At 47.5% G+C, this 1,044,873-nt stretch overlaps 1 protein-coding gene across 7 annotated transcripts; it reads right to left on the bottom strand.

The window, feature by feature from the left end:
• Positions 1-141,732: 141,732 nt before the first annotated feature.
• Positions 141,733-977,617, bottom strand: AGRN (agrin). Of its 7 annotated transcripts, none has more exons than XM_069610068.1 (38): positions 976,881-977,617; positions 929,993-930,254; positions 664,255-664,275; positions 530,495-530,542; positions 383,374-383,589; positions 368,680-368,904; positions 364,810-365,034; positions 353,876-354,082; positions 335,274-335,495; positions 314,143-314,337; positions 312,841-313,041; positions 262,904-263,049; positions 260,743-260,848; positions 260,089-260,202; positions 253,749-253,913; positions 253,467-253,610; positions 252,724-252,848; positions 251,586-251,691; positions 227,477-227,848; positions 225,460-225,609; positions 222,681-222,808; positions 210,370-210,484; positions 202,733-202,864; positions 199,640-200,179; positions 198,718-198,910; positions 197,311-197,526; positions 195,249-195,478; positions 194,716-194,850; positions 194,240-194,336; positions 193,809-193,973; positions 190,071-190,182; positions 179,795-179,911; positions 165,168-165,357; positions 164,264-164,351; positions 152,452-152,484; positions 150,403-150,627; positions 146,851-146,954; positions 141,733-146,207 (listed from the first exon to the last, which is right to left on the bottom strand). In XM_069610068.1, exons 1-38 carry the CDS (start codon positions 977,064-977,066, stop codon positions 146,050-146,052), a joined length of 6,414 nt encoding a protein of 2,137 aa, XP_069466169.1. In that variant the 5' UTR covers positions 977,067-977,617; the 3' UTR covers positions 141,733-146,049. The 7 variants fall into 7 exon arrangements, with proteins under 7 accessions (XP_069466169.1, XP_069466170.1, XP_069466172.1 ...); XM_069610069.1 differs by having other exon boundaries at positions 202,745-202,864; XM_069610071.1 differs by lacking the exon at positions 152,452-152,484.
• Positions 977,618-1,044,873: the final 67,256 nt, after the last annotated feature.

The following is a 1,044,873-nucleotide window of genomic DNA, read 5'->3' as shown; positions in this document are numbered from 1 at the left end:
TCTTGTCAAAAGTACGCAGACATTCCTAAAGAGGCTGGCTACAAGCCACAGAACTTCATGGCTCTGGTGCTCAAAAAAGGAGCCCAAAGTAGTGTAGAATTCCAGGATGAATGTGGTGTAGCCGACAATGACTCAAAGCTTACACGCCCACCCTCCTTATCTAGGAGGGAAGACTCGTGGCTTTTTTTATATACAGACATTTGTCATACCTGCCAACATTCCCGAGGGCCTCCAAGGAGAGAAAGGAATTTCCCCGATAAGATGGAATTGGGGATTTATTATTTTAGGCAGGAGTAACTAAAAAATAGCATGTGTGATATGCCAATTTTTCAATGATTTTTACCTTAGGCTAAACTGCACAAAAAGGCCCAGACTCCCTGTAAATGGAAAAGGTTGCTGTAATGTGACATGCCTCACCTTACAAACATCAATACGCTGGCTCCTCATCCTTATAGACTAACCAAACCATGAGAACATATATGTTTGTTCAGATGACCTCTTCTAGTTCGCTAATGCTACCCGTCACCTGTCAAGCCCGCAGGATTCCATCCTCTCCCCAGTGATCTTCAAACTATACATCGAGCAGCTGGGGGCCCTCCTAGCCATACACAACATCCACCAATATGCCGATGACACACAGCTATACCTCAAGATCAACTCCATGAAGGACATCCATGCTCAAAACCTGCCTCTCGCTCATCCAATCTTGGATGTCCAGTGCATACTTGAAGCTCAACCCCTCCAAGACCGAATTCCTACTCCTCACCAACAACACTGAACACCCAGACATACAGACCTGGCAACCAACCATGAACTCTGAAGGTTTCACACCTAGCTCACCTTCGCCAAGTTCCTCAGGATCCACATCGACAAACACCTCTCCTTCAAGACACACATAGCCCAACAAAATGAAGACAGCTTGGCATCAGCTCTCCCTCCTGCAGAAAGTCAGGCCCTTCCTCCCTCCAGACAGCTTTAGAACCACTGTTCAAGCACTGGTCCTATCCCACTTGGATGGGGGTATTGCACTCCTCAAAGACCTCCCGTCGTTCTCCCTTGTGCCCCAGAGAAGTGTCCTACAGGCACCCGCGTGCCTAATCATCATCAAGGGTCTAAGCAGATATGGCCACATCACCCCAGCCCTCATCGACCATCACTGGGTCACACTGCACACACAAACCACCTTTAAGTCTTGCTGCATCATTTATAAGGCAGTCGCTCAAGTCACCCAGCTACCTCACAGAGAAACTCAGCATCTCCGGTGGACAACGCACCACCAGAAGCCAGGACACGTGCAGACTTGAAATTCGCTGCTGCAAAAAGTCAAGGACCAGAAAACAAGCCATCTGTGTCCATGCCCCAAAACTATGGAACCTCCTCCCCATCAGCATCAGACTCGCCCCAACCTCCTACAATTCAGAGGCCATTACGTGACCCCTCGCACCACCTGACTCGCTAGACGCCGCCAGCCCCTCTCCACCCCGCTACCCAGTACAGCTGTACCTGTCCTCTGTGCCCCTCTGTGTCCTACCCCTGCTGTTTATCTGTTCTGTTGTTACCTCTGAAAAGCGATCCACTATATATCTGTAAAGTGCTCCATTGCTTCTCGAAGCTGGGTCTGTGCTCAACAAATACCATTATAATAACCCCCCTTCTGCCTTCCATTCCCTCCCTTTAATATTAGTTTCCCCTGCAACTTGCCACCATCTTTCCCAACTTTATCCATGTCCTCTCTCTGAGCCAACACCCGTCCTTCTTCACACCTCTTCCCCTTTCTTGAAACCCCGGGCTAGCCTGTCTGTCCGAACAGCACTAGCCACCCTCTTTACCTCGATAACAACCCTTTGGTATTCCACCAACCATCCTTTAGTTGGCCATGTCGCTGGCACACAGAAAATCTCTCCCTTGATTTGTTCTTTCGGCCCTACCCCATCCCTTACCTCAGAACATACCCCACTTTCCCACAAACATTCTGTTGTCCTATCAGCTCATACCCCCAAATATGCATATCCCCGTCTTCCTTTGCAAGTTCCCTTCTTCACAACTTCTGTTGGAAGATGGCATCTCCTCTGTACCCCCAAACCCTTCAGACCTTAACATTTGTTCCTTGAAACTCTGTCATACCTCTACACCACTCTCCCTTTGACCGTACAACCCCTTTCAGTCTTCGCAGCAGCCCCTCTCTACAATGTACCTGCATGCTCGGCCCAATCCCCTTTTCGATGACCAAGTCCTTCATTTACTTCTTTGAAGAGAGCCGACCCAGAATATTTACCTGGGTCATTTTCCCCTATCTGCATTACCATTGCTACCGGCGTGCATGTCCCTCCTTTGCCGCATCAGTAACAGTTGAACCTGCCCCTTCGGATCCAACCCCATACCACACCTCACCAAAATATCTTCCTGTCTTCTTTCCCCTGTGTACTAAAAATCCTTCTGTACTAATAAAGTAGGCCAAATCCCAACATATTTTGTTAACGTGGGAGCAATTCTCAAAATTGGGGTAAATAACGAGAAAAAATATAGGCGTATCAGGGAACTGGCACTGGAGAATTGCTTACCCCTCACTACTCTAACCTCAGAGATGGGTTGGAAAACCTATGGTCACACATATATACATTTACATAACAGCATTAATCTGTGCAAACAGCAACTGTAGGCAGCCACACACAAAAGCATACATGAGTGTAATTTTAATTGGGGATGTCAAACATATTAAAAAACAACGGACTAATACATCAACAGATAAAAACGCACACAAAATAAAGTTGCAGTATTTTGTGTCAGGGAAAATAAGGCAAGGCTACAGGTAACAAAAAGCCAAAAAGAGAACAAAGACAAAAGGTGAGGCAACTTAACATACCTTCTAATCTTAATACACAAATTATACAAAATGGCTAAAAGTAGACATTTGATGAGATATAAAATGTCGACATGTTTCGGCCAGTAATCAGATGGGACAGTTTCTCAAGTGTCCATACAGAAGACAAATGTAGTGGCCATCTTCAGGACAGGACATTTCTTCAAGATGAGCCTTATGAACAATTTACTATTGGCGTCAGAGATCTAAAAAGATGTACATATATATACAATTAATCACGGGACATCAAAACATTAACTTACATGATAGGGCTACAATGTCATTAGTTACATAACCTCAGATGTATAAACAAAACTCATGTCGGCTGTCTATTTTTCTCATATTGCAAAGCACATGCAAATATACCATCAAGATTTGTCCTATAGACAAGCTAGTTTCAAATATATGCTTGCCACAGAACACAGTTAACATAACATCGTGTGACACATAAGATAGATCCAACCCTTAGATTCCGCGGGCTATTTTCTTTAGCACTGCCTTTGGTAGTAATAACATGACAATGGAAAGACCAATATGAAAAAATACCAATTTGTAATTACTGGCCACCTCTTATCTATCTATGTAGATTGTGCCATGAGTCATCTGGATGACTATTAACCAGTCAGTAGGTGTGACAATTCTGTCCCTGAAGGAGTCATTGACAGCTTTGTCCTTCTCTTTGGTTTGATCACACTCGATCCAGGAGTTACTGGTAAGGGTTGGATCTATCTTATGTGTCACACGATGTTATGTTAACTGTGTTCTGTGGCAAGCATATATTTGAAACTAGCTTGTCTATAGGACAAATCTTGATGGTATATTTGCATGTGCTTTGCAATATGAGAAAAATAGACAGCCGACATGAGTTTTGTTTATACATCTGAGGTTATGTATCTAATGACATTGTAGCCCTATCATGTAAGTTAATGTTTTGATGTCCCGTGATTAATTGTATATATATGTACATCTTTTTAGATCTCTGACGCCAATAGTAAATTGTTCATAAGGCTCATCTTGAAGAAATGTCCTGTCCTGAAGATGGCCACTACATTTGTCTTCTGTATGGACACTTGAGAAACTGTCCCATCTGATTACTGGCCGAAACATGTCGACATTTTATATCTCATCAAATGTCTAATTTTAGCCATTTTGTATAATTTGTGTATTAAGATTAGAAGGTATATTAAGTTGCTCACCTTTTGTGTTTGTTCTCTTTTTGGCTTTTTGTTACCTGTAGCCTTGCCTTATTTTCCCTGACACAAAATACTGCAACTTTATTTTGTGTGCGTTTTTATCTGTTGATGTATTAGTCCGTTGTTTTTTAATATGTTTGACATCCCCAATTAAAATTACTCTCATGTATGCTTTTGTGTGTGGCTGCCCACAGTTGCTGTTTGCACAGATTAATGCTGTTATGCAAATGTATATATGTGTGACCATAAGTTTTCCAACCCATCTCTGAGGTTAGAGTAGTGAGGGGTAAGCAATTCTCCAGTGCCAGTCCCCTGACACGCCTATATTTTTTCTCTAAAAATCCTTCTTACACACTTGTCTGCCTGGTCACTTTACAGCAAATAATTGCATATCTGCCATTTTTCAACTGTACCGCATCTGCAGAATGAAACAAACTGTGAGAAACATATTACATCCCGTACCCTCTCTTCAAATCCCACCTCTTCAACTTCTCTCGGCCCCTGTCTCGCTTATATTATTACACCTACCCTAGTTCCCTGACCATAATCTTTCTTGCTGTTGCGCCTTTAAACCAAAACCACTTCCCTCTAGTACCGCTCCTATCTCAATGGCAGTGTAACCAAAATTGTCCTTCCTTCACCATAACCCCCTTTGAAAACATTCCCGAATCTATTCCGCTGTTAACATCCCCCCTGATCTCATACCTAAAATCCGGTCCCACCATATGGCTGACACGCTCTTGACCAACCCTTTCTTCCTTGACCAGAACTAATTCTGCCCCACTCAGATGACCCTTCTAACCAAGATCTTCAAACCCTCCTTCGTCAAACTTAATCTTCCATCAGTAGCTCCTTCCCCATTTGACAACCCCCATTTCCGATAACCTGAAAGCCCCAACACCTATGTAAAGTGTACCCTTAACCTTACTCTCTCTTGCCATCCATAATAACTTAACCCGCCCCCCCAGTGGATTCTGTAAACAAACCTGTCATTGCAGTCCTCTAGAACCCCTTTGTCCCCCTATCCTGGTCCCCAGCCATCCAGCAACCTTGTGTACCTCTCTCCAGACCCATCTACCCTAGACTCAATTGCTGCCACTTGCTCTGTTACCTGGGACATATCCTGCCAGATCCATCTAAGCATACAATCGCTAACATCAGCCCCGCCGGCCCGGCTTTATCCCCTCATATTTCTTTTCTAACATTACCGTTAATTTCATCCACCTTGCCACTAGACATAGCTACCACCACTCTGCAGCACCTTCCCTGCAAAATCTTGTACCCAGTGCTTTTCCTATTCACCCCCCATTCATCTGGCACACCCTTTTTATGATAGATTGTTATGAGGTGACATGGGTGAGGATACACAAACTACATTTGTTCAGATACCCCCAAAGTCCTCGTCTCCCACAACCACAGCCGCCCACTTCCTAAACTTGGCACCCCCCACCGTAACTTGTAGCCTCCATGCCTCCACCCCTGGGAGGCAAGAATCCAGTGCACCCTCCCAGAACCCCAAACTAAAGAAACTCCCCCACCTTATGTACCAAACACCCTTGCTCACCACCCAGAGCAGTCGATCCACTCCACCCGTTCTACCGCTGCAGAGCTCCTGACCTCTTCTCACAACCATGATCCTGTACGCCACTGTGCAGTGCTCCTAGGCCGTTCCCAAAACAGATTGTGCCATTAGCACTCCCATATTCAGGGTGCCGTCCCACGCACCCTCTGCTCCTTCCAACGATTGCATCCCTAGTCACCACTTTTCCTTGTTCCATAGCTTATTTCCAGTTTTCCAGCCGCATCCATTCTCCACAGCATAACCTCCATTGGCCATTCCCTGTAATATGCTTGCCAGATCCAATTGTTATCCATAACATAGCACCCCTCTTTGCCACGTCTTTTCTCCCTTCTCCATCACTACCCTTTGTGCCATCACTTCTTGCTACATGCCCATTCCTCAGCCTAACCTGACCTTCTATTGGAGGCTCCATGTTTGTTGTTTTCACCCCTCCACTTAAAGTCAAATGCCCTAACTCCCCTTGATAACATGTTCTTTCAACTGCACCCGCACCATTACACTTTAGTTCCTCTCCTTGCAGCTCTTGCTATGCTAATTCCTTTTGTGTTCATGTACCCTATCTGAACAATCGCGGCACCTAATAGCTTCATGTGAAAATTGTTTTAATGACCCACCACTTTAACTTGCTGCCCTGGTGCCATCCTGTGCACCTTCTAGATCCACACCCATCCACCACACAATGGCAACATTTCTCCTGCTAATTATCCCAGAGCCCATGGCTGAAGCCCCCCATATGGTGTGCCGTCCCGCACACCCACCATAAATTGTCATCCTCACCAGTACTCTTCCTCATGCTATATTTTATTGTCCCTTTGCCCTTCTGTTCCTGTTCCATTACCTAACCCCCCCTTAGATGTTCCTTTAATTGCTTGTCCAATTCAATTGCTACAAATCCTGGGGCTCCCTACCTCTGAATAAATATTTTGAAATGTTCCACTACTATGACCCCCTCTACTATTTTCCATCTACCTCGTTTCACTTCTCTGTCCCTTCTATCCCAGCTAACCATGTTATACTCCTGCTACTACTAATACTGGAGGCACTACCTCCCAAACCTTGCGGCTATTCAACCACACACTCACAATACATACTTTGGGTGCTACCCACTCCCAACTTCCTTGACTCACACACAAAACTTACATTACTGCATATGCACCTATTACACTTTTCATATATCTGTCAACTAAAACCTTTTTGCATTATAGCATACTACAACTCTATACCTCAGAACTTTTAGAACCACATTCCACTAATGCAAATTTAAATATAGTCCCTTAAATTCCTAGTAGTTCATGTTGTATTTGAGAAACCTAATACTGTAACATACAGTAACTCCTAACATACATCCTACTATACATTTTATCACTATGGGCAAACAGATTAAACTCCTAAATGTCCATAGCCAGTCCTTGGCTCTAACCTGCAAATTCCTCAAATTTGGTTATGTGTAGCCTCATTTATAACCCAGCCCAAGCACATACTATTAGCCATTCCACTCCAAACTGTTATTACACCGTAAAACAATAACTGCATTAGCTAAATTCCTAAAGTCCATAGCCATGAAGGCTAAACTAAAACTTCTTGTTCTCACACAGAAAACACTTGTGCACTCCATGTCTCCAAATGCACATATACGTTAATATTCCCAACCGGTGCACAGTAAAATAAGTCGCACAGGCCCCAACCATATAACTCATCTTCCTCGCACTTTGCTCCCCGCATACCATCGATCTGTCCCGCGTCGGTCTCTATGTGATTCACTACAACACATAATGTTCACGGCTCTTCTCATCGAATACTGTTCATCATGTAGATCCTGACCTCTCACCGATAGCACTCTTCCTTCAGACCCCTTAACTTCCTCTCCAATGCCACGTATCGTCTCCTTTTCCGTTACACAGACGTCATATGCAGCACGTCGTGACGATGTAGGGTCCCTTCCTCATATGCTTACACAGTAGCTCACTGTGTAACTCCGGCGGTTAATCTTCATGCAAATAGAAGATGCTGCAGTCTTCAAACAGTAGCGCAGGCGAACCTTGGAACTCAGCGTTCCACTCCTTCACCATCTCCCCTTTAACGGAATCCGGCGTCACCATTTCCACCCAGACCGCAAAGCTGTGAAGGGCTCTGCCTTCAACCGTCGGTCCGGACCTAGCCAGTACATTTACTCGCTTCACAGCTGTCAGCTCTGTAATGTCACACACATATCACTGCAGCTAAATCCCGCTTTAAACTGAACACAGCTCTGAACACCATTAATAACGTCCCTTTAACATTGTGCTATTTCCTTCAGGCAGACTTTCTTCTTCCTCTCCAATCCAATTCATGAACACTGCTTGCCCTCTTGCTTATGGGCACTGCACCCTTCTCCACCCTGTCGGACAGCTTTCCCTTCACCATTTTATGGGACAGCTTCCCTTCTCCAATTTATGGGACAGCCCCTTTTCCTCAGTTTATGGGCGCAGTGTCCCTTTTTCCAGTTTATGGGACAGCTTCCCTTCTCTAGCTTATGGGACAGCCCCTCTCCAGCCCCTGGGCACAGCTTCCCTTCCTCAGTTTATGGGCAGCTTATCCCTCCAGTCATGGTGCTCTCATCCTCCCCCTTTGGTGCCCTGGGTGATGCACCTTACTTGTTTTGGGGGCAGTGTTGTCCTTCTCCTGCTTCCTGCACCCCACCCCCGAAGCAGGTTCACCAGCTTCCCTTCAGTTTCACGCTCGTAGGTTCTTTTTCTAAAGACCAGCTCGTCGCCAATGTAGAATAGTGACCTCCAGGCTTCTTTATGAGTTACTCCAACTTTAATGACATCTTCTTAGGTTACATTTACATTAAGATATATGGACATGAAAACACTGTCAACCCATCACCCAGGCAGGAGGGCTCTAACTGCATGAGTGTGGAATCTTCATCTCAACATTCCCACATTCACATCACAACACTCCACATGACATCACCAGCTTGCAACATACACAGGCAGCCACTATACAACAGTCCCAATACAAGGGTGAGGCAATTGACCATAATTGTCAGGTGACAGCCCTTTGCCTTCCCCACAAGGATGAAAGGTGGAGCATGACAACACAGTACAAGCATGGCAGACCGCACAACGTGAGAGCTGACTCAGCCCAGCAGTTGAAGAGGAGGCGAATGACAGCGTGAGTCGAGAGGAGACCAGGGGGAGAGGTGACCTTGGCCTTATCGACAGAAGCCTGTGAAGCTTCAAAAGGCAAAGTAGGGCCAGGAACAATAGCCTGTGGGTGTAGAACAAGATGTCCACGGTACCCAGGTGCCTCCTCCGCTGACAGTCAAGCTGGGGGGAGATGCATGGCTCAATGGTACCGACTTGACTCTAGAGACAAGGAAGAGAAGCTGTTCATCACAATCGGTGAGTCAAGGGGTGAGCCAATTAAAGAAACCGAACTGTGTTGAACGAAAGTAGCAAGTGGCTAATTGAACTTTGAAACAAAGAACTATTATATGGACTGTGGGGGGAAACCAGCAGAGCAGAGTCCGGCACCACATGGATGCCTGCTCGTGGTGATTACTCTATTGATGAAACTACAGATACCGGAAGTCTGTAGGAGAGCCGCAAAGATAGGTCAAAGTGGTCATTAAGGAGGTCCAGCAAAGCCCCATACAGTCAAAAGCATTTGACCTATGAACTGTAGAAAAAGTAAGGGGAGTGAATCCTGCATCGAGAGAAAGCAAAGGAAGCGAATCCCGCAAACATTGAAAGCAAATTTAATGAGAAGTTGGCAAGAGTGTACCCGAACAGGGGTGTTCTGATCTTGATGGTCGTGCCGATTATTGAATACCTCCGTCCCCAAGTACCACACAGACAGAATGACCAAATACTGTATGTGCAATCTTTGAGGCCACAGGTGTAGTGAGCCGTCAACTGGAACCAGGAAACGCCGGAAGAACCCCTTTGACCGCTCTAAGGCAATAGACGGTTATCACACTAATGCAATATGGACACTCCGTGAAGAGGTGCAGGGTCGAATACCTTAAGAACCAAGCAAGAAAAGTTCCAGGACAAAGGTAACAGATGAAGCCAGGAAGAGTAGAGTATCCAAAAAACAGTCCGTGGTTGTAGAGCCAATGAATCCTTGATGAAAACAATAACGCCAAACAGTCCTTACGAGAAGCAGCTGAGAAGCGCTGCCAACATGGTTTCCGGCGCTTTTGAATGTTAGTTGTAGTCACATGATGCAAAAACGCGGCAGCGTGGAAAATCACGTGATGACAAAGGATAAATGTGATTGACAACAGTTCATCTCACTTGACGCGTGAATCGCCGTGTTCCTCGGCGGTGCTGTAAGGTATACGAGATTTTCCACGGGAGTTGCCAGGACAATGAAGGTCGGAAAACACCTGGAAAACCAGTCATCCTTCTCTAGTGTTGAACTGAAGGTCGTTTCCTTGTGCCCCGATGTGCAGTGAGAAATGTGCCAGGTAAATGTGGGCTGATCGTGGGTTGCCTAGTGGGTTGCCTAGTAATGGGCACACTGGGAGACGTGACAGAGCCCCCCCAAGGGCCCACGACCCCGTGGGCAGGAAGGATGATCCCGATGGAAACGAGCTACCAGTCTAGGGGCGTTAACATCCCGGGAAAAAACCCAAGAGCGCTCCTCAGGACCGTAACCCAACCAATCCACAAGGTATTGCAGTCGACCCTGTCTAAGACGAGAGCCCAAAATGGCACTGACCTCAAAGACATCTGGAGAGGAGACCGAAACAGGGGCAGGAGGAGAGATGATACGTGTGGGAGAAATGCAAGGCTTGAGCAGGGAGACATGGAATACTGGCTGTATACGCCATGTTGATGGAATCAAAAGACGCAGGGCCACAGGGTTTAGGACCTTGAGAATCTTGTACGGGCCAACAAATCGAGGCAGCAACTTCCGGCAACCAGGGATGTGCAGGTGGCGGGTCGACAACCAGACACGGTCACCCACACGGTAATCAGGGGCTGCCACCCGTTTCCGGTCTGCCTTTGCCTTCATAGACACTTGGGCCTCACGTAAATGGAGAAGGGTCTGGTTATGAACCGAAACCAGATCGCGGGCGCAGGCCGTAGCTGCAGGGGCACTAAAGGAGTCGAAATCAGGGAAAGGAAGGGTTCGGGGATGCTGGCCGTATAAAGCATAGAAAGGAGAAAAGCCTGTGGAGGAATGCTGAGAGTTATTGTATGAGAACTCAGCGAGGTGGAGAAGATTCAACCAGGTATCTTGGAACTGAAGAGTCAGGTAGCGTAAGTATTGTTCTAAGGTCTAGTTCACTCTCTCCGTCTGCCCATCGCTCTCCGGGTGGTAAGCGGAGGAGTAGCGGGCGTCAATACCAAGGAGCTTAGTGAGTGCTTGCCAGAAACGTGAGGTGAACTGTGAGCCACGATCCGAAACCAGGACCTGTGACAAACCAAAAAGACAAAACACTGATTTGAAGAATAATTGGGCCAATGTAGGGGCAGAGGGTATCCCTGTACAAGGAATAAAACGGGCCATTTTGGTGCATGAGTCAACGACTACCCAGATTGTGTCATAGCCCTGTCTGCGAGGTAGATCTGTGACTAGATCCATAGAAACAGTGTGCCAGGGTCTGGGGGGTAGAGGCAAAGGTTGGAGCAGACCTAGTGGTCGACCACGGCGTGTTTTGCACTGAGCACATATGGAGCAGGAGTTCACATAGGCCTCCACATCGCGCCGCATCGATGGCCACCAGCACCAGCGCTTTAGTAGTTCCAGGGTACGTAACTGTCCAGGGTGACCATTGATGGCGGCATCGTGGGACCAAGCAAGCGCCTGATTGCGTACATCACTTGTGGGGAGAAAGAGTTTCCCGTGAATGAATGGTAACCCTTCCTGAAGTACCAAGTCCCAATCTGTCAACTCATTTGGGTGTTGTAAAACCCATTGCCTAATGGTGGATAGCATGGGTAGTGATGGTGTGCATAAACAGACTACATGACCCTTCCCTAATAGTGTTTCAGTATACAAAGACAGGGATTCCCCCCAAGGAGAACGAGAAAGAGCATCCGCCTTGCCGTGGGTAGTCCCCGGCCTATGTTTCACTACAAAATCATATGCAGCGAAGAAGAGATTAAGGGAAGCCAGGTCTTGGAGGTTTTTGTTATCAGTGTACACTATGGTCTGATGTTTTGCCCCTATAAGGTGATGTCGCCATGTTTGCAAAGCGTCCTTAATGGCCAACAATTCTTTTTCAGTAACCGTGTAGTGATATTCAGAGGACGTAAACTTCCTCGAGTGATAGGCTATGGGATGCAGCTGCCCCGTGGCTGAACAAGGCTGAGAGAGCACTGCACCTAATGCAAAGGAGGAAGCGTCGGCCTCCAGGACAAATGGAATATCCGGATCCGGGTGTTGAAGCACCGGGGCGGAAGTGAACCTGGACTTCAGGGCCTCAAAGGCCTTTTGATACGCCGGTGTCCAACAGAACAGAGCAAGGGGGCTGGTTAAGGCGGTTAGCGGTGATACAATGGAGGAAAACCCAGCGATAAAGCGCCGATAAAAATTGGCAAAACCAAGAAAAGATTGTAACTGTTTCAGGTTGGTCGGGCAGGCCAGTCTATGATAGCGCGGACTTTCGAGTTGTTCATGGATAGGCCACCAGGAGTTATGTGAAAACCCAAAAAATCCACCTCCTTAGTGTGGAATTCACATTTCTCGGGTTTAGCGAATAAGGCATGATTTTTGAGGCGTGTTAATACTTCTTTAACATGGACGATATGTTCCTCTAAGGATGAGGAAAACACCAGAATGTCGTCCAAGTAAGCCACTATTATATGTCAAGAATATCACTCAACACCTCGTTGACAAATCGTTGAAACGTAGCTGGGGCGTTACATAAACCGAAAGGCATCACAGTGTATTCAAACAAGCCCTGTTTGGAGCAGAATGCTGTTTTCCACTCGTCTCCCTGACGCATACGGACAAGGTTGTAAGCACCTCGGAGATCCAGTTTAGTAAAGATGGTTGCGCGTGTCAGTTTATCTAGTAGTGGGGAGATCAACGGAATGGGGTACCTGTTCTTTATGGTAATAGCGTTCAGTTTTCTGTAGTCCACACAAGGACGTAAGTCCCCTACTTTTTTCAGTACGAAAAAGATGGGACTAGCAGCCGGAGAGCAGGAGGGTCGTATGTGGCCTAATCGTAAGGCTTGTTGGATGTACTCCTTTAGGGCCTGTTCCTCTGACTGAGATAGAGAATATATCCTGCCCCTTGGAATCACTGCATCAGGGACTAAATCAATGGGACAATCATAGGGTCTGTGTGGCGGTAACCCTTCTGCCGTGGCCTTGTCAAACACAGTCAAGAATTCATGATAAACCGTGGGGATACCAGCCAATACAGCCCCTACAGTATGTGTTGAGGGTACACTTTGCATTGTCTCCTCTAGACGGGAAGAGGCCATTGCCCCAAGAATACTGGCAGGGGAGGAGAGCATCTGAGATTCTATCAGGCAGACGTTTTGACAAATATCAGATTCAAAGGTGACTTGACCCGTACCCCATTTGATTAGTGGGTTGTGTTGTCTCAACCAGGGAATGCCCAGAATGACACCGAATTGCGGGGTGGTGATAAGATCGAATGAGTAGTTTCCTTATGGGTGCCTTGGATTATCAGTTCCATAGGAGCCGTTTGATGCATGATAGGACCGGAAGCAAGGGAGGTACCATCAACTGCTTGCACTGGTTCTGGGTGTTCCTTCTTAATCAAGGGTAAATTGAGTTTGTGGGCCAATGCTATATCGATGAAACAGCCAGTGGCCCCAGAATCGATCACTATATGTACCTGATGTGTAAGCTCCCTAGTAGGTTTCAATGAAGCTTGTACCACGATAGGTCTGATGGGACCGAAAACGGGTTCAGTGGGGGACATGGAGGTGCTCGCCCGTACCCCTGCTCTTAGGGGCGAGCCTTCTGAAAAACCCGATTCTTATTTCTTGGGCGTCGTGGACATTCTTTTACATAATGTTCGTTGATGCCACAGTAAAAACAAGAATTATCCGTTCTTCTGCGTTCCCGTTCAGCCTGAGTAATGGGACTCCTAATCCCACCGACTTGCATGGGTTCAGGGGCCGACAAAGTCGAGGATGTTTGACTTGAAAAACCAACCTCTGCCTTACGCTCAGACCGACGTGCATCAACTTGGAGGGTTAGGTCTACCAACTCGGAAAAAACAGAGGGAAGGGCCGGGATCACTGAGAGGGCGTCTTTCATAGTATTACATAGCCCTTTGTAGTACACAATAGCTTTCTTTTCCTCCGGCCATGAGGTCTCTGCAGCAAGTTGGTTAAAACGTGTTATATATTCAATAAGTGTTTGTCTGCCTTGTGAGAGCTCTAGTAGTTCCAAGTCTCGGGATTGTGCTTTATACCTGGTATCGAATACCTTAGCCATTTCAGTTACTAGAAGATCGAAATCATAAAATGCTGGATGGTTATTTTCCAGTAACGGGTTCGCCCAGGTAGCTGCCACGCCAGATAAATGAGAAAGAAGGAAGGCTGCCTTGGTGACGGAATCTGGAAAAGCTTGGGGTCAACATAAAAAATGTAGTTTACACTGGTTCAAGAATGTGCGGTATTTCCTTGGACCACCTTGGAATCGTTCTGGGGCAGCAAGGGGAAAGGAAGTAGGAAGTAGTACAGGAGTGGGAGTTGTGGGCGGAGCGGGTGAAGACTGGGCTTGAGGAGCGTCTTCAATCTCGGCATCAGCCGGTAGAGGATGGCGTGTGCTTTGCAAGGTATCGAGACGGTGGTGGATTGCCGTTGTTGCGGTGACCATATCGGTCCTAAGGGCCGCAACTGCCTGCATTAAAGCGGTCACGGGGTCCCCAGCGGAGGGATCCATAATCAGGACGACCAAAAATGGCTTCTCAGTCTGTTCTGATCTTGATGGTCGTGCCGATTATTGAATACCTCCGTCCCCAAGTACCACACAGACAGAATGACCAAATACTGTATGTGCAATCTTTGAGGCCACAGGTGTAGTGAGCCGTCAACTGGAACCAGGAAACGCCGGAAGAACCCCTTTGACCGCTGTAAGGCAATAGACGGTTATCACACTAATGCAACATGGACACAGTAATAAGGAATTGATTGAAGCAAGGCTTACCTAGGTGAACTGTGGGCCAGGTTGTAATGCAATAGGGGCAATCAGCGGAGACAGTGGGTCCGGTTTCAGTGAGGCTAGGCTGGCAATTCCACACCTGGGCAGGTTGACAACAAGAATCCAAAAGAGGAATTCAAAAACACGTAATGGGGTCGAAACCAGTTCAAAGCACAAGATCCAAGCAAGGGATAGTTCGTTTGAGCAATCTGTGAAGAAGGTGCAGGGTCGAATACCTTTAGAACCAAGCAAGAAAAGTTCCAGGGCAAAGGTAACAGATGAAGCCAGGAAGAAGTAGAGTATCCAAAAAACAGTCCGTGGTCGTAGAGCCAATGAATCCTTGATGAAAACAATAACGCCAAACAGTCCTTACGAGAAGCAGCTGAGAAGCGCTGCCAACATGGTTTCCGGCGCTTTTGAATGTTAGTTGTAGTCACATGATGCAAAAACGCGGCAGCGTGGAAAATCACGTGATGACAAAGGATAAATGTGATTGACAGCAGTTCATCTCACTTGACGCGTGAATCGCCGTGTTCCTCGGCGGTGCTGTAAGGTATATGAGATTTTCCACGGGAGTTGCCAGGACAATGAAGGTCGGAAAACACCTGGAAAACCAGTCATCCTTCTCCAGTGTTGAACAGAAGGTCGTTCCCTTGTGCCCCGATGTGCAGTGAGAAATGTGCCAGGTAAATGTGGGCTGATCGTGGGTTGCCTAGTGGGTTGCCTAGTGGGTTGCCTAGTAATGGGCACACTGGGAGACGTGACAAGGGGAAGCCGATAAAGAAGAAGCAAAGCCTGAAGTACTGAAATACAGTGTGTTGTCAAGAGTGAACCCGAACGGGGAATGTCCACAAGTGCACTGTGTCATAAATACATTGTAAGACAAGGAGAAAGTGTCCTGTCCTTCTTGTTCATTGGGGTTCTGAGCCCAACTGAGGGAAGTAACCTGCCCTGCTTGTCATTTGGGGGTCCGAACCTGGCCTCGGGAGATCCAGGGGTGAAAAGCAACCACCCGTAGTTTAATTAAAAAGAAACTATTTGAATAAGCAAGTAAGACATTATGAGGTCTGCACCCGGAAGAGGTGGACCCATGGTTGAAGCCTTCACCCAAAGTGTCCGAGGGGTCACCCCTCAGAAGAGGGGGACCCAAAGGTGAAGCCATCACCCACAATGTCAGAAGGGTCAGCGCCCAGAAGAGCGGGAATCAAGGGGGTGAAGCCATCGCCCAACGTGATACATGAAACAGAACTTTTGTGTTTGTTTTGTTGAGACTACCAGGCCCTCAAGGGTAAAATACTTTATTGGAAAGAGAATTTAAGCCATCAGAGAACCTGGTAGCTGGAGCAGAACTGTCAGCTTGTGCTGGGTAAAGCTCGAGTGTGTGCTGTGTTCAGGAGACCCTCCTTGTCCCGTGTTGAAAATGTGGGGAAGGGCGACCCATGGCAATCACATCCTGACTTATTATTTCAGAACACTTCTTTCTTTATTGGTAACCCTACCTGACACTTCTTTTGTATTTAGCATAAGAAGTGGCAATAGTTTTTTTTTAGTATAGGCCCTTTTAATTTGACATGACGCCACTAGGACTGCCTTATTTTCATTTGATGGTCGACACAACCATCTTAGATTTAGGTTTAGCTTAGGCGTTTTTCCACCCTGTGTGATTAGTCCAATAAACACCCTTGAACTGTGATCACTTGTGTCTGTCATTACTGTTGTCATTAATGATACCCCAGGGGTCAGGCGTGCTATATAAATAAAATAAACAAACAAACTGTTGCCACCCTGAGTTCTTCACACTATTCAGCCGTCTGACTTCTACAAACCAACAGTGTTCCCCACTATAAAGGTAAAATAGACACAGCCAAGAATATGCCTCCTTCGTCTTTTGAGGTAAACTGGGCGAGGGAAAGCTATACTCTAAGAAGAGGTGTGAATGTGACACAGTAGCAGCCAAAACAGCAATAGTACACACGTTCCAAAATAAAAGAATATCCAATCAAGGTTCTATAAAAAATATATTTTTAATTAGACAAATCAATGGTACAATTAACCAATAAAAACACCATAAACCCCACCCCTGTAAAAGAATATGGAAAATGTAGAACAAGTAAATGCAGGCACTGTGGTTAATTTAGCAGGGAGGAAAAGGGCAATAATTGCAACGATGTTCACTTCAAGGCTATGTTCTTCTTCAGGAAAAAGATGAAATAAGGGCTTTAGCCAATCAATTGCTAAGGCCCCAGAAATGGTGGACAGGGTCTCTCAACAGTATCAGTTTTTAGGAATTTTGGCAGGGCCAAATCAGGCTTCGAGATACGATGCTTGAGGGTCAAACTAGGTCTGAAGGCAGTGAGTCATATTGATCGCACGTGGCAAGTGAGCATGGAGTCAGGTTCAAGCAGTGCTCTATGCGGTTCAAAAGCGGCAAGCAATTCAGTTCGATTGATGACCTGGACCATTTCAATTATAGTGTGGTTTCAAATGAGGAATACCACTGGTTCCAGCAGTTCAAGTCGCGTGCGGTACAAAGTCTTGTTGGTCTGATGCTTCGTTTGAAGACGCAGCCATTCAAAGTCATCAGCACAGTGCACTGGTGCTGGAGCCTGACCAGTAACAGGCTTGTGCAGGGGCGATGCAGCGTCAAATCGGTTTGAAGGCACCACTGGCGCTGGTGGTTCCGAAGCGTCAAACAGTCTGAATTCAGTTCGAAGTGGGCTGAGTGATGACAACAGACTCTGTGATACCCACTGCAGGGGGTTCAGGAAAAGGGGAGTCATTTACAGTCTGCTCTGAGAGGCTAGGACGTTTTTCTGGCAGAGTGATAGGCCTTAGTCCTCAGCAAAATCACCCCAGATTTACCCCAGGGCTGGGTAGGGAGCCCTGCTGCCTTCACCTCTGGCAGAGGGCTTTGGAAACAAATGCCTACCCAAAAGGGTTTAGATGAATTCTTCCTGCTGTCTTTGAAGGTCAAAAAGTGAATCAAAGAAGGAGTGGGAGACCCCCCTCTTTTAAAGACAAATTTTCCAAGGCAAGTGGATGAATGCAATCCTCCTTTGAAGGTTCCAATCCCTGTCCCTGAGGCCTGTGACCTTTGTCTTCCAATGCCATACCCAGAGTGCCTTGTTCTGCAAGAACTGAAATCAGTATGGCTTATGCTTCTAGTTTATCCTACCACCAGACTGAAAGAGCCATGATTATGTTATTTTAAATCAGAGGTGCTGACATTAATGCAGCCACTACCTCCAGGTGCGTTCTGCACCAGCAGCTGCCCAAATCCCACATGTGACCTTTGAACCTGCTCTGTGCCTCTGGAGAGCAGGAGCTGCATTCCTGTCAGGAAACTGGTGCAGCATGTAGGCTCTATGGTTTTGGCACAGCAGGAGGAGTGAATAGGGAGCTACCTGAGGGGGCATGGCCTTGAGCTGATCCCCGGGGATTAGAGAGCTTTTTTTGCTAGGTTATGTAGCAGAGCGATCCAATGTCTATACAGTAGGACTGGGCTGCATGCCCGGAGCAGCCCGTGTACCCATGGGAATGTGGTAGCTGTCAGCCTACCCAGGGACCAGCCCAGACAGGCCCCATCCATGAAATCCCCCCGGCCGCCAACACACAGCCCATGAAGGCTTCCAAGCCACATGGGCTGGGTGGCCTGAGAAGAACGACAGAGCTGACCAGCCTTGTGGGCAGCAAAGCGGGACCTGCAGGAAAGTCCCTTCTGGCCACGTGTGCCAGGAATCACTGTAGGTAGAGGAGCGGGGAAGCTTGCCACGGAGGGCAGAGCAGGGAAGGATAGTACTGGGCTTCCCCAGTGAGGAGAGAGACCTGTGAAGTCATGGCCCACCCTTCGGTCAACCTGCTATAAAGAGTTCTGGGCTGCCACGGCAATGCAGCCCTTGTGAAGGTCAGTAGCCTGCAGGCGCTACAGTGAATGATGGGCGTGGCCCTATGGTAATGGAGAAACCGCCTGAAGCTAAAACGCAGCACCCGTATCCGTGGACTACTCCCCATGACACGCGCCCACTCAAGGACAGCAAGGCCGCAGACTTTGGTGATGACATTGGGCAGCCCTGCAGGGCACAGCGCTACCCAAGAAGAGCATCACGGCCACGGGTTGTGGCATTAACATTGGGCGGCCCCCTCACAACAAGGAGACCACAAAGAGCAGGGGTGTGCCACAGGTTACAGTGGAGATTGTGGCGGGCCCCAACCCAGGCATGGGGGCCGCAAACAAACTATGGGAGACAGGCCCAATTCCATCAGGGGCTGACTACTAGTCCACAAAAGGTCCACATGGTCCCATGCAGCAGGCCCCCTATGTCATATAATGTGTACTAAATGTTTTATATGTTATTGTGGTTTGTATATTTATGTATTTATTTAAGTTCCTGTTTATAGTTATAAGAATGTATAGAACATAGAAGTAGTTAAGTGGGGGGACTGTTAATAGTTTAGTAGGGGGTAATTGGAGAAATGTTTATATAATTAAGTAGATGGGGTGGATGGTAAAGCAGGCATTTGTACCCTGGTTTGAGGTAGCTTAGACAATTGGCGGTCTTCCTGAGGCCACCTAGGGAATGGGACTACCCACAGAGGCCACCCTCTGCCCTTGCACTGCAGTGGGTGGTGCTAGGTGTAGGACAGGGGTGTCATGACCACTGCTTCCAAGGAGTCAGGAGAAGCCCAACGCCCTTGGAAGCAGGCTCATAACATTCATTGCAGACGCCAGCAAGTCCCTTTAGGGACCTTTTGGGCCTTGTCCTGGCACCGGTGGTGCCAGGCTCATTGTGGAGACTGGTCCCGGCACAAGAAGCGCCGGGCTCATTGCAAATTCAGAAGTGCTTGGGTGGACCTACCTGCAGCAGACCATGCTGCTTCCTTACCAACAGGATGAAGTCTTCATCCTCCTCTGGCAGGAACTACTTTTCTTCTGGGTGGGGCTGGAACCACTCCCTAGGACTGAAACTCTTCTGGAAACTGGAACTCTTTTTCTTACCTGGGCGAGGCTGTGGAAGAAGAAGCCTAAGCACTCCTGTGCACTATTTAAACCACACCCGATTGGTGCTACGTGCTTCGCGTTATTCTGCATCAGCAGCAGGACGCTCACCATGTCAGCTCCAGGGAATCTTCCATTCCAGCTCCTGTGAACGCGAAATCTCCGGATTTACCTGATGAGGATCCATTCTTCAGTCTTCAGCAGCATCTGCACAACAACAAAAACACAGATTAGAAGAGTCAAGGTCAGCGCTTCAACTTACCCGATCCACCGGAGCGTTTAAGGTATTCGCCGCACCCTTTCTCCGCCATCGAGCCCTGCAAAGACAAAAGAACATTGGTTAGTAACATTTTGTTTCTGAACGGCTTACCTTTGCGACGTACGCTCCAAAGTCAGCTTGCACCGCACTCCGCTACCTGCAAGGCAAAGAGAGACATTAAGGTGCGTTTAAAGGCCTTGAACAGACTTTCTACTTACGTGCCTTCATATTCTCCATCATCTTGTTCGCGCCTCGGTACAAACCTGGGCATCATCACCGGCGCCTTCATCATTCTCCATCTGAAAGCAAGAGAGAGACATTAAGGTGCGTTGAAAGGCCCTGCACAGACTTTCTACTTACGTGCCTCCACGAACTTTGGCATTCTTTCGCCATCATTTCTTCTCAGCCAACCCTGCAAGAAAGGGACGTTAAAAGAGGACATTAAGGACTTGATATATGCAAAATCCGCTCGTGCAATTAACGGCGGCATCGCTCTCTACTTACCCTCTGCGATCAAGAGGCTGATCCCAAAACCAGTGAAGTAACTGGACCCAGAGCCCCTGCACAAGACGCAGGATGGAGAGCCCGGCATTCACCTATTTAAGGTGAGCACAGTTAGCAACCGAGTACCACGGGAGGAGAGAGTGTGGGGGTAGAGACTTCATCTAACCTTCCAGCTACTAACACCCCCTGATCTTTTCCACTTGTAGACATCTCACCCTCCAAGTCAAGCTTTCAGTGAGAAGGGGACCAAACCAGGGAGCCAAACGGACCCTACGCCTAACTTTGAAGACGGTTTCACCGCCCAGCCAAGACCCGCGCCTCCGAGGGAACCAGGTGAGCGTTACAGAACGCGAAGCCTTACCGCATATTTCCCGCCCAGGCGCAATGGAAACCTCAGCCACAGACCAATTGGCCCAATTGCTTGGGGAGTTGAGAGCAGAAGTACACGCAGCACGCCAGGAAACGAATGCCTTAAGGAGAGAGTTAGTTGTTTCTAAGGAGCGAACTGATGATCTTGCCAGACAGTTGTTACAAGCCCAAGCGGGACAAACTCCTCTGCCCGCCTCGGGAGGAAGCCATGCTCCAACGACTTCCACTAATCCGGTGCAGATTAATCTACCAGGAAATGTACCTTTGGCCCCGCCCGAGCGTTTTTCTGGTGATCCAAGGAGATTTGCTGTCTTCTTCAATCAATGTCGCTTGCACTTTTTGTGTAGACCTGCCGCATTTCCAACGGACCAGGCCAAGGTGGCCTTCGTGCTCTCATATCTTAGTGGCAGTGCCGCAGATTGGTCTATACCTTTAGTGACTCAGAATGACCCTGTTCTTCATAACTTCCAAGACTTTCAAGCTAGTATGGAGAGATTGTTTGCACGATACTCCGAGGGTCAGGCCTTGGATAATGAACTTCTTTCACTACGACAGGGTAATCAAGACCTCTTGACTTACATTGCGTCATTTAACAGACTAGTGGTGGAAACCGGATGGCCGGAAGACAAGAGAATCACGCTTTTCTACAGAGGCCTGCGAGGGGAACTTAAAGACGTTCTGGCCCAGGTGGTAAATCCGCCACAAGACTGTTCTGAATATATCGATCTGGTGGTTCAATTAGATCACAGGCTGCAGAATCGGAAGGCCGATCGTTCCAGATTTGAATCCTGTGTTTTTTCAAGACCACAGAGCTCCGCTAAAGGAAATGATTCCGTGGAACCCATGCGAATTGGGGTCGTGAAAGGACCCCTAACCCAAAAGGAACGAGAAAGGAGAAGACAATTGCAATTATGCCTCTATTGCGGAAATTCTGGACACTTTCTTCGAGATTGCCCTGTGAAACCAAAGAAAAAGATGGTAGGAGCATCCGATAAAGGTGCCGAAGGTTCTGAGTCGGAAAACGACCTCGCCCGACAAGTGTAGAGGTCTGCTTGCCGAGCGTTAAAACCAGTTCTTTGACCTCGCATTTCGTCATGCCTATGGTCCTCGTGAGTCCAGAGCAGCCCAATCGTATGCATGCCATAAAAGCATACATTGATAGTGGCGCGATCGGCAATTACGTGGACTGTGAAATGGCCGCCAGGATGAATCTATCTCTTTGTCCTAAGGCGGTGAGAGAAGTCATTACCACAGTGGACGGTACGGAAATAGCTTCCGGACCAGTAACTCACACCACCTTGGAAGTGTCGTTGGTAGGCCAAGATGGACATCAAGAGAAGATCGTGTTTGACGTGATCAAGGCTCCGCGATTTCAAGTTATTCTGGGAATCCCTTGGTTGGAGAAGCACAATCCTCAAATCGACTGGCGAGCAAAGACAATTCGGTTTCCAGAATGCGCTCCCACCTGTTATCCTCAGCCTCCCACCAAGCTGGCAGCAATCTCCTCTGAGACTCCACAACTGCCTTCTGAATACCGGGATTATCATGATGTCTTTCGGAAAGATCAAGCTAACACCCTGCCTCCTCACAGGTCATACGACTGTCAGATAGACCTGATTCCGGGATCCATTCCTCGGTGCAGTCGAATTTATGCCCTTACCGAACCAGAAAATCTTCACCTAAGACAATATTTGGACCAATATCTGGCTAATGGATTTATCCGTCCTTCAAAGTCCCCAGCCTCCTCAGCTCTGTTCTTCGTTCCAAAAAAAGAGGGAGACCTGAGAACATGTATAGATTACCGTGCCCTGAATCAGATAACAATCAAGAACAGATATCCGTTACCATTGATCCCAGAACTACTTGACCAAGTTAAAAGTGCCTGTATTTATACTAAGTTGGACCTCAGGGGAGCTTACCATTTGGTACGAATAAAAGAGGGCGATGAATGGAAAACGGCCTTTCGTACTAAGTATGGATTATTCGAGTATCAAGTAATGCCCTTTGGATTATGCAATGCACCGGCCGCTTTTCAGTACTTTATGAATGACGTCCTCAGAGAACTCATTGATGTGTGTGTAGTTGTCTATATTGACGATATTCTGGTTTACTCGGCCTCAGAGGCTGATCATCGAAAACACGTCACAGCGGTACTGGAGAGGCTCCGTCAACACCGACTTTTTGCTAAGCTGGAGAAATGCGTTTTTCACGTTACTGAGGTCGAATTTTTGGGATTCATTTTGTCACCCAATGGAGTTCACATGGACTCAAGAAAAGTGGACGCTATTCTTAAGTGGCCCTCACCAACCTCAGTAAAAGGAGTCCAAAGCATGTTGGGCTTCGCCAACTTTTATCGTAGGTTTATTCCAGACTTCTCTCGAATAGTTCAACCTATTACAGCCCTTCTCAGAAAAAACAAACGTTTCGAATGGTCTACAGAAGCCGAACAAGCCTTTCAAGAACTGAAAACTAAATTCATCTCAGCTCCGGTTTTAAAACATCCCCGCCCGGAACTTCCCTATATTGTTGAGACCGATGCCTCCAGTCTCGCGATGGGAGCAGTGCTTTCGCAGAGGGACCCAGAAACAAACCAGTTGCACCCTGTGGCCTTTTGGTCCCGCAAATCTTCGGCTCCCGAAATCAACTATACCATTACCGATAAAGAACTTTTAGCTATTAAGTCTGCCTTTAAGGCCTGGCGGCACTATCTCCTGGGAGCCTGACACACAGTCACCGTCATTACGGATCATCGCAATTTACAATACTTAAAATCAGCCAAAGCTCAATCCTCTAGACAACTCCGTTGGGCACTATTTTTCGCCGAGTTCGACTTTGTAATTACTTACCGACCAGGCAACAAGAATGGAAAAGCGGATGCCCTCTCCCGAGTGGGAGTAGATGAACTCACGACTAGTCCTGAACCCGTACCAATAATTCCGGAACAAAGAATCCTGGGTTTAATTAACACACAATCCCTTGAAGATATTGAAGCGAAAGTTAAAAAACTTATGACTCCAGCAGAAATAAAAGACTGGAAACTCAAGGGGAAAGACTTTACAATGGAAAAAGACTTGCCATACTTTCAAGACTTGCCATACTATATCTGCCATGTACGGATTTACAATCACAGGTCATTTCATGTTACCATGACTCCTTAATGGAAGGGCATCCCGGCATTGCTAAAACGTCTGAAAAAGTAAAAAGACATTTCTGGTGGCCCTCTTGGAGGAAGGACATTAAAGATTTTGTAATCTCCTGTGGGGTGTGCGCTCAGAACAAAAGCCAGAAGGAGAAACCATCAGGCCTCTTACATCCAATAGACATTCCTCCTCACCCGTGGCATACTCTCTCCATGGATTTCATCACAGATTTACCACCATGCTCCGGATATAATACGATCTTAGTAGTTGTGGACCTATTTTCTAAAATGGCTCATTTTATTCCATTAAAGGGGTTACCCACAGCTTCAATTCTAGCCCGGGAATTCCTCGAGAACATCGTTCGGTTGCACGGCTTTCCTTCAGTTCTAATCTCGGATAGAGGAAGTCAGTTTATTTCCCACTTCTGGCGGAGTTGCTGTCGTTTAGCCCAAATTGACGTAAGGCTTTCAACCAGCCATCATCCCCAGACTGACGGGCAGAACGAGAGGACCAACCAAACTCTGGAACAATATCTACGCTGCATGTTGCAGCAAGCAGAAGGCACTTGGAAAGAAATCCTCTGGATTGCGGAGTACGCTTATAATAATTCAGTCCATTCTGGAACTGGAAAAACCCCTTTTTTCCTCTTGTATGGAATCCATCCCCGCACCTCAAATCTTGATCCACCTCAGACTCTTGGAACACCTGCTGTAGATCACCTGCACTCTACAATCACTCAAGACTTTAAGGAAGCCACTTCTCACCTTCAGCAAGCCAAGGAACATTACAAGAAGGGTGCAGACCAACATCGAAAGGAAGCTCCCCAATATCAAGTGGGAGATCAAGTCTGGCTGTCCACCAAACATTTACCCTTAAAAGGACCACGTACTTTCAATCCACGATACCTAGGACCCTACCCGATCACCGCCATAATAAATCCAGTGGCAGTAAAATTGGGCTTACCTACTCATATGAAAGTTCATCCCATCTTCCACGTCTCCTTGCTAAAACCCATGCAACCTGGAACCCGTTTGACAAAATCTCCAGACCCTATCCTAGTGGATGGAGAACTGGAGTTCGAAATTCAGAACATCCTAGACTCCAAGATTTCCAAATCAAAACTATATTATCTGATTGACTGGAAAGGTTATGGACCCCAGGAACGATCTTGGGAACCATCGGAACATGTGCATGCACCCCGTCTGGTCAAGAAGTTTCACCGAACTTTTCCCGACAAACCAAGACCCCCGGAGAAGACGAACTTGGGAGGGGCCTTGAGGGGGGGTGCTGTCATGACCACTGCTTCCAAGGAGTCAGGAGAAGCCCAACGCCCTTGGAAGCAGGCTCATAACATTCTTTGCAGACGCCAGCAAGTCCCTTTAGGGACCTTTTGGGCCTTGTCCTGGCACCGGTGGTGCCAGGCTCATTGTGGAGACTGGTCCCGGCACAAGAAGCGCCGGGCTCATAGCAAATTCAGAAGTGCTTGGGTGGACCTACCTGCAGCAGACCATGCTGCTTCCTTACCAACAGGATGAAGTCTTCATCCTCCTCTGGCAGGAACTACTTTTCTTCTGGGTGGGGCTGGAACCACTCCCTAGGACTGAAACTCTTCTGGAAACTGGAACTCTTTTTCTTACCTGGGCGAGGCTGTGGAAGAAGAAGCCTAAGCACTCCTGTGCACTATTTAAACCACACCCGATTGGTGCCACGTGCTTCGCGTTATTCTGCATCAGCAGCAGGACGCTGACCGTGTCAGCTCCAGGGAATCTTCCATTCCAGCTCCTGTGAACGCAAAATCTCCGGATTTACCTGATGAGGATCCATTCTTCAGTCTTCAGCAGCATCTGCACAACAACAAAAACACAGATTAGAAGAGTCAAGGTCAGCGCTTCAACTTACCCGATCCACCGGAGCGTTTAAGGTATTCGCCGCACCCTTTCTCCGCCATCGAGCCCTGCAAAGACAAAAGAACATTGGTTAGTAACGTTTTGTTTCTGAACGGCTTACCTTTGCGACGTACGCTCCAAAGTCAGCTCGCACCGCACTCCGCTACCTGCAAGGCAAAGAGAGACATTAAGGTGCGTTTAAAGGCCTTGAACAGACTTTCTACTTACGTGCCTTCATATTCTCCATCATCTTGTTCGCGCCTCGGTACGAACCTGGGCATCATCACCGGCGCCTTCATCATTCTCCATCTGAAAGCAAGAGAGAGACATTAAGGTGCGTTGAAAGGCCCTGCACAGACTTTCTACTTACGTGCCTCCACGAACTTTGGCATTCTTTCGCCATCATTTCTTCTCAGCCAACCCTGCAAGAAAGGGACGTTAAAAGAGGACATTAAGGACTTGATATATGCAAAATCCGCTCGTGCAATTAACGGCGGCATCGCTCTCTACTTACCCTCTGCGATCAAGAGGCTGATCCCAAAACCAGTGAAGTAACTGGACCCAGAGCCCCTGCACAAGACGCAGGATGGAGAGCCCGGCATTCACCTATTTAAGGTGAGCACAGTTAGCAACCGAGTACCACGGGAGGAGAGAGTGTGGGGGTAGAGACTTCATCTAACCTTCCAGCTACTAACACCCCCTGATCTTTTCCACTTGTAGACATCTCACCCTCCAAGTCAAGCTTTCGGTGAGAAGGGGACCAAACCAGGGAGCCAAACGGACCCTACGCCTAACTTTGAAGACGGTTTCACCGCCCAGCCAAGACCCGCGCCTCCGAGGGAACCAGGTGAGCGTTACAAGGGGTCTGTTCCATCAGTTTCACCCAATGTGTCTTCCTGTGACCCTTCTAAGTAAGGGTGGGGCTGACAGGGCAGATCCCTTTTCGAAAGTACTCACACTACAGGGAACCTTAAAGGGGATTAGTAAGTAGAAGGGTAGGCCTGTTTAACAAGAAAAGTTTGTGTTTTTATATATAAGGAAGGGTCACCACTGGGATCCCTAAAAAGTTCGCCTTTCTGTCTGTGTCCCAGTGTTGTAAAGTAACGACTCATGGCTTAGGACATCTGCTGTCAACAGAGATTTCTATTTTGCAGATGCAGTGCCCCACCTTATCCAGATGACCTAGGGCATGGGGGTGGTTGGTTCCAATTGGGACTACCCTTGGCCTGGAGAAGGGATGTGACCCCCCTTGTCCAAACTGGGGATGGACATCAGGGGCTACATGTATGTGTGGTCTCTACATACCAGCAGGCCTTGGGGGCTGTGGATGTGGGTAAACCATTGCTAGGTGTGCCCTCACTTCTCCTTTCTGTGGGAGCAGATGCAACATGTGTTTGAAATTTCCCTTCACATCTTAGGGACCTTTCTAAGTAGGAAGATGCAGACCTTTTGTCATCACCCTCCTTTCATTTACTTTTATCAAGTGCTTTATCATCTGGTTTAGATGTAATCGCATGAGCCTTTTCCTGGACTTCAGTGCTCACATACATGTAGGCAGCCTTTGCAAGCTCCATAGGGTCTGTGATACTCTTGTCCACTAAATAATGGTGTAACTTAATTTCACAATTTTTAAGGATATTAGCACATGCAACCAAATTATACAATTATACATGCCCTCTAAAGTCTCAACTTTGACCCATACACTTAGATACTTTAAGGACTGATTGGCAAATGCCTCAAAGGTTCTGGGGTTTCACATAACCTCCTGGGAACGTCGACTTTATATAGGACTTTACTTGGGTTGGAGCCAACTGAAAGATTACATTGTGTGAGGCATCAGAAATGCGAGACAGACACAAAGGTAACATTTTCTCAAGGTTTGCCATTTAGTCAAATAAAAAGGGTTTTATGAACACCTATCTTTCTCTATCCTAATAGAGAGGTCACTACCTAGCAAACTAAAGCGGGGAAAAAAATGACATAGGGCCTCATTACAAGTATGGTGGAGCGCAAACAAATTGGCGGGAGGGAATTACTGCCAATGTTCCCGCTCCGCCATCCGACGAGTATGGCCCTGGAGAGCAGTAGTTACCCTCCAGCATTGTGCTGGAGGTCAAACCTCCAACTCTCTGCCGAAAAAACCAGTGGAATTACCATGGAGGAATTACCACTGCAGTAATTCTGCCAAAAAGCCCAATAGGGTCCTATGAACTCTGCCGGACCAGGTGGCGGTAACGGTAATTCAGTTGGGCGAAATGAGACCCATAGTGTCCAGAACATCTCCAACCCTCCCACTAATACATGCAACAACATTTTACAAGGAAAGTGTGGCTAACTTTAGTTCAACAAAACTATTTCTTAATTCAAACTTAAAAGTATTTGAAAACACTCCTTGTGACCAGGGTTGGACTCTCTTTCCTTGGATCAATTAAGGAATACTTTAATTACAGCTCTGATTCAACAAAGTTATATTCAAAGTAACGGAAAGGTCTTTTTCAACCACTGTGTCTTTCTCTGGGATACAACAAATATATCTTCCCCAAGGTTGGTTGATAATTATAAACAACTTGAGGTTTTCCACAATGTCCCTCTTGAAAAGATAATAGTTTTTCTTTCACAAACACAAGTTCAAACCAATGCAATTGTTCTGTTAGCATGTAGCACCTTCTTAAAAGGAACTACTTTTTGTCAAGATTGCTCTCCAACCTTTAATACATTTTCTTGAAATAAAATACTTTTGTCAGGATAGCAAACCAACTTGTCTTAGTGACGCCACTGCTTGTCAAACAAATGATAAAGTAAATGGATGCTCTTAATTCAACAAAGGCTCTTTGAACACACCTTTTGTCACAATAGGTATTTTATCAAACCATCTTCTTTTGTGGCCGACTCACCTGCAAGGACTAACCACTATAAACTCTTTCCTGGTATACCCGCCTGCCAGGAAGAAAACCATAACTACTTTCAAAATTGATGGCAATATTGATTCCAGGATTCTCCACACCAATCTCTCCTGGAAGGAGGGTTGCACAATAACTGCCTTCTCTAACAGTCTCTTGACAACTTGTGTTCCAGTTTCCCCCAAACTGAGAATGTAATATAGGAGAATTATTCTCAAAGTGTCTCTCGATAGCTTCTAGACAGCCTCTTGACTGATAGCAGTTTTGGATTATACGCGTCCTCCAGTTGAGATCCCAAAAAGGAAGAGTTGCGCCCTTGTCGCCTCTGTATGGATTCACATGGCTGTTGGCAATGTGAGATATAGGCTTTCCCAAAAGTATATCTCTTATAAGAGGATTCATGCCTTGGTTGCTTTGAGATTTTCTCACAACTTCTTGACTGTGGGTAATACTGGTTAGAGGCTTTCCCCACTAGTAGTTCTACTAAAGTATTTTGACAGCCTCTTGGCTGTTTACAATGTTGGTCATACATTTTCCCTACTGTTAGTCCCTTTTAAGGGAACGTTCGTCTTTGACACTTATGTTCTGTTTCTTTATTTATTCGGTATTCAGAGAATGGTTTCTGCTTTGATTCATGAATTGTTCTGTCTTCAAAGTTGTTATATTGTAACAATTTTCTTGTATGGAGCACCCCGGTGGTAGCAATCACATTCAGCCAAATCACTGGTTCTCTGTGGTGGCTTCTTCTTGCTGTCAGGTTGCGCGGCAGTCCTCCAGTGTTCAGCCTGCTCCCTCTGCCGCTTCTGCGAACCTCCGGTAAGCTGGAGTGCTGACAGCTCTGATGATCTTCTGCGACTTCACTAACCTGCCATATGCTGCTCTAGGAGCACATCTCCTCATCAGCTGGGCTTCTTCTTAGTGCGTCGCTTCCCGCTGGGTGTACTCTGCAATTCAGTTTGTTTTCACCCTTTGTGGTGACCTCTACTGGCATGATTCTCGTTGTGGCTGCTCCTGCACCTCGGATAGCGCTGGCTTCCTCAGCTTTGCCTCCTGCACGGCCTTTAGTTACTTCTTGGCCTTCTTCCTCTTCTTCACCTTCATTCCACAACTGTGCCTCATCTTGGGATTTAAGTATCCTGCTCATGTGCTTTTGTCTGCAGCAACTAGACTGCACCTTTGAATATACAGCATTCGGAGTCCTCATTACCTCTGAGCCCTTCTTCCTCATCCCAGTACTTCTAACATTATGGGGACTGAAGCCCTTAGAGGATTGTGTGACATTGGTTTGTTTGTATATTACTTTCTGTTAATTCAAACTGCTTTATGAACTGAGAGCTTTTAGAGTAATGGGAAATCCTGAAAAGAGTTTGTAATTCCACAATAGATTGAGGACTTCTAATTAAGGCAGAATTATGACAGTTAAAGGTTCTCACTTTTAATTCCTTGTAAAAACAAAAGGGGGGTGAGGTGCGCACTCCAAATCCTGGACAATATACTACCTGAAGAAAGAAAAAGAATAACTGGGTTAAATCCCAAAGTGTCCAATTCACTGGGTCAGATCCCAATTGTTGCCAAAATGTTCATAGGGTTGGATCCCTTCTGCTGCATTTGTACTGCTGTTCTTTTCCTCCTAGCGCTTTCGTGTCCCAACACTCTTTAAGGAGGCTGTGTTGCCTTTCTTTTCAGGTGAATCCAATTTAATTGATAATGTAGTCTCTAAGGGTTATAGGAGCTGTAGTGAAATCATGTGTTCAATTCAGGTGACCAAGGAAAGACTCCCCTCCAGGAGCATACATCTTATTAGCCGGGGGAGGGTGGAAAACCATAACTATGATTCTCCACTGTAGGGAAAAATATTGGCCAGGACTTGGAGTGCGCGCCTCACCCCTCTTTTGTTTTTACATGTAATTTGTGACGATTCGGACTCCATAGGCTGTAGCACCGGGGACATTTTGCCCTGTAGTGGAGAACCATAGTTATGGTTTACCCCCGTGCCCCTGCTAAGGGTAAGATGTGTCAACATGCCCCCTCTTGCTGACTAGTGCGGCTTAGATGTGGGGGTCAGTTGGAATCACTTTGTAGAAGTGCTTATTTGTGCGGCCTGGTGGGGAGAGACACCTACGCACGTCCGAGAGACACCTACGCACGTCCTCCTCTGCCGGCCACCATCTTGGAATTTCCAGTGCATCTGCTAAGTCTTAAGTGGTTTTACTTATGGTTCTCACATCAAGGTACATTAGAAACAGATGGCATGTATGTGACTCTTAGGAATTTTGCATAAGGGTATACCTGAAACAAAGGGTGCCATATGTGGGTTGTGGGTGTTTGGATCAAAGGAGGAGTTTTGATCAAAGAAGTTTAGAGAAGAGTTTTCTGCACTGCCTCTACAGTGGGGATACTGTTAGCTGACAATAGGCCATTAAACTCTTGGAGGCGAGCTGGTCTTCATGGGGAAGGGGGAATACTGTGTCTTCTCCAGCCAAGTCACCATATATCCATATATCCATGGCAGTTGTCTCCTCCCATATGATACTCCCTCATAGAACCACCCTCAGGGTCAGGATCAGGTAGTGACAGCCTTCCCCTGGCCGCATGGGAGGAGGTCATCACCAAGGAAACAGTGATGACTCCACTGGATTCATCACATTAAGCTGTAGGAAAGGACTGCATCAAATCCGAACCGGTGCCATCAGTGTGACAAAATGACTACTACTCTGATGGAGTACAAGGATGAGTAGTGGCTAAACTGCCTATTTAGCACTCACACTTCTACAAACCAACAGTGATCCCAACAATAAAGGTAAAACAGGCACAACCACAGAAACACGGCTTTGCATGGTTCCTGATGCCGACCATCCACATTTTAACCTGTACTACTATATAAAATGAGTATTGAGCCCCCAAACGTGGAATGGGGAGATCAGGGACCTGGCATAGGTCGGTCCCATCCCTCCTGGGTGTTTGCAGTGAGTCAGGTTAGAAAGATGTGGCAGGCGGAGTGGGAGCAAGATGGCGCCCTGCACTCCAGAGACTCTGTGCCACTGAAGAAGAAACAGAAGAGGGGAGGCACATTGTTGACATAAACTGGCGTGGAGATAGAATGGAGGACCCAGAGGTGCAGTGGTGATTTATAAAAAGTGACAACACTGACAGCGAAAGTGACCGTACAAGCAGTGCAGAAGGGAGACGAAGAAGCGGAACGCCTGCCATCTTCTTCATGCATTGCAGACCAATCCAGTGCCGCAGAGAGGTGAGAAAAGCAGGGGGTCTGCAGTGTTACACCTGGCATGGGAAACAAGGCAACTTGTGTGGGACAACACCGCTCCAAAGCTCCATTGCAGAATAAAGTGAACTTTGATGCATTGAATGTAGGTTTGATTGGTGTAAGAACCATGAACGTGATTTTAGGAGAATGAATAAAATATCAATTGGGCAACCTAACTAGATTATGAATGACAGAGTTATTCCAGGAGGTCCCCTCTACATGCCTGGAAAGAAAACAAAGAAGCAGGCACCAGGGGTCAGAGATATTGAAACCTTAAAAGAATAGTTTGCTCAAAAATTGTATTGTCCCTATCGGTCAGGCATTTATCTTTAAGCATACTGTAATCGATCTTAAAAATATTTCCTATGCATCTTATTTTAGTTTTCCTCACTTTTACACATGCGAAAACAACAGGCTGGGTGCAGCCATTTTATGCTAATCTTATCTGTTGATACCTCGCCCTAAGTTCAAGTGCCTTTGCAGCAAGAATACAGATCGCCCGCCCCTCAAACTGACATCAGTAGTCCACACGATGTGCTCCACCTATTTTCATGACGTTCATGGCCAGCGTAGCCAAACGTGCCATGTCATCACCCACGCCATAATGTTACTTAATGCAGAACCAGGATGAGAAACACACACATCCTTTCACAGCGTATAACTTTTCTTTCTTTAAGAAAACATCAATAGTCTGCAATGTAACAAGTGCTTTTATTGTTCAAAGAACGCTCACAAGACAATATTAAGTCCACAAAATGAACAATATGTTTTTGCCATACAAGTAATAGCTAGCGAACATCGCATGCTTTGAATGTTGTTTATAACGTCTTAATGATATGCCGATTGCAATCAGTGATCGATCAATCCCTGTACTCCAATTCTTGTGTGTCCATATGTTACACCAGCAAAACGTTTGAATGACGCACATGGTGTTCTTTTCGTGAGAAGATATGGATTGTTTGCACTTTCAAGTGCAACGCTTTCGCTTCAGCACATTTTCACAACAGAAACAATGACAGGTTGCTCCTTATTGCTGGTACTGCCAAAGGGCAGATTGGTCCCTGTTGGTTGTCCCACATAACGGGGATCAAATAAGCACAGCTAATGATTATCCACCAATGTTGGTTGAAGAATCCATCCGATGGTAGCTGAAAACTATGGCATACGCAGAACGGTACAATATAGCTGTGCAGAAAACAGAATAAAATAATATATTTTAGTAGCCGTTCTGTAATTGAATATAACAAGTTACTGTATAATTTAGAACCGGATGAAACCTAATCATAAGCACAAACCACACAGAATGAACACACACGTGACAACATGTGGGAGTATTTGAGACCATGACATGAATGAAAGTTTAGCGATGTGAAGTAGATATAGCTCCCAATTTGATCGAGAACCAGATGCACCCCCTTCACATAGTGGACCCTACCAGAAAATAAGGACAGCAATAGTAACTTTTTATGTTGAACCACAGACAGATGGTATTGTAATGGAACTGGTAAGATTAGTGATCGAAAAGAGAACCAAGTGCACACGGAAAAGGTTCAGCCCCCGCCCTTCCACCCAACCTCCCCTTTATGGTGCACAAAAATGCAATGGTGGCAGCACACCAGGATATTCCACGGGACAAAGCGGTTTAGATATCATTAGCCTGCATACAGGTTGTGGTTGTGGGTCTTCGAGGAATAATCATCACAATATGGTCCATCTAACAACCCATAACTCAGCACCGAATATATTGGTGTGCAAGACAAGTAAGCAATGCGTCCCAAAAAATCATACCTCAATTCACTCCTCTTTAATCTATACACAAGTAACAATCATTACTAGACAGATAAACAAACCTTGAGTTACGCACTTGGTTTTTTATAATGTGCAGTATAATTATCATTCAACATAACATAACGTACTGTGTCAATTCTTTTGGTCAAATCACACTTTGCACGTCGCTGAATTAGTCAATATGCATACAGCTCACATTCCGTTTTTAATCGCACAAATATTATGTATAGTTGAGCGCACATAATTTCAGGAAGTTCCATTCTCTCTATGTCATGTTGACTAACTGCTCTGAAGAACAGATCGCAGAAAGGGAAACTAAACTTTTGTATGTCCACTTTCAATATAGTAAATGTTATCATTTTTGTGGGTATTTGATACATTGGGCCTCATTACATGATAGGCGGTAAGGGATTACCAGCACCGGTAAGGGCACTGGTGCCGGTAATCCCTTACTGCCCTACTACGAGGTCCCTTAGCGGGTCCCTTCCCTAACGCCTGGCTTTACCAGGCGTTATGGAAGGGACTTCAGAGCTAATAACGGTACCGCAAATTGCGGTACCGTCATTAGCTCCATCCCCATTCCCATTGAGCCCTATGGGGGCTCGAATGGGAATGGGGAATGGTTCCCGGAATGAGGACTTACTGGGTCCTCCAAGGTCAGAATGACCCGGTAAGTCCCTATTCCGGGAACACGGACCCGGAATGCGGTAAGGGGGTAGCCATGGCGCTAAAGAGCCATGGCTACCGCCTACCGTGTAATGAGGCCCATTGTGTCCTTCGAAGATTTGCTGACTTTCGCTAAAGGCCAAATAACAATAGCATTCCGTTTTCAGTGACTGCAGCCAGAGATGGGTAGGTTTGGATTTTGTGAAAGAATGCCACACAAAAAAATAAATACTGGGCAAGTGGTTCAGAAAACCAAGGGCAGTTACAAACAGCTATGTAAAATATGTTTCGCCACAGGAACGTAAGAACAATCCAGAAAGGTATGTGTTGCTGCTACCTCCAGGGATATATCATCTCAGTTAGAAAATTCCATCGAAACCCCATCTCTCCCTCGTCCAGTACTGTTTCATGGCACAAAGCCCATAATGTGTGGGTCAGTGTGATTGTATCACTTCCTCCCTTCCGCCTGGCACCAGCCTCGAGCCTCCCAGGTGCATACCATAGTGATGTAGTAGTAGGCTTAGCATATTATCGTTGTTTTCAAAATGTAATTTATGAGAGACCTGACTTTCACTCCATGGAGAGATGTGCCCAGCTGACCCACGTAGGAATCGACAGATGGCTGAGAAACTGTCAGATTCAACAACCAAAGACCCAGGGCTAACCTGAGGAGACTTGGAGGAGGACTTCTTCAGGGATGGTGACTTGGTCTTCTTTTTAGCAGTGCGGGTTTCATGTAGATAGGGGCGAGCCTCCTCCAACGCCACCCTGCTAGTTCTGACAGACCAAGCAGGCTCTCACTGGGAGAATGCCCTGAAACAGGAAATAATGCCGCAATGGGGAAAAACCTGCATATGAAGTAGATGTGAGCTGCCAACAACGTGGATCCAGTGGTCAATGTACAAACAACACTCCGCATGAACGGCAGAATGCAGATGGAACGTAGCAGGCGAAGTGGAAGCAACACAATGCAGAGTCGGATGGCAATTTGGAGCTGAAGGTGAGCAGAGTCTCGCTAAAAGGTAGGAAGGAGGAGGAGATGGAGCGGAGAGTTCCAGAAAGAAACGAGAAAGGATAACAAAAGGAATGGGGTAGAAATGAGAAACGGAGCGCTGAGCACAGAAGCAACCAGAGGCTAAGCAACCAAGCGTTGAGACGCAAGGCTGCAAAGCCAGCCAGTGCTTTTACTACGACAACAGGAGGGAGCGGAAACAACTAGACCACGCCCCGGCGCAGAGCAAGAGCTGGCACCGGCCATCTTGGAAGGAGAAATGGCCATCGCAGTGATGCAACGGCCCTTCCAAGCAACCCAGAACGGCCGTGCAAGGCGCAGCATGACAGAAACAAACCAATTGTAGCCTGGCAACCCCTATGGAGCAGGATCATGTACACTGTTTTACCAAATCAACTGTGCAGGTTCAGCATATGGGATGTCATTACTGATGCTGTGGCCTCCCAAAAGGCAACAACATTATTTCTGGAGTCAGAAGGCTCTCGAGCAGCAGAGTCCTTTGCTGATATTTTTTGTATTTTGTACAATTAAACCTTGTTATTTGCAAGCTATATCTTGGCTTCTTTCCTAGAGTGTTGTATTCATTTTGGCGTGAGCGGAACAGTGGGCTGCCTTTCAATTGCACAGCGCTTACTATAATTCATGCATGTCCGTTCATACTCCATTGTGCACCTGAGGCAGCCCTCTCTACCATCATGCGAGACAGGTGACATTGCGTGCTCATACTAGATAAGTTACATTCATGCTCCGACTAGGCCTTGTGCCAATCGGCCGTGCTAGTGCATAAGCAATGGAAGGAGGAACCTATGGGTGTACAAGTGCTGGGGGAGGGTGTTAAGATGGATTTCTAAACTCTTACCTGATGGGCCAAAGTTTAGGAGGCCACCCTCAGTTTAGTGAAACTGGGGAACTTTCTGGACAAGCCAGACCAATCTAGGTAGCTTGGCAGGCAGTCAAGACTAAGCCTCAGGAGGGGTGATAGTGATTGGAAGCCCACAATGAGCACACACAGCAATGACCACAAATTACCCATAGACAAGTGTATATGAAAGATATCTATACATTTATTGTCGACAGGACCAATAGATACAAGTAAACTTTAGTTATGCAAAAACAGTTACCACACACAGTACTCTACTATACAGCATGTATACAATACGTTTCCTAATGTGACAAATGAGGAAAATACAGCCACAACCTGTAAAGAGAGGGGTTGGTTAACGTACTAGGAGCTTTAGACAATTTTTTGGGCTTGTTCCCTAACTTTCTAGTCCAGCCCTAAGAAGTGGGCAGCCTTGGGCTCAACAATGCAGTAGTGCGTCAAGGGGCAAGATGGTGCAGTGAACCAAAAAGCGGGTCTTCTTGGGAAGGCTGTAGAAAGTCAGGAAGGGGCCTGAGGCGATGAAGAATTGGTTCCCACTATTCGAGTAGGATGTGCCCTTGGCGGCAGAACAGTTTTCAAAAGTTGAGAATAGCTGGGGAACGCAGACTAACCCAGCCAGCATTGAATACTTTTATGGGATATTCGTGCATAGAAGGTATCAGTTGTGCCAGTGGGAAACCGCCAAGTGATGCAAGGGCTTGATCTACGTAGCTAACTGGAGCCATAGGATAGATAGTATGTCTGCGATGACATCCTACGGGCTGTGTGAGCGCTTTATAAATGTAAAAAAATAAAAATCCTTTTTACCCCTTTCCTTTTTACCCCTTTCCATTGCCCTTTCATCAAACTTATTGTCGACGGGACGCACCTACACTTCGCCCATATAAAAAACATATCTTATTGGAACAACTTATTGCGTCTGCTAAGGGGGGGCTCTTAACACAGTTTTTCTAAAGTCCAACTAAGGGCTTAGTAAAACCATTCAATTCGGGCAGTCCAAGACTCCACTCTTAGTATAAGGCTATACCACCTGAGTTCAAGGTAGCGTAGACAGAGCAGCCAGGCTTATCTTAGGCAGGAGAGAGGGCTGTAGAATCAATACAAATAGCATTTTAATACACACTGTCCAAGGAACCACTGAAACACTATGTATTGTAAAAATAAATGGTTTATTTAAATATGAGTAGGCCTGGATAAATATTGGGGGAAATAAGTACCATCACATTATATATGACCACATTTATAAAAACACAACACTATGCTTGAAGGTACACAGACCAACACATGAACCCTTATTTGGAACGCCTAACAGGAGTTCTTTGGAAGTCAAAACCAATTGTTAATTTTAGATTGCTTTCAGTAATACCAGTGTAGGGGATCCTATCAGTTGTACCATGATGCTTAGCAAGAAATCACAAAGTCATTTTAACTGGACAATATCCTTTTCTGATCTAGTGAAAAACAGATACTAGGCACAGTATAAACCTATATCCTCTGATTCAGGATAGCACATTTATTCTACGGGAGTTATATCTTTTATATACCTTGCAGAACGGTTAGAACATAATTTCTTATAATGTGAAGACATTTGGAATCCTCTAATGAAATCAAGATAAGCCATAATAAAAGTGTTCAACAAAGTACTACCACCAGCCATTAATGGTAAGTTTGTCTTTGTAACATAAATGTTTCATTTATCTAAAATGACAAAGGGGATGCTCAGTAACTCCCCAGCACTCAACATAAGGTGGGAGGTGCTGGTCTCACGTAATACAATGTAAAAGGGATCCAAAGATTCTTTCTACCCATGGGAACTGTAGTTCTCTCAATGTTAACAAGAGAACGTTAAAAATGGAGCGCCCAGGGCAACCCAGCAATAACAAGAACTTATTGCCAAAAAGTTGTCAAAGAGGATACATTTTAAAAGACGCTATGGAGAGCCCAAAAAATCACACCCATAAAAAGAGTAAAATCTCTGAGTGTGGAAAAAGGTTCCCACTCACAGAGGTATAAGAAAAAATAATCCACCAGTACAGCTAAAAGTTCTGGGGTTGACAAAGGTCAGGAAGATTTATTTTTACTATGGAAATCTTACCTAAAGGGCCATCAGCGCAAGTGCCATGGATCAGTCTTTGTCCCACACAAATTTGCAGTCCAGCACCGAAGTGCTAGGGCAGCAGCTCTCTTCTGAATAATAGTACCAATTGCAACCCCAGACACATGTCTTCTAGACAGAGGATAAGCAATATAAAAGAAGGAAAGGTAAACAAATATACATTAATGCATCATAAACCTGATAATATCGGCATAAATAAATACTTTATAATTCATTATCTAGCATTGAAATTGCAAGTGTAATAGCATTAGATTGTTTCTGTACAATGTCCAAACATTGAGGAACATATCCAAAATGTTATTGTGAGCAGATTTTGAAGACAGCTACAAATCATTTAAATCTGGTAGTCAACCTTTCAACAAGTTCCGATTTTGGAGGACAAGGCTCGTTTGCAATGTTTTGTGGCATTGTATGTGTCCTAGGAACAAAATCAGATCCATTCCATGAGTGTGCATGGCCAACACAGTCAATGTCATATCTTTCACAAATTCAAAATCTATTTCCTTGTATATTGGCTTGGCCACCCATTGTATGCTTCGTTTTATAAATGCCATGAGGTAACAAAGCATCCTGAATGTTCCTGCAGTTTTCGCTAGTTCCCTCCCAACGATCTAGTTGTGCGCAAGTACAGCTAGTCTTGTTCTGGCCTCCATACCGTCTATGCCGATATGCAACCTTTTGGGCCTGGAATTTAGGCACAAATTATCGAACACCTCCACATCTCCGGTATGACAGAATTCGGTGAGTCCCTTCAGGTTTCTTGAAAGCATTTTATCGTACACAATCTTCTCAAGTGCTTTGTGTGGAGGGAACATGGCACCAACGACTTCTTGCATTCCTGCACCTTCGATAAAGGTCCATGTGCACATTCGTAGAAATGTTGATTTTTGGTCTATAAGTGTACGTTGGAACAATGGTGCATCGATGAGCCCCATTTTTCAAGTAGAATTTCTAAAGATCCTTCACAAGGTTTGGAGCTCCACAAAAGATGGTTGCTGATAGAGTGAGACCGCTTTAAAAGGTTTTCCAAACCCTTTTTTTTACCAGCAGCTGTACTTTTTTTATTTATTGATTTGGCAATGTGCCATACATCAAATTGAAGCTGAATGTGTGGAAACTGCTGTCGCATGGCCTTAGCTATTGAAACATGCCTGCCTGTAATGCTCACCTGGTATCCACAGGCATGTCACTCAGCCTGTTCTGATCCCTTACGATCTCAAACCCTTGCCTGGAGTCTACTCGACTGGAGACTGGGCCTTGTTTTCTTGGAAAGTGTGCTCTCCATCCTGCTTTCAGCGCAGGGGCGCGTTGATTGATGCGGGCTCGTTGCTACCTAGTTACTTCACTGGCAAGAGTCCGACAGGTAAGTATAATGAGTCTTTTGAACAGTTCTCTAACTTCGTTCCTTTCCTTCCTTAGATGATGGCCGGCGTCCGGGATGGCGACGTGCTGCTGAGATGAGTAGCGCTGAAGGTGAGTGAGAGCGCGATGCGCGATGCGACCCTTTCGTATTTGTATTGAACTGAGTTCTTTTTCTGTGTCTTTTAGGTGCCGCGACGTTTTCAGCGTGGATGCCGGTTATGAAGAAGAAATGCGGTGAGTAAGCACGGTATGCGGCGCCTCTAGATGTTTCCACGCTAACCTGGAGTGTCTTTTCCCTCTTGCAGATGGATGAGAATTTCCAGAGACAGAGTTCCCCCAGAGCGGCTGGGATTCAGGTAAGCGTTTGAAGCTCGTACAGTCTTTAAAAATACGTGAAGATTTGCTGAATGCTTACTAATGCCTTTTTTCTGTTATTTTCCCTTTTCCTTAGGAAGCAGCGTGCCGGGATGGGAATGACACCGCCGAAGATGCCCGCAGAACAGAAGGAGCGATGAATGATGGCCAGAAGCGCCGCAAGGTAAAGCTGTTCCTAACGGTGTTCTTGTTCTTGCAGGAGCTGAGCGCAGGAGAAAGATGCAGGCCTACTGGAGACCGATCCGAACACGGTGAGTGTCATACTGCAGGTGCAGAAAACACAAAGCATGTTTCTCAGCCTGGGCGTGGCTTAAATAGTCTCTGGGTATCCCAGGTGTCTCTGGGCTGAACCACACCCAAAAAATTAGACTGCACATGCAGTTCTGGGAACCGAAATATGTGGCGGCATCCATCTTGTCCCCATCAATGCACTACAAGTCCAATCCCCAATGTTATCCTATGGGAGTGAGTGAGTCTGGTGCCACAAGCGCCAAGTCTGACTCCAAGTGGGTCTTTGGAGAGATGGAGAGGCACTTGAGGGCCATGTAGGTGATCGTGGCCTGGCTCCAGCCTGACATCTTGGAGGGCTGGGGACATGTGGGGCAGGAATCATGACAGCACTCCCCCCCAAAGGCCCCGCTCAAGGTGGCTCTTCTGCCTGGTCCTGGTTTGTTTGGATGGTTTTGATGAAATCGTCTAAGCAAGCGAGGTGCATGGATGTACTCACAAGGCTCCCATGTCCTGTCTTGTGGAACATACCCCTTCCAGTCTACTAAGTATTATAATTTGGATCTGACGTACTTTGAATCCAGGATGTCCTTGACTTCAAATTCTGGCTCCCCGGCGACTACTACTGGTTGCGGTGGCATTGCTACCCGGGTCCCAGGTTGAACGGGTTTAAGGAGAGACACGTGGAACACAGGATGAATCTGCATGTTTGACGGCAAAGCTAGTCTGACCGCCACAGGATTTATCACGGAGGTGACAGTGAATGGACCCAGATATCTTGGACGGAAAGTTTGGGTTCCTTTAATGGACACGTGTTTAGACGCCTGACAGACTTTGTCTCCCACTTGGTAGTTGGGGGCCTTTGCTCGGTGTTGATCAGCAAACTTCTTTTGGCGATTCTTAGCTTGAAGTAGGTATTCAGCTGCCCTTTTAAAGGTTTGAGAAATGGTTGTGTGCAAGGTTTTGACTGCTGGAATTTCCAGGGTTGTAGGAACTTCCAACTCAGAAGTACATGGGTGCCTGCCATACATGGTATAAAAGGGTGTCTGCCCAGTGCTGGTGTGTAGGGAATTATTATAAGCATATTCAGCTATCCATTATAGGTCGAACCAGCTTCCTTCAGCTTGGTGTAACATGCAACGCAGATACTGCTCGAGCGTCTGATTTGTCCTCTCAGTTTGACCATCCGTTTGGGGATGGTGACTGGTGGATAGCCGGATGTCGATCTGGGCCATGGAGCAGCATTTTCTCCAGACGTTAGATACAAATTGAGTACCTCGGTCTGAGACCAAAACTGAAGGAAACCCATGGAGCCGTACGATGCCTTCAAGAAATACCTTTGCCAGAGTTGAAGTATTTGGGAGCCCCTTAACAGGAATGAAATGTGCCATTTTTGAAAATAGGTCCACGACCACAAGAATAGTGTTAAACCCTTGACTGGGTGGTAAGTCAGTAATAAAATCGAGGGACAACATGTGCCAGGGTGCTGGTGGGATTTCCAGTGGTTGTAATAGCCCAGCCGGTTTCTGCTTGGATGACTTGTTTTGAGCACACACTCCACAAGGTAGGATGAATTAGATAATGTCTTTACGCCACATGGGCCACCAATAATTCCGTTTTACCTTCGCTAGGGTTTTAGCCATTCCGGGGTGGCCCTCGATCAAGGAATCATGATAACCGGACATGATTTGTTCTCGTAGTTCTTGGTTTGGTAAGAATAAACGATTCCTGAAGTAGGGCAACTGATCTTTTATCATGTAATGTTCTCCTTGTGCACTCCACGCTTGTAATTGCTCCGGACTCATCAGGTTTTGGATTTCTTCATGTAATTCTTTCTGAGTTATGGTTGCTGTGATTTCTAGGAGCTTGTCACTCGGGATGATTGCTATTGGGTCAGGGGTCTGATACCCTTGCTTTTCCACCCCCAAATGGGAAAGGGCATCAGCCTTCCCATTTTTCACCCCTGGTCGAAATGAAATCACGTAGTCATATTCAGCAAAAAAAAGAGCCTAACGTAGTTGTCGTGAGGATTGGGCCTTTGCCGTTTTTAGGTACTGGAGGTTCCGGTGGTCAGTTATTACGGTGATTGTGTGTCTGGCGCCCAAGAGGTAGTGCCGCCATGCCTTAAAGGCTGACTTAATGGCCAGGAGCTCTTTGTCTGTGATAGCGTAATTGAGTTCAGGGGGTGTAAATTTACGCAACCAGAAGACAACAGGGTGTAACTGGCCCATTTCGGGGTCCTTTTGTGAGAGGACGGCTCCCATAGCCATGCTTGAGGTGTCCGTTTCCACCAGGTATGGGAGATCAGGGCGAGGGTGGCGTAAGATTGGGGCAGATGTGAATCTTGCTTTGAGTTCCTGTAAAGCTTCCTCGGCTTCTGTTGTCCACTGGGACTTTTTGTTGCTTTCCCTTAGCAATGACGTGATGGGATGCACGATTTGCGAAAATCCTGGGATGAACCGGCGGTAAAAGTTTGCAAAACCCAGCATACTTTGAACCCCCTTGAATGAATTTGGGGATGGCCAGTTCAGGATAGCATCTACCTTGTGTACATCTATTCGGATTCCATTCGGGCTGAGAATAAAGCCCAGCGAGTCCACCTCGGAGACGTGGAATGAGCACTTTTCGAGCTTGGCGTAGAGCTGGTATTGACAGTGTTTCTCCAATACGGATCGGACATGTTTAACGTGGTCCTGCTTTGATGCAGAATATACTAGTATATCGTCGATGTATACTAGAGCACAGACATCAATCAATTCCCGTAGGACATCGTTCATGAAGTATTGAAATGCTGCAGGCACGTTGCAAAGGCCAAAGGGCATTAATTGATATTCGTACAAGCCGTATTTGGTGCGAAAAGCAGTTTTCCATTCGCCCCCCTGTTTTACGCGAACAAGGTGATATGCCCCCCTCAGGTCTAGTTTTGTGTAGATTTGGGCATCTTTGACTTGATCAAGCAATTCAGGGATCAGTGGCATGGGGTAGCGTTTTTTTACGGTAATCTGGTTCAGTGCGTGATAGTCGATACACGTTCTCAAGTCCCCCTCCTTTTTTGGTACGAAGAATAGAGGACTGGCTGCTGGAGACTTTGAGGGACGGATGAACCGGTTGGCCGGGTATTGGTCAAGATAGGCCTTCAGGTACTGGTTTTCTGGTTCCGTGAGTGCGTAAATTCGCCCACAAGGGATTTGTGCGCCGGGTATCAGGTTGATTTGGCAATCGTATGGTCTATGCGGTGGCAGGGTATTAGCCTGTTCTTTCTGAAAGACATCTTGAAAGTCCTGGTATTCACTTGGTAGGGTGCCGATTACCACAGTCGCAAGCGTGGAGGTTCTGGTGTCTATTGGTTGTTTCTCTTGGCGATAACATGTGTGCGTGCAAGTCTCGGGAAAGGCCAATTCATTTGCTCGCCAATCAATTTGAGGATTGTGAGCTACCAACCATGGCATTCCCAAAATCAACCGGAACTGTGGTGCCTTAAAGAGGTCGAAAACGATAGATTCTTGGTGTCCATTCTGGCACAGAAGGGTTAAAGCTGCAGTGCATTGGGAAACTGGACCAGAAGCTATTTCCGTGCCGTCGACAGTGGTAACAGTTTTGGTGGTTGATTTGGGGCGTAACAGAAGCCCCATCTTTGCCGCAAGATCCTGGTCGATGTAATTCCCAACGGCTCCACTGTCAATGTACGCTCTAACTGCGTGCATCCGAGATGGTTGTTGGTGATTGATCAAGACCAAAGATAGTGCAAAATGGGAGGTCTGTAGTTCACTTTCTTCAGCTCGATAAGTGGCCCCTACCGTCCTCTTTGGTGGCTTCACAGGGCACTCTTTAAGGAAATGACCTGACCTTCCACAGTACAGACATAACTGCTGCTGTCTCCTTTTATCCCTTTCCGCTTTAGTCAAGGGGGATCTGACCACCCCGATTTGCATTGGTTCTCCTGAACCTTCCGTTGTGCGGGCAATATTGTCTTTTGAACGTACATACATAGGGCGAGGGTCCGGTCTGGTTCGATCTGCTCTTCGGTCCTGCAACCTATGATCCAGTTGAACAACAAGGTCAATGAATTCTGAGCAGTCTTTCGGGGGTTCACTACTTGTGCGAGAACATCTTTGAGCTCCCCCCGCAAGCCCCATTGAAATAACATGGTTCTCTTCTCCACTGGCCATTCTGCTTCAACTACGAGTCTATTGAACGTGACTATGTATGTTAATAGGTCTTGATTCCCTTGGCGTAGGGACAGAAGTTCGTTGTCTAATGCCTGCCCATGAGTACGACGGGCGAACAGCTTTTCCATCTCCTGCTGAAATCCCCTGAAGTAATGCAGCAAAGAATTGTCTTTGACCACAAAGGGTACAGATCAGTCCGCGGTGCTGCCACCCAGGTAGGATAGCACAAAAGCGATATGTGATTGGTCATTCGGAAAGGTCCCTGGTCTACAAAGGAAGTGCAGGCGGCACTGGTTCATGAACGTTGCAAACCTCTTGGGATCCCCCGTAAATCGTTCGGGCGGGGCCAAGGGAACTGCCCCAGGAAAGGTTATCTGAACGGGATTGGCTGATGGTGCTGGCACGGAGGGCATGCTTCCCGGCAATGGTGCATGCCCTGCTTTTGACTGGAGAGGTTGCCGGCTTAAATCATCAGTGCGTTCTTTGGCTACTATCAGCTCTCTCCTCAGGGTGTTGGTCTCCTGCCTGGCTGCATGTACTTCGGAACGTAGCTGCCCCAACATGTGGGCTAACTGGTCGGTTTCTGACATTTCCATGACGCCCAGGTGGATTTTGATGTGAGGCTTTGTGTTCTGTAACGCTCACCTGGTATCCACGGGGACGTCACTCAGCCTGTTCTGATCTCTTACGACCTCGAACCCTTCCCTGGAGTCTACTCGACTGGAGACTGGGCCTTGTTTTCTTGGAAAGTGTGCTCTCAGTCCTGCTTTCAGCGTAGGGGCGCGTTGATTGATGCAGGCTTGTTGCTGCCTAGTTACTTCACTGGCAAGAGTCCGACAGGTAAGTATAATGAGTCTTTTGAACAGTTCTCTAACTTCGTTCCTTTCCTTCCTTAGATGATGGCCGGCGTCTGGGGATGGCGACGTGCTGCTGAGATGAGTAGCGCTGAAGGTGAGTGAGAGCGCGATGTGCGATGCAACCCTTTCGTATTTGTATTGAACTGAGTTCTTTTTCTGTGTCTTTTAGGTGCCGCGACGTTTTCAGCGTGGATGCCGGTTATGAAGAAGAAATGCGGTGAGTAAGCACGGTATGTGGCACCTCTAGATGTTTCCACGCTAACCTGGAGTGTCTTTTCCCTCTTGCAGATGGATGAGAAGTTCCGGAGACAGAGTTCCCCCAGAGCGGCTGGGATTCAGGAAAGCGTTTGAAGCTCATACCGTCTTTAAAAATACGCGAAGATTTGCTGAATGCTTACTAATGCCTTTTTTCTGTTCTTTTCCCTTTTCCTTAGGAAGCAGCGTGCCGGGATGGGAATGACACCGCCGAAGATGCCAGCAGAACCGAAGGAGCGATGAATGATGGGCAAAAGTGCCGCAAAGTAAGGCTGTTCCTAACAGTGTTCTTGTTCTTGCAGGAGCTGAGCGCAGAAGATAGATGCAGGCCTACTGGAGACCCATCCGAACACGGTGAGTGTCACGCTGCAAGTGCAGAAAACACAAAGCATGTTTCTCAGCCTGGGCGTGGCTTAAATAGTCTCTGGATATCCCAGGTGTCTCTGGGCTGAACCACACCCAAAACACTAGACTGCACATGCAGTTCTGGGAACCCAAATATGTGGGGGCATCCATCTTGTTCCCATCAATGCACTACAAGTCCAATCCCCAATGTTATCCTATGGGAGTGAGTGAGTCTGGTGCCACAAGCGCCAAGTCTGACTTCAAGTGGGTCTTTGGAGGGATGGAGAGGCCCTTGAGGGCCATGTAGATGATCGTGGCCTGGCTCCAGCCTGACATCTTGGAGGGCTGGGGACATGAGGGGCAGGAATCATGACACTGCCAGTGGCTATCAGGTCCATTTGCATTCCCCTGGATTCCAGATCTCCAAAGGATTTAATGAAACCATGTTTCTTCATGGCCACAGACGAGGTACATTCAGACCCCTGCACGATGACCAAACTCACAATTCTTTTACTTTCCATGCCTTCAAAGTGGTATGTGCAGTACTTAGCAGAAAATCCTGGACTATCACACTTTCCGTCGCCAGCTAGCCAGAAAGTTTGTCAGAAAATGTACATCTGTTCGAGTTTCCAGGCATGACTAATAGGAGGGAATAAGAATTCCCTCTGATATTTGTAGTACTGGGTTTTAGCAAGGAACTCAAGTCCCACAAATTGACAGAAACTGGTCATTTTACCGAAAGTCGATCCGCTGAGCAATAAAGCTGCTGAACCAGTACATTTCCAGCAGGCACTTTGCCGAGCATCGGCTGAGCAGACCATGAAAATGTATTATGGAGGTGAACACAGCTGGCCTGGATTTTCAGGTTGGTGCCTTGAAATACACGAGCCACATTCACCAATGGCTCCCCGCATATGTTTCCTCTTAATTTATAATCACATTTCAGCATTTGTACAATCTTTAGCAGGCAGCTGTCCAATATAATGTATTTTTGCTCCTTTAATAACCAATCGTCCTACAGCACTGCGTTTTGAATGTTTGTTGGTTGGAACATTTTTAGAGCGTGTAGATTGAGACAGAGGGTCTGCAAGCAATTGCAATGCATCTTCATTGTCTTCAATTTCATCTGGGCGAGTTTGCACAAAGTAGCAATGGTCCATGGTAACTTTGTATGGTTCGCTGGTGAGATTCCATTCATTTTCCGACCACTGCACATATGCATCACGATTCTGAATATTGACGGGACCACGCTGTGCCTCAAATAGTAGTTGCTCCATTGTGAAATCTGTTTGGCAAGCGACATCTCTGGTTTCAGTTGTTGTCCGAGGCTTTATACTCGTCTTCCTTCTAATCCTCCAGCATATTTATAGAAAAACATGCTCAATGTATAGCACCCATAGAGAAGATTATATTTTCCAACTAAAAACATAATATCACTAAAACATCCACTTAAAAACTTCTACAAAACAAACTGGTTTGTTTTTTACCCTTGTTTTCTTAATTTGCTTCGAAACTGTGGCCTTCTCTTTGACGACCGCAACATGAAGCTGAAAAAATAGCGTTTTTATATGGTTTACATCAAGCAAATTTAATTTCCACTCAAACACATGTACATATATAGAAGCAGAACCAACTTGATGGACTTCAAAACATTACAACATTATAAAAATGTATTCCCAATCCAATGTGATGCCCAATTGCATTTTATATTAGGTCATGTATACCTCTGGTCCATGTGCCTCTTCTAATTCCACATCATGAGTACATTCCTGGGGAGAATAATCACTAAAAAAATGAAATGTCAATCGTACTGAAATGTAAAACGTTTAATCACACGGAGCACTTCCGCACAAAGTAGTGTAAAATGATTACGAACCATATACTATAAGGTTTGTTGTTGCAACACAAATAGAACATTTGTATGGACAAACCCTCGAAAACAGTGTACTTGATTTGGTCATAATATACATTTCAGATTTCACCTGATAACCTTTCCGAGATGACACATGGACTTGAGCAGAGATCACCCTCCAAAACATAGTGATTATAATGTTGCCTTCAAAAGTAGTTTGCTTTGTAATGTTTCCTTTGTAATCTATTCTGCATTAGGGAGGAAGTGTAACATTAGAACTAAAATGAGAAAAGTTGAGAATATCCTTTGTAGGATTTACTTTCATTCTAGCCAGGAAACTGTAATTACTCATACCTCATACTCTGGATCTGTTGCAAAGGAGGAAGTGATTGTAGTAGAAGTTCCAGCATCCCCCTATAACATAGTACTTGTTTTAATACGTATGAGAAAGTGAAATTAAACTAAAAAACTAAAAATTGAGATGCAGGCGATGATATATACAGAGAGACACCCATACATGCCACTTTGTGTAAATAACCAATACCATACATAATAATATTCAATATGTTGAAATTCGAAGCATAACACATGCACATATTGTTCATTCGCATTTAAAGGACTAGTACAATATAATTACTTGTTAGGCGAATGAGGTTGATGTTGACTCTGGAAAAACAATTGATGCAGAATCTTGCTCCTTCAATTTCAGTACATTGTCAGAACATAGTACAATGGAAAAAGTAAATTAGTATTAGAAATGTGGCCACATCCAACGCTCTAAAATATCACTTTGTGCAAGTCGGTAGGCCTCACCATTGGGATACTAGACGTGTCAGTGGTTTCGTCACTGGTGAGGGTCTGTGCTTCCATCAGTGTCCACTACGTAAAGAAGGACATGTCAACCAACACATTTCGAAAACATTACGCGACTTTTAAAGGGCGCTATGGAGGTTTTTACTGAGGGTCACATTTCCCTGATTTATTAGAGGCTCCAGAAAGCCGGGATAGATAAAGTATACTAAAGTGAAATGTTTTAAGATTCTGGTGATTCTGGCAACTGTGGAAACCTGAGTAATACAACTTTGATGGAAATAAACACAGAAAACTCTGAACCATCCATGAAGTTACTTTTTCAATACACTACTTTAAATAAATCGATACATCATAGAGAATACATATTTATACAGACCATCGTCCTACATACCAAAAAACATAACAAATTCATTGTCCACTACTCACTTGAGCCAGCGTGTGCTGAAATTGAGTCGGAATTGCATTTGGAAGCAATTTACGAAGAATTATGTGTACTTTGATTGTTCAGACATATCGTTGGTAAAGTGCAGGCTGCAGACGAGTAATCGCTTGGCCCTCACGTCTCCCAAGAAAGCCTGGGCTCTGCTTTTAATCTCGTCCACTGGAAAACTGCAATTTGTAATCCATCTTCTTATTAAATCAATATCTTTAGGGAATATATGCAGGACTGTGCCCTGAGTTTTGGCATGGCTCACAGAAGGGCAACCGGTAATGATACATGAAGGCATTCTTGAAAAGTCTGTAAGATCTGTATTAAAAAATAGAACTAATTATTACAAATAATACTGTATGAAAGTCAATAATGCAATTATTACACAGCTTTGTCTGTAAAGTTTGTTTTAAATAAAGAAAGAAAACCTGTGTTACCTAGTCGAATGAACACACCAATAACATTCTTACAGAATTGATTGTTATACTGCAAAACGTTATGTATTACTTGTCCATTGAATGAACTTTCAAGCATCAAAAAAAAACATGCTTGCAAACATGGACCACAAAACATTCCATACTATTACAATGCAAAGTGAGGCAATGTGCTATTTACCGAGATCAAAATACATCAAACATTCGATAATGGTGAAGTCTTTGAGATAAATAAACATTAGAATACTGGGTACATTAGGTGGAAATCGATAGAAACTTTCAGAGCAGCAATCGATGAGCATAGAGAAGCAAATAGGTGACCTACCCTTACTTGGAGGAACAAATGAGCTGATTCAGCAAGCAGGGGAACAAGTAGCCGTGGAACAGGTATCCGGTGAACAGGTAGCTCAATGACTATATACCTTGTAGATGTCAGAGATGTTCTGCTGGTAAATGTCAAGGTGTTTTTAAGGGCTTAGAAAAGTGAGTGTGTATGTGAATGTGTGACATGTGCGTTGACACCCACTCAGCCTCAATGCCAAGGTTTCACATCTGCCATACCCACCCACCCATCCCCTTTGTGAGCACACAAGCCTAGGCCTGCTCATACTGCCTATAGGGCAATAGGTCCAGGGTTGAACCACAAACGTAAAATACTTGTGTGGGTCATTTTTTTTTTATGAAAGTGGCCACGTTTTTTGGGGCCATGTGGGCCTGTTTGATGAGTTACTTCAATATGCGGCTAGTAGTAGTGAACACTGTTGCTGAAAATATATTTTTTTAAATGCACAATTTGCATCACCTTTTCATCAAAATACTCACCTTTGGGTAATATTCAAATGCTGTCCAAAAAGACATGAATAGCGACTTCGAACTGTGTGCCATGTTTTCATTGGTCACCGAGACAAACGTATGGCCCAATACGACCCTGTTCATAGGTACCAACTGCCATTGATACTAGCGAGGAGGTCAGATGGAGATGAGGTAAGCGCAAAAGTCCCGGAATACTGCTCGACAGACAAAAATATGTTGATTGCAGGGACGGGGTTTTGAAGAGGCAAAGTCTGGAGACACTGGATCTGGGGAGGCCATGTGAACAATGGCCACCGTGCAGAAGATCCCTTTGAGGTGTACATGGGTCTGGCTACTTGAGTGCTCCCACCCACCCAGACCCCTTGGGAGTGCACGGTCATAGGTGTGAACTGCCATTGATACTGGATTGATGGGCATGAGGTGAGCACAAAAGGCCCCGAACACTGCTGAAGGGACACACACTTATGTTGATTGCTGTGGCAGGGTCTTGATTGGGGAGTCTGGAGGATCCCTTTGAGTTTTACATGTTGTTTGGCACCATGAGCGTTCCCAGCCACCCACTACTGGAGGGGGGATGGCTCGGGACGAGGCGAGCGCAACCATTCTTTCATGATCCTCATAGGCAATTTAGCCTGTTCTTAACTCACTGAAACAACTATTCATATATACTCTTTTGTATTTCATTTAGTTTGGTGATGTTGATGGCACAAACAAACTACAAATTGTATACTTCTGGTTGCAACATAGTGTATGAAAATCCCCTGTACTGTGCGCTGTCACTGGGGAATTTGGTGCAAATGGATCGAACGTCACAGCTGTGTCTTCTTTGGCTATGTAGGTCGTGCATCCAGAGTTTTCTTGGCAGCAGCAGTTCTCCACCAATGATTGCAGGTACATCAGGTGGAAACATCTTCCATGCGACTAGGCTCAGGCTCATGCTCCGGTGATTCATCTTCCCAATTATCGTCCGATTCCCCATCATTTCCGATTCTTTCTCTTTCTCTTTCCATTAGTTCCTCTACGGAATACTGAGGCATGTACTGGTAGGGCTGTATTGTTGCCATTATACGACAAATATTTGAAAAAGGTTTTTTTGCTAGTGTAAGTACCTGTTTGCGGGGCTTTGTATTAGGAAGAAAGCTGAACAGAGCAGAAATTAGTCACAGGCGATTGAAACTAAATACAGTGAAACGATTGAAAAAGCAATGTTGTCTACTCAGAAAAGTGTCTATTTATACTTGTTGAGGAAAGAAGCGTCCTGGCATTTCTATGGAGACACGTCAATCGCTTGCGCAAAGAGAATGTTGACACTAGACGTGCAGTGGCATTGTGAAAAGGGGCAGAAGCATCTAGTGATCTCAGTTTGAGGGGTGGGCAATCTGTATTCTTGCCGTGAGGGCACTTGAATTAAGGGCGATGCATCAACGGATAAGATTAGCACAAGATGGCGGTGCCCAAACCGTTGTTTTCGCATGTGTAAAAGTGAGGAAAACTAAGGTAAGATGCATAGGAAAATGTTTTAAGATCGATTACATTATGCTTGAAAATACATGCCCGAACGAACATTTTTTAGCGAACTGTTCCTTTAATAAAAGCCCAACCACCGACTGAGAAGAGTAAAGGCGCAGGAGACCCAAGGTTGCTCAAGCACGTGAGATGGCATATCCAGCATTAACTAGGGGAATGCTGGAATCATTCCTACAGTACTTCAAACTCGAGATTGGGCCAGCCCATAAATGCAGCAGTAATACCATTACCGCTGCATTAAAGGGCTAAGGCCCAACTTATGATAGAGCCCAAAGTATTGCTCCCAGAAACACAGTTGCGAAAGGGGGACTCCAGTATGTTGAGGGTAAAAAATGATCCTTCTCATTTAGATTACGAGGTTGGGTATTTCATTACTACTCCACAAGAATCTACCATGTCATGTTGCTTCTATTAAATCCGACTCAGGAGGAAGAGGTTTCTTGTTATCAGGAGACATGTATATTGGGATATTGCATTGTTGTCAATATGCTCTGAATCAGAGTCTAGAGACATATTTAGTTATTTTGGAAAAAGAAGAGAAGGGTTGTTTGATCATAGCCAGGAATTTTAATTTAGTATTTGACCCAGGCAAGGGCAGGTCTTCTAACAATATACAACACACAGTAGGTGCTGAGGCAGGCCAGAAGAAAGACGCACACACTGTAAGGATATTTGATCAAGTGTTTAATTAAAGAATAGAATACAGCATATATTTCATCATCACTATGGGGAGTTTCCTGCCTACTTTACTAACTAAGGTGCTTGTCAGTCATGTGTACTAGTCCAAATAAGTCAGTTCGCTGTCCAAATCTAACCTACCTCACCCTACCACTATAATAACAGACTAAGGTCTGGAGAATGACTGCCTTCTCCTGAATGCCGTGTTTTGGTCCAGATTATTTCTGGATTTCGATGTTCTATTTGGTCGATCATAAATAAATAGTCTCCTGTAAATTGTTGAATTCATTTCTGTAACTCCCTCAGAGTATTGTCTGTTTCTCTTCGCTTCTCTTCGGTGGTTTCTTGGTCCTAGTAAGATTCTTTCCCTCAGTCTTATAGAACTCAATGTTCTCTTTTATATTTTCCGTCTCTCTTGATTGGTGATTGATTCTCAAATACTCATCATTCATATATTTCCAATTCAAATTCATCCTTGTGACCAACTGGATCATGGCTCCCAAATGTGTCTCTCTGGTATCTCCTTCTGCTTATTTCTTAGATATTGGGTAATCTTTCCCTTTTCCCACTGCAATAGAGTTCCAGTTCTATTTCTCTCACTCTCTATGATTTTTATATTTCTCTGTATCCCGTTGACACCGTTTTGACTTATCAACTTGTTTCCCACTCTTCTCTCATGGGTACTGGTACAAGTTCCTCTCCATTTATAATATATCCCTCTCTCCGTGTTCCGGGAGACCCGTTCTCCTTATTACCTTCTGCACTGTCGGGTAACATCTCTGCTACCTGTAGGGGTTTCTTCTTCTGCTTCTTGGCTGCTACACAGTTCACTATCTTTTTCATACGCAGTCAGCTCTGGCGGCACGTCACATCCGTTCAGGAGTTGGTTTCTCCCAAGGTGGTGTCGACGTTGTTGTCAGCGTCACTTGGCCTGTCATCCAGAGCCATTACGAATTACGCGGTATACAGGGTCTGAAATATGAGCCAGACCACGTTGTTAAGATTTCTCAACATATGCCATTTTATTAGAATATTGGGTTGGATGAACGTCTCACTACCCCTGATGAGGATTTTCCTGCCTAAAATAAACTAAAGGAAACACTCCAACAAAGGATATCTGTCCCTCACACTTAAACATACAACAAATAAACAAGGAAATATGACAGTTCAAAACAATAATGAATGAGTTCATAAGTAACCAAAGCCTCTTTTCAGAACCTGCGCGAACTCCCCCGCCCTAGGTTTTACAAGTAATTCTACTTCACAGTTCAAAAAGAAAAAGCAGGGAAATCCCGATTCGCAACAAAGTTCCAAAATAGTCTGATGTAAGTTCAACTTGTCAACAGAAAGTTGCAACACATACATTATAAGATTCTTCTTCTTCTCTGAATTGGTTTTCAGATTCTCAATAGCAACAATGTTATTATATTGGTCAGGATGATTTGCCACTTCAACAACTCCAGAAAATATCACTTCTCCACAACAGCCATGATTGGTTTTTCCTCCAGCACTACCAAAACATACAATGGGCCTCATTATGAATATGGCGGTAAGTGGTAAAATTGGAGGTAATTCCATTACCGCCAACTTTACCACTACCCCAAATTCAGAGTCACAGAAAGTTGGTGTTAATTCAACCAGTGGAATTGACTCTGGCAGAACTAACTCCAGCAATAAATCATCCAACAAATAGCGGAATCAGCACCGGGGCCAATCCTGTCATCAAAATTACCTCCCAAAATAACCTCTCAAAACAACCAATTTCAGCCGAATACAAGTTGGGAATCAGTGGAATTACATCCAGAAATTGGAGGAAATGCAGCCAAAAACACAGTGCATATACCTTCACCAAAAAGCCAGAGGAAAATACAGACAGGTGATTGAAATCAAGGCAAAGGTGCACGAGATCACCTCAAGAGGAGTATATAAGGGCCACGCCTTCCCCCAACACATATCCAGGCAACATGCAGCCACAAGCAGACGTAGATTATGGGCTCCACAACCCCCTACTCTACATCCAGCTACAGCAGCATGCAAGACCCAGACAGGGAAGGAGACAGGCACCACAAAGGTACAGGAGACGCATGTCACAGTGGGCACCCATACCATGTGTCCGCCCAACCCCATGGATACAGACGATCAGCCAATTAGTGACCCTCTAACGTTTGGTCCTCCTGACCATCACAGACCTGATCCAGGCCAATCTCCAGAGTGCCATTGGAATCAAAATTGCCACCCCTTCGCCTGGTGAAGTTGGCACTGTTCCTTCATTTTTGTGCCACTGGTGAATTCCAGCACACAGTTGGTACACTGCATGGGATGTTACAGCTCTCTTTCACTAAGGTACTGTGCCAAGTCCTGGATGCGCCCATGAGGCATGCCCATCTACACATGTCCATGCCCGTGCCCATCACCCAGGCACAGGTGCATGCAGCAAAGACACGTTTCAACAACATTGCCCATTTCCCCAACACCATAGCGGCATTGGACTGCACACATGTGGTATTGGTATACCCCTAAGCCAATTGAGTGGCCAATTGTGGGGCATCTCATGCAGCCCTCCCCGGGGTCAGATGCTCATTCTTAGGAGCAGATATCTGCCCCCGTTTCCCCTTTGAGTGAGGGGGAGAGCGCCACCCCCCTTTTCCGTAAAATAAATCCCTGGTGGCTATTGGTCTCCCCACCCCCACCCAAATCTCCCCTTTGTTTTTTTTCTTTTGTTCTTTTGTCCCCACCTCCCCCGCATTCAAAAGAGATCCCTGGTGTGCAGTGGCATTGCTAGCCACGGATTGAGCGCTCTGCGCCCGATCCGTGACCAGCAATGCTGTCACACAAGGTGTCGTTGGAAAGCGGAGAATCTCCCCTTTCCAACGGCACCTCCCTCGATCTCCGGCTTCAAATACAGCCGGAGATCCAGGGAGAGGGAGAAGGGAGCTTACCTTCTCTTTTCACTGCGGCAGCCCTAAATGGCTGCGCAGTAAAATTACTTTCACTTTCACGTCGGCGTGCTTTACGCAAGCCAATGTGAAATTGAAGCTAATCCAGCCCCCCGGCAGTGAGGGGGGAGCCCAGGGGTTGGATTACAGTTTTGAGGGATCCCTGCTATGTAGGGATCCCTCAAAACAAGGTGCCGAAAAGGACAAGCTATCTCGTCCTTGGCAGCCTGGAGGTAATCCCAAGGACGAGATATCTCGTCCTTGGCACTTAAGGGGTTAAGGGGTAGTTGGCACAAAACATTTATTATCCTAATCGATCGGGCATGTGTTTTCAATCGTATATTGATCCATCTTTAAAAAAATCCTATGCTCCTTACCTTAGTTTTTCTCACTAGTGTACCGGCAAAAACACCTGCCTGAGCACCGCCATCTTGTGGAAATCTTATCCGTTGATCCATCGCCCTCAGTTCAAGTGCCCTTGCGGCACTAAATCCTATCACCCGCCCCTCAAGTTGACATTACTATACGCTTACGCCCCTGTTCACAATGCCAATGCACGTCTCATGTTAACGTCCACTGTGCGCCATCTATTGACGTGTCTCCATGGAAATGCCAAGATGCCTCTATCCTCACAAATGTAAACAAAGCCTTTCTGATCACACAGCGTTAGAGTTTCTTTCGTGTCCATGCATTTCTTTTCGAGTCTCCTAATTTGTTTGAGCTCTGTTCAGCTATCTGCCAAGTACTCCACACATTTGCAGCAGGTACTCATGCTGACATAAAATAATTAACTCAGTCATATTTTATTTAGTCACCATATATTATTTACAAATGTGTTCACCAAACCATATTTTAATTATACCTTAACATGGCAGGTTCTTTACATGAGTCCTTGCACATTTTTAAATGTTTTCCTGATTAATCTTGTCTTTGCACAATTGGTTTTTCCAACATGGCTGTTTTTTTGCTTGGTTTTCTTTAACATTTAATTTTCATGTGAAATCTCAGTACGTTAATGTATACAAATCAAAACATTTCTATTTACCTCACTGTTGATTATGTACTTTTTGCAATATTCAGCAACTATGGGCAATATTCAGCCCTACAGTTCATGGGGAATCAGATGCTTGTTGTGATGATCAATCACCACAGCCGGAACCCAGTCGCATGGAGGACGTTTCTACCTGGTGTCCCTGCTATTGTAATGTTATGCCAAGTGTGTTGGAGAACTGCTGTTGCCAAAAAAAACTCTGGCTGCTTGGCCTGCATTGCCGAAGAAGACACACCACCACTATTTGTTTCCGAGTTGCATGATTTCAGGGCAGCCTGCCTTACAAGATCCGTGTTGCAAATACTGATGGTTCTTATGCATGAACTTCTCTCTACAGTTGGCCTGCGAAATCCAAGTAACGAGTACGTTATCTCAATATATTGTGTGTGTTTGATAACCAAGACAGCTAACATTTCATGTTGTTCCCCTATATCATTGTAACTTCTATGTGTCAGTGATGAAAGCATTTTACTTTACAATGAATACTTTTTTTTCTAATCTCAACCCCTAATATTCAGCTTTAGCATCTACATCAAAACAATTACCTTTCTTTCACTTGGAATTAAAAAAGAAATTTGCCACCATCTCCCCAACTGTTTTTTATTGAATGGGTGTTCACAATTTCAATTGATCCCCACCTGATATCTCAAGCGCCGTTACTGCTTTGAACGCAAATGTACTTTATAATGGCTCACAGTGCCTTACATTTAAAAGGGTATTTACAACATAATACATGCAATCATTGGGTTCATTCAAGTAAACTTTTTCTGTATCTTTTTCACAGGTAGTACAGGCTTGTGGCCTACCGTGCATTTACATGGTGGATTCATGGAGGACTGGGATTCCAAGTTTGACGAGTCATATCTGCCTGTGTGGTTCGCCCCATTCCTGACAATATCGCAGATATATAAATATTGTCCATCATGAATTTTTTAAGTTGAATTTTTGTTTTATATTTTCCTTTTACATCGTTATTATTGGTTTTACTTTGATAAAGGTGGAGGCTGGAACTTCAACAACGTACTATTCTTGTGCAGAAACTGTTCTGGAGGATGAGGTATGATCAGTGATAATTTTTTATTATCTTATTATTACATTTTTTAATTTGCAATACCATCTTCAAATTAAAAAGCATTAGCTCAACAACCTCAATGTATTTGTGTATTTGTCAAAGAAACAAAGGCCACAGTGAAATTTTGAACAATTATAACAGTAGACTACTTTATCTATACTGAGGTCATATATACACTGATAGTTCGGTTCAATGTGAGGCTTCTACAAAAACATAGATTGCATCTTTTACAAAAAGTTCATATTGTTCAATGTTTTCATTAGCATGTCTCTCTTTACGTAGGCAACACTGATGGAGGTACAGACCGTTAACATGGAGGAAACCACAGACACTTCAAACATCCACATGGTGAGGACGAGTGACTTGCACATAAACATACATTCTCTCTTTGAATGCGGTACAGTGTATAATCCAAATATACATTGTCCATTTAACAATGGTGTTAATATATGCATCAATTAACTGATATAGATTGTACATGTATAGTCAACATCAAGTCATTTTTTGCTAATAATCCTTCGGATGCAACTATTCAAAATATTTAACTGTTTCAGTGTATAGCAACCCTGAATTCTGTCTAAGTAGAATGCAGGCTTCAATTTAAACATTGCCCATCCTTATTTTAAGTTTTTATTTTTTTAGATTTTACTTTTTTATTGATATTACTTTGATATTGGGTGAGGCTGGAACTTGTACTATTCTTATACTGCAACCGTTCTGGAGGATGAGGTATGACAAGGGAAAACATATTAAACTAAATTAAAGTTTTATTGTTGGAATTTGCAATACTGTCTGCTAATTGCAAAGCATTATCTCAACTACATCGACATAACCCTCAGTATGTAATGCCACTAGAAAAGGAAAAATTCCTAAAAACATAATTTGTTACTGAATTATGGACACTTTCACTTATTATATGAATGCAGTATGTTTTTGTTCATAAACAATTTCAACTTATATATAAATCTAATGGCTATACAATAAATATTTAAAGCACGATTTAATGAAAATCTTTTGCTGGATTATCACACATTAACTCCCCATGACATCTCTGAAGGTTATCAGGTACACCTTTGAATCAGTCTTTTTAACATGTTACACACACACGAACCAATTCATAGAATTGAGCGCAGAAGTAGCACATGCACCCAGCGCAGAGAGGGAGTGTGCACCACGCGTGCACCAGGCGCAGCGCTATACAGCATATTGGTGCACCGTGTATTCATGGATTTCCCTAGCCATTCGCAGCCGTTCCGCAGCAAACATCCTGCAGTGCCAGTTATGCCCCGAAGAATGCCCCTTGTGCCAGAAAAAGCCCTAGAAATCCGGAATACGGCACAAAGGGTCATGCTAACCGTGGACCAGAATACAGCCCCCTACACCGTAATCGTGTGGATAGGGCCTTCCAAAACCGATCAACACGCTAACCGCGCTCTAGCCAGCCAAAACGCATGAAAATCCCCTCGCACGCCTCTGCGAATACGCGTACCCCACTCGCGCCAGGCCAAATAGCGTGAAAACCTATTCGCTCACCCCCATCAACACACGTACCCTGCTCGCGCCAGCCAAATCGATGAAAACCTGCTGGCGCACCCCCATCAACACGCGTACTCCGCTCATGCAAACGAAATCGCATGAAAAGCACCTCACGTACACCGTAAACTTGCATTCCCCGCTTGCGCCTGCCGAATCGTGTCAAAAATGCAGCGCATGCCGGCAGCACCCATGAACACACCCTGCAGGCAGCCCACACCACAAGGGACCCCCCATCACCCGTCACCGTGGCCGCAGGCAGCCCACACCACAAGGGACCCACCATCACCCGTCACCATGGCTGCAGGCAGCCCACACCAAAAGAGAACCCCGCATCAGCCGTCACCATGGCCGCATGCAGCCCACACCTCAAGGGACCCCCATCACCCGTCACCATGCCCGCACGCAGCCCACACCACAAGGGACCCCCCCCATCACCTGTCACCATGGCAGCAGGCAGCCCACACCACAAGGGATCCCCCCTGTCACCATGGCCGCAGGCAGCCCACACCACAAGGGACCCTCCCATCAGCCGTGACCATGGCCGCAGGCAGCCCACACCACAAGGGACCCCCATCACCCGTCACCATGGCCGCAAGCAGCCCACACCACAGGGGACCCCCATCACCCATCACAATGACCGCAGGCAGCCCACACCACATGGGACCCCCCCATCAGCCATCACCGTGTCCGCAGTCAGCCCACACCACAAGGGACCCCCCATCAGCCATCACCGTGGCCGCAGACAGCCCACACCACAAGGGACCCCCCATCAGCCATCACCGTGGCCGCAGACAGCCCACACCACAAGGGACCCCCCATCACCCATCACCATGGCCACAGGCAGCCCACACCATAAGGGACCCCCCATCACCCATCACCATGGCCGCAGGCAGCCCACACCACAAGAGACCCCCATCACCCGTCACCATGGCCGCAGGCAGCCCACACCACAAGGGACCCCCATCAGCCGTCACCATGGCCGCAGGCAGCCCACACCACAAGGGACCCCTCCATAACCCATTACCATGGCCGCAGGCAGCCCACACCACAAAGGACCCCCCCATCAGCCATCACCATGGCCGCAGGCAGCCCACAAGGCACCACACACCGCATTGCAGGCCCCGACTCCTGCCCCCCACCAGTGACGGGCACCTGAAAGCAGGCCCGACTCATGCCCCCCCAGTGACGGGCACCTGCAAGCAAGCCCCGACTCATGCCCCCCACCAGTGACGGGCACCTGCAAGCAGGACCTGGCTCATGCCCCCACCAGTGACGGACAGATCTATGTGATCCGACCGCGGCTGATTTTACCACAGCCGGAAAGTTTGCATGAGAAATCTGCGAACCACTAAACGTTTGAACATTTCCCATGCGAACACACGTTGAAACCCCTACATATCCTCACCCCACCCACACCCACAACACACCCCCCAACCACACCCTCAACACACCTCCACCCACGCCCCCAACATACACAAACCCTACTTAGCTTTTTCTTCACGCTGAGTCCCTGCAGCGCCATTTTTTTGTTTTTTTGTTACAGGGCCTGCAGGGGTTTCCGCCACAACCCCCGCTCACTATACTCTAAAGTATACTCTTTGGAAGTAAGGTGAGGAAAGAAGGCATCGGCTCTGACTGAGCTGACCGAGCGCAACCGGCGTTAGGCGACGTCCCCATGCCCATTTTGCTACAGCTTACTATGATCTCCAGTGTCCCTTCCTGCCTACCTAACCAGCGGTGCCTGGCAACCTTCCTGCGCAAGGTAACCCCCTCTACCCTGCTTCAGCCCATTGCACATTATTAACTTTGTGATCTCGCGCTTTGCTTGTCACTTATATTTCGGTATTCCGGTGCATTACCGAGGCTGTTTCTGCTGCACTCCAGCCCACCACCTGCATCCCTCAAAGACTTAAGGACTAACCTCATCTGTCTAGCACAGCACAGAATTACCCATACCGCTTATGTGTACCATGCTTTGTTTAGCTTGTTGTGCCTTGCATTGCTTAGCCTGATGTGCCCCACAATTGAACTTAGCCTCTGAGTACTTTGCATTGCTTAGCCTGATGTGCCCTACAATTGAACTTAGCCTCTGTGTACTTTGCATTGCTTAGCCTGATGTGCCCCACAATTGAACTTAGCCTCGGAGTACTTTGAATTGCTTAGCCTGATGTGCCCTACAATTGAACTTAGCCTCTGTGTACTTTGCATTGCTTAGCCTGATGTTCCCTACATTTGAACTTAGCCTCTGTGTACTTTGCATTGCTTAGCTTGATGTGCCCTACACTGCCTAGCCTGTTGTGCCCTACAACTGAACTCAGACTCAGCCTGATGTGCCCTGCACCTACAATTGAATTTAGCCTGTGAGCCTTGCGCTGCTTAGCCTAGTTGCACCTGCAATCTTAGCCAGTGACCTTTACACCGGCCTGGTGCCCCACCTTTTAGCTTAACTCTGGTATCATGTTACCACGCCCGTCCGCCCAAAGGCTTTTGCTCTCTTTATTAAGAGTACCCCTCTTACTGTGGGCATCTACTTGTGCGTTCCATTTATCGTCAGCCAGTGCAGCCGCACCTAGCACTCTGTGCACCGGAACCATGGCCCCTACCTACATACCTGCTGACACCTACCCAAGCACTGTGCCTCAGCATCCTAAAATCTACCTTAATGCTCCTGCCTTATGGCTTGACCACTTTGCAAAAAAACCTACACCTAACCAACCTTGCGCTACCTTCCTAAGAAACAAAAGACTAGGTTCGAGACTCATGGGTAAGAAGGGTCACCCCATGTACCCTAGCGCACACTTGAAAACCCCGACGCCTAGCCTGTCCCCCCAAACCTCCATCTCACCTATTCCTCAGTGCCACCAGACAAACCTTGCTTCACCAAGCAACGCCGGTTTGATCAAGGCAGCTTTGGTCAACGCAAGGTCCTTAGCAGCTCACGCACTGGACATTGCTGATCTCATCAAGACTCAGGAGCTTGACCTTATTGCCATCTCTGACACCTGGTTGCACCCTGCCTCTGGCCCGGCACGCTCTCGGGCTATCCCCCCGGATTACTCCATTACCAGGTGCGACTGCACCTCCAGAGGCGGCGGAATTGCATTCATCCATAAAAACTCACTAGGACTCAGAACCCTACCAAGCACCAATCTGGAATCTGCAGAGCTACTCTCTGTCAAACTCCCACTATCGGCCAACCAAACGGCCACCATCCACTTAATATACAGACCCCCTGGTCCCCCCACATCCTTTGTGGATGACATCACTGCATTAGTACTTGAAAAAGCGAAAACAAACTCTCAAACCATCATCCTTGGAGACCTCAATCTAGGTTACCAAGACCCCAATGACCCCACGGCCCTCGACTTTGCCAACACCCTAACAGATCTAGTATTCCCACACCATACACAAGAACCTACCGACATTAAAGGGCGGTGCTTAGATTGGCTCAGCGACACTAATTGCAACATCTGCTTGCTCTTGAACGCCCCTTGCGTCTGGTCTGATCACCATATCATCACCTTCAGCATTGAAACAGCCCTTCTACCTATGCCTCCCGTCGCTCCAGCCACCCTTACTAGAAATAAAAAGAACATAACCTCTGAAAAGTTACTCCCCCCCCATCCTTCCTACCCTAATAACGCCCCTGACCGTTGCTCGGACCCTACTATCTTAGCCGACATCTATAACCAGTCAGTGCTTGCAGCCATAAACTCCATCGCCCCGCTCAAGCTTAGGAGACCTAAACAACACGCGCACCTCAACTCGTGGTTCACACCACAGCTCAGAGTGTTATGCAAAGAGAAAGGCAGTGCAGAGTCACATTGGAAAAGTCACCCTTCTGACACCCACAAGGACAGTCTCCTCTTAGCCACTCTTAACTATAAAGAAGCTATACTCCAGGCTAAAAAAGATTCCTACAATAACTGCATCGTGTCAGCACAATAAAATACCAAGGAATTATTCAAAATTCTCAAGGAACTCAAGACACCCACAGCCCCCCCTGACTCCTGCACTAAAGATAGCAATTGGTGTATGAATGTACAGACAGCACTCCTGGGCAAAATTGCCACCCTCCAAACCAAAATTAGAGACAGAAAAAAGTCCCTACAGTCAGACCAACCCCTGACACCTCCCATATCTAGTACCCGCCGAGCCAACCCAACTTATAAACCGTTCGCCTTCTCCCCTCTCACTACCCTTGAAGTAGAAGGAATCATAAACAACCTCAAGCCGTCTAACTGCCAAGGTGACCCTTGCCCGGCACCTATCATCAAGGAAGCCTCTCATGACCTAAACCCTTTCATCAAAGCCTTCATAAATGCCTCCTTCAAAACGGGTATAGTCCCTGACAACCTCAAGGATGCCTGGGTGATCCCTCTACTTAAAAAACCATCCCTTGACCCTAGCATACCGACCAACTTTAGACCGATTACTACGGTCCTGTTCCTGCTCAAGATCCTAGATCGTGCAGCATACCTGCAGATCCAAGACTACCTTTAATCCAACAATCTCCTGGGACTAAGACAATCAGGCTTACGCCCCAAACATGGCACCGAAACAGCTCTGATTGATCTGAAAACTCAGATGGAGACACTAAAAGACAACGGGAAGTTAGCGCTACTCCTTCTCCTTGACCTCTCTGCGGCATTCGATTTGGTTAAGCACCAAATACTCTACCAACATCTTAAATCAATGGCCCACTTCTCTGACTCTGCCAATGCCTGGATCCACTCCTTCCTTAGCAACAGATCCATGCGGGTCATCTCACCTACAGCATCGGCAGACCCCTCTCCCATTCACTTTGGTGTATCACCCACACTTTACAACGTATTCACCAAACCCCTCTTCGATGTGCACGATTATCTGGGTGTCTCCTACACCAACTACGGAGATGACACCCAGATACTCATTCCAATCACTGGTGATTACACAGCCGATACCAAATCCTTTAATGATGTCTACCTGGTCATTCAGGCCTGAATGGTGCAACACGAACTTTGCCTTAACGACGAAAAGACTGAGCTCTTACTACTAGGATAGCCTCAACATCTCAACAAACTAGACCAAGCCTACAAGTCCTTCACCATTGACAGTAATGTCATCAAGGTCTCTAAAGACACTAAAACTTTAAGCGTCTAACTGGACTCTACCCTCTCCCTGAACAGACAAACAAATGCAGTAAGGTCGGCATCGGCCTATACATGCAAACTTATCACCGCCTGCAGACCCTTTCTGAACCCTCATAACTGCATTACCCTTGCAAGAGCACTCAATATGTCCAAAATCGACTACTGTAGTGCCCTCTACTTAGGGACCAGTCAGTCTAACGTCAATAAACTGCAAACTATCCAAAATAATGCCATAAGGGCAGCTCTCAATTTCCCCAGACGGTCTCGTATCTGCAATGTCAGATCTGACTTGCGTTGGCTCCCGGTAAAACAAAGAATTGCCTTGAAAACACTAGCCTTAACTCATAAATGCCGAGACAACAATGCCCCATCTTACCGCTGCTCTCGTCTTACACTCCACACCACCTTCCGACCCACCAGATCAGCCCAAACTCACAGCCTAACCCTGCCCAGATTTAAACTTCCCTGTCCTAGCTTCCAAACTCTGGAACACACTGCCGACCTCCATCAGAACTGAACCTTTGTTCCTAACTTTCAAGAATAATGCCAAATCTTGGCTGTTCACTCAGAACTTATGAAGTTCCTTCATTTAAGATTTGCTTCCGACTTTTAATATATCTCATTTGTGTATATACGCTATACCGTACTTGTATTATAACCTGTAAATTTGTATTCTGTTTATAACTTGTAAATTTGGATTCTGTGTATACTTTTTATAGTAACCTGTATCTAAGATTATGCACCCGGTTGCCCATGGGCCTGGCTGCGCTTTACAAATAAACTAAACTAAGTATAGTGAGCAGGGTATTGCGGGGTACACCCCTGCAGTCTTTTTTGTTGTTGTTAATACTTACCTACAATGCTAACACCAAAGGTTTGAACTTTTGGTGGTAGCATTTTTAGGGCTTTTTGTACATGCAACCGTTTGGATATGGTCAAATCATACAATACAGTGACGGGCACCTGCAAGCAGGCCCTGATTCATGACCCCCCAACCAACACATTGTCACAACATACATTCATGTAGCAAATGTCCACCCAAATGCCACCCCACGCTGCACACCCACAGTGCAACTCCCCACCCATCCATTGTCCCCACTACCCAGTACAGGCCCCATGGCATGTCATTCACAGAAGCACACATGCATGCACCCAAAGGCATGGCCAACATGGCAAGTCAGCAGTGACACATGACTGAGACAATGACGACTGACACATGCACCAAACAAATGAGAGCAGACCTCACAAATATATGACTGCATGAAAATGTATTAAAAAAACTGAAATTGACCAAACGAAAAACAAACATGACAATGAAAAATAAATGAATGTAAACTGAAATGAAATGCAAAATCCAAAAAAACATGAAATCTAAAAAAAGAGCAAATCCCCAAACTGGTCCATCCCTCCACAGCGCCGTCTCCGTCCTCTACCTCAATCGCTGATGTAGGTAGGGAGAGATTGAACACAAGCATCAGGGTACTGGACAATAGTCTGCCAGACACAAAGCAATAGCACATGAGTGGCACTGTCAAACGTCACTACCATCATCACCCTCCACAACACACGGGTCAGTGCAGCCAACACAAATGCACAAACAAGCCTGGCACGTGCAACAGACATTTGCATCTATGTCCAAGGCACTGTTGGAACATCAGGAGGGGGGCTAAACATCACATACATCATGAGACATGCCGATCACATGCACACACACCACCGGACAGTCATGCATCTAGCCATGTCTACCTCCCGTCACAGAGCACACATTGGCAACTGTGCCGCATCAGTCAATCAGGCATGTAGATGGGCATGTGTCATGCATCCATGGCATTTCCCAGTCACACACTCACCACTCAGACACCCGCACATGTACACCATGAACGTCCATGAAGGTGACATAAGCATCCATGTCTCAAACCCCAAACTTGGCCAAGTACAGACACAGGCATGCAAACATGTGTGCGTCGCCACATGTTGGTGCACCTCATGCCTTGCAACGCAAGACACCATTGATGTGGAACACGCTTGACTGGACTCACATGCCGCACCATCACGTCCCTGCACACAGACATCCATACATGGGGCATGCCAGACATATGGCTAAGGTGCCCACTCCTGCCACACCTCAAGATGCAGTACGCTGGACAAGAACACATGGACACTTGCCACTCGACTCCAGGAGGGTCTGCAACTCGAGGACCTGGTGTTTAAGTGCTGAGCGTATGTGCTCCAGGACCCGCATCTGGATGTTGGCCAACTTGTCCCGGCGCCCCACTTCTCCACGAGCTGCAACGAGGCGCCGGGCCTTGCTGTGGGTCCTGGACCTGAAGTCCTCCCAGCGCTTCAGGACATGCTTGTAATCGCGGGATGCCACCCCCTCCATGTTGATGCCATCCACAATGTCCGACCAGATCCTCCTCCGTCCTTTCTTGTCGAGGTGCGTTGTCGAGAAGAGGGCATCATAATGCCCCAGGACTTGCTCCACCAGGATGCCAACTTCATTGGCAGTGAAGCTTGCAGCCCTCTGCCTCTCTGGCTGGGAGTTGCCACTAGCCCCAGATGTTGCTCGTTCTGACATGGCAATCCCTGAGGCAGGTGTGGGTGGGCAACTGGATCCTGGGGCTGGGCTGGGCTGGGCTTGGCTGTGGAGCGATGGAACAGCAGTCGGGAGTCTTCTGTTCCAGCACAGGTGGTCACAGCAACAGGACCTCTGGCAATGTCTTCTGTGCAGGCATCACATTGCAGGGCATGTTGGCAACAGGCAGGCTGGCAGCAGCAGATGGCTCATAGGAGGCTGCTCAGGGCTTTGGGGGGCAGGTAAATGGCCTTCTGGGCAGGAGCTTGGTCTTCCGTGTGTTGTCGCATGGCCAGCTTGATGCAGAGTGACTCTGCACGTGAAAAAACAGCGCATTAGCATGACGATCAAGAAAAGGGCCTTTGCACGTAAGCGCCCATGTGACGTGACGCGCGCGGGCGTTGCCTGCTTATTGAAAGGCTTCTTCCTTGACGTGCCACAGGCCGGGGCCAAGTCTGGGGTCCCAGCCTCTTGCGCAGAAGCACTCTTCCTCCTCTTGGCCAGTTGTGCGGACCCTGAGTGGCTAATGCCGCTCTTGCCAGTAGGGGCAGTGGCGATGGTGGACTGGCCAATGGGAGTAGTTCTTGGCATGAGGACGGAAGGCCTGGATTGAGTAATTGGCTGCTGGGTGCTGTTGCCAGGACCCAGCGGCACAACTGCCTCCGTGCCAAGGGCTGTGACCGACACAGTCCTGGCTGGCAGACTCACAGCCGGGGTGGTGTTGGCTGCATCTGCCCCTGCAGCTCCCACCACCTGGCTGCTTGGGGCAGCAAATGTCAACACTGTCCCAGATACATGTGCCTTGGTCACAGCAACCTTGGACACATGTGGCTTGGCCTTTCTGACATGAAAATCTGCCTGGGAGTTCTGTGCCAAGGCAGCCTGCGCTGGCTGACCCCAAGCATGAGTGGTGGTTGCCACAGATGCACCTGCAGCTTCCACCACCTGGTGGCCCGTGCCAGCAGATGACACTGGCTGTGGGGTCAGATGTGCGCATCTCCCTGAGCCGCTTGTGTAAGGGGTGTGTCATGGCTGTCCCAGCATGTGGCTGGACATCTTGCCCCTGCGGAACACCCTGGCCACGTCACCCTCCGCGTCCACCTTGGCCTCCCTGGCCACGTGCCCCACCATACCCAGCCATCTGGCTGCCACCAGAGGAGGATGAACCCACTCCGCACGAGGAAATCACTGCAGAGTTCATCGATCAGGGACTTATCCTGGGAGTGGGAGAGATGCTGGATTATGACGCAATGTCCGGTGAGTCTTGATGTGTGTGTCCAGCCCATGTGTGTTTTGCTTGTGTGATGTGTTGTGATTGACTGCCAGTTCAGGCTATGTATTAATGAGTGCCATGTGTGACACATGCAATGCTTGACTGGTGCGTGCTTGTCATCATTCAGTCTGCTTGCAGGCCATGTGCTGCACACGTGGGCAGTCCTCATCACCACACATGCACCCTACTTACATGCTAGTCACGCTGCAGCCTCTCCTGTTCATGTACAAGCTCACTGACATGTTTGCATATAGCCTGTAGTGTAGTTCCACCCAACACTCGGCCTATGTCGTCACATGATTGATGGCTATGTGAGGTCACCCGGCAAGCTGCTCCTCCTCACGGGCATGCTTCCTTGCCTCTCCACCACCCTGCAGCTCACTGTCTCCATGGTACTGGCGGTTTCGTGTTGGACTATTGCAATGGCCTGTTCCCCTTTCCTGTGTACATGTACACTGCCCTGTGCAACCCTGCCATACCTGTACTGTGGGCTACATCCTTTGTCCTTGATGCAGGGTGTCTCACTTGGACCGTGCAGATGGCACAGGCTCAAAGTGGACATGAGTGTTCATTCATGGACCAGTGCATTCCCTGCAAGCCCCTAAAATATTAATACAAATATCGATGGTGGTGCAAATACAGAGTCTACTTTCGCTGGCAAATAGGAAACTTGCTAAAATGCTGTTGATTGAAACAGAACAAAGGTTTATGTGTAAACTGACGCCCTCCGTCTGTGCTCATTTCCAGTGCTCTGCTGATGACACACAGCTTTCCTGCAAGCTTCTCTCTAATACCTCTTCTTCCACCTCTCTCTTTCCAGATTGTATTACCGCTATGTATGCTTAATGTGCAGCCAATGATCTGTGTCTCGATGTCAGTAAAACAGAGATCCTTCTGATTGGGCACCCTGCACCATGTTTTCCTCCTGTACTCTGTCCGCCCTTCTTGGGCACTCTACCATCACAATCTAGTGAGGCCAAAAGTCTTTCAGTGATCTAAGACTCCTCTCTCTCTCATTCACCCTGACATCTTGGACATTTCCAAGAAGACATCATTTTAACTTTGCCTCCTTCAATGCATTTTCCCTTTCCTTATCTTCCCCCCGAAGGTCAATGTCTTCGGTGCTCTGGCCCTTTCCAGGGTGGACTAGTGCAAGAGCCTCTTCCACACTCTTGCTCTTTCCTCCCTTTGCCCCCGTCAACTATTGCAGAATAGGACTGCAAGACGTATCCTTGTCCTGAAGCCCACGGACTGCATCTTTACCGCTATAAAATCCCTCCACTGGCTCTTGGTCGCCCACAGGAGCTGTGACTAGCGGCCTGGTCCTTCATGAATCTTACAGGTTACCAAGCCCTCTGCCCAGTCAACACCAGCATCCACTACCATCAATAAACACTTGCCTCTGGTCCCCCTGCATTACTTCAGGGAGGCTGGGCATCCACTCCTTGAGACACCTCCGCACAAGCACTTAGCCAGTAGCCTCCTCCCATGGCACACCATGGCACTTACCATACTGGTCTCCTACCAGCACTTGCCCATACATTAGTCCACCACTCTCCACCCACCCCCTTCCCTCTCTCCTTCATTGCTAACGTTACTTGCACAATACGAATGTGACAGGGCCTAGTAGTACAGTTGGTTTTTATGTATTGCTATTGTTTAGTTATTCCACTTGTTTACCTACCCATTTTGTTTTTGGCACCACCATTTGGTGTATAGGTGCATTCCAAATACTCATTAAATGAAAGTCAAATCTATGCAGAAATTAAGTTGATTGCTGTAATGGATGCACACATAAGCCAAGTAAGCAATTTAAAACTGAACTCACACTAGACCTGCTTTAATTATAGTGATGTAATATACTATTTTTCAACTTGCTCATTGCACGTGTGGCCCTGGGTGCAACATTGCATGCATCCTGGCGTGAAATAGCACATCTGCCCAAACTTTCACACCCTGTGTGCCCACTTCCAGGTCCACTGTCTCCTGTCTGCACCTGGACTCGGCGCATCTGTGAAACAATCTGTAAATGTTGTGTCACCAGGCATGTTTTTACAGTTAAAAGTATAGTAAATATTTGTGTATGTGGAATACTGGAAAGATTTCAAAGGGTTTCAGCACACAGCTTCCCAAGAATTTTTTTCATTTTTGTGGTATGCATACCCGCATAAACGAAACTCGCTTTAAATACTGCATGAAGGGTCTCATTGTTATTTTGGCCTTGAATCCACCTTACTAGCAACTTCAAGGACACAATGTTGCAAATATCCACAAAGAATTGATAAGATTCACTATATTAAAAGCAGACACAGCAAAGTTTAGTATATTTCTGAAAACTATTTTGAAGCATGTGTCTCCTGTTACAGAGAATGGATGCTCAAAGCACAATGTAAGTCATTATGCAATTGAGGATGGGAAGGATGCTGTATGCTATATGATAAACCATGTCACGGATGAATGTTCAATTTGATGCAAATAATCGGCATTGTATGTGTTAACTGAACTTGCTGCTTGCCCCTTCACCACCCAAGACCTGTGTTTCCTACCACGTCTTGAAAGCACAGCTCCCAGAGTTTATTCGTGCCCAGAGCAATATTTCCTACGGTCATTATTAGCCTTCACCGGCTCTGCCGATGTAGCCCCAGTCATACAGGATGAGGCTTTCCAGCTTATGCTTGTTGACTCATTGCACCACTGTTCCCATTTATGTCCCAAACCCCCTGCATGCCGGCCCGCCACATTTGTCTAAGGGCTGTGTGCCTCCATCTGGGAGCTCTCTCTGATCCATGAAGCCAGAAAAAACTTTCCAACGGCTTCAGAGCAAGACTGTATCTAGCGCGCAAGTAAGTGTCACCTCCTCCACTGTCTCTTGGTATTTTACCACCTTCTGTTCTGACCAGGTTAGCCCCTTCCTCTCCACAGATGGCTACTAGCACTGTGCATGTAATCTATTTACAATACTCGTAATACGGAAGGAATCCCGGAAGTCACTATTCCACCACTAGGTGGACCAAGTGTCTACTCTGTCTTTGCCCGGGAAGGGGAAAATATCAAAATATAAATGAGACAGAGTTCAAAAACCAGGTTGCACAACAGGGTAGGTTCCTAAAAAACCTGTATCTAAACTTTTATTTAATACACATAAAAATATCACTAAATCACACAGTTAATAACAATCAACACAAGTTCCTAAAATGAATTACAAAAGGATTTTACAAAATCATCTCATAAAAAACATAGGATTTCGTCAATAACAATCGAATGGTCGGTAAACATAAAGTGCCAAATACATTCAACAAACAGCTGATGATGTATCAGTTTCTAATCACCATTAGATAACACAAGTTGTTATTTCCCTGTATCAATCCAGGGAATTGTCTCGACATGTTTCTGTTCTTAGGGAGCAACTCAGAGAACATTCATCAGGAGAATTGTCATAATCACGAAAATCCCAATTAAAAAGTCAACTGCTTCATAGGAAGAAAACTGTGGTGTACGCCTGTAGGTTTAAAAGAAAAAGGAGGGACAAATCAGGTGCTCGATCTGTAGCTAAATAACTTTGTCATATTCCCAAAGGGTGAGTAAGAGGACCACACATCGGGTTTCCTTTACCTTTCGTGGTGCTCGTGGGGGCTCACAATGTCAGTTACTCAAGGTGTGGTGGGCTACCAAGTAGCTCTTGACCTGTAATTAATACACGAAAAACCTCAATTAGTGTTTTTCTGATGAGCTAAAAAACAGTGCTCGAGAAAATCAGTGCTCGAGAAAATCAACAGATACAGAAAGACAGAACTGGTCAGTAAATGGATATACATTAGTGGTGGCAAACCATTGGCTCACCTGCCTGGCATTAATCTGAAAGTAGACTCAAAAGAGAGGGGCAAATCCCTTGGTGCGACTCCACTTCAGAAATACGGGCCACTGTTAATAGCTGTCATCAGCCTCCACCTCTATCTAGGCAGGATAGTGTAGTCACTATAATGGAGAAAAGGGGGGGATGGGACCATTTACGTGAGGTTCAAACAGCATTGGTACACAACTATCTCAGACTGAAAAGATAGATAGGTGTCTATACTGGCACAAGAAAAGAAATCGATGTCCAGCCTTAGCAAGCAGAGGTCTCTCGTGAAGCCACCTAGTCTCAAAAAACCCCAAGGTAACCATAGTGACCGATCTCAGAGATTTTGGTGCTGCGTACCACATGTGGAGTCCATCCTACTACGTATCACCACCAGCGTGCGAAAACCCAAGTGTCTAATCTTAAACAGCAAAGCTACAGCTTACTGCCTTATAAAATAAATTGCTTTGGCTGGTAGTCTGCCTATATGCAGAAACTGTCAGCACGGAACATCCACTGGGACCCGCTTCTCGAGTCTGAATCTAAATGCAAATGCAGCAAAAAACTCACATTAACGCTGCTCGTTCAATACGGCGGTGCATAGCTACAATACCATTATGGACTCTTTTATATTTTGATCTATTTACAATACACCTGTTTTTTTGACTCTACATATTTGTACTGGTTGTAAGTGACTTGTTCGAAATACAAAGGATCGAATGCCTTTTTTTTTCGACACCAAAAGTGCCGGAAAAAAAAGTTTCAAATGCTTTTTTTTTTTATGGGGGTTCACCTCCAACCCCCCCCCCCATTTTCTTTTTAAATAAACCTTTTTTATGCATACTAAACGAAAAAATATCTAAATAAATAAATAAACATGCATTTGAATTTTTTTTCCGGTCCTTTAGGTTTCGAAAAAAAGGGCATTCAATCCTTTTTTTTCAAAACTATGACTGGACACCCCTTGTACTGCTTAACCCGTGCACCTGCATTACCTACAACTGCATACTTAATATTGTATTTCACCTACCCACACCTATTTCGACTCATATGCCTGTAGGCATGTCTGATGAAGCCCCCGTACCATATGTGGCTTTGCCAGTCTTGTACTCGCACCTATTTTGACTCAAATGCCTGTCTGCATGCGTGATGTAGCTCTACGTACCATGAGGTGCGGCTTTCCCAGTGTGTGTAACCATACATGTACTCATGCACTTCACTAATTTACTATGCAATTTCTGTAACTAGCGCCTAGATGACTTTGGACTTTGTGCGCTGAAAGAAAAACGAAAAGAAAATGATAATAAATAAAAATAAATAATTATAATTTGAAATCATAGTTAACATTTATTTACTGTGTAAAATAAAAATGTGTACTGACTTTTTTACTCTCGATTTTACAGTTACATCATCTATATGTGCGCATGTCATGGAGTGACGATTCCTGTCGACGGCTTCTTCAATCGAAATTGGACAATGCTAGTGAACAGCGCATAGTTAATTCAAATTATCTGGGATGATCGCCCGACAACAATCTGTCCTTTTCCATTTCAGTTACAAAGAGCAATATGGCAGCCTATAGGTTATTGAAACATGTTGATGTGAAAGTGTTACATTTGGAACCGAAACCACTCCTGCCTTCTCAATAAGGTATCGCGATGGAAGTCGATCGAAAAACACTTTCTGCAAACTATACAAAGATTGTGATTAATCGATCGATTAAGGGAATTGGCATTGTAAGTTGTTTTTGTGGACATAATCTCCTCTTTTCAGTGTTTTAACCAAAAAAAGTACTTAATACCATTCGGATTATCAGAGTTTTATTCTAAATATATATATTTTTCAACCTATTAGTGACAATAACGAAATGTCTCGCCATCTAGGGCAATGTGTCTTTTTATGTTCGGGTTCTGCATTCGATAACGTTAGGACGTTGGTAATGACAGGGTGCATTTGGTGACGCTGACCACCAACATAATTAAAATAGGTGATATGATTTAGTGCCCCAAGAGCACTTGAACTTAGGGCAATGGATCAACGGAAAAGATTTCCACAAGATGGCGGTGCCCAGGCAGGCATTTTCGCTGGTTAAAAGTGAGGAAAACTAAGGTAAAGTGCATAGGAATATTTCTTTAAAGATGGATCGATATACGAATGAAAACACATTCCTGATCATTTAGGACAGTAACATTTCTGAGCGAACTACCCCTTTAAGGACAACCAACACTGGACAAGTTCTTGCTTGAGTAGTATAATTTTTCATTTGCAGGGACTGTGTCAATGCCAACAAAAGGAGGCTTTAGCTCAAAACTCAGAATCTACACAAAGCTGTAAGAATTAGAAATGAGTGCGAAGACAATGATTATAAACATCTTGCTGAATACTTCAAAACTACAACTGCAGAAGAATGAAATCAATGTGATAATGCAAGGTGGCATCTGTCCTTTAACAAGAAGTGCACACACAAACGCAATCTTGATAGATTACGGGCCAGGTACAAAAGAAACCACTGACAGAACATGAAGATGCTGGTGAGAGCTGAGCAGGAAGGAGCTACCCTGTACAAGATCCCAAAGTATCAGCATGCAGGTACAGAGCCTGCTTCTTTTATGATAGACTAGAAGCGAGGAGGCAGCCATTGCATATGCACAGAGGATTAGTGAGCTTATCAATTCAAAAGCTGCTCATTCATGACATAGTATAACATCATGCATGCTATGCAAAAATGTACACAACGTCTGCTGAAGTATAAAAAGCGAATGTGTCAGAATGTGCAAGTTGTGTAGAATTGACTGTTTGGCCCTTCTGAAAGGTAAGGTTCTGACAATGGCAGATGCTGAGAGACACTATAGGGAAATCTGTAACCCAAAGGTGCTGAAGAGAACAATATGATTGAGAAACTAACTAAAATCAAGTATTGAAAATGATTTGTTTGACATGATATTCAGTAATCATGTCTCCATGAACCCATCATGGCATATTTCTTTGAAATCACTTAACAATACTGTGATTATACACACAGAAGCAAGTTCCAACATAAATTCAAATATAAAGGCTCTATATTGGACTGCTGGATTACTTTGGACAACCATCCTGGCAGGAGAAAAGTGGAAATTCACCAGTTCCATAACGCAGGACAAAGTTACAAAAGCAAAATCACAAGAGGGTTTATCCTTTTTCAAAGGGTGTATCGGCGAAGAATGTGTAAGCTTGCAGGTGGAACCAACTCATATGCACACGTGCCTTTTCTTCTGGAACATTAACATCAGTCACGTGAACATCCACATTCTGGTTGGTGTTGGCCTAACAAAATATTCCAAAACTTGCAGCAAATTCTTGGTGCAGCTCATGCATTGTTTTGGCTCCTTGATAGATCTAAAAGCTCTCTGTCTTGAGACAGCTTCATCTAATGAAGTTCTATGCTGCGTGAAATATGACTGATTATTTGTACCACAGAACCTTGAGAATAGAAGATGTATGCACTGTGTTGCAGATTTTGACTTCCTTGAGGACACATCCTGATGGAAATGGAATCCCTCTGAGTATCACTGAGGGTAAAGTGACTGTGAAACTGTATGCACTGTGTTGCAGATTTTGACTACCTTGAGGACACATCCTGATGGAAATGGAATCCCTCTGAGTATCACTGAGGGTAAAGTGACTGTGAAACCAAGATACCAGAAGAAGGGAGTCATTCTCCTGGTAGTGCTACATCCACAGGGAAAAGCCAAGAAGCCTGGAGAGAAGGAAGTCATTCTCCTGGTAGTGCTACATCCACAGGGAAAATCCAAGAAGCCTGGAGAGAAGGAAGTAATTCCCCAAGGTTGATGAAAAGCTACCATCAAGAGGAGGGAGTCATTCTCTTGACAACTGAGAGGACTGAATACGGAGCCTTGAGGCCAGGGAGTCATTCCTCCTTGCAGGACAAGTACTGTGCTGGGAACAAGTGATCCAGTGGAAGGGAGCCATTCCCCATGTGGTGGAGAAACAGTGAACCTTCTGATACAGAGTGTTAAAGGATTGGCAATTGTTTGTGTAGTATTGGGACCAGGGGAAGGGAGTCATTCACCCTGGTTAAAAACTTACAACCAGATCTGCGCCCATCAGTCCAGGAGAAGGGAGGCATTCCCCTGGACCAAGAACATTGACACAATCTTATAGTTTAGTTATAAATGTAAGGGACAGAATGAGAGATTTTGACACAGGATGGTGGACTTTTGTTTACAAGGACATTTTAACAGGCTCTTTAGTGTTTTAGTTGATGCAGGGAAACTCCTCAAAAGTAGGAAAAGTTAGGTTTCTCTTTTTTTTACTGGGCTAACAAAAGTCTTTAACAATCACAATGCCACCCATGTGTCATTCTCCTTCTGCACCCTTACAATGGGGTTTATTTCATGTGCAACATACAATTAAAAGTACCATTAAGGTTTCATAATATAAATAGTACATTTTTGAAACACCATTCACTTCAGAGCATTTGTTGCTGTGGCCACTTCTTAGTCCTGAAATTAGTTTTCAAACGAGGACATAGAAATTAAACTCCATCCAAGAATAATGGAGATATTGAAGGTTTTAAAAAACGTAATTGGTGGCTTTCTTGATGCCATCAGTCTTACATGCCACACACCATAGAGTGGCATTACAGAAATTATTATTCTATTGGTGCATTTGAATAACAAGACCAGTCCACACTTTTTCCTCTCCCAAAACTGCCACAAACGTACAAATGCTCCCCTGCTACAATGGCTCAGCTCCTGCAAAGATGGTGGCTAGAGCCTGGTCAGTCTCTTGGACTGTGTGTTTCCACGGGTGAGCCTTATGGAACATACACAAGAAAGCGACAGTGCTGCTCAGCTGTTTTGAGAGCTCTGGATTCTGGAGTAAGAATAGTGTAGAACATAGATGCCAGCACACCAGGGGGATATATGGATCAAGCTTCACTCATGCTCAACAGAGATGTGGGAGGAATGTATGCCTGCCAAGAGCGCAGACATTGGCGAGCTGTGAAAAAGCTGATGCGGATGGCGCTGTATGGCTCCCAAACCAATGTGACAAAGTTGTGCAGGGGTCGGAACTGTACCCTCCCTTTCTTGAACTACTCTGCTATGTCCACCTCTAACACTTGGGCCTGGCACAGTGGGATATCCTCTCTTGACGCTCTGCCCTAGAGGGGCATAGTGTTGCTTTTACCAGTCTCCAAGTAGCCACCAGCAAGCATCTACCAAAATGATAACGATAGTAATTTCCTGTTCCAGTGGGTCCAAGTGGCATTTTTGCACATTCTGGCTAATAACCATTTCTTTCACCTACACCCAATGATCAGAGACCTTCCTCGCTGCCCAAATTTCTTTGCCAGGGACTCTTATTGGGGGCCGTTGGGCAGTATGCTCCGACTGGCCACATTACCGCATTTCTTTAGTGAAGTCAGACTTGTGTAATGTTGCTGGCTTTTGCGCTGCCCCCTCTTCGATTGCCAAGGCAGAACAGAGGTGCTTCAGGCTGGCTGGCTGTCTTTGCACAGAACATCGACCGTCATGTGGTTTTCCCTACAACTCTTGCAGTTTTCTGGATCTTTCATAATATATCACTCCTTCATGTGTACCGTTTGATATATCCTTTGTCACCACTCTCATCTCTTTGCATTCTCTTTGAAAATAATTTGGAATTGAATTGGATCTCTCAAATAGGACACTAGTGTATGCTCAAACAACACTGATGACATTGATGTCCGAGTCCCCATACCCCAGTTTCTTTTCTATGATTCTTTACTTCTCGGAGCAAGGGGAGGGAGACTTGGTGCTTGTGGAGGTTACTTGTTTTAATAGATCCCTGGTGTATTTTGGTTTGTTGCGAGTGACTATTTGCTTGCGGTGGAGTGGAATACGGGTGGGAGCCGGATAATTCTACCACCCCCCTTCCTGAAGAATCTGGGATCAGGAAGGGGTAATAGCCCCACTCCCAACCGCCGCCACCACCACCACCAGCAAGGACGACTGCAAGCAATAGATTACAGGTACCAATGTCGGAGAGGTCAAGGAGGGTCACCTTTATTATGAGGGATTCATGTTGCGCACACCATATTGATGACGGGGGATGACAGCAAACTGGGATAGTGTTGCAAATCCATATGAATTCAATGGAGTTCATTATATGTTACATCTAGTATTATAAGTATTTAGAATGTATGCATATTAGATTTCCATGCACGTAGAAAGATACAATAGCAAAACTGCAAATACAACGAACACAAATCCATACAATGGGATGCTTTTCTCCATGGTAAGTTGTTACACATGCATTCTAAATAGCAGGTGTAAAAATAGGTTGTACCTTGTAATTTTATATTTCCGAGGGGCCTGTGGTGTATAAGGTACTTGTCTGTGAACAAAATATGAACCACAAGCTTCCTCCTGCTCCTGTTTCTCTTATGACTAATAATAGTCAGATCCAAGCAAAACACATACCTCAGGAGTTGCTAACTGCTGCCACTGTGAAAGATAGTGAGCTAAAAGACTCTGGGTAAGTCTCTCGTAACCAGGACTAATGTCTGGCAGAGGGACTCCCAGGACCCCCCTTGTTAATTTGCATATTTAAGTAACTTTGGGTCTCACCCTAAATTACTAGGGGAATCCAGATGTGACGTCCACATCTGGATTCCCCTAGTTCACTATTGCTCACTATTCTTAGAGAGGCACAGATCCACCTTACTGATGAGGTCCAACCAGACCGAAACACGTGTCTGGGGTTTCTGTTGGTACTCTTGTTCAGAGGAGAATTGCTTAGCATTTCGGTGCTGGACTGCCCCGGGGCAGGACAAAGACTGATATGTTTGGGATATTTCTTCTCTGTGAAAGATAGTGAGCTAAAGACTCTGGGTAAGTCTCTTGTAACCAGGACTAATGTCTGGCAGAGGGACTCCCAGGACCCCCTTGTTAATTTGCATATTTAAGTAACTTTGGGTCTCACCCTAAGTTACTAGGGGAATCCAGACGTGGACCCCTTGCTCACTATTCTTAGAGAGGCACAGATCCACCCTACTGATGAGGTCCAACCAGACCGAAAGACGCGTCTGGGGTTTCTGTTGGTACTCTTGTTCAGAGGAGAATTGCCTAGCATTTCGGTGCTGGACTGCCCTGGGGCAGGACAAAGACTGATATGTTTGGGATATTTCTTCTCTGTGAAAGATAGTGAGCTAAAGACTCTGGGTAAGTCTCTCATAACCAGGACTAATGTTTGGCAGAGGGACTCCCAGGACCCCCCTTGTTAATTTGCATATTTAAGTAACTTTGGGTCTCACCCTAAGTTACTAGGGGAATCCAGACGTGGACCCCTTGCTCACTATTCTTAGAGAGGCAAAGATCCACCCTACTGATGAGGTCCAACCAGACCGAAAGACGTGTCTGGGGTTTCTGTTGGTACTCTTGTTCAGAGGAGAATTGCCTAGCATTTCGGTGCTGGACTGCCCCGGGGCAGGACAAAGACTGATATGTTTGGGATATTTCTTCTCTGTGAAAGATAGTGAGCTAAAGACTCTGGGTAAGTCTCTCGTAACCAGGACTAATGTCTGGCAGAGGGACTCCCAGGACCCCCCTTTTTATTTTGCAGATTGTGTATCCAGACACGCCTGATATAAATTTGATTTTACATAAGAAAATGAAATTGGATGATGATCCTGCCGCACACATCCAGTTAATTCAGGAGATGTGGAGCGCAGAAACTGGAAAAGCATTGCACAAAAACATGGCGATTTTGTACTACATGCTGAAGAGACTTCCGAAAGAAATCCAGCACGATTTAGATAAAGCAGTAGGGATGGAGGCCAAGAGTTGGGCAGAAATTTAGGCAAACATTGAGTATTTTTGCAAGAGAAGACAGTAAAAAGAGAGGATGAATGTAGAGTAGGCACAAACAGCAGAGGCTAAGCTTGTTCAAATGAAATTGGCAAAGATTTGTTTAGAAGGGGCAGTAATTACAAATTCTATGGAGAGACAGCAGGGGCAACCAGGACAACAGGGACACAGTGAAGCAGGTATGAGACACAGGGTTGGGTGGATGGGTATGTTCCCGGTCCAAGGCCAATTAGAGGGTTTCTGAGGGGGAGAGGAGGATTTCCATGGGAAAGTGGGTCATTTGGCGGGTTTGGAGGAATGGGTTTAATGGGCCAACAGGAAATTATGGAGGATTTTATGAGATTTAGTGTTGGTCATGTGGAAGGTTGGGGCACGTCTCACAGAATTGTTGTGAACGGCCACAGTACTTTAACATGGGAGCTCAAAAGATGCAGGCACCAAACCTGCCATATGCCCCAGGTTCTGTGCAATTGCAGCAGACAAGGGTTTAACAGAACACAGCAACTGTGGCTGCACAGACCTTTGGGATCCCACTGACCATGCCAGCACAAGCATCAGTTCAGACATGGGACAAGAATCCTTTACCCCAAGGAACAGTTGCCCACTACACTGGAGTGAGTGTTTTCGGGGGGAAATCCTATCCCTCTCCTGGGTGCTAATTTGTACCAGGAGTAGGTCAGCCCACATGGATTTCTGATGTGTCCAGTCCTGTCCATTATCACTGATCCAGAAGAGGTGTGCAGGTAGGTGACCAAACGTTTTCATTCATGGTTGACACAGGAGCTACCATGTCTTGTATTAAGGAAGTTGAGTTCCTTTTGTCAGGCAAATCGATGGACACAGAGGGATTCTCTGGGGCTGTCCTGTCGGTTCCTTATACTGAAGATCTTCATATCAAGGTGGGTAATCAACATGTAGCAGCCCATTTTGTAAAAGTACATCCATTCTGTATTATGTTGTGTTGGCCTAAGCACACACATTGAATCGCGCAATCGTGCCATATGAACTCCATCTTGGTGTAATGCTCACCTGACTCCCACGGAGGCGCTGGCCTGGTTCGCCCTGCTGTGACCTCTTCTAAGGTGATGTGCAGGGTTCGGAAGATGGACTGGACCGGGCACCCAAATCTGGCTTGTCTGGCTCGCAGAAGTATCCTTCTGTAGGCGAAAATAGGGGATTAACTGTCTGCGGGGTAATGCAATCAGCCTCCCACTTTCCCCTCTCACCCTCCTCGAAACCCTTCTGTGATTCCTCGTAGCGTCTCACCTTAGGGTCTGGAAGGACGAGCTCTCCATCCTGCTTCTGATGAAGGGGCGCGTTGGTATCCAGTTACTTCACTGGATTTTCGGATTGGTGAGAACCAAACTTGCTTGGCTTCCAGGTAAGTTTTTTGATAAGAGGTTCCCCTTGTGTCCATGCATTAATGTACTTATGCTAGTGTCTTTTTCCCCATAGGGGCCGGGGTACGGAATGGCGGGGAACAGGCACCGACCCGAGATGAGAGGTGAAATCCTTGTAGAAATCAGGTAAGTCTTTAATGAGCGTTTTTTGGTAATGTCTTTTCATTCGCTCATTAACGCTGATGTCTCTTTTTCCCCTTATGGGCCGGGGTCCGGAAATGCCAGGATGCGGCGCGGACCCGAAATGAAGAGGGAATGAATCAACAGGTAAGTCTTAACATGGAGATTTAGCTTTCCTTATTCCCTTCTCTCTCTCACCTTTTGTTCTGGTCATTTTCTCCCTAGGCACTGGGGCGTGACTGCGAATCCGGATGATCGCTGCTGAACATGGAGGTGCCCTGTAAAGGTGAATGGAATGCGGCGCTGCAGCGATCGACGCGATGAGCTTTTAAATAAAAGTCTTCCTTTTCAGGATTGTCGGCGAGATGTCTCCGGGATGCGGTTTTAGCAGGTAAGGACTTTTCCTTCTTCTGTTCTCTTCTTCTCTTCCTTTGCAGGTGATCCAGGATGCTGGCAGGCGTGATAGAAGTCAGGATGCAGGAGCAGACACAGTGACCGTCCAGCTGCTAGATGCAGAACAACGCGAAGCACGTGTGGCTGTTCGGGTGGGGTTTAAATAGCCTTGGAAGAAGTTCCAGGTATGTATCCTTCCTCCAATCAGGTATGTATCCTTCCCCGACCTTGCCCGGATGGTAAATTAGTCCCACAGGTAAAGCAGTTCCTTTCAGGCCTCAAGGAGGCCGGGATCCTGCAGCATGGTCTGCATCAGGTAAGTGCACCCAAGCACTTCCATAATGAGCCTGGCGCCTATGGCGCCAGGACTGATGTCTTTTATGAGCCTGGCGCCATAGGCGCCAGGACACTGTCCAAAGGGCCCCTATATGGGGTTGCTGGGTCCTTCCTTGGGGACTGGATGTCCGCTTTCGGGGACGCAGGGCTTGAACCGGCTCCCCGGGAGCGGGCATCATGACACTTGATCATTTTGCTCACTTTTCGGGTTTTCACTCTACATACGATGAAGGTTCACAACTTGGAAAGCTCCTAACGTGTCTTTGCACAGAAATGCGAGAAATGCTGAGCACATCGTTTGTCTTTAGCTTAGGGCCCTGAAGAGCTGGCACAAATGTAGATAATCAGTAGTTTACTGTGCCTTCCTGTCTTCCCAACTCCTGAGGCTAATTGTGCAACTAGATGACTAAAAGGAGCCCAATTCATGCCATGTGTATTTCTGAAAGCCTGAGCTACCGAATCCAAATGCAGACTCACCTTTTAGTAAAGAAATAACAGACAATGGAGCGCGAGGAATGTTACCTTGTGTTAGGAACAAGATATACTCCTACACCCCACTCTGCTCTGTTCCCAGACAGTACATTGTCTGAGGGATGATGCAGAGCACTGCAGTATGTGTTACCATAGCAAAATACCCATGTTTCACGGGTCATGAACTGCGAGAACACGATGGACTGCAACAAATTTGAAGTGTTTTGCAAATGTATAAAATGTGTGTGCTCCCCCGTGCCTTGGTTCATCTTCTCTGTGGCTGTACACAGAGAGGGATGAATCTGGGTCCATTAAATTGATGTTGGTATATATTTGTTTTGTGACTGGTGTGTCTTAATTTATTCGCAGTAGTTCATTATTTGGGACTAACAGGTGGTGTGCCAGGACACTGTCCAAAGGGCCCCTATATGGGGTTGCTGGGTCCTTCCTTGGGGACTGGATGTCCGCTTTCGGGGATGCAGGGCTTGAACCGGCTCCCCGGGAGCGGGCATCATGACAGCACTCCCCCCCAAGGCCCCTCCCAAGGTTGTTCCCTCCGGGGGTTTTGGTTTGTCTGGGAAGAGTCGGTGGAATTTCCTGACTAATCGAGGTGCATGCACATGGTCGCTGGGTTCCCACGACCTCTCCTGAGGTCTGTACCCCTTCCAATCAATTAGGTAGAACAGTTTTGACCGAAAACATTTTTGAGTCTAAAATGTTCTTCACTTCGAATTCGGGCTCCCCATCTATTAGAATAGGTTCTGGAGGTTTGAGTAGTCGGGTTCCGGGTACCACTGGTTTCAGAAGTGACACATGAAAAACAGGGTGAATTTGCATACTAGCTGGTAAATCAAGTTTAACAGCCACTGGGTTAATTATTGCCATAATAGAATAAGGTCCCAGATATTTTGGGTTAAAAGTTTGAGGCCCTTTGAGTGGTAGATGTCTGGTAGCTAACCACACTTGATCCCCAATCTGATAAGGAGGTGCTTCACTCCGATGTAGATCAGCATTCGCCTTGTATTTTCTCTTTGCTTGTTGTAAATGCGTAGTTGCCTCTTTGAAGGCTTGGGTAATTGTAGAATGCAGATGTTCTACTGCAGGCATTCCGAGGTGAGTCAAGGTTTGAGGTTCGAGGGTGATGCCCAAACAAAGTATAAAAAGGACTGTGGCCAGTTCCAGAGTGTACCGAATTATTATATGCGTATTCGGCTATCCAAATAATGTCTTTCCAGTTGCTTTCAGATTGTTGTAACATACACCGTAAGTATTGCTCAAGGGTCTGATTTGTCCTCTCGGTCTGACCATCGGTCTGAGGGTGGTGACTGGTCGATAATCTTACGTCAATCTGCGCCATTTGACAACATTTGGGCCAGAAGTGGGAAATGAATTGGCTTCCCCAGTCAGAGATTAGTATAGATGGGAATCCATGTAGCCGAACAATATTTTCGAGGAATTCTTTGGCTAGGACAGAAGCTGAAGGTAAACCTTTCAAAGGAATAAAGTGGGCCATTTTGGAAAACAAATACACAATTACCAGAATAGTATTGTACCCCAAACAAGGAGGCAGGTCCGTAATAAAATCCATTGATAGGGTGTGCCAGGGTGCTGGCGGTATGTCGAGAGGTTGAAGGAGACCGGCTGGTCTTTTCTTTTGACTTTTATTTTGGGCGCAAACACCACAGGACATCACAAACGATTTAACATCTTTTCGCAAAGAGGGCCACCAAAATTGTCATTTCACCTTTTCCCCTGTCTTGGCAATACCGGGGTGTCCCTCTATTAATGCATCATGATAACCGGAAATAACTAGTTCGTGTAATTCCTTATGTGGCAGGAATAAGCGTCCTTGGAAATAAGTAAACCATTATCTATGGTAAAGTCTGATCCCTTTTGTATCCAATCCTGTAAGGTTGTAGGGTCCAGGAGTTGTTTCACTCTGGCTTGAATGTCTTCAAGCGTCTGTAACGAAGTCATGCCTAGAATCCTCTGTTCGGGAATTATTGGTGCTGGTTCTGAGTTTGTATCAGATTCTCCCATTCCAATTCGGGATAAGGCGTCTGCTTTGCCATTCTTGCATCCAGGTCGATAGGTAATCACCAAATCAAATTCAGCGAAAAACAAAGCCCATCGGAGCTGCCGTGATGACTGGGCCTTGGCGGTTTTCAAATACTGTAAATTCCGGTGATCAGTGATCACTGTGATGGTATGTCGAGCGCCAAGCAGATAATGCCGCCAGACTTTAAAAGCGGACTTAATGGCTAACAGTTCTTTGTCCGTGATTGCATAATTAACCTCGGGTGCCGAGAATTTTCTGGACCAAAATGCTACAGGATGCAGTTGGTTGGTTTCGGGATCTCTTTGGGACAGGACAGCTCCCATGGCTAGGCTGGATGCGTCAGTCTCGACGACATAAGGGAGATCTGGACGCGGGTGTTTCAATATAGGTGCGGAGGTAAACTTAGCTTTTAAATCCTGAAAGGCCTGCTCGGCTTCTTCAGACCATTCAAAACGTTTATTTTTCCTCAAGAGTGCAGTAATGGGTTGTACCACGCGTGAAAATTCCGGGATAAACCTGCGATAGAAATTGGCAAAGCCGAGCATGCTTTGAACCCCTTTTACAGAGCTAGGTGATGGCCATTTGAGGATGGCATCCACTTTTCTTGAGTCGATTCGGACTCCTTTGGGTGTCAGGATGAAACCTAGAAACTCGACTTCTGTGGTATGGAAAACACATTTCTCCAATTTAGCAAATAGTTTGTGTTGGCGCAGTTTTTCAAGTACTGCCCTGACGTGTTTTCTGTGATCAGATTCCGAAGAGGAGTACACCAGAATGTCATCGATATATACGACAAGACAAACATCGATGAGTTCCCGAAGGACATCATTCATGAAGTATTGGAAGGCAGCCAGCGCGTTACACAATCCGAAAGGCATCACCTGGTACTCGAATAATCCGTATTTAGTACTGAAGGCAGTTTTCCATTCGTCGCCTTCTTTAACTCGTACCAGATGATAAACCCCCCGAAGATCTAACTTGGTGTATATGCAAGCGTCCTTCACCTGGTCAAGGAGTTCAGGGATCAGAGGCAGAGGATAACAGTTTTTAACCGTTATCTGGTTCAATGCGCGGTAATCGATACAAGTTCTAAGGTCGCCTTCTTTTTTGGGCATGAAGAACAAAGCCGAGGATGCCGGGGACTTTGACGGGCGAATAAAACCATTAGCTAGGTATTGATCCAAATATTGTCTCAAATGCAGATTCTCAGGTTCGGTAAGGGCATAAATCCTGCTACAAGGGGGTTGTGCACCAGGCACCAGATCGATTTGGCAATCGTACTATCTGTGAGGAGGTAACGTGTTGGCCTGTTCCTTTTGGAAGACGTCCTGAAAGTCTTGGTATTCCGGAGGTAGTTGCATGGAGGCAGAGGTTACAGATGCTAGATTAATCTTCTGGTTTTCTGGGTAGCAGGTTTGTGTACAATCCGGGAAGGTTATTCTCTTAGCTCGCCAATCAATTCGAGGATTATGTGTCTCTAACCAAGGGATTCCAAGAATAACCTGAAACTGTGGAGCCTTGATTACATCAAACACAACACCCTCCCGATGGCCGTCGGGACCAATAAGAGTCACCTCAGTAGTGGAATGTGTTACCGGTCCAGAGGCAATTTCAGTTCCATCGACTGTGGTGATGACATCTTTGCTGGTTTTTGGACAGAGAGGGAGGTTAATCCTAGAGACCAATTCACGATCCACATAGTTTCCAATAGCCCCACTATCGATGTATGCCTTTATTGCATGCAACCGCTTAGGCTGTTCTGGATCTACGAGAACCATTGGCACAATGAAATGCGAAGTCTGAGAGTTAGTTTTCAAGCTCGGCAAGCGGACCCCTACACTTGTCGGGCGGAGTCGTTTCCCGAAACAGAGTCTTCATGGTTTTTATCAGCGGCTCCTACCGCCTTTCGGGGCGGTTTTGCCGGGCAATCTCGTAGAAAGTGTCCAGAATTCCCACAATAAAGACATAATTTTAACTGCCGCCTCCTTTCACGTTCCTTTTGAGTTAAGGGTCCTTTAATCCCTCCAATTTGCATAGGCTCAGAGACATCAACTCCCTTGGGATTAGCATGGGTCTTGACCAACACCCGGGTCTCAAACCTGGACCGATCTGCTTTTCTGTTTTGAAGTCTGTGATCCAATTGGACCACTAAGTCTATATACTCTGTGCATTCTTGGGGCGGATTTACAACTTGGGCCAAGACATCTTTAAGTTCTCCGCATAGGCCTTGATAAAACAACGTGACTCTTTTATCCTCTGGTCATCCCGTTTCCACAATTAGTCTATTAAAGGTTGCAATATAGGATACGAGGTCCTGATTGCCCTGTCGCAGGGATGGAAGTTCGTCATCCAGAGCCTGCCCCTGAGAGTGTCGAGCAAATAACCTTTCCATGCTTGCTTGAAACCTTTGAAAATCACGGAGAATCGGGTCATCTTGAGTAACCAGTGGAACTGACCAATCGGCAGCGCAGCCGCTGAGATATGACAATACAAAGGCTACCTTGGTCTGATCATTAGGGAAGGCCCCAGGTCTGCATAGGAAGTGCAAACGACACTGATTCATGAATACGGCGAATCGTTTGGGGTCCCCAGCAAAGCGTTCGGGTGGGGCCAGCGGCATGTTTCCAGGTAGATTAATCTGCACAGGGTTACTCGAAACCACAGGACCAGGGTTCCCTCCGGAACCGGGTAGAGGAGTTTGCCCAGCTTGACCTTGCAAAAGCTGTCTGGCCAGATCATCAGTTCTTTCCTTTGATATTATTAATTCCCTCCTGAGGGCATTAGTCTCTTGACGAGCGGCATGTACTTCGGCCCGTAATTCCCCCAGTAATTGGGCCAACTGATCAGTCTCAGAACTTTCCATAGCGCCTGGGTGGGAATTTGTAGGAAGGCTTCGCGTTCTGTAATGCTCACCTGACTCCCACGGAGGCTCTGGCCTGGTTCGCGCTGCTGTGACCTCTTCTAAGGTGATGCGCAGGGTTCGGAAGACGGACTGGACCGGGCCCCCAAATCTGGCTTGTCTGGCTCGCAGAAGTATCCTTCTGTAGGCGAAAATAGGGGATTAACTGTCTGCGGGGTAATGCAATCAGCCTCCCACTTTCCCCTCTCACCTTCCTCAAAACCCTTCTGTGATTCCTCGTAGCGTCTCACCTTAGGGTCTGGAAGGACGAGCTCTCCATCCTGCTTCTGATGCAGGGGCGCGTTGGTATCCAGTTACTTCACTGGATTTTCGGATTGGTGAGAACCAAACTTGCTTGGCTTCCAGGTAAGTTTTTTGATAAGAGGTTCCCCTTTTGTCCATGCATTAATGTACTAATGCTAGTGTCTTTTTCCCCATAGGGGCCGGGGTATGGAATGCCGGGGAACAGGCACCGACCCGAGATGAGAGGTGAAATCCTTGTAGAAATCAGGTAAGTCTTTAATGAGCGTTTTTTGGTAATGTCTTTTCATTTGCTCATTAACGCTGATGTCTCTTTTTCCCCTTAGGGGCTGGGGTCCGGAAATGCCAGGATGCGGCGCGGACCCGAAATGAAGAGGGAATGAATCAACAGGTAAGTCTTAACATGGAGATTTAGCTTTGCTTATTCCCTTCTCTCTCTCACCTTTTGTTCTGGTCTTTTTCTCCCTAGGCGCTGGGGCGTGACTGCGAATCCGGATGATCGCTGCTGAACATGGAGGCGCCCTGTAAAGGTGAGTGGAATGCGGCGATGCAGCGATCGACGCGATGAGCTTTTAAATAAAAGTCTTCCTTTTCAGGATTGTCGGCGAGATGTCTCCGGGATGCGGATTTAGCAGGTAAGGACTTTTCATTTTTCTGTTCTCTTCTTCTCTTCCTTTGCAGGTGATCCAGGATGCTGGCAGTCGTGACAGAAGTCAGGATGCAGGAGCAGACACGGTGAGCGTCCAGCTGCTAGATGCAGAACAACGCGAAGCACGTGTGGCTGTTTGGGTGGGGTTTAAATAGCCTTGGAAGAAGTTCCAGGTATGTATCCTTCCTCCAATCAGGTATGTATCCTTCCCCGACCACGCCCGGATGGTAAATTAGTCCCACAGGTAAAGTAGTTTCTTTCAGGCCTCAAGGAGGCCGGGATCCTGCAGCATGGTCTGCATCAGGTAAGTGCACCCAAGCACTTCCATAATGAGCCTGGCGCCTATGGCGCCAGGACTGATGTCTTTTATGAGCCTGGCGCCATAGGCGCCAGGACACTGTCCAAAGGGCCCTGGGCTTGCTGGGTCCTTCCTTGGGGACTGGATGTCCGCTTTCGGGGACGCAGGGCTTGAACCGGCTCCCCGGGAGCGGGCATCATGACACTTGATCATTTTGCTCACTTTTCGGGTTTTCACTCTACATACGATGAAGGTTCACAACTTGGAAAGCTCCTAAAGTGTCTTTGCACAGAAATGCGAGAAATGCTGAGCACATCGTTTGTCTTTAGCTTAGGGCCCTGAAGAGCTGGCACAAATGTAGATAATCAGTAGTTTACTGTGCCTTCCTGTCTTCCCAACTCCTGAGGCTAATTGTGCAACTAGATGACTAAAAGGAGCCCAATTCATGCCATGTGTATTTCTGAAAGCCTGAGCTACCGAATCCAAATGCAGACTGACCTTTTAGATAACAGACAATGGAGCGCGAGGAATGTTACCTTGTGTTAGGAACAAGATATACTCCTACACCCCACTCTGCTCTGTTCCCAGACAGTACATTGTCTGAGGGATGATGCAGAGCACTGCAGTATGTGTTACCATAGCAAAATACCCATGTTTCACGGGTCATGAACTGCGAGAACACGATGGACTGCAACAAATTTTAAGTGTTTTGCAAATGTATAAAATGTGTGTGCTCCCCCGTGCCTTGGTTCATCTTCTCTGTGGCTGTACACAGAGAGGGATGAATCTGGGTCCATTAAAGTGATGTTGGTATATATTTGTTTTGGGACTGGTGTGTCTTCATTTATTCGCAGTAGTTCATTATTTGGGACTAACAGGTGGCGCCCGGAACGTGGGCATCTCCCAATGACAACCCATCGCGATTTGCGAGGACGGAGTTAACAAACTGAGACCAGTGAGTATCGGGGGGCCCCTGCACCTAGAGACATGCTTCCTCGCAGACTGCTACTTACGATCTCCGTTCGCCACGCTTCGTCCAGAGGTCACCAGAGCAAGAGCTCTGAACCATATGCAACGACTGAGTTTTGTTTTTCGGAAGACCGCCAGCCATGATGGGGGTTCATTCCATTTGATGGGCCGTATTTGAAATTGAATCTGGGGAGTCCGTTTCAAATTGACAGTATTTGATATTTGTTTTAGACACCAAAATATCCTGCGTGCAGAATATTGGCCAGGTAATAAATGTTTTTTCAGCATGACTGGTTGCATTAAGTTGTCATCTTGTTGAGCAACGCTTTGTTGCAAGAGAAGACAACCTAATGGTTTGGAACATAGTCAACCGGCGCCACCCGAAGGGTCGCCGGCATATGACATGTATTTGAAGTTCAGTTTAGGAGCTTTATTGTTTAATAGTATTTGGCATCGTCAATCCAGACATGAAGCAGTACTTCAATGGCCAGAATTGGAAAGTTTTGAAATGGCTAGGATACAGAACCTAAAGTCCATATTGCTGAGCAGAAAAGCAAGGCCTGCTGCCTTTGACGCCGTTAGGGATTGACGGAAGGAAGCAACCCAACGTCTCAAAAGCAGGGACAAATACGCACATAGACACATTACTCAAGCTGGGAAAGCATTAGCGCATGACCAGCAGAAACAAGAAGAAGCTATCAGGAGTATGGATAGGGTGTTCCAATTAGATGTACAGAAAATATACCCTTCAAAATAATTGCATGCATTTGATGAATTGATAAATAAGTTACTGAATGAAAGACGAACATCCCCTACTGCACCGCCTCCATATGTGCCGCCACAAACACGAGCACATCCACCATTACCTATACCAGCCTCACACTCTAATGATTTTCCTTTGCCACCTAGTGCACATGACTTACTCCTATTTTCGCTACCAACTAATTCTACTACTCCACTTTTCACACTTGTAAATATCCAGAGCAATCATAGAATTGTAACACATAGCACGATACCACCTGCACGTAAGAACGAGTTTCAGAAATGGGCAGAAACATATATAGAAGAGGGCGATGAAGCAGCCACTTCGGGCTCTCTAGCAGACCATGGGGGTATCCCTGAAAAAAAGGTACTACTAGAACAAATGGGATTATACCTAGTTTAGATCTTGGGAGATCTAACTGACTCCGCTGCTCCACAGGAATTGCAGGATTTGAATTTCTTGTCTTGAGCTAGGGATACCACATCAAAAGTACGAGAACACGTGTTGAAATTATTTTTCCTTAAACAAGAACTAGATCGCCTGCATCAAATAAGATTGGACAAAGGTACACAACAAACATCGTATGAGCAGAAAAGATGTTTTCCTGCACCAAAAACTGTTAGTGAAGAAGTGCGTGTATGCAAGAGAGACGCTCTTAGATGCATCTCAGATGCCTCCATTTCGCCCATCGATATTCATGACAAGTTTCGTCAATATTCTCCACCTATCCAAAGACAGGTATTACAAGTTATGGTAGAATATCTACAGGATGAATGCTTAAAAAAAGAAATTGTGTTGTCCTGCCGATATTATGGTAATTTAGAAGCACACGTTGTCTGGTGACACTGCGCCAACCTCATTGTCCCTCAATTTGGCTTTCCTCCTTAATAAGCTATCAGAGTTTCTCACTGTACAGTTACCCATGAGAGAGGTTCAGCAGACTCTTGTGCCGAATGTAGAGATACCTGGTGCTGACGGAGCAGTTGCACGACTATTCCTGCACATAATATTTCGCAATTTCTTCAAATTCCATTCTCGCGGCAAGAAGTAAATACTCTTAAGCAGTCTATCCTAGACATTAAGAAGAATCGTACAGGATTCTACAAAGAAATTTAATCTGTTTTAAATTCAGCGGTTTTCACTTTAGGTGACATCAATTTATTATTCCCTGCGATTTTGCAGGCAGATTTATGGAAGCAGATTAGGACTGTAGATCATCAACCTGCTAAAGGCGATACATGGCCTACACTGGAACTAGCTGATAGGTCTAGAAAAGCTGGGGAAAAGCCTCCTCAGAACATGTTAATATTACCAAACAACATTGTGACTAAACTTAAGACTCTAGTGCCTGAAAAGAGAATTATTTGGGATAAATTAACCGCATGCATGCAAGGGAAGACAGAGGGAGCAACCGAGTATTGTAACAGGTTTGAGCAGGTATTTTCAAATTTCAGTGGACAAGATCTGAGTACAGAGCCAGGAAAGAGACTGTTGACAAGTTTTTGCGAGAGTTATTGCCTGACATTCAGTCGCAGATTACTGCCTCTGAGAGTTCTTGGCAGGCTAAGTCACAATCTGAAGTCCTCCATATCGCTCAGAATTATGAGAACAGTTAAGAATGAGAAGGGAAAGATTGAGAAGAAAAAGGTGAACTTAAAAACTAGGGTGCTTTTGCAGCAGATTGCACGAGGACCACAGGTTTGGAATACGCAACCGAGAGGACAGTTTATCCCACAAATGCGGCCTGTTAATATGAAGCAATGTGCCTATTGTAAGCAAGAGGGCCACTGGAGGGAACTGGGTCCTATCCTCCAGCAGAGAGCGAATGGTACGCTCAGTAAAAGACTGAGAGCACGCAATGGTGTGCAAGGACCGAATAGGAATCAGTTTGCTCAAAACCAACCACATGATAATAATATGGGTAATCAGGGGCGGGGCAACAACAAAACACTGGGAATGCGAACAGTTTTGACAATGCTACACATACCTATTTTACAGAAGATTTCACATCGGACGATGTTTTATTTCGCTAGGACAGCCGAAGCAGGGTCTGGAAACTACTTCTATCCCTGTAGATCAGAAAGGACCCTGTGTAGAAATGAAAGTCAGGAATAGAGCGCACACATTTCTGGTGGACACAGGAGCTCAGAAGTGCTCCATGGACCATCTTCAGGTTCCAGATATTCCCCTTTCAGGGCAAAACAATGTGTAAGTAGGGTTTTCTGGTACTCCAGTAGTGAGTCCGGTTTCTCGACCGGTGCCAATAGGTTTGGGTCCATTCACTGACTCATGTCCATTTTTATTGACTACGAATTGTGGTGAGAATTTTCTGGGATTAAATTTGTTGAAGAAATTGCACGCAGTACTTTACTGCTAGCCAGAAGGAGTATACCTGACTATTTCACCCCAGCTGAATTCCACCTCACAATTTATGGCTTTGCTTTTACCGTGTGAATTACATCAGGTGCCTATGCATTTATGGGCAGTAAAAGACAACGACGTAGGGAAACTAGATGTCCAACCAGTTTGCATAGTGTTAAAATCCGGTATTACGTTACCACGCCTTCCACAGTATAAAGTTTCTGTTGAGAGTCAACAAGCTCTTAAAAGTATTGTTACTGATTTAATGCATCAAGGAGTTAATGAAGAGATTTCTGGTAGTACATGCAATAGTCCTGTTTTGCCTGTTTATAAGAAAGGTACAATGCATCAACCTATTGTTTTGTTATTGATCTTCGCGCGATTAACAAAGTAGTAGCACCACATTTTCACATTGTCCCTGTCATCACCACCATTTTGACTGTGATTACGGCTACACATTTTTCTGTTGTCGGCTGTAAGAATACATTTTTTAGCATACCCATTCACCCAGACAGATATTTGTTTGCATTCTCCCTTGGTGGACGCTCTTTCACTTTCACATGAATACTGCAAGGGTACACAGAGTCCTAGCATTTACAGCACGGCCCTCAAAGAACAACTTGATATGCTTGATTTGCCTTCCACTTGCACACTAATACAGTACATTGATGACCTGCTTATTGCTGCAGATTCAGAGAGCGCTTGCAAGGAGGGCACTGTTCTATTAGTGAAGCGTTTAGCTGAACATGGCCATAAGGCATCTTTAAAAAAGTTCCAATATTGTCGAAGGAGGGTAGGTGCCTTGTGCCTAAACACATACAAAGCATCTCTGGCATGACTGTACCAAATCAGCAGAAAGAGGTTAGGGCTTTTATCGGAATGGCTTCATATTGTATTCAATGGATTCCAAATGTTTCACTTTTGATTAAGCCAATGTTGGCATTGACAAGGAAGGATGTAACTTTACTGTTACCTTGGGATACGGATTGTCAGGATGCTTTTGATCTGCTCAAAATGGCATTATGTTCCGCGCCAGTATTGGACACACTAAATATAATTAGGAATTCATCCTATTTGTGCAGGAAAGAAATGGATGTGCTTTGGCTGTTTTGACACAGGGACATGAAGGAACAAACAGACCATGCAGCTATTTTTCCTCCATGTTAGACCCTGTTACATGCACTTTACAAAATGTCCAAGGGCAGCAGCTGCTGCTGCTGCAACCTCAGTGAAAAAAAGTGAAGGTATGGTTTTAGGTCACTCCTTAACCATGATGGTACCTCACTCAGTAGACGTTCTGTTAAATAGAACACAAATTCAGCATCTCACATTTGCCCGACTCACGAGGTAGGATTTGATTCTATTTGCACCTCACAATTAAGAGATGCTGTTCTTTGAATCCGGCTTTGAATTCGGCTAAACGAGGATGGCATGAATGATACATCCCATGATTGCCTAGATGTCAAATCCACTGATGGAGAGCTATTTTGTGATAGTTCTTGTTTTAAGCTGCCTGATGGCACTTCTACTGCTGCCTATGCAATCACCACCTTAGACACCATTATCGAAAGCAGGACAATTCCTCACAACTCTGCCCAGGTTGCACAGATAGTAGCCTTGACTAGGGCTCGTGAGATATCCCAAGGACTTAGTGTAAATGTTTATACTGATAGTCAGTACACCTTTGGAGTAGCTCACAACTTTGGGAGATTATGGGCTGAACGGGGATTTTTAACGTCTCATGGTACGAAGATTCAGCATGGTCCCTTAATTGTGCAACTGTTATCCGCACTGGCTCTTCCTAAACGACTAGCAATAATGAAATGCACAGCACACCAGAGGGTGACTGACGACATTGGGAAAGGAAATGCATTTGCAAACAAAATAGCAAAACAAACTGCCACTGACCCACAATCTAAAATGTATGTGTTGGATTCTGCTAGATGGGTTGCTGAAACTGGGATGATGGAGGAGGGCATTGGCAGTGTAAAGGAAATTCAGGGTTAAGCTACAAAAGAGGATATAGAACTTTGGGGTTTGGGACCTGCAGGGTTGGATAATGAGGGCTGTTGGGTTGACCCGAGAAACAGAGGTGGATGCTGCCCAATGCATATTTAACAGCTGTAGTTACTATGGGACATGGGCCAGCCCACATCCGTGCAAACAGTATTTCTAAAATTTAGACCCAGTATGGAATAATGACAACATTCCCAAAGTTGCAGAATGACTACTACAGAACTGTATGATATATTTATGACACAACATTGGTAAGGGAACTCCAGCACCTAAGGGTAGTTTCGGACCGCCCTGCATGCTGTTTGAAGTGATTCACTTTGACTTCATTGAGATGGAGCAATGCCAGAACTACAAATATGTGTTAGTGGTAATATGTGCATTCAGTAAATAGGTTGTGGCTTTCCCTTTGAAGGATAACACTGCCATATCCACTGCAAAAGTCATGCTGAAAGAATACTTCCTAGATTTGGATGACCCAGAGTAATTTGGTCCAACAACGGACCTCATTTTATAGTGGCCATTATACTACAGGTATGCGAGTCGCTACAGATTGATAAACAATTTAATTCAGCGAGACATCCTCAGAGTGCCTGTTTGGTGAAACGCCATAACGGTATCCTTAAGAACGAACTAGCAAAGGTGTGTGCACATAGCAAATTGAAATGGCCTGACGCCTTACCATTAGCATTACTCTCTATGAGAACTGCAGCCCAGACAAGAACGGGGCGTTCTCCCTATTAAATAGTAATGGGGAGACATGGTAATATATGGAACACACCTAGACCAAAAGAATTGTCTGACACAGAGTACCAAATATTAACTGATTATTGTGACCAATTGACTCAAAACCTGTATTTGATTCACCAACAGGTTTAAGCAGCTTTGCCCGAAAAATACGAGGGACCTGGTCACCGCATTCGACCTGGTGACTTTGTGCTGATCAAGGACTTTGACAGGAAATCAGGTCTTGCAGCTTGCTGGAAGGGTCCCTATCAGGTGCTGCTGGCTACTCAGACAGCTGTTCGAGATGAAAGCAAGAAACATTGGATACATGCGGCGCACCTGAAACGAGTGCCCTTGCCTTTGCCCTACGACAAGTGGGTTAAGGAGGGTGTTGATGATCCTGAAACCAACCGTGTGCCTTTCAGTGAGGGCACCCATTCTGATCTTGAGCATAATTTCGAGCCCAAACAACTTGAGAATTCATCACTTTCTTCAGATATTGATCCTTTGTTCACGGACCACTCTGTGCCTGGAGCAACAAGGTATAACCTTCGAGCACGGAAATAGCTAGGGAATTACATTTTGTAGGGTAGGAAAGTGTGGTATGATTACTGCACCCACAAGAAACCACAGACCTTCCCTCCAATCTCCCTAAAGACGCATCAAGGAGTTGCAGAGGGGGGCAGGGTATGAAGAAGACTACAAGCAAGATCGCCCACGAGTTCAAGTGCCACCCAGGTATGAACTTATAAAGCCTGTTTCATTGAGGCTTAACGGACACTGAAAACTATGCCTATATTCGGGGCACGTAGAAATGAGGACATCAAAAGCATTACCACTGGAGAGCCCATATCTAAAGGGCTATGGTCCACGAGGGACAAGTTTATAATAATAGCAATTGTAGCATCTGTTGTAATCACATTAATACCTGTGTTATGGTATTTGGAGAGTTCACATCCACTTAGTATATTACTGCCAACCGTCAGTACAACCACTTTGTCTCCTTTCTATGTGCACATGCATACTCTTCGTCCACTTGATCTCAAACATAGAGAAGGATATCATAACAACACACTCATACAGATCAAGAAATGCCACTCATTCGGATTCTGAACAAAACTAACTGCTGGGTATGTTCTCATCTACCACAACATGGTGAGAAAGGTTTAGGATGTTACATATATCCACTTCCACTATCAACTTCTTGCTATGCATCATTTAGAGCTCTATTTTTCGGAAAATGGAATGATAGTGCCACTGGTAACTTGGATGGGACAAACATTAATTAATTTGACCGTCTAGTTCTGTTACCTCTAGGATATTCTGTCTTTGCGAATAAAAGTACGACCAATCCTGCCTCCACTAAAAATACAATTAAGAATTCTAGACCCTATCAATCTATGATCTCACTTCGAATGTCACCAGTAGGAAATCGGGAAGCGATTCCACCTTCCTACACTATTAATCATGATCCAGACACAGTATAATTCTGTTTACGTAAAGAAGGTTCCCGGTATATGGGCCCATCTGATAAATGTGTGAACACTGCGGTTTTGATAAACGAGAATAGGCCTTTATACATTGGGGATCCATTTACTTGGTCTGTGGCAAAGAAGCTTATTCATGGTTACCTAAAGGTTGGAAAGGAACTTATTATCTGGGGATACTATTGCCAGGGATTTATGTCACTTCAACTGCAGACATACTGAAACATCGCCCTAGGAAGGGAATAGATGATGACACCCCTCTCCAGGTATTAGGAGACGTAGCAAAAGCCATGGTTCCTTTTTGTAGTGACTCCTGACTTTCCTAGGCTAATTGTGCGAGTAGTTGATTAAAAGGAACCCAATTTATGCCATGTGTATTTCTGAAAGCCGGCGCGACCGAGTCCAAATGCAGACTGACCTTTTAGTCAAGAAAAAACAGATAATGGAGCACTATGAATGTAACCTTGTGTTAAGAACAAGACATACACCGACACCCCACTCTGCTCTGTTCTGAGACAGTAAACTGTCTCAGGGATGACGTAGAGCACTGGAGCATGTGTTACCATAGCAAAATACCCACATTTCACGGGTCATGAACTGTGAGCACACGATGGACTGGGATGAATTTGAAGTGTTTTGCAAATGTATAAAACATGTGTTCCCCCCATACCTTGGTTCATCTTCTCTATGGCTGTACACAGACATGGATGAATCTGGGTCCACTTAAGCATAATAAACTGTTATATATATTTGTTTCCTGACTGGTGTGTCTTCATTTATTCGCAGTAGTTCATTATTTGGGACTAACACTTTGTTGTATTGTACGGATACCCCAGCAAATCATTTGGGAAGAGACATCCTGAGCAAGTGGTGGATGTTGATTGCCTTCACAGAGGAAGGTATTGTATGCTTGACACCAGGGTTGTAGCTGGTAAGGGAAGCAGCACGTTTTCAGACCTATTGTAGTGACAGTGCAATTAAGGGGGTTCCCATGCATACAGCATTGCTTCTCTATAGGGTGATTGTTTTGTTGTGTTGGGCCCCGGGGATCAGACATCAGGCCTGCTGACTACCATTTTAGTTTTTATTTCGGCCTGATGTGCCACAGGAAGTAACACCAGGTGCCACTATTAAAATTCTCTTAGAGGCTGTAGTAAATAAGAAGAACAGGGTAGTTCTCTCAGGCACAGATAAAGAAGGCAGAGAGTGGCCACAGTTCTGTGCATCAGTCCGAACATATTGCTAAGGGATGTGTCTGACAAGCAATTGTTCAAAGGCACTGAAGACACAGGAGAAATGGTCTTTGAAATTGGGGTGCCTTGCCAGGTAGTGATAGAGCAAAGGGACGTATCACAGACCATGCTCATCATTAAGGATACATCGTCATTTTGGAAGGAGGATTTGGGAAAAGTGCCAGACCATTTGTGGACCAGCAATCCTCATGATGTGGGGCTGATAAAAATTGTAGGAGCAGTGAGGATAAAATTAAAACCCGGTGTGATATTACCACAGGTTAAGCAGTACCCCATGAGACCATTATGGCGTTGTTAAAGCAAGGTATAATACAACCGTGTGTATCCCAATGCAATACGGCCATCTATCCTGTGAAGAAGGCTAGGGGTCCAGTTGAGGATGGTACAGGATTTGTGCCCCCCTCAATAATATTGTTGAGGCAGAATTTCCAGTGGTACCGAATCCTGACACCATTCTCTGTAACATCCCTACTGGGATGACCCACTTCACGGTAATTGATTTAAAAAAATGCATTTTTCTCTGTTCCCTTACACCCCGATTCTCAGTACCTTACGGCATTTATTCTTCGTGGTCAGATTCAAATACACAAGGGTACCCCAGGGGTACTGCGAATCTTGAATATTTTTAACAGGGTGGCCCAGATGGATTAGGGGAATTTACATGTGTCCAGTACCATAATTCAGTATGTAGATGATTTATTAGTCTGCAGCACTTACGAGGAGCAGTGTCGAGGAGACTCAACAACGCTCATCACTCTGTTCGCAGAGAAGGGGTGCACAAAGTGGACAAAAGGAAATTGCAATACTGCCAGACAGAGGTAATTTACTTGGAATAAGTAATATCGCCTGCAGGAAGGAACGGAATGCCACTACAGTTGAAAATACGCCTCAGCCAGTCACAGTGAAACAAATGCAGCGGTTTGTGGGGTGCTGTAACTAATGTAAATCATGGATTTTTGATTACTCTAGTTATGTGAGTCCCTTACTGCATGGTCTAAAGCAAGCAGAGAAGGTGCAAAGTTCGATAGAGTGGTCTGAGAAAATGGGGACTTGCTTTCAGGAACTCAAGGCTGTGATCAGCAATGCACCTCGGTGTCCTGGCAACCCCAAATTGCAAGACCTTCTTTCTGTTTTCCCATTCAAACGGGCAGGTGATGCCAGCAGTCCTGACCCAGCAAACATCGCTAAGCCACTAACCTTTTGTGTATTACAGTGGACTCCTAGACCCAGTGATGCAGGGCCAGTTCCCTTGTTAACAAGCCCCGGCCAGAAGCGGCTTTTGCAATTCAAAAGTCTTCAACTATTACTATCGGTTGCTATTTGACATTATACGTAGAGCATGCAGTCTTTGCAAGTCTAGAAAAATCTAAATCCACACAGATGACGTGTGTGTCAGGGTGTGAGGTCATTTTAGAAAATTCATCAATTCATCCTGTGTGATGTCACCTAGTAAATCCTGTGACATTTGTAGTAGAGCCGGTGCAGCCTAAGGATGTTGTTCATGATTGCACCATGTATGAGGGAGAAGAGGAAGAGAACGTGAATTTGAAAGAGGATAAACTGGAGGGGGGTGAGGTGATTTTTGTTGCTGGGTCTTCGACCATCACTCAACAGACACGCGTGAGGCATACAGGTGCAGCTGTCATGGGTCTTGTGGATGGGGAGTTCGCGGTCAGACTGAAAAAACTGTTGCCTTCTCATTACTCTGCACAAGCGCCAGAACTGATGGCACTACTGGAGGTGCTAGAAATTTAAAGGGGAAGGCAGTCACTGTTTATTCTGACTCCACGTATGTCACCTCTACTATCCATTCTGGGTTATCAAGATGGGAGAGAAGAGGACTTAGGAGGTCTGATGGGTCCCCTGTCCAGCATGATGCACTATCCCAGCTGATTGAAGCATTAACCTTGCCAGAGAGATTGGTCTAGCAAAGTGTGCTGCTCATACTAACCACACTAATTCAATAGCTCTTGGAAATTATGATGCTGACAAGGTGGCAAAGGAAGCAGTGTAATAATAATTTAGCATTTATATAGCGCTGCGAACCCTGAGGTATCTGAGCGCTGCTTATTATTACCCACAGTGTGTGGTGTTCATTTATCAACCTCGGAAGGATGGAAGGATGAAAGGCTGAGTTTGGCCCTGCCGGGATTCGAACCTGCATCAGCAGGCTCTGCACAGATGTCAAAGTGAGCGCTCTACTCGCTGTGCTAATGGGCCGGCTATTTTAGTGTATTTTCCTTTGACAGATTCCCAGAAAAAGGGATGCCATGTCCCAACAAGTACAGTTACCAGCCCCGTACAGCGCAGTCCTGGTGCTTCAGAAAATAGAAATACAAGGGTAAGCCCATAGGAACAGTGGCTCTGGAAAAGGAGGATGTGTATTTTCACCCACAGATTTGCTTTGGAGACGGGAAGTGGCAGGGAAAGTAGTAATGCCTGTAGAGCTGTTTATTTTGGCCCTAGAACAACTACGTTATCGGTCACATACTTTGATGACAAATCATAGCAGAGCTCCAGGAGGATTGGTTTATCCCTAACTTACAAGAACATGTAACTAGATTCGTAGGGAATTGTGTAGTGTGCAAGGAGATCAATCCTGGAAATACCATGAGGTTGTTGGGGGGAAATGGGTGTGCAGTCTTCCTAGGCCCTCTGGTCCATTCAAGTAGCTCCATATTTTGTGGACATAACGAGGTGCAGTCATTTCAGATCTCATTGTGGTGGCTTGTCCATTCTCCCGGTGGCTTGAGGTTGGTCCCTCTCTACACCTTGATGCTTAATCAGCAGCGATATTTCTGGTGAGAGGTATTTCTGAGGTAGGGAATTTGCAGAGGTCTAAAATCCATCAACGGAGCCCACTTCTTTAATGCCTTGTTTGCAGAAATCACTTCACTACTAGGAATAAAGCATTGGTTGTGCTTGGGATACCACCCACAGGTCAACAGATTCATGGAAAGGCTCAATGGAGTCCTTAAGCCCTGGTTATACAAATTGTGTTCAGCGAACTTGGAAACCCTTCTGCAGTATCCTCCTCCCCTATTCCTTCTCAGGCCCTCTGCAACACACTTGCCACTCACTTCAACACCAAAACTCAGGACATCCTGAACGGTCTTGTCACACACTCTCCCAACCCATCCCTGAGTCCCTTGCCTTCCTTGGCCACTCACCCTCCTCCTTCGCCCTTTTCTCATCGGAAGAAGTCACTATAGTTGTCCGCTCCATGAAGGTCTCCTCCAAACAGGTTTCCCCTTGCTCATCCAGAACCATCAAGGACAACATTAGCTCTCTCACCCCTGCACTCATTGAGCTCTGTAACCACAGCTTTGCTACGGGTTCTTTCCCCTCCTCCCTCGAGCACTCCCTTGTGCGCCTCCTCCTTTAGAAACCGTCAGCACACCCTTCCTGTCCAGCCAACTAACGTCCTATCTCCATCAATCCCTTCCTTCCTGGGGAAACTGCTGGAGAAGTTGGCACTGTCCCAAGTGAAATCTCACATTGAACCTGTTGGCGGTCTACACGACCATCAGTGTAGATCCTGGGCATCCAGAGGCATGGAAACTGCTCTTATGAACACCCATGAAGAACTGCTTGCATCCCTGGATTCCAACTCTGCTGCGGTCCTCATCCTTCTTGATCTGTCCTCTGCATTTGACACAGTCAGCCACTCCATCCTCATACACAGGCTCCATGACACCCTTTTTATCTCGGAGCGGGCACTGGACTGGCTGACCTGCTTCCTAACTGACCGCTCCTCCCAAGTCATCCTGAGCACCTTCCCCTCTCCTGCTTCCTTCACCACCTGTGGTGTCCCCCAGGGCTCTATTCCGTCACCTTGGCTCTTTAACATCTACCTTACTCAGCTGGCACTCATCTCCTCCTTCTCCCCAAACTTCCAGTGATATTCTGATGACACACAACACTTTTCAAACTTCCTGCTGACCCTCTTGCACCTTCCATCATCCCTGACAGCATTTCTGCCATCTAGACCTGGTGCACTTCCAATGATCTCTGCCTCAATGCCAGCAAAACGGAGATCCTTCCGATTGGGACTCCTGCACTTGACTTCTTCCCTTCACTCTGGCCTTCTTCCATGGGCTCTCCCCCTGCTCTCTCAAGCCAGAAACCTCAGTCATATTCGATTCATCTCCCTCCTTCCTCACTCACACTCAGGATATTGCCAGGAAGTCCCACTTTCAGCTCTAGCGTTTCAAAGGAATTCTATCTTTTCTCACCTTCCCCCAGAAGCTCAATATTACCCGAGCCCTGGTTCTCTCTTGGCTTGACTATTGCAAAAGCCTCCTCCTGAATCTACCTTCTTCCACTCTGCAACCCCTTCACCTAATCCAGAATAGGGCAGCAAGACTTATCCTTGGCCTCAAGCCCAGGGACCGCATCTCTCCTGCCCTATAAAGTCTTCACTGGCTCCCGGGTGTTTCACCGATTTAATTAAAATCCCTCTGTATCATCCACAAGGCTTCCTGTGGCCGGGAATCACACTTTCTGCAATGCTCTCTTACTAAATATTCCCCCTCTAGACCTCCGAGCTCCTCTGGCACCAACTCCTTGTGTGTTAAGCGTTTCTCTAAACCGAGGGCAGGAAGTTGATCACTTTCTTCAGCTGGCTCCCGTCTTTAGAACAGCCTCCCTCTGCATCTTTGATGCCAGTCCCAGTTCTACCCGCCCAGACTGCCTGCAGGTATGTCCGCCCTCACCGACACACGGTGAGTTTGCCAGTCGCCACATTCTCCCCTTTAGAGCACAGCTCCTTGCTGACTCGACTGGACCATGTTTGGATCCTCATTTTGAACATTATTTGATCATTACATATTTGTTTCTCTCTTTCACCACATAGGGCGCCCCAGACGCTCTTTACTCACAGAGCTCTCCAGCCCCGAGGATTCCGCTCCAGGACCTCTCGTGAGACGGTCCCCCACACCACCCTGGTGGGACCCCACCTCTCTGCTCCAGGTATTATTTGCCTCCCTTTCTTTACACCATTACGCGGTGACCCGCACCTTTCTGCTTATTTGTTCTGCACATGCACCCGCATCCAATGATTTATATATCTCACCCTCCCCCTCTTCCCCTTCCCTCTCCATATCCCCTCTTCTCCCCCTCTCCCTCCTTGTTTCTTTCATGTTTCTTAGGTTCTACCCTTGCAGACCTACCAAGGACCCCGTTCTCCATGCCGTGGGTCCTACGTTGTTCATCCATAGGCCGCTTAACCACTTCCCGGTCTTCCACTGCACTGACGCCCACTTAGGCTACACCCGCCTCCCCTACTGACCCACGATGAAACCTCCTGTGCTCATCCACTCCAACTGGACGCACGACCAGTGGTGAGCGGAGTGTGTTTCTGGTACTCCCTCTAGGATTTGTTTTTAGCATTCAATGCTCTACACTGACCCTTATCAGCAACCTTCAGCTGTTTTAACCGTACTCTCTCATACATTTCCTCTCCCTTTTCTGTTTTCCTTACACAGAGTCTCCTGACTTTCTTTGGCCCCAGAAGAAGGCTTACATCCATTTCTGCCGAAACGTCAGCAGCACACTTCCCCCAAATATTATCGGGCTTTCATCTTGTGCTGCATTTTCCATTTTCTAACATCAGACCCAGACGTAGACCAAATATGAGGTCAGACAGTAGCCGGGCATAGGAGACTGATTCCCAACGTCTCCTCCTCCTTTTTGCATTTTCATTCTGTGTTTTCTATATACATTGGCATGGAACAGCTTTTCTTACAAACAAATTGCCAGTTCAAAATGTACGCATGAATACTTGTCTTACCATGCCATGCACTTTTATATCGATGTCACAGTGATTGTTTAATCATGTTTTTGTATTTCACAATGGACATTACAGACTGCCATATATATAACAAAAAAAGTCTCCTAAAATGCTGTGTACAAAGAAAATAAGCATCAGCTAATTAATAAAAAGCTGCAACTTTGTGTATAAAAGAATTGGAATTTTGTACATTAACAGTGTATCGGAGACATCGGTTTGACAGCAGCAAGAATGCTGGTTCTCTCTACGGTTGCCCAAATTACCAGGGTACCCGTAAGGGTCTAAAACCAGTGTGCACTGAACTTACCCTGCGCACCCCCGTGATCGATAGAGGGCAGGACAACCCCCCTTGTTATAGCTTCTTTGTCTTGAGCAGGCTTTCTTAAATTCCGGAAGATCCTCAAGACCTTCCTCTTTACCTTCGCCTTCCCTCTGTCTCTCCTCTCACAGTTGCTTGTTTGGTGTTCAGGGCCCTTATGCATCATTGGGGCCTTGACCTCCCACACAGAATCGCCTAAGCTTCCGTCGATCCTCAGCACTTGTCTCGACTCACCCTCCACCCTTGGAGGATCGCACTTTCCTTACATTGCACTTCACCTGTTGCTCACCCATGAGCAGGCCAGTACCTAACCCATTCCCTCTCCCTTCTGCACTTGCACGTTCTGAACACTCAGACGGCAAAGTAGGTTGCCCCCCTAGTGTATTTAATATTTATTTTATGTATTGTTCCTTCCCTGTTGCCCTGTGGGTGCTTTGAAATAGTATTAGTACCTGTATAAGCACCTAAAAAGCGAACAATAAATAAATCATTGTTCATTTGCCTCCCACTAGCCTTATTTTACATATTGAGTCAGGGGAGGACCACCATTTGAGCCCTCACAAAATTGGGACCGGTCGTAGGCTACATACACCTCTCTTCCCTCCCATATGTCATCAGATGCCGGGTTTAGGAGAGGAGTTCAAAGAGTATTTTACAGCATTAACAAAAAGTGTTAAGATTATATGGTCAGAGGTTGCGTCTCTTCACCAACAGACAACAGGAGAAATCAGCAAGACTACAGACCATCAGCACACAATACAGCTTCTTCCCGGGGACAGAGTGTTTATTCACACCTTTGTGTGTTGCTGGAACTGCTGGAAAGAGTGGCGATTCCATGGCTCATATACAGAGGTCTATTCGACTCTGACTGCCATGAAGGTGGAAGGCAAAACGAGTTGGATCCACCTGAAAGACACTCTAATGGATACCGGCAGCCCGCCACCTGCAAAGGAGCAGGCATAGAAGTTGAGTATGCCCTAAGGATTCACCATTCATTTCAGTGTAAAGGGTGGTGTGAATGGAGATCTGGAGTTTAAATAATTTATGTATAAGAAAAGGAATTTTTTGATAAGAAAAGGAATTTTTAAGATTGTAAATTGTGTAAAAATGAATGCTTTTGTTGTGTTCTTGGTCCCTGGGCCATCATGTCTGAAGATGACAAACAACAGAACTGGAAATAAATCAAAATTGTCTGATCTTATGAAGTATGAGAAGAAAATGTTAAGGGGAAAAAGAAATGTTGACTTTTTTTCGATAATGATAAATTGAATCCCATAGTGAATGCAGATGGTTTCACTGCTGACAACGTACGGTACGGCCATATGAGGAAGGTGGGGAGAGAAAGATCTGCAGGATATTGCTACATTGGTTCTCTCATCCCCCATGTTTCTGGCATTCCTAGGGTGTTTATCCAAAGTGAGATAGAGGTAGCAGATGCACTATGTCTAGTCCACTTAGCCCTGTGCAGAGTCCAAGGGCAGTCAATTATACCAACTGAGGATAGTTGCTTAATGGTTGAGCCGGCGGAGCACAAACATAGTCCAATTGATCTTGGAAGGAGCTATTTTTTCTAAACATTGATGGGAACATGGGGTGAAGAGTTGCAAAGCTGGAGGAATGAGGGGATTCTCAGAACAAGGGGTGGCACAAATAAACAGAGTGTGGGACAGTATGGAGAAATTATTTGCAGTATCTGACGTGACTCAAAGAACCAGAAAAACATGTAAGATACACATACCCATTTTTCTCTATGTTTTATGTGCTACGGCACGGTGCCCGTTGCCACAAATGGGAACTGCAGTAACACTATGCATTGCAGAGTTGGCAGGAGGTAAGGCTGCCCTTCTCGACAACCTTTGGATCTGTGGATAGAGTCCAGCCTGGCAAGGTGTGTGCAATCTCTCCACCCATCATGTGCCCGTCATGGTGATCCCTGAAGAGCACTTACATTTTGGCCCTTCCAGTGCTCAAAATTACATCTGTGCCTCCCTCGTCCCCTGTGCTCCTTGCGTCCCCTTCAGCACCATATATAGACAAATTGGAGACTATATTTTATGGAAAAAAACCCAGACAATTACAACGAAGGAAAAGGTTCAACTACCTCTCCCCAGCATCATTACAGGCCTTAGCAGACACCAAAACGTTATTTTCCTCCCTCCTGGCACCTGGCGTCCAAGCAGCGCCAAATGGCTCCAGGTGACCAGGTATGAACTTGTGCTCTTTGTGAACATTTACTAGTTAGCATTTAGTGCCATGGCAATGGAGGGCGGAGTATGCTGGAAAATTGGGAGTACCTGCTGTACATGTACTCAAACTCAAGTTGTTTTGTTTACTCCACCAGATTGGCATGCTTGGTTGGAGTGGCGGGTAGATTGCGGAAATGGTGGGCGGACTACTTGGATTGATTCAGCGGAGGAGTATTCCCATATTGAGACCGGGGTGAGAGATGGTTGTAGAGATGTTCCCCAAGAGGATGATTATGATATGATTTGTTAAAGTAACTAAATGGAGAAATGTGGGGATGGTCAAGGAGGGTCCTTTTTATTATGAGGGATTCATGATGCGCCCACCATATTGATGATGGAGGATGGCAGCAAACCGGGATAGTGTTGCAAATCCATATGAATCGAATAAGGTTAATTATATGTTACTTCTAGTATTATAAGTATTTAGAATGTATACATATTAGATTTTCACACATGTAAAATAGATACAATTTTAAAATTACAAATGCAAACACAAATCCATACAATGGGGTGCTTTTCTCCACGGTTAGTTGTTACGTATGCATTCTAAATAGCAGGAATATTCAAGACGGAAAAGAGAATTAGTTACCTAGTAATAAGGTTGTACGAACAGGGCAAGGTTCACAGTCCTTGCAAGGGAACAGATGTTATCTTATTGTCAGGATCCCTGGGTTTCCCCCAAAGAGGTTGTCTCACTTATCCAGATGCAACAAGGTGAATTCATGAGTTAATAGTAAATATTACCTTTTGGCTATCTGGGTGTCCACATTATTGTATTTCAACATGGCCGCCCGATGTATTCCCTGTAACGAATGTGCAGTCTAGTGGCTGTACTCTCTCCCGTACTTAAGCCACTGCCCCTTTTCGTTCTGCACTTCACGTCGAGAATTTTAGCGACGCTTACCGCGGTTCGGAGCTTCTGCCACAGACATTCCACAGATTCCTTTGCCTAAAATAGTTCGTACTTACTAGTCCTGTTCATTTGTAGTTATTCCCTCTTGCTTAATTTCGCCCAAGCCCATTTCCCTCATTTCCCTCTTGTCAGCAATTGTTTTCCTCAGAACCTTGAACTGACGTTATTCAGCACTCCTTCAGTCACCGCAAGTATATTCTTTGCTCTCGGTTTGTTAAGGAGCTCAGTTTTCTTCAGCTATAGAAAAAAATATGAAACCTCATTAGGTGCTGATGTTTCTGTACCGTGTGTTGTGCGAGCAAATTGGTTCAGGTGCTTGTTTCCTTCTCCACCATCACTCAGCAAGTTTTCTGTGAAGTGAAACCTGAGGGAAATATTTTGTAACTCATTTTGGTTCCTAAGGAGCGTGTGTTGGAGCAAGCACGCACTGTATTTCTCCTCAGTCATATGTGGTTCGGTGAAGTGTTATCGAAGTATAGTTAGTTTTGTGACCCTTAAGCACGCATTTTAGTGAGTAAGTTGCTGTCTTCATTCGCATCGCTCACTACTTCTTGCGCACATGTTTTAAAGAAAAAATAAAAGTACATGATATACATGTGTCTAGCTCCAGTTGGCATGCATGACTAGAAACACTCTCCATTCCATTGTGTTTAAATTACGTTGCGAGTTACACATCGAGGGTTGCATACACTCTATAGTGCCGCCTTATTTGGGAAAACAAGGATCCATTTAACCCTTTAATTGTATGCCAATTGTTCCCTGAATTTGGACCATTGTTTTCTTCAAACCTTTGCAAGAATATTAGATTCAGTTATCCCTTTTTGCGCTACAGAAAAAACATTAACTCCTTCCTGAGTTCCTTTAGCTCTATCTGTTCAGTGAGGTTTTGTCCACTCCATCACCAGTCTTCAGAACTAGCGCCCCTGCACAGACGCAGGATGGAGAGCTAACCAAATACCATATTAAGGTACAGTAGCCAGGTTAAAAGAGGGAAACTTAAGAGAAAGATTAGAATCCTCCCATGTTAAAAATAGGAAGATTATCCTAACTAGTGTACATGTGTTTTCTTCTTAGATTCCTAGTGCAGGAAGGAGCTTAGTCACGCATTAGGAAGTAGAGTCCACGCACCCTAAGAAGAAGGTCACATCCTAGAAGTGGTGTCCCCGCAGAGTCATAAGGTAAGCGTTACAGAACGCAAAGCCGTGCAGAAAAATACTCTGCCTGGACATCATGGGATCCCCTGAGGTAGATCAGCTCACCCAATTATTGGGAGAATTAAAGGCTGAGGTCCTCGCAGCTCGGTCTGAAACCAGTGCCCTAAGAAGAGAGCTAGGAATAAATAGGGACCGAACTGAAGAACTGGCTCGTCAATTGATACAGAATCGAGCGGGACAGGTGCCATTACCTCAAGACAGTGCCCCGGCATCCTCCTCTGCAATGCTCCCAGTTCCTGTACAGGTGGTTCTTCCTGGAAATATTCCTTTAGCACCTCCGGAACGTTTTACAGGTGACCCAAAAAAGTTTGCAGTGTTCCTCAACCAGTGCAGATTACATTTTTTGTGTCGACCCGGAGTCTTTCCCAATGACCAATCTAAAGTAGCTTTTGTGTTATCTTACCTGGGTGGGTGTGCTGCGGATTGGTCTATTCCCCTGGTAAATAGGGACGATCCTGTGTTAGAAAACTTTGCAGCGTTTCAACAAGAACTAGAAAAATTGTTTGCTCATCACACGCAAGCACAGGCTTTGGATAATGAATTGCTTTCCCTAAAGCAGGGTAATCAAGAGCTACTTGCTTATGTCGCTACCTTTAATAGGTTGGTGGCTGAAACCAATTGGCCCACAGAGAAGAGAACAACATTGTTTTATCGTGGTCTCCGCAGTGAGTTGAAAGATGTTCTGGCCCAAGTTGTGAACCCGCCTGAAGGGATTGCAGACTTCATATACTTAACTATCCAACTAGATCATCGTCTTCAGGACAGAAAATTAGATCGTACACGTCAAGACCATCGGCCTTTTGTGGTTCGTGCCAGAGAACCTGTGGGGAAGCCAGGAGGGGATGCTTGTCCAGAACCTATGCAACTTGGTGGAATTCGAGGCCCTATATCCCAGGCCAAACGAGACAAGAGGCGACAGATGCAGCTGTGTTTGTATTGTGGCAAGGCTGGTCACTTCTTGAAGGAATGCCCAGTAAAACCGGCTCTGAAACCATTGGGAGGAGTTAATCAGGACAAAAAAGAACAGACGGCGGAAAACTCCAGTGCCCGACAAGTTTAGAGGTCCGCTTGTCGAGCATGGAAAAGGTTGCAGCGACCTCACACTTCGTGTTTCCTATAATCCTTTTTCATCCAGAAACTCCCACAGACCGGCATGCCTTAACGGCATACATTGACTGTGGGGCAATTGGGAATTATATGGATCAGCAACTGGCAAGCACGTTGGGACTCTCTCTAAGGGACAAGTTGGAAGCCGAGAATGTTTCAGGGGTCGATGGCACTCCTTTGTTGTCAGGTCCAGTTACACAGTGCACCAACCCGCTCACTATGCTTTGTCAGGAAGGACACAAGGAGAGGATTTCTTTCGACCTTATTCGAGTCCCACAATTTCAAATTATTTTAGGGATGCCCTGGTTGGAAAGGCATAACCCTGTGATTGATTGGTGTTCCAGAACCTTAACCTTCTCTTCTAATTGTTTAAAGGAGGGTTTTTCAGTAGAAGTTTCTGAGAAAATTAGGCAGCCAAGTGCTACTACCCCATCCACTCTCGGTTTGATTATTTCATTGCCAAGAGAATATCAAGGATTCAAAGATATATTTCAAGAAGAAAAACAAGCAGAAATCTTACCTCCGCACCGACCGTATGACTGCCAAATTGATCTCATTCCAGGAGCACAGCTTCCTTGTAGTAGAATCTATGCTCTCACTGAAAAGGAAAATCTACACCTCAAATGATACCTGGATCAGTACTTGGCCAATGGATTCATCAGACCATCCAAGTCTCCGGTTGCTTCACCTCTCTTTTTCGTACCCAAGAAAAAAGGTGACTTGAGAACATGCATTGATTATAGAGCCTTGAACCAAATTACGGTCAAGAACCGGTACCCTCTCCCCCTCATTTCAACCTTGTTGGAACAGGTGAAACAGGCAAGAGTATTCACCAAACTAGATCTGAGAGGGGCCCATCATTTTATCCGGATTAAAGAAGGTGAGGAGTGGAAGACCGCCTTTCGCACGCGGTTCGGACTCTTCGAATATCAAGTCATGCCCTTTGGGCTTTGCAACGCTCCAGCTGCCTTTCAGTCCTTTATGAATGACATCTTCAGAGAACTGTTGGACATCTGCGTGGTTGTTTACGTCGATGACATTCTCATTTTCTCGGCAAACATTTCAGATCACGTGAAACATGTAACATCTGTGCTGCAAACGCTGAAGGATCATTCTCTGTGTGTTAAATTAGAGAAATGTTACTTCCATGTTCCGGAAGTGGAATTTTTGGGTTTCATTCTGTCCGCACGAGGAATCAAAATGGACAACAGGAAAGTGGATGCCATTATCTCGTGGCCCGCTTCCACTTCAGTCAAAGGAATTCAGAGTTTTCTTGGATTTGCCAATTTTTATCAGCGATTTGTTTCTGATTTTTCACGCTTGGTTCATCCTATCACCTCATTACTTAGGAAAAACAGAAAATTTGACTGGACTAAGGAAGCAAATGAAGCATTTGAAAAACTAAAGGAGTGATTCACTGCTGCACCAGTTCTCCAACATCCTAGACCTGACCTTCCGTTTGTAGTGGAGACAGATGCATCAAGTGTAGCCATGGGAGCTGTTCTGTCCCAGCGAGATCCTGATACCCAAGAGCTGCATCCAGTAGCCTTTTGGTCTAAGAAATTCTCTGCTGCCGAATTGAATTATACCATTACAGATAAAGAATTGTTGGCAATAAAATGCGCACTAAAAGAATGGAGACATCACTTGCTTGGAGCAAGACACACCGTGACCATTTTCACCGACCATCGCAACTTGCAATATCTACGCTCTGCAAAAGCGCAATCCTCTAGACAGTTGCGATGGGCACTCTTTTTTGCTGAATATGACTTTATCATAACTTTCATGACCGGGAGTGCGAAACGGGAAGGCTGATGCCTTATCTCGCATTGGAAAAGGTGAAGGAGCTTATGTGCCTGTGAATCCAGTGGAGATCATATCGGGAGAAAAGGTACTTGGAGTGATGAACATCGCCGATTCAAATTTGGAAGAACTACACAATGAGATCAGAGCTGTCATAGATGAAGATAAATTGATGAGATGGGAGTCTAAGGGAGAACATTTTACAGTGCTGGATGGTTTACCTTATTATCAAGAATGTCTATTTTTGCCCACACCAAAATCGCAAGAGCAAGTGATTGCTAGTTATCATGGAGCCCTGCTGGGAGGTCATCCGGGAATCACCAAGACCTTGGAGAAGGTAAAAAGGTCTTATTGGTGGCCTACCTGGAGAAAAGATGTTATTCTATATTTGAAAACATGCGGTAACTGTGCTCAAAATAAAACTCAAAAAAGAAAACCTGCTGGTCTCCTCCTACCATTGAGTGTTCCACCTGCCCCCTGGCACACCATTTCAATGGACTTCATTACTGATCTACCAAATTGCAAAGGTTACAATACCATTCTAGTTGTGGTGGACCTCTTCTCAAAGATGGCACATTTCATCGCATTGAAAGGATTACCATTGGCTTCAGAGTTGGCAAGGGCATTTTTAGAAAATATTGTAAAATTACATGGCTTTCCTACAATTGTGGTTTCTGATCGGGGAAGCCAATTCGTTTCTAAATTTTGGAAAAGATGTTGCGAATTGGCAAAAATTGATGTACGCTTGTCAACCAGTCATCATCCCCAAACCGATGGCCAAACTGAGCGAACCAATCAAACTCTGGAGCAGTACCTCAGATGCATGCTTCACCAGTTAGAAGATACCTGGTTAAATGTTCTTTGGATTGCAGAATATGCATACAATAACGCGGTGCATGCCTCCACTGGACTAAGTCCCTTCTACACTCTCCATGGCAGGCATCCACGCACATCAGTCTATGACCCACCAGAACCTCTGGAGATGCCTGCAGTCAAGACCCTGCATGAAAAGATCGCCACAGCTATAGCCAAAGCAAAGGAACATTTGTCCTTGGCCAAAGAAGCCCAGAAGAAATTCGCTGATGCCAAGAGATGTGACGCTCCTGAGTATAAAGTGGGGGATTCAGTGTGGTTATCCACTCGAAATTTGGTGTTGAAAGGATCACGAAAGTTCCTTCCATGATACCTGGGGCCATTTGCCATCGAAAAAATAATCAATCCTGCGGCCATGAAACTAATCCTTCCAAAAACCATGAAAATTCACCCTGTGTTTCATGTTTCTCTTTTGAAACCAGTTTTTCCTAACACACGAATCCCTGATGCTCCAGCCCCTGTGGAAGTGGAGAATGATCAGCTAGAGTACGAAGTCAAGGCCATCCGGGACTCTAAAATTATGCACCATAAATTATACTATCTAGTGGATTGGAAAGGTTACGGCCCTCAGGATAGAATGTGGGAACCTCTCGAAAATGTGCATGACCCTAGGTTGCTAAAGACCTTTCACCGCAATAACCCATGTAAACCTAGGAAGGGGAGTTCCAGTTTAGGAGGGGTCTTGGGGGGGAATACTGTCAGGATCCCTGGGTTTCCCCCAAAGAGGTTTTCTTACTTATCCAGATGCAACAAGGTGAATTCATGAGTTAATAGTAAATATTACCTTTTGGCTATCTGGGTGTCCACATTATTGCATTTCAACATGGCCGCCCGATGTATTCCCTGTAACGAATGTGCAGTCTAGTGGCTGTACTCTCTCCCGTACTTAAGCCCCTCCCCCTTTTCGTTCCGCACTTCGCGTCGAGAATTTTAGCAACGCTTACTGCGGTTCGGAGCTTCTGCCACAGACATTCCACAGATTCCTTTGCCTAAAATAGTTTGTAGTTACTAGTCCTGTTCATTTGTAGTTATTCCCTCTTGCTTAATTTCCGCCCAAGCCCATTTCCCCTCATTTCCCTCTTGTCAGCAATTTTTTTCCTCAGAACCTTGAACTGACGTTATTCAGCACTCCTTCAGTCACCGCAAGTATATTCTTTGCTCTCGGTTTGTTAAGCAGCTCAGTTTTCCTCAGCTATAGAAAAAAATATGAAACCTCATTAGGTGCTGATGTTTCTGTTCCGTGTGTTGTGCGAGCGAATTGGTTCAGGTGCTCGTTTCCTTCTCCACCATCACTTAGCGAGTTCTCTGTGAAGTGAAACCTGAGGGAAATATTTTGTAACTCATTTTGGTTCCTAAGGAGCGTGTGTTGGAGCAGGCACGCACTGTATTTCTCCTCAGTCATATGTGGTTCGGTGAAGTGTTATAGAAGTATAGTTGGTTTTGTGACCCTTAAGCACGCATTTTAGTGAGTAAGTTGCTGTGTTCATTCGCATCGCTCACTACTTCTTGCGCACATGTTTTAAAGAAAAAATAAAAGTACATGATATACATGTGTCTAGCTCCAGTTGGCATGCATGACTAGAAACACTCTCTCTCCATTCCATTGTGTTTAAATTACGTTGCGAGTTACACATCGAGGGTTGCATACACTCTATAGTGCCGCCTTATTTGGGAAAACAAGGATCCATTTAACCCTTTAATTGTATGGCAATTGTTCCCTGAATTTGGACCTTTGTTTTCTTCAAACCTTTGCAAGAATATTAGATTCAGTTATCCCTTTTTGCGCTACAGAAAAAACATTAACTCCTTCCTGAGTTCCTTTAGCTCTATCTGCTCAGTGAGGTTTTGTCCACTCCATCACCAGTCTTCAGAACTAGCGCCCCTGCACAGACGCAGGATGGAGAGCTAACCAAATACCATATTAAGGTACAGTAGCCAGGTTAAAAGAGGGAAACTTAAGAGAAAGATTAGAATCCTCCCATGTTAAAAATAGGAAGATTATCCTAACTAGTGTACATGTGTTTTCTTCTTAGATTCCTAGTGCAGGAAGGAGCTTAGCCACGCATTAGGAAGTAGAGTCCACGCACCCTAAGAAGAAGGTCACATCCTAGAAGTGGTGTCCCCGCAGAGTCATAAGGTAAGCATTACACTTATCATCCACTTTCTATTAGAATCTTTAGAGGGGGTATTCATTTGTTTGGTGGTAATAAACATAAGGCCCGAGGCCAGAGTGACCAGCCAAGAGCAAAGAGGTACCAACTTCTGATGTCACCCAGAACCTGAGGATGCCATAACTTTTCCTGATAAGAAGCTACAGTTTCGAAGCCAACCTCAGCCAACTAATTGACACATAGCCCTAAAGTACTGATTGATGGAAGGGAGGCAGGATGAATCCTGGGGCACACCGCATCTGGGTGTCCATTCTGCATGCTGCTAATTTAAGTGGAGATTTATGTCTAGGGGTGTAACCTACCCAATCACAATGGACCAAATATTCTAGGGTCCTATAGCTAGTAGAACCAATGAGATGTCGTACTTGTAGTGACGTCAATCACGAGTGATGTAGAGGGATGGGCGTAGACGCCCACCTGATAATCCAATCCTCACACTCTGTTACCATATACAGATATAGCACCTATACTTAAGTTACCTTTCGCGACCAATAGAATTGCATGACAAACAGTTTTACACGTCAATGATGACGAATTTTGCCTATAAGAATTGCTGTCTGAATGAAGATTTTGTGAGTTGAAGCGAGATGGGTGATCGCATCACTGTTGATTTCCATTGTTTACCCGTTTTTTGAACTTGTCATTAAATGGACTTCCCTTTGCCAAACCATTGACTTGTCCTTATTGATTGGTGTTGGAGTAAGAGAATCCTGCACCCCATCCTCCTCAAGGTGCAGCTATCTCGTTTTAAGGTGCTTCAGGGTGAGCTCTGATCCCATGGGCCCGTCAGAGGTCGTCCGCCCTACTGTACACTTGGTAGCAGAGGATGGTTTTGACCATAAACTATTAAATATTGATTATTGATAAGACACCTATTGACCGTCGACACAAAGTAACTCTAGGTCTTCGGCAATATCACAAGTCCTTTGCCATTTTGGCCGAGTAGACTGTGAAGCTTCCCGTGGACAATGATAGTATAAACGTGTCCAAAAAACTGCAGTGGGTTTGAAGGCACCCGTTTTACAAACATAAACCCTTCCATTCCTCCGGTCTGAAGATCAGACGAAAGACCAAAAAGGCAGTAACAGAGGCAGTGATCCCGAGGGTCCAGAGAGGAACGATGCGAGTGGTGAGTGAAACAAAAATTCATGCTTTGGCAAATGTCTTTAGGCAATAGAACAAGTAAGGGAAAAGGTAACGGAGGGAGGTGGAGAAAAACAAAATAGAAGTAGAGAATACTGTATATATATAAGGGGATAATGACTCTAGAATAACTGAATAAAATAGTGTATACTGGGCTGGACATCCGAGAAGAGAGGATACCGGTGTGAACACCTGAGATAAAGAGAGAGGATACCGGGGTAGACACCCGAGAAGAGAGAGAGGATACGCATTGTTCCTGCGCTTTAATACAGCGGTCAGAAGAAACGTGAACTCATAGTCCCACATAATAGGAAAGACTAGGCTACTACGGCGATTAAAGATGTCGTAAAAGGAGTTTGTTTAAATTCCATGTCGGGGTAATGATTAGAAGACAGAGATATCTGTGTGCAGCTGGTGTCTGTCTAGTCTGTTTGATGTTTGTCATACATGTTATATTGATGTGTCACACGTAAGGAAATTTGTCTCCTTGTTGTTTGAAATTGATCAAAGGATTTAACGCGATTCTATAGTTGAGAGGGATTCGCACATGAATTGATGTTCTTGAGTAAATTGGTTATATAAAATTTTGGTGGGAAAAGATTGGATTGGAGCTTGCAGTATTGGTGCTCGCTCATATTATAAGGAGTGGTGAAGTTACATGGAAGTATTGTTAGAGACGGGCTTAAGCATGGAAGATATTACTCCACTAGCAACCTTATGTAAGCAACTGCCTAAACATGCACCCAAGCTTAAGAAATACAGTACCGAGTGGGTTAAGGGTACCGCCCACAAGATGTTTATGCCGTGGCCACAGAATGGGTCCTTATCTAAAGCCGTCTTACAACACATGACGACTTATTTGCATGCACATATACAGGCAAGAAACTAGAGCAACACCTCGCTGTTCTAGAAGTTTGGAAAATGTTTGAACAGTCGAAGGATGAAGAGCCACCTGCTGACTGGATATTAAACTTATGCACGGAGGGGGGTGAGACGCCTACCGCGCCACCTGCCCTGCCCGAACTAGAAACCGAGGGAAGTAAGCCTGAGGGACTCTACCCATTAAGGGAGCTCAAAGCAGCAACAGGGCATAGCAAGGAGAGACGCGATGATGAGAGTAGGGACCAGGCACAGATTAGTGCCTGGTCATCAGATTAGTGCATCACACGATAAAGAGAGAGAGGGAAAGAAGTGGAAAGGGAGTGAAGACAGAACGGATGAGATAGCATTTGCAAAAGACGAATGGCTGGGAGTAGAGATATTGTTGAAACTCTATGGTAAAGGAAGTGATGATGTGAGACTGAGAGAGAAGTCTGATGAGGCACAGAGAAGGGAAAAGGAGAAGGAAAGGGAGATAAGGGACGAGAGAATAAGAAGGAAGGATAGGCTGAGGCAAGAACAGCTATATCGCGCCGAGCAAGAAAAGCAGCTCGACCGCAAACAGAAAGCACCCTATGACCAGTACAGACAGAATCAGAAAAGGTTGGAAGAAGAGCAAAGATTACGTGAAAAAAGAATAAAGAGACGAGAAGATGAGGAAGTTCGAAGAGCAAATGAACGTAGAAATGAAAGGAGAAGAGAAGAAGATAAGGTCAGAGAAGAAGCAAGGAAGCGCAAAGAATTCGATGATGATATTGAACGTAAGCGTAGACAGATGGTACGCGATCTCGAATATCTGGAGTGCGAAGTTAAAAAACCCAATCCTGTTCTAGAACGGGAAGACATTGAAGAATTTTTCCCTGCGTACGATTCAGTACCAGGCACTAGTGGGGCTAACATTGAGGATGACTTCGACACCAGAAGCATCGGGGAAACGATCGACAAAGTATATGATGAAATGGGGTTAGAACCAATATCCCAAGGGGAAGACGAGCGCTTGGGAAGCACTCAGCTGTATGACACTGAAGACGTCACCCGAAGTAGTGGGAGCAGGAGACTGTCCCTGAATAGGCTAGAAATCAGTAAGAACGACGATGACGCAAGGAGTTGCGTGAATTGGGAACAATCAGTGTCCGACTCATGAGAGGAGATGGAATGCGACACAAATGAAGAAGGGAGACGGCACAAAAAGCTGCTCCCAAGGGACAAAGGGGTACGATGGTCAGATGCTAGCAAGTCTGCACCGAGGGCATCAGAGTCTGCCACACAGCCTGACTGGCATGAAGGAACACCCCAGGGTTAGAAAGGGGTGTCGGCACCCGCCTATGTAGACAGGTTGAGGACATTGCCATGCAGACAGCGATGCAGGAATGTTACCCCAGCGATAGACAGAAGAACTATGGGGAAGGAGAAAGAAGGCTGCGCATTCCAATTTCTGCTGTTAGAAAAGGGGGAAGCAAGACCGCAATATATTCCATGGCCACATATGGATCGAGAGAACTTGAAAAACAAGCTTCCAATGCTGACATCGGGAGCTGGGAAGTGGATACACGAGTTAGAAAAGATGACAGGGGGGTGTCACGTTAGCTATAGGGGACATTAAAGGTCTCCTGATTGCCATACTCGGTGAGAGAGCAGATGATGTATGGGCTGGGTACCCTGGTATTACCATAATTAACACTGCCCACAACAGAGCGCCATTCAACAATTGCAGAGCAGTAGTATGGAAAGCGCTATGAGTGCTTTACCCAGACACCTCCGATATGGGAGCTATAATGACTCGAAAAATGACGGAGTCAGAAGATCCCTTGATTTATATCCAGAATTTCCAAGACGCTTGGGTGCTCGAAACGCATGAATCTTGAACAAAATCTATACCTGTATTTTATCACATATTGTGCCAGGGATTGCCACAGCCAGTACAAAAACAGCTTAAGAAATTGGTAGGAGTTGAGGCTTAACCTTGGGCCGAAATACAGTTGACTATTGCACATTACTGTAGATTGTTGCAAGAAAAGAATCGGAAAAAGGAGGCAACTCGAAAAGGTGAGGAAGCGAAGCTGGTGCAGAAGAAGTTTATCAAAGTATGCTCTTGAAGGAGCCATGCTGACCAGCCCAGCCGAACAGAACATACAACAAGTGGCTAACCCACAGCAGAACAACCAGGGTTTCGTAGGACAATACCCAAGGGCAAGGGAATTTACAGTAAGAGGATGGCAGAGTAATCAGGGAGGTTTCCAGAGTAATCAAGGAGGCTTTCAAAACGTGCAGATGGGCAGTCCAGATATGTCAAATGGACAAATAGCCCAACTACCGCCAGTGTGTTGGCTGTGTGCTCTGACAGGGCATTTGGCATGCTCGTGCAGAAGCCAAGGCGCGTGGCAAAATGGCCAAGGAATGGGAGTAGGCATGGTGAATGCACCTGCAATCTCCCAACAGGGCGGTGCACAGAATCACACAGTGCAGCAGCAAGTACCAGGCATGCAACAGGGTGCGCAGCAGGGGGTTCAAGCCCCGAGCATGGGGAATTTGCCACAAGGGCAATTTCAACAGGCACCACCGCAAATGTCTCAGGGCACAAACTCAGAAAGAGGAGGCAACGCTGGAAATGGAGAGAATCCACAAGTGTACAGTGGGCCGAACTTATATATGAACTAGGACAGCTCACTGGGATCCCTGATGTGCTCTATCCTATCAGTGACACCAGACCCTAACAGGGAACCAAGGTTGAATGTCATCATAGGGGGTAAAGAATATTCCTTCCTAGTTGACACGGGTGCAACACGCTCGTGCCTACGGGAAGGCAAGTTTTCCTTGTCCGGCGAGGCCATAGATACTCAGAGTTTTACAGGAACTCACAGTCGAGTTCCCTTTACAGACGCGCTCCCGCATCAAACCCCAGTAAACATTTTGGGTCGAGACTTAATGACAAAATTGAATATGACCATCTCATTCACGGAGGAGGGTATAGTATGCTCCACTCCAGGAATGCATTGTTCAAACGTGTGTGAAATAATCAGGGCATACTCAGGACACATTGCCATGAGAGCTATACCATTAGAGCCAGAGGTCTTCGTATATGGCATGTGTGTGCTTATGGCAGGATTGCCAGGCCTCACAGATAGAACTATGAGAACCCCTGATGAGTTTCTATTCAGACCAAGAATACCTAGGCATGAAGAGGAGGGACAAGTATTTCCCTTGATGATACATACTGCAGCAGTACGAGGGAAAGTAGCATTGGTCGAAGGATACGATGATGAAGGCAGACAATGGTGTGCGATTATCGCCATTGAAGAAGGGTATCGAGTGACTGACGTCACCGATGACGATCTGTTTGAAGAACAACCAGACTCAGAAGAGACAAGGGTGGAAGTGAGTCTCATATTTTGGGTAAAAATGATTAAAAGAGAAGTGCCTCAGAGAATGATGTTGGCACTGGTACGTCCGGAATACTTTGATGACGACATGGCCCAAGTGCCTGTCTCAGTATGAACTACAGGACCATGTACAGGCCTCCTGAAGGGGGTGGGAGAAGTGAAAATTAAATTAAAAACCAGGAGCAATTTTACCAAGAGCGCGACAATATCCCATGTCCAGAGAGGCGGATAAAGTGATCGCGAAGACAATTTCCACCATGGTGGATCAGGGCATCCTAGTGACGGAGTCATCCTGTAACACGGTGATCTATCCTGTCAAGAAATCAAAGGGAGGATCTTAGTGTTTAATCCAAGATTTAAGAGCACTAAACTATATTATTGAAGCCGAGTTCCCTCTAGTCCCTAATCCATCTACAATCCTATGTAACATACCCATTGAGGCAAAGTATTTCACAGTGAGTGACTTGAAAAATGCCTTTTTCTCAATCCCATTGCACCGTGACTCCCAAGATCTGACGTCATTTACATTCAGAAAAATGCGTCTGAAAAGCACAAGGTTGCCACAGAGGTCCTACAGATGGACCTAAGCAATATTGCAGTGGATAGTGTTGTCTTGCAGTATGTGGATGACATCCTAATCTGCAGCACCACTGAAGAGCAATGCAGGCGCGATTCTGTTAAACTACTGACGATGCTGGCTGAGAAAGGATATAAGGTTGACAAGGAAAAGCTACAGTATTGTCAACAGGAAGTGCTGTACATAGGCCAACTCATCTCGCATGAAGGAAAAAAGGTGACCCCAGAAAGGGCTGAAGCTATCATGAACACGATAAAGCAAATGCTGAGCTTTTTAGGCCTGTGCAATTATGTCAGAGCGTGGGTCTTCGACTATAGCTCGTATACCAAGCCCTTGCTCCAGGCATTAAAAAAGGTCCAGGTGACGAAGGAAGAGATTGAATGGACCGAGGTAATGGAAAAGGGGTTTACAGAACTCAAGAGAGCGATTTGTACGGCTCCAGCTCTCGGGATTCCTTATTATGCAGAGGACTTCTACCTATTCTCACACACAGATGGCAGCGTTATGACGGCAGTGCTCGCTCAAAGAACCTTGTTGGGGTACAAGCCCCTACCGTATTACAGTGGGAACCTGGACCCAGTCATGAGAGGCCATTTCCCATGCGAACAAAGCCTAGTTGCCGCAGTGTTCGCCATAGAGAAGGCGACTACCATTGTAATGGGATGTTCCATGACATTATACGTTGAGCACTCATTGTTTGCCATCTTAGAGAAACCAAAGGGTACACTGACATCTCAAAGAGCTTCCGCCTATGAGGTGATCATATCTAATCCATCCATCAAAATAGTTCGATGTAAAACAGTAAACCCAGCTACGTTCATAGCTGAGCCAGTCACTGAAGGAGAGCCGATACATGACTGTGCAAACTATGAAGAATTCTATGATGAATTCCCTAGGGTGAAAGAAAATGCCCTGGCGGCAGGCGAGATCGTTTTTGATGGTTCTTCAAGAATCTACCAAAAAGATGGACAAAGATATACAGGCGTTGCTGTAATGAAACACATAACAAGCAGGGAATTTCAAGTACTCGTCAGTGCACAAATACCATCTCATTATTCAGCACAGGCTGCAGGATTATTGGCGTCGATACTCGCCATTGAGAATCACGCAGACCAGAAAGTCACTGTGTACAGTGACTCCGCCTATGTGACGTCTACAGTGCACGCAGGCCTAGCATGCTGGAAAAGGAGGGGCTACCTCCGAGCAAACGGCACGCCAGTGCAGCACGCAGCCTTATTGGACAGGCTAATAAAGGCACTACAGCTCTGAGTGGGCATAGCGGTCATGAAATGCGCTGCCCACACCAAAGGGACAAATTTCGTGTCACGCAGAAATCATGCAGCAGACACGGAAGTCAAGCGTATGGCATCTAAAAGTGAGACGATCATGGAAGTAGAAGTGGCATGCACCCATGAACGAATGATAGCAAGAGCCACACCAGAAGCCTATAGCAATATGGGGAAGACAACTAATGGAGCTTCAAGGGGAGGCACCTCAGGATGAAAAGAACCTGTGGAAATGTCGAGGGTGTTCTTTAAACCCCTCCGACGGATTGTGGCGGAAAGACAGCACTGGTAAACCAGTAATGCCTGTAGCCCTACTAAAGAGAGCATTGGAGCAATTGCATTACCCATTTCACATGTCAAAAGAGAATCTTACAGCAACACTCGCAGAAGACTGGTTTATACCAAATTTAGCTGAGCGTGTTGCATTCTTTATGGTGAACTGCATAATCTGCCAGCAATTCACCACTGGGCACACATTAAAAGTAGTGAGAGGAATCATCCCCCAGCCAAATGGGCCTTTTCAGCACCTACATATCGACTATGTCGACATGATTCAAGTGTGTAACGAGTACAGGCACTTAATTGTAGTGGTGTGTCCATTCTCTAGATGGATAGAAGCAGGTCCCTGTACACACCCAGACTCAACCTGTGCTGCCAAATTCCTGGTGAGGGAAGTGTTCCCTAGATGGGGGGTGTGTAAGGTGATGAGATCAGACAACGGGGCTCATTTTGTTAATGCAGTCTTTGAACAGATCAGCTTGCTGCTTGGTATAAAGCACAAGTTCACGTCGGCGTATCATCCAGAAGGTAATGGTATTTGTGAGAGGCTCAACGGCTTGTTAAAAGAAAGGATAGCCAAGTTGAAGCTTACTCTAAAGAGGGTATGGTAACCCGAGAGGTCCTGGGAACCGAGTTGGAAGAATATTTGAACTGCATGACATCCAGCCTTACTGTAATTTCAGACCAACTACAGCGATGACAAAAAGGGGGCAGCGCAGCACAAAACACAGCAGGAGACGCTGAGACAGACGCAGTTCAAAGTCTACGTGCTCCACCCATCTTCCCTGGAGACGCCGTGTTGGTGAAAAACCACACGAGAAAAAGGTGGGACGAGCCAAGATTTAATGGCCCCTTCATCGAAGAGGACTGCACTCCTTCAGCTGTCAAACTGCAAGGCAGAAGAGCATGGATGACATTAAGCCCTATATCAGAGAAAGCCCCCAAGCTGCACCCCCCACAAAGAAATTACAGACAACGGGGAAGAACCTCAGCACGTGCAGACAAGATCCATGACGAGGAAGGAGGATGCATGAGCAGCAAAGCAAGACAAAAGAACCCTTTTGCAAGTTGTGGCTTAAACTGGACATTTCCTCTAAGCAAAAAAGGGGATAAGGACATAACGGACACTCTGTGCATCCTAGTTGCAGGGTGAAGAAGAAAATTGCACATCTAATCCACAGCACATATGTTGACACAAACTTGTAGATCAAATCACACTAAAGTGTTGTTGAGAGAAAAAAAAAAAGACTAAATAGATGGAGATCGAAGACTTTTGCCCTAAGGAGCTAACACAGTATCCTGACGCAACCAACACTAAGACCTTGTTTTGCAGAATGTATGGTATCCCCAAGCAGAAAGCTCACAAGGGATGTGCTCACCTATTTCCAGTTAGTAGTAATATCATATCCGTCACTTGTAGGGAGAGTAACCTGTGTCACAGACTTTATTCAAGATCCTGCCAACAAGAAAGTAATCCGGCAACTGCTTACTGTCATCGCGGAAGCCTTCACTGTGTTACCAGAATACAGTGATAAGGACACAAATACTTCCACCACAGGCGATAGTAGATGAACTCACAAATACGCTTTTCTTTTGCATCATAGAGGAGTGCCCAGCAATCGTCGGGAGAACCACTGACACTCTTACGTTCATTAGAGATCCAAGAAACACTGAACATTTGAACCAGCTGTGGGCTAAACTCAGTTACCTGGTCGCAATCCACGCAGCAGGAAGGTGCAATGACTGTTCACGTCAAGGGAAGGGCTTGTAATCCTGAACCCAGTAAAGGACAAATGTCCCCGTCACCTGAAGACAGCCGATTGGCACACAACGCCCTGTTTCGCCTAGTCACTGACTTTCCAGAAATGGTGGGGAGACCGATCGAGGTTGACGTCATCACTTTCATCAGAGATCCAGCTAATGTTGCTCATATGGGAACGCTCCTCCATGGAATTATGCTGCAAGTGGAGCTGTCCAACTTTCAGAGAGAGTATATGAGGAGATTCCAATGAAACTTTCCGCCGAGGGATAGATCGGAGAAGCAGAGGCAAAATACTCCATCTTTCCACCGTGGGACAGATCGAGGGAGCAGAGACGAGAACTTCACCTTTTATTTTTGATGTTGATAAATTGCCATTTTTTCAATTTTTACATTGAACAGGTTCCAGCATGTCCTCAGGACTGAAACAGATTCGGGGGGTGGACTGGGAACTCACTTATGCACAATGAATGTGACTCACCAAAGGTGTTAGTCTAATCTTTTTCCATAGTCTAGCAAGGGAACTGTATCCCATATCCAGAGACAATTGTCACCCGCAAAAGGGGGGGGGGAGGGAGGACACTTGCGAAGCACCAGACACTTTATGATACAAACTTTCTGAGAAACAATAATGGAGTAAGTGAAAAGAATAAAACATTGACACTTGTTATAATTAAAATGGGCGCCCAGAACAGTAACCTGGCCCTCCCACAAACAGAGGAAGGAAATGCTGCCAATTTTCATACTGCACGATTATGTGTATATGTATAGTGATTATCATTGTCTTTCTGTCATTAACAATCAGAACTGCATTCTTTATTGATGCACGAAGCGTTCCAATTTCAGTGCACCCACCGGATAATGTATACATAGGTCCCATAAAAGCACCCAGACCCTATATAGTTATTCCAGTCCCGAGAAAATCTGATGGTAAGGTAAACGATCTAAAATTGAATGTAATTAACAGTGATACATACACACTTGAGGTAACAAATGAAGAGAAAAGCTGGAGACAGGGTCAGCGCGGAATGAATGAAAACGTAGCACTGACCACTACACGCAAACACACACTGAATGCGCACGAACCAGGGCAAGTGTCAATGGCCACAGAACCTCAGGCGAAGACGACAGATAGCACAAGACTGCCTACCGAACAACCAGTCCCTGTAAATAATGAAAGACCAGGAAGAACCAGTGAAAGACCGACTAAAGCAGACATAGCAAAAGCTCTCAAGAAGACAGAAACGGCTAGGGGAGAATTCACTGCAAGGACACAAATGTTGATGGATCATTTATTCCTGTTCATAGCTAGAGCGAAGAAACTACATGAGGAACTGATAAATAAACCTGCAGAGACTGTACTGACAAGCACACCAGTTCCAACACAGGGAACAAGTACCAAGCCCACGATGCAGCCTTACGTTGGGCTGATGACAGACAGGTGGTGGTTAAAGGCACTTATAGAGGGCAGGAAAACCTGCACCTATCATATCGATGCAAATAAAGAAACCTGCTCCACCGACCAGCATGCCCGAGAGACCCCCAGCAAAGAAAAGTCACACAGACGTGTTTAGAGATGTATTTTATGCAAACGAAAAATTGAATAAAATATTGCAGCAGCCGCAATATACACTTAAGGGTGCAGCATCCAGGTAAATGAATAGTTAATTTTTGCACTCAGAAATCACCGAAATAGGAAGCAAAAGCCGGCAAGGACTGCAACAAGTTAAACAAAGCGTTTAGAGATGTAGTTATAGCTAACTACAGAAAGACGCTAAGAATCAAGAGAAGCCCACATGAAGATAACAATGAACTAAACGATTACCTGCACAGCACAGCACATCTAGGAAACAACATTTGGTACCAACACATGAAAGAAGTTGGGAGAAGGAAATCAGAAGGAGACTGCTTTGTTTGTGCACTCCTACTGTACAGCATGGGAAAATCCAAAATCTTTGTGGCAGTAGAAATTGATGTCCAGACAGCACACTGTATGTCACACGTAGCAATGTGCAAGACCAGAGGCCTCTCTGAAATGGGCAACTGAAGCAACTGATCCTGATGAAGATGATTATGTTCAAGACATAAAGACAAGAAACAGAGCTCATACTAAGAATCATGTAATCAGGTACGAGAAACCTGGAGTAAAAGGGGCTGAAATTAGATGGGAAGTGAATCAGAAGCTAAATGTCCAAGGAAAAACTCCAGAGGAGGCTCGAAGTTGGAAGAACAGAGGACAGATGCAGATTTGGGGAACAGTGCTTTCACCAGACGGATGGGAGAAAGGAGTAGTGATCTGCAGAGCCTGGATGGTCATTGGTCAATACAAACTTACCATCAACATAGTGCGTAACGGATGCAAGCCATTATGGCCAAAACTTGCAAAACTACTCACATGGGTCGAAGACAGAGGAGGACCCTTGCAGATAGTGCCACTCGAAAACCCAAAGTTCTGTTTCAGAAATAACGGCACAAGGAAGATGGGAGAGAATCAGAACTGTGGACGAGTCTTCGATGCTCCAGGAATGGTACACGGAACTGCAGTGATTATGGATCATTATTGGACGTGTGGATCCAAAGCATACATCAGACTGCCAAGAGACTGGGGAGGCATATGCACAATAGTGAATGTCCACGTTCCTGCGCTGGTGATCCCAAAAAGTGACCTGAAAATTGACAGTTTCCAGAAAGCAGATGCTCACCTGAGGAAAAGGAGATCAGTGGAGCTGGTATCCCGAATGAAGAGAGAAAATTACTTTTCTGTAAATCAGAAGAAGCATTCCATGCGATCCCATATGAACACAGGCTGTTCAGCCTCACCTCATCAGTGTTCACAATAATCATCATGCCAAGATTCCAGGTTGGAGCAAACACTAAGTCGTTGCAAATAACCAGATGGGAATTATTACAGACCATCAACACCACCATAAAAGGATTCAATGCGGTTAAAGAAGAATTGAGAGCAATCCGATTGATGAATCTCCAGAACAGATATGTACTTGACATGATCACAGCGATGGATGGAGGTGTTTGCGCAAAAGAAATTGGAGAATCACATTGCACGTTTATACCTTTGCTTGATGAAGAAAATGGAACCTTAACAGAAGCCATAAGTATGCTGACAAACCTACAGAACCAGATGATCGATGAAACTGGCTAAGTTGATGACAGCTGGTTTGGAACTCTATTCTCATGGGTCCCACAATGGATGGAAGACATATTCAAGTTTCTGGGAGCCCTGCTATTGATACTACTAGGATTTTGTGTAATCAAGATAATCATCACACAATGCCAGAAAACTGTGAAGAAAGCCATTGGGATGAAGATCATGATCGATGTCAAACTAGGATGGAAGCCCAGAGACCTGACTGATGAAGAAATAAGAGTCTTTGTGAAGGCCAGCGAATTTGCACCAGAAGGAACAAAGTTTGTGTATCCCAGAAAACGAAGAAAGTATGAGGGAAAATTGATCTATTGCAGCCCAAATGGACAGTGCCAGTTTATGACCTGGAACAAGGACGAACATGTAAAAACAGCAGGAAGTCTGAAAGGAGTGATAAAAATATGGACTCCAAAGAAACACACGTTCACACCATCATGTACAAACCCAGAAAACGATGAAGGTACAGAAGAACCAAGTCAGACGAATCCAAAGGAGGAAGCAGAAGTGGTCGATGAACCGACCAGAGGGGGGAGCGTAGAGGAGGTCCCGGATATGACCTGCACTCCAACCACCCATTTTGAGATACCAGGAACACACTCGCCAAGATATGTGACGTATGAGGAGCAAATAAACCAACAGAGCAGCGCTCGGGCTCTGCTCAGTGCCCATCAGAAGAGCAATACATGTCGACGGGCCTATAACCAGACAACCGTGGGCAGCACGGTACCCGTTGAGACAACCGTACCAGCAGTTGACACGAAATGAAGACTACTTACAAACTGTCCCCGAAGAGACCCAAAGGGCCTTAATGGAAGGTGAATGGTGACGACACAAGGGCCTTGACAGGCATACTAAGAACAAAACGACAAGCAAAGAACGACACGTAAAGACGAAAAATAAGGAATAATGGGGTAATGGACTTAAAAGAAGAAACTATGTTGCAAAACAAAGAACGTAACCATGAAAGAATGATGAAAATATGCAACTGGCTAAATGCCTGTAAATAGGCTTGGAACGCAAGAAGCTAAGGAAACGGAACTGCTTGCAATGCTTAGTAGAAGGATAGAGCGGCAAGCGCCAACTATACACCTACCTCAAGAAGGACATTATACAAGTGCGACTCCATTTTATAAAAGCAGAATTAAGCCCTGGATGGTGGAGGACAAACGGGCCAGGATTCAGATACTAGCTCAAAGCCAGACGGAAGAGCAGAATCGAAACTCAGTAAGAAGCAGCTCCTGTGTAGGAATTTGAGGTCAACTCCAGGAAGGGAGGAGAGCAGCAACTTCGAAGAAACGAAACTTAAGAGCATAGCAGCCAGTGAAGGTTGAGATAAGGAGGCCCAGGCAGGTGGCAAGGCTAAAGGAAGAAACAAATACACAAATAGGGGGAAAATGAAGCAGATTCACGGTTAACCAACACGTGACCAGCCAAGCGCAAAGAGGTACCAACATCTGATGTCACCCAGAACCTGAGGATGCCATAACTTTTCCTGATAAGAAGCTACAGTTTCAAGGCCAACCTCAGCCAACTAATTGACACATAGCCCTAAAGTACTGATTGATGGAAGGGAGGCAGGGTGAATCTTGGGGCACACTGCATCTGGGTGTCCATTCTGCATGCTCAGGTTTTCAATTCCCTAAAGGTTCATCTAGCTGCTCTCTAAGCCTACTCTACGTCACAACAGAAAGTGTTGTGGTGGAAAATACCGGTTATTAAGGCTTTTAGAAAGGGGTTAAGAGAATCCATCCCCCCCATTTCTCACCCAGCTCCTGGATGGGATCTACGTGTGGTTTTAACCAGACTCATGGGGTCTCCCTTTGAGCCAATGCATAAAGCAAGTCTAAAAGACCTTACTTACAAGACAGCCTTCCTAGTAGCAAGCCCTTCTATTTGAAGTGTTAGCCAACTACAGGCCCTTTCAGTTCTAGACCCTTTTGTTACAGTCCACAGGGATAAAGTGTTTCTGCGTACTCATCCTAGATTTGCACCTAAATACATTTCAAAGTTCCATGTGAAGCAATCAATTGAACTACCCACTTTCTTCCAGAATCCCACTAGCATGGCCGAAAGAAGCCTACACACACTAGACGTGCGTAGGGCAGTCATGTTTTACCTGGAGAGAACAAAACCACTGAAGAAGACAAACCAGTTTTTCGTTTCAGTGGCAGCTGGTAGAGAAGGGGATCCTGTCAAGGTGGATTGTAAAATGCATCACAATATGTTTCTCTCTTGCTAAGAGAGAACTGCCCTTCATGCCTAGAGCACACTGTACTCTGGGCACTGGGGCTTCCATAGCATTCATTGCAAATGTTCCCCTTGAGTCCATTTGCAAAGCAGCAACCTGGAGTTCTGTACACACCTTTACAAAACACTATTGCCTAGACACTCATTCTAGTTCTGATTCTCATGTGGGACAAGCAGTATTAAGACATCTTTTCATTACTGTTCCTTCTCACAACCCATCTCCAACTCCAGGTACTGATCGCTAGTCTTTGCACAGCATGTGATTCTAAGCAGATTAACAAGCATCAGAAGACCTGCATTACTCACCGTAATAGCATTTCTGATGATTGTATCTGCTTAGATTCACGTGCGCGCTCCCTTCCTCCTCGCTCAGGGTGGAAGGAACAGACATCTTACTACTTTCTCTCTTTATGTACTCACAATAGCCTGGTGCTCCCTCATGGCAGAGAAAATTAATTCGGAGGGACCTCGGCACGTGAGGGATTTTGGGTGCATTGCACGTCCTGATGGGGATGGTGTTGCAGAAGCGCCTATGTCCCTTTTCAGTTCCCGAGAGACGGGATGCGGTGCTCGCGGTTGCCGCTGGATGACGGACCGTGTGCACAGCATGTGAATCTAGGCAGATACAATCATCACAAATGCTATTACGGTGAGTAATACATGTCATAGAACTTTAAGCGTGTGATACTTGGCTACTTGTACTTACTGATTTCAATTATACAGATCTACAGCTCACATTACCCCTCTTAAGATGAGTCTGGCTGCTTATTCTCACTGCCAACTTGTGTAGTACATACCTATATATGTTCCCTCCTGCAGCCCCATTTGCTTCCCGGCTTCCCTGTTCCCTTAGTCCCACCCATCCGCCCCCTGATTGGCCCAGCGTTCATGTGTGTGTGGGTGTATCCCTAACCACCTGCACCTCGAGTGAATTGCCCATTACAACTGCGCCCCACTGGTGCGTAGCTTTATTCTTCCCATCCGACCTCCATTTACTGCTCTCCCTGCCCCAGACCCCTCATCTTCCCTCCTGCAGCCCCGTTTGCTTCCCGGCTTCCCTGTGCCCTTAGTCCTGCCCATCCGCCCCCTGATTGGCCCAGCGTGCGTGTGTGTGTGTATCCCTAACCACCTGCACCTCGAGTGAATCGCCCATTACAACTGCGCCCCACTTGTGAGTGTATCTTTATTCTTCCCATCCGACCTCCATTTACTGCTCTGCCGGCCCGAGACCCCTCATCTTCCCTCCTGCAGCCCCGTTTGCTTCCCGGCTTCCCTTAGTCCCGCCCATCCGCCCCCGATTGGCCCAGCGTTCATGTGTATGTGTATCCCTAACCACCTGCACCTCGAGTGAATCGCCCATTACAACTGCGCCCCACTGGTGAGTGTATCTTTATTCTTCCCATCCAACCTCCATTTACTGCTCTCCCTGCCCTAGACCTCATCTTCCCTCCTACAGGTTGCATTTAGAAAGTGTGGCTAATAGCATACCTGTGGTGTAGTCTACCTTTAGAAAGTGCCCCTCTTAGCTTATCTGTGGTATAAATGCATCTAGAAAGTGCGGCCAATAGCATATCTGTGGTATAATTGCATTTAGAAAGTCCACCTAATAGCATATCTGTGGTTAAATTGCATTTAGAAAGTCCGCCTAATAGCATATCTGTGGTATAATTGCATTTAGAAAGTCCACCTAATAGCATATCTGTGGTATAATTGCATTTAGAAGGTCCACCTAACAGCATATCTGTGGTATAAATGCATTTAGAAGGGCTGTCTATAGCAAATCTGTAGTCTAGTTGCATTCAGAAAGTCTACTAATAACATAGCGGTGGTTTAGTTACACTCAGAAGATCTGCTTATTACCATATCCGTGGTTTAGTTCCACCTAGAAAGTCCGCCTAATAGCATATCCGCGGTGTAATTGCATTTAGTAAGTCGGCCTGTTAGCATATCTGTGGTCAGTTTGCATTCTGAGAATCTAATTAGAAACTGTGATATAGTTATACATAGAAGCAGCGAATGATCCCACCCTACGGTATAGTTGTACTTAGAAACTGTGAATAAGATCACCCTATGGCATAGTTGAATTAACCCTATGATAACGGATGGAACGGGTATAGTATAGGGATGGAACGGGTGTAGTAGTGGGATGGAACGGGTGTAGTAGTGGGATGGAACGGGTGTAGTATGGGGATGGAAGGGAGTAGTTTCTTACCTGTAACTCCATTTCTCCAGCGTTGGTATCTTTCATGGATTCACATGCTTAGAATATTCCCCGTCGTCAGACTGGGAACCCTCGGTACACATATATAGTCGTTTCCAATAGGAAAAAACTTCCGACACTTGTGTGTCCTATCCCCGTCTACGTCCTCTCCGGGGCCGCCCACGCACGCCCCGTTGGACGCAATGGTATACAACCCACGCCCCCGCGGGTCCCGTCAGATTTCGGCCCCTCCAAAGAGAAAAAAGGGGGGGGGGCGGCTTACATACATATCTTGCACATTGCATTCCGGGGTGGCCGGTGGGCGCATGTGAATCCATGAAAGATACCAACGCTGGAGAAATGGAGTTACAGGTAAGAAACTACTCCCTTCTCCAGCATTGGATCTTTCATGGATTCACATGCTTAGAATAGATTGTATAGCAGTATCATCGAAGAAGGAGGTGAGAGTGCAATGTAATTTACATTCACAAGACAAAAAAACACCCCCAGTTCAAATATGTATGTAAGCCGCAACTTATTTTCTGATATAAGCATTTCCATAATACATAGTTATGCATCTATACACAATTATCCACCCACCTATATATATATATATATATATATATATATATATATATATATAATAGGCAAAGTAAGCGACAACAGTTTCACCGTACTTGGCTTACCTCATTGAAACAGATGGCTTAGCACTGCCCGTCCCATCTGTACCTCATCCGCGTGCTGCCTTTCCAGGCAGTAATGGCGTGTAAACGTGTGTGGGACAGACCATGCCGCCGCCTGGCAGATGTCTGTCAGAGGAATTCCTGCCCATAGAGCCGCGGAGGAGGCTGTCGATCTCGTGGAATGGGCTCTAGGGCGTCCTTGTAGGGGTCTCCCAGCCTTGGAGTGACTAAAAGTAATTGCAGAAGAGACCCAACGAGCCAGGCCTTGCTTGGAGATTGCCCTTCCTCTCGTCGACGGACCGTAGGCAATGAACAACTGTCTGGTAGTTCTGATATCTTGCGTCCTTTGCAGGTAAAATTTTAACGCCCTTTTGACATCCAGAGTATGAAGGGCTCTTTCCGCTGTCGACGACGGGGACGCAAAGAAAGTAGGAAGGACCAGGGTCGAGAGCTTGTGATAGACTGTCGGTACTTTCGGGATGAAAGTAGAGTTAGTTGATAAAATTACTTTGTCCTTAAAGAATCTCATATATGGAGGATCTATGACCAATGCCTGTAATTCCGACATTCTTCTAGCCGATGTAATGGCAATTAAGAAAGCCAGTTTCCAAGATAGGAACTGCATGGATGAAGAGGACATTGGCTCAAATGGAGGCTTCATTAAGGCAGCCAACACCACATTTAAACTCCACGACGGTGGGAACCGTTTCGAGGGGGGAAAGTTCTAAAGAGACCCCTCATGAAATGTTTCACCAGTCTGTCACTGAATAATGGTGAAGACTGTCTCCTCCTCGTAAACCTTGAAATGGCCGCCAAGTGCACTTTGATGGACGATGATGACAGCCCACTCTCAGCTAGGTGAAGAAGATACGGAAGAATTTGTTCAGGGGTTACTTCTAAAGGCTGAATTTCGTGCTGTGTTTGACACCACGTACAGAACCTTCCCCATTTGCATATGTATGATTTGTTAGTCGAAGGGGCCCTAGCCGCCTGCAGAATTCTCCGGCAATCCGACGAGACTTTCAAGCTGCCAAACTCTGAAAAGTCAGGAGCCATGCTGTTAAGTTGAGGCTGTCCGGATTGTGGTGCCACACCGTTCCCTTGTCCCTGGACAGTAGGTTCGGCACTTTCTGGAGAGTTATAGGCTGTTCCAACGACAGATGTAGGAGGTCGGAAAACCATGGTTGTCTCGGCCAATACGGTGCCACTAGAATGACCCGGCATTTGTACCTGCGAATCCCCTGGATTGTCCTCCGTATAAGGGGGAACGGAGGGAAAGCGTACAGGAATTTGTCCGTCCAAGGAAACGAGAACGCTTCCCCCAGGGATCCTTTTTGAGGCCATCTGCTCGCGAACTGTTCGCATTTCCTGTTTTCTTTCGTTGCGAAGAGGTCGATTGAGGGGGTCCCCCACCTTTCGAAGATTATTTGTAGCTGACAGGTGTCCAGCTCCCACTCGTGTATTTGAGCCATTGTCCTGCTCAGGGAATCCGCTTGCACATTCTTCACACCCGGGAGATGGTAAGCCACTAAGGATATGTTGTGTTTCAACGCCCAGTGCCAGATCTTTTGAGCTTCCGCCGAAAGGGTCCTGGATCTTGTGCCGCCTTGCTTTATCAAGTAGAACATGGCTGTCGTGTTGTCTGTCAGCACTCTTACTTTTGATCCTTTGATATGTGGAAGGAATGATTTCAAGGCCCATCTCACTGCCCTCAGTTCCAGCACGTTGATGTGTAGGTGCGATTCGGTCGAAGACCATCTGCCCTGGGTTTGATGATCGTTCATGTGTGCTCCCCAGCCCATCAGGGAGGCGTCCGTGATGATGGTGTTCTGAACTTCCGGCTCTTGTAGAGGAACCCCTCTGTCCAGGTTGTGAAAGATTTTCCACCATTGGAGGGATCTGATGACACCCTCGTCGTCGACGGCTATCCTGTCTGACCACCGGCCCGTGGCCTGCTTCCATCTGTCCGACAGGAACTCCTGTAGAGGCCTCATGAACAATCGGCAGTTTGCTACTAGGTGGATGCATGAAGCCATGGAACCCAGGATTGCCACATATTTTCTCACGGAAAATGTGCTCTGTAGGCGAAGTTGACTCGTCAGTTGTTCGATCTTCAATATTCTGTCTAGGGACGGTTTCACTATTCCCGATTGGGTTTCGAATTGAGCTCCCAAGAACTTCAAGCTCCTTGAGGGCTTTAGAGAAGACTTTTCGAAGTTCACTGCGAACCCCAGTCGTTGCAGAAGTTGTAAGGTGGCTTGTACGCTGTCGTTGGTCGACGCTGGGGAGGATCCCCTCACAAGCCAGTCGTCGAGGTACGGGTATACATGATGCCCTCCCTTTCGCAGCCAGGCTGCCACCAGTGCCAAACATTTTGTAAACGTTCTTGGGGAGGACTTTAGACCAAATGGGAGCACTGCAAATTGGTAGTGTGTCTGACCTACCATGAACCTCAGAAACCTCCTGTGCTTTTGACACACCGGAATGTGGAAGTACGCGTCCTGTAGATCTAGTGACGCCAAAAAATCGTCCCTTTGGACGGATCTGATCACCTCCTGCAGTGTAAGCATTTTGAATTTTTGACTCTGTAGGGTCTTGTTGAGGTCTCGCAGGTCGAGAATAGGGCGCCATTTTCCGTTTGGCTTCTTTACCACAAAACACCGTGAGTATACCCCTAGGCCTTTCTGCGATGCAGGGACTAATTAGATGGCGCCTTTCTGTAACATGAGTGTTACTTCCTGCCGTAAGATGTTTAGATGTGGCTGGGATAGGTGTATTGGTGGACATTTTGGAGGTTTGCATTTGAATAGTAGGGAATGTCCGTACCTCACAGTGTCCAAAACCCACTGATCTGTTGTGATGGTCTCCCATTCCTCGATGCAGCTTGACACACTTCCTCCCAGAACGGTACGCTTCCCGTCATTGCTGGTCTTTCTGTTTGCTCGTCGACGACGAATAAGTTGGTCGTCTCTTGGAAGACTGGAAGTTTCTGCGCCGGCTTGAGGTCTGAGAGGCGCGTCTATATCCTTGGGAAGGATACGCTGATCTACCAAAAGATCTATCCCTGGTTGCTGAGAATCTTGAGTTTCCAGATGCTCCTCTAAAGGGACGAAAAGAACGAAAGGGCTTACCACTCTGGAGAGAACCCAACGAGCGTGCTGTATCTGAGTCCTCCTTCATGCCCTTCAAGGCCTCGTCCACCTTTTCTCCGAAAAGAAGATCACCTTCGAAGGGCATGTCCAAAACTTTATACTGTACTTCGGGTCTGAAGTTGGTGCACTTAAGCCAAGCCTGGCGTCTTAGAACAACTCCGTTATTTATTTGTTTAAAACCTGAATCTGCCAGGTCCACCGCTATGTTAATAGCATGATTCGATGCTTCTTCGCCTTCTCGAACCAGGGACATCGCCGTTCTTCTATGTTCTTCCGGGAGGTGGTCCAGGATAGGTGCCAGTCTGTGCCACATCTCCCTGTCATATCTGGCCACAATAGCCAGGGAGTTAGCTGCTTTCACCGTTGAGGCCCCCACAGAAAGAACCTTCTTACCAAACACGTCTTGGCGCCTCGCCTCATTATCTGGAGGGGTAGAGCATTTATGTTGGGCCTTTGCTTTTCTCGTCGCCGCCGACACCACCGAGTCCGGTGTAGGTTGAGCCGAAAGACACTTCGGTGTAGAGTCTGGTACTTTAAATTTCTTTTCAATGCGGCCTTTGACAGCCGGCTCAGAAAATGGGTGACGCATGGTTTGAACACCTTCTTTCCAGACATGGTCTAAAATGGGTATTGAGAATATTGAGCGTCTACTCTTGCCCATATGGTCAAAAAGAAAACAGTCCTTTTTCTCCTCCTGTTGGACCAGGCCAAACTCCTTGCAAGCTTTTTCCATCATAGAATGAAAGGCACCTATATCGTCCGGTGGTGACGGGTGAGTGGGACTCTTTGGTGTTTCCATTTCCACATCCGACACCCAGGATGGATCCCTAGATGGTGAGAGGGATATATCTGACGCTGACCCGTGGTCAGATAGGGAGTCCGAAAGCTCACCTTCCTCCTGGACTGCTGGAGTAGTTGGAACCCCGATCGATCTGGTCGGGCGGTGTGAAGGGCCGGGCTCGTCGTAGGGGGGTGTCGACAGTACAGGTGGAAGCTTTTCGTCCAGCGATTTCAGCAGCGAGTGTAAGGAGGACAGTACCTCCATGGACAGGGTCGCCTGAGAGCTTGGAGGTTGGGTAAACACCTGAGAGCAGGTTGCTCCTGATGGAAACCTGGCTCGTAGACCGAGGTCCTCCGGGCTCACAATTCTGAAGCCGTCGTCTTCTTTTGAGGCAATGACGCTGCCTGTTCCTGTAGCAATGTGTCAGGCAACCCCATATCAAATACTTCTGGTCTCCAGGCCAAAACTTCCGTCGACGAGGACATCGTCGCCGAGGTCGTCGCTGGGTTGATGACGGGTGAAATCGACTGGGTCAGCGGCAGTGAGGACACCGACTGGTTCGTCGTCGTCGACGTTGGGCCTGCAGGTGGTTTAGGCGGTCCCGCCTTCACAGCGCTCTCCCTGCGTTTATCCGAATCTCTACTCGTGGCTGATCTGTGTTGATCGCCCGAGGAGATTTAGGCCTCTCCTTTCCTTTCTTCGACGAAGTTGACGAAGATGTCTTTCTTGCAGAGTCTTTAGAAGAGTCCTTAGAAGAGTGACTTCGTGGAACGTCTTTTTCCGCAGGTCGTGACTTCTTAGCCGGAGGTTCCGACGAAGTTGGGCGTCGAGGGGCTCCTGATGTTTTCGCAGAGGCCATGCTGCGCACAGAGCCCACCTCTGACTGAGGGTACGCTCCCGCACCGTCATTTAACCAGGATACCAGCTGTCGATTTCGATCCTTCAGGGTTTTCTGGGAAAAACCTTTACATATTTCACACTGGTCTGCCGAGTGGTGAGGGTGGAGGCAATAAATACAGTCTAAATGGCCGTCCCCCTCGTAAACCTTCTTCAATCCGCACGTGGCACACGGGCGAAATAGAGGTTTTCCCGACATTCCGATAAAATTAACAAACTCACAGGAGTTCGACAATTCGACAAAATCTAGCAGTAGTGACTACGCGAGGAGATCCCACTATCTTTGGAGACGGTTGAAATCTGACGGGACCCGCGGGGGCGTGGCTTGTATACCATTGCGTCCAACGGGGCGTGCATGGGCGACCCCGGAGAGGACGTAGACGGGGATAGGACACACAAGTGTCGGAAGTTTTTTCCTATTGGAAACGACTATATATGTGTACCGAGGGTTCCCAGTCTGACGACGGGGAATATTCTAAGCATGTGAATCCATGAAAGATCCAATGCTGGAGAACGGATGAACTGATGTAAAATGGGTGAAATGGGTGAAATGATAGAACGGATGAAGTAGGTGAATGAACGAATGATGTGTTTGGAACGGGTGAAGTGGATGGAACGTGTGAAATGGGTGGAACCAGTTTAAGTGGATGGAACGTGTGAAGATGACGTATGTGGATGGATGATGCATGGAGAAAGGATAACGTGGGTAGGACGAACTATTGGAGCAGTGCATAAAATGGTTGCAGTGCATAAAATGGTTGCAGTGCATGGAACGGATTGGAGTGCATGGAACGCATTGGAGTGCACAGAATGGCCTGACGTACATGGAATGGTTTGGAGGGCATGGAACGTCTGAAAGAGCACTGAAAGGAACAGTCTGAGTGCTTGAAACAGTCGTAATGCATGGAACAGTCGGAGTACATGGAACGGATGGAGTACGTGGAACTATTGGAGTGGGCTCGATCTGAAGCACCTACAGTAAACCACCATATTCACATCTCCACGCTTACCCTCTTCTTTAACACCACCACTCAAATAGAACACAGCAACACTATGACACCATTCGGTATAGCTGTTCTCATACCATCATCTGCCTAATGCTCCCCATCACCCTATCTAAACACTGCTGGTTACACACCCTCCAGCCTAGGCGTTCTCCTCAGGCCTAACGCAGCCAGAATCGGTCTGGATTAGAACCTGCCAGAACGAACACATACTCCTGATCTCCCAACCACCACACCTACCACCAAAAAGCAGCTATCACACAAATGCCACACCAGCTGCACACATATCCGGTGCTCACACGCACCTTTTGACTCTCTCTGCTCTCTCTACTGACTTGAACGTCGGTTCCTGAGGGCGTTCAACCTACCAGCGCCTTGAGACTATACCAATGGTACATAAGGCGCTATATAAATGCAAAGTAACATAACATGCTGCTAATTAAAGTGGAGATTTATGTCTAGGGGTGTAACCTACCCAATCACAATGGACCAAATAATCTAGGGTCCTATAGCTAGTAGAACCAATGAGACGTACTTGTAGTGATGTCTATCACGAGTGATGTAGAGGGATGGGCGTAGACACCCACCCGGTAAGAATTATCCAATCCTCACACTCTGTTACCATATATAGATATAGCACTTATACTTAAGTTACCTTTCCCGACCAATAGAATTGCATGACAAACAGTTTTACACGTCAATGATGACGAATTTTGCCTATAAGAATTGCTGTCTGAATGAAGATTTTGGGAGTTGAAGCAAGACGGGCGATTGCATCACTGTTGATTTCCATTGTTTCCCCATTTTTTGTACTTGTCATTAAACGGACTTCCCTTTGCCAAACCATTGACTTGTCCTTATTGATTGGTGTTGGAGTAGAGAATCCTGCACCCCATCCTCCTCAAGGTGCAGCTATCTCGTTTTAAGGTGCTTGAGGGTGAGCTCTGATCCCATGAGCCCATCAGAGGTCGCTCCGCCATCCTGTACAGACAAATCCCAAGAAGAGGTGTGTTTTGAATATGATCTGAAGAAAATAATGAAGATAACCATGACCAATAAGTATCTGCGAGAGTTTTAAAATGCTGCAAATGATATATATAGACTGCCAACTGATGTTGTATTGTTGAGACTTGGGTTAGTTTGGTCCTGCAACACCATCTAACCGCTCCACAGAGCTTTTGTACAATAAACTTGATTTATGTACAACCGTGTACTCGCTTCTTGGGTGGTGGGCCTGGTTTTGGTTAAGGTGATTGAAAGCCCATCCCCCCACAAAACCATGGGTGAGGGGCCAGGAATACCACTTCTCCTTTCATCATTCGCTCTGGCCACTGCCTGGAAGGCATACAGCAGACAAAGAAGGGAAGTCGGCGGTGTGATAGAGGACAATTAACACATCAGAGCCAAGTTTCTACCTGCCGTACCACACTTGGCTCAAGCATCGAAGGTATCTCGACAGAACCTGAATTTGCACTCTTCTCTGTGATAATGTGGTACTTCAACTTCTGATTTACAAAGTAAAACCATTTTCTAAAAATGAAAACCACCAGTTGATGTAACTTACCGTAGATTTATTTTGTGTGTGAATGAAACTTGTATTTACAGCATGAATTGCAATTAGATGCGTGGTGGTTTCAAACAACGACCAAGAGTAGGCCATGCAAACATACAATCCTAATCAAGACTTCATAAGGTGGCTCGTGTGAGAGGACAGCAAATGCTGGCTTTAAGGAACAGATTGCATTGGCAGCCTTGTGTGCGCTGCATGGTGAATAACACAAAGGAGTTGTGTTAGAGATGTCATTCGGGAGGGCAAACCAAAGTACAATGAAAAAGTCAGGTGATGGGACTGTTTTGTAGAGTGGCACTTCTGCCATTTCTGCAACCTTGTGCTAATAAACATCTGATGGATGGAATGCTTTCCATTAGCTATAGCAACCATCATTGCTCTGGACAATCTTCCATGGCATCATTTTTAGCCTACCTGCCACTTTACAGAAAGAGACGAGCCAATTGCAAACCAGTCTTTGTCCTACCACTAATGTGTGCTAGGAAAGTTTGCACACAGCAACGTTAGTGGTTAGAGTACTTTTAAAAGCTTCAAGTCACCACTTTTTAGTTTCATTAAAAAAAACAAGGCCTAGCCAGTGATGTCACCCCCTGTGATTCCACTCCTGGCCACAGCACCTGGGTAAATCTAAAGTTGGCACCCCGAACTGATGTGTAGGTTTTCCCATTTGCTCTGTAAAGCCTCTTTCCTTGCCCAAGATTGCCATGTTTTCAATCCCCATCCTTTCTTATTACTGCATTCGTGATTATGAGGGGTCACTGTTTTCTGTGGGCACAGTTGCCATGCTAGGTGCTTGAGAGTTCGGTGTTCAGATACCTTTTAAAACACTGCCTAAGCCGTCACCTCACTAGAGCCTATCACGTGGTCCTACAAGTGGTCTAAGCACACACAATATCTATAGCATCACATTTCGGTGATGTGCTTGGTCAGCTTATTGTTGCCATTAAACTAATTGAGAGCGTTAAAATTTACAGCCATTTAGTAATCTTTGTGATAGTCTTTGTTACACAACCTGTTTTTTGTCTGCATGCAGGATTTCAACCCGTGTGTGGACTATGTGCCACCTGTGTCAGAACTCCTTTGACAACAGTGTGTGTCTGGTGTCACCCCCTTCATATAGTGGTTTGGTAAAGTTGCACCTTCCCAGCCTGGAAACAATTACTAGTAGAAATACATGGAAACCTGTGCCTAAGGTGTATGAGTAAGGGCGGATAGGCAAAGTAGGTTTGTAAATCGAACAGTTGGCTGCCTAAACAGTGGCCACCCCCTGGATCCTCCCTGGTGCCTTCCCCAGTCACCCTCTGTTGCCCTATTATCCGCACCCTTTGCCCCCAGAACCAAAAGTGGACTCCGCTACTGCACATGAAAAGTGGGGTCAGGACAGATACATCAGAGAAGTTTTCTTCCTCACATGAAAACTCTTGAGGAGCTCGTTCAGAGCTCACTAATTGACTGCGGTACATAGCCAACAACTTGGCACATCCATCTCAGACCATCCGAGCCACAACCATGGTGCTGGAACAACAGACAAATGTAACACATTTTCAGACACTTCCCCTTCTAATGTCTGCTCTACCCTCCTGCCCAAACTAAGAAATTTGAGATAACATACATTCAAGCTGAAATGAGTACCACCCCTCACACCTCTCTGCTCGTCCCCGCTCCATTATTGTTAACCATTCCCTCGTTTCATAGTCTCTCCCCAAACACCCTCATCTTCCCATGATAGACCAAGGTACAGAAACCCAGTTGTGGGCACAATACATACTGTTCATTGGCCTAGCCTTGTTACCAGGGCACACCTACAGTGGTATCTGGCTCTGTGTGAAAGTACAAAACAAAACATTCCATTAAAATGATTCTTCAAAAAAAGTCAGACGACCAGGCTCTTCAGTTTTTTAAGGTTTTCCAACTTTATTTCATGATGATTGGGATTGGACAAGGACACAAGTAATAAAGTTAGTCATGGTTATAACATGCCAATGGGATGCTGTACATTCATAGATGCCTTAGTCCAAGGGCCCCAAACATGTGACATTTCCGGGTTCAAGTTGAAAAGGTGAACAACAATAGAACCTTTGAATTCCCAGCCCTGGCCCTCCATTGAATTCTAAGATTGTGGAGGCAGGTGAGGCTCCGTTGAAGTCATCATGGACTTCAACACAGATGAAAAAGTAAGGTCCAGCCCGTGCAGGATAGTTTGGGTCAGTTCTGTTTTTGGAAGGATCTCCTCCATAGTGGCCAGGAAGTGAATTTAAGACTGGTGGAGGAGGCTAAAAGTACAACTGCCCCAAAGTCTCCCAAAATTCCCAGGTTAAGGGGCAGCATCACCAATAAGCGATGAGGACTAACTGGCTCAGATGGTGTGGGTGGATCTGCCCTACCAGAGACTCATATCTTGGGGCACAGTGGCAGAACCTGCAAAGACTAAAAGCTTCATTTAAAAAAGTAAAAGTGGCATATTATTGTACGCACTAGTTATAAACATTAGTAAAATACCCTTCAAAATACTCAGGCTTTCAACAAATCTTAGTGGTCTCAGTTCACTAGTCTAGAAAATTAGTAGGTGCTGCCAGGAGAATTTAGAAAGAGAAAAGGTTTCAGCTTAAGGCATTTCTGATACAAACCAACACTGATTTTACGGTTTTCACCATAGAACACCGGCAATAAAACTTGCTTCAATGGAAATTGGGTTTGATGGAAACAGAATGGCCAGTCCAAGTCTTAATTAATCTATATATATTTATATATGTACATCCCTAACAAACGGTTTAGCACATTCTGTCTGATGAAAACCGAGCCTCCATGATGCCACAGCCCTGTTGCTAGTCCAGAATAGTGTGCAGGTTCTCTGCTTCTCCGTAAGTGTTCAAATGTGTTTTGTTTCAGTATCAAGCCATTGAGGCCTTCAGTAGCATCATTTGAATAAAGGACTTTGTGAGAGAATTCTGGATAGCTAGCTAAGGAAGGACTGTTGGATCACACAAACGCAAGTTATTGCGATACGTCACTATTGTTGCAACAACCAGGCTGTCCCAACTCCCTACCAAGGAATTAGCTTTGGTTGTATGTCCCGCCCAGACAGCTGCTTGCCATCATGGTAATTGCAAAAGGTCTACGACAATATTGAACGCCAACCATATCTACAGCCGACTCTGCACACAAATTATTGCTAATCAACCCATACCATGGGTTTGTTACGGTCTGATCTATATGAGAATGTGAAGCAAAAACGAATAAGTACACGAAAACAATGGCATCACATTACTCAGAATTTAAATATTGGGACAAGTTGCTTGCCTAGACCATGTAATCATGATGAACACATCTCCTGCACGGTTGCCAACTGTGGCTCGTCATGCCATATTGAGGATTCAAATCAGTTAAAGAGCCAGTCTCGGAGCACAGCATATGTGTCTTCCTTGAAGCAGGACCAAAGCCCCATACCACCATAATCTAGATATCTAAAGTGATGGAGAGCCAAATGGGAGTGATAGAAATTATCTCCCTGAAACCAATCAATAGGAAGAGCCTTTCTGTAAAGGAGGGCAATCAGCTGTCATTGTGCTTGGTCAAGTCGCGAACTGCAGTGGCTCAACAGCTGTAGACTTGCAGTGCTGCTGTGCGCGAACTCTTTAAAAGTTTTGAGAGCCATAGATTTCACAGCCCATTAAATGCTGCTACAGTGAGATAGAGTGAGAAGGAACTTTCACCCATGGGATCCTGACGCCAACATGTAGTGCTTCAAGCACACGGGCATCGATTCGGACTGCCATCTTAACTTGTTTCCCCCTCGAACTATGGGCAAAATCCAAAAACGCCTAGGAGATTGACCTTCAAAGCACCCTCCCAGAGTGTGAAAACAGAAGATACACACGTTCACAACGGTCCAATCAGGTTACACGACTAGAAGTCGTCCGCTTTGAAGAAGGGATACAGAAGCATCTATCAACACTTTGTTTTTGCAATAGAGGTTGTTTTAAAGTACAAATGCTGTGCAAGCATTAACTGGACACTTAAATGAACTGTCGGACATGAGTGTTTTGGTCCAGGTCGAATACTGGACATTCATTATGGCCGAAGGATGGAGAGTTCCAATACTCTAAATGGGGGTTTATTGACAACTCTGGATGTATCTTCATCCACAGCAGCCTCAGGGAAGTCAAACATGAGCCTAGAATACATACTCGATGTACCACACTCACTGGTTGTGGTAGGGCGTAGCCAAACAACTATATTTAATTTGCCAAATCAAGATGGTGGGAATGGGCCCCAAACCTATGAGACAAAGTGTACACTCATTTTAAATTTGGGAAACATTACAAAGACATGTATGGAAATCTACAAAATGTCACCACAATCCTTATTAGTTATATATTCACAAAGGGGGTAACACTTTCTCTGGAATTCTAAGCTGTTGCAGAAAAAAGGGCCACAACATTTTTTTCAACTTTACAGAGCACGGTTGCACATGATGCTATGCAACATCACAGCTGGGAGCCCAGTCGATTGTCGAGGACAGGCGGTGGAAAAGAAGAGCAAGTTGTGTCGCGGAACAGTACAATTCTCCTAGAGCGTGGCAGAGGCCGTCATTCACGCGGGACGTTCGATTCACGATTCTGAAACCCCGGCACGACATCGGGCAACCGAGATCAGCACAAATTCGAATCGCTCCAGCCCACGCAAAGAGAGACAAGTAGGTTGAAGGTTTTTCCGACACCATTGGAAAAATAAAAATAAAAGGGTTCATTAATGTCTTAAAAGGGTTCATTAATGTCTTACAGCTGGGGCTTTGTCATTTCTGGCTAAAAACAATCTCTAAAACAAAAGTACAAAAATAATACTCCATGCTAGCCTCAGCTCAAGATAATGGGGGATTTCATATGCCAGGATCCGCCCTAGTAGGAGACAGGGTCTCCACAAACCAAGTACGAAATGCAAAGAAGATCTTGATGCGTGTGAAGAGTGTGTGTACGCACGCGTGTGTCAATGTATGGATATATACTGCATTATATATACCTATAAATATAGAAAATATGTACACATATCCAAACCTCCTATCCAGTGTTACAGTACTGTCTTCAGCGCAGTTTAAAAGGAATGCATCAATTATACAAAGACTGCAAAGAAATACTTTTTTGGAAGTGGGAAGGGAGTGGGGGAGCCACAGAGAAAGTCGCTGAAGGGATGAGAGAACGACTGATCAACACAAGGGATTCTGAAAAGTTTACCTTTCTGTAAAGAGAAATATTTAAAAACAACCGGTCTAAAATAACGAAAAGTTACACCGCCAGCTGGGGTTTCAGTAAACAGATGCTGACGCCAAGCACGCGAGGGCGTGCAGCAGTCCCAGGGTGAGGGCACGCTATGCAGCGGTCTTCGTGTATGTATGGATCAGCTCAGTGTAAACAGTAGCTGGAGGAGGGGGAGGTCAGCAAAACATCTATCCAAGGTGGTGCCCGGCCACAAGGGGTACAAGCGCCACCCCAGCTCATGCACGCACTGGAGGTACGCTAAGCGGACAGTCAAGCGCGGGGCTAGAGCATGTCCCGCTGAGCGGTGAGCTTTGCGGAACCCCATTTTCCCCACACTTTTTGTTGGAGGCCTCTGTTAAGTCAGCCAACTGCATGATTAAGAACAGAGGAAATAAGGGGGGGGGTGGATAAATTGGGCGCAGACAACAGTTTGTGTGAGGAAATAGAAATGGAGTTACCGGTTAAAACATGGGGTGCTCACAGAAGGAGTTGAATTGGGTTCCACGAAGGGAAATAGAAGACAAAAAAGGGAGAGTAGAGAACAGGTTAAGGATGCCCTTCGTAGTGGTAATACCTAGCACCCAGAAACACCATCCTGCACCTGTGCCCCCACGCCAACCCCCTACAAAAAGGCAACTTCTAGTGCAAGAGTCCAGATCGCGAGGGGCCAACTCCAAATCAGTGCATGTACTTCATGCACCCCCCGCCACCCCCAGTTGTGTTTTTTCTTTTTGAAAGATGAGAATTGGTCCAACTTGAAATATAAACAACCAAACAAACAAACAAAAGAAAACACAAAAGAGAGGAATGCCGCCCCATCGTTCTCCCCCTCACAAAATATAAAAAGCCATACACATTTACAAAAATAGAAAAAAAAAACAGCAACGGGAGGAAGGGTGAGGTGGGGCGGACACAGCACCGGCAGAGGAATGGCCACGGTATGTCCGGGGATTATTTGTCCGAGCAGTGTAATATTGTAGGTTTGTTTAAGGCATCCTCCACCAGGTGCAGCTCCTGCTGGTCCACCAGCACATCCCGCATGCAGCCGATGAAGCCTGTGCTGTAGGCCTTGGGTAGCTTATACGACACGCTCAGCTTCTCCATGCCACCTGCAAGGAAGGAGATGCAATCATGGGTCACCAGGCAGAAGGGAAAGCAAGGCAAACCCTTGACATGTACTTCAATAGTGGTATGTGCTGCTGCCACATGTTTGATATGCAGCCTCTGAGAGGGTGCATAATCCTAAAAGGATTTTAGGCTGCACAGGAAGACGGTAAGATAAGCAAAGCACAAAAGGGGTGGGCATTTTTAAGGTTAGACTACCTTTTTAATTTTCAAGAATCGGGATTGCAGATATAATAAAAAGATATGCACTATGAGGAAAATAGCTCTAGAAACCCCCCCACCCCCAAATTATCAGGGTGTCAAACGACTCCAGTGAGGTCTTTAAGGACTTCTGTACAAACTTGCCTTTCCCAGGGACATTGCATTATAAGGAAAGGTTAAGTCTATATAAACCCCATCGATCTCAAGGACTTTGCTTAAACGTCTGTGGTTACAAAGAGTAAATTCATGTGTCGTAAATGGCCTACAAGGAGCAGCAGGAAGGGTCATCGGGGAAAAGGGCCCTTGCACATGAGCCCAGGGATAAGTGGTACGCCCCACCCCACTTCGCTCCCTTACATGAAACTTGTCTGATGGGGGAATCTCCGGCAGGTTAGTCGTACTGCAAGTCAGAGTAGGTTCTCTTACCAAGCCAAAGAGCTCCATCTGTGTCCAACTGCTTGGCTCCCAGAGGGGACGATGCAAAAACGGGTGCCTCGTTGCCCACCTGTAGCGTACCATCTCGGTTTTCCCTGCAGCAGAAAAAAAGCAACATTAAATGACCAAATGTACAGAACATACTTTCAGGCGCATATTTGGCTGGTGTTCATCTGTTTTTATATCCCAAATATTTTCAGGGTGCGATTCGAGTGCAGCAACTGACCAGCCTCATCAGAGATGCTGTACTGCAATGCACTCATGCTACAAAGCTTCTTGCTGGATGAATGGACTGCACATAATGAGTGGTCTTGTCTAATTTGCTACAAAAGCACATATGCAGCCCTACAGATAAGGGGGGTATTAGCCACTTTTACTCCCTAAAAATAGGCAAATGCTCCCAGAAAATCGGGAGTAAAAATACACCCAATAAAAAATTGGAAATGGATACATAGGAGCTTGTGCCCCTGCTTCCACCCAAACAGATTCATGGATACGTTTGGACCTGTAGTTTATGTAGTACCACAGGAAGAAACTATAATTATAGAAGAGGTCAAATTCTTCTTTTAATGTGCATGAATAACTTGGTGAAAGAAGTATTTCTCACCAATACATTCTGTTTTACAGTTGTATTTATTTTTACTCGTTTATAAAATACTCCCATTGGGGATGGGACTTCTGTTTTAACCCTCTAAAAAGCATTTTACTCCCAACTTAAAAAAAAAAAGTGAGTACAATACTCCCACTTCAAAATCTTATCTGGAGCACTGCACCTATGGTTCCTTTATACCACCTCTGGGGGTTTAAGCAGTTCTTGATATGCTGTGCTCATACACCATGCACTGGAGCAGCACTAAGGCAGGCAATATGGACCAAAGGTCATAGCTCGACATTTTTGGGGTGAATGGCGATATATGCCATATATCTCAATATTGTTTATGTGGGTTAAATGCTCAGTTGTAAGCCGCCAACTACATGTGAGAGGTCACAAACACCTTTATTTATAAGACATTGATCAACATAAAGTGAAAACACAGCGTTCCTCTTCTTGTTTGAGTAGACACACAGCTGTATAAATATCAAAATGTAAACAAAAAATGGTATATGTAATAATGTATATGCATGTATATATCTTGATGTTAACGATGTTGTCTCATCCTATGTCGATTTTGAAAATATATCGATATACATCTCCATAACTCTATAATCACCCAGCCTGAAATCAACACTCATTAAACCAATTAGATCAAGCACTGCCAGCCACACAAAAGATTCCCCAGGTTTGTCTTACACCAGATCCCAGAGTCATATCTACACATGGGAAGCAGAACATAGCATGGACTAGAATTCCCGGGGAGAGGTGGCACAGGCATTTCCACTTTGTTTTCCGAGAAGGAAAACTGATCAATAGAGAAGCTGCTCACTGCTGCATAAGGGACATTCAAAACAGATGTTCTGTCACAAGTGTGCACATTCCATAGTGGATGGAATCCTTTGAACACAGTGACAAGCTTTCCTTTGCGAAAAGGAAGCATTCGTGCATGTGTTGGCACAAAGGCGATATTATTTATTTTATTTTTATTTATTTTATATATTTGTTACACGCCCAGACCCTCGGGTGTCACGGCGTGGTTATAAGACAGCTTAGCAATTAGTAAAATTCAAAACATTACATTACATGATATACAGAATATACACAACAATATAAGACAACTTAGGAGTTAGCAAAATTCAAAACATTACATTCTGTGAGTTAGAGTATTCGCAATTGCAGAGTAATCACAGTAGTATACAATAGATGTTGGTGTGGGGTACCAGGTTGGGCTGGGGAGTGTAAGAGTTGGAAGGGCGTAAGGTGAAGGATGAGGGCAGTACTAGGGGGGGTACACACATGGGGCAGTAAGCATTGAACTGCAAATGGCGAGTAGCAGCAAGAAATGCGCAGTAGAGCAGTGACTGGAGCAGCAAAGAGCACAGGTCGGAAGCATGGCCGTATGGCACAATGGTCGCCGGTAAGCAGGAGTTGGCCAATGGGCATGAGCCAGGGGCCCTGATGCGTGAGGAGCAGCATCGAGGGCTGGTGCCTTGGTAGAGATGGAAGGAGTGAGACAGGACACTGGAGCAGGCTGGAGGAAACGCTACAGCGCAGAAGTGGGGAACGACAGAAAGGGTGTTGCTAAGCCAGCGTCTGTCCAGGAAGAAGCAGAACGGGCCATTTCTGACGTGTAACCAACCATGCAGCTCCAACTGGAATACGTAATGTATGTATGGACCACCCAGAGCAGGGGTGACTGTGTGTGTAGAGTTGTTGAGTGTCCAATTTCATTTGCAAATGTACATCTAGTTCTTATTTCTTAAGTCCAGCCTGTCCCCACCAACTTTCAGCAACCCCCATTTTACCAGGGCGTCTTTCCTAAAAACAGAGGCTCTATGAGTGAACAGGCCACGCAACTTGGCCCAGAATGTCACCAGCGGAATACACTGTGCAGTGCCGTCACCAACAGGAGACATTACCGGCCTCTGACCCTTGGAAATTCCCTCCCTTCCCACCACACCCTCTAGATATAAATACCCCAGCCACAGCGCAACCAATTCACGTCTCAACAGAGCTGGAATGAAAACGATCGAGTCTTTTGGCTATAAATAAACACGAGAACTCAGCCATGGGCAGCAGAGTCTTCGACGCGACCTTGCAAACTCCTGGGGAATCTGGCTAGAGCGTGTCCCAGCCTGCCCTTAGACCCACCGCAGCGTGACATGCTGGGAATACCACTCCCCAGACTAACACCTTCCTTTCATTCTGTCCCCTTAGTGACCCGGACTCCCCCCCCCCACTCCCCATAAGGAACGCTGTGTCGTACGATAGTGAAAAATGGACCTTGAACAGAGATTGTGTGGACTTGCTTTCCACAAAAACTAGACAATTGTAGGCACATTTGTCATCGGATGCAAAATCTACTCTTGGCCTGCTGCCTAAAAATTCACTGTTCTGATGTCCGACTCCCTGGAACGGGATTGCGTGCTTGCAATCCTACCGCGTGTGGCATTCAGACAAGACCGCATTGCATAGTTTGCATCTCCCCAACCAATCTACTCCATCACTCTATTAAGGGCAGAGCTGCATAAACATTTTTTTCCTTAGGTTGACTTCATGTACATTATACTAGATGAAGTGCACTTAAGCTATGTGTGGTGAGAATTGATCACTGAAGCATTCAGGAATTTACTAATAGTCCACCATGCAGAAAAGGGAGAGATTTTCTATTGATGGCCCAAAGTTCTAAACCCCAGCTCTTGCTTTTAGGTCGTCAATGGAATCCACGTTGGGGATTTCTCAGCATCGCCCTCAACACTGACTATTGCTCATATGAACAGAGTATCTTTACTTGTTACTTCTGCATTTGAAGAAGCAAATTATTCTTAGATTTTTTTGAGTACCCCATTTTGCTGTGGTGTACACAGTTACATTACTCCGGCTAATACATGTATCAAATAGCACAAGCTTACGTAGACAGTTGTTACAGGCTATCAAGCACCTCTTACCTCTGCGCTTTGATTCGGACCCACTGGTTGGTGTTGACCGGGACTGTCGAACGAAGGACCACCGGCTTGGACCCAAGATCGTAGGTCATTTCCACAAAGCCATTGACCACGGCTAGAGCAATGTAGTCCGAGTGCTCCATGCCTTTCCCACTCCAGAGAATCAGGCCCTGTGTGGCTTCCGTCTTGACGCTCAGCTCAAACTGGTTCATCTTCAGCGCCTTCTCACTGCAAGGGGGAATTAGGGGTAAAGGGAGGAGAGAACACAGGGACCCAGAATCAGAGCACGACCAATGGTTACCGTTGCATTGTGCCCACTGCAGTCCCAAAGAGCAGTGAGGGACAAGAGCCTGGGACCCTGTAGTATAGCCCTTTGAGGGTGAGCGGCAACAGGACTTGCTAATTCTTAACTCTTTAAAATCCTCTGCAAATTGGTGTATATCGGGAGTGGATTTGAGAGTCACAAGGGATCTGGGCACTTCCACTTGGAAGTATGTGCTAAGCAATTAGCCTCCTAGTGAGCATTAAAGGCCTCTTCCTGGAAGAAGATCCATGAACTTCCAGCCTCCCATACACCACACCCATGCTTCCACCCGCTCTTCCCCCTCCCACGATCACTAGGCATGAAGCCCACTGAACAATGGATTGCATACTTCAACTCTCTCTTTCTCTCTCTCTCTCTCTCTCTCTGAGGGGTGACAAGATCACAAGATCTGGATGATAGTCTGCCGTGGCCCATCGTAGACCAGCAGTCCTTTCTCATAGGCTTTGAGAAGCACGCAGCTACAGATGATTAAAAGGAAATTGCTCCTTAGGCCTCCCGCGAACCAATGCCAGAATAGAATTCCATACAAGTGAAACAGAAAGGCAGGATATTGGTCATATGACCAAGAGGTTTCAACCAATGTGATGGAAAAGAGGATTCACATGCCTTGTGCAATGCAGATTTGGATGAAGGCCATTGTATTAGATGGGAACCCACCACAAGGCAGAAGGCAAATATATTTTAGGTAAAGACCAAAGTGATTAATTGCAGTTTTGCTATTAAAGTCTTGCCTCTGCTACAGACAGACTTCCTTCTGGGACACATGGGTAGTGTAACAATTGTGTGGGTATGAAACCACTGTAATAGTGCCCCGATAACCTTTGTGATGCAAAAGTAGCTGTCATCTCAATGGTGACCATGACGGTCACCGTACACTGAAAATGCTCCTGCCTTTACACAAGAGAAGCGGTCGCCAGGGCAGCAGAGAGGGCACATTAATCCTGACTCCAGATCTTGCTAGTAGTCTTTATCTGTCATCATGACAAGTACAAGGCTGTAGAATGCTTTCATTTGAACCCAGGTGCAGAGGAATTTAAAGAGCATCATATTTTTTCTCTTGGATATACACACAGTCTATTCACAGAGCGACACACTCAAATGGGACACACCAATAAGCACAAAGGGCACACCACAGACACACAGCCAGGCCTTTTGATTTTTGAGGGCATGCATCTCTAAACTGAGAAATGTGAGTTTCGTTTTTACTGGTAATGAACAGGAGTGAGGATAGTGTATGCACAATATAGCTGAAACTGTGTCTATATATCTGACTTTCCTGAGGCTAGGGATTCAGCATAGGCTAGCGATTCAGCTCTGTGCGGTGACAGTAGTTTGCAAATTGTCATCATAGACTAGCTTGGACCTCTGGCTCTTTATTGTTGCACTGCTCAGCAGCACCCTGCTAGCCATTAATTAGCAACTTTCATTTAAAACCACACCTCCTGCTGGAAACTCACTGAACATACAGACATAGTGATGTACACATGGTCTAAGATCCTTTCTTGCAGAGCAAATAGATTCCACTGAAGCATAGGTAAAGGCTCAAATGATTGCTCTGGGGCACCCAAATAGAGATGCAGAACCATATATGCATTTTTAGAAACGTTTAGTCCTTTCTTTGAAATTGGTACCTCAGAAAAAAAGAGCACTGGCAGGCAACAACAACAAGAGCACAGCACAACACAACAGCAGCACAAGATGGTGGACCAGCACTACTAGAGACTCACCTTGGATCCCCAGAGTCATCCACAGAGTCAGGACTTAGAAGCAGAAAGAAAGGGGGGCATGCGGTGAGGGCAGGTGTGACGTAAAAAGGGTCTGCCCACACACCTTGTGGGACAATGCCGGCAAAACAGCCACGCAAATTCAAAATGTGGCTCATTCTCACCAGACCCAAATTCTGAAGCCAGCCCAAGTCAAACATGAATCCCACAAACCCCATCACTGGATATACACCCCTAAGTGCTGTGTATGAAATCTAATCAAACCAAAAATGTGAAAATATGAATCCAAATTGTGCCTCGGAACGCCCAAATTTTGGTGTGCAACAAAATAACTACTTACCTTCTGTAACATTATTTCTAAGGGACGATCTTCCTCCCACATCATCTGAAATCACTCCATGCACACACTACATATGGACATATTTAAACCTCCGGCTCATTGGTGGCCGCATAACAGCATCATGAGAACTACCTAGAACATAGTTGGTACACATATGGAACTACACATGCACCTATATATCTGTTCCAATGGATATTCCTTGCTCCACAGAGGCCAAAGGGAACTATAGAACTGGAGGGAAAAGAGCACAACAGAATTTGGGGTTACCACAGTATCCCTAAAAGTGGGGGCGTTAAGGGGGAGTGCGCTCAGGAAGATAGGAGGAAAAATTATCACCAACAGAAATGTGTGCTTTTGACAGATACGCCCACAAATTTCTCAAAGTAGTTCCATTGTACATATGGCGGAGAATAGGTTACCAGGAACTGATATCCTAGATGAGAAACTGGTGCAACGCAGAGTGTCCAAAATGGGCATCTTCTCCCATCAAACAGTGCAGGCAGTAATAGTTGGGAATTGTACGCAGAGACCACCAAATGGCAGAGTGATGTGAAAGGCAGAGTTAGCTGTCTGGCTTCTGGTCCAATTGGCCTGGATGCTTTAGTCCAGGTCCCAGGCAGAGCCAGGCAATGCTTAGGACTTTCCAGCAATATATATTTTGCTTGCTAACAGCTTTATCCTTCAGAAGTCCAGCAAATCCAGCTAACATCCGATTTTCAGTTTGGTAGAACATGCAACGAGACACAAACAAAACGTGTTCTGGATCAAGATGATGAAACCTTTCAACCATCTTTGGAGGGCGTGGAAGACCGAAGAACACTTGAAGATGCATCCTCGGAGAGAGAGGAAACTCAGATATCACCAAGCAGCTTCACTCTCATACTACCTTCTCCTTTGAAATTATCAAACAAAAGGGGCCCAGACATAGTGCCAGCAGCTGTTGGCAGCCTCAGGACACAGTAACTCATAGGCTCAAAAGGAGCAGCTGTTAAAAATCGAGCAACTCCAAGTTCCAGTTCCAAGATGGAACAAAAGGTTTCGGAGGGAAGACGTTAACCAACCCATTCAGAAACTATGCAACAGGCGTGCAGTCAAAAACAAACAAAAAGCCGGAATCCCAGAATAGCAACACAATATGGGCGAATGCAAATTCCATACCTACTATAGATAGATCATAGTGTGGCGGTCACTGCACTATAGTTTAGTATCATGTTCTATAGGAAACCCAAAAATGTAATTGCTATTAACTTTTGACTCGCATTGTCACAGGACCCCCGAGACTGGACATTTTGTGAAAGATTTGTTACAAAATGAAAGTGATTAAGAAAGCAAACAAACTGTTTTCGCCCTACTCTCATTCATTTCCCCATAAAGTCAAAATGTCTGAAGCGCACAGCAAAAACCGCTGGATGGAATTCGACCAAGTATGAAACAACTTGGGCATGAAACGATGACTATTTGCAGGAGGGGTCTGGGGTATTCCGTCCAGTAGTAGTTAAAATATTTTACGGAGAATGGGGTGCCCCATTCTCCCAAAATGATAGCTATATCTCCTATGGTGTTTTGCAGCAGAGAGGCTTTTTGCAGAAATAAAAAAGCCACCTTTTGTTTGGTTCGATGCAAGAGATAACAGGGGCTATTTCCAAAATAACAGGGGTTCGCGGAAAACAAAAAGTGCAAAAAATACCATTTGCAGGCAGAAAAAGGATGAAATGGCATCAGGCTAGAGGTGGGGAGGGGGAAGAAGACACCATGTGAAATTGGGGGATTGCTGGAGCTGTGGACCAGGTTCAGATCTCAGATGCTTTCTCATAACCAGGGTTATTTTCACATAATCAGGGCTTTAGAAGAAAACAGAATCGGGAATGAAAATGCGTCCCATGAATAGCCTGGCTTATTTTATGAATAACCAGGGTTCTTTCTAGTACATTACTATCATCAGAATTATACAAACCACGGTTATGGGGGGGGGGGGGAGGGGGGGGGGAGGGGGGGGGGAGTTCAAAAAACGAATTCAAAAATGCTTTAAAAATGTGATTAATACAAAAGAAATTGGAATGTTACAGCTACAGTGAGGTGTGGGGTACTGGGTGTGGCCGAAGACTATGGCTACTGGGTTACTTTAGGAACAGAATGGTGCAAATATGGAAAGTGGACTTGTTCGAAGGCCGTAGCTAGTGTGCCCCAACAAAACCTATTGGGGCAACATGTCAAGGGTCCACATCGTAAGGCCGTGGCCACTGTCCATAGCTACAAGCCATGGCTGGTGTGTCCAAAAGAAACCTAGTTGTGTAGCCATGACCAATGGCCACTGGCCATGGCCATGTCTTGTGGGCCCATTTAGGAAACCTATGGAGCCACATGTAGAGTGCCCACGACAGTGGGCCAGGTAGAAAGCTATCGGGGCAACACGTAGGCCGCACCCGAAGGCCGGGGCCAATGGTCATGGGGGAAGGCCACGGCTAGTGTGCAGGAAAGAAAGGACGTGTTAAGATACAGTGGGCACGACTGAAGACCCTGGCTAGTGGCCTCTAAAAAAACAATGGTATAACAAAACCCTTGAAATTCAGCATATGTAGGAAGTCATGACAGCTTAACCTGGCGTGTTCCCGTTGCAAAGCCCATGAGCACATACAAAATGGCTTTATGGGGACATCAACAGGAGTGTGCCGAGGTAAGCTGGTCATGACTTCCCACATCTGCTGAATTTCAAGGGTTTTGTTGCATTAAATCTGCACAACTTAACTGCACCTTAACCAAGAAGATATATATGGAAGGTAAAGAGTGCAAAACCGGGAGAGAATAGACTGGAAAGGATAGGGAGGGGAGAAGGTGGGACAAAATAGCAGTAAGTCGGGGTGGAACCACCATGTAAAGAAAAAACAAAAAAACCCTGAAAACAAATCACCAGAAAAGAATGTCTATTTTGCTTTTTTTCGGGGCACAAATCGGACATACAACCATAGAAACTTAAGAACCCTGCACAGGGGTCATTTTGGATGCAGTTTAAGGGGCTAAATAGCACTAACTGTGCCTAGATTAGGGCCACTATTGCATACATATAACAGCTGTACAATACCCATAACACAGCATCAGCTAGAAAATGTGCTTCACCTTCTAAGCATAACCTGCTTCAATGGAGGTCATATGGCCTGACAACATCACACCAAGACTCTCTCCTGTGAAGTCCCATTGCCGGTATCTCAGTCTCCCAACGGCTGGGCATGGAAGTGCCAGGCTTGCTTGCCCCAACCGCTCCCACATATGCTTTCATACATGTACCAGATACACCACACACTGCTCCAGTGGCATCCATGACGCCTGCCATGGATCTGCACCCATGACCCTTGGTGGCTGTTTAAAAATGTTCACATCCAGACTCTGCATGGAACCATTGCAAAAGAAGAGCAAATGCATTGAGGGGGTGGGAGAAGGATTATCCATTGGAAACTAACCATCACTCTTAGCCCAAACAAAGAAATCCTAAATTCCCATAACCATACACACGGATACCAAAAGAAAGGTCAGACCCTAAGTGTTAATTCCTAACTCTGAAAATAAACCCCTAAACACTGAGCCCACCCAATTGATAACACGTTTAAACCCAAACGTTAAACGCGCCTTGAAACACTTGTGTATAGGCGCGTTACAAATGCCATATCATATATCATAAACCAGGCCCTTTAATCAAAACCTCTGATACTTAGCCCATCACGCCCCCCCCCGACCATGTGCCTCCACAACCACAACTTGCAACTCTAATCCATAACAAGTCCCAACCGAGTCGAACAGTTCCCCAAAACACTACCACTGAGCTTCCCAGAACTGCCTTAAGTGTGGATCCTCACAAACCCACACCCTTGCCAACACCAAAATGCCCACACTGTGCCACCACAAACCCTAAATGTGAGACCTCAATCGCAAAATGCTAATGGGAGCATCCTCAAATCTGAAGGACTACAAATGCACTCATCCCTAACCCCGCCCCACTGCAAACCCTGCATCTGTTCCCTCAAACACAAACTCTGAGCCCTGCAAACCCCCGGACACCAACTCAGAGCTCTGCACCTAGACTGCCCCAGATTACCTCCAGTGTATGAGCCCTTTGGACCCAAACCCTTGCTCCGACCTCCATGTCACTCCCATCAACTACAGCCTGAAAGGCAACTATGTGCTTAAACAACAAGCCGTGAGCCGCGGGGGCATTACCAAGTCAGGTAATGCCCCGGGGCCCATAGGGCCTTAGTGAAGGCCCTGGGGCATTACCTGACTCTGTAATGCCCCCGTAGCGAAGCGAGGGGCTTATTGCTATTAGTAGCACGGCCTGCAAGACCGAGGTACTAACAGCATTGTTTTTCTGTTCCGAAACACTGTTCTATAGTCGACAGCGACATTTGCGTCATCCTCCACTGACCAGGTTAGTAGCCCTCAGCTTTCCCAGACTCAATCCAACATTACGATGCCGCTCTGCTCCAGCTTCGCCTCAAGGATTCTGTCTGCCCTGTGGGGTAACTGAACAATGAGGTTTGCACATCCCCACTGTTTGCCGACGTGGTTGCTGACCTCTTCTCCTGCACGGTCTGCCTTTCTTTCCTTACTGTGGCCATTTTTGAACAACACTTTCCCTAAATATTCTATGAAGGGGATCCTTTTACATTATAAACTCCAAACCTAGAATCTTTAAGGTAAGTGTTTGATTTTACTGAGTGTGCATTTTTGGGGAAATGTCGTCCCCCCAGCAGTCATTTCGCAGGCGAGTATCACTGGACACGGACTGATGGGCACAGCGAGGCAACGCCTCATACTTCTTGCTTTGAGACTTTTAATCACAATCCTTTGTGGAAATCTTTCACTTTCCCTGCAGGCCCACACCAATCGCTTCACTCGCCCATCCTCCGCCCCCACCATCCCTCTTCACAAGCCTCTACATCTCCAAGAAACATCGCACCCAGATGTTAGCTGAAATCTAGTAACTAGCCATGCCAATGGGACAAACGAAAGGCCATTTGGGCGAGAAGAAACGTTACCTCTTTAATACTCACTCTCTGTGTAAAAATGTCAGAGGCACACACGAAGCCTCACTACTGACTGTTGTACATGCAGTAAAGGGCAATCGTTTAACATGTGCAAACTTGCAGGCATCATGCAGGAGTTGTTGGAAGCCCAGCTCTTGTTGACAGGGGGTCGGGGGGGGGGGGGACTGGATTTCAACATGCACACAATCTAAATCGGTCCGGAATATTCTGTTCTGGTTGTGCAGAGGACTCTTCTGGCCCAAGTACAGTAGAGCAGACCATTCTGGGTCACATGCACCAGAGCAGACCATTACGGCTCACATATAACAGAGCGGACCATTCTGGGTCACATGCACCAGAGCAGACCATTACGGCTCACATATAACAAAGCGGACCATTCTGGGTCACATGCACCAGAGCAGACCATTACGGCTCACATATAACAGAGCGGACCATTCTGGGTCACATGCACCAGAGCAGACCATTACGGCTCACATATAACAGAGCGGACCATTCTGGGTCACATGCACCAGAGCAGACCATTACGGCTCACATATAACAGAGCGGACCATTCTGGGTCACATGCACCAGAGCAGACCATTACGGCTCACATATAACAGAGCGGACCATTCTGACCGATGTACATCAGATGATCCTTCTGGCCCATGCATACAGTCGAGCGGACAATTCGTACCCACATGCCACATACAGAAGAGATTACTCTTCTGCCCTGCATTCATCAGAGCTGACCCACATAGTTGAGTTGACCTTTCTGGGTCACAGACACTCAAGTATGTTTACTCCTATTGACGGGATCAGGGCAACATAAGCAAAAAGTTGGAAAACAAAACAGAGGGTGGAGGGAAAGGCAGAGGATAGGAAAATTAGCAAAAAGGGAGAAAGCAAGGAGGATAGTAGAGGCCTGGGGGGGACCCCCCCCCAATTAGGATAAGAATTTAAGAATTGAGCATAAGCAATTGTACAAAATAAGACGGATCATCTAAAAAGGTCAATTAAGTTCGTCCGAAAGTCCAATTTGATATTCTGACAGCCCGACAGCAGAGTGAACCCTTTTGAGCCATTTAGGGCAATGTGGGCCCTCTGGCTCGCATATAGTGCGACTGCTAGCCATTGATCACACAGTGTTGCCAAGCATGATATAGCTTTACATTCTGAATTTGGAAAACATTGAGCCTGGTTAACACAATTGCTTTGAACTTATTAAAGGTTGGCAGAAAGGAGTAGGTCATTTGTCTCCTTACAGAACGTATCCACAACACACAGGTGGAACAACCTCCCCTTATCCCATGCTTAACTGGGAGAGCAGGCGATGCAAGATGACCTAAGTTGGATGAAGAGCCTGTGAGCACGGCCCTCTTTTCGATAGTGAGCAGAATCCGAAGCGCCTCTTCGTTACATGACTGCTACTAGAAAGCCAGGTGAATTACAGCCATGATCGGCAAGCAGTCTTTTGGAGATGAAGTGGAATGATCCAAAAGCCCTTTTATGTCCGTTTACACAGTCGCTTAAAGAGCACACTTCTTGCATGTGGAGTGAGTGATCCATGACACTGCTGAATATGGATCGACTTAAGTCAGAGCCATGATCAAGGCAACCAAACGGCTTTTGGATATGACACAGGGATAAGGGATAACGGGAGTACAGCTGGGGAAACTGAGCCTTGACTGAGGACAATGAGGCCATTTCTGAAAATAAAGTAGGTCAACCGAGATACTAGAGTTTGTGGCTATGAGTAAGGAATCTGTAGGTTACATGGCAGTGGATAGTGGGAGCATGTGGCGTCATAGGTATAGGTCTGTGTTGGATATAGCTACTGGAGAGATCCAATCACGATAGCTGGCAATAAGGGTTCTGCTCGATACAGAGCTTGGCAATTTGCAACCATGACAGATGGGGCATTGGGAGCACTGGTGGGTATGGGGCAGGTAATCCATGCCACTTTGGGATACAGAGCTGCAGTTCAGGCCTCTGTTGCTTAAATAGTTGATTAAATGAGGCAATCTCTTGTATATGGAATCAGTGATACACTTCTCTGCTGAAGATCTAGCACTGGGGCGTTTGACCCATGAAGGAGGTGATAACTGGGTCTTGTTGAAGGCGATGGAGTGGATGATGCTTTGGAGGTGAATTAAAGTCTTTGTAAATTTGGACTCCCCCCCCCGGGTATGAGCTGGAGTGATTTGGGACCATGAAGGAAGGGATACTGTTCATTAAAGAGGAGATGAGTTGAGTTAGTTTGGGTCTGTTGGATGTTTGTTAATATCATGGGGCAGCTCGAGAAAAGAACAGCAAAAGCTGCTCCCTGCTGGCAAGGAGATGGTTCACAATGGTGATGGGTGATCTACTTACTCTGGAATTTCATTGGTCAGTTGGCTTGAAAACAAGAAAACAACAAACATGTAAGAGACAAAGACCGTGAAAAGACAAATATGAGCACCAGAAACACACAAGAGAAGCACTACAAATAAAGTATGGGAGAAACAACACAGAGACAATGAAAGCTCAACAGCAACATACGCACACATTCAAAAACTCCTGTGTGCCATGTACAGGAGGACCTGAAAGTTAAACAACATACTGCAGTATATGAAAACGGGCACTACATGCACACAAGACAGGCAGGGACAGGTCAACATGGGCACCACAAAGACACCCAAAAGTCCTACTACAGCAGAAAAACATGGAGGAAGGGGAGATACACAAAACATAGTTTGATTGATAAACACCATGGAACGCCTGGCATCCACACAAGGGAGAGACACTGAAACACACAGACATGGGCGCCAGAAGCATAGGAAAGAAACAGATTAAGGTATGCCAGGGGAGTTGCTAAGTCTGGAAAAGACCCGGGGCTACGCTGATGTCATAACTGTTGGGACTGGGGGCTAGCTAGTATTTTGGCTGTAGATCCTGAGATTCTATCCGGGGCTACAACCAAAAGATCAGGGGCTATAGCCCCCTTGCCCCCCCCCTAGCAACGCCCTTGAGGTATGCAAACATGGTATCACATTCCGACACGCAGTAGTGAGACCATGAGCATTTGCACATACAGAAGCAGAGACCTGGATGCCTGGTGTTTAGGGGATACAAGGCTTCAAGATGGAGCAAATTACTTCAAGAGAAGATCCTCAAGAACCTTCAGAACATGACTTGCTCTTAAAAGCAAATGTGTGTGTAACAAAACGATGTAAATTGACAGATCCTCTCTGTTTCCCCAAGCTGGATTTGTTTTTGTTGATTAATCGTTCTTTCGTGTTAGAAAAACACTTTTTATTGTATTGGCCTCTTGCACTTTACGGGTTTCCCTGACAAAGGCAACACCATCAGCACCCAGTTTGGATCTACGTGATCCGACCACGGCTGATTTTCCCACGGCAGGAAAGTTTGCATGTGAAATGTGCAAACCACAAAAGGTTGGTACATTTCCCATGCAAACACACATTCAATACCCCTGCATACCCCCACCATCCCCACCCACACCCCCAACTTAAACAAACCCTACTTACCTTCTCTTCACGCTGTGTCCCTGCAGCGCCAGTTCCCTTTCACTTCCGTGATCGGGAACCGGCGCCGCAGGGTCCCTTTTCTTATTTTTTCCAGAGCTGCAGGGGTTTCCTCCGCAACACCCGCTCACTATACTCTAAAGTATAGTGAACGTGGTGTTGGGGGGGACACCCCCGCAGCCCTCGCAATCCTTTTTTTTTATACTTACCTACAATGCTACCACCAAAATTTCGAACTTTTGGTGGTAGCATTTTTCGGACTTTTTGTATGGTCTGACTTTTTTTCGGTCCGATCGTACAATTCCCTCAGTTTAGCCTGAAACAGACCTGGGGAATGGGAACCACAGAGCTCCCACTTGCCCGATGCTTTTTAACCCGCACTGTGTCTATGGTGCTCTACGATGGGTATAGAAGGGGGGGGGGGCAGAGGGTATTAGGGCAGCAGGTGGGGAGGGCAAACGAAGCAGGTAATCGACACGAGTGAAGGTGTCCGCTTTCACAAACGATGGTGTGTAGGGCACCCTCTTGTGAGTCAAATGGAGGCAATGGGAAAATCCCTCCCACCCCCTCTCAGGCCAAATGTTAAATGGATCCGGAAGATCTCAATTTCTGCAATTTTAAGGGAAATCCATCATCAAAGAAAATGAGACTAAAATACCAGACTATGGCTTCATTCGTAAAATAAACAAGAATTTTAAATATGCTTTAGTGATTAACGTAACCTGTAAATGCAGGGGCCAAGGGCAGTCTGATACACGAGCGAAGTGTTGGTCTCCGACATCAAGGATCAAGTAACGCTCAAAATGGGCTAGTAATAGTGGTTATAACAGTGCTTAGAAACTGGAGCAGTCTGGCATGAAGCGCTATAGAAGAACAGAATATCATTTTGTTTAAATATAAATTATCGGTGAAGACTGGCTAGTGTCCAGTGCTTGGGGTATACACGGCAGCTGGTAGGGCCTCATGCCAGCCGATAGAGCTACCAAATGGGGAAAGCTTTGTGGGCTAGCATGGGTTCATATTGCCTGGAATGCCATGCCCGGGCTACAGAAAGCAACCCTGATCAGGGTCGAGCCATTTACTGGGGCAAAGCAGCTAACCCTGCCCCTTCTGATGATGGAAACATGCACGCTTATGATGGTAGCTTCCTCGCCCAGAGAGGGGTAGAGGCGGAGCATGTCAGGAATTGGGAATTATGCCTTCTCGGAACCCCACCCATGCCACAGGCCGCAGTTACACCAGCCTCACTGTACAATCCTTGGGGGGCACATGGTGTCTGATGACTCTACCAGTCCATACTTTGGTGATTTTGTAGAACATTCAGATCCCTTGCAACACTTACAAACACCCTCCAACTTCAGGGCAGCTCACAGTTGCCTCCCTATCAGAGGACATCCTGGCAGGACCCCGGCATGCTCTAAAACACAAGTGTGGCAGGACAGCCGTGCCCAGGGAGAGGAGCGCCGTGTGGATATAGGGCAGGGTGAACGCCTTCCATAGTTACAGCCGGACAGGACAGGGTGTGGGCTTGCAGGAAACAGCCACCGGCGGAATGTGGTGGGCAGGAAACCAAGAGGAAGTGGCCCCAGACACAAACAACCACCACTCCCTGCAGTGCCATTCCTCGTGCAGAGAATCGGGTACCGGCGAGCGGTTGGCGTCCGGGTGCGGGGCATTGCCTTCTCTCGACCGAGGGTGGTGCAACTCAACAAGCAAGGGTTGCTCTTTAGTGCCCGCTCCAATTCGGGAAGCAATTCGTGAAAAAACAAGCAATGGCTTCTCCACTTTCTGATTTCTGCCATCGGAAATGTAGCAGCTGTGCACCGTTCCTCCCACCAACCCCCCTAATGCATAGACGGTCTACTGTTGTGATACACACTGACCTATGCTCGTGGGGCCATTGCGAGCCGGGGAAAGGAAGCAGACGCTTGTGCTCTTTTAACACATCATTCTGGACTACTTGCAAAACGGGAATTAGTCAAGAACAGAGAATGACCTTTAGCAGGTGCTCTTGGTGCAACTCCAGGTCAGGGGCTTCCTCTAACAGAGGTGAAATGAAGGTGGGGGGCGAGGAGGGTGGTGGGTGGGAGTCTTTGCCCCCAAATGGCAGGTTCATGCCAAGAGTTCTCTGGGAGGAGCGGCCAGCAACAGGGGCATGCCATCTAAAATAAACAAGGGTTGCTTGGGGGTGGAGCTCATGGGGTAGACAGAACCCCGAAAGCACCCCTTCTTTAAGCAACGATTACTTTGCTCTTTGCCCAAGGCTCGTGGAGTGGATCTGTCAAGGTAGGGACCCACCCCAGTACTTTTCTTTCGGGCACGGAACAGGGCATCCCATTTCCCAACAGTGGGCATTACAGACACAGTTTAATCAGACGTGTTTGTGAATGGCTCCAGTATATCATTTTAAGTACATAATGTAAAGTAAAAGGCATTGCAGGTGAGAAATAAAGAAAGCACTATCTTTGACAAAAAACACCCACACTTCAACACTCTCTCGCTGGGGTTCGGTACAAAGTAAACTGTTTCCATAGAAACAGAACTGAGGACTTGTCTAAATTAATTTGAGCAAGTTCTCCCCTTACTTGGAACCCTCCCGTTGAAATCTTTCTATCGGTTACCACTTGATGTGGAAAAGGAACCAGAAGGAAGTGAGGTCACACTGCATGACATCACTTCCTCCAACACAAGGGTCTGCAATGTGACATTTTGGAGTAAAGTTCCCATTAGCCTGGCCATCACAGTCAACGCAGAGGGCTCATGGGAGTCGTAGTCTGAAATAGTTGGAGAGCTGCAGGTTGCAGACCCTTGCTCTAGCAGCCAATAAAGCACCCAGGAGGGTTTGGATGATGGTCCTGCATTTAACACTATATTTGCTCGATAATTCTGCTTCTGAAAAGCATAGGTTGAGGGCAAAGAAGTGGGTCACGACTTACCTCTTTGTTACCGCATTGTGATATTCCATGTAGGTGCGGCCCTCAAACGCTATGGCTTCAGAATCTCCAGCGGACTTCTCGATGATCACTGGAGGGCGAAAACCATTGGACGCATGTTATCAACGCAGCCGAGAAGGCCTGAAGCTTCACTATACCATTTTGGAAAGCAGCACAGAGTTTACCTAAAACCAACACAGTGCGGGTTCCTCTCGGGGATCTAGCTTCCGACGAAAGGCGCCTTTGAAGTAGAAGGGATGATCACTGATACGGGGTCTATGCTCCCACAACCGGTACAATTCGAAGAGCTCTCAAGCTCCGGTGGTCTAATCGAGCCATCGGCAGATAAGGCCGCACACACATATACACCCAAGATCACAAAGTCATAAACGTGGGGCATGGGAATTGAACCTTGATCCCAAATCTTGAGCATTATCTGCAAGACCACAACACCGTTCCCCAGGCGAGATATCAGGCCTCTGGAGATATCTATGTCGTGTGGAGGTGAGCCACCTTTTCAAGCAGCAGAGTCCGATCGCTTTCTCCTACTACCACCCCCGGACTCCAACCTACTAACCACTGTAAAACATTTGAAGATTCCACCACTTATTAAGAACCACACATTTAAAGTGGGGGTGGAGTGGGCAGGAAGATGAGGCTGAAGGCCAACGTGCCTTCCTTCCAGGATTGCATTAAAGGATGGTCTTGCCCAGGAGTGTTCCTATTTTAGTTCAACTTCCGTTCCGCGTGAGCGCGGATAAGCAGCAACCACCACAAGTGCAGATATGGCACATGATTCAAGCTACACATACCCAACACTGACAAACCAGTCACAGGGCAGCAGACCACCTCACGCCAATATCAACCTAACCATGAACTGGCACTCTGCAGAACACTGCTTCCTTACCTTTCTCACAGTTTGCCCCAGAAAATCCTCTCTGGCAAATGCACTCGAAGCTCTCCATCTTGGGGTTGCAGCTGCCACTGTTTTGGCATGGATGTGGGTTTTGGGTGCACGGGTGGGAGTGGTAAGAGGAGATCTCAATCGCATCCCGGATGTTCTCCTCCTTCAAGATGGGGATGCCTTTGATGTTGATCTGAAGGGGGCAAGATAGGATTAGAAAGCGTGACGCCAATCACATTGCAGAGAGCAGACAACCCTCACCCCCGGAGGATTTCCGTACTGGGACATGACCTTCTCAAGCCAGTGAGACAGAACCTTCCCACAGAATGGAATCCCAGTACAAAGCTTTCCTTACACCCAAAGAACATGGTACGGCCCAGAGTCCTCCGTGATTTGGTGACTGTGCAGCGCAAGAAAACTACAGAATCTAAGAGACCACGCGTGGGAGAGATTTCCATCAGAGGCATGCTCCACCAGACCATGAAATAATGCTGAGCTAGTGGTCCTAAGATGTCCTAAGCCTGCTCCCTGAGCATCCCTCATGCTGGCAACAATGGCTGTCATTTCACATACAGTCTATATATGTTGAACAGTGCTTTTCTAATGCACGGCTGCACCAGACAATTCAATCAGGGATGAAGGAAGTGTGGGAGGGACCCTATTAGCTGACAAATGGTAGCTTTTATTTGGTGTTAGTGTGAGGATTTGCACTGAAATGACACACATGATTTTCAAAGTAAATCTCCGTTTAAACATTTTGTAAAGCCTACCAGTGCATCATGCGTGCATGTTAAAAACGTTTTTTGTGGAACTGGACATTTCATTCACATCATGCCTAGCCCAAACTGCAGGTTAGAGTGTCAAAAAATGACTAAAAGCAGGCGACTATCTTACAGGTTCTTCTGGTCTGTCTCTTAATGTTTTTAAAGGGGTACAGCCAATAGGACATTTCACAGCTATTTCAAGTTGTCCTCTATGGGGTGTGAAATAATTAGTGAGCCCTTTCTCTCAGGCTCACATCATATCCCAGCCTGCTCGTTAAAGTCCTGCATTTATAGCATGAAAAACGACAAGTACTGAACATGACATGAGGTGAACCCGCTAGGGCTTCTGAAGAAAACGTGCAAGCTTGTTCTACAAGCTGCTGCATCGCTACTGCTGAAATAGGCAATGGCTTGTCTGCATCAGAAAGGGAGCTTTTGGTAGCGTGCCAATGTTTAGGTTCAGGCGTTATTTCGTTCCACTTTACACGCAGAATACGTCCATACTAAACGTATGACATTTACGACTGGCAATGACGTGGTTGCTTTCCGTAGAACCAGCTTCACATTACAGAAGCTCCCCAGAGATCGCTGGATACATATCGACGTGGACAGAGCTTCAAGGTCTTTGCTGACCACGGGCCCGCAACGGCCTGCTCCGCTGTCACTCCGGCTTCCACGGGCAGTCCCAGGAATGTAAAAGGAAACGTGCTATGGTAGAGGGCACCACAGTGTCAATGATTCCCTTGTTTAAATGTAAACACAATTAATAGTTTCAATGTTTCAATACTATTTCTGGTGCATGGGGGTGTAATCTCCTGGCCTGAGGAGACTCAAGACAACACCAATTCCAGTTGTCGCCAACAGGTAACCCCCATGCACTCTTTGAGGGCAATCTTCCTCTTACGTGATTTTCCTTCTTTAATGTATTATTACATAACTTTACAATGGGTATTCCATATACGTATGTGTTGATAAGGGAAAGAAAACTTTGACAATGAAGAAAAATGAAGTCCCAGGAATGTGGCGGAGAGGCAACAACAGCAAAGCTCTACCCACTTCAAAAAAACTATTGATTATAAAGGCCACGTGGCTTGGGTTTAGGAAGGAATGTTGGCGTTTGGGTCTCGGGCCTCTTATCTGTAGAGGGCTTGGACGGGTGAATGGGTAACCTTTGCTGGGTTGGTGGCAGTAGAGCTGGCCCAGCAGCGGGCGCCTTGGAGGGCGAGCAGCAAGGTGGAAAGGGACAGGAATCTTCGATTGAAAGAGCTGGGCCTGAGAGTGGGCATTCTGCAGCGGCTGAGGAGGGAAAACGCCCGCTGCTGGTATGGGTGTGACACGAATGCTTGCGCTGCTGCCTCCGTTCTGGGGGATGGAAGCTTGCAGTCATGTGGTCTGTGCTAGACATGTCTGAGGGAAGCTTGCACTGCCACTGTCCTTTGGACATGGACTCTGCACAGCAGATGGCCACTGGAAGCCAGAACGACGTCAATCTGTGCTGCAGACATGGAGTCCGATTCCCCTGCTAAGAGATTTCGCGATTGCTAAAAATATAACAAAATCAGCCGTTTAAAAAATTAAAAAAGGGCGAAATAGTCATTTTTTGAATAAATAAAAAACGGCCGTTTAAAAAACCATATCTGCATTTTAAAAAATAAATAAAGCCACAATATAAGTGGGAAGAAGGGTAGTGGGAGAGCGGTGGGCAAGAAAGAAGAGATAGAACAGTTTGCCAGAGGGTGAGTGGGGCAAAAAAGAAGGAGGGTGGGCAAGAGGGGGGGGAGTGGAAAGAAAGCAGAGGAGGGGAGCGGTAGGCCAGAGAGGGAGCAGTGGGCCAGAGGGATGGGTGCGGGAGAGGGCAGTGGCAAGAAAGTAGAGGGGGAGCAGTGGCCACAGGGGGGCGGACTGGGGGCAAGAGAGCAAGCGGCATATTAGAAAAGGGGGGGGGGGGAGTCCAATACACTGGGAAAAATAATGTGATATTCCGAAGGAGCGAGCAATTGGGGCACCAAGGGAGGGGGGGGGTCTGTGCCACAGAAATCCTGAGAAAGAATGAAGGCCTCGCGACTGGAGGAAGGACTGCAGAGTCTAAGGGGTGAGTTGAGGGCCCAGGTGGGGGGGTGGCAGGGACTGGGGAGTGCAAGTTGTGAGATGGCAGTGTGGCAAAGAAAGCGAGTATGCACATAACTGGCAGAGCGAGGGGGAGGGTGTGGGGGTGTTTTGAAGAACATAGAAGGTGAATATTTGCCCAATTACAAGCGATAACGATGAATAAAGGTAATAATATCAAGTAGGCACACGCACACCTCCAATACAACAAGTAAAGCAAAACAAAGCCGGTTCCGACAAGCCTGGGACTTTCGGGACTGTCTATTAAATCGATAGAGAAACCATGCAAAAAGTGTGAAAAATGACAACCTGGCTCTATTGCAGCCTGGCACAAGGCTACCTCTTTCTGGCAACCTGGCTCTATTGCAGCCTGGCACATACTACCTCTTTCTGGCAACCTGGCTCTATTGCAGCCTGGCACATGCTGCCTCTTTCTGGCAACCTGGCTCTATTGCAGCCTGGCACATGCTGCCTCTTTCTGGCAACCTGGCTCTATTGCAGCCTGGCACATACTACCTCTTTCTGGCAACCTGGCTCTATTGCAGCCTGGCACAGGCTAGTTCTTTCTGGCAACCTGGCTCTATTGCAGCCTGGCACAGGCTGCCTCTTTCTGGCAACCTGGCTCTATTGCAGCCTGGCACATGCTACCTCTTTCTGGCAACCTGGCTCTATTGCAGCCTGGCACATACTACCTCTTTCTGGCAACCTGGCTCTATTGCAGCCTGGCACATGCTACCTCTTTCTGGCAACCTGGCTCTATTGCAGCCTGGCACATACTACCTCTTTCTGGCAACCTGGCTCTATTGCAGCCTGGCACATGCTAGCTCTTTCTGGCAACATGGCTCTATTGCAGCCTGGCACAGGCTGCCTCTTTCTGGCAACCTGGCTCTATTGCAGCCTGGCACATGCTACCTCTTTCTGGCAACCTGGCTCTATTGCAGCCTGGCACATACTACCTCTTTCTGGCAACCTGGCTCTATTGCAGCCTGGCACATGCTACCTCTTTCTGGCAACCTGGCTCTATTGCAGCCTGGCACATGCTACCTCTTTCTGGCAACCTGGCTCTATTGCAGCCTGGCACATACTACCTCTTTCTGGCAACCTGGCTCTATTGCAGCCTGGCACATGCTACCTCTTTCTGGCAACCTGGCTCTATTGCAGCCTGGCACATACTACCTCTTTCTGGCAACCTGGCTCTATTGCAGCCTGGCACATACTACCTCTTTCTGGCAACATGGCTCTATTGCAGCCTGGCACAGGCTGCCTCTTTCTGGCAACCTGGCTCTATTGCAGCCTGGCACATGCTACCTCTTTCTGGCAACCTGGCTCTATTGCAGCCTGGCACATACTACCTCTTTCTGGCAACCTGGCTCTATTGCAGCCTGGCACATGCTACCTCTTTCTGGCAACCTGGCTCTATTGCAGCCTGGCACATACTACATCTTTCTGGCAACCTGGCTCTATTGCAGCCTGGCACATGCTAGCTCTTTCTGGCAACATGGCTCTATTGCAGCCTGGCACATGCTACCTCTTTCTGGCAACATGGCTCTATTGCAGCCTGGCACAGGCTAGCTCTTTCTCAGAACCTGGCTCTATTGCAGCCTGGCACAGGCTACTTCTTTCTCCCACCATGGCTCTTACACCCTGGCATCTCGCACCCTCCAATCAATAAAAAAAAACCCTGCTGCAAATAAATATGAATGTGCACACAAGCTTTGCTTTTTTATGCTGCAAAATGTTCAGTTTCATGCTGAAACATCCTTGAGAGTGTTGGGTGGGTGGCACGCGTGCCCGTTACTGGCATATGAGAGGGACGCATTCAATGCAAAGTCTATGCTATAGGTGTGGTATGGGAGGTAGGCGTGGACTGTTTTGTGGGAGTGAAATGTGCATCGCTGCCACTTGTGCTGGATGGGCCTCTTGAGTGGGGAGATCTTGCCCTGCTGCTAAAGGTTGCAATCCTGTTCTGTGAATTAGCGGCATGTGTACTACTCGACCACCATTGGCAAGCATGGGTGACGCAGGTATTGCGGCTGCCAGCGGTGTACCTAGCACTGCAAATGTCTGGCGTCAATGTAGAAGGTGTGCCTATCTTCTGTAAGGGCTCCAGACAGGGCTGCTGTGACAAATGTCAGTTGCCCTGTGATTTTATACTCCGAGTGATTTGTCTACAGGAAGTGGGGAGGGAGCAGGAATTTTGAGAATCCCCAGTAAGAACCAAGATGGTGGGCCTCTCGGTGAACTGTACCGCTCTCCTAAGCTACTCCAACACCACCCCTTCCCTCTGCCGGCCTACTTCAGAAGGACTCCAGTAATCGGCATCTTCGTGAGCAGTCCTTATTGCATCCAGGAGGGTGTGTCTTTAAAGGCCTGCTCCCAGCCCAACCCCCAGGGGGATTTTCCATTTTCCGTACTGTGGAGGGGATACACATTTTCAGGAGCATCAGGTGGTGCCTGGGTGGGACCCATGCCAGACAAACTGAATCCACAAAGTCCTCCTAAGGACGAGTCAATGGTGAGTTCTAGAATGGCCTCTGTGAGAGCAGCAGCTTAAGGAAGCAGCTCCTGCCCTCCACCCTGGAAACCATTTGAGGCCTACTTGGAAGATGTCAAGCAAGAAGAAAACCGAGGCTTTGGACAATCCTCTCTCTAAAAAACCAAAGCAGTTCACAGATGATCCAGAGGAAGATATTCCCAGTAATGCTGAAATTTTTAAACTATTGAAGCAGGTGGCCAGTGACATGAGTGAAGTGAAGGCAACGCTGAATGATTTATCAAGTAAAGTCAGTGGTTTGGAAAACAGGATGGTGGATGTTGAGAGCAGAACGTCTGGACTTGAAAGGGAAGCCTCTGGAAGTTACAGGGCTTATCGGGATATGCAGAAAGAGATGTCAAAGCTGCAGTTAACAAATATGAATTTGGAGATACAGGCTAGGAGCAGCAATGTCCGCCTGGTAGGCATTCCTGAGAAGCCGGATCAACCCCTGACTGCTTTGGTGATTGATGTGCTGCAGGGCAGTTTACCCGGGTGTAACATTCAGCCAATTGATCTGGATTTAACTTTTAGAGCTGGCAGAAATGAGCAAGGGAAACCCAGGCAAATTATTGTGAAATTTGCACGGACATCCACCAAAGAAAGAGTGTTCTACATGGCAAGGCAGCAGGATGCACTAATGTGGCAGGGGAAACGTTTTCATGTTTTCCCCGATTTTCCAAAAGAGGTGGCGCTTAAAAGGAAAGCATTTTCTGAAGCCAAGCGCCTGGCTAAGGAGCGTGGATTTACAACAATTCTGATGAGGCCAGCAACTTTGAAACTATTCCTTCAGGATGGTGTAAAGGTTACTGACAACCCTGAACAAGCATGCGCTTGGCTTCAACATTTGCCACCTAAAATGTCTTCACTCCCATAGGTTTCGTTTGTCTGTCACCGTTTGGTTATCTCTGTTCTTTGCTTTTACATTTATTGTTCTGAGTTTCAGTTATATTCGTGCTATTTTACTGTTTAAAATACTTATAAAATACTTATAAATATAGATACTGTTTAAAGGCTTTATTTCATTTATACCGTTTAACTGTCAGGATGCAGGCGCGCGCATTTGAATGTGTTCCTTTTTCTCTCCGTATGATTCGTATTATCATTATTGTCATTAGAGGAGAGCACCGTTAGACGTGCCCTTGCGTGACGCTTTCGTAGGCTGAGCGTATGGGAACGTTTTACGATGGATGGCCGTCTGATGTTTTTTCGGCCTGGAGTCTTGGTATGGCAGAGGTGCACTTTCAGCTTGCACGAGGTATTTGGATGGCACAATGGCACGTCGTGGATGTGAGCATAAGGTTGGTTAATATCTTATTGTCTCACTGTGTTACTGAGGAGGGTCTCTTTGTTTTCTTTGTTTTCGCGGGTCACCGCATCCCATGCTATGGGATTCGCGTGATGTTGCAGCACCATCAGGTCACTAGAGGTCCCCTTTTTTTTTTTTTTTTTTTTTTTGTGTGTGTTTAAGAGAGGGCACGCGCTGCGGGGGTGACGTGCAAGGGGACCTTAATTGGGGTTTCATGAAACAAGATACGAGGCCGGATGGTATTCCAATCTCAGAGACAGATGGGGACATAATCTTACTCCTAAAACGCCAATGCACCTCCACAGGCTACTGCTGATTTTGGGTTTTGAGGCTGTGGTTTGGTCGTTGATTTCCCCGCAATGCCCTCAGCTATTACAAGTTTTCCCCAGTAAAGCTTGTGTACAGGCAGTTGGCATGCATAGCACTGGGGCGTGGGAAACGGCAGAAATAAGTAGGGGCAAAGAAAATACAGGGTGGATTTCCCACTGTGGCACTCCCGCTACGCACAGTGTCTAAACTCAAGTGTTGGCCGTTCAGCAAAAGCCACGAGAAGATTGAACCCTCCCGGAGCCTCGCTGATATGTTGCCGTACCCACGTAATACATCACGGTCTGATTGTGCACTATATCTCGTGTACAGTGCTGTCGGATCTAGCATGACCTGTATTTTTGCGCCTAGTGGTGAGTGCTGTGGCGGACTTGACATGGTTTTGAACTTTTAGTGTGCATCTGTGCCAGACGTTTTCAGATATAATTCATTCTCCTGCATGCTCAATTCAAAACGTTATCAACAGTGCATTCACGTGACATCCTGCCTATAGAGAGCTATGCCCAGATTTCGTAAAGAGCAAGTTAAAGATCTTTGATGGTAGTGGTCAGTTTGAATCCCTTGATATTGCCAATGTCTGTAGTTTGTATATGTTCATTGTTGAGGCCATTACCTCAAGAAATTTCAAAAGCCGTACTGAATGCACTGTTTGAATTATTTGTTTTGCCTACATCTTGGCAGGACCTGCTAAGGGTAAGAGGTGTTTGTTTATGTGATTTAGACGTGGCCATTGTGTTGGTTCTGCCAAGGTGTGGTGCTTATTACTGGGTGCATGAAGGTATGCGTAATGATTGATGGAAACCCAGTTGCTGAATAAGCCATCCAATGATAAAAAGTTAGGTTAATTTTATGTTTGCCTCAGTTCTGTGGATAGAATTCAAGTGGGCTTATGTCTGGTTCCTGCATTCTGTGTCTTTGCTGATCTGGTAGGCTTTCTGTACGATTGCAGGATATTGGAAGGGATAGGACATTATGGTCCATTTGGTTAATGTACCTGATATGTACATGGCGTCTATGAAAGAACTATTGCAGTACGCCGGGATGTATGAGTATTACACGTGTTCTCAATTACCAATTACCTCTGCCTTGGTGTATTGGGGCCCTCCATCTTCCTTTTTGGGTCATACATTCTTGTCTCACTGGGGTATTTGGACTTTTTTCCACAATTGTGTCGGGCAGTCGGGTGTGTCTGGTCAACTACGAAAGAGATTACAATGTGAACGGGAGCATAGTACATGACTAGCTAAACGCCATTTTAGGTTGACTTCGGCGGGGGAGAGAACTTGTGGTTCAGGACAGGAAGGTGTGCCTGCTCGACTCGAATGCGGATGAATATGTCTTTTGTGCATAGTAGCTTTCCTGCCATATAGTTCTGTTGGGGTTGACTTGGACTCTTTATTCTGTTGCTGACTGTAGTGGCCATGCTGTAATAATTTGTGGGAGGGGTTAGTCAGAGGATTGGTAATGGTTTATGCTCTGCTTCTTTACTATGGTTGGGTTGTCCATGTTGTACACGGACATTGTGTTGTTATGGTTTTTTATACATTGTGTAGGAATTTTGGGTGGGGGGTGGGGACTTGGGTTTGGAATTTACTGAAAGTTTGGTGTTTTGCGACATTATACCTTTAGTTACCTTGCTGCTGTACCTGTACAGTGTGCCATCTACTTGTTACCGTTGTTAGTATATTCTAGTGGTTTACTGCCCCTTCTGGGCATGTGCTTAACCTTTTATCTTTCCTTTCTTTTCTTTTTTCTGTTCTATCTTCCTATTCTGTTCTTTGACTGTAATTGCATATGCTATAATATGTCTCGTAACTTGAATTGTGCCATGGGTACTAAAATTGTGGATCATCTAAATATTGTCTCGTGGAATGTTAATGGACTCAACAATGTGGTGAAAAGGACAAAAATTCTATCTCACCTGCGTTCAAGCTCTTGTGACATTGCATTCCTCCAGGAGACGCATTTGGAAGACCCTGAAGCTGAAAAATTGAAAAGAGGATGGGTAGGGGATACTTACTTCTCGAATTACTCATCTAGCAGAAGAGGGGTTTCTATTCTTATCCGAAAGAATCTGCCTATATCAGTCATCACAAGCAAAGGAGACAAAGAAGGACGGATTATTTGTGTTCTGGTGAGGGTTCAAGGTGTGGACATTCTGCTATGCAATCTATATGCACCAAATTTGGATGATCCAATCTTTTTTCATGAAGTGGCTCAAATGCTTCAAGGTTTTAATATGGACTCGATCGTAGTTGGAGGTGATTTTAATCAGGTCTTGGACTCTGCTTTAGATCGATCAAATGGGGATTGTACTAGAACCCCGCACAGGTGTAGACGTTCCTTGGAGAATTTAATGAGGGAATTCAACTTGGCTGACATCTGGAGGCTGGAACACCCGTCGGACAGAGATTATAGCTTTCATTCACAGTGTCATGACACATATTCTAGAATTGACTTCTTTCTGACCTCTGGTCGGGTGACTTCAAGTTGCTATAATTCATCTATTGGACTTATTGCCCTGTCGGATCACGCACCTGTTTTGTTGCAATTGTCCTTACAGTACTCTCTGATTAAATCACCGAGGTGGAGAATGAACTCTTATATACTGAAAAATGACCAGATTAGGCAAGAGGTGGCAGAGGAAATTGACAACTTCATCCAAATTAATAGAACTGCCGATGTTCGAATATCAACAGTCTGGGAAGCACTGAAATGTTTTGTTAGGGGGGTGCTGATTTCTAAAACTGGCAAGGACAGAAAATTGAGAACTAAAGAAATTCAGAGACTCTCTTCTGAAGCGAAGTGCCTAGATGTTCTGTTTGCAGCAAGCAAAGATGAAAATACAAAAAATGAACTGCGAAAAACTAAATATGAACTAAATAAGCTCATTTCAAGCCAGGTTGAATATGCACTGTTTAGACAAAAGATTAACTATTTTGAGAATGGTGAGAAAGCGGGGAAGTTACTGGCACATCGGCTGAAGGTGGCTGACAGCGATCGCTTCATTGCCGCAATCAGAGGTCTTGATAACTCATCGGAGACACAGCAAAAGTCTATTAACAATTCATTCCGTGGCTTCTATGAAAAACTTTACACCTCTGAACTATCCTGTGCAGATGGAGATATTGACAGCTTCCTTGATTCTCATGTTCTCTCTCGTCTGACGGCGGATGAGGCGGCAGGTTTGGAAGGGAAAGTGGAAATGGATGATGTTCAACATGCAATTTCAAGAATGTCAGTGGGTAAATCACCTGGCACTGATGGTCTCCCTAATGAATTCTATAAAGCCCTCCCTGATTCCGCACTACAGCTTCTGTGTGATGTTCTTAATGATGCCTTTGAGTCTGGTTCCCTACCAGATACAATGAGACATGCATTGATTACGGTGCTGAGAAAGAAAGACAGATCTGCTACAAGGTGCGAGAATTATCGGCCGATCAGTCTGATCAACTGTGACTGCAAAATATTGGCCAAAATCCTGGCTGTTCGCCTGAATAAGGTCATTTCGACTCTGGTGCATGAGAACCAGGTAGGTTTTGTCTCTGGTAGGGCAGTGGCGGATAACATGAGACGCCTGCTATTGACAATTGAGAAGGGCCATAGTCAACCAGTTGCCAGTGCGGTCATCTCCCTAGATGCTGAAAAGGCATTTGATCGTGTTGAATGGAACTTTTTGTTCGCATGCTTGGGGAAAATTAACTTTGGACACGATTTCCAGCGTTGGGTTAAACTGTTATACAATAATACCTCTGCAAGTGTGCTGACGAATGGACTTATCTCTGATCCATTTGAGCTTCATCGTGGTACAAGGCAGGGTTGCCCTCTTTCACCTCTCTTATTTATTTTATCTATGGAACCACTTGCAGTGAGCTTGCGGGCAGACGTACGTCTTCTACCTGTTATTGGAAATGGTCGGGATAATTTGGTTTGGTTGTATGCTGACGATTTGCTGATTGCCCTGCAAGACCCAGCTGTTGGCATTTCGTATTTAATGCAAGATATTCAATCCTTTTCCTTGGTGTCAGGATATAAGATTAATTGGAGCAAATCAGAGATCCTGACTGTCAATGGGTTGTGTCAAAGACATACATGTGTTCAGTTTCAATTCAGGTGGTGTGCTGAAAAGTTGAAGTATCTTGGAATATGGATTGGAGCGGATATAGTGAAGTTGCCAGCCATTAATTTTTCTTGGATCCTTCCGATTCTTAGATCGGATTTGGTAAGGTGGCGTCTTTTGAAATTGTCGACCTGGGGCAGAATCAACTGTTTGAAAATGAACCTGGCACCTCGGATAAATTATTTGTTAAGCATGCTCCCCATTAAGATACCTGGAAACATCTTTAAAGAGATCAATAGGATTATGCAGAACTTTATTTGGAATGGGAAACCTCCGAGGCTCGCAATTTGGAAGCTTCAACTCCCATTGAAATTGGGTGGAATGAACTTGCCTAATTTCTCAGACTACCATTTGTCGTTTTCCACTCGTCATTTGTGCAGAGTTATTGACTCTGGAGATGTACAGTCTGAACATTCTGACCTCTTATCCTGGGAATGCAGTGCTGTTTCCCAATTGGACCCGAAAGCGTTGCTGACTACTCAGAAGAACAAATCAAAAAAAGTCAGCTCTCTTACTTCATTCTTGCGAGACTGCTGGTGTGAGCTCTCGAATCGTGTGAGTGCTGACCCATATTTACACCCAGATGCCTCCATATGGAATAATCCAGCCTTGAAATATCAGGGTAAACCTCTGTTTTGGGTGGAATGGTTTGTGGCTGGCATCAAATATATTGGAGATTTGTTTGAGGGGGACAACTGGTTGACGTACGCTCAGCTTGGCCATATGTATGACATGTCAGAATGCTCGTTTGCTGAATATAGGAAACTGAAGATTATTATTTCAGCTTGTGTTGAGATGCCACAATTGACTGGTCAAAGTCCTGCTTGGACAGCTCTATCTGTATGCTTGAGTGCCTCACACCCTGCTTCTACCATGTATGGAATTATAAAAGCTAATCGGAAGGGTGATCCGAGATTGCCTGCAATTTGGGCGGAGGAATTGGGGGAAGATGTTAACTTCAGATGTTGGCGGAGGTGCTGTGAAAACACTTGTTTGGTAAGTTTGGATTGGTCCCTCAGAGCTTCTCAAACTAAGTTGTTGTTCAGGGCCTATTGGACGCCGGAGAAACTATTCAGGAGACGACTTTTAGACAACAATCTTTGCTGGAAGTGTAAATGTTCGAGAGGATCTCTGAGTCATTTGATTTGGTCCTGTCCCAAGACGATGCAATTCTGGGATATGGTTCGGGAGAGGTTGAGTCTGGTCTTAGATGTCACAATCCCCATGAATGCTTCATTACTGATTTTGGGTGATGACTCTTCTCTGGAGGAAATTGACTTTGGTAAGAGAGTTTGGTTGCTTCGTGCATGCATGGTTGCTAAAAAATTCATATTGAGGTCATGGAAATCAAGTACTTCATTTAACATTGATGACTGGGTGGAGGAGCTACTTACTGTTTCAACATATGAAAAAGCCATTTACAAACTCACTGGTGACATTGAAAAATGTTGGGACATTTGGAGCTGCTTTCTTGATGCATATGGATAAACCTGATCTTTGATCTGGGGTATTATGTACTTACCCTTGAACACTCATAATCTGTATAATACCTATAGTTTGTGTGATGGTTTTTGTAATGCCCTTTTGTCTGAGGTATAGTATTTTGCATTGAAATTTTTGGTTTATGTCTTCTACTCCTACGCTCTTATTCTCTTTCTTCCTTTTCTTTTTCTTTTTCTTCTTTTCCTTTCTTCCTTCTTGTTCTATTTTTGATGTTTATATGTTTGGATTGTTTATGGCGAATTGATTACTTTGCTTTCACTTGGTTGATATGTGTGAATTTCATGGACTGCTGTTCATTTATTTATGTTTGCTTACTGTGAAAATAAAAATTTAAATTACAGGACGAGTCAATGGTCACCAGGTTCACAATTATATTACATCAAATTGCTTGTGGCTGAATAACTGTGCCATCTTATGAGCCACCCTGCCAAGCTAACCAGGACTTCTGTTTAAAGTTTTAACGCGTCACCATGCCCTTAATCCACACAATGACTACATCACCAAAGGGGGGCCTTTAGCTAGAAAGACAATCCCCCCCCAACTTGAATGCATATCCCAGCGAGCTTTGCAAAGCATTTGCAGGGGTTGTCAGGAGGCAGCCACAGCAAAGTCACATTAGTACCCTATGCTTTTACTGGAATGGGGCATTAAAGGGGGGGGGGGTGATGGGCGACGCCGATTAAAATGCCTTACCCCCAGAAACACAACGACTCGCATCAGTTTATGAAATACAAATAAACCAAATCTTAGGCTAGAACGCCCTCACAGGTGGCTAATCTGGCACCCGGCTGGTCAGACAATGATGGCGATGCGAGGCAAGGCTGCAGTATATGATGGCGACATCCAGCCTTACGGTGCAAAGCATTGGGCATAGGAGGCCGACGCTGGGCCTTGGATGCCGTTTCTGACCCTTACTTAGTGCGTGTGGATTGGGCATGTTACGTCGAAACTGGGTGCATTTAGTTGCCCCTGCCTGCATATGCTGGTTTGCGAGACCTAATCAAATAAGTTAATAAAAGGTCCACTGGGGCACTTGGTGATCCTTCAGAACCTGCTTTTCAAGTTGGCCTCTGGCTGCACCCACCAACCCCACTGGGGTGGCCTGGCTCCATCCTGATTTAAAGACAGGGTGTCAAGCTTTCGCAGTGACGTGCCTTTGATGTGATGCTATTGTCACGATGTGTACATGGGTGCTCCGGGCCCGGGCCCTCCCCAGGAAAGGCCATCTGCGTAGCAGTCCCTATAACTTAAATGGGACTTTTTTTGGGCGCCGGCAGCACCTGGGAAAACCAGAAGTCGGTTCCGCAGGTACTCGCATCAAGGCATGTTATGTTCATCATTACATTTGCATCGGTTGGGCTTTTGTTACATATAAGCCAAAGAGATTTAAAAAAGTAAAAGGAGTAGTGTTAAGGAGTGGGTGCGGGGGTGTGGGACTGGCGACCAGTTTTTAAACAGAAAAAAAAGGGCACACTTGCATCTTTGTTCATTTTTCGAGGATCAAGCAAAACAGATGGAAAACATGGGAGGCTTCTAGACCAAAAAATGATGAGCAAAGAGGGTGAAGGGGTAAAAAAGTGAGAGGCGTGTGTGGGTTTGCCCCCGATAGGAAAAAAATGGATGCATTTGCAACAATGCTAATGTGCTCAACATTGCAAAAGTATTGAAACACGGAACCACCTTCCCCTCTGCGAGGCGCAATTTCTTAATGTATCAAGGACTTGTAAGAATGTCACTGTATTCTCCTTTGTTCCCTCGCTGCCTTGAAGCGCTTTGAAACACATTGTGTATAGGCACTATATAAATAAAGTATCAATCAGTCAATCTTGCGCATCTTTGTGGGATACTCAGTGTGCAAAAGAGCAGGAGTATAAACAGAGGATAAAGGGAATTGGTGGCCAGTCCATGCTTACAGGCTACACTGACCGGGATGGCAAGAGGGGCATGTCTGCCCATGCGGTTCCTTACCTTCTGGATGGCTCCTTCAAAGCTGGTGGAGATGGCAGCAGCTCGGGCCAGCTTACTGAAGTCCGGGGCTCCGCCCACGTAGAGTGGCTCCTTCAGGTTCAAGGCTGTGTGTGGGAGCTGGGGCAGAAGAGAGCAAGTGTGAAAGCAAGGAAACATCAAGAGGTACCCCACAATATACGAGCCCCACCACCAAGTCCCACCAGCGGCAGACCCTCTAAGGTCCAAGAGTAAAAAGCAGGTCGAATCAGCACCCGGGGAGGGGAGGCAGTGGGGGTAGGCAGATCTGTTGTTTTGCAGATGTATTGGCCTACAACTCCCATCAGCCCAAGACACCATAGTCAGTGGCGAGGGAACGTGGAAGTTGTAGGCCAAGGCCTACCCTGGACTACAGGGCATAGGCTGCGTATTAAGTGTATGTTGTTGCTTTCCAACTGTGCTTTTCATGATCTCCTCGAGGCTCGTTGGGAGCAGGTGGGCCTCAACTTTCTCGGTTGGAATGTGCGTCACTGCAAGGAAACTCAGTTGGGGCGTAACCCTCTGCTGGGGGGAAATGGGGGTTACCAATGCACTTTGTGCAATATACCCATAAGAGGTGGCTCTCGACGTAGTGCCAAGAGACTCTGAAAGTTAAACACCTGGCCATTTTAATGAAGGCTAGTGTTGCTGTGACATAACGCTCAAATACTATCTGCGCCGAGGTTTAATTATTAAGGATGGCTCGGGCTGGCCCAAAACCCTACACTTTTTTTAATCCACTGTTTATTTAAGATGAAGCATGGCCGTTGAAATCAACAACTCAGTTCGCCGAGAGAATGGTTTCAGGTTTCTTTCGAGCAGCTGAAGAAAAATGCCACATTTGTATTCCTAAAAAGATGTGCATTACATAGTCTACTCGAAAGGCTCTCTAAAAAGGCTGGGTTCCACTAACGGCGCCAGAAAGCCCCGCGAAGTGTCTGCAATTAAACTTGAACCGATGCAAATAAACCACTAAGGCTACAGTCTTACCAAGTAAAGCAACACTGCCCTCTTTTGGCCCAGAGAGAAAACCGCAGCCTGCTAGTAAGCGCGTTCTAGCCCGATGAACTCGTGCTTAAGAAGGGTGTTCCAACTTCCTTCCAACTGCATTTTTTTTTAAATGATTATTATTACCGTTAATATTGTCAAACATAGGCGCTTAGTTCAGTGCGGACGAACACCAGGAGCAGCAAACATCCTGTCTGGCCTTTCAATGCCACCACCTAGCGCCAGTAGGTCTGACACATACTCTGCCTGCCTGGTTAGGCGCTCGCTTCTCACACTCGTGCTTGATCTGCAGGTCGGTCCCAACCCTGAATCGCGGCACGGCGAACCGAGCCCTTCCTTCTTCCGGGGCTGGTAAACCGAACACTGTTGAATTGAGTTAAGCAATAGCAACACCTAGTAATCTTAGTACCACAAAACGCCAATAATGATATAAACAACATTATATTAAAGTGGTTTATTCAAGGGGGTGAATAGCTCCAGTTGTAATGCATTTCCCAATCCCTCGCCATTTCTTCCCCGACGCAAGAAGCCATCTCTTCCCGATCACCGAAAGCACCCAGAACCTCAGTCTAACTGGGCACGATGGAACCAGACACCCCCTCCTCGCATCGGAGGACATCGCATTTTAGGAAGGAGAAATCGAGCCATTTTTGTACAATATAAACATTTTGGGGTAAAAGTCAGGAGTCTCCTGCACCATGTAGGTTAGTTGGAGGCATGGGACTATTATAGCTTTCAAACTAATGAGTCTCCATGTTTTGGAGCGTGCGCTAGGAAAACCCAGAACGCAGCTGCGAGTCTCTTCATCTTATTTAGCCGCTGAGAAACATACTAGGACCGTTGGCGCCCTCTGCTGGCTTATGTCGCCAAAAAGTCCAATTTAAGACCCATCGATGCCAAAGACTCCATCGATGCCAAGGACCTCCAAGGAAGTTTGATAGCCGTCTTGGCCCACGTAGATCCCTGGTTAGGACCACCCGGCGGCTCTCTAGACGTGGACTAAATCTTCATGTTCGCTCACTGCTGGCTAGGGCTGATGTGCGTTGTAGTCCAAACCTTCCAGACAGCTAAAAGTTGCAGATCCTGCCCCAGGAACTTGTGGTCCGATGGTGTAACACCCTTCAGATTCCTGGTGCCCAGGAAGTCAGTGTATTGTAGGAATGAGACGACATCTCGAAACGGTGTCAATATGAACTGTGTTCTAACCAATTCTTTAAGACAGTGGCGGCAGTCCAAAAGTGAGTCTTAATTTATATAGTGAGTTTTTGTTGTATAGATTATTTCTTTAATAGTGATTCCTCCTTTGATATTAGAAAGTGTAGTGTGTGGCCAATACTCCTTGACCCCTTCACTTCTCCATATATCCTGAGTAGCAGAACGTGGCCGGATGTAGGGTTGCCAGATCACTAAATGTCACCAGGGACATCTTACTCCACTTCTTAGCTCTGCCTTTCCTTAGTTTTACTTCCGTCTATTTTACTCAATTCAAGGTTCCCAGCACTACAAACCCTAGCAGACAAGTGATGTAGAGCTGAAAGCCCAGAACCGGGACGGAGCAGGACAATTTGGCGTGGCCGGTTCGGCGCGGGACGATTTGGCGCGGCCAGTTCGGCGGAGGAGCCGGATCGGCGCGGCCAGTTCGGTGCAGGAGCCGGTTCGGCGCGCCAGCCTGCGCCGAACTGGCCGCACATAAATGTCCTGCGAGTTCTTCACCACAGCCACGCAGACTACACAGCCGGGCCTGCGAAAGTGGGGGCTGTGCTGCTCGGAGCAGTATGCTCCGAGCAGCACAGCCCCCACCCTCGTGAGTCCGGCAGATTTAATCTGCCCTGTGCGCGGCACACCAGTCCACATCGCCTGCTATTTAGGGAAACGTTCAGTGCAGTGCACTGAAAGTGCGAGTTTCAACCTCATCCCACACTATTTTAAAATGAAACCGCTCTAGAACAGTTTCATTTTAAAATAGTGTGGGATGAGGTTGAAACTCGCACTTTCAGTGCGCTGCACTGAACGTTTCCCTAAATAGCAGGCGATGTGCACTGGTGTGCGGCGCCAAAACATCCCAGCGCCGAAACATCCCGTCACCGAACTGGCGGCGCCGAAACGGGGTGTACCGAACTGGGACACGCGGTCTCTCCTAACGTTGTCTTTTGGCGCCCCCTGCTGGATGTGTTGCTTTTTTGGGTACATTCGTTTTGTGAATTGTCTCCGGTACTATGCTTTGCATCAACCACCCATTCGTCTTATGTTATGCCCATCCATTGCTGTAGAAAAACCCGCACCGTTCCCCCACCCACCCTCCAACTGGAGTGTTGTGTTGCAGAGTATTCCACTGAAAAGCATTGATTTGGTTGGCCCTCTCCCATTGACGGCCTCCAGTGTAGGCTGCACTAAACACCACACTTTTCGCAGTTTCTGTTGCCCTCGGATGCCAGACCTATCCCTGTAGGGAAGATGACCGAGTTGCAAAAATGTTGAGGAGGGACGAGGATAATGGATAAGAGACGTTATTAACGGGGGCAGGGGTTGGGGGCGAAGGGCCTTGTGTAAAGTGTAGATGCCTTTAGCCTTTACACAAGGTTTTTTTTCAGTGGAAGCAGGAGTGGACTGCAAACCTAAAGAGGCCCTGTAAATCATTTTGAAAGTGGCCCCATATTACACATTTTCAGCAAGCACTTCCCTTTTCCTAGGGGAAAATGTAGGAATACCACAACAGAGGCCAAGGGTGCAGAGGCCTACCGGGAAATCTCCAGAGTTCCCTATAGGCCAGTCAGCCCTGAGTGGAAGCCAATAAATGGCGGCCGAACTGGTGGGTGGGAGGTTTTTTTAAACAAATCCCAGACAAAGGCCGGGCAGCCACATTTTGCACATACTACAATTAGCTGATCAGGGGATGTGACGTACCTCGCCACGGGGCATTGCCACAGTGCAAACGAGCTAAGATGCGATAAAAGCATCACTCTCAGGGGGTCTACAACCTGTGACTCCTTCGGATATTTTGGAATACAGCTCCCATTATCCATCACCCTTGACAATGCTGGCTACGATGGACGGGAGTTGTAGTCCAAAACATCTGGAGAGGCAAAGGTTGCAGACCCTTGACTCTATTCAAAGAAAGATCATATGAATCAAGATCCAGTGGTGGAAGAAACCGGTGAAAGGTACTGAAATTACACCAGGAATTCAGCTGGTCTAGTCAACAAGGAGAAAACTCTGGTCTCCGACCACAGAAATGTGGTGTTTGAAAGCCTGCATGCCGTCTTGCTCCTTGCCATACCGTCAGAGCTCCTTATCTTGTGTGAAGAGGACACTCCACATTAGTCCCGAGCCCCTTGTCCAGATATTGACCTCCACCCCCGAGCCCCTTGTCCAGATATTGACCTCCACCCGAAACTAGCAGAGAGCAGCTTTCATCGAGTCAAGATTCCCAGGCAAACCTTGCATGCTTGTCTGCACAGCTGCAAGAGCGATTAAAGAGGGGATGGAGTGGTCAGGAGATGGAAGTAGCTATGAAAGAAATGTGAAGGTACGTTTGTTCTGGGGATCCGACTGTCCATGGTCCCCAAGTCTGGAGAAGAATGCCAATCCATTGTAAGGCTTTGACCGCAAAACCAGTTTCTCGAAAGAGGTGCAGCAGAGTGACGGAAGAGCGCATAAAATGGCACAGAGTTCTAAAAGGTTCTCAGGCTCCGAGACCACTGTGGTCAGACACACTCCTCAGGTTACTGACCGGTGGCTCAATGCAAAAAGCTGGTTAGAAGTTCGCCTTCATGGGATAATAAAGGTGGCTTCCTGCAAGGAAGGCATGGTATCAAACAGTAAGTCAGCCACAAGTGACCACAGTTCAAGGGTGTTTATTGAACTTCAATTGGGTTTGAAAAACGCCCATCTAATCCTAAATCTGAAGATGGGAGCAAGCTAAGACCATCAAATAATAACACAGTCCTAGTGGTGTCTTGTCAAAATAAAATGGGCCTATACTAATAAACCTATTGCCAATCCTTACTTCTAAATACAAATAGTGTGGGAAACAATGTTAGGCAAAAAGAAAAGTGTTCAAGAAATGATATGTCAGGATATTCAAGCCGTTGGCCTCCCTTCCCCACGTTATCAGCACAGGACAAGGCAGCACACTTGAGCTTAGCACATTCTTTGGCTTCTCTAGCACAAGGATGCAGTTCAAGTCTCAGTATCAGGGCCTTCTATGTCAAAGTCTCTTTGCCATTCAAAGTCTCTTATTTCAGAGGGCCGGATGCGACAAATAAACATTCAAAAGTTCCTTTCTCCTTAAGGTTCTGATGTACAACTTCTTAGGTGATTTTCAAGTCACCTCAGGACCCCCCCTCTGGGCTCAGACCCACTTTAAACACAAATCTTTCAATTGATCTCCCTCGATCGGGCTCGGACCAAATCCATATACTTTTCCAAACTTTCTTTACTTTATCGCAATCAAAGATTTTCGACTGTGTGCAGGATTTTACTTGACCATCCACAGGACCACTTCGATTCACACTTATTTAATTGATCTTTCACTGTCGGGCTTGGATCAACTTTATCTACTTTTCTCACTTTTGAGCAGGGTGCCCTACAGAGACCTTCAATTGAGCACCCGTGTGGTGCTGGACTACTTTGTCAAAGGTTTTGCGAATTGCTTTAAAGTTCACTCATCAGCAGTTTAACTTAATTTGCGTCTTTTATCACACGCGTTTTTAACAATGTTCGTTCCAGCGCTCGCCCAAACAATGTTGTTGCTTGGAACCTTGGCTTCAACACAGAACGGTCTCATATCGGTCTCCTCAACTCTGGCTGTGTTGCTTTCACTGAAGCAGCTTTATTCTTTGAGCCAAGTACAGTACCACAGTGACTGAGTACCTTCGACACACAATGCAGGATTCCTTAGCTTGGTTTCATGGTCTTATGCTTATTCTCAAGGTTTCAAGGAAGCAATGGTTCCTTGTTGAAAAGGTCAAGGGAACTTCCCTCCCTGCAGTCCCCTTCTGTTTCACCATCCTTCTCTTGTTAAACTGACATCTTGCAACTGCTGTTTCCATGTGTGCTTTGCCTTGTTCAGTGTGTTCTCGTTCTCTGCCTTTCATCAGTGTGGGGAAGTGTAATGGAAGTCAGGTGAGTGAGTGTCAACAATTGCCCGACCTCGCCTGACCATAGTATTGGGACAGGTCAGGTACACAGCACAGGTGCTAGTCTGTTTTCCCTAAGCATGGGCTGTCATTGAGAAAGTTGTGTTGTAAAAGGGGAAGGCGGGTAGAGTTCCTAAATATCCTACTGGGTAGGATGGGGTAAAGGTGTTACAGGGAAGTGGATACCGCGTCTCACCATCCGGTGTCCCACTCCCACAAGACCCCTCATCCAGGTGAACCTCCCGCACTGGTCCAGCCCCAGGAACTGGAAACAAAAGCGATGGCCATGTCCTGGTCACCTGGGGGACAGGTACCCCGGGCACTAGTGGGTGATTCACCTTCTGGTTTCTCACACTCCCATCCACAAAACACTGCACATCGCAGGCCACTGTTCATCACAAGAAGCTTGCTGGAAAAAGGCCAGTGAAGGATTGGACAGTCACTCACTGGCCTAAAGGGACTAAGGGGTGGCTTCTTCAGCATGTGAAAATGTCCAGCAAGTGAAAAGATATTTTGGAACAAAGACTGGCTCAAGAGAGTGGTTCATGAGGGCGGTGGAGGGGCAGCAGTTTGGGTGTGTTGGGGGCAATTTGTGACTATTATTGTGGGGCTTATGTGGCCAGGGTTGGGTGGGCAGTACACTGATCTGTGCTTTGGGCTTACAATTGGAAACGCTTCATAGAATTTAATTCCCCCACCCTGCTCCTGAGAGGGAAGCTTTTAAGGGTTGAGATGTTACGGTGGACACAGACTTGCCATTTTACAGGTGCACAAACGTTCAGTGTTGCTAAAGCTTGCTGAAGGGGGAAGAATGTGGGGGCAGGGCATTCTAACTGTTTGAACACCACCCCACCCGTGCCCCCTTGTGACTGTCTTTTTTTAATATAATGGTTTTGTAGCACCCAGTTTTGAGGATTTCGCGCTAATGGCACTAATGAGGTCATGTTTCTAAGTCGCATGACTTCAACAAGGCTTTTCGCTCTTATAGCCAAAAATAAGGTGGCTAATTGGGTTCCTCTGTTCCTCTTGCTTGGGGGATAGCTCACTTAGCTTTAGTAAAGCGTTTCGGGCTGAAACTACGGGGGAGACGAGTGCACCTTTGTGGATTTCCAGGAGATGACCAGGACGGCCTTGAAGAAACCCGCAGGTGGTAGACCTCCACACAGTCTTATTTTTCAAGAGAGTAACCTGCTAGATCCAGGGCGATGCACAGTATGTAGACATGCAACATATCCACGCTGCAAAATTAACCCCTTCTGCCCTTTCCTCTGTGCTCTCTCTGCAAAGCTCCATCTCACAGTTTCCATGTTGCTGAAGTGTTCTGAAACCATGACCCAGTCAGCTCAAGTCCTGTCATGTGCTACCACCAGTGTCAGGCTCGTAAAACACGACCACGGAGCGGGGAAGAAAAACGAAGCACCCGCGGCAGGGATCTGGGAGCAACCTGCAGGTCACAGTGGCATCTGGGCAAGACAGACTCTGCCTTCCATACAGGGGTGGACTGGCCTATAGGGAACTTTGGACATTTCCTGGTAGGCCTCTGCACCCTGGCACTCTATTGTGTGGTATTTCCAAATTTTCCCATAGGAAAATGGTTGGACTTGCTGAAAATGTGTAATATGGGGCCATTTTGAAAATTATTTCCAGGGCCTCTTTTGGTCCCCAGTCCACCCCTGCCGTTCCATTCTGAGAATTAACACATGGTTATCATGGAGTTTGATAATAACAGTAATTTCACCGCGTGGAGGCAATTCGGCATCTTGTGGAGAGTACTGTGTGAATGGTAACGATTACCCAGCTTCCAGTGATGCTAATGGACACTGTACACCAGCATTAAAAGCAAACATCCCATCACAATCATTAAATGAATATATTAAGGAAAGTGTACAAACTAGCAGAATTCTACCACCTCTTAAATTAACCCATCACTAGTGACACCATCTATATAAAAAAAAAAGCACAAAGCTACGCACACACACTAAAAGCACTGAGACACGCAAACACCAGCAGTACAATCAGTACTGGGGCTGCACTAATTATAGCAACAACAACAAAAAAAACGAAAGAAAATGTTAAATTTCTAGCTAAATGCTAATCAACGTTATGATAAGATGACCACATTACTGAAAATGCAAAGGAAATAAAGGTCTTGGTAGCTGAAGTAATGAGCAATGAAGGAAAGGCGGGAAGAGATGCAGAGGAAGAGGAAGCGCGTGGTCCCCCGTGGCGCGCTAGTGAGATGGAGCAGCGCGATGGATGCTTTGGCTTAATGAGAGACTGAAAATGCTGGATGCAGGGTGGAGGCGGCAGGCGGACATACTTATCTGTACCTTACGGGATTTCTGAAAATCCAGACAGTGCAAGAGACCAAGGAGGTAGAGAGAGGAGAGAGAAAGAAAGAAGACAAAACAGGATATCAGAAGGGGGGGATCTGAGAATTTGTACGTCGTGGGGTTGGGGCCCACATCCCGTGCCAACCTGTTTGGCAATTAGATGCGATCTCCGTACCGCTCCTTTCTGCTTTATAGATAAACCAACTTGCCACCAAAGCTCCTATAGGACACAAACTCCCTAGAGGGTCAGCTAGGACTTCAGTGGGCTTGTGCACTATAATGAACTCACAGGGAAAGATGGATCCGGCCGTCCCAGGGAGGAGGACTGACCAAAAGCGGGCCTTAACTTAGATGAGATCACTATGCTCACTGCTACCCACTCCACCCCATCCCTATTTGGTCTACCTTGGCCTAGCCTTGGTAGGATCCTGATACCATTGTACGGTCTTAAACTAGAGGAAATCCATGTGCTCCCTGCTACCCACTGTGCCCTATCCGTATTGGGTCTACCATGGCCTAGCCTTGGTAGGATCCTGATACCATTGCACTGTCTTAAACTAGAGGAAATCCCTGTGCTCGTTGGACATTAATGCTAGCCACTCTGCCCTGTTCGCTTATTGAGAATACCATGGCCTAGCTTTTGCAGGGTCCTAACACTATTCTACTCAAATTATCAGCTGGCCGTTTCAGAAATGTTGCAATCTACAATCTCTGCCCTTCCCCCTCTGAAGGCGACCAACATCCTCAACTGTGCAGAGTCCCTCCAATTGTCAGGAGCAGTTTTGGGATGTGCCAGTAGAGGGCAGTAGAATAAGCAATCTGCTAGACGTCTGCATCCTGCTGCCTTGGTCCTATGGAAAGGCAAACCATCTAGACAGCTGCTTAAGAAGCTGCCAGGAGAAGGACGGCAAACTACACAGCCAGGAAACCTGGCCGCATTGCCAGGAGGGCAGGGGCTCGGGCGAGGGGAGAAGAGACAGATGTGATGAATGGCACTTTGAATATATTGCAAACATCCTTGCAGAAACCCATACTTAAGTGCTGGCACCTCATTGGAAAGCTCCTGCTCTGCAAGGAAGGTCACACAACACTATTTTCTATAGTTTGACATAAACTCCTTCGTGATGACACAGCCTGGGCTCTTACTCTTGGTTTGGAGAACTTTTAAGACTGTTATATTCTCAAGATCACCAAGCAAGAAGCTTTAAAACTGGGACATACATGAAACATTTCTTAATTCCAGGCTTGAGAGCTCAAAGTGAAGATCACTGCCAGTCACAACAGAGCCTTCTGATGCAGAGAAGCGGGGAGACACTGTGGAGCCTCAGACCTGCCAATCCGATGGAGATCCCCCCCCCACCCCTATACTATGAAAACCATGGGCAAGCTCCTGTGCAGAATAATGCTGACCATCCAAAGGGTCAGCATAGCTCTGGAGCAGTACAACATACAAGCTAATATCAGTGGCCATAATGCAAATATAATGCCCACCAAGGCAGCCTGGGAGAATGGAAGAAAATGGGCTACTGTCAATGAAAGGACAAGGAGCCTGCCTATCAGCACAAGGAATAGGAGCCTGTTGGATCCACGAGGTCTGCCTGCATAGCTAAGCATCTGATAACATCCTGCCAGGATAAGAAGCTGGTCTGCTAGTGAAAACCTCAGCGGCAGCTCCTGAGAACAAGCTGATGGGTTACCCCCACAATGCCTACACGGCTGAAGAACATTAGCAGCACAGAGAACATCCACCCACCCCCCCCCCTACCTCCAACGAGAACTTACAGGAGACTCGCCCGTGACCTGCTGGCCGCTGTTGATCTTCATCAGGCCCTTCCGACCACTGCGTTCCAGGGATACGCTGATCCAGACGTTCAAAGGGATGCGCTCCTTGCTCCTGGGGAAACAAAACAGACAGCAGAAATGGAGGCGCCACTGCCCTTCTCAACCACATCATGTCTGCACCCTGAAAAATTAACCATTATAGATTCATGGGGCTCGTACACACATTTCCCTGGAATTATCTCCCTTGCTCTTGTAATCCAACACAATTTTGTAGTAGCAAAGAACAGAGCTAGTGCAGAGTGGGCAACACACATTTTCAACCTCTAATAATGCCGAAGTCCCTTAAGATTGGATACAACCCAGAACGGTAGCAGATCCAAACATCCTCCAATGGCACGACAAGATTATCTGATAGTGCAGAAGAAAAGTGGGTGGGGGATTGTATCGGTACAGATACAGACCCCAGTGCAAGTGGTGGCCCGGAGGCAGCGCAGGAGGGTGGCAGGGTGAGCGGGTACCTGGGCCCAAAGGACAGCGGGTGGCCAGGTGCACAGTGCCAAGAGAGAACAGATCAGCAGGGGAGAAGAGGGGAAAAGGCAGAGCAGAAGAAGAAGGTCTTGAGGTGCTTCTGGAACTGGAGATGGTTCTCCTCAACTTTCAAGGTGGCAGGGAGGCTGTTCCAAAGGGAGGCCAGCAAAGCACTCAGAACCTCAGATGTGTGCTGAGAACTCCCCCCATACGCCCCACCCCCTAGATCTTGAATGAAAGAAGCTCTGCGATCTCAGAAAAGCTCCTAGAGCCTGAGGGGCAGTGGGAACCCACAAAAGCATCTGAAGCCTGAGAAGAGTGCAGAGAGCCCAGGGGAGCACCAAGAACTTGAGATGGTTGCTAGGAATCCTGAAAAGTACCTGAACCTCTGAGATGGGTGTAGAGCATCCAGAAATACAACAGGACCCTGTAGGGGAAACTGCCTGGAAGGTGCAGGGAACCAGAAAAGCACCTCAAACCCGAGAGGTTAAGAGTACCAAGAACAGTGCATGAAACCTGAGGGGTGCTGGTAACACTGCAAAATAAACACTGAGCAATCTCTAGAACCAGCATCACTTTCCTACGCCATCTCGGGGTGATAGCCCAGGGGCAATGTGCTTGCCTTGGAAGCAAGACTACACAGAGCACCACAGGTTCAATCCCCAGGTCCGCGATTAGAAACCTCTGGTTATTAAGCGAGTTATAAATAACCTATCAGATCATATCTTTCTCATCTCATTTTCCTGTGCTGCAAACAAGGTGGGTCCAGAAAAAAGCAGGTCCATTACTCTTTCCTGAGCTTCAGGCACGGGGTGGGGCAATCTTCTTAAAGCAGCACCATGGAGGACATTTCTAGCTGTGCCACATCCACAGAAGTCCAGCGAATTTTGCTTGCTGACGACACTGGTCAGGAGAGATTTGGGCCAAGATTGCCATATCTGTCCAGTATTGGTGAGGAATGTGCTGCTCTCTTAGAGGGCACCCATAGGTACTAACATTTCCAGATAGCACTGAGACTCCTACTCTCCTTGCCTGGCTCCCAAATCAGTTGCCACGGCTTCCCAGGAGCACAGAAATCATTTCGAGTTGAATAAAACTTGGTCTCTAATTAAACACGTGCCTGAATTCAATGCTTTTGATTTCCTTTCCATGCAGCCGAGAAAGGTTTAGCTGAAGATGGAGACAGTGCCGCGGCTTTTGAAGTGGCATGTCTTAGCAAGACTAAGGTCTGAAAAAGGAATGAATGCCAGGGTGGGTCTTCACAGATTACAAATAGCTCCAGTTCATAATGTGGAGCGTGAAGTCCAATATTGGGTGACCTTTTTGGGAGTTATAAGAGTCCCCTCCCCGCCCAAATACGATTAAGTTCGTCCGGTGCACGGTATAAATTATTCACAATTCAAAGGTTATGACAGCAGGGGATCTGTTGGGAGGCTAGCTCAGGGGCAACGTGCTCGCCTTGGAAGCAAGACGATCCCCGGGTCCGCGCTTGGAAACCTCTGGGTATTAAGCGGGTTAAAAATAACCAATTACAAGCCTCTTACTGGGCCCTATGATGCAATGCAGGTCCCCGCATTTAGCACCTGGGTTCCACATCAAGTGGATGAGGGTTCTGCACTTGACAGCGAGAGCCTAAATATGCCACACCTCAACATTGGGACCCTTGATGTCCAACACCCCACAGATCTCGGCATTGCAGACCTAGATCCAGAGAGCAGAGGTCAACATTAACTATACGGGGAGTTTCTTCTTCATTAAACGCACCAATTTAGGGAGATGCTTGACGAAGAGGAGAATCAGCAAGGGTGGGGCCACGGAGTGGGACTTGTCTCCAGAAGTGCTAGAGGGTCCAGATATGTGGGGGCATTGATGACGGAAAAATCTCTAAATGCACACGTGCTTCTGGGAGACGCAGGCTGTCCACTGGATGAGGGCCCTTGTATCCAGCAATGGAAGAAGCAGGAGAGCTGCACTCTGTGTGTAGGTGGTTGGGGGGGGGTCGACTGTTGGGGCAAGAAGAGAATATAGAGGATACCGTCCTGATCTTAATGGCGCCTGTGAAGCACACACGTTTGGAAGGGGGAAAAAAAGGAAACTTTTAGACTCCCTCGCTGACTTGATTGCTGCAACGGTATGTATGTGGGGCTTCCAGCTAAATCCTTTCTCAAGTTGCAAAGAGTTTAGAACCATGCACTCTGCCCTATATTTGACAACAAACTATACGATTGCACCGCTCCTTCCATGGTGTTTTCCGCACTGGCCCCCAGCACATCAACTTCCAGGCATGCTGCATTGGGGGTAAAGAGTTTCATGGGCTCACTTAGGGCATGTGACCAGAGTCCTACTCACTTCTTGTTAGCATGGTACTGAAGGTTCCCAAAATTGCTCACTTCTCGCTTGCTCCAATGCAACCATTTTTTCTCTCTTTGGAACTCCCCGTCAGTGCACCTCCATCCCATCTGTTGCAACCTTAATCCATATATGCAAACTAAGGTAAGTACCCCAGAATGCTTTCTAACAACTCCTAGCAGAGAACTAGCGATCTATTCCATCACATCATTGCAGTGGAATTCAAACCTTTTCCCATCAAGCTCCCCTCGAGTAGAAATATGGTTTCTGCTCCCTCCTCTCACCTAGGGGTTGACCCCCAACCCCTGCTCACCCCAGGGGTCCAAAGGATGTCCGAGGGGACGGAGCCTCTGTAAAAAAGGATTTAGGTGACTGCTTTTAAAAGAAAATATAAGCAATACAAAAAACAGTCATCTTAATCCCTTTATGAAGAGTCTGGGGCCCCCCTGGACAGTCTTCGGGCCCCCGTTTGAGGATCATGGCCTTACTTAGTGACAGCCATGCAAATACCAGACTTGTGGTGGTATCCAGACTCATGGCCACCTCTGCCCCCTCATACGTGCTCATCAGCAGAAGGTTAATTGATTATATAAGCCCCTTTTCCCAGGTTCAAGCAGAAACTTTAGCTTCCTACCTACCCAAGCCATGCTCCCATTGGGATTGGCCAGCCCCAGGCCATGCTCCCATTGGGATTGGCCAGCCCCAGACCATGCTCCCATTGGGATTGGCCAGGCCATGCTCCCATTGGGATTGGCCAGCTCTTTACTGAATAACAGCCACTCATTTCCCCAAGTTTAAGTGGTACCCCAGGATCTTGCTCCGCTAAGCATTCAAAACACTTTAAGCCCAGCAGGTTCTTACTTTATGACGGCGGCCCCTTTGCCCAAGTCATAGCGGTACTCTAGGTGGCCGTCGTGCAGGGACAGTGACACAAAGTCCCCTTTGCCGTCCGTCTTCTGGCCATTATAAAAGATGGCACCGCTGGGGTTTTTGGCTAGGAACACGATCTCCATAGACAACTTCTCCCTAAAAGAAAAAAACAGCATTGAATCACATTCTAAAAAGATAAGTCTTAGGGGGCATATAACTGAACCCCAAAGAATTTAACAGAGCGGTACAAGTCTGTCGCCTGTCCCCCTGGGGTCAGTGTCAGCCTACCCATCCGGCCTTTTGCCTCTGATGCACTGCCAACCCACCTCTACACCCTAGGGTCACAGAAAAGTGCATTCTCACAGGCATTTAACTGGCGTTTGTGTAGGACGGATCAAGTCCAGTCAGCCACATATACTTACTGCAGGTCCGTCACAAAGGTCTGCAGTCCCTTTAGTTCCAGGTAGGAAAAGCCATTGAATTCGGGGAGGAAAGGAATGCTCTGATCCTCTTCAGTGACTGAAAGAAAGAAAGAGAAGTGTAGTCCAGGGAGGTGGAGCTCACTGACAGATGTCAAGGCTGCAATCAGGCTACTCACTCACTGAGCTCCCAGTCCTGCACCAATGATGCTCACTGGCACACCAAGCTCATGCGCCTGAACTACTGCTACCCGTGGACACATTGAGCCCTCTGGCCTGCAGCCTTTATGGTCACAGAGAAGCTCTCCAGTCAAGTGCTATGATTCTTGCTTATACGTGGTCGTCTCTGGCCTGTCGCCAAACCGGACTAAGGTCTACAGCAATAATGGTCACCGACTCAGTGAACCGAGGTGTGCAGCCAAGAAGCTGAAGGCGAAGCTGCAGATATCCAGGACGGTGTGAGGCAGACACGCACTTACCTTTTTCGCAGAACTCTCCTTCACGTCCCATTGGGCATTCACACTTGGCTCCACCCTCAGGCAGCACTAGGCAGGTGGCCGAGACATGACATGGGTTCGGGTCACATGGGTTTTTTTCATCTGCACAGGTGGGACCTAGAAGGACAGGAAGTGATCAATGCGCGGCTCAGCTATTTAAATGCACCCACCCCCAAGATAGAAGCTCCCCTGGCAGGTTACAAGCTCCCTCTTCACTTCAAGAGATCCAATGGCAAATTACGAGCCCCCGCCCACCAAAGTATACAATTATCTATGGATTAAAAGTGTTGTCTCCAGATTTCAAGCTCATTGACCAAACACAAAGTCCATCAACAAAACACATGCTCACTCAGAAAAAGGTGTGCTCCCACTCATGGAAATGCAAGCTCTGCTTTACCAGGACCACAGTTGCATCTTTCACACACTGGATCAGTTGTATACATGCACAGAAACATGCTGAGATACCAGGACGAGGATATACCAGCTTATAAACCCAAACCGCGATACTTGCTTACCAGTGTATCCGTTCTGGCATTCGCAGTGAAACATCTCTGCCTCCTTGATACGGCAGTGGGCACCATGGTGGCAGGGGTTAGGATGGCATGGGTTGTTGCCGCACTCCCCGACCCCACTGCCGTACAACACGTCAACGCCCTTCTCCTGCAGATCGTACACTTGATTGTTGACATCCAGTAGCCGGATGCAGCCCTTCAGACCGGTGCTAACCGAGGTCCGCTCTGCCACACTAGAGAGGAGGTGGAGAGGAGTAAAGTGAGAGCACTAGTGATCATCAACGGTGGGAACACAAATCGCAATCAGTGGTGATAGAAGCAACACTATCAGTGCAGAACTAGTGATCGGAAAAAGTGCTAGAAGCTCTACGTACATAGATTTGGTGGAACTAGCGATCAGTAATGGCGCCTGAGCATCACTTGGAACAAGAGCCAGCATTGATGAGACCAATGCTAACCTAGCGTCGATAAACACCAGCTCTGGTAATGGCACTAAGTGAAGGGCTCTGGTGCGCTGCCCAAACTGAGCGGGAGGCACCACAGAGGTGTTGCTTATGATGCCTCGACAGAATACCTGCTGGTCCCAGTGAAGGAGGTGAAGGTGGGTGCACAGGCTCGATTGGTCCATTTGCTATATAGCATCACCCCACTAATTTGAGGAACTCTTTGACCGCCTATTTGGGAATGGCCATACCGGGGTAGAGAAACGGGTGCGCTGATGCAATTGGCACATGCTGGACACCTACAGTAGGAGCAGTTATGGCACTGCTTTAGGCCCTGCTGATCCTGTTCGGCCAGTCTGAATTAGGATAAAAGACTGAATGGCAAGCGCCTGCCTCCCCACTTCTATACACCTTGGCCAGAGAGACTTCTGGCAGACCTAGAACTCTCATCTCTCAAGCCCAGAGCAGACCTCTGGCTCACCTCCCACTCCAGCCCCTTGCAATAGCCACACACATGTAAGAAGTTGCTGGGACAGAAGAGACCTGATGAGGGAGGAAGATCATGGCAATTGCTGGGTGACTTCTACATGGGTTAACAGGAAATGCCCAGCTGATGGTTGGGAGATTAGCACAGCCAAAGGTATGTCATTTAATGCTCATTTGACAAACCTAGCGTGGGGCCATGAAGTGATACTTTGGCGGACATGTCCATGCAGATTACAGGTGCAATGTCCTGCTCATTATATAAGAAATTCCATGCAGACTATCAATGGAAGGGATTCGGGGACGTTGTGGAAGGAAATTCATGCAGATTTTGGAAACAACTTCATGTGTATTATGGAACAGTCTTATGCCGTTTGTAAGGCAATTTCACGATTATGGAAGAACATTATTAGGGGGGGGTCAAATGGTCTATGTAATAAATACTGATTATGGAGGCAGTTTCTCACTATGGAGAACTGTCGTGCAGATTATAAGGATATGCCAGGAACTCAAGGGGGGCGGAGGGGTATGCTGTGCTCATTAGAGTGGCATTTTATGAACCACATGGAGGCAGCTAATGTGTTACTTTTAGGGAATTTAGGACCATGTTTACTAATAAAAAGGAAAGCAGTGTAAGCATGATCTCCACGATATCCACATAACAAGTCATTGCATTTTCTGAAATCGCAGGTGACCAGTGTCAAGTTGCAAAGGTCCTGCATTTCCTTAACGTCGAGTACCAGAATGGAAAGCAGTGTACCTGAAAAGGCTAGGAATGGCTAAACATTTCACCCTTAGGTGATACATTTTCAGAGTTCTTTGCAGAGTATTTTCTGCTTGTATTCCTTCCACTGTGGACCCTGTGGCATTTCAGATCAGCAGGTCAATTCTTGGGAGGGATAGCTCAGGAGCAACGTGCTCGCCTTGGAAGCAAGACGACACAGAGCACCACAGGTTTGATCCCGGGTCTGCGCTTGCTTAGAAACCTCTGGGCATTAAGCGCGTTATAAATAACCTATCATATCATATCATGTGAAAGCCTGCATTGGACTAGTCTACTGGCTCCAAAGAACACAACAGAGTTGGTCTGGGGCCGACGTGCGTTTCATTGAAGGAGGGCTAGACACAGCAACACTTACACCAACATCTGGTCTTCTGGCGCGCCTCCCAAGAACAGGTCTGTGTCCAGATTCAAGCCGTCTGTGCCCGACGGGCTCTCGCCATTCACATGGGCCTCCCCGTCCACTGACAGCATTCCATTTCGCCGATTGCGAGTCACCACCAGCTGGTGCCACTTGCCCAGCTCAATGGGAACCTTGCTGCTGATGATGCCCGTGCCAGATCCAGTATTGAACCTTGAAAACAGATGAGACATGCACGTGACACACACTGCGTCTGTCTAGTAGCGTCGCGAGGATCTAGCTAGGCGCCTTACTTCCGAGTAACATAAATGTTGTTGAAAAATGCATGTATACAGGATGGCAGGGAACGTCTGCTCATTAATCAATTTCAGCACAAATACACTTCCCCTAGAGAGCAGGTGGGCAGGGAAGCTACGCCTGCAAATAACCAGGTGATAAAGAATCTGTGTGAGGCGCAAGACAGACTATACCTGGGCCCCAGCTGCATCTCTATGGTCTTCCCTACAGCAGAACCCCGTCTATATAACAGGCTGTTTGAGAAATTGTGTCCACGTGAGCCGCCAATTTGCCTACTGGATGGTGGCTGCATGCAGCCAATGCAATTCCCTTTCAGGGAACACATTTCCTCACATTATACTGCAGAAAAGGATCTTGGGAGAACAGACCGTTCAGAGAGGATAGCCACAGTAATTCATGCATGCCAGGCAGCATTGATTTTTAATTGCTAAAGTTGTATGTGCGCATAGTAAGCAGCGTTCACATTTACGATAAACCCTGCCTGATGGTTAAATTGTGAACACTGCTTACCCTGCACCCATGGTAAGCAGTGTTCACAATTATAATTAAACCATGCTCGACATGCCGCTTGTCATGCGGGCATGGCAGGCAGCATTTACAATGGACCCCTATGGGGCCCGCCTGTTTCATGCTAATGCCTAAAGCAGGTGGAACCCACAGGGATCGCCAGCATTTGCGATGGCATGAAAAGCCATGCCGGTACAAATGCAGGAGCATATGTAAGGCGGAGAGGCAGGAGGTGTCGGAAACGCAAGTTGCATTCCGCTCCTACTCTCCGCCATACAAATGTGTGAAAATGCGGCGTGGTGTGAATGGAAGGCGTTAAGACCTACTCAAGGCTTTTACGCCTTCCATTCACGTTACGCTACTATAGGACGTGAGCCTGTATACGTTCATCAATTACAGCAGGAAGAGTCTTGCATAAAACCAGCTGACTGGTGAAGGGCAGGGAATGCCCTACTGGAGATCTGCAAGAAGTGTATACCACACCACCTCTTATTCAATGTGGGACCCAGCGCAGGAAGAACTTTGCTCTATTAGGTATATGATTAGCATCCTTCCCTCTTCCTGCATCTCCCTGGAGTGGGTAAGATCGTGGCCACTTACCGGAGCTCCACAAAGCCCCCAACCAGCGCCAGCGAGATGAAATCCTTGCCCCGGTTCTGCCCATTGTACAACAGCAGCCCACTCTGCTCGGCAGCCCGGAACTCCATGGCCACCCGGACGGTGTGGTAAGCCTTCATCATCTTGAACGCCAAGTAGGACTTGCCACCGAAGCCGGGGATGAAGTACTTCACATCTGGAGGGAGGGAGGGAGGGAAGGAGGCAATGGACGAGAGTGGAAAAAAGGGAAGATGAGCCAGGACACACGCCAAGATGCAGGGGCTTTAAACCCCCTCAACTGCCAGGCTATTATGCAAGTCTGTGGAAAAAGGACGAGCATACTCGCCCTTGGCACTTAAGGGTACATCAATTATGTTGTACAGAAATGCAGTGATGCCCCATTGGCGAGCAGTCCCAATGCAAGGATTTCTGCAGTTTGAGGCAAAGAGACATTCGCCCCCATCACTGTGCCCAAGATCTTAGGTTTTCAGGGTCTACATGTTGTACTCCTGCTGCTGGCCCACTGGTGGGTCACCTAGAGTTGCATTATTGTCAAATAAGCCCTTTAAGCAAGAACTACTGCTTTTCTGACAGTTCACTGCATACTAAAGGAATATTTTAAGATTTCAAAAGGCCACCTCAAAGAAACAAAATTCTTAGAGGGAGCACATATCATGTTGGCAATAATGTGAATTCCACCACAGAACCCCTGCTGTTGAGCCAGGCTGCATTATACCCAGTGGGTACGCTCATTAAAAAGACTATTCAAATAAGCGCTATTAGGATTTAAATCTAAACATCTCTTCTGCCATCATTCCTCGCCATGGATCTGCATGACCGCCACCTTCTCCCAGGCACACCCCCGTGACCCACAGCATTAGGATAAATGTAGTGTGTTTTGGCAAATATGAATAACGTAACTTACTTTTTTCGCACACTGCACCGCCTTTACCCGCTGGGCAGCTGCATGTAAACTCTCGTCCGTCATCCTCGCATGTTCCACCATGCAGGCAGGGATGTGAGTCGCAGGGGCGGGTGGGCTTCTTGGTTGGTGGTGGTCTTCGGGTGGGACGGTACCGTGTGGTTGCTGGTATGGCAGTGGTTACTGGCCTCTTGGTGGTGACTGTCACTGTGGTTGATGGTTTCCTGGTGGCGATTCTCACTGTGGGGATTGGTCGCTTAGTAGTGGGTGCCAAAGTGGCCTCAGTTATCTTAGTGGTGGCTCCCAGGGTCAGTGTGCCTCCGCCAGTGGGTAATAGGGGAATGCGAGTAGTGGGCATCAATGTGGTGACTGGGAACAAGAAGTGGGCGGAAGTTGTGGTGGTTGAAGTGGTAGCAGTGAGCTTTCTTGGCCGTGGCGTTGTAGCCATGATGGTGGCTGCCTTGGTGCTGGTTGTAGCTGCTAATTTGCTGGTGGTGGCAGCTGTGGTGGTGGTTGTGGTGGTAAACAGCACTGGAACCCAGTCTGAAATGCAAGGGAGATAGCAATTGGCTCATAGCACAACTAAATGCAGACAGTGGGATGGAAATAAATTTACTCACCGTAGTGACTACCTTACTCCTATAGTCCATAGTCCCCTTTCCTCCATACTTTTGGGACATTCCGTCTCAAAAGTATGGAGGAAAGGGGACGGGACGTAGGAATATAAGGCAGTGAGGTGGCCGCACAGCCAGATGTCTAGACATTACAAAGAATGGAAACAGAAAAAGGGCTCACTATGCCGCTTCCCTAAAAGGCATGGCCACAAAACGAAGGCCAGACGTTCAAGGTGGAGCGGCGGAACCCCTAGTTTGAAACATCACACCCAGCGCAACCCGCCAATCTTGAATAAGACACAACCACTTGTCATAAGTTGATTCTGAGCGGTTGCCAGACTTTGCAGACTCCACATCGCATTAATCACATCAGTTCCATGGGAGATTATGCTCTGGAGGCAAGAGCCCCATTTATCTCTTGCGAAAACCCTTATTAGCCACTCCATCAAGCTGTTAACGAGGCGGCTCGGCTCCCAGCCACGAAGAGGCTAAGGGGGAGGCCGAGGGAGGGGAACAGTGAATCCCTGCATATTACTAAAAGCATGCAATAGCCCTGCAAGAGACATGTCACTGCCAGTGCACTGCACCGTCTGTGACTCCCCGCACGCCCCCACCTAGATATCCAGATAAGCTCACAGAGCCAGGGATTACTGTTAGGCCGAATCTTGGCAAGCATGGTTCTTCCTTGACAGGCAAGCTCTTTTTGGGCTTGCAGGATCAACCAATGGGGAGAACCTTGAACAGATCAAGTCAAAGGTTGGTGTTAGGAGAGGCATTAATGGATGTGTGGTTCATTGAGTAGTTTCTGCCATAAAGTAGGCATTCTCTACCATCTACACCCACTCCTGCTGTTTGCGGACTCCCCAATTCCCATACGAGAGGTTCTCTGCTGTACACCTTGATTCCCATTTTTCTTGCACCCTCCAGCACCAGGAGCCCCAGGACCAAAGGTGGCCTACTCAAATGGCTCACTTCTTATTAGAAGTACTTTACTTGCCTTCGTTAACCCTCACATGGCTTATTGTGCTCTTCTCGCAGAACCCTGCCCTGTGCGGACCTTGTTTTTACAGACCTTCACAGGGTATTACTGCATCACTAACAAATTCACAAACACAAGGAGTAAAACAGGCCATGGTTTATCCCAAGAGTCAACCTATAGGAGATCTCGGCAATGCCTGGTTCCCAGTGTACCGGGCTCCTAATACTTATTTCGGGGGCATTTGCTATTCCCGGGTATTTACAACCAGGTGACACACGGCACTTCCGGTCTTAATTACTGCAGAACGACAATGCACATCACTTCCGGGGCAAAGTCTTCTGGGATGACACGTGCCTCTGGTAGACGTTACTACTGTGAAATGACAGCTCACCCACGTGCCCTGTATGTCGTGTAAACCAGGCCATTGTGCGTTTGTTGAGGAATCCAACCGTCCTTAGGTTTGAGAGTGCGCATGGCAGCAGCCCCAGTATGATCATTGCAGCTGCCAAATCATCCCTCCTCCGCTAGGATCACAATATAACTCTCATGCATTAGGGAGGCACTTCTGCGACACCCTTGGAGACCTTCGGTCAGGGTAGCCTGGTTATAAAACCTGGTAAGATCTAGTGTGGGGATGCTATGTTTGGGGCAGTCACCTGTCTCCAACCCGGATATTGCACCCAAGCCTTGACGTCAATGGAATGACAGCCACAACCAAGAGTAAACGCTACAGTAAATTGCAAAGAGATTCGTTGAGACACACATTGGCTGGGGTTAAGAGAATAGGGCTGGTGTTTAAGAGACTACAAGAATGCACGTGACTAATGGAGTACCTATGATCCAAGGATTGGATTATAAACCGTTGTGTATACTGTATAGTCGTATGCATTTCCAGATAAACGAATGAGTTACACAAGTCTAAGACAACCAGAATAATATATTAAATGCAGCTGTCCACGGTTCATACATAATTGGGTTAGTGTGCGACAGTGCACGCTGGATTGATCTCACTCAGGTAACTTTGCAGGTGGCATAGGGCATAGGCACTCCTCAATTGCAACCCCAACCCAAAATTCTAAAAAACCTTGGCGGAAGTAACCGTGTCCTGCCCACACGACTTACCCTTCTTTAAGAAACAAGCGCAAATGTAAGACATTTCAGGGACAGTCTGAAAATGAGATACCAGGCAGAGAGGAGTAAGGTTTAGCTTCTCCCATTTAAGTCCTTTTGAGATCATTGTAAAAAGGTAAGGATTTAACAATGCCTATTGCGTCAGACATTGCGGGTTAAATCTCCTTTTAGGGAGAGGATAAAAGTATCCTTCGTGTGTCAGTGTTGCAAAGGATAAACTACGGGAAATTGAATGGATCGGCGATGAAAGGGGTCCTGGTGAGACAGAGCCCGCTCGGCCTCCTTCTCGCTCTCCTTGCTCTTCAGGCTGACGCCTTTGATGACAAAAATAGCGGGCAAGCAGAAAAAAGGAGGAAGGAAAGAGAGATGTACCAGGATTCTCACCAAAGTCCATGAACTTGACGTGCTCCTGGGGCGGTTTCTTCACCAGGATGGGCTTCCGGCGGGAGGCTTTCATCTGCTTCAGAAGGGCCCGCTGGACATCGGATGCCGTGTACGAGGTCTCTGCGTGAAGAAGGGAAGGTTAGAAAAGGCAGCCAGAGTGAGGAGCAGTGAGAGCACGACGTTTCTTTATTCTCATGCGAGCGGTCAGCTTCAACACAGGTTCATAAACAATATGTTGCGCTTCATTAAAATCACATCTCAATAGGGCCTGTCTAGGCCAACTGGCTGATCAGAACCTGCTCTTGCCTGGTTTTCGTTCTTTGTTGTGTTTGCGTGATTGTGAGACGGGGTGATTTTTTGGTGTACATCAAACACTGCAAAATAATTTGATTTCGAGGCTAATTCTCTGAATGTAGTTGTACACCTCATACGTTACAATTATGTATAGTCTAACTCAAAGGTTGCCCTATTCTTATGCATGACATCAGCCATAGGTGTTTGCAAGCTGTGTACCCACAGCTTTAAAATGAAAAAACTAAAAAGTACCACAATGCAAATCGTGATTCAGTTAAAAGCCAGGACTGAATGAAGAGAATGGACGCTGTACACCCAATTGGACCAGTGTTCAGAGTAAGCTTCTTTCCAAGAGGCTTATTTTCAGTCTGGGCCTGTTGTGTTATGTTATTTGGCAATTATATAGTGCTCTATATATCATTGGTATGAATTTAAAGCACTGGTAGGTTGAACGCCCTCGGGGACCATTGAGAGAGTAGGGTGTCATAGGGTGCACCGATTATGTGCCCAGCTGATCGGATTGCCCGAGTAATTTAAAGGAATGCATTGGCGGACCAGCCAAACCGCGGAGGACACTTTTGAATGAGGTGGGATTGACCCCATGATTTACCGCTCTCCCTTGCATTATGCTGTTATTTAAGAAACTGAATCAGGCCTGGATTTGAAAAAGGCAATGTAAATCCTGCCGAAACACGTGTCATCCATAAAGGCTACAACTTTAAAACATCCAATTAAAAAGAACTCAAAACAGCTACTTCAAGATGTTTTCATCTCTTTATTTTACGGCGCATTGACATCCGTAAGCTCACCTAACCCATACAACTTTGCACAAGTTGAGGGTCTCTGTGTCTCCGTAGTAGCTTACTTCGATGCAACGTCAGATCTAAATATTCATCCGCCCAAATTTAAAAAAAATCCTAAATATTCTAACATAACCTGTATTAGGTTGCGAGGTACCAGCTTCTAAGGTGTCAACAAAAAAGTCCCTCAATAGCCACGTATGCATTGGATGCAAGGCCCCACGATTGAGGAGGTCGGTCTCCTCCTATTGGAAGACAGGAATCTGCTCCACCGCTGGGCGCCCTAAAACAATCCTGTGTCTTTTACACTTCAGAGAGGCAGTGAAAGAAGCCTGGAGTTGGGCGGATTAGTTTCGAGTTATAGGTGGTGCTTCGACATGACCTATTGAGGCCAAATAGTCTTGGATCATATGTGGCAGTCTAGCGCCAGTTAGTGAAGTACGTTTTGGCTCATAGGCGCTGCTTTAGTACCACCCTTAGTTTTGGCTCCTATGCAGCACTTCAGCACCAAACTTAGTTTGTTTGGTCTCCTAGGTTGGTATGGTGTTGGCTACCAGGTAGTACTTTTGCATCACCTAGCAAAGCTACTTGGTTTCGGCCCATGGCGATGTTTTAGAGCAATCACTGCTCTGGGCTCCTAGATGGTACTATAGCACCAGAGGGAGTTGAGGATATTGCTATCAACATATAGGACGTTACAATTAAAAGAAAAGGAGCCCTTGAACCGGGAGAATGGTTGCGCATAGAGTGCGCACGGAGCACAGCACTACCTCCCATAGTGGGGCTCCTTCACCTATGAAAACCGCCTCCCAAGTCTCTCGGTTTGTGACCTGGCAAAAAGGCCACCATGACCAAAGGGGTTCCCTTTGTAAAGTTGCAACTCTTGACTTTGCCAATGCTTGTTTAGAAATTGCAGGAATCCAGGCGCACGATCAGGACTGCAAAATTCACAGCATGATTGGCAAGATTGCAGAGCCTGCTGACGCAGGTTCGAATCCCAGCAGGGCCAAACTCAAACTTTCATCCTTCCGAGGTCAATAAATGAGTACCACACACTATGGGTAATAATAAACAGCGCTCAGATGCCTGAGGGTTCGTAGCGCTATATAAATGCTAAATTATTATTATTAAGTGTTGCTGAGGCAACTTAGCCAATGGTGACTTTTCTTTTCAGTTCATGGAAGCTTTGGGCATGCGCACTACCACCTTTCGTCGAGTTGTGTGATGAGGTCTCGGGAGTTATTCAGAGTTCTCAAGCTGTCCCATGCCAGGTTTGAAGCAGTTCTGCTATTTGTAGTTATTTCTTTTCCACCATAACTCCAGGCCCACACACATCAGATAGCAAAGGGAAAAGGCAGGACAAGGGACACCTTGAGTTCTCAGTTGATGTCACAGTCTTGGACCAGTCTCTGAGCAAAGAGTACAAACTAACATCCCTCTAGGCAGCTGACGCCAGTCCCCAAGAGAATCTAGAGTTCTCTTTATATGAATTATGTTGTCATCAGTTATTTGTAGGGCACACATTTGCTATTTAAACGTGCCACCTGACGCTGTTGTGCTTTGAGGCATTGATGAATTGCTGGGTTGTGATGGCAATTCCTGGTGTATATCTGAGGATAGGTGAGAAGATGGTCCCGGAAACACAAAAAGCCCTCCCCCTTCCCCTTCGAATATGGGTTTGAGGAGATATGTGCCGGTGTGATTTGTGTCTGGTTGGGCCTGTAGGACCCGCTCGATCCCCATCTCCATGTGGGCAATAGGGGTGTATGTCAGTGGGCTTGCAGCAAATTCTTGTTGTGGGTGAGGGGCAGTGTGACAGGTTACCTGCGCTTGTATGTCATGGGGTATTTAAGACTGTTACAACACAATCAACATTCTTTACCTAGACTGCATGCAGGAGGTGAGCTCGTGGATGAACCAGAGTAGGCTAAAATGCAATCCCCTAAAGACGGAGGTTCTTCAGTGTAGTAACAGATCAACTTCGCTCCTTAATGGATGCGGATATGTCTATTTTGTCTAAATACGGCCGCCTCATTTAGGTGCATCTCCAATGTCAGGTAACCCGGTTTGAAATCTAGGAGTCTTGGTAGACTCCGCTCTATCCTTAGCCCATCAGATCCGCCATGTGACTGAAACCAACTTCTTTCAATTGGCATCCTTCTGTCGCATTTTGGATCCCCACCGCTCCTGCCCCCCCACATCCCACCCCACATAGGGTCCAGCTGGCAAAAGCGTGCTTCTCATGCTGTTTGGACTTCTGCAACTTGAGGAGAACCATCTTCAGTTCCGGAAGCACCTCAAGACCTTCCTCGTTGCTTCTGCCTTCGCTCTTCCTCTCCCCTGCTAATCTGTCTGCTTCGGCACCCAGATCCCAGATCCCTGCCCGCCCAGCCACACAACCGCAGTGCCTCCTGGCAACCCTTGCACTTGGTTCTGTATCTGCTACCCTACATTCCCCTTCTAGCACTTATCAGACACCCATTGTCTACACCATGTTCTTGCACTTACCACCTGCTGGCCACGCTACCTGTTCCATAACGTGCTCAGAACTTTCCACTCCTCCCCTGCCCCTCACACGTTCTCCCTTCCCTCTCCCATGCACTTGCACGTTCTGAATGTCACTGGGCCTAGTAAGGTCATTGTTTTGTTCCCCCTTGTTTCGCCTCCCTTGCCTCGTCGCGCTCTGAAACAATTGTCTATGGGTGCGATACAAACCAAATATATCGTATCAATTCTACGTACTTACGTCTACCAAATTCATCAACCTACAAGCTACAGATGATGCAAGATGCAGCTGCCCCTATGGTGATGGGATTAAATCACAGAGCTCAGGTTACCCCCGCCTTACGTTCTGTCCAATGGCTAACAGTGAAGGTAAGGGTCACATATTAAAGCCCTCTCGCTCTTGGGACTTTTTCTCAGGGAACACATGTATTCCTTATGGACCTATTAGGATTTTGCAATCTTTTGTTTGCTCGCTTTCAATGCCGAAATTCCGATATAAGCCATCGGGCGGCCTTTCCTTTTTAGGCCTCTTGGGAACTGTGCCCAGTCTGATTCGACCACTGCTCATCTCTTGGTCTTCAAGCGCTAACTTAAAACCTTACTCTAGCCATGTTAATGATAGGTTGTTCCCAGGAAGATCTCTTCAGCTTCAGCTTCAGAAATGCTTTTAGCACACCATAGCACTGCAGGCTGGATATGGAAGTACAGGACTACCCCAAGGTTTACACGCCAGCAATCTTCCCACTCAACAACAGCACGATAACGAAAAACCTGACACAGTTGTCTCAGCTGCGCAAATAAATGGAATTCCTGTGCAAGCAACAGGAGACGTGTATCCACGTTCCGGGAGACACATTTCAAAATGTGCTCTTACATTTCAAACAGGTGCTCATGACGAGGCGAATGAAAGGAGCCAACTGTTCAGTTCAAGCAATTTACATTTTTAAAATGAAATCTCAAGCAAATCGAGAAGGCACCTTTTAAAAACAATATTTCAAAGAACTGGAAATTGTTAAGAGATATATTGAAATGCAGCCCAAGAAAGAAAGAGAAAAGGACAAAAGTCATCGTCTAATTGGGATGGAAAAGTATAATGGCTTTTGGTTTTTTGAAACAAGGTGCTTTAATGGCGCTTTCTATAGACAAACAGGGATTTTGTATTCAAACTTGATGCTTAGCCTGGCAAAAGGACACCTGCTGTTTCTGCCCCCTTTTCCGGGATATTCACCCAGACGTTTATGGCATTCAAACGAGAAAGACTGATGTTTAACGCTAGACTGACAAGCCACACACAGACAGTGGCTGCACCTGTGCGATTGTCGCTTTGGTACCCAATAAAGGGCAGAGAGGAGTCTAATCACAGTCACTGCGTTACCTGGGGCAACCTGCTAAACATGAATGAGACCCAAAGAAGACATGTGGGTGAGCTTTGTACATCGATGAAATCTCAAGGAATAAAAACCTTCAAACTGGAAATCCTTCCGATAATTTTCCCGGTCGACCCCCTCCCTCCTCAACCCCTCCTACAGCTCACATTCCTAGAGACATCTCCTTCTGCATCCCTCCTGCACAGCAGCAGGAGAACCCCAGCCTCACAAAGTCACACAATCCAAACCTGCATCTCTGCTGCAGAGCAGCAGGTGCCCCCCCCCAGCTTTAACAGTCATATACTGCCAACTGGCCCCTCTGTTGTAGAGCAAACACGGCCGTCGGCCCCGCCAGATTCCCAACCTGCACATCTTATGCAAAGAAGCACTGGAGGGGTATTTACTCAAATGCCCCAAGAGCAGGCCCTCAGATAACCACCTTCTCCAAAGTTGCACTTCCCCTGCACAGCACCGAGGGCAACCCCATCACCAGAGAAGCACTGTGACACGGTCCTGTGCCTTGCTGTGCAGAGCCCCAAGAGCAGGCCCTCACTTCCCCTGCACAGCACCGAGGGAAACCCTACACCAGAGAACCGCTGTGACAAGGTTCTGTGTCTGGCGTGGGCCGACTCAGGGGGCCGCTACCTGATATGGTGCCCTGAGAGTGGAATTTGTCTCAGCCTACAAATAAGGGGTGGCAACAGCCACTTTTACTCTCTACATATAGGCAAATAATCCCAAAATTGAAGAATAGGGAGTAAAAAAATACTCCCAGGAATAAATAGGAAGCAGAGACCATAGGAGCCTACACCCCCTTGCTTTCCCCCACACATCTTCATGGGTATGTTTGGACCAGTAGTGCCACAGGAATAAACACCTACACTTACTGCCCAACGTGAAGAGGTAAACGCCTAGCTTTAAATGTGCTTGAATAATTCGATGCAAAACAAATGTTATACAAATATGCCTGTTTTACACTTAAGATATTTTTATTTGTTCATAAAAGGGAATGGGAATTACTTTTTTACTCCCCCCCCCCAAAAAAATCATTTATTTCCAACAAAATCTGATCTGGAGCACTGACTCCACTTACTGGCACTTTAACACTCTCTTCAAACATAGCCGTGACAGCTTGCAAGGCTCCCCCTTTTGCAGAGCATCAAATATTTCCCCAACAGGTACGACAGAGCTCAAGGCACCCAAATAGAGGTGAAGCAGGAACCTCTCTGCATCCGGCACATCCCCGGGCTGAACTATGGTACTTGTGTCCACCCCCCACCAATGGTCCCTGTTGGGTATTGCAGATGAGTGTTCTGCACACGTCTAAACAGAAAGGATTACAGAAGGTGGACCGGCCTGTTCACTCAGGCCACGGGGCGGGCTGGGGCAAGCCAAAGGGAAACCTATGATGCTTCACCGGCTCACGAGTTCCATGGACACAATATTGACCTGCTACAACTGCACCCCATAGCATGCAGCCTGGCCAAAAGGAAGGCTTTGGGGCACTACAAAAGCAGGCAGAGGGTGAAGGGGTGGGCAGCAAGGGAGAGCGAGTGGAAGATGCATGGGGAGTTCTGGAGAGATTCTGATGTGTAGTAGGTGGAGGAGGGAGAAGAGAGACCTGAAGGTACAGAGGGATGAGTGGAAAGATATGGAGGAGGAGAGACCTGAAGGTACAGCAGGAGGAGAAGGGAAGCTGCAGGAGGTGAGGAGCAACGAGAAGATGCAGGGGACGGTGGAGGTGCAAGAAGAACCAAGAATGCTGAAGGCACGGGGAGTGGAGGCCACGGGAAGGGAGAGGTGTAAGAAGAAACAAGAGGGAAGGAGGGGGGGGGGGAACAGCCAGGATTGGGAGAAAAGTTGGCAAAAGCAAGGAAGAGTTAGGACAGAAAGGGGGTGATGACCCCTCAGTGGTACAGGGCCATCTGAGCAAGACAGTGAGGAAACATCCAGCTGCTAGTTGTGTAAGAAGGAACTACTCTGGGCAGAGCATAAGGTAGCTTAGCCCAGAGACTGCTCCAAGGTCAGCGGTAGAGCAAGGCACGCAGGAATGAATGGGAAGTAATTCAGTGAGGTGAAAGGTGAGGCGGGCCTGGATGAGCATCTCGGACCTTGAAGACAGGGAAGCACCTAGTCTATCACTTGATGAACCCGTCTCACATCTGGGGGATATTGCGGGGACACAGACACAGACACAGACACACTCTTCTGCTCTCTTCTGCAAGAGTGCTGGAGACTAAGTGAAGCCGGAGAGAGATCTGAAGGGACTTCCTTGTAGGACACATTCGGAGTTAAAGAAACTTTTTTTATGGTTTGCCATCCGCATTACCCACTGAAGTTGCCCATCCTTTCTGTAAAGCCCCTAATAGACTTAGTTGAACTGAACTCATGTTTTTTTTGGATTCCCCTTCGCTTCTTGAAACCACGTAATCCCAGCCCGTTACCCACAAGGACCTCTCCTACAAACCGCCAGGAACACTCCCGAGGCAAGTCTGAGGCGACCTACATGCAACCCTCATCCCCCCACGCCTCCGCAGAGCAGCAGGAGCATTCCACCAAAGAGCCACACACCTCCCAACTGCAGCTCCAGTGTAGAGCAGCATGAGCACCCCTTCACAGAGCAACAGACTCGAACTACTCCCTGAGCTGGTCCACTCACCTGGGTCAAAGTGAGCCTCGACAATAGCACGCACAGAGTTGCTCTGCCCGAGATCCCGGACTCGCAGGCTCTTGTAATCCTTTTTGACATCAGAGCTTCGGAAGAGGAAATCCAGCTGAAAAACAGCATCACAAAATAATCATGTAATGGCCAGAAAAACACGAAGAACATGTCTATACAGACATGCTATTTATTACACGCAAGGTGCAGAGCTTCAGAACACATTGAAAGTGATGCCATGCAGAGAAAATGATCCACCCTCCCCTCCTCACCAATTGGGGACATCTACCAACTGGAAGCAGGGCCGAAGAGTGAAGCGCTTTCCATATAGACAGATTATGCAGCCGCCTCTATTCCCCCCTGAAAGCACTTATACAGCAGAGCCTTTCGCGTGATTAAATACCCAAAACATCACTTTATCCAAGGCCACCGGTTAAGCTTCGGGGCTCTCTTAACAGGGGGCCGATGGGACAGATTGGGTTACCCGATACATGATGCTGCTACTAACATAGTCATGGGTTGCAGATGGCGTCTTGGAGTGAGAATGGGAGAAATAGTTTCACCAAAAGGAAAAGCGTAATGACATCTCTAAAAAGGAAAGCAACGATGTAGTGGTGACCCAAAAGCCACACCTCTAATGATAAAGCAGTCAAAGTGTGTAGAGGTTGGGTGGGCCAAGCAGTGCACAGCTGCCACACCAAAAAATCAAGGAGAGCTAGTATTCACATCCGGGACAGACTATGTTTATGTTAATGTTAAAGGATATCTGTAGCGCACACTATCACCACTATCACGGAGTGGTCCCCGGGCGGATCTGAAAAGGAAAAGGGGATAGGGGGGGGGGAGTTAGTGGGAACGAGCGGGATAAGTGCAAGAGAGCAGTGATGTACTGTTGGCAGCTTCAGTTCGGGTAACACCGTTTGCTGAGCTTGGGGGTGGTGCACTGGTACTGCACAGAGCACACGACGAACCGTGCTGGGACATGGCTCAATTTGAGGTGGCAGATATGGCCTTAGCTCTGGTTAATGTAGATCTTCCCTTTACGGGCCATCCATCACTGTCCTAGGAGATGCAGACAAGGCTCTCAATACTCGTGGATCTAAAATTCGAAGAGTGGTTGGAGATTTGGATATCCGTCTAGATCGTACATTTGATTGAAGTGGCTCAACAGCTGACAGGGAGCGAAAGGACAAAGACATTTTACTAAAGTTAATCGATTCTCTGGGGCTCATAGATTATGGAAATTTGCTAATCCCACATCAAGAGTCTATATTTTATTTAGTAGCACACATGGATTACTCGTACATAGATCTGACCCTGACAAACAGAGTACTCAATGTATAATAGAGGCAAATGTTGACCAAATATTTCTCAACTCAGTCCCCAGTGGATTACCCATTCAACAATTCACTCAGTCTTGGAATCCCAATCAATTTCTCCTTAAAAATAAAGAATTCGTGGTAAAAACCAGCTCTGTGATAACAGATTATCTACATAATTCTGGACACGCGCAGAAGGTATGTGCGTCGTCCTTCTGGCAAAATCGACTAACTTCAAAAAGCAAGACCAGGAAAAGCAAAAACAATTGAATAGCATTTTCAGTCCTTTGGAGTCAGAAGCACAAGGGGGTTCTTATCATTCAAGAAAAAAAGACTGAAAACAGACAATATGAGATTATTAAACCATATACAGAGAAAACGGAGTGGTCACTACCAAGAACAAACAAATACTGGGGCGGAAGAGACAAAGAGGACATTCTCAAGTTGATGTAGTTTGACCGCTAAGAATGGTAGAGTAAAACATTCCATGAAGTGAAACACAGAAGGAAATCTGCAGCCCGTTAATCAGTAAATACTTTATGGTTCATTTATGAGGATTTTACACCCCCTCAGTAGTAACAGGAGGAGGCACTTGAATCATTCCTAGCCTTACTACCTTCGCAAAATCTAAAAGATGGTAGAGACATTCCTCACAGTCCATTTGCAAAGAGGAAGTCCCACTTGCCATCTTAAATCTTGCTTTAGGGAATTCACCAGGTCTGGGTAGGTTAACATTTCATTTCTATGCATCATCTTCTCCAAACGTGGCACCATTAACTGCTAACATGTATAATGAGGCAATGGCTGCCAACCTATTTCCACAATGCTCCACACTGTCCCAAGTCACTCTGCTTCGCACATGTAACAAGGACCACTCGGAAGACATCCAAACATCAAACCATTTCTCACACAAATACGGAGGTAAACATCTGGGCAGACAGATTGATTGCATTAAATAAATTGTTGGCACACGAGGAACAGTCTAGTTTTATTAGACTGAGGCTCCAATAAATAGAAAAGTCTTGCACTTAAATGAGACAAGTAGAGGCAAGCAGGAGAGAGAATATTGGACACAGGGGAAGCCCCCTGACGTGATTGCACCCAGAGACTAGCTGCGGAGCCGGTGACTATCGAACAGGCGAGGATCGCCAAAGTGCGACACCAGGAGACTGACGCGTAAAACCCTGGAGAAACCACTGCCCAAGAGAGAAGAGGTGTCCAGGACCTGGTGGCGGCGTGATCACGAGCGAATTGTGGTGGGCAAAGTGCCCACACAACTACGTCAAGACCATCACTGCTGGGAGCGAGTGGAGCTCCATGTCGCCCACATCCGAAGAAGGCAGCAACCCAAGGGCAAGCCAAGATTGGGACACAGATGAAAGCTGAGCAGAAGGAAACAGAGTACCGAGAAGAATACCCAAGTGAGTGCCCAGCTCTGCACGTTTCCTATACTTGCCTGAAGGTACAGAGGAACATGGGAAAAGCACGAGGCAGCCAGTGAAGGAACACATGGAGAGTACAATTTGTCCCAGTCCAGTCAAAGATAAGTCAAGAGGAAAGCAATTGTTGAATTACCAATGCGAAAGGTGTCTAGAGTCAATAACCAGCAACCCTGCGAGGGGAATAACGTGCATGAAGAGTGTAACTCGTCCTAGTACCAAATAAGAGACACAAGGACTAACAGGGTTTAACTCGCAGTGTGGAGACCTGGTACAGCGAATACCAAATAAACCCAAAAGGGTAATAGAGAAAGACTGGAGACAAATACCCTCGGAGGAAGGGATACCGTCTCATAAGCCAAGAGAGGAGGACTGGAGAAAACATGACCCAAAGCCGTGTCTTAAGAAATATGTTATTATAGTACCAAGAGAGAATGTGAATAGAAGAGAACACACTAAAGAAAGATCCCAGGAGAAAGCCATTACACAAGGGCATCAAGTCCCACGTAATCTAATCAGGGTGAATTGAGAGACTATAAAAGAAGAGGCAAGAGTGTGCAAAAGTATGTAAAGTCTCATTGGCCATAACATATCCTTAACGAAAGCAGACAACCTAGGGGGGTGTCAAAGAATTAAAAGAGCTCCTGGAGGAGATATCCAGGCTTTATTGAAGAGGATTATAAAGAGGAAACAGGTGAAACAGACATTTCATCTAGAGACTATTGAAGAAATCCCCAGCCCAAGAGAAAAAGGATCTTCTCTTAGATGGGTCTAAGATTTTATCTCAGTGGTAGGATCAGGTAAAGTTCTGTTTTGACCGAGGACATTATTATTTTAGGACTTCCCGACGAGCACCTTTCGTTCTTTTAGATAGGTAGGGTGAACCCTTTAGCAACAGGAAAAGTTAGTCCTTATCAATATAATTTCATTAAAAACCACAAAAATGTCCTTACAGTGTCCGACCCCTCATTCCGACCCGCCACAATGTATATAGGGTTTACCGATGATGTGATGCTCACGATTACTAATTCAGGGGTCGAAATTAAGATTCCATAAGCGGGAATTAAAACTCTTCTGTATGACGGACATCACCTAGCAGGCAGGAGCTACCACTGGGGAACCAGGAGCAAGTATACAGCACACTACAACTCTAACTTCCACATGAGACACTAACTCTTTGCCCTTGTGTATGACCCATTATGTTGAAATATGTATTAGCTGTGTCCTAATTATTATTTTTTTACCTTCTCAAACACTCAAAGTTAATGTCACATAAGCATGTTTGTAAGGCACCAGTTGGCCTGTGGAGCCAAATGTAGCTGCTGGTAGCTGCTTGTTTCAACCTAACCGGTCTCCCCTATGGTAGAAATAGGAGGTACATGGCTCCCAGCCATTTCGAACCCTGCAAATCCTCGGGAGACCTTTCACCATTTGGACAATCTAACATCTTTTGGAGCTTTTCTGGATACAAAACCTATTAGACAGAATTGAGCCAGATGCGGATGTATTTACATATAAACAAAAAGCAATACAAGTGTTTGCCACTGCATTGGAAATTGAGATAAATCACCCATCTAAGAATACTAATCAACCAAGATGCCTGTGATATTATACATTACAATTGAATAAAGAGATAAAAAAAACACGGAAAGAGACTTTACCAGCTGGCTCATATTACACTTAAGTCCATGGACCAGAATCAAGACAACAAAGGATCCCACTATAAATGTCTCTGTATTTTCTTTCTGTATCCCTAGTGGTCTGCAAACTATAGCAAATGAAGTTCGTTTACCACACTCACATTAAACCACTTCCTTTGGTTGATAAAGTAAAAAACTAAAACATCTCGTCTACTTTGGATTTTCTCAACCGAGTATGGGACGCCAAACCCTGCCAGGCTGCCAGGGTAAAGGAAGGAGTGACCAATGAGTGACCACGAAGCCACGTACCCCCTCCCCCCCCAACCCAGAACAGATGTGCGAACCAGAGCAGTTTTGGATGGATCCCCTGGTCTACACTGCACTTCCCATGATGCATTTCAAGGACTGGTCAATGGGCTGCATAAACAAGATGTGCCCCTTTTAGGGACTCGGATATTCAGGCCAAATTTTGAGCAGCTGGGGTTCCTCTGATCCACCAATGCACAGGAGGGAACCCGCAAGGAGAAGTAATCCCACCTGAAGCTGAGCCGATTGCTGTTGCCTAGCTCCACATGCAGAAAAACATACTTGCAAACACAGGGACTAGCACAGCATGCATCCATGAACATTAAAACCAAGATGGCACTGGCCCCGGATATTGGCTCGGCGTGTGGACCCATGATAGAAAGGGGCAGAGCACATAACGCGCTCAGGAGACCACCTAGACAATAGGAGGCGACCTGCAGAGAAGAGGCGGTGAGAAATATGTAAGATAAAGATGGGAGAAGTGGGGCGACAGCAGGAGGAAGAGGGGGCGACAGCAGGAGGAAGAGGGGGCGACAGCAGGAGGAAGAGGGGGCGACAGCAGGAGGAAGAGGTGGGGCGACAGCAGGAGGAAGAGGGGGGCACAGCAGGAGGAAGAGGGGGCACAGTATGGAGTGATTCTGAGGAGAGAGAGCTGCTTGGAGGCGAGATCACGGAAGTAGGGGAGGTCAATGAAGCAGGTTGGAGAAGACTGCATATCAGGTGGTGCTAAGAAGACTGACATAGTACAATTGTAGTACCCTAAGCCTGGAAAGGGAGAAGGACCCCGAGCATCCAGGAAGTGCAGGGTAAGTATCAAACTGGCGAGGAAAGGAGCCAGGTGAGGAAAATAAGGAACTCAAGGAAAAAGCGGGCGGCAGTGGAATGTGGCTCTAGTTTTTTCAGCCCGGCGCCGGCAGCTACTCGTTTATCCCCAGGCCCGGGAGGGAGATTCGCAACACCCATCCTCCCCGGATCCACTGCGAAGGGAGGGAGTATGCCAAGCAATCATGATGAAACATGCCAATTAACAGTAAATGGCTTACAACCGGAGTTCATTCACACAGTAGCCATGCGATGTTTTGGCCCCACAATCGAACGCCACCTCACACACCACTGGACTGGTTGAACCTCTCCGAAGGGCCCTCACTGGACTGTCTGGTCCATCCCCAGGCCTGCGCTCTTAACTGTGCACAGAGCAAGCACGCTGGGCAGAACAGTGGGAGGCCTGGCACCCTTACACCGTTCACGTCCAGCAACAAAGTGATGCCATGGCATGATGTGCACTGCACTGTCAGCCATGTAGTGATGCCATGATGTGCACTGCACTCTCAGCCCTGTAGCGATGAAATGATGTGCACTGCACTCTCAGCCCTGTAGTGATGAAATGATGTGCACTGCACTCTCAGCCCTGTAGTGACGACATGATGTGCACTGTACTCTCAGCCCTGTAGTGATGACATGATGTGCACTGTACTCTCAGCCCTGTAGTGATGACATTACGTGCACTGCACTCAGCCCTGTAGCAATGACATGATGTGCACTGTACTCTCAGCCCTGTAGCGATGACATGATGTGCACTGCACTCTCAGCCCTGTAGTATCTCAGCCCTGTAGTGATGACATGATGTGCACTGCACTCTCATCCCTGTAGCGATGACATGATGTGCACTGCACTCTCAGCCCTGTAGTATCTCAGCCCTGTAGTGATGACATGATGTGCACTGCACTCTCAGCCCTGTAGCGATGACATGATGTGCACTGCACTCTCAGCCCTGTAGCGATGACATGATGTGCACTGCACTCTCAGCCCTGTAGTGATGAAATGATGTGCACTGCACTCAGCCCTGTAGTGATGAAATGATGTGCACTGCACTCTCAGCCCTGTAGTGATGAAATGATGTGCACTGCACTCAGCCCTGTAGTGATGAAATGATGTGCACTGCACTCTCAGCCCTGTAGTATCTCAGCCCTGTAGCGATGACAGGATGTGCGCACTGTACTCTCAGCCTTGTAGCGATGACAGGATGTGCACTGCACTCTCAGCCCTGTAGTATCTCAGCCCTGTAGCGATGACATGATGTGCACTGCACTCTCAGCCCTGTAGTATCTCAGCCCTGTAGTGATGACATGATGTGCACTGTACTCTCAGCCCTGTAGCGATGACATGATGTGCACTGCACTCTCAGCCCTGTAGCGATGACATGATGTGCACTGTACTCTCAGCCCTGTAGCGATGACATGATGTGCACTGCACTCTCAGCCCTGTAGTATCTCAGCCCTGTAGCGATGACATGATGTGCACTGCACTCTCAGCCCTGTAGCGATGACATGATGTGCACTGCACTCTCAGCCCTGTAGCGATGACATGATGTGCACTGTACACTCAGCCCGGTAGCGATGACATGATGTGCACTGTACTCTCAGCCCTGTAGCAATGACATGATGTGCACTGCACTCTCAGCCCTGTAGCGATGACATGATGTGCACTGCACTCTCAGCCCTTTAGTGAGCTTGAGTGAATGCCTGGCTCTGAGGGAATGAGAATCGTGCAGCACCCTGCCAAGATTAACAAGGGGTGCTCTATGAGCTCTAACCATTTCATGACATTGCAACACACTGTTCAACATAGAAGGCTGCAGCACCCAGCAAGGATTGTGCTCGGTCTCTTGTGGACCCAATGCCTCATTTGTTCATGTCCCAGTTGCTGTCCTTCTCGCTCCCAAACAGGTGTTGTTGGCTCGTGCTCCTCACCCTCACTGCTGCTCCAGCACGTCTCCAGGGGCAGGCATTTCACTGTGGTACAGGCTCAGAGCTGGCCTATAGGGCAATAGACCGATGGCCGAACCAAAAAACACACAATGATGGTGTGGGCCCGTTTCGTGGCCAAGTTGGGCCAGTTTGATTCACTATGCGGCTAGCTGTTTTGACCTGTGTTGCTGAATAAATATTCTTCAAAATGCACACATTTCATTAAAAAAAGTCCCTCCTTGGTTACTATTCAAACAGTGTCACAAAAGGAATGAATAGCCATTAGCAACTGTGGGCCACTTTTTCATTGGTGCCTGAGACAATTTTATGGCCCAGTCGGACCCTGTTGTGGTAGATCAGTAATCACTAGAGACCTTTTGCGTAGTTGACTCGATACCACTGCACCGCTGCTTCTGCCTAGGCAGGGCTTTAGGACGGCCGGGGCCAAGCCACGGCCGTCTCTGAGATGGGCTCCCGAGCGGGGGCCCTGCTGGGGCTCACCCAGCCACACCTACCTCTCAGGCAGCCGTTTAGCCGAGCGCTGCACGGTTACACGGCTGCATGTAGGTGTCAGCATTTCGGATTAGAAAAAAAACAAAAAAAACCCAACAAAAAATATCTGAAAATGCCAAACCTGCTGTGCAATGTCTCTTTACTCCGAAACAGGAGGGCTGGGATGGCTAGCCTATGCTTTTATTTCGGAGTAAAGAGCTAACATGCCCATTAACCATGCATTCACTACGTGCTAGCTCTTTACTCAAACAAAAGGAGAGGCAATTCTTTAACCACGGCTCCTTGAATTTAAGGATTGGGAGGGGAGCTCTTGTTGGGGGCGTGGCTTAGGCCCTAGGCCATGCCCCATAACAAGAGCCCCCCCCCTTAAATTTACCACCCCACTTAAAGCACGGCACCTAGGTCCTGCCTTACCTGGGTGGAGCGGCGCTCCTGGGATCCACGCCTGCCCAGATTGGCCCAGGACAGGATGGCTTCTTCTGCAGTACACCCCCCCTCACGCAGCCTGGGACTTGGGACCCCTTAGTCCATCAAGCAGCACCACTTCACGCAGGCCGCTCTTCCTAGCAATGCACGGGGCTCAGACCGCTGCCTAGGGACCCCTCAGGATGGCTACTCCCAGAGTTTTAAGTTGGGTGAGAAATCGGGGGTGGGAGGGTGGCTGCAACAAGGGTGTGTAGCCTAAATGAAGGGTGTTGCCTGAAGTGTCCCCTGCACGGGACAATAAAAAAGAAAAGAAGTTGGGTTACTTTTTAAAACCCTTTTTTTATGGCCCCACGCTGGGGATTCCCCCCAAGACCTGCAGTGACAAGCCAGTGTTGCATTGTACTGTGCTGTTTCATTGGTGTTCAATTCATTTTATTTCATTCAATAGAATGTGTCAAGCAGTCTATTGAATGAAACCACTGCATTCCAGCACCGACGAAATAGCACAGTGTGACTTGTCATCGGCAGGACTCGGGTTCGAATCCCTAGCATGGGACAATAACAAAAATGTTTTTTTTTTTAAATTATTTTATTATCCCGTGCTGGGGATTCCAACCAGAGCTGTTGACAAACCAGTTTTGCAGCGTACTGTGCTATAGGTGCACAATTTCTAGACTGCTTGACACAAAGCCCGTTACAGGCATTAGGAGTCAAGGAGTATATGAATGAAACTAACTAAATCCGCCACCTACGTAATAGCACGCTGCAAAAGTGGTTGTGGGGTTTGTCAGGGGTAGCTTGCGCCCTGGCAGACCCCCGGCTCGGTTGAGGTTTTGGGAGACTGCAGGGGCTCAGCCCAGGCTAAACCTCTGTGCACCGGAGCACCTGCTCGAGATAAGAATGTGTCCTGCCTAGCTCTCCAACCTTTGAGCATTGGCCTTCCTGGACATTTGATGGCTAGAGCGTGAGTAGGGGGTTGCCTGCTCCGTGCACTCATGTAAACAGTCCTTTTGTCACACGTGAGCGGGTGTGAGGCTCATGAGAACGCATGGTGGTGTTCCACATTCCATCTTCCTGCAGGTATGGAAACTGGATCTCGGCTTTTCCCCTATAGCAGAAAGTACATGGCCTACCCCCACCCTTGGACCAGGGACTGAGCCCTACCAATCGAAGAACCCAACGCTATCGGATTGCCTTCAACTTCAAATGAAACAACCCATTTGACCAATCGAACAATAATGGCCTCTTTTCACACAAGCCCAAATCTCCAAGTTGACCAAATGCACAAGGACACATACTTTGAAGTGGTCGCCCGGCCTCATGAAGCATTATACAAGACACCTAAATAATAGAAATGTAACCATAGTTTGGTGTTGGTGGCACCCTCTGCTGGACCATGCCTGATAAGGGCTTGTGGGCAAAGATCAAGTGTTCCCTGTACTGATACTGCACAATGTCACCTAGACCATGGTCTGAGGAAGATTGCTCCCTCCACAAAATCTGCCTGCTGGTCCCTGAGACTTTTGGTTTGGCATAATAGCTCTCTGTACACAATGCTGCTTCCGGTGCCATAGGCCGACGGTCGAGGTTACATTTCTCTGTATAGGATGCTGCTATTGCTGTCAGTGGCTTAGTCTGGGAATTGAGGCACTGCTGGAAATTGACAATATTCCTGGGGCAAGCCCTCCACTTCATGCGAGCGCACATGAGGGGGAGGGGGGTGCATAGTGTGGGGGAGGCAGATTGCCAGTGGTGTTGGCGGGACTGAAGGACGCAGCTAGGTGTCGAATAATGTGGGTGCCCTGAATGTAGGCTGCTTGCTTCTTTGCATAAAAACTCATTTTGGGAACATAAGAATGACCACCAATGTATCAAACATGTCTAACAGAAATTAAAACGTGCGTTCCTATTGAGCATGCAATGAATGCACACTTTGTATGAGGCTCGTTTCATCTGACAGATTAGTCACCATGACAATAACATGTGTGCAAAGCATGAGACACACATACAGCTCTGGACTGTTTCATTATTTGAGTTTTGGCTGTCCTGGTGAGAAAAGGACGACTTTCCACTGCAGTTTAATAAGTCCTTGCATATCACCGCTCGCATTGAGACTCCAAACGCAAAGCATTCAGGAGACTCGCGGCAGTCAGGGGCAGAGAGATTCCTCAACTTTGGAGGTAGCGGGGCGCTCTGGTCTACACGGAACAGCGCTCCAGCAAAAAGAATTTGCCAGAGCGCAGCTCTGTCTTGTTCAGGCCCAATTCCTTCCCTGGATTGATGGGAAATCTCTCATAACACAATGCTGCGATGTCCGGATTTGATTTAAACTCCTTCGGCAAGAGATTGCTGGTGGCCATCTTAAATTGTGGTTCAATGTTAATGTAAATGATATCACTGCTGCGAGTGTTATGGGGTGAATTTAAATCTGCTTCTTAATAGTTCTGCTGCTTTGTCCCATGGTTGAGGTTTATTCTCACTTAAAGGATTCTGATGCCAGTGTCCTGGCTGGACTGAGGTTAGATCTCCACGCACACAAGATTCTGTCTTAGTCGTGGCTGGGTGGCGGTTATACCGCCCTGTACACGAGATGCTGCCTTTGTCCTGGCTGGGTTCAGACTGATCTTCCAGTGCCCGGTCTAGGTTGCGGTTAGACCTCCCATTACAGGAAATGCAGCCTGTGTCCTGTCTGGGTGTAGGTTAGACCTCCCCATACAGGAAATTATGCCCGTGTCCTTGTACATGAGATGCTGCCTGTGCCCTGGCTGGGTTGACGTTAGACTTCCCAGTGCATGAGATGTTGACGGTGTCCTCGCTGAGTTCAGACTGCATCTCTCTGCACATTAGGCGATTGCTGCCTGTGTCTTGGTTGGGTTGAGGTTAGATCTCAGTGTACACGAGATGCTGGCTGAGTTCAGACTAGAGCTTCCTGTCCCGGAGATGCTGCCTATGTCCTGGCTGGGTTGAGGTTAGATCTCAGTGTACACGAGATGCTGGCTGAGTTCAGACTAGAGCTTCCTGTCCCGGAGATGCTGCCTGTGTCCTCGCTGAGTTCAGACTGCATCTCTCTGCACGTTAGGCGATTGCTGCCCGTGTCTTGGTTGGGTTGAGGTTAGACATCCCAGTGCACGAGATGCTGGCTGAGTTCAGACTAGAGCTTCCTGTACCGGAGATGCTGCTTGTGTCTTGGGTTGGGGTTAAATATCCTGATTCTTGTTGCTGCTGCCCCCTGTGTCCTGGGGTGAGTTTATATGTCCCTGGGTCCTTCACCGTGGTTATCCATTCTGTGTAATGGGCCCTACTGCCTGTGTACTATACTACAGGTGCCCCAGGTGGTGATAAGTACACTTGTGTTAAGTGCTCTCCCATTGTAAAGCTGTTAAACTGTTATTAGCTTATTCACTACCCCATATTTCATAGGGGTTTACCTAGAAAGTGGCGCATTGCATAGCCAGACCATGCTGCAATGCTGCTAAAACGGTGTACGTTTTTGTTTTTTTTACCTTTCCGACACACATTTCAATTTCCACAAAGGATCAATCGATGTTGCTTTCTGGTAGCCATTTATCACAGCACCGCTGTTGCCAATTCCCAGACAAGAGCCTGTTTTCCGCCACAAGGCTCAGCAAGGAGTTTACCAATGGATGTATGCAAGTGTGATGCCTATCCATTTTAATCAAGATCACAAGCCACACAATGATTTTGCAGAGCAAGAGTTGCATTTTCTTCCAACATTTGCCAACAATGCAACAATGCCACTAGTTCCTGGGGGCTCTTGGCGACAGATATTGGGAAGCAGCGTGCCGACCAGACCAGCAGCTATGATACCAAAATAATGCATGCATTGACTAGAACAGCCATGAAAACACTGAAAAAGGAAAGATTCTCAATGCAACTTCAGACTGTGGCACCTGGACTCACCGCACTCTCAATGCTTCTAGCAGTCTCGCCAAAGAGCTCAGACTTTGGGTCAGCCATTTCGGGAGTGTAGAACACCTCCTGACCTTCGACCTCTTCCAGGAACAGGACACCCTGGAACGACTTGGTTGCTGGATAAGAAAAGAGGGAGTGGAAACACAATGTCCATGATTCACACAACACACTAGAAAAGGCAAGCACACATTTAAAACTGAAAACCCACTGACAAAAGCAAACCCTTTCTAGCGGTCTGGGGGCTGGTTTGGGGGTAGTGCCAGAAGTGGAAGTTAGTTTGATGGCTGTGAGTGATGGAGAGTTAGTAGCACAGAGTAGGAATAATGCCATCAGATGTCATTGTCTTGACTGGAGAGGTTTTACCAGGAACAGATTTTTTAAAATTATTTTCCCATGACTTCTGGGCTGGAAGTACTTGCGGCTGGCTGTGTAACAAGAGAACAAACATTAACAACAAGAGGAGACATTACGAATGCTGGATCAAACAGGTACAAAATAAGAGAACAGTGCTATGGAAACCACATGCTAAATACTGAAGCAGACAACAAAATACCACATAGGGAAATAAGCAACAAACATACAGTAAGGGCAGAGACAAGGGAACTGCACTCCCAACATCAAGGCAGGCAAACAACACACGAGGGGCACAGCCATGAAAGTAAGTGGGGGTGGGTGGATCACAATACACACTCCAGCAGAGGCACAGAGTCTCACATTGAGATCACACCCAGGAGGCAGACATACAGAACAAAACAAAACAACTAAACCAATGGAACAGAAACATAATAACAGGTAAAAGGGAAAAAAGACACTGTGAAACACAATAAGGTAAGGTATTTGAAAAATGTTCGCAGGTAAGAAAGAAGCAATGAAAGAAAAAACCAAACAACCTCAGAGGAAGACACTGTTAAACACATACCAGCGAAGAAGCCATAAATAAAACAAGCCAACGAAAAGAAGTTACCCTATAAAAGATGGGTATCAAACAACAAGTAGCAGAAGTACCTGGTAGGCAAAACTACAGATAGCACACTAACTATGGACATATCACCATGGGGGAGGGGCAGAGAAGGAGGGAGTGGGCGGAAGAGAACATTCCTGCATGCAAAAGCTTCCGGCAGGTGACACATGCTAAAAATCACATAATAGCTAGAATGCCAAAAAAAAACACAAAGAAGGAAAGAAATCATGAAAAGAAAATGCTACTTAAAAAGCTCTTTAAGTAGGTCTTCATAGCTGGCAGGTTGGAATGCACAATCTCACAAAGAAGAAATGCTGGATTTTACTATTTAAGATAGTGTTAGTTTGTGATAAAATAATTATAATGTGTTTCTTTGAACAGTCACACTTAAACCCCCTTCTCCTCCAAACGCTACTTAAGTGAAGGTGCCTTGACAGTCACTTTCAAGAGTTAGTTAGCCCTTCTTTTGTGTTAGTCGCTGTGTCCCGGTTTTTTACTTTTTAAATCTGGTCACCCTTAAGACACCTTCCATGCCTAAGCGTTATCAATGCCTTTTTGAGTATGTGAATGATCTAGCGTGTTTATAAGCTAATCGCTAGCCTTCAGCCAGCTGCGTTACCCTGTATTCAGAGGAGCCGGGCCCTCGCACCTTCACTTTGCAGGACAGAAGTGACACACGGTTGTTAAAACACACACCTCCTCATGTGCTCAATCTCTTGGGCAACATGGTTTCCCCAAATCGCAGGTACAGCGGGGCACTTCTGTTCATGATTTTCTGCTAATATGCTCATATTGTAATGCGTATTTTCTGTTAGTCTTAAAGGAATCTTTCGAAAAACAATTGTCTTCAGTCTTGGGTTTTCAGAGCCCGCCCTCAAGGACAACAGTTTGTCCGAAATGCACCGGCAAGAGCCCCTACACGACCGCAATGACAAATGTAGAATAAAAAATGTCTCACAAAAATGTGGTAATCACATAATGTTGAATATGTAATAACTGGGAAACTGTGTAATTATGCAGCAGTCTTTACTACACCCTTGGCGACCTCAGGTCTGGGGACTGGTTCAGGAGACATCTTTTTAGCTTTGGATTTCTTGTCTCTGAAGGTCGCCTCTAGGTTTTCATGGACCAGCGCATGAGAGAATAGCAACTGTATTATATACACGTGGTGCCCACCCCATATCTTCTCATTTTAGGATAGCAACAGACACACAGGGGGTGCTGATGGCAGATGCTAGATGGGTGCATTAACGAGAAACCAACAGCAAAGGCTCCCCCGACCTCACAGGCAGCAACACACACACAAGCGCGATGCACGCATTAAAAAAGGGAGTTTGAGGCAATGTAGGCACACATGACAAACTATCAGAATTCGTTAAACTAACAAAGACGATGCGCAACTCAAAAAGAGCACACTTTACTGATGCAGGAATGTAGAGGGTCCACCAAGTTTTGCGACGGGGAAGTGCTGAGGCGGGTCAACGACTCAACAAACCATTGTTGGGGGGGGCGGTAGGGGATTCAAGCACCTTCTCACTCTGAAGAAACGAGTGGATCACAGCCCCTCCAACCAATGGCACTTGCAAGCCTTCCGCTCTGTGAAAGCAGTGAGGGTTAATATGTGTACAAACACCACGAAGCAGGTACCACAGCTCTACTGAAAGAACAGGAGCACATGATTCAAAGTCTCTCATCAGTCTGAATTCAACTTTAGGAAAAAACAGAGTTGTATGTTCTGAAAATCTCCATGCTATCTGGTCCCACAGTGGACCACAGCTGGCATGAGCAGGAAGGAAATTGACTCACTTGGGCAGTTGTTTCCATCAGCATCGACCATCGCCGTCTTCCCATCGGAGCAGCAGCCCAAAGGAGTGTTGTAACACGTGGCCCTCTCAATGGCTGCTGCTGACGTCACTGGCTCCTCCTCCGGCTCCTCTTCAATCTGGTCATCCTCCACTAGAGAGCAGAGAAAAGACAGTCAAGTTTCACATCATGGTCCCATGGTCTAGGTAGCCCCAAATCTTATCAATTAGACTTTTAGTGCCCATCTATAAAGGACACTAAACTCATTTTCAGAATACATAATCCCCCCCCAAAGAATCCCTTGCTGAACGACAGTCTGACACCCATGTGTTAAACAGTTAAAAATTCAGCTAGACTAAAGGGAGGACTGTGCAATGCTTCATACTCCAGACTAGAGAGAGGACTGTGCAATGCTTCATACTCCAGAATAGAGAGAGGACTGTGCGATGCTTCATACTCCAGACTAGAGAGAGGACTATGCAATGCTTCGTACCCCAGAATAGAGAGAGGACTGTGCAATGCTTTATGCTCCATACTAGAGAGAGGACTGTGCAATGCTTCGTACCCCAGAATAGAGAGAGGACTGTGCAATGCTTCATACTCCAGACTAGAGAGAGGACTGTGCAATGCTTCATACTCCAGAATAGAGAGAGGACTGTGCGATGCTTCATACTCCAGACTAGAGAGAGGACTATGCAATGCTTCGTACCCCAGAATAGAGAGAGGACTGTGCAATGCTTTATGCTCCATACTAGAGAGAGGACTGTGCAATGCTTCGTACCCCAGAATAGAGAGAGGACTGTGCAATGCTTCATACTCCAGACTAGAGAGAGGACTGTGCAATACTTCATACTCCAGACTAGAGAGAGGACTGTGCAATGCTTCATACTCCAGACTAGAGAGAGGACTGTGCAATGCTCCGTACTCCAGACTAGAGAGAGGACTGTGCAATGCTTCATACTCCAGACTAGAGAGAGGACTGTGCAATGCTCCGTACTCCAGACTAGAGAGAGGACTGTGCAACGCTTCATACTCCAGACTAGAGAGAGGACTGTGCAATGCTTCATACTCCAGATTCTGTCATGGAGGCCAGAGGTTAAAGAAAAGGTGGGACAACATAATTCTTTAAATTCAGCCCAGTCTGTAAGCAGATGGAACATTAGGCTTTCCGTGATCAAACCACTGTATGGGGACAGTGTGCTCCAGTGCAAAAACATGCATTTTCACAGACCTCACATGTGCGAGGAGGCTCGTCACCCTGGTTTTCATAAGAATTCCAGCCACAACATTCAAAGGTAAAACACAGGACCGGCTGCCCTTCTCACGCATGGCCATGGGAAACTTGACTGCTCTGGTCCTATTACTCTTGTGTGGTGTGCCACTGGGGGAGGGGTGGGTGGCCAATTTACAGCCCCTCCCTCCACGTGCACTCTCCCCTGCTTCCCCCCCAACAGTTTTAGGCCAAAACATCTGGATGGTGACCGGCTGGCACCTCCTGCTGTAACACTAAATATGGCCAAGCACTAAAGGCATTTACATTGTCATCGTGACTGCGAAGCCTGTAGGTAGAGATTTGGGTGCCGCCAGTAAGGTGATTGGCATTGGCAAGAGACTACCTGGGAGATATTGGAACTAAGTGGTGAATCACTGGGGATGGTGCCAGATTAGGGGCAAGGCCAATCTTTCCTTGAGAGGACATAGCACGAGAGGAACAAGCACCATGGTAGAAGACTACACCAAGACCATAGATTACAATGGCAGGTGAGTGGCTGATTTCCAGAGTTCTTTTTTTCTAATGCATACTCTGATCTGTTTTTATAGAGATTTCCGAAAATAGCCCCTCTCTTCCACCAATATGCTCTTAAGTGCAATAGTCCACCATATGAGGCCATTGGTCAGGAGTTGGGAGGGAAACGTAGCAGGTAATTTTTTTTTCTTTTTACCATGGAGGTCCTCCCAATGTGTGGTGGAGACGCATACACAGAGCAGTGGTGACGACCAACACTGTCACATAATTTACCCATTGAATCTGATCCACTTGCTTCCTCGTCTCCGCTGGCATCTACCTCCTCATCCCCGCTTCCCCCAGAGCTACCAGATCCAGACAACGGTAGCTGCGAGGTGGGCACAACAATGGGGGCTGTCAGGAGCGGGGTGACCTTAGTTTGCTGGATGCCTGGCACCCAAGAGTGTGTGGCTGGGTGGGCAGTGCTCTTCCGTCTCGTGCTCCTCGGGGTGGGAGTAGTCTCTAATTGAAGTTCATTTGCCACCCTTGAGTCCTCCTCTGGGTCTTCTGTGGTAGGGTTGATTGTGGTGGGGATGAGCTGGCCGATGGGAGGTGTGGTCGTGGCTGCCACTGTTGTTGCGACCTGGCTGCTGTGTGTGATTGTTTCTGCAAGAGAAGAAAAAGTTCAAGAACGAGTTAAGCTATGTTAAAAAATAAATTAAAAAAAAGGATTACAGTCCAATGCACACCACATCTTTTGACAGGAGCGTTTGTCAAACCACATGACGGGTTGAGCAGGGTAGGCCGTTTATATAGGCAGCAAACAGCAGTAAGACTGATCGGGCTAGAATCACTCAAAGCAAGGGGCGGCTCCTCCATAATAGTTGATGCGCACTGATCCAATCATCATTATGGACCAGTCAAGCCAGCACAGTGAAAACATGCAAGCGCTCCCCTAGCTGCAACACGCGCATGTTGTTATTACCTGGCGGGACTGGCCTACATTGGTGCAGCCAACCTGGACATGTTTTCTTACTGTGGCATGGAAATGTGTACTGTTAAAGCCAACAGGGGTATGTTATTATATGGGAATACTGGCATATGTGTTGAGCCTCCATGGACATGTATGAGGACAGCCAGCATGAACATGTTTTAATGCTTTTATATATTATGGGCAAAGGCATCATGAAAATGAGTTGGAAAAAATGTGCATGCGCAATTTTGGTGATTTTCATCTATTGGATATTTTCACAAAACCAACTGCAAATTGTTTTTCCTACACAATTGTTCACAGTGCACAAGCATGCTGAACATGCATGATTTTCACTCCATTATTTCAAAAATCTTAGAGGGGGAGAGAACCGCCCTGAACCCTGCTTGATTGTTTCAAAATCCCTCACTATGCTCGATCGCTCCTGCATATTTGGCGGGGAAACATTTACTCCCTACCCCCAATAAAAAATAAAAAAAAAAGCACCAGCTGCCTCTGCTCATAACACAAGTCACACCAAGTGAGCAGCAGTACCCCGGGCCAGGATGAAGCCACCACACCGCATTCCCCACTTTCAATGTGCATGCAAGTCGACCATATTGAAACTTGAGGGCCAGGGAGACAAAGCAAACCCCCCCCCCCCCCCCAAGCACATTCCTGAGACAGGAAGTACATCCCCCACATGCAATTTGCACATCTCGAGACCCCATCCCTCTCCTTGGCCCCAGTCATGATACAGGAAAGTGTAGCCCAGCCGGGCACGAAGGGATGCAAAAGCTTGAAAGGAATGAGCGGGCAGAGAGAGGACCATATCACAGAGCAAAGTCCACTATGAAGAGTCACAGTACTCGTTAGGGTCAGCACAAAATATTTCTGTGGCAAACGTCAAAGGGGCCACCCTCTGGATTCTGCCCGAAAAGGAAGTGCCTGGTGGGAAGAGGATAGGGGTGGGGCTAGGAGAATGGGGGCATCCCAAAAAATAACAGCTAGCCAGGTGCTTGGGTGACCGAGAGGATGCAGGTGGTTACTCTAGGGTTCCACCCGGATACACTGCCACCTTCCCCCTGTGTGCTCATAAGAGATCTTGCCAAGTGAGGTCACAAAGCCGAAGTAACCTCCAGACACTCATGTGAGCTGACATACAATTCTACCAAGCATTACCCTACAGATCAGGAAGTACAGGTTTCCTAGCGCAAAAGGGGTCCGAACGTGAAGTGGCAGAGAGCTCCAAAGGCAGGCTGCAGAGAAGGGACGGCCTCCAACACCCATTAAGAGAGACAGCACCCACGCTGATCTTATAGGACGCAGGGGCACATATCACCTGTATTTATCCTGTACAAAGGGGCCGAGTGCCAGAGATTGCTTTTTGTGCCATACAGAGGCCCTGATTCACAAAGCGTTTTCCAATGGGGTTTTGCCATTATAAAATGCTTCTGTGAATTAGACCCAGAGTCTCTACAGTCCACAGGCAGTCGCAGGGCTGCATGTTTGAACTGAAGGAAGCCGGAAGCCACATTGAGCACCCTCTGGAGAGGACCAAGGTGGTGGCTAGCAATCCCTGGGAAGGCCTTATCAACATAGCCTAGATGAGGCAAGATAAGAACCATCACTACATGGGAAAGTCAAATATGGAAATAAACATTTCTGCATTTTTAAGGTTATTAATTTAAATGAAAAAAAAAAACAAAGCCTCCTCGATGGGGTGGGTCTGCGAATTCTTCAAAAACCAGTACCCCGTGAATGCTAACCACTGGTGATGCTGGAGGACAAGCCCCTAGCCCAGAGAGCCAGAGGCTCCAATGGCCTGGGCGTCACAGGTTTAGCCATCACCACAATCTACACTTTGTTACGGGTCATTTTCAGGCTGTTTTCGCAAATGAAATGGTTGACATCCAGAAGGTGACCTTGTAGGGCTGCCTGCCTGATTGGCACTATCTAAGCTAAGTTTGAAGATCAATTGTGTGTGACTGGAAAAATGTTCCACTGATGGACCAAAGGTAGTGATCAACTGGGCATGGATGCCGGGTACACAATAACTCATTCATTAGAAAAGCTGACTAAGCCGAGCCTTGTGGCATCCTACACTCTAGGTGCTAGAGTGAAACGGGGAGAAGGAGACCACCTAGCATCGATCCGAGAGGAAGGAATCCACTCCTGTTGCTTTCATTTTGCTTAGCTGTAGATCTGATCATCTTTCTCCTCGCCACCCACCTCCTTCCCCAGCAAGAGAGAGGAGCCACCCGTCTGACGGAGTGCCAGAGAGAGCCATTGTAAAATCTTTACATATGAAACCAGGAAAGTCACATTCACGGGGATAACAATACTCAGAGTTCTTAAAGTCTCTCGCATATATACAAAATGTAGCATGGTAAGACCATCGCTAGCTGCAAAACTGGAAACTGGTTACACTGAGAACCAGTATTCTGCCGGTGCTTCAAATCTGTGTACTCCCCCACCCAGGAGGTGACCGTGGCCTCTTCCAAACAATGTATACATGCGTTTATCATTCATCAAGCCATCCACACTATAAAGAACCAGCGCACCAGGCCAATAAATAAATAAATCAAACAAACAATGCGCTGGTGTGAAAAAATGACTATCGCTCTTGAAGGGTACAAGGAGGATTAGTGGCTAAAGCGCTTACTCAGCCCCACACTAAAAGTAAACAAGCAGTGCCCACAATCTTAAAAGGTGAAACAGGCAGTCCCTGACAGGCATACCAGCTTTGCCTCTTTTGGCAGCACAGGCTGAGGGCCAGGCTACACTCTTCATGAGGTGTGTGAGCTAACACAGTAGCATCCCAAACAACAACAGTACAGTGATGCCAAAACAAAATGAATGCCCAGTCAAAGTTCTATAACGATAGTTGACGTTAGACTAAAAATACACACAACTAATAAAAACACTAATTTGCACCTTTGTGAAGGACAACTCGGAGCATGCAGGCTTGGAATAAAGGGGCTCTCTCGGTTTGAAGACAGGGGGCAGGCAGACAGCCAAGGATTTCAGCAGCCAATGGTTAAGTTCAATGAAGCGTCTTCTAAAAGGTAGAGAGTGGACTCTTACAAGTCACTAGGGGCCTGTAAGGCAGGCCAGGGAGACAAGACCACTTTACATATCATGAACTCTTGTTTGTAGGGCTCAACAGCACTAGGCTAGGTTTTTAGGAGATTTCCGAGGTGGTGATGTGGAGTCGGGCTGGTCAGCTGGTCGACTGGGTCCACCATGCAGTGTGGTGCAAGCAGTAACAGCACGTGGCACAAAGAAGCTTGAGACAGGCAGGATATATCCGGGTTGGTGTAGCCGACAAGCAGACTGAGAAATGAACCAGCACCCATGGCTGTCCCTGGACTTGTGGGTTGTTCGGAGATTCAGTGCAGAGCAAGGCCAAGTCCTTTCGTCTATCCTTCCCAATAAGGAAGGTTTGTAGAGGGCACTTTTTAAGGATGTCACCTCCAGTGGCAGTTTCCTGGGTACGAAGGCCTCAGTTGCAGTGGGCAGTGTCCATGCAACGGTTTCACCCCAAATGTGTCCTTGGGATGATTGTTGAGAAGAGCTGTCCTCTTGGAGCCTTCTGTCTTCATCTCTATGGCAGAGGACTTTGGAATACACTATACTGTCAACAGATGTCTAGATGAATCCTTTTGACTTGGAAGTCAAAATATGAATCAACTAAAGGGAGGGTCCACCTCCCCTTTATGTAGGAAAACTGTTACAGTGGATTGGTCAAGAGCAAGCCCGTTATCAAGGGTCAAATCTTGGCTGATGTAACAAGTGTCCTTTGCTAGGAAGTGGGGAGGGTAAGAGGAGGTTTGGGGAGCCCTACCAAATCCAAGATTGTCAGACACTGATGTGGTCTGAATCTCTTCTCTGGGCTATTACTCTGCCCTGTTGTTCGGTCTGCCTGCCTCAAAAGGACTCCACTTATCAGCACCTTGGTGCCTAAGAGCCATATTCATGGTAGGACGGTCTTTGAAGCACCTGTTCCCATGGGACAGCCCAGGGAGGGTTCCAGTTCCCTGGACAAAGGTGTTGCCTCTCCTAGGTTGTGCGGCAGGGATAAAAGAAGAAAGGTCCTGAGCTAGGCCCTACTTGGTTGTTGTGGGTACACCTGGGCCCTGCCATGAATGAATCTTTGCTCACCAAGATCACAATAATCACATCCAATGTTTGTGGTTATATAATTGTGTAATCCCAGTAGTCACCATGCCATAATGGCACATGACTCATTTAGATTTTAACGAGCCATCAGGCTGCAGGGGTAATAATTATAAGGATTTTACCCAGAGGTGCAGATGGTTCAAATGCCAACTCTGGCTGTTGGAACTTTTTGTTCCAGTAGCTGTGTACAGGAATGCCTATGTGACCTTTCAACCTGCCATGCTGCCACTGCAGGGTCATCGCTGGGGGATGTCGGGAAACTGCCCCTGCAAAGATACATGGGTGCACTATGTTTTTGGTATGGAGCATTGTGAAAGGCGGGTCTGATTAGCAGGCACTCTGTTGAGAAACACAATTACCTGCATCATTTTAGCCTTACAAATCTAAATAGTTTATGCTTCCAGCCCTCACAGATGAAATTCTGTCACAGCTACTAACTGACCAACTAGATCAACCAACATGCCCAGTGGTGGCCCATAATGGTTATTTTCCAACCACACATTATGGAGAATGCCAGGGGTGAAAAGAAAAGCACTGAAGTCGCCTGGAGAGCTATTGAACTGCTCAGCTCTCAAACTGGCACAGTGGAGCAGTCTTCAGACTAGCGCCAGTGTGTGTATGCCCATAATCTCACAATTGTGGTGGGGCATGAATCCAGCCCATCCACTGCCTGCACGGCCACTGCACTCGCAGGCACAGTGTTGTGATCTAGCACCTTAAAGAGTCTCATGTGCTACATGGAATTACCAATAACGATCTCGGACCCAAATAACCGACTGAGTCATATGGCAAAGTACTACTTTATTATTAGCAAGAAATAAAGTAGGGCAATCTGGCGAAAAAAAAGCCATTCACGCATTCGCAACAAGTTTTGATTATACAAAATTGTTATACCTCGATATGCATCATCTATGACATCATCCTATGTGGAAAACTGTAAAACCTATTGAAGGGAGGGATTGGTTAAGGGAACATATATACATATATATTGTGTAAGTACTAACAATATTACTGGATGCCCCTAATCTGGTGGGCACGCCTTGAACTACCTCTAAATACGTATAATATTGATTATAGCGGAACAATGGCAGTGGGTTGCTTATACAACATAGACCCTCCGATTTATTGGCATGCTTTCCCAACCTTGGACTTTCGGCTCATTAGCAGCACGCAAGTAAAAACTGAAACTGCCGAGAGAAATGTCAGACTACTCCCCACTTTCCCAATTAGTCCATCATCTCTCAACGGTCCGGCCCCAAGCCAAGGCTTCTCCTTTGCAGTCGACCTTGAAGCCTGCTCTAAGACATCCAAGGGAGTGTAGGCACATCATTATCTTTGTTTGGACTTAATGAATAGCCCTTGTGTTTGACATCTGAATCATGTGTGAGGAGACCAGAAATGTGTCCATTTCAACCTTTTTAGTGCTATTTGATTCAATTGATCTGGGTGTCATTACCCTTCTTGGCCTCTGGAAACTTGCTCACTTCATCTTGCATAGGTTTTCTGCATCTTTAATTGTTTAATACTTGGCTCTTGCAGACGTTTTCTTCTTTCCTTAATCCAAGAGAAATAGGTCTTACGTATATGGCTTGTCCTGTTGACTGCCCTTGTGCGTTGCAATTATACCTTGAAGTAGCATCCTTGATCCCCAGCCAATACACTCCTCTTTATTCCTCACACACAGCTATTTTTTCCAGCATCTCCTGACTGCAGCCCTGGTCTGTCTGAGGTAGCTTGAATGGTTTCAAAACGAGTCAGGCATCCATCTTTCCATCATGGCCTCTCTAGCCATGTTATGGTTTCCTCTGCAACAAGCTTCTATTTGTCTCGTCTACCTTGCGTTTCTGCATATATACACTTCTTGTCAACAGGTTACTTTATCTTCTTTACATAAATGATTTCTTCCTATCTTGATTACATGTTTCTCTTGTTACTTCAGTTGCATCTTCATTCTTTAAGTATTTGCATATCGCACATAGCGTCTCAGTAGCTTTCCTCCATGACGTCATTCTGCCCTTGTTATATTTCATGTAAAGCTCTATGATGTCTAATGGTGTGTGCAGACATCCTCTCACCCTCTCAGTGTGAGGGTACATCCAATATGGTTGTCTGAGTGCATATTATCTCTCATACACTCAATGAGGTATTGGGATGATACCTGGTGTCCCACATAGGGCTCTTCTCCTGCTGTTCTAATATGATGGAGCGGGAGCTAGGGATGACTTGTCCACCTGCTTCTCTACACTGTGATACTGAATAGCATGGCCAACAGTACAGAACACATGCCCAGGGTTGTGGGCCCAGCTCCCCTGAATCATCTGTAGTGCACAGCTTTGGAGAGACTCAGTAAGAGAGGCAACGACTGACACCTCTAGCAGAGGTTCCTGTTTTGTGACACCACACGAACAGAGGCTGGAGCTGCTGTGCAGATGAGAGTATGAGCTGCTGACATATTTAAGTTTAAAATATAAAAACATATCTATGGCTATGTGTATGGGGAATGGCATAACGAAAGGGGTCGGGGCAACAAAGCATTGGCCAGTTCAGGGGGCAGTAAGTCTGACAAGGGGCAGTTGTAGGGACAATGGAGGATATGGGTAAAATCATGGAGCAAAGGGGCAGGACTGGCATGGAACAATGTCCACGCTCTAGGTGGCAAGGGGTGTGACATGGGACTAATAAGGAGGTGGGGGGCATGACATGGCAGCTCCAGGGGAAATAAGTCACATGGGTCAAATGGAGGACAATAAGCCAACCCTGGTCAATTGGAGTGATCAGCAGTGGTTGAGCAAGGGAGGGAGAGCAGTATTCCCCCCAACCCCCACACTTCCAGGTTCATCCCCCAGCAAGGTTGGAGCTTGCCACTCGCATTGTGATCTTTATTTTTTTAACAAAAGTGTGTGTGGCAGAGTGTGTGGTGCGGCGTGCACACTTTGCCCCCAGATTGCCAAGCAATAACCGCCTTGATCAGCGGTGCTGGCAAGCGTCATGTGTTGTAGGCCTTCTGGGGTGCACTGACACTTCCTGTATTCATGTGTGTCTGGTGCCAGCTACCTCCTCTACCTGAAGAGAAGATTTGCTGCAGGGCAAGAAACCTAAATAAGTGTTTTGCGTGCAATCTATGCATGCATTTTTGTGTGTGTGTGCGTGCAAGAGTTGAGTGAGTCTGTAGATTTGTATTGTGTGCATGTTAGTTCCAGTGTATGTGTCTGTAAGCATATAGGCAACACATGCATGTTTTTGTATGATTTGGGGCAATATCAATGTTTGTTTCGATTGTGGGCTCAGGCCGAGTCCCATGCAAATGATTTACAGTGAACATTACTTGCATAGACAGATTGTGGCCACATCCTCATGCAAGAGATTTACATTGACCATTATTACTAGAACAGATAGATTGTGGACGCAGCCCCATGCACGTGGTTTACAGTGAACATTACTAGCAGCATGGATGGTGTCCATAGCCTCTTGCAAGTGTTTTATACTGTTAATTATTATTAGCATGGACCAATTGTCGCGGCTGCCTCATGCAGGTGATTTACATCGATCATTATTACTGGCACAGACAGACTGATCGCATACTCGGGCAAGAGATTTACATTCATCAATATTACTGGCATAGACAGATTGTGGCCACAGCCTCATGCAAGAGATTTACAGTGACCATTATTACTGGCACAGATAGATTGTGGACGCAGCCCCATGCAGGTGGTTTACAGTAAACATTAGCACATATTGTGATCATAGCCTCCTGCAGGAGATTTATAGTGATTAGTATGGACCAATTGTGGTAGCTATCGCATGCAGGTGATTTACACTGATCAATACTGGCATAGACAGGCTGATTGCAGACTCCGGTAAGAGATTTACATTCATCAGTATTACTGGCATGGACAGATTGTGAGCACTGACTCATTACAAATTTGTAAAATCCTCTGGTGTACTGTTGGTGACATGGCATTTACTGGATTTTTGTAGGCGTTACCCCAGAGAACTAATTGTAAATTGCATAACATTTTACACCACATTCCTCAACAATGGTGCTGTAAAATATCAGCACATTATTTTCAACATTTTCTAGAGGAAGAATCCCTGCGTCCTCGAATATTTTCTTGAGATACCTCAATATGCTCGGTCGCGCATACTAATTTAGGGACATATTTAGGTCCTACTTTGAAAATATTCACCAGCCTTAGCTGACTGTATTTATAATCATGGTGCCTCATCAGGAGCTGCCTCCCACCCCCGTCACCCCATGAGACCAAAAACTGCCAATGCCACTGGTGACTAGATGCAAATTGCAGGGCAGCAGGAACATGACATGAAATTAGTTTTATAGCCAACATGTGGAAAATCAGTGTCAAACGGGAAATTATATTGTGCCTCCTATTGCTATGAATATATGTATATTGGCCTACGCCAAGCTGCTAACAAGCTGCTTATAAACTACATGTGAATAAACTTGCATTGCAAGGTCCTGACCTTAGAAACCATGTAAACTGTCATTTTGGGTCAAGCCGCCATTTTAGGTTTTCTTGCTCTATAAAGTCACCATATGAGCTAAAATGGTAGCCTATGTTATTCAGAACAGAACTTGATTGTCATGACCTCTGTACAGCTAATGTATAACTTGCCTGCAGGCCACTTGTTAGGGTCATGAGCTGAGACCTTGTCCTTCTGTTGACCTGTGTGCAATGGATTACCTGTATCACCAAAACTGATCTATAATTGAATGAGAACACCTGCTTAACTATATTGTATAAATTAAGTCCTGCATTGTAATGTTAGGCCTAGAGCATACATTATTACCATTTCTTCTTGTTAATGTATAAACCTAAGATGAACTAGATTTGACCTGGCAAGGGACCCTAGAGCAGTAACTTATTTATGGAATGGTTAACCTGAAGAAAGGCTGGACAACAGGCTGGAGAAATGTATAAAAGCCTGACTGTTTCAATGAATAATTGCACTCACTGAGCACACTGAACCACGCCGGAGTTCGCTGTGTTGTACTGATGGTCGATAGCTATCTGAATTTTGTTCTGTTCTTTTGTAACTGGATTCAGTATAAAATAAAGTACTTTGTATGTTCCTTTGTAACCTGTGTTTGGTGTGTTTCCTTTTTGGTTACCCTACCTCATATTATTTCCTTGTTTTCACAGTTGGCGCCCGGAATAGGGACCCTCAAGATTGATGCCGGATTATTGAAGGTTGACGCACGCTATCGGACCGGGATCGGACGGTGTGACATAACGGGCCCGACTGAACGAGACGCGACACCTCAACAGCGCTGCACGATCCGTTCCCTGGAAGATAGCCGTGTAGTCTGAGACAGCATCTTGACGAGGGTCAATTTTTTGAGGTGGGCAGATTTGCCGAAATCACCATACACAAGGTAAAATTCTTTAGGTAAGTCCTTTGTAAACCGATCGGTCCTGCTTAGGTTTGGTCAGGTGAGTCGTTACCCGACTCTTAATTCAACCCTGACAATTTGAATTTGGCGCATTGTATCTGCAGACACAATTATTGACCAGGTAACACCGAGTATTTGAGAAATGCCTGGGAAATTGTCTAGCTGCTTTAGGGCATTATTCCGCAGCCATAGACAATCTTTGGAATTTAGCCGTCCGGCACCACAGGAGGGGTCACCGGCATGTACTATGTACTGTAAGCATGGCATTGGAAGTGTAGTATTTAATAAAATTTGGCACAGACAAACCAGACATGCCTCCGAACTTCAGTGGCCAGTCAATGGTAGTTTTGAGATCCCTCGTATTGAATATTTAGAGTCAGTCTTGTTAGAAAACAAGGCCAGACCTGCAGCATTTGATGTTTTGCAAAATTGGAAAAGAGAAGCGTTGCAGCAGCTTAAAAGTAGGGAAAAACATGTGTGCCGTCATAAAACAAATGCTGTAAAGGCGTTGTTATATGATCAGGACAAACAGTCTGAGTCGGTTAGGAATATGGACAGGGCTTTCTCACTCGGTATTCAGAAAATCTATCCTTCTAAAGATCTTCATGTTTCTGATGAGTTTATCGACAAATTGTTAAATGAACGAAGGCCTGGTGCCTCTGCACCACCTCCGTATGTTCCTCTTCCTCCTGCTGTACCTCTTCCTGCTGTTATTCCTGCTCTTCCTGCTCAACCTGTTGTTCCTATTCCTCCGGTTGTTGTTCCTCCACCTGCTCCTCTGCCTCTTCCCATTGCACCAGTAACAGTACCTCCATTGAATTTGCCTGCACTCTCACTCCCAAGTAGTCCTGTACCGCTTGTAGTTGATCAGGGTGCGGGGTCGAAGATTGTTACTCGTAATACTGTTCCTACAGAAAAGAAACAGGATTTGTTTGCATGGGCTAAGCATTGTATGGAGAGAGATGATCGAGCTAATGTTCTTGCCACACTTTCTAATATGGAAAACTTTCCTGAGAAAAATGTTTTCATTGAAGGTTTAGGGATTCATTTATGTATAATGTGGGGTAAATTAAATAATGCAGACCTCCCACAAGGGTTGAGGGACCTGAATACTTTAGCGTTTTCGAGAGACACTGTGGAGAAGGTACATGAGCATGTTGAGAGGATATTTGAGTATAGAAAGGAGTTGGAAAGGTTACGGAATGAGGATGATGAAGAAGAAAGTATGTATGTACAGAAACGATTTCTTCTGTGTCGTAAATCGACATCTGAGGAGGCGCGAATTTGTACAAAAGATGCGAATAGATGGATTTCAGACATATCGATAACTCCAGTTGAGGAATATGACACATACAGTCAATATACGCTAGAAATGCAGAGGAAAGTGATACAGGTAATGGTAGAGTACCTGCAGGATGAATGTTTAAAGAGAAAGGTTAGTTGTCCCACAGAGTTATTGAGCATTTATAAGAGAGCTTTTTCACTTGACACTTCAACTGCTTTAGCGCTCGACTTAGCTCTGTTGCTTAGTAAGCGTTCGGAGTTGCCTACATCTCAGTTGCCTATGAGAGAGGTTCCTCCGACATTTGTCCCAAAGGTTGAGATTCCTGCTAATGCTGCAGCAGGTACACCTGCTGTGGACATTCCTGCACATTATGTATCGCAGTTTGTTCACGTCCCGTTTTCACGACAGGAAGTGAATACTATTAGACAAACTATTCCTGACATTAGGAAAAATCCGACAGGGTTCTATAAAGAGATAGAGTCCGTTTTGCAGTCCTCAGTGTTTACCCTAGGCGACATTGATTTGCTATTCCCTGTACTCCTGCCTGTAGATTTGTGGAAACAAGTTAGAACTATAGACGATGTACCAGGGTTGGGAGATACATGGGCTAACATAGTTAGGCTTGATGGGGAAAGGCCAGCTGGTGAGAGACCACCTCAGGCGATACTAACTTTGCCTGATGGAATCATTGCAAAACTGAAAACTATAATCCCCGAAAAGAGAATTATTTGGGACAAGCTTACGGCCTGTGTCCAAGGAAAATCTGAGGGTGCTACCGAGTTCTTTAATCGGTTTGAACAGGTATTCTCGGATTTCAGTGGACAAGACTTAGGCACAGAGTCTGGGAAAAGATTATTTGTGGACAAATTTGTACGTGGATTGCTGCCTGGCATCCAGTCATGAATTATGTCTTCTGAGAGCGCTTGGCAGGCGAAATCCCAATCAGAAGTACTGCACATGGCTCAGTACTACGAGAACCGTGTCAATAATGAAAAAGATAGAGTAGAGAAGAGAAAAGGAGATTTGAATACTAAAGTATTGTTACAGCAAATTGTTAGAGGCCCCAGAGGGGGTAGTTCGCAGATTAGAGGTCAGTATGTTCGACAAGGGAATGTGCCCTTGGGTCCTGTGAATATTAACCAGTGTGCCTATTGTCGCCAGGAGGGTCATTAGCGTGCACAATGCCCCGTCCTTCGACAGAGGTCGAATAACACATTTGGAAATATGGGTAGACGATCCAGAGGTCGCCCGGGTGTAGGGGGCCCTGGTAGAGGCCAGTTTTCGCAGGATCCCCAACAACCTTTTTCACAGGATAATCAGACTTTGAGTGTGGATACTAGAAACATATTTGATCATCCTTCTGCTGCATATCTATCTGAAGAGCTTCCTTTTGATGATATTTTGTTTCGTTAGGATTGCCCGAAGCAGGGTTTGGAACCTACGCCTATTCCGATTAATCAGAAAGGTCCCTACGTTGAAATGGTAGTGGGAAATAGGAAACATCAATTTTTGATAGACACTGGAGCACAGAAGTGCTCCATTGATCATTCTCGGGTTCCAAACATTCCACTGTCAGGGCAAACCAATGTTTCTGTAGGGTTTTCTGGCACACCAGTTGTTTGTCCGGTTTCTTCACCGGTACCTATTTCTTTGGGTCCCTTTACGGACCACTGTCCATTTCTCTTGACTTCGAATTGTGTAGAGAATTTGCTGGGGTTGAATCTGTTGAAGGAATTAAATGCGGTAATTTATTGTTCTTCTGATGGAGTGCGTTTGACGATTTCACCACAGCAATGTTCTGTTTCGCAATTCTTGACTAGACCTTTGCCGCCAGAATTCAGTAATGTACCAGAGTGTTTGTGGGCAGTTGATGACAATGATGTTGGTGTTTTGCAGATTGAGCCTGTTAAAATAGTTTTGAAACATGGAATTAAGCTGCCCCGTATTCCACAGTATAAGATCTCAGTTGAAGGCGAGCGAGCTTTGAAGAGCATTGTTTCTGATTTTGTGCATCGTGGGGTGATTGAGGAGATTGCAGGAAGTTTGTGCAATAGTCCGATTTTACCCGTGTACATAAAAGGTGATAATGCAATTCCATTTAGTTTTATAATTGATTTACGTGCCATTAATAAAGTCGTTGCTCCGCAATTTCCAATTGTGCCTGATGTGACGACAATATTAACCATGATTCCAGCTACAGCTACTCACTTCAGTGTTGTGGACCTAAAGAATGCTTTCTTCAGTATTCCTATACATGAGGATAGAAGATACTTGTCCGCGTTCACCTTAGGGGGACGCTCATTCACATTTACTCGTGCACCTCAAGGTTATACTGAGAGTCCTAGTATTTATAGTAGGGCTTTGAAAGAGCAGCTTGATACCCTTGGATTGCCCCCTACTTGTACGTTGCTTCAATATGTTGATGATTTGCTTTTAGCCGCTGACTCTGAGAGCTCTTGTAAAGAGGGCACTGTGTTGTTGCTCATCCATCTAGCTAAGCATGGTCACAAAGCTTCGCTTAAAAAGTTTCAATATTGTTGCCAGGAGGTCGCCTATTTAGGCTATCTCCTGTCAAAGGAGGGAAGAAGATTGACACCTGAAAGAGTAAAACACATTTCTAGCATGTCTGTCCCAAATACACAAAAGGAAGTTAGAGCCTTGATAGGTATAGCTTCTTACTGTAGGTTATGGATCCCAAACTTCTCACTAGTGATAAAACCGATGTTGGCCTTGACGAAGAAGGGTATTTCTTCACCATTGCCATGGAATACGGAGCATCAACATTCATTCGAGTTGCTCAAGACTGCATTATGTTCGGCGCCAGTTTTGGCCACACCGAACTATGAGAAGGCCTTTGTGTTGTTTGTGCATGAATGTGATGGATGTGCTTTGGCTGTATTAACACAGGAACATGGAGGGAAGAATAGGCCATGCGGTTACTACTCTTCCGCCCTTGATCCTGTTGCATGCGCTTTGCCAAGATGTTTGCACGCTGTCGCTGCTGCTGCTGCGTCTGTAAAACAGAGTGAGGGAATGGTCCTAGGCCATGATTTAACCCTGATGGTGCTTCACTCTGTAGATATTCTATTGAACAAAACCCAAACGCAACACCTCACTTCTGCACGACTAACAAGATATGAATTAATCCTGTTTGCTCCCCACATTCAAATTAGGAGGTGCTGCGTTCTTAAACCGGCTGAATTTCTACCTTTCCCGCAAAATACTGTTTGCAGTGACGAAGAGTCACATGACTGCCTGTATACTACTGAACAAGATACAAAAGGCAGAGTTGATTTGAGGGATACTCCTTTGGATAACCCACAAGGGGAGCTGTTTTGTGATGGCTCCTGCTTCAACCTACTGGATGGTAAATCCTTAGCTGCTTATGCAGTCACTACATTGAGTACGGTTGTGGAGACCAAGAGAATTACGCATAACTCTGCGCAGGCCGCAGAGATTATAGCATTGACTCGAGCTTTGAGCTTTCCGAAGGGCTAACAGTAAACATATATACTGATAGCCAGTATGCCTTTGGGGTGGCTCACAACTTTGGGAGACTTTGGTCAGAGAGAGGGTTTTTAACTTCGCATGGCACCAAGATCCAGCATGGCTCCCTGATAGTACAATTGCTTCCAGCGCTTGCGCTCCCTAGTCAGTTAGCAATCATTAAGTGTGCAGCACATCGCAAGATTATAGATGATGTAGGGAAAGGGAATGCTTTCGCTGATCAAATAGCTAGACAAACTGCCTCTCATCTCTTCACTGAGATGTATGTTTCAAGGGAGACTGTAGATGCCTATGCAATGGATGAGGGTGTTGGGTCTGTATGGGATATCCAAGCCGATGCCACATTAGAAGAATCCAAGAGGTGGGCTGAGGGCTTGGGGAAACTCGATGATGATGGGTGTTGGGTGGACATGGTTGAAGGGAAATGGTTGCTTCCTAATGCCTATATAGTAATGATGGTTACCATGGCACACGGTCCCACACATGTGTGCGCTCAACAGATCACGAGAATGTTAGAGAAAGTCTGGGTAAATGATAAGATTTCAAAAATTGCCCAGCATTATGTCCAAAATTGCATGATTTGCCTACAACACAATGTGGGAAAGGGGACAGCAACTCCAAGAGGTAGCTTTGGGCCTCCTTCTGTCCCCTTTGAAGTGATTCACGTTGACTTTATTGAAATGGAGCGATGTAACAATCTAAAATATGTCCTTGTGGTCATTTGCGCCTTTAGTAAGTGGGTCGAGGCTTTCCCTGTTAAAGACGCTACAGCCATGACCACTGCAAAGACCATGTTAAAGGAATTCTTCCCACGGTTCGGTTTGCCGAGAGTTATCTGGTCGGATAATGGTCTGCATTTTATCGCTGCTGTAATTCTACAGATATGTACGGCAATGCAAATTGACAAACGATTCTATTCAGCCAGACATGCTCAGAGCGCCGGATTAGTGGAAAGACACAATGGTATCTTAAAAAACAAGCTCGCTAAGACGTGTGCCGGCACCAAACTAAAATGGCCGGACGCCTTACCGATCATGTTACTAGCCATGCGTACAACCCCTCAAACTAAGACTGGGCTCTCTCCATTTGAGGTGGTATTGGGGAGACCTGCCAATATCTGGGGTCTTCCGAAGCCTAGGGCATTGAGGAATGTAGAAAATGTATTGCTTTCAGACTATTGTAGCCAGTTGACTAAAAACCTGTATTTCATTTATCACCAGGTACGAGACGCTTTACCCGCGCAATACGAGGGCCCAGGCCACAGTATACAACCTGGAAGTTGGGTTTTGGTCAAATCCTTTGACCGATCTTCCTGCCTTGCACCTCGGTGGCGGGGCCCGTTCCAGGTCCTGCTGGTCACCCAAACAGCGGTACGTGTCGCAGGCCGGAAGCATTGGATCCACGCGACGCATGTCAAGAAACTTCCTCACCCAGTGCCACACGTTACAGAAGAAACATAACCCCTTGCTAACGATGCAACCAATGATCCCAAAGCAGTGAGTAGCACTGAGTGCGCGTCGGAGAATCTTTCTGAGCCCGTGAGGCTTGGGGAAGCTGCCATTTTGTCTCCGCACTCTCCGAAAATTTTGCTCCCGGAAATTGCTGTTCCAACTTCACTTTCCTCTGATACGTTGCTTCCAACGGGAAGTGACGACATCTTGTTCTCGGATCAAACAATACCAGGCACAACAAGATACAACTTCCGGCCATGAAGATAGACATACGGCACGGTTTTGCTGTGCATCTGATAGACATACGGCACGGTTCGGCTGTGCATTCAAGGAAGGAAAGGATCATTAAGGGCTTGCTTTTGCCCAAAAAGTTGAGGAAGGGTATTCTGTTGGCTAGGGGTTGTGGAAGGACTAAGAAGCCGCGCGACCGTAGTGTCGCCAGCAACGAACATTGGGGTCGTCAATTGAAAATCTACAATGCCTGCTACCGCCACCGCTGCTGCTCGTATTGGACTTATAAATAAGGGGGTGACCAACTCGGACAATGAACAATGTGCCTGGGCCCCGAAAACGTATTGCTGGGTTTTTATGATAATATTTGGTTTTATAATAGTCACTGTCTTAGGCCTTTGGTATTTCGAAGAAACTCATCCTTTAGAGTCTTTGCTGCCGACTGAAATTGTACCCACTGTTCCTACAGCTTTTGTACATTTGCATACTCTGTCACCTAGGGACTCACAGCATAGACAGAAGCATCACAATAATACCTTGTTGCTTATAATGAATGCAACACATGCCATTTTTAATAAGACTAATTGTTGGGTCTGCTCACATAAGGGGCTAGGTTGGTATATTCACCCTTTACCTTTGACAACTGCTTGTTAGGCTTCACTTAGAGCACTGTTCTTTGGCCGATGGAACGATAGCATCTCTGAGAACTTTGATGGAACTAATTTGAATAGTTTCGAGAAACGTGTTCTGACTCCCCTGGGATGCTCGCTTTTCGCAAATAGGAGTAAGCTCAATATTGCTTCTATTAGGCCTTCTGATAGACTGTCTCGTCCTTTCCAATCTTTGATTTCCTTTAAAATGGCTCCGATAGGCAATAAGGATGCTGTGCCTCCTTCTTACACTGTTAACCATACCCCCGATTCAGTTTCTTTCTGCATACAGAGGAATGGCACTCGGTCAATGGGAGATTTTAAAGGTTGTGCCAACGTTGCAAATTTGACTGGGGAAGACAGACCTTTGTATGTAGGCGAACCGGTCTATTTTGTTTGCGGTAATGTAGCATTTCCATGGTTGCCCAGGGATTGGCAGGGAACTTGTTATCTAGGAATCCTGTTACCTGGGGTGTTTATAGCAAGTACTGTAGAGGTTTCGAAGGCTCCTCCACGGCGGGACGAGAATGGCGACACTCCAGCACAGGTTTGGAGATGTAGCGAAATCATTCCTTCCATTCTTTGGGCAGATAGCGAATTCCGAGGATATCAGGAAACTAGCGAGAGTACTGGAGAGAACCATCAACCGGACCACAGATATACTCTATATGACTTTAGAGCAGAAAGCGATCAGATTGGTAGCGCTTCAGAACCGGATGGCATTAGATGTCATTCTGGCTGAACGTGGTGGAGTATGTGAACTAGTGGGGTCCGCTTGCTGTGTTTTCGTACCGGATTCCTCCCAAACTATTTTTAAGGCAATACAGAATCTGCACATTCTTAGTTCAGAAGTGCATGTTCCCGAGGGAAATTGGGATCTTAGCGCTTGGTTCTGGGACTTCTTGCGGTCTTGGGGTTGGAAAGTGCTTTCAGTCTTGCTGATTATTTTAGGAATTCTGCTATTTCTTTGTTGTTGTATCCAATGTTTACCAAGTGTATGTTCAATGCTAGGGGGATGTTGAGCTCAGGCGATAGGTACAATAGGACATAAAGTGTATGCCCCAGATAAAACCTCTAAGGAGTATGTACTGAAAGAGATCTTAGTAAAAGATCTAATGGCGATAGATATTTCTGACAGCTATTCAGGGTGTATGGACGATGACACATGGAGTTATTTGCAGGGAGAGCAGAAGTAGTTTAGCACTTGGCATAGGCCAAAAGGCGGGTTTGTCAAACTAGAAATTAGATCGTGCCTCCTATTGCTATGAATATATGTATATTGGCCTACGCCAAGCTGCTAACAAGATGCTTATAAACTACATGTGAATAAACTCGCATTGCAAGGTCCTGACCTTAGAAACCATGTAAACTGTCATTTTGGGTCAAGCCGCCATTTTAGGTTTTCTTGCTCTATAAAGTCACCATGTGAGCTAAAATGGTAGCCTATGTTATTCAGAAAAGAACTTGATTGTCATGACCTCTGTACAGCTAATGTATAACTTGCCTGCAGGCCACTTGCTAGGGTCATGAGCTGAGACCTTGTCCTTCTGCTGACCTGTGTGCAATGGATTACCTGTATCACTGAAACTGATCTATAATTGAATGAGAACACCTGCTTAACTATATTGTATAAATTAAGTCCTGCATTGTAATGTTAGGCCTAGAGCATACATTATTACCATTTCTTCTTGTTAATGTATAAACCTAAAATGAACTAGATTTGACCTGGCAAGGGACCCTAGAGCAGTAACTTATTTATGGAATGGTTATCCTGAAGAAAGGCTGGACAACAGGCTGGAGAAATGTATAAAAGCCTGACTGTTTCAATGAATATTTGCACTCACTGAGGACACCGAACCACGCCGGCGTTCGCTGTGTTGTACTGAGGGGTCGATAGCTATCTGAATTTTGATCTGTTCTTTTGTTACTGGATTCAGTATAAAATAAAGTACTTTGTATGTTCCTTTGTAACCTGTGTTTGGTGTGTTTCCTTTTTGGTTACCCTGCCTCATATTATTTCCTTATTTTCACACATCAGGAGGCAATTTGCCAGTTTGGTGGGCCATTAAAGTTTCACGGGACGGTGGGACATGCCATGGGACAAGTCCACAAGCAAGGAGTTAGGTGGCACATAAGGGGCAATAGGGCATTCTGCAGGCATTGAGTGACATGGGGAAAATCAGGGGGCAGTTCTGTGGCAATAAGTGATATGGGGCAGTGCGATGCATGTGACATGTGGCAATTCCAGGGGCAATGACAGGGATAATGGGACCTGAAATGGGCCACTTATAGGGGCAATGACAGCGACAAGGGAAACAGCATGGGGAAACGGAGCCCGTCCTAGTACTCAGAGTGACAAAGACTAGAATCAGAGGAATTGGGCCAGTTTGTGTGCCACGGAGTTTAAACCTCTCATGTTTAAACTTTAATGACTAACATGTATGATGTACTATGATGTATGATGTACCCTGTTGTATGATTCTCCTTATCACTTGACACAGGATCCTGCCTCACTGTAACCCAAGGCACAACCTATACCTGTAACTAAGTTCCCTTACAAGTAACAGTGCCACCAGGGGAGTTGCTAGGGGGTGGGGGGGCTAAGGGGGCTATAGCCCCTGATCTTTTGGTTGTAGCCCCGGATAGAATCTCAGGAGCTACAGCCAAAAGACTAGCTACTCCCCAGTCCCAACAGTTCCGACATCAGCTTAGCCCCGGGTCTTTTCCAGACCTAGCAACTCCCCTGAGCGCCACAATGCCCTTGGATTGCCTGCGCGCTATATAAATGTGATAAATAAATAAATAAATAAATTGGGCAATGCAAGGAAGGCAGTTATCAGGGCAGTGAGTGTGACAGGAGGCAAATTATAGGACACAGGGTGATGCATGGAAAATCAGGATGCAATGCGCCAGTACACGGCACGATGGGATAGACATGGGTAAAACAGGGACCAATATGCCATTTCTAGGGCAAAGAGAGGCAAGGGGGAAAATCGGGTCATGGAATGTGACACGGGACAGTTCTCGAGGCAGTGCGACTACTGTGGTTTATTTCAGAATGCAAAGGAGTGGCACAGTGGAGCTCCTTCCACAATATAGACGACACATTGACAATGTACTTTACTGGCGCAAAAGGGCACTAGACATGTTGCCTCCCTATTTCTGGGTCAGTAGAAAATGGAGTTGGCCATTTCAAAATGGCATTCCAAATAAAACACATTATCAGGCCTGCATGGTATTGTGTTTAGGCAATAGCATGGGAATGTGCTTGCTTTACAGAAGGAGCAGCACTGGAATGGCTTTGTTGAGATTTGCATCACAGTTTTCGAGGGGAATGTTAGTTAATGTCATTATGATAATACAGTTTTTATATAGCCCAGCATGCCCGATTTCCACACTTTTATGCATAGTGATAATAGCGGTAATTAACCAAATTAACTGTGCTTAATTTAACAACATCAGAAGGGTGAAGGGCTGAGTGAGCCATGGTGGGGATGCAAAGCATGGATTGGCCACATGTTGAAAGCAAGCACTTACCTCGCTGAGCTAATCATCATCCAACATAAGGGACCATTGATACTGGAATATGTGATTAACTGGGGAATTTAGAAATTGCATTGAAAATGCCTAAACCAACAGGCTGGCACACGGAGCTACCCTTTGGCATATTCACTAACTTCGCCTGCGGTGGAAAAACCTTTGAGGGCAATTCTCATTGCTTTTTCTGTTCCGCATCTTCAATTGTATTGTAATAACTATCAAGGAAAAAGGTGTACTTTAAATGATTATTTCCAATAACATTTAAAACTGGTACGTTACTGGCATATGTTTTACGATATGAATTTTTGCCCAGAGTGACAGTGCCACCGTAACATGCAGTGATTCAGTGACATGGCACAAATCAATATCAGTCTACTATGCCACCAGTGTGTCTGACCCTCAGCATTCTGATTGGCAGATATATGATTTGCTGCAACACAAGAGGCAGAAGCAAGGCTTGAAGATAACATGGGCTCTGTGATCAATCAGAGTTTTTCCATGCTGGGTCTGGGTTCCGTTGGAACTGTCCTGGAACTGGGTGCTCCGTCGCCCACATCCCGAGGGATTTTTTTCATTAAGAAACCCGGTCCCGGTTTTGGGGAGAGCGTTTTGATTGGCTGAAATTCCAGCAGGAAGTAACACGATCTTACACAGAACGAATGGGTTGTGTAATGAATCAGGAGTAAGACTCGGACACAGAGTCATTGTGATGATTGCTATAGACTTTTATTGAAGTAAAACAGAAGTTAGAGAAAGATCCATCTCACTATTACTATGAGGGGTGTCCCTGCCTCAATGAAACTAAAGGATGTCAGTGTCCGAATGTTCACTCGAGAAAACGGGCAAAGGGATAAAGTCTTTCAACTCACCATGGGTAGCTTTTCCAATGTTCCAACACAAAGTTCCAAAAAAGGTGTACAAACAAATTATCAAGTTGCACAATGCTCAGAGTTTCCCCAGAGGGTCTCAGCTTCTTCCCAGCTTTAAGTCGTAGTTCTTTTCCCAGCAATTTTTTTTACTGTGTGCTTTCAACATTTTTGTTTTCACCTTTTCAACCCAAGGAGGTATGGTTCCCTTCCCTTGGGTTTCCAACTTCCCATGGGCCTGCCTGGTACACTCTCCTTCCAGGACTTTTCAATGTTCTCTGTATTTGGGTACGGGTCTCAGACTCACAAACACACTGCCTGGTTTACTCTCCTGCCAGGTCTTTACAACATTCAGTTCCAAGGGGCATGATTCTTCCCTTGAACCTTCACTGTGCCTGGGATACTCTCTTGCCTGGACTTTACAATGTTCTCTGTATTTGAGTGATGAGTCTCAGGCTTGCAATCACACTGCCTGGTTTTTCACAATCTTCATAACCATTAAGGACGCAAGGAGGTATGCCTCTTCCCCAAGTACCTCTTTCTTAAAGTCCTTCACTATTATTTACTTCTTTGTACTTGCCCTTAAACTTCCCCAATCACTGGGATGATTCAGAACACTTAGCATGCAAACGGTGGAATTCTTTTCCCCATGTTCGGTGAGTAATATGTTCCCCGAGCACATCTCAGTGTCCTAACCCTCCACCGTGGGCTCACTGTGTTGTGAATGCCCTGCCTTACAGCATAATGGTCACAGGGTTGTGTCTCCTGGCTGGCCTCTGCATTCCCTTCTCTCCGTGGCATGGTTCTGCCTCGCTGTCTTCTCATTGCAGCGCGAGCAGCTCTGCCCTGCAGCAGAAGGGTGTTTGCCTAATGCTCTGGCTTCCCTTGCCGGCGCAAAGCTTCACTGCCTCGCGTCCCACTTCGGCATCTTTGGTGCCCTTGTGGATGCGTCTTCTGGCTGCCCTCTGCCTTCCCTTCTCTCTGTGTCGTGGCTCCACCTCGCTCTCCACTCTCCGGATTCCCAGCCTGAGCTAGGGAGATTTCTCTGCTCTCGTCTGGTGTCTCTGTGCTAGACTGCCCGGCTGACATCTTGGCTTCTCTATGCTTCCCGATCCGCGCTGGGTGAAGTGAATCTCTTTCTATCTTGACGGTTCCTGCTTTTAAACATTGCGTCACCTCCTGGACTCCACAAACTAGAGCGCGTCTCCAGTTCCGTGCTCTGTATTGCTCCCATGCTCTTTCTTGCCTCAGTGTCTTTACAGAAGATGTTAGAAAGAGTTTTACTATTGTGTAAGGTGGTTGAACTGGGTCTACACCACAATAAGCCATAGAGATATGGGAGTTTGGGAGGGGGGCGGGAGTGGTGTCATGTTCTGAGTGTAAATGGGGATATCTCAGAGTTTTGATATTAGTCATCATGGGGCATTCTAATGCAAAATTACAGTATACCAAAAAGGTCTGGGGTATTGAGGCGGGGTCATCAGGTTCTAGGGGAAAGGGGGAATACCACCTCTCCTCTGGCGACGCCTCAGCAGACCCATGAGGTCAGTCTCCCCGTGTGGTCCTCCTTCATATAGCCACCCCCAGGGTCAGGATCAGGCAGCTTCTGACTGTCACTGCCCAAATGGAGAGAGACTTTCCCCAGGAAACGAGTGACGACACTGCCACATTCATCACAGTTGCAATGCGCATTTTACAAAACGATTTGCTACACACTAAATACATGTTATAATTGCTGATTTTACTGCAACACAAAGTCAGCCAAAGCACTACCGATTCTACCACAGAAACTGGGAACAGTTTCACAGACAAGCCTGCAATATAAACTGGAGAAAAGGCTCCTTAGGGTGTAGTAATCTTAGAGTTACAGGTAAATCCACAGTTTATGTAAAGGAGTTGCCTGGAACCCCACCCACCCTTTTCCCACTTCTAAAGTGTAGTTCCGGCAGCAGATGTCAAAGGCTAGCCCTACTTTTAGGTTGATGGCCTGTCCTGTGTTTTCATTTTGAAAATCTGGTCACCCAATGGCATGCAGAGAATCATAATAGGCCAAAAGAGTCAATACTTCAGAAGCAAAGGAAAAGCCGTAAATCAGGATTGAGGCGCTGGACCCAGGCTCAAAAAGCAGTGATACAACAAAGTTGGTTGCAGGCCACCGAAACAGCTTCCAAGAAACGATTCCAGCTCTACCACAATGTGGTTTCATTTTCAGCACATTGACATTAAAAGTTACAGTGACACGTGAATAGGAAAAAATCCAATCCATCCGCTGCCTCTGTCTAGAGGAAGGACGAAAAGGATGTCTCACCTTGACACTGCCCAGGATGCTGGACTGTGATCTCCCGCCCTTGCCGGCAAGCGATGGTTCTGAGCTGGCATTGGTCACCATAGGTCACTCCGTCAGAGCCGCAAACCTGGTGGACACAAAGCCAAACAGCGCATGATTCATCAGGAAGTGGTAGTTTGGCCTATGGAGGGTGTTTCTGACTGCTGTCGAGTGACTATAGATGTGTCCTAACACACTGGGCAATAGCTAAATCGGGGCAGAGGGAGGAGAAAGAGCGATATTTGTGCACCCCCAGGGGAACCCAGTGTTATTGTTTTACCCTCAGCATTGAGTGCTCACATTGGGGGAGGAGGGGACAAAGGGTAGACTCAAGTAACATTGACAGGGGCACTCAAACCAACAGTAGTACAACAAGCATGGAAAGTGTACATCATAGTGGGAGAGGTTGTAGATGAGCTAACCCTACTCGAATGGAAGATGATTAGGCATGCACAACCCAACCAATACGGCTGGAACCGATAACATCAGCCACGTGACAGAAGGGTTTGAATTATCTGGAACACCACGTCTCACATCATCCCAAATCTTGAGACGCAAGCCCTGAAACAATCTCAACAGAACCGAACGAAGAGGGAATGTCAAATGACCCAAGTGCACAAAAGTGCTACAGGGAGAAGTGGCTCGGATCATCACTCAAGGGGAATGCTGGCAATCCACCCGACAGCGGGTGGGTAGATATGGATTCAGTCATGTAATGATGTCATGGGATACATTCCTACAGATGAAGCACATGGTGAAACATCAATGATACAGAGGCCTAGTTCAGGTACCTTGAGATCTGTATTTGTATTTGTATTTATTTTATTTATAACGCGCAAACCCGCAGGCCCGGAGGCATCAGGGCGCAATTTATACCAGGTTACAGAAATGCATATACACAGGAATAGCAATACATAAATTTACACAAAGGAATTTACACAAAAAGAGTAACAATACATGATATAAACAATCATGTTTCTTACGGAAATACTGCACCAGGCTCAATGGGACTATGTAACACCACCAGCACTGCAAGGTGGCCAAAAACCTGGACACAAATGAGGGACACAGAAGAAGCAAAAAACGCATGGGAGCGGGTTCTTTGTGTGAACCCACTTACCTTGGTTGAGTTGTCCTCATCGCACACTGGGGATGGACATTCGCAGTGCGCAAACCCACTGTCCGCCACACAAGAAGCACCAAACTCACACTTCATGTTGTCACAGGATTTAGGCGCCGATGGATCTGAGGGTACAAAAATGGCAAGTACGAGCAGATAAGTGATTTACCAAAGGTCTGTGAACTCCTACACAAACCAGACTTCACTCAAAATAACTAGTAGACCCTATGGAATGTCTGCGCTGCGAGGCTAATAAAGCCGAACAAGTCTAACGCAGATATCCAGGGGTACCCAGTCATTATATTGCAGAATAGTCATCGTCAGAAAATTCACCTACAATATATAATTTAGAAAAAAGATACACATAGAAGTTTGGGAAAGGAGATTTTTCTTTAAGGGTGAAGAGGGGTTATAGGAGATTTACTCCTTTGAGAGCATTTTACTGATGCTCTAAATTAAAAAAATAGTGAAGATTTGAAAATGTAATATTTGGAGAGGCAGGTATTATGGGCACATGGAACGACCCAGACGACTGCATTTAGGTTTCAATTTAATCCTACATTAATATTGACACACAAGACTCAACACACCTCCGGTTGGTTGAGCCGCTCAGCTCCTACAGGCAGGATTCTCCAGTGTGCCCCTTTGCATCCCACTATGTCTCTTCCTGGCAAGGGATCTTTGTATCCTACAGGGAACTACCATGGGGGCAAAGTCTGCTCCTTCACATGTGCATGGCTCACCTTTCTCACAGCCGGTCATTCCTGGTTGGCTGCCATCTGGGCACTGGTTGCACTTCATGCCGGTGATGCCAGTCTTGCACGAACACAGGCCAGTCATCTGTTCGCAGTCATCGCGCACAGAGCCCACAGGGTCACAGTTGCAGGCTGCGGAACAAAGAGAAAGGGGAAACTCAAGCCTGTGACTGTCAGGGTCTTCCTCAGCCGAGGATGATAAATTCCACGAGAAAGCAGTCTAAGGGGCCTCTAGAGAGTAAGTGAGGGAGAATCTGCTGCTGTACTCACGGGTGCAGCCGCTCTTCTTGTCCGTCACGATGCCACGGAAGTTCCAGAAGCCGGGTTCACAGCGATCGCACTTCAAGCCCCCAACACCTGGCTTGCAGGAGCACTGTCCAGTGGCGGGGTCACATGCCCCACCATAGGAGCCATAATTATTACACTGGCAGCTGCCTGGAAAAGAAAGCGTGAAATCAGGGGCATATTGTGGTTCTCTTCCCAGCCAAAGGGTTTTGCATGCTCCTGAGTGGTGTGTATCTCAGGAGCCCCACACCACATTTTCAGGGAGGGGATCATATTGTGTTACTGCACCGAGTAAAGTGCATATTCTCCACCACAGCCATTCTATAAAAAGAACCACACAAGTATTTCCATTTTTCCTATCTCACTGCTTAAGGACAAGCAATCTCCCTGGGCACAGATCGCCCTTCTATCGCGGTGCATCGCTGCAAACATTAAAGCGTACCTCAAGCAAGTCTATCACTTTATACTTATCCCATTGCACTGCATGGGATAAAGAACACAGCAGGCAATCATTTTCTTCCAGACTTGGTACAAGAAATGGAGATGTTCTCCTGCAATTGTATAGATTTGCACCTCACCGTATCTTCATATGGCATATGAACCAATCACAAATATTCTCATCTTCCATCTCGATTCATCACTTTATGGACCAAGAGCACCCGCGGGCACTTCTGGCCCTTCACTCTCACAGTGTGAAATAACCACAATCAGGCATTCAGTACATGCTCATTTGCACCGGCAATTCAAGTTGTGCGCTATCATTTAATATTTCACATTGGGGCATTAGACCTATGCGGTGCTGCAGGTAAGTTTTGTAAGTGAGTGCATTTTACGCCCTATTTTTTAAAGTTGGGAGTCAAATTTCTTTTTATGGAGTAAAAATGTAAGTCCAATTCCCAATGGGAGTAGTTTAGAAGCAAGTAAATATAGGTTTTCACTGGAAGATGGGAATGTTTTGGTTATAATTATTTCTTTGCACCCAATCATTCATACACATTAAAAAGATACATGTTTATTCCTTCCGATCAGGCAGTAATAATATACATTTTTCCTGTGGCACTATGTGCACTACTGGTCCAAACAGATCTATGGAGCTGTGTGGGTGAAAGCAGGGGCACAAGGTCTTACGTGACACTGTCCTCCTTTTTGATGGGAGTATTTGGACTCCCTGTTTTGATTTTTTGGGATTATTTGCCTATTTTTAGGGAGTAAAAGTCACAAAGACACCTCTTATCTGCAGTGCTGAAAGTAGGATCGAGGAGTTACTCAATCTCAAAGAACACGGTAGAGTACAAAAACGGGGGATCTTCTGCGCAGCAGATGTTACTGCGTACGTCAATGCTCAGCAAAGGACCTGGATTTGGGGCAATGTTTGAAGTGCTTGGCCCCGTGAGGGCAGCAGAGCACGTGTGAAGATTGTGGCTCCGAGGCAGGCTCGGAGGAGGCGTGCTGGATTCAGAGGTAGCGCAGACTGTTCGGAATTCTGCACATCATATGCTGGCTCTATGTTGCAGCTCAGAAACATCTGGATAGCAGTTGGAACGGAGAAGAGAAATGGAAGCAAGGGAGCAGGCTGTTTCATCATGAAACCGCCATCCCGCATGCAGCTATGCGTGAATAAGGCAGGAGCTGTCTTTGAGGCCTGATTGAGCCCCAGATGTGCTCCCCTAGATGTCTTTGTATTTCTCTGTAGTTTTGACTGAATACTGGCATTGATGTTTGCAGAGCTTGTGTAGAGGAGGAGCCAAATGCCTCTACCAGAAGTCCTGCCCCTATTCTGCCTATATGTTGGAAGCCGGAAATAGCGACATGCACAACGCCAATAAGGATACCTATACTGCGAAAGATCTTCGAAACAAGGTATCCATTGAGAAAGCCCTATCAAATGTATCCGTGGAGAGATGATGGTCTCCTGAGAGAGAGCCCAGAAGAACTGTGAAGATGTGAACTAGAGAGGCTGGTGACATCACAAGAACTGAGAGTGACACACTGAGAAGGATGTACAGACCTTATGGAATCAGATGAAGGAATAAAGAATGGAGTAACTTTTCATGTGCGGAATGAAGATTGCACGTGTGAAGAACACTGAAGAAAACAGAAGTCGCTTTATAACTGTACAGATGCTGCAACACACAAATACTAAGTAACGATGAAGGCGGGCGATATGTAGTGAATAGACTGCAGGCGGTGTATATATATATATATATATATATATACACATACACACACACACACACACTGTGAATCTGGATATTCATTGTCACATCTTTAGTAAGCCAGGACCCATGTGAGATGGGCTGAAAGTGTGGCACAGCAGCGAAAACGGCTAAAAAAAAAAAATCGAGGAAGGATCGAGAAGGCGGTCTGACCCAGTGTCAAGGGTTGGGGCAGCCAAGAACTGGTTAACTATTGAAGAAGATATAAAGAACGTGAGAAGCGAGGCAAGCTCTTGTTAAGGGGTAACGGAAAGACACTATGAGTGCCAAATTTTATTCATTTAATATCACTAAATGCAAAGAAGGAGCTCAAACACGGTCTCCTGTCACATGGGGTAGATGGAAATAGAAAATGGGCAAGCGGCACAGAGACTTGAAGAACGTGCTTGCACTCCTTTCTATTCTCAGGAGCAGTGATACTTTGCAAGGCCAAGTTCAAAGATAATTCAAATGGCAGACGTGATGATGGATGGTGGGTTAATTGGACGGGGAGGCATGGTCATGTCCACCCACTCACACCTGGGGTACCAGCCTGCGTCCTGCTAGCGAGTCAAATATTCCAGAAGGGTACAAGCGTGCCAACCAATTATAGACGGCCATGTATTGCAGAGCCCTATTGAGAGCCAATGGTGTGTCATGTATCTAACAAATATTGAGGATGACTTGCACAAGGGGTGGGCATAAATTGTCCACCTGACTATGGAGACCCAATCCCAATCCAATCCCCTACAGAAAGTATACTTGGATGTTCCCCGTAGACCAACCACAATCTTAAATAAGTTTTCTTAGTTTGCCACGTAGTATGACGTCATGTATGACAGGTTTTCGCTATAAAAGTGTTATTTTTTAGGTGATGCGTTGAGATTATGCTGTGAGCTGTCCGTTGTATTCCCTGTTTTAGAAAATTGAGAATAAAACAGATTACCTTTGCCAACTTCCTGAGTCGGTCTTGTCATTAGTGCAAGAGTTATTCTGCATCCCCATCCATTTAATGATGCGCTACTTCATTTAAAAGGGCTTAATGGTTCACCTGCATTGCTGTTCTGATTCAGCTTGATCTGGAGGACTGTTAATCGATGACCCTGAAAATGATACACCAATGCAATGTCACTTGCTCCAGGTGCATTTTCTTTGTATTTTGACTGTAGCCGGCGTTTGGACTGTTTTGGACTTCCTCGTTGGCCTGGCACTGTTCTTCCTTGCATTTCCCGATTCAGTCTGCATCTTTGACTTGGTTCTTGCAATGGCCTCAACCTGTGGCTTGTTCTTGGATTTTTGACTGGACTCTGGCATTCCATCCACGTTTCGTTATGTTCACAGGCTTGGACGCACTTCGTTTCTTCATCCTTCTGGTTTTCCGTCCCATGCCAGCCGGTAGGTAGGTTTCGGACACCGTCTGGCTGCTTCCGGAGCTGGGATCAACTGAATCCACCCTCAGCGGATTCCCTCTCATCCCAGGTATCGAGTGACTGTTCAGGGGAGGGGTGGTGGAGGTATTTTGTACCATTATTACTGACCTGTGAGCTTGTTCTCTTCAGCTCTGGGTGGATACCGGTGATTTGGTCAGTATTCCTCGCCCTTATCCACCTGGATCCCTCATCTATTTTGGGCAATCTCAGGAAAGGTGCAGAGAGGGGTCCCTGGGCAGTCATAAAAAGGACACATGTGCCTAAATGTCTCTAGGGTTTACAGACAGGATACCTTAAAATACAGCCCCAAAAAAACGGTAAATGGCACCCGGCCCCCACGTCATGTATATAAAACTTCATAATGGAAAAAAAAAAGATTGAATACAAATGGACTTCCTTCCCTTCCTTCCCTATAGCACCGCTGAAAAAAATATTTCTGAAGTGGCCAATTGCCGAACTGCAACATTGTGTCCTTCTGAGGCGCAGGTCCAGTAAGACGCTGGATCCGTTAAGGGCCACCTTGACATTTCTGGCCCACGGCAAAAGGTTCCAGATGGCCACGGGTAGGGTTGCCGCAAGAACCAGGTGCTGCTCTTAACCGTCCAGAGGAGTTGGCATTGGTGTGGTGCGACTGGCGTGGATGGAGGTGGTGTGCAGTTGGGGGTAGTTCTACATGGCAGATGTGACCGCGTTCCAAGGTATACCTGCCATGTTCTTCCTCAGTGCAGGGAGGACGTCCCCCCCCCTGCACCCCCAGTGCAGAAGAGTGTCACATCTATTCAGTCCTCCACTGATACAGTGAGTGGACCCTTCAACTTCTAGCGACCTTTGCGCCTAACCTTATGCATGCATCCGCCCCAAGATTAAATACATTCTCATGTGATTTCTCAGCCCTTCACCAGATGTCTTTCAATGGGGGAGGGTTGGTGCATCCAGAAAGGGACACACCCGAGTAGGCCAAGAAGCTTTCCAACATCACGTGGCTAGATAATGCAGCGAGCAGGTTCCTTCCAGAGCGATGCATATGTCTGTAATTATAGACAATCAAGCACAGTTAGGATCACTAGGTTTCCCTGCGATACCCAGAAGGGACAACCTTGTGTCACTACAGTAAGCCGCAGGTGAGTGGTGGCAACCACGACTGGCCTTATATCAGACGGGAACCCATCAGAGGTGATGTTGTCTCATGACTGTACCAAGCAGGGGTAGCCTTGACCCACAGCAGTACAACCCAAAATTAACCCTTTACTGCATTGGCGCTCCCAAGGGAAACTAGGCATGGCAGCTGTAGCTGGAAGAGCAGAACCAGTTTCCTGGCCCCCATTTTGTGTACTTTCCAACAGCGCAGTCTTCAATGTCATCAAAAAAGGTCCATGCAGGGAGCACACCTGTGTTCTGCTAAACTATTTTGTTCACCCGCCCCAGCTACCAACTCCAGTTTAAGCCCCCCCCCGACCCCCAGTATATTGAGCAACACCACTTCATGTGTATTCATTTTGTTCAATTACTTCCTGGATTTTAAATTCATGGCAAGCGTGGTAACCCTACAGATGGTGCCCATTATTAAAGCGATCTTCTGGCGTATGATGGATTCACACTTTGGATAGATCAGGCAGGCGCAAAGGCAGCTCACCGACAGGGAATTGCCCCTCCACTGCTTGCACATCTGGGTTTGCAAGCAGGAGATGCATTGGATTCATTATTTATTTATTTTATTGAATATGGCGCCTATACATCAGAAAGTGTTTCCAGGTGCCACAAGACAACAAAAAAAAAAGGGGTGGGAGAGAGCGGAAAAAAAAGAACAGCAACGGTTCTACTAGGCCCTTTGACATTCGGATCGTGCAAGCGATGGTGAACGAGTCACGGCTTGTGGCAAATAAGCATCATTCTACAAAAAGCTGCCTGCCCATATATTCCTAAATTCATGTTGGGAAGGACTATTTGTGGACAGCTAGATTTTTAGCTCTGGTCCTTTAAGGTGGTAAATCTCCAAAGCAAACCCTGGCAGTGAGGAGGTAAGTATAGGGGATTTCCGTGCCCACACCCTTTTGGGAAGTAACAGAGCACCTTAGGAGGAGGCGGGAAGGAGTCAAGGTGTTGTACAATAACAATCCAGGGAAGTTGTTGGAAGAAAGGTGTGGCATGAAGGTGCAGCAGCTCCAGGCAAAGTGCGTGGACAATATTGGGCGCTGCCTTGGTTTTGGTGAAAATGACCAATTCTATAATGGAACCCATGGCGGATGCCGTCAACACATTCGAACACGCTCAACCCGAACTTGGTGGACTACTGCCCCTCTGCAAGGGGCATGCACACAGCGTAAAGGCAAACACGCTAATCTGTCCTGTGACTGGCAGAGTACCCAAACACGCCTGGCCTACGTGCCAAAATGAAAGTGGCCTCGCTGGGTGGCACCAAAACACAAGACTGAAAGGCTCCACTTCTGAGCAGACACGTCTTTCAGGGGCCCCAAATGGCCACACAAGTACATTACATTCAACCCCAAAATAGAAGATGGACCAAAATACCGGTCCCTTTGTCATAATATCAAAATGCAAGACTCGCGGGGGCCAGCCTGCGGGCATACCTTCCCAAAATGAGACTCCACACAAGCTTTCCCAGTCATTGGCGCAAGCCCCACCATTCACAACATGCAATCAGTTCATATCGCCGGGCAAGAGGTAAAGAGGGTGGCTTACTTGGACACCCGGCCTGGCCAACGCCGAGGGCAGAGGTGGCATTATCTGAACAGCAGCCGTACACCGTTTGGCTGCAGTGGTGTGCCAGCGCAGGTGGAGGGGCCGTGGCTGGAGCTGAAAGATAAACAGAAACAGGAGGTAAGGTACACCCAGGCCCTCCGTGCCCAAGGGGGGCTTCTGAACTGTATACTACAACTTGCATCCTGCCGGCCCCCTCCCATAGCCCCTTAACAGCTACAAACGAACGCCATTTGCATTCTGTATCCACCATAATCTACCCTGCAGGCGACCGCCCGCCCGCCCGCCCTGCAGCCCTGCCTGCCCCCGGGGCGCGAGGAAGGTGGTGCCCCAGATTAAGGATGAAGGTGGACATTATACATTCAAAACGTCGCGCGAGCAACAGAGTGCGCGTGTGCAGCAAATTATGCAGAGATGTTATCGAAATCCACCGGCCCTGGATAAGTGGGAGCCGGGCCAATTTCCCTATTCGGGCTCATGCAGCAGAACGTATTATTCAGAAACTAGTTTCTTTTGCTGAGATAAAGCAGTAGGCGGGGTGGGGGGGAGAGGCAAGGGGAGGGGGGGGGGGTCGGCACAGCCCACCCACTGCCCCCACCCCGCTGAGATTTTGCAGCGCTTGCATCCTTGACTCACCATGGCAGGCGCCCAGGCTGGTGACGTACAGGTCCTGGCGCTTCTCGCAGCGCGTTTTCTTCAGCTCGCACTCGTTGGGGTAGATGGTGCCGTCGGAGCCGCACACCTGCATTAAGGTTAGGGGGGACGGGGGGTCACGGGGAGCAGAGGGGGCAAGGAGCGAGAAAGATCAGTAGAGGCCGAGGAATGGAAGAGAGGGCAGGTGGGGAAAGTATTGGTGGCAAGAGACGAAGGTTCGAAAACAGACAGAAAGGAAAGAGTGTCAGAGATAAAAGGAGAGGAGAGTTAATAGAGGAGCCAGCAAAAAAAGAGAAGGGGAAATGTGCAGGAACAGAAGAGCCGGGTGGCAGTGGGTGTGTGGGGGAAGGGGGGCAGAGAGAAGAAGACAGGAAAGATATTAGTAAATGACCGCAAACAATAAAAACAGAATTCACTCATCTCAGGCTCCCATTTTAATTGTAGTCCAGAAAGCCCGACACTTGCCATCAACCTGTGCAAGCTACACACAGCGAGGTGGCAAACGTCTGAAGAAACTACAGCAACTGCTGGGGTTGGAATTGGACTCTGCGGCAGGAGGTGGGGGGGTTGAGTAATGGTAATGGAGCTCCACTGCTGCCTTTTTACACCCAATTCGCTGTGGGCTCCTGCGGAAACCAGCCCAATGCCTCGGACAGCAGCTCTCTCAATAATAATGACACCCTTATGCCAACCTCCCACCTAACCTACGGGGTGCCTTGTAAGCATCAGAGGGACTAGGAGGGAGACAAAGTCAGCAAGGATCCTGTAATCTGGCAACCAGGTGCCATGCTGCTTCTAGAGATGCCATGCCACTACCAACAAGAGATGCCATGCTAATGCCAAGAAAAGATGCCATGCTAATGCCGGAGAGCCATGCTAATGCCACCCAATGAAGCCATGCTAATGCCACCCAGAGAAGCCATGCTACTGCCAGGAGATGCCATGTTTCTACCAACAAGAGATGCCATGCTACAGCAAACGAGAGATGCTATGCTAATGCCAACAAGAGATGCCATGCTGCTTCTAGAGATGCCATGCCACTACCAACCAGAGATGCCATGATACAGCAAACAAGAGATGCCATGCTTCAGCAAACAAGAGATGCCATGCTGCTGCCACCCAGAGAAGCCAGGCTACTGCCAGGAGATGCCATGTGTCTACCAACAAGAGATGCAATGCTACAGCAAACAAGAGATGCCATGCTGCTGCCAGGAGATGCCATTTTACTTCCATCAAGAGATGTCATGCTACAGCAAACGAGAGAAGCCATGGTACAGCCAACGAGAGATGCCATGCTAATGCAAACAAGAGATGCCATGCTGCTTCCAGGAGATGCTAATTTACCACCAACAAGAGATGTCATGCTACATTTAACGAAGCTATGGTACAGCCAAGCAGAGAAGCCATTCTTATGCCAACCAGAGAAGCCATGCTAATGCCAGGAGATGCCATGTTTCTACCAACAAGAGATGCCATGCTACTGCCAACCAGAGAGCCATGCTAATACCAACCAGAGATGCCATGCTAATGCCAACAGGAGATGCCATGCAGCTGCCAGGAGATGCCATTTTACTAACCAACAAGAGATGCCATGCTACAGCAAACGAGAGATGCCATGCTAATGCCAACCAGAGAAGCCATGCTATTACCAACAAGCAATGCCATGCTACTGCCAGGAGATACAATTGTACTACCAACAAGAGAAGCCATGCTACAGCCAACCAGAGAAGCCATGCTAATGCCAACCAGAGAGCCATGCTAATGCCAACCAGAGAAGCCATGCTAATGCCAACCAGAGAGCCATGCTAATGCCAACCAGAGAAGCCATGCTACTGCCAGGACAGGCCATGTTTCTACCAACAACAGATGCCATGCTACAGCAAACAAGAGATGCCATGCTAATGCCAACAAGAGATGCCATGCAGCTGCCAGGAGATGCCATTTTACTAACCAACAAGAGATGCCATGCTACTGCCAACATGTTGCCTGCATAAGGCATCATGCTGATGCCAGCTGGACTAGTGAAGAAATGGGACCAGCTCACGGGTAGCGCATAACAGACTGGCCCAAAGGGCAGTGCCAGACTCCATCGGTAGTGTAGACAGACCCCTTTCCTGAGCTGGGTGGTAGCAAAACCCCTTACCAGGTTGCGTGGCACGGTGGAGCAGATGAAGTCACAGACGCAGCGATCATCTTCAACGTCTTCATCCCAAGAGCCCCCATACTTCCGGCACCGGTCCTGCTCACACTCACTGTCCTCCCCAGAGCCAGAGCCGCCGGATCCGCACTCTTAATGAAAAGAGAAACACCAGAATCTCGATTAATGGAGCACAATGACCCACCTACACAGCCACCACCCAGCTTGGATGTACCAGCTCGGAGAATTCGGTTTATGTGGACCACTCTGCCCAACTGGGTTCCTTGTCCATTGACTTTGCAGTCTGTGCGTGTGCCACTGTACTCAAGTTGGCTCTGAGGAGTGTGCCATTAGTGTGCCCACTAGTGCAGGCCCTTATCAGCCCATGTGTGCCCCATTGCAAGAGTCAATGACTGTGCACCCCCCCCCCCCGTGAAATCACCCTTTTATGTGCTTGCAGATGGAAGTGCACGGACGGTGAGTGAGAGAAGAACGAGCCTGTGGAGCCAATGGTTATACAGTATACACATATTATTCCTTTGGCACTGCACAGAGGCCAGTGCCAGCGCTTATACGAGTGCATGACGAGAGGACCACTATGCCATTACTGCATGCATAGATCCCTTGCTGTCTGTACTCCAATTCTGCCCAACACCTGGGACTGAGGTCTCTGCCTTTTTGTTTAGTTCTCTTGTGCCACTGTCTCCATGGATTTATTTTATTTATTTATTGTATTTATATAACGCCCAGACCCTGGGGTATCACGGCGTTGGTACAGTAAGAAGGTACAGTAAGTAAATGGACAAGGAGACACAAACTTCCAGTTATACAGGATAGCTCTGTGGCAAGCAAGACCACGCTGAGCAAACACAGGTTCGAATCCCGGACCCGTCCTTGGGAGAAAGAGAAGAAAAAAAAACACGTTATAAATAACCCACCCTTCCACAATGAAACTAGCGCCTAGATACCTACGGGTTATGTGCACTGTAAATAAACGCAAAAAATATCTGTTTAGGGTTTTACCCGGCTTTTTACGGTTTTGTAAGATTGCTCATTTCTGATATGCGTCGGCAGAGAGTTCCAAAGGGTGGGTGCTGTAACACAGAAGCTGACGCCACCAGATATGATTATTCCCTGCAATTGCACTGACACTATAAACAAGATTGAATTGGGACAGTTAGCAGGAGCCGCCATTCAGTGTATTGGGGAAGAGAGCCGTTTCTCTATGCAAAACTCAACGTATGGCTCCACTTTGGTGTGTTAAATTGGACGTCGGCTGTCACGCTGAGGGAGCAGTGAAAAGTGACTTCCTGAAAGAAATGTTGGGAAATTGTATTGCTGCTTCTTGAATGCAGAGAAATGAGTTCTACTGTTGACCTGTTTCTGAAGTGGCAACATTTCGAATGCAGTCAATACCAGTAGTTGACTGCATTCCAAGATTTCGGATGCACGAGAGAGAACACAAATGATCGCCATGTGTTAATAAAAAGTAACATAGCCATGGACAAATGAATACACTATCACAGCAAATAGTAGAATTAAAAAAAAGTAAACACGGATGAAAAAACTTTAATTTTTTAAAAATAATCGGGCAAATATGTTTTCAACATTGAATAAACTGAAGCTGACTTTAAAAAAAGGAGAAATTTACAGCGGTTATCGACGTTTAAATCCCTGGAAAGGAGGACTCCAAAAAAAGTCTGCATTCTTTCTGAAAGTTGAATTGTTTAATCTCATATTTTTATGAAAATAAAAAGTGGAACATAGAATTGAGAACTCGATGATATCCGCTGTGATCACATTCATGGACGTTTTGGGATTATAAATGAAGTGAAACGGAAAAATCGATGCCTATGAGAACAGGATTTTCAGATTCAAGGCTAGCTTGTTTCCCATTGGGTAACTTTTAATTTGCAATGAGTTTTGGGAAAACGTGTGATGTATTTTTTAGCCTGAGGAATTGTTCTCAAGTTGGTGCCCGTCAAAAGCTTTTTATGCAAGATTTGTAATAAACCAAACAAATACAATTACAAATAATAAAAATATACAACAATTTGAAGTTTGGGTGGTGTGTGCAAAATGGGGAAGAGCTCTGCGTGGAGTTTAAACCAGGTATGTATCATATGAAGGAAAGGGGGACAAGGCCGTGCATGGTGTGCAAAAAAGATTAGCTGGGGGTGGGCTCTGCTTAACAAGAACATTGTGAAACCTGTGCAATTCTGCTGCTGCCTTTTAGTTATTTCAATGTGATGCTCTGTCTAGGGTAGCATTTTCCACCAGAACCCCTTCCAGAAACACAGATCATCTGCAAGCCAACTGCCTGAATTTTCCTCCAAGGATAGGGGGTGAAAGGAACTCTGCCCTGCTCTACTGCCAGGAGCCACAAGTGCCCAGAAGACAGAGCGCCTTGCCAGGTAGCACTGGAATTCCTGGACCAGTCAAGTGGACCCCGAGACAAGGAGCTGTGGTCCAAAGCGATGGGCTCTGCAGGGGGGCAGTGCCAGGGCAGAAGTGAGCAGACCAGCCACAATATTTTTGGATGCCATTTCGGCCACATTTATTAGCAAAACACACATTTTCCAACCAAAAATGTGACATTTGCTAACAAATACCCACTACAACTACATCATTGCATTTCAACATTCTTACATTGACAAGTGGTCCAGGCGGACCATGGCAACCGCCTCCCCCCCCAAATTGTGGTTAGGCTCCATCCCCTTTCCACCATGACCTGGCGGGGTGTGATACCAGGAGGTAAGCCCACTGTTAATGGCCAAAGCTGCCATTGGAGTAACTTTGCTGAAAATGTTGGGGGGGGGGGGACATGACATCTTTAGAAAAGTTGCCCCCAGCCAGATGAATGGGGACAAAATTGTGTGCCATGAAAGTTGGGTGGGGGGGACAAACACCCCTGCCCCCCCCCTAAAATTACGCCCATGAAAGCTGCCCCCTAATAATCCCGCTCCCTACAGTGTCTCTACATCCATTACGATGGGGGGGGGATCTTGTCCCCTCCCCTCAGCACCATTCCAGCTCCAGAGTCCCCTGGAAGGGATCTCGGTGTTCACACGGTCCTCCCCCACCTAAGCGACCCTCCTGAAACCCCTAACTAAAGGGTGGATGGGACAATGACGTGGTCGGCGGCTGCGGCGACTCAGGTCAGGCGGTAAGAGCGCGGCTGCGCGGATCCTTCCGTGAGGGCGAGGTGCGAGCTGTGCTCTCCTCGCCCTCTGGCCACTCCATTTAAGAGGAAATCCTGGTACTGCCGCACCCCCCTCCTCCCCTGCAAGACCCGAGCCCGCAAAGCCAGCCGGACCCCACATGGGGAAACCAGTTCGTGCCGGCATCCTTCAGTCCCTTCCTCCATAAGCTGCTCGCGTACTCAACCCAGATTTCCCACACTGGCGGATCCTTTGCCTTCATATGACTGGGTAGTAAAGGAGTTACTAATTCCTGGTGCCCAAACGCTTTGAGCCAAGAGATTGGGGGCTTCTGTGCACACGGGCCCGAGAGAAGCTTACTCGCGGATGTCTGATATTGGACATCAAGAACTGTTACAGGATATTTTTCTGCATAGCTTTGCTACGACCTGTCTGGGGTTCTTTGCACGCACACAATCGCCAACCTTCACTCCAGTCGGCTTTTTGTTTGCTTGCTGTGACCTTACCCACTCATTATGGGCACGTACTCTCTCCAACACCTCAGACATGTTCACCTCTCTGAGGACCCCACCTCCAAGGGCAGTCTTCAATTTAGAACCTGCTTCCCCCTAACCTTCACGAGTTCAAATGACAAAAAACCTGTAAAGGCTGACGGCGTGCACGAGCACCACGCCGACAATGCCCGACACACCACTCCTACCTAATCCGTTGGCCACACCCAGTTGAATAGCCCCTTTCACAAACCTATTAATACTCTCAACCAAACCTTTTTTCGGGGGGGATTATATAAAGTAGTCCTGTGATGCCTGATGCCAAGAAAAATTTTCTATGTGAAAAGACCTCCTTCTAAAGGTCTCAAGAGAAAAAGGCCAATTTACAATGCCCGATTTTATGTTGATCGACAAACCAGCATTGTAAAGGTATTTTTCTCTCGAGACCTTTAAAATGTGTTTAAAAAAAATATTCAGGGGGTTTCACCCCTCATGCTCCCAACTGTCCCTTCCTGTCACCCCCCCCCACCATCTCCTGCGGGATACCCCATCTCTCAGCCCCATCCCACCACCCATATATCTCTCTCTCTCTCTCTCTTTCTCTCATCCCGACGTGCCCGTCAGCCCCTGTGTGCGGAAGCGGCGTGAGAGTTCCATTTAGAAAGGCCGCTCCACACGGTCACGTAGCGGTCTCAATTGGTTTTTAGGTAAAAAGATCTTTTCACCTAGAACGACGAAAACTCCTGCATGCAAAGCGAGATAAACTGAACACCATTATCTGTGACGATGCTTACAGGTATGCCCTCCCTGCCAAAGACCCTGCTCAAAACCTCAATGATCTTCTCTGTTGTCACCGTCTCCAATGCAGCGTCCTCCATCCACTGTGATGTAATGTCCCCAGAACCACCACAAACTTCAAATCACTGTGGAAACCATCCATGTGACCCATGATGTCTACCGCCAACTTAAACCATACCTCACCCGGAACCTCCACTGGATAAACTGTTTTGCAGGCAGGCACAGAATTCTGCTTTTATCACTCACAGAACAAACCACACATTCCTTTACAGCAACCTCCACCTCTTCATCCATCCCTGGCCACCAGTATGACTCCCGCAATCGCCTCTTGGTCAAAGACCTGCCCAAATGCCCCTTATGCGTCAACTCTACAAGCCTTGCCCACAAACTGACAGGGGAAACTACCCTTTCACCTCTCGTGATATCGCATGGACCTACCGCCAACTCCCTCAAAACATGCATGTAGACCTTCCCTTCTTCCTTGACATTAATGGTCCCCCAGCTGCCCCGTAAACAGTCCTTAATCCACGACAGCTCAACATCTTTCGCACCTCCCTCTCCCCCTCTTGTCAATGGATGGAAGTATGCATGCAACCCAAGTACCAGCTTCACACTCCACAGCCTCATCCGGAGCGACAACTTGCAGCCGGGACAAACAGTCTGCAACCATGTTCTTTGAACCAGGAATATACTCTACTCCAAAATTAAATTCCTGCAAGTCCATCATCCACCTTGCTATCCTTGGGGATACATACCCCATACCTTTTGTAGTCAGCACATACGTGAGGGGTTTGTGATCCGTTGGAATGGCATGCGGAATACCCCACAAAAATGTCCTAAAATGTCTAGATGCCCAAGACGCTGCTAGGGCCTCCCTCTGAATTACGGCATAACGCTTCTCGGCATCTGAGAGCTCTAGATGCGAACGCGATGGGCTTGAACCTCTTGCTCTGCCATTGCTCTAAAACTGCTTCTAGACCAACATCACTCGTGTCAACAGTGAGTACAGTTCTATTTTCGGGATCAAACGAACTTAAAGATGTGGCATTGTCAATATCCTTCTTCAACTGGACAAACTCTGCTTGGCATTGATCCGACCATTAAAACTTCACCCTTTTCTTCAGTAACGTACACATGCACACCGCATAAGACAGAATAAACTTGACACAGTACTCCGTCATTAACAGGAAAGATCTGAGCTGCTCCTTGTTCACAGGGGAAGGTGCTTCCATCACCTTAACCAACCCTTCCCTGGGCTTTATGCCATTGGCATCCACTGTGTGTTCCAGATAAGTAACATTGGGAACACCCTCCTGAGATTTCGCCAATTCCACTGTCAAACCACTTTTTTGCAAAATCTGCATGATGCGATGCACCCTCTTGTGGTGCTCACGCCGACCAAAACATTGTATTGGAAGCAACTCACACCAAGCACTTCCCCAAACAATGCCTGCACCAGCCACTGAAAAACGGCAGAAGCAGATAGCAGGCCAAACGGCATACGATAAAACCTGAATGCCCCGAATGGAGTGACAAATGACGCAAGAGGTTGAGACTCCACATGCAGGTTTATAGGATATGTTGATGAGAGGTCAAAAGTAGAAAGTCATGCTGCCTGTATATGGTTGCCAAAAGCTCATTGATATTAGGCAGAGGATGCCGATCCACTCAGATGCTCGCCTTGAGCTCCCTAAGGTCAACACTCATTCTCCGATCACCATCTTGTTTCTGTGCCAAAACCACTGGCGACAACCACTCTGAAGACTCAACTTCTTCAATTATACCTGCCCCTTTGAGCTTCAGAAGTGCCCTTTTTAACCCTTCTCTGGTCAACACCGGGACATTTCTGACCTTATTGGTCTTGGGCACCGCCCCTCTCGAGTATAATCTTGTGTAAACGCCAAGTAGCATACCCAGCTCTGCATAAAAATTGTAGGGTACCTGCTACTTAAGTAGTCTGCCGAAGCGCCACCCTCCAGCCGAACTTGCTCCCCCTCCTCCACATAACACCGACGCACACTTCCCTGGCCATATTTGTATTTCCAACGCTGCCTGCTCATCCCATCCCAGAATACTCACCCCTTTGTGTGCCACACACAGCTTCCCTTCAGTACTGCACCCCTTGAAATCAATTAGGGCCCACTCATATCCTAGCAATGCTACAGGTTCTTGCCCATACACACTGCGATTGATATCTAGCGCATTGAGTGCAGACACCTCCTTTCAATAACTTTTCCAATACGATTCCGGCAATATAGTATAAGGTGAGCCTGAATCCGCCAGCATTTCGATTTGCACACCATTAATGGCCAGCATTTCCAACGGCCGTTTCTTGGCTGCTCCCTCAACATGTAGCAGAACCCCCTCCCCTGCCACACTACTCACATGTCCAACATTGTCAGCTCCTCGTTCCGCCTCAATTATTTGGACAGTTTGCCTTCCTTGTGGATTTCCACCCTCACCATTCAACCTGCACATCCTTGCATAATGCCTTTGGTTTTACATATTTTACACTCTACTCCCCAGGCCAGGTATTCCCTGGCCCTGGTGGGGTGGCTCGCCCACCCACATCTTCTGCATCCCTGTCTGATACCAGCACCCAACAACACTTTGCTGTATTTGATCGCATGATCATCAGCCTTTTCAGCATTTGCCTGTGTCACCACCAGCCCTCTTTGACACAAACATGGCCTGCACTGACTCTGCTTGTAAGCTTTCTCCATGAGGACTTGCACATTAGCGCAGGACTCCACAATAGCCCTTGCAATCTCTATAACTTTGCTCAAAGGAGGATCCTGGTCAGTCCATAACCTCTCTCTGACCTTGGCGTTGTTGGTTTTCATCATGATTTGGTCTCTAATGTACTCCTCCTGTACGCCCGTAAACTTACAAGTGGATAAGAGGGTCCGCAAAACCGTGACATAAGAGTCAATGGACTCCCCAGCACCTTGTGCCCTGGAAAATTTCAAGCACCACAGTAGGGTCTCTTCCCAAAACGTGCCTCCAACTTCCTGAGTGCAGTCTCTTACAAACTCACCACTGTTTCCCCTTCCCCTCTGTTGGGGATGCGCACGTCCTCACCAGGGAAATGTCTGAAAATCCTGAGCCCTTCAGTGCCCAAACATTTTAAAAGTGCCACCTCTTTCTCCTCATCACTGTACTTTGCGCCACCAGCTGCTCTCAAGTAGACCTTAAAAGGGTCCACCCCAGAGGTCCCACAGCACTGGAGGCTCACTGTGGGAGGCCAAAAATGACGGTGGGGTCCTGGCGTTACTCTGCTGCATGATACCAGAACAGGCAGCTCACAGAACTTTCTGAGTTGCTTGTTCCTTCTGGTGCACACTTCTGCCCAGAGCTAAATAGAACTTCCTTATCAAATAAGAGAAACTGCTCACAGTGCCTTGTGGGTTATTTGTTCCTCCCTGTGCACACTCCTGCACACAGGCAAATCACTTTTTGTTATCAAATAGGTGAAACTGCCGCTCAGTCTCCCTGCGCCACTGACCACAGTACTGTGACGAGGAAGATGCAGTTGTCCGCAGTCCAAACAACATTGTTGCTGGCTAACCAAAAATGGGCGTCACGTCGTATGACGTTGACAGGTCCTTCCCTCAGACCCAAGAGCTGCACAGCATTTCTCCTTCGTCGCCACGCACGTGCTCCGCCAACCCAGGCAGAGGGCCGGGAACACTGGGAAAACCACCCCGGACCTTGGGGATCAGTGCAGGGCTGGGTTGATATAGACCGCAGGGGATGATGGTAGCCCGGCGTTGCTCACCCGGCATCTCGCTACAGCGCACAGACAGTTGCGGCCCAGCGTCCACCGGTGATTAGCCACCAGCTGGCCACACACGCGTAGGTCTGTGGGATACGCTTCCAATTCTTCCAGACTCTCATCGCCAGTGAACCGATGGCCGCACACACGGGGAAGTGGGAACTTCAAGTTTGTTATCCAAGAAACGGACCCTGTGGCCGCCTCGCCCCCCGAGTCCCATCAGCTGAATGAGAATGTGGAACCCTGGCCAAGTTACAACACAGTGCCTGGAAATGCCCATTCTAGAGCCCAAACTGTTGGATTTGCAAATTATTTTTTTGAACAACAATTTAGAGAAAGAAAGAGATGCAAGGAAGCAGGTATGCGTATAAATCAAGCAACTGAAGGCACACTCTGGTTAGACGGTTTTATTACTCCAGGAGCTGGCATCTTTCATGTTTAGCTGCAATTAGACCAAGGCATTTCACAGGGCTGCTCAGAAAGCACAGGGCTGTTTTCTTATGTACAAAGCTCTTCTTTTGGGGTTGTAAATCCTAATTTATTTTAATTCATTTGGTTTGGTGTCAGGTGCGAATTCCTCCACTTTTATGTGTCCTGAAGAAAAACACAAACGTGTAAAGATGAGCACCCCACTGTAACAGCACCGAGTTCACCACACTGGACTCCGCTTCCATTTGCTGCACAGTTGGGGAGGGGGCTGCTGCAAAAGTGTGGGACTGTTCTCTGGAGCAAGAAAATAAAGTAGTAGTTCAAAGGCACAGATTGCGCGTGTACCTCAGCTCAGGGACGTCATTTGCGGGTCGTACCTGTGACCCCTGTGCCTCCTTGCCACCCCAAAACACTTCCCCAACCCGCCTTTTTCTTTTTTTTTTTAAAATGGAAGTCCCTGTGCTGTGGCCAGCGTCATGTGGCTCGTTGTTTCTGTAGTGGATGGCTTTCTTGTTCAGGCCTCTTACGAAAACATGGGGTACCACAAGTGTAACACTTTGAACAGTGACCCTAAATAAGAAAGAATAGGAATAACAAATAATGTGTCTTTCTGGAATTCTATACAAAAACTGCTAAACTCATTAAAGGTTTATTTCAGGCACACTTCAGGGGGCGAGTTCTGAAACACCTCGAATTCACAATGCAGACACAAACCTCCAAAAAGCATTTAGAGTAGAATAAGCGTCCATTTCGGGCTGTGTATTTTGCTTTCCGCAAGTTGCGGTTACAGCATATTTTTTTCTGCCGCTGCCTGTCACAATCATCACGAGACATTCCATCTCAGTGTCCTCGGTCACTTGACAAAATCCTTGCGCCTAAAAGCTCGTGTACAGTGTCAAAATGTTTGACCATAGCACAAAGTTGCCCTTGATTTCATTGTTCCACAGTTAATGCTTTGTGTCTATCTTTCCTATCTCCATGGCCTGCTGTTCAGGATGTTTGTTTGCATATATGGAGTACCAAGAGTACGGGATGCAGTGTGAGTGCACTGCTTTCCTTGCGCTACTCTAAATTCTTTAATACACTGTTATGTACCCTCCCAATGGTATATATTTTGCCAACCTCTGAAGCCTGAAAAGTAAATCCACGCAGGCTTGACACGTGGCTAACTTTGCACCCGACCTGCAGATGAACTGGCCCGCTGTTACATCTCAGTTACCAGTTTAATGGTATCCACTACAGAGTGTAATTTGCTTTCGGACTTTGAGAATATTCAGACATGCAATTGCTTATTTTACTATAGCCGGTAAGATAGCTCAGTGAGTTGGGGGCTCGCTGCTGAGATGTGTGATCTGCAAGTTGCAGGTTCAAATCCTGGCAAGGCCAATTCAGCCTTTCATCCTTCTGAGGTTGATAAATGAGTACCAACACAGGTTGGGTGATATTGTATGCATATTTGTTCTATATAAAGTGCTCTATAATAACACATCATTATCATTTGGCCTTGGACATCGGCTTGCATTCACTCTGATATTAATGATACATATGGCAATCCATTCTTGTATGAAATGTATATCACATTACAGTAATATCGTAACCATATTTTTCGTAGTCTACTTAGGAACAATACTATGTGGTGCCACTTCCAGTTTTGTCAAGGGGTGAAAGGTTGTATTCCATCACTTCGCGTGATATCACTTAAGGGTGGGGTCAAATGACATCACTTCCTGTGATGTCATCAGAGGTCAAGGGTTGTGTGATGTCACTTCTACTACCCCTGGCATTTTGGTGAAATTACGTCCCTGCCTGAGCCGCTGTAGCGCTTGAAGGCAGTCTTTGTATTAGGATCCCTTTGGGGTACCAAGAAGGCAGAATAAAGAAGGCTGGATGGGCGAGTAAGCGCCTTGTGGGTGCAGTTGTCCATAGAACTGGTAATGCAAGGTGTCTTGTAGGTGAAAAATGAGGTGCCCTCGCAGAGTTACGTGGGACCCACCCCCAAGTACAGCAATGCACAAGGTGGCTATAGTTAAAAAATGAGAGCCTTGGTAAAGTGGTCTGTGGGTCCCCCTAACCCCCATTCTGTAACAATACAAAAGCTGGAAGTCAGAGCTGTGTATGGGAGCCCAGCTGCAATTAGATGGTTATAGGTCTGGAATAAGATGCATTGCAACAGCGCCATGGTGCATGGTTTGTGGGTCCCAGTACATGAACAGCTGAGAGTACCGAGATGCAGTGGCTGAGCTTTGACCCCATCCCACCTCGCCCCTCAAATGCTATTTTTGTAAATTGTGAAAGGGGGCCTGGAGTGTTCTGGAGCCAGCAAGTGCATGGAAAGTTGAATGAGAGCGATGAGTTACCGCCACACAGCACAACAAACAATGGCATAGAGGGACTTGTTAATCACAAAACGCTAATGCATACCACACACAAAGCGCCCACAGGCAATAAAAACCAGCCTGCCCCTCACAGCTGATCTCATCACTTCTGCTCCTACTAACAGACCAGCAATTCCATTTTTTTCTAACAACTTTTGCTCTGCTCCCAGTAACACCCCCCCAATTCCACCTTTTTTCAAACAACTCCTGCTCTGCTCCCACTACGCGCAATTCCACTGTTTAGACTTGCAGGATCCAAAGCGCCAAGAGGCCATGCAAACGATTGAAGCTGCACTCTAGCAAGGCACCTCTGGTGGCCCCAATGAGCATAGGACACTGGATTGAGGTGGATTATGGGAAACCTTACACAAACAAGGAGTGGGGCTGGTACTCACAGTTCAGTGTCTGAGGCTCAGTACAGTTGGCTTCACTGCACTGGTAACCCAGTCCATGGTATTTACAACCTCTCACATGCTAGAGCTCCTATGATTCTTACTCTCAGCCATGGCATTACGCTCTGCAAGTAGAGGAACCTGCTTGTGGTTGCAGGCTGCTGTTCAGGAGCTTGCTCCCTCCGAGTCCCTCGCTCCGGGTCTGCCGTGCTTCCAGCTCATTGCGTGTGATCTCGCAAGATATGATGAGTCCGCACAACACCGTAAAAGGACACATCAACTTTCAGAAGACAAGTCGTGCACACAGAGGCCGGTTACTTCCATTCGGCACGCGCATCCCACCAACAGGGGACCCGGGGGCAACGCGAAGCGTTTCCCCCCGGGGATTATTTTGGCACTGCACATGGCCAGCGAGAGGCCATGAAGGGTAGAGCGCCTCATTGGGGTATTTAAGGTTCCAGGGAAGGTTCGGGAGTCAGGCGACGGTTGGACTTGAAGATTGTGAAGTCCTGTCGCCTGCTCCCGAGCCTTCCCTGTGGAGCAGGGCCCTCAGTTCTGGAGGTTAGTGTAGTTAAGTGGTCTGGTTTAGCATAATAGGGGGGAGTTTAGGCATAGTTCAACATAAGGTGAATTTAAAAAAGAAATAAAAAAAATTATTATAATAAATACAATTTTTACATTATAGATGGGGGTACCGTAGATAAGGTACCCCCTCTTACCGTAGCCACTGCTGGCCTAATTTAGTATCTGTGGGTGGGTGAGCAGGGTTTTCCTGGGTCGGGAAAGTGAAAGTGCCGGCCCACGTGGCTCTTGTTATTGAGCTTTTGTCATAGTAAATCTGGCATCCAGCACCGGTGCTTTCCCGCCCCTGGTCCGTGCTGTGTCCGTGGGTGAGGGCTTGTAGTGGCAATATCTGGCAGCCAGAGCCGGCGCCTTCCCTCCCTTGGTCAGCACTGTGTCTGTGGGTGAGGGCTTGCAGTGCTAGCGTCGTAGCCTGTTTCCCTGCTCCTACGAAGGCAGCAGTGCGCGGTAGCAGTATTGGGTTGAAAGGGGGCAGTGCGGCTCTCTTATAGAGACCGCTCTGTTTTATGTCCCTTTATGTGCAGTGCTGCGTGCGTGCCGACAGGGGGCAGTGTTGGGTGGCCGTTTTCTTGGCCCCAATTTGAGCTGGGGACTCTTGGTTTTGGGGGTTTTCGTTTGGGGGCAATTTAAGGCTTAGTAGAAGGGCTTTCAAGGGCAAGCCATTCTTGGTGACAACTTGAACCCTGTGCTGCTTCTGGTTTGGGGGTGTCTCTGTGGGGGGCAAATTTGTAGTCTAAGGTAGGGTTCTTTTAGGACAAGAGGAGTTTCTGGGAATTTAAAATAAAAAAATAAAAATAATAACATATGTAATTTAATTAATTAGTAGTATTCTGCTATCTGGATATTTAAGAGTTAATTAACTCTTACAATAAATGTTCTAGTTATATTTACGGCCCCTTCTTTTTCCGGGGCTTCTCTTAGTGGGTTATTGATCCAAGGGTAGGTGTCGGCTAGGGGGGGTTAAGCATAGCTAGTTTAACAGAAAGATTGTATTTTAGGGCTCGGACCGATGGGTGGGCAGTATTTAGGGGGATGAAAGTAAAAAATAAATAAAAATAAATAAATACATTTTGGGAATACCAGTTGGGTATTACATATTACCAATGGGGTTTTATTAGGAGTGAATTTTAACTCTGTTCAAAGTTATTAGTTTGTCAATTTGGGTAGAGGTCCCCGGGTCGTTTTTGGCTCGGGAGCTTAGGCTAGTTAGTTTAGCGGTAGAGGGGCATATTTCAGTGCACAGCAGGTTAGTTGGGGCACGATGGTGGGACAGGGAGCTAGTAAGAAGGGTTTAGTGGATGCTAAGGCTCTGAGGGAGGCCCTGGAAATCATTAGCAGGGCATCTAAGGCCCAATTGGAAGGGGCTGTGGGGAGGTCACGGGAGAGGGGGATTTAGGTGGTGGTAGGCCGCAGCGTAGAGCAGCGGCAGATGGGGATCTCGCAGCAGTGGTGGCTTGCACCCCTGTGGCGGGGAGAGGGGAGGTTTGGAAATCCAGGGGCAGGTAGATGAGGGGGGAAACAGATAGGAGGGCGTCCGGGGGAGAAATGAGTTCAGGTGGGGAGCCAGGGAGGGAGTCAATGATAGCCAAGGGGAGGTTGGGAGTGCTCAAAAAGAGGTAGGTCAAGGGAACCACGGTGGGGGGGGTGATGGGGCAAAGAAGGGGGTGACAGGGCAGAGGGGAAAAGGGGGTAAAGACCTGCGGAAGAATGCAAGTGGGAGAAGGAAAGAGGTCCCCATCAATTGAGGAGGTTAGAGAGGGGCGTGGAACGGCCCCCCGGGTAGAAGGAGTGAGGATGCTGCGCAGCCCCCACTGTTCAAGTGGAGGGAGAGGGTTTAAGAACGGCCCCTCCTCGGTCAGCGCAAGGAGACCCTAGAGGGTGCAGCACGGCCCCTAGCAAGGAGGATTACAGGGTGGAGGACTGCACGCCTTACCCGAGAGAAGAGGACCAGGCAGGGGTTTCTGCGACCCCGCCGAGAAGACGTCAAAGGAGTGGCGGGGCGGATGCCCCGGGCTCGCAGGAAGAAGATCAACTCAACTTGGGCATGAGCTCACATCCACAATGGTATTTAAGGGGTGCTGAAGTTGGTTTGGAGGATTATGGGGGACAGTGGGAGGAAGAAGGTGATAGGGCTATAAGGAAGAGGAAGGAGGAGAGAAGAAGTTTGAGGTGGGATTGGGAAAGACAGGTGCAGGGCGGTCGGAGGGCAAGAGGTCGGGGGAGCAAATGGTTGGGTGAGTGTGCTGACATGTTTTGTCCCCGCAGTAGGAGCCCTCTAAGAAAAGAGATGAGGAGCATCGGTGGGGAAGCCAGACCACAGAGGGGCTGTGTGGAAAGAGGTGAGCGGGAAAGGGAATGGTCATCTGCATGGCAGAGAGGGAACACGAGAAGGGGGATGGGAAAAAAAGGGTCTGGTCTGCAAGGGGTAAGGAAAGATGTTGGTGTACAGGCCATTGGAGCCTTGGGGGATGAGAAGGCATTTGCTCAGTGGAGGTTCAAACAGACAAGGTGGTGGAGCCATTGGCGCCCGAGGAGCAAGTTGCAAAAGAAAAGGAGGTTGAAATGAAAGGCAAGGGGAAAAAACTGCCATACATGGGTATACAAAACCTTTGGGGGCGCACTTGATGGCAGCGAACAGGGAGAAGATTCAGGGGGGGGGGGGAGTTTGTAGATGTTTTTAAGCTGCTTCATAGGGAAGTGAGAGCAAAGGAGGGGTCTAAGGAAGAAGAGAGGGAACTGGCTTCGCGCCCAAGAGTCCCAGCGACTATTGAGAATTGGACGTCAGCATTTATCATTTATGCCAGTGTATATTGTGAGAAATTCCCGGAGCGATGCGTGGCTCTGCTTAAATATATGGACGTAATTAGGAAGGCTTTCACGAGTTTTGGGGGTTTTGCCTCGGTACGCTATGATGAGGAATTCAGTGCAAGAATGGCGGAGGACAGTCAGGCTGTTTGGGGGGAGATGGACATGGATCTTTGGCTGCAATGGATGGCTCCAACGAGGCCTGCCCCGACATTGCACACAGCAAGTAGGCTGCCTGTGCCTTACCGGCCCTTTCTTGGTCGCCCTGCCTATGAGGGGGTGGGAGGAGGAGGCAGAGGACAGCCCTCAGCAGCATGTTGGGCGTTCAATAAAGAAGGCTGCACGAGGTGGATGTGCAAATTTAAACATGAGTGCAGCAGGTGTGCGGGTCGGCATCCGGTTACAGATTGTTTTCGGGCAGGGTACAGTGGGTCAAGGCAAGGAGCGGGGCAAGGAGGTGGGGAGGGAGGACTGCATGCCAGGTAATTTGGGGTGTTCTGGTAGGTCGGGCTCAGTTTATCGGAAAAGGAGGGCGGGCACAAGGTTAGATGAGAGGTTTTGGGGGCGATACAAAGGGGGTATGGGAGGGGTGAGGAGGAAGACGCTTAGGTAGGGCAGGGGAGGACCGCAGGGGGGAGGTAACTGTGGAAATTGTTAAGGGGTGGTGGCCGTCATTTGGAGGGCAGTGACGACGGTGGCAAAGCCCTCACGCTTGCCGCACGACAAGGTGAGTAAGCTTTAGGATGCATGGACGTGGGTGCACTAGGGCCCCTGGTGCAGCTGGGGGGAAAAAATGGAGCAACGAAGCAAGGTGCTGAAGGAGGAATTTATATGGAATGGGCTGCATGGACGGGGGCGCAGGTTTGGCCCCTGGTGCAGCGGTGGAAAGGAGTAAGGAAGAAAAGGGGCCTGCATGGACGGGGGTGCACTAGGGCCCCTGGTGCAGGTGGGAAACAGGTGGTAATGGATGCAAGGAGCTTGAAGATTAGTTATAGGGAATGGACTGCATTGGCGGGGGTGCAGGTTTGGCCCCTGGTGCAGTGGCAAAGAGGAGTAATAAAGAAAAGGGCCTGCATGGACGGGTGTGCACGTGGGCCCCCGGTGCAGGGTGGACACGCAGGGCCATATTAGTAAAGTGAGGGAAGGTGAGGGGCAAGGGTGAGCAGGAGGGTAATAGGTTAGAGGAGAAAGGGGGGCTAAGTGGGATTAGGCGTGTTGTTTAAAGGTTAGGTGAAAGGTGCAAAACATAAGGGGGAAAGGTAGGAGAGGTCCGGGGGGATTTCCGGAGAGGGATAAGGAGATGGCCTGGAAGGATAGGTTACTGAGGAAGGGGTTACTAGTGGTGTGGGAAAGGTTAGGAGGTTGTAACTCATTTCATTAGGAGGGGGCAGCATCTGAAGGGAGCAGGCTGGGCTATTCAGAGGTGTAGGTGAAAAGTCTGGGACGCTGGAAGTAAGGGAGATTAAAATAAAAAAAAAGAAAAAAAAAAGAAAAGGGGTATGTCAGGGACTGGGGCAAACAGGATGTATTTAAAGAATTTGTCAGTAGGTAGCAGGAGGTTGTGTTTATTAGGATGTTGTTGATTTGTAAGTGATTTTGTAATTTCTTTTTCAGATGCTGCTACGAGGTCGGGTCAGATGTCAAAAATCTGTTTTGTGGGACATTCTATGGTTAAAGGGGGCGGGGAAAGAAGCTGAGAATAGGGTTGTTGGCAGGCAACTGGGTTGCAGCTATAAAGATGTTGCGGTAAGAGGGTCCGCGTTTGGGGGGCTGCGCTGGGATCAGTTGCTGCCTATATGCTGGGTTGAGGGAAAGCTATGGGCCTCTAGATGGGGTGATTATTCATGGTGGGGGAAATGATCTGGTAAGGGATACGGGTGTGGCTCTTCTTAGGAAAATAAAAAAGGGATTGTTATGGGTCCGAGAAGTGTGGCCTCGAGCATCTGTAGGGGGGACTAAGTGGTTGCCGCGGAGAGTTTGGAGGGGAGCCGGGAATGAGGGAGCGATAGAGCGGGAAAGGAAGGGGATAAACAGAGTGGTAGAATTTTGTGCACCGGTGGAGGTACAGGTTATGGACCATAAGGAAATATTTTAAGAGGGATTCATGATCTTTAGAGAGGATGGTGTACACTTGTAGCTTCATGGGAATAATCATTATCTGGCGGACTTGGGCTTTCGGCTGGGAGATTGGTTGAGGAGTTGGAGGTAAAAAGAACTGGTGGGGGGGTGGGGCACAAAGAACACCTCGGTGGAGGGTTTTTCTGGTGCCAGGGGCATGGCCCCTTTAGATGTGGGGGGAGGGAAGCACAATGGGAGAATGGCACGGGAAAGGATGGGGTGGTGCTGTTTGCACAAGCGGGCCACCCCGGGGGAACAGGTATTGAGCCTGTAGGGGCATGGCCCCGGGGAGAAAGCGGGATGCCCCGGAAAAGGGGTAAGGAGACGGTAGGGTCCAAGGGATAGTTAGGGAGGAAGTGGCTTTATTTAATTATTTAATTGTTGGGGCAAAATGAAAATGTTTAATTATTTAATTGGTTGTTTAAAATAGTGCTTTAGTTTGTAAGGCATGGAGCCAGGTAAGCGTTTAATTGTAAGCTTTGGCCTGTCACATTAAAGCGACCTTTTCCACTTTTAAATGAGTCTGGGTTTTTGTGCAGTAAGCCAAAAAGCAATTTTTCAGGTTCCCCCTGTCCCTACTAAACCACCCCTCCCCTTCCATTCGTGTATATCACATAGCGCCAAGTGACGATGCAAACAGCAGTAAGGCGGTGGTATAAAACCCAATAACACAGCAACCGGCCATTGCCCGGAAAGAATGTAAAGTCCATTTCAACAGTATCCTGTAATATAGTTGCCGAAAATTGGCGTTTTTTTTTTTAAATAAATCGCGGCCAAAAGGAGTGGTGTGATCAGGTAAAAGTGTTTCCATTATACCACACAAGGGGAGCAGTGTTTTCTCCCTTTGTCTGGTGTAATGGGAACAGGGGAATTGCGGGGGCCACACCACAGTCTTTTTGCAGTGATTTTTTTTAAACGGCTATTTTTGCAGCGATTATTATATGGAACCATTTCAACATCATAGATGATGAGCTGTCCAGGTTTTCTTGTTTTTATCCATGTAGGCCAGAGCCTGACTTTGGCTCAAAGATAGGGTGACCAGACATCCCGGTTTTCCCGGGACAGGGTTCGGGGAGTTTTTTCATTTTAGAAATCCTGTCCCGGGTTTGCATGGTTGGGTTCAGGTTTCGAAATCCCGAAATCGGGTACTGGCGTGACTCTTCCTGCAGAATGGGCAAGTGAAATGCTTTTCACGCCCCCATTTCCTCCCACTCCCCTCCCTGGCGCTCTCCTTCAATGAGAGGAGTGTGCCTGTGAGCACACTACCTCCCCTCCCCCGCAACAGGGTAGCGACATAGAGGTAGGACTACAGTTGTACTTGTATTTACGTTAGTCTTACATCTATGTCTATGGCCTGTTTTTTTTTTTTTTTTTTAATCAGGTCACCCTACGAAAAGAGGGGGTGGCCTGGGGTCCAGAACTAGTGCATATCATAACTCATTGGTAGACTAACAGCGATGCCATAACATTCATCAGCAAGGAGGGGGCAGTAATAAAGAGGTGCCCCCCCAGTGTACCAGGATCACATAATGTCCCATCCATTGGTACATCTTGAGTGAAAGAGAGATGTTCAAGAGAAACAGATTGAGCTGTCTGAGCGGTCTTAAGGATGACATCCTCCCACTCACCGAAGTGCCTTCTGGGGTCTGTAGTCTTACAAGATAGTAACACAGAGGCCCTTCCGCAAATCATATTCCAGCCGAGGCTGGTAATCTGTGTTTTCTCATACATCCACTCCCTTTCCCGGGCCCCCTCTAGCGCACCCTCCCCCTCAGGACTCATCCGCTTTGAAGCTGCTGAGCTGAGATCTCCAGCTTCTCGGGAGAATCTTACCCAGCCTGAGCCTTTGAAGTGCGGGATAAAACCAGGCCTCCATGTCAGGCTGCGGCCCCATTAAAAACAGCATTATCTCCCCATTATAGACGGCTAAAAGCAGGAGGGAGAAGGCCTCTCAAAGAAGCCATGACAGATACCCCTCCCCCACCCTCCACGCGCGATCCGTTAATAAATTGGAGGTAATTACGCCCGGGCTGAATAGGAGAAGATGGTTTATTAAAATACCATCCCCTGCTGAACTCCATCCACGCGAGAGGAATGAGTGTGTGTCTCTCACTCGCTCCTCCACACTACTTTCGACTCTTTCTCTCGCACTCCCCACCTTGTTGGGGGTTGCTAGGCGACTCGCCAATTCTTCCATATATTATCCAGCAATGTAAAGATTTCCAGGGAACGACTGACACAGCGCAATCCAGGCAAAGCCCTGGTGGGGCCACATTGGATTCCATGCCGCCCTAGGAATCAAGGAGGCAGAGACTGATGGAGTATGGGTGCGGGTTACAGGTGGGCCCATGGTTAGGGGTGTTGCTACATCTAGAAGAGATTCGGGGCTACGCTAATGTCGGGGCTGTTGGTACTCGGGGCTAGCTAGCCTTTTGGTTGTAGCCCCTGAGCTTCTATCCGGGTCTACAACCAAAAGACCAGGGGCTATAGCCCTCTACGCCCCCCCACAGCAACGCCATGGTGGTGGTCTAGAGGTCGTTGGGATCTAAGAAGGCATGCATAGACGCAAGAGTGTTTGGGGTTAGGGTTACTGCTCTGTGTGTGTGTGTGTGTGCTCCTAAAACTTAGGCCTAAAGGCTTCCCAGAGAAGGGACAACTGGCGGCAAGCAGGCGTGTCCACTCCGTGCACATCCGCGAGTGCCTCGGCAATTGGGTACTCATATACGACAACGGAATGGTGCAGGGCGCGATGGGTCTGCCTGAAGACTAGCTGGACGGCAGCCATCCCTCCCATGCCCTTCAAAAACCGGGTGCCCTTCCAGGCTGGTGCAGCGTTTGTTCCTGGACGTCAGTGCATAGCCAGCAGAGCTGCTGGCGTCTACCCCATACCTTCTGTGCACGCTTTCTCTCGGGGGCTTGTTGATTCATCGCTGAGGCTGCTGCTGCAAGGTGCACGCGACTTTTAGGAGCGACAGTACCAATACGAGCGACAGTACCACTACAGCTAATAAACATCAGGGCGGTCGTTAGCCTCTGCATAGAGACGAGCCACAGCGACCAATACATTGCGTGGACCCACGTGGCCCTGGTCTTTGCTGGCATCATACACGGCCCCAAAAGGCATCTCAACAAAATACCACAGTCGGCCAATTAATCAATGCTGACTGTGACGGAGTCCAACTCCATTTTAACAGTGAAGCCTCTGCTGATGAGTTACAAGTACCATGTGGGGTGCCACAGGGGTCATGTCCATCCCCCACTCTGTATAATATTTTTACTAACCCATTGTTCGAGCTGCTAGATGTAAGCGGATTAATATACACCAACTACGACTACGATATGGAAATATTAATGTCTACTCTTCTATCCAGGAATGGATGGTGGGAAATGGTCTGGCTCTGAATGATACTAAAACCGGATGATAGGAGGTACAGAGGCTTGGTTTGCACGATACAGACTTTTTGATAGCAGGTTGTACCATCGCTACACTGCCTAACGTAAACCCACTAGGGGTCTTCTTTGATCAAGAGATGAATATGAAGGCACACGTTAAGAACGTTTTGGTCTAGGACCTGTACAGCAACCGTTGCTCCTGAGCTAGGTTCATGCCATGAAAAATATATAATAGTATAATAAAAGCGTATTATTAAATGGCACATTTTTGAGGCAGTCTGGGGCCTGAGATGTAAAGGAGCCAGGGGGCATTGAAAGCCACAAAACAGACTTTGACGGGCGAAATGGCGATGTCATTGTTTGAACCGAACAGATCCAGCGACATAATGGTGGACGCGAGTGTCTGTCAGTGAGGAGCAGCGACTGATTAAAGAGAATTGCCTTCCAATAGCTTACACAAGCAGGGCATTGACCTAGATGGAGCACAGATCCTCTGAAATAGAAAGGGAGGCACTAGCCATTCTATGGATCTTTAAGCATTTTTTCTTGTACATTTTTGTCCGTCCAGTCAAAGTAGTGACAGATCGATGAATCTCCGATTCCCATTACATCTGGCAGAGCGATACACTCACCAGCCCGAATAGAAAGGTGGCTATTACAATTCCAGGACTACACAGTAATACTGTGTTTCATATTAGGAGCCGACAATCGAGCTAATTTTCCTTTGCGCCAGTCTGGTGAGCTCCTGGGAGTCAGTGGCATGGCAGAGGACCATCAAGTAACTCAAGCCGTGCTTCCATGAACCATGTCCTCGATGAAATAGCAGAGGCCACAGAGGATGACAAATGCATTCAAGACATTTTAAAAAAACCTAACGACGGCAACTGAAAAGATTTCCTGTCACAAAATACAGACCACAGTGGGAAGGCCACACAATCACTCCAAAGCATGTATGAAGCAGGGCTCGAAATTAAGATTGATAAGCAGGAGCTAAAAGCAGATCTTGGTTATCCAGCAGTGACCACGAGCTACCACTGGGGAACAAGGCGCTAGTAAATAGCATTCCCCCAAGTGTAACTTCGATATTCAATGCAAACGTATCATTTTGTCCACGATTTATGACCCCTTATGATTTAAATGGTGTATGGATGTGACCTAATGTTTATTTTTAAGATGTCCCAAATGCACACAGTTAAATTCAGATAGGTGTGTTTGCTTGGCATGTGTGTGCCTGGGGAGCGAAGAGTAGCTCCTGCTAGCTGTTGCTGTCAAGCTAACCAGGCTCATCTAGGCTACAAGCGGGAGCTAAATAGCTCCCAGCTCCCCTCGATTTCGAAACCTGTGTAAATCCTGGAATGAATCATGATATTCTTCACAACAAAACGTCACTAACACCTGCATTATTCAACCAATTTGATACGATTTCTGAAGGCGATTGATCCGAATACTGAAAGAAGAACCCAGCAGGTTCCCCCATACAAACCCCTGCCCGAGACATCTTCAAAGACATCCTTTGTAAGGAAACCCCAGCTTTCACCTACAATGAACTCATGATTACTCTCATTGGCAACAGGAATTGCATCAAGGTCTCTATGCAGACCTGCATCGTAGGTCAAGAAAACCTACGTTAAACCACTCCTCAAGAACACCACTAGACATTAGGATAATCCCCACAGACTGCTGAATAATCTCCAATATTTCAAACCCAGCCAACAATCCTGGAAAGCTATGTGTACAGTAAAATCCTGGAACACGTGGGGGGTAATTCATAGAATTCAGCGCACAAGTGGTGCACGCGGCTGGCGCACAGTGTGCGCGTGCGAATCCCTGCGCCAGCCGTGTGCGCAAAAATCCATTTCCGCGCACAGCGTATTCATGGATTCCAGCCACCAAAACCAGCCGTGGCGCACAGTGGCGCAGCGACCCTGCAGCAGCGCCAGTTACGCCCCCAAGAACGCCTCTTGCGCAGGGAAAAGCCATCAATATACCCAATCCAGCGCAAAGGGCTGCGCTAACCCTGTACCAGCACAGCAAGCGGGCTACGTGTATCACTGGGGTGCGCGGGAAGTACCTCACGCGATTGGCCCCGTGCGAGCAGGGTACGCGTATTTCAGGGGTGCGCGGGAAGTTCCACACGCGATTTCATCATGGTACGTGTATTTCAGGGGTGCGCTGGAATTTCCACACGCGATATGGCCCGTGCGAGCAGGGTACGCGTATCTCAGGGGTGCGCGGGAAGTTCCACACGCGATTCCATCAGGGTACGTGTATTTCGGGGTGCGTGTGAAGTTCCACACGCGATTCCATCAGGGTACGTGTATTTCGGGGTGCGCGTGAAGTTCCACACGCGATATCAGCAGGGTATGTGTATTTCAGGGTGCAGGGGAAGTTACACACGCAATTCCAGCAGGGTACGTGTATTTCAGGGGTGCGCGGGAATTTCCACACGCGATTGGGCCCGTGCGAGCAGGGTACGCGATTCTCAGGGGTGAGCGTGAAGTTCCACACACGATTCCATCAGAGTACGTGTATTTCGGGGTGCGCGTGAAGTTCCACACACGATTCCATCAGGGTACGTGTATTTCGGGGTGCGCGTGAAGTTCCACACGCGATATCAGCAGGGTACGTGTATTTCAGGGTGCAGGGGAAGTTACACACCCGATTCCAGCAGGGTACGTGTATTTCAGGGGTGTGCGGGAATTTCCACACGCGATTGGGCCCGTGCGAGCAGGGTACGCGTATCTCAGGGGTGCGCGGGAAGTTCCACACGCGATTCCATCAGGGTACGTGTATTTCGGGGTGCGCGTGAAGTTCCACACGTGATATCAGCAGGGTACGTGTATTTCAGGGTGCAGGGGAAGTTACACACGCAAAATCAGCAGGGTACGTGTATTCCAGGGGTGCGCGGGAAGTTCCACACGCGATTCCATCAGGGTACGTGTATTTCAGGGTGCAGGGGAAGTTACACAAGCGATTTCCGCAGGGTACGTGTATTTCAGGGGTGCGCGTGAAGTTCCACACGCGATATCAGCAGGGTACGTGTATTTCAGGGTGCAGGGGAAGTTACACATGCGATTCCAGCAGGGTACGTGTATTTCAGGGGTGCGCGGGAATTTCCACACGCGATTGGGCCCGTGCGTGCAGAGTACGCGTATCTCAGGGGTGCGCGGGAAGTTCCACACGCAATTCCATCAGGGTATGTGTATTTCAGGGTGCAAGGGAAGTTCCACACGCGATTTCAGCAGGGTACGTGTATTCCAGGGGTGCGCGGGAAGTTCCACACGCGATTCCATCAGGGTACGTGTATTTCAGGGTGCAGGGGAAGTTCCACACGCAATTTCAGCAGGGTACGTGTATTCCAGGGGTGCGCGGAAAGTTCCACACGCGATTCCATCAGGGTACGTGTATTTCAGGGTGCAGGGGAAGTTCCACACGCAATTTCAGCAGGGTACGTGTATTCCAGGGGTGTGCGGGAAGTTCCACACGCGATTCCATCAGGGTACGTGTATTTCAGGGTGCAGGGGAAGTTCCACACGCGATATCAGCAGGGTACGTGTATTTCAGGGTGCAGGGGAAGTTACACACGCAAAATCAGCAGGGTATGTGTATTCCAGGGGTGCGTGGGAAGTTCCACACGCAATTCCATCAGGGTACGTGTATTTCAGGGTGCGGGGGAAGTACGACACGTGATTCCATCAGGGTACGTGTATTACAGGGGTGCGCGGGGAGCACCACACGTGAATTGCACGTGTGGGCCCTCCCAGGTGTTCCCTCTACACCCTCCATGGCACCTGCAGGTGGCACACACCACAGGGGCCTACCCTGCACATGTCCTGCAGGCACCCCATCCACCATGGCCATGCCCCCCAGCCAACCCACATGTCAACTTGCACTACTGCCCACCAACGCATGTCCCCCTGCACCCCCAGCCACCAGGGGCACCCTCCACAGGCCCCCACCCATGTCTCCCACCACCCCCACCCCCCAGCCACCAGGGGCAGCCTCCACCAGGCCCCCACCCATGTCTCCCAGCACCCCCACCCCCCAGCACTGTGGGGCACCTGCCAGCAGGCCCCCACCCATGTGCAACTCATGTACCCCTGCACCCCCACCCCCCAGCACTGTGGGGCACCTGCCAGCAGGCCCCCACCCATGTCCAACTCATGTTCCCCACCACCCCCACCCCCCAGCACTGTGGGGCACCTGCCAGCAGGCCCCCACCCATGTCCAACTCATGTTCCCCACCACCCCCACCCCCCAGCACTGTGGGGCACCAGTCAGCAGGCCCCACCCATGTCAACCACCACCCCCACCCCCCAGCAGTGCAGGGGCAGCCTCCACCAGGCCCCCACCCATGTCTCCCACCACCCCCACCCCCCAGCAGTGCAGGGGCACCCACCACCAGGCCCCCACCCATGTCTCCCACCACCCCCACCCCCCAGCCACCAGGGGCAGCCTCCACCAGGCCCCCACCCATGTCTCCCAGCACCCACACCCCCCAGCAGTGCAGGGGCACCCACCACCAGGCCCCCACCCATGTCTCCCAGCACCCCCACCCCCCAGCCACCAGGGGCACCAACCACCAGGCCCCCACCCATGTCTCCCACCACCCCCACCCACCACTCCCCAGGGGCAGCCTCCACCAGGCCCCCACCCATGTCTCCCACCACCCCCACCCCCCCAGTCACCAGGGGCAGCCTCCACCAGGCCCCCACCCATGTCTCCCACCACCCCCACCCCCCAGCAGTGCAGGGGCACCCACCACCAGGCCCCCACCCATGTCTCCCAGCACCCCCACCCCCCAGCCACCAGGGGCACCAACCACCAGGCCCCCACCCATGTCCAACTCATGTTCCCCACCACCCCCACCCCCCAGCACTGTGGGGAACCTGCCAGCAAGCCCCCACCCATGTCCAACTCATGTTCCCCACCACCCCCACCCCCCAGCACTGTGGGGCACCTGCCAGCAGGCCCCCACCCATGTCCAACTCATGTTCCCCACCACCCCCATCCCCCAGCACTGTGGGGCACCTGCCAGCAGGCCCCCACCCATGTCCAACTCATGTTCCCCACCAGCCCCACCCCCCAGCACTGTGGGGCACCTGCCAGCAGGCCCCCACCCATGTCAACCACCACCCCCACCCCCCAGCAGTGCAGGGGCAGCCTCCACCAGGCCCCCACCCATGTCTCCCACCACCCCCACCCCCCAGCAGTGCAGGGGCACCCACCACCAGGCCCCCACCCATGTCTCCCACCACCCCCACCCCCCAGCCACCAGGGGCAGCCTCCACCAGGCCCCCACCCATGTCTCCCAGCACCCACACCCCCCAGCAGTGCAGGGGCACCCACCACCAGGCCCCCACCCATGTCTCCCAGCACCCCCACCCCCCAGCCACCAGGGGCACCAACCACCAGGCCCCTACCCATGTCTCCCACCACCCCCACCCACCACTCCCCAGGGGCAGCCTCCACCAGGCCCCCACCCATGTCTCCCACCACCCCCACCCCCCTAGTCACCAGGGGCAGCCTCCACCAGGCCCCCACCCATGTCTCCCACCACCCCCACCCCCCAGCAGTGCAGGGGCACCCACCACCAGGCCCCCACCCATGTCTCCCAGCACCCCCACCCCCCAGCCACCAGGGGCACCAACCACCAGGCCCCCACCCATGTCCAACTCATGTTCCCCACCACCCCCACCCCCAGCACTGTGGGGAACCTGCCAGCAAGCCCCCAACCATGTCCAACTCATGTTCCCCACCACCTCCACCCCCCAGCACTGTGGGGCACCTGCCAGCAGGCCCCCACCCATGTCCAACTCATGTTCCCCACCACCCCCACCCCCCAGCACTGTGGGGCACCTGCCAGCAGGCCCCCACCCATGTCCAACTCATGTTCCCCACCACCCCCACCCCCCAGCACTGTGGGGCACCTGCCAGCAGGCCCCCACCCATGTCCAACTCATGTTCCCCACCCCCCCCACCCCCCAGCACTGTGGGGCACCTGCCAGCAGGCCCCCACCCATGTCCAACTCATGTTCCCCACCACCCCCACCCCCAGCACTGTGGGGCACCTGCCAGCAGGCCCCCACCCATGTCCAACTCATGTTCCCCACCACCCCCACCCCCCAGCACTGTGGGGCACCTGCCAGCAGGCCCCCACCCATGTCCAACTCATGTTCCCCACCACCCCCACCCCCCAGCACTGTGGGGCACCTGCCAGCAGGCCCCCACTCATGTCCAACTCATGTACCCCTGCACCCCCACCCCCAGCACTGTGGGGCACCCTCCACCAGGCCCCCACTCATGTCCCCTATCACCCCCACCCCCAGCAGTGCAGGGGCAGCCCCCACCAGGCCCCCACTCATGTCTCCCACCACCCCCACCCCCCAGCAGTGTGGGGCAGCCCCCACCAGGCCTCAACTCATGTCTCCCACCACCCCCACCCCCCCAGCAGTGTGGGGCAGCCCCCACCAGGCCCCCACTCATGTCTCCCACCACCCCCACCCACCAGCCACCATGGGCAGCCTCCACCAGGCCCCCACTCATGTCTCCCACCACCCCCCCAGCAGTGTGGGGCACCCTCCACCAGGCCCCCACCCATGTCTCCCACCACCCCCACCCCCCAGCCACCATGGCCAGCCCCCACCAGGCCCCCACTCATGTCCCCTATCACCCCCACCCCCCAGCCACCATGGGCAGCCTCCACCAGGTCCTCACAATCCCCAATCATGTGCGTTATGGTCAGCCTCCACAGCCAAAAAGCCCTACCAAGTAACCCATTCACCCACATGGAAATGGAAATTACATGTTACACCCCCAATGTTCATAAAGCAAATTAACCCATGTCCGTCACACACAATGGTTGCAATTGAATGGGAAAACACCCAACATGACATGCATGAAACCAATGAGATGATACCACACAGTGAAGTATGAAAACAAAATTGTATTAAAAAAACAAGAATGCAAATGAAATGAAACAAACTACAATGGCAATGAAAAAAAGATAAGCTGCATGTCTGTCTAAAAAAATAAAAACACCAAATCCTAATCCAAAAAAATGTTGTCCAAAGTCAAATTAAAAATAAAATCAATCCAATGAAGAACTATGTACAAAACATCCAAGGGTCCATGAGCCCAACTGAACAAAGGAAACCTACAAAAAACCCTAACTAAAATGCAACTATATACAAAAAGTGGAGCAGTGTCCGTCGACTCCAAATCATAAGAAGAAACAAAGGAAACCTAAAACTAAAGAACTATATACAAAGGCGGCGGGCAAGTCCAGCGGCTCACTCCGTGGTGTTCCGGGCCAGGGCATCATCGAACTCCTGTTCGATGTCCCGGAGGCGGTCCTGTTCCATGGCCCCGAGGGTCCGCAGGGACGACGCCGTCTCCTCCTCCAACCCCCTGCGGATTGCCTCGATGCACTCGGCCCGCCTCAGGGCCCTCCGCATGGAGTTCTCCGCCCTGACCATTGTGAGCCACGCCTCTTCCGCCCGCCGCCGCTCCGCACCTATCTGCTGGCCCAACCGCTGCCACACAGAAGACACACCCCGTCCTGGGTCAACCTGCCCTCCGGCCGATGCCTGCCCCTCCGATGTTGAAGGCCCCGAGCCTTCATGGCTCCCACCACGTTGCTGCTGCTGCTGTGCCTCTGCCCGTGCACTGCCTCCTGCTGCCTGCACATCCTCCGCCGGCTGGGGTGCAGTTATTGATGTGGCCACCCCTGCTGGACGTCCGACTCCCGACTGTGGCAGGGATGCCTCCTCCACCAGCCTGGCCGCACCGTCAGAGGCAGCTCCACAGGGCACGCAGGTGACTGATGGGTGGGAAGATGGCACAGAGGACGACTGGCGCGTAGGGGGTCCAGTTGAGGAGGGGGTCGGAGCAAGCCCCATCAGACTGAGGAATCCGGCCTGGGTGACCTGTCCCAGCAGGCTGACGTGGTCAACGAGCCATTCGAGATGACGTGCAGTCTCTCCATGAAAAGACTGCAGGTCACCTCGCATGGCCCGTTGACGCAACGCCACACCAGCCAGGACAGGCTCAACCCGGCCCTGGATAGCCACGTCCGCAGGCAGAGGAAGGCCAGTTGACGTGAGCTCATCCCCTGCCTGAAAACGGGTCTGGACGTAGGCATCCCTGCTGGTGCAAGATGATGCAGGGACAGGATCGGGGACAGGATTGCACACAGGCACCTCCGCAGCGGCCTGTGCTGCCTCCTGTCCCTGGTCCTGCACTGCACCACTAGCACCAGTGGGATCCGCACCTCCAGACCCAGTCTCTGGTGCTTGCACGGCCTCCTCCTCCACCAAACCCCCCACCAACCTGGATGACTCCGTGCCATCTTCCCCTGTTGGGCCCTGTGGGGTCCCAGCTGCCCCTTCTGCTGCCGAGGAGTCCAACTCCAACCTCCGCCTCTTGGACCTCCCCCCAGCAGCTGCGGCCTGGGACGCGGCACCGGACTCCTCACTCCCCGACGAGATGACAACACGGGAGGGGAGCCGGGCCTTGCGTCTCCGGCTGGCGGTGGGATCCCCGCCGCTGTGCTCCACAGCACCTTCTCCGCCCTCTTCATCAGTTGATGCTGCAGACAGGGAGAAACAAAACACAGGCATCAGGGCACTGTACAATGGACACATACACACATGACAGTTGCACATGAGTGGCATTGGCAAACCTCAGACATGTCATCACAATCCCCAACACACATGTCATTACAACTCGCACACATGAGCCATACCACAGCCATATCGCAACTGCCACCACCATCCATACACATACAACAGCAAGAGCAGCCAAAGGTAAGCCAGACATCACATGCAACACAGGAAGTGCATCACACATGTACACACACCACCACACTTGCATGCATGTGTACACCTCTGCCAAGTGTCGCAGGGGCGCTTGCGCTTGAGGGGCCTTCTGTCCAATGAAAATGCGTATGCGTACAGACGCGCTTACGCGCTAAGGGCCTTTCCTCGAATTACACGCTGACGTGCAGATTTTTCACGTGCCAAATCACTCCGTATCAAGCTGGCCACGCGTAAGCACACGGAAGACCACGCTCCTGCCCAGAAGGCCGAACTACTGCCCCCCAGAGCCCCGAGCACGCTTCCACCTGCCATCTGCTGCTGCCGGACTGCCTGCTGCCCACGTGCACTGCCATTTGCTGCCTGCACATCAGCCAGGGGTGCTGTTGCTGTGACCACCCCTGCTGGAACCGAAGACTCCAGACTGAGATTCCATCGCTCCACAGCCCAGCCTCAGGACCCAGTTGCCCACCCACTCCTGCCTCTGGGGTTGTCATGTCGGGGCAAACACCATCTGTGACCACTGACAACCCCCGGCCAGAGAGGCAGAGGGGCACCAGCTTCAGTGCCACCGAAGTTGGTGTCCTGGTGGAGCAAGTCCTGGGGCAGTATGATGCCCTCTGCGGAAGTTCCAGCGCCGACAAGGAAGGACGGACTCGGATCTGGACTGACATCGTGACTGCCATCAACGCGGAGGGGGTGGCACTCCGCGACTTACAACATGTCAGGAAGCGCTGGGAGGACTTCAGGTCCAGGACCCTGAACAAGGCCCGGCGCCTCTTGAAGGCAGCGGATGCCAAGGGGCGCCGGGGCCACTTGTCGGAAGAACAGATGAGGGTCCTGGAACGCATATCCCCAGCGCTCCACGTCCAGGTCCTAGAGAAGCAGACACGTCTGGAGTCGAGCGGTGAGTGTACATGCATCCTGTTAGTGAGCAGTGCGTGTGGTGATTATTCAGTAGTGTGCAGGTTGCACATCTGTTTGTATGGGGTCGAGTATGGGAAGGGGTGTACAGGGCCGTGGGGCTGACACATGCGAGGGCTGTAATGTGTGAGACATGGATGGTGCTTGTGTGTGTAGGCTTGCATGCCAAATGCAGTTGTGTGGGCACACATGTTTGGATGAATGTGTATGTAAGTAGACATGTCCGTGATGTCACGCATGTATGTTGTTTTCGGCTGCATGTATCAGCACTGTGTACATGTGCATGTGTGTGTATTTGAGAAGGGTGCAACAGTGATGCAACATGGATGCATGTGACAGCGGTATGTGGAAGCCTGATTGGCAGATGTGACATGGATGCCCGTCTGAACAGTGCGACACTTGGCAGAGGTGTACACATGCATGCAAGTGTGGTGGTGTGTGTACATGTGTGGTGCACTTCCTGTGTTGCATGTGATGTCTGGCTCACCTTTGGCTGCTCATGCTGTTGTATGTGTATGGATGGTGGTGGCAGTTGCGATATGGCTGTGGTATGGCTCATGTGTGCGAGTTGTAATGACATGTGTGTTGGGGATTGTGATGACATGTCTGAGGTTTGCCAATGCCACTCATGTGCAACTGTCATGTGTGTATGTGTCCATTGTACAGTGCCCTGATGCCTGTGTTTTGTTTCTCCCTGTCTGCAGCGTCAACTGATGAAGAAGGCGGAGAAGGTGCTGTGGAGCACAGCGGTGGAGATCCCACCGCCAGCCGGAGACGCAAGGCCCGGCTCCCCTCCCGTGTTGTCATCTCGTCGGGGAGTGAGGAGTCCGGTGCCGGGTCCCAGGCCGCAGCTGCCAGGGGGAGGTCCAAGAGGCGGAGGTTGGAGTTGGACTCCTCGGCAGCAGAAGGGGCAGCTGGGACCCCACAGGGCCCAACAGGGGAAGATGGCACGGAGTCATCCAGGTTGGTGGGGGGTTTGGTGGTGGAGGAGGCCGTGCAAGCACCAGAGACGGGGTCTGGAGGTGGGGATCCCACTGGTGCAGTGCAGGACCAGGGACAGGAGGCAGCACAGGCCGCCGCGGAGGTGCCTGTGTGCAATCCTGTCCCCGATCCTGTCCCTGCATCATCTTGCACCAGCAGGGATGCCTACGTCCAGACCTGTTTTCAGGCAGGGGATGAGCTCACGTCAACTGGCCTTCCTCTGCCTGCGGACGTGGCTATCCAGGTCCGGGTTGAGCCTGTCCTGGCTGGTGTGGCGTTGCGTCAACGGGCCATGGGAGGTGACCTGCAGTCTTTTCATGGAGAGACTGCACGTCACCTCGAATGGCTCGTTGACCACGTCAGCCTGCTGGGACAGGTCACCCAGGCCGGATTCCTCCGTCTGATGGGGCTTGCTCCGACCCCCTCCTCAACTGGACCCCCTACGCGCCAGTCGTCCTCTGTGCCATCTTCCCACCCATCAGTCACCTGGGTGCCCTGTGGAGCTGCCTCTGACGGTGCGGCCAGGCTGGTGGAGGAGGCATCCCTGCCACAGTCGGGAGTCGGACGTCCAGCAGGGGTGGCCACATCAACAACTGGACCCCAGCCGGCGGAGGATGTGCAGGCAGCAGGAGGCAGTGCACGGGCAGAGGCACAGCAGCAGCAGCAACGTGGTCGGAGCCATGAAGGCTCGGGGCCTTCAACATCGGAGGGGCAGGCATCGGCCGGAGGGCAGGTTGACCCAGGACGGGGTGTGTCTTCTGTGTGGCAGCGGTTGGGCCAGCAGATAGGTGCGGAGCGGCGGCGGGTGGAAGAGGCGCGGCTCACAATGGTCAGGGCGGAGAACTCCATGCGGAGGGCCCTGAGGCGGGCCGAGTGCCTCGAGGCAATCCGCAGGGGGTTGGAGGAGGAGACGGCGTCGTCCCTGTGGACCCTCGGGGCCATGGAACAGGACCGCCTCCGGGACATCGAACAGGAGTTCGATGATGCCCTGGCCCGGAACACCACGGAGTGAGCCGCTGGACTTGCCCGCCGCCTTTGTATATAGTTCTTTAGTTTTAGGTTTCCTTTGTTTCTTCTTATGATTTGGAGTCGACGGACACTGCTCCACTTTTTGTATATAGTTGCATTTTAGTTAGGGTTTTTTGTAGGTTTCCTTTGTTCAGTTGGGCTCATGGACCCTTGGATGTTTTGTACATAGTTCTTCATTGGGTTGATTTTATTTTTAATTTGACTTTGGACAACATTTTTTTGGATTAGGATTTGGTGTTTTTATTTTTTTTAGACGGACATGCAGCTTATCTTTTTTTCATTGCCATTGTAGTTTGTTTCATTTCATTTGCATTCTTTTTTTTTAATACAATTTTGTTTTCATACTTCACTGTGTGGTATCACCTCATTGGTTTCATGCATGTCATGTTGGGTGTTTTCCCATTCAATTGCAACCATTGTGTGTGACGGACATGGGTTCATTTGCTTTATGAACATTGGGGGTGTAACATGTAATTTCCATTTCCATGTGGGTGAATGGGTTACTTGGTAGGGCTTTTTGGCTGTGGAGGCTGACCATAACGCACATGATTGGGGATTGTGAGGACCTGGTGGAGGCTGCCCATGGTGGCTGGGGGTGGGGGTGGTGGGAGATATGAGTGGGGGCCTGGTGGGGGCTGCCCCACACTGCTGGGGGGGTGGGGTGGTGGGAGACATGAGTGGGGGCCTGGTGGGGGCTGCCCCTGCACTGCTGGGGGGGTGGGGGTGGTGGGAGACATGGGTGGGGGCCTGGTGGAGGCTGCCCCTGGTGGCTGGGGGGTGGGGGTGGTGGGAGACATGAGTGGGGGCCTGGTGGGGGCTGCCCCACACTGCTGGGGGGGTGGGGGTGGTGGGAGATATGAGTGGGGGCCTGGTGGGGGCTGCCCCTGTACTGCTGGGGGGGGTGGGGGTGGCAGGAGACATGGGTGGGGGCTGCCCCTGCACTGCTGGGGGGGTGGGGGTGGTGGGAGACATGGGTGGGGGCCTGGTGGAGGCTGCCCCTGGTGGCTGGGGTGGTGGGAGACATGAGTGGGGGCCTGGTGGGGGCTGCCCCACACTGCTGGAGGGGTGGGGGTGGTGGGAGACATGAGTGGGGGCCTGGTGGGGGCTGCCCCTGCACTGCTGGGGGGGTGGGGGTGGCGGGAGACATGGGTGGGGGCCTGGTGGAGGCTGCCCCTGGTGGCTGGGGGGTGGGGGTGCTGGGAGACATGGGTGGGGGCCTGGTGGAGGCTGCCCCTGCACTGCTGGGGGGTGGGGGGGTGGGAGACATGGGTGGGGCCTGCTGGCAGGTGCCCCACAGTGCTGGGGGGTGGGGGTGGTGGGGAACATGAGTTGGACATGGGTGGGGGCCTGCTGGCAGGTGCCCCACAGTGCTGGGGGGTGGGGGTGGTGGGGAACATGAGTTGGACATGGGTGGGGGCCTGCTGGCAGGTGCCCCACAGTGCTGGGGGGTGGGGGTGCTGGGAGACATGGGTGGGGGCCTGGTGGAGGCTGCCCCTGCACTGCTGGGGGGTGGGGGTGGTGGGAGACATGGGTGGGGGCCTGGTGGAGGCTGCCCCTGGGGAGTGGGGGGTGGGGGTGGTGGGAGACATGGGTGGGGGCCTGGTGGAGGCTGTCCCTGGGGAGTGGGGGGTGGGGGTGGTGGGAGACATGGGTGGGGGCCTGGTGGAGGCTGCCCCTGGTGGCTGGGGGTGCTGGGAGACATGGGTGGGGGCCTGGTGGAGGCTGCCCCTGCACTGCTGGGGGGTGGGGGGGTGGGAGACATGGGTGGGGGCCTGGTGGAGGCTGCCCCTGGGGAGTGGGGGGTGGGGGTGGTGGGAGACATGGGTGGGGGCCTGGTGGAGGCTGCCCCTGGGGAGTGGGGGGTGGGGGTGGTGGGATACATGGTTGGGGGCCTGGTGAAGGCTGCCCCTGGTGACTGGGGGGGTGGGGGTGATGGGAGACATGGGTGGGGGCCTGGTGGAGGCTGCCCCTGGTGACTGGGGGGGTGGGGGTGGTGGGAGACATGGGTGGGGGCCTGGTGGAGGGTGCCCCTGGTGACTGGGGGTGCAGGGGGACATGCGTTGGTGGGCAGTGGTGCAAGTTGACATGTGGGTTGGCTGGGGGTCATGGCCATGGTGGATGGTGTGCCTGCAGGACATGTGCACGGTAGGCCCCTGTGGTGTGAGCCACCTGCAGGGGCCGTGGAGGGTGTAGAGGGGACACCTGGGAGGACCCACACGTGCAATTCACGTGTGCTGCTCCCGGCGCACCCCTGTAATACACGTACCCTGATGAGATCGCATGTGGAACTTCCCGCGCACCCCTGTAATACACGTACCCTGATGGAATTGCGTGTGGAACTTTCCGCGCACCCCTGGAATACACGTACCCTGATGGAATTGCGTGTGGAACTTTCCGCGCACCCCTGGAATACACGTGCCCTGCTGATGTTGCGTGGGATACTTTCCCCGCACCCCGAAATACACGTACCCTGATGAGATCGCGTGTGTGACTTCCCGCGCACCCCCGAAATACACGTACCCCGCTCAATCGAGTGTGTAACTTCCCGCGCACCCCCGAAATACACGTACCCCGCTCAATCGCGTATCTAACTTCCCGCGCACCCCCGGAATACACATACCCCGCTCAATCGCGTATCTGACTTCCCGCGCACCCCCGAAATACACGTACCCCGCTCTATCGCGTGTGTAACTTCCTGCGCACCCCCGAAATACACGTACCTCGCTCAATCGCGTGTGTAACTTCCCGCGCGCCCCCGAATTACACGTAGCCTGCTCCCCCAGGCCCGATCGCGTGGAAAAGTTCACGCGAACCCCTGAAATACACGTAGCCCGCTCCCCCAGGCCCGATCGCGTGTAAATGTTCACGCGAACCCCTGAAATACACGTAGCCCGCTCCCCCAGGCCCGATCGCGTGAAAGAGTTCACGCGAACCCCTGAGATACACGTAGGCCGCTCCCCCAGGCCCGATCGCGTGAGAAAGTTCACGCGAACCCCTGAAATACCCGTAGCCCGCTCCCCCATGCCCGATCGCGTGAAAAAGTTCACGCGAACCCCTGAGATACACGTAGCCCGCTCCCCCAGGCCCGATCGCGTGAGAATGTTCACGCGAACCCCTGAAATACACGTAGCCCGCTCCCCCAGGCCCGATCGCGTGAGTAAGTTCACGCGCACCCCCGGAATACACGTACCCCGCTCAATTGCGTGTGTGACTTCCCGCGCAACCCCGAAATACACGTGCCCCGCTCGCACAGGCACTATTGCTGTATGTTGCCACTTTTGTAATGCGCACGGACGCTACCGCCTGCCTTCGTGTGGCAGACGTGTTTGGGCTTGTGCTTGTCTTTCGCTGTGCGTGGCTTTGCCCTATTCGATTCCATGAATACGTGTGGTTCGGGTGCGTGTGGGCGTTCCGTCTGCTTCCCTGCAGTACATCCCCAGTTACGCCCTTGTTTTCGCGAGTTGTTCCCCATTCCGCGCGTTACGCCCCGTGTTCTGCCCACTTTCTAGTGTATGCGCAGAGGTTGTGCGCTTTCACTGTGCGCGTCGCGCACGTCCTTCGGGATGTTGCAGTGACGTGTGCGCCATGCACGGGTTTGGCGCACATCCCGAGGAAGACACGCGCAGGGACTTCCATGAATCGCACGTGTGCGCCTGTTTTTTTCCGCTTGCGCCTGCTTGCGCGTAGATTTTTGGCGCACGTTTGCTCCATGAATCGGCCCCGTGGAGTTTAACAACATTTTAGACCACACCCAAGTAGGGTTCAGACCAATGAGGGGAACAGAATCCGAACTTAACATGAATGCATGTGCTGAATTTCGGATGGACCGGTCTTAGTTTTTCTTGATCTCTTAGCCATAAAACACTGATTAACATCTAATCCTAGTGCACACGTTTCAGTGAATCCTCCTTGGCTTGGTCCAACTCTCCAGTCTGTGAACAATCACAGCTTGCTCAGGCGGGCCCCAGCCAGGTCATAGCCCCCACCCCCTCGATTTGCTGTAGTGTTCCACAGGACTCAATCCTTTCACAAATATTGTTCAGCATCTATATGGAATTTCAGAGATCTGGTATCTTGAGATAGGCCTAGGAGTCTATCTGTGCACATTCCTTTTAGACATTCTAGCTTCCCCAACAAAGCATTTTCAGCTACAGCTCCTCATATTTAGGAATGCTCCTTTTCTGTTGTGATTCATCTCTTACCATCTCTTTATGAATGCAGAGAGGCAATTAAGATTTTTCACTCTACTCTTCCTCACAATGAGATTTTTTTGTTAGTTTCAAGTTTTGATTTCATTGGTTTCTGTTCCGATTTCTTGTGTAGAGATGCATTATTTTTAATGAAATGTGGTATTACTGTGTAGTGTTATTGCATTTTGTTGTTTCACAATTTTTACAGCACCCCACTACCTTAGACCCACAGTGCGCTATATAATATTTGAATACAAAAATAATAATACAAATGGATACCATTCCCACCTTAGCCCCGTCTTCAACACAGTTTAGACTGGAAGAAGTAGAGCCAGCCCTCCAGATAAGGCGCTTATGGGGCATTATTACGCATAGAAATCTTTTCAATACAGCCCTACAGGCTTTTTATGGTGGCACCCCGATAAATCATGGAGTACACTGGAGACAGGCTGGCCAGCAGCAGCTTGCAAATCCACTCTTTACTTCAGCAATCCACACAGTTCCTTGAACGAAACAACCTGGAGGAGCTCGGGTCTGTCTATTTCTTCAGCACTCTCCTCTGTTAATGACTATCAAGATAATACTCTGAGTAATGTACAAGGGAATTTGTGTTTTGTTGACTTTGTTCAACTGCCTGCATTTTGACGGATGCAGTGTTATTAAATCATTCTGAATCATGAACATGCTTTTCACATTGCTTTAGGACACATGCAGTATAGTGTAAAATGAAAATTGTTTTAAACAAGGGCTGCATTTCTGCTTCATTTTCCTCAGTTTTAGTCCACTTTAATAGGAGGCAGTGCAGATGCAGCAACAGGGGCATTTCCTACTTTGTTTTCTTTTCATCACAGAAGCACATCAATTACATTTAATGGCTTGGGGTTCTTCATGTTTTGAAGTATTAGGAGAGCCTCTGAGCAAGCAGTTCTTTGGCATTTGTGAGAAGGAAAAGCTTTTGGTGTTCTATGTGAAGCTGCGTTTTTTTTTGTCTTAAGATTGCATGTGTTTGTGTGCATGAAAGGGCACTGTACATAGTTTGTTGTCTTAGAGAGCAAGGAATAGCTGGACATGTGGTCTGAACTTTAACTCCTTTTCTGACCAATCACCACAAGCAGGTATAATGGATGCAGGTAGAAGCAGTGCTGTATATATTTTCAGTGTCACAAATTGTACTGGTACCTTTCAGCAGGACTGCTATATATTCAGGCGGAGTAGCCTAAGTTATCAGCAGAGCTGCTATAGCCATGTCAAGGCACAATGCCAATTATTCACAGCAGGGCTGATTGCATCATGCCCACATTTCTTAGCAGGACTGCTATGTTTTGGGACAGTACCTGCATTTCTTAATAGAGCTGCTGTAATGACACAGCAAAAACATGTGTTGGCGGTTTCTGCAGAGAGCTAAAGTACTGAGCAAGAACAGTGTCTGAGCTCTTCCCACTATCCCCTTGAGCTGGTGTGATGCACACTTCAGAGTGCGAGAAGATGGCATTGCTGTCATATACCTCAAGCCCTCCTACTCAGTGTTGCGCTTTTCAAAACGTCTGCTTCTCCCATGCCCGATAACGCAGTTCCGCTGCTGAAAATCTAGCACATTTCAAAACCTCATTATAAATCTCCTGACTGACATATAGGATAGTCCAAACAGGCTTAGAGTTTTTGACAAGTCAGTTATGTCAGGCAACCCTCACATGAAACTGCTAGTGTCCTAACCCTACATGCCTTTCAGAGTAAACATTCTGTTAGGAAAGGTTGCTCAGTGGGTCAATAACCCTGCTGCAGAGATCCCTGTGTAACCTGTTAGTTCACATCCTGTTGATAGGGGAGTTAATGCATCTGCATCAAAGGTATGTGTTTCAGATGCAGGTAACATTCAATTGTAAAAGAAGTGACTTAGCTTTCGACTCATCAAAAGGCCTACTAAATGTTCAGTGATTCAGAACCCACGCCTTTCATCAGGGATACTATACTAGTAATGGCTCAGAACACACACACATTATCGGGGCAGCTATAGATTGCTCAGATCACAAATATCTCTTCTGGGCTGCTGTACCTGTAATGTGTCAGAACACACACCTCTTATCTGGGCTGCTATACTAGACAATCCAAAACAGGAATTTGAACAACAGGAAGAGAGACCAATGAGCTAAATGAGAGAACAACAAATAATGGTAGAAGGGAAACGGGTGTAAATAATAACACACACACACACACACACACACACACACACACCCCCCCGGGAGTGAGGGATAGAAGTAGAGCAAAAGAGACGTTTGAAGACAGTAGAATAAGGAAACACAGATCAGCTCTCCCCACCTACTGTGAAAGTAGAAAACCAAAACTAGAAAAAGGCAGGCCAATAACATAAGATGCAGTGCAAGAAAAATAATCAAAAGGGGTAGCAACCAAACAGAGAACATGAAAAAACAGATGTAGGCTGGGTAATGACATGAGCGAGGAAGAGGAGTAGTATCAACCGATACATCAAGATATAGAAAGGAAGCAGCAATAATAGAAGGCAGAGATGGGAAAAGAAGTGATAGAGCAACAGACTGCAAAATGTGGCATGGCAACACCTAAGGGTGAGAGGCAGAGCATCAGAAAGTGAGAGACTGGGGAAACCAAGTAACAAAGGAAAGGAGAGATGGAGCAAAAACATGGAGTGGCTATCAAGCAGGTATTGCCAGGCAGCAACAGTAGGCCCGAGATACAGAGAGTTGATGCTGGTAGAGTGAGGGACTAGATTTATGATGCAACTAGCTGGCATCTGTAGTAGTTCTTAACAGAGTTTTGGTGTCCAAGTATAATGAAGATGAAGCTAGGTAGTACGCACCTACAAGTTCTTTGTCACTAATGTTTTCTAACACAGCTTTACTTTGTACGCACACATTGGATAGTTGTCAGCCACGTTTTACTCTCTTGCGAAGGAGGAAACTCATTTTTACTGATGACTGAGGCCCAGGTATGGCCCTCATGACCCCCCCACACGACTCTCAGCCCAAAGACAGACACAACGGATGCATCTCTCTCTTAGGCCCTTCACAGCCATCATCCATGTAACGCAGAAATGAGAAACGCTACTCTCTCAGACAGCCATTCAAGCCTTAGCCAATCGATTACCTGGAGGAGATGGAGATGCCATCAATCCAACAAGTCAACATACTGCAAATCAATAAATCAAGGACATCACAGACAACACAACATAGCCGCATAGACATGAAGTACATCGCCATCTATTCACAAAGTTACACGAACATGCATTCATTTGTTGCATAGAGACACTAAAAACATGCTTATGACTCACGCAGGTAGATGACAGACACATGCATATCTCTATATATATCCATATTCTTTGCCAAAGCTGAACCGCAAGACGCCAAGGTACACGTATAGCAAGCTTGTCCATGCTTGACTGCCAATAAAATAGAAAAGCCACATGGACAAATATGGAAGCTATAAGCCCACTGAAGTGAATGAGGAAGGGGAGACAGGATTTGAGTATATGGAAGGGCTGGCATGATCACTGCAGCCAGAGGCAAGCAGAACAATGCACCCAGCCAAGGATGAGGGGATACAGGAAAGTTCCCGGTTACCAAGATGATAAGCCACCTGCAAGAGAGCGCCATTTTGTGGTCTCAACACACATGACCCAGCAGAGCAAGACAATGCTAATTCAATATAGATAGACGGAGAGAAGCTGTTCCCATCGAATCAAAGGTGTAAAGATACAAGTGTTGCTTACAAATTAACAACTGAATGCACTCCCCCAGACGTAGCTGACAAGAGATGACAACAATAGGGAACACACAGCCCCTCCATGTTCATTATCATTGCCTTGAGAAGGTACACTCAGCCTGGAAACCATCCAGGGTCGCAGGGCTCGGAGGATCCACTCTGTCCAATCCCGAGTCACCTTTCATGTGAAAGTATAATATGTTGCAGGAGCCAATGGTCTCCCCACAGTCTTGCAACAATGTAGGTTGATACATGTAGAGGTGGTCCCAGGAGTAGCTACCAAATATGGCTACCGAATAGTGGAATTAACACGTATAGGATACATGCATAGTTTGCCTAAACTGACCAATGTGAACACCCGATAGGTTTCGGGGACAGAACTTGGTCTTGTGATGTCACACCTGGATAAAACTGGGTGACACACGCACAGACAGAGAACCCTGGATAATTCATGTTTTTCTAGTGTGATCCCTGTCGTTTTGTTAGATAATAAAGACAGTAAACTATGCCCCATGGCTGAATCTTCTGCTCGCGTGGTGGGGAGTTTTTGATGGGCCCTGAATGTCTCTTTGCTGGTAATTGGGGTGACTGCTATAGGGCCCCTGCCACCCCTTGACAATACTCTCTTGAAATTGGATTTACTCTCCAATTCTGAAAATTGGGGGTGAAATACTCCCACACCAAAATCCTATATGGATCACTGGGCAGAATGTTGCAATATCATAGTGAAATGGATAAAGTAATTCCTTATGGAAAGAACAGGACCTATCTGGCTAACCCCCAGAGATCAAACTCCCACAATTTAGACTGCAGAGTTATGCAATGATAGCAAATAAATCACCTATACGTTTCTGTATATATATATATATATATATATGACAATGCATTACTTACCGTAAAAGCATTTCTGATGGTTGTATCTGCTTAGATTCACATGCTGTGCATAGGTCCGACATCCAGTGGTCACTGCGGAGTATTGCATTTTGTTTTTCGTAGTCGAAAAAGGGGACGTCGACAAGGCGTGTCTGTAACACTATCCCTATAGTGACGTGCGTTGTACCCACACTCCCTCACGCGTCGAGGTCCCTCTGTTTGTATTTTTCTGCCCTGAGGGAGCCTTCTAGACGTGAGTGAGTACAGAAAAGAGAGAAATATAGAAAAGGATGTCTATGTTCCTTCCATCCGAGCGGGGAGGAAGGGTGGGTGCATGTGAATCTAAGCAGATACAACCATCAGAAATGCTTTTACGGTAAGTAATGCATTGTCTTCTGATGTTTGTTAATCTGCTTAGAATCACATGCTGTGCATAGACTAGCGAGCAGTACCCGGAGTTGACGGTGGGTTATGAGAAGTAACAGTAGAGAAAAGATGTCTTAATACTGCCTGTCCCACCTGGGAGTCAGATCTAGAATGTGCATCTAGACAGTAGTGTTTTGTAAAGGTGTGCACAGAACTCCAGGTAGCCGCTTTGCAGATGGACTCAAGGGGAACATTTGCAATGAACGCTATGGAAGCCCCAGTGCCTCGAGTGGAATGTGCTCTTGGCTTGAAGGGTAGTTCTCTCTTAGCAAGAGTGCAACAGAGAGTGATGCATTGCACAATCCATCTAGATATAGTGGACTTTGAAACTGCATCTCCTTCTCTTCCTGCTGCCACAGAGACAAAGAACTGATTAGTCTTTCTCAGTGGTCTGGTTCTTTCCATGTAGAACATGACAGCTCTGCGTACATCTAGTGTATGCAGACTTTTTTCTCCCAAGCTGGAAGGGTTTTGAAAGAACGTTGGTAGTTCTATTGACTGCTTTACATGAAATTTCGAGATGAATTTTGGTGCAAACCTTGGGTGTGTGCATAGAACCACCTTATCCTTGTGAACTGTTACGAAGGGGTCTAGTACAGAAAGAGCCTGTAGTTCACTTACTCTCCTAATGGAGGTGATAGCTATTAGGAAAGCAGTCTTAAGAGTGAGGTCCTTAAGAGTTGCCTTGTGCATGGGTTCGAAAGGAGGGCCCATGAGTCTAGAAAGTACCACATTTAAGTCCCATCCGGGAGCTGGGTTAGCTATCGGAGGGTGTATTCTCTTTACCCCCTCCATGAAGGCCTTGATAACTGGTATCTTCCACCACGACACTTTAAGTTGGGAAGTGGTGTATGCAGAAAGTGCCGCTAGGTGGACTTTAATGGAATTGAACACTAGACCTGAATCCAGTAAATGGGTCAAGTACAGAACAATGTTAGTGGGAGAGCAGTCAACCGGGTTGATGCTCTTACCTCTACACCAGATGACAAATCTTTTCCACTTGCTAGAATAGCAGTGGCGAGTATTAGGTTTTCTGGCTTCCCTGATGATGTCCATACATCTCTGCGGGAGTTGTAAATGTCCAAATTCTATGATCTCAGGAGCCAGGCTGCTAAGTTCATGGTCTGAGGGCATGGATGCAGTGTCCTGCCCTTGTCCTGTGACAGCATGTTGTACGGGCAGGGAAGTTTCACTGGGGGAGATAGGGACATCTCCATCAAGTGAGCGAACCATGGCTGCCGGGCCCACATTGGGGCCACTAGTATCATGGTAACCTGCTCCTGGTGCATCTTGTGCACCACTTTGTTGAGAAGGGGAGTCGGGGGGGAAAGGCGTAAACAAATTTCCCTGACCATTGAATCGACAGACCGTTCCCCTTGGACTGGTTCTGGGGGTACCTGGAGGCGTAACTTTGGCATTGTGAGTTCTCCAGGGTTGCAAACAGGTCTATTTCCGGGAATCCCCATTGCGTGAAGACGTCTAAAACGATGTCTTCGTGCAATTGCCATTCGTACTCTTCGGGCAGGGGGAAGTCTCTGCTGAGTTTGTCTGCTAGCAGATTGAGTTCCCCTGGTACATGTTGTGATAGTAGGAACATGTTGTGTTTGAGAGCCCACTTCCATATATTCTGGGACAGCTTGGACAGTCCTGGAGAGTGAGTGCCCCCTTGCTTGTTGAGGTAGTACATGGCTGTGGTGCTGTCTGTGAGGACCATCACTGTCTTTCCTTGTAAGTGTTCCTGAAAGGCTTTCAGTGCTTTGAACACCGCTAGTAGTTCCAGCAGGTTTATATGCTTGGATGCTAAGCTCGGAGTCCACACTCCGTGAGCAGTCTGATGGGATAGGTGAGCCCCCCATCCTGTAAGGGATGCGTCTGTGGTTAGAGTGGCTTCCACTGCGGGTGTGGCAAAAGTTTTCCCTAATAACAGGTTTTCTTTTGTCCACCACCGTAGCGAGAGAACCAAGGCCTGCGAGACCACCACTAGATTGTCCCATTGTCCGCTGGCCTGACACCACTGGCTGTAGAGCCACTCTTGCATTGGGCGCATGCGCAGGCGCGCGTGAGGTACCAAATAAATACATGACGCCATCATCCCTAGCAAGCGCATTGCTTTGCGTACCGTCACCTCTCGACCTGCCACATAATGGGGGATCTGAAACATCATGTTTTGGACCCTCTCGTTGGAGGGGAAGACGAGGCCGTCCTTTGTTCGAATTAGAGCCCCTAGGAATTGTTTGATTTGGCTGGGGTCTAAGCTGGACTTCTTTTCGTTGATGGAGAAGCCCAGTTAGGACAAAAGGTCTACGGTCTTTTGGGTATTGGAGAAGCATGTTTCGTAAAAATCCCCTGTTATGAGCCAGTCGTCGAGGTAAGGGTATACCGAGATGGATAACCTGCGCAGGTGGGCCGCTGCCACTGCCAGTACTTTCGTGAATACCCTTGGTGCAGATGCTATCCCGAAGGGTAGTACTCTGAACTGGTAGTGTTTGTTCTCTATCTTGAACCTGAGTTATTTTCTGTGCGCTGGCAACATTAAAATATGAAAGTATGCATCTTTCATGTCCAGTGTTGTCATGTAATCCCCCTGTGATAACAGTGGGATTACTTCCTGCAAGGTCACCATACGAAACTTTTGGGGTTTGACAAACTTGTTCGCTGGGCGCAGATCTAATACAGGGCACATGGTTAAGTCCTTTTTGGGTACAAGGAAGTACACTGAATAAATACCTTCTGTTACCTGAGATAGGGGGACAGCCTCTATAGCTTCTTTTTTCAGTAGCTCTTCTACTTCTTGAAGAAGAATAGTGAGGTGTTCCGGTGTCATGCGTCGGTTCCGTGGGGGTCTGTACTTCGGGGAACCGTTGAATTCGATGCAGTATCCGTGGGCTATATATATATATATATGCATGGCCCCACTTATGAGACTCATCAAAAGGTATGTGTGACATGCTACAACTGTGTATATGGTACACAAATCATTTTCCAAATGACCACCAGGATGGACTTCTGGATGACTAATGACAACCTAAAAATAAACCCAGAAAAGATGGACAACATGCTCTCTTCATCCAACAGCACAGGCAGCAATAGCTTGGCATACAGAAATGGGTATCTGCCAGATAACATCTAAACAGATTATTGACATTCTGATGGACAATGAGCTTACCCTAGAACTACCAACCAACACTGTAGTAACCAAACGGTTCCATCACTTACGCTCTATCAGGCGGATAGTGCATCCCTTACCTTCCCTCAGTCAGAGGATGCTCAACTTCATATAATTGTTTTATTTAAATCTAGAATCTACTATTGCAACAGTGTACATCTTAGAATGCCAGATAACCTTACTTAGAAACTTCAACGCATCCAGAAGATTGTTGAAGACTATGTACAACTCAGACGCGACAGAAGATAACACTTTATGCCAAATCTGAGATCACTCCTTCGGGTAACTATCAAGAACACAAAACACTGACGGTCACCCATAGAGCTCTTCAAGGCAGTGGAGCCAAATCAATCAAAGAAAAGACCATCCAATCCTACCTCAGAGAATGCCGAGATCCAGCAACTAGAATACTCTGAGAAACCATGCGATATGTCAGAAAGATACAGGGGGCATCAGCATTTACAATCACGGCCACATTTTAGAACTCCATCCTGAAGGAAAGTCATACAATCCAGGATCATCTGTACATTGAGGAAAATACTAAACTGATTTTCAATCCTCTTAACGTGCCAAGGCACTTCCTCAGTAATTGTCGACTGGAAGAGCCTACCATAATACGCCCCAGACATCAATTTAGATAATTGGTACTGTAACGTCTTCAAACCAAGCCCCCCCCCATTAAGTAAAAGCATAATTTCTGAGCCCCTAATATAGGGGCTGTCCTCCCTCCCCCCTAGGTCTCAGAGGATGTGCAGGGGAGCACCAGGCTCTTTAAAATAGATGCAGCTTTTCTACTGCTTATATCTTCTATTAAAAGCAGTCACCTTAATTCCTTTCCTTATATTAAGAACAGTCATCTTAATCCCTTTTCAAAGAGTCTGTGGCCGGCCCCCGTGGACATCCTTCAGGCCTCCCTAAGGGGGCCAGCCCCCCCAGTTTGAAGACAACTGACTTAGATCAACCCACGCAGTTGTGACCTCTGGTGCCCAATAATTGCATCCGACTAATTTTTTAGACAGGGAACTCAGGAATATCTGTTTGCATTGTTTCACCCTAATGTTCAATGCAGTCCAAGGCCTAGGGCGATCACTGTATGCCTTATGTGAACGTAGATAAATGGCTCCCATACTATGCAGTGGGAACTCCAACATGTGGAGTTTTCTCCCAGACACCCTTCCTGAGCCCTACCCACCAAGGAACCCCTACTCAAGACTATACCGGGAGAATAAATCTCTATCGCTGTGTACTGGACACCAACTGACACAGGCCCCCTATTTTGCACTTTTCCCGGGATCCTATCTGGTGTTCTCACTCACACACAAAACCTGCCACTGCACACCACCCAATGCCAAAGTTGCCACAAGATGTTGCCCCACAAGTTCCATATCAAAGGGCACCTCTACCGATAAGTCAGACGGATGCTCCAAATGTCTATTGTGGCCTCTTCTAGCCTCCCGCACCAACATTCTCAACTTCTATGCCCAAGCACATCTTATGCAGACCAACTATGCCACCCACCTTTAGAAATGTAAAGACACCTCCCATCAGACTTCAAAAAACACCACACTTTCACCACCAAGTCACAAATCACTCCCCAGCCAACACATCCTATCAGCACAGTCACAGCAGCCTGCCCTCTCGGGACAAAAAGACTCTGTGCAACAGAAAAATAAGGCCAAGAAACAGATCTGCATGCAGAGTGCCAGCCACCGTCTGAGTGCACTAAAACAACAGCTAAGCCAACTGTCCCTCACTTTCCACAAACCTAACCAGTCCTCCCCTGTTTCAGATCTGCTAGAGCACCAGCAAACCATGAAAAAGTTGGTGGTGCGCAAAATAACCCCGAGTACTGGAACATGAGAACAGCGGGCGGAGAGGCACCAAGTAATTTCCATTTGCAGTGGGGATACTAATACTCCCCATTGACTCTTCTCTGCTGAAGTGTGTTTTTAATAGCATTGCTTAGTTTTGAACCATACTGTTGGAAGAGGATAAAGACTTTACTGAAGGTCCAACATCTGTAGAATACAAACCTAAAGTGAATTAATGCTGGATGACTCGCTCCTTGGCAAGTTTCACCTGCTCTCTTTAGATACCCAACTGGAAACATCAGAGTGGAAAAATGTCAAACGGGTTGAGAAGATGGAGCGGGATCCTTTGGTGCACTTCCAAACTAAGAGGCCCGGCCCAAGTGCCTTGAAGAGGCAGGCTTGCATTTCCAGAGCTCTCTCTACTATTTCCCCGGGTTGGCACACCAGGGCAGGGGAGGGGCGTGTCAGCGGGCCTTGTGACTCCTGAAGAGTTAGTCTTACTGTGATCTCTATTCCCGTGGTAAACATGTACTATTTAGCATTTTGAATGCCAAAGAACAAACCCAGCGGCTTTAATTTCTAGTGCAATTGATGTGTACTTGTATGCAAGTAATTGCCTCTCTAGACTCAGTCTCAGAGGGAGCTTGGAAGGATCCCTCTTGTGGGTGGTCTGTGTGTGAAATGCTGGTGCCATGCCTGTCCTTGCACAAAGGTAGTGTAGGGCTAGGCGATATATGGTGTGTTGGAGATATGTCAATATATTTTCAAAAGCGATATAGGATTAGACAATATCGTTCACATTGCGATATGTATATATATATATATGTTACCCATTAAATTAAGATGACAAATCTATATGATAAAATGTCACTTAATGCCTGATTCAGTGCATATAAGGATGTATATCCTACTTGCATTTTTTTGTTAGTATTGCCATTATTGTTGAGATGATGTCCTTTTGAATCAATTTCAATTTTAGGATGAGGTTAACTGACAATGTTAAGAGTTGTGTTTTGCATTTACTGTTCAGAATTAGTACTGGTAGCATCTCACATGTAGTTGGTTTACAACTGAGCATTTAACCCACATAAACAATATAGAGATATATATTGGATATATCCTATTCAGCCCAAAAATATTGAGATATGTCTTTTGATCCATAACGTCCAGCCCTATGGCAGCGGTTACATTTCCTGATCTTGCTGGGCCTAGAGGGCGCTTAAAAGTTGAAAGAGGCGGGAAAAGCGAGCAAACTTGTTTTTTTAAAAACATTTTTTTTTACAAACGCACCCTTAATCCTAGTTGTTATGGTAACCGGGAGATCTTGCCCAGATGCAGACTTTGGTGATTTGTTAGGAACTGTGAAGCCATGGAGAGCTAACCCAGATGTACACTTCAGCGATTTGTTAGAAACTGGATAGCTAGCTCAGATGCACACTTCTGTCATTTGCTAGAAACTGTGGATAGCTAGCTCAGATGCACACTTCTGTGATTTGCTCGAAACTGTGGATAGCTAGCTCAGATGCACACTTCTGTGATTTGCTAGAAACTGTGAAGCCATGGAGAGCTAACCCAGATGTACACTTTGGTGATTTGTTAGAAACTGTGACAAATAGCCCAGATGCATCCTTCAGTGATTTGCTAGAAATTGTGAAGCCATGGTTATTTTCAAAATAAAAGGATGATCCAAACATTCGTCCAAGGCCTAGTCTTGGCAATGGAGACACACTGGAGCCAGTGATGGTCTACAGGACTTGTGACTGCCAGAAGGAAGTGGTGACGTGCAATATACCCCTTCAGTCTGGCAAGCTATACACGGAAGGAGAGGTATTCCAATCATACTAGCTTAGTGCCCTGGGCCCACCTGCTGTCGGCCCTGACCAATGGCTGACCCACCTTGAGGGACAAGGGAGGAGCTGCCAAGTCAACAGTAAGTCTTTTCCTGGCTCCCAGTTGCGTCACAAATGGACAGTCTTGCACTTATAAACCGTTGCCACCTGAGACTGGCCATATTCCTACGAGGGTGCCGCCTTCATATCGCCATTGCCATGCGTTCCATTCTGGGTAACTAAGAAGCAGAGCAGGGAAGTCACAAACCAGACAGAGGGCACTTGGGCCGGCATGAGTTAGTTCAGAAAAGTCGAAAATAACCCTCTTCTCCAGCACTGGAAACTGCTTGCTCCATGCACTGTTATGCTTGTCCAGGGAGCTGGAGAAATAGATACCAAGCGGCTAGAACCACTGCATCAAGGCACTTGGGCCTTACACCTGCAGCTGAGAAAATGACACGTTTCCTGCAAGAGTACCTGCGTCCTGATATGCCAGTCTGATGATCTGAATAAAGCAGGGTCAACACATGAAACATTCATCACGGAGACATTTCACATGTGCACTATGGAATCTCCGGGGTGGGTAATGCCGCCACCCAGCACCAGGATCAAGATGACAAATTAAGCCTGGTTCCTATGGATACACACTTCAACAGTGGATTCAGAGGGCACGGGAGGTATCCCTGCTGTGATGTGTGACCCCTCCCATGTGTATTGCCCCTTTAAGATGTGGGTCCCTCCCAAAGTGCATTGCCCTTTTAAGATGGGCCATGACTGTCATAGCCCAAGCTAATAAAAGGAGCCCCTGCAGGCACGTGCATCAGAACGGCTGCAGACTCCCAAAGAGGAACGACCGAGTGGTCTCTCATTTAGGCCCACAGGCCCACACCATGTGAGCACAGGCCTGCAGGCCATGATGTCGTGCGACCCTCATGCCAGCAAGGTGGCTAAAGTCTGCATGGTCTGGGTATGGCCCGCCCTGCCCCCACATAAAACCGGTTGTTCCCCGGCAACCCCCCTGAGGCACTTGGCCTCTCGGGTGCTGATGCCTGTAGCAGCCAGGGGGCCAGCGTGATTCCATTCGCTGGCCCCCATAGCACCTGCTGCTCTATTTTCATCTCACAGCTAGGGATTTCTGGAACTGATGATTTTTCTGGCTTAACCTAAATCCGACAAAGGAGTTTTTATATTGTCATTTACATTTTTTTTTATTGCTTCATAGCTGTGCCCTAAAAATTGTATACATTGTGTGTGGGTTTTACGTCTCTCAAAGTATGTATCGGCACAGTTCTACTATGCCCTGATCACCATACTGCATCTCTTGACAGGCTTTGACCTCTGCTGGACTCTGCTCGAGAGGGGAGTGTGAAGCATGAGGAAACTTGAATTGCTGGTGGAAGTGTATTTAACAGTGTCATATACTAAGTCTCAAAACTCCCATTATCTGTCCCACTGAGAGTGATGTCACACAAAAAGCTCACGCAAGGAATTCCTAACGACAATCAAGTTGAAAAAAAAAAGTGTAGTGTGTTCACATCCTCTGGCCTATGTGATGGGAAGGAGAACTGCATAGGAGTAAAGCATTAGTAGGTGGGTGGGCCCAAATGGGCATTGTAGGCCAGGTTAGGTGGGCGGGCCCAAATGGACATTGTAGGCCTGGTTAGGTGGGCGGGCCCAAATGGACATTGTAGGCCAGGTTAGGTGGGCGGGCCCAAATGGACATTGTAGGCCAGGTTAGGTGGGCGGGCCCAAATGGACATTGTAGGCCAGGTTAGGTGGGCGGGCCCAAATGGACATTGTACCCACACCCGAGGCAGTGCAGGCAGTACTGCGTGTTATCCTACCATCTTCACAGGCGCCTTTCCTGGACACCTCCACCTTCTTCTTCTGGGCACAAGCAGCTGCCTGCAACTCGCACTGATTGTCATACGTCACACCGTCACTGCCGCATACCGGGAAGTATGGCTGCCGTTCACAACGTGGGCATGCGCATGAGCCGCTCACACACTGGGCGCCGAAGGAACAGATGACACTGCCGCAGGTCTCTAGAGGAGGAAAGAGAACTCATAAGAGGCAACGTGGGAGTGGACTACATAACCACACGAAAACAGCTTTACCCATAATGGTACTCAATCATTATATATATATATATATATATCAAAGCCAATAAAAGCGGCGTTGAACGAAAAACCACCAACTGATATAGAAACAGGGCATGGTCAGTCGCTCAGATGAAACGCTGCTTTAGGGAATATAAGATTTTAGATTTAGTATAAGGGATATACGAGAATCAACAAGAATCTATCAAGCAATCAGGGGCAGGCAAGCTCTCCCCCCTCTAACCTCCCTCAAGCAGACAGCAGGATTCACCGGAAAGCAGGATATGTCACCAAATATCCAGAAGATCCACTAGGGGCGCAAGTGGAGTACACCGGACGGATGCCCTGATTCACTCAATAGCCAGACACTTGCCACAGGAATGGACATGAAATCAACCAGGCTGCTGCCTGTACTGCATAGTAGCATACAAAAAAAAAAAAAAATCACTATCTTCGCTGGTGAAAACCAGCGTTTCAAAAGGCTGTTACTGATAACGCAACAAGAGCACAGGGCATTAACAGTGTTGATTTCTTCCTGCCACCCCTTTCCATGCCCTACTTAATGTGAAAGGTATTTGTACTGCGCACCGTCACCACTGGAGTGGTCCCCAGGTGCTGTGGCAGATCTGAAAAGGAGGGTGTGAAAAAAGGATGTGTAAGGAGTAGTGGGAATGGGAAAGTGAGAGTTGTGATATCCTGTTGGCAGCTTCAGTTCGGTTTGCACGTTCGCTGAGCTTAAGCGCGGTTTTCGGGTCGGTGCAAATTCCCATGTACTGCTGTGCTGGATTATGTGTTGTCAGTCTGTTGTTGCAATGTGGTGAAATATGTGCAGATTGCTGTGCAGAGAGGTGATTGTGTGAGTTTTCTGTATGAGAAGTGTATGCAGAAAGTTGAAGTTTTAGAGTTGGGTTAGCGGTTTTTCCTTACCCCTTTGTCTTTGATAGTGGGAGAAAAGGCCTAGGTTTCACAAAATGGTAGACAATCAGAAAGCACACCTAGATTTGAGAATTCCTATATCATGCGAGAAAAGGCCTAGGTTTCACTTACTGCAATCTCCCTGTGATGCAACCTGCAACTTAGTTTGCTGAGTGCATGCACGCACGTTGAGCTCACACTCGCTGCCGTAGGTGTTTCCATCTGTACCACAGACCGGCTGTGACGAGGCGACGCACTCGGTTGGGCACACACATCTCCCCGTTTCCACTTCGCAGATAGCACCAAACTGGCATTTCCCACAGCGGTCTAAAAAAAGAGCCAAGTGAACAACGCACAAAGGAAGTTAGGGAAAGGGATGGCGAGTTTCACCCAAAACTGGATTCACGTGAAAAGAAACAGTGCAAAAAATAGGTCAAGATTATATGAGGGCATCACAGAACTAAGTGTCAAATAACTTTATTCGGCCTTCAGACCATCAAAGTACATCCTAACACAACACAATAGTTACTTTAATTTAACAATACATCATGTCACATAGTAGAAAAAGAATTTGTTTTTTATTTACACGTAATAATTCTAGATCCCTTAAGTTCTGAGCCAAAATGGTTACCATTTAGTCTTGGACCCTACGGTGTTGAAATTTGCACCAGATAAAGCGGAGTAATGAAAGAGGATCCCAGGTTAAGAGTCCATTACTATCCTACTGTTTGCAGTCCTGCCAGGGTTCCAGCCCTACCCAGAACACCATAGGCCACCCTTGGATACCAAAATTCCAGTTTGACAGAGTCACAGGCATTGTCGCCCTCAATGTGCATTCTGTGGCAGCACAAAATAGCTTCCCTGGACACAAAGGTACAGGCCCTTAAAGTACAAAGCCAATGCAGACATTTATTTGAGAGTGCTTCCCTCGATTCTCGCTGATTGGGAGACCATTTCTGTACCCCATGTAGAAATACGGTGGCCCTCCTTGCCCCTCTACCCCCGTGCCCAAGGTCTTGACGGCCGATCGTGCTTTCCCTAGGGGAGGGTCTATGTGCTCTGTTTTGAACCAAACTGGGACCTTGGATTCCCACTATGTTTGTGGCCCGATTGAACCCCTACAGTGATCATAGTTTCGCATTAGGATCCTCATTGGCTTACCTGCACACATTCTGCTGAGTTATTTGCTTGTCATTGGCTTGTATCACGTGAGTCTTATTAGTCTTGCATTTGTTAGGGGTCTGAGAGCATGTCACATTTTCAGATATGCGGAATGGCCTTTTCTTCTGGGGGCAGTGTATCAGATATTTATCTTCTCTGGATGTTCCCGGGGTAGATTGTAGGACTTCTTTACATCAAGTGGGCCTGTTCTGAAGTCCCCATGGGTCCCCCTCCTTCCCTCTCTTGGGCTTCTATCAAAACCAATAATAGTCTTTTGATGTCTGCGAGTTCGGACAGCACTTGTTTGCAATTGCATCCCTGGGCAAAGCGATCCTCCTTAAGTAAAAGGTCAGAGTTAGATTGGGTGTGTTTTATCGTTTGCTTGGAGCCCCTTAATTGGGTTAAGCAGAGAAAAGAGCTGTTCCCTGAACACATGTTCATCATGTTCTCGCTCCAGGTACTGCTAATGAAGGGGGGCTTGTCTTCAGGCACAGCGTCATCCTTCATATCCATTTGGGTTAATGGGTCAGGAGGCTGGCTTTCACAGCAAAGGTAGATGGAATATTGTCCATTAGAATTGAAACTGGCACAGGTGTAGACTCAAGTCCCAAGCAGTTGCCCTTGGGTGTGATATTAGGTGGCAGCCCCCTCACCCCCCGAGACCGAGAGGGTATCAGCTGGTAGGGGAGACTGGACAAGCGACTGCAGCCACTGATGGTCGTGGCACCAACCCATAGCCAGTGACCACTGGTATGGGTTGTAAGGTAGTCATGCTCGTGGGAACCATAAAGGTGACAGAGTTTGTCAGACAGAGAGGGTTTGGCCGGAGACGTAAACAAAGTTCAATTTCCGCTGCAGATGTCTGCATTATTGTCAGGGCAAATAGAGGGTCCTAAAGCGACCAACAGACCTTCTTTTGTCATTGATAAGTCTTGGATTTTGGTTACAGGATTTCCTTCAGGACATACACCGATCAGACTCCCCCCCACCAGACTGTTATTTGTCTCTGCTCCATGATGGACTCCAAAATTGTTTGGCGCCTTACCCCCCCTCCCCCCTCCTCTACCCCACCTGAAAAAATCTTGATTGGACCCGAAAAACTGATGCATTTCCTTGATTAGGGAATAGGCTTCTCTCACAAATTTAATGGGGCTGTGACATTTTTCTACAGAGACAGTATCAGTGTTGATATCGCACTCCGTGCCATGTCGAGGGGGGCGAGTTCCCAATTTATGTCTCACAGTTAAGATTTTACGATTGGGCTCTGTGCAGGCTTGCATGGTTGGCAAATAATGAGCTGTATGGGGTGGGGATGTAGGGAGATGGAAAAAAAGTTCAACACCTCTGTGCGAGGTATTCAATGGGCTCACACAGTGAGATCGAAACAGCCACTACAGACCCCAGCCCAGCTTACTCCACTCTCACCGCATGAAGCGCTTCCAACTAGGGCTCCTCAATTGCCTTGTTGGGAAAGTCCAAGGCATGGGCCAGAGATGTAAATTCTTCACCTGGTCTGGAGGCTGCACACCCTGCTTTCGCAGAATACCCGGCGGGAGAGCAACAGCCGTCCCCTTGATCCCCAAGGGCTTCGGCACTGCGGGTGCTGATGAAGGCTTTGAAGAAGGGGTTGTGGCTAGACCCACACAACTTACGGTGGCCCTCCTGGGCATAAAACACTGAACATTCGGGCTGCAACACCGTGCCCTTGATCCCTGCTGTCTTTGGCCTTGTGGTTGCTGCTGAAGGCTTTGAGGAAGAAGGGGGCATGGCCTAGCCCCAAACAACTTACAGTGGCCCTCCTGGGCAAAAAACCACTAAAAATGCGGGCCGCATCCCCACGCCCTTCATCTCTGGGGGCTTCGGGGCTGCGGGTGCTGCTGAAGGCTCAGAAGAAGAAGCTAACAGAGGGAGATGTTGCAGGCCAGGATACAGGACACGGACCATTGCTGAGAGATGAGAGCCCCAAAACTGGAACAGTAGGTAATGCTGCATGGTAGGATTGGAGCGAATACAATACAGGGGTGCATGATTGTCTCATCTTTAATTATGTGCAAGTAAAACTATTATTGCATGCTCATAAAATATGCGCCCAGGCACCGTCACTCATCATAGCCCTCACATCCCTAATATAACCCTGTTGGGGCAATGACTGAGATGGAAGAGTCTCGAGCTGTATGGGTCCAGGATCACTATGCTGGCGATGCCCTGCATTGTGACTCTATATTGCTTGCTTTCAATGTATTGGCCTGATGTCCACGCATTTGCAAGGGGCTTCGGAGTTACGCCCAACAGTCAAAACTAGCCACGAGGGGATGATCAAACCCCAAAGGCGCAAGGGGGCGTTTGAAAGAGCGCCCAGGCCCCCCGACCCCCACTCACCCATCAGAATACAGCTGCCCTTATCTGCTCGCTGGGAGTGCACTTGATTAAGTTGGTGTTGGCCGCGCGCGCGCGCGGTGTCAGGGACAGCTCGGTGGCGTGTGATTATGGCGAAGACCTCTCTCCATAATGAGGTGTCAGCAGAGCTGGTAAAATATATATATAAAATGGAAGAGCCTCTCTGCTCAGCGCAGGGAATCTGCTGACCCGGGATGGAGGCAGTGCCGAGATAACAAGCGATAAATCTAGTTGCACGCGAGGGCGATGCCGGATTCTAAATAAAGAGGTGGCGGCAAGGAGCCGGGCAGAGGTCGGCGAGGAAAGAGGTGGGTGAGAGGAGGACAGGGGCGGGCTCAAAGAGCCGGGTTCAGTAGGGGCGGGGGAGGGTAAAACGGGGAGATGAGATAGAAGGGGTGTCGGGTGGGGGCAATGGGGACCCTCGCTGTCAGTGGAGAAACTTTGCTGAAAATGTTGGGGGGGGACATGACATCGGAAGGAAAGGTGCTACATTGAAATGAATGGGGACAAAATAGTGTGCCATGAAAGTTGGGGGGGACAAACACCCCTGCTGCCCCCCTAAAATTACGCCCATGCTCGCTGTGAGAATAAGGTGAGTGGGCTGCAGTCAAGTAGGGTGACCAGATTTTCAAGATGAAAAACGGCCAAAACATTAAAAAAAGGACTACCTAGTCATGCCCACACCCAGATTTCCCTGTCCGTACCCCCCCCCCCCGCCCCAATGCCCCCCCCCCCACCCCCACAGCAATCTTGTATATTATTTGTGCTGTTTTGACTGTGGATGTAATTATGTGAATACGAAAGGAGCAGTTGTTGGGATTTATACGACAGGCCCTGCTGTCATTTCTCAGCTGTGTGGCGCAATGCGTTTATGCATATGGCTGCTACCAGAAAGGTTGGGAGTTCGAGCCCGTCCTTCCAGTGAACATTCTTCTCGTTTATTTAGAAAAGAAGTGGTGTTGTTTAAGAGGTCGCCGGGACCCTCGCCCTTCCTTTATGAAAAACGGGGACGTGCTTCTTTTTAAATAAAAACATTTCTCAGGAAAGGGGGGGCAGGGCCAAATCTTGGGACAGTCCGACAAAACTGGGACGTCTGGCCACCCTGTAGGCAAGGGAGCCAGGCAACAGCAGCTCAGTAAAAAGAGCTTCAGAGAGGCGAGAAGGCAACCTCTCTGATGTTAGTTTATGGTACGTCACAAGCAGTTGTGTCTGTGGGGGTGGGTCACAGGTGGCATTGGTCCCCCTTTCATAATGCCCAGCCTCCCCTATCCTGCAGCAGGAGACCCAGAGCTGGAGAGTAGGGTCTTATCTATGTAGGACAGCCAGACTCGTTGCCCTCGACCATTGGTATTCAATCTTCTTCATACTGCCCCCCGCCGAGTAAAAATATGGTTTCTAGGTCCTCTTTAAAAAATAAGCACATTTTCTGTTGCTTATATTTTCTATTATAAATAGTCACCATAATCCCTTTTTATATTAAAACCAGTCATCTTAATCCCTTTTCAAAGAGTCTTCCCCCTCACCCCCCACCCCGTTGGACATCCTTCGGGCCGTCCCTGTTTGAAGACCACTGCCCTAGACCCAGTGCTTTTCATCTAGAGTCTAATGGATTGTTTTAAGTTTATGTGGCATGTCATTTTGTGCATAAGTACCTTTAACATAACATACCAAAATATGCCATGTTTTGATGCTACTGTGACCTAGATTTGCTCGATCCTAGCTGGAATAGTTGATATATTACATTTTCATAGCGCTTCATGACCGAGTTCTCCTGTTTCTAAGCGCTGTCACGGTAGGTGATATTACTACAAGATGTAATGCGATTCAATTTCTCGACCTCCGAAGGACAAAGGGCCGATTGCACCCTGCCAACACTTCCAAGTTAGAAAACTGAGGCTGGCACCTGCCAAAGTTGAACTTTTAATTAACTCTGAGCCATCCACGCTATGTTGTTTAATCAACTGTGCAGCGAAAAAGAAACATATCTACCCACCACCCTCTCCAGTATCATGTCCTTTTTAAAAAATAAAAATATAACACGAATATTATAACATTTAAACGAAGAGTACCCTGGCCTATTTCTCCTACTTCCGAGCACTGTCATAGGCGCTTTATCAATGAGAAATATAACCCACAGAGTCCAGCCATTACCAAGAGCTGCCGGTATGCAGATTTAAGAAGAAATAGGTAAGGCAGCTCAGTGGGTTAAGTGCTCAATGCAGAGATCTTGGTCTGATCTGCAGGTCTCAATTTGAATGCTGGCAAGGTCAACTCATCCTTTTCGTCCTTCTGAGGTCGTTAAATGAGTACTCATTTCGGGTAGGCAGTGATCATTGTATATAAAAGTCCTCTATGTAAATCTCTTTGGTGAAGCAATTATGTGATAAACAGATGATTGAAAAATACCCACATGTTAGCATCGGAAATGCCAAACAAAGGCTTAGAATAATGTTGGTCTTTGATTAGTGTCCGTTTCGGTATGACTGCCATGACTCTTATTCAACTTAAGGCATGCCCATGTAAAAATCCTATCTCAGCGTTTCTTTGCTTCCATGAGATGGGTACAAATCTCATCTTTATAGCGGCACCTCTGAAGCGGAGTTCCCAGCTTGCTAGGAACAAAAACAGGACTCATCTATAAATTGATTTTCCATAAATAAGGGCAGGCGAGGTATGGAACGGGGTGGGAGGGCACATTTCACTGGGTGTGAGGAATATTGTTGTGCCCGCCCACCAGGTCCTCACCCGCTGCATTCAGCAATCACAGACCTGTATATACTTTGGGCACTGTGGCGAAGCAGAAGAGCGACTCTGACAACAATGGGGCATGGTATAGAGGGGTTCATTCAAATAAAAGGAAAACAAACCTGGGCCCATCACTATGAGGGAAATTCCCTGCCTTCTAAAACAAAAACATTTGAGTAATCTCTCCCCCTGCTCGCCCGGCTATATCCTGTCTTCTCTGGCCCCTTTCACTCTCTTTTTCTCTGTACCCTGATGCTCACCGTCTTCAGCGCATTTACAAACGGACAGATAAATAAAACTAATGCTGCGCGTCGTCGTAGTACAAAATAAAGAGTCCCGAGCCCATATTCCTAGTTACTATCTGGCCCTACCACTTTAGAAAACCAAACTAAAAAGAAAAGGAGGCTTGCACAACAGTTTCGTAATGGGCTTCTGCTTGGCCCAGCTCTAAGAGGACTTATTATCAGTCCCAAAGTTCCATTAGAGCGTCCTTACACAATGCACTGTCCTTGTGTGTAGATAGTTACATTTATAAATGTCCAGGCCTTGAGAAAGCAATCGGACCCTGCAATCTGTCGATTTTGTAAGAACGATAAGGTGGAAACTAGCTGTCATTTGTTGTTAGAATGCAGCTCGTTAAAAGAGGCTATGCTAAAACACCTAACAAGAGCCTTAACTAATTATTCAACTTTAGATGAAAACGAACTCTGGGCACTGCTCACAAGCAGGGAGGATCCCAGATGTGTGATTGGGGTTACCCAGTTTCTAAGACATTTGGATTTGAACAACGGAGAACTTCTGGGAGAGACGGTCAATACTTAACTTGACTATCTACATCAGGAGAACTGGAGTGTCAAGTGGTCTTGAACATAGCCTTTTTTTAAACATGTTAATTGTAAAAATTGCTATGCAAATAAATCAATTAACAAAAAAAAATCTTCTAGACAGTGCTCTCGTCTGTCTCTCTGGGAAAAGACAAAGTCTTCCTCCTTTGTTGGTCTGCTGTTTGCCACTTGCTAAATCCTTCCAGGATCACTTCAGCTTTTTACCAGTAGCAAAATCCCTCCAGGATTATTTTGCACATACTTTTCTGTTTTCTGCCTTTGTGGCCCTGGGACTCACCAAAGCTCTGCGGCTCTTTGGTAGGATTACCGGTTCTCGGTCCAATTACTTTCATACACTTGTTGTCTTCCCCAGCCTTGATACGAAGCACACTCATACCTTCCACTCCCTGGTTCACAGGACGCGTGTCTATATAATTCTTTCACTTTCTGATACTGTAAACGACTTCGCCAACTTTCATAGACAGTGTTTGTATTTATTTCTCTCTGATTTACTTGGGTCTCATGCCCGTTCCACTCTTTCCGGGTTTCACAATCACCACAACTTTTCCAGCCTTGATATGCAATATTTGCATCTCCTGCACTCCATATTACTTTGGTCTTGGGCCTGTTGAGGTTTCCCAGCTACTCGTAGCATGAAAGGATTTAGCAGACTTTGACCCCACAGTTTACAGCCCTTGTTGGCGTCCTCCTGGTGGGAACGCTTGCTTCCCTCTTTCTGCTTATCTCACTAGTAGCTGCACTCGCTATGTGGAGCTCAGGGAGTTGGGCTCCTTGCTTCTTCCTGGTATCAGCGTCGGTTGCTGGGCAACAAGCCCACCACTGTGTGCTAGTGGTCGCGCCACCAGAAAAGACGGTTTGATTCCAATCTAGGCTCATTTCCTGAACGCTGCTTCCTGCTTGAACAGCATACCCACTTCCTAGCCTCCACTTACTGGGTTTCGCTCCCTCTATGCCACCACTGGCTTGGAGTAGCTTACCTCTGCGTATCGTGGATTCCCCTTCCTCCGTATGAGTCCCGCACGGCGTTGGAGGTCTCCCTCCATTCACGCTTATTTTTTGAACGCACATCATCGCAATAAAAAAAAGTGTGTCCTCCTTCCGTTAAGGCAGCCTTCAGATGAAAGTCGTTATTACCAGAAGCCAACAGGGTGGAAGGAGGATTGCTGGTAGTTGTAGTTAAAATCGGAGAACAAAACAGTTCTTTCAAGTACCATGTAGGTAGGACAATTTAGTCTGTTCGGGAGGTCATCATTTGACTGGGAGTCCTTGTCCCCAAGAGGGGAGTCAATCCCAGTGAGGTCCCACTTGACCAGACCACTAGGGAGGGTATTGTGGAGCAGGCTCACCTCCCTAGCCTCACATGGGGGTATCTCCCCTAGGGGGGAGAAGAGATGAATTTTCGTCACAGGGGGGCAACACAAGGTACATAGACAAACGGCATGGGGTGACCAATCAATAGCTATAAGGGGCCCCCAGACCTTCGGATGAGGACCCTGCGATCCTAATCCATCTTCTGAAATCTCAATTCAGAGCTTTTTCCTTCCCTGATTTTGACATTCAGCTTTGTTGAATGCCTTAGATGCTATTCTAATGTTGTAATCCCTCCCACTGTATTGCATTGCCTTTAGAAGATATGCATTGTCGGTTGGGGACATTTTGCCCTAAAAAAGGCTCTGTTGACCTGTTTCAACAAAAACACTGACCACCCTAAGAAGTGCAACTTAAAAACTAAACCACCATTGGCAAAGCTTCGGTACAGGCCTTGCAAAGACTAAGGAGTGAGGGAACTGGGAAGTGGTGTGGAGTGAGAAAAAGAGGGTGTGAGAAAAAGATGGGTGGCGAGAGTGAAATTAATGAGGTAAAGTGAGGCGCTTCCATGATGCTGCCTGCAGATGAATGAGCAAGCAGAGGGAGTGTGGTTTAGTGCAAAGGGAGGAACAAAATCCACCACTAAAATTTTCTTTGTAGCAGTTCAGATGTACAAAAACCCATTTTAATTTATCAGGTGAATTCCATTATTAAAACCTATGTTACTAACTGGAGCCATTAGAAAGTATTTGGCAACAAGAAAGCAGAATGTCCAGCGGGAAACCTTGCCTATAAGTAAAATAAAATGACACAGCAGAGGCTGATCATGGGAGGAATATTGCAAGTGGTTGCATGTCAGCTGTGAGGAGCTCATGCTAGTGACACTTCCAGTTGACATCTAAGAAACGCTTACTACTGGATCCAGTAGTAACATGGAATTCACCTGATAAAATACGATGGACCTTTCCGTTTTTTGTATCTAAGGCACTTTGATTTTATAAAAGCAACAACATCATAGACCAGGCCCCATTCACAGCTGATTTAACACATCTACCAGGATCTTTCTTGATAGCGATTCAGGTAATGTAGAGGCAGCCCATCTTTGAGCAAATTGATCCAGTAGGAACCATTTGGAAATAGTCAACTGGAATGTATAGAAGGGCACAATATCTTCGGGAGAAAGGCAGGAGCCAGCAAAGGTTTATTACAGCAATGGTGTGTTATCTCAACTGGTTCCTATTAGATCCAGTTGCAACATATGGGTTTTAGTGATATAATTCCCATTTCCAATAAAACTATCCCGGACCTTTCTTGATAGACATGCATGAGTTGTAGAATAACCTACCTGTGAGTAACTGGATCCAGTAAGAGCCATTTGGAAATAGTCAGCAGTAATGTTTACCAGGGTACTAGAAAGGCCCGAGCCAGCATAAGCTAATAATAGCAATGGTGGGGGGTTTCCCAATTGGCTATCAGGGGATGGCATACACGGTCTGAAAATGATGTAACCTATTCAAATGGCAGAAGATAAATGGGCAGCCGTTTTATGCATCATCACAGGCATTCGCCATTCGTTCATTAAATAAAGAGCCCACTATATGTTCAGATCCACACTAAAATGCTTTGCTGTTGGTATACTCAGCATAAACACATGTTCTTACTATGCACCAACCAAAGCATTTTATAAAATACTTTGCATACTTTGTGAACATGTTTGAAAGTGTGTTGCTGTTTTAAATAAATGTTTCCTACTTGCAGCCTTTGCAGTTTTTGTTCCTAAACTACAGCATGGCGATAACGGGAGCGGCGATATGTTTACCTTGGGGAGGGCAGGCTCCAAACATGGTTTCATCCAGAGTGCTGCCTGACCAGAGCCGGTACCAGCAGCCTGGCAGGAGAGCTGCGCCAGTTTGGTGCTCAGCGCTTTCTACTGCAAGATGCGCTATTCCACACTTCTGTGCGGATTCAGAAAGCAGAGGGTCCTCCTGCCGGGCCAATCTCACGGGTCCTTCTATATTCCAGCCACGCCGTCCAGGGTGTGGACAGAGGAGACAGCTTATGCATTTCCCAGGGGGGCCCGGTGCCCAGATTTTAAGGCCTTTCATTGAAGTGTATTAACACTGTTAGAGATTATTTTTCCCCAGGAGGGTGCCCCAGCCCTGGAGTACCTGCGTACTCGGCTCCCCTGGATGCGGATGTTTTAGGTGAGAAGTACCACGTGAAGCAGCCACCGAGACCCTTAGGTACTCGGCCCCCGTGGATGTTTTAGGTGAGATGTACCACATGAAACTGCAACCAAAGCCCTCAGGTACTCGGCTCCCCTCGACGTGGATGTTTTAGGTGAGAAGTACCACGTGAAACAGCCACCAAGACTCTTAGGTACTCGGCCCCCGTGGATGTTTTAGGTGAGATGTACCACATGAAACTGCAACCAAAGCCCTCAGGTACTCGGCTCCCCTCGACGTGGATGTTTTAGGTGAGAAGTACCACGTGAAAAAGCCACCAAGACTCTTAGTTACTCGGCCCCCATGGATGTTTTAGGTGAGATGTACTACATGAAACAACAACTGTGGCCCTCAAGTAACAGCAACAGAGCCTCCCCCCCGGTACTTGGCTCCCCTGGACGTGGATGTTTTAGGTGAGCTGTATCACATGAAACAGCAACCAAAGCCCTCAGGTACTCGGCTCCCCTGGATGTGGTCGTTTTAGGTGAGATGTACCACATGAAACAGCAACCGAGGCCCTCAGGTACTCAGCTCCCCTGGATGTGGTCGTTTTAGGTGAGATATACCACATGAAACTGCCACCGAGACCCTCAGGTTCCGGGCTCCCCTCGGCATGCATATTTTAGGTGAGATGTGAAGCAGCCAATGAGACCCTTAGGAACTCTGCTGCCCTGGACGTGGATGTTTTAAGTGAGATGTACCACATGAAGCAGCCACCGAGGCCCTTAGAACGTGCAGGTATTCTTCCTTGCAGAAATGCCATTGAATGCCACAGGTTTCTGTAACCTTGCCCCTTTGGTTCGAGACCACAAGTCAGCTTTGCTGTGCAGCATGAAGAGATGATGGGAGTGGCAAAACTAATCCGGGTGCGCCAGGGGAATTCAGTACAAGAATTTGCAGAGATAACGCCAACACATCTCGTATGGACAGCAGCATTGGGCTACTGGGACCGCGATGGACAATTTACTGCTGGCATTGTGACCGAGCAACAAAAAACTACTTATCGAAACTTCTGAAAGCAAAACGCCTCAACATAGGATCTCTTTCTGACACGGGAAGATGCTCGCCCCACAGCGTTAAAGATACTACCCGACCACCAAATAACCACTACTCTTTTGCGATCTGGGTTCCACCGGTCTGTGAGACTGGCCAGGCAGCTGCCAGCTTTGCAGATCAGAGTGAGCTAGATGTGCAAAGGGGAACTCAAAATGTCCATTGATTTATGCATTTTAGAATTGCCAGAATCTGGGGGATTGTCTAGTAAGACTGGTCCTTGGAAAGCTTTCTAACCTCGTAAAGGTAACGTTTGCTGGTCTTACTCCGAATATAAGGCATAACATATTCCTCGTGGCTCCAAAGCAGATCTGCTCTGCAGGATATCTGACCAAGACCTGGTACCTGCCAACCCCAGGCATTCCCAGGAAGCCATCCAACCACATGCACGGGGGATGCACCACACAAGGAGAACCGTGCAACACAAAGTCTTCTCTTTTTAATTGCAGGGTGAGGCCGGTGCATGTCTTGCTGTTCCACGGAGGGCCTAGATGAGCTCCCTAACATGGCCTGGTGATTGGTGCTCAATGGCTGGATAGGTTGTGCCCTGCGATCATGGGTCACAGACACGGCAATGTGCTTTGCACCCCGCTGCGTTCCCCACAGAGATCCTGTGACGTTGTCATGCCTTGCTTCTACTCCTAAAGGTTAAGGACTCATCTCCTGAGACTAGTTTGCTCCTTGAATTCAAGGCCATAGTTGCAAATGCATTTTCATTGGCCAGACATTGTGACTTATGAATGGGTACACAATGCTTCCCCATAATGGCGTCCTATATGTAAACCAGGACCTTGTAAATCCAGTAGTCACTTGGATCCCTAATCTTTCCCGGCCCAAGAGCAAGATTCTCTTTGGAGATTAGAGATCATGCAGGTATAACATGTATAGCTAAGGCAACATAATGTATGGCTACATAGAGTCCAGCGTTCGAATACTAGCTCCCACTCAATGACAGTGTGGCCCTGAGCAAATCGCCCTGGTGCCCCATGACATGGGTGGTGGGTCATCCAGTCATGTTTTTATATTTGCACTCCGAGTTGTAGTCCTACATTTAAAATGGAAAGAGCAGAAATGCAGGTTCCCAAATGCAAATACTAATTCCAGGACTGGTTGCCCTACGCACGCATGGGATGGCCCGGGGAAACCTGAGTGCACTGACATTGCTTTCTTACAGCTCAGGTCTCACAAGTGGACATGCTTACCAACAAGCCGTCTGAAATAGAATGCCATGGAAGGCTGAACAATGACGGTCTGGACGGTTGCCAACAGCAATTCCAGGGGTTATGATTAATTCAAAGCCTTCCAGCCAGCATTGTACTAGAAGTAGAATGCCTCAAGCCAGAGGGTGGGAAGATGCTCCTTCTATAAGTTCATTTAAGATAAAGGTTAGTTTTTTTGGGGCTTTACATATATTTGCAGGCTAGCCTAAGGCTGTAATCTTCAGTTGTGGGACACCTAGGGAAGGCGGGCTGCTGCTACCACAGCTCTATATCTGCTACCGCATCTCCGTATCCACCATGCGACACCGATAACTGTCTCGCTCATCAAGGCAATAACGTAAGCTTGTACAGCGCTGAAGGTCACCTTCTCCATCCCAGCCCCTGGGGCAACCCAGCAGTATTGCTAATCATGCAATTGGGATCCGATTACCCCTTGGCTTGACCCCGTGCACCTCGCCCTTTTCTACCACCCCCAATGCTGCACAAGCCCCGACACCGCGCCAGGGAAGTCTCCTGTGCGCGGTTTCTCTTGATTTTCCTTCAATGACGTGATCAGCGAAGGCAGCAGTGCCCCGGAGCAGCCGCGGTGCCCTAATTGAGCCATTCCTGTCCCACTCTTGGGCCTCATTATCCTCGGGCGGGACACTGGCCGATCTGTCACCTTTGCGGCATCGCTCCCTGCGGCAAGCACCGTGGCAACCAGAGAGGAGAAGAGCATAGCCATCGCATGCAGGGACCACAGCGTGGACACCGTAAGCAGGCATTGTTATCTTGTGCTCTGTACTAGTATGTTCCGCCAATGTATTGTATTCCTTTGTAACTCTATAACAAAGCCTGCCACAAGTAACAGCGCCGCCATGCCCTTGAGCTGTATGTGCGCTATATAAATGTAAAAATAAATAAATAAATGGCACAAGGGCAGCAGGACGGTGACGGAGGGCCTTGTTATTATAATGCAATTTCAATGGTATGAAGGCAGTAGGGACTATTTCAAGGGTAGCTATCCGGGGCAGCATTGACTGTTAAAAGTCTCCCCCCTGTGAGACTCATTAAGAGCTTCCAGCATGCCTTTCTGGGACAGTAGAATTGTTTTCCTGACATTTTGACCAGCAGCTGGAGTCTCAGCCAATCAGAAATCTCAGAGCAAAGGCTTTATCTACTATTATGAGCCCTCGCCCAGAAAGGTCTGGTAGCTGTTCTGTCCAGCACTGTTGAAATTGTACTCGTTCCCCATCTTTGGGAACCCAAAACACATACCCGCAGCCACGTTTCTGCTGTGCTTGAGGTGCAATGAAAATAGAAGGGGGTGGGTGGGACATTTCAAAGCGCCCTCTCTTTTTCCATGGTATCAATTTTCTGTTTTTTTAAGATCTCATTGCACCCCTTGGACCCCTAGAACACCAGAGGTTTGGGTCAGGGTCCCAATGGTTTTAATGACAGGGCCCACGGGCCATATCAGCGCTAATGATGCTGCGGTGCTTTGCTGTGCTTGTTAAATGCTCTTGTTTCTCTCGGGCTAGCAGACTATTAGAAGCAGATGCGAGACCGTGCTCGTCCGCCTAGGAATGCCATGAAATAACCACCTGGCACTGTGCTAATCATCTCCAGCACGCCTACAATGAAGGACCGTTAACCTGCTCGAACTAACCCACGTGATCAGGACTGTGCTAACCACTTCCAGCCGGAAATACCAATCCAAGAAAGCCCAACCATCCCGGACCATGCGACTAATCCTCTCAAGCGTGCTCAACCACAGAGGACTATGCTACCCACATTATAGATACTTACCACGAGGGAGCGTGCTACCCACACCCTACATACCCATTGAGCACTGTGCTAGTCACCTCCAGCACGCCCACAGTCCAGGACCGTTCACCTGCTCAAACTAAACCACATGATCAGGACTTTGCTAACCCTTCTAAAGCCCATCATAGCTGCCAATACCCATCCCAAGAAAGCCCAACCATCCAGGACCATGCGACTAATCCTCTCATGCATGCTCACCCATCTGGGGCCGTGCTACTAATCCTCTCAAGAATGCTCGGAGATCTGGACTGCAATGATCACATTATACATTCCCAAAATCCGAGACTGTGCTACCCTCATCATACACACCTAACCATGTGGAACTGTACTTCTACTTCATTACATACCGAAACATCCAGGACTGTGCCAACCACATCATGCCCACCTTACCATCCGGGACTCTGTTAATAATCGCTTGCATACAGAAACATCCAGGACTGGTGTCTTGTGCATACCCCAAAAAAGAACTGCGAACCCTTTCACACATTGCCAAACATCCTGGAATCTAAGCATCTCGTGTACAGCCAACCATCTGGGACTGTGCTAAACGTCTTATAAAGACCAAACCGTCCTGGACTATTCTTTCCACCTTTAGCATCTCTAGCTGTCCAGGACTGCTAACCACCCAACCATCAATGATGGAGTTAACCATCCCAAAGAAACCCAGCCTTTCAGGGCTGCTAATTGTTTCAAACACACACAACCACACTGGACTTAATTAACCACCTATCTAACTGGCCAGAACTTAGTTAATCATCCCTACCAGCTATCCAGCGCAGTTCTAAATCACTATAGTAACCCAATCAAACGTTAATCTGTGGCCCACCTAGTCATTTGGAACTGTGCTTACCAGCTCCAACAAACAACCTTCCATGACCATGTACACATCTCATGGGCACCAAACCACAGAGGCCTGAACATCTTAAGCACACCAATGACTGTTTAATCATCTCACACAAAACCATGCACAACTTAATCACCCGTCTCCTACATACCCAACCGACCACCTAGAGATCTCGTCATCCAATGTACATCCAACCACCCAGGATATGCCAATCATCTATAGCACACGCGTCCATTTAGAACTGCATAGCTCCTCAGCACAGAAAACAACTAAGAGCGATGCCAGAGTTCCCGGCACACGTAACCACCCAGGAATATGAGAAGCGTCTCTTACTAAAATACCCCGGAACCTGGTAACCATCACTCATACCAATACTGAGCTATTATTCACTAGCACCACTGCCCATCAGGGACCGTGATCACCATCTCTAGCCTCAGGGCTTCAGGTAAGACTGAGGCAAGAGTATTTTAGTTAAATGATTTTCCAGGGAGTAAAGAAAGAAGTTCTCGTCGACTTGAGAAATGTTTGCATGTAAAATAACTTATTTTATTTTAAAGAAGCACTTCTTAGTTGTAACACATACTATTTTTATGGCCCTTAATGCCATACATGAAAAGATTTTGGGCCCGATTCATGTTAGTGTTTTATAATGGTGCAATCCCATAGGAAAACATTCCATGAATCAGGCCCTTTATGTGTATGTTACAAGCCCTCTTCAGAGACAATAATAGGACAGTAGAGCCCATCTGTGTGGTAGGTGCTTCAGATGCCTATAGTCTAAACACATGACTAGAAGGCACCCAACTATCCATTTGCACCACCTCTTTTTTTTAGAAAGATGTCCAAGTTTAAAGAGTAAAATAGCTAGGTACCCTGCCTATCTGAAGGTCTAGCATACCCCAGATAAAACATCTTCTAACCATTTCTAGCATACCAGGAATGCGCTGACCACTTGTATCCCCTCACCAACTCACTACCAAAAAGGTCTGTGTTAAACAATTCAGGCACACCATCCATGCAGGACTGTGCCAACCATCACTAACCATGCCCCCCCGCCTCCCTGTGGGCATGCAGGACTGATAAACATGTAGAGAATACAACCTTCCAGGACTCTGCTGTTTTTAGCATGCCCAGCCTTCAAGAAAATGCCCACCATCTCTTATCCTCTCTTATCCATGAGGGGGGCCAGGACTGTGCTAACCATCATTAACAAACCCAATATTCAATGCATTTGGTTTATTCTATTATACAGCAATAAAATGCAGCCTTCTGGCTGCTTCCAAGTACTTTGTGACACTGCAGCGTGATGTGCTGACCGAAGAATGGGAGACCCCAGAACCCATTAGGAGAGACAGGCACACAGGACCAACAAGGGAAGAAATAACCACAGCCTTTTAGAGGGAAGCCTTAGCCAAGGTGGAACCGATACAAGAGCAAACATCTGAAAACACACCAAAGGAGACACCCACTCAGAACCCCACAAAGGACAAACTATGAACAGATCAGTCACCAATAGGGAGGAAGAGCACGACCATTGTGGAAATGATACAACCACAACTACAAAACAAAAACAACCACAAAAAGAATGCCACAAATTGCCACACGAATGCCTCTGCCTTTGAGAACCAAACACAACCAAAATCACAGGAACCCACCAGGAGAGACACCCAAACGGGACACCACAAAGGAAGATCTAGACACAGGACACCACTACCCAACACAGGAAAGCATTCACCACTGCCACACCCAATAACAATACAAAAGCCCACCAAGGAAAACAACGACAGAGGAACCCACAAGGGAAAACCAAACTACAGATCAACACAGGGAGGCATTTGCAACTATGAACCCGATACAACTACACAACTACAAAACTGTCAAAAACTCACAAGGATAGGCACCCTCAAGCAAAGATATAAAGTTATAACCACAGGCCACAACAGATCTGCACAGGGAAGCCCACGCTGCGGGTCTAATACCCAAGGGATAGCATGGGGCGTAAAACAGTCCAACCCATGACAAGCCCTCTCCCTCCCCTGCCTAGAATAAAACATTTTCAGAACAGAGCCCAGTACAAGATGCCACACACCAGAAAAGACTGACGAACAAGGAACAACCAAAATGGAGCAAATGAAACGGAACATTTTCAGCAAACTACACTTGAAAATAGACGCACACCAAGGGATCAAACAGCTCACCCAACAGAAATGAGCCCATTCACTAAAACAAGACCAAAATCGCTATACTTAACACCCTACATGTCAACCCACCACCCTCTGGGACAGCCAAAGACACCAAAAAACCTGTGGCACATTACCAGGATAGAACACCAAGGACAAAGAAGTGAAACTCCTAGAAACAAACCAAGAGGAAATTACGCTAACACACCGGTCATCAGCAAAAACTGGAGCAAACAAAGGAACCATCAACTCCAACAAAGACTACAAAGAAGAAAATCAACCCAATACAGAACTATTCAACAAAGAATCAATCCTCATAGACCCAAACGTGCAATCAAGCAGCAATAAGGAACTAATCAACTATGAATCAACCTCCACAAACCCAAACAAGCATTAATAACAAACAAGACCAAGATGGCCACCAAAAAACACAGCCAAAATCAAACAGACCGCAAAGATACACTGCAGCCAAGTTAACGCCAGATCCATGTCCAAACACACAACATAAATCTACGATGTACTATGTGACGGCGGAATAGACATCCCATTCATCACTGAAACCTGGATAAATCAAAATTAGATGGTCATAATCCATGACTGCATACCCAACAACTTTAATCTCAAAAAGGTCCAGAGACAAGGAAAAAGAGGAGGAGGACTTGCTGTGGCATACATGGACCACCTAAAGATAAAAAAACGGGAAAACCATTAAACATCACAAACTATGATTCACTCATACACCTATCTCTGACCCCCCTAACAAATATTACATTTGTATTTGTCTACAGGCCACCAAACTATGACCCTCCATTTGTAGACACCTTCGTAGAAGCAGCCACCAACATGGCCACCAAGCACGATCACCTGATCATCATTAGAGATTTCAACATCTGGTTTGAAGAAGAGATCATGAAAACACTAACTAATCAACTAGCAACATTACATCTAAGACAAATGGTGAAAGGAGCAAAGCACAGAGCAGGCCCACACACTAGATGCAATCTTCGGCAACAGAAATCTGGTCACAACTACACCCCCAGTGCAAACCCTCTGGAGTGACCACCTCATTATACCCTTCGTGATCCAAACACCATCAAAGATACCCGACATTAGCCCTAATAACCAACCAACCGAGAAAAAGAAACTGGAGAACCATCAACACCGTAGACCTAAACGGGAAACCACAAAACCATCACTTACCGACGTAAATGCAAACAGCATAGAAGGTCATATGAATGGAAATGAAAATGGATCACGAAGACAGTAGATGACATCGCACCGGAAAAAAACGTTCTACCCATCCCAAAATTACACAAAGGCAAGATGGTTCATACCCCATCTCAAAGCACTGGAAAAAATGAACAGGAAACTAGCAAAAGAATGAGAAAAAAAACTATGCGCAACATAAAAAACTACATACCAAAAACAGATTAGACTATACAAAGCCGAAATGCCCAAAAGACTTACTACAAGGAATGGATCGCAAAAGCAGCCAACGGCCAGAAAGATATTTTCAAGGTCATGTATGAGATGAGAAGCCCTACCATGTGCAACAACACACTGATCCCTACACAAAAACTATGCAACAACCTCACCAACCACTTTAAGAATAAAATCACCAACATTCAGCAGACTAGACCTCTTCCCGCCAATCTCAACTGACAAAATCAGCAACCTTGTGTGAAAAAGCAACAGTGCGGGTTCCCCAGTGGAACCCTGCCCACCAGATGTCTACAAAGCCATCCTCTCCCAGTGAACACCGGCAGAATCCTTTCACAACCTCTTCAACCTCTCACTAGCAACAGGATCAGTGCCACAAGCTTTCAAATCGGCCTACATCAAACCACTTCTTAAAGAGCTAACACTAGAACCACAAGTCAACGCAGTAGTCTACAAACACACGATAAAGAAAGTACTGCCCTACTTCTCTTTCATACACAGAAGGCTTGCCATCATCTCCCTCATCATGTTAAGAACAGACTAAGCCAACAGCATCTACATCGGAATGCCAGAATGCCTCCTGGGGAAGCTACAACAAATACAGAACGCAGCGGCAAGACTACTCCTTAAACTGACAAGAAGCATTCACATCACACCGGCACTGAGAACCTTGCATTGGCTGGCAATCAAAAAAACAAATCATATTCAAAATGCTCTGCATCACACACAGAGCGATGCATGGCCAAGGAGCAGAAGAATGCATACAGGAGGAAATCTCCATCTACAAACTAACACAAAGATCCAGCAACAACATTTGCCTCGAACACAAACAATACTCAAAACAAAAACTTGGGGTATCAGCAATTTCCGGCATAGCGGTGAAACTCTGGAACGTGCTCCCAAAGGAAATATGAAGAGCAGAGGATCACCTCAAGTTCAGTAAACTATTAAAGACTTGGCTCTCTAACACTCCAAGCTGAAGAAAATATCAGAACAAAAATCCAACCACTACAATACAAGAGAACCCCACGAGAATGAACCACCCAAGGTCAAACGCAAACTCACCAGGAACAATACTAAGCAAAACAGTCATCCCATCACAACAAACCCAAAGAGCCCCAACCAACCCTACTAATAACTCTCTAATTCTCAGCCCATCCAGCGCCCAACTGACTTGATACGAGCCTCAGGCAAGATACACCGAAACCACCAAACTCTACCTCTGCCAAAACACCTTATACACTCAGATAATGTCCGCACACAACACCCAAATACCAAGCTACCAAATTCACACAAGCACACAGTGACCGTTTTTTCTGAATGAAAGCTCCCAACAGCACATCAAAGCTCTCTTGCGCTTTTCCCTCTCAAACCCACTAACCGCCTCAACCCCCCCTTCTTTTCATTTCCAACTTGAGACCATGAAAAACGTCAGCGGTGCACTGCACACGTCCCAATAATATAACACCTCTAGCACGCCTTACTACGCATGACTGTTGCAGTGCATCTACACTTCTGGAGCAAGTTTGAAGTACCATTTGCATCATACACACACCCATCCTCCACCAGGAACTTGCCTTTCTAATCATTTAAATCGCTAGGTAAAAGCATTAGGAAACCTTTTAAATCCACAAACTAGTCTCAACTGAGGTAGATACTTTGAGAGCAGCTCAAATTTTCCAGAATCCTCACAGAGATGAAGTACCTTTATGGTACAACATGTGGCATGTTCATGAAACTTGTGCTAGTGCATAAAATATTATTTGAAACTCCACCAATGGCAGTGGTCTCCCTTGACAATAATGTGCCCACTGTCATGAATGAAAGGCATCCCCACTGGTCTCTCGCTCAAAAAGGGGAAGTCCTTTGCAAACTTTTAAAGACTATGGCAAAGGTCTGCCAATATCTGCAAAGGACCCACTTTTTGATCTTTTGTATGGAAACAGCTATAACCATTCAGTTGAACGTCTCTCTAAGTAACACCCCAAATTTCCTTTCCACTCCATTCCCCCCAGAGGATATCGGCAAAGACATCTTACCACATGGTCCCTTGTGCTTGACCTTAATCTCCTTCTTGAGGATGCAGGCCATTGAATCCAGCTCACAGGCGTTGCCGTAAGTGCGGTTGTCACTGCCACAGATTGGGTCGTAGACAGTCTGGCACACCTGCTGGCACTCGCACACCGCCTTTTGGTTCTTCACCACGCATGTGGCACCAAATGTACACTCAGAGTCCAGGCATGGGCTTGGGGTGGTGAGGTCTGTTTGAGAAAGCAGAGCATTAAGGACTTTCTTTTTCAAGCTCCCGAATATACCCTTGTCGTCAGGGGACTTGACCAATCTATTGACATCAGGCAATGCATTCGATTAACAATAACACAACTGCACACCGTCCCCTGCTGGAGAGGATACTGCTGGGCCAATATGCTCGGGATCGGGGAAATGCTTTACAAAACACTGGCCCAGTGGTTGGTCGCCAATCAATGCCACTACTTAGAAATCCGGATCCCTTTCAACTTCTAAAATTTGCCTTGTAATGGACTCCCTTCTTAATATCAATAAACGAACTACCGGAATATTTGACAGTATGAACATTCTATGAAAGGTGACATTTGAGAGTCTCCCAAAAAGTCCCTGCCCTTTCCATCAGGAGGCGGTGTAACAGCATCGGGTCTAAACAATGAGTGTTGGAAGGCATCCAAGTCTGCACTGTCTGCTTGGCAACACCAACCTTGGGGTGGGGAATTTAGGAAATTCAGCCTGTCTACCCATATGTTTCCACGAAATGTTGAGGGCAACGATAACTCCACGCTGGACAAAGAACAATTTTTCTGAGAAAATATTATCAACCAGTGAATTGACTTCAGCGATATGAGATGTAGACATTGTATTGGGAACTCGCCAAGAGGATAAGGAGGCAGCTTTGACTGCAGATAGGAGGTGGTGCAGCTGTCAGGGACCCAATTACCCATCTGTCCAATAGTTGCTGTTATCACCTGCTGCAAGGTCCACAATTCATCTCCACTCGTCCATCTTCCCGGATCCACCTCCTGTCCCGCAATCATCCAGGCCATCGGCTCTGCAGGAGCACCTTCGCTTATAGCGGCAGACCATTATCGGACAGCCTTTATTTCTTGAGTCTGGTCCATGTTGTGCGAGCATGCCACGCCTCCCGCAAAAGGTTTCCCAAGTACACAAGCACACCATTGTACGTGTGCGCAAGATGAGCCCTTCACAACCTTATCTAGGTCAGCTTTGCCAAAGCTTGACAGAGTGCAGCTGAAATGTTAGTACATGCGGAGAGTAGCGAGGGATAGAGGGAACAGAGAGCGAAACGCAGACAGGAAGAGAGGTGCTGCAAGATAAGGAGACGGGAAGGCATGGAAAGAGGCTGAGAGATAACAGGATCAGGGGGGTAGAGCGAGACAGGAGGAGATGGGAGGAGAGAGGGAGTGGGCATGAGATAGCAGAGCCATAGAGAAGGAGACCGGAAATGAGAGACCGAGAGATAAAAATAGAAAGAGAAGGGAGAGCAAGAAAAGAGGCGGGTGGGGGAATTGCAACAGGAGGCACCGGGAAATAGGAGGAGAAACAGAGGAGAGGAGACAGAGCGAGCGAGAGGTGGGTAAAGAGAGTGCGAGCCAGAAAGACAGACGATAAAACAGAGTGAAACCAACACACGGACAGAGAGGGTAATAAAGACGGTGATCAGTTTTTGAGGGAGGAGGGGGAGAGAATGGCAGAACAGTGGGAGGGGGAGAGAGAAGAGGGGAGTGCGCCCGAGGGAGAGAGTTGGGGAAATCCAACGCAATGAAGGGATTCGAGGAATGTAGGCGAAGTTTGACAGATAAGAGGAACATAAAATGATAAGGAGGTAATGAGACAGAAAAAAAAGGAGGGTGAATAATGAACAGGCCAGACGTTCAAGAGAATTGTGAAAGAAAGTGGAGAATTATAAAGAAATAAAGAGGCTGTATTCATAAGAGAATCACATCTATTTCAAAGCGGAAGATGGAAAGGCGACAGCCGACGTTTCAGAACCTTCCAACACATTCAAAGGCATTGCGGGATCTCTGGCGTCAAGTTGACCGCGGCACCCACGAGCCCTTCCAGACGCCGCCTGTGGCAGCCCAGGCCGGTGACCATCACGTGACGATGCGGGACCTCGAGGCGGCCAGCCTGCGCGCGCAGCCTCACTTCCGCTCACATCCTGGGACAACGCCAGCCCCCATAACACAACTGCCCAAACCGAGGCCGCCACCCCCCATGCAAAACAACACAGAAAGAAAAAGGAGGGGGGAGGAGCGGGACACCCCAAGGTTGGCAGTTTGAGGAGAGATCACGTAATGCGGGGAGCACGTTCTAAAAGATATGCGTGTACAAGAGTTTGTGAACGAGGACATGCGCGGTAGGGTTTCCGGGACAGTGGAAATACATGTGCAGCAGTCATTTAGCGTTTCACACTTTTAACATTACAATGAAGGTCGATCTGCATTGGTGCAAAACACGGGAACATTTCAGGTGGAGGACATACCAAGCGGGAGACATGCAGGAACAGCAACACTGAGGCACATACAGCAAAGCAGGCCCAACAACCGAGGTGAGGTCAGACCGCGGCCCCCGGCTATTCCGGGGGGCACATATATATATCTTTTTTTATGGTGACTAGAATTCCATTCAGGTAGTGAGCACTGGGTGCGAGCACGCAGGCACGCGCAAATCCCATACACGCCTAGCAGATCCTGTAACCCTACAGACCAGAAACAGAATACACCAGCCAACACATCCAGCCAGCAAAAGCTGGCAGGCACACAACCAGCAGCCTGCAGGCAAACAGACCGGGCACCCGTTCAACACGCCACACACGGTACTTCTAGAATACTTAAACTTGATCAATGTATTTGACTCTGTGTTTAACAAATTCAATGTTAGTATTTTCTCAACATTACAGTTTTAAAACTAGCAAATGCACACAAGTAGACATAACGGCACATTGTAAGACACGCAGAAAAACAAAGTTGGAAGGATAAAGAAATACACATTGGCAAGCGCTTAAAAGGTGCAGATGCATACATAGACGCAAAGAAGCACCAGACGCAAAGCAAATGGGCCCAACTACTCCAAAACAGAGAGATGGTGGGGAACATCAAACAAGGTGGGGGGCAGGGGTGCTACCAGAGGCACAGACACAACAAAGAGGTATGCACACAGCTACACCAGCAGACCGCCCACACAGGCACCCACAGTTACACAGTGAAAACGATCAGCAAGTCATTTCTGTGGCAATTAGCATCCAGCAACATCAAACAGACAGCATATAACAGTGTTACAGAAAACATGGCCTCCAGGAAGCCAGCTGTGGAAGCGTGTATCCGATGGGAATACCGGCCTCCAGACAGGAGCGGAGCCCAGTGACAGCCCGTGCAGATTCTCTCTAGTTCAGTCCTCCCTATAAGTGACGACCCCTCCAGGCGCAAAATGCAGCAGCACGTCACATGCAGGAGGGCGGCCTGTTGTGAACGTGCCCGGTAACACATTTGCGCAAACCGAGGCCACCAGGCACCCTATGCAAAACACCACAGAAAGAAAAGGGGGAAGGGGCAAGGTTGGAAGTTTGAGGGGAGTTCAGGCAATGCGGGGAGCATGTTCTAAAACTATGTGCCTGGACGTGTTTCTGTAAGAGGACATGCGCGGCGGTCTGCGGGCCATGAAAATCATCTTAGTTCAAGGTGGCAGTATTCTGGAGCATGTGTTACCCTCTCCGGACTGCTGTGCTACTCACCAGTTTACTCCCCCATCTCATTTCTGTTCTCCTTTCTCCAGCCTCCAGAAGTCTATGTCCACTATCTCCAAATGCCCACCCTCCGATGTCAACCTGCAGGCGAAATGTACGGTATGGCCACGACTCCAGCGATTTACCTTATTTAACTGACCTCTTGTCACTGTCACCATCTGTGAGGAATTCAACCATCCGCATGGTGGGTGTGCACTCGCCTGGGCTTTTTTTGATATTTTTTAAAGAAATTGGATGATGGGAGATCAACCTCGGAAAAAGTGTGGGGCTAAACCACACATTTTCATATGCTCACTGCACAACATAGATCTGTGTACTATGAGGGGCGGGGGGGCACAGTCTCTTTCACATTTAGTTGGTATGTGATAGCCAGGAGTACATGAAAGCATCAAGAGGAGCAAGGTGGAAGGCCACACCTTCCTCCTGCCATGGCCAGCCTAACTAACTATCAAAGGCTCCATGGATCCACTCTTTCTATTGTCAAAGTTCTACTGGTGACAGCATATACTGCTGAGAGTTAATTGAAACAGGCATGTGAAAGGCCTGATTGCAGAACTGACAAAAGGGACAGGAAAGAAACATTTCGTTGATATGCAGTGTGTCAACTTGAAGCTAACTCCCAGCCCTCTGTATGAAGGGCAGTGAATGTCATGTCTGGGACAACTGTTTACAGTAGGCTAACACTGGAGGTGGACCCCCTTTCAGAGGAAAGTAGTCTACAATTTGATGGAGACGGAAAGTCTGTTCTCGCCACAAACTTCAAGGGTGACCTGCGCTTTGATCAAGAGCCACAGAGAGCTCAATTAACCAGAGAGAGACTTTGATCCACAACAGAATGGAAGATGGGTGGGACTTAGTAGTACACATGGTCACCCTGTACCTTTCCTGTCGCAAAGCACTCTGGTTATGACTTCACGCATAACAGAAGATTGTTGGTGGGGACCCAGGATTGGTTCATTAAGGTAGGCGTAGCCTGCACCAATCACTGGGGTCCATTTGGCTTAAAAAGAGGGTTGAGCCCCTCTTCTGGCAGATCATAGGATGACATTCGAAAGGAGTAAGAAGAAGGACTCTTGTGGACCCTGGCTGAAGGTACAGTCTGCCTTACAGCTTCTGCCAGTGAAGGAAGGCCAGGATTCCTAAGAGGGAAGCAAGATCCCTCACCTAAACATTTCCCAATGAGCAGAGGGAGATACCAACCTCAGAGGACCGGTCCAGCAGCTCCACAACCGGTACCCAGCCAGCACACAGAATGCTCTCCTAGGTTCTGCCAGAAAGCTTCCTAGATTGGAAGTGCTAGAGCGTCTCTGAACAAAGGACAAGGCCATTGCCTGCAAACACTCACCTCAGCTTTGGGCCATCCGCCTTAAAGAATGACACAAGCCTAGAGAAGAAGCTAGGAGGAGTGCCACAAAAAGCATCAATCAGCATTCATCTTTTAAGGAGATTTTCGAGGCAGTTAAACCCTCGAACCGCGACCCGCTGCACCACTGACTGTTGTCACGCTGCAGTCACTAAAGCCGTCCGAGACGCCATGACCAGTGTTCCAGATACGCCAACCAGCACAGGGACAATGATTCTTGACTCAGAGCCGCCCTGTAGGCCAGCCTGCAGCCGTCCATCCAGCCTGACTTGGCGTACTGCCTGCCACCCGATACCCGCAGCTGTCTCCCTCTGAACTCTGTCACAGTCGCAAAAGCTGGAAGGCATCCTGGAACCGACTCGACACTGTCAAGCATCAAGAATATCTCAAGCACCAGATATACTGTGGTTCTGTCCCCCAGGACCTTCTCCGAAGGCCCCTAGTTACAGTTACAACCCTTTGCTCCCTTGGTGCTGAAACCAAATAACCTTGAACAGTTAAGACTGATTGCTTTACCGTTTACCCTCCTGTCAGTATCCAGAGTGCATCCCTTTCCTTCGAGAAACTGTCTGTCCTCTGTGTTCCTTTACAGGGTGGGTTGTATTTTGTAGTGTTATAGAATTGTCGTAATAATAATAAAGTAGATATTTTTATGGAACCTTGACTCGACAGTCCCTTTTATCATTGGGTAATAATTGTATTTTTGCTGTGTTGCAACTAACCAACGATCCACGATCTTGCAGAGATAAGCCTGCCATTCTGTCCACGTTACAAAAATTGGACAAGGATGTTTATAATTTGTGTTTCCAATCTGTTCGGATCCCTTCTGGTGTACTAGAGGTGGGGGGCTGATTGATGGTTTAGAAACCGATATTCATCCCTGGACCACTGGTGCCCCGGAAGTTGATTCGTAACCCCATTCCATGGTCATTGTTCATTATTGTCAAGGGTTGTGGCTCTTATGATAGGGCCAACTTGTTTGGCAGAGATATATTCTTTATTAGCGCTGTGTCCCCTGGGGTCAGGTCACTGGGGTGGGCTCTTTGCATCCCCCTTTTCCTCTCATTCCAGGCCTGGCTGGTCCTTTCTACTTGTTCATTGTATATATATTGGTGCTACCCAGATGGGGTTTACAGGGAGTGTAAACGGCACTTCAAACAGGAGGGTCACTGGGCTCACTTGCGTGGAGGAATGGAGCGTCTGGCCGTACAATCGGACAAATCTGTATACTTCTGTAGCCACAGGACTTGGTCTTTTGCAATCTGCACCACTTTGTTTAGCGAGGCCATGAATCGCTCTGTGTCTCCGTTAGCTTGGGGCCAGCATGGGGTGATTCTGTGGTGGTGTACGTTTAGATTTTCCAGGAACCTCTGCAGTTCCCTCCCTTTAAAAAGAGGGTCATTGTCGCTTTTGATTCTGTTCGGAAGCCCTTGTACCACGACATTTTTTTCTAGCTTGGTTATGACTGAAGTCGCATCAGTGGATCTGACCGGTTCGACCTCCGCATACCTGCTGAACTATCAATCACAACTAACAGGTGTGCTTCAATGGCAGCTGAACAGAAGTCATCCCACCTCTGCTGGCTGTGTGGGGGACAAGCGATTAGCTCTGGTGGTCCCTGTTGGTGGGTTACCTAGCACGCGGTGCATGATCCACTAGTGACATCACTTTTTATTGTATGATTGGTAATCATATTCTTGACTTGAGGAATGCCTGTGTTTTTATGATCACATGATGGTCTTAATGGACTACAACGATGCAATGACCTTTCAGTATTATTCTCTCCAGCGATATGAAGAGCTCATGGCGTATCCCAAAGACGCTTTGCAACAGTTCTTGGGCCGCTGGTGTGCAGTCTGTCGTTGCTGCCAAGCATGTGTCTCGTGCTGTCTCACTCAAAATTTCCTCCATCTTCATTTACTTTGGCCGGGTGCATGCTATCACATGGCAGACATGCTCATCAGTCTCTTGTGTCACTTCCTGTACTGCTGACATCACCGGCCAGGGGTGTCTGGGCCAAAAGTTGGCTGGGTTGTCTCCCCCCGATCTGTAAAACACCTCGATGTCAAACAGCTGTAAATGGAGCATCCAACACTTGAGTCTTGCCAGGGGATGCAGGGCCAACTCTTTAAAGATCGGTACAAGCGGTTTATGATCTGTGTAGATTTTGCCCAGGCGGTATACTTCGAAGTACCTCTTGCTCGATGTGTGCACAGTTTTGTTCGGTCTTCAGTAGCGTCCGACTGGCAAATGCAGTAGGGTGAATCACTACTTCCTGGTCCGTTTGGGTGAGGACTGCTGCAAGTCCAACCAGACTGGCACCCACCAGCATGTCTGTTTTCCACGCTGTGCTGAAGAATGCCATTGTGGTGTTTTTTTGTGCACGAGGATTTTGTTTGTTGAAAAGCTGCAATCTGTTCTTTGCCCCACGTTTACAGTGCCTCCTTCCGAGTGAGCTCCCACAGCGGTGCTGCTACTGTTGCCACGTCAGGTATGAATCAGCTGCAGTGATTGGCCATGCCCATAAAGCTCCGGACTTCAGTTGCAGCGACTGGTTGTTTCGCGCTCTTGACATCAGCCACTTTGGTCAGGTCAAGGGATACTCTGCTTGAATTGAAAACATACTGGTAGAACACCAGCTCCTTCTTCCTGAATTCAAATATTTTATGGAGTGCAGGGTCATTCCTGACTCATCCAGCTGTTGTAACACTGCTGACAGCCGCGCATTGTGTTCTTCCTGCGATGTGCCTTACACTAAGATGTCATCGCTGATATTCGATTCGTGGCCACCAACAGGTCTTGCAGCACCTTCCATATTTTATGTTGGAAGACCTTGGCCGCTGATGAAAGGCCAAAGTTGGGTCGCCAGTATCTTTGGAGTCCCATGTGAGAGAAGGTCGTGATGTACCGGGACTCTCTGACCAGTCTGATCTGATGATCGCATGACCAGAGGTCTAGTTTGCTAAAAACGGTGGCTCTGGTCAAGGCAATGGTTAATTCATCAATCGTGGGTGTATGCGTCATTCCCATCCAATACCTAGATTGGGAAGACTCATATCGATAATAAAAAGAGCATCACCGTGGATAGGCTCATCCCGTTACTACTCCCCACTCTCAATTCCCTCAATGACAATACTGACCCTGAGAGATTGGTTGAAGAATATAAGAAAATCATGACTACCTCCTTGGATCAGATTGCCCCTGCGAAACTCAGACCAAGCAAGCAGAAAACTCATCTGAACAACTGGTTTATACCTTTCCTAAAAAATTTAAGACAACAAAAAAGAAACTGCGAGGCTACGTGGATAAAACATCCCTCTGATGCCAATAAACTTAAACTTACTAAACTATCATCCCTCTACAAAAAAGAAATATGCCCAGCAAAACGAAAATCCTTTGATATACACATATCCAATGCCAAATCTAACACAAAGGAACTGTTCACCATTCTTAAAGAAATAGAGACTCCAATAGCACCACCTGACACATGCACAAAAGATTAAAAATGGTGTGAAGATATCCAATTCGCCCTAGCTAATAAAATATCCACTCTACAAAATAAAATTTCATGCAAAAGTCTTGGCTTAAATGACCCCCCCCCCTGCCCCTCATCCACAGTACTACCGATAAGGCGAGTAGAGACGAATCCACACGATTCAATTCCACCAAGGTCTCTATTCTTGAAGTGGAAAGAATTATTCGGTCCCTTAAACCATCGAATTGTCAGGGAGACCTATGCCCTGGACAGCTTATCAAGGATTCTGCCCGTGATTTATCTCCATTCATCACCAAACTCATTAATGCGTCTTTCACGACGCGCATTATTCCCACCAACCTCAAACAATCATGGGTACTCCCGCTATTAAAAGAACCTACACTCGACCCATCTACACCTACTAACTATAGACCCATCCCTACTATGCCCTTCCTTCTAAAAATCCTGGAAAAGGTAGCATATACTCAAATTAAAAAATACTTGGAACAACAACATCTGTTAGGAGCTAGACAATCAGGCTTCTGTCCCCAGCATGGCACTGATACTGCTCTCATCGATCTGAAGACCCAAATCGACGAGCTCAAGGACAGTGGGAAATCAGCACTGCTCCTCCTCCTAGATCTCTCAGCTGCCTTCGATCTAATTGACCATACTATCCTCTGTAACCACCTAAATACAGCAGCAGACTTCTCTGATGAAGCTGTTACCTGGATTAGATCCTTCTTAAACGGCAGAACAATGAGGGTCTTCGGGACGCTAGATGCCGCAGACCCCATACCCATTACCTGCGGTGTTCCCCAGGGATCATGTGTCTCGCCTACATTCTACAACATTTTCACTAAGCCCCTCTTCGACGATTTGGATCATCTCGGTATCATCTACACTAACTATGCAGACGATACCCAGATCCTCCCGCTTTCTGGGGATTATGAAGAGGATTTGGCCTTGGTGAACAGAGTGTATATTATCATCCAGACATGGATGGCAACACACGGTCTTTGCCTGAATGATGATAAAACTGAAATCATCATCCTGGCCACCCAGCCCAACTTAAAAAAACGAGATCCTAAATATTCATCCTTTACAATTGATGGCAATATTATAAAGGTGGAACACACAGTAAAAACACTTGGTTTCTACCTTGACTCTCACCTTTCATTCACTAAACAGGTCAACTCCCTAGCATCTTCTACTGCCTACACGTGCAAACTGATACGCACTGGCAAGCCATTCCTCTCTAAAAGCAGTTGCATTACTCTAGCCAGAGCCCTCATCCTCTCACGCCTAGAGTACTGTAATGCCCTTTACCTAGGATCACCCAAAGCCACTATTAAAAGAATCCAAATTCTACAAAACAATGCCCTTAGAGCGGCCCTGGGCATTTCTAGAAGAAAACATATTTCTGAGACTAGCCGACAGAATAATTGGCTCCCAACCTATGACAAAGTCCTCCTAAAAACCCTCTCGCTGACATACAAATCCATTAACAATGCCACACCCATCTACCTGGCTGAGAGATTTCACAAGCAGACATCTACAAGACCAGTAAGACTTACCAATAAAGATCGTCTTGGCATACCCAGCTTCAAACTGTCCACTATTGGAGGTAATGGAACTCCTTGCCTCCTAGCCTTAGAACAGACCAAACATACCACAAGTTTAGAGCCAACACCATTATATGGCTAAAATCCAACAACCAGCATTCCTAACGTTTTGCCCATTGTTATGACGACTACAGCCTGTAATTAGCCCCCATCCAGACTACATTGTATATACCGCGTGTATATATATTATCCTACTGCACACCATGTTTGTAAATATGCCTTCACTGTATATAATTTTTACCTGTATGCATCCTTTATAATTCTGTGTATAATCCTGTGTAACCAAGCTTCGCATATACTTGTAACCGCTGCGCCATGTTACCCCCGGGTATGATGCGCATTATAAATAATAAACAAACCTATGCACACAGCATTCGGCTGTTTAGGCTTCTTGGTGGAGACCAATCGAGGACACCCACGGGGTTGGCCCCAAAGTCTTCTCGATAATCTTTCCAATTTCTTCAACTCTGCTTCAACAGCGGCTCGCATATGGAAGGAAACTCTACTGTGTCGGACTACCTTCGGCTCCATGGTAGGGTCTATGTGGAGCGTGATGGTCCGGTTTATTAAATAGCCGATGCCTTTGACCAGTTTTGCATGTTTCTCATGACCAACTCTGAATGCTGAAAGCGAAGTGTATGAGCTTCAGTTTCTCAGCTGCTATGCAGCTTAGTAGCGTTTCTATGCCCGCATCAACAATGTAAATTCTGGTGTGTCACGTTTCTCCATTAAAGGCCACTTCAGCCCTGAATTACCCTTTTACAGGGAGAGACTTTTTGCTGCCATAAGCATAGAGTCGGACAGTTTTATGTTGCAGTTGGGGGCCTTCTGGAATTTTCTTAAACTTGTTCACAGGCATAACGGTTCCCATGGCAATGGTGTCGATGACCGCTCATGTTGGCGTACAGTTTACGACCACTGTACATGTTGGCTGAGATTTGTGTTTCATTCTTCTGGTGCTCTTGGATGGTTCTACTGCACATATGAGGTGTACTCTCTCACTGAGTCTCTTCTGGTGTTTTGTTTGTCGCTCTGGGGAGGAGTTTTCCTCCGACTGTTCACTGTCTCTGCTGTCGCTTCAACTCTGACTGTTCTCACCCAACCGTTCTTGCCTTTCCTTTGTGTTTTTCTGGTAGCCCGCTCTCAGCATCTTGGTTTCTCTCGAGTTCGATCTGCGAGTTTCTCGCCGGAACCTAGAGCTGATGCAGATGGAGGCCAAGTGATTAATTTATCCGAACTTGCGGCACACCGCTCCAATGGCTGGGCATGGTTCCTCCTTGTGCCAGGACCCTCCACACCACTTGCACGACCTCTGCGTCCGTGTTGGGTGTTTGGGTATGTTGGGGGATCTTCCTCCAGTGTTTCCTTGTGAGTCAATTGCGGCAATGCTTGTAGTCGGATTTTGTGTGTCAATTGGCATGCGACTCATGGCTATCTGCATAGCTGCCACAAGAGTTTGTTCTTTCTCTCTGCCGTCCCATCTCCAGAATTCTTTCTAGGGGTAGGTTCCTGTCCGATAGGGTGGTAGGGTGGCCCTTCTGGGCTTTTTCGGACGAGATGCCATGAATTATTTGTTGCTGCATGGTGAATTCCTCATCAGAGAATTTGTAGCCCACCGCTAACTCCTGCACTCTTGTGTTAAAATTAACCATCTCCTCAGAGGGCCGCTGTCTTACTAGGCTTAGCTGAAACTGCTCGTAATCAGGATTCAGCTGGGGCTTGAATTTAGTGTTTAGTGCTGTCTTGGCTGCTTCATAATCATCCTCTTATCCTCGGTTAGGCAAGGCATTGAACAGCCGTAGGGCCAGCGTTCTGAGATTCAACATGAGCAAAGTGTATTTCACTTTCACTGCTGCAATCTTCTTGGACTTAAGGTGCCGCTCGAATTGCTGCAGCCGCAGCTCGCAACCGAGGTTGGCACCTTCGGTATAGGGTTCGGATGGCTTAATGAACGAGCCTTGCCACACAGTGACTCCTGCGTGTGGCCCTCATCCCAACGGCTCCCCTGCAGATCTGTGGGCTAGAACCACGCTGCTGACAATGGGGACCACACCGGTCTCACTTGTTTGTGGGGTACAGACAGGTTATGCAACATGATTGGGGTCACCCCCACCTTAGTGGACGTGGGATTCTCGTTGTTGTGGTGGTTGTGTTCTTACGCCACCTCCTGTCCTGAGAGTGGCTTCAACAGCAGCCTTCAGAGAGTCCGCACTGGAACGCAGGTGCACAAGTACATCACGTTGCCCAGCGCCTTTTAATGTATTTGGTGGTGTGCGCGTTTGTTTTCCATCCACCAGACGGGGCCGGTAATCCTTTTCCGTGATTGCAATCGCCCGATCGCAGATGTGATTAATTCATTTTCAATGGTGTGTATTTTTTTTCTTGCGCGTCGGTCAGCTTGCCGTCGGTGGAGTCACCAGCGCTGTTGTTGGGTGGAGGAGGGGCGGGGGGGGGTTAGACTAGGCTGCCTCCCCAGGCAGTGACGCATGAGGCTGCTGACTCGTCGCCATTGTGGTGTGGCACGAACCAGGGCCTTGTTCAGCGGGCCGCGCTACAAAACTACGCACACAGGTCTCTGCTCAGCCAGTATGGAGGGCCGTGCCTCCTTTTATTCATTTAGTCACATCATGTCATGATGTAACCCGTCAGGACGTTCTTTCGTCTATACCACAACACCTATGTCAACCGGCAGCCGAATGTAGTGGCGTGGCTGCGACTCCAGCGATTTCCCTTATTTAACTCAGTATAATGTGTGGGGATATGTATGGCCGCAATGTGGCTCGTTACTCTCTGCCTCCCGTTCACAGCTATTAGGCCAGTTTCCCATCTGCATGGGCCTGCGACTGAGTCGTGACACTGTCTCTGCCGCCATTTTGAATTCTTGGTTTGCACGTGCCACGGAAGTGGCGGGCAGGGTGGAGCTGTGCGCTTGGTAAACTCTGGTTTCCTCCTGCGCTCGTTAACTGAAACTGGAAACCAGAAAGATTTTTCAGCAGGGCAACATGCCCATCCAAACCTTGCTTTCTCCTCACCACTGAGGCCAGGATGCCCTGATCCCTGCCCTCTACCAACTCCCACCAGTGGCCCCAATTATTCTGCCATGATCACCACGGGGCAGGGCATATCTTGGGGTTAAAGACACCCATGGAGGATTAGGATTTTCGTAGCACATCTGTTTTATAAGGGTCACTTAAAGTAATAAAATCCTGAGTTAGGTTAATGTGACAAGTCACAGTCACAGGCTTGGTTGTGTTAGGGGATCCTACCCCAGGCACGGCATATCGGGGGCAGCAGCATATCAGGGGCTGTGACATCGACCCCCATCGCTACTCCACCCTTCAGCGCACGGGTTATGCAAATAGAATTGTCCAAAAAACTACCAGTGAACATTGACCCTTTTATAGCATTCCCCGAGATTATCTGATCAAAAAAGAAATGCTCTCCTCTTCTTGAGCAAACTCTTCTCCACCGGAATCCTTAAATAGTTGCTTACTCGATACATCACCCTGTTTCTAATTGGTTGTGAAACCTGATGCATTTCGGGGATTTAAGGGGCTCTGATTTTTTTCAATACCTAGGATAGATCACTTGGCCATGGTTAGCCACACGAGCATCAAAGGGTAGATCCCTAGGCCATGGTTATCCACACAAGCATCAAAGGATAGATCTCTAGGCCATGGTTGTCCACACAAGCATCAAAGGATAGATCTCTAGGCCATGGTTGTCCACACAAGCATCTCTAGGCCATGGTTATCCACACGGTTGTCCACACAAGCATCTCTAGGCCATGGTTATCCACGGAAGCATCAAAAGATAGATCTCTTGGCCATGGCTATCCACACAAGCATCAAAGGATAGATCCCTAGGCCATGGTTATCCACACAAGCATCAAAGGTGCTTACGGTACCAGCTTCTTGGATTGGATAGCTTTGTACAAAAATACTATTTTCCACCTTCAGAGGAGGATAATAGGTGTATAAGTTGCAACTGGGGGATCAGAATGGTGCACAGTTATTTTACTAACGTGTACAGGGTAAATTAAATCATTAGTACTGGTCAGGATTTCATGGTGGGGGAGGTGTGAGCAGCACCGCCAGTGGTGTGTGAGATAAACATCACCCTGCATCTACATGCTAATGTCCTCATCCTCAGAGACTCAACTATGCATGCTAAGCTGACACTGCCAGAGAAAAGTATCATCTATAAAGAACAACTGATTGTTTTTTGTGAAGACCCGCAGGCCTAAAATGCCCTCCATGCACAATAACAGGCAAAGGCTCTGCTAAGGGAGGGAAGCGCGACTCACTGTGGGCTGCTTGGAGGATCACATGGCCATCACACACAGAAAGAGCCGCTGCGGGAGGGAAGCGCAGAGGGAATGAACGGCAAGAGCCGGCCAGCACTGGCACTCCGAGCAAGTCAACAAGGATCCATCGAAGCGTGCTCATCAGGAGGCAATAGGCACTTCACACAGCACTTCAGAGCACTCGCAGCAATCCTGCGGCATGGCAGCTGCCTAGGAGGTGGGCGATCGCACACACATCCAGCCTGTCAAATTGGCATCACATAAGCCACAGAGCGGACGGTATCTAAATTATGACTTTACCAGCATAGAAAGACACACACTGGAACTGCCAATACACTACAGAGTTACCTCCCACTCGGGAAATATACCCACTTTGACTAGGTAGTCCAGAAAATCGAGTTCTCATACTTGTCCACCCTCCAACCCCAAAATGGCCTACAAACTAGCACTGCAAGTGTTACACCCCTTAGGGTCTGTTACTGGGCAAGTCACACAGACAATTCAATCATCAGACTCAACCGACAAACACTCCAGCGCACACTTTCCAGGTGGGCACTCAAGTGCTATGCAGCGAGTGGCTGCCAAGCAGGAGATGCTGGCGTCATGGTGCAGGTGGCATCCACTCAGTAGGGCTGGGCCATAAAGCTGTATCATAAGACACTGTGAAGGCTGCACACACACTAAACGGTGCCCTAGAAAGCTTAATGTTCAGTAACAGTGCAGGCAAGGTACACACTGCAGGGCTTTCTCCCCGTATGCCCTTAAACCCGGGAGGATAGCTCAGCGGCAACGTGCTCGCCTTGGAAGCAAGACGACATGAAGCAACACAGGTTCGATCCCCGGGTCAGCGCTTAGAAACCTCTGGGTATTAAGCGCGCTATAAAAAACCTATCATACCCTATCAAACAGGACTTTCAGTCAGTATGCCAGCACTGCACACCCATTGCAGGACCAGCCTCCTTGACATGGCATGTGGACAGAGGAAGACTGCCAAGGAGGGGGATAAGCTTTTACCCACAGAATACCCTCACACTGCAGTAGAGTGCCACTAGCAGTTTAGCCGTTGTATCAACAGTACCCACATACTAGGGCTGCCTAGCAGGGCGCGTAGTGCGGGCGTGGGAGGCGGCCAGGAAGTGAGTGCAAGCTTTGTGCAGGCGGGGTACGCAGTGCAAAGACAGCCCCATCTGTCAAGGAGTTCAGCAACTGCACAAGTGGGGCACACGCCACAAGCAAGGCCGACCAGGCAGAGTTTCAGGCAGAGAACACACTGCGGCAGGAAGTCCCGCCTTGCAAGGTGTTCAGCCAGGGGTGGACTGGGAACCAAGAGAGGCCCTGGAAATAATTTTCGAAGTGGCTCCATATTACAAATTTTCAGCAAGCACAACACTTTTCCTATGAGAAAATGTGCAAATAAAATAGGTTACCACACAAAAGAGGCCCAGGGTGCAGAGGCCTAGCGGGAAATCCACAGGGTTCCCTATAGGCCAGTCCACCCCTGGGCCCAGGGTGCAGAGGCCTACCAGGAAATCTCCAGAGTCCCCTAGAGGCCAGTCCACCCCTGTGTTCAGTCTTGTGTAGGCAGGGCACACACCAAGTCTTCCCGACATAGCGCCCGGCCAATAGGCAGGTGAGATTCACAGGGAAGAAGGCGAGCTGGTAGGCGGGTGCACATTCACTGCAGGCTAAGGAGTCAAACACTTGCTAAGAAACAAGAACACAAACTGGGAGGGATGGCGGGGTGCAGACAGCAGACCTCGAATGGAAGACGTCGTAGGGGAGCCTGGGGAAGGGCTCAGTCAGGGTCCCTCCATTCTCCACAGGGCCAGGGCTGCAAAAGAAATACAGAGACAAGAACGAGAAACAAGAGGACACAAGGACACAGCAAGAATGGGCGAAAGTACACCACCATGCTTCTGGGGCCCTTTCCCCCTTTCCTGGCATGTGCAGAACACCGGGGAGAGGAGCGGGATCACGTACCTGAATGTAGATCTTGGCGACCTCACGTGAAGTAACACAATATAGGGATATACAATAGGGAGGATGGTGCCCCAAAACATTAGGAGGCAATTCGACTGATCTCTACCTTCTCACTGTACCCCCGTGCCCTTGTGCCGCCTTACGCTTCCGCTCCTTCCAACTCTTGGCCCCCCCTTCCAATAGAACTCCCTACCTCTCTCCATCCGCTCCTCCCCCACCTACCCATCCTTCTGCTCCTCCTTGAAAGCCCTTCTTCTCCACTCCCCCCTGACTCTCACCTACCTCTTTCCCCCCTCAAACCCCCTGCCCTCCCCTCCCTCCTTCCCCCTCCCCCCGCTGACCTCATACTGGAAACTGTTACCAGGAGATGGAGGAGGCCACCCGGGGAGCCCCCCTTCCCATCCCTCCTCCCCCTTCCTCCCTCTCCCGCTGACCTGAAACCTGACATTGATACCCCTTCACCTACCTCCTCTCCCCTCCCCTCTCTCCTTCTTCCCCTCCTTTTGAGCAAATTGTTCCACATACTGTACTTCTGGTTTGTTTCATGTTTGTAAATATGCTTCTTTCATTACTGTATCTTATTACTCTGTAAAGCGCTTTGGAGTAAAGCGCTCTATAAACTCACTGCACATAAACATAAGGAAACGCTAAATAGCAATATGTGAAGGAAAACCACAAATGGGGTCTACTCCCAGTGAAGGGCATCACACATTACGTAGGGGAGCTTCCAACACCCAGGGCGGCAAGGGGCCTGGGAGTAGGGGTGGCTGCAATCCCCCAGGGCTGCCAGCAGAGGTGCGAGGCGGGGTGGCTGAGGGCACCCAAGGACCCAATGGGACAGGAGAAGGGGGTGAAAACACTCAAGGCCCATAGAAGAACCAGAAAAAGTGAGATCAGGGCAGAAGGGGGGTGTCCATGGCGGAACAGAGGTGGGGAGGAGCCCTCATTAGGCAGCTCGGGATATGAGTGAAACGGGGGGCAATAGGTGGCCATGCACAGGAGAGCTGGCAGCAAGAGGTCATGGGCACTGAATAAGGGCAAAGGCGATGCCTTCGAAAATCCAGGTTGCTCAATGGGTGTAGGATGAGTGGGAATGAGCGTACCACAGGCAACCGTGGACAGAAGGCACACCTCCAGGGGACCACTGTTAGACGCCGGGTAACTCAATGGCATTGGGACACCACTCTTCCGGAACTGGCCTTTACATTTACAAACGAATGTTAGCGGGTGCAGAAGTCCATGTGGTTGAATTGTAGTTGACCAAGACTACAACTCCCAGAATGCATATATTTGACGTCCCATTGAAATGCAGTGACTTGGATGCCTGACTCAAAGCGGAATGGGGGTAAACGGCTAAGAAACTCCCCAGGGGCCCATGATGGAGCAGGGTGGCCCCCCCAGAGCAATATGGGTTGCTTTTCATAGCTTTCCATACACGGATTACAGCAGGATCTCAATTAAAACTCCAGATAACAGCACATGACACACAGCACGATTGGAAAAACCTCAGCTGTTCCAACATGAAGCATGGACAAATGAGGGGTGAAGTCTGAAATCTGGCACTACCCCAATGTGCACAAAGGAAAGCAACCGCCCTCCAAACCCCCCCTCCCCCCTCCGCAACACCCCCAAAATGCTTTATGACACGAGAGGGTGAGTGTGCTTCGTGGGTAGAAGCTTGACATCATGCAAGGAAGCCTGATAAACAGTTCATGAAAAGCATTGCATTAATATCCTAACCAAATAATAAAAACTTCCTCTCCCACCAATTATTTCTCGGAAACAGCCGCTAAAACCAGCCTTTACAAAAGGGGTGCAAAGCAAGCTGGGAGGCACACAAATACTGCAGACAGACACAAAGAGGGACAACAGCACAGGACAGAATCAGAAAAAAGAAAGCAAAATAAATGTTGCACAGCAGATCGGAAAAAGACGTTAAGAGAGAGGGCACATTAAAACTCACAGTGGGGCTCCACGGGTATTTAACACCTTTGTACAGTACCTCGCCCAGCCTTGGTTGTGGCAGCATAGCTTCAATGCAGCCAGGGGGATGGGCCTACAGATGGCGCTCTTGAGGCCTCTCGCTACTAGCGCTTACCACAAGGCCCCTCGTGCTTGACAGGGATGGCGCTCCTCTGGTGACACTCCGCGCGTTGACGCTCACAGTCGTTGCTGTAGGTGCGGCTGTCGCGCCCACACACTGGCTTGTAGGCCCCATCGCAGGTTACTCGGTCGCAGGTGCAGCGGGCGCTCCCCCGGCGGTTAAGGCACACTGCATTGAACTTGCATTCCTCCTTGCACTTGTCTGGGAAGAGGCAAAGGAGACCAGTTACAGTGAGTCCATGGCAGCAGACGGCCCAGCACCCTCCCTGACCCAGAGTGTATGCCAGATTCCCCGGGCACAAGTCCTCAAAAAAAAGTATGGGGGCGGGGTCTCATTAACATAACCAAAATGGACGTCACAGATGTGTCACTGTGGTGGGCCCAACTACATTAGCTTCAGGCCCCACTTGTTAGACAATCCTGGCTATGCCTTTGAACCAGAGGTGAATCCGGGTCACGGGAACACATAGGGGGATTCAAAAATTCACCAGTTATCAGACATAGCAAAAAACATGGACAAGCAATGTGGATCTAGAGTGGAAGCAGGCAGAATTTTTGGCATGCTCATCATTTCTTGGGGCAGGCAAAGATGGCCGCTTCCAGAGGCACAGGAGCTTTGCAAGGGTGAAGGATCAGCAGTTCCCAGCCAGTGGTCCCGGTGGGCATCAGAGGCTTTGTTGGGGGAGAGGGGGATGGGGCTGCTTTTGGTTTTAGCCCCAGATAGAAGCTCAGGGGCTACAACCAAAAGGCTAGCTAGCCCCTAGTCCCGACACTAGCGTAGCCCCGGATCTTTTCCAGACCTGGTGCACAGGAACTACAGCCCATGATGTTCCTCTATTTACCCAAAGAATAATCTATCGCTCCCTTGCTCCTTTTCCTCTCGAGTGCTGGGGAGGAAGGGAAATTCTTGTTATATTGATTTGGTTTTGCTGGGGTGTGATTTCCAGGATTGGAGTCAGCGTTGGAGGTCTGATCTTGCATTCTCGACCTTACCTAGTTTCCAATGCCCTCACACAGTGGACGGTACAGGATATTTTTTCTGCTTACCATGAGATGGTCAAGGCACAGTGTGGCTCACGGGGGCTGTAGAGGTCGAAGTGGCAGGACAAGTCCTGAATATAGGCATTGTGAGCAAGAAAAGGTTTGTTTTAATCTGTTGAGACCCTGGGGTGTCTGGGTGCGGCCTAACTTGCGGGGGCCGTAGGCGGGGGCATAGAAATGCTATTTTTTCAGTACACTTCGACCACTGGTGCCCTGAGACTAACTTCCAAGTATTGCCTGAAGGAGCGCTATTCCAGTTTGTTTGCTTCGGCTTCGATTTCAAGTACAAAGAAAGAAACAGGGTGGCTCGGGGGTCTGTAAAATATGGAATAACCTGCAAAGATGACAGGCTGTTTTGGTCTTGCAAAGATTCAAGCCTGCACCATGAAACACAGGTCTCAGCCAGGAGCGCTTAATTCACTGAGCTATCTTCCCAGCACAATGCTCTGTGAAACAAAGCTGTGTTAAAGGCATATTGAACGGGCTTTTGTTTCACAGAGCATTGTGCTGGGAAGATAGCTCAGCGAATTAAACGCCCCTGGGTGAGATCTACGTTGCAGGGTGCAGGATAGAATATTTGCAAGGCCAAAACAGATGGTCATCCTTGCAAGGTTATTAAAATAAGTACCAATTTTGGTTGGGAAATTGTGTATACAAATCTTCTATGTAGAGAACTTTGGTCTAAATTGCTATATAAATAATGTACTATTATAACTGGGAAGGTGTGAGATGGCTACCGATACAACAGTGGGTGGGTAATTGGGAGTCACTTGTTAGTGGGATGTCTCTTAAGAAATCAAAATGCGGAGACGGAGTGTATACAGCAAGCTTTATGCTGTGTGAAACAATAACTACAAGCTGATGACCATGTTGTGCATTTTCTTTCTCTGTGCTCTTTAAGTTTCCATGGAGAGCATATTTTTTATGCTACCTTTAATACATAGTGGTACCCATTAAAGATAGGAAGACCCGTGGTCATGTGAAAAAACTGCAGACTGGACTTAAATCTGGCCTCATCACCTAACCAAAGAGTGTGATCCTGCAAACATCATGTAATGCTAGTATGGCTTAACTGCCAAACTTTGGAGTCCCTAAAAGTGATTCATGTCATACTAAAGGCTGTTCCAAAATGCCTTGCTCGTGTATGGTCTACAGTGTTGCTTCGACAAAAGCAACAATTACGGCTTGTGAAGAATGACAATGTATGCTTCACTGCATCATAGTCACCATACAAAGACATGTTTGTTGTGTCCAAATGTGTGCGGCACTCTGAGGATCGTGGTTACATTTTGCAGTTTGTTGAGGATGTTCAGTAAATTAAAAACAGATAAAAACAGATTTACTGTCCTTAATGGAAAAAAGAGGCTCTTGGCTCTAGTTATACCTTCATTGAAAAGGATCAAACAGTAGATCACGCAGCAGCAGTAAAAGCTTTCCCAGCAGCCAATTCTACCAGAGTGTGATTTACACAAACATGTGCAGGAGATAACGAAGGTGAATGATTTTCTGCAATATGCTCTAGTTTGCCTGGTCTACTTATCACTCTTAAGTACTTTAATTACAAATTAATGAAACCAGGTTTATTAATATTGGAATGATTGTATAATGTTGTGGGTGGGTTGCAGCCTGGGGTCGCCTTCTAGTGTTTGGCCCTGGCCGCTATATTGTCTCGAAACTGCTCTGCCCATACAAAAAAAGACAGTGAAAATTGTCTAAAAAGGTACTTGTGGGTAATTGTTGTAATATGTTAACATAAGGCAAGAGTCCTTTTCCTAAACTATACAACAAAGGCAGGGTTCGAAATTGCCAGGAGCTGGGAGCTATTTAGCTCCTCGTTCTAGCCAGGGGAAGCTTGAAGCCAACAGCTACCAGGAGCTACTTTTGGCTCCCCAGGGAACTGATTTCTTTCCAACAACTGATATGAACGATTTAGGAATGTATATAAAAGAGAATGAAGTACACACATAAGGGACATTGCAAGGATATTGGATAATATATAATGGGCAAAATGTTAGGGTTTGTTTGCATCCTGCACGCAAGTTAGATCGGCTGCGCACTATGTGCTAGCTCCTGGTTCCCCAGAGGTAGCTCCTGCCTAACAGGGGATGCCAGATACCCAGGCACTGCTTTTTTCTCCTGGTCAATACATCCTAATTTTGAGCCCTTAAAGGGTACGTTTGTTCCTGGAATTGATGTTGCAGATTGAGCGTTCGAGTACAAACATGCTAGAATATTACTAAAGGGGTCATTAAAAGGCCCTCTTGTTTTTTTTCCTTAATTCTTGTCGGAGGTTGCTGAAAAGAGGATTCATCGGGTTGTTTCTTTTGTGAATATCCCAGGAGGTGCTATATACATGTGTGGTTGTCTGCATCATTCAGAGCTGCCTGTCTTGGGTTCTTAAAAGCGCTGTGTAAAATAGTGCTGCCTTAAAAAACAAAGAATTTTCTGGAGCAAAACGCTTGCTTTTTAGCATACCCATAGTGCACTGCTCAGTGGCTCTGAACGGGGGATGAGCTTCCAGGAATAACTGCTGGGTGCGGCTATGACACATGTGGCTTGTTAGCTAAAAGAGCCCATTCTACTCCCATGAATATTTACATACATGTACTTGTGTATTTGGAATTCCATTTGTATCTCTGCATTTTAATTGTATTATGCGTGAATGTAAGAAACTATTTTATTACACATGTACACATGAAAAGAACATTCATTTAAAAAAAAAAAAGAATAACATTTATTCTGTATAAAAGCCACGAGCGGTACAAACATTTGGAACTCCAACGTTAGGGAAAGTGAAGCCTAACATAATAAACTATTACCCCAATTCCAACTATAGAGGGGCAGGAAGATGCATATACTCTAACTCCTGCCCCCTCACCTTCATCATACTGGAGAAGAGCTGTACGTGGGACCCCCTGTGTTGTCCCTATACCACACCGAGCGTATGAGAGACGATATGCAGTCAGATCACCATAATGACTGTACCCCCGCACTGAGAAAGTGGAGGGATGTCTGCACGCACCATTGGACACCTGACGAGGGCAGAGTGATCTACTGAACAAGACATACTGGAATGATATGAGAACGCTTAAGCGAGACGATGTAAGCAAAGAGAAACGTGTATAAAAAGATAAAGTAACTTGCTGGACAAATAATTGTAAATACGCAGCAACTCAAGGTAGATGGGACACATAGAAGCTTGGTATAGAGGAAAATATAACGGTGCAAGGACAGCCATTATAGGAAAATGGACGTCAGCTTGTGCAAAGATTAATTCAGCTACCTCAGAAACAGACCAGGGCTGCAGAGTCAGGAGACGCTGGAGAACTGCTTTGTGTACAGATGAAAGAGAAGTTTAGGTTGGCCTGTGATCAAGGGTGCTATTTCATGGAATAGCTGCAAAGCACAAAAGGAGGCAGACGTACAAGCCACGGAAGTGAGACATATTTCTTTTAGATTAAAGAAGCAAACATTTGCAAAAGCCAAGTATTGGACAATTGCCAATGGATAAGGCTCCTAAAAGATGGAGTGAGCAAGTCTCTAGAGCCCAATAGAAGCAATAACACCCAGCATAACTGAATCAAATAGTAGTAAATAGGAGGTCGAAATGGACAAATTTGCCGTCTCCTCACATCCTCACACGTGATGCAGAAGTCAAAAACAAGGGCTATTCATTAAGCTCTGGATAAAGATAGAGATGTGCTCGTACTTCTTTGAATGTCCTAGTACAGAGAAGACTACAAGGTCAACTACAGACGGGGAACCTTTGGCTTACGGTCAGACTGATGAGAGATGGTGGACTAATTGGGAAAGTGGGGATTAATCTGACGTGACTCAAGCACCTCTGCTTCCTCACGTGCGGCTAGCCGAGCCAAAAGTCCAAGGTTGGATGGGAATGCCAACCATTCAGTGTTTCTATGGGGCAACTGGCCATACAATATTGCACACACCAATCCGCTGCCATTTTGTCCGCTATAAACAATATTATACGTATTAAGAGGTGGTCCAAGGCATGTCTTACTAGACAGCCAATGAATTACTAACCCATATGTATTCTATAAGCAGATACGTCCCCATAATCAATCCCTCCCACCAATAGGCTTTACAGTTTGCCACGTAGGATGACATCATAGATGATGCATATTGGGGTATGAGACCTCTGTGTCATCAAGTTTGTTGGTGAGTATGCGAGCATCAATCCGATGTCTGCCGGTTTACCCTCCTTTATTAAATTGAGAATAAAGTAGTACTTTGCCATGTTCTTTGAGTCTGTCCGGTAATTTCGTCTAAGATCTGTATTGGTAATTCCATCTAGCACAAGAGACGCTTCAAGGTGCTAGAGCACAAAACAAACCTCCCACATTACTAATTACATCTTAGCTCACAATTCTCCACTACTTCACAAGACGCTTGAACAAGTGCAGAGGTGAGATACCTAGCAAGTGCTGTGAAGCAGTGCTGTCGTGATATCTGGCCTCCCCAGACCAGTACGCATCAAACTGTGAAACCAAACTATTCAGCCCACTTGCGCAAGATGGGAGACCTTGGTTGAAGGGTAGGGTCACATTTTAGGGAAAAGATTGGGGGTGTCCAAAAGGTGCACTTTCCCTTGAAACCTTTGAGTTTTTTTATATTAGGATCGCCTAATTTGAAAGGCAGTTGGAGATTTGCTAGACACTGTCCATTGTCCATGACCGGCATAATTCCAGGCCATAGTATTCAGATAAACCTAAGAAAATAATTTGTGGATTTAGCAGTCACTTAGGGTTGGGCAATATGGACCAAAAGTCATATCTTGATATGTTTGGGCTGAATGGCGATATACGATATATATCTCGATATTGTTTATGTGGGCTAAATGCTCAGTTGTAGGCCAGCTACATGTGAAATGTAACAAACACCGTCATTTATAAGACATTTATCAAAATAAAGTGCAAATACAGGGTTTCTCTTCCTGTTGAGGAATACACACAGCTGTGTATATATCCAAATATAAATAAAAAATTGAAGTTTATGTAATAATGTTTTTAAGGCGTCCTCACTTTGTTTCCCCCTGGATTCTCCTCTCAGGTGGCCAGGGAGAGGCCATCGCTTTTGGATCCCGACTCTAGGGGTGGATATGCGAGGGAAGATCACCTGGGTGGTGGAACTTGGGGAGAGGACATCCTAAGGTGAGACATGGTATCTCCCATTCCCATTTCAGAATGAACCTTCTATCCTGCAAGCCTGTGTAGGCTACTCTTCTTTCCCTCTTCTTCCCTCCAAAATGTCCCCCAAAAATACCACCTTAACACTGGGTCGAGGAAGAGACCAACTAGAACACATCCTCATTTAGGTGAGATAAACATATGACAGTCTTTTATTGTTTATACAGACACATATAAATCCAGTACCGAGATGGGGAAGATACATCACAGAGTTATGCACACGTCCTTTTATTCCGATATCCCCACACACCACTCTGGTAGGGAGATAAAGAAGAGGGCCGTGGAGTTGTACTGATGGACCAGCCAGGCATTTCCAGCTAATGATTTTTTACTATGGTCAGGCAATTCTATTTAATGACCCACACGTGTGGTCATTTTACAATCCCAATCAGTATAAAAAGCCTTACCGCACAGCAAGGAGGGGAACACAGACGCAGGCTGCAGAAGCTGGCTGAGAGAAGCTGGCTGGAGAAAGCGACACAGGAGCCGTGTCGAGCAGGAGAGAGGGACGCAGTGGTAGAGGCTGGCCTCAAGAGGGTCTGGAAGTCCTGCACGCCCACCTCGTCGGGGGCACGCAGCAGGAGCTGTGGGGCGCCAAAGGACTCCAGTCACCGCAAGAGACCAGGAGAGTGCCCGGTGCTCTTGATGACCTTTGCGAAGGAAGAGCAGAGTTACTGGAAGCCGAAAAACAGTGCGAGGAGCAGAGGGAAGCCGAAGGGGGCTGCCATGTGGAGCCGGGTGAGTGGAAACAGGGAAACACACTTACCGGGAGCTTGAAACATGCACTCTTTAATAATGAACACATTGAAAGTTGTTAAAAGCACCTTTGAATGCTGAAAATTGTGCTTTTGAAAATCGAAAAAAACTGAACATTGGTAGTAGCACTTTTGAAGGCTGAAACAGATACTTGCCAAGAGAATACCAAGAAGGGTATGAGAGAAAGAAATCAAGTATTGGGTAAAGCTAAAAGAGTTCAAGGCACAGCAGGTTAAGGGAAAACCTGTGTTGGCAAGAGCCAGAAGAAAACAGAGAGTGTAACAAAGTGCATGGTGGCCAAACAAGCCACGGTTAAGTGTTGGAAGAGTGTAACACTGATGAAAGAAGCAAGTTTCACCGTCAAAAGCCAGCAATGGACAATTATTATTAATAATAATGCATGTAATAATTTAATTAATAATATTAAAATTAATAATTATTGTTGAATTGTTGATGCAAAGGAAACCAGAAGGGGTATCAGTTGCGTGACCTGCAATGGGTGGACCGTGTGGTCCGACAACTGCTCCTAGAACAAGTGCTCTCCCATTATAGAAAGAGCCAATGTAAGTATCCATAAAAAGCTTGTGTTTTGCAACAGTCGCTTACATGATTTTGAAGTCAAGAAACAAGACTTATTTTTGTGATCCCATGAAAAGTATTAATGGCAAGAGAGCTGGGAAGCGTCCCAAGCAATTGTTTTGTTTTGAAAAGCTGCAAGATTATAACTCTTGGGGAACGGAACCTGATATCTTGTGAACTGTTTTGAACTTGGGGAAGGGGAAGCTGATAACAAGCCAGGAGCTGGAAGAAGCTCAGAACTTTATTTCGAACACTATTTCTTTTGATTCTGACATCCCTACACATTGTATACAGTTAGTTTTGAGGGCAAGTATGGGTTCTGGACATAGTCTGTTATTTGATCTGGACGTTCTGAAGCAGACTATCCTTAGTTTTCTTTAGCAAGGAAAATCCCACCTTAGCATTGGGCAAGTTGGGCCTTACTCCATTCTGCATTTTAAGTTACATAACACTTTTGAGTACACATTTGAATCTTTGGCCTTAAGCCCATCAGCATAAGCTTTTTTGTTGGAGGGAGAGGAAGAGAAAGGAAGATGGAGAGAGGTGCAAGATATGAGTCTGGTAGAGTACGCCTATGGAGTGGATCTGTATTGATCCCCAAGAGATCCTAAAGAATTCTCTCATTGTAACACCAGCAGGCGATCAATTATGAAATCTAGATTCAGGCGGTAGAAAGGGGGAGAAAAAAACCCCACAATGTTTCTTGGCTAAAAATACTGCAAGTGGACTTCTCATGCATTTCTGGACATTATTTGAAGAGGTTAAACAGGTCCTGTACATGAAACTGGGCTTGAATTTCAGTGTTTTTTGCTGCAAGATTAACTAGAGAGGAAGCGCAAAGCGCACGAGAGGTGTTTTACAGTAAAAGCGCACGCTGAGCCGCAGAGTGCTGAAAAAGCTCACACATTAATTTGCCATTTTAGTCTTTTCTAAAAATACAGGGGGTATTCTTTGCTAGTGTAAAAAGGCCCTTAGAACCAGGACATTAAAAGGCTTTTTCGGCATAAACTGCTGAGGAATGGATTAAAAATTGAATTTGTAAAAAAGTCAAACGCGTACATTAGATATACGAAAACACTCTAGAAGACTGAAGGCAGAGTTTTTTTTTTTTATAAATGTGTATGGAAATGTTTCAGCACTGAGATGTAATTATGGGGCAACAATGCAGGTCACCCGGCATGTATTATTGCATGGTTTTGTTTGTACTAGCTTAGAATAAAGGCCCCAATGTATTTTTCCTTTAAATAATAATCCAGGCATTGGTAACCGCAAGCTAAATGCTCCAGTACGGAATTGGGAGGTTAAACACACAGACCTACGCATAGACCTACGCATTCTTGTCAATGGCGACTGCACAACATTGGCTAATCTGTTGTCATTGTTCAATGTGAATGTGTGTATGTATGATAATGGGTCTTGTACCGCGCACTGCCACCATTTGCCTGGTCTCTTACCGCTCTGGCGGATCTGCAATGGAAAGAGGGTTGTAGGTTTTTTTTGTTTGTTAGTGGGGTGTGTTGGCGAGGTGTTCGTGTGCAATTAAAAGCTGTTACATTCTTGATCTAAAAGTGCTGTAAAAATGGATACTTTATAAATGACTTATCTGAAAAGGTTCCCTACACCTGTATCAGGTAAATGAAAGACTAATTATAGTGTCTGGTTTTGGCATCAACCAGTTCTGCCCGTTTCCATAGAATCAGATGTGAAACTGACGTGGCTGATGTCAGGGCATAACTCGCGGGGCGGCTCGGTGTTGGATGCGGGTGACACCAAGCAGAGGAGAAATCTGGAAATGTCTTAAAGAAGAAGACACGTTAAAATAATAGCGGTGTAGTGGGCCTGTGGTAGCAAGTGCTACCCATGGAATCTGACTGGCCACCCCATTATCCTAAACTATGATCATTATCTGTGTGCACGCTCATACTTCATGCCACCCCTGCATAAGTCAGTGCCCCACTTTGGCCACCCCAACCAAGATTGACTTTGCCCCCATCACCGGCAATAACACATGTCTGCTGCACACCGACTATGTATCGATGAGGGAGAGTAGGAGTGAAGAGCGGGGGTTCCACTGGGATAAAGAAAAGTAGCTCAAAAAACGTGACCCACATTCACAATTTGCCAATTATAACTTCTTTAAACAAACTGTTCAAAGAACACTAGGGGTGTATTTGTGTGTGAATTTACTTATACACAGGAAAAAAAGAAAGAAAAGGGGGATATGTGAGGAATTCGACCATCCACATGGTGGGGTTGCGCACACTTGGGCTTTCCTGAAATTTTACACGAAGTGGAACGATGGTAGATCAACCTCTGGAAAATGTGTGGGGCTAATCTGCACATATTTTCCTATGCTCACCACGCAGCATACACATAGACCTGTGTACTCTGGGTGGTCACAGCCTACAGGCCGAGTCCTCCCAGTCATATTTAGTTGGGATCTGACAGGATGAGTGCACAATGCATCTCAGAAGGGTGAAGGCCAAAACCTTCCTCCTGCCATGGCCAGCCTAATTAACTATCAAAGGCTCCATGGATCCGCCCTGTCTGTTTCCTTACCCTGTGCAGATGGTGTCAGCAAATAACATAATTAATATACTATACTTCAAACAGGCGCATATGGGACCTTGCTGCAGGGGCTAAAACAAAGTAGACCGGAAATCCCAACACCCCTATGCTATGCACTGTGTCAACCTGAAGCCAGCTCCTGCCTCTCAGTATCAAGGGCATTGACGTGTCATGTCTGGGACTTTACTGTAGTCACCCAAGCAGGGGACCCCATTCAGAAGGCCTAGCGGCAAAAGGTTTTGAAGCCCCGAGTTCATCACATTCCAGTTGTGTCCAACACATTTGTCACCAGGTCTTATGTTAAGAGGTTTTTTCATTTGTACCAGTTACCACCATAGAGTTCTACCAGCACTGCCGCTTGTACTGAGAGTGGCAAATTATGCTTCCGCCAGGGGTATCTGGACCTTGGTCAAAGAGAATAGAAAAGGGCAGTAGAGGATGAGGGCAAAGGGGGAGAACAGTTAGACATCGACAAAGGATTTGTACAGGTAAGTAGGGGCATGAGTGGTAGAGATGGACTTTGCAATAGTTTGAATGCTGGTAGGTCAGTGTCGAATGATCAAAGCCTAGCACTGATCAGAAGAGCCGTAATGCTTAATGCTCCTATCCACAAATGGCCATTTCTCATTGGAGGCACAAGAAATTGAGATTTCTTTGCAAGAAGCGGGCCAATTGGAAGATGCAGTGCATGGAGTGTGTCCTGCCCATTGAAAGAACTGGTGAGCACAGATGAATGCATGCCAAATGCTTTGGTGGGTGCAGGGAAGCCTTTACATACCCTGCCCTTGGCACTGCCCTGACCGCACTTTTTGGATCTCAATGCCTTGAATTGCGCCAGTCCGTGCCATCTTGCAGTCATTGTCGTAGGTCTGTCCGTTGTCTCCACACACTGAGTCCTTCCGTGGGGGGCAATTCTCTGGCCTTGAAAGCATATCTGCCCTGCGAGTCCGAGGATTCACCCGGCACACTCGGTTCAAGTCATTGAGCGCACTCTTGCACGGATCTGTGGAAAGCAGGAAAAAGCCTCTTTGGTTAAGGGGGGGCAATGAAGGGAAAAGGGAAACACATTGCATACCTTCACATACATGGACAGGTGCTGCTTGTACACAAAACGGATTGCCACCTCCAAACCCGTTTTACAGGAACCATCTTACATACGCAACCCTTACAACCTAGCCCGGCCCATTTTTTTTCCAGTCCTCAGGGTACTTTCAGATGCAAGTCTCCAAACCATTTACAGCAGGGGCCGCTACACAAGGATTCACAGCACCTGCCTTTCATAAGTCTTGCCCCATGCACAAGGACTGACCTTACCAGCTCCTTCCACAGGGGCGGCGCCACATGCAAGGGATTCTCTGCAGCAGAAGCTCATCTACAGGAGCCGCCTTGTGCAGAAGAACTCCCTCAGGCCCATTCTCTTCTTTGTTAAGTAACCCGAAATGTGGCCTTCGATTGTTTAAAAATGTAGTGTGGAGGAAATCAAAACTCACTTCTACCAGATTTTCAAAACTTTTTTGGGAGCAAGTGATCAGATACGCCAATGCATCCCGTCACGAGCGCCAGAAAAAAGGAGTAGTCCAATCCACATGGGGCATCTTAGATGTGTACATACTCCTCCTATGGCCACTGTCCCTAGTTTACAGATACTGCAAACAGGAAGAGAACATCTGTCTTAAACAAGTACACCCGTTTCTACAGCTGGAATAGTCCCCCCCCCCCCGCTATACCTGCCACTGCTGCTCATCGGCGTCAACGTAATGCATACCATAACCGGTGCTCGAACAGGCAAAAAACGGAAGCCACGACCCTCGTTATTTGTTCAAGACGATACTGGGTTTTTTTTGGTATAGGTGGTCTTTCATGGTTCAATTTGATGATTAGGATTTAGACTATGGGTGCTTTGATATAAAACAAAGGTCTGCAATCCACAGCTCTCCAGAGATTTATGGGCGACTTTCATGATACCCTGCCCATTGGTTATACTTGCTATGACTTATGGGAGTTGTAGTTCAAAACAACTGGAGAGTCAAGGATTGCCCCTCATTTAAAACAACAAAAGATGTTATCCGCATTATAAATGAATATAAATATTACTAATAGTATTGGGTATTCGATATGGTATGCATCGCGTTGGCACAGATGAATAGTGGTGGCAGTTATAGCTGGGGGACTAGTCCAGGGGTACAAACAGGTGTGTTTGTTTAAGACAGATTTTAACTTCCCGCTTGCAGCATCTGCAAACTATGGACCCTGTTAGTGGTCATACGAGGAGCATGTACACAGTTTGCGCTCATCCTTGGCAGAAGAGGCATGGAAGAATGCACCGTCACTTCCTCTTAATGACTGAATCACATGATCTAAAGGGGATTGCGCTCACCCCGAATTCCCTCCTCCAGGAATTCTTACCAAAATGGTCCAATGGGGGTGATCATATAGAAAGAATAATGTATTTTTAAATTAAAGGACTGGGCCTCAATACAACCATGAAAGATGTGCAGATAGCCTCGGCATAGGGTTTATCATGCTAACATCACAGCCACAGTGTTGCAAGATTTCCTGCGGGATGCAGCAAAACACCCTCATTACTCGAATGCTCGTCAACGCAGCTCACGAAGTGGCCTACTGGCCACAGCTGTCTGACATGATCTCAAGCTTGCATATTAGACCATGGGTAATCAGTGGTCTACACTCTATGAGCTCTGACCAGGCCTTGTGCGATAAAGAGCCTGCGCTAAATGGGATTCTAATCAAAACCTCTGACCACCTGTAGTCAGGAGCTCGGAGCAGAACCTCTAATCAGGAGCCTGTTTTACGTGTGCTTTGATTAGACCTTGTGTGATTAGGCGGCAGAGCTCCAGGACTCTGGCAAGAGCAGGCGTCACCCGGAGTCTGCACTTCATGCATTCTCACCAGATACAGCAAGAGCCGGAGCCTTTGCTATGTGGGCAGTGCCAAAACCTTGCATAATAAGGAGGCCATGATGCGTGGGTGATCAGACCCCTTTAGGTGAAAATCAGCTTGGTGCGTCTTTGAATCAGAAAAGAGAGACTGCCAGTCAACCAACCCACTGGAGGAAGACCTCAGAGTGAATCTCCCTGTAGAATTGGCAGAGAGACCATTCTAAATTGCAGGTTCCAAGTAGCATGCTTCTCACTTCCAGCACAATACTGCAGGAAGATTGTTCAAACGCCAGCAGTGAAAGGTTTAACATCTTTTCATTTTCAGTAAAGAAAATATTATCAATGTTGGTTTCCTTCTACTAAACTGATGTACTCTCCCAATCAAAGATGGGTTGTTTCCTTCAGTTTCCCCCCCTTTTGACAATAGTCAAAAAAATGACACCCTACAGTAAAAACAATGCCTTTTTTTATCATCCCTGTGCCGATTGCCTTTAAGACAAGACCTCAGCTGCAATAATGACAGTGCTGTTTCCCCTGTCGGCATATGCAATCTACACACATATCTATGATATATCATATTTAAAATGTAGGTAATCACAGGGGATTTATAATGTTCCTAAATGTCTTGTCCGAATCTGGTATCCCTTGTGAAGCACATGCAGGTGCTGACAGCTTATGCAATCCATCCCACCACTAACACCAAATGCAGTGTGTCCGACTGCTGACAAGATGGCATCCAGAGAGCACATGCATTGTATACTAGCTTATGCAATCCATCCCACCACTAACACCAAATGCAGTGTGTCCGACTGCTGACAAGATGGCATCCAGAGAGCACATGCATTGTATACTAGCTTATGCAATCCATCCCACCACTAACACCAAATGCAGTGTGTCCGACTGCTGACAAGATGGCATCCAGAGAGCACATGCATTGTATACTAGCTTATGCAATCCATCCCACCACTAACACCAAATGCAGTGTGTCCGACTGCTGACAAGATGGCATCCAGAGAGCACATGCATTGTATACTAGCTTATGCAATCCATCCCACCACTAACACCAAATGCAGTGTGTCCGACTGCTGACAAGATGGCATCCAGAGAGCACATGCATTGTATACTAGCTTATGCAATCCATCCCACCACTAACACCAAATGCAGTGTGTCCGACTGCTGACAAGATGGCATCCAGAGAGCACATGCATTGTATACTAGCTTATGCAATCCATCCCACCACTAACACCAAATGCAGTGTGTCCGACTGCTGACAAGATGGCATCCAGAGAGCACATGCATTGTATACTAGCTTATGCAATCCATCCCACCACTAACACCACATGCAGTGTGTCCGACTGCTGACAAGATGGCATCCAGAGAGCACATGCATTGTATACTAGTTTTGACACAATATGAAATGCATCAACTACTGACACCTTCCTCTTCGGTACCATAGACTAGACTGCACCTTCTTTTCAGAAATGCAGTAACGTTTTAGGATTCGCTTTTACAATGGCCGCTATTCAATTGTATAAATGGTAGAATCATTCTGCTTTCTTATCTGCTGCTCCCAAGCTACTGTGGTGAATACCACAAAATCAAACTACCGTAATGTTCAGCCGTGGATTTGTGTGAACAGATGCCCAATGTAATCGCTTTATATTTGACATTGCTTCGTAAAAGGAAACCAGACCAACCTATCGATGTTAAGATCTGGTTATGAGATCAGTCCCCAGACTGTCACTTACCACAGGGCCCATCAAACTTCTTGTACAGGTTCTCCTGCTTGTCGCAGGCGTGCTTGTTCAGGTGGCATTCGTCACGGTAGTCCTTTCCGTCACTGCCGCAGACCATGTTCTCCGGCACACCGCTGCACGAGGAGGGGCAGATGCACTTGGCTGACTGGCCGTCAGAGGAGCGGGCACAGGTGCTGCCGAAGCTGCAGGTCACCTCTGCACAGGGATCCTTGGAGCCTGGTGGGAGAGAAATGAAAGCAGCAGGTTAATGGCAGCCACTGACATGGGTGTACCAGAGATCTCACTGCCACAGATTGTGCAGCCTCGTGCTGAGGCGACAGGCGCACCACAGGAGGACAGATCTGCCATGGAAATGACCATCAAGCACTTTATACGAAGCAGAATCAAACAGCCAAATAAAAACAACAAACAAAAGGAGTTGGGGAAAACACACATTCTGCATTAGTTAGGAGCACATTATGGGTTATGATTTTTCAAAATTGGGCCAGGGGAATTGTGGGTGCAAATATAAAGAGTTGCTGAAGCATACGATTATGGACTGTGTGTTGGCAGCATGGCGAGTACACAAACACAGCCTGTGTGCCGCACAGCTTTTCTTTGGAGCCTTAGCGCTTCTACTGGGTTTATCCGGTCCACTATTGGTATTGGTGGGCTATTAAGCTGTGTGAAGGTGTTGATGCTGGCAGTCCAAACTGGTGTGCTGATAAAGCAGAGTGTAGGTTTGAAAGGTGAAATGGCAGTGGGCGTTTCACTTTAGGACAAAGTTGCATTGGCAAAGCTGTGTGGTGGATTATTTTAAACACCGGCTGCATGCATTTCCTCTGCTGTGAACTTGCCCAACCTATCTGCCTCCTACAAAATACTGCCCGAGCATTCCCACCTCCCACCCAAATGCAGAACCCGGTGCTCGATAAACGGAGTAGGAGCTACATAAGCCGAGAGCATAAGGAGGGCATAAGCGCAACTTGATCTTTCACAATCCCTCTGGAGCTTACATACCAATCATCCAGGCCCTCCCCAGGCAAGAGGGCCGTCTCCTACAATGGTAGCCAGAACCAGAGAAGAGGGCGCCATCCTCTGGAACAGCGGGGCAAGCCTGCTACTGCGCACCACAGATGCAGCAGGACTTTCTCCCAATAGACCAGGACAGCCTGCTTCATGTATCCGTTGAACCATACATCAGCTGCTCACATATCGAGTGCACCCAAGTACCTTATAACACTACTCTCTCCACTGACTCCGACTGCTGTCCCAGAGGGCGTTCAACCCGCTAGCGCTTTGAGGTCATACCAATGATATATAAAGCGCTATATACATGTCAAATAACATACAGACGGGCCAACCATGTCCTGAAGCATCCAGGAACAAACGTCCACTCATGGCCATTTTATGTACCAGCATCCAGTGAACTGGCAGCAGGGCTATATCCCTTACTGTAGAGGCCAGTCCTGCGACACCGAGGGACTCGACAGAAGGTGATTTGTCCTGCAACAATCAGGGTCCGCTTTTGTATCATCTGCTGCGACAGGCAGAGACGTCTTTATGGGAATGCAAAAGGAGCACGTGCCCCAGGCTCTCACCCGGGGGGGGGGGGGGTGCCCCCACATGGCTGCCTGATTGAAGGCAGTCAGTCCCCATTTCTTTACATGCTAAAATAACGCATGCCATTATGTTTCATGGGGCGCTGCTGAGGCGCCAAACCTGCTGCCAGGCTGTTGCTAATACGTACATCCTGCTTGGGTCAATTAATCCTGTGTTTTTTGTGTTCACTGCAGTACACACAGTTTGTCCATTCATGATAGCAGAACTCCTGTAGTATGTTCACCCTGCTGTAACCACGAGCCATACCAAAAGTTGAAATTTGTATTGATCAATTTAAGTTCAGTGACTGCTCAGAAGGTAGCTCAGTTTGTTAGGTACTGGTTACAGAGATCTGTGTTCATATGCCGGATCATAGTACCACATTCCAGCAAGGCTACTCAGCCTTTCCTATGTCTGAGGTGGATAACTTGTATGTATAAATACTTTTGTGATGGTAACACTTCCTGGGTGCTACACAGCAACAAGTTAGTGCCAGCTATAAAAAGTAACAGAGCACCAGTGTGGTGCAGGTGTAGAGCTGTGTTCCTCTAAATGTGGGTTGTTAGAACTGGCAGCCAAACCCCAATGTGGAGCATACATTGTTAGTAGGGAGAGGTGATTAGGGAGTCGATCTTGGACTAAAGTGTTGAGGCTCATATCCTGGCTTTGCCAGCAGACAATGCAGTGATCCTGGACAAATCATCTGATGTCACTGTGTAACTGTGTAGTAGTGTGCTGTCTTCCGTGAAAAGGTTTGCCTTCTCACTTACTGGTGGCGCTGTTTAGCATATTGCCTGATCGTTCTTTTCATGTAGGCCATTTGAATCAAGGGGGTTATGGATAGAAGAGAGACAACCAAATGTCAGAGGCCTCTGGTGCACATATTATCAGGTCTGCTCAGTTGGCAAAGATTCTACTTTCCTATTGAATTTCTAATGTACATCTACACATCATAAAAATAAAAAAATAAAACAGTCCTCAATTCTGGTTCTTGTATACTTGCTTTGCGATAGCGAACGTGAAGCTAAAATCATGTCCTTTTGCATAAACTGCTTCTATAAAGTTTTCTTTTTAAATGTTATGTTTAGTTATCATACGATTTGTATTTTCCAAGTCAGTTTTTAAAACAATAGGGTATTATTTTAATTCATGATAGTGACATGTTCACAGATAATTGAGCCCTGCTCTATAATAAGAAACGGGACACAATGTGGTAGTGCAGGAGTTGCAGATTGGGCTCAAATCTGAGCTTCACCTTTTAACCAACATGCGGGATCCTGGGCAATGCTTGTACTCTTGTTTTGCCTAACCTGTCAAAATTGCCAGTCTGTAAACCTTTGAAAATGTTTAGCCCCTAAGAGTAATTACGAGAGTACGCTCTTGACACAAGTCTCACTCCTAGTTTAACTGGCTATAGTGTTGCACTGCATATAATAATAGTGGCCACTGATATATTGCACACGACAATGTAATGTGCTTCTTTGCTAACAGCAATGCGACTGGAAGACGATAGCTTTCAATTTATATCCACAATCTGCACACATGCTTGAGCACGTTTTTATTTGGTGAGACCGTTAATCGGAGTCTTTTCTCTATGCTGCGGTATAAGCATCTTTTGTCATACGGTTACTTACCTACCAGTGGCCTGCATCTTAGGGTGACCAGATTTTCAAAATGAAAAACTGGGACAGACACAGACAAAGAAGTAGGACTACAGTTTCAGGGTCAATAAAAACAAGAGAAGTGCACAAATACAAATGGGACGATAGTGAAACTGTAGTCCTACTTCTATATCGCTGGCCTGTCCGGCGAATGTTGGAGGCACAGAGCACTGTTTGGAGGCGGAAAGACGTAGAGGAAGGGGAGAAGGTATGGGAGGGGGGTCAAAGTGAGTGGGGAGAGCGATAGCTGGCTCGATGTCAGGATTTTTCAATCAGTTTGCCAAAAAAAACAGGACAGTATACAACTGACCCCAAAATCCCAGGACAGGGTTTTTAAAGTATCGGGACACAAGGACAAATACCGGGCTGGTTCTGGCAAAACCGGGACATCTGGTCACCCTACTGCACCAGGGGAGTTGCTAGGTCTGGAAAAGACCCGGGGCTAAGCTGATGTCGGTACTGTTGGGACTGGGGGCTAGCTAGTCTTTTGGCTGTAGCTCCTGAGATTCTATCCGGGCTACAACCAAAAGATCAGGGGCTATAGCCCCCTTAGCCCCCCCTAGCAACGCCCCTGTACTGCACTGTACCTTTCTTGTGGCTGCTATCATGGTTCAAACGTGTCCTGTACCGATGCTTGAACCCAAGTACTCTCGTTGTGGATTGTGCATGTCGCCCTTGAAATGCTGCTGGTTTACTATTCTGATTCCAGCAAGTCTGGAGAGGTTACTGGGGCTGGAGGCAGCACCATGCATATGTTAATTGCTGCAGGACAGAATATCAAGCTGTGCGTTGTGATCACGGTGATGGGGGCGTGACCAAAAATTATGGAGCCCACACTTTCTTTGGGTCAGATGGCCCAGCGACAGGCAAGATGGATCTGTTGACAGCCAGGCTGCGGGTTCACCACGGGTATTTCCGGCCACGTCCCGAGGGCCCGCGGCAGAGCGCTAATACACAGCCCAAGCAGCGCCCTAGAAAAAGGTCACGTTAATTTACTGGGAGAGGCACGGAGTCGAGGCTCTTCACCCGAGCGCCCGGCTCACAGCTGTTGCGTGCCAGGCTGCGAAAGGGCTTCATTAGCCCAACTCAGAGTCAGCCTGCGCTGAGACAGCAAGACGGGGGTGCCGCCGCACCCACATCCCCCCTCCTAACCTCAACAGTCTCCAAGGCAGCCTGGCCCAGCACCTGCCATGCGAGCAAGAAGCCGGCAACGATCGGACGTCACAACTGCCAGCTTTGATGCGCTATAGAAACAACGTCTAGGCGACGGGTAGCCATCCTGCCACCAGAGTCGCGACTGGCACACATAATAGGCCCGGGGATTAAAATAAATAAATAAATAAATAAAAAAGTGTCCCGCTTTAATTATTGAATAATTATTATTATTATTATTATTTTTTAAATCCCCAGGCCTATTATGTGTGCCAGCCACGACTGTTTATGGGGTTTCACGGCAAACTGCTGTACTACTACGTTGGGGCGAAATGCGAGGGAAACTGTGGGAAAGGGTGCATTCTGGTTGTGCTTTTTAAAATGCATTGGCCAGCTTACTTGCTTAAAACTAGCAGCTCATGTTGCAAACTAAGCAGTCGAACGGGTACAAAAGTGGCCCACGATAGCCCGATGGTCTGGCCCTTCGGCCATTGCCCTAGCCAGCCCAAGTCTGCCTCCCACTAAGCAGATGTTTTGGCCTACATCCCCCATGATCCCTCACCAGCGACTAGGATTGCTTGGTTTGATAGGAATTGTAGGCCGCAACACCTGGATGGGGACCGTGTGGCTAACCTCAGATCTAGCTAAGCTGGACTCTCTTTGCCCTACTTTCACAGAGGTGTTTAAAGGGTGAGGTCTTCATTCTACCCTTGCCCCCCTATGCCATGCCCTTTTTGTTTGGCAATATCTTCCTGCACCCCCATGGTGCCTCTAGCTGCAATGTGGATTCTGAGCTTTTGGCGAACCCTTTCACCTGTGGTCTTATTTCCCCCTCTTCAGCCAGCAGCCCTGCAACCAAGCCCACCATCCAATAAACCTAGTGATTTTAACAAACTTCTGCCCACTTAAAAATCCCTTTGTCACTCAGTTTTATTTTAATAAAAAATCCCCCAAGTCTGTAAGTGATGCTCTGCTCATTCTGGATTTTACTTCCTGTAATGTTGACCTCATGAAACCCACTTGGGGTGTCATTTCCCCTGTACCAATGTAGGACCACAAGTAACATAATGAAAAGTGATTTGAGCCGACGGACAACTTGGTATCTTTCTAAGTTTTCCAAATACTCTGAAGGCTTAAATATGCACTAGGTAGCGTAATGGGTTATTGCATTCACTCGCGATCAGCTTTAAAAACGAACATCCAGTTTCCCCAAACTTTTGCCACCCAGGTACCCTACCTGCAGAACAAGCTCTCGGGGGCCCCTGCAGACCCCAAAAAACAAACATCACCATCAGACGAGCAACTGCGTAGCTGCACCGACATTTTAGACACATTTTGATGTGTGTGTGGGGTAAAAGAATCAGAAAGGGGAGGGCAGAGGCCCCTTCCAATCTCACCCGGGTCCTGACAGTCAGTGCTGGAAATGGGAAAATGTGCTGGGGAGACACTTGGACGGTCAGAGTCGTGGGGAGGAGCCGGGGGCGTGGTCTCAGGCCAGGTCACGCATTACAATACAGTATCTCTTCATAGAACCCAATCCTGGCGATTTGCATAAAAGCAAAGAGCATTATGGGAACATAAGTATGTACAGAATTTTACATTGAAACAGGTTTTATTCAGTAAGAAACCCCTTTGACCAAAAAATGGAAGTTGGGCTCTGCCGTTTTAATTGGTCACACTAAGAAAAAAATGTCTACATTGCAGGACATATATACCAGTCTGGACAGCTATAACAAGGATGTGAGGCTTTGGCCGTTTCTGTATTGAGTTGTGCAGTTTGCTCGTGCATGTGATAACTCTGCGTCAGGACAGATCTCGCTGGGAGCATCCTGTTCTGAAGCAGAGTTGTCACACACAAAAGCAACCCGCGCTTCATCGAGCAGACAGCTTTCAGAAGACACAGCAGAGTCCTCTGAAAGCCACCTGCTCGTTGATGCGCGGGTGTGAGTGTCGTGGGCAAGCCCCGGGGTCTGGGGACAGGGCTTCAAGACATGTTTTGCCAGAGCCCCGCTCCGTCATGTTCCGGCCCATTTCCCGCACTGTTGGCAGTACTCGTCAGGATGATGCACCTTCCTTGCTGGCTGATGGGAATTCGCAGAGCGGATCCAGAGGCTCAGCGTAGCCGGAGGCTCGGCAGCGCTACAGAGTTAGGTTAGTGGCACACGCTTAATTAGGTGAGCGGCAGGCAGGGTTCTATTGGCAAGGTCACTCAGTGAGAAAAATAATTCAAAAAAAGGTTGCAGTTTTGAGGCACAGGTGGCTTGGCTGTTTCGAGGCACAAACTATTTTTATTACATTATCTTCTCACCTACACAATATAGCACACGAAGGTTAGCCAGCGAGTATGTGGTTTTCCGATCAGTGCTCTGTACCAATTTTTAGATGGTTTACATTTTACTGTTGTGTACCCAATTTAGGCATTTCTCCCACTTCCCAGGCACCTCAAATCTGGGTGTTTTTGCATTTACAGTTGTGTCCCTAATTTAGGCATTTTCCATCTAGCCGGGTACCTCAAATATAGGTGATTTCCATTTACTGTTGTATCTTCAATTTAGGCGTTTTCTCCCATTGCGGTTTCGTCCTACTCAAGGTGTGTCCCCCCTAGCACCGTGTCCCAACTCTAGATGTTTCCCCACGACCACTGTGTCTCCAATCTAGGCGTTTGCCCACTACTCCTCTGTCCCAATCCTAGGTGTTGTCCCACTACTGCTGTATTCTTACCAAAAGGGTCTCCACCACTGCAATGGATAGTTAGCCGCATAGTCCAAATCTCCCGGCCCGCAGCCAACCCAGTGCCCCTCAATAGGCAATGAATGAAACTATGCCCCATAGCCACCCCAAAGCCCTCCGCCCCAGTTAGCCCCACTCAGAGGTGTTTAACTTTGTTTTCACCATATCCAACGCAAAACCCAAACACCCAAAGTTAGCCAGAAGAGCACCGTGCTAGTCACCAATTGGAAAGCCTCGGTACAGGACAGAGCTGAGCCCTACAACAACAACCAGAGCATCACACACCCGGACCACGCTAATCCACCCCAAAAGACAACAAAAACACAAGAAGCCACAATGTTAAACCGGTAAATGAACAAACCAGAAGGGTTCAGGGCCCTGGTTCCACAACCATACCAACCACAAGCAACAACAAACTAAACCACAAACATTGAAGAATCAATCCCAGGGACCAGGAAGTGAAGACGCACTACCAGCAACAAACCCATAGACAAGAAGTGAAACAAATACAGGCCCCATTGGCACACCAAACGCAGCACAACAAATAATAAACCAGCCCAACCCAGAGAACACCATGGATAATACTCCAAAAAGAATCAGGGACAAACTTTAATTCATTACCTTCAACACACCTTACATCAGCAAAGACTGGAGCAATGGACAGGCACCAACACAATTCTCCAACTGGAATGAACCAAAACCAAACAACCCTGCAATTAATCTAATCAGACTACTCGACGAAGAGATTGACCACGAAAGAACAACTCCTCCCAACAGGCACAACCAGGAGAGAACCACCAGCAACGGAATCCCAACCAACAACATACCAAGCCGAATGGACAAAAGAATACGCAACAGCCCACAAGGGAAATGAAACAAACTACACTGCAGCCTGTTTAACGTTTAATTCATGGCAAAACACAGAAATCCATGACCTACTAAGCGAAGGAGGCACAGATAGGCTCTTTCTTACAGAAACCTGGTTATCTGACAACTACGAAGCCATCGCAAACAAAGCCATACCTTACAATTTCAAATACCCAATAACAGAGAAAACCAAAGAGGAGGCAAAATCGCAATTATACACAAAGAGCGCATCCGAGCCGCACCACTCACCTCAATCGACGTTGAAGAGTGAATCCCTCCTCATGAAGATCAAACTCAATGACAAAACCAAACACAGTGTTCCTCCTGATCTACAGACCACCGTCCTACCAACCAAACTTCGTGACAAAGCTAGCCGCCTCCATCACCATTTTATCAACCTACCACAACAACATAGTTATACTGGGAGACTTCAACATTTGGTTCAAAAGAGAAACCCAAACCTCGGCTAACTCACTCCTGGAAACACTGCACTTCAAGCAAATAGTAAATGGATCCACCCACAATGCCGGACACACCCACAATGCAATTTTCTGCAGAGAAAGACTATGCATGTCCATGCAACCTACACCAATGGTATGGAGCGACCATTACCTGATACCATTCTACATCGAACTCCAAATCCGCCTACTGGCTGGAAAGGAAATACTTCACACTAGCAAGAAAAGAAACTGGAAGAACCTAGACCTGGAGTTCTAAACAAACTTACTAGACTCAACCCAACCAAGCACCACAGTGCCAACCGAAACAACCCCAGATGTAGTGGAAAACGCACAACACAACATTTAGATAACTGCCCCCAAAATTATTCACAGAAGAGCAGAAAACTAAAAAAACAAACAAATGCAAAATGGAAAAAACATGGAGAGAACAGTACAACCGACAGGACAAAATAAAAAACCAAAGGCAGCTCAAACTATACAAATCAACAGTACTCAAAGGAACAAAAAAAAAAATATATATATATATATATATTACACCACAAGAACTGAATCGGCAAACTATCCACAGAAAGAACTCTACAGAATCAAAGATAAAAAAACTCATCCTGCAAGAAAGCAGTCATCTCAACACAAGCACCATGTGACAGCATCACCAACCACTTAAGATCAAAAATTGAAACTATCCAACAGACCATCAACACAACCCGCTTTAATACAATCCCAACCGCTGAACCACAGGCCAACAGACTACAGCAAGACTCACCTGCCTAGAACCAATCACTGAAGAAATCTTCAGCACACTGATCAAGGACACCAAGCTTGCAGGATCTCCAAGGGACCCCTGACCCCCCCCCTCCCGACATCTTCAAAGAAATCCTTAACCACAGAACCCGAGCGACACTTCCAGAACCTAATGTACCGGTCACTCAAAACAGGAATCGTACCAACCGCCTTAAAATCAGTATACATCAAACCACTGGTAAAAAAGGAATCAGAGCAGAAGACCCAAGCATCTACAGACAGATATCCAACTTGCCCTACCCAGTGAAGATCCTGGAGAACCAGGTTTACAAAATCATACTCAAATACATCAAAACAAACAGAATACTTGACTGGTCACAAGTCGGCTTCAGGCCAATGAGATTAACAGAATCAGTGCTCCTATCAATATGGGAACAAACCGAAAATAAATGCAGACAATGGTGCCCAATCGGTCCCAATACTATTGGGTATATCTGCAGCTTTTGACACAATCAGCCACGCAACATTAATAATAAGACTGATAGAATGTGGCATACAGGAGTCCGCCCTAAGGTGGCCTACCTCAATCCTCACAAATCAAACCAAAAGAACCTACTTACCGCTGCTCATCTCAAACACCAACAACATCTCCTGCAGAGTTCCACAGAGATCCAGCATCTCTCCCCTGCTTTTCAACATCTACACGCACCATCTGATGAAAATCATTCGAACCCACGGACTAACTGCCTGCAAATACGCAGATGACACAACCGATTGTGACGACGACCACGACCAAGGAACAAAACTGCCTCACAGACATCTACAACTGGTTGACAACGAAGCAACCTCAAACTGAACCTGGCAAAAACAGAAATAATGTTCTCACCCACAGAAAACAACACAACTAACCGACAACTGGACTGGCCAGCCGGCACGGGAAAACAACCGCAGACTTCCAACGTAGTGTATAACCTTGGAACACTCATGGACAATGGACTATCCCTGGAACCGTAAATCAACACAATCAGTAAAGTGCTTCTACCTCCTTAGACTACTCTGAGAACTGCACCCATACCCCTCCTTTCCTTACAGAACCCTTACAATCATATCCCTAATACTAACGAGAATTGACTGCAAACAGCCTCTACCTAGGAACGCCGGAAAGATTCACCAAGCAGCCAGAGATAACGGCAGCAAAATCAAAGAGGACCAGAACACCACAACGCCCATCAACCCCAGCAGTCCCCAACAACTGGATCAACGTAGAGATGGCCACCCAATCAACAGACAGATTTAGGGATAACACCAATGTGGAATATATGCACCAAGGAAAACTCAGACAGGTAAAGCATTAAAGCCTTAGCATCACCCAACTTGCCCGCCCACCCAACAAGGGACACCTGGTCAAGCACCACTTCCTCAATTTACTAGACCACCAGCTACACACCCATTCAGCAACCGACTGCACAACAGGTCCACACCCAACTGCGACGACTAACCCGGACGAGTAATCAGGAACACACTAGGTACAACCAATCCTCTGCCACCAAACCCACACGGGAAGTCAGCCTCAAAACCTGGAGAGGAGGCGAGACTGGCCGACGAACCACAACCAAGAACGTTGGTAGATACCATCAAGCAGCAACCAAAGACTTACGCCAGAGCCACGTGAGCACCTGGAGACTGCCATTGGGTGGTAGCGGTGTGCAGTATAAGACAACATAACAATTTATTTTTTGGAATATAGGTGTGGATAGGCGAGAATGGCCTAAGGGAGAGGGTAGGAGGTGAATACAGAAAGGGCAAAGGGGCAGTGCCAGGAAGGAATGTTTTAGTAAATAGTATAGAAAGGGCCAGAACAATAATGTTGTGTTAAATAGGTTTTATGCAGCCCCCATTATGGTGCAGAGGCTTCTCAGGATGGCGGCATATTGTGTCCTCCGTGGGGCAGAATCAAACCGTGGTCTGAGGTGGAAAGGAAATGAGTAAATAGGGTTAGACTATAAAACCGGCAGGAGTAGGGTATGTTATGTTAAAGGTGTGCACCGTCACCAACGGAATTGGTCCCCAGGCGCCTAGCAAGACAAACACACACAGAAAAATATGGGGAGGGGCTGAAGGGCAGGTGGTACCCTGGTTGAAGGAGATTAGCAAAATAAGAGGAGGCTGTTCGGTGACCCCATATGGCCCATGTTAACAGGTACTTCGCTACCTCAGCAGAACAGTTTCAGCGGTGAGCTAGTAGGAGTAATGACTTTTGGGTATCCCCGAGAAGGAAACGGTCACAAACGATTAGGGGCGAGTGGGTGGGAGGGACAGGTGATACCCCAGCAGAGACTGGGTTAGCAGGAAAAGGAACAATATCTGTGAGGAAAAGTGGTCCATATAGAAAAGGCAGCTTGAACACAGTACAGGATGGAGTTTAGATGTGTTTAGGCCTACAATTCATGGCCAAGGCTACAGATTTAAGCATCCAAGAGCCTCATGGGAACAGGCCGTGAGCAAGTGTTGTACCCAGGAAAAGAATGGCATATAAAACGATTAAACCAGCAAATTACACTGGCTGAGATTTGAGGGGTGGTTCGGGGAAGCAAAAGGGATAGAGATGCAGCCCTATGAAGAATAATAGGACATGGCCTAGTTTGGACCACCAGAAAGGCTTTGGTGAAAAAGGTGTAACATAATGACTACTGCTCTGCTAGAGTACAGGGATGAGCTATGGATAATGCTCCTACTCTGCCCCACGACTACTACTAAACCAGCAGTGATCCCAGTCAAAGGTAAAATAGGAACATCGACAGGTATACTTCTTTCACCTATTTAAGGTAGCATGAGCCGAGGGCAGCCTATACTCTTGAGTGATGTGAGCCAGCACAGAAGGATACCAAACAAGAACAGTACTGTGGTAGCAAAAAAGCAATGTCCAACCAAGGTCTTATGCTTGTTCTTCTTTAAATGAGTGACGTTCTGAGTCAGTGGGTCCCAATTGATCACAAGCGTCGAGACAAGTCAGTGCGATACAATCCAGCTATATGGTGCAGTCCTGTAGCAATGAGCGTCTCAAATTGGGTGAAGAAACCAGGCAGAAGATGATTTGAGTCGGCGACTCCAATTGGTAGAGCCGGTTCAAAGATGTCCAATGATGCAATGTGATTTTTCACTAGTAATCAGCTTGGAAACAGCTGGAGTGAAGCCAGTCGATGTGTAGAGTCAATGGCTTGACAGTGGATTGAAAAGCAGCGAGTGCCATTATCAGCTCCGGGTGCTTGCGGCTGCTCGAAAATCATCTCTAAGCAGTTGAGTTGGCTCGAAACCGATCCGAAGCTGTTTCTTAACTTCTGGGTGATGGGGTCTACATCCATTTTAGAGGTCTCTGCCTTTACCTCTACGGAGGAGAACTTTGGAGCCCCCTGTAATGCCAAAGTTCTAGATGTAATCCTTTTTCAGATGTCTCACAAGGACTGCACAGGGGTTTGGTTCCCCCCGCCCTCCTACACCCCATTAAATAGGCAATATTCTACAGCAGATTGTTTCTGTTCCAGTATTCTGTAAGGTACCCAATCCTGGCTGCTGTTTCAGAAGGTTCTGCCTGGTGAGGTCATGCCAGAGTGCTTTATCTTCAGGACGTGGGGAGGGCGGTATAGTAAGTTTGGGAGCCCTATGAGAATCCAAGAGAGTTGGACCCTTCTGCGGACGGATGCTTCACTGCTAGCAACCAACTCTCCACCCTTCTCCTGTCCTCTTACAACAAAGAGTCTCTAATTATTACCACCCTGGTATGATTTCCCTTGGCCTGGTGGAGCCTGTCCTTTGAAGCATTGGGCCGGTCCCACGGCTAAGGGCAGATGGGTGCAGTCTCTCTGGCTCTAGTAAGATGAAGTGGGGTGTGGGCTCAACCTCCACCTGACTATAGTAAACAAAGGAATACGTTCAAGATAACATGCCAGCTAAACTCGAGTTAAAGGGAGGTCAGCTGGAGAGCAGGCCATGGCTGGGCTGTAGGTGGGCTGAGCCTAGCCAGGTCCGAACCCTGGCAGGCTCCCAAAACTGACCGCGAGTGGGGGTGCGGACGGGTCTCCCTTTGTCCTTTTGGCACGGGGACTGAGCGATTGATTTGCAAGCTCTATGAAGCATTAAGGAAACAGAGACATTGTCCTGCTCTCAAGCAGTGCAGCCTAAGACTCATAATCTGACACTGTTCAAAAAAGTATAAGTCTAGTGATTTAGAGACATTTTACTGTTAGGGTGAGTGTTGTAAAACATTAAGTGAGCACAGAGCCCGGTGTGCATTACATGCTCAGGAAGGTTTCCGTTTACATCACTATTTCAGACGAATTTCACATATAAAATCTTGTGGTCATTCTTATGTTCCCAAAATGCCCTTTCACTTTATGTACATTGTGCTAGGCCCTGGTTGGTTTTCAGAACACGTGCACTTCATACTGACTTTGCAATATTTCCCTTTGGGGCACAATAACGGCACAATGTTTATATACACCATTCTCTGGGCCCGAAAAAGGTTCCATTCACCCAGTGGAGTAACTTTGCTGGAAATGTTGTGGGGAGAGAGACGCGGGGGGTGAGGCATGACATCAAAATGAAAGGGCTCCTGCCACATGAGTGGGACAAAATGTTGTGCCACAAAAGTTGGGGGTGGGGGGACATACACCCTTGTGCCCCCCGCAACCCCTTTTGAAATCATACCCATGCATTCACTGATCGGGTTTAGATTTATTCAACTTTTACATATCTTTTTTTTTTGTTATAAAGTCTGAATAGTGAACAGTGTTTCTAAATTTTCATTTTGTGCATTACTTGTTCATGTGGGTCACCCACACTATTTAAGGAGATGTGCTTTGCCCATGGCCCGCTACCATAAAACGAGCAGGAATGGCCAGACAGATTTTTGTAGAAGACATGCAGAGTCCCTGGATAAGCTTGTTCACCCGTACCCCACATTCAAGGCGAACTTTGAACCTTAAACTCTCACTTCATCCTCTTACCCATCTGCTCATCTTCTCCCGACTCCTTTTCCGCCACAAACTGGGGTCTGGATACCCTGGACGGGGGCACACTTCGCCAGCCTGCAAACCAGCCAGGGATTTTGAGACCACTATAGCAGGGATTTGGCACATGACTGTAGCATAACCACAGACACGCTCTGGGTTTCGGGTGCTTCCCATGAGGCATAGCCAAAGTGCTTATTTTGTAAAAAAAACAAATGCCAAGGCCCAAATATTTTCTAACACTCCTTTGACATTGCGGGTGGGCACCACAGCTGCCCTCACCCATAGCTGCTCCCCACAATGCAGACATATTTGGGGTTACACTACAGCTTGCACCTGCTCATTGTGATTGATGGATGCACCGCCTTTCACCACTTCATAATTAAAGTGAGTCTGAGACAATAAGTGCCAGGGTACAAAAATAAGTGCCAGTGCTGAGCCCTGGCAAACACCCGCACAAATTAAGCGCTGCATAGACAAACTCACCACAGGGGCCCTTGCTGATGACTTTCATTCTCCGCTGCTGGTTGCACTGGGCCTTCTCCAGTTCGCATTCATTGCTGTAAGTGGAGTAGTCGGAGCCACAGACTGGGGCCACCACGGCGGGGCAGGTGCTCTTCTTACAGACGCATGTGGCTTGTGACAAATCTGTGGCACTCCGTTCACACACCGCGCCAAAACCACACAGCATCCCACGGCACACTAGAGACAAGGAAACAGAAAAAAACAAGTTATGTTACAATGTGTTTCAGCGGTTGCTCGTTAAGTGCTCGACACAGCGGTAAACAACCCACCCAGAGTCTTGTATGTGTAGAAAATCTTTACAGACGAAAGTTTGCATCCAGGGTGGACTTTGACCACTGGGATCAGGGATACTAGGCAAAGAGGGATCAGCAAACACCAGAAACCACTTTAAATCAGAAATTTAACCTAGTGAAGATCTGCCCAACATTATCCATTCGGGAAAGCAAGTCCAGTCTTGGTTTTAACTTTGCATTCTGGGACCTAGTCCTGGATTTCCCCATTGTAAATGCAGGACTAGAAGTCACAGAATGCAAAGTTAAAACCAGGACTGGACTAGCGTTTCCTTAATGGAATTGTGGAATTGATGATGTTGGTCTGTCTGGGGCAAGATCATACCACCAGGAGAAGCAGCACTGATTTGAGGTGCACTGGCTGAGCGCTGTGAGCGCAAGCAATAATACAGGATTGAGGCAGGCTTGGACAGGCCGATAGGGCAATGCCTGAACCAAAAATGCAAAATGGTTATGTTACTTTGCATTTATATAGCGCCTTATGTACCATTGTTATGGTCTGAAGGTGCTGGTAGGTTGAACGCCCTTGGGAACCGAAGTTCAAGTCAGTAAAGAGAGTAGAGAGAGTCAAAGGTGCGTGTGAGCACCTGGATGTGTGTGCAGCTGGTGTGGCAATCGTGTGATCGCTGCTTCTTGTGGTAGGTGTGGTGGCTGAGAGATCAAGAGTATGTGTTTGTTCTGGCAGGATTTATGCAGAACGATTGTGGCTGCCTTAGGCCTGAGGAGAACGCCTGGCTGGAGGGGCGGTGTAACCAGCAGTGTTTAGTTAGAGTAATGGGGAGTATGAGGCAGATGTTGGTATGAGAACAGCTATACCGAATGGTGTCATAGAATCTCTGTGTTCTAGTTGAATGGTGGTGTAAAGAAGAGAGTAAGCGTGGTGATTGTGATATGATGGGTTACATGCTCTTTCAAACGTTCCATGCACTCCAAACCATTCCATGTAAATAGCGCAATTCTATGCGCTCCAATCTGTTCCATGCACTCCAGTCCGCTCCACGCACTCCAGTCCGCTCCATGATCCAATGGTAGTGTGGGCACTTTTTTTGGTCAAAGTGGGCCACTTTTCTGGCCAATTTGATGAGTTACTTCACTATGCGACTAGTAGTTTTGACCACTGTTGCTGAACAAATTACATTTTTATCAAACCCCCCCGCCCCCTTGGATACTATTCAAACAGTTTTTCACAAAAGGAATGAATTGCCTTTTTTAACTGTGGCTCCCGTTTTCAATGGTGTCCGAGACAATTTTATAACCCAGTCCGACACAGGATTGAGGTGCACTTGCACATCTGGACGCAAGTCTCATTTAGTGACGGACAGCCTCAAAAAATTAAAATCGTATGAAAAATGAGCTGCAGGCCAGATATAGTTTTAACTATTATCAATAAGGGAAGACCTCTCCTTTCCCCAGCAGACAGCATGTACAGGTAGGGTGACCAGATTTAAAAAATAAAAAAAACAGGTACAGGCATAGACATAGAACTAGGACTACATGAAACACAAACCGGACTCATAAAAACTGTAGTCCTACTTTCATGTCGCTGGCCTGTTGCAGGGGTGTGTTCCAGGCACACTCCTCTCATTGGAGAGCGACCAGGGAGGGGAAGGGGGAGAAAATGGAGCCGTGAAAAGCCTTTATGAGCAGGAAGAGTCACGCCAGGCCCCGATTTCAGAATCGGTTCCCAGCAAAAACTGGACCGCAGCCACCCGCCCATCCAAACCCGCGACGGGGTTCATTAATTTTAATAACTCTCGGGACCCTGGGTGATTTCCCTGGACTGTCCTGGGAAAGCCCGGGACGTCTGGTCACCCTACGTAAAAGGTAGTAACACACACTAAATCATTTCGCTCAAATGGCTCCATGTAGGCAACTAAGAGTTACGAATATTTCCTGATTTCTTATCATGATTGCGCCCCAGGTGGGCTGGGGCTGAGCAATCGGCGGCAGGGGAGTTACTAGGTCTGGAAAAGACCCGGGGATAAGCTGATGTCGGAACTGTTGGGACTGGGGGCTAGCTAGTCTTTTGGCTATAGCTCCTGAGATTCTATCCGGGGCTACAACCAAAAGATCAGGGGTTATAGCACCCTTAGCCCCCCCCTAGCAACGCCCCTGATCAGCGGGACTCCAACTGGGCACTAGGCAGGGTACGTTTTGGGCCTTACTCGGGAGGGCTGTGATCCAGGTCGGGCTGTAGGCAGGGCTTGCGTGGAGGCCCGCGTGGTTTCAGGGGGATGCAGGGTCTGGGATGGCTCTATACTCTGCTCTAGGCAGGGCCAAGTTTCGAGAAACTCTGGGCTGCTGTCAGGGCAGAACTGGGCACTCAGCATGCATGATATATGCTGGCCGGGTGAAGAACAGGCAGGGCTTCCAGGCAAAACTGTCTGGGCATGGCTAGGCTGCAGGACTGGGCTTTCTGCTGTGCTGAACCCTAGTTATGGCTGTAAAATGGCAATAGTAAAGAGCTGGGAAGGTTGGTTCTCAGTCAATTGGGCTCCAGGTGGGATTGGCTCCAGGATGAGGCGCGCTCAAGGCAAAGATGGCATCATGGCTCTTTGGTGGACTGGGATCTGGGGTGAGTTGGCTGTGGGGCTCGGGTCCGAGTTGAACTTGGCAGTGGGTTAGGCATTAGACATGGCTGGTTTATGGACCAGGTCAGGCGGGGGTAATGGGTGTCCTGTAGTCAAGGCTGGGCTCTCTGCAAGGCATGCGTCCTGGGCATGGCAGTAAATCATAAAGCTGCCTCTCAGCGTTGTAGCCAGGCTGAAAGTGCTGGTGAGGGGCTCGGGGGCATTTCTATCACTTTCAAAACAGAGCAATCCTGACCAGTCAGAACCAGGGCTAGACTGGGAACCAAAAGTGGTCCAGAGAATGTTTTTCAAAGTGGCCCCCATGAACATACAGTGGAAGCCTTGCAACACATTTCATCCCACTCCAAAGAGCCCCAGGGTGCAGAGGCCCACTGGGGATTCCCCAGAGTTCCCTGTAAGCCAGTCCAGCACTGGTCAGAACCACTATCAGTTTAGTAAAGTAAAACGTGAAACACATTCTAAACATGGACAGTACATAACTAGAGAAAATGGCTTAGCAACAGAACTGTATTAAGTTCGGCCAAGCCTGAGCATTAAGTGTTCACGCCGGAATCCTCCTGCTTCAAAGTGCTTTTATAATAGCGGTTATTACCCAATTTAACGCTACTCAATTTACAGCCACCGCAAGGATGAAGGGCTGACTTTTGGGCGTCAAAGTTTCAAAGCAGGGGCTTGCCCCATGTCAAAGGCAAGCACTTAAACCATTAGCTCATGTAAGTAGGTGCCGAGTATAGCACTTAAGAAGTGAATCTGAGTGGGTAAGAAATTGAAGGGGTGAGCGGAGAGGTGAGCTAATGAGCGACAATGTTATTTGGAGTGGGATCTAGGAAGTGCTTCCCTAGGCCTAAGAATAGCAAGTCATTGAGGCCTCTTAAAAAAACAGCCACCCACCACGGTTTTCACGAATGTGTGAGAAACGTGTTACATATAATTAGTCAGCATTAAAAAACGTAAAATAGCATTCAAATAAAAAATACAAATCAAAATTGGTCACTGGAGACTTGGTTCTGCTTAAGATAACTCAGTAAGTTTACGCGTCTGCTGCAGGGATAAGTTTATACTTCACAGGTCACAATTCCCCGAGCCAGTGAGATAGCTAAAGGGGTTACTGTGCTTGCTGCAGAAATGTGTGTGCAACATGCAGGCACAGACCAGGCCACGAAGACAGGAGAACTGTTCCAGGCCAGCCACCGCCCCATCAACCCATTGCATGCCCTCCAATGTACTGCCAAGGAGGAACACTCCTTTGAAAGGGTGTTTATTGAGGTGTTGGGCTCATTTGAGCAGAACAAAGGGTTTCCTTCTAGCAGAGCTCTGCAGGGATTAGTGGGGCGGCGGGGGTGTTGACTGCTCGATTGCTCTTTTGTGTGTGTCAGTACAGCCAGGCACCCAAGGTGGAACCCTGCAGCAGCCGAGGGAGAATCATTCTGGGAAATGAGGAGGGACTCTGCCCTTAATCCAGAGAAGCAGGGGCGAGCGTAAACCCCTGTAAGGAGGCAGATTTTAAAATCCCACTTTGATTGGGTCCTGGCCCACTTAAAGCTAAACATTTCAAGTTGGCTACAGGCCACTTAGACGAAAAAGGAAAGAAGGATAGAGGTGGGAAAACAACATCAGTGGCTGACAGTGAAAAGGAACGCCATCAAGTGCAAGCAGGGGCATAGACTTTTTTGCGGTTCAGCGGCAAAAAACCCACCAAAAAAAAAAACATTGTTACTATAGGGACTCTTTCTAAATTGCCCTTTCCCGGGGTGGTGACCGGCCCCGGGGCACCCGTGTACTCAGCGCCCCTGAGCAGAACGCTCTCCATCCATCGTCTGCAGCAGGCAAGCAGAGTATCCACCTAGGATATAACAATCAGTCATTTCGATTTTAATGGACCAATTTTCTGAAAAGGTTGGAGGGGTCAGCTCCAGTCCAGCTGCGCCTGGATCCCACTACCCCCCAGGTTACATACATGTATACCCCCCGAGCCCCCACGCCTCATAGAATGCGTCCATTTCCATTTCACCAATAGCCTTTGGCCTCAGAACAGTTCTAATGACTGTAATCAATATTATTTATTGGTTGCTGTCTGTTTTCCACAGGGACCTAAACCATCCTGAATTTTTGGAAGGGGACCAAAAGAAGAAGAATTTTCCCCTGAAAAATCTTAAAACCGTTCCTTCTATTTAATTTCTTATAACGCGCAACTCGCACTCAGGCCTCTATGCGTACAAAAAAACTACACAAGACGAACACCATGAAATGCACTGATAGCAGAAGCAGAATTCATAGCTCCAGGAAGATCAAGAAGATTGCAGAAAGAAGCAACTTAATCATTTGAATTGAAGAAATAAGTCTTTATAGCTTTCATAAAGCTTCCCAGATCCATAGCATCCAGCAGGATTGCTGGAAGTGTATTCCGAAGCTCGGGGGCGCATTAATCTAAGCTCGTCCCACCAAAAGTCTTTAGTTTGAGGCGTGCCTGCTGGAGTCTACTTTTCCAGTTGGATCGGAGGACTCTGGATGCCGCAGTTTCCTGTGCACGATTCACATGGTAACAAGGGGCACAGCCTGAACAACATTTATGCGTTTAGGACAAGATTTTATGTAAAATTCTGTGGTGCACAGGGAGGGTCTGGAGATCTCTCCTGGTCTCGGTGATATGTGCCATCCTTTAGAGACCTTTTACGGTATCCAGTCATTGCATCGAATACAAACCATCGACAGACCATACCATTGAAAAAAATGCATCGGAAAAAAACATTGAATGCATTATTTCAATGGTAAAGGGTTTTATTTTATTAAAATGTGTTTTCATCGTTTAAAAAGGGGGGGTTGCAAAAAAAAAAAATGCATTTGAGGTTTATTTTTTAGATGCTTTTTTGTCAATGGTATGGTTGTCGATGGTTTGGCTGTTGATGCAACCACTAGGAACCCCTTTTACAGCTCCGACTGTTCCGTTCTGTTGCAATCATTTTGTATTAGTTTTGGAGGTACCAACAATCAGGCCATTACAATAATCAACATTGGTGTTGATCAAAGACCCAGCAAGATAGGCCAAGTATTTAGAAGAGAGATAAAACCCAATCTGCTTGATTAACTTGGGTGCGCATGCACAGGTAGATCTAGTGTGCGACATGTTTCTTCATGGATAAATCGGAGTCCAGAACAACTCCCAATGTCTTGACAGATGGTACCACCATAATATTACAGCCAGCGGTAACAAATAGGTACTATCTTTTCTCAGATTTCCTCAATCTCTGAGCAGCTCAGTTTTGCTGTCATTTAAGGCCTAGGATTTAACAGCCATCCAGGTTTGCACTAGTGAACACACATGATTTATTTTCCGGGAGTCAGTGTCATGTTCACCAACCAATTCAAAAATAAGCTGGGTGTCATCTGCGCAGTTGGCATATTTTACCCCTGCCTCGTCCAAAAGATCAAACAATTTTCGAATATAGAGGTTAAAAAGTGATGGGGACAAACGATTCCTGTGGGACACTGCATGACACAGACAGGCAGTGCCTTTCGTAGCCGACACCCTGGAGATTCTTGGCCCGGGAAAGAAGCCGATCCATGCCATACCTGGCTCTGAGCCGTTGGCAAGTTCCACAAGTCCTTAACAGTATTGTGTGGTCCACAAGATCGAAAGCTGCGGAAAGATTGAGCATGGTGGGTAAAGCTGTATGACCCCCCTTATATAATTCCAGGTGGGAATCGATCAATGCAGTCTCAGTTCCATGAGATTTTCTAAAGTCTGATTGCTGTGTTCCAAGGAGTCCATGGTTTTCCATGTGTCCCCGGAGCTGCAGGCAGGCCGCCCTGTCCATCATTTGTAGGCGAAAAGCGACAGTGGCTGCAACCCTAGGATCGAGTGCCACCTTCTTAAGTAAGGGAGTCACCCATACTTATTTGCGACTTATGGGTACACGAGAGGTTGAGAAGGATGAGTTAACTATACAGGTGATGAAGGGCAAGGCAGCTAAAATAGACCCTTTAATAATGCTTGCAGGGCAAGAATCACCTTTACAGGTGGTGGACTAGAGGCCTAATACGATCATGTGAATGATTTGACAAAAATCTAACTAACTAAAGGGTGGTGGTATCCGTTCTTCCTAAGACTCTGGTCCCAAGAGATAACAGGTTGCCCAGAAGGCCAGCCTGACGGGTTCTGATGTTCTGAAGGCGAGACTCGATTTTACTAGCTAATCCCATCTGGATGGTTTCACACCAGCTATCGCTCAAGCGGCCTTTGCTATCATTATGTTTAGTGCCCGCAAGCTTAGGGTCAGCAAGTGCTTTGGGTACTTTATGGTTCAATACTTGAAAAATAAAAAGAGGCCCCCCATTTCTGAAGCAGCAGGGGGGGGGAGTTTTAGCGGCTGCAATTGAAGATGGGAACCGTGCTTCCATCTGTGGACACATTCCTTGGGCACACTGCATCTTCCAATGGATGCTCCGAAGCTGTCCAGTGCGTTATGAGTCGTGCTACACCCAATCTTCATTTAATGATCATGAATTGACTCATTAGGAGGTTGTTGGACAATACTGGGTCAATTTACAAAAACAGCTAAATCGCATGTGAATGTCAGGTGGCGGGACCGCTGAAATTTGCTGGAAATATTTCTTAAGCATAAAATAAGCTCTTGTTCACCCCAGCCTGTATTGGTGCACAGAGGCTAAAAGCGGCCTTCTCTTTCCCTCTCAGACTTTGGGCACCTCTCAGACTTTGGGCACCCCTCACACATCACCCTTCCCCCGGCAGCAGCTGTGCGGAGAGGTGCGGTGGCAGCATATATTCTGCCAAAGCAGCAACCAACTAGGTAGTCGGCATACAATAGATATGGAATCGATACATTTCCCAATTTAGGAGGGTGGGTATTCATTTTTTCAAAAGGAACTCCCCAGGTCAGCTATATATATATGCATTAAAGAGGAAAGGGGCCAGCACACATACTTGGCGTAGGCCCCTCGGACTCTTTATCTAGCCAGAGGCACTCTCCCACTCCCAAACAACCCATCTTTTAATCTAGTTTCTGAATGCAGTGCTTTCAGCATATCAATCAGCGCAGACAGACAACCTTGTGTCCTTAACTTTGTCAAGAGAAGAGCACGATTAATACGGTTGAATGCTGTTATATCCGCATACATTTACAGCCTAAGATTGAACAGTCAGAAGAGATAGTTAAACAATTCAAGGAAACATTCACCCCCTTCTTGAATCCTGATTGGTACATATCCTGGCTCAATGGTACTTCGGTTTCATTAACCATATTTCTCAAAACAAGCGATGTGAAGATTTTTTATGTACCGTCCATTAACGAGATTGGACGATAATGATCTGGTTCCAATCTATCGCCAGCTTTGTAAAAAAACACAATTAAAGTATTTCTCCCAGAGCCAGGTATTGTCCTTGAATTCTTAACATTCTCAAATGGCGCTAAGCGCATCAGTGACCGTAGTTCAGCATCTGATTTTAAGGTGAGATTCGACAGACCATCAGGTCCAGGTGCATTCGAGCTTTTAGAGCTGATAATAGCCCCATCAACATCCTCCAAACTAATATCGTGGAAATTCCAACAAGGATGGTCCATCCTCTGATCCTCACTTTGTTCAGGTGTATCCCTAGATACAGCTCCATATAAATTAGAGAAAAAATTAACCCAAACAGTGCCTGCAACCGGATCAGCCTGTAATGATCTCTGCATATTCCTCTCTTTAAATCAAGACTAAAAATATGATCCATTACTCGTGTTCAATGCACAGAGCATTTTCTCAGCAGCTCTCTGATACCTCATATGCATGCCTCTTTGCTTTCACCCTGTTTGAATAATTCGGTTTCAAATTATTATTATTATTTTTTTAACAACGGATGGCCAAAAAATTCTATTTTCCTAATTGACCTAACTTGTCGTCTTAAAGAGTTTCTTTTTCCTCTTGGTCTCCTCATCAAACGTGTGCTTATGTAAATTACTTCTGCCTGGCCTAACCAACTCATTAAAGGAGGCAAAAAACCAACCCAAGTATTTTGTACAAAATGAACAAATCTTCCTGTACATTTACTTAAAACTCCCATATTGTCTTCCTCCAAGCATTCTGCCATGTTACTGTTGAATCTGAGTCCAAGTCCTGGTCTCCAAATTACTGCCTGGTTCCCCCCTCTTAAATCAATATTCATGTTATGTATGGTAGATTCATAATCAATGCCTAAATACAAGGCGAGCACCAAAACATGATGGTCACTCCCCTCCACCCCCTTCTACCACCTCTAGCATTTCAGCATGATGGAATAGTTCTGTTGTAGTAAAGCTATAATCTAATTTTGACACTGTACTATGACCTACCCTAGTGAAATTGAGGAATAGCCCCCTTAACATTCCCGTTTACTAACATCAAATCCCAAACTAACAATGCTTCAATACCACAATAACCCTCTTTCTGGGGCGGACAAATCGCTTAACCGGTGACCCTTATAATGTTCTTCATCAAGACACTCACTGTTTAGATCCACTAGAATCATACTGCCACAGTCCTCCAAGCAATTGTTCTTAACCTCATCTAACCTGGTTAAAACATGTATTAAATCTCCATTACTAGGGTTATAAAGTATATACATAAAAAAATTAGGAAGACATCCAACCAAGTTTCCCTCTTCCTGTTTAGCTTAACTGCCAAAATAGCTCTACTGCACACTGGCAATGTTTCCATTGTTAATTTACAATCTTTTCATAAAGTACAAATTAAACCACCAAAACGTTTTCCGACTAAACCTCTTTTTGCTGGCTCGTGGCAAAGAGTGAAACCCTCCAATATTGGTTTGTCCAAGAGCCAAGTTTCTTGTAGCGCAATAAACTCACATGCAGCCCAGAGGCTTTATGGTTTGGACAAGTGAGCAAAGACCAGAGTATTGCATGAGGCTACATTAAATTACTTTCTCAACTCCCATTTTTGGCCCCATCATTTTCCCCATGCAAAGTATTGAAAATGTGTGACCAATAATAGTCAACAGATCTAGTTATACCTGGTGGACCCCCCATTGCCCGAGATGGTTTATCTCCAACTTTCACCTTACTTGCTAGCGGGTCACAAGGGAGTATCTCCATCCCCTCCACCCCTCACTGGTAACACCCTCATCATGGGACATTTTCACTTCATAACCCATTTGCTCAAAAACAGGGACTTGTGCCAGAATTACATTTCTAATCAGTTCTGACCTAAAACCAAGCCTTACAATGTCCACTCTTGTTGGGTGTACAAATTCCAACTGTGTTAGGTCCCTGGACTTGATCAAGCTCGGATCTTTTTCCAACGAATCCAGAACATATTGCCTATTCAAAGGAAGGAATTCTTGTACCTTAAAATTCTGTTCAACATACACAAAATGTAGATCTTCACCCAGGGGGGTCCGCCCCCCCCCCCCATGTTCATATCAACACAACAGTATGGCTGTTTAGGTATAAATTCACGTGCAGATGGAACCAAATTTGTACTAGTACCTATAACCTCTAATCCACGATTTCCACCGCTGGGTTCATAATTACGCCCACCTCAGAGAGCCCTACTCCTCTTTCGCCAGTATACACTTTACTCGTGGAGGGAAGGGCATCATCTGTATCTGAGATAATTGTCAAAATACTCATATTCAACAAATCGTTCAATGGAATATCAGGTTTCAATAAATGAGTGATGGTTCCTTTTCCCTCAACCAATGGTTTAGATTTACACCTTAGCATCTTTTCTCCTACCCTTCCTGTTATTGTTACTGGTTTCTGAAATCTCATCCTCTTGACACATGACCTGTTCGTCTACATGGTCACCCCTTTCAACATCTTACTCTCTCCCACTCAGCTCATCCTCTGGTGACCCAGTCTGTCTAAAAGGTTGCCATTTCAATTGACGCAAGAATTTACGTGATACCTTGGAACCTTTTTTCTGAGCATTTTATTGGTTATTGGTTTTATTCTGATAGGTATTACCTTTATCATCAGCAGATCTAGTAGAAGTCAATGGATTAATTAATTGCTGAGAAGCATCCCCCACGTTGCTCCCAAGTAATGGTCACTACAAGGCCCATTACCAACTTTAACGTCCAGCAGAAATTGGCCACTGCAAGTATCCTTATTAGTTTCACTCAACTCCTCCTCTTAGCCCGGAGTGACAGTGAAGTTAACGGTTAAAACCTTTGGAGTGGCAATTTCAGAGGGTCGTTCCTTTGTAGAGTCATTCTCAGGCCTACGTTTTTATAAATGGGACACTCTGCTTATTTTCTGTTGAGATGGTAGGATCGGGTTTCCTCAGAGAATTTACACCTAATCGCTGCACAGGGCCTGCCGGTGAGGGCAAAATACTTGACCCGGTTTTATTCAGTGCCATAATAAAGCCCTCCAAGAAAGACATGTTCAACATTAACTCTTTCAAAGTCTGCCTTGCCGCACAAATCTCATATTGAACAATCTCATGATCTCTGTCCATTGAAGGCAATATCCAAGACAGGACTGGGAAGGAAAAAAGCATCTATCACCTCCTCAACAGGGGATACAGAAGCCTGAGTGTTTTGATGAGTCTTCTCTGGCCTCCAAGTATTCTTCTTGTCCAAAGTCAAAGGTTGCATTAACGAATACCTTGGATAATCAACCTGACCCAATTATTCAACTTTAACTTTTTTTGAATTCTGCAGTTGGAGAGGATTTCCCCCCTAAAAACATTGGCGTTCGATGTAAGCATACAGTTTCTCTTCTGTCCCACGTTGGCGAGTAAACCGTTTCAGGCCCCAATGAGAAGCGCATCCGCTTGGCCAATTCATGTGAAACTATTGGTGCCAACATGGAGACATCTGTAATTGGATCTTTATGGAAACAGTTCTAAAAGTCCTCTAAATCTAAATGCTCAAGGGAACAAGATACTCCAGATATATTATGGGGCAACATTATCCAATGGCTCTGTGTTTTGTGTCAACGGCCCGTTTGTTTGCATCGTTGGCTGGTATGGTGGGCGAGTCATTTCCTCATCATTCCTTGTTCCCGCTATGACCTAGGCAATTGTGAGTGAATGAGGTTGAATTTCCCATGATTTTATGGTTACCACCCTATTGTCAAAATGTATTGGCTCCTCCCATTTTATTTGCTCGATTAAGATTTTCTATGGTGATTTTTCTTTTTAAGGAGTATCCTTGTCAGCCAAAGTTGCTCTCTGGCACGTCATGTCCGAACACAAAGTGTATGCCATATTGTCAAAGATTCACTATTCACAACTCCTGTCAATGTATTTCACGAAGGAGGAAATCACGTTTTACTCACCAAGTCAAAGCAAGTATCCAATATGGTCCACAGAGCTCTCGCTCCACACTGTCTGCACACCGCGCGTGCTCCGCACCGGGCTTGAGTGTTTGAAGAAAACACTCCTTAATTAACAGCAGCAACAGACTCCGGCAGTCAAGCAAGAAAACAGACTACAGCAATCCACTGAGCACTCTCTCCAGCATTATAGCCCAAATCATAGGTACTGTAGTTACCAAACACAGTACCCGCACACCGTGCGACTCTGCTGCGGGCTTGTGGGTTTGAAGAAAATGCTCCTCCCCCTTAATTAACAGCAGCAACAGACACCCGGGGTCAAAAAAGAAAACAGACTCCAGCAATCCACAGAGCACTCTCTCCAGCATTATAGCCCAACTCGTAGGTATCGTAGTTACCAAACACACTGCCTGCACACTGATGCCATAACGCGATTTGCTTTTATGCAAAAACTGTACTGCGTGACCTAGCCTGGGGAAACTGCCCTGGGCCCCGTTCTCTCTGGCTGTGCCCCTCCAAGCATGAGAGGGAACACCCAGTAAATGTTTTCCAATTCCAGCACGGCTAATACAAAGACCCCAGACGTGCTGTTCTCTCGCTCTTCCTCCCATTCCCCCCTCGCAGCGTCGGCATAAAGGCACATCCGGTCCCGAGCGCACTCCCTATTTCCGCAGGGAGCAGCAAGTTCGTGATTCTGTTTCGTTTGCCCCATCCCTCATGGCTGGTCACCATCGCCACTTTTTATTTTATTTTGACTAAGTCATAGAAAGTTTCGTTTGCCTCGTGGGCTGAGGTTCAAGTCACAGCTCCTGCAGCGCCACATAGCCCAAAAGATACAATCTTCATTTCATTGCGGTTGGGGGCGGCAGCGGGAGGGAGTCTGTGTGCTGGATTACTTGGTATTTTTCTTTCCATTTTTAATGTACAGAAGTAATGCCTTCTTACTTGATTCCGTTGCATGCAGGTATCTGTTCATTAGTCATTGGTTATTTCACGTGGTCACCACTGTGATTGATTTTAGGAAGTAGCTTAGTCCTTTGCTGCCCCACTGCTATGCATTATTGCTTTGCAAGTCTGATAAGGCGGGGAATGTCTGCTCGTTGTTTCCTTTGGCTTGATGAAGACTGCCACTTCAACTCTGCTTCTAATGGACATGGATGCGGCGGGAAATAACCCAAAATTGCTTTCTGCACATTTCCCTCTGCATCCACCATTTCCTTGAGGGTGCTCGAGTTCCTGTGCGGTGCGGGAGGACTGTTCTCCAAGCCCTGCAACACGTTTACCATGCCACGCAGAAACTAGTCACGCCGGATCCATGCATACTTGCCAACATTCTGTTACCAAAAAGATGTAGGATTTTCCAAGTTTCAAAAATAATAATTTGCATAACAAGGACATCACAGGAAAATACAAATCATAAATTGTTGGCACCATTGACGCATTCTAAAATACACAACCCATCAGACAGCACAACATCTAAAGCTGTTCAAATGTTAAAAATGTATAATTCTGAATGGTAAGTTAACACAAATCCAATTACACAGAAGGTAATCACACAGAGGTGGTAGGCAACATTTGCAAGTGCTCTGCAGCAGCAGCCCGGGCAATACATATGTATTCCTGCAGTGCAAGTTGAACACTGAATGACATGGAGACTTAGGCAGATGCTGTGTGATGGTGTTACGCTCTGCCACTTGCCTTCGCTAAATGCTTGTAACGGCAAGAGTGCAGGACAGAGTCACGCAGCTGTCAGGTCAATGGATTGGTCTAAGCCCAATCAAAGTAATCACCTACCAGTCCACTGTACAGACTCATTAATGGGTTGCATGCTTTGCCCTACAGCCTGCCTTAGAGTCACATGAATTACCTGCCACTGCAAAAAGCAGTAGGATCCGTCACCCAAATCTGTAGGTGGTAGGACTGCTCAAAAAGCATAAAGAAGTGTGGGGAACTTATTTGGGGATACAAACTTCTTGACCTGTGCGCCCTATTTATTCTTAAAATCTCTTGGAGGTGTCGCATGAGTGTGAAGACATGAATGGATACGCGGGTTCCTCTACTCGGTATAACAGAATTTAGTATGGCTTTGCCCACAAGGTTACACGCGCCCCAGAAAAGCTCTTAAATGCTGAGAAATTGTTGGAACTTGCTCCAAGTTTATTTGAGTAGTGGTCACATGATTCAGTTAGCATTCTGTGAGAACACGTGTTTCGGCATAAACTCTTGGATATTACCTTCAATGGGCAGAGATCATGAGGTCTTTTCCAGACCTAGCAACACCCCTGCAACGAAGCATAACAGGGAGCTTTTAAAACTATGCTGTAGTAAAAATGAGGAATAGTAGTTAAAACTTACTGAAGCCGACGTGATTTTCTTAACCCAAAAGTGGGTATGACCTCTCACGAGAGTTTGAGCTTTTTTTTGGCCAACTTCATTCCCATCTTGCTTTAGTGACTGCGGGTGACACTCCTGGATACCCCAAACCAGCTAATGGTGTATTGGCGGTGAAAAAGGAAGCATGGGGCCACACCCGCAACCCCAGAACCCTTAAGCATCGAAAATGGAGTTTGTTTTTTTGTTACTGATACATTCGCAGTAAAGGTTCATGCGCAGGAATAAATGCGATGTTTTGTAGTAATACGGTAACGCCGGTAGGCAGGGCTCAGTATTCTGAGATCTGTGGACTGCTAGGATTCCAATGCTTTGCACATATTTTTCCTGCACCAAGTAAAACAGGCGCAACCTGAATGGAATAAACTGAGAAGTAAGGGCAGCCATGTTTTCCATGGCGGCAGCCATTTCCGCTGTTCATCATTTATCCGCCTGTTCCCGTTTTACTCCGCTTTGCTTCTTGCAAGTCTTATTGCACCGTATTTTGACACCGTTATGGTGGATCTCTCCCCTGTGGTTTGGTTCTTGGTGGCAGCCTGGAATGAAGGCTCAGTTGGAGCAGTGTATTGGCGGTAGGAAGTAGTTCACCTCAGACAGAAGGCCAACTACGAACTGCTATAATAAGTTAACGCTCAATTTTTTGGTTGGCACACGCCAACGACCACAGACATGTGAAAAAAGGGTAAAAGGCTTATTCCTCTGCCAATCACCAAGGGCAGGGCACCCGACTCCCAAGCAGCCTTGTGGCACAGATCAGACACGTGACTCCCACAACAAGCCTCAAATACCACCTCGACAGGAAGGGTCGTACGCCTGCCACAAGCCACATATTGAAAAGACGTCCACACAGTAAATGCATTGTTCCAAGCAGGCGTTCCAAAATCTCATCCGAAGAGCAGGTGCCCTAAATGTCAGCCTGGTCCCCGAGCGGCGAAACAGCCCCGGAGTTTGTGACACCGGCGGTTCAGTTAATTACAGGCTGACGGCAGCCCGGCCCTCCTCTGCTCCTCTCCAGAGAAGCTGCTTCCCCGGAATTAATGAAAGCAAAGCCGCAAGTATCACACACACTCAATCGGATCATTATGGGGTCGGCCGGGCGCTAAGCTCGGTCCGAGACTCCCGGCCTACCGCTCTGGGAGAAAAACAGCAACTCGCGCTCTTCAGACGCCGGCACTTGCCTGCGTCTGATGTCGGTTTTCTAAACAATTAGGGGACCCCAGAGTTGGAGCGAGAAAGCACTTTTAGGGGGCTGAAAAAAGGAAATAAAATATCAATAAAAATTGGAGGGCAGTGACTAAGCATCACCTAGTTCACTGTGGCATTCAATTTGGAGTAACGTGGAAATGTGTGTGTGATGAAGACCACACTGACAGATGTCATGACTAGTGTCACGGCAAGTCAAATACCATGGTTGACTCACAAAAATAAAATTAAAAAAATTAAAAACAACAAAACTGGTCTGCCAGGCTCGTTAAAAAATCCGGATTTTAATTCCTAGGAATCATGAAACTTGATCAGGGACCAATACTTCACATTACAGCAAAAACGGAGAGAAGATCTCGGTCTGGAGCAACACACTCAAAGGCAGTATATCACTCTGGAGACTACATCAGAGCCGGATCCATATGTACTCTGGACTAGGCACACATATTCACGTGCACTCTTAACCAAGTTCTGCTTTAATACACTGCATCTGAACGATGTTATAAGGTTGGGAGCATGGAGAAACAAAGAGCTTTATGCACTTTGCGCAAAATATCAAAAAGTGCAACAGGTCCTCAGGGTCGTTCAAAGTACATTGTGACACGCCGAGGTACGCTGCTACCCCGTTTTGAGGAAATACGGTTTTAGATATTGTCCTCGAGCACTTGTATTTTTGCTACTGCCTAAGGAGCCGCTGATTCATTAGGAATGCAAATCCGTTCTCTGTGATTTTCTACACATTATCATTGTTGTTTTATTCTGTATTGTGTGATATTTTTAGCTAGATTAAATTCAATTCAACTAATGCACTCACCTGTGAAGCAAACAACCTTGAGGTCATCTTTGATTCCATTCTCTCCTTCTCCTCTCACATTTCAGACATCTCTAAAAAGTCTATCAGCTTCACCTCCTCAGAGGCATTCTACCCTTTCTCACTTTCCCCCAGTGGCTCACTGTCTCCAGAGCCCTGGTTCTCTCCAGGCCGGACTACTGCACAGCCTCTTCCTCAACCTCCCTTCTACCTCGTGCCCACTGCAACTCACGCAGAACAGAGCTGCAAGACTTAGCCTTGGCCTCAAGACCGCATCTCTCCGGCGCTGAAATCCCTCCAATGGCTCCCCGTGGCTGCAAGGATCAAATTCAAGACCCTTTGCATTGTCCACAAGGCTTTCTGGGGCCTGGGACCCAACGCTGCCTTCCTAAATACTGTCCCTCACAAGCCCTCTTCGCTCATCTACCTCCAACATTGTGCGAGTGAGCCGGTTCTCCAAGCAGAGATTTGGTGGGAGATCCTTATCCTCAGCAGGTGCCTCCCTCTGGAATGGCCTCCCTGTTGCCCTACTTCTTAAGAAGGATCTCCTGAAATTCTGCAAACTCCCCAAGACCTTCCTCTTCTCTTCCTTCTCTCGCCCTCTACCCTGCTAACTCAGTTCTGTCCTTTCCCTATCTCCCTCCTACTCCCTACAGCATGCAAACTGGCCGCCTGGTGTACCTCAGTCTCACTGGTCCACGGCACCCCCGCAAGTCCACTCTCACACTTGCCTGTGGGCCGTATACACCACCCACATTCAACACATTTAGAAATTCACCTAAGAGAGTGGCTCTCTCTGCATTTACCCCAGTCTCAATCGACCAGGTGCACTTGACCCTCCCCTCCCTGTGACCACTTGCTCGATCCGTACGCACCACACCTGAAGATAGTCTGTTGCTACCCTGTCTTCACCCCTAATTGTACTGTTAAAATTGCAGAATCGCCATCAGTCCCATTTGCTATATCCCATACTGTTAAATGTATTTTATGCACTTACTCTTCCTGTGCAGACTATTATCGTCTTATATTATCAAGGGCTCTGAGTGACTGTTGTATTTTCCCTGTGTTCCCACCCTCCTTGAGTGCTTTGAAACAATTGCCTGAGATTAGGGGCTTTATAAATAAACAATGGCATACTCTACCATACCAATCTAAGCCCCCACCGGGTATGAAAGATGAGCGCAGGCTGCTCGATGGGCTCAGAACTCAAAGAGAAATGGATACTTTTTACTATGCGATTCCGCACGGCCACCTCTCTCTTCAGTTGTCTCTGAAGGAATGAGCAGGGATCCGACTTAAAATAGAAGGGGTTTATAGTGCCCTCTGCGCAAGAGTCTACGCGGTTTGGGGAGGGGGCTTTTATCGGTACCATCTCAGCTCCCATGCACACAGGCCATCTAAAGTCAGAGCAGCACCTAGAAGATCACACAGCTGATGTAAATTAGGGTCCTGCATTTCATGGCCCAGAAAGCCCTCCAGCATGGGCCAGATTAGCACTCAAAACACGACAGGGACATTTTGGACCAACCAATTGGGCGCCCACTCAACCTTTATAGTCCTTAACCTTAAAATTGAGACAATAGCCCTGAAACATTACGAATGTTTAGCTAAACGTTTGTGATACGTTGCATCCCAGGGTTTATTTATTTCATTTGTAAACAACCCGCAGGCATCGAGGCGCTTTTACAGGTACATGTTATTACAGTGGCTTTTTCATACAATACATTTGGGTAACAAGATCAGGTTTGTAAAATATTATAAAATTGGGTTAAGGGGAGCAGGCGCGACATGAGAACTCGCGACCCACACCTGGGGAGGCTGAACACCAAGATCGGTTTTTGGCACATAACTCACAGAATACACTTTATAGATTTGTGTATGGTGTCATGTCCAAAATGTTAAGGCTTCAGGTTGGCTGCACATTCCTAATTTGCAGTGCATCACACATATGAAATACAACCCAGGATGTGCAGATTCAGCATAAATTATGACTTTGAAAACTTTGCCAAATGGTAGATTCAAGCAGCACACACCACAGACTGGACTTCTCAAGCAGCACCCTGACTTTCTGAATTAGTTTTGCAATCGAACCAACATGCGCAGATCACACAGAGCAGATTTATATGCATGTGTTATAGGGCAGAAGTAACTGCCCTATAGTTAAGGTTGATTGCCCGATATCTCCCAATAAGTGAACATTTACTACCCCAAATGCACTCCCCAGTCTACCCCAACTTCCCCACTTCAAGTGTTGTCCTCTTTCACCAGCCCCCACCTTCGGCCTGACGTGAATGCACCCTTTTTCTTCCTCCAAATAGAATTCTGAGCACTTATAATTTTGGCTTTCCTTGGTAAGACACTCTCAGAAAAGAAAGTGCGTCACACAAACCAAAGAGTGACTTCACAGCCAGCTCACTCCACACCAGGCAAGGCAGCCACCAGAGACAAAGCACCGCCCTTGAGTAAAAAAGAATCTTGGCAATGAGAATACAGGATGGGGCATAGAAAAGTGAAAAAGAGGGAACAGGGGTGAAACCCCATTTTAAGAAATGGGCACGAATATATAAAGATAAAGGGCAAATATAGCCCATTCTCATTAAAAGGTTATCAAATTTATGGCATTACCGACCAGCCCACTAAAAGACTTAGGGCCTGATTCACTGAATTTTTTGCAGGGTTGAAAGTGACTTTGCACTGCCGACACAAACCCCGATTCATGGAACTGTGCAAAATGTATGTTTGCAGTGCAAAGGCAGTGCAAATTCAGTGCATAGTCATTTTTTCAGTACAAAATGTCTTTGCACAACAAAAACACACTTTGCACAGTTCCATGAATCGGGGCTTGTGTCGAAAGTGCAAAGTCACTTTTGAGCAGTGCAAAGTCATTTTTGAGCAGTGCAAAGTCATTTTGAACCGTGCAAAAAAAAATTCCATGAATCGGGCCCATCTGGTGTGCACGAGAGTGAAAAAGATAGCACGAGGAGATGAAACTTGTGTATGGTAATTATAAAGGGAAAATCTAACTTGAAAGCAACAGAGCATCGCACACAGAGGAAAGAAGGAGTAGCTGAGCAGGAGTGATGACGACGATTGGAAGAGAGAAAGGCAGAAGAGTTGAATATAAGAGAGCAAGAATGTGAAAGCGAGCAGAAGTAAGCAAGCCTAAAGGTAAGAGAGAAAATGAAACGGCGAGCTTGAAAGAAAGGAGTGAGTGGGCGCGTCAAAAGAGACAAGGCAGAAGAGAGACTAAGAGTGGCCGGGCAGAATAAAAAGTATGTGAGAACAATGGATACTAGGAAAGACTCGATGATAGGTCGAAAAAAAGAGCACAAAGGAGGAGAAAAAAAAACACCCGCGACAACAGCTGAAAAGAACAATAACGGTAATAGAAAATGAAGGGGTGTGTAGGTGGGATAGAATAATGAGAAGTGTGAAAAGAAGCCATTAGAAAGGAGAAAGAAAAAACTCATGGAAAGAACAAAAGATTAGGTGGAAGAAGAATGAGAAAGCGGGAGAAAGGAGAATCATTGAGTGGGAGACAAGCGCTAATGCGAATGGGAGAGGGAAATAACGAGCGTGCAGGAAGAAGATGGAAATAACAAGCCCCTTCAAGAGGAGGGTACAGCGAGCGAGCATTAGCGAGCTACAGAAGGAATACATGGGCAGGCGAGAACCAGGCAACTGACAAGCGAGCGGGGTGGACTTACAATAAGAATGAGCGATTTGGAAGAAATTAGAAATTAGTTTTGAGTGAGAGCTAGCGAAATTATTAATGATCCGAAAAGAACTAAGATAAGGAATGAGTGAGCAGATAAGAACCACAGAAATTAAACATTTCCAGAAGACAACCAGAGATGCATGGAGCTAGAAAAGTTACACTCGAGTGCAAGACAACTAGAACAGAACGCAAGAGGAGAAAAAGAGTAAAGTCACAAAACACTCATCTTCCAGGCTCACCCACACTATATGTAGACCAACGATGCCATTCACACACAGCAATTTAGAAAAAGAATCGACAAACATCAAATAAAACACAACATCTATACATTAACTTACATACCACCACCCGCCAATGGACCCTAGCACCACGGGCATAAATCTGGACACAGATGCCTCTATGCCCTCAGCACACCCCACCACATCAAACTATCTTGCATTTTCCCTTTCTGCCCACTAACGTCACCCACCCACCTCTCTTTAAATCTGCCAGCGGTCCATGGATGAAATGCCAGTAACGTAGCATAATATTAGAGTGACTCCAGTACTCCTATGTAAGGCCCTCTGCTATTGGTGCCGGGACGGGAAACCGCTTCTCAAACGAGTGCATCTACTGACACAATGCCAGTGAGCTGCAAGCAGGTTCCTAGCAGACTCCGAACCAGAAGCGAGTGCGCCACCTCCCCAGTTCCCCTTCCCAAAAGCTGCATGATTGGATAGAATAAGACAATAAGATTAAGCGGTGGTCGGGGAGGTGGCGTGACTTTAAAAGGGAAGAGAAGTAGCATGTAGTCCAATATATAAATAAACAGAACGCGGCACGCCCTCGGGTGTAGGATCCCACATTAACTCGAGGAACTGTGTAATGCCAGGACCCAGGCAATGACCCTTTACCTTTGTTCACATACTGAGTTCATACTCCACCTGAGAGCAAAGACATTTCAAGAACCAGACCAGTGCCCAGTTTTGATAAAGACCACAATTGGTCGAAACACGTGTCAATTTAGGGGCACATTTACAATAAAGGCACTTTATGAACTTTCATCGTTGAGCAATGCATTGTATATTATTTGCGACCAGCGCCATACTCGGGTACCCTACCCAAATCATCCAATTCAGACTAAGGTTCGGGGGTTTACCTTATTGTATCCGGGGCAGCGGAAGCCCCCACCACCATAGCACCTGAATGGCTAGCGCTAAGGAAGCAGGACTACCCCTCACTTCTACAACAATATATTAATAAATAAAAAATAAATACATTCACCTTTAGTCCTGTCTTTATAACCATCTTCAAAATGTTGAAATGTTCATTTCGAGATGAATAAAAGGCCATTGTCAAGTTGCAGTTTAACATTCCCGTGTAACCAGCAGATGAACAGTGTCTCCCTGCCAGAGGCGTTGCTAGGGGAGGGGCGGGGGGCTAAGTGGGCTATAGTCCTGGGTGTTTTGGTTGTAGCTCCGGATTTAGGCTTAAGGGCTACAACCAAAAGCATATACCTAGCCACGAATCACGCCAGTCTCGACATTAGATAAGCCCCTGGTCGTTTCCAGACCTAGCAACACTAGTCCCTGCCACACATCCCCCTCCACCCACCAACTCCACTCCATCGGGTGGTTTCCCCCCCTCGCCCCTTATTTTACATTGAATGACCCCCAGCCCCTATGTCTCATCGAAACACGTCTGCTTCCGTGTCCAGTGCTTCATACGATCAAGGGGCAGCATGAGAAATGTCTGAGACATGTTTTTTGGTTGTTTGGCGACCAAGTTTCCTTTGGCACGCCCTTTCTTCACCACGACTCTAGCAAAATGGGCAACACCAGAGCAATGGTGTAAAACACGTTCACGTTCTAGTTTCTGAACCAAAAAAATGTAAACATACATTCATTTTCTTTCAAATGCCATATAGAATTACAATTCAGCCGAAAAATTCTTCAATATTTGGTTGAATGTCCGCTCTGATGCGCAACGGCCTAAAGCAAGGGTATGCAACCTTTGGCTCTCTAGATGTTTTGGGCTACAACCCTCATTAGCCCGGGCCAGCAGATTCAATGGCGAGGGACCGTAGGAGTCATAGCCCAAAACACATGGCTGCTGCAGACCTCTGGCCGAATCCAAGGGTCTGCAACCCTTAGCTCTCTAGATGCTTTGGGCTACAACCAACATTAGCCAGCAGAATCAATGGCGAGGGACCGTAGGAGTCATAGCCCAAAACACATTGCGGCTACGGACCTCTGGCCTAATGCATCCGATGCAGGCATCAACGCTTCGTATCATGGTCACAGGCTCAGATCCTAGCAGGTCCCTTCAGCCCTTCATCCCTCCGAGATCAATAAAATGAGTGCCACTGGTTTGGAAAAGAAATATTTTTTAGTTGTCTACAGCATGAACTATCCTCGGCATGCCCACCTCCAAAGATAATCGTGGACTCCACAAAGACCCTGGATATGTTTCATATCCTCGAATGTGAGGGACAGTTTCCCAAGAACAAACAGGACCAGGAGGAAGGAACTACAGCATCTGGCAGTCTGGCCCTCAGCAATGCAAGTTTCCCATATCGCTTGACCAAAACCAACTTTGGTGCTGGAAGACGGTGGGAAGCACATAACCAACTTACAAGCATCCCCAATGTGCAAGTGCTCGGGAAGCTCAGATTCCCCCTTAACTCAGCGAAAAGAAATCGGAATGCTCTCGCAATAGAGGACTCATGAAGAGGGTAGAAATACTAAATGAAGGGAACTATTGACCTTGTGAAAGCTGCCATTGAAGGATAATTCCTAGCCCCACTGTAGGTCATGAATACGGAAAGGAGGAGATTGCAATGATAGTTATACATAGGTAGAACTGCACAATATGTACACATTGGGAAAGACCTACTCTCGCATGGAGGGCAGAGGGAATGCAGGAAACATTTGTTTATTTAAATGGAATTTTTAAATCGATCCGGACACCATGCACAGTCAAGGTCCTCAGAACCATTTTGCACCAGTGAAAATGTTAAAGGATTAGAAAGAGCACAGAAGTTTACACAAAATACAAACACTGTAAAACTTGCGCTCCAAAAGAAAGTTTTATTCTTATTGGTATCTTCTTTCATTTGCTTTAGTGCGCTTTAAATTTCAATAAATCTGAAATTGATTGACCCCCGACACGTGTTTCCCCATCACAATGGTTCATCGGGAGGGTGAAAGCATTATTGGGTGAAGATTCTGTAAACATAATGGAACAAGAAACAAAATATATTTTACTCATACTGAGTAACGTTCCAATTAAACAAAACAATTAGCTTTTTCGAATATGTCAAGAAATTTGTTTTCAAAGTAATATTCGCCATTACTTTGGGTTTCTTGAAGTTATAATTTATGTTGCAATAGGTATTCTCAAGATGCTTTTAAATTATCTGTGCTTATTTTGTTAAGTTTGCCAATTCTTTCTGTGATTGTATTCTTTCGATTATTTTTGCTCGGTTCCTAAAAAATATGAATGAAAAAGGAATGGCATTGAGTACTCATTCTGATCGCCCACTTGAGTTCAAATAACAAAAAAAGGAAACTTAAATTCTCTCTGATGACTAGTTCTTGCCTTGCGCTGGTCGCACATAGTTAATCTGCTCCCTTTCGGGTGCATTAATCGTCCCACTCGCGATTTCTGAACCCGTTGTGTTATTCAAAATGGCTGCTTAAATGTGTGACGCAGCAACATTGAATGGGATCGATTAGAATAGTAAATGTTCTATTTGCTCAGGCATTATACGCTAAAAACCTATTTTAATTTGGAAAAGCAGTTGAGAATGTCTAATTGTGCAATTACTATAATCTTACGAATTAAATGTGAACATAATCGAAAAATATTGAAAGAGGATATTGTCAAAAAATACAAAAAAGAGCCAATTTGTTCATGTTGATACAAATTCAATATGTGAGTACGCCACTAAATGTTACACATTTCCTAAATTTCCAATATTTAGATAGATGCAGGAAATCTGAATTGAATGTATGCTTGAGATAAATGGGTAAATTAAATTGTGCATTTGGTGGCTGAAATAAAAATACAATACATGATACAACAGTAAATGAACAAGTTATTTCCAAAAGGATATATGTGTTAGCTTCTTGGATACAGTGTTACTTTATAGAAAATGTCCCAATTCTGTATCAGAATTTAATCTGGTTACACAAGGGTCCATGAGGCAGATCCAATTTGCCTCCCTGTGCCTTAATAATTTTTCCCTGTTGCCGCCTCTGGCTGGGATTACTATATGTTCCAATCCATAAAATGCAATGTCTTTAATTTGTTTGAGTATGTACTGTAGAGAAATGTTTACTCAAAGGATATTTCAGATCCCTGTTTCTTATCGATCGGAAGTGTTCTGCTATTCTTGTTTTTAATGGTCTTACTTCCAATGTAAGGTTTAGAGCATACACAAAGAATAACATGAGCCCCAAACTGTGTGTTGCAGTTTATGAAGTCTTCAACAAAATATTCTTTGCCATTAGGTTTCAAGATCTTGATTTTTCCATTTTCCATATGAGGGCACATACTGCAGTTGCAGCATTTGTAATTTCCAGTTAGTTTGCTTGATTGCCATAGTTTGCTTCTCCCTTTGGTGGTTTTCTGTTTGGTAAAATGCGAAGGACAGAGGATAATTTTGATGTTTGGAGCTTTGCGATATGTGATACATGGTGTATCTTGGTGTATCTTCGAGGTAGGGTGCTATGTCCATATCCAAAAGTAACGGATGCCAATGTTTCTTTAATATTGTTCTAAGTATGTTAGCTTCTGTATTGAAGGTGGTAATACAACTTGAGGTTCCACTTTTACAATATTAGTCAATTTACTTTTGAGTAATTCTTTTCTTGTTCTTTGTTTTGTTTTATTTTGGGCTTGATTCAACTACTGATGTGTATATCCTCTGATCAAAAATGTCTCTTGCCAGTGTTAAATGTTTCTTAAAGTTCCTCTCCATAAGGAATATTATGATTGATGTGCCGCGGATGATTGCTGGCTGCATGTAAAATGCTGTTTCTCGAGGTTGGCTTTATGTAAAGAGTTAAGTGAATTTGATTATTGACCATATTTAATTCTAAATCCAAAAAATGAATTCTGTCAGCACCTTCTTCCATGGATAATTTTAAGTTATATTGGTTGGAGTTCAAAAATTGGTGCTACGCATAGGGATGTCTTGCTTCCTTATCAAAATGTCATCTATGAATCAGCTCCAATAGACGACTTGATTGGTTTGTGTAAAAGATGAATGTTGCCATGCATGGTGTATTTCATATCATCCCATTGGCAAATGACGGGGCACATTTTGCCCCCATTGCAGTTCCATGCTTTTGTCTGTAAAGTGTTTGGTTGAAGAGAACATTTTTATTGTTGAGCGTAAAATTCAGCATTTCCATTATCATTTCATTCTGCTTTTGGTAAGATTGATCTAGTTCTTAGGAATTCTTGTGTGGTCTCAATCCTTTTTGTATGGAGTATGCTAGTATACAAGGAGGTAACATCAAATGTTACCAGCCTATAGTCAGATTCCCAGTTTATAAATTCCAATTGATATATGACATCCTTTGTGTCTTTAATAAAAGACGCTAGATTGGTAGCCAATGGCTATAAGTGTTTGTCAATATTTTCAGATATCGGTTCTGTTAACGACCCAATACCATTTATTATTGGTATGGATGGCGGAAGATGTTCATAGTGCTTATGAATTTAGGTAGAAAATAGATACTTGCTGTTATGGGATGATAGTTTTGCATGTAAATGTTTTCATCTTCTGAAATAAGTTCTTCTTCAAACCAGTATGTATTTAGGTTTGCCCAGGTTTATACTTTGTTTTCTGGTGTACTAGGAGTGCACAAAGTCCATTGATAGCACCCAAAGTTGTGTTGTCTCTGGGTTGGGTGCGCTATATAAATTGCAAAATAAATAAAGTGGTATTTACGCTGTGGTCTTTTTACAACGAGTGTCAATGCTCTTGAACACCACATCAGTCCAGCTTATACCAGATGTGCAGGCCACAGCTGGCCGGTGGGGTGATTTTATGTGCCCAACAGCAGGCCAGGACCACTATTCTGGAAGGCAGTAGTGCTCCAACGCTCAGGTCTGGTTCCTTCACCAGGACACGAGAGGTGCTCAGATCTTTGCTTGCGGCTGAACGCCTCGCCAAATAAATCCGTAGACATAGGGAAAGTGTAATGATTGCTCTCTTTCAGTGGTACTGTCTGTGGTTGAAGTGTGCGGGAGCAGTGCTCCTCTACTTTAAAAAAATGTTTTAAAAAGTTTTACTCTTCCTATACTTTTATTTTAAAAGAATCTGTTACGGTATTATTTCGTTTTAAAATAAAAGTGTTGGACGAAGTTCAAACTGGCACATCAGTTCACTGCACCGAACATTCCCTTAAACAGCAGGTGTGTTTTTTGTTGTTGTTGTATTGTGCGTGGGAGGGGCGTGGCAATGAGATTTGTGGGGAGGCGGGCAGGCCATCAGGGAACATAGTTCCACTACTTCTTTTCGTACACTTCCACCACTGGGTATTGTCAGAGGCAGGTGAGCACTTTTGTGCCAAGCACTACTGCACGTCACCAGTGTTAGTGTTGAGCAGGGTTGGGGTGGTCGGAAAGTGGGGCGCTTTAAAGCACACTAAGGAAGTAACGTTGAACCAAAATACCAGCTTGATAGTCATTAAAGTGGCCCATAGTGGCCAAGAACAGCAACCCACACTGATCTGCCAGGCCAGCTCTTTGGGGTGGCCCCAGCCTGGTGGGGAGTCCATGACTTCTGCAGCGTGGAGTCTGTGGTACAGGTGTAATTTGCACTTCACCTCTTCCCCTCCTCCTATTCAAGCAATGCCTGCTGACCCTGCACCCAAGCCGTGGGGCATCCCCCATGCAGAGCGGAGCTCTCTGCTGCTTCCCACCTGGGGTTGCGCCTTATAAATCTCATATAGGCACACTCCAGTCTTGGCAGGCATTCCCTTGCGGCGAGCACGGATTTCACTCACACGAGCATGCAGAGGTAATTCGGCTCAGAGTGCTCACTGTGCAAAAATAGCCACTTCAGTCCACTGGGGCTGAACTTGGATGATGAAATGAGCAATTATGCCCCCTCTCCCATTTGAAGACACTTCCAGAAAAATATACTTGTTTGCGGACGAGCAAAATTGGCACTTGAAAGAAAAGCAGAGCATAGCCGACTCGTGCGGGAGGCAGCGGCGGCTGGAGCGGAATTAATAAAGAGGCGCGTCGCAGATTAGACCGCAGTTTATGCAAATGAAGCCATCACACATCCCCAGGCGCTTATTGTGCATCGCCCGTCCGCGGGGCCTCCTCGCACTGTCTATGCTAATGTGCAGAGGCAGCACTGCGCTTTCCCTGCACTTCCCCCACCCCCACACCTTAACCGGGCTAATGACAGAGTGATAGGCCATGTCAAGAAAGGGTGCATCTCTCAGAGTTACCCTGAAAACACAACACTAAGCACCCCAAAGCACTGCTGTGGAGGTAGGGGGAAAAGCAAAATAAAGAATGAATAGAGCGCATCAGAGCAGGTGATCGGCTAGCTCAGTGGGTTGAGGGCCTTGCATCAACTTGCATGAAACTTTCAAGTCACAAGTTCGAATCTTGGAAACGGACTCATATTTCATAAAAGTAGTGCCATTATAGGTGGTCTCACAGTATAACAAAAAACACCTTACACTGTATAGGACATTTGCAGTTTGACTTCAGAGAGTGGTTTGGGGCTACTCCCAATACAAGCATATCTACTAGAAGGTGGAGGAGTCATTTCAAGGGTTAACGAACAAGACCCCTCCACTCCACTCCACTCCACTCCCACCCACCCACGCCAGCATGCTCACAACTTCCCTCTGGCTGTGCTTGCAAAGGCCATCCAAGTCCGGAATTCTACTTTTGCTAATTTTTTAATGTGGAAGAAACACTACAAGTCCGAGAATCCAAAGAGGTAAAAAAAAAAAGAAAAAAAAAAGAAAAAACAAAACCAACAGACATGGCTGGCTTTCTTGCACATGGCCATGGAAAACGTGGGAGCTGTGTATGCTTTTGAACAGGAGACCAAGCACTGTGAACCAGGATAGCTGAACTCTCGACATAACCTGATCCTTAAGTGAAGCCAGGGTCTGGTGAGGCTGGGGTGTTATAGGGCTCTACAGCTCATTTTTGGACCCCTACAGGCACAGAGGACAGTATTATGCCTTGAGAGAAACAGACCAAGGTAAGAGAGGAAGAGCAACATCCCACAGGTGGGTCAGTAGAAGGTGTCAACCTTGCAATCGACCTGTCAGATCAGCAACTGACAGACAGTCGCCTTTTACTGGGACAGTTTGCCGGTCTGTTTTCACTGACTCCAGGTCGTGCAGGTTGGTGCACCCATGATGTGGACTGGAGACAGTAAATCGGTGAAGAGGAGGATTAACCAGATGTCCGATAAGGTCAGGGACACCATCAAGGAGGACGTTTTCAAAATGCTGTCCCTAGGAGTGAAAGAGCAATCACACAACCCCTGGGCTTGCCCAGTGGCACTGGTCCCTAAAATTAACCAATCCTGGGTCCCCACCAACAATCTCTTGAAGGCAGGAGGTCATAACCATAGTGCTTTGCAACAGAAAAGGTAAAGGGGTGAATACATGTAATACTAAGTCCCACCCTTCTTCTTGTCTGTTGTGGATCAAAGAGTCTCTCTGGTCAATGTAGCTCTCTGTGGTTCCTTATTAAAGCAGCAGGTATCCCTTGAAGCTCCTGCAGGACCAGAATTTCTGGCGCCGTCAATCCACATACTCGTTCCTTCTGAATGGAGTCCGCCTGCGGGGAGGACTACTGTAATACACTCAGTCTCAGGCATGACATTTCACTGTCCATTGATACTAAGGGGGGGAGCGGCTTCAGGTTGACACAGTGGATATCAGAGGTTGTTGGGGCTTATTGTCTCCCTTTGTTAGCCTCTGTAGCCAGGCCCCATGTGGGCTTGTTTGAAGTACACTCTATTCATATGTTATTTGTGTTAATTGCTGCCACCATCATTAGGGCTAAACAAAAGGACATGGTGGATCCATGCCGCCTTAGTTAATTAGGCTGGCCATGGCAGGAGGAAGCTTTTGCCCTGCCCCCTGGCTGTCATATCCCAATCAAATATGACAAGGGGGACGGCGCCTGTAGGTTGTGTCCACCCAGAGTACACAGGCCTATGTTGTGCAGTGAGCCTAGGAAAATGTGTGCGGAATAAGCCACCACATTTTTCGGAGGTTAATCTACCATCCAATTTCATATAAAATTTCAAAATAGCCAAAGTTACCGCACACCGAATTCCTCACAGTAACGTCAGAATTTTCTTCCACTCTTTGTTGGGGTGCATTGCCGAGGTGTTTTGCGTGGACTCGAAACAGACTTTGTTAGGGTGAAAATCAAAGGGTAGATGGCGGTTAGTATTGGCTTTAGGTTAGGAAATGCCAAGGGTTCCTGCAATCTATCTGGTCCGCGAATGCATAATAAATGACATGGAGTAGGACACTGCAGGCTGGTACGTTGAATAAAGCCCGAAGGCATTAATAGAACACAGCCTGAAAAAGGGGGGCTGGGGAGGAGGCATGAGAAATCAGCAGAATGCAGGAGGCCATCCCTTACCGGATGGAGGAAAGCACCAGGCTTCTGAGGAAGACTAGTCAAAAGTGAAGGAAGCTGTACGGACTAATCTCGAAGAGTAACTATTTAGCTGAAGATGGCAGAGAAACCTTTCAAATTAGAGCGAGTTAGCAAGCATGTACCAGGGTAGTAGTGTGACGGATCCGTCTCTCCCCCTCCTTCACTGCCCTGTGTCTTTGCATTCAGCTCCCACTTGTCGGTCTTTATTGATGACTAAATTAAACATTGGGGTCGGAACTAGCCTACTGATTTCTCTGAGAAATGGCAGCCATCACATTCTGCCTTTCAGAAGACAGCGCTCCCTGTGGGACCGACTAGGTAGCTCGAAGTTCGATGCATATTGTTGTGATACTTTTATTTTTCTTCCCCTCCTATTTATATTTTTGAGAATCTGATTATTATTCTATTATTCCGACTTGTTATTTGTATCCTATCTATGCATCTGTTATATTAATAAAATGTGTATGACCAAAAGTGGGCAGGCAGCCTCCAGCTAGCTGGCACAAGGCTTTGACAAGGTAGTGGCGAGATCAGCATTTGGCTGGAATTTGGTTCCTGTTGTAGGCCAGGAATAGAGGCCCTGGTAAACTGCCTGCAAAGTCTGCCAACCTAGAGAGAGCTACTTCCCGCGACCCGATAAGTGGTAGGTGCAGACGCCTCCTGAATCCAGAGACCTTGGGTCAGTGAGTGCCAGGAGGGCGGCTGCGAGACAACAGGTGCAGGACTGGAGTCTTATGCCTGTACTGGATAGGGTGCTCTACGGAGCCACACTGCCCCATGCACACAACCCACAACCTTACCCTTAAACACAGGACTAGCACCCTTCTCCCATGTGTTCATAGCACTTTATTCCACAGATCCGACATTGATATGGCTCAATTGGGTACAAGTTATTTGGCAATTTCTCACGCGGTGCCCTCGCTCAGCTGTAGTGTAGAGTAGCTGCTCCCATTCTTAATTTGTGGGGATGTTTGCTAGGGCTCACCCCTGGTTCTTATTTCTGAGCCCCGGCACTTGCTGTCTCAGACTCAGTTGGATTATGTGGTTTTTTAACGGTCAGTCACATTTAGGTCCCAGGCGCAGGCGAGTGCTACCCTTGCGCCTATTGCCCACATTTTGGTATTTTGTGCAGCCTTTTTGTTGTTTGAGAGTCTGCTTGCCCCTTCTTGAACTTCACATTTTGCTGCTGAAATTATTGCCACAGCACACCTGTCCCCCCTCCCACTGTGCCCTTTACTTTAAAGCCTGCTTTCTCTGTTTATTCCCTTACTCGAGTGGGCCTGTACTATTTTTTATCAGTTGTGTTCTTTTTTGTTTAATTTAAGTACTTTTATAGATATAGAACCTTGATTGGATATTGCTTTTATTTTGGTACCGCAGTCTTATTGCTGCTTTGGATGCGTTTGTGCTAGTTCACACCCCTCCTGAAAGATAGAGCCTGCCCCCCATCCAGGTTATGAAGAGAGGCGAAGGAGGTATACTTGGCTACGGCTGTTTCACCTTTATGTTTGGGGGTCACTGCTTAATTAGTAGTAGCATGGGGCGGAGCAGGAACTTTAGCCACTAATCACCGGTGTATGCCTGCAGTGTAGTGGTCATTTCATAACAACCTGCACAACCAGAGCTAACACTCTACCTTAAGACACACAAACACACACACAAATCCCTGCCTCCACTGCGGAAAGCCCACCATGAGAGGTCCGAGCCCATAAAGCTGCATGCCCCGAAACTGTGGCCCATGCGGCGGTGCCAAGCTGCAAAAGCAAAGCAACCTGAGAAATCTTCACACCCCACAAGAGCCACATAGCCATAAGGACAGCAAAGTCAGAGCTGCACCCTTCCACCCTTTAAAAAAGCCCCTACAGGATACCAGAGACCCCTGAGCAGCAAGTCTCTGGAAGGAAGCCACCTTTCTGCCTCCCTCCGTAGGCACGGGCCCATCCTGCACACCTTCACCAGCAGCCTCAGCCTCGCATCTACACCAGAACGCAGACCCCCTCTGGAATATCAAGCAGCAGTTTATCATTTTTATGAAGCTCGCTGAAGGGAGTTTTTTATAATGCAGATGAGTGTTTTAGCTCTTGGAGATTTGGTACGGGGAGGCTGAGAAGTTAAAGAATACAAACAGGCTACAAATGAAGAGGCACAGCAATGGGGGCAAGCTGCGAAGGAAGATGTGCTGTGAACAAGGAGGGTGGAAATAAAGTAGAGAGAGGATTGGTGGTCAGGGGGGATGAAAGGTAGCTGGGCAAATGGACGAACAGAAAGAGGAGACTGGAAGGACTGGGCAGAGGGATAGACAGCAGGAAGGGGCATGGCAGGTGATTGGAGACGAACACGTTAATGGTGGAAGAGGACAAAAGGGAGGGAGGAACTGTGGGGGAGAGAAGGGCCGAAGTGTGACGGATCAGCAGTACGAGACAGGGATAAAGAAAACAGAGGCGAGGAAGCAAGACGGAGAGACAAGATGAGGGAGGGATAATGGTGTGGAAGGTATAGGGGGAATTAGAGTGTATCTCATGCGAGAGAAAAGAACCAAGAATTCTTGTGGCCAAAAATGGAGTGCAATAAAGATAAAGGGAGCAAGAAGACAGTAGTAGATTGGGAAATGCATAAAGGCGGGATTCCTAACAAGAGGGCAAAACAGAAGCGACACTGGAAAGTGATGAAGGGAGTGGCTTAGATGATACAAGTTTGGTTGAAGTAATTTTGGTAGCTCAATCCAAATATGAATCTAAGTAGATTCACAAGCCTCAGAAACATATAGCCACAAACAAAGCAGTGATTAAGATGGGGTCGGAGGTTGGGGTTCAGGCGGTAGGTTGACCAAAATAACCATTAACAAAAATGGTGTCATAGAAATCACATAGAACCAAGAGAGAAAGAGAAAACAAAAATAAACACACACTATTCATGCATCATGTGGAGATTAAGGTCAGCTCCCTTTAAAACCAGTGGCAAGACAAACTGTGAGCTGCCCTTACTGCATCAATGCAACACTGCAAGCAGATTCAAAAGCCTCAGAACCATATATACACACAAACAAAGCGGTGGTTAAGATGGGGTCGGAGGTTGGGGTCATGCAGAGGGGGAAAAAAGACTCAAAAGTAGTTTGACCAAAGTAACCATTAACAAAAATGGTGTCATAGAAATCACATTGAACCAAGAGAAATAAAAACACACACACAAATGGACAGACAGACAGACAGACACACACACAGACACACACACTTCAAAACCAGTGGCAAGACATTAAAATATGAGCTGCCTTCATTGCAACACTGCAAGCAGATTTTAATGCAGCCACAGCTGCCCTCAAAGCAGTTACACAATATTGCAGTCTTTCCTCTGTGCAGTGACAAACAAGGGGAGAGGCACTTACTGCACGGACATCACAAAGCTTAACATGTGGACTTGTCAGCGCACCGAGAAAGGACATACTGGCATCACAATGGAAGGCACATCTACATTGACATCAAGATGTATTGATGGCAGCGATGCCACGCTGGGAGTGCTGCAGGGACACACAAAGAGGGATTCCCTAGGAGTTGGAAGATTACACAGAGCTGGGTGTACTGCAGTGACAGTGGTCGAAGTGGGCAGGAGCAATGCTCCTCTACTTTATTTACATTGTACCATTCCTATACTTTTATTTTAAAAAATAAACCATTCCGAAATGGTTTCGTTTTAAAATAAAAGTAGGAAGAAGTTGAAACTTGCACTTCAGTGCACTGCACTGAACATTCCCTTAAACAGCAGGTGTGTTTGGGGGTTTGGATGGCACGTGGGAAGCGGCATGGTGATGGGGTTTGTGGGGAGCGGGGGCAGACCCGCAGGGAATATAGTTCCACTACTTCTTTTTGTACACTTCGACCACTGTGCAGCGATATCCCATTTGGCGGTCCCTTCAATGCAGCGGTATTGGAATGGACAGTGCATTCACTGTTGTGACAATGCAGTGGGAACAGTCTTGAATGTAGTCGCAGCACAACGGTTGCCAGGGACACTGTGGTGAGTATCTATAAACGTGAACAAAGACGCCTGGTTGGGGAGAGAGTGTGAAACATCAACCATATTGATTAACAAAGTCACAGGAAAAAGAGGTTTCTGAGTCTAGGTTAAGCCCCTGCGGTGTTCTTCTTTGGCTAAGTTGATGTCCTGCCCTGCTTTCAGTTCCTGCAATATGGTCCATGTTTAAGGGCTCATGTCCAATTGGGGAATTCAGGTTAGCAATGTACTGTATCCCTTGTCCTTATGGTGCACAACTTCCCTCATAAAAACGCCTTCCAGTGAACTGGTGGGGAGACCAGTAAAAAAGCCATAGATGCATTTGACTTTTTTTAAAGGAAGGTCACAGCCTTCATCCACTTACATTACAAAGCCCCTCTTTGATGGCCACTTTTCATAATAACGGAGTGAACGGAGGATAGCACAGGGGCAACGTGCTGGTCTTGAAAGCAAGACCACGTTTGAATCCCGGATCCGCGCTCAGAAAACAAACTCAGGTATGGTATTAGGCGCGTTATAAAAAGACACAGTTAAACAAATAAGGCAGCCTCTTGGCGAACAATTGTTGAATCAATCCATCAGTAACTTGCAGCAGCTCAACTGGCTTTGCCATGAATGAGGCGGGGGGGGGGTCTGCCTCTAGTGTTGGACTGCCAACATCATGATTAACAGCAGGGACAACAGTCTTCTGCTCAGGTTTACTTCACTGCTTGTGACTCGCTAGAATACAGTCCAGCCACTCCTATTCATGGATGCTCCCTTGCTTAGAAGGACCTCCAAGGTAAGAGAGATCTGCACACCTGCTCCAGGGAGTTAGTACCATCTCCTGGCCTGCCCTTGACATGTCAAACATGGTATCACCTGCAGAGCAACCATCCATGTACAGTGATTGAACTCTGGTGTCTTAGTAAGATGGAAGCTTTTGGCCCGGCCTAAAGCATGCTCTTGCAAAACCTCTCTGGATGTGAGTCTGGGGGTGAAGAAAGGCTGGTCATCCAACTGTATGTGAACATGTACACCTAGATTTCGCCATTGCATACTAGCCCTCCCTATTATTGAGGAGATGCAATGCTCCCAATTTGACTGAGATACTGGGAATTATGTCCCAAGTAGAACAGAACCGCATCAATGAAAGCTCGTGTGCTGCACCCCATTTGTATATCAATTGTACCCCTAGTTATGAAGTCACATGGAAGCTGGATGATGGGATTGGGAGAACCGTGGAAGCCTTCACCCGCTCCATGATGTGGCACAAAGGGGATCCCCAGGATTCTCAGGCCATCTACAGCCTTGCACACTTCCAAGCCCACAAAACCACCGGGGGCCACTGGCTGGCCAAGATTGGCCAGCCCAAAGAAGCACTCAACTCAAAGATGGGTGCCCACCTTGGCAAGAGCCAAGAAGCCAAAGCAATAAGGGCTGGACGAAGGAGGTGCAAGCCGACAGAAGGTGGCAGAAACTCAAGCCTAGGGGTATCCTTAGGTCCCTACCGAGCTCCACAGGGTGTGGAAGTTAGTTGTGGGCCCTAATATTACAGGGGAAAAAACGAAATCTTAGTACAAGCATTCGGGGTGCAAATGTATTCGCAATCTATTATCCAAAAAGGTCCTCAGGCTGGTCAAGAAAAAATCTGGGCTAGCTGAGGAGGATCTAGGAGTTGGAAAGAATATAGAAGCATATCCTGGAGGAACGTTCATGTTCCTCTTCAGGGAGAACCTGACAGTACCCCTATGAGAGATGCTCAGGTTGTCATTCAGAAAGGTTCTCTTAGCCTCCAGGGTAAAGCAGCCATGTCCCTCTCTCGGGAATGACTTGTTTGCAAAACAGAAAAGGACACTCAAATGCCATGCATTGGCCCCGGTTGTCCTTAAGTCAATGACTGTTTTGGAGCACGGGAAAGAATTCGGATAGTGCTCCAGCATTACTGAAACACCAAGCTGCGATCACTCACAAACCCAAGCTTCCAGTTCTCAAGGAAGTTGATGCACACATGGAAAGCCTTGGTCTACCCACCACCCCTCGGCAGGGAATAGACATCTCAAGAGTCTACATCAGCTGCAACCCCAATAAGCCATCCAAGATGGCGGACCAGGTGGATAAACTCTCGGGCTGTGGACCGGCACATGGCAATCAGGCTGGGAAATTAGTCGTTTTTTGGTTAGGTACTATTCACAGTGCTTGCTCACTGCGTGTGCCGGGCTGGAAGCGTTTACATCCTATTAGCACTCTCACAGGTAATAAAACCCAGCTATAAAAGGGAGAGAGTGGCAGATCAGTGTGTGGGAGTCAGGAGTTGGAGGAGAGAGGGGCTCAATAGTGCATGGTGCAACAGCACGCAGGAGAGGAGTAGAAAGCAGGTGGAGAGGGGAACAGAAGCGAGGAGGAATGGAGGTGCCAGGAGTACAGAGCACCAGCATGAAGGAGAGGAGGCCAGGATTGAAAGGAAGAGGAGCAGATGCAACAGATACCAACCACCCCTAGATATCTGTTGTCAAAGACCCTTGAAACTTAGCACCTGGCTTTGAGCAGTCTGTGGATCCACGCCAGGACTCAAGTCGAGGGTACAAGCAGGTGGACGAAGTCCCACCCCAAACCCCACTTTTTTTAGGAGTCCCTCCACTTTTTTCAGAGGGCACCTGTAAAAGCCAATTTCTGGTGACGCCACATTCAATTGGTATGTTAATGACCCCGCTATTCCCCTCCGCTTTTTTCTTTTTAGGACTACCCCTGGATCCACCCTATAAAGTATTTCCGTGTCAATGCTAAGTCCAGCAAATACCATTAAGCAGGGGTGAGGTTGGCGGTTTCGATTGAATATGCCCCAGGTACAGACCCTTTGCACTTCAGCGTTGCACACTCCTCTCACTGCATTCTAAAGCCAATTTGCTGGAGGGGCTTAGGGAGGTACTGCTCCTCCTGAACTGCTTCAAGGATGCTCACTCCCCAGCACAACTGGAAAAGATTATTAGATGCTGTGGGAGGCCGGAAATTCCCCATCAACATTGCTTAGGAGTGAGCTACTGCTGTACTTTGGTATTGAAACATGTCATGCCTTTATGTTAATAAAAATGAAAGCGATCCAATTCTGATCTATTTTATTAACCATGGGTTTAAGTAGAAGTTGTATTTATTGAGGTTGCATCTAGCTTACACTGCTATGCTAGAATTCGAGTTTACCACACTGCATTCTACTGAACACAGCCTGAAAGTTCAGCCTCGGTACCAAATCGTCAATCAGGTTCTTCGGTAATCACTCTGACTTCGGAATAAGGGCGGCATGTACTGTGGCGTCATGGTACCTGTGGACAAGCACCCCTGTACTTGCCTAAATCTATTTCGAGTTTACAGATCAACCATGGAGACTCGCAAATAGTGCGCAGGTTTATTTCGGGTTGTCTCAGTAAAAGACCCCCAGAATTCAGCATGGGTTAAACTTGTGAACCTCGGAGTTATGACATCAAAGGTTTATACTAAACAATTAGCAGCAATTTTAATTTGAGCTCTTCTCCAAAATATGATTCTAGGAAGACTAGACCGGCAGAGTGCCCGGGGAAGTGACTGGGGTGTCCCCGTTCCCCTTGCCAATCAGAGGCAGCGAGTGGGTCAGGAAGGACCGGCCTACGTTCAGAAAAGTAGCCCTTCCCCCTCCCCCAGTGAGCCCCTGGGTGTCTGGACAAGATTTCATTAATAATTTAAACAAATGAACTGACCCGATTCTGTCACCTTGCAGTAGAGGTAGCGCCAGAGAGCGGGCGCAAAGGACGGCAAGCTGAAATATGCACGAGGGCCAGAGCTGGCGGGTGCAGCCGGCAGAAGGGGGCTATGCCGAGAGGGTCTGCTCATAGCGGCATCACACACGCTGTGCCCACCCATGCAGACCCCGCGCCTTCCCAACGGACTGAACCTTAGCGCAACCAACCAGTCCCTGCCAGGCACCTGCGAAAAATGGCGCTGTGCCAGCTCAGACTGCATCAGTGTTGCAGCTGAATCGTGGGTGCAGGCAGTCGGAATGCCATTAGGGCACAAACTATCTCAGGGCGTGCGTGACACTGAGCGTGACTGGCCATTCATAGGGCCTCAGGCCCGCATTCCATTTCTCACCCTACCCATTGAACTTAAGTGAGAGTGCACTTTACAGTATACGAAAATACCAGATACAATATTCTAAAAACAGCCAACTTAATGTCATGACCAATAAAGATGGGAGGGAGGGGGGGAGACATCAAATTAAAAAAGCCCTTACTAGTAGGCACAGTGAGGAAAATCGCTGGCCACGTTCAGTGATAAACCACGGGACGAGAAGTCCGGCCACACAGAAAGCGTCAAGAGACAGCAGAGGCGAGAAAGGCGCTACACTAACCCTTCCAATGACCTTTGCCAGATGATCCGGCCAGACTCTTCCGCTCATGCTAACCCCGGAGGTTGGTAACTTGACGCATGGGAGGCGACTGTAGACTCGGGAGAGTGGGATCCAAACGCACACGCACTCACGGAGGAGTCTTTGCTTTTGCAAAGCCGCCTTCTGCCCAAGCTGGAGCTTCCGCTCCAGAAAGAATGGCAGCCGCCCCTTAACTGCTGGGCTATTATGAGCGCACTCGTTTACGGCACTTAAGAGGGATGCTTGTTTAGACACTCTTGGATTACTGGGCCTATTTGAGGCTTTAACATCACAGGCAAAGAGAACAGGCCTTGAACCCTCTCTAGTAATGAGAGGTTGCCTTGACCCTATCAGTTATGGTCCTACCTGGTCACCGGGACTCCGTCTTCAGTGTGCGAGATGCATGCGTGCTGCCCACCTGGAGGTGAGCGCCCATCAGGCCCGGTGCAAGGCCTCACCATGAAATGATACAATGGGGCCACATCTGCTAGTTTCCAGGACCAAAATGGCGCAGCATACCATAGACTTCTGTGAAGGAATGGTCTCATGGTAGCACGAGCCCCGGTGCATCCTGGATGAGTTGGTGGCACAGCTCATTTGGGGACTCCGGTGCCTACTGGTCAGCGGGGTGCGGTGGGGGTAAGACCCGCTCAAGCAAGCAGCTTCAGCATGCGTGAACTTTGGTAGTGTGTTAATTACAGCCACAAGCCTTATTGCAGCCCTGATGGTGCAACACAACTATACGTGCATTGCAAATCTCATCCATAATACCACAACAGTTCCACGCACGCAACCCCTCAGGACATGCGCGTGGCATCTTGTTTTCTAGATTTGGATTATGCTACGCATTATGGAATGCAAATTGAACTTTGCACTGGAGCCCAATTGGCTGCGTGGTTTTCTTACGGCTGCTCGCTGGACTATGTATATTTTGGCGGTTCTATGTCATTTCATTGACGGGTGTAATTTCGAAATTGTTTTTTTATTTTGGGGGAGGTCCCCCGAAATCCCCTGCATCATCTATTGTTTTTTACCTATACCCAACACCTCACCCCAAGCCCTCACCATTATTGTTTTTTTCTATTCCCAACCCCCCCACCCCTTAAATATACTTTCCAATTTACCCTATATATTTCGATGAGTTTTTTCAGTAAAATGTACTCGCGGGGGGGGGGGAACCCATCGAAATTACACCCACCGTCGAAGGAATGCTATACCATTTTGGGTCCCCCTTTTCACTGTTTAAGGCTAGGATTTTCCTCTCCTCACAGCTTCTGTGATCTATTCTATAGTTCCTCTCTGGAGCTTCTCTATCGGCTGTCGTATTTCAGTCCAGTTCCCGCCCAGTCTTTTACACGGGTCACTGGATTGGCGTTGCATCGGCTGATCTCAAAAAGGTGTGTGAAGGACCCCTCGTGGGCTCTGGCTATTCATGGGAGCCGCCTCGGCTCTCGTTTTAAGTCAACTTGGAGGATACCGACGATAGCCATACAGATGGTCCTTGTTACTTATGATAAGAGTGGTTAATTGATGGTTGTTACTTTATGGAAGCCTGCACTCAACCAGCCCAAGTCTCATTTGGGACGATTCATGTACTGCCACCTACTCTGTGTTTGGGGGCGGGGGGCAGCCAGAGGCGTCCTGGAGGAAGGTATGAGGGTGCTATAGCCCCTGATCTTTTTGTTGTAGCCCCGGATAGAAGCTCAGGGGTTACAACCAAAAGGCTAGCTAGCCCTGAATCCCGACAGTCCCAACATTAGCGTAGCCCCGGATCTTTTACAAAGCTAGCAACACCCCTGGGTGCAGCTTTGTGCTTTCAATTCTCCTGGCTATGACACTGGGATTGGATACTGGTGCTGTCTTGACTCGGTGGAATGAGTCACAGATCTACAACAAATAACAGTTACGGCACAATACACCACGCCTTTCCATGGTGCCCCCCCCCCCCAACCCCGGTGAATTCACATGCAGGATGAAAATGGTAGGCCATGGAGAGGAATAACTTCAGCCGTCCCAAGCCACACAAATAGAGGAGCTACTGGATACCTTGAGCTATGCAACAAATGAAACCAAGCAAACTTCAGGAAAACCATCACACCTGCTCCTTCCAAGCTCAATTTTTTTGGGGGAGATGAAGCCAGCGCCACAATGCTCCAGCTTACCCAAAAATGGCATCAGTGAATAAACACATCATCAGACGTGTGCCATTGCCATAGCCACAGCTGCTGTGCATGCCAACATGGGTGCATGTCAAGTCCTACATTTTTCTTTATATTATAGGAAACGTAGTCCTGGATTTCACATTACAATTTCAGGCCTACAAGTACCAGATGCAAAGAGCAAACTGTGACCGGACAAGAACCTCTTGAAAAGAATGGAGCATGTTGGGGGTGTATGCCCACTACCTAATAACCGAAGACCACCTCAAGTGTGCCAAGCTCATCAGAAAAGATGCATTAACCCTTCATGTTGGGTTAACCCCACTACTCCAAGTACGTTTGACAAGTGGGAGTATTTTACTTCATATTTTTTAAAGTTGGGAGTAAAATGATTTAGCAAGGATTACAAATGTAAGTCCAACTCCCAAAGAAAGTATTTTATAAGCGAGTAAAAAATATGCTTCAACTGGAAATGGAAATGTTTTTGTAATCATCATTTCTTTGCAGCTAATTATCCCTGCACATTAAAAGCTACAGGTCTACTTCTTCTGCTCAGCCAGTAACAATAGTTATTTGTCCTGTGGTGCTGTGTGCACTACTGGTCCAAACATACCCATGGAGCCGTGTGGGTGAAAGCAGGGGCACAAGGTCTTACGTGTCTGTATCCTAATTTTTGTTGGGAGTATTTTTATTCACGGTTTTTATTTTTTTGCGAGTATTCCCTATTTTTTGGGCGTAAAAGTGGCCAAGACTCCTCTTATCGGTAGGGTTGGTTAACCCTCGCCATCTGGCAGCAAAGGGACATTCCTGAAACTAAAAGCGCATCTGTGGAGGTGAGCCTTTCAGAAAAGGGGTGCAGGCATTGCAATCGGAACCGGAAGCACCGAGGCAGGCGCGAGCTCCCTGGCCCGCAGTGCAGCCGTGAATCACCTTCGAGTTATGATGGACAGCCGGAGAACAAGGCCCGCAGAATAGAGATCTATAGGCAAGGAGCCGTGATCACTCAGACAGCGAGACAGACATGACACTTACATAAAGTGCCGGCAAGGTGCAGTAAATCCACAGCTGCAGAACGCATTAGCGAGCAGGCAGTGCGGGTCTCTCCAACATCGCCAATCGCGCCCAGACGTGTCCGGCTGATGACATCGAGAGATCGCGGACTGAAGACGAGCACTGCCAAGTACTCCTGGGTCCCCCCATTCTTCAGTGCTTCCCCTCACCCCCCAAACCCCCAATGTTCTCGAGGCCCCGCTAATCATGTCCTAGGACAGGAGTTTATTTTAGTACCCTGGGCCACCATCATTTTAATGAGACACTGATATTTAGGTTATGTTAGCGGATCGAAGCCGAGTCTGAGCACTATGCGAGAAAACGAAATATCGCTGTATCAGATTTTCTCCGTTTAGCTTCTTTTCCCAGTACATATCTTTGAGAAGGGCGTCAGGGGGACTACTTAAAACGCTATAAACTCAAGTTACTGCTCGGCACCTACCACTGTATGCTCCCAGATTCCAAATCCGCCCCCCTCCCCAACTCCCCCCCACTCAGGTGAGTGTCCGGAATTGCAAGGGTGGAGGGGGTCGAGCCATGAAAAAAGTTCTGCGACTTTCCCCCCAAATGCAGTGCTCGCAATTCCACACTCATTTGCGCCCCCAAACTGCCCACCCCCTGCCCCAGTCTACGTTTCTGGTAACATTAGTGACAGATGGCATTTTCACACAACAACAAATAAAACTGCAGGATCATTCGAGCTCTGTCTAGGCGTTATGTGGCAAAATAGACGCAAACCTCCAAATGTGTATATGGTTTGCACCCACAGAAGTGACTTCTCAGAGACATTTCAAGGAATATCATCAGTCTTTGATAGTTGGAGGAACCATGGAAACGACTTTAGAATAAATTGCCACAAGCAAGCCAAGTGGCAATTAACTTTGTGGTGCAAAATACCTAAATTGCACTATTGTTATATATGGAGCAACACTATAGTCAGGTTTTTTTTTTTTTAAAACAGCATGATATATTAGCATACGCTCTGAAGTGAATCACTTGCAGAGCTGCAGATAAGACAGTGTGATCTGCCCAGGATCAAACACTTTGGTTAGATTGCGAAACCGGGATGTGTACAGTTTAAGTCCTAGAAATACGTTGGGCAATAAGAGTATGGGTTTAGTTTTATTCTCCCCATCCTGGATGCAAAGTCACAATAGCATCATGACGCTCTGCTGCCCGGAGCTCCTTGGGACGTTGTCCTGGCAGCGGTACACGTCTCCCGTTCGGAAAGGGCAAAGTGTCCTGCTGCCAGGACAATGAGCGTGCTGAGCAGGAATTGCTCGGCACACCTTGTATCGCCAGCAGAACACCTTTCCCGTTGGGCACCCTTTTAGGTGCTTAATGGGGGCGGCGTTCCACTGACAAATGTCCCAATCTGGCTCTTAAAATAGCCATGGGGGGCATTGTGCCCCCCTCATCCCCTTGCTCGGTACACCACTGCCCCCACTTTGTTCTTTCAGCATCCGCTACCACTTAGACTTCGCCTGACCCCTCATGTACTCCCCATCCCCTTGGACAAGGGAAAATTATATTTCAGCAGCTAACATAACATTTCGCTTCTTCTTGCTCCTCCCACTCTGCCTTTTCCTCGTGACTGTTTTAAAGAGGTCTTGGTATGGTTCAAGCTCCCATCATAAACTCTACGCTCAGGGCTTCATGCTGACGGCCCGACTCCGAGCAGAATCAATTTGACAGTTATAGCCGAGGACCCGAAGGTTAAAACTCAACACCAACAAAACTGCAGTAAAATTGTTGGTGACCCCGCGTAACATATGTACTCTTCTGGCATTAGTAAGTTACACTGGTAACAGTTTCACAGTCTTCAGCAGGATTAATTACTTGGCCGCCGGGTGGGTGCAGTGGCTGGACCCTGCTTTACCACTTTAAGGTCCAGAAGTGGATACCCCGTCCACCCATCTGCTCCCAGCAATCCTATTGATTTGGCCAGAGGCGTTTCTCGGAGGGGGGGGGGAAGAGGGCTTAGGGAGCTATAGCCCCGGGTCTTTTGGTAATAGCCCTGGATAGAATCTCAGGGGTTGCAACCAAAAGGCTAGCTAGCCCAGAGTCCCGACAGCCCCGACATTGGCGTAGCCCGGATCTTTTCCAGTCCTTGCAACACCCCTGATTTGGCCGCCATCTCCTCTGGCGCTAGTATGGACATTTCGTGGGAGGCGACTGCAACTGGCAAAGAACAAGGCTGCTAGACTGATCGCCAGAGCACTCTGGACCTCTCACATCTCAAGTTCTCCGTTCCCTACATTGGCTTCCAGTCGAGGAACGCGCCTCGATCATGGCTCCCTCTCTTTTGCACAGGTCATGCAATGGCGTGGACCTTTGTTTTGTGGGGACAACTGCGCTGCATTATGATCCTAAGGAAGGCTGCACACTACACTTTGCAGCTCAATCTGCAAGTATTTTCCAAATTAGGCCAAGTGCTGGGCCTTCTCTGTGCTACCCCTGCCACTGTGGAACTCTTCGTCACAACCTCTGCAAAATCTCCAATGGTCTGGCTTTACGCAAGCAATTGTTTGTCTTCCTTCCTCGCTAGCCGAGCTCAAGGTGTTCTTAAGTGATAGAGAAGTCTTATACTGGACCACACAAATGCAGAAAAGGATTGGACAACTCATACCCTCTCTGATTCGGCAGGAGAGTTATTCTGATAATCAAACTTCATTCCAGACTGCTTAATGGCAACATGTTCTACCATCACAAGGAGTTTAAACACCCCAATGAACACTTTACCCACCCTACCAGGCCACTCGGATTATGAATGCCCCATCTCTCCAACCCTAGATTTAAACATGGATGCCGTCCTCATGCGCACATTCATTCTCCATCTCTCCATCCTGCCCTCTCCTTGGCGCGGCACTCTGAACAGCAGCAAAAGGACATCCCGCTTCAAAAAAAGACCTGCCCATTTCTATATCTTGCCTGACACTTCCCATCATTCCTTGAAAACCTGTGGTCCAGCTGGCCATTGGTCAGCTGAGAAACTCTCTGGAATGTGCCCAGGAGAAGGTCATCCATCTGGAAAATATAAAGAGTTGGCCTAGTACTGTTCTCCCTCCCCCCCAAAGTGTGCCACCAGAGCACCAGGTAGGCACAGATCCTGAAAGTCTCTCTTTGGTAATGCTGCAGAAAACCGGAGCTAAAGGGGTAGAGTTAGTGCAAGGAATTCTGCCAGCCAAGGGGACCGGTCAATTTGCCATTCCCCCCCCCCCCCACCAATCCCATGTGCCCAGACTGTAAAATCCCTACCTCTTCACATGCATACCGCATGCAACACGTTCACAAGCTGCCATTTCACCAACACGTTTAGCCTTTTCATTACAGGGTGAAACCAAATCACTCTCTCTCACAGATAGAGTTTATAATACTCGGACAGGACTAGAGACAAACACCAGGTCAAGCAGGATTATGAAAAACCTATTCCATCAGGTACTTTAAGAATTAATGGTCATTAGGCAGGCACACCCCCCGGCCCCCAAGCCGCCCACCCCATGCAGTACACGTATTTACATGGGGTCAGAGGGCAGCTTACTTCCTTTCACCAACCCGGTTGCCTCTCTACCAGCACGGCCCAATTTAGATGTGGAACTACTGCTGGCTTTGCATTCAGTATCTTGATAAGGGGCGGGTAGCTCAAGGGCAACGAGCATATCTTGGAAGCAAGTAAGACAAGGCAGTGCAACAGAGGTTCGAATCCCGATCGCGTATCTCTGCTATTAAGCGCGTTATAAAAGAATAATTATAATTAATATGCCCTGCCACCACCAACATCCATTTCAAGAAACAGCAAAGAAAATACTCTTCGCTACGCCTGTGCCCTCTCAGCCAAGCATTCCTGGCCGAGCGAAGGGAATTCCTGTGGCATCTGGGACGCCTGAGAGGAGATTAGGGATGGGGCTGCTCCTGCAAGCCCTGAGCAACTGGTATGCTACCCAAAGGCACCATCTGGCCGTGCAGGTAAGTTCTTCCTCAGGCTGATTAACGGTAATGGGCCGCCATTAGCACCGGATGTGATAATGCGGCGCAGGCTCTGCATGGGCAGAGCAAGCGCAAGCTTCTCTCACTAAGAGTGCTGCATGGGCCAGTGAAGGTTTTCCCACCCCAAATAGTGTCGGTACAGTCACTGCAGGATTCCCTCAATAACAGTCAGTGGTGGCTGGTGATTCTATTTTGCTGGCTGCAGGAGCATACATGTTTCTCATGATGCCCTTTCCCACAAAATATGCTAGTATAAAAAACAATTTCATGCTGGCTGTGTCCATACACGTCTATGCTGGCTGCACCGATACAAATATCCCCATACACGTTTGCTTTATCCATAATGCAGTAAATTATACTATAAGAATTAATTCCATGTGGCCTCTGCAAAATATGCCAGCCAAAGAAGAACAATCTGTTTGGCTTTGCTAGTAAAAATGCCATGCCACAGTAGGGAAATATGTCCAGACAGGCTCCACCAATGTAGGCCAGTACCACCACTTAAGCACACTAATCATGCCGTCTTTTCCCTTAATGCCCAGTAAAATAAAATGCCATAGTAAAAAAACCATGTCCTGTCGCCCACTGCACATATGCACCCCCCCTCACGCACCACAATCAGAGGCTTGCTCCGCGGCGCACACACATTCATACACTGTCACACTTTTATTCACTTGTGTGCGCGCACATACACACACACACACTTTTAATTTCCTACCTGCAGCCCCATTCCGCATTGCAACAATGGCACTCCGGCTCCCAAAAATCACACATTAGGAAGCATGAAACATCCAGTTACCAGGCCTTGCAGGGCCATTGGCCGTGGGTGTTGGGATACTACTCAACGGTCAAAGGGAAAACCCATTTTCCTTTGCCAGTTAGCATCAGCCCAGGAGTGCTCCATCTGCTGCTTGCTGTAGCTGAGGGAGCGATCAGTGCTCGCATTGGGCTGGCTTTGATCGTCCGTATTGGGTGGCAAGTTGGAAAACCATTGCGCCTTATGGACGAGCCACCTAGAGGTATATACTGGACAGGGCCAGTGCAGGCTTCCCTCACAAGCCGGGAAAGCTGCAGCATGGATAAGGCTCATACAAGGTTCCCTAACAGATGGGTACATAGACAGTATGGGTAGGACCAAGCTGACCTCACAAGTGAGTACATGAACAGCACGGGCAAATGCAGTGCAAAAGTTGCTCAGAAACAAATATATAATGTGCAGGGTAACCAAAAGCTTCCCTCACAAACAAATACAACATGGGTAGGGGTATTACAGGTCGAATGCAAATGGGTAGTGGTACAGTATCAGGAGACCAATGCAATTTTCCCATAAACACATGCACATATTGACAAGGCAGCTGCCTGCAGGCGCCTGTGAAAACGCCTGAGACAGGTGCATGTATAGCACAAACAGGACCAGTGCAAGCTTCCCTTACACACCGGTACAGGTACAGAAAGGCAAAAGCAAGGTTCCCCTACAAACACACGTTACAAATGGAGACTGGTGGCCATTGCAAACAAGCTTCAGAATCAATACATGTGCAGCACTGGCAAAGCCAGGGCCAGCGGCCCCCACAGACCACTATAGACAGTGCAAGTTCCTATTCAAGGCATAGGTACAGCATGGGTGCTCGCTCCACGCAGCCTGCCAGCTTGCATGCATGTGGTGCTCCCCGCTTCCAGATGCTCCTCTACCCCAATCACCTGCTCTTACCAGGAGCAGCCTTGGAGGGATGCAGGCGTGTGAAAGAGGAAGGGCTGGGAGAAGTGGGACTTGGAGCTATTGGTAGGCTTACAGATAATCCATGAAAGAGGCTGTGGCCATTTTCCAACACCAAATCTCCACTCTAAAGGCTATGCCTGCTAGCCAACATCAAGTCGCACAGAAAGGGGCAGGGCTCGTTGAGATATCCTAAGCTGGAGCAAGAGCCCTGCAGGCAAAGGGCTAGCAGAGACCATACACTCCTCGTCACCCCCATGGACCAATAGGTTGTGCCAACTCGGCTTTTAAGTGATGCCAATTGGCATGGAAGGACTTTTTTGAATCATCAAATGATCAGTATTCTGGGATTACCCTCCAAAATGTTCAATTAGTTTAATACAAAAACAGAAAGAAGTAGGAAGACTCCGTACCCTGGACCAGAGTATTATTGGAAAGCAAGAATCTGAAAAAATGTCCAGAGAGCAAAACTGTATTACTTACAAAAGTGTATCAAATTGTATTCACCATGATACAGAGGATATTCAAAACAGTCAGTTAATGAGACATTACTTTAGATAACATCATTAAATCACATAACACGACAACATGGGTAGACATAAAAAATGAGTCCATCACAAAACCCATTCACACTGCAGCATTCAGACCATAAAGTGACATTCAACCAAACAACAATAGCTAAAAATGACAAAATTGATTAACAATCAGGGGTGGGATAAACATTCCTCATGTCCCGTCTGGTTATTTTAATATTTACAAATTAATTAACAATCAACAATAGAGCCAATTAAAAACAATCTATCGCAAGGTTGGATCTAAGAAAAAGAAGGTTGTGTAGATCACATCCATGAGTAGTAAATGCCTTTCACTGGAAGTTTAATATAACACAGGAAACTATATCTAAAATTGAAAAAGTTGATGTTTCAACTAAAATCAATTTTCTAATTTAAAAAAAAATGATATATATATATATGAAACCCCCCATAAAATGTTGACCGGTTAAGCGTCATCATTGCATCCTCAGAATGCACGTGTTCTCGGCCAACGTGCTGTACTCATTGTAACCTACACTTGATGAACGCGGATGGACGTACATTGCGAAGCCCTGGCTATTGCGGATCAGAATTGATTGGAAAGTTAGCAGAACATTTTACATCTTTATTTTATTTGTGTTTATCGGTTAATTCAAACCATTTTACATATTTAAATTTTAAAAAAACACATCACTTAATAAACATCTAGCAAACAAAATTAATAAATATTAAGCATACAAATCATTTATATATATATATTTTTTAATAAGTTAAAACCATACAATCTTTTACCATAGTCTGGTATCATGAAATGGCCGGCAGCCAAATCTAAAAATGTAAGACTATACCTTTGGTTTCCAGCGAACTATATGTATAAGTAATCGATCAAATTATGGGGATATCAAATTCTAAGACATTCTAGCTGCTTCAGTATCAATGCTCATCAGATTCCCTGCAGGATAATTTATGTTGCTCAGTTGATTCCATGCTCTTTATTCCCTTCCATATATCGTAGGCAGCAGACAGAAAGTACAAGAGTAGAGGGATGACCAGGCGTGATCTCAGCATATACTATTGATGGTATAACAAATGTAGAGTATGCCACCCTGTATAATACTTCTAGAACCTCACACAGAGTCTAAATATGGTGTGCAGTTTCCAGTCTTATCCGTCGAAAGTGGCAGACCCTATGATTAATATGGCCACTTTATCCCTACCCATTAAGACGTTCATCTTCCACAACGGGAAATGGAGCAAAGGCCTACTTCTGTTCTAATGGCTTGAATCAGAGTTGCATTGGCTAATCCTAAAACAGGGCGCCAAAGTTTCCCCTCCAATGTATTGACCCCTTTCATTTGCTTTTCTGTGTAGTATTCAAGGCTGTATAGTATTCCAGGGACTATACTAGTCCTATAGAGCTTGATCAGGCCTTCCAGGGTGAAACCACCCTTGTTCCTAATAAAGTTCTTAATGGCACCAAATGTATTTAAAGTTTTAGGGACTATGGGCCTCATTAGGACCCAGGCGGTAAGGGGTTTACGGCGGCGTAAACAGCGCCGACCCTTACCGCCTGATTCCGAGGTCCCTTAGCGCCATGGAGGTTTTAACACCTGCTTTTAGCAGGTGTTAAAATCCATGGCGCTAAGGGACCTTGTTGTTAATTACGCCACCGTAATTTACGGTGGCGTAATTAACGCCTTCTCCACTCCCATTAGGCCCTAGGGGGCAAAAATGGGAATGGGGAAGGGTAAATGGGTTAATGGGGACTTACCGCCCCACTCACCTCGGAATGGGGCGGTAAGTCCGCCAACCACCATGGCGTAAACATAGTTTACGCCATGGTGGTAGAGGTACGACCCAGGCGGTAACTTACCGCCTGGGTCGTAATGAGGCCCTATATCATTTTCCAAATATTCATGACCCAGAGTAGAGTCGATCATGCTGCCTAGATAGACAAAACCATTGACAACCTCAATGCAATTGTTGTCAATTTTCCAGGTGAAATTTTTAAATTTGGTCTTCCCGATCACCATAATCTTCGTTTTGCTGTAATTAATTGGCAGATTATTAGCCTTAGAGTACTTTTGTAGGGCTTACAAAGATCTTTGTAATCCAACAGGGGTAGAATCACGAACAACAATTGTCTGCATATGATAACCAGGCCAAGCTCTGCATCTTCAGATGAGGATGATCACTCTTACAGTTCAAGTGATCCTGTGGATCGGCCACATAAAGGTTGTAGAGTAATGGGGCAAGAACTCCTTCCTGCTTAAGGCAAATATTAGTTTTAATGGGTTTGAAAGGGAGCCTGTTATATTTAGTCTAATTGTGACAGAAGTAGAAACAAACATCTGTCTAATTAGGTAAGAGTAGGCGGAATGTTCCAGTTATTTAGTTTGGCCCATAGTCTGTGGCGGTCGACACTGTCAAAGGCACTGAATAATCAATACATGCTAAGTAAAGGTTCTTGCCTGGAGTAGTTCTCATTCTCCTTTTTTAGACATTGAATGCTCCAGATGTTATGTAAAGTACTCATGCCTCTCCGAAACCCAGTCGTTTGCAGATGCAGGAGATTATTTACGAATAGCCCATGTCCTAAGATCTCCTAGGAGGATAATACAGAAAATTGTACCCAACGAATCAGTCATAGGGAGTAAGCGATAGAGGCAACATTGCAAGTTCCCTTTTTGTAGATGGGAATAACCATCGACTCGCGCCACGATTCAGGAATAATTCCTGTTCTACATATATTTTTGAATAACATATGCAAGGATATGAGCCCAAATCTGGGGTTCTTGATTTATAACATGTGTGCTATTCCATCAGGGCCGGGGGCCCTGGGAGATTTTAGTTGTGCGATACTATGTAGAATATCTTGGATAGTTTGCTCATAATTGTAGCAGACATTCAGCATCCCAGGGGACAGGGTAAAATGCAACCGTGACTCATCCACGCAGTGCATAGCATTCATGTGTTCTGAAAATTGCTAACCAATTAGGCAGCATCTATTTGCTAACTTTTCAAGAAATGTTAGATTATGCTTGCAGATGTGAATTCTTTCACATTCAAAGGATGGCATCTTGCAAGTAGAGCGTGTGTGCAAAACATTTATCTATGAGGTACTTCTACAGCACAAATTCTGCAACAAAATGATCATGGGGTCAATACCCAGAGGCAGGCATTACAGAATATTGTAAAAACGTATTTCTATAAAGTTATTCATGCTAATGCGAAAACGTGCTGCAAACACAGCACCCCGTTATGAGATTGTGTAGAAAAGGCCATTGAGCTCCTTGTTGCTCAACTTGCACTAGGTCCCTTCTCCCACCCGATCTACCTCCTGCTCCAACCCATGAGGTGTCGGCTTCCGCTGGCCCGTGCTCTGCAGCCGGGATTTGCAAGATGGAGCTACTCCAGAGTTTCACTTGCTTGACATCAAGAGTTTGCCCCGCCAGTCCTCTGTGTATTTACTTTTAAACCAGAAAACGTGGCGAGCAGACCACAAATAGTTACCAGTAGAACATGGTGCCGAGTGACCCTTTGCAGTGTTCTTTGCAGGAGGTATCATGCAGCCATGTTGGCGTAGATTGGTTCACTTCCCCAAGAGCATCCGCTCTTATGGGACCTCCACCCACACTCATGGCAGGAGACATCTGTACCATTCCACATGCCGTTTAGATGTTGCCCTTTCATTTCACTGCAGACCACTGAACATATCCAGGGGTGTTGCTAGGTCTGGAAAAGATCCGGGGCTATGCTAATTTTGGGACTGTCAGGACTGGGGGGGGGGCTATCTAGCCTTTTTGGTTGTAACCCCTGAGCTTCTATCCAGGGCTACAACCAAAAGACCCAGGGCTATAGCCCCCTCAGCAATGCCTCTGAACATATGCAAATCACTGGACTGTGGAAATGGGCAGGGCCTCTACGTTAGCCCACAGATGAAGTCCCACATCTGCCATAGATTTGTATATGTAATTCATGACAACCGAATATTCAGCTGTTTGGTACCCCCCACGTATTGCGTTGCACTGCCCCCGAGTCCAAGTACCCACTAGAAATGAGGGCGTGGGCACTGCAGGATTTGGGATGGATTCACCCAGATCCGCGATCCGGAAATTCCCAAGCGCAGCTGCAGTGACCAGTGCACCCACATTTTTTGTGTGTAGGAGATTTTCAAATCATGCAGAAGCCAGATTTGAACCCGGGTCGCTAAAACTGGGGGGCACACACAAGGACATGTGGCAGTCTAATCACAATGCCTGTGAAGATGCCCAATAGGATTGAACTCTGCAGGAAATACTTAAATGCAGCTTCTTAGTTTTAAAAGGTGTGCACCTTATATGCTTTGCCAGCAAGTTTATCGGAAACGCTCCTCTCCTAGGTTGTTTGTAGGAGTATGGGAACAATCGCGCCAACCCACTCACCCTCCACCCAGTCGCTGCTGGGATCCCACAGTAAATGATTTCCATTTCCAGCCCTGGATGCAGTTATATGGTTGTTTGCTCCCCTTCCCCCACGGTTAAGCATGTAGATTAGCAAAAGGTTAAGTGATGGAGAGCGCAAGACTGTCTAGCCCAGCTTGCTTGCACCAACTCGCTGCCAGGCATGGCTTGCTCTCACCAACCCGCTGCCAGGCCTGTCTTGCTTTCGCCAACTCGCTGCCAGGCCTGTCTTGCTTTCGCCAACTCGCTGCCAGGCCTGTCTTGCTTTCACCAACACACACTGATAAGCTCAGCTTGCTTTCACTGTGCACCCCTGATTATATTTATATGCTTCACTCTGTCCTAACATGTAAGGCCTATAGTTGCCACGTTTCCCAGTTCCAATGCTTGACACCTTAAGCCAGTCCTTGTTTTTCCCATCCTATGTGTGAGCCTACAAGCCCCAGCATGCAATGGGGAAAAAAACAGGGCTGGCTTGAGTTACATATGGAAATTGAAAATTTAGCATCTATGTTAGCTTGTCATACCACTACTAAATGTTTATGCTTCGGTCATGTTTTTTTTTTTAAAAAGGCCTCTGGTTAGTGAATGCTGCAAATACATAATCATTACGACCCAGGCGGTAAGTTACCGCCTGGGCCGTGATTTTACCACCATGGCGTAAACTATGTTTACGCCATGGTGGTTGGCGGATTTACCGCCCCATTCCAACCTTGGCGGGGCGGTAAATCCCCATTTTCCCATTTACCCTTCCCCATTCCCATTTTTGCCCCCTAGGGCATAATGGGAGTGGGGAAGGCGTCAATTACGCCACCGTAAATTACGGTGGCGTAATTAACTCCATGGTCCCTTAGCGCCATGGATTTTAACACCTGCTAAAAGCAGGTGTTAAAACCTCCATGGCGCTAAGGGACCTCGTACTCAGGCGGTAAGGGTCGGCGCTGTTTACGCCGCCGTAAAACCCTTACCGCCTGAGTTGTAATGAGGCCCAATATACCTTTACAGCATGTGGCCTACTTCTGTGTTATGTTACAAAGATTGTATACTGTGCAAAATCACCACTGTGGTGTTCCCTGGACGCGGAGCCGAGTCTGGGTCCGGTTTCTATTTCTAATCCTGGGCTATGTACATGCGCCGACAAGATGGCAGCACGCAGGTAACGTGTGGAGCCAGGGAGATGGATGCTTCTCAGACATGACGTGTGTGTCAATTCACTCACTTTCTCACAGGGAAAATAATCCACTCTGAATGCATGGGGTGTGCCTGCCCCACATTAGAGAAACCTCGTGTGAAGGTTAGAGGACATTAAAGGTCACTGACTGGACGAAATATCAAACTGCACACATTGCACGTTGTGTTCTGCATAAGCATTATAATAAAAATCGGGCAGAAACCGTAAGAAAATGAAGGTCCCCGTTAGACCACTGCGGGCTACTTCTGTCCTGCCGTTAGGGGTCGCTGGTGCTGCTGGGCGCTCTGTACCCCCCCTCCCCAAATCATCATCCGCGTACCCGCTGCACACACAGCTCGCCCAAAGCGCCAATTCCAAGAACGTCGCCGAGCTCCTCGTGTAATGCCGCCTGCTGGATTTCACGGCTTCGCAGGAGCCGCGATGCAGGAAAAATAGGCACGCCATGTGAGAGAATCGAATATGACAGTTTATTTCCAGCTACGCGACCGCACGCGGCTCCTGTGCACGTGACGAAGAAATCGGGCGCGAGCGGTGGCTGGGCGGGCGGGCGAGTTTATGGCGACGGTGGACCTTTGGGGCGGCACATGTGGGGCCCTGCCACTTTACTATCTTGGCGTTTCCTTAAATTGAGTTTCAATGGGGTGTACACGCAGGAAGGTCGGGGTAATAATAATATTAGGCCCAAACTCAAAGCTATGCATGCCCCCAACCCCCACCCCGAAGCTCAAGAGGCCCTTCATCTAAGGAACACGTCGCAGGAACAGCATTTTTGCACTGAAAGTGAACTCTGGCATTTTCAATAGTCTCACATAGTTCCTCACTGAGAATGCAGCCTTTCATTTGTAAGCGGTCTACACACAAAAAAAGACATCCACCAGAGCTTGTGTGTGTAGTCCGAACGTGCAATATACATGAACACATCAGTTCATTTTTTAGCCACACTAAATATAAAGAGCGTTAAATCCGAAGGGGGAGAGCGGGATGTCTTCATTAGGCTCATTAATGTGGACGTTTATTTTGCATTTAAATGGGAATGTGAGTGTGCAGTTCAGACTCAAAATGGAAATCTCAAGAAATTCTGGTAAAAGGTTCTGTAAATGTTCACCTGCACAATTTTGGGACTTGGGTTTTTCACTTTGACTCATTAATAGGCATTTGCAAACGTTTGCCGACTTCCTGGCCATGGAACGGTGAGCAGCGCTGGCGATTGGGCTGGCTCACGCCATATCCGAGATTCGGCACCAGATGTGTAGCCGGATCTGGGGATTTGGCCCGAGTCTGTGCTGGGAATGAAAAAGCACCCGCGAACAAAGTAACTTCCTCTGGTGACCCTTTCCAAGGGGTCACCAGAGGAAGTTATAGTCCTCAGTCACGGCCCGGTACTCAGCCACGACCCAGTTTATTTACGCAATGTTTGTCGGATACAGAAATCACTTTGCTTGAATAGTGACCAAAGGGGGAGTGTTTTTTTTTAATAAAATGGGATGCAAATTGTGCATTTTAAAGAATATTTACTCAGCAACACTGGTCAAAATTATTATATGCATAGTGAAGTAGCTCATCACCAGTACAATGGAAGTGGTTTAAAGTGGAATTGATATATAGTTTGGAAAAGAATCAACATGAAAGAAACAGCACAGTTTAAAACTATTATTTTGGACATTTCCTTTGATTGGAGGTCAACTGCAAGCTCCGCCTCCTAAACCCAGCCTCCTCGCGCATTGCCCTCCCCAGACTTTGCCCCACCCCGGCTCTTGTGGGATCCCCCACCAATTTTTTTTCCCTTTCCACCACTAACGGTAAGGACTGTCCTTGTGGCTTTCACCACCCTAGAGCACTACTCTTCTGTGATCAACAGACCTGTGCAGGCCATGTAGTGGAAATCTTTGAAAGGCGGGAAGTGCAGTAGCTGAGGTGTGGTGTAAAACAATGGATGAGGCATTCTTATACAGTAGGCATACTAAAGTGTCAGTGGTTGGGTTTCATTCTTCGCTCGTACCACAGATGTGGTTTGCATCACCAGTAGCTTGTCATCGACCTGTAACCTGGCCCCACCAAAATCTCCCCCTCTAAGAGATGTCAAAATAAGCTAGCAAATTCCACAGGAAAAAAAAATCACTGGTCCCCATTCTGCGAAGCCTCCATTGGTTGGGGGCGAGGATCTCATTTAAGATGTCTTACTGATCAAATGTTTCAACACCAGCCCTCCTGGCCCGTTACCCAGTTCACAAATCTTCCCAGTAGGACACACCGGGAACCCTCACACTCCCAGATCCAAGCAAGCTAGCGAAGGAGACTGGTGCTTTTCAAAGCTAAACGGCAAGTTCTGGTACAACTTTTTGCATACGGTACGCCATCCAATCAATCCTTGCGGTGGCTCATTTTATACAGCTTAAAGTAGGGAGGCGAATATGAATAAGGGAACAATTGGCCCAACAAGAAATCATCTGTATAGACCCCACGCCAGTGCTTTGCTTTAAGCAGGGTAGGCATCGTGTGGGCTGGGGCGGGGCTGCGCTAGCACACTCTGATGCACATTTTTGGTGGTGGGGCCTAAAAAAGGCCCGGCAGACCCTCAAACCCCAAAGCCTTTAAAAGAGCTGGGAGCTACGTAATTAAGAGTGACCTCACAAACCCAATCGAGTTTACATGCATATATCAAATAAATGTGCTTACAAATATTGACCAAAATAAATATATTCATATACAAAATAAAACTTCAATTCAAAATAGGTCACTGCACCGTGTAATCCAATAGATCCTTCGAAAGACATCTGTGATTCTTATGCACTACTTACATCATTGGAACGACAATACTTTAATATGATGTGTGTGTGATCATTGGAATGACAATACTTTAATATGATGTGTGTGTGATCATTGGAATGACAATACTTTAATATGATGTGTGTGTGATCATTGGAATGACAATACTTTAATATGATGTGTGTGTTGAAATAATCAAACCTGTTTGAAAACAACCTAATTTAAAATGCATTTATCCAATGTTGTAATTATAAGCATGGCTGATGGGCGAAGAGCAGTATTGTCACGCGGCTTTGTATTTACCTTACTGAGATCTGGTGGGAAAAGTCAGTTCGTAGAGTCCTGGCTCAAGGGCAATACCTGGAGACTGCCAGTGAAGAGCCCTGGCCCACTTAAATCCCTCTCCATGCCTCGAGAGCATTCAGTTCATAGCGCCTTTCAAATAACCTAAAGCAATTCAAATGAAAGCAGTGTCGACTGTAGCCAGACTCGGCATTTATCACGCCGGCCACAGGTCAATTCAAACATGCAATCTGTGTATCATTATGGGGCCCACTTGCCAGGCAGGGTGGCTGCCAAATGTTCTTTATGCAAGGTGCACTTGACACAAAATAGCGGACTAACCTCCCAGTGTTGCAGCAGGTGGTGGTCAGGGCCAATGCACTTAAGGCGCCCTCTTGCAAGATTTCCTTTTGTCCCTTCGTTTCCAGGCTCATTAAAACCACCCCTATGGCAGGGAGGGAGGCAGGGCCTTTCCTGTGCCAAGTTGTTTTTCCTCACCCTTTTCCAGGTAAACAGAATTCTAGACCCTTCCTCCCCCGACTGGCAAACAGCTATTACCAGCTGGCAGAGTAGCACCCGCCGGCCTCAAACAGGTTCCCCAGTGAGCAGAGCAGATGGGGGACATGAACCCGGAGACCCTCTTTGGGATCACTTTACGGCACGCAATCTGCCAACCTGCACTCTAGCGCCCCATCCACCCCTCACTGCCTGGAGCACGTCCCTGGAAGCGGGCCAGCGAGTGACATCACCCAGGAGCACAGAGCCACCGGGCGCGGCTAGTGATGGCTTCAGCCCACCAAAAACCAGCGGGCCGCAAGAAAAAAGCACACAAAGAGCACGGATTTCAGGAAACGTAGACCGACTGCAGGAAACATTTCCACCTAGAGACCGGCACGCTAAAAATCATCCTTTCTAATAAGCCCTGGGGCAGAAGCCACCCGTAAAAATGAACTCTTCCAATTACCAAAACAGGATAACCCCCATCTTTCACATAATCCTAAACACGATAAGAATTCCCCTGAAAATCTCCAATAAGACCACTTACCTGCAAATAAGTATAGTTTCAAAACCTACCTTTGCATTAGCCCACACTGCCAAAAACATTAACTTTCCTACCTGCCTCCTAATAAAAAATAAAAATTGACATAATAAATAAAACTCTTGCTACAATTGCCCATATTACCCGAATATTTTTTATCGAATTTAGCTGAGTGAACTCAACTTTTTCAAAACATGTAAATCTAAACATTTACATTTCCAAATGTTCACAGCACCACAAAACAAGAGGCAGAAAAAAAGGAAGGTGATAAAGGAGAAAATAAAAACAAACCCCAGAACACATGAAACATATAAAACATGTAGCCCATATAAATACATATAACAATCGGTAAACAGAACCATATAAAAACAAAAACTTCAACACAAAGGTGTAATTATTCAGTGGTGCTTATGCTAATGACAATCGATGTAGTTGATTTCTACAGAGGTTGTTAGAAGGTATCCCACAAGGTCTACTGTGTAGTGAGTAAGCTGTGACACAGTCACCTCATAAAGGCCACTGTTTTTCTTAGGAGCCCTAAACAACCACAGAGTAAGTGGCAGCACTTAGATTTAAAGCATTCATAAAATTAAAAGATGCAACTCGAATGCTCGTAACCTTGGTGGTCAGAATGATTGACCATCTATTTTCTGGGGGCATCAGACCAAAATAAGTCATATGCCGCCAGAAAAACTTTGCTCTCAAATGCATGAGGCATTCCACTATTACATGTTTCAGGGTGTCTCTGACAGATGTATCAGCACAATATCTACAGTGATTATCTTTTGCATTAATAAAATTCCTTCTTGCCAAGACATCTCGTGTCAAATATAAATTAAAACGCAAGTGTAAAATCGCTGATCTCAACTGTGGTGACGGTGCTCTACACAAATATACCCGAATAGTCTGCTTTGAAAAAACCTGATTTGCAATTACTATCTCATAGAACAGTACCGTTATAAATCTGTGGAGAAGAGCCACTGTGAATGGATTCTGCTCCCTCCTACAGATATGGTCAGGCTGGTGGGGAAGGGGGCAATTCGGGTACCAAATAAAGGTATGATGATACGATAGGTTATTTAGAACGTGCTTAATGCCCAGAGGTTTCTAAGTGCGGACCCGGGGATCGAACCTGTGCTGCTCCTTGTGGTGACTAAAGGACTACTGCTCTGCATAGTACAGGGACCAGTAGTGGCTAAACCACCTACTGAGTCCCACACTACTACTAAACTAGCTGTGACCACAATCAAAGGTAAAACAGACCGCCTCTTGGACATACCTCCTTCTACCTTTAGTGGTAATTTGAGTCGAGGGCAGGTGTGCAGTGATCACAATAGCAACCCAAACAGCAATGGTAAAAAGACTCACATCATGGCTCTATAAATATAAATAATCTTTAATTAAATAAATCAAAAATGCAAATAACTAAGTGGAAAACCCCAACACCACCCCTGTAGTAGAACACAGAGAATGCAGAACTTGTAGAGAATAGCCCTCTGGCTACCCGAACAGGTGTGATCAGCCAAGCAGTTCAAGCTATGTCAATTTAAAAGATATGTCTTTTAAAAACCAAAAATCTCAAAAAAGTTGCTTACAAGTTACTATGGAAAAGGTAAACAAGGGACAGGGCCTCTCAACAGTTATCTGGTTCTTGATTTTGGGTGGTTTGATAGCATCAAACGCAGGCTTCTCTGCGCGGTCTTATTGGGTTTGAGATGCAGCGAGTCACATTTATCCAGGCAGAGTTGATCCAAGCACTACTCACCAAGCTGACACGAATATGACATCCAAATGTTGTGTCTAGGATTGTGTGAAACCAGTAGCCACCAGGTCATTACCAGAGATGGCTTATATTTACAGTTTAATGTGCCACCAGGCTGACTATGTGTACAATTATTATGTTTTGAATCAGATGTGTAGACGATTAAAACACCCCCTCTTTCAGAAACAGAATTGCCTGCATCATTTTATTTCTAAAACTTAAAAAAAAGCTATACAGCCCACACGGGATGGCATTCTGTCAACCATCAAGTATCCCCCTTTAAAAACATTATTTTCAAGGCGCCAGCCTTTTGTGAACATTCCTCTTATCACAAGAACATTCCCCTTCGAGTACCCCAAAATAAGAACCTTTCCCTCTGCATTACTCCATGAGTGGGTTTAGTGCATTCCAGCATCCCTCGTTGCAAAATGCAGCTCCAATCAAGTAAACCCCATAACAGAATGCCAGTCAACGATTCACCCATTGCTAGGCCATCCTCTTCCAGACAAAGCCCCTTCAAAGAACTACATATACACACGCACACACTACATTCAATAAACCCCCTCTAGGCTAACATTTCTCATCTAATAAAACTGATGGGAAGAGCGTTCCCGCTCATTTAAGCCACATGCCTCTCCCGAAAACTCACAAGGAACACACCTCTGAGAGTCCCCATTTCCAGAACTCTGAATACCCGTTCCCTGATGGAGGCATCCCTCTTGATGGAACTCCCACTATGAAAGCAAAGCCTTTTAAGACACTGCCACCAAAGTACATTTCACTGCTAACGCTTCCCATTAAAGCCGTTTCTGATCTATGAATCATTTTTCTTAAGAACATTCCAGCGTCTTAGAATCACTTGTTTTTATGTAATCATTTTTTCCCCCTGGCACCTGATACATAAAGCAAATTAGCATTACAGTCGAAGGTATTTCAATTTCCAGGTTTAGCAGGAAAGCAAAACGACGGCGTACGATGAGATCAAGAGAAAACATCATGAGATTAATCGGAACATTAATGAAAGCGTCAATTCCATCAGGCAGAGGATTGCCTCCAAGGGTACATCATCGGTGTTCTATGTCTGACTTGGGGGCCGCGAAACATGCGGCATGCTGTGCCTACAACAATACCGCTTCTCAAATATTTTGTCTTTAATAGCATGTGGGTATATACCATCTGCACCACCGTGACGGAGGTTGGCACCAATTCGAAACTAAATATTGTGAATACAAATTTTGGAGTTCGTCACAACCTGCATTTTCAAATGATTAACTGAGGCTGCGATGCGCAGTTCTCAGTTGGATCGCTCTCCTCATCAGCATGGCACTCCGTCCTGTCGGAATTGGAGCCAAAAGCAATCTCCAATCCACAGCAGGATCCCCGATTAGGAAACACAGGGACGGTTGATGCAGGCTGAGGTGAGGACAGACTACATGAACAGACTGCGCTGGGCAGGAATCGGAAGGTGGGGGGTCAAGTCCGATGATGGAATCATGAAACCGGAGTCCTAATCTGACTGTGGAATAAGGTAATCCTTAGAGTCCTAGTGTGGGCAAGTGTGCGGTGGAACCATGCGGCCAGAGTAAAACTCAGTTTTCCAACCAACAGTGAAATCGGGTGACAATAGTTCTCAAGCATCCTGGCTGATGGTGGAATCGGGAAAACAGAATATTAATCCCAAATAACTGTGAAAGCAGGCGACCAGAGAAATTATCCTCACCGATTAAGGAAAAGGAGACTGGATTAATAATCATCTCAACTAAACTTGGAACCAAGAGATCACACTTCTGATCCTGACCAACGACCAAACTATTAGACCAGAATAATTATGCCACCAATCAGTGGAAACTGTGGGAAGATTCCTGATCCCGACCAACTGTGGAACAAAGTGGCGTCAGTCTTAACACTGACAGACTACATAACTATGGGATCCGGGTTTTAATCCTGGCCAACAGCGAACTAAGCTATACAAATGCTATCCGACCCGGTCACCAGGAAAGAAGAGTAATATTAGCAAACGACTGTGTAACCAGGAGACCAGGGCAATAACCATGGAAGCAAGAGGCCAGCGTTACAAGAACGAGCAGCAGTCCGACTGGGGAAAAGGAGACCAGTGTCATGATCCTAACTGACTGTGGAACCAAGACAAAGGGGTTGCGTTGCCACTCAGCTATTGAAATAGGAGATTCCAGTCCTAAATCTCAACCAAGTAACATGGACACCAGAGTGATAGAAATAAACAGCGAAAACAGGAACTGAAGTAGAAGTACTCAAATAGCAGAAGAAGGTGAACTAAGGAAAAACCCACTCTCGGGAGACAAGAGCCCTAACCGTGATTTTTCCTCGTAGGACCCTGGGAAAATCTTGCCATCTCCCTTCTTTTAGTTACAAAAACGAACATTTTATTTGTTTATAGTTGCTTTATAAAAGCACAAACTGTGAGAGAGTTACTTTGTGACACCAGAAGTGGAAAGCAAGAAAACTGTAGAGGGCGTGGTGCAAGATGGCGCCTAACACTGAGCTCCAGTTCCTTGCCCACATACGATTACAATTTGGAAGTGTTGTCCCCCAATCTGGCGTGCAGCTCGTCATAAGTGTTTCCTAGACTCCGGTGTGGTAAGAGGCAGCCCAGCTGGAGGGTCGGAGAGCCGGCAAGAGGCAGAGATCGCGGTAGTGCCTTGAGCGGACAAGCTTGGTCCAGGATGACAACATGGCCCACCAAACACTATGCCTGGGAGGCGGATCACGCTGGAATGGCATCAACCCCCTCTGGAGAGGGAGGGAACAGAGGGTTGTTTTGGGGCCTCATTAAGGAAGATCACGGCTACGTTGCAGAGGAGCCAGTGTCACTGCTGTGTCCGGTGCGCACCACAGGTCGTGGCTGATGCATTGGAGAGGGGTGATGGGTACCAGGAACGTCTGGAGTGGGCTGAGGGGCCCTCGTTGGCAAAAGAGCCAGGAATTGTTAATCACATTGTAGTGAGGGCTGTGGGCAGTTAACTGTGCACCACCTTGTATAGAGCAGAAGGAGTTGCTGGTATGAGGTGCCCCCAATCACTCTGCTACGAGAGTGGGAGTGTTACCCCTTGTGAATTTGGTTAGCATTGGATAAACACTCACTGGCTGGTTTCTGGGGCCAAGATGCAAGTGGAAAGGGGAAAGAACAACAGACCGCACAGGCCTGGTAACTGCTGGGTGGAACTGTCAGTGTTCCGGGGAACGGGTTGGAAGTTAATAACGGGAGGGACATGCAGGCCCTGCAACGATTCAGACGTAATTCGACAGTGAAGTGCAAAGTCTGCAGCATGGTGCAAAAAGAGGTTAAAAAGGGAGGACCTGTGGCAGTGGCAACAAAACAGGATATTTTGGGCATTCTCCAGGAAATTAAGGCATTTTAAAGGGAAGATGCAGACCTCCATCGCTGATCTGCGGGTGAAGGTGGGTGCAGTGGAAAACAGAATAGAGGGAATTTAGAATAACCAGATCAGTGGGGACTTACTGGAGATGCATCATGATCCAAGACTCCTGGATCTGGAAACCAGGAGGAAGATATTCAGCTGAAAATAGAAGACCTTAAAAATAGAGAAAGAAGAAATTATTTCAGAGTTATTGGCCGGAACGAGCAGAGAGGGGAAAAGACAGGAGATCTGGAAAGAAAGGTTAAAGAGATTAACACTATTCTTCGGAGAGGGCGGGTAGGAGGTGCTTTTTGGACAGAGCGCATAGAGGCGGTGGAGGGGTCCTAGGTTGGTGGTGGTACGCTTTCATTACTACCCAGAAAAGGTGGCGTTCCTGGAAAGGGCGAGACGCCACGCAGATCTCAAGTGTGAAGATGACCGAATAAGAATACACCAAGACCGATCTAGTTTTACACTTGCAAAGCAGAGATATTTTAGGACGCTCGCGGCTTGTGTGAATGACAAAAGGGATAAAGTACAGATGGGCCTACCCTTTTGACCCGATTTTCAAGTGATAAACTGTACGATTTCTTCAGGAGAAGGAAGCTGTCCTGACCCTTCCAGATGCTGCCATTTAAGATACTGGGAAATAAGTTAGGCGAAGTGAGGGGCAGGATGTTACAATTTCAATGGCAGGATAAGAATCACAGAGTAGCTTACAATACGCCGATCTTACCCAAGGAAAGGGGCAGAGTGGGCCTACCGGCTATGGATACATACTCAATTGCGGGTATTGGCCCCTCATATGTGTGCAGACTCGATAAAACAATGGGTTTACATGGAGAACTACAAGATTAGGCCGGTCACAATAGGGGGATTGGTAATGGGTTCTACGAAGCAAACTTCCCAAAAAGTTCCGGGACCATGTTATATTGGGCATACTGTGGGATATATGGAGGCAGCAGTCAGGGGTGGCTGTATGGTGTTACAACATGGCTATCTCCTTTGAGTCACTTGTGAGCCCCTCCGCTGAAGGATGACTTCCTGGAACCGCTGAGATTTCAGACATTTGAGGTGATATTGGAGAGAGCTGGTCAACTTTGGATAAACGGTACGTTTATTTCAATACAGGAACTGGAATCTGCTCTAAATATTGGACAGCTTTCAGTATTCTTGTTCCTCCAACTGAAAGGTGTAATAACGACAGATAAGTGTAGGCTCAAGTTACAGTGGGAATTGACACAGATGGAGAAGATCTTGACCACAAGTCGGGGAGTTAAGGGACCGATCTCTTCCCTCTATTTGGTCTTGTTGCTGACAATGAGAGTGGCCAATGGGAGCGAGACATGGGGAAATGCATAGATGGGGAGAAACGTGTAGGGGGGCGTTCAAGACATATATAGTGTGCCAGTATGAGATGCATAGGATCAAGCTCCTGCACAGGTGGCAATATGACCCGGTTCACCTTTCCAAGATGTTTTCAATGGTCACTGCAAAGTGCTGGCGAGGTTGTAGACAAAGAGCTTCCTACTGGCCCATGTGGTGGTCGTGCAGTAAGGCACGGGCCTTTTGGAAGGAGGTGCTAGGGTGGATTAAGGAGGTGGAAGGGATTGAGAGACAAATGGACATGTTATAGGGGTGTTATTTGGGCCGTAAGAGGACAAAAACGGGAGGATGAGGTCGCTTCCACAAAGGACACTTTTTGTTGATGGCCGCAAAAGCATGTTTGGTAATTGGGTGGAAAAGGGACTCTATCCCAATGGAGAAGTAATGAGTGACCAAGGTGAAAGAAATATACATGATAGAGAATCTTACTGCTACCCTGCGTGATATCAGAGTTTTGAGGGTTGGACAATGGATGCATTTTCTGCATAAAATATAAGGATTTGAGAGACTAAGGGGCGAAAGGGTGACTTTGTGGAGGTTTGGGGCTGCTAAATAAGTTGGCAGTTAGTGTACATTTCTCTCCATCCCGTATTTACATACTTGAGAGTGGGTTACTATTCTTGGAGGATAGGAGATAAGTTGCTAAGGTGATTTGAACACGGTGGCTTTTTACTTTTCCCCAATTCGTTATATTGATGTAAACGGCACCAGCATGGCTGGGGAGGCGGAGGGTTAGAGGGAAGGGATTGTTGTTATGTTTCAATCTATGGGAGTGTAAATGTTGCATCATACACTTTGAGGGGAAAAAATGATACAGAACAATAAAAGTAGTGGAAAGGGGGAATGCCATCTTCAAAGCCTTGCAACATTCAGGACGGCTAGGTGCACTGGTTGAGGAAATGGCATAAGTACTAGGTACACGCAGGGAACGAGAAAGGCAAAACAAGGTGCAACATTGCCCTTCACACACAAGTACAACAGTTTATAAAAAGTGGTGTGGGAGGGTGCCAGGTACACCCACAGACACTGTATCAAGAGTAGATAGTGCCATGCCTGTGCAGTACTAGTTAGAAAAAAAGTGCAAGCAAGAGGTCTTGGAGTGGGGAGGGGTCAAGTGATGGACAGGCAAATAAGTACTGGACGGAACTCCAGAGACCAGGTGGACATGCTGACAGGGAGGAGCACATGTGTGTGGGACGGCTGCACAGACTGGAACAATTCCTAGGAGGACCAGGCACAAATCGAGGTAAGGTGCTCTACCCAAGGACCCAGGCAAGGAGTTGAAAACAGGTAAGTGACAGTCAAAAGGAAGGCAACACAGTTAAAGGGTGCTGTGGGGACCTCCTAAGAGCCAGAGTTATTTGAATAGGACTTTACCTGCTTTCTGAAGTGTGGATTGTGTAAGGGTGCCGAAGTAAGACTCAGACACAATGGTGGCATATTTTCGGGTATAGACTTATTAATCAACAAAGAGTTGGAAAAATGCCCATCTATCTCTAAAGCTAAAAGGGGTTTCCTTGCCTTAAAGAAAACGAGTATAATTGTCAGAATGTCCAAAACTAAAATGTATGACACCGTCATTTCACAAAAGCCTACTTCTGTCCCTGACACTAATAACTCAAACCAACCGTGCAAGGATGATCTCTCCCTCAAAGTAAGGTGTTCTTGGTAATTCCAACAAACAGAGAAGTTCCCAGTCTCTTGGGTAAAACGGTGATGAAAATAATGTTCACAAATGTAAAGCTTCAAGGCTAGGGTCGGGTTCCTTTGCCCAAGGCTACTTCTTATCTCAGTTTTCTTCGTTATGGTCTGGTGTACCCTTTTTGATCCACTTGAGGAGAGGCCACTGGGTGATTCAAAAATCTAGGTTTCTTGAATTCACAGTTCTTTGTCCTACCAACTTGGTACAGTTCGATATCAAGTGTAGGATTCCTTCGATCACTTCTAGGGTCCTTGATCCTCTTAATGCTCTCATGTGTGTGCAGGTCCCAGACTCGCAAGATAGCTTGGTTCACTCTCCTGCCAAGCTAGTATCTTCTCATGCGCTTTTCTCTCACAGGGTCCCAGGTCCTCTTATTCTTCATTACATTTGTCTTGTGCCCTTCACATGGGCATGGGCCCCAGACTTGCAGTGCTTTATCATATCTATTTGGTTCACTCTCCTGCCAAGCACATGATTCCGCTGTCTTAGTTATTCTCGGCTTCTCATATGAGTGCGGGTCCCAGACGTGCAATTCGTTCTTACATCTGTTTGGTTCACTCTCCTGCCAAACATTTGATTCCTTTCTCTCTTTCTCGGGCCCTGAGGCTTTTATACTTTAGTTTCCATATGGGTGTGGGTCCCCAGACTTGCAATATCCCTTCAGGGTCCCAGACCCTCCTTTTTCAACAATTGTATGCACCCTTTTTTCCCCCGGACTTCCAACGCCTCTCGGGAAACGCGTGTACCTGTTCTGTTTCAAAAGTAGTTACCAGCGTTTCCGCCAGATCGGTATTGCTCCTGGAGGCTTCAGTAGCATTCGGGTCAATGGTGGGGTCTGCAGCAGTTCTGCAGGCATCTCTCTCCCTGCTCTGCCTTCCTTGCAAGTGGTTCACCACGTCTGGGTTCTCCTTTACTCGTGGCTTCTTCCCCTTTGGCTTTTGACAGCCTGCCCGGAGCACGGCTCCTGCAGTTCCTCTGTGGAGGCTCGCTCTCTCTCTGTCCTCCAGCTGAGCTCCTTTTAAACCCCTGCTCTGGGTTCGAGCCAAGGGATTCTCGTGATAAGCTAGACCGCTCACTCTGCTTATCCAGAGTTACCCTACGACTCCACATCATCTTCCTCTTCTCAGTACTTAGTTTAAAGTCAGATGTAAGACATTTGGCATTCTGTTGCATTTCAAGTTTGTCAAGTGTTTTAAGTGACTGACTTGGCAGCAGAGGACATGGGCCCCATCTAGACAGGTGGAAGGAGGATTAGATATTAGATAAGGGGTAGGGTGTACCAAGGCAGGCGCATTCTGCGTTCCCGGAGAATAGTCATCCCCCAATCCCAAAGGAGGTTTCCTTCCCCATGTGATTCTCCCTCGTTGCACCACCCTCCAGGGGGACTATTGCACTGTGGATGCACTGCCCAGGACCCATGGGAAAGGTTTCCACCCTAATGGAGAAGGGACGACATCCTCAGATTCGTCACAATGACTTTCCCATTCTCTCAGGGGTAAAAGGCTCCGGAGATGAACCCTGGCAAAGACCAAGGTCCTACCCCCAAACTTTTTTCTTGGGCCTCTAGATGACAAGAGATCTAGCAGTGGACGATCAAGGTTCTAGCTTGACAGTATTCGGGCACTTGCTCTGAAGGTGTGTGGGCTGTTGCCCCAATAGGTCATGTGGAGGATGCAGAGGCTGTTGCAACAGTCCAATTAATAGAGGACCTAGTCACATCCGCCATACGAGGCAAATTGTTGGAGCTTTGAATTCTTTCTTGATAGACTGCCCAGGAGTGGTGGGAGTACATCACTGGGTGCCCACACATTGTGGCATTTTAAGCTTTAAGACATAGATCAAAGTTACATCCTTGCCAGACATCCAGGCCTGAAGCAGCCAAAACTGGCTAACTACCCGTAGAAAGCCCTTCATTGAAGAAGATACATTCTACACGAGGCACAGTTCCTTATCACGGCACAACGGTAATCCCTACCATACCTTGTGGTCAGTTCTCCTGCCAGATAGACCACAGGTGTGATCAACGAGGCATAATTGATTTCTTGAAATCTCAATGCTAAAAAGCACTTTATTTTACATTGCCCGATTATCTAGAACCTTGCTTGCGGATGTAGCATGCCATGGTGCTGTATGTCGTAATCGAATGTTGGCGAGTGCCAGATGGACATTAACCACGAGGTGCAAGAGTCACATGACCCCACTTTTGACCACTTTCACACAACACGTGTCCACGCCGTATAGAAAATTAGACACTTGTACATTGAGATTGTGTTAATGCACAGATTTAAACCCTTGGTTGGCAGTGGGCATCCAGAAGTTAGCTTTGTCACATTCTCTGGAACTCAATTAGGGCACCTTGGACCTTCAGGCTCGGATGTGACGTGTTGCCGGTCCTTCTCCCCTTTCTGATTTCAGAATGTGCCCCATGGAGTCATGGCACAAAAATCATGAGATGCCTCTTAGCATATGGCAAGAAGCAGTCGGACGTCTGTGTGAGTAAATGGCACCTACAAGCCGCTTGTATCCAGCAGCAGGGAATATGTGGCCTGGCTGGGCCTGGAGATCATGGGAGTGAGGCCTCAGACGGGACGGCGGGTACTCGCTGCATTAATACCGAGCCACCGCCATGCAGAAGAGATGGCACTAATCAGGAACCGATTTACCAACCCGGCAGGGAGGGAGATCATGAGGCAGCCCACGAATGGCCTGCTCGAGCGAGCGCGGGCTGCGGTATTGGGTCACCAAGAGAGGGAGAGCGCAGAAAGCAAGAGCTTGGACGCGAGGCAAGGGAGCGGGAGAAACAAGGAGAGGGCGGGTGAAACTACGAGGGAGGGGAAGGAGGGAAAGTACGAAGGAGGGAGATTGAGTACGGTAGGACAGGGAGAAGGAGAAAGCGAAGTTGAGGGAGGAAGCGATAGAGAAAGATATAGCACTTGCTAAGTTAATACTGTTTGCAAAATAACTGCATACGATGTATTATTCCGACAATGCTGGAGGGAGGGGGGGCGAGAGAATGATAATTTTTTCTCCCCCAAGGCATTGCATGACATTACCACATAATTCAGTGGTCTTCAACCTGTGGGGTGACCTCCCGGGGGTGGGGGGTGCGAAGGATGTCCATGGAGGGGAATGGGACTATTGGGATTCCAGTGACGGTTTTCAATATAAAATATAAGTTTCGCGGGGTAGGAGGGCCGGAAATGATTTATACTTGAAGGGGGAGGAGTGGGTCAGTATAAAAAAGCTTGATTCTACAGCTCTATATGAAGATAGCGCCAGTATTTAAAATAAGCCAGAGGAGGGGTTTTCCAAGCCAGGCGCAGGATTCATTGTGATCCTGCATGGCCAGGTATCCTGTACACTGCCTGAGATCTCGCCAACCAGTGGGCGTGATGCCGCGCATCCAAAGCAAACCACTGACTGCAAGATGCAGACTTGTGAGTGGATGATGCGAGTTATGTTAAAAAACACTTAAAGGGCGCCCTTGCACACCAAAGTGTTGGTTTTTATACCGCACAAACCTAGCTGTGAAGAAACAGAGCGCTGTGCAAAAAGAGGCGAGAACAGTGGGTAGGGTAATATATACAGTGTTACTGGACCTGCAGAAGGTCAATATTGCTATCTGCAGACACTAGTCGCAAAAACAAGGTTCAAACTTGCCTTTGGCGTGGCCGCTCAAACATAAGGGAGATCGCGAACAGCAGTAGGTACACGCATGCACCTACAAGTTATGCTTCCTCTCAAAGGCCTTTAAACCAGCTCAGGCGGGTAACTGTGGCAGCTGGTGATACAGGTATCAACAGTGGAGCACTTACAATGCATGTTTTTGATGTGACCAATTTTGGATTGGCATTTTGAGCACAAGATTTTCTAACACCCAAAGGAAGGAATAAATATGTTCTACTCCATCAACTATTATTGTATTAGAAGGCCTGAATGTGGGTCTTACATCGAGGAATGCACATCTCTAGGGATGAGCTCAATTCTTAAATGACAGCTACTGAGATTAGTCTGTAAATTATGGGCTCTTCAAAGTCATGGCCTAAAAGGATATAGACATTTATGATCACTCAGAGACGCATATGCACATTGACATTCAATTTGGAGAAAGCATTATTTACCAACCACTTTGACAGTACAAAGAGGGCAGTCCATTTAAGAATGGCCAGCAGATTACAGGGACGCTGCTCAGTAAAATTGTGCACCAGATTATGCAACTTGGAGTGAGCCAGGAAGGTCTTAGATATAGTAGGAACTGAGAGATATATTTGTCCTAATTTCGTTTTATTAATAACATGTTATCCTTGAGAAACAAAGGCAACGGTGCGAAACATGTGTCGACTGAAGGATGCTTAATATGCAATTACATTTTTTCCATTGACGACATGTAAAAAAATATTTCTGAAAGATTAACACAACACTTATCCAAGGAACACGTCTTCATAATCACATATGTTGCGAGCATCACAATCGAACCAAGCAGCTGCATTTCTTTGGTTCGACATGAAAATTGGTGTGCCACTTGAACGGAGGAGCCATCAGTGAATTATGAATTGGATTTGTGCCAATAGTGTGTGGGGCAGCCCCTTTGCTGATAATCAGCTTGGCCAAAATAGCCTGTTCTATGGAAAGGGGTGCATTCACAGGGGTCTGCAATCATTTTATCCCCCCATACCAGAGAAGAAATAAGCATCTCGCCCCAGGCACAAGAGAAGTGCAGCAAAGAATGTCTGCAGTTCTCCACTACGCAAGAGCACGGGCAGAAACACTGCACACATTCCTGCCTTCTTAGGCATCATCAGTGAGGTGTGGCGAGCTGCAGCATCGCTCCAGGCACAGAGACTAAGGTGCCCCCTTCGTAACTTGCCATCAAATCCCAAGCATTTCCACAATTGCGTAAAAGTGGGTGTACCCACAACTGAGAACGCGCTAGGGCAAATAATCTGTTTTATAGGATAGTATCAAATTGGTTATTTTGCCATTTTCACTCACAACAGAGAGGCTCGCTCATTGATGATCAGTACATTGGATGGGTTCCATGTGATGTCGTCTGAAAAAAGTCAACAGGTAGGTGACTATTTTTTCCTGACCCCGAAAATACTTTACCCAAATATTCTAGAAGGGTGACAATTTTATATTATGAATTCCTATGGTAGAATATTTGGGGAGAGTGTTGGATTTTAATGAGGGTGCATTTTTTGGGAAATGTCACCCCCTCCCCCCCCGACGGCCCTTTCGCAGGCGCCTATCACTGGCCACCCATTGGATGTACAATTCCACCACTTGGGAAAAGCATGATAAATGAGCAAGTTGTTCCAAACCCATTGATATTGATATTCTATTTGTATCACGCTCATACACGTGTTTCAGAGCGCGACGAGGCAAGGGAGGGGAAAAGGAGAACAAAAATAACGATCTTACTAGGCCCAGTGACATTGAGAACGCGCAGCAATAGTTTTACAGCATGATCTAGTTTAAAGTTGTGCATGCTGTGCCCAATTATTATGATTTGTTTATTTCTAGCGTGCCATAGCCCACAGGCATCCGCCATCTCATTGATGAGTCTGGAAACAACTAGTTTCTGTGAACGTTTCTTTGGAGAAGTCTACCAGAGGCATGCCAAATGACTCCTGATGATGTGGACTCCATGCCACAATCATCATCATCACGGTCTTCCGGCTCCGCATCTCAGCCTCTTTGTGAAGACACTCCAGCATGGGTTCGGCAGTATTGTGGGGCCTGGTATAACGACGAGCAAGCCTGCTAGTGACTCTCTGTGCTGCCGACTTAATCCACAGGCAGCCCTCCCATTCCGTGAGGTTGGCCTCATGATCTGAAGTGGCTTCTGCACTTTGCGAGGGAGTCCTTCACCAGAGCTCATTATTGTCCAGTTTGGTAGAGCTTTCCCCTGAGCTCTGACGGGGAGCAGCTAAGGCGCAGGAGATATTGTAAGTGCAGTATTATGTGATTTCTCATTGCATCCCCGCAGCAGCATTTTTCTCCTCCCTACGCCTCCATCACTGTCAATCTGATAGGAGCCTCCTTTGAACTTTCACTCACTGGAGTCACTGCTGGACGTTCTTGGGTGCATCACTCACTGGAGTTACCGCCGGGTGTTCATGGGTGCATCACTCACTGGAGTTACAGCTGAACGTTCTTGGGTGCATCACTCACTGGAGTTACCGCTGGACGTTTTTGGGTGCATTACTCACTGGAGTTACAGCTGGACGTTCTTGGGTGCATCACTCACTGGAGTTACAGCTGGACGTTCTTGGGTGCATCACTCACTGGAGTTACCGCTGGACGTTTTTGGGTGCATTACTCACTGGAGTTACCGCTGGACGTTCTTGGGTGCATCACTCACTGGAGTTACTGCTGGGCGTTCTTGGGTGCATCACTCACTGGAGTTACCGCTGGACGTTTTTGGGTGCATCACTCACTGGAGTTGCCGCTGGACGTTCTTGGGTGCATCACTCACTGGAGTTACCGCTGGACGTTTTTGGGTGCATCACTCACTGGAGTTACCGTTGGACGTTCTTGGGTGCATCACTCACTGGAGTTACCTCTGGATGTTCTTGGGCGCATCACTCACTGGAGTTACCACCGGGTGTTCATGGGTGCATCACTCACTGGAGTTACGGCTTGATGTTCTTGGGTGCATCACTCACTGGAGTTGCCACTGGACGTTCTTGGGTGCATCACTCACTGGAGTTACCGTTGGATGTTCTTGGGTGCATTACTCACTGGAGTTACCGCTGGGCGTTCTTGGGTGCATCACTCACTGGAGTTACCGCTGGATGTTCCTGGGTTCACTGGAGTTACCGCTGGGTGTTCTTGGTCACATTCACACAATACACAATTCTTTGGATGCATGGTTCTGCTGCCATCTCTCTGAAACTGAATATCAGTAGATAAAGTCTGACTGTCTCAGAGGTACCTGTGGAGGCAACATGAGAAGGGAGAGGTCCTCTGGCTGCAGGCTACATTTGCCCTGTGAGAGCATGTGGGAGATGTTGCATTTTTGCACCATGGGCATCCTGTGTGTCAGGCCTGTTGGGAGACACAAAGGCAAATTGCTGGGGGAAATGACCAAGGATTCTGGCCCCAGGCCTGATCACCTCATGGCAGCTTGAAAACTCTGATCCTTTGCTTGACAGGCTAATTAAATGTTGCGATACACCAAATCCTGTAAAGTCATCAAGACTGGGATGAAGAAACCACAATAACAGAATAACGAGACTGGGAGACTCGTAATAGATATCGTAATCTTATCGAAAAACTACTCTTTAAATCAGGATGCCCAATCCACCAAGATGAGTGCGTGGTTAAACATGCTTTCAGAGAAAGATGGAGGACACAGAGAAGAGAGAGAGAACCACGCATGTCAGCTGGAGGTCTCATGCTGCGTCATTCCTGACTGGGAAGGAAATTAGGAAACCTGCAAGTTTCAAACTTTCCCAGCACTCGCAGAACGGTACGCCGGAGCGAAGGCGAACCAAAGCAAGAGAGAACGGAAGGGCAGCAGCCCAATAGGAGGTGGTGGTGAGGCCACGAAAGAGTCCCTGGTGGACCCTGGGTCCAAACACTTTGCCGATTGCATCAACCATAGAAGCCCACCAGGTGTTCGGTCATGCAACAGAAGACCGGGATACTGTGCAGAAATGGGAGAACTCAAGAATAGTGATGCCAGAGAAGACAAGGCGTCGCCACTCTGTGGAGCGAGCCACGGCCTCCGAGGAAGGTTTCCAAAGGCGTTCCCCTAATGAAATGGAGTTAACGGGGAGCCATCAGAGGGAATCATACCACGCAGTCTCACTAAGAAGTATGGGACAGAGTTAAACCTGAAATAAAGGAAAGACACATATTGTAACTATAGAGCAAGAACGCTTGAACACATGAAAAATGAGAGGGGAAGAATGGATATAAATACCCTGGAAAAAGGGGAAGTATGTCAACATTTTGTAGAAAGCCAATATGATGTTGAAGAGTAAACAAGATATGACAAAGAGCTTAAAGAAAGACAACAATTGAATTATACGACAATGTATTAGAGGAAGCCCAATACTCACAACTAAGGAACTGGAGAGTTCTGGTTCAATAAGTCACACAAGACTATTCGTACTAATGACTGGTGCTAGAAGTACCGCCATGACAAGGGAGTCATTCTCCTGATTGGGGTTTGTTTTTCATAGTGGCAGGATCAGTAAGGGAAGTTTTGGACAGCAGACTATTTCCTTTATAAATTTACGATGGACTGGCGAGCACCTTAGTTAATAACCTAGGCAGGGAATACCCATAGTGTTAGGGAAAGATCGGCTTTATCCTTTTTATTTAATAAAACACTAGGCACCAGGTCCTCAGTGAGTGTGTCCTTCTGAATCGCCACACATCCTAGACCTGAATGGGACGACCAGAAAGTACTAACTTGGGGCTCCAGCAGTTACGTCTCCTGCCTCCTTTTCCAGAAATGCCTTCGCCCTCTTGGAGCTTTCGTCTAAACACTTATAAACTGGACAAGCAGTATTACTGATGATGACCGAGTCCTGATGAAGTGTCATTAGCCATGAAACACACGACACATTTTCTTTGAATAAGCTCCATGCACTATTGCATTCTTATGCACTATGGCTAAACCATTTGTACTTTTGGAAAAGATGCATTTCTGTGAAAATAATAATTCACTTTGATCGCACAGGCACAATTGCCCCTCGTATGTCAATTCGATTGTACATGCATGTGCAGACAGCATGCACTTAAAATTAATCTGGTCTCCATTTTCTTCAGCTACACCAGTACAGATGGGATATTGCATAAATACCCACAGCAATATACAGCATCAATAGGTCACACACACAACCAAGCACAGAAATGAAGCCTAAGCAATTTCTGCTCTCGTTTAGTTTAACAGGTTTTTTTTTTCTACACAAGAGCATGTCACATTTCTATTTCAATTTCTATTTCTATTTGCATTTCAAGGGCGCTAATACTGGTTTGTAAAGCTGGGAATGCCAACATGCCCTGCCGCCTGTGTGAACGTAGGGTGCAAAGGCAGCGGCTCGTCAGTCACAGGTGCAGATGAAGAGCTCTGCAGGCTGAGAGAAACCACGGCAGTATCTGAAATGCACACGCTGCATGGATACTGAGGGCGTGGCCACTGGGGGCGTGGCCACTCGCTCCAGACCAAGTTAGGTCGGCGGGGGTGGTCGCATGAAAACCAATGCTCGGAGAAAGGGATGAGAAAAAAGGGTGGGCACGGCTCTGGGTGAGACCCAGCAAGGCTCTGCCTCCAATTCTGCGCCGCGCGAGGCATTGCCCAATACAAATCTCTATTGCCACACCCGAATGCATATATGCAATAGTGCAAAAAATGCTTTGCGCTGTTGCAGAGATTCTGTGCTGCTGCCTCTGGTGCCCGCGACAGCAGAGGTCAGGCTGCGATACAAGGATGGAAGGCGATTCCATTAAGATTGCGACTCATATCTGCAATGTGGTGACAAGACCTATCCATCCGACGTGCATGCATCTGAAAGGGTTAATGCCTACTAAGGGACTGACACTGACGCGAATAGGTTTAGATCATTGAAATACAGCGTGGCAGATGGTACGCCAAGCATGCTCTTTTCTATGCGCCCTTCAAAGCAAAACCGCAAACCTGTGGGTCTGAGCTGCACTCCCTTCCCCCTGTGTGCCTGGCTACTCCTGTGTTCCACCAGCCCCGGGCAACTCACCGATGACCCCGCCTCTATCTTTCCACCCATGCCAGCATTTAGCAACTACTAAGAGGGACAGCTTTAAATGGAAAGTGGGAGAATTGTATTTTGGAGAATTCAATATAAGAATAATTTAAACATTTGGTTAAAAGATTTAGGATCTCAGTCCTAAACAATAAGCTAAAACTAAAAGCCATCTTCATCACTGAAACCTGGCTGACACCAGCCTCTCCCACCGAGGTACAGCATCCCACTTGTTGACTGGTCTGAGAAAATCAGGGAAGGAATGGCAACAATCCACAAAATCGATTGGCCTTGTAAGGTACACAAATCAATCGCCGTTCGATTCTGTGGATACTCTCACTTATCAGTTTTCTCTATCACACAAGGACTCATCCACCGTCCACGTCATGTACAGACCACCACACAGGTGTGGTATCTTCCGAGAAGAGATTAGCGACTAACTTTCTACAGCTTCAGTCGGTCACACGACCAACATAGTCCTTGGGGACTTGAACCTCCATGGGAACCAAGCAAACAAAAAACACCAGCGACACATTCTTATTCCCGGCATTATCATTGGACATAACCCACTGCATGCCATTTATTTATTTATTCACATTTGTTAAGCGCACAGCAGCCCGTAAGCATTGTGTCGCTGGTTACAGTGGTTACTCAAAGCTTAGTTACATACAACATACAGTAGGCGCAATGGAGACGATACGCTTGTTACCGTGGAGTGACCTAGTCTAGTAGCATACAAAAACATCCCATTAAAATTAGCATACTGGCAAGGCAATCCAAGTTGTGGGACGTGGAGGTGCAGAAGGTGGGTGAGCAGGAGTGGATACTTAGTGGAAGAGGGCAGTTTTTAGGTTTTTACGGAAGCTACCCCCATGCACAACACACTAGAGTTCATCGTAACCCCCTCTTAAGCTGTGCTGGCCCAATCTCACTCAACCGTACAAGCCGTGCAGCCAGTACATTCTGCTAATCACAATCAATGACGACGCACAAGGGTCAGGCTCAATACCCCATGGCGGCAGATTGCGCCTTCAAAAAGATCTAGTATCGGTGCTGGAGAACAGTTTCTCCAACTTCCCCTACTCTGTAAACATCAACTCGCCGTTTGGAAACGTTAGCCAAACTTCAAAGGAGTTGGCAGATACTTTCCCTCTCAAAAGAATTTGCGACAGTCGAAGCAAACCGTCTGCCCCCCCCCCCCCCCCCCCGGTGTACTCAAGATGGCCTGCATCAACAAACGGTCCATTAGAGCTACTAAGAGATGCTGGCACATGGTTGACAAACCGGAGGGCCTTCTATCCCTTAAGGCCTTACTGTCCAAACAGCAAACCCTATTATCCGAAGGCAAGTCTATGTATTACACCACCATCATTACGGCAACCTTAAACAGGAGCAAAGCCCTTTTCGCAACAGTCAAACACTGCTTGAACCCCACACCAGATCCAGCGGTACCAAAATCCTGTGGAGGAGAGGCTATCAATATGTTCTTTATCAACAAGACTGATACCATCAGGATCCACATGGAGGCTCCAAATCCTCTGAACCAGATGCTAAATCCCCTACATGCTTGCATCCTTAAAACAGACGTCTTTCCATTGACATCCTCCTGACCACTATCCTTAAAAGAAAATCTGATCTCTCCTGCCCTTGCTGGTCTTCTCAGCTAAGGTTATGCCTCCCTTAGCAAGGGTACATTGCCAGAAATCACAGAAATAAGCCTTCTATGCCCAAGACCCACCCTCAATCCGAAAGACCTAGCAAACTAAGGGCCAATCAAGAGCCTCCCGTTTATCAGCAAAGTCATTGAGAAAGTAGTTACTAACCAAGCTTTGACTGGTCCGTAGAAGAGAAAGGGGTGGGGCTTAGACCCCCTTACATGTATTCTTCCCTTTGTAACTCCTCCCAGAAGGAGAAGATAAGGGATTAATTGGCCTTGCTAGTACCAGTTCAGGGTCGAGGGACGCCTGGGTTAGGGTTGGACTCCCCACTCCAAAATTAGAGAAAGAGGGGTAACCACTAGGCCCTTTTCCGTTTTCAAAATAGAAACCCTTACTCCTCATCTGGCAGTTGGTGTATTCTTGAGGCCAACTGTGACGTAGGACAGTGTGACTTAAAGCACATTCACTTGCATCTTTAGAAGAGCAGTAAAAGCTCTTCCAAAGATGAGGCGTGTATTTTAATGCCTCCATTACAATTGTTTTGTAGGTGATGTAGGGCAGAAAGTTAAGCATTTTCAGTGTTTGGTTTCAGCAAGGCCTTAAAATTGATGCACGTTTTCATAGTTGCAGGGCACTTGCTGGCTGCAGCAACTCTCTGACAAAGATTTCAAACACTCACCAGATAGGGTGGAGTGTAACATGCAAGTGTAGGAGTCTGCAAGCTTTGGCTTAGCAGACGATTTGGGTACAACTCTCCATCAGACCCTAGCCAGGACAGTAAATGGTGTGTGATCATTGGGAATCACATTATAAAACACCTGGAAAGCCACAGGTGGTAGACCCGCTTTTGAAGACTGTTAAATAATGACTAGTTTTGGCTCAGTTATAATAATATGGATTTATAGACTTCAGGAGTATTGTGGAATAATGACCCACCACCAAGTTATGGCCCGAAGCAAAGCCTAGGCCCATACATTGGGGAAGGGTTATTATCCCAAGGGATAATGACCCCCTCCTGAAATCTATAAGGCCCTTAGCACATGGTGGTATTAGCAATACATGTGTTGGAGTTTTGGTGTTCAAGGAAAACAGAAATGCTTCTTTACGTGCGAGTAAAGTAAATAGACAAACTGATTTAGTAAATTAAATGTGTTTATTTTATACTACTTATGTAATATAGTTGTCTTCATAAGTTAAGCATTTTAATTACAACTTGGTTGAACTGAAACAGGTTTACCATGAGCATGCATTAGGTTTCGTGTAGAAGTCCATTTTTTTCGGTAAGAAAGTGAAAGCATTAAGTTTTTTAGTTTTCTCTTTCATTTGTTAAATAGAAAGTTGCTACAAAAAAAAGGTCCCCCCACAGAGGAAGTGTGTTGTTTAAAAAGATTTCCACTGGAAATAGGATTGTTGTTGCCCGGTCTGCTTCTGAAGACAGAATGTTGATAATTCAGTCAACAACTGTAATTGACTGTACTCTAAAAGTCCATATTGGAGGGAGGAGGAGAATAACAATCTCCATGTGGTAATTGTATACACACATGTTCTATTCATAAGTAACAGGCAGCAGCTACATTTACGTCCACTAAAATAGCCTTCAAAATGGAGAAACATGGGTAGAAATGTTGATGACGCATTTGGATGGTCTGGGTGGGAAGGGACAAACTGTAGTGAGGACATGGAATTGCTTCACACACATTTTGAAAGCCACCAAAACCTCCTAGTGAATACGAGCGGCATGATAGAGCATAAAGGGAGGACAGAATAAGGAGCATGACTGGGAATAAGGCGCACATGAAGGAACATGAGCGAGTGAGAGGAGCAAGACAGAGAACAAGGAGGACAATGGGCGAGAACAAGGAGAATGGGCGAGAGTAGGAGGACAATGGGCGAGAACAAGGAGAATGGGCGAGAGTAGGAGGACAATGGGCGAGAACAAGGAGAATGGGCGAGTAGGAGGACAATGGGCGAGAACAAGGAGAATGAGCGAGAACAAGGAGAATGGGCGAGAACAAGGAGAATGGGCGAGAACAAGGAGAATGGGCGAGAACAAGGAGAATGGGCGAGAGTAGGAGGACAATGGGTGAGAACAAGGAGAATGGGCGAGAGTAGGAGGACAATGGGTGAGAACAAGGAGAATGGGCGAGAGTAGGAGGACAATGGGAGAGAATAAGATGACAATATACACAAGGAGGGACTTGGGGTGGGGTTTAAGCACCCTGTACATAACCCCAAACGTACTTTCACACAGAAGATGTACAGGTATTGAGCAGTAGCTTCCTTTCCGTCACCTTTTGATCGACTCCATTTGACCCTTCAACCAAACTGCCCCCTCCGGATAGAGCCTACTCCTAGGTGTCGGTGATGTGCCGCCTGTCTAGGGTGAGGGGGCAGAGAGAGGCTGACCCTATTGCTCAACTGCAATAAAAAAAAAAACATGAAGCACAAAGATGTGTTCATGTGATAAGTTCAAGCAGAAACCACCATTTTTAATTTTCCTGCTCAATTAAACTCAATTTATAGAGGTGCAGCAAAGCGTTCACATACCCGAGTCAGGGGATCTTCAAGTAGGGATCTCTAAACACCAGATAACTTAATATATGGGACAAAGTGGCTTTCATGTTCCCCCAAATTCTGAGCCAGTGACTAGCCGGCAAAGATGCTGCCAGATCGCCCAGGAATCAACAACCCCTGGTGTTAAATCAGGATCCTCTTTCCTCTATTACATGGGTAGCAGAAGTACATGTTAGGAGAATAAGGGGAGCAAGCCAGCGGGGTGACCGAGAATAAGGCACACACGAAGGAGCATAACAGAGTAAGTGAAGGCTGGAAATGAATAAGAGGAGGATGCCAGAGAATAAAAGGAGGAGGATGCCAGAGAATAAAAGGAGGATGGAAGGGAATAAGGAGGAGGATTCCAGAGAATAAAAGGAGGATGGAAGGGAATAAGAGGAGGATGCCAGAGAATAAAAGGAGGAGGATGCCAGAGAATAAAAGGAGGATGGAAGGGAATAAGGAGGAGGATACCAGAGAATAAAAGGAGGATGGAAGGGAATAAGAGGAGGATGCCAGAGAATAAGGAGGAGGGTGCCAGAGAATAAAAGGAGGATGGAAGGGAATAAGGAGGAGGATGCCAGAGAATAAAAGGAGGATGGAAGGGAATAAGAGGAGGATGCCAGAGAATAAGGAGGAGGATGCCAGAGAATAAAAGGAGGATGGAAGGGAGTAAGGAGGAGGATGCCAGAGAATAAAAGGAGGATGGAAGGGAGTAAGGAGGAGGATGCCAGAGAATAAAAGGAGGATGGAAGGGAATAAGAGGAGGATGCCAGAGAACAAGGAGGAGGATGCCAGAGAATAAAAGGAGGATGGAAGGGAATAAGAGGAGGATGCCAGAGAATAAGGAGGAGGATACCAGAGAATAAAAGGAGGATGGAAGGGAATAAGAGGAGGATGAAAGGGAATAAGAGGAGGATGCCAGAGAATAAGGAGGAGGATGCCAGAGAATAAAAGGAGGATGGAAGGGAATAAGAGGAGGATGCCAGAGAATAAGGAGGAGGATGCCAGAGAATAAGGAGGAGGATGCCAGAGAATAAAAGGAGGATGGAAGGGAATAAGAGGAGGATGCCAGAGAATAAGGAGGAGGATGCCAGAGAATAAAAGGAGGATGCCAGAGAATAAGGAGGAGGATGCCAGAGAATAAAAGGAGGATGGAAGGGAATAAGAGGAGGATGCCAGAGAATAAGGAGGAGGATGCCAGAGAATACAAGGAGGATGGAAGGGAATAAGGAGGAGGATGCCAGAGAATAAAAGGAGGATGGAAGGGAATAAGAGGAGGATGCCAGAGAATAAGGAGGAGGATGCCAGAGAATAAAAGGAGGATGGAAGGGAGTAAGGAGGAGGATGCCAGAGAATAAGGAGGAGGATGCCAGAGAATAAAAGGAGGATGGAAGGGAATAAGGAGGAGGATGCCAGAAAATAAAAGGAGGATGGAAGGGAATAAGGAGGAGGATGCCAGAGAATAAAAGGAGGATGGAAGGGAATAAGAGGAGGATGCCAGAGAATAAGGAGGAGGATGCCAGAGAATAAAAGGAGGATGGAAGGGAATAAGGAGGAGGATGCCAGAGAACAAGGAGAATGGCAGAAAATAAGGGGCGTTTACCCCAAAAGGTCAAAAGAAATGCTGAATGCACGTTTACTGCGCATTCGGCATGGACCAAAAAAAAAGAAAAAAGGAAAAAGACAAAAATAAAGAATCGAAGCCCATAATATTGAACGGGGGAGCAGAGGTTGCAGGAGTGTCCCCCGCTCCCTTTGTTCAGCGTTCTGGGCTTTGAGGGTTGCAGGGGTGTTCCCAGCTTTCATGACATTGGAAACGGGGGACAAAAAAAACAAACGCACCCTGCGGCACCAGCTCTGACCCAGGTTAGTGGGGAGGGTGGGGAAATGGAGCCGCAGGGGTGCAGGGGTACAGGAGAGGCAGCGGCACACACACAAGTGTGCCACCGAAAAGGTAAGTGGGGGGAGTGTGGGGGGCTGGCGGATAGTGATCTATGATCACTGTACAAGGGGATTTTGCGATGCAAGTTTTTCTGATTCACAATTTCCTGATGCACAGAAATCACGTAGATCCTAATGAGGAGGATGGCAGAGAATAAGGAGAGGATGGCAGAGAATACGGAGGGGATGGCAGAGAATAGGGAGGGGATTGCAGAGAATAGGGAGGGGATGGCAGAGAATAGGGAGGGGATGGCATAGAATAAGGCGGGGATGGCAGAGAACAAGGCGGGGATGGCAGAGAACAAGGCGGGGATGGCAGAGAACAAGGCGGGGATGGCAGAGAACAAGGCGGGGATGGCAGAGAACAAGGAGGGGATGGCAGAGAATACCGAGGGGATGGCAGAGAATACGGAGGGGATGGCAGAGAATACGGAGGGGATGGCAGAGAATACAGAGGGGATGGCAGAGAATAGGGAGGGGATGGCAGAGAATAGGGAGGGGATGGCAGAGAATAGGGAGGGGATGGCAGAGAATAGGGAGGGGATGGCATAGAATAAGGCGGGGATGGCAGAGAATAAGGAGGAGATGGCAGAGAATAAGGAGGGCATGGCAGAGAACAAGGCGGGGATGGCAGAGAATAAGGAGGGGATGGAAGAGAATAAGGAGCTGCTTGCCAGAAAGATGAATGAAGAGGCTGTACGAAGGCTGGGGGAAGGGGTTTGGAAAGAAGACAGACATGATACTCAAGGTTGCAAGGTTCAAAGGAAAATGTGTAGCAGAGAATGTTGCTGCATTACGAATTCTGTGGGCAAGATAAGAGTGTGAAGAGATAAGCCAAGAACACGCATTGCCGAAGGAGAATCTGAATCATTCAAACAATAGCTGCAAACGATAACGATTAGGGATGGGGGTGGGGGGCAGCTTGCTTGCAGGCAACCAGGACCATTGTTTGCAGCTTACAGCTGTCACAGGAATGTGTCAAATCAATGCGCACCGAGAATGAGAGTGATGGGTGGGTGTGTGTGTGTGTGTGTGTGTGTGGTTGCAAAAACAGTTTGTCAAGGAAGAGCGAAGGCGTGCACCAGCAGATAAGCGAGGAAAGAAGAACACGTATTGAGAGGCAGGGAGTGTGGGAATCCGAATGAAGAGGCTCGTTTAAATTGATGCATTGACGGGGTTTAAATTGATGCATTGACGGGGCTAGTCTGGTCCTCCATTGTCCCATCCACAAGCAAGGAAGGGCTCTCCAAATACAGTCCGAGAGTCCTATCCACATGCAAGGCGGGGCTAGTCCTCTTGAGTCTCATCCAAGTGTTTGGCATGAAGGGCTCTCCAAGAGCGGTTCTTCAGAGTCCCACCCACATCAATTTATACGGGAATCCGCCCAGTATGTAGACCATTTAGATTCACTATTTTCAATTAGCACTCGGGCCGGGCGCTGCAGCCAATCAGCTTGCTCGGATCACAGGCTCAATTTCACAAACCCAAGTTTCAATCCAAGCAAGCTGAAAGATCCGAGAACCCGCACCACCATTTCCCCCCCACATCCTGTCCCCTCTCGTTCCTCCCACCACATACCAGATTCCTCTTGTGGTGGCGCAACTGCCGCCATTGCTCCTGCATCCCAGGCCACCATGGAAATGAACGAGAGGCTCTGCATTGAGCCCCACAAACTATTTACATGAAGGCCAGCTTAGGTGAGTATTTGTTTGAATGAACAGGACGCCGCACGCACAAGACCCGTTCATTGGAACAAATAGATTATCAGCAGCCCCGATTAGAAACCCTGGGGTGCAAATAGCAATAATAAGTTTGCCGGTGGAATGGATGGGCTTGGATGGGTATAACGGCACTGGAGCCCAAGTTATTGGCCCGAGGGAAGTACCACCTATTACAGCCCAACGGCTTGGGTATTATTGCCATCAAATATTGCGTGCGAATATTCTGATAACACAGAGAGAACTTTCCTTCTGTGAGTTTCACCTGGAGGCCCCCAGTGTACGGCTTCGGAAAAGGCGTGAAATGCCCAGCCGCCCTCCCACTTCTCACCACCTACCTTTTTCAATGGCTGCCGCAATTCCAACGATTTCCAAGCAGAACATTTTTGTTGTTAAAGGGAAAATCTCCTCAGAACTTCACCAGCCTCGCATAGCCAAGAAGCGCCCCGAAATCCCCTTAATATCAACCGGGGAGGCGAACCGCTTGATTGGCGAAATCCATCCGTTTTTTTACATTATACAAGCTTCCACTGACCTGGACCCCCAAAAAAAAAATAGTCAAAATCATCGATGCCAAAATAGCCATAAATGATTCACTCACAGAGCAAGTTTCCCTATGACGACACGCATACTGAGAGCAAGGGCACAAGCATCGGGCCAGGCGTCGGGGCACAGCCCCCTGGAATGGCACAATGGGCACTTCTGCTCTCGGAGATGAACCAGGTTCTGGCCCTGGAACGGGCTCATACAAGTACGCAGGCCGCGTCACAGACCCTATGATGCCCCAAAGCCCATCTGGATGCCCTGACTCTCACTAAGTGCCTGCCTACCACCATAACCAACCTGGCCACTTTGTCAACCCTAACCAACGAGATAGAAGATGAAGTAGTGACCCTAGTCCACAAGGGACTGGGCCCGATTCCCCAGACCACGCCAATCCTTGCCCAAGGGAGTGGAAAACATGGAACCCTTATCCACTGGAATCTCACCAAGAGAGATAGAACAGCCCCATGCATATCCTTCCAGGGGACACGGCGAGGCTGCACCATTTTTCCCTCTCCTCGACCCCCCAATAGCTCTAGCTCCATCATGCAAATGGGGGGCGGGGAACTTGATGGCTGTGGTGTGTCAGAGGGGCACCCCAGGTGTGCTGTAAGGAGCTTAATGGCCCTCAGCAGCAGCCCTTACCGCCTACCAGCAACCCCAGGAGCAGCCATGTTTCACCCACCTGTGCAAGACAACAAGGGTGCAGCCGCGATCGGCCGCTGCCAGTGTATTAGGGTTTTGGCAGAACTAGTAGTTCTAAAGAAACTACTAGTCTCTCTCATAGTACTTCATGATAAGGGGACAAAGGGGTCACGACAGAGTAATCTCCCAGTATGGAGGGTGCTGCGGAGGATCAAAAATTGTTGGACGCAGCAGTCAGCCATAATCTTGATACTGATGTTGACATACACCGAGCGCATACCAACATAGCCAAACTAGGCCCACCAGGGAAAACAGAGCAAGCACTGGGCCCAAAAGCCATTTGGAAAAAAAGACCCTCAGTCTCAACCACCACAGTCATCCTTGCACCCCCTGCATCAAATCTAAGCACACCGTTTCCCCCAGTACCTCCACCCCCGCCGAAGCTTGGTTGGCGGGTGGATGACGTGGTAATGGCAGACTGTGGGTCTGGCAAACCTGCCTTTGGTATGGCGGTGTGAAACCCAATTGTTATCACTTTGGTCGTGCCGGACCCGCTCGAACATGCCTACAGTCCGGAAAGGCCCAGAATGTCAGAAATGGTGATGGTGGATAGAAGGGGGGAAAAGCTATTTTTGGATAAAGTGCCCAAGTTTCCCCAAAATGATCATGACACTACAGAGGCCCTTACTAATAAATGCATACATTGGCTCCGTTTTATGTGATTTTAACGAATTAAATTAGAGAGAATGAACTAATAGCCAGACTTTAATAACGTAAAAATATTTATTTTATTTGGGGGGTGTCCACCCCTCAAACCCCACCATTTCCCCATGTTTTTAAACCCACCCCAAGCCCCTCTCCACTCGTTTTAACCCCTTATCCCCCCCATATTTATATATTTTTTTAATTCTATATTTTTTCGTTTTAAATGAATTCTCTGTTTTTTATTCGTTATAATTACTGGATACCACTGGCTCAGTGCTGTGCGTGGGTACACATCAGTAATTTGCAATGACATCGCAAGTTGTACTAGGTTTCACCATCAGAGAGCAAGCAATACTGTCTTAGTACAAATTGAGTTTTGGGGGTCGAGGGTGGCCAATGGCATATCAGGGATGGGCATGAGATCCCAGTGACCACAGGGCAGCATGATAGAATCAGAGCGCATGTGCAAAATAACGCCGATATCCCCTTGGTAAACGTGCAACCTGGCTCTGTAATCTCGGCCCGAATAAACTTCCTTTGGGAAAAAGGATAGTGGTCGACTGTCCGGTCGGGGACACCATGGAGAAGACTGGTGCACAAGAGACTGGGCCCTGGACGAGGCAACCTCTATGGCTTGCCCCCAACTTAGAGCCATGTAGGCTGGTTTACCAGACTCTGGCCTAGAGCACATTGCACAATATGTGTATTTGTCTCGGGAGGATAGCACAAGGGCAACATATGCTCGCCTTGGAAGTAAGACAACATGGAGCAACAGAGGTTTGATCCCCGAGTCCGCACTTAGAAACCTGTGGGTATTATGCGCGTTATAAATAACCTATTATATCATATGCTTTGTAACCTGACCGGGTACCCAGTAATTTTACAGAAAACATAACAGTGGTACATTTCACTGCGGTACAGAACACTGACAAACACCAACAATATTAATTAAATATATATGGGTTAGTGGGGTAAGGGGTTAAAATGAGTCGAATGGGGCAGCGTTATGAGGGTGGAAAAACAGGGGGTTTTGGGACACCGCCCCCCCCCCAAATAAAAAAAAAACAAAAAATTAATGTGAATGTTTCAGTATTATGGCTGCGATGAAATGTACCACTCTGTAATTGAGGTCGGGAAAATCCCATAAACCAATCCCCCCCAGACCACCCCCCCCCCCCCCCTCGACAGCAGCAAATAAGAAAACTGTTCACTGGGATACAGCGATTGTATTAGTATCCAACTGAATTGTAAGAGACCCTGACCGGGAAGCGAGTTCATGGGCTTATACCTGCCTCGGGGAGAAGCAGTGGTTGCTTCAGTAACAATGTGGATGGGTGGCATAGTGATATATTTGGGTTTATGGTCATAATACCGAAAATATAAATCTCGAAAAAAAAAAATCTCGAAAAAAAAGTCGCATTTTTTTAATGACTTTTTTATTCGAAATGCCCCCCCCCCCCAACCCCCTTTTTTTAACATTTTTTTTTTTTAATCCCGGACCCCAAAATAAATATATAATTAAAAAAAGAGAAATTCGACTTTTTTTTTCCAAGATTTTTTTTTCGACCTTTTTGTCATTCGAGATTATTTTATCGATATTTTGACCGACCACCATATATTTGTATTAGTGAACATGCACTTTGGTGGCCTCAAAGTTATTATTGATTCATTGGTATATGGAGAAAAAAAATGTAATTTGAAAATGATCCATGGAGTGAGGGGGTGTCATCACGGATTAATGAATCGGGTGAGAGGAGACGAGATGTAGTCTAGTGGCCCAGCGCCAACTTTAGAATCCAGAAGTTTGGGTAAGAATCTGGGATGCAACTGGGTGACTGGGCAAACCACGCTCTCCCTGCCCCCCCCCCCACCCCCTCCCACCCCCCCGTTAATCTGTGTATTGTATAATAACAATTCTGCATGGACTTAAAACTCATTGACCTCCATACAGCCGCGTCTGTACCCCTCACACGCAGAGACCCCACCCCACCGTCTTTCTCTCTATCCCGAGACCCCATCATTGAGGTCACAACCATACCTCTACCCCTCTGCTGCAGAGTTACCTCCCCCCACATCACGGGTAATGGCTCGTGACCTCGTCCACTATTAAAAAGTTTCCTAGGAGCCGGCAGAAGTGTAGAGCAATCAGTCATGGGACATTCTTGTTATTTGGAACAAAGGGGTTCTTTCTCTGGCCCGAGTAAACTAGCTGTCGATTGGGGTCTGTCTACGCATTCAGGAGTGCAAGACACAGAGCACGCCCCTCACTCTCGGTGCAGTTTAGGCCCACCGACCTTATAGCATTATGCCCAATGCACTCCTTTAAGGTTGAAGACGTGGCTGTTTTATCTAACGGGTAGGCGCCTTCGTCTCCCCGCCCAGAGGGGAGGGCAGGGCGAAGAGGTGAAGCAGGGGGCGGGGCAGCGACACAGGGGATGCTTATTGCTCAGAGAGCCCCCAGGAAGACAAAGGTCAGCATGAATTGTGTATGAGTGCGATGTGCACGTTACCAGGGTAACCATCGGGCACTGGATGCAAGAGGCGACATTCCGGCTAGACTGCGTGCGAGGACCATCTTCACCATCTTGCTCTCATCAATATTCATGGGCATCGCGTGTGGCGAGCCCCCGCGGAGGGGCGCGCAGGGGAGCGGGGGGAGGGGACAGCCAGACTAGGCCAACCGCATGATTATGAAGGATTTTGGAAAATCGGCTGTGTCCCACTTTAATCGCAGTCCTGGAGGCAAGGGTGAACTGGTACCCAAACGAGGCCCTGAAAATGCTTTTCAAAGTGGCCCCATATCACACAGTGCGAGCACGCCCAAAACATGCCCTTTCCCATAAGAACATGTGGCAATAAAGCGGGTAACCACACAAAACAGACCCATGATGCAGATGCCAACCGGGGCATCTCCAGAGTGTTTACGCTCTTGCCTGGGTCTCAGGGGAAGAGCTTTGTGTCTCTGGGTTTTCCAGCCGCCTCAGCATCTCCGGCCACGTCTCCCTGTGATTGACTACAAAAAGACTATTAGTGGCCAATTGCGTGAAGGTGTGGGCGGAGACACTCTACGGTGGGCAAATCCCAGCCACATCTTCCATCAGTCACCACGCAGCATAATGATTTGCTGCCTTTTTTTGTGGGCAGGGTATGTGAACGGGACATCTGGTAATCTAGATCTCTGGGTTTTTCATTTTGGAATGTAGGCCGGTCTTCATGTAGGCCAGTCCAACCCTGCCTCGAGGTGTAATGGGTGTTAAGACGTATTTCTGAAATCTATCCTGGAGGGACAGAGCTTCAGAAGGCCAGCCTAGTTTCCTGGAACGGGTAACCTCTGGACAAGCCAGACCAATCAGGGTAGCGATCGCGGTGGTCAAGACTAGGTCTCAAGATCAAGAGGGGTGAGGGTGACTGAAAGCCCGCAATGAGCACACAAAGCAAGGACACTTACAAATTACTCCAAGCAGGTGTTATATTAAAAATATATACACATTTATTACAAGGCCTTTGTAACATTGACCGTAGCGAGAAAGCACAATAAAACTCAAGTAAACCAACACATACCAAACCAACACAATATATATACAAATACAAACGAGTCTAACGAGTTAGACGCACGAAATGTGTAGACCACCTAGATGGGGAGGAAAACAGGCAGTGCAAATAATAATTAGACCCAGTCCGCCTTCAGAGGCACCTAACTAAAAGGAAGTCCAAGCCCTACGAAGAGTGGAGCCTTGTGCTCAAAAGTACCTGCACACGCTGGTACCAATGGGCAAAAAGGGGAGTCTCTTCGAGGGAATCAGGCAGTTTAGTTTGGTGAACAAATGAAGATGAACAGAGCTCCGCGACTCAAGCGCAGCCTCCACTGTGGGCAGAAGCAGAGCGCGAGTACGGAAAGGTGTGCTGTTAGACACAGCGGGGAAAAGCTATGGGCTCCTGCAGGAGGGCGACCAGTTCCTAGTGATGCTACTCACCGGTCCCCGATGCAAGCAGACCCAGGCTTCTCTGCGTCAGTTTCAGTGCTGGCAGGTTCAGATAGGAGCAGGGAACGTCTCGTCGTCGTCGTGTAGATTCCGCAGCAGCAGAAGTTGAGTTGAGGACGTCCCAAACGCAGTGAACCCGCACAGGTTGTTACCACAGCAGGGCAACGAAGCGGCCGTGTGTATTTCAGCCAAATGTACACTACTCACTTCAGACCTGGGAATGTCAAGTGTACGAATCGTGAGAGAGTGACAAGGACTCGTAATACAAACCAACCTGATGGCGGTTACAGAGCAAGACTCCTGGGTAGGCTGGTCAGTCTGCTGGATGGCCCAGAGACACTGCCGAAGGCTTACGTGCAGGAGATGGTGAAGATGCCAAGAATAGTTGTTCCCACTATTCCAAGGGTCGAAGTACCAGTACAGGCCTTCTCGTTCAATCAGAGGTAGAAAGGGTTTCACAAAGCAACAGCAGAGCAGAGGGGCAGTCCTTCAGCGGGTCACCAGCGATTCCTTGGTTCAGCCTCGTGGTTGCAGGATACTTGGCTCCTGTATTCCTTTGTTCGTGAGCACTCAGGAGATCGACCTGGTAGTGGCGTTTCCAGCCCCCTCTTATCCACAGTTCCCTTCGTGCCAAAACGGAGGGGACCCAATGGGAGATCCGCTCATAAAACACTCACACCATCTGTGGACCTTATCACGGACCACGGGGGTCCCAGGCATTCACACCACCCTAGACTCTCTGGCGCCCAGGATGTGTATTGGGACCAGACATCCCAGCCCCCATCCTGGAGGCACACACCAGGCCTGTAGAAGCCTGTGAAAGCATCTGTGTTTCGCGGGAAAGTACATGCCCAAATAAGGAAGGCCCCGGGTCGGCTCGACCTGGGGGAGGTGAAGGGGGCAAGACGGTCAGAGTACAGGACAAAGAGCCCCGTGGTCTGGGCATTTTGGGAGCCAGGCCACCATTTTGGGCTAAGCGCGAGAAACGTGCTTAAAACGCCAAAAGGAGCTCAAAAACACAAGAAACGATCGCTGCCACCAATCCCGTCCGTGATTCACTTGCACCGTTCATTTACAATCCAAAGAGAGTATCTAGGGCCTGTAGAAGACTAGAGACCCAAGAGAGCAGTAACTTAGCTTACAGTGCCTTCTTGTGCCATGTTGCGCGAAAACTGTAACATGATAAAGAAACTACGGAAAACAACGTTTCCCGGTACTGACTGTCTTAAGGGCATGTCAGTTTCCCCGTAAGAATGGAGCGAAAGCCCAGAGGAGTGCGGCAGAAGGCTGCACTTTTCTGGCAAAGTCTAGATCCTGGTGAAAACAACAGCAAAAAGTTTAGGGGTTGCCACAAGGAAGGAAAATTATCCACAATTAAGAAATCTTTCCTAACAATGGGCACATCACAGTGTGCGGTAGCCAGGAATGGCAAGACCAGTGCTTTCAGTGCGATGCCAAATCGAGAAGAGGCCCACACAAGTTGGCATGGCCTTAAGTGTGCAGGGCGTGGCCTAAAAGGGGGAACACCTGTCCCAAAACAAACCCTACACATTTATTTTGGGTACTGAGGGTGGCCTCTGCTAGCCTTCTTTGCTTCCAGCCTACATATTGTAAATTCACCTCCGTCTTGCTTTGTAAATAAATTGCTCTATAAATTAAAAACCTCTCTTGGGATATAAACAATTCAGTCAGTGAGTAAATCTCCCTCCTTCTATAAACACATCACCAACGTGAAAGGGGCGATGGACCCTGGCTGCTTGGCATAAAATCAAAGAGCACTTTGGAAGCATAAGAATGGGCACAGATTTTTATACCAGACAAATACATATTTTTGTAACCTTCATTTAAGAATGAAATCCTTTTGACCGTGTAAACCATACTGGGCTTGATGTTTCATTAATGTGTAGGTCACAACACTCACCCAGACAATAAAATGTCCGCTAAGCACGAGCCATAGGGGGTCCTTAGGAGGGCGTGTCCTTTTCGTGGGGGGCTTGGGCTGCTCTGGACAGAAAAATGTGTCCCCACGCATCTCCTGAAGCGCAACTCCACATAAGAGAAAACGCCTCGGGTGCTGGTTAGTGGGAGGAAGAGGGAAGCTGGGCAGTCCTCTGGTTCGGGAGCCGCTTTTGTAGTCTTCCTGAGCGGATCTACGTGATTTTACCCAACCGAAAAGTGTGACTCCCAAAAGCCAATTTTTTTTCTTCTTCAATTTTCCGCAAATATATATGTGGGGTTGGGGGAGAGACCCCCCCATATCCCTCATCTTACCCCTATACATTTTTTATTCACTTTACCATATTATATATATATGGAAAATTGGGGGGGGTCGAACTTTTGGGGGTAGGTAATTGTGTACAATACCTTCCTGAGCTCTGCCTGAGCCAGCCCCGGCCCACTAAATGCTTTGGGCAATTCTTAGTGGTGCCATAAAGGCTGGACCTTGGTTGGAGGACCCTATGGGAAGCAATGCCCAGAAAAGGTGCTGCTCACCGGACTCACACAACATCAGTCCCAGCGCGCAAGTCATGGTGTCCCATGTCTGGAAAAGGCGCTACTTGTTGTACACACAAAGGCGAGTGCATCTTGTGTGAAGGATGCACGCCAAGGGCTGGGTTGCCCACAGCACTCACACAAAAGAGTATAATATCTTGAGCGGGGCACCGCCAACATTTGGACCGGTCCAGTGGTGTAACACAAAATGTGGGGTCCCACGTGCAAGCCCTGCTAGGGCCCCCCACCGCCACTGGGCACAGGCACTATGGGGCTCCCCGCACCCGCGGTGACCCTTGTTACACCAGTGGTCCGGTCCCACAAAGGACATCGTTTCAGAAATCCCACAAATACAGGCAAGTAACGTGGTGCAGCTAAGGCATTCTGGGACAGATAACATAACCAGATGCACGCTTACCCTCCAGAGTGGTCTCCTGTCACTATAAGGGCATCTTTACTAAACCCTCAAAGGCTGGCATGCTTCACGGAGCAGTGGGCACACCATGGTGTCTGATGCCCATGAACGGGCCTTTCAATGCACCACAAACGTCATCATTCCTCAGGGTACAGCAAGGGCTGTCCTAGGATATGCGGTGCAGACATTCCTCGCTCTGAACCCAGAAAGGCTGGGGTACCTCTGGGTGAAACTAGGGATCTTAAAGTCTGATACCAAACAAGTGTGATCACTCACTGAAGGACACAAACTGATAGGGACTGGGGAGCAGCAGGCATGCCATTGGGTCTGGGGAAAAGGGCACCTTTGGGTGAACCTACAAAGTTTTGCTGATCTTAGGGCAGAAAAATCATCCTAAAAAAAGCCAAATGGCTGGAGTGCATACCATGTGTATGATGAGGTTCCAAACCCAAGAGAGGCACTTTTCACTTAAACCATAGTTGCACATGCCACACAGTGAAGCAGACACATAGTGGGGGCTGAGGTCCAAGAAGCACACCTGTCACTGGACTGTCTCAGGTGTGCAGGTTTTAGCCACAATGGGTGCATCTCAAAGGCTGACACTAGTCAATCTCAGAGCAGAACAGCAATCTAACAAGCATATAATGTGTTATGGGGTTACTATCTATAGTAGACCCTACTGGACGCTTCAGTCTACACTGGCCAATGATGCCACCTTCACAGTGGAGGTCACAGGCACCACAAAATACCATTCCATGACGTCCGGAGAAGGATGGGCTTAGTGGGCAGACAACCAAGTCTTTCAAAGCTTTGACCAATAAACAGCATTCAAAAAGGACCTGGTCACCTACAGCAGTTTTGTCCAACTGAACATGGCTCAGCCCCAAACAGTTTAACCAATCTGAACCACCCAAAACCTTTGAACAAAATAGTCTATTTCCTTATTCCTCAAAAAAGAGCTCATGCCGCATTACTATTGGTTCGCTGTCAGTCCAGTCTATGCCATGAAGTCTCACTCATTTCCCATCAAAGATCTCAAGAACTTCAATGGAATCCAAGTACTCGCCTCAGTGGTCTCCTACACCTTAATATAGAGTCACATAGTTCATATTTGGGACATCAAACATCTGTAAAGTCTAATTCAGAATGCATCACTGGTGTCAAGTCTATCAATTCAGTCGTAGCACTGATTGCAGAACTCCTGGATTCCACAAGTCTCTTCAGTGGAGTCTTGCTCATTCTTCACATTTATTTATTTATTTAATGAAAAATACAGGCAAAAACATGCATTTTTGGCACAAAAATGCTTGCAAAACTTTTTAACATTGATTTACAGAGCAGAGAACCAATGTCCTAAAGAATGGGTGAGAGGATGTGGCTATAAGATCGGATGATAAAGGGGAGGGAGAAACATTAACCAGGGACGATGACAGTGGAGCATGATATAGGATCGGGATAGTGGAGGAAGTGCAATGTTTTAGGATGAAGGGTTGAGGGATAAGTGCCGCAGGGTTGCAGTAGCGAAGCAAGGGGAGAGGAAAAACAGGGAGATGTGGTGGCGTAGAATGCTATGCAAGTGGTTCTTCAGAAAGTAGGAGAGCTAGGAGGTTGGATTTCAATAGAGAGAGTGGAAGAAGTGCGAAGTGGCAGAGGAAGAGCATTCAAGAGTAAGGGAGCGAAGAGAGAATAAATGAGAGGGGGCGCAAGGGGCACGAGACAGCTTGACATTTCCTCATCTTTTAGAATTGGGTTTCTTAAACCTGTGGCTCATGGGCCTGATGGCGAGTTGGCAGAAAGTCACATGGCAGGGCCCTGCTCAAACAGTGAAAAGTCGCATCCAACCCAGGATTTTGATGATGAACACGACAGTAATATGGTCACAGCACCGACAAACTTGGGCCACTAAAGGAAGATGGGGCAAACTGATGCAGCCTTTGAGAAGCTGTATAGCAGTGGGTCAAAGTGTGGGCAACGAGGCCTACTTCTGAAGACCACCTGGACCAATGGTGACTTTACACAATAAAATCTACCGCTGTGAAGGTGGATCCCCCGATTCCAGTGAAGGGTGTCCAAAAAGTCCAGTTTGTGACATTTGCATCCTCTTGCATGGAGGAGGCCGTGAAACACCAGATCAACCAGTACTTTGCAGATTAGGCTCCCACACCTGCTTAACGAGAGCACTATTTTTGGGACATTTAACAGAAGTGGAGAAGAAACAAAGACTGCATTGGTTGGAGACTGTGCAACACCATTGAAGCACAGCTCATTCCACAGATAAGCCGCCTCCCACACTTAAACAAAACACACAGTAGCTGCTCAATTTCTGCCTTGGCAGCTGGACAGAATTGCACAATTCCCTACACAGCACGTGTCACGCACCTCCGCAGAATCTCACTTACAAACTGCTGATCCTGTTCCATGGCCTGGAGTCTCATACTCTGGTGGTGCGCATTACTCACCGTTTCCTGCGAATCAATATCTGGAAGCCCATGAGCTAAGGATACCAACACAGCAAAACAACAGGAACATCTGTGCAGGACAGCCATCGCCCCGGGTTCATGAACGCAAGGAGAATGAGGCGAGCCCAGGCAAGGCCTGGAAGAAGAAGTGTTCCAAACCAGGCAAGCAGCACAATGACCAAGAATCTGGCACAGCGAGGGCTGTGACATGGGAGACTGCAAGTAAAAAGAGGGGTCCCAGCGGAGAGGGTTAGTTTGCAATGACTTGAGGCGCGTCAACCCTCTTTTTGCTTCCCTTGCCTTACATGGGTTCTTTCCTCAAAGGAAGGCTTTTAAATTAAAGTGGCTTACTCCACTCTCACTGCTTGTAACGTTCGATGAAGCATGCTACAGTGTAACAATGCAACGTTATATGGGACCACATTACAAGCTGCATGGGATGAGGCATTTTGGCAATGCAGTTAATTAAACGAAACAAAAGAATGCTACTTTTTAACAATATCACTCATTCTACGTGTATGCTTTCACTAAAAACAAGTGATAATGATATGGAAAAATAATGTTACATTGTAACAATTCGAGTGTGTGCGCGTTTGCGGGAGTGAGTTTCAGCGTGTGTGTGTTTGAGTGCGATTGTGTGAGCGTCTTCACGAGCAGTGAGTGAAATTGATGCCAGAGAAAAAGAATGCTACCTTGTGAGAATGCTACACACTCTCAGACCAGAACCAGTGAGTCAAACTATGTCAAAGAGAATCCTACATTAAACGATAGGGAACTTCAGGTTTAGGACATCACAAATGAACTGTAAATAGACCGACATTATATTTTAAAGCAGCTTTGGAGAATGTGAAAGCTCTCAGAGAGCTTTTCAAATATTTGCATAATTGACTGCAAATTACTCCAGGGGAAAAGCAGTTTTAGGTTAATGTTGGTATTTGCATGTGAATTTAAGACCTTGCGAGAGGGAGCTGGGGGTGGGGGGGGCACTACGCTTCCCTTTTTGCACACAATACGTATGTGAATATAGGTGTGCATTTACGGAAAGGGCATGCCACAATGCCCCCACTTTGCCAATGTACTCACCGCACCTCCAACCTTCCAGTCTTGCCCAGATGTGACGTTAGGTTATTCCGTTTTATGCTGCGCACCGCTGCCATTTGCATGGTCTCTGTGTGTTTTGGCAACTCTGCAAAGAAAGGGGGTGCGGTTGGTGTGTCAGGATGAGAGGCAAAGTGCAAGATTGCTCTGCTCTTGTGTTGCCATGTGCAGACCGGAAGTAACTCGAGCTCCGTGTGGCGTGCAGTTCAAGGCGTTTGGCGTTAAGATTAAGGTGTTCATATCCAGAAGGTAGACCTCGCGTGCCCATAGTCCCAGGATTGATTTGCCGGAGGGGGCTGTGTGAGCCAATTTGGAATTAAAGGTGTATGCTGAATAGTCTGCTCGCCTCGTTGGCCTTTACACAGTGGCAAACAGCATGCAGAATGCGTACCAGATGTCCAAATCCGGTGGCAGTGCTTGAAAGTGGGCACCACCAAAAAAGTCATGGGCAGACCCAACCGTGTTGCCAAAATACTGCCTTCGTCAGGACCCAAAAGTGGTTGTTTACCTAACACAGTTGCTGTGGGATATATTCTGCTCAAGAAAAAAAAAATTGCATTTGGCTATGTTGGGCCTAAGAAGTGCCAAACATGGAAAACACACTGCTGGATGACAGATAAAAAGGCAGCGATTCACTCGCATTTGACACATCAGAATGCTGTCTTTAAAGAAGGAGAAATACACTAAGTAGGCCTTGCATGAAATTGTCAAAGCTTAAAAACCGATGCTTACATTGCATGGAAAGCATGGCATTTGCAAACCCAAACTGCGATTACAGAAAGGTGTGCATTTTTCTGCTTGAAATGAATACAGGGAGTCAAAGTTTCCCTTGCCAGAGAACTGCGAACACATGATGGGAAAATTAACAGTGGTGGCAAGATGCATTTATATTAAAACTAAACAGAAGGCCTCATGTGCCCAAGGAAATGTACCCTTCACAAACATTAGTGTCTGTTTCTAGAGACACGACCAAGTTTCTTTTTCCTGAGAAGGGCTCAGTTTCGATTCAGAACACTCAAGCAGTGACCAAAAAGGAATTTATGAGGAGATGCTATGTAAGATAAGCAACAGATCACCCATTAGCCTTGGGTGAAGAAATGCAGATGACTTTACATCAGGCAAAATGTAGATGCCCTGTTCAGAGGGGAAACGAAACCTTGAACGAGAAATGAAACTTAGTGTGATGTATGATGGTCAGAACCATATGAATGCCGTTGTGCTGCTATCGATTTACATGGAAACCATACATTGTCCATTTTATTGAGATCCATACTTCGCAGAAAAATAACTCAACTGATTTTTTACAGTGTATCCAAATGTTGCAACACCTTCCATCAAAATTTGACCTTGGGAACTCAGGCTACAACCTAAAATGTGTTTGAGAGGTGGTAGCTTATTAAGTTAGATATCGGCCTAATCAAGTTGATAATGGTTATGATTGAGTGAATTGTGACTCGGGGCTAGCTAGTCTTGATTGTAGCCTCTGAGCTTCTATTCAGGGCTCCAACCAAACAACCCAGGGTTACAGCATACAAAATGTGCACTTGTTCCTCGGTTGGTGGGCCTGCTTTGGATAAAGAGGATTGGGATTGGGGGCCTGCCTATACAGTTTGGACTGCACAACGGGGTCGCACGAACCGAGATCGTTGGGATCAGAGGCAAGACACTTACCCACAAGATAATTTGAGTGTTTGCACTACTTTGCTTACAACAGATGGAATGGCTCCTCCCCTGGCTTATTTTCCAGGCAGGCTCGGACTTGCCTATAGGGCAATGCCCTTACCAAAATCTCAAAATGCTGGTGTGGGCCCGTTTTTTAGGGTCAAAGTGGGACACTTTTTTGGCTAATGTGGCCCAGTTTGAGGAGTTGCTTCACTGTGCGGCTAGTAGTTTGGAACAGTGTTGTTTAATACATGGTCTTTAAAATGCACAATTTGCATCACATTTAATCAGAAAATCCCCCTGCTCAACATAAGGCAAACAACTGCATCCAATGACATGCTAATTAACTGCTGCCCAGAGTAGTAGGCAGGTCAGCCAGGGTGACCACCAGCTGGCTGGACCGCCAAACACCACCTTCCCCACCCGCTACTGCACCACCTCCAATGCAGTCCCTGACGCGCTAAGGGAACCGGTCTCCCGGCACACAATTTATCCTCTTTAAAAGTAATTCGGCCCAATATCTCTCCAACGCAATGTGCTGCGCCTCCTTTTCTTTTAAGGCACAGCCCCGCCGCCCCCCCGTCGGATGCTGCCGGCGTGATCAAGCTAATCTCATTTAATGAGAGAAGCCAGGCCTTTAAACACAGACACATTGGGGACCTTTGATTTTTAATTAAAATCCAGACAAACTTAAATCGCAATATTGCAGCTACTGTTGGTCTCGCACACATCAGCAGCAAGAACCACTGAATGCACACCCCTCGCCGTTTGCTGCCACGCAGCATTAGCACCGCTGAATAATACAACAGCCAGCCTTTACCAGGCCCGCAAGTACAGGACAAGGAACCGAGACGCGCATCTCTGTTGCAGCTTTAACTCTACACAAACAGCCCGTTAACTCACAATACATTGCCACCATCAGCAGCACCAACAGGGGGCAGCCTAGCATGAATGCTTAGGACAGACCTCCAAAGAAGCGCCTAAAAGGCAACTGTCCAGGATCAAGGCTCATTCCATCCCTAAATACTATCTGCCCCATCGGATACAGTGATTGCAATGGCCCAGCCTGGCGAGTGACAGATAAAAAAGAGGCACCTTCCCCGCAACAGGGCACCCACAGGAGCAAACCATTTCTCCAAGAGGACATCTCGGTTTAACCTTTCCAGTGCCACGCTGCTGGAGGGTCCAGTGCCACAATGTACAATATTTGGTATGCACAGAGGTGGTCGGGACTTGTGGGAGCAGCAGCATCCTTTAGGGGACTCCAAGGAGGTGGCTGCCAACACCGGCAATTCCCTTGGTACCCCTGGCACTGCCACTGAAAGACCTGGCTCGGTAGCCATCACACCAAGGGGTCAAACGTTCCAAATGCTCTGTGAAAACAATGTTTGCCTGAAATAAATCTGTTTAGTTTTGACACTGGTGTTTATTATCCAAGTCAACTTTTCACATTTCCTTAACGAAGGCCCCTGGGCATTACCTGACTCGGTAATGCCACCCAGGCATGGGGCTTATTACCATTAGTACCCCGGCCTGTTAAACTTGGGTTCTGATAATGTATTTTTTGGTTGTGAGACACTTCGGATTTTGCAACCAAAAAAAAAAAAAAAAAGGCCTGCCGCGGATTGGGAAATTTAGTCAGTTCTCTCTCTCTGTGGTGGCCACAGTAAACAAAGAAAATGGCTGCCATGGAATGGGCGAAGGGACGACATGTAGTCCCTTCTCACTTTCCATGGCAGCCTGGCAGGAGAATTCACTATGCGGAAGCAAGTGCGTAAGGAATGGGAAGGAATGCTGGGGACCGGCACGCGGGAGCAGCAATCACGCAAGTGGGATTACTAGCAGAGCAGGTAAGGGTTGAAAAAGCACCAATCTGTGCGTAGATGTGGAAGAAAATATGGCACGCCGGGTACTAAGGTCAGCTATCTTAGTTTGTGTACTTTCAGTGTGTGCGATATTTGCCTGTATGAAATATGCCAAAGTGTACATTTTGTATTTCTTATGTGTGACTTTTCCTTGCAATCTGTGTAGATCACGTTTGTACATTTTACAAAAATGCCATCATTTTATGCAGCGCAGATTAAACGGTGGAGATAGCTGAGCGAGTTAAGTGCTTGCAACTGTTCACCCTATAGCCATTGACAAGTTTGAACACCATCTGTGCTGTCTCAGCCTTTCATTCATCCAATGTTGAGCAACTGAACAGCATTAAGTTGGACAACATTAAGATGCGTTATTTACAGCGCTGCAAAGTGGAAACATTATGTTAGAAAGCGCTGTACAGAAACAATAAAATCATACTCAACTCACCAGACGAAGATGCAGATTTGTTATATGTTCTGATTTATTTAGCATGCATTTTGGTGCTTTCCAAATATGCGTCATTGAACACCTGAGTCTGCTCACGAAAGAAAACAAGCGATAAATGTTAGTATCCTGGTGCAAAACCTGGCATGTGCGTTACAACTTAAATGTGTGAACCATTCCGGCCATACCAGACATAGGAGAGCACTACTTGGGCAACTGACACTGAACTCGACATTTGGCGGCAGCATTCCAGTGTGTGCGGCTGTGCAGTGCATGTGTATAGAGGGGATATGGGGCTTAACCTGATGTAAGAGGGCCCCACTTCCCTAGATGAGGCTGCACGTAACATTATAGCAGTTCCTGCCATGTGAGCCTGCAAGGGCTATAAGACGGTAGTAACTGGCCCTAAGCGGCGGTACTGGCATTTGAACGCAGCGCTCCCGGTTTCGGACGATTCTGCGTGAACTTCCCCAGATACATCATGACTGCATGTGAGGAATTCAACCATCCACACGGGGAAGAATGCGCTCGCCTGGCCTTGATTTTTTTGGTAAATGAAAATGAATGATGGGAGACCAACCTCTGAGAAATGAGTGCGGCCATTCCGCAACCCATCTGCTTCCTGACCCAAACTCGTAGTCGCATGTATTCCGGGAAGATACAGTTTACAGGCACTGTCCTCCTGTCATATTCAGCTGGAATAACATCAAAGAATTCCAAGAAGGGGCAAGGCACACCTTCCTCCAGCCATGAGCAGCCTAATTTAAATAGCAAAGGCTCCATAATGAGAGATAATTGAAGGAGGTCTAGAGGAGGGGCTTGATTGTCATACAGACTGCAGGGAGGCAGGACTAAGACCCCATTTGGTATGCAATGTGTCAACTTCAAGCTAGTTCCCACCCCTCTGTTTGAAAGGCAGTGAAATGCATGTCTGGGTCCACTATTTACTGTAGGCAAGCCCCTGCAGAGCTGACTCTATTCAGAGGGGAGAAGTATGTGGTTTGGGGGAGAAAGGAAGTCTGCTCCCAGCACAAACTTCAAGGGAACCCTGCGCTTTAATCAAGAGTCACAGAGGGCTCAGTTAATCAGAGACACTTTGATCTACAACAGACAGGAAGATGGGTGTTGTCACCCCCCTTGTCTGTCCTGTTGCACAGCACTCTAGTCCTAACGTCATGCATACAAGAAGATTGTTGGTGGGGACCCAGGATTGGTGCATTAGGATGGGCTTAGCGTGCACCAATCAATGGGGGCCATTTGGCTTTAAAAGAGGGCTGAATAACTTGTATGACCGGCACTGCCCTCACTCGCCAGACAGTTTATTTAAATGGCTAAATGCTGCCACCACACCAAAAGCCACCCAAATTACTTTCTAGCCAATTCAGTAATTTGCCCAGGACAGGAATGTTCTCATCAAATGTTCATTTTTGCCATCACACCCGGCAAAAATGAACATAACAAATAACATTTTAGAGGTCCAGATGTAGTGCCTTAATGGAAATATTCTCTGAGGTGAACTGGAACGAAAATTAGCCCAAAACTGTCCTCAAAGAGGCCCAACATTACACTGTGTGAGCAAATGTATTGACCAAGACCAGTCCTCCTTATATAGGGTTCAGAGATGGGTAAACATAAGAAAAACTAACATATAAGGTTTGTTAAGAGTGAGGATTAACATACTGGAAGCTTTAGAGCAAATGTTGTGACGGGGAGAAGGAATAGAAGGAAGGGTGCGGCGTGGATGGGAGCGAGAGTAGGAGAAACAGAAAACTAGGGTATCCACACCAAAGAGGGCCATGATAAAGAGGCCCACCGGGAAGTCTCGAGAGTTCTGCGTAGGCTGGACGACCACTGTGTATACTAATGAGGAAACATGGATGCGGAATTTCACCTTAAAAGTTTGATTCAGGAAGGTTGGCATTTGCATAAATGCCAGACAACACAAAACAACCATAAATAATACATAAACCAGTTTGAAATGATGTTTCATAAGTCCAAAAAGTAGTCCATCAATAGCAGCTAAGTATACGGATGAGCAATGACTTATTTGTAGTTAGATTTGATTAGAACCATCACCTCGTGTCCTGGGCTTACAGGGCTGGTAACGGCCCTCCAGCCTGAGCATATTTATTTTATTTGTATTTATTTTATTGTTCATTTATTATTCGCTTAATACTGGCGAGTGGTTTCTAAGCGGACCTGTGTTGCACCGCGTTGTCTTTCTTCCAAGACAAATGCGCTGCCCCTGATCTGTCCTTCCTCCCTAAAAGGGTTGATGACCCTGGTGGGACTTGAACCTACAATCCCCAGCATAGGCAGAGCAGAGTGAAGCAAGGACGGTTACTGGCCCTGCATGCCTACCAGACTGAGCAGTGTGAGCTACGCGCACCCCGTGGAACCGTCCAAAATCTATGTTATTTCATAACTTTTGGAATGAGCATCAAAAATACACCATCACAATTCTGACATTTTTTAGGGTTTTTGGCGGCAAGTACATTATACTCTTCCATCCCAATCACTGCTTGGCTCCAGCACACAACCAGGCTTGGATAGCATTCAGAGGGCTGGTCCACACTCCTTATTCCTCTTCCCCACTGGTCGGAGTGGTGCTCCTCTATTTCTTTACGTTTTACTGATCCTATTCTTGTATTAGAAAAATTCTGGAATGGTTTAGTTTTAAAATGAAAGTGTAGGAAGAAATTGAAACATGCTCTTCAGTGCACTGCACATTCCCTTAAACAGCAGATGTGTTTGTTTGGGGGGTTTTATTGCACGTGGGTTTGTGGGGAGGGGCCGGCCACCACGGAACATACTTCTACTACTGCTTTTCGTACACTTTGACCACTGCCCCCTCATGTTTTTTTCTTTTCTCTTGGTCTACTGGCCTCCTGCCTGCACTCGCCTTTCTACTCTGCCACCATGTCACACGACCGGGATCAACCCCCACTGGGGTGGGCTTTTAAGGCGAGATTTGTGGCCATTTCCAAACAAGCCTCCACCCTGCATGCCAATGCTGGGGCACATCTCGGGCCCAGATTCCAATGGCACTTGCTGTCTGTCACACAGCGATAGTGTCCTCCAGCATTTTGTGCCCTAGTTTAATTTCACTCCTCCTCACCCAAATGAGCTGGAGTCAGCATATCTGGTTCTATATGCATCCAAGCTTAAACACCATCCCCTTTACCCCCTTCTTCAAGCCTAAATTAGGTCTCATAATTAATGTGCCGTTTGTCCGTAGCTGCTTCCCCCCCACTTTGCCCTCTACCTTCACCCTCCCCTGCTCCTCTCCTCCCCAGGGATGCTCCAAATGGGAGTACAATTCGCCAACCTGAAAACAAAACTCAGCACTCGATGCCAGCAGGGTTATATAAGCCGTGCAATATAAAGCCCTAACCACTGTTATTACGCCACTTTGCAATGCAGTGGCACCAACGGCTCCGCAGGACACCGAAACTAAATAAACAAGCATTGGCAATGCCAACAGTTTGGGCTTTTGCTTAGGCATGGGAAAGGCACTTGCCATGCACAGCCATAGTGGTATTAACTGGCCATTGATGGTAGCAGGGAAAAATGGTGCGGGTACCCGGGTATCTAATAGAATTGCCTGGCAAATGTGTAATACCTATACACAAGCCAAAACTGTTGGCTTTGCCAATGATTGTTTCGAACAGGACCTCATTGATGTCCACACAGAGTGCTTATAAAATCGAGCGGCTGGAGGCTGACCTGGTAAGACATTTTTATTACATCAGTAGGAGGTTTACAACTCCAATTAAGCCATTAACTCTCAGAAGACTGCTATGAGAAAACACTTACAGGCACTTCAAAGTTTGATGGTAAGGCTAGGTTAAAGGGAGCTCAAAGAGTTCCCATGAGGAGGTGTTTTGTGCAGGGAGGGGCAGGAGCTGGGTGGGACTAACCATAGGGATTAGCATGGCCACGGGCAGTCAATGGGTGGGCAAATAGCCAAACACCACACCTTTAAGCTTCGAGACCCTCCTCTGACACCATTTCTCTCCATCTGTACTCTAATGCAATACTTTCGGCATATAGGAATATCGGCCAAACTAAAAAAGAAAGGCCAACTCCAGCTCGCATCCTCTCCGAAGGCCACAACGAAAGGTGATATTAGAATTGAAAGGGCAACAGATCAGAACCAACAGGAAAGGGGCGAAATGTCAAACCTGGCAGAAATGGCCGCGAGCTCTAAACTAGCATTAAAAGCACAAGGTGTCGACAACATCAGCGGAAGCAGCGTGCAAGGAACGAGTGCGCGCGAGCCGAGCCTGGCGTGACGTGTAAATGGCACCCCGCCAAGCACGGCGTTGGCTGCGTGGCAGCTTTGATAGACCCGGGAGCGAGGCGTCGGACGGCGCTAGAGGAAATGTAAACAGAGGCGCTGCCAGGCGCGCGTGCAGGAGACGGGCAGCCACCAGAGTCCCAGCGCCGCACGAGTTAAACAGGCTCCTTCAGCCTTAAAAAAGATGCACGAATTCGCGGCTTTCGGGACCGATGCAGTGGGATGCAAATTATGGAGCGTGAAAGCACATTGTTTCCCTCCTTACTCGGGTGTTTCAGACGAACAAGGTGTTCGGTGGGGATATAATGCAGGCTGGGGAGGGGAGGGGGTGGCAGCAACATATTCCTTCCAGGAAAGGGAGCATCGTTTTAATGAGGTCCTTGCAACGACACGCAGCCTGTGCGCTGCTTGAGCTCGGCCCGAAAGCACAACACAAATCCAGTAGCTATTTCTGGCTCGGTGTCCCTCCCACCAAACCACGCCGGCCCAGCAGCCCGGGCGACGCGCGTGGACATTGGCACCCGGGCCTCGTGCCAGCGCTGGCCATTGCGCGCCCCCAAAACGCGAACAGTGCCCTTCACTCTGAGCCACGACTCCACTTTCCCCATACAGAGTCCTGGCCTGCAGGAGGGGCCTGGGCACCAATTAGAACGTGGGCCGAAGTCACACACGACAATGGATTCCTTTTGTTGAATACCCAAAGGGGTGTTTTTAGCAAAATGTGCTGCAAAAGGTGCATTCAAAAAAATATATGCTCAGTAACAATTGCCAACGCTAATAGCCGCATAAAGATGTAACTCGCCAAACTGGCATCCGTTAGCCAAAATACTGGCCTCTTTTAACCCCCCCAGAACTCCCCAAAAAAGGGGCCCACACTAGCATGAAGAGCCTGCTCTTCAGCATTTCCGGATTGCCCAATAGGCCAGTCCGACCCGCTGACCTGTCGCCCTATCTGGAGGGTGTAGGCAAAAGGCAGCAAGGACAGTATTCCAGTTGCCGGTCTTTAGGTCTAACACTAATCAATGTGCTAATTATTCCCCCATAAGCAGCCACTCAGGCGCATTTCTGTCTCCACCTGCCTGCCCCCACCATTGCTCTTGCACCGCTGTGATTTCTAAGATATCCGGCTCTGATAAAAACGCACACCCACGCGTCACTGCCAAGCCACATCGAACCATACCCACTCTCAGGACTCTGGCCCTTCAGGCCTGTATTCATTATCACCCCAGGTTTTGCACCTGGCCCCTAGTCAGTGGAGTAACTTTGCTGAAAATGTTGGGGGGGACATGATCTGAAGAAAAGGCGCCCCAGCCAGATGAATGCGGACAAAATGGTGTGCCATGAAAGTTGGGGGGACAAACACTCCTTCAATCTGCTACACACCCAGTCCTTGGGAGGATAGCTCAGGTGCAACGTGCTTGCCTTAGAAGCAAGATGACGCGGAGCCACACAGGTTCGATCCCCAGGTCAGCACTTAGAAACCATTGGTTATTAAGCGCATTATAAATAACCATAATTACAATCCACCCCCCTCCATAAACCTGCTTATTCAGCTCCAAATTCATACCCTTTGCAACCCATGCACAGGCTGAATCCTCTTTCGACCAATCCATTCGTTTGTGCCTTACCCATTCATCCTTGCATTTGCACAATCAGCAATCCGGCCACGCCTCCCAATTATGCGCGATTTCACTCACCGGCCCACATAAACAACCTCCATCCATCTGTGTACCCGCCCATAAATCCTTGCGTCCATACACTCAGGCACCCACCAAACCATTATTCCACCATCTATGAATGCCCCGAACCATGCATCAGCGGCAACCCATCCACTCATTCAACCACAAAACCACGTTTCACCCATCCACAGCGTCACCCCGCCCGGTCTATGCAGCCGCCTATTCATCCTAGCATTAATTGGATCATCTATCCACCTACTAGAGAAAGGTGCATCGACCTATGCAACCCTCCCCCCAACTATGCACCCCTCTATCCATCTTCAAGTTCATAGATCCAGGAAGCCACGCAGAGGCTGAACCAAGCAGCCATCCATCGAGCCATCCATCGAGCCATCAAACCCTCCCTTATGTATGCGCTGGGCCTTCATATACATCCAGCTTTCCACACAGCGGCTGAACCTTGTACCTATCCACCCATGCACCCTTGCGCTCTTCTTCGCATTTATTTGCTTCACTACCCAGCCGCCCACCTAAAGACAGATGACACGATACAAAAGGTTATTCAAAGAGATGTGTGAAATGGCAGCGTGGCAAGGTGGGAAAGTTAGCAAGAAGATGCACCACACAGACAGAAGCAAAATACACCGCGCGAGGTGTAGAAAATAACAGAACCCATCAGGAAGCGGCACAGAAAGAATGGAATGCGCCCATTTGCATTGTGCATAAGGTGGTCTTTGGAAATCTTGTCAATTACCTTAATTACATTTCTTTCAGAGCAAACGGCTGCAATCAGGTGCGCTGGCAAAGCTGGACGCGATAGCGAATTCCCACGCACGCGCCACTCGAGCAAAGCATCCCTAAATTGGCAGAATGCGTCATGCATATTTGCAAATCCTCGCTCATCCAACATAACCTGTACATAAGTACAAGGCCAAGCCAGGCACATCGCAAATTATTCTTCATGATAAAGTTCAACCTTGTTCCGATTGAATGTGTAATGCAATGTTCAGGGGGCCTCAACCCTTCGAGGTTGTACCAATACATGCTGTGTATCATTTATAAATAGGCCCATGTCCAATCCGGGTGGCCTGTAATTACGAGCATGTTTTCATTGTGATAACTACTCTAAGCAATGGTCGACTATCACACAATTTCCTTGTAGACACGAAATATTTTGCAACTTTCTGCAGCCACACTTTTGGGCCTTTAGTTCGTGCACTGTTAATGACAGGTTATGATTGCCGGTATCCCCCCCCCTGCCACCCCATTCTATTTTTAGGGATTGTGTTTGCTCTGCTTGCTTCCGCATGCAAGGCCTCCTCAATGGGCACCAAAAATGATGAATGTGAAGCTTTGAATTAATTAAAACCAACCACAGACGCTGCTCGATCACCTTCATTTCAGACTTTTTAGCTCGCCCACTTCATTGGAGGAGGTGACAAGCCATATGCAAATGACTCTTGGTCCAGCCACCAATGGGAGCCGGCCGTCCAGCTTGAACTGGTAGGCCATGCCCCGCTGTATGGGAATTCACCAATCGCATATATTTGTTTTTACGTTGTTGGGGATCAGCAGTAAGGGGAAGCTTGATTCACTGGCCAGTGTGAGGACAGGGTCCACGTCTGGGGCATGCTCTTTAGACCAGGTCTTTGCTGATCAGCTCACCTGCTGGTCCCTTTCAGGCCTCGAGTGGTCAGTGATAAATCTGTTATCCAAATGAGGGGGGAGGCGTGGGGGGAGCACAGCTCGGTGTGCAGCAGCTGAGTAGGAAATGGAATTTGGCACAATATAATGGATCATACCAGGCTGGCACCAAAAGAGGATTCCTTGCAGATCAGCGGAAAAATACACCACCAACTAAAACGTGATCCAATACAACTGTGGCCTCTTCACTGAGGCATCAATATATCACTGAAACCTAGCACATGGTCACTACCCCCGGTCTCCGACTTCAGGGTCGGGAGGGGTCTCTTTCAGTCCACAAAGCTATACTGGCCAAATGGACCTCCAGGGACATCCCCTCTAGTAGTTCTCTTCTCCTACCCCCTGACATGTTGAGGAAATCAGACCTGCTAAAAGGCACGCCAATTGGCCCCTCATTCAGCCTAGAGATGGAGGTACGCCATACCACTAGGTGTTTTGCTATTTACAGGGCGTAACTTTAGTTTAAAGGCTCAAGAAACGCGTTTGGACTCTTTCTCCCAAGCCAGTTCTATAATCGACGCAGGCCAGACATTCAAGCACTGCCAGTTTCCCAGGTCTCAGCGAGGCAGACACTCACACAGCGTCCGTGGCTCTGCTGGTCGTTAAGGTGCTCAGGTTGCAAACACATTTCTTTTATTGTGGCAGAGCCTTTCATACGCACAATGGCACATTTCCAAACCAAAGAGTTCTCCTGTGTCTTCCTTTGTTGTGACGACCCCGGATCCTCTCCTCCTCCTCCTCACCCTGCACATTCTGAGTTGTGTGTCACAGGACTGTGCATCTATCTCTCTACTCTCACCCCCTTTTCCTCACCTACCTCCTTCGCACCCCCTATGGTGCTCTCCGTCTCTCCCATCTTCTCTAACTGCTACTCAATCTCCTACCCTATCCCTCTCACTAAGTCTGAAAGGAAGAAGTTCAAGAGAGACATCCTGTCTACAACCCATGACTCCCTATAGCTGATACCTTCACCAGTGCTTCCTCTAGACAGATTCACTGACATCCTCTTTGTCGTCCCCTCTCCAGATCTATGACCCCTCATATGGTCTCTGTTCTCTCTCATTTCTCCTCACCCATTAACGGTGGTGCTAGGTGAGAGGTCCTCTTGGCCCCTTCCACACCTCCAAGACCATCATTAAGGTCTATCTGAACGGCACCGGTTTGGTTCAGGGCCCTTAGTCCTACTGCATCATATCAACTTCCTCCCTTCTACTGCTACTCCTTCCGTCACCCTCATCTTCCTCACCTGCACATCTCGGGCTCCTCTACCACCTCCGCAGGGTGTACCCCGAAACCTGTACCCCTCCACGGAAGTCTTTCAAATGTGGCAATCTGCTCCAGGTCGCTACTCTCAACTCTCGTTCTGCTGTCAAACACTTCTCTGACATCTGTCACCTCCTCGTAGAACTCAACCTAGATGTCCTTGCTCACAGAGCTCTGTCACAAGTTTTGACACTCTCCTCCCTGTGGGCTACAAGATCCTCTCTGAACCCAGAACCAACCGTCCTGGAGGTGGAGCAGCCCTGATCTTTGCAGAGCGGGTCCTGGCCTCTGTCGTCCCTACACAAGCCTACCCCTCCTTTGAATGCCTGGTCTGCAGGCTCTCTATCTCTTCTGGCCTTTCTTTAACTCTGGCCACCATCTACAGGCCACCTGACCAGGTTGCCCTCTTCTTCTCTGAATGGTCCAACCTCTCATCTTCTCTCCTTGCCTCTACTTCACTACTTATCCTCAGAGATCTCAACATCCACCTGGATGCTTGCAATTCCCCTCTGGGCTTTTGCGCAACCTCTGCAACACTCTTTCCACTCTGCCGGACATAATTTGGATGTTCTCATCACCTCAGACATCCCCCTCTCTAACCCTCTCACCACTCCTCTAACTTGGACTGAACACATTCTACTCTCCTCTCATGTGAAACTCTCTCCCTCAGGCAAAGCCCCCTCATCAGCACTTTCCCCTATCTTCTCTGCCATTCGCTCCTTGAAGCGTGTGCCAGTGGATGCCTTTGCATCTACTTTCTTTGATCTTCCTACTCCTGCGGCTGACTCACACCCCGACAGAGCCCTTTCTAATTGGCAACTTTCTATTTCCAACACCCTGGACATCCTTGACTCTCATGAGAATCTGGCTGAAGCCTACCTCCAAGTGCAACTCATGGTATGATTCTGAGCTTGCCATCCTGAAACACAAGTGCACAGTGGCTGAGAGGAAGTGAAGGGCTTTGGGCGCATCCTCTGAGAAATTGGCCTGCCGCCTGCTCCAGAGGCAATACAGACTCTCTGTCCTGTCCAAGAAGAGAAAGTACATTGAAGCCTGCGTCTTTGGGGCCTCTGACAACACGGCCATACTCTTTAAAATCTACAAGGAACTATCCAATCCTGTTGCAGTTTCTAGCTCACCTGTTTCCTCCCAGACCCTCTGTACAGCTCTGGCCTCTCACCTCTATGCTAAAACTCAGGAAATCCTGCACTCCATCTCTCCTCTTGCTTTCCCACTTCCTCTCTCAGACTACCTTTGGCCATCTCTCCCTCTTCTCTTTCTCCTCTTTCTGTCTGACAACACCCAGCAAGGTTTCTTGAAAAGTCCGATCTATGAAGGTTTCATCCAAACATGTGCTCCCCAGCTCCTCTAGAACAATCAAGGACCATAATGATACCCTCACTCCAGCCTCGGCCGATTTCTATAATCGCTCTTTCGCCACTGGAACTTTCCCCTCAACCCTTAAGCACTCCCTTGTGCACCCCTTCAAGAAGCTGTCTGCCGATCCTACCTGCCCAGCAAACTATAACCTAATCTCCATCACCCTTTCCTGGGTAAAATCTTGTTAAAGCTGGCCATCTCCCAGCTTACTCTCCACACTGAATCTGTTGATTGTCTCCACGATCATCAAGAGCTACCAGAGGCACGGAAACTGCTCTCCTGAACACCTGTGAAGATCTGCTCTCTAACCTTGATTCCAGCATTCCTTCTGTCCTCATCCTCCTTGATCTTTCCTTTGCTTTCAACACAGTCAACCACACCATCCTGATCAATCGACTCAGTGAGAACCTGGGCATCACGGGCCAGGCCCTGGAGTAGCTGACCTCCTTTTTCTTGGACCACCCCTCCCAGTTCCAGCTTGGTCCCTTTCTCTATGACACCTCCCTCTATACCTGTGGTGGTCCCCAGGGCTCTATCCTCTCATGCTGGTTTTTCAACCTCTTCTTGGCCCCTTTGGCCCACCTGATCTCTACCTTCTCCTCTAACTTTGTGTTATACAGATGACACTCCGCTTTCCTTCAGGGTCCCCTCAGCCTCCTCTCTCGCCCATTCCTGACTGTTTATCCACGATTCAGGATTGGTGCACCTCCAATGATCTCTGCCTTAATACCAGTAAGACTGAGATCCTCACTGGGACCCCTGCCCCTGCTTTCCCTCTCTTACTCTGGCCTCCCAACTTGGGCCCTCTTCCTTCGCCTTCTTGCGAGGCAAAAAGCCTTGGAGTCATCTTCGATTCCACTCTCTTTTCCTTACATCTCGAATGTCGCCAAGAAGTCCCACTACCAGCTGCACCGCCTCGAACAGACTCTTCCCTTTCTCACTTTCCCCCAGAAGCTCACTGTCTCCAGAGGCCTGGTTCTCTCTAGGCTGGACTACTGCAACAGCCTCTTTCTCAATCTGCCTTCCTCTACTCTCCGCAACTAATCCAGAACAGGACTGCAAGACTTATCTTTGTTCTCAAGCCAAGGTACTGTATCTCTCCAGCCATGAAAATTCTCCACTGGCTCCTGGTGGCTGCAAGCATCAAATTCAAGTACCTTTGCATTGTCCTCAAGGCCAATCCCTCTTCCAAAATAGCTTCCTTTTCTATCCCAACTCTCCAAGGGTTAGACGCTTCTCCAGGCTGATCGTGGGGCAGATCTCTCTCCTCTGCAGGTGCCTCCCTCTGGAATGGCCTCCCTGGCCCTCTCAAACTTGAGCCAGAACACCTGAAGTTCTGTAAGCAGCTCAAAATCTTCCTCAAATCCCCCGCTTTCTCTCTCTCCCTCCCCTGCTGACCTAGCTGTCTCCTGTAGCGACTGGTTGCTTGGCTACCCTCAGGGTCTCACTGGGTACCAGGCTCTTTCTTGATCAGTCACCCTTGCACTGCCTCCGGGCCTACCACACACTTAGGGGATGTAACTAACCCTGCAGTCCCTTGTTCTCTTTGCACTACCCAGCACAGTGCTGTCCTGGTTGCACTTACTCAGAGCATTGCTGCCCTATTTTCCCTTTCCCCTCTACCTTGCACTTGTCCTCCCTTTGTCTTCCCACACCTAGAAACACTTGTGCACAGGCACGTTATAAATGACTTATATCAGCCAAGAGTACATCAAGGCATCTCAGAAGGGGAAGGGCAAAACCTTCCTCCTGCCATGGCCAGCCTTATTAACTAACCAAGGCTCCATGTATCCGCCCTTTCCTTTGTTAGCTGCTGGTGGCAGCTTCGCATACTGTGAGGAATTCGACCATCCGCACAGGAAGTGTGCACTCGACTGGGTTTTTTCGATTTTTTGGAAATGAAAATGAATGATTGGAGATCAACCTCTGAAAATGTGTAAGGCCAATCGCACACATTTTCCCTGCTCATCGCATGCATAGTCACGTGTACTCCATGAGGACACAGCCTACATGCGCCGTCCTCCCCTGTCATGTTCAGCTGGAATGTGACAGCCACAGGTACATCAAAGCATCTCAAGAAGAGGGAAGGCAACACCTTCCTCCGCCATGGGCCTAATTAAAATATCAAAGGCTCCATGGATCTGCCTTAGTATTGTCTCAACTGCTGGTGGCAGCGCACACTAATGGGAGTTAAGTGGAACAGGCCTGCATCAAGCTTGATCGCAGAATGGACAAGACCAACACCTCTTGGGTATGCAATGTGTCCACTTGAACCTATTTCCCACCCCTCTGTTTGAAGGGCAGTGAATGGCATGTCTAGGTCCACTATTTACCTTAGGCAACCACTGCAGAGTGGACCCTTTCGGAGGGTGATTTGAGGGTGACATAATTATATATATATAATAATTCTGTTCTCGCCACAAAACTTCAAGGGAGACCTGCGTTTTGATCAAGAGCCACAGAGGGCTCAGTCAACCAGAGAGGCACTTTGATCTACAACAGACAGGAAGATGGGTGGTACATGTCGCCTTTAACTTTCCTGTTGCAAAGCACTCTTATCCTGACATCACGCATAACAGAAGATTGTTGGTAGGAACCCAGGATCGGTTCATTAAGGTAGGCTTAGCCTGTACCAATCACTGGGGTCCTTTTGGCTTTAAAAGAGGGCTAAGATCCCCACTTAGCAGATCATCTGACGACTTTGAAAGGAAGAAGAAGGAATCATTTGGACCCTGGCCGAAGGTACAGTCCACTTTACAGCTTGCACCAATGAAGAAAGGCCAGGATTTCCAGGAGGGAAGCATGATCCCTCCCTTAAACATCTCCATGGGAACAGAGGGATATACCAGACTCAGAGGACCCTTCCAGCAGCTCCAGAACCGGTACCCAGCCAGCAGACAGCATGCTAGGTTCTGCCAGAGAGTATCTGAACAAAGGACAAGGTTGTTGCCTGTAAACATTCTCCTCAGCTTTGGGCCATCCGCCTTAAAATACACAAGCCCTGCGAAGAAGCTAATGGCGCCACAACAAGCATCAACCAGTGTCCATCTTTTAAGGACATTTTCAGGGCAGTCAAGCTGACTGCTGTCACTCTGCAGTCACTCAAGCCATCCGAGACATCTCGACCAGCTTTCCAGATCTGCCAACCATCACAGAGACAGCGATTCTTGAACCTGGCACTGTGTAGGCCAGCCTGCAGCAGTCCGTCGAACCTCGCTGGATGAACTGCCTGCCACATGATACCCGCAGCTGTCTCTCATCTTGAAATCGTTCGCAGGAACTGCAAAGTGTCCGGGAACCGACTCGACACTGTCTAGCACCAAGATCATGTCAAGCACCAGGTCCTTCTCCATTTACGGCCCCTTGCTCCTTTGGTGCTGAAACCAAATAACCTTGAACAGTTAAGACTGATTGCTTTACTGACTAAACTGTCAGTATCCAGAGTGCATCCCTTTCCTTCGTAAAACCATATGTCCTCTGTTTTCCTTTACAGGGTGGGCTGTATTTTGTAGTGTGCTAGAACGGTCTGTTGTGATAATAATAAAGTAGATAGGTTTACATAACCTTGACTGGACAGTCCCTTTTATCATTGGGTAATAATTATATTTTCGTTGTGTTGCAACTAACCAACCAGAAATAAGGCTGAAGTTGCATCCAGGTTACCAAAATTGGACAAGGAGGTTTATAATTTACTTGTGTTTCCAATCTATTTGGATCCCTTCTGGTGTACTAGAGGTGTGGGGTTCATTGATGGTTTAGAAACCGACTGGCGGGATTTGGGGCTAGCTATATTCTTTTGGTTGTAGTCCCTGAGCTTCTATCCAGGGCTACAACCAAAAGACCCGGGGCTAAAGCCCCCTCAACCCCCCCCCCCCAGCCCTCTAGCAACACCACTGTTCCTGGTACACCTCTAATGATCTCTGCTTCAATGTCTGTAAAACTGCGATCCTTCCAATCAGGACCCCTGCACCCGCTTTCTTCTCTTCACTCTGGCCTTCTTTCCTGGGCTTCCCCCCCTGCTCCTTCTGCTACAGCCAGAAACCTTGGTGTCATCTTCGACTCCTCCCTCTCACACTCAGGACATTGCCAAGAAGTCCCACTTTCAGCTATTCCTTCTGAAAGGAATTCTCCCTTTTCCCCAGAGGCTCAACATTACCCGAGCCATGGTTCTCTCTAGGCTGGACTATTGCTATTGTCTCCTCCTAAATCTACCTTCTCCCATTCTGCGACCTCTCCAGCTAATCCATAAGACTTATCCTTGGCCTTAAGCACAGGGGCCGCATCTCTCGTGCCCTAAAAAGTCTTCACTGGCTCCCAGTTGCTGCTCAGATTAAATTCGAATCCCCCTGCATATCCACAAGGCTGTCGGGACCAAGGGACCTCACTATTTTCAACTTTATCTCACTGCACTCCCTCCAGACCTCTATGTTCCTCTGGAACCAACACTTTGTGTGTAAAGCGCTTTGTAAACAGAGGGCAGGAGGTCGAACGCTTTCCTCATCTGGCTCCTTCCTATAGAGCAGCCTCCCCCTCCCTCTGCGCCTTGAGCAGGACTTCATTATGTTCTGGAAGCTCCTCAAGTCTTTCCTCTTTACCTGCTCCTTCTCATCTTCTCTCCTCTGCTAATTTCACAGTTGATGCGATTGGTGTCCTGGGCCCTTAAGCATCCTCGGGGCACCTGACTTACCGCACCCAATCGCCCAGCTTCTCTCTACCCTCAGCATTTGCCTGGGCACGCCCTCTGCCTTGGAGTCTCGCACTTACACCAAACATGGCTCCAGGCTGTGTAGCACTTACCACACCATGCACTTCATCTGTTGCTCACTCACTAGCACGGACACTCCAGCACCTACCCCCCCTGCCCTCCTCCTTGCTACACTTGCACGTTCTGCATACTCACAAGGCATAGTAGGTTTGTACTTTTTATCCTTTGCCCTGTTCTGTTGTGTATTCAATTTGTATCACTCCCTTGTTCCCTCCCTTTGCCCTGTAGGCACTTTGAAACAATATGTACTTGCTGTATAAGTGCATGACAAGCGAACAATAAAATGAAATAGAATTAGGTGCCAGTGCCGCTTGGTGGCTCCGTGGCTGGGTGTGGCGCCTTGCTTCCTTTGGGGTTTCCAGTGCACGGGCACAGTGACAGGTTTCCTTCTTGCGCCCCATGTGGTTCCAGAAGTGCGGTGGTCCTATGCCCAATTTCAGGGAGCTAAGACTCAACAAAAGGCTCCGGCCCAGTCATGTGCGCCCAGAGCCACACATGTGCCCTGGGCACATGCCTTCTCTGCCCTTTGAGGTTTATGAGTGTCTTTGGCAGGTGCATACAATATGGGTATGCAGTCTTTATAACGGATCCTTTACATAGACACGCTTTTACGTCGAAACTTTGATAACGAAAACACTTATTGAGAATATATGTGTGGGTGGGTTAAAGGGTTAAATCTTTTCGAAAGCGGTGGGGGGGTGTTTTTATGGGTTGGAAAGAGGGGTTTTGGGTGGGGGGCCCGCCCCTAAAAAATAAAAATAATAATAAATAAAACAGAAGAACATGTGGTATGTGTTTTTTCGTTATAAATGTTTCGGTATAAAAGCATTCAATATAGAAGTCTTCGTTTTAAAGACATGCAAGCTACAAAATGTGCGTTAACCGAATCTTTGATCTCTCTTTCAGCAATTAATGTTCGATCGTTACATTGTGATTAAAAGCGGCCAAATTGCGTGGCGTCTTCCTGCCTAATCGATAACCGTCCCAAAAAAGGAGCCCGTTTTCTCTTCACTCTGTGACACAAAAGCTGTAGTAAAATAAATAATAATAACAGACTTGGAACACCATCTGCCAAAGAATGAACATTGCTTTTTTGCGTTCTCTTTCATGGTTGCACTGGGGGGGAAAGTGCTGGCAGTCTCGTGGCGGGGCAGATTTGTATGTACACAGACGCAGTGGTGTCGGATCTGCAGGCGGCTCTCCTGCTGGGTCCTGCTTGCAGATGGCTGCTGCACCGGCTGCCTCTGAAGGGCTGGGAGTGTAAACAAAGCCATAGGAGGGTGGCATAAAACAGCCATTTTAAAAACCTTGGTTTGGAACGTCTTTGCACTTCGCAACTTCATTCGCCGCACTCCATACAAAGACATACAACAATTCACCGAAACAGGCGACACCAGGAGGTAGGTAAAACAAAACAAAAATCCTTATTTAATATTTATGTAGTGTTTTTGTTATATTATGGACTTATCTGGACTGAACAATCTAGCCCACCATGGGGCAGGATGGAACGTGGAGAGAAGTCAAGCAGGAAGGAGAAAAAAGGATAATCCCCCCCCCCCTGCCTGAAAGTGGCCTGGGCAGTGGAGAATTAACATTCCAAAAAACAACTGAGGGCAAACAAACGTTGAAGGGATGGTTAAAAAAGAAAAGAGGCAAGACACATCAGCTCTCTGGGGGTACCGTGGACTCGAGCAGCCACCCAAGGATTAACAACTTTTGACAACCGGACTGCGTGTGTGGAGCAACGCGCTGTGTCTACCATAGGCCCATACTCCGTGCCCAGAGCAGCCAGAGCACCCACAAGACTGTGTGGACTGACTTCCAGCCCAGATATGCCAGAAACGGGTAAACCCCTGGATCGCGTGCATGTGGCGGTCTGGTGAAAAAGGAGGGACCGCCAAGCCCGGGCCACATGTGTTGGGCAACACTAACCAGGCGATGCACCGTGGCTTGGGAAAGGACACCCCAGGAAAGGCGGGGTGGGCTGTGAAGACAAAAAGTCCTCCCACGCCACATATCACGATTGCGACCGAGGAGGTGTAGAGCTGAGGGAGGCAGCACCAAAAGTCTACCTTGCCAGGAGGGGCAGTGAAAAAAGGTTAAGTCCTGGGCCACTCGGTCATTGCGGCCCAGGTGAAGAGGAACCGCAGGCCTCTCCGTCAGCACAGCCCGAAGAGTGAAGATGGTGCTGTGGGTGGGCAGTTCTGCATATATGGCCGCATGTGGGGCAGCCTAGGACACATTTTAAAAGGGGTGGGGCACGCAATGTGATTGGATGGCTTCACGTGGTGGACGGGCCCAGCAGGAGAGTAATAGGCGCAGGCAAACTGCATGAAATGGTATCCCATGTGGCAAGGGGGCACCCAACATCAAGACAGAAGACTGGGGGGGAAAGAGGCGCATTTCCCAACATGGGGCAGACCCCAAACCGCCGAAAGACGGCACAACCCAGAAGTACTAAGGGGTGGCTGACTGCAGCAGCCACCCCAATGTTATTTAACCTATGTAAATATTTGTGTGGTGTGGGTGGAATGTGTACGTGTTTGTTATATTTACAGTAATTTATGAATATAGTTATTAATAGGGGAGTGACTGTTAGAAGTTAAGCAGTGGAGTCGAGTGCTGGGTAGTGGTTTAGAGGAGGGGGAGTGAATAGGAAAAAAGGTGGCACTGTGCGCCTGGGCGTTGGGCAGGTAAGAGAAGCAGAGGCAGTCATGGTGGGTGGAGGGGGACCATCCACTGCGGCCATCTACTGGCCCACCTCAATAGTGGGTGCTACCAGGCAGAGGTTTTCAGATCTATTCTATCAGGTCTTCCCAATGGGTCTTCCAGTGACCCCTCTAAGGGGGACCGGGGTGGGGTGGGGGCGGGGGGCAGGTGATAGGGCAGATCCCGCAGAAAGAACTCTTGCCAGAGGAAAAGAGAAGAGGGTGATTGATAGGAGGGAATGTTTATAGAGTTTTTAATCGGACACTTTGTGTGTCTTTATAAATAAAAAGGGGCTCCACCTCAGCGTCCATCTCATGAAGGAATAAGGTAAGGACCCAGGGCACGGCCATCCCCGGTTTTAACAATTTTATTTGCAGGATGCAGTGCGCTCCTTCCTATCCACCTGGTCTGGCGGGTGGGAGTGGTTAGCTCCCATGGGATGGCGCCTGGCGTAGGGAAAGCGAATCCCAGAAAACAGGCTGTATGTACACCTCACTGGCACCATACATAACTGGGCTCCCTCAAAAGGCAGCTGTTGGCTGTGCTGCCGTTGGCCGCACAGCAGACAAAGTGCCTCCAAGATGGATGCCTAGTTGCCTAGGACTTGGATGGCGGGTGCCCTTCAAGTTTATTCACCTCGAGTCACAGCAAATAACTTACAGAAGCAAAGTGCAGCAATGCCCTCAAAAGGCTCACCCTCTGTGCCCACCTCTTTCAAAGACTGTGTGGCGCTTTTAGTGTGCAGGGACTCAAGCTTTATAACCTACGCTTGCCTTATACGGGCCCCAACTGCACAGTACATCCTCCCCATTTCCACTGTAAACGCCAAGCGGGTGCGGGCCGCGCGGGAAAGCAGGGCCACGGAGGGGCCCCGAGCGGCTTATCGCCAGATCCCTTCTGCTGGGGTGCATTTGTTCCTCTCAAGACTGACAGAAGTGGACACAATGGCCCAAGGACTTAAGCGGGATGGATTACTGCCGGGTGTGGATCAATGCCCTGCTCCAGCTGCTGGAAAATCAATCGGGACTCGCGCAGAGCGGACCCGTCTTGGGGAGAAGGAGACAGATAAGGGGTCGGCTCTTGATCTTAGTCCTCACCGCCAGGAGTCTCACTCCCTGGGAAGCCTGGCTATCAATTCTGCCAATCGTTATCCAAATAGACAGCGGTATCGGACCGTGTCAGAAAGGAAAAACAAGGCGGATTAGGCCAAGACTCCAGCTATGACAAAATGGCCAGAGGAAGTATGCAAATATCCCGCGGGGGTGCACTTTTCGCCCCATCTAATCCACCCACAGAGCAAACGATATCTCAGCCGTTCAGACAATATGAATGTATCGGTCAACCAGTGCAGCCTCCACCCCGCCCCCATCCCCCGCAACCCCTACTCCTACCGGCTGGTGCACACTCCTTACATCTTCCCCAGTACACACTGCTCTCCACGCTACCTGCCTTCTCCACGCAGTAAAAAATGCTCCCACTTCATGCACGAGGCCAACCAGTAAACCCTGTCTCACTCCAAACACCTTCCAACCACCTGTAGACACCTCACAAAAACAAGAACCCTCCCCGACTTCACACAGCTTCAAAACCAGTGCGCATTCATCCAAAATACAACCCCTCTCACCCAGTACAATGTCCCCACACACCTTCCCAACTGGTAAACACTGTTCCCACTATGTACGCCTTCCCACCGTGCCCCAAAAGCTCCCCCAACACACCTTCCCCAACTGGTGCAGACTAGCCCATGCCACACATCGTCTAAACCAGTGTACACCTCCAAAATATAACCTCAAACAGTACACACAGCCCCACACCCTACACACCGTACCAACCAGTACATTCGGCCTCAACTCCACACGCCTTCCCACTACACACTGCACCCCCATTCATCACACCTTCCAAATCGGTGCACACTTCTGAAACATATGCCACCCCCCGTACCAGTGCACTTCCCTAAAATAGAATCCCTCTCAACCAGTACACTGTCACAAACTCCACGCACCTTGACCAACCAGTACAGAAAGTTCCCAGCTCGCACATTTCCAATGAGTGCACACTCACCCCACTCTACACGCAGTCCCAATCAGTGTGCACTTTCCTAAAATGTAACTGCTCCCAACCAATACATGCTCCCCAAAAGCAGAACCTCGCCTAAAAAGCAGACACTGCCTTCAACCTACATACTAACCCAAGCGGTACAGAATACCCACTGCTCCGATGCCAACGTGCCCACTGAGTTCCTACTTCCAGCCAAGCTAGTGCTCTCCACCGGTCCCTTACAGCTCACTCCCAGCTAGAACAGGTTCCTCCGATCCACACCCTTTGTACTATTGCTGCAATCCCCTTCATACCTCTCTCCTGTGCCCTTCTCAGCACTTTGAAGTGGCTTCAAGTCACCTTACCTGAACATAAATCCTTCCAACCAGTACTCACTGACCTCACTCCACCGCATGGACCAAAAAGAGCCCTTTGTTCCCACTCAATAACCCCACCACCATACCTTCTACCAACCAGTACATAAAACATTCACTTTAAACCCATCTAAATTAGTCTGTTCTGAAAAACCTGTCAAGACTGAAGAAACCAGTCCCTTCTCTATAGCCAACAGGCAACATAACCTGATCTGCCTACAACTCGTATCCACGGCATAGTCTGCTACCACTCCACCCCCCCAAACCAATCCACACCATGATCCCTCCTTCCATGTCCCAACTCTTCCCCTCATTGTCTCTTCTTCACCCCTAACTCCTTGGGATGGTCTGACAGAGGTATAAAATCTATGCAGGCAACCAGCATAGCCAAGAGTGCAGCCTATCGTCACTTGATATCGTCTTCCTAACCAGTACACCCCCTCCCAATGGAGCCACACACCCACCCAGTAGAGCTTTCCTCCAATCCAGAACCATTTCCAGGGAGTGCAACCTGCCCCCACTTCAGAACCAGAGCATACTATCCTGATTGTATACTTCCTGTCCAAACAGTACGGCATTTTGCCAGTACATAACCTCTCACCACCAAGTGCATAATTCCTTCCTAGCCTGCCTCTAGATATACCCGGCCAGCTCTTTCTCCATCATTCCTCTTTTCAGGATGAAAACCTCTCTATTCACAAATGAACCAGGAAAGACCATGGCTCTGCTCGGCTGGAATTTTGCTGTGCCTACCCAAATTATCAACTAGGCTGAAACACGTGTCTGGGGTTGCTGTTGGTACTCTTGTTCAGAGGAGAATTGCCTAGCATTTCGGTGCTGGACTGCCCCAGGGCAGGACAAAGACTGATATGTTTAGGATATTTCTTCTCTGTGAAAGATAGTGAACTAAAGACTCTGGGTAAGTCTCTCGCAACCAGGACTAATGTCTGGCAGAGGGACTCCCAGGACCCCCCCTTATTAATCTGCATATGCAAGTAACTTTGGGTCTCACCCTAAGTTACTAGGGGAATCCAGACGTGGACCCCTTGCTCACTATTCTTAGAGAGACACAGCTCCTCCCTACTGATGAGGTTCAACCAGACCGAAACACGTGTCTGGGGATGCTGTTGGTACTCTTGTTCAGAGGAAAATTGCCTATCATTTCGGTGCTGCACTGCCCCAGGGCAGGACAAAGACATATGTGGGGAAATGTCTTCTCTGTGAAAAGAAGAGTGAGCTAAAGTCTTAGTTGAGACTCTCCCAGGGGCCATCCACCCAACAAGTCAACGGGCTGTGTTCGTGCTGGTAGAGAGTTTCCCAGATCCCCCTATGTTTTGCATACCCAAATTACCCTTAGAAGGGGAGCTTTTCCAATCACGAATGACTGATTTCCACCATTGGTTTCATAATACATAACTGTACCCACTACCAGGGCAAAGGCGCTGGAGAATGAGGTTGCTCAACACCAACCTCATGTGGATACCAAACACCTATTTAACCCTCTCCAGCCTGGTTTCTGATTTTGCCACTGCCTCAGCAAGTCGACATGTGGGACAATATTCTGACCATGGTTGCTGGTAAATTGTACTTCACAGTTGACTGTATAACCATTCTTTTTGATTGGTCTACCAACATGTGGTTCACACAAGGGTCGCAGCCTCCTCCATTTGATTGGCCTTGTTGCGGCTCCTGTGAAATGGACACCAAAATCTATTCCCCTCGGTGATGGGACAGGACTTGTTGAGAAACAAGGCGTTTGAGCGATGGTTGAAGATGAATAAGTGCTTCTAGAAAAGACCTTGCCAATTTCTTTCCTTCCTCTTATCGAGTTTTGCGCTTGAATCAAAAACCTCTGGTCCACGGTCATGGTAATCTTTGCTTTACTACTTAGCTGAATAACGTGGCTAAGACTGAAACCAGTCTTGCAATTTATACGAAGAGCAGGACAGGCCATGATAGCGGCACTCAGACGCCAGGAAGGACGTCCAAGACATCCTCTATGCATGACTTCTAGCCAAACTCTGGTCTCGTCTACCAAAAGATGGCGCAATGAGACTGGTCTGGTGGCATGCCCCCAAATGGGAATCTCTCAGAGCTCGGCAGAGGGTTGCAAATCAACTTTGAACTAGGATGCTTTCTGCCTAAACCAGTCTCTGGCCTGGCCCCTACCGACCTCTTCACTGAAGCAGAAATAGCCCATCCCTGCCTGTATTCACTTGAGTCAGCTCTAACTTGTCCCTCCTGCTGGAATGGTTTGCTGGGTGATGAGCTCTTAGGGGACAGGGTTCGTCTGTTTGGGACAGACTCCCCATTGAGCTTTGTTCCGAATCTGACCAGAAAGTCCTCAGCAAGGGCTGCGAGACATCCTCTTCACTGGCGTCTTCCTTTCAGCTTCTTATGATATGGCTTGTGATCCGATGACTCGCACCATTGTTGGCAGCTCACCGTTTTCCGTCAAATCGGATTTCTCCTCTATTGTACTTTCTTTTGTGATCTAAAGAGCATTGTTTGCGCGTGTGTGTATATCTATCTATCTATCTATCTCTGGTGCTGTTAGCCCAAGCATGCTCTAGTTAGACCGCATTCCAATAAAACAGACTCAGTCACGGATGTGGGCCATTGCAACGAAATTGCATCAATGGATGCAAGATGCAATATTAAGGTCTGTTGTGCAGGATTCCAGAGCCGTGCCCGGGTCTGATATATGGATATATTTTATTTGTATCGCGCTCAAACACAAGTGTTTTAGAGCGCGACCAGGCAAAGGGAGGGGAACAGGGGAGGACAAAAACAACGATCAGACACCTAAAGCCATGGGCCTGAAGTGCAGCGCCACGCCCATGGGCCCGGAGTAGAGCCACACTGCCAGCACCACACACCGGCATCAGAAAACAGTCCAACTACCCATCTTCATCCATTTATGTAAAGAACAGAGAAGAGCACCCTAAGACAATGACGTTGTTTGTTTTGGAAGCAAGGCGTCAACATAAAATAAATAAAACACATCTTGAGTGTTTTGTTGGATGCAGGCAACGCATTATTTTAAAACCAAAGGCTGAAAACAATGGTTGGAGCTTTGCCCTTTTCTGAAGATGGCGTAAATGCGTGCACGGTCCGGTGTTGTTCTTTGTGGAATGATGTCAGTGTGCACGATAAAGAGACTGAGGTGGGCAACTCTCAGGGGTCGAGAAAAACGACACGAGCCGTGGAGGTGGCGTTAATTAGAGCAGGCGCCGTGGCATTCGGTCGCCGTTGCCTTATTGTGCAGCTTTCTGCGACTCCACACGGATTCTCAGCTCAAAGGAAAGGGAAGTAGAGCATTATTTTCGGGTTCTCGTTGAGGAACACGAAGTGCAGTAATAAACGCATTCCGCAGATGTGTACCATTGCACAATCATTTCTTAATTTCTTAAAACAATAGAATGTATAATAACGTGGTATATATATATATCTCCCCAGCCCTGTCGCCAGGAGTAGCGGATGTCTCTTAAAACACACTCTTCGTGAAGACGACCCAGGAGAGACAGGCATACATTTCTACTCGTTGTGCAGGAGCAGCCCCACCCGTGCGCTCCATTTGTCTCCTCCCTGCGGGCCCCCACGGGGGCCATGAGGAGCAGCTGTGAAGCCGTGCACTTGGAATGTGCATTTATTAGGGGGGTGGGGGGCGGACAGGACCCGGGAGATTAACGTCCAGCCAATGCAATTTTCTAATTAGCAAAGACGGAAAAGAAGAAGAATTGGAAACGAAAAAGTATAAATCAGTGTAACAGAGACGCGGACCCGCCCGCCTCAGGGGAATGGCTTCTCCCGCCCTGACCCTTGCAGAGTATTTCCGGTTCGTGCAGCAGCAGCAGCAGCGGCGGCAGCAGCAGCAGAGCCAGAGAACAGGCCTCGCTCGGCGGCCCAGAGATCAAGTTCTTATATTCGCGAGGATCACAACTGGCAAGAGTCGAGAGTGGCTGCCTGCGTTATCAGTCTGTCATCCAGCTTTACTGAAGAACAGGTGCACAAAGGCGCAAACAGCAGGTGGGACCCGGAGAACAGGCGGCGAGGAAGGATGCTGCGGGCCGGGCATAGCAGTCTCGAAAGAGCGCATCAGCTGTCTCAGAACTTCCTTCAACGCTATCCAGGGAGGTTCTGCCTAAATTAAGAGCGAACATTACTCCGACATTTTGCTGAGAAGCGGATGCCGCATTGGAGGCCAGTTCCCGAGTTTAACTACTTGTTGTTAGCAAGGCACAGGGAGGGACCGATTAGGGTGACAAGATTTTGAAAATAAAATACAGGGATAAACCAAAAACATAAAAGTACGACTAGCACCCCCAGCCTATTCAACCTCCCCCCCCCCTTCAGCCACACCATCCCATCTCATGCCCCCACCATACGCATTAAAATAAATATTTCCAGCACTTCTATATATCAACTGCAGGGTTGCAAAATGATACAACACTAGAGCGCTTTAGGTTTCATTGTTGTTGCAGGCTTTTTAATGTGTTTTTATTGACGGATCTGCTTGGCACATTAGGTAAATGCATATGGCTTTGAACAAGAAGGCTGTAGGTTTGAGGCTGCCCTGGGGTGTCATAGATCTGATAATGGAAAGTTGGGGAACTGTTCCGTAGTATATTATGTAGAAATGATAACTTGATTTGTTGTATGTCTGTAGTGGCCACCCTTCTCTTCCCAAACCCAAGAAGTGGTTTTTAAATTAAAAACACTCCCTGTGAGGAATTGGACCATCCGCACGGTGGGTGTACGCTCGGCTGTGCTTTTTTGAAATTTTAAATTAAATGATGGCAGATAAACCTCCAGAGAATGTGTGGGGCTAATACGCACACATTTTCCTATGCTCACCGCATGACATACACAGACACGTGTACTTTGGGTTGACACAGTCTACAGGCACCGTCCCCATTTTCATATTTAGTTGGAATATGACAGTCATGAGTACATCAAGGCATCTCAGAAGGGGGAGGGCAAAACCTTCCTCCTGCCATGGCCAGCCTAATTAACTAACAAAGGCTCCATGGATCCGCCATATCCTTTGTTAGCTTTGCTGATGGCAGCTTCACATACTAATCAGAGTTAATTTAAGGAGGCCCATGGGAGGCCTGGTCACAGGACTAACAAAAGACAGGAAAACCCCAACAAACTTTGATATGCACTTTGTCAACTTGAAGCCAGCTCCCGCCTCAAGATCAAGGGCAGTACCCTGTCATGTCTGGAACTATGTATTTACAATAGTCATCCCTGCAGGGGGACAGCAATTTGGAAGGTACTAGTATGTGGTTTGGCAGCGATTCCGGAAGGTTTCGTTTTAAAATGAAAGTGTAGGAAGAAGTTGAAGCTTGCACTTTCCGTGCACTGCCCTGTATGTTCCCCTAAACAGCAAGCGTATGTGCTTAAGGGTTTGTATTGTGCGTGGGAGGGGGCAAGCTGATGGGGTTTGTGGGGAGCGGTTCGACCACTGGATCCAATTATCGAGCAGATGAGGTATCTTAAGAAAAGAAAGTCCAGGGCTTGCTACACAGGTGCCACCTCCCGTCTATGTTTTGGTTCTAAGTAAAGGGTTGATGACCAGGAGCTAAAAGCAACTTTTGTTGCTACCTGCGGGTAACTAGGAGCTTGTTGATAGGTTGCCGGGATATCCAACTACCACGCGAGAGGCAAACCTGTCCATTGCACAGCCCCCATTATGTTTTACATTTCTTCTAGAGGTGTTCAAGAGATCCTTTATACATATATAGATAACTCACCCGGTACTCTCACCCTGCTGAACAGGTCTGCCACCTTCAACTCTATCAGCCACACTATCGGACTAAAACGACTAAAGGATATCAGAGAACAAGGAACTGCCCTGTGCTGGATGGCCTCACTCCTGGCCAAGCAGACTAAACAAACTTGGCTCATTTCAGGTCGATTGCTTGCAAGTCAACAAGCAAAGTCCCCTAAGGATTCTGTCTTTCACCTCTACCCTTCAGCATCTACATAACCCGGCTACTGGAACTTATTAACTCAGGTGTCATGCATTTCAAGCACACAGATGGCATGTAAATAATTTCCCTGCTGCAGGGCACAGGAATAGGAGAAATCATGCGCCTCGAGGTGGTTCAAAATAACGCAGTCAGAACAGTAAAGGGGGCAAAGAAGCGTGAACATGTGTCAGATTCTAGGAGAGAACACCACTGGCTACCTATAGCCAGTAGAGTGACTTTCTGCCTATTGTCCATTACACACAAATGCCTATACGAACTAAGTCCAGCCTACCTATCTAATCGCCTTTCATGGCTGCCAGCTAAGAGGACATTAAGATCATCCAAACTGGCTGGGGTTGACCAGGGGTCCTTTGTCTATGCTGCCTCTAAGAGCTGGAATGCGGTGCCTCTCGATCTCAAGCTATGGCAATCATTCTCTACTTTCAAGAAGGACTTGAAACCTACACTGTTGGATGAATTCCAGTTTCACCTCAGCTCTGCTCTCCAGGCGGGCTCGGCCTAAGGGACAGTTTCTTTTGTCTATCTGTTATGATTGTACGTTGTACATCTTGTTAGCGCTACAATGCCTTCGGTACTGTGACTTGCACTTTATATGCATAAATAAATACATTTACAAGCTCACAAACGCCTCCACAATAAACACACCTCAGCACATGCAGATTCTTGAATGACTACAAACACATTCTAACCCAACCCATCTAAAACGGAGCTTATGGTCTGTGGCACAACACCAAGTCGCCACACAAATCTCCTGCCCAGATGCAGTGGGTACCTGCTCCTGTCTGAAAACTCAGAATGATGGACAGTAATCTCACTCTGGAACCACAGTCCTTGTAAGAAGTTGTTTCTTCCAGCTCTGCACTATCAAACACATCATGACCCATCTGACCTTGACACACAGGAGCACAGGTTATCACGCAGACTACGTCAAAACACTCTCTACCTCTGATGCCCAGAATATACTCAACAAACTGAGAATCCATATCCTGGCAGCCAGATTGCATCTGTGCAGTCACAGGAGCAAACGCATCACACCTTCCATCCCTATGAAATGGTTCTCTTCAGCACTGTATGAATTGCCCACCTCACCTTCTATGGGATAGCCTCTGGATCCATTCACTTGTTGCAAGCCACCAAACCCTTCGATTCGGGGACAGTGCCCCAATAAGTGTATCTAGCTTCAACCAAAAACAGCATGGAGTGAGGTGAAGGGGGGAGTTCTGCCATCTCCTCAACCAAGCTCTAGAACTCTCTGCCCAAACACATTCACCAGGAACATCACCTCATCTTCATAAAAAAGCTACAGACCTGCTTCTTCCATTAGCACCAGCATGAGACCAGCACCAAAGCCTCAAAGAACTATAGACCTACTCTTGGCAACTTCGAGCCAATGGAGGGCACCTCAAATGACATGAGCTAACAGGAACCCACAAGCAGCTCTCAAATAGACTATTTAGAGAATTAATTCCTTCCAGTCACACTCTAATGAACCGCAATGGCATGGAGGAAATACTACAAAAAAGTCATTAGATCGCCCTCAATTTCTGAGATGGTGTCAATTACCTCTCTTTCAGACAGCGGCCTTCGCCCCTCCCGCACACTTCAGGCACCATGTTTTTGTTTGCCCTCAGTCTCCTTTACAAACGTACTCTCTTCTAATATCTCCTACAATGTCAGAATACACACATATCAACATTAGTTTATTACAAAGTTCTCATCTTTAGCTCCACTATACCCCTCATCCCCACATCATCAGCTAACCCAGACAGATGACTGTGGCCGATCAGATCTCGAGCTCTCCCGTTAGAATAAAGATATCCCCATGTGTCACTGCCAAGTACATAGAGTAATCTAACATTGTACTCACCAACATCACAGATTTCACATCTGCTTCCCCCCACCCCATCTCTTTCTTTAAATTGGCACATGCAGCAAGGCCACCAAAATGGCAGAATGGTAGCATTTAGACAGCTACCATCCAGGTGGTGGATGATATCCTCAAAATCATGGATAAAGGCGACTCATGTCCCCTCGTCCTCATTGATCTCACAGAGGCATTCAACTCTGTTGACCACCACATCCTCCTTGTTGACAGGATGACAGGGTGGGATGCTCCGGCACTGTCTTGAATTGGTTTACTTCCTACCTCTCGGGCAGACACTAGACCATCCAGATTACCATGCTGCGTTCTAACCCACTTCAGGTCTCCTGCTGAGTCCCCCAAGGCTCCATCCTTTCACCAATTCTTTTTACCTTTGTATGGAGCCTCTGGATACTCTCCTTAAAGACCCTAATGTAGCCATCACCAATATGAGCACAATACTCAGTTGGACATGGGAGTAAATATCGTACAAACTATAATTTGTCTCTGCTATTACCTAGCCATCATCCAGTCCTGGATGTCGACTGCCTACCTCAAATTAATCCCATGCAAGACTGAATTTGTCCTCATCCGTCTGCCCGCTAAAAAACATTTCCAACAATGGTTCAATGATGTGCGCCTAGAAGGATTTTATCCACAATTCTCTGACTCAGCAAAATACTTTGGTTTCACCTGTCCTAGAAACACATAGCCAAGAAGGCCCAAATAGCCAGGCTCCGACTCGCTACCCTTCACAAAAATCAAACGTTTCCTTCTTCCTCACGACTTCCGAACCGTAGTGCAGGCCCTTGTAGTCTTGCACATCGATGGGGGAAATGCCCTCCTGACAGGGCTCTCAACTGCTCACTGTGCTTCCCGGAAAGCAGTCCACTATGCTGCAGCACGTCAGTACCTGGTGGCTAAGCTTCACACATCGGATGGCAAAATGTCCTCACACTATATAAATCGATCAACCGGCTTGAATCACAACTCATCCGCAAAGAGAAGGCCCGCAAACAATCCTTCTGTTGTCACACACCCACCCTCTGGAACTCGATTCCAGTGTTGAGACTGGACCCAAAACCCATACGATAAAATAAATCCAAGAAGGCCAAATAACCACTGCTCCACTTGCAGGGGAAAACCACTTTATTATATGCAAAGGTTTCAGACGGTCCCGAAGAACCAAACTGACATGGAGCTTGTCACACAGCAAGAAGTTACAGGTTATTTAGTGGAAAACCACACATGGGTTACAACTTCATCCTCATCACCCTCATTGGCTACCACCTATATAACATGCCAATACCACCACTTTAGTCCCTGGAATGATTGGCTACACCTTATCTAAGCCAATTCCCCTATCCACGTGGCCCACTACATTTTCACTATTGAATCCTTGTACACGATTGGCTAACTAATAACCGTCACATGATGTGCAGCCCTCTGACCCAGGTACGTTCAAAGTAAGACTGGCGAGGCCATCTCTGCTTTGATAAGACAATGGGCCTTCTCATTATACCAGACGCCGCTGCGCACACAAGCTGTACCTCAGAGCTTGGACTAAATATACTGGTATCACCTCTGCTCCTCTTATCCCAAATCACTGTGCCTTCCAGATACAGCTCTCCCCTTATCTCCTTCGGACTCCAGTTGCCCAGTAATGACGTGACCCGGGTACCACGCTAAGCTGAATTTGCTTTGGTTATGTGTCTACTTGTAATTCAAATGGGATGACTGCTCCTTGGGTGAGGGCAGTAGTGCTCTAAATCTTCGCCTGGCCTGTTGGCACCACCAAACCTCGTGTCCTGTTCTCAGGAATGTGTCCTTGAAAGAGGACACTCCTACCCACCCTCCACACAGCGAACATTCCATTCCCAAGGCTTATAAACTCTCAGCTGGATACAATTCACGTTTATTTGCGCTACTCTGGGGCCTCTGACCTCAGCTTCTCTCTTGGGGAATGGAAAGGGGATTTGTCTTGGGAATGAGCTAAACAGAGCCACAGCTCCGCGACAGGGCCTTCCCTATGTTCATTGTGTGCTAGCCCTTGAAATCCAACATGGCGGCACTCTTGCCATGTCGACCTCGCATTTACCACAATAGCTTTCTGACTCCATATTCTCTCTCCACTTACTTCAGCTCTCTTTCCGCACTTCACTCAAAACAATCTTGTGTACCATTATTAAACACAGGGCCTATAACACACTGCCCCATCTAGAATCTGCCTAACTGCAAAAATAATGTGTTGCCCATTCCGTGTTGCTTTACCATTTATCAATTAGTTGTTAAAACGAAATAGAAGCGATACGTGTGCCTTCTGCCGCGCAAAACAACCTGCTGAAACTGTGGCTCTGACTGATAGGTTCTTCTCAGCCTAAACCTTGGCCTGGCTGGGACGCTGTACATGCATTACAACACCGTTGTTGGCTCGGAACACCCCCACAATACTCCCAATTTTTCGCAAATCTCTCAAAACATGGCTTTTTCAACAACACTGAATCAAGGACTAATTCCAATGGATGCACATAACACAAATTCCTCAACTCACAGTAATGGCTACTGTTAAAAGATGCCAGTCCAAATGCTGGCTACCCGCACTCTGTACCGCGCTCTACTGCTTACCAGCTAGGTCCGCTATTTAAACAATACAATTAAAAAATACAAGACCACTGTACCTTATACAGTCTTAATGTCACACAGGTATGGTTGGGCCGGGATTCAAAATAAGCTCAGGGTGGCTGATGGTGTCAAGCTAAGCAGGGTCTGCTAGGATACAAGAGGGGGCAAAATAGCTTTTGATTATTTCGATCCCAGAGCGTGGACCGGACACAGTTGGGACAGACAAGTACGGATAAAGATAACAACTAGGGCCTTGAGACAGTAAACACACTCATTATGAGGGTAGCAATCCAGGCTGCGGACTGAGGAGGTTCTATGTTAAATACAGAAGCAACAATTTACCCGCCTTAATGACTGCTTACAAAGCCACCACTCTGAGAACACAAACGCCCCAGTACCATCAAAACACAGGTGAGGGATAATTGCTTCTGGAAGCAGCGAGAGGTTTCCAAAAGCAATCCCTCCGTAGCAGCTAGACAGGATTGGTAGCTCCCACTGCTTCCTGTACAAAGTGTTTAAGTGTTGGTTAAACTGCATTCAATGAGGCAGAAACGCTCCCTCCTTCGGTGCTGTTAGACCTGAAGGACTCGGACATAGTTAGACCGTATGAATGGAAACAATGTATACACACATTTGTGGCCTTTAAGCACCTGTGTTTTGCCCCCAAAATCGTGGCCACTGAGGCAGCCCAGGGTCAGACCCTGTCTGCTCTGGCAGCATAACACATGGCGCTCGGGCTGGAAGAATGCTGGTAAAGTATGTATTCTCAAAGCACGATTTCTCTGCCTTCTGCATGCTTCCAGTACCCAGGGAAGGAAGATATGTTTGTACCTGGCAGGAACTCCAGCTTTAGGGCAAGAATGAGCATGGTGTGAAGGTCTGTGGTGGATAAAGGGGGGGTGTGCACTACACACGGAGGCGTAGCCAGGAGTGTCCAACAAGTGGGGCCTGCATACAATGTAGTTGGGCCCTCTGCATTGACATTAACAACTGTAAATACCCACACAGCGTTGTTGAGTGGGCACATACAGATTTTGGGTGGGCCCTGCCCACTCAGGCCCTACCCTGTCTACGCCTCTGACTACACATGCAAGTTCACTGTCCCAGATCGAAGGCGTGACCGGCGCCAGGATCACCGAGTAGTCGATAGTACGCTCGTGCTAGCAACACAATGTGCAGCTTGTTCTTCTCTTCCATATGCACTGGAATTACTCACTCTTTTTAATCAGCAGCAGATAGTTGCTGAGCGGTGATGGAGGGATCCACTGCGTACCACTTGAATAGCACGGTAAGGTATAGACTCAAGAGCCAAACAATCCGAGGCAGGCCAAATCTGGAGGGGTCTCGTATCAGTGACTGTGTGGGATTCTGTCCAGCAGGCACAAGCCGATAACTCCCACAGATGATGTTCTGGCTAGTTGGAGGTCGAAGTCCTTCTCGGGCACACTGGGCCTGTAAACACACTCAGGGAGAGTTCCTTCTCAGGCACATTAGGCCTGGTACCACACTCAGGAAGGCTTCCGTCACAGGCACACTAGGCCCAGTACCACACTGTGGGAGGTTTCCTTCTCAGGCACACTAGGCCGGGTACCACAGTTGGGGAGCGGGCCTTGCTGGGCACGCCATGCCTAACACCAGAGTCAGGGCGGTGGTCTTGTCGGGCACAACATGCCTGGTACCACAGTCATTGAGGAGGCTTTGTGGGGCATACTAAGCCTAAGCTTGGTGCCTTATTTAGGGAGAGGACATTCTGGGGAACGCTAGTACTGGTGCTACAGCCAAGGATATGGCCTTGTCAGACGCACTATGCCTGGTACCACAGTTAGGGGGTGAGGGGTGGCTTCCTGAGGCACACTAGACCTGGTCCAAAAAACACATTAGGGGACTATTGGTGGGTCTTGTACCTGGCGGTATACCCAAACTTTTTCCACACACATAACGACAGGTCTGTGGTTCCATTTCTTTATCTTATTTGAGTTACCCTACGTGCAACTTGAAGCTACTTGCCCTCCAACCATTCGATCTAGTCCCTCGTGTGGTGTCTGGCCCTAGATTGCGCTGGTGGGCCACTTATTTAGGGTTAGGGGATAGCCCTAAGAGGCTTGCCCTAAATCCTTCAGGCAATTAACTGTTTCATCAGATTTCTGTCACAAACACAATCTGTGGGCCTTACAAAAATGAACCACGGAGTCTGCTAAAGACCGTACAGGTGAAATGCTTTTCTTTATTTATTTTCCATGAATTGACCTATCAAAAATTAAAATCGAAAAGCTTTAAGAGTTTAGGAACCCTGCTTCGAAATTCCACACATGAAGCTGTGCAGGGTGGTACTTCTGAAGTGCTTTCTCTAGCAAGTGGTACTGTTCCACTTGTTGTCCCTTACTTGCAGGTGGTCTAACAGGCTTATCACTGGTTTAGTGATTATACCACTTTCTTCAGGGCCTCAGCACCCCTGCGGGTGCCGACACAAAAAGAGAGAGAGAAGAGGCTCAGCTCCGGCTGGTCACTGCACCCTAGTTGCAGTTTCAGCCATGCTAGATATAAGGGAGTGCCTCTTCCGATTGTTGGGGTTCTGAGTTCCCAGACATAGACCTTGCTTAGTAATAGGCAAGTCCGGAATCTCTGCTGGATCGCGGTATGTTCGCATTTTCTGTGTGGGATTTAGGGCAAGCCTCTTCTTATCTATCCCCTAACCCTAGATAAGCGGCACACCAGCACAATCTAGGGCGAGTCACCACACGAGGGACTAGATTGAATGGTTGGAGGGGAAGTAGCTTCAAGTTACACACAGGGTAACTGAAATAAGAACGAAATAGAACCACAGACCTGTCGTTATATGCGTGAAACACTAGACCTGGTGCCACAGTCTGAGAGATGGCATTCTAGACCTGGTGCCAGTGAGGGAAAGGAATTCTGAGGTACACTAGGCTTGGTGCCACAGTCGAGAAGGCGCCCTTCTGAGGCTCACTAGACCTTCATCTCTGGGGAAATTAGTGCAGACTCTAGAGGAAAGTGAAGATACACTGGCAGAAAATGACAAAAAGGAAGAAAGTGGGAGTACATGAAAGAAAGAATGTGACATGGGGGGGGGGGGGGGGAGAGAGAGAAAGGAAATGCCAACAAAAAAGGGTGGGGAAGGGAAGGATGAAGCAGGAAAAAGGCCGGGGGGGTAGGTGGGGAATGACAACCAACTAGAAAACTAAAGATGGGGTACAAGAATCAAAAATACAGGAAAGGAGGGCGGGAAGGTCTGGTAGAATGGGAAGGAGTGAAAGATCGGATATGAGAAATACCGGGAGCGAGAAAGAGGACGCAGAGCGGGGGAACCCAGAGAAGGAGAGAAAGGCAAGGGGCCAAAAAAGGGGCGTGGGGGGTAACAAGACATTAGGCGAAGAGAAAGAGGAGGAAAAGAGGAGGAAAACAGGAGAGACCCAGGGAGAAGAGAAACAGAGAGATGGTCCCCAGGGCACGCCTCTGCTGCACCCCCAAGAAGCTTGTCCAGTGCCTGGCAACTCCCCTCCAGTCCCATTTAAATGAGCCTAATGGGTGGTAAAAAAAACTAAAAAAAAACGCCTCTCCGTTGTTTTGGGCTGGTGTTGTTGCCGTTGTGGGGGAGGGTGCTCATTAGGGGCGCTCCCGTTGCCAGGGAGGCCTCGGAGGCGCCCACCTGCCTGACAGCTGAGCGCGTCCTCCGAGTCCCGTGCACAGGCCTTACCTGTAATTATGGAGTGTGAGCTTTCAAGAAACGAGCCGATCTGAGTGGCGCCCCCAGACAGCACCGTGCCTACACCTACACAACTCCCCACAGCCAACGACCCCATCCCCTGAAATGCTCCCCCCCCCCAGCCCCCCACTGATGCAGCGGCCCCGCAATGAAGCCTTGATGGAAGCCTCAGACTGAATGCCAGGCACACGCTGTCTCTGTCGGGTAAAGGGATATGATGCACCCCCACCCCCCGTCCACCTCCGAGGGAGGGAAGATAATACACCCCCAGCCAGTCCCCAAGAATTCAGACAATCCCCCGGGGTCTAGCCTCGGCTCCGATGGCAAGTGGAAACGAAGCGTAAGGGCAAGAGGGGAAAGACTGCCGAGTATTTTGTGTTCAGAAAGAGTGAGGAGAGGGGAGTATGAGAGATGGGGAGACAGGATAAAGAGGGGGGACGGGGAGGTAGCATGAGAGAAGGGGAAACACTGGGAGGAGAGAGTAGAGAAAGAGGGCTGCAGAGCTAAGGGGTCTAGTGGGCGAGGAAGAAGCAGGATTAGGAGAACGCCGGGGAAAGTAGGCGCCCAGTTGGGAGCTGGAAAGACGTACACAATAAGGACGTGGTGAGTAACACAAAGAGGACATGGATCGGAAAAGAGAAATTGCGTTAACATTTAAAATGTTGCAGTTTTTAATCCATGGTGTCTGCTTTGTGACTACCTTGCCAATACAAATAAATGCTTGTGTGCTAAAAAAAAAGCAACTAAGGAACAAGCACCATGCCATGGTAGGGGGGCATAAACTGGGTGGGTTGAACCAGTGAAGGAAGCTCACAAACGCATCACAATGTTGTTGTGTGCGGTTTTTATGGAGCCCTGGTATGGTAGTGGTTGGTTACATTTCTCTGGAATCGGGTCCGGGCTTTCCTTCTCTCACAGCTTCGTGTGGACACTCTGGTATTTTAACTACATTTCCCATCATGCAGCCTTAGGCCCAAGCATCCAAGGTCCCCTTTTCACTCGGCCTACTGCTTTCTGGGGTCTCGCGGTGTACCACGTGCCTCCTGCGGCGTAGTACCCCCCTCACATCTTCTGGTGGCATCGCCAGCCTCCTCAGCCCCCTAGGGGCAGTGGGGTCCACAGGCCTCTACCTCCAGGGGACCCAGCGCAGTGGTGCCCAACATGCGGCCCTTCCGGACATTATATATGGACCTCCAAGTCACATGAATTTAACGATGACGTGTTGCGTGGCCTAAAGTCACTCAGTCACTCAATCTGTCCCGTCAGGCGCGTGAAGCCTCTGTGGTCCCGTTTTTGACTTTGCATCATAATAGTGCAGTTTTACTTCTATTTTAAACATCCTTTCAGCCCCATAATCCACATACATCAGGATGGTAATGCCATTAAAAGGCTATATATCATGCACTACACTAGAAAAGTAATTAAAAAGTACACATTAAAACCAGTGTTTTCTTTTTTCTCTCTAGTGGCGCACCGATGCCCTGCCATCCGCTCATTGCAATGGGTAGTGTGGGACTTGTGGGGTACATTCGCCCTCCAGCGAAACAAGCTGTGCACCCCTGATCTAGAGGCTCTCCGCTCTCACGGCCTCTTTGCTGCCTCCAGGACTCGGAACCAAAAACAGAATCTACGCTTCTCCAGTTCATTGCTACACCTGGGGGTCAACCCAAAACCAGGTACAGTGTTTCTCGCTAACACTACTCCTGGAGCCATCGATCCTCCAGGTCTCAGCAGCCACCACTTAAGTGTTGTCTCTCAGGTCTCCACCACGTCACCCCCTCCCTCATGCCTCGTCCCCTTCCCCTCGCATGCCTTCAGAAGAATGGTGGGGAGTCTCATGACCCATTTGGCGTTAGTGGTCTCTCATTTTATCTCCTCATTTCTCACGATTTTCTGTTTACCAGGTGCTGATGGGAGTTGTAGTCCAAAACATCTGCAGAGCCAAAGGTTGTATACCCCCTGCTCTAGGGAAAAGAGGTCACACAATCTCAGACCACCATCTTTAATCTCCGTCACCCCTTTTTGGATGAGTTTGTTTAATTTATTTATAAAGCGCATGAACGCAAGCCCGGGGACATAGAGGCGCTAAAACAAGACAGACAAAAAACATGAACAAGAGGAGTCAAGAAGAAGAAAATGGAGATACTCCTAGCTGTAGACACATGGTCTGGTCTGTGGAGGCCCTCAACAATGCATACAGTGTAATTTTGCACGACCTGCAGGCGGCCGAGGTCGCGTTTCGAGATGTCGAGCAGTAGGCTGGAACAATAGCCGTCATCTGCGTAGTTGGCAAATATAATGCCAACCCTATCCAGATGTTCGCACAGTGGAAGTGTAAAAATTATAAAAAGAGTAGGTGACAAGCACGAGCCTTGGGGAACCCCACAGGTGACCCAAAATTCCTCTGCGCGTGCAGCATTGAAGAAAACCCTAGCTCTGCATTGTGTCAAAAAAGATTTTAACCAATCAGCTGGTGCAGTAGAGAAATGCACAGACGTGCATAGTCTTTCTGTGAGCAGAGTGTGATCCACAAGATCAAATGCAGAGGAGAGATCCAGCAGTACAAGAAGGGTCGTCTGGCCCCCTTTCCATAGACTGCAGTATTTTTAATTCGAGCAGCGTGTACTCGGTGCTATGTGCACGTCTGAAACCACATTGTTAGTGGCCATTGATGTTGTGTACGGAAGGAAAGCCTCAATCAGCAGGTGCGCTACCTTGTCCAAGATCGTAAGCAAATAGGGAACGTTAGTGATAGGTCGATAATTGACCAGCAAGCTGGCATCAAGATGAGGTTTTTTTTTTTTAACAAAGGGGAGATCCAAGCCTGCTTGATATCACATGTGACCCAATTTCCCCTAAAAGAGGCATTCACAAATTTTGTGAGGAGGGGGACCAAAAGTGGGGCACAACATTTTATAACAAGTGCGGGCCAGATGTCTCATTTGAAGGATGTCAGTCAGATCTGGCTCTGAAATCAGATGAAAGTTACATTCAGGATAAGTCCTTTCTGAGTCAGAGACTAGCAGGGCACTAGATTCCAGTTCATTCAGGACATTAGGACTTCCAACGTTCGCTTGGATGTGCGACAGTTTATTCAACATAGTTTTTTGGATGGTGGTACAACAATTTGCACCTTTTGTGACAGGTGATGGTACTGGGCAAGGGTTCTCAGTACTCTGAACAGCCCTTTAGAGCTGGAGGCAGCCCCGATGATAAACGGATTATAATGATTTTTCTTTTTCGAGGGCAATAGTGGGTTCATGCACCTTGGCTATCTGTATGTAAGCAGATTTATACTCGTCAGACTTGGACCAAACGTGACTGGGGCCCTGTGTGAAAGTGGGTGACCTGCTGCATGTTTTCACGTAATACAGTCAAGTGCCTTATTATGCATTTTGTGGTCACTTGATGGAAAGCCCCTCATCCCAGGAGAAGACATGCGAGGAAGAAATAATGAAGATCAGAGCTTTAGCTTCGAGGAAGTCATAAAATGTCATGCATCAATTGGAAGTCATTCCATTCTTTTAGGAGTCAAAAGACTACCACATCCCAAACATTGGGAGTAAAGGGATTAAACAACGGACAAAAGACCAAAGTCAATAGTTCAATATAAAACTATGACAGAATTCTCCTGCCATCTGTTTTTTCACGTCCCAAAAAACACAGTAGGAAAGCAGATCCTTCATTTTCAAGAGTTCGAATCTGGCTAAGGCAAGTGGGAGGAGCTCTGGTAAACACTAGCAATCCCACAGAATGTTCCAGAACTCCTACTGGAAACACAGCGCAATCTGCAAAACGCGGACTTCCCAGTTCCCAGGTGCAGTTTTGGGGGCTTTGACTGGAATAAAAATCATCAAAAAACAGCTCAACCTAAGAACCGTCAGCAGACAGGAAGAAAAGGGAAGGAGAGAAGACAAAGGCATGGAAGGGGCCTAAAAGTGGGGGGCATAAACTGGTAGTGAAGGAGGGGGATAACACGTGTAGCAATGCTGACATGGGGAAAGACACGGCTATGTAATGGCATATGCAATCCCCACCGCCCCCCCCCTCCCCGTCTGCGGGCCCCTCTGAGGGCTACTTGCTCAGCTCGGTACTGTGAAGGCAGCGTTATTAGCGTGCATGCGTCTGACAGCAGGAAAGGCAGAGAGGCGTGGGGAAGGGGAGAGGGTACTGGAAAGAAGCGGGGGTGGGGGGCGCTTTCTACTATTCCATAAATCATTTTTTTGCTTCAGAACTTTCACGGCAGCTACCTTGTTTATTTATAAAAACTGCATTATTCCTAATTAATGAGGCGCTCGTGTCGGATTGTCAGCCTGTCTGTTTCTGACACACTCCCGCTCATAGTCTCTGGGTTTTTTTCAGTGTGAAGAATTAATTCGAGGAGAGGCGGTGGCAGGAGGGAGGACGACGACGACAAAGATTTGTCAGTGCGTTTCTTCGGCGCTGACAAGATTTGAAACTTCAAACTCATTGTATGAAATGACAGCGCATTTGAGTGGGAATATGGGGTACACAGAGGTGAGCGAGCGCAGAGGGATGACGGCGGTGTGCAGGGGCGGAGTGGGTGCACACATGCAAGGGAAGGTGTGCGAAGCGGACTGGAGAGGGGTGGCACACCATGTCGGGGGCCACTGGGAGCGGAGCCGCGTCCTGTGGGGCTCTGATCAACATCTTTTAGCACCCCATTGCTTGGCCATGGTCAAGAGAGGACCCATGCCACTGTCCAGGTGGGAGAGCACTAGATCCATTCTGAATTTCGAGGGCCGAGATGAAAGCCTCGACTTTGTGGAGGAGCGCAAGCTGGTACCATGCTGCTCGACACACATCATGGGAGCAAATAGGGCCACGTAACCTGGACCAAATGCCCAATATGTCAAAAGCCGACAAAGTCCAGGTACATCAACCTTGCGCATAAGTTTACAAGCTAGAGGCTTGGCTAGTCTTACCCGCCAACCTCCACTAACTAACCCTCATGAGGCGACGTGCCACAGCGTGTGCTGGTGCGCCGCTTATCTGGGGTTAGGCAGGGAACCAATAAAGAGACTAGTCCTAAGCTCTTAAGAAGCCAATATCTAAAATGAGTTCACTGGCCATGCTGATAGTAATACTAATTTAGCATTTATATAAGTGCTACGAACCCTCTGGTATCCGAGCGCTGCTTATTATTACCCACGGTGTGTGGTGCTCATTTATCGACCTCAGAAGGATGAAAGGCTGAGTTTGGCCCTGCTGGTATTCGAACCTGCGCCAGCAGGCTGTGCACAGATGTCAAAGCGAGCGCTCCACTCGCTGTGCTATCAGACTGGCTATAATTCTAAAATCCAGATTGAACCATGCAGCTCGAGTCTTTTTGATGATGTCTCTCCGGGCAAAACCGATTCCTCTTCATACTCATCCTCCTTGCATTTGCCTATATTCATTTGCTCCACCTCTGCTACCTTAGTAACTGTGTTCCTTTACTCTCCCCCACCCCCACCTTACACTCAATTTCCAAGCCCCCATCCATCCATCCATCCATCCATCCATCCATCCATCCATCCATCCATCCACTTTCATACTGAGCTGTCTCTGGCTTCTACTCATTCCCAATTATTGCTCCCTGTCCAGGGAATGCCTCAGCTCTATAACTAAGAACATAGCTACTTAACAGGCTCCAAGCTCTCAAAAAGCACTTGCAATCTGCAGAGAGGCCACCTGAAGCCTACAATGGCATCTCCGGAGGATAGCTCAGCGGCAACGTGTTCGCCTGGGAAGCAAGACGGCACAGAGCAACACAGGTTCGATCCCCGGGTCCGCGCTTAGAAACCTCTAGGTATTAAGCGTGTTATAAATAACCTATCACATCATATCCTCCCTTCCCCCAATCACCATCCTTGCCAACCATGGCACTGGATGGAAATTAAGTATAGGAAATGTATACAGTGTTGCATCAATCTGTGATGACTCTGGTCCATGTTCTCACTTGGACCTTCCTCCTCGATCATATTGTGCTGATGAATCGCTACCATTGTAAAGCATCGTGTTTAAGGATTGCGCCCCTCATTGCGTTCATTGCTTACGCGCAGTTCTTCTGATTGAAACACTCTCCTTTAACTTCATTAAATGCAGCCCTGTAAGGTACACTACAACAACAATCTCCTCAATAATTTGACATGGTGGGAACGGACGACATAGCCACAACAGGTCCAACTCTATTCTCCACTGCTTTCTATGGGTACTTCCACAGCAAACTCCTATACTCTAATATTAGGATCTGCAATCATTGGCTCTCAAGATGTCTGGGGCTACACTTCCCATCAGCCCTATCCAGCATAGTCAATAGTGAGGCACCATGGGAGTTGCAGTCCCAAACATCTGGAGAGCCAAAAAGGTTGCGGACCCCTGCTCTGATCAGTAGCATGACATGGCTTGCCTCTAACCCAAATTATTGTCAACATCTAACTACGACCACAAGCCACGCATCGTCCTCTTGCATTCATCACAGACACCAGTACATGATGCCCCAGACGTGCCATCATCCTTTCTCCCATCCCCCATGCCACGTTGCTTGCTAGAAATGCTACAGAACTGGCTAAGATGCCTCAACACAAAAGTGACAGGTCTGCCTTCATTGAGGCAAGGGCACAGCGGCAATCCAGGAAGCACTTCTACAATACAAAAAACATGGATACACTAGATGCTAATTCCGGCTCCATCCCTATAGTCTGCTCCCATCAAGCAATCAATGCATTTCCTTGGCTTCTATCCATCGACATGAACAGCTCTACCTACACTATTTCTGGGTGCCCCGCGCCCTAAACGCATTTCTGATTGCACGCGGACACCTCAGTTCCTAGATTACATTATGGCAGTTTTGGGCAGTAAGGGTTTGTAGTTCGTAGCAAAACATGACTCACAAGAATACACTAGGATACCACAGTCACAACAAAGAAGAGATCAGGGAGGACACAAGCATGCGGCAGCTCAACCAAGTTCCGTAAACTCCTCTAGACCATCCTCTTCTCCTCTTCCTTCTCTCTCCCTTTCCCTGCTAACCTAGCACTCTGCTATCTCCATCTCGCCCTCTTCCTTACAGCATGCTGACTGGCCGCCTGATGCACCTCAAAATCTCACCATTCCCGGGGCATCCACGCCAGTCTTCTCTCGCACTTGCGTCAGGGCCCTACACCCACTCACCTTCACTGCACTTATAAATAACCCAAGAGAGTGGCTCTCTCTGCACTTATCCCAGTCTCCACCAAATTGGTGCACTTGGACCGCCCGCTCCCTGTGACAGTCTATGCACTTGCACAATCCAAATGCACCGTGCCTGAAGATCGCCTATCTGTTCTCCGTTGTCTTCTTAATTGCTCTGGTAAAACTGCAGAACCGCTGTCAGGCCTATTTACTGTGTCTGAACTGTTAAATGTATTTTATGCACTTACTCTGCCTGTGCAGACTATTATCGTCTCAGAATTTCAAGGGCGCTGAGGGACTGTCCCCCCCACCCATGTTCTGTTCCCACCCTCCTTGAGCGCTTTGAAACACTTCTGTGTATAGGTGCTTTATAAATAAACAATACCAGATCAAAGCTCTAAAAGGACAGGTAGACTCCCACATAGGGCTCCCATCCAAACTGCTTCCTGTAAGCCGACCCTGCCATAGAGTTGAGGCCACCCAGGTGCTGGTCCAGGGCCAATCAGCTTCCTGTGTCCAATCCACTGTTAGACTAAACGTGGAGCACCTGAGGTGCTGGACTGGCGACCCTGGTGCCAGACTTCAGAGCCCCAGTAATGCCAGAAGTGGGTGTCGCACAGTGTGGCACAGGAGACCCCCTGAAGTGCCAGGCCTAAGGGCTACCGCAGAGTAAGATCTGGTGCTCCTGTGTCACCCTACTAGAGGTCTCTGCCACACCCAATACAGACCCCTGTGCTGTACCTGAATTGGATCGCCACAACCAGGAGACTATAACCCCCCCCACACACACACAAACTTACCCAGCACCGTAGCACGTGACTTGGAGCACTGCCAGGGCATAACTTGGAGGCCATCCGGTAACCAGCTGGGGTCCAGGTGCATGTTTTATGAAACACAAATCTTGACATATTTCCAACACCCAGGCGCTGCGCTTCGTACAGAGAACCAGTAGCAACCCATTCTATTTCTCACCGCATTAGAGTTCCACCTCCGGCCGCAGCTCTATGGGATCTAGGTCAATACATCAACGTTTTCACTGCGAATCCAAAAACCTCGAATTATTTGCACATTTTTATCTAAAATAAATGCGGGGGAGACCCCCTGCATCCCCACAACATCCCCTCACCTTAAATGATACCATAACCCCCGGCCACATTATTTATTCAATAAAATGTGATTTAAAAAAATGTGTTTTCTGATTCGCAGTAATGGTCTGATCGGGTGATATATCTCTATGTAGGGGAGCGCATATTATTGTGTGGAGCCCAAGTTGCAAACTATATAAATGAAATGCATTCATTTATCCATAAATAAATAAATAAATAAATAAATAAATAAATAAATAAATAAAATTCTGCGGATAGTGACATTCCTGTTTCTACAAAAGATTTGACTACATCCAACATTATACTGGGGCCTGGAGCCGCGTACAGACCTCTGAGGAGGGGGCGCCACCGCACCTGGGAGGTGCAGGGTCGCAAGACCTCCTGAACGCTTCTGCCCATGGCGTGGTGCTCCCTGAATACTGAACTCTGGCAGTGAGAGTGGCACGACAGAGCCAGGGGAGGGAGGGGCTGTGCTGTGCACAATAAGTACAGAGATCAATACGCCTATGTACGGACCGGCCCTAAGCGCGCGACTGCGTAAATAAGAAATCGAAGGCCGAAGGTAATTAATTTGCTAGCGCGTTTGCTTCTGGCTCCTCGTTCTTTCAATCGTTAACCTCATCTTTACGAGCAGCTGGAGGATTGCATGTTTAACCCGGTTCTTAGCGCAGATGAGACAAGTTAGCCAATTTTCAGTTAACCGCTGAGCCCCTAGTGCATCAGTCACAGAAACAGGACGGGGTGACAAGCAACAAGGGGAGTAGGGGAAGAGCAGAAAAAAAGGGAGTGGGGGAAGAGCAGAAAAAAAGGGAGTGGGGGAAGAGCAGAAAAAAAGGGAGTGGGGGAAGAGCAGAGAAAAAGGGAGTGGGTTAAGAGCAGGAAAAAGAGTGGGGGAAGAGCAGGAAAAAGAGTGGGGGAAGAGCAGGAAAAAGAGTGGGGGAAGAGCAGGAAAAAGTGGGGGAAGAGGGAAGGAGCAGGAAAAAAGAGTGGGGGAAGAGGGAAGGAGCAGGAAAAAAAGTGGGGGAAGAGCAGGAAAAAGTGGGGGAAGAGCTGGAAAGAGAGTGGGGGAAGAGCAGGAAAAAAGGGACTGAGCAGGAGAAAAAGGGACTGAGCAAGCAGGAAAAAAAGGGACTGAGCAGGCAAGAAAAAAAGTGCGCAGGGCCTGAGCAGGAAAAAGGGGAGTGCGCAGGGCCTGAGCAGGAAAAAGGGGAGTGCGCAGGGCCTGAGCAAGAAAAAGGGGAGTGCGCAGGGCCCGAGCAGGAAAAAGGGGAGTGCGCAGGGCCCGAGCAGGAAAAAGGGGAGTGCGCAGGGCCCGAGCAGGAAAAAGGGGAGTGCGCAGGGCCCGAGCAGGAAAAAGGGGAGTGCGCAGGGCCCGAGCAGGAAAAAGGGGAGTGCGCATGGCCCGAGCAGGAAAAAGGGGAGTGCGCAGGGCCTGAGCAGGTAAAAGGGGAGTGCGCAGGGCCCGAGTAGGAAAAAGGGGAGCGCGCAGGGCCAAGCAGGAAAAAGGGGAGCGCGCAAGGCCAAGCAGGAAAAAGGGGAGCGCGCAGGGCCAAGCAGGACAAAGGGGAGTGCGCAGGGCCAAGCAGGACAAAAGGGAGTGACGGGAAATGGGGGAGATGAGTGGGAGAAATCGAGTAGGAAAAAAGGGAGCAGAGGTCAAGCAGGAAAAAAGGGAGCACAAGGCCAAGCAGGAAAAGGGGCAGTGTGGAGGGTCGAGCAGGAAAAATGGGAGTGAGCAGGGCCGAGCAGGAAAAAAATGGGAGTGTGGTGATTGAGCAGGAAAAAAGGGAGCAGTGGTCAAGCAGGAAAAAAGGGAGTGCAAGGCCAAGCAGGAAAAAAGAGGAGCACAGAGCTGAGCAGGAAAAGGGGGAGTGCACAGGGCTGAGCAGAAAAAAAAATGGCAGTGCAGGGCCGAGCAGGAAAAAAGGGGAGCGTGTGAGGCCGAACAGGAAAAAAGGGAGTGGTGGGAAATGGGGGAGAGGAGTGGGAGAAATAGAGCAGGAAAAAAGGGAGCGGAAGGCCAATCAGAAAAAAGGGGAGCACAGGGCCATGCAGGAAAAAGGGGAGCACAGAGAAGGCAGGAAAAAAGGGAGTGGGTGCCAAGGAGGAAAATGGGATTGGGGGCCATACAAGAAAAAAGGGGACGAGGGCCAAACTTGAAAAAGGGGACAAGGGCCAAATTCGAAAAAGGGGACAAGGGCCAAACTCGAAAAAGGGGACAAGGGCCAAACTGGAAAAAGAGTATGGCCAATGAATGACCAGGTGAGCAACTAAAGGCAGATGGTCCAACAGCTGGAGGCAGACCAGGTGACAAGAAATCCTAGTAACCGGCATGAAGTAGGAATCAGAATTCACTTTAGACAGAAAGGCAAGGAATGTAGTGACGGACTGAGACAAAACACTGATGTGTGAGGAAACTGTGGGCCTGAGATGGACCAGCTGATGAGGGAAATGGGCGAATCTCCACTAATGTGTGAGAAGGCAGTGATCTTGAGAATGAAGGAGAGCAAGGAAGGGCAGGAGGTCAGTCATGTGGAGAATGGGCTAGACACTAGACAGTGCAGGGAATGGGTGAAACTACACCGAAGTGCCAAAGATCAGGTGTGGGAGTGAGCAAGGTTGCACTTACAAGAATTCAACCACTGATGTAATAAAAGCCGGCCGGACAGGGAGTAGAACTAATTCACTGCCCTTTTTTTTTGTTTCACATTAGTGATCAGGTTCCTTCATCCTAAAATATAAGCTGAAACAACCCCCCCCATTTTCAAAGGTGAGACTAGCCCACCTACAGGGGGGGGGGGGTCTGTCCCACGTCAGCTTCATTGCAATGTTTACTTCAGCCTCTGGGTTTTGATAGTTGAGTCTTAACACTTCACTCATTCACAGTATGTGACAAGGAACCACCAAAATGGCAAACTTTGCTCTATGAAAGATCACTTTATTGACTTACATTTTTAGCAGCGAGTGTAATGTAGTCAGGGCTGACCCCAGGAAGGGCCGTCATCACAAGGCAACACAGACTGCTGTACTGACTCCTACACCCAAAGACCCCGACATCCGACCGACTCACACACAAGAAGGCATCTTGTCCAGTCACTAGATGTTAGCTCCAGGGAGGATACAGGGGCGTGTCCCTGTTCAATGTGTGTGATCTGAACTTAAAGCTGGAATTAGAGCCAATTGAGCTAAGAATGGGATGGGTTACCCATCACCCACCTCGGCTCACCATAGACAGATTCTGTTCTAAAAAAGGGGTGTGGGGCAGAAGGCCTGCCCCCTCTGACAACTGCTCCATCTTTCCAGAAAACACCACTATCAGACCACCAGAGAGGAGGGGGCCTAGCGAGGCTCACAGCTGCAGCCTTTAATCTGGTAATGGTTGAGCGTTGAGTGATTCACAATGTAGACCCACACCAAAACTAGGCAAAGACAACTTCACCCCCGCCCCTCCCCCAACCCCGCCTGCATCAACCTCCTCAGCCGGGTCCATTACCCCTGAAGAAGCCAGACACGATAGGGGTCCGGGGGCGACAAGAAACTGCTCCAGACAGAGGGGGGGCCCGCAACACAGCAAACACCTGCTGCCTCTCCAGGGGCCATCCCAATTAGTGCAGCCTTTCGAATCGTGCATTGGGCCGGAGCTGGTCACAGCAGCGTGAACAACGAGAGAAGCCAGGACACGCCAGGAGTACACCCCACGCATCACTCGAAAATCATCCCGTGGGTTCTTCAGGCGCGTGCGTGAGCCCGCCTCCGGACAGGGCTCAAAAGAAGGTTAAGATGAAACAGAGGGTGGCACATCTGTATGCATGCGGGCGAGCCCAAAACCGGCCAGCCCCCAACCAAATGTACACAGGGCTCATCCATTCAACAGCGCATGCGCTAGTAGTCCGCCAGTTTAAGTGCACTGCTAGTGTATATTTGTAAGAGTACTGCATTCAGTTGTGCTGGCAAGTGCATCTAGAAGTGTGCATGTATAGATGGGCTTTAAGTGGGGTAAGAAATCAAGGTGGGGCCTCATTTGGGGCGTGACCTAAACAAGTACACAAACCCTAGTAAGGTACGCAAACAAATATATAAATGCATGTAAGCTGACTTCTGTCAGCTTGCCTGACTCAAAAATGTCAGCCACATCTCCTGTTGCGGCTGCAGTGGGATAATGTGTCCCACCAATGTTGATGTGGGACCGGGGAGCCCCAGCAGGACCCCGGCTCAGCCCCACTTTTTGGAGACTGCCGGAGCCGGGCCCCAGCTCTGTGTGAGCCATAACTGCTGGGCTATAATGCACGTCTATGCAAAAACGAATGAGCATGCTCGTCCTCAGCACTGAAGGTTACAAAAATACTGTAAATTCCCAAAGGGTCGAGTTGCCAAAAGCAGAGGATCCAATAATCTTTATGTGGGGACAAAATAGACAAACATTGAACAGTCCCTGAATACAACTGTACAAACATGAAACCTGGACTCCCCCAAATTACGTGACAACAACTCGACAGCCCACAATGCATATACACACAGGTAACCCTTCCCAGATAGCCACGCCCTCGCTCTATGCAAATTTGCCAGGCTGTAAGCAGACAGAGCTGAAGGCTCTGCTTTCCTACTCTTTGCCATCATGTAACCTGGTGATCCAGGGCTTTCAATCTTCTCAAAGGAGAAACAAACTCTCTGCCACGGCCCCCGTGCCATGCTGAATAGACAATCGGAGATGTAAGAGTGGAGTACTCACCATCCTGCAAGGTGGGCTGCAGCTGAGGGAAGTGGGTTCCAGGCTTATCTGAAAAATAGAAAAGAGGAGAGTTGAGCACTGCCGTGTCTGCACCTTTCACAATATGCCCACATTTTGTTTTGAGTGGGATCAATTTTTCTATGCATGCTGCTTTGGATACACTTAGCTCTGGTCATTTCGAAAATTTCAATTCTTGTTGCCGCACAGGAAACCAAAAGACCCAACAATTGCCACACCCCCAGCCCTTACAACAGGCTCGATCATTGGCCCTCAATATTACATTTTGGTCTGCAAAGGCCCTCGGGATTCCACAGCCATAGACACAGAGGGTCAGAGGTCACAGAACCGTGAGATAACTTTACAGCTTTTATAAAAAGGTACATAAGGCGGAAAACGGGCCGGCGCACAAGTTAAGCCAAAGTGAAGCAAGGACCTTTAGTGGGGGGGCCCAGCCATTTCCACCTGGTTTTGGCCCCTCAATCTCGTCATATCTTTTAGCACCTCATATATCATGACAGGTTGCCAGGAGCTTTTGGAGAACCTAAAAATTGCAAAGTGCGCATAAATCAACATATTACAACATAAATCACACATCCCAAATTGCGTTGCTTTCCATCATACCATCAAGTATCAAAGCCTCATGTCAATTCTTGCAACATAATCTTCTATGATTTCACATGGAGGTCAATACATATGCACATTAGGGGGCCCTAAAGGCACACCCTTGGTCCTGGAGATCGATAAAGGGCATCATTCTGTACAAAACATGTCCTACATCCTTTCCAGGTGTGGCAGCAGCTTTCTCAGCAGAAGCGGGTTGGCTCACCTTTTTGAGAGGTTGCTCCCTCAATCCATCTAGAACATTGATTTTCCCATGATATTTCTACTCCAAAAAGTATGTATGTAACTAAACACATGATTTTCATATACACTGGAAAAAGACTGTTGCACACTATTATTTGCCCACAAAAATCGTACAAACACTGATTGAAAACACTGGAAGAACACCAATGAAATTGGCAAAACTAACACCGCAAACCAAAACCCTAATTCTAGTCATTGGTATTTTTCTCCTAGTGCCATGACCTGGTTTGGAAACGGGAGGTCAGAAATGGGTGGTCAGGATTCTCTGAGGGTTTGTCTGGTGTGGGACTGGAGTAAGGAGGTGCTGTTTCAGATGTGTGGAGGGTTGCCTAATTTGTCCATCATCTTGGAGAAGGTGCAGCCTCCGTGATGGTCTTAGTAGAATCTCCCGGCCATTACTATCACATCATTCCTAGATCTTTGATCTCTGTCTGGTTGGTAGTGTGAGATGTTGCTTCGGGTGAATTCTGCTCCTTGGCCTTGGAGGGCTATGTAGAGAACCTTGAAGTGGAGGTGGATTCTTTTTTGACTGGTAGCCAGTGCAATTCCCTACGAGCTGGTCTTCTAGCTTTCCCCCTGTTGAGTCAACTCTTGAGAGGACCAGATAAACAACGGCCGACATTTTATGTGGGAAAAGTGAAATGGGGCATAATTCGTTTTAGCATAGAAGCACCTTCCAGAAAGAGGACTTCTCCAGAAGGTCTGTCTGATGTGAAGTGTGGATTGCAAGGGGAAAAAACATTTTCTTTTTTTACTTGACAACAAACACACTAGTTGGGGATGATGACTAGGTTTTTAGCTCATATGTTGTAAAACCCCTTTTATTCCTATCTTCCATAAACTGGTAGGGAAATACTCAAATTCTTACCCGGGTGCCCTGCTTCAACGTTATGCATACGTTGGCCCGGATGGTGGATTTCAGGCTGATGCGCTTGCAGGCTGAAGTAGATTAATTGGAATCTGCACTCGTGTGATAAAGAGGAGGCCATGTTCAGCATCGAAGGGCTCACTCGTGTTCACCGTTAAGTCCCGAGGGAGTAGAACATCACACGAGTATATTACGGGAAGCCACACCAGGCTTATGAACTGCATGGAATATTGACAGCCGTGTTAAGGGAGAAACTAGAAATGCTCTGGCAAAACAAGTGGGGAGGTGGGCGAGGTAGCAGCCCACCCAACATAATGTTGGGGCAGAAGCCTCAAGTGGGGAGGGGCGGAGCAATTCACACACTAAATGCACAGCAACAGAAGCGGATGTCAAATGGAATGTAGTGGCAGCAAGGCAATGCCAGCCCCTTTGAGTAAATGGTGGTGCCCCCGGGGAGCCATTCACTTGATTGACAATAGGACGTGTTTTCTCTTCTGTCACACAATACTAATCTGCATGGCAAAGTAACTGCGGAGGAGGAACCTCTGAATTCCAATACACCTCGGCATGTTGACAAACTACGGCCCACTTTCCTCATCTAACATCATTCACACATTTAAAAACAGAAAAAATACAGAGCCTGCAAGGGATATTATATAAGCCTTGACATTTATCTCATGTCGCTTTGAATTCCTCGGCTGTGTTGTGGTTTAGCTTTCTAAATGTAGAACTACAAGTACCAGAATGCACAGGGACTTCTGCCTGGCTGAACAGCTTATACCTAATAAGGGAGAACTTAAGATCACAGTAAAGTATCCTACCGCTGTAAAGACTCACACTACAAGGAGCCAGTATGATAGCAATTAACCATTCTTTGGAACAAGCATGCAGCTTGCGGCTATGAATGGTGAGATTACAGCTGCAATCCTAGGTTTCCAAACAGTCCTCATGGAAACTGAGCAGCCAGCTTTAAACACTTTACTGTATCTAGGTTTTGAATGCAGGCAAATACAGAGCAGCCAATTACTAGCAGACAGAGTTTGGCTTGGAGAAGTAGATTTGCAGGTCACAAACATAGCTCAAACAAGAATCAATAGAATCCGAAGCCTCTGCAGCCCAGCATGGAACTCTTCTGGGCCTAGGGCAGGGGTCTGCATACTTTGGCTCTGCAGGCGTTTTGGACTACAACTACCATTAGCCCTAGTCGGCACAATCAATGTCGACCGATCATGGGAGCCATACCGCAAAATATCTAGAGAGCCGCAGGTTACCGACCCCTCCCCTAAAGGGGCATGGTGGGGAGGAGTCAAATTTATAAAACAGTAGGTAGACACTCTCCACTCAAGTCTACCTCACCTTATACCCTGCCAAAAAGGACAGAAAAACCTCACTCAGCACAGGATGGAGTTTTCAGTTGTGTTCCCAGAAAGTAATTCCTGGATGCTAATTGCAATCAATCCCTCGTTGTGGGGCTGGGGGGCATTACCAGGTCTGGGAATGCCTTGGTGCCAACGTTACGGCTCTCACTTCGCTTGGGCTTGGAGCTCAGCCCTGTGGCAGTACCTAAAACGTTAATGCCCCGTCGTGGTTTATTGCTTAAGTAATACACTTTTTGACAGAATGCCAGGTTTTTTCATTTTCACTATACTAGTTTCTACACTCCATTCCCTTAGCTTCTGTTGCCAACAATGTTCACCTTTATACACAGTCCACTCTTGCTTATGCCACTCTAGGCTCACGATTGAGTCACAGAATGAACATTCTGGAGTTTGACTTGGGATAAAACGTATGGAGACTCCCCAAGGAATAAAACTACCAATCTTCCAGGATTTCTAGAGCACACGTTCGAGCCTCTTATGCATCCAACCTTACAATGTGTACTAAGTCCTTCAAATCTGCCCTGGAAGCACAAAACAACACATACAACCCAAGCGATCACAAAGACTCTACCCCCTCTGCAGCACTCCCCCTGTGTTGGTAGCCTCTATGACCTGCTTTCCCTTCCTCTGGTCTTCCTCTCACTCATTTTCTTTCCTACAGTGACTGGTAGCAAGCTCTGGCTGTATACAAGGGTGGCTTTCTAAGAGGTACGTAGTAGTGCCAGGCGGAAGGTTGAGGTACGTTTGGGCACCGATAGCGTGATGACGCCATTATCAGGTGCTGCTACTCTGGACTGAAGTTCCAGGAACATAGGTCTCGGGTGGCAATGACCAGGGCGCATAAGAGGGGGAGTTCTGCCCGGATTACTGTGATCACAATAAAAGGAGCGGGGACCTGTGCGATCTCTGCTATATTTTGAGGCAGCCCCACAGATAAAAAGGTGTATTAGCCACTTTTACTCCCTAAAAATAGGCAAATAGTCCCCAAAAATAAAAATAGGGAGTAAAGATACTCCCAATAAAAAATGGGAAAATTGACACGTATGAGCTTGTGCCCCTGCTTTCACCCAGTTGCGTGGATGGGTTTGGACCAGGTGTGCATGTAGTACCACAATACGAAATGACTGTAATTATGGAAGAGGGCAAATGCATCTTTTAATATGCATGAATAACTTGGTACAAAGACTTATTTCTCACAAAAACATTTCTGTTTTACAGTTGAACATATGTTTACTCGTTTATAAAATACTTCCTTTGGGAATGGGACTCATGTTTTCACTCCCTAAAAAAATCATTTCACTCCCAACTTTCAAAAATAGAGAGTAAAATACTCCCACTTCAAGATCTTATCTGGAGCACTGTTTCCAAGTATCATTTCCCTTCTCTACCAGAGAGGGGTCTTGGCTGACCGGATTATGGCGCATGCTTGCTTTTATATTCTCTTTTGGATGGGATCTTGGTGGCTTTTATTAGGAGGTCGGTGTTGGAAAGGGGCTATGCGGGGTGCTTCAGGAGTATGCATCTTGTGCGTTTTATACAAGGATGGGAGGGCATCAAGCAATTGCCGGTTTAAGATCTTAATTTCAAAGATGTCCTCTACTGGCCCGAGATCCGGGAAAAATGAATGTTCATCCAGGTTGCAGGCTTCCAAGTAGGTCAGAGGAGTCCTTCTGAGTTTTGGGGGCAAAGTGTAGCAAAGACATGCTCTCTGTAAGCCGGTAAGATAGCACAGCGAACCGAACGCTTGTCACTAATATCTGTGTGTAGCCTGTGGACACAGGTTTGAATCCCGGCAGGGCCAACTCAGCCTTTCATCCTTCCGAGGTCAATAAATTGAGTACCACGCTGTGGGATGATAATATCAATGGTTAACCAGCGCTTTGATACCTGCGGGGGAATTAGCGCTATATAAAAGCTTGATTATTATTATCTTTGTATTTAGTGCATCTAGTTTGGGTGTCGCTAGGGAGGGAAGTAGCATGCAGCTTACGGTAGCTCATTTTTTTAAGCAAAATGACTGTTGGTGCACTGAGAGCAGATACTTGGCATCTTGCAATTCAGTGAATGTTACAAGATGGATGCTATCCTAGCTCTTTGTTTGCAGGGGAAATAATGATATGACCTTTGTCCAAATTTTGCATCACCTGGTAATCGGGGCTTATTGCATTTGCTCTCCCAATCTCTTGTTATTTATGCAGTGGCCTTTCTGGGGTGAGAACCGGGGCAAGGTAATACTTGAAGTGGGCTGTCAGGGCAGTCAACAGGGGTACACGCACAACGGTCATAACTGGGATCAAATGCAATATTCCCCCATGGTAGGTTGTGCAGGTAAGTGTTCGCTGTCGGGCCATGAGAATAACTTGCATATCACAGGTTTGATGCCTAGAAGGGCAGATTGAGCCCTTGAATCGTTGCAAGATTGTTAAAATCACTGGGTGGGTGTCTGGGTTTCTGTGGTTAGGAGGCCTCCAAGTATCGCCAGCTGTGAATGGTAGTTTGAAATGGGCACAAGCATAATGGGACGGCACGGCATTGGGCATCTTGCAGTTTTATGGTGGCAAAGCACAATTCCATCTGGTGTAATTTATGTGCGATGTTTGTTGGCTCCTGTGAAATTCTCATTGTTTGGATGATAAACCTGTGGGATACGTTGTTGTGTGATGCGTCAGTTCGTGTGGCAGCCATATAGGACTCAGCTACATACGTTTGTTCGATTCTTTTCCAAGGCAAATTCTATCATGAACCGATGAAGGTTTAAGAATTCAGAACGTTTGTGGGCCTACTAGGTTGGACAGTTTGCTGCTGATTTTGAGGGGCTGGTATGGCAGTCAGTACTTAATTTGTGGTGGTACTTGCCAGGGCTCAAGCCTGGCACTTCATTTTCAGTCCCAGCACTTATTTTCTCAGACTCCGTTTCATAACGATTTGTTGTTTTATTACTTAAACGGTCAATCAGTAGTCACAAAACAAGCAACAGCAGTTTATCCTGGTGGCGTCTCTGCATCCCGCGCAGTCTCATTGTAACTCATGAACATGATGACCCGCACTGGAGTGGCAGCGCTAGTTATTAATTTTCATTTCTAATAATGAGGTGGTAAGTGACAGTGCCAAGCACTCATGCTGGCCATGCTTGAGCACCGCTCCAGTCAGCCTGCATAACATTGATGCAACTCCACTACTGTAATAACCAGCAGCAATGCCACAGCAAGGTGGGTTGACAGTAGGAAAGCCAGCAGTACCAACATCAGGGCAATAACTGGGAAAAGGCCATTGCAGGGGAGGAGTGCCCGCCCTAAGTGCTAACCTATGCAAAGAACATCTGGCTGCAGTGCTTGACAGAAGAGTTAATTTAAAGTTTTGCCTGCATTTGTACATCAATTAACCATAGGAGGAAAGCGGTACACAGTCCTTTTAAAGAAAAATAAATAACAAATAAAATAACGGAAATGTATGTGGCGGTGGGGTAAAGGGTTAAATCCTTTGGGGAAGCAGTTGGGGTGGGTTTTTAGCCAGGGCGGAGGGGGACAAAAAAGAAGGGGGAAAACATAATTGTGTCATTTTTTTATTTTTCGTTATTAATTCGTTATAAGGACATGGGACCGAGGAAAGCATGTTTGCGGTTTTCTGTGGCTAGATAGTCCAATAAGTTGCCATTGCCACCTAAAGAATCATTGCAAGATGTTAACCATGATAAAGCGGCTGAAGAAGCATTTAATCATGTGTCATTTCACACATAACTAGCATGTGATCTTTTTTGCTGATTTTCATTTGTAAATTGCATATTTGCCATAGTCAGTGCATCAACAATGTGCCCGTGTGACTTGCAGCTTTAACCCCCAAATATGATGACACTGGAGGGCAGCTGTGGGCGGGGGCAACTATGGCACAGAGCAGCCTGCCCCGATGTGTCACAGGCATGCAGGGAAATATTTGGGCTCTGGCACTTATTTTTGAAAGTTAAGCACTAATGGCACTTCGTGTGGCCATTAGTGCTTAATGCACAGCTGATCGGGAAGTGGCTGGTGCATGCGGGCAGTGGGGACTTGGGCATATCACTGGAACTCCCTCCCCATCAACATCAAAAAAGAGCCATCATTACCTTGCTTCAAAAAACAGCGAAAAACCTGACTGTTTAACCAATATTATTGTTACTGTTACTCACCCAATACTAATAGAACGCCGACCTGTGGAATTTGTAAATATTGTTCTGTAATGTACTGTATGATCCTGTGTTTTTAAATGTCCATACTCTTCGCTATGTATGATCAATGATAACGCTGTCTGTAACCACGTCGTGATACCCCAGGGTCTGCGGTGTAACAAATGAAAAAATAATTAAAATAAATATCGAGGGGTCATAGAGGATATGTTCATGCAAGGGGACGGGCAAGCTGAAGCGGTGGCTAGAAAGGGCCTTTTGGTTGGGCAGGTCATGTGATCTTTTGGCGGAATCACTCAGCACAGTAATATGCAATTACTTTTGCCTGGAAGATATGCAGTATCGTGCTGCTACCAAGTACTGTGTTTAACACTAGAGAGCAGCGGCATGTTCTCCATGAGTGGAAGTGGCTTCGGTGAGGTGTGGCGTGGAGATGAGCGGGTGACGGCGGGAGAGGGGTTTCTCCCAGTAGACACTGCACACAGGTGAGAGACACAGTTACAGTCAGGAGGGTGAGGTGAGTGCACATTGTCGCGGATGCCAGATGGGAGCGAGACTTCATTCTAATAGGGCGTCTATATCGTTAGGTTTTTTGGAGAGCAGATTGCGGATAGTGGTGTGATGTTCTCCCGGTAAGCTATGGTATGCGATCACGAAGGATGAGCCGTGGCGCCTTGCTGGCCGAAGGTACAAATGAGGAGAAGGGGCGGTTTTCTCACTGGGGGACGACTTGTTAAATGGGGGGAGTGGTCATTCTGTTGCAGTAGGCCCGGGTGGGTGGCATTTGGGCCTGGTGGAGAGCAATGATGGGGTCCACAGAATGAGGATACAGGAATTAATGGAAGATTGAGATTGGGCTCTCTTGGTTGCCGTTCTACGGGATAGTGAAGTGGATGGGTGAGTGGGGCCAAGGTGGCTGGGGGCACTTTTTGAGGGATGGGTTGAAGGGTGTTAGAGCAGGAGATGCATTCGACATATGGCAGAAGGGATATTGCGGGACGTGAGGGGTGGCCGTAGCAAGACTCGTGTTGAGCATCTGGCTGTGAAGCGCAAGGACAGTACTCAGTTCGGGTGCATCACCGCATTCTTGAAGATATCAGTGCTGCCCGGTTATTGGCAGGGTCGTCACATGGTCGGGGACCTTGGCCGGATCAGTCCATTTCTGTTTGAGATTGTTGGTGGGGTGGTTGTGGTCCGCCGCCCCTTGATGAGGTGCGCAGTGTGTGCAGGTCATCTCTGGGGATTGGACAATGGAGCTGGGATATGCAGGGTGGGATGGATGTGCCAGTAGGGTCAATCGATGGAAGAAGCGGGGGTAGGAGTTAAATAGGAGCTTTTACTTCAGATACCTCAGTGCAGTGGGCAGCGTGATCCTTGGACAGCCCTTCATGTGATAAAGAATGGCCAATGCATGCAATGTGATTCTGGCCAGGGAAGGCGGGGGCAAGGGGGTAGGGAAATTGCGTGGATTATAGGTCTGTAACCACACAGCATAGGGCAACAGAAGGAAAGAGGCGAGGTGGGCATCGAAAAAGAGAAGGAGTAAACAAGCGAGTCCTGGTTGGCTTGCACCGTGGACAGCTTTATGAACCCATCATAGTTTGTACTGTGAATAATTGGCATGGGGAATATTGAGTTCTTGACAATTATGCAATTTCATCAGTATGAAATATGTGCATGGTTGGCGTTTACACATACTCAAAATTTGCCCAGTAATATGAAAAGAAAATTGTTGGGTGATTGGCATTTCAACACAATTGAAAAGGTTTAGCTTTTCCATTTCCTTTCTTTGAAAGCTAATCTTGGTGATTTGGGCTAATGACTACATGATGTGTCTAATGACAATTGATTCGGCTCTGGTTACATTGGAAATACTTAGTTGATCATTCTAATACTCTAAAGCCCTGAAGAAGCTCACAACAGGTCTTAAGAAACATTTGTGAAAGAAGTGTTGTCATAAAGAGGTTACAAGGCAAAAACAAGATCCAAGTGGAGGTTTGGTGAAATAGAAGTTGAACCAAGGAAGATTGTCCATGGAAAGAGAAGTAAGAAAAGATGTGCAACTATGTACACGTTGGAATTCACAATTATTTTCAGTAGCTGGAAATTAATAAAATGTCATGATCAAAGATGGTAGTTATTCAAAGGTTTGTTTCTTTTCTCATGGACAACGGGCACTGGCAGGTGTTGTTCCTTGGAAACCCATATGCAGTATGACTGTGATCTATACACATTCAGGTTATAATAGTAGAACAGGATAGCAGTGCAATGCCTTGTGGGTGGGACCAGGCTGATATGCAAATGGGTATTTCTTCTCTGTGAAGGGTGCAGTGAGCTAAAGTATGGCTATAGACCCAGTGGCATCACCAGGAATCAAAGTTAGGAGGGGCACAGAGGGGGCCAAAGACAAAAGTGGGGGGAGCACAGAAAAAAGTAAGGGGAGAACATTGTCACTGCTCGTCTTAGGTAGGGGGGGCACAAGGAGGGAAAGGGTTTCACAGGGGGGGCCCTGGCCCAGGCTGCCCCCCAGCAATGCCACTGTATAGACCCCCCCATGAGTAGAAGAAATTCCACAGAACAAGGTATTGGACCCAGTCTCAGTAGAGGGGCTCCCACACTGGCTTAATTTGTCAAATGTAGGGTTTCACCCTAAGTAACCCAGGATAATCCAGACATGGACCCATTGCTCACTGTGTCTTAGAGAGGCTCAGCTTCACCTCACAAGGCCAAAATGTGTCTGGGGTTGTGGATGGTACACTTGTTCGGAGGAGAAATGGCTAGCATTTCTGTGCTGGACTGCTCTTGTGGGTGGGGCCAGACTGAACTGAAAATTGATATTTCTTTTCTGTGAAGGGTGCAATGAGCTAAAGTATGCTTGTAGACCCCCCCTCCTTGAGCGGAAGAAATGCCACAGAACAGGGTATTTGACCCATGTTCGGTTTTCATTAGAGCTGCTCCCCCACTCTTGTTTAACCAGTGCAATACAAAGTCCAGAGGCATCCGTGGCTCTTTAACGGGATTTTGAAGTTGTGACATGGGGCATAAGGTGGGTTCCAGCTAGGGCGAATGCAGGGAGAGTGCCCCTGACCTGTAGATCAGGGACACTGTGCAGTGTGTTGGGGCAAACTGCATTGAATAGTATATATTTTTTAATTTTTATTTATTTGCATTTTTAAAGCGCTCACACAGCCCGTGGGCATCGAGGCACTGTTACAGGAATATGTCTTAGTTCCGTATTTATAACGCGCTTAATACCCAGAGGTTTCCAAGCACGGACCCGGGGATCGAACCTGTGTTGCTGGACTCGTCACTGGTAGAGAGATTTTCCTTGTACTTGTGGCCCGTGGTCCGGTGCAGGCCAGTGAATTTATCATGCAGGCGCTGACAGAACAGTGCTGATCTGGTAGGTGCACGGGAGCGGGGTAAAGGGAACTGGGGGAGGGGGGTGACTTGGGGGGTCACCTTATTTCCCCCCCCAGGACTGTTCCTGTGGCGAGTCAGAGATAGTCAGAACTATTCGTCCTAGCTAGTAAACCAATATGGCGTATCCTGTACTCCGATGTCATTCATGTATTCACAATCTGGTGTCGTCTCTAGCTCCTGGGTCTTGCCCCCTGCCTTGCCCATAAACAGTCTGGATACCCATGGCGATGGCCCAGTGTGCCAATGCCCGGCCAAGACTAGGCAGCCTAAAACTATGGTGGTGGAGATGTCGCACAATTTTAGAGCATGTTAACATAAGTAGCTTCCAAACATTTTTTGGGGTTAAACAGAAGGGGGCCATCGTCCCCACACATTTTTTTCCTGCCCACAGAAAGTCTCTGAAGTTCCTGCCCCGTTATTTTAAGAATGCTTCCTCCTCCTAGTCCCGAAGTTTCTTGTACAGGGCGCCTCAATTCCAGTTCCTTTTGAGGGTGAATCTTGAAGGACAGTGGCCGCAGAGCCCGCCAGAAGCGCGAAACCACAGCTCGGGCTAAGGAGGCCGAACAGGAGCCGACAGAAATATATAGATTCTGGAGCACGCATGTGTCCTTCGGAAGTAATTGAATTTACTGGCTGGGAAAATTCCGAGAGGTAACCAGGACTGTCACCAGCTAACGATGCAGGCAATTAGATTCCAAGGAGTGGACTGAGCTTGTTCAGTCCTGGGGGAGGTGGGGTGGGGGCACGTGGGGGTTAAGGAGTCCCCATTGTGCTCCATGAATAGGAGCAGTGAATAGCCAATCCCGTTTCTAGCTTCATGCTGGAGCATGAAGTTATCAATCATGGCACGAGAGGTGTTGATCCTGAAATCTGCTGGGATCGTTTGACCCAAAAACACAGCTACGCCTCATTTAACTCGGGGGCAAAGAGAGAAAGGAGGTCCTTTCACGGTCCCCATAAGCCTCCCTCCCCCCTAAACCTCCATATCTCCTGCGGTATGCGAGCTTCTCACCCATTCTCTTCTTCTGCTCCACGCTGCCCACATGATGGAGGGAAGCATCGCCCTGGAAAAGCAGAGGTCTCTTTCCAGTGTGATTGGGGGGGGAGGGGTGCGGCGGCAGAGTGCGAGTGTTGAGGGTGTGAGGGATGGCGGGGGGTGTAGCGATTGGTAAATTCACTGAATGCTGCATTTTCATATTGGTGGCTTGCCTACACATACCATCATGCCCCATGTTATTGGCACTGCACGCAGAATGGAAAAGTAACACTACAAGTCCCAGAATGCAAAGAGGAAATACTAGTAGCATCCGCTGAATAAAATGTATTGTAAATACTAAATAGAACGAAGAACATGCAAGATTGCTAAATGAGAACCAGGTGACAAGAAAGTGCAAAGGACGGAGGGAAAAAGCATATTGATTTTTTCTGCCAGGTTCACTCATCCAGCCAAAAACCCAGACTTGGCTATAAGCCTTGAACCAGGTTGGGCAGGAACTGGAGTGGTATGCATGCTTGCCCAGGTCAGAGGGCACTGTGCCCAGCAGCACATGAAATCTCCCCAAGAAACATTTGACCTGTTGGCTAGGGTTGAGCCATTTTGGCAACATGACATCTGCACCCTTGGACAGATCACTGCTCTGAGGCGGGGGTGGGGGCGGTCAACTTTCAAATGTCCCAGGGGGTGCCTGGACTGTAGGGCTGAATAGCATGTGTGCCGGTATGGGGATGTCAAATTGATGAGTGATGGGCCCCGGTTGGGACGGGACTGTCTCGATATTGTTAAAATTCAAAACCCCCTTCCAGGATTTGGGAATCGGGTGGATACCATCCCGGTTGTTTGCCAGACCGATTGAAAAATCATGACATCTGGCCAGCTACCGCTCTCCCCACTCGCTTTTCACCCCCTCCCACATACCTTCCACCTTTGTCCAGGTCCCCTGTCCTGCAGTCAGCCTTCTGTACCTCGAACATGACCCGGGACAGGCCACTGACATAGATGTAGGACTTAAATTTCATTAGCGTCCTCTTTTGCATGCATCACCACGGAAACTGTCAGTGGACTAATCCGTTTTTTTTCAAAATCTGGTCACCCCATGATAAGTTCTGTCAGTCGGGTTGAAATATCTCCTCAGTCCCTAGAGGCGGCCTGCGTAACTAATTAGATGTAGCACGAACGAAAGGGTGAGGAAAAGCGCAAAGACGTGAATGATTGGCAAACCACGCCTCTGAGACATGCCCCAAATGTGTTGGTTCTGTGGGTGCCCAGACCCTAGAGCACCCACATACTCTGCTCCCTTGCTTTGTGTGGGGTGCTTCTGCTGCTCAGCCTCTTTCCAGCCTCTTGCAGTTATCTCCCACAATTAAAAGGTGGAGCTCAATGCAGAAATGATTTTTCTAGCTTCAACTTCTGCATCTTATCACGTTCATAGATTCTATTGACCATGCCTCTCCAGGTCACTCATCAGCTCAAAGAGGGTACATAGATTCCTATTATGGGGTTGCACTAAAAATAATGTCCTTGAGGGCTGTTAAGCAGGAGACAGGAGATGCTTGAAATGAAAGCCTTTCGTAAGTACAATTGTCGAGAGGAAGATGAATACATCATTCTTTATGTCTGCCCCTCCCCAGCCTCCATCCTGTAGAAACGAGAGGAGTACGTCATTCGCGGCGTTAGTCCCTTCCCCCCTAAAAATTGCAAGTATGAGAAACGATACTCACTAAGGAAACCCTAACAACGGTTTCCTGGAACCATCAAACAGATGAGAATTTGCAAGCCCAAGAAGACGTTATGCTATAATTGAAGAGAACGAGAGCAAGTGACCTCACTGACAGACTGACACACCTAGGTGCACGAGACAAAGCAGATATGCACTCACCACGAAGCCACACAGACACTAGGTCAAACTCGCATTTAGACACAGAGATGGTTACCTGCATTGAATAGACACTAGAAACATATTATAATCAATGTATACTCTGAAAAGCAAGATGTACAAGAATACACATAAAAGATTGCTTAGCGCAGAAGAGCAAGAGGAACGATTTGCCATTCTGCAGAAAATGGACAGTGCTGCAACATTAAAGTGAACTGAGAATCAAAGGATGTCTTGAAGGTTCCGAGAAAATTTGTTTTGAAAATTAGCTGAAACACAGACCTGCACAGACCAGACAAGGGCTAGGCGGCCCCCTTCCAAGGTTATTGTAGAAAAGGGAGGGTCGGCCAGCCATAAAGTAGAACAGAAGATAACAATTCCCAAGTACAAGGCATAGTTCTCTTAGAATAAGTAAAAGAACAAACAACCTTCGAATGCCAGGTGCCGACTAATTAAGAGCTTGAGTTTGTATGTAGAATAGCTCGACCCAGCCTCCAGAGGAAGGAGCGGCTAATAGCACCCATATTAACAGGAGTTAAACCCATGGTAAAAGCCGAACAAAATAATTCAAACGCTATCTCCGCACACATGACATCGCGATTAAAGAACAGTGTGCATTCATTAGCGACGGACACAGAGGTGCACCTGCCTCAACTCCCTACAATTTCTCAGAACAGAAAAGCCAAACAAGGCCAAGTTCAAAGTTGAAGAGCGCTGGCCTGTAGCCTAGGCAATCACGGATGGTATCTCAGTAATTGGAAAAGTGGTTCTTTTGTGTCTCTCCCCCTACCACCATATGTTACTCATGTACTGATGACCTGCCAAATGTCCAAGGTTGGTGAAACCAGTATCAGCCAATCATTGCTCTCCGATAATGCGGTCATGTAACGGTTTACAGGAGCCAATTCATTATTACAACAATAATTTATTTCCTAACTTATCATTTTAGGGGTAGTCCGAGGTGGGGCCACCAGAGTTGTATGACCAATGAAAACCCGGACCAGTAGAGTATCTATATGTAGATGAAGCCATGTCACCAATCCCACCTTTCCATAGGTTTTTGTAAATGCAACGTCAATTCTGCTTCTTTTTTTAAATCATAAACTGATGTTCAATAGGAAAATCGTTGGGAGCATGGCGATGTCTAGGGTTTACTGTTGTCCATGTTTTATGCAGATTGTTAATAAAACAGGCCTTTGTCAATTACCTTGACACTCTCGTTATTAGCGCCGAGATTTCTTGGCTTGCCTGTTCCGCTTCAAACCAGGGATTTTCAGCCCCATTACACAAAGATATAATGCATTTCTCTCGTCCTTATTCGCCAGCATTACCGAAATCTGCACCAAAACATGACCACAAGGCAGCCAGGGCACAAGTCGTGGGATTGCTCAGGTGAACGGATTCCCCCCACTTTCTCAGAGGGTGGACGCTGTCCTCAATGCGCTTTTTCATGCAACTTAAATAAAATTCATTTTGATGCACCCACTTGAAATAAACAGTGCTATGGTCGTGATTCGGGGAGGGAGGCTGTGAGGTCAGACACCACCACAAGACCACCCAAATCTTTCAACGTAATGGTGAGAGATGACTCAGGTTGACATTTTGCTACGCAGGACAGATTCTTACACATAAAAGGGGCAGAACATTTTATACTTCACCAGCAATGTTATAGGAAAATCTGTTCTCTTTTTCTTGTGCACTGTCTCCAATTGGGAAAGATAAATTGCATGAAATTTGCATATTTCAGTTCCGGATAGGTTCACTTCCTGTCACGTCGCTTCCCATTGCGTGCGTCACTGTCCCCCAACATTTTTTTAAGGACTTGAGCCCTAAAGGCATAACTTAGTGCTTGGAATCCCAGTGACCAGATACTCCCTCTACTCCCCACCACCTGCCAAGTATTGAAATGGTTTTGATCAGTGCCCAGGGAGGGGGTCATTGCCTCCTCTGGCACCAAAGCATGACTGCCACTGCTCACCCCCTGACCAGAAACAACAAACCGTGCACACTCTTTCCCCACTGAACACAAGCTTCACCGGCTACTCAGGCCAAAAAGAAACCTTTTCACGTACCCATGTCCTCACCACAGCAAGGCCTTATTGACGCCCAACACAGGTACAATCGTACACAGCTCCCCAACTCACCAGCATCACAGCGGGAAAAACTCAGTTACCAGTTCTAACTATGTAGCTAAAGCATAGCTTTACCCTCGAAGGATCCAAGGCAAATAACGCAGGGAGATGGGTTTTAAGTTGAAATACCAAATTTAAAATAACGGGGCTGAAAAGGCAGAGCTTTTTTGGTTGAATTTCTAAAAGGCCTTTTTTTTGCACTTTAAAAAAATGTGGGGAGTCCCCCGCAAACTCCAACACATTCCCCCTTTCTTATTGTATTCCCTTAACCCCGCCATTCTATTTTTTGCTTTAAAAAAGTGGGGAAATAAATAAATATTCAATACTGCAAATTCGATTTAGGGCTTGTTATTTTGTAAGTCGTGTTCAGGGGGGGGGGAATACCGGGAGGATGACCCCAAACTCAGTCTGCACAAAAAAAGCCCTCAAAACGTTTCAGCTGCATTTTCACACACAAAGCTTTTTGGGTAAAACATTTTTTTAAAAAAACACAAAAAACAGCATGTGTTTATACACGCAAACACATTTTTAGTTTCAGATCATGAAGGGGGCACTAGCCTCCTGTACCACAAGATACAATTTTGGTGTAGAAAGTATAACATGCGTGGGACCACGTGTTTTTTCTGGCATTTGTGAAGGGATAGATATTTACCAATGGCATGTTACTTGCACATTTTCTGTATTATCTAAATCGGTGTCACATTAAGGAGATTTAAAATAGCCACTTCTGCACGCAGACATCCCTCTGAAAGATCATGACTCTGGGCAGCCAGCACGAAGACCCTGGTGTAACAAAATGTCTTTACCAATTGTGCCATAAGCCTCTTGCTCACCCACCACTACAGCTTTAGAGCGCTCCAGACTGAATGAAAGAATTTGAGCTGGACTCTTTCTTTCGTGTAGAGAGGGTACGTTTTAGAAGTAACCAGATATTAACTTTATTGTGCCTATTCCTAGAAAATTGGGCTATCCAAAAAGGTATTACCCAATTTCATCGATTTTAATTGATCGAATTGTACATTTGGCCGAATTCGGCCAGTACCATTTGATCAATTAAAATCGTCCAAATTTGTGGAGCCGGGGGTTGCACGGATGTCCCCTGCTCGCCATGTTCAGTAATGATGGCCTTGGTGGGTTAGGGAGGGGGGGGGTAGCGGCGATGTCTCCCGCTTCCTTGGAATTGGAGTCAGGGGCAGGGAGAGAAAAGCGGACCCTGCGGCGTCGGATTTGACCAGAGTAAGAGGGACGGAACTGACTCTGCAGGTTCAGAAGAAGCGGAGGAGCAAAAGGTAAATGGGGCAAAAATGTGTGGATTTTGGCTACAGCAAAATTTGTTTGCGGAGTAATTGACTGTAGTCAATTTCACCACAAAACCATTCTGCCAAGGCCAAATCACAGATCCTTACAAAATATGTAATGTTAAAACTATATGTGAAGGGGCAACATCTGCCTACAGAAAAGACAAACCTATTGACTTTGACAATGCGGGTGTGTGAACTAACGCCCCGAAGCAGACCCCTCCACCCCCCAGCCTTTCCATGTACGTACAACTAACACACCGCATCCAACGCTGATCTCCGCCAAAGATGCTGTGGCAGACACACATTAAACAATCACCAGTTCAATAAAAACAAATTAAAAAAAAACTCAGAACCTAACGCAGGGATTTATACAAATAGAAGCACTTCATTTGAACTGGAAAGGCATAGTATGACATGGAGACAACAAATTAAATTAAAAAGCATAAAAGATTGTTTATGCAATAAAGGAGCCCCACGGCTAGTTTGGTAAAAGTAGTCAAAAGTTAGGGACAACTCATTGAAATAGTACCCAACGTCTCCAGCAGATGGCCTCGGTGAGCAGGGCTCCTAACAGAGGCAGGAGAAGCTGAGGAGACCGCCAGCTGAAAGATTAACACGAGGAACTTCATTCATTTCCTGAGTGATGACATTTTGTTTCCGCTTTTGAAACGTACACAAATGAAACCACGCTTTAGACTTCAAGACCGTGGCAGGAGGAGTGCAGAAAATGATGTGTTTCAGCAGCCGCGCCACTCTTAACCATCCGGTGAATTCATGATTTGGAGTTTGGATGACCGAGTTGGGGGTGGAAAGCCTGCTTAGCACCCAGCATCGGAGGGGACCCTTTCCCGTCCTCGTCTCTCAGCATACTGCCTGGACACCACCGCACTGGACTGCAGTGCACGTCCTGGTGGTCTTTACCAGGGGCCCACTGGAGTGGTCAGAATATTTCCTGTTCCTTGTTACACAGGTAGCAACCACTCTACTGCACAGGGCTTCTAGGCACTCCAAGCAGAAGGCAGATTCTGGTCTCGAGAAAGATATGCGCAACGCCTCACCAAACTCGCATACCACACAACGAGACTATCCTCCCCCTTTCCCTCCCTCCCCAATGACAGTCCACCTGAACCTCTTGGAATTTAGGAAAACCAAGTCTGCGCTTTGCAACCAACCCTTTGACTGATGATAAACTGGTCCTACCCCCCTACCCCCCAACACAGGAATACACGTAACTCTTGCTCTCATTCAGTTCAGAGTTCTGCAGTTTTCACTGAATTCAAAATCGACCTCTGCTCTGCTAGGGGTGTTTTTTTTTAAATGATCCCACCCCCCTCTTCCTTCTTTTGAGATGCCTTTTTCTTACTCCCCCCCGCCTCCCCCACTCCACCCTCCCAACTACTCGTTGAAGAGACCCCATTGGCGCATTGCAAACCAATAAGACCAAATCAATCCAGAACCGCAACCTTCAGGCCTAGCAGGACACCACACTATGTAGGCCAACGTTCGGCTCCGTTGGCCTGGTGTGATATGTGTTTGCCACTGCTTGCATTACATGTGTCATTTTTCTGGACCCTTGTTTATTTACTTGTTGCCAGAAAATAGAGCTATCCTTGGTCTCTCTTCCCCTGTGATGCCATTTTCTTTTGTACCCAGCTTGCTCACACACTTGGGAGCCTAGCCTTCCTTTGGTTCCCTAGCAGGACACTGCAAGCGATGACTCTGGCAGGCGCACAGCAGGGACACCCTCCCACAGCACCATCTCTCCAGATGTTTGCAGGAGTGGCCCAGTAGCTGGCCATTAAGCAGATATGCATGCATATCTGCTAAGTGGGATGTACACTAATTGACCGTTTCACAATTTACCTCGGGAGAATTTACCTAATTTAAAAGGTCAATTAGGACATATATGCGGGGGGTAACTCCCCCGCAACCCTCCACCCTATCCCCTTATATTATTTATAATCCAAAACCAACCCAATACATATATAAAATAACTAAAATAATATAAAGGTTAATTGGGCAGAATGTCAATTAGGACCACTATAATTAGGTCTATTAGGACAAAAGGTCAATTGTAAAAGGTCAATTTGGGTAATACTGGTAAGTGACTTGACCATCAAATCCTACAGTACCAGCTATTCATGCATGCCCATAGCTAAAGCGGCCCCCGCGCCTTCAGAGGCAGAGTGGGCACCAGGTCATCTCGAGACGGCTGTGCGCTGGCACTTGAAAATTGCAAAGTCTGCTGCGTGTTACTCCAACATTACTCCTGCAAGTTTTCTCTGAACGATCACTCTTGCCATGGATCCTTGCCCGTTAGGGCGACGACGGGAATTTAGTTTGCTCTTCCTGTAGACCATGGCTTTTAATTTTTGACCACAGCTTGTTGGAGTTTCAAACTTGTATGCTTAATGCATGCTAGGTTTACGCTTTAAATGTGAATTTAGATTTCTTTGGACCAACCTAATATTTTGACCCTAAAAGAGTCCCTTAATTTTTAAAAGTGGATCTGCTAATTGTCATTCAGAAAAAACTAGCAGATGAACTGCATTCTCTTTTCTTTTGCTCTCGCGTTCCTTTTTAACGTCTTGCTTTCTTTTTTTATATATATCAAAGGATGATCTTGTGATTAAAGGTTGTCAATTGTAGAGCCATGTAAAATACGCTAAATAAAAAATAAAAATAAAAAAAGTGGATCCACATGCCGTGGTTATACTGCAAACTTGCTAAAGCCTTACAACCGAGTAATGCAATCACTTATTGCTTTGTGCAGTCCCATTATTTGGAGCCAGGCACGGGTTATTGTAATCTGTAAAGGATAAAGGTCAGGATTCCAGGGATAAGCTTGCAGAGTTCCAGACTGTGGAGAAAGCATGGCTAGTGTCTTCCCTGGGCAATGGCACAATGGCAAGGCACTTGCTGGTCTGTATATAGTCTGTCTAGACTCTAGACTCAGACATCCATAAGACAAGGCAATGGCGTAAATGGCCAGCTTGGTCCGAGCCCGCCTGGGGGGAGGCATCAGTTTGCTCTGTTAGAAATAAAAATCACACCTTCTACATTCCCGCGTCTAACCTGGCAAAGCTGAGGGATTAGAAGAGTTGTCCCATTATATTAAAAAAACAATAAGGATGTCATTTCTCAGAGAAATGATATGCACAGGCCACATTACAGATGTCGGATGCATGTTCTGTAGCGGGTAGCAAGAGAGACCGGGGAGTGAGTCAGGCATGGGCCTACAGAAAATGCCCATTTAGGGCCAAATGGACAGAACAACAAAAGAGAAAGGAGCGGGAGCAGGAGGCCGAGTTGGCATGGAGACCTAGGATGCTAACCCGAGTGCCCAACATTGAAGCTTTCACCAGACTAAAAGGACATTCAAACTAGGCTGCATTGGAGCATATTTTTACTAACACTTGGACTTTCTAGAACCTTCTACTGGCGTGGAAAGTCTCTAAGCAAGAGGGGCCACCGGGACATGTGTCACCAGAGAGACCAGAGTCCCAGAGCCGGTCTCCTAGAGGGAAAAAGAGGCAAGTTGCTCTGCTCACATGCGGGAACCTGGGACCACCGCTTGCCCGCTCTGGCCAGTGCTGACCAGCCTCGAGGCGACACGCATCCTCCTTTGCTAAGACCAGACTACTTTGCACTTTCCGCGCATGACCAGCTCAGTGTTTACTCATTCTGGCCAGTGTTGCCTTGCAGGCTGCTTTTTCCTCAGGCGTGCCAGTCTATGCAAGTAAGCAGGGCAGAGCACCAACACACGTGCAAACCTGCATCATGGTACTTGGGCCTGCGAGATGCATATGTGCAGGAGGGGAGACATGACCTCTCCTACACTGGAACCTCCATGACCTTTGTGCTGCGTGCCCTCATGTGCTGATCTGGTTATGTGAAAAGAACATTTGTCTAAAGTGCCTAGCGGCTGGGCCCTAGCAATGAGGAACTAAGGCAGGGGCACAAAGAAACCGAGGGCGCAGAACAAACCGTGTGCTGCCAAGCTATGCACTGGGCACGGGCACCGAGGATTAAGGATGCATAGCATGTCTCCACATTATGAGTTGAAATTGCTTAAAATAACTGCATCCAACTGAGCAAACCCGACACGCATGTACTACGATGACTACAATGTTTCAAGCAGTGTTTAATCTAGGGGTTTAATACTGTTTCAGACAGTTTTTGAATGTATTTCCTTACACCGTTTCGATTTTTATGGTTTGCCTTTAGTAGCCAAATGTACAAATTGTAAATTTAATTGCGGTTGCCACATCTTAAGCCTGGAAAATAGTTGCTTGGCCTCAGTGTGTGTTGAGTTATTGCCTAGCTTGATCACTCAACTACCCGAATGATTTTTTATTTGCATATAAATTGAAACAATTTTTTTTAGCAAAAAGAAAATATACATGACAAGACATTACATAACATTTAAAAAACTACAACCACTCTAGATCAACATAAGACAAACAAATAAAATGATTACAAACACTACGGTCCAATGGAAAGAAAGGTACTTTTCAGACGAGGAACCCAGCAATGGAGGACCGTTGTTTCCGAATGCTTTTGTCTTGATTCGACCGCCCTACAAATGAACACGAGTGCTATATAGAACTGTAGCTCTCAAAGTCAAGTGGACCTACCCTGGCCAGATCCTAAAAGTTGCCCCCAATGTATCGGACGTGGAAAAAAGACCCAACAAATAACCAAAGGGTGATTAGATGGGAGCCGCTTACCCATTCATGGGGGGGGCATGAATGCACCGCAAGCGCACATTGTGGATTAAATCCTGTGGAGACCCCTAGGCAGTTGAAATTTCGTGGCCCCCTCGCAAATTACTTCCCAATGCGTTTTGCATTTTGTGCACCACTTTCGTACCTCTTCTTTCGGTCGCGTTCGCAAACATTCTACTAGGGTCTGCAGTCTGCTGGACTTTCTGGAGGTTTCGCGTGCGGGACTGCATGCGCTCTAGTGAAATAACATTGAACTAAGTAGTGTACACGCCGGCCGCTAGATGAATAGGACCATCACTACTGTACATTACACGCACGCAGTTTGCACCAGATCTTTTTACAAACTGGCAGCTGCCAGAAGAAGAGCTTTTACGAGACAAGCTGTTGTGTGAATCTGATGCCTTTGGTTTATGTACTTTAAGTTGTTAATGGGTACATTAAATTAATACAGTATTTTATCCATAGTTTATAGAGTCTCTACTGTAAAGTTTTCATTTGTTTCCTTGAGTTGATACATTTTTTTCTATCTTTTGGAAACAATATAAGCAAGCTTGATTTTACATTTTATTTCAAGATCAAATCAATATTATTTTGATCCGTTGTCACAGGGCCCCTAAAAGGACTGTGGCCCATAGGCCGGTCCCTACTTTGCCCATTTGGTAATCCGGCACTGTAAGTGCAACGTCCGCTTGGTTCTCAAGTATGGGTGACCTTCTAGTGCAGCCATCCTGCGGTCACTGTTAGAATGTCAGTGGAATAAAGGTGAGGGACTGGGAGGCAATATGCCCTAAAATTCTCCAGCACTGAATAAAATCGGACAGAGGTTTCAGGGATAGGAAAACAAATAACCACATTGTGAGGATTCCAGCAGCAACCATGGAGGTGAAGAGAGTGGTCGGTGCCTCCATCCATTCACTGGCCCCCCTTATACTGCACCAATACCATGTGACACTAAGTGGACATCTACAATGGCCACTCTAGACCTACAAAAGTCTTCCAGATATAGTGGAAGAAGCTGATCTAGAGTTACCTTCACCCGAGCCTCAATGGCCAATCAAAGCAAGCAGAAGAACAGCTTCGCCAAAAGCTGGACCCACTGCGCCATGCCCTTTGTAACGCTTCAAAGTGCCATATTTAGGCCAGCAGATAACAGTGGATCAGAGCCAATACCCTCACCCCATACAGTAGCCAGTGCCCTCCCTTGTCCTGAGTGCCGACAAGCCCCTCTCTCCTTAGTGGCAGCCAGTGACTGTTGCCAGCCTTTCCAGATGGCTCTGCACACATTCCAAACTGGTGGCACAAGTGAAACCGCTCCACTCGGCTCAAAACTCACTTTGATAAGTTTTAAAATTAGACCTATCAATCATGGCACTAGTATTACTGCCATTAAGGGAGAAGATGAAAACAGTAGACTATCAGTAAAGCACAGCAATGCCATAAACATGCATTGTATTGGTCATTTATATAGTGCCCCTTCCCCATTTTTATGGCCTCAATGCACTTTGTGGTTGGAACGCTCGCGGGGACCGGAGTCCAAGTGTGGGACATTCCAAGAGTTCATTTTAAGATGCGTGTGTGCATTTTGCCAGGTTAGGGCTTGGGTGGGCTGGCTAAACTCCAATAAGCAGCCTGGAAGTCAGGCAAGTGGGCAGATACTGTAGGTGGATTAGGGTAGAGTGCTATTCCTGGAGACTAGATGTGTGCCCAGCTGGGCCAACGTTTTGCTTAGGTTGTCGCTGCATACTAATGGTAGAGGTGTTGAGGTAAGACAGGGGTTTCAGTGTGGACGGCTATGCGAGCTGCTAGACCGGATTTCCGTAGCCAGCGCTGCATTCTATAGTGCATGGATGGGTGGCCACCCCTGCGCCTGTGTCCACAGACGTGGTGCAAGGTATACATACCTTAAACTTGGATGGAGTTTTCCTAGGTCCCACGCGATTGGCTGGTCTTGCCTGCTGTGGTCTCCCTATGATTGAGAGCCTGAGCAGTGGGATAGGGGGCCGGAGGAGTGATGTACGAGCATCTTGGAGTGAGGGGGTAGCACCTAGATTCGAGACACCATGAAAAGAGGGAGAAATGCCTAAAATGGGGATACTGCAGTAAATGCAGCAACACCTAGATTTGGGATACTTGGATAGAGGGAGACGAGCCTAAAATGGGGGCACAACAATAAATGTAGTAAGACCTAGGTTTCGGATAGATGGACATAACCTATGCCGTTTTGTAACTTAGGAACTAATTTCAAAACCATGCCAACACATTTTTGACACTCATTCCGGAAATCATACCAAATCATGAAAAAGTGTACACGTTTGTGTACAAATGTCAGTTAGGAAAGAACCTTATTCTAGAGAGGCATCCTCTCTCTCCCTGCCCCATTTGTAACTGTTGATGGGCGAGGCAGTTCCCTCCCCACTTCAGGACAGCCTTTTGGGGACACTTTCTGCAGAGGATAAGATCTGACAGCAGCTTCCTAGCTCTGGAAGGGCTGCCCCTCCCCCACTCACCTGCAGAACTGGAGCCTCCTAGGCCAAGGGACGATGCACCCTGTTCTACGGGGACACATTGGATACCCCCCCCCATAGCTTCTATCATATCGGATAGCGGATGCCAGCAGCCTTCACACCTCTTGCCGATGGGCTAGCAAGTCTTGTGCCCAGTTACCATGGAACCATCCGGCCCAGGGCTTTTTGCCCCTTTCTGCTCCTTTGCTCCTGTATAGTGCTTGAAAATGCAATTTGCCAGTTTACTGAGAGGCTGGAGAGACACATACAAGACTGCAATGTTGTGGGGTTGCATGCCTCCCCCACGCCCCGCAGCCTGCTTTTTTCCACGGATGGCATGCTTCTATTCACCTTCCTGCCAGGGACGTCATTTCACCAAAATGCCAGGGGTAGCGGAAGTGACATCACCATACCCTTGACCCTCTGATGACATCACAGGAAGTGATGTCATTAGACCCCGCCCAAAGTGATATAGCGGGTAGCGATGGTACACGACATTTCACCCGTTGAAAAAACAGGAAGTGGCATCACATAGCATTGTAAACTATGAAAAATATAGTTATGATATCACTATATGATGTACATTCATACAAGAATGGATCGCCATATGTATCATTAAGTTCAGTGTTTATTGGCCCGTATTACCAAATGACTGTGTATGCAAGCAGACGTCCATGACCAAATGATAAGCGTAAGTGCTATATAATAACACATCATTAAGTGCTTTATATAGAAAAAATATACACCCAATATCACCCAACCTGTGTTGGTACTCATTTATCGACCTCAGAAGGATGAACGGCTTAGGCTTAGTGAGGCGTTTAAGAACAGACTAAATCAGTGACTCACCCCCTGAAGTGTGCCTGAAATAAACATTTAATGAGGCCAGCAATTACTGTATAGAATTCCAGAAAGACACATTATTTGGTATACCTATTCTTTCTTATTTAGGGTCAGTGCTGAAAGTGTTAGAAGAAAAATAAGAACAAGTGCCTCAAGTCTTTTTTTTTAAGGGGCCTGAACAAGAAAGCCAGCCACCCCAGAAGTAAAGAGCCACAGCCCAGGAGCTTGCATAACTTAAAAAAAAAAAAAAAAAAAAATTTTTTTTTTTTTAGTAGAGGTCGCAAGGGACACCACAGAGGTCGCAAGGGACACCACAGAGGTCGCAGTTGCGACCCCTGGCGACCCCCAAATGACGTCCCTGCAAGTTCCTGCAGCCGCTGCACCCCCTTTGGGTGACGGGATGGAGTACTTACCTTCGTGGGGCGCATTGAGGAATCCACCTTTTATCTTGACGGTTTCTCATCTCATCGACCTCCAGGTGAAGAACCCTCTGCAGGGTTTCTACATATGCAGCTTACCCAATACCATGTGAGAGGGGCGGGCTGGTGGCGAGTTTTCATTTTTGGCCTGTGGATTGTGAGCGGTTTTTCAAGCCCTTTGGAGACACTGGGTTTGTCTTCTGGGAGAAACAATCAGGGATTGTGGCCTCTGCCCGATCGCATGAACAATGCTGTCCATTCCCAGACAGGCAAAGTCTCAGCAGGTCCTTCTGAACGCAGCACCTGAGCAAGTTATCGTGATGCTTGAGAGAACGCTCAGCCTACGAACCAACGTACCAAGGAAGATGAAGCGAGTACCTGCAGTGTCCTCCCCACCCCCGACCTGCCACGGCAGCACCATCTCGGACCATAAAGCCCATGCCTCCTATAATGCTTAGCACTCAGTTTATGGCCATGAGTGGCCTCCAGACTGGCACTCCCCTAGTCTGGCATTTCCAGAGCATGGTTGCAAAATATGAGAGAATGGAGGAAAGAGAGAGAGGGACAGAAAAGAGAAAGAAAAATAAAGGGAGAAAGAAAGAAGGAAAGGGAAAGAAAGAAAGTGTGAGGCAGAGAGATACATAAAGGGCAAAAAAGGGAAAGAGAAAAAAAGAGTAAACGATAAGGAGGGAGGGATTGCCAGTGGCATAGTGATTAAATGACATGGAGCATTCTGCAAAGGACAGTGGTAGGACTATGGGAAGAATAGTATCGTCTTTCTAGGTTTTTTGACAAATTGTAATGTGTTTTGGTGCCATTATACTTTCTTCGAGCATGCGTTTCCTTCACACTTACTCACACTGGAGCAAACTGCCCTCCTGCAACCCTCCAGACCATCGCATCCCATCTGCACGAGACCACAAGCATCTCCAGACATGTTTCAGCCTCATTGGGCGTCAGTGAGGTGTAGCATGGGTCTCTAGGCCCGGCAGCCTCAGGACCCATGTCTGAGCATACCCGTACGACTTGTGGTTACAAAAGAAAAACAAAAAAGAGGCTATGGCTGGAAGGTTTGGAATGAATCCTAGCCTCTGGCATTGCTCTGGGCAACCCTCCAGACGATTGTTCTTCGCCTGCCAAGCCATTACAGAAGTAGAAAGCCCATATACAAATCAGACTTGGTCCCACCCCAAAAGGAGCAGTCCCTCCGACACTGGCATTGGGTGGGGCATCCTGCTCACTGGCTGCCACGGATGGTAACATCTCCCTAACTGGCACAGGTAGTTGGGGTATTGGGATTATACTTCACTTCAGTGGGTATATGTGGTGGGCGCATCTCACTCGCAGTAGCTCACACAGAGGAGAGCCTGCCCACCCCGACAGTGGCATGGGTGCGTGGGGGCATGTGGCAGTAGCGGAATCCGAAAGCAACATCTCCCTTACAGGGTCACTGGCGTGTGCGGTGGTGCGCCTAGTCCACACACTTGCTCATAGTGAGGCCAACCTCGCACCCTAGGCCCCCGTCAGTGCGAGGTACGCCTCGCTGTGCGCCAGGGTGAGAAACAGAACCCCACTCCCCGCCTCCTATGCCACTGGCGATGGGTGTGGCCCCCGGGGTGAGATAGCGCGCGAGTAACACCCCCCTAAACGATATGCCAATCCTGGAGAGATTTGCCACAGTGTATCCTGCCCTCCTCCCCCTCCGTCAGGGAGATGTTCCCACTGCGTCCTATTATATTATGGCCAGTTGCTATGCTCCCCCCCCAAACCCACGCAAAAATACCTCTAAAAACAGGGGTGAGGGGCGCTGTGTGCCACTGCAAAACAGTAATAATCCTATGGTCGGTTTTGTCTTTTTTACTCTGACACATATCATCACAGTTGTGCACTGGCTCCGTGGATGTAGCGCCGCGATGGACTTCAGGCACTTCTGCATGCGCTAAGTCCTGCGGTCGAACAGGGTGGGGAAGCTCTGGGCCCAATGGCGTTCTCCACAAGGCGCACGCGGAGCTCCGCCACTCGGGGCTACTGCCAGGCCGTCCACCGAGGCCGATCAGACACTTGTCACTGTAATGGACACATGATTCCATCGTACGCCCCTGTCCCGCCCCCAGCACTTATAAGGTTTCTAGTCCCTAGGGCCGGCTCGGCTGGAGAGCCCCAGCCTGGCCCCTGGACTGTGCGGCGCAGGCACGCCGTCCACGTTGTGCCTATGGGAGCGAGGCCTGGGGCAAATAATTACCTCAAGGATCTTATTATCCACAAGAGCACTGGAGAAAGTAGGTCAGTAAACCAAGAGAGAAGACGCAGAGGAACCGCTGGATGGATGGAGCAGGAACAGTACCTCCCGCCTTCAGAGGAAGCCTGGAGCACAACTCGCGCCACAATGCGAGGCAGCTGGGAGCACAGCTCACGCCACAAAGCAAGGAAGCTGGGAGCACAGCTCATGCCCCAATGCAAAAAAGCAGGAAGAAATGCAAGGAAGCCGAGAGCACAGCTCACGCCACAATGCACGGAAGCTGGGAGCACAGCTCATGCCCCAATGCAAGGAAGCAGGAAGAAATGCAAGGATGCCGAGAGCAAAGCTCACGCCACAATGCAAGGAGCCAGGAAGAAATTCAAGGATGCCAAGAGCACAGCTCACGCCACAATGCAATGAAGCAGGAAGAAATGCAAAGATGCAGAGAGCACAGATCATGCCGCAATGCAAGGAGCCAGGCAGAAATGCAAGGATGCTGAAAGCACAGCTCACGCCACAATGCAAGGCAGCCGGAAGAAATGCAGGGGTACTGAGAGCACAGTTTAGGCCACAATGCAAGGAAGCAGTTAGAAATGCAGGGGTGCCGTGAGCACAGCTCATGCTACCATGCAAGGAAGCAGGAAGAAATGCAGGGATGCTAAGAGCACAGCTGACTCCACAATGCAAGGCAGCAGGACGAAATTCAAGGATGCCGAGAGCCCAGCTCACTCCACAATGCAAGGAAGCTGGAAGCACAGATCACGCCACAGTGCAAGGAAGCTGGGAGCACAGCTCAAGCAACAATGCAAGGAAGCAGGAAGAAATGCAAGGAAGCCGAGAGCACAGCTTATGCCACAACGCAAGGAAGCTGGGAGCACGGCTCATGCCACAATGCAAGGAAGCAGGAAGAAATGCAAGGATGCATAGAGCACAGCTCACGCCACAATGCAAGGCAGCTGGGAGCACAGCTCACGCCACAATGCAAGGAAGCTCTGAGCACAGCTCATGCCCCAATGCAAGGAAGCAGGAAGAAATGCAAGGATGCCTAGAGCACAGCTTACGCCACCATGCAAGGAGCCAGGAAGAAATGCAAGGATGCTGAGAGCACAGCTCACGCCACAATGCAAGGAAGAAATGCAAAGATGCCGAGAGCACAGCTCATGCCACAATGCAAGGAGCCAGGCAGAAATGCAAGGATGCTGAGAGCACAGCTCACGCCACAATGCAAGGCAGGTGGAAGAAATGCAGGGGTACTGGGAGCACAGTTTAGGCCACAATGCAAGGAAGCAGGAAGAAATGCAAGGAAGCCGAGAGCACAGCTTATGCCACAACGCAAGGAAGCTGGGAGCACGGCTCATGCCACAATGCAAGGAAGCAGGAAGAAATGCAAGGATGCATAGAGCACAGCTCACGCCACAATGCAAGGCAGCTGGGAGCACAGCTCACGCCACAATGCAAGGAAGCTCTGAGCACAGCTCATGCCCCAATGCAAGGAAGCAGGAAGAAATGCAAGGATGCCTAGAGCACAGCTTACGCCACCATGCAAGGAGCCAGGAAGAAATGCAAGGATGCTGAGAGCACAGCTCACGCCACAATGCAAGGAAGAAATGCAAAGATGCCGAGAGCACAGCTCATGCCACAATGCAAGGAGCCAGGCAGAAATGCAAGGATGCTGAGAGCACAGCTCACGCCACAATGCAAGGCAGGTGGAAGAAATGCAGGGGTACTGGGAGCACAGTTTAGGCCACAATGCAAGGAAGCAGGAAGAAATGCAGGGGTGCCGTGAGCACAGCTCATGCTACCATGCAAGGAAGCAGGAAGAAATGCAGGGATGCTAAGAGCACAGCTCACTCCACAATGCAAGGAAGCTGGGAGCACAGCTCACGCCACAATGCAAGGAAGCTGGAAGAAATGCAAGGAAGCTGAGAGCACAGCTCACGCCACAATGCAAGGAAGCTGGGAGCACAACTCATGCCACAATGCAAGGAAGCAGGAAGAAATGCAAGGATGCCGAGAGCACAGATCACGCCAAAATGCAAGGAAGCAGGAAGAAATGCAAGGATGCCGAGAACACAGCTCACACCACAATGCAATGAAGCCAGGAGCATAGCTCACACCACAATGCAATGAAACCAGGAATAAATGCAAAGGTACTGAGAGCACAGCTCACGCCACAATGCAAGGAATCAGGAAGAAATGCAAAGATGCCGAGAGCACAGCTCACACCACAAGACAAGGAAGCTGGGAGCACAGCTCATGCCACAATGCAAGGAAGCAGGAAGAAATGCAAGGATGCCGGGGAACACAGCTCACGCCACAATGCAAGGAAGCAGGAAGAAATGCAAGGATGCCGAGAACACAGTTCATGCCACAATTCAAGGAAACTGGGAATATAGCTCCTGTCACAATGCAAGGCACCAGGAAGAAATGCAAGGAAGCTGGGAGCATAGCACACACCACAATGCAAGGAAGCAGGAAGAAATGCAAGGATGACGAGAGCACAGCTCACGCCACCATGCAAGGAAGAAGGAAGAAATGCAGGGATGTCAAGAGCACAGCAGACTCCACAATGCAAGGCAGCAGGAAGAAATGCAAGGATGCCGAGAGCACAGCTCATGCCACAGTGCAAGGAAGCAGATAGAAATGCAGAGATGCTGCGAGCACAGCTCACGCCACAATGCAAGGAAGCAGGTAGAAATGCAGGGGTGTCGAGAGCACAGCTCACGCCACAATGAAAGGAAGCAGGAAGAAATGCAAGGAAGCTGGGAGCACAGCTCACGCCACAATGCACGGAAGCAGGAAGAAATGCAAGGAAGCCACGAGCAATGCTCACGCCACAATGCAAGGAAGTTGGAAGAAATACAAGTGAGCAGGAAACACAGCCCACAATACAAGGAGGGATGGAGCACAGCACCTGTTATGGAAGAAAAAGATCTTCACGCCTGCCTCAATACAATACAATGTGGGAACACAGCACCAACTAAAATACAAGAATAAAAGGCAATACGAGGAAGCAGGAAAAACAACTATTTCCAAAAGTCAAGGAAGAAGGAGGCACAACATTCACCTAAAGAAAGGAAACCTGGAGCACAACACCTGCTGTGATGCAAGAAAGAAAGCACAGATTCTGACAATACAAAGAAGCAGAGGACAACTCCTCCCACACTAAAAGGAAGCGGGGAACAAAGAACCCGATAGCTGGGATGGAATGGTCAGCTCGTGCTGGCAACGCTCAAACGAGATCCACCATGTCCCGTGCTCAAAACACGGGGAATGAAGACCCCTGGCAATCACATCCTAACTTATCATTTGTGGACTCTTCTTTCTTTAGTGAAAACCCCATCCCACACTCTTTCTGCAATTAGTTGTAAAGATTTGGCAAAAGTTTTATTTTTGTATAGGCCTTTTACCTTGACGAGATACCACGAGGACTGCCTCATTTTGCATTTGATGGGCGAAGCTTGCTCCCGTCTTAGGTTTAGATTAGGCATTTTTCCACCCTGCATTTATAGTTTAATAAACACCCTTGAACTGTGATCACTTCTGTCTCTTTACTTTTGCCACACAAGCTCCTTACAGAGGGCAGAGGGATAGAATTGCCACTTGGCCAGCCCTGATATTGCTAAACTGGTTTCCAGCACGTTGAATTCGAGAGTGACCCAAGTATTCGCTCAAATACCCCCTGCACCCCCAACCAGGGAACTTCACGCAGCTCCACCTGCAGCAATGGTACTGAAACTTTGTTTATACTGAGCCTCCCCTTCAGTAAAAACATGTTCTGCCTCAGTCTCAGTCATGTTTTTGCCTCGAGTCCCCCTAGAGGGGCTAGCCCCACATTTTGCAGATCACCGAGTTTTACAGGGTACAAAATTCAAAACTTTCCCAAATTGTCTAGCACTGGAGTTGGGATAGTAAATAATACCCCCCCCTCAACCTCCCAAGAAGGTTTAGGGGGAAAAAGACTAACATGTCTGCAGTGTTACTTATTTACTCTTCTTACCTTAGACTTCAACCCCTTTCAAAATGTGGCTGCAATGTGCTCCAGTGGGTACAGAGTCCCCCAGGGCACTGGAGGGAGAAACACTTGGGTACTGTTCCCAGGGACCCCCATGCACCTCCATGGCCCTGCTCGGCACCATCCACCCCAGGACCCCCTCCACTGGCATGACACCCCAGACACCGCTTGGGGGTGTCAGGGCAGATGTGGGGAGTGAGGGGGGATGGGGGGGGCAGCTGCTGGTTTACACTCCCGCCTGCATTGCAAGGGCAAACAAAGCTGTCACTTGAAACTCAGAAAAGCGCTCAAAACAATGTTTCCCTGGCATATGTACAGCGAATGGCTCCCCATACTTCGACGCTATAGAGTATGGCACGAGGCGCTATACACATAACCCAGCATAACAGAATGCTTGCCCAGACTCGCAAGCTCACCTTGCACGGTTTGTGAACTCTGGCATTCTTGTCACCGCCTACCAGGGACGGACTGGGGCATACAACGGTCTCGGGCACCAATGAAAACGGGGCCCACAGATGCAAATGGCAATTCATTCCTTTTTGTGACGGACTGTTGTTGATTAGTACCCCAGGAAGAGGTTTTTTGTTAAAATGTGATATGTGATGCTAATTGTGCTTTTTAAATAATATTCAGTTACAGTAGACAAAACTACTAGCCGCATGGTGCAGTGACTTACCAAACTGGCCCACATGGGAACAAAAGTGGCCCACTAAAAAAAAGAATATATATATATATATATATATATAAAAAATGCAGGCCCACACTACTATTTTGCTTTTTGGTTTTGGGCAGCCAGCCTGCCACCTACTATTTCCCTTCACTCACATGGTTACAAAGCGCCAAGAAGAGGCCAGCTCTACTGCATGCAGCGCATAGAGGCCAGGAGCGCAGCACCCTCCGCTATGTGGGTAACTAGAGCTGGGCCTTGCTGCGAACCATGCAGCAGGGTCACCCCTCCGCCTTCTCCCCGGAGCGGCCTAGCGGTAGAGGGCGACTCTACGACACGCCAAAAGAAACGGAAGCAGCACCTTCACGTGCACGGCCGCCGAACCAGAGTTCCACCTCGGACTGCGCGTGCGTGTCTTTATAGGTGGAAAGTAAATGCCTCCAGCCCTGCTGGGCGCTTGCAAATATTGCATGCGGAAGTGGGTTTCAGGGCGGGGCGTATGGGGAAGGAAAGGCAACACTAGTTTGGGAAGCGCGCGCTGCCAGATTCTGCAAAACGACCTCTGTGCTTAAAGCAAACGGGCGCCTTTCCCTTATAGTGCCGCCATGCGCTAAACTTCCCCGACTGGGGGCCGGCTGTGCCCATGCTCTCTGGATCAGCAAGGTGCCGAAAGGGTCTCGCTGCCAGAGGTGATGTTGGCGAGCGCGCGGTGGCACATCAGGGTCCACTGTGGTGCTGGGGAAAGGGCAATGGTTTGGGCCGCTTTCCTTCCCGGCCCCCTAGCCTTGCCCTGCCCTGATCTCACGTCAGTTTAAATGCTTTGAAATTCCCACAACCCGGAAAGTAAAATCTGCAGCCAATGCTCACATCTAAGCCGCCACCCCCTGGGTGTGTCCCCCAAGTGCAGCTGGGATCAAACTATGGACCAGAGCCCTACATAAATCTGACCAGAGACCTCCAGGTCCCACGGAAGAAACCTCCCACTGGCGGCCCCGTGCCCAGAAACTAGCCAACCCCACTGGCCCACTCTACAATGCGGGCGACACGAAGGTGCCGTTTCCTCATTTAACCCGGCGTTGCACAAACATTGGCACAGGGCCCGAGACACCAGTAAAGGAGCAGCCCCTGCTCAGTACCAGTGATCCTGGAGCCCATACTCACTCCCAGCTGCCCTACTCACTAGCAATGACCCTGCAGACTCTGGTCCCTCGCAGTGATCCTGGAGCCCATCCTCACTCCCAGCTGCTGCCCTACTCACTAGCATTGACCCTGCAGACTCTGGTCCCTCCCAGTGATCCTGGAGCCCATGCTCACTCCCAGCTGCCTGACTCACTCGCAATGACCCTGCAGACTCTGGTTCCTCCCAGTGATCCTGGAGCCCATGCTCACTACGAGATGCTTCCCTGCTCACTAGCAATGACCCTGCAGACTCTGGTCCCTCCCAGTGATCCTGGAGCCCATGCTCACTCCCAGCTGCTGCCCTACTCACTAGCATTGACCCTGCAGACTCTGGTCACTCCCAGTGATCCTGGAGCCCATGCTCACACCCTTGAACCTGCAGAATCTGCCCAAGTAACCCTGGTGTCCCAGGAGTCGACACTAACCCCTCACTGACCCAGCAGCACTGCTCACTCCAGTGATCCTGGAGCCCATGCTCACTCCAAGCTGCCTTACTCACTCGGGAGGACCCTGCAGACTGTGGTCTCTCCCAGTGATCCTGGAGCCCAGGCTCACTCCCAGCTGCTGCCCTACTCACTAGCATTGAGCCTGCAGACTCTGGTCCCTCCCAGTGATCCTGGAGCCCATGCTCACACCCTTGAACCTGCCCAAGCAACCCTGGTGTCCCAGGAGTCGATGCTCACCCCCACTGGCCCTGGAACCCATGCTCACTCCCAGCTGCGGCCCTACTCGCAAGCAATGACCCTGAAGACGTTGATCTCTCCAAGTTCTCCTGGAGTCCATGCTAATTTTCAATAAATCTGCAGCCCAGGCTTGCTTTCAAGGGCCCATACGCTTACAGTAAGACACTGCAGTTCATGCTCACTCCCAGTGAGCCATCCTGCAGTCCCTGCACATTCCAAGTGACGCTGCAGACCATGCTCTCGCCCAGTGACCCTGCCGTATATGCTCCCGCCCAGTGATCCTGCAGTCCATGCTCCCGCCCAGCGGCCCCGCGGTCCATGCTCCCACCCAGCGGCCCCGCGGTCCATGCTCCCGCCCAGCGGCCCCGCGGTCCATGCTCCCGCCCAGCGGCCCCGCGGTCCATGCTCCCGCCCAGCGGCCCCGCGGTCCATGCTCCCGCCCAGCGGCCCCGCGGTCCATGCTCCCGCCCAGCGGCCCCGCGGTCCATGCTCCCGCCCAGCGGCCCCGTGGTCCATGCTCCCGCCAAGCGGCCCCGCGGTCCATGCTCCCGCCCAGCAGCCCTGCGGTCCATGCTCCCGCCCAGCGGCCCTGCGGTCCATGCTCCCGCCCAGTGAGCCATCCTGCAGTCCCTGCATATTCCAAGTGTCCCTGCAGTCCATGCTCCCACCCAGGGCCCCTGCAGTCCATGCTCCCACCCAGGGTCCCTGCAGTCCATTGCTCCAGCCCAGTGACCCTGCAGTCCATTGCTCCAGCCCAGTGACCCTGCAGTCCATTGCTCCAGCCCAGTGACCCTGCAGTCCATTCTCCAGCCCAGTGACCCTGCAGTCTATGCTCCCGCCCAGTGACCCTGCAGTCTATGCTCCCGCCCAGTGACCCTGCAGTCTATGCTCCTGCCCAATGACCCTGCGGTCCATGCTCCCGCCCAGTGGCCCTGCGGTCCATGCTCCCGCCCAGTGGCCCTGCGGTCCATGCCCCTGCCCAGTGAGCCACCCTGCAGTCATTGCATATTCCAAGTGTCCCTGCAGACCATGCTCCCACCCAGTTACCCTGCAGTCCATGCTCCCACCCAGGGCCCCTGCAGTCCATGCTCCAGCCCAGTGACCCTGCAATCTATGCTCCAGCCCAGTGACCCTGCAGTCCTTGCTACATCCCAGTGACCCTGGTCCGTGCCACATCCCAGTGACCCTGCATGTCATGCTGGCTGCCAGTGAACCACACTGGATGCTCCCACCTAGAGACCTTGCAGTCCACGCTCCCGCCCAGTGACCCGGCAGTCCATGCTCCCGCCCAGTGACCCGGCAGTCCATGCTACATCCCAATGACCCTGCACGTCATGCTCACTGCCAGTGAACCACACTGCATGCTCCCTCCTAGAGGACTTGCAGTTCATGCTCCTGCCCAGTGACCCTGCACTCTATGCTCAGCTCCAGTGACCCTGCAGTCCATGCTCCCGCCCTGTGACCCTGCACTCTATGCTCAGCCCCAGTGACCCTGCAGTCCATGCTCCCGCCCTGTGACCCTGCACTCTATGCTCAGCCCCAGTGACCCTGCAGTCCATGCTCCCGCCCTGTGACCCTGCACTCTATGCTCCGCCCCAGTGACCCTGCAGTCCATGCTCCCGCCCAGTGACCCTGCAGTCCATGCTCCCGCCCAGTGACCCTGCACTCCATGCTCCCGCCCAGTGACCCTGCACTCCATGCTCCCGCCCAGTGACCCTGCACTTCATGCGCAGCCCCAGTGACCCTGCACTTCATGCGCAGCCCCAGTGACCCTGCACTCCATGCTCAGCCCCAGTGACTCTGCAAACCATGTCCCCCCCTTCCTCCCACCCTGGCCCTGTAGTCCATGCTCCCTTCCTGGTGAGGCCCCGCCCCCAGTCCATGCTGACTTAGTGACTCACAGTTGGGTGTTGGTGGGGGAGTATTGAGGTCAAGAACCTTTACTGGCCCCCTCACACTAACCAGAGGACTTCAAAAGCAAAAAGGTACTTGTTTTGACGTGGCTTTAACCGGGACCTTTGAACGAAAGGGGGCATGGAATAGTACCAAACCCTCCCCCCATCCCCCCAACCTGACGGTCGCGCACCCACATACTGTACCCAGGCTGCGGCCACGTACAGTTGGTGAGGAAGAGGAGCACGGCGAAGCCCAGGGTGGCCGTGGCCAGCAGGATGAGGCAGATGTTACACGGGATCATGAAGTAGCGCACCACCAGGGACACCTTGTGCTGGTACATGCGCTCCCGCTCCGGGGAGGCGGGGGCCCCCGGGGGCTGGCAGCCAGTCATGGCAGCAGCGGCCACCCGCACCTCCCAGTGGCATTGGGCAGCCAGGGGTCGCTCCTCGTCCAAGCGCCGGGGTTCAGGGGTTCGCGGAGCAGCTCAAGCCGAAGCGGGCATCCGCGGGCACCAACTCCGGGGCGTGCGCCAGTGCAAAGGGCCGCCGGGAAGGAACCCACCGAAAGCGGCGCCCTCTGGCACCAACCCCAATCCAAAAACGGGGAACCCAAACTCAGGAGCACCCCCACACTTTCTCCCCCAACAGGTGTGTGGGCAAATCCAAAGCAGGCGGACGGGAGTGGAGTTCAACGGCGGCGATGTGACGTAAACCAACAGCGGAGGGTGCTGCGCTCGGCGCTGAGCGCAGCGGAGTCTCAGTGCTGCTGGACTCGGGGGAGCCGCAGAAACCCCACAGCGGAGACTTGGATGTGCTGGGTGCTGTGCACAATTGCACACGACGAGGGCCGAGTCCAGCAGAGTGCGGACATGCACACAGTCAGTCTAGTTCCACAGGCGCCCGCTTTGGCCCGAATGGCAAATTCTTCAGGGGCACGAGTAGCGCCCAGCAGGCATGCACTTGGCACTGTGCGCATTCGTTAATGCGAGCAAAGGCGCACTGTGTGTCCAGGGCCCCTCCTTGTGCGCGAGCTGACGCTATCGCTGCCTCCTCGGTTACTTCGTACACCTGATACAATGCCTGGACCATCAAGTGTCCAATATCCCAGCTGTGTGCTCGCCTCTCTGCCTGCGTACTACCAGTGATGCACTAGATGCGTTCTCGGCGCTTTGCTCCAATCCCACGTGCATGTGTGCAGGCGCACGTGTGCAGCGTACTCCCCGGACTGTCAAGCCTCAGGCGCCACGGTGGTGATGCTGACCCGGGCTGTACTCAGCGCTGACTTCGAGTCCCAGGGGCGGCCGCTCGTGCCTGGTTACCACCTTCGCGCCCCAGTCCAGTTGCATCACTGCGGGTGCAGGATGTGCTCGGCGCTGCACCAATGAACGTCCAGATTGCGTGTGCTTAGTGCTGTGCACCCCCGGGTAGGCGCTCCTCGTTACGCGCCCCAGCAGGCATCGTTCTATCGGGGCGAGTGCTTACAAGTCCATTCCCGATACCTGTCGTGCCGGGTCATATCATGTTGGGGTGTCGTGTGTGTGATCCGTTGCACTCCGATTCGCTGCTGGCTTTACGCTGCCTCTGCGCTCCGTGTACTCGGCGCTGTGTCCTACTCCGGTGCCCGTCGTGGTACTACCGCGGCACCCGTTCATTAACCCACAGATGTGCCCGGTCCTGCCCCCCCCCACACTAGCGCCTCTCCGGAGTAACTTCCCTCGGCTCCAGCGCGCCCTATGCTGCCACGAAAGAGTGCGAGCCTAGCGCGGGGAGGGCGGCGAAATGGGAGGAGACGAGGAGGACTGGGAGGGGAAGGGGCTGGGAGAAAACAGGGGGAGGGGAGCGAGGCAGTGGGTGTGGGGCCGGGGACAGGGCACACCCCCAGAGCTCATCCACCTGTCACCTGCCCTCCGCCGCCTCCCAGCAACCTCGCCAGCCTTATAACACATGTGTTTGAACTAGGTGTCCTCAGCAGGGAGGGCTGGTCCCGAGGTGCCCGGCCCTTCTCCTGCCCAAATTACCCGACACACGAGGACGCCTCTCTCTGCCCAACACCGCCCGAGGACTCCCCAGGACGGCCTTTGTGTGCACTTCGGTTCTCGCAGCTGCCCGGGGTTACCGCCTCGCAGCCCACGAACAAAGCGCCTCAAAGCCACAATGGTGGCACTCACGGGTGCACGTAAAACAGGCGAATAGTACTTAGTGCGTTTATAACAAAAAGGCATTCTCGCCCAGGAACGGGTCCCCGGCCAGGTCAGCACCCTGCAGCCTTTCATCTCGCCAGAGGGATAACGCTATAACTGCATTAGCTGGCCCAGGATTGGGGGTCTTGCTCTTAGAGGTGGGCGAGCCTATCATTGACCTGGCTCGGCTCTTGAAGTTAAACACGAGCCGAGCCAACGACAGAGTGACTGTGTAAATCATGGAATGGAATCTTGTGCAAATCCCAGAGCATATGGAGTGGTAAAGAGCCGTCATGTAGAATTATGCAGAAGCACTTTTTGCCGATATATATTTTCTAAGCAAAGGGTGTTCGTTGGCGGCTGGTATAGTTTGTTTTATCCAGCCCATGGCATGCATGCTGCAGCTGCAGGGGGATGTGGGGCCAGAATGCCTAGTTTTTAGTTTGGGCTATTAGGTAGCACTTTGGCACCACCTTTAAGCAGAAACCATTACACCAGAGTACAGAGAGGGAGAAATGGCATAAGAGGAGGGCCACAGTGTTTGGTTATCTGCCCACCTACTGACTGCCCATGGCCATGCTAATACCTATGGCCACGACACCCAGTTGCTCCCTGATCCCCCACAAAAACACATGCTCATGGGATCTGTGAGCTAGCTTTAATCAAGTGTTACCATCAAACTTTGCACTCAAATTGCCTGCTGCGTTTTCTCAAAGCAGCCTGAGAGTTAATGACTTAATTGGAGTTATAAACGCGCTACTGGTGTATTAAAAGAGTCTTCACCAGGTCAGCCTGCGGCTATGGTTTATAAGCACTATGCGTGTCCATTGCTGAAGTCCTATTAAAAAACAAGCATTGGCAAAGTCAACCATTTTGGCTTGTTTACAGGTATTAGGCATTTGTCAGGCACTGCCATTAGATGCCCAGGTACTTGCTACCACTATATGCTAGTTAATACTTCTACGGTGTGCCCATCAAGTGCCTTCCTCATGCCTACAAAAAGGCCCAAACTGTTGGCATTGCCAATGCTTGTTTTTGATCAGGGGGATGACAGTGATGTTATGCGGGGGGCATTTTCTTAGTATGGGGCAGGAGAACGAGTCACCCTTCCATTCTGCTGCTATTTACTGGCCCACACCGCACCTTACCACCAGCCCCGAAAATGGCTCGTGATCCTCCCTGAACAGTTGATTGGGTGAAGGCCTCGGGCATCAGCATATACCTCTTGCTCCCATCCTGGAAACATCTATAATAAATATATATTTTTTGTTGACATTTTTTTTATTGGTTTATTACAAACCTTTAAAAACAAGAAGAATAAAAAAAAGATACAACGTATTCATACATACACTGCTACTTATCAGACGACTCTTTTTCCTTAGCAACAGATATAGCACCGAGTAAGCCTCCACTGTATCGGTCGGTCGACTATAAATAACTAGAAAAGATGATTTACTTCCATTTAAGGATTTCATACGGCATCAACATGACCCTGTAAAGGAAATGACCATCGCTTCTAAGAAAAAAGTCAATGCTATAGTTAGTTTACGGTCAGATTCGTTGAAGATTAGCTGCCACCAATCTTCAGCGCATATTGTTGTCCATTCCGCGATACATTTTCCAAAATGGAGTATTCTTTCCTCACTAAGAGCTACACAAAATAAAGTGAGGTGTTTTAGTGTTTCTTTAGTAGCGTTGCACAGTCTACATTGTTCTGAAGATGTTTTGTCTGTTGACCACAAATTTGTTCCTTCTCTTGTTTTAAACAAATTTAAAACGGAACATCATATAGAGTCGTCTTCTCTGCAAATCAGGGAATAGTTTCCAGGCACTGTGGATCTCGTTAAGGCCTCTTTTTTCACAAGGGACGTTTCCCATAAGAGTAAACGGCCTGCGATCGCTGGTCTCACACCAGTCTCGTCTTCATAGTCTTTTTTTTAACATGATCCCGATTATTATGCAACGTATCATATATATATATACACACACACACACACACACACACACACACACACACACACACACGCTCATGTTTTATGCCATGCACAGCTCCAAACTCAAATTGAACCGAGCAAGAAATTTCACCCAGGCCTCGCCTTGCTTTCACAATATACCCCACAACGTTTGGACATGGAGCACAACACACGCTCCAATATGTTGTGATAACATTCTAGGAAGGGGACCCTGGACATGACGGTTGCCATCAACTCACATCTCCCATTTCCAAACTGGTCCTTGTTTTTATAATTGGTTACAATTGGTTATTTATAATGGGCTAAATACCCAAGAGGTTTCTAAGGCAGATCCGGGATTCGAACCCATGTTGCACTGCGTTGTGTTGCTTCCAAGACTAGCGCATTGCCACTGAGCTACACTACCCGCGTGCCAACCGAGTCGACCTCACTTTTTAAAACCAACTTTCCTTGATCAGTTAACTCTTTATGTTCCACTGGTTCATGCTACACTACATCCTTGGAACTGGCCAATGCAACACCGGGTTCAAAGGGCTGGGAGCGCACAACGGTCTACATGTTAAAGTTGTTCAACCTATAGCCATGCATTTTCAGCTTTATGCTTTCTCTGAGTGCATTCCAAAGTCCTCCAACAGCCTGGACCCCCGCACCCCCAACGTATAACTTCACTATGCGTCGGAAATTCACAATGCCCGTTATTCTGCAGGATGGGGGACAGCAGCGATCGATTTGGGACTGACCTAGACTAAAAGATGCATTTAGAAGTTAGACAGTGGCAGCTGTATGTGGTTTCTATAAAAAGGTACAGCCTGAGAGTAAGTCAATAATTATAGCGCCTGTTTGCAGGCACTCTTCACCACAAGACACTCGAAAAGCATATTTTTAACAAATAATCCATGGGACTTTGTGACTTGCAGTCAAAAGGGGCCTGTGCAACTCGACTAGTGATCCAAAAATCAGTGGCTCTCGGATTGCGCGCTCAAACTTGGTAAATTACCCATATTTTCAGCCAACATAAAAATTCACTCTACGCCCCGCATGGGGGTGCAAGGTTAACTATGCTCTCTGGGGCCAACATGAGCTTCAGTATTAAACATCTGGCGAGCCAAAGGTTGCAGACTCCTGTAGGGCAAACCTTTGAATGAAGCACAAGATAAATTGGAGCAGGGGCACAACGAACCCCACATTTGGCGGTGCGGGGGGCTAACCGTTCAAATGTTGGCAGAGGTGCTAACTTCAGAGACGGTGGGGGAGGATACAATTTATTTGTGTGGGGGCATCTAACTTCTTTACGCATTCCAATGAGACTATTCTAGTGCAGCTTCAATGTTACAAGCAGTTAACACTCCCCTCTAAGTCTGAAAACACCTACTTAAGGACTGCTTTGAGAATGAGCTGCCTCCTGTCCCCCACCCTTCCAATCACCCCCCTGGCATGAAGTACTAACCACACATCACAATTTCAATTGCCTAAAAATGCATGCATATGAATACAGGTGCTAACAGTGACATGCTTTACATTAGTAATTGCAGGGCCTTTGTTAACAGTGAAGCCCAGGCACCTTTTAACATCTGTGTTCAGTTCTGTCCGGCCACGGCTCTGTAGGTCAGCCATGCGAGTAGACATAGCTCAACATTTCAGGGGGGTGGGAGAGTGGAGCTGAAGCCCGGTCGGCAGAGGTTGTTTATGCTCATCTGTAATTTCGTGGCAGACTGCAAGGCTCAAATGAATATACACGTTCTCTCTCCCTTTGCTGCTTTAATTTTTAATAGAGTGTATCGGTTGACACAATGCATCCTTTTATTTTAAACATTGAATTATTAAAACGAGCCAAGAGGATGGCTGAGTCGAAAGATGGCTGAACGTAAGCTGCCAATTCTAGGTACGATCGCCTGAAGCGCTGCCACGATCCATTCATTATTGTTCGGAGGTCAATACAATACCTACTAATTGCATTTGTTTAAGCTCCAGAAACGGTTTGTGGCGTGCGCTATGTTTGCAATTATTATATTCCACACGATAATGAATGAATAATAATGACTACACTTAAATAGCACAATTTACCATCTTTTGCCACTGATAGCAAGTTTTATTACCAAGTTAATCATAGGCATTTTTGCGATCTCACCAGATTTGAACCTGTGACATGCATGCCACTCGCTTCTGCACCCAAGAGATGGGCAAACACTCCCAGGGAAAACAGGAGTGTAGAATACAGAGCAACGCAGAGAAAGATTTCATAATATAATAGAATATAGACAACATGCACATAAGATGCTGCCTCCACAGACCTCCCCAAGGATAGATGTGGATCAGTGCTACTAGACCAGAGCACTCTTCCACAGTGGAAGAGCTTCGATTAATAATCATACTATATGATGAAAGGGCAACTGTATGTTTGTCCGAAGCGGTCCTGCTCCCTACACCTCTAGAGGGAGCTGTTGCCTTACGCGTACAACAATAAGGCTTCAAGTTCATCTTCCAGGCGAACAAAAAGTCTATTTCAACAATGATATCATGCAATTAGCTGCAGGGGGATACCACTTTAATAGCATACTTCAAGTTGCATACACTAAGAAAATATATAAATATAAAAAACAACAAATATATTTGATTAAGCCCTGCCTAACAAAATAAATTACTTTTTAAAATCTACTTATGTATTATGTAATTATTCATTGTGATATTTCTTGCTATCTCTGATATGAATACTATTATTCTTCTATGCTTTAAACTTCATTTGACTTCAATTTACTTTATTTTATGATGTCTACTTCGAATCATGCTGCATGTGAACTGTATTACTCAGAGACATCCCTCAACATATGTTGGAGTCCAAAACCCGTAAGTAGAATCCAAGACAATGAGGCACAGATACACCCACTGGCCGTATGTACTATGTTGAACTTTCAATGGATTCTGTGAGATTTTCTTTGAGGTTACTCCTCCTCCACATAAACGCAGCAAGATCATTTACCCAAAATGATGTTTTCTATTCACACAAATTACGTTAAAATACACATCAAATATTTACACTCAAAATGTCTTCCTTTACACACATTAACCTGTGGACACAGGCTTTTCCACTAGTATATAATAAGATAGCAACAGACACAAACTAGGCTTTCTCTGTCTCCACAGACATCGCCACAGATGGCTCGGAGCAGTGCTACCAGTACAGAGCGCCACAGAGAAAAAGGTTTCCTAATATACTAATGGGCCTGATTCAATGATGCATTTTATAATGGCGCAATCCCACAGGGAAATGCTCTGTGAATCAGGCCCTATATACATATCTATTATAATAATTTGAATATATAATATAAATATTTAACACAAGTAATACAGTGCATCTTTTGTTTTAATTACCTGTAAATAAATATCGATTGCAAAATTCCTGTTTTAGAGTCAATTTATACTGGTTCAAAACATAAGACAACAGAAATTCTTATTTACTACCTAAAAATCCTTTGCTTTTCACTTTAAAAGCAATCGCAGTAAAATACTCCCACTTCAGAATCTGCCCAGGAACCCTGCATTAGCACAGAGGCCCATCTCAGCGGGCAATCCGAATGTCATGGGATATTTTAAAACTAATTTGAAATGAGAGGAGGGGAAACAATCCAACAGGGCAGGGCTTCACTTATGCAAAGCAGCACAGAGATGGGGCTCTTGGGGGCGGGGGGCCTGCCGCAGGAGCAGTGATGGTGCAGTTTGCTCTCCCTCTCCTTCTATACAGACCGCCTTGATCACTGCATCACTCCTAGAAGCCACTTCCCAGACTAGTCAAGCGCACTCCAGTATACCTGGACAGCACACTGCTAGCATTAAAACAAAAACACTGCACTAAAGAATCCAAACCCTAATAGTACACCATCCTATACAAAAGAAGTGTGAAAAAAGAAAAATGTATAGAAAATTAGGACACGAAAAGAAAATTTGAAGCTAAATAGCACCTCCTACAGGCAGAGATTGCCATTGCAAGTCTTGGCTCACCATCGCTATGGCTTTCCTTTTGCCTCAGTGAAAAAAACTGTAAAACTGTTCACATGCTCCTTAAATTGACGTTAGGACACCCATGTAGACTCACCTGTTAACACCCGTCAACATAGACGTAACACCTCGTATGTACATATCCCAACTAAGGCACGCTATTGTCGCCAATCGCACAGTAGAGCGGTATACTGCCACTTAACGCAAGCCTGGGGCCTACTTCACAGAGGGCAAGAGACATCAATTCTTGGTCAGAATGGGCCGCTCTCAGCGCCGGTTTCCACAGACGAGTCGCCGCGCTCCCACATAGCTGGGTGAAGGCCATCTTTTATTCAACACCAGTACGTGTCCAGTCACGCATCTCAAATTCATCCGGGGTGTATCAGAAGCGCTGTGTGCATCTATGATGGGGATGAAACCACCAAATATAATTCCTCCTAGAATGGGAGTCATGGCCCCCCTCACCTCCTGAGCCTACACGATGTCCCCATAAAAGACACCCAAGGATGCTAACTGCAAATAAAACCCATTTCTCACCAGGCTCCGCGAGCTCCTCCCGTGTTACTGGATAAACGATTATGTAAATGCTTTCACAGGATTACAGCACCCTGATAAAAACTGATTTAAGCACATTGAGCCCCCACCAGGTTAGAAAAAAGACCGTTCAGGCAATCACACAATCTGATTGGATAAACGCCCCCGGGCTACTTATTATGCACAAACCCAGGCAATTCTGCGTTCGGATTGTTTTGGGAAGTGCAGAGCTAGCAAAGAGTGGTGCAGCAAGGATGGCCTGCACACTGCTGGGGTGGGCATGATCGTGTGGTGAGCGGACGAGCGTTCACGCCATGTCCCTACCTCCGCGCCCCCCACCCCCCCACACCCCTTGAGTAAAGAGGTCGTATCTGCTTATAATTCCTATTGAAAGCATTCACTGTACTCCCTTTTTGAAGATCCTTGCTCCACCCACCTGGCCACCGCACGGGTGCCGGGGGAAGACCGCTCAACATTCTGAAGAGACCACCGCCCTACAGTGAGTAATTCAAGGGGCCGCACAGGAGCATTCAGACCTGTGTGGCTGCAATATACAGGATAAGCGTCCTTCCGTAGGGAGGCTCGGCGCTCCGGGACCCCAGTGGCGACACAGTGCTACGGTACCTGCAGAAGATATTGAAGTGTTTGTTGACTGACCAGTGGAGATCTGCCCCACTGGTTGGTGAAGCCTAACCCAGGAGATATTTCACACATCTCCCCATGTTGAGTGGTGGGCACTATATGCCATTCTACCACAACCCCGCCGCCCAACCGCCCCTCACCCGTTTGTGTGAGTGATTGCAGGAAAACTGTACATTGCTGGTGGACCCAGAGCAGCACAAGGAGCCAGAACACAGCCAGAATCGAACAGAATCATCAATTTGCAAAAAGAACAAAACCAGAAGACAGCTTCCCATGCCTCTGCCCCAACAATCTGGAATAACATACCACAGAACATTAAACACCCAGTAATGAATGGAATTCCAATAGGAACTGAAGGTCCATTGCTTTGAGGAGATGTTTATCCACAGAGGACAACCTTTCCACAGTCAGCACTTGCACCCCCTACCCGTATAAAGACCGTAGCTGTTAACAACATTCACTCACGAATGATGAAACTTATACCAAACCCTCTGTCTCCAGGAAGGAAAACGAGGCCTTCTTGCACTAGGATAGGGGTCAGCCGCTCTACGCTCTCCAGATGTTTTAGAGTACAACTCCCATCAACCAGAGCCATCATAATCAATGTTAAGGGATCATGGGCGTCAGCCTGAAACATCTGCAGAGCTGCAAGTTGTAGATCTCTGCACTAGAAGGTACAGGGGAATGAGCACACAGCATGCTGGTCTCTCGGAGATTAACCTACAACAGAGGATGCCCTTCATGCAAGTAATAAGTTCTAGCAGCGGGTCTCACAAGCACCGCCCTCGAGGCCCCCGTGCCCTGGTGAGCAGCGGACCATAGCAGTCATGGACCCACTTGTGGATGAAACATGCTAGGCCATAGTTCCACCCAACAGGTAGAAGGGATCCAACCCGCCACCACTGCTGTCTACCATGGAACTTGAAGGTTTGCTTTCAGACCTCTGGGGAACCTGGTCCCACATCCTACTGTTTATTGTACTGTATGGACTGCACCCAATCAGTCAACTTTACTCTGGGACCTCCCGATCCTTCGCACGGGGGAGGTGTCAGGGGAGGCAAGGGTCACAGTGATGTGGGCTGGGCCTCATCATAGGTCAGGCGACACTCGATCTTCGAAAGGATGCGAGCCAAGTGCGGCTGGTAGGGCTCCTGCAGGAGGGAGCGAGCCTTGGTCATGTGCATAAAAGTAAAGAGCATTTTGGGAACATAAGAATGAGAATGCCGCACTCCAGCAAGATTGCACACCGCTCCTCCCTTTTATGGCCCAATTCCCCTGTAGCACGCCTGCTTCTTGAGAATTGTGTGCATCTTGATTAGGGTCAAGCAGTGCTTGAAGATGAGTAACTTGGTGTGTTGGGGCGAGGGGATGGATGTTGGGGCAGCTTATCGTGCTCTTCAGCCCTACTGTAGCTCCTGCGTGGCTTTGCCACAAGCCCTCACTTATTCCTGAGTTGCACTGTCATGGCCTAACCTAGCTGATCGGCCGGGCGGGGGGAGGTTCTTCTTGGGTGCGAGTGTGCATAGTGGACCACACCACCTTTGCAGATGCAGGGGGCAGACTGCCATCTGCCTACTGGCTCCATGTCCTGGTGCGAGCTGTCTCCTAAGCATCTGCCTTTAGGGGGCGCCCGTTTCTTGTCTGTATGTGCAATTTAACATATAGGCCACCCTCCCATAGCATCTATAAAAATAAATGAAAGCAGAGACCATCTAAGGAAACTACCATCAGGTGAGCAGTGTGCCCATGCAGCAGAGGCTATGCCTTTATTATTTATTTATTTTATTTTTTGCATTTGTATAGTGCGCGCAATCCCTCAGGCATCGGGCATCAGGGCGCAGTGGATAACAGGTTACGTGAGGCCAATTAGGCACAAAAGGCGGTTAAAGGTTAGATTGATGCAGTGGTTACATTGTTGCATAGAGTCATCAAAAGTATAAACAGTGCCTACATATTGCTGCAAGGGCCTGGATGTGGTGGGAGGTCAAAGTCATTCGAGTTAATTGAAGAGCCGGGTTTTGAGGGCTTTACGGAAAGCCCAGTATGAGCCTTCGGATCTCAGAACGAGTGGGAGGGAGTTCCATTGCTTAGCTGCAATGACTGGGAAACTTGAGCCACCTGCTTTGGCACGCTTGAAGGTGGGTTGAGCTAGCGTTTGTGCATAGGGTGTTCTGACGTGCCTGATTGATTGCGGTTTGGAGAATCTTTGAGACAGGTAGGGCAGCGCTGACTTGGAGATGCATCTGTGGGTAATGGGTGGGGTCTTGAAGAGAATTCTTTCCCGGATAGGAAGCCAGTGTACATTCCTGCGGGCAGCTGATATGTGGTCACGTTGTGGGGACGTTTAGGGCAGATCTTAGGGCATTATTTTGTATGACTTAAGTTTCTTCAGATTGTGAGATGAGGTGCTGGCAAATGGAGCATTACACTAGTCTAATCTAGTGCCCGCCGCGGTGCGAGCGATAGGCCGGCAGCTGTCTGGTGTTAGGAAGGGTTTTGAGGTGTTAAGGAGTTTTGTGGTGTACGCAGCTTAATGAAGCATCTAAATAGACTCCGAGGGTTTTTACCGATGGTGAGATTGGGATGCAATCCATAATGAAGGTCGAGCATTCAGGGGTCAATTTGTTTAGAGCTGTTGGTGTCCTACGATAAGGAGTTCTGTTTTGTGGGAGGGCATCCACAATTGAAAAATGGTGAAGGTTGAGTTTAGCGTGGCAGCATCGTCTGAGTATGTGCCAGTGAGGGAGAGGTGAATTTGGGTATCGTCTGCGTAATTTGTGCATGCAATATCAAGGGAGTTAAGGAGGTCGAAGAGAGGCTTTGTGAAAATGTTACAGAGTGTGGGGGAAACACATGAGTCTTGGGGGACTCCGCAATTGATTGGTGAAGGTGTTGCACTAGCACTCTCAATGTTCCTACCATGAGGTTACCAAACTCACCATGTCTGTAACTGTAACTAAGCTCTTGCAAGTAACAGCGCCTCAATGCCCATGGGTTACTTGCGCGTTATATAAATTTAAATAAATAAATAAATAAATGTCGCGGGTGACATGTATTCCACAAATATGCTTGGCGGCTTTTAACCTAGTTTCACTTTAGTCCATTTTAGCCAACCAACGTGAAACAGGACAACCCCCAGAATTAAATCTATGGTGAACTAAATGCCCAGGGCTCTGGGGAATGCGGCTCCAGTGGCATGTGGTAACCTTATTATACTGTTAAAAGGCCAGTATGATCAACAATATGTGTGAACAGTTTCAATCACTGAGTGTGGATTACAAACGCGACTAGTTACCGTAACAGATTGACTGAAAAAATATAACGCCGATTACTTCTCTACAAAATCTAGTTCATAAAATATGTGCTATTAAAAAAAAAAAAATTAAATGGACCTTTACACTGGAAACATCTTGAATTTTAAGGGCGTTCATAAGGAAAAGCGAGGAAAAATATATTCAATTCCACTTTTCTCACTTTGGAAGCGTTCCAATTATGGTCTTGGGTTTCTTTTCAATCAAATAACTCAAGCTGTAATTATCTCTGCGAGCGCGAGGCAAATACCATTATCCCTTGTATTACTAACCAAACAATCACCGGCAAAGCCAACTGTTCTCAAATAGACATAGTAAAAAGACTATCATACACTTAAGAGGACAAATTATTCACCATGTCCACAGAGCTCTCGTTTCCCCATTGCATGTGCAAGTGTGTCATCCAGTTATGCTTTTATGGCTTGCATTCAGGAACATAGTTTTGCTTATCCCATTTTAAAATTCAAAACTACAAGTCCCAGAAAAAAATAAGCTGTCGCTAATGTAATCCTACAGATTCAAACACTAAATTTGCATACGTTTGCAAGATATTTACATTAATTCCTAAGTCTCTAGGGCCCATTAAAGTAACTGATGAATTAACGACACGTGGTATTAAAATTTCTAAACGCTTTGTAAATTTGCAATAGTAAAGTGGCCATGTATACCTAGTAATTACTTTGGAAAGTGCAATAATGTGTGCAAGCGAAAGCTTGCACACATACACGCATATAACCTTAATAATAGACAGTGAAAAGATTTCATCCAGCAGTGTGGACAAACGTCTTTTTACTATGTCTATCGGAGCCAATACGGTTGACTTTGTCAATGATAGCTGCGCATGGAACACCAAGCAACTGTGAATGAGTCAGTGAAGGGCATGGTTGGAGCGTGGATGGAAGGGTATTGGGCGGGTCAACCCATAGTCTTGGCCATGGCTGTCGGTGTGTGCAGTGGGTGGAAGAGAAAGAAACGTACACCTGTGCACATCATCTTTCCAGGCCAACAGCTCTCTCTGCCCTTCCACGCCAAAATTGTTGTATCAAAGGTGGGCTTGCACCGCCTATGTGCCAGATCCAAAAAGGAGCCTTGAAATACCTCTGCGTAAGAGGCCCCCATTAAGCTAGCATGGAGAGAAGACGTATGTATGATACTAGCTCTAAGAGGATACACATATCAATAGGGAGAATATGCACTGGGAGAGGAGACTTAGCCAGGGAATGGTCACAGAGGGAGGAGATGCATCAATGCAACTAGCCAAGAGAGAAGACATCTTTGGAACTAGCACTGAGGGAGGTGGTGCATCCTTGAAAGTAGCCCAGGAGGAGAGGACAGATCTATGGAGCATGTGCGGACGGTGGAGATGCGCGGCTGGAAATGGATAAGAGAGGGGAGCCTAACTGTGGAACTAGCACCGAGAGAGGAGATCTATCCATGGAACTAGCACAGAGGGAGGACTCCTATCCATCCAACTGGCCCTAAGAGAGGAGAGGCATCCTCCGAGCTAGCTCAGAGAGAGGAGACTTATCCATTCAACTAGCAGTACGCGGGCGGGACAATCCATGCAATTAGTCCTTAGGGAGGGGATACATCCATGGAAGCAACACAGTGGGAGGAGATTATTAGAATAATAAAGGAATGCCAAGTAGCTCATCACAAGGGATTCATAAGAACATGGGCACTCCATTATAATGGATTCATGTCGTTACCGCTCATTTAACCAACTGTCAACACGTGTTTCGACCCTAGGTCTGTTGCAAGGCGCTCGTGTTAGTTTATATACAATCATAAGTTAATGATCTATAAATACATAATTCTTGACTGTATTTCAAATTTATTTCCACATAAAAGTTCCTGTATCATGCAATCAAGCTGAACACTCCCTGGGGAACAGAATATAGGGGTACTACCATCTGATACCTCTTTTAAACGCGAAGCTTCTGTAACATTGCACCTTCGTTGTCTGTGACTTTTCTAATGCGAGTTTGCGGAGTTCGTATGGATGTCCTAGTATTTGGTAGGGGTGTTGCCCAACCTTCTTGGTGCGCCAGTTGGGGTGTGTGGGGGGGGGAGACCTATCCATGCAACCAGCCCCAAGCAGCAGAATAAGACACGTCACATGAATATGAGACGGGGTAGGGGTTCGAGACAATGGAGGGAGTAAGTGGAACTGCTGACACCCCCCCCACCCCGTGAATTCCATTGAGCTTTCAAGTCGCCTGCCCCTCCCCGTCCCACTTCAAGCTCCGAACCTGTCATGCGCCATTTCTAAAGGCTTCTCCGTGCCTTTGTTGCGCACCATGAGGCAAACGTACACCTCCTGTCTTCAGCCAGCAGTCCAACAAAGATCAATTGTTACCAAGACAGGCGATGGGGGGGGGGCGTCTAGTGAGGGGGGGAGGGGCCTGGGAGCGAGCCCCTCCGGATACCATCATGAGGATGTGGCACTGGGGGAGGATTGGGAGAGAGTAAGAGGACGATGCCAAAAAGGAGTGCCCACCCCGGACCCAAAAAAAGGGCACTCTGGTGTGCTTGGTAGTGTAAGCGTTAGTCCTGCTTTTCTAGTTTCAGTTTTCAGGGGCATCAGAGTTGCTGACGTAACTGAAGGTCCACACACAGAGTCCAGGAACAGCCAAGACTAAAACGCTCAATCGGGAGCACACAGCAGTGGGGTTCCACACGGATTCCCCAATAAGAGGACACGATTTCCCCGCTACTCAGTGGGAAGGAAATGGCAATTCACTTAAGCCAAAGAAATAATTTCTGAAATGCGATTCAGGAAGATATTTTCATCTCCACTCGACCCCCTAAATGCGATTTACCATGACAAAACCAAAGCCCCTAAAGCACCCGACCATGGGGGCCACATCTTTGTCTTGCCATAGAGACCTTGAAGGGCGCAAATGAGGCACCACTAAAGTGCACATTTAGGAGTCCGGAATCTGTCATGAAGCGCAATGCAAAAGCATTCTCATCGGATAATATTTCACCCCACCAAGGAGCGGACAACTCTGGAAAAAAAAAAAAGACATCTTGTGGAGAAGTTTGCCACTTTCCAAGCTTCTCCGTAATGCTTACATTCAGGGACGTCATATCACCATAATGCCAGTATTGGAAGTGACAATGCAGGACCTTTGACCCCCTCCTCCGATGACATCACAGGAAGTGATGTAATTTGAGCCCACCCCAAGTGACATCTCAGGAAGTGATGGCAAACGACCTTCAGATTTTTTTTAGATGCAGCTAGCACCCGTGTTTCCAGGTGCTCTCATTCTAGCCAGACAAAAGAACCAAGAGGGAAGCATGATCTCTCCATGATTACCCATTTGGAGAATTCCATTTTCCAGATTCGACGTGGGGTCTACCAACATAATGCAGTATTTCTAGCAGGGTAACCGAAATCTGTAACGCAGGCTACAGCTAGTGTATGAAACATCTATAGATCAATGGACACAGATGTACCTGTTATCTGTGGCGTTGGTGTGTTAAACAAACCACAAGAACACTGACATGGGGAGGCGTGCGCTGATGTTTAACCAGGAGACAAATGCTGCACGAGCAGAGCCTGAAAATTAAATCATTGACCAGGATTTAGTAGCAACAAAATTCCCTACTTTTAAATGTATTTTTGATTCAGCTAACACTAGTCTGCGTGCACAGAGGGGAGCGTATCTGATAATGTTAACTTTGCTGGAGTATAATACCTGGGAAAGTTTCTTTCAATATACCCAAGACTCCTCCGCCCCCATAGTTTTTATTATCTAAGCGTAATATTGGGTGACAAGGTACTTAAAAAAAAAAATAAATACACCATTTTATGTAATATCATTGCTGCACACAAATTCACAGCACCACAAAGTTATTTAAAATTGCAAACACCCACGAGTTGCTTCTCACCGGGGACTCAGTTGCAGACTTCAAGGTGCGCACTGCACACTACCCCTTTGTTAGACCCAGTGGTGCCCAATGGCGTAGCCCAAAATTTGGCAGCTCCCCTGCGAGCCATGCTGTGACCCCCCCCCCCACAAGCTCTTTAAAGCACAGGGCACGCCACACCCTGGGCCGGACCAGACCACCACGGGTGCGGAATGTCCATGATGATTATGCCGCTGCAAGGGCATGCACTACTGCAAGTGAAAGAAGTAAATATGTTTTGTAAACAAATCTTTAACGTAACATACAGAGAAGGGGGCAGTGCCTGGTCCACAAATATACCGGCCACCTCTGGTGGATGGTGAGTTGTTTTTTTGGAGGGTGTAAATATTTGCCACAAGTATGTGATTGCGACTGCGCACACGAGGGAGCCGAACTAACAAAAATGGGTTGGAGGTTGGGGGGGTGGGGTTGGGGGTTTCTTCTCCCTCCCCAGAGTAAATGTTTTTAATAATGCGTTAAAATGGTGCATTACAAAGCACACTTTCTGGGAAAATGTGGCTAAAAGGCCAACAATTTGTTTTGTAGAGTGTAAGGTAAATCATGAACAAAATTACAATAGAGGCAACTCACCAAAAGTGCACAGGGCATTTCCCAATGCATTATCACGCCGGTCCCTGCAATAAATGCCAATATAAAAGACAGTTGTATGCTGGCTGTGGCCGTACATTTCCATGCTGGCTCCACTAAGATATGCTAGTTTTCCCATATAAGACCATACTTCTGTTCGCTTTAAGATTTTCTTTCTATTATCATTACTTGCACTGGACACAAAACGGGCTCTGCCAATATATGACAGTACTCCAATGAAAGTACATACTGCTGTTGTTTTGGCCATTAAAAGTGACAGGTCACAATCTAAACTCCAAACTGGTTCCGATGTAAGCCAGTCTAGACCCATAAGAACACATATCTTGCTCGATTCATCATAGATGCTCAGTTAATAAAAAGTCATGCTACAGTGAAGAATATACAGGCCACTGCACCAAAACATCAGTCTAGCGAGGTAAAACTACTTATCATGCTTGCTTTTTTAAAGATGCTGAGTAAAATATGTCATGCCACAGTAAGCAATGGCTAGACTGACTGCACCAAAATGCCAGTCTAGCCAGGGAATGGCACACATGAACATGCCTTTGCCCAAATAAACCAGTAAAACATGCAAAGTCAATAACGGATATGGCAAAAATGCTCCAGTGATCCCCAGTTTCACAGGGCCTTACACACACATGCATCCTTATTCACCCACCGGTCACTCACCCATACATCTCTCCCACTCGCTCACACTGGATTCACCACAAAGACACACACCGAACCCCACCCAGAACATTCAAACACACACTACCACACGTATGTTCATTCATCCACCAGTCACTCACTCACTCCTTCTCGTACATGCACCCATTGCATTCTCTACACAGACACACACACACACACACACCCACCCACCCAGAACATTAAGAAACACACATCACACCACTTACCAGTCACTCACACCATCTCTTCCATCCACTCATTGCATTCTCCACACAGGCACACACCCACCCACCCTGAACATTCAAAAACGCACATCAATTGTCATTCACCCCACCAGTCACTCACACCTTCTCTTGCATCCACTCATTGCATCCTCTACATAGGCACATACCCACCCAGAACATTCAGAAACACACATCACTTCTCATTCAGCCACCAGTCACTCAGAACTTCTCTTGCATCCACTCATTGTATTCTCTACACAGGCACAAACCCACACACCCAGAAAATTCAAAAAACACACATCATACCACTTACCAGTCACTCACACCATCTCTTCCATCCACTCATTGCATTTTCCACACAGGCACACACCCACCCACCCACCCTGAACATGCATTCAAAAACGCACATCAATTGTCATTCACCCACCAGTCACTCACACCTTCTCTTGCATCCACTCATTGCATACTCTACATAGACACACACACACCCACCCACCCAGAACATTCAAAAACACATGTCACATCACTTCTCATTCACCCAACATTCACATACATACATATGACACGCACTTCAAACATGCAAAACACACATCACATTACAACAAAAAGCCTTCTTACCTTTTTTTGCAGCTTAGGTCTGTCCTTCCAGGTCCCCTCAGCTCCTCCATGCTGCTCACAAACAGGAAGCAGGAAGCTGCAAGAGCTTCCTGGTTCCTGCATGTGAGCTGCAAGGAAGCTGAGTGAGTAGGGGTTGGAGCTGAATGTGGCATGTCACTTGTGACACACGTCACGGTCCGATCCAACCCCTACCGAGTGCCTCCGCAGCCCAGCCTTCACCCTAATGGGTGAGGACTGGGCCAGGTACCTGTTTTTTTGGGGTCACAAGGAAGTCCCACGTGTTGCAGTTGCGACCCCTGGCAACCCGCAAATTACGTCCCTGGCTTACATTAGCCCACAGATAGTCAGAAAAAATATACATTCAGTGAGAGGTGCAAGACTTTCCTGCATTTAAACAGATAAAAATCACTCAACTCCCTCGACTGAGCTCTAACTTGACTGCTTTCTGAGTTCCTGTTCCCTTTGGCTACAAAACAATCTGGTTAAACCACCGCTTCTTAAACACCAGAACTCAACTGGATCATTTTCCATTCCATCATTTTTTAAAGTTTTGCCTTTCAGGTGCCACTGAAGCCAAAACTATTGACATACAAGTACAAATAGCTGTGAATAGAGCTACGGGGAGGGTCACGCTTTTGGGGGGTTTGGCTTTTTAGCTATCCACTGGTTAGCCGTGGCCATGCTCATCCCTATGACCATTCCCTCCCACAGCCGACTTGCATTTGCCCAAAACACAACCTCCTGAAATCTCTGAGATAGCAATATCATGCAATGGCACATGGTTGCCATTAAAAGTTATAACTGAAGGGTTGTCTGGACTTGGTCTTTTCCTGGCTCCCTGAAGCTTGTCCTCTCCCAGGTGGTCCTCCCGCAGATACCCCCCCCACCCCGCCTGCTCCCCCCAGGTCAGTCAGGTAGCTTCTGCCTTTCCCTGTCCGTGTAAGAGAGGCTTCCTTCCAGGGAATCCGTGACAAAGTTGTCAGATTCGTCACACATTGTAAAATGGCAGTAGCGGGACCCGAAAAACCACAAAGTAGTAATACAAATACAAATGGCATTTACAACTAGTCCGTCACCACAAATGAAGTCAGCCATGAGAGGTATGGCACAATTGCATCAACATTTTATAAATTGGCGGGACGGTCTGGAAGAGGTATGGTGATCGGCTATTGGTAGGAAGGCTGCAGCAGTCATCTTCTGGTGGTAAGACAGTGTCATTCTTTGGACATACTTACTGCAGCAAGAAGACACGTCCTCCTATGCTTTCCTGGCCACAAAGGCGCTTGTGGCGGAACAGGTGTTCTTGCTGCCACACGCTCATGGTTGACCCTTTCAGATCGGATTGTACAGGGTCTTTCAGAGACTGCCTAAGATGTAAATGCCCATTAGTTCCTCTCTCACATCCCCCCCAAACTGTGAAACTAACCTCCCCTCCCAAGTCACTGGTTTCTAAATGCATGTGTTGTGGCCTGGATTTAGAAGGGTCATCATCGTTACCCTGCTCCTCAATATCATATCAGTTGATGTAGGTGGGGGTAGAATAGTCAAGTAACATCCCACATGCTGCACCCTCAAATTGTTTCTCCCAGCTGGCCAGTAGAGACGATCTACAACTCATCTCCCCATTCTGCCCCACAGACAGTAGGCTGAACCTCCTTCACATGCCACCCACTCACCCTTTGCATTTTTACGTAATACAGGCATGTTGGCACTAGATATGGTAACGCATAGCCATACTTTACGGACTCAATTACAGCAAAGTAATGCACCCTCTTGCCTAAAAAGAATTCTAAGATTTGTTGTATGCACCCTCATGAATAGGTATTTGGTCTGGCCATTAAAATATTGTTCTGCAATTTGTAGCCACTGTATAATCTCCTGTCTGTCCCCAAACAATTTTGTGGTGGTGATCTCCTTACATTAAAAAAATAAAATAAATATAAAATTAAAAAGAGGCTTTGTGCGCATGTCATGCAAGTTGGTGAGTCATTGGGATTCTTTGCTCCCTACTACTTAATGGCAGTATCACTAAGAAGCACTGAATACAATTTGCTCATGCCTACAAAGACATGAGACTTTCATTGCAACTTGTATTATTTATCTGTCAACAAAGGAGGTTAAACTAATTTTTAGAGACAGAATTCTTGTTACTAAGATTACATTCAAAGACTTTTCACAGCAACAGCCTTCCCGCTAGCCGCAGAAAAGCCACATTCAGTTGCTGACATTAAATGCACTAATTTTTCTTAAGAATTCTAAGATTAATTTTACACAAGCAACAAGTATTTTCTCTGCCCCTTAAAAGATGGTGCACTGATTTACAGCCACTAAGGGGGTTGATTCACAGAGCATTTTCCAATGCAATTGCACCATTATAAAATGCTTCATGTTGGGCCATCCTCCAAACAATTCTACAATATTTTATTAACGAAGTCAAAAAATCTTACACTGGCTATGTGCAAAGCATGCACACCTCACCAATCACCACTGGAGTCCTCTTATAGAAGCAAAGCCTATCCGAAAAGGTGGCGTATAGTGCCCACAGGGCCAGGATGTAAGAAAAGAGAAGCGGAGGCAAGAGAAAGGGAGAGGAAGGAGTAGAATACCAACAGGCAGACACAGAGAAAGAGGGATGCATGCGCAGTTATTGCTGAGGGAGCAGATCGAGGGAGCAGATCGAGTGCTGACCAAGAGAGGTGATACAGCCCACTCAAAGCCGGGCATTTTCTGCGACACCACATTGTGAAGTGATACTAGATCGAGATAGTCTGCGCATGGCTGGGGGATGCACGCAAGTTCCTCAAACGTGACCTTGAAGTAAGGAGGCTTCTTCGCCAGATAAAGTCTACAAAACCTGCACCCCCTTTGCAGAGAGGACCATCTTGGAATTGCCAAGCCATCTGACAGAAGCGCCAGCACCAAGAGTTGGCCACGTGCTGGGACACAATGGAAGACATGGAGAAGGGAAGAGAGAGACACTGGTTCTTTCAAGGGCCATATTGAATAGATTATAGTTCACAGGATCACCTGGATCATGACTGGCGTTATGCACTGCGGTCGCTGGGACGTCAGCAGTAACGGCGAAAAGATGGACTGTCCTAGTGCAACTTAATACTTCTCTCCCCAAGGAATCCCAATGTAATGTTCTACTGGTCCCTAAACTAAAGCAGGTTTCAATGTTCTACCTCCCCTGCCTAAACCAATGGCTATTCCGGCAACCCCCTGCCTCTATGAAGTCCAAATCAAAGCATGTATGCCACATTTATTCTCTGCTAGCCTGCACCGCCAGCAACACTTTGCCCGAACCACCGATAATGTTCAGAACAACATCATTTGTTAAACATGCCCACTATTCAGATGTTCCAGCGTTATGCCCAAATAAGTTCCTTTATTTGGGCATAAGGCCTAGGCATTCCCTCATCGCCAATTAATCTCTTGTGTTTCCATATTCCATAGGTCAGTATCCCTGTATGGTTATGGCCGCCTACATAACTATGCCCTGGAGATGGAGTGACCAAACATCCTGGTTTTGCCAGCACTGTCCTGGTATTTTGACCTTGGTCCCGGCATCCGAGACATTTCACATTTTGAAACCCCGTCCAGGGATTTGAGGGATGGCTGGCTATTGTCCGGTTTTTAGCAGGTAATCTTGAACAAATGCCGAAATCGGGCCGGGCATGGCTTTTCTCTTCATGCTTACGTTTCATGCCCGCCCCCTTCCTCCATGGCTTCTCTCCAGCAATGAGTTCTGAGCTTTCAATAAAAGGCCGCCGACAGAAGTAGGACTCCAGTTTCATTGGAGCCCTATGTGTGTTTTAGTCCTTTTGAGTTTATGTCTGCTGACACGGAAGTCCTACTTCTATGTCGTTGGCCTGTCCTGGTTTATTTTTCAATTCTGGTCACTCTAACTGGAGAACAACATTTGCAATCCACCACCCAAAGCAGAAGGCACATGAGACCATGAAATACTCCACATCTGCAGACCTGTGTAGGGGAGCAGTGAGGGCCCGTTGCTGGGGGGCGCTTAGGGGGCTATAGTGCCGGGTCTTTTGGCTGTAGCTACGGATAGAAGCTCAGGGGCCACAACCAAAAGGCTAGCTAGCCCCGATTCCTGACATTAACGTAGCCCCGGATGTTTTTTCAGACCTAGCAACACTAGCAACCCTTGTCTCGGGAGGATAGCTCAGCGGCAACGTGCTCACCTTGGAAGCAAGACGACACGCAGCAACACAGGTTCGATTCCCGGGGTTCGCGCGTAGAACCCTCTGGGTATTAAGCGTGTTATAAATAATCCATCATATCATATCATATCCCGACGGCCCACATGAACCGCAACATTCCCATCGGGCTCTGCAATGTTCTGTCATTTACACTTCCCAAGAACACGCCAACTCGCTGCTAGTACAAGCACAGTTTTTCTAACTAAAATGTAGGCTTTCAAAAAAGGGAATCGCGAATCGAAGGCAAAATCAATTCCATGTCTATTTCCAGTAGGAATCGAAGAGGGGTCTTCTGCCGAGAATCCGCGTGCGTCCATCGATCTGCAGAAGATGGCCGCTCGGGGATCCCACTTTGGGCCACTTAGGCCCTCCCGGGGTGACCAAATAATAGAAAGAAATGAATAATAATTGTATTTTGAAAAAAAAAACGAAAGTTGTGTGTTGGCAGCAGCTGCAGTGGCTGCCTGAGTGCCTGAAAATAAACCCATTAGAGGCGGCGACAGGCCTAGAACGGGGGTCACCGCAGAAGGCGAGTGCATTAGCTCCCCAGCCGGGAAGATGGGCGCTCAAAGGGCCGTGTTTTCACTCCCAGTGAAAGGATACTGGCAGCTGTGACCGACGACGTTAGTGGCAGCGCGCTCTCACTGTTCTGCAGGGGGGTGGGGCAGACGCGTAAGAAAGGGCCAAGGGAGGGGTACAGGAAAAACCAAAGGGAGTAGGGACAAGAAGCAAGGGTGACTAAAATGAAAACAGACAGCAGGTAACCAAGGGAGAAGAAAGACTGAAGTCATGGGAGTGGGTCGCGCTATCAAGACAGGGCATGATGAGTTCATGCATCGGTCTGTTACCTGAAAAGTTGGGGGTTCAAATCCCCCATGGGATACCGAAGACGTGGTTAAAACAATTAAAATGTTTGATTTATAAATACTGCGTTAAATAGTTTGTAGATAGTAAAGGTTTAAGTGGTCACCCTCTATTTTCCCAAAACCAGGACAGGGATTGGGGTGGGGGTCCAAACCGGGATGTCTGGTCACCCTAACAACAAGGGAAGGGCTATAGCAGATCATGGGTTGTAGCAGCAGCATCGAGGGAGGGTGATGCAGTAACAACGCAGCAGGAAGTAGCAGCACCATTTCAGACGAAGGGGTGTAGCGCTACCACTACAGAGGGGGTTCTAGCAACACCATTTGCAAGAGTGGCATCAGGGAAAAGGATTCAAGAGCGGCATCGGGGAAGGGAATACAAGAGCGGCATCGGGGAAGGGAATGCAAGAGCGGCATCAGGGAAGGGAATGCAAGAGCGGCATCGGGCGAAGGGAATGCAAGAGCGGCATTGGGGGAAGGGAATGCAAGAGCGGCATTGGGGGAAGGGAATGCAAGAGCGGCATTGGGGGAAGGGAATGCAAGAGCGGCATCGGGGGAAGGGAATGCAAGAGCGGCATCGGGGAAGGGAATGCAAGAGCGGCATCGGGGGAAGGGAATGCAAGAGCGGCATCGGGGGAAGGGAATGCAAGAGCGGCATCGGGGAAGGGAATGCAAGAGCGGCATCGGGGAAGGGAATGCAAGAGCGGCATCGGGGAAGGGAATGCAAGAGCAACATCAGGGAAGGGAATGCAAGAGCGGCATCAGGGAAGGAAATGCAAGAGCGGCATCAGGGAAGGAAATGCAAGAGCGGCATCAAGGAAGGGAATACAAGAGCAGCATCGGGGGAAGGGAATACAAGAGCAGCATCGGGGGAAGGGAATACAAGAGCAGCATCGGGGGAAGGGAATACAAGAGCAGCATCGGGGAAAGGGAATACAAGAGCAGCATCGGGGGAAGGGAATGCAAGAGCAGCATCGGGGGAAGGGAATGCAAGAGCAGCATCGGGGGAAGGGAATACAAGAGTAGCATCAGGGAAGGCAGGGCTTTAAGTGGGCTGTGGCCAAGCTCCAGCAGTCTCCAGAAAGGGCTCCCGAGCTAGGGCCATTTTGGGGCCCACCCTGACCAGCCCCAGTCATGCCGATACCTCGAGCAGCCGTGTAGCCGAAGCGCTGCACATTGACATGGACTGCTTGCAGGTGTCTGCACTTCGGAAGCACTGGCATCCGCAGACAGCCAGTGTAACCGTGGCTTCGCCTAAACGGCTGCTGGATGACTCTGCGCTCCAAAACAGGAGGGCCCAGTCTCTCCTTTTGTTTCAGAGTAAAGAGTCATCATTCAGCATGAAGTCTTTTAAACTAGGCTTCATGATGCGCAATGACCCTGAGGGGCTGGGTGCACCAAAGAAAATAATGCCAGTGTGCCCCAGCTTTCCTACTTACACCAGCCCCCCTGCCCCTATTGGCGAGGGGGGGTGGGGAGAGGGATCTTGTCAGGGGGTGCAGCCTAAGTGTACACATACTTAGGCCATGCCCCCTAATGAAAGCCCCCCCTCAATTTAAAATCCCACTTAATTCATTGGGAAAAGGGAATGCAACAGTGGAACTGGGAAAGGGAATGCAACAACAGCATCAGGGGAAGCGATTGAGACTGTGGCATCGGGGCAGGGGGTTGTGACAGCATCCAAAAGAATAACAGGTTTGGGGGCAGTAGATAGGACAGCCCTGATGGTACATTAGTACCGTGCTGGCAGTGGGCTGCCTTAATGTTCTCTTAATTGGTTCCTTCTTTCCTCACACCCACCCACCTTACTCCTCTGTTGAGAGCCTGGTGTGCGAGTTGGACATCTCTCCCTCTTCCTCTCCGACCGTTGCCACTATCTACAGGGCCCCTGGCTCGACCACCCTTTTCCTCTCTGAATGGGCCGATCTCTGCTCCTCTCTCCTCTCAACCACCTGTAAACTTCTTTTCTTTGGCAATTTCAACATCCATCTGACTCTTCCATCAGCACATCCACTCTCTTCCATGACCTTTGCATCTCACTCTCCCTTTTCATTCTCCCTTATGGTCCAACCCACTCAGCTGGACAAACTCTTGATGCCCTCATCCACTCTGATCTTTCACTCTCCTCCCCACTGGTCACCCCTCTCTCCTGGTCAGATCACTCTCTCCTCTCCTCCCACCTGGGTTCCTTCGGCCCTCTGACCGCACCTCCCCCAGCCCTGTATACCTCGTTCATGAACATCTGTCCAATGAAACAAATGTCAGCTGCTGCCTTTGCTTCCACCTTCATCCTCCCCTCTCCCCCCAACCCCAGACTTCCTCTGACTCTGTCCTCAGTGACCTCCATCTGTCCATTACGAACACTATGGGCATTCTTGCACCCAGTCATGAGGATCCTCCGGAAACCTGCCTCTGAGCTAACACCTGGTATGACTCTGAACATGCAGCCCTGAAGTGCAAGTGCAGAGCTGTGGAACGGAATTGGAAGTCCTCTGACAAACTGACCTGTCACCTGCTCTAAAAACAATACAGACTTTCCATTCACACCAAGAAAGGGGCCCACATCCAGGCGTGGGTCTCTGGTGCATCCAACAACTCGGCTGACAAAATCTGCACGGTACTAGCCAAACCATCCACAGTCTCCTCCTCATCCCTCCCCTTCCAAGCCAAGCCCTCTCCAAAGCATTGGCCACACACTCCACTACTAAACATACTGAGCACCCTTGCATCCCTCTCTCCCTCCCCTCCTCCGCTCCTCCGCACCCTTGCCTTCTATGGCCTCCCACCCATCTTTTCTCTCTCTCTCTCCCTCTCTCTCTCTCCCTCTTCCTCTCCATCTCTCTCTCCCTCTCTCTTTCTCTCTCTTTCTCTCCCTCTCTCTTTCTCTCTTTCTCTGTCTCTCTCGCGCTCTCTCTCTCTCGCTCTCTCTCTCTCGCGCTCTCTCTCGCGCTCTCTCTCTCGCGCTCGCACTCTCTCTCTCGCGCTCGCACTCTCTCTCTCGCGCTCGCACTCTCTCTCTCGCGCTCGCACTCTCTCTCTCGCGCTCGCACTCTCTCTCTCGCGCTCGCACTCTCTCTCGCACTCTCTCTCTCGCACTCTCTCTCTCGCACTCTCTCTCTCGCACTCTCTCTCTCGCACTCTCTCTCTCGCACTCTCTCTCTCGCAATCTCTCTCTCCTCCTTCACCCCTGTCACACCTGACGAGGTCACCAGAGTTGGCCCCATGAAGGTCTCCTCCAAAAAGGTTTCCCCCAGCTCCTCCAGAACCATTAAGGACAGCATTGGCTCTCTTGCCCCTGCACTTGCCAATTTCTGAAACCACTCCTTTTCCACTGGAGCTTTCCCCTCCTCCCTCGAGCACTGCCTTGTGCGCCCTCTCCTGAAAAAACCTTCAGCAGACCCCCCCACCTGTCCAGCCAACTACTGCCCTATGTCCATCACTCCTTCCTTGGGAAACTCTTGAAGTAACTGGCCTTGCCCCAAATTACTTCTCATACTGAACTTGTTGGCGGTCATCCAGAGTCATGGAAACTGCTCTTCTGAACACCCGTGAAGAGCTGCTCGCATCTGTGGACTCGGACTCTCCAGCTGTCCTCATTCTACTTGATCTCTCCTCTGCCTTTGACACACTCATCCATTCCATCCTCCTAAAACAGCTTCACGATACCCTGGGTATCTCGGAGCGGGCAGTCGACTGGGTGACCTCCTTCCAAAGTGACCATCCATCCCAGGTTATTCTGGGCACCTTCTGCTCCCCTACCTCTTTCTCCACTTGGCTCTCTAACAATTACCCTGCTTCACCGACACTCCTTATTTCCACCTTCTCTCCTATGCAGATGACACAACTTTTCTTCAAACTCCCCGCTGACCCTTTTACTTCCTCCATCATCCCAGACTGTTTATCTGCCATGCAGTCCTAGTGCACTTCCAACTATCTGTCTCAATACCAGCAAGACTGAGATCCTTCCTATTGGAACCCATGCTCCCTCTTTCTTCCCCTCACTTTGGCCACCCTGTATGGGTTCCCCGTCCTCCTCCTTCATCTGAAGCCAGAAAAACCTTGGAGTCAACTAAAACTCCTCTCTCTTTCCTCCCTCACATTCAGGACATTGTCAAGAAGTCCCACTTTCAACTCCTCCTTCTCAAACAAATTCTCGCTTTTCTCACTTTCCCCTAGAAGTTCAATGTTACCCACACCCTGGTTCTTTCTAGGCTTTACTACTTCAATAGCTTTCTCTTAAATATACCCTCTTCCTCTCAGTCCCTTGTGGGCGGGACAAAGACTGGCATGCAAATGGGTATTCCTCCTTTCTGAAAAATACAGTGAGTTAAAAGCGACGTCTGCAGACTCTCACAGTGGGTAAAAACCACAGAACAGGTTATCATGCTGTGTTCTTTCTAGAGAGGGGCGCCTGCTACCTTTTCTGCATTATTGTAAGGAATTTGGGGTTGGACACCCTAAGTTACCTGGGGGAATTCAGACGTGGACCCCTTGCTCACTGTGCTCAGAAAGGCACAGGTCCACCTCACTGATGAGGCCCAAAAAGGCTGAAACACGTGTATGGGGTTGCAGTTGGTACTCTTCTTCAATGGAGGTTTGCCTGGCATTTCAGTGCTGGACTGCCCTTGTGGGCGGGACAAAGACTGATTTACAAATGGATAGTCCTCCTTTGTGAAAAGTACAGTGATCTAAAAGTGATGGTTGCGGACTCTCACAGTGGGTAAAAACCACAGAACTGGTAATCATGTCATGTTCTTTCCACAGAGGGCACCTGCTGCCTTCTTTTCAAGCCTAAAACCTACATGAATGTGCCCAATGTGACATTCCCATAGACAATATCCACCCACCTGAAACCGCCAGAAGGCCTAATGTCCGCAAACCTACGTCCACATGTCAGACAGGGGCCTGCCTAGCGAGGATGCAGCATGCTTCACCCAACCTCTGGTAAAGGGCGAATTGGGGGAACTACATCTAACAGCGCCAATGGGTGGGACTTTGCCCTGCTCTTCCCCTTTCAGAAGTAACATCGAACCGCCCACCCACCCCTACCTGAACGGTTAATTGCGCCCTGCCTTTTGAAGCCGACTGCTAACACTGCACTTGAAGGCAAAGTGGTGAGGGTGGGGCTAGAGACTCACCACTCAGCTTTTAACGATTTCATTTAACACTTGGCAGGGCTGGCAGAGCCCCCGCTGCGCCGGGCCCGACAAAAGCTGCTCTGCTCACAAGAAAACATGGAAATAAAAGGCAGTCAGGGCTTTGCCGCCAGCAGCACCAAGGCGCTAATTACAGGCCGCATCAATTAAAACTAACACGAACGCTTCAAACCCAAAAAACACTTTGATTTTTCTCTCGCTCAACAATCAAGCGATTTGCAGGATTCTTGGCAGCAGTTGAATGGCAATGCCAGGGTGGCACTTTGCCCACAATTACGAATGCGGCTATTTGTTTTGCATTTGGAGCTGGCGAGAGTTGAGCATAGGCAAAATTGCCTGTGGGGTTTGCAAGAATGGAGACTGGAGGGAGCTGCGGGCTGGGCTTGAGGGGGATGGCCGAGCTGTATGGGCAGGGCCCACGCTGGCATGCGTGGAGTGAGGCAGGTCGGTCAGCCGGGACTGCTTACCTGATTTCTCCATAACAACCATTCTACAATACTCACATGCATTCACACAGACAGCAATTAAGGAATGTACGTACATGCATATGCAAGGTAGTAGTTAAGCAGGAGCTACAAGCAGCTTCTGGGTATTCAGCAGTAATCAGTCATCAGAAGCTAGCACTTGGGAACGAGGAGCTAGTGCATAGCGTTACACAAATCTAGCTTCCACATAAAATGCAAACATACTTGTGCCCATTATTTATGAGCTCATATGTTTTAAATGTCATACAGGTGTGTCCTAATGTTGTTCATCTATAGATTTTCCCAAATGCACGTAAAAACATTTTGTTTAATGGGATATTTTATCGACAGGTTGGGATAGCGATAGGAGCCAGCTTTGCACCATCTCTTGCCAATATCTTTATGCACCAACTTGAACAAACCTATACACTTAACAATCACCAACATTTACCAGATATACAACTCTGGTGCCGTTACATAGATGACTTGATCATGATTAGGAGAGGACCCGAATCTGACCTACTTGAATTTGTATCATTTGAATGCCAACAGTGTGGGATTATCATTCACACATTTGGCAAGCAGCTCTAGCATTTCTTTTTTTAGATTTGAAGATTAGTATCACACCAACAGGGTACGTTACACAAAACTTTTACAAAGGCACAGCTGTTAACTCGTTTTTCAATGCCACCAGCTGCCATCGTAAGACAGTGATCTGTAATATTCCCAAAGGGGAAAATATTAGAGCTAAACATAATTGCAGTCAGAGCTCAGACTATGATCAGTAATGTCAAAACATACATAGCAGGTTTTCGTCCAGAGGTTACTCGATTGACAGGCTTAAAGCAGAGCTACAAGTGGGTAATACACAGAGGGTCACATTATTGACAAAGCTATCTCCAAAGACAGTAACAAATTAAGATGCATTACTCATTACAACATGGACAGGCACAAGGTGTTCAATATTCTCAAAAGACACTGGCATCTTCTACTCATAGGCAAAGATCTGACAGACCACATAGATACCACTTCTGGCATTACATATAGTAAAGTGTGTACACGTGGGAGAATGTTGTACACTTCATTTATGGCTGACACACCCAAGGTTCGAAATTGGTCACATAGTGCCAAATAAAGGGGTTTCATAAATATGGTACCTGCTCTATGTGTCCATTTGATCTAGAAACGGATGTGTCGTTTGGAAGTCTACGAACATGCAACATACAGAAATGCGCCAATTGTAATACTAAATTTGTGATATATTGAATCACATGTGTTTGTGGTTTATATTACATTGGTAGCACTCTCCGTGCTTTAAAAAATAGGATTCTTGCACACCCGAGTACAACTGGGAGCCAAGATGCCAAGTACCCTCTTGCAATGCAGTGGCAGGTGAATCATCAAATGGACAACACCAAAGATCTTCAATTTTTTGGATTACTGCAGGTTCTCGCACTGAAACGAGGTGGGAATCAGCAACTCCTACTCGGGCAACAGGAAGCATGATTGATATGGACATACAGGACTGTGTGCCATGGTTTAAACAAGGACCGTGAGTTTTCTGTCTGTTTATAAATCACAACCAATGTGATCCAGTCAAGCTAGGTGCAGGACCGTTTTGAGGATTAACCATGGGTGGGTGTGTGGAGATTGGTTTCTATGCCAATGGTTATGTAGCAGAGTCATGCTATCAGTGCATCCGACAATATTCTTTTTAACCTTCTGCTTTTGTCTTCGGTTGCCAATAGTATATTCAGGTCGTGGGCAATTTCAAGTTTCGCAATTGAGACAATACAGTATCAGTCAACCACTGTAATTTTAGGCTGTTTGTCTAGTTTTTAGAGGCTTAAAATAGGGAGCATCTGCGCCAAGGCTAGGGAGCCCCCAAATACTTGTACAGCAGCCAATTGGTACCATTATCTTTCTTGCAATGAAAACATCCATTTAACCATACTGAGCTATCACTATTAGCACAATTGTGTGTTTTGGATCACTGGTCCTCCCATGCCTAATTTCAGGAGCTACAAGATACATGTGTCAACAAAGGATTACACTAGCCAAGATGGGGCACGAATCAGGCACATTTCTAATTGCGGGCTGTGACGCTTTTACTGGTATATATACCACATAGGTCATGGGCGGCTACCTGGGTTACTTTTGAAAGGCTGGTGAACCAGCCGGTAAGAATTTGAATATGTAAGGCATAGATGGCCTGTGGTGCAGTTATCAGTAATTGCTGTTTTTTGAACTATTCTGGGCCATAGTGGCTGTTTTTCATGCAGCCTGGTCCACGCCAAGATGGCGCCCGGCTTTTCGAGATTCCAGACTTGCAGTGGTCCGCACAGCTGTTCGGGATATAGTCCGAAGCTGCCGCGGGTCGGATAGGTGGACGTGGATGTATGCCGAAAGGCTAATATATGTAAGCAGTATTTTGCATTAAAGTTTATGAATGTGTGCATCACCTTGCGCATGTTGAATTTTCACTTGCCCATATAATTGGTGTTTGCATATTATTTTGGTCTCAAAAGCAGCATTTACCGCACTGGCAGGGCTACACAAGATTGTTACAGGTACACAATGTACATATTTCACAATGTTGCCGACCAGGTTGCCGATTTTATATAACAGCAATTTTGATCATGTGGTTTAGATTGGCTTGGCTATTCTTTGCAGACCAACTTAAACTTCAAGGATTGGCATCGGTCCTTGCATCTATCCGCATAATTAGGAGGTATGCCCTGTGTTCATTCATTCCCCTAGAAGGCATGGGACACTTTGCACTTTTTGGAACAACCAAATGATTTTGAGGCCATTTTCAGCGGGCATCAACTTTTTGCTCTATTGACAGGTCTCTCATATTGTGCAGTTACTGGTACACACTTAATCACAGCGATATAACGGTAGGTGGATCGCTTTTTGAGAGTCAAAATGGTAGTGAGGTGAACACGTATAACTGCACACCCCATAGTTATCTCAGAGTACAAGAGACATGGGATGGTGAACCCAGTTACACAAGTGTTGGTGTAGGGGCACATCATCAAGCATGCTTTTGCATGGCCACTTTTGGGCGTGGCCATGCCTCGGGTGGGCAGAAATGTTTTGGTTATTAGGCATTGCATTGGGTTATGCAATTTTGCTCAATTATAACCAGGTGTTTGTTTGTTTCAAGCCCTTTATTTTTATATATTGTGTATAACTGTGCTTTTTAAATGTTTTTTCCCCCCTCTTTTCCCCTTCTTTATGGTCTGTCTCGTTAGTGTTTCTTGGACAACTGTTCTAATAGGAGACATTATGTGCTGCTATTTCGGACCTCGGCCCATTCCGGTTCTGTACGCCATACTTGCAAAATCTGCAAGCCTGTAAATCATTTGGTATGATTCGCATTGTGTTTCTATTATCAATATTTTGTGTTTTCCACATTGGGATCCTGGATTGGTCATTGTACGTTTGATTGTTACTAATTATGTTTTCAGTCCGGAAGAAGACCGTGAAGGTCGAAACACGTGTCGGCTGTTTTGGTTGATGAAATTGAATCTCTGTTAACCTCACTCATGAGCGCTTTGTAGCGCATGTAGTGTGTTTTTTGTTTAAACTTATCCATCATATACAGATTTACCAACAGGGGATCTCGATCGAAATTTTTTAAAAGAAGGGTGCCTGGCCATCCTGGCTAGAAAAATCAGAATTGAGGTGCATCTTGAGAGCTGTGTGGCGTACACGTGCACGGAGAGCAGGGGTTGCAGGTTTTCATGCAAATGCTAGAATAGTTGGATCTTGGAGCATAATGAAGGTGTACTGGCAACATTATTTGCAGGGCCAGTCCTGGGATAGTAGGCCCACACTGAGGTGTATTTAACGAGCAGTTAAGAGCAAAAGTGAGATTCTGGGGGTGCGCAGTCCCAGATCCGCGCAGGCCCCCGTCATGCCTGGAAGATAAAGGGGAGGGAGCAGGGCAGAAATGAAGTGCGCTAACAAAGCTCTGTGCCGGTCCTGCGTGTAATGACTGAGTTACATAGCTAGAGCAGCCTTGTGAGCTGGTCTCAACGCTAGCTAGGAAGGCTGCCATGCAGAGGGGTCGCTAAGGGGGCTACAGCACAGGGTCTTTTGGTTGTAGCCCCAGATAGAAGCTCAGGGGCTATAACCAAAAGGCTAGCTAGCCCCGAGTCCAGACATTAGCATAGCCCCGGATCTTTTCCAGACCTACCAACACCCTGGCTGACAGCAAGATCTGGCTGCATACACATGTGTGGGCACTGGCTGGGTGCTTGGCTCAGACCACCCGGACTTTCTTTGTTGGACCTGCAGTAAGTTGGAGGTGCACTGATAGAGCGATGCTGTGAGCTGGGTTCATAACTAGATGGGAAACCAGAGAGTGAGGGCTGGCTGCACGCACAGGTGTGTGGACGGGGACTGGTCTCGAACACCACCTTCACTGTTCAGTGCCCAGTGCACTAAAAAGAAAGCAGGCACGTGACCACTCCCCTCCACAGTCAGCTGAGCTGTTATGGAAATCACCAATTGGACTTGGCAACAGCAGGGAATGAGCTCAGCATCCCTCTTCAGAAATGCGAGGATTTCAGATTCTGGCAGCGGTGGCACCTGGGGATGGGATGGGGAGACGGCCCGGCTCCCCCCCCCCCCCGACGGACCCCCGCAGAACGGAGCATCTGCAGCGCTGCCTTTCATCCGCGACCACGAGGGTCCCCGAGGAGCCCGCATGAGGACCAGGCTGGGCTGCCAATCTCTGATGTGCCCTCGGGCGACTGCCAGGCAGGAAATGCCACTGAGCTGCCAACCTGCACAGCGAGCTATATTTAGAGCGCAGCACTGCGGGTGCCGGGAGTGATGAGAGGCGAGCGGTGGGAAGAGAAAGACGAAGGCCCTCATGAGGGCCTCATCACCCATGTACCTGTACAAGAGCGCCAGCTTCACCCACACAGGCATCCCACATGTATCCCCGGGCCCGATTTGAACCTGGCTAAGTTAGGGCCACATGCTTGTCCCCTGAGGGAAATGAAGGTGTGGTTAGAAAGCATGTATTTAGTGTTGTGTGGTGCGGTTACAGTACTGCAAGAAAAAACGTGGGCACTCCAGGTATAGTGGGCACTTGGGTTTTAAATAATTCGGGATATCACCACTCAAAGACTGTAGAGGACAGCTGCAGTCCCTGGTGTATGTAGGTATTGCCCCAACCTATCCTAAATGTATCATCATCCAACACCGTACACCAGGATACTGCGCTTGTCCGAAAAATATATGCCCTAGCCGACACATGTTTCGACCAAATGTGTTCTTCTTCAAGGCTATTCTATGGCAAGTATCATCTTGCTCTAAATTCATCCATTGAGTTAATAAGACGACATATATTCCAAGTAAATCATATGTCAGCATATACCACGAGAATGGTGACATTTTACAAATTGTCAAGGAAAGGATGGAGAGGACAACAAAGAGAAAATAGAGAAAAGGGAGTTTTAAGCATTATAACATTTCCTAAAATACATGCACCACAGTAAACACAATCCCCATCATTACACAGTACTCATTAATGATTAGTGAATATTGCAGTGAGCCCCACACAACACCAGCACGCCACCAAGGGGAGTTATTATTTGAAGCATATAAGATAATGTGTCACTATGTCTACCCTAAGCGTTCCACTTGTGACCGGAATATTCTCTTATAAAAAGGTAGGAACAGGTCTAAAACGTTTCCCGCGAGTTTGCATTAAGCCCAGTGTGATTCAAAGATGCAGTCCATTCAAATGATGCTCACCGCGCCGCAGCATCCTTTCAAAGGTCATTCTATGCTTTCCAAGTCAGCCATTCAAATAAATGAGTTCCCTATGGGATGAGTAGTGTGACTAATGACCACTCGCCCCGTAATCATTGTAAAAACTGGACCTTCCGCATAAACATAAAAGGTTTGGTTACTCACTACGTCTATAAGATTATGTAACCATGGTTACAATACTGGTATCACTTACCCATTACCTAGACTATACCATCCAGACCCCATGGGACTGGGTAGAATGTAAACAAGAAAAAAATAAATCATGCACAAATCCCCCCCCCCCCCCCCGACCCCTCCCCTCCAGGAGTGGTGTAGGCGGGCGAGAGAGAATGTTGAGCGGAGAGGACGCTAACCGAAGAGAGGGAGAAGCAGGAGGCCAAGACCATCCGTTCCCTGGGGGGCTGTGTAAACATTTGTTTAGTTATGGGCTTTGGTTACAGCTGTATGTATAAGTAGACGTACTATGGAGTGAGGCAAGGACAGGAAGTAGAGGGCCTGCCAAAGGCCGCTTCGGGGATGTAAGAACCCACTCGGGCCTCCTCCAGGCCCTAGTCCAGTCAGTGGGGCCAGCTAAGGGGTGTGGCTGTGGTCTGTTAGTTCCACCCAAAAGGTCCACGCCAGGGCGTAGGTCCGAGTTATAAATAGCTACAGAGGCATTTTCTTCTGTTTAAAATAAAAGTGGTCCTCTTTGGATCCCTTAAAAAGATCCACCTTGATGTCTGTGTCGCATTGTACGGGGAGAGGTAGGAGGAGCTCGGTGCGTATCCCATCTCCTGTGAGTGAACGTGTCTCATTGCAGGTGGCGGCGCCCACCTTCCTGTCCAGCAGGTCAGAGGGGAGGGGTGGGAGTAGTTCCAGCGGGGTCCATTCCCAGCTTGGCGAAAGGAAGGGTGCACACTTTCCAGGGGCTACACCTGCATCTCAATACACCGGCACACATCACAGACAGCATCCCATTTCCTGGAGGATTCTGGGAACTACGGAGCAAGCAGTTCTGCCTTGAAATCCCAATCTTCAAAACTAGACCATCTCCTAACCAACCTCCAGATGCACCCCCAGAAAGTGGACCACCTCCAACCCCACCACACCCCATCCCTCTTTGGGAACGACTTGAGCACTCTTCTTTAAGAACCAAGGACGAGTATGCTCGTCCTTTTTGCATAGACATGCATACTAGCCTGGCACTTAAGGGGATTAAGCAATATCCGATGGAAGGGAGATCAATCTCGACGTTTACAGTCACAGCTAACTGCCTCCCCTTCCTCAACCTATACTTCCTCCTCAAAGCCGAAACCTGTATTGGCTGGAAAGACGGCGGTCTACAACCCCAAAAGCCTCATTCATCCTATACACTTTCTAAACTGGGAAACATACCATGCTGGAGGGTTCTCTACCAAATACCCTCCTTTGCCCTTCTCTTACCTTGCGCTCAGAGGTCTCCCCTACAGCTGTGTGGTACTACGAGACTGCCCCCTTGTTATTGCATCATAAGAGTTGCCCTCAGTGCTGCTGGCCCCTTCTGCCCCGTCAACAGTTACACAGGGTTACAAGGTGCTTGGCCTAATGGCACATAGATACTATTGCCCTGTAAGGTCTACAAGAGCCCCAAATCCCTAGATGCCCAGGCATGGACTGGCCTATAGGTCAATGCCCGAAATGCCAGCCCATGATTCTAGGAGGGGCCAGTTTCTTTGAAAGAATAGACACTTTTTTGCCAGAGTGGGCTAGTTTCATAAGTTACTGCACTTGTTTTAACTAATCTTACCAAGCACATATATTTTCAAATGCATTACTTGCAACATGTTTTACTAATCCCTCCCCCTTTTGACACTCCCACTGCCCCCCTCCTTGAATAGTACTCAATCTGTTCTGGATATCAATGCCTGGGAATGTGTGATTGTGGGCAACATTTGCATTGAAACCTGGACAGGTCAGATGCCCAAGTGCGACCCTGTTGAGGCTCCCATACTAATCACATTTGCCTCACCCATAGATACAGAAAAAGGCAAGGCCATTGCCTTTGTGTTCATGGCCATTGTTTCCTGTCATGAATCTAAACCCCTAACTCTCCTCTGTGACAATGTCCCCTGTCTGACCTTTTGCGGGAGGGCGGCTGTATGGGTGCGAGGGCAACCATGTGGGTTGGGTGTCGACGCCCAGTCTGTTGCTGGGACTGGGGGTGGTGTGGGGTTGATCGCCGGTCACTCCTAAAGCACCCAGGTCAGGGTCTCGGCACATGGGTGCCACTGTTATGTTATGGGTGCTTATAAAGTGCCAGCAGCCCGCAGGCATCAGGGCGCTGATAAACATGTAATGGTCACATTTGGAAATAACGTCTGTCTTACCGGGTTCTTATTTTGCTAAGCATTAAAGTTTACTTGAAGAGGCAAGTCTTCAAGCTCTTCCTAAACATTTGATAGTTCTTTTCTAACCGTAATTTAGGAGGCAGTTTGTTCCACTTTGCGCCACACACACAGTGAAGGATCTGCCCAGGCCTGCTTTGAGCTTGTATCTTGGCACGTTTATCAGTCCTTTATCCACTGAGCATAGTTGTCTCGAGGGGCTATATTTTGTAAATTGTTTCTTGAAGTATAGCGCGGCCTCTCCGAAGATACACCTGTGAATGATTGTCATTGACTTGAAGTTCACTCTGTCTTTAACTCTTAGCCAATGCAATGATTTCCTTGCGCGCTCCCTAGTTTTTAGTTTCTTCACTAGACGAACCGCGTCATTTTCCATGACTTCACATCTGGCAATGTCTTTTTTTGCTGCTCCCAACAACAATGCATTTCCGTAGTCTAGTCTGGATAGTACTATTGCTCTAGCTATAGTTGCAGGATTCTCTTCGCTCAGATAGGGTCTAATGGCTTTAACGAGGCGTATATAGTATGAATTGTTTTTGTGTAAATAGTTGACCTGAGCCTCTGAGCTCACCTGGGCATCTACCATCATCCCCAGGGTCTTAACCTTGCATGAGACTTGGATTTTGGCCTCTTTGATACAGAAGAAATTATACTCTTCTCCCAGTTTGGCTCTGGCTGCGCTAGTTCCAAAGATCAAGAGCTCTGTCTTTGTGTTATTACGGCCATTCCAGTTTTGCTGCATCCACTGGTCTATTATCTGGTAGATTTCCGCTATTTTCACACTATCTCTTGTGTGATCGCCCTCTAGTTCTAATACTAATTGCATATCGCCGGCGTAATTTGTGAAAAAGACGCCGACATCCTCCAACAGATCAGAGACTTCACATATATTGTTGAACAACAACGGAGATAGGCTAGCTCCCTGCGCTACACTGAAGATAATTGAGATAGCCTCGGAAAACATTTCCCCCCAGTTTACTTTGGCTTGACGCTCCGAAAGTAAGGATATGTCTGGACCTTTGAAGGATGTAGTCAGGAGCCACCTAGGCACTTTAAGACAGCCCCTGTGGTTGGAAAATACCTCAGCTTTTGCTAATGGGAATTACACTGTAAAAAGCACAGCAGCTTGCTTACCTCCATCAGATCAGAGGCAGCTTCCACCAGAGCAACACCAGCTGTGCTTTCCTGATGCGGAGCTCCTGTGTGTGTGCATGACTTGCAGGGAATCAAAGATGGCGGCTGGGCCTTGCAAAGGTAACGTCCAGTCCAGCACTAGCAAGAGAAATCCTATCCATTTGCCAATCCTCAAAAGGAGCAAAGCCAAACAGGAGGGGACCAGGGGCATGATAAGCAGGGCACGAATTTAGTGTGTACGCTGGTGGTCAGCACCCACCCTCTTTTTTAGAAGGCAGTCGCTATCCCCCTTGAACATTTTTGAGAATAGGGTGTAAAAGAAAGCTAGATGGTGCCTTCTGGTAGCAAATGAATGGTTAGTGTGTGTGTTCAGTGGCTACGTCCAGTGCCGGGATTCAAAACTAGATAGTGAAGTGCCCAGGCCAGAACTTTACCCATAAGATCCCATGAAAGTGTGATTGAAACAAATGTCAAATGCCTCATATTGTGATATTGCTCTGTAGGGACTATTTTAATATAGAATCTTGGGCCGAAAAGGCGTGTGCCGTTTACACGTTGCCAAATATGTTATACGTGAATATCCTCTCTCAGCCTATTTTTCAGGTGTCGATTTAGTTTATGAAAGGCCAATCCTTATTTTTCGTGTGCACTTTTTTCGATTAGGAAAGGCCAATTGAATGAACTTTGCATATTTCACTTTTATATACTTCCAATTCAGTTATGCCACTTCTCATTGCTTATGCTAACGAGCCCCCGCCTCACCTCTTTAAATATTTGTGAATTAGTGAGTTTGGGGAATGCTGGAGAGAGGGGAGTCTTAAGACCAATAGTAAGTTGTAAGTGACAGAAGGGGAGCAGGCTGTGGCAGAGAGAGGAATATGCAAGGATAAGGTGGGCATAGCTAGAACATATGTGGTGGTGAGGAGCGGAGCAGAGGAGGAGGTGGAACACAAATGATCTGATCTGCAGGTGGTTAAGAGGAGGAGGCAAGGAAAGGAGAAGGGAGAGGCAGAGGCGCGTGCTCCACACCTACGATGCGTACCAGTGAGTTGGGTGGAGGAATGAGCACATGGAAAGTTTAGTGGAGGCAAGGCAGGCGTTATGAGGCAGTCACTGCAGATGCTAGTCCAAGGTACCCGAGGAACAAGCTCACATTGGGCAGCAAGGAGAGAAGTGAGACGGTGGCCTGTACGATGAGGCGCCTGAAGAGGGAGGTGGTCAGGAGCCTAGACTCCAGACTGTGGCAACTAACCCGGGCCCACCCTTGGTGGATAGTGTGGGTGCTATGGACTTCGTGGCCTACCAACAGAGAGAACCACACAAGAAACAGCTGGGTACAGTGGATGAGGAGCATCAAGGGAAACCTAGCTGCCAACTGATGGTTGCCCTTGCCTTGGCCCAATTGTCTCAGTGATATGGTGAAAGACCAGACGAGACCTTTGTTTCTGGCCAAGAGAACTTTGATCAGCCAGACAGATTGCCATTCTGGGCAAATGCTTGAGTTTACAGTTTGCCTTTGTCTTTGCAAAACACCCCAATAAACAAACCACTGGTTAAAGAACTTAACTTAGCTTCAATTTGGGAGGGCTTCACACGGGTTCCATCTCACCTTGGGAACAGGACAATGCTATGCAACATGGGTTCAATCCCTGGTTGGCTGCTTAGCGGCAGGCAAAGTCCAGCATGAGGTGCTATATAAATAACTAATTCTAATAATACTAATAGTGCCCTTTGTGGTCACTTCTCAACCATATGCCAACCTCTATGACCTCAGAAAAACCATGAGTCCTTGATGCTGCTAAAAGTGATCACAACTCATCTGATCATAACCCATCCCCCAAAACTATGTTAGGGGACCCTTATTTGAGGATTAAGCAGGGTTGCTTGCTAGCACCATTAATGTTTAACCCTTTCTTGATGGATCTTCTCCTATTCCTGAGAAATTAAGGGCTGTATTCCATTTTATTGACATCTCATGACCTGGGACTGTTACAATTTAAAAACCTTGGCTTTTCGTTTCATTCTAAAATAACCTGAAAATAACATTACACTATGACGCAGAATCATTGTAGAAGGGAATCCGGGGGGAGGGGGAATGGAGTAGGGTCGTACGAATTTTTTATGCTAAAACGGACTTCAAGTCAACGGCCCTGGTGAAACTACTCCACCAAGGGACATATAGTAACAAATAGCATATGGAGGGGGACTATGGAGCAGGTTGAATAAAGGAAACTAGAATTCCCTAGAGAACCTCACCTGGACGAGGTTCCTGGGAGTGAATCATATAGTGCCTATGGCAGCAGGCCACGTGAAATGGGGCTCGACATCCTTGGAATCAAACATGAGAGCCTTGATCGAACCTTAAGAACAGGGAATTCAGAGAGAATTGGAGAACTGGGCCAGGTGGGGCAGATGCAAAGTGGTAGATCTGCCTCATTGTGAGGTATGGGGAAGATTTGTGTTGCTGCACACAGGCCAGGCATCTGTGCTGGGGGCAGCAGGGAGTGAATTATGGACCCGTGAAAAACAGCCGACAACGTAGACTCTGCAAAACCGTGCAAGAAGATTTGCAGCATATACTTTTTGGATGCTGTGTGCTAAATAGAAGGCGGTTGCTCCAACCCTAATTCATAAATTCATAAATTCATCAAGTAGGAAGGCCAGAAAACAACGTGAATATCTGTTAAGGAGAGGTTCCATCACAAGTTGTAACAACGTATTTTTATGAATGAGTCTGGACGCTTGGTAAAATTATTTGAAGGTGTAATGCCTAATCGGGGATCTTGAGTGTTTTAGAAATGTTGATATGTTCTTAAGGAAAATAAGTCTTTAGTAATAATGTGTGTTTTCATATTGTGAGATGAATTTGTAGGGTTTATTTAAACACTCTGTAATAAAATTGATTGAATTAAATTTCAACTGCTGAGCTCTATACCACCAATCAGCCATTCTTTACTCTCAATACTTTTCCCGTTTTGTTTCTGCCTGATGCGGCCAGGCTCGGTCCTTGTCTGGCACGAATCCTTCCCTATATCATGGTTTAGTTTGCCTAGAATTCTTATTACACACAGAACTTCAATCTGATGTGGCCCAAACTCTCTGCTTAATGGTTTTCAGATTCCCCTACATTTGTTGAACAGATTCTCCTGACTTTATATCCTGACCTGGATGTAAAGCGTTTGGATGCCATGAGTTTCTTGGCTGACTTTAGAAAATGAAAAAAACAATATACAAACAAAACAACCTGACTGCTATACATCACTGTCTAACATGAATCACTTCTAGCAATACAATCCTCCAACGCCGACCATTTCATTCAATAATATCCACCAGTCATTAACTCCTTCCATCAATATATCCTCCAACATTAACCACTTCCATCAATGCCACCCTCCAAAACTGGCCAACTGCATCAATACTATGATCCAACATTAAGCAGGCGCTGGTGGACATTAACCATTTTCATACAATCTTTTCACATTAACCAATAGCACCGATATCCTCTACCATCTCATATTTGACGTCTATTTTGCAACCAGTCTGAATTCACACTATTCGATTATGAGCAAATGACATCTCTTGTGGACTTTTGGGGAGATTCGGGTACACGTGGACAGAGAATATGTTCTGCAAGAAATTCACAGTGCTAGGGCTTGAGCCTGACCTCCGGAGTTAGTGATGAATTTGCACAGACATGGGAACACAGTTGAAAGGTCAAAAGAGGGCAGTCCAATCACGATAAAGACCAATGGCAGATCAATGCAGAGGTGAGCTTAGGCATCCTTGCGTCACACATTACATACACTAATCCCCATGCACACTGCCACATCACACCTGCTAGCACCCCAACCACTACACTAACCAGTGCCGATGATGGCTGCGCAACACCACTACCCACTAAAATATACCCTCCCACCCCCCCTCATTCCAGACAAGTGGCTCTCCCGGTATTGCAGAGGTGACAGCTAATCTAGCTTTGTCTATCCCCTCTGGATAAGTAGACGTTCATCACGCAAATGACTAGGCAATTACCAGAACCCCCACCTCCATCTGCCTCTTCTGCTACTAAACCTCTCACCTCCCCCTCCCCACTCCTACCTTCAAGAACCAGGACTTCCCCAAAAAGGGGAAAAGTTAAGCTATTTGCATTACATTCGCAAGACTATTGTGATGACCTTGCTGTCCTTTAAGGTTTATGTTAATTTGGTTGCTTTTGTTTTCGACCATTCTAGCCTCAGTATCCTACCAACAACCACTACAACCTTGTGCAGCCTCCCACACCAACCTGCCGAGATAATGGGAAAGGAGCAAAATGAATTTAATTTCTGGGAGGGCAGGGTCTAATAAGGAGGGCTTCCTTGGCAGGGTGTGATCTGTGCAATTTTCATGACCAGCGAGTTGGTGCCGTGTGAAATTGAGGCGTGTGCAATGCTGGCTCAGACACATGCTAGTGTGTTGATGCTGCTCTTTTCTGCCTGGGCGGAGCAAGGGGGTTTAAAGCAGAAGGCCTGCCTCTTCCTTTGAGCAACAGCTTGGAGACCTTCAGGGGTGGTGGTGTAGACGTGGTCCGACGGGGGTACAAGCCTAAGGTAGTGTGCTGTAATGAAGAGTTGGTGGGGCCATTTCAGTTCTGACATTTTCAATTTAGCCATTAAAGAAGGTGGTGTGTTTGGTGCCAGTGTCGGTACATGCAGGAGCAGATGGGAGCCCGGGGCTTTTACACAAAGTGTTGATGGGTGAAGAGAGTTTGTCTCCTGTTGGGAGCGGTGAAGAGGGCATGGTATAGAAAGTGGATTTGGTGGTCTGGATTTGTGTGAGGCAAGGGGTGAGCGCATGCTTGACTGGTAGGAGCGTTCCCAAGTTGGGTTTGTTCCTTCAATCCCTTGCTAGTTTTCGGTGGAGTTGTTTAAGTTTGAGAAAAGATTTATTGAACCAAGCGGTTTTGACACTTTTTTTCTCAGAGGGGCGATGGAGCGTACAGCACTGCATATGCTGGTTTGGGTGATGGTCGGTTTAGTGGAAGACTCTGCTGTGTCAGGACTAGAGTGGGAGATGTGAGAAATGGTGCAAGTGGTGAGTCAATAATAGTGCCGATTAATATAATTTTCTATATGGCAAATATGACTTAGCAGTAATCGTCTCTGTGTGTCTTGTATCTGCTTAGAATCAAATGTACTCCTCTTTAGTCCGAAGCTATGTTAGCGTTGCAAGTCGCTGGTTTTCTTATATAGATGTATTGCTGTTGGTTTTGTTTTGAGTCTGGTACATGTCCCACTTTCTTACATCTTCAAACTGGCTTACCGCTTGTACTCTTCTTTGTGCTATTGTACAGGCATCCTTCATGGGCACCTGTACAATGCCTCCACTAGCTGTAAATATGATATTGTAAATCATTTCTGATAGAAATTGACAACTCTGTTCTTCAAATACCTATAAGTACAGCAATGATGTTCTGAGGATGAAACCAGTGACGTCGATGAGTGGCATTGGTTTGCAGGGTTTGGGGGCGGGGGTAAATGAGTTCCAAGGATTGGAACATCGTTCCAGTGAAGGCACGTTGACAGGGATTATGTGGCCAGATAGGTACCTGCTCCTGGAGCCGAATGCTCTAGATCATTATATTGGAGAAGTGCGAGTGGTGTCAGACCTTCCATCCTGAAAGCACCAAAAAGCTGTCGCCAAGGTGGGAATTTCCACGGTGCTAGACACAGACTAGCACAACATCATCTCGACTCCTGTTCAGGGTTCATTATTGCCACCCCCTCTTTAACTTTGCCCTCTCACCTTTGCGCTCCCTCCCAGAGCTCGCTTTATTTCTTTCTTACTTTCGCTTCTCACAATCCCTTCTTAATTTTCCTCCCCTCATCTGTCCTGGTTCTCCCTACCTTCTCTTCCTCCCCTCACCTGTCCTGGCTCTAGAGCCTGCTTTGGGGAGGACAGGGGGGGGCGAGCCGGGCAACTGCCCTGGGAGCCACGCCCCCCAGGGCGCCATTAGCCCCCACCACGCCAGCTGGGGGCAGTCTTTCAAGGGCTCCCCCGAGCTGGCATAGTGGGAGAAGGTGTGGCAGGCAGGCTTTTGCTGTGAAATGTGCCCGCGGCAGTGAGCGCATTTAAAATGCGCCCCTCCACCACAGGCACCATTAATGCCAAAAGGTGCCATTAGCCCCTCACCACGGCAGTTCGGGGGGAGTCTTTCAAAGGCTCCCCAAGCTGGCATGGTGGCAGAAGGCATGGCAGACGCCTCATTGCCATTGAATGCACCCGCGGCGGTGGGCTCATTTAATGACAATGGGCTGCTGATGCGCCCTATTAATATTACCTAGGAGGGTACACATTTTTTAAAAAAAATAAAATAAAACAGTGGCCCATCCTGGCCCCGCTCCCCTTCCGCCCTGCCCCCTGATAATCAGGGACGTGCGAGGGGGGTGCCAATTCGCCCAGTGCGCTGCTGCCTCCAAGGCTGGCCTTGCCTGGCTCGCCCTTCTTTCTCTGTGCGAATAGGCGTGCGGCCAGCAAAGCGTGGCAAAAAGGATGTGCCCAAGGCACTGCACCAAAATGGCCGGCGCCCAAACGCTGTTGCAGAAAAAGTGGGTGCTGCATAATTGGTACATTCAAAAAAGTACGTTAAAAGCGGCATGGTCACACAGCAACAGTTAAAAAAACTGCATGCAAGCATCCACGTACACAAGAGTACTTAGTTTATTCCATCTCTGGCCGGAGTTGGTGCAAAGGTAAAGATGTGAAAGGAGCAAGTGCAGGCCAAAACCTACAAAACTACAAACTGTCCAACCTGAGAACAGGGGTTCATAGCCTGGCTTCCCCACTTGAAAAATGTATGCAATCCTGGACAAATCACTCTTCTTAAATGGGTCCTATTATCTTAGACTGCCACAATTGGGATCTCTGAACGTGTGCACTTTATAAATAGCCCCCATCAAACATAATTTATTAAACTAAGTTTGCTCAAAGATATTAAAAATATTGATCATGTGTACAGTCCACACCTTAACATGCTCATTGCTTTGTCACTTGAGACATGCTTCTCTTTCAAAGGAAAAATGAAACAGAGGATGTTCTAGACTGTTGGGCAAGAGGGCTTGCTTCAGCATTGTCCAGGACTACCTAAGGAGTCCACCTGCACACAATCTCCTTCACCTTTCCCACCCTGCCTGTAGGCAGTGGCCATGAGGTCTCTGCATAATATGCAGATTGTGAATGGGGCTCTGGGAGGTCAACCCGATTTTGGGCAGGAGGAATGCTTGCTTAGATATGTGGCTGGTCACCTGCCACGCGTCACTTTAGGTTTTCTTCTCACTCTCCCACCATTCAGGACATGTGGGTGCTCCTGTTACTCCTACTTGTGCCTACTGCAGGATGGAGGATGACACCCCTACACCTTAAGCCCACCAGCATCTGTTCACAATAACAAGCTCCAAGTCTGTTTGAAACAATGACTACAAGCAGGTGACCATTTCAATGTGTTGCTGTTTTGTATCTAATTCTTGAAAGCACAGTTGCAGACCACTGGGGATTGTTTAGGCCGACATTACAGTGTATTCTGTTACTTTTAATGTTTCCTTCTGCATGGAAAAAAATTAAACAAGAATACGGTTTTACTTAACAGAAGCATGTGCGACAGTGTCATAGATATGAGCCAGTCAGGGGCCTGCAGAGACCCATCTTAACTTGGGATAGGTGACCTATCTGGGTGTAGCAAGAGCCAGTCCTGCCCCATGGATAGAGTGTGGGAGCTGCGATGTACCCCAGTCCCTGGCTCCTCAGAGTGCAGGAGTATTTGTAGTGCTATTGGTTATCACTGCTTTTGCGCATACCGTCATCCTCTGTCCCAGCCAGGTCACTTCCTTCTTTTCCAGAACACCCAAGGGCCTGTAAACATCTAACCTCTGCAAAGCTTGGCAGGAATCCCAGAGCCAAAAACACAAGAGCAAGCAGTGGGACACCTGAACTGCAACTCCAAGAATGATATCGTATCATATATCCTATCGTGCCTTGAACCACTTGTGTATAGACACGTTATAAATGCCATATCATATCACCTTGGTGCAACCCTGCCCGGAGACAGGCCTATGGAGCAGTGAACAGAAATTGCAATGGACTTGCATTTTCTCTTCCAAAAAGGAACGAGACCTAAAACAACCAACACAACACACCTAGACAGACTCCAGGGGGAATGGGGGATAACACCCAAAGGAGAGAGTGGAAAGAGACTGCAGGAGAGCAGGGGAGACCCAGAAATCTTCCCCAAACCAAGTGGGAACCAAAACACACCAACGTTTGGATAGATTCACAGGAACAATGAGCAGCTTCAGTAGAGATTGCCTGCATAACAATGGAGAATGGAAAGGGGGAATGCCAGAATCCTTCTGAAACGCTTCACGAAGAAGTCCCGCCTCCCAGGGGAATAGCTCAGCTAGTGATTGGCCAAGGGGAAAAGCTGAGGAAAATGTCCAATGGGAGGCCATGGGATGGTTTACACAGGGAGAACAGGCCTATAAAAAGCCAGCTGGTGCAGAGAAGGGTGAAAGGTGTTCGGTTTATATCGGGCGGGAGGAGGAGGCCTAAGGGACCACTGAGGAAAGTCTAAGAGGTGGAGAATAATTGAAAGTAGACTGTTGGAATGCTACAAGAGAGTGAAGGTAAGGTGTTCGGTCTTCGATGGTGGTACCAATGGAGTTGTTTGTGACTAAGTGATAAATTGACTGGAGGAAGGATGGAGAGAAGAGGCGAAAAGCTAAAAGTAGGTGTACGACAAGCTGTGTGTATGTACATGCATCGGAGGGAAATGAGAGTCAGGAGGTTAGCAGAGAGTAGTGGCAGGTGGGGTGGTGGAGTGAGAACATGGGGCGAGAGAGCGATAAGACCAGAAAGCGGAGCGTACTGATTGGGGTGACACCAGTCGGAGTGTGGAAATAAGAGGTGGGCTAGAACAATAAGATCAGTGAAAGGAGGGTATGGAGAGAGAAAGAAGACAGAGGGGAGTCAGTGGGGATGCAGAGAGGGGGAGAGATATAAAAAGAGATCCCCTTAAAAGAACACATTAATACATTTATATCTGCTAGATTCAAGATGATATTAGATAAAGTGTTTAATGTGCAGACAAGACTCAAATCCCATCTTCAGCTGTCAAAGTAAGTGTGTGATCCTGGGCAAATCTTTATTTTACGGTGCCATATCTTTCAAAATTGGAATGCCAGGTTCATGTTTTCTGTTATGGGGCAACAAGACAGAATATCAGGTGTGTTTTGTGGGTGCAGAGTGACAGGGTGCCATATATTAGGCTTGGTTGTGGGGAGGCGGGGAGGTGGAATTGTGTTTTAGAGGATGGTTGGACAGGGAGCCACATATGCATATTTTGCCAACTCGGCCCACATTTGGCTCTTGGAGCGAAGCAGATCCCCTAGGCTTGACTCTGATCTACTCGTGAATTTGCCTGCGCCTCTACTGTCTATCAGACTCCTACCCCCAAGTGACATCTGAGATGAAGTGATAGGAGGTTGAGGGAGGGGAGGTGGACGGTTGTGGGTGGGAGGAACAGTGGAAGGGTGCTCTCATCCAAGTTGGTGCCATTGGGTACAGCGGTATGGCATGGATGGCTATATTCAGTGCTTTACGTAGCACTAGAAAATGAGCCGGGCTCATCAAGGGGGCATGGCCTAATGGCGGGTGGTCGCCTTCTGGCTCATTAGGTCACGCCCCCTTGACAAGCCCCGACTCAATGGGTGACAGGCAGCTTGTAGAGGGTGCTGATCTCTGCATTTGTTTGCTAAAGGCTTGCCTGGCTGGGGACAGGGCCTCTCCTTTTCAACCTTAGTGGTGGCACGGCCCCCTTGCCATGATTGGGAGTGGCAGCGTCACCATTAAGGCTGAAAAGGTGAGGCTGCTGGAAGCCCAGGCCTTTATTCCTAAAGTCTGAAACTCCCATTAATGAGGGATAGCTGCAGGGGTTAGAGCAAAAAGGCCCAAAGACATCTCTTGCTTGAAGGGATGCATCGCAGGTGCGGCGCCATCATTATGGATTAAAGGCATTTTTTCCAAAGCCTGATGCTCTCGCACATAAGGGAGAGTTTCAGGCTTGAGAAGAAATAAAACCTTGTCTTGTAGCAGCTGGGGCTGCTAGGGGAGATAAGTGAGCCTGGACAGGGCCCTGCCTCAGAACGAGATTTCTGAGCCTGCCGGGGCTTGGCCCCATCTAGCCCCAGCCCACTTAAAGCCCAGGCTATATCCAAGCTGGCACCATTGGCGGCAGCTACAGCGTGGATGCGCATGAGGGGTCTCCATGAGCCCCCCCTCATCAAACAAACACCTCAATGAAACCCCAAGATAACAAAGGCAGGGGTTAGCCGCCAAGCACCCAACCCACCCTCTATCGTTTCCTCTTCCCATCCTTTGTAACAGGAAGTCAGTTGGGTAGAGTTCTGGACGGATTTTCCCAGCTCCGTGAAAAAACGTCTCGCAAGATCTCGCACCCAGAAAAATCAATTTGCAGAAATCAAAGGGTTAATGGGAGCCAGAGCCAGGATTCCCGTCCAAGTCCTTAGTGCAGGAGCGAGACACTTACACTCAAGACCACTTAAATGTCTAATTAGTACACCTGTAAAATCGCTTGCTAGGATTGTAATAAAACAGCTTTTTAGATTAAAAAAGTGTTAATTTTTTATACTTTTCCATCAACATCATTGGAAACACGATTTTTAAAAATGATTTTCGAGTTGTTCATGATTGACCCCCGGAGAGGCAAATGTTTATAGGTGATGTGAGGGGGAAATCCTGCCCTCTCCACAACCCCGTGGGATCCCCACAGCAAGTCACTGATAGGGCATCACACAAGAGATTTGTTGACGAAAAGACGAATTTAATTCAAATATATCCACGGTGCAGATTTGTCGGTGGGGGCATCGCTTGTTTTTGGTACCATTTTGGATAATTTCTTTAACACATTAAAACGGGCCCTTAGAGTCAGACCATTTTACCCCAGTGCGTGCACCAGTGTCGCGGGCATCGAACATACCTGCCTGACCTCTGGGTTTTCCCCAGAGACTCCAGGTTTTTAGCCTCTTCTCCGGGGAAGACCCTGGAGTCTCCGGGTTTCCAGTGCAGTTTCCCGGGTCCCTTCAAATCCTCCATCGGATTGGCTGCAAAAAAACCGCGGCCGGTAGCCAAATCGGCTGGAGGTGCGGGCAGGACCAAGAAGAATGCAGACTGGAGCAAAATAAATGCAGCAATGCTGCTTTCAATCTGGTGGCATTAATGACACCGGATTGAAAACAGTGTTCCGCGTTTCTTATTTTTTCAGTTTTCATTCTTTTTTGCCCCAAATATCTGACTGGGAAACAAATGTTTGATTTCAATCTACAAAAAATTGCAATCCCGCGAGTGCTCTCAATGCTTCGTGTTATGAACGTGTCCTGCATTTTTGTGTGCCACCCTTAAATCAACAGGCATCACGCAGTCATGACGAGAACACCCCCTTCATGCACCACCCCAAAAAAAGCCTTTAGGGAAATGTAATTGAAATAAACCGCCTTAAGCTTCTCTTTCTTGAAAGAAGTTGTAATATAGTGTTTGGAGCCTTCGTGATAACTTTATACACAGGCTCTGCTCGAGAGGTAACGCTGTGCCAGCGGGTGGGACTATCCACAGTCCAATCCTTGACCACGCCCACGAGGTGGGTGCATACCAATCACTAGTACTTCTGATGGTGTTTTGGCCCAAACGTGTTTCTAATGCCAGCTACAACAACCGAGTTTACCGTTTTGGCATGTGGGCGGAGCTTTGTGCAAAGGGGCGGAGTCTTGTGTGGCTGTGGGCGGGGCATAAATCTCAGGGTTTTTGGATTTTCACTGTGCTCAGAGAGGCGCAGATTAACCTCACTGATGAGGCCCAACCAGGCTGAAACACGTGTATGGGGTTGCTGGTGGTACTCTTGTTCAGAGAGGAATTGCCATTGCATTTCGGTGCTGGACTGCCCATGTGGGTGGGACAAAGACTGATATGCAAATGGGTATTTCCCATCTGTGAAAGGTACAGTGAGCAAAAAGCTTGTGACGCAAACTCTCATCTCAGAACAGGTTATCATGCCATGTTCTTTCTAGAGAGGAGCGCCTGCTACCTTTTTTTGACAGATTTTCAAATGTAGGCAGGTATGGCATTGGATCGTGTCATTGGGAAAGAAACGTTAGGCACAGACATAAGGAGCCCCAAAAGAATGGGGCCTGCGAGGAGCCGGGTTCGGCAAGCAGGAGTAGGAGCGCCACCCCGCAGGCCGGTCGCCACTTATTGCATGTCACTCGGGGTCTGCACAGTCCTGCAATAGAAGGGAAAGGGCATTTGGCTCTGCCCCTTATTCATTTGTGTATATGCTGCTTGGTGCGTCAAACAATGGCCAAAAACACATCTATGGGCAAGTCTTCCCACATTTAAACGGGTGTAGCTGGTCCTTTTTTCAAATGTGCTGCTTGCCACCCCCCAATGGGCTGTGGGGGTCTGTATAGCTTCGACCCCACCCTTTAGAAAGCTGCAGAAAAAGAAAAAAACACACACCGGAACCATCCACGTTACCCCCACCCACTAGCTACCCCCTGTCGCCAGAAGTAAAAGGCTGTCACGGAAGGAGCAGGGAAACAGACTCGTGCACGGCTTTCCACGTCTCCGCTTTAAATGGCTTTAAAAAAATGAAATAAATGACATCAACAGGAAAGTACCTGCCACTGGAATCTGCACAGAAAACAGTCCCACCTGACAGCGAGCGGCGAGCGGGGCTGGGAGCTTGTCAGGGAAAGGGAATGTGGGGGGGGGGGATTCTTGGAGTGGAACCGCAGCAAAGCAGCCCTCCAGATAAAAAGGCGAATCCACAGCCTGCATCTACTATGCAGAGTACAGCGCTGGTAGCCGGCGCCCCCTGAGTGTCTTTTCATAGGGAAATCAAGAGTAAGGCTGGGGGGGAGGGGCATGGTCCGTTTTGTGGCTTGTACTAAGGGAGACCATCCTCTAATCTCCATACATGGCGACATTATCCATTCCATTCGGGAGATTCTAGTCCAATCCTGGTTTTAAGTTTGAATTAGGGGAGTTGTAACCATTATAAATCCAGCACTACAAGTCCCAGAATGCAGACTTAAAACCAGGACTGGACTAGCGTCTCCCAACAGAATGGATAATGTTGCCATGCCTGATCCAAAATACCACCAGCCCTCTACACGCAGTATCACACATGTTTCCAATTATTCTAATAGAAAGTCACTGCTGCCAATCTGGATACAAGATGGACCGGAGCGTGGCACCAAAGAGCGGGCAGATCAGCAGCCTTGCCGGCACTTTCCTGCAGCCCTTGGTGCTAAACAGTGAAGTCATTGTCCTCCAATTGCCCCCCCCCCAATCAACATTGCTTACCTTAAAAGCTGCCACAGAAAGTGGTAGAGAGGGCCCTTTCTTAGCGTCAAGAGCATTCTTCAGCAGCCCGACCCACTCACCTTTGCCCAGGGCTTTAAGTGGACTGGGGCTAGCTGGGGTAGAGACCCGGCAGACTCAATAAATGGCGTATGAGCTAGGGCACTGCCAGGGCTCTGGAATCTCCATGAAAAGCATGCGCAAAAGCATTTCCTGAGCATGCGTGCCGCTCAATGGGGATAGGCAATGCCCAATTCCCAAAGGCAAAGCTGTCCGAAAGAGCACACATGGTGCGTGACTCGCAGACACTTTACTGTTAGGGCGTTATTGCAAATGACATTAGCAGCACCGCCAGCGTGGGTTACGTGCTGAGAAGGGTCGCAGGCTTGACTCAGTCACAGTTATGAAACAAAAAAGGCTTGTGAGCATTCTTATATTCCCAAAATGCCCCATCTTTAACCTCATTGTTGCCTCACATCACCGAGCTGCAAGTAGTGCAAAATAAATCAATGATAAGTTAAAACGTTTTAAAGAAGTCTGCCTTTGGCCAGCAAAATCACATTTAAAAGGGACCCAGCCTTTAGTTTGGGAAGACTGGTACCTCCAGAGGGAATATGTGTATGCCATCAGTCCCAAATTGCAGCTTCAGACTGCGGGAAAATCCTAGATAAAGCAATGCGACCAGGGTGTTAAATGCTGCAGATTATCGGGGGAAAGACGTATTGGCCTCTGCAGGGCAGAATGAAGAAAAGCACCCAGGGGGTGAGCTGAAACCCTCAATCACCACTTCAAAAGTTATAGCTGCCAATACGATCACGTAGGACTGTCCATAGAGTTGCCCGCGTCGAACCCGCTTTGTTGGAGAGGGTCTGGTAAACTGGGATCTTTCTAGAGTATGTGGTGGGAATGCGTGAAGGCCCAGGAAATAAGTTCTGGGGGTGGGGGGGTCAGGGATATAGAAGGAACACTGAGGGAACGAGACCCGATAATTGGGCTCTTTGGTGTACAAGGAGCGGAGGGCGTGCCCCACACCCGGTGCGCTTCCTCTTACTGGCAGTGAGAGCATGTCTGGCAACAACTTGGAAAAGGGAGGCCTTATCAACACAAAATGGAATCGGCCTGGTAAGGCCGAGACATTTTTATAAAGGAAAGTCTCACAGCCTTGCTAGAGAAAACACCAATTAATCCAAATTAACCTGGGGTTCCTTCAAAGAGAAATACGCAGATCAAAGTGGACATTTCTACAGCGAAGTAGCAGCGTTATTACCTTTAAAAGAGTGAAAAGGAAGAGGTAAGAAAGGGGAAGGCACAACAGAAGAGATAGAAAAAAAGGGGAAACCCCCCTAAAAAAGTAGCATCACCAGGGAGGGGAAGTCACACACCCACTGGGTAGGGTTCGGGGACCTTCTTTAAGAGACCTTTGTGGACTATTTATTTTTTAATTATTTATTTGGTTTTGTATAGCGCCGAGCGGCACAAGGGCATTGTAGCGCTTGTTACAGAAGGCTTGTTGATCACATACTTTGGTTACATTCTTTACGCTTTATTGATTATACATTAGTTACAAATAGGGTTACAGAGGTGCAGGCATGCTTACAGGTTCCATAATGGTTACAGTGGTACGTTGACTTGGTTTGACAAGAGTTCAGGTCGTTATGCAAAGTACTTCAACAGTTTGGTTTTGAGCAATATTCTGAACACAGTATAGAATTTTTCATTTCTCAGAGCTGGGGGGAGGGCATTCCAGTTTTTGGGTGCTAGGTATTGGAGGCTGGCGCCACCCGCTTTGGCTCTTTTGAATCAGGGTACGTAGATCTGGTTGGTGAGATCTGGTGGGTCAGGAGGAAGTGCAGGCGGGTAATCCTTTAGGATAGGTATGGGGGAGCGTTGAGTGAGAGGCACTTGTGTGTAATTGCTAGTGTTTTGAAAATAATACTCTCTTTGATTGGGAGCCAGTGGGCGTTTTTCTTGCTTGGGATATGTGTTCCTTTTTGGGGATACTTAGCGCAGCTCTAAGGGCGTTGTTCTGCGTCACTTGTAGTTTGTGTAGGTTTTTTGCAGAGGTCCCAGGAAGAGGGCATTGCAGTAATCGAGTTTGGGGCCGATAGTGGCTCTGGCAATGGATAGACAGTTTTGTGTCGATAGGAAGGATTTGTCTGCGTTGATGATTTTTGTGGTGAGTGCTGCAGACAAGGCTACGGCATTGACCTGTCGGGTCATGGATAGGGAGGAGTCGAGATAGACCCCTAGCGTTTTTACTGCAGAGGCTACTGTGATGGTGGTGCTATCGACGGTAAAGGTGTTGCATTGTGGAGATAGTTTGTTTAGCCTTTTTTTGGTGCCTACCACTATGATCTCTGTTTTATCTCCATTTAGACAAAGTGCATTGGCTGCCATCCAAGTTTGGATTGCGGCGTAGATGTCAGTTAGGGTAGCTGCATCTTGTTCATAGATGCCACTGAGGGGGATTAGGACCTGTGTGTCGTCAGCATAGTTGGTATATGCTATGTTGGGATTAGCCAGGTCATTGAACAGTGAAGATGTTGTATAGGTGGGTGCTGTACAGGAACCTTGAGGTACTCCACGGTGTATGGTTTTGGGTGGGGCAGAGGCTGAGTCAGAAAACCCTCATGAGTCTACCACGGAGAAAGGAGTCAATCCAGGCTGTGGCTTCTGGAGAGAAGTGGGCAGCGTTTTTCAATTGCTTGCCTAGAATTTCATGATTGACCAGGTCGAAGGCAGCAGACAGGTCTAGTAGGAGAAGGGCCGGTTTACATTTGTCCATGATGTCTGAGTTGTATTTTTAGATCTAGTAGGGCAGATTCTGTACCATGACCAGGACGGAGTCTAGAAATTGTTGTATTGTGTATATGCCACCTTGTCCAGAATCTTGAGGATAAACGGTACGGTGGTGATGAGCCTGTAGTTGGTGGCTATACTATGATGTGGAATATTTAAGATAAAGAATGTTGGAGTTTCTGCAAAAACTTGAACCCCGAGGTGGCAGGCCCAGCCTGTAGGTAACGGCCCGAGTGCATCAAGAGTCCATTAACAAGGGTGGCGGTGCCATTACTGAAAGTATCGGCACGCCCACCGATGGGCCTATCACCATTAGCACCCATGAAGTGCCCCACACGAGCGCTAATGTAAACGTATCTTTGTTTCGCGGACCGGTGCCGCACAGCGATGTTGTCAGCAGCACAGCGCAGGTCTGTGAAACAAAGGCACACTTCATTCTTACACCATTAGCACCTGTGTAGGAGACGACATAGATGCAAAGTGGTGAAGGGGGGGCGGGGAAGGGAAGCACTCTAAACCAATTAAAATATGCGGACGTAGGCTTTCCTTAGTTAATAAAGCCCGCATTCCACGCATTTTCATTTGTTTACGGCACTGGCCAGGGTGCCAACGAGTGAAAAAGCAATTAATTTACAGAGAGCAATGTATAGTTTAGAAACTGAACCAGAGAGAACTTTATTTACAGTAGGTGGATAAGACCACCCAAGACTATGCCGACTGGCCCCAAAGCACATTTGCAGGGCACCATGCTGTATGGTTTGTGGCGGGCAGCCCTTGCCTAAGTCGCCCGCCACTTCCTTCGGACATCCCCTGCAAACGCCCCTGCCCCACACCCTCCACGTGCCCATTCGCTCCCCACCCAAAGCGCTGCCTTCGCCACTCGCCCATCCATCTTTAACCCGTGCTGCCGAACGCACAAACATGTTAAGCTTGCTTCCAGCATCACCAAAACGAGGCCACAGGCCATCGTTGCACAGGAAGGGCCAAACCTTGGAAGTCCTGCGGCTTGATATTGCGAGACACTGTCGAGTGGCCCCACCCTGAAAGGCTTTAGGACACTGCTGCCAGATGTATGCCTGCGGCTACTACAAGCAATGCCTTGATTTCTGCTCCCACTTCGACAGCAAGACTAATAAAAAATATTTCTTTTTTAAAAAATCAAGCACTGCCAAAGCCAATAGTCTTGATATTTTGTAGCTATGAAATAGGAATTTGATATATGGGAGTGCTTCTCACTATCTAGCTAAACTTGAAACAGCTGGAAAGGGTCGGACTACCTGGACAGATGAGCGTGCTTGGCAAATGCCTAATACCCTACACACTAGCCCAACCTGTTGGCTTTGCCAATGCAAGATTTAATGTTTTGTTTCTGGCATTCATACTTCCATGTTCTCCGGGCATTTTGGTGGATCTGAAAGAGAGGTGGTGGGTGAGTTTGGGGGGTGGTGGGAGAGAGTGAAAAATGAGTGTTTTATTGCTTTGTTAATTTGTTAAGTTGAAAAGTGGTCTAGGACAGGGGCAGCAAAACAAATGGGGTGATGGCTGGAAGGTTAAGAAGTAATCTTAACTTCTGGCATTGCTCTGGTCAACCCTCCAGACCATCCGTTTTGTACCTGCCAAGCCATTACAAAAGGGTATGATAGGTTATTTATAACGTGCTCAATACCCAGAGGTTTCTAAGCGCAGACCCGGGGATCGAACCTGTGATGCTCCGTGTCGTCTTGCTTCCAAGGAGAGCACATTGCCCCTGAGCTATCCTCCCGAGACCATATGCAAATCAGGCTTGGGCCCACCCCAAAAGGAGCAGTCGAGCCAAACTGTTTGCTCACATCCCTTCTGCACGAGACCACAAGCATCCCCAGACATGTGTTGGCCTATACACAATGTGTTTCAAAGTGCTTCACGACAAAGGGAGGGAACAAGAGAAAAATACAAAACATTCTTACAGGCTGTGATCAACAAGAATGTGAAAACAAACTATCATAATCGGCCTAGTGACATTTCAGATAATGCAAGTGCAAAGACAAAAATAGGAAGGAAATGGGAAACAGACGACTACCGTACTAGGCCCGACGACATTTCTGGTAGAGCCGGAGAATTACACAAGGAGAGGGGAGGAGAAGAGGAACAAAACAAGTGACTATCGTACTAGGCCTGGCGGCATTTCAGATAGTGCTGGAGGGATGGGGGGGATAACAAGTAAGGGGGAGGGGAGGAGACTAACAAAGTTACTATCATAATTGGTCCAGGAACAATCAGATTAGGTGCATAGAAAAAAGTAAGAGGGGGAAGGGGAGAGCGAAGGGAGAGGAGAAGAGAACAGAGAATAAAACAGTGAAAAGAGCAGAGAAGCAGAGGGGAGAGCAAAAACCGTTGCAGAGGTCGGTGAGGCACGTAATGTTGCAAGGGAACCAAAAATGTAGGCAAGGATTCACGAAGACAACGGGCACAGTATGATTCAGAGCCAACTTCAGTGGGAGATCCAGGGAAGACCCAGGATGAGAGTTGAGGGGGTGAAGCCCCAAGAGTCAATGTGCCCAAAAGTCAATCCAAGCGTTGGCAAAAGTCATTAAAGGTAACCCTACATGAATCAAGACAACTCCAGCAAAGAAAAAAAGGGGGGGGGGGCAGAAGGTTGGGGCAGGGGGGTATCCCAAGCAACACGGGGGGGGGGGGGCAGAGGGGTGAGAAATCACACGTATCACAGGGGAATCAGAGGGGGGAATCAAACACATCAAGGGGGGGAACAAAGGAGGGTGGGTGCGTCAACCAACATCACAGGGGGACTAGGGGGGTTTGGGGGGCATCGCAAACATCACAGGGGGGCCAGAGGGGGGTGGGAGTCATCACACGCATCACGGGGGACCAGAGGGGAGAAGAGGGTTGAAGAAAACTCCATACTAAACCATCAGGAGAGTTGCAGCCCACTCTCTCTTCAGGTGGGAGCCTTATGGGCCTGTGATGCTAGGTTGATGCAAGGAGATACATTGCTTATAAATCGATGGCTTAAGGCATACTTGGTTACAACATTTTTATTACACCGAGAGCTCGTGTTCAGCTCGAAGTAAGCTAGTAACTCTACCAAGACTGCTTGGAAATAAAGACGGGTAGGCCCAGGAGGGTGTGCTTTTGCTGGGGAGTGGCAGGTAGTGGGTGGGTATGGCCAGAGGGATTAGCATAGCCAGCATTGGTCAATGGGTGGGTGAAAAGCCTCCCTCCTTACATCTCACCTACGTCCTATCTGTACTCCATTACAATAGTTTTGGCGGTCGACGTGACGCTAAAGCACCATCTAATAGCATAAAGTAAAAATAGCTGGACGGTCTGCAGTCACACACACCCCAGGGTCATAGTGGCCAGAGCGGCACAGAGACCCCATCCCTCATGCACAGAAATCATGACACTGGTCACACAGCAGGCGGAAAGCCCAATTCATAGCACTTTATAGTACACAAGACAATGACAGGCAGAGCTCTCAGACCCCAAGTCTACAGGTCGCTGTTCCAGCCAACACAGGCATAGATTTCAACAAATGCCTGGCGATTACACCCGGGAGCCCATTCAGGGAACACTGCTGCCAATCAACTCTTCCATTCAATGGGGAAATGAAACGAAAATGGGCAGCTTTTTTTTACCAAGAATGCCAGCAAGCGTCGCTCTATAATCGCTCTCATGATACGGCTCCGGCAACAGGAACGGCTCTCCAATCCTCGCTCCTTCTGCTGCCCAATGTACACGTCCTACAGACGCGCCAATTACTGTAAGGTCTGGCCTACAGCACGCGTTCTCGCGCATTCTTCTCCTAACCCGTGTCCTGCACAAAGCAGCCCGAATCTCACGCTACACAAAAACGCAAAATGTCATTAAATGAATGTCTTCCTGGCAGATCAGCAGCACCTCCACGCTCGGCTTATTACCTCCACACACAAAATCCTGAAAGCGGTGCGGAAGGGATTCTGAACATGGTGGCAGAGCCAATCGGGAACGAGGAACTCTGGCGTCGGAGGGAGTCTGAACATGGTGGCAGAGCCAATCGGGAACGAGGAATTCGGGCGCCGGAGGGAGTCCGAACATTGTAGTCCGAACATGGTGGCAGAGCCAATCGGGAACGAGGAATTCTGGCGTCGGAGGGAGTCTGAACATGGTGGCAGAGCCAATCGGGAACGAGGAATTCTGGCGTCGGAGGGAGTCTGAACATGGTGGCAGAGCCAATCCGGAACGAGGAAATCTGGCGTCGGAGGGAGTCTGAACATGGTGGCAGAGCCAATCGGGAACGAGGAATTCTGACGTCGGAGGGAGTCTGGACATGGTGGCAGAGCCAATCTGGAACGAGGAATGCTGTGAACTCCCGACCAGTGGTTTGCCCAGAATTGTTAGTCCTCCTCTGGGTGAAATAGCGCACCCATTTGCCACTCAACCTTGCTGCCCAGTGCCCCTACTGCCTTTTTGTCTCAGACGCTTCACTGTCTCGGCCGAGCTGATGATCTGACGTGGCTCGAAAACTGCACCACTTCCATTCCTTTGCCCTAATGAAGGGGCAAGTTTGATTGAAACGATCTCCCCGACAGGCCGCTTTCACTTTTACTGCGCATGCGATCAGGATCAGGAAGCATCTTCCGCCGCACGGGCCTCCGCGCGGGCCACCGCGGCCAGAGTGTCACCCGCTGACAAGCAACAGGCCATGGGGGCAGGAAGGCGGGGGAGGGAACAGGAGTGGCGGGGGTATCCCTCCAGTGGTTGCAGCAAGGAAAGGGTTGTGCCATGGGAATGTTTTCCCGCAGCACTGAAACCGGGCATGGTGAACCGGGCTTCGCTGAAAATGGTCTGCGATGAAAAAGAGCTGTGTCATGTATCGCTGCTTACCAATAAGATGGGCCGTATTACCATGGCAAGGTGCCCCGGCATCAAAGAGGAATTAAAGATTTAGGGCAACTCTTTGCCAGGTTACTATGCCTAGCACCCTAACAGGTGCTAAAAGCAATGGTGCCCCTTGGGACTCGGGCACTGCTGGGCATTAGGTACCAGGAATACCAGAACATTGGAATTTTGCAAATCCCAATACAGACCGTTCACTAGTAGAGGTTATGTTATGTTATTTGGCATTTATATAGCTTTCTAGATTTCATTGGTATGACCTCAAAGCGCTGGTAGGTTGAACACCCTCACAAACCGTAGTCCCGGTCAGTGGAGAGAGCAAGGTGTCATAGGGTGCTTGCAGGCACCCTACGACACCTTAAAATTGACACCGAACATTACACAATCTTTGAGGAGGTGCTTTACCCCCTGTTATCGTCCCTTGCACCAAATTCTAGGGCCCTGTGCCGATATCAGACTGCGTGGCGCCCCTCCAGGTGATAGTTGCCGTTGTACCATGGGACAAATCTGGAGTAAGGGGGGCTCCCATGCTAGAAGCTCAAGGGCTACAACCAAAAGGCGAGCTAGCCCAGAGTCCCGACATTAGCGTAGCCCCGGATCTTTTCCAGCCCTAGCAACACCCCTGGTTATAGGTCCAAGCCTGTGGCTCGGACCTATGGGGAGGGCTTTAAGCAGGTAATATCGATGGTTAAGGCCCGTGGTGATGGTTGGTGGGCTACAAGGATAGATTATACTTAATTTGCCCAGAGTGCAAGTTCACCTGAAGGTCTTTTGGTGCTGAAAGAGTAAAAAGAAGCAGCTGGTGGGGGCTAATGGTCGCCCGGCTCGCCCCACCCCCCGCCTAAGGCCGGCTCTGCAGCTGAGCCAGAGCGGGCACCATCAAACGTCGACTATGGAGTAAGCCCGTTTGAAACGCGGCCATCACGATCTTCCAAAATGAGGACCTGCGTAACCTAAAGACTTTGCATTTCATTTCAAACATTGTGCTCAAGTATTACTGAAAGACGAGCAACCTCGCAAACAAAAGTGCACACCAATCTGAGATTTGTATTTGTGGCACAACCAAGTCGTTTTATGATCATACTGCGCCACCTACTGGTCATTGCAAACATGCACACGAACTGCACAAAGTAAAACAAAAAAAAATACAGTGAACGTTTAAAAATTGGGGAAAGGCCACCTACCGCACACAACAAAATCTGCCTGTCGTGGTTTATCGGGATGGGCGCTCAATGGAAAGATTGCGGTCCACGAGCATTACCGTCTTCCTTTATAACACGCTGCCGGCCGAGAAGAGGAAAAGGCGAATCAAAGGCGCCCGTCCTACTCCGAGCGCTCCCCCAATAACAGTAAACGGGACCGTGCGCGGTGCGCCACAAGACACCAGGCAAAGGTGCCCAGTAAATATAAACAGCACTAGATTATAGCTTATTAACACTCGCCACAACTACAGCTACGACTCACCGATTGCGGAGAAAGGAGGGGTGCTGTCACAACTTTTATAATCTATGATATTCTGGTGAAGCTTCAATGTTACAAGCAGTTAACCCTTCGTCACATCTGAAACCACACATTTATGGACTGCTGTGAGAATGAGCGGACTCTTGTCCCCGCTACCCTTCCAATCACTCCCTTGACATGCAAGTACTAACCCACGTCACAATTTCAATTGCCTAAACATGTATGAATGCAGCTGCTAACAATTAAAATTACATTACATTCCCTATTTTGACATTTGGTGTTCTTAACGCAGTCTGCGATTTTGGGAGTCTGTATTCGGATTTTAAAAACTCAGAAATGAACATGTGCTGGAGGAGGGCACAGATTTTAGGCAGCTAACTGGTGCTTTGTACGTGCTTTCAAAATAAAAAATGCCCCTTTGCACTTAACACGTTATGAACGCGTTGTCCAAAACAATGGTCTCTTAAAAAGGCCATCACTTGTAAATCGCTCTGCTTTAAAAAAGAAAGAAAGTTATCAGCAGGGCTCCAAAGGCCATCAAAGTCTATTGGGCCGCTGGGAGAGGGGTTATCCGTCTCTCCATGTCCATGGGCTGGTGGACACATGGAGACATAGTCACACAAGTAAATGGGAACACACCTACTACTCAAGGGTTTAAGACTCTGCCTTGCGGATAGACTATATTATGGCCACTCCTGATGTAGTGAGGCGAGGAAGCGGTACAAATACTATCCAGAACCTTGTCTGATCACTCCCCAGTTGTGATGACATTTAGACAGACCTCCTCGAGCTCGACTTCCCCACTGGAGGTTTAAGCATTAGAAGAACCATGTATTCGGGGATGAGACTGCACAAGACATTGAACAGTTCTTTGAACATAATGATGACTCTCGATCCCAGACACAGGTGGAGGGGGGGGGGTAGCTGTATCTCCAGGGAAGGGGTGGGTGATGCTGAAGGCCCTGTGGAGCACATTAGGGAATCCGTAGAAGCATTAGGTAATCTGGGGAGGAAGGATAGCTCAAGCAAAACAATGCAGCGCAACACAGGTTCGAATCCCGATCCCGGGCTTAGGAACCACTCGTTGGTATTAAGCGCGTTATAAAATTAAAAAGAACATTAAACAGCTCCAGGAGAGACAACTGGAGGGGGGTGTGCCAGACATTGGAAAGCAAAGAAGGGAAGTGAGAAGAGAATTTGCCGATATTGCAGATAGGGAGGCTAAGTACCTGGCAGAACCTGCGATAGCTGCAGCCTGTGGCGAAGGGGATTGGCCGAGTCGGATGTTAGCCTGGGCCATTCGTAAATAGGGAAACCAGTGAACATTCGTCAGGTGGTTAACAAAGAGGGACAGAACATCGGGGACAGTGGCGCCATTAATGACATATTTTAGAACCATTATAATTCTCTATTGGAGTCGGATGGAACAGAGATGGGAGCCTTTCTAGATCAGGTAGCCCTATGATGGCTCCACTTAGACCCAGGCATGACACTGAATATTCCCCAGACGCCAGAAGAGATCAAGAGGGTGATTAAATCATTACTGAACAATAAAGCCCCTGGTACCGATGGCCTCACAGCAGAGTTTTATAAAGGGTTCTCAGATGAACTCTCTCCGCATCTGCGGCAAATGTATGAGGCAGCACTGGACCGTGGTCTGTTACAAGAATCTATGAGGACAGCAATGGTAACGGTACTCCACAGCCAGGCAAGGACCTGGCGAAATGTGCCTCATATAGGCCACTGGCCTTGGTGAACACGGACAACAAAATGTTGGCACGTGTCCTCGCTGTCCGACTGCAGCCACATATGCCGGCTCTGATCCTCCCAGATCTGCATGGAATGAATCCCACTTGATCGACTCAGAATAATCTTAGATGTTTCTTTCTACACAATATTAGGACGGATGTGCCTGCGGTGGTGGACTCCCTCGATGTGGAGAAGGCCTTCGACTCAGTTGAATGGCCGTTCCTATTTGAGGTCCTACGGTGGTCAGGGCTGGGCAATCTCTACACACAGTGGATATGCTTACTGTACTCATCTCCCAGAGCGAAGGTGCTAACAAATAAGATAATGTCCACTCCGATGCACCGCACTCGAGATCAGAGGCGTAGCCAGGATTGTCGAACAGGTGGGGCCAGAAGCGAATGTAGCTGGGTCCACTGCGCTGACATCAACATCTATAAATGCCCACACAGTGCTGCTGAGTGGGTATTTACTGATTTTGAATGGGCCTTTCCCACTCACGGCCTACCTGGTCTAGCCCTCTGCTCGAGGTACTAGAGAGGGATGTCCCCTTTCACCACTTTTGCTTTAGCAATAGAGCCGCCGGCATGCTACGCCAGGGAGCATCACACGCACAGGGGCATTACATTGTATTCTCAACTGAGCATTATCTCGCTTTATGCAGATGATATGTTGCTGTATGTTAAGGATCCCAAGACTAATCTCCCACCCTCTGTCCAGGACGTTCAACATTCAGGATGACTATCTGGCTTAAGAATTAACTGGGATAAATCTGAGATATGGCCCTTAACTGCTGCACTGAAACAGCAGGACATCATGCCAGTCTCCAAATGGTGCCCACAAGGCCGATGATACCTGGAGGTCAAAGGGTGGATCAGTCTTCTCCTCACAGGCAGTATGTTTCACTCTGGCCAAAATGGTTCTAGTCCCCAAACTACTGTATACTTTTAATAGAGTGCTGATAGTTCTTCCCCCCCGTCCCCAAGAAGTTCTGGGCATGGGTCAGAAGCATGGTGATCAGGTTAGCGTGAGCAGGTAAGCCACCCAGAATAGCATATGACATTCTCACTAAACCAGACTGGATGGGGCGGCTGGACTTCCCCAACAAGCTGCATTGCTATTTGGCGGCTCTGGTACAATTTGCGGTACGATGGTGGCACCAGCGGTGGATCTACCACATGAAGTTATAGAGAAGTCCAGGACCCACCCTGACCATATGCGAGCGGTCTTGTGGGGCATGCATCAAAATCCCCATGCCGACACAGCATGGGACAGACTGGCCCACACTATAGGGGAAGAGTGCTTATATATTCACCACACTTCTCAATATATAGTGTTCACAGCATCAAGGTGACTCAAGAACAAATATTACGAGTACATTTTGAGAGGTTAGGCATCCGAATCATTTGAGGCTCATTACTTTTGAACCATTTAAAGACAAAGGAACGTGTAATGCAATCGGCATGCTCCTATGCTATAGGCTCAAACACTAGCTGCAGACATGCTGGCCTTGGCTGCCAGATAAACCCTTGCCAACACAAATGGCACAGCACCCCCCAAGGTACACTAAGCTAGTCTCCTCCCTGTACAAGGTGATTAAACCTCAGAGGTGGGACGAGGATGGCCAGGCCAAAGAGAAGCGGGATATAGCCTTGGGTATGGTGATGACAGAGGGTCAGTGGAGAGCGACATGCATGCAGACGAGGAAGATCTCGGTCAACAGCAGGTACAGACTGACCCACTGCCCCAAACGGACTGTACCCCCCCCCCGAATCCCACCCTCCCCCGAGCAGGCCCAAGGGTATATGGACCCCACTGCGGACATATGTGTTGCACCATGAAAGCATGGAGATAATGTAGGGAGATGTCCTGCAGTCCAAGGTTGGGCGAACAACCAAAACATCAGTATCCTTAAGGAGATTGGCCCCAGAGAGTGGAGATGCAAAGTGCCATGACACGTGGGAGAGGACTATGGATGATACACTCTGGTGGTCAGTGGGGCCGAGACACACGGACCTTCTCACCAGAGGTTTGGGGGAGGGGGTGTTGTGAGGAGAATGAGGGAAAGAGTGGTTCTGTTGGGACATTGCTTCTGTGTAAATCACTACGTATGGAATGCATGTGTATTACTGTGCAATTTATTTTGGCAAACTGTTTTGTTTGCGCAGTTATGTATACAAAAATAAAAACAAATTTCCTTATAAAAATAAAAAAATAAAACAAAACTGTTCCAATGTCATCAGGTTTATAATTGGTTGAAGTGTTTTTGGGCGGGTTTCAGGGTGGTTGGTTTAGTGATAAAGAGATGTGAGGTGTGCAAGACTGTGCGAGAGGCGTGTAAGAGAGACAGCCTGGGTGGGAGTCTGAGAGCCCACACAAAATATTTGTGGATGGAAGTGTGACGGATAGGAGGAAAAAGCGTGAGGGACAGAGAACAAGGACAAGAGACAGCTTTACAGCAGGGTGAGTGAGACTGCAACAAGAGTTTACAAGTAAAAGAAACCAAAGAAATTGAAGCGTTGAGACCAATTGGGATGAATTTCTGTAAACCACTGCAGTAACTTTGCACAACTACGACAACTAGTCAAAGGGGCAACTCACTCAGCAGGACACGCCCTCAACGCAATTAATCACCAGGGCACCGCCAATACAAATACTGTGGAGCGACCATCTCGTCATCCCATTCATGATCACTCTGCCTACTCAAGTCTGCATCTAACCCCTGAAACTCACAACCACCAAAATAAGAAACTGGAAAAACATCAAAGAAAAAAACCTATTTGAACAACTGGAATTAACCAAACCCTCAACTACAGAACTAGAGCTAGCTGACCTAGACGGGAAAGCGGAGATACTACACAATTGGATCGCAGATACAATAGACAAGATCGCCCCTGAAAAACCGCTCATCCCACCAAAAAAAAAAGAGCAATGGCAAAATGGTTCACCCCACTATTAAACGCCATGAAAAAGGAAAACAAAAAAATGGAACTGGAATGGAGGAAAGAATACACCCAAAAAAAAAAAAGAAACACTGTTCCAGAAACAAATCCACGCATACAAGAAGGAAATTCAAAAGGCGAAGAGAAGACATTACGATGACGGAATCACCAATGCCACCAACACACAAAAAGAAATGTTTAGCATCATTAACGAAATGAGAAACCCACCTGGCTGCGATAACACCTCAACCCCCTCAGAAAAACTATGCAATGACCTGGCAGACCACTTCAACAAAAAAAAAAATCAATGGCATCCAACAAACCATACAAAAGAGACCAACCAACCACAACATACAACCTAACGAACCGAACATGGAACCACAACACAACCTCAAAAGCTTTCCTGAAATATCACCAGAGGCATTCGTAATGCTGGTAAAACAAAGCAAGAAAGATGGATCACCCATGGACCCATGTCCCCAGACATCTACAAGTCAATCCTCGTGCAAGGAACGCCTGCAAAACACTACAGAAACCTTCTAAATCTATCACTAGCAACAGGGACTGTTCCGAGGATGTTCAAAACAGCACACATCAAGCCAGTCCTAAAAAACACAAGTGGCGACGTAGAAGACCTCTGCAAACTACAGGCCGATCTCTAACATCCCCTACCCGGCAAAACGTCTAGAAACGTACGTATATAAAATAACCAAAGAACATGTAGAAAAACACCACCTGCTAGACCAAGCTCAAATTGGTTTAAACCAGCAAGAGGAACGGAAACAGCACTTTTATCCATCTGGGACGACCTCAAAACTAACGCAGACTCAAACACTACCTCAGTCCTTATTCTACTCGACCTCTCCGCAGCATTTGACACAGTTAGCCACGACACCCTGACCAAAAGACTAGAAGACGTAACAGACACAGCACTACTCTGGACCAAATCATTCCTAACAGACAGAACAGAAAACGTATGGATTAAACCATTCAAATCCACTCCATGAGTTAACGACTGTGGAGTGCCACAAGGATCTTCACTATCTCCACTATATTTCAACATCTACCAGACTGCGGCCATCAAAACCTTCAGAAAATACAATATTACATGTTACAACTGCACAGATGATTCTCAAATCATCTACAAAATGCAAGATACCGATGCTGATCATTCAACCCTGATTGATTGTCTAAAAGAAGTCTTTACCTGGATGAATACCAACAACCTGAAAATCAACCCAGGAAAGACAGAAATCATGATCGTATCCAAAGACCAAGAGAACGAAATCACCATCCCATGGCCAACTGAAATGGGAACCGCACCATCACCGTCTAAGGTAGTAAAAAATCTGGGAGTCCTAATGGACAACACCCTAACCTTAGAACCACAAATAAATGCAACAGTGAAGAAATATTTCTTCCTCCTCCACACAGCAAGAAGAATTCTACCTTTCCGCTCCTTCACGCACAAAGCACTCGCTATCGTCGTCCTAATCATGTCAAGAATCAACTATGCGAACAGCCTCTACCTCGGAATACCAGAATACCTCCTGAAGAAACTACAACGGATCCAAAATGCAGCATCAAGACTTCTCCTCAAACTACCCAGAAGAGACCACATCACTCCTGCCCTAAAAACACTACACTGGCTCCCAGTAAAACATTGCATCACCTTCAAAACAATGTGCATAATGCATAGGGCAATCAGCGGACAAGGAGCAGAATTACTACAAAAGAAAATAATCTACAAACCAACGAGACCCCTCTGATCAAGCAACGAAGTCCGCTTGGAACTCAAACCATACCTTAAGAAAAAGCTTGGAGGCACCTCCTTCTACCACCTAGCCGCAAAAACCTGGAACAACATCCCAAAAGAAATAAACACTGAAGATCACCTAAAATTCAGGAAATCACTAAAAACCTGACTCTTCAATACCTCAGACGCAAACTGAAACAAAAAGAGAAAAAGGATTACTAAACTGAAAAGGACAAAGCCCCAGAAATGACAAGGAAGGTCCTACGGCTCCTGGACGGATGACACCGGTTAGACTGGAACACAGGCGACACGCACGGAGACAGTTCGACCACCCCAGCCAATCCCACCTAACATCTCCACCCGCCCCTTAGTTACCACCAGATGCCACAGTGCTGTGGAATGGTCGAGATATTGACAATTCACCACACTACCTGACTTCTGGACATCGTCCGGTGCACTGGCCACAGGAATATGTAGGGAGGACAGGGTGGGATATGAGCGAGCCGGATAGAGGTAGGGGCCACAGAAGTAAGGAACATTGGAATGTCAGATGGACCCAGATCAGGACAGAGCCAAATCAGGGGAGACTATGTAAGCCAGCACTTCAATCCAGTATAGAGATGCCAACTAACCAACTCCACTAACAATTTCCCCTCTGCATACACCTCTCAAACCCCAAACCAAACACAACCAAATCTACAGCACAACAAACCGCACAAGCTTCACTACATTTCAACAACAAAACAAAAGACACAGACTCGCACAACAGTACACGACAACTACTGGCCGCAAACACCCCAGGCCCAGCCAACGGACCCACCGGGCTGAGGCCGCCAACAGCACATCACTGCTCTCTTGCACTTTTCCTGCTTACTCCCACTAACTCAACCTCCCCTCCTCTTTCAGAGCCGCCAGAGCGCCAGGGGACCACTCCGGTGGCGATAGTGCGCGGTACAAATGTACTTTAACATTAACAGCAGGAAAATTAAAGCCATGATGGCTGGAAGGTTTGGAATTCATCTTAATCTCTGGCATTGCTCTGGGCAACCCTCCAGACCATTGCTCTCCACCTGACAAGCCATTGCAGAAAGATGAAAGACCATAAGCACATGAAGCTTGGTCCCACCCTAAAAGGGGCAGTCCTACCCGAACTGCTAAGTCACAATTCTCTTTGCTTGACACCAAAAGCAACCCCAGGCATGTTTCGGCCTCATTGGGCATCATCAGTGAAGTGTAGTTTGGGTCTCAAGGCTCAGCAGGCACGCGGCCTGCGTTTAGCAGGGCATCAGCCATTTGGGCCTCTTGGCACTAGGTTCCTGGTTGATCATTAGGAAAAGGTGGTGGGGGGGGGGGCAAGATGAGAAACCAGCCGCATTGATGCCGAAGGATCGGAAAGACCCGATCGCTGCGAGTTGAGATTAGTCATGCGGGGTGCGTTTTGCCAGAGAGGAGCCTAAGACGTTGTACGCCTGCTCGGATACTTACCAAGCATGGATGGCAAAGAGGGTGTGCACAGTGGGCTGCACTTTGGCGGGTTGATGGTTGAAGCGTACAGTTGTAAAATGCTAATGATACTAGAACAGACGTGAGAGGAGTGTTTCAAAGTGGCATGTCAATGCACTGCATGCGCGCGGGCATGTAGTGCAAGGTGGGAAGTCGACACATGAGCGAGTTATCGAGAGTGCAGCTGAAGGAAGTCCAGATCGATGGCTACTTGCCAGCCTGGCAGGCCCTGGTTTCCACTAATTCAATGCCATGAAAGAGTCAGTGCATGTCCAACCCACCGATCAGGCGCACATTTCAATAAAGTTTGGTGTACTCAAACTTGGCACGGAAATCAGTGCACGTGCGTCGGGGACTAAGCTGGTCCAGCAATTAATGCATTGAGGTGAACAGCAATGTGAAGGCAATTAACGCATTGAGGTGAACAGCAATGTGAAGGCATAGAACAATATAAAACCCATGCATCAGTGATCCATTAATTCACTGGCAATTAGGGGGGCATACATTACTTCCTTCCCGCATGTCCATAGGTACTCTCGGTCTGCAATTATCCAATCAGGATCTCCTGTCATTTTCCGGATATGTAGTGGACATGGGATGCAACACCTGCTGTAGGTAAAGCATCAGCTACGCCCTGTGCAGCACCCACATAGCGCTTGGAAACCACAGCGGGGAGTGTCCTCCTCCTGCCATTGTTTTTGTTGGCCGTGGCATTTCCCGGTCTGAGTGTGGGGCATGTAGGCAGCTCTTCTCCATTGCAATGTCATGCTCTCTGTATTCCTGGAACTAGAAGAGAACATGTTGCCAGCACATTGGTTCACAGGTATTGGGTGATGAAACTCAGTACTGCATAAAATCAGAAAGGGTGTGGAAGAGGGAAGAAAGCCCCCCAACTCCCCTCCCCCCATTTCCCCGCCACTCAGCTACCACCATCCACCTCAGGGGTAGGATTGGCTCTGGATTTCTGACTGGTAGGCCTCCCAGCACCTACAGAGGGGTTCCTATCCCCTCTTTACAATTCCAGGGTGCTGGCCTCGTTACACAGTGCACAATTCGCTTGCATAAATCAGGTGCAGTAACATCAGCAGCAGTGCAAGCTTCTAGCACACTAACCGAGCACGGGCATCATGGGCAGCAGTGTACGCAGCCACAGCACAGTCACCGGGAATAGTGCAAACTTCCATCACACTAACAAGGCACAAGTATCATGGGTAGCAGTGTACTCAGGCACAGCGCAGTAACTGGGAGCAGTGCAAGCTTCTATCACACTAACCGGGTATGAGCATCATGGGTAGCAGTGTACTCAGGCACAGCGCAGTAACTGGGAGCAGTGCAAGCTTCTATCACACTAACCGGGTATGAGCATCATGGGTAGCAGTGTACTCAGGCACAGCGCAGTAAATGGGAGCAGTGCAAGCTTCTATCACACTAACCGGGTATGAGCATCATGGGTAGCAGTGTACTCAGGCACAGCGCAGTAACTGGGAGCAGTGCAAGCTTCTATCACACTAACCGGGTATGAGCATCATGGGTAGCAGTGTACTCAGGCACAGCGCAGTAACTGGGAGCAGTGCAAGCTTCTATCACACTAACCGGGTATGAGCATCGTGGGTAGCAGTGTACTCAGGCACAGCGCAGTAACTGGGAGCAGTGCAAGCTTCTATCACACTAACCGGGCATGAGCATCGTGGGTAGCAGTGTACTCAGGCACAGCGCAGTAACTGGGAGCAGCGCAAGCTTCTATCACACTAACCGGGCATGAGCATCGTGGGTAGCAGTGTACTCCGGCACAGCGCAGTAACTGGGAGCAGCGCAAGCTTCTATCACACTAACCGGGCATGGGCATCGTGGGTAGCAGTGTACGCAGACACAGCACAGTCACCGGGAGCAGCGCAAGCTTCTATCACACTAACAGGGCATGAGCTTCGTGGGTAGCAGTGTATGCAGGTGCAGCACAGTCACCGGGAGCAGTGCAACTCAGTGTATGCAGCCACAGCACAGTCACCGGGAAAGTGCAACCCAGTGTACGCAGGCACAGCACAGTCACCGGGAATAGTGCAATCTTCCATCACACTAACAAGGCACAAGCATCATGGGTAGCAGTGTACTCGGGCACAGCGCAGTCACTGTGAGCAGTTCAAGCTTCTATCACACTAACCGGGCATGAGTATTCATGGGTAGCAGTGTACGCAGACACAGTACAGTCACCGGGAGCAGTGCAAGCTTCTATCACACCAACAGAGCACAGGCATCATGGGTAGCAGTGTACTCGGGCACAGCGCAGTCACTGGGAGAAGTGCAAGCTTCTATCACACTAACCGGGCATGAGTATTCATGGGTAGCAGTGTACGCAGACACAGCACAGTCACCGGGAGCAGTGCAAGCTTCTATCACACCAACAGAGCAGAGGCATCATGGGTAGCAGTGTACGCAGACACAGCACAGTCACCGGGAGCATTGCAATCTTCTATCACACCAACAGAGCACAGGCATCATGGGTAGCAGTGTACACAGACACAGCACAGTCACCGGGAGCAGTGCAAGCTTCTATCACACCAACAGATCACGGGCATCATGGGTAGCAGTGTACGCAGGGGCATGCACAGCACAGTCACCAGGAGCAGTGCAAGCTTCTATCACACTAACCGGGCATGAGCATCGTGGGTAGCAGTGTATGCAGGTGCAGCACAATCACTGGGAACAGTTCTATCACACCAACAGATCACGGGCATCATGGGTAGCAGTGTACGCAGGGGCATGCACAGCCCAGTCACCAGGAGCAGTGCAAGCTTCTATCACACTAACCGGGCATGAGCATCGTGGGTAGCAGTGTACACAGGCACAGCACAGTCACCGGAAACAGTTCTATCACACTAACAGATCACGGGCATCATGGGTAGCAGTGTACGCAGGGGTATGCACAGCACAGTCACCAGGAGCAGTGCAAGCTTCTATCACACTAACAGGGCATGAGCACCGTGGGTAGCAGTGTACTCCGGCCCAGCACAGTCACCGGGAGCAGTGCAAGCTTCTATCACACCAACAGATCACGGGAATCATGGGTAGCAGTGTACGCAGGGGCATGCACAGCACAGTCACCAGGAGCAGTGCAAGCTTCTTCCACAGACACAGAACAGGCTTTGCACGTGCCGCAGAAGTGAACGTTCTCTCTCGAAGATACTTTAAGAAGAGGCTGATGCCAGCATGTTCATCCCAACTCTGGGACACGTGTAGCTTCTTGCCAACCAAATCACCATCCCGACGAAGGAAGGAAGGTGGTGTGCAGGGCAGAGGGGGAACGCATTTCCAAACGTGAAAGAATTGCCACAGAAAAGCCCTTCCTATACGCCAAAATGCCCCTTCTCTCCTCTACCCAGTCCTGAAAGCGCTGCTAATCGGCAGCTGCCGATGCAGGAATTTGGGCCATGCTCCAAGTCCATACGGCGCAGGCATTAGGGCTGGAGCAGCCGCTCCTGGTACTTGCTTTTCAACCTTGTTGTGAAATATTTCCCATAAACTATAGAAACCGCAAGTTCGGCGGCCTGCTGTGCACGAACAAGCCCCCCAGGAGCTCTTAAACAGCACGATAGTCTCGCTTCAGTCCAGCAAGCATCGCCTACTCAAAGAGCGGGAAAAGGGACCAGAGCCAAGACCGCGCATAGCCAATCGCTGCAGGGCTGCTAGATTATTAATTATGAACAGTAAGAAGTCTGCATAGGAGTGTCACAGAGGGCGAGCTCCAATGTCTGGCTCCGTCACAGGCACCAGCCACCCCCACCTACTTGACCTACAATCCTTTTGATCCGGCAAACCATGACACAGAAAAGTCACATGACGGAAATAAACTACATGTTAAAAAGAAGAAAGTGGCAGGTGACAGAAGGAAGCAGCATGAGAAAAGGCAAGAAGCGGCCGGTCAAAACAAAAGAAGTTGGCAGGTCAAAACAAAAGAAGTCGGCCGGTCAAAACAAAAGAAAGCGGCCGGTCAAAACAAAAGAAAGCGGCCGGTCAAAACAAAAGAAAGCGGCCGGTCAAAATGTAGAAAGCGGCCGGTCAAAATGAACTGCAACCCGGGACGCATGGAGCCTCTTCCCAGGAACACTGCTCTAGACCATCATAAGGGAACAAGGTGTCCACCAAAACCAGCATGGATCCGTGTATTCGCTGTCCAGCTTAAACTTCGAGGCTTTTCGAAGATGACAAGCAAAGCCATATTTCCAGGAAATAAGGGGGCGTGGTGAACACTTGGCCTTTGCAAATGTATCTGCACAGAGCTCCAGACAAAGGGGAACTTATTAGAATGTCAGCAAATGGCAACAGCAGATCAATGTAACGGCTTCAAGCGTGCGCCTCAGCTGGCTGCATTTAATGGCACATGGTGAGTAGTGGCAGGTGTTTCTTGGGGGCGGGGGGCTGACGGGGCTATAGCCCCGGGTCTTTTGGTTGTAGCCCTGGATAGAAGCTCAGGGGCTACAACCAAAAGGCTATAGCTAGCCTGGAATCCCTCCAGTCCCGACATTAGCTTAGCCCCTGATCTTTTCCAGACCTAGCAACTCCTCTGCCTGTTAGGATCAGACTGGAGCCCGAAGCCTTTTAAACCTGTTCATAGCAGACTTCTCGATGAAGGTCAGGACAAGCGAATGTTTGCTCGATATACGCAGTAGGGAGACTTGGAAGAGCAGAGCTGGGCATGCGAATATCAGCCATCTTTTTTTATTAGCATTGATTAGTTTTCAAGAAAACTTTAAAATGTGAATAATTCATTAATTGAAGCAAAAAAAAAAAGGAGAGATGACAAACTAAAAATTACACATCTATATAGGGAGGAAAGTTTGAGACCAGAGAGATTGCGTGTCTAAATTTGAGAGAATTCTCTCACAAAGTTCAACAGTGCCAAGGTCAAAGATACTTTTCCTCCCCATCTTAAAATAGTCCACCTCTCGTACGGAGAATTTGTCTCGAAGTTCTTGAAGTGATTTCCCAACCATTTTTCTCTGGAGGCCGAGAGTGGAACACAACTCATTACCAAATGCTGTAAAGTTTCTACCTCCAAACCACAGCACCGGAACAGAGTTAACCTATCTTCCCTTTTTTTGGACCTTCTCCCCAGCACCTCCCTAGTTGGGAGAAGGTTCAAGCGAAATCTCAGAAAGAGCTGCCTTTCTGAGTAAGACGGGAATTTTTTGAGGTATGGGAGCAATGTACCTCTACTACAGTGTTCATCAAGTCCCAAGGTTATAGATGGCAGTAGACTGAGCCTATCCTGGGTAACAATCCAATCCCAGTCCAACAGTTTGTTCTTTACCCTGGATGGATTTTCCAGTAGCTTGTCTGCATTTTCGGCAATAACTTCCAAGATGCCTGTACATGTATTCTGCCATGTATTTAAAACTGGTATCTGGTTACCAGACAGTGCTTCTTTTATAGCCATGAAACCACTTCTTTCCGGATGAATCAAACATTTGCTGTTAAGGGTTAGTGTTTTCCAGACCATAGCGATATACAAAGAGGTAAGCCCCAGTTCTTTCCTCACACATTCGATTGGGAGAGATGAAGGTAGGCTCAATACCCTTTTACAGAACTTGCTTTCAAGCACACGCCAAACCTCTGGTGCAAGGAAGAAGTTGGCCTCAGCTGCGTAAGTCAATACTGGAGAAACTTTGAGTTTGTAAAAGTCGATGAGGGGACGAAGTGAGAAGGAACAGTAACGTGACTTAATTAAAAGTGCCTGAGATGCCAAGTTTTTAACTTTGCTTCTTAGCCTAAGAGCACCCGGACCGTCTTGGATGCTGTCATTGAGTGTGATACCGAGGTAAATCATAGACGAGACCACTGGAACGACTTCCCCTGTTAGATGCCACCTAAAGGTCTTAGTCGACTTCATTGTTCCTAACCCCATGATTTTCGATTTTTTTGGGTTGATTCTCAATCCGTTTTCCTGAACGTACAGTTCCAAAGCTTTCAGCTGTCTCTGTAGACCTATCGCAGTCTGATCTAACAGAAGAAGGTCATCCGCAAACAACAGCCTACCCACAGGGGTCCCCCCCAATTTTCGGAGGGAAGCTTCTTACTGCCCCAAAAGCTTCAAACATATCTGATATGAATAGGCAGAAGATAGCTGGTGCCAAACGACACCCCTGATTCAGCCCATTTTCAGACACAACTTTGTTGGATAGGGTTCCTTTTCTGTCCAGTCTAATCTGAATGTTTGTTCCTGTGTCAAGAGCCTCCAGTGGTTCCCTCAAATTGTTTGGGCAACCGCATTTCCTTAGTTTGTTCCACAAGAGGCCACGATCAACAGAGTCAAAAGCCTGTTCAAGGTCTATTGACGCAATATAGATGGTTTTATTGGTTTTTCCCTTGACCATACATTTTAGTATGTTAATGATTAGTATGTTCAGTGAAGTTCCAATTCCCTTACAGAACCCCGACTGCCAGGGATCCTGGTGATGTGACTGCCAACTCCAAGCGTTCAGATGTTTGAGGAGCACTGCGGTGAATATTTTGCCCACTACATCCAGTAGGGCGATAGGTCTGTAGTTCCCAGGTACAGACCTGTCACCCTTCTTAAAGATCGGTACAATTATAGACCTGGTCCAGGAGTTAGGGATCCTTTTGAGTCTAATTATGTTTTTGAACAGAGTTGTCATAAATTCAGCCCATTTCTCCGGGTCTCTCTTAAGTATGTCGTTTGTGAGACCATCCGGCCCAGCAGCACGGGATGAATTTGACTTGTTGATGAGATCCACGATATCTTGTTTGTAGAATTTCAAATCCCATGGTTTCTCCGATGATAAAAATTTGTGGGGGCCGCTGATGTTTCCTGCGGAGTAGAGGTTCTGATAGTGCTCCTCCCAGACCTTAGGTGGAATTGGGTTTACAGTTTTTGAGTCGACAGGGATGCATATCTCGTTGATTAATTTCCATATACCAGAGATGTTTTTACTGGTGACTAGATTTAACATCTTCTCACTATCTTTTTGCAGTCGGAGGTGTTTATGTTGGGTGAGCCAGATTCTGTAGCTGTTCCTGGTATCTTTGTATAGAACTAGGTCACCATGCGTGTTGGATTTTTTGAATTGCCTCCTGGCCCTCTGAACGGCTTTTTTTTTAGCTACGATTTGGTGGTCGTAGGCATGCCTGTATGTAGTGGTAACACTCCTGTCCACTGTTTTTTTGTGGAAGACCTTCAATACCTCGATGTATTCTATGGGATTTGCGTTTTGGTCTCGCTCGACCGATTGTAGCCCCAGTAGCTTGTCCAGTATTGCACCCATGTCTTTTCTCTGAATCCTGATTCCGTTTCCACCGGGGGTCAGGTCGAGTTGATATTCCGGTAGGTGTTGGACAGTCTGGGTGTAATCTATGTTCCATTCCTCAGTTTCAAGTTCCAGGATATTGTGATCGCTCAAGTCTGTTTTTATCACTCTCAACGTTTTTAGTTTCCCCATCAATGGCTCTGTTACAAATATGCAGTCCAATGTACTGCCTTGGTTTGCCCGTTTCCATGTAGTAGCAGCAGGTAGGTCGCCCATTAGGCTTCCGTTTACCATTAAAATGTCTCTACCTGCTAATTCTTTGTCGAGGTCAACTCCTCTTGATGTATTATTTGGGGAGTGCAAGGACAGAAACTCGATTGTTCTCCCCTTTTTGTCAAAACATTCCATGTTGAAGTCTCCACAGAGGAGGACCTCCAGGTTTGGACGCGAGATCCTGGCGTCATCGATCGCTTTAAGCAAGGTTTCCTTGAAGTTGTCCTGTTGACTTTCCGTGGGTCTCCAGTAGATGTTACAAAGAAGCAGGTTCCATTTCACCAGATCAGACCCTGCCTTGGAGTTTGTTTGGACTGTGGTTAGTTGTATCGAAGGGTTAAGATTTATGGACATAATCACCCTTAGACCGGATGTGCGTTTGATGCCCAGCAGGAGGCCCGAGCTAAGCCTACCTTTAAGGCCCTTTATGGCCAGGTTCAGGAACATTTCGTATCCGTCTAGGAGGGGTCCGTCGCACAGCCACGTTTCTTGTAGGCAAAAGAGGTCGTATTTTGTTAGGTCCCAGGCTTGTTTGCCAATCAGATGGGTGAACCCCCTTGTGTTCCAACTCATGATTGTTTTTCCTTTAACCAAGGTGTTTCCTGGAGCACAGGAGGGAGCCGGCTGGCATTATGATTTTGCTGCTAGCAACTCCTCTGCCTGTTGGGATCAGACTGGAGCCCGAAGCCTTTTAAACCTGTTCATAGCGGACTTCTGGATGAAGGTCAGGACAAGCGAATGTTTGCTCGATATACGCAGCAGGGAGACTTGGAAGAGCAGAGCTGGGCATGCAAATATCAGACATCCCTGAATGAAATGTATCCAATGAGGTTAGCTGCAGAAGGGCCAAGAACAAGCTTGAGCCTTGGCAGTGAACGCAAGGAAACTAATCTGGAGAAAATCCCAGCGGGGGCTCTTGAATAGCACCTTAACAAGAGCACAATGATGTGGCGCTATGCACCAAGCAAGGCATGTATACTCATGCTCTAAAATAGGAGAGCAAGTACTGCTTGGGGAGGCCTTCCATCCAGGCCGCAACACTCCACGTTCGCTCACTTTTGGGCAGCAGGTAAGGAAATGGTTAATGGGTGGACATCAGAATCATGCACCACATGTATTAAGAGTCTTGAAGACTTTAGAAGCAGAGGGGCGCTGCTTTCGCCCCACTCTCACTTTATCCACCGAGCTAGTGGCTCCTAAGACAAAAGTTTGGGGTCCAGTGTCAAATGTTGGAATTCAACTTGTAGAGCATGTTAAGGTTCCTATATTCGCACCAGGACATGCAAAGCCTGTAGCAAAGATCCATTTAACAAGCAGGACTGTTCAGACCATGTTACTGCCCCCATGTGTTCAGCTTCCGGCACTCCCCACACTGGGGCCGGCTCAGGATCTCACGCTGCTTGGGCCAGCTGCTTACACATTTAATCTAACATTCGCCGTCTTTTTAACAGATTAAACTTTCAAACACAGATTCTGATCATGAACAGCTTCACCTATCTGAGTTTCCGTACTTACACGCCATGGCTTTTAAGCAGAACTTCAAAATGGTGGTCATTTTGGAACTGCACACTTTCTGTACATAATTATGATTGTCAGAAATGTTCTCCGAGCCACTTTGATCAGAACTGCTCAAATTTCAGGGTTCAAACTTCAGATTTGATGAGCAGGAGCCAACACCAGCTCCTGGGTATCGGGCATCACCTGGTAGACAGGAGTGACTGCTTGGTAACCAGGAGGCGGTTCCTACTGCGCAGCAAAACCAACTTCCACATGGGATTCAAACTTTAAATTGTGCCCATTAAGAATGGTCCATTATGCTTTTAATGGGTTCTAGGTGTGTGCAAATGCTCCCTACACATGCCCGTGTACATAGCGTTAATGTCGGATAGCTTCCTTTGTATGGCGCCAGATGGCCAGCAGAACCAAAAGTGGCTCCTGGTAGCAGTTGGCACCAAGCTCACCAGGCTCTCCTGGGCTAAGAGCAGGAGCTAAATGGCTCTCAGAAATGTAAAAGAAACCCAGAATTGTGCTAATACTCAGCTACTGGCTCGCCTGCCTTGCTCACGGGTGCATCACTCCGTTACCTTCTCTGAAGAACAGAAGATATCAAGGTAAATGTCTCTTCCTTCGCAGTATCCAGAGCAATTCTGGCAGACATTAGTGGTGTCTGAAGGATTGAGTTTGGTTGTGAGGTCAGGCCATCTTCCCTCCGGTGCAGTTAGACACCTCAATCAGAGGGCAAAGCACAAGCCAGTTCTGGCTTTCTTGATAATCATTTTCCAGTTAATAACTTTGAAAACTAAATTGAACTAGATTTGAGATCTCTGTACAAACGCTGCGATACCCTTGGGTCTGGGTGTTACATAAATGCTATAAATAAATAAAATTAAAATACACAATTAAAAAAGTAGTTACTGCAGCCGCGATGAACGCGATCGAGAGATTCGGTTTGTAAGGTGCCAAGCATGTTACTTGTTTATTGATATGGGTATCATTTATTTTTAAATGAACTTGATGTGCCTCACAATTGTTCAATGACATTTATTTATTTTGACATTTGTAGAGCACGCCGAATCCAAGGGCAACTGGGTGCAGGTTACAGTAAAGCATGATGTAAACCGAGGGTGCCGTTACATGAACACAGTGGTTTTACATACAAAGTGGAGAAATTTAACACGCCCAATACAGTACCCGAGTTTGGTTTCTAAGCGCAGATCCGGGATTCAAGCCTCTGGTGCTCTGCGTGGTCTTGCTTCCAAGATCATCGCGTTAGCATTCATAAAAGGTTATACATACAAAGTAAAGTGCGGTTGCATCGGCTGATTAAGGATCTTGCGTGAATAGCCATGTTTTGAGGCCTTTGCAGAAGGACCAGAAGGAGGATTCTGATCTTCGCGAAGGCGGCAGGGCGTTCCAATGTTTCGCAGCCACCACTGGGAAAAGGCAATAAAGCATCCAGAATGATCAGACTGCGGCCGACTCTTATAATTTGAATAACGCGATCTTGAATGTGTCTCCAATTGCCAACTCGACAGCATCACTTGGTCATAATTGGGCCTCACTTCATTGTAACCCAGGAATGCGATTACTGAACAGAAAGTGCCGGAATGAACAATTTATTCTCGCAAGACACTCGATTAAGTAAACAGCCTTGCTTAGATTGAATTGTGTTCATTGCGGAAGCCCTGTTTTCCCATTGTGGAGCAGTTCTAATAATTCTGGTGATTTATACAGTGCCACTATCACTGGGAATGCAGTCTGAGTGTTCGAAAAACGTAGATTACATATTACGGATATTATCATCTACAATGTGGCAATTATTTATCCACCTGGGAGTTGGGGCAGGTGGGAAGGAGAGGAGGAGCGTGTGAAGGACTGAGACGACCAGACCAGGGGCATCATACCCACACGCAGCATCATTCTGTTCTAAAGGCGAGCACGTTGTTCATAAGGTATCCTCCAAGCTGCAAGGGGAGAAAGGCAATTATTTCAACTAAATGGTTCACAGGTATTAAATGTGTGAAGGGGCTGCAGTAACACAGCCTCAAACACGTGCCTGCATGGCAATGGATGACATTTTCATGTGAGCCTGTGAAAAAATGATAAGTTACTAGTCCTTACTCCCCTTTCCTCCATACTGCATGGGCTTCCATTCCAAGGGACGGGAGACAGAACCTTTTTCACCAGAAAAAACCTCCTTCCCCTTTAAATTTAGAGGCACGTGGTGGTGAGGCCCTTGGAGCATGCGCTACCCTGGGTCTGCCCTCCGGCGCCACACCTCAGTCCCCATGGATGCGTCAACAATAGACTAACATTGCCCAATGACACCAGTTTTATTAGGGGGGGAATGGTGGGACGTAGGGAGGAAAGGGGACTAAGGACTAAGAGTACGTTAGTCACTACAGTGAGTAACTTATAATTACTCTTACATCCCCGTCCCCTTTCCTCAATACTGCATAGGTGATTACAACTGGATGTAGCCTGAGTGTGGAGAGGAGAACCTCCTTAAGCAAACAGGTTCCTGAGAACCGCCTGTCTGAAAGCCGCGTCTGATCTAGAACCGGCATCCAAACAGTAGTGCTTGCAGAAAGCCGAAGTGGGGGGGGGGCCCATTTGGCAGCCCTACTTATGAATTGCCAGGGGACGTGTCGCTGGAATGCGATGGCCGTTGCCTTCGCACTCACTGCGTGGGCGTGCATGTTGGGCGGGAGTGGCTTATGCTGACCCTCGTATGCATCTTTGATGGCCGAGACCATCCAGCGGGATGTGGAGGGCCGATAGCCTGGTCTTGCACCGCCAAAAGTAACAAATAGGGCGTCTGACTTGCGGAAGCCCTTGGTCCTGTCAAGGTTGAATTTCAGGGCACGCCCGACATCCAGGCAGTGCAGCACTCTCTGTGCCTCATCCTTAGGACCGGCAAAAAACGTAGGGAGCATTATTTCCTCCTTTAGATGGAAAGCAGGTGGCACCTTAGGTAGGAATGCCGGGTGCGTCCACAGGACTACTTTGTCTCTGTGAAAGGTAGTATACGGCTCTAAGGCGACCAGAGCTTGGATTTCGCTGACTCTACGAGCCGAGTTGAGGCAGTCTTAATGGGGACCAGCCTGATGTCTGCGGACGCCATTGGCTCGAACGATTTGTGTGCAAGGGCACCCAAGACTTTGTTCAGGTGCCACACGGGGTGTGGCTTCCTGATGGGAGGGTAGAGCCTTGATAGTCCTGTCAAATGTTTCTTGACAATTGGATTGGAAGAGGAGAAGAACTCCTCCTCCGGGTTCCTGTATGCCCCGATGGCTGTGAGGTAAGTGCGGCAGGTGTCCACCTGCACGCTAGAGTGGGTAAGGTGCGCCGAGAAGGAGAGCACGTCCTCCAGCATACATGCTTGGGGGATCGATTTTCTCAGAATCTGCCCAATGGAAGAACCTGGTCCACTTGCTTTAATACTGGGCCTCAGTAGCCTTGCTCCTTGCGCCCTATATGATCTCCCTAGCGTTACCTGCTCAGGAACCACGCTGTGAGGGCTAACTTCTGTGGCGCGGGATGGATGACCCTGCCTCCCTGCTGCGTCAGAAGATGTGCTGGGCCCATCGGGAGATGAATCGGTGTATCTCCGAGAGGCTGAGCAGCTCCAAGAACCATGGCCTGGCCGGCCACCATGGAGCTATTAGAATGATGCTGAGATGGCTTGACTCCTTCCCCTTGCATATTACTCTGAATCAGCAGTGTGGGAGGGAAGGCGTATGCCGTCACGCCGTTCCACTGAATCAAATGCGTCATTCCCCCGGAAGGTGGACTGCCGTGAGGAAGATGTTATCCAGTGCCCACTCCCACATGGTGATCGCCAGTCGGCACTGGGGGGACCTGGTACCTCCCCGCTTGTTGACATAGTACATGCTGGTCGAGTTGTCTGTTGGAGGAGGACAACCTTGCCCTCGATAACCGGAAGAAATGCTCTGAGCGCTAGCCAGATGGTGTTCAGCTCCAACCAATTGATTTGGAACTCCTGCTGGGTCCAGGTGCCGTGGACTGAGTGATTGTCCAGGGTGGCTCCCCAACCCGAGAGAGAGAGATAGAGAGAGAGAGAGAGAGAGAGAGAGAGAGAGAGAGAGAGAAAGAGAGAGAGGAGTCCGTGGTGATGGTGACCTGCGGGGTGGGAGGCCGGAAGAGCTTTCCCGTCCGTAGGTTGAATTTCGTGGACCACCATGTGAGGTCCGGGTGGAGAGACGGGGGAACGTTGATCCTCTCGGTCCGAGAGCCCCACTCCTGGTTCCATGATGCCACGAAGTGCAGCTGCATCCTCCTCATCCTGAGTCCCTTGTGGGGGACAGACAATAGTACTGCTGTCACGAGACCCAGCAGGTGTTGGTACCACCAGGCCGGGGTCACTAATCAGCTGAGGAAGTGCGCAGTGGCCCTCTTCATAGCTGTAACCTTGTCCTCCGAGGGAAAGATCCTCTCGGAGCACATGTCCCAGATGAGACCCAGGAAGGTCAGTGTCTGCGTAGGCTGCAGCTGCGACTTCTTGAGGTTCAGCGAAAAGCCTAAATCATGCAGAGTGTTCATGAAGGCATGGGAAGTGTGTCACACCGCTTCCGGAGAAGTAACACCGATGAGCCAGTCATCTAGGTACGGGTAGATGTGGAGGCCCCGAGCCCTGAGGAGGGCCGCCACCGTGTTTATTAGCCTGGTAAGGATCCTGGGGGCCGAGTTGAGGCCAAAAGGAACCACCTAGCATTGGAAATGGCAGACCATGATCCTGAATCGTAGAAAAGAATGATGGGGCTGACAGATCGGGATGTTTAAGCGTCCTTCAGATACAGGGAGCACATCCAGTCTCCCTTGCACAATGTCTCTGCTATAAAAGCTGGTGTAACCATCTTGAATTTTTGCAGAGGTAGGGAGAAGTTGAGGGTGGATAGGTCCAGTATAACTCTCAGGCCCGCCTGGTACTTTTTCTGAATGCTGAAAATCCTGGAGTAAAAGCCCAAGCCTCGCTGGGAGGCCGGGACTTCCTCCACCACCTGGCTCTTGACAAGCGACCAGATCTCCGCCAAAAGCGTTGCTGTCCCAACCTGTGGGAGTGAAGGAGAGGCAGGGATGGGTAGGCAGTACCCCGTGGATACGGAGAGGATTCTGGCACCAAAAATGTGCCTGGGGAGCTGAAAGCCTGCCCCCCACTAGAGACATGTGCCCCCGAAGGGGCGTGTCATGCTTTCTTTCCATCAGAGGCTGTTGCCAAGGAGGGGGACTGGAAAAAGCCCATACACCCCCTCCACCGCCCATTTTTGTTGCTTGCACCGTTGCCGAGTCGGCGAGCTGTCCAGCTGCCTGGACCTATGTTCTTGGAAGCCGCGGAACCCTCCGTATGTACACCTCTTGTTAGAGCGCTGCTGTGACTGGGTGTACTGTTTGGGTGTGGTCTTTGTCAGGATGGATAAAGACTTGGCCGTTTTGAGCTGTTCTTTTTATCCGGCTCCTCGTCCGTGGTGGAGTGGAAGAGGTCACCCCCCCTCGAATAGCAGATCTAATATGCGTTCCTGGATGTTGGATTGAATTTAGTAGCACAGAGCCAGGCTGTTCTTCTCATGTCTGTGGCAATGCAGATGGCACGGCCAGAGGTATCAATGTGGGCCATGGTGGACTCCATGAAGTCCTGCGCCACCAGCTTGGCCTCAGCCCGTTCCTCTTGAAACGGAATTCGCTCTGCGTGGGATGTTCTGTGGAAGTCCGCAATTTCCCACCATAACCTCTGATTAGCGGCCGCCAGAATGGCATCGGCGTTGGGCTGATGAAGATGCAAGGATGCGTTGGAATACAGCTTCTTCCCATAAGCCTCCAAGACCTTCTCCTCCTTGCCTAGATGCGCCGCAGAGGAGGAGGCTCAAGACGACTGAGGCTTGGAGTATAGTGATGCAGCGGCAATCACCGAGGTGTGTAGCTGAGAATGGACCGAGTGCAAAAGTGTATCCCCCTCCATCTGCCTGTACTTGGCATCCAGGCATCGACTGACCGAGTGGAGCTTGAGCAAACCCTTCCTGGACAGGGCGACTACGTCTGTCTGCATCGGGATTCCCGTTTTAGCAAGGGGGTGTCGCGTGAGGACTTCTGCGAGGACCCCATTTGCTGGCTGCTTGACCTCAGGCAGCCTTGCAAGACGTTCTTGGCAGGCCTCGGCTGATGAGAGCATGTCAGGGTCCTCCTCCTCGTCCGTGTCCACCTGGGGGTCCGGAGGATCCGCCATCTGTGCAGGAGTAGTGGGAGCCGGGGGTGGAGGTACGGAGATCTGTGCCAGAGGCTATGGAGGAGGCTGGTACAGAACCGCCTGCCCGATCGGTTGTGGGGCCGGAGCAGGTGGCAAAGGTTGTGCTGGGGCCAGAGGCACTGGAGGAGGTACCTGCTGGACCGGAAGTATAGGAGGGAGCATGCCCCCAATGGCCTCCCTGAGGATGTCCCCCGTCCAAGGAGATTTCATGAGCCCGAGGAACCTCTGAAAGAACCTGTCCTCACAGGCTGGTGGGGTGGTAGGGGATATTGACGGAGTAGCGGGAGGTTGCTGGAACTGCTGCATACCCTGCCCATATGGACGCAGCAGGAACCTGCCCGCACAAATGAAGGATAGACTGTAGGCCACGAACCTGGTTGACACCAGTCCCACCTTGACACTCGTTCCTTGACAAGCTCCCTTTCCTGGTGCAGCGTCAGATTGATGTGAATGTCTGGCACGGTGGCCATCTTGTTGAGCTGCCTTCCACATGTCTGCGTTGAGTTGACCGGCTCACTGGGCCCAGCCTCATCCAGGACTCTTGAGTCTGGATCATTAATCCTACCCTGCTCCTCAGGCCAAGGCCTGGTAGGCGTTACACCTTCGGCCTGCCGGCCGGTAGAGCTGCGTTTAAGCGCCCCCTCTGACATATTGCCGGTACTAGGGCGTGGCCCCTCGGGTACAGACCCGGTAAAAGAGCCTTTCCGGACCCTCAACACTGTCACCGGAAGGATAAACTGATCCCTCAACCTCAACCCGTAGGTAGAGGGCGTGGGGGTCTGAATTTGGAAAGAGACCATTGCAGGAAGGACACCTGCTGAATCCTGTGGAAGTCGACATGCGCCGGGGAGGAGCGCGATGCCTGAGGACCAAGTACCTGTAATGATAAACAGACAAAAAAGACAGAAGTATCCGCACATGGAATTACATGGCCGAAGCCAAACCCAGGAGCGCTGGTGAATTTGTCCCGTTCCCGTCGACACGGAAAAGGAGACTGGGGTGTGGCACCGGAGGGCAGAGTCAGGGTACCACATGCTCCCAGGGCCGCACGCCTCTAAATTTAAAGGGGAAGAAGGTTCCGCCTCCCGTTCCTTCGACGGGACGCCCATGCAGTATGGAGAAAAGGGGACGCGACGCAAGAATATGTAGTGTATTAGCAGAACCCGCAGGTTTCTGATAGCCATGCATGAGAAGGTCATCCATTTCTGCGTTTTCCCCCTTTGGATTGTGGGACTTGTAGTTTTTAACTTTCCGATTTGAAATTCAGAAAAACTACAAAACTCAGAATTTCAAGCAAAAACAGGACTGGATGACCTCGCTCATTGCAATGGGGAAATTGAGAGCTCTGGAATTAGGCCTTCTTTAGGATTGCTTTTCTGAACATGCAGGATTCGATGGGCATGAGGGACCCTGAAAACCACCAACTGCTATCCAGCTTCACTAGCAGTTCCTCCAGCCACCTCTCAGTTTCAAGAGAATCTGCAGAATAAAGAGAACAATGAAAGAGGAGCAAAACAAAGATTCTGCAACAAAAGATCGACAGGAAATGCAGACAAATAGAAAAGGAGGGAAACACTTCATGGTGCCTCAAATTAAAAGGAACGCAGCACAGCATACCCATGGAACGTGCAGAAGCAAATGGGCCCATCAGGGCACGACAGGAAACCGTTCCTACTATGGAACACTAGGGGGAAAACATGGGCAGCCATTGAGCCTATAAACAGGAAATGGTCTTTTCCTCAAAAATGATCTTACGAAAATGAGCAAAAACCCCCTTACTCTGAAAATGTATTACCATAAAATTTCTAATGTGGAAGACATTTCTTTTTCTGTTTATTAATTTTTATTAATCACATTAAAGTATTCATAAAAGTATAACATAAGTAATAAATAACATTTAAGAATATTATAATCTTTGAACATGTTATTTTTTAAAATAGTAATACTGAAATTAAAATAGTACAAATACTGTGGACAAAGAGGGTAAACGAATTAGACAAGACCTAATACAAGAGGGGATATATATATATCCGACCCATTGGAATATTGAACAAAGACGTCCCATTTCCTTTTAAATGTATGAAGACAATTAGGGAGCCCAATGTGGTTGATTTTGACAAAAGTGATTTACTTTACTTCATTGCCAAGTTAAGTCCATCTCGGGCACCAGGACCAGATGTCCTGATAATAACATGCTTAAGAATGATCCTGACCAATGGGCATCTATTCTTGAAAAGATCTTCGTCCAGGTCCTCCAGAATGGGTGCATTGCTGACTCATGGAAAAAGTCGGGAATCATACCTCTGTATACAAAAGGGGATAGGATGGCTCCCAACCTATATCGCCAGATAGCTTTATTGGTTTTTCCCGGACATTTTTTTGCTAGGTTGATCCTCCGGGACTTCAATGCATGGCTAACGAAGAGCAAATTAAGGGACCCTCATCAAACGGGCTTTATCTCAGGTTTAGGAGACAGTGTCAACCTTCTAGCTCTAAATGCATTTATAGCATAAAATCAGCAAAACAAGCAATCAGTCTACACAGCTTTTGTAGACTTTCGGACCTCATTTGATTTGGTCCCCATAGCCGTCCTTTTCAAGAAATCGATGAAGTACAGCTGTCCATGGAAAATTTTGAAATGGGTGATCCAATTTCACGATCAGACTACCGTTCAGATTAGGATGAATTGTCAGGATGGGATGTCAAGGAAGGTACGTTTTGGAAACCCATTACCCTCATCAGACATGAGCTAGATCTCATCTCACTCCACGCCAACTACAGGTGGAAAATATGCACTCTATTTCGCAAATGCGTTTCAGGGGACCATGATAATGGGCTGTTACTAGCCTTATCGGACTACTTGCATAAATCGAATGATAAATGCACACGTTCGTGGAGACAAAGTCCATGAATATCTCCACGAAGCAAACATAACCAAAGATCTCTTAATAGCGAATCCCATCAGAGCAAAAACTAAACTCTGGGAAATTGACTGGATTAAGATCAGAGAATGGTGTCTGAAATATAAAGATTTTATCTCAAATCCATTCCTATTAAAACGATATGGCTTGCCAGAGGCATACTTAATCAAATCGCTGAATGCTAAGCATCGAGGAGAGCTCATGCGGCTCAGTTTTAATGTATCCCGAACCAAAGAAATACTGCTAAGATGGTATCCTTCAAAAGTGGATTTGTAAAAAATCAAATGAGACCCTGAACCACACTGTAGTTGAATATCCGGAATTACTAGATCATAGAAGCAAACACTTCCGGAAAGGTCTTGAAACATTTGTGAATTTGGACATGCAAGAAGCCTGGCAAATGATATTTCACATGAGGCACAAATCATTGAGATATGCAACTGCGAACTTCATGGCAGACTTAAATTTGGCAATCGATGAGTTCACGTAAATATCTGTTGAAAAAACTTCATATGAACAGCTTTTTCAGTTTTGTAAACACCACAAAGTTGATGAGTTGATTATAACAAATTAATGATTATTGTCCTGCTTCTCTTTTTTTTGCTTCCTGCTTTTTTATGACAATATTTCTGTAAATAATTACATTTTTTTATTGCTCTTCTTTTTTATACGTAATGTATTAACTTTGAATCTCACATGAATGTCCAATGAAAAATAGCTTTTTCTGTTCATTGATATTATTTTTAATAATGCATTCTGGATTTCTCTTTTGAATGGAAAAATGTTTATGTCGTACACACACATATGTAAAAAAAACACCATAAATGCTAAAATGTATTGAAAGGTTGATTTATCAGCCAAACAATAAAACTTTTTTTTTTTTTAAATAAAGACAAATTATGAGCAAGGGCAGAACATTTTTCTACACGATGAATAGAGGAAATGTAATCCCACCAAGCCATATCAGATAGTTTACTCAACTTTTTCCAATTAGTGGTAATTACATGAAATGCAATGCTAATAAAAAAGATTAGGAGAAATTTGGAATGTGAAAACACACGAGAGGAAAATGTATACACAGCAGAGGAGAAAGGGTGGTAAGTAGGTGTATTGGGGAGGGTATGGGGAACCCCCATGGATGGACAGGGAGCACCAAAAAATTGGAAGGCTCAAAAATCATCAGTAACCATTAACCAGCACCCACAACACCGCACCCTGCAGCATACAGCAGTTACCGGGCCACTGTGCCAAGAGGCAGTTAACATTTACCACAAAGCTCTGTGGAGGACCCTATAAAAGACCATTTACTTGGTAGTGGGACTGCTGTAGTAGAAGTCTTGCTTACTGCCAAGGGACAGGGGGTCCACCACCCGCGCCCTCATATACTTTGATTATGGAGGCGTGGGTTATATCATTTCACCACTCCCCCACTGTACAAAGCAGACGGGTGAGTATTATTCCTGAAGCAAGGACGAACCAGTAATCCACCTCAAAGACCCACCCACATTGCACAGGCCGCTCCTCATCCTTTTGCCGCCCTGCCATTGTGGTGACTAGAATGGGCACACGTCACCTCCTCGCTCAGCCGTTCAACCTTTTAAATAAAATATCACTGCATTGTCTCAAGTACAAAGACTGAGAACGACACTGCCTGTGAAACGGGATCTGTTCAGCAGACGCCGGGACGGCGCAGCTGCTCGAGTTCACCACCGGCTCTGTATCCAGGCTCGTGCCCCGGCCTATAGCCAAGTCTACATGCTCTAGCCTATAGCTCACAGGCGGACCACCTGCCATCCTCCAGATAGGTTGGTCTACAACTCGCATCAGCCCTGGCCAGTACAGTCAATCGCGAGGATTCATGGGAGTTCTAGGCCAAAACAAACGCAGGGCCGCATGTTGCCCCACAATGTTACAGATTATAGTAGGGCTGAACCTGTAACACCCCCAGCACCAACACCCCCCCCCCAACACTTATACTACATAGTCTATGAACTGGAATACCCTTTCCAGCTCCCAGGTGCTGCGGGGGGGGGGAGTAAACACTTCAGAAGCAGCCCTGATCAATTCAACTGGGACCTATGGAATGAAATGGGTGGTGTTGTGTCTTCATATGTATTGCATTTACATCCGGCTCTTTTGCATCTACTGCACCTGCATTTTATTCTAAGAGCGGGGAGCACCTGTGCCCCGTGCCTATTTCCTCTATACTCTTTAAATGTATAGATGTAAAAAAGTGTCATCATATATATATATATATATATGAAACTGTTAGAGTGGGCAGACTTCACTTTCTATTGGTCTTCCGCTTCACTGTAATGTTTTATTGATTTGGGGATTTATTTCAACTATACGTAACATGACTAAAATGATCTATACAATATATAAAAGACTAAGGCTATCTGTGGAAACAGGTTGCAAACACACTTCACCACTAGATGGCAGCACGGTTGAAAGCACACAGGATGGATTAAGCATGCTGAAGAAAGGTACACTGGGGGGCATGGCTTGTCACTGTATGGACTTTGCAGGCCGACAGACAAACACAGGCATGCTGATGGAGCAGGCCAACGAAGATGTCATGGAATCGGCTAGCTCGGCGTTTGTTACACCAGTCAGATTGCATTAATTTTAATGTGTGTGTGTGTGTGTAGCTCTACATAGTGTCAAGTAATCCCTCTCAATCACTCCACACATTTCTGAGTTTTGGCCTCGGAACCATTGATAAACTGTCTGGCATTAAGCACCCATTCCAAGGGTTTTAATGGATGGTAACGGCCCGGCGGCCCAAGTTAAAGGCCTGAGTGAAGCGAGGGCTTTTAACGAGGGCCCGGGGATGTTATCACCCGTAACAGCCCTTGGAACTGGTGATTAACACCATTAGCACCTGTCCGATGGGCTGGAACGGGGCCAACTGAAATATTTTTTGTTCTGTGAACGGGTCCCCTCGCCGAACGAAAAGACTGTTCAAAGATGGCTGCCATGCAAAGGGAAGCTGGGGCCCCGCACGGAGCACCTCTTCCCTTTCCACAGCGGCCTCACGCATGAGGAAAGGAAGAAGGAAGCAGCAGAGGCTGCAAACGCTGCTGCCATGAGCTAAATGGGGAGAAGATGGCGGGCGGGGGAGGTGGCCATTAGGTGGCTCGGAACGCGCGCTAACATCGGGAGACGCAGCCCGCGTTTCAAGCCTCCTGATTGGCTGGCTCATGGTGGTACAAGCCCATCTTGGCTGAAGGATGAGTTTGCTGGGATAACTTTAGAGCAAAGCGCTACGCGCTGGGTGTGAATTACTTTAACGGTCCGGGAGCATTACAGGCATGCCCCACCCCTTCGCCCTCTTGACTTAATATCCTTCAACTCTTAGTTGCTGTTAGTCACTAGAGTTAAAGGCACCGCTCTTGGACTGTGCAGGTGGAAGATCACAGGCTTCCTTCAAATGTTAGAGGGGCATTAGTGTCACACTGCTCGAGTTTATGACGCCCCGCTACCGCAGACCGCATCTCACTTTTCTCTGGTCTTCAGTCGCGCAAGCGTCCCACCAGTCCAAGAGCAGCGTGCTTTCATACAGACCAGCCAAAGAAAAAAACACAACTGGTCAGAATTGCTGTGCAACTAACAGCCATGCGATTATGCATCACACAGCTGTTGAGCTAGGACTACAACTCATCACCGAGCACCCCAAGCATTCCAGTGAAATACTCTGACCCTCAGGGTCTAGGATTCCTGGTTGCTACCAGCACTCTGTGCTCCACGAGGCCTCAAAATGACAACATATCACAAATACATTTAAAACGTAAATGTCCTCTGGTGAAACGAATGGGCAGATGCAGGTTTGCATTCTCGCCAGCAGAGGGCAGAGCTCGCCCATCTGATTGGTATGCAGTGTTGCGAGCTGCTGAAAACAATCGTTGGCTAAACGATACTTTTTTTCACCCACTGTCTAACACTTTTCCCACGTATTCTAGGACTGGGGTTTGTTTATATATTTGAACCAGTGCTAAATTTTGCTGGGAAAGGTATTTAGTGGGTGGGCAGGCCCCCACAATTAAAATATTCGTTATTTTAATATTCGTTTGAATCACATGTGAATCCAGGCCATTCACTATTATGTGAGAGGTCGTTTTTAATCCTCTTGATAATTCCCAGGCCAAGTGGAGCATCCTTCCCCCCTCCCCCACTGAAATGAAATGACAATGGGAGATTGTTTGTTGGATGCCAGCAGCACCCCCGTTTTCTGCTAGCTGACTCTTGCCATCATGCGCATAAGTGCATGCGCCTCGAGGCGCTTGTATGAGTAGATTTTGTAGAAGATTGGCACCGCTATGCATCTGGGCTGCTGGGCTCTCGCCACTGTGTTAAAGCTGGCACATTTTGGACTTGTTTTATTTAATGCTTTCTGAGACAAAACAGGGATTTTTTTAAAAGTACTGTTTTGTATCCATTTCGCAGTGGGGTGGGGGGGTCGACTGGCATATTGCACCAACCTGGCGAATAGGCTACGGCGGATGTTGGATTTCATTGCGACCTTTGGATGTCTTTGCGACCTTGCCATGCTAGGCTCTGATTGTTGCGACTGCCTCTATAACTCAAGATGTCGATTTAAACGATTGAGTGCATAAGAGCAACCAGACGGTTTACCATTTGATGCAACCTTTCCCGGAGGCAGGCCGGTATAGAAGGAGAGGGTGAGATCTGGCTTGGAGGAGGCAGCCGGTATAGAAGGAGAGGGAGAGATCTGGCTTGGAGGAGGCAGGCCGGTATAGAAAGAGAGGGTGAGATCTGGCTTGGAGGAGGCAGGCCGGTATAGAAGGAGAGGGTGAGATCTGGCTTGGAGGAGGCAGGCCGGTAGAGAAGGAGCTACCTGGCTGGGAGGAGGAGGCACGTCGGTATATAATAAGAGGGAGCGATTTGGCTGGGAGGAGGAGGCAGGCCGGTATAGAAGGAAAGGGTGCGATCTGGCTGGGAGGAGGAGGCAGGCCGGTATATAAGGAGAGGGCGTGATCTGGCTTGGAGGAGGCAGCCCGGTATAGAAGGAGAGGGTGCGATCTGGCTGGGAGGAGGCAGCCCGGTATAGAAGGAGAGGGAGCGATCTGGCTGGGAGGAGGCAGCCTGGTATAAAATGAGAGGGCGAGATCTGGCTTGCAGGAGGCAGGTCGGTATAGAAGGAAAGGGAGCAATCTGGCTGGGAGAAGGAGGCAGGCCGGTATAGAAGGAGAGGGTGCGATCTGGCTGGGAGGAGGAGGCAGGCCAGTATAGAAGGAGAGGGAGCGATCTGGCTGGGAGGAGGAGGCAGGCCGGTATATAAGGAGAGGGAGGAGGAGGCAGGCCGGTATAGAAGGAGAGGGTGCGATCTGGCTGGGATGAGGAGGCAGTCCGGTATATAAGGAGAGGGAGGAGGAGGCAGGCCGGTATATGAGGAGAGGGAGCGATCTGGCTGAAAGGATGCATAGCATGAAACTTCCAAAGCACACCCCATTTTCATCAGTTTCTGTTATTTTGTCCATAAAAAGATCTCCATTGATAATGACTCGAGGCTCCGAGATATTGTGGAGATATAAACGTAACCTTCACATCCATAGAGATCCCAAAAACAAAGGAGGGTAATCCAACTTATATCGAAGTTCATTCAAATGCAAATTGGATGGCCCATTTTAGATTCTTGGGGAGAAGGTATTTACGAGTATTTAAATATTAGAGTAGGGTCTGTCTGCTTCCCTGCATGCTTTGCTGTGGAGCGTGCTCAGAAGCGGGAGCCGCCTCTCTGGTGCTCTGCTATTGTGCGTCACGGTGGGCCCTATACATCGTTAAGTGACTGCAGCTTTTTGATTTAATGCCCGGGTGTAATTCGGGTGAAATAATACACCTGAGGACTATCCTAGTGGGTGTGGGGGGGAGGGGGTCAGCAGTACATGTGTTATAAATTCGGGGAAGTTGTTTTTGGGTGCAGCTTGGGGACTGTTGGTTGGTTCTGCTGCAAGTTCCATTCAGCATTTTAGCAGTTTTGACAGGTGTGTGTCAGTATTTTGCACGGTGAAGTCAACAGTGTTGCATTTCTAAAGGATCGACTGGGCTCTACCCAGACCCACATCGTGTAGCGTGTAGTTGCCACACACAGGAGTTGCATTGCACTTACCTATGGGGGAGCTCGATCATTCAGTGTCTCCCCCCCCCCCCTTCGATTGGGCTTTTCTGCTTTACTTGGGTCGATTCCTCTTACCCCTACAGTCTGCACCCCGGGACCAAATCGGAAACTGGGTCATTTGAGGTTTGGCACTAGTATGGCTACACATCCAGTTACACTGGTGCGCTAGGATTCACTTCAATGTGAACATTCCTTTTTCCTAGCCCGCGGAAGTGTCTCCCTCTCAAATACATGTAGGAATTACAGACCGCCGTCCAGCTCATACTCGCGATACAGGCTGGACCAGGGCTGGAGAGTGCAGGTTGCAAGCTATTGGCCAGGCCCGAGGGGTGGCTTCCTCCCTCGGTTGTCCATGCGGGGCACCATTTCTTGCTCGCTAGGAGTCGGTGTCACTGGTGAATAGCTGGTGGCGAGTGCACATGTTCACGCCTGTGCTAGACGCTTGCACACTCGAGCTCCTAAGCTTAAAGCCCAACGATGTGCTTAACATTAGGTGTACTCCTTTCTACTACACACACAGTTCTTCACCCTACATGCCTATTGATCCTGCACATCTACACCAACCGCATACATTGGCCACCACATTTTCCTACCCCATCACAATGTAACCATTTAAGGACACTGCAATCCCTCTTTAGTCTCATTCAGCAAATCCACCAGTGAATTAGAGCCAATGCATAGCCCGGCCAACCTGCCACTAGACTTCAATCCATCGTGCCTCCCCTCCCCCACTGTCCTCATGGTTCCCCCATGTATACACCTACACAGGTCCAACTCGTGGCGCCAACACCTCCATCAGCTGGCTTGGCACATCCAGGTCCCTCCCTTGATACAGAGGTGGTATTTCTTACAAAAGACCTGGAACGCCTCCAGGCTACCAGGGCCCGCTTGAGCACCTCTCAAGTCCACTGTGCAACCAATCACCAACATTATCTAGCAGCATCTTTGGCAGGTCTAGATTCTGCCATCACAGTACGTTTCTGCTTGAAACGGAGTTGCACGTCCCGGGATTCCTTCCCTCATGAATACCAATAACTATCCTCCGTTATGACACACGCATCCCTACGATAACAACCCCATCGCACCTATTCGCATTTTCCCTTCACATCTGTCGGCCCCATTGCCCACTGCCTCTTGCCCATCGCCTCCACCCTTAACTTTACCATCTCCTATCAACTCCTTCCCTAGACCTACGCTTTTATATCAAAAGGTTCAGGCCTGGCAACCGAGGGTCACAATACACTAACACTCAGCCAAGGCCAGAATCGGCAAGACCACTAGACTGGGGACAAGTGCAGTATGAATATTGGACAATATAAGCCTGCCTGCTAGTAGAATCTCAAACCCAAAGCCGTTTTTATGCATTAACCAGAAGAAAAAGAAAAAAAAAAAAAAAAAGTGTCCAATGTTGACCAATTGTTCTTGCACTTGCTCTGCCTCCTAGAAAGGCCCCCCATGCGAGAGGTGGTAGCATTAGCTGCGCCCACTCATTGTTGCTGGTATGAGTTGCTTGTAATTCCTTCACTTGCCACCGGTGCTGCTGTTGCGCAGGCTTTTCTTCAATGTGCGGCCAGCCTTTTACTCTTTTCATTTCCTTTATAAAGTGCCCACATGTCCCACCACTGCCACTTTGTAGCGCTAACATCAGCAACAGGCAAGCAAACGTCAAGGAGCAAGGGGCGGATTTTAGAAAGTTAGAACTTGCCTTCTGAGGATCCGGAGTTAGTGTTCCCAACAGAGCTTGCTTCCGCCTGTGGATGGTGGTTCCCTATCCCTCTTTGGGTGGGAGCGCGTGAGATTAGTAATTCAGGAGTACAATAACTGACCTCCAAAGGCTGCTTGGAAGAGGAAGGTCTTCAAGGCTATTTTGAAGGTCGGCAGGCTGGGCTGCAATAGAAGATGGGCGTCCAAGGCAGGCTACAGGAGCGGGGATATTCCTCTGGGTTTCGGTTTACTTTCATATCTCGGGCCCTAAAAGATCCTTCAATTACTCCAGGGTAAAAAATACATCCCCTACTCGCAACACCCCCTTGGTCAACCAAAGAACAGCCAGTTCCTTTGGCCACAAACACGTTGAAGGGCGAGGACTACTGGACCTTGTTGCTTTTGATAGTCTTTTGAGGCCATTGTTACTACAGTATGGTCAATCTCTTTAGGCATACGTTCATTCAACCATATGCCGTTCCTGTGTTGAAGTGGGGTGGCAATGTTCACAGAAGGCACTTTTGTATTAGCGATTCGGGGAGGTAGACTTCAATCCCTTGCACCTCCTTTCTGCAGACATGTATGACCAAAGTCCTTTATTGGACTCAAACACCACCTGCTAATTTTTCCCAAATAATCGCCGCTTTCTGAGAAAATAGACCCTTGGTTCGATGTCACAGTGTGATCAGCGGAACATTTTTTGCGTTTGGGTTCCTTAAACCTTTTTCTGTATCCTCCTACATACGTCGCACTCACACCAATTATGTGCAAAAGAGATTCAACAGAATATTTGTCCATCCACATGAATCTGCAATGGCACCAGTGGCAAAAAAAAGTCTTTTTTTTTACTGTTTAAGATCAAAGATAAGTTCAAGACCGACGTGTACCAACAAAAATTTAGTAGTTCTTAAGCAATCTGTCGACAAAACCCGAAACTCCACACTAGCGTATCTCCAGTGATTATGGCAATCTCTAGGCCTGCCTAGGTTCGGACTGGCGGGTCGTTTCCAGCCATGCCTGCTCCCTGATGCATGTGTGATTGCCATTCACACCCTGGGGTTCTTCTGGGGTGCAGATGTTTTTCCCCCCTCAGGAGATGGGCTGCATGTATTGTGCAACGGCAAAATACAGAAGAAAAAAAACAAGATGGCCGCCGCCGCCATAGGAACAAAGACTAAGTACCATTTCCATGGCGACCGGGAGTATCGCTGGGTCCGGAGCACAAAGCTGTAGTCTAGCAGGTAAGTGGGGAGGGGGTGGGGAAAGGTTATGTTTTGGGGGATTGAGAAGGGAGGGTGGGGAGGCAACAGGGAGAGGCTCTCTGTTGAATCCCCACAATCAAGATGGCTCCACCTGAAGAAGGGTTTTGAGTGGCTGGAAAGAGCAGGCGGTATACAGTGTATTCTCACCTGCTCTTCCAGCCAGCCGATTGTGTGAGCACCCTTTCCCCTGGGGCAAATTGATTTTCTTCACCTTTTTTGTTCCAGATTTGTAAGCATTCTACATATTTTGTTAGAATGTTTATTCCACGACGGAGCATGAAGGTGGGCCAAATAACCCAAAAATGGCTGTAAGGCACAGCTCGGTCAGACAAGCGCCAAATTAATGCCAACTATTTATTCTTTTGCAAAAACACGGACAATGATGTTGGCTCCAACCACTAGAGGTAGTATGTCAACCTAACACGGATTCGCACCGATAAACTACCAATCGGAAATGTCTTGGGAGAGTAGACTGTTCAAATGTGGCAGGAGGTGCCCGGGGTATTTAGGATTCCCCCACCCATGGATGAGAGTAAATGACTTTGGGCTATTTTGGACCCTTTGGCATTCCTCGCCCCCGCAACCACCCTTCCTGTGACTGTCACCAAGCCAAGCCATCAGCAGTGAAATCTAACCATTGAAGCACAGAGTTTGATGAGGCCAGACCCTGCCCTCCTCCCCCGTGTGTGGTCAATTACAATCAACACACCGCAGAGCAAAATAGGACAGCAAATTGGGGCTGATAATCAAGTCCTGATTTCATGCACTTAGCGGTCGATTCATGCAAACTCAATATCATGCTCCTGCAATGATTCTGATGACGTTTTCTAACATTTCTTCACTTGCACTCGTCCACACCTGCAGCACTGGCCTGACGCCCCAAGAAGGCTGCTGTAGGGTGTGGACGAGCTTGAAGACGCTCCTCAAAACTGCAATTTAGGGTGGGCGTCAGCGCTGCGTGGAACTGAACACTGTTTAACCTCAGCGATGCAAACAAACGGTCCCAAACTAGGTAACAACGCTGCACCTTTACTCACTGGAGAAAATGGGAAGCGCTGGATGCAAGTGATGACACTGAAGGATGGGCGCAAGGCACTGTGGGTAACAGACAGGGGTGACTTACCAGCATTAATCCTCCTATGTTCTATAGGCAGCAAGAAGAGAAGAAGAAGAAAAAAACACTGTTAGGGAACAAAAGCAGACGAACAAACAAAAAACACAGACAGCTCAACACCCACTGCCAGCCGAGCTGGATCCAGAAACTACCAGGCCAAGTGGCCGAGTGCTTCTTAGTAAGTAAACATGGCACGTACCATTATGTCCTCTTCTGAAAATACACTACATACATGACCGACATTTCCTCCAGTTACTGTTGTTTTATTCAACTTTTTTTGGGTGAACTAGTTAGGTGCCACTCGCATCCCTTTAACAAACAAACACAAGTGAGAGCAGACTGACCTATGAAAGACTTGTGTATAGGCGCGTTATAAATGCCAAATCATATGCGCTCCAGAAGAGCACTTGTACCTCCCAGATACTGGTCATTACCAGTAGATTTCCTCGTGAAACTTGCTCAGCCTACAAACACTACCATTCAATATAGTCCGTTGCTACATGCAATGCCATCAACAAAAGCCTGCAAGCCAAAGATACAAGTCTGAGTGAAGCAAGGGTGATTAACGAGCTCCAAGGGTCTCTAACCTGCTATTGTGGCCCGCAGCTGGAAATTATAAGGTAAATAGCAGCTGGACCAGCTGCTAGAGTTCTGGGTTTTCATTTTGGGAAATATGTTCTCAAAAAGAGGCCCTTTTCTATTCCAATGACGGAGGAAGCAACATCATGACGTGAGAAGCCACTGAGGTAATAGGCTGCAGCCGGATCCGCCAGCAGATGAAAGGCAAGTTTGAAAAAATATGTTGGGTGTTCAACTGAGGCTCAGCTAGCTATACTGGCTCAGCTAGCTATACCGGCTCATCTAGCTATACTGGCTATCACATCGGCTGAGATGCACCATCTGGGTGCCAACTACTACCTATTGCGGTGACCGCTGGCAGTATGGCCACATATTTTCATTGAACAATGTGAGGTTGAAGGTCTTGCTGCTGCCAGCAGACAGCAACAGACCAGAAAAAAAGGAACGACTCAGACCCCCTTATGGGACCCACCGGCACATGAGAGGAACCCCAGGGGGTGTCAGGCGGAGGGTAGAACAAAATCTCGCTCTTATGGCAAGTTAGGTGTGGGGGTAAGGGGAGGATAGGACACAACGAAGGTTTAATCCCTATTTTAGTGCTGACCTGTTCGTGATTTACAAGTCTACTTTTAGAGGAGGAGGGGCAGTGCAGTGGGCACATTGGGCAGAGCATCCCCTCCCTGTAAAAGCAGAACCAGGTAGTAATTGCCCAACTAAAACGTGCACTGGCAAGACCCCTAAACCTAGAGCCACGCAGGACAGGGCAGTTCTTCAAGGCATACAGCCACAGCTCATAAGGTGTGTGAGATTGGTGGGTTGGAGGCGGAGTCAATTAGTGCAAGATTTAACTCCTGGTAACGTCCCAATTCAGGGTGGTCCCAGGCCCGTGTCAGCTCAGTGCCTGCCCCCTCCACAATAAGTCGCATTTATCTCAATCCTACTGCGGTGGTGGGTGAGTGCTGACGTTTAAAGGGGCACGGGAGTGACGGGATAAAGACACAAAACAGCTTCCCTGATAGCCTTGGAAATGTGCTGAAGCAAAAAAAGAATAAAAAAACTGCGCTGAAGCAGCGGCGGCCACAGGGAGGCCGGGGAGAAACTGTCCAATAGGGAGGCCTCCCGCTGCGAATGGTCCGGCACTTATCTCCCTCCCAAGCAGGCCGCAGCTTCCGAATATCCCAGGAATGCATGCCTGACATCGGCAGCCACCAACCCTCCCCACGCCACGGCAGCACACTCCCACCTGTTCCCAGGCCGCGAAACAGAGCACAAGCTGCTCCCAGCGGAGAGCAGTGCGCTATGCAAACAATGGCTGCAGCTGAGGGCCATGCGCACGCCTCCCCTGGGACCCAGGAAGTGACGCACGCTGACCCCGGATGTGGGAGCCGGCACCACCATCGGGTCACTTGCCCTGGCTGGCAGCCCTATCCCCTTCTATAATCAGATGACGAAACCAACGCCGTTAAAGAAAGCCAGGCTAGGACTGGTCAGTCAAAGTTCGAAGGACTGGCACAACAGGCCCAACATATTGGCGCAAGTGGAGCCAAGTTTCAGAGTGCAAAAGTGGCTGCTGAGCACCTGGGTTGCTAATTAAGTGCCAAGGACGAGTACGCTTGTCCTTTTTGCGTAGACATGCATAATAGCCTGGCACTGAAGGAAGGAGGCACATCTGCCCACCCACAAACAGGCAGGGCCAGCTCATTCATCTGCATGATCAGGGCCGTGTGTGATGCTGGCAGCAGCATGGGTGTGGCGCGCAGCTCTACTCCCCGGTGCGGCACAACCTTTTCTTACATTTCCCTCTGCTAATCCTCAAACCTCTCAAATTTAAATCTAAATCATCTTCAGTTTGGACCAGTCCATCTTTTTGTCCAACTTTGCTCAACATGGGAGAGTAGAGATCTGCTGTAAAACTGTATGCTCAGCGTGCTGTAAAATACACCATTTAGTTAATGTTAACGTGAAAGGACATTTTTACCACACACTATCGCCACTGGAGTGGTCCCCTGCCGCAGTGGTGGCTCTGAAAGTGGAAGGGAGGGTGAGTTAGTGGAGGAAGCAGGAAAAGTACAAGAGTGCAGTGATGTGCTGTTGGCGGCCTCAGCCCAGTGGATCCCTTGGCTGGGCCTGGGGTGTTTGCAGTCGGTAGTCGTAGTGTACTGTTATGCGAGTCTATGGGCCTCATTACGAGTATGGAGGTAGCCATGGTGCTAGTCGCGCCATGGCTGCCTCCATACCGGGCTCCAATACCGGGTTCCTGCAATGAGGAATTACCGGGTCATTCCGACATTGGTGGACCCGGTAATTCCTCCTTGCAGGAACCCATACCCATTTGAGCCCCCATAGGGCTCAATGTAAATGGGGAGGGTGCTAATAACGGCACCGTTAATAACGGCCCATTATTAGCTCCCTCTTCCCCTCGCGGGACCCTCTAAGGGGTTCCCGCAAAGGGAACCTCGTAATCGATGCTCCCGTAATGAAGGGTGCCGGTCCCGTACCGGCACCCTTCGTTACGGGAGCGCCAGGGTTATCATGAGGCCCAATGTGTGTTTTTTGTTTTGTTGCAATGTAGTGAAGTTTGTGCCGTTTGTTGTGCTGTAGGTTTGGAGTTTGAGAGGTGCATGCAGAGGGGGAAATTGTTAGTGGAGTTGGTTAGTTGGCATCTCTATCCTGAATTGAGGCGCTGGGCTTGGGTAGTCTCCCCTGATGCGCCTCTGTCCTGATCTGGGCCATTTAGCACAAGTGTTACTAAATATTCCTTATGGGGGATCCACCAACCCTCTGACCCCCTTCTAAAATTGTTTTTAATCGACAAAGGGTTGTCTAGTTTTAAAAACACGGTTACATGTGCGGTGTACCTTTAAATACATAAAATATGCAACATTTGCCTAAAAATACCCCTAACACAAAGCTTCTGGCCCTCTGTGTTTTAAAACCTACTCTTTGCCACACACTTAACCTATGTTTTAAGTTGCGGTTTTGGTGAGCTTCATTTAGAGCTCGCGCCTATTTTTTGCCCTAGTCGAGTGTCTAACAAGCTTGAGTTTTGCCATTTCTGTCCTGTGCCACCTATAGATAATCCAACCAAATACGACATGAATACAGATGTCCTCTTCAAAATAAAAACGAACCAAATTTTTAAATTTGAGGCCACAGTGATCATCACCTGCTCCACCACCAATCCAACCCTCGTCCCTTCACCCTCAATCCAACCCTCGTCCCTCCACCCTCAATCCAACCCTTGTTCTTCCACCCTCAATCCAACCCTTGTTCTTCCACCCACATTCCAACCCTCATCCCTTGACCCTCAATCCAACCCTCATTCCGCAACCCTCGTCCCTCCACCCTCAATCCAACCCTCGTCCCTCCACCCTCAATCCAACCCTCGTCCCTCCACCCTCAATCCAACCCTCGTCCCCCCCACCCTCAATCCAACGCTTGTCTCTCCACCACCTATCAAACCCTTGTTCCTCCACCACCAAACCAACCCTTGTTCCTCCACCACCAATCCAAACGTCGTTCCTTCCTGCGCAAGGATTCCAACCCATCATCACCTTTCCACCATTCCAACCCATATCCCTCAACTATCAATCCAACCCTCGTCCCACAACCACCAATCCAGGTCCTAGCCCTCCACTGATCTAACCTTCAGCCCTCCATCCTCAACAAACAATTTAACACCCAGTTCTCGGCTCTGTACCTTCATCGTTACAACCCCCCTATCTCTTCATATTCTATTGGTGATCTTACCACAGGCACTTCAAAAGACCCTGCATGCCATCCAAGTTGCCACCCTTCAACACTACACGTCTAGCTCCTAGCCCTCCACTAACAATGGATCACTGAACCCTCCACAAGCACTATCTCTCTGCCCATCACCCAGTACCAGCATCCTAGCTCCTAGACCTCCATATGCACATTGTTTTTGGGAATTAGTTATTCCATTGGGTTCTGGAATGTACAGTGCCGAAGCTCCCCTGATCTCTAACCTTGGACCACTTTAGAATCCAAGGCCCCGCATACCAGGTTTATCGGAGGTCTTTCGAGCTTTGTGGGAAAAAGAAGGTAATTTACAGACTGGTCCGTGCATCAACCCGTGGGATCCACACCTGGCCGTGCATCCTCTATTGATCTGTGCTTCAACTCTGTGTGGTCCTGCCCTCGGTTTTCATTGCTGTGGTTCAATATGTGCAACTATAGTGAACTGCCTGCATACCAATGAGTAGAAAGGATACACATGACAGACATAACAGCACGGGTGCATAATTACTCGGGTGCGAATGTATTTTTTTTCAAATAGAAAGTATTTTCTCTGTAAACAGGACGCCTCGCGGATTCCCGTTCACAGAGAGAAAATACCATACTAACATGGCTGCCATGGAATAGGAAGGAGCCCCTCTTCCATTTCCATGGCAGCCAAACGGAGTGGGGACAGGAGCTGCAGGAGCTGCGACGGCGGGTCCTACCGCTGCAGCAATCAGGTAAGTGGGATTGGGGATGGTGAAAAACAAAAAAAATTAAAAAAAAGCAGGATCGGTGAGGGGGAGTGGGGAATGGGTAGATGGCAAGTGAGGGGGAACCGGGGGCGGCTTGGAACGTCTGCTAACACTAGTATTGTCAGCCCACGTTGCTTGCCTCCCGATTGGCTGGCTCCCCGAACGAGGGTGCTAATGAAAGTAAAACGCAAACAATCTGAACCACTGTATAACAAAGGAGAGGTCACATGAACACCTGCCTTTTTCGCTTTACATGCCAGGGTGGCAGAGGTAACGGGCAGTGAGACTTGGGGGTGGGGGACGTAAGCCAAGGGCCATTTTCTTCCCATTTGAGGCCTTGCCTAGGATAGAGTGAGATGGCCACACAGGGCTGGACGCAGGTGCTGAAACAGGGAATAACACGTTCACGTTCTGATTAGGAGCGGTGAGGGTGCACACCTGGGGCATAACTCAGGAAGCTCTCGGACACACACAGGGGAGTGATCATTATGCCAGCACAAAGACAGAGCTGGAGTCAACTGCGTTAAAATAGATTTGGAAACAGCTGACCCTTCCTGCCACCGATATCTCCATATATGCACACACTTGTAAACGTGGCCCTTGTTATAGATGAAGAGGTAGTCATGGTTGAGCGCATACATCTGCACACAGACCAGCTGTGTAGCCATAGGTTTATGCAGGGCATCTTTATTGTACATATATACAAATACACATCAACCAGTTTCTCTTGTATATATATGCACAGTGGCACAGTAGACAGGACATAGATGCAGAGCAGCCCACAGGCCATCCTTGCATACCCAGCTCAGGTCCCCAACTGACATTCATAGAAAATTCACTCACAGACCCACTGAACATTCTCCTGAGCCGCTCATCATTCATGCATTAACATTCTAGGGGCATGCACTCCTGGCCAGTGACAATACAATACAAGACAGCATCATAACATAACACCTCCCTTCCATACAACAGGACACACCGCAACAGCCCTTCTCTTCCTAAGACTCTTCAAACCAAACTTGGTGTACATTAACTTCATACAGCATGAGGCAGGAGTACGGTCAGAAACCCCCACGCCATTCTAGTCAGCACCGATAGCATCCAAAAGGCAAGAGTGGCTGCCTTTCGCTCAGAAAAATAAATATATAGCTGAACAAAGTGTAATAACTGCGAGGCCGCTCTTTTCGGCCAGGTTTCAGGTGTCTGCGCGAGCTCTGCACTTTGCAATAGGAGCAAAGATTTTAAAGGTTGCCATGGAAACAGAGCTTTTCATACACAAATGCGCCCGCTCACGGAGGGCTTCCATTGGACTGGCACAAACGCGGGAACAATGCTAGTCTGAAAGAAGCATGTGACGGAATTGGAGGGGGCTCTGCTCAGTGTCGACTTAAATGAGCCATTCCACAAAACACAGAAGAATGCGGCAGATGTCAACATGACCGAATCCGTCATCTCTTCAAGACAAGCTCAGCGATCAAAAACTGAAATTCGGAAAAGCGCACCCGCGGTCACGTCCAGTGTCATGGGCGATACCACGTATTAAAGAGGGGCAGAAAAGTGATAAGGCCTAAAAGCCACATCCCGAACAATGCAGACAAAGACAGAGAATGAGACGGTCCCGGACTAATTAGACCAGGGGTTCATTGTTAACACCCACATGAATGTCAAAGAGCAAATAAATTGTATTACAATTTTTTCACATTTCTAGCTAGTAACTACTGCCTCCAAGTATGACTCTTTTACAACACACCATCTCTCACTCACCCCATAACGTCATCTCCTTCCTCGTACCTGTAGAGGAGCAGGTAGACCCATTATCACTACCTCCCGCCCCCTCGCCTCCATCATACTGGAACAGCAGGAGAAGAGCCCATCCCAATACTGCGTCAAGTTTATGAGAGAAGGTATGCACTCAGACAACTATATCGAATGTGCCCTCGCATTGAGAGGGTGGAAGGATGTCTGCACACACCATTGGACATCAAAGAGTTATAAGTAAAATCTGGAGAGTGGCGTTATGAGGGAAAGATACAAAGACGCACTGAAACGATATGAAAATACTTAAGAATGAATATGTAACTAGAACAAGAGAACCATAATTGAAAACGAAGAAATCATATATGCAAAGATAAAGTAACCAGCTGATTAGTAAGTGCATCCATGGAGAAATGCAAGGTAGATGAAACATATAGAAGCTTGCTGCAGAAGAAAACATAACATGGCTAGAGAGGCCATAATGGAAAGATGGACATCGGACTCGTATTAAAAGCAATCAAGCTACCTCAGAAACAATCCAAGGCTGCAGAGTCAGGAGGTGCTGGAAAACAGCTTTGTGTGAGGAATAAAGAGGAGTCTATTGGCCTCGGATCAAGGATGCTATATGTTATGTTATGTTATTTTGCATTTATATAGCGCCTTATATACCATTGGTATGGTCTGAAGACACTGGTAGGTTGAACGCCTTTGGGAACCGAAGTTCAGATCAGTAGAGGGGGTAGAGAGAGTCAAAGGTGCGTGTGGGCACCAGGTATGTGTGCAGCTTGTGCGGTAATTGTGTAAAAGCTGCTTCTTAGCGGTAGGTGTGGTGATTGAGGGGTCAGGAATATGTGTTTGTTCTGGCAGGATTTATCCAGACCGGATGTGGCTGCGTTAGGCCTGAATAGAACTCCTGGCTGGGAGTGTGAAACCAGCAGTGTTTACATAGAATGATGTGGAGTATGTGGCGGTTGTTGGTATGAGAACAGTTATACCGAATGGTGTCATAGTATCTCTGTGTTCTAGTTGAGTGGTGGTGTAAGGAGAGAGTAAGCATATGGTGGGTTATATGATCATTCAAACGTTTTCTACATTCCAAACTATATTATGTACTTCACAACATCTGTTCCATGCACACCTATCGACTCCATGCCTCCAAGCTCTTCCCCACATTCCGGTCTCTTCACACACTCATGCGTTCAGTTCGCCCTGCGCGATCCAGTCCGCCCCGCGCACTCCAGTCTGGACCACGCATGCTCTACGCAATCACCCGTTCTATGCAACTTGTCCGCTCTACGCAGCTCATCCGTTCGCTCCAGGCACTCATCCGCTTTATGCCCTTACACGCAATACGCATTCATCCCCTCTACGCACTCATCCCCTCTGCGCACCCATCTCTTCTGTGCACCCATCCTCTCTGCGTACCTGTCTCTTGTGCGCATTCACCTCCTCTACGCACTCGTCCCCTCTACGCACTCGTCCCCTCAAGGCACTCGTCCCCTCTTCTACGCACTCTTCACCTCTACGCACTCGCCCCCTCTAGGCACTCGTCCCCTCAATGTACCCCTTTTTCCATATGCACTCATTCGCTCATATGCACTCGTCTGTTTTATATATCTGCCGGCCTTACTCACTAGTCTGTTCTATGCAGTCCTTCACACTACACATTCTTCTGCTCAGCTCGTCCATTCCGCTCATCTATCTGTTCCTCGCACTCTGCATGCATTCGGAATTCAACCGTTCTACATGCTTATCTGTTTTACGCACTCACTCGGTCAGTGTAACTCATCCGCTCTAGGTGTTTGTCCACTTTAACCCATCACGTGTACTACACCTTTGTCTGCTCTATGCATTCACCCACCCTACGCAATCATCTGCTCTCTGCACTCACCCCTTCCCTGCACTCACCCGTTCCCTGCACTCACCCGTTCCCTGCACTCACCCGCTCCCCTGCACTCACCCGCTCCCCTGCACTCATCCGCTCCCCTGCACTCATCCGCTCCCCTGCACTCATCCGCTCTATGCATCTATGCACCCGCTCCCCGTGCTCATCCGCTCCCCGCGCTCATCCGCTCTATGCATCAATGCATCCGCTCCCTGTGCTCATCCTCTCCCCGCGCACATCAGCTTTATGCACTCATCGCTTTCCACGCATTAACAGCATTATTCTGTTCTACATATTCCGCTCTATACACACATCCACTCTGGACCCTCATCCGCTCTGGACCCTCATCCGCTCTGGACCCTCATCCGCTCTACACACTCATCCTGTTTGCACATTCATCTTCTCAGCGTTCTACACATTCTTCCGCATTTACCCAGTCTACACACTCATCTGCTCTCCGCACTTCTGCGTTCTATGCTCATCTCTGTACTTACGCACTCATCTGCTCTATGAATTCATCCATTCTGCAGACCCAGCCGCTCTACACACTCATGCGCTCTACATACTCACCCGCTCTATACACTCTACATGTCTACACACTAATCCGATCTATACATTCATCTGCTAACCGCATTCATCAGGTCAGCGCGTTCATCCGTTTCACATGTTTCATCGCTTCTAACGATTTCATCCACTCCATTCATTCTTCATGCATTACATTCTTTTCATTGATTTAAATCAGTTTTGTACGATTTATTCTTCTTATTCACTTCACTGCTTTGCTCTACTTTACTCGCTCTATTCTATTTGTCTTTTTAGTTCATATTAATGGTTGTTAGATGTCGATTTCTCGCAACTGGTAGTTTGTTGGATTGGTGTCTTTGAGGTGCTTTTATTCTGTTTGGGTCATTTCGCGGAATGGTCGGTTCTAGGGGAAGAGCCAGGTTTTCAGCAGTTTGCGGAAAGACATTAGATCCTCGGGTTGGCGGGTGTGGGGTGGGAGTGTGTTCCAGAGTGTGGGGGCCAAGGCTGGGAATGATGATCCGCCTAACCTGACTGATTTTGTCTTAGGGATGACTAGGAGGCCGGCTGAGCTTGATCTTAGAGTGCGTTGGGGGTGATAGGGTTTTAGCTTGTTTTGAAGATATTGAGGTCCGGTTTTATGCACTGCTCGATGGGAGATGCATAAGGTTTTGAAAGTCACCCTTTGGGCCACTGGAAGCCAGTGCAGAGTCTTACGGGCCGGGGAGATGTGGTCTCTTGGGCCGAGGGCAAGTAGCAGTTTGGCTGCAGCGTTTTGTGCCCTTTGAAGTTTATTTAGTTGGTAAGCATGGAGTCCGAGGTAGAGGGAGTTTGCGTAGTCGAGTCTTGATATAACAATTGATTGGACTGCAGAGAGTCTGTTGGGAAAGGAGAGATATGGAAAGATATGCCTAAGGGTTTTAAGGTGGTAGTGGCATGACTTTGAGACGTTGTTGACTTGGTGCGAGAGTGTTAGGTCAGAGTCAAGCGTGCATCCAAGGTTTTTCACTGCGTTAGAGGGGGTCGGCGAGTTGCCCATGGTGATGGCCAGGGTAGTGGGTGTGGAAAAGTTTGGAGTTGCCACATACCATGATTTCAGTTTTGGAGGGGTTTAACAGGAGGTGGCTTTGGGTCATCCAGAGCTCTATGTCAACGAGGCAGGAGGCGAGGTCAGGTCGGGAGTTGGGTTTTGCGTTCAGGAGTTTTAGAATTAGTTGAGTGTCATCAGCGTAGTTGTAACACAGGATGTTGTGCGAGCGGATTATTGGTGGGAGGGTGATTGAGTATAGATTGAACAGGAGGGGCAGATAGGCATGCTCCTTGTGGGACTCCCGTGTCGACTGGTCGGGCTTGGGAGGAATAGGTGGAGAGTATCGTTATTCGGTACCTATCTTTGAGGAATGAAGCTATCCATTTAAGAGCGGTTCCACGAATTCCTAGGGAGTGGAGGCAGTCAAGGAGGATTGAGTGATTGATCGTGTCTAAGGCGGTGGATAGGTCAAGAAGTATTAGTGCCGCGCATCCTGCGGAGTCAGCCGTTATTTTAAGGTCATCCCAGATTGAGGTTAGGGTGGTTTTGGTTGCGTGACGGGCCCTGAAACCTGATTGTGCGGGGTCTAGGAGATTGTTGGCTTCGACAAAGGCATTTAGTTGGGAGTAGGCGGTTCGGTCAATGAGTTTGGCAAGGAACCTCCTGTTTGAGATGGGGCAGTAGTGTTTGGGCTCGAGAGGGTTGAGGGAAGGTTTTTTTAATAGAGGTTTGACATGAACCGTTTTGAATGCGTTGGGAAAGATACCCGAGGAAAGGGAGTCATTTATGATGGATCTTGCGTGTTCTCCAGTGCATGTGGAAGTGAATATTTCTTTGAGGGTTGTGGCCGGGCACGGGTCTAGGGGAGAGCTGGATGGTTTGCGGGCAGATACAAGTTTGAGAAATTGGTCTGGTGATATTGGATTAAAGGATTCAAACGTTGGTTGCGTAGACGTCGCAGACGGTGGGTTGGCCGGAATAGGGGGGGTGGGAGGGGAGTGTTGCCTGGTGGATGTAAGAGAGCCAGTTTGGTGGTTAGAGCATTTGTTCTTTCGAGAGCCGTGGCGTAAAAGTGGAGGGAGAGTGAGTCGCATAGTGATTGAGAGGGGGGTCGGGGCGGTTGTAGTGCATGCTGGTTTGGTGAATTCAGAGATGATTTTCTGAAGTTCTTTGCTGGGGTTTTTGCAGTTTATGATTCGGGAGTTGTAGTGGGCTTTTTTTGCTTCCGGATTTTGGCCTTGTACTGATGAAGGTGTCGGGCCAAGGTGGTACTGTTCTCCTGGGATTTGTCGTTCTGCCATTTGCGTTCTAGGTATTTATATAGTAGTTTAGTGGTTTTAAGCTCAGGTGTGAACCATCTAGGGAACAGGCCACGGCACGCTGATGGTTTACAAGAGGGCGTGAGCCGCATTATTGAGGTGTTGAGCCATGAGTCAAAAGGCGTCGGAGGTTAGTTGTTTATTGAGTTGGCAGGTCGATGGTGGAGATTGGAGGAGTGCGTTGGCTAGGTCAGGAACGATTGTTATGTACAAGTATGTACTCAGTTAGGTTTTGGTTCAATCCCTCTTATTTGCATCATGTCACATCCACTTGAACCCCTTGAGGAGTGGTGGCAGATAAGAAGTCATGGGGCCCAACACCATGAAAGCAGAACCATGCATGCCTCAAGTGTATAATCTCAAAAAAATATTTAGCCATCGTTCTTGGAATTGCATTTTCCATCAATGAAATCACCAACCTCATCACCTCAACAGCTATCATCCTCCCAAAATACATCTTTCTTGCAGACGTTACCCTTGATCTCAACATCCGCAATGTTGCACATCACACCGTTGTCCTCTGCCACAAGAACCTTCCGTGCAATGCCAGCATTTGAACATGCAATCTGGACACCTCTGGACTGAGCAGTCCAATTTGCCAAATTATCTGGCATGCACCGCCCAGCAACAAAGGGCAACTCACACACGTCAATCTTGATGTCATTGCACTCGCCTCATCCAGCAGCCACCCGCATGTTGGATGTTAACACTTTCCTGCAGCAACAGCAAAGGGTTGGTGGGCAACAACGGGAGATAGGTACTGAGACTGTGGACTATTTGTGCTATGGCAGGTGTTCTGATCACAAACCAATGAAATTACACAATTGTTTTGAGAAGTATTGTATTTAGTATCCCCCACTTGCTATTTACACCACACTGATTTTCCCAAAACTCACTGGGGCTTAGCCCTTGATTTCACTGCAGCCAAGTTCATTTCTGTACATATGACATCATTTAGATGGGAGCAGATTGCATATGCAACATGATGATGGCGAAAGGCATTGCCTATATAATTGATTTCATTATGAAATCCAGGTTGGTACGTTTGCCCATCAGGTGTGTTACAAGCACTAAACCTTAGCCTGAACAATCTCAGCTCTGTGCTCCAAGGGTTAAACATTTGCTGCTTTTGGACATCCATCTTGATTCTACTGCTCCCCTTTACTAGAACGGGATCTTGAATTTGCCAATTGGATGACATCTTTAGGGACAATGGCTGGTGGTGTTTTTAAATAAGCTGTATTTGACAGGGATCCGCTTCTAGCCGAGTATTTCCATACATTGAAAGTAGCATTGAAGCATACTGGAGTCCTGCCGGGGGTACGAACGGATTCTAGGGGAAGCTTAATTTGCTCTTTTCCAGACCACGTTTGAAAGTAAGGTGTACTTCCAACAGCACTGCTGAGTTGAGGTGAGCGATCTGCTGAATATCTACAGCATGTGACTGTATATTATTCACTGTGCACCATAGCATACATCCAAGTCACACAATAAATGTGCTCTAGCTCTCGGCCTCTACCATTTAGTTTAGTTTAGTTTAGTTTATTTATTTGTACCGCGCACCGAACCCTGGGGTAGCTGGGCGCCGGAGACTTAAAAACAGTTACAGCATGGCAAAAATATACAGTACAGATTGTGATAAAACAACAACGGTGTAGTAGACCGGGTTACAGGTGGTCAACAGAGGCAAGCAGAGAGGAAGTGCATTAAGCGGCGTTTTTGTTGGAAAGCCATGTTTTTGTTTTGGCTCTAAAAGTCCAAAATGAGGGTTCTGCTCTAAGGTGTGGTGGCAAAGCGTTCCATAGTTTGGCAGCTAGGACCGGGAAGCTGGCGCCGCCTGCTTTTTTTAGAGAGAATTTGGGAACGGAGAGGCAGTGTGCGTATGGTGTTCTAGTTGGTCTAGTTGAGGTGTGATTGTGGAACTTGTCTGCCAGGTATTTGGGTGCGTCGTTAGAGCGGCATTTATGGACGATGACGAGGGATCTGAGGGAGATTCTGTCTCGTACTGGGAGCCAGTGAGCATCTTGTCTGAAGCTGGAGATGTGGGCGTTTCGTGGGATACTGCGGGCTGCTCTGATGGCATTATTTTGCAGTACCTGTAGTTTGTTCAGGTTGTGTTCTGATGAGCCAAGAAAGAGGGTGTTGCAGTAGTCAATTTTTGAGAGCACTAACGCTCTGGCTAGTGTAATGCAGCTAGAGGGTGATAGGAAAGGTTTGCAGGCGTTGATGAGCTTATTGGTGTAAGCTGTTGAAGAGGCAGTTGCGTTCACCTGTCTTTTGAGTGAGAGAGTGGAGTCTAGATAAACCCCAAGGGTTTTAATTTCTTTGGCTACTGTGATTAGGTTACCGTCAATGTTGATGGACGCGTAACGGGGGTCTAGTTTGTTTAGCCGCGGTTGGGAGCCGACAATGAGGAGCTCAGTTTTCTCATCGTTGAGGCATAGGCCGTGCTCTGCCATCCAGGCTTGGATCTCTAAATAAAGGTTGTTGATTTTGGTGGAGTCCTCGTCGTAGCACCCTGATAGGGTGATGAGAACCTGGGTATCGTCAGCATAGTTTGTGTAAGTGACACCTAGATTATCTAGGCGGTCAAACAATAGCTTTGTGAAGATATTGTATAGAGTCGGCGAGACGCACGAGCCTTGAGGAACGCCGCAGGTGATGGGGACAGGGAGTGCTGATGCCCCTGGGGAGAAGACCCGGGTGGTTCGGTTGGTTAGGAAGGACTGGATCCAGGCAGTCGCCTGGTTAGAGAAGGCCGCTGAGGTCCTCAGATGTTCTGTGAGGATCTGATGGTCGACGAGGTCGAAGGCAGCTGATAGATCTAGCAGTAGGAGAATGGCTAGATTACCCTTGTCCTTTGCCTCGTCCATCTGGATTTTTAGGTCCAGTAGGGCTGACTCTGTTCCATGCCTTGGCCTGAAGCCGGATTGTCTGAGACCCAGGAGATTGTTGTCTTCCAGGTGCTTCTGTATTTGCAGGTAGGCCACTCTGTCTAGGATCTTCAGGATGTAGGGAACGGTGGTGATTGGCCTGTAATTAGTTGGGTTATTGGGGTCTAGATTAGGTTTTTTTAGAAGTGGCATGACCCAGGCCTCCTTGAGGCTACTGGGCACTGAGCTTGATTTGAAGGATGCATTGATGAGGGCTGTTATGAAGGGGGCCAGAGTGTTGGCGCCTTCTTGGATGATGGGGGCTGGGCATGAGTCCCCTTGGCATCTAGAGGGCTTGAGGCCCTTAATGATGCTTTCTACTTCTTTAGTGGAAACTGGTGAGAAGGAGAAGGGGGGGCAGGTAGGTGTTTTGGGGGTGGTGGGCGGAGGGCGGTTTGTTTTTTTGGATAGGCTGAGCTTTTTCTGTTCGATTTTGGATTGTAACATGGTGATTTTGTCTGCAAGGGCTTTTTGAATCCTCTCACACCAGTCTGCATCTTTCACGCAGGTTTCAGCCAGAGTGGGGGGGGATTCGAGTTCCCTAAGGATATTGAAGAGCTCTTTTGTTTTAGATTTGGCGTTCTCAATTCTGTTATCGTATGTCTCTTTTTTGGCCTTAAGGATAGCAGTTTTGTAGGTGGTGGCTGCTATCGAGAGTTGAGTTTTGTTGGAAAGGTTGGGCGTTTTTCTCCAGGTGGCTTCTGCGGCTCGTTTGGAGTTTCGGAGGATTTTTAGCTCTGGTGTGAACCATTTGTTCATATGGGCTGCCGGTTTGGCTTTGGTGAGTTTGAGTGGGGCGATGGTGTCTATTGCTGATTCTAACGTTTTGTTGTAGAGGTCAGCGAGTTTCTCTGCATCTAGGTTGGCGTAGTTTGTAGGGGTACAGATATTGTCTATAAGTGGGCAGAGGTTTTGTAAAGTAATGTTGCGGTTGTTTCTGGTGAGGGTTTGGGGGATGGTAGGGGTTGGAAAGTTTGGTTGTGATTTCCTTTGAATGGAGAAGGAGATGGCGTGGTGGTCAGACCAAGCAGTTTGCTCGTTTTTTGTAATGGTCGTAGAGCAGTTGAGATCCGCTAGCCAGTCCAGGGTCCTGCCTTTGTTGTGGGTAGGGTCTGTGATTCTGAGCTTGAACCCTAGTTGGGAGATGGTGCTTTCCAGGGAGAGCGCATTGGTATCGTTTGGGTCGCCGAGACCGAGGTTGAGGTCGCCAAGAAGGATAATTTGAGATCCTGTTTTGGTGTTGGTGGTCAAGAGGTCAGATATCTCTTCCTCAAATGTGGTGATGGGGCCTGGAGGTCTGTAAAGGAGGTGTAATAGCATGGTTTGTGTGGCAGAGAGTTGGAGCTTAGCTGACAGAAGTTCTGCAGATCGGAAGCTAGGCGGCGGGATTAATCTAAGTCCAAGGGATGTTTTAGCGATGAAGGCTACTCCTCCTCCTTTGCCTGTGTCCCGGTCTTTCCTTAGTATTGAATAACCTTCTGGGATGGCGAGGGATAAGGCTGGGCCTGCTGCTTGGTGCAGCCAAGTTTCCGTGATAGCCAGGAAGTGTAGATTGTTGACAGAGATGAAGTCTGCGATATCTAGCGCATGGGCGACCAGGGAGCGGGCATTGACAAGGGCGCCCTTGATTAGTGGTTGTTCAGATGTACTCAAGGAGGCTGATTGGGTGATGTTCAAAGTTTGAGTGGAGTTTGCTTGACTGTGTGCGGGATGAGAGGAGTGTTTGCAAGTAAACTGCATGTAAAGTATAGCAGAGCCCTCAATTCTAGACAGTTGCCCTAGAGATTAATTAATTGAATTTCCACTACATTCCTCGGATAGCATTGCGCCCCACGGAAAAAGTCAGTCCAGCTGTCACAGGCTCTATCATTCTAAATACACTCTTTGCATAAACTCTATCCACTTTTCACCAATGGCGTCGGCAGGAGTAAAAATGTAGGAAGGGCAGGGGGGGTCACTGACAAAAGTGGGGGAGGTGCCTATAAAAGGGCAATGTGTGACGTCACAAGCACTATTGCAGAGAATCTTTTGTGCACACCAACTACCACACCCCTTTTGTGCACCTCCCCTCCCATTAGAATGTAGGCCCTAAACCATTAAGTCAGGAATGACCCATCATTAGGGGTTTTGTACGCTACATTCTGATTGGACGGGCTTCTCTTGGCTGCAGGGTGATTTAACAGCTCTTCATTGTTGCGCGGCAGCATTGATTGCGTCCCTGTGTGTGTGCCACAGCACTGCAGAGAGTGCAGAGAAAGTAGCCCAGCTGAGGTAGTGGGATACAAGGGGGGGCGGCCCAGGATTTCAGAGAAGGGGACCGGGCCCCGCCACCAAAGTCCCCCTAGCAACACCACTGCTTTTCATCTTGACAACATCTCCACATTAAACATCTCCAATTTCCACGCATGATGGAGGGGAAGTCAGATCATCACAATGTAAACCTAGAAGCAAATGATTACAACTCACCCATTTGACTTATTTTTGCAGCTGGAAATTGGCCTCGGATCTGAACATCTGCTTAAAAGAGTAACTAATGTGTTTTGCGGTTACATTTGCCTTCCGTTTCCATGTAGGTATTAGATTTTACAGAGCACAAACCTAGCCGGAAAGCAAAAGAACGTCTTAGGACTAGGGGAAACAGTAATAAGATACTACAGTATTGAGAAAAGTGGAAGGATAGACAGTATATTGAGAGGCGGTACGCAGAGGAGAGAGACCGCGGGCAAAGCTAAGGCAGAGAAAGCCATGCCCAGTCTGGGTTGGGGAGGTTATACACATTTCTGGTCCTTGTTGGCTTTTAGTGATGCAATTTAAAGAAATTCATGGTTGAAGCAGAAGAGTAATGTCCCCATCCTAGATTCCCCTGCTCCCCCCATGACATCACACAAGCTGGCAACATATGATGGCTCGGGAGGATAGCTTAGGGGCAACATGCTCGCCTTGGAAGCAAGACAACACGGAGCCACACAGGTTCGATCCCCGGGCCCGCGCTTAGAAACCTCTGGGTATTAAACGTATTATAAATAACCCATCATATCATATCATGATGTTTGGAGGCCGGCGAGTGCGCTTTCTTTAAGCAATCGTGACCGAAACATTAGAAGGTTTGTTAATAAACTACAAAACAACCCAGCTTCTAGGAATGCTTGCTTTTGCAAGGTCAATAGGATGCTTGGTTAAATGACAGGTTTTAGAGCAAGGCCATTGCAAGCAGCAGCTAGGGGCAGCGTGTGTCACTGCTAGCTTGACTGGAAGGCCGCGCATGCGCACCTTTTCAAGTTCAAAATGTTAAAATGGAAACAAAACCACACCCGTCTCTAAAGTTCCTGCGTTAGTCCACACTTCTAAAACAATGGGTGTATTCAAAGAGACCAGTTCCAAAACGGAGGAACCCAGAATCTGAGTAAATATTTCAGCAACGCATAAAGATAGATATGAGCCCTGAAGTGCTCCTGGTAAAGTAAACATTTGCCAGCCAGGGAAAAAACTACACGCTAAAGACCAATTATGGTATAAAAGCAAGGCTTTAAGTGGGCCTGGGCTCACACGGACAGGGTCCAAAATTGCTGTGCCAGGGATCTGCTGCCACTCCCATTAACCAGTTTATACATGTGGGGTTTGATTATTCGTTCTGCCATAATCAAAAGGGAAAATATAAATCTAGAGTCCATTTTACCATTTTTGCAAGAGTTTATCACATTGTCATCTGGCTATTAGAATGATGCAATAAGATGAATTACATACATAATCATTTATTCCCATCAAAATAACTCATGGATTGCAAATTGCATTGGCCTAATTGGATTTGATTCTGTTTTTATATTTTGATATGTTAAGGTCAATATTTTTGACTGCGGGGGTTGTATTGCGCTTTGCCTCTTGGGGGTCACTGCGACTTTTGGCGGTAATGGAATGAACAGCCCCACTGGGTGAGTTGGCCTTAAAGTGAAGGACTCCCCTCCATCCAAGCACTGGAGGGAAGTCCTCCACTGTAATGCCAATATTCGGGTGGAATTTGTGTCTTAAAGTCCCCACCATGGAGTCTTTAGGACTACGGATGAGGACTTCCCGACTTGCCACCACTGGACAGTAATGGTTCTATGGTTCTCAGAGACTTCCATAGCATTTTGTTTGTGCACAACATCAATTCAACCCTTTTTTAATTGGGTGTGGGGGTTCTCCCCTTAAACCCCACTAGCCCATAGCCCCACCTACCTCCCACCACATAACATATATATGCATCTGTATATGTAATTGGTCGATTTGGACCAAAATTGCAATAACAAAATGCGGACTTTGAGATAAAACTCTATGAAACCATGCATTATGGACAGTAACCGTAATGGGGTGTGGCGGTAAGTGCTCTAGAAGCACTGCCAAAAGTCACAAGGGGGGCCCCGTGTTGTCTAAATAGATGTGGCTCTCTTTCATGTCAGGTATGACAGCTCAGCCATCTGTTAGACCATTCCTTTAGTTACATGGGCCAGGCGTCTTCATGGTTCTCTAGCTGCTTGCGATTGCCCTCAGATATTATTTTGTGACTCATCAGGGCCCGGCTCAGTTTCATATCCCACTTAAAGCACCGAGTGAACACCCGGGCCGAGCATAAGGCATTTAATTAACCATCCAGGAGAACACATCGACAGAATCATCTGGTTTCCGTGCAGGCCCACATCTCGCACTTGTGCTGGTGACTGAGTGATTCACAAGCCAGGGCTTGCGAGGGGGACTATCGGGTCAGTGAGCGACAGCAGACCCCCGGCACACAGTGGCATTCTCGGGACTTGCCCCTGAAACTGAAGGATTAGGGCGGTGGGGGGGGGGGGGCAGTTTGAAAGGCCCAGGAAATGCAGCCATTAGGAAAGGGCCCTTCAGTCATCACACACTCATGCCCGAGTGATGTACCAGCAGATTGGCAACAGCCAAGTCTTAAAGAGTCCAACTTGCCTTCTTCAGAGTCTGTGTGGCTTGCTCAAGCAATTCGGGATGTGAAAAGGGAAGACATTCGCGGTTTCAAGGCATCAAACCTACCTTTTAAGGCAAACCCTGACTTTTGGAAGGCAAAAAGCGCCTTTTAAAAACCAGGAGCAAATTCGGCCTGGCGATGCAGTATGCATTAGTGTACTAAGCATTTAACTCCAATCATTCTACTTGAGCCACTTGTCAAGTTATTTTTTTTCATGGTGGCACACATCACAATCATAGTGGTTTTAAAGTGCCGAACCTTGTCCATGTCGCTGCGAAATGGAACCACGGCCGGGTCTCGCGTGAAGGGGAAATTGGGTCAATCGGAGGCCAAAGGAGAAGAGCCGGAAAAGTCAGGGACCCACAATCAAAATCGTCCATGGTATCATGGATACATACTGTGGTCCGTGTACGTACGTGGTCTTGGTCTGTCAGAGTTATTTTGTGTCCATGGTCTGTCCATAAATCGGATCTACGTTAAAATAACGGGAAGAAAACAAGGCCCAAAATAAGATTTTTTTTTCTAATATCGAAAATATTTGTTTCACTTTTTTCTTTCTTTAATGAGGGGGTGACCTACATCTCCCGCTCCCTTCACCCCCTAACCTCCCACCCTTTTTTATTCACTCACCCAACCCTGCATCTATTTTTTGGGAAAAAAGAAGTGCAAACATTCAGTTTAAAAAGTGTTTTCGGCTCGTGTTTTTAAGTGATACCCATGAATCAGGGTGATTGCATCCATGTTCTCTGTCCATGTAACACGGGTATACAAGGACAGGCAACCGGAACTGCACAGTGCGACACCCTAATTTATCTATGCTTTGTCCACGATCCATGGATGTGTCCATTTGATTTTGGCCATCTCTGTATTTTGTAAATATTTATAATAAAAATTGGTCTTAAGAGTGATTATGTTTGGAAGAAAAAAATGGCTTTTCCGTTAACAAAAAAAACAATTACTGTTTTTTTCGGCATCCCCTCAAACAAACCAGAACTCTGAAATCTCACAGCTTCTAAAATTCAAATTAATTTGAGACCAAACCTAACAATTCCGGTACCTGCATCCTCTAAAAACCTAGTTAATCTAAATCATTTTGTTAGCACAATCCATGGGAAATGTGAGCAGGTTGCATAAATCTTATGCAATGGGCAGACCAGGGACCTCTACTATCAGGTTAGAAAAATGCATCTTCTGTTCCCCAGGGTTCAGCCTATTTGCATACCCACAATGCTTTGCACAGTAAGCGAGACAGGTTTTCATTCCAACATGAATAAATACATATCTAAAATAGTTCACAGTGCACAAACAAGTGTATATTTCTACTTAACACGGTTAGAACCTATTCACTATACAATTCATAAAGTCATCCTGATATTGTTAAGGTCTTTCGAAGGTGTGTAACTGCACTGCCTGACACTTGTTATTCAACTGGAAAACCTGATCAGTCATGAAAGATGTGTTTTCCATACATTTGCATGGGGCCTGCTTTCCCCGGTGGTCATTTGTATGGATTGAAGTTTGGGTGGAAATTCTATGCATTGTGAACAGGCAAATGGAGGCTGTTTCTAACAACAGAACATCTTGGCACTGTGGCCTTCTGGGGTTACTTATTAAATATGGATTTGCATGGTTTTAATTTCAAGCCACAGAATGGTTGACAATCCATGGGGAAAATGAACAAGTGGGTGAAAAAATCAAGGCAGTCCTTTTCAAGTGGTTATGTCTCTCCAAAATCTTCAGAATCGGGGACAACCATGTATGTCCGTGGTACTATGAACATCAAATCTATGACTATCCACGGCCTGTCCAGGTATGCTGTTGGTTGTCCATGCTTTTCAATCGCTGTAGGATCATGTTACCATGTACACCAACGGACCAGGGACATCCATGTTCAGTCCTTGAGCCATTTACCCTCCATGGCTGTAACTGGTAAAGCATGATCCAAATCATGGACACACCCTGGGTGTTGAACTTGGTCCATGATCTTGAAAACAAACAGACTTCTAAACGTTTTAAAACTGCTCATGCCTTTTCTATGTTCCATTTTGTTATGCTAACACACTAATCCGTACATAACCAGCGGGCTTGGCTGTGAGTCGAGGATTGTACAATTCACCAACATGAAAGACATTGACCAAATGAGGGCCTCCAAATGCCATGGCACCGGCATCGCTCCAGAGCACTGATTGGATATTGGATTGGATATTGCAGGGGCATTCGTGCTATCCACAGACAGACTGCACATTGGGAGGGCCTTCAGATACCCAAAGCACTCCCCATAGCTTCTTAGCTCACCTGGTCTGGTACGGCAGTGGGTACTTGTAGAGCACACAATCACCTTGAAAAGGCATCAAGGCACTAGATGGAACAGAAGGAAGTCAAGTTACTCATCAGATGAAGTGAATACCTTCCTGCACGCCAGGTGAGAGGAACCTACCGCACTCTTGCACTGTGGCAGCCTTCCACACGCCTGCGCACTAGAGATCCCTCGAGACAGCTCCACTGATAAACCTCCAGGATTCCCATCCTGGGCAGGGAGGAAATGGGGGAAGGATTGCAAGTGGCTGACACCGCGAGCCAAGACAGCAAATGAATAGAACACTTGCACCCAAACGCAAAAGGCCCAAAGCTTGGCCAATCTGGATCGACTATCCAAATTCTCTCTTCTCTAAAGGTGGTAGAAACAGCCATACTACCAATCCCAGGGCATCTCCATACGGCCCACTGATCTTGACGTAATAGGGCCAGAAGGCCATGCAAATGGCAAACACTGCACAATATAAAAACAATCTGATATAATATAATCCTAGCTAGGAGAGTGACTGGAATCCTTTGTAGCTAGGGCCGGGGCACGCTGCAATCATGAATGCGCACTTCCTTACACCTATCATGCCCGATAGCCATCCAGCTGTAGTGCTGACTTCGAAAGTGAGGGGAGCCATTTAGCTCGAGCCTCCAGCCTAGGACAGCCTGGCTAGCTTGAAGGCAACAGTTACCAGGAGCTACTTTTGGCTCCCCAGACCGATTGATGCCTTACAAACATGCAGATTTGACATTAACCTTAAGTATTTGGGGATACCAATAAAGAACAATTGGTACATATCTAGTACACATTTAACCCTAATGAATCATACATAATGGAGATAAAGTTAGTGTGCCTCTCATGTGTAGCTCCTGCCTACTGGGTGATGCCCGACACCTAGGAGCTGGTTTTAGCGCCTGTTCATCGCATCTTAATTTCGAACCCTGCAGTGGGTACGCTTTTTAACACAAAGTTGGGCTCTGCTAATGAGCTGTGCATTGGTTCAACCGAACACTAGCATCAGTGTCTACGGAAAGCACAAAACAATAGTGATTGGCTCATCACAGGCTGAAAATATAAACCTTGATTGGCTCATCACAGGCTGAAAATATAAACCTTGATTGGCTCATTACAGGCTGAAAAGATAAACCTTCATGGTGCCCATTCTAGGAAGTCTCTGTGGGGCCTGGCGAGAACAAGGATCCACTTGAAATATTTCTGCCTATCCAACAAAGCCTTCATTTAAAACATCGGAGCAGAACGGTGTAACAAAAACACCCCATAGCATTGCCCATAAGACCTTTAATCCACCAACAGCCTCCTCTTATACAACGCATTGTACAGATTTGTAAGCCAGCCAAGAAAGATGCAGCCACGCCCTCCAGAGCAGCGTCGCTGCCAGGCCCTTTCCATCCTCCCATGATTTTGGTGGAAGGCCAGGTGCTCCTCCTGGATAGGAATGATGGTAGAGCTAAGCTTGGCTTTACTTGTGAAGGACCCTTCTGGATAGGCATGATGCTAGAGCCAAGCTTGGCTTTACTTGTGAAGGACTCTTTGGTGGAAGGCCACACGCTCCTTCTGGATAGGCATGATGGTAGAGCCAAGCTTGGCTTTACTTGTGAAGGACTCTTTGGTGGAAGGCCACACGCTCCTTCTGGATAGGCATGATGGTAGAGCCAAGCTTGGCTTTACTTGTGAAGGACTCTTTGGTGGAAGGCCACACGCTCCTTCTGGATAGGCATGATGGTAGAGCCAAGCTTGGCTTTACTTGTGAAGGACTCTTTGGTGGAAGGCCACACGCTCCTACTGGATAGGCTTGATGATAGAGCCAAACTTGGCTTTACTTGTGAAGGACTTCATGGCAAGTGTCCATCACATCTTCGGTAAGAGGGAATCCTGGTTCATTACTTCCCACATACTATGTCCCCGCGCCAACATGATTGAAGGAGTCAATCACTCCGTACTCAAGAGAGCGCGTGGTGCTTTGTCGTGCACACCTCTTGAAGACCAGATGCCTGGTATCTACCTCCATATACTGTCTGCTGTTCATCATGCATGCGAGGAAGACTTGAAGGAGTGGGACAGGACTAGAAAGAAATGCAAGAACTTTGCTGCTTGCCTCTCTGGAGAAATATGAACTATACCACCTCCCAACACCCTCTTCCAAGAGACGAAGGCCGTGTGGACAACGGTGGATTCAGTGCATGCCAATGCTATAGAAATGAAGAGGCAGATCAGCTGACCTGGCAAGTGGCATGAAGTGGGGCAGAGTGGAAAGAAGCAAAGAGGGGCTGCAACTGTTCCCAGCCGTAAGAATCCCCGTAAAGCGTGTGGCCCCAGAAAGAGTGGAGGCCAAGATCTACAAAACAAGCAAGGACACCTTCATACAAAGAAGCGGGGAGGGTGATTGGGAGCAACTCCGGTCAAACTCTCACCTCTTTCAGAACTTGCATTTCACCAACCCGACACCCACACACTAAACTGCTAGGATACCCTCTCCTGTAGAACAGGGCCCAAACGAAGAATGAGAAGCACCCCCGCCCCTGGTGTGCTGCGACTCACCGTACCCATAGAAAATCGGGTACCGCAACAATTCCAAAACCCATAATGACCTTGAAGATCTTCAAATACCCCATTACAGTGTTGCGCAATAGTCCTCTCAAACCCTCCCCCGCACTTTCTTTACCCAGTTTTTATATACGGCTCCATGCCAGATTCCTAACCCCTCTAAGCGCTGTAACAATAGCTGGTATTAGTACCCAACTTAATGGAACTTGGTTTAACAATGTCGAGAGGAAGAGGGGCCGATATGACCCGGCGAGGACTTGCCTAATGCATGCCTGAGACGAACACTTAACCTTTGAGGGCGAACACTTCACTATAGCCTTTTGTGAGGCATTTATAAACACACTGTTGCAATGTTTAGCAACAGCCATTTGTTTCCTGTTCATTTTAACTGCTTCCGGGTTACTTCCTTCAGGGTTTGCTTGCACTCCTAGATTGAGGCAAGAGGATGGATGGGTCTGTGAAAATCGGCCATCATCTCTGACAGCGCTTGCTTGAGGTGTCAATTATGAAATTGAGGTTGGAGAGGCGGGGGGGGGGGGGTCATATTTTCCCCACGAGGGGGCTCAGATCTACTGTTACTGCAGCATCCATCCACTGTCCAGGAACAGGCTTTTTTTCAGTAAAACCACGAACATACACAGTGGTAGTAAAACTCCTAATTTACAAGGTCTGCTAAGGGCACTCTCCATTAACAAATTTGTCGGGAGTATCTACAAAAAAAGACGGTCCACGAGACTCTGCCCACCAGACTGAAAGAGCAACCAGTGTTGATTGGGTCCCAATCTGCTCGGGCAAGTGTTTGGCACTAGGGCACTGGACTGCCAACACGGACGTCCAACTGTTCCCTGCGGCAAATCCGCAAATCCCATTAATTTGACGCGGCAAAATGCACAATTTCAACACTTTATTTAAAAAAAAATTCTCAGAGGAGATGACACCCTCTGCCCCTCCCGCCCCCCAAAAAAAAAATCACCCTACTTATTTGGAGCTCCCCTGCTCGATCAAATATGGAGAAATATCTATGCCCCTAAACTGAAAATATTTACCAGCCTTGACGGCTGACCCATGAATCGTATAGAATAGTCAGGAGGGGGGTGTCTCCTCTACCCCCCCCCCCAACAGCAAAAGCTTTGTGCGTCACTTGGTGACATTGGAGATGGCCTGAGTCAGAACACTCCATGGGGCTGCATGGTATATTGTGCCACTAGGGGCAGGCAGTCCCTACTGGAGCTGCAGTGTAATAGCGACTTCTTTTTCCTGACCCCTAAAATTCGTTCCCCAAATTTTCTAGGAGGCGGGGGGGGGGGGAGGATACTTCTATATTTTTACCTCCAATCCTAGACTATTTGGGGAAAGGGTTCGATTTTCTGGACGGTGCATTTTTAGGGAGATGTCGCCACCTGGCGGCCATGTTCGGGGCGACATTATCACTGGATACGTGTAGCTTGTTAGCAGGAGGGTTTCTCACTGAAGTTGCCGGTATTTCGTTAGCTTTTTGTTGCAATCTATTGCTTCAATACGGTGTCTCACATTCTTGGATAAAGACTCGCCACAAATACGAGCTGCAATTCTTGCACAAAAAAGACGATTTATAAATTACGTATAAAGACCATTTGTATAGTTTAGAACAGCCCCACATTCTTGGTGCTTAAACAGCATAGGTGTTCCCTAGGCCCATTTATGCACGCACATTTTAGGAACGTGACAGGGATGAAAGGCGTTGAAGCCACTGAGATCTGTGAGCGTTTAGCATTTCTCTGGCGAAGAGCGGTTGTAAAGACGAGTCCTGCGCAGGAGGCCTGGTCATTTTAGGAGCTAGGAAGCCCGCAGAGCCGGCCGGACCCACGGCACAGCAGCGGGCGGGGAAGTGCAGGAGTACCCCGGTGGTGGGGCCGACTACACATTCCTGGACACGTGATGATGGCCGGCTCTCCTCTACAGTCGAGGGGGTCAGATCAGAGCAGCTGCTGTGGGTCCAGGCTTCTGGGAAAGTGTATAGGTTGCGGGGGCAAACACTCTCGCCCCCCACCCGAGCATCACCCTGCGCGAGTTCCCACCGCATAACACGCCCGGGCTCTGAGGAATGTGTACAGTGTGCTGAAAAAGATACCAGCGCCTGACCTCACGCGGAGTAACTGATTAACTCTCCTCCCCCTGAGCCCCGACTCTTCCCCAAACCAAACACACCTGCCGACCAGAGGCATCCTCAGGGTAGGGCCTGAGCGGGCAAGGCCCAACCAGCATCTGTGAATGGCCACTCTGCAGCGCACTGCGGGCATTTACAGATGTTAATGTCAGTGCAGTGGGCCGAGCTACATTAGCTTCAAGCCCTACTTGTTACACAATCCTAGCTGGCGACCACAAGCTCTCTGGAGTAAGCACAGGCAACCATACTTGGAAATGGGCTGTTTGGTTCGGCGCTAGCTTTCGATTCAAGTGAGTTCATGGTAGAATGTTATAAATGCCGCACGAGCAGATTAAACGCACCGCCAGTCTTGGAGGCAGGGGGAGGATCGCGAAATGGAGAAAGAGGTAGACAAGTGAAATCGGCGTTGGGGGAATGGTAGACAAATGCAGTAGGGAAAGGCAGCTTTTCGTCACCATTACCATACGGGAATCCCAATGACCAAAGATGTTCAGGACTGGCCCTAGGAATTGTGGGGTCAAGTGCCGGAAATTAATTGCGGGGCCCTTCATTTGCATATGACATCACAGTAAGTGACATCACAGGAAGTGACATCATTCAGACCTGACTTTGGGAAGATTAAACTTGAGGGGATTGGAACCTGTGGCCAACAGTTTAAACAGAGATCTCAGTAGAAAGCCCATTTACCCATTGGCTATCATCGCTGCATGCATATTGATTTATGTCTCACTGGAGTATAACAATCCCGGGAGGATAGCTCAGCGGCAGCGTGCGCGTCTTGGAAGCAAGTCGACACGAAGCAACAACAGGTTCGATCCCCGGGTCCGCGCTTAGAAACCTCTGGGTGTTGCGCGTCTTGGAAGCAAGACGACACGAAGCAACAACAGGTTCGATCCCCGGTTCCGCGCTTAGAAACCTCTGGGTGTTTAAGCGCGTTATAAATACGTAACTAAGACAAAAAAAAAAGCACAATTACGCAACTAAGAAAAACAAACAATTCCTGTAACAGTGCCCCGATGCCTGCGGGCTGTGTGAGCGCTTTATAAATGTAAAATAAAATAAAATAAGTACTTTGTCTTCCTGCTCCCCTGCCCCAACACACACACAGACACTTTGTTTTTATGATAGACTATGTGCTATACAATTTTCAATAACATAGCATAACAGGGCATAGCAAAGAGTTTCACTCGATGGCCCATGCCACTTTGGTGACTGGTAGCAAAACGGGAACAAATGATGGCTCTGCTGAGGCTAGTCCTCCATGCCACAAGGGATTACATTACTTGCCCAGGGTCACACACTGTGGTTAAACAGTGAAGCCAGGATTTTAAACACACTCTACAGTTCAGACACTTGAACACATGCCTTCTAAACTGCACTTGTTCCAAATATTTATATTTTGGGTTTCAAGACCTAGAGTAATACGGTTTTATGGAGCAGCACTTTCAAGTTTCCCATGGCCTTGCGTGAGAAAGACATCCAGAACTGTTTATGCTCGGAATTCTGACTTGTAGTTTCTTTACCTAAATGTCAATTGGGTAAGAAACAACTGCAAGTCTCAGAATCCAAAGGGGAAGAAAAAAAAAGGACTGGGTGACCTCACGTGGGCCCATAGGACAGAAATCCGATAGTTTACTTGAAAAAAATAAACAACTCAAATGACGGCAACCTTACAATATGCACATTCTTAGAGAAACATCTTCAGCCAAAAGAGTATTGTTTTAGCTCCATAATCCACATGCTGCCTGGGAAACTAGGAGTCTCAGAAAGCACAATCACTTTAAGCCTTCCAGGAAACAGTTAAAGTCACTGCATAAACTTCGAGGCTACTGTTGTGTATGGTGTTAAGCACATTTGTCAATTAATGTAGAGCAGTACCCTTTTGTAGACAGCCATGGCACCTTGACTAACATTTAAAAGGGAACTTGTTCACCTTTTGCATATGTTTGGACATTTGGCACTGATGGCAATCCTATTGGCTACGTAACAATCGGTGATGGGTCTTTCAGATGGATAAGTCCCGCCCCCTCCCTCCCGTCATTGCCAAATGCCTAAACATATGCAAAAGCAAAGGGCACCGCCACCAGGCCAGGACTAAGAACAAAGGAGTATTTGCTCTACTGGTAGCCATTTAACGCCCGGCTATAATAGCAGGTCTGTAAAGGCATTTAAGGCATGAAGTTTACTTTCAGCTGCTCCTCCTGCACAAGTTAGACACCAGCCGGCCTCACCTCACACCACGAAATAAAATGAAGCCTAGCGCGATATGACACAGAACAAACTCTTAATAACCACCTTTTTGGCATCAAAGTGCCAAGGCCTTTACAACTCCTCCATACTAGACTGACCACTCCAATCCCTTACCTTCTGTTACCAACTACCAGTCAATAGGGCAATGCCTGAACCAAAAACGCAAAATGCTAGTGTGGGCCCTTTTGTTTTGCTTCAGAGTGGGCCATTTTTTTGGCCCCTGCGGGCCACTTTGATAAGTTAAGTCACCATGCGGCTAGTACCTGTGTTACTGTGTGAATGTGTTACTGAATGAATATTCTTTAAAATGCACAATTTGCATCATATTTTATCAACCCCCCCCATGGGTACGACTCTGTCTGCCACAAAAGGAATGAGTAGCCATTTGCAGCTGTGGGAGACTTTTCCGTTGGTGCCCGAGACAATTGTATGCCCCAGTTCGACCCTGGCAACTAGATTCACCTTTATACACAGACTATCCTTGACTAGGCCCCTCTTGGCGCAGGCTGGGCAATCACAGAATGAACAATATGGCATTTGAACTGGAGTACAACATATAGAGATGCCCGAGCAAACCTCCAGGATTTCCCAAGCACACTCCAGAGGCCCTCAGCCATCCAACATTGCATTGCATTGCATAGTAACGTACAGGTGCCCAAATCTGCCTTGGGAACCAAACCCAATCACCACAGCACTTTAGGGCATAGCTGCCACCTCAACTTTGCAGGACTATGGTCCACCCAACAGGACTGACATGTGCCAAAGTTAGCACCATTTTTCTTTCCCCGGCTGCATCTCTCCCTCCCTATCTTTGTAGCATCTACTTCCCGCTTTGCCATGCTTCATCTTCCCCTCGCTGATTTTCTTTCCTCCAGCAGATTAAGGTCTGGATATCCCTGGCAGGTGGGGTGGGGGTTGGGGCACAGGACACCACTCCATGGATACGCCTAGATGCTCTCAAACGAATACAGTTGTGATTTCGCAGAGTATAAAAGCAATTATTAACATAAGAGATAGTAGTAATACATGCTCGGGTGTTACATTCCTGGAAGGAGGAGGAAGGAAGTTCAGTCTAATGTTTCTAGGTTAGAAGGGCAGGAGGAATCCAACGAGGAGCAGGAAGATACCATCCAGAGTGTAGCGGGGCAGGATCTGGGACGTTCTTGGTCTTCACCACCACCCACATGCAGGGAGTCGGAGGATAATGGTTATGATGATGAGCAAGATACAGATTGTGATCCATTCCAAGTCCAGACGGCCACACACAATTCCTGGAGACCACTAATCCAGAGGAGGAAGAGGACCATGCCAGAGTTGCATAGATGGGTGAAAAAGAAAGCCATTACTCCACCTGTACATAGTGTCTTTCAAACACCAAAATGAAAGATCTGAAAGTGCAAAACATCAAAGTGCGTATGCCAGACAACCAACACTGTCACCACCAACACCACCACCTTTGCAGCCAGATGAGCGTAGTATGATGCGACTTAGCCCACTACAGAAATTCAATGTTTTCATTTCAACAAGGACAAAGATCAACATAATTTCTTTACCTACACTCCGTGTAAGAAATCGGTGTGCTAAAGGAAACCGGGTACCAGGTTGGCTACCACAACCTTGTGATCCCACATGATACAGCACTATGCACAGAACTGGTATGAACACACAAGACAACTACAGCCCTTCCACCAGTAAGAAATCAACATACCACCCACAGACTGCAAAAAACACAGAAAACCTTCCTACTGTGCCAGCATGGTTTCAGACACAGGGCCCCCACTCCGCTTCCCACAGAGGTACCCCTTTGAACCAGGGCAGTGACATTCTCTCTCTCAACCGATCTGCCCAATTAAATAGAACAGAGACTCCCTTGAATACCTAGGGGTGCGAATTGAAGCCTCCCTGGAAAAGCTTTATGCAACCAACTTTCCAACTCTTTTCAAAGCATTGGGAGCTGATCTGGTAAGGTGGCCGACCCAAAAAATCTCATTACTGGGGTGCATTACGACCTGTAAAATGAATCTCCTGCCCCGGTTCCTATATTTCTGTTCGGCCCTCCTAGTGTAGATCCCGCTGAGCCCCCTTCTCCATTTACAACAAAGGTTTTTCGGTTTATTTGGCGGGGCAGAAAAGCTAGACTTCCCAAAAGGGTGATGACGGGCAGTCACTGTCTGGGTGGATTAGGGGTTCCAAATTTATGTAAATATTATGTTGCTGCACAATTTGCGAGGCTAGTTACCTGGCAGGTTCCCTCCAACAGATCGAAATGGGTTCACATTGAACAGTCCAGGATTTCACTTCCTCTTCCCTCCCTGCCACATAATTCCTCACTTGGCACAAACAAATCATGGCCCTTGCTGCTCTCCAACCACAAAAACCTCTAAAAGTCTGGGACTGGGTGCTAAGGTATAAGGGGATCCCAGGAGCTATAGGACCAGTCACACCGATTTTCCATTGCCCTTCCTTCACCGCGGGCCTGCAACCTGGTCACTTTGGGCAGTGGATTCACGGGGGATTGCTCACCATAGCAGACCTGCTTGCCGATGACCAGCCTTGTACTTTTGACATTTGTAAGGAAATGTTCCACCTGACTGAAGCTGACAGATACGCATATGCCTGACTTCTCCATTGGATCACACACAGGCGGGTGGGGGGACAATTGAACTTACCCTGCAAGACGAGTCTCAGGTGGACAACATATCTAAAATATACAAACTTCTACAAGATAAACTGCTTGCTTCTCGGTCCAAATATATGTCCCAATGGGAGGAGGCTCTGGGTCGCTTGGTAGAGGACCGGGAATGGTTCGCCATCGGGATGAGGAGCCACTCTTCCTCCACTTGTGTAACAAACAAGGAGTGCACCCTTAAGCTGGTGATTTGGTGGTGCCTTCCCCCAACGCGGTTACATCATATGCAGAGGACCCTGGACCAGTCGTCCTGGCGAAAATGTGGAGCACGGGGATCATACTTTCAGATATGGTGGGAGTGTCCTTTAATTCAAACATTCTGGGAGAAGATTATTGCCTGTATCGAGGAAATCACCCACATTAGGCTCCCTCTTCAGCCCGAAGTGCTCCTGCTGGGGGCACCAGTTTCGGGGATATACCCCAGATCCGGGAGGACTGCAAAACTGATTACTCAACTCCTGCTGGCTGCTAAGATTACTATAGCCGGGGCCTAGAAATCTCCAGAGGGCCCCATATTTGCCTTATGGTGGATTAAACTATGGGATATTCTAGTGGCAGAGAAAATTACAGCAGCCAAAGTATACTCTGCTGCACGCTTCCACATTGGAAGCTTAGATCTAATGTTTCCAAGTAATCTGAGCAAACCTAGGAAATCCTGCCTCCAGGAAGCCCACATCCCAAGGAGTGGGCCCGAGGGACTCACAATGAAAAGAGCAAAGGGTGAAGGGTTATAGGAGCACCAGGCCCCACAATAACATTAGTTTTGGTTAAGAGTTTCACATTGGATAATGGAAGGTCACACCAGGTAATGCACTCCTATGCATTGCTTCAAATGTGCTAAAGCAGCCAATGATGGGCGAGTACTCCTCACTGATGGGAAAGCAGGGCAGACGCCCGGGCTGACTGATGGTCACTCCTCTCTAGGGATTCAATGAATCCAAGTCAGTGAATGTCTCCTGCACCGTGCTGCTCAGGGATTCTTCAGTCTCGCTGTGCCGCCTGTCTATTTGGCATCAAAGTGAGTTGCTGCAGCAACATGTACTGTGGCTCCAGCAAAGAAACTGGGCTCTACAATACAAAACTGCTAGTCATCAAACCCCTAAGGACTGGCTTCTGGAAACTGAACGAGGTTAGAATGAAAAGGGACCACTTCAGATGGTTTTCTCTGGTTCCTAAAAAGAGCTCTTGCAACTCTCATCGGCAGCAACAAAAGATGGCCGATAAGTCTGCGGTATTTCAGAGAAATCTACCTCTTTCAGGGTGTAATGCATTTCACAAGAGCGGTCTTGTTAGGAACGCTTTCCCCTGGATGCCCACTTTGGCAAGGTTAGCAGCAGCAGGGCTCAGGCTATGAAAAGGGATAAACATTGAAATAATGAAAGTGCCTTTCTGAAAATGGGAGCATTTCTGAAATACTAGTCAATCATCAGGAATGGCCAGACGACTGCTTACGGTTACTCCTACGCGCTTACATGCCAAATTTGCTCCAGTTTCAGATCTTCAACAGAATATCGGTCAGAGTTGCCCAATCAACTCACACTCGAGTTCTGTCACCCACTCATCCTGTCACGTTTTCGGTTCTCCCTACACAGTGTCTCACAGGAACACTGGAGTCCAGTTGTTTTCCAATATTTGTTTGCTGACCTCCTGGCAGTGGCCCATCTGGGTTAAATCTAGGCATTTGCCAACACAGCCTAAACTCAGGTCTAAACATTGTGAGCAAGACTAAAATGCAACCTTTCTCTGACATTGTGAGCAAGACTAAAATGCAACCTTTCTCTGAACTGGCAGAGGTGATGGTGGGAGGTGGAGCAAGATAGAGTGATGGTTTAATCAGGGGGACACGGCCCACAAACTACAGTGACAATTCCGGGCTCTGCAGCCTCTCAATGGTTTTTCACACCTGTGTCGAATATCAAAAAACGGCCAGAGCAGATCAGATGGGCAGATAAGATAGGATCCGAAAAGGGACACAAAAAAAACAATCTCAGACCACCACCACAAAAAAACGCAAAAACGGTCCCACTTACACAAAATACAATTCCTGATTTTTTTCACAGCAAACTATTTGAGAAATACCAGGGGTGCATTTATTGGGAAAATCTAATGGTGCCTTTTGCCAGCTGCACTTTTTAAAAGGGACTCAGAAAACTAATACTTCTATGCACTTTAACCTTTGCAACCTGAACTGAAGGCTATTTCAAACATGGTCACACATAGCTTATGCAGCAATGGCAAAGTAGACAACGAATCTCAACATGAAAAACACAAGCCAATAGACTGAAACACCCTTCCATCACTCCGTCAACCCGAACATTGACCATCTCACTCCGAGATCTGAAAGTGTATTGCATTTATTTAGGTCTAATTAGTAACCGAGAGTCCTCCAATCACAGAAAGAGCCCTTTTAGGGATTGGTGCCCCAACACAGCTGGCAACTACCCTTGCAGACAGTAAGGCCGTGCCCAAAATACAGTGTAGCACATCAGCTTCTCTGTGTACAGAACCTTGATAAGATAGCAATCACAGGACCGCTCAGTCCAATTCATCTCTAGCAAACGCTTCTCAAAGAGCTAATACATCAAAGTCAGCAGTGTTTCGGCTTTTCTTGCACTTAAAGCCTTCATCAGGACATTAGAAAGTGATGCACATCAATGGTCACACACTGGTGTTAAGTAGATCTTTGTTTAGGATTATATTCCTACTGTCATTTGTCACATTATTGCTAGAGACTGAGTATTTGTAATGGAAGCTGCGACTATATGTGGAAGAGGGCTTCAGGAAATCAGTGGAGGAGCACTGCTAGTAACGGACCACAAAGCTAGGTATAAAAGGGAACTTTGCTGGCACGTGACCACAGCGGAGGGGAGTGAGAAAAAAACCAGAATGTTTGCAGGACTCGTGGTTGACACTAAAGTTCCCGTTCTAGTATTTCCTGGTTTAGTGACATAGATTCTCAGCATGGGTGGAGAAATAGTAGCAACTCCATGCAACAAATCAAATCGACTATCTGCTCATACTTCCAGATGGAGACCTTATTGCGGCATGGGATCAGTAGCCCAAGGTCTTTGGATTAGGAGATCCGATGAAATTGTTATTTATCCTGCTAAAGGCTGGAACTATTATGCAGAATTGTTAAATATTACTTTTCCTGCCATGTCCAGTTTAGAGGCTGCATTGGCCGAAGTCTGAATTAAAGTGGACCCTGATTCACAGAAGCATTATAGGTTGGTGGCAACCATTTGAAGCTATGCAGTTATTGTGTTCCTTTTGGTCATAGGGTGTGATTTGTGTTACAGACTTAGGAGTGTTAAAGCTGGTAGCACTAGTCGGTTTAATGTCTTTTCAGCTAAAGCCTTTGTTAGAATCCGGTCCTCAGCCTTTGCCAACTGATTAAATACTTATGACATTTTAAATAATTATCTGAGGCACGTAGCCTGCACCTTACATGGTCTGCTATCACTAGACCATCCAGCATGGCAGCTCCAATGCTACAAAACACTAAGCTCCAATTACCAGGATTGTAAACGATTTACAACAGAACGGCGTAACCCCCTTGGCAATTGGTTTACTGAAGAACCAATAATTAGGACTGTAGCACTCCAAAATATAACACAGAGATACATGAGAACATGTCTAGGGAAGGCATGTACTGCTTGAGAACTATTGCTTGCACCAACATGAAAATATTATGAAGGACCAAGACCGAGGACCAGTTTACCAGTCATGCCCATGCAACGGAGGTATTAAGATTCATTTTAAAAAGCTTACTAAAAATGGATGTAAGGAAGATCTGATAGCATTAATGCCATATGCCCATTTGCCCCTGAGTACTATTTGAGGATGCCTTGCCATTTACCATTGGGACTAATGAAGCAGATGCTCTACTCGGTCCTTGCCTGCAAGTTTCACACTTAATAACAAAGCCTAGGATCCATGCATACCTCAAAGCAAGCTAGGCCCTCAGTGGCAACATGTGGAAATACCACACACAGATCTATCTATAGGATGGGAGGTGGGGGTAGTTCTAGCATAACTGACAGAAATCGTGCTACATTGTATCATATTGAATGCTTTCAGTAGCATTCTTATGCACCCGACCGGCACCACACTCCCCAGAGGGTTGGAGGGAAAAGGAGAAAGATGTGCAGATCTAAAGTGACTTATGAATTGGGAGTTGTTGTGGGAGTCACTGAGGAGGGAAGACCTGTGGCAAGGGTACATGAAGCTACCAGAGGCGTTTCACAATGGTTACGTCGGAAGACTATGGAGTTCTGATGGCGAAATTCTCTTTTGGGTTGTGTGAAAAAGCTGAGGGTGTTTCACTACTCAATCCCCAGGAATCCCTTATTCAGGTGGCCAGCGAAGGGCCATCGCTATTGGATCCCAACCCTGGCAGTGGACAAGCGAGGGAGGATCACTTGGGCAAGGGGTCCTTGGGTGCTTGGGGAAGAAACACAGAAGACGAAACATGGTATCCCGCCATTTCCCAACAAATGTTTACCCCATAGTCCCTCTACCTTTATGGGATACTACAACTCCCATAATTCCCCTCCTTTCTGTGCCAGCCCAACTACAGAGACGAGGAAGACTGAGATTAGGAAGATTACCACTAGTAATTTGCAATGGTCCAGTGCCAGTAATGAGGCCAGTGATGGCTCTTGGTCACTGGTTAATGCTGGGTACCCAGGAGCTGCTTTTAGCTCCTTCTCATCAAATCTGAATTTTAATCCCTATGATTAGACATAAAAAACAGAATGAGTTGGAGAATGAACCTCCTCCAAAGTGAATGAGTATTTGCATCTGCTCTTCCTGCTAAGGAAAATGGAAGGAGTCTACACTTCTACAGCAAAAAGGGTTTGGTTTCTTCCATCAAAGTCATGGAAGAAGCTGAGTTTCCCCCTTCACTTAAAGGATAGTTCCGGGACTTTTTTTTTTATTGTCCCTACGGTTCGGCCATGTGTTTTTAAGCATAAATCGGTAGATCGTAGAAAACTTTCCTATGGACCTTACCCGACTTTTCGTCCATTAACGCACTCGAAATCAGCTGCCATTTTCTGATAATCCTATCATTTCCCCCCATCGCCCTGGCTCACCTGCTTTTGCGGCACTAAATCAAATCCCCCGCCCCTGAGCCTGACATCAGCAGACGCGTACCGCCCATTTCCCAACGCCAAAGCACGTTTCGTGTCAACAATCGCTGCGCCTCAGCTAATGAAGTGTCGCCATGGAAATGGCAGGACGCCTCTTTCCTCAATAAGTATAAACACACCGTTTCACAACACACAGCAGCAGATTTTCGATTCCATTACTCTCTCTGTGTTACTTTGAGTATTCTGTGACTCGTTTCTGTGCTCTGGTCAGCTACCTTCGCCGCTTCTAGGCCTTGTGAACACCTGTACCATCTCTGTAAATTATTTTACTTTCTTTACCACACAATGGCTACAATAATGCCGTATATGTACGAGCCCGAGTACACCGAGGAAGAACTACTGGAAAGGCAAGCACGCGAAAACGATGGGGATTCGGACGGCAGTTGGGAGGACCAGTCAACGGATGAAGAGCCTGGACCATGTCGCATGGACGGCGTCTCCACCTGGTGCACGTGCAATCGGTGCAAGCTAATGCCAACTGAGGAGGAGAACTGCTGCTGCCGTGAAAATTCCGGGTGCTTGGCCTACATTTCGGAAGGCGAGCCAAGTCCGCAATGCATCACCGAGCTGCCAGAGTTCAGGGAAGCCTGCCTCTCACGGACCGTGTTGAGGATGATGATGGTGCTTATGCACGAACTTCGCGGCACTGTTCGTCCGCGTAATCCGAGTAACGAGTAAGTATACTCTGGTTGTGATGTCAGTGATGCCACTACTATTTCATGGTCGACTCCCACATATAAAATTACATCTACATATCATTCGAATGCATGTAAATTGGTTCCATATTGTGCATTTTCTAGATAGAATTTTTTTCAAAGCAGAATGACATTTTTTACCTGAATCGACAGTGATAAGAAAGTTTTGTCATTTTAATACAGTTTGCATCTTTCATTTTCACAGGTGGTACAGGCTGGTGGCCTATCGTTGCTTCACTTGGTGGCTTCACGGGAGGCTCGGACACCGCGTTCGGAGAGTAAATACCTGCCTGTGCGGTACTTGCCATTAGACAACATTTCCCCAGCGACAGTGGACAATACCGCGGATTTTCCCTGGATGTGCTGCAACCGGAACTTTACAATGTGTAATGTTTATTATTTATGTTCAATTGAAATTAAGATCTAAAATAAAACCCAACATATATTTTAACAATGGTTGTTTTGATTTTTTAAATGAATCTAGTGTGTCTCCATTGAATAGTCTTCCTGTGCCTTGTCTTGTCACACCACATGTCTCCGGCCAGCATCCTCCCTCACGCTGGCCGCCCACCTTCAATCCACATAACCGTTGAACCCATATGCAGCAGACATACATATGTTATTTTGCGGGTTGGCATCAAGCCTCCCGGCCTTGCCTCCTCCCCCAAAAATACTTACCACACCACTTTGTTCAAGCGTTGGCAATAAAAGGAAGGCCGTTGGATTTTATTGATACAAAACATGGTTATAGGTAAATAATCCATATGGTTGATCATAATAAATCATCCTTTTGGGCACCGGGTACAGAGATGACCCCCTCTGGCCCGTGCCGCCTTGCCACCACAGGCCAGCCTGCTGCTAACTGCCTAGGCATCCAGGGTCTCCAGGGTGAACTGCACCCATATATTCTCCTGGGAGGGTGAGGTATTTATAAACTCACACCCCTGCCTTCCATGTACTAGATCCTGCAGCCTGCCTCTTACATGCAGTTAGATGTCCTCTCCTTGGTGAGGCCCTGCGGCAAACGAGTCGTCCTATGTTTCAGGGAGTCGATGGAGCATTAGTCCAAGAAGAAGGGGGAGCATGCAGTTACGGGTCGGCGCAACAGCTTGCAGAAGTGTGCACCGCAGTTTCATCGTCCCTTGATGTTCTTATGCATTTCGAGGTATGGATACTGACAGTTCGATCAAGCGAAATCATATGACGTGATTACATCCGCTATACTTCCTTCTTTATTAACGCAAGTACTATGTTTCAGGGAGATGACGGAGCTTCTTCTACAAGAACATCACCCCTAGTAGTTGATGCAGATCTCTGGGTGGTGACACTTCCAACGATCGAGCAAATCGAATCATATTTACATATCCATTATTTATTTTAGACAACTGATCATTTGTGCAGGTCTATTTAGATGAGCCGTTGACGCCTGCACAAAGTTTATGTTCTTTTTAACAAAATAGAAAACCATACTAATGCAATTACTGTGTTTCAGGGAGTTACTGAAGCATCATCTTCAATAATATCATCAATGGAAGTCTATGAGGAGCCCGAGGTATGGATCTTGACAGTTCCATCTAACTAGATCAACAATGCGTGAATAATTGTCGTTTGAATGTTCTACAGAAAGCGTTCATTCGTGTTTTGCTATTGAGATGTACGTGGGTATTGGTCCCCAAGTACATTTTGTGTTTTCAATATTATTATACATACTAATGGAAGTTCTATGTTTCAGGGAGTCGATGGAGCGTCAGTGCGTGATGGATGTGCTTATCATGAAAATATAGTCGTTCCTGCGCAAGAGGAAGTGGAGACATGCACACACGAGTCGGAGCAACAGCGTCCTGATGTTGAAGTTCGAGGCAAGAAAGTTTCAAAGAAAAGAAAGCAAAAGAAGGTTAGTGTCCTGGTCACTATATTATGTTGTTTTTCACTGTTAATAGTTCAATACTGTTAAGTTGTGTTTAAACTGAACATCCCTTTTCCAATCTGTCCTCTAGTTGCGAGTGGGTGTACGAACTAGATCTACACAGACAGTGAAGCGAACGAGAGATGTTGCTTGTCAAACCTTTTGGCAGGGACTTGAGACTGGAGATGCATCGTGCCAATGGGAAGAATATGAAGTGATTGACAACGGAGCTATACCACCACCAGCCATTGATAGTGAATGTCCTCCTGGTAGTTCGGATGCAGTCGGAGATCAATTCACAGAATCCACACCCGCAAAAACTAAGACCGCGAGAAAGTTGAAGAAATTGTTTTATTCACCCATCGCCGGAGAAGGAACAGATGTTGCAATGGAAGAGAATGAAGTGGACGACAATGAAACACCATCAATATCACTGAACATAGCGGAAGACGATATCAGAGATTCTACCTTTCATGTGAGTGACATGTCCTCAACGTTACAGGCCGAACCAGCTGGGATGCAGAGTGACAGTATAAGGAAAGAGGCCAAATTCATTGTATTCGATAGTTGTTTGATTGATATTATTATTCGGATGAAATGTGGGCATTCGGTTGGTGGGGAAGTATGTGGGGAGCCACTGATTAATGTGACTCGTGCAATTCGAGGCACTAACCTTAAAATACATGCCACCTGTACAAAATATCATCCTTTCTCATGGTCTGCACAACCCATGCTGGGGCAACTGCCAGCAGGCAATCTACTTTGTGCAGCGGCGGCACTTTTTAGTGGTTCAAGTTTTAAAAAGTTAGAGTCTTTCTTTCAGTTTGTGGGAATCCATTTCATTGCGAAAACTCAGTTCTACAAATACCAAACCGATTATCTATTTCCAGCCATTAGCGAAGCTTGGAGAATGGAAAAAATGTCTATTGATAGTACATTCGCGGGCAAACGGTTCAGGCTAGCCGGTGATGGACAGTGCGACAGCCTAGGATTTTCAGCCAAGTACTGCACCTACCACTTTCAGGACATGGAAAGTAAGAAAATTGTGAGTTCGGTGGTCGTGCAGGTGTCACAAAGTACATCCTCAGTGGCCATGGAGAAAGTTGGCTTTGTAGCATCATTGCAAGAACTACAATCGCGGGGAATGGTGATCGACCTGATAGCCACGGACAGACACGTTTCAATTGCCAAGACAATGAGAGAAGAGTACAAAAATATAAATCACCAATTTGACGTTTGGCATCTTGCAAAAACAATCAATAAAAAAATGTCGGCTGCAGGTAAAAAAAAAAGATATGCAAGGTATTTCACAGTGGTCCAAGTCAATCAGCAACCATCTTTGGTGGAGCTCAAAAACATGTGGAGGGTCGTTGGAAATTCTACTGGAAAAATGGCGGTCAGTAATGTTACACTGTAGCAACGCTCACCGCTGGAACACGAACCAACATTTCCACAATTGTGAACATGGCCATTTGTCCACAGAGGAGGCACGGAAGAAGAAGTGGTTGATTCCTTCATCACCCACTCACAAAGCCATTGAAAAGATTGTATTTGATAAAACTATAACAAGAGATTTGAGGGGACTCACGGAATTCTGCCACACAGGAGATTTGGAGGTGTTCCACAATATGTGCCTAAAGTACAGGCCAAAACGATTGCATTTTGGCATGGAGGGCATGATAAATCGGACTCTTCTAGCGGTCTTGGCACATAACCATAATGTTGGCCGTCAACAAAGTAGGACGACCGGAACTTTAGGGACGCTTCGCTACAATAAGGCCTTCACAAAAAGAAGTAAACAATGGGTTATCAAACCAGTGTTTGAGGATATGCAATATGACTTTATTGAGAGACTTATTGTTGATGTCCTAGATAGGCACATACATGGAGTTGTGAACGAACCTGTGCAGGGGACAACTGCATTGCCACCCAACATTGCCTCTGTTCCATGTCCACCTAAAGAAGAGCTCATTGAGAAATACACATCACGGTTTAAATGATTGTAATTTGATTGTCTGTTCTCTCGAGTCTCCTCATGTCGCAGGCCCATTGAATATGTGTAGCTATGTATTGTGTAAATAAAAGTGATTGCTCTGTGAGTCCTGTGAGATGGCCTTGCACTGAATGTAGCTAACTAGGAATGTGTGCTCGTTCAAAGTGAAGGTCAGCTGCTTTGATTATTTTCTCGGGTGCCGGAATGGCACACGACTCAGTATAAGGTTCTATTGTTATTTGACCTTGACAGGCCGGGACCATCCCGAAAGACTTCTTTTTGGGGGTGTGGGGCAATAACGTAAGAAACGATAATGAATATAATTTCAGAAACGAAAGCCATTTAATGTTCGTTCATTAGAAGAAATAACGTCGGCATAGAAGGAGTGGTATTTCGGGGCTGCCCTACGCACAGACACAATGGAAAATGCAAATATAATGTAAGTAACTCTTTAGATGAGTTTATACCGCAATTTAATTACTATACACTAGCTTTAAAGACGGGTTAAGTTGTACTTGTTCGTTCTATGTGGCATATTGTTTTGTACCGCGCACTATCTTGAGGAGAACCGTCTCCTTTTACGGAAGCACCTCAAAACCTTCCTCTTTGCTTCTGCTTTCTCTCTCCCTCTCCCCTGCTACAACTGGTCCACTGTCTGCGACCTCGGTCCTGGGCCCTTCCACTCTCCACCTGCACTGCCTCCCTGTCAACCCCTGCACTGGGGGACTGTCTCAGTATCCTACAGCCCCCCCTTGACGTATAATACCCAGTTGCACTGTCGTAGCTATGAAATATTTTCCCGACCTAATATATAAAATGAATAATTTTAATAAAGATCTGATGGTGAGACTAATTTCATTTTTTATGTTTTTAAAACAGGTACATCCTTCATTATTGTATGTGTCACGAGTACCAGACACCGCCGGACGGCTTTTATAACCGCCAGTTGCTTCTCCGCGTGAACAACGTTAGCACCCTGACCATTTTATGGGACGATCGCCAAGTACAAGTATGCCCTTACGCGGTACTAACGGCTAGATGCAACATACAGACCGTTGTGGTGGCCTAGTGCCTCGTTGTTGGAACAGCCATGCGATTATCAGTGCGACCAAAGAGCTTATTTTATCGTAAACCAACACCCTGTGTACTGCACACGAACATCGCTTGCCTCAAGAGGAACTATTTTGGATCGAGAGCAAAGAAAAATGCAAATCGCAGAATATTCTCTAAACATTTGATGTCCAATAAATGTACTTTGCCAAATGGACAATCTTGCCGTTTGCTTTTAAACCACAGTTTCATATTCCGAATTGTGGCGCTGTATTGTGAGATGATCTAAGACCCTGTGTACAGCAAAGGAACATCGCGTGCCTCAAAACTAACTTTTTGGAACGTGAGCAAATAAAAATGCAAATCGCTGAATATTCTCTAAACATTTGATGTCAAATAAATGTACTTTACCAAATTTACAATCTTGCGGTTTGATTTAAAAGTACAGTTTCATATTCCCAATTGTGGCGCACTGTGTTGTGAGCTGATCTGTGTTGGTTTCCGGGTTCTGTGTGTAGTCGCGTAGAAGACGCCTGGGCGCGTTTGCCTACGCAGCACAGTCACGTCACGGATAGAGGCGGGGAATATGAATGTTTTGATAAAGTCTGTTTCAGGGGCGGGGGATTTGATTTAGTGCCGCAAAAGCAGGTGAGCCAGGGCGATGGGGGGAAAATGATAGGATTATCAGAAAATGGCGGCTGATTTCGAGTGCGTTAATGGACGAAAAGTCGGGTAAGGTCCATAGGAAAGTTTTCTACGATCTACCGATTTATGCTTAAAAACACATGGCCGAACCGTAGGGACAATAAAAAAAAAGTCCCGGAACTATCCTTTAATTGAATCCATTGGATAATGGGTTTAGTCCCCACTGGGTGGGTCGGCCTCTAGTTGCTCTCCTCCCGTGCCACTTTCCCATGGAGCATCAGCAGTGTGTGCTCCGGCATCTCCTTCAGCTTGTTTGTTTAGTATTTATTATGCGTGCCGGACTCAAAGGTATCAGGGCGCAGGCAGTAACAAGTCATAGAGCTTAGTACATAGGTTACTTTAGTTACAAGGTAATGGCATTGAGTAAAAACATCTGATCTAGTAAAAATAGTGTCTATTACATATAGTGAACAGTGGTGGGACAAAACAACAGTCAATATTCAGAGATAATGTATAGTTATTTACTCATGAGATCAAGTTCAGCGAGTTCAATTTTCAGCATTCGCTAACAACCATTTAATTAAGTTTTGTTTGAATTTCGTGAAGGTTTGGTCCATTCTGAGTGTAGTGGGCAATGAGTTCCATAGTTGAGCTGCTTTAACTGGGAAGGTGGTAGCTCCAATAGTGGATATTTTAAAGCGAGGCACCTGAAGGCAGTTAGAGTTGACTAGTCTCGTGGGTCTAGTAGAAGTTTTTCTAGAAAATCTTTCTATTAGGTATCGAGGTGCTTTGCTGTTTAAGCTTTTGTGAGTGAGGGAGGCTGTTTTTAGTTTTATTTTCTCCAGTGTGGATAGCCACTTGGGTGTTCTTCTAGTTTCAGAAATATGTTCTTTCCTAGAGATACTGAGTGCCGCTCTAAGGGCATTGTTTTGGAGAGTTTGTATTTTGTTGGTGATAGATTTGTTCGCTCCAATGTAGAGGGCATTACAATAGTCTAGTCTAGATAAGCTACGGTCAAGGCAAAGGGAGCACACGCTACCCTGGCGTAGCCCGTGCTTCGTTACTCCAATGAATAATCCCCTCAAGTGGAGAAGTGCACTGCACATGTGGGAAGAATGCAAACAAATCGAAAGAAAAAAAAGTGACCAATTGAAGCAAGGGAGGAGGATAGGCGCTGGAGATTATCCCACCTGCAGAAACAGAGGCAGATTCTCCATAGATTCATAGGATAATTTCAGCCACAGGAATGTTGCTTCAGCTCACTAAGTCTTATACTATTATCTTCTATGGCACCCCACAAAACAAAACAAAAAAGGTTTAAAACGTAAACATCCAAACAGTGTCTTCAGCTAGAGGAAGCCAGAATCATTAATCAATTGGGAATATGCAGAGGTGAAATCCTCAATATTATTTGTGGTGTATAAGCAAGTTGGGGCCTTTGACCGCACTTGGGTCCATTCTAATTCAATGCTTTCATACCAGGAGAAGACTGCACAATGCCACACTGGCTCTGAGGTTGTATTCTTTTGCAAGATGTGCTGTGTCAGCCAAAGGTCCCTGGGTGGTATGGCTCAACCTGGCACGATTTAACAAGGGCGACTGTTCGTCAGCCACTGCAATGGTGCTGAGAAGGTAGTGTGCGCAGGGAGGGGTGTAGGAAAAGAAGCGTGTCATGAGGCCTCTTGTGTAAAGAGGAGCCTACCCAAAAAAAATGGGGGTTGAAACAGAGTAATTTGCCAGAGTAGCAGGAACAGTGGGTGATGGATGTGAACCCAGAAGTAAATGAGGTCATCAGCGCAGTGGGGAAAGAATGGAGGACAGCCTGGGCAAGGAAATCAGACATGAATCACGGCACGGCACGACCCCCCCCACCGTTGCCTATGGATACATACTTTGCAACAAGCAACCAGCATAACTTTCATATCCCAAATTGACCGCCACACTGCAAATGCTTGAGGGTATATTGGGGTGTGGGGGTTGGGGGGTGCCACAGGGTACCTCATTTGGCTTCATCATGGTGCCAGGGTGGTCACATGTAAACAGAGGAAAAGCAAGCAAAGTTGCTTCTACCGCAAAGGTTGGCTGATAAGAGGCAACCCTCCCCAGGAATCACCCCACCATATCTCAAGGGTCAATCAAACTAGTCCACGCCAGGTTCCGTCAGCCAAGGTCAACAATTCAATGCACTTCCTTCGCAATTACCATAAGATATGGGACCACTATAGATGCAGAGCTAGGTGGATCCCTCCCATGACAGGGAATAATCACGCTGCGAAGGACCCTCTGTTGCCATATGGTGGTTTCCTGGGGTTTAAGGGGTTGTGGTCGTCCAGGCCCTGGCACGTGCAAAGGCCTGAATGAACATGAGGAGTGCCCAAATGTTCATGGTCAGCCAGTGGGACCTGCTGAGGCACTCTTGCGCTGTTAACATTTCAATACCGAGACATCTTCCCGTCCTGCTCAATTGGTGACCAAGTGAAGGCAACCCCCTTTCAAAGAATCCTGCTCTGTGTTCCAGAAGCAACGGTTTTCTAGAGACTCCCCAAAATGAGGATAGGGTGACTCACAAAATGGTCACAATGGATGGTGCCGAGATGGCACCGTCAAGCACATCGCCACCCTGGAAGAGAAGCAGCACCGGTTTGCCCTTAAGCCATTTCTATTAGTATTGAAAGACAAACCCATGCTCCTGCATCTGAAGCTGCCAGGCTGCAGCTCGGTTTCCAGTTGCTAGTAATTTCAAGTGGTGGATCCTGTCCCTGGAGCATATTGTGTTTTGTCTTATATTTGATTTAATCACTTGAATTAGTTATTAATTATATTCCAATCAATGCATCAGGTGCAATTTGTTCTACTAAGTAACAGAGCACTTACTAAGCTTGTTATTAAAAACAATCCTTTACAAGCAAACCGCCATGGTCTAAAATTACACCTTGTGTTTATCTGTGCCCTGCCTTTGCTGATCTTAACGCTGGCATTTAAGTGTTTTGTTTATTACGTCTTCGAAGTACCATCCGCTGCTGTTGATGCACATGTCGCGCAATCCTGGTCGGTTTTCTGACAGGCATTCGATTTTTTTTTTTATTTTTTAAAGGAGTTGAAAAAAATCTCCATACAGGGGGGGCCTGGGGAAGAAATCACACAGGCCATTCCAAGTAAGGGTACATAACAGAGCATAGGTGTAGTATTGTGCACTACAAAACGGATGTGACGAGAGAGAGGACAGAGTGAGGACGATACAGATTGGACATTATTTACAAGGGGGATAATTGTCAGTAAAGAGTATATACAATGTTATTCAGATCTCATACAACAGGCTGGGCACTGGAGTTGATAGAGAGGGCGTTAAAGAGGAGGAGGAAGCGATTTGTGAGGAAGAGTGGGTGCTTCTTCAAGAGGGGTGAGGTGCCTTTTTAAGGCAAATTTAAAACCAACCACGGGCAGTATACGGCAGCAGGGAGTGCAAGTGGTGGCTGCAAGTAGCGAGAAGGAATGGGAGCCGGACGTGGCAGAAGGAGGGTGAGAAACAGAAAGGTTGAGGATAACTTAAGATCTCAATATATCTTGGGGTGAGAATGGAGAGATGGAGTCAAACAGATATGGGGTGCTAGGCCAGGAAAGGATTTATAGTCCAGAAGAAGCTGTTTGAATTGGACCGGTTGTACATAGATGGTCACAAGCTGGAGTCTTTAGCGGTTGGTAGGGGAAGATCAGGCATGAGGGTAGAGCATGTGAACACACAAAGGTGATGACCTTGTCAAGTGGTCTGGGGGGGTGAAAAAAAGGGTGCCCTATGAGTAGGCTGGAGCATTAACCCAGACATCTGAATGCCTGAGTGGCAATCAGGATTTGAGTGGAAAAAATGTAAGACAGACACATTTTGCAGACCTTCAGGACGTTAAACCTGTAAGCTTTGGCGGTGGATGCGATACATTTCTGAAATTCCAGGTCACTGTCAAAGAGGTGCAAAGAGGAAAGGAGAGGGGAGAAGAAAGGAAAGGTGAGAAGGAAGGAGAGGAGGGGAACGAGATGCAGGGAGATATACAACTTGGTCTTTCAGAAGCTGTGCATGAAAGAGCAAGAGCAGTGCTACCCAGTGACTTATTGCGGTCAGCCAGTTATTTTGCAGGAGTGCTCCTTAGAGAAGGCGGGAAAGGAGAACAGGATCCAAGTGTCTTCTGGAAAGAGATAGTATGAGAACCCGAATGAGAAAATTATCTTAGATAGTGATGAGGAGGGGGCCATGGACAGACCCTTGGGGAACCCAGAGTGATAAGTTAGTGTCTGTTGATGATATATGAAGAAACATCAGCCAGTCAGATAAGAGGGTAGCCAGGTGATGGCAGGGCTCTTAAAGTCTAGATGGGTGAGATATAAGAGTAGTGAAAAGTGGTCATCAGTGTCAAATACCACAGAGTGATCAACAAGGAATAGAATGCAGGTCAAGTGGGAATGGTGAAGAAGTTGGGTACACAATATGGTCCGACAGCTACGGAAGCTGGACTGAAGATGGTCACCGAGTCGTGCAGTTAGGTCAAAGACCAAGCGCTTAAATATATCTTGGAGTAGGGAGATGGGGCGATAGTTTGTGGGATTGTTGGAATCAGCTGTAAGCTTCTTGACAAGGTGTACTACATTAGTTACTTTGTGGCAGGTAGGCAAGATCCCATTAGATAAGGGGAGCTTAAAGAGGAGAGGTAGATGGCAGTGAGAGGTACTAGCTGCTTCACAAGACGAACAAAAGGAATGAAAGGGGCACAGTAGGGATTGGATGTCTGGAAGATGGGAAGCAATTTGGCTGGAGAGATAGGATAGAACTCAGACTGGGAGTGCAGGCTAGTGGAAGTAAGGAGGGGAATGAGTATAGAGAAAGAATGTAAATGATACCGGGCGTGCATCTCGGATCTTTAATATTCTGGAAGGTTTAAAAAACAAAGTCATCAGCCTTAACAGAGGAGGGGTGAAGTAGTCTGGATCAGGAGCTGCAAGCATTGGGTGGAGGGTACTAGTTCACTTACGAGGGGGAGTGGAGGTAGGAGATGAGAGTTGCGTGGTAGAAGGATATGGCTACATTCAAGGCAGTGGAGAGTGAGAAAGGAAGGACGGCGTGTAGGTAAGGAGAGAGGTAGTTTTCGGCCAGAACTGGAATTGCAGACGGGGATTAGTCCTTCGCTTCTGAATGGCATGGGAGAGCCAAGGTTTGGGACAGTGGCTTAAAGGGATGAGCGAGTGAGTGGGCAGAATAGTGATGCTCAAAGGGGGTGGATGGGAAGAGCATTGTAGAAGTCTCAAAATGCTGCTTCAATGGGGCAGACAAGAAGGACGTAGCTTGGGAGGGAGGAACTCAATTGGGACAGGCAAGGTAAGCAGGGTTTCAGGTCAATGCTGTTTGGTGATTATGCTGGGTGGGGGGTAGTGTTGACATATACAGGGAAGTGGAGCATGCAGTGATCAGAGGGGCTAGATTGAGGGAGGTTGAGGGCAGGAGGTAGGAGGAATGGAAGATTAAGTCCCCAGATTTGTCATGGTTGTGGGTGGGTGCGGCGGGTGCCCAAAGAGTGTTTGGTGAGGCAAGAGTCACGCAGGAGGCTATGGACCTTGGTCAAGTTGGGAAGGTATAAGTCCCCCCATAACTATCGCTGGGATCTTGGGAGGAGAGGGTGATTCCAGGATCTCAAGATGATGGAGTTGGGGTAATTCCAAGAGATTCATATCGTGGATTAGGATGAAGGTGCCGAGGGGCCCATAGGGGACGATGATGGTGAGAGGAAGCTGTAGCAAGGAGCTGTATTCCGAATGTGCTCAAACGAAGAGGTATTAAGTCAAGAGGGTTCAGAGGGGTGGAGGAGAGCTGGCGAATGTTGCAGACTTGGTGTTAAGCGCTGTTAGTGTGGCTGTGTCGTGACGTCAGATTCATACTTCTTTCACGGGCAAGCACCAGCTGACTATGCCTCCTGAGGAATTGGACTTGTGGGAAATTTTTTCATTGAAGAACAGTCGGGATAATGGAGTCCTGTGTTGCACCCTAAATTAGAAAAGCCGGAGAATGGCTACAGGTGACCCTCAGATCATGTACTGAATGTTTCTTTTGAGCAAGAACGAAACCCACACAAAGAGCAATTTCCTCCATTCCATCGGGCTCCCCAGGTGCCACAAGGGCCTTGTGGGATCGACTAAAAGGAACCATTTTTTGGAGGATCCTTCTACGGCTGGGCCACTTATCTGGATCTTTTTTTTTCTTTTAAACGGTTCACTACTTCCGACCCCAAAGAACTGAAAATACTCATCTTGAGTAATAGACTCAATAAGAAAGACTGACAATCCCACATATTTTTCTATATAATGTATCTCGCAAAACTACCACCAGAGCACTCAGATCCAATGCCAACATACACCTCCACATCCCACACTTCACATCAGTCAGAGCAGGTAACGCAAGCTTCCCCATAGCAGCCCCCCGCATCTGGAACACGTTTCCCACCCACCTGAGTAACAAAACTTCCTTCCCTAAGTTCAAGAAACAACTCAAAACCAGGTTGTTTAACAAATACTAATGGCATAGGCGCAAGTCTAAGATTGTTTGTAAATAAATGTACTGCCCCTTCTCAGATGTTGATTGTAAGCAGGTCTGACCTTGAGACCCAAGATATTTCTGTAACCAAAAACCCATTTTGCCTTCTAAGTATGTAAACGATTGCTTAATGATGGTTGCCAGTGAAAGGATCAAATCTAAAGGGACGACAGGTCAAAGGATCGACACCAAAGGGTGGACAGGTCAAAGAATCGCATTTTGTTTTTCACATATTTTTTTTTTTTTGGAGGGGGGTCCCCACCAACCCCCTTTTTTTGCTAAAAAACACTTTTTTTCCCCTAAACGAAAACCTAAAAAAATATACATAATTAAAAAAAAAATTAGATCCTTTGACCTGTCGATCCTTTGGTGTCGATCCTTTGACCTGTCGACCCTTTAGATTCGATACTTTGACTAGACACCCTTAATGATGCTTACCATGTATGTAACAGAATGCTTAAGATACCTTTTACTAACGTAACCTACGCCGTGATACCTAAGGGTTTGGGCGTGTAACCAAATGCAATAAATAATATGAATAAATAAACAAACCTTTAAGGGCTATTGACTGATATAAACTGGGGGGAAAACACAATCTTGGAATGGCGACAAACAGAAGCGACAACGACATGGGCAGAGGGTCATCAGCCATGCACCGGAAACAGTCACATCAATATAGCAAGAACAGTTTCAGATTCCCACCATTTCCTTGGCATAAGGTGAGTCGCCCTGCAAGCCCCAGCACCCAGCACCCCATTTTGGGCCACAAACATGTTCATAGAACACGTGGAGCGCGGCATTCCAGAGCGCCACAGCTGGACTCAGGCTCCTGCCTTATCCCGCCTCCTGGATGGTCCCTGCCCGTGATTGGTGCTCGCAGTCACCCACAACAGCGGGCCTACGACACCAATCCCCCTTGTACTCTGCCTCATTCCCACCATTTCCCTGGCATAAGGTGAGTCGCCCTGCAAGCCCCGGCACCCCATTTTGTGCCACAAACGTGTTCATAGAACAGGTGGAGCATGGCCTTCCAGAGCGCCACAGCCGGACTCAGGCTCCTGCCTTATCCCGCCTTGTGGACGGTCCCTGCCTGTGATTGGTGCTCGCAGTCACCCACAACAGTGGGCCTACGGTGCCAATCCCCCTTGCACTGTGCCTCATTCCCACCATTTCCCTGGCATAAGGTGAGTCGCCCTGCAAACCCCAGCATCCCAGATGAGTGAGGCCCCGCACGAGACCCTCCAAGGCTCCTTTATTTAAGAATCAGAGCCCCGGTGTGCCTCCTGGTACCGGCACCCACGTGGCCCCATCTCCCTGTTCCCATCCACTTCCCCATTCCTCCCCTCCCTCCTCCCGCCTCCCAGACAGCCCCCTCACCCTGATTGACTCATTCTACACTATTAAATCCATCTTCCCAGGGCAGCCCTCTGCCCGGCAGCCCTCTGCCCGGCAGCCCCGCGGCTATGAACCCCGATGCAAAGGGCGGCTCCTAGATTGGCAGCTCCAAGATGTGTCTGCAGGTGTCAGCAGGGAAGCAAAGGAAGCCAGACACCAACAAAACTGAGTGTGGCATGGGTGGGGTGTAGAGCAATTACTCTACTCCAGAAAGCTCCTGTCACTCTACCTTACCTTCCATAGCGTAGACTGCCGTGGACTTAAACAATACATCCTTAGGAAGACTTGTGATCATTCTAAATGGATTGTAAATGTTGCCTTGTGATGGATATGCTAGTGCCACACATGTAGGGAAATGAACTTTAGCTTGCGTCGCATCTTTATAGAAATGTAATTGTTAGCATGTACCACACTCGTATAGAATTCTGAACTTTAGCTTGCACCGCATCTAGATAGAAATGTGAATGTCAGCATGTACCGCACATAGATGGAATCCCATAATTGCAAGACAGCAATGCCAACTAACCAACCAACTAACAATTCCATCCCTCTGCATATACCTCTCAAACTCTAACCAAACACAGCCACAAGCCTAAAACGCAGCAATCTGCACAAACTTCACAACAATGCAACAACAAAACAAACCACACAGACTTGCACAAAAGCACACGGCGACTACGGATCGTAAAACACCTCAAGCCCAGCCAACGGAACCACCGGGCTGAGGCTGCCAACAGCACATCACTGCTCTCTTACACTTTTCCAGCTTATTCCCACTAACCCACTCCCTCTCCTCCCCTTTTTCAGAGCCGCCAGAGGACCACTTCGGTGGTGATAGTGCGCGGTACAAATGTCCTTTAACATTAACATAACATTTGGTGCCCCCCCATTTTGGCCTTTATTTATTAGGGGTGAATCTCAATCTCACCCAAAAGGCAACAGCGCCCACCCACCAAGCGTCTACAGCCTTATAAGCCAATATTGCCATCTTTGTGATCATGATGACGTGGAATAATCGAGAACCGGTCAATTTTACGGAAAGCGGACCCAGGCTGCTAAGTGTAATGGAAGCTTTAAGACGCGACTCCAGTTGCAAACAATAAATAAAACATGGCGCAGATGAATCCCGTTGGGCTTGACACTTCCCATCAGGCCTTGCAGCCATTCTTCAGATTAATGGGACGGGCTAATTGAAGGCTCAGCCTAATTGGACGCGACATCGGCTCTACTGGTGGTGTGTCTCGCTGCACTCCATCAATATTAGAGTAGGGCATGGAGGGAATATTAAGGGGCGGAGGGGGGGACCAACCTCTGCAGTAGAATCAAGACCAACTTCCATCGACAGGAGGGGACAACCCATCATAAAAAATCTTAAGTCTGACAGGTATCAACAAAAAGTAAGTCGGGGGATGGGGAAGAGCTCTCTGCTCAGAGCCAATTCGTATGGGGGAAGTGAAAGGGATGTTATAAAATAAGTCAAGGGGGTGGGGGAGGGGGGGTAAATTCAGCATATGACGTAAATATGCCTCATAAATTGTACATTTCAGGAAGGTCTGTTGTGCTCCACTCTGCAACAACCGATTTCCCCCACACCCCTTGGCCAGGTAATTTTCCAGAGTGCACGGGTCAATACGGAGCGGGAAAAGAAATCGAATTACAGGACAAGCCTCCCATTACTCAGGAGAATCACGCGCTGCGCTGCTGCTGCCTCCGGTTCAGTCCTCAAACCCCATTTGTGCTTCCCTATGTGTGTGTACACGCAAGTGAACAGATGTGGGGTTCTGTGCCTGTGTGTCTGTTTCTCCGACGATGCCCCATTTATGTGCCCAAGGAAGCGCCTGTGTCATGTATGAACAACGCTGCTGGTCCGAATATCAACTCGGTCCATATATGTTGGAGTGTACATGGATTGGCTTGTATGCGTGTGGTGTATGCCATTTTGTTTGCCCCCGTGTGTGTGTGTCAGCCCCCGTGTCTGTACACCGGCTCTGCCGCATAGGCCGCTTGCTGTGTGCATCTATTCATCCTCCACCTTCCCCAATCCCCCCGAAAAGCCCCTCTTCCAGGCTAGTCAATGTAAGGGACGGTGAACATTATGTGTGCTTATTTATTTAACCATAATTAATCGCATACCCATAGGAGCCGTCTGACATCCCCTGTCCATGGCCCCACTTGCTCATTCCATCCTGTGAGCACATCCCCTTTTACTGCTCCTTCAAAGCCCCCTGCAGGGGAATTGCGCCACTCACTGCTGAGGTCCTCACGCACTGCATTTCTGATCAAAGCTTGCGAATGGTAAACACGAATGGATTGGCCTATTCGGGTCTCTGTACAGACTCTGGCATCTCTCTACCTGTGATGCAGGCTGCCCTCGTCTCTGCATCTTGTGAACATCGGTCAGGATCTACATACGGCCAGACCAGACCCAACAGTTACCTTTAAGCCCAGGTGGTCATGGTGTATGTCAATATTCAGGGTTGGTTTGGGTAACTCTTAATATTGTGCTGGTTTCACCCCTATGTGTGTGCGCGAAGAGGACTCTTAGACAACTGTTTGAGTTCATATACAGGGCATGCTATCCCTCCTAGCTAACTCTGACTTAGACGGACACTCACCTAAACAGATGTTGACCCGAATGCAATAACCAACCCAACCCTGTATTAAACTATGTATTTCAAATATAAATATCAAACATTTGAAGTTTGCTTTAATGATGTCTATATGTATGTGTCCTTGTATGCTGTTAACTAATTATAAAAGGTCTGTAACAACGCCGTAGTACCTCTGGGTTTGGGATTTTAACAAATGTAAAAAATAAATACAAATAAAAAGGCATTTCCTGTTCTATGGGAAGTCGCAATAAATATTCACTTTCTTTTTTAAGTGGGTTGTGTGGGTGTTGCGCCCCCACCCTTGTAAATACGTGCATTGCAATTATTCTGTACGTAAAAGGGGAGCAAGGGTTCCTTTGGACCCAGAGACGCCCTCTTTGTGCAGGATCTCACCCCCCCAGTCTCGGCTGTAGACCTAGGCTACTGCTTGACGCGACTACACGGTTAACTGGCGGGCTTTCATTTTATGGGCAGTGTGTCAGCCAGGAGCTCCTACACTATTGGACATCAGTCCTTAAAATGGCGGCCACCTAAGCCTGCCCCTTAACTCAGCCTGCCTAGTGCATGCATCAGAGAGTCCGGAGACCACAATATCAGGCCAACCTGCACTCAACTGCACGCAGGAAGTAAACTGCACGTCATGGTATTTTTGCCTGCAAATAATTAAACGTATGTAAAAGAGCAATAACTCACTCGCACGCTCAGTTTGCTTGGCGTCAATCCATCCTAGTTAAGGCTCCCAGCTGGACCCACAGGGAAGCATTGTATAGTAGGCACGTTCCTAGCAGCCAGCAAGGTTAGGGGCATCACAGTAGTCCAGCCTCTAACCTAGACGTCTGCAACCCGCAACTTTCCAGAGGTTTGGACTACGACTCCCATGACCCCTCAGCATCGACTATGCTGGCTAGGGCTGATGTGAAGGGTAGCCCAAAACACTTGATGTGTCAAAGTTTACACAACATGGATGTACCCAGTGCTGGAAACGGAAAAAATGTACTGGGGAACCCCATCATCCTTGGAGGGTTGGCGATGCAGGGAGGGGGTGGGGCCAAGGGGCGTGGCCCCAGGCTAGGTCACACAATACAGCATCTCTTCATAGAACGCAATCCTGGTGATTTTGCATAAAAGCAAAGAGCATTATGGGAACATAAGAATGTCTACAATTTTACATTTGTAACATGTCTTATAGTGATTCAGTAAGAAACCCTTTTGTGCGGATAATGGAAGTTGGGCACTGCAGTTTTGATTGATCACACTAACCCTAACAAAAATAGGTCTGTACATTGCAGGACAAATATACCAGTTTGGACAGCTGCAATGTGCATGAGAGGCTTTGACTGTTCCTGTATTCAGTTTGTGCAGAGTCTACTGAAAGTGTCTGTTAAAACGTGGGTTGCTCGTGCATGTGATAACTCGCTTCCAGGGAGGATCCTGTTCTGAAGTCGAGTCACACACAAGCAATCCGAGCTTCAACAAGCAGACCGCTTTAAAAAGACTTGGTAGCGCTGAAGTGTCTTCTGAAAGCTGGCTGCTTGTTGAAGCACGGGTTGCACGTTGGTGCGATAACGCGGCTTCAGAGCAGATCTGTGAGTGTCGTGGGCAAGTCCCTGCGTCTGGGGACGGAGCACTGCTCTTGTCTTGTTCCGGCCCATTTCCTGCACTGGATGTACCCTTTAGGGACATTGCTGCTACTGCAGCAGTCAACCCCCTGCTTCTGAAGGAGAGCACGCTGGTGCTGCAATAGTGTGGCTGCCGGGGAGACGGAGACAACAATCAGTCCACACTTATAATTTTGCCTCCGAGGATGCTCCCTTACGGAGGCAGAAAGGAGTCGAGTTTCAGTCTTTGTTTAAAAAAAAAATAAATAATAATGGTTACAGAAAAGGACAGATAATCATGATAATGATGTGTTATTTATATAGCGCCTTTATCCAAAGCGCTTTACAGAGCACAGATTTACATACAATATCACCCAACCGAAATTGGTACTCATTTATCGACCTCGGAAGGATGAAAGGTTGAGTTGGCCTTGCCGGGATTCGAACCTGCTCAGATCGCAGCAGCGAGCGCTCAAACCGCTGAGCGCTCTTACCGGCATTTATGTCGGCAGCTAAGCCATTCCAAAGAAACTATACAAGGGTTAACTTTAGCACACAACATAGCTATTTGCTGGGTCTTTGGGAAAGTAAAAAACTGCTTGTACAAAATAATGAAACAAAAAAGTGTAGTATTTAAATACATGTTTTAGTAGGTCACCATACCATAGATTTCAGAAAACATTAAAACTATAAGGAGCGCCTGTGCCCCCTGGCCCCAAGCCTCCAAATATTGGTGCCTAGAAGCCTATGAGGGTCTTAATCAGTCACTGAGCACAAACACAAATCGCATCAAATCCAGTTATAATTAAATTATAAACGTGTAGGCTGAAAAGAATCAGAGGCATAGAGAGTTGGATCCGGCCAGAATGTCGTGTACACAACTTCCTTCTGCAGAGCGCACAAGTGGCGCGAGGGACTGATGCACGCTGGAGGGCAAGCGATACTATGTGTCCAAAACCATTTCACGAACAATTTAGCTGCAATCACAATAGGAGGGTTCGAATGACGTCCAAGAATGATTTACCCTAAGCCCACAGGGCCTGCAGCTGCGGTTCACCCATAGAGTATTCGGAGACAGGTGGGGGGAGCATGGGGGCGCTGGAAACCCGCCATCACCAGCTAAATAAACTTTTGCGCCACTCAATGAAAACATTATTGCAGACAGCCTCTGCCTGCCTCCAGGTCTTTGCACTGCTCTTGCCGGCTCGGGAAGCCCAGGCCATTGCGGTTTTGGTGTCGAGCAGAGAGGAAAATGATCAGGCCTCTTGAGGCAAATTGCACCCGATTAGACATTTCCTTAAAGTCTGGTTTCAATTCGGGATCCGGAAACACAGACATGCCACTTAAAACCCTGAGAAACATTTTAAATTCTGGCCGAATGCCTGCTCTAACGTCCCCCTATAAAAACCATGCAAAACAAATGTGTGTGCATTTCCCAGGCAGCGATAGCGCCTCTGTAGTTGTGGCTTAGATGCTTTTGAGAGGTGCGAGACAGACATGGTATCAAGAGAGACAGACTAAAGTGTTATAGTTTCAAAACCTTCATTTACTATAGTTCTTGGGTTGGTGTAATACCCAACTGGCCCAAACTCTAACGGGATGGTTCCCTCAACTGATGTTTCTAAGAGCCGTCTACATCTGAAAGTCCTAAACCAAAATCAGTCTAAGTCTAAACCTATGCATGCCCTCACTCTGATAAAATGTGGTAGGAACTCTCTTTAAAAGAAAAATAGTGATTCAAAAAGAAATGTTTACCAAGGCTAGTTTGAGGTGGCCTTCTCACCAGGTGTGGCTTGGTCAGGGTCATCAAAGTTCAGCACAATCAAAAAGAGGTTGTTCATTAGCTCTTCTCCACAAAGTTCTTGCGCTCTGTTCAAGCAGCACCAATGTATTTAGTTCCTAGGAATTCCCTTCCCCAAGCTTCAATCCTTCCAAATTTAAAATAAAACTAAAATAGAACAGTGTCTCTCAGGCTTCTCAGGGTTCCCTTCACCAAGCTCATGCCTCCTTGTTTCACCAATTAAAGGTTCACATTTGTTAGGTCTCTTAGGGTTCCCTTCCCCAAGCTCAGGCCCCTTCAGTTTCAAACACAAAAGTCAACTTGTCAAGATGTGCCTTTCTCATATTTACAGTTCCTTTCACACACAACCTTCTTGTGGGGTAACATCAGAGACTTTTTCGAAAACACTAGGTTCTTTGCTCCTCCGAAGCGCAACCACTTTGATCTTTGGCCCTTCTCTGTATTTCCTGTACTTGCTTTTCTTCTATCCTTTCCTCTTTCAGGTGCTTCCTGTACCCCTTTGTTATCTTCCACTTTGCTGTGCACACTTGAGCCTTTTTTGTGTCTTCCTTCTCCTGCTGTGTAATGCCCTGGCACTTGGGGCTCACTTACACCTTTCCTTTTACTTTTGGGTTGCTTGCACCCTTATCTTATTTCAAGTACATTTCTTCCTTTCCACTCTCGGAGTGCTTTTCTCTCGCTTTCCATTCACCTTCCGTTATCTCTTGCTTTCCACTTTGTGACGCTTCCAAACTGTCCTTCTCCCTTCCCGCTTCAGCTAGCCACATGCTCCCGAGCTTCTATCGCTTACAAGCTTGAAGACTCACTGGGTAGCGTTGACTGGCAAACAGTCTTCTCTGGGCATATGGGAACGAGGTCAGGGTCTCACCACTTGCCCCCAAGACCCTCTTGGGACCAGCACACGTCCCAAGGGAACAAGCACTTCTCACGCAGCCAGCAGGACACGGGATGCTTCACTCTAGCTCCCTCTAGACACTGCTCGCTAGCCACGCTGCAGCCCCTCTCAAGCACCGGGCCAGCATCTCTGCATGCCGCTCTGCTCCGGATTCTCCAGGCTTCTCTTCTAGTGGAGTCTGGTGTGAGTAGTCGGTGTTAAATGCCTGACCCTGCTTGACTCTATTAATGGGCCAACCTAGTGGTGATATGTGGCAGTCTTTCTTTTGTTTCTCAAGGTGTTTTGTGCAGGCAATCCTCACTGCTCTTGGTTGCCTCTTCTTCCCAGTATTTGTCTGAAATGGGGAGGGGGGATGGAATGGGTTTAAAAATATCCCATGAAAGCTGAGGAAGGGGTTTCTGATGGAAAATGGTAAGAGAGGGAAATACCATGTCTTGCCCTCTGGTATCCTTCCAATCCCCTGCGACACTCCACTCAGGTGATCCTTCCTCGCTTGTCCACCCCCTGGGTCGAGATCCAAAAGCGATGGACCTTCTCCGGCCACCTGAATGAAAGATCCCGGGGCAGTAGGTGGGAGAACACAGTCAGGTTTCTCACAGAGAACTCGCGTTGGGGTATGAAACGGAACAGCGCTTATTCTGAGCCACTGTTTTGGAAAAAATCTGCAGTGACATTAGTGCCAACAGAAGTTCTCTGCACCACGTTCCAGTTAGCAGGTGCTCATCACAGCACCCACGCAGAAATGTGGTGGGATAACGGTGGGTGTGTGAGGAATTCAACCATCCGCACCATGGGTGTGCGGTCACCTGGACTTTTTTTTAGAATTGTATATGAAATTGTATGAGGGTAGATCAACATCTGGAAAATGTGTGGGGCGAATTTGCACACGATTTCCAATGCTCACCGCACAACCTACACATATACCTGTGTACTCTGGGTGGACACAACCCAGAGGCGTAGCCAGGATTTTCTAATAAGTGGGGCCTGAATCTAATGTAGTTGGACCAACCGCAATGACATTAATCTGTAAAAGTCCACACAGCACTGTTGAGTGGGCATTTACAGATTTTGGGTGGGCCTTGTCTGCTCAGTCCCTACCCTGTCTATGCCTCAGACACAACCTATAGGCGCAGCCCCCCCCCCTGTAATATTTAGTTTGTATAAGACAGTCAGCAGTACACTAGGTCATCTCAGAAGGGAAAGGGCCCCACCTTCACCCTGCCATGGCCAGCCTATTTAACTAACAAAGACTCCATGGATCTGCCCTGTCCTTTTGTTTTGCTCTGTAGCTGGTGGCAGGATTTGCATACTAATCAGAGTTTAATTCAAACAGGCTGACATGGGGCCTGGCTGCATAGGCTAACAAAGGAGTCGGGAAACTCCAAAACCCTTTCATATGCACTGTATCAACCTGAAGCCAGCTCCCACACTCAATATCAATTGACCGTGAAATGTAATGTCTGAGACTGTGTGTATTACAGTAATCCCTGCAGGGACACCCCATTCAGAAGGTAGGAGTATGTGGATTGATGGTGCCAGAAAGTCTGGTCGTCGCAGGTGCAAGGGAAACCTGCCATTTTAATCAGGAACCACAGAGATCTCCATTGACCAAAGAGACCCTTTATCTACAACAGAGAGGAATATGGGTGGGGCTTAGTATTACATGTTTTCACCCCTTTACCTTCTCTGTTGCAAAGCACTCTGGTTTTGACCTGATGCATTTAGGAGATTGTTGGTTGGGACCCAGGATTGGTTCATTAAGGTAGGCTTAGCCTACACCAAACCTTGGAGTCTATTTGGCTTTAAAGAGGGTTGAACCCCTCTTTTGGATAGATCCTCTGCAGACTTTGCAAGGAGTAGCCTACAACCAAGCACTAGGCAGTTGTCTGCAACACAGTCCTCGGATTTGGGCCGTCTGCCTTAAAGGACGAGACAAGCCCATTGAAGAAGCTGGGAGAAGTGCCTCGGCAAGCATCTACTGGTGTGTGCCTTAAAGGCCATTTTCGAGCCAGTCTAGTTCCTTGAGCTGCAACCGACTGCACCGCTGACCGTTGTCAAGCCGCAGTCACTTAAAGACATCTGAGACATCTCGATAAGTGCTGCAGAACCACCGATCAGCACTGAGAGGATTCCTAACCCTGAGCCGCCATGTCGGCCAGCGTGCAGTCATGCATCCAGCTTTGCTCGCCAAACTGTCTTGCTGCATGATATCTACAGCAGTCTCCTGTCTTGAACTCTGTCACAGAAGTCTGCAAAGCACGCTGAAGACGACTCAACCCTGTCCAGCACCAAGAACACCTACAGCACGAGGTACATTCTGCTTCTGTCCCCCTGATCCTTCCCGGAATCCCCTTAGAGACACGTTAAGACCCATTGCTCTCTTTGTGCAAAAGCCAAGAAACATTAAACTGTTGTGGTTATTAACCACACCAACTACCCTCCTGTCAGTATCTAAAGTGCTTACCTTTTCCTTCTTTGAAACTGTCTGGCCTCTGCATTCCTTTGCAGGGTGGATTGTATTTCGTAGTGTTGTTAGAACAGTCTGTTGTGATATACATAAAGTCAATATTTTTATTACAACCTTACCTGGACAGTTCCTCTTATCATTGGATAGTTGTATTTTCGCTGTGTTGCAACTAACCAACGATCCACAACCTTTCGGAAATGAGCCTGCCATTCCGTCCTTATTAACAAAATTGGACAAGGAGGTTTATAATTTGCTTGTTATTCCAATCTGCTCAGATCCCTTCTTGTTTATTAGAAGTGTGGGGCTAATTGATGGTTTGGAAACCAATATTCACCCCTGGTCCACTGGTACCCCTGAAGTTGATTCATCACGCTGAGTCTGAGAAAATAAGTGCTGGGGCTCAGATATAAGCACCAGGGCCGGCCGAGCCCCGGCAAACACCCCCACAAATTAAGCACAGCACACATCCCTAGAGTTTCTGGGAGCAGTGACATTCAGGAGCTCAGAGAACATTAACAAGTGATGGGAGAAATCTTTAAAATCAGAGTTTGAGCTGCGCGACAGGGAGATGGAATTCCCAGTCGCACAGGCGTGCGGTGTGGGCACCCGATTAAAAGGGTCCTTGGATGCACACACAATGCCCTGTAGCAATGAAACAGAGTCTTTAAATATTGAATGGTCACCCCCTTTTGCCTGGAGTTTTGATGCCATCTGCTTATGCCCAAGTGCCACCCCCTATATGTTCCAGACCCGGAATGACAGACACATTTAAACTGCAGGTCGATGCCAAAACGGGCAGGGGCCACTATCCTGGTTTATTTGCCCTAGTGTCTTGCCAAACACCAGCTGACTTGGAGACCACCACCCTGACATTGTTGTTACATTTTGGGCTGCAAGTTCCTGTCCTAAAGAACACCACATCATTATTCGTTTTGAGGAACTGAATGCAGACCCACAGGCTGCAAGAGGTTGCATCTATAGCAGAGGCTGTGAAGAGAAGGAGTGAATTGTGTACTTCATACCAAGCATTCTGCCGACGGATACACTTAGTGTAATTGGTTATTTATAATGCACTTAATACCCAGAGGTCTCTAAGCACGGACCCGGGATCAAACCAGTGTTGCTCCGTGTCATCTTGCTTCCAAGGCGAGCACTTTGCCCCTGAGCTATCCTTTAGAGACATGCAGGCATAGGACGGCAGGGGTAGAGCAAGGCATGCCACAAATACTGCGAGACATTTGTAAACCTGACACTCCAGCTTCACAAGAGCAACAATGTGAATAACGTAGCCTCTGATTACAACAGGTAGTACACGACTGGGCACTTGGACTTCTAGTCGGACATGTACAGATGGCGTGATTACCTGGGCTTAATGGCAACACCAGGCATAGGTCAGAAATGACCATCACAGGACGTGCGCAGCATATTATGTAAACGCCTTTCAAATGCTGACTGTCTGGGAAATGCCTACACCAAAGGTAAAACTATTTGTTTTGTCAATGCTTGCTCATATCAGCTCGAGGAAATAACGACCGAAGCTGAAAAGGCGTTATAAAAGTTATGGGTAAATGAAAGAACTGCATAAATAGCATCTCTCTATGACCTTTTGTCTCCTTCACAAACCCCGACACTAGATAATTAAAGGGGTGAGCCTCGCTGTTGTGCTAGGAATCGTCGAGTGAAAAGGTCCACATGGAAGCAACGATGACCTCCCCCATTTCTACGGATGGGGTTCGGCCTCCCCTCAGCGTGACTTGCATAGGCTGAGTAGTGTGGGTTCCCCTTCTCTCAGATCCCCTAACCCTGGTCCCCAACAGAAAAATGCAGTAAAAACAGACATAGATGCATGTTGGTGGAAAAATTTTAAGGCCGTAGGCTTATTTTATTTCTACAAATATTTGTACCAATAATATCATGGCAAATAATAAATGGCACCACTCGCTTTTGGGCCCATCGTGTCCGGATGTGTATCTGCCCCTCCCACTTCGTGGCTGGTCTTATTTACCCGGGGCATCCGATCCTGGACACGTGCCGCCGCCTACGACATTCTGTGACTGTGTACCGAAGGGAGTACTCGGTGTTCCTTTTCCAGATTCTTTTCTCCTTAACCATTAGCTGGGTGGGTTAGGTGGCAAAACGTTCTTCTCTCCCCCTGATCCAGGTGTTGGGAGCCTACCCGTGCTGGGTGAGCTCCTTGCCTGAATGTGGTTCTCCTTCCTTCTCTGGGGTTTTTATACCCCTTTAGCCCATTGTTACAAGCTGGGGGGGGGCAGGACTTCCTCCTGGCCCCATGCTGCTGATTCTCGCACCTTACCTCTGCTAGCCTGGTTGCCTGGGCTACACTGCGGGTGGGGGCGCCAACTGGCTGCCCCTCCCTTTATTGTTCGCGCCGTTTCTGGTTCCCCCCCACCCTTCGCCTATCCCCTCAGGCCCTCCATCGTGCCGCTCTTCGTGCTGCACGGGGCCGGGGTATAGGCTGAGTAGTGTGGGTTCCCCTTCTCTCGGATCCCCTAACCCTGGTCCCCAACAGAAAAATGCAGTAAAAACAGACATAGATGCATGTTGGTGGAAAAATTTTAAGGCCGTAGGCTTATTTTATTTCTACAAATATTTGTACCAATAATATCATGGCAAATAATAAATGGCACCACTCGCTTTTGGGCCCATCGTGTCCGGATGTGTATATGCCCCTCCCACTTTGTGGCTGGTCTTATTTACCCGGGGCATCCGATCCTGGACACGTGCCGCCACACCTGAGTGGGTGAAGCCTCGGCCGCTCAGGACCCCCCCAAAAGAGCGTCCCTATTTGCAACCTCGTTCCGCTAATGCTCTAAAAATGTTATCCGTAAAAATTTGCATCCCTTTGTTGGACAAATGTATTCCATCCCGGTGGAACAGGTCGGGATTGTTCTGGGACAAACCATGTTTTATGAACTGTAGCCCCATGCTTTTGCAGTATTTTTCTACAGCTTTGTTGAGTTTTTTCTTGCAACTTCGATTGCATGCCTTCTGTGCGCGCCGTACCAAATTCTTCGTGTGATAATCTCTGACATAAAAATTTCGGTTTTCCACCAGCAATGTGCTAGCGCCCTTAGGGACTCGCACATGTTGCGCAGCAGTTCCCCTTTATTTGTTTTGACTAGATCATTTCCGCCCAGGTGGATTACCAGGTACTCGGGTGGATCCCTGAAACCGATCAAATCCGACAACCTGTCGTGGATGTCCTCCCAATGCATCCCAGGAAGGCCCCACCAGGAAGTTACCGTTTTTTTAAAATGTAGACCCTCCCTGAAATCTTCGATCCACCTGCCTGCCCGGGAAACGAATGAATGGCCGACTATCCATGCCGACTTGAATGGGCTCGTATCTGCATGGGGGTGATAAGGAAGAAATCATATCAAATGTTCTCTTACATATCTTTTAAAGCATTGAGACCTCCATCCCCCTATCTTTTTCACTCCTTTCTCTCCCAAGCCTCCTGCCCATGCTGATGTGGCTGCCCCTATTCTAAAGGAATGAGTACCAAATTCGGCCGCCTCCCATCCCGCTGTGGCTATGGTTTTCTTTAGCACTGCCTGGAATTGGTATCTGCTGAGGGCCCTGCCGTCCCTATGGATTAGTAGTTGGCCCCCTACGTTGGGCCGTACCTCGATGAATTCTTGTGTAATGCACCTGGGGCAGTGCCCCCTATCCTTAATACAATTCAGCTCTATTGTTCTGCCTTTTCCCATTTGGTCTATCTTTGATTTCCTAAGTAGAATAGACATGCCCTTGGACCCTACACAGATGTCCTCTCTTGCCAAGCCGTCCCCTACCACCGTGTTGCGTGCTACTAGTTCCCCGATCCTGAAAGCCCCGTAATATGCTAGCGCAAATGCTGCCCTGAAAAGCTTTGTCTCATAACTATCGCTGCACGTGTTTTCTAACAACTGCAAGAGTTTTATCATTTTGCCAAAATTAAGGGGTCTCCTCCAGTCCGGCTTCTTTCCTTCCAATTTTGCCCAGCCCTTCATTGCATATTTTATCCTAGGGCTGCAAGTTGGGTCTGTCACCCCTGCCACCTTTGCTGTGTATGCGACGGCGGCTAAATGAGCTGCCGCCCAGCTTTTTCTTTTCCCTTGCGCAAATGCTTTTTCCAGGAATGCACACATTTGGTGGGTTGTGATCTCCCCCACATTTTGTAAGCCAGTTTCTTTTAACACATTATTTACATTCCTCTTGTATTGCTTACCGGTCTTGTATGTTATGGCGTTCCCGGCCAATCTTTCTATCACCTGGCCTTGTACCTCCTCTTCTGAGTCAACCTGGTAGCTGACCGTTTTTTCTCCATTGCTTCTAACGGGGCCCATGCCTTTCGTGGCGTGGGCGTCTTTATCCTGTTTGCGTCCGGCCGTAGCTCCCGAAATTTGTCCCACTGGAAACGAGACAAGGCGTCAGCGACCACATTTGCTTCCCCGGCGATATGCCTCGCCCTTAGTGCCACGTTATTATTCAGACACTCCAAAGTAATTGCCCTCATCAATTCCAATACCAGCGGGCATGATGCGCTCCCATTGTTTACCACATGTACTACCGCCATATTGTCTGACCACACATTCAGTTCCTTGCTATTCAGCTCTGCCTCCCAAGCACATAGAGCTACCCAGATGGGGAACAGCTCCAATAATGTGATATTACTCGTCCAGGCTGCCTCCCGCCATGCATTTGGCCATCCCTCTGCGCACCAGTTTGTACCCAGGATTGCTCCAAAGCCAAAACCCCCGGCTGCGTCTGTAAACAGTACCCTATTGCTTTCCTCGTTTAGTGGTGAGCGCCATATTATTGCTCCGTTGAATGCTTTCAGGAATATACCCCATACTTCCAAATCTTTCTTGATGCCTCCGCCAATTCTCACTCTGTGGTGACCCTCTTTTGCCCCTCTTGTTCGCTGTTCGATCCTTCTCTGAAATATCTTGCCTTGCGGTATAACCCGTCCAGCAAAGTTTAGTTTTCCTGCCAGTGATTGTAGCTCCTTAACCTTGGCTTTGTCTTTTCCCCTTAGGCTTTCAATTGTACTCAAAAGGTCTGTCACCTTTTCGTCCGGGATCCTGCACACTCCTATTTGTGAATCTATTTCTATACCCAGAAATTGTATTCTCTGAGTAGGGCCCATTGTCTTTTCATTCGCCAGCGGAAAACCCCACTCCTCCATTAATGAAATGAATTTGTCTAAGGTTATCCTACATAGCTCGGAACCCTGCGGCCCCACAAACAAAAAATCATCCAAGTAGTGGACCACATGCGCCTCCTCTAGCTCTTTTGTGAGTGACCATTGTAAGAAAGAACTCACTTTCTCAAAATATGCACATGAGATAGCGCAACCCATTGGCAGGCATTTGTCAACATAATATTCACCCTCCCAGTGCATGCATAGCCACCTCTGGGATTCCCAGCTGACTGGTAGCAAGCGAAAGGCTGATTTTATGTCTACCTTCGCCATTCATGCCCCTTTCCCTGCTTTCCTGACAATCTGCACTGCATCTTGAAAATCCGCATATGTCACTGATGCTGATTCTTGTGATATGCCATCGTTTACTGATGCCCCAGGTGGGTATGATAAGTGATGTATTAGCCTGTACTCACCCGGTTCCTTTTTTGGGACCAGGCCCAATGGTGAGCATATATATTCGTCAAATGGGGGGGCCCTGTATGGTCCCCCTATCCTTCCCAGTTCTACTTCTTTCCTGATCTTATGGCCCACCAACATTCTGTTTTCTAAGGCAGATTTCAGGTTTTTTGGGATGTTCCAGGAACCCTGACCCTCAAAAGGTATTTTGAAGCCCTCTTGGAAGCCCCTCCTGATTGTCTTTGCGATTTCTGTGTCTGTGAACATCTGTAGCCACTTTTCCATTCTTTCAATTTTTACGGGTGTGGCCCCTTTTTCAATACCTTTTTCAGTTCCTTTTCTCCAGCGCCCTGTGCGTGCTAGATGCTGTTCTGGTGCACTTTGCTGTACTATGCTCGCCCCTACAATTTTCACATCTGTGGCTAAACTTGCATTTCTTGCCCCAGCTGCATGGTACCCCGTTTTCAAGGTGTCTGCATTGTGCTGCCTCTGTCCTAGTCGGCCCATTGGCACTTCGCCCGCCCCCTTGCGCTGTTGGCAGTATATTGTTCTGCCAACTTCTCTGTGTGTTGTATTGCCTGCTCCGAAAGCTCTGCTCTCTTGATCTGTCATAGTTGTTCTCGTATCTTCTGTTCCCATATCTATAATCGTGTCTGGAATCGTACTGCCAATATTGCCTTCTTTGATAGCCCCCAGCACTGCTCTGTTCCCTAGTGTCCCATTTTTCTTTTAGTACATTAAATATGTATAGATTGAAATTCTCTTCGTCCCAACCTATGTCCGGGAAACAATCCATTTCCTTTCTAAATTCATGATCATATTCTTTCCATGCATCCCCCCAAATGCTTTGTAAACTTTTAACACCCTCTGTTGGTATGTTACTAATGACAGCCCATCTTCTGGATATTTCTGCAGGATAATGGTCGACATAATTTGGAAGGCCGCTGTCCAATTATCGAAGTTCCTAGCTACCGGTGCCCTCTTCAGTAATCCCTTCTCATCTTCTTTCATATCCTCCAGTGCTACATTCTGGCCTCTCTTCTGTACGTCTAGCAATGAGAAGATATCTATAAATGCCTTCCTCCATATCTTCTCCTTCACTTTCTCATTAATGTACCATGCTTGAGCCTTTATCGACCGTCCCTGTGCATCCTTCCCCACTGTTGCTCTGCCATATTTCGTCATTACTGTGGCAGGTTCTTGAACTGCTATGCTAGAGACCCCGGCCGGTGTCACCGGTATGCTGGGGAGTGCCCCTTGCGGGGCGGCCCCTGGTAGCCCCCCCTGTCCATTGCCCTGCGTGATGGGTACCCCATTGCCTGAGCCTGAGTCATCAGTTCCCTGGCCACTCCCAGTCCCTTCTGCCCCAGACCTCTTCTGCTTATCCTTGCATATTACCCCCTTCCATCTCACCCAAGCCTTTAGATGCTCCCTTTCTTCATCTTCGCTACTCTCCTCCTCGTCAGATGTAACTTCTGCCATTTGCTTGGCCCTGTGGTTTTTCCTTTTTTTCTCTTTCCCCTCTTGAGCTCTGGGCGACTTACCCTGAACCGTTATGCATTCTTTTAACATTTTTACAATTTTTTCCCCCATATTATTATCAATTTTTTCTTTACCTTTTTTGTTGGACTTCTTTCGTTTTTTCTTGGGTTCCACTGGCTGTTCCTGCGGCCCCTCCGCCCCTTCTCTTGCCCGTTTCTGGCCTTGCGGTATTATAGCCTCATCTTCGCTGCCGCAGGACTCCTCTAATAGCAAAGGCGACATTGCCCTTGCCTTCTCCTCCTTCTGCATTAGTTCCAGCACCCATTGTGCTCCATATTCTTTTTCTGCTTTTTTAGCCCATGTGCTAAATTCATGCGCTCTTCTTGCCCTAGCTCCAGCCATTTCCTCCTGTGCTTTTACTCCGGGATCTTCCTCTGTATGTGGTACGAGTGTCAGTTCAAAAAGAATATTGTGCTTGAACCCCCAACCTCTCAGGTATAAGTCAGAACGCTTACTGACTGTGCCACAAAGAATGATTATTTTTCAGAACACTTTCGGAATTTTGTAGTTGGAGGTTTTGGCTTCTGCCGAAATATTGCACTAATTTAGAGAAAAAAGAAAAATTGCAACGAAAAAATGACACCTAACGTGGGACCAGAACTCGGGTCTCCTGCACTGCTAGCTCGCAGATTTATTGTCTGCGCCACCGGACTCTTATTGCCTGCACCCCTGATGCTGGCGCTTGATTTCCTGCACACGCGTCGGTGGAAGTTGACTGACGCTGCGCCTGACTTCCTCCCCTCTGGTGCCTGACTTCCTGCAGACGCGGGATTAGGAAAACGTAATTATTCTTCGCACACTTTCAGCATTTCGAAGTTAGAGTTGCCAATATGGGGATCGAACCCGTGACCCTAGCGTTATTAGCACCATGCACCAAAAACTGAACTAACTAGCCAGAACAATGTCCCAGGCGTCCAAAGGCAACACAAGCATCTGTTGCGCCACGGTAAATGCTCGCAGCGAGCACAGGCACCTGAGCACTGAGTTACGACTGGGTGCCCCTCCGACCAAGCACAGGCCCCTGAGCCCTGCTTATTATTATCCACAGTGCGAGATATTTATTTCTTGACCTCCGACAGACAAACGGCTGCGCCCTCTCCTTTAAACGCCTTCCCCGCGGCTCGACCCGAACTCACCGCAGGGCTCTGGTCCCGACTTCACTCCTCTGCCGTGGCTACTCTGCCGATGATACCTTCGCTACGAGGCTCCGGCGTCGCGCCGCTGCCCGCTTCTGGTCTTCTCCTCGACCGGCGCAAACTCCCGCTTCCAATTCTCACAGAGTTCACTGCAGAGGGGGAGAAACAATGGAGACAACGGAATCCCGAAAACCCGTAGAGGCAAAACGTTCTTCTCTCCCCCTGATCGAGGTGTTGGGAGCCTACCCGTGCTAGGTGAGCTCCTTGCCTGAATGTGGTTCTCCTTCCTTCTCTGGGGTTTTTATACCCCTTTCGCCCATTGTTACAAGCTGGGGGGGGGGCAGGACTTCCTCCTGGCCCCATGCTGCTGATTCTCGCACCTTACCTCTGCTAGCCTGGTTGCCTGGGCTACACTGCGGGTAGGGGCGCCGACTGGCTGCCCCTCCCTTTATTGTTCGCGCCGTTTCTGGTTCCCCCCACCCTTCGCCTATCCCCCCAGGCCCTCCATCGTGCCGCTCTTCGTGCTGCACGGGGCCTGGGGCATAATAGTTCCCCGTGGCTGGGCTGTTCAGCAAGTCGCTCATTGTGGACACAAAGCTCCGGCTGCAGAGTTCAGAGTTCCGCGGGGCTTCCCCTCCAAATTGACAGATACGGGCAGGCCCTCCCGCACAATCAGAGCGCGACACACAAACGGGGACCCGCACAAGAGACGCCCGAATGAAGCGGTCTTTTGGCGACGCTAAAGTAATGAAGAGATACCCCGTGGACCTCCGCCCTGTAGGCCCATCCTCTGCTGGGCATTTCGCGGCCAGCTGGAGTCCATTCCCATCACCAACCGTCATCTCCTCACAGATCCTGTCACACAACCCCCGCAACAGACAATAGCAGCTTCTTTGACGACGGAACGCTGTTCCTTGGGAACAGCTCCAGCGCCCCCAACGCTGAGCTACAGGGTGTATGCGGTGCGCCAGAGTGCGGTGGGTCGGCAGCGGCGCCAGTGGATTCGCCTGAACACCCAACAGCCATCCAACACCGCGATGGTGTTTTTTTTTTGTATCTTCCTTTTTTTTCTTTTTTTACATCTTGCATTAAGCTGCCTCCCTATTCCTTCCGAGCATATGACTACATGGCTACGGCCTATGAAAGAGCACAGGTAAGTAGTGGCTTAACCGCTTGCTCAGCCTCACACTACGACTAACCAGCAGTGAGCCCAATCATTAAGGTGAGATGGGCAAAGCCCGACAGGTATGCCTCTTTTGGCAGCGCGGGCTGAGAGCAGGCTTTATGTTCAGGTGGGGCAGGGGCCGATAGCAACCCAATCTCAAGTACAATGCTTCCAAAATAAAAGTATGTCCAGTCAAGGTTCTATGAAAATATAGACTTTTAAATAAAACTATAAAAAGCATACTAATCTGAAAACACTAGCAAAACCCACCACTAAAAACAAAAACAGAATTCTGTGAAATGGGCTGCGTAGGTGAACAAGGGTATTCGTGCAATGTACTGGCCCTGTTCAAGCATATGTCTTAAGGAAAAGGTAGAGGGGCAGTTGGTCTTTGGTGATAAACAGCAACGAGCTGTTCTTCTAGGCACTTTTGTAGCACTCATACTAATGGCATCAAGACGGTTCAAAGGTGCAGGCTCCTGAAGGGTTGAGTCAGCATTCAAGATGGTGAGACGATGGCTTCCATCAGTCGAGTCGCTGTTCGAGTCAGCTGCTCCCACAATGTCGAACCCGCCATCGAGTCAAGACAAATCGGTCCACTTTAATAGGTCAAGTGGTGTCTGGATGGGTCGAAATGTAGCAAGCGGTATGAAGGTTCTTGTAGCACCAAAAACAGCACCAACGGTCATGTTGCGTCTCTAAGTACATTGAGCATGGTTGATCTGCCTTGAAGATGTCGCAAGGCATTATAACATGACTCTAAGCCGCTCCGAGACTTCTGGGTTGCTGGGAGTCCCAATGATGTGGCTCCAGGACAAAGCAAGTCCTTCTGTTCTGCACTTCCAGTCTACAAAGTTGGCTGGCACCTAAAGGGGGTTGTTCACCTTCAGTGAACAAGGTCCTGGTTCCAGTGTGCCTAGCAGAGAGGTCTTGGTCCACAGTTAACCCCCACTGTTCCCTGGGGATGGTTAGGGGGCAGAGCAGAGCTTTGGACGTCTTAGGTCATCACATCTATGGCAGTGGACTTTGGAACAAGCTGTACTCCCAAAAAGAGGTCCAGTGAATACTTGATGTCCTTGCAAGAGTCCAAAGACTTCAGCAATGAGGGGTGTGTCCCTCTCCATATCAAGGAAGCATGTCACAGGGGATTGTCCAAAGCAAGCCTGCTGTAAGGGGTCAAATCTCTCCTGTTGTGACATACCTAGAGTGCCTGGTCAATCAGGAAATGGGTAGAGGGGGCAAAGGAAGTTGTAGAGTGCCCTAACAGAAATTAAGATGGTGGGACCTCTCCTGTGATACCACTCCCCTCTGGCTACTCTAGCTCCACCTGTGAGGAATTTGACCATCCTCACGGTGGGTGTGCGCTCGCCTGGGTTTTTTGAAGTGTTAAAATAAATTGAAAGATTTTAGATGAACCTCCGGAAAATGTGTGGGGCTAATCCGCACACATTTTCCTATGCTCACCGCACAACATAAACAGACCTGTGTACTCTGGGTGGACACAGCCTACAGCCACACTCCCCCCTGTCATATTTAGTCGGTATATGACAGCCAAGAGTACAGCAAGGCAGCTCAAAAAGGAGAGGACACAACCTTCCTCCTGCTATGGCCAGCCTAATGAACTATCAAAGGGTCAATGGATCCGCCCTGTCCTTCTGTGTAAGCACTGCAGATGGGGGCATCAATTAACATAAATAACATATTAAAAGAGAATACTTCAAACAGGCCCACATGGGGCCTGGCTGCAGAGTTTTAACAAAGGAAGCGGGAAACCCCCAACAGCCTTTGATATGCATTGTGTCCACCTGAAGCCAGCTCCTGCCTCTCACTATCAAGGACAGTGAACTGTCATGTCTAGTAAAGTTGTTTACAGTAGTCATACCCGGATGGGGACACCATTCAGAAGGTACAAATATGTGGACTGATGGAGACAGAAAGTCTGTTCTCGCCGCAGCTTCAAGGGAGACCCGCTGCTTTAATCAGAAACCACAGAGAACTCCAGTAACTAGGGAGATGCTTTTATCTACAAGGAACAGGAATATAGGTGGGACTTAGAATTACATGTTTTCTGTTGCAATGTTTTCAGCCCTTTACCTTTTCTGTTGCAAAACACTCTGGTTATGAACTCATACATACAGGAGGTTATTGGTGGGGACTCTGGATTGGTTCATTACGGTAGGCTTATCCTAAACCAATCACTGTGGCCCATTTGGTTTTAAAAGAGGGTCGAGCCCCTCTTTTGGTCAGATCATCTGAAGACTTCGAAAGGAGTAGAAAGAAGAACCCAGCATTGGACCCTGCTCGAAGGTACAGTCTACCTTACATCTTCCACCAGAGAAGGAAGGTCAGGACCTCCAAAAGGGAAGCAGGGTCCCTCCCCTAAACATCTCCCAGTGAATGACCCTCAAGCAGGTCCAGAACTGGTACCCAGCCAGCACAGAGCGTGCCCTGCTAGGCTCTGCTGCAAATTTCCTAGGTGGGAAGTGCCAGATAGTCTCTGAAACAAACCAAGAACAAGGCTGTTGCCTGCAACACTCCTCAGCTTTGGCTGTCCGCCTTAAAGGATGACGCAAGCCCAGTGAAGAAGCTAGGAGGAGTGTCAACAAGGATCCACCGACACCCGCCTTGAAGGACAGTTTCGAGCCAGTCAAGCCCCTCGAGATGCAACCGACTGCACCGCTGACAGTTACGCTGCAGTCACTAACGCCATCTGAGACGCCTCAATCAGTGCTTCAGACCACCGACCAGCACTGAGACAACGATTCCTGAGCCGCCGTGGAGGGCAGCCTGCAGCCGTCCGTCCAGCCTCACTCGCCAAACTGCCTGCCGCCTGGTAACAACAGCGGTCTCCAGTCTTGAACTCTATTGCAGAAGCTGCAAAGCGCCCTGAAATTGTCTCTAGACTGTCGAGCACCAAGAACTTCTACAAGCACAAAGTACATTGTGGTTCTGTCCCCCTGGTTGTTCTCCGAAGGCCCCTAGTGACATTTTCCGACCCATTGCTTCCTTTGTGTTGAAACCAAGTATCCTTGAACTATTGAGATTATTTACTTTACCGACTACCCTTCTTGTCGGTATCCAGAGTGCATCCCTTTTACTTCTTTGAAACCATCTGTCCTCTGCACTCCTTTACAGGGTGGGTTGTATTTCATAGTGTGCTAGAAGGGTCTGTTGTGATAATAAAGTAGATATGTTTATACAACCTTGACTGGACAGTCCCTTTTATCATTGGGTAATAATTGTATTTCCGCTGTGCTGCAACTAACCAACAATCCAGGACCTTGCAGAGCTAAGCCTGGCATTTCGTCAACGTTACCAACATTGGAGAAGGAGGTTTATAATTGACTTGTGTTTCCAATCTGTTCTGATCCTTTCTGGTGCACTAGAGGTGTGGGGTTGAATATCTGTTTCTAAACAATCACTCATCCCTGGACCACTGGTTCCCTGGAAGTTGATTCACCACACCACCCCACCACCACAGGTCTGCAGACTTCAAAGGGACCTTGGTGTTCTGTGCACTGGTGCGTGAGTGGCTTTATGTCAGTGCACCTTTGATGTACCAGTTCCCAAGAGGGCTCCTGGGAAGTGTTCCTTTGCCCTGGGAGGAAGTCATAGCTTTTCCAGCAGGAGAATTACAGAGGCGGCATCCTTGCCAGTGTTCCATATGCCGGCTGTGGAGACAGTTGGGCGGGACACTAATACATTTCAGTCATGTCAGAGCTAGGCCCTGCTCACAGAGCTGACTCTTATAGGTTATAAATTGCGGTGGCTGCATAATTGTGGGACCTTAGTATCCAGCATACCACATCCAGGAATTACTTAGATCTACAGATTTACATGCCACCAAGTTAACTCAGGTGCACATTTATTATAATTTTAATTAGAGGGGCAGTAAGTTGAAAAACACCTCTCCCTGCAGTAACTTTGTGTTCCAGCAACTATAAGGAATGATAGAGCCTTTTGAACCAGTCACGTGCTACTGCAGGGCTAGTGTTGTAGAGGTCTGTAGACCGGTACAGAAAAACGGATATGGGTGCACTGTACTTTTGGCATGTAGCTTTATGAAAGGGGGAGCACATTTGCAGACCTCCTCAAAAACAGAATTACCTGCATCAATTTAAATAATACAAATTAAAAAAGCGTGGGATATACCCCGCTTACTAGATGACATGTCACACCTCGCTACATCACTATACATTGCTAAAACAAGTTTTTTTAAAAAAGTGATCTCCTGAGCCGCATGGACTGAGCTGGGTCTCAGGCACAATGTACTAGGGAAGGCCCGGAGAACACTCTAGCATGAGAATGTGTAAGGTGCCATCTGAGTACGTTGCCTGTTCTCTCAGCAGCCCTCCATAACCTGCTAGTCTCCTTTTGGGGTTCCACCGATGTTATGACTACTGGGTACCCCCCTAAGCCAGTGCCAGGCGCTCCTTGGTATGCAGTATTTAACTCATTTCAGGGGCTGCCCTTCAAGAGATGAGGGTTGGTGGTGTGGTCAGGCTTTATCTGCTCAAATTGTTACCCTTAAAAATCCGCTACAGGGGGTGTCCTGGGGTCAGAAAGGAACCTCCTTATCCCTCAACAGCTATTTGCACTAAAAAAAAAGCAGAGGAAGGAACTGCCTTTCTGAAATAAGGCATGGTTCATTACATTTTTACCCAAACTTTAAGAAATGACATATGCGTTGGCCACTTGGCTCATTTTAATTTCCTTTTAATTCCAAAATTGCTAAAATCATGATTATTTCTAGGGAGATAGTAAAAACTTAAACAAGATATGCCTTTCTGCTGAGAAAGTTTCCAAAAGGTGCTCTCCAAATACTGTTTTTGACAATGACTTTTTTTTCTCAAAAAAAACCTTTAACGTCCCCCCCCCCCCTCGCTCCGCTTCTAGGCCTCGAAACCAACCAGACATTGTGTCACACAGTCCGCGAACTCCAAGGACCTTTGCAACTTGTTCCAATCAAGAGGCCTGTCTGTGCCTGGTTTACAGTAACAGGGGGGCCGGACACGAAGCCCGCTGGGAACATTTCATTAGGAACTGCACAGAAGGAGTGATGCGGGGAGGAAAGGCCTGCCGGAACAGGGGCTAATCTGCAACATTTGTAACCAAGTTTCCACACGGCCGCCGAGACGCGGGCCTGCTCTGAGCATTCACGGTTACATAAGGCAGGCTTTATGAGTCTCTTGGGGACAGCGTGTATCCTCGTGTGTGCTGCATAAATTAAGCAACACTGAGAACGAGCAACCTTGAGCCCAGGAGCATAAGGACATCGTGACACCAGTGTAGAACCTCGCCCATCCATCATATCTGCCCTTGCCCGTGACACAAAGCTGCCAACATGGAGCCCAGCAAGACAGGAAGCAGCAGGATAAAGATGGCCTCCATTAGGGACAGAGGCGTAGCCAGGATTGTCTAACAACTGTGGGCCTGAAGCTAATGTAGTTGGGCCCACAGTAGTGAAATTAACATATGTAAATGACAACACTGCCCTGCTGAGTGGGCAGTTAAAAGCTTTTTGTGGGCTTTGCCCGCTCAGGCCCTACACTGTCTACGCCTGTGATTAGGGACTCCCACAGCAGGGGTCTTCCATGGGCATGCTGCACCCTCATAGATGCCGCACAATGTAATGTGTTAAACGGTTTGAGCACGTCTCTGCTCCAAATCCTCCCAGACTGATCAAGATTGAGGTTCAAGCCTATGGGACACGCATTGCCGATGGATCCAGATAGAGCGCAAGTTCATCCGTAGCAGAGATGGATAACAAAAACAGTGCAATCCGCCGCCCTCAAAGATAACAATGGTGAAGACCAGCTCCCTCATACATAAAGCAATCATTGTACAGGCTGAATTATCGAGCCCATGACCATCCCTGAGGATTTCCGCTGGACCAGTCTGGGCTATGATAATACTCTGCACCGTAAGAAGCCGTCTACTGTAGGCCATACGGAGACCATGCAAAGTTTCTACATTTACCATAGCAGCCCACCGCTGCCCAACTCGAATAGCTCGTGTTTTGATATGTGGTCAAACTATGCCAACGAGGAACTATTAGCATATGCCTAGGTGTAGCCAACACCGAGAGGGCTCGAAATCCTCTGCTCCTCACACTAAAATGCTGGAATGGAAGAGCAGGCCGGTAACAGGGATGATTTGGTTCAAAGACAGTGCATACTGTCAAAGATAGGGAGTTATGGTGGCGTAATGCAAATTGAATTTCTAGACGATTGAGGGCGAGTATTCCGGAGCTCAATGGCCAGAGTTGCTAGGGGAGTGGATCGAGAATGGAAGGAAAAAAATGTGTCCGGAGGACGAGGGGGAGAGGAGAGGGACAACAATTTTTGATACTCGTGACTTTTTGCCAGAATATAGTTGAGTGGTAGCTACCTCCTTTAGTATTTTGGAGAAGTTGTGGCAAATGTTGCATTTTGAGCGAGTGACATTTTGAATAACCAGCTGAACAGAGCCCCCAGTCCTCAAACAGACCATCAAAAGTGATGTGAGGAATTCAATCTGCACAGTGGGTGTGCGCTCGCATGGGCTTTTTTGAAATTTTAAATGAAATTGAATGATGGAAGATCAACCTCCAGAAAATGTGTGGGGCTAATCTGCACACATTTTCCTATGCTTACTGCACAACATACACAGAGCTATGTACTTTGGATGGACAGAGCCTAGAGACACCATCCCCCCTGTCATATTTAGTTGGGATATGACATCCAAGAGTACATCATGTCATCTCAGAAAAGGAGTGGGCAAAACCTTCCCCCTGCCACAGCCAGCCTAATAGAATATCAAAGGCTCCATGGATCTGTCCTGTCCTTTTGTGTAAAACAGCAGTATTCAAACTGTGGGTCGCGACCCCCTAGGGGTCTGCGGGTGCATCCCTGGGGGGCCCTGAGAGCTCAGCATGAATTATAAAAAAAAAAAAAATTAAAAACAATTATTTTTTTACATTTCTTTTTTTAGATTCGAAGAAATGGGCAGGGGTGGCTCACATGGTCGGGCTGAAGCATGAAACTGTCTCAGGCAACAATGAAAAAGCGTCCCACAGTTGTAAATGAATATTCATTCCTTTAGTCACAGACTGGGCCTCATTACAACTATGGCAGTATTGTAACAACGGTGCCGGTAAGCTACTGGCACCGTTGCTACCGTACCGCCATAGTAAGAGTTGTGCTTGCGGGTGCCTGACAGCCCACCAGGTCTGACCTGGCAGGCTGTGCGGCACCCGCGAGCACAGTTCGTCAGATGCACCGGCACCGTTATTAACGGTGCCGGTGCATCCGAGCTCCCCATTTCCATTTGAGCCCTGTGGGGCTCAAATGGGAATGGGAATGGGGATCTACCGGTACCGGCACCCGCGAAAGGGCAATTATCATGTCCGCCTAACTCGGCATGACCTGGTAATTGCCTATTTGCGGGTGCCAGACCCGGATGCAACTCCAGCGGCAGCCGTGCCGGTTTTACTGGCACAGCTACCGCCAGAGTTATAATGAAGCCCACTGTTTCAATAGTACCCAAGAGGGTGCTTTGTGTTAAAATGTAAGTAAATTGTGATATATTCAGCAACAATGGTCAACATTACTAACTGCATAGTTAAGTAACTCATCAAAATGGTCCACATTGGCCAAAATGGTGGCCCATTTCGACTGGCCCAGACTAGCATTTTACATTTTTGGTACAGGTATTGCCCTATAGGCCTGTCCGAGCCTAGCGGCTCATCCATAATGGCAAGGGGCGCCCACCCAGTGGCCCCTCACCCATTATGGAGGAGCTAAGGAGCCAGCCCAGTGAAACAGTGAGCCCTCCCTCAGCTGCTTTATCCAGCTAATGGAGTGCTCCTGGGCTGGCTAAACTGTCAAAGGGAAACACTGTTTCCCTTTGACAGTTCAGTTTAGTTCCCCAGCCGCGCATGCTCACTGAGCCATGCAAGTGCTGGGGCGATTTGCTTCGCCAGCATTGCATAGCTCATTGGAAATGCTGGCTGGGGCACTGCATGTCTGTATGTCCGAGGGGGAACTCCTGCGCCTCCTCGCACATACGGACAGAGCAGCTGGAGCAGGCCGTTTCAGCACCCACACGCGGGCCAATGCAGAAGGTACGTTTATGTTCATTGTTTTTATTTAAACATGTGTATGGATGCGTGTATGCTTATGTTATGAGTTAGTGTATGGTGATGGATTCTCATGTGAATGATAGAGTGATTGCTGTATGAATGTGCAGCGCCTTGCATACACACATAATCATGTTGATTGTGTTAGGCCCAGTGGGGCCCAGTGACAGGGATGGTATCTTTTTACTGGACATCTATCATTCAAAACCCTCTGCATTGTCCACAAGGCTTTCTGGGGCCTGGGTCCAAAATACCTTCAGCTATTCCTCCCCAAATACCTCCCCTCTTGAGCTCTTCACTCCTCTACCTCCAACTCCCTCAGGGTCAGTTGTTTATCAAAGAAACGAGCTGGGGGTAGATCTCGGTCTTCGGCTGGGGCCTCCCTCTGGAACAGCACCCTGCCACTCTAAAACTTGAGGAGAACCATATTTCTTCCTGCACTTATCAGACCTACCCTGTCTGCTGCCTTAAACGTAGCACTTGCAAATTGCTGGCTGCACTACCACTGTTTGTTGCCTTTATTATTTATTTATTGTTATTTATCTGTTTCTCCTCTGCTTCGCACTTTCCACTTCTCCCCCCTTCCATGCACTTTTCCCCTCCCCTTCACACTTGCGCGTTCTCAATGTCACTGGCCCTAGTAAGATCGCTTTTTTATTCTCCTCTGTTCCCCTCCCTTGCCTTGTCGCGCTCTGAAACACTTGTGTACGAGCACGATAGAAATAAAATATCAATCTAAATATCAATGCCTGCCCCCTGGACTCCCAGCACCAATTGCAAACTGTTTGGCTATTTACCCATTTTTTGTTAAAAGTATGCTCTACAATGCAACATTTTAACCTATTTAAAAAAAAAAATCACAGGGGGAAACCCCCCCGAGCCCCTCCTTATTGGTTCGAGCTCCCTCACTATGCTCGGTCGCTATTGCATTTTTGGCGGAAATAGTTATGCCCCTCCACTTAAAACAGAATCACCAGCCGCCACTGGCCCTCAGACTGTGTTGGGAACGGGATGGGGGAACCCAGGGACTATGGTGGGAGCACAATGGGCAGGAACCATGGGATAGTGGTGGGAGCAGAGTGGGGAGAGCCCGGGGTGTGTGAGGGGTAGGGAGAGACCAGCAACTGGGTAGGAGTGGGATGAGGGAGCCCAGCGACTGTGATGGGAGCAGGTGACGGCGCGCAATATATACTGTCCATTTGGCATTTCTGGGGGGTCCCGACCTGCCCAAATTTTGCTATGTGGGGCCCCGGCCAAAAAGGTTTGAAGACCACTGGTGTAAGCACTGCAGATGGTGGTAGCAATTAACATAACACAATAATAGAGTATACTTCAAACAGGCCCACATGGGGCCAGGCTGCACAGGCTAAAACAAAGGAGACAGGAAACTCCAACAACCTTTGATATGCACTGTGGCAACCTGAAGCCAGCTCCTGCCTCTTAGTATCAAGGGCAGTGACATGTCATGTCTGGGAATATGTGTTTACAGTAGGCAACCCCCACAGGGGGACCTCATTCAGAAGGTACAAGTATGTGGATTGATGGAGACAAAGTCTGTTCTCGCTGAAGCTTCAAGGGAGTCCAGCCGCTTTAATCGGGAACCACAGAGAGCTCCATAAACGAGAGACACTTTGATCCACAACAGACAGGCTGATGGGTGGGACTTTGTATTACATGTTTGCACTATGGTTATGACCTTATGCACACAGGAGTTTGTTGGTGGGGACCCAGGATTGTCAGTGTCCAGATTACATCCCTTTTCCTTCTTGAAACTGTCTTTCCTCTGCATTCCTTTACATGGTGGGTTGTATTTTGTATTGTGCTAGAACTGTCTGTGGAATAATAATAAAGTAGTTATTTCTATACAACCTTGACTGGACAGTCCCTTTTATCATTGGGTAATAATTGTATTTTTGCTGTTTTGCAACTAACCAATGATCCACGACCTTGCGAAGATAAACCTGCCGTTTTGTCCACGTTACCAAAATTGGACAAGGTGAATGATTTGCTTGTGTTTCCAATCTGTTCAGATCCCTTTTGGTGTACGAGGTGTCGGGCTGATTGATGGTTTAGAAACTGATATTTATCCCTGGACCACTGGTGGCCCGCAAGTTGATTCGTTACATTTGACCAAACCCTTCTACCAAGTTGCGTATTGCCACAAGGACAGTCTGAACCAGGAACTGGACAAGAGTGCGATTAAGGGTTCAATTTGGGCCCAGGACCACTGAAAAGAGACTTCAGGGAGACACAGGCAAATATAGAAAACTCAGCATAGGAGTGAACTTTGACCCCAGATGTGAAGTGCAGTTCCAGGATGACAAAAAAATGGATGCATTTAAAAATGGAAGTTTGTCTGGTGCAGAAGACTTCAAAAAGGTAGGGGGATGGAAAGTAGCCAGTGTGAAAATCCCAGAAGCCTTAGATCATGTCAAAGTAGATGAAGAGGCACATATGAATACAAATGTTCTCACAGAGTAAATCACAGCACGCCTGCTTCTTCGAGAGCGGAGCACACAAGGAACCAAAAGGTGTTTCTCTAATAGAGCATAGCACACAGGTAACCAGAGTGTGTAACTCTTACAGAGCAGATCACACAAGGAACCAGGGGGTGCTGCCCCATCACAGACAAGCACACATGTTGACCTCTGGAACTGGTCAACCCCAAGGAATGTCGATTGGTGGATGTCAAGCAACGTTACATGCGGACAAAACTAACAAATGGGGTGGTGACAACATCCCTACACAGCAGAGCACACAAGGAACCAGGGAGCCCGACCCGCATAGAGCAGAGCACACATCGAACCAGTTGGACTCATTCTTGCAGAGCAATGAATACAGGGAAGCAGGGATTCCAAAAGAACAAGCAGGTAACCAGAGAGTCTTACAGAGCACAAACCAGAATTCTTCTCCAGAGGACAGCACAGAGGGATCGACAGGTTTTCACAGAGAAAACCACACACAGGTACTATGATTTCTGAAGATCTCAGCACAAAGGGAACAAGTGGGTTTTAAGGGGAAGAGCACCCAGGGAGCCAGAGGGTTTAAGGAGAAGGGCAGCCAGAGAGCCAGTGGGTTTAAGGAGAAGGGCAGCCAGGGAGCCAGAGGGTGTAAGGAGAAGGGCAGCCAGGGAGCCAGAGGGTTTAAGGAAAAGGGCAGCCAGGGAGCCAGAGGGTTTAAGGAAAAGGGCAGCCAGGGAGCCAGAGGGTTTTACGGGAAAGAAGACCCAGAGAGCCAGAGGGTTTTGCGAAGAAGAGGACACAGAGAGCCAGTTGGGTTTATGAAGACAAGCACCCAGGTAGCAACAAGGTTTTAAGGAGAAGAGCACTGTAGAAGGAAACACAGCACAGAACGTTTTCTTAAAGTGAACTGACAACAGAGTCTTTCTGAAAGAGCGAGAGGGGCTCCATTCACAAAAGTAGGCTTCCAGATGGATTGTGATTTTGGTACTTGCTGCCATAAGGAAAAAGGGTACCCCTGGGAAATGTGAGGTACAAATGACTACATGAACACCCTGGTTATAAAGTGAAAGCATTTCTAGGAATCCAGAAACTAGCTTGCCAATGCTAAGGACATGCCAAGAACCGTATCTATTTAAATCGGAACATTCTACTTGTACGAGTGCAAAAGACCTGATTTTGTGCTTTGAAAACGCAAATATAATGTGTATTTTTTCAGCTATTGCTAGATACGTATGGAATGACAGGTAGAAAAGTACACATGTAAAAGAGTGCGTTTGCCATCCAAAACAATTCATCAGGCCTCAAGAACATGGATTCAGAATGTTAGAACCCAAATGCACAATTCCAGTATGTCATCAAAGTGTAATGTTTCTGGGTCCCAAGAACGCAGAAGAAAATGCAATTGGGTATCATGATAACTTATTTGTTTTCAATGATTGTATTTGCAATATATTTTCATTTTAACTAAAATAATGTTATCTGATATTAGTATAGATCCTACAGTCATAGTTATGGCTTTGAAGCGCTGTGGGATCGAAGGGCCTTTGGAAGACTGCAGTCTGTGTGAGCAGGGACATTAAAAGAGCATTACATGGCATGCAAATAGTAATTAGAATTAAGAATTTGTGGGTGTAAGGAGTCATCGATGAAAGTAGCCCACGTGTCTCGGCACCCTGCGCTGAGACATGCAGGCTGCCTTCATTGATGACTCCTTACAGGTCATCTAATAATGTATCAAATAGAATTTTGAGGATATAATCCGCAGAGGCCAACACAGCCATAAAACTATTATATGGAATACATTACATTAAGTACTTACCCAATAAGCAGCAATAACGGGACAGGGAGCACTTAACTCCATGACGAGGCCTTGAAAAAGACGCAGTGTCAAAACACCTCTAAGTCAGAAGACTTAATACTGGAACTGATCCCACATATTTAGGGAGTTTATTACAGACAATTGTATCACACTTTCTAATATTGGGCAAAGCGTATGTTACTAGTACATTCTTTTAGTAAATAGAATTAGGTGACTATTCAATTACTAGCAGAGATGACGAGTTTAAAACATTACCAAAATTATGTAGAGCATTGTGTTCAGGTGCAGAGATGCCTGCTATGTCAGTGACTAAGTGACAGCTGGACCACATTTTTCATGGGACTTGGCTGTATTCTATGGGTTGCAGTGCAAGAGGGGGAATTGGTATTATAAATAGTCTACCAACCCCTAGGACAACTGTCTACAGTTGAGGGCTCTGCTATATTTTACATGCAGGAGACATGCACACTGAAGAATATGCAGTCACAGCAAAATATCCTGCAACCCTGAGCTCCCACTGCTGGCCTATTGCATACAGGTCGAATTAAGAGTATGTTATCCAAGGGGAAAAGACCATTATCTGATAGACTACAGTTCTTTGGGTTTGGTTTGCCACAGATATGGGAGTGTGTGACAGGGCTACAGAGGAGAGGTTTGCTGTGTCTCGGCTATTGTTTATGTGCTAGAGGCTAGGCCTCTGGTGTTTGTCTATGGGGAGTTTGCACATTTATGTTTCAGTTGATATTTGTGAAGTGCCTACTGTCCTTGTTATGGCTTCAAATGGCTGTGGGGTGGAAGGCCTTTTGAAAGACCGCAAAGTTTAACATAGAAAACAGCATAATTGAAGTTCTATTGTATTTTGCCATGCAATTCGATAAACTTTCAATGGCACTATGTTTTTTCCAATTTGAAACGAAACATGCCCGATGTAGCTTGGTGTTCACTGACATTTACCTAGGATTCACCACACTGCAGCCCCACCAAAATCACAAAGACATGAGGCCCTGTTTCATCCTGTTAAAACTGTTTCTGAAGGCCCATACCTCATGAGCAGTGCCAGATACTGGCTAATGAATAGAGTACAAAGAGAGCTGCTGCATAGCATGTCAGGCCAGTCATGAAATCCATTTAGCTAAGATTCATGAGACGCCTTCTCTGATCTCTCTGAAAAAGCCAGAGAAACTAGCTTAACATATATTAACATGAAGGAGAATGTGCATGTTATGTACCAGCAGTGATTTCTGTTGGCTGAAAACAGCATTTCTTCATTTACAAACTAAAAACAAAGTTACATGGGTTGCATTTAACCCTAAAATATAGTGATTCAAAAAAATCAAATCGCTATATCAAAAGCTCCTGTCAACTTGAAACACATTGCTGGATACTACAAAAGGAGATGGCTGGGGAGCTGGTGCCACCTGAAAGACGTTTCCTGGCTGGCTGGTGGAACAATCCATTTCAGAGAGATGAGCAATCTAGATGGACACTGATTTTCAGACAGGCAACTGAGAAGGGCCTCGCTGATGCAGAAACTCCAGATTGAGGGTCCAACCAATTCCCCCAAAAATATGATCCACATTTAAAATACATGTATAAAAACCCCAATGCAGCTTCAAATTGCCCTCAGTATCGTCTGTGGTAAATGCTGGGAATACAGGGCTGGGAGTCAAGAAGAACACTAATCTGGCAGGGACCCAGGCTAGGTGCATTACTAAACAATGCCCAGTGCCTTCTATTTGAAACTGAATGCAAATGATATTTCATTTCCAAAAGTCCAATGCAATTTTGTATTGAGAGGGGCAGTTTAAAGCTCACAGTATTTTCAGCAACTTAAATGGACTCACACAGGCCACAGTATCATCATGAAAATCTATTGCCCGACGAGGTAGCATGATCATTTGCAGCCGGGTGGTGGGTGTCTATTCATAAATTAGATGTTTGTATAACATTTAATTAAAAACAAAAAATTCATCCTGTTCACGCAAAATCGTATAAAGACCCATTTTATCCGTTATCCTGGAACTGCACAGGCAGGCCTCGGTGTAATATGAAAGGGCAAGGGTGCTTTAACATGGTACCTTTTACTGGAGAAGATTACATCCCCAGCCCAAAAACATGAAGATCTGAGTGTTAATGAATAGGAAAAGATTCAAAACCACACACATGTACAAAGAAAGTTGCACACACGGTCATTGAAAGCTGCACATAAATATTCTGGGAAGACTGCACACAGATAAGTGACAATCCCAGAGGGTATTATTCTCCTAATCCAAACTTGTAGGAGTCATATATAATGGGTTCTTGTCTACACCTAAATGCCCTGCACATAGCCTATACATTCACAGCCCCGCACACATACAGGTGGCATGATTATGTGTTTATAAATGTTATTTGTTGTTTTCTCAGGTACAATACTTGTCTTGATACTTTAGAAAAAGTGTTTTAGAAGAATTTTGAAATGGGTGAACACACTGGCCAATAAGCGGCAATGCCATCATTGAAGTATAGTGTGTTGCTTGGATATATACAATCATAGAAGGAGTGTATTTAGAATCTGTAGTATCTTTTAGAGTATAATATATACGTCGAATTTAAAATGGTAACAAGTGCTTGTGTGTCAATTATTAAGATTCATGTAGGCAGGGAGAATTTCGTTTTACTAATTGGTTTCGAGTATGTAGTATTGCAGTGATTTCCTTGGTATAAAGCTGGAGACCATTGTTTGAATGGTCTTTGATAAATTACTGTTTTTCTTACCCAGAATTGTGGGGTGGGACTGTGTATCAGGGATATGAAATTAGTCTTGTTACCCTAATGTGAGACTATAAACATGTGAAACAAATAACTCTACAGCACCCAGAGAGCCAGAGGGTTTCATGGAGAAGAGCACCCAGTCAGCCAGAGGGTTTTATGGAGAAGAGCACACAGGGAGCCAGAGGGTTTTATGGAGAAGAGCACGCAGGGAGCCAGAGGGTTTTATGGAGAAGAGCACCCAGGGAGCCAGAGAGTTTTTACAGAGAAGATCACCCAGTCAGCCAGAGGGTTTTATGGAGAAGAGCACGCAGGGAGCCAGAGAGTTTTTACAGAGAAGAGCACCCAGTCAGCCAGAGGGTTTTATGGAGAAGACCGCCCAGTCAGTCAGAGGGTTTTATGGAGAAGAGCACCCAGGGAGCCAGAGGGTTTTTACAGAGAAGAGCACCCAGGGAGCCAGAGGCTTTTACGGAAAAGAGCACCCAGGGAGCCAGAAGAGTTTTACAGAAAAGAGCACCCAGGGAGCCAGAGGGGTGTTATGGAGAAAAGCACCAGGGAGCCAGAGGGTTTTATGGAGAAAAGCACCAGGGAGCCAGGTGGTTTTATGGAGAAGAGCACCGAGGGAGCCATAGGGTTTTATGGTGAAGAGCACCCAGGGAGCCAGAGGGTTTTACAGAGAAGAGCACCCAGGGAGCCAGAGGCTTTTACGGAAAAGAGCACCCAGGGAGCCAGAAGAGTTTTACAGAAAAGAGCACCCAGGGAGCCAGAGGGGTGTTATGGAAAAAAGCACCAGGGAGCCAGAGGGTTTTATGGAGAAGAGCACCCAGGGAACACGCCTCTCTCAGAGGACAGTACAAAGGGAAGCAAAGCGTCTCCGGCAGACATGCAGACACACAACTAGAGAGACTCATTCTAGAGAGCTGACCTCACTGGCAACCTACGAGCTCATCCCCACAGAGCACTGCACACCGAGCAGAACTAAGGGCATCACTGACAGCGACCGTGGGCACTGCCCCCTTTCATACTGCTGACCGCCGCATGCTGGTCCTGCTCTCTGCCAGCTTCCTTTCAGGCTCCGCTCGCTCAGAGACCTTCCATAATCCGCGTGCGAGACCTGCCAGCAGCTCTTTAAATTCCCGAGATGTGGGCAGCCCTGGCATATTTCACTCACCAGTCTCTCTGCCAACGCAGCCTCGCATAAAGTAAGACGTTCTGCTTGCAGTCCAGAGTCATGAAATGTGCCAGGTGCGGCTGTTGGCAGTATAGCGCTTGTAGGGTTTAAAACGCGCCCTCCCCGACCAATTAAACGCACACGGGCCAGAGCGAGATCTCCCCCGACAAATTCCAGCGCGGAGAATGGGTCGCCAACCAAATAAGGAGCGCTCCTCCACACATTTACTAAGGGCGAAATACATTCCTAAAGAGGGGGTCGTGTTCAATGTGTCCAAAACGTGCCTGCCTGGCTCCTGGCACTGGATTGCTACAATCTCACGCGATACACAGCTGCAGGGTGCACTCCTCCACGACAGAAAAGATACGGCCCTCCCCCATACCTTCCTACACTTCATATGAAAGATAAAAACCTGCGGTGCCAACATAGCTATACAAATGTGAAAATAAAAAATTAAATAGTGGAAAGCCACTCACGAGGATGCCATTTTCTGTTAAAAGTGCTTCTTTTATAAAATAATAATAATAATAATGTTTAAAAAATCATACATGTATGGAAAAAGTGTTCTACACCCCGTTAAAAGAAACGTGATACGCAAACAGAGAAGGCCATGGCTGGACATTGGAACACGCATAAAATGAAATGCAATTTTAAAAGACAGGGCTCAAGTCGAGGGTACACGCTGAGAGACGGAGTCCCCCCCTTTTTTTCAGAAATCCTCCCACTTTTTTTTTCAGAAAGCACCTTGATATGCTAATTTCTGGTAACACCACATTCAATTGGTATGTTAATGAGTCCCCCCACTTTTTTTGTTATAGGACTGGACCCCTGAAACACAAACATAAGATCAAAACCAGACGTGTAGTTGTTACATGTGCAAAACGACCACAAGCGCCGGAATAAAGCAAAGGACGGATGCACCCAGTTGTAAGAAAACAGTATACACTCAATAGCTCCCGAAGAAGCCCAAGCAGGCACCGAAACACAGCACCCAAGGTACAGTATAACACACGTGCAACATTACAAAACATGATAGAGATTATGTACACAGTGCAATACAATGTGTAAAGTTATATATAACACGTGCGGGAGTCTGACACTGGAGGATTAGAGCACTAATGGTGCAGTTGTGAGGAGGCTGGGTGTGCGCTCACCTGGGCTGTTGAAATTTTACATGAAATTGAATGATGGTAGATGAACCTCTGGAAAATGTGTGGGGCCAATCCACACACATTTTCTTATGCTCGCCACACGACATACAAATAGGCCACATAGACCCTTGTACTCTGGATGTACACAGCCTACAGGCGCAGTGCTCCCTGTCATATTTAGCTGGGATCTGACAGGAGGAGTACATGATGTATTTCAGAAGGGACCTTCCTCCTGCCATGGCCAGCCTAATTAACTATCAAAGGCTCCTTTGATCCACTCTGTCCGTTTGTTTACCCTCTGCAGATGGTGGCAGCAATGAACATACTAGTAGAGTATACTTCAAACAGGCCCACATGGGGCCTGGCTGCAGAGGTTAAAAAAAGACAGGAAAACCCTAACAACATTTTATATGCACTGTGTGTCAACCTGAAGCTGGCTCCCGCTTCTCAGTATCACAGGCAGTGTCATGCAGTCATCCCCGCAGGGGTACCCCATTCAGAAGGTACGAGTATGTGGATTGATGGAGACAGAAGGTCTGTTCTCGCCATAGCTTCAAGGGAGACCTTCCGCTTTAATCAGGAACCAGAGAGAGCTCCATTAACTAGAGGGACCCTTTGATCCACAACAGACAGGAAGATGGGTGGGACTTTGTATTACATGTTTTCATGCCTTTACCTTTTCTGTTGCAAAACACTCCGATTATGACCTCATGCATACAGGAGATTGTTGGCAGGGACCCAAGATTGGTTCATTAAGGTAGGCTTATCTTACACTTATCACTGTGGCACATTTGGCTTTAAAAGAGGGCTGATCCCCTCTTTTGAGCAGGTCATCTGAAGACTTTGCAAGGAGTAATACGATTAACTAATTTGAACCCTGGCTGAAGGTACAGTCTGCCTTACAGCTTCCACCAGTTATAAAAGGCCAGGATTTCCAAAGAGGGAAGCAATATCCCTCCCCTAAACATCGCCCAGGGATCTCCCAGGGAAGAGAGGGAGATACTGAATCCAGAGGACCCTCCAGCAGCCCCAGAACGGGGACAAGCTTCCTAGATGGGAATTGTCAGAGTCTTTGAATCAAACCACAGACAAGGCCGTTGCCTGCAACACTCTCCTCAGCTTTGGATGGTCCGCCTTAAAGGACAAGAGCCCAGTGAAGAAGCTAGGAAGAGTGCATCGACAAGTATCTACCAGTCGAGCCCCTTGAGCTGCAACCAACTTTTACGTTGCAGTCGCTAACGGCGCCCAAGACACTTCGACCAGTGCTTCAGACCCGCCAACCAGCACCGAGACGATTCCTGATGCGAGCTGCTGTCTAGGCCAACCTTCAGCCGTCCATCCAGCGTTGCTCGCCAAACTGCCTGCCGCCTGATATGCACAGCAATCTCTGGTCTTGAACACAGTCACAGAAGCTACAAAGTGCCCTGGAACCGACTCTACACTGTCAAGCAGCAAGAACTTCTACAAACACAAGGTACATTTGTGGTTCTGTCTCCCTTGTCCTTCTCCGAAGGCCCCTAGTGACATTTTTCGACCCATTGCTCCCTTTGTGTTGAAACCAAGAATCCTTGAACTACTGCGATTAATCACTTTACAAACTAACCTCCTGTCAGTATCCATAGTGCATCCCTTTTCCATCTTGAAACTGTCCTCTGTATTCCTTTACAGGGTGGGTTGTATTTGTAGTGTGCTACAATTGTCTGTTGTGATCATGATAAAGTAGATATTTGTATAAAACCTTGACTGGACAGTCCCTTTTATGATTGGGTAATTGCATTTTCGCTGTGTTGCAGCTAACCAACGATCCACGACTTTTCAGAGATAAGCCTGCCGTTCCGGCCACGTTACCAAAATTGGACAAGGAGGTTTATAATTTGCTTGTGTTTCCAATCAGTTTGGATCCCTTCTGGTGTACTAGAGGTGTGGGTCTCTTTTGTTAACCTATAGCAACCAGGCCTCATGAGGGCCTGTTTGATGTATACTGTATTAGTATGTTAATTGCTGCCAATATCGGCAGAGGGTAAACAAATGCAAAACGGCGGATCCATGGAGCCTTTGATAGTTAATTAGGCTGGCCATGCCAGGTGGAAGGCTTTGGCCCTCCCCCTTCTGAGATGCATCATGCACTCGACCTGTCAGATCCCAACTATGACAGGGAGGACCGCGCCTGTAGGCTGTGTCCACCCAGAGTATACAGGTATGTGTGTATGTTGTGCGGTGAGCACAGGAAAATGTGTGCGCATTAGCCCCACACTTTTTGCAGAGGTTGATTTACCATCAGTCAATTTCATTAAAAAAAAATCTAAAAAGTCCAGCCCCCACTGCGTGGAATTCCTCACACTGATCACTTATAATCACATACCCAAACACAACATGGTAGCATGAGCAGTGAAGCGGTAATGAATTCCCAGTACATACTGACAGACATACTTGACCATGAGTGCCCGCTCCATTTTGGCACATGAATAATCTCTCAGAAAAGATCATGAAAGAAGGCAACAAGAACTGCAAGCAATATTGTGGAAATACGTACATATGATGTAAGAAGGCCTAACAATGGGCTCAACGTTTTCCATAAAGCCCATCACAGACTGAAGGTCCTGTCCAAGGAGACCCAAGTCTTCACTTACTGAAGCCAAACTCTGTCCAGAGAGGCTCACCTTTTCACTTTAGAGGATTCTCCGATTCCATATACAGCCATTTTGCATCTATCCGCACCCACAAAGATCAAGCGTTCTGTCAAAGGAGGCCCATTACTCAGCCCATGAAGGGCACCCTTCGGGATCCAGGACTCGAGTTTCTGTTCTTGCAGAGAAGGACTTCCTTGGGCAATGATTGTCTACAGAGGCTCATCTCTGCACCTTACGGAAAACCCTGACCTCATGCAGACCCATTCTTAACCAACCCGCACTCACATGTCTTGGACTCACTCCAAAATGGTCCATGAGTTGGGTCAAGGAGTCCCATCTTTGCACGTAGAGGCACAGGATCATCTAACAAATCCCATCTCAGCAGCCACAGAGAATCGGGACTCTGTACAAGGACGCCCATCTCATAGCTCTCAACCATTTGTGTTGCAAAGGCGGGTGAAATCACCCGATTTTGTTTTTGGCGGGTGAGACGCCCATTGGAATGAATGGGCGTGCAGGAGGTTTGGCGGGTGAGTCAGCCCTTTACAAGGCGGGTGACACCCGCCAAAAGCGTGTGAGTTGAGAGCTATGCCATCTCCGCATGACGAGACCCAGGATTCTGTGCATGCTGGATGCACGCGCTCCCTGTTGCTAGAGCAATTTTAATATCCCAGTGTCTACAGAGTCACATGGCGACTTTGGCCATTCTGTATCTCCTAACAGCTTAACGATATACTTACCTGCATCAGCGAGAGCTATGGACTATCCAATATAAAGAGGCTTTCCAAGAGAGCGAGTAAGCCAGAATCCCACACATCATAGCCAGAATCCCACACATCATAGCCAGAAATGATCACACATCATAGCCAGAAATGATCTGCTAGACTAGACATCCTCAGGGTCCTTCTTCTGGCACTCTCAATTCCCTGATCTGCACATACCCTGCCCATATTTAAACTCTCGCTCCGAGCATTTCAGCTATGTTAGTTTTGGATTGTACATTTCTTCAGGGGGCTGGGGGTCGGGGGGGTTATAGCCTTCAAGAGTGAAAGCAAGACAGCGTAAAACAGCAGCCGTAACCATGGAGGTGTCGCAACCCACCAGAGAGCCTTTGCAAGGCATAGCCATCTCAGCCATCCCTCCCAAAGTTTCAAACACAGAGAAAACAAAACACAACTGGACCATCCAACTATAGTTAAAAGGGACGTATAGACGTGTCTTACCTGTGTGCAGATTAGAGCAGATCCAAACATGGACGGCAGCACATGGAAGAGAAAAAGACAGGAGGCTCACATGAGACATTGGGCAAGATAATGTTTGAGACACAATCAAAGAGCCAGGAGGAAAAGTCCCTCCACCCTGTATGCCAACACAAGCAAGCGTGCCCCATAAGTTAGCGAGTAGCGCGTGCACACTCTCAGATGGGTCTGGTCCGCACTTCATTCACACTACAGGTGAAAACCAGGGGGAGAAAAGAGCTGTGCCCCCAGTTCAATGGCAATGACATACCACCCTGCCCCCCAATTGATGGATGTCTATTATTCCCAATATTTCACGCATTGGTTCTCATTCCATCACTTGGTTGGATGCCTTGCTGCTTGCGTTGAGTGTAGAATCAATTGCTTGCCCCCAACTGTGGACACCACCTTATCTCACAAGTGCTTGGAAAGCAGTCATCACATACACACAACCCATAGAACGCTTCTCATCTCTTCATTCAACTCACTGCTTGTAACCTGGATAACCGCATACCCTTATTTTACCCTGCTGTATTCCAATAGTCAGTTTGCAGTCCCCTTCTTTTCTACCTCTTTTCTGTACCCCTTACCTGCTTATACAGCACTCTACGGTGTGCTTTAGATGGGTGGGGGCACGATACGCCAGGTTGCAGTGTTGACCCACCGCATTAAAAAAAGCTTGATCACATAACATTGGTTTTCAATCGTGTTCCTGCCCTTCGTTCCTGTTCCCGCCCTCCGTTCCTGTTCCCGGCCTCCGTTCCTGTTCCTGCCCTTCTTCACTACATATTCCTTCCTGGATTCATTTCCCACACTGTTCCTGTTACCGCCCTCTGTTCCCGCCCTCCGTTCCTGTTCCCGCCCTCCATTCCTGTTCCCGCCCTCTGTTCTTGTTCCCGCCCTCTGTTCTTGTTCCCGCCCTTCTTCACTACATATTCCTTCCTGTATCCATCACCCTTGCCTTTCTGAAGATCTCATTTGACTAATTAAGCCTAGACTTTTTGGGGGGGGGGGCGAGGGGGTTTTTCTTCTTTTCCTGGTGTACACGATGTTTTCATTTGAATCTATGTACTGGTAGCAGACATTTTGGTAACGCAAGGCAGAGCATGTTTTTTGCATACCCCTAAAGTAATGCATGGTGAGGACAGCATGCAAACACAGGTTTATTTAAACGATTAAAGTCACAGAGGGTTTGAAAGGCAACTCGCCCAAATGCACAGTGGGTATTTTCACTTACATCAAGATTTGCCCGTTTCATCACCCCATGTGTGTGCCCCGCCCCCTCTTTGCTTCCACATGGTCTTGTCCCCCTGGACTAATATGCTAAGCTTAGGACTTCTGGGCCCTTTTAGCCCTGGCACTGAATTGCCTCCTGAGTACACCATGTAACCGCACTTCAACGATCCTGAAAGAAAACGTTTCTGCAATGAAGGAGTTAATCATAGTTTGTATATTTGCTATGCGATACCTGGAGATAGGGTAGGTGGGTTACAGCCTATGTCCTTGTGCATGAGAAAGAGTACCAGGCCTTGCTCATGCACTGCCTCTCAGCTGGCATTTGACCCCTGCCCCTCCCTTCCTGTCCTCACCTCATACTAGTAGCTTTCTATGCCTGTCGCTTCCTGGTTATCCAATTTTCATCCTGACCCGAAACTAACCGTGTGCCAGTTGGGGGTCCTGGCTAAGAGTGATGGCTTCTGATCAGAGGCGTTGCTCGCAGGGAGTGGGGCCTTGGAAGCTATAGCCCCGGGTCTTTTGGTTGTAGCCCATAAAGGCTAGCTAGCCCAGAGTCCAGACAGTCAGGACATTAGTATAAACCCGGATTCTTTACAGTCCTAGCAACACCACTGCTTTCACAGTTGTTTGGGGTTTGCATGGCCCCCCTGGTAGTCTTGTAGGAAGGCACCACAGCTGTTGTAGCAGAGTCAAAGAGAGTGCTAGCCTTATATCGTGGACTAAGTGGAAAACCCACCCCAACATGGCCTAGACAGAGTTAGCACGCTTGATCACCCCAAGGTACACCCAAGAGGGAATGACAAGAACACCCAACTCTTGACTCCGACAACTAGCAGATCCATTGAGCTCTCCTCATGACACAGCGAACAGCATTAGCAGATCCTTTGAGCTCTCATGACACCACGCTCAGCATTACCAGATCCATTGAGCTCTCATGACACCACGGTCAGCATTAGCAGATCCATTGAGCTCTCATGACACCACGATCAGCATTACCAGATCCATTGAGCTCTCATGACACCACGGTCAGCATAAGCAGATCCATTGAGCTCTCATGACACCACGTCAGCATTACCAGATCCGATGAGCTCGCCTCATGAAACCATGTCAGCATTACCAGATCTGTTGAGCTCTCCTCATGACACCACGGTCAGCATTGGGCGATCCATCAAGCTCTCCTCATGAAATCAATATGAAGGTCTGGTTTTAGGCCCCCTGTGACCCATTGGAACTCTAAGCAAATCTCAAGACCATCATACATCCATAACTCGATTTAAAATAATTCCAATCACACTTTCAACTGCCACCATAAAATGAGTTACACACACACACAAACATTATATGAAATTGAATGATGGTAGATCAACATCCGAAAATGCATAGGGCTAATCCGCACACATTTTCCTATGCTCACCGCACGACAAAGACCCATGTACTCTGGATGGACACAGCCTACAGGAACCGTCCCCCCTGTGCATTAGCCCCACATGTTTTCCAGAGGTTGATCATCATTCACTTTCATTTAAAATGTCAAAAAAGCACAGGCGGGTGCAGACCCACCGTGTGGATGGTCGAATTCCTCATAGTATCACTGGGAGTTCAAAAAGCCACTATTGATTTGTGTGCATTATGTAAAGTACCACGAGTGCCCAAAATGGAAAAAGAACCATTTATATTTTTAAGGATCACTTGCTCATTGGTTCCCCTTCCTTGGCTCCCTTTTGTCACACAACCTTCATCCCCTTTGTTCTGGCACCCAGAAGAGATTAATTTGGTGGAGGCACCTTACACATAATAAACAACGAAATACAAAATATACGACTTTCAGAAGGAGACTGCAGAACATCTCTCACACACACACACACACGCACACGCACGCGAACCCCCCCAACGCCCCGAACCCACCCACCTGCCAGGCGATAGTTTAATTTCACGTTTGCCATTTCATAAAGCACAGACCTGAGGGAAAGTTACACAGAGCATGCTACAAAGTGTTATTTAATCAACTACAAGATATAATACAAAGACTTTAAAAGTTCAAATTCACAACAAAATATTTTCAGAAATTAATTAAAAAACTCAAACATATAACATTTAAACGGAGCTCCGAAAGCAAACAAAAACTGACACCCATATAATATAAAACAACCAACTCACTCCGTCTTCAGTGCCATAGCGATCCCGCCCAGCAACAAACTCAATTCACTGATTGCTACAGTATGGTAGATGGAAAGTAGCACTTTTAAGATATTAATCTTCCATTTATGCTGAAAGTAGGGCACGGCCAGCAAACACAGAAACCAAAGGAGAATGCCATAGGCGCGGTGTAGTAGTGTAGAGGCTTCCTCTGATTTCCGAATCTTGATTAGGCGCTCTCCCTACAACAAGTGCCTAGAACTGGGCTGCTACAACTTTATGAAATACAGGCCCGAGAAAGTAGTGGATAGAAGTCAGATTGGGTAACCCGTGGTTGCGTCTATGGCCTCCATCATCCAAGCCTCCATAGCGGAGATGACGGAACCTAGCCAGTGGAAGTTGTCTTCTTCTGAAGACGCACAGATAGGATTGGTCTTTCTTCGTTAATCAATGTTGAGAGACTGTTCGGCTGGTTGGAGTTTGAAGGCAAAACGGTCCCCTGTGCTAACTGGTAAAGGGTATACAGCCAAAAAATGCGACCAACAAAGGTTCGAACACCAAAAGTTCGAACCTTTGGTGGTAGCATTGCAGGTAAGTAAAAAAAAAACTAACAACTGCAGGGGCTGCCCCCTGCAACACCCCGGTCACTATACTGTGTGGTATAGTGACCTTTCTCATGCAAACTTTCCAGCCGCGGCAAAATCAGCCGCGGTCGGATCACTTAGGATCCTGGTAAAGTTAGTTGGTTGCTGAAATGAGGCCTGCGTCCTGGCACATGGTGTGTCTGGGAACCAAAACTCCAATGCTCCCAAGGGGTAAAATATTGGATGATTTGACAGACCTTGTTGGTTAATGGCGCTGGCGGGTAGTTGTTCACCCCTAGTTGTAGCCGTTGGGCCATTTGTTCTTGAATCTTTGAAATAATGGAGCAAACTCCTGACTTGCTGTCACCAATTAAGGTTTTAATGTTGTTACATATATGAAACGGAAGTCTAGCAAAGTGCTAGGTACAGGTGAAAGGAGAGCCAATTCAATCTAATGTTGAGAGACGCTGCAGCCCGCCAATAGCTATTTCCGTGGCCATGTCCGCAGATGAAACACTTCAGGTGAGAAGATGGACCCCGAGGTACACAGCCCCTACTGTGGCAACAGTCACAGAAATCCAATAAGCAGCCGCCTCCACTAGCTGCAAAAGGAGGGATATCGACCCTTGGTTACAGCATCGCTACCTGTGCTATGGCAGAGACAAATCAAGATGGATGTGAGCGGGGCTGGCCCCAGCACGCTAAGTGGGCCTGAAGTGGTAACGCCACATCTTTCCCATGGTTCTGGCCCATAGCGGGAAGGCTTAAGGTAAGACTATGTTGCATAGTACAGGGTTTTCCCATGGTTCTTGCCCATTGCCAGAAGGCTTACAGTAGGACAATGCTGCATAGTTTAGGTCTTTCCCGTGGTTTTTGCCCATAGCAGGAAGGTTTAAAGTAGGACTATGCTGCATAGTACAGGTCTTTCCCATGGTTCTTGCCTGTAGCAGGATCGCTTAAGGTAGGACTATGTTGCATAGTACAGGTCTTTCCCATGGTTTTTGCCCATAGCAGGAAGGCGTAAGGTAGGGTTATGTTGCATAGTACATGTCTTTCCCATGGTTTTTGCCCATAGCAGGAAGGCTTAAGGTAGGACTATGCTGCATAGTTCAGGTCTTTCCCGTGGTTTTTGCCCATAGCAGGAAGGTTTAAGGTAGGACTATGCTGCATAGTACAGGTCTTTCCCATGGTTCTTGCCTGTAGCAGGATCGCTTAAGGTAGGACTATGTTGCATAGTACAGGTCTTTCCCATGGTTCTTGCCCATAGCGGGAAGGCATAAGGTAGGACTATGTTACGTAGTACAGGTCTTTCCCATGGTTTTTGCCCATAGCAGGAAGACGTAAGGTAGGGTTATGTTGCATAGTACAGGTCTTTCCCATGGTTTTTGCCCATAGCAGGAAGGCGAAAGGTAGGGTTATGTTGCATAGTACATGTCTTTCCCATGGTTTTTGCCCATAGCAGGAAAGCTTAAGGTAGGACTATGCTGCATAGTTCAGGTCTTTCCCGTGGTTTTTGCCCATAGCAGGAAGGTTTAAGGTAGGACTATGCTGCATAGTACAGGTCTTTCCCATGGTTCTTGCCTGTAGCAGGATCGCTTAAGGTAGGACTATGTTGCATAGTACAGGTCTTTCCCATGGTTTTTGCCCATAGCAGGAAGACGTAAGGTAGGGTTATGTTGCATAGTACAGGTCTTTCCCATGGTTCTTGCCCATAGTAGGATCGCTTAAGTTAGGCCTACGTTGCATATTACAGACCCGTGCAGATGCACCTTTTAAAAAAACTTTTGGCTATTAAATTAAGGTAAAAGCTCTGCCCATACGCCAAAATGATTGTCCTTGTAAGCGAAGACAGGAGAGACATGGGACATGAAGGCGGATACACACCCTGCACGTCTTTTGGGTACTCACCCAACCAATTGCCTGCCTACAGCCATGCAAGTCCTTATGCAATTCCCACCCACGCCTCACCCTCTCCAGGCGAAACACATTCCCCTGGGATCCCTGTGATAGCACTGTGCTTTCTGAGCTGCCTTCTGAAAGGTGATAGCTTAATCACAGCTCAAAGCCAGCTTTTTGGTGTAATACAAATATCTTAACCAAGTGTTACTTTAGTCACTCAATTGTGTGATTTTAATCACATGATGCATACGTTTTTGCATCTTGTTCTGTGCACTGAATTCCTGTTAAATACAAGCAGTGGCAAAGCCAACAGTTCTAGGTCTTGTATAGACCGCATAAAGAGGCACTGGCATGATATGCCCAGGTACTAACACATTTTGTTAGCGGTTGAAATCTTGTTGCTAGGTGGCACCATTTTGGCATCGTTTGGAAAATGCTGATGCCATGCCTTCACAAATGTTGGATTTGCCAACGCTTTTGTAGTGTTGGATCATAGATGTCACTGTAGTGCCACCTGTAGGAGGCAACATAAAAATGGTACAGAGTACTGTGTAGCATGTTGGCGCTCATTGATGGCATTTGAGGACCTACATTTATATATGATTATATTTTGCCAGCCTATGCCATGTTAATCGGTTGTCACATTATGCAGATTTGTTGTAATGGGGCACTTTTAGGCAGGCTTATCTCGCTCGGTCTCTTGTTTTATCGGGTGGCCATGGCGTTGCAGCAATTTCTTCTGGTGATGAGTTGTCTGAAAGGCAATGGGCTAAGTGGAGCCAAGAAGCAGCTTCTGCTGCAATACTACTTCTTAGCGAAGAGTGCCTTCAGCCACCTGATGTGTAAGCATTGCAGAATTGTAGCCCTCACTCTGCCAAATCCTCACAAACACTGGCGCGGCCTTCCATGGAGACCTCTCGGAGGTATGGGTTCCTCTGTGCTTTGCAGTGCGGTGTTCCCAAAGTCGGTAGCCGTGGGCTCCCACAGAAGTGGGACAGCGAGTGGCTTCTTCTGAAACGGACCCGTACTCGTCTCATGCATTTTCCCGGCATTACCAATATTTCCAGGTTAGCGGGGGTTCTCGCGCGAGGCAATGGGTGGATGAGGAGCTGGAGGAGGCTCACACACTGCCTCTGGGAACTGCATCTTGGCGTACGCGGTGGTCCTCTGTGTCACCCCACTCCCATGGGACTATCACATACCCCCAACCCTCCTGAGGAGCACCCTTTGTATCGCCTATGGGGAAAAAGAAAGTGGCACCCCCCTGCAAGATTGTGGCAGTATGCGATTGTAAGGCTACAAACCGTCTCGTCCTCTTATGAGACAAGGATTGTTTTTGTTCTTTGCTATCCAGTTCAAAGAGGTACGTTCTGCAAGTAGCGGGTAATAACTGCCTCATGCTTGCCCCAGCTGAGGCTTATGGGCACAAGACTCAACCAATTTTCCTTTACCATCCCAACTGGAGAGAGCCCACGCAATGGAGGCTGAAACGAGCACTTAATGCTGCAGAATAAATGTAACTAATCGGAGACCTGCTTTTAAGTAGCTTCAAAGCGTGGGAATAAACATTTTTAAGCATTGTAGACACCTAAAAATATAACATATGACATCATTAATGTGTTTGTATTGATCACTTGACATATGTATAAAAACAATTCCTCTAGAAAACAGCGTTTTACAATTCAGGAGTTATAGGGAGTCCTGGTGAAGACCTACGAAATAATTCTCAGAGAGGTTGAAACATGTCTGTTGACGCTATTCAGGTGTAGCATCCTCAACTGTTAATTTTGAGGTTCATTAAAAAAAATAGCACATATTCAAGTGTTTTAACAGCTTAAAGGGCAATGATTTATTTTAAGTGATCTATTCTTCTTGGCACTTAGTTGGTGTTTTGTATAGGCACTGCACCGCCCTCTTTATACACATGCTACCATGTGTATACCGGCTGAAACAGACTCCACAGAACAGATTGACAGACTATATATTAAGAACTGGTAACGTCTGATCCAGCCCCTTCATATATATATATATATTTTTTTTACACGAAGGGGCCTTTCCTTTTAACACAGGGTCCTCAATTCCCAACCTCTTCCTCCACTGAGAACCTGATCAAAGGCATGTTGCAAAGGAGAGGAATTCCATTGGGCATCAGCAAAGTCCAGGGAAAGGAGGCATCGTCATCAGATTCACAGGGGCCCGGTACGGTGGAACTACCCAAGCCAGTTGTGCCCCTTTGGATCTGGGACACCACCTTTCCCTTTTCCAACGCCGGCATAAGGAGAACGTCCAAACCCCTTATCTGGAGAGAAAAGGACCCTTGGCATGGTTGGTAACGAGCGCCATCTCCCCCCCTGTCATCTTGGTCTATAACTCCGGCTCCCACTTCGATTCCATGATTCACAGCTAGTCCAGGCTTGGGAGCTTTGCGGCCAAAGGTTCGCTCCCAGGTGTTGGATCTCTAAGAATGTGGAGAGCAGAGCTCTATGCCACGCCGGAATCACCATACCCATGGCACTATGTACAGCAACACAATAAGGGGCAGAACTGGTTGGAATATTGGGGCCCTTGGGCAGGGTCCCAATTATCTCACTCTGGACGTCTCAGGGCCCTGGGATCAACAGAGTAAAAGAACAAAGTTCAGAAGCCAGTGTATTTTGCTCACAGTAAAGGAAAGTCAGGTTCAGGGTATGGCACCATTGGAGGTCTCACCCAACTCCCTTAGGACCACAGGGATTAGTCCTTCCCCTGTTCTCCCTCTGCTAATTCTAGATCACTCCCCTCACCCCCATCCTTGGGAGGAAACGGGCACGTAGCCTATGGGATTTATTTCTCCTATACTTGGGTCTTTCTTGGTTTTGGCCGGTGTACCCAAGGTCACACGTAGGCCCTTCTGGACTATTTGACAAGGTATCCCCCCCCGGGTATCTTATCCCAGTGGGGGATTACGGGCAGGGCGTGCGGTCAGGTGCCGGGCACATTTCTGGTGGTTGGACTTCAAGGTACTGTCTGGTCTGGGTTTACCAATTGCACAATCTAGATCTGGGCAGACCTCTTTGGTCTTCACCATATAAAAAAATCCTTACTATGGTCCTGGATCCCAGCAATGTCCCCCCCCTCACTGTCCCTTTTTTCTGTCATGGCCTCCACGCTGTTCTTTTTCTCCCACTCTAGCCTTTGTGCTCCTCCTTTTCTCCCATCTCTCCTACCCAGTCTTCCCTCTGTCAGCTGCTTCACTCCGCTATCTCTTCTCCGCTCCCCTCACGTCACCTCCTTGCCACTCTGCCATCCCTTCGCTCATGCATATCACTGGGTAACTATAACCGCTAATGTCGTACACTGCCTGATCAAAACTTTGCAATGTATGCTCCACCATCAACCATGATTAAGCAGTGCCTGGACACGACGCCAGGAATTTCTTGGAGCTGCGTAAACTCACCCGTCCACTACTGTAAATAACTCGTGCCCCCCAGGTCTCCCCATTTTAGTGGCAGTGAAACAACCTCCGAATTTGCATAAACAGGAAATCGGGGTGCCGCAGCCCTTCATTGCTCTCCCTCTGAGGGCGAAAAGATATGACAGGGACAGCAGAAAGGGGGAGAAGCTATAACTTCTCCCTATGCCTGTATACTTTGATCTGTATTTGTACCTTTTGTAACCAGGCTAAACCCCTTCTTGTATCCTCTGCGCCCTGATACCTCTGGGTCTAGTGCGCACTATAAATAAACAAACAAACATACATCCAGGCTGCTGAAGGCACCAGGCTGTGCACAAAACGTTCTTCAAATCCCAACGCAGTTGGCCCCGAGATTCCACATCAATGTACACTGAGCGTGTGTCTTCATCCCGAGGCTGTTGCAATAATCCAGTCTAGAGAGAACCAGAGCTCTGGAGACAGTCTAAGCCGCTGTGTGACTGGCTGAGGCAGAAACTACCCCTTTCCATACGTGTCTCCACCCTCCAGAACAGAACTGCGAGACTTGTCCTTGGCCTCAAGCCCAGGGACCGAATCTCTCCAGGACTGAAATCTCTACATTGGCTCCCAGTGGCTGCAAGGATAAAGTTCAAAACCCTCTGCATTGTCCACACAGCCTTCTGGTGCCTGCGGCCTAAATACCTTCAACTCTCTCTTCCTAAATATCTTCCTTCCAGAGCCCTTCGCTCATCCGTCTCCAACTCCCTCAGGGTCAGCCGCTTCTCGAAGCAACGAGCTGGGGGTAGATCTCATTCCGCGGCTGGGGCCTCCCTCTGGAACAGCCTTCCTGTCTCCCTGAAACTTGAGGAGGACCATCTCCGGTTCCGGAAGCACCTCAAAACCTTCCTCTTTGCCTCTGCTTTCTCTCTCCCTCTCCCCTGCTAATTCTTGCTGAAACTGCACTGTATCTGCAACTGGGCCACTCTTACCGACCCTGATCCTGGGCCCTGCCACTCTGGACTTGCACTGCCTACCTGGCAACCCCTCCCTGGCAATCCCTGCACTGCGGGACTGTCTCTGTATCCCGACAGCCCCCACTTCCCAACACTTGTCTGCACTTACCTTGCACTTGCCACCAGCTGGCCCTCTTTATTTATTATTTATTTATTTTTATTCTACTTACCTTGTACTGCACTTCCCCCCTTCCCCTTGCACCTTCTCCCTTCCCCCTACCCCTGCACTTGCGCGATCTGAATGACACCTGGCCTAGTAGGATCGTTGTCTGTCTTCCCTTTGTTCCCCCCTCCCTGCCTCGTCGCGCCTTGAAACACTTGTGTATAGGCGCGCTACAAATGCCATATCATATCATATCCCCACAAAAGCACAGGTTTGCCCACCTGCTCGCTGCCCAGCAGAGCTGCAGGCAGACTGGCTTTGGGGACTCACCCCCCACAGCCACTGAACATCTGGCTGCCACTCCAGTAGCTGTAATGCAGGACATCGGCGCAGATCGGCGGCCCCAGACCCTGGAAGCGACAAAGGCCCGACTGTAGCGTAATCAGGTCTGCATTCCACAGGACCAACGTCAAGAGCGTCCTGGGCCAAGAGCATCGCTCTCATGTCTAGCCCAGACCGACGGGGAGATGCCGGGATTATAGGGAAAGCAGGCATAGCCAACAGAGGCCCAACCACGTATAGGGCAGGCCTCAATATAAGTTTGTCAATGTTTTGGTGGTAAATGCACTGAAATACCAACAAAAAAAAAATCGGTTACCATTACCGCCACTTGATCCCGTGGATTTACTGCAGGATTACAAGTGGTGACAAAGCGGTGTAAAGCTCCATTTTTGGAGTCCATAGAACTCCACGGGGATCGTTAATTCTGCCCAATTTTTTGTATCATAGTAAATCCTCCACTTAAACGCTAAACTCGGATTTGGCGGAGCGGCAAAAATTGTGGTAATTCAGTTACAGCCAAAAGAAATTGTGGCAACGGAATAACATCTGCGCAAGACTCAGAATGAGGCCCATACTGTTTTCAGCACAGGCGGATTTGTACAGGGCCGCACATTTCTCAACACTGCTGCGTTTCAAAGTACGGCAACATGGACCGGTTGCTACATAACCAATGAAGTACTCTTGGGGCAGGGACACCCACGCCTGTCGCCGCCCTATAGTTAAGGTGGAATGGGCAATTTAAGATCCATTGCCTTCATGAACATCCTTTTGCTAATAACTTGATTCGTTTGACATTTCTGGGTGGAATTTTCCACAGATATTTCCTGGCACAGGTCCCTCCAAACGGGGAACGTTTAGTGCAAATTCGTGCAGCGGTTTAAAAGGTAGAACGTGCTGGGGGGAAAGGACCGTTACTTTTTGCTGTCCTGGAGCAGTGCAGAGCCTGCATTTGCTTCCATTTTGAAACACGTTTATATGCAAAGCCAACTGTTTTGCCTTTTCAGTGGGCACAGAATAGGCATTTTCCAGACATTGCCGGGATGATACCACATGGCAAAGAGTGAGGGTACCTGGCAATGTGATGGCTGTGCCTGGCAAATGCCTAATGAATGCCATGCACGAGTCCAACTTATCGGTTTTGCCAATTCTTGTGTTTAACAGGAATTCAATGTAAGGAACAAATACCAATATACACAGATTGCTTTTAAATCAAGTGGCAGAAGGCACACCTGGTTAAGGTATTTTAATGCAACCAAGAGCGGATACGTAGATGCAATCAAGAGATTATCGTTCAGACGATTCCAATATCAGCCCACAAAGAGCACACAGTTCGAAATTATTGCCAGACAAATGTGGCTCAGAGATCCCAGGAGGGCGTGTTTCGTGCGGGGAGGATGGGTAGCAGGTGGGGACGGCCATAGGAAATAGCATGGGCATGACCAGTCAATGGGTGGATAAAAAGCCAAAGCACCCAAAGGCCCCGTGCCCCTCCTACAGTACTCCAATGGCAAAACGTTTTGCGTATAGAGGGTAAAATAGTCAAAGCTAACCAGGCATGACAGAGCCTTGGTGAAGCTGTGTAGGCGAAACATACGTCAGCATTGTTCCATCAATGCATGCTGGGATGGTGCCGTCTGCTTTAATAACAGAGCAGAATGTAGGTAGACATTCTAGGGTTGCGTTTCCAAAATCAATAGTTCCACAGCTGGGGCTTAAATAACTGATCGTGAGACATCGGGATCAGTGTCCCTCCATGTCCTTCATTTCTGGACTGTCCAACGGTGCAGAAGATCTGCAACTTGCCAGTCTCCTCTCCCCGCCCCCCTCTAGGGCCATGCATCGGTGGTATGCGGTGGGGAGGAATGAAATCTCTCAATATACTCGCTGAGCCTGGAACTATGCACCCCTCAGTGGTGGTCAGTAAGGTAGTCTGCCAGTCGCTCAGGAGAAGTGCCCCACCCCAAATCGTTTTACTTGGAGGCCGGGGTCATGTATACACTCAGTGCCCTCAATGGACGATCCATCACAGGTGGTCTGTGGCCTGCTGGTGCCATCAGTAAGGAGAATGAATGGTACAGGATATAATCTTGGAGTTGGCACCACCGCAACTCAGTGAATGCTGCATTAATGCCCGGAAAATGGTATGCAAAGGGCAGGGGGACAGGAACATGGAGTGTGCCAGACTCCATTCCCTGGCTCAGACTGGCACATGAGATTGGCTCAGGCATTAATAAAAATGGGTACACTCTCGCAAATGCCAATGTGTGTACTTTGTAGCAGACTGCTTGATTGTATGTAAGGGACAGTGTTTGGGTAAAACGTGCTGAAAATTGTGATTTTAAAACACTATTTGCTCAGTAACACTGGTCCAAACTTCTAGCTGGACAGGGAAGTAACTCAAACGGACCCACTTTGCCCATAAAAACTAGGCCACCCGGTTTGTTGGGACTTCACTCTGGGAATATAGGGCGGTCCAGGCCCGTCCACTCCTCAAATGCGCCCAAAACATGCCAAAAGAAAAACCTTTCCCGTGCCCGGAACTTCTAGACTAGGGGCAGCAGCTGGGAGCAGCAGACTGCCCTCCCCGCCACCCCTTCAGCAGGACCAGCGGTTTGTCTTCTTGACATGAAGTCATTCCAGATGTTGGAAGTTACCAGAAACCTAACTGTTCACGCCTGGGCCGAAGTCTGGGGAGGAAAGAAGCCCCATAGAGCAGGTGTCAGCAGCTCTCGCGGGAGGCATCTGCGTGCAACCTGTGCAGGAAATCTCACCATGGACGGGAGAAGCCAATGCTGCAGACAGGGGCAAGTCACGGGCCAGCAATGCAGGCAAGCGGCTGCCTTCTACAGCCCATTACCAGTGCCCCACGCTCATTATGTCCCCAGTCACCCAGTCCAGCTGCAGCCAAGGCCAGGTGAGGTCCGGGATCAACTATGGAAGGGTAACCTAGAAGAAAGCATCCCACCACCAGCTGGGAAAGTCAATGCCCGAGACTGCAGGCGCGCCAACTCTACCACTGCACACTCCCATGATGCCAGTTGATATTTAGGGGAGGAATCCATACAACTGGAGCACTCAAAGTCATTGGATATTTTGTAAGTCTGAACATATCGGCACTGCATTTTGGGAGTCAATGACTTGCATGAAATTGAAGTCAGCACTTGGGTGAAATAAAAGGCAGGAGGCTTCCAGCTTCCGAAAAACAACAAAAACGACTAAGCAACCAACTGGAAAAGAGTTGCTAACTGGGCCTAGGGAGAGACCGCCGATTCAGTAGACAAAATGACCGCCTTCGGTTATCTTAAGAACGCACCACAGATAAAATGATGTTTACAACAAAATGCTATTTCCCCAAGTCTGACCCCTTACTGGGTCTTGTTTTTGAGGCTGGAAGGGACACCATTCCCAAAAATATCAAAAAGGAAGAATTAAACATTTCTCACTGCCCCCTCTATTTTGGCGCCACCTTTGGCAGGCTCAGAAACATGTACTACATCAGGTTGAAGGTTGACAAAGTAGCGAGGGAACTAATGAGGGGAGACAGAAGATGAACCGGGGGATTGAATATCGGAGCATGAACAAGGGGTAAGGAGGGAATGGTGATGTAGCGTGTGTTTTATTTTCCCTGGCCCGGGACGCCTAATATTATCAATACTCTGTGCCGGGAACAGACCTAGAGATGTCACCAGGTTAACCAGCCCTGGTCCGGGCAGGAGTGTACTCTTTCCCTTCCCCGGAGCAGAGACAGCTTCCATGAAAACCACCCCACCATCCCAGACCAGCTGCTCTGGTGGGGTGCACTAAGCAACCTGCGAATAAAAAGGTGTTAATACAGGAGATGGGCCACAGTGAGTTCCAGAAAGGCACAGTCAACCAGAGGGGAGTTTTAGTGTCCTTACAGACTTTTATATAATGACACATCACTTCTCTGCTACCCTTTCTCATGAGCGTGCACCCCTTTAATTTTTCCTATCCACTCACTGTGCTAAAGACAAGTTAGAGGATACCATGGAACACAGCCCTCCATCATATGAGCCTTAGCTAAATTCCTAATTGAACCTACCCTGGCCTTCAAACTCCCATGCCAACCCTCCCATGAGCTCCTTACAAACATTTCCTTTTTTATAAATAAACTTGACAGCTGCAGACTGCCATTCTGTCTTTATCAGTCAGTCACCTCACATAACATATAGTGCACAGTACCTTCTTGTTGCAGCACTGGCGCTTTAGGCCGTAGGGCTTTGGGGACCCTCTCTTCCTTCTAGGGCCTTTGCTTTTCCTCCGTGACAGAGATTGTATTTGTGTTGGGGCTTTGGCAGCCCTAAATGTTTCCCTGGGGCATATAAGCCCATACCGTCTTCCTAACCGTGAAAGAGGTGACGTTTCCGCAGTGATGGTGCTATTTAGGTGGTGCTCTGCCGGCCCTAATTGCTTATTGGGGCTTATGAGCCCATGCTGCTGCCTGCTGGGAGTGCAGCACTTAATTTTTCTATTTTCCTCTGTGGCAGTGTTTCCCAGGCGGGGAAAGTCCTCATTGGACTCCGCCCGGGCCCGCCCACCGGAGTCAGTGTCCAGCCAAGGTACGTCGCACTGAGCCCCGGCCACATAGGACATTGCGGCCGGGGCTCTGAGTAAGTTCCTGCACACACCCCTCTCCCCACCTAGCCCCGGGGAGAGCGGATGCTCCACATGCCCCTCTGCCCCCCCCCCGGCGGTGCTGGCGGTCTTGCTGACTCCCCGCTGGTGCTGTCGGGTTCTTGTTGCTTCACCGCCCGCCCCGCCTGGCCACGTGCCGGGTGGGCTTCCCCAGCATGGCCATAATCTTCATCAGGGCTGCATGTGGCCCAGGACTTCCCTCACCTCCGGCGCGCACGAGTTAGCCGCCAGGCGTCCACCAGGCCATTCTCTGGTTTCGGGCCACCTTCATGCGCTGCCCTGGACTGGGGCATCCTCTTCACCCAGGCCGCACCGCCCACGCGGTCCAAGTTTTTCATGCCAGGCTGCAGCTGGCAGACACAGCCCGGCTCAATCCCATCAAAGGGCCTCGGGGGCAGCTCAAGGCTGTGACCCCCGTAGGGAACACAGCTCTTTTTCTTTTTGTCTTTATGTCCTTTTTCACTCTCCTTTGCTTTCACGCCTTTCTTTCCCCTGGCTCTCCTTTCAACTGTCACTTTTGAACGGTTCTTATTTTCTCCTTTGAGTTCAGTCCATGTCCACAAACAGGGAAGACCTGTCCATTGTTTTACAGTCCAATGTTCCATGTGTCCCCCATGGTGGGGATATTGATATTTTATTTCTATCGCGCTCGTACACAAGTGTTTCAGAGCGCGAGAAACGTGGTACACTCAGGTAAGTCCATTAGTAAGCACACACATTGAATAAAGCTTTAAATACATTCCTAATGTGTCTTGTCATTATATATTTATTTATGTGCTTCCCATATATGTATAACCCCCTAGCTAACAGGGTCCATATGGGCTGGGGGTTACAGTGAGGCAAATATCTGGTTATCTGATGGCAGCAATCAGGTGTCCACGATCCTCCTACCCCCTCTCCCAGCTTTGACTGCACTGCCCCCGATATCACCTCTGGCAATGCCAGAGGAGCCAGCTGAAATGTAAAGCATTAACAAGGCAAGACTGCTTATTTAAAAACAGGGCATGGAAAGCGAGAATTGGCAGTTTCACATCCAGGGGAGGGACTATAGACCGCATGGTTCCATTTCATTTAACTGTTGTTTATCTGCAACCAATGGCAGGTGTTATATGAAAATCGACTATATGCTTAATTGCCAACTTCTGGGTGAGCAACGCAAAGTCTCCAAAATGATGGGGCACGACAGCCCCATCCCCTTCTCTTTCAGATCTGTTGGAGCGCCTGGGGACTTGAAGTTGTGCCCGGTAAAACTCCCAGTAATGTGGCATAACATTTGTATACAATTCTGATGCTCGCCAACTGGCTGCGTCTAAACAGGGCCGGGAAAGAAAAGAGGATTGCTAGCTGTTAGAAGTGGTGCCAAGCTGCCGCTAATCAGCAAACTCGGAATCTTCTGATATGCTAAACTCCTCACTCCTTTTAATCATGCAATTAATTATGGATTATACGAGCATTCTACCATGTGCACTCCTAGAACTACCCCTCCACACATGTACAGCCACCACAAAACTGAGGTGGGACTGTTCTAGTGTGGTGGCCTGTACCCTGGGTGCCGGACTGGGACATCCAAGTCCAAAAAGCTAAGAATCATGACTGCATAGGTCGCAGAGATTGCTTCAAACCCCCGCCCTTTTTAAGCACTAGTAAGCCAAATTCCAGCTCATATGCCAGATCCAACAAGCTTATTGGGTGAACTCGGTCAAGGGCATTGCCACCTTCCCTGCACTCTTCTTTCTGCTAACAGAGGTGTGCTGAAAAGGACTCTGTTTAGGCGAACCCTGGTCCAGAACCAGGACTTCTTACTGTTTTGTCTCATGGAGTAAACCAACAGAAGCAGCTGAAAAGGGACCAGTAAGTAGCAAGCTACCAAGCTCATATACCAGAACATTATATAGCTTTATATAAAGTGTGCTATGATCATGTTGATGCCAACTCTGAACCCGACAGCAGGGGTTTTCAAGCTACCCATTCGCGTGACCCCATTTTCCTTCAGTATCTCACGCTCAGCAGTGTTGTGATCCTCTGCTTCACTCACTTTGTAACCTTACAAAGTTGTTGTGATAAATACATTATGGATACATCTGGCCAAACCAGGTGACACACCCGACAGATGAAGCTTCCAGCCAATCTAATAAAATTCTGATGCATGTGCCCGATTTCCCTGCCCAACAGCAAAGACTAGGGAGTCGTTATGCCCCAAAAAGGCCAGCTTAGCGCGCGTTCAGGCAGGAAGAGAATGGCGGTCCAGGGGAGATAGCATCGTGTGGCTTGGTGGTGGGAGCCTGCATTCAAACTGTCCCCCATACATGCAATTCTTAACACCGGACCACAAATACACACCTAAAAACTGGAGAGGGCGGTCCACACCAGTGGCACCAGTGCAACAACTGCCAACGCTACTGTCGCTTTCCCAAATCAATAACTCTCAGGTGATCAGAAACAAACCACAAACATAAAGAGCACAAGAGCAGAGGGAACCAAAAGCGGTCCGGGCCTGCAATTTGCATTCTTGTTACCAAGCGACATAAGATTTCATCAATGAACACCTTTTTGGTCCCATTTCCAGAGTGCTAGCTCTTTTCTTTCCAAAAGTTTGTTTTTGGAAGATGTGAATTTATTTCCCACAACGTCCTCCCCCTCCTCAGGTCCTGGGTGGCCATCTCTCTAGTGAATGTCAGGGTTCAGATCACTGATAGGGAGTCTTAGTTACTCAGATGCATTTCAGGCTTTGCGGGATGAAGGTCTACCGCTCATCAACTCACCTGGGTACACAAACAGAAAAAGTCTTTTGAGAGAGTGTGTGAGAAGCGTTTTTCCTCCTTTTATTTGCAAAGAAGAAAGACTGGCAGTGCCTAGGTTCGAATCCTTAGCAGGGGAAAAGTTACAAAAACAAAAAAACACAAAAAGGTGGCCTTTCCTACCGTCCTGAAACGGTACTGCAGGTCACAAAGATTTCCCCGATAAGTAAGGGAATGCCATACACTTTAGTTACCTCGCACTTTTACCTCTGGTCCACCTGATAATGGCAAAAGCACTGCTGGTTGCGGAAACTAGAGGTACACCTGCTTGTTTCGCACTAAGGTGAATGAGCGCATTTAGGAAGACACCGCAAAAAACTGTAACCAGTAATGGCCCTCGGCCCAGGTTAATGGCTTAAGAAAAATTAAGGCGTCTAACAAGAGCCAAGGAATGTTGCCCTCCTCCTCAGGCCATTACCAGGTGGTATTATTGCTATTCGAATATTCCATCCAATCAGGGTAGAATGTTCTGTTAAAAACTAAGACAAAGGACAAACATTGGAATGTTCAGCAAAACGAATTATATTAGCCATTAGCATCCAGCGATGGGGATATGGCGGCCTCCCAGCCAATCAGGAGACTCAGAACGGGGGGGGGGGGCTTTACTACGTGGTAAAGACACGGGAAAGCCGCCATCTTCCCCGCCGGCACGTAGGTAAGTGCACTCCTGCGCTCCCTTCCCCCTCACCCACATTTCCACATCTCCAATTCACAGACACCCCACTTACCTGGCTCTTCCGTGTTCCTCGCTAGTGCCAGGAGCACACCGTTTTGCAACTTGAAAAAAGAAAATCTATTAGCGTCCCAGGCGAACATGCCAGGATGCTAATAGCAATAACCCCCCTGCTAGCGGGGCATTACCCGTCAGGTAATTCACTGGGGCTGTTATGGGCCTCGCTTCACTCGGGCTGGTAACTTATGCGTAGGGCATTACCGACTGGTAATCCAGCATCCCCCTCCACCACCAACGAGGGGTTTGTTGCTTAATTCTGGCATTCTTCCAATGCATTGGTTGCAAAGGAACTGCTAACATTCCAATGTTCTAATAAGGCCAGAAGCTGCCCGAGGCTACGCGGCAGAGAATCCAGCAACCCATACATTTCTTGCTGTGTGGAAACCGGAAGAAGAAATCCCATAATCGCGGGCCACTCCTCGCCAAGGCGGACGCTACGCGGAAGAGAATCCACCAACCCATACATTTCTTGCTGTGGAAACCGGAAGAAGAAATCCCTGAATCGCGGGCCACTCCTCGCCGAGGCGGACGCTACGCGTAAGAGAATCCACCAACGCTTACATTTCTTGCTGTGGAAACTATAAGAAGAAATCCCTGAATCGCTGGTCACTCCTCGCCGAGGCGGACACTACGCATATGAGAATCCACCAACCCATACATTTCTTGCTGTGGAAACCGGAAGAAGAAATCCCATAATCGCGGGCCACTCCTCGCCGAGGCGGACGCTACGCGGAAGAGAATCCACCAACCCATACATTTCTTGCTGTGGAAACCGGAAGAAGAAATCCCTGAATCGCGGGCCACTCCTCGCCGAGGCGGACGCTACGCGTAAGAGAATCCACCAACCCATACATATCTTGCTGTGGAAACCGGAAGAAGAAATCCCTGAATCGCTGGCCACTCCTCGCCGAGGCGGAGGCTACGCGTAAGAGAATCCACCAACCCATACATTTCTTGCTGTGGAAACCGGAAGAAGAAATCCCTGAATCGCTGGCCACTCCTCGCCGAGGCGGAGGCTACGCGTAAGAGAATCCACCAACCCATACATTTCTTGCTGTGGAAACCGGAAGAAGAAATCCCTGAATCGCTGGCCACTCCTCGCCGAGGCGGACGCTACGCGGAAGAGAATCCACCAACCCATACATTTCTTGCTGTGGAAACCGGAAGAAGAAATCCCTGAATCGCTCGCCACTCCTCGCAGAGGCAGATAGTTTCACATGAGCTCTTCTGCAAGCCACACTACCTACCACCACGGATAGCATGTACAACAACAAGCTGGTCTACTGAATGAACGAAAAATGCGAAATTTTCTGCAAGTTACAGTGTGTGGCCATGGCAGGGATGCAGCGTTGAACTGGAAAGGGAAAGATACCCACACCCAGGGCTTTAAGTGGGCCAGGGCTCAGCCCCAGTAGGCTCCTTTTGGCCGTGAGCCTGGGCTCTGCCGGGGCTCCCTGAACGGACTTCCCTGACCAGATTTATTTGCTGCAGTAATGCAAATGAAAATAAGAGAGGCAACATTAACTCTTCACCAGTAGATGCCACTTCGAGCCGCTTTTGAAATCACACTAGTTAAAGAAATGTGGTTGTTTTTAGACGCTGACGGAAATTACACGAGAATATATCGTTTCATTTTTACAACATGTGTAAACAATGAAATAAAACAATACAAATAGTGCGCTGATATATTTTGATTAATATATTTATGTTGGTCAATATTTTTAAACACATTCATTATATTTGTAAAAGTCTTTTAAAGTAAGATGGATCCCTTTTCATTGCACACATGAAATCTCGATTGGCTCCATGAGGTCAACCCTTACTTCCTCTGCATCTTTTAAAGGTTTATTGGCTACTTGGGATGCTAGGCTGCTCAAGAACCTTTCCAGGACACGCCCCAAATATCGCATCACGACGCGTTGGAGCCCCATCTCGATTTCTTATACCACTTAAAGCACTGGCCAGACCCTGCCAAGGTATGCAGACGCCCACCTGCCTAGGATCCTTCCAGAAGAGAGGACGGGGATGGATGGATGCGGGTCAGCCAGGAACCTCACAGGGTTAAACATTTAGGTGGACTTTGGATTTAATGTATGGGTCTATTTCCGGATAGTGGAAAGATCGCTTCGCAAAGGACATGGTATGTTATGTTGCTAATCAGTAGATATGGAATATTATAAAAGGTTCTCAATGTGGCGTCAACCGGAGGGGCTCATAGACCGCTTGGAAATCCGGCCTGTGCGATGCATAATTAAATAAACAATTAAATGTACACTGTCGTCGGCATGTTTGTGGAAACCCTTTCAGTGCAGCTCAGCGCCGCTTCAACAAAGCCCTATAAATGTGGCCGCACCTGTGCCTGCCCTGCAGTGACCATGCGTGGGTTGGGTGTTGGGGGGCGATGGGGAGGAAAGGGTCTCTCCCTAAGCTCACGTCACAACCCCGAACACAGGAGCCTGTGTCACGGCGCTCCTGCAGAGAGGTCTGACCAAGTTCCAAGCGGAACGGTATGCGGCCTCAGAAGCGGCCTCCATGCGCTCCGGCTGCCATTGTTCTCCGGCGGGGGGGGATGGGTCCAAGAGCATTCCTAGGCGGCTCTCGCGCGGCTGCCGGCATGTTGGGCAGCTCCTGGCAGCGCCGGCCCTCTGGCGCATACCAACATTCCGCGCCCCCCAGGGCGCGCAGCTCGCGCCGAGATCTTAAGTCTGGGTGCTCTGTCCGCCTCTCCTTGCTCTTACTGACGGATACAGGCAATCCTAGCATGACCCTACCTCCTTCTGAGAAGCACACTCCGGCCCCTCCTGAGCACCCTGCCCTTACACTCACCTCACGGCCATGATCCTCTGGGAGGCCACACCTCACGGTCCTCCTGGGGGAGAGGGGAGGACACCTTACGGTCATCCTTGGGGAGGCTGCAAACGACAAACCTCATGGTAATCCCCAGGGAAGGGGGGCAGAGGGGGGGGCCTCATCTGCTAGGTCATGCTATTCGGCGTTTGTATAGTGCCTTTCACCATTGGTATGATCTCAACGCTCTGTGGGTTGAACGCCAGTGGGCACCGCAGTCCAGGTCAGAGGAGGAAGTAGTGCGTATGTGTGAAGCGCGGACAGATTGTCTTAGGGGTAGCTGCATTCTAGCAGAGGTGGTGCTTGTATATGAGATTATGCGTGCAGCAAGGATATCTTCTGGAAAGGGGCGGGGCAGGAAAAGGACGGGCACACCTCAGTCATCCTCTTGGGAGCACATTTTACGGTCATCCCGTGGAGCACACCTCACAGGCATCCTCTGCTAAGCACCCTTTTCATCACTAACCCCCACAGGAACACACCATGCCACTGTCCTTCAAAGAGCACGCCTTGCATCACCCTCAGTGGAGCGGACCTCAAAATCACATTGCAAAAGCACACTTCAGTGTTCTCCCCTGGGGAGCACACCCCAATACATTCTTTAGGACATACTTAACTTTTAAAATCTGCAGAACACTCAATTTCACTGAAGCACACCTCACCATCCCCCCTCTTTGGAGTTCACCTCGCAATCGCCCTCCGCAGAACACACCTTGCCATCACTCACTGCAGAGCGCACACCACTTTCCTTATAGCTCACCAGCCCCTCCCATGCTGGGACCAATCTATCCACTGCTCTGCACATCTGCCCATCACCCTGTGCTTGGCACTTAAGTATTCCATTTCCTGATCACCTGTAATTATTTACTGGTCTAAGTGAAGAACGTAGCTTGCAAAACATTGTCTGGTTAGCAAGCACACTACCACCCAACGGATTCCTGCTCTTCCTGTGCAGCCTCAGGTACCTGACCCCCACAGGCTTCACTTTCCATCTCACCCCCTCATGCAACCAACATTAGCCACAGATTTAGGCCCAGACACTACAAAACTGCATCCAAATAGCTCCTGCCTGTAGTTTATTGCTACAATGACAAGATAGCCTAAAGACAGTCCCATAATGTTATTCTAAACCGGGGCGGGTGGGCGCATTCAATCTGGTTCTTTGGTTCGCTGGCTGATACTCCCGAGCTCAGCCAAGGAACCCGTTGGCTGCCTCCCCACCCCGCTGCGACATCATGTAGCAACCCAACCTTTCCCTTTTTTTATTTTATTAATACCAACCCCCTCCAAATCCAACGCACCCGAATGTGGATCTGGTTTTCCGGCTGCCATGGTAATGGACGAGGGGCTCCATATGGAGCCTTGCCTTCTACAACCATGGTGGCCATCTTGGCAAAGTATTTTCATTCATTGAACGGGACATGCGCAGCACCCCGGGCTACCGATTTGGAGCTGGGGGGCTGGTGGGGGGGGGTTGCTAATAGGGTTAGCAACCCGTTCCATGGCCTACAGCAGGGGAGGTGGAATGCCACAAAGCCCTTGTTAAATGCCCTTGCTACACTCTGACGGTTTACTCGTGCTGCTGGGCTGTTATCCCCCGGTGTAGCCTGTGGAACGGGATACTCCCACCACATAATTACTCCAAGTTAGGTGCAGCAATGCACTACTGAAGGGTCGCTCAGCACTACCAGTGGCAGTTCAGTGTTCTACCAACTCACATAACATTACCATCAACTGCTGTGGACACCCTGCCGAGGACCACTCAACATTGCACTCCGAGGTCCCCCTTTCTCAACTGTGGCACTCTAACACGGTGTGCACCAGCCGCTGCTCCATCCTAGATGATGCCAGAGGCAGGGATGGACAAAAGTAGGGAACAAAGGAGAACCCCATGAATGTGTAGGTCTCTGGTTCTTTGTGATGTCCTCGAGATTTTATTAATCGATGGAGAATTCATCCATTTTTTTTGTGTAGGGCATTTTACCGCAAATGTATGCAGGGGAGACCCCCTCGCAGCTGCACCTGCTACCTTTTTTTATTACCCTAATCCCCCTCCCACATACATTTACAGTAACATTGAAAAATAAATCAACGATTTCTCCCTCAATGGAAAAACCTGCAATGGAATCTACCTATCCCTAGGTCTTCTACCTCCTTTAGAAGAAAATCAGGTTTTGTTAAAGAAAGAACAGTTCCCAGAGAAGACTCCAGGCACCGCACACCACAGAACTCAAGGTAGATTGGCCAGTGATAACTCAGATGAAGCGTGGGTGTGAAGATTCCCCCAAAGATATCCTGAACGAAAAAGTGCCCCCCACCCCCTCTCCTACTTCTAAGTAATACACAAAGTCCTAACCTTTGGCTACACAAATGACTTAAAGGCGGTTCTACCCTTGTATCAATTAGCCACATTTTCTATTCAATGTTTCTTTTCTAATGCAGATAAAGATTGGCCCGGAAACAAAAGTGGAGGGAATGTAACACAACGGTTGCAAAGCACAACTTCTGCCATTTTGGTGGCATCTTGGTACTAGGTTTTGAAAGACAGGGACTGGGTTGGGATTAGTTAAAGGAGAGGGAGAGAAGAGGTACACATCCCAACGTGGGAATACCTACCGCCGGTGTGCTGGAGAGATGTTATGGGAATTTAACAGGTGGGTTTAGTGTTCCCATAGAGGTCCAAGGTGTAATGCTCTATTGGGTACTAATGAGAATCACCCCACCAGCACGCGTAGGTGTGGGAATGCCACGTGGTGTAAAGAAAGAACAGATAGGAGTGGTGAGTCTATTGTGGGTGCTAAATGAGTGTACAAGAACCTGCTGGGTGTGGCTTGGTTGGTGTATGGCCTGGAAGAGGGCGTGTGCAATGGATGAGTGAAATGGTTGATGGGGCGGTGAGGTTGGTTATTCAAGTCCGTGCCTGGAGTTGGTATGTTCCTTATGTCCATATACGGTTCAGTGGGTCCAGGGCACGCCCCGCTTCATGGGTGAGTGTGTACATTTTTGGGTCTGGCTGGGAGGCCGATTAGGGCATCTGGATATTTATGTACGCCCTGTTGGAGGGAAGTCGTAGTGGGGGTGCTATCCTGGGCGTCCAGTCCTCCCTCTTGTTGCCACACTGATTGGATAAGTGAGTTATCAAAGGTTCCTTATTTCATTGGAGGGTGTGTGGCTCATCTCAGCATGTCTAGTTTGGGGAGGTGCTATCTTAGCCATGTGGTGGTGTGTATTGACCATATAATATTCTAACCAGTGCCAAAAAGATGTTCATGCCCAATCAAGAGACATGCATCTCAGTTTTTTTTACAAATAAATACTGAAAGAAAAAGTGATTTGCATCTGTATTTAGGTGTATGAATTTGGCAAAACGGAAAACAGTGAGCCTTATTTATTTGGCATCTGAGGTTCTTCTTGCTTGGAGATGGACAAAAGTGGTATTAGGTAATAAAATTGCAGCAAAAATGTCACCAGTAAAAAATAAAAATAAAAAATAAAAAAAAGCGCAGCAAAAATGCCATGGTTTGACCCGGTATAGGTGTACTCCATTATACCATTTAAGGGGAGCGGGGGTTGCCGGTGTGTAAACCTTTACATGATTGTGGCGGCAAAACCACTGCATTTTTGCCATGATATTTTGTAAACACAGCCTTTTTTGCAGCTATTTTAAGACATGGAACCTCAAAAGTTTGTTGAAAATTGATTGCAAACTGGCTTTTTACCAAACTTTTCACAGAAAGTGCACTTTATAAATGCACCATTTTTGGCCATTATTTAAAAACAATTCTCAGGGGTGAAATGGTTGGGGGTTGCTTTCTACGCTTGTGTGCATTCATGGGAAATGTTTGCACCCCCCCCAATTAAAACAATTCATCAGCCACCACTGGATTCCGTCCCACTCATCACTCGATCCACTCTCCCAGGGAAACAAAAAGGCAAGGGCTGCTCGTGCCACACAGATTTGGAACAAAGAAGAGTGCTTGCTCCAACATCCCCTAAAAGTAATTATAAAAAAAAAATAAAAAAATGTTACATTCAAGTCCAAACTTCATCGGATCTAGGGAATGACGTGGTTTAGGGAAAACTGCTTTCAAGTCTCATGTGCAGTAGGCCCAGCTGAGGACACTTGAATGCGTTCACTGCCTTCTACGAGATGCAGCTTCCCAGGCCGGTAAAATGCATGTTCCCACCCGAGCCGTCATCTGGGAGTCCAATGCAAGGTCACGTTCCCCAGAATGCACCAAGGCAGGTTTCCTGCAGAGGGGAAAGGTTAGGGGGCTAGCACTTCCACTGCAAGGTTACTTACCAATCTCCCTGCAGCCTGGAGGCGCGCTCCTATGACAACACCATGAAGAGTTGGCACTTATCATGGCCAACTCTTCAGAAAGCTTAGAGGGGTACTGAGCCGGGTCCAGAATCTGCAAGTGCCTGCATAATAACCCATGGGGTTGAGCCTTTCATTGGTTTCAAGTTGCTAGAATGACCCCAGACTCGCAAAACTTTGCAACCTTGGAATGAGATTGCAAACTCACCACACTCACAAAGGTCTCGAAAACCACCTCTACTTGAATCGTTAAACTCCTACAAAAGAATCCATCCAGCCATACATTCCTTTTGCCTGTGTTGTCACTGCTGTCAAAGAGCATCTACACTGCATTATCAGCCACCTGCATCACAAGCTTAGATGCAATCTATTCCATTCACTCCCTACGAGATACATGTGGCATTAGAGGTTCAGTTGACGGCCAAACCCATCTATCCCCAAGTACTACCTGAACGATGGTTAGGATTTGGGGTAACTGTGCTGGCGCTGCTCCTTTTCCTGTAACTGACCAGGTTGGGTACCTTTGTAAAGCCACCATAACCTTCTTGGTGTTGTGAAAACATGGCCAAATGCTCCAACCACAAGGCTGCACTGATGATCCCTAATAGGGATAAAACTAGGCATCTAGTTGTCCCGACATCCTTGTAAAATGTCTGTCTTGGGTTGATTAAGCTATGCATAAAACAGCAGTGCTCTCTTAGATTAGACAAAGAAAATCTCCTAGAGAAAAGGTTTGCATTTGGGTTAATTTCCATACCCACAATGCTTTGCCGTTTTAGCTCAAAACTGGAGGTGAACTACTATGGTGATGGCTACTAGGGGCGCTGTGGAGTGTGTGACTCGGCTCAGATGGATTTCCCTACTTATATATAAATATATATTTTATTCAATTCAATTAAACCACTTAATGTGAAGATAAATCTCCTGTTGGAACTGGACTATCAGCCAGTAGCCATAGTAAGAACAATTCTGACAATTTTTACATTTTTTCTTTTTATTGTGATATTGTTAAAACAATAACCTTTCTCAAATTCATCATGTTGACAAAACCATTATGATACAGTTGTTAAAAAATTAGTTACTGAACTACACATTCTCAAAACAGATTAAAAACACTTTCTCCTGTAAACCATGAAATCATCAAGATGCATACAGGTTAAAAACACCATACCAATTATAAAAAAAAAGTGATCCTAAAACAACTAACACTCGGTAAAAAGCGGAAATCATTATACATAGCCGATGACAAATAAAACACATTTCTTGTTGGGATCACAGCAAAGACCCTGTTAAACCAGTCCTACTCTGATAAGTCCACACAGACCATGAAGACACTCAGCCCAGAAATACATACTCAACCCGAGAAGATGGAGTAATGAGGCTCAAGCCTCCATATCCAATAATCACTGCTGATGGATAAAATCTGTCAGCAAGAAGAAGAAAGAAGCTGCAGGACATTTCTTGTACTCTACTCGCATCAATACGTCATCTTAATTAAACCACACTCATTCAACATTTTCAGAGTGCCAATTATCATCGAGGTGGAGGTGCCCAATATAATCCTTACACAAATGGCGTCTGCATCACCCACTCGAAATTCCTTCAAAGCATTCTGTGAAAATAATTGATGTTGCCCCTATACAATTCAGGCAACAACAAAGAATGTTTTTTCTTTAACGATTCTATCGAGGCACCGCTGTTGCAGAATCTGCACTTAGCAAAGCAGCATATATCACCATTTCTAATTGTCAGAATTTGTCGTGTGAGAACTAAATTCTATCTCAGATGCAGACATTGATACCTCCAATGCATATTTGGGAATTTTCTTAGGTAGAGTGATCCTGACATAGGCTGAATTGCTCTACCAATTCTCTCGTAGTCGAGTCCGATTTCCATCATTTCCATTTCACCTTCAGAGGATTTGTTACCAAAGTTTTGTTCAAACAGTCCAGAGTCTTCAATAGGCCATTGCAATTCTCCAGTCAATTATTCATAGTCCCATTACCTTTAAGCATGATCACAGCCTGCAAATGAACAAACAGCAAACCGAGCCTAGGCGGATTTAAAATCTTACCAAAAAGAATCAAGGTACTTCACATGAATCTCACTTTTAACAAGACTAGGCCAATCTTATAACGGATCATGGCCCAGGCTACACTATTCGGTAGCCGAAGAACACTTCTCCAGAGATTTGCTTCTAGCTCTTCTACTTCCTACCAGTCCAACAACATTACTGTTGCCAGATTGCCTCTAGTTGAACCCTTAAAGTCCAAAAAAAAAATTATTCCATCCAGCAATACTTTCCTTTTCCTTGCGTTGACACAACTGTTGAACAGCATCTCCACTCCATTATCGGGCAGCTGTATCCACAAGCTTAAATGAAATCTATTCCATTTGATCCCTATTAGAAAAAGTCTTGAAGCTCAACTGAGGTCAAACCCATTAGAGTGCATGGGGCCATAAAAAACAAATGATTCCTGTAGCCTTCCTCCTCAACCTTCTTCTGCTCATCACATCTGCGTTCAGATGATTGGACCGACTCCTCAGTGCCGGCCCACTCGTATTCATGCTGGACACCAGCCGGCCGGGAGGTTGCTGCAGGACACTGCCTCAGCCAGAACACTGCCACCTGATGGTGAGACGCCACCTGATGGTGAGACGCAGAGCCCAGCACTGGAAGTGGGCAAAAGGAGATGCAAACTGGACCTGGCGAGTGGCTGTACATGCTACACCTGACCCATCTATTCCCAAATATTACACCTGGGTGTTCCCAAACCCATGGTTACAATTTTGGGCAAGCATGCTGGTGCCAGTCCCTGCCAAGCCCAGTTTTCCTGTAACTGAGACAGGTTGGGTATATCCAAGTAGGAAAGTTCAACAGAGCCAAGTCACACATTCCACAATGCCACCGAATAGCCATCGCTGGAGGTTCACCTCCAGTTCTGAGCCACCACAGCAAGGCATTGTGGGTATGCTTATTAACTGAAATGCAAACCTTTTTCTACAGGAAATTGTCTTCTATGAGGGCAGTGTTATTTTGCGGAATGTTGCGACTTGGCTCAAATGAACTTTACTACTTTCCCATTGCAGGTGAACGTTTTCTTTTTTTTCAAAACTTTTTAAACCCACCTTAACGTTCTTGGTGTAGTGAAAACATGGCCAAATGCTCCAACCACTTGCAAAATGTCTGTCTTGGGTTGATAAAGCTATGTTTAAAATAGCACTGGGGAACAATGGCTACTAGATCGCGTTGTGAAATGTGTGACTTGGCTCAAATGAACTTTCATACTTTCACAGTGCAGGTGAAAGATTTTATATATTTAAAATCAATCCATGCGCTGATAAATATCCTGTTTGAACTGGACAATCAGCCACTAGCCATAGTAAGAACAACTCAGTTTTACCTTTATTTCCCATACTACCTAAAATGATTAACCTTCTCACAGAATCTCAAAACAAAATCTTATTACAATTGTAATCTATACATGAAGATTAACCAGAGCAAGTCATCAAGAATCCCAACACGACCATCACTTTCAATTAGGAGCCAGAAACACACCGGGTTCTGAGACGGGGCAATTTCTATCGCAGAAGAAAAATGCTGTGACTGCATTTGCTAGCCTGACATGAATAATGTGGTTACAATCGGTGTATTTAGGTAACCCTATCCCTTCCAGACAGGTAATGACTCAATAAGGTCCCTATGCTGCAAGTGGTGACGTACGATAGGGAACTGGCAAAGTACATCACTATAGCCCTGGTTCATAGTTGCACACAAGTACAAGATGTAAAATTACTCCATAAATTCGAGCTTCAGGTGATATTATTGATACGTCAGAGTAGTCTGTCCTTTGGGAGTTGCACACCACACTGGTTTGAGCGGCTCCATTGGGTCTTTTCGTGCCAGGCTGCAGTGGCTGGCAAGCGAAGGGTTCCAACCCGTGTGGTGTTAGGAAAGTGCTGTGCTAATTTCGCTAGCGGCTTTCTGAACAGCAAGGTTTTGAGAGATTTTCTGAAGAACCAGTAACCTTCCTCTTTGCGGAGTTGCCTTGGTAGTGAGATCCATAGCCCGGTTGACCGGGATGAGAAGCCGGATGCTCATTGGCATTACTGGACAAAGGGTAGCACTGCTTATAAGAGTATGCTGTGGGAGCAAAGGGTTTCCCACCAGCTTGTAGTGGGGAATTCTTTTTTAGTGGATTCTGGACCCCAGCAGTGGATAGTGTGCTGGGCGATTCATAGGGTTTGGAATTAGGTCTTTGATCTTTAACAGGGAGCCAGTGCAGTGTTTGGAGAACCAGGGTAATGTGTTCCCACCTTAGGAGTAGACCAGCTGCAGCTTGTATTGCTCTTTCTAGGTGGCCTAGCAAATATTCCCTGTGGCCTGGGACAGAGACCGCTGGCGTAATCGAACCTGGGGAGCATCAAGGTGAAAATTGGCATCGTTCTGTGTAGCAATGTCGGGTATGGAATGATGTAAGAGATGGTGCAGTGATGAAAGAACCAGATTCGTACAATGGAGAGAACTTGGGGTTTGAGCGCAAGTACACGGTTCAAAAGTCAAAAGATTTTACATTGCCGCAGTCCGCTGTGGGCAGGTTCTAATTTATCCAGGCCAAGGGATTGATGGGAGGTCAACCATGTGCTCAAATGTATTTTCCCAAATCCTTCCACACCATCTTCAAACAGTTTGTAGGGGAGTTTACAGGGAGTCTGATCAAAAGAAGAGAGCAAAGGAGAGAGACTTGAACAGATCAGTCCAGAAAACCCATGCCTGGTACATCCGAGAGTGAAGCAGTGGTTTGGTGAGGAGTCCTGTTTGCTGTGAAAAACGCATGGGAACATCCATTTGCAGACAATTTAGAGAGGGAAAGACGAGATCATTTCTGAAAATTCAAGTGTTGCAGAGTTGGCCAAGCAGAGGGTGGGCAGAGAGTACAGCTGTCTGAAGTCACCCAGCTGTTGGCTGTCCCAGTGGTTAGATGGTTTCCTCACACTCGCCATCATCGGGCAACTATCGGGGCTGGTCTTAGGGGTTTGGCCAAGAAGCTGCAGTAGTTCTGACTATTGGGAGCAACATGGACACTCAAAATGGCTGAAAGGCTACTTGCCCTTAGACCAACAGTTAGTGTCTTCAGATCTCCCTAGCACTCAAGACTTAAGTTTTGAAACTGACACCCCAGAGGCTCGAGTCCTGAACACGGAGAGGTCAGTCTACAAGTGCCTGATTCATGGAACATTTTCCCATGGGATTGCACCATTATAAAACACTTCCATGAATCAGGCCCCGAATCTCCCGTTTCACTTGGCAGAAACATGGTTGAGTCTGGGTCCATAACAAACAGGTACCAATATGAAATATGACCAGACTTGCAGTCCTTATCGTACAAGTGTTTTAGAATTCAAGTCTTAGGATCGGTTTCCAATCTTATGTACTTCCAGCTATACTTACTAAAACAGGACCCCCCCTAATGCACATGTACTGAATATACCCAAAATTAGAGGCATGGTCTGTGGGGGAAGGGAGGAAGAAGAGTGGGACTGCAATTAACACAGTATGAGAAGTGAACATGCAGTGGAGTTCGACCCTCCTAAATTACCCAGATCCTGGCTCCTTAACTTACCCGTAGACATACTTTCCTATTGGCCTGTTTGGAGGACTCCCCCACTCAGACCCCACCCCCACCCCTCACACATACCTTCTCCCACTTAAGTGGAGATAGGACACCATTCCATATCCCGTTTCTCCTGCCAGGAATGCCTTGCTGGGCGCTATTGCCAATTCCTGCCACGTGCAGCGGAGGTGGGATGGGGTGCCGGTATGAAGTACCTCCATTGGCATTTCCACCTCTTACGGCGCCTCACTCTTGGCTAGGATCCATTACGCGAAAGCACAAGAGGGTGGAAGATTTACACAAACACGCGAGACTACAGGATGCATCCCACGATAAGAACAGATAAGAGGCATTGCTGGTTTGTGTACTTAAGATATGGAATTCAGCACCCTCCTCCCCCCCCCCACACAAACATTTGACACATATGCAGATAGCAAGAGGAGGTCGAGGAATGCGATTGGAGGGCCCTGTTACTGATGGATTACAGTGATTCCGTGCTTCCCAGTGCCACAGCTGGCGCGCTGGCTCGCGTACAAGTATTGCAGGACCGCAGGGAGGGACATTCTAAAAGCCAAGGGCTCTGGAGATCCATTTTTTGGGATCCACCCTCTGGAGCTCGGATCAAGTCTCTCACAGCAGTACCACAAACGCCCTGTTAGATGCCAAGAGGTTCTTCGGATTTCGTCGACCTTTGTGGTCGCCTCCACAAGCACGCTACTGGACACCGCATGGTTACACACTGGACCTTTACGCAGCAAGCTTTGAAAGAGCCCTTGCACGAGTTACCAAAACTCTTTAAATGCTCTACACTTTAAAAAAGTTGGTGGTCTCCACCCAGTTACCAAAAGGCCAGGGTACACCATACTAAAATGAAATCCCAATTGCTGCACAAGGAGCGAACGGGCACGGGGTCTAAAGTCACGTAATGACTGACTTGTATTACGTGCTGAACAAGTGTCCCTGCAGAACCCTCCTACTTCTACTGCTCACAGCATAACCAAGACAGGTGTTAAGAGTGGGTGTTGCTAGGTTTGGAAAAGATCTGGGGCTACAATAATTTTGGGGACTGTCGAGACTCAGGGCTAGCTAGCCTTTTGATTGTAGCTCCGGAGCTTCTATCGTGGGCTACAACCAAAAGACCCAGGGCTATAGCCCCCTGAGCCCCCGCCTAGCAACGCCTGCTCCCTCTGAAAGAAAACAAAACTGGAAACAGACATCAGAGCAACCAAACAATCGTGTAACTGTGTCATGGAGGAAGCAACAAAGTGGCACGAACCACCAAGGAGGTACAAAGGGTATAGGCCGGGAACTAATCAGATTGCTCATTAATCAAGGCAAAGAGAACATTTTTGATTCTCCACAATCCTACTAATCCTAAAACTAGGAGTGGACTGGCCCATAAGTAACTCTGGAGAGTTCCCGGTAGGCCTCTGCACCCTGGGCCTCATGTGTGTTATTTTGAAATGTTCCCATAGGAAAAGGGTTGGGCTTGGGGAAAATGTGCACGATGGGGTCTGTTTTGGTTCCGAGTCCACACCCGTCTAAATCCAGAAGTCCAGCAATACTGCGCGGATTTACCTAGGTCCAAAATTAAGATAGCAAACATGCGATTTAAAAGTGTACTGCCTGTATGGGCATCAGGTAATAATGTTCCTGTACATAATGTTGCAGGGAAGCCATGGGCAACATTATACATATGATATATATGATAGGTTATTTATGATGCGCTTAATACCCAGAGGTTTCTGAGTGCAGGTCTGGGGATTGAACCTGTGTTGCTCTGGGTCGTCTTGCTTCCAAGGCAAGCGAGTTGCCGCTGAACTATCCTCCCAAGACAATTATGGTGACATATGTATGGGGACGGATTGCAGGGATGTCCCCTGCTCCACTTGAAAAAAAAATATATATATAATAATTCAGGGGTTGCAGCGGTGTCCCCCTCATGTTCAATGGAATGTCTCCGCAAAAAACGGCGACTTTTTTGTCAGGAGACATTTTTGCAGAGACATTATTACATGGAAACGCCTGCACACCAGTACCCAATGGGAGGTCTGAGAATGGAGAATCCATGCTGCGTGCTTCCCACTTAAATCATACAAATCAGATTCCAAACATGCCAGCCCAACTATCCTGAAGAGACTGCATTCATTAACCATGACCCATGACTAGGAGCACAGGGGCCACAGTGGGGCCCACATAGGCCACAGAGCCAAGCCATAAAATTAGAGTCACCACAGCTCACACAACCAATGCTCGGGGCCAGCAGGATCATAAGGCACAAAACACTTGAGGGGGCCCCACTTCCCCCCCCATCAGAGGCAAGCTCCGCTAGGACAAAATAGAATTTAGGGAAATGGCAACTTTAGAAAGATCATTAAAATAAATCCTTCCCGCAGTCATGCCCCCACTTTCATTAGGTGTGTTACATCTCATCAGAGTGCCAAGAAACCATGCCACTGGCAAACGCAGCACTTTGCAAATAAAGCAATTTGCATTGCAGTTCCCTGCACAAAGGGTCCAGAGTCAGCTCACCTTTCGCCAGGCTTCTAGGCACTCCTTTCCTCTGGACCAGCTTCGCATGCGTTTCTTGTCCGCTCTTACCCCCTAACCCCTCCCCTCCTCCTTGGTGTGACATATGTAACCATTTACTGGTGGTGGTCCAACCCCGGTGATCTCAGTCTTCTTTCCTTTAAATTCTATTTTCCAAGTTCCACTGTAATAGTGGAGAGGGTGGATTCACCAGTCTTGCGCACATGGCCCTCCATGCCCCCCTTCACAATTCCCGAGTCGCACGAGCCTGCAGCCTCGACCACAAATAAGTGCATTGTGCTGTGGGGCAAGCGCTCCTCCTGCAATTCCAAGGCCTCGTGCAGAGGGCGCTTTAGTATTCCCGAACGCTGGCCCAGGGTCAGCCTCAATTAATCAAGGCCAGTGTTGTTTACGACCCTTAGCTCCTGGTTTACAACTGAACGTGGAGGTACGGTTTTAGGGCATCTGTGCCAATTTTCTGCCTTCTTCTCAAATGTTTCACTCTGTGCTGTCACAGCAGCAGCCAGTCTTCTCGTTAAGACTTCTCCAAGCCACAGGTCACGCCCCGTATTGGATGCATGGAGATGATGAAATGGCAACAGTGCGTGGTATAAATCACATTAGTACCCGGCGAGAGACAAGCAGAATGCAACATGCATTCTGATTGGCTCTCGCCGGGTCGTTACCGGGCCGAGAATCCTTCGATTCTTGGCCGGGATTCCAGCCGCGTTGTCCTCAGCGGGGGGGGGGGCATGGCAGCCCCTCAGCCAATGAGGAGGCTCGAAGCGGGGCCTTCCCCGCTCCGAGCCTCCCCACGGCTGAGAGGCTGCCTTCGCAACCCACCGGGGACTCAGGTAAGGCTTTTAAAAAAAAAAAAAAATGTTTTCCCCTTTCCTCCCTCCTCCCTGCCCTCCCCACCCACTTACCTTCTTGCTCCTTCGTGCCCGGCGGGGGACGATGGCAGCCTCCAGCCGTGTGGCAACTCGGAGCGGGGTCATCCCCGCTCCGTGCATCCACACGGCTGGAGGCTTCCATCGTCCCCCGCCGGGGACGCAGGTATGTATTTATTTTTTTCCCCTCCCTCTTAACCCCACTTACCATCTGCTCCTTCCTTTTTTTCCGGAGCGGACGCGCTGGGAACACTTCTGTTCCCAGCGCGCCCGCTCCTGATGGCCGCTATGGAAAGGGAAAACGGACTCTGTTTTCCCTTTCCCGGCAGCCATTTTCTTGGTCGTTTGTTTTTTTCAGCCCCGAAACGCTCTTTCGCTCTTGCCTATAACTATGGGCCCCGGGGCATTAACTGAGTTGATAATGCCCCCGGCGCTCGGGGCATAATGCCCAATTAACATAACAGCCAAGCCAGAAAATTGGCAGGTATCAGGGGACGGGGCCAAGGGGCGTGGACCCAGGCTCAGCAACACAGCATCTCTTCAAAGAACCCAATATTGTCTATTTGCATAAATAGAAAGAGCACCATGCGATCATAAGAATGTCAACAGTTTTTTATTTCAAACCTGTCTGATAGGGATTCATCAAGAAACCCTTTTGAGTGAATAATGAAAGTTGGATGCTGCTCTTTTCATAAGTCACAATACTCACCCTGGCAAAAAAAGTCTGCAAATTGCAAGACATACCAATTTGGGCAGCTGCTAAACAGTATGGGAGGCTTCGGCTGTTTCTGCAATCAATCGCCTGCACCAAGTCTTCTGAAGCAAGGGCTGGGAGAGCTTGGCTGGGAGTTTGAGTGCCCCTGTGCTTCAGGATGCAGCAACGCTCTGGCAAGACACACTTTGCTCTGCTCCGCCACGTTTCCTACATGGACTACAAATACAGCCATTATAGAAAACCGCTGCCCACACAACATCATGCCGAGTACTTCTACTGATTGGACCTTTGAATATCATACAAATATAAACTTCTGAAGGGGGCTAGAATCCCACTCTCCCCATCAGAGGTCGCCCGCATCAGTAAACTCAGTTCCTGCATCAGATAAATTCACACTTGCTTCCAGCCTCCCTAAGGACTGGGCCTGCACAGGACCATATACTCCACCAAAGCGTCCATGAATAGCAGGGGTATTGCCCTTTGCAGAACCTGGCTCTTGAGAGCATGCAGGAGGCTCGGATCTCAGGAAGGGAGGCTGTGTGTGAGGGATTCGACCATCCGCACGGACAGTGCGCTCGCCAGGGCTTTCTTTTGTTATTTAAAAGAATTAATGATGGGGGGGGGAACAATCTCTGAAAATATGTAGGGCCATTCCTGCACATTTTCCACACTCACCGCACAGCAGAAAAATAGTCTTGTACTCTGGGAGGATTCCTGCTTACCAGCGCCACCCTCCGCTGTTATGTGTAGCGGACACCCGACAGCCATGGGTACATCAAAAGTCTTTGGCCGTAGCAGCTTGATTAGAATGTCAAGGCCCCATGGATTTGCATCCCCATTGTCAAACCTTGCTGGTGGTGGCGACTACTGAAGAATGTTAATTAGCAGGCCTCATGGAATGCCTGGGTGCAGGAAGTGAAAATGGAGACCAGACGGCAACACCTCTTTGTAATGCAATGTGTCAACTTGGTACTAACACCCCTACTTGGTATGAAAGGTGAACGTCCTGTCTGGAACCACTCCTTTCAGAGCAAGGAAGTATCTGGATTGTAGGAGACAAAAGTCTGCCTGCAACCCCCTACTTTAAAATGAGGCCCATGTTGTGATCAAGTGCTGCATAGGGCTCAGTTAATAAGGGAGACACTTTGATGTAGAGCAGACAGGGAGATGGGTGGGACTCAGAAGTTTGTTGTCATCCTTCCCCCGTCTGTTGCCAAGCACTCCGATTCTGACCTAAAGCATCACTGAAGATTGTTGGCGGAGATCCAGGATTGGCTCACTTAAATTAGGCTTGGCCTACACCATTCCCTGGGCCCCAGCTGGCTTTAAAAGAGGGCTGAGCCCCTCAATGATAAGATCATCTGAAGACTTTGCAAGGAGTAAGAAGGATTAATTTGGAACCGAGTTGAATGTACAGTCTACCTTACATCTTCCGCCAGTGAAGGAAGGCCAGGAGTTCCAAGACGGAAGCACAATCCCTCCCCTAAACAGCTCCCAGGGAACAGAGGGGGATACCGGTCTCAGAGGACCCGTCCAGCAGCTCCAGAACCAGTACCTAGCCAGCACATAGCGTGCCCCGATAGGTTCTGACTGCAAGCTTCCTAGGTGGGTAGTGCCGGAGATTCTCTGGACAAAGGACAAGGCCATTGCCTGCCAAAACCCTACTGAGCTTTCGGCTGTGTGCCTTGAAAGGACAAGCCCTGCAAAGAAGCTAGGAGGAGTGCCACACAAGCATCACCCAGGGTCCATCTTTTTAAGGACAATTTTGAGACAGTTGAGTCCTCAAACCACATCCGGCTGCACCGCTGACTGTTGTCACGCCGCAGTCACCAGAGCCTTCCGAGACGTCTCGACCAGCATTCCAGATCCACCAATCAGCCCAAAGAACGATTCTTGGCCCGAGCCGCTGCGCCGGTCAGCCTGCAGACGTCTGTCCAGCCTTGCTTGCCGAACTGCCTGCTGCCTGGTTCCCGCAGCTGTCTCCCGTCACTAACTCTGTCTCACAGGCTGCGAAGTGCTGTGGTACAGCCTCAACGCTGTCAAGCACCAAGAACGTCCTCAACACCAGGTACGTTGTGGTTCTGCCCCACCCTCCCCCCTAGAGACAGTTACGACCCTTTGCCCCTTTGGTGTTGAAACCAAATAACCTTGAACAGTAAGACCAATTGCTTTATAAACTACCCTGATGTCAGTATCCAGAGTGCATCCCTTTCCTTTGTGAAACTGTCTGTCCGCTGTGTTTCTTTACAGTGTGGGTTGTAATTGTAGTATGCTAGAACTGTCTATTGTAGTAATAATGTAGAGATGTTTATTCAACCTTGATTGGACAGTCCCTTTTATCCTTGGGTAATAATTGTATTTTTTCTGTTTTGGAACTTACCAACGATTCACGACCTTGCAGAGATAAGCCTGCCATTCTGTCCACATTATCAAAAATTGGACAAGGCGGTCTTATAATTCACTTGTATCCCAATCTGTTCAGATCCCTTCTGGTGTACTAGAGGTGTGGGGTTGATTGTTTAGAAACAGATATTCATCCCTGGACCACTGGTGCCCTGGAAGTTGATTCGTCGCACTCTGCCTCAGTGATGGCTTTCTTCAATGGACATCCTATGATGGAATCTCTTCCATGCCGTGAGGTACACTGCATCTCGCTTCAGTGTGAACTCGTACTGCATGAAGCATCAGCCTTTTACTAGATAGTGCACCAGAGTATTTCACTGCTCTGGACTCTTCTTTGGTCAATATAGAGTAGGGTGACAAAAACCGGGACCGTAGCCACCCACCCTTCCAATCCCGGCACAGGGTTTGTAAAATTAAAAAAAACTCCTGGGACGGAGGGCGATTTCCCAGGATTGTCATGGGAAAACCATGACGTCTGGTTACCCTAATCTAGAGCCCCTGTATCACGTCTTTGCCCAACCTGCCCAAAAGGAGCAGACTAGGATCCAGGGAACCACCATTATTGCTGATTTCTGGGACAACATCACGTTGCCTGGAAGTGGTTCTCTCTAGATAAGGTAGAGAACGCCTCATTGTCTACAGAAGACGACCGGTCTGAAGGCTTCTGGTAGAATGCCACCTTGTCTGGAGAACTTGGCACCTGAAGAGAATGGCACCATTCCACAGCTCCAAACAAACACCTAGGGGGAGGTAAGAGGATTATGAGCCCTCTTTTTGGCACATCCTCTATACTTTTAGGCAAAGCCTAGAACAACAAACAAAACAGTGCCAAGGGGCTTGATTTGATCCCTTTTCAATTAGTGTCCCAATGCTTGCAGCATTAATCACCAGTTATTGATTAAATTCCAAACGAGTTTACAAAAAATATATATGTCATTTATTAGTTTTCATCATCATTAAAAAACTTTGAGTTTGTTCATAGTTAACATTAAAAACTTCAATAACCAGATAACTGGTATAAAGTGCAAATGCTAATAACATGTACCTCTTCACAATTGGAGGTAAAACAGCAGAATAAACAGAAAAAATATAGAATAATCAGCACAGATACCAAAAAATAATAATGAACCTTGTGAAAACCAGGAGTGAATAAAGATTGAGATCACTCCGGGGTAGTGCTGTGCAAATGTCACCAGAATCAACCTAATCACTCACTACATTCGTTCCAATTCAAATTCAGACATACTCATTCATACATTCATCACTTTCCCAACATGTTTCTTTCTGAACGTGTGTGTAAAAAAAGTAAACAGAAATTCTTCAGGGGTAGTCTGACGTCTACCAAAACCAATGATATTGGTGAGGGTACATATCATATGGTAACTACAATCAGATTATTGCAGATCCATTCCACAGCTCAACAGATCCCCGGCCCAGCATCCTCGTTATATATGGAGAGAGACATATAGTGAGAATGAAGAAAGAGGGATGAAACCCACCATCACGTCACACCTTCACCCAATCCCTGTCAGCCCTTATCAGTAGGCTGCCACAGTTGCAGTGCTGTTATTTATTTTGGTGTTTTGGAGAGAGCCTAGAGTCAGCCTGGTGGCTGCTTCAGAGCACTTTGGTGCACTGTAATCTTGCATGAATGTATCATCACTGAAGGTCTTGCCAAGGAATTCGAGCAGTTGCCAGAGGCCGGGTAAGCCTTGGTTTTGTGGATTGTTTCCATCTCGTGTCCTTTACACTTGGATGTCCCCATATGCCTCTTGTCCAGGAGAGGCAAAGTAGCCAATCTCCTACGGTATCAGAAAAACGGGGCATTCTATAACCAGACAAGACATTGCCCGAGTCCTACCCCCATGCGGCCAGTTCACTGTAAATTCCTGGCTGAGGGTAGAAACTGGCAGAAGGCCCTCCCACAGCCAGGTTAGTCTTTCAACACCCTGTGTTTCATCTCCTTTCCTTAGATCCAAAGCATCTTATCCTTATTCCCTCCGGTCGTCGTTTCTCACATGCAGAGACGATAATTTAAGTCTTCAACGTGCCCTCATTATCCCATGCCCATTATTCTTCATAAATCCTTTATAGAAGATCAGTGCAGTCTCCAGGCAGGAATTCATCCTCATGTCTCAGCCTATACTTGGAGGCTGAAGCCTTATACAGCAAGGGCATCCGGCCAGCATCCGCTAGAGACATCTGTAGAAACATTATACCAGCTTTTAAATTCAAGACCTCAGAGGGAGAAAAAAATTAAAAGCTTTTCTTCGTAAATTCATCTCAGTCCATTTTAAATTAACTTAATTCTTTTTTTTCTTTTTTTTAAAGTGAGAATCAATATCTTAAAGTGAATTGTTTTCTCCGGCTGTGCTGCAGATCTGCAGCAGGAGCATCATTTTCCTAATTGGCGGCTCTCGCTAGACTGAAGGGTTACTCGTCCATCAAAGGGAATGTAATTGAAGTGCGGATAAACGGATTGCGGGGTGGAGGGTTTAAGTGGCGCAGGGGGTAGTCCTTCAATGGGAGGGGCCTGGTGGCATTGATTTTTAGAGCAGTCAGGTGGGAGTTCGAGGAGTCGAAACCCTCTGGCCAATTGGATGCCGTGGTACACTGGGTTGGAAGAGGCCCCATGATGGATCATGGTTTGGAATACCGCGACCTCCTGCACCCCTGCCCAAGCCAAAAGCATGGAAACGCCCGAGCATGGGTCTGAGGCCAGTATCTGGAAGCATTCCCTTTATCGAGCCTAATAATCCTTTGCAATAGAGTGCCCACCAACAGGATCCCTGGATACTCGCAAAGGCGAGTTGTCCTACAGCAGGGGTCTGCAACCTGTGGCTCTCTAGATCATTTGGACTACAATCCCATGACCCCCTCATCATCGAATATGCTGGTCAGTGCTGATGGGTGTTCTAGTGCAAAACATTTGGAGAACCAAAGGTTGCAGGCCCATGTCCTACAGCCTGTGCAGTCTCTCTAGGTCGGGGCTGGCGTGGCTCTCAGCTATAATTGATCAAATGCACTGCTACAAGTTCTGGCAGAAGTGGTTACCACGCCTCAAACCTGCCAAAGCCTTATGGTCACATTCATGCAAGATACACAACCCCCTGCACAGGAACGAGTTGTGAAACGACTGCGATCTTAGACAATATACTAGGAGAATTTTAAACAATCCCCCTCTTTCAGAGTGCCATGACGGCAACATATCCTAGAATGTGTCTACATATCCACGGCGGCCCATTCAACCATTTAGTTTCCAACTACACTTACCTTTCATACAGTCTGTTCTAGACAGGGACAAATCTGGCCTCCTAGCTTGGAAGTCCCCAATTACTATTTGGGGTTCTGCTCCATGGAACTGTTTAAAGTGGAAACCTGGGTCTAAAAGCAACAATGATTTAGTGAGTGGTTGGAGTAGACCACAAGCCAATCACGCAAGAAAACGCCGCATTTTATTAATGGAGACAATTCTTTTGATGATGGCAGACATGTTTAGAACATACCTTCCTTTCTGGAATCCCGATTGTCTACATATAGTTTCCATATGCACTCCAGATATCACAACCCCCCCCCTTGGATCACCCCATATCTAAACGTGTTATATTTAACCAGTTTTCCATCCTTGTATCCTTTCCCTACTCCTTTTCCTGTGCAGCTTGAGATCTGGATACCCAGGTGGGGTATATACACATAAAAACCTCAGAAGCCAGGTACTCCAAGACCACCATAGCGGTAATTTGGTGCAGTATAATAGCCTTGTAACAAAGCAGAACATATGTGTAGTCTTCTTTTAAGCCAAGGCTTGAGTGCTTGTCTATTTCAGATGCGGTTATATCCGGATGTTGATCACCAGATCAAGGGCACCTACTCTACCCAGTCTCTTCATCCTATCGTACAAAACCATCTGGCCTGCCAGTTAGCTTTGCACTATAGAAAACCTTTATATACATGCATACATTCTGCTTCTAAAGAAGAACGCATAGTTATTGCAACTCATTCAAGTGATGGCCTCCAACAGTTGAATGCAGAGCCTGCTTTGTGTGATCGGTTGACATCCCACGGAAGACTGGAACGTTCATATATCCACAAGATAAGGACCTTCCCACTGGTATGGGGGAGAGGGGTCTCAGACTGCACTGCACAGCTGTACTTGGAATACCAGTTCTAAAATCAGCCATCGAGGATTTGAATAGACGCAGAGAGTATGGTTGTCGCAACAGGGTAGCTGATGCTCAAGGTCTCAACCACGCAATGCTAGGGGAGTGCTTTTAGACTATGCAGCATGTTGCTATGCTAGAAGCAGCTCAGCTCGGAGAGCCGAAGTAACCTTGGTGAGCATCAGTCTACTACCACTGGGTCTGTGATGGATCTCTGCCCTATTCCCATGAGAGGTTTGAAGCCCCAAACTCCCCAAAAACTCTGATCCATTGAAGGCATAGCTGGGAGACCCAGAGGACAATGCCATGAGCGTGGCCTTAAATTGTTTTCCCAAACTGAGTGCAATACGCGGATCGGGGTTGAAAGATGGAGGTAGAAATGTTCGAGGGAGAAAAGACCGAAGATTACTTTTCTGAAATATCCTTCGGTCTTTTCTCCCCTGAACATTTCTGACTTGGCCCACACCCCTACTCACACCCTACTTACTTTGCTGCAGACTCACTGTGTCCATGCAGCACCTGTTCCCTTTCACTTCTGTGATCGGGAACCGGCACCTTTCCTTTTTTCTTTTTCTCATTTATTTTTTTTTTTGGACGGCTGCGGGGGACACCTGTTAGGGAGAATTCTCTTATAAGGCTTATTTCCCAAACCTAGTGAGTCCCCCAGGAGCTTTGCTGGATTTTTGGGGTTTGTTTTTGTCTCCTGCTAAGAGTGAGACTCTCTTCCTCCCACTCTTAGGCATGATTTGGGGGATGTCTTTGACTTTTTGTGTGCTTATAGGCTATGGGGTCCTTTACTCCATAGGGTATCATCTGTTTTTATGTGTGTGTTGCACAGCACCCTCAGTGCAGTAACACAGGGGTGTCATAGTGACCCCCGAACATAGACTCCATACCCTGGCACTGACTACTGTCTCCCAGGGCATGTCAAGTCACCATTGACTTTACTAGTCCAAAATTGTGAACAGAACCAGTACAAATCATCATATTGTGGAAGTACTGGAAGGGGTTATTTCAATTGCCAATGAGTCTGTTTCCAAGGGGGCACTGTCCAGTCCCCCCCCACTCCCGTGTCGAGTTTCTGGCTGGTGACAGTGGTTACCACGCAAAATATTCCACCAGAATATTTCTTATGGGATTTTCCCATTGATTTTAAACGCACCACTTTTTGGTGCAATGTTAAAGATACCGCCGGTTTATTTATTTAATATTAAATCACCGGTTGGGTCTTTTCACCAGTACTCTTTTCTAAAATGGCGTTTGTGTCCGTCTCTGTAACTCCATCCAAGGTCGGGCCCTTTTTTCCACTTTTTGGCGAGCTTCTCCACAGAAGCCCTCCAACTGGTGCCACTCTGTCTGGGTTCCACAGGATGTGTGGGTGGGAGAATTGGCACCCTGGACTGCGTTGCCTTAGCAACCCAAGTCGCACTCTGTTCTGATTGGGCCAGTGGTGAGCCGCCCGGCTCACCACCTAGCATGTTTGAGTGACAGCTAGGCTGTTGAATGGGGTTTTTTCTGCATAGAAGCAGGGCTTTTGGGACTAGAACTTCAGAAGTCGCCACAGGACCTAAGAAATCCGAAGAGGGGAGAAGCTGAGCCATCTGCAACAAGGACACCACCGGTGGAGCCCTGCTGCAACGACCTCACCACTTTCCCGACGACAAGAGAAGATCTCCTGCTAAAGAGTCTTCTTCCTCCTTCGGCTGGTGGGATCAACCAGTTCGCCTTCCAGGACGTCTCTTGGTTGAATCGCCCGTGCCAAGCACCCCGGCGGCCGGATAGCCAAGCTGTACCATTGTGACCGCGAATACCAGGAATGCACCTTTTCACTGACAAACTCCAGGGCAGGTTTCTTCCCTGGGCAGTGCAACGACTCCAAGTTTCCTCCTCGACGAGATCCTCTCCTCCCCTGGTCGAAACCATGAACTGCACCCGCTGCCAGAAACAACTGCCACCGCTGGAACTTCCTCACTCTTTAAGGTACTGTGTTCTACCTGGCCTCCATTTCTTCGGTTTGCCCAAGGTGACCCTTAAATCCTTGGCTTTCCAACTGGGTTGGCCCCAAGACCTTCTAACTTTGTCTTTTGAACCACCCCAACCTCTTTTGAACATTTCTATAAAGACTTGAAGGCAATGCTAAACCATGTGTCTTGGGCACATTTTGCCTTGCTCCATTCAAAGTGGGCCTGGCCTATGAACTTTGGCTCTGCAGTATACCCCGCCTTCAGTAACTTGATTTTCGTCTCTTAAAAGTGTTGGGAACCGTTTTATTTTTATGACCTGCCTTTTTCTCTCCCGTTAACCTAATTATTGGAGTGCCATTTGAATTACGCGCTCACCTTCGTTTTGACAAAAAGTGGTGTTTTAACTGACTTGTCTGGTAATTGCTAAGGGAGGTGTAAATACTTTCCTGATTGTGTTTTGAACTTACTTTGATTAATAGTGCTAGTGTATTTTCTAAAGTGTGTGTTAAATAAATAATTCTATACTTTTGATACAAAGCTCTGGCTGCCTAACACCCCGCAATCCTCGCTCGCGATATGATAAGCAAGGGTGCAGGGGACACCCCCGCAGCCCCAGTACCAAATGCGTGATTTGGGCGAACTTTTGTTTGGCCGTTCGGTCAGCCAAATACCACATTCGGCCTTTTCAATCTGCCATTTTGGCCGATTCCCAGTACACTATGGCTGCTTGCCTGGCTCCACTTAGTCCTCCAAGCTTGCACTTGGGGTAACGCAGATATTGTGAATATGGGGCCCCTACAAAGCCTATGCCAGCTCTACTGAGGATCACTTGCATACACCACTCCTTCCCAACCTTGCGCCATTTGTTACCTTCTTGCATTAGGATTCAAGGGCACAGTTGGAACCATGCTCATTCAGTTTACTGCGGCTGCCCACATCTTACCATTAATGCTTGACTGGGGGACTGTGCTGCCTTCCTCTGAGCATGTCACTCTGGTATGCAATATTTTTGTATGCAGTGCCCTTTGGGATTACTAATAGTGCCAGTTTAAATACACTTTCTATAAACGTGGCAAGGCATTTGTTACTTGCCATCAAGTGTAAAGCAAACATGAGGGTTATTACGGGGCTAGACTGGCTTACATTGGTTGCTTCAGCCTGGCCATATTTTCTTAGTGTGTGTTGACATTTTTGTTTTGTGGATCAATTGTAAAAGCAAAATGATTATGAAGTATATTGGCCTATGTTGGTATAGCCAGTCTAGCTATACTTCCCTTCTCTGGCATGCCATTTTTTTTTTTACTGGCTCAGAGTCCTTATATTGTAATAATGCCATAATGCCATATACTGGTGCACCCGGCATGGCCATGTATTGACACTCAGCATGAAAATGTTATATATACTGGTATATGTTGTGGGGCAAAAGGCATCATGAAAATGCATCGGAAAATGCTTCTGTGCACTGTTGGTAACTTGCCTCTATTGTTTTTTCCCCCCCTGTACTATGCCATACAAAACCGATTGCAAACTCTCCTTTTTACCCAATTTTTCATAGAAAGTGCTGTAAAATACACAATTTCAACCCATTATTTAAATACAATTTCTCAGGGGAAGGATCCACCACAACACTGTTCAGGCTCCCTCATTGGGTTCAGCCGTGCCCGGATATTCAGCACAAACATTTACACCACTCTAGTAAAAAAATGGATCACTAGCTGCCACTGTTTCAATGCAGCTTGTCTCAAAGTGCTCATAAACAGATGCAAGTCAGCAAGTTAGCAGTACATAAAATAACAAAACAATGCAGCCAGTAGCTCACAGTCCAATTGTAAACTGAGAACAACACAAAATAGTCCATTATGTCCCGGGAAGATAGTTCAGCTGCAACATGCTCGCCTTGGAAACAAGACGACACAAAGCAACACAGATTCCATCCCCGGGTCTGCGCTTAGAAACCTCTGAGTATTAAGCGCGTTATGAATACGCAACTAAGAGACATATTGTCTAAGAGCGCCTTGATGCCCCTGGGCTGTGTGAGCGCTTTAAAAATGCAAACAAATTTTAAAAAAGTGTGTGTGTTTAACAATGCACTAAGCTATCAACATTTGCAGTTCTGCCTTTGAGCTCCTGTTTGACCACCGAGTTAAAATGAGGAAGATGGCGCATAGCTCCTGCTGTGCCCATGACTTGGGGTGCACCCCTCACCACCCACTTCCCCAAGGACCTGCAAATCGCAGAGCTCTTGGGTGACCTTGCAACGCTGCAAAGAGACGGGGAGGGCGCGTCGTGTGCTCACCTCGCCCAAAGGAAAGGAAGCCAGCAAAACGGACTCAGGTGAGACAGGTCGGTCCTCATCCAGAACCAGAAGCACCGCTTTCCCCTCCCTCCTAAAATGGCCGTGCTTACAGGGGGCTGGTAGAGCGGCGGTGGGGGGCGACTACCCTAACAGCTGTTTACTATTTGAAGCTCTGGATGGGACACTATGCCCCTGCCGGAGGCGCCCAGGTAAACCTGCAAGGGGCCCAGAAGGGGCAGAAGAATGCAGACAGTGCTCCATACACCGCGCCACCGCTGCACAAGCATTGCCCCCACCGCCCTTAACCACAGGAAAGCTTTGAACTTTACCAAGAAAGTGTCTGCAGATCCCATGAAGATGCAGGCCCCACTGGGGGCTCTGTCTAAGGCAGTGGTACTCACACTTTTTCATACCGAGCCCCCCCTCTCCCTCCTGGAGTAAAAAATATTGTTTCTGGCCCCTCCACCTAGGGGTCCCAAAGCTTGTCTCGGAGGGTGGGGGGTCAGGCTCCTTTAAAAAGCGTTATGGGGACCGCTTTAATTGAGAATTTAAGCAGTAGCAAATATGCTTGTTTTTTATATCAAAAACAGTCAACTTAATCCCCTTTTGAAGAGTCCCCCCACACCCTCCCCGACCCTGGACATCCTTCGGGACCCTCTGGGGGCGGGGTGCAGCCCCACAGTTTGAAAACGACTGGTACCTTTCAAGTACACTGAAGAGATGCCAGGGGACGGGTGTAATTCCCCCATGGCCTTGTTGTGAACTGTATTGAAAGTGCAGAGGAGCCTTCTCCTGGTCCAAAAAGTTGACTGTACAAAGTGCTGGAGAAGCCAGCCAGGGGGAGAAAGTCATTTGTTTTCAAGAGGACATTTTGGAACCACCACCCGTACACCAGGAGAAGGGAGTCATTCTCCTGGGGCGAGAACTCTGTTGGATCATATTAGATTTTAGTTATAGTGTAAGGGATAGAAGTAGGTTGTGACACAGGGTGGTGGACTTCCATTTGGACGGACATTCCGACAGATCCTTTAGTTTTAGATTGAGGCAGGGAATCCCCTCTTTGAGGTAGGGACAGTAAGGGATTCTTTTGCACCAATAAAAACGTCTATAACCACAAACATGTCCCCTTTGTGTCCGCTTCCTTCTTCGACACTCCTAAATTGCATATGTGTTTTGGCCAACGATTATCCCGGATTCACCACAGTCACGTGGTAAGTGCTCATTCCACGCCCACTGAATAGCCGACAATCAGCCCAATGGCTCACACGGATATCGGATGGTTACATTTCACGGCCTATCTGCAGCAACAAACTAGCAGTAAGGGCAATGTGTGGGAATAAGAACCCTTGTGTACAGTGCTAGGGAACTGAGCGCATGTGGGGTTGAGCGATCTATAAAACACGTCCCTGCTCTAGTGTGAAAGGTGGTTTGGTCATGATGAAACAAAAATAAGCAAGTGTTCTGGGCTATTTGCAAGCGCCACTAATTTTTGCTGCAAAGAAAGTTAAGGGACACCACTGCATACCAGTATTGCATTAAGCAACTTCGTAAACAAAATGCTAGCACAGAATATCTATACATCCTTTCTATAATAAGCAATGATTTTCAATTTCAAATTAAAGTATACATTCAAACTCTCCGTTCACTGCGCCACTGCTATTTTGAAACTTGCATCTTAACCATCCAGACTAGTGAAACTACACCTGCAAGTCCACTTTACACATTCAGGCGGCATAAAAGGGAAACACACCTTTTCATTTTTTGCTGGATTGTGCCGGACAATGCTGGCAGTCAGAGTTGGGGGCCCAGCATATTGAGGGCCTTTCACACGAGCAGCTGGCGCCATTACCACCTTGTAGGTGTTCCTTTTCATGCTCTTTACATTTAGCAGGGCCCGCCTACCAAGGTATCCCCTCCCCCCCCCCTGAGTACCCTTGCCAAACCCACAGGGAGATGGCGAGTATGCTCATTTTGTTCCTTTATTTGCCACTCAGGGTTGTCCAACTCTGGGCCTTGAGGGCCGTAATCCTGGCGGGTTTTCAGGATGCCCCCTCATTATTAATGAGGAAATATATGCATACATTTAGTATCACTGTATGCAAATTTAGCTCATGAATATTAATGAGGGGTATCCTGAAAACCCAGCATGGATCCGGCCCTAGAGGCCTGGAGTTGGACAACGAGTTGGACAACCCTACTAGAGCCATGGGTGCCTCCCCAGCCCTCCCCACCACCATCCCCATCTCTCCTCTCCTGTTCCCAGTTCTTCCTCACTAAGTACCTTTAGAACTTCCACCGAGTGGTCTGGAGCGTGATAGGTTAGGGTTGTACCACCTTGGATGTTCGAAAGGGGAGGCACTATTTTCAGGCAGCAAAAAGCCAGCCACCTTGCTCACCTATCTTGAAGTATTTGTACTCATAACGGAAGGGAGTGGGACTTGACGGGGAAGACCGACGAGGTCCAATCATTTACCATCAGCCTTCCTTACAACAAGTCCTAGGCTTCCTCGGCACAGTCTTCGTCTCCCTCGCTGTCTCGACGCAGCTTGGTATTAGAGAGGAAGGAGAGGAGCAGATCCGTTTTGGTGAGGTGACAAATTAAAAAAAAAAGTGTCTCGACTATTTAAGGATTGTGATGAGGAAGACTAGGGCACTTAAATGTACACCGACAGCTTCAACCCCCTTTCCTTCCTCAGCTGATCACTGAAGAGGTTTTGGGTCAGGTACGATGGTGACAAGTAAAACTATTTGATACGTGTGCGCTCTCCCACAAAGTAGCACGAGGCTGCACATAACAAACAGGGCAATTCAGCACGAGCTCATCTCCCTGAGCAAGTGCATCACGCTGCGAGGGGACCCAGCGAGATGCATTTGCCCCTGCATCATGCTGCGAGGGGACCCAGCTAGATGCATTTGACCCTGCATCACGCTGCGAGGGGACCCAGCGAGATGCAATTGCCCCTGCATCACGCTGTGAGGGGACCCAGCGAGATGCAATTGCCCCTGTATCACGCAGCGAGGGGACCCAGGGAGATGCAATTGCCCCTGCATCACGCAGCGAGGGGACCCAGGGAGATGCATTTGCCACTGCATCACGCTGCGAGGGGACCCAGCGAGATGCATTTGCCCCTGCATCATGCTGCGAGGGGACCTTGTATCATGCTGCGAGGGGACCCAGGGAGATGCATTTGCCCCTGCATCACGCTGCGAGGGGACCCAGGGAGATGCATTTGCCACTGCATCACGCTGCGAGGGGACCCAGGGAGATGCATTTGCCACTGCATCATGCTGCGAGGGGACCCCAGCGAGATGCATTTGCCCCTGCATCACGCTGCGAGGGGACCTAGAGAGATGCATTTGCCCCTGCATCATGCTGCGAAGGGACCTTGTATCATGCTGCGAGGGGATCCAGGGAGATGCATTTACCCCTGCATCACGCTGCGAGGGGACCCAGGGAGATGCATTTGCCACTGCATCACGCTGCGAGGGGACCCAGGGAGATGCATTTGCCACTGCATCACGCTGCGAGGGGACCCAGCGAGATGCATTTGCCCCTGCATCATGCTGCGAGGGGACCCAGCGAGATGCATTTGCCCCTGCATCACGCTGCGAGGGGACCTAGAGAGATGCATTTGCCCCTGCATCATGCTGCGAAGGGACCTTGTATCATGCTGCGAGGGGATCCAGGGAGATGCATTTGCCCCTGCATCACGCTGCGAGGGGACCCAGGGAGATGCATTTGCCACTGCATCACGCTGCGAGGGGACCCAGGGAGATGCATTTGCCCCTGCATCACGCTGCGAGGGGACCCAGCGAGATGCATTTGCCCCTGCATCACGCTGCAAGGGGACCCAGAGAGATGCATTTGCCCCTGCATCATGCTGCGAGGGGACCCAGCGAAATGCAATTGCCCCTGCATCACGCTGCGAGGGGACCCCACCAGATGCATTTGCCCCTGCATCACGCTGCGAGGGATCACGCTGCGAGGGGACCCCACCAGATGCATTTGCCCCTGCATCACGCTGCAAGGGGACCCCACCAGATGCATTTGCCCCTGCATCATGCTGCGAGGGGACCCAGCGAAATGCAATTGCCCCTGCATCACGCTGCGAGGGGACCCCACCAGATGCATTTGCCCCTGCATCACGCTGCGAGGGATCACGCTGCGAGGGGACCCCACCAGATGCATTTGCCCCTGCATCACGCTGCGAGGGGACCCAGCGAGATGCATTTGCCCCTGCATCACGCTGCGAGGGGACCCCACCAGATGCAATTGCCCCTGCATCACGCTGCGAGGGGACCCCACCAGATGCATTTGCCCCTGCATCACGCTGCGAGGGGACCCAGCGAGATGCAATGGCTCCGACAAAAAAGCAGGACATATGAACACAGATTTGGGGGTTTTGTATGACTGATGAAAAGGGCACACTAGGGAGGGGGTCCATTCCACAGGTACAAACAAATGTTGCTTTTTTTTGGTTCTTTAAACCAAAAATGCAAAGTGAATCACAAAGCAACAATCTTGTGTAGGAAAAAGGTTTCATTTCACGGAAGCGGACATCTCCCATTTGCGTTTCCGCCACGTGGCCATAAATATAGGGCGTCTCCAGGAGCAACACATGATCTACATGAGTGCATCGCGGGCCCGTGACAGTGCAATAGTAACCTTTGGCTACTCCCTTTCCACTATTAAGGCTTTAATGGCTCGGCCCGGCGCGCCCCGAGGCTCTCTGCTCCCCCCACTTCCCCTAAATGCATCTGCCCGAGCTTTGCCAACCTTCATTACAGGGCATCCATGAAACGGCTTTTGTCCGAGTGCTTAATTATCAATTCATTTATTCTCTGTAAAAAAAAAAAATCCAATGTTCCCGTCTCCTCCAAAGTCATTCTCTAATAAATCTCCATGGCCTCCAAAGTTTCCCAGTCCCCGTCCAAAAGTCATGATTAATTGGCTCTCCTCCTCCGCAGTCTTATCAGGCTTCTCCAGCATCTCTGCTGATTAGGCCGAGTATCCTCGTGCAGCACCCAGGGAGCGGATTCCCTGCCCAAGACCCCATGTACCATGTGCAGCACCCAGGGAGCGGATTCCCTGCCCAAGACCCCATGTACCATGTGCAGCACCCAGGGAGCGGATTCCCTGCCCACGGACGGCTGTATCCACGTGCAACACCCAGGGAGCGGATTCCCTGCCCAAGACCCCATGTACCATGTGCAGCACCCAGGGAGCGGATTCCCTGCCCAAGACCCGATGTACCATGTGCAACACCCAGGGAGCGGATTCCCTGCCCACGGACGGCTGTATCCACGTGCAACACCCAGGGAGCGGATCCTCTGCCCAAGGATGGGTGTACCCACGTGCAGCACCCAGGGAGCGGATTCTCTGCCCAAGGATGGGTGTACCCACGTGCGTCACCCAGGGAGCGGATTCCCTGCCCACGGACGGCTGTATCCACGTGCAGCACCCAGGGAGCGGATCCTCTGCCCAAGGATGGGTGTACCCACGTGCAGCACCCAGGGAGCGGATCCTCTGCCCAAGGATGGCTGTACCCACGTGCAGCACCCAGGGAGCGGATTCTCTGCCCAAGGATGGATGTACCCACGTGCGTCACCCAGGGAGCGGATTCCCTGCCCAAGGATGGCTGTACCCATGTGCAACATACATGGCGCGGATTCCCTGCCCAAGACCCGATGTACCATGTGCAGCACCCAGGGAGAGGATTCCCTGCCCACGGACGGCTGTACCCACGTGCAGCACCAAGGGAGCGGATCCTCTGCCCAATGATGGGTGTACCCACGTGCATCACCCAGGGAGCGGATTCTCTACCCATGGATGGCTGCACCAATATACACCATACATGGCGCGGATTCCCTTCCCAAGACCCGATGTACCATGTGCAGCAGCCAGGGAGCGGATCCTCTGCCCAAGGACGGGTGTACCCACGTGCAGCACCCAGGGAGCGGATCCTCTGCCCAAGGATGGGTGTACCCACGTGCAGCACCCAGGGAGCGGATTCCCTGCCCAAGGATGGCTGTACCCATTTGCATCACCCAGGGAGCGGATTCTCTGCCCAAGGATGGCTGTACCCACGTGCAACACTCATGGAGCGGATTATCTGCCCAAGGATGGCTGTACCCACGTGCATTACTCAGGGAATACATTCTCTTTCCCAGTGCACATGTACCCACATGGACCGCTGAGTGGCTGGTTCTTGCTCCCACAACAACAAAAAGCCCTAAAAAAACACACTTGTTGGATACTCTGACCCACTGAGTATCCCACAGATCCAAAACGATGATGTGCGTACTCCACCACAACCTGGCTCCTACACGTAGGACCGGATGGTTAAATATTATGTGCTTGTCCATCTCCACGCAACACTCGCTGGTTGGCTAGTCTGTTATTCGGCTTTGTAAAGAAACACCCATTAGTTGAATCACCCCCCCCCCCAGTATGGCTCTCAACCATGGCAACAAGACATTGGTTGGATACATACTCGGCTTAATTCCCAAATGCAAAGCCCACTGTTGAAATCCTCTTGCCTTGACTGGATCCCTGAATTACAGGCATTGGTTTATTGTCCTAGACTCATCAGGCTCTCGCGTGTTACACAAATGGTTTGGTAAACTGCCCTGCAGATCCAACAAACCATACCTATTGGTCGGATACGACGGCCAGGCCCAGCTCCCTCAATTAAAAGCCACTGGTTAAACATGCTTCCCCTTGTGCGGCTCCCAAAAAGAATACCTCGAGTCCTAGTCAGTCCCCATAAATAACACTCATTGCTTTTTTGGTCCTCCACACAGGCCCAAATCCCATGAATTGTTCTTATCTAGTTGAGGGCTGCATCAAGATTTGATTTAAATTACCTTCCATTGCATCTAGTCCCCATTTTAGACCCAAAACAATGTGTTGTGGGCCAGCAACGACTGACATTTCCGTCTACATGCCCATTGGGATAGTGAGTGCGCGAATGCCTGGGTGGTGGTTTACATTAAAAGGTATGTTGGTAAACTGACCGGGCAGGCCGGTAGCTGAAGGAGCTAGGAATCTGGAGCTGGAGGCGCAGAGAGGAATCTCAGACTCTGCAGCCGATTGCCCATCTCTGGATTAAAACTGATGACATGGGGGCCTATCGATCAATTTCAAGAGAATCACGCACAGGGACTTTGGGATTTAACGTTTCTCCCGGGCACTTTAAAGTACCCATGTCCCTTTTTATGTCTTCCTCCTTTTGGATCACTTGCTCCTAAGAGATCCCTAGTTTGCATGGGTGCGCGACATGAACCCCCGAAGAAACATGATCACACCAATGCCAAGCGAACTGGCTGACTTCATCCTACTATTGGGGAAGGACTCGAAGACAAAACTCATCAAGGAACATCTTGTGAATTGCAGATCACTCCACTTCACCGTACTTTCCTCCCCCAGAACTTCCACCCACTCTTCCCACCTACCCATTCCAGCTACTTCTACTACCCCTGCAACCTCACTGTGACCCCCTCTTTCCCGGGGGTTACCCTATGTCCAGCTCTCAGTTGCTTTCCAGCTGGCTTTGTGATTTAGAATTTCCATAGACACATGAGCAGGTCTCCAAGTTTGCAAGGTTTAACACATTTGCTTCCTACTTCCTTGGTGCCACCCAACAACCTTGCTCTTTACATTGGAATTCCAGGAGCGGAGGCACACAGCAGAAAAAAGTTACATTCTCAGCTGGGAACCCCAAGGAGGGCTGAAGAACCAGCGTTCATTGATGCCTGCCCCTCGAGTTGTCCAACACCACAGGATGGTTTTTCATTCCATATTATTTTCACTCCCCGAGCCCACACAGATTGTGGCATGGAAAGGCTTTGAACCACAGAAGTTTTCATTGAAATGTATCCTTCCACTTAAGAGAAGAGTACTGCCAAAGGAGGAGAGCCCCACCTTTTAGTAAAGTAACCCACGCTCCTTCACATTCTCCCTTCTCCAAGTAAGAGTTCCTCTCTACGAGACATCTTACGGTATTGTTTGTGAAGTCAGTCCACCAAAGGGATTGACTTCACACATAGCTGCAAGTTTGCATGCATCAAGCCGCCACGAACGCTGTAACAGCTGCAGTGCAGACACACTATACCCTATACTACACACTATACTATATGGCCTGCTCGCGTCTGGTCACCCAGCTATGGTTGCGCCCCCGGTTCACCGTTCCAGGACAAGACAAAGCAAAATGGAAGTAGAGCACGAAGGAGCTTGAGAAATAGGCAGTAGGTGGTGTGAGCGCAGTGGCAGATGAGGTGGGTGCGATGTGAGTGAAGGGAACCAAAGTGTGAGGATAGTAGAGCGAGGAGGTTGGTGCCAGCGAAGTAGGGTGAAGAGCATGCATGCAGAGTGCATCATAGAGGCAAGGACAGCTTGTCAACGTGGAAGTGAAGTGGGGACATTTCTTACTTGCCAAGAGTCAAATATCACTACCCAGTGGCAAGTGCAAATTGTGCGCCCTTGCGGTGGAGCGTAAGTGCAACAGTAATGCAAAATAGCAGGTGTGGAGATCTTGCGCCGAACCCTGAATATATTGGATGAGGCTTTGCTGCACTTGATATCCAGATCAGGTTTTACCTTGTGAGATATCCTGGTTTTATACGGGTGTCTGGAAACAAACGGTGCATATCTTGTTCGTATAAATCAGGTTTTTTATCAAAACGCTGTTACTGTGTGCTATTGGAAATTAAACTTGTATTTGTTGATGCTATCTCTGTTATGTGCCTTTCACAGATGGTGGTTACTAGACAGAACTTATCAACTTGTTGTAATTGTCTGAGGCCCCGGATATATTTACATTAGACATCAGCTGGGTGCCAAGATAAGCGTTAAAGAAGGACTTCCGGTTTAAGAAGTAGGACTTCCTCTTGGTAGAGGTTAAACCGATAGTAGCCGTTGTTTCCCAATCAGACACTCACCTACATTAGATGGCAGTAAACTCATTGTGTAAGAAGTTATGACTGGGGACTTAAGGAAGGGGTTGGAGTAGCGACGGGATAAGCAAGAGTGTATGGTAGTTCGGTTATGGAGTGTGGTGAAAACATTCTGTACAAGCCCGCGCTTTAACAAGTCATCGGAACAGAGGCCCTGAAGAAGCAGTTACACCTTAATTTAGATTGCCTTGCCCAACTCCAAATTTAGAACTTTCCAAGAACAAGAACCTCCCATGGAACGTAAAAAGAAAGGCCACCCAATCATGTCTCAAGGATGACACCCACCACAAAAGAAAATATATATTCTGGGACTGGCTTTACTTCTAGCAAGGGCTTTAAAATAATGAGTTTTACTTAATGGCTAAAATGTATTTACAAGGCACACAAAAAGAACTCTGGCTAAAAGTAAACGTACTTCGAGATTAATTTAGGATGGAGACCTCTCAACTCACCCAGATTTGAGAGGTTTCGCCTTTGCAAACCTCTGCTCACCCTCTAAGTCCCAGACTCAATTCAATAAACTCTCATCCACCAAAAACAAACCAATCTGACATCACCCACCAAATGACTCAAAAACAAATGAGCGGTCCCAGTATGGAAGACAAATGCTAGAATGCTGCAGCATTGCAAATGGAATCACAAAACCACAGGGTCTTGAGACTGAAGGACAGCCATGCATGCACGTCTGCCAGGTTCCCTGTCTTTTTACAAGACAGTCACTTAGAATCAAGCTTTGTCCTCGCCTTCCTTCTATGCATGCACTAAAAGTTTGTCCAAGACCTTTTGCATCCTATTTACCATTTGTGTCATCAGTAACCCCTATCGAGACAATTCTATGTTTTCACCACTAATCAGTTACAAGGCGGATCGATCAGCAATCCAAAGTATTCTCCAGAAGAATCCCCGAGTCATCCCTTCTAGACACCCCCCCAACCTGCTCTTGATCACAGATACTAACTGGTGTAAGTCCGCCTCTGGTCTGAGTCTTCCAATTCCCTGGCTTAGTGAGTTTTGCTTTGTGGTCGGGAATGGCCTGTTCGTAATCAGCTGTGCCCCTACATCTAGGGTCTGATCTTATCGTTCAGTATTATGCATCAAGTCTTTAAATCTCATATCTCAAACTCACGCTAAATGGAGTTCCTCCAGCACCGGCTGCGTCTCTGGCACCTGGTACACATTGCATCCCTTGGTCTAACCAAGAAAACAAGTTTGAGAAATCCTAATTTATCTTAACAGTCAAAAACCTGGCTCCTTCTGAATCGTACGAATTGGTCTCTCTCTGCTCTTCACTTCCAAAAAGTGGGTGTCAGATCAAAGAAACGTTTAGTTGTGGAAAAATACTAGCTCAACAATATAGGCAATTCTCTTCTCGATTTAACTATCCAAGGGCCAAAATCTTCACCTGAAAGATGCCAACTAAGTTGCGTGCACCTGTCTGCCACCAGCTAAGCAGGCTTAAGCTAGTCGGGTTGGATGTAGATCCAAGCATTTACAAGACTAAGTCAGAGATGATAGCAAAAGTGAAAAGAGCATAAAAGACACCAACAGGAGTCTGGAGCACTGGATCCAGCTTGGACTTGTTTGCTAGCCTGAAGAGACAGAGTTTTGCGAAACTCCAGGGGTTGCACCAGAGGTTAGCATAATGTGGAATCAGGAAACAGGCCGGACCAGATGTTTTCGGTGCAACACAGTTTAGAAGTGCAGAATGACGAGCACAGTAGACTGGGTGCCTATGCAAGTGACACCATATGAACTCCGAAAAGAGGTGGACTTTTGCACCCTGCAGGAGAGCGTGCACAGTTAAGTAGCAAGATTAGTGTTGAAGAAAGGGTGAAATTGTCAGTCATTCCCGGCTTATTAGCCACTCTTTGCAAATAATATCTGCCATCGAGTCCGAGCATGCAAATGGGTGCGGGCTGAAAATCCAAGGCTGAAGCGGTCACACATGACTTGGGGCCAATTGGCAACTATGAACCCAATGCAAATGCACGCAATATCCACCTTGAGTGAAAAAAATCATGTGGTGACATTGGCAGGGTTGTTTTAGGTGCATGGCACGATAACCGCACAGTTCTCCCTGTTTGCATTCCACAGTACTGGGCAATCAATGCGAACAGTTTGAAGGTATACAATCTGATGATCTTATAATAATGCAGGATTTGACATTTAAACTGGAATATAGTGTAATAATCACGATGCAGATAACCCATTATTCCTAGAACAGAACAGCCAAGTGTTTCGCACTCATCACAGCCCTTCCTCAGGACTTGAAGTATTTATAGAATCTCAAATGGTAAAAAGGAATTAGACGGTAAGGTCCCTGCAAGTGTTCCTAACAAAGTAAATTAAATGGAGAATGGGTGTCCTATAATATAATAAAAGGTGTTGAACAGAAAATTTCAGTTACTGGTTCATACCTTTAACAAACTGTATTGTTCCTTTCAGTGACCACGTTGGTAATTGACAATGAAACAGACATGTTAAATGGAAAATTCCTTTCCACACTCTCATAAAAGAACAAGTGACTTCTCCAATAAACAGATTCAAGATATAGCACCGGAACCCCAATTTAAGCGAGTGCTCCCCTTACTCCTCATTTATGAAAATCTTAATGGGCTCGACAGTCAGTACACAGATCAAATTCAAACATTTATCCAGAAGTAATTCCGTTTTTTTTATATCTCAGAATTACAAAAATGCAGGAATCTTCATCTGAACTCTTACATCCTCAAAATCACAGATGAAATTCTCCACCTTTGCTCAAAACCCTGGAAATCATAAAATGCACCCAGGCAGCCACGCCTTGTCTCGATTAGCGACCAGTCTGTAGAACAAGATCATTTCCCCCAAGCGCTCCATCGCTCACAAAATACTTGATACTCCCCATCTTCTATAAATCCCACCGGGAGCTATACAGCCAACCCCCCCCCCCCCACCCATTCCCCCAGCAGTGCCTACATGCCCCTGTTGATGTTGGAGATTGTATAACAAAAGATTTGTAAAAAATGGACATGCACCCTTATGGGCATAAAAAGTCCCCTTTGTGTTCCCTCGATGACTTTCTCCAGGTCCACAACACACTACTTTTTATCCTGAATTTGGCGTTTTTTGGAATGCCCCATGGAGAAGAAGATACCTCAGAACACAAAGGAGAAAAGGGGCTCGGGTGCAGTTAAGGAAAAGAGACAGGAAAAGGGAGGGGCTAGGCTGGAGACCAGACTGGCGGGTTTGTCGCTGCAAATCGAGACCTACATGAAAGCATTCGAAGCAGCACTCTTTTGGCAGCCAGCCTTGAAGACAAGCTAAAATGCAATATTACAGTCAAAAATGATATCATAGAGATTAGCCCCTAAAAAAGATTTTGAAAGGCAAACGCGTATAAGGGAGGGGCACACTTAACACCACCTCTTGTAAAGAAACAAGCTGCTCGGGAGTGGCGTCTATTAAAAAAGGAAGACCAAATTATTGTTGAAAGGTGTTTTTCAGACAAATGTTTCCATGTCCAACCACTGTACGAGATGCCGGAGGCAGGTTTTGGGTTCCCTCAAGTTCGACGATTGACTTCTGGAGTAGGTGTGGTGTGCGGGCGGGGAGGCGGAGCCAGAACACCCGTTGCATACGATTGAAAAAAGAAATGGCTTCCCACATCAGCAGGCCAGGCAAAAAAATATTACCCCGCAGCTGGGGCGGAGGTGAACCTCAACGTATCCTCTGTTTCTTCCAGAAACCACAAACACTGTCTGGAGCCCCAAGGCCTACATTCAGACATCCCACAGAACTGGAATTTTGAGTGTATAGTTGGTCCCTCGAGGGCAGAGAAAGACTTTGCTAAAGAGAAACCACACATTAGCATCCTTCAAGTCTGCATCCAATGCAGGCAAAGATCGCAGGGCGTGGGCCCTCGCGGGTGGAGACTTGCGCCAACTCCAATCAGGAATAAAGATGCCACTTCAAACCAACTCCAAGCACTCATCACCTCCTCACCTACGTACTCGACGCTGGGCGTTGGCAAAAAAAATGGATTTGCATCATTCCCTGCATCACTGATCTCACACAAGTCAATGGAGTCTGACTCATTCCCAGGTCATCATCCTCGTACACTGAGACTCGGTCATTCCTAGGCTTATTTTAGCATGCCTTTGGGCACGTATTTCCATCACTGCACAGATTTAACCCCTCGTTTTTAGAACTGCGCTTAAGACCATTAAGTAGCACAGTATGTAGCCTCAGTGTACAGCGACATTCTCCACAGCCCTTACAGGACAGGGGGCAAGAATTCATCCACACAAAAAAAATAAACAATACCCCACAACTGGCGAAGACCTTGAAGATCCACCAGCACTGTGTTCCTGACAGTGCCCCACCCCACTACAACAGCAAAGGCCAAGCACGCCCACTGTTTGCAGCGATGCCCACCAGTCCTTTTCTGTAAAGCATTGAAGACCTGGCTGTTCAACAGACCCTTGTTCAGGGGGGTCTGAAACTTGTAGCTTTCAAAAAGTTCAAGGCTACCCAGACTTGGACTCCCTGCTCACTGTGCTCACAGAGGCACAGCTCCACCTTACTGATGAGGCCCAACAAGGCTGAAACACGTGTATGGGGTTGCTGTTGGTACTCTTGTTCAAAGGAGGTTTGCCTGGCATTTCGGTGCTGGACTGTCCTTGTGGGCGGGACAAAGACTGATATGCAAATGGAATTCCTCCTTTGTGAAAAGCACAGTGAGCTAAAAGCGATGGCTGCAGACACTCACAGTGGGTAAAAACCACAGAGCAAGTTATCATGCCATGTTCTTTCGAGAGAGGGGCGCATTCTCAGTGGTCGAAGTGTAGCAAAAGAAGTAGTGGAACTATGTTCCCTGCTGGCCTGCACCCACTCCACACAAACCCCATCATCACGTCCCCTCCCACACACAATACACACCACCAAACACTTGCACCTGATGTTTAAGGGAACGTTAAGGGCAAGTTTCAACTGCTTCCTACACTTTTATTTTCAAACAAAACCAATCCGGAACGGTTTCTTTTTAAAATCAAAGTATTAGAGTTGTAAAGGGTAATTTTAAAAAGTAGAGGGGCACCGCTCCCGCTCACTTCGACCACTGCCCATTCTACCATTTTTGCATACTCCCATGATTCATCATAATTAAATATGCTAGCTAGGGGAGATGGGAGTTGTAGTCCCAAACATCTGGAGCCCTAAAGATTGCTTGCCCTTGCTCTAGAAAATCACTTACAATTTTTAAGGATTTATCAAGCAATAGTCAGATGTACCAGCATCCAGCCCCCAAACGACAGCAGAAATAATGTAACTGCTAAGTGGGCAAATATCCACTCAGTGTCATGCCACTCACCTGGCGGGTGGCGCCGGGTTCGCAGAGCCGTGGTCGACCCTTCCTGGAGGCTCTATTCCTCTTGGCGTCTTTCCCGGGTTTCCTCGGCATACTGCAACAGGCTTTGGGGGGAGTTTGCATTTCGCCTAGGTCCGGGCATGCACGGTCCCCTCTTCTCCCAGTTCCGCATATGTGCCGACCCTGCAACGACGATCGCTCGTGTTCCAAACCTCATTTTTGTGCGAGGGGCTATTTCCAGCTAGCGCAGACTCTGCCAGTTGCATCTCAACGTGGTTTTGCCTGCATCGCCCTTCACTGCCTCTGTGCTCAGTTTTGCTAGTGAGCCCTGCCTTGTGCACTGCTTGCTTCTGTCTCTCGTTCCCTGGTCCCTCTTGGTCTCCCTTTTGCTCTGCGAGAACTGGTTTGGGGGTTCCCCTAATGGATCCCTAGTTCTTGGGTTGGTCTTTCCAGTTCCTTCCTTGGGTCCTTGCCCATGGCTCTCCCTGGGTACCCCTTCTGTCTTCCCGGGTTCCCATTCCGTCTTTCTCGCCTCACCCGTTTGTCTCATCCTGGTCTACTCAGCTTTCGCCTCCGATAGTGCTTCAGCCTGAGCAACCATTTGGACCTGCTATACAGGTACCTGTGGTATGGATATCTGGGAACCTCTACATCTTCAGTGGCCTTCAATATGGGTGCTTGCACTGTCCTGGTGCCACACACATTGGGAAAGTGCCGTCCTGTGGCGTTGGGAGCTGATCCAGTACCTGTCTTCATCAGAAGAGTGTTGGGTTGGTGGCCCGTGCTACTTAGTCTTTGGGAGCCTGGAAACCCAACAGCATGGCTTCAAGAGCGACGTCAATCGTGAAGACAGATACGTCTCATTCTCGTAACGTCCTCCTCGACACTCAGAAAGTTACATAATTAGGTCAGAAAGAGTTTGAAATAAGCAGGCAAGAGGTTAAGCCACTTACCAGACAGTGGACACGTTCGGTGCAAACAACTGTAGGCATGAAAAGTGTGACAAATTTGATAGACAGGACTGCCTGCACATACATTAGCACATATGTAGTCCTATCAATAGGCAGGATAGCTGTAAATCCCCCCCCCAATGGCATTGCCTTGCCCAAACTGATTCTAACACCTAAGCAACCTCTCAGTCTCCCACCCAAACAAGCAAAAAACCTCTGCACGCTACCAGAACACCAAAACACCTATTTCCAAACAACAGCACCATTTCCTCAAAGTACAAGTCAAGAATATGTAATACGTTTTTGGACAGTCAAGTTGCTGATCCACCAGAACCCCAATAACTCAAAATATAGGAACACTGGAGTAATCTCAAGTTCCAGAATTATTGGGGAAAGTGTGGATGGGAGGACCAAACAAGGAGAATAGTGACCGAGTTGCTGGAACCCTGGAAATAGAACCAGAATAAGTGAAGAGTCCTTCCACAATGTAGAGATCATACTCGAGCAGCACAATGGGAATAACAATAAGCAAACCGACTGGTCCTGCACAGTGCAAGAAGCCACCTTACTCCAGTGTGAACGTCATTTGGTGGATGGGACCTAGGAGGAAACACAGAAAGGGGAACTAGCCATGAGAGCAGAAGTTCCAAGGCAAGTTGGCCAATGAGCAAGACAAAAACAGTAGCTGAGAACGCCACAAGAAAGCAGTAAGGAGAAAACTAGAAAGCTCCATGTACAAGTGAAGGATCAGAGGCGTGGCCAGGATTGTCTAGCAAATGGGGCCTGAAGCTAATGTAGTTGGGCCCACTGCACTGACAAAAATATCTGTAAATGCACACACAGCGCTGCTGAGTGAGCATTTACAGATTTTGGGTGGGCCTTGCCCCTCAGGCCCTACCCGGCCTACGCCTCTGTGAATGATAAGGGGCAAGCTGGAGGAACAGTGCATGCAACTGCTTGCGTGAACAGAGAGCTTTTCAAGAGGACATGCTTAGGTACCCAGAAGCACTACACTGCACGCCCGCCTATCCTCTACCTAAATCACCACTTGCAGCTGCCATCTTAGGTAGGGAATTGCAAATCTGTTGCACAACCACCAAGTTCCAAGATACCCAATCAGCAGTTTAGGCTTCTCATCCGATCTTCCTCTTTGCCCACAACATCTAGGACATTGCTGGATACCCGTGCCTGCTTTTAGGTTACCCATCCTTTCTCTTACCTGATCTTTAAAAGGTAAGACAGCACAGGCACAGCATGCATGACCCTGACTGGGTTCTCACACAAACTCACATACCAGTTCACCCCTCGCTACCATGACGACTGAAACACTCCATTCTATACACTCACTGCCGCAGCCACAAAAACACACGACCTGCTACAGCTTGCACCCTTTGCTCCTACCAACTCCCAACCCGCTCTCTTTCAGCTCCCTTAGTGCCCACATGAACGTGGCACGAGTCACAGTAGACCAAACCCAATAATATGACGCTGCATTGCTAGGCTCATGTCTGTGCGCAGTATTATGCATCCCCCACACGATGCAACTCTTTGGCACATTTCCACTGAAGTGAGCATTTGGAAAACTGCCAGGGTTAGAAAAAAACGAACTTTGCTGAGGCTCTTTCCATCTACCTTCCCAGAGGATGGTTAGAAAGCCCATTGCAATCTGTCTATATTTCGGGTTTGAAGGACTAACAATTACTTCACAAAGGGAGCTGCCCTTCCCGCCCCTCCCTCGTCTCTCCCGGATGGGCAGTGACAGGCCTCCGGCAGCGCCACTGTAAATCCCATTTTCCACACAGCAGGTGGGACGTTTTCGCCCGCAAAGAAGGGTACATCTGTATTGCTCCAGTGGGCTTCCCAGGCCCTGCACTGCATTGTGTGCGAAGGCTTCCTTTGCAGAACAGCCAAAGAGTAAACTACATTCAGCGCCGGCCTGTGCCTGCAGCACGGACAAAAGCAGAGGAGCGACGGGCATGCCCCCTACCCCCCACCCCCTCCCGAACCCCGTCAGCCAGACAAAGCAAGCAGCATTCCCCTCTGCAGAAGCACAGCCTGGGAAGCTGCAAGCAGTCACACCATTCAAACATGGCGGCGCAGCGGTCTAAACGTGATCAAGAAGGTTTGGAGTCCTTGATACCTCCTTCCTGTTCGCGCTAATTGACCGTCTTAACCGGCTCTATTCCCAATAGTTTCCCTCTCAGTCTGAAAAAAGGCCTGAACTGCAGAGCGTACTGAGCCAGGCTAGACTGAGCAGGCCCTACAAAATTTGAACATCTCAAATTGGCAGATAGCCTGGATAGGTAAGGAGATGACCACGGTCACATGCACTGTCCACTGCATTAAAGAATTGCAGAGATGGGCTGCATGGTGGCGGCAGCAAGGAAGACTAAACAGCAACTGTCAAGGTGGGTGGAGGGGACTGTAAAGAGTGGTGATGGCCTGGGTGCAATTTAGCAGCACCTCTCATGGTGGCACTGTACACTGCGTTGAAAGTACAGGTGTTACGCTCTCCTGCTGCTACAGGTAAATTTTTGTGATGCCAGTCTGTGGTGCTGCTTCAGCTCTTGGTGGCACACTATAGGGTGGCAAGTGCTAGCTCGGAAGCAACTCCCACCCTGGTGCCCTATGTAATGGGTGCCACTCAACAATATCTCTTATGTTGGTACCTTACGAGGGTACAAGAGGGGGGTGATCAGTAACCCATGAAGATCCGTCAGAAAGCAGATCATTCCAACTCTCTTGGCTTAGAAGGGTGGGTGATAACTAAACAAATATGATTGTTTTAATTTTTACTTTCCCCTCCAAAGTTATGCTTGTTCCAATGAAAGTCAACCAGCAAATACAAGTCTCCCTTTATTTGCCTCTTAGTATCCGCTTTTTGGGGTATTTCCAAATGTGCAGATGTGCGCAGAATACTGAAGAATGGGGGGTCGCTCAGGAGTTGAGCGTTAAAAGGTCGGTCCCCATTGCAAGGACGTATTCTTCAGCCTACCATGACAACATCGAGAGGCTGCTCTATCCCAAGGGGTGTCATAGCCAAACCCCTTCCAATTCCCCCATGACACCATAGAGAGGCTGCTCTATCCCAGGGGGTGTCATAGCCAAACCCCTTCCAATTCCCCCATTACACCATAGAGGCCAAACCCCTTCCAATTCCCCCATTACACCATAGAGAGGCTGCTCTATCCCAAGGGGTGTCATAGCCAAACCCCTTCCAATTCCCCCATTACACCATAGAGAGGCTGCTCTATCCCAAGGGGTGTCATAGCCAAACCCCTTCCAATTCCCCCATTACACCATAGAGAGGCTGCTCTATCCCAAGGGGTGTCATAGCCAAACCCCTTCCAATTCCCTCAGTAGCGCCAGGAGGGCCGCCACGTTCTGCACCCTGAAGATTGGAGGCCATCCATCCAGACATTAAAATACTTCCTTTTTGGTGTGGAAGCCGGGCAAGAAACAACTGCTGAACAAACTCCATTCTCCCATCTAGTGCCAGTCTCCCTTCTAGTGCCAGTCTCCCTTTTACCAAGAGCTTTATAAGTTTGTTTCCAACCCTCTGCGGCCAAACATTTTATGGAGAACTTAAAATATAAAAGAAAGGAGTCCATTTTTCTAACTTTTGATGAAAACGCAACGGGGTTTTGAGGGAATGGAAGGGGTTACAATGTGCCCCGTGCAGAGCGGGCACTGAGAACAGGAAGACCGACTGTTCCCTGGCTCCATCCAGGGTCATCCATTCTGGGCTTTGATGCTCAGATGCCAACAATGCGCCTTTTCTCTGCCGCCTTGGAGGCAGCAACCATTCACGTCTTCGCCTCTTCTCCGCCGCCTCCCCCGTCCTCTTTTCATTTTCTTCAATGAAGTCGAGTTCAATAGCCAGTTGCCTTTCATTGACATGAACTCCAGAGAGCGGAGAGAAGGGCGGCGGGTGGGGGTTTGGCGTGGTGGCCCTTGGCAAATGGGAATGGGGCACTCATGAACGGACCATGAACGCTCATCGGTACAGAAGCGTAGAAAGGGTAGGGCCTGAGCGAGCAAGGCCCACCCAAAACCTGTAAACACCCACTCAGCAGCACTGTGTGGGCATTTACAGATGTTAATGTCACTGCGGGTAGCCCAGCTTCATAAGCTTCAGACCCCCCCTTGTCAGACACTCCTGTCTAGGCCTCAATATCAGTGGTCAGGAAGGGCCAACAGAAGCCCCCCCACCCCACGACCGTCTTGGTGAGGGACCCTATTTTTATGATTGCCAGAATCCGTGTTTCTTTACATTGCATGGTCTATTTCAATGGTGTTGCTGGAGGCGGGAGGCAGTGGGTGCGCCGGTGTAGAGGGAACTCTGGACATTAAACTGTGGATTTCGTGAGCCTCTGTTCTTATGTACTCAATACATGTGTTACCGATTCCAAATGTTATTGAAACCTGTTCTTAATCAATACTATAATATATCCACTATGCATGTTAAACAACATAAAGTATGTAAAAGAAACCTATAGACAGCTACAAATGATATGATAGGTTATTTATACCGACCTTAAGAGTTTTCGAGAGTTTTCGAAGCCTGACCCGGGGATCAAACCTGTGTTGCTCCGTGCCGTCTTGTTTCCAAGGCAAGCATGTTGCCCCTGAGCTATCCTACCGAGACAAATGTTATATGGACACAAACCTGAAGGTGCTACAAAACTGACCCCACTAAAAATGTGAACCCTTGAGAAATAGAGGAGAATTTCAAGGCAACATTGGCAGTAGATTCGCTGGGTGGTCTCATCGATCGATAGCCGGGCTGGTTAGCCATTAATGGTAACACAGCATGCCCATCGAGATTGCCCAAGGCAGCACAAAATGCATGAGGGCCCGACCAGATGAGCCCACAAAGTGCCTGGCAAGGCCACACTATTAATCTGATGTCATGGAACACAGCTGAGGTGTGGTGGACAAGCTAACCTTCTCTCTCCTCGCCCCTTCATAGTACAATCTTTCCCCTCTACACTACGGAGCAGTTCCCATTGCCCACTCTCTTCCCCTCCTGGGAGAAGCTGTGGCCGCCATGGTGCGGGCATGGGCGAAATTTTAGGCGGGGGGGGGACAGGGGTGTTTGTCCCCCCCCAACTTTCATGGCACACCATTTTGTTCCCATTCATTTTGGCTGGGACACCTTTTTTGCAGATGTCATGTCCCCCAACATTTTCAACAAAGTTACTCCATTGGGTGCGGGGAAGAGGAGCCTCTCTGCTTCATGGCACCCCGTAAGGGACTACTGATTAGCAGTAGCTGAACACAAATATTAGGGTTCCGCTGCAAGCCCAGTGCCGCCTATACAATGCTCAAAGAAGTGCTTCCATGCCACCGACTCCTAGCCCGTACTGGACCGCCACATACGCGCAGCGCACAGGGCAAAATGATCATGCTGCTGCAGGGGTTTCTGGCCAGTAACACCATTATGTGCATGCTAGTGACAGGGGCAGATTTTGGCACCGGGCCGGTGGGTGGAGCTAGCACTGCAAACCATTCAAGGTCACTGCCAGCAGGCAAATATTCTTAGTGGAGGGTCAAGCATCTCCCACAAATTGGTGCCAGTGACCAAGCGAAGCGAGGGAGCTTGGAAAGTTCGGGAGGGCTCTCCCTCACAAGTAAATGTCCAATGTAACATTTGGAAATGCTGTATCTTACAAATGACCCTTTGAGAAACATTGGTAATAAGCTGTACAGTTTGTAACTGGTTTTCTGGGATACTGTATGAAAAAAGCAGCAAATGCCATATCAGCAACAGTACACAAGAGAATTGGACATTCCATGGTGCTTGTTCCACAACATACCCACATTACCATTGTAGGTAACTTTTATGAAGCTGCGCCAACAATATATGTCACGAGTGCCACTGTAAATCACTTCATTAAGGTTTGCACTTAATATATGGCAGCATTCCCATGGTAAATCACTTTGATGCTGCACCAACAAATCAGGCCAGTATTTTCTCTATAAATCCCGTTCATGAGCCTGGCGCCACAACCCATGCCAGTATGGGCGATATAAATCGCCTTCATGAAGCTGATGGCATAATCTAGGCAGATAAGGTCACTGCAAAGCACTTGTGAAGCTGCAGCCACAATTTATGCCAGAACAGTCACTGTAATCCCCTTTCATAATAATCATAATAATTTAGCATTTATATAGCGCTATAAACCCTCAGGTATCTGAGCACTGCTTATTATTACCCACGATGTATGGTGCTCATTTATCGACCTCGGAAGGATGAAAGGCTGAGTTTGGCCCTGCCCGGATTCGAACCTGCGTCAGGCTCTACTCGCTGTGCTATTTGACCGGCTGTGAACGCGTGTCTACGTTCTGTGTCTGTAATGGTCCCACCAAATCACTTTCGTCTGAGTGTGGCCACAATCTGGGCCACTTTGGTTGCTGTAAATCACATTCTTTGCCAGCGTAGTCACAGCAATCGTGTCCCACGAGGCCATGGCCAAAATTCCCAATACAGTCTCTGGTGATGTTGCACATAAGACATAAAACTGCCCCGTCAGTAAACATGATGCAGCCCCTCCCACACGTCGCCAAAACCGCACACTAACATACATATGTGCACATACTTCAAAATCTTGAAAACCCAATGCAATACACTGAAACATACACTTACAAAAAATACTCGTATCAAGTTCACACAGTGCTGCTTTAGTGATGGTCGGGATGGAAACCCTTCACCATTCTTGTGGGTTTCCATAGTTATTTGTATAGGGATATGACGGCATGCTTCATCGTTTACAAGCAAACATGCCGAAATTCCCTTAGAAATAGACCCAAAACACAAAGACGAACAGCATGGATCGGGAAACCGTGTACTGGCATTTCAGGAGCACCGAGGCCCCTGAAGTGCAACTGTTCAGCATTGGGACCCCCTTTTTTCCATGGGGGCACCCCACACGGTGGGGGATTGCAGAGCAGGACTCAAAGAGGGTATTCCTGGGCCACAGCACAGAGGGACGCGGCCATACCTACCACAAGAAGAGCTTAGAATCCTCTCCCCATCCCTTTGCTTGCACTGTGGGTAATATTGCCAACCCTCAAACAATTTCTCCAGATCCAACTAGCCAGAGTGGACACAAATGGTACCCAAGGCTCATCACATAGCCACTCCAACACCCCCAAGAGACTGGCCCAGGATAAGCAAACAGTAGGTTAGTAAGTGTGGGAACAGGACACCCAGGTGCATCCAGCGAGCTGGAAACATGGCCCATCTTTTTCTCATTACTTGGACAAGTAGGGCTCTATGCATGCTGAGATCACAAGTTATTGAGGATAAAGAACAAGGCCTTCCACAGGTGCAGCCACAAGCCACAGTCTTATGACAATCCACAGTAGCTTGGAAGTGTGAGCTACATGCCTAGGCAGTAATGGTACAGTTGTTTTTCTCTGTCACTTCATTATTCTGCCAATTTTCATGATCCAGACGTCCTTGCAAAACCTAAACAGAGTGAATAATTTCAAGCAGCAAAGACCATGACTGCAATTGGAACAATGCACACTACAGACTAATTAATGCTTCCCGAGACATGATGAGAGACTAATCAGATGGGTTGGCGAACAGACCCATTCTTGTAGGTAATCCAGGAATTTTCCCTAGGGATACTTGGGGGAACTCTCCGGAATCTGGCCCACCAAAATGGTGGCAACATGTGATCTAATCAGCTTGATGCTAGCGTGAAGGGTACGGTCAGGCACAGTCTCGAAAAGTAGAAGACCTTCCACCATAGGGGAAAATGTATTGGCAGAGCAGATTAACTATGATGGCTTCAAGAGCAAAGTGCCAAGAGGTAGGGGCGGTCAATGCCGATTGACAACCAGAAACCAGGAGGCAGGAGACTGAGCAGAGACTGGTCCTGGATACAGAGCAAATGTTGCCCCAGCTGCCTGTACTACTGATGATGGTGAACTTTGACAGGCCATGGGGAATCCGTGCTAACACGGGCCCTGGTTGTTAGGACCCATGGTCCACAGTGATGCCTCACTCCGGGACCCACGGCGCAGGGGAACCAGAGAGAGCACATCCCGGGACCCAAATCACATGGGAACACCCAAAGTCACAGAGTGGCTTCTCAGAGGAGTGGGACATTTCCCAATCAGAATCCTGCCTGGCTTCTGTCTTCAAGATGACGGACAACCAGATGGTAGCCAGGCAAGCACCATGGAAGCTGAACCAGAAGCAGATGCAACTTCTCCTGGTTCAGCCACAACGAAATCACAGAAGAGGCATCTTTGCAATGTCTGACTTTGTGGAGATACGCCAGAATCAAGATACTGTTTAGAAATGTGGACAGTCAGGGAGACATTAGGTTTTCATAGATAGGAGTTAGAACTGTGATACAAATTACACCATTACAGAATCATCCCTCAGAGCGGAGCAAGAAAACGAAAGCAGGGGCGCGGGGGGAGAGTGAGTAGGGAAAAGTGCTTGTATTAAGCATAATCTTTTCTAGTAGAAAGAGACACCTGGAGAAACAATGTTTCCAGTGTACCTCCCCCTTCTATAATACTACTTCTACCTTCCAGAAGGACGTACCACGCAAGAGAGCTAGAATCTCATGCACATTTCATTTGTAATAATTTTTGGTTTTGTTTACAGCTCCAGCCTGGTGTCAAACCCTGCAATTCCGTCCTACACGTAGTTATCCGGAGTGGGGACAGTCCCGACCCTTATCTCAACACCTTCAGCTACACTGGTGGTGAGGCCAGGGACAGGACAACTGCTCTGTTATCCAAGAGTGAGGGTCCCAAGGTTCCACTGTGGTTTGGTCATCCTCATCTGGCATGATCCTCCGTCTACACATATGAAGGAATTTTTGTATTAGCAGTCAGAATAAGAATCTGGATCAAGCAAGGGCACATGACGATGGGGACCAGGGACTCACAAAGGGATGTCCCATGGACTACTTGCCCCCAGTCCTCAGCGTTAACCTAAAGCACAGTGCCCGTTCCTGAAAACAACGTATGGGGTTGTGTTCAAAGGGACAGAACTCTCAGTGGGGGAGTAAGGGGGAGAAAAAGGGGTGAGTAAAGTGTGAGGGATTCAACCATCCGCACAGGAAGAGTGTGCTCACCTAGGCTTGTTTTTGTTCGTTTAAAAGAATGAATGATGGGAGATCAACCTCCGAAAATACGTGGGGCCATGCCCACACATTTTCCACGCTCACAACACAGCAGAAAAATAGTCATGTACTCTGGAAGGACACAGCTTACCAGCACCTCCCTCTCCTGTCATGTGTAGCCGACACCCGACAGCCACGGGTACATCAAAAGCCTTTGGCCATGGGCAGTCTGATTAGAATGTCAAGGCCCCATGGATTTGCATCTCCATTGTCAAACCTTGCTGGTGGTGGCAAATACTGAAGAATGTTAATTAGCAGGCCTCAGGGAAGGCCTGGGTGCAGGAAGCAACAATGGAGACCAGACGCCAACACCTCTGTGTAATGCAAAGTGTCAACTTGGTACTAACACCCCTCCTTGGTATGAAAGGGCAGTGATTGTCCTGTCTGGAACCATTCCTTTCAGAGCAGGGAAGTATGTAAATTGTAGGAGACGAAAGTCTGCCTGCAACACCCTACTTCAAAGGAGGCCCATGTTGTGATCAAGCGCCGCATAGGGCTCAGTTAATTAGGGAGGCACTTTGATTTACATGCAGACAGGAAGATGTGTGGTTCTTAGAAGTATATGTTGTCATCCTTCCCTTGTCTTTTGCCAACCGCCATGTTTCTGACCTGAAGCATCACTGAAGATTGTTGGTGGAGACCCAGGATTGGCTCACTTAAGTTAGGCTTAGCCTACACAAACCCCTTGGCCCCGTTTGGCTTTAAAATCTGGCTAAGCCCCTCACTGATCAGATCATCTGAAGACTTTGCAAGGAGTACGAAGGAGGACTAATCTTGGACCCGAGATGAAGGTACAGTCTACCTTACATCTTCCGCCAGTGAAGGAAGGCCAGGAGTTCCAAGAGGGAAGCAAGATCCCTACCCTAAACATCTCCCAGGGAACAGGGGGAGATACCAGACTCAGCGGACCCATCCAGCAGCTCCAGAACTGGTACTCGGCCAGCACACAGCGTGCGCTGCTAGGTTCCGATAGCAAACTTCCTAGGTGGGAAGTGCCTGAGAGTCTCTGGACAAAGGACAAGGCTGTTGCCAGCAATCACTCTCCTGAGCTTTGGGCCGTCTGCCTTGAAAGGACACAAGCCCTGCGAAGAAGGTAGGAGGAGTGCCACACAAGCATCATCCAGCATCCATCTTTGTAAGGACAATTGAGACAGTCGAGTCCTCCAACCGCATCCGGCTGCACTGCTAGTTGTCACGCTGCAGTCACCAGAGCCATCCGAGACGCCTCAACCAGGATTCCAGATGCGCCAACCAGCACAGAGACAACGATTCTTGGCCTGAGCTGCCACACCGGACATCCTGAACACGTCCGTCCAGCCTTGCTTGCTAACTGCCTGCCGCCTGGTACCCCCAGCTGTCTCCCACCACTAACTCTGTCTCAAGGGCTGCAAAGTGCCCTGGAATCGTCTCAACGCTGTTGAGCACCAATAACTTCTTCAGCACCAGGTACATTGTGGATCTGCCCCCGTGGTCCTTCTTCAAAGGCCTCTAGAGACAGTTACAACCCCGTCATAAACCTTTGGTGCTGGAACCAAATAATATTGAACAAAAAGACTGATTGCTTTACCAACTACCCTCCTGTCAGCATCTAGAGTGCATCCCTTTCCTTTGTGAAACTGTCTGTCCTCTGTGTTCCTTTACAGTGTGGGTTGTATTTTGTAGTGCACTAGAACTGTGTTGTAGTAATAATAAAGTAGATATTTTTATACAACCTTGGCTGGACAGTCCCTTTTATCATTGGGAAACAATTGCATTTTCGTGCTGTGTTGCAAATAACACCAATGATCCACGACCTTGCGGAGATAAGCCTGCCGTTCCATCCATGTTACCAAAATTGGACAAGGTCTGATAATTCCCTTCTTTTGTACTAGAGGTGTGCGGTTGATTGTTTGGAAACAGATATTCAGCCATGGACCACTGGTGCCCCGGAATTCGTCAGATAAAGCGAGCAGGGGAAACAGCGCTGGGCCCAATTCGGCTTTTTGAAATCGGTTTCCGTCAAAAAACTAGGCCTTAGCCACTCATCCCTTCAAACCCACAACAGGGATTTAAAACTTAAAATACTCTTGGGGCGCTGGGATCAGGGGGCAAATACCGGGACAGTCCGGGTCAAACTGGGACATCTGGTCACCCTACATCAGACTAGCAACAAAATTCCGAACTTCGCCACCTTCAGAAGAAGGGAGCAGTTACCAGAGTTTACTGAGACCTCAATAAAAACTTACCGATCCCTTTGCAGACGTTTTACCCCAACAACACAGTAATGAAAAGTACAAGCACGCTCTTGGCATCGCGAGACATTCCCGCTTGCGTTATTTCAGCCGGGCGTGCTGTAGTGGTCAGAGCGAGGACTATAGTCCCAAACGCGAGGGCGGGGGCAGGGGCCGGTTAAACACGTGGTGTCTGAACACCGAGTGGCAGAAGAGGGGCCGTCCATGAGTGCACACACAGTTTAAGCTGCTCCGTGTCAGGCCATCAGCTGGGGACAGCAGACAGAGAATCGGAGCATGTGTACACACTGCACAGGGCTAACGTTTGAAGTGCTCTTCGGGCTCGGACCACATGGTGTGAAGTCAAATCCCGGAAGCGGGTGGTGTGCTGACCAGATGTCAGCAAGTCCCCGTGGTTCGGGTCATCTGGCAGTGGCGTTCTGGTCTATTTGGCCCCCTGCTCCCCACACCCTCCCCCTCGTCCCTGCGATTAGAAACTCAAGAGGTGCGGCCTCCTGGCCTCACAGCAGAGCGATGACGAGCAATGGGAATAGCGCCTGCCTGGTGCACTCTCTTGCATTAGAAAATGCACCGGATGGCAGTACTAAGTGGGCATGCACGGTGTAGGCGTTAGACCTCCTCCAATGCCCCTCTATCCTACCCTGCCCCAGATCACTACAGATGTGTTCGCAGCAGTGTGGCACCTCACAGAACCTACACGGCAGCCATAACTGCCCCCACCCACTGTCCACAGCTCTGCCAAAGCACCCCAATCCATCTTGTGCTTTCAGGCACTAGGACCGCGCGCCACCCCTGCTCTCGTACCCACTGCCAGCGTCATCCTTTGACCACCTGCAATGCTCTGGACGTGAACCCTTACTCCCAGAATCGACCGCTTCTTGGGTGTCCAGGGCACAGCTCTGTTGTACCCCGGAAGACTCGCCTCTTAACCGCTCCTGTGGGCTGGCTATCTAGGCTTTAGGTTATATGTAACTTGGCCTTCACATGTTCATCCGTTCTGAAGGACATCGGACTGTACGCGGTGAGGCCTGATCTATATCGACACTTTGAGAACGCTCACACAGATACGGCCCCTTGTCCTGCATTGGCACCCCAATATGCTATTTTAATTGTATCGCGCTCATACACAAGTGTATGGGACATGCCAGAACTATAGCCACCCCCTCCCATCACCTCTACGGACAGCTGTACCTGCAGCAATTGACTGCTGAAGACAAACCCTGGTCCCTGGGGGGTGGGGCTGTGTGGTGACTCGGGAATGGGGGCTGTGTCGCAAGCAGTCTACTCAAACAAACCAACGCAACCCAGCGTGCGAGATAGCTCAGCAAAACGTGACAGTGTGGTGTTACCAGTAGGGCCCAGATTCGAAATGTCAAGTAGGGGAACGTCGTACCCTTTAGTTGGCGCTCACGTCGACCTCCCGCCTAGTTTAAGTCAAGCATGCCATGACTGTCCCCCAAGCCACAGTTACTTTATTGCCCGTCAAGTTCACTATGCCCGGTTATGCTCACAACACTTGCTAAGACATTTACGTTTTGTCAACTTTCCCTATATGCAGACAGACATGTATGGTCTTCTATTAAAGCATATTATTGCAACAGAATTTCATTAGCAAATTGTTGGAACGATTCCAAGCATATTTTGTGGTTTCCATTTAATACACAGTTTTACTTTTTTGTTGCAATTGAGAATGTGTTTCATACATTCCCAAGCACCCCTGAGGGGTGGGGCCCCAAGCTCAGACTGTGCTACTTAAAAGGTGATCAAGGATCTTGGCTGAAACAGAAGCATCCTAGGTGCTCACCATGTTAAGAACAAAGCCATTTTCCCCACTCCCACCCCCGCCCTTTCCCTTTACAGGACATGAGGAGCACACAAGTAGGAATTACCTGGAAGCAATCCTGAGCCCTCTGCCCCCACTCACTTCTCCCCGCCTGGCAGTCTACATCACCTTTGAGAGGCAGGGAGCATCGATGCCCTTCAATTTCTTACATAATTAATCCCCCAACCCCACTCCCCCCCCCACCATCACACGTTAGGGTGCTCCCTTCTATATGTGTTAAGGGAAGGTTAATAGCTTTCCTTAAGTGGTCATTTATGGTTGCAGCTCCCCTGCTGGCCGCCTTTCTTTGTTCTGTAGCGCAGAGGACCATACACATTCCCTGGACAATCTGCACGCCATGCCTACCACATTGCTTAATTTAAGATCACTCACAGAACCAAGTAACAAGAGGGGGCTGTGGAGGGGAGGCAGGAGTTCACTAAACAAGCCACATGGTTATGTTGCTCTAGGCTAGGGGGACTGCAATCCAGCAAGGAAGAAGTTAAAACACGAGAAAGCAAACACAATGTGTTGAGAATAAATCCCATTCCTTATAATAAACTGATTAGTGATCAGGCAAGTCCTCCACTGGGGATACAACATTTCACCCAATGAAACTGCTTCTTCCCCAAAAAAATCATTCTTCACCACCCTTTTGCTTTCGAAAGGGTAAGCTTACCCCCCCCATCTTCCCGCAGCCCCCTTCCCCTTCCACATCAATGCATTTTTGTGGCAGACATATGGAGGCAGAGTTTCTCAGTCACCATTTTGAAAAGGGTCCCAATAGTTTTCTGCAGCCCTGCCTGGGGTCAGTGGTACCAGCACAGCAAAATTGCAAAGAAGTATGGGATACCAAAATATATCATTTTTAGTGTGAACATATACTTATAAAATACCTCTGGTGGGAATGGGAAATGTTTTTTTTTTTTTTACTTCCTAAAAAGCTTCGCACTTCCCAAAATAGGAAGTAAATAACTTCCTCTTCAAAATCTGATCTGGGGTCCTAGCTGACCACTCGTACAGCCTTTCATAGTTAGTTATTCACCTTGGGATCAGGCCTATTGCTGCTGTGCACCAGGTCTCATGAACAAGTTACCAATGTGGGAAGGACTCACTTTATAGCTTACACTTAATTAAGCACCTGAAGACCCAGGGGAGTATACAGCATTGCGGGGGGAGCGGGGGGAAAGCCACATAAAAATCCTGCTACTCTCCCCCCAAAATGCAGTGCGCGCAATTCCATACGGTCTCATTCATGCCCCCAAACCACCCACCCCAATCTACTTTTTTGGTAACATTAAAATCAGGTGGCATTTTACCACACAACAAAAAATAAAACTGCAGAACTATTACAGATATGGGAAACTCATCTATTGGAGCTCCTTCCAGTCGCTCTGGGGCAAAAAAAAAATGCAAACCTCATAATTTGCCTATGGATTGCACCAACAGAAGTGACTTCACGGGAAAGCATACTACAGGGACCAACACCAGTCTTTGATACTTGACAGCACCATGGAAGTGACTTTAGAATGAGTTGCCGTAAGTAAGCCAAGTTGCAAATAACTGTGGTGCAAAATACCTAAGTTGCACTAATATGTATGGAGCAACTTTATAGTCAGTAGGATTTATTTGAATTAGCAGGATATATTAACAACAGCTATGAAGTGAATCACTCACAGAGCTGCAGATAAGACAGAGTGCAATTAAATGATTTGCTCAGGACCACACACTTTGGTTAAATGGTGAAATGGAGATGTGGACAATTTAAGCAACCAAGCACATCTCTCCCAGGTTTAGTTGATATACATATTTATTAAAGTTTTGCTTTGCATTTCATATGCTTAAAAATAATTTATAGCAATGACATATTAAACTAGCCTTCCATAGTAAACTAACTATACAGTATACACATTGTCATATAAATATGTTAAGCAATAAGAGTATGGCTTTAGTTGTATTCTCCCCATCCTGTATGCAAAGTCACAATAGCATCATGCAGATTTATGTGAACCTAACAAATCCCCTTCGCTTGGGTTTTAAAGCCATAGTCATTATTTCATAAAGTATGCAGCATTATGGACCTTTCTTACTTCTGATCACTTCCTTCCATTCACATTTCTAAAAGGGACAAAAGTCCCTGATATACCCCCCCCCCACAAGCCCTAATCAGAGCCCAATGGGTCACATTGTAATGCATTGTTGACAGAAAGCAAAGTGAGAGCCCCTGCTGCCCAGCATTCCTTGGGACATTGTCCTGGGAGCAGCACACCTCTCTTTTGGAAAGAGTAAGGTGTCCTGCTGCCAGGACAATGAGCGTGATGGGCAGAAATTGCTCAGCACACGTTGTCCTGCAGCCAGACACCATTCCTTTTGCCCCCCCTCTCCCGCCCAGCAACAGAACTCTGTTCAGGGCACAAATCAAAGGAGCACGTTGGTGGCGTCAGCCCCCTTTTTTTTCCCCCAGAGGTAGGGTGCTGCTTCCCCGTGCCCCAAGTGTTTGAGGAATTCAAAAAAATAGTTTGGGACAATTCGTTCAGTGTGTTGCCGAGGCCAGACGCTTGTCCATAAGACCCCATTAAGTTCGAATCACGATGCCTCATTAGAATTATGCAGTTAATATTGAAATGCCACTTTTGGGGTTTAAAAAGGTGGCCCCTTTTGACGAGGAAAATACTTATTTTTCATCTGCACTTTCTTCAATTGGGAAACACCCATTGATTGAAATGTGTATATTTCACTTGAACAGTGGTTCACTTTCAGTGACGTCACTTTCCATTCACACACACACAGATTTACGCTACAGCTAGGATACACTGAGATCACGGATGTTATGTGCGACCCCCCTCCCAAGAGTGTTGCCCTTTGAAGATGGATGGTCATGGCCCGAGAAAATTTAAGAAGCACCTGCTGGGCGCGTGCCTGAGAATGGCTACAAACTCCAAGAACTGATCTGTTGTCTCTGTCTCTCACTTTGGGCCTGCAGACCTACACCTTGTGATCACGGTCCTGCAACCCTACTCCGTGTGACCACGGTCCTGCAGGTCCCTGCTGGTTTGGGCCCCCCAAATCAGTCTGGTGCCCTGGGTCCAGGCCAGGCACCCTCCATCTAGGATGCTCCTGGCACCCAGGCCATATCCCCATGGCCTAACAGGATCCCGCCCTGCAACCGCTGCAAGTCCGGTTGACCCCGGTAATACCAACAGGTTGCAGGGTGTGGCCGGCCGTGTGCCCACAGCCGGCCCCACAACAACGAAAGCACATGTAAGTGGCGGCAGGCGGCGTGTAACCCGCTGACCCTCCACCTCTCCCCCCCCCCCCGACTCTCGCACTGTAAAACAAAAAATGATGAATACTTGAATGCATGTCAAGCATTTTGCGTTTCTCCGTCAAAGGGAAAACAAATGGCTGACATTGTGCCGGCCTGAAGGAGAGCGGGAGGGTCGGCAGGGGGCGACTCTGATAAACAGAAGTACAAGGCAAACCCATTAATCAGAGGTAAAGGAATGCATGTGTGCTGGCCGGGGTGCCTCTGGATCTCGGACGACACCTCCCCCACGCCCCTGCCCGCCGATCCCAAACAGCACGCGCGCTGCCCCCCTCCCGCCCCCCCCCCTCGCCCCCCCCCCTCGCCCAGAGCAGGCGCTGCTTGCTTATCGCGGAACATACCTGACGCGGCATCAGCAGCGGCTGGAATGCAGCCCTGGCCCGAGGCCCAGGCTGCGGCCTGTTGGTACAGGAGAGAGAGGGGAAAAAGAAAGACGTTCATTGCACAAAAGGAAAAATGTAACCCGGGGCATAAACTCGCACAGGAAGCGCCAGAAGAGGGTCTCACCGCCGCATCTCCAAGGGGAGAGACCAGGGTACAATTAATGCAAAGGCACCGTCATGCGTCGCACAGCCCAGGCACATTCCTCAGAAGCCCCCTGGGGGGCCAGGCTTCAGCAGAGAGATTGGTTTCGGAATCACAGCTCAGGAGGTCTTGGCTCTTTTTAGGTGTATTTCATTAACTTCTTGAGAGCTGCGCCAGATTGGCTGGAATTGAAACCTTGCGAATGACGCCAGCAACCGAGGCCTATGTGCACAAATCCCTACTGCCCGAGGCGCCCTCAAAGTGTCTCACCCTCATGGCGCGAGCATCTAACCTTGGATAATTAAATTGAGTCATTCTGGCTTTCTGAAAATAACTCTGCCCGGGCTGGGCCCTGCCTCGACGTCAAGCTATATCCACCAACAACAAATACCAGGGACGCACTATCAAGCGAATAATTAAACTCAACACCTCCTGCAGCCCTCAATCTGCGACCCAGTGGAAACAGAGGCGTGGCCTGGGGTGGCACGTGCTACCCATGGAATCTGACTGGCCACCCCAGGTGCCACCCCATTATCCTAAACTATGATCATTATCTGTGTGTACACTCGTGCTTCATGCCACCTGTGCATAAGTCGGTGCCCCACCTGGGCCATCACATTCAAAAGTGTCTGGACACGCCACCGAGTGTACATACGCACTACAAGACGGCTCTCCAGAGGTCCACCGGGCCAGAGCACGGACGACGTTTTGGTTCAGTGCGAGACAGATTTCTGAGCCAGTTGTGTCGGTCGATGTTTTCCTCATCGACAACGCTTAAAGATGCGTTACCGAAAAGAACACAATGTGTTGGTTGGGTGGCTAGCAAGCGGGCCAAGAAATTGCAGATGAAACCTGTGCTGGCCCTTTGAGATATGATAGGATAGGTCATTTATAACGCGCCTAATACCCAGAGGTTTCTAAGCGCGGACCGAACCTGTGTTGCTCTGTGTCATATTGCTTCCAAAGCGAGCACGTTGCCCTTGAGCTATCCTCCCGACTAGCTGGGTCTGCTGCGCCTCTCGGTAGGAGCCCTTTTCAATAGCAAGACATTGGATCCATCTTTGGTGGCTTCAAGGCTGTCAGGCGATGAAGACCATTCAAGAGAACGAAGCATGGTAATACCGTGGCCTTCATCAAAATTTAAAACTAGCCAAGTAGGATTAAATGAAGAAGTTATTGGTACTCAATAACAGGTTGTGGAAATCAGTAAAAGGGCCTTCTGTATTAATGGCCCACGTCTCTCGAATTTGCAACCAAGACATTTAAACACAGCATGAACTGCTCTCTCATCAACCTCCATGAGTTCCACCGGCGGATATCGCACTCCACCAGGAAGCCCAATATTGGGCCTAGAGGTTATTTCCGCATGCTAAGTACCTAATCCATCCATCCATCCATTCGAGGAGCCACTGGGTAGGACACAAGGTTGAGGCCTCGTTTTTTTTCCTTTAAACCTGGAAAAGATGAAACTTTTTTTGTTAAGGGGAGAGAGAGGTGCCAAGGTGTCAGAATGGTGTGGTAAGGGGAGAAAGGCGTCGAGGGGAGAGTGTATGTTAAGGGGAGGGAGAGGCGTGGATTCTAGAAAGATAGGAGCCATGAAGGAAGGGGTTAACATTTCAAGTTGCAAGTTACTAGCTGAGAACAACAAGTCACTCACCACCTGCATTTTCCACACACACAGAACACCATTTCTTAGGTACATTTGAGGACTGAATTAGGGTATTTAATAGTGAAAGTGGCAGACGGGTTTTTGTGAATTGTGTAAAAGAGGGCAGCAGCATAGGTGAGTAAGGAGGGTACTCCAAAAAGGTACCCCCACCTCCCAAACAAAAACACTGCTACTGTGCAAATCATCTCAAATTGCGGGACTGTAGTCCTAAAGGGTTCTGGCTACTTTATCCTTGCATGAGGTGTGTTCAATTTTAGATTGTTAGATCAGCAATTATTGGAAGTAAATGTAGTTTCAATGGTCTCGGGAGGATAGCTCAGGGACAACGTGCTCGCCTTGGAAGCAAGACGACACAGAGCACCACAGGTTTGATCCCCGGGTCTGCACTTAGAAACCTCAGGGTATTAAGCGCGTTATAAATAACCCATCATATCAATGACAGACAGTAGATGTTTTTAATATCCAGCATGATGCACCTGCATCTTTCATCCCCGCTGCCCCAGTGTGTGCTGCAGAATGAACTGCGGCAAGTCAGAGCAGCATTGCCTCTGGTCATCAAGTGCGCCAATGATCTGAAGTCGGAAAGTGGGGCAGAAGCTCCCAGATTTCACCATTTGGTGGAAACCACGGTTTGGCTGATGATGGTGTGCAAGGAGAAAGCTGGGCGATTCTGTCTCAGCAGAGAGTTTCGATAACCTGTTAAAATCTCCAAGACTGGGTTGGTCAAAACCATTCAAAGGAATTTAGCTAGATTAGAAGGACCTTAGTGTGCAGTTTTAGGAAGTGGCAGCTCCAGACAAAGTTGTATAAAAATATCTACTTCATTATTATGTTATGTTACTTGGCATTTATATAGCACTCTACATATCATTGGTGTGACCACAGAGCGCTGGTAGGTTTACCGCCCCCGGGAACTGCAGTTCTGGTCAGTAGCGAAAGATAGTGTCATAGGGTGCGTGGTTGCACCAGTTATGTGTGCAGCTGACGTAATTGCCGGATGGTAGCTGCAAATTAGAGTTAGGTGTGGTGCTGAAGATATCAGTTGGATGTGTGCAGTCTGGTGGGTGGACATCCAGACTGGGTTCTGGCTGCTTTAGGCCTGAAGGACGCGTATCTGAGCAACTAGGCCGGAATGTCATGGGATAGCTGCGTTTTATTAGGGTCATGAGGTGTTCATGAAGTGTTCATATGTGAAAAGCTAGGCCAAATTTATCAGGGGTATAGCTGTGTTCTAGTTGTGTGATGGTGTTATAGTAGAGAGTAAGTGTAGTGATGCGGTATGATATGATGGTTCATCATTAAAGCGCCCGAGACCAGGCACGTGGATGGGACAGCGGGGAACACAGCGACACACAGTGACAGGGGGCTGGGCTTGAAGCGACAGGAGGGGGGCATACGGAAAAGTAGCATCAGCATGGGGGACAAGAAAACAGGGCACACCATGACACACAGGCCATCCAACAGACAGTCCTAGCACACTACAAAATACAACCCCACCCTGTAAAGGAATGCAGAGGACCGAGAGTTTCAAAGGAGTCAAAGGGATGCATTCTGGATACTGACACTAGGGTACTCGGTATAGTAATTAATTGCAATAGTTCAAGGATACTTGGTTTCAACACAAAGGGAGCAATGTGTCATAAAATGTCACTAGGGGCCTTCAGAGAAGGACCAGGAGGACAGAACCACAATGTACCTTGTGCTTGTAGAAGTTCTTAGTGTACGACACCGTTTCAGGGTGCTTTGCAGCTTCTGCGACAGAGCTCAAGATGGGAGACGGCTCCAAGCATCAGGCAGCAGGCAGTTTGGCGAGCAAGGTTGGACGGACAGCTGCAGGCTGCCCTACACAGCGGCTCTGGGTCAGGAATTGTTGCGTCAGTGCTGGTCGGTGTAGTCGTTTGTAGCTCGAGGGGCTCAACTGACGTGAAAATGTCCTTCAAGTTTGGTATGTGCTTGTCAATGCACTTCTCCTAGCTTCTAGCAGGCGGCCCAAAGCTGAGGACAATGTTGCAGGCAGCTGCACTGTCGTTGGTTTGGTTCGAAGACTCTCAGGCACTTCCCACCTATGAAGCTTGCTGCAGAGCCTTGCAGGGCACACTGTGTGCTGGCTGGGTACTGGTTCCGGAGATTCTGGAGGTTCTGCTGGATTTATCTCCCTCGGCTGCCTGGGAGATGTTTAAGGGAGGGATCTTGCTTCCCTCTTGGAGGCCCTGGCCTTCCTTCGCTGGCAGAAGATGTAAGGCAGACTGTACCTTCAGCTAGGGTCCCAGTGAGTTCTTCTTGCTACTCCTTGTGAAGTCTTCAGATCTGCCCAAAAGAGGGGCTCCGCCATCTTTTAAAGACAAATGGGCCACACTGATTGGTGTAGGCTAAGCCTACCTTAATGAACCAATCCTGGGCCCCCACCAAAAATCTCCTGTATGCATGAGGTCAAGACCAGAGTGCTTTGGAACGGTAAATGGGTGAAAACATGTAATACTAAGTCCCACCCATCTTCCTGTCTGTTGTAGATCAAAGGATCTCTCTGGTTAACTGATCTCTCTGTAGTTCCTGATTAAAGTGGCAGGTCTCCCTTAAAGCTGCAGAGTGACCATAAATTCTGTCTTCTGCAAACCACATTCTCGTACCTTCTGAATGGGGTACCCACTGCAGGGCTGACCACTGTAAACAGCCATACAAGAAATTACAGTTCACTGCCCTTGATACTGAGAGGCGGGGGCTGGCTTCAGATTGACACAGATGCATATCAAAGGTTGTTTGGGTTTCCGGTCTATTTTGTTAACCTCTGTAGCCAGGGCTCATGTGGGGTTGTTTGAAGTATACTTTATTAGTATGTGAACTATGTTAATTGCTGTCACCATTGTGCAGGGCTCAAAAGGACAGGCCGGATCCATGGAGCCTTTGATAGTTAATTAGGCTGGCCATGGCAGGAGGAAGGTTTTGTCCTCCCCCTTCTGAGAGGACATGCTGTACTCTTGGTTTTCCTATCCCAACTAAACAGGACAGGGAAGGACAGCGCCTGTAGGCTGTGTCCACCCACAGTTTTGAATAATCTTTGAGGTGCCAGAGGTCTGAGATGGAAGACCTGTTCAGTGAAGTAAGGAGTGAAGAAAGGAGGTCCTACTTATAGTGATACATTAAGGTGCAGGCTCCCAATCTGCCGGTCCAGATTAAGGTTGAAGAGCATAGGAAGATAAATATCAATAGTCTGAACACTGAAGTGGAACATGGCCAAAGCATTTGGCAGTAAACAACCATACACTGGTCAGATGCTCCTCTGTGTATTCATTTCAGGAAGAGAAACCCTATAGTCGAACATAGTCCCCTTCAGAAGCACAATACAAACTTCTTTTTAATGGAACAAACATACATCCTCTACAAACCACTGACACATGACCTCTCAATCTCCCCACTCCCTCCCCTCTGTCAGCATCCCATGATGGCTCAAACTCATCTAGCCAGGTTGTCAGGAGCACAATATTCCAGATAAGAGCAGGAAAGCCACCATCTACTGCTGTGATAAGTCACCATTTGTCAACGTTGCTCCATACAACCAATACATAGGAATGAGTCCCACTGGTCTCGCTTATGAAAATTCCACTCAACAGCACCAAGTGCCGTTTTGGGCCTCACAATAAGTTACAGTTGGTGCGATCGAGGATGACCAATGCTTTAGGCGGGTAGCTCTCACGGCTGGTCTGTGACAAGGGAATCATCACACCTCTGTCAGTTGCAGAGTTTTGTCAATATTTCAATACACTACTATTGTAAATTTCCCCAGGTGGCGCCGTACTCTGTTCCATTGGTACAATATTTATAACAAGAAAATATATATGTCCATTGGTTAGTAATGAAAGTAGCTACCCTCAGTTCACTGGATGCTTGTGGGTTTGCCATGTCTGCTGTATGCAAGGCTTTAAGTGGGCTGGGGCTAGCCAGGGACGAGCCTCAGCAGTCTCCAAAAAGTGGCAGTGAGCCAGGGCCCTTCTGGGGCTCAGTTAAGCCCATGGTAACAATCGAGTGCACACGGCCGGCGCTTCATGCTGTAGGTGCGATTAATTGGCTGGTTCATCTGTTTGGTGAGGAGGGCATAGAGAGATTATGCATCTCCCTTTCACTTCTTCCCAACAAGCGGATGCTGATCAGGTCACATCATTTTACAAAGGTCGCCTGCTGCGGGGGGGGGGCGAGGGGGGGTCTGCCCACCTCCAGGTACAAAGGAAGATGGGGGCACACAAAAGCAATGTTGGTCGTGCGCCCCTGCTCACCCCAGCCCACCTTGATTACCATGAAGGAGGCTTTTGCCCTGAACTGCAGGTGGCTACGCTGAACATTTCTCAAGTCCTCGAGCAGTGAATCATTGGTAAGGTGGTTTGGGAAGGGAAGCATCTCCCTTCCAGCTTTGCATGGTAAAACTTGAAAGCAGCCATCATCGCCTAATGTGTGCACTTACACTTTATTTTGGCCCTTATAGGAGGGAGTGTGTTGATTTTTTATAAATCCAATATTTTTGCATTGTCTAGCAAGAGTTTAAGTCACAATTGTAGAGAGAGTTCTACCTCCTGGCCCCATTCCGACCCCACCCCCTGTGCTTGAACATTCAATCCCTTTATAAAATGTGTCCGGGGGCTAAAACATTGGGACAGTGTTGACCGCCTGTCACCCCTCTGCCACAGCAGGCTCGGGCAGAGCATGTCATGGTTTCTCCTGCATGCAGCAGGAACCTCGATTCTCCGTTGCAGCAAAGAATAGGGAAATAGATGAGGCGGTTCATTTGAACATATATTGCACAACTTGCAGTGAAATGTAGTTATGCCTACATTTCACTGAGGACCTGTGTTTTTCAGTTTTGGATTTCTGGTTTTGTGCAAACTGAATGGGAAATAGGCGTTGTACATGCATGCACCCTTCGTTTGAATGCAAGCCATTAGAAAGGATTCAGTGCTCCACCACTGGGACCGCACATTGCCAGGTTGTGCATTGCTTTACGGAAGCTGCACATTGCAAAGCAGCTGCCTTCCACCGCTCTTTAGCCACGGCCACCACTTCCTAGGCCACGCCCCTTCTTATAGGCCTCACCGCCCCCCCCCCTTGATTTCTCACCCCACTTAAAGCACTGACTGCAAGACCATCCTTCTTTCTGCAGCCCATTTCCCTGGTGGGATTAGTCGGCAGAGTATGCAAAGGCCGCCATCACCGCCTTGCTCACCAATGCCAGGCCGACCCGCCGTCAGGACAGCGAATGGCGGGTGCTGCATTTAGTGGAGACGCCCACCCATCCCAACCATGAGGAAGGAGGGACGGACTGTGCGGCCCCCACATCCATGGGGAGGGGAGGCAGAAGCACATCACACAGTGGCGACAGATGTGGTGCAGGGGCAGGCAGGGGCTATATAAGGCCCCCAGGACCCTGGTTTGCCCTCTTTGGTCCTGCACCCCCAGCTCAGAGGAACCTGCCTACCCTTCCCCCCTTTTTGTTGTTTGGTCCTGTTGGTGTCTTGTAATGATCTGTTTTTTCTTCCAGAGTTGCCCAGCGAATGTTACATGGTGATCTCAAGAGAAAGCGCTAACAGATACCACAAGGATACTGCTCAGCCACTAGCTTAGAAAGTATGGCACCCAGGAGTGCTAGACTCAGGGGAGGCCCAACGAAAAGGGGGAGGTGTATGGGGCTTGGAAGTCCTTCCAACTCCAACACAGCTGTGGGAGGGAAGCTCTTGAGAAAGGGAATGAAAGTAAATGGGGGAAGGTATACTAATGGGCGAATGAAAACTAATGGGAAAGGAGGGGGGAATAGTGGGGAACGGGAAGAATTAGGTTACTGGAAGGAATAGGAAATTAAAGGATTTGGGAAATTGAAAAGAATGGGGCAAGGAAGGAGTTGGGTAAGGTAAGAACTGGGGGAATGGGAAGAGTTGGGGAATAAGAGGGCATTGTGGGGGGAGTAAGGAGTTTCAGGTCTGGAATGAATTGGGTGGTTTTAATAGACTTGGGTAGTGGGGTATTGGAAGAGCTGGGGAACAATGGTATTGGGGATGGAATTGATATGCGATGGAAAGAGTTGGGGGGCAGGCAAAGCATTAGGCTACTAAGATGTGGGGCATAGAAAGAATTTGGGGAGGGAATGATAGGCATTTGGGGAATAGGAAGAATTGAGAAAGGAAACAGTAGGAGGGGAACTGAACAAAACCGAAGGGGGAAGAAAGTACTGGTGGAGTGAGAAGAGACTCGGGAATAGCAGCATTGGGGACAGTTTAGAAGGGGGGGGCACAGAGTGGGGGAATGAAAGAAATGGGAAAATAACGACCAAATGAAAAGGATAGAATGAGAAGAAAGATGACCAATGAAATGAAGGATATAATGTGAAGAAAGAAAACTAATGAATAGAAAGAAAGAAATAAAAATGGCCATGGGTAGAGAGGGAATGACTAGGGAGGGAGGAGTCTACCCAGTAGAGTCCCCTGGGCGCTGACAGGAGGTCAGGAGGGGGGCGGGGGGGCTCAGACAGCCACACCCAGCATAGAATAATCCCGAGGTGTGGTGGAGAAACTGATCACCTGTAAGATACCTCCTGGCTTGATGCTTCAATAAAGCTTGCTGCAGCATTTGTGACTTCCACCTTTGACAACTGGTCCTGCCTCTATTTCAGGAAACCACAGGGGGGTCCTTTGGGGAGGTGGAGGGTGAGCAGGCTGAGGCTGTGAGGTCCTGTATGACTGGTGAGGTGGGGGGATGCCTGCATCTACGGGGGCTGCGCAGCTGTGGGTTGTCCGTGCTATGGTAGAGGGATATATATTCATGGCACGGAAGAGCACTAAACATGATGCGGGGGGGCCCCGATAGGAAGCACGTCGCTCAGCAGAAGCATGCAGCGCCTTCTAATGGTGGGATACTATAAATCATGGGTGGCAGAAGGCTGCAGGCCCTGGGCTCACTTAACTTAATTAGCATCCCTGCCAGAAGGGGGCGGGAAGCGGGCTCTGAGCCCATGCAGCTCAAGGATGGTCGGCAGCGGATCAGACAGCACTTGCAAGTCACAACTTCATCTTCAAGCAAGAGGGACGTGAAGAGGGATGAGGGAAGAGCTCAGGTGGAGAGGGTAAAGGCTGCATCCTCGATTTATTATGCCACTTAAAGCACTGCATGTATAACGAGAAACAGAACAACATTTGGGGTTGGGCTGAACATTGTCTCATGCAGTCTAAGACTCGCAAGTAGCTAAGGGACCTTTAAAAGATATGTTCGCTAGGTAACAAAAGGAGTGGCCTAACAGATGTGGTTGAGTTACCCTACCTGGCATGAAAGGAAGTCAAATATATTTTTTGAAAATGCTACATAGAATTAATCAGAAGTTGAAAAAACAAGAAAAAACGTAGTCGCCTAAAATAAAAACCAAATTAAAAATGAAATCAAATAAAATTTGATCAATACGTTTTCCAACGGTATGCAGTGATTTTGTCAAATTGAAAACAAATGGAAATTTTAACGAACCCAAAACTACTAATTGTGTTGGTTTTTTTTAGTAGTTTTGGGTTCGTTAAATTTTCCATTCGTTTTCAATTTGACAAAATATATATATAAATGTTCAGTAAAAAAACTTTGTTAAAGGGACGTTATGGTTAAGTTTTGCTACTAAAAACCTATGAAATTCAGTAAAAAAATGGGGACGTTATGGTTCAAAGTAAAACCGAAAAACCCCTGAAATTCGGCAGTTATGGTAAAATAAGCAACCATAACTCGCGCCACCGTGCATTGCTAACACTAACACCCAGGACACCAGGACACATACTCCGTCATCAGAAGACCCCACCATTTAGTTTATATAGAACATTTCAGAACAGCCGTGTTGTCCGCAGACAAATCGAACGCAACAAAAGTGTCTAGCATATAAAAAAAACAGAACATGGAACCTATCTCATACTCCCCCACCCTCCCCAAACACTCTTACACACCAACACACTCCACTAAATACAATTTTTAATCCAAGTTTCACTGCGCTGTCCGCGGTCGTCCGCGAATGCAAGATGGCGGGCGCCACAGAAAATCTGACGCTCTTCACGCACCACGCCGTCCAATCAGCGAACACGTCGCATGTCCACAGACATCACGCAAGCCGCTCGGCCAATCAGGGCACTGTCCGCGGAGCGAACCGGGAAGTCCGTCCGCGGAGCGAACAGAGATATCACTAATTTTTTTGCCTTACATTTTGGTCATTTTAAAAAAAAACTACTGGACGGATTTACACCAAATTTGCAAAAGCACGCTTTCGGGACCAAGCCCCCGCTCCTGCCGCAAATTTGGCGTAAATCCGTCCAGCGGTTTGGGCTGCAGGCATGTGCAAAGTTTTTTCCCATTATGTCTATGGGAAAAAACAAATGTTTTGGGACCCCCCCCTATAACTTTGCCCCACCGGGACCAAACCTCTCCAAACTTTGAAAATTCAGAGTGGGCCATATACTTTTTTTGCAAAGTTTGGTGAGGATTCGTCCAGGGTGAGCGAAGTTATAAGCCACCCAAAAAATGCTCTTCCTATGGAAACACCAACTTGACCATACCTACATGGACGCGGATATATATATATATATATATATATATATATATATATAGAGTTGGGAATGGAAATAGTAGTTTTGGGGGTGGTGAAAGGTTTGGGGGAACCCCCCAAAAACCACAGCAGAACAAAAATGTACTTTTTTTTGGGTATTTTTTTTGTTACAAATTAATTCATTGTTTGTGATTCATTAAAATTACATGTAACCGTTTCCAACACGTACGTTTAAAATTACATGTAACCGTTTCCAACACGTACGTTTAAAAAAAAAAAAAAAAGAAAATCCATGACTTAAGTATGAAAGAAGTTAATTTTATTAAAATCATTTAATGGCAAAACTTCAATATACTAATGTGTTGAGAAAAAACAATGTATTCTTTGTAATATATGTTCCCTTCAGAGTATGACAAAACTAATAATCGAACTCCAATCTCTGAAGTTCATGATGTGATTTTTAACATCGGTTGATGGGGACATCCATTGGGGAAGAGCGCTATCTTTTCTTTGGCTTTTAGTATTGGTGAAATCAGGTTAGGGCAGTGGCGGAGCAGAGGGGTGGCGGCCCCCCTGGATCCTCCCTGGTGACCAGTGCGCCCTCCAGCTGGCACCCTACTGGCCGCACCCCGGCACCAAAAGCTGCCTCTGCTACTGGGTTAGGGAGCCACCATCAGCTCCCTAGTCTAAGAACACACAAGGTTCTCAAAGCCCAGCATTCACCTCCAACCAGACAACTCTTATTCTAAGCATGTGGCTTTCACTTGCACTCTTGGTGTGGCTTTCATCAAATACTGCGGGCCACCGCATATGACGGAACAAACCAACTGCCTGCATTTCTAGACTGCACATCTACACACAGAAGACACCCAAGTTGTCCACCTGAGCTCTGCAGAGTGGGCGCCTTTATATCCACTGAGAGGTACACTCTGTAGATACCAACACCTCCACACAAGACCTGCACATGCCAGATGCCAAACATGCCCAAGTAGACACACCCAACATGTCCGCCAAGGAATGAGACAGCTGATCTGCCGACATTTTTCTGATAAGTACACAAAATGTGCGCACAAGAGTCAGAGTAGATCCCCAAAAACGGATCTCACTAACCAGATCCTCACCATACCCATTAATCTCTGCAGACTGTCTATTCCAAACATACCCCATGATACCAGAATAGCATGGATGGAGGTCCCCAGATATCCAAGCCTTACAACATCTATTTTATAATCACAATGTAGACCTTTTAAAAATCTGTATGCTTCCTTCATGTAAATAACCCATGTGCTGTGTAATTTGACTACGTCACAAGTTTCATAATTCAGAGTGTTTTCTTGAGTAGGTTTTAGCGTAATTTACAGCATGCTGATCCCAGTTTACACCGTTGTCCGAAATGCAGGGGTCCACCATTTACAGAACGGCGATCTCATACACAGAGTCTGATTTTTTTCAGAACCTAAACTCCAGTATCAATTTGGAAGGGCCTCCATGAGGTTATGACTCCGAGAGTTAGACACGCTTTTATTTAGTCCGCTTCACGTTGGCCGCCAACATTCAGGCTATACTTGAAATGACTTTTGGAAACCACATTTTCTTTATAATCTTGAGTCCTGATGAAGGGAACCACCAAGTCCTCCGTAAACACTTGATCTGTCCAGTGTGGTTGCTTAATAGTAACAAATTGTATTTTGTAACACAGGTCCTGAAAATTCAATTCCTTAGCATTTATTCCTGAAATAGACAGCATCCCAATAGATCACGATAACAGACCAAGACCCAAGAGATTAGCATGTATTCCTTATTAGTAACCCGGCGAGAGTGAAGCAGAATGCAACAAGCATTCTGATTGGTTCTCGCCAGTTCCCTACCCGGCTGGGAATCCCTCCGTCGGGATTCCACTGCCTTTGTCCCAGGCGGGGGGCGTGGCAGCCCCTCAGCCAATGAGGAGGCTCGAAGCGGGGCCATCCCCGCTCCGCGCCTCCACACGGCTGGAGGCTTCCCTCGTCCCCCGCTGGGGACGCAGGTACGTTTTTGTTTTTTTCCCCTCCCAACCCCACTTACCTTCTTTTTGATCCTTTTTTCGGGAGCGGATGGGCTGGGAACACTTGTGTTCCAGCGCGTCCGCTCCCGATGGCTGCCATGGAAAGGGAAAACGGACTCTGTTTTCCCTTTCTATGGCGGCGGCCCTTTTCTTTGTTTTTTTTTTTGCTCCCGAAAGGCCGCAGCGCCGAAACGCCGGGCCGGGGTACTAATAGCAATAGAACCCTCGCGTTGGGGGCATTAACGACTCTGGTAATGCCCCGGGGCCTTCGGTAAGGCTCGGATTCTATTGCTTAAATAGACACTATCCCAATAGAACGTCAACATAACCAGACCACAACCCAAGAGATTCAAGCAAGGGAAGTATAGAAGACCTGCCTTTTCAAACTATGAGCCAATATTGTGGAATACCAGGTCATGCATCAGACCAGTCCTATCACTCATTCAATAATGACATGGACACACCTGTCACCACAGTACTAAATCTACCATGGCCAGCTCCAGTCGTCACCCCCCCCACACACACACCTCACCTACTATTCTCTTGTTACACACTACTACACCTTACTTCTAATGATCCACTCTCCCTGTGCTAGGCACAGCATTCCAGGGCTCTCTAGCGAGGCCGGCGCTCTATAAAGGGTATCTGATGAATCCATCGATGGACTTTCTATCTAATTACTTTCCATCGAGGGATTTGCATCGAAAAAATATGCGTCGAACGCATATTTTTATAATGGTAAAAAATGTGTGGGGGGTTTTAAAGGGTAAAAAAACAGGGGGTTGTGAGTGACCCCCCCCTTGAAAAGAAAAAAAAAATCATTGATGCTAATTTTTCAATGGAAAGGACCATCGATGGAAAATAATCGATGCAAAGACCATAAACCTGTATAAAGTACAAATTTACCATGAACTACATAAAAAATAAATACGCCTTAAGAGCTGCTGTAAAGAAAATGTCAGTCTTTACATTCCGGCCGGTGAAGATGAAAACTACATTTTTGCACAACATAAACAAGGGGTGTGGCCAATTCTAGAATGTTCCTTCAGATAACCCAATAACAGTAACTCTAGCTCACGCAACAAAGCCTTGCAAAGGGAAAATACAAGCTACAAAACAAGTACCATGTGCTGCCGCCACAGTAACCTCTAAGCAATGTATTTTGGGCCGCCACAGGTTGAAATGAACCATAGAAAATTGCTGGGTCGTCTCCTAAAGACGCCCAAACGAGGACTTCGATATGAGGCTATGGTTTCGTTTGAGCAGAACCAAATACAGCAGAGGATCTTACAGCGAAAACTTCAAAGCAAGGAACCAGATGAGTTCTCAAAGATTGGGACAGATGGAAAAACAAACCTCCTGGGCCAGGCCTAACAGACTTCCAGAAACAACCATTCGTAGACCTCAACCTTCTTATTCAGTAACAGGCACTTGTGGGATAAGCCCCCTATCGCCAAAACATTGGTACTGTATAAGAGAAAGGAGAAATGGGGGTTTGGGAGCAGTGTATGGCGTTGGCATGGCAACCTTGCCAATGCTTGGCGATGAAATGGCCCAAGCCTTAGCTGGTTTGCTCATCTACTGGGCAGTGGAACTTTCAGAGCGGCAGTAATGGAGAAAACGATGCGGCCTGGTCTCAGATAACGGGGCCAATTAAGATCCATGATGTGAGCAGATTGAATCTTGTAACATTCTGACACCAAGTTCCTAACAGAAAGCGCAAGACCTGCGAATCACAGAGGCTAATTGTGTGTGAAGTGGCAGGAACCCTAGGGAGATCGCAAACACATTATTATGATGGACTCCAAGCCCCACATAGATCTTGAGAGAATACTATAACAATGCAGCCCTTGAACTAGCGCGCATTGTACCGCAATGCACTGAAATGTGTTGCAAGTCCATGTCCACATTTATATTACATTGCAATGCCTTTCAGTTTAGGCCCTTTGTGTTAAGGTCTGGTGGGATCTTCATAGGGTAACTCTTAAGAACAGGAAACTGGTGTGACAGCATGCCATCTGGGAAAAGTAGGATAGCCTGGGCTTTTTTGATTTTTACTTTTAATATAATGATGAGAGTAATTCTGTGGTTCCCGATTAAAGCAGCAGGTCTCCCTTGAAGCTGCATCCTGACCAGATGTCCTGGTGCCATCAATCCACATACTTGTACCATCTGAATGGGGTCCCCCTGGGAGGGTGACTACTGTAATACACGCAGTCCCAGACATGATATTTCACTGTCAAAGCGATGAGGGCGGCAGCTGGCATAGTGCATCTGAAAGGTTGTTGGGGTTTCCGTCTCCTTTGTTAGCCTCTGCAGCCACGCCCAATGTGGGCCTGTTTGAAGTACCCTCTATTTGTATGTTATTTATGTTAATTGCTGCCACCATCTGCAAGGATAAACAAAAAGGACAGGGTGGATCCATGGAGCATTTGTTAGTTAATTTGGCGGGCCGTGGCATGAGGAAGGTTTGGCCCTCCCCCTTCTGAGATGCATTGTGTACACCACGTGTTAGACCTCAGCCAACTAGGACAGGGGTGACTCCGCTGGTAAGCTGTGTCCACCCACAGTACACAGGTATATGTGTATGTTTTGCAGTGAGCATAGCAAAATGTGTGTGGATTAGCCCCACACATTTTCCAGAGGTTGATCTACCATCATTCAATTTCATATAAAATTTCAAAAAAGCCCAGGTGAGCGCACACCCACCGTGTGGATGGTCGAATGCCTCACAGTGTGAGCTATATAAAGTGTAGTACTCTACAATGCAACATAATACAAATGGTACTGACAGCAGTGCCACTCAGACATTTCATTGTGAGATGGCAGAGCTGGCTTTCTCACCCAGCCATCCCTGGCGAGAAGAGGTCAGTAAATATATAGGAAACGTTAAGCAGAGTGAGGAGGCCCACCTTTCTAGAAGAATAAAGTTTTACTATATTTTCTCACCTTAGTGTATTCGGGTGTACATACTACCCCCAACACAGCCGCTCCCCTTCTCAGTTTATGAATTTTGCCCCTACAAGTTTGAGCATTAAGAGCCTGATTCATGGAATAAACTGTGCATGACCAAGGGGACTTGCACGTGAAATCACACGCAAATTCCCGTTCGTCGTTTCATGGAATCGAATGCGCTGTACTTGCATGGAGTTTTGCGCAGGCTCGACGTGCCTTTGCGAGCCGTCAAGTGCCTTGCACGAGACTCCAAGCAGGTCGTGCCGGAAGCCTGAGTAGACGGCCGAATGCGGAAAAGGGGGGGAAGAACTTCCTCAAAAGTGGTTGTGCCGAGGGACAGCCTTCAAGTATTCCCTCGCACGCCCACAACAGCGCACGTAAACGCGAATTCATGGATTTGGCCGTGCATCCTCCCACCTGCGAAAAACTCACGCACAGCCCTCGAACTCTATGCCAGCCGTAAGCAGGCCTAAGTACTCATCAGATGAATGCACAGGTGCGTTTGCGTGTCGGATTGATGTGTGCATGCGAGCAGATGGGGGTTCTGATAGTACTTTGGGGGGGGTGTACAAAACGAAGCCGGGTGCAGGGACAGTTTACGGGGTCCACACACAGATTCACGAGTCATGATAAATGCTGCGCATGTTGTTGGCGTGCCGGTGACAGTCACAGGGGACCCTGCGCAAGCTCTCCGAGGTACAGGCCCGCTTGGGGGGCCCCACACACTTATTTCAGGGAGCATGTATTCGCGTCTGGAGTGTGCGCAAATGTGGCAATCTCTGGCTGTTTTGTCTCTGCGTGTGGGTGTGTCTGTGGCGTTCCGGCTGCGACTTGCGAAAACGCATTGCGCAGAGATTTTTTGTCTGTGCGCGGGCTCACGCAGGTTCGTCCTAGACGTGCAGGACTTGCAGGAAAAATGCGCCCAATTCCACGAATCGACCCGAAGAAGTTAGGACTGAAATGTATAGAATATTGCTTTAATGAAAACGAGCACAAAAAACGGTGTGCGTGACAGGTTAAGGTTACTAGAAAGAGGCTAGCGTAGGTCAAAATAAAAATCAAGGGCATGGCGGGAGGGGGAAAATAAGGGGGGGAGTGGCGAAATTATTTTTTCAAAAGATGGCAGAAACAGAGAAATCTGTACATGGCCGTAAAAGAGCGGACATGAGTTGGTAAATGTAAAAGGTCAGATTAAGGAGGCACGTGAAAGGCGCTTATGCAGCCCTTGCAAGTAGGCAAGGTGGGCAGGGTGGGCAGGGCTGGGCACACAGCCAGGGAGAAGTCCAGAGCTTCAAAGCTTCCGAGAAGGGCGATTAGGTGGGAAGCAGCGTTACAGGAATGCTGCTCCTTTGTGAATTATTAAAGAACACACACGTCCCACACAAAAGGCACACAGTCTGCATGGCTGGCTTTGGCCGAGACAGGCTGGGACTCGCCCTCCGGCTTCCCGCCCCCACCCTCTTCTCCCAGGGCCAGGTGATGCAGAAGGTGCAGCATGTGAGCAGATGTCCCACCGAGGGATGGTGGGGTTGAGATGCGGGGGGGTGGGGGGGGTTAGTGCGGTTCCTGCTCTGGCACAGTGACCAAGTCATTTTAAATAACCCAGTCTGCTGCCCCTGAGCCTTAGCTTCACACGTGTGTGCATACCAGCACCCAAGGTGGACCTGCAGATCTCTGCTGAGCAGTCCATCATCCCCGCCCTCACCCTGGCACATTTGCCACCCACTAATGAGCTCATTTTCTATTTATGACTAGATGGGCGTTAATACTTCATTAGTTCCCCCACCCATCACACTGCACAGCCGTTTGAGAACACTGCCTTTGTCTCTTGTAGGCAGATTCACGGTTCACCTCGTTGCACCCTTTACTGCAATAAGTACACACAGCACAGGGGGAGTTTGGCAGGGGAGGGGAGTGGTACATGCTGGCTTTAGATGGGCCCTACCTTAACACCAGTACTCCCAAAATGAAACTGACACCGTAGGAGGGCACATGAGACTTCCAATATCACAAGAGTTCCCCTTGAGACTTCCTAGGTAACGCACTACTGGAACGGGGCATTGGAGAGGGTTCAGAGATGGAGGGTCTTCGAAGGGGTCTAGGTGCCAAGGCCCATCGGAAACAGGAGGTCCCTTTTGGCTTCGAAGCATGGTCCGCAGATTAAACGGCATGGAAGCAGTTAGAGGAGCGCATGGTGGCACTGTATAAAACACACGAGTCATCCAACGACGTCAATCTTAAAATAATTCACTACCGAATATTTTTTTTTCCAACAGAAACACACATTTACAACAAAAACATTTCATGACTGAATCCAAGTGTTGTCATTATCATCATTCTCATTCTTTAGAGCTCCAGATTTGGGGCTCTTTATGATCTAATCATGGAGTCCCATTGCTGATCTTCTGGATGCATCCATTAAGCGGGTGGGTGTCATTTGCAATACTTTGTAGAAATAAAGTCTGTCTGTTGCAACACTCTTACAATATTTAATGTCAGAGCAGTGTCATATCCTGCCATCGATCTTATCCAAAAGTCCCCCCGATGACAACCGGTCTCTTGAAGCAACAAAGTGCTCCAAATAATTCTCTTAAATTATTCGTCCCCTCCTATAGTTTGCAGAGAAATCGATAACGCACATGGTTTTGAATTATGCATGCAGTGTGTTCTCCTGGCTCTGGCAGCAAGGACAACTACAAAAGGTCACTGGGGTGTTGTCTGGAATGAGATCCCCATTTTTCCAGCACGCCCATAGTTGCAATAAACTGCACTTGGGGTCTTAATGTGATAACTGACCAGGCATGCCTCATTCTTGCAGGCAGCGTGGCTAAACTGACTGTGTGTGTGAGGGTTCCCACATGAGCATGACCCAATCACCATAACTCGGACAAGCCTTACACAGCAGCTGCTCATAGCCAGGTCCCTAATGCATTCATCTGTGTAAACTGCAGAGTCACCTCTGGCATTGGAATAGCCCACTGCCTTTATTATGCAACGTGATTCCTGCTTATGTAATGCCAAGATCCAGCCATGTCATGCCACCCAGCCTGACTTTGTTTTGAGGCCATACCACAGACAGGCAAGTGTTCCATGTCTCGGGATCTGTCACTAGGCCCACTCGTCTCTCCCTGCACCCCACAAGTGCCCTACTTGATGAATTTGAAGCACTCGAAATGTGAGACTGGGCATTTAACCAGGCTTTAATTACAGCTCTTCACATTGCGCCAGAATGCCATCTGATGGGGGCGGGACAGTCTGAGCTTTTTTGTATTTTAAGAAATAAAACGATGCAAATAATTCTGATGAAGATAGGGTGGTCTGCTAATCAGATCCCCTTTTCATAATGCTTTATGCCAAATTGTAGTGCACTCATGTGCCTTTGCTGAGACCAGTCTCCTGACATTTACAATACCAGCCCTGATGTGACCGCAGGGCAGGTTCAAAGGTCACATTTGCAATATTGAAGCTGTTGGAACACAGGTGTCAACATTCAGAGAGGTGGCTTTTTTAATCATTTGCACCTCTCATTCAAAACGTCAAAACTGTACCCTAGACAGCCTTGTGGGACAATAAACTGTACAAATAAACCATGCATTGTGATGGTATGGTGGCTATTGGGGTTACACAATTGCACAGCCACAGCATTTGATGTCATTAGTGTCAGCTTGGTGAGCAAGGCTTCAGTCCTGACAGGGTTGATGTGCATTGCAGTCTAGCCTGGTTGTCTCCACAAGGGCAATCCGTGAACCAAGTCCAGGAAGTTGCTTCTTTGATCGCCCCGAGGAAGGAGACCCCTTCCTCCCAGGGCACAGGAACCCGCCCCAGCAGATCCCCTGGAAACCAGCATGACAAAGTCAGCTCTGAAAATAAAAAGCCACTCTCACACCAGGGTGCTGATCACTGGAGTCCTTTTCAACAAGGCAAATGTGGGAAGGGGGTGGAGTTAGAGTAGCAAAAGGGGAGGAGTATGCTGGTTTCTACTAGGGCCACTTAACCTACCTGCAGACAAACCACTCTTGGTATGAGATAAGAAGGCAAGGGACACTTGATATGCACCTGGTTTGAAACCCTGAATACAAGCTTGCTTTGGTCCCATCTGTTGTGGCAGTTTGCCTTTATAAGCACAAGAAATCTTGTCCTTAGTTAATTCTTTTTTTCTACTCTCAGAAGAAGGATTCAATGGGACTCTGCTGGGAACACAGTCAGTATGCAGTAATAAAAAGGCCGTGGTTTGACCCTGTAAAAGGTGTACCCCATTATATCATTTAAGGGGAGCGGGGGTGTCCCCTGCTCCTCTTAAATGGTATAATGGGTCTTGGGGTTGCGGGGGTGTCTGTCCCTTGCATCCTTTACATGGATTGCGGTGGCAAAACCACAGCCTTTCTGCCGCGATTTTGTGTGTAAATGGCCATTTCTGCAGCTATTTTAACATCTGGAACCATACAGTCTATTCCAGAAGTGCTCTGCTATAGAGTGAAGATAGAGAGCTCCAACGCAGAGGAGAGCTGTGCCCCTCAACCATCCCCAAGGAACAATGGGCGGGGTGGGGAAATCTGCTGTGCACCCAGGTCTCTCTGCTGCCTGTGCGCTGGAACCAGGTTCCTGTTCACGAGAGGTGAAGGACCCACTGCAGGTGGCAGACACACTTGTGGAAGTGCAGAACAAATGACTCATTGTGTTCCTGGAGACCCTGGATTGTGCCTCCCAGCAACTCAGAAGCAGTTTGGAACCCTGTTAAACGACTCGAGACATCTTTGAGTTGGGTCAACTACACTCTACTCGCTTTGGGCCAAGACAGGATCCATGCTGGTGCTTTTGGCACTCTAAGGATTTCAAAGGCCTTGCCTGCATCTACTGTAGTTGTGTGTGTTTGTTAGTTTAATTAAATATACTGTTTTTATTGGAACTTGATTGGACATTCTTTTATTTTTTGTACCCTGTACTATTATGGTTTGAGTTGGTTCTTTGCCAGCTCATTCCCCTCCAGAATATTACAACTTGCACTCAGCCCACGTTAGCGAAAGAATCAAAGATGGTAGATCGGTCAGCCTGTGCCCGCTCCATCTTTATGACTGAGATTACTACTGGTTTAGCAATAGTGTAGGGTGGAGTAGGTGGTCTAGCCACTAAACGCTGCTGTACTCCTGCAGAACAGTAGTCATTGCATCACAATGATACTGCCAGGTTCCGCCTTCTCCCTGGAGTTAGAATAGATGTTAGTAATAAATGTAATGATGCTCAATTTATTGATCCGAGCATGACGAAGGGCTGATTCATATTCTAGGTGCACTCAATGGTCCTCCACTTTCCCCTTGATTGAATTACGTTTCTGAAATGTCGGACCAATTTATGGTGCAGGGAGAATCTAGGGGGGGGGTGTCTAGCCTGACCTATATACTACCCACTAATAAACAATCTACAATCCCAAATCTTGGGGTTGGTCTCCCGCACTATCCTTCGAGCCAACAATGAGCTCTTAACATTTTTTTTTTAAGCATATGAAATCATTGAATTGATTTACTTTGCTTCAATTGAATTTTACTTCGAGTCACTACTATAAAAAACATTACACTTATCAAAACAAAGATCTACATATTTGATGTCTTTTTAACAATCAATTATTTACTTTTCGTCTTTCAATGATTCTTCATAACAACATGCATTTGTACAGTGAAATCAATAAATCTCAATTTCCAACTTTCTTATGAATTTAACACAAATTAAAAATGGGTGTCTGTGATATGGTCCAACGCGTTTCAAACAGTCAACTATTCTTGTCCGGGAAATACCTTTCGGGTTCTGTACAATTTAATGAGATTTATAATTAGACCTCAAGAAATATTATCAAATACATTCTTATTTAGGAGAGGACATTTACTAAAACGAACTCGTCTATTACCAACCTTTGAATTGCTGAGACAATCACTTAGTCAGGTGCCAATGTACCCATGACACACTCAAAAGAGTCTTAATTCTGTAATAGAAGATAATGTTCCAGTATCACTAAATGAATATTTGCGATGGCATGTTCCCCTAGTTCTTTACATCACGAAACTCAAGGGTAAAGGGTAAACGCACTTACTGTGCTTCAATGGACGCCTGGAAACGTCAACCATTGAGTAAAAGACACGTTTTCCTATTTAGAACAAAACAAATCAGTCATATATATGTGCTACAAAAAGTTCTTCAATGTATATTGATCGCTTTTTATCTATATACCACTGCGTGCACCTGCTGACCTTTAGTCAATGTCATCCGTGCCTTTAACTGGAGTCAAAATCCATGCATGGCAAAGCAACTTGCCCCCCTGCTCCCATTGCTATAAAATACCCCCAGTTTCACTCCATACACCTGTGGTGTCGCTGGAATGATGCCATCAAAAATGTTCAGACTTCTTAGTGTGTTCATATAATGGCAACTCTAGTAAGAGTGCCATCTTAGAGTCTAGTATGTTCCATCACTTTCTATGGTTCTAAGACAGTAAAGTTCTCAACTTGGTTAATCCCCTCCTAATAGTAGGGCCAAGATGTCCTAGCATTTAAATAAACATAGCATGTTTGTAAATTTGAAATAATTGCCATTCGTATATGTACATTACCCCAAATTGTTAATCTAAAATGTTGCTTCCTCCGGAAGTAAAACTACATTCTGGGAAATACAGAAGTTTATATCATTTTATCCATTTAGTGGACTTCCCCGGTTCCATTTATGAAATAATCTCATTATCAAAAGTTATTGATACATTAATACAAAAACAGTATTTGCTCCAATGTCTTCCGATCGAAGTAAAAGCCATTCAATGGCCTCAATCCCATTGCTATGTGGGATTGAAGTATAAAGGCTCAACACATCAATTGTAAATAGTATGTATTTTATTTATTTTTTATTTTATGTTATTTATTCAATGCATCTATGACCTAGATCTGTGCATAATGTGTAACCAATTGGTGATGCGCTTCACTGATGTTGAAAAAAGCAGACCTTAACAGTCTTCCCTTCAAAATGAAGGTTTAGCAGATGTCTAGAAGATCAAAATTCCTCGCTGCACTGCCGAGGTTTGCATGGATTTCACAGACTTTAGTTATTGGCAATATGGAGTAGTAGATCTAATCTTCAACTTTCGACACACTTAACTAGGAGGAGGACATAGATGACATGCTAACACAAAGACAGGCACGATGCATTACTTTGATATCCTGAATTGGGAAGAAATTGTGTGAGCTTTGGGATTAAAGGGGAGGGACGGATCTCTGCACGTGTCAAGCTCTTTATTTATTCCTCACATATCGACTTATTTGGGTTTACTGTTCAAATGTCGCCCTCAGTCCTTTAATGCGTTCCTCTCTTTACAATAGTCTGCTCCGGCAGCCTCATACCTCCCCATTCACCCCTGTACCTTCTTTTGTCCAGGGTGGCTTTGCAGGTCTCGGCGCTTGTTCAGGTAACCTACTTTGCATTCTCACTTCTCGGTCTCGGGTTTCTCCAATGTTCCATTCCTCACGTCTGTTGCCTGCTGTGGTCGAGGAACGCTGGCAGGTAGGAGCCGTCAGCGCTCCTGCTGCAATGGTCTCAGTGTTTTTAGACAGGCGTTTGGCTCACCACAGGATGGTCGTGGTCACGCCACATCAGGCAGGTTTTCTCTCCCCATCCTCAAAACGGCTTCCCCGATGTCTGCTTTGCTGGGTATCTGGCGTCTTGAGCTGGCATTCTTTGCTTTTCAAACTGTCACTGGTTCTGTGGTTTCCTCCTGGTCCGCCGCTCCCTGGCATGATTATGTCACAGGGCTTACCCTGCGCAACATACGCGTTCTCGCTCTGCTCTTGTGAACCACTCATTCCACTTATATACAGATCTCTTCTTAAACAGATATTCTTTATTGAAGGCAATCCCATATATGCAGATACGGTGGGCGGTCTGGAGAATTCCTCGTGGGAATGAGAACCCTTGTCCCGTAAAGGAGAGTCACTCTCAGTGATGTTGCACTTGCCCAGACCCCTAGGGTGGGTCTTGCTGAGCGGGCTCACCTCCCTATCCTCAAAGGGGGTGGCTCCCCCCTGAGGAGAAGTGACAAATACCTTTGATTCGTCACAATCTGCAGAAACAAGGTAAGTTCTGTTTTCTGCAATTCCCAGCCCGAAGATTTTAGAGAACGCCTGCAGAGTTCGGTTACCTCCAGTGAACAGGTTCCTGGGTACCAGTGGTCTAAGCTGCCGTAGGCCATCAAGCCAAATATCCCATTGGGCTTGGGATGGTTAGGGGGAGAGCTTGCCTCTTACTTGGAAATCTTGGTCTTCAGAGGAAATTGGAGCAGACTGTACTCCAAACCAGGTTCCAGATGCATCCTTCTTGAAGTGTCTAAAGAGGAGTCTGCTAAAGGGAGGGCACCCTGCCCTTATGTAGGTAATCTGCTCAACGCAGATTTGTTCCCAACTAGCCTTCTCTAAGAGGTCCAAATCAGACTGTGATTTCAGAATCTTCCACCTGGTGATTTCATGCCTAGAGTGCTTCAGCTGCAGGGAGTGGGGAGGAGCTATGGGAAATTTGGGAGCCCCGAGAGAAGCCAAGATGGTTGGACCCTTCCGTGGGCTGCTACTTCTCACATAGCTACTCTAAATCCACCCCTTTATCTACTTACGTCAAAGAGTATCTTAATTACAACCTGTGTAGGAGTTACTTTTCCCGACCAGAGCCTTCTTTTGAAGCACTAAACCTCTCTGTGCTCACTGGGGGAAGCTCACATTTTCCTGCAAAGGGACACCTGTTTCCCAGGGAAGACAAAGGCTTTTGCTGTAGCTGAGACGAAACGATTTGTTTTGGGTGAAACTCAGTCCCAGACAGTGAATACGCAGGTGACTGGCCAGGAGGGTCACAAGGGGTCAAGATGATCATGAAATGACACCAAACTGTTGTGGCTAATATTGTGGAGTCCCAGATATTGCAGGTCATAACCAGGCATGGTTGATAAATAGATGCGTCACCTGCCACCAGTACGCAGAGGCCACAATTATATAATTTGATGTAGATGCAGGAATGTGCATGGCTAAAGGCAGATGCTGGCTGCTGGACTTTTGGTACCAACAGATTCTGGCCAGAATGCACCTGGCACCTTCTGACTGTCCGGGTGCCAAACTTCACGGAAGCTGCTGAGATGGGTCAGACAGGCCCAGTAGAGGTGCATGGGTGCACTATGCTTTTCAGCATACAGCATTATGAAAGCGGGTGGGGATCTGATTAACTGACCTCCCTTTCAGAGGCCGAGCTACAAGTGTCATTACTTAAAGCTATGAGACCCACACAGATGATATTCTGTCCCACCCTTTGGCCTCCTGAAAGTCCCGACAAACAGAAAGCTGATAAAATACAAATACATAGAATTTCAACATCTCACAATAGCGGGCAAGCAGCAGTTAAGGGAGTCACAAAGGGGCATTTGGCTGCAGCCGCTAGTGACCCCTTCCAGGCATGTTAGGTCTGGAAAATATCAGGGGCTAAGCTAATGTCAGGGTGTGTAAGATTCAGGGCTAGCTGAAGCCTTTCGGTTGTAGTCCCTGAGCTTCTATCCGGGGCTACAACCAAAAGACCCTGGGCTATAGCCCCCTCACCCCCTCTCCCCCTAGCAACGCCTCTGGTCCCCACCCTTCCAAATGTCAACCATGCTGCCAGTGACTGCTCCAGGAGTATGTGGGCAGCTTTTCCTTGTACTAGGCCCCATGAAGTTTGTGGTGGGCACCGGCAGTTCCTCTCCTGCGAGCTCTAAAAGCTGAGGCGATGCCTCATGTGAAAGCAGGCAGGTGGGGGCGAAGGGCTCCAATGAGGACCCCTTCTCCATGGACTAGAGTGTTTTCTAACCGCCAGAGACAGCCATGTTAGATCCGTGTCTGATTCAATCAGCCAAAAGAAAAAACGATTTGGCCCACTACTCGCATTTTTTGGTCCTTGAGCTTGCCTCTTTTCCCACACTCCTCTTCCTCTTTTACTACAAGGCATGCACCTGCTACTCCCACACAGACCCGGTATTTTAAAATGGGCCGCCTCGCCTCCGCAGTCATTCCTCACGTGCTAATAAAGTTTGTAGGCTTTTTCGTGTTGGTAATAAGAGGTCTCCATGGAGACAGCTCGGCACCTCCAAGTGGTGCCAACATCTGGGGAAGCTGCAGATGTTCCCCCGAGGGGGATTTTCCGACATGCTTACTTCTCCAAAAATGTATAAGACATGCCATGCGTGTCTAGGTCCTCATCTCGGCTCATAGCGCACAGCGGCCACAGAATCTCTAATAGGAAATACTGAACATCCGGCCAATGAAAACATTATAATGAAATAAATAAATATATATTTTTTTAAATCTACGCAGTTCCTCTTACGTCATCAAATCAACTTTTTGAGTTTCAGATGGACAGGTCTTTACTTTTATTAGAACCAGTTGTAATTACGTACAGCCTGGGCACAAGTAAGAGAGCGAGAGCGAGTGCGCGTGCGTGTGTGTGTGTGTGTGTGTGTGTGTGTGTCTAGCTCACAACAATATGTACAGTGGGAAGAGATGTCACAGAAAGTGAAGTAGGTACATTTCATTCACTTGCTCTCTCCTAAGGAAGACATTCCTTGGATAAATGTTCATTTGCGTTTCAGAAAATGAATCAACACCCGAAACAAAATGTATACAGGAAGTTTCCTGTGCCTGTAGCCTTGCCGTGGACAGCGCGCAGCTTTCGAACGCAAGAATCTGCATGGAGATATTCCCAGCAGAGCAAAATGCCAGTATGAGGGATATTTAGGGACATCCTCATGTCACTTTCAGGTGGTGGTATGGGCATCTGGCCTGGCAACCTGGCCACCTGGAGTGGATACCCAAAAGGTAGCAGCGGAGTCTGCACCACCGCATTCATGCAAATGCAGAAGGCAAAGTACGTTTTTGTTTTACTACAGACTAAAAAAAACACCAAAGAGGGATGGCCTCAGCCCTCTGGAAAGAGTGGGCAGACGCCGTCCACCCTCGACTTGTGCTCTATATGCAGGGCTGTCAATCGATACATGTTTGGGGGTACAGCAAATCGCAAGTCTGATCGTCATGGACCAACCGGCCTTCACATTGCAGAGGTACAGGACCAGGGTGCATATGATCCGAGTGTCTATCACGAAAACACGAGAACAAAAGCACACAATCAATTGTTGACTTGTCAAAGATCAATTCATTTAACTTGGGGATGTTAGAGAGTACTGACTCAAATGCCATCATTCATGGCTTTCCCTTTGCCCTCCTGGGATTTGCAGTTTTGGTTTAACATTATTAATCGAGAACTGCAAGAGCGAGAATGCAAAAATAAAACACTGTAAGCATCTACCAAATGAGATGGGACATTCTGACGAATTTTCCATTTGGGAAAAATGATATGAAATTTAATGATGTTAGATCAACCTCCGAAAATGTATGGGGCTAATCCGGTCACATTTTTCTACGCTCACCACACGACAGACAGACCCGTGTACTCTGGATGGACGCAGACCTATAGGCGCCGTCCACCCTGCGGATTAGCCGCACACATTTTATAGAGGTTGATCGATCACCATTCAATTTCATTTAAAATGTCAAAAAAGCCCAAGCGGGTGCGTGCACACCCACCTTGTGTATGGTCGAATTCCTCACAGTATCCCCAGAAGTTCAAAAAGACACTTGATTTGTGTGCATTAAAAGAACCATTTATATTTTTGAGGATCACTTGCTCATTGGCACCCCTTCCTTGGCTCCCTTTTGTCACACAACCTACACATCCCCTTTGTTCTGGCACCCAGAAGAGATTAATTTGGTGGAGGCACCTTACACATTATAATAAAGAACGCAATACAAAATATACGACTTCCAGAAGGAGACTGCAGGTGTTACACTGGCTCGATCGAACACGAACACACACACGAACACACACACGAACACACACGCACACGCACACACCCCCTACCCCTCTCTCTCTCTCTTTAGGGAAATCATACTTTGAAAAGAGGCCCGGATTCCTTTCCCAAGTAAGAAATGGAAGGAAGCCCTCCCACCCAATTCTCAAGCTTATTTTCCAAGCAGGGAAACATTGGAGAATGCTTTGGGCCCAAAACTGCTCTGGAGTACGAACCCCAACATGAACGTGTAGTCCTATTTCTCGTACCAGTGGGTGCCTATAGGCGGGGCCATGGTAATTGTGAATCAGGGCATCTGTTGTAGCTACCCAGGATTGTCCAGAACACCAATTACGTGATAACTGGTTCAACGTCCTTTCATGTTAAACATCGGAGACTATTTAAAATGGACTACAGTCCTTTAGGTGGCGCCAGTTAATGGAGTGGCCCGCTATGGCACAGGATTTCGGACGGAGGGCTCCAGGTCACGAACTTATGATTCCTGTCACCCTGTGTGCATTGCACCTGGTAAAGTGCAAGTCACTCCTTGCAATGGCAGGTTCCCAGCCGAGGACACCGGTGTTCCAATAAATGATTCTCGTCCTTCCTTTCTTTCGTTAGGCTGAGTTGTAAGGTGAGCCTCCAAATACGTCCTCTGTTTCTGACTAGGAGCGGCTATGATTTTATCCCGTTTCCCATTAGTTTAGGCGATGAACTGGAGACGCCATGGCCAAGCCAATCTAAAAATTCGCCACTAGGTATGGAGGTGGCGGGAAAGACAAGGCAGGCAGGCAACAAACTATGCGTATTTATGCCATTCCAAATAATCGGTTCGTGTTGTTCCGGAATGTTTCAATAACGCATTTACTCTTTTTTTGTTAAAGATTTTTTTTTTTTTTTTTTTTTTTGCATAGGGGAGGGCGGATCCCCTCTTAACTCAGATTTAGTCTCACTTTCGAAACCCCTATACGTTAGACTAACCCCTATTCCCTAATGCTGTACTTGGAGGAATTTTCGGTTTTGGTAACGAATTGCATGTTAGGTTATAAAAATAATCTCAAATTCGGAAAAGACAGCCACGTGATTCTTTTGCTTCATTTGCAGGAATGGGCTACCACAAGCACTCGCACCGGCCTCTGGCGCAGCTTTCATGGGTCGCCTTAATGGACTTCACCCTTAAAGGGATGTCATTTGGGGTCACCAGGAGTCGCACATGCGACCCCTGAGCTCTCCCTTGCTAGCCGTGTAGTCTCCCTTTCTAACCCTAGAAAAAAAGGGGGGGGGGGGACGTTTTTTCTTCTATCTTTTTTTTATTTTTTAATTGAAGGTCCTTGGAGGTGGCCAATGCCATGTGGCTCTTTGTTTCTGGAGAGGCTGGCTTTCTTGTTCAGGCCTCTTAAAAAAAACACCAGACCTGCAGAAGCACTGGCCTGCTGTTAAATCTCAGTTACCAGTTTATTGGCATCCACTACAGATGTAATTTGCTTTCTGATGAGAACCTTTAGACATGTAATTGCTCCTTTTACTAGCCAGTAAGATAGCTATAGCTGGCAAGATAGCTCAGTGGGTTGTGTGCCCGCTGCTGCGATTTGTGTGTGCTCTGCAGGTTGCAGGTTTGAATCCCGGCTAGGCCAACTCAGCCTTTCATCCTTGTGAGGTTGATAAATGAGTACCAACACAGGTTGGGTGATAGTGTATGTATATAGTTCTATATAAAGCGCTTAAGTGTAAGTGCTATATAATAACACATACTTATCATTTGCCCTTGGACGTCTGCTTGCATTCACAGTAATTTGGTAATATGGGCCTATATACACCAATATTAATGATACATGTGATCCATTCTTGTATGAAATGTAGGTCACTTTACAGTGATATTGTAACCATATTTTTCATAGTGCACTAAGGAACACTGCTATGTGATGCCACTTCCTGTTTTGTCAAGGGATAAAAGGTTGTGTTCCATCGCTTCCCGTGGTGTGAATTCGGGGTGGGGTCAAATGGCATCACTTCCTGTGATGTTATCAGCGGTCAAGGGTCACATGGCGCCACTTCCGCTACACCTGGCATTTTGGTGAAATGACATCCCTGTACACTGGGTCACTCCACAGAGTGGTTGCAAATTCCAACAAGTCCCCTTGGGAAATGCTCTCCTCACCCCATCCAAGTCATTGCCAAAGGCCTCAATATGAACCATCGGGCTCAATATATGCGCTCAGGACCCCCACCACCCGCCAGGCCCAGTGGTCGAAGTGGGCGGGAGCGGATGGCAGCAGTGCTCCTCTACTTTTATATTCCTATACTTTTATTTTAAAAAGCAACCGTTCCGGAACGGTTTAGTTTTAAAAGTGTAGAAAAAAGTTGAAACTTGCATTTCAGTGCAATGCACTGAACATTCACTCACATAGCAGGTGTGCTTGTTTGGGGGTTTGCATTGCGCTTGGCAGGGGGTGTGGCGGTGGGGTTTGTGGGGAGGGGGGCAGGCCAGCAGGGTACATAGTTCCAGTACTTCTTTTCGTACACTTCGCCCACTGCCCAGGCTTGAGGACCACACCACAGGAATCCCAGGCTCTGTGAGAAAGGGAGCTCCAGCCCCCCTGGAGCCCCATAAAACTCCATCCTCACTTTCGAATTCTTTCGATGGAAAGGAGGAGGAAAACACCTGCTCCGTTCCTCCTCCCATGAACCCTAGTTTAAAGAATGCCAGTAGTAAAGCAAAAGTCTCCATGCCAACCGGTCTCTCCACACAGCAGGGCGTGACCAGGCACACACAGGCAATGGGGGGCTGCGTGCACTCGTTACACGCAGCACCTGTGCAAACAGGCCTCTTTCACGGGCAGCTTTTACAAGGCAAAGATGCAGCTTCCTGGGCGAGGGCGTCTGTCCTGGCAGCATCCAACGAGCAATAAAATGGCTCGCTGGGGTGGGAGGGGTGTTGCTGAAAGGACCAGGGCCAATACAGACAATTTCTCTGACTTGTATTGAAATAGGTCTAAATGGAAGGGGATACGCCAGAGGTTCACCTTAGGGACAATTTTCATGGTGGCGGCTGCTGCTCCCACGCAGATAATAACTGACTGATGGTGATCAATTCCAGAAGCAAAAGCTGGGCTCCAAGTTGCAGGGGTGCTTTATTTACAGCCACTACTGCAAAGGATTCACTCACTGTGCGGCCACAGGATGTGGCTAGATGGGGACGTTGTTGGTTGCTGAAAGATGTCCCCCCACTAGGCCTGTGTGTCGGATCATGGGCACATCAATCGAGATCCCTCTGCCCCACTTCTCTCATATGCTGAGAGCGGGGGTAAGTACAAAAAACAGTCTAGCCCACCCCCAGGCTTAAACCATATGGCTACAAATTGGACGTGGACTGGTCAGGCCCCTTGGTTTACAGTGCCAGCCGATCGGCATGGAATAGACACCATATACGATTCGCAGAGGAGCAGACAGGGTAGGGCCTGAGCGGGCAAGGCCCACCCAAAAACTGTAAATGCACCACTCAGCAGGGCTATGTAGGCATTTATAGAGGTTAATCTCACTGCACTGGGCCCCACTACATTAGCTTCAGTCCCCACTTGTTAGACAACCCCGGCCACGCCTCTGTGTACGAAGCTCCAGTGCTTAATTTGTGGCGGTGCTTGCCAGGGCTGGGCCCCGGCACTTATTTCTCAGACTAGACACTTATTGTCTCAAACTCAGATTGATTATGAAGCGACGATAGCTAGAGCATCCATCAACCCCAATGAGCAAGTGCAAGCTCTAGTTTAACCCCAAATGTACGGACACAGTGGGGAGCAGCTGTGGGTGGTGGCAGCAGTGGTGGGGAACAGTGTCACAAGCGTGCTAGAACATATTTGGGCGCTGGCCGCTATTTTCTTACAAATTAAGCACTACGAGGCACACATTTTAGAGTTAAATAGTCCAGAAGACTGGGCGGATCCGCCAAAAGAGCTTCTACAAACATGGCCGTCCAAGCTCTGATCAGTCCCATGGATGGTCCCTGGCTTACGTACTATCCATTGGCTCAGAGCGAAGGCAAGGTACCTGATCAGCCTGGTCCTAGGTTACATATCCCATCTGAGAAATCACAACAGGCATTAATGACCGTTCATGATGGATCAGGTTGGGCTAATAGGTGCCATATTGTGTTGAGCACTGCGACTGTATGTGGAAGGGTTCGGCCATTTATAAACAGTCTGGATACCTGCAGTGGCATGTCCAGACTCTTGACTGTGGTGGCCCAGGCAAGGCACCGACTTATGCAGGGGTGTCATGAAGTACAAGCACGTGCAGCCAGATAATGATCATAGTTCAAGATAATGGGGTGGCACCTGGGGTGGCCAATCAGACTGCAAGGGTAGCATGTGCCACCCCAGGCCACTCCCCTGGATACGCCTCTGGATACGTTGCATTACAGCATTTAACTCCAGGAAGGCAACCAGCGGACGGAAGAGCGGTGCATGGACAACACATTCCACCTCTAGTCCCCACCTACAAACCATGGCACAAAATGGCAACTTAAAATACAAAAAACGATAGAAATTAAAAAAGAAAAATGTGCTAGGGTGGAGGAGCCCTTGAGCCCCCTGGGATCGGGTATTGCGAATCTGATTTTTCTTCACCCAACAGTCTCAAAAAAGACATCTGTAAACACTTTGTACATAAAAAAGAAATCTGCAAATTAAATGAGTTTGCCACATTAACATTTTATATTATGACGAGCAAAGGCCCTGGGATGCGAAAGGGATACTCGGGGCTCCAAGTGAGATTTTGCAGTGGCAGTATTTTACATACAATTCTTTTGAATTCGGAGAGTAAAATATTTTTTTGTTTTTTTTGGAAGTAAAAAAAGTTAATTGCCCCGCCCAATGAGGGTATTTTTTAGGTGAGCAAAAACAGACTTGAACCTTACAACAGATCCCTTTTTGTAATCCCTTCTAGTGTGCCCCTAGTAACTCAGTCACGGGGTGAAAGTAAGTGTGTCATGACTGGAGTGGACACATCAGTGGACCTCTGTGGGTGGAAGAAGGGGCTACCCTCCTTTCTGTTAGGTTTCCATTTTTTATTGGTAGTAAGTGTAGCCCCTACTTTTTGTTGGGAGTATTTTCTGGTTAGGGTGGCCCCAGCTGATGCTTTGAATGTCATACTTGGTCTAGAGCAAGTGGTGGAAGCAGAGGGTTCTCCATCTTCTAAGTAGGAGTATCTTTTTAGCGAGTGGAGTTTTGCGAGTTAGTAAAGAGGAGTCCTGCTGTGAAACACGTTGCTGACTGTTACTTGTCCTTGAGGGATTAGGTGGTCTGGTGCCCGTGTGCACGCATGCAATGGGGTCTGCACCCACGACACCTTTGTGGGCAAGTGTCAGGCTGATCGTTCAGAACCTCAGCAGTGGGGGCTTTGAACCACAGCGTGTTCAGAGGTGGAGTTGGTTTGTTGTACTGTAGCGGGGAAATAAAACGCGGCCGGTAAAAAATGTTTCCCGGTTTTGGCTGAAAATACGGTTTTGTTGTTATGGTAAAACAAATACATTACCCGCGTCCCCCCCGCCCCATTCCATTCCATTCCTTGTGGGGGGCACACTACGCTGTGTGACTCGCTGTGTCCCAGTGAAACCTGTTCCCATTCACTTTTGTGATAAGGAACTGGCACAACATGGTCCTTTTTTTCCCCTTTCTGTTTTACTTTACGCGAACGGCTGTGGAGGACACCCCTGCAGCCCCTGCTGACACAGTGAACACGGGTGCGGGGATACCCCTGCAGCCCCTGCTGACACAGCGAACAAGGGTGCGGGGATACCCCTGCAGCCCCTGCTGACACAGTGAACAAGGGTGCGGGGATACCCCTGCAGCCCCTGCTGATACCCCTGCAGCCCCTGCTGATACAGTGAACAGGGGTGCTTGTTCACTATAATGCCACCGAATCAGGGATGTGGTCGAAATTTTCAGGCATTCGAAATTTTCATACGCCTGAAATATGTCCAGATCTACTATTTGGTAACTTAAATTCTCTCATTCTGGGAAACTCTTCCGTGGCAGCTGCCGCTGCAGTGAACAAGGGTGCGGGGGATACCCCTGCAGCCCTTGTTCACTATAATGCCACCGAATCAGTAATGTGGTCGAAATTTTCAGGCATTCGAAATTTTCATACGCCCGAAATATGTCCAAATCTACTATTTGGTAACTTAAATTCTCTCATTCTGGCTGCCACGGAACTGCACAGGCCGTGCCACAGTGTCCATAAGCCACAGGTAGGGGTGGACTGGCGTACAGGGAACTCTGAAGATTTCCCAGGCCCTGCACCCTGAGCCTCTTTTGTGTTTTAACCCATTTGATTGCCAAATATTCTCATAGGAAAAGGGTCGGGCTTGCTGAAAATGTGTAATATGAGGCCACTTTGAGAATTATTGCCAGGGCCTGCTTTGGTTCCCAGTCCAGCCTTGGCCACAGGGGGCTCCAAATCCGGCCAATGTCCACAGGCGTGATATGACACTTCTGCGCTGTGTCTGCTGATCTAACAGCCGTGTGTGTGAACCCTGGTGAGGCAGATCAAAGGGCTGCGTAAACTGTGCAGTGTCCCTGTGATGTGGTTGAGGGGAAGAGACCAGAAGCAGGCAGCGTGTGTTCATCATACTCCTCACTTCTACTACCATGGCCCTTTCCTTCAATATGCGGAGCCATATACAATAGAGATCCCCGTTCGCTATAGCACCTCGAAATAAAATAAGAAATTAAAAACACTGGCACAAAATAATGATTATCAGCAGAGACTGCATCACACATAGCTCAGTGCAGCCACTGCGGATTTCAGAAAAATGGCTGCCGGTAACAGGTAAAGGTCTAGTGTGGCCAACTTTACAATATGGTTCCGCTGGACACTTTAGACGGGGTGCCTATTCAGCTGCTGCTTCTAAGCACAAGCCTGGTTACCTTGAAACCAACAGCAACCAGGAGCTACTTTTGGCTCCTACAGCCAACGGTTGCCTTCCAAACATACATCTGTGACATTAACTTTGAGTATTTGAGAATGTTAATAAAGAAGAATTAAAACTTATCTAATATACTTTCAAAAACACACACAATGGTTCATACAAAATGGACACAACGTTAAAAGGAGTGTCTCTTTGTAGCCCCTGGTACCCCTGCGGTAGCTCCTGCCTACAGGGTGATGCCCAACACCCCAGAGCTGATTTTAGCTCCTGCTCATCCAATCTCAATTTTGAACCCTGCATTTTAACATACACAGCACAAAAAAAGAACACTAGGACAATTATGCATATAGGGCACTGACTTCTTCGATTTTCTCCATGGCGGGTTCCGAGGTTGTGTGCGTCAAAAGACATGCAGACCCTTAACTTTTATATTTATTGACATCAGGAGTAACATGACAAGGAGCATCAACAGTCTTTGAAACTGAACTGCATTATTGGTGTTGACTTTAAAACAAGTTTCCATATGTATGCAAAGAGACAACTTTGTGGAGGTCAGTATTGTTATCGTCTGTATTATTAATATTTATCAACTCTATAGTTTAGTAAAACCAGGCGAAAGTATTTTTTAGCAGCAAAAGCTTCAAACTGAATCACTTTTAGGGATTCACAACTTTGGCTGATAAGGCACAGTGAGATTAAATGATTTGTCCAGGATCGCACAATTTGCTTAAGTAGTGTAGGCAAGATTGGTGTCCAGTATGTGATTTGAGCACTTGAGCACAAATCTTCCCAGCTATAGTTCATATAAGTATTTCTTAAAACTTGGGTTTCGAGAGATTAAATAATAATTAACCTTATACATTCCCTTGAAAAGTACACAAAATCAGATAAGAAACAAACCCGACATTATTTGGAGTGTTAAAGAAACATGTTGAGCAAAAAGAAGAAGATTATAGTGCATAGATATTTATCCCAATCCCGGATGGAAGATTACACTAGGAGTCTGCAAAGGAATGGGCGTCTAAAGAAATCTCATTGGGTAGATTTCACAGTGAAGTAATAGACTACACTATTAGAGTACCTGCATGAGTCATTATTTCACACAGCCTGCAGCGTTATGCCCCCCCCCCCATTTATTATCACCCATCATTCGCATCTCTTAAGGGACGATACTGCTTCCTCATGCACCCCTGTGTCTCAACCATCAACCCCTCACAGATCTTGATGTAATGCTCTGAAGACACAAAAATAAACCCAACAGGGAGCTCCTGTGCTTCCCTGAGATTCGATCTATCACACAAAAAAGTGTGAACTCTAAGCTAGAAAGGCTTTGAACAGCTGATCCTACTTCAGAGGAGTAAAGTCAGGACGTTTGCCCATCCCAGTCATGCTCGGTGCAGGACGTAGGACCAGGGACATCATTTCACCACATGACATTATATGACCCTTGACCTCTGGTGACATCACAGGCTGTGATGTCATTTGACCCCACCCCGAAGTGATATCATGGGAAACAATAGAACACAATTCACCCCTTTAATTAGTCTAGCATTGTATAGAATTCCAAAAAGACAAATTATTTATTATACGTATTTTTCTTATTTAGGGTCACTGGTCAAAGTGTTACACTTCTGTGGAACCCCCTGTTTGTTTTTTTTTTTTATTTTTTTTTTTTTTTAAAGAGGCCTCAACAAAAATACCAGCCACTCCAGAAACAAAGAGCAACATGGCACTGGCCACAGCCCAGGAGCTTCAATGTAAAAAAAAAAAAAAAAATTAAACATTTTTTTTTTAAAAAAAGGAAAAGAAAAATAAAAAAGACAAACATTTTGTTGGGGGTATCAAGCTATCAAGGGAGACCTCAGGGATCGCAGGTGTGACCCATTGCATCCCCCAAATGAGGCCTCTGCGTGGTACACAGGCCATAAAACGGGCTTGTATGCAAAAAACAGAAAAAGGGGATGCAGACACTGCTGGTAGCCAGTAAAGGGTCCGGGACCAGGCCAACAATGGCTCCACATACTAGGTAAAGGTTAAGCTCTGGATGCTGGTACCGGGTATCGAGGAAAGGGTCTGCAGTGGCTGCAGGTAAAGAGTCTGAAGTAAATGGTGACAAAGCAAAAACAAAGGTGATGGCTGGAAGGTTTAGAATGAATCTTAACCACTGGCATTGCTCTGGGCAACCCTCCAGACCACCGTTCTTCACCTGCCAAGCCATTACAGAAGGGGAAAGACCATATGCCAATCAGGCTTGGCCCCACCCCAAAAGGGGCAGTCCAGCCTGAACTGCTAGAACACATCCCTTCTGCACGAGACCACAAGCATCCCCAAACATGTTTCACCCTTGTTGGGGCTCATCAGTGAGGAGTAGCTTGGGTCTCTAGGCCCAGCAGGCACGGGACCCACGTCTGGGCATACCCGTCCCACTCGGGGTGACAAAGCAAAAACAAAGAGGTGATGACTGGAAGGTTTAGAATGAATCTTAACCACTGGCATTGCTCTGGGCAACCCTCCAGACCACCGTTCTTCGCCTGCCAAGCCATTACAGAAGGTCCCGAGTCTGCAGGGCCTAGAGACCCAAGCTACTCCTCACTGACGACGCCCAACAAGGCTGAAACATGTCTGGGGATGCTTGTGGCCTCGTGCAGAAGGGATGTGACATAGCAGTTCGGGCTGGACTGCCCCTTTTGGGGTAGGACCAAGCCTGATTTGTATATGGTTTTTCCCCTTCTGTAATGGCTTGGCAGGCTGAAAAACGATGGTCTGGAGGGTTGCCCAGAGCTTTGCCCGTGGCTATGATTAATTCAAAACCTTCCAGCCATCACCTTTCTGTTTTGCTAAAGTCACCCTGAGTGGGACGGGATGCCCAGACCTGGGACCCGAGTCTGCAGGGCCTAGAGACCCAAGCTACTCCTCACTGATGATGCCCAACAAGGCTGAAACATGTCTGGGGATGCTTGTGGTCTTGTGCAGAAGGGATGTGACCTAGCAGTTCGGGCTGGACTGCCCCTTTTGGGGTAGGACCAAGCCTGATTTGCATATGGTTTTTCCCCTTCTGTAATGGCTTGGCAGGCTGAAAAACGATGGTCTGGAGGGTTGCCCAGAGCTTTGCCCGTGGTTATGAGTAATTCAAAACCTTCCAGCCATCCCCTTTCCGTTTTGCAGTAAATGGTGGTAACAGGTAAATATTCTGCACTGGGTGTCAGTAGCGGGTAACGGGTATTCCATGCCTGCCGGTAGCAGAATAAGGGTCTGCAGTGGCAGCAGGCAGCTGCTAAAGGGTTCAGTAGTGGTGGCTGGCAGCAGTTCAAGTGTGTGAAGGGTGTGCCGTGGGTGCTCATAGTGGGTTAAATATCGGTAGTCGCTGCTGGTAGCAGGTTAAAGGCCATCACTAACTGCCGACACATGGTAAAGGACCAGCATTGGCAGCCAACAGAGGGAATAGTTGGATGTCTCTGATGACTGTAGGCAAAGGTCTGAAATGGCAGCTGATAGCAGGCAAGGTCTGCAATGGCCGCCAAAAGCCTGAAGTGGCCGCAAGCGAGGTTTTGCTACTAACAGAATATGCCATAGAACAGGCAAGCCAAGAGTCCCTGTGCGATGGGACGACACCTTTCTCCAGAAACCTTAGGTATTTGGAAACATTTGCCCCAGAATTCCACAATGGAAACCCAAGAAAGTCACCATTACCAAACGTTAACGAGCAGGGCTGCTTCTCCAGGTGGTCTATTAAATGGCAAGGGTCAATCGCCTTGGTAGCATTCTCCCCGGGACTAGGCACTCGCTCGCGCGGAGCCTCAGAATTGTACAGCAAAGGGAAGGGGTTGGCCTCCAAAGCCTTAGAGCGGAAGCCGTTGTGAATCCATAGAGGGGTGCACTGGTTAACGCAAGGGTGCTTGGTGCACCCTATGCAAGCATGGATAGATGAAGGAAGGACTGATGATTACAATGGCCGGAAGAAGTGTGGGAAGCCAGGAACGGCCTGAAGGGCGCAGACTCCGCCATGCTGTTAAGTGGGGTCCAGATAACCGGCATTTTGCACTTTGCCACAAACTAGAAACGCATTTCGCTCCCTTAGCTGAGGATATCACTCATGCAGGCGTTGGGCGTGGACATGCACGCTCCTCACTCGGTGACCTGCACCAATAGGGCCTGAAGTCGCGTGCCTGAGCTGCACTATCGCACACGCCCACGTGTGTTTGTGTCATTTGGAATTCCAGCAATAAAACGATGTACTTTAACCTTTAATGTACTTTCGGGTGAACCGCCAGACTGATGCTTCAGACTGACCGTGAAAAGTCATAAAACGCCGAGGCAGCGAGGAATGTACACATACCCAGACGGGTGTATTCCACACACTTTGGCAAAGGACTAGCCCCACCAACGCGTGCGACTACCAACGTTTCTCCTCAAGCCACAGGGGTCAGTTCTGACCCCCTAAAACAAGAGATACTGCGGGTGCTCTCATTTCATAATCTGGGTTCACACCTTTCATCTACACAGTCCACAAAAATCTAAATTCTTTTTGGGGGAAACCAGGCGTTGTAACCAATAAGAAAGATTGGAGCATTCCACCCAATCAGGGCTCTGTTTTATGTCCAGCCCACTCTGATTGGGCAAAACGTAAACTGGGTGCCCCATCATTCGGCACAATTGTCCACGTGTACTACCTGGTGGGGCGGACTAAATACAATACATTGCAATCCCTTCCAAAGTAACTCTGCATGGTTCTGCCGGCTGGATGGACAAGCTAGCCACTCGTCTTCGAAATTAGCTACAGAAGGACTAGACTAGAAACTCTTTAAGAAAGGCCCTTCCTGTGAACTAATTGTAAAACCCTCTATAACATCAAGTAGAATGAGTCTCTACTTGGTGGCACAGTTAAGAGGTCAAACACGATTCTTGGGTAAACTGTTATTCTTCAAAAAAGGTCTGAACTAGCAGTTACCTTGGCACAAGTCGTCTGTCTTAGACAATATGTAAGATTTGGGCCAAACGCATCCCAAACCTGCACAGTGGTTGCTGGTACTCCGATGTAGTATGACAAAGATCTTCAATGTTCTAGACCTCCAGCTCAGGTGACTTCTCATGTGGAGGGCCCGGCGTGCATTTTATACGGATTATTTTAATGGGAAAAAAGCCTTTTCATTTTAAGAACTTCAAGTTATCCTCTATTCGAGGAGCAGGAAACCTGCATCTCTGCAGATGCTCTGGCCTGTGACTCCCATGATCCCTCACCATTGACTATCCCTGCAAGGGTTGATGGCAGTTGTAGGAAAAAATATCCAGAGAAGCACAGGTTACCTACCCAAGGGCTGCTTACATTCATTTCAAGGAACAATTTTAAACTGGACCAGCATTTTAATCTCGGTCAATCCCTTTTACAAGTTTGAAAGGCAGCTCTTCGGTCGGTTGGACTAGGAGGCCACCAGCAGTGCGGGCAGTAAGGGACTTCAGCCCGGCAGTAAGGGACTTCAGCCCGGCAGTAAGGGACTTCAGCCCGCTCAAAACATTTTACGCTATTCCTCTGCACACACAGCATTGTGAACGCTTTCGAGTTCATAAGCACTGCCAACAAAATGATAAGACTTCAGGCCCTGGACGGGTTTGGAGACGGTCTCAGCAGAGTAAGCACTGACCTCAGCAACATGCTTAATGGAGTGAGCTATCGGTACTCGATGGAAACAGGTACATGTATATCTCGGGAGGATAGTTCACCGGCAACATGCTCGCCTTGGAAACAAGACGACACAAGAAGCAACACAGGTTCAATCCCCGGGTCTGCACTTAGAAACCTCTGGGCATTAAGCGCGGTATAAATACGCAACTAAGACATATCCTGTAACAGTGCCTCGATGCCCTCGGGCTGGGCGAGCGCTTTAAAAATGCAACAACAAAACATTTTTAATTTAAATAGATGTAGTTGAGTAGGTTTTACCCAGAGGATCTTAGGAAGGTGGTGCTCTATAGGGTCTCAGAAGCCAATTAGCTATGCTAATGTGAGCGTTTAATTGCCTGGTCTCTTTTGACGTGACTGGAGAAGGAAGGGGGGGGCAGTGACCTCACACAGGGTAGCGACCCTAAACCAACACTAAAGCAGCCCTGGTCCCTTTGATGGGGACAGGCTCAGCGGGCAAATGCCTGCACTCATCAATGCTCAGTCCGCCCAGGTCACAGTGCAGCAGGCATATCCAGTGTTAGAGGGCAGAGGCCACCACACAGTCAGATTTTACAAATTAGAAACACAAGCAGAAAAGGTAAAGACAAACATGTTCTGGTAAACAAAAATGAATGTCGCAATTACAACCTTACATAGTTTTTCACGTGGGTTCACACAACTACCCGCAACATAGAAGTAGGACTACAGTTTTATTTGTGTTTACTTTAGTCCTACTTCTACGTCCATGGCCTGTCCCGTTTTAAAAAAAAAATGTTTTTAATCTGGTCACCATATACTTAAATGACCTCAACTCAAAGCCACTTGGCATTAATCCTTGACCTAATGACATCTCCGTTTCACTTTTGCAAGTTGCTGGGGGTCCACAAAGGCTCCGTGTTTGGGTGGCATGAAAGGCATGCACAAGGTTCCCATGGTGTCTGGCATGTTTACCTGGCATGTGTGCCTGCTTTCCTTGCCGTCTGTGTGGGTCAGCTACCTTAGGAATGCCAGAGGGAATGTAGAATGTTGTGTGAGAAGGGGGATTCTGTGGATGATGGTTGGTGGGGACCTGGAGATGGGAGCCTGCAGTAGAAGGCTGTCTAGCCCGATCTCCCCCCTGTAACTTTCTACCTGACTTCTAAGTAATAAAGTACATTTCCTTTTCTACTTACCCGACTCCCGAGGGATTCCTGGGAGCTGGCTGCTTACCCAAGGTTCCCCAGATACTAGAGCTCCCATCCTCAACAGCTCCAACAACCCCCGAAACTGTTGATGGCAGCAGTCCTCCTAGCAGTCGCCTCTACTCTGTGAATTGTTTCCATCCAGGGACTGATAACAGATCTTTCAAGTAGGTCTTCAAAATGTACTATCATTTGAGCAGACCCACATTTCCAGGTGTTAGGGAAATACCAAATGAAGCCCGAAAAAAAGGGAGATCCCGCCAAAGCGGAAGAACGGTTTCTGCGAGCAGTGCGCAGTGAATGGCGGAGGCAGAAATCGAAACCTGCAGAAGTGTGGGGATGAAAGTCAAAATCTGCCTGAAAAGCAGCGGTGGATCCCCGGAAAGTTCCACTGCCTGGTGTCCGACACCAAAGCCATCAGTGACCGCGAGAGAGAAGCTGTGAAGGTGCAAGGAGGAGAATATCACCAGACGACGCCAAAGAGGGAGCGGGCCCGAACGGCCCAAAACACACAGACGGAGAGAAGACAACAGGAGAGCAGCGACTCCGGAGGGGAATCGTTCATCCGGCACGATGGCGACTCGTGAGATGATCATGGAACTCAAGGACCGAAGAGGAGAAAGTATGGAGAAGGTCAAGTGACAAAACTAGATGAAGAGGCTCCAAAAACCCCTCACATTGCATCCTAGAACCTGTGGTGAGAGTTTACTGTGGCTACTGGAGTGACAAAATACGCACTGAAACCTTGAAACCTGGCATGAGGGGTTCCACAAGAGCACAGGATAAAATGTGAAGACTGGGAGACAATCCCCCAGGCTGCATCCGGGAATGTATGTGGATAGTGGAAGACGTTAACAATGAACATTGTCAGAGGAAGGGAAAATACCCAGTGACCCCCTGACACCTGGTGTGAAGCTGCACAAGAGCACATTAAAAGTGAACATGGATAGAAACAGACAAAAAGCACAACGAATCCCGGAAACCGTGGCAGAAGGCTCCCAAGCAGGCCACGGTCAATCGAACATTGAACCGTCTCACCTTCTGGAACAGAGAACAACATATCCTGAACTCACCTTTGAGCTCTGGGGAAAATGCAATATTTCTACATGTCTGAGGTCATATCGTAGCTCTTTACATGGGTTCCTCCTAGAAAAGCAAACTCTCCTGAAATTCATCCACTTGCTCCCAAGAACGCACCGCTAGTGTCTTAAGCAAGTGGACGCAGACACAAGTTTTTAATGTTGCATTTAGATTCCCACAATTATGAAACTTCAGTATAGCGCACATCATAGACTACCACTGGGCCGTATTGCAGTGTATAAGCTACCACTGGCGTTAAACCAGTATACAAGTGAAACGGGCGTCCTCTGCTGAAGGCCTAGCTTTCTAGAAGCTCACCAGCTCAATAGTAGATCGACGACGTCCTCACACGCATTCCACTCATCTCCCCCAAACATTTACTCACACCCCAACCAAGTCCACTATTGATAGCTGGGTTCTCTTTCTAGCTTGCTGAAAATTCTGATAGTCATCCAAATATTTTCCATTTCTTCCAGTTTAACCAACATTCCTCCAACTTCAGCAGTCTATCAGAGCATCCCCACATCACACGCAGCCTTCCCACATTCCATACTGCACCCAGTATCTTCTAAAGCATTAAGTTGACCAGCACAGACCACTAGGTCCCTGCAAACTGCCCCTAAAGGACATAAACAGGGACCCAACCTCTGCAGTGCAGTTCTTGCTCAAACATCAGCTAGGATATAGCTCTCAACTCATATGCTTTTGGTGGGTGTCACCCGTCTTGCACTCAGCTGACTCACCGCCAAGCCACCTATACACCAATTCACTTCAATGGGCTCTCACCTGCCAAAAAACACGACACAAAAGGTTGAGAGCTATGGATAGGATCACCTTCGTTTTAATGAAAAGGTAAAAGTACTGCTCAAGACCTCTGTCTCTTCACAACCGTTCCCTTCACGCGCGCCTCTTGATGGAATGTACGCCCCTTGCTATGCTATTCTCTGCCAGTGCCGCACCAGTCATTCCCCACATCTGAAGTTGAACTCTCCCCAGTGAATCATCCATCCTCCTAGGCAAGCCTCCTTTGGAGAGCGTGACCCTTCATAGTCAACCAAAGAAAGTCAACTAGCCTGAGAACCTAGGGGATGGTCCCCTTACAAGAACTCCTACACATCTGATTTGCAAACAAGTTGAGTTGTACAGTAATCCCATTTGTAAACTTTTTAAGCCCAAACCCAGGTCTACAACAGTTTTTCCCCTCTTAAATTGTAAGTGCCATCTCTCCCTACATCAACCCACAATACCCTTTGCCAAAGCCCACTGAACTTTGGGTCAAGTATGGAAATTAGTATTAACAACTGGAGTGCCCTCCCTGCAGTGGTAGTGGTGAGACCTGTTGCTTTAATCAGGAACCAGAGAGACCTCAATTAACCAAAGAGAACCTTTGATCCTTTTCTGTTGCAAAGTGCTCCAGTTATGACCTCATGCATACAGGAGATTGTTGGTGGGGACCCAGGATTGGTTCATTAAGGTAGGCTTAGCCTACACCAATCACTGTGGCCCATTTGACTTTAAATGAGTGCTGCGCCCTTCTCTTGGCTAGATCATCTGAAGGCTTCACCAGAAGCAGAAGGATGAACTCAGCATTGGACCCTGGCTGAAGGTACAGTCTGCCTCACATCGTCCACCAGTGAAGGAAGGCCAGGACCTCCAAGAGGGAAGCAAGATCCCTCCCATAAACATCTCCCAGGGAACAGAGGGAGATACTGAATCCAGAGGACTCTCCATCAGCTCCAGAACCGGTACCCAGCCAGCACACAGCATGCCCTGGTAGGCTCTGCAGCAAGCTTCCTAGGTGGGAAGTAACAAAGAATCTCTGAACCAAACCAAGGACAAGGCAGCTGCCTGCAACAGTCTCCTCAGCTTTGGGCCATCCGCCTTAAAGGACGACACAAGCCCAGTGAAGAAGCTAGGAGGAGTTCATCGACAAGCATCTACCGACATCCTCCGTAAAGGACATCTTTCGAGCCAGTCGAGCTGCAACCGACTACACCTCTGACTGTTACGCCGCAGTCGCTAATGCCGTCTGAGACGGTTTATGGTGACTTTTTCGACTGTCACATTTTCGAAATGCTATTTTTCCGACACCAAAAAGCCGAAAAAAAAATGTTGGAATGGTTTTTATTTTATTTTTTAAATGGAGGGGGGTTCCCCACCCAACCCCCCCGTTTTTTTATTGTTGACACTTTTTTTTAACGAATGAAATAAAACATAAAATAAAAAACATTCGGAATGTATTAATTTTTTTTCAGAATTTTTTTAGTTGACAAAATGGCATTTTGTAGTATGCTACAATTGTTTGTTGTGATAATAATAAAGTAGATATCTGTATACAACCTTGACTGGACAGTCCCTTTTATCAATGGGTAATAATTGTATTTTCGCTGTCTTGCAACAAACCAATGATCCACGACCTTTCGGAGATAAGCCTGCCGTTCTGACCACGTTATCAAAATTGGACAAGGAGGTTTATAATTGACTTGTGTCTCAATCTGTTCGGATCGCTTCTGGTGTACTGCAGATGTGGGTCTGATCGATGGTTTAGAAACCAATATTCATCCCTGTACCACTGGTGCCCCGGAAGTTGATTCGTCACAGGTACAGTGGCAGAAAGTGAACAATTAGGCAAATCCATGCTCGTACCAAGCTGGGAAAAATATGGTTAGATTAATTCTCGGAGCAAAATGCGCCACATTTTAGCAACTAAGACCAGAAAACGTAAACCTACCACATCCTCCACCCAGTACGGGCAAGCTCCTCAAGGGGGCTACTACTGCACGACCATCCTTTAGAACAGTAGAAGAAAAAAAATATGTCTTTACAGATGGGGTTTTGGGGCAATTTCTATTCCAAAGACAAAGAATTAAGATGGTGTTCCACCCTCCCAGTCTGCCACCACGCCTTACCGCCTCGTCAACGCCCTGAACCCCCGGCACGGAACTCCCGGCATCCCACCTATTTATTACTCCTCCAAGCTGAATATTTTCTCCCCTGCAACCTCAGGCCCACAGATCAGGCTGGACTGCAACCACCCATGTGCCAACAGAAGCCCACTGTAACCCGAGCGCTGGTTTTCATCTAGATTTGCATAAGGTATTTCTGTGCCCACACATTCCCGCTTTATGGGGAGCAGTGGGCGGTAAGAAGAGGCACTGCACAGAATCTTAACTAGAACTCCACAACTCAATGCGTCACACAAACTCAGGGTTCTAGGATAGTGTGTTGCGGCATAGGACTTGCTAATGGAGGTCACATTCCACATGCACAGCCATCCATGCACAGTCTGACCCCGGATCAAGAGGTCAGAGGTCAGATTCAAGGCATCCTGCTGAACACATTAAGTTCTTTATTCTACCATTGGGGCAGTCTGAGCTCATGGCACCAACCGGCACCATTTGAACAGTGATGCTGCATTATATTAAGGGAAGGTTGGTTGACACGGAGGATTCGGGCCCGCTTATAACAGTTTGATATTATTATAAATAATAATGTATTCGCCAAAGTGCTGTACACAGACATCTTTTATATACAGTTACCCAACCGAAGTGGAAACTCACTTAAGGATCTTGGAAGGATTAAAGGCCGATTTGCCCGTGCCAGGATTCGAACCTGCGAAATACACATTACAGGCAGAGATCAGCAGTTAGCACTGAATCCGTGGAGCTGGGAGGGTTAGCTCAGCAATACTAGTCATTTCATACTGGAAAAGCTGTATGCCTCACTGTTGGAGCCATCATTCTCTTTTGCGCCCCCTCGAGAGGGTGTGTGTCCCTTTGAGCAAGGCAGTGGTAGCGCCAGGTCTGGTCGGACAACAGCTTGCTCTAGTAAGCCCGGATGAACCTCACTAAATAAGACTTGCAGGCCCTTAAATCCTTTTGGCGCGATGCGTCCCATCCCTCAAGTGGAAATGGTTTTTGGTGCAGTCGAATCCCAGGTTCAAATTGCAGAAACGTTTCCGGATCTCTCAGGTTGATTCCCGCTACAATCTGGAGCCTCAGTTCTCGTGTCAAATCTCAGGCTTCCTCATTGGGTTCTCTCAGCCAATCATGGCCAGCAAGTCTCCTAAAGGAAGTTCAAGGCTCTTTAAAAAGCCCCAATTCCACTTCCTGTTCCTTTGCGGGCTTTCCTAAGCCAGGGGAAGGTGTTATACAATGCAGGCCTACACTTTGGTGCCCTTTGAGAGCAGTTGTTAGAGAAGTTTTAGGCGTTGGACACCTAAAAACACCAAACTCAGTGTTTTGGTTGTACATTTTCTTGCCCCATGTTCTGCTTAGTGTTTGTTCCCCGTTTCCCCAAATTAAAAAAAAGTTAAAATCTTTTCCTTGTTTCCATTCTATTTCCCCTGATAAACATCCCAATAAAAATCCTTTCACCAATTGATGGCGGAGGCATTGTGTGTGGTGTAAAGCGAAGGAGTGGGTGAAGAGTCTGGGCAATCAGAGGAGGCAAAGAGGCAAGAGTGGGGGGGCACAGCCTCTTTTGGAGGCTTTCACAGATGCAGGCCCCACAAATGCAGGGGCTGTGGTGGAAGAGGGGGGCATGCAGGAGGACACTGGCATAGTCCTCATGCAGGAGGAAGGGTGGGTTTGCCCAAGCACTGTGGAGGCCCCCACAAAGGCAGGCGCTGTGGTGGAAGAGGGGGGCATGCAGGAGGACACTGGCATAGTCCCCATGCAGGAGGAAGGGTGGGTTTGCCCAAGCACTGTGGAGGCCCCCACAAAGGCAGGCGCTGTGGTGGAAGAGGGGGGGATGCAGGAGGACACTGGCATAGTCCTCATGCAGGAGGAAGGGCGGGTTTGCCCAAGCACTGTGGAGGCCCCCACAAAGGCAGGCGCTGTGGTGGAAGAGGGGGGGATGCAGGAGGACACTGGCATAGTCCTCATGCAGGAGGAAGGGTGGGTTTGCACAAGCACTGTGGAGGCCCACTGGTGGAGGCCCCCACAAAGGCAGGCGCTGTGGTGGAAGAGGGGGGGATGCAGGAGGACACTGGCATAGTCCTCATGCAGGAGGAAGGGCGGGTTTGCCCAAGCACTGTGGAGGCCCCCACAAAGGCAGGCGCTGTGGTGGAAGAGGGGGGGATGCAGGAGGACACTGGCATAGTCCTCATGCAGGAGGAAGGGTGGGTTTGCACAAGCACTGTGGAGGCCCACTGGTGGAGGCCCCCACAAAGGCAGGCGCTGTGGTGGAAGAGGGGGGGATGCATGAGGACACTGGCATAGTCCTCATGCAGGAGGAAGGGCGGGTTTGCCCAAGCACTGTGGAGGCCCCCACAAAGGCAGGCGCTGTGGTGGAAGAGGGGGGGATGCAGGAGGACACTGGCATAGTCCTCATGCAGGAGGAAGGGTGGGTTTGCCCAAGCACTGTGGGGGCCCACTGGTGGAGGCCCCCACAAAGGCAGGCGCTGTGGTGGAAGAGGGGGGATGCAGGAGGACACTGGCATAGTCCTCATGCAGGAGGAAGGGCGGGTTTGCCCAAGCACTGTGGAGGCCCCCACAAAGGCAGGCGCTGTGGTGGAAGAGGGGGGGATGCAGGAGGACACTGGCATAGTCCTCATGCAGGAGGAAGGGTGGGTTTGCCCAAGCACTGTGGAGGCCCACTGGTGGAGGCCCCCACAAAGGCAGGCGCTGTGGTGGAAGCGGGGGGGATGCAGGAGGACACTGGCATAGTCCTCATGCAGGAGGAAGGGCGGGTTTGCCCAAGCACTGTGGAGGCCCCCACAAAGGCAGGCGCTGTGGTGGAAGAGGGGGGGATGCAGGAGGACACTGGCATAGTCCTCATGCAGGAGGAAGGGCGGGTTTGCCCAAGCATTGTGGCGGCCCCCACAAAGGCAGGCGCTGTGGTGGAAGAGGGGGGCATGCAGGAGGACACTAGCATAGTCCTCATGCAGGAGGAAGGGTGGGTTTGCCCAAGCACTGTGGAGGCCCACTGGTGGAGGCCCCCACAAAGGCAGGCGCTGTGGTGGAAGAGGGGGGCATGCAGGAGGACACTGGCATAGTCCTCATGCAGGAGGAAGGGTGGGTTTGCCCAAGCACTGTGGAGGCCCCCACAAAGGCAGGCGCTGTGGTGGAAGAGGGGGCATGCAGGAGGACACTAGCATAGTCCTCATGCAGGAGGAAGGGTGGGTTTGCCCAAGCACTGTGGAGGCCCACTGGTGGAGGCCCCCACAAAGGCAGGCGCTGTGGTGGAAGAGGGGGGCATGCAGGAGGACACTGGCATAATCCTCATGCAGGAGGAAGGGTGGGTTTCCGCAAACACAAAGGTTGGGGCTGTGGTGGAGAGTAGAGGACATGCAGGAGGATACGGGCATAGTCCTCATGAAGGAGGAAGGGTGGGTTTCAGCAAGCACCGTGGAGAAAGAGGAGTCCAATTAGATGGTACCCGTCTGGGAGGGGGCTGCTGCCAAGGAGGAATTAGTCTCCAACCAGCAGGGCCTTCAAGAGGAGCCTCGTATTGGGAAGGAGGCTCTAGGTAGAACCAGTCTGTGGTGGTGCTGCAGCAGGCAGTGGCTGTACCTGAGGGGTAGAAGGCAGAAGAGGGGGAGTGTTTAGAGGAGGTCTCGCCCTGCACATTCCACGCATAGGGGGCAAGGCAGGCAAGTTGTCCCAGTCCCAGGGAGAAAATGCCTCTTCCCCAACTCAGTCCTCATGGCCTTGGATGTGGCTGGATTTTGACTTGCCACTGGTCAAGACCCTGATGGGAGAAGAGGAGGAGGTCTTCTGCAGGGTGGAGGGCTGTGGGAAGAAAGTGAGGCGGCAGGGTAGAGAGAAGAGCCATGCCCTGGGGATGATGGCCACAAGCTACCACATTCACTGGTGGTATGAAGCGTCATATTGTATTGAGGTTTTATGGAGCACTATACATGCAGAGCAAAGCACTTGAGAAAGGTTGGAGGAAGAGGAAAATGAACAAGAGGGAAGGGCGGGCTTCTTTCACAGGAAAGCAAGGTTTGCATCCTAGTTGCCAGAGCCGTCCCTTGAAACAAAGAAGGAACACTCCATAAAATCAAGCATTAAGAACGGCCCTCGCGTCAAAGTTACCTTCAAGGAAAAGGGCTACAGAAGAACTCTAGTGGCCACCGGTTTAGCATCTTAGCAACGGACGATGGGGTTCCAACGCCAAAGAAAGCCTGAGGTTAAGGTGAATGGCGGCTTACATCTCAGACTAAAGTTGGAAAGGATTGTTCCAAGAAAACAGCCCCTTCATGTCTTTTCAAAGGGCCAGCAGTTAATAACAAGGCTCAAACGCCCCAATAGTGCACTGCACATCCCTAGACCAAGAGAGGCGACCATTCTACCTCCACAGAGGCTTTCACAGGATTAGAGGACCAACACTGGCTGATGACCCGTGATGAACAAGATGGTCAATGTATTCAGGATGTACGCCCTAGTAACCTCCAGGGCACGGTGGCGTTCCCCCTGCACTTTACCAGTTATCACTTGGATTTTAGAGCGGGTGAAACATGGTTGCACTTCTTCAGACCAGCAGCCACTCGGGCTGACCTATGCAGGAGAAGTGGCTGCTGTCTCATGGATTTCAGAGGGAGACCAGCAAAAAAGGGCTTCTGCAACACTCCTAGGAGGTAGAGGCGCTACCCTCTCATGACCTCTGCTTTGGGATGGAAGTCGGGCAGGGGCAAAGTTTTCATAAAGTGCGCAGTCGATCTGGAAATGAAAAATTACATTTATATGGAGTCCAGATAGGATTTTCAAGTGCAAGTATTTTGCTATCCGTTTTTTTTAAAGTTGGGAGTAAAATGACTTTTTATGGGCATAAGTTATTTCGAATACAAAGGGAGGTATGTTTCATATAAGTAAATAACTTAAAATTGAAACCAACCTAGTTCTTCTAGCCATACTTCTTTGCACCTAGTAAATTATGCAAAGAGAAATGCATATTTTGCCTTAAATTCAGTTCATTCAGTGATAACATTCGAGCTCCTTGCCATGGTCTGCTTCACCAATACCATATACCCAGTCTTTTAATACAAAGCCGCTAGCAGCCAGAGGGCAACCGCAACCAAATAGTAGAAGTGCACTATAAAAAGGACACTTAACCAGTGCTGGAAATGTTATCTGTGCAGTGCCACCAGCAAGGTGAGTGGGGGCCTCGAGTGTGGGATGGGGGGGTGGGCAGAGCGTTGGGAGAGTTGACTCAGGAGACGATATTCTAGCCCCCCCCCCCTCCACAAATAAACATATCAATTTCCGAACATTGATCAATACATGAACAGGAACCTAACCCAAGAAAGTAGGAGCGTTTCCTACAATGCTGCCTAGCAAATTGTGCACCTTCTAAACATACACAGCTGTACTACAGTCTTAACAGGCACAGCCATAAGGGTTCCAACCAGACGTTCGTTCTAGTGGATAAGTCCTTCTACTTTGGTCTTGTTGACTAGAGTTCGAGTCCCGTCTTCGGCATTAAAAAGCAGATCAATTTCACGAAAAGGCGTAAATAGATTTCCGGAGCTAATGACCAGTGCTTCACTCAACATTACATATCTGTGGAGATGTGTGGGTGGGCGCAGGAAAACAGACTCCCATGCCCCTCAACTCACGCACACTCGGTGGGTGCCACCCACCTGGGACTCCGTGAACACTCAGGGAACTCCCCAGGCTCCAGCATAGGATTCAAGAGCTTTCATTCACCCCAAAAAAGTGCGCGTTAAGAGCTATGTGCTCCTGTGGCCGCGGTTTCCTAGGTTGTGTTTGGTGTATTTTTGCTTCCGGGTTTAGAGTGCATGTTTTTTAGGAAGTAAAAGGGACTGGTCCGCCTGCTGCCTAGACTCCTCGTTTTTTTCCCTGTAGGTTTGGGTGCCTGGATGCCTACCTGAAGGCAGGGTGGGGGGGCTCAGTGGCTAGAGAGAGTTCGACGACCCACAGCCTCAAACTGACGTCCAATAAATCAGCATTCTGCAAATATTTGCACTTAAAGCCCTTTGGAAGTTGACGTTGTGACTGGAACTGAGCAGCCACTAACACACCTTTATTGGCCAATAACTCTCTTGGCCAAGTCCTCTCTGGCAGCCAAAGGCATGAATCGGGCAAAAGAAGGCCCTTGCCAGCCTGGCTACCCGGTGCTTTTGGAACATGGCAGAACCAAGGGCAAATTACTTGTTTCTAGGCCTAAAACGTCCTGCAGGGCTTCCATCACTGTGTGTAACGTGTTGCATGTCCCTTTCTAAAACCTTGCGCTCGGTTCACTATTCACCATCAGTAAAGTGCAATCGTGAGCAATAGTAACCAAAGACCTTTGCTCGGAGATCTGGTTCAGGTGCAGGCAGGGCCAAAAGACGGTGCTTCGTCCTCCTTAAGTCGATACACTGAGCAGCAAATTAGTGGGTGCCAGACACTATTAAGTGGGGACAATGTGCGCTAAATGAAAATATGACATTAGGCAAATCACTTGGCTGTACATCAGATAGTTTCACCCAGCCAATGTACTGGGGGGGTGGGGCGCGCACACACACACGTGCCAATTACATTTCACAGAAAATATATCGCTGCCTTCAACCAACATCTCACAGCTGTGGGCTACATTTCTCACCCTGGTGGTACCCACGGCCTTTATGCTATGCTCTTCACACAACTCCAGCCCCACCAACAACAACAAAAAGAAAAAAGAAACAAAAACACACACCAAATCAATTTAACACACAAACTACAAAAGTAGGCACATGTCTAAGAAAACAAAAGTAAACAGAAGCAGGACCTGGAATCTACGAAAAATCATGTTCACCCTAGTGCTTGCCCGTCCATCGCTTCATGTACAAACACCTACAAAGGCGCGCCTAGGTGGAGACACAATGCCTGGCTGTTGTGTAGGCAAGCAACATGCATTTTCTAGGCAAACCGTGTGAAATTGACCAGAGACGATAATGTATATGGTCCAGCATACACACACTGTTTTTCCTTTCTTAAACACATGTTTCTGTAGTCATATTTTTTTTGTTCAGCGCTGCACATGCAGTGAAGGTATTAATGCCAGAGAACAGCAGCTGATCAGCAAGAACAGCTGGTGCCCAAGCTATAAAGTGGCAATTTACAAATTGAAGAGATTTTTAATTAGTGTCTGATAAATTACCACATTAACTGTTCTCCGAGGCCATCACAAAAATACTTGGATACGGTTGGATGATTTGATGGGAACTTTGGTAAAATCCCAGGTCGCAACCAGCCAGCGAGAGATGGAAGAAAGTGAATTTCTTATATGGGTGGCACAGTTTCCAGCCTGGCATTGCCCAACTCTCAAGGTAAAGTGATTGACTGCTGGCCGATGCCACCAACCCCCAGTCTACATTATTTGTTGGGTTTTTTGGCATCTCGTGCTTGGTTTACTGTGAAAGCTTTTATTGTTCATAAATACATTTTGTATAAATTATTCTTTTAATCCGGCTCATGGTTAGAACATTGCTTTTTTATAGCCTGTGACACCACTTTAGACGCCATATTTACTGCATGAATACAGGACTTGCTTCCCCTTCTTTTGTAGTCCCAATACCACCAATGACAGCAGAGCTCCCGAGCCCTAGCATGAAGGCCAGCCCTCTTCCATCAGCACCTGCTGGGCGGATTCGGAGGGGGGCAAGTGTGTAAGTTCTCCTACCTGCTGCACTTGGTCTTCCATTCCCAGCTGCTTATAGCATGGGATAATTTGCTGGTGTGTCACCTCGCTCCCCTGTGTATACTGAAGAAGTGCCCATCTAGTGAGGATCAATTAATGTGTACTCACTTTCCTCTCAAGAGCCACCATTCAAAGGACAGGAGAAACTCTCTGGTGAGGCCCGGCTAAGGATCAGCCTCGCTCCCCTGTGTATACTGAAGAAGTGCCCATCTAGTGAGGATCAATTAATGTGTACTCACTTTCCTCTCAAGAGCCACCATTCAAAGGACAGGATAAACTCTCAGCTGAGGCCCGGCTAAGGATCAGCCTCGCTCCCCTCTGTATACTGAAGAAGTGCCCATCTAGTGAGGATCAATTAATGTGTACTCACTTTCCTCTCAAGAGCCACCATTCAAAGGACAGGAGAAACTCTGGTGAGGCCCGGCTAAGGATCAGCCTCGCTCCCCTCTGTATACTGAAGAAGTGACCACCTAGTGAGGATCAATTAATGTGTACTCACTTTCCTCTCAAGAGCCACCATTCAAAGGACAGGAGAAACTCTCAGCTGAGGCCCGGCTAAGGATCAGCCTCGCTCCCCTCTGTGTACTGAAGAAGTGACCACCTAGTGAGGAACAATGAATGTGTACTCACTTTCCTCTCAAGAGCCGCCATTCAAAGTGCAGGAGAAACTCTCCGGTGAGGCCCGGCTAAGGATCAGCCTCGCTCCCCTCTGTATACTGAAGAAGTGACCACCTAGTGAGGAACAATGAATGTGTACTCACTTTCCTCTCAAGAGCCACCATTCAAAGGACAGGAGAAACTCTCCGGTGAGGCCCGGCTAAGGATCAGCCTCTCTCCCCTGTGTATACTGAAGAAGTGACCACCTAGTGAGGAACAATGAATGTGTACTCACTTTCCTCTCAAGGGCCACCATTCAAAGGACAGGAGAAACTCTCTGGTGAGGCCCGGCTAAGGATCAGCCTCGCTCCCCTCTGTATACTGAAGAAGTGACCACCTAGTGAGGAACAATGAATGTGTGCTCACTTTCCTCTCAAGAGCCGCCATTCAAAGTGCAGGAGAAACTCTCCGGTGAGGCCCGGCTAAGGATCAGCCTCACTCCCCTCTGTATACTGAAGAAGTGACCACCTAGTGAGGAACAATGAATGTGTGCTCACTTTCCTCTCAAGAGCCACCATTCAAAGGACAGGAGAAACTCTGCGGTGAGGCCCGGCTAAGGATCAGCCTCTCTCCCCTGTGTATACTGAAGAAGTGACCACTTAGTGAGGAACAATGAAGGTGTGCTCACTTTCCTCTCAAGAGCCGCCATTCAAAGCGCAGGAGAAACTCTCCGGTGAGGCCCGGCTAAGGATCAGCCTCGCTCCCCTCTGTGTACTGAAGAAGTGACCATCTAGTGAGGATCAATGAATGTGTGCTCACTTTCCTCTCAAGAGCCACCATTCAAAGGACAGGAGAAACTCTGCGGTGAGGCCCGGCTAAGGATCAGCCTCTCTCCCCTGTGTATACTGAAGAAGTGACCACCTAGTGAGGATCAATGAATGTGTGCTCACTTTCCTCTCAAGAGCCACCATTCAAAGCGCAGGAGAAACTCTCCGGTGAGGCCCGGCTAGGGATCAGCCTCGCTCCCCTCTGTATACTGAAGAAGTGACCACCTAGTGAGGAACAATGAATGTGTGCTCACTTTCCTCTCAAGAGCCGCCATTAAAAGCGCAGGAGAAACTCTCCGGTGAGGCCCGGCTAGGGATCAGCCTCGCTCCCCTCTGTATACTGAAGAAGTGACCACCTAGTGAGGAACAATGAATGTGTGCTCACTTTCCTCTCAAGGGCCACCATTCAAAGGACAGGAGAAACTCTCTGGTGAGGCCCGGCTAAGGATCAGCCTCGCTCCCCTCTGTATACTGAAGAAGTGACCACCTAGTGAGGAACAATGAATGTGTGCTCACTTTCCTCTCAAGGGCCACCATTCAAAGGACAGGAGAAACTCTCTGGTGAGGCCCGGCTAAGGATCAGCCTCGCTCCCCTCTGTATACTGAAGAAGTGACCACCTAGTGAGGAACAATGAATGTGTGCTCACTTTCCTCTCAAGAGCCACCATTCAAAGCGCAGGAGAAACTCTCCGGTGAGGCCCGGCTAGGGATCAGCGTTGCATCCCGGCGTGTTCTCATTCTCCTGGTAGGATTTTAATGAATGCAGGTACTGGGTTTGCAGTCGAATGTTGATGAGAGAACCGCATGATTTATTTTGAACACTGCAGTTTAGACACCTACCAACTATAGGTTGCCTTGCGGGTGCAACTCGCTTTCTGTTGGATTTATTCAATCGCTTGACAAATATCCATAAGACATACGTTATATCATAACTTATTACCAAAGTCGCAGCTTTTACCTGGCGTGTGTGAGTCCGGAGTTTAGGTGACTCGCATAGGAATGCATACCCTTTAAAGGAAAATATGCAAATAACAAAAACTTTACTAGAAGTGGGGTGGATTTCCCTCTGCTAGGGCAGAATCTCCCAGATGTTCTGAAATTTTAGGAGCTTTATTAAATGTGTTCTGCCATAAGTCAGCTCTGCCAAGTCTCACTTTCAATTTATTTGTGTAGTGGGTATGTGCCCAGCCCTGTCAGCCATTAAGTGTGTATAATTGAACTCACCAACATCCATATACAATACAGGTAGGTATACATTCTGCTGGGCAACAGTAAATGGAATGCCAGTAGCTGTTAGGACACAGTGCCTTATGTAAAAGTAAGCGCAAAAAGAAAGTGTGCACTCTGACGAATTAACTTCCATGGAACCAGTGTTCCAGGGATGAATATCGGTTTCTAAACCATCAATCAGACTCACACCTCTAGTACACCAGAAGGGATCCGAACAGATTGGAAACACAAGCAAATTATAAACCTCCTGTCCAATTTTGATAACATGGACGGAACGGCAGGCTCATCTCTGCAAGGTCGTGAATCTTTGGATAGTTGCAACGCAACGAAAATACAATTATTACTCAGTGATAAGAGGGACTGTATAGTCAAGGTTGTATAAAAATATCTATTTTATTATTACAATGGACAGTTCTAGCACACTACAAAATACAACTCACCCTGTAAAGGAACACAGCGGACAGAAATTTTCACAAAGGAAAGGGATGCACTCTGGATACTGACAGGAGGGTAGTCAGTAAAGCACTGAGTCTTAACTGTTCAAGGTTATTTGGTTTCAGCACAAAGGGAGCAAGGGGTCATAAACATTACTAGCCGCCTTCGGAGAATGATCAGGGCGAACAGTACCACAATGTACCTGGTGTTTGAGATGATCTGGATGCTCAACAGCGTCGAGTCGGTTCCAGGACGCTTTGCGGCTCCTGTGACAGAGTTCAAGATGGGAGACAGCTGCGGGTATCAGGCGGCAGGCAGTTCAGCAAGCGAGGCTGGGCGGGTGGCTGCAGGCTGGCCTACATGGTGGCTAGGGGTAAAGAATCGTTGTCTCTGACTAATCCACTTACGGGGCACCAGTGGTCCAGGGATGAATATCGGTTTCTAAACCATCAATCATCCCCACACCTCTAGAACACCAAAAGGGATCCAAACAGATTGGAATACAAGTGAATTATAAGATCTCCTTGTCCAATTTTGGTAACGTGGCCAGAACAGCAGGCTGATCTACGCAAGGTCGTGAATCTTTGGATAGTTGCAACACAACGAAAATACAATTATTACCCAGTGATAAGAGGGACTGAAGGTTGTATAAAAATATCTATTTTATTATTGCAACAGACAGTTCTAGCACACTACAATTACAACCCACACTGCAAAGGAACCCACAGAGGACAGACAGTTTCACAAAGGAAAGGGATTCAATCTGGATACTGACAGGAGGGTAGTTGGTAAAGCAATCAGTCTTACTGAGCAACGTTATTTGATTTCAACACTAAAGCGGGAAAGGGTCGTAACTGTTTCCAGGGGCCTTCAGAGAAGGACCAGGGGGGCAGAACCACAATTCACCTGGTGCTGAAGAAGTTCTTGGTGCTGGACAGCATGGAGGCGGTTCCACAGCACTTTGCAGCCTGTGAGACAGAGTGAGTGGTGGGAGACAGCTGCGGGTACCAGGTGGCAGGCAGTTCGGCAAGCAAGGCTGGACGTACATCTGCAGGATGTCTGGCGGAGCGGCTCGGGGCCAATGATCACAGTCTCTGTGCTGGTTGGTGGATCTGGAATGCTGGTTGAGGTGTCACTACTCTGGTCACTGCGGCGTGACAACAGTCGGAGGTGCAGCCGGATGCGGTTCGAAGACTCGACTGTCTCGAAATTGTCCTTACAAAGATGGACGCTAGATGATTCTTGTGTGGCACTCCTCCTAGCTTCTTTGCAGGGCTTCAAGGCAGATGGCCCAAAACTCAGGAGGGTGTTGGCAGGCAACAACCTTGTCCTTTGTCCAGAGACACTCCAGCACTTTCACCTAGGAAGCTTGCTGTCAGAACCTGGCTGGGTACGCTGTGTGCTGGCTGGGTACCAGTTCTGGAGCTGCTGGACGGGTCCTCTGAGTCCGGTATCTCCCTCTGTTCCCTGGGAGATGTTTAGGGGAGGCATCTTGCTTCCCTCTTGGACCTCCTGGCCTTCCTTCACCGTCAGAAGATGTAATGTAGACTGTACCTTCAGCTCGGGCCCAAACAAGTCCTCCTTACTCCTTTCAAAGTCATCAGATGATCTGATCAGTGAGGTTCTGAGCCCCCTTTTAAAGCCAAACGGGGGCCAGGGATTGGTGTAGGCCAAGCCTAACTTAAGTGAGCCAATCCAATCCAACAAGCTTCAGTGATGCTTCAGGTCAGAATCAGAGTGCTTGGCAACAGATCGGGGAAAGATGACAACATATACTTCTAAGTCCCACATATCTTCCTGCCTTCTGTGTACATCAAAGTGTCTCCCTAATTAACTGAGCCCTATGCGGCACTTGATCACAACATGGGCCTCACTTGAAGTAGGGGGTTGCAGGCAGACTTTCGTCTCCTACAATTCCCATACTTCCCTGTTCTGAAAAGAGTGGTTCCAGACAGGACATGCACTGCCCTTCATACCAAGGAGGGGTGTTAGTACCAAGTTCACATGTGGCTTTACAAAGAGGCGTTGGCGTCTGGTCTCCATTGTCACTTCCTGCACCCAGGCCTTCCCTGAGGTCTGCTAATTAAAATGCTTCAGTATTCGCCGCCACCAGCAAGGTTTGACAAAGGAGATGAAAACCCATGGGGCCTTGAAATTCTAATCAGGCTGCCCACAGCCAAAGGCTTTTGATTTACCTGTGACTGTCAGCTAACATGACGGGGAGGGCAGCGCTGGTAAGCAGTGTCCTCCAAGTACATGGCTATTTTTCTGCTGTGCAGTGATCGTGGAAAATATGTGCAGGGAAAGCCCCACATATTTTCGGATCTGATCTCCCATCATTCATTCTTTTAAAAAAACAAAAACAAAAAAAAAACAGGCGAGCACACTCTTCCCGTGTCGATGGTCGAATCCCTCCCATTCTCTGTGCTGGTTGACAGATCTGGAACGTTGGTCGAGGTGTCTCGGACAGCTTTATGGACTGCAGCGTGACAACAGTCAGTGGTGCAGCTGGTCGCGGTTTGAGGGCTCGATTGCCTTGAAAAAGTCGTTAAAAGATGGACGCTGGTTGATGCTTGTTGTGGCACTCCTCCCAACTTCTTCGCTGGGCTCGGGTCATCCTTTATGGCAGACGGCGCAAAGCGGAGGAGAGTGTTTGCAGCCAACGGCCTTGTCATTTGTTCAGAGGCTCTCTGGCACTTCCCACCTAGGATGCCTGCTGGCAGAACCTAGCAGGGCATGCAGTGTGCTGGCTGGGTGCCGGTTCTGGAGCTGCTGGATGGGTCCTCGGAGGTCGGCATCTCTCTGTGTTCCCTGGGAGATGTTTAGGGGAGGGATATTGGTTCCATCTTGGAAATCCTAGCCTTCCTTCACTGGCAGAAGCTGTAAGGCAGACTGTAAATTCAGCCAGTGTCCAAATTGGTCCTTCTTCTTACTCCATTCAAAGTCATCAGATGAGCTGTCAAAAAGAAGGGCTCAACCCTCTTTTAAAGCCAAATGGGCCCCAGTGATTGGAGCAGCCTAAGCCTACCTTAATGAACCAATCCTGGGTCCCTACCAACAATCTTCAGTAATGCATGAGGTCGTAACCAGAGTGCTTTGCAACAGGAAAGGTAAAGGGGTGACAAAATGTACTACTAAGTTCTACCCTCCGTCCTCTCTGTTGTGAATCAAAGTGTTTCTCTGGTTAATTGAGCTCTCTGTGGCTCGTGATCAAAGCGCTGGTCTCCTTTGCAAGTTATGACAAGAGCAGTCTGTCTCCATCAAATCATATACTTGTACCTTCCTGAATGGGGTTTCCACTGCGGGGACTGTAAACATTTGTCCCAGACACGACATCCACTACCCTTCATAGCAAAGGGCGGGAGCTGACTTCAAGTTGACACAGATGGATATCAAAAGGGTGTTGGGTTTCCTGTCCCCTTTGTCAGTCCTGCGACCAGGCCTGCTTCAATTAACTCAACAGTATGCACTGCCACCAGCAGGCAAACAAACAAAGGATAGGGCGATCCAAGGAGCCTTTGATATTAAATTAGACTGCCCGTGGCAGGAGGGAGATGTTGCCCTCCTCGTCTTGCTGCTTTCTTGTACTCCTGGATATCACATTCCAATTTAACACGACAGGAGGACTGTGCCTGTAGGCTCTGTCCACCCAGAGTACACGTGATGTGTTTGTTGTGTGATGAGCATAGAAAATTCTGTACGGATTAGCCCCACACATTTTCCGATGTTGATCTCCCATCATTCAATGTCTTTAAAAAACATCAAAAAGAGACCATGCGAGTGCACAACCGCCACGCGGAGGGTCTAATTTCTCACATGCACATAACAGTTTCTCAAGTGCACTCTCTTTGACAAGCATAAACGGCCATAAGAGAACCCCTTCATATAATACAGTTGTCTATTGAAACAACTCGCCTCATGAATCTGGGATTATGGGGTGAGGGAAAGCATGTGGACACAGACTGCTGAACCTAAATCCACGTTAGCAGCAGTGGGTCGAATTGGGACATCTACATTGGAAAGTACATTCCTGACCATATCAGGAACTTGGCTTCAGAATGATCTCTTCCTTCTGACCATCAAGACCATCTGATCCATCTAGACCCAAAGTTACTCTGAACTTCACAGTGGTCTTTTTTGGAATAAAAACTGTGATACGTTTGAAGGTAAACAAACAGGTTTCAGTTATTAACTGTGTGTCCCCAAGTCCACGTGACCGTACTTTGGAAAAGGAAGGCATAAATCTATACCTTGTCTGATACAGAGGCTTATGAAGAGATGTCAAAACCCATTGGATGTCATTTTTTCTGTCAACTGGTTTCTTGGGACCTGTGCAGATGTAAGAGATATTGTTTATTTGTTTGCTCTTTGGGGCTTGAGTTTCCAATGTTTCAGCCAACACTGGCTGTCCCCTTTGTTCTCTGTTGGGAAGGCTCGACACCTTCCAGTTCCCAGGAGGACAGGACAAACCTCCCTAGGGGATAGGGCGGGAACCCTCATTTCAGCTCAGTCACTACAATGGGGAACGCACAGCAGGGGGATATTTACTGTGGTTTTTTAGATCAAGTCAGACAGGTGGGTCTATAGTGGAGCCCAGGAGAGAATTTGAGCCCAGAAGAATGACTCATTCCTCATTTCCTGCAAAGAAAGCACTCAAGAGTGGACATCAGAAAGCAAAACCCTTAAGATTGGCACCTTACAGAAGGCTGGCAATGGACCAATCCACTGTGGCAAATTGACTAGCCAAAGGGTACGAATCCTCCTCCCGCTTAACTGAATCAACTTGGAGGCTACTCTTGAAGCAACATAAAGAAGATTTCCGTGGAGCTTTGTTGGGGGTAAAGTCTGCCCAAAGTCCCCAGCCATTGGGGTGAAGAGAAAGATTTCCTAGGACGGAAAAAAAAAATACTTACACCTACCCACTTCAATGAAACATTCAAAAGGGACCTACTGTTGGAAAATGCCTGCCTGCTGCCTGGACACCGATACCCAGGACTCTACCTGTAAAAGTGGCAAAGCTGAAAGTGTCCAAGGCAACCTTCCTGGCTGGGAAGGGTAAAGGCAGGACTAATCTATCCCTTTCCCTTTCCTCAGAAACCCTGGACAGAGCCACATGGCACCCCAGTAACATAAAAATCTCCTTTTGACTCGCTGTACAATTTTCAAACCACTTCGAGGAATTGCAAGCTACGCCAGTGCCGTTGCCGTGTGTTGAATTGCAGTGCGTTGCTAAATCCCGTCTTACCAGTTTTGCCACCCAAAATCCAATTCGATGCACCAGAAAGTGCCCAGAACCTCAGCTCAATGCGGTTGGGCCCCAGAAAGAAGATTTTAAGTTATCTAGGGAGGGTCTGCAACCCCAACCTTTTTCTATAGGTCCGAGAGACAATTAATATCCCACACCTTACAGTTTGAAAAGACATACACCTGAAATTGAACATTGCCGGAAAGGCATTTGCCTTCATACCCACAGGGCCCCTTAGTGCTCCTTGCAACCAAAAGTCTGCATATTCTATTTATTTCATTACAGGGGAGGTTGTAAGGTGTGCTTACTTTGTCCTTTTGTATTTTTTGTTATTGAACCTTGATAGGCAATTTCTTGTATTTTGATTCCTAGAATATTATCGTTGTTTGGATGCTTCCTTTCAACCCTCTTGAAGAGCAAAACGTGCCCTCGGCCCATAGTACCTTAAAGAGACGAGGGCGGCGTATCAGTCATATTCTACCCGTTTGACTTTTAAGATTGAGGTCACTGCTGGTTTAGTAGTGTGATGTTTATTTTATATTTATTTATTTTAATTTTTGTAATGCGCCAACATGCCCGTGGGCCTCAGGGCGCACACAGAACAAAAACATAACAAGGACAAACAAGAAAAAGTGGAAAAAGGAGAAATGGGTCAGGAAATTATTCCAAGTTGAATAAGTGAGTCTTTACGGCACGTTTGAACGCAGTGTAACTCTGGATCTGCCGTATAGCTGCTGGAAGTGTGTTCCACAAAAAGGGACCCTGAGCATCCAGTGTTGTGCCTCCAAATTTGGCTGTCCTGAATTTGGGATAATTAAATGTTGAGTAAATTTAAAAACTACAAGTCATCGCTGTACACAAAGCACTAAGAATTTTGTCACAAAAAGTCAAGACTGATGAATTTAGGCCACAACTGAAAGATGTTAGCACCCACTTAAGCATAGGTTTCTTTTACCAGTGGTGAAACACACAGTGATGTACAGACTGGTGTTCGAGTGTTGCAGAAAAGCCCCGAGTAATGACAGGGTTGATAACTTGACTGAGAGGAAGTTGAAATGTTCCCTCCTCTGTATGATTTGATTTTCTGTCAAAATAAATGCAATAATTGGACACATTCCAGTCTGCTGCTCCCTCTCTTCATGTGCTCGATAAATTAAGGCTGCTCCTAAGTGAAACATATTCAAGGTACCCTTTCCACACTTTGATCCAGTACACACCCAGTTCACCAGTAGCAACTTGCTCGATCCATATCCCTTTCCGCTTTGATCAATTTCACTGCACTGGAATTCTGAATCCCAAACGAATTTCTCCAACATGCACAGTTCAATCTGCACCCTCTGATATGTGTGCACCCTTTTTAGCTCCAGCCAGTTCACTCTGTCTTTGGACCCCACAGTAGGGTAAAACATTGTTTAAAAAGGTCCATCCAAATAAAAGTGCCACCAACATAAACGTCCTCCAATGTAAAACCGGTGTGCCTTTATGAGGGCCACGTGGGCAGGGTAGCATCATAGTATGCAGTGCCCAAGTGCGCTCAGATGTCATTGCCAAGGGGAGTGCCACTGCAGTCTTATGTGGCCAACATAACCTTCGTTTAAAGCAAAGCCGATTTAATTTGTGATGAAAGTTTACCATGGCAAAGCCCCTCTGGGATTTGCCATGGTAATCCACAGTAATCCACAGGATTTGAGGGAATGTGATGCTGGAAATGCATCGGAGGGACAGGGCCTCCGTATCCTTTTCCTTTACTGCTTTTTATCGTGTGTTCTGTCGTGTTTTCCATGCAGGAGTTCATGTGGGACTCCTGGCGGTGCAGCTCTCTCTCTTTTGGTTTGGTGAACGGACCCGTGGGATACCCTTAGGGCACCCATGGGTGTGGGTACAACCCTGTGCCCCTGGTGTATGTGTTGGGCACCTGTGGGTGGCCCGCAGAGCAGGGTATGGGCTGGTGGCAGCTCCATGTTGAAATTGACAGGTGCGCGGAGTATCCTCCATTTTGGGATACCCTGGCCCTGCCATTGGGATCAGTTGATTCCTGATGGAAAACAAGATGGCCCCTGTGGCCTCTTGCTTTCTATTACCCATTACCTTGTTTTCCCAAAGTCCTGGGAAGCCCTGACTCTGTCCCTTCCCCCTAACTGGCGGTTGGGTGGAAATGCCATATATGGTGTTGTTGTGAAGGCCTGGCCAGACTAGCTGGAGCCTTCCCGGAGATGTATGTTGTGGGTACCTCCTGTGGGTGGGACCTGGGTGAATAGAGTGTGTGACGAATATGCATTCTGTGTTGTGGATGTCTAGTATCTGGTGGTTGACACAATGACTGAGACAACCCTGCCCGAAACCGGTATGAATGCGGCTTGGAGTGTTGAATGGCTCGGTACTTGTCCCAATACACATAACTTGTTGTGAGTGTCTGGAGAGAAGGTAATGGCCTGAATACCTCGTGTGCCTGATTGGCTGCCTGCCTGCATGAATGCCCGTAGTCGTGATTGGATGCTTGAGTGTGACCCAGCGGAATGAATGGGAGATCAACAGTATATCTGGGGACCTCTCACTGCTAGGAATCGTGTTCAGAAGCTGAAGTCCACTACGACGAGTAACTGGAGTAACTGACGCTTGACCTTGAAGCCCTGCTGGACGAGAAGAATTGCTGTTGCTCTCCTTCACAATCTGAAAGCTGTTGTGCCTCCAAGGACTGACCCAGAGAGGACCTGGTAAGGCACCCTCTTCCCGAGCTACGAGGGACCATCGTGCACAGCTGATCTTTGCCAACGCTCCCTGGTAGACAGACCTTCGACAGGCTGCCGACCCGATACGGGGACTGCTGTGGAACTCCAAGGAGAAGCACTCGGACTGTTGTCCACCACTGTCGACGACCGCCGTCGCCGACCGGAGCCGCCGTGCTCCCGTTTGCCTAAGAACTTCCATTGATCATCGGACGCTCTCGTCTGCATCGTCATCCGCTTGTCTCCCGCTGGAGAAGGCCAACCGACGTGCCGAGGAGCATCCACCGGTGGGTTTCCCGCCACCTAAAGACCACAGAGACGCCGACGACTCGACACCCTTGCTGGGCCACAGTTCTTCATCATCTCTTTGCGGTCCAGAACTATCGTCACCGAGGTGCCCCGCACGCCTCTTCCTTGCAGGACGCCAACGCTCTGTCATCGACGAGCACCGCTAGGAACGAAGCTGCCACTTCCCTGCCATAGTTCACCCTGTTCACCGTCGGACGTTCGACGACCTGCGACTCCTGCCTTTAAGGGAGGGCACTCAAGAAGGGCCGTCGATTCCCCAACACTGAACGGCAAGTTCCCCGACACCTCTCGACGATCCGTGGCTCCCGCCTGAAAGGGAGGCACTCAAGAAGGATCGGTCGGCGCATCGTCGGAGAACTCTACTCCAGCAGGAAGATTGGGTGGGTAAAACCTTAATAGAAAGAAGACTATCGAACATTATATGGACTGGGCTTGTGCTATATATCTTTATTTACAGGTTGCCCAGGTGGCAGGATCTCCACTCAGAACTGCACCTAGCGGTAGGGGTCAGTGTTCTGCCTATTGTTCCAACCATCTTACGTTCCTGCCTATCTCTATTGCTGGATTCCTCGTTATTAATCTGTGTGACATTTTAACCGTACAGTTGATGCACTTTAATGAGATTCGATAACATTAGTGGTACCACTCTAGACGTGTATATATTTATCATTATTGACTTCCGAGTACAAAGTGCGTTATTATTATCATGTACATACCTTTGAATATTAATTATATAAAGACTGTTTTCAGTAATACAGTGTGTGGACATTCCTTTGTGGGGGTTCGGGGACTACACTGTACTTAAGAACCAGCCGCATCACCTCCTGAGAAGCTAGGCCTTGATTGCTCGTCCATTGCTACCTTATAGAGAATCTTGGCTGGGGTCAGCTGTGCCTCTCCTCTACCATATAGAGAGCGGAAGTACAGACACCCCCTACCAGTCTTTACAGGGAATACTAAAGCGTTTTTGACCCAGGAATTCATGAGCTACTTAGTGTCTACAGACTCCTATTTAAAAATCACATGGCTCAGATATGTAAAAGCGAGGCTGGCCTAAGCGGGGGTAGATCATTGTTTCCATAGGCCAAATTTAAGGTCTTTGATGATGACTACAAAGTCGTTAAGAACAAGAGTGCTCCAGTCTCTCTTGGCCAGAAGAGAGGCTCTGGAGCTCATGAAGCCAGCCAACACGGCACATTTGATTATTACGTCCGCCAGCATTAAAGAATATCTTAGCCGGGATAAATCACCCGACCCCGCGCTTTTTTGTCTCAAGCACCCGCTTCAACAGTTTACGTTTGAGAGCCGCGATGTTGGTTTGCTCTAAAAGGAGTGTGGATCAGTCATGTCCGTTCTGTAGGTCATCTAAATAAGACCTGGCTCTTTTGTCATGTCCTATTTTTTTTGCGATTATGGAACAATTGAAGCCCATTTTGCAGGGCTGTGTCTTTCGTTGTTATGAGCCGCATTATCTGTTCGGGCAGATTAGGTTTGGTTGGGGTGGGCCATTTTGACGTTCCTAAAGCGTGCCTTGTCTCTAAGGGAACTCCTAGATTTGTTCAAAAGCTCTCATGATGATTTTATTGGTTTAATATTTTTATGGATATTATGATGTAATTTGTTGTGTTTTATGGTATGCCATGACTTACCGAAATAAACTTGATTTGATTGATTGAACCCACAACAGGTCTTCCCTGTCTCTATTCTGTGGTGAAGTGCTTCCCTCGATTGTGCAGCAAGGAGCGGTCAAAGGGGGGAGTATAAATAACATGGAAGGAATACAAACTGCAGCTTTTACAAGAGTCCATGCTGGGATTTCACAGTGGGGTGACATTTTGACTTTCCCGGCCTCGTGTTTTCCACTAAACTGCAGTGCAGAAAATCTGACAGATCTCCTCAGATCCTGGATGCAGCAACGAAGGTCTTCTCAGATCCCGGATGCGGAGTATCCAGGAGCTACAATACACAGTGATCACCAGTTCACTGCACCATCTCTTTTTGCCTAGCATTTAGGGACATCAACCTGTGATTACTGTTACCTGGAGGAAGAGTCCGTGATTAGTGGGTAATTTGAAACTGCCATGGCCAGTAACGTGCTCAAAGGAGGTGTGAATTAAGGATATTAGAAATGTAATTGGGGCTTAAAGCTGCATGCAGTGTGTAGAAATGACTATAAGCAGGTGATTAGAGCATGCATTTTCTTTCACTTTTTCCTTTTTGAATTTTGATTTTGCAATGTATATAATGTCCGTTTGGTTTATCACCAGGTCATCTCTATAAAACACAATTATTCCAATCCTCCGCTTCCATGCTTTCACCTAGAAACAGTATCCTCACACAGTGCCCAGGTTCTTATGAACAGAGCAGACTGCCATCTTGCAATTTCTCCATCAACCCACTATCCTATCCCACCCCCTCTCTTTCAGGTCTGGCGTAGTACCTAGAGACCATGCAAATGGCAGCTGTGCACTGTATAAATCCCAATAAATAACAGCATAACCTTTTCCTACATGACTCCACCCCCAAGTCGGACCCCCATCTCTCTGGCCACTCCCCAATTCCACCTCCCAGTGGCGGCAAGTTCCCAGAAGACCCCACCACGCCCCGCCCACACCCCCTCATTTCTAGCACTACTAAACTGGGCAATGAAAATCATTTAGTGCTCTTTTGTAATGCCACGCAATTGTTCTGGCCTAGTCCTCTTTCCACTTGTACGCATTCATCCAGCCATTACAGGCAAAGGGTGGTTCTGCTTTTGAAACAGTCTTTCTGTTGTCCCCTTTGGTGGAGAGAGGTGGAGGGGTACACAGGCAAAACAAGGAATTCATGCATTTTTCTGCACTGCGAACCCGGTGGCTTTTCTCCTTCCCTGGACTGAAAGAGAAAAGCCACCGAGTTCACGGGGCAGAAAAAGGGGGTGGGGGAGGGTCCCGTGCCAGCTCGGGAGGGGTGGAGTGGGAGAGAGAGTGATTGACATTCTACCGCCCAGAACATTGAGAAAACCCTTTACTGCTTTAATCAATGGAGCCAAGAGAAGAATCAAGGGGCCGCCCAGAGCCTTGCGCTCAATGCAGATTGGCCCAACACTCCCTCACTCAGCTCGCCAGATTTCCAACCCACCATCAGTAAACCCCTTACCCCTTTCCCCTTGCCACAGAAGGAGCAGAAATTGGCACGGCGGTAATTATCAGGGTACCCACCAGTTGCATGGGAATCTACACCACTGCCTGGTTATCTGGCACCTGGAAGAGATCTGGAAAGTCGATGCAGGGCACACCTTCATCAGGGAGAGTAGCTTAAGTGACTAGTATTGCTAACTTTCCCTTCGAGCTTCTGTGCCACTGGTAAGATTGCGTTTGAGCACAACTAAGAGGAAGGTGACGAGTGATGAGGGACACACAGCTTGTGAGTCATTGGTCATTTACACCCCCCCATGACCATGCTAACACCCGTGATCATTAGTGGCATGTGTCCAACGCCCAGCAACTCAGGGGGTGGGAGGGAAGGGCGCCTCCACTCCGTATGGAATTTAGGTCGGTTTGATTCTGCCCCCCCCTACCAAATATTCAGAGGGTTGTGCTGCATTCTTCATCATACATCATTTCTTGGGGGGGGGGGTTACAAGTCTCTGCTTGGTCTTGTCCTTTTGGTGTGTGTTCTAATAAAACACAAAATGTGAAGCTGAAAAGTGGAGCAAACAGGTTAAAATATTACCAACAGTTATAATGTAAGTCAACATCGACAAAACGTTTCCCCAATGAGATCTGTTGGGGGTTCATAAACAACAGAAAACCCAAGTACAGTTCTGGCTCTTTTAATGCTGGACCATGGTCGATGGAGAGATGAGGTTTCCACGCAACTTCTTTGCCTGCCTGGTGTTTAAGGTTGCGCCTGGTGGCCATCGTGTGACTCAAACCACTGGAGCAGAGAACTCCTCTTAGAGAAGGTCCACAGCTATAGACAGACTCAACTGGAACCCATGGTAGACGGTACAGCTCAGGACGCGTACAGAGTATTTCTCAACGTTCTCCTGCGAGTATCACTTGCAGGTCTTTGGATTCCGCCATCTTCAGTACAAGGAATTTCTTTGAATTCTCCACCCAAATGAGGAGCTTGGATGAACACTTGGCTGGTGCCAGCAAAATTGTGCCCATTTCCTAGACACAAGATTTCAAAAGTAGAACCATGATTATCAGCTGTAAGGCCCCATCAGGTGGTCTCCCCAGGAGGCCGGTCAAGTGCACCGTCTTAGCCCTCTGGAACCATTTCCTGGTGAGACTGGCCAAAGCAATGCCATGCTCCCTCACACAGGGGTTGCGAGTGATTGGGCTAAACAGAGAAGTGCATACCAATCTCTTTTGGCATGCAGCCTTCCCCTGGTCAGGGCACACCAAAATAATTCTAAACAACAGCAGCAAAAGGGCACTATGGGCACACAACCACAAATCCAGCCTCATTACAAGGGAGTTGGGCCACATGCCATTTTGCCTGGACACTACCTCACTACTCCAGAGCAGGACTTTAGGAGGCGGGCTTTCACACACCATGCAAACCAGTCTTCAAATCGAGGAAGGGCACAGCGAGCAATGATCGCTCTTATTGGCAGGGAGACCAGCAACCTCCAAAGACCTTCAGAAGGAATATTACCTTCTAGGGATTCAAAGTGGTGGGCACCCCGCTTGGAATTATGCTGGTGTTCGCGCTATGCCAAGTGCAGAGTTCTAAACTAACTTGCTAACAGTGCAAGTCACTTGCCCTTTGTACGAGAGGAGGCCACGCCGCAGCAACTTTAGAGCGCCTTGCTTGATGGCAGAGACGTTTCTGGGTGGTGGGGGGGGGGGGGCTGAGAGGGCTATGGCCCAAGGTCTTTTGGTTGTATCCCCGGATAGAAGCTCAGGGGCTACAACCGAAAGGCTATAGCTAGCCCCGAGTCCAGACAGTCACGACATTAGCTTAGTCCCTGATCTTTTCCAGACCTAGGAACACCCTTGCTTGGTGGCTCTCCAAATATCAGAGTGGAGTTCCTGCCTGGCCAAAATGGAGACTGGGAGCTTTCCTGTGACAATTCTGCTCCTCGTGTTGTTGGCGGCACCAAATCTCAAAGCGCGGTCACATTGTGTGTTGCGGGCTGATACTGGCAGATCTGACAACTTTTCAGCTCGCCCAAACATCACCAATGTCATGCTTTTTTAAATAGTACTTCATTCTGGAGGCTTCCTGCCCAGCTCATGGTACTCAAGTGAATTGTACATGGCAGGCGTGCCGAGTACGTGGGTGTTGTGGGACCCAGAACCCACCTCCAGGAAAGGCCATCTGCATACCAGTGAAGGCCAACTGCGCAAGAGTCCCTATACTTTCAATGTTTTTTGTGTGGGGTGCCGGCACCCACTGGGGAAAAACAGAAGTCGGTGCCCCAAGTGGCAGGTTGAAGGACTTACCAGTAAAGGCAAACACTTGCGTCTTTGGAGGCTTATCTACCCTTTTCCTGTGCATTAAATAGAAACGGGCAGTGAGGGTTCTCTAAGCTTTTTCCAGACAGTGACACTGCACATTTCACTGAAATGATTTAGAAGTTGGCTTCGGCTACCCATGGTCCCAGTTTTCGCATTTTTTAAAAAGTTCTTCGGCCTATAGCCGACTAAGGAGCCGGCAGCATGAGTCAGAAAGGAGGTTTCTGTGACCCTCCCACAATGCTTTGCGCTGGTTACTAAAGGTCACAGTAGGAGCATAGTCTGCCTTTTAACATGTCCACACTGCACTCAGCTTAGGCGATTGTTCGGGGTTACAGTGTAGCAGTGCCATGCAAGGCTGAAGTCGAGGGTACGAGCAGGTGGTCGCTCCACTTTTTTCAGAAGTCCCCCACATTTTTCAGAGGACTCCTTGATATTCTAATTTCTGGTGACACCACATTCAATTGGTATGCTAATGAGTCCCACCACTTTAGTACTTGGCCCCTCGTGCCATGGATCAGAGAAAGCCCACACTCTCTAAAAGGAACAGCAGCAATTGCCCGTGTTACACTACACGCTGCATTTTAAGGGAAATCAGAGAACGAACACACCTAATGCAAGGGAGCCAACCAGTACCTCAGCTGAACAGAAATAAATAATCAGAATCCTGCAGGCTAGCAAGCAAAGTTTCTTGGCGCCATTACAGGGGAGAGGGAGCAGCTACAGTCTCTACAAGGGATGTCTAGGACATCTGAACATGCGCAACCGCAAAACATGAGCTAGCCCAGCTTGCCCATGCGTCCTCCCACAGGACTGCTATGCTCTGAATGATGTATAGCGCTATTGCCATAGACGTTAGCCTACAAGAATGGCATTCTCAGAAGGACTCCCTGCTGTCTTTGCTATAGGCGCTTGCATAGCAGGAAAGACCGCTGCGACTTGGGTGTTGCTAGGTCCGGAAAAAATCCGGGGCTATGCTAATGTCGGGACTGTCGGGACTCTGGGCTAGCTAGCCTTTTGGTTGTAGCCCCTGAGCTTCTAGCCGGGGCTACAACCAAAAGACCTGGGGCTATAGACCTCTCAGTGCCCCGCCCCCAGCAACACCTCTGGCTGCAAGACTTTGGAATCCACAAGCCAGAGGTAGACATCCCATTGGTGCTGACTCAGCCCATCATCCTTTCAAAGTCAGTATACAAAGAGTATGGTAACACGAGGTACTATATATAACCATTATATGGTCTGAGAAAACCAGAGGGGCACACTTTTGGCTCAAGACATGGCCCTTTTCCACGTATTTTGTTAAAACAGTAGACATATTGCAGTAGTGTTTGGCTCAGTTAAAGAAAAGGTTGATGGCAGGGCAGTTTCCAATTCATCTCTGGCACTGTGGTCGGCAACCCTCCAGACCATCATTTTTCAGCCTGCCTGCCTGCTATCACAGAAGGGGGAAAAGCCACCTGCAAATCAGGCTTGTCTCCACCATTATCTTGAAAGTCCAGCCTGAACTGCTAAGTCACATCCCTTCTGCAGAAGACGAGAAGCAATCCTAGACAGGTTTCAGCCTCAAAAGGCTTCACCAGTGCTTGCGTCTCTTGGCCCTGCGGTCCAGCCTGACATGCTAAGCCAGATCCCTTCTGCACAAGACGAGAAGCAATCCTAGACAGGTTTCAGCCTCAATGGGCTTCACCAGTGCTTGGGACTTCCACTCACACTAGGGGTGACAGTAGTAAAAGACATCTGTATAAGGAAAAGTGGTCATCGATCCAACACCTTCCAGCCATCAACCTTCAGTTGTTCCCACGTTTACTAATGTTTGGACAAGAGTGATCTAAAAACACACAGCAAACTTCCCCTCGTTATTCCTTCCCCCACAAACCTTCCTCCTTTTCGACTTCATCTAGTTTACAGCCACATTAAATGTAAAAGGTGCTCTGTACAGAGCACACCTGCCATTGATAGGACTTCACAGCGCAACCGCACACAAAAACCGAAAACAACTCGTCTGTTTTCAGTCCAAACAGCAGAGGCCAAGAAACCGCATTGGGAAGGCCAAAAGGCAACAGGCTTCTCGCACAGCAAAGAAACAACATGAAAACAAAAAGGGTCACCGCACAGGTGGCTGCAACATACCCATTAAGTGAAGCAGAGTGCGATCCACTTCAGAGCCGAAAGCCATCTCCAGAGGCATGAAAAATGCATGGGAGGAAACAAGTCCGAGGCAGTGCGCTACGGGCAGCCAGCCATCAAGGGACGGGCAGGCTAATATCCACAGACAAGCCCGGGGCCGAGGTGTCCTCAACCTGCCTCCTGTACTCGCAGGAGGCGAGCCCGGGCCACCTGCTCCCGTACATGCACGGAAAGGGCACCTGATGGGGAGCGCACAAAGCAGGGATGGATACCATTTGAAAACACCTGGCGAGTTCTAAAGCACAGTCACACTGGCACACCTGGTGCCGCCAAAGGAGCATGTTTGGGGTTTAAGTTAGCGCGGGTGTCAGGGTCAGTTAAGTGCCCATATCACCCCCCCCCGACCTATTGATGATGCATTCAACCCGAAATATAAATCACATACAGCACTACACAAAGGCATTCAGAGGTCCAGGTAAGCAGCGTGCCTGGGTATTTTACCCCGTAAATCCAATCGCCCCAACAAAGAAAAATAGAGAGTAACAGGCTTGTGTCTCACCTTTATGCCACCTGAACCGCTCTGGTAATATGTCCAAAACACCGGCCTGAGAACCCCTTTCCACAAAGAGAAACTATGCCACAGTACTGCTTAAAGCAAATACACCGCATATGCCACAGTGTTGTTTAATGCAAAGACACCCCCATATGCCACAGTACTGCTTGATGCAAAGACACCCCCATATGCCACAGTGCTGGTTGAAGCAAAGACACCCCATATGCCACAGTGCTGGTTGAAGCAAAGACACCCCATATGCCACAGTGCTGCTTGATGCAAAGACTCCCCCATATGCCACAGTACTGCTTGATGCAAAGACACCACATACGCCACAGTGCTGCTTGATGCAATGACACCCCATATGCCACAGTACTGCTTGAGGCAAAGACACCCCATATGCCACAGTGCTGCTTGAGGCAAAGACACCACATATGCCATAGTACTGCTTGATGCAAAGACACCCCATATGACACACTGCTGCTTGATGCAATGACACCCTATTTGCCACAGTGTTGCTTGAAGCAAAGACACCCCATATGCCAGAGTGCTGCTTGAGGCAAAGACACCCCATATGCCACAGTGCTGCTTGATCCAAAGAGTCCCTCCATATGCCACAGTACTTCTTGATGCAAAGACACTAAATATGCCACAGTACTGCTTGATGCAAAGACACCACATACGCCACAGTACTGCTTGATGCAAAGACACCCCATATGACGCACTGCTGCTTGATGCAATGACACCCCATATGCCACAGTGCTGCTTGAGGCAAAGACACCCCATATGCCACAGTGCTGCTTGATGCAAAGACTCCCCCATATGCCACAGTGCTGCTTGATGCAAAGACTCCCCCCATATGCCACAGTGCTGCTTGATGCAAAGACTCCCCATATGATTAAAAAAAAAGACGGTCTCCTTTTCATTTATGGTAATTGCAAGGTACTTTACGAGGAATGGTATTTAATCATAGTTTACTTGCCTTAAAACATGCCACTTAAGGAATGGGATCCCTACTTTTTGATTCCATAGAAATCCTTTTACGCCCCCAACTGCTTTTTTAAATTTAAAGAGTAACTTTAAATCTACTTTTAAAAATTGAATTGTGTAGAGTAAATTTGAGGTGAATTCCGATCAGGTTTCCTAGGAAGAAGCCTGTGAAGTTCGAATGTGGTGGCCCACGTAGTTTGGGTGGCCACCAGAATGTTTAAACGGATTCAGCTCGGCGCTAGGGGCCTGGACTCATCCTTAGACCACCAGCCCAAACTCTCCACAAGCGTGGATGTTCTACTCAGACCACCAGCCTAAACTCCCCACAAGCGTGGATGTTCTACTCAGACCACCAGCCTAAACTCCCCACAAGCGTGGATGGTCTACTCAGACCACCAGCCCAAACTCCCCACAAGCGTGGATGGTCTACTCAGATTACCAGCCTAAACTCCCCACAAGCGTGGATGTTCTACTCAGACCACCAGCCTAAACTCCCCACAAGCGTGGATGGTCTACTCAGACCACCAGCCCAAACTCCCCACAAGCGTGGATGGTCTACTCAGACCACCAGCCTAAACTCCCCACAAGCGTGGATGGTCTACTCAGACTACCAGCCCAAACTCCCCACAAGCGTGGCTGGTCTACTCAGACCACCAGCCCAAACTCCCCACAAGCGTGGATGGTCTACTCAGACTACCAGCCCAAACTCCCCACAAGCGTGGCTGGTCTACTCAGACCACCAGCCCAAACTCCCCACAAGCGTGGCTGGTCTACTCAGACCACCAGCCCAAAACTCCCCACAAGCGTGGCTGGTCTACTCAGACCACCAGCCCAAACTCCCCACAAGCGTGGCTGGTCTACTCAGACCACCAGCCCAAACTCCCCACAAGCGTGGCTGGTCTGTCTACTCATTTGCTTGGCAGAAAACGTGGAATCTAAATACAATGGGGACAGCAATGGATCGGAGGAAAATCCCTATGGAACCTGCAACCCTCCAAGATCCTCCAGAGGAAAGGGTCCAGCCCAGTCTTTGCAAGAACCACCCTTGCAATCCACCAAGGTGAGGCAAAGCCAAGTGCTCACTCCATTGGTCTCCCCGGATCCAGCCTTCATACGGCACTAAAACCATGTGCAACTTGGAAGACTTTCTTGACCTGGTCAATATGCTGACGCCAATGGAGAAGAGGTGAGAACAAATGGCCTGATCCGGGGTAAAGCCAACAAGGACAACAGGGTCCATGCCTCATCGTCTCAGCAACACAACCATGAGGGCATTTGACAGCACCCTATGCTGGAGTGTCCATGTATCTTGATAAATCTGGTGCCACTGGTGTGGTACCCGCATTCTGACAAACGCATACACATCATGTTCCATCAGATAGCCTGCACTATATCTGTCGCTGGTGCCAAGGCTCTGCATACTGGAAAGGACTATCTCTCACCCCGGCACCAACAAACATCGCCTGTACTCCACCAACACCCTAACATCTAAACTCCTGTTGGTGGTGGAAGCCGAGCTCTATAGCCAAGCAGAAGAGACGACAAATTGCAACTCCCCCATGTACATTTTTGGTCATCTTCAAGTAAGCTTCTTCGCCAGCCCTGAGGAAGACCCTAAAGTTTGTGGTTCATGTGGAATCGACACTTGATCTAAAAACCTGGAGTTCTAGTGCATAGACCGTTGTGCACTGCCCACTACCCTTAAAAAGGCATATAAAGTACGTAAACCATAACACATCATGGCCTCCTATTTTATTCAAGGTCTTGAGAGTGTTATCCTGCATCTCTTACCCACAGTTCCTTCCTTTGATGCTAAGCCTTGACTGCTCAACTAGGTCTAGCCTAGGTAAGCTAAGGGAAGAGATGTTCCTCGACTAGATCGGGAGGCAAACCCAGCTCCTAAACAAAAGACTGGGAGAGTAAACCTGGTAGGGTGGAACCTGGACTCACTCTTCGCCAGCCTGAGCGGCTTTCCAAAAGTGCCAGTGTGCTACCAACGCTTCTGCATGGCCAGGAAAGCAGTTCTGGCACTAGAAGGGAGATTGGTCTACCTCCCTGTTGCCTACATTCAGGGATGGCCCTTAAGCAGAGATGCTGAGCACAGCTCACCTGTTTTTTTGGACTTGCTCTTTGTGGTGATCAGTTAATCAATGAGGCTACAGCCAGTTCCTAGCAGGGTTAGGCCTGGCGCCCCGGCCTCCCGTTGGAGCACGTCCCAAGGTTTCCAGGCTCGTGCGCAGCTCTCATTCGGTTAAGAGCCCTCCCTAGACCGTCATTACGTCTCTTTCTTCAAGGAGGCAGTCCAAGGCAGGTAGAGAGATGCACACACAAAAACCAACCATAGAAACTGCTGTTGTAATTGCCGGACATTAATGGGCATCAAGACTGCTGCACACATCTGCTGGTTCCAATTAAATCACTCAAGGAACTCTGGTTAGGACAGGAGACCCTCCACGTCACGGGACATCCCTAATTACAGAATAATTAAAGATACCCCGCATTCCGGGGTCAGGCAGTTAGACCTCCACCTGATTGAGCGTAGTCTATGAGGAACAAGTTACTTACCTGTAACTGTTGTTCTCCAGCATGGGTCTGGCATGGATTCACATGCTCATGTATATTCCCCATTGTCAGGCTGGGAATCCTCGGTAAAGAAAAAAATCAGTATCAGTTTCGTTTCTGATCTGTCTTTCTTAGTAGTAACCAATCTCTGATCTCTGGGTCATACCGCCCCTAGCCAATGACTGCCCTCTCCCCAAGCCCCGCCTCCGGCAGCCATCCTCAGATTTGGTAGCACGCCAAGTGGCAGTATGACCAAGTGAAGAGCCGCAGAGGGGTAGGCGGGAGGGTTCGCATGTGAATCCATGCCAGACCCATGCTGGAGAACAACAGTTACAGGTAAGTAACTTGTTCCTTCTCCAGCATGGGGTCTGGCATGGATTTACATGCTCATGAATAAAGAATACATAGCGGTGTACAAATGCACAACCATGGGCGGTGGCAAAGGCTTAACATTAAGCATTACATCAAAAGCTCAACATTAAGCAATTCTTACCTCCTCACCAGGCTCACCTTAGGCGAACAGGTTGCGCAGCACTGCTTGGCCGACCCTGAACTCCTCCCTGGAGTCCCGATCGACGCAGTAGAATCTTGTGAAGGTGTGTGTCGACCTCCATGTAGCAGCCCTGCAGATGTACAGCAGGGGCACACCAGACAGGAACGCCGTGGTAGCAGCGATAGCTCTGGTCGAATGGGCTCTCTGACGGCTGGGCAGCGGTCAGTTTGCCAACCGGTGACAGTGCGTGATGCAGCCGGAGAGCCATCTGGAAATAGAAGTCTTCGAGAGAGCCTTCCCTCGATTCACAGACCCAAAGTTCACAAACAATTGTGATGTCTTCCGAAAACTCTTCGTGCGGTCAACGTAGAACTTCAGCGCTCTAGCTACATCCAGCGAGTGCAAAGTCCTCTTGGCCGGTGACGAAGGCGACAGGAAGAAAACTGGTAACACCAAGGGCTCGTTGAGGTGGAAGTCCGACGGCACCTTGGGCATAAAGGAGGGGTGCGTCCTCAGCACCACCCTCATGTCATGAAAAGTCAAGTATGGAGGCTTGCAAGATAGGGCCTGGATCTCTCCCACTCGTCGTGCGGAGGCGATGGCCACGAGGAAAGCTGTCTTCCATGACAGAAACTTCAAAGGCGCTGAATGCATAGGCTCGAATGGGGCCCCCTATGAGCCTGGTCAGCACCACATTAAGCTCCCACGCCGGGGCAGGAGCCTTCACCGGCGGGAATGATCAGAATAGTCCCTTCATGAATTCCTTCACCAGGCGATGAGACCACAAGGACGCCCGTCCCGTAGTCCTAATATATCGGGAGATTGCAGCCAGATGTATTTTGAGGAGGCATGAGCGAGTCCAGCTTTGGCCAGTGACAGTAGGTATGGCAGTACTTAAGGGACCGTAATCCGCAGAGGGTTAATCTTCTGTGCACGGCACCAGACAGAGAACCTCTTCCATTTATGACCATAACACTTGAGAGTTGAGGACGCCCTGGCTTTTGCAAGAACCTCTCTGCAATCAGTCGGTATATCGTACCCTCCAAACTCTAGTGCCACAGGAGCCAGGCCTGCAAGTTCAGCGACTGTGGGTCGTGATGGAGAATGGCGCCTCCTTCCCTGGAGAGAAGATCCACGTCCGCCGGCAACTTCACTGGTAGGGTCGTTGACAAGTCCAAAGGTCCAGGAACCAGATCTGCCTCAGCTATGCCGCTGCGACGAGGACCATCCTGCACCTGGAACTCTTGAGCTGGTTGATGAGGCGGAGCAGCAACGGCAACGGAGGGAATGCGTATAGAAACAGGCCGTCCCAGGGGAACGAGAAAGCATCGCCCATGCTCCTCGGGTCTGGGAACCTGCTGGCGGACCTCTGGCACTTGGAGTTCGTCGCTGTCGCAAACAGGTCGATCAGGGGTTTGCCCCATCATTGGAAGAGCTGATCCACTTGATCCTGTCGCAGTTCCCACTCGTGGCACAAGTGCAGCTCCCTGCTGAGTGAGTCGGCGATGGTGTTTTTTATTCCTGCCAAGTGGAAGGGAACCAGAAACATCCCCTGGGCGACGGCCCAGTGCCACAGATCCTGGGCCTCCTTGGATAGGGCTAGGGATCTGGTGCCCCCCTGCTTCCGTATGTAGAACATCGTGGTGGTGTTGTCGGTGAAGATCCTCACCACCTTGTCCTTGAGGGACGGAAGGAACGACTTGAGCGCCCAGAACACTGCTCGGAGCTCCAGGATGTTGATGTGGAGAGACCTCTCCTCCGGGAGCCAAAGGCCTCTTGCGTGGAGATCTCCGATGTGGGCCCCCCAACCCTCCAGAGAGGCGTCCATCGTCACCGTCTCCTGAAACGCCGGGGTTTGAAAGTCTGTGCCTGTAGTGAGGTGAGCCCGGGTGCCCCACCACAGGATCACCCGACGCAACTCCTAGTCAAGAGGGATCCTGTCCTCGAAGCAGCTCGTCGCCTGAAACCAGCGGGCGTCAAGGAACTCCTGTAGCGGACGCATCTGAAGTCTGCAAAGGGGTACAAGGTAGATGCATGAGGACATCATCCCGAGGAGGGACTTGATGGACCTCACCCTGGCCACGTCCGTGGCTAACAGGTGCCGCATCTTGCCCAGGATGGTCCTGGTCCTCTCCTCTGAAGGGGAGGCCAATTGCCACACTGTATCGAGCTTCGCTACCAGAAACAGTGCTACTTGCGATGGAACCAGGTGGGATCTGGGGTAGATGATGGCGAACCCCAGCTCCGTGAGTAACCGGATGGTCCTCGCTGTATGTTCGACGGCGAGTTCCCTTGTCCTTGCCCGGATTAGCCAGTCGTCCAGGTAGGGGTAGACGTGGATCCCCTGCAGGCGCAGCCGCGCCGCCACTGGTGCCAGGCACTTGGTGAAAACCCTGGGTGGCGACTTTAATCTGAACGGTAGGACTCTGAATTGTTAGTGGCGTCCCTGCACCACTAACCTGAGGAACTTCCTGTGCCTTTTTAGAATGGGGATGTGGAAGTAAGCATCCTCCAGGTCCAACGACGATAGGAAGTTGCCTTCCTCCAGCTGTCCCAGCACGTGCTGGAGGGTGACCATCCTGAATTTCTGCGCCTTGATGTATTTGTTTAACCGACGCAGGTCCAGGATGGAGCGCCAACCACCTGCCTTCTTTCTGACGAGGAAGTATCTTGAGTACAATCCGGAGCCCCGGAGCCTCCTGGGGACGAGCTTGAATGCACCTTTCCTGAGTATCGCCCTTCGCGATTCTCCTTCCTGGCCACGGGAGGAATGCGAGGGCACTTCTTTTGGAATTCCAAAGAGTGCCCGTTGGCCAGGGTGTCCAGCACCTAATGGTCGGTGGAGATGGACTCCCACACGCTGACGAACTTCGTCAGCCGGCCTCCCACCGGGGTGCTTCGGTGGGGGCCCGACGACACGGCCGGGTCCGTCTTGCTTGGAGGCGGCCTTGCCGCCTTGGCCTCCTTGACAACGACGGCGGGATCCCCCTTGCTTGCCGCGACCTCTGTAGGCATCCTGGGAAGAGGAGTGGGCCGCCTGGCGGTAAGTGGAGGAGCCACCGCTGGATCCTTTGGAGGCACCCTGTCTGCCTCCGGAGCTCTGAAAGGGCCGTCGCTGTTGAGGCACCCTAAGGGCCCGGGCCGTCTCCGAGTCGGTCTTGATGGCCTGTAGAGACTCGTCCACCGCCCTACCAAAAAGGTTGTTGCCATCGAACGGCATGTCCAACACTCTGGTCAGGACGTCCTGGCGAAAGTCTGTCGCCTTGAACCATCCTCGTCGTCGGAGGCAAACTCCGTTGCCCAGTTGGCGAAATCCGGTATCGGCAATGTCTGTTGCCACTGTTATGGCGTGATCCGATGCCACCTCGCCTTCCTGCAGAATTTCTAGGGCCTCTGCCCTTTTGTCATCAGGCAGGAAACCTAGCAGGGGAGCTATCTTGAACCAGAGCTCCCTGTCGTAGCGGGCCACGATCGCTAAGGCATTGGCCGCCTTAATCGTCGTCGCCGCCGACGAGATGACTCGTCGTCCCATAGAGTCCAACTTCTTGCCCTCGCTGTCCGGCGGGGAAGTTGAAGTCGCCGCGCCCGCTGCCTTCTTCTTAGCTGCTGCCGAGACGACCGAGTCCCGCGTGGGCTGGGCCCTGAGGCATAAGGGGGCGGCATTGGGGACGCGGTACTTCTTCTCGTACCTGTCCCTCTTGGCGGGTGTCGTGGAAGGGTTCTTGAGCCTCTCGTCGTTGGTACAGAAACCTCTCCTTTTTCGGTTCTTCAGGGCAGAGCTGAAAGAGCTCAGATGCCCTGGTTATCATGGCGTGGAAAGAGCCAACCTCGTCGGCTGGAGACACCCGCGGGGGGGGGCAACGACGGGATGTCCGCTGTGTCTTCGCCGCCGTATCCTCTCTAGGGTCCGGCGAGGGGGATGAGGGGTCCACCGGTCTCACAGGCACGAAGGGAGGAGTGGGTGGACTCTCCTCTGCTTGTTCGGGGGGCTTCTCGATGGGCCTGGTTCTGGCTCTGCCGTCGGGGTGCGTGGTAATCTCGTCCTTATCTCGGTACATAAGGATTGGCTTGCCAACAAAATGGCCGCCGAGCTATCCTGGGGCTCGGGCAAGGGCTGCGACGGACGGGATGGCCGCTCCACTGGGCCCTGTTCATCATCATCGTAGCTATCTTCGATCACGTCAACGGAACCGTCCCCTGGGATCGAACCTTCTCGAACCTCTCGTTGAGGCCTATGGACCTTTCGTTGAGGCCCTTCTCGGTTTCCACCAGTTCCTCCTCAGAGGCCGATTCCGAGTCTGTAATGGCCACCGGCCCCCCCCCTCAGCAGGGGGCTTCACGGGGGTCTTAGCGATGGGCTGGAAAGAGGATTCCCTCCACGGTGGCAGGGATACTCTGGGCCCAGAGGCCACTGGTGTAGTCTCAGCCGGCTCCGCCAGGGTCGCAGCAACCACTTTGGTAGAGGCCTTATCCGGGTGGATCAAAGCCCTCACCACCATAGGTGCGTCCTGGGCCTTCGCCTTGAGGGGAGGGTCAGCGCCTCGCTCCCCCTTTGAGATCGACGGGTCTGCTCCAGCGGCCTACCCGGGTTCTCGGACTTCCTCTTCCCCGAACCAGAGCGCTGGCTCGTGGTCAAACGTGCCGGGGAAGTAGGGCCCTGCCTAGCACCCGAAGAGCCCGACCTTTTGGCACTCCCGGTGCCCGCGGACTCACGGTGCTTGGCCTTCTGTTGGGCCCCCATCACAGGGGCGCCCTCAGAGGACTTAGAAGCCCGCTCAGACTTCTTCTTCGCCTTCTCACCTGCTGTGCCCTTTTCCAGCCAGGTGGCGAGGCGGGAACGATGATCTTGGTTGGTCCATTCTGAAAAGTTCTTGCAGAATGCACAGTCTTTCTCCACGTGCGCCTTGTCCTCATGAAGGCAGTAGAGACATCGCAAATGCTCGTCCTCCTTGAAAATGTTATATAATCCGCATCCAGGGCAGTTCCTGAACAGCTTGGATCCGGGCGTCGAGCTTCCCTTGTCCTGGGCCATGTCCGTTGAGGTAGGCTGCAGATATTCCGGAATCCTCCAAGAAGTGTAAACTCGACGAAAACTTCACCCTTGAGGGGAGTAGAAGAATTCCGAAACGGGTCCCCGTTATCAGAAGTAGAAACGGTGGAGCTTGAGGCTCGATTAAACCAAAAAAATGAGAAAATCTCCTGAAAAAACGTGAAAACGCAGTAAAAAACTTGAGAGCTAAACACGAGGACTCCCAACACTTGAGCGTGTGGTAAAAATCTGAGGATGGCTGCCGGAGGCGGGGCTGAGGGAGAGGCCAGTCATTGGCTGGGGGCAGTATGACCCAGAGATCAGTGATTGGTTACTACTAAGAAAGACAGATCAGAAACGAAACTGATACTGATTTTTTCTTTACCAAGGATTCCCAGCCCGACGACGGGGAATATTCATGAGCATGTGAATCCATGCCAGACCCCATGCTGGAGAATTCCCAGTTCTCTTTCTTACTTGTGTAGGTCCTACCACACAGGAGCCTACAACAATTGGCGGCAAAGTGGGGGAGGTGGGGACAACATGGCATTATGCGCTTGTTCCTCTACAGCTGCAATTCCATCAAACGCTGTGCCGGCGTCCTCTAGTGGTGGGGCAGAGCGCAGACAATCTGCTACCGAAGCATACGTGGGCACAGCGGCCCTATCTGACCACCTGCGGTATTCACGCAAAGCTCCTCCACGCCCACCTCATCACAATAAATAGCAATCGAAGGGAGGGAGAGAAAAATCCAAGAAAAATAAAAAGAATATTAGTGGAAGGGTTTCTTTGTTGTGTGGCTAAGTGCAGGAACTGACCAATACGTGCAACTAACTACTGCATGGAGAGACTGTTCTCCTGCATTCCTGAACTTCCAGGAAGGAGCCTTCATTGAGACACGCTTGTCGACAATACTCCCCCGAGTAGCACAGCCCTATAATGGATACCGATGATCAGGGTGAAGGAGACGGGCTGTTTGCATCCTCTGCCGCATTGAGGCCTTCTACTCCATCCAGCTGCTGACAGGCCACGCCTGCTTTTTCACAACAATTCTGTACCTACATTTGAGTTTCTGGAGCCCCGGGTGACACTGGGTCCGAGATGGTGCACGTGGATGGCACATTCCAAAATGTTCTTTGCTGCCTCAAAGGAAGTGATGATGCATCCAAGTTGCCCTTGCGTTTATTCTATGGTGGTAGGGAAGTACATAATTTAAGACTCTCTTGGCTGGGGACAGATCATACGCAGCTACCAAAGATGCTCTCACTGCATACTTTATCCCTCTGGTAAACAAGGATTATGAGAGACTACGCCTACGGCAAGTTAGACAAGGTGCTTCAGAGTCACTAGACGGCTTTCACGCCCGCTTACGTCAAATGGCCATGTTGTGTATACTTCTCGATCAAGATGAAATTTGGGCACAAATCATACAGAATTTTTCTCCAATCAGTTAAAATGGCAAATTCTATATCTCTGCAAAGGATTCTCAAAATAGGCAGAAGTACTTGAACTGGGCACCGTGATGGCCACTCGCATTGAAGAAGCGATGAAAGCAATGCATAGAAACATCCCTCTGGGTGGAGAGTTCCACACTAGGTTCACTCTCGATCGCTTGTCTGTGCCAGCAATGTTCTATTTCCCACCTGAGGCGAAGGAGATACTGCCCAGCTGTGAAATGGTAGAGGACCTAGGACTGGTACATTTTGCGCTCAGTGTACATCATCAAGAAGACATTGAGCCCCTACTTCGTGTACACGCCAACCTCTTTGGCAGAATAGGATGTTTGAAGGGGCCGCAGGTTAGTTTGCATATTCACGCCACGCTGCAGTCCATGGCGTTGCACCACTGCAGAATACCATTCCACCTGCAGAGCATGGTGGAAACAGAATTTAAGAAACTTGAGGAGGCCACATAGTAGCAAAGGAAACATGGCCGGACTCAATGGGTATCTCCTTGTGTGGTTGCCCAGAAACCCAAACAACCAAATCCAATTTGATCTGTGAAGACAAGGGGCTACTACATCCAGCAATCAAGCACGAGCGGCACCCATGCATGATATCCTGGCTGACCCTCAGGGTTCAAATGTATTTACACCTCTTGGAAAGTCACAAGAAAGTAGGTTTTGATGATGACAACTAAATTAGAAGGCTTCATTGATACTTGTAACTGTAGCAGATTCAGAAAAATAAGGAGACCAACACAAGGCGATAGTGTGGATGGGAAGGTCACAGATCAAGAATCGCCTACCACAGGTAACGTGTTCTATGTGATATTTCCATGTATCAAAGAGTGAACACAAAAAAAAAAACCTTTCGATTTTGTGAATGCCCTCAATATGCCGAGATAACACATTAAATTATCCCCAATACACCATCTCTTCCTTCCACCACCCCACCTCCCCCCGCCACCCCTCAGACACTCACGTGCATCGCAGGGGCTGACAGTTCGATGTAGAAAGACCGCTCAGCGCAGTCTGAGCTGTCTTTCTAAAATCGCCCCTTGAAGAAATCAATTTTACCAAATGGAATTCTTCACTCAGTACCAGGTAATGTACTGAAAGACTTTACAGAACTTCCTCACAATACGCAAGGAGAAGATCAAAACGAAGATGAGGAAGATACTAGCGTAGCCATTACCCAGCAATGTGGGACGTACATAGTCACAGAATAAATCAAGATACCCACCGTTTCCAGGGGCGGGCCTCATGCTGCGTGGCTGTTGTCTGCGATTCTGAGGTCTCCTTTAGTGTGCAGCCTAAAACCAGAGCCGGCCTTAGGGGGCGGGGGCGAGGCGGGCGGCCATCCAGGGTGCAACGCCCCCCAGGGTGCCATTAGCCCCCTCCACCCTAGCTCGGGGGAGTCTTTCAAGTGCTCCCCCGAGCTGGCATTGTGGGAGAAGGCGCGGCATGCAGCCTTTTGCAATTAAATGCGCCCGCCGCCGCAGAAGCCTTTAATGACAAAAGGTGACATTAGCCCCTCACCGCGCCAGCGTTTGGGGAGTCTTTCAAGAGCTCCCCCGAGCTGGCGTGGTGGGAGAAGGCGCGGCAGGCGGCCTTTTGCCGTTAAATGCGCCTGCCGCCGCGGGCGCCTTTAATGACAAAAGGCACCATTAGCCCCCCACCACGCAAGCTCGAGGGAGTCTTTCAAGGGCTCCCCCGAGCTGGCCTAGTGGCAGAAGGCGTGGCAGGTGCCTCATTGTCATTAAATGCACCCGCGGTGGCAGGCTCATTTAATGACAGTAAGGTGCTGACACGCCCTATTCATATCATTACCTCCTCGCCGGAGCGAGGAGGTTAAAAAAAAAAAATAAAGTGGCCCATCCTGGCCCCGCCTCCCTTCCACCTCGCCCCCTGTTAACCAGGGGCGCGCGAGGGACAGCGCCAATTCGCCCAGGGCGCTGCTGTCCTTAAGGCCGGCCTTGCCTAAAACTATGCATTTTACCGTTTATTTGAGCAGGAAGGAATGTATTTTTATTGGATGTGATATGTTGGTATTTAGTGGTCTTTATACTTGTGCTAGTTGGGCATGAGGACCCAGATATGTCTTAGAAGGGGGTTGCACTCTTTCTTCTTGTTGACAGATTCTATGCATCAGCAGTGATTTTTGGATACCGAAGCGTGAGCCTCATTACTCCATTTTCTCGGGTTGAGTATGTATTTCTGGGCTGGGTTTCTTCATGGTCTGCGTGGACTTGTCACAGTAGGCCTGATTTCACAGGGTCTTCGGGTTGCAGGTGGGCTTTGTATTTTTATATAGGGGTGGGCAGTACGGATTAGGGAGTGGTCGGAATTTCACAGCACTATTGGTAAAGAACAATATCTGGTTAGCACATCCTTCAACCCTTTCCCTCATGCTGGGGGCAGGTGCGATGTCGACTCAATGCCCACCTCACCAGGTCTCCAGCCCATCTCATCTTGTCCCGTCGCATTATAGAGGTGTCTACTCTGGACATAAGGTCATTCCATCGCCGAGGCCAGACTCTCCAAAACCCCCATGCCCCTGGCACCCCGTGTGGATATCACGTGGATTGAGGAACATGCAACTGGCCCGGAGAGTAAATCATTTCCGAGCAGGAGATCATTTCCATAGCAACCCGTTAATCCCAGTCAGGCGAGTCAGAGAGGCCCTGTATCCTGACCCCGCCATTGACCCCAGCCGAGGGACGGGAGCGTTCTCAGGTTCAGCTTACAGGCCGGCTTGGCTGCTGTCTTCCTCTTGCAACCTGAGCCTCTGGCAGACGGAACCGGGGATGCGCGAGGATCATCCCACGCCTGGCTCGCCTGGCATGCGACCCACTTCAGCCAGGCCCACCAGCACTTCCCATTCACCAGTCTGTTGGCCGTTTTCGCTCCCTCCTCCCAATTGGCTACCACGCGTTACCCCCAGGTGCGGTGCCTGAAACGGCCAGAGTTGTACTCGACTCCTGCCACTCCTTTGCAACGCAAGGCATCTGCTTCCCAGCCAATCAGCACCCGCCCACCTGTGAGAGGGGCACAGCAGTGTGTGAAGGAGGGTGGGAGGAGCTATAGTTCTCAGATGGACCAGACCACCATTTACCTGCACACTGCTGTACTCAACCTTTGTAAGGAGAGAAGTTCTCTCCCTTCAACAAGATGCTGGTCTCTGTATGGAGCAGGCGGGCGTTACTTGAGAGAATTACAGCCCCTACAACAAGGGCGTTATAGCTCCTAGCGTCCTGGCATGGTTTCCAGGGTGCCAAGAACACATGTTTTAAATTACGTTTTTTGGCACAGGTTAAAAGAACTACAGAAGGAAAATTCCCAAGGGGATGGGAATTGTTGTTGGTCTCGCCTCCATTTCCAAGGCAGCCATAGGCCAGCTGCGTCAGGCAGGTGGAGAGATGGCAAGCATGGAGGCAAGGAGGGCATATGACAGGCAAGTGAATTGGGCAAGGCAAGAGGAGAGGGGGTGAGGGGAACAGTATAGGTGGCATAGGGGACAAATGGGACTTGAGCTCAGTTGGCAAGATGACAGCTTTCTGCTGAAGGTGGGGGCTACCAGGAGTTAAGGTCCGCAGTCTGAGCCCCCCGTTTGGCCTGGAGCATCATCCTCTGCTCGTCCCGGCTGCTAATATCCCCAATGCCACAGGTTCGGAGGTGGCAGTTCTGTATGAATACAAACACTGAAAAGATGTGTTTTGTAATACTCTTTTAAAAGGTTGCATAATCAACAAACTGCAACACTGATGGGTATGTAAAATGAGAGATAATGTAATGCTTTTTAAAGTAAATTTGAAATGTAGGTTTTTCTAGGGGTCTGAAGGTTTCAGCAGTAAGATGTGCAGAAATGTGGTTAGGATGTCGGGCGGAGTTGTACCTGTAGCAATGTCCATAGGTTTTTCCCTTCTCCCAAACACCGCACCTCACACTCACACCTGTGGAGCAGGCAAACTAACAGTCTATATACAGCGACACCTTCACTGCTGGCAGAGTCCCCCGACCCTGTGAAGGATTGCATGTGAAAGCCCTAGCTTTTTTATTTGTATTCACGTAATATGATGCAGGCAATTCAATCTGAATGGGAGTTCTGGTAATCAGACCCCCTTTTCATAAATGTTCTATGTCAAAAATTATAGTGCACACACGTGCATAGGCTGTGACCAGTCCCCTGATATTTTAAGCTGCAGCTCTGCGGTGGCACAGGGCAGGTTCAGAGGTAATTAGTGCATTCCTGACTGCTGCTGGAACACAACGTTTCTGCAGACAAAAGGTGGCTTTTTAAAATATGCTGCACCTCTAATCTAAATGATAACAATTGTATGACTTAAGTCAGTATGGTGGCACGTAAACCTGTAAATATAAGCCATGCCTCAGAGTGACTAAGAGCATACACACACTAATACAGGCACAGCAATTTGATACCACATCAGGGTCAGCTTTGTGAGCAGGGACAGCTATGGCAGAACTGACGTTTACCAGAGTATGGTATGACTGTCTCCAATAGAGCCATGTGGAACAATAGCCAGGATGCTGCCCCTTTGATGCTCCTGGAGGAAGGAGAACACATTCCCTCAGCGCAGAGGAACTTCCCACAAAAGTGTCTCCTGGGAACCAGTGCTTTAGAGTCAGCACCAACATAAAGCCACCGTCACACCACGTGTTGCTCACTAGAGTCCCTTTGCAGTCAGCAGGCATGAGGAGGGGGCAGAGTTAGAGTAGCCAGAAGGAAGAGGTAGGCCAAACCAAGGATTCAACTATCTTTTTCTGCTCGGGCTCTCTTCCCTTTCCCCATGTCTTCCAATTCCTACAGGCACGGCACTCTGGAAGTGTTTTTATAAGGCAGTAGGCTTATTTTGTGCTAATCCCCCCCCCCCATGACAGAATACCATTAAAAAGAGGGGGCCACTCCCTTATTCTTTGATCCATCTTTGGACCCTAAAGAGACAATGAAGGATGGACTTGTGGACCTTTGTTGGGAGTGCCGTCCATTCCAGAGTGCAGTGCCATGAAGGTAAAGACAGAAGGCAAGCAGGCCAGAGGAGAGCTTGGTCTGCCAACCATCCCTAGGGAACATTGGGGTGGCTGCTTCTGGACCAAGGCCTCTATTGACTGCAGTGGAACCAGGCTCCTGTTCACTGCAGATTAAGGAACGTTCTAGGTGCCAATCAAGCTTCCTGGAGTGTGGGTAAGAACAGTAAGACATAACGTTACCTGAAGCCCCTGCATTGCCAAGAATTGTGACTCCCAGCAACTACAGAACCAAGGGAGGGACCCCTGGTTCTCCCGGGCTCTCTGAACTGCTTCCACGCCCGTTTGGACACCTTCAACGCCGACAGGGGTCATTTATTTCATTTATATAGTGCTGAGACAGAAGGCCTGGAGGCATGAAATTGCTCACAGGACAAATATGACAAAAAGGAAAAAAAAATAAAATAAAGGATACCCAGAAGATCAGTACCATATCAGGGGAAAGGGAGGATGAAAAAAAATCAAGAGAAGAGTAGAGTCTTTAATCCACGTTTAAAGCTGTCAAGATTTGCAGCAAGAGGAGCGCTGGCGTCATCCTTAACCTAGACGATCGACTGCGTCGTCATCTCAGAGTTTGCTAGAAGCTGAAGCTCCTATTCTCCACATCTCATACTTTTAAGCCCCCTTCTCTACTTTGTTCTTAAACATATATCCTTTCAACAGTGACACTGTGCGATTCTTGAGCCTGAACAACACTGCCCTTCTACCCAGTTTGCCTTTTCACAAAAGTCTGCATTCTCGGTGTTCTTTTACAAGGGTGGGCCTTCATGGTGTTTCGGATTAGTTGTTTGCATTTTATGGTTTGATTAAATGTCTATGTTCCTCATTAAGAGTTGGGCAGAGCGGGTTAAATGTGACGGGATTACGATATACCGCCACATTACTGTAACCCTCCCCGCGCCCCCCATCCCCAACTATGAGTTGGGCGGAAAGTTGGAGGATATAACTCCAGCTGATCTGCCAACTTTCTGCCCAATTTCGTCAGAATTACTGCCAGCGGAAATACGCCAAAATGCCGCATTGACTCCTATGGACTCAAAATAAATGGGGACTAACACAGGCACTGCTACCACTACTTGTAATCCGGCTGCAATACTGCTGGACCAAGTGACGGTAATAGTAATTCTGTTTGGTCATATCCCAGCAGATTTACTGCCAAGATACCACCAGATTTATAATGAGGCCTTATTTTTTTATTTTTATAGAACACTGTTTGGACATCCTTTTATTTTGGACCATTGTGCTCAAGTTATTTGGGTTGCTACTGCTATAACCCCACACCCCTCTTACAGAATTTAGCCTCCGCTCGGCCTTCCATACAAGGCAAAGGAGGTTTACCTTTCAAGCTATGCTGGTTTCACCTTTAGGATTGGGATTCATGCTGGTTTAGCAGTAGTATGGGGCGGAGCAGGCAGTTTAGCCACTACTCATTCCTGTATTCCTGCAGAGAAGTGGCCCTTTCATCAAAGGCCCACACTCAACAGGCTCCGATGGGTGGGAAACAGCAGTCCACACAGACCTGAAGAAGCAAAAACCCTGCACTGTGGCACAGGTCCAGCATTCAAACATGGACCCGTGCCAGCAGAACACTGTCAAACTGAAATGGGATTATTACAGAGGCCTGGCAATAGGCTAATGTGAAAGCTAAGAAACTTCCCATAAATTTGACTATTAACTGCACTGCAGCTCTGCACAACTGACTAGGCTTTTTCTTCTCCGAGTCTCATTTCCTTTCCTGCAGCATTTCGTCAAATGCACACTCAAGTCATTTCTTGCTGCTGGCAACAAGACAGCACCCTCCAGCAGTTAGGAAACGCAGCAGTCCAACCAGACACCCAACTCATCTCAAGTTGCAAAGCTCTCACCCTTATTTGGTAGAATTATGTTTTATGTTATGTTAAGTTAAAGGTTCCTGTACCGCGCAGTCGCTACCTGCATGATTTTTTGGTGCTCCGGCGCATCTGTAAAGCAAAATGAGTGGGCGGGGGGTGGGTTCCTTAGTAGGAAAGAGCAAGAGAGCTGTGATGTGATGTGATGTTGGCAGTTTCAGTTTGGTTGACACCATTCGCCGTGCAAAGGTGTGTTTTTCGGTTGGTGGCTGCCATGTGCTGTTGGGCGAGGCTATGTTTTTCGGTGTGGTGGTGTAGTGAAGGGCGTGCAGTTTGTTGTGCTGTAGAGGTCTGGTTGTGTTTAGTTCAAGGTTTGAGAGGTGTATGACGAAAGATCCGTTTTTTTTAGTAGGGTTGATTAGTGGCAGTGTCATATCGTGGCCCTTCTTTTTTCATTGACGATGGCCCATAGCCCTCCCCATCACACACATAGATTCAAGAAACCCCACACTTAGAGGCATTGGACTAACCGTGGGGAGGGGGCAGTGGAGGGCTTGGGGGAGCACTTCTTGTAGTGTATCCTTCATTCTCAAGGTCACGTGTGTTGCTTACTCCTAGTCTCCTCATATTTTAGGAATATGGACCATCGTTAAAGAACTTCACCTCCCTTCCCCCCCAAAGGAAGTCTTCACCACAACACACTTTCTCCAACTTGACAGCCAGCCGCAAGCCCCAAACAAGACTTCAATGTGGCACCCCCTTATGTCAGTCTCCCCACAACCGGTCAATGGATTTCTTACCGAAAGCAAGATATAGGTACAGTATAGTTCCAGCGATTTAATGCAAACCTCTAAATTGTGTGCCATCTTCCTCTAACCCGGCTGTCTTCAGAAGCCATAAGCAAACGGATTTCACATACCCATACCCAGAATTGACAAAGACAATAGTTTTTACTTTTCTATGTTGAAAACTGTTTGCTGGGGATACAGGAGTAAAGAGGCTCTGTCTGCCAACAGCATGAAAAGAAACGCTGGAGGCAAGGCAGCCCTCCATAGAAAGCCATTCTGACCTACACTGTGATGTTGCACAGGTACATCTAAACAGATCACCGCCTGGTGCACTGGATGCTCTCACTAGCTTAATATTTTGGGTAACCCGCTTGTGTTAAAGTGCCACTAATTGGCCAAAACTAACAGACAGTGACAACGCCAACTGCTTCAGTCAACGTATTGAATCATTTTTTGGTGACACAAGTAGCAGCTCAATTTCATTTAAAGGTGCAACCTCCGACGTGGAGATGGCTGCGGCCATGAAGTACACAAAGTGTGTGTGCTCTCCCCAGCTCTTGTCCGAAACCCCTACAAGGAAAATGGTACCAGGAAATCTTGAATTAAAGCATCTTTCCCTATTTTCTGAAGAGCCCAGGGCTGCAATCAGCTGTACTCGGCTAGCTTGACGTGATGCGAGTTAATTGTGTACACATCACACTTAAACACAGCTTGACTACATTGGCTTCATGGGTCATGCTGATTTGCGGCTTCGACATAGGCAAACACAGCACACCCCAAACAGGCACAGAATACATGATTTCAAATGCCACCATTTAATCTGTGCAGCCACCTCCGCTATAGCAATGGAGTACATGATGTTACTTTCTGCTTGATGCAGTGTGGGTCCACGCTGCCTCGGTGCCACATTAATGGCAGTTACGGGCTTGACAAAAGCTACATACAACCCCTTGTAAGGGCTCAAGGTAGATTCTCTCGCTCCTCAAGTCAGAATCTCCAGCACTCTTGCATAGCCGACAAGTGTGTCCATGTCATGCATGACACCTTCAGCCAGTCCTGGCTTTTGCATGCAGATATGATAACGCGCTTAATACCCAAGGGTTTTCAAGCGCGGACAGGGGATCGAACCTGTGTTGCTTCGTGTCGTTTTGCTTCCAAGGCGAGCACGCTACCGCTGAGCTATCCTCCCGAGCTGAGACTTCACTGTGTGCCCCATTAGAAGCATGGGCCGACAAGCTACAGGGTGCAAAGTGAAAAGTTGGGACTGGCACATGGCATGAAATGAGTCAACTTGGCAGCCATGGGCTTGTGGCATGTAGTCACTACTCCGCAGCTTACTTCCTCAGGGCACTCCCGCATCACCACAGGTCAACTCATTTCCGACAGTGGCCAAGCAGGCGTGGCACTGTAATTCTGAGCCCTTTTTAAGTCGGTCTTCGCTCACCCCCTTACATTGGTCCTTTGGCTCCCCCACCCGTTAACCCTTTCCTCTCGGACACCCAGAGGCTCTCAGTCCTAGGATTAATCTACTGAGATTGGATATGCGAGTAGCCTGCATGCTTTAAGGGGACGCTTGGGAGCACCCCTAGCTCAGCACTCACTCAGCCACACGTCTACTAATGCATCTAGAAATTAGAATAGAATTATCCAGCCACAAAGCCATACTCGCTTCCAGCATTGCTAACACTAGTATTGGCTTACTCCTTACCGCCACCCCACTTGGCTCTGCACCTTATAGTCTAAAATCACTACCCAATCTTCTTACCTACCCTACACCCCATGAATAGTTTATGCTGTTTGCTTTGCTCTACTCACACTTTGCCCATTCCTCTTCTCGCAGGCACACCTCCTTATTCCCTGGCCTGATCGCACAGCAGGTGCGATTGCCAAACTGCAGACAAGCCACAGCACCGCCCGACCACTATGCTAGTGACTGGCACCCTACAAAAGACGAATTACCTCTGCATATGCCAGGCACAGCAACACAAGCATCAACAACCGGTGAATGCCTCATATTTTGGTTCAACTCCATGATGCAAGTGCTGCCATCCTTCACCAAGTGCAGCCTGAGAGATGCCACCCAAAGACCGCCACTGCCCCGTAGAAATCAGGAAGAGTCGCTGCCCTCCGAGCTTTCCCTGGCACATGCCATGCTCGCTCTTAGCACAGCTCTCCACTACCCGGGCAGTTACTTCTTTTACTCCACTGACCTTTGCTCTCCAAGAAGAGATGCTTCGAGGGTGGGAAGAGAAGGTCCCAACACTTGTGCCGCCCCAAACATCACGGGAAGCTGCTGAGAGGCTATGGGGGGGCAATGAGTGGGCGCTGTACATGTAGCACTCTGCATGAATACAAAGAAAGCAGACAGCAAGTGGTGCGACACACGCACCACAACAAATGCAGGCAGGGGGGAATGCAGGAGTTCCTCCGTGTGTACGTGTTTCAGCGCAGAGCCCAGAAAATATCATTTCCACAAACCATGCCGAATACCAATACACAAGCAAAAACGTGTTACTTTTGGCAATGGTTACAAAATATATGTATATAGTACTTCAGTGCAAGGAACAGATCTAAAACAAGTGGCTGAAAGTACACCAGGTTACAATTTTTGTCATAACAGTTACACATCTGCAGCTGCATTTAAGCCATTACCTTGCAGCAGCCTGCTTAGAAATAACGCTTGGAGACCTACATTTGACGTTACTGCTTGATGGAGCCAACTCAAAGAGATCACAGGAGGATGCGGTTTGGGTGTTGAGGGGCAATTCGTGTGTGAGAATGACCATAGGGATTAACACGGGCAGACAAAGGATGGGTAAATAACCAACCACCACCCGCACGCTGTGTGTCCGTCTTCATACGTCACCTGTCTTCTACTTCTACTCAAATGCAATAGTTTTGGCTGATACGTGGCCTTTAAGTACTAGAATGAACACGAATGTCTACATTCTCCCAAGATCTTTTTTTATTGAATAGAGGGATAGCATTTTATGGAGGAATGCAGCTAAGGTTGAAAGTGGGGTGCTGAACAAGTCTGATGACACAGGTCGCTTTGACAACCTAGACACTGAAGAGTGGCCAGTCATCACACATGGAGTCAGTGATGGAGAGGCACACAAGACCCAAGCCTCACAACACAGAACACTCAAGGGGCTCGAGCCCCACCGTGGAGAAGGCTTATGGTGGAATTGATCCCCCATCGCGCAGAACAGTTGCGAGGACTCATCCCCGCCATGCAGGAATCCTGAGCGGCGTGAGCCAGACCATGTAGAAGGCTTATGGAAACATGGCCCGCCAAGCAGAACACGTGTGTGGGCTGAGCCCCACAATGCAGAACACTTGTAGGGGCTAAGCCCTCCCATGTAGAACATTTGCAGGGAGCAAGTTACGTGATGCAAGTGACTGGATGCGACTGAGCCCTGTTAGGGGGAAAACATACAGAGATGGAGCCCTGCCATGCAGAAATCATGAGGGGAAGGAACCCAGCCATGCCGAAAACATGCAGTGAAGGAACCCCACCATGTAGAAATCATGGGGGTAGAGGGAGGAGACCCCTCCATGCAGAAACCATGCAGGGAAGGAACCCACCATGCAGAAAACATGGGGGTAGAGGGGAGAGACCCACCATGCAGAAAACATGCAGGGAAGGAGACCCGCCATGAAGAACCGCCATGCAGAAAACATACAAGGAAGGAAACCCGCCATGCAGAGTAGAAAAAACACCATGCAAAAAACATGTGGAAAAGAACCACCATGATGGGAAGAAGAGCAGCCATGCAGATGCCTTGGGAGGATGGCTTCATAGAATACAAGTCTTCTGGGCTTGCACCAATTAAGCATTAAAAAACAGAAGACTTGACTAAGAGAATTGGGAATGTCTGAACCTCAAGAAAATGATACAGGATAACAGAGACATGCTATAGAGAAGACTTGCAAGGACTCCGCGAAGCCACGAGGAAAAGAGGGCTGCTGAGTAACATCACTCAAGAGAGAAGTACGGACTGAGCCACATTTTGTGGAAGAGTGATGGGGCGGTGGTGAAGCCAGCTCATGTAGAAAGGAGTCCCAGGGCTCCTGGGTACACACAGGTGGACGGTGCACCCCCTCCCCCCACTTTTTTCAGAGGCCACCTTGAAAGGCTAATTTCTGGTGACACCACATTCAATTGATATGTTGAGTCCCCAATTTTTTTGTAGCACTTGACCCTTGAAGAGTACAAAGCGACACGCCTATTAAGCTTATGTCAGCAGCCTCCTCTAAAAAGTAAATCCAAAACATTAATTTACGAAAAATCTAGCAAAAACATTTCAAGGTTCCCCTTCATACCTAAAGAGCTGCACTTGAATAGACTTGAATTTGGGGGCAAAAGCCCATTTAGTGTAATTGGCAATAATACAGAGCATGTGCCCGGTTCAGCCAGAGAGGGCCGAACGGAGCCAAGCACGAGATAACTTAGCTTTTTGTGCTTCCATTGGTTACCTCCACAGAGCCACAAGAGGCCACAAACACCAGCAGTCCACATCCTTCGAAATGACCCCTCTCGCACTGAATATACAACCGCTTACGTGTCAAAACCTAAGTCAGGAGTGGGTTGAAGCAGAAAAGACGCCCGAGCATTCAGACCCCCAAACCTATTCCGGGAATTAAAGGAAGGCTCCGTGATGACCCCACAGCTTGCTCCCCTTCCAGGTCATGTGCATTTACACAACTCTGACATACGAAGGACAAAACAACAACGTGACTCCTAAGGGCTTCAGAATTTCTGCTTACTTTTATTCAATAAGTAGGCGTGGGGGAGGGGTTGGGGGGCTTTAGCAGCTCCAACAGTTGACGCAATCAACAGTGAAATGTCACGACCCGGTTTAGTGTACAGCATTTGCTGCTAAAGACGTTCATCTGTTTATCAACACAACAAAACATTCCATTAGCCGCATCATGGGAATGGAGTACATTCCCATCATTCCATCATTCTAATCATGGGAATATGTACAATGAATATATATTTCAACGTTTGATATCTGAAAGTCCTGTTATAGTTTAGACATTACATATATATTACCAATACAGCAATCTCCACCCATCTATCTCTCGCTAACACAATTTCTAATGCTCTGCGCCAGGTTTCACGTCAACACATCTCTCTTCTTCGAGCACACCGTCCTCTGTATCCTAAGCATGCTAAGGTCCCTCTGTCCCTGGGGCGGGAATTCAATGCGCCTTAACTCAGATAAGATCGGTGGGCTTTGAGAATACTATGGTGGTGAGCTGGCACAGTATCAACAATCCTGTAAAGATCACAAAGCTGCAGCCACCTGCGGCTCCAGGTGTGAAGGTAACGGACCACAAAGGCATCTCCCGACCAAAGGAAGGATGGCCTTGCCATAACATCTCACCCTGGTCAGACCCTCTTTCACGAGGAAGATAGTGTGTCTGAGCTGCTCACCACCCCAGACACCTCACCCAATGCCACGTGCCACTTAGGGTTGCGGGGGGACGGGGGGGATTAAAGTAGATCTGGAAAACGTTGCGCCCTCACCTTCCACGCAGTGCTCCACCTCTTCCAAGTTGCGCAGGGTAATCCGCATCAGGCTAGAGTTCAACATTAGCTCGTTGCGGTGCGAGGGCCACATGTTCCGGGGTGCAGGGTTGACGAAGAATATCCGCGTGTCTCCCGTGGACACCTGGTTGTCGCAGATGGTGGGGTCACCAAAGCCGGCCACCATCACTTTGTTGCCACCATCCAGCAGGATCTCATTGGTTACAATCTCTCTGCCCTTAAGGTACCGCCACACTCGAACCTGGAAAAGGTGGGACAAAAAGACAAAATGGCAGGCTTTAGAAACAGAACGCAAGGCGATGCTTGGAGGTGGGCACCATCCAAGATGCAGGTCTGGGCAAGCCGCTGATCTAAAACCAGTAGGTAACAAACTTTCAGTTTTTAAAACTCCTATGGCATACAGAGCGCATTCCCCAACCATCAATCCAGTGTATCCACAATATAGACTACACACAATATGGGATATAAAGAATCAGTAGAATTACTACATCACAGCATTGGATAAGCGAAGAGTCCAAAATACCCAGAATACAATTCCATTCTACTTGATTAACTCGCACTGTTCTCCCCACTCTCCATCTCTCTTTCCAAATGCTTTATATATTTGTCCCCGAATTAAACCAACTGGATACAATGGACAGGACTACAATATATGGTTTATTTATTTACAATACCAAAATGATGCGACCCTGAGAGCGCAGTGGATGCACTAGGTCGCCCCGACGTGCATGGTTGCATTATCTTGATTACTTTTACAGCATTTTGTTTTATGCTTAACTTGTGTTTAGGTCCAAGAAGAAGTGGACAAAAACCTACAATAGTCAGGGTAGGGCCTGAGCGGGCAAGGCCCACCCAAAACCTGTAATTGCCCACTCAGAAGCGCTGTGTGGGCATTTACAGATGTTAGTGTCACTGTGGTGGGCCCAACTACATTAGCATCAAGCCCAGCTTGTTAGACAATCCTGGCTACACCTCCGACAATGGTCAAGATCTTTCATCCAACAGTATCGCCAGATCTAGACAGCTTTGATCGTACAATCAAGAGCACGCTCCTTCCAACAGTCAATGTGTAAGTGCATGCGCGTCTGCGCGACAGGGTAAATTGGAGTCGAGTTCCAAGAAAGGCAGCTCCATGGACAATTACAGAATACAATCATATGGATTAACACATTCAGGGAGTGCCCAATCGCATGGATCTCTTATAAGCATAGGATGAGCGATGGTGTCTCAATAAGAGGCAGAATATGGATCTCTACTTAGAATCAGTCCTAGAAAAGTCAATGGACTGCTTTTGGCGTCCCCACTATATGTAAGGAACATCAACAAGCAGAATGTTAACAAACCTTACAAAAATGTCCTGTGCCCAGAACACCAATAGATCCCACTAAGATCAAAGAGTAGGAGCACTGATCCCTTAAATCAATCTCTTTAGAAGAGGTCCTCAGGGCCGGGAGATCCCAGGATCATGCTATAATGTACTCTTAATCGATCCCCCAAACTCAGCTACCAGGGACTGCTCAGAGTTCTGCCATCGGGGAACTGGGGGAAAGGGTGGGGGTCCTCTGCACACGATGCAGCTTTATTTCACCGGCAGATGAAGGCTGTCAACATGCCATGCCCTATAGACTCAAGCATTGGCAGTTTCATCATCTCCTTTTTCCAGGCTACATGTTTTGCCATGGGTGTTCCAGTGCTGGTTTAGAGAAACATTGACTCGGACAGCAGACAAGTAAATACTTAATATTACTCACCTTCAGAACTTCATAGAAGGGCAAACATTTGCACAATATCAGAACAATTCTATCTGGTTAGGTTTTACCAGCAATACTGATGGATTTAAATAAAAAAATGGTAATCTTATTTTGGCGCCGAAAAAGTGTGGTGCAAATCTGTTGGTTTACAGTAGGATAAAAAGAATTAAGGGATTAGGGGAAGCTCTCAGTTTTCCCCGAAGAAGAGAAGCAGACCACGCACAAGCCCCTTTAACATGGCAACAGGAAGTGGCTGCTTGACAAGCTTGCGATCCCGCTTTGACTTGAACCAGCACGGGACTTGCGGCTATGCATGCTTTGGGTTTCAGCCTCCCAGGACTCCCCAACTAAGATTCATCGATTACACAGACAAGCAGAATGCGGTGGTGGACAATGCCTGCAAAGCCTGTCTAGCCCACTTCGCTGCTTGTGGGAATACCGTAGAGCAGGGGTCTGCAACCTTTGACTCTCCAGATGTTTTTGGCTACATCTCCCATCAGCCTTACCCAGCACTGTATGTTCAGGGATCAGTGGAATTGCAGTCTGAAGCATCTGGAGAGCCGCGGATTGCAGGCCCCCATTGTACACTCCACTTGGGATCCAATTAAAGGTTCAAAGAAAATCTGGGCATGGCATCGGCCAGATCTTACGATAGAGAAGTGTAGTTCAAATTTGAAATACCACAAAGTTCACGTTTTACCACATTCCAACCTCTCCAAGCGACGTCCTTATTCTTCAGATCTGCATTTGCTCAGACCGCCAACACATTCCCGTGGCGTATGTACCAGTGTCTCATGTGAATGGCAATACCCAGTCCTGCCGGGTGTCGGGTTAAGTGAAAAGGAATGATATATCCCTACTCGTGCGCTTTGATGCATTCACCAGCGTTATGCTGGTCCTATTACAACATTAAACGAAGAAAGGATAGACTGCGTGCACCTGGCACTCAGAGGGAAAACAAAGAACACCGAGACGGCCCTTCAGACCGATAGAACCAGCAGACAAAAAGAGAAGGGGACTCACACAAGGTCCCGGAGACTAAGGCACAACAACACCAGCACTGGAAGCGAGGGGTGGGTGGGGGTAAGGGGGCTCGTGCATTGAAAGCATGCCTGCTGCTCCACTGCACCTCTAAGAGGGGAGACTCAGCCTGCTCACCTAACTCTTATCCAGGGATTCAGGGAACACTTTGGGGACACACTCCGTATTCCAAGCCCATCAACTTGGAAGCTGTTCTGTTTTTGGCCAGTCAAACCTTTACAACGTGGGGAGTCAATGATAATAAAACAATGGACACCCACAGTTGGGTAAGAAGAGCAGCGGACTTCTATAGTCTGGTTTTGGTCGGCGGGCCTGATTCCGAGGTGATCAGAAAACTGGCTTTGAAAGCCAACCAGCTCCATGCCCATTTACTGCACCACCATTCTGTGATGGGCGGAAGGAGTAGCGGGGCGAAGTCATACTTTCTCTTCTGCAAAAGCGGCACCCAGCTGTCATAGTAGGGACAGCGAGCGCCGTAGCATCCCAGCAACAATCCCAGCAACACGGAGTCACTGCCTGCCACTTAAAATGTTCTGCAACACTTTCAGTAAATTAGAGAAGTGGCACACTTTCTCTGAAAGCGTCCCCGTGATAAAAAGTGAATTCCTCACGTGTTGGCTAAAAATTGCCTGTTGCTCTCCTTCCCCATCACGTGCCCTTAGTAGCCAGTGCATGCGAAGCCAGGGTTGGCAGATAGATAACTGCTAAAAGCATATATTTCCTCAAAAATCTCCTGTCGTTTTGCCAACAGAAATTTCACCGAAGTAGTTTACTTTGCTGGAATTCCGCCAACAAAAATGGTGTTGGGTAGGGGAGCTGAGGATTTCAACCATCCACACAGTGGGTGTGTGCTCGCCTGGGCTTTTTTGAAATTTAATGATGGTAGATCAACCTCTGGAAAATGTGTGGGGCTAATCCGCACGCAATTTCCTATGCTCATCTCACACACATAAACCTGTGGACTCTGGGTGGACACAGCCTACAGGCGATGTACCCCCTGTAATATTTTGCTGGGGGTACCCGGTTGAAACTAGCTGGGGTACCCTGCGTTACCCGTGTCCTGATCCGAGTAGATCTCATGTGCCCAGGAGGATGTTGATGTTGTCCTCATGTCACCAAGTCCTGCTTCAGTTTGCTCTGGCATCTCCTTTGCCCTGGGGAAAGTTGCTCTTGTCCTCTGGCCAGCAAGTTGTGCTGCTGTTTTTTGTTGTATTTCAGAAGCTCTTGATATCGATTTTCACTCTGTATTTCCAAGTGAAGTTCATTTTTTGTTTGTCACTTTCTTCAGTCACTTAATGGCTTCAGCACATTTGAGAAAATGACCAAGAAAGATTGATTGATTGTGCTCTCTTCTCATGAAATAACTAAGTGAACTGTAACCTTGCCTTTCCCATATTTGGAGTGGCGTGATTACATTTCATAAAAAAATGATTTAATAAACAGTCGAACTGTATGCAGTTGTAATACATTTTAAAGGAATTACCAACATACCGAACATTTTGCTTTAGACACATTTCAATATGTTACTCCCTTCTAGTACCTACTTTAGTGAATCAGGGTGAGCATCAGTAAATGAGGGTGTATACGGAGTGAATTCTTTGCATCTAATCATTGACTACAATCTTGACCCAAACAAATGAGCAATCCAAGCTAAATTTGGTAGCAGTGGGTTCAACAGTGTGGATTTGTATAGCCGGAAAAACAGACTAACACATACCAATTATTTTTTCCATATAAGATTTTTGCATCCAAATAGACTAAGATCTTGCCCCAGACAAAAGAAGAATCCATGCAAAATTTGGTAGCCGTGGGTTCAACGGTGTGGATTTGTATAGCCTGACAAACATACACACATACATACATTCAGCTTTGTATATAAAGATATGGCAGCCAAGAGTAGATCAAGGCATCTCGGAAGGGGGAGGGAAAAACCTTCCTCCTGCCATGGGAAGCCTTGTTACCTAACAAAGACTCCATAGATCTGCCCTGTCCTTTTGTGCAGGCGCTGCAAATGGTGGCAGCAATTGACATTATTAACATACTAACAGAGTATACTTCTAACAGGCCCACATGGTGCCTGGCTGAAGAGGTTAACAAAAGACAGGAACACCTCAACAACGTTTGCTATGCATGGTGTCAACCTGAAACCAGCTTCCGCCTCTCAGTATCAAGGGCAGTGACCGGTCATGTCTGGGACTATGTGTTCACAGTAGGGAACCCCCGCGGGGGGGACACCATTCAGAAGGTACGAGTATGTGGATTGATGGAGAGAGAAAGTCTGTTCCTACTGCAGCTTCAAGGGAGATCTGCAGCTTTAATCATGAACCTCAGGAGAGCTCAATTAACCAGAGAGACCCTTTGATCCACAACAGACAGGAAGCTGGGTGGGTCTTAGTATTACATGTTTTCACCCTTTTACCAGCACTCTGGTTATGATCTATTGCATACAGGAGAAGGTTGATGGGGACCCAGGATTGGTTCATTAAGGTAGGCTTAAACTACACCAATAACTGGCTTTAAAAGAGGACCAAGCCCCTCTTTTGGGCAGATCATCTGAAGACTTTGCAAGGAGTAAGAAGAAGGACTCTTGTGGACCCTGGCTGAAGGTACAGTATGCCTTACAGCTTCCGCCAGTGAAGGAAGGCCAGGATTTCCAAAGAGGGAAGCAAGATCCCGCCCCTAAACATCTCACATGGAACAGAGGGAGATACTGAATCCAGAGGACTCTCCAATGGCTCCAAACCCAGCAAGCACACTGCATGCCCTACTAGGCTGTGCAAGCAAGCTTCCTAGGTGGGAAGTGTCAGTCTCTGAAGCAAACCAAGGACAAGGCGTTTGCCTGCAACACTCCTCAACTTTGGGCATCCTCCTTGAAGGACAACACAAGCCCAGTGAAGAAGCTAGGAGGAGTACATCGACAAGCATCAACAGACTGCACCGCTGACTGTTGTCACACACGCCGCAGTCGCCAACGTCATCCAAGATGCCTTGACCAGTCCTTCAGACCCGCCAAACCTGCACCGAGACAACAATTCCTGACCCTGAGCCATCATGTAGGCCAGCCTGCAGCCGTCCGTCCATCCTCGCCGTACTGTCAACTGATACCAGCAGTTGTCTCCAGTCTTGAACTCTGCCTCAGAAGCTGCAAAGCACCTGAAACCGACTCGACCCTGTCGAGCACCAAGAACGTCTACAAGCACAAGGTACATTGTGGTTATGTCCCCCTGGTCCTTCTCTGAAGGAGCCTAGTGACATTTTACGTCACATTGCTCCCTTTATGCTGAAAAAGTATCCTTGAACTATTGAGATTAATTACTTTACTGACTACCCTCCTGTCAGTATCCAGAGAGCATCCCTTTTCCTTCTTGAAACTGAAACTGTCTGTCCTCTGCATTCCTTTACAGGGTGGGTTGTATTTTTTAGTGTGCTGGAACGGTCTGTTGAATAATAATAAAGTAGATATTTGTATACAACCTTAACTGGACAGTCCCTTTTATCATTGGGTATTAATTGTATTTTTGCTGTGTTGCAACTATCCACGACCTTGCGGAGATGAGCCTGCCATTCCATTCACGTTACCAAAATTGGACAAGAAGGTTTATAATTTGCTTGTGTTTGCAATCTGTTCGTATCCCTTCTGGTGTAATAGAGGTGAAGGGCCGGTTGATGGTTTAGAAACAGATATTCACCCCTGGACCACTGGTGCCCCGGAAGTTGATTCATCAACGCGTGAAGGGTTAAAAAAGGGTGGGGAGGAGTTTGGGGTAGGGGGGGCAAGCATAGGGAAAAGGGAGGTTTTGGGGAGGAAACCCCCTGACCTCGAAATAAAAATTCAATTAGTTTTTTGGTCGGAATTCCTGTTGTAAAAAACAACATCGAACCAAATGAAAAAAGTGGTGTCACTATTACAGAATCCACTTGCAGTGGCAGCTTGGTTGTTGTGGCGTCGCCATCGAGCAGGGAACAAAAAAGGCAACTTTCAATCTTTTGCACGCAGCACCAAATTCTGCAACAGTTTTGTTCCATGAGAAAAACACTTTTGTAAAATGTAACCACAGTCAGCATCTGAGTAGTAAAGGATGGGCAACAAAGCATATGGACCATTAGCATATAGATATTGTTAATGACCTCAACCAATAAGAATGTTCAGAGTGCAGTCAACAACTACTGGTATTGACTGCATGCTGAACGTTCTCACTTCAAAAGCAGACAGGGAAACAATGCAAGTTCGGGGCAAGATATTTTTCGAAATTACTCTCTCTCTGGGAGGGTATTTTCTTCAATGCAAAATTCAAGTTAAGACACCAAAGAGAAGGCTCAAATATCGGAAAATGCCTTCACTTTTTAAAAAAAGAAATAACGTACTTATACGCAGCATTTACTTTATGCTGATGTTTTAACTTGTCCAGCTTAACCACGTTTGCAAATAGAATGCTTAACTTATTAAGACAACCTTGTTCTTTAACTACTCTAAAATAAAACATTTACAACCAGTATGCACTTTACTTTTGTTACTATTTGAAGGTTTCTTACTTAACCATGGAAACTCTTGAAACATGTAGTGCCATTACCATATGTGCTAATGGCCTTAGAGACCTGGGCAGGGGTCCTCATCGCTTGGGATAATGACCCTTCCCCAACGTCTGGCCCTCTCAGAAGGCTATGGTAAAAGTCTCATGCTTGCCATTAAGAGTGGAGAAAGCAACTCGCACATTCAAGGGAAACGAAAAGAAATTCGCATTTGACTTCCTCTCCCCTATGTTCTGGAAGGATTGTTTTTGCTTTAAAAAAAACGTTTTCTGGATAAGAAGGCCTATTTGCATAGAAATGCATAATAGCGCAGTAGTTAAGTGGGTAAACACAATGTTTTTAAAAGCTATGGATAGCCAGTCCCGTTCGTTAACTTCATTGTGCCCAGTTTGCCCAACGATGGTGTTGTATAACGAAACCGCCTTCACCCAAGTGTATCGAATGGCAAGAAATGCCACTCGCCTGGTTCCGGGCAAGCCCCAGTTGACACCGGTCACAGCGTCTAACACTCAGGGCACAGATTCCAACTCATCCGGAAGGGAGGACGTTTGCGCGCAAGCCAAGCGTGGAAGCGCAGCAACTTGCAATCGGAATCTCTCTCCCTCCATTTCCTCTGGTTACCTTTGAACACAGCAAGTGTTTGTTCTCCGGGGAGACGGAGGGGGAGGAGGGCAAACAATCCCGCACTGGCCGCTGTGTCATATTTGTATGTCAGCCAGAGAGCGACTGGGAGAGAGGACGAAAGAGGTGGGGGATGAGGGTGTGGGGGGGGGGGGGGGAGCCAAACGGAATTAGAGTGAGGGGGTTAGGGGGCGGAGGTAGAGGGCTTGAAAAAAAATCAGGAATAAGAAAAAAAGAGAACAAGCAATAAGCACGAGGATCAGTGAACGAACAAGTGAAATGAAGGAGGCGGGGAGAGAGAAATAAAAGGAGTGCGCATGCTCAGCTAATCACTCAGGAGAAAAAAGGAAGCCAAAAGAACTGCTTCTCCGCCACCTGGGACCAGAGTTCTGCCCATTGGCCGATTGTTGACGGGTACCTTCAGTTCGTGCCTTCAGGGCAAGTAGGGGGGCCTATGCACGCTACTACAGCCAACTTTAGGAGCGCTTCAAGGTGGATTCCTCGCGAGCGGGTAATTGCCAAACTTAATGGTAACTCAATGTATTGCCCACCGATGGATTGAGGGCCGAGTAGGCCCGGCTGGTTGCACTCATGGCCAGTGCTTAATGCCCGAGCTAACGTGTAGAGAGGGTCCACGTTGTCGCCATCTGCTCAGACAGGCAACAGTGGTATGGCTGGCCATGCCCAGTGTTACAAAGGCAGAGGAACACCACCATAGCTTCCAATTGACCCAGAACCAGAAAGAAAACAAAACTCAAGGGTTGCTCAACACCAAACAACCGACGACCAGGCAGTTATGATGATGGGTACACATCTGCCCTCAACCTGTCTGCAGTGCCTCTTCACAAAGCATGCAAAACAAAACGCATGCACACACACCACGAATAAGCGGGTGCAGTGAAACAACCATGCATGCCATCAAGAGCAGGTCACAAGGACAACCCCCATCACATCTGATGCTGTACAGAACGTCTTCAAAGTCTGTTCCTTCCGGGAACCTGCCAAGGAGGGATGCAGCTTCTGAACCGGTAAAGTTGGGGCATCCAAAGGGGTTTCACAGGAGTTCAAATGTATTTGGCAGGCACAATAAAGGAACTGTGTGTGTATATGGAACAGCTGGCCGCTCACAACCTCTTCCTCTACTCACTATAAACCCAGATGCAGCATGGCGTGGCACGGCCTGCCCCCAGCAGTGAGCACCTCCATCATTTTCCTGGCCTCCTTAAACTTGCTTACATTGGTCCCGATCACGTCATACTTTGTGACAAGCTACAATCATGACAATCCTTCTAGAATGAACCACGGCCCTCCCAACTCCTACTAATCCCTCCCCACCCAGATCACGTAGGATAAACCCCCACGTGCAAGGTCGGATCATGAAACCTCAGAGAATCTCTTCCCTCTCAATATGTGCTCTCTCAGGGCTTATTCAATTGCATACCCATTGCAGTCAAGGAACCTGCACACAGGAAAACTAAAGAAAGCCCACACAATGCGCGGTCAGGCCGGGTATGGGCGTATGAAGAGGTGACTGTCCAATCCACCATTGCAGACACCAGTGCCATGGGATGCACCTTCTGAAATGGATGCTCCAAAGACGACATCAGGTTTGAGATATGGCTGGTGGGTGGCAAGAACTAATCCGTTTGACGAAGTTGATATTCCACTTGTGGTTAATAATTGGAGTTAGACATGCTGAACTAAACCATAAACCCCTACAGAGCAGCACCTACTGCCAAGTGCAGTGTTGGTTATGAAAAGAGGTAGGGCTGAGGGGGAAAAAGAATGGGACTGGGGAAGTTGGGACAGAAAGGGTGCGGGTACGTTTTCTGTAAACCAGTGCGGATACAAGGTCTACGAAAATTGAGAAGGAAGGGAACGCGAAGGTGGATGGTGCTGTACTGGTGAAGATTCCCAGGTTTGTAGCTTTGTATATAGCTCGCAAGTGCATAACCAGGATGGGAAGAGGGTATATGTATGTTTGGAGGATGGCGTTCGCTGGAGTGGGAGCAGAGCGGCAAGAGTGGATGAGAGCAGGAGAGATGAGAAACTAGCGCACAGCGCTTGAGTGAAGCGGAAACAATGCTGCTTTATGGGTCAGGAGAGAAGAAGGGGGTGGAGATCGAGCATGGCTGGGGTGCATCAGAGTTGGGGGATGAAAAAGCCTCTGGCTCTTTGCATGGAAGCAGCATAAGAGTTGGTTCCACCAGGCAAGGTACAGTGGTCGGTTCCACCAGGCAAGGTACAGTGGTCGCTCGAAGCGACCACAGCGTACCCGTAGAGTCACAATAGTACTTTGAAAATCTTTTTAGGGTGTTTTGAAATAGGTTGCTTTGCATGTGTATTATGAATTGAGGTCATGTATTTTGTGACTATTTAATAAACTGAAGATTTGTTACCACGCTAAAGTGTTTTATATGGATATAATACCTCTGCCTTGTTAAATTTAGCATTACTTGGTATCTTCCCAGAGATACTGCAACAGAGACGACCAAAAGTCAGACCTTTCTTTTTCTGTATTATATTTAGCCTGGGCATAGGTTTGACTCTACACACCCAATTTATTAGGGGGTGGTCTGGAGTTTCATCATGTATCCTGGAAATAAAATAGGCTACCACAGAAAAGAGGGCCAGGGTGCAGAGGCCTACTGGGAAATCTCCAGAGTTCTCTATGGGCCAATCCATCCCTGGCCGTGACGGCATCACAGATATTCATAACAGCACTATCACTTCTCAACTGCTACCAGCCCGGGCTGATGCTTGAAATTACGCACATGGGCAGCGTGTCCGCAGAGACCCACATCATGGCCTAGGTGTGTGCAGCGCATGATTTCTCCAACAACGGTGCAAGGCTTTCTCCACTCTCCCCGGGAACGGTCAAGCAGTGACCACGGGCTGTCCAAATGCAAAACGTTATTTCAAGGGATGCTTTGGAAGGAGAGCAGTAGATTTCACAGGCCAAGTATTTACTGTTAGAAACAAGCATTGGTGTAGAGCCGTTGCTTAAATGATTTGTGAGATAATCCAAGACAAGCCTGAACGTAACGGCCCGCCAGCCTGAGCTAATTCAGGCCCGAGCAAAGAGAGTGCCTCAGCTTGAGCCGTGAGCGTTAAAGGCTATTCTGCCCTCCTGGCAGGGCAGGAAAGCCATTCGACCCTGGGGTTCATCTGGGGTGCGAATGACATTCAAAATGTTTAATCGCGAGAGCCATCTCCTGATGAGAAATTGAGAATTAATATTATTATTTTTTTACACTGCTCTGGTCCCGCAGGTAAGAGGAGGGGATGGGGAAGCAACAGGAACCCCATAATTATTTAATAAAAGAAAGAAAAAGGACCACCCGGTGGAAGGGCCTCAGGTGGCTGCGACAGCGGGCGGGGAGTGTGTATTTTCACCCGCTGTTCCAGCCACCTGATTTGCTGAGCGCCCTTCCCTGGGTGTGAATGAAGGATATCGACCAGCCCAAAGGCCACACCTTGACAAAGTTCTGTAACCCCAATTCTCTCCTACTGTCCACTACTACCCCTATGTAGGCTGCTCTCGTGCTAGCCTAAGTAGCCTATCCATCCTCTGCTGCGTGCGGTCCACTTGGTCAACGCCTACCTTGGATTCATCCAATTACAGGTTTATTGCAAAAATAACTGGGTCACATAAACAGTTACCTTATTATAGACTTCACAAGGGCACTGCGGTCATCCGGAGAAGGTCAATGCCCAAAATGCATACACCCACAAAAACTATGGTTGGAGACACTGGTACAATCTCAAGTTGGAGGTTGGGGCTCCCTACTTCCACTTCATAGAGTCCCTTTACCCCCACATCGTCATCAGCCAGCATTGCTGCCAACTTGAAAAGGTGCTAAACAGTGACTCAGATAATTCTTCAGACGGGGAACCAGCTAACCGGGTGGGCTGGATTTATGCAGGGGAGTCGGGACCACCGCAGCCGGTCGAAAACACTGTTGCAGAAAAGGCCTCACATTAAGAATCTAAGATTCAAAAAGGTACTTTAGCAGATAGATACTTGTCCACCAGGACATGCCAAGGATTCAGGTACCGCCGGGCTGGTGTTAGTCTGCACGGCCAAGTACTGCTACGTCAGAGTTCCCAATGTTCCATATTCTCAGCCTGCATCTGCGCATGCCCTGTACCCGATTGGTCAATGCTCCAAAACACACTGGAGGCCATCTACACTCATGAAGCAGGGAAGGGGAGTGGCTTCACCTCAAGCTCGTGCATGCGCGGGGGTTCATACAGGCTGATAATCAGAGCAGAAACGAGCTGCCCAGGGAAACATCATCTCAAAGTCAACTGTCGCCTCAAATTTTCACCAGAAAAAATAAGGTTAATTTGAGAGCGTTTTGGAGGAAGACCCGAAACCTGGTCGAAACTTGCAAAAGTGGCCAGGCAAAAGGATATTCAAAGAGTTGCCTCTGTTTTCTGACACAGGCACAACTTTCTCCCAAACTTAGTGCTGAAAATTCCAACAGGCAGAAAAAATAAGAAAATGTTCTTCAAAAAAAGAAATGTCTTCCCACCGCATCAGAAAGTCAAACCGCCTTAATATCACCAGGTATCCAGGGCCAGCCAGGACTCAACGCCCACCAAGTCAGAGATTATTAAAACTCTGCCTGACACTCCATCACAAATGCAAACCGAATACCCATCCCCTCTGCCCCCCAGCCAAATTTAAACGGGATCCAAGGAGGAAAGGCAGGTATGTTGATGTTTGGAAACCGTGTATAATCCGGAGCCACGGCCACGCCTCCACAGGCGTAGACAAAACAGAATGCCGCCCCAGCACGATTTCCCGCACAGAACTGAGTCCCGGTAGCCGACAGTGCATCAGGAAAGGAGGAGGCGGATAGACATCCATTGCAGGGGAGTGGCCAGCATCAGAAGGGACTGCACTTTAATTATACCGCCCGTCTAGACGCAGAATCCCTTTAAAGTGGCCGGCTTCCTCTTTAACGCATTGTTACTTTTCTTGCAGGTTTTCATTTTTTTCCACCATCGGGTGTCGTTTTTATTATTAAAATATTTTTTATTTCTCTCAGACTTGCCTGGAGAGAACAATGGTTTCTCCAGGATGCATTCTCGTTCCTGGAGTAACATGGAAAGGCATAGGCGCCGAGTACGGGGGCGGGCAGTGGGGGAAACTGCCTCTTTACATCTGTTGCTTGCTGTACTTCCCAAATGAGAGTGCACGCATTTGTCATGGCTGCAGGGCATACAACAGGATTGGCTATTAAGACATGTACATGAACTGCACTGTTAAATGCAGCGACTTTAAAGTAGAATTCATCATTGCAGGTGGATTCCTGATACTATTGAAAGTTGAGTGAACGTTCCAAAGTAGAATACTGCAAGGTAGCACAGCAGGCTAGGCGAATGCTGCCGAGATATGCGCCGAGCTCAACCTATACATCATTCACGATTTATGAAATTCCTTTTGTAAACTGTACTCTACAATGCAGTTTCCACCTGGGTAAGGGTTTGGGGTCCAGTTGCTTGCTCCTATTCAAAGGGTGGGAAATCCCCCCGTCCCGCCCGTCCCCCACACCCTGTAATGAAAGTCAAAAGAAGGTCCACCCATGGTTACAAGCATCGAGTTTCTTGAGTGAAGCAATGTTAGGCCATCAGGGTTCTTGGGATGATTTGGCTGGCAGGAGTCCTCTTCCTGTTTTGACGTCACCATCTGACATGAAGCATCCAGGGTTGTATGAAGGGTGGCTGTAGGTTACTTGAATTACATCCTTGCCTGCATCAGAGGAGGACCATAGAATACTCCACTTCCGAGCCCTTCACTCTACCACACGGCTGCAGGAGCAGCTTGCCTCTCCACCTTGCTCCAACACACTAGATAAGCCCATTTGGGTTCTGCACAAGAACAGGCTGCACTATTTCACGAATTATGCACTAAATGCACTTTGTAACATGTAATCAATTTTTGTGTTGCCGGCATCATTGAGTGCTCGCAATTCCTGTGGCAGCATGATTTGGCCCTCATTACTGTTTGGGGCCTTGACCATTCCAAAATGGTGGCACTCTATCCAAGCACCGGAGTGCCTGGGTCCCCAGACTGCCGATGTGCATTTAATTGGCTGCAGCTTGTTACTTGAGCCAATCAGAGAGCTGGCAGGTGAACATCAGCCCCCTACCAAAGGCCAACTCCTAAGGCCCCTGTCTGGGCCTGTCTGGGTATTGGAGGACTCAGAGGCCCTCCCCCCCCAATCTCCTCCCACGCTACACCTCCTGCTCCACCACCTCTCGGACTCATGGATCCAGCTACCCTACAAAGGTATGCCTCTGGAGCTTTGTTCTCCCACCAAGACTACCTGCGAGTCATGTCCTAGACATGGTTATGCCTTTTTACTAACTCCCACAAATGTTGAACCTAGGTGTACCTATGCCATTCTGCCTTTCTGCGCCTTACTATATCCCCCTTCTTTAATGCATGTCTGTGCTTTTTTGGTAAATTCGAATTCTGGTGTGTTTTGAACAACGCTTCACCCCCATTTTTGGTACTGAAGTGTTTCTATTGCATCAGTCTTCTCATTTTTTTCGCTACTAGGCCACATGGTGAGTTTGTGTTCGTACTGTGCAGTCTCTCCTATCTTCCATCTTTATCTCTCCTCCAACCCTGTGGCACTCGACACCCCCTATCTATTCTGACTGCTATACTATCACCTATCCTTCCTCTCTCACGAAATCTGGAAGGAAAACGTTTTTAAAAAGACATCGTGACCACTAACCCTGGTCTACTCATTGCAGACACCAATGTCAGCACAACTTCCAGACAGACTTACTGATAACCTCTTTTCTGTCCCCTCTCCAGATCTTTGGATTCCTCATCTCATCTCTCCTCTCACATCTTCACCCTTTAATAGTGGCACTAGATGAGAAGTACTCTTGGCAGACTTATCATCCATGTGTGTCATTAATGTCTACCGCAATGGCACCATCATGGCTCAGGATCCTCAACCCAAACTCTTCTCCCTCCTCCTCTTTGACCAGCGCTTGCCATCCCTCATCAACTTCCTTCCTAAACCTGCAACTCCTTCCTCACTCTCCCTGTCCCCCGCCTCCAACTGGTGAACCACGCACCTGTACCCCCTCATTGGAAAACCTTCAAAGACAGTGACCTAGTGCATCTAGCCACACTTAATGCTCCCTTTGCTATCAAACAATCTGCCATTATCTGCCTCCTCCTTGAAGACCTTGACTTTGATATCCTTGCTCTTACCGAGACGTGGTTCAATGCCAGCTTAGTCACTGCTTTTGACTCCCTTCTCCCTGATGGCTACAAGATCATCTCCAAGTCTCACCCTAACCTTGCTGGTGGCAGAGTTGCCCTGATCTTCCCAAAGTGGGTCCCTTCTTCCCTCATACCCAACCAGCCATAATCCTCCTTGTGACAAATCCACTTCCGGGGCACCAGTGGGCCAGGGATGAATATTGGTTTCTAAACCATCAATCAGCCCCACACCTCTAGTACACCAGAAGAGGTCCGAATAGATTTGAAACACAAGTATATTATAAACTTCCTTGTCCAATTTTGGAAACATGGACGTAATGGCAGGCTTATCTCTGCAAGGTTGTGGATCGTTTGTTAGTTGCAACACAGCAAAAATACAATTATTATCCAATAATAAAAAGGGACTGTCTCAGTCAAGGTTGTATACAAACATCTACAGACAGACAGTTCTATCACACTACAAAATCCAACCCACCCTGTAAAGGATCCCAGAAGACAGACAGTTTCACAAAGGAAAGGGATGCACTCTGGATACCGACAGGAGGGTAGTCGGCAAAGCAATCAGTCTTAACTGTTCAAGGTTATTTGGTTTCAGCACCAAGGTAGCAAGGGGTCATTAATGTCTCTAGGGGCCTTCTGAAAAGTACCGGGGGGAGAGAACCACATTGTACCTGGTACTTGAGATAATCTTGATGCTTAAAGGCCTCAAGTCGGTTCCAGGATGCTTTGCAACTCATGCAACAGAATTCAAGATGGGAGACAGCTGTGGGTATCAGGCGGCAGGCAGTTCGGAAAGTGAGGCTGGAAGGACGGCAGCAGGCTGGCCTACACAGCGGCTCAGAGTCAAGAATCGTTGTCTCTGTGCTGGTTGGCAGATCTGGAACGCTGGTCGAGGCGTCTCGGACGGCTTTAGTGACTGCAGCATGACAACCATCAGTGGTGCAGCCTGTCGTGGTTCGACGGTTTTAAAAGATGGACGCTAGTTAAAGCATGTTGTGGCACTCCTAGCTTCTTCACTGGGCGTGTGTGGTCGCTTAAGGCGGACGGCCCAAAGCGGAGGCGAGTGTTTGCAGGCAACAGGTTTGTCCTTGGTCAGAGACTCTGCCACATGCCACCTAGCAAGCTTGCTGGCAGAACCTAGGAGGGCACACTGTATGCTGGCCGGGTAGCAGCTCTTGAGCTGATGGATGGGTCCTATGAGGTCGGTATCTCCCTCTGTTCCCTGGGAGATGTTTAAGGAAGGGATCTTGCTTCCCTCTTGGAAATCCTGGCCTTCCTTCTTTGGCGGAAGCTGTAAGGCAGACTGTACCTTCAGCCAGCCAGGGTCCAAATGAGTCCTTACTCGTTTCAAAGTCGTCAGATGATCTGCTAAGTGAGGGGCTCAGCCCACTTTTAAAGCCAAATGGGCTCCAGTGATTGGTGCAGGCTAAGTATACCTTAATTAACCAATCCTGGGTCCCGACCAAAAATCTTCTGCTATGCTTGAGGTCATAACCAGAGTGCTTTGAAACAGGAAAGGTAGGGGGTGACAATAAGTACTACGAAGTTCCACCCATTTTCCTGTCTGTTGTGAATCAAAGTGTCTCTATGGTTAATTGAGCTCTCTGTGGCTCCTGATCAAAGCACAGGACTCCCTTGAAGTTTGTGGTGAGAACAGACTCTGTCTCCATCTAATCACATACTTCTTCCCCCTGGAAGGGTTGTCTCCCTGCAGGGGTTGCCTATTGTAAACAGTTGTCCCATACATGCCATTCACTGCCCTTCATACAGAGGGTTGAGAGCTAGCTTCAAGTTGACACATTGATATCAAAGCAGTGTTGGGGTTTTCCTGTCCCCTTTTGTCAGTTCTGTGATCAGGCCTGTCACAAGTCTGTTTCAGTTAACTCTCATCAGTATGAGCTGCCACCAGCAGAACTTAATAGAGAGGGCAGATCCATGGAGCCTTTGACATTTAAATTAGGCTGGCTATGGCCAGAGGAAGGTGTTGCCATCCCCCTTCAGAGATGCTTTGATGTACCCATGGGTGTCACATTCCAGCTAAATGTGGCAGGGGGACTGCGCCTGTAGGCTCTGTCCGCCTAGAGTACACATGCCTATGGGGTTTGTTGCGCGGTGAACAACGGAAAAGTCTCCTCTGTGACTTCCATATCCACCTGGACTTTTTTTTTTTTTTTCTCTCTCTCTCTCTCCCCCTCTCTCTCTCTCCCCCTCTCCCTCCCCCTCTCCCTCCCCCTCTCCCTCCCCTCTCCCTCTCTCCCTCTCCCTCTGGTCCTACCCACTCAGCGGGACACTCTTGATGCCTTGATCCACACTGATCTATTGATCTCCGCCCCACCCCACTCTCCGGGTCAGACCACTCCCTCCTCTTACCTGGGTTCTCTCTGCTGCCTGACTGCACCTCCCCCAGCTCTGCCAACCTCATTCACGGACATCCGTCCGATGAAATTAGCAACAGCTGCTGCAGTCGCATCAACCTTCATCCCTTCCTCTCCCCCACTGCAGACTACCTCAGACCTCCATTTTGCCATCACTAACACTCTCGACAGTCTTGCCAGAGTCATGAGGATCCCCCGGAAACATGCCACCAAGTGCAACACCTGGTAAAATTCTGAATTTGCAGCCCTGAAACGCAAGTGCAGAGCTGCAAAACAGAAGTGGCAGACCTCAAGCTCACCATCTGACAAACTGGCCTGTCGCTTTCTCCAAAGGCATTACTGACTCTCCATTCATTCCAAGAAAAGGACCCACATCAAGGCTTGAGTCTTTGGTGCATAAAACAATACAGCTGAACTATCTGCAAGGAACTAGCCAACCTTTCCTCAGTCTCCACCTCGCCTCTTCCCTCTCTGGCCCTCTGCATTGCATTGGCCACACACTTCACTGCAAAAACCCCGGACATCCTGAGCACGCTCTTCCCTTTCCCTTCCTTCTCTCCCCCCATACCCTCTGCCACTTATGGCCTCCCATTCTCCCTCTGCCTTTCCTCCTGCTCCCCTATCACACCCAATGAGGTCACTAGAGTTGTCCACTCTATGAAGGTCTCCTCCAAACAGATCTCCGCCCTGTTCTTCCAGAACTATTACTACAATATTGTCTCTTGCCCCTGCACTTGCCGATTTCTACAATCACTCTCTTGCTACTAGGTCTTTCCTCTCAAGCACTCTCTTGTGTGCCCCAACCTGGAAAAAACACCTCTGCTCACCCCACGTGTCTGGCTAACTACTGCCCCATCTCCATCACCCCAATCCCTTGGTAAACTCTTGGAGAAGCTGGTCTTCCCCCAACTGACCCAGCATACGGAGCTTGTTGGTTGCATACACAACCATCAATCTGGATTCCGAGCATCCAGGGGCACAGAACTGCTCTCCTGAACACTCATGAAAGACTGCTTGCATCTCTTGACTAACTCTCCAGCTGTTTTCATTCTACTAGATCTCTCCTCTGCATTTGATATGGTCAACCGCTCCATCCGCATAAAACGCCCCACGATATCGCTGAGCGGGCACTGAACTGGCTGACCTCCTTCCTCATTGACTGTCTCTCCCAGGTTATTCTGTGCGCTTTCTCCTCTCCCACCTCTAGCTTCTCCTGCAAAGTTTCCCAGGGCTGCAATCTTTATCCCTGGCTCTTTAACGTCCATCTTGCTCCACTTGCACACCTAATTCCCACTTTCTCCCCTTACTTCCAGTGTTATGCAGAGGACACAAAACTCTTCTGCAAACTTCCCTCAGATTCTCTCCTTCTACTTACTTCCTCCATCATTCCTGACTGCCTATCTGCCATCCAGTCCTGGTGTGCCTCCAATTAACTCTGCCTCAACGCCAGCAAGACGGATATCGTTCCCATTGGGACTCCTGCTTCCCCTTTCTTCCTGGTAATCAGCCCACCCTCTATGGACTCTCCCCCTTCTCCTTTATCTCAAGCCAGAAACCTTGGAACATCTTATACTCCTCCCTTTCCTTCCTCCCTCCCTCACATCCAGGACCTTGCCTAGGCAGCCTACTTTCAACTTCATCTCCTCAAAGGAATCCTTCCTTTCCTCACTTTCTCCCAGAAGCTCAATGTCTCTAGAGCTCTAGTACTCTATAGGCTGGACTACTGCAACAGCCTCTTCCTTAATCTACGCTTTTCCTCTCTACGTCCCCTCCAGCTTAGCCAGAATAGGGCTGCGAGACTTCTCCTTGCCCTCAAGCACAGGGACTGCATCTCTCCAGCCATAAAATCTCTCCACTGGCTACCGGTTGCTGCAAGGATCAAACTCAAATCCCTCTGCCTCATCCCTAAGGCTGTCTTGGGCCGGGGGACCACACTATCTGCAGCTGGCTCTCACCAAATATTGTTCCTCGAGATCTTTACGCTCCTCCGGCGCAAACCCTCTGCGTGTTAAGCGCTTCTCTAAACAGCGAGCTGGTGGATGATCTCTTTCCTCGTCTGGCTCCCTCATCTGGAACAGCCTCCCCCTTCCTCTCCATCTTGAGCCGGATCTCCTCAAATTCCAGAAGCTCCTCAAGACTTTCCGTTTCACTTCCTCCTTCCCCCTCTCTCCCTCTCTTGCTAAACCCCACAGTCACTGAGATTAGTGACCAGAGCCTTTATGTGTCAATCTGGGTCCTGGCCTTGCCCCCTCCCCAAATCACCTTCAGCCTCCGCCCACTCCCAGCACTTGACTTTGGGCACCCCCTGGTCTGTGCCATCTCACAGGACTGCACTTATTGCATTGGCAGCTGACCACTCTTACCAAGTGATCTCTGCCAGGCACTTAACAGCTGCTTGCAACTTACTCCCTAGCACTTCCCTCTATGGAACTCCTAGCACTTACCCCCTTGCCTCGTCCCTTCTCTCTCTTTCTCTGCACTTGCATGTTCTGAATGCTCACATGGCCTAGTAGGGCCGCCTCTTTCTTTCTCTTCATTGTTATGATATTTGCCTTTCATTCCTGTTCCCTCCCCCTGGGCGCTTTGAAACAATTTACTTGATGTATACGCGCCTTAGAAATGCACAATAAGATAAAATATCCCGAGGTGGGTTGGCCTAGCTTTGGACTCTGTATTGGGCTGTCGAAATCCAGTGAGACAACGCGCTTGGCGTGGTGCAGTACGCTGTACAGAGGGGTGTCCTAGCAGTTGCAGCGGCATGCTTATTTTGCAATGGGGTTGCTCCCCTTCTGGCATGTGCTCTCTCCTGAAGTGATGTCACAGTCTGTTGCAGAGTTACGGCATGATGCTAGGTTGCCGGAGTAATTTTTGTCTAAAATCAGTGTTCTAGTTGGAGAGTCTGCAGTGTAACTTCGCATTCATTTCCTGGAGTGTCAGAATATGGCACCACATTTCTCTGGTCATTTCAGAACAGCGTCAGTTTCCTCGAGGGATGCAATAATCGGTTTTCTGCAGTCTTTCATGGTCTCACATTTCAAGCTCCTGGGGCGAGTCCGGTTCTTGTAGAGATTTGTGGCAGTCTGAGGTCAGGTTCCATGGATGAAAGCGTGGCTTCCCCCTCGCGTCCCCTAAGAAAAGGCTGCGCATATGCCTGCATGTGGGGAATTTCACAAATGCTTCCCTGTAATGAACACAAGTGGAAAAACAGAAAGAATCAACAAAAACACAATAACCTTAACAGGCTGCCGTGGGTCTCGGTAACGCCAAAACAGCGGGTAAAATAATTAAGACATTGAAGAGTTGTGATGCAGCCCGGGGAGTGCGGATCCCAACTCCAATGCGCTGCGAGAGGCCGGAAAGTTACTAACGCTTAGTGGTCGATGAGCAGAAACGCTGCATTCCCACACACTTCCTGGCAGTGGGACGTGTGGCAGCCGCAGGTAAGTGAGGCATGCAGGAGAGGTGGGCGAGCGAAAAGGGCCCCGGGGTCGGCGAGAGGGCAGAGCACGCTCATTTACACACGGAAACAGAAATCCTCCTCAGCTCACATCACTCCCAAGACTCAAATAGGTTTGGGGCACTTCCGACCACCAAGCCACGATATACAATTTAAACAAACATTTAATTTCATAACAAAGACAGCAGCCCCATCGCTGTCAGATTAGAAGAGCACGTTGAAGGGACACGAAGAAAGTGTCAAATTTCTCAAGTGATTAAAAACCTGAAACAAATATGTCACCCGAGACAAAAATCAGACTGTGCCTTCAGGACACGAATTTCGCACCTAGCTCCCTCTCTTCCGGGTTCCCTTGCGGCTGCGTGTCAGACACGTGGTCTGCCAGTGGGAATTCAAGGTTAGAAGCAAAGGCCTTACATCTGGTCTGATTCACCAAAACACATAGACTGCTTCATGCCTCTCCACGATGCACAACAGGTACCTGGCGTCCTGTACCACCACAAAACACATGCATGGCTGACCTCCTGCCTCCCCACCGCCCAGAAAGGATAAACCCACAAGTGGCATCCTGCCTCAGCACCACAAAAGACCTACAACTGGCCCGCTTCCCCCAAAAATGCATACCAAGCTCTGCACCGCCCCACAATACAAAACAGGTACCTGGCAACCTGTAACACCACTGTCCACCACACACACTGATAAGTAGACAAGAACGATGGGTATCCCCTGAACTGTGGTCTAGGGGAACAATATACATTAAAAAAAAAAACACACAAGGTCAAGAGTACCACGGGTACATATTAAACACTATTCAAATATTGATTCAAATACTGCTGGATGTGATACATTTCCATCTCGATTTCATAAACAGTAGATGTAAATCATTGTAAAGGTGCTGTCAAAAGTCACTAAAAAGTGCTATAGCAAAAAAGTGGCACTTAGCACTTTTTTAGTGACTTTTGGCACTTAGCACTTTTTGTGACAGCACCTTTACAATGATTTACACCTACTGCTTATGAAATCGCGATGGAAATGCATCACATCCAGCAGTATTTGACAGGTTGCTTTTAGATAGACTTTTTTTGTCATTCTCGTATTGATATACATTGTAATGATGTTATTGTGTGTATGTAATAAATATTTTAATGTGATGTTTTTTTATTAAATATGACGCTAAAATTGTTCATCTGACTGAGCCTCTTCCCTCTACACTTATTTGAATCAAGTAAAATTTAAATAGTGTTTAATATTTACCCGTGGTACTCTTGACCTTGTTTTCCCACAACACACACATGCCTGGTGTCCTGACTTGCCACCGCCAGACAACGTAAAACCCACAATTTGCCTCCAGCCTCCACACACCATAGAACACAAGACATATCCCTGCCTTTGTGCCTCGTCACAGTGCAACACAGGCACTTGGCATACTGTGTGCCTAGGACCCGGCGCAGGGAATGGCCGCTGAAGGCAGGGTGGCTGCAATACCGTGGCGGGACGATTCAACCACAGCGCCGCAGCGCACAGCTCTGTCTCAGAAGACGGCTTTAGTCTCCAGAGCCCGGACACCAGTACCATCAGGCAGTGGAGAAACTTTGCTGAAAATGTTGGGGGGACATGACCTCTAAAGAAAAGGTGCCCTAGTCAAATGAATGGGGACAAAATAGTGTGCCATGAAAGTTGGGGGGGACAAACACCCCCGTCCCCCCTAAAATTACGCCCATGCCATCAGGTAAGAATGTAGAAGACCCGAGAAAAAAGGAATTCACCCTGAAGGACCACAGGTCTGAAATGCATTGCCACTAGTGACTCTGCTTCTTTGCAAAAATGAACTGTAATTAAAAGACTTTATCGATTACCAGACAACATTCCAAGGAATTCTTGTTTTTGCTCATATATACAACAAGAGGAATTAAAGGATGAACATTTTTTAATAGTGTTCACTACAATATTTGGCGACCCCAGGTTATCAGACGCTCTCCTTCTCTGCATTTGTATGCCAATGTAGTGTACATTGGGTCTCTGAGGTTCGCCAATCACCTTACAAGGAATTTGTCAAATATTTGCAAAAAATTGAATAATCCAGCGGGGCCCGCCCAAACCTACCACCATTTTTTACCTGGCATACTGTACCCCCACAGCATGCACTCATGGTTGGTGTCCTGCCTTCCCACCGCCCAGCAACGCAAACCCCATAAGTAGCATCCTTTCTCCACACCCCACATAACACAAGACATACCTGGCTTTGTGTCTTCCCACAATGCAACACAGGCAGCTGGCATCCTGTGCCCTCACAACACGCACTTATGGCTGGCGTCCGGCCTTCCCACCGCCCAACAATCCAAATCCCACAATTGGTATCCTGTCCCCACACCACACAAGACCTATAGCTGGGCTTCTTCCCCTGAATCACCCAAAGCACAAAACACATCCCAAGCTTTGGCCATAATGTAACAAAGGTACCTGCTATCGTGTTCACCCACTGTCCACAACACACATGCCTGGTGTCCTGCATTTGCACCCCCCAGAAATGAAAAACCCACAAGTGGCATCCTGCCTTCACACCACACAAGACCTACAGCTGTGCTCAGACCACAAAACACATACCAAGCTCTGCGCCGCCCCACAATATAAAACAGTTAGCTGGCATCCTGTAGCCCCTCTGTCCACAACACACACTCATGCCTGGTGTCCTGGCTTGCCATCGCCCAGCAACATAAAACCCATAAATAGCATCCTGCTTCGACACCCCACACAAGACCTATAGCTGGCATCCTGCCTCCACCAACACAAGCTGCATCAATACCTGGCATGCAGCACCCCAAACACAAAGCCAGTACTTGGGATCCTGTCTCCACACCCCAATGACCACAAAACATACACCTGGCATTCTGCTGGCAAACAACACAAAACCCAAACCTAGCATCCCTTCCGTCTCCACTCCACAACATAACATAAGCCGCATCCAATTGTCATGATTCCTGCCCCTCATGTCCCCAGCCCTCCAAGATGTCAGGCTGGAGCCAGGCCACAATCACCTACATGGCCCTCAAGGGCCTCTCCATCCCTCCAAAGACCCACTTGGAGTCAGACTTGGCGCTTGTGGCACCAGACTCACTCACTCCCATAGGATAACATTGGGGAGTGGACTTGTAGTGCATTGATGGGGACAAGATGGATGCCCCCACATATTTCGGCTCCCAGACCTGCATGTGCGGTCTAGTCTTTTGGGTGTGGGTCAGCCCAGAGGCACCTGGGATACCCAGAGACTGTTTAAGCCACACCCAGGCTGAGAAACATGCTTTGCATTTTCTGCACCTGCAGCGTGACACTCACCGTGTTCGGATCGGTCTCCAGTAGGCCTGCACCTTTCTTCTGCGCTCAGCTCCTGCAAGAACAAGAACACCGTTAGGAACAGCCTTACCTTGCGGCGCTTCTGCCCATCAGTCATCACTCCTTCTGTTCTGCGGGCACCTTCAGCGGTGTCATTCCCATCCCGGCACGCCGCTTCCTAAGGAAAATGGAAAAGAACAGAAAAAGACATTAATAAGCATTCTGCAAATCTTCGCTTATTTTTAAATACTGTACGAGCTTCAAACGCTTACCTGAATCCCAGCCGCGATGGGGGAACTCTGTCTCCGGAACGTCTCATCCATCTGCAAGAGGGAAAAGACACTCCAGGTTAGCGTGGAAACATCTAGAGGCGCTGCATACTGCGCTTACCCACCGCATTTGTTCTTCATAACCGGCATCCACGCTGAAAATGTTGCGGCACCTAAAAGACACAGAAAAAGAACTCAGTTCAATGCAAATACAAAAGGGGTGCATTGCGCTCTCACTCACCTTCAGCGCTACTCATCTCAGCAGCACGCCGCCATCCCCAGACGCCGGCCATTATCTAAGGAAGGAAAGGAACGAAGTTAGAGAACTGTTCAAAGGACTCATTATACCTGTCGGACCCTTGCCAGTGGAGTAACTAGGCAGCAACGAGTCCGCATCAATCAACGCGCCCCTGCGCTGAAGGCAGGACGGACAGCACATTATCCAAGAAAACAAGATGAGCTGTGGATCAAAGGGAAGGGTTGGATCCCGGAGAAGAAGGGGTTCAAGCACACAGAGACAATAGGGAGTTAAACTCTACCAATCCAGTGTTTCAGGCCCAGTCTCCAGTCGAATAGCCTCCAGGGAAGGGTTTGAGGTCGTAAGAGGTCAGAACAGGCTGAGTGACGTCCCCGTGGATACCAGGTGAGCATTACACCAATGCTTGTTGTCCATCCCCTTTGGCCCCAAATAGCATAAACCCAGTACCTGCTGTCCTGCTTCCCAAACCCTCCACAACATAAACCCCATACCAGGCATCATGCTCCACTATCCCCTCACAATATAACTTGTTCTGGGATCCTGTCTCGCAAGAACACAAAGCCAATACCTTGGGTCCCAATTTGGCAGGTCTGTCATGACGATGGAAAATGATTTGAAAGGATCACACTCTCTAGTTAAAGGGTGAAGGTAGGATTGGAGTCTAGTCCACACTTTAGAATTTGGCCACATACCTGGTCATCTCCAGCTGATACAAATATATAGAAATACGTGTTCAGGAACTCAAAAAGGATCTACGCGATTACACTAAGGCGTGAAATTACGAATTCTAAAATGTCAAATTCGAAAAGCGTGCTGTGGTATAATCACGCAGATTAGGTTTCCCTGCATCCCCTTTCCCGCCACACCCCGACTCCCCGCCATACTTACCTTTTGTTGGCACACTGCCGCTGACTCCTCGATCTACCTGCAGCGCCAGTTCCCTTTACTTATGTGCACCTAAAGAGCTTTTCATTTAAATGCACAGGCGATGAAGAAATATTGTACAAAGTTATATGCAGAAGCTAACACCAGGCCCTGGTCTGTGTGACTCCTCACCAGCATGACTCTTCAGAGCAGCAAGGAAAGATTTCAAGCCCTAGAAGCCAGGCTTTCTGCTGGGGCAGCAGAAGAGCAGGACCAGGAAACAAACAAAGCACACCCTCAGGCAGGCAATATGCTGTGTTTCGTGTGCCCCTCCCCTCCAGCTCCCCCTTCAGCAGTGAGCAAGCAGGGCAGAGCTTGCATTTTCAGCAGCTAGTGGCTTGAAGCTTAAGTCAAACTCAAGCCAGCTACTTGACCCAAGACCCACCTGGCTTGCTACCCTCTGCAAACGAGGCTGTGGAGATGCCACTTGCGTGGGGAGGAAAGGTTTGTGAATTGATGCCGGCACATCCGAGCCTATATCCCACAGTCCCACCAGTTTACAGAATTACACTAGAGAACAGCCTAATCTGTGTGCAGCTGGTTGAATGTCTGCCCTGCTCAAAAAGAGAACATCCAGGCAGTTCTCTACAGGAGATCACCTCTTGAACAGACCAGTGCCAAGATTTTCAGTGTTCAGGTTTCTTGGAGGGCCTTAGAAGAAATGAAAAGGAATATTCCCAGGGGCCAGCCCTGCAGATCACAAGTTCCATTCCCACCCGGGCCAACTCAGCCCTTCATCTTTTCCGAGGGCCATACATTTAGCAGGATTAAATTGGGTAAGAATGATAGCGAATAATAAAGATTAGAAGAAGAGGGAGGAATCTGGCGCTATGTAAATGAACAGGATTAATCATTGAGGGGAGGGGGCATCCAGAAGTGTGTGGCACAAGTTCTCAGCTTGATAGGTTAAGGAAGCAAGATATAAATTAATCTCCACCAAATAAAGAAAACAAATCTTGCATAACCAAGGGTGGGGAGGGGCAGGAGTGTGGGGGGGTTTGTAACGGCAAACTGCCGCAATGCAGGCCGCCCCCAGAGAAACCTTCAACCTGCATCGCCGGAAGGCTGCGGAAACTCCAGAGGTTGCCCTTTACAAAGGCTGCATGGAAAGCAGAACATGTAGAGCATCCTACACAGGCCCCTGGTGCGGCCCCCCACCCTCTTCCGAGAGCGCGTTATTAAGTACTTCAGCGGTGTACACACTTCGGGCGTTTGGTAAAAACGCTGTAACATCGACCCCTCTCGGGGGAACGTGGATGGAATTCTGACCAGAACAGGAAACCACTTAACTAATGGAGAGATGTATTTAACAGCGGCCTCCTACTAACAAGGCCTCGGGGAGCACACACTTGCCATCCAAGCCGCCGAACATTGTTGTGGAAACAAGCAGGTTTTAACCGCCGTACTGAACAAACGGTGCTCGGCCAGAAGACAGATTTCACGCAGAAGAGACTCACCCCCACGCCGGCCACCGAGTGCACCGAGAGTCCCTCCCACCCCAGAACCAGGCTCTAGAAATTAGTACCTTGGAGTTGCAGGGTGAAGGGAGACCTCATCTGAGCACACTGGAGGCCCACCTGTGACAAATCAACTTCCGGGGTATCAGAGGTCATAGGGGGACTATCGGTTTATAAACCACCAATCGGCCCCACACCTCTAGTACACCAGAAGAGATCCGAACAGATTGGAATAAACAAGCTAATTATAAACCTCCTTGTCCAATTTTGGTAACGTGGATGGAACTGCAGGCTCATCTCCGCAATGTTGTGGATTGTTGGTTAGTTGCAACACAATGCAAATACAATTATTACCCAATGATAAAAAGGGACTGTCCAGTCAAGGTTGTATATAAATATCTAATTTATTATTATTATAACAGCCAATTCTAGCACACTACAAAATACAACCCACCCTGTAAGGGAACACAGAGGAGAAACAGTTTCACGAAGGAAAGGGATGCACTCTGTATACTGACAGGAGGTTAGTCAGTAAAGCAATCAGTCTCAACTATTCAAGGTTATTTGGTTTCAGCACCAAGGGGTCGTAAATGTCTCTAAGGGCCTTCTGAGAAGGACCAGGGGGACAGAACCAGAGAGACACTTTGATCCACAACAGACAAGAAGATGGGTGAGACTTAGTAATACATGTTGTCACCACTTATCTTTCCTGTTGCAAAGCACTCTGGTTATGACTCACGCACAAAAGAAGATTGTTGGTGGCGACCCAGCATTGGTTCATTACGGTAGGCTTAGCCTGCAGCAATCATAAGGGCCCGTGTGGCTTTAAAAGAGGGTTGAGCCCCTCTTTTGGCAGATCATCCAACGACTTTAAAAGGAGTAAGAAGGACTCATTTGGACCATGGCTGAAGGTACAGTCTGCCTTACATCTTCCGCTAGTGAAGGAAGGCCAGGTTTTCCAAGAGGGAAGCAAGATCCCTCCCCTAATCATCTCCCAGGGAACAGAGGGAGATACCGGACTCAGAGGACCCATCGAGCAGCTCCAGAACCGGTACCCAGCCAGCACACAGCATGCCCTGCTAGGTTCTGCCAGCAAGCTTCCTAGGTGGGAAGTGCCAGAGTCTCTGAACAAAGGACAAGGCCATTGCTTGCAAACACTCTCCTCAGCTTTGGCCCATCCGCCTTGAAAGGACACAAGCCCTGCAAAGAAGCTAGGAGGAGTGCCAGACAAGATCATCCAGCATCCATCTTTTTAAGGACAATTTCGAGACAGTCAAGTCCTCGAACTGCGTCCGGCTACACAGCTGACTGTTGTCATGCCGCAGTTGTCAGGGATGCATCGACCAGCATTCCAGACTCACCAACCAGCACAGAGACAACGGCTTTTGGCCCCGAGCCGCTGCACCGGACAGCCTGCAGATATTTGTCCAGCCTCCCTTGCCGTCCTGCCGGCCGCCTGGTACCCGCAGCTGGCTCCCGCCACTAATTCGGTCTCACGGGCTGCGAACCAAGAACTTCCAGGTACTTTGTGGTTCTGCCCCCCTGGTCCTTCTCAAGGGCCATAGAGACAGTTACAACCCTCTGCCTCTTTGGTGTTGAAATCAATAACCTTGAATTGTAAGACCGATTACTTTACCAACTACCCTCCTGTCAGTATCCAGAGTACATCCCTTTCCTTTGTGAAACTGTCTGCCCTCTGTGTTCCTTTACAGTGCGAGTTGTAATTGTAGTTTGCTAGAACTGTCTGTTGTAGTAATAATCAAGCAGGTATGTTCATAAAACCTTGTCTGGACAGCCCCTTTGGGTAATAATTGTATTTTCGCTGTGTTGCAACTAACCAACGATTCACATCCTTGCGGAGATAAGCCTGACATTCCATCCATGTTACCAAAAATTGGACAAGGAGGTCTTATAATTCACTTGTATTCCAAGCTGTTCGGATCCCTTCTGGTGTACTAGAGGTGTGGTGTTGATTGATGGTTTAAAAGCAGATATTCATCCCTGGACCATTGGTGACCCGAAAGTAGATTTGTCACAACCCTCCTGTCAGTATCCAGAGTACATCCCCTTCCTTCCTGAAACTGTCTGTCCTCTGTGTTCCTTTACCAGGTGGGTTGTATTTTGACTGGTGCTAGAACTGTCTGTTGTAATAAATAAAGTAGATATTTGTATAGAACCTTGACTGGGCAGTCCCTTTTATCATTGGGTAATAATTGTATTTTGACTGTGTTGCAATTAACCAACGATCCACGACCTTGAGGACATAAGCCTGCCATTCCATCCACGTTACCAAAATTGGACAAGGAGGTTTATAGTTCAATTGTGTTCCAATCTGTTTGGATCCCTTTGATTGTACTAGAGTTGTGGGGCTGAATGATGGTTTAGAAACCGATATTCAGCCCTGGTGAACCGGAAGTTGATTCATCATACCATAACAGGTGAATTTGTAGCAGCCACGTTCACCCCCAGAGGGGCATCTTGGCATTATTGGCAGATAACAGATGTTTATTGTTACCTTAATGTACTCATTTTATAGCCCTCGGATGGGATTCGAACCTGTGACCATGAGGTCAAACACAGGCCCCTGTAATGGGTGCATTAGTCCTCTGAGCCACAATCCCAGCTATAATTATAATAGTTTCTTTATAGCGTGCTTAATACCAAAGAGGTTTCTAAGCACAGACTATGGTTTTGAACTTGTGTTGCCACTGAGCTACACTACCCATGCCTCTCCATAAACTATTGCTTTGCAGAAGTTGGGAGACAGTTCCCAGAGGGGAACTTTGCAAATGACAATGCAGATTACACACCCCAGACAACCAGGGACAGAACAAGCAAAATAGAACTGGCCCATTTAGTCACAGACCTCATTTAGGCAGCCCAGCCTTGCGTCTGGCATAAGGGGTCAGAGTTCAACCCTAACCCATGTCAACATATCCAGAATACCTGGGGAAACTTCTGGATAATAGTGGGCTTTCAACTGGAGTTCGGTCTCATTGGCAGCAGGTGGAAGTCAAGAATTCTGGTCAGCACAGCATCATCAAAGAAAGGAGAGGGCCGGGCTGAAACCAGAGGCTCAAAAGAAAACAAAAATACGTTAAATGTCGGTGCGGCGCTACCACTTCACACCATTCATCGCCTACATGGTAGAGTTGACCCCCCACCTCCCACCGCGCGTGACAAGGCGTAGTATATGCCTGAAGGGTGCTGTGCGAGGGCATACAACCGGCAAACCTAAGAGGCACCCGAGAGAGGAAATTAACCAATGCCCACAGTTGATACCCGCACACATCCGCGGAGTGCTTTCCCGGAGTGCGGCCAAGCCGTCGGCTCCAGAAGCTGCAGAGGCACTCCTGCAATGGACTCGTGCCCAGAGGGCAGGGAAGGCAAAGGGTGTAATGCAGGGGTTCAGATGGGCCGATCCCCCTACCTGCACATTACTTTCTCAGAGGTCACTGGGCAGGGGCTCGGCCAAGCGATTCATTAACAGTCACTGGCTTTACTTCAAAGAACAGAACCCTGTCAGATAAAAGATATTGGGGCAAACGCACACACCGCACCCAGGCCAATCAATTTCATTTCAGCGCAGCCTTTTTTTAAGCCCTTGTTAGAAAAATGGACTTTGCCCCCAATCAGTCTCTTTCAAATAGATGAATGTTCGCAAAACATTACCGAGTTTACGGTCCTACTGGAAATGATCACGTACAGAAGATATTGAGTCAAAAAAGTATACGAAGCAGACACAAAACAGGTCAATTTCAGCACACACATTGGGGGTATCTCCTGCGCAGGCGCAAACAGTTTATGAAATCCCTGGACAGAATAACAAGAATTCATCAGGCGGAGGGGGTTTCCAGGCATCTTGTTCCTAGAAATGCAAGCCCATTATAGTCAATGAGTCGTCAATATAGCCAACGCCCTCTGATGAAAAGACTTTCTGCCCCAAAAGCCATTCAGTTGGGAAAGTAATGGTCTGTGAAAATAGACAATCTACTGAGAGTGCGAAAGCGCAGCAATGATTGGAGGAAACGGGACAACTAGCAATGATGGCAAGTCACCTTCAGATGCATAGTGCAGTGACGCAAAAACTGAAATAGAAGATGCAGGACAGGACCGTCAGAAGTAGGACTTGAACATCTTATAATTTGACCCCTAAGAAATGTGTCCACTTCTAAATTCTAATGCAAAATTGCCATTATCTTAAGCACAATTCATAACGTTTGTAAAGCAGGTTTGGAGTAAGGGCTTGCGTGTGACTGTTCACTAACATCTGCATCAAGCCGTCTGATTGGGCTTTTGAGCTTCCGGTCTTTTGCTGTTGAGACTACGCCTATCAGCAGCCATCCCATACTCTGTGAGCTTAACAGGGTGGTTGAGTGTCAGACACTGGATTACCTCTGATTTTTTTCGAGGAGTTGTGCACTGGGAGTGTGCACGGGAATCTGTGGGACTCGGCAGGTTGTGGTGGAGTTTGGAGATTTCAAATCCACCAGGAGGGGTGGGGGAGAGAAGGAGAAAAAAAAAGGCGGGTCTGCTCTTCCAAGTATCTCAAAAGCTCCTCCATAGAACTCAGGTGTATAGCCTGTAGAGTGTGGGTCCCCAAGTCCAGAACGACTAGTAAGGGCATGCCACACCTTTTATGAGGAAGCACAACCTCCTAATTTACAGCTAGAAGCCCAGTTTCTGTGCATCGTCCCGATTGCAAGCCAACTGTCAGATGAGTAAAGGTGTTCGTTATTAATGGGTCTTTTCATTTGAGGCGTGGATACCTTTTCTAATAGTTTAAGTGTGAAGAAATCAGTGCACTGACTTGTCCCTAGTTCCGCAGAGGCCTATGGGGTCTATCAAATGCGGCCTACCACGAGGCCTTACCACGAGCTATCTGGAGGATGTGATGTTCGGGTTCCGTCGTCCTCTTAGTCAGCAAGAAACGCCCTCTCCAATACATTCTGCCCCTCTCCTCGAGCCGCTTGCTAATTAATACAAGAACATAAGTTTGGCCAGAAAGTTCTCCAGGGAGGAGGAAGGCAAAACTGAAAGCAAGTGGGGTCCACGAGTGCCGCAAAGTGGGAGATATGAGGAGGCAAGTCACCAATGCGGTTCCTCTTCAAGAGATGACATGGCTCTCCCAATTTGTTTTGGGTGGGTCAGCAGCAGAATTACACCCACCACTTTCGCTCTGGTGCCAGCAGGAGAGCATTGCAGGAGAACAGACCTCTAGCAGACCAAGCTGAGTACCGGGGGGTGGGATTTCCATCCGAGCCCAAAATGGCTGTCGGGCCATTTAAAGCATGGCGGCATTAGCTAGGTTTGTGGATGACTCAGATTATCAAACAGCGTACAAACCAATCAGAATGATCTAAAGGAAGAGCAGTTAGGCATAAGCAGGCCACGTCCTTTTTGAGTAACCATATAAAAGGCTCTAGGATGCCAGATCTGGGTAGCAGTTTGAGTTTATTTAAATAATTTGCAATGCGCAACATTTCCTGGAAGACTGAACTGCACCTGGGCGCAGAATTTGCAGGTAAATCCATATGTGACCAAAGCAATCTGACTGCGTTCTAAGAAACCTATATATGCACACCGATTATTTGAACAAGTAGGTTTTCAAAGATTTCTGAAATTGTAGTAAGCATACCATGCTCCGACCGAGAATGTAGACCGAGAAGCGTCTGAAAACACACCTGGAGGGAGGAATAGCCAACAGGAGCTAATCTGAGGAGCGGAGTGATCAGCTCGGAAGCCAGTCCCAAGAACTTACAACATGAAAGCAAAACAGTAGCAAAAATCAGAAAGATTAACAAGTCGCAAGCCCCTCCAGAGAACCAAGACGCCCCAAAGGAGCTAAGAGTCCCAAAAGTCGAAAGACCTGAGAAGCCAAGAGGAGAGTTGAATGCTGAGGGGCAAGGAGAGCTGAGAGCTCTGGGGAAGATGGAATCCTACCAAAGGCTGAGAATATAGGTCCCATTTAATAAAGCAAGCAAGGTGCATAGTGGACAATGCACAATACCACTGAGGGAGATCAAGCCACTTATTAGATCACTACGAACAATGGTGAGCAAGGCACTATACACCTAGAAACGAGGCGTAGTGATCTGGCAAATATAACCCTGAGACTGTCAAGCAGGGAGAGCTGGTCACTATTTCTAAGAGTTACATATAGCATGGTGGTCACTATAACTCAGACATTGTGCTTAGAGTGATCAGAAGCGGGATGGGTTCTATAGCCCGGAGACTGTCCAGAAAAGGGCAGGTCACAAACTTGGCACTGTGGATGGGATTAGGCAGGGATCTAGGGTGGAGACCAGTATCCCACACAGACAGGAAAACCGATTGCCTTTAGTGAATCCCCTTCCCATACTGTATTCTTAGATGATTGTTAAGACTGAAGAATACTCAGCTTTTTTTGTAGAGAGCCCATGAGGATCTGCAGGCGTTTATCCCATTGACCATCCGTACAAAAACACTCTTAACGAACGAATGGATCACATGCTATGTGTTCCATTGGTCCACAACATAAGGCAATGGATGAGACTGTATCACAAACATTTTAATGCGTGCCATCACTCTTCAGTGTGATTTATGTCACCCCGAGTGGGAGTGCTATGCTCAGATGCGGGTCCCGAGCCTGCTGTGCCTAGATACCCGAGTTATATCGATGAGGCTCAGTGAGGCCAAAACATGTCTGGGGTTGCACGTAGTCTTGTGTAGAAGAGGTGTGACCTAGCAGTTCAGGCTGGAGTATCCCTTTTGAGGTGGGACCAAGCTTGATTTGCATACGGCCTTTACCCTTCAATCATGGTGTGGTAAGCTGACAAGCTCCGGTCAGGATTCGGAAAGCTCAAGAGGTTTAGATTTATTCAAACCATGGCACCCATCAATCTTCAGTGTTGCAATGTTGGAGGATGGCCTGAAGATGGCTGCCGGGCTCCGGCATGAAACTGGCTTCTTTGGGAGTGAAATGATTGGGAAGTATCCGTGTTCTACGTCACCAGTGCAAAAGGTCTTTGGGGGGGGATGGGTCAGCTTCCAAACGTATAGCTGGTTCTATGCTGGACCGATAATGCACTTGCAAACAAGGCATCAATCCAATCTGGAGCTCTGGTGTCCAGCTCCTATTCCATCGGGTCTGCCAGTTGCCTGTACACGAATGAATTTACCTAAACACGAGCTGAATGCTTCAAACGCAACACCACCACAGATCAACACCTTCAAACGCAACACCACCACAGATCAACACCTTCAAACGCAACACCACCACAGATCAACACCCGTGGAAGGGTTGGGGTCGTGCCACGGTAAAGCAAAAAGCGTTCTTTGTAGACCCAAGAACATTCTAGGGATGGACGCACACAATTCAAAGTTCACTCACAAAGTACAGGAATAGGGTTGAGGGTCAGGTTGGGAGGGGAAAACAATGCAGTGGGCAAGGCACAGGTAACAATGAAAGAAACGATGGACAAGTCAACATTCTGGAGTGAGGCAGAATACTCCCTCAAGGATCCTTCACTGACACAGAAATGGGTCATTGCACATCCCGTACATCTCCACGCGTCAGATATAGGATTTCTTCCTTCATTTCATCATTCTCAGTAGGGGTGGACTGACCCACAGGGAACTCTGGAGACTTCCCGGTAGGTCTCTGCACCCTGGCCTTCTTTTGTGTGGCATTTCCAAATGTTCCCATAGGGGAAGAGTTGGGCTTTCTCAAAATGTGTAATATGTGGTCACTTTGATCATTATTCCCAGGGCCTCTTTTGGTTCCTGTCCAACCCCTATTCCCAGATGGAGAGCCCGGTGTCCCCAGGGGTGATGGCAAGGGTAAGATGTTGAAGGGATGGCTTTTTAGCTGGGATTCAGTGAACCAGGTGTGCGTGTGTGTCTATAATATATATATATATATTGGGGAGTGTGGAGGAGAGGGATCAGGGTCAGGCTGCGAGAATATCCAGTAGTGCCATTGCTATTTGCCCCTCCAAAGTAAAGCCCTCCCCTACCCCCCCAGGCTAAAGCCAGTACCCTCCCTTTTTTTGTTGCATTGCTGCATCACCTCCAATTGCAGCCTGCTCCAGCTCTGCATTAACAAAAACACCTGAAAAGGTTACAACTGTTACAGAAAATAAATAAATAAATAAAAAATAAAAAATAAAAAGGCCAATGCCAGCAGATAGCCCATTTAATACAAAGTATGTGAGGGTTAACTTTAACTGTCAAAATACGCAACCAATCTACTTGCTGGGTGTATGTAAACAGCTGAGACAACATATCCAATAATGGAATATATATTTACGTTTTGTAATGGATTTTAAAATTTCAGAAGGGCAGCACAGATGTATTAACAAATTAGAAGCTACAAGCAAAGGGGCCCTAAAGTCTTGGTGCCTGGAAGCCACAGAAGGATTTACTCCAGCTGGGAGTGGACCGGCACCGGTGAGCCAACTAGAGTGCAAGAGAGACCAGAAGTCAAGCCAAGTCATGTGACTTGGGGTTCAAGGATGGCGCAAATGTAGCCTCTAGGACAAGGGAAGCGAGGAGGGAGACTGCAGAGGTAGCGGGCCTGGGAGAGTGGGGCGGGTGGTGGTAGAAGGGTGGGCAGAAACAGCCAGATGGAGGGAGAGGATTTGGACAGGCATTCAGAAGAAGGGGACAAAGTGTGGATGGGAGGGAGCGGCTGCAGGGAGGCGGGTGCGGTGGAACATGAGCAGGATGCTTCGGAATACTTGTAGGAGGGAACCAGAGACATATTTCATCACTTTTCAATTACAGCGCGGCCCAAGTTCCCCACCTCTGAGGAATGAGAGTCTGGCTTGATCTGCCAGGGGTGAAACACTGAGGCTGGCGGATTACAGATAGTGCTCAGAATTCAGATTTAGACAGCAAGGCCTTCTCTTAAGTTTACACAAATAATCGTGTACCTGCAGAACATTTCAGACTCGTTCCTACCTTCCCTCCCTAAACTCCCTCTCCTGCCTACAATCCCGAGACACCTCACAACATATCCCGACTCTGCCTCTAAGATTCTATGTTACTGTATAGCTCCGGATCTTTTGGTTGTAGCCCTGGCTAGACGCTCAGGGGCTACAACCAAAAGGCTAGTTAGCCCGGAGTCCCAGCATCAGCGGAGCCGCAGATCTTTTACAAACCTAGCAACACCTGATCACCCACACCCTCTGAATGCACACACGTGCACACACACACAATATTGCACATAAGGGGCTTACCCAAGTACACGTCTTGGTGGTTAGCTCACAAGATAGGCATGGGCCTCTCACATGGGGCGAGCATGCCCTAAAATTCAAATCCCAGCAACACCGACAATCCTTCTGGGGTTTATTAACTAAATGCCAATAACTGGAGATTAAGGACAGCTATTATGACAGCGGCTGCAAGCGTTAGGAATCCAGCATTTAGCAAACTCTGTGACCATCTCAAATTCAGAAAGTCTTTAAAAACACACAACACCCCCAGACTCCCTTCTCTCCCAGTCCAGCCCCCTGGTTCTTTAAAGCATCCAAGTATGCATGTAGGCTGACAATATATCATTTCACGGCCTACAGAAATCCAGGGCAACAGCTCTCTGATGTAAACTCCCTCCAACATCCCCAACTCAAAATAGGCTTTCGGTAGTAGGGGCGGCTGACATGGCTGAAATTCACTCTAAAGAGTCGAGAAATGAGACACAGGAGGAGCATAATCAGTGAAATTGACCATCAGGCTTTTCAACACACAAAATGCAATTATTTGGACAGTTTTGGCCGAAAATCTGGAGAAGCAGGGGTGTGACAATGTTTTTGGCTCCCTAACTGGACGAAATTTCTGGTATCATTTCCCAACCAGAAAATTTGGCCCTAAATGTGATGAATTAGACCACAAATCCACTCCACCAGTGAAGTAAAATTGCAGACAAATTTCACAGGATCTTGCTTTACCGGCAGTAGTTTGTTCACCCCTTTTCAGTAGGGGTAGCGCAAGTACTTTGGGAGAAAAGCAGGCTCATGGTCGTGAAAAAAAAAAAAAAAAACAAGAGCTATGAATTGGGTGGAGGGAGAAGGCACAGGGTGAACATGTAGAAAGAAAGAAATGGGGCTACAGTTGGGGCCAGGCCTGTCTAGGGAAGATAGCCAAGCTTCAGGATCCTATACTTTGACCTTTGGACATTCCCGGATGGGGCAGGGCCTTCCCCACCTTTCGCTAAAGGCTATACCCAAAATGTGACCACTTATTAAAAAGGAAGGATAAGTATTCATCAGCAAGACATGAATTTCTCCCTGACCTTTCAGCACGTCTCATTTCCTAAAATCTTCTGCCGGAAATAAGCATTAATCCCCACTTCCAAAAGCATAGAAATGTTTTCAGTAATTAGCAATTGGCATTCAAAAGAATGCTCAAACAGGTACAAGACTGGAGTGGGGCTGGAACTGGGTGGATGAAAAACACACAGTAAATTTGAAAATAAAAAGGGTCAGTAAGGATGTGATCATTTTAAGGCTTGCCTGAAGGACAGGATCGGAGCTTTCCATTAGAAGGCGCTCTGCCCAGGTCAAAGCATCACTGCCGGAGAAACTAGAGCTCTGCAAAAAAAAAAGCCTTGCAGGGTGGTGGGTGAACATGCAAATCGATGGGGATAAACACAAGTTTATCCCCAGGACCGACTTCTCAGTGACCAAAGCTCTATAGTCAGAATGCCAACGAAAAGAGAATGTATGGGACGCTCCCAAGCGCATACTGGTCTGATTAAGGCAAAAACAACCCCATATATTTTTTTGACGGTTAATACTGAGCACAACTTTGCAACAAAAACATTTGCACGACCAGGCTATTCATATCTGCCCCTTGAAGGTCCATTGTTCTCCACCGGTGTCAGACAAAAAAGTACTGGGACAGGACCCAAGCCTGTCTGTGGAACTCTCTCCGCTCACCATGGCTTCATGTCTTCAAATCATTCTTTGACCATCAGATGGAGCTCCTACCCTGCCTGCTCCTCTCCTACTATCTCTTATGCATATTCTGGTCAACCGCACACCTTACAGGGGCCTTCTGGAGTTCAGGCTGAGCCCAAGGTCCTCAGGCGTGGGCCTCACACCTTAGTCTTCTGCCATGGTGCCATTATTGGCTGCTGTTTAGCTCAAGTTCGGCTCCCTTTCTCCTTGAACTTTGTTTTCGTGCTTATTGCAGTGTTGGGTTGTGACTGTTGGAATCGTATGCCCTTGCACTCCTCTGGTGCTTGACAGGTTTTGTAGGTTCTTGTATGTACCATAATTGCACTTCACCTCTCCCCTTCCCATTCAGGGATACATGTTAGAAGGCTGTGAAGGTTAGCACTCCCCTGTCCAACCTGTGTCACCACAAGGTGACTGTAAAACGGATAGCATCTGAAGAACAAACAATAGCTAACAAAATATATCCCAATTAACAAAGAAAACTACATTTTAATTCCCGCTCACCTATGGAGTAAATTACTCCCACCTCAAAATCTTATTTGGACCCCTGGACCATTCTAGCCAAAATAGCAGGCGATTGGTTTGAGAGTTATTGAGAAGGCCTCTGCAAAACCATAATGACAATATGGGCTCCTGGTAAGTGTGGCCAATTTGTTCGAGGGATAGCTCAACCCTCCAAAAGCACAATCCTTCACAGATCTCGGGAGTTCTTGTACTTAAGCATAGGTTCTGTTCCATCCAAGTATGCCCCAAATGTCACCAACACTGCCATCGGCCAAGTTAACCACATCTATGCCATTGCTTCTAAACGACAGCGAGAGGTTCAGGTCCGGCACTGTTTTTGTGCCCGTTGTGCTCCCATTCCAGAAGGCTTAGACCCCTTTGTAGGCACAGTGGCCTGAACTGCCCTTGTTTGGGGTGGAGATTTGCGTTCACTTGTAGACACAGTTTCCTGGACTTCCCTTCTTTGGGGCAGAGATGTGCATACCCTTGTGGGCACAGTGGCCTTAATTTCCCTTCTTTGAGGCAGAGATGTGTCCCGTGCACTAGCCAGATCAAACCTCATACCTGGGTTACATTTCTGTGCCAAAAATGGGGGTTGAGGTTAATGAAACTAGACTAATAAGTGATGGGGAGGCTAACCATGACTGCATATGACCAAACCTGGCTGAACCCTGGTCACACGTGGCAAAAAAAAAAAGAAAAATAATAATTATTATTATAATAATAATAATTTTAAAAAATAATACCTGTGCAGATAAGCGACATACCGGCCACTTTTACTCCCTGCAGCAGATAACTATTCCCCAACTAAAAAAGGTAAAGGATCAAAAATGCTCCCAATACACAAAATAAGAAAACAGTGAGAAACGAGCCTTCCCCCTGCAGCCACCCACACAGCTCCACGGACATGTTCAGAGCAAGGACTGGTACCAGCCAAGCAGGGTCACGGAAGGAAGCGAGGTAAAAAGGCTTCTTTTAATGTGCGTGAAATACTAGGAGCAAAGAAGCGTGGATTGCAAAAAGCCACACATTATAAGGTTACAATGCATGCGTACCTGCCCAAACCCCCCACCCCTAGCAATTACTGTTTTAGTCTAAAGGGAGGGAAGACTAGGCCACGTTTGGTTTCCACACCACTACCGAAAACCTGGTGTGTGTACATTTTCCGTGCTTCTAGAGGGGGAAAAGGCCAGGGCGGCAGCATTTAATATCGTCTTCATCAGTGGGACCGCTCCTAGAAAGCTAAGCGTGCCGAGAGACTCCACCCACTCTGAGGAGCTGACAAGAAGTCATTCACCTCAAATGATAACACTGCACTTACTTTGAGCCAACTTCTGCGGACATACTTCTGGTGCTGCGTCATCACTGCACCCGCCACATATTTACACAGTGCTTGGCGAGTCACAGTGGTGTAAGAAGCTGAACACGCAGTGTACGTGGTTTGGACCTAGGAAGTCCTTCCGCTGTTGGGCTTCTCATAAACTGTAAGAACAGCTCTATATTGTTTAGTTTATAGCACGGCATACCAAACAATCAAGATTATTGTAGTTAAACAACCTCCAAATGACGCCTATACAGGTTATCAAAAGATTTCCCTAACACGCTCTTAACACGGAGGCCCCAATCCCACCATGGAAACCATGCCATAGTCCTGGGCTTTTGTTTCTTTGTGAGCTGCATTATGGTAGTTGTATTCTTGGGACACTTCAATCGAATAAATATACAGAAAGTAAAAGGAAAGCCAAGGACTGGATCAGGGTCTCCTGGGTGACGTGGAGCTAGCTGGTAACTATCTCATGACATATTTATGCCATTGCCTTGTAGCCAGAAAAGCCAAGGGCAGCCGATTAGATCTCTAGCACACAGGTGTTCCAACACCCCGAGACTGGCGGGGTTAAGATGTACGGATATCTTCTCACATGGTACAGAATAAGGACCCCAGAGCGCCCACCCTTGGTGAATAGACTCTCCTGCTATTGAAGTCCCTGCAGACACTCGGGATAGGGACCGGCCCTTCCCAAACTATCATCTCATACACTAAATGTACAAGGCCCTGCCCAAACTATCCTCTCATCAGTGGAGAAACTCTGCAGAAAATGTTGGGGGTGGGGGGGACATGACCTCTGAAGAAAAGGTGCCCCATTCAAATGAATGGGGACAAAATAGTGTGGCATGAAAGTTGGGTGTGGGGGGGACAAACACCCCTGTGCCCCCCAAAAATTACAACCATGCCTCTCATACACTAAATGTACAAGGCCCTGCCCAAATTATCATCTCATACATTAACTTAACAAGGCCCTGCCAAAACTATCCTCTCATACACTAAATGTACAAGGCCCTGCCCAAATTATCATCTCATACATTAACTTAACAAGGCCCTGCCAAAACTATCCTCTCATACACTAACTTAACAAGGCCCTGCCCAAATTATCATCTCATACATTAACTTAACAAGGCCCTGCCCAAATTATCATCTCATACCCTAGATGTACAAGGCCCTGCCCAAACTATCCTCTCATACACTTAATGTACAAGGCCTTGCCCAAATTATCCTCTCATACACTAAATTCACAAGGCCCTTCCCAAATTATCATCTCATACACTAAATGTACAAAGCCCTGCCCAAACTATCCTCTCATACACTAAATGTACAAGGCCCCGCCCAAACTAACCTCTCATACACTAAATTCACAAGGCCCTGCCCAAATTATCATCTCATACACTAAATGTACAAGGCCCCGCCCAAATTATCCTCTCATACAGCAAATTCGCAAGGCCCTGCCCAATCATCTCATACACTAAATGTACAAGGCCCTGCCCAAACTATCCTCTCATACACTAAATTCACAAGGCCCTGCCCAAATTATCATCTCATACACTAGATGTACAAGGCCCTGCCCAAACTATCCTCTCAGACTAAATTTACAAGGCCCGGCCCAAACTATCCTCTCATACACTAAATGTACAAGGCCATGCCCAAATTATCCTCTCATACACTACATTTTTGGAAGGTTTATTAGACAAGAAGACCTCAATAAAACACTCATGTACGCCTTGTGTCCTTCACTGGGCTGAGCTTCACTTGGTCCATGCAGAAATGTGGCACACACTGAGATTTGCACCACCAGTGGTTGGGACCACCCCCTGCCCTCATCGTGGCAGTTGAGTGCCCGATTTCCCGCTGCCCATGGCAACTGAGATGAATAGGGTTCAAGTTATTGGACTGTGCATCCAATTCCTCTGCACTGTTAGCAGGAAGCAGAGCATTACCACGAAATGATCAAAAATAAAAAACTGAATGAGAAATGATCGAATTTTTTTGGTCCCTTTTCTTTTATAATGTGGAGGTGTGGGTCCCCGCCCACCGTCCACTATTCCCTACACCCCATCTATATATGAATACAAAATGTACAAAAAACCCTAACAAATTCGATCCAAATAAAATCGGTCATGTTGCATTCGATTATTTTTGCGGATACCGGAAGGGCGCATGCATATCTTTGCATAACTCTCCCTCCTCGTTAATGATGTAGCCTTCAAACTTGCCCCCAAATCAAACCAATTATCATTGCTCATCAGTAGATTTCACGGCTAGTGAGGGACTACCTTGTAAAACTCTTTAAAAAGTCAATTTAGAGACTTACTTGTCGATATTTATGTTAGCAAAAATCCAAACTTCTCTGAATCAAACTTTAACAAGTAATTTCTCTTCGGTGCACATCACTTGGACTTCTAAAATGTTATCTCATGGAAGACAATGCTCTACGTCATAAAATCCTATAGTACGTTATCCAACATCGCTCGAACCTCTTGCATGCTGAGACGGAGGTAAAAAATAAATAAATAAATAAATAAATAAAATGCACCAATACTGTTTTCCCATATTCATAAAATACATGTCGTGCCTTCCCACAACACATTTGGGTTAGGGATAACCAGAACTCAGCTACCATCTGCCGACTGGAATGGCGCATGTTGGCAGGTCTGCACTGCGTCTGCAGTCCACGGCCCCTCCTTCACTTCGCCCGCCCGGCCCAGCATCCATTCCAAGCATCGCCGCTGCTTGAGTTACTGGCCAATGCATGCAGTAAACCAATCATGTAGAAATAAAGGCAGGTCCTCCCAAGCCGGCCACTGGCTGGCTGGTTCTAGTGGCGCGAGGGGTACCCTCGCATCTGCTTAAGCAGTTAACTGCCCTGGACGAAATGCCACAAAAAGATGCTTTTGCAATGCACAGCAGCAAACTTCCGCCCTATGCTACGCGCCCATGTCAAACAAACAGAACTTCTAAACTTAAGTTATGGACCAGGCCAGCGGTGATCTGTCAGGTGGGCAGGGCGATAGTTCCCCCGAGTACAAAAGGGAGCGTTTATACACAGGCTTCTTTGCGACGCAGGTTTGTACACGCTCAGAAATTAGTCCAATGTCTCGCCTTGGTCTCTTAATTACTTCCGGCTCACGATAACCACCGCCTCTTAAAGCTGGAAGTGCAGAGTTAATAGAGGTTATGATCTGATCCTTTACACAGAACGGAAGGCGGCTCTGATAAACTGCGCCAGCCTGGGGTCATTCGGGGGCCTGGAGAAGAACAAGGCTCGGGGGCCGCGGTTCACACCTCGGGGGGTTCGGAGGCTGGCGGGCACATTCCTGCAACCCCGCGAAGGGTTAACGCAGCCGCAAGTTACTGACAGGCAGGGCTGTTGGTGGGCTATATTGTGCAGGCCCCTTTCTCACGGCTCAGGACAAGAAAACCTCCAGGCCAGCTTCGGGGAGCAACAATAGCTCCCTTCGCATCTCCAGAAGGCTTTGAAATGCCAGGCAGCTCACAAAGGCTGAGCACAATCGGTCAAACTTCCACCAACCAGGCGCCAGGTCTGGTCCAAGCTCAGAAAAACCCACTGCAGCCAGCCACCGACAGCCCCGAGAGCGTGCAGCCATGGTTAAAGCCAGGCCCGACAGCCAGCAGAATTCCAGCCAGGCCTGGCAGCAACTGGACGGCAACCAGGTTTGAAGCCATGGCCGACGGTAACTGGGGTTGAAGACAGGCACAACAGCAAGCACAACGGCAACCAGGTTTGAAGCCATGTCTGAGGGCGACCAGGGTTGAAGCCAGGCCCAGAGACGACCAGGCCCATCAGTAACCAGGGTTAAAGCCAGGCCTGACATCGAGCTGGGTTGAAGCCGGGGCTGACGGCAACCAGGCTTGAAGCCAGGGCCGATGGCAGCTGGGGTTGAAGCAAGGCCTAACAGCAACCAGATGGAACCTGGCTTGTAGCCGGGTCTCACGGCAACAAGACAGCAGCCGGGTTTGAAGCCAGGCCCGACGGTGACTGATGAAAACCAGGCTTCAGAGCGACCAGGCCCAGCAGCGACCAGGTTTAAAGCCAGGCCTGACAGAGAGCTGGGTTGAAGCTGGGGCCGACTGCAACTGGGCTTGAAGCAAGGGCCGATGGCAGCAAGGATTGAAGCCAGGGCCGACGGCGACCAGGATTGCATCCAGGTCTGACAGCAACCAGAAGGCAACCTGGCTTGTAGCCAGGGACGACGGCGACTGGGGTTGAAGCCAGGGACGACAGCGACTGGGGTTGAAGCCAGGGACGACAGCGACCGGGGTTGAAGCCAGGGACGACAGCGACCGGGGTTGAAGCCAGGGACGACAGCGACCGGGGTTGAAGCCAGGGACGACAGCGACCGGGGTTGAAGCCAGGGACGACAGCGACCGGGGTTGAAGACAGGCCTGACAGCGATCATGCCTGACAGCAAGCTGGGTTGAAGCCAGGTTCCAACGGCGACCAGGGTAAACGCCATGGGTAGACATCAGGCCCGTCGGCGACCAGGGTTGACGCCATGCCCGACGGCGACCAGGGTTGATGGCAATAAGGGTTGCACTTTATATAAAGGGAAGATTTTGTAGAGGGGCACTAAAGTGTCAGTAGGTGTTCACTAGTATTCATGAAAATGATTTTCAAATAGTTTCTGGTGTATAGGGGTATAATCTCCCGGCCTGAAAGAGACGCAAATCCACACTTCTACCAACACCCTCTTGTTGCCAACAGGTAACCAACTCCCTTTGCACTCTTCGAGGACAATTCTCCTCATACACTTTGGTCATACCTTATAGCAATAATTAAACAATTTGGTTTTCTGATATTTCTTAAACATATATGTTCAATAACTAAAGAAAACTCAACATCTGAAGCAAACTTTTCGTTGTGCAATTATAAATAAACCATAATTTATTGTGTAATAAGTGACTCTTAATTTAACAATTTTCAACCATACATAAAAATTCAGCATATGAGTTGGCGTGCACATCCCTTTTAAGCACGGTACTGGGTTCCCCATCACGTTATGGTAGTCGTGCCTCCCTCTTACACAGTTATGCCTGTCCCCAAAAACTGATACCCTTAGCTGTATGTGACCAAGAAAATGTCCCCTTACCTTGAAGCACTGGCGGCCCTGCACCCCATTTGCCCTCAGCATGCATTGTGCGTGGTGGCGTGCGCCATTACCTTGCGGCGGATGTGCCCGTAAATCACCCAACCTGGTGGCTGTGCTACCCCACAATTCAGAAGAGCAATAACAGAGGTACCCCAGTGCCCCTTCCTACACGTGCTTGTTGGCGCCTTACAAGACATGTGCGGCCAGCGACCCCTCAACTTACCTTACAGGTTTTTTAGACATGTGACTTCGTAAGGCGGGATTGGCAGAGCCGCCCAGAAAATGACTATGTTTTGGACCAGGCATTCGTAAGACCTGAGCAGGGCTGGGACCACCCGATAGGGTGACTCTAAAAAAGCGACCATATGTTTCCAATAAAGTGTAATATATTTGCAACTTTCAGAAGGTCTCCGTCTCATATCATTGGGTGTGAACAATGTATGAGATGTTATGCATTACTGCGACTATGTAGGGGGCTATGGTAGGGGTTAGCCCCGCTGTGTATTTATGCCACGTGCCCAGTTGGAAGGCTGCTATAGCGTTGCGATGCAGTTCGGGGGACCCCGCCTCTTGCAGGAAGGGATGCTCTGACCCCCGAGAAGCTGTATGTGCACCACACTACCTACCTTGTGGCCCTGCATGGCGCGGTAGGTGCGTCTCTTGCAGTTTACGCTGCAAGGTGCTCCTTTATCTCGCAGTCAGTGGGCAGGCACCGGGGCCCCTTGCCCTGCAGTATTTCTGTACTGTGCCCTTGCTGTTGGGCAAGCCTCGGCAATGCGCCGCGCTCGTCCAACAGCCCCTTTACTAGCGGTAGGCAGTAGAGTAACTTTGCTGAAAATGTTGGGGGGGGGGGCATGACATCTGAAGAAAACGTGCCCCAGCAAAATGAATGGTGACAAAATGGTGTGCCATGAAAGTTGGGGGGGGGGCAAACACCCCCGCTCCCCCTAAAATTACGCCAGTAGGTCGGGTGTGCCTCTTGCCATTTTCATTTGAAGGTGTCCCAGTGGTGGCGCACACTTACCTTGCAGTAAGTGTGCTCCCGTACCTGGCAGCAAGTGAACACGGCAGGCCCCTTACTCTGCAGTACATCTAACCCGCGCTCTGCCCCTGCAGCAGGAGGTGCCCCTCGCTATTCGCTGTGCTCCTATCCTTACCAACTTGCACTAGTTCTGCACAGTGGCGCCTTTGCCTCACCGGCAGGGGGGGCACTATGGGGTGGTATTGCACAATGGTAGAGTGGGTGGGAGCACATGCGCCCCACCCCATTCCCTGCAGAGATGTGTGGGGTCACTCGCCGCAGAGGGTAAGCTCTCGTGCGACCTTATCTTAGAATCGGCGTGCACCGTATGTACCACACAGTAAGTTACCTTTGAACCCTATGTATACCACCTCCCCCTATTTTAAACTAGGTGTGCACCCCACCCAAATGTTCATCCAGGGCCCCTTGCCACCCAATGCCCACTTCCATTGCCACCATCATGTCCGATACGCCCTAGTCGCCCTCGGAACTCTAAAATGGTTGCCTTTGTATTGGAGGGTGACATTCGTTGGATGGGCGTCTGAGCCCACGGAACTATACAGCAGGAGAGCGGGGCAGGTTTGTTGAGGGGATAAACTGGTAAAGTTGTTGGAAGGCAGCACTATATTTTGTTGGATAACGTGTAAAGGACTCCACCCCTCCCTAAAGGGGCAGCGAGGAAAGCTTACCTTGCAGGAGTAGGTGTGGTGCACCGGGTCCACGTTCAGTATTTCCTCCACGGTCCCGGTGAGCACCACGTTGGCCTCCTCCTCCCGCTTCTCCAAGTCCCTCTCGGGGCAGGAGGAGGCTGTGCCGGGGCACAGGGCAGCCAGGGCGTGCAGGGCGAGCAGCGCAGTCCTCCAGCGGCTCCCCATCCCGGGCGGGGAATCCTCCAGGTGCAGGGCCCAGAGAGGGAGGCTGGGAAACTTGGAGCCGCGTCCCTTCTCCCACCTCAGAGTGTTCCCGGGGAGGCTCGGCGCTGCGCAGGAACTCGGAGCCGCCGAGGGACCCCTGTCCCCTCCGCTGCTGTGTGGGAACTCCCCTGGGAGAGGCGCAGGTGGCCCCCTGCGTCCGTCCTCGGCACGGTCCTGTGCGGGGGAGCGCAGCGGGACTCGCTGGGATGCCTGCCCCAAGTGTAGCTGTGCACCCCGGCGGAACACTCCGGCTCAAAGCTCCCTGGGTTAGAAGTGTTGCTGAGGAGAAGTCTAGGAGAGGAGGAGTGGGGGGTTTAGGCAGCGGCTTGGTCCCGGTTTCTTCTTGCTAGAGTGTAAGGGTGGGCTTCCGTGCAGAGTCCAGGTCCCTATCCTTCCCCTCTCCTGGCTGGCTCTGTGTGTTCCTGGGATCCTGCTGCCTGGCGGCGGCGGCTGCTGTACATTTGCATGGAATCTGAATTGCTGATAAGAGGGGAGGGAAGGGGGCAGGGGAACCCTGCTGCCTGCCCGTGTGTCTCTCTCTCCCTCCTCCTCCTCGCTCGCTCGCTCACCCCATCGCGCGCGCGCTCTCTCTCTCTCTCTCTCTCTCTCTCTCTCTCTCTCTCTCACTTTCCTTATTGCCGAGAAACGCCACCCCCAGGAAACGCAGTTTCAAATCAGGTTAATGGGTAATCAGGAGCAAACAACGTGGTGTGACTTTTAAAGGTGCTGGGCGCGAGACCTGCATGCAAAGTGGGGTTCAGGCCAGGGTCCGAGGGTACGTTGTTCACCAGCCTTCCCCTGCAAATCACCCACCGCCCATGTACCCCCCCCCCCACACAAGTACAGCGGATTCGCGGAATCCACGGCATCCTCTACTGGAAACTGTCCATGCTCTTCTGCTCATTCAGGTACATGCCCCATAACATTCCTGGCGGGGATATTATTCAAAACAGCGCCCCCTCATGGACGAGGCTTGATCTTAGGATCCGGTCTTTGGGAAATACCACCTTCCTCATACTGACCTAATGAAATACTTGTTGTGTTTCTCTTTGGTAACTCGAGGCGTTGCTTGGGGCGCAAGGGTCAGGGGGATTAGTTGGTTATAGCACCCGGTCTTTTGGTTGTAGCCCCGGATAGAAGCTCAGGTGCTGCAACTAAAAAGGTTGACAGTCCCGACATTAGCATAGCCCCGGATCTTTTCCAGACCTAGCAACACCCCTGTTGGTAACATAGTTATGAAATGTTATCTGACATTTACACTGCGTCCAGGTCCACGAAGTGCGGCACCTGTCCTTACCCAAAAGGTGTGTATTGTGACCCTTCCCGTCTGTTTCCAGACCTTAGTCTGTGTGCAAGAAGGAAGAGGAGATTGAGAGGGCGTTACACAAAAGACGAAACAAGTTCAAAGGGGAGGATGCTAAGGGAGTATGTTTGTATTGGGGATGCGTGTTTTGATAACTACGATGAACGAAAAATAGGTGGAAGCCAAAATGTCAGGAGCATCTAGCTCATATTGATGCTAAGCTTTTATGGGATGGCAATGCCTAGACCAGACAATGCATGGTTCTAGACCAGGGCTCTGCAACGTTTTGCCTCTCTAGATGTTTTGGCCTACAAATCCCATCATCCCAAGTCAGCATGTTCTATGGTGGGTGGTGTCATGTGAGTTGTAGTCCAAACCACGAGGAGAGCAGCAGGTTGGGCACCCCTGTCCTAGATGTATGGGGTGTGCCGCTGCACGATGGGCGTGAGATGTGCTCAAGCGGGCCCTTGTAGTTTGGAGGCTTTCCCAAGCTTCATTTTGAAATAAACAACCCCTATACTATGGGCGAGAGCTGGGTCTGCTAAGCCAGCTGAACTGATGTGTCAGTGTGAGGAATTCGACCATCCGCACGGTGGGTGTGTGCTCGCATGGGCTTTTTCAAAAATATTTTGAATGAAATTGGATGATGGTAGAAAATGTGTGGGGCTAATCCGCACACATTCTCCTATACTCACTGCCCCACATACACATAGACCTGGGTACTCTGGGTGGACACAGCTTACAGGTGCTGTCCCCCCTGTCATATTTAGTTGGAATATGGCAGCCAAGAGTACATCAAGGCATCTCAGAAGGGGGATGGCACAACCTTCCTCCTGCCATGGCCAGCTTAATTAACTAACAACGGCTCCATGGCTCCACCCTTTCCTTTGTTAGCTGCTGGTGGCAGCATTGCATACTAATCAGAGTTAATTCAAACAGGCACTCCAACACCCCTTTGATATGCAGTGTCTACCTGAAGCCAGCTAGGGCCTTTCAGTATCAAGGGCAGCAACCTGTCATGTCTGGGACAGCTGCTTACAGTAGTCATCCCCATATGAGTACCCCATTCAGAAGGTACGAGTATGTGGTTGGCAGTGAACAAAAGTTTGGTTTAGCTGTAGCTACAAAGGAGACATGCTGCTTTAATCAGGAACCAAAGAGAGCTCAATTAACCAGAGAGACCCTTTGATCCACAACAGACAGGAAGATGGTTGGGACTTAGTATCACATGTTTTCACCCCTTTACCTTTTCTGTTGTAGTTATGACTTCATGGATACAGGAGATTGTTGGTTGGGACCCAGGATTGGTTCATTAAGGTAGGCTTAGCCTACACCAATCACTGTGGCCCATTTGACTTTAAAAGAGGGTCAAGAACCTCTTTTGGCAGATCATCTGAACCACAGAGAGCTAAATTAACCAGAGAGACCCTTTGATTCACAATAGACAGGAAGATGAGTGGCACTTAGTATTACATGTTTTCACCTCTTTACCTTTTCTATGGCCCATTTGCCTTTAATAGAGGTTCAAGCCCCTCTTTTGGGAAGATCATCTGAAGACTTCACAAGGAGTAACTAGAAGGACTCATTTGGACCTTGGCTGAAGGTACAGTCTGCCTTGCAGCTTCCACCAGTGAATGAAGGCCAGGATTTCCAAAGAGGCTGGCACAATCCCTCCCCTAAACATCTCCCAGAGAACAGAGGGAGATACTGAACCCAGAGGACCCTCCAGCAGCTCCAGAACCGGTACCCAGCCAGCACACAGCGTGCCTTGCTAGGCTCTGCAAGCAAGCTTCCTAGGTGGGAAGTGACAGTGAGTCTCTGAACCAAACCCAGGACAAAGCCGTTGCCTGCAATATTCTCCCCAGCTTTGTGCTGTTTTCCTTAAAGGGCAACACAAGCCCAGTAATGAAGCTAGGAAGAGTGCATCAATAAGCATCTGCCAGTGTCCGCCTTAAAGGAAATTTTCGAGCCAGTCGAGCCACCTCGATCTGCAATCGACTGCACCACTGACTATTGTCATGCTGCAGTCGCTAACATCGTCTGAGACGCCTCAACCATTGCTTCAGACCCACAACCAGCACTGAGACAACAATTCCTGACCCAGAGCCGCCATGTAGGCCAGCTTGCAGCCATCCATCCAGCCCTGCGCGCCGAACTGCCTGCCGCCTGATACCCGCATCTGTCTCCCATCTTGCACTCTGTCAAGGAGCTGCAAAGCACCCTGAAGCCAACCCTACACTGTCGAGCACCAAGAACTTCTACCAGCACAAGGTACATTGTGGCTCTGTGCCCCTGGTCCTTCTCTGAAAGCCCCTAGTGACATTTTACGACTCATTGCTCCCTTTGTGCTGAAACCAAGCATCCTTGAACTATCGTGATCAAATACTTTACCGAATACCCGCCTGTCAGTATACAGAGTGCACCCCTTTTCCCTCTTTGAAACGGTCTGTCCTCTGCATTCCTTTACAGGGTGGGTTGTATTTTGTAGTGTGCTAGAACTGTCTGTTGAATAACAATAATGTAGATATTTGTATACAACCTTGACTGGACAGTCCCTTTTATCATGGGATAATAATTGCATTATCGCTGTGTTGGAACTAACCACCTATCCACAACCTTGCAGAGATAAGCCTGCCGTTCCATCCATGTTACCAAATTTGGGCAAGGAGGTTTATCATTTGCTTGTGTTTCCAATCTGTTCGGATCCCTTCTGGTGTACTAGAGGTGTGGGGCTGTTTAATGGTTTAGAAATGATTATTCATCCAGGGACCACTGGTTACCCGGATGTTGATTCGTCACATTGGTGGCAAGCAGTCAGATCTAGTTGGAGCCTTGCACACAGCTTAGTTACCCAACGATAAAAGTACTGTTGCAGGCAACGTTTAGACACTGGTAGGTATTTGTAATAATCATGGATCTTGATATAGAGACTGTAAAAGGCATGACCACGGATGTCCTGTGCATCCTATGTCTAGAGAGGGGACTTCCCCACAGCACTAAGGTTAATAAACCTGAGTTGCTGACCAGCCTCCATGCTTGGATAGAAACTAGGGTGGTTGGGAAGAAGACCGCATGGGACGGGCTAGGCCTTGTGTACCCAAAGGGTAAAGACCTTCCGTAGGGGGAAGTGGAAGAAGATGAGGAAGACAGCATGAGCAGTGTTTCTCAACAACCAACCCGCCGGGGGGCAAGTGTGGTTTCTCAACACGCTAGAGTGTCAGTGAGGTCAGGGGCTATTGTGGTATCCCGCAGGTCCCAGGCCTCAGCTGTCAAAAATCACCAATGTATCAATTGAAAAGGATACGCTAACCAAAAAAGGATACAATTGGTAGGGCTCTTCCGGATCCTTTTTCACTCGACTTGATTGTAGTTAAGTCAATTTAGACCTTCCAAATGATACAACTCTCTGACTGATGAAACAGGCAGAGAGATGGATCACTGGAAAGGGCGTGGGTATTGTATCGGAAGTCAGCCTAGGATAGATAAAGTATCATAAGAAACTGTCCCAAACTTAACTCACTATGATAGCACAGTATTAGCATTAATTCAAAACACTGACCTTATGGCAAAAACTGAAGTATTCAACGAAAGTCTCTTGAAGAAAACCAGGAGTTGGACCAACGACAAAGGAGGGGAAGATTAGTAAGGGAGACTTATCCCGAACGGCACGAGGCTCACGCTAGATACCGGGTTGGTGCACCACAGGATAGCGTCCAAAGTACTGTGCACAAATCACCTTCCAATAGTTCATGAAATACTTCCTTTCCCATGAAGAACAAAAAATAGAAGTTCACCTGTTAACTATCACAGGTACCAAAAGTTCCAAGTAGTTCAGAAAACCACGTGCAAGATTGCACGCAACAGAGTGCACGCAACCAGGACCGCCGCGCTTGGAGACAGCGTTTCCGCATAGAGATTTGGCACGCGAACAGGATACACGCAGCCCAGGGCAACCGCGCTTGAAGACAGCGTCCGCGTGTGGAGATTTGGCACGCAAACAGGATACACGCAGCCCAGGACAGCCGCGCTTGAAGACATCGTCCGCGTGGAGATTTGGCACATGAACAGGATACAAGCAGCCCAAGACAGCCGCGCTTGGAGACAGCGTCCGCGTGGAGATTTGGCACGTGAACAGGATACACGCAGCCCAGGACAGCCGCGCTTGGAGACAGCGTCCGCGTGGAGATTTGGCACACAAACAGGATACACGCAGCCCAGGACAGCCGCGCTTGGAGACAGCGTCCGCGTGGAGAATTGGCACGCAAATAGGATACACGCAGCCCAGGAATTAGCGTGTGGAGGAAAACACGCTACAAAAGGCCACAGACGTTGCTGAAGGGAATGCGAGGACGCAGGTCCAGAATTCAGCTACAAAATGCCAAAAATGAATTAATCAGAAGCAGCGATCGACGTTTCCACGCTGCTTATGTACGTACAGCCGTGACCCACGTGACGGAACCAAGTCACGTGAATTTAACGACGTGAAAAATGCAGACGTCATTTTCATGGCAATGCATCGAACAACCTCCATTTCGAATGGAACGGTCTAGCGGTTCTATGGGCGTAACTCATTCTGTATGGAGAGGTTTTTTCCGGTGCAGAGATATGTCCAGCAGGCATGACAGTGCCACCCCCCAAAGGAGCAACCTCTCCCCTTTTCGAGTGGAATCGCCTTAATAAAGCAGGAGCATGAATGTTAGACTGAGGTTCACAGGATCTATCCTCGGGACAATAGCCTTTCCAATCCACCCGATAATACGGCATCCCAGACTATTGCCTCATGTCCAGTATGTCCTGTACCTCATATTCGTCTGAACCTTTCACAGAAATAGCAACAGGCCGTATAGGCAACCTAGTAGCATCAGAGCAGGGTTTGATGAGTGACACGTGGAATACAGGATGCACTCGCCACCGTCGTGGCAATGCCAGACGGACAGCAGCCGGATTTATAACGTGGAGCACTTCATATGGCCCGATGTATTTAGGCAACAGTTTCTTTTTACCGGGTATCCTCAAGTTTTTTGTGGACAGCCATACCTTCATACCTGCTTTGTAGACAGGTGCAGGGATTCTATAAGCATCGGCATAGGTCTTATTTCGCTTTTTAGCTTGCTCTTGCTCCAATTGCTGCTTAACTTTCGTCTGTAGACTCTTTAGAGCTCTAATATTACGTCCTGCTGCAGGAGTATCCAAAGACAAACTGGAATCCAAAGAATGGATCGGGGGTGTTGCCCATACAGAGCATAGAAAGGCGAAGTACCTATGGCACTATGGTAGGAATTATTATAGGCAAACGCTGCTGCCGGCAGGACATTGAGCCAATCTGACTAAAACTGCAGGCATAAACATCGCAGATATTATTCCATAGTGCTATTGACTCTCTCAGTCTGTCCATCTGTTTGAGGGTGATAAGCACTAGACAACCTGTCATCAATTAGTAATGCCGAATTTAGTGCTCTCCAAAAACGTGACGCAAATTGTGAGCCCCTGTCAGTGATTATCACTGAAGGTAGGCCAAAAAAACGGAATATATGCCGGATGAATAAATCAGCCAGACCAGCAGCTGTTGGTAAACCAATAAAGGGGATAAAAAGCGCCAATTTTGTAAAGTAGTTCACCACAACCCATATGGTATCGTAGCCATTATTTCTTGGAAGTTCTACCACAAAATCCATTGATATCATGTCCCATGGTCTTTTAGGAACAGGTAGGGACTGGAGTAAACCCATTGGTTTGCCAGGAGTGTTCTTGCATTGAATGCATACAGAACATGTAGAAACATAATTTATAACATCTTGTGTTATGGACGGCCACCAACACCATCTTTTAAGCAACTCTAGGGTCTTCTTCTGTCCAGGATGGGCTGTAATCAAGGAATCATGACCCCAACTGAGGGCCTTATTCCGAGTGGTACCAGTTGGTAGATAGAGCCCTCCTTGTTTGAAAGGCAAACCATTGTATACATCAAGATTCAATCCCTGAATCAATTGTGGATTTAGTTTCACCCACTCCTGTAACTCGTTTTTTAGGGAAGGTTGTGCAGAACAACTACATATCACGTGATCTGCCAACAATTTATTTTGCACCAATGGTTCTTCCTTCACCCCTTCACCAATGCGGGACAAAGCATCCGATTTGACATGTTGTCTGGCAGGGCAATAAGTGATCTGGAAATTGTATTGAGCAAAAAAGACATGCCATCTGGCCTGTCTAGCTGTAAGACATTTCATAGTTTTGAATGCCTGAAGATTTCTATGATCCGAGTACACCAGCACCTGATGTTTGGTCCCAAGAAGATGATGTCGCCATTCTCGGAAAGCATCCTTGATTGCAAGTAATTCCCGCTCACTGACAGTATAGTTCTGTTCGTATGAGGTAAGCTTACGTGAGAAAAAAGCAACTGGATGCTCCTCCTTGGTTTCTGCACAAACTTGTGAAAGTACAGCTCCTGTAGCAACACTGAAAGCATCTGCTTCAACGATAAACTGACAATCCGGATCAGGATGTTGAAGTACAGATGCAGTGGTAAATGCTTCCTTTAACATCTCAAAAGATGCTTGGGCATTCCGATTCCAACAGAATGGAACTTTGGAACTAGTTAAAGCTGTCAATGGGGCCACTGTTTTGGAGAAAGAACGAATAAATCTGCGATAAAAATTCGCAAAACCTAGGAATGACTGTAATGACTTGACATTGTGTGGAACGGGCCAATTCAATATGGCCTTCACTTTGGAACGACTCATTTCAACACCTTGATTGGTAATGTCGTAACCCAGAAATTCCACTTCTTGTGTATGAAAGACACATTTCTCGGCTTTAACAAAAAGCTTGTTCTCTCTGAGTCTTTGTAAAACAGCTAACACGTGTTTAACATGTTCTGGAAAAGACGATGAATATATCAAAATGTCATCCAAGTAAATCACCACGAATTGGTCCATCATATCTCTGAAAATATCGTTCATGAAGAACTGAAATGTGGCTGGAGCGTTACAAAGACCAAAAGGCATCACTAAATATTCATAAAGGCCGTACCGCGTCTTAAAAGCGGTCTTCCATTCATCTCCTTCGCGAATGCGAACCACATTGTAAGCACCGCGCAAGTCCAATTTAGAGAAGTACTTGGAAGTTCCTAATTGATCTAACAGAATCAGTGGTAAAGGGTACTGATTCTTTATGGTGATGTCATTAAGAGCCCTGTAATCAATGCAAGGCCTTAGATCTCCTTCTTTCTTCGGAACAAAGAATAAAGGAGAGGCAACAGGTGATTGAGAGGGCCGTATAAATCCCATATCAAGAGCTTTATCGATGTATTCTTTCAAGACAACATCTTCTTTGGGAGTTAAACAATAGACTCGACCAGTAGGGATTTTAGCTCCAGGAATTAGTTCAATTGGACAATCATACTGCCTATGTGGAGGCAGCTGTTCTGCCTGGCCTTTGTCAAACACATCAGCAAAATCTGTATATTCACTTGGTATATGTGTACCACTCTGATGTACCACACTTATAGTGGAAATTCCCTCCATAGAGGCCAAAATATGTGATTTATTTGACACCTCCTGACTGGTAAAGCAATGTTCATTGCAAAAAACGGAAGGATATTGGATCAATCCCGTAACCCAGTCAATGGCGGGATTATGAAGAGTCAACCAAGCAAGTCCAAGTAATATTTTGTACTGAGGAGCCGCGATGACATCGAAGACTATTTCCTCCGAATTACCATTTAATAAAGTCATCTGAATAGGTACAGTCTCCTGAGTTACCATACCGGAAATGAAGACCGATCCATCCACAGTATTAACAGTTTCAGGTTTGTTCTTGTCTACAAGGGCTATAGAACATTTCTTGGCATATGTGATATCGATGTAATTATTAGTGGCTCCAGAATCAACCATAGCCTTGGAAACCAATTCTTGATCATCAAAACGTAAAGTCATCTCAACAGCTATAGGTGCGTGCGCTGGAAATGTAATGGAGTCCGATGTAACACTCGACACAGGGACTCCTGCTACTGTCGAGTTTTGGCGTTTCCCGAAGGCTTAACTGGTTTTTTAGGACATGCCGCCAGTAAATGCTCAGATGAACCGCAATACATACATAAATTGTTTTTTCTTCGGTTCTCTCTTTCTGCTCTAGACAACCGGCCTCTCACCGCACCAACGTGCATTGGTTCTGGATCATTCAAAGAAGCTGCCGGTGTCTCAGAACGAACCGGTGCATGCAGGAAAGGTTTTCTCTCTCCTTTGCAAGTATTTCTTCGGGCATCAATTTGTAGAATCAATTCAAGAAATTCTGAGAAACCTGTAGGAACCACTGGGACCGTGGACAAGGCATCTTTGAGTTCTTCTGAAAGACCCTTGTAGAAAACAGCCGTCTTCTTGTCTTCAGGCCATTGGGTTTCAGCTGTTAATTGGTTGAATCGGCCGATGTAAGCCAACAGAGGTTGACTGCCTTGATGTAGATTCAGCAACTCCAGATCTGTGGCTTGAGTAGCGTAGCGCATATCAAAGACTTTACTCATAGCAGCCAGAAGATCATCGCAATCGTACAACAAGGGACTATTTGATTCCAATAAAGGATTAGCCCAAGCAGCAGCTGTACCCCCCAAATGGGAAAGCACGAATGCTGCTTTAGTAGTTAGGTCGGGAAACGAATTAGGCCGGCAAAGAAAATGGAGTCGGCACTGATTAACAAAAGTTCTATAGGTTTTAGGATAATCTGTGAACCTTTCCGGGGGAGCCAAGGGAAACTGTATTGGCATAACCACTTTAAGAGTTTCCTGTGATAATGATGGTGCCGTAGTCCCAGATCCAGATGCAGTGGCTACTGGAACCTGTGCTCCCTGAGGATTGGCATGCATAGCATCTTGCATAACATCCATTCGATGCCGTAGCATGTCCTGTGCCATAATCATTTCATTTCTCAAGTCAGTGATCAACTGAGTCAAAACAGTTAAAGGATCCGTACCCTCCATGTCTTCAGATTCTGTCAAAAATCACCAATGTATCAATTGAAAAGGATACGGTAACTAAAAAAGGATACAATTGGTAGGGCTCTTCCGGATCCTTTTTCACTCGACTTGATTTTAGTTAAGTCAATTTAGACCTTCCAAATGATACAACTCTCTGACTGATGAAACAGGCAGAGAGATGGATCACTGGAAAGGGCGTGGGTATTGTATCGGAAGTCAGCCTAGGATAGATAAAGTATCATAAGAAACTGTCCCAAACTCAACTCACTATAATAGCACAGTATTAGCATTAATTCAAAACACTGACCTTATGGCAAAAACTGAAGTATTCAACAAAAGTCTCTTGAAGAAAACCAGGAGTTGAACCAACGACAAAGGAGGGGAAGATTAGTAAGGGAGACTTATCCCGAACGGCACGAGGCTTACGCTAGATACCGGGTTGGTGCACCACAGGATAGCGTCCAAAGTACTGTGCACAAATCACCTTCCAATAGTTCATGAAATACTTCCTTTCCCATGAAGAACAAAAAATAGAAGTTCACCTGTTAACTATCACAGGTACCAAAAGTTCCAAGTAGTTCACAAAACCACGTGCAAGATTGCACGCGACAGCGTACACGCAGCCAGGACCGCTGCGCTTGGAGACAGCTTTTCCGCATGGAGATTTGGCACGCGAACAGGATACATGCAAGCCCAGGGCAACCGCGCTTGAAGGCAGCGTCCGCGTGTGGAGATTTGGCACGCGAACAGGATACACGCAGCCCAGGACAGCCGTGCTTGAAGACAGTGTCCGCGTGTGGAGATTTGGCACGCGAACAGGATACACGCAGCCCAGGACAGCCGCGCTTGGAGACAGCGTCCGCGTGGAGAATTGGCACGCAAATAGGATACACGCAGCCCAGGAATTAGCGTGTGGAGGAAAACACGCTACAAAAGGCCACAGAAGTTGCTGAAGGGAATGCGAGGACGCAGGTCCAGAATGCAGCTACAAAACGCCAAAAATGAATTAATCAGAAGCAGCGATCGACGTTTCCACGCTGCTTATGTACGTACAGCCCTGACCCACGTGACGGAACTAAGTGACGTGAATTTAACGACGTGAAAAGTGCAGATGTCGTTTTCCTGGCAATGCATTGAACAACCTCCATTTCGAATAGAACGGTCTAGCGGTTCTATGGGCGTAACTCATTCTGTATGGAGAGGTTGTTCCCGGTCCAGAGATATGTCCAGCAGGCATGACATCAGCACAGTCTTTGTAGCCCAGTAATTGTTCCAGCTATTAACGAGGTAGCAGCTGGAAAGATCCTGCTCAAGGAGAGGAGTGGAGATCAGCGCTAGAGGAACCGAAACAGCAGGACAAGTTCACCATAGAGCTGCACAAGTTAGCATTTGAAGAGAAGAAGGAGGCCAACACATCCACCTCTAGCAAAAGCAGCACTAGTGACTCAAACCAGAGTGCCCGGGATAAGCCCCAGGGCACATCCCCAAAGACATAGTGTAGGCTTACAAAGTAGCAAAGGATATTTTTGACTGGTACAGAAGGTGGATGAGGTACTGTGGGGGTGCAGCCCTGATGAGTCACTTACCGACAACCGGGAGTGATGCAATTCTTCAGTTCACTTCTGAGTAAAGACCCATTTAAGAGAGCATGAAGGTGTCCCGCCTCAGGAAGTTCTGGAAAACTCAACAACAGTATCTCAAGAGCTTGAGAGAGCTCAGAAAGAAAAAAAGGGTGTACATTTGAAGCGTTCACACACTTGTCATTGAAATATCTGAGCGGTTGGGTGGTTGGTAACCAAGTTGACACATTTAAAGGGATGTACAATTTTATTGCGTGTGAGCATGTATTGAAGAATTGTGAGGTTGACCTACACCAGCATCTTGTGGAAAAGACTTTCACAGACCCTAGGGAGCTTGCAAAGGCTGGCAACCAGTTTGTGAGTACTCGAGTCCAGATAAAGGCCCAAATGAGTACACCCAAACCGGAAGAGAAATCATCAGACAAAAAAGTAAACATGGAGAGGAAGGACAAAAATCCAACCCAATCCTTTTCGAAGTCACGTCCCCAAAAGAATGAAGGGAAATCCCAAAGCTTTCGTTCAGCTTTAAACACCGGAAAGAAGAGCACAGCCACCCCTAACACTGGGGCACCTGCGTTCTCAGCAACCAAAGTTTGTTTCATGTGTAAGGAGCTGGGCCATAGGAACGGGGATCCTGCTTGCAAGGGCTTTCCCAAGCAAGCCAAAGTGAATGCTAGACTCATGGAAGAGGCCGTTATTAGTGTGGGCCTCCTAGAGGAGTACTTCCCACTAGGCGAAGGAGTGGCCAAATGTAGATTGGTTACACTGAGTGGGAACGGTACCAGGTCTCGAGAAGAGATCTCAGTTCCCAATGATATTCAACTCTATTTAGAACATGTGTATTTCAATGGGCACAAAACTCCTGTGGTCCGAGAAACTAGGGTCACTGTTGTCACCCGGCTGTGGGTACAGCGAGGCCAGTGTATTTATGGGCCTGATTGTAGTGTCAGTGAGTTTGACTGGAAGAATAAGTGCCCCATGGCGATAGTAGATTTCAGCTGGCGGGGTGAAATGACTCAGCGCCGTGTACAAGGGTAAGACTCCATTCCTGTCCCATGTCTGTTGGGTAATGATCTTCCAGATCCCGAGATAGTTTCAACGGCTACCCAATTGATGGCCAAATAGATCGCCAGATTGAACACTCTCAGAGCCTTAGGGCCTGGAGTGCTTCCAGAGCGCTAATTGGAAGGACCGGCCTGGCCGGTAACCCCTAGTGCATTTCCACAGACTGCTGAGTAGCCTACCCCTGCAGGAGAGGGGCATGTAGCCACTGAGGACCCTGCTTTGGTAGCAGGGGACTCAGTGACTTTAGAATTTGTAACGATTTATAGAGAAACCAACCTCAACACAGGGTGTTCCTTCTCTCCCCACTCACTTGGTTACACAACAAACAGTTTAACAGATTATTTTTTTTGTTAGCCCTATCTCAGACACATATCATGACCCTTGGATGCCTCTCCCTTGAGCTAACAATGAGCCAAGAACCAGTCAACACCACTTTATACGTGGCACAACACAATCAACTTCTCTCAGAAAAAATAAATCACAAAAGTGAGTTAAAAAGAACACAATCACAATTCTTAACCTTCTGCAAATTTCACTTCACAAAATAATTACACTGATCAATAATAAAGGCACTTATGTAATGCTGTGCGATTTTGATTTTCCTGCTGGCTTAAAAGCTTTGCAGTAGGATTTCAAGATTGGTAATTATGATTTTGCCCACACTTTTGGTTTAAAATAAACACAGAGTGATTTATCGTTTTGTTTTTCAGACCCCCCTGCTTTGGTCTATGTTGAGAAGTCATACAGGAAAATTGGAATGCTTTGGGGAATTTTGAATTTCAGACCCCCCTCACGGAAAGGCATATGTCGGGTTCAGCTGGACAGCATGGATTACCAAATTCATTTATAGGCAATAGTTTTCCGCACACCCTGGGAAGTGAGGTTTGTTAATTTTGAATTTTAACAAAAAGCACTCCGTAGTGTTCTGCCAAATGGGGAATTAATTAAATTAATATTTTTGATTACATAGGCTAAGGATCTACACAGTTTTGCCCCCCCCACCCACTATAAATATAAAGGATTCAAGGTAAGCAGGCTCCCCAACCTTTTGGTTTACTAGGGCTCAGTTCTACTTAAATATAAAGCCTCTGTTTAAGGTTCAGGAAAGACAACTGCATCTCAGGACACTCTGGAAAGATAGGGCAGGGGTCTGGTCACACCACTCTCAAAGATGGCCTTCCACTCTCCACCATAGGACCCAGTCAACTTTGAGGTCTTCCTAGAAATAGACAGCTCCACCCAGATGCACTCTAAGCAATCTCCTCTTGTGTCTCCTTACAGCTGTCAGATGGTAAGTTTCAGCATCCCTCTCTTTCTCCTGTCTCTTTTATTTTGTGTGTCCCCTGTCCTAGGGCGGTCCCCCTTATATAGCACCAATGACACCACCAATTTTACAATCATGGGGAGGTAACCTGCAATATTTCCTGCCACTAGGATTGGACAGTTACCCTTCTTTCACCTCCCAACCCAGAGGTGCTGCTAGGGGGGTGGGGTGCATGGGCTATAGCCCCAGGTCTTTTGGTTGTAGCCCTGGATAGAAGCTCAGGTGCTACAACCAAAATGCTTGCTAGCCCCGAGTCCCGCCAGTCCCGACATTAGCTTAGCCCCTGATCTTTCCCAGAACTAGCAACACCCCTGTCCCAACCCGGCCTCCAAGTCAGGATTGGTTTAAGGGTCTGGAGCAACATATGGCAATTGCCAATTTGCAATCGCCCCTTTGTTCTCCTTTCAATTATTTGGCAAACACTAGTTATGTATCACAACTTCATAATTTTACTAGCAACTGCCATACTAAACATATTTTCTGTTTCTGCTAATCATGGGCAATTAGATAAACCGACCACCAAATCCATATCATGTAGCACAGCCATGTGACACCTTTTTGCTGTTTCCATAAAAAGCATCACAATTATGAATATGTAAGATATTAAGCATATCCCTGATTTCATTTTCCACCCGCTCACCAACTCTCACATTGGGAACATGTTCAGATCAGCCAGAAACCTAGTTTAACTGGCCATTATAATTCCCAGAGTCACAAGAAGATGAATTCCAAATCCCCAAAGTCAACTAGAAATTACATAAAAATGGTACATAGATGAAATTCACCCACCCTATGATGGCTGAGAAAAAGGCCTACATGATAATAGTCCTTTTAGATAAACTGTGGCTCTTCATGTTGGACAAATGGCCCTTGTCTGCCTTCCGGCCATTTGTTTTTACTGGGTCAGCCTGTGCCTTTATCAGTCTTCTTTGTGATGGAAGCTTGCTCTTTGAAGTCGGTGCCCCCATTTACACACATTTTAGTCATGCTCCAGCCAAGCGGTAACTTTTCTTGGAGTCAATGCTTTCAGAGCCAGCAGGTCTGGAGAATACTGAATTTCAACGCCTTTCAGCAGGACATTTTATTGTGGTTGGTCATTAAATGGGAGATGTGGCATCCAGGCTGGAAATGGGAGATGGCTTTGTGAAGTTTTGCCCACAGCCAGCAAATAGTCTGCCTTGGGCTGATGTTTGTTTTCATGAAGACAAAGTGGGTCTTCAAATGTCACTAGAGTTTTGTGGGTGAAACATAATATACATTTCTCTTGTTCAAGCCGCACATCATGTTTTGTGTTCCTGACATTTTTCTGTGAGCAGTGATACTTATTTCACTTTTGCTTTTTTAACCGTTTTTTATTTGCACACACCTGTGCAGGCCATTTTTGTTTTCAATGTGTACAAATCCAGTTTTCAGGGTCGGACTGGGCCATACAATTGTCTCGGGCACCAATGAAAAAGTGGCCCACTGTTCAAAATGTCTATTCATTCCTTTAGTGACACTGTTTGAATAGTAACCAAGGGGGAGTTTTTTGATTAGGTGTGATGCAAATTGTGCATTTTAAAGAATATTTATTCAGCAACACTGGTCAAAACTACTAGCCGCACAGTGAATTAACTCATCAAAATGGCCCAAAATGACCCCAAAAGAATGGCCTACAGCAGTATTTTGTGTTTTTTTTTCGGTCATGTGCCTAATGCCCTATAGATCTGTCCGATCCTGCCTGTTTTCCATGTGACGGGCATCTTTGATTCCTCCTTCTTTTGTAAATGAAAATGATGGTTGTCCATTGGTAATGAAAAGAAACATACATCGGGTGTTGCCAACCGATAGCCCTGTATTGCACTCTTAGTGGAATAGAATCCCTTGACAATTTGAATAGTAGATTGTGAGTCGGAATCTCCTAGAAAGTGGGAGACACCCCCTCCATAGTATACAAAAAACTCTTCAGGAGCGAGATAGTTTAGTGCTTGTATATGTTCATAACTAGAATAGGCTATGTATTTAAATAAGAAAGGTGTGCACCTGGTAAAGTCAGTTCAAGAACCACAGAGAACCTTCAAACTGCAGGAGCATAACATGTTTTTATGTAAGCATATGTAGGTAAATTCATTACAAAAAAATGAAATGAAAATAAACAATTAATCAGTTCAAACCCAAGTCTAAACATACATTTGTTTTAAGGGTCGAACTCAACATTAACAAATAACAAATAACTGATAACGTCAAAGAAAACTTCCTTTGATGTAAATGTACAATACAAATGGTAATTTAGATTCCAAGTTAACATACAGTGTATGTAGACACAAGAATGTGGATGGGTTGTAGCATAACATCCAATGATACACATTCACAATAATTCACATTCAAAAGTAATGATAGTGTGTTTTGTCCTAAACACTCCTGGGTGTAATCGAGTGCCAACGCGTTTCGGATTCAGTTGAATCCATCTTCAGGGCAGGAAATGTGTAGTTCCTTCGTGCATAAGTGGGTGTTCCTATAGAAATGTAAGGAAACTAATTAGCTCATGGGGAATTCGAAAAAGTAAAGGTTGTATGTAACATCCAAAGATAGGCACTAACCTTAAAGGAGTTCTAAACCATGTGATATGATCTGTATAGGAAACAAGAGGTATAGTATCGGCTTATAAGTTACTAGGTTTGTATTCCCCTAGAATTCAAAACTTTTAAGAGGGAAGAAGGAGTAAAAGTATGACTCACCACGTCCAGAGGCAAGTCTAAGGCACCCCGGGTGTGAGTGGATTGACTGACAGTCGCTCGCACAGTACGTGCGCTGTAAAGAATCAAAAAATGCAAGTTTTACTTTTCATTCGAATTCCGTGACGAGAGCGAATTCATCTCATGACAGTGTAAAATTCAGAGTCACTGTATTAGCTGAGTCAGTAGTGTCTCATAGAAAGGGTCGAGTATCACGCATGCCCCCTCCAATATGGCGTCCACCGCAGGTCCGCGCATGCGCGCGGCTGCCATGACGACCTCTCAACAACTCGCAGTTGGGAACCGACAGCCTACCTGGCCGATCTCGCATACACTGCGTCCGCATCGTGAATGCAGGTAAGAATGGACCTACAGGAGCTGCATGCTCAGTCCCAATGTTACTTATAATAGGTTTTTACCAGCTGCCATAACCGGGCGTGATACTCGACCCTTTCTATGAGACACTACTGACTCAGCTAATACAGTGACTCTGAATTTTACACTGTCATGAGATGAATTCGCCCTCGTCACAGAATTCGAATGAAAAGTAAAACTTGCATTTTTTGATTCTTTACAGCGCACGTACTGTGCGAGCGACTGTCAGTCTATCCACTCACACCCAGGGTGCCTTAGACTTGCCTCTGGACGTGGTGAGTCATACTTTTACTCCTTCTTCCCTCTTAAAAGTTTTGAATTCTAGGGGAATACAAACCTAGTAACTTATAAGCCGATACTATACCTCTTGTTTCCTATACAGATCATATCACATGGTTTAGAACTCCATTTAGGTTAGTGCCTATCTTTGGATGTTACATACAACCTTTACTTTTTCGAATTCCCCATGAGCTAATTAGTTTCCTTACATTTCTATAGGAACACCCACTTATGCACGAAGGAACTACACATTTCCTGCACTGAAGATGGATTCAACTGAATCCGAAACGCGTTGGCACTCGATTACACCCAGGAGTGTTTAGGACAAAACACACTATCATTACTTTTGAATGTGAATTATTGTGAATGTGTATCATTGGATGTTATGCTACAACCCATCCACATTCTTGTGTCTACATACACTGTATGTTAACTTGGAATCTAAATTACCATTTGTATTGTACATTTACATCAAAGGAAGTTTTCTTTGACGTTATCAGTTATTTGTTATTTGTTAATGTTGAGTTCGACCCTTAAAACAAATGTATGTTTAGACTTGGGTTTGAACTGATTAATTGTTTATTTTCATTTCATTTTTTTGTAATGAATTTATCTACATATGCTTATATAAAAACATGTTATGCTCCTGCAGTTTGAAGGTTCTCGGTGGTTCTTGAACTGACTTTACCAGGTGCACACCTTTCTTATTTAGATACATAGCCTATTCTAGTTATGAACATATACAAACACTAAACTATCTCGCTCCTGAAGAGTTTTTTGTATACTATGGAGGGGGTGTCTCCCACTTTCTAGGAGATTCCGACTCACAATCTACTATTCAAATTGTCAAGGGATTCTATCCCACTAAGAGTGCAATACAGGGCTATCGGTTGGCAACACCCAATGTATGTTTCTTTTCCTGTGTTCTGATCTCGAGTGGCCTCGGGACCCGCCCTGTTGCACCTGAAACCTTATTTATCCAACACTCTGAATCCACTGGAGTCATCATTTACATTTATATTGATCCCATGAACTCTCAGTAGTGCCTCCCACCTCATACCTCTGTCCATTGGTAATGACAGGTAGGCCCCTTTCCACATGGCTCTTTAATTTTACTTGAAAAACAACAACAAAGTCCACGTGTAAAAGTATATTTTGCGTGAATACCACCTGATAGTAAACATTGGCCTAAGCACATTTGCATCGCACTATAAATTGCATTTAATGGACCTGAAACAGGCTGACTATGCCGCCATTTTGAGTTATCTTCCATTTTGATCGCCTCTTGCTTTCTGTCCCATCTATAGAATTGTGTTTTCGGCTCCAGCAGAGCAAAATGAACTTTGTACTGTTTCCATGATGTCAACGTAGATAAGAATGTTGAAGCTGCTAAAGTGGATTTTTTGTCCTACACTGATAAACCTTGGAGTTAAACAAAAGCCGTACTAATAATTAATTTAGATACCATCTGTTCCAATAGTGCCTTCCCCGTTCAAACAGCAAAGTAAAATAACAAATAGTTGAACATGCTTTTCTGCAGAAATCTTTGTTTTCGCTCCTTGAAACTATGCTGACTTTAAACTCAAGAACAAATGATAGACAAATATAAGCGAGCAAAATAAGGAATGTTACCTTTTTGTCTTATGTTTGGAAAACGTGAACTATTTGAGGGAAAACAACAAACTCTTCAAAGATGTTTAAGCATGACTTAGTTATGTGGATAGGCCATGAACCCAAAGTAAATGTATTACACGAAGAGTGGTTGGACGATGTGTCTGGGATTGTGGAAAACTTGTTTAAATACTTGTGTTTTTGAAATGTCCAGCACTCCCTCATCTCACGGTGTCTGCTTGCACACATTTCGGGGTGTTGAGAGCCAGACAGCTGCCTGTTAATAAATGTATGTGGTACCTTTGGGCTCGTGACTGGCGTATTCCTATTATGTGGTATTAAGCCTCGATATTCTTTAATCTTTCAGATGGCACCCGAATAGGGACCCTCAAGATTAATGCCACATTACTAGATGAAGAAGAGGCTACCGGACCGGGATCGGAGAGTGACGGGGCGCACTGCAAAGTTAGACGCGATTCCTCTGCAGTACTGCACACCAGACCCTGGGCTGTGAGCAGGATTTAGTGGGCATCACGACGAGGGTCCCCGTATCGAGGCCTGTTTGTCGAAAATGCCAGCCATGATGATTTGATGTCCGATCAGACCCTTTGATTGATTGAAATCAGGTGAGTCGTACCCGATTACTAAAAATCCCGATATTTGTTGCAAGCGTTGTCTGCAGAAACAAACGTAGCCAGGTAAGATCACGATTTAACTATGCCTGGGAAATTGTCATCCTGTTGCAAGGTATTATTCTGCAGGGAAAGACTATCTTTGAAACAAGGACAACTGGCGCCACCCAAAGAGTCGCCGGCTTATTTAACATATTGTAAGTATGGCCTGGGAGCTATCATAATTAATGAAATATGGCACAGACAGACCAGACATGTTTCTGAACTTCAGTGGCCAGTTTATGGTAGTTTTGAATATGTCCGCCTAGAGCATTTAGAATCTGTATTGCTGAGAAAAAAGGCTAGGCCTGCAGCATTTGATGCAGTTAAAGATTGGAGAAAGGAAGCTATGCAGGAACTCTAAGGTAGAGAAAAGCATGCACGTAGACACATGACGAATGCTGAGAAAGCATTATTGCATGATCCGCAGAAACAGTCAGAATCCATTAGAGATATGGATAGGGCTTTCCAACTAGATGTGCAAAAGATATATCCCTCTCAGGATTTTCATACATCAGACGAGTTCATTAATAAATTATTGAATGAATGTAGAACTGTTTCCACTGCACCACTTATGTGCCTCCTCCAGTTGTTGTTCCTCCTCTTACTGTTGTTGTTCCTCTTTTTCCTGTTGTTGTTCCTCCTCCTGCACTTCCACCCCTGCCAACAGTTGCCGTCCCATAATTCCATCTGCACCGGCAGCGGTATTGTCTCTGCTACCTATTGAACAACAATTGTCTGAACCCTCTTTGACAGGCGGTTCGGCTCCACTTGTAGTGGTTGAAGGGGCAGGAGCTGATCCAAAAATAGTGACTCGTGGCACAGTATCTAAAGACAGAGAGAATTGTATATGTGGGCTAAAAAGTACAAAGGGTGATGAATCGGCTGTTTTAGTTGCGATTTCTGATCAAGGCAGTATTCCTGAACAGAATATTTTGATAGAACGGATGGGAACGTATTTAGTTGACATATGGAGTGATTTGACGGACATGAATGTCCCACAGGGTTTGAAGGATTTGAATGTCCTTGCCCGCTCAAGGGACACTGAAGCGAAAGTATATGAGCATGTAGAGAAGGTATTTGAGTTTAAAAGGGAGCTAGATCAGTTACAGAAAGATGAGATGGATAATAATGGACGGCAGGCTTCCTATGTGCAGAAGCGTTCTCCTCCTCCATTGAAACCAATGAGTGAAGAAATGCGCATTTGCACGAGACCCTCTTAGATGGATTTCGGATGTTTCAATTTCTCCCAAGTCTAGGGCAAATTTAGTCAGTATGCTCCGGCAATGCAAAGGAAAGTGTTACAGGTGATGGTTTAATATTTACAAGATGAATTTATGAAGAGAAAGGAATGTTGTCCCGCAGATTTGATGGTTATTTATAAAAGAGCATTTTTGCCCCGATACTGCATTGACTTCTATGTTACTTGATTTAGGCTTGTTGCTTAATAGACGTTCAGATTTGCCTACTTTACAATTGCTGATGAGGGAGGTTCCTCCGACATTTGTTCCGAAAGTAGAGATTCCTGCTAATGCAGCAGCAGGAGCACCTGCCAACACTATTGAAGCACATTATGTCTCACAGTTTGGTAATATGAGGGGGTTGAGTCTGAGGCTTCCCAAGCCAATAGCTTGACAGGAGGTTAAGGCCTTGCCAAAGAGCTAGTTTCCTACTAGCTCTAAACAAACACACCGTGAAGAATAAAAGCAATACAAGTTTATTTTTCAGGAAGACATTCTTCAGTTTTTTCTGTATGCCGTGATACGACACATATGCATATACAAAATCTGTATAATAGTGAGTTAGTAAACAGTAGTGACAGTTTATTTTATGTGTTGTTTAATATCACAACACATTGACGTTGTCACAGTTTGTCCATGTCCTGTGTTCTAGACAGGAAGTGAATACCATTAGGCAATCAATTCCAGATATTAGGAAGAATCCAACAGGATTTTATAAAGAAATTGAATCTGTCTTGCATTCGTCAGTATTCACGTTGGGTGATATAGATTTGTTGTTTCCCGTGATCCTTCCTGCTGATTTATGCAAGCAGATTAGAACTGTAGATGATCAGGCAGGAATGGGTGGCACATGGGATGCCTTAGTACGAGCAGATGGGGAAAGGAATGCCAGTGAAAAACCGCCAAAGGTGATATTGATGCTGCCAGACAGAATAGTGACTAACTTAAAAACTCTGGCTCCTGAAAAAAAAATGTATATGGGATATGCTTACAGCTTGCATGCAAGTGAAGTCAGAAGGTGCGACAGAGTATTTTAGCAGATTTGAGCAAGTATTTTCGGATTGTAGTGGTCAAGATTTAAGTACAGAACAAGGAAAGAGGTTATTTGTTGATAAGTTTGTGCTTGGATTGTTGCCTGAAATTCAATCACAGACCATGACTTCTGAGAGTGCATGGCAAGAGAAATCACAATCTGAAGTGTTACACATGGCTCGGTATTATGAAAATAGGGTTAGTACATAGAAGGAGAAGGTGGAAAAAGAAAAAGGAGTCCTGAAGACTAGAGTGTTATTGCAGCAAATAGCTAGAGGAGCCAGAAGTGGGAATACACAGTTCAGAGGCCAGGTTACACCACCGGGGTGGTGCACAACTGGGTCCCGTACACATGAACCAGTGTGCATATTGTAGACAGGAGGGTCATTGACGAGCACAATGCCCGATCCTTCAGCAGAGATCAATAGCACGTATGACACCATGAGTAGACGATCCACAGGCCGTCCTGGGATAGGGGGTCCTGGTAAAAATCAATTTGCACAGAACCAACAGACACCATCACAAGATAGTCAGCAACAGAGTGTTAATAGTGGGAATACTTTTGATAATCCTTCAAATGTCTACTTATCTGTAGATTTCTCCTCTGACAATATACTGTTCCGTTAGGAGAGCCCAAAGCAGGGTCTGGAACTGGTACCTATTCCCGTCAATCAGAAAGGGCCCTATGTTGAAATGAAGTTGGGGAATAGGGATCATCTCTTCTTGATCGATACAGGAGCACAGAAGTGTTCTATTGATCATTCACGGGTTCCAGATATTCATCTGCCAGGTCAGAGCAACATTTCTGTAGGGATCCCCGATACGCCAGTGGTTAGTCCGGTCTCTCGGCCAGTACCAATTTCACTGGGACCATTCACTGATCATTGTCCATTTCTATTGATGACAGAGTGTGGCAAAAATTAGTTGGGATTGAATTTATTAAAGAAATTGAATGCTGTGGTTTACTGTTCTCCAGATGGAGTGTACTTAACGATTTCGCCCCAACAAACGTCCGTCCCACAATTTTTGTCTATGCCTTTACCAACTGAACTGAATAAGGTTGTGACATGTTTATGGGCAGTTAATGATAATGATGTTGGAATTTTACAAATTGATCCAGTTAAATTTGTATTGAAACCAGGTGTTAAACTGCTGCACATCCCGCAATATAAAATTTTGGTTGAAGGTGAACAGGCTTTGAAGAGTATTATTTCTGGTTTCGTACGTAGATGTTATTGAAGAAATTGCGGGGAGTGTGTGTAATAGTCCAATTTTACCAGTCTATAAGAAAGGGGATAATGCGATTCTTTTTTGTTTTATTATTGATTTGCGTGCCATTAATAAGGTTGTTCCTCCACAGTTTCTGAGTGTACCTGATGTCCCCACAATTCTAACTATGATTCCAGCCACAGCTACATATTTTAGTGTCATGGATTTAAAAAACACTTTCTTTAGTATCCCTGTGCATGTTGATAGCAGATACTTGTTTGCGTTCACCCTAGGGGGACACTTGTTCACATTTAATCGTGTGCCGCAAGGGTACACTGAGAATCCAAGTATCTATAGTAGAGCGTTGAAAGAGCAGCTTGATACGCTGAGTAGCCTTCCACTTGCACGTTGTTGCAATATGTTGATGATCTACTTGTAGCTGCTGATTCTGAAGATGCTTGCAAAGAGGGCACCGTGTTGCTGCTTATTCATTTAGCAGAACATGGGCATAAGGTTTCATTGAAGAAGTTTCAGTATTGTGGACAGGCGGTCGTCTATTTGGACTATCTCCTGTCGAATGAGGGAAGAAGACTGACACCTGAACAGATACAAAGCATCTCTGATATGTCTCTTCCAAATACACAGAAGGAGGTCAGAGCTTTAATAGGCATGGCCTCATATTGTAGACAGTGGATCCCACATTTTTCTTTGTTGGTAAAACCTATGTTGGCATTGACAAAGAAGGACATTTCTTTGCCTTTACTGTGGGACATGGATTGCCAGAAAGCTTTTGATTTGCTTAAGGCTGCGCTGTGTTCAGCACCAGTTTTGGGCACACCAATTTATGAAAAAGGCTTTGTTTTGTATGTGCATGAACGTGATAGATGTGCTTTGGCTGTTTTGACACAGGAACATGGGGGCAAGAATAGGCTGTGCAGCTATTTTTCCTCCACGTTAGACCCTGTTGCATGCGCTTTGCCGAGAGGGTTGAGAGCTGTAGCTAGTGCATCCGTAAAACAAAGTCAGGGTATGGTTTTAGGTCACTCTTTAACCATGATGGTACCCCACTCTGTAGACGTTCTATTAAACAGAACGCAGGCGCAACATCTTACATCAGCTTGACTAACAAGGTACGAGCTGATTCTATTTGCTTCCCATATTCAAATTAAGAGATGTTTTTCATTGTTCCGGCTGAACTATTGCCTTCTCCACAAGAGAAGGATTGCAGTGACGAAATGTCACATGATTGCCTCTTTATTACAGAGCAAGAAACAAAGGGCAGAATTGATTTAATTGATAAACCTTTAAAGAATCCAGAAGGGGAGCTATTCTGTGATGGGTCCTGTTTTAAACTACAGGATGGTAGATCTACCGCTGCTTATGCAATCACCACATTAAGCACTGTTGGGGAGAGTAAACTAATTCTGCATAACTCTGCACAAGCTGCAGACATCATTGCATTAACTAGAGCTTTGACATTTCTGAAGGGCTTAGTGTAAACATATATACAGATAGCCAATACGCATTTGGGGTGGTTCATAATTTTGGCCGATTATGGGCTGAGAAAGGATTCTTGACCTCACATGGAACAAAAATTCAACATGGCACTCTGATAGTCCGGGTACTAACAGCACTTGCACTTCCTACACAACTAGCAATAATGAAGTGCGCCGCACATCAGAAAGTGACGGACAAGGTAGGAAAAGGAAAAACGTTTGTTGACAGAATTGCCAAACAGACTATTGATTTGCATTCAAAAATGTACATGCCATGATTTAGCAGGATTTAGCAGGATGGGTTACTGATACTTGTATGATGGACGAAGGGGTTAGCAGTGTAAAATAAATTCAGGCTGAAGCTACTCCAGAAGAAATTAAACAGTGGGCTGAGGGTCCAGCGGGTCTAGAAGATGAGGGTTGTTGGGTGGATAATGAGAAGCAAAGATGGATGCTACCCAATGCCTATGTCACTGCTATGGTCACCTTAGCTCATGGCCCAACACACATATGTGCTAAAAAGATGTGTCAACAATTGGATCCCACCTGGTATAACACTAATATCCAGAAAACTGCAGAACGTTTAGTCCAGAGTTGCATGATATGCTTGCAACATAACATTGGGAAGGGAACACTGGCACCGAAAAACAGTTGAAAGATATTGAGTATCCACTTTTGTCTGATTATTGTGAGCAGTTGACTCAAAAACTTGATTCACCAACAAGTACGAGCAGCCCTCCCTGTAAAATACGAGGGTCCAGGTCACCGACTCTGACCTGGTCAGTGGGTCTTAAATTTTGAGAGAGGCACCTGCCTTGCACCTCATTGGAAAGGACCACATCAGATCCTTTTGGCTACGCAAACTGCAGTACGAGTGACCGGAAAGAAACACTGGATCCACGCGACACATGTGTAGAGTATTCCTTTTCCTCTTCATATGTGTCATGTGGGGGGGAATTGATGATCCTGACGCTCATAACGAGCCTGCTTTGAGCGACACCGAGGGTGCCCGTGAGGCCTGGGGAGATTGCTTCTTTAATTTCTTCTTCACCTTCGATCGATCTTGTTTCTGTTTCTTCATCTTCTTCAGGAAACGGCAACGCTTTGGTCACTGAATATTCCATACCTGGAGTTTTAAGGTACAATCTGCGACCATGGAACAGGATTTAGATTTGGAGCTTGCTGACATTATATTAATGTAAATAGAATAGGAAAGTGCATCTAGGATTCTGTACCCACAAGAAATCCACAAGAAACCAATGTTGAGCCAGTCATTCCTCTGCTACGTACGATAAGAGGCAGGGACCGGCAAAGTTACCTTCAATCAAGATAGGCCACATGGTCAAATGCCACCTATGGATGAACTAAAAGAGCCTAACAGTGAGGCTTCTTAACGGACACTGAGAAACTATGCTTGTGTTTGGGGCCACTCGAACTAATAAGGATACTGATCCATTTTCTGATAATGAGTCCGCCCGTTGAGGACCATGGTCCCCTAGGACCAAATGGATACTGATCACAATAACAGCTTGTATTGTAATTACATTGACACTCATATTTTGGTATCTGGAGAGTGCACATCTGGTTGATATTTTATTGCCAACTGCAAGTGTCTCTACTATGTCTCCACCATATGTGCATTTGCACACTCTTCATCCTCGAGAACTCAAACATAGAGGGGAATTATCACAACAACACCCTCTTGATGGTCATGAACGCCACACATGCCATTCTAAATAAGACCAATTGTTGGATAGGTTCACATCTGCCATAACAAGGGGAAAAAGGAATGGGCTATTATGTACATACTCTCCCTCTAACTACTGCTTGTTATGCTTCACTTAGGGCATTATTCTTTGGCAGGTGGAACGATAGTGTCACTGGGAATTTTGATGGGACTAATCTCAACGAGTTTGAAAAATGGGTTTTATCACCTTTAGGATGTTCTCTGTTTGCAAATAGGAGCAAGGAGCAAATAGGAGCAAGCTAAAAAAAATTGGCAAGGGGGGGGCGGCGAGGTTCAGCGCAAGGACCTGTTGGGCTTGAGTGTAGTGAAAAGTGCTGCAGGTGAGTGCGGGGGTCGGGACTTGCCAAGTCTTCCACCAGGTAAGTAGGACATGACACAGGTTTTGCAAACACACTGCGTACAAACACTAGTTAAGACCAAGTTGGTATATTAGTTTTAATCAACACTAGGGTAGCCTGACGCGTGTTTCGAGCACTTTCTTTTCCACTGAGGCTACACGATTTTTGTACATGCAAGGTGATGTAGTACAGATAAATTAAACAAAGTCCATGTGGAGGATCCAAGATAGCAAAGCAAACAAAAAAGGGGTGAACAACAGAACAATTGCATTAGTCATTCATGGCACAATTTAGAAAAAATTGCAAGATATTGAGTCCATAGTGTCAAGAACCAAAATTTTAAGCAATTAGGAGACAAGGAAAATTAATCATCCATAAACAGCGTAAATTCAGTAAAATCCATACCATGTGTATATTAGGAAGCCATCAGATAAGGGAGGGTAAAAAGGAAAGGAAAAAGAAAAATAAACAAAGGTTTCATTAGCTCTTAAGTTCTAGGTAGGCCATACAATTAGGATTGGCTATTCAAGAAGTTTAATCTTTTACCTGCAGTGAGGTATGAATCAGTTGCGAACTGAGAAAAGAAGGAAATCCAAAAAAGACAATTCCATTTTATGGTCATTATCAAGTATACGCGGTAATGCTTCAATTCATTACGTGGAGTAAAATGGCTGTGCACTTACCCATAAGTGATTGAAGAATAGGTCTCACAGGCTCCACTGTAAATTTAGATCGTATGGGGTATTAGACATTGTACTAATGCATGTGCAGAGCAATTAGTAGTTTTGTTTTAAGGCGATGTATAACATAATGGTTCCTGTCACTTGAAGTTGCAACAAATAATATTGAAGCGTTTCCACGTTGAGGCTTAGGAAGGCAATGTAGGTTGAAAAGACGAGCGTTCATCACGAGCCTAGCAAATAAGGGAAAATAGGAAAGGACAAGACAGACAACCCAATTAGTCAAACTTGCACGTCTGGCTAAGTAATTAATGCACGCGTAGACCCTCAAGGCTCTAGGGGTCTGCGCGCAAGTACGGTGCTTACCAGCGTCTCCGCTGTAATTCCGAACAGGAGCCTGCCGTCCGTGGCTCCTGCTGCCAAAGTTATTTACAGTAACGTGTGCACAACAACGTGCGCGGCCGTATGTGTGGCAAGGAAAGGCCGCCAACTTGGGTGTGTGTAAAATAAAGGACAACCAATTCAAGGCGATGGCTGGTTTAGAATTGAATCCGAGCGCCTGGAGGTGGGTTGAATGCCGAGGAAGGTACTTTTGTAGGATTAAAGATTGATACAACACAATTCTATAGCAATTCATGAGCGAGATAGATATATAGAGAGAACAACAGTGCGGGGTACCTAATATGGCACACATACATGTCTAAAGTTGAGCCTCTTATGATATCTGTCTTAAAGTTGATGTGCTTCCATTAATAGGAAGATAAGATATCCGCCTGGTAACTAGGAAGGGATTTTCGACTAAAGGGATTTAAACCATGAGCCCGAAGGCCGTGAGAGAAAAAAAGGGGGAGGGGACGAGTAGCAGGTCGCCCGGCATCGGGATGGAGAAGAAATTATATGATAAGTAGTCAGAGGAGGGGGCAAATTGTGCCCCGAGAGGCTGCCTCTCCTATTGCACCTCATGTGGGCAAGTGGGCATTATAAGTACTGTCTGAGGGGGAGCTAATTGTATGGCAAACGAAGAATCACAAGAAAAGAGGAAAGAGCTGAAAAAGGATACATGAAGTCAGTTACACAATACAATTGTAAATTGGACATTGCTCATAAGAATACAGAAAATTCATGGTCCGTATTGAGGCTTTGTGTGACAGTGCGGTATTGGCAGATGAGATGAGCTTCTAATTGTCTTACTTTAAGAACCAAATTCCCACCTCGTCGTGGTAGCGTGACCTTGGCCATCCCAGTGAATCTAATTTCTGCTTTGTTATCCATTTGATGGACTTGTTGCCAGTGTACTGATAATGGATATTTAGAATCTACCAGGGAGATAGATGCCAAGTGCTCCCTGATTCTGATTTTTAATGGCCGGATTGTACTGCCAATGTAGCACTGCCCACATACACAGAGAATACAATATACACAAAATTTGGTATTGCAATTTATAAAAGAAGTGATTGTGTGTGTGCCCAAATGGCCAAATTTGAGCTTGCTTGTTTCATATGCAAAGGCACACATAGAACATCCCCCACACTTACGAAATCCACTGATACTTGCTAGGTGTAGCCAAGTTGGTTTATGTTGTGGGTTGGACATAAAAGAGGGTGAGAGCATGTTCTTTAGATTATTTGCCTTAGTGTAGATGAAATTTGGTGAATCATCTACCCAAGGGGTAATGTCTCTGTCCAGTTGAAGAATATGCCAATGTCTCTTGACTATATTATACAGGCTAGAACTTTCTGTATTGTATTTAGTGATAAATTTCAGTTTATTATTGTGAGTACTCTGAGGGTGTACTTTAGGAGTGAGTAAATCCTCTCTCTTTAAAGATTTCCCCTCCCGTTGTGCTTTATCGAGGAGGCGATTGTCATAACCTCTTTCCAGAAAAGGGTTGCGAATAAATGTGCATTCCGTAAGGAAGTCCTTGTTTAAGGAGCAATTATGTCTGGCACGGATGAATTCTCCTTTGGGGATATTACGCGAGACCGATTTCTTATGGCAACTGCTCGCGTGGAGTAGTGAGTTGACTGAAGTGGATTTGCGATAAGTCTTAGTTACCAATTTGTTCTCAGAGATAGTAATGGTTAAATCCAGAAAGTTAATACTGCTATAACTGAAGGTATGTGTAAAATGAATGCCCCATGTATTGGAATTAAGATAATTCACAAATTCATTTAATGAATCACAAGAGCCCGTCCAAATCAGGATCACATCATCTATACATCTCTTCCATGTGTGAATATACGGTAAGAACATAGCATTTGCGAAAACAAACAGTTGTTCATAGTGATGCATGAATATATTTGCAAGGGCTGGAGCATAGTTAGCTCCCATTGCTATGCCAATCAATTGACGGTAGTAAATGTTATTGAACAAAAATACATTGTTAGAGAGTGCACATAATAGAAGCTCTTTGATCAGTTCAATATGTTCAAAGAACGAGGCAGAATGCTCACGGAAAATATAATCAACACTGGTGACTGACTTGTCATGGTCTATAGAAGTATACAATGCTTTAACATCAAGCGTCACTAATAACATGTTAGGTAATACAGGTAATTGATCCAATATCTGTAGAATATGCATAGTATCTCGGATAAAAGTAGGAATGGAAGTTACCAATGGTGCAAGACATTCATTGATGTAAACAGAGATTGGTTCAAAAATGCCACCGCCCCCACTCAAGATGGGTCTCCCTTCTGGTATTGTAGTAAAGGCTTTGTGGATCTTGGGTAGGAAGTAGGCTGTGGGCATGACTGTGCCATCCACAATGAGAAACTGTTTTTCAACATCTGTTAGAAGGCCTCTAGTGTGCCATCTGGCCACAAGTGTGTTCATTGTTGCCCGTAGTGCACCAATTGGATTTGATGACAAAATATCATAGCAACCGGGTGAATTCAAATGCTCGAGGCCCATGGTAATGTAGTCCTTCTTATTCATTATTACCACATTGCCACCTTTGTCTGCCTCTTTGAAAATCAAATTATCGTTAGATGCCAGCTTTCGCAGAGCCATTTGTTGTTGATAAGGTAGATTACGTATGCACCCTTGCTTTTTGTTGGCAGTGTCTTGCAATTTGTGTATGTCATTGATGACCGCTTGATGAAATGTGTCAATTAAGTTGTCTTTAGGGAAAGTAGGCACACATTTTGATTTACTTGACAATTCCTTTATTTTCAAATGTTGCTGCTGTATACTGAGATCTTGCAGTAAGTCCATCACATTACCAGTTGAATCATGTTCACATTCAACAAGGGACATGAGAACATGTGTACTTAGCATGGTCTGTAATGTGACATCTGAAAGGACAGGCTGGTGTGGTTTAGATTTGAAATACTTAACTTGTATTGCAAAGTATTTTTTTAATTTTATTTTGCGGATGAATTTAAACAAGTCAATCTGGATCTGAACATAATCATTAGAGTTAGTTGGTGCGAACGATAGTCCCTTGTTCAGGAGTGAGCGTTCGTCTTCAGAGAGAGGATAGTCACTCAGATTAGTGATCAGATCTATCTTGTCTGATTCCTGAGATTTTGCTGGTACAGTTACCGAGTCACTCTGCGTTGTGGGGGGGGGGGGGCGTTTGTGCCTATGGGATTGGCCACCCCTTGTGCCCCGAGGCTTGGGTCTGGGGTTGTAGTACTTGTGACTAATGGCGTTTGGAATCTGACTTTTTTCATAGCCGCCAGTGCGGCTTGGCGATTGCCTTTCTTGTATCGGCGAATCTGCTCTAAAAAAGGAGTAGGTTGAGTAATAGGGGCACGGTTGCCATTGGGAGCCTCTGAGTCATCAGAGAGGTGCAACTCTGTATGGCTAGAAACATCTGAAGGGTCTCTGTCTGTATCTGCTTTATCACCATCGCTGTCCACTTCGGAGCTAGCTGGTGACGAGGCTGCACTGGTGGGTCGTGAGCGTGAAACTTCATCATATTTGGGTTGGTACATGTAAACCCTATTGTCCCTGTAATCTCTATCATCACAGGAAAATTTACGTGATTTTCGAAGTTTGACCTTATCTTGATGTCTTCGCAGTCGGGTATAAAGGGTTTTATAATTTTTGTCTATCGTAGCACTTGGTGCATCAAAGTGTCCAATCTCATATTTGAGTGCATCGATTTGAGTTACAATGCGTTCATGTTCTCTGCTTGAATGTTCTATGAGAAGTTTGAGCATAGTATTTGAACTAGCAGATAGGTTGGCTTCCCAATCAGTTGCTAAGTCATTATCAGCTGGGTCTTCGAAATCTGGCAAAATTAGTATACGGAGACCCCTGGGAATTTTGTGTTCTTTGAGATAATGGGGTAAGGTGGTTTTTTCCCAGAATTTGTTGATCTCTCTAATGCTGAGGCGTTCTAATTTAATAAACTTGGATGGAAGGTTGTCACTTTCAGGTGTAATTCTTTTTAAATGCATTCAGGGTTGAACCCTTGGGAGCAAATAGCGCTTTGATGTCATCCTCTCTGGTCAAAATATATTCTGCTGCTGTTGCCATAGTAATAATTAATTGATAGATACAAAGGTCGGCAGCTGGGCCTCTGGGTCCCAAAAGTAGAGAAAACTAAATTTGGCAAGGGGGGGCGGCGAGGTTCAGCGCAAGGACCTGTTGGGCTTGAGTGTAATGAAAAGCGCTGCAGGTGAGTGCGGAGGGCGGGACTTGCCAAGTCTTCCACCAGGTAAGTAGGACAAGACACAGGTTTTGCAAACACACTGCGCACAAACACTAGTTAAGATCACGTTGTTATAGTAGTTTTAATCAACACTAGGGTAGCCTGACACGTGTTTCGAGCACTTGCTCTTCCACTGAGGCTACAAGATTTTTGTACATGCAAGGTGATGTAGTACAGATAAATTAAACAAAGTCCATGTGGAGGACCCAAGATAGCAAGGCAAACAAAAAAGGGGTGAACAACAGAACAATTGCATTGGTCATTCATGGCACAATTTAGACAAAATTGCAAGAAATTCAGTCCATAGTGTCAAGAACCGAAATTTTAAGCAATTAGGAGACAAGGAAAATTAATCATCCATAAACAGCGTTCATTCAGTAAAATCCATACCATATGTATATTAGGAAGCCATCAGATAAGGGAGGGGAAAAGGGAAAGGGAAAAGAAAAATAAACAAAGGTTTCATTAGCTCTTAAGTTCTAGGTAGGCCATACAATTAGGATTGGCTATTCAAGAAGTTTAATCTTTTACCTGCAGTGAGGTATGAATCAGTTGCGAACTGAGGAAAGAAGGAAATCCAAAAAAGACAATTCCATTTTATGGTAATTATCAAGTATACGCGCTAATGCTTCAATTCATTAGGTGGAGTAAAATGGCTAGGCACTTACCCATAAGTATGGTAAGTGATTGAAGAATAGGTCTCATGGGCTCCACTGTAAATTTAGATCGTATGGGGTATTAGACATTGTACTAATGCATGTGCAGAGCAATTAGTAATTTTGTTTTAAGGAGATGTATAACATAATGGTACCTGTCACTTGCAGTTGCAACAACAAATATTGAAGCGTTTCCGCATTGAGGCTTAGGAAGGCAATGTAGGTTGAAAAGACGAATGTTGCTTCTATTAGGCCTTATGATAGACTCTCCAGACCTTTCCAATCTATGATTAACTTTAAAATGGCTCCCGTAGGTAATAGGGCTGCCATGCCTCCTTCCTATACCATTAACCTTAGTCCACACTCTGTTCCTTTTTGCATACAAAGAGAGGGTTCCCAGCCAATGGGTACATTTGAGGGATGTATGAATACTGTCGTACTAACCACTGAGGATATACCTCTGTATGTAGGAGATTCCGTTTACTTTCTTTGCGGTATTGAAGTGTATCCATGGTTGCCAAGAGACTGGGAGTGTACTCGTTATTATTTAGGAATACTGTTACCAGGTGTATATGTCGCCACCACTGCTGAAGTTTCTAGAACTTGTCCCAGGCGGGATGAGGATGGTGACACTCCCTCACAGATTCTGGGTGACGTTGCTAAATCCTTTGTACCATTTTGAGGACAGATAATAAACTCCCAAGATATTAGAAAATTGGCAGTGGTTTTAGAGAAAACCATCAATGAAACCACTGACATCCAATATAACATGACATTGGAGCAAAAGGCTATTAGATTAGTGGCTCTCCAAAATAGGATGGTGCTAGACATCATTCTAGCTGAGCGTGGTGGAGTGATGCTCTGATGATGATATGTGGTTTCGGATGATGCTAATGTTTGAGTAATGCTCTTGGCTTAGGCCAAAAGGAGGGTGTGTAAAAGTATATTTTGCATGAATACTGCCTGATAGTAAACATTGGCCGAAGCACATTTGCATCGTTCTATAAATTGCATTTAATGGACCTGAAACAGGCTGACTACGCCGCCATTTTGAGTTATCTGCCATTTTGATCGCCTCTTGCTTTCTGTCGTATGTTTAGAATTGTGTTTTCGGCACCAGCAGAGCAAAATGAACTTTGTACTGTTTCCATGAAGTCAACGTAGATTAGAATGTTGAAGCTGCTAAAGTGGATTGTTTGTCCTACACTGAGAAACCTTGGAGTTAAACAAAAGCCATATTAATCAGCAATTAAGTTACCATCTGTTCAAATAGTGCCTTCTCCGTTCAAACAGCAAAGTAAAATAACAAATAGTTGAACATGCTTTTCTGCAAAAATCTTTGTTTTCGCGCCTTGAAACTAAGCTGACTTTAAGCTCAAGAACAAATGATAGACAAATATAAGTGAGCAACATAAGGAATGTTACCTTTGTGTCTTATGTTTGGAAAACATGTGAAATATTTGAGGGAAAACAACAAACTATTCAAAGATGTTTAAGCATGACTTAGTTATGTGGATAGGCCATGAACCCTATGTAAATTTATTACACAAAGAGGGGCTGGATGATGTGTCCGGGATTGTGGAAAACCTGTATAAATACTTGTGTTTTTGAAATGTCCAGCACTCTCTCATCTCATGGTGTCTGCTTGCAAACATCTTGGGGTATTGAGAGCCAGACAGGAGCCTGTTAATAAAAGTACATGGTACCTTTGCACTCCTATTATGCGGTATCAAGCCTCGATATTCTTCAATCTTCCACAGGCCGTTTTTGTTTCAGTGTTTAAAATGCAAGTCATTCATGTGAAAGGGACTTCTGTTTGGGGCCTTTAAATGCACCCCACAAGTTGCCTGGTGCAGTGCAGGGAACCTGAGGTGGAGGACCAGATGGGCTCAGATCTGAAGTGCCTGCCCAAGATGGATGAGTTTGCATTAGCTGGGGGACAAGATTAGACTGACCACTTCATAGCCCAGAAAAAGTGTCCCACTCTGGAGGGTCTGCAGAAGCAGGCAGAGAAGCAGGACAAGGGTGAGGCCACTGGACTGTTCAAAATGTACTGGGAGGATGGACGCCTGTACAGTGAGCTAAAAGACTCTGAAGGTGAGGGCACCAGAAGGTTGGTGATTCCCCGGTTCCATAAACAGTTCCTTTTGGATTTGTCTCACCAAATTCTTTTAGCAAGTCACTTGGGAGTATTAAGACATCAGACCGTTTGCCGGAGTTCGGTGTAAAGGTTAACAAATTATTCCGGTCCTGCCTGACTTGTCAAGCTTCGGGCAAGTCAGGTAGGGCCACAAAGGCCCCTTTAATTCCACTACCCATAGTTGGGTGGCCTTTCGAGAGAATAGGCATGGATATTGTGGGTCCTTTGTATCCTCAAACCAGCTCAGGGAACAGATACATCTTGATGGTGGTAGACCATGCCACAAGATACCCTGGGGCTTTCACTCTAAGGAGCATTAAAGCCCCAGTGGTTGCGAAGGCTCTGATTGGAATATTCTCCAGTGTTGGATTCCCCAAGGAAGTTGTTTCTGACAGGGGGTCAAACTTCATATCAGCATATTTGCAGGATATGTGCGAAGTGTGTGGAGTCACCTACCTGTTCCCTACACCCTTCCATCCACAAACAAATGGGCTTCTTGAGCAGTTCAACAAGACCCTGTAAGGCATGATAGGTGGCTTGGAAGAGAACCTGAGGAGAACAATTGGATGTTCTCCTACCATGACTCCTGTTCACCTACAAGGAGGTGCCACAGAACAGAGTATGGTTTAGCCCCTTTGAGCTTCTGTTTGGACACCATTGTAAGGTTCCCTCTGTCTAGTAAAAGAGGGATGGGAGATAAACCCCTCATCCCCTACTCGAGATGTGGTGGACTATGTACTTGGCCTTCAGTCTAGAATGGCAAAGTACATGGAACAGTCAACGAAAACCTAAAGGCCAGTCAGGAGCTGAGGAAGCACTGGGACAACCAGAAAGGCACAGTGACCGTCTGTTCTCCAGGCCAGTGGGTGTGGAATATGGAGCCTGTCAAACCCAGTGCCCTTCAGGACACATGGATTGGGCCTTACTGTGTGCTGGAAGAAATCAGTGAGGTGAATTATCACATTGACATGGAAGAACCTAAACAGATGTGCAGGGTCTTCCATGTCAACTGGCTAAAACCCCATTATAGCCGGGATGACTTGGTCATGGCATTAGTGACTGACGGAGAGACTGAGAAGACCAATCCCCTCCCAGACCTCCTGCACACTGAAGGCACAAATGGGTCAGTTGAAGGTGTCAATCTTGCAAAGGACCAGGCAGAACTGCAACTGGCAGACTGTCACCGTTTACTGGAACAGTTTGCCGGTTGGTTTTTGCGGACTCACATGAGTACCTTTGACCTCAAGGCAGGGTATGGGCAGGTTGGCTTGAAATATGGAGCGAGTTAGATTTCAGCATTTTCAACCCCAGAAGAAAATTATCAGTTCACTGGGATGCTCTTCAGATTGAAGAATGCCCCTACCAATTTTTAGCAGATGGTTAACCAGGTTTTATCTGGACTGGAAAACTACAGTGTTGCCTGTTTAGACAAGATTGCTGCCTTCAGCCACACCTGCGAGCATCACTTATCCCACCTGAAACACCTGCTTTAGGCGCAGGCGTCGCCTGGGCTTTTTAATTAAAAAAATATATAATTAAATGATGGTAGATTAACATCCAGAAAATGTGTGGGGCTAATGCGGACACATTTTCCTATGCCCACCGCACACATACATATAGACATGTGTAATCTGGATGGCACAGCCTACAGGCACCATGCCCCCTGTCATATTTAGTTGGAATATGACAGCCAAGAGTACATTAAGACATCCTAGAAGGAGCAGGGCAAAACCTTCCTCCCGCCAGTGGCAGTCTAATTAACTGACAAAGGCTCCATGGATCCGCCCTTTCCTTTGTTAGCTGCCAGTGGCAGCCTCTCATACTAATCAGAGTTAATTCAAACAGGCCCACGGGGGGCATGGTCACAGGACTAGCAAAGGACAGGAAAACCCCAACACCCCATTGATATTGTCGTGATCTCTAGGGCAATGAGGGTGAGCCGGCTCAAAACCACCAAAAACCGTAGACCGAAGACAGAAAAACCTTTCTCCCAAGAGTGCGGCCTGCAGAGTAGAAATGATACCTGCCAGGCCAGGGGCTTGAGGGAAAAGTCAGGAGTAGCAACAGTGCTAGAGGTAAAAAACAATACCACAATGTGAAGAACCTACGTATCCTATGAGAAGATGTTGCAGAGATGAAGAACCAGGTCCCAAGAACAAGTCTCAATCCACGTGCAAAAGTTCCAACAAACCTAACCCGAACGACACAAGGGCGCGTCTAAGAAAGTTCCAACAAATCCAAGTAGAAAGGGAGCCAAGTGATCCAGATGAGCTGCAGGTAGATGACCAGGAAGGAGAAAACAGCAAAGCGTCCAGGGGTCACAAGAGTGTAGTTGTGCAGCAGGTAAGTGACCGGGGTACAATGCAGCAGAGCGTCCGGAGGTCACTGGAATGGGAGGAAGCAGAAGGTAAGCGCACCGCAGGTAAGTGCACAAGGGGGCTGAACTGCAGAAGACCAAACAGCGTTCACTGTAAAAGATGCCGAGGTGCAGATTAGAAAAGGAAGGTGAGACCAGAGTAGTACACAGTGCGAGTTCACAAACGATATTCCGTGCGAGTAGTATAACAGGTAGTTTGTGCACGGACATAAAGTTGAGCCAGTAACAGAAGTTTCCAATGTGACAAGCAGATTCAGGGGCTGAGAGAAACATGGCATCGGGAGGGAGTGCAGGAGTTCAGTAACTGAGTAAACGAGCAGTTAGAGGAGTGGGGAACCGGGCGTCAGGAAACAGGCAAGGAACAGGCGAAAGGCAGTCCTTGGAAACAATCCAAGGTTCGGGATACCAAAAAGACGTCATTACAGATGCGACTTAACGTGAATCCACAACACAGTTAAGGAGCATCAGAGGACTGTTTCTTACCGATACTAGTAGTGTTACCATCATGAAGCTGGGAGGCACGTCGCTTCCGCATCACGTGACCGTGTTTAGTCAGGGAATGCTGGGCAATGTAGTTTCCCTGAGATTTGCGCTGTAACAAGCACCACGGCAATCACCAGTTATTCCTAGTACCACGGCTATACAGGGAAATCAAAAGCCGGGACATGAAACTACCCCCCTGCAAAGGAACACCACCACGGGCACCACGCAAGCGTTCCAACCAAAAGGAGCGCAAGAGACGTGGGGCGTGTATGGTAGAGGCAGGTTCTCAAGTCCTTTCCTCCGGGCCAATGCCCTTCCAGTCCATTAAGTATTGTCTAATACCAGAACGAATCCGGGTATCCAGAATAGCGTGGACTTCCCCCTGCACCAATACAGGAGCAGGGGAAGCAGAAAACCGAGTGTCTGGTACACAGGGGCGAAGGAGTGAGACATGGAACACTGGGTGTACCCACCAACGTACCAGAATATCCAAGCGGACAGCAACCAGATTTAGACAATGCAACACTTTATACGGGCCCACATAACAGGATAGTAACTTGTGTTTTCCTTGGATGGATAAATGTTTTGTTGACAGCCACACAAGGTCACCAAGATGGTAAATGGGGGCAGGAACACGCCGTTTATCCGCCTGCATCTTTGCCCGATTCTGAGCAGCGCTCAGATGGGTGGCAACTGTCAACCGGACGGTCACCAGAGAATCCTGTATGGTATTTGCTGCTGGTACATGCTCCAGAGAGGGCATAGCGAGAGGGAGGACCCTAGGAGTCTGCCCGTAAGAGGCATGGAAAGGTGAACAACCCACTGAGGAGGGTCTGAATTTGTTATACGCAAACTATGCGGCTCCCAAAACTGACAGCCATTCAGATTGATGTTGCAAACAGAGACAACAAAGGAATTGTTCCATGGTGGCACTGGTGCGTTCGGTTTGCCCGTCAGTCTGTGGGTGGTATGCTGAAGAGAGGTGTGTGTCAATGCCCAAAAAAGTACTCAGAGCACACCAACAACGAGACTTGAATTGAGGTCCTCGGTCTGATATCATTACCGTAGGAGCCCAGAATACTGGATCACATGATCAAAAAACAAAGCTGCTTCTAGAGTGGCCGCAGGAGTACCCTGACAGGGTATAAAATGTGCCATTTTGGTAAACACGTCTACCACCATGTAACAGTCCAACATGTCACGGAATATGTTGTTGACAAAATGCTGGAATGTAGCAGGGGCATTACATAGTCCGAAGGGCAAGACAAGTTATTCGTATAGACCGAACTTGGTTTTGAAAGCGTTCTTCCATTCATCGCCCTGCTGCATACGTACAAGATTGTACGCGACCATTAGATCCAGTTTGGTGAATACCGTAGAAGAGGACAGCTTATCCAGTAATTTGGAATTAAGCTGTAACGGGTACTGGTTCTTGACAGTGATTTTGTTGAGGGTGCGGTAATCCACACAGGGACGAAGGTCCCCCTCCTTCTTAGGTACAAAGAATATCGAGGAGGCCGCAGGAGACTGGGAATGCCTAATATGACCCAACCTCAAACATTTATCTATGTACTCGCGCAGATAGTCTTCCTCTTGTTGAGTCAGGGAGTATATGTGACCATGTGGAATTACTGCCCCAGGTACCAGGTCTATAGGGCAGTCATAACTCCGATGAGGCGGAAGTTTTTCAGAGAGACCTTTGTCAAAATCATCCATATAGTCTGAATACACCGAGGGTAGCTCCGGAGCAGAGCTATGCAATGTGGTGCTTATGGAAGAAAAGTTGGCCACCATAGCTAATCAGGGTGAGAGCACCGCTGTAGGATGGTGTTGCAAACATTGTTTGGCACAGAAATTGGACGTGAACTGCACCGTTTGTTGAACCCAATCAATGACGGGATTATGCATTTTCAACCACGAAAGACCAAGTATAACCCCAAATTGAGGGGTGGAAATAAGGTCAAAAGAAACCCATTCGGAGTGCTGCTCAGAGGTAGACATATGAATAGGGTTCGTGTTTTCGGTGATATGCCCCGACACCAGGCAAGAACCCTCCAGGGCCTGTGCCTCTTCAGGTCTCAGTTTTGGATATATAGGCAACCCATGTTGTTTGGCCAATTGAACGTCCATGAAATTGCCACTGGCATCGGAATCTACCATGACCGGACAAGAAAAGGAAACATTGGTTGAAGCAGAAGAGAACCACACCAGCAGGTAAATATGGTACTATATATGTGGAATAACCACCCAAATCCTCTGTGGATAGACTCATCCTTCCGGTTAGGTTCAAGGACGAGTCTTGGTGTTTCCCGCCGTCTTCATAGGTCTTTTTGGGCACACACGGATATAATGGCCAGCCTGGCCACAATAAAAGCACAAATTGTTTGCCACCCGTCTCTCTCTCTCTCCGCTTTAGTTAGGGGGCCTCTAGTTGCACCAATTTGCATGGGTTCTACATCCCCTAACGTGGTCGGAGCGGAAGGAGTTAATTTAGAGGGGCACAAGTCGGGAACTCAGCGTTCTCCCCATCTTTGTCGAAGCCGAGCATCCACCTGTAAAACCAGGTCCACCAATTGAGGAAATGCAGAAGGAATGGATGGCACGACTGGTAGCGCATCTTTCAGTTCCTCCGACAACCCTTTGTAGAATACTGCAGCCTTTTTTTTGTTCTGGCCATGTTGTTTCCGCTGCCAGCTGATTAAAGCGGGCGAAATACGGTAAGAGATCCTGATTGCCTTGGTTAATAGCAAGGAACTCCAAGTCGGATGCTTGGGCCTTATACCGGGCATCAAAGACGGCATTCATGGCCCAAATCAGGGTATCAAAATCATATAGGGCCATGTTGTCAGCCTCCAACAGTGGGTTGTCGCAGGCTGTGGCTGTATCTCCCAAATAGGATAAGACAAAAGCCACCTTAGTAGTAGCATCGGGAAAGACTAAAGGTCAACAGAGAAAATGTTATCGATAAGATAAATGTCCGGTACGTTTTAGGGTCCCCCATAAAACGTTCCATAGGGGTTAACGGAAATGGCCCAGGAAGAACCATTGGAGTCGGGGCAAGGGGTGGGGGTGGTTGGACCGGAGGAGGTACGGCACCCGCAGCATCACCGAATTCTTCATCCGGGGGAAGAGGCTGCACAAAGCTCTGTAAGACATCCATACGCTGATGTAGCGTAGAATGGGCGGATGCCATATCGGTACGAAGGGCACAGAAGGCCTGCAAAAGTGCAATAGGATCTGCTCCGGTTTCCATACCAACAGAAAGATAGGCTCCTTAATCTGTCGTGATCTCTAGGGCAATGAGGGTGAGCCTGCTCAAAACCACCAAAAACCATAGACCGAAGACAGAAAAACCTTTCTCCCAAGAGCACGGCCTGCAGAGTAGAAATGATATCTGCCAGGCCAGGGGCTTGAGCGAAAAGTCAGGAGTAGCAACAGAGCTAGAGGGGAAAAAACAATACCACAATGTGAAGTACCTACGTATCCTGTGAGAAGACATTGCAGAGATGAAGAACCAGGTCCCAAGAACAAGTCTCAATCCACGTGCAAAAGTTCCAACAAACCTAACCCGAACGACACGAGGGCACGTCTAAGAAAGTTCCAAGTAGAAAGGGAGCCAAGAGATCCAGATGAGCTACAGGTAGGTGACCAGGAAGGAGAAAACAGCAAAGCATCCAGGGGTCACAGGAGTGTAGTTGTGCAGCAGGTATGTGACTGGGGGAAAAATACAGAAGAGCGTCCAGAGGTCACAAGAGTGTAGTTGTGCAGCAGGTAAGTGACCGGGGTAGAATACAGCAGAGCGTCCGGAGGTCACTGGAGTGGGAGGAAGCAGAAGGTAAGCGCACCGCAGTAAGTCCACAAGGGGGACTAAACTGCAGTAGAACGAACAGCGTTCACTGTAAAAGATGCCGAGGTACCAATTATAAAAGGAAGGTGAGACCAGAGTAGTGCACAGTGCGAGTTCACAAACTATATTCCGCGCGAGTAGTATAACAGGAAGCTTGTGCACGAACGTACAGTTGAGCCAGTAACATACGTTTCTAATGCGACAAGCAGATTCAGGGGATGAGAGAAACGTGGCGTCAGGAGGGTGTCGGGGGGGGGGAGTCCAAGAGTTCAGTAACCGAGTAAACGAGCACTTTGAGGAGTGGGGAACCGGGCGTCGGGAAACAGGCTAGGAACAGGCGAAAGGTAGTCCTTTGAAAGAATCCAAGGATCGGGATACCAAACAGATGTAATTACAGATGCGACTAAATGTGAATCCACAACACAGTTGAGGAGCATCGGAGGAGTGTTTCTTACCGATACTAGTAGTGTTTCCATCAGGAAGATGGGAGGCACGTCGCTTCTGTATCACGTGACCGTGTTTAGTCAGGGAATGCTGGGCAATGTAGTTTCCCTGAGATTTGCGCTTTAACAAGCGCCACGGCAATCCCCAGTTATTCCTGGTCCCACGGCTATACAGGGGAATCGAAAGCCGGGACATGACAGTTATGCACAGTGTCAACCTGAAGCCAGTTCCCGCCTCTCAGTATCAAGGGCAGTAACCTGTCATGTCTGGGACAGCTATTTACACTAGTCATCCCCACATGGGGACCCCATTCAGAAGGTGGTATGTGGTTTGGCGGCGAACTAAAGTCTGGTGTCGCCGGAGCTTCGAGGAAGACCTGTCGCTTTAATCAGGAACCACAGAGAGCTCAATTAACTAGAGAGACCCTTTGATCCACAATAGACAGGAAGATGGATGGGACTTAGTATTACATGTTTTCACCCCTTTACCGTTTCCGTGGCCCATTTGGCTGCAAAAAAGGGTTGAGCCCCTCTTTTGGGTAGATCATCTGAAGACTTTGCAAGGAGTAACAAGAAGAACTCATGTGGACCCTGGCTGAAGTTACAGTCTGCCTTACAGCTTCCGCCAGTGAAGGAAGGCCAGGATTTCCAAAGAGGAAGCAAGATCCTTCCCCTAAACATCTCCCAGGGAACATAGGGTAAAATTGAACCCAGAGGACCCTCCAGCAGCTCCAGAACCAGTACCCAGCCAGCACACAGCATGCCCTGCTAGGCTCTGCAAACAAGCTTCCTAGGTGGGAAGTGCCAGAGAGTCTCTGAACCAAACCCAGGACAAGGCCGTTGCCTGCAACATTCTCCTCAGCTTTGGGCCATCCGCCTTGAAGGTGAAGTGAAGAAGCTAGGAGGAGTGCATCAACAATCATTTACCAGCGTCTGCCTTAAACAACATTTTTGAGCCAGTCGAGTCCCTCAAGCTCCAACTGACTGCACTGATGACTGTTTTCATGCCATAGTCGCTAACGTCATCAGGCACGCCTCAACCAGCGCTTCAGATCCCCCAACCAGCACATAGACAGCGATTCCTGACCCCGAGCCGTCATGTAGGACAGCCTGCAGCCATCTGTCCAACCTCGCTCATGAACTGGCCCCCGTGGGATACCAGTAGCGGTCTTCTGTCTTGAACCATGTCACAGGAGCTGCAAAGTGCCCTGAAACCAACTCTATACTATCGAGCACCAAGAACTTCTACAAGCACAAGGTACATTGTGGTTCTGTCCACCCGGTCCTTCTCCGACGGCCCCTAGTGGCATTTTACGACCTAATGCTCCCTTTGTGCCGAAACCAACTTTCCTTGAACTATTGTGATTAATTACTTTACCGACTACCTTACTGTCAGTATCCAGAGTGCATCCCTTCCCCTTCTTGAAACTGTCTGTCATCTGCATTCCTTTACAGGCTGGGTTGTATTTTGTAGATTGCTAGAACTGTCAGTTGAATAATAATAAAGTAGATCTTTTTTTACAACTTTGACTGGACAGTCCCTTTTATCATTGGGTAATGATTGCATTTGTGTGGTGTTTCAATTTAGCAACGAACCACAACCATACAGAGATAAGCCTGCTCTTCCGTTCACGTTACCAACATTGGAAAAGGAGTATTAGGCGTGTTGGGCTGATTGATGGTTTAGAAATCGAAATTCATCCCTGGACCACTGGTTCCCCAGAAATTGTTTCGCCACATTCTGTGCCAAGTCTTGGACGTGTTAGAGAAGTTTGCATGGGAAAAACCTACATTAAGTGGTAGCGGAGGATTGATGATGGATTTGTGTTCATCTAAATTAGGTATTATGAGCAAAGACCTGATGGACGTCTAATGAGTTAAAGGTGCCTGACATATATACATGCTAGTAATGTCCTCTCATAGAAGGATTGCAATAAGGTAGAAAGGTATGTCTGAATCGTAAGAAATAAGGTGTTCCATGAAGTGTTTTAGGGGGAGCGATCCTGTACTTTACAGGGGTAAACATGTCAAGCCATATGCACCAGTCAGACAAAAAAACCACACACTCCCCATACTCCTCACACGCAGAAAGCACAGCTCTCCCTGCCTGCCACTAGCTATATTGCACATGGTGCCTTAAACAGAAACACTGTACAGAGAATAAAACAACAAGAGGAACAATCCTGCTTCCAGGGGCTTGCAATACCAGGGTAGAGGACGATGAATGACCAAATGAAGTGGGAGCACGAGAAGGAGGGCAAGACATTTTCAATACAGATATTCGCAGCTTGTACAGTAGGGCTCGTACAAGGGTGGGGTGACCCCACTGTAGGCTACAGTAGCTTCCTAAAGGGATAGGATGTGTGCATGGGACCTGAAAAGTGTAACGATGAGAGGGTGGGCACCACTATTAAAGTAATTTCGTCAATCAACCACCTGTGCACATAGATGGTAACATACAGGAACAGAAAAACCGAGTGAGTAAACTCTGAAGATGATCGCGCTAAAGTAGTAAAAGCTACAAAGTCCTCTTTAGAAATACACAAATATTCACTCAATGACGTTTATGATGCAAGACATATAAAGTGCCAAGCCAGCTGCAAAGCAAAAGGGCATTGAGCACAGGGGACACACACAGGGTTACAAGTAAAGGTGCAGGGGCAGCAGAGGACCTGAGATATAAGGGAAGAGGCAGGGGGGCTCTAGAGGGGCAGACACAGGGATGAGTTGAGGGTTCAGTGATTGGTGAAAGGTGTTAGGGAGATGTTAAAGCCCTCAATAGGATGCATGTTGTGTAGGGTATTCTGGTGACAGGGAGCAAAACGGCAGACGGACCTGAGCAGGAGGCCACTCAAGTCAGGGGGTGAACAGAGAGGGTAAGGCGGGGAGTGGGCTTCTCAGTACTTTAGAGATCACTTATAAGTTATGGGTATGTTCTCATTTACCCAACCCAGGGAACTGTTCACTGCTGACCCAGCTTCTAACAACCTGGTTCTGTTCCAACCCAAAGGTTAGTTCTCATGAGTGAACATACAGTAAAAAACTTTTGGACTTGGACTTCCCCTAGAGAATTTCCAGGGGTTAAGGTAGAGGAGCAAACCCACAGAATCATAGTCCAGCCCCTAGTCCCAGATCTGGAGCTCCAATAGCATATCCTGAAAATGCTCCAGTCTTTGCACATCCCGGCGAACCCAAAGGCTCAACGCTCAGATCATGAACAGTACTAGGAATGGGCGTTTCCTCATCCCTGATTGGCAACTCAGTGCATCTGAGTAGCATCCTGGTCCTGGTCTTCAGGTCTCCAGGAGACCTGCGGCGTCACACCTCTTGTGCAAAATTGCAAAAGCCCATTTGAGCTCTGCAGACCATTGAAGATGGTTCCACCATCTGGGGATAAGACTGTACACACCTTGATCTCTCAGCCAGGAGGCTTTGATAGAGATTCCAACCAATTGCTCAATTCATAAAAGACCTACCGTGCAATTCGGAAAAGACAGCTAGAAGCACATATCCCAGAAAGAATATGGTTTTGCATAAAGCACTGTTTGTAAAAATACCCTTGTTGTGTAATTGTACTGTAAGATCTTGCACTCTACATCCATTGCATGCTGAGGCTCATTTTAAGTTTTATTTTATTTACTTATTTATTGCATTTATATCAGTGCACAAAACCCTGTGGCATCTAGGTGCTAGTTACAGAAAGAGCAGAGTACAGTTAATGAAGTGCAAACATGCAAGATTGGTGTGTGTACACATTCTGGAAAAGCCTAACCTCATGGTACAGGAGCTACTTCAGGAGTGTAAGCAGGCATGAGAGACACAATTGGTGTGTGTACTGTGAGAAACCAGAAGGTGTATCACCTGCTAGTCCCTGAGGACTTGTCATCCAGGTGAGCAGGGCACGGCCATCGCCTTTGGATCCAGACCCCGGGGGTGGACAAGTGTGGAAGGATCACCTGGGTGAGGGGTCCTCTGGAAGTGGGAGTGTGACACCGGATGGTGAGACGTGGTATCCCTCTCTTCCCTGCAACACTTTTATGACATCCTATCCGATGGGATATTTAGAAACTCAAAAACACAAAGAGGGGTGTGAGGGAAAAATTACATTTACCCTGCTCTACAAGCATCAACCCTCAGATATAGGTAATGAGCCTTCAACATATACACAAAAGGCTTGTATAAACTCAACCCCACACCCCCTTTTCCTGCATAACCACTTTCTCATGGACAGCTCATTCTGGGAGAAAACAGATTCACACCTGAGCCGTGTACATGACATTTCCCAATACTATGGTCAGGTGAGGTCAGGCAATTATCGACAATCACTCACACCTGACTTCCATTACACTTCCCCACACAGAGAAAATGCGGAGCAAGGGAACACACTCTGAGTGAGGCAAAACACACAAAGTTCCAGCATTTTGAGTTGGCAGTTGAACGAGGGGAGAAAGACGGCCAGGCACAAGAGATTTGTGAGAGGGGCAACACCCTTGACCTTGTAGATAGGAAGCCGTTACTTTCAAGAAACCTTCCAGGCTGAAAACGTAAGAACAGGAAACAAGGCTAAAGAATCCTCCATTGTGCGTCAGAGATATCGAGAGTCCTCCTGCGTAGCTGATCGTGATGGGGAGGAGCAGCAGACGCAGTGGTATCGTCCTTGGCTCCAAGAACAAAGAAGCAACAGATAACTACACAGCCAATGAGTTGGGGAGATTGGTCTTTGTTGAAGTCAAGGTTGCAAGCAGCAACATTGCAAAGTGAGCGCTTGATGGGACATTGTTAAACCTGTGTGATGAAAGACGTGAGAGAAGCTAAATTGCTGGTCAATATTTGAACATTAGAAGAAAAGATACAGTACTGTTGACAGAGTGGTCCGGCACTGTGAATGTGCTCAATTGAATGTCTCTGTAAGGTATCTTGACAAAAGGAAATGAAAGCCGAAGATCTATGTGAAGTGTAAATTGTGTGAAGTGAATCGAATTGGTCCTACGACGGTTTTATCAAAACCCATTGCACATTCGAAAGTCTTCCATTCTGGTATCAAAAGGGGATCTGAGCCTGGACGAGGGGATCCATGGTCCAAGCCCGAACTAGGGAGACCAAGTTGTGAATATTGTGGAAAAAGGGATCTGAGCCTGAACGAGGGGGATCCATTGTCTGAACCTTAATGAGGGAGACCACACTGTGAACATTGTAGAAAAGGGGTCTGAGCCCAGACGAGTGGGATCCATGGTCCGAGCCCTAAGGAGGGAGACCAGTCTTGAACTTGTGAAAGTGAAACCTTGACATAGGAAAATAACTTTTGTGTTTTGTTTGCTACGTCAGGCCCTCTGCAATAAGAGACTGTCATTGCGAGAGAGACTTTGGCGGAAGGCTGCGATGCCTATGTGTTAAACTGTTTCCTCATGGCCAAGAAGCTAGAGTGTCTGCAAAGCCTGCACGTGCCGCCTTGCCCCGTGAAAAAACGCAGGGAAGGGACACTAACTGCTCAACTATCCTGACATATTTCTTGAACACCTTTCTTTTGCGTACATTGTTATCCCACAACATTTTGTATTTAGAAGTAAGGCTTGGCAATAGGCTTATTAGTATAGGCCCTTTTATTTTGACAGACTCCACTAGGACTGCGTTATTATTATTTGATGGCCGTAGCTTGCTCCCATCCTTAGATTTAGGTTTAGACAGTCATTTTACCAACCCATTGACATTCAATAAAAACCCTTGAACTGCGATCACCTGTGTCTGTCTTCACTGTATGATACCATGCCTTCCTTACAGTACACATTCTGGAAAAGCCCCACCTCATGGTGCGTGGGGCTGCTTCAGGACTGTAAGCAGGCATAAGAGACAAATTTGATGTGTGTACACATTCTGGAAAAGCCTCACCTAATGGTGCGGGCGGCTACTTCAGGAGTGTAAGCAGGAATAAGACAAAATTGGTGTGCTTGCACATTCTGGAAAAGCCTCACCTCATGGTGCGGACAGCTACTTCAGGAGTGTAAGCAGGCATGAGGGGGCTAAATACAGGAGTGCAAACAGGTAAAGAAGAATCCAGAAGAATGTTGCAAAAAAAAGTATATGCTGCAAATTCAAGGACTTCAGGTTTAACCCTACGAGTCCACAAGTATGGGCCCTTTCTCTCTTTAGGAGTCACAATATGGGCCAGGTATGTGCACGCAAATTGGAATATGGGCAATAAATCTAAAGACTTTGGGCCTCAGCTTGGATAGCACTAGATGTTTTGATAATGCAAATGTTTGTAGGGAAAGGGTCATGCTTCATGGTTGACAGGCACTACGCTAAGTAGCAGGTCCTAAAGCACAAAGTAAAATCCAGAGAGTGCCAAATGTTGCACATCCTCAGGTTCAGAAAGAGTGAGATCTTCCAGGAAAGGTGGATATCATAGCCAATCTTACAATCAACATTTTAAGCACCCCAGATACAGAGGAAGTATAGGAAATCCTTTTACTGTTTGGGGCGGGAACCTGAATTTCTAGGTTTAGAATGGGCAGCAGGTCCTTTGACGCGTCCTCAAACTCTGGGGGTTTGCATGTAACTCGGAAACCATTTAGGGTGGCCCGGAGCTTTAGAGTAGGTGTTAGACAAATAAGAGAACAAGCCCGAGAGCAACACCTGAAGCTTCTCACATGCTCACTTAGTATAGGTAAATCCACACAGTGGTGGTCATACCTGGGATGTCCAGCATATACATGGCATAGCAACTTCAGAGGTATGAACCAGGCACTTGAATTGACAGACGGACATGTCATGGAAATTGTTTCTGGGATGGAGATTGCACAATAAATCCACAGCACGTATTTTAATGATTTATTTTCCCTTGTGTCGTTCTAAGTCTGTGAGTGATTGCAAAGTCGCCTTTGACCATGTGCAAGCCCAAAGTCACGGCCAGATTGATGCCAGCTGAGTACACTGAAACATCTTGTCCAGGGTTTTCCCCCGACTCAAGGGTGGAAACTGGGTATGCTTCCCTTGGTTCACCTTTTGTTAGACATGGTTTAAATATATAGATCAAGCTATTCAGAGTGGTGTTGGGCAGATTGAGATACAGTATTACATGTTGCCATATTGAATAGATGACTTTCCATACAACTGTGGAAGTGGAAGGGAGGCCAACAAGGGGATGGCCGTGTGGGAAACCGCTGGCAGAAACACACCAATGAGGACTAGTGATGGGTATTATCCCCGACTACACACCCAATATATTTTCACACAGTGTCAGGTCACTGATTATTTTATTTACCTGTTTTACGTTACCCTTTGTGTAACTGCTTGCTCTCCAACATTCTATCTATTCCCCAGTGTGGTGACTCCCCCTAGATCACGCTGATGGGCCGCTTATCTAGGGTTTGGGGATAGAAAAGAGACTTACACTATACCTAACTGGGCATAATCACTATTATTTTTTATCACATCTAAAAAGCACAACCTGTGGCAATTTGCATCAAACCTGTCAGGTGAAATCTGCTTATTTATTATTGTTCCCTGCTTAGGCTACTAAAATAAGATTTAAAAAATTAAAGAATACAATTGATATCTGAATTCTGCTTCGTAATGTCCCAGATAATGAATTGTATGGTGAAACATTACGCAAGCAGCATATCTCTCTCAAACAGATGTTGTACTATTCACTGGTGACAACCTCTGGAAAGCACGAGTTGTCCCTTGTTTTTAAGAGGTCTAAAACAGGCCGACCGGGTCCAGTGGTGTGATAGATATACCACTTTCTTCAGGGCCACAGCACTCACGTGGTGCTGTCACAACAAGACAAAATGAGAGTGTTGACTGTCCACCACACCTGTACATGGAAGAAGTAGGGTAGGGAAGGGTAGGGGGTGAAGGAATGGGGAGCAGGGAAACACAGTGATTGTTTAATATATCTTATCCTGTGTATCTGCTTGTGAATATGCTTACACATTGCCCCTTGGTGATTAAAGTCTCCTTCGTACCCTCCTTGGTTGTACAGCCAAACAAAGAAGGACCAAAAATATTTCATTTTTTCTTTTTCTCTAAAAACTGGCGATGTAATCTTAACGTCCTGTTAGAACCTGTAAGGGAGGACGACATTTCTCTTTCAGGTTCATTACATGATGGAAGGCTACTCGTTTCAAGGTTTTATATTCTTTTCATAGCAGTGTGTATCTAAGAGGGTGTCGTGTCTGTGGGAATCACTAGGGTTAAAAAACGCCCCACTGCTCTCCCAGGTAACACCTATATACAGAACTTTAATCACCAGTCTCCCGCTCTCTGGGTACAGTGACCCTATCAGTTACATTAGCACATACACCCCGTAGTCATTGTTGAGATCAGACTGTTGACTCTAACTATTTTGTGAACATCCAGTTAAAGTCGAATCTGCCTATTCTGTGAGCCTCTATCTAAGTTGAATTTGCCTATTTTGTTAATATCCAGTTAAAAGTGGAACTGCCTAGTCTGTGAGCCTCTAGCTAAGTTGAATATGCCCAGGGGCGTTGCTAGGGGAGGCTAAGGGGGTTATAGCCCCTGATCTTTTGGTTGTAGCCCCGGATAGAACCTCAGGAGCTACAGCCAAAAGACTAGCTAGCCCCCAGTCCCAACAGTTCCGACATCAGCGTAGCCCCGGGTCTTTTCCAGACCTAGCAACTTCCCTGAATCTGCCTATGCTAAATCTGCCTATTTTGTGTGCCTCTAGCTAGGTTGAATCTGCCTATTTTGTGAACATCCAGTTAAAGTCGAATCTGCCTACCTGTTAATTCAACCCACTTGCATGCGCCTAGCCTAAGCCAATTTTGCCTGTCCTAGCCCTACAACTTAGATCACCCCACAGCCAAAACCATGCTCACCTGGTTCATTCTCATCATGTTCCCCTTTTGTGTCATGCAAGATAGTGTACCTTGCAGCGGTAATAACTACATATCCTTCAGTAATAGCTTAGCCAAACTTGGATGCTTAAGACACTATCCTATCCTGTGCCCCACACCCTTCCCACCCACCATGTCACCCTTCCCTCATAGCTATCACCTACACCACACCACTAAAGACAGTGACCACCCAGCTGACACCCCAGCCAATACTATCCTTGATAGATCCCTGTGTCACCCCAGACCAAATGTCCCACATTTGACAGGGGGCACCCATCCTAGCATTAAGCCCAACCACCCCAAACTTAGTACTAAACCCACGAACAAGCCGCCAGGTAACTTACTTACAGTCAACCTTAACCTCACTGCCCGCAACATCAGACTAGGTACCAGACTCCCCTTTACAATCAGCAAGTCCTTTGTAATACCCCAGACTAAGACCAATAACAAGGACACAGCCGCTTACAAGCCCAAATCTGTCCCCCCTAAAAGGAGCTCTACTTAATGTCAGGTCCCTTGTTGCTCATCCCACTGAAATTGCTGACATCATCCTATCAGACTATCTTGACTTCCTCACCATAACAGAACCCTGGCTACACGAGGCAGCAGGACCTTTCCTAACCCTAGCTATTCCAGACAAATACTCCATACTCAGAGCTGACAGACCTAATGCTCGAGGAGGAGGTGTAGCTATCATCTTTAAATCCTCACTAGACCTTAGATCAGTCACCTCCTCTCCACTTAAATCACGTGAGCATCTTACTATCAAGCTACAAACCACCCCCAAGAGCATGATTACCATTCACTTAATATATAGACCGAGGTCCTCCTGGAACCTTTGAGGAAGATATCACCTCTCTAATAGCTGAGAACTATAAACCTTCAGCACAAAATATCACCCTTGGAGATTTTAACCTTGGGTACAATGACCCCAATGCAGCCTCCTCCCTGGCTAACACACTAGCTGAGCATGGCTTCACACAACTTAATTCTCAACCTACCCATCAGAAAGGGAGAATCATTGATTGGATAGCGGCTCTCAACTGCAATATTACTTGCAAAGCCCCCCAACCTTTGCATGGACCGACCACTATCTCATCCCATTTGATATCAATATTAACAATTTAGATACTAAAAAGTGCCCCCCGGCATCAGCCTATCCGACCAGGAATAAGCGTAACATTACTGCTGAAGCCCTAATCCCCTTGGTCCATCCTACTCTGAATGCACTCCCAGCCACTGCTGACCTTAACCTACTGGTCAACACGTACAATGACTCCATGACTAACGCCATTGATACTATCGCCCCACTGAAGCTGCGCAAAGGCAAACCTAGAGCTCATTTGAACTCTTGGTACACCCCTGAACTCAAACTATTGAGAAAAAATAAAGCTAAGATAGAATTACTATGGAAAACGACACCATCTGCTGAAAACAAAACTAATCTTACGAATATCTCCTCCCGATACAAAAAGGAGATAATTTGTACCAAGAAAGAAGCTTACAATGTTAGAATAAACCAGGCAGTATCCTGTACTAAAGAACTTTTCACTATGCTAAAGGAGTTAGAAAACCCTAATCCACCCACAGATACTTGCACGAAAGACAAACCTTGGTGCACCAGTATCCAGAACCCCCTCGCCAACAAAATCACAGGGCTCCAAACCAAAATCGAGGATAAATGACAACTCACCAATAGCAAGTCTACCAGCCTAAGTACACCTCCGCCCACAGACATTAATTCAGGCTTCACTTTCAAAAAAGTAACTATACCAGAAGTCCAAACAATTTTAACCTCTCTAAAACATTCTAACTGCAAAGGGGACAGCTGCCCTGCCCAGATTATAAAAGATGCAGCCAGAGATCTATCCCCTTTCATCACCAAACTAATACATCTGTCCTTCTCCACTAATTCAGTCCCCAGGAACCTGAAACAATCTTGGGTTCTCCCACTTCTAAAAAAACAATCATTAGACCCGGCCATCCCCACTAATTCTAGACCCATCACCACAGTCCCATTCTTGCTACAAATCCTTGACAGAGTTGCCTACCTGCAAATTCAGGACTACCTAGAGAATAACCAATTGCTAGGAATACGTCAATCTGGCTTTAGACCTCAACACAGAACAGAAACTGCCCTTGTTGACCTCAAAAGACAGATTGATGAAATCAAAGACAAAGGTAACGTCGCCATCCTACTCCTTCTAGACCTCTCAGCGGCTTTCGACCTGGTCGACCATAAAATACCCTGTAACCACCTCACATCCGCAGCTCACTTCTCCTCCTCTGCTGTCATGTGGATACAATCCTTCTTAGCTAATAGAACCATGAGGGTTTTCTCATCAGTGGCGGCAGCAGACCCTATCCCTATCACCTGTGGTGTCCCTACTTTGTACAACATATTTACAAAGCCGCTCTTTGACAAACTGGACCATCTGGGTGTCACCTATACCAATTACGCAGATGAAACCCAGATACTCCTCACCATCTCAGGTAACTACAGCGCTGACGTCATCTGGATTAATGAAATCTTTTCCATCATTCAGGCATGGATGGCCACACACAGCCTCTGCCTGAATTATGAGAAGACTGAGCTTCTCCTTGTTGGCTCAACCAATAACTTGCAAAAACTCAGCCCCAATTACAATAACATCATTACCGATGGTAACACGATCCCCATTGTTAAAAGTGTGAAAACCATTGGCTTTTATCTTGACGCCAACACTAACCTCTCCAAACAGGTCAACATGACTGCTTCAGCCACTGCCTACACTGGCAAACTGATCAGGGCCTGTAGACCTTTCTTGTCCACTAATAGCTGCCTTACGCTGGCCAGGGCTCTTATACAGTCCAAACTGGACTATTGCAACAGCCTATACCTAGGTGGAAACCAATCCATAATCAACAAACTACAGGTACTCCAAAATAACACGCTACGTGCAGCATTAAACATCCCCAGGCGAGAGCACATTTCCACCACCAGAAAATCCTGCAAATTGCTCTCTTTACAACAAAATATTGACCTAAAAACCATCTGTCTCACATACAAAGCCTTAAACCATCTAGCCCCACCCTACCTCACCAACAAATTCACCTTAAAATCGGCTACTAGAGTTACCAGATCCGCCAATACCTTATGCCTAACAGTACCCAGATTCACCTTAAAAAGAGCCGGAGGATCTAGCTTCACGGTCCTTGCCTCCCAACTCTGGAATACCTTACCACTTAACATCAAATCTATTGAGTCCTTTCAGTCTTTCAGGAAACATGTTATTGGATGGTTACTGGATAAAAACTAACAATACCATCTTCTCTTTCCTATGCCTGCCTACATTCTAACTGTCTGATGCTTATTGAAAACTGTATAAACTGTATAAATGTATAACTGTAAACTGTATATAATGTATCATGTAACCTTGTCCCGAAGTGCCCTTTTACCTCTGGGTCTGGAGCGCTATATAAATAAATAAAACAAACAAAACAAACAAACATACAGAGTAACACAGCACGCATCCATGCTAACAATAACATCGTAACTCTTCCCTATGTACACAGAAACCTCAGACATTTTAACCGCACTACAACCCCCACAAACACAAGCGCTTTTGTTACAAGTCTCGCTATGGTCATGATTGGAAGTTGCCATGGAGATTATGGCCGCGTACGGAAATGGCGGCTCCACGACGTCCGCTTCAGTCACGTGCCACAGATGAAGTCATTTAACTGCTAACTTCAACCGCGGCGCTGCTTCTGATTTTGCTGAAGTGCTATTACGTACATTTCTTGTTTCTTTCTGACCATTGAATTTTGCTTACAGGTTGCTTTCGTCTACTCCTTGTCGGTTGTGTTACCCTGGACTTTTTCTAATTGCCTCCTGTCTGAACTTGGACCGTCCCTCGGATTGACACTCTTGTTTTCTTTTGTTACCACGTTTCTGGATTTTGGAACTTTGCACCTCGAACCGGACCGCCTTGGACTTAACTTGCCTCACGTTCCACGCCTTGCACCATCGTTTCATCTACACCGTAGCCAGCATTATCCATCTGAAACTAAGAGGCTCCCCATTCATCTGGACCCATTCTAAGGTACTTAGCACGGTGGAGCATACCTTCTCTCATCGCTTCACATGAACTGGGATTTCACGTGTGCTGCTGGTATTCCCCATAGGCGTACGCGTTCCGTCAGGGTAGCCGTTGGGACTAGAGACTTTCATCCCGTCCTAGGCATCCTCGTGCTGCCGGGACAGTTCCTTGGGTAGCTCCACCCACTAAGTGATTCCCTTTTAGTCCGTGCAGCCTATGACTTGCTTCCTCATTGGTAAGTGAATGGCCATACCATACAGACACCACAGCATACACCAATCTTGCATTAACATCCTAACTCAGGGGTCATTTCCTTCCATTTATAGATACTGGTGATGTCCTATGATTCTTGTCATTAAAGTCCTTTTAGGATCTTGAGTGGAAGTGTCTTATCCTCTTCATGTTGAAGGTTAGTTGTTGTCCATCAGGGTATTACAGTGGTTGCTTATTGTACAAGGTACTAATTGTATTCCTTTACATCCTAGGGTGATGGGTGTTCGCTGGTCCCATTCTTTTGAGGAATACATCCTCCTGGTCTGTAGTTATTTTAGACAGGGGTTCTATTGCTAAAAATAATTTGTCGACTACACTACGAGGTCAACAGTACGACGGATTCTGACATAATCAGAAGCCGTATACTTTAACATGGAAGCCAGCGATACTATGGCCCAACTTGTGCAATTGGTTGCTGAGTTGCACAACGATATGGCTACAGCCCATGCAGCCACGCAACATCGCATTGATGAAATACAGGCCGGGCTAAATCCCACTGCACCTCTGGTCCCTTCTCATGCTGTGGCCTCTGGTTCTGGGTTGTCGCATCCTCGACAGTACGCTAGTCCTGTGTTCATGACAGCCCACTTTCCATTGGCACCCCCAGAGAGATTCAATGGGGAACCTAGGGCACACAGAACATTCTTAAATCAATGTTGCCTGCATTTCTTGTGCAGGCCTCAGTCCTTTCCCGATTATTATCACATATGGGAGGTATGGCTGCCTCATGGGCTAATCCATTACTGGAGTCAGGAAGTGCATTGTTGTTTGACTGTGACGCCCTTATTTAAGCCATGGGAAGAGTATTTGATACCAGATACAAGACGCAGGCTACATATCTACAATCCTGTCAGTTCTGCTGCATGATCTTGTACTGGTGAATTTGGGGAGAATGGACCAGGGACACAGAACTTGCACAAAGCGCACAGAGAAGAGGGTAGGGCAGCAGCGGCAGAGTGATGCAGAGTGCTGTATTAGGCTAGAGAATGCAGTGCACCACAATGATACAGGCACTCTAAATGGGATGTCCTCCATCCCTAAAGCTGTGAGATTCCAGCCAGATACTGATGCATCTGGGACCTCTCCCATCTTCAGTGTGCTGAAGGTGTCTCCCGTGTCCACCTGCATCATGACATGCTTGTTACTTACTGGGCTGTCAAGTAGGGGAGGGTGCCAATGGAATGGAAGGGGGGTGGCTAGGGCGAGGAGGTGGTGTGCTTGGGTACTTAATCTGGGTCCAGTTCCAGTCAAGCTTGAGGAAACTGGAAGCGACTCTGACGTGGCTGCTGGGGCCAGGGTTGCAAGGTGTTGACAGAAGAGGCATCCTGGCTGTTTTTACTACTGGCTGGTAAATGAGCAACATTGGTCTGGTATCCGGTTTGGGGTTGTCCAGGCTGGGGTGCTAGGCAAGAACCAGCATTCTGATCTGTGGTTCTAGGCTGAGAGGGGAGCTGAAAGGGACCAATAGGGCATGGTGCAGGTAGCTATGATTGGCTCTGAGCAGACAGGACTTTGGCCTTGTTCTGCTGACGCTGAATCCGCTGAGGACAGGTGTACTTCCAGTGGTCCCATTCCTTACAATAGGCGCAATGGTCCTGATGTATGCCATGACCTAACTGAGATGGGCACCAGGCTGCGGGTGGAAACTGGCTTGGGGCATGCTGAGGCATATAAGTAGGGTTCTGAGAGCCCCAGAACTAGTGGTTCAGGGGGGCATTTGGAAGTGGTGAATGATTCTTCCTCTTCCTCCCCCACCCCCGATAAATCCCTGCTGGCCTCTAGAAGTCCCACACTGGCCCCCATAGGGTGCATGCACCAGCTAGAGAGCAGTCTTACCTGGTTCAGATAGTACAGGGGCTGAAGCAGCGGGGGCATACCCCCAAGGGGCAGGGACTGGGAAGGTAGCATAATAGCTGCGTGGGGGAGCAAGCGCAGACAAATCTAGGGCATCCTCTGGGGCAGAAGGGGTGACTGGGGTAACACTGGGAACAGGCGGGCCCCACACCTACAACTAGGGTACATTCTCATTTTCTCTAATTTAGGCTGTTTTAGCTTCCTCTCTAGGGTCGCTTGTTGTTCCAGCCACTTCTTCCTCACCACAGACACACTCTGTAGGGACCACAACGTGTAGTCCTTCCACTGCCCAACTGCGGAGTTCCCTTTCTCCCTTTTAAGAACCTCACGCACCGCAGCTAGGCGAGTCTCATCAAAGGAACCTTCTATCGGCCAGACAAGTAGGTTCTGGCGCTTGGTCTGTTTATGTCTTACTGGCATCCATCTGACAAAGTACGGGCCATGCACTGTAGCCGAGAGCACCACAGGGGAATCAGGGGAAAGGCTCACTCCCTGACTTGCAGAATTTCCCATTCTGACTGGCAAAAAGATGTTGTATACAAAATAAGATTTCTTGCCAAATACTAAAATGGGAATGGCCGTATGGGAGAGCCCAGGCAGAGCCACAGTTTTGGGCCAGGGAATTAACTGACCCAGGAAATGTGTGCGCTGTGTATGCGACCTGGGTCCCCCCTCTGACAATAACAGACAGGTTACCAAACAAAGCGGGAACAAAAAAGAAGGCACCAACGTCTTTGCAGAAATCAGGAAAAAGATTTATTACAGACGGGGAAGTAGGCTCAATGCCAGCAGAGTAAGTTAGGCACACTAGACATGGATAATTGTTTGTCCTAGGCTGCGGGGACAAGGAGGGGCATTGATGGCAGGAATACTGGCTAGGCACACCCAGAGGGAGAGAGGAGGGAGAGAGGGGTAGAGTTAGAGAGGGGGGAAGGGAGGGGCAATGAGAGAGGGGGAAGAGGGAGAGAAAGGAAGAAGGCGAGGGGCAGAGAGGCGCAGACTAAGTGGCACAGAGAGAGTGAGTGGCACAGAGAGAGTGAGTGACAGAGAGAGACAGAGTGGCACAGAGAGAGAGTGAGTGGCACATCAAGGGAGGGGCACAGAGAGAGAGTCAGGGGCACAGAAGAGAGTGAGGGATGGGGAGGGACTGCCAGAGAGAGAGAGAGCATGAGAGAGAGAGAAGAGAGAGACAGAGAGATAAACAGAGAGATAAACATAGAGAGAGGGGCAGAGGGGCAGAGATAGAGAGACAAGCAGGGGCAGAGGATAGTAGGTTGGGGAAGAAGGGGCACAAAGGGATGGAAAGGGAGGAGGCCAGACTGGGAGAAGTGTACCTGCTAAGGGTCTCTGTAGCTCTCCTGCCCCTACCCATGCGCCCAGCACTGCAGCCAAAAAAAAAACCCAGTCCTGGTTCTCTGTTCACTTATAAGGCTGTTGCTCCACCCCCGAAGGGCCCGCCCCCCGGGTCCAAGAAAGAAGGAGGCGGGGATTATGACAGGGTGTATGATGACACATGCAGGCACAGGTTCCCCCTCCACAGCTGTTGCTTCCCCACCTCCAGAGGGGAGGGGAGAAGAGTTTATCAGGAGGTCAAAATAGTTCCAAGGGTCCAAGTGACAGGAAACAGGTGGCGATTAACAGGGGGCGGGAGGCTGACGCATGCAGGCACAGCCCCCCTCATACACATCTGTCCCAGGAAGGGGATGATAGACCAGGGAGGAAGAGGGCTGGGACATGACGAGTGGGAAAACATCAAGGGACAACATCAAAGGAAGGAGATAGAAGGGCTCCACTCACCCACCCCTTTGGTGACCACAGCTTTTCTCATGAATCCAAGCAGGAAGAAGCATGAATCACAGAGTGTAGCATAGCCAGGCCCCCTTAGGGGAGCATGAAACTGTTCCCAGGTGTGCTGCAGTAGATGCCCTGATGTACACAGTTGTCCAAGTGACAGAAAGGAGAGCAGGAGGTCACAGGATGAGGACAGCTGGGTGCACATGCAGGGACAGGGGAGGGGAAATGTTTGTCAGGAAGAGGTGATTCACTGGCCATAAACTGGCAGCTGTGATGGGAACAATTTTCATGTAATACATTGAAATTCAGCAATCCCCTGTGTTTGGGCTAGTGCAATCACATTCAGTGAAATACATTGCGGAAATGAAAAGTCATGCAATATATAAAAATGTGCCAAGTGACATGCCATACATTAAAATGCAACACGTGACATATATAAGAAACACAGGTATGCAATACATTAAAATGCAACTAGTTACATATATCAGAAACAACATAGGCATCCACCCTCTGAGACTATTTCCACATTTCCACACAGCCATACATTTTGTAAAGTTGGGTTTGCTTTAATTCATGCAAATGTGTAATGTACATGACAAAGATTAATTATTTAATGACACTCCTAAGTTTCTAGGCCAACACATTCTAAAAAGGGGTTAACAATAAGGGTTAATTGCAAGCTCACCAAAGATTTAGTTGTCCATCAGAGTCAGAAATGCCTATATGTGACTAAAGGTTCCCGATTAGAGTCTATAGAAAGCATGGTGTGCATTTTCAACTACAGATCTTTCTACGGTTAAGGTTTGTTGGCAGTTGAAGGAATCTTTCACAGTGATCTATCCAACCTGAAGCTAGATCGTTCTTCTGGCACATGGCTTTGTGAGGTCCTTCCCCTCATGGTCCAGTTTTTTATGGCCTCTCTTATACAACCTAGGCTAAAATCCCAAACCTCTGGTAAAGAGTTTGGGGTTGGTCTTAAGCCAGAAAATTACATGGGTAATGCTTTGTGGTGTGGTTGTTTTCTCGAAGTAGGAATTTTGGTTCCTGAAGTGAAGGGGCTGTCATAGCCTAATTTTACAGCTTCCTGGTTGTTGGGCTTCATGGCAATCATGGTCCTTTTGTGTCAGTGCATGTGCAGAGTCAGATGAAGACTCCTATTGGGTGCCAGCACAGCTGCAAATGCTCCAATGCTGAGATGTGGTGCACACCTACTAATCCAACATGGATGAAGTTCCCATTCTGGTTCTACCAGAAGAGGTATAGATGGCTCCTAGCGATTGTACAAAAAAAAGCTGCAGGTTGTACCACAAAGTGGTAGCCCTAGCTCAGAAAGGTATTCTTGCTTTGCTTGAGAAGTGCGAGCACAAGCTGTAGTGTACTTGAAGGATGAACCCTGATAGAGATGTACAGCTTCCGGTCACAGACTCAGTCATCAGCTGTAAGCGTCTAATTTCTCATCTGGCTCTCTCTCCCAGCAGAATTGTCACTATCTTGAATAGGGCTGGTCAGCAGGGGAGGGTTAGATGTTGGAGACGGCATATCCTAGCTTGTCCCACTGGGGTTTAGTTGAATGACGAGGATAGGAAGTCTTGTTCTCCAAGGTGCCAGTTACATGGCTTCATTGTCAAAGAGGATTGATAGTTCTTCAGGATAATTCTGGATCAAGGTTTTATAATTGCACCATTTTCATAGCCACCCAATTAATGAATGCCCTGGTGTCAGCATTCAGAGCCAACATTACCTTTCAAGCCTAGGCAAACAGGCTGTGTCTTGATTTCCGTGGCTATGTTTGAGTGATGAAAGCGATCTTTCTAAAGGGAGTGTTTCAGACACAAGAACTGGGAAGAAAAGTATTATTTGAATTGTAGGAATATCCACATAAGGGTTCATATCAGGATATACTGTATAGTTCATGAACGATAGGTAAGAGTGTTAGTCCAATTTAGACCACTTGGATGCCTTTCACAAGGTGGCAAAGTGGTGAGGAGAAACATGCAGATGAGGATGTTCAACATTTCCCAAGCATGGCTAGTCTGACTAGTCTGGATAGTTGGGTGCGATATTGAGTCCCAATCAGAGATTGCATCAATACAAGCATTTTGGAAGCCACCAAATCATCGGAGACCATAGCCTTCAATGTACGCCTCTTTGTAAAGATTTCGCGCAGAAGTGAATTCACACTATTCCCAAGCTGCTGTTCCTGGAAACTGCAGCCCTCACTCTCTGAAGCATGCAGTAGCCATGTATGGCCACAACAATATAAAACCATTCTTATATAGAAGAAAATGTCTCCACATTGGACTCGGTACTGAATGCTACACAAGGATCTTGGTAAGGACATACCCAGTGTACAGAAATCCTTACCCCAGTAAGGTCTCAGATGCTCTAAATCAACAAAAAACGATAAAGCGCCAGGACCTGATGGGGTTCCAATCAATTAATTCAAATCAGAGGCAACCTACGGGGTTACAGTTCTGCTAATGTTTTTTTAATATGATTAATATTGATTATGAACAATCGGTGTCATTGAAATCAGCAAAAATTAACCTGATTTTTAAAAAGGGGGATAGAAACAGCTCCTCACATTTTCAGCTCATGTCCCGCCTATACACCCTGCGAAATGTATATGCGAAGAGTCTGGCTAACAGGTGCTTTTTCTTAAGGGAACTTATGTGTACTATAGAACAGGCCTTCAGATTATCATTGCTTTTACAGAAATATGTTGCACAGAAAGCGTTGCATTTGTAAATGATCTTTATTGAACTAAAGGCTGCCATTGACAACATTAATCACAATCTATTATGGAGCACAGTCTATAGACTTGGCATCCCATCACAATTGGTAAATTGTCTAAGGTCGCTTTGCACATATAATAATGCCATCATAGGATGGGGACAAGAGGAGGAGAGGACAGATACATTCCGGTTGCCAGAGGATCACCGCAAAGGTGTGTTATGGCACCTTTCCTATTCTCCTTATTCATTAATGATCTTGAATGTCTTTTCTGGATTCGTCCATTTATGTACCAAAAAGGAACTGGTGATCAATGCTTCCAAAACAAAAATATTGACTTGCTATAAGAAATCTCTCTCTCGGATAAGACTGGAGCAGAATGGAGTTATAGGATACATCGACAACTAAGTAGTAAAGGGTATTGGCACCCCCAAGTCCTAAAAAGCAATCTTATTTTGAACAGTAGGACTCCAACCCCATGACTCCTGCCTTTTATGTACTCCCGAAGGTGCACAAAGATGCACTCACTCCTCCTGGCAGACCCATAGTGTCAGCAATTGGGTCACTATTAGAAGCACTCTCTATTTACGCTGACTCCTTCCTTAGACCATTTATAGCATCTATGTGATCCTATATCCAGGATACTACTACCATGATGCGCATTACTGATCAAATCCCGATTGAGACGACTGACATTTTAGTAACACTTGACGTCGAAGCACTTTACACTAATATCCCACAGATGAAATGTTTAGAAGTCATGCACCTATACCTGGAAAAAAGACTGTACGGTACCCTCTGATTTCATCATTGAATGCATTGGATTGGCCCTGACAAAGAACTTTTTCTTGTTTAAAAAAACATATTACCAACAAATACAAGGAACTAGTATGGGGGCAACATTTGCCCCGACCTAGCCAATCTGTACATGGATCAGTATTAGGAATCCGTTGTCTACGCTGCCACCAACCCCTTTCGGGATAAGATTGTGGTTTGGCACCGCTATATAGACGATATTTTCATGGTATGGAAGGGAAAGGAAGAAGAATTGAAGAATTTTTTCAACTGGCTGAACCAACAAGCCCCAACCATAAAATTCACTATGTCATCCAATAAAGAAAAGATACCATCCCTAGACCTCATCATCTTCAAAAAACCTAACATTACTCTGGGGACAACACCCTATAAAAAGCCCACAGACAAGAACACGCTTTTACTGTACAGTAGCTTCCACCCTCTAAGTATGTGTGAAAATTTACCATACGGCCAGTTCCTTCGGATAAGGCGCAATTGTAGTGATATAGACGACTTTAAATTCAGTAGTAATGAATTAAGCAAAAAACTTAAAAGTCGCGAATATCCCTCAAGAACCATTAGACAATCAATGAAGCGAGCATGTAACATGGATAGAGATATTTGTTTGACTAAACAAATCAAGCGTGCAGATGACAGAATGACATGCATCTCTACATTTTCCCCGTTGAGTAATGACCTCAGGAAGATCATTCTCAAAAATTGGAAAATCATACAATTTGATGACTTTAAACCAGGCCCATCCAATTTTGCATTTAAACGTATGCCCAATCTGCGTGACAAACTTGTACACACATATCTCGTTGATAGAAACCCAACTACGGATCAGAATCAACTTTGGCACTTACCCCCGGTAGTAGGCCACTTCAAATGTGGGCACTGCTCGGTGTGCCATTTGACGAGTAACATCAAACAGATCGAACTGAAGGGACGGATTTGGAAATTTAACACCTTTTCAAATTGCTGCACGAAATGGGTAATTTATGGCATAAGATGCCCCTGTGGTCTTCTGTACATCGGGAAGACCAAAAGACCAGTCAAGACACGCATATGTGGACACAGATTGGCCATAAGAAACCACAATGCTGATAAACCACTGGTAGCGCATTATGAGACAGCTAAACACTCACACTATGAGATGTACTGGTTCGTGATCCAAATAATTCAAGCACACCCACGAGGAGGTGACAGGGACCTTGCCCTCAGGAAAACTGAACAAAAGTGGATTTACAACCTGGACACGGTTAAAACCGGTTTAAACCTGGCTGTTGAGTGGAATTTATTTTATCATTAAGCTATAAGGCTCACTATTGATTAACAGCAGGAACTGTCATACCTCTGTGCCATAGTTTTTCCAAAAAGCAGATGTTTAAATCAGCAATAGCCGACCCTACGTGTGCTTGGACAGGAATCAGTGCCACCCTTGAGGTACTCATATAGACGCCCTGAAACGAGGCTTGCGCGTTGATACGTACCTAGGAATGGCCCAAATATGGGATTCTGTGTATGTCCATATTTGGGCAGACACCTACTATTTGAATGGAAACCATCATAGATAAAATGGGATGTTTTGCATAAGGGACCCTTGACCCTACTGCTACATTGCCACTAAACATGGCAATGCGAACAATTACTGATCACATATATGACTTCATACAATGGGAAAAACTTTAAATATGTATATACACCCATAGGTGTGGACATAGGGAATCCCTACCACAACGATATGGCAGTCCACATGGATTCTCAAAACATTAAGAAAAATCAAATCTATCACCATTCATTAAATATGCGGCGTTGCCGGGAGTGAACATCCTGGAATATTTACACAATAAAGGTGCAAGTAATTTTCCACCGAGACGGCTGCACTTCCCAAATGTTGGTTTGCATGTGATATTAAAAGTATGGCAGTGACGGTAGTAGTAATATATACTCCATACGTGGCCGAACGCCGCCCCAACATAAGATGGCGGCGACGCATTCATGCACGCACACGCGAACATGAGAGATTGGTTAAATTAGATCCCCATTCGAGATGGCGGCCGCATGTATACAGCCACAATTCGATCGCCACAGCAACAGGAACATGCAGAGAGATTAAGACCCATAACTTTGAAGTAAATGGACACGTTAAGAACTGATACACTGGTGACAACAACCAGAGATCTGTCCGTGCAGTTACATTGACATTGTACCCCTCTGATCCCTAGGAGGCTCTTAATGTCAAAATAATATCATACGGGAGGCACCAGTGGACCATTTACTCACGGACCGCAACTGCCCCACAAAAACGAACGCGAAGGCGGCATTCTGAGCACACTGCAAGCGCCCCTTGAGCAAGTGTATATCTAAAGATATTTCTGTTAGAAATAGCACAGACAACATTAGAGGCTCTGACTAAATTGCCTTGGGCTTGTTTCCTTCTCCCTTCCTTTCCTTCTTCCCCTCCCGCCCCCCGTTCCTTTTTCTTGTATATGCGCCAGCAGCAGTGCAGTCCATGACTCTGCTGGAGACAGTAAGACAGTAATTCCCCCTCGCCCACATCTCATAGGGTGACAATGCACCACGAAGTTTCAAATGCTTCTTACCATGAAAAGGTAATTTTCAGACAAAAAATATATGGCTTTGTATGATACAATAAAAGTTATTCAAATATCAATTAAGTTAGATTAATTTGATTGATTCATTCTCTAAATCTCAGCATTGAGACTTAAGCTAAAAATATTTTTTAATCCTAAATGTATGTGATACTGATATTGTGTGATTTGTATTGTTTTTAATGTATTCTTTTTTTGTCATGCTCGTGCTTCATGTTTTTCAACAGAAATAAATCGTTTAATCAATCAATTAAAGAAACGCTGACTCCGATGAGTGGAGCCCAAACAGCTCGCAGTGCCAGGTGACTGGTAAATGAAAAAGAGGGTACATGGTGTAACCTGACTCTGAGAGGCTTAAAGGAATGGTTTGGTCAGAAAATATTATTGTCCCTATGGTTCGGCCATGTGTTTTTAACCATAATTCGATTGATCGTACAAACATTTCCTATGCACCTTACCCGAGTTTTCGTCTCTTGAACACAAGCGAAATCAGGCAGCAGGGCGTGGCCATTTTGTGATAATCTTATCACTTGCCGCATCGCCCTGGGTGACCTGCGTTTGCGGCACTAAATCATATCCCCCACCCCTGAGCCTGACATCACTAGACGCGTACTGCCCATTTCAAAACGCCAAAGCACGTCTCGTGTCAACATTCTCTGTGGCCCAGCTAATGACTTGTCGCCATGGAAACGGCAGGAAGCCTCTTTCCCCGATAAGTATAAACAGACCGATTCAAAACACACAACAGCCGATATTCTTTTCCATTCCTCTCACTGTATTTCTTTGAGTATTCTGTGACTCTTTTCTGTGCTCTGGTCAGCTACCTTCGTTGCTTGTAGCCTGTGTGAACAGATACCAGTACCACCGCTACAAATTATTTTGTTTGTTTACCACATAATGGCAACACTAATGCTCTACCTGTACGAGCCTGTGTACTTCCGGGGAGGAATTAGTGGAAAGAGAAAGCTGCGTAAACGATGGGGATTTGGACAACAGTTGGGCGGACGTTTCAACAGATGAAGAGCCTAGTCGCATGGACGGTGTTTCCACCTGGTGTACCTGCAATCGGTGCGCTCTAATGCCAACCGAGGTGGAGAACTGCTGCTGCCGAGAAAACTCTGGATGCTTGTCCTACATATCGCAAGACGATCCACAGCCGCAATGCGTTACCGTGCTGCCAGACTTCACGGCAGTCTGCCTTACACGGTCCGTGTTGAGGATTTTGATGGTGCTTATGCACGAACTTCGCGCAACAGTTCGGCCTCGTAATCCAAGTAACGAGTGAGTATAGTTTGGTTGTGATGTCAGTTAGGCCACTACTATTTCATGGTTGTCCTCTATATTCTCGTAACTTCAATATATCATTGTCATATTAGTTTAGTCTTGCAATTCTCTAGTAAAAGTCACATAAAAGTCGTTCAATATTATGCAGTGTCTAGTTAGCATTTGTCCTGGCAATAATGCCATTGGATACAAGATTTGTCATTGACAACTAAGGTTTAATACACTTATCTTGGTCACTTAAAAACAGTTTGTATCTTTCTCTTTCACAGGTGGTACTGGCTGGTGGCCTATCGTTCGTACACATGGTGGCTTGGACACCGCGTTCGACGAGTAATACCCACCTGTGTCGTTGGTGCCATTAGACATTAGACCGCCTGTGTCATTGGTGCCCAGTGACAGCGGTCAATACAGGGGATTTTCCCTCGTTGAGCTGCAACCAGACCTTTACAATTTTTAGTATTTTTGTGCCATCAAAATAAGATACCAAATAAAACACAACATATTTTTTATCAATGGTTGTTTCATTTTTTAAGTGAATCAAGTGTGTCTCCATTCCGCAGTGTTCTGTTGCCTTGTCTGCACGCCCCCGGCCAATCCACCCCCCCACTATCAACGGCAGTTCGCACCAGTGGATGTGCGCCTCCATGGGGTGCTGTCAGGGGCGCGCACGGCCAAGGTGCCAAACACCATGTTCACTTCAAAAGGTATCTTACGCCCAGGGGCCACTGTTCACATGGCCTCCTCAAACCCTGTGTTTCCAGGCAGGCTCCCCTTGAAGCAGGCTGCACCCCTGCAATACACATAAGTGTGTCTCCATTCTGCAGTGTTCTGGTGCCTTGTCTGCATGCCCCCGACCCATCCATCCCCCATCCACTATCAAAGGCAGTTTCCACTAGTGGATGTGCGCTGCCATGGGGGGCTGTCAGGGGCGCGAACGGCCAAGGTGCCAAACACCATGTACACTTCAAAGGTATCTTACGCCCAGGGGCCATTGTTCACATGGCCTCCTCAGACCCTGTGTCTCCAGGCAGGCTCGCCTTCAAGGAGGAAGCACCCCTGCAATACTAATAATACCAAGACATATACACGTTATTCATTCAGTAAAACACCCCTTTTTGGTATTCCTTATAAACCACTTGATATTTACCATGAGAACATCTTTGAGCACTGCAAGTCAACTTGTGAACGTTCTACTCTGTGACCGCTTCGAGTGAACTCGTCAGTGTGCTATTTCA

This window comes from Ambystoma mexicanum, chromosome 8 (genome assembly GCF_040938575.1).
Source record: "Ambystoma mexicanum isolate Mex_15411 chromosome 8, UKY_AmexF1_1, whole genome shotgun sequence".
Taxonomy (NCBI): domain Eukaryota; kingdom Metazoa; phylum Chordata; class Amphibia; order Caudata; family Ambystomatidae; genus Ambystoma; species Ambystoma mexicanum.
Note: the sequence above shows the minus strand (reverse complement) of the source record. Positions and strands in the feature narration are given on the sequence as shown.

Coding starts and splice junctions, on each gene's coding strand:
- AGRN (XM_069610068.1), bottom strand. CDS start 977,066: ATGGGGAGCCGCTGGAGGACTGCGCTGCTCGCCCTGCACGCCCTGGCT. Junction 222,809..225,459: donor TGATGGAAACAACTGCCCAA/GTGAGTCAATTT, acceptor TTTCTTATCCAG/CAACCAAGTCGTTCCAGGGT. Junction 193,974..194,239: donor ACCTTTGTGACGGACCTGCA/GTAAGTATATGT, acceptor TTTTTCTTTTAG/GGAGAAGTTGTCTATGGAGA.